Here is an 897581-nt window from a genome sequence, read left to right on the forward strand (position 1 = left end):
ACTTAATTTCTAATACTGTTGTTGCTTATAATTAAATAAGATGTTTTCCATGAACCACGCATTACAGCAAATATATTGTTTATACAGATTAAATTTTCATCAAAAGGGACGCCTGGGTGGCTCAGTTGGTTAAGCAGCTGCCTTTGGCTCAGGTCATGATCCCAGCGTCCTGGGATCCAGTCCCGCATCGGGCTCCTTGCTCGGCCGGGAGCCTGCTTCTCCCTCTGCCTCTGCCTGCCATTCTGTCTGCCTGTGCTTGCTCTCTCGCCCACTCTCTCTGAGAAAGAAATAAAATCTTAAAATAAATAAATAAATTTTCATCAAAAAATTGTAAGTGTATTTTATTGTAGGATATGATAAGCATTTTGCAGATGAGAAAAGTGAAATTTAGAAAAGTATGTCTTTTCAAATCCCTTATACAATATCTGGCCTAGATAGAAGGATATACTATCACAATTGAGGAAGATAATTGAGATTACTTAAAATGATAAACTTTACTGTATAGGGATTTTTACAAGTTTGCCACAGATTCAGATTCTTTTAAAATATATATCTATTTTGTGTAAAGAGAATGCACTGAGAAGTAAAAAGAAAGTGATATATCAGTGCTATCAACTAATGGCTATAATATCATCACCTTATTTATGAACAATGAAACAGTGTGCAATATTTAAATAAATTTAAATAAATTCCTATTTATTTTATATATTTATAAATTTAAATAAATTTCTATTTATTTATTATTAAAGAAATTCCTCTAACAAACAGCATGTTTTGAAGGTTGCTAGCAGGAAAGTGTTGTACGACATGGAAGTAATCAGAAAATGTGATCTAAAATTCTGCTTTCAAGGGCGCCTGGGTGGCTCAGTGGGTTAAAATTCTGCTTTCAAGAAGCTATCACAGTAAGTACTGAGCATTAGCTATTATATGCTATGGATGAATAACTGAAATCTACATTTGAAACTAATGGTACACTATATGTTACCTAATTGAATTTTAAAAAGTTAATAAAAAAAAACCACTATTTTATAAAACAATATTCCCAACAGGCTCTTTTGCTTTAAAATACTCACTTTGTAATGAGAGTCATTACTTTTGTCTAGCCAATTCTTACAGCACTGTTTATCCCTTCTCTGCTTTATCCCTTCCCAGTATCAATAAAGGCTCACTTGGGTTACATAGAAGCCATGAGAAGGCTTGTAATAGATCTGGCTGGTTTTCACCAGCAATTTGACCACCATGTGCACAGGAAGTCTATTGATAAAGTCTTTATTGCAATAAGTTGCAAATACATGGATGATTTTGAATTCTCTTTCTTGAGGTCTTGTTTCATGATAATAAATTTAGGGTGGCTTATTGGAATGGATGTTATTAACATATCTTCATAGTTATAAGCACATGGAATTGTAAAATAGATGAACGAATGTGGCATTACTGACAACTGTCCTCATTTTGAAATCAAATTACAGTGTACTAAGATGAGGAAGCAAAGCAGATTTGGGATTATGAGTGAAATAATTTAAAAAAGTCTTGGGGTATGATCAGACTATTGGGTAATTCAGTAGAAAAATGTCAACTGATTGAGATTCTGTGTTCCCTGATTTCAGAGAGAAGTTAAGATAAATAAGTAACACGAGGAGACTAGGAAGCCAAAGATAAGTGATAATTTTGTGCCAGGGTGTGTTTACATCTGTTTATCTTCTTGCTTTACCACTAAGGTTGCTCCTAGAGGAGAGTTTAAATATGTGTTGGAGCTAATCTCTGTGGATTACACAAGAAACCACATCCTACAGCTCTCCCTGAAACACCCCTTATGATTTCAATGTAATTTGGTTTTTGCATTTTTAGAAATAACAAAATACTTTGCAAACTCATCTACTTTATTACCATCACAAGTGAGTCAGCTGACTCCACATTTTAACACAGTGACAGTCACAGAGGAATGGAGGAATGAGTAGAGTTATCAATATATGTGCTTTTAAGAAGTATGACAGGGTAGCAGCTATTTCCAGGAACCAAAACATGGGTCAGCAGCTGTGCAGGAAAAGTGATGGAATAAATGACTCATTTCAGAGGAGTTCTATAACATATTAGTTCTATAATGTATCTTCAGCCCCCAATTACCCGCTTTGATCTAAAGATAAGGATTTACAGTTAAGGTCCCATTTATGATTTGACTGGTGTGGTCTGAATCATGTTTACTATTGTTTTGACTATTACTTGAAGCCTATAGTAGTACTTGGGATATGTGTTGTGTATTCTGTGAACATGTGCTATTTTTAGATTAGATAATTTCTGTCTCGAACCCCTGTTCATTTGTTTGTTTTTGTTTATTTGATAGTGGTTTCAGTAAATGGATATATCTGAAAAATTGCAAAGCCACTATTAAAACAAGTTATTATTATATATAGCATGGAATTGCACATTCCTCCTTTGAATCCGACAGAGCTTCACCATATCCTTAACAATTTGGGAAAAACATGCTATTATTTTTCTTTATAAAAATTCTCCTGTTAGGCTGTGATGGTTGTCATCAGCAGTAACTCCTCTGAAGGCTTTGTCAAAAGAGTTGAAAAAATTGGAAAGGTGTGTGAATGAAGCTGTTTGCTGAATATAAAGAAAAGAGCATTGAAGTACAATTCACACTCTTACTTCTCCTTCTATGCTTTCAGATGTTTGACATTTGAAAATTTTGCTTCTAGAAGAGATGCCCTATATAATTCTTACTTTAAGGAGCAAGTTGCTTTTATAATTTTTTTATTATTCTACCATTCCAGTATTTCCATTTAAATTAAATTCAATACCATTTAAAAGAAATCAAAAGTGCAGCCAGTATTCAATTCCTGGGCTAAATAATTTTAGAAAGCTTTGTGTTATTGAACCTACAGGGTTTTTCTGTAGTTTTAACTCTTTCTTTCTGTGATTTTTCCCATTAGTCACGTAAGTGACTGCAATATAACAGACATTGAGGATAAAGAAGGACTGAATAGAACAATCCTTGGCCTCATGAAGTTGAGAATCTAGCAAGGGAGTCAAACAATTCAATCATTCAGAGACAATTTATTGAGTGCCTGGCCTAAAATGAGCACAACAAAACCCCAGGCCAGAGGAATCATTTTAATGGGAGAGATAGATAATAGGTAAGCCAACTTAAAAAAAAAAAAATCGTACTGCTTTTTCTTTAATAGAGATGCATATTTGAACTAAATAAGCACATTTTAAAAAGAGCAGTGATTGAGAAGAGGTTTTTTAACTGAGTGGTCCGAAAGGGCCTCCCTGAAAAAGTCTGTTTTGAACAGATTTCTGAATAATATCAGCTAGGAAGCTGCGTAAAAATCTCAGGGATGGGTGATTTTTCCAGTCGAAAAACTGTAAAGGCTCCAAAGTCACAATAGAGCTATAAGTTTCTCTAATAAAGTAACTTCTGACAAAGAATGAGAAGAAATAACTAACCCAGGTTTGAAAGAAAAGGGACAGACTTTCTATGGAATTCATATTTAATTAAAGCTCTAAAGGACAAAAATACAATAGAGCAAAATTCTGGTCACGCTGATATACCTAACGAAAGTTCATAAACAAGGTGTGGGTAGCAAAGAGTGTGTGGGAATGTTGGTAAGAACAGTGGGGAAGAGTCATCCCTGAACATGTTCTTAAATGAAGCAATTCTTGGGTTGTATTAAAGGGTAAATTGGAGTTTGCCTAAGTGATTAGAGAAGGATGCCTCAGCTTATGGAAGTTCAAAGCCATAAAGATGTGATAAACTACTGCAGATATTTTCATGTATATTTGTTGTTGCTTCTAGTAATGGTGATCTAAAAACTCCTACTTAAGACAACTAAAAATCCAGACAAAATAGCTTTTAAAGTTAAAAATATCAGAATGATTATAAAAATAAGTGAGGGATTACTGGGCCAAAATACGAAATACAATGAGAGCCTAGAGATATATGCCCTGAAGCCATTTTAGCTATGAGAGCATTTGAAACTGCTAAAACACACTGAGCTGTGTTGTTAATAGACTCTTGATACTAGAGAAACAAATCCAGCAGCAATCAAATTTGAGGACTTTGGTACAACCCAAATTTAACTTGAGATCCACAAAGCACAAGGAGAAGCAGAAATAAGACTATAGCCTACCTTGCCTTCTGTGTAAACTGAGAAAGCCAATCACTGAATTTGGAGTATGATTGTCTTGTAGAGTCTCAGATATAAGAGAAAATCCTACCAAGGAGGACCATACCGTTATTATAGCTCTTAATTATCCCTACTCAATAAGAGTTTCAAATATAATGTCTTGAACATAGCAAAATGTAACAAAGCACACAAAGAAAAACCATTAACAAGATTTGATAGACAAAATGGGATTAAGTATGATGTTAAAATGATCAATAAAGATTGTAAAATGGCTTGATTACTCTGCTCAAAGAAATGAAAGGGGAAGCAAATTGAACAAAAAACTGACACTAAAAATGATATTGAGAAAGGTTTTATAAATGAACCAAATGGATACTCTAGAACTTTAAAGATATGACAGCTAATTTAAGATACCACAGGGGTGCCTGGGTGGCTCACTTAATTAAACCTCCAATTCTTTTTCCTTTTTTTTTAACACCTTACTTTTATTTTATCTCTTTCAATTTGGCTCAGGTCATGATGTCATGGTTGTGAAATAGAGCCCAGAGTTGGGCTCTGTGCTGAGCCTGGAGCCTGCTTAAGATTCTTTTCCCTTCTTTTTCTATCCCTCCCTGCACTCTCACTTGCTCACTCTCTCTTGCTTGCAAATAAATAGATAGATAGATAGATAGATAGATAATAGACAAAGCAAAATAAAAGCAGATTATGAAAATAAATATAAAGATTTTGAAATGAAAACAAGTTCAAAATAAAATAGAGAAGACCTACACAGCTAAAAGTTCATTCAGAAAATCTACTATTAAAGAAGTCAGTATGACACAGTGTTAAGATATCAAAAGATTTGAGCATGTACTTTACAGAAAGGGTAATCCAAATGGCCACTCATATATAAAAACTGTTTATCTTTATTATGAATCTGGAATTAAATTAAATTAAATTAAAAATAAATTAAAACCTAAAATGACATACTATTACACACTTACCATATTGGGCAACAGTAAAATTGCCTTGCAAGAATGTGAAAGAATGAAAGTGCCCATAATAAAAACATTTGAGGTAAGTTGGACAATATTTAGAAAACTTAAAAATAAAAATAAAAATTTGGTCCATTCCTAGAAATACAACATGGAACTAAATGAATATTTTCACCAGGATATGCAAACAGATGATTATAGCTATTTCATTCATAACGGCAGATCAGTAGTGGTCTATTTGCACAATGTTACATTAAATAAGAGAGAATATTAACAAACTGGGAGGAGGGGCTAGGTTGTTATCAGAAACAGATCTTCTATGGTGCTGATTATGTTCTATTTCTCAAAATCTTTAAGTTAAAAAAGTTTTCAAATTTATATCTAGATAGATAGATGATAGATAGACAGATATCCCAGAAGCTGCAATGCTAGGCTAAGACCAGGCTTTAAAGGGCTTTTCTATACTCTACTAAATACTTGAAACCATTCATTATATCATAGCTCAGTGTTCAAATCTCCATTTGTTTCCTCAGGTTCCTAATATTTACCTTAAGGTGACCTGATTCAGACTTTGGATCACCTTTGTCTAAATATTTCTATTTTAACAAAGTCCTTTTTAACACTGAGAGACTAAAACTTAGAAAAATACTCTGATTGTTATCTCACTAGGGTGGAAAATATATAGTTACCCATTAACTAATGATATCCATGTCTACATTAGATCCGTGGCATTTTTAATTCTTGGGAGCTTTTGGTTAAATGAAATTTTTAAGCTTCCTTTAAAGGAAGCTTTAAGCCATCACCACATGAATAAAATTAAAGAACCAAATGAAAACAGGCCAAGTATTTACAGAGTAATAGAATGTGCAGTGGAAAGAGTACAATTCTGAAATCATAAAGCCTAAATTAGTGTGATGCATTTTTGCTACCCATGTAATCATAAACCAGTTATCTAAATGTGTTAGCCTCAGTTTTTTCACCCATGAAATGGTGATGATAATACTTATTATGCAGCGTTGTTGTGTGGATGTGATGAAGCATGGAGCATGAGAGTCTCATATTCCATGCTAAAATGATAGCTATTTTATACTTATAATAATTCTAGTAATAGTAATTAAATTGTTCAAAATGGTAATATTCATTTATATTGAGGCATTGTATTGACTATTATTAGACACATTTACCAACATAAATTTCATTTTACTTTACCCCCTCTGAGGATATATATTCCCTAATTCAATATGAATCTCCTTATGAATAATAATTATCATAATAAATATGCTGATTTTTCTTCTATTTGTTTTTAAGGAGGTATCCTTTACTGTTGAACATAAAGAAACTTAAGCAAGTCTGTCTTATTCAAACTTTGCATGCTGCTTTCTTATGAAACTAGATTATAGAGTTGTATGAAATAAATTCATGCAGTTAAGACATTGATGTTTGGAACACTGGGTGGTCAGTTTAGTATTTCAAAAGAAGATTTTAAATTTAAACCTTAAAACTGAGCTCTTTCAGCCTTTTTTATAGACCATCCTTCATGCTTCATAAGTACTCCTCCATTGTAAACTAAGTAATAGTTTTTGTCACAGTGTATATACCAAAAATGGATTTTATATTCTATTATTTCAGAGTTAGTTGCAGTTTCTACTGCCTTACTTCCTTTTTTGAAAAATAGATTAATTCTACAAAAAGTTTTTTCCAGCTTTATTGAAAAAAATCGACATATTTGTAAATTTAAGAAATGATTTCTTATAACATTGCAAACTTTTAACATTGTGTAAATTTTGTACAATTTGATAAATTGGTATACATCTTTATTGCAATATAATCTACACAAAAATGTTAATACATCTACTATCTCGTATAGTTGCCACTGATTTTTATGCATGTATCGTAAGGAATTTTAAGATCTACTCTCTTAGCAACTTTTATGTATATAGTATAGTAGAGATAAACTTCAGAGGTCTTGTGGGTTTTGTTCCAGACTGCCTCAATAAAGTGATTATCTCAATAAACTAAGTCAAATTATTATATTTTTTGGTTTCCCAGTGCATATAAAAAATTATGTTTCCCAGTGCATATAAAAAATAAAAACTATACTGCACTGTTCAAAAGCATTATGTTTTTAAAGAAAATCAATGTATATACCTTAAGTACACTAGTTCTGAGTTTTCAGTGGGTCATAATTACTGATCACAGATCACCATAACAAATACAATAATAATGAAAAAACTTGATATATTGCAAGAATTACCAACATGTGACAAAGAGACACAAAATGAACAAATGTTGTTAGAAAAATGGTGGCAGCAGACCTCTTTTATACAAGATTGCTATAAACTTTCAACTTGTAAGAATGTGATATATGCAAAGTTTATTAAAGGGAAGCACAATAAAAAAAAGTATGTATATCTTATTAACTATGATCATCATGCTGTACATTAGATCCCCAGAACTTTTTCATATTATAGTTGCAAGTTTGCACCCTTTGACCATCTTACTCCACCCCAGGTTCACCCCTTGTCAACTCAACTCTAAGTTTCCATTAGTTTTCCTTTTCCTCAGATTCTGTATGTAAGGGATATCATAATACATAAATTTAAAAAATATATAAAATCTTTGAAATATTTCACTTAGAATAATACCTTCAAGATCCATCCATGCTGTTGTAAATGGCAGTATTTCTTAATTTTTCATGGTTAAGTAGTATTCCGTAGTATATATTTACCATACTTATTTTACTCATTCATCCATTAATGGATACTGAAGTTATTTCCATCTCTTGCTTAGAGTTAATAATTTTATAATAAACATAAGAGTGCAGATATGTCTTTGAACAGTGACTTCGTTTTCTTTAGATAGATACCTAGAAGTGGGATTACTGAATCATATGGTAATTTTACTTTTAATAATATGAATAATCTCCATACTGTTTTCCATACAAATTTATATCCCTATTACAGTGCATAAGTTCCCCGTTTTCCCCAATATTTACCAAAATTGGTTAGTTTCAATTTTTTGGTAGTATATATTCTAATATCTTGCTGTGTTTTTCAGAGGTAAACAACAACAACAACAACATAAGGACTTTGCCCTGAGATTTTTACGTTGAGCACTTTTTAATGCTCCTGTTGGTCATTTATATAACTTTTTTGAAAAAAAAGTCTATTGAGATCCTTTTGCTATTTTTTTAATCATATATTTTTTTCTATTTGTATCTGTTGGTTATTAACCTCTTTTCAGATATAAGATTTGTAAGTATTTTCTTACATTCTGTGGATTGTGTTTTCATTCTCTCTCCCTTTTTTTGGCAATGCAGAAACGTTAGTTTGATGTAATACCATTTATTTATTTTTGCTTTTTTTGCTTGTGTTTTTGGTCTGGTATCCAAAAAACTATTGGCAAGACCAATGTCAAGGAGAATTTTTCCTATGTTTTCCTTTAGGAAATTTAGTTTCATGCATCACCTTTAAGTCTTTAATCTATTTCAAGTTCAGACTTATGAGTGATATAAGGTTCCCTTTTCATACTGTTTATGTGACTATTCAGTTTTAAATATCATTTATTGAACAGACTATCTTTCCCCATTACATATGTTGGCCCCTGTCAAATATTAGGTGACTGTATGAAAGGATTTATTTCTGGACTCTCAATTCTGTTCTACTTGTTTATTGGTCTGTTTTTATGCCAGTATACTTTATTGTTTTGAGCATGAGGGCTTTGTAGTATAGTTTCAAATCAAGAAGTGTAATCTCCCTTCTTCATTCTTTCTCAGAACTGCTTTGATTATTTGTTGTCTTTCATGGTCTCATATAAACTTTAGGATTCTTTACTTACTTCTGTAAAACAATAATATTGGATTTTTTTTAAGATTTTTAATTTATTTATTTGACAGAGAGAGATGACAAGCAGGCAGAGAGGCAGGCAGAGAGAGAAGAGGAAGCAGGCTTCCTGCTGAGCAGAGAGCCTGATGCGGGGCTCGATCCCAGGACCCTGGGATCATGACCAGAGCCGAAGGCAGCGGCTTAACCCACTGAGCCACCCAGGCGCCCCTAACATTGGATTTTTGATAGGAATTGGATTTACAGATGGTTTACGGTAGTATGGACATTTTAACAATGTTAATTCTTACCATTCATAAATATGAGCTATCTTTCCATTTCTGTCACCTTCAATTTCTTTATCAATGTCATAGTTTATGGAGTACAGATCTTTAATCTTCTTAGTTAAATCTATTCCTAAGTATTTTATTATTTTTGATGCTATTGTGAATTAGATTGTTTTCTTTATTTTTTCAGATAGTTCATCATTAGAATGTTAAAATGCTCCTGTCTTGTGCTTACTTTGGCAGCACATATACTAAAATTGGAATGATGCAGAGAAGATTAGCGTGATCACTGAACAAGGATGACATGACAAACTGGGAAGCAGTCCATAAAAAAAAAAAAAGAAACAAAACAAAATTCTTTTCTTTTATATATTGATCTTGTATTTGGTAATTTTACTAAATTTGTTTATTCAAATTTTTTGTGAATTTTTTAGGATTTTTTAACATGTAAGTTCATGTTATCCAAAAAAAGAAAATTTTACTTCTTCCTTTTTTTTTTTTTTTTTTGGAGTCTCTTGTTTCTTTGTGTTCCTTGTTTCTCTGGCTAGGACATCCACTACTGTGTCAAATGAGAGTAGTGAAAATGGACACACTTGTCTTTCTTCTGATCTTTAAGGGGAAAACTTTCAAAAGTTTTGATTGAATATGAGATTAGCTCTGGGCTTGCAATCTGTGTTTTTTCTTTAATGGGTTTTTTAAATTATTTTTAAAAATTTTTTATATAATGTGTTTTAATCCCTAGGGGTACAGGTCTGTGAATCACCAGGTTTACACATTTCACAGCACTCACCATCACTCACCATAGCATCTGCCCTCTCCAATGTCTATGGACACCTCCCCCCAGCAACCCTCAGTCTGTTTTGTGAGATTCAGTCTTTTATGGTTTGTCTCCCTCCTAATACCATCTTTTTTTATTTTTCTTTTCGTACGCCCGAAACTGCCTATGTTGCATCTCCACTTCATCATATCAGGGAGATCATATGATAGTTGTCTTTCTCAGATTGATTTATTTCGCCAAGCATAATACCCTCTAGTTCCATCCACGTCATCACAAATAGCAGGATTTCATTTCTTTTGATGGCTGCATAGTATTCCATTGAACATATATACCACATCTTATTTATTGATTCATCTGTTGAAGGACATTTAGTTTCTTTCCATAGTTTAACTATTGTGGACATTGCTGCTATAAACATTTGGGTGCATGTGCCCCTTCAGAATGCCACGTTTGTATCTGTAGGGTATATACCCAGTACTACAAGCACTGGGTCATAGGGTAGTTCTATTTTCAGCTTTTTGAGGCACGTCCACGCTGTTTTCCAGAGTGGTTGCACCAGCTTGCATTCCCACATACAGTGTAGGAGGGTTGCCCTTTCTCCACATCCTCGCCAGCATCTGTCATTGACGGACTTGTTCATTTTAGCCATTCTGAACGGTGTGAGGTGGTATCTCATTCTGGTTTTGATTTGTATTTCCCTGATGCCGAGTGGTGTGGAGCATTTTTTCATGTGTCTGTTGGCCATTTGGATGTATTCTTTGCAGAAATGTCTGTTCATGTCCTCTGCCCATTTCTTCATTGGATTATTTGTTTTTAGGGTGTTGAGTTTGATAAGCTCTTTATAGATTTTGGATACTGGCCCTTTATCTGGTATGTCATTTGCAAATATCTTCTCCCAGATAACTTCTGACAGTGATCTTTTGGCTTTGTTAACTGTTTCCTTTGCAGTGCAAAAGCTTTTGGATCTGATGAAATCCCAATAGTTCATTCTTGCCCTTGCTTCCCTTGCCTTTCGCGATGTTCCTAGGAAGAAGTTGCTGCTGCTGAGGTCAAAGAAGTTGCTACCTGTTCTCTCCTCAAGGACTATGATGGATTCCTTTCTCACATTATGCTTCTTCATCCATTTCCAGTCGATTATAATGTATGGTGTTAGGATGGTCCAATTTCATTTTCTGCATGTGGCTGTTCAATTTTCCAGACCCCAAGGCCAATGGCTCCTTCTCTTCCCCAGGGACAGTGTGCTGTGCCTTCCCCACACTTGCTCCTGGGGAGCGCAGTGACAGACGTGTGCAACCATGCATCTCTCTCATGCAGAGGGGATGCCCAGGCAAAGAGGATTTCGCTCCATGCGGGTTTATTACACCGTGCTGTGGAGACTGGCTCCGGCAAGCAGCAGGCAGCATCCCACAGACCCGACTCTGATTTCCCAAAGGATGCTGTGCTTTCCCAGAGGGGATGCCCGGGCAAAGAGGCTTTCGCTCTATGCGGGTTTCTCCAAAAGTGCGTGGCCTAGCATGCTGCGAATACTAGGCTAAGGCAAGCAACAAAAGCAGCCCACAGAACCGACTCTGATTTCCCAGCGACGGCCATGCTTTCGCAGAGGTTTTCAGCTTGGCGCGAACCGCACTTCGCTGCTGCTTCCTCAGCAAGGCTGTGGTCGTTCGCTCTGTCGCGGCAGGAAAGAAGAGCCGCGGGAGAGCTGGTGCCTCTTGGTCCTTGCTTTCCCGGGCTCCATGTTCGCGCCCGGGGTTCACCTTGCTAAGCCGAACTAAGCAGACACAGTCACAACCCTGCAGCAGCGTGCGTGGCCTAGCATGGCACTCTATGCCTATTACCATCTCCTGGCGTAGGTAAGGCTTTGCCTTTTGCTCCGGCGCTCGGGCAGACTCGGGGTCTAGGCCAGTGCCTTCACCATAGGAGAGAGGAGGCGACAGGATTCCTGCACCGGGCCCGAGCACTGGGATGGGGAACAGTGGGGACTGTCTCCACTCTTTCCCCGGCACACCCCCTGCCACCCACAATGCTGCCATATCTTGGTGGAAGACGGCATCTGACTGCACGTTTCTCCATGGGGTTGTTTCGGCGAGTTCCGGGTATGGCAACTGGTGGCAAGCCCAAGTCTGCCCTTGGGACAGGTGGCCAAGGAGATGCTTTCCCCTTGGGACCAGAGGCACAGGACAGGCCTGCCTTCTGCCCAGACTCCTTCCTCAGAGTGGAGCACGCACCCATGCCCTTGTCGTCCCCTCATGTCTCCTTAGCAGCCAGGCTTCAATCTCTCCGCACAGGGAGCAGAGGACACTTGTCTTCTCATGGCCTGCTGTTCGTGCCTCGGCAGGCTATTCTGACTCCCGAGCGTTTCCAGACCCCACGGCCAAGGGATCCTTCTCTTCCCCGGGGGCGGCGTGCTGTGCCTTCCCCAAAATTGCTCCTGGGGAGCGCGGTGACAGACGTGTGCAACCATGCTTCTATCTCAGGCAGAGGGGATGCTAGGGCAAAGAGGATTTCGCTCCATGCGGGTGTCTTCCACCATGTTGCCAAGACTCGCTCAGGCAAGCAGCAGCAGCATCCCCAAACCCAACTCTGATTTCCCAACGAATGCTGTGCTTTCCTAAGGGAGAGGCCCAGGCAAAGAGGCTTTCGCTGTATGCGGGTTTCTCCCACCCCGAGACTGGGCTAAGGGAAGCAGCAGCAGCCCGGACAACATTTCTCAGCGAATGCTGTGCTTTCGCAGAGGATTTGGTTTGGAGCGAACAGCACTTCGCCGCTGCTTCCTCAGTAAAGCTTCAGTCGCGTCAGGGAAGAAGAGCTGCGGGAGAGCTGGTGCCTCTTGGGCCTTGCTTTCCCTGGCTCCATGTTCGCGTCCTGGGTTCACCCTGCCAGGCCGAACTAAGCAGACACAGTCGCAACCGTGCAGTAGCGCGCTTAGCCTAGGATGGCACTCTATGCACACTACCATCTCCCGGTGTAGGCATCGCTTGGTCTTTTACTCTGGCGCTCAGGCCGACTCGCGGACTAGGCCTGTGCTTTCCCCACAGGAAAGGAGAGGTGACAGGATCCCTGCACACCGCCCCTGCACTGAATAGGGAGCTTTTGGGGACTGTCACCACTCCTTCCCCTTAAAACCCGGGCCTCCTCCAAGCTTCTACATCCCGGAGGAAGACGGCATCTGATGGCCAGGTCTTTCTGGGAGTTGTTTCTCGAGTTTAGGGTAGGCGCCTGGTGGCAAGCCCATGGCTCCACCACGGTCAGGTGGCCAAGGAGCTGCTGTCTCCTTGGGCCCAAAGGCTCAGGACAGGCATGCTTTCTGCCCAGACTCCTTCCTCAGAGTGGAGCCCTTCCCCTGCCCTAATCTTCACCTCGTGTCTCCTTAGCAGCCCGGCTTCCTTCGCTCTGCAGTGACAGATGTGTCCCTTTCCTTAAGGCTCTTTCCACAGGGACCACCGCGCTTCTCTCTCAGGCAGCGCGGAAGCCCAGGCAAAGAGGATTTCGCTCCATGCGGGTTTATTCCACCGTGCAGTGGAGACTAGCTCCGGCAAGCAGCAGGCACCATCCCACAGACCCGACTCTGATTTCCCAGAGAATGCTGTGCTTTCCCAGAGGGGATGCCCCGGCTAAGAAGCTTTCGCTCTATGCGGGTTTCTCCCATCGTGCTGCGAATACTAGGCTAAGGCAAGCAACAAAAGCAGCCCACAGAACCGACTCTGATATCACAGCGACTGCTATGCTTTCGCAGAGGTTTTCAGCTTGGCGCAAACCGCACTTCGCTGCTGCTTCCTCAGCAAGGCTTTGATCGTTCGCTCTGTCGCGGCAGGAAAGAAGAGCCGCGGGAGAGCTGGTGTCTTTTGGGCCTTGTTTTCCCGGGCTCCAAGTTCGCGCCCGGGGTTCACCTTGCTAAGCCGAACTAAGCAGACACAGTCACAACCCTGCAGCAGCGTGCGTGGCCTACCATGACACTCTATGCCTATTACCATCTCCTGGCGTAAGTAAGGCTTTGCATTTTGCTCTGGCGCTCGGCAGACTCGGGGTCTAGGCCAATGCATTCACCAGAAGGGAGAAGAGGCGACAGGAAATCTGAGTTGGGTTTGGGGAGGCTGCTACTGCTTGCCTAAGCAAGTCTCCGCAGCATGTTGGAAGATACCCGCATGGAGCGAAATCCTCTTTGTCCTAGCATCCTTTCTGCCTGAGGGAGAAGCATGGATGCACACGTCTGTCACCGCGCTCCCCAGGAGCAATTTTGGGGAAGGCACAGCACGCCGCCCCCGGGGAAGAGAAGGATCCCTTGGCCGTGGGGTCTGGAAATGCTCAGGAGTCAGAATAGCCAGCCGAGGCACGAACAGCAGGCCATGAGAAGACAAGTGTCCTCTGCTCCCTGTGCGGAGAGATTAAAGCCTGGCGGCTAAGGAGACATGAGGGGACGACAAGGGCATGGGTGCATGCTCCACTCTGAGGAAGGAGTCTGGGCAGAAGGCAGGCCTGTCCTGTGCCTCTGGTCCCAAGGGGAAAGCATCTCCTTGGCCACCTGTCCCAAGGGCAGACTTGGGCTTGCCACCAGGTGCCATACCCGGAACTCGCAGAAACAACCCCATGGAGAAACGTGCAGTCAGATGCCCTCTTCCACCAAGATGTGGTAGCATTGTGGGTAGCCGGGGGTGTGCCGGGGAAAGAGTGGAGACCGTCCCCACCGTTCCCCATCCCAGTGCTCGGGCCTTGTGCAGGGATCCTGTCGCCTCTTCTCTCCTGTGGTGAAGGCACTGGCCTTGACACCGAGTCTGCCCGAGCACCGGAGCAAAAGGCAAAGCCTTACCAGAGCAGGAGATGGAATTAGGAATAGAGTGCCATGCTAGGCCACGCACGCTGCTGCAGGGTTGTGACTGTGTCTGCCTAGTTCGGATAGTAAAGTGAAATCCGGGCGCGAACATGGAGCCAGGGAAAGCAAGGCCCAAGAGGCAACAGCTCTCCCGCAGCTCTTCTTCCCTGACTCGACTGAAGCTTTGCTGAGGAAGCAGCGGCGAAGTGCTGTTCGCTCCAAACCAAAGCCTCTGCGAAAGCACAGCATTCGCTGAGAAATGTTGTGCGGGCTGCTGCTGCTTCCCTGAGCCCAGTCTTGCGGTGGGAGAAACCCGCATACAGTGAAAGCCTCTTTGCCTGGGCCTCTCCCTTAGGAAAGCACAGCATTCGTTGGGAAATCAGAGTTGGGTTTGGGGATGCTGCTGCTGCTTGCCTGAGCGAGTCTCGGCAACATGGTGGAAGATACCCGCATGGAGCGAAATCGTCTTTGCCCTAGCATCCCCTCTGCCTGAGAGAGAAGCATGGTTGCACACGTCTGTAACCGCGCTCCCCAGGAGCAATTTTGGGGAAGGCACAGCACGCCGCCCCAGGGAAGAGAAGGATCCCTTGGCCTTGGGTCTGGAAACACTCGGGAGTCAGAATAGCCTGCCGAGGCACAAACAGCAGGCCATGAGAAGACAAGTGTCCTCTACTCCCTGTGCGGAGAGATGGAAGCCTGGCTGCTAAGGAGACATGAGGGGACGACAAGGGCATGGGTGCGTGCTCCACTCTGAGGAAGGAGTCTGGGCAGAAGGCAGGCCTGTCCTGTGCCTCTGGTCCCAAGGGGAAAGCATCTCCTTGGCCACCTGTCCCAAGGGCAGACTTGGGCTTGCCAACAGTTGCCATACCTGGAACTCGCAGAAACAACCCCATGGAGAAACGTGCAGTCAGATGCCCTCTTCCACCAAGATGTGGCAGCATTGTGGGTGGCCGGGGTGTGCCGGGGAAAGAGTGGAGACAGTCCCCACCGTTCCCTATTCCAGTGCTCGGGCCCTGTGCAGGGATCCTGTCGCCTCTTCTCTCCTGTGGTGAAGGCACTGGCCTAGACCCCGAGTCTGCCGAGCGCCAGAGCAAAATGCAAAGCCTTACTTACGCCAGGAGATGGTAATAGGCATAGAGTGTCATGGTAGGCCACGCACGCTGCTGCAGGGTCGTGACTGTGTCTGCTTAGTTCGGCTTAGCAAGGTGAACCCCGGGCGCGAACTTGGAGCCCGGGAAAACAAGGCCCAAAAGACACCAGCTCTCCCGCGGCTCTTCTTTCCTGCCGCGACAGAGCGAACGATCAAAGCCTTGCTGAGGAAGCAGCAGCGAAGTGCGGTTTGCGCCAAGCTGAAAACCTCTGCGAAAGCATAGCAGTCGCTGGGAAATCAGAGTCGGTTCTGTGGGCTGCTTTTGTTGCTTGCCTTAGCCTAGTATTCGCAGCACGATGGGAGAAACCCGCATAGAGCGAAAGCTTCTTAGCCGGGGCATCCCCTCTGGGAAAGCACAGCATTCTCTGGGAAATCAGAGTCGGGTCTGTGGGATGGTGCCTGCTGCTTGCCGGAGCTAGTCTCCACTGCATGGTGGAATAAACCCGCATGGAGCGAAATCCTCTTTGCCTGGGCTTCCGCTCTGCCTGAGAGAGAAGCGCGGTGGTGCCTGTGGAAAGAGCCTTAAGGAAAGGGACACATCTGTCACTGCAGAGCGAAGGAAGCCGGGCTGCTAAGGAGACACGAGGTGAAGATTAGGGCAGGGGAAAGGGCTCCACTCTGAGGAAGGAGTCTGGGCAGAAAGCATGCCTGTCCTGAGCCTTTGGGCCCAAGGAGACAGCAGCTCCTTGGCCACCTGACCGTGGTGGAGCCATGGGCTTGCCACCAGGCGCCTACCCTAAACTCGAGAAACAACTCCCAGAAAGACCTGGCCATCAGATGCCGTCTTCCTCCGGGATGTAGAAGCTTGGAGGAGGCCCGGGTTTTAAGGGGAAGGAGTGGTGACAGTCCCCCAAAGCTCCCTATTCAGTGCACGGGCGGTGTGCAGGGATCCTGTCACCTCTCCTTTCCTGTGGGGAAAGCACAGGCCTAGTCCGCGAGTCGGCCTGAGCGCCAGAGTAAAAGGCCAAGTGATGCCTACACCGGGAGATGGTAGTGTGCATGGAGTGCCATCAAGGCTAAGCGCGCTACTGCACGGTTGTGTCTGTGTCTGCGTAGTTCGGCCTGTCAGGGTGAACCCAGGACGCGAACATGGAGCCAGGGAAAGCAAGGCCCAAGAGGCACCAGCTCTCCCGCAGCTCTTCTTCCCTGACGCGACAGAAGCCTTGCTGAGGAAGCAGTGGCGAAGTGCTGTTTGCTCCAAACCAAAGCCTCTGCGAAAGGACAGCATTCCCCGAGAAATGTTTTGGGGGCTGCTGCTGCGTGCCTGAGCCCAGTCTCGCGGTAGGAGAAACCCGCATACAGCGAAAGCCCCTTTGCCTGGGCATCTCCCCTTGGAAAGCACAGTATTCGTTGGGAAATCAGAGTTGGGTTTGGGGATGCTGCTGCTGCTTGCCTAAGCGAGTCTCCGCAGCATGTTGGAAGATACCCGCATGGAGCGAAATCCTCTTTGCCCTAGCATCCTTTCTGCCTGAGAGAGAAGCATGGTTGCTCACGTCTGTCACCGCGCTCCCCAGGAGCAATTTTGGGGAAGGCACAGCACGCCGCCCCCGGGGAAGAGAAGGATCCCTTGGCCTTGGGGTCTGGAAACGCTCGGGAAGCAGAATAGCCTGCCGAGGCACGAACAGCAGGCCATGAGAAGACAAGTGTCCTCTCCTCCCTGTGCGGAGAGATGGAAGCCTGGCTGCTAAGGAGACATGAGGGGACGACAAGGGCATGGGTGCGTGCTCCACTCTGAGGAAGGAGTCTGGGCAGAAGGCAGGCCTGTCCTGTGCCTCTTGTCCCAAGGGGAAAGCATCTCTTTGGCCACCTGTCCCAAGGGCAGACTTCGGCTTGCCACCAGGTGCCATACCCGGAACTCGCAGAAACAACCCCATGGAGAAACGTGCAGTCAGATGCCGTCTTCCACCAAGATATGGCAGCATTGTGGGTAGCCGGGGGTGTGCCGGGGAAAGAGTGGCGACAGTCCCCACCGTTCCCCATCCCAGTGCTCGGGCCCTGTGCAGGGATCCTGTCGCCTCCTCTCTCCTGTGGTGAAGGCACTGGCCTTGACCCCGAGTCTGCCCGAGCGCCGGAGCAAAAGGCAAAGCCTTACCTACGCCAGGAGATGGTAATAGCCATAGAGTGTCATGCTAGGCCACGCACGCTGCTGCAGGGTTTTGACTGTGTCTGCTTAGATCGGCTTAGCAAGGTGAACCCCGGGCGCGAACTTGGAGCCCGAGAAAACAAGGCCCAAGAGGCACCAGCTCTCCCGCGGCTCTTCTTTACTGCCACGACAGAGCAAACGACCAAAGCCTTGCTGAGGAAGCAGCAGCGAAGTGCGGTTTGCACCAAGCTGAAAACCTCTGCGAAAGCATAGCAGTCGCTGGGAAATCAGAGTCGGTTCTGTGGGAAGCTGCCTGCTGCTTGCCGGAGCTAGTCTCCACTGCACGGTGGAATAAACCCGTATGGAGCGAAATCCTCTTTGCCTGGGCAACCGCTCTGCCTGAGAGAAAAGCGCGGTGGTGCCTGTGGAAAGAGCCTTAAGGAAAGGGACACATCTGTCACTGCAGAGCGAAGGAAGCCGGGCTGCTAAGGAGACACGAGGGGAAGATTAGGGCAGGGGAAAGGGCTCCACTCTGAGGAAGGAGTCTGGGCAGAAAGCATGCCTGTCCTGAGCCTTTGGGCCCAAGGAGACAGCAGCTCCTTGGCCACCTGACCGTGGTGGAGCCATGGGCTTGCCACCAGGCGCCTACCCTAAACTCGAGAAACAACTCCCAGAAAGACCTGGCCATCAGATGCCGTCTTCCTCCGGGATGTAGAAGCTTGGAGGAGGCCCGGGTTTTAAGGGGAAGGAGTGGTGACAGTCCCCCAAAGCTCCCTATTCAGTGCAGGGGCGGTGTGCAGGGATCCTGTCACCTCTCCTTTCCTGTGGGGAAAGCACAGGCCTAGTCCGCGAGTCGGCCTGAGCGCCAGAGTAAAAGGCCAAGTGATGCCTACACCGGGAGATGGTAGTGTGCATGGAGTGCCATCCTAGGCTAAGCGCGCTACTGCACGGTTGTGTCTGTGTCTGCGTAGTTCGGCCTGTCAGGGTGAACCCAGGACGCGAACATGGAGCCAGGGAAAGCAAGGCCCAAGAGGCACCAGCTCTCCCGCAGCTCTTCTTCCCTGACGCGACAGAAGCCTTGCTGAGGAAGCAGTGGCGAAGTGCTGTTTGCTCCAAACCAAAGCCTCTGCGAAAGGACAGCATTCCCCGAGAAATGTTTTGGGGGCTGCTGCTGCGTGCCTGAGCCCAGTCTCGCGGTGAGATTAACCCGCATACAGCGAAAGCCCCTTTGCCTGGGCATCTCCCCTTGGAAAGCACAGCATTCGTTGGGAAATCAGAGTTGGGTTTGGGGATGCTGCTGCTGCTTGCCTAAGCGAGTCTCCGCAGCATGTTGGAAGATACCCGCATGGAGCGAAATCCTCTTTGCCCTAGCATCCTTTCTGCCTGAGAGAGAAGCATGGTTGCTCACGTCTGTCACCACGCTCCCCAGGAGCAAGTGTGGGGAAGGCACAGCACGCCGCCCCCGGGGAAGAGAAGGATCCCTTGGCCTTGGGGTCGGGAAACGCTCGGGAACAGGATAGCCTGCCGTGGCACGAAATGCAGGCCGGTGGCCAGACATGTGTCACCCGCTCCCTGTGCGGAGAGATGGAAGCCTGGCTGCTAAGGAGACATGAGGGGAGGACTAGGGTAGGGGCGCGTGCTCCACTCTAAGGAAGGAGTCTGGGCAGAAGGCAGGCCTGTCCTGTGCCTCTTGTCCCAAGGGGAAAGCATCTCTTTGGCCACCTGTCCCAAGGGCAGACTTGGGCTTGCCACCAGGTGCCATACACGGAACTCGCAGAAACAACCCCATGGAGAAACGTGCAGTCAGATGCCGTCTTCCACCAAGATATGGCAGCATTGTGGGTGGCCGGGGGTGTGCCGGGGAAAGAGTGGCGACAGTCCCCACCGTTCCCCATCCCAGTGCTCGGGCCCTGTGCAGGGATCCTGTCGCCTCTTCTCTCCTGTGGTGAAGGCACTGGCCTTGACCCCGAGTCTGCCCGAGCGCCGGAGCAAAAGGCAAAGCCTTACCTACGCCAGGAGATGGTAATAGCCATAGAGTGTCATGCTAGGCCACGCACGCTGCTGCAGGGTTGTGACTGTGTCTGCTTAGATCGGCTTAGCAAGGTGAACCCCGGGCGCGAACTTGGAGCCCGAGAAAACAAGGCCCAAGAGGCACCAGCTCTCCCGCGGCTCTTCTTTCCTGCCGCGACAGAGCAAACGACCAAAGCCTTGCTGAGGAAGCAGCAGCGAAGTGCGGTTTGCGCCAAGCTGAAAACCTCTGCGAAAGCATAGCAGTCGCTGGGAAATCAGAGTCGGTTCTGTGGGATGCTGCCTGCTGCTTGCCGGAGCTAGTCTCCACTGCACGGTGGAATAAACCCGTATGGAGCGAAATCCTCTTTGCCTGGGCTTCCGCTCTGCCTGAGAGAGAAGCACGGTGGTGCCTGTGGAAAGAGCCTTAAGGAAAGGGACACATCTGTCACTGCAGAGCGAAGGAAGCCGGGCTGCTAAGGAGACACGAGGGGAAGATTAGGGCAGGGGAAAGGGCTCCACTCTGAGGAAGGAGTCTGGGCAGAAAGCATGCCTGTCCTGAGCCTTTGGGCCCAAGGAGACAGCAGCTCCTTGGCCACCTGACCGTGGTGGAGCCATGGGCTTGCCACCAGGCGCCTACCCTAAACTCGAGAAACAACTCCCAGAAAGACCTGGCCATCAGATGCCGTCTTCCTCCGGGATGTAGAAGCTTGGAGGAGGCCCGGGTTTTAAGGGGAAGGAGTGGTGACAGTCCCCCAAAGCTCCCTATTCAGTGCACGGGCGGTGTGCAGGGATCCTGTCACCTCTCCTTTCCTGTGGGGAAAGCACAGGCCTAGTCCGCGAGTCGGCCTGAGCGCCAGAGTAAAAGGCTAAGTGATGCCTACACCGGGAGATGGTAGTGTGCATGGAGTGCCATCCTAGGCTAAGCGCGCTACTGCACGGTTGTGTCTGTGTCTGCGTAGTTCGGCCTGGCAGGGTGAACCCAGGACGCGAACATGGAGCCAGGGAAAGCAAGGCCCAAGAGGCACCAGCTCTCCCGCAGCTCTTCTTCCCTGACGCGACAGAAGCCTTGCTGAGGAAGCAGTGGCGAAGGGCTGTTTGCTCCAAACCAAAGCCTCTGCGAAAGGACAGCATTCCCCGAGAAATGTTTTGGGGGCTGCTGCTGCGTGCCTGAGCCCAGTCTCGCGGTGAGAGAAACCCGCATACAGCGAAAGCCGCTTTGCCTGGGCATCTCCCCTTGGAAAGCACAGCATTCGTTGGGAAATCAGAGTTGGGTTTGGGGATGCTGCTGCTGCTTGCCTAAGCGAGTCTCCGCAGCATGTTGGAATATACCCGCATGGAGCGAAATCCTCTTTGCCCTAGCATCCTTTCTGCCTGAGAGAGAAGCATGGTTGCTCACGTCTGTCACCACGCTTCCCAGGAGCAAGTGTGGGGAAGGCACAGCACGCCGCCCCCGGGGAAGAGAAGGATCCCTTGGCCTTGGGGTCGGGAAACGCTCGGGAACAGGATAGCCTGCCGCGGCACGAAATGCAGGCCGGTGGCCAGACATGTGTCACCCGCTCCCTGTGCGGAGAGATGGAAGCCTGGCTGCTAAGGAGACATGAGGGGACGACTAGGGCAGGGGCGCGTGCTCCACTCTAAGGAAGGAGTCTGGGCAGAAGGCAGGCCTGTCCTGTGCCTCTGTTACCAAGGGGACAGCATCTCCTTGGCCACCTGTCCCAGGGGCAGACTTGGGCTTGCTACCAGGTGCCATACCTGGAACTTGCAGAAACAACCCCATGGAGAAACGGTCAGTCAGATGCCATCTTCCACCAAGATGTGGCAGCATTGTGGGTGACAGGGGGTGCGGCGGGGAAGGAGTGGAGACAGTTCCCCACAGTTCCCCATCCCAGTGCCCGGGCCGTGTGCAGGGATCCTGTTGCCTCCTCTCTCCTGTGGTGAAGGCACTGGCCTTGACCCCGAGTCTGCCCGAGCACCGGAGCAAAAGGCAAAGCCTTACCAGAGCAGGAGATGGAATTAGGAATAGAGTGCCATGCTAGGCCACGCACGCTGCTGCAGGGTTGTGACTGTGTCTGCCTAGTTCGGATAGCAAAGTGAAATCCGGGCGCGAACATGGAGCCAGGGAAAGCAAGGCCCAAGAGGCAACAGCTCTCCCGCAGCTCTTCTTCCCTGACTCGACTGAAGCTTTGCTGAGGAAGCAGCGGCGAAGTGCTGTTCGCTCCAAACCAAAGCCTCTGCGAAAGCACAGCATTCGCTGAGAAATGTTGTGCGGGCTGCTGCTGCTTCCCTGAGCCCAGTCTTGCGGTGGGAGAAACCCGCATACAGCAAAAGCCTCTTTGCCTGGGCCTCTCCCTTAGGAAAGCACAGCATTCGTTGGGAAATCAGAGTTGGGTTTGGGGATGCTGCTGCTGCTTGCCTGAGCGAGTCTCGGCAACATGGTGGAAGATACCCGCATGGAGCGAAATCCTCTTTGCCCTAGCATCCCCTCTGTCTGAGAGAGAAGCATGGTTGCACACGTTTGTCACCGCGCTCCCCAGGAGCAATTTTGGGGAAGGCACAGCACGCCGCCCCAGGGAAGAGAAGGATCCCTTGGCCTTGGGTCTGGAAACACTCGGGAGTCAGAATAGCCTGCCGAGGCACAAACAGCAGGCCATGAGAAGACAAGTGTCCTCTACTCCCTGTGCGGAGAGATGGAAGCCTGGCTGCTAAGGAGACATGAGGGGACGACAAGGGCATGGGTGCGTGCTCCACTCTGAGGAAGGAGTCTGGGCAGAAGGCAGGCCTGTCCTGTGCCTCTGGTCCCAAGGGGAAAGCATCTCCTTGGACACCTGTCCCAAGGGCAGACTTGGGCTTGCCAACAGTTGCCATACCTGGAACTCGCAGAAACAACCCCATGGAGAAACGTGCAGTCAGATGCCCTCTTCCACCAAGATGTGGCAGCATTGTGGGTGGCCGGGATGTGCCGGGGAAAGAGTGGAGACAGTCCCCACCGTTCCCCATCCCAGTGCTCGGGCCCTGTGCAGGGATCCTGTCGCCTCCTCTCTCCTGTGGTGAAGGCACTGGCCTTGACCCCGAGTCTGCCCGAGCGCCGGAGCAAAAGGCAAAGCCTTACCTACGCCAGGAGATGGTAATAGCCATAGAGTGTCATGCTAGGCCACGCACGCTGCTGCAGGGTTGTGACTGTGTCTGCTTAGATCGGTTTAGCAAGGTGAACCCCGGGCGCGAACTTGGAGCCCGGGAAAACAAGGCCCAAGAGGCACCAGCTCTCCCGCGGCTCTTCTTTCCTGCCGCGACAGAGCGAACGACCAAAGCCTTGCTGAGGAAGCAGAAGCGAAGTGCGGTTTGCGCCAAGCTGAAAACCTCTGCGAAAGCATAGCAGTCGCTGGGAAATCAGAGTCGGTTCTGTAGGCTGCTTTTGTTGCTTCCTTTGCCTAGTATTCGTAGCACGATGGGAGAAACCCGCATAGAGCGAAAGTTTCTTGCCGGGGCATCCCCTCTGGGAAAGCACAGCATTCTCTGGGAAATCAGAGTCGGGTCTTGGGATGCTGCCTGCTGCTTGCCGGAGCTAGTCTCCACTGCACGGTGGAATAAACCCGCATGGAGCGAAATTCTCTTTGCCTGGGCATCCGCTCTGCCTGAGAGAGAAGCGGGGTAGTGCCTATGGAAAGAGCCTTAAGGAAAGGGACACATCTGTCACTGCAGAGCGAAGGAAGCCGGGCTGCTAAGGAGACACGAGGGGAAGATTAGGGCAGGGGAAAGGGCTCCACTCTGAGGAAGGAGTCTGGGCAGAAAGCATGCCTGTCCTGAGCCTTTGTGCCCAAGGAGACAGCAGCTCCTTGGCCACCTGACCGTGGTGGAGCCATGGGCTTGCCACCAGGCGCCTACCCTAAACTCGAGAAACAACTCCCAGAAAGACCTGGCCATCAGATGCCGTCTTCCTCCGGGATGTAGAAGCTTGGAGGAGGCCCGGGTTTTAAGGGGAAGGAGTGGTGACAGTCCCCCAAAGCTCCCTATTCAGTGCACGGGCGGTGTGCAGGGATCCTGTCACCTCTCCTTTCCTGTGGGGAAAGCACAGGCCTAGTCCGCGAGTCGGCCTGAGCGCCAGAGTAAAAGGCCAAGTGATGCCTACACCGGGAGATGGTAGTGTGCATGGAGTGCCATCCTAGGCTAAGCGCGCTACTGCACGGTTGTGTCTGTGTCTGCGTAGATCGGCCTGTCAGGGTAAACCCAGGACGCGAACATGGAGCCAGGGAAAGCAAGGCCCAAGAGGCACCAGCTCTCCCGCAGCTCTTCTTCCCTGACGCGACAGAAGCCTTGCTGAGGAAGCAGTGGCGAAGGGCTGTTTGCTCCAAACCAAAGCCTCTGCGAAAGGACAGCATTCCCCGAGAAATGTTTTGGGGGCTGCTGCTGCGTGCCTGAGCCCAGTCTCGCGGTGAGAGAAACCCGCATACAGCGAAAGCCCCTTTGCCTGGGCATCTCCCCTTGGAAAGCACAGCATTCGTTGGGAAATCAGAGTTGGGTTTGGGGATGCTGCTGCTGCTTGCCTAAGCGAGTCTCCGCAGCATGTTGGAAGATACCCGCATGGAGCGAAATCCTCTTTGCCCTAGCATCCTTTCTGCCTGAGAGAGAAGCATGGTTGCTCACGGCTGTCACCGCGCTCCCCAGGAGCGATTTTGGGAAGGCACAGCACGCCGCCCCCGGGGAAGAGAAGGATCCCTTGGCTTTGGGGTCTGGAAACGCTCGGGAAGCAGAATAGCCTGCCGAGGCACGAACAGCAGGCCATGAGAAGACAAGTGTCCTCTGCTCCCTGTGCGGAGAGATTGAAGCCTGGCTGCTAAGGAGACATGAGGGGACGACAAGGGCATGGGTGCATGCTCCACTCTGAGGAAGGAGTCTGGGCAGAAGGCAGGCCTGTCCTGTGCCTCTGGTCCCAAGGGGAAAGCATCTCCTTGGCCACCTGTCCCAAGGGCAGACTTGGGCTTGCCACCAGGTGCCATACCCGGAACTCGCAGAAACAACCCCATGGAGAAACGTGCAGTCAGATGCCCTCTTCCACCAAGATATGGCAGCATTGTGGGTGGCAGGGGGTGTGCCGGGGAAAGAGTGAGACCGTCCCCACCGTTCCCCATCCCAGTGCTCGGGCCCTGTGCAGGGATCCTGTCGCCTCTTCTCTCCTGTGGTGAAGGCACTGGCCTTGACCCCGTGTCTGCCCGAGCGCCGGAGCAAAAGGCAAAGCCTTACCTACGCCAGGAGATGGTAATAGGCATAGAGTGTCATGCTAGGCCACGCACGCTGCTGCAGGGTTGTGGCTGTATCTGCTTAGTTCGGCTTAGCAAGGTGAACCCCGGGCGCGAACTTGGAGCCCGGGAAAACAAGGCCCAAGAGGCACCAGCTCTCCCGCGGCTCTTCTTTCCTGCCGCGACAGAGCGAAAGACCAAAGCCTTGCTGAGGAAGCAGCAGCGAAGTGCAGTTTGCGCCCAGCTGAAAACCTCTGCGAAAGCATAGCAGTCGCTGGGAAATCAGAGTCGGTTCTGTGGGCTAGTTTTGTTGCTTGCCTTAGCCTAGTATTCGCAGCACGATGGGAGAAACCCGCATAGAGCGAAAGCTTCTTTGCCGGGGCATCCCCTCTGGGAAAGCACAGCATTCTCTGGGAAATCAGAGTCGGGTCTTGGGATGCTGCCTACTGCTTGCCGGAGCTAGTCTCCACTGCACGGTGGAATAAACCCGCATGGAGCGAAATCCTCTTTGCCTGGGCAACCGCTCTGCCTGAGAGAAAAGCGCGGTGGTGCCTGAGGAAAGAGCCTTAAGGAAAGGGACACATCTGTCACTGCAGAGCGAAGGAAGCCGGGCTGCTAAGGAGACACGAGGGGAAGATTAGGGCAGAGGAAAGGGCTCCACTCTGAGGAAGGAGTCTGGGCAGAAAGCATGCCTGTCCTGAGCCTTTGGGCCCAAGGAGACAGCAGCTCCTTGGCCACCTGACCGTGGTGGAGCCATGGGCTTGCCACCAGGCGCCTACCCTAAACTCGAGAAACAACTCCCAGAAAGACCTGGCCATCAGATGCCGTCTTCCTCCGGGATGTAGAAGCTTGGAGGAGACCCGGGTTTTAAGGGGAAGGAGTGGTGACAGTCCCCCAAAGCTCCCTATTCAGTGCACGGGCGGTGTGCAGGGATCCTGTCACCTCTCCTTTCCTGTGGGGAAAGCACAGGCCTAGTCCGCGAGTCGGCCTGAGCGCCAGAGTAAAAGGCCAAGCGATGCCTACACCGGGAGATGGTAGTGTGCATGGAGTGCCATCCTAGGCTAAGCGCGCTACTGCACGGTTGTGACTGTGCCTGGCAGGGTGAACCCAGGACGCGAACATGGAGCCAGGGAAAGCAAGGCCCAAGAGGCACCAGCTCTCCCGCAGCTCTTCTTCCCTGACGCGACAGAAGCTTTACTGAGGAAGCAGCGGCGAAGTGCTGTTCGCTCCAAACCAAATCCTCTGCGAAAGCACAGCATTCGCTGAGAAATGTTGTCCAGGCAGCTGCTGCTTCCCTGAGCCCAGTCTCGCGGTGGGAGAAACCCGCATACAGCGAAAGCCTCTTTGCCTGGGCCTCTCCCTTAGGAAAGCACAGCATTCGTTGGGAAATCAGAGTTGGGTTTGGGGATGCTGCTGCTGCTTGCCTGAGCGAGTCTCGGCAACATGGTGGAAGACACCCGCATGGAGCGAAATCCTCTTTGCCCTAGCATCCCCTCTGCCTGAGATAGAAGCATGGTTGCACACGTCTGTCACCGCGCTCCCCAGGAGCAATTTTGGGGAAGGCACATCACGCCGCCCCCGGGGAAGAGAAGGATCCCTTGGCCGTGGGGTCTGGAAACGCTCGGGAGTCAGAATAGCCTGCCGAGGCACGAACAGCAGGCCATGAGAAGACAAGTGTCCTCTGCTCCCTGTGCGGAGAGATTGAAGCCTGGCTCCTAAGGAGACATGAGGGGACGACAAGGGCATGGGTGCGTGCTCCACTCTGAGGAAGGAGTCTGGGCAGAAGGCAGGCCTGTCCTGTGCCTCTGGTCCCAAGGGGAAAGCATCTCCTTGGCCACCTGTCCCAAGGGCAGACTTGGGCTTGCCACCAGTTGCCATACCCGGAACTCGCCGAAACAACCCCATGGAGAAACGTGCAGTCAGATGCCGTCTTCCACCAAGATATGGCAGCATTGTGGGTGGCAGGGGGTGTGCCGGGGAAAGAGTGGAGACAGTCCCCACTGTTCCCCATCCCAGTGCTCGGGCCCGGTGCAGGAATCCTGTCGCCTCCTCTCTCCTATGGTGAAGGCACTGGACTAGACCCCGAGTCTGCCCGAGCGCCGGAGCAAAAGGCAAAGCCTTACCTACGCCAGGAGATGGTAATAGGCATAGAGTGCCATGCTAGGCCACGCACGCTGCTGCAGGGTTGTGACTGTGTCTGCTTAGTTCGGCTTAGCAAGGTGAACCCCGGGCGCGAACATGGAGCCCGGGAAAGCAAGGCCCAAGAGGCACCAGCTCTCCCGCGGCTCTTCTTTCCTGCCGCGACAGAGCGAACGACCACAGCCTTGCTGAGGAAGCAGCAGCGAAGTGAGGTTCGCGCCAAGCTGAAAACCTCTGCGAAAGCATGGCCGTCGCTGGGAAATCAGAGTCGGTTCTGTGGGCTGCTTTTGTTGCTTGCCTTAGCCTAGTATTCGCAGCACTTTTGGAGAAACCCGCATAGAGCGAAAGCCTCTTTGCCCGGGCATCCCCTCTGGGAAAGCACAGCATCCTTTGGGAAATCAGAGTCGGGTCTGTGGGATGCTGCCTGCTGCTTGCCGGAGCCAGTCTCCACAGCACGGTGTAATAAACCCGCATGGAGCGAAATCCTCTTTGCCTGGGCATCCCCTCTGCATGAGAGAGATGCATGGTTGCACACGTCTGTCACTGCGCTCCCCAGGAGCAAGTGTGGGGAAGGCACAGCACACTGTCCCTGGGGAAGAGAAGGAGCCATTGGCCTTGGGGTCTGGAAAATTGAACAGCCACATGCAGAAAATGAAATTGGACCATCCTAACACCATACATTATAATCGACTGGAAATGGATGAAGAAGCATAATGTGAGAAAGGAATCCATCATAGTCCTTGAGGAGAGAACAGGTAGCAACTTCTTTGACCTCAGCAGCAGCAACTTCTTCCTAGGAACATCGCGAAAGGCAAGGGAAGCAAGGGCAAGAATGAACTATTGGGATTTCATCAGATCCAAAAGCTTTTGCACTACAAAGGAAACAGTTAACAAAGCCAAAAGATCACTGTCAGAAGTTATCTGGGAGAAGATATTTGCAAATGACATACCAGATAAAGGGCCAGTATCCAAAATCTATAAAGAGCTTATCAAACTCAACACCCTAAAAACAAATAATCCAATGAAGAAATGGGCAGAGGACATGAACAGACATTTCTGCAAAGAATACATCCAAATGGCCAACAGACACATGAAAAAATGCTCCACACCACTCGGCATCAGGGAAATACAAATCAAAACCAGAATGAGATACCACCTCACACCGTTCAGAATGGCTAAAATGAACAAGTCCGTCAATGACAGATGCTGGCGAGGATGTGGAGTTAGGGCAACCCTCCTACACTGTATGTGGGAATGCAAGCTGGTGCAACCACTCTGGAAAACAGCGTGGACGTGCCTCAAAAAGCTGAAAATAGAACTACCCTATGACCCAGTGCTTGTAGTACTGGGTATATACCCTACAGATACAAACGTGGCATTCTGAAGGGGCACATGCACCCAAATGTTTATAGCAGCAATGTCCACAATAGTTAAACTATGGAAAGAAACTAAATGTCCTTCAACAGATGAATCAATAAATAAGATGTGGTATATATGTTCAATGGAATACTATGCAGCCATCAAAAGAAATGAAATCCTGCTATTTGTGATGACGTGGATGGAACTAGAGGGTATTATGCTTGGCGAAATAAATCAATCTGAGAAAGACAACTATCATATGATCTCCCTGATATGATGAAGTGGAGATGCAACATAGGCAGTTTCGGGCGTACGAAAAGAAAAATAAAAAAAGATGGTATTAGGAGGGAGACAAACCATAAAAGACTGAATCTCACAAAACAGACTGAGGGTTGCTGGGGGGAGGTGTCCATAGACATTGGAGAGGGCAGATGCTATGGTGAGTGATGGTGAGTGCTGTGAAATGTGTAAACCTGGTGATTCACAGACCTGTACCCCTAGGGATTAAAACACATTATATAAAAAATTTTTAAAAATAATTTAAAAAACCCATTAAAGAAAAAACACAGATTGCAAGCCCAGAGCTAATCTCATATTCAATCAAAACTTTTGAAAGTTTTCCCCTTAAAGATCAGAAGAAAGACAAGTGTGTCCATTTTCACTACTCTCATTTGACACAGTAGTGGATGTCCTAGCCAGAGAAACAAGGAACACAAAGAAACAAGAGACTCCAAAAAAAAAAAAAAAAAGGAAGAAGTAAAATTTTCTTTTTTTGGATAACATGAACTTACATGTTAAAAAATCCTAAAAAATTCACAAAAAATTTGAATAAACAAATTTAGTAAAATTACCAAATACAAGATCAATATATAAAAGAAAAGAATTTTGTTTTGTTTCTTTTTTTTTTTTTATGGACTGCTTCCCAGTTTGTCATGTCATCCTTGTTCAGTGATCACGCTAATCTTCTCTGCATCATTCCAATTTTAGTATATGTGCTGCCAAAGTAAGCACAAGACAGGAGCATTTTAACATTCTAATGATGAACTATCTGAAAAAATAAAGAAAACAATCTAATTCACAATAGCATCAAAAATAATAAAATACTTAGGAATAGATTTAACTAAGAAGATGAAAGATCTGTACTCCATAAACTATGACATTGATAAAGAAATTGAAGGTGACAGAAATGGAAAGATAGCTCATATTTATGAATGGTAAGAATTAACATTGTTAAAATGTCCATACTACCGTAAACCATCTGTAAATCCAATTCCTATCAAAAATCCAATGTTAGGGGCGCCTGGGTGGCTCAGTGGGTTAAGCCGCTGCCTTCGGCTCTGGTCATGATCCCAGGGTCCTGGGATCGAGCCCCGCATCAGGCTCTCTGCTCAGCAGGAAGCCTGCTTCCTCTTCTCTCTCTGCCTGCCTCTCTGCCTGCTTGTCATCTCTCTCTGTCAAATAAATAAATTAAAAATCTTAAAAAAAATCCAATATTATTGTTTTACAGAAGTAAGTAAAGAATCCTAAAGTTTATATGAGACCATGAAAGACAACAAATAATCAAAGCAGTTCTGAGAAAGAATGAAGAAGGGAGATTACACTTCTTGATTTGAAACTATACTACAAAGCCCTCATGCTCAAAACAATAAAGTATACTGGCATAAAAACAGACCAATAAACAAGTAGAACAGAATTGAGAGTCCAGAAATAAATCCTTTCATACAGTCACCTAATATTTGACAGGGGCCAACATATGTAATGGGGAAAGATAGTCTGTTCAATAAATGATATTTAAAACTGAATAGTCACATAAACAGTATGAAAAGGGAACCTTATATCACTCATAAGTCTGAACTTGAAATAGATTAAAGACTTAAAGGTGATGCATGAAACTAAATTTCCTAAAGGAAAACATAGGAAAAATTCTCCTTGACATTGGTCTTGCCAATAGTTTTTTGGATACCAGACCAAAAACACAAGCAAAAAAAGCAAAAATAAATAAATGGTATTACATCAAACTAACGTTTCTGCATTGCCAAAAAAAGGGAGAGAGAATGAAAACACAATCCACAGAATGTAAGAAAATACTTACAAATCTTATATCTGAAAAGAGGTTAATAACCAACAGATACAAATAGAAAAAAATATATGATTAAAAAAATAGCAAAAGGATCTCAATAGACTTTTTTTTCAAAAAAGTTATATAAATGACCAACAGGAGCATTAAAAAGTGCTCAACGTAAAAATCTCAGGGCAAAGTCCTTATGTTGTTGTTGTTGTTGTTTACCTCTGAAAAACACAGCAAGATATTAGAATATATACTACCAAAAAATTGAAACTAACCAATTTTGGTAAATATTGGGGAAAACGGGGAACTTATGCACTGTAATAGGGATATAAATTTGTATGGAAAACAGTATGGAGATTATTCATATTATTAAAAGTAAAATTACCATATGATTCAGTAATCCCACTTCTAGGTATCTATCTAAAGAAAACGAAGTCACTGTTCAAAGACATATCTGCACTCTTATGTTTATTATAAAATTATTAACTCTAAGCAAGAGATGGAAATAACTTCAGTATCCATTAATGGATGAATGAGTAAAATAAGTATGGTAAATATATACTACGGAATACTACTTAACCATGAAAAATTAAGAAATACTGCCATTTACAACAGCATGGATGGATCTTGAAGGTATTATTCTAAGTGAAATATTTCAAAGATTTTATATATTTTTTAAATTTATGTATTATGATATCCCTTACATACAGAATCTGAGGAAAAGGAAAACTAATGGAAACTTAGAGTTGAGTTGACAAGGGGTGAACCTGGGGTGGAGTAAGATGGTCAAAGGGTGCAAACTTGCAACTATAATATGAAAAAGTTCTGGGGATCTAATGTACAGCATGATGATCATAGTTAATAAGATATACATACTTTTTTTTATTGTGCTTCCCTTTAATAAACTTTGCATATATCACATTCTTACAAGTTGAAAGTTTATAGCAATCTTGTATAAAAGAGGTCTGCTGCCACCATTTTTCTAACAACATTTGTTCATTTTGTGTCTCTTTGTCACATGTTGGTAATTCTTGCAATATATCAAGTTTTTTCATTATTATTGTATTTGTTATGGTGATCTGTGATCAGTAATTATGACCCACTGAAAACTCAGAACTAGTGTACTTAAGGTATATACATTGATTTTCTTTAAAAACATAATGCTTTTGAACAGTGCAGTATAGTTTTTATTTTTTATATGCACTGGGAAACATAATTTTTTATATGCACTGGGAAACCAAAAAATATAATAATTTGACTTAGTTTATTGAGATAATCACTTTATTGAGGCAGTCTGGAACAAAACCCACAAGACCTCTGAAGTTTATCTCTACTATACTATATACATAAAAGTTGCTAAGAGAGTAGATCTTAAAATTCCTTACGATACATGCATAAAAATCAGTGGCAACTATACGAGATAGTAGATGTATTAACATTTTTGTGTAGATTATATTGCAATAAAGATGTATACCAATTTATCAAATTGTACAAAATTTACACAATGTTAAAAGTTTGCAATGTTATAAGAAATCATTTCTTAAATTTACAAATATGTCGATTTTTTTCAATAAAGCTGGAAAAAACTTTTTGTAGAATTAATCTATTTTTCAAAAAAGGAAGTAAGGCAGTAGAAACTGCAACTAACTCTGAAATAATAGAATATAAAATCCATTTTTGGTATATACACTGTGACAAAAACTATTACTTAGTTTACAATGGAGGAGTACTTATGAAGCATGAAGGATGGTCTATAAAAAAGGCTGAAAGAGCTCAGTTTTAAGGTTTAAATTTAAAATCTTCTTTTGAAATACTAAACTGACCACCCAGTGTTCCAAACATCAATGTCTTAACTGCATGAATTTATTTCATACAACTCTATAATCTAGTTTCATAAGAAAGCAGCATGCAAAGTTTGAATAAGACAGACTTGCTTAAGTTTCTTTATGTTCAACAGTAAAGGATACCTCCTTAAAAACAAATAGAAGAAAAATCAGCATATTTATTATGATAATTATTATTCATAAGGAGATTCATATTGAATTAGGGAATATATATCCTCAGAGGGGGTAAAGTAAAATGAAATTTATGTTGGTAAATGTGTCTAATAATAGTCAATACAATGCCTCAATATAAATGAATATTACCATTTTGAACAATTTAATTACTATTACTAGAATTATTATAAGTATAAAATAGCTATCATTTTAGCATGGAATATGAGACTCTCATGCTCCATGCTTCATCACATCCACACAACAACGCTGCATAATAAGTATTATCATCACCATTTCATGGGTGAAAAAACTGAGGCTAACACATTTAGATAACTGGTTTATGATTACATGGGTAGCAAAAATGCATCACACTAATTTAGGCTTTATGATTTCAGAATTGTACTCTTTCCACTGCACATTCTATTACTCTGTAAATACTTGGCCTGTTTTCATTTGGTTCTTTAATTTTATTCATGTGGTGATGGCTTAAAGCTTCCTTTAAAGGAAGCTTAAAAATTTCATTTAACCAAAAGCTCCCAAGAATTAAAAATGCCACGGATCTAATGTAGACATGGATATCATTAGTTAATGGGTAACTATATATTTTCCACCCTAGTGAGATAACAATCAGAGTATTTTTCTAAGTTTTAGTCTCTCAGTGTTAAAAAGGACTTTGTTAAAATAGAAATATTTAGACAAAGGTGATCAAAAGTCTGAATCAGGTCACCTTAAGGTAAATATTAGGAACCTGAGGAAACAAATGGAGATTTGAACACTGAGCTATGATATAATGAATGGTTTCAAGTATTTAGTAGAGTATAGAAAAGCCCTTTAAAGCCTGGTCTTAGCCTAGCATTGCAGCTTCTGGGATATCTGTCTATCTATCATCTATCTATCTAGATATAAATTTGAAAACTTTTTTAACTTAAAGATTTTGAGAAATAGAACATAATCAGCACCATAGAAGATCTGCTTCTGATAACAACCTAGCCCCTCCTCCCAGTTTGTTAATATTCTCTCTTATTTAATGTAACATTGTGCAAATAGACCACTACTGATCTGCCGTTATGAATGAAATAGCTATAATCATCTGTTTGCATATCCTGGTGAAAATATTCATTTAGTTCCATGTTGTATTTCTAGGAATGGACCAAATTTTTATTTTTATTTTTAAGTTTTCTAAATATTGTCCAACTTACCTCAAATGTTTTTATTATGGGCACTTTCATTCTTTCACATTCTTGCAAGGCAATTTTACTGTTGCCCAATATGGTAAGTGTGTAATAGTATGTCATTTTAGGTTTTAATTTATTTTTAATTTAATTTAATTTAATTCCAGATTCATAATAAAGATAAACAGTTTTTATATATGAGTGGCCATTTGGATTACCCTTTCTGTAAAGTACATGCTCAAATCTTTTGATATCTTAACACTGTGTCATACTGACTTCTTTAATAGTAGATTTTCTGAATGAACTTTTAGCTGTGTAGGTCTTCTCTATTTTATTTTGAACTTGTTTTCATTTCAAAATCTTTATATTTATTTTCATAATCTGCTTTTATTTTGCTTTGTCTATTATCTATCTATCTATCTATCTATCTATTTATTTGCAAGCAAGAGAGAGTGAGCAAGTGAGAGTGCAGGGAGGGATAGAAAAAGAAGGGAAAAGAATCTTAAGCAGGCTCCAGGCTCAGCACAGAGCCCAACTCTGGGCTCTATTTCACAACCATGACATCATGACCTGAGCCAAATTGAAAGAGATAAAATAAAAGTAAGGTGTTAAAAAAAAAGGAAAAAGAATTGGAGGTTTAATTAAGTGAGCCACCCAGGCACCCCTGTGGTATCTTAAATTAGCTGTCATATCTTTAAAGTTCTAGAGTATCCATTTGGTTCATTTATAAAACCTTTCTCAATATCATTTTTAGTGTCAGTTTTTTGTTCAATTTGCTTCCCCTTTCATTTCTTTGAGCAGAGTAATCAAGCCATTTTACAATCTTTATTGATCATTTTAACATCATACTTAATCCCATTTTGTCTATCAAATCTTGTTAATGGTTTTTCTTTGTGTGCTTTGTTACATTTTGCTATGTTCAAGACATTATATTTGAAACTCTTATTGAGTAGGGATAATTAAGAGCTATAATAACGGTATGGTCCTCCTTGGTAGGATTTTCTCTTATATCTGAGACTCTACAAGACAATCATACTCCAAATTCAGTGATTGGCTTTCTCAGTTTACACAGAAGGCAAGGTAGGCTATAGTCTTATTTCTGCTTCTCCTTGTGCTTTGTGGATCTCAAGTTAAATTTGGGTTGTACCAAAGTCCTCAAATTTGATTGCTGCTGGATTTGTTTCTCTAGTATCAAGAGTCTATTAACAACACAGCTCAGTGTGTTTTAGCAGTTTCAAATGCTCTCATAGCTAAAATGGCTTCAGGGCATATATCTCTAGGCTCTCATTGTATTTCGTATTTTGGCCCAGTAATCCCTCACTTATTTTTATAATCATTCTGATATTTTTAACTTTAAAAGCTATTTTGTCTGGATTTTTAGTTGTCTTAAGTAGGAGTTTTTAGATCACCATTACTAGAAGCAACAACAAATATACATGAAAATATCTGCAGTAGTTTATCACATCTTTATGGCTTTGAACTTCCATAAGCTGAGGCATCCTTCTCTAATCACTTAGGCAAACTCCAATTTACCCTTTAATACAACCCAAGAATTGCTTCATTTAAGAACATGTTCAGGGATGACTCTTCCCCACTGTTCTTACCAACATTCCCACACACTCTTTGCTACCCACACCTTGTTTATGAACTTTCGTTAGGTATATCAGCGTGACCAGAATTTTGCTCTATTGTATTTTTGTCCTTTAGAGCTTTAATTAAATATGAATTCCATAGAAAGTCTGTCCCTTTTCTTTCAAACCTGGGTTAGTTATTTCTTCTCATTCTTTGTCAGAAGTTACTTTATTAGAGAAACTTATAGCTCTATTGTGACTTTGGAGCCTTTACAGTTTTTCGACTGGAAAAATCACCCATCCCTGAGATTTTTACGCAGCTTCCTAGCTGATATTATTCAGAAATCTGTTCAAAACAGACTTTTTCAGGGAGGCCCTTTCGGACCACTCAGTTAAAAAACCTCTTCTCAATCACTGCTCTTTTTAAAATGTGCTTATTTAGTTCAAATATGCATCTCTATTAAAGAAAAAGCAGTACGATTTTTTTTTTTTTAAGTTGGCTTACCTATTATCTATCTCTCCCATTAAAATGATTCCTCTGGCCTGGGGTTTTGTTGTGCTCATTTTAGGCCAGGCACTCAATAAATTGTCTCTGAATGATTGAATTGTTTGACTCCCTTGCTAGATTCTCAACTTCATGAGGCCAAGGATTGTTCTATTCAGTCCTTCTTTATCCTCAATGTCTGTTATATTGCAGTCACTTACGTGACTAATGGGAAAAATCACAGAAAGAAAGAGTTAAAACTACAGAAAAACCCTGTAGGTTCAATAACACAAAGCTTTCTAAAATTATTTAGCCCAGGAATTGAATACTGGCTGCACTTTTGATTTCTTTTAAATGGTATTGAATTTAATTTAAATGGAAATACTGGAATGGTAGAATAATAAAAAAATTATAAAAGCAACTTGCTCCTTAAAGTAAGAATTATATAGGGCATCTCTTCTAGAAGCAAAATTTTCAAATGTCAAACATCTGAAAGCATAGAAGGAGAAGTAAGAGTGTGAATTGTACTTCAATGCTCTTTTCTTTATATTCAGCAAACAGCTTCATTCACACACCTTTCCAATTTTTTCAACTCTTTTGACAAAGCCTTCAGAGGAGTTACTGCTGATGACAACCATCACAGCCTAACAGGAGAATTTTTATAAAGAAAAATAATAGCATGTTTTTCCCAAATTGTTAAGGATATGGTGAAGCTCTGTCGGATTCAAAGGAGGAATGTGCAATTCCATGCTATATATAATAATAACTTGTTTTAATAGTGGCTTTGCAATTTTTCAGATATATCCATTTACTGAAACCACTATCAAATAAACAAAAACAAACAAATGAACAGGGGTTCGAGACAGAAATTATCTAATCTAAAAATAGCACATGTTCACAGAATACACAACACATATCCCAAGTACTACTATAGGCTTCAAGTAATAGTCAAAACAATAGTAAACATGATTCAGACCACACCAGTCAAATCATAAATGGGACCTTAACTGTAAATCCTTATCTTTAGATCAAAGCGGGTAATTGGGGGCTGAAGATACATTATAGAACTAATATGTTATAGAACTCCTCTGAAATGAGTCATTTATTCCATCACTTTTCCTGCACAGCTGCTGACCCATGTTTTGGTTCCTGGAAATAGCTGCTACCCTGTCATACTTCTTAAAAGCACATATATTGATAACTCTACTCATTCCTCCATTCCTCTGTGACTGTCACTGTGTTAAAATGTGGAGTCAGCTGACTCACTTGTGATGGTAATAAAGTAGATGAGTTTGCAAAGTATTTTGTTATTTCTAAAAATGCAAAAACCAAATTACATTGAAATCATAAGGGGTGTTTCAGGGAGAGCTGTAGGATGTGGTTTCTTGTGTAATCCACAGAGATTAGCTCCAACACATATTTAAACTCTCCTCTAGGAGCAACCTTAGTGGTAAAGCAAGAAGATAAACAGATGTAAACACACCCTGGCACAAAATTATCACTTATGTTTGGCTTCCTAGTCTCCTCGTGTTACTTATTTATCTTAACTTCTCTCTGAAATCAGGGAACACAGAATCTCAATCAGTTGACATTTTTCTACTGAATTACCCAATAGTCTGATCATACCCCAAGACTTTTTTAAATTATTTCACTCATAATCCCAAATCTGCTTTGCTTCCTCATCTTAGTACACTGTAATTTGATTTCAAAATGAGGACAGTTGTCAGTAATGCCACATTCGTTCATCTATTTTACAATTCCATGTGCTTATAACTATGAAGATATGTTAATAACATCCATTCCAATAAGCCACCCTAAATTTATTATCATGAAACAAGACCTCAAGAAAGAGAATTCAAAATCATCCATGTATTTGCAACTTATTGCAATAAAGACTTTATCAATAGACTTCCTGTGCACATGGTGGTCAAATTGCTGGTGAAAACCAGCCAGATCTATTACAAGCCTTCTCATGGCTTCTATGTAACCCAAGTGAGCCTTTATTGATACTGGGAAGGGATAAAGCAGAGAAGGGATAAACAGTGCTGTAAGAATTGGCTAGACAAAAGTAATGACTCTCATTACAAAGTGAGTATTTTAAAGCAAAAGAGCCTGTTGGGAATATTGTTTTATAAAATAGTGGTTTTTTTTTATTAACTTTTTAAAATTCAATTAGGTAACATATAGTGTACCATTAGTTTCAAATGTAGATTTCAGTTATTCATCCATAGCATATAATAGCTAATGCTCAGTACTTACTGTGATAGCTTCTTGAAAGCAGAATTTTAACCCACTGAGCCACCCAGGCGCCCTTGAAAGCAGAATTTTAGATCACATTTTCTGATTACTTCCATGTCGTACAACACTTTCCTGCTAGCAACCTTCAAAACATGCTGTTTGTTAGAGGAATTTCTTTAATAATAAATAAATAGAAATTTATTTAAATTTATAAATATATAAAATAAATAGGAATTTATTTAAATTTATTTAAATATTGCACACTGTTTCATTGTTCATAAATAAGGTGATGATATTATAGCCATTAGTTGATAGCACTGATATATCACTTTCTTTTTACTTCTCAGTGCATTCTCTTTACACAAAATAGATATATATTTTAAAAGAATCTGAATCTGTGGCAAACTTGTAAAAATCCCTATACAGTAAAGTTTATCATTTTAAGTAATCTCAATTATCTTCCTCAATTGTGATAGTATATCCTTCTATCTAGGCCAGATATTGTATAAGGGATTTGAAAAGACATACTTTTCTAAATTTCACTTTTCTCATCTGCAAAATGCTTATCATATCCTACAATAAAATACACTTACAATTTTTTGATGAAAATTTATTTATTTATTTTAAGATTTTATTTCTTTCTCAGAGAGAGTGGGCGAGAGAGCAAGCACAGGCAGACAGAATGGCAGGCAGAGGCAGAGGGAGAAGCAGGCTCCCGGCCGAGCAAGGAGCCCGATGCGGGACTGGATCCCAGGACGCTGGGATCATGACCTGAGCCAAAGGCAGCTGCTTAACCAACTGAGCCACCCAGGCGTCCCTTTTGATGAAAATTTAATCTGTATAAACAATATATTTGCTGTAATGCGTGGTTCATGGAAAACATCTTATTTAATTATAAGCAACAACAGTATTAGAAATTAAGTAAATGTGTCTATAATATTTAAAGTTTTAACACATAATTCCACTGCTTTGCCTTATTTTCTCAAATCCCTTTACCACTTTCACTGACAGAGTTAAATGTACTTTTTCTACTAGTAGCCAGCTCTTTGTCTTTTGTCAGAAAGATGCCCTTGTGAATTATTTATAATAGAGATATTAGCAATAATAATAATAATAATAATAAATAGCAATGAAAATGTTAAAAAAAAGTTTTCTTAACTAATTAGGGTTCTTAGACATCAATTAGAGGAACCACCTCGGGCAAGCAAATTAATCTGCAAGACATTCCCAGAATTAACAAGTCAGTCAGATACAGGGTTGTCCGTAGACTGAAAGGTGAAGCAAAAGGACTAGGTTTGGAAAATAGGTAAGGACAGTGAAAAAAGTGATCAAATTTTGGGGCAAAATAAATTCTTAGGTGTCCTTTCAATGGAGTCCTGTTCATTATGTAGCAGAAACTCTAGAGATTATCTCAATCCATTGGAGTCACCCTGTTTATTAGCTTGCTATTGACAAAGTTATTTACAAACTGTAGAGCAAGAGGTTATAATGGAGAAAACTGATGGTAATGCACAGGATTCTTGTTAACAATAATGCAAGTTAGTGATTTTTCATTAGAAAACATAAATTCTATAACCCAAATTATGGGCCCAGAGCACTTCTGCTGCACAACTCTGCTTATATCCCAAATAACCATGTGAACTAGTTTTAATATCTGCTTCTCTTATTAATTTTTGAATAAAAATTCTTGACACAAGTATTTTATAATTGTGTGATAACCATGCATTTAATTTCTTGGAGAACAAAACACACTTTAGCATAACTAGGTTCGTTCACAGAACCAGCCTTGATAACACACTTCTATATGTTAGAAATGATGTAATAAATGTAGAATATTGGGCACTTGTTTGGTATTCTTTGCCATGTTTTGCACTATCTAAAAAGAGATCAGTGAACTTGGACTGGAGTTAGTAGACATGGAAGAAAATAAAAAATTTCAGAGAAGAATACTCTGTGGTCCACAACCTAAACGGGCTGGGATTCCCATCATTTGGATCCCTGTAGCTTTACAAAAGTCAATTAAATTTTTGTATCTCCGATTAAAGTTGATTCCCCAGTACTTTTTCAAACATCTCTTGTAAAGTATTGTTTCCCAGAAAAAAAGGGATTTTGCACATGTATCTGCCTTTGTCTCTGGTCATGATCTCAGTCAGGATCCTGGGATCGAGCCCCATTTTGGGCTTCCTGCTCATTAGGGAGTATATTTCTCAGTCTCTCTCTGCAGCTACATCCCCCTGCCCCACTCATGCTCTCTCTCTCTCTCAAATAAATAAATACAATCTTTAATTTTTTAATTAAAAATAAGATAAATAAAATAAAATAAAAAGTCTGGTCTTACTGCCCCATTTAGCTCCTTTTGTTTTTTTGAGTTGTATTTAAAGCAGCATGAGAGAACATGAGGCTCTCAAACTTTAAAAAAAAAAGGGAAAATTGAGTTTTGTTAGGATTTAAGATCTTGTCTGCTAGACAAAAACGTTGGCTTTGTTAACATGTGAAAATGAACAAAAGAGAATAAGATCGAATTCTAATAATTTTTGTAGAAATTAAAAATTTCCTCCAACCCAATTACATACAGACCCATTAAGTAAATTCATTCCAATGTCCCAAACCAACCTTTTCTAATAGTAATGCATCTGTGTAAACAGGGTCAACCCAAGGAATAAATAAATATTATTATTTTTTTCCCTGTCTCTTCCACAGTCACATCTGGGTATATTGGTAGCATGCCAATTATCTATCTTATAAGACATGATATCATAAGGAAGGTTATTCTGTCCATTTGGAACAACTGAAAATCATTGTAATTTTATCTTGGTGCAGTAACTTGAGATGGCACAGTGTGGTTTATGAATATATTTTATTTTTTTTTACTGGGAAGAAGAGATTATAGAGATATTGGTTATCCAAGAGAGACTGACAGGTGTTGATAGTTGCCAGGTCAATATCCATCTACTCTTTCCTTTAATATCAGAAAGCACTGAGGGATTGACAACAAGGAAACTTAAAACAACATCAAATATTTTATTGTCTCTTTTTCTAGTTACATTGTAACCTTATGACAAAGTATCAGTCGTACAAGATATCATTCTCTTTTTTTTTTTTTTTTTTTTTTCATTGGTTTATGCAACTTTATTGAAGAAAAATAAATCAATTACTAGCAGAGCTATTAGTTGATCACTCATCCATTGACAACTTGCATCATTTATTCAGTGCTATATTAAACAGTGTATTGGAAGATAGATTAACTAATAGCTCCAAGCCTCCTAACAATTTAAATGAGAATTACAAAATGTTTGAGACCCTATTTTGGAATACAAAGGGTGTTTGACTTCCAATTTCCATTCTCTGTAGAACAAGAACAGGTCATTCCTTTATTGACATGCATAAAATACATCACATTTTCTGTTCTGCTGATACTATAAATTCAATACCAATTCTCCAGCCACATCAGTTATGAGCATAAAGTATATCATGTAACCTCAAATCTCTAACAGTGGAAGGCTTAAAAAAAGACTGGATGCTAGAATAATGCTGCTTCTTTTGATGTGACAACTGAGCATCCATCTCCCTCCCCCTCAGATGATTTCTTCAGCATGTTAGAGCAGTGAGGAATGGTTTTAGTCTCATAACCAAGTTAGAGTGAAGACATTGGCCACATAATACACATGCTCCATTTTTAAAAAAATTCTGAATCTTGGGCAACTGTTCTCTTGTAACTACTTTACAGTTTCTAAAAGCAGTTATTGTCCAAAGCTGGAAGAACTTAAGTCTTCTCAGATGAGCATGTGAATGAATGGAGGGAGGTAAACAAAAAATAAAATTAAAAAAGATGAGGTCTGATAGGGGAGCAGCCGGATAAGAAAAATCAAAAAAGGAACAGTAATTTAAAGTTTATTCCAGCTATAATGCAGGTTATTCTGACTTTAAGGTAGCATCACATGGCATACTTCTGAGTCCATTCCCGAGATATTCTGTTGTACTTATCTCTGTCTGTTTTATAGATCCGTGCAATCTCTGGCACTAGGGGGTCATCTGGGTTTGGATCACATAGCAGTGAACAAATGGATAAAAGAACTTTAGAAATAGTTAAAGCAGGAGACCACTGTGATCTTAGAATATCGAGACAAATGCTGCCATTACTGTTAATATTTGGATGATAAATTCTTGTTGTAAATGCAACCTTAGGTGGTTTGAAGGGGTAGTCTGTAGGAAAATGAATTGTCAAAAAGAATACACCGCCTTGATATGGGCTGTCATTAGGTCCCATAATTGTGGCTTGCCAATGAAACATATCATCCCCAACTGGACCTGCAGAACATTGTGCTGGAGGGTCACGGGCCAAATCACTAAGTTCCTTATTAATCCGTTTCAGCGCCATAGTCTGTGCTTTTCGTCTGGCTCCTCACTCTCTCGGTGTGTGCTCAAAGGTCCGGCCAAAACTCTTGATTATCCGGGCGGCAGGGAAGGATTGTCTCTTCGTCTCACACCGGCTCGGCCAGACACAGGCGCAGAGGGGCCGGGGCCTCCCTCAAGCTGCGGCCTCGGCCTCCTCCCCGCGCGGCAGCTGGTGCCTCCCCGGCCCTACGATATCATTCTCTTTTACCTCTATCTTTCTGCCAGAAATGTGGGCTTAATAGTGAGAACTCCAACAGCAATTTTTTCAACTGTGAATAAAAAGCCATGAAAACCTCTAAGATAGTTCACTTGACTTTCTTAAGACTCTGAACCAACACCAGAAAACACTCTCTGTAGTCTTCTTGTTAAATGAAAAATATGGTTAAACCACTTTTGACAGTCTACTACCTACAGCAAACTGTAAATCTTAATTGAAATATGTCCTCTCAGCTGTGCTTAAGCAACTGAGTCCTGAGCTTTTTAGGTTTTCAGTCTGAAAGAGTACACCTCGGGTGCTCTGAAAGGGAAGAGAAAGGACACCCTGTTCTCCATATAAATTAAAGAAGAGAAATCTGTGCATTTAAGTGGGCCATATAAAATTTATCAAGCAATTATCTCCTAACTCCTTCCTATCCAAATTACCTGATATGCTCTCCCTACTCCTTTATTCCACGTTACTGCCTTTTCCAGGATTCTGTATCACATCACAGCATGTCTTCTGATATTTCCTTCTTGCAAGCTAGTTTTGTTTTCTCCATCTAAAAAAATCAACAATCATTGTGTATTTCAATTCCCATTTTCCTCAAATGCATTGATTCTTCTTATCTATTACTCTTTTCTCATACTCAGTGTCTTTGTCTTTATGGGGTTTGTACTTTGCTTTTCCCCATTCTTTACTGCCATTATATAATCAAATCTAATAACTTCTTAGAGAAAGTTAAAAATTCCTGCATAGCCACACGTGAACACAAAGTCACCGATTTTTAGCAAACCTATAAGATAGTCAGACATCCATTCAATTTCTTTTTAAGATTTTATTTATTTATTTGACAGAGAGGGATGAAAAGCAGGCAGAGAGGCAGGCAGAGAGAGAGGAGGAAGCAGGCTCCCTGCTGAGCAGAGAGCCTGATTTGGGGCTCGGTCCCAGGACCCTGGGATCATGACCTGAGCCGAAGGCAGCGGCTTAACCCACTGAGCCACCCAGGCGTCCCTCCATTCAATTTCTTAACTGAGTCCCAAATGCATCCTGACTTCTAACCTAAACCTAAGTTCTACTTCTTACACGTTGTTATATGACCAAATTCTTTCAGTTCAGTATTTTGTAACATTTAAATATTAGTCAATTGATGCTTTGTTTGTGTATTTCTATGAAAATAATTTGAATACTGTAGATTTATTGTTATATTTATAGATTTATAATCAAAGTTTCATCAGTTGAAGTTTTTGGAAATTTCAGATATAATGATTAACCTAAAATGATACTGCCTCAAATCCCTCTGATATCAAGGCCCAACTCCTGATTATAGCCAAACCTGTGGTGGATAGTTCCATGGGAAATTGCAGTTACTTAACACTGATAGCATCTCATGTTCTCTCTCTCATTTTAGAATGTCTCCAACACAACCTGAAAGTGTAGGAGAGTTAATGTCCTCTGAGGACAGCTCTCAGTGAAGTGGAAATAAGAACCATAGGTAAAATTGTCAGTTTTCAGGTCTTCATGAGGACAACTTAAAGAAGTTTCTCAGGACCTTTCAGTAAAAGCAAGCCTTCATTTTCTATCCACAACAATTATATCAACAATGTACCTCTTTGACAAAGTTGCTTCTTCACTGTATCACTTTCCCATTCTTTTCTACCTTGGATAATCTCCCAGATAAACTAACAGTACTCAAATCCTTTGTCCTACTCTTTGCTCTCAGGATAAATGGAGCCAAAAGACTTAGATTAATATCAAGTTCTGAATGGGATCTTAGAGCTATTTCTGTCCAGATTTTCATAAACATAGGGACCTTTGAATTATCAGGCTATAAATAAGTTCTAAATGGAGGGGGCAAAAGCAAAAAGTAGAAATTTTTATGTTTGATTTTTAATCATGATTAATTGACTTTATTGATTATTAAAAATACTAACATTATAAAAGTGTGGATCTTTGTAAAACAATGTCTTAATGTAAGAAAGAAGTTGCATAGTCCTTTTGAGAATATTAAACCAAGTGTTCAGGTGCCATCTAATTTCTTGTTTAATCCAGAACTTTGGTGTGCATCATCTTGAGGAATAGGATTTTGAAGTCCAGACAGACTAACAGAAAACTGATCCAAATGTGTGTGTTTATATTTCTGCTTTTGTTGTAAAAATCAAAGTGTGATTGCTGGTTTAAAATGGCAAAACTAATAATGTTCATGGACTCGATTATAAATTTTCTAATTGTATGGGAAGAATCCAACAAAGATAGAATTAATTGATTTGCAAATCCTCAAAGAGCTACAGGATCAGGTAGTGGTATGTTCTGATTCAACAGCATCATAATGCACCATTTTATATGTGTGGCTAATGGATATTTTCATGAATGTTTGCTAGCTAGTCAGCCAATACAGAGAAATATTAGGTAGCGTAATTACTCACAGTTGTGTTTAATAAAATGAGAGAAATTATCAAATGACACTAATAATAATAATCCTATAGCAGGCTAAATAATTCAATGATAATTTCAAGTATTAATCTAGCTTTCTTCCCTGATTATGACTCTTCTCTCCTTTATCATAATGGGAGTAGCAGATTGTCTGCAATGAATTGTGAAAACGCAGCAGTGACTTTGGCAGTGAAGGCCTCCCATCAATTTTGATAGGTTAAAATGATTCTGGTTGGTCTTGAGCAAATGTGTCAATTTTTTTTTTTTCTGTGTGTGTCATAAAAGAAAGAAGCAATAGTAAATTCTTGCTGTTATTCCATGGAGCCAATAAAATCGTACTGCCAACAAGAGGCTGTTGACACCGTAAGTGTAGTTAACTGTCTTGAAATACTAGGCCTGGAAATAAAATCCCAATATTTCACATAACCTCTTTTTTATAAAAGAAAAAAACAAAACAAAACAAAACAACTATACTGCTTACATTTAGGGCCCTGCTGTTGTGTAACTATTTTTGAACATGTCTACTGTAAGTGTATATATATATATATATTTTCTGTGCAATAAATTCATTTAGAGATAAATTTTGATTGCAAATTATTTTGGGGGAGGCATGGTATTTTTGGCTAGTCTCACAAGTAAAAAGGACTAAAAGAAAGAAGAAAAACATTTTTTATTACAGCATATTTACATCTGTCCAAAGTACTTATTTACTATAATACTGACTAATGTATAATACTGTACACAAAGAAAGAAGTTAAATGAGTTATAATTCAGTCAATGTATAGCTGGCCATTTTAAAACTTACCACTGAATCTTTCTGGTATGAAATGTGATATCTGGCAATCTGGTCCAGTTCATTACATCAGGTCATTTGTATGTTCTTATTACCATTTTGATAGCATAGCACATTTTATAACCCAGACATTTTACAATGGAACTATGATGCATGTATTTTCAAAAGTATAGACATACATGAAGCTATGAGGTCAAAAAAGATGAATGTCCGTAGTACCATATAGACTCAACAAATAAAAGTGTCCAAGGGTCTGAGTGTGACTTATGAATATTGTATAAGATTAGGCCAACATGTGGTTTTGATATAAATAATCTGTTCTTAAATTAGAATTACAATCGTTGAGTACAGTGTTGAAAATGGCAGATAGATTTTAGCTATCTTTGCTCACTAGGGAAAATGGAAAAATGTTTAGTTTGGTCAGATTTTCACTTAACTTCTGAAAAATCTTACGTTTGAGAGAACCCTTCTGAAATAAGAATCCTTAAAGACATAACCCCTTTGGCACAAGTTTTCAAGAAACTTGTTTGATGTTGTAGACAATTCTATGGCACACGTACTGTTCTAGATGTTTCATGCCAATAATATGTAAGCCATACCAAGGCTACATATACATATAGAGATGTTCCTCAGCTTACAAGGGGGCTATGTACAGAGAAACACATAAAAAATTGAAAATGCATTTAATACCCCTAAACAATCAAATATCATAGCTTACCTTAAGCTTATTTAAACATACTCAGAACACTTACATTTGCCTGCATTTGGGCAAAATCATCTTAAGCAAAGCCTATTTTATAACAAAGTATCAAATATCACATGCAATTTATTAAATATTACACTAAAAAAAGAAGAATATATATATTCTATATATATATTCTATATATAGAATGCTTGTAAGAATATCAGGTGTTCACCCCTGTAATCTTCTAGCTGACTGGGAGCTGTGGCTCACTGCCGCTGCCCAGCATCACAAGATGGCACCATATAGAACAAGAGTTTCAGGTGGTAGGTGTTGTAAATTTTACCCAAACTGACATTGGTCAAACTCGTTTTTGTCATCATATATATCAAGTAGTTTTCTCGGGTTTATTTTTAGAATATCCTTGTATAATGAATATTTACACTGATATCTAGTATAAAAATCTTGCAATTTAACATTAGAAACATTAAGATATTGAAAATCAATCTATTTCTTTAATTCATTGAAGACATTTTTGGCTTGTTTCCAGTACTTTCTTACTGGTTAAAAAGTGAATTTGAAGTAGTCTGGATTTCATTATTATATGGCACTTTCCCTTTGATGAATACAAAGACGATATTCTATATTAGCTATCTGAGAAGAATTTATTTTTTTAATTTTATTTATTTGTAAGAGAGAGAGTGAGAGAGAGCACAAGCAGGGGGAGCAGCAGGATGAGGGAGAAGCAAACTCCCGGCTAAGCAGGAAATCTGTTGCAGAACTGAGTCCCAGGACCCTAAGATCATGACCCGAGCTAAAGGCTCAGGCGTTTAACTGACTGAGCCACCCAGGTGTCCCAATCTGAGAAGAGTTCTGTATGCTATTCCTATTAATATGCAGTTTAAAGTCTAGGTAATTAACTTAATATTTTAGTGGCTATTGTATAGATAGCACTATGTTCCAGGCAGAGAGTAAGAAAGAAATATTAAATCAACCATATTCTATGCATTCTAAATGAAAATAATTAATCAATCATTATAAATACTTCTATTTATGGAATATCAACTTATAAGCTTTCCTCCATATGAACAATGCCAAATACCAGAATAAAGGGTCATCTAATACAAATAAAGGATAGAATTAAAGAATTCTGGTAAGCCATTTAATTTTGAAAAACGGTGTTCTATTGTTGCTGAGTTGTGGTTTTCCGTTACATAATATCTGATAAGTGTAGAAGTAACATGAGTGTTACGTGAGATGAGAAATGGTATATAATTAAGATATTTTTAAAAGTACAGATAAATACAAATTTGTAAACATAGCATTATGGAGGAGTAAAAATAAATGATAGCTACACACTCTAAAGTGAATAAAACTTGGAAAGCTAATAGAGAAGTAAAACAAGGACAGTGCAAAAAGTATGGTACATTTTTATGAAGTTCAAACAAATTCTGTGAAACCATAGATGGACTTAAAGATACTATTATGTATCAAATATTGTAAAAATTAAGCAAGGAAATAGCAAACATAAAACAACCAAAGCATACAAACTTGGGTAGATACAAGAGGTGTGATCATGTTCTACTTCATAAAGAGATGACTTAATAGATAAATACAAGTAACTAGACTTTTTAGAAGTTCATAAAACGTTGCCTGTTATTTCTTAGTAATATAAAATATATGGTTTTCTAACAAAAACGTTTATCTTAAAAATATTTAAAAATAAATTTCAGGCTACTCCTAAGGTTATATTTACTTTTCCACTGTGGGAAAAGCTGGTTGTTGTAGTTGTAGTTGTTTGTTTGTTTTAGTCTCCTCCTAGTTTTTATTATTATAATGTGGAATGAGGAATGTTAGATTGAAAAGTGAATTATTTTATAGACAAAAATCATTACTTGATTCACCTCCTGGTACAGCAGATGGAACTCCTGAAAATATGCCCTTTTGCCTTATGGAAGAGTAACAGTTATGCTTACTTCTGAAACATACTTGGTGGTGGCCCTAAATAGTGACACCATAGTAAACATTTTGAATATTTGCAATTAATTTTTATAGTCATAGGGCTCCAAAAGGCACTGCAGGTATCTTAGCAGGTATTTCAATAAGGCTAAAAGTTGCCTGACTGTTTAAAAATATTAGCAAGGCACAAAACATGGCAGAAGTATTGTCCTCAGATATTATTTTTTTCCATATGCTCCTGATTTCACACATGACAAGTTATTTTTTCAAATATTTATTATAAAAGTTTTTATTTATTTATTTGACAGAGATCACAATTAGGCAGAGTCAGGCAGAGAGAGAGAGGAGGAAGCAGGCTCCCTGCTGAGCTGAGAGCCCGATGTGGGCCTCGATCCAAGGATCCTAGGATCATGACCTGAGCCGAAGGCAGATGCTTTTACCTACTGAGCCACCCAGGCTCCCCCATGACAAGTAATTTTGATAGATGTATATACAGTGTATTTTCCAGTTATAAGAAAAATGGTTCTGCTATTTTTAACCTTTTTTTAAAATTAAATAATTTTTTTCATTGAAATTTTATTTTTTAATGTTTTACTTCTCTTTTCTTTTTTTTTAAAGATTTTATATATTTATTTGAGAGACAGAGATCACAAGTAGGCAGAGAGGCAGGCAGAGAGAGAGGGGGGGGGGGAAGCAGGCTCCCTGTGGAGCAGAGAGCCAGATGCGGGGCTCAATCCAAGGACCCTGAGATCATGACGCGTGCTGAAGGCAGCAGCCCAACCCACTGCGCAACCCAGGCGCCCCAATGTTTTACTTTTCAATATACTACTTAGAATATAAAACCTATTCCATTTTGTAAGATGTTTACCATTTAAAAACTGGTAATTTTCTCATTGTGTCTTCCCCTCACATTGCTTTATTTTGAATAAAAAATTTCACAATAAACATAACTGATGCTTTCCTTCTGATGGTCCCTCTGTTGGTCATATTGTATATGAGCCATGACAATTAGTTTTACAAAATTTATTGATGTTTGTTGATATGTTTTATCATAACTAATTTTCCCTCCCTTATCTAGATTCCCCAGCTTTCAGACAGGTGGACACTTCAATAAACCATACCCAAGGGATGTATCAAGTACTTCTTAGACATTCTCTCAGATCCTTGAGGTGTCATTTTGCCTAGGGATTTGCAATAGGTTCTGCCAGAGGCACCACTGTGACAACTGATGTCCATGGTCTATCTCCTGCTAAGCTCAAGAGGTCACTGGTTTCCAAGTTTATCTATACAATTAATGCATACCAGCAAGTTCTTTTTTTTTAATATTAACAAACTTATTTTAAAGTTTATATGGAGAGGCAAAGACTCACAATAGTCAACATAGTGTTGAAGGAGAACAAAGACTGAGGACTGACTTCAAAGTTTACCATAACGATTGGGCGCCTGGGTGGCTCAGTGGGTTAAGCCTCTGCCTTCCGGCTCAGGTCATGATCCCAGGGGCCTGGGATCGAGTCCCGCATTGGGTTCTCTGCTCAGCAGGGAGCCTGCTTCTCCTCATCTCTCTCTCTGGCTGTCTCTCTGTCCATTTGTGATCTCTCTCTCTGTCAAATAAATAAATAAAATCTTAAAAAAAAGTTTACCATAACGATAATTGTAAGCATGATATTGTAATACAACAGAAAGACTAGATTAAAGCAACAGAATATATATTATCAATTATATTTCATATATAATAGAAAAGCAAAAGCAATACAAGAGAGCAAAATACAATCTTTTAAACAAATGGTTCTGTAGCAATGGTGAAGCTAAATCTAAAAATATAAAATAAAATAAATCCAGGCAGATATCCTACACTCTTCACAAAAATGAACTCAGATTGGATTATAAACCTAAACATGAAACATGTAGAAGGTAATATAGAAGAAAATTTAAATGACCTTGGTTTTCGCAATAACTTTAGCTAAAAAACACAAGCACTGAATTTAAAAATGTCTACTCTGTGAAACACAATGCCAAGAGAATGAAAAGGCAAAGCACAGACTATGAAAAAAAATTTGCAAAATACACATCTGGCAAAGGACTGTTAATCAAAAATACACAAAGACCCCTTAAAACTCAACAATGGGGGAAAAACCTGATTAAAAATGAGCCAAAGACCTTAGCAGATACCTCACCAAAGAAAATATTACAGATGGCAAATAAGCATATAAAAAGATGCTTCACATCAAAGGTCATCAGGAAAATGCAAATTAAAACAAAAAAGAGACACCAGTACATACCCAGAATCCAGAGCACTGACAACAGAACATGAAATGTTGGTGAGGATGTGGAGCAACAGGAATGTTCTTCCATGTGTATTGAGAATAAAGAATGGAAAACAACTTGGCAGTTTCTTACAAAACTAAACATATTCTTGCCAGATGATTCAGCAGTAGCAGCTCTTGGTATTTATCCAAAGAAGATGAAATCTATACCCACAAAGATGTCTATAGTAGTTTTATTCATAACTGACAAAAGCTTGGAAGCAACCAAGATATCCTTCCATAAGTGAAAGGTCAAAGAAAGTGTAGTACATGCAAACAATGGAATATTATTTAATGCTAGAGAAATGAATTACCAAGCTATGAAAAGATATGGATATAAATATTTAATAAATATTTGATTTTAGGCTTCTACCAGTCTATCAATAGTATTAGTATATTTTAACAGTGAATGCTCAGCATTCATGAATTTACCTAATAAAACATTTTGGGTTCAATATTTTAAATACTTCAACCTCTATGATTATATTCCTAATAATTTTGAATTGGGGTAAATAAACCTTAATTTTTTGTAACTTGTTTCTTATTGCAAGAGAGCTCAATGAAATTTTAGAAAATAAAAATTTACAAAAAAAAAGTTTAGTTTACTATTGCCAAATAATTTAAAACTTTATCTTATATTCAAATACATATATTTTTCTAAATTGATTTATATGCTACTAAAACCAAAAACTTTTAGTTATACTAGATTTCATATCCTGCAATCAATGCCAGAAATCCATCTGGCAATGATTTGTCTTAAATAGAGTTAAGATGGGTGTTATTACAATGCAAGATGGAAACAAAGACAGTATAACAATTGGTGTTACATAACTTTTCCGTTTTGATCAAGTTACTAATCTACAAAAGGCTTTTATCAGTGACAGACTTGGGACTTTAACAAAACTTTTAAACTAGCATGTGCGACTCATTCCTAGAAAACAACACAATCAATAACACTTTATTTAGATTAAATCATGACTATTTCTCCATTTGAATAAAAAAGGTAGCAACCCCAATAAGTTTATTGAACATGAAAAGTTGAAATGCTATAATGCTCCTAAGGAATTAAATGATCCAGTCAAGAATAACAAAAAAAGGATATAAATTACCAAAGTGTTTGTATAATTGTAATGTACAACTGCCCATTATTGTTCCATAGTGTAGGCTTGTACAAGAACTCTATAAAAGAACTCCACTTCTAAACTGTGGAAAATATGTTCCCTTTCCCCCTATATACAAATATTAAGCCATTCATTTAGCTTTTAAAATATCCACTTAATACAGGCTTTTTACACATTTGAACAGGCAGCACGGCTCTATTCTTATCGCTTACATCTGAAGGATAGACTTCTAGCGTAAGAGGTAAAGCCCATAAAGGAGCCCAATAATAACAACAAAATACAGTTTAGTGAGCCCTTACAATCTGCCAGCTACCTTTCTGAGAATACTTCAATTAATAAAACATATAAAATACCTGACCACAAAGAGCTTACATTCTTTTGAAATATAATAGTGAAATAAACCAATAATAGAGGGGCACCTTGGTGGCTCAGTCCATTGAGTGACTGCCTTTGGCTTGGGTCATGATCTCAGGGTCCTGGGATGTAACTCCCCAGCAGGCTTTCTAGGCAGTGGGGTGTTTTCTTCTTCCTCTGCGCACCCTCCCAATTCTCTCTCTCTCTGTCTCAAATAAGAAAATAAACCAGTAATAGAATAATGATTGATGGTTGATGGTGATAAGTGATACAAAGAAATACAAGAAAGGTAAAAGCCATTGGAGAATGCTGGGATGAAAGTTAATTTTATTTTGTGTTGGGTGGTTATATCTCATTTATGAGATGTTATTTGCACAAAGACCCAGGAAGTGAAGGAGAGTGTTATACAAATATTAAAGGAAAAGATTGCTCTAGGCAGAGCAAGTAAGTATATAGACTTTGTGTGAACAGCTTGTCTGTTACTTTTGAGGAAAAGCAAGGAGGCCAATGAGGAGTTCATAGTGGTGGAGAGAGGAAGAACGTATTGATGTATGACCTTCTAGTACATTGAAACGCCTTCAGTTTTTATTTAATATGAAAGGGGAAGATACCAAAAGACCCTCAACAGCAGAATAAAATCATTTGACTTGATTTTTAGGTTAAATTGCTGTACCAAAATAAATTTGCAGGGAGAAAGGAGTGCAGTATGTGTGGAAGTGGGGTTATCAATCAAGTCAATAATTCAGGAACATATGATGGTGTTTTTAGCATGCTGGGTGGTAATAGAAGTGGTGAGGTATGGTTTTCATTGTGTATATATTTTGATGGTGAATATTCTGGTGAACAGGATGGGGTATGTGCAGGACAGACATCAACATTTATTTTACCTGCACAAACAGAAGGGTGGAGTCTTCATTCCCTGATATGGAGAGAACTCTGAGTTCAAATGTTCTTTCTCATTAAATGGCATAGTGATGATGAGGATATAGTCAGACAGTGAAAGAGAGCAGTAAGCATAGTGTTAAGCGGTAAGACATTATAATACATTTGAACATCAAAAAACGTTGTGTTGGATCATCTGTTTATGTGAGTAAATAAATAAATAAAGCTTCCTGGGGTTCTGATAGAGGTAAAGAAGACTGCTATATGATCCAAAGGGGCATGTGCACCAAATGTTTATAGCAGTAATATCCACAATAGGCAAACTATGGAAAGAACATAGATGTCCATCAACAAATGAATGATATATATATATATATATATATATATATATATATATATATATATATACAATGGAATACTACTCAGCCATCAAAAGAAATGAAATCTTGCCATTTGCGTTGACATGGATGGAACTGGAGGGTATTATGCTTAGCAAAATAAGTCAACCAGAGAAAGGCACTATCATATGATCTCCCTGATATGAGGAAATGGAGGTGCAATGTGGGGGGTTTGGGGAACAGGAAAAGAGTAAATGAAACAAGATGGGATCGGGAGGGAGACAAACCATAAGAGACTCTTAATCTCACAAAACAAACTGAGAGTTGCCGGGGGGGGGTGGGGAGGTTAGGGAGAGGGTGGTGGGGTTATGAACATTGGGGAGGGTATGTGCTGTGGTGAGTGCTGTGAAGTGTGTAAACCTGGTGATTCACAGACCTGTACCCCTGGGGCCAATAATACATTATATGTTAATGAAGAAGAAGAAGAAGAAGAAGAAGAAGAAGAAGAAGAAGAAGAAGAAGAAGAAGAAGAAGACTACTATAAATCAAATGCTATGGTTTTCAGCATAGAGTGTGTAATCAGGCATATTTTATTAAAGTAACCAAGTAAAATGATGGTCGAAAACTGGAATAACAGAAAACATAAAAATCAGAGATTTTAAAAAGAGATATGGGACAGTGTAGAGAATATAGTCAATGATATTATAATAGTGTTATATGGTGACAGATGGCGGCTATATTTGTAGTGATCATAGAATAATGTATGGAGATATTGAAAACCTGAAACCAATGTAACACTGACTATCAACTACACTCAAATAAAAAAATAGTAAAAATAAAACATTTTAATTTAAAAAGATAAAAAGAGGGACAAGAATTTGAAAAGTGAATTTCAAAAAGAGTAAAGATGAGGCTAAGACATACTCTGAACCTTGAGGAAAACACCATTTTGAAAATTCTTCCCATTTTGAGAAAACTCAAATGAATCAATACCATAAAAGAACCCATTTTAACTGAGAGATGTAATGAATGCTCAAGAAATAATTTTATGACAGGATAATTCTTCCCTATGAAACAGCATACAGAAACCCGGGGAAACACCTGGAAGCCAAATAAACTATACTGAAAATAAGAATTAGGAAAAAGATAAATGATGAAAGATAAGAAAATTAGCCCTGCGACAGAGACCTAGTGAAGAGAATTTTTAGCTTGTGGTTTAATGTTTTTGAGGATAATCTAGAGTTCATAACTGCCTTGAGGCAGGCTGGTTGTAGGCAGTTTAGGCAGACCCCTAAGAGAGGCCTACTTTGGGCAAGTGGTGTTGGAGGAGGCCATTGGGCTGGACAAAGACAAATCCAACCATTTGACTAAAGTGTCTGTGAAGATGTTGAAGTCAGATGCAGCAGAGAAAGACCTGTCAAACCTAATCTCAGAAATGGAGATGATGAAGATGATTGGACAGCACAAGGACACCATCAACCTGCTGGGTCCTGCACACAGGATGGTCCTTCGTACACTATCATGGAATATGCCTCCAAAGACAACATACAGGAGTACCTGCAGGCCCAGAGGCCTCCTGACCTGGAATACTGTTACAATATCAGCCACAATGCAGCAGAGCAACTCTCCTCCAAGCACCCGGTATTCTTTGCCTACCAGGTAGCCTGAGGCATGGAGTACCTTGCCTCCAAGAAGTGCATACACCAAGACCTGGCCACCAGGGAAGTGCTGGTGACAAAGGACAACATGATGAAGATCTCAGACTTCAGCCTTGCCAGAGATATCACCACATCAGTTACTATAAAATGAGAACCAACAGTGGACTGCCTGTGAAGTGGATGGTCCCTAAGGCCATGTTTGACCAGATCTACATCCACCAGAGTGACTTCTGGTCTTTTGGGGGTGATCCTGTGCAAAATTTTCACTCTGGAAGCCTCCCATATCCTGGAGTGCCTGTGGAGGTGGTTTTTAAGCTGCTGAAGGAGTCATTTGATGGATAAGCCAATAAGTGCACCAGAGAGTTATACACAATAATGAGGGGTGGCTGGCATGTGGTACCTTCAAGCTGCTGGTAGAAGACCTGGATCATACTGTGGCCTTGACCTCCAACCAGGAGTACCCGGACCTGTCCTTGGCCCTGGAACAATACTGTCTATGCTTTCCCAACACCCAAAGCTTCACCTGCTCCTCAGAGAAGAATTCCACCTTCTCTCATGTGCCGTTGCCCAGGGAGGCCTATCTGCCCTGACACCCAGCCCAGCTTGCCAATGGTGGACTCAAATGACTAGTATCCCTATTACTCCTGTCCAGATTCCGTCATAAGCTGTAACCCTTACCCCTCACCCTCCCTGCAAGACTCACTGCCTTCTCCTTTGTCCCTTTCCTACTGGCAGGAGCCAGCTGCCTACCTGAGGCCTTCACCCCTTGAAGTTCACCTCTCTTCCCCTTCCTCTTCCTCCTCCTTACAACCTGCTCATGAAAGAAAGGAACAGAGAGGCAGGTACTTGCTCGTGGCTACTTCCTTCCCTCCCATATGTTGGACCAACACCCCTCCCTGTCATCTGGTACTGCCTAGACGTCGAGAGAGTTGGAGATGAGGCAGGCCAGTGAAAGCTGTTGGAGCTTTCCTGGTTTGGTTTTGTCTGCTTAGCATAACATGTAAGACTGAGTTCTGGTGGCAGGGACCTAGTCCTTGGGGCTACAGCACTAGCGAGGGGAGGTCAACTGCTCTGGGCCTTGGCTAAGAGCAAGCCCTGCTCCAGAGATATGGTGCCAAGGGCTTATTAATTTTGATACTAATTTGCTTTGCTGACCAAATACCTGGTATCAAAAGATGGGAAGGCAAAGACTGGAAGCAGTGTTGTGACCATGGGGTCCAGCCCCAAACTATGAAGAAAACACAAAGTGTATAAATCTGAGTAAGTATATATTTACACACCTTTTTAAATAGGTTGTTATCAAAGATTTAATCAATGGGTATTATGCTCCTCGTGGCTGGGAAGCATCAGTTGCCATATATTAAAAACAAAGAAAAGAGGTGTCTGGGTGGCTTCCTCCAAGAAGTGTCCCTTCTTTTCAGGTCATGATCCCAGGGTCCTGGGATGGAGCCCCACATCAGGCTCTCTGCTCAGTGGGAAACCTGCTTCTCCTTTTCCCTCTGCCCTGCTTATAGTTCCTCTTCCTGTCTCTCTGTCTGTCAAATAAATAAAATATTAAAAAAGAAAACAAGAAAGAAACAAAATGTTTTTAAAAGGTCTTTTTTTTTTTTTTTAAATTTTCTAGGGGTGCCTGGATGACTTAGTTGTTTAAGCAGATGTTTGCCTTTGGCTGAGGTCATGATTCCAGTGTACAGGGATCCAGCCCTGCATGGGACTACTTGCACCCCAAGGAGCTTGCTTCTTCCTCTCCCTTTGCACATGATTCCCCCTGTTTGTGTGCTTCTTCTCTCTCTCTCTCTCTCTCTTGCTGTCAATAAATAAAATAAAATCTTTTACTAAATAAATAAAAAAATAAATAAATTTCTAAACCTACTTTCAGTTTAGGTCCCTTAACAAAAATTGCTACTGCTTCATTAAAAAAAAAAAAAAGATAATTTAGAAAGATGCTTCCAGAGTTAAAAATCTGTTTTGTTTCTTTGTCAGGATTCAATATAGAAGTGCTTTAAAAAGTAAAAGAAAAAATATGCTATATTAACTCTAATCACACTATAACTTTGGTGGTTATATCAAGATAATGAAAAGTGATTTTAAAGCAAATTTCATTATTAGACATAAAGATCAAGTCAAAATTACAGAAGAGTAAAAGGATGAATTCATCAGGGAGTATAATAATTCTTTTTTTTTTTTTAAAGATTTTATTTATTTATTTATTTATTTATTTATTTTTTTTTAAATATTTTATTTATTTATTTGACAGAAAGAGATCAGAAGCAGGCAGAGAGGCAGGCAGAGAGAGAGAGAGAAGGAAGCATGCTCCCGGCTGAGCAGAGAGCCCGATGTGGGGCTCGATCCCAGGACCCTGAGATCACGACCCGAGCCAAAGGCAGCGGCTTAACCCACTGAGCCACCCAGGCGCCCCTTATTTATTTATTTGACAGAGAGAAATCACAAGTAGGCAGAGAGGCAGGCAGAGAGAGAGAGAGAGGAGGAAGCAGGCTCCCTGCTGAGCAGAGAGCCCGATGCAGGACTCGATCCCAGGACCCTGAGATCATGACCTGAGCCTAAGGCAGCGGCCTAACCCACTGAGCCACCCAGGCGCCCCGGGAGTATAATAATTCTTGAATTTTAATACGTAACAACAGATTTGGGGATATATAGGGAAAAACTAAGAACAAAAATCATAACTTCTACCTTGGACGACAAATGGAAAATAATTTCAACACCCTTATTTTAAGATTACATAGACAAATGGTCATCATATTGGTAAGATATGTAAGACTTGAACAAAATGATCAACTAACTAGATATGCTTGATATTACATTACAGTAACGGAACTAACTGAGGTCAGTCTTTGGTGAATCACAGAAACAGGTGGAGTTGTCAAACAAAGGAATCTTTGTTTACAACATACAAGGAGTTCACAGGGAATAAGTTCCAAAGCCTTGACTGTTTGAACAGGAGAGAGATTTTTATTTAGTATTTAAGATGAATACTCAGAAGGGAGAGTTTTATTATCCCGTGTATGGTTGGTCATAAGGTTGTGGATGCATGCACATCCACATATGTATTTGTGCAATATGTATTGCATGTTCACCTGAATGAAGCTTGTATTCCACCGAGGGCAGAAACGTCAATGTTAGAATAAAGCAGAGGTAACTGTTGGACAAGGGAAAGGAACTCTGCAGGCTTCAAGAGCAGATAAAAACTAGATGGGGTCTTGGGCTCATTTTCTGGGACAAGGAATGAAAGGCCTTGATTGCTTTTGAAATAGCACTAGGAGTTTTACCACTGATTTATTGTCTCAATAGCTTAGGCTATTTCCTGGTCTGGTGGTGACTGTTAGTTTTCCCATTGCCTTGTTCCCTCAAAATCATTAGGAGTGAGGTTTTTGCATTTCTTTGTAAGAACCTCCCAGGAAGTTTTGGAAGAAGTGTGCTTGGGCAAGTACACAGGTGGGGTATAGATCATTGAAAATAGCTGGGGACAAACAATGACTTTTCTTATGTCAGGAAAACTATATCTCTTCTTTAATTTTCTAGGAACCTCTAACTCTTTCTGCTGATGTTACCAGCAGGCATCTGAGATATTACTGATTGTTCTCTTGAACCTAAGGAAAAGGAAATGTAGAAAGCAAAAGACAAAACTTTAAAATCTATCCTGCAACTCATCAATTCACTGCAGCCACCTCTCTGTCTTTCCCTTTCTCTTTTTCTCTCTTTCTCTTTCTCTCTCACTTTCTCTCTCACATACGCACAACACACACAAATCGACTTAAAGCAATTTTTAATTTTCCCTATTCCATTTTAATATACTTGAGGCATGATCATTTTCTTAGTAAATACAAGGAAAAAAAATCTAGGATTCCATCATTCTGTGTGATTAAAGTATTGAGGAATTTACTTCCAATAGCACTTATAAAAACATATTTTATTTAAGGAATATTATATAATCAGGTGCCTGCATTTTTCTTATTCTCTAACTAGTGTTATTTGGCAATTAATATTTTGTCAATCAATATTCCCCTATACCTGAATGTGTGGGCAGTGAGAGATGAGTTAGAGGCAAGGATGGTGAACACTCCCAACAACTGCAGACTACATATATCTTAAGCCATGATTTTCTTTGCAAAGGTCAACATTGATAATGTTCTAGTCATACCTCCGTGTACCAGGAAAGAAGTAGCATATTTCTTGAAAGACACAGCTATCAAAGCTCCATTGAGAAACCATAAAGATGGAGAAGGGATTTGCAAATTAAATATCTGATAATGGACATCTACTCTGATTATTTAAAAATGAATAAAAATAAAAAACCTTACTAATAACCAAACAGAGTATCCAATTTTACATGTGAAGGAAATAATGGAAGAGACATGTCACCAAAAGTATATGGATGGCTTATAAGCACATGGCCAATTTCTCAACATTTAAACATTAAAGAAATAAAAATTAAAATCATAATGAGACATGCTTACATATCTATTAGAATGGCTAAAATTATAAAGGCTAATTGTACTTGGTCTGAGCTAGATTGAGAAGCAACAAAAAATCTAAACTGTTGTTGGCATATATCATGATACAACCACTTTGGAAAATAGTTTCAAAAATTTTTAAATGAAAAATATGTTGCAGTTACACAAATAGCCATTTTATTCTAGGCATTTAACCAAGAAAAACAAACCCTATGTTCATACAAGGACTTGTATGTGAATTTCATATCAGCTTTATTTTTAAGAATTGAAAACAGTGGAAATGTTCATCAATGTCCATCAATAGAGCAAAGACAATTGGAGATTCTCAAAGTAATGATGCTGAGAAAAGAAAATCCAGGCAATGAATAGTATATACTGTGTGATTCCATGACTACAAAAAATCTAGAAAATACAAATTTATATATAGTCACAGTCATCAAATATATGGTGTGATTTTAGTGCCTTCTTCTGTGCTCCCATAGCTTCCTACACTTGTATCTCCGAGCATTTGTTACACCATGTGAAAATATGAACTCTTTCTCTTTATTCTGTCTTACTAGAATAAGAATCCTTGAAAGTTTATGGACAATTGAACTCTCAGTTATTAGCAGAAATTCTATCACACAGTAAGTTTCCAAATATAAAAGCCAGAGTTTTACAATGACTTCTAAGCTTTTACATGATCTAGCCACTCATTTAACCTCTGTGACCTCTTTCCCTGCTACTCTTCAGTCACTCACAGTGGCCTCCTTGCTATTCCTCAGATATGCCAGGCATGATCCAACCTTATGGCCTTCAAGATAGCCAATTCCTTTGTCTGGAGTGACCTTATTGCTGATAGTTCTGCGCAAATTCATCACCTTTCCATACATTTGTTCAATTGTCAGCTTCATTGTAACTACCCTGATCTTTCTATTAAAAATTTTAACTCCCCATCCCCTGCCTAGCAACCTTGATTTTTCTCACCCTGATCGAATTTTTCTTTTTCCCCATTGTACTCTTCCTTTTTGAATGCACTATGCCATTTTTATTAAGGTTTATAGCTTTGAATTGTCTCACCCATTAAAATAAAAGTTCTACAAAGCCAATTATTTCATTTACCAGTGTAGTCTGAAGTAATATCTGCCATATAATAGTTCAGTAGACAACTGGTAAATTTCAAAATAAATTAATGTTGAGAGTATACTGAATTTCATAAGTCATTTCAATATTTTTTTCCAAAAAATAAACTACATAAAACATACTTTAAATTTACTTTCAAAATATTTTATAGCATATAATGGACAATATACATAAGCCTAAAGAAACAATCCTATAATTAACCATTTCATACCTACTTAAAAACTGCATAATACCACACTCTTAGATCCTCTTTGAATGCTCTAAAATAACCCTTCAAATGAAATACATTTTAAAAACTCACAGATTTTTTGGCAAATAATTTAATAAAATAAAAGTTTCATTCATCTATGTAGATCAAAATAAATGTTTTTAATAAGCATGAAATTATAACTCTGAAGTGTGCTAAAATGAAACCACCTGCTAAGGGTGAGAGAACAAAAATAAACATCCTTTTTCCAAATAAGAGGAATTTATTACCTTTGAATCAAAGCATGTGGATTTGTTTTAACTGGCAATAAAGCAATATGGAGACACAAACCATAGGAAGTCATATTTTAGATTTCCAAAAGACTTCTAAGTGAAGAGTATACATTTTTTAATTGCTACATAATGCTACATAATGACAAGATGACAGGTTGTGGCAAATAGCATTTTAAAAGCTCTACTCATAATGGAACGGAAGATGTCATTTCCCTATAATTTTATATATGTCTTTAATTGACTATATCTGGATACAACATATTACCAAACAGATGTTCATCAAAGACTAAATCATTTTTAATGGAACATAATAATTTGAACCTACATCTATTAATCATTTTTTTCGATCTAAAATTTATAGTCTCGCTAAACATTTTATCAGTTGTTGACAAAATTCAAAATAAATAGGATAAAAAGTCGTGTTTGGAAAAGTAGATTTCTTTTCAAATTGGCATTTAAATGAAAATATTTGCTGATATTTTTAAAACTTTAAATGTAATTTTATATATATATCTGACCTATCAGATGATATAAAATTTTTGGAGAAAATATGACATATTTTTTTATCTTGGTTGAAGGTATTAATAAAGAGCAACTGTTTGTATTATTTGTATTGTGATATCTTAGTTAATAAACATGAATAACTGGTATAAAATATGTTTTTTTAAAAATTTTATTTATTTACTTGACAGAGGTCATAGGAAGGCAGAGAGGCAGCCAGAGAGAGAGGAATGGAAGCATGCTCCCAGCTGAGAAGAGAGCCCACTGTGGGACTCAATCCCAGGAACCTGGAATCATGACCTGAGCCGAAGGCAGAGATTTTAACCCACTGAGCCACCCAGGCGCCCTAAAATATGTTTTTTTTTTTTAATATAGAAGTATAGTTCTTGCCAAAATATGGAACTAGCTGGAACTGAATGCCTCCTTCAAAGTCAGCTCTGGAGAAATTATGCAAGTGTAATATGGAACTATTTCAGATATTAACCAAAAACAAAGAAATGATGATAAACGCCTTAAAATACTCAAAGTTGCCCTTGACTGGTATGTTTCAAGCTCTATTCCTGGTTTGAAGACAGGTTTTAACAGGCCTGTCACTGTAGAAATCCGCTGGATGTTTAGAGGCTATCAGAACTGTACAAAACCTTGAAGGGGTAAAGACTTGAAAATTCTTTAGAGAGATTAGCTCCCTAAGGCATTATTCCTCCACACATTTTCCTCCAATCAATTAAGACTGATGGATGAGGGGCACCTGAGTGGCTCTCTCATCACGTGGGTGGTGGGTTAAGCCTCTGCCTTCATCTCAAGTCATGGTCTCTGGGTCCTGGGATCCAGCCCCACATCGGGCACTGCTCAAAAGGAAGCCTGCTTCCCTCCCTGCTTGCCTGCCTCTCTGCTTACTTGTGATCTCTCTCTCTCGCTCTCTTTCTCTCTCTCTGTGTCCAATAAATAAATAAAATCTTTTAAAAAAGGCTGATGGATGATAAATTATGAAAACTGCTCCCTCCAAATGATGCTTCTTCATAAGGATTTAAGAATTTAAAATTGAAACTTGACCATAGGATTTATCTTATAGAATAACATCAAGTGAAGGCAGTTATTATTAGTTATGAAGTATTTGTGATTCTGAATTCTTGGCCTCATTAGTAAATTTATTTTTAAATTCTCCCATGGAGTGGTGATTGGCCTTCAGTCTTTCATTGATATACATCATTGGGTCAAATGAGATGTGTGTGCCCAGAACTATATATAATCTTTTTTGTATTTCACTGGAGATGGCATTTCTGAGTTTTGTTCAATTGAATTTGGACAGATGTTTTAATAATCACTTCTAGAGTTGGCCCTGGAGAATATCTTCCTTTTTTTCTCTTCCCGATTCTCTGAAAAACCCTGACCAATTCACATTATCACAGTGATATCACATTTCAAGTTTTTCCAAACACTATAGCTGCAAAATAGAAGGAAGCTACTCAGAATGGAATACTATTGTGAATGATTGAGAAAGAAAACATTATTATAATTAAGCTACCAGGTTTCAATGTATTTTATTGTTGCTTAGAAAATCCTAGCATACCCAGACTTTACAGAGATTTGATGATCCTAAGAAGAGCTGAACTCATGGACCAAAATAACTATGCACATAAAAAGTACAATTACTTACCTAAAAAATATGATGTGGTTAACTTTATATGCCAATCCAAGTGTTATGGGAACAGGAATTAAAAAAATAGCTTAGGGGCGCCTAGGTGGCACAGTGGATTAAGCCACTGCCTTCAGGTCAGGTCATAATCTCAGGGTCCTGGGATCAAGTCCTGCATCAGGCTCTCTGCTCAGCAGGGAGTCTGCTTCCCTCTCTCTCTCTCTCTGCCTGCCCTCTGTCTACTTGTGATCTCTCTCTGTCAAATAAATAAATAAATAAAATCTTAAAAAAAAAAAAGAATGACTGTACTTTTAAAAAATAGCTTAAAAGGAGCGCCTGGGTGGCTCAGTGGGTTAAGCCGCTGCCTTCTGTTCAGGTCATGATCTCAGGGTCCTGGGATCAAGCCCCACATCGGGCTTTCTGCTCAGCAGGTAGCCTGCTTCTCTTCCTCTCTCTCTGCCCACCTCTCTGCCTACTTGTGATCTCTCACTGTCAAATAAATAAATAAAATATTTTTAAAAATAGCTTAAAAGTATATGATAAAATAATGATATACATATACAAGGAAAAGAAAGATACTATACTGTGAATATAAATTAAGTGAAAATTGTTGAAATAAAGAATACAATAAATGGAGACTAAGATGAATATAGCTGTAAAATGAATAAATGAGTTGGGAAAAACAAACAAACAAATTAATGACTTCTGCCCAAATACAGCAGAAGAGAAAAAAAAATAAAGAAAATATTTAAATAAGTACTGAGATAAATTTTGGAGAATTAAAGAAAGATAAAAGATACCAGACTTAAAATGATGCCAAACACGAGATATCAGAAACAAAACAAAACAAAACAAAAACTACACACACTAAAAACCACTCGTATACATTATGGTGAGTTTTAAGAATATCAAAAACAGAGAAGAGCATAAATGATGCCCAAGAGAAGAACAGATCACCTAAAATGTACAAGAATAATACTGACAGCACAATTCTCAATAGTAATAGCATATAAAGAGACAGCTGGGAGTTTTTATAGATGGAAAAGATATTTGAAACTAGGTATTATACATCAATCCAAATTATTGATTAAATTTGAGAGCACAGTAAAAATACAATGAAGCATGTTAGGTCTTAGAACATTTATCACACAGAGACACACATTTTGGAAAACTTCCTTGGAAGACAGCTCAATTTAGATCGAGAAAACAGAATTATGTACTCAAAGGCACATTTTGAAGGAAGGATTGAATATAGTCTGCACTGCAAATATTCTTTAATCGTATGTTCTGAATTTCCTAAATTTAAGAAGTATTTGTTCAAATATTTACCTTTAAATAAATCCTAGGAGACTTTTTCTTGGATTCTGGCAAATCAGTCCATTTGGATACAAATCTTTTTGTCACTGATGGAAATTTTGATAGCCCTTAACTGTGGAATGCCTAATGTATTGTTACAGCAATTGTGATTTGCCAATACATGGGTGATGTGTGTGTGTTGTGTGTGTTTATTTTTATTTTTGATGGTTTAATTCTTCTATGAGATTTTTAAGTAGACATGATTTTAATAAATTATGATTTGTTGAAATTTATCTGAGGTTATATATAATAAAATGAAATTTGTGTGAACTAAAGAAGTGCATCTCCATTTTTTTTGTTTTAAGAGTAGACTGGTCTTTAAAAATTGTCCAAAGAAGTACATTATATTCATTATTAAATTTGATAATATACTATAAAGTATTTATGGTCATATTGGACCATTTCAAATTCTACTATTAATTCATATTAATAATTACCATAAGAGGAAAAAGGGATATTTTTCAAAATAATAAAAAATTAGCGTATTTTTCAGAATATGATATAGTGTTATTCACTGAAGTGAGGGAACAAATGTCAAAGTCTAACACAGTTTACAGAATGTTTTAACATAAATTGAAATTTAAATCTGACCAAATTTCACAGTTTTAAGTAAAATGATAGCACTTTATATCCTTGAAAAGTGGTAAGTGACCCAAAACATGGCTTAGAAAAACAAATTTAACACTACACTAGTCTGAGATGGTTAAGTTATGGTACAACTTGCCATTGTGTATCATCAAATGGTATATTTTTTTCTTTTGGGCTTGTCATTATATTTTATTTTAGCCATTCTGGTAAGTGTGTAGTGATATCTCAGTGTCATTTTTTTTTAAAGATTTTATTTGTTTATTTGACAGAGAGAAATCACAAGTAGATGGAGAGGCAGGCAGAGAGAGAGGGGGGGATGCAGGCTCCCTGCTGAGCAGAGAGCCCGATGCGGGACTCGATCCCAGGACCCTGAGATCATGACCTGAGCTGAAGGCAGCGGCTTAACCCACTGAGCCACCCAGGCGCCCTCTCAGTGTCATTTTAATTGCATTTCCTTGATGTCTAATTGTGTCAAAATATATTACTTTGATGTTTAATGCTCTGAGCTTTCTCAGTTCAGGACCATGAAGCCACTTAGAAAAAATACAGTTGCAGAGGCACTCATAGACCAACTCTTATTTCGAAATAAGAAGAAACATTACTACCCATTCCAACAAAAAATAGATTTGTTATGCAGCAGGGATTTTATAAATTACCTGACACAACTTATATAGTAAGATGAAATGGGACAGGCGGCTTCTTGCAGCTATATACAACATCAGTTTAATTTCAATTTTCAGTATAATTTTTCCAAGGTATACACAGAATATATATTTAATGTAAATTGTGAACATTTTAAACTCTGTATATGGAAATTAATCAATTTTAAGTTTATAACAATCAAAATTAACGGAAGTTTATTTTAAATTAGTTAGCTTTCTCTGCATTGCAAGACAGAATAATCAAGAATTGGTAAGAAAAAAGTAATCTCTGTAAAATTACCGGGGGTGCATTATAAAGTGTTCGGTAACTGATCAAACTCACAATTTGGATTGAATGGCAAGTGATTTTTAAAATCTGGAACTCATTGTCAATTTTTTTTTCTTCATTGTGTCTTAATAATTTACTGTGTTCATTTGCATGGAAGTGAAGAAAAATGCATGACATTTCATCTCAACACTAACACCTTTAACTGGCAACTCTAAATGTACTTTACAGCAGTGTAACAAAGTAAAGATCAATGATGTTTCATGAAATATCTGTTATAATTCTCAAGGAGATAGGGAGTTTGTGCAAAAATGCAAATCACTTTGCGACTAAACACATTGTTTATTTCAGCTAATTTTAAGAAAATATGCTGAGAATCTCTCAAAAAAGGAAGCAATGATTTAGGTTTGCCTTCAAACTCCTTATCTAATCCTGAACCAACAGCACATAGTTCAAAGAGCAACTAATTTGAGTAGCTCCAATTTACACATTTCCTAACAATGCTTAATTTAGTGGAATTTCTGTCCAATTATGGTAATTTGATGTAATGAAAGACAAAAGTTCAAAAAGATCATCCTTAATTTATATAGATGCCAAACTCTGCATTTTCTGAATGACGCCCAGGAACGTATTTTCAAAAACAAACAAACAATGCCAGAACCACTATTAGGTCATCTCTAGGCAGAAAGTGACTCAGAGCCTACATTACTCTCTCCCTGAAAGTATACTGTAGGCACTGAAACTACTACCCTGAGTCTGTGCTATCAAATTCCTTAAGTTAGAAAGTTTTAAAACCCGTCTGTGTGGGAGTATTTCATTTACAGATAGAGATTTGGTTGTTTATACATTTTCATACTTGATTTTTAGGATGTAATAACTATGTTTTAAAATTCATGGTGGTTTTGAATACTGTTGGATAATTGAGCTAAAATGGTATATCCATTCCTCCTAGGAAACAGAAATTATAGAAAGGTAGTGCTTTTCAAATCTGACATCTTTGAGTCATTGCAGTTTCATATAAATGCAATAGGAAAAGTGTCATTCATGTTTATGATATTTTCTATAAATAAATTAGAATGTACTGGAGGCCTGATATAAAGTGGGATGCCTAAACTTCAGTAAGATCTTGTTTTCAGTTCAAAATAAATTTTATTTTTTATTTTTTTATAATGTCCCTCAATTTCAGATAAGCACCCCCATAAGGTCCACTCCGTTTTTTTTAAGATTTTATTTATTTTATTTGACAGATAGAGATCACAAGTAGGCAGAGAGGCAGGTAGAGAGAGAGGGAAGAGGAAGCAGGCTCCCTGCTAGGCAGAGAGCCCGATGCGGGGCTCGATCCCAGGACCCTGGGATCATGACCTGAGCCAAAGGCAGAGGCTTTAACCCACTGAGCCACCCAGGCGCCCCCAAAATAAATTTTAAATTGAATTATGCACCTCTAAGTTCAGAGACAATAAACATCAACCAACACAATTAATAAGTTCTATTTCTTGAAATTTCGGGAACATTGATAGTCTCATCTCCTGGAAGAACAACAGCTAAAATTTTTGGTCATGGATTCCTGCTAAAATATCACTTTCCCAAAGAAAATTAATGTTAGGAATTTTCATTGATTGTTATTGATCATGAAGAATATAACAACCACGATAAAAAGAGTAGGAAAAACATGATATCTCATCTGTAAGGGCATGTGGAAAGTAGGAAATGCTAATAAAAATAACTACCATTATTTCCTAAGTTAACATAATACAACAGAACAAAAATATTTCAAAACAATGTTTTCTTTTTTTTTAATTTTATTTATTTATTTGACAGAGAGAGATCACAAGTAGGCAGAGAGGCAGGCAGAGAGAGAGGAAGAAGCAGGCACCCTGCTGAGCAGAGAGCCCAATGTGGGACTCAATCCCAGGACTCTGAGATTATGACCTGAGCCGAAGGCAGCGGCTTAACCCACTGAGCCACCCAGGAGCCCCCATAACAATATTTTCTAGGCTCATTCTGATAACTCTTTTCTAAATTCAAATTTAAAGGTTGAGGCATGTGATATATATTACACAAAAAACATCCCAAGGCATTCGTTAAAAAAAAAAAAAACTCTTAATAAAGAACAAATCCAAAGGAATTTCTTTTCTAATTTAATTAACAAATTATGAATCGACTTACCTATTTCATCACAGTGTATCAGGCACCAATAATATTTTTTAATCGTCACACCTGATGCAATAGTTACCATCTTTCAAACATACTGATCACGAACAAGCAAATAAACAAGAGCACTGTAGCTTAAGATCTACCTGCATAAATATAGGCTACTTCAGACAATCTCTTCACCACAACATAGCAATGAATAGAAATCATACATGCTCTGTATGGACATACATATGAGATAGAAGGGGATGGATGTTAATATATGCAGAATCTTTATTAATTACATTGTAAACCATAATATGGAAAAACAGAATACAATTTTAGAAATACCCAGGTCACCATCATTGTTTTATTTTTATATGTGTAGATAAGGAGTTTAATAAACAATGCATGACTATTCAACTCCTTATATTTTGAAAATTTTAGCAAAAGTAACAAACCTAGCACCTAGAAAATTGTACCTATCTGCAATATACAGCTTTGCCAGCATGGTAGAAGAAAAGCAAAACAAAATAAGTAAGAAAAGTTTAACATTTCACAAGAGATTTGCTTTTATTTTTTTATTTTTTAATTTTTATTTTTCATTTATTATTTACTTCTATTTTCTACTTTATTTTAATGAAAATGTCATGACCATAACATAAGAGCAGAATTAAACCAACATGAGAAATTATTTTTTCATAAGTTAAAATAAACTAGCTTGGTGATTAATTCAAAATTATATTACAAACTTCAGTGTTCTTGCAGTAAGTATCACTGCATAAACAAATGAGTCAGGAGTCATAAACTAATGATGATTCTAAATGTTATTTAGAGAGACATTCTGTTCTTAATATATTTCAAATATTCTACACAAGGCAAAGTGGATCCAAGTAATCTGTAGGCAAAATAAGATTTTAGAGAAGTATATATTTCCAACAGTATTTATAAAATATTACCTTTATGTAAGGCATCATCCTGGACTTTGTGGAAAACACACAAAGGAGTAAGAAGTGGCCCTTCAAGAAACATATACAATATCAAGGTTTAACATGAAGCAGCATGTCTTCTCTAATTAAAAAAAAAAAAAAAAAACATTGTACCAACTGACTTTACTGAAACTTTATATTTATTGCTCTCATTTTAGGTCATAGTGTCCTTCTGCATGCAGGCTGCTATAACGGACATGATATAGACTTAATAGCTTATAAAGAACAGGAATTTATTTCTCACAGTTCTAGAACGGAGAAGTTCAAGATTAAGGAATGGGCAGATCCAGGGAGAGCCCACTTCCTCATAGATAGCTATCTTCTCACTGTAAACGTACATGATGAATGAATCAAGAGAACTCACTGGGGTCTCCTTTAAAAGGACTGTAATCCCACTTATGACCTAATCACCTCCCAAAGGCCCCTAAGTTTTAATACTATCACTTCCAGAGTTAGATTCCATAATATGATTTTGGGAGACATAAACATTCACACCATAGTATATATAAACAAAAAAAGACACAAAAACAACAAACAAAAAAATTATTTTAACTGCCTATTATTTTCAACTACATAAACTTTTAATTTGTTTCTATATAATATTAAATAACTCATTTGAGTGATTCACTTATATCCAATGCATCTGAGTGCAATTAAATTTGCTTACCCAGCATATCCAGAAGCATATTTCTTCAGACTATCCCATTCCCCACCTTACAGGATTTACCACAATTAGAAGACAGGGGATAGAGGATAGATAGATAGATGTATACATAAACACACTTGTACATACACATATGCATATTTTTTCCTGTTAATGATACTCATGCAAATAAAATTTAAGCTCAAGGAAACCTGTCTTGTGTGTTACTTAATATCCAGTTTTTAGTCAACATCCAAAAACAAATAATCCAATAAAAACATGGATAGAAGACATGAACAAGTGTTTCCCCAAAGAACACATTCAAATGTTCAGTAGATACATGAAAAGATGTCCATCATCATGTATCATCAGGAAATTGCAAAGCAAAACTAGAAAGAGATACCACCTCACACCTGTCAGAATGGCTAAAATCAACACTACAAGAAACAAAAGGTGTTGGAGAGGATGTGAAAAAATAACACTTGTGGGGGCTGCCTGGGTGGCTAGGTGGGTTAAGCCTCTGCCTTCAGCTCAGGCCATGATCTCAGGGTCCTGGGATCAAGTCCCACATCGGGCTCTCTGCCAGGCATGGAGCCTGCTCCCTCCTCTCTCTCTCTCTACTTGTGATCTCTCTCTGTCAAATGAATAAAATCTTAAAAAAAAAAGAAAAAGTAACAATTGTGAACTGTTGGTGGTGATGCAAACTGATACAGCCATATTTGAAAACAGTATGGAATTTCCATAAAATTTAAAAATAGAAGTCCTTTGTGATCCAACAGTCCTGTTGGTGTGTATTTACCCAATGAATATAAGAAAACTTATTCAAAGGGATGCTAGCACCCCTATGTTTATAGCAGCATTATTTATAAAGCTAAGATATGGAAAGCGCCCAAGTATCCATCAATTGATGAATAAATAAAGAATAAGTGGTATCTATATACAATGGAATATTATTCTGCCATAAAAAAGACTGAAATCTTGCCATTTGCAATAACATGGTTGGAACTAGACAGTATAATGCTAAAAGTGAAATAAGTCAGTCAGAGAAAGACAAATACCTTTACTCATATATGGAATAAAAGAAACAAAACAAACAAGCAAAGGGGAAATAATAAGACATAGAAAGAGAAACAAAGCAAGAAACAGACATTTCATTACGGAGAACAAACTGATGGTTACTTGACGGGATCTGAAAGGAGTGATGGATTAAATAAGTGATGGGGGTTAATTAGAGCACTTGTCATGATGAGCACTGAGTGCTATATGTTATATTGTACACATGAATCTAATACAACCATATATGTTAACTAACTGGATTTCAAATGAAAATTTTTTTAAAATCCCAGTTTTTAGCTCACATTCTGGCTTACAAAAGGGATTTAGTCAGGAATTTGGAGATTAGTTAATGAACAAAAAAGGGGTGAACAGGCAGTTGTTAGATAAAATTACTATCCTTTCTGGCATGATCTTATACCTTTTATCTAGAAGTATTTTTAGCACTTTATACTCTTCCTATTTTATTTTGAATCATTAAACAAAAATTTCCTCAAAGGACCTTAGACTCCATCCAATTTGAGCAACAGTTTGAGACAGGAAATGGTGTCCAGGAGGAAAAAAAAAAAAGATGAAACTACTATTGTTTACTAGTGAATGCATAGTTCTTCCACAGAAGAAGCTCTAAATGGTCATGGCTCCAGCTTTATATGTGCTCAGTCATATGTTCAGAAGTAGGTAACACTATCAAAAAATATAAAGCATCTGAGATTATTTTCCCTTATTTGAAAGCTGGTGTATGAGTCTGCTGTAGTTTCTTGGGTGTTGATAGAAGACGCAGACTCATGGTTCAGAAATAATATAGTTTATTATTCACAGCAATAGAGGTAGCCAGAATATTAACATTATTTGTGTGTGTGTGTGTGTGTGTGTGTGTGTGTGTGTTTGTGTGTGTGTGTGTGTGTTTGTGTGTGTGTAGGGATGGGAGTTATATATCAGTTCTGAGCCTCAGTTCCCACAAGAAGAATCAAAACAGAGGCAGATAATATTTGCAAACACAACAGGTTAAGTTAAAAAAAAAGATACTATTTCTGTCTTCCAAGTCTATTCAATGCAACCATCTTCAAAGGATGGCCTAGAACAAATAATAAATGCAGAAATGTAAGCAACCAATTGAAAAGTGTCTCCCAAGAAACACACTTTGAGAGTCTTCATTTGACAAAAATACTATAGGATATTACATGGATCAGGTGCATTGAATACTGGAAGGTTAAAATTACAAGGGACCAAATATTTTTAAGCAGTTCTGGCATCCAGTAGAGTTCAAATAGGTTTTATAAAATTGAGGAAAGAAGCCATCAAAACCTGGGCCCAGGGGCACCTGTGTAGCTCAGTGGGTTAAGCCTCTGCCTTCGGCTCAGGCCATGATCTCAGAGCCCTGGGATTGAGCTCTGCATCAGGCTCTCTGTTCAGCAGGGAGCCTGCTTCCCCCCCCCCCCGCTATTTGCTTACTTGTGGTCTCTGTCTGTCAAATAAATAAATAAAATCTTAAAACAAAACAAAACAAAACAAAACAAAAATCCTGGGCCCAATTTTCCCAAAAGTATGATTCTGATTCTAGTCTCTATGATGTTATCCCTTGAAGACAATGTCTCTAATTGAGTTGAATTAGTTTACTAAAGAGCATACCCCCATTTGTTGTAGGAGATGAACAATATGCAAGAGGCAAAATGCCACATGGAAGCCACCTTGTCTTCAGTGGAACATAGAATCAGTTCCTTTGGGATGAATTTGTTCCACATTTGACTTCCCACTTAAGGGAAAATAAGAGTGCCTTCTAATAGATTTTAAATAGGAAATGACAACGGAAGCTTATACAAGATTATAAAATGGGAAATTTCATTTAGATAAGCAATCATTTCAAAGTCATCTTCTTAATATTACAGACTCTTCACATAATCATAATTTTATTTTGGTATTATATGGTAATTTCAAATATAGTAAATATAAAGAATTTACCTCTGTAATTATAGCGAGTCTGGTCGTAGTTTAATGGCAACAAATCTTCAATTTAGAAGTATGGTCTACCAATTATTAATACATTTGGAAATGGTGTGTCATCTTCACTCCACTTGTCTCACTAAAACAGTGAGCCAAAAAAAGTAGGTCCAAGCTGTTTACTATGGTCAAAATGGGTTGCTTTTGCACTTGGTAAAGAAGCAGTCATATTTTGGAAGAAAAACTGAGGCTATTAATATTTTCAACTTATTTTCAGAAAAGGAAAGAAAGGATAATCTAACCTAAAGCCAAAATCTTACACAAGGTGGCTGGACAATGATCTTTTCCCAGATAAAGGGTTTTTCAACTTAGCCATGTTAGGAGGAAGAAGAGATGAGACATTGTGGACTTGACTAACGTTTGTACACTGTTCAAAAAGTTTTCAAAATAATGTGTATTATTTTTCTTCTTTTAGTTGAGACAAAAAAAAACAAACAAACAAAAACACTAATGAGCTTACTCTTAAAAGGAGGTAAACAAGAAACTAGCAAAGATTGAGTGTTAGGTATTGTCCCCCTCCTTTTTTTTTTTTAATTCTGTTATGCTAGTTACCATACAATACATCATTAGTATTTGAAGTAGTGTTCCATGATTCATTGTTTGTGTAAAACACCCAGTGCCCCATGCAATATGTGCCCTCCTTAATACCCATCACCAGGCTCACCCATCCCCACATCCTTCTCATCTTTAAAACCCTCAGTTTGTTTCTTGGAGTCCATAGTTTTTCATGTTTCATTTCCCCCTCCAATACCCCCACTTCATTTTTCCTTTCCTTCTCCTAATGTCCTCCATGCTATTCCTTAGGTTCCACAAATAAGTGAAACCATATGATGATTGACTTTCACTGCTTGACTTATTTCACTTAACATAATCTCCTCCAGTCCCATCCATGTTGATGCAAAAGTTGGGTATTCATCCTTTCTGATGGCTGAGTGATATTCCATTGTATCCTTGGATCACATCTTCTTTATCCGTTTGTCTGTTGTAGGGGATCTTGACTCTTTCAACAGAATGGCTATAGTGGACATTGCTGCTATGAACACTGGGGTGCATATGGCCCTTCTTTCCAGTAAAATAGAGCTAGCCTATGACCCAGCGATTGCACTACTGAGTATTGACCTCAAAGATACAGATGTAGTAAAAAGAATTAGGTATTGTTAAAGCACAAATGCAGGGGATAGAAGTTATGGTACAGAAGAGGGAAGGGCAACCATATGGCAGAGTAGAATAAAGTAGCTCAGGAAGAAATTAGTCATATCCAGATATTGTAAGGCATGTGGGGTTGGCAGGGAGAGCATGAGAAATCATGAGAGAAGAGAGAGAAAATGGACCAGGCAGGAGAGGTTTATAACATTTTAACATCTAAGGTAAGCATATGCAAAGCAGAATAGGGAAAGAAATAAAAGTTTTTATAAGACTCAATACATAAGGAATAACGTGGAGGACACTGGGAGATGGAGAGAAGTGTGCTGGGGGAAATCGGAGGGAGAGACAAACCATGAGAGACTGTGGACTCTGAGAAACAAACTGAGGGTCTTGAAGAGGAGGGTGGCAGGTGGTTGGGTGAGCCCAGTGGTGGGTATTAAGGAGGGAATTTATTACATGAAGCACTGGGTGTGGTGCATAAACAATGAATTTTGGATCCCTGAAAATAAACTAAAAGAAAAAAAAGACTGACTACAGACATGGACCTCAGTGTAACACAGATATGGAACTCACTGTAATACCAGCCACTTCCCACCGACACACACAGACTATGATAATAATAAATAATAATACAATTAAGAAAATTGCCGCCAAATAATTTTTCCTCTTTTTTATTTTTATGATTATTATTTTTATTTTATTTTTAAAGTTTTTATTTAAATTGTAGTTAGTTAAAATAAGGTTAATATTACTTTCAGGTGTACAATATAGTGATCAACACTGCCATACAATGGCTTAAATAAAAAAATGAAAAAAAAATTTTTAAAGATTTTATTTTTAAATAAAACCTCTACACCCAAGATGGATTTCAAACGTACAACCCCACGATCAAGATTTACATATTTGACTGACTGTTCCAGCCAGGCACCCCAACAAATAAAAATTTTATAAAATTGTTGAGTTTGTGGGAGTCTCATTTGCTTAGTCAGTTAAGTGTCTGCCTTTGGCTCAGATCAGGATCTCAAGAGTCCTGGGATCGAGTCCCATATTGCTCATGCTCTCTCTCTCTCTCTCTGGCTTTTGCTCTTAAATAAATAAATAAAATATTTTTTAAAAAATTGTTGAGTTTGTTTAACTAGTTTTAAACTAGTAGACAGAGATGAAGATAAAGTATGATGTAATGGCACGGAAAAATACAACTTACACGTTTTAAAAAAAAATGTGCAATGCAAGTTACCTCACTTCTTTTATCACCACACTGGGACTTTCCCTACTGAGTTGTTGTAATGTAAGGACCTATTTTATATTTTTATATTTTAGCAAGAGGCTTTCATTGAGGTTAACCCTTTAACTGTCCTTGCTCCCCTTCCCCCAGGGGATTCACTTAAAAACAAGTCCTGGAAATCAGCTCCAGGTAACAAAGCCCATATACAAGGGTGGGTCAGGCCAGGTGGAGACATCAATCAGCGGGAGGGGGGCGGTGTTTGCATATTGTCTCCCTAGATACTAAGGAGTATGCCCCACTCCTCCGCCCTTTGGGAACCTTTTTTGCACCAATCCTAATCAAGGAGTAATAGGCTGGGTCAAATGTCTATACTAGGGTAAATTGAACCTCAATTGGTCACCTAGCCTCACTGTGGAGTTTCCTGTGTGTGTTAAAATCTCATTGGTCACCTGTGCGTGGCCAGGCCTGACTGCATGGCCTTTGCCCTTAAAAGCTAGACTGTGAAACAGCAAAGGGTTTCCTTCTCTCATAAGAGGTGTGGCCCCGAACGTTTGGTTAGATTCTTGATGCTTGGCATGAAATAAAGCTTTGCTTGACCTTTGCTTTACATCAGTCTCGCTCCTTTAATCATAGACCCATTATTGGGGCATAACAGTATTAATCTTAAAGTTATAAGTCCACAATGCATCCATCATCCATTCTACCCCTTAACATTCCCCTTTGGACAGACCCATGATCTAGAACAAGCCTTATTTTATAGTGCCTTGTAGGAGATTTTTGCTGCTGCCTAAATTGCCTACTTTCCTCTCACCATTACCACGGAAATTGGGTCCACTGAAACAAAGGGGTAGTGTAATAAATTAAGACTTCCATAAATCTCTTTAAATACTAAAGTATAAGATAGTGATACCTTTTTTTCTGCCACATAACCAATTCTTGCAAGAATAAGGTCATATAAAAGAATTTACAACACATGCTAGCATTATCCTACTGGACCCAGACCATTTGTATGTTTCTCTGTCTCTGAGAATTGTAGTTATTTACATGACTGAAACCTAAAAATTGTTTGATATGACCACTAATATCACCTACATTATTTTAAAGCCTGTTTAAAGCTTCTGTAATACATAGGCTTTGTAAACACTTATTAAGCATCTTGTATATATCAAACACTTTAAAAATCTCTGCTTTAAAAAAAAAAACTCTACCTCAATGGAACTTTGAGTCTGAAAAAGATACAGGCAATATACAAGGCAACAGATAGAATAATTACATATTTGATTATATACTCTGAGGATGTCACCTTAAATTGATATGAAAATGATCGGAAGGATCTGGATTTCTTGTCAAAATTTTTTGCCTTAAAAAGAAATTGATATTTAGGGAAAGTTGTTACTGAAAGAGGTCCTGTGTCAACCAAAAATGTTAAACCATGATCTCGCTAAATTTTCCAGTTGTGATCATTGCTTTGTTTAGCTGTCTTCTATTAAGACTGAATTTAGTAATTCAGTCTCAGATTCAGTAAGTCTTTTTTTTAAAGATTTTATTTATTTATTAGAGAGAGAGAGGGAGGGGCAGAGGGAGAGGAAGAACCAGACTCCTTGCTGAGCAGGCAGCTGATGCAGGACTGGATCCTAGTACCCTGGCATCATGACCTAAGCTGAAGGAAGACACTTAACCAACTGAGCCACCCAGGCACTCTAGACTGTAAACTTCTTAAAGGTAAAAAAGTTTATTCTTCTAGGAGTTCCACAGACATTTCTAACATCCATAAGAAAGCATGTACTGATGTAAAATGCCAGCAAATCAAATTATTTAAAAAAGAAAGAAAGAAAGAAAAGATATATCTGGATAAAGAGAAAAACAGAAAATCTAATAATACATTGAATTATTAGAGCAAAGAGTGGAGGAAGAGAAAATAAATATGAAATAGAGATTTCCACTAAAAGAAAAAAATTGAAAAAGGCAGGAGATTTAGAAAATTATTATGACAGACTTGAGAAAAAAATAAAATAGGAATTTTTAGAAAATAGCAATGAATGAAAAGGTAAATTGTTCCTACCTCTATAATATTAGCTGTTTGTTGTTGTTGTTGTTGCTAATTTACCTATTTAATCTAATAAACAAAGAAAGGTTTCATTTAGGGATAAGGTTTCTCTCTCTATATATATATTTTTTCCATTTAGGGATAAGGTATATATATATATACATAGATATATATGTATATATATAATTTTTAATTTTAATTGTTGGAAAATGTGTCACAGAATGTGTTTAAACTTTAAGATACAGATGCAACATGTAATGAACTGCATTGTTTGAACGTCTAATTTGTAAATGCTGTTAGAGGAAACTTGGTGGAAATGTTCCTATGTGCTTGTGTTTCTGGAACTAAGTATATTTATTAATAAGGAATAGTTTAAAATTATGAAATGACCAGGAGTGGACAATTTTCCTAATCCTATCAGCTCTTTGCAGCTCTTTTATTAGCCCCCTTCAGGAATATCAGCTTTTTTATCTAATTAAATTTTATATTAATGTGCTTTTGACTTTTGGCCTTTCTCTTCCTTCTGTTCTTTTTTTTCCCCTAAATTACATGTTTCTGTTTAACAGCTACTATCAATTCTTTGATATGAATTCTCAACATCAATTTACTAACTCCAGAGATGAAGGAGCATCAATATTTAGAAGCAAAGAATACAAAGCCTTGGGCATCTGGATGGCTCAGTCAGTTAAGCATCTGCCTTCGACTCAGGTGGTGATCCCAGGGTCCTGGGATGGAACCCCAGGTTGAACTTTCTACTCAGCTGGGAGCCTACTTCTCCCTCTCCTTCTGCCTGCAGCTCCCTTTGCTTGCGTTCTCCCTCTCTTTGTCAAGTAAATAAAATAAAATAAAATAATGTAAATAATACATTTATTTATTTATTAAAATGCAATTATTACACAATACATAATGTATTGCATAATTATAATAATGATTAAATAATTTATTAAATATTTATATTAAATATATCAATTTAATTAAATAAATATTTTAGAATTTGAAATATTTCAAATTTAGATTATTAAATATTAAATCATTAATTTAATAAATAAATATCTAAACATAATTAAATTAAATAATTTATTTATTAAAATGAATAAAATAATGTTGTCATTATCTCAGCATGTATTTTTAAATAGTCTAAAAAAAATCTAATAAAGTCTAAATACATTGAGTTCAGATATTTATACAAGTTAACCCAGACACTGAACCCACAGTTTCAAAACTTTTGTTTTTATCTACTACTCAAAATACGATTTTAATGTATTTATTTGTAACTTTGACATAGCAAGGAAACTTGGAGGAAAAGGAGACATTTGCTTTTAATATTTGAAAATTATTTTGTTGATTTAAAAAAATAAAAACCTTAACACGTGAGCATTTCTTCTTAAATAACACTGTGAAGTTTCTGAGTCGCATTCTATTAAAAGTGCTGATAAAATGGCCTCAGTTACTCATTTAAATTATCAGCTGAATGGGTAACAAATGAAGTAGAGAGCTTTTTAATTATTTATGAATGTATTGCTTGTGGATGGAGTGCCACATAGAGTTACCTCTCTTTTTGGCTTTGTTTTGTGAGCAGCAGTGGAATCTATGAATGAGATTAAACATAAGGACATTCACAGAAATTCTTAATGAACTTCTGGGGAAGGGCAATAAGTGCAAGGAAAAACTGCATCAAGACTAATTACAAATTTCAAGTGGTCATCACTTAATTATAGAAGCTTTTAAGTTCAAGTAATATATCTTTTTCATGAGCCTATCATATTGTATTAATTACCACAAACTGCACTCTTGAACACTTATCTTTTCACATATTTCTTATTCTTAGTACTTAAAATTACCCTTATGATTGATAAGTAAATGGATTTTACAGACAATGCATTTATTTACATAAATAAATAATGCTGTTTATATATATAAAAACAAATGAATATGTGTATGTGTTCAATGAATTTTTTTTCAAATTAACATCTTAATTCTACCACATTAGTTACAAATAGATATAGACTTTATAGATTCATCAAATATTTAATTCTCAAATTTATATGTCCTTTGTGAAGTAAATGAAACTGTATATATTAAATATAATCCTATCACATGTAACAGTTACTAGTGCATCCCAGGACATACATAGGTCAGGTCCTCCTCAAGGCATCACGGATAACTGGATTTAACTTTCTATTCTAGGAGTCTTCTGTATATTTCTGTGGCTTTTATACTACAATCAGGAGGAAGAATTCTTTTGCTAAAAGCTTCCAAATGACTATGCGAGTAGATTATTTGTAGACTAGTGATATAATATTATTGTTTAATATGTGAAGCATGATAAAATAAAATGCTATTGCCATATTTAATTTGTTCAGTAAAGCATTCATTTAGTTATCAAGCATTCATTTTCTTTTTTTAAAGATTTTATTTATTTATTTGACAGACAGAGATCACAAGTAGACAGAGAGGCAGGCAGAGAGAAAGGAAGGGAAGCAGGGTCCCTGCTGAGCAGAGAGCCTGATGTGGGGCTCTATCCCAGGACTCTGGGATCATGACCTAAGCAGAAGGCAGAGGCTTTAACACACTGAGCCACCCAAGAGCCCCAAGCATTCATTTTCTTTATACAGAAGAGATAGAACAATATTATATAGTAGAAAATACAGTAAATAATCTAGAAACCTTGATCATTTTGTTTTGGCAATTTTAGAACATAAAATTAGCTAAAGCTCAAGTGCAAGTTATATTTGTATCATAGGAGGAAAAGTTAATTAAAAGTTTGTTTATTACCATAGTTTAACACTTCAACGAAATGATAACGAGTCCAAAATCAATGAATATATGAAATATACAATAAAAACAATAATCTTGAGTGTATGTGACTCACTGTAGGTATTGATAGGCTAGAAATCAAAGGGAAAGTATCTATAGGGTTTGTTCAGTTCCATGCTCATCAGATTAATAGGCTTTCTCATATTGCTTCCTTCACCACATTAATTTGTCTAATGAAGTTTTCAAGAGTTAAAGACAGTGATAGGTTCATGGCTGGAGAGAAGGTACAGAATCTAAGATAGTTCAGCAGTGCTTATTATTTAAGAGAAAGACAGCATGGGAGGTGAGGGGTATATCATGCATCCTGTTTTCACTCCCTTTGTGGAGCACCTACCCTGGAGGTCATGTAATAATAACCAATGACCAAAAAACAATAAAAAAACCCAAACATCCATGTGGAAGTGCCATCCCTGCCTGGAGATGAGTAGACTGCTCAAACAGATCCTGGGCAGGCATCTCAGCCCAGGCCTGTGTTGGGGAAGCTGGTTCCTGGCTTTGGGCGCAATCTGGAAGCCAGCAAACTGACGGAAGAGTGCAGCCAGGGTTAACAGGACTGATGATCTTTTTGCAGCCAGGCCGCGGGTGGACACCCGCTCAAGGAGCCAGGCTAGGAGGCTGCCCAGCGCCAGCGCTGGTCAAGCTTGCAGCCCCCGGGGCTTCCCCCGCGCCCCAGCCAGGGCGGGGCCTCAGGAGGGAGGGGGCGGGGGCGGGGCAGAGAAGGGGCTTTGCTAATTGCCAAAGCGAAAAGGGAGCTCGCGGAGGACTCAGGAGGGAGGGGGGCGGGGGCGGGTGGAGGGCGGCGGGGAGAAGGCGCTTTGCTAATTGCCTAAGCTGGAAGTGAGCTCACAGAGGATGTGGCTGAGAGTCTGGGAGGAGGTGGAGGGGCTGGCGGAGGAGGGGCGGGCAGCGCCGCGGTGCTGTGCTGCGGCTCAGTCGGGACTGCAGGACCCACCGGACTCGCCCCCCGTACGCTCCCATGTGAGGCTCCGCTGTCCCGCTCCTGCTGCCTGCTGCCCCTCCCCGCCCCAAGGCTTCTCCGGACCACCCTCTGCACAGGGGTAAAGTGACACCGTGCCGCGCCCTCACCTGGAGCAGAAAGCGCGGACCCACCTGGGGGCGAAGAGGGGGGTGTGGAGGCCCAGCCTCCCGCGAACCCCAGGGCACCGGGACCACCCCGGGCGCTGCGCCAAACCCGGGTCCTCATGGGGTCGGGCTGGGGACAGCGCCTTGCGAGGTGCCCCCCGCCAGCAGGCACGCTAGCCCCCATCTTTCCGCAGCCCCATGCGCCCGTGCTGAGGACCCCCTTCCCTCCCCCGCCGTGGCCCCGCTGCTTTTGTTCTGGACTTGGGATCCCAGGTGGAAACTAGTCCCTCAGACCTCCCTGGCAGCAAGGAGGGCAGGGAGGGATTCTTGGTTTCCTGCCCTGGGTCTTCCTCTCTCCCCATTCACAAGCCTTCTGGCTTCCCTTTACTCTCCTCATTGTCAGTTTTCTGAAATTGTTTTCTTCTGCATGTTGACCCAAAGAGCTATTTCATGAATGAATATACACGAAACTGAGTTGGAGCCCACCTGTAGAGGCCTTTCATTAGAATGGTCTCTGGTTCTAGCCTCAGTTCAGAATACTGCATGTACCTGAGGACCAAGTCCAGATGTTTCTTTCATCTCTGACTTGAATTTGAAATCCTCCTCAGACTTCAGCTTCCAGGATTTCTCCAGTCCTTGCTCTCCCACTGTCTTGCTGGGGATCCGCCATGAGTGTTGAACACAGGAATGAATGAATGATATATACCCCAGACTGCTGGGGCTTTGTCTTCTTTTGCTGAGGTTGGAAATGCTTGGGAGAGACCCCCTGTATGCAGATAGAGAGCTGCATGCAATTGCTTAGATAAACGTGTTCCCCACTTAATTGCTTGGGCATTGAACATTTCGCCCTTAACCAGTGGCTTGAGCATTTAGGAGGAGACAATCTGGAGGTGAATCAGAAGATGGCTGAATCCACATGGTGGTGGTCTGGGTTTGGGAGATTTTCCTGGAGATTCAAAGGAAAGATATAAATTCTTCCAGTGTGGAGTGGTAAACATTTTATCGATGGGAGATGGAAAATAAATGGTCTGGTTAAACTTTCCCGCCCCCTCAAAACCCATTATTTGAAAACACAAAAAGGGAAGTGAAGGGAGAAATCCTCCCACTCCCATTCCCACTCACCTCCATAGCCATCTCCTCTTCCAAGTACCTTACAGACAAGGTGCCAAGAAGTGTTAGGTACCAGCAGTGGTCTCAGATCTCATTCAAGAATCATGGTGGGGGGCACCTGGATGGCTCAGTGGGTTAAAGCCGCTGCCTTCGGCTCAGGTCATGACTCCCAGAGTTCTGGGATCGAGCCCCATATCAGGTTCTTCGCTCGGCGGGGAGCCTGCTTCCTTCTGTCTCTCTGCCTACTTGTGATCTCTGTCTGTCAAATAAATAAATAAAATCTTTAAAAAAAAAAAAAAAAAAAAGAATCATGGTGAAAGGCTTTCAAATAGATTGTGGGGGAACAGGGATCCAATTAGGGGGGACAAGTTTAAGGTTTGCCTGGTCCCCTAAAAACTAATGGCACTAGAGAAGATGAGCTTTGGGAACTATAGCTTAATGGATACAATGTGTTAAAAGCTTCAGTGAGTCATGGTGGGAAGAGGCCAAGAGGGCAGCAAACACAGTCTTAGATGATGTTATTAATAGCACTACAGGCTCTAGATTTCCTGTGGTGGTGTTCTTGGCAAGACCAGCCCGGCCAAAGTGGATACTCTCAACCTGGAACAGAGGGTCTTGGAGATGCCAGCACGTGAGGTATGATGAGAGGGTAAAATGATAGGAGGTGTCCTTTGGAAGGACTGACTCCTTGACTTTAAAAGGGAGAACCCAAATCTGTAGGTGAAATCTTTCTGGCTACAAAGAGGGCCAAGGCCTCCTAAGGTCAAGGTCTCCTCGTCACTTGCAAAGATGTCGAAGAACATATTCAGACATTTCAAAGATGTCCTCATATCATTGGTTCCCACTCTGGAATTCTATCAATAAGGTGAGAGTTCCTCTAGTTGAAAAAGAGATCTAAAAAGACTTCCCTTTCTCATGTAATTTCTGTAACCTCCAGGACACACCCACCTCCCCCTTCCAGCTCTGTAATGAAGCCACAGCTGGTGCCAATTTGTGGAACTCCTTAAAGGCTATTCTCCCTTATATACCCCGGGACCAAGTTCCCATGCTCCCTCACCCGATTTCCTGCACTCACCTCCCACCTGGTGTGTTCACACCTGCAAGTGCCTTTTACCAACCCCTTTGCCAAAAGGCAGCCAGAGTGACCTTTCAAAGACCTATCAGTTCCTGGCATTTGTCTCCATAGAAATCTGCACTGATCTTCTAACAAATTCTCAGTCCTCCAAAGGCACCCATAATCCTCCCATCAGTCTATTCATACCCCTCCAACTGACTGATGCCTGTTCTGCCCCATCTCTCTGCCCTTCAACCACACTGCCTCCTTCTTCCTGTGGAGACCTCTCATGCCACCTGCCTCCAAGCACAGGTGATTCCCATTGATGGGAAGACCCTCTTCTCTCCCCCATCTCCCCACTCCAGTTACTCCCACTTATTCGTGAGCTCACAAGCCCCATGGTACACACTCTCCATGCAGCCTGCTCTCTCTTTTCTAGCACTGGCCTCCGTTTCTAGCTGTGCTTGTGTCATGGATGTCCCTCCCCAGCCAGCCTACAAGCTCTCCTTCCCTTTAGCTCCAACACCTGACACAGTGCCTGGCACGTAGTAAGCCCTGGCTAGCTTCTAAGAGCCTCACTGAGGGACTGAAAGCATTTTAAAAATGTCACCACTTGGGCTCCAAACTGTAGTCAGAAAAAGCTTTGCCTGGATTGACATTTTAGAGACGTATTCGTCAAGTTGGATGTGTTCACTGACTTTACCTTGTAAAATTTAAAAAAAAAAAAAGGACCTCTGTATCGCTTCGCATCTAAGGAAGGCGCATGTATACTATTAGACCACGTTATGAGCTTAATGAAAGGAGACAAGATGTTTTCGCTAAGAAAATGTATAAGACTGTTGAGCTCAAGTGGGAGGAAACAGTCCGTTTGTTGGAGCATTGCTATCTTACTCTATCACAGCCACTCATAAAAATCTGACACAGGGTGAGTCAGAATTGTCTGTCGGAGATGAGTTAGATCTGGCTCATGTTCCTACAGACATGAAAGCCAGAAACGAAGAAGGAGGCTTTAAAAGCGTGTGTTGAGGAGGCGGTGTGGTTCACTGCGATGAGCTAAGTGCCCAGGGCCACCAGCAGACATGCTGGCCTGTGTCTGTCCTTTGTTCTGGGGTCCCTCTTGCACCATGTGGTGAGGCTGGTGGCTGGGAGAAGCTCAGGACAGGACCCGGTGGCATCTTATTTCTCCCACCCTCCTGTGGGCTCCAGTGGGCTCCCGTAGGTCCCAAGGGACAGCCTGCCTTCCTTGAAAATCCCAGTAGCACTGGGAGCAGAAACTGGGGCCAAAGAGTGAGCACCCTGTTTGACAAGCTGGACCAGCCACCTCTTCTTCAGATGCAGGGGGAGCCCTGGCATGCTGACTCCTCCCTTCTCCCTTTCCCCTTTCCTCTTTCCTCCCTCTTTTCTTCCCCTCTCTCCTTCCCTGGTGGTGCCCTTTCCCAATGCCCACTTCATCCCTTTTCCTTTCTACATACCTGTCTTCTAGAGTTTCTTCTCTTTCCTCCCCATTACTTCCCTTCATCTGAATCTCCTCTTTGGTCCCTTTGTCCCTGCTCTCTGCTCCTCCTCCCCTTCCCTGGCCCCTGTTCAGCTCCATACTGAATGCAGGCAGAGCTGGACTAACATGCTCACTTGCTTGCTCAGCCACCCTCCAGAGAAGTCACTCTTCGGTGGCCACCTTCCTGACCCCCTGGTCGCTTCTCCACTTGTTCAGATATTGCTCTGAAGTCTGAGGAGGACAGAGCGGGGCTGCCACAGAAGCAGGCCAGAGGAGAAACCAAACCATGTGTCCACACTGTCCCCCAGCACTGCTGCTCTGAGAGCTTTCTGAGTCCTCAACAGGGTTAGGATTTAGGGGCTTCTTCAGAACTGGGAGTGAAAACAAGCATAGGTCTAAAGAAAAGCGACGGCCCCCACACAAAAATAATAATCACAAATGAAAACTATGTTAACTCTGAAGTCCCAAAGTTGAAGAATTGCCTTGAATCTGTCACTAGAAAGCACCCAAGGCCTCACTCTCTGGGTTCTGGGTGCCCTGGGAATGGCAGGAGGCTCTGACATGCACGTGGGGGTGCCGAACTATGAGGGCTAGCCTGCCCGCTGGCAGGGGGGGGTACCTCCTGTGGCGCTGTCCTGGCACGACCCCCTGCGTAGGGGGTGTGGCACGGCATCCTGGGTGGTCCTGGTGACCTGGGGTTGCCGGAAGCCTGGGCCCCGACCACTCCACCCTCCCCCCCCCCACGCTCCTGTCCTGCGTTTTCTGCTTCAGGTGAGGGCGCGTCGAGGTGTCACTTTACCTGTGAGCAGAGGGTCCTCCAGAGAAGCCATGGGGCAGGGAGGGGCAGCAGGCAGCAGGAATGAGAACGGGACACCGTGGCCTCTGGGGCTAAGCTGGAGCATGGGAGCGCAGGGGCAGCGAGTATGGTGGGTCCTGCAGTCCCGAATGGGCTGCAGCACAGCACCCTGGAGCTGTGTGCCCCTCCTTCCCGCCTGGGCAATTAGCAAAGCCCCTTCTCCTGGCCCCCCCCCCGCCCCGCCCCCGCCCCCCTCCCTCCTGAGTCCTCTGAGAACTCACTTCCAGCTTTGGAAATTAGCAAAGACCCTTCTCTGCGCCGGCCCTGCCCCCTCACTCCAGGGGCCTGAGCCCTGGCTGGGGTGCAGGGCTATGCCCTAGCATGCTGCCCCATTGCCAGTGCCTGCGCTGGGCAGACTCATAGCCTGGCTTTCTGAGCGGGTGTCCACGGGCAGCCTGGCTGCGAAAAGATCATCAGTCCTAAAGGCCAGCTGCACTCTTGGGTCAGTTTGCTGGCTTCCAGATTGCGCCCAAAGCCAGGAACCACCTTCCCCAGCACAGGCCTGGGCTGAGATGCCTGCCTGGGATCTGTCTGAGCAGTCTCCTCCACTCCAGGCAGGGATGGCACTTCAACCTGGATGTTTGGGTTTTTGGTTTGTTTTTTTGGTCATTGGTTATTACATGACCTCCAGGTTAGGTGCTCCACAAAGGGAGTGAAAACAGGACGCCTGATATATATGCATATGGCCATTCTAGAAAAATAGCTTGGGGTTCTCTCGGAAACGCGGCATTGGTCCTTGCACTATGGTTTAATAGAAAAGGGATTATGCACCAAGTTACTTAAATGAGCATAGGTTGAAATCGTTTACTGAGAGTAAATATTTTAAATAGTTATATTTTAACTAAATCTATCATCAATCATAAATCTATTACACGAAGGTTACAGGCAATTTAAAAGCAAGAGCACTCTCTTCAGGGTTTTAAATAATCCCTGTCTGTCTTGGCACATGAGAAGGCAAAGATAGGAAATGGTTTGTAAAAGATCATATAATAGCTTTTACTAATTCTATTTATTTGACAGACAGAGATCACAAGTAGGCAGAGAGGCAGGCAGAGAGAAAGATGGGGAAGCAGGCTCCCCGCCAAGCAGAGAGCCTGATGAAGGGCTCGATCCCAGGACCCTGAGATCATGACCTGAGCCCAAGGCAGAGGCTTAACACACGGAGCCACCCAGGCGCCCCCAGATGAAATACATTTCTGACTTAGAAACTTCAGATAGAATTATTTTGTCCATGATGACAACTGAAGAAAATGTGTCATCCCTAAACCTAACCTTAAACCCTACCAACACTGAAACCTAAGCTGACCTTAAAGCCCAAACTAGAACCCTGAATCCCAAACCTGGAATGGAACCCAAAGCCTGTACCTGAGCCCTGGATCCAAGCCCTGAACCAAGAACCCAAACCCTAAACCAGACCTCCAAGTCATGAAACCTGATCCCAAATCTCAGCATGAAGTCAAACCCCAAATTTGACCTTGAACTTTATCCCATAAGCCCTGAGTCTTAAAGCCTAAATCATAAACTTAAAGCCCTAAACTATAACTCTGTTCCCTTGTCCTTCACTCTAAACCCTCACCCTAACACTAAACCCAAAGCCTGATTAGAACTCTGACTAAAACCTGAACCTGAACCCAAATTCAAACCCTTCACCACACTTTGCTTATGCACTTGCCATTGATGGATACTTGCAGTTTGTACCTCTTGATTCTTGTGAACATTGTTTGGGTTGGGGGCTAGGGTTAGGGTCTTGGATTAGGGTAGGGTCCAGGCTTGAGACCAAGTTGAGGTCAGAGTGTGGGTCTGCATCAGGGCCATGTTCAGTGACACTGTTTGGGTCAAGGACTGTTGTAATTCCACATTGTTTCCAATTCATTTTTCCTTAGCTATTTGGGGGGAAGTTGGGGGGTATTGGGCTCCATGCAACTTGAATTTCCGGAATGAAATGGCATCAGCTGGACCCGGGGAGGGAGCAGGACCTTCCACTGAAGGGTGAGCTCCCACAGTCCTGCACTGCCTTCCACCGCCTGCAGAGGGCACCAGACCCCAGCACCCTCCCTGAGCCCAGGCTGCACAGCCACAGCTGTGGCCTGAGCCCTGCCTTTTCAGGACCCACTGTGGAGACTTCTGGAGAATGTGGGGCGCCTCCCACCCTGACAGGACAAGCTGAGGAGGGTGTGGCTCTGCATCCACACTGACCGGACCCGTTGTGGAGGACGCGCCCACACTGGCAGCAGTCCAACCTCCTAAGGACCAGACGCTGGAGGAGGTGAGGAGAAGTCCCTTAGTGGACTGTCAAGGGGTTCGTGGTCTCAGGACCCCACAGAGAAAGGGCGCCCTGTGTAGACACTGGGGCTTCCGTCGTTTTGTGTGAGGAGACGTGGCCTCCTGCTGTGCTGTGCGGGGGGGGGCTGTGGGGTCCCCCCTTTCTGGGCTCGGGTGATCCTTGGTCCTTGTCTGTGTTTGTGTGCTCGCGGATTAGGTTCCTTGGGCTCCTCAGATGGTCTGCAGTCAGGGAGCGTCCCCCTGCTTTGGTGCTCGTGCTCTCCCCACCTCAGCCCTGCGGGGTCCTTCCCGTATCCACACCCACTCCAGGCTTGCGCCTAGTCCAGAAATTCGGGAGCCAAAGTGAGGACTCTGTAGCTGGTTTTGGGGAGAGTAGGTATTTTCCCAGTGTGGGTTCTTCCCTGAGCACAGTGCCTCCCCATCTCCGTGTGTACCCCTCCCTGTCTGTCGTCATTGTTGCAGGGCTGTCAGAGGACAGGTCTGTCACCTTCTTGGTTCAGGGGCCTCCCAGGTATCTTGCTGTCTTGGATGCAGGTGTAAATGAGATTGTTCTCTGCAGTCTCTTTCTGATGGTTTCTTCGGAGCACCTAGGAGTGCCACTAATTTGTGCATATTGATTTTGTTCCTTGCAAGTTCTTGAATTTATTAGTTCAATTGGCCTTAAACTCAATCTGCCAGTTATTTGACCAGCAGCATGGGTTTAATTGGGAAGAGCAGAGAATGGCAGTCTGGGCTGAGCAAGCTAAGGTCCCAACACAGGCAAGTGCGAGAAACAAAGGAGAGGAACATTATTTCATGGAGGAGGAAGAAGTTGGGAAGGGTGCTTGAAGAAAAGTCCCTTGGAGAAAGGCAGGGTGATGGAGAATTCTCACCAGCTGAGCTGCAAAGATCCTACAAAAAGTCAGGAGATGAACCTCCAGCTTCCCCTGTGGGGCCTAAAATTGGTGAGTCTCTCCTGTGGGGGATTGCAATGTGGGGTCTGTAATGGGCACTGAGCACCAGGCGCCCCCTTCCAGCCTCCCCTTCTGGCATCCCCAGTCCACTTTACTGGGGCTCCCCTTCCTGCTTTTGCACAGTTCTAACCAGCTTGTGGTGGAAAGTTGTGGAAAAACTGAAATTCCAAATCCACTGCTTCTACTGCACCTGAGATACAGGGGCCCATGATTTAATCCTCCCACGAGTCTCTTGCTAGCCCCACCTGTCCGTTACTCATTTTGAGAGTTGATATTACCAAAGTACTGTAATTCTAAAAATTTCTGAATTAGCTGTATTATTTCTTTTTAGGTATGAAGTTAACTTCCAATTATATGAATTTAATATTTTGGTCATTGTTTTCTAATTTTATTGCCTTATTCTTGGAAAATATAGCCTGATATTTAACTCTAGAAATTTATTGGCATATACTTCTGGCCTAAATAATGGCCTGTTTGTGTAAATGTTCAACTTATGCTTATATACTTACTGAAGACTCTTGTTTTGGGGTTAGGATGGCTACATTTATTAATAGATCAGGACTATTAGATTCTCTAAATTTTGATGTCTCTTAATTTAATCTAATTAAATTATCAGTTAATGAAAGAAGTTAAATTTTTTATGTACTACTGCATCTAAACTTATCAAAGTCTTTGCTATAATTAGACAAGTATGTCATCCTGTTTTTATACCAAGTCTTACATTTAAAAAATCATACTATCTGAAATATTATTTATTTTTATTATTATTTATTTTTTTTAAAAGATTGTATTTATTGGGGTACCTGAGTTAAGTGTCTACCTATAGCTCAGGTCATAATACCCGGGTCCTGGGATAGAGCCCCGCAGGGGGTTCCCTGCTCAGTGGCGTGCTTCTCCCTCTCCCTCTGTTATTCCCTCTGCTGTGTGCATGTTTTTCTTTTCTCACTCTCTCTCAAATAAATAAGTAAAATTTAAAGATTATCTCTCTCAAATAAATAAGTCAAATTTTTTTTCTCAATGGGAGGGAGAAACAGACTCTCCACTGAGCAGGGAGCCTGATGCAGGGCTCAATACCAGGACCCTGGGATCATCACCTGAGCTGAAGGCAGACACTTGAACCGACTAAGTCACCCAGGCACTCCAGCTGTTTATTTATTTATTTATTTTTATTATGCATATGTTTTATCTCTCTTTTCTACAAGTCTTTTTTTTGATCTTTTTACTTTTTTCATAAAACTGAATTATTTCAAGATGACTTGGTCATCCTCTTTTCCCCAACCTCAAAGATCATAGAGTATATTTTAACTGTTAAAATAATATTAGTATTTAAGTACTGCCTACACAAATTAAGGCAAATTATCTGTGATCTGTATTCCTGAAAATATTTTTTTTTATTATGCCTTCCTATGCCAATGACATTTTATAAGGATCTAAACGTTTCCATTTGTGATTTTTTTTCAAGATAATAAAGCTATTACTTCATTCTTTTTTATATCTGATGTTATTTAAAAAATTTCTGTCAGTCTGATTCTTGTTTCTTTATTAATGAATTATTTTTTTTCTCTCTAACACTTGTGATTTTTTTGTGTGTCTTTGGTATGTATGCCCTAGTTTGGGATTCATAGAGTCAACTCTAGTTATGAATATTTTCTTTCTTTTCTTGTATGTAAGTTTTAATCCAGTGTCTTGACTATTTTATGCTTGAGAAATAGATGTACATTAATATTCAAATATTTCTTTCCTTTTTCTTCTTTCATTTAAAAAAAGTCATTTATTTTATTTTATTTAAAAATATTTATTTATTTATTTGGAGTAGAGAGAGAGGGTCATGAAGAGTGGCTGATTATATACTTTCAATTTGGGAGGAGGTTAGGGATAGCACAAGCCTCCAAGGTATTTTATAAACAAGGTTTCCAGGACCTTGAGGGGGCTAGCTATTGTTAGGGAAAGGTCATTTATTACTATTTAGTAAAAACTCAGGGAAGAGACTCTTCTGATGTGTATCAGTGGGTATATGCTTGGGAGATGATTGCCAATGTATATCTTGAGGGCAGGGGTGGGGAGTAGAGATAAAGAAGTTTCCAAAGTAATTTTTACATGTGAAAGTAGATTTTCAGTATCCTGGGGGGTGGACTAAGAATGCTTTTTGCCCTGAGTGGATGTGTCCACATGGAAGCAGCTGAGTCCCCAGAGGAGCTTCAAGGACTTGTCAACAGGCTATGAGTAGTAAGGAAATCTAATTTCTTCTCTAGCTTTTGTTCCACACACATCACCTACATCTTACACCTCTTTTATATTGATAATTTTAATGCTTTGCTGGTATCCAGATGACTATATCCTTAAGTGACTTCTTATCTCTATTGAAACCATTATGTATTCTATCCATTGTATTCTTAATTCAACTAGATTACATATATTTAATCTATTAGTACCACTAGGTTCTTATTCTTGTTTTTATTTCAAAATCTTTCCTTATTTCCTTACATTATTTATTGGGTATATTTTAAATCCCTGAAATACTCACTTATTATATATAAGCTGTCAACCGTATTCTTATTTTGAGGTAGCTATATCTTTTTGGGTTTTAGGACATCATACCAACAATGCCAAATAATTTTCAGACAACAGCAGGATCTCCAAGAATTCAACTAAATTCTGACACTATCTACCTGAACATAGTGTAAGATTTCATCAGTTAAGGGATCAGCCCTCCAAGACTATCTCCAACCCCACCTCAGATGCCAGTCTCACTGTAGGCCCCAGGTTATTACCTGTGCTTGTGACTGAGCAACTACAGGTTGGAGGTCCCAGTGGCCTACTTTTTTACGTTCTTTTAATTTGCTACAGGGACTCACAAAACTCAGAAAAATACTTACTTTATGTTTGCCAGCTTATTAAAAGATAAAATAGAAGATTTAAATCAATAGATAGATAAAGAAGTGCACAGGGCAAGGTATGGAGAATGGGCACAGAGCTTCTATTACCTTCTGTAAGACTGCCACTCTTCCTGCCTTTTCATACATTTAACAAACTAAAAGCTTTCTGAACCCAGTCCTTTCAGCTTTTCTGTGGAGGCTTCATGACATTGTCATGACTGACTAAATCATTGTCATTTGCTGATCTAATCTCCAGATCCTCTTCCCTCCCCAGATAATCCTGTATTGGGAGGAAGGGGAGGCAAAAAGTTGTGAAGGCTTTCACCAAGTGGTTGGTCCTTCAGGCAAACAGCCCTTGCCTTGAGTGAGGTCTGAAGGTCACTTCATTAACAGAACAAAACACACCTCTCTCACCCTTATCACAGGAAATCCCAAGAGTTTTAGGAGCTGTGAGTCAGTAGCCATGGTTGAAAACCAAATATTCAGATGACCAAAATATATTTCTTGTAAACCACTATATTACACTACATGCTTAAGTATTTAATTATGTGATCTTTTAAACTAATATTTTTCTAAGAGTATAAACTGTTCTGGCAGTAATCTGGATTGGGGAGTGATGTATTGCCAAATTTCTGTCGTTTTAGTCCAGGAAGTCAAAGAGAAAGAACAGGAGAGCCCCTTAGGGCAGGAAGTTCAAAGTAACAATGTTAACTACTACTACCTTTTCTTGATTTTTTTTTTTAAACAAGCAAATCTTCTCTTCAGAGTTGCAGTTTAAAGCCAAGAACATGCAGAATTGGGAGAAAAAATAGTTAAATTTGGAGACTTGCAGAGGTAGAATCAGAGTAGTGAAAGCCATTACAGCAACTGAACTAACTGAGGTCAGTCTTTGGTGAATCACAGAAACAGGTGGAGTTGTCAAAGGAATCTTTGTTTACAACATACAAGGAGATCACAGGGAATAAGTTCCAAAGCCTTGACTGTTTGAACAGGAGAGAGATTTTTATTTAGTATTTAAGATGAATACTCAGAAGGGAGAGTTTTATTATTCCGTGTATGGTTGGTCATAAGGTTGTGGATGCATGCACATCCACATATGTATTTGTGCAATATGTATTGCATGTTCACCTGAATGAAGCTTGTATTCCACCGAGGGCAGAAACTTCAACGTTAGAATAAAGCAGAGGTAACTGTTGGACAAGGGAAAGGGACTCTGCAGGCTTCAAGAGCAGATAGAAACTAGATGGGGTCTTGGGCTCATTTTCTGGGACAAGGAATGCAAGGCCTTGATTGCTTTTGAAATAGCACTAGGAGTTTTACCACTGATTTATTGTCTCAATAGCTTAGGCTATTTCCTGGTCTGGTGGTGACTGTTAGTTTTCCCATTGCCTGTTCCCTCAAAATCCTTAAGGAGTGAGGTTTATGCATTTCTTTTTAAGAACCTCCCAGGAAGTTTTGGAAGAAGTGTGCTTGGGCAAGTACACAGGTGGGGTATAGATCATTGAAAATAGCTGGGGACAAAAAATGATTTTCTTATGTCAGGAAAACTATATGTCATCTTAATTTTCTGGGAACCTCTAATTCTTTCTGCTGATGTTACCAGCAGGCTTCTGAGATATTACTGATTGTTCTCTTGAACCTAAGGAAAAAGAAATGTAGAAAGCAAAAGACAAAACTTTAAAATCTATCCTCCAACTCATCAATTCACTGCAGCCACCTCTCTGTCTTTCCCTTTCTCTTTTTCTTTATCTTTCTCTCTCACTTTCTCTCTCACATACGAACAACACACGCAAATCATCTTAAAACAATTTTTAATTTTCCCTATTCCATTTTAATATACTTGAGGCATGATCATTTTCTTAGTAAATACAAGGAAAAAAAATCTAGGATTCCATCATTCTGTGTGATTAAAGTATTGAGGAATTTACTTCCAATAGCACTTATAAAAACATATTTTATTTATGTAATATTATATAATCAGGTGCCTGCATTTTTCTTATTCTCTAACTAGTGTTATTTGGCAATTAATATTTTGTCAATCAATATTCCCCTATACCTGAATGTGTGGGCAGTGAGAGATGAGTTAGAGGCAAGGATGGTGAACACTCCCAACAACTGCAGACTACATATATCTTAAGCCATGATTTTCTTTGCAAAGGTCAACATTGATAATGTTCTAGTCATACCTCCGTGTACCAGGAAAGAAGTAGCATATTTCTTGAAAGACACAGCTATCAAAGCTCCATTGAGAAACTGTAAAGATGGACAAGCGATTTCCAAATTACATATCTGATAATGGACATCTACTCTGATTATTTAAAAATGAATAAAAATAAAAAACCTTACTAATAACCAAACAGAGTATCCAATTTTACATGTGAAGGAAATAATGGAAGAGACATGTCACCAAAAGTATATGGATGGCTTATAGGCACATGACAAATTTCTCAACATTTAGACATTAAAGAAATACAAATTAAAATCATAATGAGACATGCTTACATATCTATTAGAATGGCTAAAATTATAAAGGCTAATTGTACTTGGTCTGAGCTAGATTGAGAAGCAACAAAAAATCTAAACTGTTGTTGGCATATATCATGATACAACCACTTTGGAAAATAGTTTGAAAATTTTTTTAAATGCAAAATATGTTGCAGTTACAAAAATAGCCATTTTACTTCTAGGCATTTAACCAAGAGAAACAAGCCCATGTTCATACAGGGACTTGTATATGAATTTCATAGCAGCTTTATTTTTAAGAATTGAAAACAGTGGAAATGTTCATCAATGTCCATCCATAGAGCAAAGAAAAATTATGATCTATTCATTAAAGAGATTACTATTCAACATCAAAATGAACTATTTACAATTGGAGATTCTCAAAGTAATGATGCTGAGAAAAGAAAAGCCAGGCAATGAATAGTATATACAGTGTGATTCCATGACTATAAAAAATCTAGAAAATACAAATTTATATATAGTCACAGTCATCAAATATATTGGTGTGATTTTAGTGCCTTCTTCTGTGATCCTATAGCTTCCTACACTTGCATCTCTGAGCATTTGTTACACCATGTGAAAATATGAACTCTTTCTCTTCATTCTGTCTTACTAGAATAAGAGTCCTTGAAATTTTATGGACAATTGAACTCTCAGTTATTAGCAGAAATTCTATCACACAGTAATTTTCCAAATATAAAAGCCAGAGTTTTACAATGACTTCTAAGCTTTTGCATGATCTAGCCACTCATTTAACCTCTGTGACCTCTTTCCCTGCTACTCTTCAGTCACTCACAGTGGCCTCCTTGCTATTCCTCAGATATGCCAGGCATGATCCAACCTTATGGCCTTCAAGATAGCCAATTCCTTTGTCTGGAGTGACCTTATTGCTGATAGTTCTGCGCAAATTCATCACCTTTCCATACCTTTGTTCAATTGTCAGCTTCATTGTAACTACCCTGATCTTCCTATTAAAAATTTTAACTCCCCATCCCCTGCCTAGCAACCTTGATTTTTCTCACCCTGATCGAGTTTTTCTTTTTCCCCATTGTACTCATCCTTTTTGAATGCACTATGCAATTTTTATTAAGGTTTATAGCTTTGAATTGTCTCACCCATTAAAATAAAAGTTCTACAAAGCCAAGTATTTCATTTACCAGTGTAGTCTGAAGTAATATCTGCCATATAATAGTTCAGTAGACAACTGGTAAATTTCAAAATAAATTAATGTTGAGAATATACTGAATTTCACAAGTCATTTCAATATTTATTTCCAAAAAATAAACTATGTAAAACATACCTTAAATTTACTTTCAAAATATTTTATAGCATATAATGGACAATATACATAAGCCTTAAAGAAACAATCCTATAAATAACCATTTCATACACACTAAAAACTACATAATACCACACTCCTAGATCCTCTCTGAACGCTCTAAAATAACCCTAAAGGAAATACATTTTTAAAAATAACAGATTTTTTGTCAAATAATTTAATAAAATAAAAGTTTCATTCATCTATGTAGATCATAATAAATGTTTTTAATAAGCATGAAATTATAACTCTGAAGTGTGCTAAAATGAAACCACCTGCTAAGGGTGAGAGAATAAAAATAAACATCATGTTTCCAAATAAGAGGAATTAATTACCTTTGAATCAAAGCATGTGGATTTGTTCAAACTGGCAATAAAGGAATATGGAGACACAAACCATAGAAAGTCATATTTTAGATTTCTAAAAGACTTCGAAGTAAAAAGTATACATTCACTTCTCACTTATTGCTCCTACATATTCATGAATTTGAGAGAAAATATAGGCCCTGTGTGTCTTAGCAACTAATGGGATATTTTTTGATATTTACATGCTTACACATAGTATGTGTTATAGTCTTCTCTTTTACATGCTGTAAAAAGGTTAACCCCTTTTCTGCAGAGATCTGAAAATGTGAAACAGTGCCTGAGTAGCTGAATTCATCTAATTCAAATTTCTTGCAGGTCTAAGACCTATTGATTTTCACTTGACTGCCTCCTTTTTCATCTGTCAATTGGTTACAAATTCTGGTACTGAAGAGAATACATTGGGGCTGGTGGCTCAGTGTGTTAAAGCCTCTGCCTTCAGTTCAGGTCATGATCTCAGGATCCTGGGATCGAGTTCCACATCGGGACATAATGTAACGACAGATAGTTTATATGGGAGCCCTTTGGGTACTCTGGTGGATGAATGTTTTTAAATTAGTTTTTCATGGACATGGGGAGTTAGAGACGAGAAGGGAGGTGGGGGAAATTGGAAGGGGAGCTGAATCATGAGAGACTATGGACTCTGAAAAACAATCTGAGGGTTTGAAGGGGTGGGGGATTTGGAGGTTGGGGTACCAGGTGTTGGGTATCATAGAGAGCACTGCTTGCATGGAGCACTGGGTGTGGTGCAAAAAGAATGAATACTGTTATGCTGAAAATAAATAAAAAATTAATTTAAAAAATATTAGTTTTTCGTAAACTACAAAAAAAAAAAAAAAAGAAAAGCGCTCCCATTTATAGCATACACTTTATGGTTCACAAAGCACGTGCCAACAATAAAAATAATAATGGGTTACCGTTACACTTCATAGAAAAGGAGACACAGGGAAATTGAATGAAAGGGAATAACAAAGTAGGTTCATAAGTCAATCTTCCTTGTAAAAAAATTAACCTGAAAGTGCGTTTCTGCCACCTCTCTCCTGTGTGACATTTTATCGATGGGAGATGGAAAATAAATGGTCTGGTTAACCTTTCCCTCCCCCTCAAAACCCATTATTTGAAAACACAAAAAGGGAAGTGAAGGGAGAAATCCTCCCACTCCCATCCCCACTCACCTCCATAGCCACCTCCTCTTCCAAGAACCTAGCAGACAAGGTGCCAAGAAGTGTTAGGTACCAGCAGTGGTCTCAGATCTCATTCAAGGATCATGGTGAAAGGCATTCAAAGAGATTGTGGGGGCACAGGGATCCAATTAAGGGGGACAAGTTTAAGGTTTGCCTGGTCCCCTAAAAACTAATGGCACTAGAGAAGATGAGCTTTGGGAACTATAGCATAATGGATACAATGTGTAAAAAGCTTCAGTGAGTCATGGTGGGAAGAGGCCAAGAGGGTAGCAAACACAGTCTTAGATGATGTTATTAATAGCACTATAGGCTCTAGATTTCCTGTGGTGGTGTTCTTGGCAAGACCAGCCCGGCCAAAGTGGATACTCTCAACCTGGAACAGAGGGTCTTGGAGATGCCAGCACGTGAGGTATGATGAGAGGGTAAAATGATAGGAGGTGTCCTTTGGAAGGACTGACTCCTTGACTTTAAAAGGGAGAACCCAAATCTGTAGGTGAAATCTTTCTGGCTACAAAGAGGGCCAAGGCCTCCTAAGGCCAAGGTCTCCTCGTCACTTGCAAAGATGTCGAAGAACATATTCAGACATTTCAAAGATGTCCTCATATCATTGGTTCCCACTCTGGAATTCTATCAATAAGGTGAGAGTTCCTCTAGTTGAAAAAGAGATCTAAAAAGACTTCCCTTTCTCATGTAATTTCTGTAACCTCCAGGACACACCCACCTCCCCCTTCCAGCTCTGTAATGAAGCCACAGCTGGTGCCAATTTGTGGAACTCCTTAAAGGCTATTCTCCCTTATATACCCCGGGACCAAGTTCCCATGCTCCCTCACCCGATTTCCTGCACTCACCTCCCACCTGGTGTGTTCACACCTGCAAGTGCCTTTTACCAACCCCTTTGCCAAAAGGCAGCCAGAGTGACCTTTCAAAGACCTATCAGTTCCTGGCATTTGTCTCCATAGAAATCTGCACTGATCTTCTAACAAATTCTCAGTCCTCCAAAGGCACCCATAATCCTCCCATCAGTCTATTCATACCCCTCCAACTGACTGATGCCTGTTCTGCCCCATCTCTCTGCCCTTCAACCACACTGCCTCCTTCTTCCTGTGGAGACCTCTCATGGCACCTGCCTCCAAGCACAGGTGATTCCCATTGATGGGAAGACCCTCTTCTCTCCTCCATCTCCCCACTCCAGTTACTCCCACTTATTCGTGAGCTCACAAGCCCCATGGTACACACTCTCCATGCAGCCTGCTCTCTCTTTTCTAGCACTGGCCTCCGTTTCTAGCTGTGCTTGTGTCATGGATGTCCCTCCCCAGCCAGCCTACAAGCTCTCCTTCCCTTTAGCTCCAACACCTGACACAGTGCCTGGCACGTAGTAAGCCCTGGCTAGCTTCTAAGAGCCTCACTGAGGGACTGAAAGCATTTTAAAAATGTCACCACGTAGGCTCCAAACTGTAGGCAGAAAAAGCTTTGCCTGGATTGACATTTTAGAGACGTATTCGTCAAGTTGGATATGTTCACTGACTTTACCTTGTAAAATTAAAAAAAAAAAGGACCTCTGTATCGCTTCGCATCTACCAAAGGCGCATGTATACTATTAGACCACGTTATGAGCTTAATGGAAGGAGACAAGATGTTTTCGCTAAGAAAATGTATAAGACTGTTGAGGTCAAGTGGGAGGAAACAGTCCGTTTGTTGGAGCATTGCTATCTTACTCTATCACAGCCACTCTTAAAAATCTGACACGGGGTGAGTCAGAATTGTCTGTCGGAGATGAGTTAGATCTGGCTCATGTTCCTACAGACATGAAAGCCAGAAGCGAAGAAGGAGGCTTTGAAAGCGTGGGTTGAGGAGGCCGTGTGGTTCACTGCGATGAGCTAAGTGCCCAGGGCCACCAGCAGACATGCTGGCCTGTGTCCGTCCTTTGTTCTGGGGTCCCTCTTGCACCATGTGTTGAGGCTGGTGGCTGGGAGCAGCTCAGGACAGGACCTGGTGGCATCTTACCTCTCCCAACCCCCTGTGGGCTCCAGTGGGCTCCAGTAGGTCCCAAGGGACAGCCTGCCTTCCTTGCAAAGCCCAGTAGCACTGGGAGCAGAAACTGGGGCCAAAGAGTGAGCACCCTGTTTGACAAGCTGGACCAGCCACCTCTTCTTCAGATGCAGGGGGAGTCCTGGCATGCTGACTCCTCCCTTCTCCCTTTCCCCTTTCCTCTTTCCTCCCTCTTTTCTTCCCCTCTCTCCTTCCCTGGTGGTGCCCTTTCCCAATGCCCACTTCATCCCTTTTCCTTTCTACAAACCTGTCTTCTAGAGTTTCTTCTCTTTCCTCCCCATTACTTCCCTTCATCTGAATCTCCTCTTTGGTCCCTTTGTTCCTGCTCTCTGCTCCTCCTCCCCTTCCCTGGCCCCTGTTCAGCTCCATACTGAATGCAGGCAGAGCTGGACTAAGATGCTCACTTGCTAGCTCAGCCACCCTCCAGAGAAGTCACTCTTCGGTGGCCACCTTCCTGACCCCCTGGTCGCTTCTCCACTTGTTCAGATATTGCTCTGAAGTCTGAGGAGGACATAGCGGGGCTGCCACAGAAGCAGGCCAGAGGAGAAACCAAACCATGTGTCCACACTGTCCCCCAGCACTGCTGCTCTGAGAGCTTTTGGAGTCCTCAAAGGGTTAGGATTTAGGGGCTTCTTCAGAACCGGGAGTGAAAACAACCATAGGTCAAAAGAAAAGCTACGGCCCCCACACAAAAATAATAATCACAAATGAAAACTATGTTAACTCTGAGTCCCAAAGTCGAAAAATTGCCTTGAATCTGTCACTAGAAAACAATCAAGGCCTCACTCTCTGTGTTCTGGGTGCCATGGGAATGGCAGGAGGCTCTGAAAAGCGCGTGGGGGTGCAGAACTATGGGGGCTAGCCTGCCCGCTGGCAGGGGGGGGTACCTCCTGTTGCGCTGTCCTGGCCTGACCCCCTGCGGACAGGGTGTGGCGGAGCATCTGGGGTGGTCCTGGTGCCCTGGGGTTGGCGGGAGGCTGCGCCCAGCTCCTGGACTGCATTTTCTGCTTCAGGTGAGGGCATGTCGTGGTGTCACTTTACCTGTGAGCAGAGGGTCCTCCAGAGAAGCCATGGGGCGGGGAGGGGCAGCAGGCGGCGGGAACGGGAACAGGACACCGCGGCCTCAGGGGCTAGGCTGGAGCATGGGAGTGCAGGGGCAGCGAGTATGGTGGGTCCTGCAGTCCCAAATGGGCTGCAGCACAGCACCCTGGCGCTGCGCGCCCCTCCTTCCCGCCTGGGCAATTAGCAAAGCCCCTTCTCCTGGCCGCCCTCGACCAGCCCCCGCCCCCCTCCCTCCTGAGTCCTCTGAGAGCTCACTTCCAGCTTTGGAAATTAGCAAAGACCCTTCTCTGCGCTGTCCCCGCCCCCTCACTTCTGAGGCTGGAGCCCATGCTGGGGTGCGGGGCTAAGCCCTGGCATGCTGCTGCATTGCCAGCGCCTGCCCTGGGCAGCCTCCTAGCCTGGCTCCCTGAGCGGGTGTCCACGGGCAGCCTGGCTGCGAAAAGATCATCAGTCCTAAAGGCCAGCTGCACTCTTGGGTCAGTTTGCGGGCTTCCAGATTGCGCCCAAAGCCTGGAACCAGCTTCCCCAGCACAGGCCTGGGCTGAGATGCCTGCCTGGGATCTGTCTGAGCAGTCTCCTCCACTCCAGGCAGGGATGGCACTTCGACCTGGATGTTTGAGTTTCTTGTTTGTTTTTTTGGTCATTGGTTATTACATGACCTCCAGGGTAGGTGCTCCACAAAGGGAGTGAAAACAGGACGCCATATATAGCATACAGCCATTCTAGAAAAATAGCTTGGGATTCTCTCAGAAACGCGGCATTGGTCCTTGCACTATGGTTTAATAGAAAAGGGATTATGCATCAAGTTACTTAAATGAGCATAGGTTGAAATCGTTTACTGAGAGTAAATATTTTAAATAGTTATATTTTAACTAAATCTATTATCAATCATAAATCTATTACACGAAGGTTACAGGCAATTTAAAAGCGAGAGCTTTCTCTTCAGGGTTTTAAATAACCCCTGTCTCTCTTGGCACATGAGAATGCAAAGATAGGAAATGGTTTGTAAAAGATCATATAATAGCTTTTACTAATTCTATTTATTTGACAGACAGAGATCACAAGTAGGCAGAGAGGCAGGCAGAGAGAAAGATGGGGAAGCAGGCTCCTTGTCAAGCAGAGAGCCTGATGAAGGGCTCGATCCCAGGACCCTGAGATCATGACCTGAGCCCAAGGCAGAGGCTTAACACACGGAGCCACCCAGGCGCCCCCAGATGAAATACATTTCTGACTTAGAAACTTCAGATAGAATTGTTTTGTCCATGATGACAACTGAAGAAAATGTGTCATCCCTAAACCTAACCTTAAACCCTACCAACGCTGAAACCTAAGCTGACCTTAAAGCCCAAACTAGAACCCTGAACCCCAAACCTGGAATGGAACCCAAAGCCTGTACCTGAGCCCTGGATCCAAGCCCTGAACCACGAACCCAAACCCTAAACCAGACCTCCAAGTCATGAAACCTGAACCCAAATCTCAGCATGAAGTCAAACCCCAAATTTGACCTTGAACTTTATCCCATAAGCCCTGAGTCTTAAAGCCTAAATCATAAACTTAAAGCCCTAAACTATAACTCTGTTCCCTTGTCCTTCACTCTAAACCCTCACCCTAACACTAAACCCAAAGCCTGATCTAGAACTCTGACTAAAACCTGAACCTGAACCCAAATTCAAACCCTTCACCACACTTTGCATATGCACTTGCCATTGATGGATATTTGCAGTTTCTACCTTTTGATTCTTGTGAACATTGTTTGGGTTGGGGGCTAGGGTTAGGGTCTTGGATTAGGGTAGGGTCCAGGCTTGAGACCAAGTTGAGGTCAGAGTGTGGGTCTGCATCAGGGCCATGTTCAGTGACACTGTTTGGGTCAAGGACTGTTGTAATTCCACATTGTTTCCAATTCATTGTTCCTTAGCTATTTGGGGGGAAGTTGGGGGGTATTGGGCTCCATGCAGCTTGAATTTCCGGAATGAAATGGCATCAGCTGGACCCGGGGAGGGAGCAGGACCTTCCACTGAAGGGTGAGCTCCCACAGTCCTGCACTGCCTTGCACCGCCTGCAGAGGGCGCCAGACCCCAGCTCCCGCCCTGAGCCCAGGCTGCACAGCCACAGCTGGGACCAGAGCCCCGCCTCTTCAGGACCCACTGTGGAGACTTCTGGAGAATGTGGGGCGCCTCCCACCCTGACAGGACAAGCTGAGGAGGGTGTGGCTCTGCATCCACACTGACCGGACCCCTTGTGGAGGACGCGCCCACACTGGCAGCAGTCCAACCTCCTAAGGACCAGATGCTGGAGGAGCTGAGGAGAAGCCGCCTGAGTGGACTGTCAAGGGTTTCGTGGTCTCAGGACCCCACAGAGGAAGGGCGCCCTGTGTAGACACTGGGGCTTCCGTCGTTTTGTGTGAGGAGACGTGGCCTCCTGCTGTGCTGTGCACGGGGCTGTGGGGTCCCCCCTTTCTGGGCTCGGGTGATCCTAGGTCCTCGTCTGTGTTTGTGTGCTCGCGGATTAGGTTCCTGGGGCTCCTCAGATGCTCTGCAGTCAGGGAGCGTCAGCCTTCTTCGGTGCTTGTGCTCTCCCCACCTCAGCCCTGCGGGGTCCTTCCCGTGTCCACACCCACTCCAGGCTTGCGCCGAGTCCAGAAATTCGGGAGCCAGAGTGAGGACTCTGTAGACGGTTTGGGGGAGAGTAGGTATTTTCCCAGTGTGGGTTCTACCCTGAGCACAGTGCCTCCCCATCTCCGTGTGTACCCCTCCCTGTCTGTCGTCATTGTTGCAGGGCTGTCAGATGACAGGTCTGTCACCTTCTTGGTTCAGGGGCCTCCAGGGTATCTTGCTGTCTTGGATGCAGGTGTAAATGAGATCGTTCTCCGCAGTCTCTTTTTGATGGTTCCTTCCGAGCACCTAGGAGTGCCACTAATTTGTGCATATTGATTTTGTTCCTTGCAAGGTTTTGAATTTATTAGTTCAATTGGCCTTAAACTCAATCTGCCAGTTATTTGACCAGCAGCATGGGTTTAATTGGGAAGAGCAGAGAATGGCAGTCTGGGCTGAGCAAGCTAAGGTCCCATCACAGGCAAGTGCGAGAAACAAAGGAGAGGAACATTATTTCATGGAGGAGGAAGAAGTTGGGAAGGGTGCTTGAAGGAAAGTCCCTTGGAGAAGGCAGGGTGATGGAGAATTCTCACCAGCTGAGCTGCAAAGATCCTACAAAAAGTCAGGAGATGAACCTCCAGCTTCCCGTGTGGGGCCTGGAATTGGTGAGTCTCTCCTGTGGGGGATTGCAATGTGGGGTTAGTAATGGGCACTGAGCAGCAGGCGCCCCCTTCCAGCCTCCCCTTCTGGCATCCCCAGTCCACTTTACTGGGGCTTCCCTTCCTGCTTTTGCACAGTTCTAACCAGCTTGTGGTGGAACGTTGTGGAAAAACTGAAATTCCAAATCCACTGCTTCTACTGCACCTGAGATACAGGGGCCCATGATTTAATTCTCCCACGAGTCTCTTGCTAACATGTGTCCTCTCCATGTTGGGTGACCTGGATTTGGGAGGGCTTGGCCTCCATCCCAAAATCTCATGTTCTCTCTGCTTCCGTGTCATCGTGCTAACATGGATATTTGGAAGATTCATTTCCTCTGTGGTGATTTCAAAGTGCAGTCAGCTTGTTATAGCAGCACAAATACGTGCTGTCTCCACACTCAGATTCCCCAGCCGTCATTTCTTTACCACGTTTGCCACTTCATACGGGATGCTTCAGTGTGTTTGATCCCACACCAGGACAATGTCCTGCAGAACCACCACATAAGCTGAAATGAGGAGATCATTACAGAAACCATCCAAGGGTTAGTGTTAGGAACCAGGGACATGGCAGGGCTGATCTGAAGACGCCATGGAGAGCTGTCTGGGTGGCTGAGTTGACAGTGGAGATGAGGGTGAGTGTCTGGCTCTGGCTTTGTGTCCAGGAGTCAGCTCTGTGTGGGTGTGTCCTTAGCTAGGCATGCAGATTTCTGCTCCTCTGAATCCTTTCTGGAGTTCCAAATGGCACAGTTTCCTTCTGGGCAGCAGGCTGAGTCCTCTGGGATTGCCCATGTGTCCCCAAATTGTAGGGCACCTACTGCAAGGCCTTTGGGGTCAGAATCTTGAAAAGCAAACCAAAGGTTATGGTTAGGGACCACAACATGGCAGGCCCGATCTGCCAGCACTCTGTCCATCTTTCTGGGGGAGGGGGCAGTCGAGGGATTTGTTCAGGTTGAGTGTCAAGCTCCAGGTTTGCATCCAGGGGCCTGCTGAATATGGGGCTGTCCAGAGGTAGGAATGCAGATTTCAGTTCCTCTGAATCCTTTCTGGAGTTCCAAATGGCATGGTTCCTTTCAGGGTGGCAGGGTGAGTCCTATGGTGTTCCTCACTGTCCCCAATCTCTGAGGCTTTGGAGCCAGGCCGTCGGGGACAGACAAACACAGGCTGGAGAGCTTTAATGTCAGAAATGTATTTTTGCACAGATCTGGAGGCCAGAAGTTCCAGATCAAGGTGCCAGCAAGGTTGGTCTCCAGTGAGCTTTTTCTTGTTGTTCTATAGGTCACTACCTTTTCAACTGTGCCCTCTGATGACCTCTTCTCTGTGGGCCCCCAGAGGGGAGGTAGGGGGAGTGCTTTCATGTGTTTCACCCTTATGAGGACACCAGTCCTAGCAGATTAGGACTCCTGTGACCTCACCAAGCCTTCAGTACCTCCTTCTAGGTAGGCCCTATCTCCAGATGCAGTCACACTGGAGATCAGGAATTCTTCATATGACTTTTGTGGGGACACAATTCAGTCCATAACAATTAGTACAGGAGAAAAGCCATGGAGAGAATTCTAGAGGAGTCACACGTTGATGTTATAAGGTAAGTGGGTATAAAAGAGCACCTCTGAAGTCCAATAGGTCATTAGAGCTAGAGGCCGACAGGAAAGTCCTGTACGTGCCACAGTTTTGAGTTTGATGCAAGCGCAACTCTGAAGGGAAGATATTTGGGAGGCCTTGGCCGACCACTACTTCCAGCCATGGGTGATTCTGGAGGGAGTATCTCTCGGAGTGCTGCCTAGAATCAAGACTTTGGGGTTGGAAAAGTGCCACTTCCAAAGCTGGAGAAGGATGGTGCTGTAAGTTACTTGAAGAGTACTGTTCTGGGAGATAGGAGATCTGGGGTGTCTTCTTTGTTCTGCTGCTGACCAGATGTGAAAATGCAGATTAACTCCCTAACCATCTCAGTTCTACCACCATGTGCTGCTGTCATGTGTCCCAAGCCCCAGAGTTAGTTTGATCCATAAGCAGAAGCCAGTCTTTTAGTTCCCAATCTCTTAATCGGGCTGATCGTCACAATATATAGTGGACACGTGACAGCCACCGGGGAGAAGTAAGGGTTGTCTTCCCCTCAGGGAGAGTGGAAAAGCTCTAGGAGAGGGCATACCCGTAGACCAAAGGCAGCCAGTGCTGGGGAGTGGAGCCACGGGGAAGAGTGTGCTGATGACAGCCTTGTGGAGGGAGGGCAGAAAGAGCCACCACCATGACACTTGAGTTACAGATCGAGCTTGGGGATAGAGAAGGGATCAGGGCACGGTAGAGCAGCAGCTGGCAAAGTGATTCTGTTGAGCTTAAGCTCATAGTGCCTTAGCGAATTAGAATGGGAAATGCCTTGCTATTGTCTGTGACTCTGTGATTGTGTGAGTATGAGTGACAGAGTGGGGACAAAGAGAGAGGGAGAGAGAATACATTAAATTTTAAAGAAGGACAATAAGGGACGCCTGGGTAGCTTACTCAGTTAAGCATCTACCTTTGGTTCAGGTCATGATCCCAGGGTCCTGGGATTGGATCCCATACCAGGCTCTAGTGGGGGGCCTGCCTTCCCTCTGCCTGCAGCTCCCCTTGCTTGTGATCTCTCTCTTCCTCTGTAACAAATAATAGTAAAAAATAAACGAGGGCGATACGTTATGTTTACTTTTGTTTCTGATGCCAGACATGGGTTAAGAGGATTGAAGAGGGAGATCCAAGGAGCTAGCCTCTCACGAGGAGTGAATACCTAGTCACTGGTAAGACCTCTGGTCCTGCAATACAATATGGCTCCTGTGATCTGGGTCCTGTTAAATGCCCCTCGCCATCCTTCACCCGATAGTTTGATTCTTCATTGCGTTCAGTGTGGGGAACTGGGAGAAGCTATGACACTTGGCCCTTTGTGGAGGAATGTTAGTAGTATAAATAGCAATAGTTATCAGTTCTGGAGCACTTCCATGACTCTGCTGCAGGCACTCTGCTGTGACCTGGGTTTATAGCAGTGAGATAAACATAGAAATAGATGTGGGCTCTGTTCCCAAGAATCTGAAACCCACTATTCTCCTTGTCCCCTTCCCATTCTGTCTTCTTCAGCCCTTGTGCAATCCCACCAAGCAGGAAGCTTGCTTCTCCCCTTCCCTCTCCTGCTCCCCCTGCTTGTGCTCTCATTCTCTCTCTCTGACATGTAAATAAATCAAATGTTTTAAAAAATTATAAAAAAGGCAAAACAAATAACCATTTTTGGAGAGTGATTTTCTGAATGCAGTTATGGGCAGTGCTGGGTACTGAAGAAGACGCTCTGCTGACCAGAGGAGTGGGGAAATTACAGAACAAATTCCACAGGTCATTGAATATATCACATTCATCACCCCACCCATAGCACTCATTAATCTCTAGCCCAGCCAATATGTTGGTTATAAAAATGAGCTTTCTCCAAACTGACAGGAAGTTCTCGTTTTAGCAATGTAAATCATTCTGATCTTTATCACTAATGTGATCTAATCCTGTCTAGTAAGGAAACTTGAGAGTTCTATATCTCTGTAAGCATTTAAGAAAAACAATGGACTCTACTCTAATTACTTTTTAACTAACTTGACTTGCCAAAGGAAGGAGAAAGTAAATATCAGAAATCTTACCACTAAGCACAAGTTGCAAGTTATACCTGCCAAAATGTGGTTCAAAATATAAGTAACCAGTCTCCTTAGAAGCCTTTTACCTTCTTATATCTGTTATGTTGGGTAAATGAGTAGTTACTAGAATACAGCTGGCTCAGTGATCACAATTCAGCTTACCCTCAGAAATATAAATAGATTACATGTTTAGCCCGGTAACTGGACACTGATATAGAATTATTCACTGGCTGATTCCTAGATCAGAAACCACAAAAAATTTTTCTTTTTTATGGAAGTATGGCTGTTACAATAGTCTCACCTGTACCTCATAGTGATTGACTTAACTACTCTATACGTTACAACTCTAGATGTAACATTTTAATAAAACAACAATATCTTTGATGGTATCATGGAAATGTAAGTGCCTTGTGCACTTTTCTTAATGTGTATAATTACCTAAACATCATAGTAAGTAAATCAAGGCCATTGTCAAGCTTCCGTCAAGGAGAGTCCTTAACTAGAGGGATTTCCCATTGCTCTCAGGATGATAACCTCTGAGTTACAGGTTCCGTTAGTTGGCCACACACATTTGGAGCCTTGTGGACTTTCTGACAGCTGAGCAGCATATCTGTTTCAAGCATTGTGATCCCTGTTCTTACTGCAAGAGTGACAGTTGTCACTTTTCCTTTGACCCCTGTCTTTAGGAAAGTGTCTGACTAAGAAAGTCGAGTCAGTACCCCTCAAAAATATTTTCAGGAGAACCACCTCAAAGATGATCACCTGAGATACTGTCAAGAAAAAAAAAAAAACTGAAATTCTAAGCAACATCCATAAAAAGTATTTTCATGTTGATAAGGAAAGATTTTCCCCTAAATACCAGAGAGGCTCCATGAAAGTGAGATTTTTACCTATTTTGTTCACCATGTCACCAGTCCCTAGAAGAGCGCCTAAGACATCACTCAAGATTAGGTTGCTTTGAATGAATCAAATGAATGAATAAACTGTAGCCTTTGATAGTGAGGTAGTTTATGGTCCTTAGGCAAGAGATGTGATTTGTGTTGGGATTTCAAGAATGGGAGGTGCCGAAGAGAAAATTGAGAAGCTAAATGTGAAAATATGCAATTTACTGATTGGAGTAGTTCTGAATATATTTCAAACATAATTAAACTATGGCTGTGGGTCTATATGCGTTTTCATAATTTTCCCTTGAAAATGTGAGGCATACAGATGTCATCTCCAGTGAATTCTCCTTGTCCGTATACAGAATCACCAAAAAAAAAAAAGGCATTCTGACAGTCCTCAGCCCATCCACTCCAGGATTTTGACTCTTTCTTCTCCATGTTCTTTCTGACATCATGGACTTTCAGGTTGACCTCTCTCATCTTGGGTCCCACTCTCATTAGCTGTAGAAGTCATGCGATGTTTGTGATGTGAGGGTGGCAATACTCTCTGACTTTTGGTTACAATATGTCTTTGAAAGCCAGTGTTTATTCTGCTTTTACAGCATTTCTCCATTTGAATTGGCCACCTTTTAAGTGGTCATTAGCCACATGTGGCTACTAGCCATGGGACTTGGAAAGCAGAGGTGTGGAAAGTCCGCACATTCTTCCACTCAAAGGATATTGTGAGTTATGCTACATCTTTTTTTTTTGAAGTGCCTTTTTTAGATATTTAAATTCAATTAGCCATTAGATAGTACATCATTGGTTTCAGAGAATTTAGTAACTCATCAGTTGTGGATAACCCTTGGTGCTCATCACATCACGTGTCCTCCTTAATGCCTATCACCCAGTTTCTCCATGTCTCCCACTCCCCTCCCCCCCAGCAACTCTCAGTTTGTTTCCTATAGTTAAAGGTGCCTCATGGCTTGTCTCCCTTTCTGATGACTCCCATTCAGATTTCCCTCCCTTCCCTCTGATCCTCTGTACTACATCTTAATCTCAACAGTCAAGCAGTGGTAGTAATTCAGTCATGGAGTCATGCATATTCTAAATCTGATGAGGTGGATTCCCATACTGCCTTTGTCTCTTCTAGAGCGCTTACATTTGTTATATTATTGCTGCTGTGTTCATGTTTCTCGTTCACTGAATGTCTGATAAAAGAATTAGTAAAATGTGTGACTGCAGAAAATACAATGGTCATGGATGATGAAGATTTTCTCCTTGACCAGACTCGAGTCAAGTTCCTCTGAGTCCTCTTTCTGTCTAGCCTTGACCTTAGGCTCCGCCCACTTAGCCCAGTTTTAGCAAGAAATCTGCTTGGTCATTTTTCAGTAATCTTCTATCCTACTCTTGATATCTGATCAAATTCCTTATCTCTCACCCCTGGTATCTTACCACTTTTTTTTTTTAAGATTTATTTATTTTGACAGAGAGAGAGCCTGAGCAGGGGGAATAGCAGAGGGAGAGAGAGAACCAGACTCCCCACTGAGCAGCAAGCCCAATGCCAGGCTTGATCCTGGGATCAGATCATGACCAAGCCAAAGCCAGAGATTTAACCAACTAAGCCACCCAGGTGCTTCAGTATCTATAACCCTTAATATCTGATCCAATCCCTTATTCCCAGGGCACCTGGTTGGTGCAGCTGGTTGAACGTTTGACTCTTGGTTTCTACTCTGGTCATGATCTCACGGTCCTGAGATTAAGCCTCACCTCAGGCTCTATGCTCAGTGAAGAGTCTGATTAAAATTCTCTTTCCCTCTCCCTCTACCCCTACCCCTGCTCCCTCTCTCTAAAATGTATTAATAAGTCTTTTAAAAAATTCCTTATCCCCTGATCTCAATAGTTTATGACCCTAGCCTTCCTTCAACAATATTACTGTCCAGATGGTTTAGCCAGAATCCCTTCATCCTTACCCTTGATGTTCCATCTTAATTTTACATTCAGTGATCCCCACCATGCTCTTTAGCTGTAAATCTCCATTTGTCTGAGCTGAGCCAGATTTCTCTCCCATACTATACAATAAAATCTCATCATAGTAGCATCCCTTGAATAAAATCTTCCTTACTCTCTTTAATGGGTGTCACAATATTTTTTTTTTCTTTAACAGTCAGGAGGGTGCTAATGGAGTACCATGACAAAAGGCCTAACTTCCTATAATGGACATTTCCTTGGTTTACCTGACAAATACTCTTTCTCTCTTCTAAGGAAAATTTCCGGTTCTCAGTATAACTGCCAACTGGCCCAGGGGTGGACAAGTGAGGCAGATGAGACCAAAATGAAAATTCTGTTGAGACACTGGACCTTGAGGATTCAAGCCAAGGACATAAAAGTGTTGGTACTCCATTATTCTGATGGTCCGTTAACTCTTGCTTTTTTGGTTCCTGTGTCTATCACTGCCCCTGCCTTTTTGAAGATAATGACCATTCATCTGAGTACACGGTTCACAGAATCCCTTTGCAGTGGCCCATGCGGGCCAAGGTAGTAGAGCATAATAGATCTCTGTAAGTTTTTAAAAAATGTCTTTGTCCCTGTTGCCCATGGCCATTAAAGACCAAAGGTCGGGGGTAGGGGGATATTGGAAAAGGTGAAGTTATAGTTACTCACTGATTTTTTGATTGGTAGAGAGAAAGCAACACCTACATACAGGGCCAGTGGGTGAGTGGAGGAAACATCTTTGGCTCTAGGAGGAATGGGGGAAGGAGAAATATTAATAATCTTTGTCTTTGGAACTGCCCCTGAAGACTTCCCCACACAGGAAAATGACCTAGCGTGACTCTCCTAAACTTCGGCAAGCCCCTTAAACTTAACTGACATCTAGATCTGATACTCCCTGCTGGATAACTCTGATCATTATTGGATTGTTACTTATTTTATTTTAAAATTATTTTTAAAGAAAATTTTAATCTAAATACAATTAATTAACATATAATACTAGTTTCAGACATACAGGTTAGTGATTCATCAGTCTTTTGTAACACCCAGTGCTCACTGTATCACATGCCTTCCTTAATGTCCATCACCCAGTTACCCCATCCAGCCATCCCTCTCCCCTCCAAGAACCCTCAGTTTGTTTACTGTGATTAAGAGTCTCTTCTGAGGGGTACCTGGCTGGCTCAGTGGGTTAAAGCCTCTGCCTTCAACTCAGGTTATGATCTCAGGGTCCTGGGATGGAGCCCCACATCAGGCTCTCTGCTCCCTGGGGAGTCTGCATCCTCCTCTCTCGCTCTTCCTGCCTCTCTGCCTACTTGTGATCTCTGTTTGTCAAATAAGTAAATAAAAATCTTTTTTTTTAAAGTCTCTTCTGGTTTGTCTCCCTCTTTGACTTCATCTTGTTTTATTTTTTTCCTTTACTCCCCTATGATTCTGGTTTGTTTCTTGAACTCCACATATGAGTGAGATCATATGATAATTGTCTTTCTCTGACTGACTTATTTCGCTTGGCATAATACCCTCTACTTTCACCCCTGTCATTGCAAATAATTGCCATTTATTTTAACTCGACAGAGAAGGCCACTAGAAACAGCAGGTGATGGCCCCAGCTCCTGTTCCTCCATGCAGAACATCTGTCAACACCTGTGGACATCTTTTCCTCCCCCCATTCCTATGAATGTTGCTCAGTTGTTACATGGCATGGACAAATGCTGTTGGCTGGTGGCATGGACACACTGGACAAGCTTGGCCTTCGGTAAAACAAAGACTGGCTTCAATTACTCAAACTGAAACAGGAATGCTTGGATGAACAAGCCTGCCAGGAAGTCCCACTGGAGGTACTCAACCTGTGCCCCTTCCCTCCTTGGACCAAGAACCTGAACTTGAGAGATGAATGGCTTATCCAAGGTTATGGCAAGGTTACACAGAGCTGAAACTAGACACAGGTGTACATGCCTATTGATCAAGGCTGGCTGAGAAATCGAACTGCCTCAAATCTTGATTCTTTTTGCCACTTCTTATTCTCTGACCCTGTTTTTCATAGATTAGGATGTAGGAATAATAAAAATATCAGCTAATGGGGTATCCTGACTTTTTGATGTTTTAGTTCTTGTCAGACATTTACCATAATGCTTAGCACATGGATATGTGTGTGCACACACGTGCACATGCATGACACTCAAAAAATTGTTCCCTGATATTAACTTTATCAGTGCACTTTGCATCCACCACCAATTGGCTGTTTTGTCACAAACTGATTAAAGCAGAACTGTCAAGTGAGGAACTTCAAAGCCAAAGCATTAAGTGCTTTGAAAAACCAGCACCTGGGAGGATTTGTCTCAGCATCTGTGATTAGAAGGCAGCAAAAAGAGACTTTGGGGACACAGTTCACCCCTTCATGAAGCAGCCATTCAGAACTTTCTCCGAAGGGCTAATGCCTAATCTTCCAAAGACCAGCAAGAACAAGCTTATGGTCTGTTAAAATCAGATTTTTAAAAGATTTTTATTTATTTATTTGAGAGAGAGAGAGAGAGAGTGAGAGAGAGCATGAGAGGGGAGAAGGTCAGAGGGAGAAGCGGACTCCCCATGAAGCTGGGAGCCTGATGCAGTCCTTGATCCTGGGACTCCAGAATCAAAATCAGTTTGATTGACTCAATACAGTCAGTGAGGACAGTCCTCAGGAGTCACAGAATGCTGGTTGCCATGAGGGAGGAGTCTTTTACAAAGTCTGGGCTCTCACAGAAGGAGTCTGAAGCACGTGTATGGAAAGCAGAGGTCAGTTCTGGATTAGAAGCTCTTTCTGAGGGGAAATGAGTAGAAGCAGGGATTAACCAGGACTTGGGCTCTGCTTTATTCAGTTCAAGTTGCTGCAACAAATGATGACAGACTGGGTGGCTGAAACAGCAAAACATGTACTATTCCTTGCAGTTCTAGAGACTGAGAAGTCCAAAAGCAAGATCCTGGGAGATCTGATATCTAGCAAGAGACTGCTTCATTATCTACAAATGCCCATATTTCTGTTGTAGACTTGCATGGATGACAGCTGGCAGAACAATCTCTCAGGTCGTTTCTCAGAAGTGCTTTTATCTCATTCACAAGTGTTCCAATCTCATGACCTCACCACCTCTCAAAGCCCATACCTCCTGATGGCACTCCTTGAGGGTCAGGGCTTCAACATCTGAATTGGGACAAGACACAAACATTCAGTCCATTAGCAAGTGTTGTCATGAGGACAGCATAGCTTATCAACTGGGTATCCCCAGGAATCCATGGGACTAGCAAAGCAGAATCTGGGGGTGTCACTGGTAGGAAAGCAGGAGGTCCCCAAGAGACAGTCCTCATAGCATTTTACAGAGACAGCAGGACCCTTGAGAAACAATAGTTTCCGTGACCCATACACCAGCCTTTATCTATGCCTGTCCTCCCTGCTGGATTCACAGCAAGCCTACTTCTTTCTTTTCCAGTACAAATGGATTTCCACTCTCTGAATCCTGATGAATTTTTGCTCTTTTGCAGTTAGTAGGTTGTCCCTCAGGATTCTGCATGTCTGGATTTGCAATCGTGGAAACTGCCAAAGGTCTAGGGACCTGCATGGCAGAACCCGGCCTCTACCACTATTGCCCAAGGTAGGAACTCTGGTCCCTTGAGCGTCCTGTGCTGCTGTCAAAGGTCTGTGTGCATTGGCTTATTGTTTTTTTTTTTAATGTAATTGCTTATACGTGTGTTTCATCATGCTCAAGTGGCCTTTCTGTGAAAAAGTGGCCAAGCTACACAAAGAAGTCACTGAAGAAAGTTCTAAGAACTCCTGGTTAGTATGAGGCTAGAGAGAGAGAGAAAGAGAGAAAAGAAATCTGCCTCTCTGCATTTTGCAAGTCCCTGGGCAAAATCTGTTGGCTGTGCACTCCTCACACGAAGATTCCAGGCAGGGAGACCCTCCTGAGCCTCATCTCCCTGAGTTCCTCTTCCAGGAGCAATCCCTAGTTTGAGACCAGGGTTAGCGAAAATAGAGCAGCAAAGCAGGGTCCAGAAGGAAGGACTGCCACAGACCATGGAGCACCAGGGGGACAGGCTGGTACCTCCTCACAGTTGGGGTACAAATGGGCTTAGCTCAGCAGGTATAGGGGTGCCCTTGGCCCCTCTGGTGGGCTTTGCAGTGCCCCAATCTCAGGAAGAAAAAAGGCTGGCTCAGGTGACATATTTTGACTGGGAAGGAGCTGACAGCAATGGAAATAAACAAGTAGGGAATGATGTTGGAAAGTTGGAGGGTTTGTCCTTTATATCTCAGCTTTCTCTCCTATCTTCCCTTGCTCTGTAGTGTGTTATCAAAGAAGTTTTTGGCATGATATTCCTGTTCACTGATTAACTCTTGAGCTGTGTCTTTTCTGCTGTTCAGCTCATCTGGTGAATTCTTTTACTGTAAAAAGTATCTTGCCCTTGCAAGGGCAATGGCAAGACCTGAGAAATCCCAGAGATTTCAGCTTGCCACCCAGAAGGAAACCAGGCTATTTGGAATGCTGGAAAGGATTCAGAGTAGGGGAAATCGTCTTGGACATCTGAGACCACCCCCACATTCAGCGGTCCACTGGACACAAACCCAGACCTTGATACTGATCCTGAACCATGCTCTCAACTCAGACCCCTGTGATCCTCGCCACAGTGCTTTCAGATCAGTGCAGCCATGCCCATAGGCACAAACTCTTAAGCCTAGATTCTGTCCTGAGAGGTCTGTCCCCGACGGCCTGGCTCTAAAGCCTCAGAGATTGGGGACAGTGAGGAAGACCATAGGACTCACCCTGCCACCCTGAAAGGAACCATGCCATTTGGAACTCCAGAAAGGATTCAGAGGAACTGAAATCTGCATTCCTACCTCTGGACACCCCCATATTCAGCAGGCCACTGGATGCAAACCTGGAGCTTGACACTCACCCTGAACAAATCCCTCGACTGCTTCCTCCCCCAGAAAGATGGACAGAGTGCTGGCAGATCGGGCCTGCCATGTGGTGGGCCCGAACCATAACCTTTGGTTTGGTTCGGTTCTCAGGATTCTGACCCCAAAGGCCTTGCAGAAGGTGCCCTACAATTTGGGGACACATGGGCAATCCCAGAGGACTCAGCCTGCTGCCCAGAAGGAAACTGTGCCATTTGGAACTCCGGAAAGGATTCAGAGGAGCAGAAATCTGCATGCCTAGCTGAGGACACACCCACACAGAGCTGACTCCTGGACACAAAGCCAGAGCCAGACACTCACCCTCACCTCCACTGTCAACTCAGCCACCCAGACAGCTCTCCATGGGGTCTTCAGATCAGCCCTGCCATGTCCCTGGTTCCTAACACTAACCCTTGGATGGTTTCTGTAATGATCTCCTCATTTCAGCTTATGTGGTGGTTCTGCAGGACATTGTCCTGGTGTGGGATCAAACACACTGAAGCATCCCGTGTGAAGTGGCAAACGTGGTAAAGAAATGACGGCTGGGGAATCTGAGTGTGGAGACAGCACGTATTTGTGCTGCTATAACAAGCTGACTGCACTTTGAAATCACCACAGAGGAAATGAATCTTCCAAACAACCATGTTAGCACGACGACACGGAAGCAGAGAGAACATCAGACTTTGGGATGGAGTCCAAGCCCTCCCAGATCCAGGTCACCCAACATGGAGAGGACACATGTTAGCAAGAGACTCGTGGGAGAATTAAATCATGGGCCCCTGTATCTCAGGTGCAGTAGAAGCAGTGGATTTGGAATTTCAGTTTTTCCACAACGTTCCACCACAAGCTGGTTAGAACTGTGCAAAAGCAGGAAGGGAAGCCCCAGTAAAGTGGACTGGGGATGCCAGAAGGGGAGGCTGGAAGGGGGCGCCTGCTGCTCAGTGCCCATTACAGACTCCACATTGCAATTCCCCACAGGAGAGACTCACCAATTCCAGGCCCCACACGGGAAGCTGGAGGTTCATCTCCTGACTTTTTGTAGGAGCTTTGCAGCTCAGCTGGTGAGAATTCTCCATCACCCTGCCTTTCTCCAAGGGACTTTCCTTCAAGCACCCTTCCCAACTTCTTCCTCCTCCATGAAATAATGTTCCTCTCCTTTGTTTCTCGCACTTGCCTGTGATGGGACCTTAGCTTGCTCAGCCCAGACTGCCATTCTCTGCTCTTCCCAATTAAACCCATGCTGCTGGTCAAATAACTGGCAGATTGAGTTTAAGGCCAATCGAACAAATAAATTCAAGATCTTGCAAGGAACAAAATCAATATGCACAAATTAGTGGCACTCCTAGGTGCTCGGAAGGAACCATCAAAAAGAGACTGCGGAGAACGATCTCATTTACACCTGCATCCAAGACAGCAAGATACCCGGGAGGCCCCTGAACCAAGAAGGTGACAGACCTGTCATCTGACAGCCCTGCAACAATGACGATAGACAGGGAGGGGTACACACGGAGATGGGGAGGCACTGTGCTCAGGGTAGAACCCACACTGGGAAAATACCTACTCTCCCCCAAACCGTCTACAGAGTCCTCACTCTGGCTCCCGAATTTCTGGACTCGGAGCAAGCCTGGAGTGGGTGTGGACACGGGAAGGACCCCGCAGGGCTGAGGTGGGGAGAGCACAAGCACCGAAGAAGGCTGACGCTCCCTGACTGCAGACCATCTGAGGAGCCCCAGGAACCAAATCCGCGAGCACACAAACACAGACGAGGACCTAGGATCACCCAAGCCCAGAAAGGGGGGACCCCACAGCCCCGTGCACAGCACAGCAGGAGGCCACGTCTCCTCACACAAAACGACAGAAGCCCCAGTGTCTACACAGGGCGCCCTTCCTCTGTGGGGTCCTGAGACCACGAACCCCTTGACAGTCCACTCAGGCGGCTTCTCCTCAGCTCCTCCAGCATCTGGTCCTTAGGAGGTTGGACTGCTGCCAGTGTGGGCGCGTCCTCCACAACGGGTCCGGTCAGTGTGGATGCAGAGCCACACCCTCCTCAGCTTGTCCTGTCAGGGTGGGAGGCGCCCCACATTCTCCAGAAGTCTCCACAGTGGGTCCTGAAGAGGCAGGGCTCTGGTCCCAGCTGTGGCTGTGCAGCCTGGGCTCAGGGCGGGAGCTGGGGTCTGGCGCCCTCTGCAGGCGGTGCAAGGCAGTGCAGGACTGTGGGAGCTCACCCTTCAGTGGAAGGTCCTGCTCCCTCCCCGGGTCCAGCTGATGCCATTTCATTCCGGAAATTCAAGCTGCATGGAGCCCAATACCCCCCAACTTCCCCCCAAATAGCTAAGGAACAATGAATTGGAAACAATGTGGAATTACAACAGTCCTTGACCCAAACAGTGGCACTGAACATGGCCCTGATGCAGACCCACACTCTGACCTCAACTTGGTCTCAAGCCTGGACCCTACCCTAATCCAAGACCCTAACCCTAGCCCCCAACCCAAACAATGTTCACAAGAATCAAAAGGTAGAAACTGCAAATATCCATCAATGGCAAGTGCATATGCAAAGTGTGGTGAAGGGTTTGAATTTGGGTTCAGGTTCAGGTTTTAGTCAGAGTTCTAGATCAGGCTTTGGGTTTAGTGTTAGGGTGAGGGTTTAGAGTGAAGGACAAGGGAACAGAGTTATAGTTTAGGGCTTTAAGTTTATGATTTAGGCTTTAAGACTCAGGGCTTATGGGATAAAGTTCAAGGTCAAATTTGGGGTTTGACTTCATGCTGAGATTTGGGTTCAGGTTTCATGACTTGGAGGTCTGGTGTAGGGTTTGGGTTCGTGGTTCAGGGCTTGGATCCAGGGCTCAGGTACAGGCTTTGGGTTCCATTCCAGGTTTGGGATTCAGGGTTCTAGTTTGGGCTTTAAGGTCAGCTTAGGTTTCAGCGTTGGTAGGGTTTAAGGTTAGGTTTAGGGATGACACATTTTCTTCAGTTGTCATCATGGACAAAATAATTCTATCTGAAGTTTCTAAGTCAGAAATGTATTTCATCTGGGGGCGCCTGGGTGGCTCCGTGTGTTAAGCCTCTGCCTTGGGCTCAGGTCATGATCTCAGGGTCCTGGGATGGAGCCCTTCATCAGGCTCTCTGCTTGACGGGGAGCCTGCTTCCCCATCTTTCTCTCTGCCTGCCTCTCTGCCTACTTGTGATCTCTGTCTGTCAAATAAATAGAATTAGTAAAAGCTATTATATGATCTTTTACAAACCATTTCCTATCTTTGCATTCTCATGTGCTAAGACAGACAGGGGTTATTTAAAACCCTGAAGAGAGTGCTCTTGCTTTTAAATTGCCTGTAACCTTCGTGTAATAGATTTATGATTGATGATAGATTTAGTTAAAATATAAGTATTTAAAATATTTACTCTCAGTAAACGATTTCAACCTATGCTCATTTAAGTAACTTGGTGCATAATCCCTTTTCTATTAAACCATAGTGCAAGGACCAATGCAGCGTTTCCAGGAGAACCCCAAGCTATTTTTCTAGAATGGCTGTATGCTTATATATGGCGTCCTGTTTTCACTCCCTTTGTGGAGAACCTACCTTGGAGGTCATGTAATAACCAATGACCAAAAAAAACAAACAAAAAACCCAAACATCCAGGTCGAAGTGCCATCCCTGCCTGGAGTCAAGGAGACTGCTCAGACAGATCCAGGGCAGGCATCTCAGCCCAGGCCTGTGCTGGGGAAGCTGGTTCCTGGCTTTGGGCGCAATCTGGAAGCCAGCAAACTGACCCAAGAGTGCAGCCGGCGTTTAAGACTGATGATCTATTCCCAGCCAGGCTGCACGTGGACACCCGCTCAGGGAGCCCGGCTAGGAGGCTGCCCAGCACTGGAGCTGGCAATGCAGTAGCATGCCAGGGCTTAGCCCTGCACCCCAGCCATGGCTCAGTTTTCAGAAGTTAGGGGGCGGGGCCGGAGCAGAGAAGGGTCTTTGCTAATTGCCGAAGCTGGAAGTGAGCTCTCAGAGGACTCAGGAGGGAAGGGGGGGGCGGGTCGGGGGCAGCCTTGAGCAGGGGTTTTGCTAATTGCCCAGGCGGGAAGGAGGGGCGCACAGCGCCAGGGTGCTGTGCTGCAGCCCATTCGGGACTGCAGGACACACCATACTCGCTGCCCCTGTGCTCCCACGCTGCAGCCTAGCCCCTGACGCCGCGGTGTCCTGTTCCCGTTCAGGCCTTCAGGCCGCCTGCTGCCCCTCCCCGCCCCATGGCTTCTCTGGAGGACCCTCTGCTCACAGGTAAAGTGACACCGCGACGCGCCCTCACCTGAAGCAGAAAACGCAGGACAGGAGCGGGGTGTGGGGTGGTCGGGGCCCAGCCTCCCGCCAACCCCAGGGCACCAGGACCACCCCGGACGCCGCGCCACACCCTGTCCGCAGGGGGTCGGACCAGGACGGCGCCACAGGAGGTACCCCCTCCTCCCCCCTGCCAGCCGGCAGGCTAGCCCCCATAGTTCTGCACTCCCACGCGCCTGTCAGAGCCTCCTGCCATTCCCAGGGCACCCAGAACCCAGAGAGTGAGGCCTTGGGTGCTTTCTAGTGACAGATTCAAGGCAATTTTTCGACTTTGGGACTCAGAGTTAACATAGTTTTCATTTGTGATTATTATTTTTGTGTGGGGGCCGTAGCTTTTCTTTTGACCTATGGTTGTTTTCACTCCCGGTTCTGAAGAAGCCCCTAAATCCTAACCCTGTTGAGGACTCAGAAAGCTCTCAGAGCAGCAGTGCTGGGGGACAGTGTGGACACATGGTTTGGTTTCTCCTCTGGCCTGCTTCTGTGGCAGCCCCGCTCTGTCCTCCTCAGACTTCAGAGCAATATCTGAACAAGTGGAGAAGCGACCAGAGGGTCAGGAAGGTGGCCACCGAAGAGTGACTACTCTGGAGGGTGGCTGAGCTAGCAAGTGAGCATGTTAATCCAGCTCTGCCTGCATTAGCAATGGAGCTGAACAGGAGCCAGGGAAGGGGAGGAGGAGCAGAGAGCAGGGACAAAGGAACCAAAGAGGAGATTCAGATGAAGGGAAGTATTGGGGAGGAAAGAGAAGAAACTCTAGAAGACAGTCATGTAGAATGGAAAAGGGATGAAGTGGGCATTGGGAAAGGGCACCACCAGGGAAGGAGAGAGGGGAAGGAAAGAGGGAGGAAGAGAGGAAAGGGGAAAGGGAGAAGGGAGGAGTCAGCATGCCAGGGCTCCCCCTGCATCTGAAGAAGAGGTGGCTGGTCCAGCTTGTCAAACAGGGTGCTCACTCTTTGGCCCCAGTTTCTGCTCCCAGTGCTACTGGGCTTTGCAAGGAAGGCAGGCTGTCCCTTGGGACCTACTGGAGCCCACAGGAGGGTGGGAGAGGTAAGATGCCACCAGGTCCTGTCCTGAGCTGCTCCCAGCCACCAGCCTTACCACATGGTGTAAGAGGGACCCCAGAACAATGGAGGGACACAGGCCAGCATGTCTGCTGGTGGCCCTGGGCACTTAGCTCATCGCAGTGAACCACACGGCCTCCTCAACCCACGCTTTCAAAGCCTCCTTCTTCGTTTCTGGCTTTCATGTCTGTAGGAACATGAGCCAGATCTAACTCATCTCCGACAGACAATTCTGACTCACCCCGTGTCAGATTTTTAAGAGTGGCTGTGATAGAGTAAGGTAGCAATGCTCCAACAAAGGGACTGTTTCCTCCCACTTGACCTCAACAGTCTTATACATTTTCTTAGCGAAAACATCTTGTCTCCTTCCATTAAGCTCATAACGTGGTCTAGTAGTATACATGCGCCTTCGGTAGATGCGAAGCGATACAGAGGTCCTTTTTTTTTTTTTAATTTTACAAGGCAAAGTCAGTGAACACATCCAACTTGACCAATACGTCTCTAAAATGTCAATCCAGGCAAAGCTTTTTCTGCCTACAGTTTGGAGCCTACGTAGTGACATTTTTAAAATGCTTTCAGTCCCTCAGTGAGGCTCCTAGAAGCTAGCCAGGGCTTACTATGTGCCAGGCACTGTGTCAGGTGTTGGAGCTAAAGGGAAGAAGAGCTTGGAGGCTGGCTGGGGAAGGACATCCATGACACAACCACAGCTAGAAACGGAGGCCAGTGCTAGAAAAGAGAGAGCAGGCTGCATGGAGAGTGTGTACCATGGGGCTTGTGAGCTCACGAATAAGTGGGAGTAACTGGAGTGGGGAGATGGGGGAGAGAAGAGGGTCTTCCCATCAATGGGAATCACCTGTGCTTGGAGGCAGGTGCCATGAGAGGTCTCCACAGGAAGAAGGAGGCAGTGTGGTTGAAGGGCAGAGAGATGGGGCAGAACAGGCATCAGTCAGTTGGAGGGGTATGAATAGACTGATGGGAGGATTATGGGTGCCTTTGGAGGACTGAGAATTTGTTAGAAGATCAGTGCAGATTTCTATGGAGACAAATGCCAGGAACTGATAGGTCTTTGAAAGGTCACTCTGGCTGCCTTTTGGCAAAGGGGTTGGTAAAAGGCACTTGCAGGTGTGAACACACCAGGTGGGAGGTGAGTGCAGAAAATCGGGTGAGGGAGCATGGGAACTTGGTCCGGGGGTATATAAGGGAGAATAGCCTTTAAGGAGTTCCACAAATTGGCACCAGCTGTGGCTTCATTACAGAGCTGGAAGGGAGAGGTGGGTGTGTCCTGGAGGTTACAGAAATTACATGAGAAAGGGAAGTCTTTTTAGATCTCTTTTTCAACTACAGGAACTCTCACCTTATTGATAGAATTCCAGAGTGGGAACCAATGATATGAGGACATCTTTGAAATGTCTGAATATATTCTTCGACATCTTTGAAAGTGACGAGGAGACCTTGGCCTTAGGAGGCCTTGGCCCTCTTTGTAGTTAGAAAGATTTCACGTACAGATTTGAGTTCTCCATTTTAAAGTCAAGGAGTCAGTCCTTCCAAAGGACACCTCCTATCATTTTACCCTCTCATTATACCTCACGTGCTGGCATCTCCAAGACCCTCTGTTCCAGGTTGAGAGTATCCACTTTGGCCGGTCTGGTCTTGCCAAGAACACCACCACAGGAAATCTAGAGCCTATAATGCTATTAATAACATCATCTAGGACTGTGTTTGCTGCCCTCATAGCCTCTTCCCACCATGACTCACTGAAGCTTTTTACACATTGTATCCATTAAGCTACAGTTCCCAAAGCTCATCTTCTCTAGTGCCATTAATTTTTAGGGGACCAGGCAAACCTTAAACTTGTTCCCCTTAACTGGATCCCTGTTCCCCCACAATCTATTTGAAAGCCTTTCAACATGATTCTTGAATGAGATCTGAGACCACTGCTGGTACCTAACACTTCTTGGCACCTTGTCTGCTAGGTTCTTGGAAGAGGAGATGGCTATGGAGGTGAGTGGGAATGGGAGTGGGAGGATTTCTCCCTTCACTTTGCTTTTTGTGTTTTCAAATAATGGGTTTTGAGGGGGCCGGAAAGTTTAACCAGACCATTTATTTTCCATCTCCCATCGATAAAAAGTTTACCACTCCCCACTGGAAGAATTTATATCTTTCCTTTGAATCTACAGGAAAATCTCCCAAACCCAGACCACCACCATGTGGATTCAGCCATCTTCTGATTCACCTCCAGATTGTCTCCTCCTAACTACTCAAGCCACAGGTTAAGGGCGAAATGTTCAATGCCCAAGCAATTAAGTGGGGAACACGTTTATCTAAGCAATTGCATGCAGCTCTCTATCTGCATACAGGGGGTCTCTCCCAAGCCTTTCCAACCTCAGCAAAAGAAGACAAAGCCCCAGCAGTCTGGGGTATATATCATTCATTCATTCCTGTGTTCAACACTCATGGCGGATCCCCACCAAGACAGTGGGAGAGCAAGGACTAGAGAAATCCTGGAAGCTGAAGTCTGAGGAGGATTTCAAATTCAAGTCAGAGATGAAAGAAACATCTGGACTTGGTCCTAAGGTACATGCAGTATTCTGAACTGAGGCTAGAACCAGAGACCATTCTAATGAAAGGCCTCTACAGGTGGGTTCTCACAGGTGGGCCCCAACTCAGTTTCGTGTATATTCATTCATGAAATAGCTCTTTGGGTCAACATGCAGAAGAAAACCATTTCAGAAAACTGACAATGAGGAGAGGAAAGGGAAGCCAGAAGGCTTGTGAATGGGGAGAGAGGAGGAGCCAGGGCAGAAAACCAAGAATCCCTCCCTGCCCTCCTTGCTGCCAGGGAGGTCTGAGGGACTAGTTTCCACCTGGGATCCCAAGTCCAGAACAAAAGCAGCGGGGCCACGGCGGGGGAGGGAAGGGGGTCCTCAGCACGGGCGCATGGGGCTGCGGAAAGATGGAGGCTAGCGTGCCTGCTGGCGGGGGGCACCTCGCAAGGCGCTGTCCCCAGCCCGACCCCATGAGGACCCGGGTTTGGCGCAGCGTCCGGGGTGGTCCCGGTGCCCTGGGGTTCCGGGAGGCTGGGCCTCCACAACCCCCCTCTCCGCCCCCAGGTCGGGTCCGCGCTTTCTGCTCCAGGTGAGGGCGCGGCACGGTGTCACTTTACCCCTGTGCAGAGGGTGGTCCAGAGTAGCCTTGGGGCAGGGAGGGGCAGCAGGCAGCAGGAGCGGGACAGCGGAGCCTCACATGGGAGCGTACGGGCGGCGAGTCCGGTGGGTCCTGCAGTCCCGACTGGGCCGCAGCACAGCACCGCGGCGCTGCCCGCCCCTCCTCCGCCAGCCCCTCCACCTCCTCCCAGACTCTCAGCCACATCCTCTGTGAGCTCACTTCCAGCTTCGGCAATTAGCAAAGCGCCTTCTCCCCGCCGCCCTCCACCCGCCCCCGCCCCCCTCCCTCCTGAGTCCTCCGCGAGCTCCCTTTTCGCTTTGGCAATTAGCAAAGCCCCTTCTCCGCACCGCCCCGCCCCCCTCCCTCCTGAGGCCCCGCCCTGGCTGGGGCGCGGGGGGAAGCCCCGGGGGCTGCAAGCTTTGCCAGCGCTGGCGCTGGGCAGCCTCCTAGCCTGGCTCCTTGAGCGGGTGTCCACCCGCGGCCTGGCTGCAAAAAAATCATCAGTCCTGTTAACCCTGGCTGCACTCTCCCGTCAGTTTGCTGGCTTCCTGATTGCGCCCAAAGCCATGAACCAGCTTCCCCAGCACAGGCCTGGGCTGAGATGCCTGCCCAGGATCTGTTTGAGCAGTCTACTCATCTCCAGGCAGGGATGGCACTTCCACATGGATGTTTGGGTTTTTTTATTGTTTTTTGGTCATTGGTTATTATTACATGACCTCCAGGGTAGGTGCTCCACAAAGGGAGTGAAAACAGGATACATGATATACCCCTCACCTCCCATGCTGTCTTTCTCTTAAATAATAAGCACTGCTGAACTATCTTAGATTCTGTACCTTCTCTCCAGCCATGAACCTATCACTGTCTTTAACTCTTGAAAACTTCATTAGACAAATTAATGTGGTGAAGGAAGAAATATGAGAAAGCCTATTAATCTGATGAGCATGGAACTGAACAAACCCTATAGATACTTTCCCTTTGATTTCTAGCCTATCAATACCTACAGTGAGTCACATACACTCAAGATTATTGTTTTTATTGTATACTTCATATATTCATTGATTTTGGACTCGTTATCATTTCGTTGAAGTGTTAAACTATGGTAATAAACAAACTTTTAATTAACTTTTCCTCCTATGATACAAATATAACTTGCACTTGAGCTTTAGCTAATTTTATGTTCTAAAATTGCCAAAACAAAATGATCAAGGTTTCTAGATTATTTACTGTATTTTCTACTATATAATATTGTTCTATCTCTTCTGTATAAAGAAAATGAATGCTTGGGGCTCTTGGGTGGCTCAGTGCATTAAAGCCTCTGCCTTCTGCTCAGGTCATGATCCCAGAGTCCTGGGATAGAGCCCCACATCAGGCTCTCTGCTCAGCAGGTACCCTGCTCCCCTTCCTTTCTCTCTGCCTGCCTCTCTGTCTACTCGTGATCTCTGTCTGTCAAATAAATAAATAAAATCTTTAAAAAAAGAAAATGAATGCTTGATAACTAAATGAATGCTTTACTGAACAAATTAAATATGGCAATAGCATTTTATTTTATCATGCTTCACATATTAAATAATAATATTATATCACTAGTCTACAAATAATCTACTCGCATAGTCATTTGGAAGCTTTTAGCAAAAGAATTCTTCCTCCTGATTGTAGTATAAAAGCCACAGAAATATACAGAAGACTCCTAGGATAGAAAGTTAAATCCAGTTATCCGTGATGCCTTGAGGAGGACCTGACCTATGTATGTCCTGGGATGCACTAGTAACTGTTACATGTGATAGGATTATATTTAATATATACAGTTTCATTTATTTCACAAAGGACATATAAATTTGAGAATAAAATATTTGATGAATCTATAAAGTCTATATCTATTTGTAACTAATGTGGTAGAACTAAGATGTTAATTTGAAAAAAAAATCATTATACACATACACATATTCAATTGTTTTTATATATATAAACAGCATTATTTATTTATGTAAATAAATGCATTGTCAGTAAAATCCATTTACTTATCAATCATAAGGGTAATTTTAAGTACTAAGAATAAGAAATATGTGAAAAGATAAGTGTTCAAGAGTGCAGTTTGTGGTAATTAATACAATATGATAGGCTCATAAAAATGATATATTACTTGAACTTAAAAGCTTCTATAATTAAGCGATGACCACTTGAAATTTGTAATTAGTCTTGCTGCAGTTTTTCCTTGCACTTATTGCCCTTCCCCAGAAGTTCATTAAGAATTTCTGTGAATGTCCTTATGTTTAATCTCATTCATAGATTCCACTGCTGCTCACAAAACAAAGCCAAAAAGAGAGGTAACTCTATGTGGCACTCCATCCACAAGCAATACATTCATAAATAATTAAAAAGCTCTCTACTTCATTTGTTACCCATTCAGCTGATAATTTAAATGAGTAACTGAGGCCATTTTATCAGCACTTTTAATAGAATGCGACTCAGAAACTTCACAGTGTTATTTAAGAAGAAATGCTCACGTGTTAAGGTTTTTATTTTTTTAAATCAACAAAATAATTTTCAAATATTAAAAGCAAATGTCTCCTTTTCCTCCAAGTTTCCTTGCTATGTCAAAGTTACAAATAAATACATTAAAATCGTATTTTGAGTAGTAGATAAAAACAAAAGTTTTGAAACTGTGGGTTGAGTGTCTGGGTTAACTTGTATAAATATCTGAACTCAATGTATTTAGACTTTATTAGATTTTTTTTTAGACTATTTAAAAATACATGCTGAGATAATGACAACATTATTTTATTCATTTTAATAAATAAATTATTTAATTTAATTATGTTTAGATATTTATTTATTAAATTAATGATTTAATATTTAATAATCTAAATTTGAAATATTTCAAATTCTAAAAATATTTATTTAATTAAATTGATATATTTAATATAAATATTTAATAAATTATTTAACCATTATTATGATTATGCAATACATTATGTATTGTGTAATAATTGCATTTTAATAAATAAATAAATGTATTATTTACATTATTTTATTATATTTTATTTAGTTGACAAAGAGAGGGAGAACGCAAACAAAGGGAGCTGCAGGAAAAAGGAGAGGGAGAAGCAGGCTCCCAGCTGAGCAGAAAGTTCAACCTGGGGTTCCATCCCAGGACCCTGAGATCACCACCTGAGTCGAAGGCAGATGCTTAAGTGACTGAGCCATCCAGATGCCCAAGGCTTTGTATTCTTCGCTTCTAAATATTGATGCTCCTTCATCTCTGGAGTTAGTAAATTGATGTTGAGAATTCATATCAAAGAATTGATAGTAGCTGTTAAACAGAAACATGTAATTTAGGGGAAAAAAAAGAACAGAAGGAAGAGAAAGGCCAAAAGTCAAAAGCACATTAATATAAAATTTAATTAGATAAAAAAGCTGATATTCCTGAAGGGGGCTAATAAAAGAGCTGCAAAGAGCTGATAGGATTAGGAAAATTGTCCACTCCTGGTCATTTCATAATTTTAAACTATTCCTTATTAATAAATATACTTAGTTCCAGAAACACAAGCACATAGGAACATTTCCACCAAGTTTCCTCTAACAGCATTTACAAATTAGACGTTCAAACAATGCAGTTCATTACATGTTGCATCTGTATCTTAAAGTTTAAACACTTTCTGTGACACATTTTCTAACAATTAAAATTAATATATATATATATATATACCTTATCCCTAAATGGAAAAAAAAAAAAAAAATATATATATATATATATATATATATATATATATGCATAGAAACCTTATTCCTAAATGAAACCTTTCTTTGTTTATTAGCTTAAATAGGTAAATTAGCAACAACAACAACAACAAACAGCTAATATTATAAAGGTAGGAACAATTTACCTTTTCATTTATTGCTATTTTCTAAAAATTCCTATTTTATTTTTTTCTCAAGTCTGTCATAATAATTTTCTAAATCTCCTGCCTTATTCAATTTTTTTCTTTTAGTGGAAATCTCTATCTCATATTTATTTTCTCTTCCTCCACTCTTTGCTCTAATAATTCAATGTATTATTAGATTTTCTGTTTTTCTCTTTATCCAGATATATCTTTTCTTTCTTTCTTTCTTTTTTAAATAATTTGATTTGCTGGCATTTTACATCAGTACATGCTTTCTTATGGATGTTAGAAATGTCTGTGGAACTACTAGAAGAATAAACTTTTTTACCTTTAAGAAGTTTACAGTCTAGAGTGCCTGGGTGGCTCAGTTGGTTAAGTGTCTTCCTTCAGCTTAGGTCATGATGCCAGGGTACTAGGATCCAGTCCTGCATCAGCTGCCTGCTCAGCAAGGAGTCTGGTTCTTCCTCTCCCTCTGCCCCTCCCTCTCTCTCTCTAATAAATAAATAAAATCTTTAAAAAAAAGACTTACTGAATCTGAGACTGAATTACTAAATTCAGTCTTAATAGAAGACAGCTAAACAAAGCAATGATCACAACTGGAAAATTTAGCGAGATCATGGTTTAACATTTTTGGTTGACACAGGACCTCTTTCAGTAACAACTTTCCCTAAATATCAATTTCTTTTTAAGGCAAAAAATTTTGACAAGAAATCCAGATCCTTCTGATCATTTTCATATCAATTTAAGGTGACATCCTCAGAGTATATAATCAAATATGTAATTATTCTATCTGTTGCCTTGTATATTGCCTGTATCTTTTTCAGACTCAAAGTTCCATTGAGGTAGAGTTTTTTTTTTTAAAGCAGAGATTTTTAAAGTGTTTGATATATACAAGATGCTTAATAAGTGTTTACAAAGCCTATGTATTACAGAAGCCTTTAACAGGCTTTAAAATAATGTAGGTGATATTAGTGGTCATATCAAACAATTTTTAGGTTTCAGTCATGTAAGTATCTACATTTCTCAGAGACAGAGAAACATACAAATGGTCTGGATCCAGTAGGATAATGCTAGCATGTGTTGTAAATTCTCTTATATGACCTTATTCTTGCAAGAATTGGTTATGTGGCAGAAAAAAAGGTATCACTATCTTATACTTTATTATTAAAGAGATTTATGGAAGTCTTAATTTCTTACACTACACCTTTGTTTCAGTGGAACCAATTTCTGTGGTAATGGTGAGAGGAAAGTAGGCAATTTAGGCAGCAGCAAAAATCTCCTACAAGGCACTATAAAATAAGGCTTGTTCTAGATCATGGGTCTGTCCAAAGGGGAATGTTAAGGGGTAGAATGGATGATGGATGCATTGTGGACTTATAACTTTAAGATTAATACTGTTATGCCCCAATAATGGGTCTATGATTAAAGGAGCGAGACTGATGTAAAGCAAAGGTCAAGCAAAGCTTTATTTCATGCGAAGCATCAAGAATCTAACCGAACGTTCGGGGCCACACCTCTTATGAGAGAAGGCAACCCTTTGCTGTTTCACAGTCTAGCTTTTAAGGGCAAAGACCATGCAGTCAGGCCTGGCCACGCACAGGTGACCAATGAGATTTTAACGCACACAGGAAACTCCACAGTGAGGCTAGATGACCAATTGAGGTTCAATTTACCCTAGTATAGACATTTGACCCAGCCTATTACACCTTGATTAGGATTAGTGCCAAAAAGGTTCCCAAAGGGCGGAGGAGTGGGGCATACTCCATAGTATCTAGGGAGACAATATGCAAACACCGCCCCCCCTCCCGCTGATTGATGTCTCCACCTGGCCTGACCCACTTTTGTATATGGGCTTTGTTACCTGGAGCTGATTACCAGGACTTGTTTTTAAGTGAATCCCCTGGGGGAAGGGGAGCAAGGACAGTTTAAGGGTTAACCTCAATGAAAGCCTCTTGCTAAAATATAAAAATATAAAATAGGTCCTTACATTACAACAACTCAGTAGGGAAAGTCCCAGTGTGGTGATAAAAGAAGTGAGGTAACTTGCATTGCACATTTTTTTTTAAAACGTGTAAGTTGTATTTTTCCGTGCCATTACATCATACTTTATCTTCATCTCTGTCTACTAGTTTAAAACTAGTTAAACAAATTCAACAATTTTTAAAAAAATATTTTATTTATTTATTTAAGAGCAAAAGCCAGAGAGAGAGAGAGAGAGAGCATGAGCAATATGGGGCTCGATGCCAGGACTCTTGAGATCCTGATCTGAGCCAAAGGCAGACACTTAACTGACTAAGCAAATGAGACTCCCACAAACTCAACAATTTTATAAAATTTTTATTTGTTGGGGTGCCTGACTGGAACAGTCAGTAAAATATGTAAATCTTGATGGTGGGGTTGTACGTTTGAAATCCACCTTGGGTGTAGAAGTTTTATTTAAAAATAAAATCTTTAAAAAAATTTTTTTTCATTTTTTTATTTAAGCCATTGTATGGCAGTGTTGATCACTATATTGTACACCTGAAAGTAATATTAACCTTATTTTAACTAACTACAATTTAAATAAAAACTTTAAAAATAAAATAAAAATAATAATCATAAAAATAAAAAAGAGGAAAAATTATTTGGCAGGCAATTTTCTTAATTGCATTATTATTTATTATTATCATAGTCTGTGTGTGTCGGTGGGAGGTGGCTGGTATTACAGTGAGTTCCATATCTGTGTTACACTGAGGTCCATGTCTGTAGTCAGTCTTTTTTTTCTTTTAGTTTATTTTCAGGGATCCAAAATTCATTGTTTATGCACCACACCCAGTGCTTCATGTAATAAATTCCCTCCTTAATACCCACCACTGGGCTCACCCAACCACCTGCCACCCTCCTCTTCAAAACCCTCAGTTTGTTTCTCAGAGTCCACAGTCTCTCATGGTTTGTCTCTCCCTCCGATTTCCCCCAGCACACTTCTCTCCATCTCCCAGTGTCCTCCACGTTATTCCTTATGTATTGAGTCTTATAAAAACTTTTATTTCTTTCCCTATTCTGCTTTGCATATGCTTACCTTAGATGTTAAAATGTTATAAACCTCTCCTGCCTGGTCCATTTTCTCTCTCTTCTCTCATGATTTCTCATGCTCTCCCTGCCAACCCCACATGCCTTACAATATCTGGATATGACTAATTTCTTCCTGAGCTACTTTATTCTACTCTGCCATATGGTCGCCCTTCCCTCTTCTGTACCATATCTTCTATCCCCTGCATTTGTGCTTTAACAATACCTAATTCTTTTCACTGCATCTGTATCTTTGAGGTCAATACTCAGTAGTGCAATCGCTGGGTCATAGGCTAGCTCTATTTTACTGGAAAGAAGGGCCATATGCACCCCAGTGTTCATAGCAGCAATGTCCACTATAGCCATTCTGTTGAAAGAGCCAAGATCCCCTACAACAGACAAACGGATAAAGAAGATGTGATCCAAGGATACAATGGAATATCACTCAGCCATCAGAAAGGATGAATACCCAACTTTTGCATCAACATGGATGGGACTGTAGGAGATTATGTTAAGTGAAATAAGTCAAGCAGTGAAAGTCAATCATCATATGGTTTCACTTATTTGTGGAACCTAAGGAATAGCATGGAGGACATTAGGAGAAGGAAAGGAAAAATGAAGTGGGGGTATTGGAGGGGGAAATGAAACATGAAAAACTATGGACTCCAAGAAACAAACTGAGGGTTTTAAAGATGAGAAGGATGTGGGGATGGGTGAGCCCGGTGATGAGTATTAAGGAGGGCACATATTGCATGGGGCACTGGGTGTTTTACACAAACAATGAATCATGGAACACTACTTCAAAAACTAATGATGTATTGTATGGTAACTAGCATAACAGAATTAAAAAAAAAAAAGGAGGGGGACAATACCTAACACTCAATCTTTGCTAGTTTCTTGTTTACCTCCTTTTAAGAGTAAGCTCATTAGTGTTTTTGTTTGTTTGTTTTTTTTTGTCTCAACTAAAAGAAGAAAAATAATACACATTATTTTGAAAACTTTTTGAACAGTGTACAAACGTTAGTCAAGTCCACAATGTCTCATCTCTTCTTCCTCCTAACATGGCTAAGTTGAAAAACCCTTTATCTGGGAAAAGATCATTGTCCAGCCACCTTGTGTAAGATTTTGGCTTTAGGTTAGATTATCCTTTCTTTCCTTTTCTGAAAATAAGTTGAAAATATTAATAGCCTCAGTTTCTTCTTCCAAAATATGACTGCTTCTTTACCAAGTGCAAAAGCAACCCATTTTGACCATAGTAAACAGCTTGGACCTACTTTTTTTGGCTCACTGTTTTAGTGAGACAAGTGGAGTGAAGATGACACACCATTTCCAAATGTATTAATAATTGGTAGACCATACTTATAAATTGAAGTTTTGTTGCCATTAAACTATGACCAGACTCGCTATAATTACAGAGGTAAATTCTTTATATTTACTATATTTGAAATTACCATATAATACCAAAATAAAATTATGATTATGTGAAGAGTCTGTAATATTAAGAAGATGACTTTGAAATGATTGATTATCTAAATGAAATTTCCCATTTTATAATCTTGTATAAGCTTCCATTGTCATTTCTATTTAAAATCTATTAGAAGGCACTCTTGTTTTCCCTTAAGTGGGAAGTCAAATGTGGAACAAATTCATCCCAAAGGAACTGATTCTATGTTCCACTGAAGACCAGGTGGCTTCCATGTGGCATTTTGCCTCTTGCATATTGTTCATCTCCTACAACAAATGAGGGTATGCTCTTTAGTAAACTAATTCAACTCAATTAGAGACATTGTCTTCAAGGGATAACATCATAGAGACTAGAATCAGAATCATACTTTTGGGAAAATTGGGCCCAGGATTTTTGTTTTTTTTTGTTTTGTGTTAAGATTTTATTTATTTATTTGACAGACAGAGACCACAAGTAGGCAAAGAGGCAGGGGCGGGGGTGGGAAGCAGGCTCCCTGCTGAACAGAGAGCCTGATGCAGAGCTCGATCCCAGGACCCTGAGATCATGGCCTGAGCCGAAGGCAGAGGCTTAACCCACTGAGCTATCCAGGTGCCCCTGGGCCCAGGTTTTGATGGCTTCTTTCCTCAATATTATAAAACCTATTTGAACTCTACTGGATGCCAGAACTGCTTAAAAATATTTGGTCCCTTGTAATTTTAACCTTCCAGTATTCAATGCACCTGATCCATGTAATATCCTATAGTATTTTTGTCAAATGAAGACTCTCAAAGTGTGTTTCTTGGGAGACACTTTTCAATTGGTTGCTTACATTTCTGCATTTATTATTTGTTCTAGGCCATCCCTGTGAAGATGGTTGTAATGAATAGACTTGGAAGACAGAAATAGTATCTTTTTTTTAACTTAACCTGTTGTGTTTGCAAATATTATCTGCCTCTGTTTTGATTCTTCTTGTGGGAACTGAGGCTCAGAACTGATATATAACTCCCAACCCTACACACACACACACACACACACACACACACACACACACACAAATACTGTTAATATTCTGGCTACCTCTATTGCTGTGAATATTAAACTATATTATTTCTGAACCATGAGTCTGCGTCTTCTATCAACACCCAAGAAACTACGGCAGACTCATACACCAGCTTTCAATTAAGGGAAAATAATCTCAGATGCTTTATATTTTTTGATAGTGTTACCTACTTCTGAACATATGACTGAACACATATAAAGCTGGAGCCCTGACCATTTAGAGCTTCTTCTGTGGAAGAACTATGCATTCACCAGTAAACAAAAGTAGATTCATCTTTTTTTTTTTTTCCTCCTGGACACCATTTCCTCTTTCACACTGTTGCTCAAATTGGATGGAGTCTAAGGTCCTTTGAGGAAATTTTTGTTTAATGACTCAAAATAAAATAGGAAGAGTCTAAAGTGCTAAAAATACTTCTAGATAAAAGGTATAAGATAATGCCAGAAAGGATAGTAATTTTATCTAACAACTGCCTGTTCACCACTTTTTTGTTCATTAACTAATCTCCAAATTCCTGACTAAATCCCTTTTGTAAGCCAGAATGTGAGCTAAAAACTGGGATTTTAAAAAATTTTCATTTGAAATCCAGTTAGTTAACATATATGGTTGTATTAGTTTCATGTGTACAATATAACATATAGCACTCAGTGCTCATCATGACAAGTGCTCTAATTAACCCCCATCACTTATTTAATCCATCACTCCTTTCAGATCCCGTCAAGTAACCATCAGTTTGTTCTCCGTAATGAAATGTCTGTTTCTTGCTTTGTTTCTCTTTCTATGTCTTATTATTTCCCCTTTGCTTGTTTGTTTTGTTTCTTTTATTCCATATATGAGTAAAGGTATTTGTCTTTCTCTGACTGACTTATTTCACTTTTAGCATTATACTGTCTAGTTCCAACCATGTTATTGCAAATGGCAAGATTTCAGTCTTTTTTATGGCAGAATAATATTCCATTGTATATAGATACCACTTATTCTTTATTTATTCATCTATTGATGGATACTTGGGCGCTTTCCATATCTTAGCTTTATAAATAATGCTGCTATAAACATAGGGGTGCTAGCATCCCTTTGAATAAGTTTTCTTATATTCATTGGGTAAATACACACCAACAGGATTGTTGGATCACAAAGGACTTCTATTTTTAAATTTTATGGAAATTCCATACTGTTTTCAAATATGGCTGTATCAGTTTGCATCACCACCAACAGTTCACAATTGTTACTTTTTTTTTTTTTTAAGATTTTATTCATTTGACAGAGAGAGATCACAAGTAGAGAGAGAGAGAGGAGGGAGCAGGCTCCATGCCTGGCAGAGAGCCCGATGTGGGACTTGATCCCAGGACCCTGAGATCATGACCTGAGCTGAAGGCAGAGGCTTAACCCACTGAGCCACCCAGGCAGCCCCCACAAGTGTTACTTTTTCACATCCTCTCCAACACCTTTTGTTTCTTGTAGTGTTGATTTTAGCCATTCTGACAGGTGTGAGGTGGTATCTCTTTCTAGTTTTGCTTTGCAATTTCCTGATGATACATGATGATGGACATCTTTTCATGTATCTACTGAACATTTGAATGTGTGCTTTGGGGAAACACTTGTTCATGTCTTCTATCCATGGTTTTATTGGATTATTTGTTTTTGGATGTTGACTAAAAACTGGATATTAAGTAACACACAAGACAGGTTTCCTTGAGCTTAAATTTTATTTGCATGAGTATCATTAACAGGAAAAAATATGCATATGGGTATGTACAAGTGTGTTTATGTATACATCTATCTATCTATCCTCTATCCCATGTCTTCTAATTGTGGTAAATCCTGTAAGGTGGGGAATGGGATAGTCTGAAGAAATATGCTTCTGGATATGCTGGGTAAGCAAATTTAATTGCACTCAGATGCATTGGATATAAGTGAATCACTCAAATGAGTTATTTAATATTATATAGAAACAAATTAAAAGTTTATGTAGTTGAAAATAATAGGTAGTTAAAATAATTTTTTTGTTTGTTGTTTTTGTGTCTTTTTTTGTTTATATATACTATGGTGTGAATGTTTATGTCTCCCAAAATCATATTATGGAATCTAACTCTGTAAGTGCTAGTATTAAAACTTAGGGGCCTTTGGGAGGTGATTAGGTCATAAGTGGGATTACAGTCCTTTTAAAGGAGACCCCAGTGAGTTCTCTTGATTCATTCATCATGTACGTTTACAGTGAGAAGATAGCCATCTATGAGGAAGTGGGCTCTCCCTGGATCTGCCCATTCCTTAATCTTGAACTTCTCCGTTCTAGAACTGTGAGAAATAAATTCCTGTTCTTTATAAGCTATTAAGTCTATATCATGTCCGTTATAGCAGCCTGCATGCAGAAGGACACTATGACCTAAAATGAGAGCAATAAATATAAAGTTTCAGTAAAGTCAGTTGGTACAATGTTTTGTTTTTTTTTTTTTTACTTAGAGAAGCCATGCTGCTTCATGTTAAACCTTGATATTGTATATGTTTCTTGAAGGGCCACTTCTTACTCCTTTGTGTGTTTTCCACAAAGTCCAGGATGATGCCTTACATAAAGGTAATATTTTATAAATACTGTTGGAAATATATACTTCTCTAAAATCTTATTTTGCCTACAGATTACTTGGATCCACTTTGCCTTGTGTAGAATATTTGAAATATATTAAGTACAGAATGTCTCTCTAAATAACATTTAGAATCATCATTAGTTTATGACTCCTGACTCATTTGTTTATGCAGTGATACTTACTTCAAGAACACTGAAGTTTGTAATATATTTTGAATTAATCACCAAGCTAGTTTATTTTAACTTATGAAAAAATAATTTCTCATGTTGGTTTAATTCTGCTCTTATGTTATGGTCATGACATTTTCATTAAAATAAAGTAGAAAATAGAAGTAAATAATTAATGAAAAATAATAAATAATAAATAAAAAATAAAAGCAAATCTCTTGTGAAATGTTAAACTTTTCTTACTTATTTTGTTTTGTTTTTCCTCTACCATGCTGGCAAAGCTGTATGTTGCAGATAAGTATAATTTTCTAGGTGCTAGGTTTGTTACTTTTACTAAAATTTTCAAAATATAAGGAGTTGAATAGTCATGGATTGTTTATTAAACTCCTTATCTACACATATAAAAATAAAACAATGATGGTGACCTGGGTATTTCTAAAATTGTATTCTGTTTTTCCATATTATGGTTTACAATGTAATTAATAAAGATTCTGCATATATTAACATCCATCCCCTTCTATCTCATCTGTATGTCCATACAGAGCATGTATGATTTCTATTCATTTCTATGTTGTGGTGAAGAGATTGTCTGAAGTAGCCTATATTTATGCAGGTAGATCTTAAGCTACGGTGCTCTTGTTTATTTGCTTGTTCGTGATCAGTATGTCTGAAAGATGATAACTATTGCATCAGGTGTGACGATTAAAAAATATTATTGGTGCCTGATACACTGTGATGAAATAGGTAAGTCGATTTATAATTTGTTAATTAAATTAGAAAAGAAATTCCTTTGGATTTGTTCTTTATTAAAGTTTTTTTTTTAACGAATTCCTTGGGATGTTTTTTGTGTAATATATATCACATGCCTCAACCTTTAAATTTGAATGTAGAAAAGAGTTATCAGAATGAGCCTAGAAAATATTGTTATGGGGGCGCCTGGGTGGCTCAGTGGGTTAAGCCGCTGCCTTCGGCTCAGGTCATAATCTCAGAGTCCTGGGATTGAGTCCCACATTGGGCTCTCTGCTCAGCAGGGTGCCTGCTTCCTCCTCTCTTTCTGCCTGCCTCTCTGCCTACTTGTGATCTCTCTCTGTCAAATAAATAAATAAAATCTTAAAAAAAAAGAAAACATTGTTTTGAAATATTTTTGTTCTGTTATATTATGTTAACTTAGGAAATAATGGTAGTTATTTTTATTAGCATTTCCTACTTTCCACATGCCCTTACAGATGAGATATCATGTTTTTCCTACTCTTTTTATCGTGGTTGTTATATTCTTCATGATCAATAACAATCAATGAAAATTCCTAACATTAATTTTCTTTGGGAAAGTGATATTTTAGCAAGAATCCATGACCAAAAATTTTAGCTGTTGTTCTTCCAGGAGATGAGACTATCAATGTTCCCGAAATTTCAAGAAATAGAACTTATTAATTGTGTTGGTTGATGTTTATTGTCTCTGAACTTAGAGGTGCATAATTCAATTTAAAATTTATTTTGGGGGCGCCTGGGTGGCTCAGTGGGTTAAAGCCTCTGCCTTTGACTCAGGTCATGATCCCAGGGTCCTGGGATCGAGCCCCGCATCGGGCTCTCTGCCTAGCAGGGAGCCTGCTTCCTCTTCCCTCTCTTTCTGCCTGCCTCTCTGCCTACTTGTGATCTCTATCTGTCAAATAAAATAAATAAAATCTTAAAAAAAACGGAGTGGACCTTATGGGGGTGCTTATCTGAAATTGAGGGACATTATAAAAAAATAAAAAATAAAATTTATTTTGAATTGAAAACAAGATCTTACTGAAGTTTAGGCATCCCACTTTATATCAGGCCTCCAGTACATTCTAATTTATTTATAGAAAATATCATAAACATGAATGACACTTTTCCTATTGCATTTATATGAAACTGCAATGACTCAAAGATGTCAGATTTGAAAAGCACTACCTTTCTATAATTTCTGTTTCCTAGGAGGAATGGATATACCATTTTAGCTCAATTATCCAACAGTATTCAAAACCACCATGAATTTTAAAACATAGTTATTACATCCTAAAAATCAAGTATGAAAATGTATAAACAACCAAATCTCTATCTGTAAATGAAATACTCCCACACAGACGGGTTTTAAAACTTTCTAACTTAAGGAATTTGATAGCACAGACTCAGGGTAGTAGTTTCAGTGCCTACAGTATACTTTCAGGGAGAGAGTAATGTAAGCTCTGAGTCACTTTCTGCCTAGAGATGACCTAATAGTGGTTCTGGCATTGTTTGTTTGTTTTTGAAAATACGTTCCTGGGCGTCATTCAGAAAATGCAGAGTTTGGCATCTATATAAATTAAGGATGATCTTTTTGAACTTTTGTCTTTCATTACATCTAATTACCATAATTGGACAGAAATTCCACTAAATTAAGCATTGTTAGGAAATGTGTAAATTGGAGCTACTCAAATTAGTTGCTCTTTGAACTATGTGCTGTTGGTTCAGGATTAGATAAGGATTTTGAAGGCAAACCTAAATCATTGCTTCCTTTTTTGAGAGATTCTCAGCATATTTTCTTAAAATTAGCTGAAATAAACAATGTGTTTAGTCGCAAAGTGATTTGCATTTTTGCACAAACTCCCTATCTCCTTGAGAATTATAACAGATATTTCATGAAACATCATTGATCTTTACTTTGTTACACTGCTGTAAAGTACATTCAGAGTTGCCAGTTAAAGGTGTTAGTGTTGAGATGAAATGTCATGCATTTTTCTTCACTTCCATGCAAATGAACACAGTAATTTATTAAGACACAATGAAGAAAAAAAAAATTGACAATGAGTTCCAGATTTCAAAAATCACTTGCCATTCAATCCAAATTGTGAGTTTGATCGGTTACCGAACACTTTATAATGCACCCCCGGTAATTTTACAGAGATTACTTTTTTCTTACCAATTCTTGATTATTCTGTCTTGCAATGCAGAGAAAGCTAACTAATTTAAAGAGTGCTGTGAAGTGTGTAAACCTGGTGATTCACAGACATGTACCCCTGGGTATAAAAATATATGGTTATAAAAAATAAAAATTAAAAAAAAAGAAAAAAGAAAAAAGAAAAATAAAATAAAATAAAATAAACTTCCGTTAATTTTGATTGTTATAAACTTAAAATTGACTAATTTCCATATACAGAGTTTAAAATGTTCACAATTTACATTAAATATACATTCTGTGTATAACTTGGAAAAATTATACTGAAAATTGAAATTAAAATGATGTTGTATATAGCTGCAAGAAGCCGCCTGTCCCATTTCATCTTACTATATAAGTTGTGTAGGTAATTTATAAAATCCCTGCTGCATAACAAATCTATTTTTTGTTGGAATGGGTAGTAATGTTTCTTCTTATTTCGAAATAAGAGTTGGTCTATGAGTGCCTCTGCAACTGTATTTTTCCTAAGTGGCTTCATGGTCTTGAACTGAGAAAGCTCAGAGCATTAAACATCAAAGTAATATATTTTGACATAATTAGACATCAAGGAAATGCAATTAAAATGACACTGAGATATCACTACACACTTACCAGAATGGCTAAAATAAAATATAATGACAAGCCCAAAAGAAAAAAATATACCATTTGATGATACACAATGGCAAGTTGTACCATAACTTAACCATCTCAGACTAGTGTAGTGTTAAATTTGTTTTTCTAAGCCATGTTTTGGGTCACTTACCACTTTTCAAGGATATAAAGTGCTATCATTTTACTTAAAACTGTGAAATTTGGTCAGATTTAAATTTCAATTTATGTTAAAACATTCTGTAAACTGTGTTAGACTTTGACATTTGTTCCCTCAGTTCAGTGAATAACACTATATCATATTCTGAAAAATACGCTAATTTTTTATTATTTTGAAAAATATCCCTTTTTCCTCTTATGGTAATTATTAATATGAATTAATAGTAGAATTTGATATGGTCCAATATGACCATAAATACTTTATTGTATATTATCAAATTTAATAATGAATATAATGTACTTCTTTGGACAATTTTTAAAGACCAGTCTACTCTTGAAACAAAAAAAAATGGAGATGCACTTCTTTAGTTCACACAAATTTCATTTTATTATATATGACCTCAGATAAATTTCAACAAATCATAATTTATTAAAATCATGTCTACTTAAAAATCTCATAGAAGAATTAAACCATCAAAAATAAAAATAAACACACACAACACACACACATCACCCATGTATTGGCAAATCACAATTGCTGTAACAATACATTAGGCATTCCACAGTTAAGGGCTATCAAAATTTCCATCAGTGACAAAAAGATTTGTATCCAAATGGACTGATTTGCCAGAATCCAAGAAAAAGTCTCCTAGGATTTATTTAAAGGTAAATATTTGAACAAATACTTCTTAAATTTAGGAAATTCAGAACATACGATTAAAGAATATTTGCAGTGCAGACTATATTCAATCCTTCCTTCAAAATGTGCCTTTGAGTACATAATTCTGTTTTCTCGATCTAAATTGAGCTGTCTTCCAAGGAAGTTTTCCAAAATGTGTGTCTCTGTGTGATAAATGTTCTAAGACCTAACATGCTTCATTGTATTTTTACTGTGCTCTCAAATTTAATCAATAATTTGGATTGATGTATAATACCTAGTTTCAAATATCTTTTCCATCTATAAAAACTCCCAGCTGTCTCTTTATATGCTATTACTATTGAGAATTGTGCTGTCAGTATTATTCTTGTACATTTTAGGTGATCTGTTCTTCTCTTGGGCATCATTTATGCTCTTCTCTGTTTTTGATATTCTTAAAACTCACCATAATGTATATGAGTGGTTTTTTGTGTGTGTAGTTTTTGTTTTGTTTTGTTTCTGATATCTCATGTTTGCCATCATTTTAAGTCTGGTATCTTTTATCTTTCTTTAATTCTCCAAAATTTATCTCAGTACTTATTTAAATATTTTCTTTATTTTTTTTCTCTTCTGCTGTATTTGGGCAGAAGTCATTAATTTGTTTGTTTGTTTTTCCCAACTCATTTATTCATTTTACAGCTATATTCATCTTAGTCTCCATTTATTGTATTCTTTATTTCAACAATTTTCACTTAATTTATATTCACAGTATAGTATCTTTCTTTTCCTTGTATATGTATATCATTATTTTATCATATACTTTTAAGCTATTTTAAAAAATATTTTATTTATTTATTTGACAGTGAGAGATCACAAGTAGGCAGAGAGGCGGGCAGAAAGAGAGGAAGGGAAGCAGGCTACCTGCTGAGCAGAAAGCTTGATGTGGGGCTTGATCCAGGACTCTGAGATCATGACCTGAACGGAAGGCAGCGGCTTAACCCACTGAGCCACCCAGGCGCCGCTTTTAAGCTATTTTTTAAAAGTACAGTCATTCTTTTTTTTTTTAAGTTTTTCTTTATTTATTTATTTGACAGAGAGAGATCACAAGTAGACGGAGGGCAGGCAGAGAGAGAGAGAGAGAGAGAGGGAAGCAGACTCCCTGCTGAGCAGAGAGCCTGATGCAGGACTTGATCCCTGGACCCTGAGATTATAACCTGAGCTGAAGGCAGTGGCTTAATCCACTGTGCCACCTAGGCGCCCCTAAGCTATTTTTTAAATTCCTGTTCCAATAACACTTGGATTGGCATATAAAGTTAACCACATCATATTTTTTAGGTAAGTAATTGTACTTTTTATGTGCATAGTTATTTTGGTCCATAAGTTCAGCTCTTCTTAGGATCATCAAATCTCTGTAAAGTCTGGGTATGCTAGGATTTTCTAAGCAACAATAAAATACATTGAAACCTGGTAGCTTAATTATAATAATGTTTTCTTTCTCAATCATTCACAATAGTATTCCATTCTGAGTAGCTTCCTTCTATTTTGCAGCTATAGTGTTTGGAAAAACTTGAATTATGATATTACTGTGATAATGTGAATTAGTCAGGGTTTTTCAGAGAATCGGGAAGAGAAAAAAAGGAAGATATTCTCCAGGGCCAACTCTAGAAGTGACTATTAAAACATCTGTCCAAATTCAATTGAACAAAACTCAGAAATGCCATCTCCAGTGAAATACAAAAAAGATTATATATAGTTCTGGGCACACACATCTCATTTGACCCAATGATGTATATCAATGAAAGACTGAAGGCCAATCACCACTCCATGGGAGAATTTAAAAATAAATTTACTAATGAGGCCAAGAATTCAGAATCACCAATACTTCAGAACTAATAATAACTGCCTTCACTTGATGTTATTCTATAAGATAAATCCTACGGTCAAGTTTCAATTTTAAATTCTTAAATCCTTATGAAGAAGCATCATTTGGAGGGAGCAGTTTTCATAATTTATCATCCATCAGCCTTTTTTAAAAGATTTTATTTATTTATTGGACACAGAGAGAGAGAAAGAGAGCGAGAGAGAGAGATCACAAGTAAGCAGAGAGGCAGGCAAGCAGGGAGGGAAGCAGGCTTCCTTTTGAGCAGTGCCCGATGTGGGGCTGGATCCCAGGACCCAGAGACCATGACTTGAGATGAAGGCAGAGGCTTAACCCACCACCCACGTGATGAGAGAGCCACTCAGGTGCCCCTCATCCATCAGTCTTAATTGATTGGAGGAAAATGTGTGGAGGAATAATGCCTTAGGGAGCTAATCTCTCTAAAGAATTTTCAAGTCTTTACCCCTTCAAGGTTTTGTACAGTTCTGATAGCCTCTAAACATCCAGCGGATTTCTACAGTGACAGGCCTGTTAAAACCTGTCTTCAAACCAGGAATAGAGCTTGAAACATACCAGTCAAGGGCAACTTTGAGTATTTTAAGGCGTTTATCATCATTTCTTTGTTTTTGGTTAATATCTGAAATAGTTCCATATTACACTTGCATAATTTCTCCAGAGCTGACTTTGAAGGAGGCATTCAGTTCCAGCTAGTTCCATATTTTGGCAAGAACTATACTTCTATATTAAAAAAAAAAAAACATATTTTAGGGCGCCTGGGTGGCTCAGTGGGTTAAAATCTCTGCCTTCGGCTCAGGTCATGATTCCAGGTTCCTGGGATTGAGTCCCACAGTGGGCTCTCTTCTCAGCTGGGAGCATGCTTCCATTCCTCTCTCTCTGGCTGCCTCTCTGCTTTCCTATGATCTCTGTCAAGTAAATAAATAAAATTTTTAAAAAAACATATTTTATACCAGTTATTCATGTTTATTAACTAAGATATCACAATACAAATAATACAAACAGTTGCTCTTTATTAATACCTTCAACCAAGATAAAAAAATATGTCATATTTTCTCCAAAAATTTTATATCATCTGATAGGTCAGATATATATAAAATTACATTTAAAGTTTTAAAAATATCAGCAAATATTTTCATTTAAATGCCAATTTGAAAAGAAATCTACTTTTCCAAACACGACTTTTTTTTTAAAGATTTTATTTATTTATTTGACAGAGAGAGATCACAAGTAGGCAGAGAGGCAGGCAGAGAGAGAGGAGGAAGCAGGCTCCCTGCTGAGCAGAGAGCCCGAAGCGGGACTCGATCCCAGGACCCTGAGATCATGACCTGAGCCGAAGGCAGCGGCTTAACCCACTGAGCCACCCAGGCGCCCCCAAACACGACTTTTTATCCTATTTATTTTGAATTTTGTCAACAACTAATAAAATGTTTAGCGAGACTATAAATGTTAGATCGAAAAAAATGATTAATAGATGTAGGTTCAAATTATTATGTTCCATTAAAAATGATTTAGTCTTTGATGAACATCTGTTTGGTAATATGTTGTATCCAGATATAGTAAATTAAAGACATATATAAAATTATAGGGAAATGACATCTTCCGTTCCATTATGAGTAGAGCTTTTAAAATGCTATTTGTCACAACCTGTCATCTTGTCATTATGTAGCATTATGTAGCAATTAAAAAATGTATAGTCTTCACTTCGAAGTCTTTTGGAAATCTAAAATATGACTTTCTATGGTTTGTGTCTCCATATTGCTTTATTGCCAGTTAAAACAAATCCACATGCTTTGATTCAAAGGTAATAAATTCCTCTTATTTGGAAAAAGGATGTTTATTTTTGTTCTCTCACCCTTAGCAGGTGGTTTCATTTTAGCACACTTCAGAGTTATAATTTCATGCTTATTAAAAACATTTATTTTGATCTACATAGATGAATGAAACTTTTATTTGATTAAATTATTTGCCAAAAAATCTGTGATTTTTATTTTTATTTTTAAAGATTTTATTTATTTATTTGACAGAGAGAGATCACAAGTAGGCAGAGAGGCAGGCAGAGAGAGAGGAGGCAGCAGGCTCCCTGCTGAGCAGAGAGCCGGATGCGGGACTCGATCCCAGGACCCTGAGATCATGACCTGAGCCGAAGGCAGCGGCTTAACCCACTGAGCCACCCAGGTGCCCCAAATCTGTGATTTTTAAAAATGTATTTCCTTTGAAGGGTTATTTTAGAGCATTCAAAGAGGATCTAAGAGTGTGGTATTATGCAGTTTTTAAGTAGGTATGAAATGGTTAATTATAGGATTGTTTCTTTAAGGCTTATGTATATTGTCCATTATATGCTATAAAATATTTTGAAAGTAAATTTAAGGTATGTTTTACGTAGTTTATTTTTTTGGAAAAAAATATTGAAATGACTTATGAAATTCAGTATACTCTCAACATTAATTTATTTTGAAATTTACCAGTTGTGTACTGAACTATTTTATGGCAGATATTACTTCAGACTACACTGGTAAATGAAATACTTGGCTTTGTAGAACTTTTATTTTAATGGGTGAGACAATTCAAAGCTATAAACCTTAATAAAAATGGCATAGTGCATTCAAAAAGGAAGAGTACAATGGGGAAAAAGAAAAATTCGATCAGGGTGAGAAAAATCAAGGTTGCTAGGCAGGGGATGGGGAGTTAAAATTTTTAATAGAAAGATCAGGGTAGTTACAATGAAGCTGACAATTGAACAAATGTATGGAAAGGTGATGAATTTGCGCAGAACTATCAGCAATAAGGTCACTCCAGACAAAGGAATTGGCTATCTTGAAGGCCATAAGGTTGGATCATGCCTGGCATATCTGAGGAATAGCAAGGAGGCCATTGTGAGTGACTGAAGAGTAGCAGGAAAAGAGGTCACAGAGGTTAAATGAGTGGCTAGATCATGTAAAGCTTAGAAGTCATTGTAAAACTCTGGCTTTTATATTTGGAAACTTACTGTGTGATAGAATTTTTGCTAATAACTGAGAGTTCAAATGTCCATAAACTTTCAAGGATTCTTATTCTAGTAAGACAGAATAAAGAGAAAGAGTTCATATTTTCACATGGTGTAAGAAATGCTCGGAGATTCAAGTGTAGGAAGCTATGGGAGCACAGAAGAAGGCACTAAAATCACACCATATATTTGATGACTGTGACTATATATAAATTTGTATTTTAGATTTTTTGTAGTCATGGAATCACACAGTATATACTATTCATTGCCTGGATTTTCTTTTCTCAGCATCATTACTTTGAGATTCTCCAATTGTCTTTGCTCTATTGATGGACATTGATGAACATTTCCACTGTTTTCAATTCTTAAAAATAAAGCTGCTATGAAATTCATATACAAGTCCTTGTATGAACATAGGGTTTGTTTTTCTTGGTTAAATGCCTAGAATAAAATGGCTATTTGTGTAACTGCAACATATTTTTCATTTAAAAAAATTTTGAAACTATTTTCCAAAGTGGTTGTATCATGATATATGCCAACAACAGTTTAGATTTTTTGTTGCTTCTCAATCTAGCTCAGACCAAGTACAATTAGCCTTTATAATTTTAGCCATTCTAATAGATATGTAAGCATGTCTCATTATGATTTTAATTTGTATTTCTTTAATGTTTAAATGTTGAGAAATTGGCCATGTGCCTATAAGCCATCCATATACTTTTGGTGACATGTCTCTTCCATTATTTCCTTCACATGTAAAATTGGATACTCTGTTTGGTTATTAGTAAGGTTTTTTATTTTTATTCATTTTTAAATAATCAGAGTAGATGTCCATTATCAGATATTTAATTTGCAAATCCCTTCTCCATCTTTACGGTTTCTCAATGGAGCTTTGATAGCTGTGTCTTTCAAGAAATATGCTACTTCTTTCCTGGTACACGGAGGTATGACTACAACATTATCAATGTTGACCTTTGCAAAGAAAATCATGGCTTAAGATATATGTAGTCTGCAGTTGTTGGGAGTGTTCACCATCCTTGCCTCTAACTCATCTCTCACTGCCCACACATTCAGGTATAGGGGAATATTGATTGACAAAATATTAATTGCCAAATAACACTAGTTAGAGAATAAGAAAAATGCAGGCACCTGATTATATAATATTCCTTAAATAAAATATGTTTTTATAAGTGCTATTGGAAGTAAATTCCTCAATACTTTAATCACACAGAATGATGGAATCCTAGATTTTTTTTCCTTGTATTTACTAAGAAAATGATCATGCCTCAAGTATATTAAAATGGAATAGGGAAAATTAAAAATTGTTTTAAGTTGATTTGCGTGTGTTGTGCGTATGTGAGAGAGAAAGTGAGAGAGAAAGAGAAAGAGAGAAAAAGAGAAAGGGAAAGACAGAGAGGTGGCTGCAGTGAATTGATGAGTTGGAGGATAGATTTTAAAGTTTTGTCTTTTGCTTTCTACATTTCCTTTTCCTTAGGTTCAAGAGAACAATCAGTAATATCTCAGATGCCTGCTGGTAACATCAGCAGAAAGAGTTAGAGGTTCCTAGAAAATTAAAGAAGAGATATAGTTTTCCTGACATAAGAAAAGTCATTTTTTGTCCCCAGCTATTTTCAATGATCTATACCCCACCTGTGTACTTGCCCAAGCACACTTCTTCCAAAACTTCCTGGGAGGTTCTTAAAAAGAAATGCAAAAACCTCACTCCTTAAGGATTTTGAGGGAACAAGGCAATGGGAAAACTAACAGTCACCACCAGACCAGGAAATAGCCTAAGCTATTGAGACAATAAATCAGTGGTAAAACTCCTAGTGCTATTTCAAAAGCAATCAAGGCCTTGCATTCCTTTTCCCAGAAAATGAGCCCAAGACCCCATCTAGTTTCTATCTGCTCTTGAAGCCTGCAGAGTCCCTTTCCCTTGTCCAACAGTTACCCCTGCTTTATTCTAACGTTGACGTTTCTGCCCTCGGTGGAATACAAGCTTCATTCAGGTGAACATGCAATACATATTGCACAAATACATATGTGGATGTGCATGCATCCACAACCTTATGACCAACCATACACGGGATAATAAAACTCTCCCTTCTGAGTATTCATCTTAAATACTAAATAAAAATCTCTCTCCTGTTCAAACAGTCAAGGCTTTGGAACTTATTCCCTGTGAACTCCTTGTATGTTGTAAACAAAGATTCCTTTGTTTGACAACTCCACCTGTTTCTGTGATTCACCAAAGACTGACCTCAGTTAGTTCCGTTACTGTAATGTAATATCAAGCATATCTAGTTAGTTGATCATTTTGTTCAAGTCTTACATATCTTACCAATGTGATGACCATTTGTCTATGTAATCTTAAAATAAGGGTGTTGAAATTATTTTCCATTTGTCGTCCAAGGTAGAAGTTATGATTTTTGTTCTTAGTTTTTCCCTATATATCCCCAAATCTGTTGTTACGTATTAAAAGTCAAGAATTATTATACTCCTGGGGCGCCTGGGTGGCTCAGTGGGTTAGGCCGCTGCCTTTAGCTCAGGTCATAATCTCAGGGTCCTGGGATCGAGTCCCGAATCGGGCTCTCTGCTCAGCAGGGAGCCTGCTTCCTCCTCTCTCTCTCTCTCTGCCTGCCTCTCTGCCTACTTCTGATCTCTCTCTGTCAAATAAATAAATAAAATCTTTAAAAAAAAAGAATTTTTACACTCCCTGATGAATTCATCCTTTTACTCTTCTGTAATTTTGACTTGATCTTTATGTCTGATAATGAAATTTGCTTTAAAATCACTTTTCATTATCTTGATATAACCACCAAAGTTATAGTATGATTAGAGTTAATATAGCATATTTTTTCTTTTACTTTTTAAAGCACTTCTATATTGAATCCTGACAAAGAAACAAAACAACCTTTTAACTCTGGAAGCATCTTTCTAAATTATCTTTTTTTTTTTTTTAATGAAGCAGTAGCAATTTTTGTTAAGGGACTTAAACTGAAAGTAGGTTTAGAAATTTATTTATTTATTTATTTATTTAGTAAAAGATTTTATTTTATTTATTGACAGCAAGAGAGAGAGAGAGAGAGAGAGAGAGAGAAGAAGCACACAAACAGGGGGAATCATGTGCAAAGGGAGAGGAAGAAGCAAGCTCCTTGGGGTGCCAGTAGTCCCATGCAGGGCTGGATCCCTGTACACTAGAATCATGACCTCAGCCAAAGGCAAACATCTGCTTAAACAACTAAGTCATCCAGGCACCCCTAGAAAATTAAAAAAAAAAAAAAGACCTTTTAAAAACATTTTGTTTCTTTCTTGTTTTTTTTTTAAATATTTTATTTATTTGACAGACAGAGAGACAGGAAGAGGAACTATAAGCAGGGCAGAGGGAAAAGGAGAAGCAGGTTTCCCACTGAGCAGAGAGCCTGATGTGGGGCTCCATCCCAGGACCCTGGGATCATGACCTGAAAAGAAGGGACACTTCTTGGAGGAAGCCACACAGACACCTCTTTTCTTTGTTTTTAATATATGGCAACTGATGCTTCCCAGCCACGAGGAGCATATTACCCATTGATTAAATCTTTGATAACAACCTATTTAAAAAGGTGTGTAAATATATACTTACTCAGATTTATACACTTTGTGTTTTCTTCATAGTTTGGGGCTGGACCCCATGGTCACAACACTGCTTCCAGTCTTTGCCTTCCCATCTTTTGATACCAGGTATTTGGTCAGCAAAGCAAATTAGTATCAAAATTAATAAGCCCTTGGCACCATATCTCTGGAGCAGGGCTTGCTCTTAGCCAAGGCCCAGAGCAGTTGACATCCCCTCGCTAGTGCTATAGCCCCAAGGACTAGGTCCCTGCCACCAGAACTCAGTCTTACATGTTATGCTAAGCAGACAAAACCAAAACAGGAAAGCTCTGACAGCTTTCACTGGCATGCCTCATCTCCAACTCCCTCGACATCTAGGCAGTACCAGATGACAGGGAGGGGTCTTGGTCCAACATATGGGAGGGAAGGAAGTAGCCATGAGCAAGTACCTGCCTCTCTGTTCCTTTCTTTCATGAGCAGGTTGTAAGGAGGAGGAAGAGGAAGGGGAAGAGAGGTGAACTTCAAGGGGTGAAGGCCTCAGGTAGGCAGCTGGCTCCTGCCAGTAGGAAAGGGACAAAGGAGAAGGCAGTGAGTCTTGCAGGGAGGGTGGGGGGTAAGGGTTACAGCTTATGACGGAATCTGGACAGGAGTAATAGGGATACTAGTCATTTGAGTCCACCATTGGCAAGCTGGGCTGGGTGTCAGGGCAGATAGGCCTCCTTGGGCAACGGCACATGAGAGAAGGTGGAATTCTTCTCTGAGGAGCAGGTGAAGCTTTGGGTGTTGGGAAAGCATAGACAGTATTGTTCCAGGGCCAAGGACAGGTCCGGTTACTCCTGGTTGGAGGTCAAGGACACAGTATGATCCAGGTCTTCTACCAGCAGCTTGAAGGTACCACATGCCAGCCACCCCTCATTATTGTGTATAACTCTCTGGTGCACTTATTGGCTTATCCATCAAATGACTCCTTCAGCAGCTTAAAAACCACCTCCACAGGCACTCCAGGATATGGGAGGCTTCCAGAGTGAAAATTTTGCACAGGATCACCCCCAAAAGACCAGAAGTCACTCTGGTGGATGTAGATCTGGTCAAACATGGCCTTAGAGACCATCCAGTTCACAGGCAGTCCACTATTGGTTCTCATTTTATAGTAACTGATGTGGTGATATCTCTGGCAAGGCTGAAGTCTGAGATCTTCATCATGTTGTCCTTTGTCACCAGCACTTCCCTGGTGGCCAGGTCTTGGTGTATGCACTTCTTGGAGGCAAGGTACTCCATGCCTCAGGCTACCTGGTAGGCACAGGATACCGGGTGCTTGGAGGAGAGTTGCTCTGCTGCATTGTGGCTGATATTGTAACAGTACTCCAGGTCAGGAGGCCTCTGGGCCTGCAGGTACTCCTGTATGTTGTCTTTGGAGGCATATTCCATGATAGTGTACGAAGGACCATCCTGTGTGCAGGACCCAGCAGGTTGATGGTGTCCTTGTGCTGTCCAATCATCTTCATCATCTCCATTTCTGAGATTAGGTTTGACAGGTCTTTCTCTGCTGCATCTGACTTCAACATCTTCACAGACACTTTAGTCAAATGGTTGGATTTGTCTTTGTCCAGCCCAATGGCCTCCTCCAACACCACCTGCCCAAAGTAGGCCTCTCTTAGGGGTCTGCCTAAACTGCCTACAACCAGCCTGCCTCAAGGCAGTTATGAACTCTAGATTATCCTCAAAAACATTAAACCACAAGCTAAAAATTCTCTTCACTAGGTCTCTGTCGCAGGTCTAATTTTCTTATCTTTCATCATTTATCTTTTTCCTAATTCTTATTTTCAGTATAGTTTATTTGGCTTCCAGGTGTTTCCCCGGGTTTCTGTATGCTGTTTCATAGGGAAGAATTATCCTGTCATAAAATTATTTCTTGAGCATTCATTACATCTCTCGGTTAAAATGGGTTCTTTTATGGTATTGATTCATTTGAGTTTTCTCAAAATGGGAAGAATTTTCAAAATGGTGTTTTCCTCAAGGTTCAGAGTATGTCTTAGCCTCATCTTTACTCTTTTTGAAATTCACTTTTCAAATTCTTGTCCCTCTTTTTATCTTTTTAAATTAAAATGTTTCCTTTTACTATTTTTTTATTTGAGTGTAGTTGATAGTCAGTGTTACATTGGTTTCAGGTTTTCAATATCTCCATACATTATTCTATGATCACTACAAATATAGCCACCATCTGTCACCATATAACACTATTATAATATCATTGACTATATTCTCTACACTGTCCCATATCTCTTTTTAAAATCTCTGATTTTTATGTTTTCTGTTATTCCAATTTTCGACCTCATTTTACTTGGTTACTTTAATAAAATATGCCTGATTACACACTCTATGCTGAAAACCATAGCATTTGATTTATAGTAGTCTTCTTCTTCTTCTTCTTCTTCTTCTTCTTCTTCTTCTTCTTCTTCTTCTTTCTTCTTCTTAATTAACATATAATGTATTATTAGCCCCAGGGGTACAGGTCAGTGAATCGCCAGGTTTACACACTTCACAGCACTCACCACAGCACATACCCTCCCCAATGTTCATAACCCCACCACCCTCTCCCTAACCTCCCCACCCCCCCCGGAAACTCTCAGTTTGTTTTGTGAGATTAAGAGTCTCTTATGGTTTTTCTCCCTCCCGATCCCATCTTGTTTCATTTACTCTTTTCCTGTTCCCCAAACCCCCCACATTGCACCTCCATTTCCTCATATCAGGGAGATCATATGATAGTGCCTTTCTCTGGTTGACTTATTTTGCTAAACATAATACCCTCCAGTTCCATCCATGTCAACGCAAATGGCAAGATTTCATTTCTTTTGATGGCTGAATAGTATTCCATTGTGTGTGCATATATATATATATATATTTCATTTGTTGATGGACATCTATGTTCTTTCCATAGTTTGGCTATTGTGGATATTAATGCTATAAACATTTGGTGCACGTGCCCCTTTGGATCATATACAGTCTTCTTTACCTCTATCAGAACCCCAGGAAGCTTTATTTATTTATTTACTCACATAAACAGATGATCCAACACAACGTTTTTTGATGTTCCAATGTATTATAATGTCTTACCGCTTAACACTATGCTTACTGCTCTCTTTCACTGTCTGACTAAATCCTCATCATCACTATGCCATTTAATGAGAAAGAACATTTGAACTCAGAGTTCTCTCCATATCAGGGAATGAAGACTCCACCCTTCTGTTTGTGCAGGTAAAATAAATGTTGATGTCTGTCCTGCACATACCCCATCCTGTTCACCAGAATATTCACCATCAAAATATATACACAATGAAAACCATACCTCACCACTTCTATTACCACCCAGCATGCTAAAAACACCATCATATGTTCCTGAATTATTGACTTGATTGATAACCCCACTTCCACACATACTGCACTCCTTTCTCCATGCAAATTTATTTTGGTACAGCAATTTAACCTAAAAATCAAGTCATATGATTTTATTCTGCTGTTGAAAGACTTTTGGTATCTTCCCCTTTCATATTAAATAAAAACTGAAGGCGTTTCAATGTACTAGAAGGTCATACATCAATACGTTCTTCCTCTCTCCACCACTATGAACTCCTCATTGGCCTCCTTGCTTTTCCTCAAAAGTAACAGACAAGCTGTTCACACAAAGTCTATATACTTACTTGCTCTGCCTAGAGCAATCTTTTCCTTTAATATTTGTATAACACTCTCCTTCACTTCCTGGGTCTTTGTGCAAATAACATCTCATAAATGAGATATAACCACCCAAAACAAAATAAAATTAACTTTCATCCCAGCATTCCTCAATGGCTTTTACCTTTCTTGTATTTCTTTGTATCACTTATCACCATCAACCATCAATCATTATTCTATTACTGGTTTATTTTCTTATTTGAGACAGAGAGAGAGAGAATTGGGAGGGTGCGCAGAGGAAGAAGAAAACACCCCACTGCCTAGAAAGCCTGCTGGGGAGTTACATCCCAGGACCCTGAGATCATGACCCAAGCCAAAGGCAGTCACTCAATGGACTGAGCCACCAAGGTGCCCCTCTATTATTGGTTTATTTCACTATTATATTTCAAAAGAATGTGAGCTCTTTGTGGTCAGGTATTTTATATGTTTTATTAATTGAAGTATTCTCAGAAAGGTAGCTGGCAGATTGTAAGGGCTCACTAAACTGTATTTTGTTGTTATTATTGGGCTCCTTTATGGGCTTTACCTCTTACGCTAGAAGTCTATCCTTCAGATGTAAGCGATAAGAATAGAGCCCTGTTGCCTGTTCAAATGTGTAAAAAGCCTGTATTAAGTGGATATTTTAAAAGCTAAATGAATGGCTTAATAGTTGTATATGGGGGGAAAGGGAACATATTTTCCACAGTTTAGAAGTGGAGTTCTTTTATAGAGTTCTTGTACAAGCCTACACTATGGAACGATAATGGGCAGTTGTACATTACAATTATACAAACACTTTGGTAATTTATATCCTTTTTTTGTTATTCTTGACTGGATCATTTAATTCCTTAGGAGCATTATAGCATTTCAACTTTTCATGTTCAATAAACTTATTGGGATTGCTACCTTTTTTATTCAAATGGAGAAATAGTCATGATTTAATCTAAATAAAGTGTTATTGATTGTGTTGTTTTCTAGGAATGAGTCGCACATGCTAGTTTAAAAGTTTTGTTAAATTCCCAAGTCTGTCACTGATAAAAGCCTTTTGTAGATTAGTAACTTGATCAAAACGGAAAAGTTATGTATCACCTATTGTTATACTATATTTGTTTCCATCTTGCATTGTAATAACACCCATCTTAACTCTATTTAAGACAAATCATTGCCAGATGGATTTCTGGCATTGATTGCAGGATATGAAATCTAGTATAACTAAAAGTTTTTGGTTTTAGTAGCATATAAATCAATTTAGAAAAATATATGTATTTGAATATAAGATAAAGTTTTAAATTATTTGGCAATAATAAACTAAACTTTTTTTTTGTAAATTTTTATTTTCTAAAATTTCATTGAGCTCTCTTGCAATAAGAAACAAGTTACAAAAAATTAAGGTTTATTTACCCCAATTCAAAATTATTAGGAATATAATCATAGAGGTTGAAGTATTTAAAATATTGAACCCAAAATGTTTTATTAGGTAAATTCATGAATGCTGAGCATTCACTGTTAAAATATACTAATACTATTGATAGACTGGTAGAAGCCTAAAATCAAATATTTATTAAATATTTATATCCATATCTTTTCATAGCTTGGTAATTCATTTCTCTAGCATTAAATAATATTCCATTGTTTGCATGTACTACACTTTCTTTGACCTTTCACTTATGGAAGGATATCTTGGTTGCTTCCAAGCTTTTGTCAGTTATGAATAAAACCACTATAGACATCTTTGTGGGTATAGATTTCATCTTCTTTGGATAAATACCAAGAGCTGCTACTGCTGAATCATCTGGCAAGAATATGTTTAGTTTTGTAAGAAACTGCCAAGTTGTTTTCCATTCTTTATTCTCAATACACATGGAAGAACATTCCTGTTGCTCCACATCCTCACCAACATTTCGTGTTCTGTTGACAGTGCTCTGGATTCTGGGTATGTACTGGTGTCTCTTTTTTGTTTTAATTTGCATTTTCCTGATGACATATGATGTGAAGCATCTTTTTATATGCTTATTTGCCATCTGTAATATTTTCTTTGGTGAGGTATCTGCTAAGGCCTTTGGCTCATTTTTAATCCGGGTTTTCCCCCATTGTTGAGTTTTTAGGGGTCTTTGTGTATTTTTGATTAACAGTCCTTTGCCAGATGTGTATTTTGCAAATTTTTTCTCATAGTCTGTGCTTTGCCTTTTCATTCTCTTGGCATTGTGTTTCACAGAGTAGACAGTTTTAAATTCAGTGCTTGTGCTTTTGTAGCTAAAGTTATTGCGAAAACCAAGGTCATTTAAATTTTCTTCTATATTACCTTCTACATGTTTCATGTTTAGGTTTATAATCCAATCTGAGTTTATTTTTGTGAAGAGTGTAGGATATCTGCCTGGATTTATTTTATTTTATATTTTTAGATTTAGCTTCACCATTGCTACAGAACCATTTGTTTAAAAGATTGTATTTTGCTCTCTTGTATTGCTTTTGCTTTTCTATTATATATAAAATATAATTGATAATATATATTCTGTTGCTTTAATCTAGTCTCTCTGTGGTATTACAATATCATGCTTACAATTATCGTTATGGTAAACTTTTTTTTAAGATTTTATTTATTTATTTGACAGAGAGAGAGATCACAAATGGGCAGAGAGACAGCCAGAGAGAGAGATGAGGAGAAGCAGGCTCCCTGCTGAGCAGAGAACCCAATGCGGGACTCGATCCCTGGCCCCTGGGATCATGACCTGAGCCGGAAGGCAGAGGCTTAACCAACTGAGCCACCCAGGTGCCCAATCGCTTTAGTAAACTTTGAAGTCAGTCCTCAGTCTTTGTTCTCCTTCAACACTATGTTGACTATTGTGAGTCTTTGCCTCTCCATATAAACTTTAAAATAAGTTTGTTAATATTAAAAAAAAAAGAACTTGCTGGAATGCATTAATTGTATAGATAAACTTGGAAACCAGTGACCTCTTGAGCTTAGCAGGAATTAGACCATGGACATCAGTTGTCACAGTGGTGCCTCTGGCAGAACCTATTGCAAATCCCTAGGCAAAATGAGACCTCAAGGATCTGAGAGAATGTCTAAGAAGTACTTGATACATCCCTTGGGTATGGTTTATTAAAGTGTCCACCTGTCTGAAAGCTGGGGAATCTAGATAAGGGAGGGAAAATTAGTTATGATAAAACATATCAACAAACATCAATAAATTTTGTAAAACTAATTGTCATGGCTCATATACAATATGACCAACAGAGGGACCATCAGAAGGAAAGCATCAGTTATGTTTATTGTGAAATTTTTTATTCAAAATAAAGCAATGTGAGGGGAAGACACAATGAGAAAATTACCATTTTTTAAATGGTAAACATCTTACAAAATGGAATAGGTTTTATATTCTAAGTAGTATATTGAAAAGTAAAACATTGGGGCGCCTGGGTGGCGCAGTGGGTTGGGCTGCTGCCTTCAGCTCGGGTCATGATCTCAGGGTCCTTGGATTGAGCCCCGCATCGGGCTCTCTGCTCCGCAGGGAGCCTGCTTCCCCCTCTCTCTCTCTCTCTCACTGCCTGCCTCTCTGCCTACTTGTGATCTCTGTCTCTCAAATAAATAAATAAAATCTTTAAAAAAAAAAGAAAAGAAAAGTAAAACATTAAAAAATAAAATTTCAATGAAAAAAATTATTTAATTTTTAAAAAGGTTAAAAATAGCAGAACCATTTTTCTTATAACTGGAAAATACACTGTATATACATCTATCAAAATAACTTGTCATGGGGGAGCCTGGGTGGCTCAGTAGGTTAAAGCATCTGCCTTTGGCTCAGGTCATGATTCCAGGATCCTTGGATCGAGGCCCACATCCGGCTCTCAGCTCAGCAGGGAGCCTGCTTCCTCCTCTCTCTCTCTGCCTGACTCTGCCTTATTGTGATCTCTGTCAAATAAATAAATAAAAACTTTTATAATAAATATTTGAAAAATAACTTGTCATGTCTGGAATCAGGAGCATATGGAAAAAAAATAATATCTGAGGACAATACTTCTGCCATGTTTTGTGCCTTGCTAATATTTTTAAACAGTCAGGCAAATTTTAGCCTTATTGAAACACCTGCTAAGATACCTGCAGTGCCTTTTGGAGCCCTATGACTATAAAAATTAATTGCAAATATTCAAAATGTTTACTATGGTGTCACTATTTAGGGCCACCACCAAGTATGTTTCAGAAGTAAGCATAACTGTTACTCTTCCATAAGGCAAAAGGGCATATTTTCAGGAGTTCCATCTGCTGTACCAGGAGGTGAATCAAGTAATGATTTTTGTCTATAAAATAATTCACTTTTCAATCTAACATTCCTCATTCCACATTATAATAATAAAAACTAGGAGGAGACTAAAACAAACAAACAAATACAACTACAACAACCAGCTTTTCCTACAGTGGAAAAGTAAATATAACCTTAGGAGTAGCCTAAAATTTATTTTTAAATATTTTAAGATAAACGTTTTTGTTAGAAAACCATATATTTTATATTACTAAGAAATAACAGGCAACGTTTTATGAACTTCTAAAAAGTCTAGTTACTTGTATTTATCTATTAACTCATCTCTTTATGAAGTAGAACATGATCACACCTCTTGTATCTACCCAAGTTTGTATGCTTTGGTTGTTTTATGTTTGCTATTTCCTTGCTTAATTTTTACAATATTTGATACATAATAGTATCTTTAAGTCCATCTATGGTTTCACAGAATTTGTTTGAACTTCATAAAAATGTACCATACTTTTTGCACTGTCCTTGTTTTACTTCTCTATTAGCTTTCCAAGTTTTATTCACTTTAGAGTGTGTAGCTATCATTTATTTTTACTCCTCCATAATGCTATGTTTACAAATTTGTATTTATCTGTACTTTTAAAAATATCTTAATTATATACCATTTCTCATCTCACGTAACACTCATGTTACTTCTACACTTATCAGATATTATGTAACGGAAAACCACAACTCAGCAACAATAGAACACCATTTTTCAAAATTAAATGGCTTACCAGAATTCTTTAATTCTATCCTTTATTTGTATTAGATGACCCTTTATTCTGGTAGTTGGCATTGTTCATATGGAGGAAAGCTTATAAGTTGATATTCCATAAATAGAAGGATTTTTATGATCGATTAATTATTTTCATTTAGAATGCATAGAATATGGTTGATTTAATATTTCTTTCTTACTCTCTGCCTGGAACATAGTGCTATCTATGCAATAGCCACTAAAATATTAAGTTAATTACCTAGACTTTAAACTGCATATTAATAGGAATAGCATACAGAACTCTTCTCAGATTGGGACACCTGGGTGGCTCAGTCAGTTAAACGCCTGAGCCTTTAGCTCGGGTCATGATCTTAGGGTCCTGGGACTCAGTTCTGCAACAGATTCCCTGCTTAGCCGGGAGTTTGCTTCTCCCTCATCCTGCTGCTCCCCCTGCTTGTGCTCTCTCTCACTCTCTCTCTTACAAATAAATAAAATTAAAAAAATAAATTCTTCTCAGATAGCTAATATAGAATATCGTCTTTGTATTCATCAAAGGGAAAGTGCCATATAATAATGAAATCCAGACTACTTCAAATTCACTTTTTAACCAGTAGAAAGTACTGGAAACAAGCCAAAAATGTCTTCAATGAATTAAAGAAATAGATTGATTTTCAATATCTTAATGTTTCTAATGTTAAATTGCAAGATTTTTATACTAGATATCAGTGTAAATATTCATTATACAAGGATATTCTAAAAATAAACCTGAGAAAACTACTTGACATATATGATGACAAAAACCAATGTCAGTTTGGGTAAAACTTACAACACCTACCACCTGAAACTCTTGTTCTATATGGTGCCATCTTGTGATTCTGGGCAGCGGCAGTGAGCCACAGCTTCCAGTCAGCTAGAAGATTACAGGGGTGAACACCTGATATTCTTACAAGCATTCTATATATAGAACATATATATAGAATATATATATTCTTCTTTTTTTAGTGTAATATTTAATAAATTGCATGTGATATTTGATACTTTGTTATAAAATAGGCTTTGCTTAAGATGATTTTGCCCAAATGCAGGCAAATGTAAGTGTTCTGAGTATGTTTAAATAAGCTTAAGGTAAGCTATGATATTTGATAGTTTTGGGGTATTAAATGCATTTTTAATTTTTTATGTGTTTCTCTGTACATAGCCCCCTTGTAAGCTGAGGAACATCTCTATATGTATATGTAGCCTTGGTATGGCTTACATATTATTGGCATGAAACATCTAGAACAGTACGTGTGCCATAGAATTGTCTACAACATCAAACAAGTTTCTTGAAAACTTGTGCCAAAGGGGTTATGTCTTTAAGGATTCTTATTTCAGAAGGGTTCTCTCAAACGTAAGATTTTTCAGAAGTTAAGTGAAAATCTGACCAAACTAAACATTTTTCCATTTTCCCTAGTGAGCAAAGATAGCTAAAATCTATCTGCCATTTTCAACACTGTACTCAAAGATTGTAATTCTAATTTAAGAACAGATTATTTATATCAAAACCACATGTTGGCCTAATCTTATACAATATTCATAAGTCACACTCAGACCCTTGGACACTTTTATTTGTTGAGTCTATATGGTACTACGGACATTCATCTTTTTTGACCTCATAGCTTCATGTATGTCTATACTTTTGAAAATACATGCATCATAGTTCCATTGTAAAATGTCTGGGTTATAAAATGTGCTATGCTATCAAAATGGTAATAAGAACATACAAATGACCTGATGTAATGAACTGGACCAGATTGCCAGATATCACATTTCATACCAGAAAGATTCAGTGGTAAGTTTTAAAATGGCCAGCTATACATTGACTGAATTATAACTCATTTAACTTCTTTCTTTGTGTACAGTATTATACATTAGTAAGTATTATAGTAAATAAGTACTTTGGACAGATGTAAATATGCTGTAATAAAAAATGTTTTTCTTCTTTCTTTTAGTCCTTTTTACTTGTGAGACTAGCCAAAAATACCATGCCTCCCCCAAAATAATTTGCAATCAAAATTTATCTCTAAATGAATTTATTGCACAGAAAATATATATATATATATACACTTACAGTAGACATGTTCAAAAATAGTTACACAACAGCAGGGCCCTAAATGTAAGCAGTATAGTTGTTTTGTTTTGTTTTGTTTTTTTCTTTTATAAAAAAGAGGTTATGTGAAATATTGGGATTTTATTTCCAGGCCTAGTATTTCAAGACAGTTAACTACACTTACGGTGTCAACAGCCTCTTGTTGGCAGTATGATTTTATTGGCTCCATGGAATAACAGCAAGAATTTACTATTGCTTCTTTCTTTTATGACACACACAGAAAAAAAAAAATTGACACATTTGCTCAAGACCAACCAGAATCATTTTAACCTATCAAAATTGATGGGAGGCCTTCACTGCCAAAGTCACTGCTGCGTTTTCACAATTCACTGCAGACAATCTGCTACTCCCATTATGATAAAGGAGAGAAGAGTCATAATCAGGGAAGAAAGCTAGATTAATACTTGTAATTATCATTGAATATTTAGCCTGCTATAGGTTTATTATTATTAGTGTCATTTGATAATTTTCTCTCATTTTATTAAACACAACTGTGAGTAATTATGCTACCTAATATTTCTCTGTATTGGCTGACTAGCTAGCAAACATTCATGAAAATATCCATTAGCCACACATATAAAATGCTGCATTATGATGCTGTTGAATCAGAACATACCACTACCTGATCCTGTAGCTCTTTGAGGATTTGCAAATCAATTAATTCTATGTTTATTGGATTCTTCCCATACAATTAGAAAATTTATAATCGAGTCCATGAACATTATTAGTTTTACCATTTTAAACCAGCAATCACACTTTGATTTTTACAACAAAAGCAGAAATATAAACACACACATTTGGATCAGTTTTCTGTTAGTCTGTCTGGACTTCAAAATCCTATTCCTCAAGATGATGCACACCAAAGTTCTGGATTAAACAAGAAATTAGATGGCACCTGAACACTTGGTTTAATATTCTCAAAAGGACTATGCAACTTCTTTCTTACATTAAGACATTGTTTTACAAAGATCCACACTTTTATAATGTTAGTATTTTTAATAATCAATAAAGTCAATTAATCATGATTAAAAATCAAACATAAAAATTTCTACTTTTTGCTTTTGCCCCCTCCATTTAGAACTTATTTATAGCCTGATAATTCAAAGTTCCCTATGTTTATGAAAATCTGGACAGAAATAGCTCTAAGATCCCATTCAGAACTTGATATTAATCTAAGTCTTTTGGCTCCATTTATCCTGAGAGCAAAGAGTAGGACAAAGGATTTGAGTACTGTTAGTTTATCTGGGAGATTATCCAAGGTAGAAAAGAATGGGAAAGTGATACAGTGAAGAAGCAACTTTGTCAAAGAGGTACATTGTTGATATAATTGTTGTGGATAGAAAATGAAGGCTTGCTTTTACTGAAAGGTCCTGAGAAACTTCTTTAAGTTGTCCTCATGAAGACCTGAAAACTGACAATTTTACCTATGGTTCTTATTTCCACTTCACTGAGAGCTGTCCTCAGAGGACATTAACTCTCCTACACTTTCAGGTTGTGTTGGAGACATTCTAAAATGAGAGAGAGAACATGAGATGCTATCACTGTTAAGTAACTGCAATTTCCCATGGAACTATCCACCACAGGTTTGGCTATAATCAGGAGTTGGGCCTTGATATCAGAGGGATTTGAGGCAGTATCATTTTAGGTTAATCATTATATCTGAAATTTCCAAAAACTTCAACTGATGAAACTTTGATTATAAATCTATAAATATAACAATAAATCTACAGTATTCAAATTATTTTCATAGAAATACACAAACAAAGCATCAATTGACTAATATTTAAATGTTACAAAATACTGAACTGAAAGAATTTGGTCATATAACAACGTGTAAGAAGTAGAGCTTAGGTTTAGGTTAGAAGTCAGGATGCATTTGGGACTCAGTTAAGAAATTGAATGGAGGGACGCCTGGGTGGCTCAGTGGGTTAAGCCGCTGCCTTCGGCTCAGGTCATGATCCCAGGGTCCTGGGACCGAGCCCCAAATCAGGCTCTCTGCTCAGCAGGGAGACTGCTTCCTCCTCTCTCTCTGCCTGCCTCTCTGCCTGCTTGTCATCTCTCTCTGTCAAATAAATAAATAAAATCTTAAAAAAAAAAGAAATTGAATGGATGTCTGACTATCTTATAGGTTTGCTAAAAATCAGTGACTTTGTGTTCACGTGTGGCTATGCGGGAATTTTTAACTTTCTCTAAGAAGTTATTAGATTGATTATATAATGGCAGTAAAGGATGGGGAAAAGCAAAGTACAAACCCCATAAAGACAAAGACACTGAGTATGAGAAAAGAGTAATAGATAAGAAGAATCAATGCATTTGAGGAAAATGGGAATTGAAATACACAATGATTGTTGATTTTTTTAGATGCAGAAATCAAAACTAGCTTGCAAGAAGGAAATAACAGAAGACATGTTGTGAAAAGGCAGTAACGTGGAATAAAGGAGTAGGGAGAGCATATCAGGTAATTTGGATAGGAAGGAGTTAGGAGATAATTGCTTGATAAATTTTATATGGCCCACTTAAATGCACAGATTTCTCTTCTTTAATTTATATGGAGAACAGGGTGTCCTTTCTCTTCCCTTTCAGAGCACCCGAGGTGTACTCTTTCAGACTGAAAACCTGAAAAGCTCAGGACTCAGTTGCTTAAGCACAGCTGAGAGGACATATTTCAATTAAGATTTACAGTTTGCTGTAGGTAGTAGACTGTCAAAAGTGGTTTAACCATATTTTTCATTTAACAAGAAGACTACAGAGAGTGTTTTCTGGTGTTGGTTCAGAGTCTTAAGAAAGTCAAGTGAACTATCTTAGAGGTTTTCATGGCTTTTTATTCACAGTTGCAAAAATTGCTGTTGGAGTTCTCACTATTAAGCCCACATTTCTGGCAGAAAGATAGAGGTAAAAGAGAATGATATCTTGTACAACTGATACTTTGTCATATGGTTACAATGTAACTAGAAAAGAGACAATAAAATATTTGATGTTGTTTTAAGTTTCCTTGTTGTCAATCCCTCAGTGCTTTCTGATACTAAAGGAAAAAGTAGATGGATATTGACCTGGCAACTATCAACACCTGTCAGTCTCTCTTGGATAACCAATATCTCTATAATCTCTTCTTCCCAGTAAAAAAAAATAAAATATATTCATAAACCACACTGTGCCATCTCAAGTTACTGCACCAAGATAAAATTACAATGATTTTCAGTTGTTCCAAATGGACAGAATACCCTTCCTTATGATATCATGTCTTATAAGATAGATAGTTGGCTTGCTACCAATATACCCAGATGAGACTGTGGAAGAGACAGGAAAAAAATAATAATATTTATTTATTCCTTGGGTTGACCCTGTTTACACAGATGCATTACTATTAGAAAAGGTTGGTTTGGGACATTGGTATGAATTTACTTAATGGGTCTGTATGTATTTGGGTTGGAGAAAATTTTTAATTTCTACAAAAATTATTAGAATTCTATCTTATTCCCTTTTGATAATTTTCACATGTTAACAAAGCCAACGTTTTTGTCTAGCAGACAAGATCTTAAATCCTAACAAAACTCAATTTTTTCCTTTTTTTTTTAAGTTTGAGAGCCTCATGTTCTCTCATGCTGCTTTAAATACAACTCAAAAAAACAAAAGGAGCTAAATGGGGCAGTAAGCCCAGACTTTTTATTTTAATTTATTTATCTTATTTTTAATTAAAAAATTAAAGATTGTATTTATTTATTTGAGAGAGAGAGAGCATGAGTGGGGCAGGGGGATGTAGCTGCAGAGAGAGACTGAGAAGTATACTCCCTAATGAGCAGGAAGCCCGATATGGGGCTCGATCCCAGGATCCTGACTGAGATCATGACCAGAGACAAAGGCAGATACATGTGCAAAATCCCTTTTTTTCTGGGAAACAATACTTTACAAGAGATGTTTGAAAAAGTACTGGGGAAACAACTTTAATCAGAGATACAAAAATTTAATTGACTTCTGTAAAGCTACAGGGATCCAAATGATGGGAATCCCAGGCCGTTTAGGTTGTGGACCACAGAGTATTCTTCTCTGTAATATTTTATTTTCTTCCATGTCTACTAACTCCAGTCCAAGTTCACTGATCTCTTTTTAGATAGTGCAAAACATGGCAAAGAATACCAAACAAGTGCCCAATATTCTACATTTATTACATCATTTCTAACATATAGAAGTGTGTTATCAAGGCTGGTTCTGTGAACGAACCTAGTTATGCTAAAGTGTGTTTTGTTCTCCAAAAATTAAATTCATGATTATCACACAATTATAAAATACTTGTGTCAAGAATTTTTATTCAAAAATTAATAAGAGAAGAAGATATTAAAACTAGTTCACATGGTTATTTGGGATATAAGCAGAGTTGTGCAGCAGAAGTGCTCTGGGCCCATAATTTGGGTTATAGAATTTATGTTTTCTAATGAAAAATCACTAACTTGCATTATTGTTAACAAGAATCCTGTGCATTACCATCAGTTTTCTCCATTATAACCTCTTGCTCTACAGTTTGTAAATAACTTTGTCAATAGCAAGCTAATAAACGGGGTGACTCCAATGGATTGAGATAATCTCCAGAGTTTCTGCTACATAATGAACAGGACTCCATTGAAAGGACACCTAAGAGTTTATTTTGCCCAAAAATTTGATCACTTTTTTCACTGTCCTTACCTATTTTCCAAACCTAGTTCTTTTCAGTCTACAGACAACCCTGTATCTGACTGACTTGTTAATTCTGGGAATGTCTTGCAGATTAATTTGCTTGCCCGAGGTGGTTCCTCTAATTGATGTCTAAGAACCCTAATTAGTTAAGAAAACTTTTTTTTTTAACATTTTCATTGCTATTTATTATTATTATTATTATTATTATTATTGCTAATATCTCTATTATAAATAATTCACAAGGGCATCTTTCTGACAAAAGACAAAGAGCTGGCTACTAGTAGAAAAAGTACATTTGACTCTGTCAGTGAAAGTGGTAATGGGATTTGAGAAAATAAGGCAAAGCAGTGGAATTATGTGTTAAAACTTTAAATATTATAGACACATTTACTTAATTTCTAATACTGCTTATAATTAAAAAAGATGTTTTCCATGAACCACGCATTACAACAAATATATTGTTTATACAGATTAAATTTTCAGTAAAGGGGCGCCTGGGTGGCTCAGTTGGTTAAGCAGCTGCCTTTGGCTCAGGTCATGATCCCAGCATCCTGGGATCGAGTCCCGCATCTGGCTCCTTGCTCGGCCGGAGCCTGCTTCTCCCTCTGCCTCTGCCTGCCATTCTGTCTGCCTGTGCTTGCTCTCTCACCCACTCTCTCTGAGAAAGAAATAAAATCTTAAAATAAATAAATAAATTTTCATCAAAAAATTATAAGTGTATTTTTTTGTAGGATCATGATAAGCATTTTGCAGATGAGAAAAGTGAAATTTAGAAAAGTATGTCTCTTCAAATCCCTCATACAATATCTGGCCTAGATAGAAGGATATACTATCACAATTGAGGAAGATAATTGAGATTACTTAAAATGATAAACTTTACTGTATAGGGTTTTTTACAAGTTTGCCACAGATTCACATTTTTTAAAATATATATCTATTTGTGTAAAGAGAATGCACTGAGAAGTAAAAAGATAGTGATATATCAGTGCTACCAACTAATGGCTATAATATCATCACCTTATTTATGAACAATGAAACAGTGTGTAATATTTAAATAAATTTAAATAAATTCCTATTTATTTTATATATTTATAAATTTAAATGAATTCCTATTTATTTATTATTAAAGAAATTCCTCTAACAAACAGTATGTTTTGAAGGTTGCTAGCAGGAAAGTGTTGTACGACATGGAAGTAATCAGAAAATGTGATCTAAAATTCTGCTTTCAAGGGCGCCTGGGTGGCTCAGTGGGTTAAAATTCTGCTTTCAAGAAGCTATAACAGTAAGTACTGAGAATTAGCTATTATATGCTATGGATGAATAACTGAAATCTACATTTGAAACTATTGGTACACTATATGTTACCTAATTGAATTTTAAAAAGTTAATAAAAAAAAACCACTATTTTATAAAACAATATTCCCAACAGGCTCTTTTGCTTTAAAATACTCACTTTGTTTCCTCTCCAAGAGAACACCAAATGGCGGATGACGCCGGTGCTGCGGGAGGGCCCGGAGGGCCCGGGGGCCCTGGAATGGGAGGCCGCGGCAATTTCCGCGGTGGCTTCGGCAGAGGCATCCGGGGCCGGGGCCGGGGCCGGGGCCGTGGTCGGGGCCGGGGCCGGGGCCGAGGCCGCGGAGCTCGCGGGGGCAAGGCCGCGGACAAGGAGTGGATCCCTGTCACCAAGCTGGGCGCCTGGTCAAAGACAAGAAGATCAAGTCCCTGGAGGAGATCTATCTCTTCTCCCTGCCCATCAAGGAGTCTGAGATCATCGACTTCTTCCTGGGAGCCTCCCTCAAGGACGAGGTTTTGAAGATCATGCCTGTGCAGAAGCAGACGCGCGCGGGCCAGCGGACCAGGTTCAAGGCATTTGTCGCCATCGGAGATTACAATGGACACGTCGGTTTGGGTGTCAAGTGTTCCAAGGAGGTAGCCACTGCCATCCGCGGAGCCATCATTCTGGCGAAGCTTTCCATTGTCCCTGTGCGGCGAGGCTACTGGGGGAACAAGATCGGCAAGCCCCACACTGTCCCGTGCAAGGTGACTGGCCACTGTGGCTCTGTGCTGGTGCGTCTCATCCCCGCCCCCAGAAGCACTGGCATTGTCTCGGCCCCTGTGCCCAAGAAACTGCTGATGATGGCTGGTATTGACGACTGCTACACCTCGGCCAGGGGCTGCACTGCCACCCTAGGGAACTTTGCCAAGGCTACTTTCGATGCCATCTCCAAGACCTACAGCTATCTCACCCCTGATCTCTGGAAGGAGACTGTGTTCACCAAGTCTCCCTATCAGGAGTTCACGGACCATCTTGTGAAGACCCACACCAGAGTCTCTGTTCAGAGGACCCAGGCTCCAGCTGTGGCTACTACATAGTTTTATACAAGAAAAATAAACTGAACTAAAGCTTGAAAAAAAAATACTCACTTTGTAATGAGAGTCATTACTTTTGTCTAGCCAAATCTTATAGCACTGTTTATCCCTTCCCTGCTTTATCCCTTCCCAGTATCAATAAAGGCTCACTTGGGTTACCTAGAAGCCATGAGAAAGCTTGTAATAGATCTGGCTGGTTTTCACCAGCAATTTGACCACCATGTGCACAGGGAAGTCTATTGATAAAGGCTTTATTGCAATAAGTTGCAAATACATGGATGATTTTGAATTCTCTTTCTTGAGGTCTTGTTTCATGATAATAAATTTAGGGTGGCTTATTGGAATGGATGTTATTAACATATCTTCATAGTTATAAGCACATGGAATTGTAAAATAGATGAATGAATGTGGCATTACTGACAACTGTCCTCATTTTGAAATCAAATTACAGTGTACTAAGATGAGGAAGCAAAGCAGATTTGGGATTATGAGTGAAATAATTTAAAAAAGTCTTGGGGTATGATCAGACTATTGGGTAATTCAGTAGAAAAATGTCTACTGATTGAGATTCTGTGTTCCCTGATTTCAGAGAGAAGTTAAGATAAATAAGTAACACGAGGAGACTAGGAAGCCAAAGATAAGTGATAATTTTGTGCCAGGGTGTGTTTACATCTGTTTATCTTCTTGCTTTACCACTAAGGTTGCTCCTAGAGGAGAGTTTAAATATGTGTTGGAGCTAATCTCTGTGGATTACACAAGAAACCACATCCTACAGCTCTCCCTGAAACACCCCTTATGATTTCAATGTAATTTGGTTTTTGCATTTTTAGAAATAACAAAATACTTTGCAAACTCATCTACTTTATTACCATCACAAGTGAGTCAGCTGACTCCACATTTTAACACAGTGACAGTCACAGAGGAATGGAGGAATGAGTAGAGTTATCAATATATGTGCTTTTAAGAAGTATGACAGGGTAGCAGCTATTTCCAGGAACCAAAACATGGGTCAGCAGCTGTGCAGGAAAAGTGATGGAATAAATGACTCATTTCAGAGGAGTTCTATAACATATTAGTTCTATAATGTATCTTCAGCCCCCAATTACCCGCTTTGATCTAAAGATAAGGATTTACAGTTAAGGTCCCATTTATGATTTGACTGGTGTGGTCTGAATCATTTTTACTATTGTTTTGACTATTACTTGAAGCCTATAGTAGTACTTGGGATATGTGTTGTGTATTCTGTGAACATGTGCTATTTTTAGATTAGATAATTTCTGTCTCGAACCCCTGTTCATTTGTTTGTTTTTGTTTATTTGATAGTGGTTTCAGTAAATGGATATATCTGAAAAATTGCAAAGCCACTATTAAAACAAGTTATTATTATATATAGCATGGAATTGCACATTCCTCCTTTGAATCCGACAGAGCTTCACCATATCCTTAACAATTTGGGAAAAACATGCTATTATTTTTCTTTATAAAATTTCTCCTGTTAGGCTGTGATGGTTGTCATCAGCAGTAACTCCTCTGAAGGCTTTGTCAAAAGAGTTGAAAAAATTGGAAAGGTGTGTGAATGAAGCTGTTTGCTGAATATAAAGAAAAGAGCATTGAAGTACAATTCACACTCTTACTTCTCCTTCTATGCTTTCAGGTGTTTGACATTTGAAAATTTTGCTTCTAGAAGAGATGCCCTATATAATTCTTACTTTAAGGAGCAAGTTGCTTTTATAATTTTTTTATTATTCTACCATTCCAGTATTTCCATTTAAATTAAATTCAATACCATTTAAAAAAAATCAAAAGTGCAGCCAGTATTCAATTCCTGGGCTAAATAATTTTAGAAAGCTTTGTGTTATTGAACCTACAGGGTTTTCCTGTAGTTTTAACTCTTTCTTTCTGTGATTTTTCCCATTAGTCACGTAAGTGACTGCAATATAACAGACATTGAGGATAAAGAAGGACTGAATAGAACAATCCTTGGCCTCATGAAGTTGAGAATCTAGCAAGGGAGTCAAACAATTCAATCATTCAGAGACAATTTATTGAGTGCCTGGTCTAAAATGAGCACAACAAAACCCCAGGCCAGAGGAATCATTTTAATGGGAGAGATAGATAATAGGTAAGCCAACTTTAAAAAAAAAAATCGTACTGCTTTTTCGTTAATAGAGATGCATATTTGAACTAAATAAGCACATTTTAAAAAGAGCAGTGATTGAGAAGAGGTTTTTTAACTGAGTGGTCCAAAAGGGCCTCCCTGAAAAAGTCTGTTTTGAACAGATTTCTGAATAATATCAGCTAGGAAGCTGCGTAAAAATCTCAGGGATGGGTGATTTTTCCAGTCGAAAAACTCTAAAGGCTCCAAAGTCACAATAGAGCTATAAGTTTCTCTAATAAAGTAACTTCTGACAAAGAATGAGAAGAAATAACTAACCCAGGTTTGAAAGAAAAGGGACAGACTTTCTATGGAATTCATATTTAATTAAAGCTCTAAAGGACAAAAATACAATAGAGCAAAATTCTGGTCACGCTGATATACCTAACGAAAGTTCATAAACAAGGTGTGGGTAGCAAAGAGTGTGTGGGAATGTTGGTAAGAACAGTGGGGAAGAGTCATCCCTGAACATGTTCTTAAATGAAGCAATTCTTGGGTTGTATTAAAGGGTAAATTGGAGTTTGCCTAAGTGATTAGAGAAGGATGCCTCAGCTTATGGAAGTTCAAAGCCATAAAGATGTGATAAACTACTGCAGATATTTTCATGTATATTTGTTGTTGCTTCTAGTAATGGTGATCTAAAAACTCCTACTTAAGACAACTAAAAATCCAGACAAAATAGCTTTTAAAGTTAAAAATATCAGAATGATTATAAAAATAAGTGAGGGATTACTGGGCCAAAATACGAAATACAATGAGAGCCTAGAGATATATGCCCTGAAGCCATTTTAGCTATGAGAGCATTTGAAACTGCTAAAACACACTGAGCTGTGTTGTTAATAGACTCTTGATACTAGAGAAACAAATCCAGCAGCAATCAAATTTGAGGACTTTGGTACAACCCAAATTTAAGTTGAGATCCCCAAAGCACAAGGAGAAGCAGAAATAAGACTATAGCCTACCTTGCCTTCTGTGTAAACTGAGAAAGCCAATCACTGAATTTGGAGTATGATTGTCTTGTAGAGTCTCAGATATAAGAGAAAATCCTACCAAGGAGGACCATACCGTTATTATAGCTCTTAATTATCCCTACTCAATAAGAGTTTCAAATATAATGTCTTGAACATAGCAAAATGTAACAAAGCACACAAAGAAAAACCATTAACAAGATTTGATAGACAAAATGGGATTAAGTATGATGTTAAAATGATCAATAAAGATTGTAAAATGGCTTGATTACTCTGCTCAAAGAAATGAAAGGGGAAGCAAATTGAACAAAAAACTGACACTAAAAATGATATTGAGAAAGGTTTTATAAATGAACCAAATGGATACTCTAGAACATTAAAGATATGACAGCTAATTTAAGATACCACAGGGGTGCCTGGGTGGCTCACTTAATTAAACCTCCAATTCTTTTTCCTTTTTTTTTAACACCTTAATTTTATTTTATCTCTTTCAATTTGGCTCAGGTCATGATGTCATGGTTGTGAAATAGAGCCCAGAGTTGGGCTCTGTGCTGAGCCTGGAGCCTGCTTAAGATTCTTTTCCCTTCTTTTTCTATCCCTCCCTGCACTCTCACTTGCTCACTCTCTCTTGCTTGCAAATAAATAGATAGATAGATAGATAATAGACAAAGAAAAATAAAAGCAGATTATGAAAATAAATATAAAGATTTTGAAATGAAAACAAGTTCAAAATAAAATAGAGAAGACCTACACAGCTAAAAGTTCATTCAGAAAATCTACTATTAAAGAAGTCAGTATGACACAGTGTTAAGATATCAAAAGAAATGAAATCTTGCCATTTGCGACAACATGGATGGAACTAGAGCGTATCATGCTTAGCGAAATAAGTCAAGCAGAGAAAGACAACTCTCATATGATCTCCCTGATATGAGGAAGTGGTGATGCAACATGGGGGCTTTAGTGGGTAGGAGAAGAATAAATGAAACAAGATGGGATTGGGAGGGAGACAAACCATAAGTGACTCTTAATCTCACAAAACAAACTGAGGGTTGCTGGGGGGAGGGGGTTTGGGAGAAGGGGGTGGGATTATGGACATTGGGGAGGGTATGTGCTTTCGTGAGTGCTGTGAAGTGTGTAAACCTGGTGATTCACAGACCTGTACCCCTGGGGATAAAAATATATGTTTATAAAAAATAAAAAGTTAAAAAAAAAAAAAAAGATTTGAGCATGTACTTTACAGAAAGGGTAATCCAAATGGCCACTCATATATAAAAACTGTTTATCTTTATTATGAATCTGGAATTAAATTAAATTAAATTAAAAATAAATTAAAACCTAAAATGACATACTATTACACACTTACCATATTGGGCAACAGTAAAATTGCCTTGCAAGAATGTGAAAGAATGAAAGTGCCCATAATAAAAACATTTGAGGTAAGTTGGACAATATTTAGAAAACTTAAAAATAAAAATAAAAATTTGGTCCATTCCTAGAAATACAACATGGAACTAAATGAATATTTTCACCAGGATATGCAAACAGATGATTATAGCTATTTCATTCATAACGGCAGATCAGTAGTGGTCTATTTGCACAATGTTACATTAAATAAGAGAGAATATTAACAAACTGGGAGGAGGGGCTAGGTTGTTATCAGAAGCAGATCTTCTATGGTGCTGATTATGTTCTATTTCTCAAAATCTTTAAGTTAAAAAAGTTTTCAAATTTATATCTAGATAGATAGATGATAGATAGACAGATATCCCAGAAGCTGCAATGCTAGGCTAAGACCAGGCTTTAAAGGGCTTTTCTATACTCTACTAAATACTTGAAACCATTCATTATATCATAGCTCAGTGTTCAAATCTCCATTTGTTTCCTCAGGTTCCTAATATTTACCTTAAGGTGACCTGATTCAGACTTTTGATCACCTTTGTCTAAATATTTCTATTTTAACAAAGTCCTTTTTAACACTGAGAGACTAAAACTTAGAAAAATACTCTGATTGTTATCTCACTAGGGTGGAAAATATATAGTTACCCATTAACTAATGATATCCATGTCTACATTAGATCCGTGGCATTTTTAATTCTTGGGAGCTTTTGGTTAAATGAAATTTTTAAGCTTCCTTTAAAGGAAGCTTTAAGCCATCACCACATGAATAAAATTAAAGAACCAAATGAAAACAGGCCAAGTATTTACAGAGTAATAGAATGTGCAGTGGAAAGAGTACAATTCTGAAATCATAAAGCCTAAATTAGTGTGATGCATTTTTGCTACCCATGTAATCATAAACCAGTTATCTAAATGTGTTAGCCTCAGTTTTTTCACCCATGAAATGGTGATGATAATACTTATTATGCAGCGTTGTTGTGTGGATGTGATGAAGCATGGAGCATGAGAGTCTCATATTCCATGCTAAAATGATAGCTATTTTTATACTTATAATAATTCTAGTAATAGTAATTAAATTGTTCAAAATGGTAATATTCATTTATATTGAGGCATTGTATTGACTATTATTAGACACATTTACCAACATAAATTTCATTTTACTTTACCCCCTCTGAGGATATATATTCCCTAATTCAATATGAATCTCCTTATGAATAATAATTATCATAATAAATATGCTGATTTTTCTTCTATTTGTTTTTAAGGAGGTATCCTTTACTGTTGAACATAAAGAAACTTAAGCAAGTCTGTCTTATTCAAACTTTGCATGCTGCTTTCTTATGAAACTAGATTATAGAGTTGTATGAAATAAATTCATGCAGTTAAGACATTGATGTTTGGAACACTGGGTGGTCAGTTTAGTATTTTAAAAGAAGATATTAAATTTAAACCTTAAAACTGAGCTCTTTCAGCCTTTTTTATAGACCATCCTTCATGCTTCATAAGTACTCCTCCATTGTAAACTAAGTAATAGTTTTTGTCACAGTGTATATAACAAAAATGGATTTTATATTCTATTATTTCAGAGTTAGTTGCAGTTTCTACTGCCTTACTTCATTTTTTGAAAAATAGATTAATTCTACAAAAAGTTTTTTCCAGCTTTATTGAAAAAAATCGACATATTTGTAAATTTAAGAAATGATTTCTTATAACATTGCAAACTTTTAACATTGTGTAAATTTTGTACAATTTGATAAATTGGTATACATCTTTATTGCAATATAATCTACACAAAAATGTTAATACATCTACTATCTCGTATAGTTGCCACTGTTTTTTATGCATTTATCATAAGGAATTTTAAGATCTACTCTCTTAGCAACTTTTATGTATATAGTATAGTAGAGATAAACTTCAGAGGTCTTGTGGGTTTTGTTCCAGACTGCCTCAATAAAGTGATTATCTCAATAAACTAAGTCAAATTATTATATTTTTTGGTTTCCCAGTGCATATAAAAAATTATGTTTCCCAGTGCATATAAAAAATAAAAACTATACTGCACTGTTCAAAAGCATTATGTTTTTAAAGAAAATCAATGTATATACCTTAAGTACACTAGTTCTGAGTTTTCAGTGGGTCATAATTACTGATCACAGATCACCATAACAAATACAATAATAATGAAAAAACTTGATATATTGCAAGAATTACCAACATGTGACAAAGAGACACAAAATGAACAAATGTTGTTAGAAAAATGGTGGCAGCAGACCTCTTTTATACAAGATTGCTATAAACTTTCAACTTGTAAGAATGTGATATATGCAAAGTTTATTAAAGGGAAGCACAATAAAAAAAAGTATGTATATCTTATTAACTATGATCATCATGCTGTACATTAGATCCCCAGAACTTTTTCATATTATAGTTGCAAGTTTGCACCCTTTGACCATCTTACTCCACCCCAGGTTCACCCCTTGTCAACTCAACTCTAAGTTTCCATTAGTTTTCCTTTTCCTCAGATTCTGTATGTAAGGGATATCATAATACATAAATTAAAAAAATATATAAAATCTTTGAAATATTTCACTTAGAATAATACCTTCAAGATCCATCCATGCTGTTGTAAATGGCAGTATTTCTTAATTTTTCATGGTTAAGTAGTATTCCGTAGTATATATTTACCATACTTATTTTACTCATTCATCCATTAATGGATACTGAAGTTATTTCCATCTCTTGCTTAGAGTTAATAATTTTATAATAAACATAAGAGTGCAGATATGTCTTTGAACAGTGAACTTCGTTTTCTTTAGATAGATACCTAGAAGTGGGATTACTGAATCATATGGTAATTTTACTTTTAATAATATGAATAATCTCCATACTGTTTTCCATACAAATTTATATCCCTATTACAGTGCATAAGTTCCCCGTTTTCCCCAATATTTACCAAAATTGGTTAGTTTCAATTTTTTGGTAGTATATATTCTAATATCTTGCTGTGTTTTTCAGAGGTAAACAACAACAACAACAACATAAGGACTTTGCCCTGAGATTTTTACGTTGAGCACTTTTTAATGCTCCTGTTGGTCATTTATATAACTTTTTTGAAAAAAAAGTCTATTGAGATCCTTTTGCTATTTTTTTAATCATATATTTTTTTCTATTTGTATCTGTTGGTTATTAACCTCTTTTCAGATATAAGATTCGTAAGTATTTTCTTACATTCTGTGGATTGTGTTTTCATTCTCTCTCCCTTTTTTTGGCAATGCAGAAACGTTAGTTTGATGTAATACCATTTATTTATTTTTGCTTTTTTTGCTTGTGTTTTTGGTCTGGTATCCAAAAAACTATTGGCAAGACCAATGTCAAGGAGAATTTTTCCTATGTTTTCCTTTAGGAAATTTAGTTTCATGCATCACCTTTAAGTCTTTAATCTATTTCAAGTTCAGACTTATGAGTGATATAAGGTTCCCTTTTCATACTGTTTATGTGACTATTCAGTTTTAAATATCATTTATTGAACAGACTATCTTTCCCCATTACATATGTTGGCCCCTGTCAAATATTAGGTGACTGTATGAAAGGATTTATTTCTGGACTCTCAATTCTGTTCTACTTGTTTATTGGTCTGTTTTTATGCCAGTATACTTTATTGTTTTGAGCATGAGGGCTTTGTAGTATAGTTTCAAATCAAGAAGTGTAATCTCCCTTCTTCATTCTTTCTCAGAACTGCTTTGATTATTTGTTGTCTTTCATGGTCTCATATAAACTTTAGGATTCTTTACTTACTTCTGTAAAACAATAATATTGGGTTTTTTTTAAGATTTTTAATTTATTTATTTGACAGAGAGAGATGACAAGCAGGCAGAGAGGCAGGCAGAGAGAGAAGAGGAAGCAGGCTTCCTGCTGAGCAGAGAGCCTGATGCGTGGCTTGATCCCAGGACCCTGGGATCATGACCAGAGCTGAAGGCAGCGGCTTAACCCACTGAGCCACCCAGGCGCCCCTAACATTGGATTTTTGATAGGAATTGGATTTACAGATGGTTTACGGTAGTATGGACATTTTAACAATGTTAATTCTTACCATTCATAAATATGAGCTATCTTTCCATTTCTGTCACCTTCAATTTCTTTATCAATGTCATAGTTTATGGAGTACAGATCTTTCATCTTCTTAGTTAAATCTATTCCTAAGTATTTTATTATTTTTGATGCTATTGTGAATTAGATTGTTTTCTTTATTTTTTCAGATAGTTCATCATTAGAATGTTAAAATGCTCCTGTCTTGTGCTTACTTTGGCAGCACATATACTAAAATTGGAATGGTGCAGAGAAGATTAGCGTGATCACTGAACAAGGATGACATGACAAACTGGGAAGCAGTCCATAAAAAAAAAAAAGAAACAAAACAAAATTCTTTTCTTTTATATATTGATCTTGTATTTGGTAATTTTACTAAATTTGTTTATTCAAATTTATTGTGAATTTTTTAGGATTTTTTAACATGTAAGTTCATGTTATCCAAAAAAAGAAAATTTTACTTCTTCCTTTTTTTTTTTTTTTGGAGTCTCTTATTTCTATGTGTTCCTTGTTTCTCTGGCTAGGACATCCACTACTGTGTCAAATGAGAGTAGTGAAAATGGACACACTTGTCTTTCTTCTGATCTTTAAGGGGAAAACTTTCAAAAGTTTTGATTGAATATGAGATTAGCTCGGGGCTTGCAATCTGTGTTTTTTCTTTAATGGGTTTTTTAAATTATTTTTTAAAATTTTTTATATAATGTGTTTTAATCCCTAGGGGTACAGGTCTGTGAATCACCAGGTTTACACATTTCACAGCACTCACCATCACTCACCATAGCACCTGCCCTCTCCAATGTCCATACCCCCACCATCCTCTCCCAACGCACCTCCCCCCAGCAACCCTCAGTCTGTTTTGTGAGATTCAGTCTTTTATGGTTTGTCTCCCTCCTAATACCATCTTTTTTTATTTTTCTTTTCGTATGCCCGAAACTGCCTATGTTGCATCTCCACTTCATCATATCAGGGAGATCATATGATAGTTGTCTTTCTCAGATTGATTTATTTCGCCAAGCATAATACCCTCTAGTTCCATCCACGTCATCACAAATAGCAGGATTTCATTTCTTTTGATGGCTGCATAGTATTCCATTGAACATATATACCACATCATGTATCTACTGAACATTTGAATGTGTGCTTTGGGGAAACACTTGTTCATGTCTTCTATCCATGGTTTTATTGGATTATTTGTTTTTGGATGTTGACTAAAAACTGGATATTAAGTAACACACAAGACAGGTTTCCTTGAGCTTAAATTTTATTTGCATGAGTATCATTAACAGGAAAAAATATGCATATGGGTATGTACAAGTGTGTTTATGTATACATCTATCTATCTATCCTCTATCCCCTGTCTTCTAATTGTGGTAAATCCTGTAAGGTGGGGAATGGGATAGTCTGAAGAAATATGCTTCTGGATATGCTGGGTAAGCAAATTTAATTGCACTCAGATGCATTGGATATAAGTGAATCACTCAAATGAGTTATTTAATATTATATAGAAACAAATTAAAAGTTTATGTAGTTGAAAATAATAGGTAGTTAAAATAATTTTTTTGTTTGTTGTTTTTGTGTCTTTTTTTGTTTATATATACTATGGTGTGAATGTTTATGTCTCCCAAAATCATATTATGGAATCTAACTCTGTAAGTGCTAGTATTAAAACTTAGGGGCCTTTGGGAGGTGATTAGGTCATAAGTGGGATTACAGTCCTTTTAAAGGAGACCCCAGTGAGTTCTCTTGATTCATTCATCATGTACGTTTACAGTGAGAAGATAGCCATCTATGAGGAAGTGGGCTCTCCCTGGATCTGCCCATTCCTTAATCTTGAACTTCTCCGTTCTAGAACTGTGAGAAATAAATTCCTGTTCTTTATAAGCTATTAAGTCTATATCATGTCCGTTATAGCAGCCTGCATGCAGAAGGACACTATGACCTAAAATGAGAGCAATAAATATAAAGTTTCAGTAAAGTCAGTTGGTACAATGTTTTTTTTTTTTTACTTAGAGAAGACATGCTGCTTCATGTTAAACCTTGATATTGTATATGTTTCTTGAAGGGCCACTTCTTACTCCTTTGTGTGTTTTCCACAAAGTCCAGGATGATGCCTTACATAAAGGTAATATTTTATAAATACTGTTGGAAATATATACTTCTCTAAAATCTTATTTTGCCTACAGATTACTTGGATCCACTTTGTCTTGTGTAGAATATTTGAAATATATTAAGTACAGAATGTCTCTCTAAATAACATTTAGAATCATCATTAGTTTATGACTCCTGACTCATTTGTTTATGCAGTGATACTTACTTCAAGAACACTGAAGTTTGTAATATAATTTTGAATTAATCACCAAGCTAGTTTATTTTAACTTATGAAAAAATAATTTCTCATGTTGGTTTAATTCTGCTCTTATGTTATGGTCATGACATTTTCATTAAAATAAAGTAGAAAATAGAAGTAAATAATTAATGAAAAATAAAAAATAATAAATAAAAAATAAAAGCAAATCTCTTGTGAAATGTTAAACTTTTCTTACTTATTTTGTTTTGCTTTTCCTCTACCATGCTGGCAAAGCTGTATGTTGCAGATAAGTATAATTTTCTAGGTGCTAGGTTTGTTACTTTTGCTAAAATTTTCAAAATATAAGGAGTTGAATAGTCATGGATTGTTTATTAAACTCCTTATCTACACATATAAAAATAAAACAATGATGGTGACCTGGGTATTTCTAAAATTGTATTCTGTTTTTCCATATTATGGTTTACAATGTAATTAATAAAGATTCTGCATATATTAACATCCATCCCCTTCTATCTCATCTGTATGTCCATACAGAGCATGTATGATTTCTATTCATTTCTATGTTGTGGTGAAGAGATTGTCTGAAGTAGCCTATATTTATGCAGGTAGATCTTAAGCTATGGTGCTCTTGTTTATTTGCTTGTTCGTGATCAGTATGTCTGAAAGATGGTAACTATTGCATCAGGTGTGACGATTAAAAAATATTATTGGTGCCTGATACGCTGTATTAAATAGGTAAGTCGATTCATAATTTGTTAATTAAATTAGAAAAGAAATTCCTTTGGATTTGTTCTTTATTAAGAGTTTTTTTTTTAACGAATTCCTTGGGATGTTTTTTGTGTAATATATATCACATGCCTCAACCTTTAAATTTGAATGTAGAAAAGAGTTATCAGAATGAGCCTAGAAAATATTGTTATGGGGGTGCCTGGGTGGCTCAGTGGGTTAAGCCGCTGCCTTCGGCTCAGGTCATAATCTCAGAGTCCTTGGATCGAGTCCCACATTGGGCTCTCTGCTCAGCAGGGTGCCTGCTTCCTCCTCTCTTTCTGCCTGCCTCTCTGCCTACTTGTGATCTCTCTCTGTCAAATAAATAAATAAAATCTTAAAAAAAAAAGAAAACATTGTTTTGAAATATTTTTGTTCTGTTATATTATGTTAACTTAGGAAATAATGGTAGTTATTTTTATTAGCATTTCCTACTTTCCACATGCCCTTACAGATGAGATATCATGTTTTTCCTACTCTTTTTATCGTGGTTGTTATATTCTTCATGATCAATAACAATCAATAAAAATTCATAACATTAATTTTCTTTGGGAAAGTGATATTTTAGCAAGAATCCATGACCAAAAATTTTAGCTGTTGTTCTTCCAGGAGATGAGACTATCAATGTTCCCGAAATTTTAAGAAATAGAACTTATTAATTGTGTTGGTTGATGTTTATTGTCTCTGAACTTAGAGGTGCATAATTCAATTTAAAATTTATTTTGGGGGCGCCTGGGTGGCTCAGTGGGTTAAAGCCTCTGCCTTTGGCTCAGGTCATGATCCCAGGGTCCTGGGATCGAGCCCCGCATCGGGCTCTTTGCCTAGCAGGGAGCCTGCTTCCTCCTCTCTTTCTGCCTGCCTCTCTGCCTACTTGTGATCTCTATCTGTCAAATAAAATAAATAAATTCTTAAAAAAAAAACAGAGTGGACCTTACGGGGGTGCTTATCTGAAATTGAGGGACATTATAAAAAAATAAAAAATAAAATTTATTTTGAATTGAAAACAAGATCTTACTGAAGTTTAGGCATCCCACTTTATATCAGGCCTCCAGTACATTCTAATTTATTTATAGAAAATATCATAAACATGAATGACACTTTTCCTATTGCATTTATATGAAACTGCAATGACTCAATGATGTCAGATTTGAAAAGCACTACCTTTCTATAATTTCTGTTTCCTAGGAGGAATGGATATACCATTTTAGCTCAATTATCCAACAGTATTCAAAACCACCATGAATTTTAAAACATAGTTATTACATCCTAAAAATCAAGTATGAAAATGTATAAACAACCAAATCTCTATCTGTAAATGAAATACTCCCACACAGACGGGTTTTAAAACTTTCTAACTTAAGGAATTTGATAGCACAGACTCAGGGTAGTAGTTTCAGTGCCTACAGTATACTTTCAGGGAGAGAGTAATGTAAGCTCTGAGTCACTTTCTGCCTAGAGATGACCTAATAGTGGTTCTGGCATTGTTTGTTTGTTTTTGAAAATACGTTCCTGGGCGTCATTCAGAAAATGCAGAGTTTGGCATCTATATAAATTAAGGATGATCTTTTTGAACTTTTGTCTTTCATTACATCAAATTACCATAATTGGACAGAAATTCCACTAAATTAAGCATTGTTAGGAAATGGTAAATTGGAGCTACTCAAATTAGTTGCTCTTTGAACTATGTGCTGTTGGTTCAGGATTAGATAAGGAGTTTGAAGGCAAACCTAAATCATTGCTTCCTTTTTTGAGAGATTCTCAGCATATTTTCTTAAAATTAGCTGAAATAAACAATGTGTTTAGTCGCAAAGTGATTTGCATTTTTGCACAAACTCCCTATCTCCTTGAGAATTATAACAAATATTTCATGAAACATCATTGATCTTTACTTTGTTACACTGCTGTAAAGTACATTCAGAGTTGCCAGTTAAAGGTGTTAGTGTTGAGATGAAATGTCATGCATTTTTCTTCACTTCCATGCAAATGAACATAGTAATTTATTAAGACACAATGAAGAAAAAAAATTGACAATGAGTTCCAGATTTTAAAAATCACTTGCCATTCAATCCAAATTGTGAGTTTGATCGGTTACCGAACACTTTATAATGCACCCCCGGTAATTTTACAGAGATTACTTTTTTCTTACCAATTCTTTATTATTCTGTCTTGCAATGCAGAGAAAGCTAACTAATTTAAAATAAACTTCCGTTAATTTTGATTGTTATAAACTTAAAATTGACTAATTTCCATATACAGAGTTTAAAATGTTCACAATTTACATTAAATATATATTCTGTGTATACCTTGGAAAAATTATACTGAAAATTGAAATTAAAATGATGTTGTATATAGCTGCAAGAAGCCGCCTGTCCCATTTCATCTTACTATATAAGTTGTGTAGGTAATTTATAAAATCCCTGCTGCATAACAAATCTATTTTTTGTTGGAATGGGTAGTAATGTTTCTTCTTATTTTGAAATAAGAGTTGGTCTATGAGTGCCTCTGCAACTGTATTTTTCCTAAGTGGCTTCATGGTCTTGAACTGAGAAAGCTCAGAGCATTAAACATCAAAGTAATATATTTTGACATAATTAGACATCAAGGAAATGCAATTAAAATGACACTGAGATATCACTACACACTTACCAGAATGGCTAAAATAAAATATAATGACAAGCCCAAAAGAAAATATATACCATTTGATGATACACAATGGCAAGTTGTACCATAACTTAACCATCTCAGACTAGTGTAGTGTTAAATTTGTTTTTCTAAGCCATGTTTTGGGTCACTTACCACTTTTCAAGGATATAAAGTGCTATCATTTTACTTAAAACTGTGAAATTTGGTCAGATTTAAATTTCAATTTATGTTAAAACATTCTGTAAACTGTCTTAGATTTTGACATTTGTTCCCTCAGTTCAGTGAATAACACTATATCATATTCTGAAAAATACGCTAATTTTTATTTTGAAAAATATCCCTTTTTCCTCTATGAATTGGGCCATGGAGAAGGTGACACCGACTCGCTTCGCAAACTGCCTTGGTGAGAGACCCAGGCAGCTCCAGAGGTTTGGGACGGCCTGGGGTCCTCTTGGCCCACCCATGACTACTCCAGTCAAGTGTAGTGATCAGGCCTGGGTTGATGAGGAGTGGTTGCTATGACCTCAAAGCTTTGTGACATCACAGATGCTGGCTTCACTGAAGCAGCTGTCCCTCTCCCATGACCTTGGTGTCCTATGGCTTTAAGTAGGAAGCTCCGGGAAGGACAGAACAAGAGCCCTCTGAACCTGATCAAGAACTCAGGATGTCTTGTGGTTTAATGTCCAACTTCCCCTTTCTGGAGACATAGAGGAAGGAAAATGACATTCAGTATACCTTCCTTTAGGCCAACATATCCCCGGAGATGGCAAGGTGTCCTTTTCCACTACAATTTCTAGATATTTCAAGAAAAGGTGAGGCCTCGCAGGTATGAATAGCTCTCCGTGGGTTTTCTCGTCCTGTGGGTGAGAGCGTACTTTGTCAGCGTCTTTCGCCTATGCGTCTGTGATGACTAAGGTACGGAAAGTCCCTTTCCGAGGTAAAAGGTGATGGCATCGATATATGGTGCTGTCTGGGGCCTAGTCTCCTAGTGTTCTGAAACACACGGCTAAGGGATGAGGCCTCTGTCTACCTGGCTTTCCCTTAAATACCTTTGCAAAGACTTCGAGGGAGTGACCTTCTGCATCAGAGCTAACTCTCATTGAAGAGGCCTGGACCGAAACCGTTGTCATTATTAGTTAACTGTACTTGTTGTGGTAACGGGTATAGACATGTGGACCAAGTCTCTTTAGTCAGAAGGAAAGGGACGGCCTATACCGACGGCTTGCAAGGCCCATTCGAGCAGACTTTTGGAGTGAGCCGCAATGCCTTTGCAAGGACTAGTGGATCAGGAAGTTTGGGTCCATTTCGGCACCACAGTATTCCTCTGCCGTCGAAGTGAATGAACCCCTGGACCTTGCCTTGACATGAATGTCCCATGCCCTGCTGTTGGGAAATGGAAAAGGAAGGGAATACTGACGGGCAAGAAGTCAGAGAAGGAGACCCACCAGGAGTGACTCAGGACTCTGAGAATCCAGCTGAGGTTTACCAAAAAGAGAACTGCTTAATGGGTAGTCAGGAGTTGTGGAATATATTAAGAGGAGCACTGGACGTACATGCAACTAAAGCATCCCTGAATACTCTGTCAAAAACGGATGATGGATGATAGGCAGGCTTTCTCCACAGAACAGCAACAAGAACAACATAATTTCAGAGGAAAACATTATGGCCCTCTCTAAACCAAAGGCAGTCACAGGAGAAAAGGAAAGAATTATATTGTTTATTGTCTTTCCTTTATTGAAATGACATGGAATTGGTTTCCTAAAATGTCCTTTTTTGAATTGGGTCTTTATCCTTGTGAATTAGAGCTTACCCACCTCTTCCATCTCTGGATTTGATGAGAGGACATCACAATGCCTTCACTAAATACCTAGAGGAGTGGCTCAAGAAAATGTCTTGACCTGGCCTTCTGTGTGTTGGCTGGGGTTGGATTACTGCTTCAAATGGTTCCGTCACTACTAGAGCTGAGATTTTGTAGGATTACTGACCTAACTTGGATGTTCCTATGTGTCTGCGAATTTATCCTTTTCTCTCAGTTCTTGGATTTGCTAGCATAAATGTGTGGATGTGCCTCTTCGGTTTTTCTTTTTTCCTTTCTCCGAGTTGTCATGTGGTTTCATACTTGCAGCTGTGTGCTTGTCTCCCTGTTTTATCCCAGTAATGGCTTCTGTGGTTTGTTCGTGTTGTGAAAACTGAAGTGTGAGGTCTCCTGATTCATTTCCTATTGGTTTGTTTGTATTTCCTTAATTTTGATAATCACATGTATGATTTCAATTTTTCTGTTAACTTTGGAGTTCGGTTTTTCTTCATCTTGTTCCTTCAGTCGTCCTTATAGGGGGATTTCTTTTTCAGTGTTTTTAAATTTTGGAAATGCATGCTTTTAACCCTATATGGTTTCCCCATAAAATGTTTTGGCATCCTCCTCTAAGTTTCTTAGAATTCCTTCGTTCATGGCTCTTCTTTTCCTTTGGATTTTCTTTCTTGCATTCATTGCAGTTCGTGAATGTGTTGTGTTTTCCACTTTAGTGTCTGGCTGTATTTCCAATTTGAAAGTGATATCTTCCTGTTTTCATACCTTCGTGATCATAAGTGCACAGGATAGGTTTTGACTTCTCTTCCATGAATTACGACTGGATTTGGACTCGAGCTCATGACCTGCGATAGACAAAGTTAGGTCTGCTGCTGGGAAGAACATATCTTATTGTCCTCAGAGACGCAATCTTTCTCATCGATCCCCAAAGTTCAGGTGGTCTCGAGAGCCCATGTGGACGTCTGTTATTCCTTAGCACCTTCCCATCCAGATGATCTGTCCTGTGCTTAACGTAGATATCATAATTGCCAACAGTATTGGATAAAATTTACCATCTCCCTTCCTGTGTGTTCATACCTTCCAACGTTTAGATACACCCTTGTTCGTGGTGTATATGTTGGCAATTCTTCCAGGTTTCTGTTGTTTTGATGCTCCATCAAGACAAAACAACTTCCGCTTATCTTTTGTCTCTCGAAGGCATAAAATGACTCTCGCTGACTTATGCACAAACACTTTGGCTCTCTTCTCCTTGGGAATAGCATAACCTATGTCTTCCCTGTTTCTTCACTTGCAAGCTATGAGTATCTTTATAGTCGAAGGAAATCTCCTATGGTCAACAGAAGGACGAGCTAGTTTAATATTTGTTGTTTTCTTATGGATGTTTTCTACCTTTTTTTTTTTTATTTGGAATTTCAACCACTCTTACAAACTGTTTGTATTGACGGGAGACTTTAGTCCTGATACTGAATGTATTATTGATAGGTAATAGTTCACTTTCTCATTTCGGTTGGCTTCTGACTTGGATTCTATTTGCCTTTCACCTATATGGTATTTTCTTGGGGTTGCTTCATTGGTACGATTCCTCGCTTCCTTCCCATATTTTGCATGTGCATGTGTTAATGCTGTGTGGTGTGTGTGTGTTTCACATCACAATTATTATTAAAATACGAGAGAATGGAATTCGGTCTCTTGTGGGTAGCAATTCAATTTGACATGCCTTGAAATCTCACATTCCATCAGTTTCAGGAAATCTCCTGCAAGGAATGTCATCTCTTGTCCTCTTCAAGTAACACGTGTTCTCACAAAACTGCTTTCCAAAGAACAGCACCATTTGAATTTCTCATTAGAGTCATACTGTTTGTACCAATACCCTTTCTTTTTCGTATGATTCTTGAGTGTCATGAGTTAGTGAAATCGTCTGTCTGATGTCGTTCTGAGAATGATAGATGTGACAAAGCCCAATGCTCTCCGCAAGACTGCCATAAGAGACAAGTGGAAGAATTCCTTCTTGCTTATGTCTCAGTACGAATTGCGGTGACATGGAGGAGAGTGAGATGGTAGTAGTGTCTAATAACCTCATGCTTGTCTTCAGCTATGAAGGCAACAGGAAGATGAACACAACAACTGCATTGGGGTGGAAATTGACCTGAAGCCTACAAGATAAACTCCACAGCGAAAGAGAACGGAAGTTGCAGAGATGATGGGAGAAGGTTGGAGACATGGCTCAGGGGAGATTTGGTTGGTTCGTAGATCAGAGGGCTGGAGTCCATGAAGAGGACCAAGGCACAGGAGAGCAGGGCACACTGGGAACCCACAAGGAACCTGTTTCCCAGTGCCGTTGACTGTGAGACGCAGAGGGTCTGAAGGGCACGAGTACTTTACAACACAAGTGTTGAAGGCTGAAGTTTTCCTATCAGCAGGCTTGGCAGACATCAACTTGAAGGAACACCATCTTTTTCCTGCATATGACACCAACAAGCGACCAGGAGCAGACAGCCTGGAGACAATGATCAGAGAGAGACAATACTAAGTGACGCACTGGGAAGATGGTGAGTAGTGGGAGTGATTCCGTGAAAGGCAGTGTTCGTGGAGATGTCTCAATGTGGACATAATAAATTTTGGGCTCTCGCAACAGCAGCATCAAGACAAAGCTACTGGCCAAGACAGGTATGTGAGGACATAGGCTGCCTAGCCAGCCAACTTGAAATCCCGACAGTGGAATACTTGGAAAACTGCCTTCCTCAGTCCAAGATGCTTAGTCCAAGGACAACGACTCTCCCATAGGGGACGAGAAGAAAGCTTTGACCACATGTTCTCTTCTGAACACAGCATTCTGCAGGCCTGCGTTCTGCTGAGTTGCTCGAATTTCTCCTTTCACAGGCACACCAGAGCCCACCAAGGTAAACCTCTGCATATTCAACCCGGACCCTAAAAACAACAAACGGCCGGAAAGGAGAGCTACAGCAAATGACTGGCCTCCAGGACAGGGTCAGCCACTACACAAACAGCAGTGGCATGCATGCCACATACACACTCACAAACACACACACACGCACGCACTCAACAAACCTTAAGGGCCAGCCCTGGGTACTCCGGATCTCTTCCTCCTAAATAAATTACCCTCAGGTTAGAAAGCAGAATGAGTTTAACGAATACAGAGAGGTGACAGAGACTTAGATCCAATGCAAAGATGAAAAAATCAATTGATGCCCAGGTAAAGGAAGAAGGAATGATTATGGCTAGGCAATCAGAGTGAACCCTCTACATAGAAAACGCCCGATGCGGGATTGAAAGCAGGGGCCTGGATACTCGCTGTACGTCAGAAAACATAGGAGATATCAGAGAGTCTCGAACCACAGAGATAAAACTGATAAAGATAAAAGCACCTAAAGAACTCCTGAAGAGAAGATTGGTAGGAGACTGTACACTGCAGCTCCATGCAGGATCCCATGATCTTACCTCCAGAGGCTTTTCCAAAAATTCCAATGCTGTTTCAGTTCTCATCATTTGAATTCGGGTGGCCCTCCAAAGATAGGGTCCTTATTCAAAAGAGCGAGACTGATACAAAGTGAAGGTCAAGCAAACGTTAATTTTGCACAAAGCATCGAGAATCATATTGACCGGTCAGGGCCTTCTCTTGCAAAGAGGCAACCCCTCCCAGCCTCAGAGACTAACATTTATAGCGGTAGTTTAGCCAGGCTATACAGACGTGGCCAATGAGATAACAATACAGAAAAAACTGCACAGTCGTGCTAAGTCTGCTACACCACAAAAACAAAAATGCTAGGTAACACATGGGTGGACAATTGGATCTCAATTTACCCTAGTAGATATATGCGTGCCCCTCTAATGGGATGTCTTCACCTGGCCTGATTCACCCTTGTATCTAGGCTTTGAGAGTAAGCTCCTCTGGGAGGAGTAGGGTCAATTTTGTTTACAGCATGGGTTCAATATAAGTTTACTGCAGAAACACAAAATGACTCCCTCTGGCCTAGCGGACCTTATAATGAGTAGCTGTAGCATCCCTAGAAATAGAGCCAAAATGACTTCCAAATCTTCAAAACTGACGATTTACCAAAAGCAGATTCTACATCCTAGAACCTTAGGTCCAGAATGGACTCATGTACTTGGAGTCCACAGGAGCAAGCATGGAGCATGTTGGAAAAGACCCATAGCCCAAGTGAAGCCATCTGAAAGACTTCCGTGCCCGTTTCAGGAACACAACTTGTATCTTCAAAAGGATGCATTGAAGAGGATTCAAATGTCAAAGAACCTGGAGCATTCCCACAGGGTCGTGCAGATACCCTCTGGAGGAGTACATGTAGATGTGACAGCACAAGCCTGCCTTCACCCTCTCATGAACATCCCCCAAATAGTTTCATGGGATAAGCAAACAATGCCTCTTGTGGAAGATGGGCGTGTTCTAATGGAGGCAGCAGAAGATGAACAGTGGGACAACAAAGGGCCATTAGAGAGCCACAGACAGCGTATGCTACAGGTTGGTGAGGATATTCAGGAAGACAAGGAACTGGAGAATGAACATTGGAGCTCTGAGCGAAGGTCTAGCATTTGAGGATGGTGGGAGGTTCTCTGAACCTGGCTGCCTTCCATAGAGATCTAGGTCCAAATTAAAGAAAACATCCCCTGGCCACAGTCAATCCTTGTACCCCGGTTGTGTTTTTGTCTTTTTGTCAAACAATGCACATGCACATATTTGACAGAGAGACAGAGAGATCACAATCAGGGTGTAGAGCTGGAGAGGGAAAAGCTGACTTACCCCTGAGCAGGGAACCTGAGACCAGAGTCGATGCCAAGACCCTGGGATCATGAGTTGAGCTGAAGGCCGCCTCTGAACTGATAGACACAATCCATGACACAACCTTTGACTTCTGAATACGTCCTAGTTCTAGACGTGAACCACTGCTCTGTCATTGTTCACAAATGCAGGGGAAATGGATTTTGGCTTGGGCTGGTGTTGCTTGAGCTACCTGACCTGCTTTGAGAGCTGGTATAGTTTGTCCTCTTGAGGTAAGTGATTTGGCTATGTACAAACTACACTCCCACGCATATTTAGGTAAAGAGAATTCCTCCATTGAATGAAACTATGTCTTGTGGTTCCATGCTTCTGTGGATGGTGATGTGAGTCCTCCTTGCCTCTGAATCTGGATCTCTGTTTCTGCTCCCAGATGAGGGACAGTTTTAGCTCTGAATTCTCAAATCCATGTTCAGCCCTCTTTTTTTTTCTCTCACTCCTACTTCTCCTACAATAAGCACCTCTTTCTATTCCTTGGAGTCAATGACTTTCCTAAGCTCATTGTCATGTTTCATCATTCTTCCTTCTTTCTTTGGATTTGTTTCCTTATTTACCATTCCTTTTCTGCCAGGTCAAAAATTTGGTCCTTTGCTTCTGCCAGCTTTTTTGGACTTTTCCTTCAGTCTGCTACCAATCTTTTCTTTAGAAATTCTTTATTTATTTTATTTTATTTTATTTTACTTTATTTTATTTCTATCAGTTTAATCTATGTGTTTTGAGACTCCCTGATATCTTTCTGCTTTCAATCCTCCATTGGGCGTGTTATATGTGAGGTTTCACTCCGATTACCTGGCCATGATAATTTCTTGTCTTCTTCCTTGGCAACAATTGATTCTTCCATCTTTGTCTTGGATATAGGTCTCTGACTCTTTCTCAGTATTTGAAAAATCAATTCTGTTTTTTATCCTGATGGTAATTTCTTTAGAAATAAGATATCATGGAGTGCCCAAGGGCTGGCCCTTGAGGGAGTCTCAGGTATGTGTGTGTGGCATGCATGCCCTCTGCTGTTGTATCATAGCTGCCCCCTGTCCTTGAGACCAGTCATCTGCAGAGGCTCTCTTTGCCAGCCTTTTGGTGTGTTTGGGGTCTGGGCTGAATAGGCTGAGGTTTAGCTTGGTGGGATCTGGTGTGCCTGTGAAAGGAGAAATTCAACCTTCACAACAGAATGAATGCCTGTAGCATTCTGTGGTCAGGGGACAGCCTATGGACAGGGCTTTCTTCTAGTCCCCTATGGGAGAATCTGTTCTCTTAAAATGAAGCAAGTTGGACTGAGGAACACAGTACCCTATGTGTTCCATGGTTAGAATTTCGTGTTTGCAGGAGAGGCAATTAAAGCCCTCACCAACCTGTCTTTGGCCAGTAGCTCGGGCTTGATGCTGCCTGTGCGAGAGCCCCAAATTTCTTTTGCCCCCATCAAATCATCTCCAAGAACACTGCCTCTCACTAATGTACAGCCAGAACCCACCATCTTCCCACTGTGTCACCTGGTATTGTCTCTAATCGTGGTTTCCAGGCTGTCTTCACCTGGCTATTTGTTGGTGTTCTCTGACAGAGAAATACAGTGTTCTTTTGAGTTGATATGCCAAGGCTGCTGATCTAAAATCTCCAGGCCTCAAGGCCCTTTGTTGGCATGAACTAGTATGATTCAGACCCCCTGATGGTCAGAATCAATGGAATTGGAGAACGTACTCCTTGTGGGTTCCAAGTGTGCTCCGATCTCTTGTGGCTTTGCCCATTGCATTGTCTCACTGCCTTCTGAATTACCAACTTTCCACTTTTCCCCTAAACCATGTCTCCAATCTTCTCCCATAGTGATTGCAACTTATTCTCTCTTTTGCTATGGAGTTTGCTTTGTGGGCTCCAGTTCATTTCTGCCATGTTGAAGTTGATGTGGTAATCTTCCTGTTGTGTTCCTGGATAAAGACAAGTCTGGAGTTACCAGACACTACTACCATCTCACTGTCCTGAAAAAGCCCCACAGAATCTTACCCAGCCATAAGCAAGAATGAATTCTTTCCACTTGCCTCATGTGGCAGAATTGTGGAGAGCATTAGCCTACGTCACATCTATCAGTCCCAGAAAGACAAATAACATACAATTTCACTCTCTCATGACTGTCAAGAGACATATGAAAAAGCAAGGGAAAAATGGACAAATAATACGACACTACCCAGGCACACAAAATGTGGTGTTTGTTGAGGTCAGTTTTGAGAAAATATGTGTTTATCAAAGAGGACAAAAGATGACATTCTTTGTAGGAAATGTGGCTGAAAGAGAGGGAATGTGAGTTTTCAAGGCATGTCAAATGGAACTGCTATCCATTAAATACCGACTTCCTATCTCCATCAATTTAATTATAATTGTTATTTGAAACACACTCAGCACACACACACACACAGATAAGACACACAAAAGATGGGGAGGAAGTGAAGAATAGCACTAATGAAGCAAACCCAAAAGAAAAGAACTGAGAGAAAAGGATAAATTCCAAGACACATATTCACTCCAAAGATTAGGTCAGGAAACCTACAAAATCTCAGCTCTGTAGTAGTGACTAAAGCGTTTGAAGCAGTAATCAAACCCCTGTCAACACACAGATGGCGAGGTGCAAATCATTTCCTGTTCAACTCTTCTAGACATTTAGAGAAGGCAATGCCATTTTCTTCTCATCAATTCCACATATGGAGGAGGTGGATGAACTCCACTTTACTAGTATAAAGACCCAATTCAAATAATGACATTTTAGGAAATAAATTATATTCCATTTCAATAATTAAACATAATAAAAATATAATTCTTTCCTTTTCTCTGTCTGTCTTCACCTGCATTTGAAAGGGCCAGCTTGTTTTTGTATTATTTTGTACTGTTGAGGAAGCCAGCCTGTCATCCATCATCCATTTTTGACAGAGTATTCACTGATGCTTCAGTTCCATATATGACCTAGTACTCCGCCTAAGATATGCCAGAACTCTTCAACACCCATTAGCCCGTTCCCTCATTCCCTGCATGTCTCTTTTTTCCTTGACTCTCAGCTTGATTCCTCAGAGTTCTGAGTTACTCCTGGTTTGTCTCCTTCTCTGACTTATCCCCTTCAGTTTTTCCTTCTTTCTACTAAGGGCCGTGGTATTCGTCCTAGGGCACATATGAGAGAAGCCATATGATATTTCCCTATGTCTCCTTGCCCATTTCATTTCACAAACCCAGTCCTGTGGCATTCATGCCAGTGCAAGAATCAAGAGTTCATCCTCCCTAATTGCTGAGGAATACTCTGTTGCCAATATGGACCACACCTTCTTTATCCACTAGTCTTTGCAAGGACATAGCAGCTCAATCCTCAGTTCTGTTCAAGTAAGCCTTGCAGACCATCGATATAAGCCATTAATTTTCCTTTGATTAAAGAGACTTGGTCAACAGGGTTATACCCATTAACACAGTAGGTAGAGATAAATAATGGTAACAAGGAGTGCTGTCCATTGCTCCTCCTTAAGGATTAGCTATAATGTATAATGTCACTCTCTCATGCAAAGGATGACAAACCTCAGAGAGACGGGATGATATACCAGAGGACTTGTTGTTTCTGATATCTCTAGATATTTCAGAGGAAATAGGAAAACTTTGCCATCTCTGGAGAAAGGTTGGCCTAAAAGATCATTTTCCTGGGCCACCCTTCTAGGTATTTAGTGAAGGCATTGTCATGTCCTCTCATCAAATCCAGAGATGGAAGAGGCGGGTAAGCTCTAATTCACAAGGATAAAGACCCAATTCAAAGAAGGACATTTTAGGAAACCCACCCATGTCATTTCAATAAGGAAAGATAATAAACAATATAATTCTTTCCTTTTCTCCCTGTGACTTCCTTTGGTTTTGAGAGGGCCACATTGTTTTCCTATGAATTGATGTTGTTGTTGCTATCTGTTGAGAAAGCCTGCCTATCATCCATCATCCATTTTTGACAGAGTATTCACGGATGCTTTAGTTGCATGGACGTCCTAGTGCTCCTCCTAATATATGCCACAGCTCCTGACCACCCATTTATCAGTTCTCTTTTCGATAGCCCTCAGCTGGATTCTCAGAGTCCTGAGTCACTCCTGGTGGGTCTCCTTCTCTGACTTCTTGCCCTTTATTATTCCCTTCCTTAAGTGGGCCAAGGTATTCCTCCCGAGGCACATATTGTGGGTAGCCATATGACATTTCCCTTTGTTTGCTTGCCTTTTCCATTTCCCAACAGCAGGGCATGGGACATTCATGTCAAGGCAAGGTCCAGGGGTTCATTCACTCGACGGCAGAGGAATACTGTGGTGCCGAAATGGACCCAAACTTCCTGATCCACTAGTCCTTGCAAGGGCATTGCGGCTCACTCCAAAGTTCTGCTCGAATGGGCCTTGCAAGCCTTCGGTATAGGCCGTCCCTTTCCTTCTGACTAAAGAGTCTTGGTCCACATGTTTATACCCGTTACCACAACAAGTACAGTTAACTAATAATAACAACGGGTTCGGTCCAGGCCTCTTCATTGAGAGTTAGCTCAGATGCAGAATATCACTCTCCTCAAAGACTTTGCAAAGGTATTTAAGGGAAAGCCAGGTAGACAGAGGCCTCATCCCTTAGCCGCGTGTTTCAGAACACTAGGAGACGAGGCCACAGACAGCACCATATAGCGATGCCCTCACCTTTTACCTCGGAAAGGGACTTTCCGTATCTTAGTCATCACTGACCCATAGGCAAAAGACGCTGACAAAGTACGCTCTCACCCACAGGACGACAAACCCCACGGAGAGCTGCTTATACCCGCGAGGCCTCACCTTTTCTTGAGATATCTAGAAATTGTAGTGTAAAAGGACACCTTGCCGTCTCTGGGGATATGTTGGCCTAAAGGAAGGTATACTGAATGTCATTTTCCTTCCTCTATGTCTCCAGAAAGGGGAAGTTGGACATTAACCCACAAGACATCCTGAGTTCTTGATCAGGTTCAGAGGGCTCTTGTTCTGTCCTTCCCGGGGCTTCCTACTTAAAGCCATAGGACACCAAGGTCATGGGAGAGGGACAGCTGCTTCAGTGAAGCCAGCATCTGTGATGTCACAAAGCCTTGAGGTCATAGCAACCACTCCTCATCAACCCAGGCCTGATCACTACACTTGACTGGAGTAGTCATGGGTGGGCCAAGAGGACCCCAAGCCATCCCAAACCACTGGAGCCGCCTGGGTCTCTCACCAAGGCAGTTTGCGAAGCGAGTCGGTGTCACCTTCTCCATGGCCCAATTCATAGTATTTGGTCGTGAGTGTCAGCACCAGCCCTCTGGACCTCGGAGAAAGGCAAGGATCCCTCATTCCATCTTAGCCACGACAGGCCAAGAAACTAACAGACCACAAGCAAAGCCTCAGGGGAGGAAATCCGAGCCCTGCGTAAGGGTGAGACCCTCCCACCAAATCATGGAGCATCTCAACAGGAAAAGGTCCACCCAAGGGAAGCTCAAAGTGAACCCCCGCAACCGTGCCAAAGACATGTCTGGTATCTTCCACAGCAAGCACACGAGTACCTCGATGATCTCCAGAAACAGTGCCAACAAGGCCTCCCAATCTTCCAAAACACCATTCATCCAAGGCAGACTCTACACCCTAGAACCTTAGGTCCAGGACGGACTCATGTTCTTGGAGTCCACAGAAGCCAACGGAGAGCATGTTGGAAGAGACCCAAGCCCAAGTGAAGCCATCTGAAAGACTTCCGTGCCCATTTCAGGAAGACAACTTGTATGTGCAAAAGGACGCATTGAAGAAGATTCGAATGTGGAAGAACCTTGAGCACTCCCTCATGGTGGATCAGCTACCCTCTGTGGAACTGCATGGAGATGTGGCAGCACAAGCCTGCCTTCACCCTCTCATGACCATCCCCCAAATGGTTACATGCGATAAGCAAACAGTGCCTCTTGAGGAAGATGGGCATGTTCCAATGGAGCCCCGAGAGGATGCACAATGTGTTAACAAGGGGTCAGTACAGCACGACAGACAGCGGATGCTGCAGGTTGGTGAGGAGATCCAGGAAGGCAAAGAACAGGAGAATGAACAAGGAAGCTCCAAGCGAAGGTCGGGCATTTTAGGATGGTGGGAGGTTCTCTATACCTGGCTGCCCTCCATAGGAACCTAGGTCCAAATTCAATAAAACATCCTTTGGCCCCAGTCAATTATTGTGCACTGTTTTTGTCTTTGTTATCTTATCGAACGTGCACATGCACGTTTGGACAGAGAGGCAGAGAGATCCCAATCAGGGGGTGGAGCTGGAGAGGGAGAAGCTTACTTGCCCCTGAGCAGAGAACCTGAGAACAGAGTCAATGCCAAGGCCCTGGAATCATGAGTTGATCTGAAGGCCGCGTCTGAACTGATGGACACAACCCGGGACCCAACAATTGACTTCTGAATACCTCCTTGTTCTAGACAGAACCGCTGCTCTGTCATTGTTCAGAAATGCAGGGGATAAGGATTTTGGCTTGGCTGCTGTTGCTTGAGCTATCCGGCCTGCTTCGAGAGCTGGTATAGCTTTTCCTCTTGAAGTCAGTGACTGGGCTATGGACAAACTATTCTCCGATGCCTATTTGCCTAAAGAGAATACCTCCATGCCTAGATTTTCCGGGGGGAATGGCACTATGTCTTTAGGTGCTCCGCTTCTGTGGAAGGTGTTGGGAGTTCTCTGTGCCTCTGATTCTGGACCACTTTCTCTGCTCCCAGATGAGGGTCCTTTCCAGCCCCGTGTTCTCTAATCTAGGATCAGCCCTCTTTTCTTTCTCTCACTCTTAATTCACCTACAAGAGGCACCTCTTTCATTTCCTTAGAGATTCCCTAAGCTCACTATCATGTTCCATCATTCTGCCTTCTCTCTTAGAATTTGCATCCTTATTTTCTAGGCTTGTTCTTCTCGGTTCCTAATTGGATCCTCCACTTCTACCATGTTCCCGAACTTTGCATCCAGTCTCCTGCCAATCTTCTCTTCAGGAGTTCTTTAGGTGCTTTTATCTTTATCAGTTTTGTCTCTGTGTTTCGAGACTCTCTGATATCTCCTATGTTTTCTGATGTACAGCGAGTATCCAGGCCACAGCTTTCTATCCCGCATCGGGCGTGCTCTATGTAGAGGTTTCACTCTGACTGCCTAGTCGTAATCACTCCTTCTTCCTTTACCTGGGAATCAATTGATTCTTCCATCTTTGCATTGGATCTAAGTCTCTGTCACCTCTCTGTATTCGTTAAACTCATTCTGTTTTCTAACCTGAGGGTAATTTATTTAGGAGGAAGTGATCCGTGAGTGACCCAAGGCTCGCCCTTAAGGTTTGTTGAGTGCATGCGTGTGTGTGTGTTTGTGAGAGTGTATGTGGCATGCATGCCACTGCTGTTTGTGTTGTGGCTGACCCTGTCCTGGAGGCCAGTCATTTGCAGTAGCTCTCCTTTCCGGCCGTTTGTTGTTTTTAGGGTCCGGGCTGAATATGCTGAGGTTTACCTTGGTGGGCTCTGGTGTGCCTGTGAAAGAAGAAACTATACCAACTCAACAGAACGCAGGCCTGCAGAATGCTGTGTTCAGAAGAGAACATGTGGTCAAAGCTTTCTTCTCGTCCCATATGGGAGAGTCTGTTCTCCTTGGACTAAGCATCTTGGACTGAGGAAGGCAATCCTCCAAGTGTTCCACTGTTGGTATTTTGTGTTGGCTGGCTAGGGAGTCTCTGTCCTCACATACCTGTCTTGGCCAAGCTCTGTCTTGATGCTGCTGTTGTGAGAGCCAAAATTTATTATGTCCACATTGAGTCATCTCCACGAACACTGCCTTTCACGGAATCACTCCCACGACTCATCATCTTCCCACTGCGTCTCTTGGTATTGTCTCTCTCTGATCATTGTCTCCAGGCTGTCTGCTCCTGGTCGCTTGTTGGTGTCATATGCAGGAAAAAGATGGTGTTCTTTCAAGTTGATGTCTGCCAAGCCTGCTGATAGGAAAACTTCAGCCCTCAACACTTGTGTTGTCAAGTACTCGTGCCCTTCAGACCCTCTGCGTCTCACAGTCAACGGCACTGGGAAACAGGTTCCTTGTGTGATCCCAGGGTGCCCTGCTCTCCTGTGCTTTGGTCCTCTTCATGGACTCCAGCCCTCTGATCCACGAACCAACCAAATCTCCCCTGAGCCATGTCTCCAACCTTCTCCCATCATCTCTGCAACTTCCGTTCTCTTTCGCTGTGGAGTTTACCTTGTAGGCTTCAGGTCAATTTCCACCCCACTGCAGTTGTTGTGGTCATCTTTTTGTTGCCTTCATGGTTGAAGAAGCATGAGGTTATTAGACACTACTACCATCTCAGTGTCTTCATGTCACCACAATTTGTACTGTGACATAAGAAAGAAGGAATTCTTCCACATGTCTCTTATGGCAGTCTTGCGGAGAGCATTGGACTTTGTCACATCTATCATTCTCAGAAAGACAATAAACAGACGATTTCACTAACTCATGACAGTCAAGAAACATACGAAAAAGAAAGGGTATTGGGACAAACATTATGAATCTAATGAGGAATTCAAATGGTGCTGTTTGTTGGAAGGCCGTTTTGTGAGAACACGGGATTCTTGAAGAGGACAAGAGATGACATTCCTTTAAGGAGATTTCCTGAAACTAATGGAATGTGAGATTTCAAGGCATGTCAAATTGAATTGCTACCCACAAGAGACCGAATTCCATTCTCTCGTATTTTAATAATCATTGTGATGTGAAACACACACACACCACACAGCATTAACACATGCACATGCAAACACACAAAGATAAGACATGCAAAATATGGGAAGGAAGCGAGGAATCGTACCAATGAAGCAACCCCAAGAAAATACCATATAGGTGAAAGGCAAATAGAATCCAAGTCAGAAGCCAACCGAAATGAGAAAGTGAACTATTACCTATCAATAATACATTCAGTACTCAGGACTAAAGTCTCCCGTCAATACAAACAGTTTGTAACAGTGGTTGAAATTCCAAATCAAAAAAAAAAAAAAAAATAGAAACATCCATAAGAAAACAGCAAATATTAAACAGGCTCGTCCTTCTGTTGCCCATAGGAGATTTCCTTCGACTATAAAGATACTCATAGCTTGCAAGTGAAGAAACAGGGAAGACGTAGGTTATGCTATTCCCAAGGAGAAGAGAGCCAAAGTGTTTGTGCCTAAGTCAGCGAGAGTCATTTTATGCCTTCGAGAGAAAAAAGCTAAGCGGAAGGTGTTTTGTCTTGATGGAGCATCAAAACATCAGAAACCTGGAAGAATTGCCAACATATCCACCATGAAAAAAGGTGTATCTAAACGTTGGAAGCCTATGAACACACAGGAATGGAGATGGCGACGTTTATCCAATACTGTTGGCAACTATGATATCCAGGTTAAGCACAGGACAGATTATCTGGATGGGAAGGTGCTAAGGAATAACAGACGTCCACATGGGCATTCGAGACCACCTGAACTTTGGGGGTCCATGAGTAAGATTGCGTCTCTGAGGACAATAAGATATGTTCTTCCCAGCAGCAGACCTAACTTTGTCTATCGCAGGTCATGAGCTCGAGTCCAAATCCAGTCGTAATTCATGGAAGAGAAGTCAAAACCTATCCTGTGCACTTATGATCACGAAGGTATGAAAACAGGAAGATATCACTTTAAAATTGGAAATAAAGCCAGACACTAAAAGTGGAAAACACAACACACTCACAAACTACAATGAATGCAAGAAAGAAAATCCAAAGGAAAAGAAGAAAGAGCCATGAACGAAGGAATTCTAAGAAACTTAGAGGAGGATGCCAAAACATTTTATGGGGAAACAATATAGGGTTAAATGTGTGCATTTCCAAAATTTAAAACCACCGAAAAAGAAAGCCACCTAAAAGGACGACTGAAGGAACAAGATGAAGAAAAACCGAACTCCAAAGTTAACAGAAAAATTGAAATCAGACATGTGATTATCAAAATTAAGGAAATACAAACAAACCAATAGGAAAAAAATCAGGAGATCTCACACTTGAGTTTTGACAACACGAACAAACCGCAGAAGCCATTACTGGGATAAAACAGGGAGACAAGCACACAGTTGCAAGTATGAAACCACATCACAACTGGTAGCAAGGAAAAAAGAATAACCGAAAAGGCATAGCCACACATTTATGCTAGCAAATCCAAGAACTGAGAGAAAAGGATAAATTCCCAGACACATAGAAAATTCCAAGATTAGGTCAGGAAACCTACAAAATCTCAGCTCTCTAGTTTAGACGGAAGCCTTTGAAGCAGTAATCCAACCCCTGCCAACACACAGAAGGCCAGGTCAAGTCATTTGCTTGGGCCACTCTTCTATGTATTTAGTGAAGGCATTGTCATGTCCTCTCATCAAATCCAGAGATGGAAGAGGTGGGTAAACTCTAATTTACACGGATAAAGACCCAATTCAAAGAAGGACATTTTAGGAAACCCACCCATGTCATTTCAATAAGGAAAGATAATAAACAATATAATTCTTTCCTTTTCTCCCTGTGACTTCCTTTGGTTTTGAGAGGGCCACATTGTTTTCCTATGAATTGATGTTGTTCTTGTTGCTGTTCTGTTGAGAAAGCCTGCCTATCATCCATCATCCATTTTTGACAGAGTATTCATGGATGCTTTAGTTGCATGGACGTCCTAGTGCTCCTCCTAATATATGCCACAACTCCTGACCACCCATTAATCAGTTCTCTTTTCGGTAGCCCTCAGCTGGATTCTCAGAGTCCTGAGTCACTCCTGGTGGGTCTCCTTCTCTGACTTCTTGCCCTTCATTATTCCCTTCCTTTACTAGGGCCAAGGTATTCCTCCCGAGGCACATATTGTGGGAAGCCATATGATATTTCCCTTTGTCTGCTTGCCTTTTCCATTTCCCAACAGCAGGGCATGGGACATTCATGTCAAGGCAAGGTCCAGGGGTTCATTCACTTCGATGGCAGAGGAATACTGAGGTGCCAAAATGGACCCAAACTTCCTGATCCACTAGTCCTTGCAAGTGCATTGCGGCTCACTCTAAAGGTCTGCTCGAATGGGCCTTGCAAGCCGTCTATATACGCCGTCCCTTTCCTTCTGACTAAAGAGTCTTGGTCCACATGTCTATACCCGTTACCACAACAAGTACAGTTAACTAATAATGACAACGGGTTCGGTAGACCTCTCTGAGAGTTACCTCTGATGCAGAAGGTCACTCTCCTCAAAGACTTTCAAAGGTATTTAAGGGAAAGCCAGGTAGACAGAGGCCTCATCCCTTAGCTGCGTGTTTCAGAACACTAGGAGACGAGGACACAGACGGCACCATATATCGATGCCCTCACCTTTTACCTCGGAAAGGGACTTTCCGTACCTTAGTCATCACTGACCCATAAGCAAAAGACGCTGACAAAGTACGCTCTCACCCACAGGACGAAAAACCCCACGGAGAGCTGCTCATACCTGCGACCTCACCTTTTCTTGAGATATCTAGAAATTGTAGTGTAAAAGGACACCTTGCCATCTCCGGGGATATGTTGGCCTAAAGGAAGGTATACTGAATGTCATTTTCCTTCCTCTATGTCTCCAGAAAGGGGAAGTTTGACATTAAACCACAAGACATCCTGAGTTCTTGATCAGGTTCAGAGGGCTCTTGTTTTGTCCTTCCTGGGGCTTCCTACTTAAAGCCATAGGACACCAAGGTCATGGGAGAGGGACAGCTGCTTCAGTGAAGCCAGCATCTGTGATGTCACAAAGCTTTGAGGTCATAGCAACCACTCCTCATCAACCCAGGCCTGATCACTACACTTGACTGGAGTAGTCATGGGTGGGCCAAGAGGACCCCAGGCCGTCCCAAACTGCTGGAGCCGCCTGGGTCTCTCACCAAGGCAGTTTGCGAAGCGAGTCGGTGTCACCTTCTCCATGGCCCAATTCATAGTATTTGGTCGTGAGTGTCAGCACCAGCCCTCTGGACCTCGGAGAAAGGCAAGATGCCGCATTCCATCTTAGCAACGACAAGCCAAGAAACTAACAGACCGCAAGCAATGCCTCAGGGGAGGAAATCTGAGCCCTGCGTAAGGGTGAGACCTTCCCACCAAATCATGGAGCATCTCAACAGGAAAAGGTCCACCCAAGGGAAGCTCAAAGTGAACCCCCACAACCGTGCCAAAGACATGTCTGGAGTCTTCCACAGAAAGCACACGACTACCTCAATGGTCTCCAGAAACGGTGCCAACAAGGCCTCCCAATCTTCCAAAAAGACCATGCATCCAAGGCAGAGTCTACACCCTAGAACCTTAGGTCCAGGACGGACTCATGTTCTTGGAGTCCACAGAAGCCAACGGAGAGCATGTTGGAAGAGACCCATAGCCCAATGAAGCCATCTGAAAGACTTCCGTGCCCATTTCAGGAAGACAACTTGTATGTGCAAAAGGACGCATTGAAGAGGATTCGAATGTGGAAGAACCTTGAGCACTCCCTCATGGTGGATCAGCTACCCTCTGTGGAACTGCATGGAGATGTGGCAGCACAAGCCTGCCTTCACCCTCTCATGACCATCCCCCAAATGGTTACATGTGATAAGCAAACAGTGCCTCTTGAGGAAGATGGGCATGTTCCAATGGAGCCCCGAGAGGATGCACAATGTGTTAACAAGGGGTCAGTACAGCACGACAGACAGCGGATGCTGCAGGTTGGTGAGGAGATCCAGGAAGGCAAAGAACAGGAGAATGAACAAGGAAGCTCCAAGCGAAGGTCGGGCATTTTAGGATGGTGGGAGGTTCTCTATACCTGGCTGCCCTCCATAGGAACCTAGGTCCAAATTCAATATAACATCCTTTGGCCCCAGTCAATTATTGTGCACTGTTTTTGTCTTTGTTATCATATCGAACATGCACATGCACGTTTGGATAGAGAGGCAGAGAGATCCCAATCAGGGGGTGGAGCTGGAGAGGGAGAAGCTTACTTGCCCCTGAGCAGAGAACCTGAGAACAGAGTCAATGCCAAAGCCCTGGAATCATGAGTTGATCTGAAGGCCACGTCTGAACTGATGGACACAACCCGGGACCCAACAATTGACTTCTGAATACCTCCTGGTTCTAGACAGAACTGCTGCTCTGTCATTGTTCAGAAATGCAGGGGATAAGGATTTTGGCTTGGCTGCTGTTGCTTGAGCTATCCGGCCTGCTTCGAGAGCTGTTATAGCTTTTCCTCTTGAAGTCAGTGACTGGGCTATGGACAAACTATTCTCCGATGCCTATTTGCCTAAAGAGAATACCTCCATGCCTAGATTTTCCAGGGGTAATGGCACTATGTCTTTAGGTGCTCCGCTTCTGTGGAAGGTGTTGGGAGTCCTCTGTGCCTCTGATTCTGGACCACTTTCTCTGCTCCCAGATGAGGGTCCTTTTCAGCCCCGAGTTCTCCAATCTAGGATAAGCCCTCTTTTCTTTCTCTCACTCTTACTTCACCTACAAGAGGCACCTCTTTCATTAACTTGGTGATTCCCTAAGCTCACTATCATGTTCCATCAAAGAATACATTCAAATGGCCAACAGACACATGAAAAAATGCTCCACATCACTCGGCATCAGGGAAATACAAATCAAAACCAGAATGAGATACCACCTCACACCGTTCAGAATGGCTAAAATGAACAAGTCAGTCAATGACAGATGCTGGCGAGGATGTGGAGAAAGGGCAACCCTCCTACACTGTATGTGGGAATGCAAGCTGGTGCAACCACTCTGGAAAACAGCGTGGACGTGCCTCAAAAAGCTGAAAATAGAACTACCCTATGACCCAGTGCTTGTAGTACTGGGTATATACCCTACAGATACAAACGTGGCATTCTGAAGGGGCACATGCACCCAAATGTTTATAGCAGCAATGTCCACAATAGTTAAACTATGGAAAGAAACTAAATGTCCTTCAACAGATGAATCAATAAATAAGATGTGGTATATATGTTCAATGGAATACTATGCAGCCATCAAAAGAAATGAAATCCTGCTATTTGTGATGACGTGGATGGAACTAGAGGGTATTATGCTTGGCGAAATAAATCAATCTGAGAAAGACAACTATCATATGATCTCCCTGATATGATGAAGTGGAGATGCAACATAGGCAGTTTCGGGCGTATGAAAAAAAAATAAAAAAAGATGGTATTAGGAGGGAGACAAACCATAAAAGACTGAATCTCACAAAACAGACTGAGGGTTGCTGGGGGGAGGTGTGTTGGGAGAGGATGGTGGGGGTATGGACATTGGAGAGGGCAGGTGCTATGGTGAGTGATGGTGAGTGCTGTGAATCACAGACCTGTACCCCTAGGGATAAAAACACATTATATAAAAAATTTTAAAAAATAATTTAAAAAACCCATTAAAGAAAAAACACAGATTGCAAGCCCAGAGCTAATCTCATATTCAATCAAAACTTTTGAAAGTTTTCCCCTTAAAGATCAGAAGAAAGACAAGTGTGTCCATTTTCACTACTCTCATTTGACACAGTAGTGGATGTCCTAGCCAGAGAAACAAGGAACACAAAGAAATAAGAGACTCCAAAAAAAAAAAAAAAAAAAAAGGAAGAAGTAAAATTTTCTTTTTTTGGATAACATGAACTTACATGTTAAAAAATCCTAAAAAATTCACAAAAAATTTGAATAAACAAATTTAGTAAAATTACCAAATACAAGATCAATATATAAAAGAAAAGAATTTTGTTTTGTTTCTTTTTTTTTTTATGGACTGCTTCCCAGCTTGTCATGTCATCCTTGTTCAGTGATCACGCTAATCTTCTCTGCATCATTCCAATTTTAGTATATGTGCTGCCAAAGTAAGCACAAGACAGGAGCATTTTAACATTCTAATGATGAACTATCTGAAAAAATAAAGAAAACAATCTAATTCACAATAGCATCAAAAATAATAAAATACTTAGGAATAGATTTAACTAAGAAGATGAAAGATCTGTACTCCATAAACTATGACATTGATAAAGAAATTGAAGGTGACAGAAATGGAAAGATAGCTCATATTTATGAATGGTAAGAATTAACATTGTTAAAATGTCCATACTACCGTAAACCATCTGTAAATCCAATTCCTATCAAAAATCCAATGTTAGGGGCGCCTGGGTGGCTCAGTGGGTTAAGCCGCTGCCTTCAGCTCTGGTCATGATCCCAGGGTCCTGGGATCGAGCCACGCATCAGGCTCTCTGCTCAGCAGGAAGCCTGCTTCCTCTTCTCTCTCTGCCTGCCTCTCTGCCTGCTTGTCATCTCTCTCTGTCAAATAAATAAATTAAAAATCTTAAAAAAAATCCAATATTATTGTTTTACAGAAGTAAGTAAAGAATCCTAAAGTTTATATGAGACCATGAAAGACAACAAATAATCAAAGCAGTTCTGAGAAAGAATGAAGAAGGGAGATTACACTTCTTGATTTGAAACTATACTACAAAGCCCTCATGCTCAAAACAATAAAGTATACTGGCATAAAAACAGACCAATAAACAAGTAGAACAGAATTGAGAGTCCAGAAATAAATCCTTTCATACAGTCACCTAATATTTGACAGGGGCCAACATATGTAATGGGGAAAGATAGTCTGTTCAATAAATGATATTTAAAACTGAATAGTCACATAAACAGTATGAAAAGGGAACCTTATATCACTCATAAGTCTGAACTTGAAATAGATTAAAGACTTAAAGGTGATGCATGAAACTAAATTTCCTAAAGGAAAACATAGGAAAAATTCTCCTTGACATTGGTCTTGCCAATAGTTTTTTGGATACCAGACCAAAAACACAAGCAAAAAAAGCAAAAATAAATAAATGGTATTACATCAAACTAACGTTTCTGCATTGCCAAAAAAAGGGAGAGAGAATGAAAACACAATCCACAGAATGTAAGAAAATACTTACGAATCTTATATCTGAAAAGAGGTTAATAACCAACAGATACAAATAGAAAAAAATATATGATTAAAAAAATAGCAAAAGGATTTCAATAGACTTTTTTTTCAAAAAAGTTATATAAATGACCAACAGGAGCATTAAAAAGTGCTCAACGTAAAAATCTCAGGGCAAAGTCCTTATGTTGTTGTTGTTGTTGTTTACCTCTGAAAAACACAGCAAGATATTAGAATATATACTACCAAAAAATTGAAACTAACCAATTTTGGTAAATATTGGGGAAAACGGGGAACTTATGCACTGTAATAGGGATATAAATTTGTATGGAAAACAGTATGGAGATTATTCATATTATTAAAAGTAAAATTACCATATGATTCAGTAATCCCACTTCTAGGTATCTATCTAAAGAAAACGAAGTTCACTGTTCAAAGACATATCTGCACTCTTATGTTTATTATAAAATTATTAACTCTAAGCAAGAGATGGAAATAACTTCAGTATCCATTAATGGATGAATGAGTAAAATAAGTATGGTAAATATATACTACGGAATACTACTTAACCATGAAAAATTAAGAAATACTGCCATTTACAACAGCATGGATGGATCTTGAAGGTATTATTCTAAGTGAAATATTTCAAAGATTTTATATATTTTTTTAATTTATGTATTATGATATCCCTTACATACAGAATCTGAGGAAAAGGAAAACTAATGGAAACTTAGAGTTGAGTTGACAAGGGGTGAACCTGGGGTGGAGTAAGATGGTCCAAGGGTGCAAACTTGCAACTATAATATGAAAAAGTTCTGGGGATCTAATGTACAGCATGATGATCATAGTTAATAAGATATACATACTTTTTTTTATTGTGCTTCCCTTTATTAAACTTTGCATATATCACATTCTTACAAGTTGAAAGTTTATAGCAATCTTGTATAAAAGAGGTCTGCTGCCACCATTTTTCTAACAACATTTGTTCATTTTGTGTCTCTTTGTCACATGTTGGTAATTCTTGCAATATATCAAGTTTTTTCATTATTATTGTATTTGTTATGGTGATCTGTGATCAGTAATTATGACCCACTGAAAACTCAGAACTAGTGTACTTAAGGTATATACATTGATTTTCTTTAAAAACATAATGCTTTTGAACAGTGCAGTATAGTTTTTATTTTTTATATGCACTGGGAAACATAATTTTTTATATGCACTGGGAAACCAAAAAATATAATAATTTGACTTAGTTTATTGAGATAATCACTTTATTGAGGCAGTCTGGAACAAAACCCACAAGACCTCTGAAGTTTATCTCTACTATACTATATACATAAAAGTTGCTAAGAGAGTAGATCTTAAAATTCCTTATGATAAATGCATAAAAAACAGTGGCAACTATACGAGATAGTAGATGTATTAACATTTTTATGTAGATTATATTGCAATAAAGATGTATACCAATTTATCAAATTGTACAAAATTTACACAATGTTAAAGGTTTGCAATGTTATAAGAAATCATTTCTTAAATTTACAAATATGTCGATTTTTTTCAATAAACCTGGAAAAAAACTTTTTGTAGAATTAATCTATTTTTCAAAAAAGGAATTAAGGCAGTAAAAACTGCAACTAACTCTGAAATAATAGAATATAAAATCCATTTTCATTATATACACTGTGACAAAAAGTATTACTTAGTTTACAATGGAGGAGTACTTATGAAACATGAAGGATGGTCTATAAATAAGGCTGAAAGAGCTCAGTTTTAAGGTTTAAATTTAAAATCTTCTTTTGAAATACTAAACTGACCACCCAGTGTTCCAAACATCAATGTCTTAACTGCATGAATTTATTTCATACAACTCTATAATCTAGTTTCATAAGAAAGCAGCATGCAAAGTTTGAATAAGACAGACTTGCTTAAGTTTCATGTTCAACAGTAAAGGATACCTCCCTAAAAACAAATAGAAGACAAATCAGCATATTTATTATGATAATTATTATTCATAAAGAGATTCATATTGAATTAGGGAATATATATCCTCAGAGGGGGTAAAGTAAAATGAAATTTATTTTGGTAAATGTGTCTATGAATAGTCAATACAATGCCTCAATATAAATGAATATTACCATTTTGAAGAATTTAATTACTATTACTAGAATTATTATAAGTATAAAAATAGCTATCATTTTAGCATGGAATATGAGACTCTCATGCTCCATGCTTCATCACATACACACAACAACGCAGCATAATAAGTATTATCATCACCATTTCATGGGTGAAAAAACTGAGGCTAACACATTTGGATAACTGGTTTATGATTACATGGGTAGCAAAAATGCATCACACTAATTTAGGCTTTATGATTTCAGAATTGTACTCTTACCATTGCACATTCTATTACTCTGTAAATACTTGGCCTGTTTTCATTTGGTTCTCTAATTTTATTCATGTGGTGATGGCTTAAAGCTTCATTTAAAGGAAGCTTAAAAATTTCATTTAACCAAAAGCTCCCAAGAATTAAAAATGTCATTGATCTAATGTAGACATGGATATCATTAGTTAATGGGTAACTATATATTTTCCACTCTAGTGAGATAAAAGAGTATTTTTCTCAGTTTTAGTCTCTCAGTGTTAAAAAGGACTTTGTTAAAATAGAAATATTTAGACAAAGGTGATCAAAAGTCTGGATCAGGTCACCTTAAGGTAAATATTAGGAACCTGAGGAAACAAATGGAGATTTGAACACTGAGCTATGATATAATGAATGGTTTCAAGTATTTAGTAGAGTATAGAAAAGCCCTTTAAAGCCTGGTCTTAGCCTAGCATTGCAGCTTCTGGGATATCTATCTATCATCTATCTATCTAGATATAATGTGAAAACTTTTTTAACTTAAAGATTTTGAGAAATAGAAGATAATCAGCACCATAGAAGATCTGTTTCTGATAACAACCTAGCCCCTCCTCCCAGTTTGTTAATATTCTCTCTTATTTAATGTAACATTGTGCAAATAGACCACTACTGATCTGCCGTTATGAATGAAATAGCTATAATCATCTGTTTGCATATCCTGGTGAAAATATTCATTTAGTTCCATGTTGTATTTCTAGGAATGGACCAAATTTTTATTTTTATTTTTAAGTTTTCTAAATATTGTCCAACTTACCTCAAATGTTTTTATTATGGGCACTTTCATTCTTTCACATTCTTGCAAGGCAATTTTACTGTTGCCCAATATGGTAAGTGTGTAATAGTATGTCATTTTAGGTTTTAATTTATTATTAATTTAATTTAATTTAATTCCAGATTCATAATAAAGATAAACAGTTTTTATATATGAGTGGCCATTTGGATTACCCTTTCTGTAAAGTGCATGCTCAAATCTTTTGATATCTTAACATTGTGTCATACTGACTTCTTTAATAGTAGATTTTCTGAATGAACTTTAAGCTGTGTAGGTCTTCTCTATTTTATTTTGAACTTGTTTTCATTTCAAAATCTTTATATTTATTTTCATAATCTGCTTTTATTTTTCTTTGTCTATTATCTATCTATCTATCTATTTATTTGCAAGCAAGAGAGAGCGAGCAAGTGAGAGTGCAGGGAGGGATAGAAAAAGAAGGGAAAAGAATCTTAAGCAGACTCCAGGCTCAGCACAGGGCCCAACTCTGGGCTCTATTTCACAACCATGACATCATGACCTGAGCCAAATTGAAAGAGATAAAATAAAATTAAGGTGTTAAAAAAAAAGGAAAAAGAATTGGAGGTTTAATTAAGTGAGCCACCCAGGCACCCCTGTGGTATCTTAAATTAGCTGTCATATCTTTAATGTTCTAGAGTATCCATTTGGTTCATTTATAAAACCTTTCTCAATATCATTTTTAGTGTCAGTTTTTTGTTCAATTTGCTTCCCCTTTCATTTCTTTGAGCAGAGTAATCAAGCCATTTTACAATCTTTATTGATCATTTTAACATCATACTTAATCCCATTTTGTCTATCAAATCTTGTTAATGGTTTTTCTTTGTGTGCTTTGTTACATTTTGCTATGTTCAAGACATTATATTTGAAACTCTTATTGAGTAGGGATAATTAAGAGCTATAATAACGGTATGGTCCTCCTTGGTAGGATTTTCTCTTATATCTGAGACTCTACAAGACAATCATACTCCAAATTCAGTGATTGGCTTTCTCAGTTTACACAGAAGGCAAGGTAGGCTATAGTCTTATTTCTGCTTCTCCTTGTGCTTTGGGGATCTCAACTTAAATTTGGGTTGTACCAAAGTCCTCAAATTTGATTGCTGCTGGATTTGTTTCTCTAGTATCAAGAGTCTATTAACAACACAGCTCAGTGTGTTTTAGCAGTTTCAAATGCTCTCATAGCTAAAATGGCTTCAGGGCATATATCTCTAGGCTCTCATTGTATTTCGTATTTTGGCCCAGTAATCCCTCACTTATTTTTATAATCATTCTGATATTTTTAACTTTAAAAGCTATTTTGTCTGGATTTTTAGTTGTCTTAAGTAGGAGTTTTTAGATCACCATTACTAGAAGCAACAACAAATATACATGAAAATATCTGCAGTAGTTTATCACATCTTTATGGCTTTGAACTTCCATAAGCTGAGGCATCCTTCTCTAATCACTTAGGCAAACTCCAATTTACCCTTTAAAACAACCCAAGAATTGCTTCATTTAAGAACATGTTCAGGGATGACTCTTCCCCACTGTTCTTACCAACATTCCCACACACTCTTTGCTACCCACACCTTGTTTATGAACTTTCGTTAGGTATATCAGCGTGACCAGAATTTTGCTCTATTGTATTTTTGTCCTTTAGAGCTTTAATTAAATATGAATTCCATAGAAAGTCTGTCCCTTTTCTTTCAAACCTGGGTTAGTTATTTCTTCTCATTCTTTGTCAGAAGTTACTTTATTAGAGAAACTTATAGCTCTATTGTGACTTTGGAGCCTTTACAGTTTTTCGACTGGAAAAATCACCCATCCCTGAGATTTTTACGCAGCTTCCTAGCTGATATTATTCAGAAATCTGTTCAAAACAGACTTTTTCAGGGAGGCCCTTTCGGACCACTCAGTTAAAAAACCTCTTCTCAATCACTGCTCTTTTTAAAATGTGCTTATTTAGTTCAAATATGCATCTCTATTAAAGAAAAAGCAGTACGATTTTTTTTTTTAAGTTGGCTTACCTATTATCTATCTCTCCCATTAAAATGATTCCTCTGGCCTGGGGTTTTGTTGTGCTCATTTTAGGCCAGGCACTCAATAAATTGTCTCTGAATGATTGAATTGTTTGACTCCCTTGCTAGATTCTCAACTTCATGAGGCCAAGGATTGTTCTATTCAGTCCTTCTTTATCCTCAATGTCTGTTATATTGCAGTCACTTACGTGACTAATGGGAAAAATCACAGAAAGAAAGAGTTAAAACTACAGAAAAACCCTGTAGGTTCAATAACACAAAGCTTTCTAAAATTATTTAGCCCAGGAATTGAATACTGGCTGCACTTTTGATTTTTTTTAAATGGTATTGAATTTAATTTAAATGGAAATACTGGAATGGTAGAATAATAAAAAAATTATAAAAGCAACTTGCTCCTTAAAGTAAGAATTATATAGGGCATCTCTTCTAGAAGCAAAATTTTCAAATGTCAAACATCTGAAAGCATAGAAGGAGAAGTAAGAGTGTGAATTGTACTTCAATGCTCTTTTCTTTATATTCAGCAAACAGCTTCATTCACACACCTTTCCAATTTTTTCAACTCTTTTGACAAAGCCTTCAGAGGAGTTACTGCTGATGACAACCATCACAGCCTAACAGGAGAAATTTTATAAAGAAAAATAATAGCATGTTTTTCCCAAATTGTTAAGGATATGGTGAAGCTCTGTCGGATTCAAAGGAGGAATGTGCAATTCCATGCTATATATAATAATAACTTGTTTTAATAGTGGCTTTGCAATTTTTCAGATATATCCATTTACTGAAACCACTATCAAATAAACAAAAACAAACAAATGAACAGGGGTTCGAGACAGAAATTATCTAATCTAAAAATAGCACATGTTCACAGAATACACAACACATATCCCAAGTACTACTATAGGCTTCAAGTAATAGTCAAAACAATAGTAAAAATGATTCAGACCACACCAGTCAAATCATAAATGGGACCTTAACTGTAAATCCTTATCTTTAGATCAAAGCGGGTAATTGGGGGCTGAAGATACATTATAGAACTAATATGTTATAGAACTCCTCTGAAATGAGTCATTTATTCCATCACTTTTCCTGCACAGCTGCTGACCCATGTTTTGGTTCCTGGAAATAGCTGCTACCCTGTCATACTTCTTAAAAGCACATATATTGATAACTCTACTCATTCCTCCATTCCTCTGTGACTGTCACTGTGTTAAAATGTGGAGTCAGCTGACTCACTTGTGATGGTAATAAAGTAGATGAGTTTGCAAAGTATTTTGTTATTTCTAAAAATGCAAAAACCAAATTACATTGAAATCATAAGGGGTGTTTCAGGGAGAGCTGTAGGATGTGGTTTCTTGTGTAATCCACAGATATTAGCTCCAACACATATTTAAACTCTCCTCTAGGAGCAACCTTAGTGGTAAAGCAAGAAGATAAACAGATGTAAACACACCCTGGCACAAAATTATCACTTATGTTTGGCTTCCTAGTCTCCTCGTGTTACTTATTTATCTTAACTTCTCTCTGAAATCAGGGAACACAGAATCTCAATCAGTTGACATTTTTCTACTGAATTACCCAATAGTCTGATCATACCCCAAGACTTTTTTAAATTATTTCACTCATAATCCCAAATCTGCTTTGCTTCCTCATCTTAGTACACTGTAATTTGATTTCAAAATGAGGACAGTTGTCAGTAATGCCACATTCATTCATCTATTTTACAATTCCATGTGCTTATAACTATGAAGATATGTTAATAACATCCATTCCAATAAGCCACCCTAAATTTATTATCATGAAACAAGACCTCAAGAAAGAGAATTCAAAATCATCCATGTATTTGCAACTTATTGCAATAAAGACTTTATCAATAGACTTCCTGTGCACATGGTGGTCAAATTGCTGGTGAAAACCAGCCAGATCTATTACAAGCCTTCTCATGGCTTCTATGTAACCCAAGTGAGCCTTTATTGATACTGGGAAGGGATAAAGCAGAGAAGGGATAAACAGTGCTGTAAGAATTGGCTAGACAAAAGTAATGACTCTCATTACTAAGTGAGTATTTTAAAGCAAAAGAGCCTGTTGGGAATATTGTTTTATAAAATAGTGGGTTTTTTTTTATTAACTTTTTAAAATTCAATTAGGTAACATATAGTGTACCATTAGTTTCAAATGTAGATTTCAGTTATTCATCCATAGCATATAATAGCTAATGCTCAGTACTTACTGTGATAGCTTCTTGAAAGCAGAATTTTAACCCACTGAGCCACCCAGGCGCCCTTGAAAGCAGAATTTTAGATCACATTTTCTGATTACTTCCATGTCGTACAACACTTTCCTGCTAGCAACCTTCAAAACATGCTGTTTGTTAGAGGAATTTCTTTAATAATAAATAAATAGAAATTTATTTAAATTTATAAATATATAAAATAAATAGGAATTTATTTAAATTTATTTAAATATTGCACACTGTTTCATTGTTCATAAATAAGGTGATGATATTATAGCCATTAGTTGATAGCACTGATATATCACTTTCTTTTTACTTCTCAGTGCATTCTCTTTACACAAAATAGATATATATTTTAAAAGAATCTGAATCTGTGGCAAACTTGTAAAAATCCCTATACAGTAAAGTTTATCATTTTAAGTAATCTCAATTATCTTCCTCAATTGTGATAGTATATCCTTCTATCTAGGCCAGATATTGTATAAGGGATTTGAAAAGACATACTTTTCTAAATTTCACTTTTCTCATCTGCAAAATGCTTATCATATCCTACAATAAAATACACTTACAATTTTTTGATGAAAATTTATTTATTTATTTTAAGATTTTATTTCTTTCTCAGAGAGAGTGGGCGAGAGAGCAAGCACAGGCAGACAGAATGGCAGGCAGAGGCAGAGGGAGAAGCAGGCTCCCGGCCGAGCAAGGAGCCCGATGCGGGACTCGATCCCAGGACGCTGGGATCATGACCTGAGCCAAAGGCAGCTGCTTAACCAACTGAGCCACCCAGGCGTCCCTTTTGATGAAAATTTAATCTGTATAAACAATATATTTGCTGTAATGCGTGGTTCATGGAAAACATCTTATTTAATTATAAGCAACAACAGTATTAGAAATTAAGTAAATGTGTCTATAATATTTAAAGTTTTAACACATAATTCCACTGCTTTGCCTTATTTTCTCAAATCCCTTTACCACTTTCACTGACAGAGTTAAATGTACTTTTTCTACTAGTAGCCAGCTCCTTGTCTTTTGTCAGAAAGATGCCCTTGTGAATTATTTATAATAGAGATATTAGCAATAATAATAATAATAATAAATAGCAATGAAAATGTTAAAAAAAAGTTTTCTTAACTAATTAGGGTTTTTAGACATCAATTAGAGGAACCACCTCGGGCAAGCAAATTAATCTGCAAGACATTCCCAGAATTAACAAGTCAGTCAGATACAGGGTTGTCCGTAGGCTGAAAGGTGAAGCAAAAGGACTAGGTTTGGAAAATAGGTAAGGACAGTGAAAAAAGTGATCAAATTTTGGGGCAAAATAAATTCTTAGGTGTCCTTTCAATGGAGTCCTGTTCATTATGTAGCAGAAACTCTAGAGATTATCTCAATCCATTGGAGTCACCCTGTTTATTAGCTTGCTATTGACAAAGTTATTTACAAACTGTAGAGCAAGAGGTTATAATGGAGAAAACTGATGGTAATGCACAGGATTCTTGTTAACAATAATGCAAGTTAGTGATTTTTCATTAGAAAACATAAATTCTATAACCCAAATTATGGGCCCAGAGCACTTCTGCTGCACAACTCTGCTTATATCCCAAATAACCATGTGAACTAGTTTTAATATCTGCTTCTCTTATTAATTTTTGAATAAAAATTCTTGACACAAGTATTTTATAATTGTGTGATAACCATGCATTTAATTTCTTGGAGAACAAAACACACTTTAGCATAACTAGGTTCGTTCACAGAACCAGCCTTGATAACACACTTCTATATGTTAGAAATGATGTAATAAATGTAGAATATTGGGCACTTGTTTGGTATTCTTTGCCATGTTTTGCACTATCTAAAAAGAGATCAGTGAACTTGGACTGGAGTTAGTAGACATGGAAGAAAATAAAAAATTTCAGAGAAGAATACTCTGTGGTCCACAACCTAAACGGGCTGGGATTCCCATCATTTGGATCCCTGTAGCTTTACAAAAGTCAATTAAATTTTTGTATCTCCGATTAAAGTTGATTCCCCAGTACTTTTTCAAACATCTCTTGTAAAGTATTGTTTCCCAGAAAAAAAGGGATTTTGCACATGTATCTGCCTTTGTCTCTGGTCATGATCTCAGTCAGGATCCTGGGATCGAGCCCCATTTTGGGCTTCCTGCTCATTAGGGAGTATATTTCTCAGTCTCTCTCTGCAGCTACATCCCCCTGCCCCACTCATGCTCTCTCTCTCTCTCAAATAAATAAATACAATCTTTAATTTTTTAATTAAAAATAAGATAAATAAAATAAAATAAAAAGTCTGGTCTTACTGCCCCATTTAGCTCCTTTTGTTTTTTTGAGTTGTATTTAAAGCAGCATGAGAGAACATGAGGCTCTCAAACTTTAAAAAAAAAAAGGGAAAATTGAGTTTTGTTAGGATTTAAGATCTTGTCTGCTAGAAAAAAACGTTGGCTTTGTTAACATGTGAAAATGAACAAAAGAGAATAAGATCGAATTCTAATAATTTTTGTAGAAATTAAAAATTCCCTCCAACCCAATTACATACAGACCCATTAAGTAAATTCATTCCAATGTCCCAAACCAACCTTTTCTAATAGTAATGCATCTGTGTAAACAGGGTCAACCCAAGGAATAAATAAATATTATTATTTTTTTCCTTTTTCCCTGTCTCTTCCACAGTCACATCTGGGTATATTGGTAGCATGCCAATTATCTATCTTATAAGACATGATATCATAAGGAAGGGTATTCTGTCCATTTGGAACAACTGAAAATCATTGTAATTTTATCTTGGTGCAGTAACTTGAGATGGCACAGTGTGGGTTATGAATATATTTTATTTTTTTTACTGGGAAGAAGAGATTATAGAGATATTGGTTATCCAAGAGAGACTGACAGGTGTTGATAGTTGCCAGGTCAATATCCATCCACTCTTTCCTTTAATATCAGAAAGCACTGAGGGATTGACAACAAGGAAACTTAAAACAACATCAAATATTTTATTGTCTCTTTTCTAGTTACATTGTAACCTTATGACAAAGTATCAGTCGTACAAGATATCATTCTCTTTTACCTCTTTCTGCCAGAAATGTGGGCTTAATAGTGAGAACTCCAACAGCAATTTTTGCAACTGTGAATAAAAAGCCATGAAAACCTCTAAGATAGTTCACTTGACTTTCTTAAGACTCTGAACCAACACCAGAAAACACTCTCTGTAGTCTTCTTGTTAAATGAAAAATATGGTTAAACCACTTTTGACAGTCTACTACCTACAGCAAACTGTAAATCTTAATTGAAATATGTCCTCTCAGCTGTGCTTAAGCAACTGAGTCCTGAGCTTTTTAGGTTTTCAGTCTGAAAGAGTACACCTCAGGTGCTCTGAAAGGGAAGAGAAAGGACACCCTGTTCTCCATATAAATTAAAGAAGAGAAATCTGTGCATTTAAGTGGGCCATATAAAATTTATCAAGCAATTATCTCCTAACTCCTTCCTATCCAAATTACCTGATATGCTCTCCCTACTCCTTTATTCCACGTTACTGCCTTTTCCAGGATTCTGTATCACATCACAGCATGTCTTCTGTTATTTCCTTCTTGCAAGCTAGTTTTGTTTTCTCCATCTAAAAAAATCAACAATCATTGTGTATTTCAATTCCCATTTTCCTCAAATGCATTGATTCTTCTTATCTATTACTCTTTTCTCATACTCAGTGTCTTTGTCTTTATGGGGTTTGTACTTTGCTTTTCCCCATTCTTTACTGCCATTATATAATCAAATCTAATAACTTCTTAGAGAAAGTTAAAAATTCCTGCATAGCCACACGTGAACACAAAGTCACTGATTTTTAGCAAACCTATAAGATAGTCAGACATCCATTCAATTTCTTTTTAAGATTTTATTTATTTATTTGACAGAGAGGGATGAAAAGCAGGCAGAGAGGCAGGCAGAGAGAGAGGAGGAAGCAGGCTCCCTGCTGAGCAGAGAGCCTGATTTGGGGCTCGGTCCCAGGACCCTGGGATCATGACCTGAGCCGAAGGCAGCGGCTTAACCCACTGAGCCACCCAGGCGTCCCTCCATTCAATTTCTTAACTGAGTCCCAAATGCATCCTGACTTCTAACCTAAACCTAAGCTCTACTTCTTACACGTTGTTATATGACCAAATTCTTTCAGTTCAGTATTTTGTAACATTTAAATATTAGTCAATTGATGCTTTGTTTGTGTATTTCTATGAAAATAATTTGAATACTGTAGATTTATTGTTATATTTATAGATTTATAATCAAAGTTTCATCAGTTGAAGTTTTTGGAAATTTCAGATATAATGATTAACCTAAAATGATACTGCCTCAAATCCCTCTGATATCAAGGCCCAACTCCTGATTATAGCCAAACCTGTGGTGGATAGTTCCATGGGAAATTGCAGTTACTTAACAGTGATAGCATCTCATGTTCTCTCTCTCATTTTAGAATGTCTCCAACACAACCTGAAAGTGTAGGAGAGTTAATGTCCTCTGAGGACAGCTCTCAGTGAAGTGGAAATAAGAACCATAGGTAAAATTGTCAGTTTTCAGGTCTTCATGAGGACAACTTAAAGAAGTTTCTCAGGACCTTTCAGTAAAAGCAAGCCTTCATTTTCTATCCACAACAATTATATCAACAATGTACCTCTTTGACAAAGTTGCTTCTTCACTGTATCACTTTCCCATTCTTTTCTACCTTGGATAATCTCCCAGATAAACTAACAGTACTCAAATCCTTTGTCCTACTCTTTGCTCTCAGGATAAATGGAGCCAAAAGACTTAGATTAATATCAAGTTCTGAATGGGATCTTAGAGCTATTTCTGTCCAGATTTTCATAAACATAGGGAACTTTGAATTATCAGGCTATAAATAAGTTCTAAATGGAGGGGGCAAAAGCAAAAAGTAGAAATTTTTATGTTTGATTTTTAATCATGATTAATTGACTTTATTGATTATTAAAAATACTAACATTATAAAAGTGTGGATCTTTGTAAAACAATGTCTTAATGTAAGAAAGAAGTTGCATAGTCCTTTTGAGAATATTAAACCAAGTGTTCAGGTGCCATCTAATTTCTTGTTTAATCCAGAACTTTGGTGTGCATCATCTTGAGGAATAGGATTTTGAAGTCCAGACAGACTAACAGAAAACTGATCCAAATGTGTGTGTTTATATTTCTGCTTTTGTTGTAAAAATCAAAGTGTGATTGCTGGTTTAAAATGGCAAAACTAATAATGTTCATGGACTCGATTATAAATTTTCTAATTGTATGGGAAGAATCCAACAAAGATAGAAGTAATTGATTTGCAAATCCTCAAAGAGCTACAGGATCAGGTAGTGGTATGTTCTGATTCAACAGCATCATAATGCACCATTTTATATGTGTGGCTAATGGATATTTTCATGAATGTTTGCTAGCTAGTCAGCCTATTAATACAGAGAAATATTAGGTAGCGTAATTACTCACAGTTGTGTTTAATAAAATGAGAGAAAATTATCAAATGACACTAATAATAATAATCCTATAGCAGGCTAAATATTCAATGATAATTACAAGTATTAATCTAGCTTTCTTCCCTGATTATGACTCTTCTCTCCTTTATCATAATGGGAGTAGCAGATTGTCTGCAATGAATTGTGAAAACGCAGCAGTGACTTTGGCAGTGAAGGCCTCCCATCAATTTTGATAGGTTAAAATGATTCTGGTTGGTCTTGAGCAAATGTGTCAATTTTTTTTTTCTGTGTGTGTCATAAAAGAAAGAAGCAATAGTAAATTCTTGCTGTTATTCCATGGAGCCAATAAAATCGTACTGCCAACAAGAGGCTGTTGACACCGTAAGTGTAGTTAACTGTCTTGAAATACTAGGCCTGGAAATAAAATCCCAATATTTCACATAACCTCTTTTTTATAAAAGAAAAAAACAAAACAAAACAAAACAACTATACTGCTTACATTTAGGGCCCTGCTGTTGTGTAACTATTTTTGAACATGTCTACTGTAAGTGTATATATATATATATATTTTCTGTGCAATAAATTCATTTAGAGATAAATTTTGATTGCAAATTATTTTGGGGGAGGCATGGTATTTGTGGCTAGTCTCACAAGTAAAAAGGACTAAAAGAAAGAAGAAAAACATTTTTTATTACAGCATATTTACATCTGTCCAAAGTACTTATTTACTATAATACTTACTAATGTATAATATTGTACACAAAGAAAGAAGTTAAATGAGTTATAATTCAGTCAATGTATAGCTGGCCATTTTAAAACTTACCACTGAATCTTTCTGGTATGAAATGTGATATCTGGCAATCTGGTCCAGTTCATTATATCAGGTCATTTGTATGTTCTTATTACCATTTTGATAGCATAGCACATTTTATAACCCAGACATTTTACAATGGAACTATGATGCATGTATTTTCAAAAGTATAGACATACATGAAGCTATGAGGTCAAAAAAGATGAATGTCCGTAGTACCATATAGACTCAACAAATAAAAGTGTCCAAGGGTCTGAGTGTGACTTATGAATATTGTATAAGATTAGGCCAACATGTGGTTTTGATATAAATAATCTGTTCTTAAATTAGAATTACAATCGTTGAGTACAGTGTTGAAAATGGCAGATAGATTTTAGCTATCTTTGCTCACTAGGGAAAATGGAAAAATGTTTAGTTTGGTCAGATTTTCACTTAACTTCTGAAAAATCTTACGTTTGAGAGAACCCTTCTGAAATAAGAATCCTTAAAGACATAACCCCTTTGGCACAAGTTTTCAAGAAACTTGTTTGATGTTGTAGACAATTCTATGGCACACGTACTGTTCTAGATGTTTCATGCCAATAATATGTAAGCCATACCAAGGCGACATATACATATAGAGATGTTCCTCAGCTTACAAGGGGGCTATGTACAGAGAAACACATAAAAAATTGAAAATGCATTTAATACCCCTAAACAATCAAATATCATAGCTTACCTTAAGCTTATTTAAACATACTCAGAACACTTACATTTGCCTGCATTTGGGCAAAATCATCTTAAGCAAAGCCTATTTTATAACAAAGTATCAAATATCACATGCAATTTATTAAATATTACACTAAAAAAAGAAGAATATATATATTCTATATATATATTCTATATATAGAATGCTTGTAAGAATATCAGGTGTTCACCCCTGTAATCTTCTAGCTGACTGGGAGCTGTGGCTCACTGCCGCTGCCCAGCATCACAAGATGGCACCATATAGAACAAGAGTTTCAGGTGGTAGGTGTTGTAAATTTTACCCAAACTGACATTGGTCAAACTCGTTTTTGTCATCATATATATCAAGTAGTTTTCTCGGGTTTATTTTTAGAATATCCTTGTATAATGAATATTTACACTGATATCTAGTATAAAAATCTTGCAATTTAACATTAGAAACATTAAGATATTGAAAATCAATCTATTTCTTTAATTCATTGAAGACATTTTTGGCTTGTTTCCAGTACTTTCTTACTGGTTAAAAAGTGAATTTGAAGTAGTCTGGATTTCATTATTATATGGCACTTTCCCTTTGATGAATACAAAGACGATATTCTATATTAGCTATCTGAGAAGAATTTATTTTTTTAATTTTATTTATTTGTAAGAGAGAGAGTGAGAGAGAGCACAAGCAGGGGGAGCAGCAGGATGAGGGAGAAGCAAACTCCCGGCTAAGCAGGAAATCTGTTGCAGAACTGAGTCCCAGGACCCTAAGATCATGACCCGAGCTAAAGGCTCAGGCGTTTAACTGACTGAGCCACCCAGGTGTCCCAATCTGAGAAGAGTTCTGTATGCTATTCCTATTAATATGCAGTTTAAAGTCTAGGTAATTAACTTAATATTTTAGTGGCTATTGTATAGATAGCACTATGTTCCAGGCAGAGAGTAAGAAAGAAATATTAAATCAACCATATTCTATGCATTCTAAATGAAAATAATTAATCAATCATTATAAATACTTCTATTTATGGAATATCAACTTATAAGCTTTCCTCCATATGAACAATGCCAAATACCAGAATAAAGGGTCATCTAATACAAATAAAGGATAGAATTAAAGAATTCTGGTAAGCCATTTAATTTTGAAAAATGGTGTTCTATTGTTGCTGAGTTGTGGTTTTCCGTTACATAATATCTGATAAGTGTAGAAGTAACATGAGTGTTACGTGAGATGAGAAATGGTATATAATTAAGATATTTTTAAAAGTACAGATAAATACAAATTTGTAAACATAGCATTATGGAGGAGTAAAAATAAATGATAGCTACACACTCTAAAGTGAATAAAACTTGGAAAGCTAATAGAGAAGTAAAACAAGGACAGTGCAAAAAGTATGGTACATTTTTATGAAGTTCAAACAAATTCTGTGAAACCATAGATGGACTTAAAGATACTATTATGTATCAAATATTGTAAAAATTAAGCAAGGAAATAGCAAACATAAAACAACCAAAGCATACAAACTTGGGTAGATACAAGAGGTGTGATCATGTTCTACTTCATAAAGAGATGACTTAATAGATAAATACAAGTAACTAGACTTTTTAGAAGTTAATAAAACGTTGCCTGTTATTTCTTAGTAATATAAAATATATGGTTTTCTAACAAAAACGTTTATCTTAAAAATATTTAAAAATAAATTTCAGGCTACTCCTAAGGTTATATTTACTTTTCCACTGTGGGAAAAGCTGGTTGTTGTAGTTGTAGTTGTTTGTTTGTTTTAGTCTCCTCCTAGTTTTTATTATTATAATGTGGAATGAGGAATGTTAGATTGAAAAGTGAATTATTTTATAGACAAAAATCATTACTTGATTCACCTCCTGGTACAGCAGATGGAACTCCTGAAAATATGCCCTTTTGCCTTATGGAAGAGTAACAGTTATGCTTACTTCTGAAACATACTTGGTGGTGGCCCTAAATAGTGACACCATAGTAAACATTTTGAATATTTGCAATTAATTTTTATAGTCATAGGGCTCCAAAAGGCACTGCAGGTATCTTAGCAGGTGTTTCAATAAGGCTAAAATTTTCCTGACTGTTTAAAAATATTAGCAAGGCACAAAACATGGCAGAAGTATTGTCCTCAGATATTATTTTTTTCCATATGCTCCTGATTCCAGACATGACAAGTTATTTTTCAAATATTTATTATAAAAGTTTTTATTTATTTATTTGACAGAGATCACAATAAGGCAGAGTCAGGCAGAGAGAGAGAGGAGGAAGCAGGCTCCCTGCTGAGCTGAGAGCCCGATGTGGGCCTCGATCCAAGGATCCTAGGATCATGACCTGAGCCGAAGGCAGATGCTTTTACCTACTGAGCCACCCAGGCTCCCCCATGACAAGTTATTTTGATAGATGTATATACAGTGTATTTTCCAGTTATAAGAAAAATGGTTCTGCTATTTTTAACCTTTTTTTAAAATTAAATAATTTTTTTCATTGAAATTTTATTTTTTAATGTTTTACTTCTCTTTTCTTTTTTTTTAAATATTTTATATATTTATTTGAGAGACAGAGATCACAAGTAGGCAGAGAGGCAGGCAGAGAGAGAGGGGGGGGAAGCAGGCTCCCTGCGGAGCAGAGAGCCCGATGCGGGGCTCAATCCAAGGACCCTGAGATCATGACCCGAGCTGAAGGCAGCAGCCCAACCCACTGCGCCACCCAGGCGCCCCAATGTTTTACTTTTCAATATACTACTTAGAATATAAAACCTATTCCATTTTGTAAGATGTTTACCATTTAAAAAATGGTAATTTTCTCATTGTGTCTTCCCCTCACATTGCTTTATTTTGAATAAAAAATTTCACAATAAACATAACTGATGCTTTCCTTCTGATGGTCCCTCTGTTGGTCATATTGTATATGAGCCATGACAATTAGTTTTACAAAATTTATTGATGTTTGTTGATATGTTTTATCATAACTAATTTTCCCTCCCTTATCTAGATTCCCCAGCTTTCAGACAGGTGGACACTTCAATAAACCATACCCAAGGGATGTATCAAGTACTTCTTAGACATTCTCTCAGATCCTTGAGGTCTCATTTTGCCTAGGGATTTGCAATAGGTTCTGCCAGAGGCACCACTGTGACAACTGATGTCCATGGTCTATCTCCTGCTAAGCTCAAGAGGTCACTGGTTTCCAAGTTTATCTATACAATTAATGCATACCAGCAAGTTCTTTTTTTTTTAATATTAACAAACTTATTTTAAAGTTTATATGGAGAGGCAAAGACTCACAATAGTAAACATAGTGTTGAAGGAGAACAAAGACTGAGGACTGACTTCAAAGTTTACCATAACGATTGGGCGCCTGGGTGGCTCAGTGGGTTAAGCCTCTGCCTTCCGGCTCAGGTCATGATCCCAGGGGCCTGGGATCGAGTCCCGCATTGGGTTCTCTGCTCAGCAGGGAGCCTGCTTCTCCTCATCTCTCTCTCTGGCTGTCTCTCTGCCCATTTGTGATCTCTCTCTCTGTCAAATAAATAAATAAAATCTTAAAAAAAAGTTTACCATAACAATAATTGTAAGCATGATATTGTAATACAACAGAAAGACTAGATTAAAGCAACAGAATATATATTATCAATTATATTTCATATATAATAGAAAAGCAAAAGCAATACAAGAGAGCAAAATACAATCTTTTAAACAAATGGTTCTGTAGCAATGGTGAAGCTAAATCTAAAAATATAAAATAAAATAAATCCAGGCAGATATCCTACACTCTTCACAAAAATTAACTCAGATTGGATTATAAACCTAAACATGAAACATGTAGAAGGTAATATAGAAGAAAATTTAAATGACCTTGGTTTTCGCAATAACTTTAGCTAAAAAACACAAGCACTGAATTTAAAAATGTCTACTCTGTGAAACACAATGCCAAGAGAATGAAAAGGCAAAGCACAGACTATGAAAAAAAATTTGCAAAATACACATCTGGCAAAGGACTGTTAATCAAAAATACACAAAGACCCCTTAAAACTCAACAATGGGGGAAAAACCTGATTAAAAATGAGCCAAAGACCTTAGCAGATACCTCACCAAAGAAAATATTACAGATGGCAAATAAGCATATAAAAAGATGCTTCACATCAAAGGTCATCAGGAAAATGCAAATTAAAACAAAAAAGAGACACCAGTACATACCCAGAATCCAGAGCACTGACAACAGAACATGAAATGTTGGTGAGGATGTGGAGCAACAGGAATGTTCTTCCATGTGTATTGAGAATAAAGAATGGAAAACAACTTGGCAGTTTCTTACAAAACTAAACATATTCTTGCCAGATGATTCAGCAGTAGCAGCTCTTGGTATTTATCCAAAGAAGATGAAATCTATACCCACAAAGATGTCTATAGTAGTTTTATTCATAACTGAGAAAAGCTTGGAAGCAACCAAGATATCCTTCCATAAGTGAAAGGTCAAAGAAAGTGTAGTACATGCAAACAATGGAATATTATTTAATGCTAGAGAAATGAATTACCAAGCTATGAAAAGATATGGATAGAAATATTTAATAAATATTTGATTTTAGGCTTCTACCAGTCTATCAATAGTATTAGTATATTTTAACAGTGAATGCTCAGCATTCATGAATTTACCTAATAAAACATTTTGGGTTCAATATTTTAAATACTTCAACCTCTATGATTATATTCCTAATAATTTTGAATTGGGGTAAATAAACCTTAATTTTTTGTAACTTGTTTCTTATTGCAAGAGAGCTCAATGAAATTTTAGAAAATAAAAATTTACAAAAAAAAAGTTTAGTTTACTATTGCCAAATAATTTAAAACTTTATCTTATATTCAAATACATATATTTTTCTAAATTGATTTATATGCTACTAAAACCAAAAACTTTTAGTTATACTAGATTTCATATCCTGCAATCAATGCCAGAAATCCATCTGGCAATGATTTGTCTTAAATAGAGTTAAGATGGGTGTTATTACAATGCAAGATGGAAACAAAGATAGTATAACAATTGGTGTTACATAACTTTTCCGTTTTGATCAAGTTACTAATCTACAAAAGGCTTTTATCAGTGACAGACTTGGGACTTTAACAAAACTTTTAAACTAGCATGTGCGACTCATTCCTAGAAAACAACACAATCAATAACACTTTATTTAGATTAAATCATGACTATTTCTCCATTTGAATAAAAAAGGTAGCAACCCCAATAAGTTTATTGAACATGAAAAGTTGAAATGCTATAATGCTCCTAAGGAATTAAATGATCCAGTCAAGAATAACAAAAAAAGGATATAAATTACCAAAGTGTTTGTATAATTGTAATGTACAACTGCCCATTATTGTTCCATAGTGTAGGCTTGTACAAGAACTCTATAAAAGAACTCCACTTCTAAACTGTGGAAAATATGTTCCCTTTCCCCCTATATACAAATATTAAGCCATTCATTTAGCTTTTAAAATATCCACTTAATACAGGCTTTTTACACATTTGAACAGGCAGCACGGCTCTATTCTTATCGCTTACATCTGAAGGATAGACTTCTAGCGTAAGAGGTAAAGCCCATAAAGGAGCCCAATAATAACAACAAAATACAGTTTAGTGAGCCCTTACAATCTGCCAGCTACCTTTCTGAGAATACTTCAATTAATAAAACATATAAAATACCTGACCACAAAGAGCTTACATTCTTTTGAAATATAATAGTGAAATAAACCAATAATAGAGGGGCACCTTGGTGGCTCAGTCCATTGAGTGACTGCCTTTGGCTTGGGTCATGATCTCAGGGTCCTGGGATGTAACTCCCCAGCAGGCTTTCTAGGCAGTGGGGTGTTTTCTTCTTCCTCTGCGCACCCTCCCAATTCTCTCTCTCTCTGTCTCAAATAAGAAAATAAACCAGTAATAGAATAACGATTGATGGTTGATGGTGATAAGTGATACAAAGAAATACAAGAAAGGTAAAAGCCATTGGAGAATGCTGGGATGAAAGTTAATTTTATTTTGTGTTGGGTGGTTATATCTCATTTATGAGATGTTATTTGCACAAAGACCCAGGAAGTGAAGGAGAGTGTTATACAAATATTAAAGGAAAAGATTGCTCTAGGCAGAGCAAGTAAGTATATAGACTTTGTGTGAACAGCTTGTCTGTTACTTTTGAGGAAAAGCAAGGAGGCCAATGAGGAGTTCATAGTGGTGGAGAGAGGAAGAACGTATTGATGTATGACCTTCTAGTACATTGAAACGCCTTCAGTTTTTATTTAATATGAAAGGGGAAGATACCAAAAGACCCTCAACAGCAGAATAAAATCATTTGACTTGATTTTTAGGTTAAATTGCTGTACCAAAATAAATTTGCAGGGAGAAAGGAGTGCAGTATGTGTGGAAGTGGGGTTATCAATCAAGTCAATAATTCAGGAACATATGATGGTGTTTTTAGCATGCTGGGTGGTAATAGAAGTGGTGAGGTATGGTTTTCATTGTGTATATATTTTGATGGTGAATATTCTGGTGAACAGGATGGGGTATGTGCAGGACAGACATCAACATTTATTTTACCTGCACAAACAGAAGGGTGGAGTCTTCATTCCCTGATATGGAGAGAACTCTGAGTTCAAATGTTCTTTCTCATTAAATGGCATAGTGATGATGAGGATATAGTCAGACAGTGAAAGAGAGCAGTAAGCATAGTGTTAAGCGGTAAGACATTATAATACATTGGAACATCAAAAAACATTGTGTTGGATCATCTGTTTATGTGAGTAAATAAATAAATAAAGCTTCCTGGGGTTCTGATAGAGGTAAAGAAGACTGCTATATGATCCAAAGGGGCATGTGCACCAAATGTTTATAGCAGTAATATCCACAATAGGCAAACTATGGAAAGAACATAGATGTCCATCAACAAATGAATGATATATATATATATATATATATATATATATATATATATATATACACAATGGAATACTACTCAGCCATCAAAAAGAAATGAAATCTTGCCATTTGCGTTGACATGGATGGAACTGGAGGGTATTATGCTTAGCAAAATAAGTCAACCAGAGAAAGGCACTATCATATGATCTCCCTGATATGAGGAAATGGAGGTGCAATGTGGGGGGTTTGGGGAACAGGAAAAGAGTAAATGAAACAAGATGGGATCGGGAGGGAGACAAACCATAAGAGACTCTTAATCTCACAAAACAAACTGAGAGTTGCCGGGGGGGGGGTGGGGAGGTTAGGGAGAGGGTGGTGGGGTTATGAACATTGGGGAGGGTATGTGCTGTGGTGAGTGCTGTGAAGTGTGTAAACCTGGTGATTCACAGACCTGTACCCCTGGGGCCAATAATACATTATATGTTAATGAAGAAGAAGAAGAAGAAGAAGAAGAAGAAGAAGAAGAAGAAGAAGAAGAAGAAGAAGAAGAAGAAGAAGGAGAAGACTACTATAAATCAAATGCTATGGTTTTCAGCATAGAGTGTGTAATCAGGCATATTTTATTAAAGTAACCAAGTAAAATGATGGTTGAAAACTGGAATAACAGAAAACATAAAAATCAGAGATTTTAAAAAGAGATATGGGACAGTGTAGAGAATATAGTCAATGATATTATAATAGTGTTATATGGTGACAGATGGCGGCTATATTTGTAGTGATCATAGAATAATGTATGGAGATATTGAAAACCTGAAACCAATGTAACACTGACTATCAACTACACTCAAATAAAAAAATAGTAAAAATAAAACATTTTAATTTAAAAAGATAAAAAGAGGGACAAGAATTTGAAAAGTGAATTTCAAAAAGAGTAAAGATGAGGCTAAGACATACTCTGAACCTTGAGGAAAACACCATTTTGAAAATTCTTCCCATTTTGAGAAAACTCAAATGAATCAATACCATAAAAGAACCCATTTTAACTGAGAGATGTAATGAATGCTCAAGAAATAATTTTATGACAGGATAATTCTTCCCTATGAAACAGCATACAGAAACCCGGGGAAACACCTGGAAGCCAAATAAACTATACTGAAAATAAGAATTAGGAAAAAGATAAATGATGAAAGATAAGAAAATTAGACCTGCGACAGAGACCTAGTGAAGAGAATTTTTAGCTTGTGGTTTAATGTTTTTGAGGATAATCTAGAGTTCATAACTGCCTTGAGGCAGGCTGGTTGTAGGCAGTTTAGGCAGACCCCTAAGAGAGGCCTACTTTGCGCAAGTGGTGTTGGAGGAGGCCATTGGGCTGGACAAAGACAAATCCAACCATTTGACTAAAGTGTCTGTGAAGATGTTGAAGTCAGATGCAGCAGAGAAAGACCTGTCAAACCTAATCTCAGAAATGGAGATGATGAAGATGATTGGACAGCACAAGGACACCATCAACCTGCTGGGTCCTGCACACAGGATGGTCCTTCGTACACTATCATGGAATATGCCTCCAAAGACAACATACAGGAGTACCTGCAGGCCCAGAGGCCTCCTGACCTGGAGTACTGTTACAATATCAGCCACAATGCAGCAGAGCAACTCTCCTCCAAGCACCCGGAATTCTTTGCCTACCAGGTAGCCTGAGGCATGGAGTACCTTGCCTCCAAGAAGTGCATACACCAAGACCTGGCCACCAGGGAAGTGCTGGTGACAAAGGACAACATGATGAAGATCTCAGACTTCAGCCTTGCCAGAGATATCACCACATCAGTTACTATAAAATGAGAACCAACAGTGGACTGCCTGTGAAGTGGATGGTCCCTAAGGCCATGTTTGACCAGATCTACATCCACCAGAGTGACTTCTGGTCTTTTGGGGGTGATCCTGTGCAAAATTTTCACTCTGGAAGCCTCCCATATCCTGGAGTGCCTGTGGAGGTGGTTTTTAAGCTGCTGAAGGAGTCATTTGATGGATAAGCCAATAAGTGCACCAGAGAGTTATACACAATAATGAGGGGTGGCTGGCATGTGGTACCTTCAAGCTGCTGGTAGAAGACCTGGATCATACTGTGGCCTTGACCTCCAACCAGGAGTACCGGACCTGTCCTTGGCCCTGGAACAATACTGTCTATGCTTTCCCAACACCCAAAGCTTCACCTGCTCCTCAGAGAAGAATTCCACCTTCTCTCATGTGCCGTTGCCCAGGGAGGCCTATCTGCCCTGACACCCAGCCCAGCTTGCCAATGGTGGACTCAAATGACTAGTATCCCTATTACTCCTGTCCAGATTCCGTCATAAGCTGTAACCCTTACCCCTCACCCTCCCTGCAAGACTCACTGCCTTCTCCTTTGTCCCTTTCCTACTGGCAGGAGCCAGCTGCCTACCTGAGGCCTTCACCCCTTGAAGTTCACCTCTCTTCCCCTTCCTCTTCCTCCTCCTTACAACCTGCTCATGAAAGAAAGGAACAGAGAGGCAGGTACTTGCTCGTGGCTACTTCCTTCCCTCCCATATGTTGGACCAAGACCCCTCCCTGTCATCTGGAACTGCCTAGACGTCGAGAGAGTTGGAGATGAGGCAGGCCAGTGAAAGCTGTTGGAGCTTTCCTGGTTTGGTTTTGTCTGCTTAGCATAACATGTAAGACTGAGTTCTGGTGGCAGGGACCTAGTCCTTGGGGCTATAGCACTAGCGAGGGGAGGTCAACTGCTCTGGGCCTTGGCTAAGAGCAAGCCCTGCTCCAGAGATATGGTGCCAAGGGCTTATTAATTTTGATACTAATTTGCTTTGCTGACCAAATACCTGGTATCAAAAGATGAGAAGGCAAAGACTGGAAGCAGTGTTGTGACCATGGGGTCCAGCCCCAAACTATGAAGAAAACACAAAGTGTATAAATCTGAGTAAGTATATATTTACACACCTTTTTAAATAGGTTGTTATCAAAGATTTAATCAATGGGTAATATGCTCCTCGTGGCTGGGGAGCATCAGTTGCCATATATTAAAAACAAAGAAAAGAGGTGTCTGGGTGGCTTCCTCCAAGAAGTGTCCCTTCTTTTCAGGTCATGATCCCAGGGTCCTGGGATGGAGCCCCACATCAGGCTCTCTGCTCAGTGGGAAACCTGCTTCTCCTTTTCCCTCTGCCCTGCTTATAGTTCCTCTTCCTGTCTCTCTGTCTGTCAAATAAATAAAATATTAAAAAAAAAAACAAGAAAGAAACAAAATGTTTTTAAAAGGTCTTTTTTTTTTTTTAATTTTCTAGGGGTGCCTGGATGACTTAGTTGTTTAAGCAGATGTTTGCCTTTGGCTGAGGTCATGATTCCAGTGTACAGGGATCCAGCCCTGCATGGGACTACTTGCACCCCAAGGAGCTTGCTTCTTCCTCTCCCTTTGCACATGATTCCCCCTGTTTGTGTGCTTCTTCTCTCTCTCTCTCTCTCTCTCTTGCTGTCAATAAATAAAATAAAATCTTTTACTAAATAAATAAAAAAATAAATAAATTTCTAAACCTACTTTCAGTTTAGGTCCCTTAACAAAAATTGCTACTGCTTCATTAAAAAAAAAAAAAAGATAATTTAGAAAGATGCTTCCAGAGTTAAAAATCTGTTTTGTTTCTTTGTCAGGATTCAATATAGAAGTGCTTTAAAAAGTAAAAGAAAAAATATGCTATATTAACTCTAATCACACTATAACTTTGGTGGTTATATCAAGATAATGAAAAGTGATTTTAAAGCAAATTTCATTATTAGACATAAAGATCAAGTCAAAATTACAGAAGAGTAAAAGGATGAATTCATCAGGGAGTATAATAATTCTTTTTTTTTTTAAAGATTTTATTTATTTATTTGACAGAGAGAGATCACAAGTAGGCAGAGAGGCAGGCAGAGAGAGAGAGAGAGGAGGAAGCAGGCTCCCTGCTGAGCAGAGAGCCCGATGCAGGACTCGATCCCAGGACCCTGAGATCATGACCTGAGCCTAAGGCAGCGGCCTAACCCACTGAGCCACCCAGGCGCCCCGGGAGTATAATAATTCTTGAATTTTAATACGTAACAACAGATTTGGGGATATATAGGGAAAAACTAAGAACAAAAATCATAACTTCTACCTTGGACGACAAATGGAAAATAATTTCAACACCCTTATTTTAAGATTACATAGACAAATGGTCATCATATTGGTAAGATATGTAAGACTTGAACAAAATGATCAACTAACTAGATGTGCTTGATATTACATTACAGTAACGGAACTAACTGAGGTCAGTCTTTGGTGAATCACAGAAACAGGTGGAGTTGTCAAACAAAGGAATCTTTGTTTACAACATACAAGGAGTTCACAGGGAATAAGTTCCAAAGCCTTGACTGTTTGAACAGGAGAGAGATTTTTATTTAGTATTTAAGATGAATACTCAGAAGGGAGAGTTTTATTATCCCGTGTATGGTTGGTCATAAGGTTGTGGATGCATGCACATCCACATATGTATTTGTGCAATATGTATTGCATGTTCACCTGAATGAAGCTTGTATTCCACCGAGGGCAGAAACGTCAATGTTAGAATAAAGCAGAGGTAACTGTTGGACAAGGGAAAGGAACTCTGCAGGCTTCAAGAGCAGATAGAAACTAGATGGGGTCTTGGGCTCATTTTCTGGGACAAGGAATGAAAGGCCTTGATTGCTTTTGAAATAGCACTAGGAGTTTTACCACTGATTTATTGTCTCAATAGCTTAGGCTATTTCCTGGTCTGGTGGTGACTGTTAGTTTTCCCATTGCCTTGTTCCCTCAAAATCCTTAAGGAGTGAGGTTTTTGCATTTCTTTGTAAGAACCTCCCAGGAAGTTTTGGAAGAAGTGTGCTTGGGCAAGTACACAGGTGGGGTATAGATCATTGAAAATAGCTGGGGACAAAAAATGACTTTTCTTATGTCAGGAAAACTATATCTCTTCTTTAATTTTCTAGGAACCTCTAACTCTTTCTGCTGATGTTACCAGCAGGCATCTGAGATATTACTGATTGTTCTCTTGAACCTAAGGAAAAGGAAATGTAGAAAGCAAAAGACAAAACTTTAAAATCTATCCTGCAACTCATCAATTCACTGCAGCCACCTCTCTGTCTTTCCCTTTCTTTTTTTCTCTCTTTCTCTTTCTCTCTCACTTTCTCTCTCACATACGCACAACACACACAAATCGACTTAAAGCAATTTTTAATTTTCCCTATTCCATTTTAATATACTTGAGGCATGATCATTTTCTTAGTAAATACAAGGAAAAAAAATCTAGGATTCCATCATTCTGTGTGATTAAAGTATTGAGGAATTTACTTCCAATAGCACTTATAAAAACATATTTTATTTAAGGAATATTATATAATCAGTTGCCTGCATTTTTCTTATTCTCTAACTAGTGTTATTTGGCAATTAATATTTTGTCAATCAATATTCCCCTATACCTGAATGTGTGGGCAGTGAGAGATGAGTTAGAGGCAAGGATGGTGAACACTCCCAACAACTGCAGACTACATATATCTTAAGCCATGATTTTCTTTGCAAAGGTCAACATTGATAATGTTCTAGTCATACCTCCGTGTACCAGGAAAGAAGTAGCATATTTCTTGAAAGACACAGCTATCAAAGCTCCATTGAGAAACCATAAAGATGGAGAAGGGATTTGCAAATTAAATATCTGATAATGGACATCTACTCTGATTATTTAAAAATGAATAAAAATAAAAAACCTTACTAATAACCAAACAGAGTATCCAATTTTACATGTGAAGGAAATAATGGAAGAGACATGTCACCAAAAGTATATGGATGGCTTATAAGCACATGGCCAATTTCTCAACATTTAAACATTAAAGAAATAAAAATTAAAATCATAATGAGACATGCTTACATATCTATTAGAATGGCTAAAATTATAAAGGCTAATTGTACTTGGTCTGAGCTAGATTGAGAAGCAACAAAAAATCTAAACTGTTGTTGGCATATATCATGATACAACCACTTTGGAAAATAGTTTCAAAAATTTTTAAATGAAAAATATGTTGCAGTTACACAAATAGCCATTTTATTCTAGGCATTTAACCAAGAAAAACAAACCCTATGTTCATACAAGGACTTGTATGTGAATTTCATATCAGCTTTATTTTTAAGAATTGAAAACAGTGGAAATGTTCATCAATGTCCATCAATAGAGCAAAGACAATTGGAGATTCTCAACGTAATGATGCTGAGAAAAGAAAATCCAGGCAATGAATAGTATATACTGTGTGATTCCATGACTACAAAAAATCTAGAAAATACAAATTTATATATAGTCACAGTCATCAAATATATGGTGTGATTTTAGTGCCTTCTTCTGTGCTCCCATAGCTTCCTACACTTGTATCTCCGAGCATTTGTTACACCATGTGAAAATATGAACTCTTTCTCTTTATTCTGTCTTACTAGAATAAGAATCCTTGAAAGTTTATGGACAATTGAACTCTCAGTTATTAGCAGAAATTCTATCACACAGTAAGTTTCCAAATATAAAAGCCAGAGTTTTACAATGACTTCTAAGCTTTTACATGATCTAGCCACTCATTTAACCTCTGTGACCTCTTTCCCTGCTACTCTTCAGTCACTCACAGTGGCCTCCTTGCTATTCCTCAGATATGCCAGGCATGATCCAACCTTATGGCCTTCAAGATAGCCAATTCCTTTGTCTGGAGTGACCTTATTGCTGATAGTTCTGCGCAAATTCATCACCTTTCCATACATTTGTTCAATTGTCAGCTTCATTGTAAGTACCCTGATCTTTCTATTAAAAGATTTAACTCCCCATCCCCTGCCTAGCAACCTTGATTTTTCTCACCCTGATCGAATTTTTCTTTTTCCCCATTGTACTCTTCCTTTTTGAATGCACTATGCCATTTTTATTAAGGTTTATAGCTTTGAATTGTCTCACCCATTAAAATAAAAGTTCTACAAAGCCAAGTATTTCATTTACCAGTGTAGTCTGAAGTAATATCTGCCATATAATAGTTCAGTAGACAACTGGTAAATTTCAAAATAAATTAATGTTGAGAGTATACTGAATTTCATAAGTCATTTCAATATTTTTTTCCAAAAAATAAACTACATAAAACATACTTTAAATTTACTTTCAAAATATTTTATAGCATATAATGGACAATATACATAAGCCTAAAGAAACAATCCTATAATTAACCATTTCATACCTACTTAAAAACTGCATAATACCACACTCTTAGATCCTCTTTGAATGCTCTAAAATAACCCTTCAAATGAAATACATTTTAAAAACTCACAGATTTTTTGGCAAATAATTTAATAAAATAAAAGTTTCATTCATCTATGTAGATCAAAATAAATGTTTTTAATAAGCATGAAATTATAACTCTGAAGTGTGCTAAAATGAAACCACCTGCTAAGGGTGAGAGAACAAAAATAAACATCCTTTTTCCAAATAAGAGGAATTTATTACCTTTGAATCAAAGCATGTGGATTTGTTTTAACTGGCAATAAAGCAATATGGAGACACAAACCATAGGAAGTCATATTTTAGATTTCCAAAAGACTTCTAAGTGAAGAGTATACATTTTTTAATTGCTACATAATGCTACATAATGACAAGATGACAGGTTGTGGCAAATAGCATTTTAAAAGCTCTACTCATAATGGAACGGAAGATGTCATTTCCCTATAATTTTATATATGTCTTTAATTGACTATATCTGGATACAACATATTACCAAACAGATGTTCATCAAAGACTAAATCATTTTTAATGGAACATAATAATTTGAACCTACATCTATTAATCATTTTTTTCGATCTAAAATTTATAGTCTCGCTAAACATTTTATCAGTTGTTGACAAAATTCAAAATAAATAGGATAAAAAGTCGTGTTTGGAAAAGTAGATTTCTTTTCAAATTGGCATTTAAATGAAAATATTTGCTGATATTTTTAAAACTTTAAATGTAATTTTATATATATATCTGACCTATCAGATGATATAAAATTTTTGGAGAAAATATGACATATTTTTTTATCTTGGTTGAAGGTATTAATAAAGAGCAACTGTTTGTATTATTTGTATTGTGATATCTTAGTTAATAAACATGAATAACTGGTATAAAATATGTTTTTTTAAAAATTTTATTTATTTACTTGACAGAGATCATAGGAAGGCAGAGAGGCAGCCAGAGAGAGAGGAATGGAAGCATGCTCCCAGCTGAGAAGAGAGCCCACTGTGGGACTCAATCCCAGGAACCTGGAATCATGACCTGAGCCGAAGGCAGAGATTTTAACCCACTGAGCCACCCAGGCGCCCTAAAATATGTTTTTTTTTTTAATATAGAAGTATAGTTCTTGCCAAAATATGGAACTAGCTGGAACTGAATGCCTCCTTTAAAGTCAGCTCTGGAGAAATTATCCAAGTGTAATATGGAACTATTTCAGATATTAACCAAAAACAAAGAAATGATGATAAACGCCTTAAAATACTCAAAGTTGCCCTTGACTGGTATGTTTCAAGCTCTATTCCTGTTTTGAAGACAGGTTTTAACAGGCCTGTCACTGTAGAAATCCGCTGGATGTTTAGAGGCTATCAGAACTGTACAAAACCTTGAAGGGGTAAAGACTTGAAAATTCTTTAGAGAGATTAGCTCCCTAAGGCATTATTCCTCCACACATTTTCCTCCAATCAATTAAGACTGATGGATGAGGGGCACCTGAGTGGCTCTCTCATCACGTGGGTGGTGGGTTAAGCCTCTGCCTTCATCTCAAGTCATGGTCTCTGGGTCCTGGGATCCAGCCCCACATCGGGCACTGCTCAAAAGGAAGCCTGCTTCCCTCCCTGCTTGCCTGCCTCTCTGCTTACTTGTGATCTCTCTCTCTCACTCTCTTTCTCTCTCTCTGTGTCCAATAAATAAATAAAATCTTTTAAAAAAGGCTGATGGATGATAAATTATGGAAACTGCTCCCTCCAAATGATGCTTCTTCATAAGGATTTAAGAATTTAAAATTGAAACTTGACCGTAGGATTTATCTTATAGAATAACATCAAGTGAAGGCAGTTATTATTAGTTCTGAAGTATTGGTGATTCTGAATTCTTGGCCTCATTAGTAAATTTATTTTTAAATTCTCCCATGGAGTGGTGATTGGCCTTCAGTCTTTCATTGATATACATCATTGGGTCAAATGAGATGTGTGTGCCCAGAACTATATATAATCTTTTTTGTATTTCACTGGAGATGGCATTTCTGAGTTTTGTTCAATTGAATTTGGACAGATGTTTTAATAGTCACTTCTAGAGTTGGCCCTGGAGAATATCTTCCTTTTTTTCTCTTCCCGATTCTCTGAAAAACCCTGACTAATTCACATTATCACAGTAATATCATAATTCAAGTTTTTCCAAACACTATAGCTGCAAAATAGAAGGAAGCTACTCAGAATGGAATACTATTGTGAATGATTGAGAAAGAAAACATTATTATAATTAAGCTACCAGGTTTCAATGTATTTTATTGTTGCTTAGAAAATCCTAGCATACCCAGACTTTACAGAGATTTGATGATCCTAAGAAGAGCTGAACTCATGGACCAAAATAACTATGCACATAAAAAGTACAATTACTTACCTAAAAAATATGATGTGGTTAACTTTATATGCCAATCCAAGTGTTATGGGAACAGGAATTAAAAAAATAGCTTAGGGGCGCCTAGGTGGCACAGTGGATTAAGCCACTGCCTTCAGCTCAGGTCATAATCTCAGGGTCCTGGGATCAAGTCCTGCATCAGGCTCTCTGCTCAGCAGGGAGTCTGCTTCCCTCTCTCTCTCTCTGCCTGCCCTCTGTCTACTTGTGATCTCTCTCTGTCAAATAAATAAATAAATAAAATCTTAAAAAAAAAAAAAGAATGACTGTACTTTTAAAAAATAGCTTAAAAGGAGCGCCTGGGTGGCTCAGTGGGTTAAGCCGCTGCCTTCCGTTCAGGTCATGATCTCAGGGTCCTGGGATCAAGCCCCACATCGGGCTTTCTGCTCAGCAGGTAGCCTGCTTCTCTTCCTCTCTCTCTGCCCACCTCTCTGCCTACTTGTGATCTCTCACTGTCAAATAAATAAATAAAATATTTTTAAAAATAGCTTAAAAGTATATGATAAAATAATGATATACATATACAAGGAAAAGAAAGATACTATACTGTGAATATAAATTAAGTGAAAATTGTTGAAATAAAGAATACAATAAATGGAGACTAAGATGAATATAGCTGTAAAATGAATAAATGAGTTGGGAAAAACAAACAAACAAATTAATGACTTCTGCCCAAATACAGCAGAAGAGAAAAAAAAATAAAGAAAATATTTAAATAAGTACTGAGATAAATTTTGGAGAATTAAAGAAAGATAAAAGATACCAGACTTAAAATGATGCCAAACACGAGATATCAGAAACAAAACAAAACAAAACAAAAACTACACACACTAAAAACCACTCGTATACATTATGGTGAGTTTTAAGAATATCAAAAACAGAGAAGAGCATAAATGATGCCCAAGAGAAGAACAGATCACCTAAAATGTACAAGAATAATACTGACAGCACAATTCTCAATAGTAATAGCATATAAAGAGACAGCTGGGAGTTTTTATAGATGGAAAAGATATTTGAAACTAGGTATTATACATCAATCCAAATTATTGATTAAATTTGAGAGCACAGTAAAAATACAATGAAGCATGTTAGGTCTTAGAACATTTATCACACAGAGACACACATTTTGGAAAACTTCCTTGGAAGACAGCTCAATTTAGATCGAGAAAACAGAATTATGTACTCAAAGGCACATTTTGAAGGAAGGATTGAATATAGTCTGCACTGCAAATATTCTTTAATCGTATGTTCTGAATTTCCTAAATTTAAGAAGTATTTGTTCAAATATTTACCTTTAAATAAATCCTAGGAGACTTTTTCTTGGATTCTGGCAAATCAGTCCATTTGGATACAAATCTTTTTGTCACTGATGGAAATTTTGATAGCCCTTAACTGTGGAATGCCTAATGTATTGTTACAGCAATTGTGATTTGCCAATACATGGGTGATGTGTGTGTGTTGGGTGTGTTTATTTTTATTTTTGATGGTTTAACTCTTCTATGAGATTTTTAAGTAGACATGATTTTAATAAATTATGATTTGTTGAAATTTATCTGAGGTCATATATAATAAAATGAAATTTGTGTGAACTAAAGAAGTGCATCTCCATTTTTTTTGTTTTAAGAGTAGACTGGTCTTTAAAAATTGTCCAAAGAAGTACATTATATTCATTATTAAATTTGATAATATACTATAAAGTATTTATGGTCATATTGGACCATTTCAAATTCTACTATTAATTCATATTAATAATTACCATAAGAGGAAAAAGGGATATTTTTCAAAATAATAAAAAATTAGCGTATTTTTCAGAATATGATATAGTGTTATTCACTGAAGTGAGGGAACAAATGTCAAAGTCTAACACAGTTTACAGAATGTTTTAACATAAATTGAAATTTAAATCTGACCAAATTTCACAGTTTTAAGTAAAATGATAGCACTTTATATCCTTGAAAAGTGGTAAGTGACCCAAAACATGGCTTAGAAAAACAAATTTAACACTACACTAGTCTGAGATGGTTAAGTTATGGTACAACTTGCCATTGTGTATCATCAAATGGTATATTTTTTTCTTTTGGGCTTGTCATTATATTTTATTTTAGCCATTCTGGTAAGTGTGTAGTGATATCTCAGTGTCATTTTTTTTTAAAGATTTTATTTGTTTATTTGACAGAGAGAAATCACAAGTAGATGGAGAGGCAGGCAGAGAGAGAGAGGGGGAAGCAGGCTCCCTGCTGAGCAGAGAGCCCGATGCGGGACTCGATCCCAGGACCCTGAGATCATGACCTGAGCCGAAGGCAGCGGCTTAACCCACTGAGCCACCCAGGCGCCCTCTCAGTGTCATTTTAATTGCATTTCCTTGATGTCTAATTGTGTCAAAATATATTACTTTGATGTTTAATGCTCTGAGCTTTCTCAGTTCAGGACCATGAAGCCACTTAGGAAAAATACAGTTGCAGAGGCACTCATAGACCAACTCTTATTTCGAAATAAGAAGAAACATTACTACCCATTCCAACAAAAAATAGATTTGTTATGCAGCAGGGATTTTATAAATTACCTGACACAACTTATATAGTAAGATGAAATGGGACAGGCGGCTTCTTGCAGCTATATACAACATCAGTTTAATTTCAATTTTCAGTATAATTATTCCAAGGTATACACAGAATATATATTTAATGTAAATTGTGAACATTTTAAACTCTGTATATGGAAATTAATCAATTTTAAGTTTATAACAATCAAAATTAACGGAAGTTTATTTTAAATTAGTTAGCTTTCTCTGCATTGCAAGACAGAATAATCAAGAATTGGTAAGAAAAAAGTAATCTCTGTAAAATTACCGGGGGTGCATTATAAAGTGTTCGGTAACTGATCAAACTCACAATTTGGATTGAATGGCAAGTGATTTTTAAAATCTGGAACTCATTGTCAATTTTTTTTTCTTCATTGTGTCTTAATAATTTACTGTGTTCATTTGCATGGAAGTGAAGAAAAATGCATGACATTTCATCTCAACACTAACACCTTTAACTGGCAACTCTAAATGTACTTTACAGCAGTGTAACAAAGTAAAGATCAATGATGTTTCATGAAATATCTGTTATAATTCTCAAGGAGATAGGGAGTTTGTGCAAAAATGCAAATCACTTTGCGACTAAACACATTGTTTATTTCAGCTAATTTTAAGAAAATATGCTGAGAATCTCTCAAAAAAGGAAGCAATGATTTAGGTTTGCCTTCAAACTCCTTATCTAATCCTGAACCAACAGCACATAGTTCAAAGAGCAACTAATTTGAGTAGCTCCAATTTACACATTTCCTAACAATGCTTAATTTAGTGGAATTTCTGTCCAATTATGGTAATTTGATGTAATGAAAGACAAAAGTTCAAAAAGATCATCCTTAATTTATATAGATGCCAAACTCTGCATTTTCTGAATGACGCCCAGGAACGTATTTTCAAAAACAAACAAACAATGCCAGAACCACTATTAGGTCATCTCTAGGCAGAAAGTGACTCAGAGCCTACATTACTCTCTCCCTGAAAGTATACTGTAGGCACTGAAACTACTACCCTGAGTCTGTGCTATCAAATTCCTTAAGTTAGAAAGTTTTAAAACCCGTCTGTGTGGGAGTATTTTATTTACAGATAGAGATTTGGTTGTTTATACATTTTCATACTTGATTTTTAGGGTGTAATAACTATGTTTTAAAATTCATGGTGGTTTTGAATACTGTTGGATAATTGAGCTAAAATGGTATATCCATTCCTCCTAAGAAACAGAAATTATAGAAAGGTAGTGCTTTTCAAATCTGACATCTTTGAGTCATTGCAGTTTCATATAAATGCAATAGGAAAAGTGTCATTCATGTTTATGATATTTTCTATAAATAAATTAGAATGTACTGGAGGCCTGATATAAAGTGGGATGCCTAAACTTCAGTAAGATCTTGTTTTCAATTCAAAATAAATTTTATTTTTTATTTTTTTATAATGTCCCTCAATTTCAGATAAGCACCCCCATAAGGTCCACTCCGTTTTTTTTAAGATTTTATTTATTTTATTTGACAGATAGAGATCACAAGTAGGCAGAGAGGCAGGCAGAGAGAGAGGGAAGAGGAAGCAGGCTCCCTGCTAGGCAGAGAGCCCGATGCGGGGCTCGATCCCAGGACCCTGGGATCATGACCTGAGCCAAAGGCAGAGGCTTTAACCCACTGAGCCACCCAGGCGCCCCCAAAATAAATTTTAAATTGAATTATGCACCTCTAAGTTCAGAGACAATAAACATCAACCAACACAATTAATAAGTTCTATTTCTTGAAATTTCGGAAACATTGATAGTCTCATCTCCTGGAAGAACAACAGCTAAAATTTTTGGTCATGGATTCTTGCTAAAATATCACTTTCCCAAAGAAAATTAATGTTAGGAATTTTCATTGATTGTTATTGATCATGAAGAATATAACAACCACGATAAAAAGAGTAGGAAAAACATGATATCTCATCTGTAAGGGCATGTGGAAAGTAGGAAATGCTAATAAAAATAACTACCATTATTTCCTAAGTTAACATAATACAACAGAACAAAAATATTTCAAAACAATGTTTTCTTTTTTTTTAATTTTATTTATTTATTTGACAGAGAGAGATCACAAGTAGACAGAGAGGCAGGCAGAGAGAGAGGAAGAAGCAGGCACCCTGCTGAGCAGAGAGCCCAATGTGGGACTCAATCCCAGGACTCTGAGATTATGACCTGAGCCGAAGGCAGCGGCTTAACCCACTGAGCCACCCAGGCGCCCCCATAACAATATTTTCTAGGCTCATTCTGATAACTCTTTTCTAAATTCAAATTTAAAGGTTGAGGCATGTGATATATATTACACAAAAAACATCCCAAGGCATTCGTTAAAAAAAAAAAAAACTCTTAATAAAGAACAAATCCAAAGGAATTTCTTTTCTAATTTAATTAACAAATTATGAATCGACTTACCTATTTCATCACAGTGTATCAGGCACCAATAATATTTTTTAATCGTCACACCTGATGCAATAGTTACCATCTTTCAAACATACTGATCACGAACAAGCAAATAAACAAGAGCACCGTAGCTTAAGATCTACCTGCATAAATATAGGCTACTTCAGACAATCTCTTCACCACAACATAGCAATGAATAGAAATCATACATGCTCTGTATGGACATACATATGAGATAGAATGGGATGATGTTAATATATGCAGAATCTTTATTAATTACATTGTAAACCATAATATGGAAAAACAGAATACAATTTTAGAAATACCCAGGTCACCATCATTGTTTTATTTTTATATGTGTAGATAAGGAGTTTAATAAACAATGCATGACTATTCAACTCCTTATATTTTGAAAATTTTAGCAAAAGTAACAAACCTAGCACCTAGAAAATTGTACCTATCTGCAATATACAGCTTTGCCAGCATGGTAGAAGAAAAGCAAAACAAAATAAGTAAGAAAAGTTTAACATTTCACAAGAGATTTGCTTTTATTTTTTTATTTTTTAATTTTTATTTTTCATTAATTATTTACTTCTATTTTCTACTTTATTTTAATGAAAATGTCATGACCATAACATAAGAGCAGAATTAAACCAACATGAGAAATTATTTTTTCATAAGTTAAAATAAACTAGCTTGGTGATTAATTCAAAATTATATTACAAACTTCAGTGTTCTTGCAGTAAGTATCACTGCATAAACAAATGAGTCAGGAGTCATAAACTAATGATGATTCTAAATGTTATTTAGAGAGACATTCTGTTCTTAATATATTTCAAATATTCTACACAAGGCAAAGTGGATCCAAGTAATCTGTAGGCAAAATAAGATTTTAGAGAAGTATATATTTCCAACAGTATTTATAAAATATTACCTTTATGTAAGGCATCATCCTGGACTTTGTGGAAAACACACAAAGGAGTAAGAAGTGGCCCTTCAAGAAACATATACAATATCAAGGTTTAACATGAAGCAGCATGTCTTCTCTAATTAAAAAAAAAAAAAAAAAAACATTGTACCAACTGACTTTACTGAAACTTTATATTTATTGCTCTCATTTTAGGTCATAGTGTCCTTCTGCATGCAGGCTGCTATAACGGACATGATATAGACTTAATAGCTTATAAAGAACAGGAATTTATTTCTCACAGTTCTAGAACGGAGAAGTTCAAGATTAAGGAATGGGCAGATCCAGGGAGAGCCCACTTCCTCATAGATGGCTATCTTCTCACTGTAAACGTACATGATGAATGAATCAAGAGAACTCACTGGGGTCTCCTTTAAAAGGACTGTAATCCCACTTATGACCTAATCACCTCCCAAAGGCCCCTATGTTTTAATACTAGCACTTACAGAGTTAGATTTCATAATATGATTTTGGGAGACATAAACATTCACACCATAGTATATATAAACAAAAAAAGACACAAAAACAACAAACAAAAAAATTATTTTAACTACCTATTATTTTCAACTACATAAACTTTTAATTTGTTTCTATATAATATTAAATAACTCATTTGAGTGATTCACTTATATCCAATGCATCTGAGTGCAATTAAATTTGCTTACCCAGCATATCCAGAAGCATATTTCTTCAGACTATCCCATTCCCCACCTTACAGGATTTACCACAATTAGAAGACATGGGATAGAGGATAGATAGATAGATGTATACATAAACACACTTGTACATACACATATGCATATTTTTTCCTGTTAATGATACTCATGCAAATAAAATTTAAGCTCAAGGAAACCTGTCTTGTGTGTTACTTAATATCCAGTTTTTAGTCAACATCCAAAAACAAATAATCCAATAAAAACATGGATAGAAGACATGAACAAGTGTTTCCCCAAAGAACACATTCAAATGTTCAGTAGATACATGAAAAGATGTCCATCATCATGTATCATCAGGAAATTGCAAAGCAAAACTAGAAAGAGATACCACCTCACACCTGTCAGAATGGCTAAAATCAACACTACAAGAAACAAAAGGTGTTGGAGAGGATGTGAAAAAGTAACACTTGTGGGGGCTGCCTGGGTGGCTCAGTGGGTTAAGCCTCTGCCTTCAGCTCAGGCCATGATCTCAGGGTCCTGGGATCAAGTCCCACATCGGGCTCTCTGCCAGGCATGGAGCCTGCTCCCTCCTCTCTCTCTCTCTACTTGTGATCTCTCTCTGTCAAATGAATAAAATCTTAAAAAAAAAAAAAAAGAAAAAGTAACAATTGTGAACTGTTGGTGGTGATGCAAACTGATACAGCCATATTTGAAAACAGTATGGAATTTCCATAAAATTTAAAAATAGAAGTCCTTTGTGATCCAACAATCCTGTTGGTGTGTATTTACCCAATGAATATAAGAAAACTTATTCAAAGGGATGCTAGCACCCCTATGTTTATATCAGCATTATTTATAAAGCTAAGATATGGAAAGCGCCCAAGTATCCATCAATGATGAATAAATAAAGAATAAGTGGTATCTATATACAATGGAATATTATTCTGCCATAAAAAAGACTGAAATCTTGCCATTTGCAATAACATGGTTGGAACTAGACAGTATAATGCTAAAAGTGAAATAAGTCAGTCAGAGAAAGACAAATACCTTTACTCATATATGGAATAAAAGAAACAAAACAAACAAGCAAAGGGGAAATAATAAGACATAGAAAGAGAAACAAAGCAAGAAACAGACATTTCATTACGGAGAACAAACTGATGGTTACTTGAGGGGATCTGAAAAGAGTGATGGATTAAATAAGTGATGGGGGTTAATTAGAGCACTTGTCATGATGAGCACTGAGTGCTATATGTTATATTGTACACATGAATCTAATACAACCATATATGTTAACTAACTGGATTTCAAATGAAAATTTTTTAAAATCCCAGTTTTTAGCTCACATTCTGGCTTACAAAAGGGATTTAGTCAGGAATTTGGAGATTAGTTAATGAACAAAAAAGGGGTGAACAGGCAGTTGTTAGATAAAATTACTATCCTTTCTGGCATTATCTTATACCTTTTATCTAGAAGTATTTTTAGCACTTTATACTCTTCCTATTTTATTTTGAATCATTAAACAAAAATTTCCTCAAAGGACCTTAGACTCCATCCAATTTGAGCAACAGTTTGAGACAGGAAATGGTGTCCAGGAGGAAAAAAAAAAAGATGAAACTACTATTGTTTACTAGTGAATGCATAGTTCTTCCACAGAAGAAGCTCTAAATGGTCATGGCTCCAGCTTTATATGTGCTCAGTCATATGTTCAGAAGTAGGTAACACTATCAAAAAATATAAAGCATCTGAGATTATTTTCCCTTATTTGAAAGCTGGTGTATGAGTCTGCTGTAGTTTCTTGGGTGTTGATAGAAGACGCAGACTCATGTTTCAGAAATAATATAGTTTATTATTCACAGCAATAGAGGTAGCCAGAATATTAACATTATTTGTGTGTGTGTGTGTGTGTGTGTGTGTTTGTGTGTGTGTGTGTGTGTTTGTGTGTGTGTAGGGATGGGAGTTATATATCAGTTCTGAGCCTCAGTTCCCACAAGAAGAATCAAAACAGAGGCAGATAATATTTGCAAACACAACAGGTTAAGTTAAAAAAAAAGATACTATTTCTGTCTTCCAAGTCTATTCAATACAACCATCTTCAAAGGATGGCCTAGAACAAATAATAAATGCAGAAATGTAAGCAACCAATTGAAAAGTGTCTCCCAAGAAACACACTTTGAGAGTCTTCATTTGACAAAAATACTATAGGATATTACATGGATCAGGTGCATTGAATACTGGAAGGTTAAAATTACAAGGGACCAAATATTTTTAAGCAGTTCTGGCATCCAGTAGAGTTCAAATAGGTTTTATAAGATTGAGGAAAGAAGCCATCAAAACCTGGGCCCAGGGGCACCTGTGTAGCTCAGTGGGTTAAGCCTCTGCCTTCGGCTCAGGCCATGATCTCAGAGCCCTGGGATCGAGCTCTGCATCAGGCTCTCTGTTCAGCAGGGAGCCTGCTTCCCCCCCCCCCCCGCTATTTGCTTACTTGTGGTCTCTGTCTGTCAAATAAATAAATAAAATCTTAAAACAAAACAAAACAAAACAAAACAAAAATCCTGGGCCCAATTTTCCCAAAAGTATGATTCTGATTCTAGTCTCTATGATGTTATCCCTTGAAGACAATGTCTCTAATTGAGTTGAATTAGTTTACTAAAGAGCATACCCCCTTTGTTGTAGGAGATGAACAATATGCAAGAGGCAAAATGCCACATGGAAGCCACCTTGTCTTCAGTGGAACATAGAATCAGTTCCTTTGGGATGAATTTGTTCCACATTTGACTTACCACTTAAGGGAAAATAAGAGTGCCTTCTAATAGATTTTAAATAGGAAATGACAACGGAAGCTTATACAAGATTATAAAATGGGAAATTTCATTTAGATAAGCAATCATTTCAAAGTCATCTTCTTAATATTACAGACTCTTCACATAATCATAATTTTATTTTGGTATTATATGGTAATTTCAAATATAGTAAATATAAAGAATTTACCTCTGTAATTATAGCGAGTCTGGTCGTAGTTTAATGGCAACAAAACGTCAATTTAGAAGTATGGTCTACCAATTATTAATACATTTGGAAATGGTGTGTCATCTTCACTCCACTTGTCTCACTAAAACAGTGAGCCAAAAAAAGTAGGTCCAAGCTGTTTACTATGGTCAAAATGGGTTGCTTTTGCACTTGGTAAAGAAGCAGTCATATTTTGGAAGAAGAAACTGAGGCTATTAATATTTTCAACTTATTTTCAGAAAAGGAAAGAAAGGATAATCTAACCTAAAGCCAAAATCTTACACAAGGTGGCTGGACAATGATCTTTTCCCAGATAAAGGGTTTTTCAACTTAGCCATGTTAGGAGGAAGAAGAGATGAGACATTGTGGACTTGACTAACGTTTGTACACTGTTCAAAAAGTTTTCAAAATAATGTGTATTATTTTTCTTCTTTTAGTTGAGACAAAAAAAAAAACCAAAAAAAAAAAAAAACCACTAATGAGCTTACTCTTAAAAGGAGGTAAACAAGAAACTAGCAAAGATTGAGTGTTAGGTATTGTCCCCCTCCTTTTTTTTTTTTAAATTATGTTATGTTAGTTACCATACAATACATCATTAGTTTTTGAAGTAGTGTTCCATGATTCATTGTTTGTGTAAAACACCCAGTGCCCCATGCAATATGTGCCCTCCTTAATACCCATCACCAGGCTCACCCATCCCCACATCCTTCTCATCTTTAAAACCCTCAGTTTGTTTCTTGGAGTCCATAGTTTTTCATGTTTCATTTCCCCCTCCAATACCCCCACTTCATTTTTCCTTTCCTTCTCCTAATGTCCTCCATGCTATTCCTTAGGTTCCACAAATAAGTGAAACCATATGATGATTGACTTTCACTGCTTGACTCATTTCACTTAACATAATCTCCTCCAGTCCCATCCATGTTGATGCAAAAGTTGGGTATTCATCCTTTCTGATGGCTGAGTGATATTCCATTGTATCCTTGGATCACATCTTCTTTATCCGTTTGTCTGTTGTAGGGGATCTTGACTCTTTCAACAGAATGGCTATAGTGGACATTGCTGCTATGAACACTGGGGTGCATATGGCCCTTCTTTCCAGTAAAATAGAGCTAGCCTATGACCCAGCGATTGCACTACTGAGTATTGACCTCAAAGATACAGATGTAGTAAAAAGAATTAGGTATTGTTAAAGCACAAATGCAGGGGATAGAAGTTATGGTACAGAAGAGGGAAGGGCAACCATATGGCAGAGTAGAATAAAGTAGCTCAGGAAGAAATTAGTCATATCCAGATATTGTAAGGCATGTGGGGTTGGCAGGGAGAGCATGAGAAATCATGAGAGAAGAGAGAGAAAATGGACCAGGCCGGAGAGGTTTATAACATTTTAACATCTAAGGTAAGCATATGCAAAGCAGAATAGGGAAAGAAATAAAAGTTTTTATAAGACTCAATACATAAGGAATAACGTGGAGGACACTGGGAGATGGAGAGAAGTGTGCTGGGGGAAATCGGAGGGAGAGACAAACCATGAGAGACTGTGGACTCTGAGAAACAAACTGAGGGTCTTGAAGAGGAGGGTGGCAGGTGGTTGGGTGAGCCCAGTGGTGGGTATTAAGGAGGGAATTTATTACATGAAGCACTGGGTGTGGTGCATAAACAATGAATTTTGGATCCCTGAAAATAAACTAAAAGAAAAAAAAGACTGACTACAGACATGGACCTCAGTGTAACACAGATATGGAACTCACTGTAATACCAGCCACTTCCCACCGACACACACAGACTATGATAATAATAAATAATAATGCAATTAAGAAAATTGCCGCCAAATAATTTTTCCTCTTTTTTATTTTTATGATTATTATTTTTATTTTATTTTTAAAGTTTTTATTTAAATTGTAGTTAGTTAAAATAAGGTTAATATTACTTTCAGGTGTACAATATAGTGATCAACACTGCCATACAATGGCTTAAATAAAAAAATGAAAAAAAAATTTTTAAAGATTTTATTTTTAAATAAAACCTCTACACCCAAGGTGGATTTCAAACGTACAACCCCACGATCAAGATTTACATATTTTACTGACTGTTCCAGCCAGGCACCCCAACAAATAAAAATTTTATAAAATTGTTGAGTTTGTGGGAGTCTCATTTGCTTAGTCAGTTAAGTGTCTGCCTTTGGCTCAGATCAGGATCTCAAGAGTCCTGGCATCGAGCCCCATATTGCTCATGCTCTCTCTCTCTCTCTCTGGCTTTTGCTCTTAAATAAATAAATAAAATATTTTTTAAAAAATTGTTGAGTTTGTTTAACTAGTTTTAAACTAGTAGACAGAGATGAAGATAAAGTATGATGTAATGGCACGGAAAAATACAACTTACACGTTTTAAAAAAAAATGTGCAATGCAAGTTACCTCACTTCTTTTATCACCACACTGGGACTTTCCCTACTGAGTTGTTGTAATGTAAGGACCTATTTTATATTTTTATATTTTAGCAAGAGGCTTTCATTGAGGTTAACCCTTTAACTGTCCTTGCTCCCCTTCCCCCAGGGGATTCACTTAAAAACAAGTCCTGGAAATCAGCTCCAGGTAACAAAGCCCATATACAAGGGTGGGTCAGGCCAGGTGGAGACATCAATCAGCGGGAGGGGGGCGGTGTTTGCATATTGTCTCCCTAGATACTAAGGAGTATGCCCCACTCCTCCGCCCTTTGGGAACCTTTTTTGCACCAATCCTAATCAAGGTGTAATAGGCTGGGTCAAATGTCTATACTAGGGTAAATTGAACCTCAATTGGTCACCTAGCCTCACTGTGGAGTTTCCTGTGTGCGTTAAAATCTCATTGGTCACCTGTGTGTGGCCAGGCCTGACTGCATGGCCTTTGCCCTTAAAAGCTAGACTGTGAAACAGCAAAGGGTTTCCTTCTCTCATAAGAGGTGTGGCCCCGAACGTTTGGTTAGATTCTTGATGCTTGGCATGAAATAAAGCTTTGCTTGACCTTTGCTTTACATCAGTCTCGCTCCTTTAATCATAGACCCATTATTGGGGCATAACAGTATTAATCTTAAAGTTATAAGTCCACAATGCATCCATCATCCATTCTACCCCTTAACATTCCCCTTTGGACAGACCCATGATCTAGAACAAGCCTTATTTTATAGTGCCTTGTAGGAGATTTTTGCTGCTGCCTAAATTGCCTACTTTCCTCTCACCATTACCACGGAAATTGGGTCCACTGAAACAAAGGGGTAGTGTAAGAAATTAAGACTTCCATAAATCTCTTTAAATACTAAAGTATAAGATAGTGATACCTTTTTTTCTGCCACATAACCAATTCTTGCAAGAATAAGGTCATATAAAAGAATTTACAACACATGCTAGCATTATCCTACTGGACCCAGACCATTTGTATGTTTCTCTGTCTCTGAGAAATGTAGTTATTTACATGACTGAAACCTGAAAATTGTTTGATATGACCACTAATATCACCTACATTATTTTAAAGCCTGTTTAAAGCTTCTGTAATACATAGGCTTTGTAAACACTTATTAAGCATCTTGTATATATCAAACACTTTAAAAATCTCTGCTTTAAAAAAAAAAAAACTCTACCTCAATGGAACTTTGAGTCTGAAAAAGATACAGGCAATATACAAGGCAACAGATAGAATAATTACATATTTGATTATATACTCTGAGGATGTCACCTTAAATTGATATGAAAATGATCAGAAGGATCTGGATTTCTTGTCAAAATTTTTTGCCTTAAAAAGAAATTGATATTTAGGGAAAGTTGTTACTGAAAGAGGTCCTGTGTCAACCAAAAATGTTAAACCATGATCTCGCTAAATTTTCCAGTTGTGATCATTGCTTTGTTTAGCTGTCTTCTATTAAGACTGAATTTAGTAATTCAGTCTCAGATTCAGTAAGTCTTTTTTTTAAAGATTTTATTTATTTATTAGAGAGAGAGAGGGAGGGGCAGAGGGAGAGGAAGAACCAGACTCCTTGCTGAGCAGGCAGCTGATGCAGGACTGGATCCTAGTACCCTGGCATCATGACCTAAGCTGAAGGAAGACACTTAACCAACTGAGCCACCCAGGCACTCTAGACTGTAAACTTCTTAAAGGTAAAAAAGTTTATTCTTCTAGTAGTTCCACAGACATTTCTAACATCCATAAGAAAGCATGTACTGATGTAAAATGCCAGCAAATCAAATTATTTAAAAAAGAAAGAAAGAAAGAAAAGATATATCTGGATAAAGAGAAAAACAGAAAATCTAATAATACATTGAATTATTAGAGCAAAGAGTGGAGGAAGAGAAAATAAATATGAAATAGAGATTTCCACTAAAAGAAAAAAATTGAAAAAGGCAGGAGATTTAGAAAATTATTATGACAGACTTGAGAAAAAAATAAAATAGGAATTTTTAGAAAATAGCAATGAATGAAAAGGTAAATTGTTCCTACCTCTATAATATTAGCTGTTTGTTGTTGTTGTTGTTGCTAATTTACCTATTTAATCTAATAAACAAAGAAAGGTTTCATTTAGGGATAAGGTTTCTCTCTCTATATATATATTTTTTCCATTTAGGGATAAGGTATATATATATATACATAGATATATATGTATATATATATTTTTTAATTTTAATTGTTGGAAAATGTGTCACAGAATGTGTTTAAACTTTAAGATACAGATGCAACATGTAATGAACTGCATTGTTTGAACGTCTAATTTGTAAATGCTGTTAGAGGAAACTTGGTGGAAATGTTCCTATGTGCTTGTGTTTCTGGAACTAAGTATATTTATTACTAAGGAATAGTTTAAAATTATGAAATGACCAGGAGTGGACAATTTTCCTAATCCTATCAGCTCTTTGCAGCTCTTTTATTAGCCCCCTTCAGGAATATCAGCTTTTTTATCTAATTAAATTTTATATTAATGTGCTTTTGACTTTTGGCCTTTCTCTTCCTTCTGTTCTTTTTTTTTCCCTAAATTACATGTTTCTGTTTAACAGCTACTATCAATTCTTTGATATGAATTCTCAACATCAATTTACTAACTCCAGAGATGAAGGAGCATCAATATTTAGAAGCAAAGAATACAAAGCCTTGGGCATCTGGATGGCTCAGTCAGTTAAGCATCTGCCTTCGACTCAGGTGGTGATCCCAGGGTCGTGGGATGGAACCCCAGGTTGAACTTTCTACTCAGCTGGGAGCCTACTTCTCCCTCTCCTTCTGCCTGCAGCTCCCTTTGCTTGCGTTCTCCCTCTCTTTGTCAAGTAAATAAAATAAAATAAAATAATGTAAATAATACATTTATTTATTAAAATGCAATTATTACACAATACATAATGTATTGCATAATTATAATAATGATTAAATAATTTATTAAATATTTATATTAAATATATCAATTTAATTAAATAAATATTTTTAGAATTTGAAATATTTCAAATTTAGATTATTAAATATTAAATCATTAATTTAATAAATAAATATCTAAACATAATTAAATTAAATAATTTATTTATTAAAATGAATAAAATAATGTTGTCATTATCTCAGCATGTATTTTTAAATAGTCTAAAAAAAAAATCTAATAAAGTCTAAATACATTGAGTTCAGATATTTATACAAGTTAACCCAGACACTCAACCCACAGTTTCAAAACTTTTGTTTTTATCTACTACTCAAAATACGATTTTAATGTATTTATTTGTAACTTTGACATAGCAAGGAAACTTGGAGGAAAAGGAGACATTTGCTTTTAATATTTGAAAATTATTTTGTTGATTTAAAAAAATAAAAACCTTAACACGTGAGCATTTCTTCTTAAATAACACTGTGAAGTTTCTGAGTCGCATTCTATTAAAAGTGCTGATAAAATGGCCTCAGTTACTCATTTATATTATCAGCTGAATGGGTAACAAATGAAGTAGAGAGCTTTTTAATTATTTATGAATGTATTGCTTGTGGATGGAGTGCCACATAGAGTTACCTCTCTTTTTGGCTTTGTTTTGTGAGCAGCAGTGGAATCTATGAATGAGATTAAACATAAGGACATTCACAGAAATTCTTAATGAACTTCTGGGGAAGGGCAATAAGTGCAAGGAAAAACTGCAGCAAGACTAATTACAAATTTCAAGTGGTCATCGCTTAATTATAGAAGCTTTTAAGTTCAAGTAATATATCTTTTTCATGAGCCTATCATATTGTATTAATTACCACAAACTGCACTCTTGAACACTTATCTTTTCACATATTTCTTATTCTTAGTACTTAAAATTACCCTTATGATTGATAAGTAAATGGATTTTACTGACAATGCATTTATTTACATAAATAAATAATGCTGTTTATATATATAAAAACAATTGAATATGTGTATGTGTTCAATGATTTTTTTTTCAAATTAACATCTTAATTCTACCACATTAGTTACAAATAGATATAGACTTTATAGATTCATCAAATATTTAATTCTCAAATTTATATGTCCTTTGTGAAGTAAATGAAACTGTATATATTAAATATAATCCTATCACATGTAACAGTTACTAGTGCATCCCAGGACATACATAGGTCAGGTCCTACTCAAGGCATCACGGATAACTGGATTTAACTTTCTATTCTAGGAGTCTTCTGTATATTTCTGTGGCTTTTATACTACAATCAGGAGGAAGAATTCTTTTCTAAAAGCTTCCAAATGACTATGCGAGTAGATTATTTGTAGACTAGTGATATAATATTATTGTTTAATATGTGAAGCATGATAAAATAAAATGCTATTGCCATATTTAATTTGTTCAGTAAAGCATTCATTTAGTTATCAAGCATTCATTTTCTTTTTTTAAAGATTTTATTTATTTATTTGACAGACAGAGATCACAAGTAGACAGAGAGGCAGGCAGAGAGAAAGGAAGGGAAGCAGGGTCCCTGCTGAGCAGAGAGCCTGATGTGGGGCTCTATCCCAGGACTCTGGGATCATGACCTAAGCAGAAGGCAGAGGCTTTAACACACTGAGCCACCCAAGAGCCCCAAGCATTCATTTTCTTTATACAGAAGAGATAGAACAATATTATATAGTAGAAAATACAGTAAATAATCTAGAAACCTTGATCATTTTGTTTTGGCAATTTTAGAACATAAAATTAGCTAAAGCTCAAGTGCAAGTTATATTTGTATCATAGGAGGAAAAGTTAATTAAGTTTGTTTATTACCATAGTTTAACACTTCAACGAAATGATAACGAGTCCAAAATCAATGAATATATGAAGTATACAATAAAAACAATAATCTTGAGTGTATGTGACTCACTGTAGGTATTGATAGGCTAGAAATCAAAGGGAAAGTATCTATAGGGTTTGTTCAGTTCCATGCTCATCAGATTAATAGGCTTTCTCATATTGCTTCCTTCACCACATTAATTTGTCTAATGAAGTTTTCAAGAGTTAAAGACAGTGATAGGTTCATGGCTGGAGAGAAGGTACAGAATCTAAGATAGTTCAGCAGTGCTTATTATTTAAGAGAAAGACAGCATGGGAGGTGAGGGGTATATCATGCATCCTGTTTTCACTCCCTTTGTGGAGCACCTACCCTGGAGGTCATGTAATAATAACCAATGACCAAAAAACAATAAAAAAACCCAAACATCCATGTGGAAGTGCCATCCCTGCCTGGAGATGAGTAGACTGCTCAAACAGATCCTGGGCAGGCATCTCAGCCTAGGCCTGTGTTGGGGAAGCTGGTTCCTGGCTTTGGGCGCAATCTGGAAGCCAGCAAACTGACGGAAGAGTGCAGCCAGGGTTAACAGGACTGATGATCTTTTTGCAGCCAGGCCGCGGGTGGACACCCGCTCAAGGAGCCAGGCTAGGAGGCTGCCCAGCGCCAGCGCTGGTCAAGCTTGCAGCCCCCGGGGCTTCCCCCGCGCCCCAGCCAGGGCGGGGCCTCAGGAGGGAGGGGGCGGGGGCGGGGCAGAGAAGGGGCTTTGCTAATTGCCAAAGCGAAAAGGGAGCTCGCGGAGGACTCAGGAGGGAGGGGGCCGGGGGCGGGTGGAGGGCGGCGGGGAGAAGGCGCTTTGCTAATTGCCTAAGCTGGAAGTGAGCTCACAGAGGATGTGGCTGAGAGTCTGGGAGGAGGTGGAGGGGCTGGCGGAGGAGGGGCGGGCAGCGCCGCGGTGCTGTGCTGCGGCTCAGTCGGGACTGCAGGACCCACCGGACTCGCCGCCCGTCCGCTCCCATGTGAGGCTCCGCTGTCCCACTCCTGCTGCCTGCTGCCCCTCCCCGCCCCAAGGCTTCTCCGGACCACCCTCTGCACAGGGGTAAAGTGACACCGAGCCGCGCCCTCACCTGGAGTAGAAAGCGCGGACCCGACCTGGGGGCGAAGAGGGGGGTGTGGAGGCCCAGCCTCCCGCGAACCCCAGGGCACCGGGACCACCCCGGACGCTGCGCCAAACCCGGGTCCTCATGGGGTCGGGCTGGGGACAGCGCCTTGCGAGGTGCCCCCCGCCAGCAGGCACGCTAGCCCCCATCTTTCCGCAGCCCCATGCGCCCGTGCTGAGGACCCCCTTCCCTCCCCCGCCGTGGCCCCGCTGCTTTTGTTCTGGACTTGGGATCCCAGGTGGAAACTAGTCCCTCAGACCTCCCTGGCAGCAAGGAGGGCAGGGATGGATTCTTGGTTTCCTGCCCTGGGTCCTCCTCTCTCCCCATTCACAAGCCTTCTGGCTTCCCTTTACTCTCCTCATTGTCAGTTTTCTGAAATTGTTTTCTTCTGCATGTTGACCCAAAGAGCTATTTCATGAATGAATATACACGAAACTGAGTTGGAGCCCACCTGTAGAGGCCTTTCATTAGAATGGTCTCTGGTTCTAGCCTCAGTTCAGAATACTGCATGTACCTGAGGACCAAGTCCAGATGTTTCTTTCATCTCTGACTTGAATTTGAAATCCTCCTCAGACTTCAGCTTCCAGGATTTCTCCAGTCCTTGCTCTCCCACTGTCTTGGTGGGGATCCGCCATGAGTGTTGAACACAGGAATGAATGAATGATATATACCCCAGACTGCTGGGGCTTTGTCTTCTTTTGCTGAGGTTGGAAATGCTTGGGAGAGACCCCCTGTATGCAGATAGAGAGCTGCATGCAATTGCTTAGATAAACGTGTTCCCCACTTAATTGCTTGGGCATTGAACATTTCGCCCTTAACCAGTGGCTTGAGCATTTAGGAGGAGACAATCTGGAGGTGAATCAGAAGATGGCTGAATCCACATGGTGGTGGTCTGGGTTTGGGAGATTTTCCTGGAGATTCAAAGGAAAGATATAAATTCTTCCAGTGTGGAGTGGTATACATTTTATCGATGGGACATGGAAAATAAATGGTCTGGTTAAACTTTCCCGCCCCCTCAAAACCCATTATTTGAAAACACAAAAAGGGAAGTGAAGGGAGAAATCCTCCCACTCCCATTCCCACTCACCTCCATAGCCATCTCCTCTTCCAAGAACCTAACAGACAAGGTGCCAAGAAGTGTTAGGTACCAGCAGTGGTCTCAGATCTCATTCAAGAATCATGGTGAAAGGCTTTCAAATAGATTGTGGGGGAACAGGGATCCAATTAGGGGGGACAAGTTTAAGGTTTGCCTGGTCCCCTAAAAACTAATGGCACTAGAGAAGATGAGCTTTGGGAACTATAGCTTAATGGATACAATGTGTTAAAAGCTTCAGTGAGTCATGGTGGGAAGAGGCCAAGAGGGCAGCAAACACAGTCTTAGATGATGTTATTAATAGCACTACAGGCTCTAGATTTCCTGTGGTGGTGTTCTTGGCAAGACCAGCCCGGCCAAAGTGGATACTCTCAACCTGGAACAGAGGGTCTTGGAGATGCCAGCACGTGAGGTATGATGAGAGGGTAAAATGATAGGAGGTGTCCTTTGGAAGGACTGACTCCTTGACTTTAAAAGGGAGAACCCAAATCTGTAGGTGAAATCTTTCTGGCTACAAAGAGGGCCAAGGCCTCCTAAGGCCAAGGTCTCCTCGTCACTTGCAAAGATGTCGAAGAACATATTCAGACATTTCAAAGATGTCCTCATATCATTGGTTCCCACTCTGGAATTCTATCAATAAGGTGAGAGTTCCTCTAGTTGAAAAAGAGATCTAAAAAGACTTCCCTTTCTCATGTAATTTCTGTAACCTCCAGGACACACCCACCTCCCCCTTCCAGCTCTGTAATGAAGCCACAGCTGGTGCCAATTTGTGGAACTCCTTAAAGGCTATTCTCCCTTATATACCCCCGGACCAAGTTCCCATGCTCCCTCACCCGATTTCCTGCACTCACCTCCCACCTGGTGTGTTCACACCTGCAAGTGCCTTTTACCAACCCCTTTGCCAAAAGGCAGCCAGAGTGACCTTTCAAAGACCTATCAGTTCCTGGCATTTGTCTCCATAGAAATCTGCACTGATCTTCTAACAAATTCTCAGTCCTCCAAAGGCACCCATAATCCTCCCATCAGTCTATTCATACCCCTCCAACTGACTGATGCCTGTTCTGCCCCATCTCTCTGCCCTTCAACCACACTGCCTCCTTCTTCCTGTGGAGACCTCTTATGGCACCTGCCTCCAAGCACAGGTGATTCCCATTGATGGGAAGACCCTCTTCTCTCCCCCATCTCCCCACTCCAGTTACTCCCACTTATTCGTGAGCTCACAAGCCCCATGGTACACACTCTCCATGCAGCCTGCTCTCTCTTTTCTAGCACTGGCCTCCGTTTCTAGCTGTGCTTGTGTCATGGATGTCCCTCCCCAGCCAGCCTACAAGCTCTCCTTCCCTTTAGCTCCAACACCTGACACAGTGCCTGGCACGTAGTAAGCCCTGGCTAGCTTCTAAGAGCCTCACTGAGGGACTGAAAGCATTTTAAAAATGTCACCACGTAGGCTCCAAACTGTAGGCAGAAAAAGCTTTGCCTGGATTGACATTTTAGAGACGTATTCATCAAGTTGGATGTGTTCACTGACTTTACCTTATAAAATTTAAAAAAAAAAAAAAAGGACCTCTGTATCGCTTCGCATCTAAGGAAGGCGCATGTATACTATTAGACCACGTTATGAGCTTAATGGAAGGAGACAAGATGTTTTCGCTAAGAAAATGTATAAGACTGTTGAGGTCAAGTGGGAGGAAACAGTCCGTTTGTTGGAGCATTGCTATCTTACTCTATCACAGCCACTCATAAAAATCTGACACAGGGTGAGTCAGAATTGTCTGTCGGAGATGAGTTAGATCTGGCTCATGTTCCTACAGACATGAAAGCCAGAAACGAAGAAGGAGGCTTTAAAAGCGTGGGTTGAGGAGGCGGTGTGGTTCACTGCGATGAGCTAAGTGCCCAGGGCCACCAGCAGACATGCTGGCCTGTGTCTGTCCTTTGTTCTGGGGTCCCTCTTGCACCATGTGGTGAGGCTGGTGGCTGGGAGAAGCTCAGGACAGGACCCGGTGGCATCTTATTTCTCCCACCCTCCTGTGGGCTCCAGTGGGCTCCAGTAGGTCCCAAGGGACAGCCTGCCTTCCTTGCAAAGCCCAGTAGCACTGGGAGCAGAAACTGGGGCCAAAGAGTGAGCACCCTGTTTGACAAGCTGGACCAGCCACCTCTTCTTCAGATGCAGGGGGAGCCCTGGCATGCTGACTCCTCCCTTCTCCCTTTCCCCTTTCCTCTTTCCTCCCTCCTTCCTTCCCCTCTCTCCTTCCCTGGTGGTGCCCTTTCCCAATGCCCACTTCATCCCTTTTCCTTCTACATACCTGTCTTCTAGAGTTTCTTCTCTTTCCTCCCCATTACTGCCCTTCATCTGAATCTCCTCTTTGGTCCCTTTGTCCCTGCTCTCTGCTCCTCCTCCCCTTCCCTGGCCCCTGTTCAGCTCCATACTGAATGCAGGCAGAGCTGGACTAACATGCTCACTTGCTTGCTCAGCCACCCTCCAGAGAAGTCACTCTTCGGTGGCCACCTTCCTGACCCCCTGGTCGCTTCTCCACTTGTTCAGATATTGCTCTGAAGTCTGAGGAGGACAGAGCGGGGCTGCCACAGAAGCAGGCCAGAGGAGAAACCAAACCATGTGTCCACACTGTCCCCCAGCACTGCTGCTCTGAGAGCTTTCGGAGTCCTCAACAGGGTTAGGATTTAGGGGCTTCTTCAGAACTGGGAGTGAAAACAAGCATAGGTCTAAAGAAAAGCGACGGCCCCCACACAAAAATAATAATCACAAATGAAGACTATGTTAACTCTGAAGTCCCAAAGTTGAAGAATTGCCTTGAATCTGTCACTAGAAAGCACCCAAGGCCTCACTCTCTGGGTTCTGGGTGCCCTGGGAATGGCAGGAGGCTCTGACATGCACGTGGGGGTGCCGAACTATGAGGGCTAGCCTGCCCGCTGGCAGGGGGGGGGTACCTCCTGTGGCGCTGTCCTGGCACGACCCCCTGCGTAGGGGGTGTGGCACGGCGTCCTGGGTGGTCCTGGTGCCCTGGGGTTGCTGGAAGCCTGGGCCCCGACCACTCCACCCTCCCCCCCACCCCCCGCTCCTGTCCTGCGTTTTCTGCTTCAGGTGAGGGCGCGACGAGGTGTCACTTTACCTGTGAGCAGAGGGTCCTCCAGAGAAGCCATGGGGCAGGGAGGGGCAGCAGGCAGCAGGAATGAGAACGGGAACCGTGGCCTCTGGGGCTAAGCTGGAGTGTGGGAGCGCAGGGGCAGCGAGTATGGTGGGTCCTGCAGTCCCGAATGGGCTGCAGCACAGCACCCTGGAGCTGTGTGCCCCTCCTTCCCGCCTGGGCAATTAGCAAAGCCCCTTCTCCTGGCCCCCCCCGCCCCGCCCCCGCCCCCCTCCCTCCTGAGTCCTCTGAGAGCTCACTTCCAGCTTTGGAAATTAGCAAAGACCCTTCTCTGCGCCGGCCCTGCCCCCTCACTCCAGGGGCCTGAGCCCTGGCTGGGGTGCAGGGCTATGCCCTAGCATGCTGCCCCATTGCCAGCGCCTGCGCTGGGCAGACTCATAGCCTGGCTTTCTGAGCGGGTGTCCACGGGAAGCCTGGCTGCGAAAAGATCATCAGTCCTAAAGGCCAGCTGCACTCTTGGGTCAGTTTGCTGGCTTCCAGATTGCGCCCAAAGCCAGGAACCAGCTTCCCCAGCACAGGCCTGGGCTGAGATGCCTGCCTGGGATCTGTCTGAGCAGTCTCCTCCACTCCAGGCAGGGATGGCACTTCAACCTGGATGTTTGGGTTTTTGGTTTGTTTTTTTGGTAATTGGTTATTACATGACCTCCAGGGTAGGTGCTCCACAAAGGGAGTGAAAACAGGACGCCTGATATATATGCATATGGCCATTCTAGAAAAATAGCTTGTGGTTCTCTCGGAAACGCGGCATTGGTCCTTGCACTATGGTTTAATAGAAAAGGGATTATGCACCAAGTTACTTAAATGAGCATAGGTTGAAATCGTTTACTGAGAGTAAATATTTTAAATAGTTATATTTTAACTAAATCTATCATCAATCATAAATCTATTACACGAAGGTTACAGGCAATTTAAAAGCAAGAGCACTCTTTTCAGGGTTTTAAATAATCCCTGTCTGTCTTGGCACATGAGAAGGCAAAGATAGGAAATGGTTTGTAAAAGATCATATAATAGCTTTTACTAATTCTATTTATTTGACAGACAGAGATCACAAGTAGGCAGAGAGGCAGGCAGAGAGAAAGATGGGGAAGCAGGCTCCCCGCCAAGCAGAGAGCCTGATGAAGGGCTCGATCCCAGGACCCTGAGATCATGACCTGAGCCCAAGGCAGAGGCTTAACACACGGAGCCACCCAGGCGCCCCCAGATGAAATACATTTCTGACTTAGAAACTTCAGATAGAATTTTTTTGTCCATGATGACAACTGAAGAAAATGTGTCATCCCTAAACCTAACCTTAAACCCTACCAACACTGAAACCTAAGCTGACCTTAAAGCCCAAACTAGAACCCTGAATCCCAAACCTGGAATGGAACCCAAAGCCTGTACCTGAGCCCTGGATCCAAGCCCTGAACCAAGAACCCAAACCCTAAACCAGACCTCCAAGTCATGAAACCTGATCCCAAATCTCAGCATGAAGTCAAACCCCAAATTTGACCTTGAACTTTATCCCATAAGCCCTGAGTCTTAAAGCCTAAATCATAAACTTAAAGCCCTAAACTATAACTCTGTTCCCTTGTCCTTCACTCTAAACCCTCACCCTAACACTAAACCCAAAGCCTGATTAGAACTCTGACTAAAACCTGAACCTGAACCCAAATTCAAACCCTTCACCACACTTTGCATATGCACTTGCCATTGATGGATACTTGCAGTTTGTACCTCTTGATTCTTGTGAACATTGTTTGGGTTGGGGGCTAGGGTTAGGGTCTTGGATTAGGGTAGGGTCCAGGCTTGAGACCAAGTTGAGGTCAGAGTGTGGGTCTGCATCAGGGCCATGTTCAGTGCCACTGTTTGGGTCAAGGACTGTTGTAATTCCACATTGTTTCCAATTCATTGTTCCTTAGCTATTTGGGGGGAAGTTGGGGGGTATTGGGCTCCATGCAGCTTGAATTTCCGGAATGAAATGGCATCAGCTGGACCCGGGGAGGGAGCAGGACCTTCCACTGAAGGGTGAGCTCCCACAGTCCTGCACTGCCTTCCACCGCCTGCAGAGGGCACCAGACCCCAGCACCCTCCCTGAGCCCAGGCTGCACAGCCACAGCTGTGGCCTGAGCCCTGCCTTTTCAGGACCCACTGTGGAGATTTCTGGAGAATGTGGGGCGCCTCCCACCCTGACAGGACAAGCTGAGGAGGGTGTGGCTCTGCATCCACACTGACCGGACCCGTTGTGGAGGACGCGCCCACACTGGCAGCAGTCCAACCTCCTAAGGACCAGACGCTGGAGGAGGTGAGGAGAAGTCCCTTAGTGGACTGTCAAGGGGTTCGTGGTCTCAGGACCCCACAGAGAAAGGGCGCCCTGTGTAGACACTGGGGCTTCCGTCGTTTTGTGTGAGGAGACGTGGCCTCCTGCTGTGCTGTGCGGGGGGGCTGTGGGGTCCCCCCTTTCTGGGCTCGGGTGATCCTTGGTCCTTGTCTGTGTTTGTGTGCTCGCGGATTAGGTTCCTTGGGCTCCTCAGATGGTCTGCAGTCAGGGAGCGTCCCCCTGCTTTGGTGCTCGTGCTCTCCCCACCTCAGCCCTGCGGGGTCCTTCCCGTATCCACACCCACTCCAGGCTTGCGCCTAGTCCGGAAATTCGGGAGCCAAAGTGAGGACTCTGTAGCCGGTTTTGGGGAGAGTAGGTATTTTCCCAGTGTGGGTTCTTCCCTGAGCACAGTGCCTCCCCATCTCCGTGTGTACCCCTCCCTGTCTGTCGTCATTGTTGCAGGGCTGTCAGAGGACAGGTCTGTCACCTTCTTGGTTCAGGGGCCTCCCAGGTATCTTGCTGTCTTGGATGCAGGTGTAAATGAGATTGTTCTCCGCAGTCTCTTTCTGATGGTTTCTTCGGAGCACCTAGGAGTGCCACTAATTTGTGCATATTGATTTTGTTCCTTGCAAGTTCTTGAATTTATTAGTTCAATTGGCCTTAAACTCAATCTGCCAGTTATTTGACCAGCAGCATGGGTTTAATTGGGAAGAGCAGAGAATGGCAGTCTGGGCTTAGCAAGCTAAGGTCCCAACACAGGCAAGTGCGAGAAACAAAGGAGAGGAACATTATTTCATGGAGGAGGAAGAAGTTGGGAAGGGTGCTTGAAGAAAAGTCCCTTGGAGAAAGGCAGGGTGATGGAGAATTCTCACCAGCTGAGCTGCAAAGATCCTACAAAAAGTCAGGAGATGAACCTCCAGCTTCCCCTGTGGGGCCTAAAATTGGTGAGTCTCTCCTGTGGGGGATTGCAATGTGGGGTCTGTAATGGGCACTGAGCACCAGGCGCCCCCTTCCAGCCTCCCCTTCTGGCATCCCCAGTCCACTTTACTGGGGCTTCCCTTCCTGCTTTTGCACAGTTCTAACCAGCTTGTGGTGGAACGTTGTGGAAAAACTGAAATTCCAAATCCACTGCTTCTACTGCACCTGAGATACAGGGGCCCATGATTTAATCCTCCCACGAGTCTTTTGCTAGCCCCACCTGTCCGTTACTCATTTTGAGAGTTGATATTACCAAAGTACTGTAATTCTAAAAATTTCTGAATTAGCTGTATTATTTCTTTTTAGGTATGAAGTTAACTTCCAATTATATGAATTTAATATTTTGGTCATTGTTTTCTAATTTTATTGCCTTATTCTTGGAAAATATAGCCTGATATTTAACTCTAGGAATTTATTGGCATAGACTTCTGGCCTAAATAATGGCCTGTTTGTGTAAATGTTCAACTTATGCTTATATACTTACTGAAGACTCTTGTTTTGGGGTTAGGATGGCTACATTTATTAATAGATCAGGACTATTAGATTCTCTAAATTTTGATGTCTCTTAATTTAATCTAATTAAATTATCAGTTAATGAAAGAAGTTAAATTTTTTATGTACTACTGCATCTAAACTTATCAAAGTCTTTGCTATAATTAGACAAGTATGTCATCCTGTTTTTATACCAAGTCTTACATTAAAAAAATCATACTATCTGAAATATTATTTATTTTTATTATTATTTATTTTTTTTAAAAGATTGTATTTATTGGGGTACCTGAGTTAAGTGTCTACCTATAGCTCAGGTCATAATACCCGGGTCCTGGGATAGAGCCCCGCAGGGGGTTCCCTGCTCAGTGGCGTGCTTCTCCCTCTCCCTCTGTTATTCCCTCTGCTGTGTGCATGTTTTTCTTTTCTCACTCTCTCTCAAATAAATAAGTAAAATTTAAAGATTATCTCTCTCAAATAAATAAGTCAAATTTTTTTTCTCAATGGGAGGGAGAAGCAGACTCTCCACTGAGCAGGGAGCCTGATGCAGGGCTCAATACCAGGACCCTGGGATCATCACCTGAGCTGAAGGCAGACACTTGAACCGACTAAGTCACCCAGGCACTCCAGCTGTTTATTTATTTATTTATTTTTATTATGCATATGTTTTATCTCTCTTTTCTACAAGTCTTTTTTTTGATCTTTTTACTTTTTTCATAAAACTGAATTATTTCAAGATGACTTGGTCATCCTCTTTTCCCCAACCTCAAAGATCATAGAGTATATTTTAACTGTTAAAATAATATTAGTATTTAAGTACTGCCTACACAAATTAAGGCAAATTATCTGTGATCTGTATTCCTGAAAATATTTTTTTTATTATGCCTTCCTATGCCAATGACATTTTATAAGGATCTAAACGTTTCCATTTGTGATTTTTTTTCAAGATAATAAAGCTATTACTTCATTCTTTTTTATATCTGATGTTATTTAAAAAATTTCTGTCAGTCTGATTCTTGTTTCTTTATTAATGAATTATTTTTTTTCTCTCTAACACTTGTGATTTTTTTTTGTGTGTCTTTGGTATGTATGCCCTAGTTTGGGATTCATAGAGTCAACTCTAGTTATGAATATTTTCTTTCTTTTCTTGTATGTAAGTTTTAATCCAGTGTCTTGACTATTTTATGCTTGAGAAATAGATGTACATTAATATTCAAATATTTCTTTCCTTTTTCTTCTTTCATTTAAAAAAAGTCATTTATTTTATTTTATTTAAAAATATTTATTTATTTATTTGGAGTAGAGAGAGAGGGTCATGAAGAGTGGCTGATTATATACTTTCAATTTGGGAGGAGGTTAGGGATAGCACAAGCCTCCAAGGTATTTTATAAACAAGGTTTCCAGGACCTTGAGGGGGCTAGCTATTGTTAGGGAAAGGTCATTTATTACTATTTAGTAAAAACTCAGGGAAGAGACTCTTCTGATGTGTATCAGTGGGTATATGCTTGGGAGATGATTGCCAATGTATATCTTGAGGGCAGGGGTGGGGAGTAGAGATAAAGAAGTTTCCAAAGTAATTTTTACATGTGAAAGTAGATTTTCAGTATCCTGGGGGGTGGACTAAGAATGCTTTTTGCCCTGAGTGGATGTGTCCACATGGAAGCAGCTGAGTCCCCAGAGGAGCTTCAAGGACTTGTCAACAGGCTATGAGTAGTAAGGAAATCTAATTTCTTCTCTAGCTTTTGTTCCACACACATCACCTACATCTTACACCTCTTTTATATTGATAATTTTAATGCTTTGCTGGTATCCAGATGACTATATCCTTAAGTGACTTCTTATCTCTATTGAAACCATTATGTATTCTATCCATTGTATTCTTAATTCAACTAGATTACATATATTTAATCTATTAGTACCACTAGGTTCTTATTCTTGTTTTTATTTCAAAATCTTTCCTTATTTCCTTACATTATTTATTGGGTATATTTTAAATCCCTGAAATACTCACTTATTATATATAAGCTGTCAACCGTATTCTTATTTTGAGGTAGCTATATCTTTTTGGGTTTTAGGACATCATACCAACAATGCCAAATAATTTTCAGACAACAGCAGGATCTCCAAGAATTCAACTAAATTCTGACACTATCTACCTGAACATAGTGTAAGATTTCATCAGTTAAGGGATCAGTCCTCCAAGACTATCTCCAACCCCACCTCAGATGCCAGTCTCACTGTAGGCCCCAGGTTATTACCTGTGCTTGTGACTGAGCAACTACAGGTTGGAGGTCCCAGTGGCCTACTTTTTTACGTTCTTTTAATTTGCTACAGGGACTCACAAAACTCAGAAAAATACTTACTTTATGTTTGCCAGCTTATTAAAAGATATAATAGAAGATTTAAATCAATAGATAGATAAAGAAGTGCACAGGGCAAGGTATGGAGAATGGGCACAGAGCTTCTATTACCTTCTGTAAGACTGCCACTCTTCCTGCCTTTTCATACATTTAACAAACTAAAAGCTTTCTGAACCCAGTCCTTTCAGCTTTTCTGTGGAGGCTTCATGACATTGTCATGACTGACTAAATCATTGTCATTTGCTGATCTAATCTCCAGATCCTCTTCCCTCCCCAGATAATCCTGTATTGGGAGGAAGGGGAGGCAAAAAGTTGTGAAGGCTTTCACCAAGTGGTTGGTCCTTCAGGCAAACAGCCCTTGCCTTGAGTGAGGTCTGAAGGTCACTTCATTAACAGAACAAAACACACCTCTCTCACCCTTATCACAGGAAATCCCAAGAGTTTTAGGAGCTGTGAGTCAGTAGCCATGGTTGAAAACCAAATATTCAGATGACCAAAATATATTTCTTGTAAACCACTATATTACACTACATGCTTAAGTATTTAATTATGTGATCTTTTAAACTAATATTTTTCTAAGAGTATAAACTGTTCTGGCAGTAATCTGGATTGGGGAGTGATGTATTGCCAAATTTCTGTCGTTTTAGTCCAGGAAGTCAAAGAGAAAGAACAGGAGAGCCCCTTAGGGCAGGAAGTTCAAAGTAACAATGTTAACTACTACTACCTTTTCTTGATTTTTTTTTTTAAACAAGCAAATCTTCTCTTCAGAGTTGCAGTTTAAAGCCAAGAACATGCAGAATTGGGAGAAAAAATAGTTAAATTTGGAGACTTGCAGAGGTAGAATCAGAGTAGTGAAAGCCATTACAGCAACTGAACTAACTGAGGTCAGTCTTTGGTGAATCACAGAAACAGGTGGAGTTGTCAAAGGAATCTTTGTTTACAACATACAAGGAGATCACAGGGAATAAGTTCCAAAGCCTTGACTGTTTGAACAGGAGAGAGATTTTTATTTAGTATTTAAGATGAATACTCAGAAGGGAGAGTTTTATTATTGCGTGTATGGTTGGTCATAAGGTTGTGGATGCATGCACATCCACATATGTATTTGTGCAATATGTATTGCATGTTCACCTGAATGAAGCTTGTATTCCACCGAGGGCAGAAACTTCAACGTTAGAATAAAGCAGAGGTAACTGTTGGACAAGGGAAAGGGACTCTGCAGGCTTCAAGAGCAGATAGAAACTAGATGGGGTCTTGGGCTCATTTTCTGGGACAAGGAATGCAAGGCCTTGATTGCTTTTGAAATAGCACTAGGAGTTTTACCACTGATTTATTGTCTCAATAGCTTAGGCTATTTCCTGGTCTGGTGGTGACTGTTAGTTTTCCCATTGCCTTGTTCCCTCAAAATCCTTAAGGAGTGAGGTTTATGCATTTCTTTTTAAGAACCTCCCAGGAAGTTTTGGAAGAAGTGTGCTTGGGCAAGTACACAGGTGGGGTATAGATCATTGAAAATAGCTGGGGACAAAAAATGATTTTCTTATGTCAGGAAAACTATATGTCATCTTAATTTTCTGGGAACCTCTAATTCTTTCTGCTGATGTTACCAGCAGGCTTCTGAGATATTACTGATTGTTCTCTTGAACCTAAGGAAAAAGAAATGTAGAAAGCAAAAGACAAAACTTTAAAATCTATCCTCCAACTCATCAATTCACTGCAGCCACCTCTCTGTCTTTCCCTTTCTCTTTTTCTTTATCTTTCTCTCTCACTTTCTCTCTCACATACGAACAACACACGCAAATCATCTTAAAACAATTTTTAATTTTCCCTATTCCATTTTAATATACTTGAGGCATGATCATTTTCTTAGTAAATACAAGAAAAAAAAATCTAGGATTCCATCATTCTGTGTGATTAAAGTATTGAGGAATTTACTTCCAATAGCACTTATAAAAACATATTTTATTTATGTAATATTATATAATCAGGTGCCTGCATTTTTCTTATTCTCTAACTAGTGTTATTTGGCAATTAATATTTTGTCAATCAATATTCCCCTATACCTGAATGTGTGGGCAGTGAGAGATGAGTTAGAGGCAAGGATGGTGAACACTCCCAACAACTGCAGACTACATATATCTTAAGCCATGATTTTCTTTGCAAAGGTCAACATTGATAATGTTCTAGTCATACCTCCGTGTACCAGGAAAGAAGTAGCATATTTCTTGAAAGACACAGCTATCAAAGCTCCATTGAGAAACTGTAAAGATGGACAAGCGATTTCCAAATTACATATCTGATAATGGACATCTACTCTGATTATTTAAAAATGAATAAAAATAAAAAACCTTACTAATAACCAAACAGAGTATCCAATTTTACATGTGAAGGAAATAATGGAAGAGACATGTCACCAAAAGTATATGGATGGCTTATAGGCACATGACAAATTTCTCAACATTTAGACATTAAAGAAATACAAATTAAAATCATAATGAGACATGCTTACATATCTATTAGAATGGCTAAAATTATAAAGGCTAATTGTACTTGGTCTGAGCTAGATTGAGAAGCAACAAAAAATCTAAACTGTTGTTGGCATATATCATGATACAACCACTTTGGAAAATAGTTTGAAAATTTTTTTAAATGCAAAATATGTTGCAGTTACAAAAATAGCCATTTTACTTCTAGGCATTTAACCAAGAGAAACAAGCCCATGTTCATACAGGGACTTGTATATGAATTTCATAGCAGCTTTATTTTTAAGAATTGAAAACAGTGGAAATGTTCATCAATGTCCATCCATAGAGCAAAGAAAAATTATGATCTATTCATTAAAGAGATTACTATTCAACATCAAAATGAACTATTTACAATTGGAGATTCTCAAAGTAATGATGCTGAGAAAAGAAAAGCCAGGCAATGAATAGTATATACAGTGTGATTCCATGACTATAAAAAATCTAGAAAATACAAATTTATATATAGTCACAGTCATCAAATATATTGGTGTGATTTTAGTGCCTTCTTCTGTGATCCTATAGCTTCCTACACTTGCATCTCTGAGCATTTGTTACACCATGTGAAAATATGAACTCTTTCTCTTCATTCTGTCTTACTAGAATAAGAGTCCTTGAAATTTTATGGACAATTGAACTCTCAGTTATTAGCAGAAATTCTATCACACAGTAATTTTCCAAATATAAAAGCCAGAGTTTTACAATGACTTCTAAGCTTTTACATGATCTAGCCACTCATTTAACCTCTGTGACCTCTTTCCCTGCTACTCTTCAGTCACTCACAGTGGCCTCCTTGCTATTCCTCAGATATGCCAGGCATGATCCAACCTTATGGCCTTCAAGATAGCCAATTCCTTTGTCTGGAGTGACCTTATTGCTGATAGTTCTGCGCAAATTCATCACCTTTCCATACCTTTGTTCAATTGTCAGCTTCATTGTAACTACCCTGATCTTCCTATTAAAAATTTTAACTCCCCATCCCCTGCCTAGCAACCTTGATTTTTCTCACCCTGATCGAGTTTTTCTTTTTCCCCATTGTACTCATCCTTTTTGAATGCACTATGCAATTTTTATTAAGGTTTATAGCTTTGAATTGTCTCACCCATTAAAATAAAAGTTCTACAAAGCCAAGTATTTCATTTACCAGTGTAGTCTGAAGTAATATCTGCCATATAATAGTTCAGTAGACAACTGGTAAATTTCAAAATAAATTAATGTTGAGAATATACTGAATTTCACAAGTCATTTCAATATTTATTTCCAAAAAATAAACTATGTAAAACATACCTTAAATTTACTTTCAAAATATTTTATAGCATATAATGGACAATATACATAAGCCTTAAAGAAACAATCCTATAAATAACCATTTCATACCTACTTAAAAACTACATAATACCACACTCCTAGATCCTCTCTGAACGCTCTAAAATAACCCTAAAGGAAATACATTTTTAAAAATAACAGATTTTTTGTCAAATAATTTAATAAAATAAAAGTTTCATTCATCTATGTAGATCATAATAAATGTTTTTAATAAGCATGAAATTATAACTCTGAAGTGTGCTAAAATGAAACCACCTGCTAAGGGTGAGAGAATAAAAATAAACATCATGTTTCCAAATAAGAGGAATTAATTACCTTTGAATCAAAGCATGTGGATTTGTTCAAACTGGCAATAAAGGAATATGGAGACACAAACCATAGAAAGTCATATTTTAGATTTCTAAAAGACTTCGAAGTAAAAAGTATACATTCACTTCTCACTTATTGCTCCTACATATTCATGAATTTGAGAGAAAATATAGGCCCTGTGTGTCTTAGCAACTAATGGGATATTTTTTGATATTTACATGCTTACACATAGTATGTGTTATAGTCTTCTCTTTTACATGCTGTAAAAAGGTTAACCCCTTTTCTGCAGAGATCTGAAAATGTGAAACAGTGCCTGAGTAGCTGAATTCATCTAATTCAAATTTCTTGCAGGTCTAAGACCTATTGATTTTCACTTGACTGCCTCCTTTTTCATCTGTCAATTGGTTACAAATTCTGGTACTGAAGAGAATACATTGGGGCTGGTGGCTCAGTGTGTTAAAGCCTCTGCCTTCAGTTCAGGTCATGATCTCAGGATCCTGGGATCGAGCTCCACATCGGGACATAATGTAACGACAGATAGTTTATATGGGAGCCCTTTGGGTACTCTGGTGGATGAATGTTTTTAAATTAGTTTTTCATGGACATGGGGAGTTAGAGACGAGAAGGGAGGTGGGGGAAATTGGAAGGGGAGCTGAATCATGAGAGACTATGGACTCTGAAAAACAATCTGAGGGTTTTGAAGGGGCGGGGGATTTGGAGGTTGGGGTACCAGGTGTTGGGTATCATAGAGGGCACTGCTTGCATGGAGCACTGGGTGTGGTGCAAAAAGAATGAATACTGTTATGCTGAAAATAAATAAAAAATTAATTTAAAAAATATTAGTTTTTCGTAAACTACAAAAAAAAAAAAGAAAAGCGCTCCCATTTATAGCGTACACTTTATGGTTCACAAAGCACGTGCCAACAATAAAAATAATAATGGGTTACCGTTACACTTCATAGAAAAGGAGGTACAGGGAAATTGAATGAAAGGGAATAACAAAGTAGGTTCATAAGTCAATCTTCCTTGTAAAAAAATTAACCTGAAAGTGCGTTTCTGCCACCTCTCTCCTGTGTGACATTTTATCGATGGGAGATGGAAAATAAATGGTCTGGTTAACCTTTCCCTCCCCCTCAAAACCCATTATTTGAAAACACAAAAAGGGAAGTGAAGGGAGAAATCCTCCCACTCCCATCCCCACTCACCTCCATAGCCACCTCCTCTTCCAAGAACCTAGCAGACAAGGTGCCAAGAAGTGTTAGGTACCAGCAGTGGTCTCAGATCTCATTCAAGGATCATGGTGAAAGGCATTCAAAGAGATTGTGGGGGCACAGGGATCCAATTAAGGGGGACAAGTTTAAGGTTTGCCTGGTCCCCTAAAAACTAATGGCACTAGAGAAGATGAGCTTTGGGAACTATAGCATAATGGATACAATGTGTAAAAAGCTTCAGTGAGTCATGGTGGGAAGAGGCCAAGAGGGCAGCAAACACAGTCTTAGATGATGTTATTAATAGCACTATAGGCTCTAGATTTCCTGTGGTGGTGTTCTTGGCAAGACCAGCCCGGCCAAAGTGGATACTCTCAACCTGGAACAGAGGGTCTTGGAGATGCCAGCACGTGAGGTATGATGAGAGGGTAAAATGATAGGAGGTGTCCTTTGGAAGGACTGACTCCTTGACTTTAAAAGGGAGAACCCAAATCTGTAGGTGAAATCTTTCTGGCTACAAAGAGGGCCAAGGCCTCCTAAGGCCAAGGTCTCCTCGTCACTTGCAAAGATGTCGAAGAACATATTCAGACATTTCAAAGATGTCCTCATATCATTGGTTCCCACTCTGGAATTCTATCAATAAGGTGAGAGTTCCTCTAGTTGAAAAAGAGATCTAAAAAGACTTCCCTTTCTCATGTAATTTCTGTAACCTCCAGGACACACCCACCTCCCCCTTCCAGCTCTGTAATGAAGCCACAGCTGGTGCCAATTTGTGGAACTCCTTAAAGGCTATTCTCCCTTATATACCCCCGGACCAAGTTCCCATGCTCCCTCACCCGATTTCCTGCACTCACCTCCCACCTGGTGTGTTCACACCTGCAAGTGCCTTTTACCAACCCCTTTGCCAAAAGGCAGCCAGAGTGACCTTTCAAAGACCTATCAGTTCCTGGCATTTGTCTCCATAGAAATCTGCACTGATCTTCTAACAAATTCTCAGTCCTCCAAAGGCACCCATAATCCTCCCATCAGTCTATTCATACCCCTCCAACTGACTGATGCCTGTTCTGCCCCATCTCTCTGCCCTTCAACCACACTGCCTCCTTCTTCCTGTGGAGACCTCTTATGGCACCTGCCTCCAAGCACAGGTGATTCCCATTGATGGGAAGACCCTCTTCTCTCCCCCATCTCCCCACTCCAGTTACTCCCACTTATTCGTGAGCTCACAAGCCCCATGGTACACACTCTCCATGCAGCCTGCTCTCTCTTTTCTAGCACTGGCCTCCGTTTCTAGCTGTGCTTGTGTCATGGATGTCCCTCCCCAGCCAGCCTACAAGCTCTCCTTCCCTTTAGCTCCAACACCTGACACAGTGCCTGGCACGTAGTAAGCCCTGGCTAGCTTCTAAGAGCCTCACTGAGGGACTGAAAGCATTTTAAAAATGTCACCACGTAGGCTCCAAACTGTAGGCAGAAAAAGCTTTGCCTGGATTGACATTTTAGAGACGTATTCGTCAAGTTGGATATGTTCACTGACTTTACCTTGTAAAATTAAAAAAAAAAAAGGACCTCTGTATCGCTTCGCATCTACCAAAGGCGCATGTATACTATTAGACCACGTTATGAGCTTAATGGAAGGAGACAAGATGTTTTCGCTAAGAAAATGTATAAGACTGTTGAGGTCAAGTGGGAGGAAACAGTCCGTTTGTTGGAGCATTGCTATCTTACTCTATCACAGCCACTCTTAAAAATCTGACACGGGGTGAGTCAGAATTGTCTGTCGGAGATGAGTTAGATCTGGCTCATGTTCCTACAGACATGAAAGCCAGAAGCGAAGAAGGAGGCTTTGAAAGTGTGGGTTGAGGAGGCCGTGTGGTTCACTGCGATGAGCTAAGTGCCCAGGGCCACCAGCAGACTTGCTGGCCTGTGTCCGTCCTTTGTTCTGGGGTCCCTCTTGCACCATGTGGTGAGGCTGGTGGCTGGGAGAAGCTCAGGACAGGACCTGGTGGCATCTTACCTCTCCCAACCCCCTGTGGGCTCCAGTGGGCTCCAGTAGGTCCCAAGGGACAGCCTGCCTTCCTTGCAAAGCCCAGTAGCACTGGGAGCAGAAACTGGGGCCAAAGAGTGAGCACCCTGTTTGACAAGCTGGACCAGCCACCTCTTCTTCAGATGCAGGGGGAGCCCTGGCATGCTGACTCCTCCCTTCTCCCTTTCCCCTTTCCCCTTTCCTCCCTCTTTTCTTCCCCTCTCTCCTTCCCTGGTGGTGCCCTTTCCCAATGCCCACTTCATCCCTTTTCCTTTCTACATACCTGTCTTCTAGAGTTTCTTCTCTTTCCTCCCCATTACTTCCCTTCATCTGAATCTCCTCTTTGGTCCCTTTGTCCCTGCTCTCTGCTCCTCCTCCCCTTCCCTGGCCCCTGTTCAGCTCCATACTGAATGCAGGCAGAGCTGGACTAAGATGCTCACTTGCTAGCTCAGCCACCCTCCAGAGAAGTCACTCTTCGGTGGCCACCTTCCTGAGCCCCTGGTCGCTTCTCCACTTGTTCAGATATTGCTCTGAAGTCTGAGGAGGACATAGCGGGGCTGCCACAGAAGCAGGCCAGAGGAGAAACCAAACCATGTGTCCACACTGTCCCCCAGCACTGCTGCTCTGAGAGCTTTTGGAGTCCTCAAAGGGTTAGGATTTAGGGACTTCTTCAGAACCGGGAGTGAAAACAACCATAGGTCAAAAGAAAAGCTACGGCCCCCACACAAAAATAATAATCACAAATGAAAACTATGTTAACTCTGAGTCCCAAAGTCGAAAAATTGCCTTGAATCTGTCACTAGAAAACACCCAAGGCCTCACTCTCTGGGTTCTGGGTGCCCTGGGAATGGCAGGAGGCTCTGAAAAGCGCGTGGGGGTGCAGAACTATGGGGGCTAGCCTGCCCGCTGGCAGGGGGGGGGGTACCTCCTGTGGCGCTGTCCCAGCCTGACCCCCTGCGGACAGGGTGTGGCGGAGCGTCTGGGGTGGTCCTGGTGCCCTGGGGTTGGCGGGAGGCTGCGCCCAGCTCCTGGACTGCGTTTTCTGCTTCAGGTGAGGGCATGTCGTGGTGTCACTTTACCTGTGAGCAGAGGGTCCTCCAGAGAAGCCATGGGGCGGGGAGGGGCAGCAGGCGGCGGGAACGGGAACAGGACACCGCGGCCTCAGGGGCTAGGCTGGAGCATTGGAGTGCAGGGGCAGCGAGTATGGTGGGTCCTGCAGTCCCAAATGGGCTGCAGCACAGCACCCTGGCGCTGCGCGCCCCTCCTTCCCGCCTGGGCAATTAGCAAAGCCCCTTCTCCCGGCCGCCCTCGACCCGCCCCCGCCCCCCTCCCTCCTGAGTCCTCTGAGAGCTCACTTCCAGCTTTGGAAATTAGCAAAGACCCTTCTCTACGCTGGCCCCACCCCCTCACTTCTGAGGCCGGAGCCCATGCTGGGGTGCGGGGCTAAGCCCTGGCATGCTGCTGCATTGCCAGCGCCTGCCTTGGGCAGCCGCCTAGCCTGGCTCCCTGAGTGGGTGTCCACGCGCAGCCTAGCTGCCAAAAGATCATCAGTCCTAAACGCCGGCTGCACTCTTGGGTCAGTTTGCTGGCTTCCAGTTTGCGCCCAAAGCCAGGAACCAGCTTCCCCAGCACAGGCCTGGGCTGAGATGCCTGCCTGGGATCTGTCTGAGCAGTCTCCTCCACTCCAGGCAGGGATGGCACTTCGACCTGGATGTTTGGGTTTTTGGTTTGTTTTTTTGGTCATTGGTTATTACATGACCTCCAGGGTAGGTGCTCCACAAAGGGAGTGAAAACAGGACGCCATATATAGCATACAGCCATTCTAGAAAAATAGCTTGGGGTTCTCTCGGGAACGCGGCATTGGTCCTTGCACTATGGTTTAATAGAAAAGGGATTATGCACCAAGTTACTTAAATGAGCATAGGTTGAAATCGTTTACTGAGAGTAAATATTTTAAATAGTTATATTTTAACTAAATCTATTATCAATCATAAATCTATTACACGAAGGTTACAGGCAATTTAAAAGCAAGAGCACTCTCTTCAGGGTTTTAAATAACCCCTGTCTGTCTTGGCACATGAGAATGCAAAGATAGGAAATGGTTTGTAAAAGATCATATAATAGCTTTTACTAATTCTATTTATTTGACAGACAGAGATCACAAGTAGGCAGAGAGGCAGGCAGAGAGAAAGATGGGGAAGCAGGCTCCCCGTCAAGCAGAGAGCCTGATGAAGGGCTCGATCCCAGGACCCTGAGATCATGACCTGAGCCCAAGGCAGAGGCTTAACACACGGAGCCACCCAGGCGCCCCCAGATGAAATACATTTCTGACTTAGAAACTTCAGATAGAATTTTTTTGTCCATGATGACAACTGAAGAAAATGTGTCATCCCTAAACCTAACCTTAAACCCTACCAACGCTGAAACCTAAGCTGACCTTAAAGCCCAAACTAGAACCCTGAATCCCAAACCTGGAATGGAACCCAAAGCCTGTACCTGAGCCCTGGATCCAAGCCCTGAACCACGAACCCAAACCCTAAACCAGACCTCCAAGTCATGAAACCTGAACCCAAATCTCAGCATGAAGTCAAACCCCAAATTTGACCTTGAACTTTATCCCATAAGCCCTGAGTCTTAAAGCCTAAATCATAAACTTAAAGCCCTAAACTATAACTCTGTTCCCTTGTCCTTCACTCTAAACCCTCACCCTAACACTAAACCCAAAGCCTGATCTAGAACTCTGACTAAAACCTGAACCTGTACCCAAATTCAAATGCTTCACCACACTTTGCTTATGCACTTGCCATTGACGGATATTTGCAGTTTCTACCTTTTGATTCTTGTGAACATTGTTTGGGTTGGGGGCTAGGGTTAGGGTCTTGGATTAGGGTAGGGTCCAGGCTTGAGACCAAGTTGAGGTCAGAGTGTGGGTCTGCATCAGGGCCATGTTCAGTGCCACTGTTTGGGTCAAGGACTGTTGTAATTCCACATTGTTTCCAATTCATTGTTCCTTAGCTATTTGGGGGGAAGTTGGGGGGTATTGGGCTCCATGCAGCTTGAATTTCCGGAATGAAATGGCATCAGCTGGACCCGGGGAGGGAGCAGGACCTTCCACTGAAGGGTGAGCTCCCACAGTCCTGCACTGCCTTGCACCGCCTGCAGAGGGCGCCAGACCCCAGCTCCCGCCCTGAGCCCAGGCTGCCCAGCCACAGCTGGGACCAGAGCCCTGCCTCTTCAGGACCCACTGTGGAGACTTCTGGAGAATGTGGGGCGCCTCCCACCCTGACAGGACAAGCTGAGGAGGGTGTGGCTCTGCATCCACACTGACCGGACCCGTTGTGGAGGACGCGCCCACACTGGCAGCAGTCCAACCTCCTAAGGACCAGATGCTGGAGGAGCTGAGGAGAAGCCGCCTGAGTGGACTGTCAAGGGGTTCGTGGTCTCAGGACCCCACAGAGGAAGGGCGCCCTGTGTAGACACTGGGGCTTCCGTCGTTTTGTGTGAGGAGACGTGGCCTCCTGCTGTGCTGTGCGCGGGGCTGTGGGGTCCCCCCTTTCTGGGCTCGGGTGCTCCTAGTTCCTCATCTGTGTTTGTGTGCTCCCGGATTCGGTTCCTGGGGCTCCTCAGATGGTCTGCAGTCAGGGAGCGTCTGCCTTCTTCGGTGCTTGTGCTCTCCCCACCTCAGCCCTGCGGGGTCCTTCCCGTGTCCACACCCACTCCAGGCTTGTGCCGAGTCCGGAAATTCGGGAGCCAGAGTGAGGACTCTGTAGACGGTTTTGGGGAGAGTAGGTATTTTCCCAGTGTGGGTTCTACCCTGAGCACAGTGCCTCCCCACCTCCGTGTGTACCCATCCCTGTCTGTCGTCATTGTTGCAGGGCTGTCAGATGACAGGTCTGTCACCTTCTTGGTTCAGGGGCCTCCCGGGTATCTTGCTGTCTTGGATGCAGGTGTAAATGAGATCGTTCTCCGCAGTCTCTTTTTGATGGTTCCTTCCGAGCACGTAGGAGTGCCACTAATTTGTGCATATTGATTTTGTTCCTTGCAAGTTTTTGAATTTATTAGTTCAATTGGCCTTAAACTCAATCTGCCAGTTATTTGACCAGCAGCATGGGTTTAATTGGGAAGAGCAGAGAATGGCAGTCTGGGCTGAGCAAGCTAAGGTCCCATCACAGGCAAGTGCGAGAAACAAAGGAGAGGAACATTATTTCATGGAGGAGGAAGAAGTTGGGAAGGGTGCTTGAAGGAAAGTCCCTTGGAGAAAGGCAGGGTGATGGAGAATTCTCACCAGCTGAGCTGCAAAGCTCCTACAAAAAGTCAGGAGATGAACCTCCAGCTTCCCGTGTGAGGCCTGGAATTGGTGAGTCTCTCCTGTGGGGGATTGCAATGTGGGGTCTGTAATGGGCACTGAGCACCAGGCGCCCCCTTCCAGCCTCCCCTTCTGGCATCCCCAGTCTACTTTACTGGGGCTTCCCTTCCTGCTTTTGCACAGTTCTAACCAGCTTGCGGTGGAACGTTGTGGAAAAACTGAAATTCCAAATCCACTGCTTCTACTGCACCTGAGATACAGGGGCCCATGATTTAATTCTCCCACGAGTCTCTTGCTAACATGTGTCCTCTCCATGTTGGGTGACCTGGATTTGGGAGGCCTTGGCCTCCATCCCAAAGTCTGATGTTCTCTGTGCTTCCGTGTGATCGTGCTAACATGGATATTTGGAAGATTCATTTCCTCTGTGGTGATTTCAAAGTGCAGTCAGCTTGTTATAGCAGCACAAATACGTGCTGTCTCCACACTCAGATTCCCCAGCCGTCATTTCTTTACCACGTTTGCCACTTCACACGGGATGCTTCAGTGTGTTTGATCCCACACCAGGACAATGTCCTGCAGAACCACCACATAACCTGAAATGAGGAGATCATTACAGAAACCATCCAAGGGTTAGTGTTAGGAACCAGGGACATGGCAGGGCTGATCTGAAGACCCCATGGAGAGCTGTCTGGGTGGCTGAGTTGACAGTGGAGGTGAGGGTGAGTGTCTGGCTCTGGCTTTGTGTCCAGGAGTCAGCTCTGTGTGGGTGTGTCCTTAGCTAGGCATGCAGATTTCTGCTCCTCTGAATCCTTTCCGGAGTTCCAAATGGCACAGTTTCCTTCTGGGCAGCAGGCTGAGTCCTCTGGGATTGCCCATGTGTCCCCAAATTGTAGGGCACCTACTGCAAGGCCTTTGGGGTCAGAATCTTGAAAAGCAAACCAAAGGTTATGGTTAGGGCCCACCACATGGCAGGCCCAATCTGCCAGCACTCTGTCCATCTTTCTGGGGGAGGGGGCAGTCGAGGGATTTGTTCAGGTTGAGTGTCAAGCTCCAGGTTTGCATCCAGTGGCCTGCTGAATATGGGGCTGTCCAGAGGTAGGAATGCAGATTTCAGTTCCTCTGAATCCTTTCTGGAGTTCCAAATGGCATGGTTCCTTTCAGGGTGGCAGGGTGAGTCCTATGGTGTTCCTCACTGTCCCCAATCTCTGAGGCTTTGGAGCCAGGCCATCGGGGACAGACAAACACAGGCTGGAGAGCTTTAATGTCAGAAATGTATTTTCGCACAGATCTGGAGGCCAGAAGTTCCAGATCAAGGTGCCAGCAAGGTTGGTCTCCAGTGAGCTTTTTCTTGTTGTTCTATAGATCACTACCTTTTCAACTGTGCCCTCAGATGACCTCTTCTCTGTGGGCCCCCAGAGGGGAGGTAGGGGGAGTGCTTTCATGTGTTTCACCCTTATGAGGACACCAGTCCTAGCAGATTAGGACTCCTGTGACCTCACCAAGCCTTCAGTACCTCCTTCTAGGTAGGCCCTATCTCCAGATGCAGTCACACTGGAGATTAGGAATTCTTCATATGACTTTTGTGGGGACACAATTCAGTCCATAACAATTAGTACAGGAGAAAAGCCATGGAGAGAATTCTAGAGGAGTCACACGTTGATGTTATAAGGTAAGTGGGTATAAAAGAGCACCTCTGAAGTCCAATAGGTCATTAGAGCTAGAAGCCGACAGGAAAGTCGTGTACGTGCCACAGTTTTGAGTTTGATGCAAGCGCAACTCTGAAGGGAAGATATTTGGGAGGCCTTGGCCGACCACTACTTCCAGCCAGGGGTGATTCTGGAGGGAGTATCTCTCGGAGTGCTGCCTAGAATCAAGACTTTGGGGTTGGAAAAGTGCCACTTCCAAAGCTGGAGAAGGATGGTGCTGTAAGTTACTTGAAGAGTACTGTTCTGGGAGATAGGAGATCTGGGGTGTCTTCTTTGTTCTGCTGCTGACCAGATGTGAAAATGCAGATTAACTCCCTAACCATCTCAGTTCTACCACCATGTGCTGCTGTCATGTGTCCCAAGCCCCAGAGTTAGTTTGATCCATAAGCAGAAGCCGGTCTTTTAGTTCCCAATCTCTTAATCGGGCTGATCGTCACAATATATAGCGGACACATGACAGCCACCGGGGAGAAGTAAGGGTTGTCTTCCCCTCAGGGAGAGTGGAAAAGCTCTAGGAGAGGGCATACCCATAGACCAAAGGCAGCCAGTGCTGGGGAGTGGAGCCACGGGGAAGAGTGTGCTGATGACAGCCTTGTGGAGGGAGGGCAGAAAGAGCCACCACCATGACACTTGAGTTACAGATCGAGCTTGGGGATAGAGAAGGGATCAGGGCACGGTAGAGCAGCAGCTGGCAAAGTGATTCTGTTGAGCTTAAGCTCATAGTGCCTTAGCGAATTAGAATGGGAAATGCCTTGCTATTGTCTGTGACTCTGTGATTGTGTGAGTATGAGTGACAGAGTGGGGACAAAGAGAGAGGGAGAGAGAATACATTAAATTTTAAAGAAGGACAATAAGGGACGCCTGGGTAGCTTACTCAGTTAAGCATCTACCCATGGTTCAGGTCATGATCCCAGGATCCTGGGATTGGATCCCAAACCAGGCTCTAGTGGGGGGCCTGCCTTCCCTCTGCCTGCAGCTCCCCTTGCTTGTGATCTCTCTCTTCCTCTGTAACAAATAATAGTAAAAAATAAACAAGGGCGATACGTTATGTTTACTTTTGTTTCTGATGCCAGACATGGGTTCAGAGGATTGAAGAGGGAGATCCAAGGAGCTAGCCTCTCAAGAGGAGTGAATACCTAGTCACTGGTAAGACCCCTGGTCCTGCAATACAATATGGCTCCTGTGATCTGGGTCCTGTTAAATGCCCCTCGCCATCCTTCACCCGATAGTTTGATTCTTCATTGCGTTCAGTGTGGGGAACTGGGAGAAGCTATGACACTTGGCCCTTTGTGGAGGAATGTTAGTAGTATAAATAGCAATAGTTATCAGTTCTGGAGCACTTCCATGACTCTGCTGCAGGCACTCTGCTGTGACCTGGGTTTATAGCAGTGAGATAAACATAGAAATAGATGTGGGCTCTGTTCCCAAGAATCTGAAACCCACTATTCTCCTTGTCCCCTTCCCATTCTGTCTTCTTCAGCCCTTGTGCAATCCCACCAAGCAGGAAGCTTGCTTCTCCCCTTCCCTCTCCTGCTCCCCCTGCTTGTGCTCTCATTCCCTCTCTCTGACATGTAAATAAATCAAATGTTTTAAAAAATTATAAAAAAGGCAAAACAAATAACCATTTTGGGAGAGTGATTTTCTGAATGCAGTTATGGGCAGTGCTGGGTACTGAAGAAGACGCTCTGCTGACCAGAGGAGTGGGGAAATTACAGAACAAATTCCACAGGTCATTGAATATATCACATTCATCACCCCACCCATAGCACTCATTAATCTCTAGCCCAGCCAATATGTTGGTTATAAAAATGAGCTTTCTCCAAACTGACAGGAAGTTCTCGTTTTAGCAATGTAAATCATTCTGATCTTTATCACTAATGTGATCTAATCCTGTCTAGTAAAGAAACTTGAGAGTTCTATATCTCTGTAAGCATTTAAGAAAAACAATGGACTCTACTCTAATTACTTTTTAACTAACTTGACTTGCCAAAGGAAGGAGAAAGTAAATATCAGAAATCTTACCACTAAGCACAAGTTGCAAGTTATACCTGCCAAAATGTGGTTCAAAATATAAGTAACCAGTCTCCTTAGAAGCCTTTTACCTTCTTATATCTGTTATGTTGGGTAAATGAGTAGTTACTAGAATACAGCTGGCTCAGTGATCACAATTCAGCTTACCCTCAGAAATATAAATAGATTACATGTTTAGCCCGGTAACTGGACACTGATATAGAATTATTCACTGGCTGATTCCTAGATCAGAAACCACAAAAAATTTTTCTTTTTTATGGAAGTATGGCTGTTACAATAGTCTCACCTGTACCTCATAGTGATTGACTTAACTACTCTATACGTTACAACTCTAGATGTAACATTTTAATAAAACAACAATATCTTTGATGGTATCATGGAAATGTAAGTGCCTTGTGCACTTTTCTTAATGTGTATAATTACCTAAACATCATAGTAAGTAAATCAAGGCCATTGTCAAGCTTCCGTCAAGGAGAGTCCTTAACTAGAGGGATTTCCCATTGCTCTCAGGATGATAACCTCTGAGTTACAGGTTCCGTTAGTTGGCCACACACATTTGGAGCCTTGTGGACTTTCTGACAGCTGAGCAGCATATCTGTTTCAAGCATTGTGATCCCTGTTCTTACTGCAAGAGTGACAGTTGTCACTTTTCCTTTGACCCCTGTCTTTAGGAAAGTGTCTGACTCAGAAAGTCGAGTCAGTACCCCCCAAAAATATTTTCAGGAGAACCACCTCAAAGATGATCACCTGAGATACTGTCAAGAAAAAAAAAAAACTGAAATTCTAAGCAACATCCATAAAAAGTATTTTCATGTTGATAAGGAAAGATTTTCCCCTAAATACCAGAGAGGCTCCATGAAAGTGAGATTTTTACCTATTTTGTTCACCGTGTCACCAGTCCCTAGAAGAGCGCCTAAGACATCACTCAAGATTAGGTTGCTTTGAATGAATCAAATGAATGAATGAACTGTAGCCTTTGATAGTGAGGTAGTTTATGGTCCTTAGGCAAGAGATGTGATTTGTGTTGGGATTTCAAGAATGGGAGGTGCCGAAGAGAAAATTGAGAAGCTAAATGTGAAAATATGCAATTTACTGACTGGAGTAGTTCTGAATATATTTCAAACATAATTAAACTATGGCTGTGGGTCTATATGCGTTTTCATAATTTTCCCTTGAAAATGTGAGGCATACAGATGTCATCTCCAGTGAATTCTCCTTGTCCGTATACAGAATCACCAAAAAAAAAAAAGGCATTCTGACAGTCCTCAGCCCATCCACTCCAGGATTGTGACTCTTTCTTCTCCATGTTCTTTCTGACATCATGGACTTTCAGGTTGACCTCTCTCATCTTGGGTCCCACTCTCATTAGCTGTAGAAGTCATGCGATGTTTGTGATGTGAGGGTGGCAATACTCTCTGACTTTTGGTTACAATATGTCTTTGAAAGCCAGTGTTTATTCTGCTTTTACAGCATTTCTCCATTTGAATTGGCCACCTTTTAAGTGGTCATTAGCCACATGTGGCTACTAGCCATGGGACTTGGACAGCAGAGGTGTGGAAAGTCCGCACATTCTTCCACTCAAAGGATATTGTGAGTTATGCTACATCTTTTTTTTTGAAGTGCCTTTTTTAGATATTTAAATTCAATTAGCCATTAGATAGTACATCATTGGTTTCAGAGAATTTAGTAACTCATCAGTTGTGGATAACCCTTGGTGCTCATCACATCGTGTCCTCCTTAATGCCTATCACCCAGTTTCTCCATGTCTCCCACTCCCCTCCCCCCCAGCAACTCTCAGTTTGTTTCCTATAGTTAAAGGTGCCTCATGGCTTGTCTCCCTTTCTGATGACTCCCATTCAGATTTCCCTCCCTTCCCTCTGATCCTCTGTACTACATCTTAATCTCAACAGTCAAGCAGTGGTAGTAATTCAGTCATGGAGTCATGCATATTCTAAATCTGATGAGGTGGATTCCCATACTGCCTTTCTCTTCTAGAGCGCTTACATTTGTTATATTATTGCTGCTGCGTTCATGTTTCTCGTTCACTGAATGTCTGATAAAAGAATTAGTAAAATGTGTGACTGCAGAAAATACAATGGTCATGGATGATGAAGATTTTCTCCTTGACCAAACTCGAGTCAAGTTCCTCTGAGTCCTCTTTCTGTCTAGCCTTGACCTTAGGCTCCGCCCACTTAGCCCAGTTTTAGCAAGAAATCTGCTTGGTCATTTTTCAGCAATCTTCTATCCTACTCTTGATATCTGATCAAATTCCTTATCTCTCACCCCTGGTATCTTACCACTTTTTTTTTTTAAGATTTATTTATTTTGACAGAGAGAGAGCCTGAGCAGGGGGAATAGCAGAGGGAGAGAGAGAACCAGACTCCCCACTGAGCAGCAAGCCCAATGCCAGGCTTGATCCTGGGATCAGATCATGACCAAGCCAAAGCCAGAGATTTAACCAACTAAGCCACCCAGGTGCTTCAGTATCTATAACCCTTAATATCTGATCCAATCCCTTATTCCCAGGGCACCTGGTTGGTGCAGCTGGTTGAACGTTTGACTCTTGGTTTCTACTCTGGTCATGATCTCACGGTCCTGAGATTAAGCCTCACCTCAGGCTCTATGCTCAGTGAAGAGTCTGATTAAAATTCTCTTTCCCTCTCCCTCTACCCCTACCCCTGCTCCCTCTCTCTAAAATGTATTAATAAGTCTTTTAAAAAATTCCTTATCCCCTGATCTCAATAGTTTATGACCCTAGCCTTCCTTCAACAATATTACTGTCCAGATGGTTTAGCCAGAATCCCTTCATCCTTACCCTTGATGTTCCATCTTAATTTTACATTCAGTGATCCCCACCATGCTCTTTAGCTGTAAATCTCCATTTGTCTGAGCTGAGCCAGATTTCTCTCCCATACTATACAATAAAATCTCATCATAGTAGCATCCCTTGAATAAAATCTTCCTTACTCTCTTTAATGGGTGTCACAATATTTTTTTTTTCTTTAACAGTCAGGAGGGTGCTAATGGAGTACCATGACAAAAGGCCTAACTTCCTATAATGGACATTTCCTTGGTTTACCTGACAAATACTCTTTCTCTCTTCTAAGGAAAATTTCCGGTTCTCAGTATAACTGCCAACTGGCCCAGGGGTGGACAAGTGAGGCAGATGAGACCAAAATGAAAATTCTGTTGAGACACTGGACCTTGAGGATTCAAGCCAAGGACATAAAAGTGTTGGTACTCCATTATTCTGATGGTCCGTTAACTCTTGCTTTTTTGGTTCCTGTGTCTATCACTGCCCCTGCCTTTTTGAAGATAATGACCATTCATCTGAGTACACGGTTCACAGAATCCCTTTGCAGTGGCCCATGCGGGCCAAGGTAGTAGAGCATAATAGATCTCTGTAAGTTTTTAAAAAATGTCTTTGTCCCTGTTGCCCATGGCCATTAAAGACCAAAGGTCGGGGGTAGGGGGATATTGGAAAAGGTGAAGTTATAGTTACTCACTGATTTTTTGATTGGTAGAGAGAAAGCAACACCTACATACAGGGCCAGTGGGTGAGTGGAGGAAACATCTTTGGCTCTAGGAGGAATGGGGGAAGGAGAAATATTAATAATCTTTGTCTTTGGAACTGCCCCTGAAGACTTCCCCACACAGGAAAATGACCTAGCATGACTCTCCTATACTTCGGCAAGCCCCTTAAATTTAACTGACTTCTAGATCTGATACTCCCTGCTGGATAACTCTGATCATTATTGGATTGTTACTTATTTTATTTTAAAATTATTTTTAAAGAAAATTTTAATCTAAATACAATTAATTAACATATAATACTAGTTTCAGACATACAGGTTAGTGATTCATCAGTCTTTTGTAACACCCAGTGCTCACTGTATCACATGCCTTCCTTAATGTCCATCACCCAGTTAACCCATCCAGCCATCCCTCTCCCCTCCAAGAACCCTCAGTTTGTTTACTGTGATTAAGAGTCTCTTCTGAGGGGTACCTGGCTGGCTCAGTGGGTTAAAGCCTCTGCCTTCAACTCAGGTTATGATCTCAGGGTCCTGGGATCGAGCCCCACATCAGGCTCTCTGCTCCCTGGGGAGTCTGCATCCTCCTCTCTCGCTCTTCCTGCCTCTCTGCCTACTTGTGATCTCTGTTTGTCAAATAAGTAAATAAAAATCTTTTTTTTTAAAGTCTCTTCTGGTTTGTCTCCCTCTTTGACTTCATCTTGTTTTATTTTTTTCCTTTACTCCCCTATGATTCTGGTTTGTTTCTTGAACTCCACATATGAGTGAGATCATATGATAATTGTCTTTCTCTGACTGACTTATTTTGCTTGGCATAATACCCTCTACTTTCACCCCTGTCATTGCAAATAATTGCCATTTATTTTAACTCGACAGAGAAGGCCACTAGAAACAGCAGGTGATGGCCCCAGCTCCTGTTCCTCCATGCAGAACATCTGTCAACACCTGTGGACATCTTTTCCTCCCCCCATTCCTATGAATGTTGCTCAGTTGTTACATGGCATGGACAAATGCTGTTGGCTGGTGGCATGGACACACTGGACAAGCTTGGCCTTCGGTAAAACAAAGACTGGCTTCAATTACTCAAACTGAAACAGAAATGCTTGGATGAACAAGCCTGCCAGGAAGTCCCACTGGAGGTACTCAACCTGTGCCCCTTCCCTCCTTGGACCAAGAACCTGAACTTGAGAGATGAATGGCTTATCCAAGGTTATGGCAAGGTTACACAGAGCTGAAACTAGACACAGGTGTACATGCCTATTGATCAAGGCTGGCTGAGAAATCGAACTGCCTCAAATCTTGATTCTTTTTACCACTTCTTATTCTCTGACCCTGTTTTTCATAGTTTAGGATGTAGGAATAATAAAAATATCAGCTAATGGGGTATCCTGACTTTTTGATCTTTTAGTTCTTGTCAGACATTTACCATAATGCTTAGCACATGGATATGTGTGTGCACACACGTGCACATGCATGACACTCAAAAAATTGTTCCCTGATATTAACTTTATCAGTGAACCTTGCATCCACCACCAATTGGCTGTTTTGTCACAAACTGATTAAAGCAGAACTGTCAAGTGAGGAACTTCAAAGCCAAAGCATTAAGTGCTTTGAAAAACCAGCACCTGGGAGGATTTGTCTCAGCATCTGTGATTAGAAGGCAGCAAAAAGAGACTTTGGGGACACAGTTCACCCCTTCATGAAGCAGCCATTCAGAACTTTCTCCGAAGGGCTAATGCCTAATCTTCCAAAGACCAGCAAGAACAAGCTTATGGTCTGTTAAAATCAGATTTTTAAAAGATTTTTATTTATTTATTTGAGAGAGAGAGAGAGAGAGAGTGAGAGAGAGAGCATGAGAGGGGAGAAGGTCAGAGGGAGAAGCGGACTCCCCATGAAGCTGGGAGCCTGATGCAGTCCTTGATCCTGGGACTCCAGAATCAAAATCAGTTTGATTGACTCAATACAGTCAGGGAGGACAGTCCTCAGGAGTCACAGAATGCTGGTTGCCATGAGGGAGGAGTCTTTTACAAAGTCTGGGCTCTCACAGAAGGAGTCTGAAGCACGTGTATGGAAAGCAGAGGTCAGTTCTGGATTAGAAGCTCTTTCTGAGGGGAAATGAGTAGAAGCAGGGATTAACCAGGACTTGGGCTCTGCTTTATTCAGTTCAAGTTGCTGCAACAAATGATGACAGACTGGGTGGCTGAAACAGCAAAACATGTACTATTCCTTGCAGTTCTAGAGACTGAGAAGTCCAAAAGCAAGATCCTGGGAGATCTGATATCTAGCAAGAGACTGCTTCATTATCTATAAATGCCCATATATCTGTTGTAGACTTGCATGGATGACAGCTGGCAGAACAATCTCTCAGGTCGTTTCTCAGAAGTGCTTTTATCTCATTCACAAGTGTTCCAATCTCATGACCTCACCACCTCTCAAAGCCCATACCTCCTGATGGCACTCCTTGAGGGTCAGGGCTTCAACATCTGAATTGGGACAAGACACAAACATTCAGTCCATTAGCAAGTGTTGTCATGAGGACAGCATAGCTTATCAACTGGGTATCCCCAGGAATCCATGGGACTAGCAAAGCAGAATCTGGGGGTGTCACTGGTAGGAAAGCAGGAGTTCCCCAAGAGACAGTCCTCATAGCATTTTACAGAGACAGCAGGACCCTTGAGAAACAATAGTTTCCGTGACCCATACACCAGCCTTTATCTATGCCTGTCCTCACTGCTGGATTCACAGCAAGCCTACTTCTTTCTTTTCCAGTACAAATGGATTTCCACTCTCTGAATCCTGATGAATTTTTGCTCTTTTGCAGATAGTAGGTTGTCCCTCAGGATTCTGCATGTCTGGATTTGCAATCGTGGAAACTGCCAAAGGTCTAGGGACCTGCATGGCAGAACCCGGCCTCTACCACTATTGCCCAAGGTAGGGACTCTGGTCCCTTGAGCGTCCTGTGCTGCTGTCAAAGGTCTGTGTACATTGGCTTATTGTTTTTTTTTTTTTTAATGTAATTGCTTATACGTGTGTTTCATCATGCTCAAGTGGCCTTTCTGTGAAAAAGTGGCCAAGCTACACAAAGAAGTCACTGAAGAAAGTTCTAAGAACTCCTGGTTAGTATGAGGCTAGAGAGAGAGAGAAAGAGAGGAAAGAAATCTGCCTCTCTGCATTTTGCAAGTCCCTGGGCAAAATCTGTTGGCTGTGCACTCCTCACACGAAGATTCCAGGCAGGGAGACCCTCCTGAGCCTCATCTCCCTGAGTTCCTCTTCCAGGAGCAATCCCTAGTTTGAGACCAGGGTTAGCGAAAATAGAGCAGCAAAGCAGGGTCCAGAAGGAAGGACTGCCACAGACCATGGAGCACCAGGGGGACAGGCTGGTACCTCCTCACGGTTGGGGTACAAATGGGCTCAGCTCAGCAGGTATAGGGGTGCCCTTGGCCCCTCTGGTGGGCTTTGCAGTGCCCCAGACTCAGGAAGAAAAAAGGCTGGCTCATGTGACTTATTTTTGACTGGGAATGAGCTGACAGCAATGGAAATAAACAAGTAGGGAATGATGTTGGAAAGTTGGAGGGTTTGTCCTTTATATCTCAGCTTTCTCTCCTATCTTCCCTTGCTCTGTAGTGTGTTATCAAAGAAGTTTTTGGCATGATATTCCTGTTCACTGATTAACTCTTGAGCTGTGTCTTTTCTGCTGTTCAGCTCATCTGGTGAATTCTTTTACTGTAAAAAGTATCTTGCCCTTGCAAGGGCAATGGCAAGACCTGAGAAATCCCAGAGATTTCAGCTTGCCACCCAGAAGGAAACCAGGCTATTTGGAATGCTGGAAAGGATTCAGAGTAGGGGAAATCGTCTTGGACATCTGAGACCACCCCCACATTCAGCGGTCCACTGGACACAAACCCAGACCTTGATACTGATCCTGAACCATGCTCTCAACTCAGACCCCTGTGATCCTCGCCACAGTGCTTTCAGATCAGTGCAGCCATGCCCATAGGCACAAACTCTTAAGCCTAGATTCTGTCCTGAGAGGTCTTTCCCCAACGGCCTGGCTCTAAAGCCTCAGAGATTGGGGACAGTGAGGAACACCATAGGACTCACCCTGCCACCCTGAAAGGAACCATGCCATTTGGAACTCCAGAAAGGATTCAGAGGAACTGAAATCTGCATTCCTACCTCTGGACACCCCCATATTCAGCAGGCCACTGGATGCAAACCTGGAGCTTGACACTCACCCTGAACAAATCCCTCGACTGCTTCCTCCCCCAGAAAGATGGACAGAGTGCTGGCAGATCGGGCCTGCCATGTGGTGGGCCCTAACCATAACCTTTGGTTTGGTTCGGTTCTCAGGATTGTGACCCCAAAGGCCTTGCAGTAGGTGCCCTACAATTTGGGGACACATGGGCAATCCCAGAGGACTCAGCCTGCTGCCCAGAAGGAAACTGTGCCATTTGGAACTCCGGAAAGGATTCAGAGGAGCAGAAATCTGCATGCCTAGCTGAGGACACACCCACACAGAGCTGACTCCTGGACACAAAGCCAGAGCCAGACACTCACCCTCACCTCCACTGTCAACTCAGCCACCCAGACGGCTCTCCATGGGGTCTTCAGGTCAGTCCTGCCATGTCCCTGGTTCCTAACACTAACCCTTGGATGGGTTCTGTAATGATGTCCTCATTTCAGGTTATGTGGTGGTTCTGCAGGACATTGTCCTGGTGTGGGATCAAACACACTGAAGCATCCCGTGTGAAGTGGCAAACGTGGTAAAGAAATGACGGCTGGGGAATCTGAGTGTGGAGACAGCACGTATTTGTGCTGCTATAACAAGCTGACTGCACTTTGAAATCACCACAGAGGAAATGAATCTTCCAAACAACCATGTTAGCACGACGACACGGAAGCAGAGAGAACATCAGACTTTGGGATGGAGTCCAAGCCCTCCCAGATCCAGGTCACCCAACATGGAGAGGACACATGTTAGCAAGAGACTCGTGGGAGAATTAAATCATGGGCCCCTGTATCTCAGGTGCAGTAGAAGCAGTGGATTTGGAATTTCAGTTTTTCCACAACGTTCCACCACAAGCTGGTTAGAACTGTGCAAAAGCAGGAAGGGAAGCCCCAGTAAAGTGGACTGGGGATGCCAGAAGGGGAGGCTGGAAGGGGGCGCCTGCTGCTCAGTGCCCATTACAGACTCCACATTGCAATTCCCCACAGGAGAGACTCACCAATTCCAGGCCCCACAGGGGAAGCTGGAGGTTCATCTCCTGACTTTTTGTAGGAGCTTTGCAGCTCAGCTGGTGAGAATTCTCCATCACCCTGCCTTTCTCCAAGGGACTTTCCTTCAAGCACCCTTCCCAACTTCTTCCTCCTCCATGAAATAATGTTCCTCTCCTTTGTTTCTCGCACTTGCCTGTGATGGGACCTTAGCTTGCTCAGCCCAGACTGCCATTCTCTGCTCTTCCCAATTAAATCCATGCTGCTGGTCAAATAACTGGCAGATTGAGTTTAAGGCCAATCGAACAAATAAATTCAAGATCTTGCAAGGAACAAAATCAATATGCACAAATTAGTGGCACTCCTAGGTGCTCGGAAGGAACCATCAAAAAGAGACTGCGGAGAACGATCTCATTTACACCTGCATCCAAGACAGCAAGATACCCGGGAGGCCCCTGAACCAAGAAGGTGACAGACCTGTCCTCTGACAGCCCTGCAACAATGACGACAGACAGGGAGGGGTACACACGGAGATGGGGAGGCACTGTGCTCAGGGTAGAACCCACACTGGGAAAATACCTACTCTCCCCAAAACCGTCTACAGAGTCCTCACTCTGGCTCCCGAATTTCTGGACTCGGCGCAAGCCTGGAGTGGGTGTGGACACGGGAAGGACCCCGCAGGGCTGAGGTGGGGAGAGCACAAGCACCTAAGAAGGCTGACGCTCCCTGACTGCAGACCATCTGAGGAGCCCCAGGAACCGAATCCGCGAGCACACAAACACAGACGAGGACCTAGGATCACCCGAGCCCAGAAAGGGGGGACCCCACAGCCCCGTGCACAGCACAGCAGGAGGCCACATCTCCTCACACAAAACGACGGAAGCCCCAGTGTCTACACAGGGCGCCCTTCCTCTGTGGGGTCCTGAGACCACGAACCCCTTGACAGTCCACTCAGGCGGCTTCTCCTCAGCTCCTCCAGCATCTGGTCCTTAGGAGGTTGGACTGCTGCCAGTGTGGGCGCGTCCTCCACAACGGGTCCGGTCAGTGTGGATGCAGAGCCACACCCTCCTCAGCTTGTCCTGTCAGGGTGGGAGGCGCCCCACATTCTCCAGAAGTCTCCACAGTGGGTCCTGAAGGGGCGGGGCTCTGGTCCCAGCTGTGGCTGTGCAGCCTGGGCTCAGGGCGGGAGCTGGGGTCTGGCGCCATCTGCAGGCGGTGCAAGGCAGTGCAGGACTGTGGGAGCTCACCCTTCAGTGGAAGGTCCTGCTCCCTCCCCGGGTCCAGCTGATGCCATTTCATTCCGGAAATTCAAGCTGCATGGAGCCCAATACCCCCCAACTTCCCCCCAAATAGCTAAGGAACAATGAATTGGAAACAATGTGGAATTACAACAGTCCTTGACCCAAACAGTGTCACTGAACATGGCCCTGATGCAGACCCACACTCTGACCTCAACTTGGTCTCAAGCCTGGACCCTACCCTAATCCAAGACCCTAACCCTAGCCCCCAACCCAAACAATGTTCACAAGAATCAAGAGGTAGAAACTGCAAATATCCATCAATGGCAAGTGCATATGCAAAGAGTGGTGAAGGGTTTGAATTTGGGTTCAGGTTCAGGTTTTAGTCAGAGTTCTAGATCAGGCTTTGGGTTTAGTGTTAGGGTGAGGGTTTAGAGTGAAGGACAAGGGAACAGAGTTATAGTTTAGGGCTTTAAGTTTATGATTTAGGCTTTAAGACTCAGGGCTTATGGGATAAAGTTCAAGGTCAAATTTGGGGTTTGACTTCATGCTGAGATTTGGGTTCAGGTTTCATGACTTGGAGGTCTGGTTTAGGGTTTGGGTTCGTGGTTCAGGGCTTGGATCCAGGGCTCAGGTACAGGCTTTGGGTTCCATTCCAGGTTTGGGATTCAGGGTTCTAGTTTGGGCTTTAAGGTCAGCTTAGGTTTCAGCGTTGGTAGGGTTTAAGGTTAGGTTTAGGGATGACACATTTTCTTCAGTTGTCATCATGGACAAAAAAAATTCTATCTGAAGTTTCTAAGTCAGAAATGTATTTCATCTGGGGGCGCCTGGGTGGCTCCGTGTGTTAAGCCTCTGCCTTGGGCTCAGGTCATGATCTCAGGGTCCTGGGATCAAGCCCTTCATCAGGCTCTCTGCTTGACGGGGAGCCTGCTTCCCCATCTTTCTCTCTGCCTGCCTCTCTGCCTACTTGTGATCTCTGTCTGTCAAATAAATAGAATTAGTAAAAGCTATTATATGATCTTTTACAAACCATTTCCTATCTTTGCATTCTCATGTGCCAAGACAGACAGGGGTTATTTAAAACCCTGAAGAGAGTGCTCTTGCTTTTAAATTGCCTGTAACCTTCGTGTAATAGATTTATGATTGATGATAGATTTAGTTAAAATTTAACTATTTAAAATATTTACTCTCAGTAAACGATTTCAACCTATGCTCATTTAAGTAACTTGGTGCATAATCCCTTTTCTATTAAACCATAGTGCAAGGACCAATGCAGCGTTTCCAGGAGAACCCCAAGCTATTTTTCTAGAATGGCTGTATGCTTATATATGGCGTCCTGTTTTCACTCCCTTTGTGGAGAACCTACCTTGGAGGTCATGTAATAACCAATGACCAAAAAAAACAAACAAAAAACCCAAACATCCAGGTCGAAGTGCCATCCCTGCCTGGAGTCAAGGAGACTGCTCAGACAGATCCAGGGCAGGCATCTCAGCCCAGGCCTGTGCTGGGGAAGCTGGTTCCTGGCTTTGGGCACAATCTGGAAGCCAGCAAACTGACCCAAGAGTGCAGCCGGCGTTTAAGACTGATGATCTATTCGCAGCCAGGCTGCACGTGGACACCCGCTCAAGGAGCCCAGCTAGGAGGCTGCCCAGCGCTGGAGCTGGCAATGCAGTAGCATGCCAGGGCTTAGCCCTGAACCCCAGCCATGGCTCAGTTTTCAGAAGTTAGGGGGCGGGGCCGGAGCAGAGAAGGGTCTTCGCTAATTTCCAAAGCTGGAAGTGAGCTCTCAGAGGACTCAGGAGGGAAGGGGGGGGCGGGTCGGGGGCGGCCTTGAGCAGGGGTTTTGCTAATTGCCCAGGCAGGAAGGAGGGGCGCACAGCGCCAGGGTGCTGTGCTGCAGCCCATTCAGGACTGCAGGACACACCATACTCGCTGCCCCTGTGCTCCCACGCTGCAGCCTAGCCCCTGACGCCGCGGTGTCCCGTTCCCGTTCAGGCCTTCAGGCCGCCTGCTGCCCCTCCCCGCCCCATGGCTTCTCTGGAGGACCCTCTGCTCACAGGTAAAGTGACACCGCGACGCCCCCTCACTTGAAGCAGAAAACGCAGGACAGGAGCGGGATGTGGGGTGGTCGGGGCCCAGCCTCCCGCCAACCCCAGGGCACCAGGACCACCCCGGACGCCGCGCCACACCCTGTCCGCAGGGGGTCGGGCCAGGACGGCGCCACAGGAGGTACCCCCTCCTCCCCCCTGCCAGCCGGCAGGCTAGCCCCCATAGTTCCGCACTCCCACGCGCCTGTCAGAGCCTCCTGCCATTCCCAGGGCACCCAGAACCCAGAGAGTGAGGCCTTGGGTGCTTTCTAGTGACAGATTCAAGGCAATTTTTCGACTTTGGGACTCAGAGTTAACATAGTTTTCATTTGTGATTATTATTTTTGTGTGGGGGCCGTAGCTTTTCTTTTGACCTATGGTTGTTTTCACTCCCGGTTCTGAAGAAGCCCCTAAATCCTAACCCTGTTGAGGACTCAGAAAGCTCTCAGAGCAGCAGTGCTGGGGGACAGTGTGGACACATGGTTTGGTTTCTCCTCTGGCCTGCTTCTGTGGCAGCCCCGCTCTGTCCTCCTCAGACTTCAGAGCAATATCTGAACAAGTGGAGAAGCGACCAGAGGGTCAGGAAGGTGGACACCGGACTTCTCTGGAGGGTGGCTGAGCTAGCAAGTGAGCATGTTAATCCAGCTCTGCCTGCATTAGCCATGGAGCTGAACAGGAGCCAGGGAAGGGGAGGAGGAGCAGAGAGCAGGGACAAAGGAACCAAAGAGGAGATTCAGATGAAGGGAAGTATTGGGGAGGAAAGAGAAGAAACTCTAGAAGACAGGCATGTAGAAAGGAAAAGGGATGAAGTGGGCATTGGGAAAGGGCACCACCAGGGAAGGAGAGAGGGGAAGGAAAGAGGGAGGAAGAGAGGAAAGGGGAAAGGGAGAAGGGAGGAGTCAGCATGCCAGGGCTCCCCCTGCATCTGAAGAAGAGGTGGCTGGTCCAGCTTGTCAAACAGGGTGCTCACTCTTTGGCCCCAGTTTCTGCTCCCAGTGCTACTGGGCTTTTCAAGGAAGGCAGGCTGTCCCTTGGGACCTACTGGAGCCCACAGGAGGGTGGGAGAGGTAAGATGCCACCAGGTCCTGTCCTGAGCTGCTCCCAGCCACCAGCCTCACCACATGGTGCAAGAGGGACCCCAGAACAAAGGAGGGACACAGGCCAGCATGTCTGCTGGTGGCCCTGGGCACTTAGCTCATCGCAGTGAACCACACGGCCTCCTCAACCCACGCTTTCAAAGCCTCCTTCTTCGTTTCTGGCTTTCATGTCTGTAGGAACATGAGCCAGATCTAACTCATCTCCGACAGACAATTCTGACTCACCCCGTGTCAGATTTTTAAGAGTGGCTGTGATAGAGTAAGATAGCAATGCTCCAACAAACGGACTGTTTCCTCCCACTTGACCTCAACAGTCTTATACATTTTCTTAGCGAAAACATCTTGTCTCCTTCCATTAAGCTCATAACGTGGTCTAGTAGTATACATGCGCCTTCGGTAGATGCGAAGCGATACAGAGGTCCTTTTTTTTTTTTTAATTTTACAAGGCAAAGTCAGTGAACACATCCAACTTGACCAATACGTCTCTAAAATGTCAATCCAGGCAAAGCTTTTTCTGCCTACAGTTTGGAGCCTACGTAGTGACATTTTTAAAATGCTTTCAGTCCCTCAGTGAGGCTCTTAGAAGCTAGCCAGGGCTTACTACGTGCCAGGCACTGTGTCAGGTGTTGGAGCTAAAGGGAAGGAGAGCTTGGAGGCTGGCTGGGGAAGGACATCCATGACACAACCACAGCTAGAAACGGAGGCCAGTGCTAGAAAAGAGAGCAGGCTGCATGGAGAGTGTGTACCATGGGGCTTGTGAGCTCACGAATAAGTGGGAGTAACTGGAGTGGGGAGATGGGGGAGAGAAGAGGGTCTTCCCATCAATGGGAATCACCTGTGCTTGGAGGCAGGTGCCATGAGAGGTCTCCACAGGAAGAAGGAGGCAGTGTGGTTGAAGGGCAGAGAGATGGGGCAGAACAGGCATCAGTCAGTTGGAGGGGTATGAATAGACTGATGGGAGGATTATGGGTGCCTTTGGAGGACTGAGAATTTGTTAGAAGATCAGTGCAGATTTCTATGGAGACAAATGCCAGGAACTGATAGGTCTTTGAAAGGTCACTCTGGCTGCCTTTTGGCAAAGGGGTTGGTAAAAGGCACTTGCAGGTGTGAACACACCAGGTGGGAGGTGAGTGCAGAAAATCCGGTGAGGGAGCATGGGAACTTGGTCCGGGGGTATATAAGGGAGAATAGCCTTTAAGGAGTTCCACAAATTGGCACCAGCTGTGGCTTCATTACAGAGCTGGAAGGGGGAGGTGGGTGTGTCCTGGAGGTTACAGAAATTACATGAGAAAGGGAAGTCTTTTTAGATCTCTTTTTCAACTAGAGGAACTCTCACCTTATTGATAGAATTCCAGAGTGGGAACCAATGATATGAGGACATCTTTGAAATGTCTGAATATGTTCTTCGACATCTTTGCAAGTGACGAGGAGACCTTGGCCTTAGGAGGCCTTGGCCCTCTTTGTAGCCAGAAAGATTTCACCTACAGATTTGTGTTCTCCATTTTAAAGTCAAGGAGTCAGTCCTTCCAAAGGACACCTCCTATCATTTTACCCTCTCATCATACCTCACGTGCTGGCATCTCCAAGACCCTCTGTTCCAGGTTGAGAGTATCCACTTTGGCCGGGCTGGTCTTGCCAAGAACACCACCACAGGAAATCTAGAGCCTATAATGCTATTAATAACACCATCTAGGACTGTGTTTGCTGCCCTCATAGCCTCTTCCCACCATGACTCACTGAAGCTTTTAACACATTGTATCCATTAAGCTATAGTTCCCAAAGCTCATCTTCTCTAGTGCCATTAATTTTTAGGGGACCAGGCAAACCTTAAACTTGTCCCCCCTAATTGGACCCCTGTTCCCCCACAATCTATTTGAAAGCCTTTCACCATGATTCTTGAATGAGATCTGAGACCACTGCTGGTACCTAACACTTCTTGGCACCTTGTCTGTTAGGTTCTTGGAAGAGGAGATGGCTATGGAGGTGAGTGGGAATGGGAGTGGGAGGATTTCTCCCTTCACTTTGCTTTTTGTGTTTTCAAATAATGGGTTTTGAGGGGGCCGGAAAGTTTAACCAGACCATTTATTTTCCATCTCCCATCGATAAAAAGTTTACCACTCCCCACTGGAAGAATTTATATCTTTCCTTTGAATCTACAGGAAAATCTCCCAAACCCAGACCACCACCATGTGGATTCAGCCATCTTCTGATTCACCTCCAGATTGTCTCCTCCTAACTGCTCAAGCCACAGGTTAAGGGCGAAATGTTCAATGCCCAAGCAATTAAGTGGGGAACACGTTTATCTAAGCAATTGCATGCAGCTCTCTATCTGCATACAGGGGGTCTCTCCCAAGCCTTTCCAACCTCAGCAAAAGAAGACAAAGCCCCAGCAGTCTGGGGTATATATCATTCATTCATTCCTGTGTTCAACACTCATGGCGGATCCCCAGCAAGACAGTGGGAGAGCAAGGACTGGAGAAATCCTGGAAGCTGAAGTCTGAGGAGGATTTCAAATTCAAGTCAGAGATGAAAGAAACATCTGGACTTGGTCCTCAGGTACATGCAGTATTCTGAACTGAGGCTAGAACCAGAGACCATTCTAATGAAAGGCCTCTACAGGTGGGCTCTCACAGGTGGGCCCCAACTCAGTTTCGTGTATATTCATTCATGAAATAGCTCTTTGGGTCAACATGCAGAAGAAAATCATTTCAGAAAACTGACAATGAGGAGAGGAAAGGGAAGCCAAAAGGCTTGTGAATGGGGAGAGAGGAGGAGCCAGGGCAGAAAACCAAGAATCCCTCCCTGCCCTCCTTGCTGCCAGGGAGGTCTGAGGGACTAGTTTCCACCTGGGATCCCAAGTCCAGAACAAAAGCAGCGGGGCCATGGCGGGGGAGGGAAGGGGGTCCTCAGCACGGGCGCATGGGGCTGCGGAAAGATGGGGGCTAGCGTGCCTGCTGGCGGGGGGCACCTCGCAAGGCGCTGTCCCCAGCCCGACCCCATGAGGACCCGGGTTTGGCGCAGCGTCCGGGGTGGTCCCGGTGCCCTGGGGTTCCGGGAGGCTGGGCCTCCACAACCTCCCTCTCCGCCCCCAGGTCGGGTCCGCGCTTTCTGCTCCAGGTGAGGGCGCGGCGCGGTGTCACTTTACCCCTGTGCAGAGGGTGGTCCGGAGAAGCCTTGGGGCAGGGAGGGGCAGCAGGCAGCAGGAGCGGGACAGCGGAGCCTCACATGGGAGCGGACGGGCGGCGAGTCCGGTGGGTCCTGCAGTCCCGACTGGGCCGCAGCACAGCACCGCGGCGCTGCCCGCCCCTCCTCCGCCAGCCCCTCCACCTCCTCCCAGACTCTCAGCCACATCCTCTGTGAGCTCACTTCCAGCTTCGGCAATTAGCAAAGCGCCTTCTCCCCGCCCCCCTCCCTCCTGAGTCCTCCGCGAGCTCCCTTTTCGCTTTGGCAATTAGCAAAGCCCCTTCTCCGCGCCGCCCCGCCCCCCTCCCTCCTGAGGCCCCGCCCTGGCTGGGGCGCGGGGGGAAGCCCCGGGGGCTGCAAGCTTTGCCAGCGCTGGCGCTGGGCAGCCTCCTAGCCTGGCTCCTTGAGCGGGTGTCCACCGGCGGCCTGGCTGCAAAAAGATCATCAGTCCTGTTAACCCTGGCTGCACTCTCCCGTCAGTTTGCTGGCTTCCTGATTGCGCCCAAAGCCATGAACCAGCTTCCCCAGCACAGGCCTGGGCTGAGATGCCTGCCCAGGATCTGTTTGAGCAGTCTACTCATCTCCAGGCAGGGATGGCACTTCCACATGGATGTTTGGGTTTTTTTATTGTTTTTTGGTCATTGGTTATTATTACATGACCTCCAGGGTAGGTGCTCCACAAAGGGAGTGAAAACAGGATGCATGATATACCCCTCACCTCCCATGCTGTCTTTCTCTTAAATAATAAGCACTGCTGAACTATCTTAGATTCTGTACCTTCTCTCCAGCCATGAACCTATCACTGTCTTTAACTCTTGAAAACTTCATTAGACAAATTAATGTGGTGAAGGAAGCAATATGAGAAAGCCTATTAATCTGATGAGCATGGAACTGAACAAACCCTATAGATACTTTCCCTTTGATTTCTAGCCTATCAATACCTACAGTGAGTCACATACACTCAAGATTATTGTTTTTATTGTATACTTCATATATTCATTGATTTTGGACTCGTTATCATTTCGTTGAAGTGTTAAACTATGGTAATAAACAAACTTAATTAACTTTTCCTCCTATGATACAAATATAACTTGCACTTGAGCTTTAGCTAATTTTATGTTCTAAAATTGCCAAAACAAAATGATCAAGGTTTCTAGATTATTTACTGTATTTTCTACTATATAATATTGTTCTATCTCTTCTGTATAAAGAAAATGAATGCTTGGGGCTCTTGGGTGGCTCAGTGCATTAAAGCCTCTGCCTTCTGCTCAGGTCATGATCCCAGCGTCCTGGGATAGTGTCCCACATCAGGCTCTCTGCTCAGCAGGTACCCTGCTCCCCTTCCTTTCTCTCTGCCTGCCTCTCTGTCTACTCGTGATCTCTGTCTGTCAAATAAATAAATAAAATCTTTAAAAAAAGAAAATGAATGCTTGATAACTAAATGAATGCTTTACTGAACAAATTAAATATGGCAATGGCATTTTATTTTATCATGCTTAACATATTAAACTATAATATTATATCACTAGTCTACAAATAATCTACTCGCATAGTCATTTGGAAGCTTTTAGCAAAAGAATTCTTCCTCCTGATTGTAGTATAAAAGCCACAGAAATATACAGAAGACTCCTAGGATAGAAAGTTAAATCCAGTTATCTGTGATGCCTTGAGGAGGACCTGACCTATGTATGTCCTGGGATGCACTAGTAACTGTTACATGTGATAGGATTATATTTAATATATACAGTTTCATTTATTTCACAAAGGACATATAAATTTGAGAATAAAATATTTGATGAATCTATAAAGTCTATATCTATTTGTAACTAATGTGGTAGAACTAAGATGTTAATTTGAAAAAAAAATCATTATACACATACACATATTCAATTGTTTTTATATATATAAACAGCATTATTTATTTATGTAAATAAATGCATTGTCAGTAAAATCCATTTACTTATCAATCATAAGGGTAATTTTAAGTACTAAGAATAAGAAATATGTGAAAAGATAAGTGTTCAAGAGTGCAGTTGTGGTAATTAATACAATATGATAGGCTCATGAAAAAGATATATTACTTGAACTTAAAAGCTTCTATAATTAAGCGATGACCACTTGAAATTTGTAATTAGTCTTGCTGCAGTTTTTCCTTGCACTTATTGCCCTTCCCCAGAAGTTCATTAAGAATTTCTGTGAATGTCCTTATGTTTAATCTCATTCATAGATTCCACTGCTGCTCACAAAACAAAGCCAAAAAGAGAGGTAACTCTATGTGGCACTCCATCCACAAGCAATACATTCATAAATAATTAAAAAGCTCTCTACTTCATTTGTTACCCATTCAGCTGATAATATAAATGAGTAACTGAGGCCATTTTATCAGCACTTTTAATAGAATGCGACTCAGAAACTTCACAGTGTTATTTAAGAAGAAATGCTCACGTGTTAAGGTTTTTATTTTTTTAAATCAACAAAATAATTTTCAAATATTAAAAGCAAATGTCTCCTTTTCCTCCAAGTTTCCTTGCTATGTCAAAGTTACAAATAAATACATTAAAATCGTATTTTGAGTAGTAGATAAAAACAAAAGTTTTGAAACTGTGGGTTGAGTGTCTGGGTTAACTTGTATAAATATCTGAACTCAATGTATTTAGACTTTATTAGATTTTTTTTTTAGACTATTTAAAAATACATGCTGAGATAATGACAACATTATTTTATTCATTTTAATAAATAAATTATTTAATTTAATTATGTTTAGATATTTATTTATTAAATTAATGATTTAATATTTAATAATCTAAATTTGAAATATTTCAAATTCTAAAAATATTTATTTAATTAAATTGATATATTTAATATAAATATTTAATAAATTATTTAATCATTATTATAATTATGCAATACATTATGTATTGTGTAATAATTGCATTTTAATAAATAAATGAATGTATTATTTACATTATTTTATTTTATTTTATTTTATTTTATTTTATTTACTTGACAAAGAGAGGGAGAACGCAAGCAAAGGGAGCTGCAGGCAGAAGGAGAGGGAGAAGTAGGCTCCCAGCTGAGTAGAAAGTTCAACCTGGGGTTCCATCCCACGACCCTGGGATCACCACCTGAGTCGAAGGCAGATGCTTAAGTGACTGAGCCATCCAGATGCCCAAGGCTTTGTATTCTTCGCTTCTAAATATTGATGCTCCTTCATCTCTGGAGTTAGTAAATTGATGTTGAGAATTCATATCAAAGAATTGATAGTAGCTGTTAAACAGAAACATGTAATTTAGGGGAAAAAAAAGAGCAGAAGGAAGAGAAAGGCCAAAAGTCAAAAGCACATTAATATAAAATTTAATTAGATAAAAAAGCTGATATTCCTGAAGGGGGCTAATAAAAGAGCTGCAAAGAGCTGATAGGATTAGGAAAATTGTCCACTCCTGGTCATTTCATAATTTTAAACTATTCCTTATTAATAAATATACTTAGTTCCAGAAACACAAGCACATAAGAACATTTCCACCAAGTTTCCTCTAACAGCATTTACAAATTAGACGTTCAAACAATGCAGTTCATTACATGTTGCATCTGTATCTTAAAGTTTAAACACTTTCTGTGACACATTTTCTAACAATTAAAATTAAAAAAATATATATATATATATATACATATATATCTATGTATATATACATATACCTTATCCCTAAATGGAAAAAATATATATATAGAGAGAGAAACCTTATCCCTAAATGAAACCTTTCTTTGTTTATTAGCATAAGTAGGTAAATTAGCAACAACAACAACAACAAACAGCTAATATTATAGAGGTAGGAACAATTGACCTTTTCATTTATTGCTATTTTCTAAAAATTCCTATTTTATTTTTTTCTCAAGTCTGTCATAATAATTTTCTAAATCTCCTGCCTTATTCAATTTTTTTCTTTTAGTGGAAATCTCTATTTCATATTTATTTTCTCTTCCTCCACTCTTTGCTCTAATAATTCAATGTATTATTAGATTTTCTGTTTTTCTCTTTATCCAGATATATCTTTTCTTTCTTTCTTTCTTTTTTAAATAATTTGATTTGCTGGCATTTTACATCAGTACATGCTTTCTTATGGATGTTAGAAATGTCTGTGGAACTACTAGAAGAATAAACTTTTTTACCTTTAAGAAGTTTACAGTCTAGAGTGCCTGGGTGGCTCAGTTGGTTAAGTGTCTTCCTTCAGCTTAGGTCATGATGCCAGGGTACTAGGATCCAGTCCTGCATCAGCTGCCTGCTCAGCAAGGAGTCTGGTTCTTCCTCTCCCTCTGCCCCTCCCTCTCTCTCTCTAATAAATAAATAAAATCTTTTAAAAAAAGACTTACTGAAATCTGAGACTGAATTACTAAATTCAGTCTTAATAGAAGACAGCTAAACAAAGCAATGATCACAACTGGAAAATTTAGCGAGATCATGGTTTAACATTTTTGGTTGACACAGGACCACTTTCAGTAACAACTTACCCTAAATATCAATTTCTTTTTAAGGCAAAAAATTTTGACAAGAAATCCAGATCCTTCCGATCGTTTTCATATCAATTTAATGTGACATCCTCAGAGTATATAATCAAATATGTAATTATTCTATCTGTTGCCTTGTATATTGCCTGTATCTTTTTCAGACTCAAAGTTCCATTAAGGTAGAGTTTTTTTTTTTTTTAAAGCAGAGATTTTTAAAGTGTTTGATATATACAAGATGCTTAATAAGTTTTTTAAAAACCTATGTATTACAGAAGCCTTAAACAGGCTTTAAAAAAAAAAGGTGATATTAGTGGTCATATCAAACAATTTTCAGGTTTCAGTCATGTAAATAACTACATTTCTCAGAGACAGAGAAACATACAAATGATCTGGGTCCAGTAGGATAATGCTAGCATGTGTTGTAAATTCTTTTATATGACCTTATTCTTGCAAGAATTGGTTATGTGGCAGAAAAAAAGGTATCACTATCTTATACTTTATTATTTAAAGAGATTTATGGAAGTGTTAATTTCTTACACTACCCCTTTGTTTCAGTGGACCCAATTTCCGTGGTAATGGTGAGAGAAAAGTAGGCAATTTAGGAAGCAGCCAAAATCTCCTACAAGGCACTATAAAATAAGGCTTGTTCTAGATCATGGATCTGTCCAAAGGGGAATGTTAAGAGGTAGAATGGATGATGGATGCATTGTGGACTTATAACTTTAAGATTAATACTGTTATGCCCCAATAATGGGTCTATGATTAAAGGAGCGAGACTGATGTAAAGCAAAGGTCAAGCAAAGCTTTATTTCATGCGAAGCATCAAGAATCTAACCGAACGTTTGGGGCCACACCTCTTATGAGAGAAGGCAACCCTTTGCTGTTTCACAGTCTAGCTTTTAAGGGCAAAGGCCATGCAGTCAGGCCTGGCCACGCACAGGTGACCAATGAGATTTTAACACACACAGGAAACTCCACAGTGAGGCTAGGTGACCAATTGAGGTTCAATTTACCCTAGTATAGACATTTGACCCAGCCTATTACACCTTGATTAGGATTAGTGCCAAAAAGGTTCCCAAAGAGCAGAGGAGTGGGGCATACTCATTAGTATCTAGGGAGACAATATGCAAACACCGCCCTTCCCCTTCTGCTCATTGATGTCTCCACCTGGCCTGACCCACCCTTGTATATGGGCTTTGTTACCTGGAGCTGATTTCCAGGACTTGTTTTTAAGTGAATCCCCTGGGGGAAGGGGAACAAGGACAGTTTAAGGGTTAACCTCAATGAAAGCCTCTTGCTAAAATATAAAAATATAAAATAGGTCCTTACATTACAACAACTCAGTAGGGAAAGTCCCAGTGTGGTGATAAAAGAAGCGAGGTAACTTGCATTGCACATTTTTTTTTAAAAAGTGTAAGTTGTATTATTCTGTGCCATGACATCATACTTTATCTTCATCTCTGTCTACTAGTTTAAAACTAGTTAAACAAATTCAACAATTTTTTAAAAAATATTTTATTTATTTATTTAAGAGCAAAAGCCAGAGAGAGAGAGAGAGAGAGAGCATGAGCAATATGGGGCTCGATCCCAGGACTCTTGAGATCCTGATCTGAACCAAAGGCAGACACTTAACTGACTAAGCAAATGAGACTCCCACAAACTCAACAATTTTATAAAATTTTTATTTGTTGGGGTGCCTGGCTGGAACAGTCAGTAAAATATATAAATCTTGATCTTGGAGTTGTACGTTTGAAATCCACCTTGGGTGTAGAGGTTTTATTTAAAAATAAAATCTTTAAAAATTTTTTTTTCATTTTTTTATTTAAGCCATTGTATGGCAGTGTTGATCACTATATTGTACACCTGAAAGTAATATTAACCTTATTTTAACTAACTGGAATTTAAATAAAAACTTTAAAAATAAAATAAAAATAATAATCATAAAAATAAAAAAGAGGAAAAATTATTTGGCAGGCAATTTTCTTAATTGCATTATTATTTATTATTATCATAGTCTGTGTGTGTCGGTGGGAAGTGGCTGGTATTACAGTGAGTTCCATATCTGTGTTACACTGAGGTCCATGTCTGTAGTCAGTCTTTTTTTTCTTTTAGTTTATTTTCAGGGATCCAAAATTCATTGTTTATGCACCACACCCAGTGCTTCATGTAATAAATTCCCTCCTTAATACCCACCACTGGGCTCACCCAACCACCTGCCACCCTCCTCTTCAAAACCCTCAGTTTGTTTCTCAGAGTCCACAGTCTCTCATGGTTTGTCTCTCCCTCCGATTTCCCCCAGCACACTTCTCTCCATCTCCCAGTGTCCTCCACGTTATTCCTTATGTATTGAGTCTTATAAAAACTTTTATTTCTTTCCCTATTCTGCTTTGCATATGCTTACCTTAGATGTTAAAATGTTATAAACCTCTCCGGCCTGGTCCATTTTCTCTCTCTTCTCTCATGATTTCTCATGCTCTCCCTGCCAACCCCACATGCCTTACAATATCTGGATATGACTAATTTCTTCCTGAGCTACTTTATTCTACTCTGCCATATGGTTGCCCTTCCCTCTTCTGTACCATAACTTCTATCCCCTGCATTTGTGCTTTAACAATACCTAATTCTTTTCACTACATCTGTATCTTTGAGGTCAATACTCAGTAGTGCAATCGCTGGGTCATACGCTAGCTCTATTTTACTGGAAAGAAGGGCCATATGCACCCCAGTGTTCATAGCAGCAATGTCCACTATAGCCATTCTGTTGAAAGAGCCAAGATCCCCTACAACAGACAAACGGATAAAGAAGATGTGATCCAAGGATACAATGGAATATCACTCAGCCATCAGAAAGGATGAATACCCAACTTTTGCATCAACATGGATGGGACTGTAGGAGATTATGTTAAGTGAAATAAGTCAAGCAGTGAAAGTCAATCATCATATGGTTTCACTTATTTGTGGAACCTAAGGAATAGCATGGAGGACATTAGGAGAAGGAAAGGAAAAATGAAGTGGGGGTATTGGAGGGGGAAATGAAACGTGAAAAACTATGGACTCCAAGAAACAAACTGAGGGTTTTAAAGATGAGAAGGATGTGGGGATGGGTGAGCCTGGTGATGGGTATTAAGGAGGGCACATATTGCATGGGGCACTGGGTGTTTTACACAAACAATGAATCATGGAACACTACTTCAAAAACTAATGATGTATTGTATGGTAACTAACATAACATAATTAAAAAAAAAAAAAGGAGGGGGACAATACCTAACACTCAATCTTTGCTAGTTTCTTGTTTACCTCCTTTTAAGAGTAAGCTCATTAGTGTTTTTTTTTTTTTGGTTTTTTTTTTTTTGTCTCAACTAAAAGAAGAAAAATAATACACATTATTTTGAAAACTTTTTGAACAGTGTACAAACGTTAGTCAAGTCCACAATGTCTCATCTCTTCTTCCTCCTAACATGGCTAAGTTGAAAAACCCTTTATCTGGGAAAAGATCATTGTCCAGCCACCTTGTGTAAGATTTTGGCTTTAGGTTAGATTATCCTTTCTTTCCTTTTCTGAAAATAAGTTGAAAATATTAATAGCCTCAGTTTTTCTTCCAAAATATGACTGCTTCTTTACCAAGTGCAAAAGCAACCCATTTTGACCATAGTAAACAGCTTGGACCTACTTTTTTTGGCTCACTGTTTTAGTGAGACAAGTGGAGTGAAGATGACACACCATTTCCAAATGTATTAATAATTGGTAGACCATACTTATAAATTGAAGTTTTGTTGCCATTAAACTATGACCAGACTCGCTATAATTACAGATGTAAATTCTTTATATTTACTATATTTGAAATTACCATATAATACCAAAATAAAATTATGATTATGTGAAGAGTCTGTAATATTAAGAAGATGACTTTGAAATGATTGCTTATCTAAATGAAATTTCCCATTTTATAATCTTGTATAAGCTTCCGTTGTCATTTCCTATTTAAAATCTATTAGAAGGCACTCTTATTTTCCCTTAAGTGGGAAGTCAAATGTGGAACAAATTCATCCCAAAGGAACTGATTCTATATTCCACTGAAGACCAGGTGGCTTCCATGTGGCATTTTGCCTCTTGCATATTGTTCATCTCCTACAACAAATGGGGGTATGCTCTTTAGTAAACTAATTCAACTCAATTAGAGGCATTGTCTTCAAGGGATAACATCATAGAGACTAGAATCAGAATCATACTTTTGGGAAAATTGGGCCCAGGATTTTTGTTTTGTTTTGTTTTGTTTTAAGATTTTATTTATTTATTTGACAGGCAGAGACCACAAGTAGGCAAAGAGGCAGAGGGTGGGGGGGAAGCAGGCTCCCTGCTGAACAGAGAGCCTGATGCCGAGCTTGATCCCAGGATCCTGAGATCATGGCCTGAGCCGAAGGCAGAGGCTTAACCCACTGAGCTACCCAGGGGCCCCTGGGCCCAGGTTTTGATGGCTTCTTTCCTCAATCTTATAAAACCTATTTGAACTCTACTGGATGCCAGAACTGCTTAAAAATATTTGGTCCCTTGTAATTTTAACCTTCCAGTATTCAATGCACCTGATCCATGTAATATCTTATAGTATTTTATTCAAATGAAGACTCTCAAAGTGTGTTTCTTGGGAGACACTTTTCAATTGGTTGCTTACATTTCTGCATTTATTATTTGTTCTAGGCCATCCTTTGAAGATGGTTGTATTGAATAGACTTGGAAGACAGAAATAGTATCTTTTTTTTAACTTAACCTGTTGTGTTTGCAAATATTATCTGCCTCTGTTTCGATTCTTCTTGTGGGAACTGAGGCTCAGAACTGATATATAACTCCCACCCCTACACACACACACACACACACAAACACAAATACACACACACACACAAATACTGTTAATATTCTGGCTACCTCTATTGCTGTGAATAATAAACTATATTATTTCTGAACCATGAGTCTGCGTCTTCTATCAACACCCAAGAAACTACGGCAGACTCATACACCAGCTTTCAAATAAGGGAAAATAATCTCAGATGCTTTATATTTTTTGATAGTGTTACCTACTTCTGAACATATGACTGAACACATATAAAGCTGGAGCCCTGACCATTTAGAGCTTCTTCTGTGGAAGAACTATGCATTCACTAGTAAACAAATGTAGATTCATCTTTTTTTTTTTTTTTCCTCCTGACACCATTTCCTCTCTCACACTGTTGCTCAAATTGGATGGAGTCTAAGGTCCTTTGAGGAAATTTTTGTTTAATGACTCAAAATAAAATAGGAAGAGTCTAAAGTGCTAAAAATACTTCTAGATAAAAGGTATAAGATAATGCCAGAAAGGATAGTAATTTTATCTAACAACTGCCTGTTCACCACTTTTTTGTTCATTAACTAATCTCCAAATTCCTGACTAAATCCCTTTTGTAAGCCAGAATGTGAGCTAAAAACTGGGATTTTAAAAAATTTTCATTTGAAATCCAGTTAGTTAACATATATGGTTGTATTAGTTTCATGTGTACAATATAACATATAGCACTCAGTGCTCATCATGACAAGTGCTCTAATTAACCCCCATCACTTATTTAATCCATCACTCCTTTCAGATCCCCTCAAGTAACCATCAGTTTGTTCTCCGTAATGAAATGTCTGTTTCTTGCTTTGTTTCTCTTTCTATGTCTTATTATTTCCCCTTTGCTTGTTTGTTTTGTTTCTTTTATTCCATATATGAGTAAAGGTATTTGTCTTTCTCTGACTGACTTATTTCACTTTTAGCATTATACTGTCTAGTTCCAACCATGTTATTGCAAATGGCAAGATTTCAGTCTTTTTTATGGCAGAATAATATTCCATTGTATATAGATACCACTTATTCTTTATTTATTCATCAATTGATGGATACTTGGGCGCTTTCCATATCTTAGCTTTATAAATAATGCTGCTATAAACATAGGGGTGCTAGCATCCCTTTGAATAAGTTTTCTTATATTCATTGGGTAAATACACACCAACAGGATTGTTGGATCACAAAGGACTTCTATTTTTAAATTTTATGGAAATTCCATACTGTTTTCAAATATGGCTGTATCAGTTTGCATCACCACCAACAGTTCACAATTGTTACTTTTTCTTTTTTTTTTTTTTTAAGATTTTATTCATTTGACAGAGAGAGATCACAAGTAGAGAGAGAGAGAGGAGGGAGCAGGCTCCATGCCTGGCAGAGAGCCCGATGTGGGACTTGATCCCAGGACCCTGAGATCATGACCTGAGCTGAAGGCAGAGGCTTAACCCACTGAGCCACCCAGGCAGCCCCCACAAGTGTTACTTTTTCACATCCTCTCCAACACCTTTTGTTTCTTGTAGTGTTGATTTTAGCCATTCTGACAGGTGTGAGGTGGTATCTCTTTCTAGTTTTGCTTTGCAATTTCCTGATGATACATGATGATGGACATCTTTTCATGTATCTACTGAACATTTGAATGTGTTCTTTGGGGAAACACTTGTTCATGTCTTCTATCCATGTTTTTATTGGATTATTTGTTTTTGGATGTTGACTAAAAACTGGATATTAAGTAACACACAAGACAGGTTTCCTTGAGCTTAAATTTTATTTGCATGAGTATCATTAACAGGAAAAAATATGCATATGTGTATGTACAAGTGTGTTTATGTATACATCTATCTATCTATCCTCTATCCCATGTCTTCTAATTGTGGTAAATCCTGTAAGGTGGGGAATGGGATAGTCTGAAGAAATATGCTTCTGGATATGCTGGGTAAGCAAATTTAATTGCACTCAGATGCATTGGATATAAGTGAATCACTCAAATGAGTTATTTAATATTATATAGAAACAAATTAAAAGTTTATGTAGTTGAAAATAATAGGTAGTTAAAATAATTTTTTTGTTTGTTGTTTTTGTGTCTTTTTTTGTTTATATATACTATGGTGTGAATGTTTATGTCTCCCAAAATCATATTATGGAATCTAACTCTGGAAGTGATAGTATTAAAACTTAGGGGCCTTTGGGAGGTGATTAGGTCATAAGTGCGATTACAGTCCTTTTAAAGGAGACCCCAGAGAGTTCTCTTGATTCATTCATCATGTACGTTTACAGTGAGAAGATAGCCATCTATGAGGAAGTGGGCTCTCCCTGGATCTGCCCATTCCTTAATCTTGAACTTCTCCGTTCTAGAACTGTGAGAAATAAATTCCTGTTCTTTATAAGCTATTAAGTCTATATCATGTCCGTTATAGCAGCCTGCATGCAGAAGGACACTATGACCTAAAATGAGAGCAATAAATATAAAGTTTCAGTAAAGTCAGTTGGTACAATGTTTTTTTTTTTTTTTACTTAGAGAAGACATGCTGCTTCATGTTAAACCTTGATATTGTATATGTTTCTTGAAGGGCCACTTCTTACTCCTTTGTGTGTTTTCCACAAAGTCCAGGTAATATTTTATAAATACTGTTGGAAATATATACTTCTCTAAAATCTTATTTTGCCTACAGATTACTTGGATCCACTTTGTCTTGTGTAGAATATTTGAAATATATTAAGAACAGAATGTCTCTCTAAATAACATTTAGAATCATCATTAGTTAATGACTCCTGACTCATTTGTTTATGCAGTGATACTTACTTCAAGAACACTGAAGTTTGTAATATAATTTTGAATTAATCACCAAGCTAGTTTATTTTAACTTATGAAAAAATAATTTCTCATGTTGGTTTAATTCTGCTCTTATGTTATGGTCATGACATTTTCATTAAAATAAAGTAGAAAATAGAAGTAAATAATTAATGAAAAATAAAAAATAATAAATAAAAAATAAAAGCAAATCTCTTGTGAAATGTTAAACTTTTCTTACTTATTTTGTTTTGCTTTTCCTCTACCATGCTGGCAAAGCTGTATGTTGCAGATAAGTATAATTTTCTAGGTGCTAGGTTTGTTACTTTTACTAAAATTTTCAAAATATAAGGAGTTGAATAGTCATGGATTGTTTATTAAACTCCTTATCTACACATATAAAAATAAAACAATGATGGTGACCTGGGTATTTCTAAAATTGTATTCTGTTTTTCCATATTATGGTTTACAATGTAATTAATAAAGTTTCTGCATATATTAACATCCATCCCCTTCTATCTCATCTGTATGTCCATACAGAGCATGTATGATTTCTATTCATTTCTATGTTGTGGTGAAGAGATTGTCTGAAGTAGCCTATAAATATGCAGGTAGATCTTAAGCTACGGTGCTCTTGTTTATTTGCTTGTTCATGATCAGTATGTCTGAAAGATGATAACTATTGCATCAGGTGTGACGATTAAAAAATATTATTGTTGCCTGATACACTGTGATGAAATAGGTAAGTCGATTCATAATTTGTTAATTAAATTAGAAAAGAAATTCCTTTGGATTTGTTCTTTATTAAAGTTTTTTTTTAACGAATTCCTTGGGATGTTTTTTGTGTAATATATATCACATGCCTCAACCTTTAAATTTGAATGTAGAAAAGAGTTATCAGAATGAGCCTAGAAAATATTGTTATGGGGGCGCCTGGGTGGCTCAGTGGGTTAAGCCGCTGCCTTCGGCTCAGGTCATAATCTCAGAGTCCTGGGATCGAGTCCCACATTGGGCTCTCTGCTCAGCAGGGTGCCTGCTTCCTCCTCTCTCTCTGCCTGCCTCTCTGCCTACTTGTGATCTCTCTCTGTCAAATAAATAAATAAAATCTTAAAAAAAAAGAAAACATTGTTTTGAAATATTTTTGTTCTGTTATATTATGTTAACTTAGGAAATAATGGTAGTTATTTTTATTAGCATTTCCTACTTTCCACATGCCCTTACAGATGAGATATCATGTTTTTCCTACTCTTTTTATCGTGGTTGTTATATTCTTCATGATCAATAACAATCAATGAAAATTCCTAACATTAATTTTCTTTGGGAAAGTGATATTTTAGCAAGAATCCATGACCAAAAATTTTAGCTGTTGTTCTTCCAGGAGATGAGACTATCAATGTTTCCGAAATTTCAAAAAATAGAACTTGTTAATTGTGTTGGTTGATGTTTATTGTCTCTGAACTTAGAGGTGCATAATTCAATTTAAAATTTATTTTGGGGGCGCCTGGGTGGCTCAGTGGGTTAAAGCCTCTGCCTTTGGCTCAGGTCATGATCCCAGGGTCCTGGGATCGAGCCCCGCATCGGGCTCTCTGCCTAGCAGGGAGCCTGCTTCCTCTTCCCTCTCTCTCTGCCTGCCTCTCTGCCTACTTGTGATCTCTATCTGTCAAATAAAATAAATAAAATCTTAAAAAAAACGGAGTCCACCTTATGGGGGTGCTTATCTGAAATTGAGGGACATTATAAAAAAATAAAAAATAAAATTTATTTTGAATTGAAAACAAGATCTTACTGAAGTTTAGGCATCCCACTTTATATCAGGCCTCCAGTACATTCTAATTTATTTATAGAAAATATCATAAACATGAATGACACTTTTCCTATTGCATTTATATGAAACTGCAATGACTCAATGATGTCAGATTTGAAAAGCACTACCTTTCTATAATTTCTGTTTCCTAGGAGGAATGGATATACCATTTTAGCTCAATTATCCAACAGTATTCAAAACCACCATGAATTTTAAAACATAGTTATTACACCCTAAAAATCAAGTATGAAAATGTATAAACAACCAAATCTCTATCTGTAAATGAAATACTCCCACACAGACGGGTTTTAAAACTTTCTAACTTAAGGAATTTGATAGCACAGACTCAGGGTAGTAGTTTCAGTGCCTACAGTATACTTTCAGGGAGAGAGTAATGTAAGCTCTGAGTCACTTTCTGCCTAGAGATGACCTAATAGTGGTTCTGGCATTGTTTGTTTGTTTTTGAAAATACGTTCCTGGGCGTCATTCAGAAAATGCAGAGTTTGGCATCTATATAAATTAAGGATGATCTTTTTGAACTTTTGTCTTTCATTACATCAAATTACCATAATTGGACAGAAATTCCACTAAATTAAGCATTGTTAGGAAATGTGTAAATTGGAGCTACTCAAATTAGTTGCTCTTTGAACTATGTGCTGTTGGTTCAGGATTAGATAAGGATTTTGAAGGCAAACCTAAATCATTGCTTCCTTCTTTGAGAGATTCTCAGCATATTTTCTTAAAATTAGCTGAAATAAACAATGTGTTTAGTCGCAAAGTGATTTGCATTTTTGCACAAACTCCCTATCTCCTTGAGAATTATAACAGATATTTCATGAAACATCATTGATCTTTACTTTGTTACACTGCTGTAAAGTACATTCAGAGTTGCCAGTTAAAGGTGTTAGTGTTGAGATGAAATGTCATGCATTTTTCTTCACTTCCATGCAAATGAACACAGTAATTTATTAAGACACAATGAAGAAAAAAAAATTGACAATGAGTTCCAGATTTTAAAAATCACTTGCCATTCAATCCAAATTGTGAGTTTGATCGGTTACCGAACACTTTATAATGCACCCCCGGTAATTTTACAGAGATTACTTTTTTCTTGCCAATTCTTGATTATTCTGTCTTGCAATGCAGAGAAAGCTAACTAATTTAAAATAAACTTCCGTTAATTTTGATTGTTATAAACTTAAAATTGACTAATTTCCATATACAGAGTTTAAAATGTTCACAATTTACATTAAATATATATTCTGTGTATACCTTGGAAAAATTATACTGAAAATTGAAATTAAAATGATGTTGTATATAGCTGCAAGAAGCCGCCTGTCCCATTTCATCTTACTATATAAGTTGTGTAGGTAATTTATAAAATCCCTGCTGCATAACAAATCTATTTTTTGTTGGAATGGGTAGTAATGTTTCTTCTTATTTCGAAATAAGAGTTGGTCTATGAGTGCCTCTGCAACTGTATTTTTCCTAAGTGGCTTCATGGTCTTGAACTGAGAAAGCTCAGAGCATTAAACATCAAAGTAATATATTTTGACATAATTAGACATCAAGGAAATGCAATTAAAATGACACTGAGATATCACTACACACTTACCAGAATGGCTAAAATAAAATATAATGACAAGCCCAAAAGAAAAAAATATACCATTTGATGATACACAATGGCAAGTTGTACCATAACTTAACCATCTCAGACTAGTGTAGTGTTAAATTTGTTTTTCTAAGCCATGTTTTGGGTCACTTACCACTTTTCAAGGATATAAAGTGCTATCATTTTACTTAAAACTGTGAAATTTGGTCAGATTTAAATTTCAATTTATGTTAAAACATTCTGTAAACTGTGTTAGACTTTGACATTTGTTCCCTCAGTTCAGTGAATAACACTATATCATATTCTGAAAAATACGCTAATTTTTTATTATTTTGAAAAATATCCCTTTTTCCTCTTATGGTAATTATTAATATGAATTAATAGTAGAATTTGATATGGTCCAATATGACCATAAATACTTTATTGTATATTATCAAATTTAATAATGAATATAATGTACTTCTGTGGACAATTTTTAAAGACCAGTCTACTCTTAAAACAAAAAAAATGGAGATGCACTTCTTTAGTTCACACAAATTTCATTTTATTATATATGACCTCAGATAAATTTCAACAAATCATAATTTATTAAAATCATGTCTACTTAAAAATCTCATAGAAGAGTTAAACCATCAAAAATAAAAATAAACACACCCAACACACACACATCACCCATGTATTGGCAAATCACAATTGCTGTAACAATACATTAGGCATTCCACAGTTAAGGGCTATCAAAATTTCCATCAGTGACAAAAAGATTTGTATCCAAATGGACTGATTTTCCAGAATCCAAGAAAAAGTCTCCTAGGATTTATTTAAAGGTAAATATTTGAACAAATACTTCTTATTTTTAGGAAATTCAGAACATACGATTAAAGAATATTTGCAGTGCAGACTATATTCAATCCTTCCTTCAAAATGTGCCTTTGAGTACATAATTCTGTTTTCTCGATCTAAATTGAGCTGTCTTCCAAGGAAGTTTTCCAAAATGTGTGTCTCTGTGTGATAAATGTTCTAAGACCTAACATGCTTCATTGTATTTTTACTGTGCTCTCAAATTTAATCAATAATTTGGATTGATGTATAATACCTAGTTTCAAATATCTTTTCCATCTATAAAAAATCCCAGCTGTCTCTTTATATGCTATTACTATTGAGAATTGTGCTGTCAGTATTATTCTTGTACATTTTAGGTGATCTGTTCTTCTCTTGGGCATCATTTATGCTCTTCTCTGTTTTTGATATTCTTAAAACTCACCATAATGTATACGAGTGGTTTTTAGTGTGTGTAGTTTTTGTTTTGTTTTGTTTCTGATATCTCATGTTTGGCATCATTTTAAGTCTGGTATCTTTTATCTTTCTTTAATTCTCCAAAATTTATCTCAGTACTTATTTAAATATTTTCTTTATTTTTTTTTCTCTTCTGCTGTATTTGGGCAGAAGTCATTAATTTGTTTGTTTGTTTTTCCCAACTCATTTATTCATTTTACAGCTATATTCATCTTAGTCTCCATTTATTGTATTCTTTATTTCAACAATTTTCACTTAATTTATATTCACAGTATAGTATCTTTCTTTTCCTTGTATATGTATATCATTATTTTATCATATACTTTTAAGCTATTTTTAAAAATATTTTATTTATTTATTTGACAGTGAGAGATCACAAGTAGGCAGAGAGGCGGGCAGAAAGAGAGGAAGGGAAGCAGGCTACCTGCTGAGCAGAAAGCCCGATGTGGGGCTTGATCCAGAACCCTGAGATCATGACCTGAACGGAAGGCAGCGGCTTAACCCACTGAGCCACCCAGGCGCCCCTTTTAAGCTATTTTTTAAAAGTACAGTCATTCTTTTTTTTTTTAAGTTTTTCTTTATTTATTTATTTGACAGAGAGAGATCACAAGTAGACGGAGGGCAGGCAGAGAGAGAGAGAGAGAGAGAGGGAAGCAGACTCCCTGCTGAGCAGAGAGCCTGATGCAGGACTTGATCCCAGGACCCTGAGATTATAACCTGAGCTGAAGGCAGTGGCTTAATCCACTGTGCCACCTAGGCGCCCCTAAGCTATTTTTTAAATTCCTGTTCCAATAACACTTGGATTGGCATATAAAGTTAACCACATCATATTTTTTAGGTAAGTAATTGTACTTTTTATGTGCATAGTTATTTTGGTCCATGAGTTCAGCTCTTCTTAGGATCATCAAATCTCTGTAAAGTCTGGGTATACTAGGATTTCCTAAGCAACAATAAAATACATTGAAACCTGGTAGCTTAATTATAATAATGTTTTCTTTCTCAATCATTCACAATAGTATTCCATTCTGAGTAGCTTCCTTCTATTTTGCAGCTATAGTGTTTGGAAAAACTTGAAATGTGATATCACTGTGATAATGTGAATTGGTCAGGGTTTTTCAGAGAATCGGGAAGAGAAAAAAAGGAAGATATTCTCCAGGGCCAACTCTAGAAGTGACTATTAAAACATCTGTCCAAATTCAATTGAACAAAACTCAGAAATGCCATCTCCAGTGAAATACAAAAAAGATTATATATAGTTCTGGGCACACACATCTCATTTGACCCAATGATGTATATCAATGAAAGACTGAAGGCCAATCACCACTCCATGGGAGAATTTAAAAATAAATTTACTAATGAGGCCAAGAATTCAGAATCACCAATACTTCAGAACTAATAATAACTGCCTTCACTTGATGTTATTCTATAAGATAAATCCTACGGTCAAGTTTCAATTTTAAATTCTTAAATCCTTATGAAGAAGCATCATTTGGAGGGAGCAGTTTCCATAATTTATCATCCATCAGCCTTTTTTAAAAGATTTTATTTATTTATTGGACACAGAGAGAGAGAAAGAGAGCGAGAGAGAGAGATCACAAGTAAGCAGAGAGGCAGGCAAGCAGGGAGGGAAGCAGGCTTCCTTTTGAGCAGTGCCCGATGTGGGGCTGGATCCCAGGACCCAGAGACCATGACTTGAGATGAAGGCAGAGGCTTAACCCACCACCCACGTGATGAGAGAGCCACTCAGGTGCTCCTCATCCATCAGTCTTAATTGATTGAGGAAAATGTGTGGAGGAATAATGCCTTAGGGAGCTAATCTCTCTAAAGAATTTTCAAGTCTTTACCCCTTCAAGGTTTTGTACAGTTCTGATAGCCTCTAAACATCCAGCGGATTTCTACAGTGACAGGCCTGTTAAAACCTGTCTTCAAACCAGGAATAGAGCTTGAAACATACCAGTCAAGGGCAACTTTGAGTATTTTAAGGCTTTATCATCATTTCTTTGTTTTTGGTTAATATCTGAAATAGTTCCATATTACACTTGCATAATTTCTCCAGAGCTGACTTTGAAGGAGGCATTCAGTTCCAGCTAGTTCCATATTTTGGCAAGAACTATACTTCTATATTAAAAAAAAAAAAAACATATTTTAGGGCGCCTGGGTGGCTCAGTGGGTTAAAATCTCTGCCTTCGGCTCAGGTCATGATTCCAGGTTCCTGGGATTGAGTCCCACAGTGGGCTCTCTTCTCAGCTGGGAGCATGCTTCCATTCTTCTCTCTCTGGCTGCCTCTCTGCCTTCCTATGATCTCTGTCAAGTAAATAAATAAAATTTAAAAAAAAACATATTTTATACCAGTTATTCATGTTTATTAACTAAGATATCACAATACAAATAATACAAACAGTTGCTCTTTATTAATACCTTCAACCAAGATAAAAAAATATGTCATATTTTCTCCAAAAATTTTATATCATCTGATAGGTCAGATATATATAAAATTACATTTAAAGTTTTAAAAATATCAGCAAATATTTTCATTTAAATGCCAATTTGAAAAGAAATCTACTTTTCCAAACACGACTTTTTTTTTAAAGATTTTATTTATTTATTTGACAGAGAGAGATCACAAGTAGGCAGAGAGGCAGGCAGAGAGAGAGGAGGAAGCAGGCTCCCTGCTGAGCAGAGAGCCCGATGCGGGACTGATCCCAGGACCCTGAGATCATGACCTGAGCCGAAGGCAGCGGCTTAACCCACTGAGCCACCCAGGCGCCCCCAAACACGACTTTTTATCCTATTTATTTTGAATTTTGTCAACAACTGATAAAATGTTTAGCGAGACTATAAATGTTAGATCGAAAAAAATGATTAATAGATGTAGGTTCAAATTATTATGTTCCATTAAAAATGATTTAGTCTTTGATGAACATCTGTTTGGTAATATGTTGTATCCAGATATAGTAAATTAAAGACATATATAAAATTATAGGGAAATGACATCTTCCGTTCCATTATGAGTAGAGCTTTTAAAATGCTATTTGTCACAACCTGTCATCTTGTCATTATGTAGCATTATGTAGCAATTAAAAATGTATACTCTTCACTTAGAAGTCTTTTGGAAATCTAAAATATGACTTTCTATGGTTTGTGTCTCCATATTGCTTTATTGCCAGTTAAAACAAATCCACATGCTTTGATTCAAAGGTAATAAATTCCTCTTATTTGGAAAAAGGATGTTTATTTTTGTTCTCTCACCCTTAGCAGGTGGTTTCATTTTAGCACACTTCAGAGTTATAATTTCATGCTTATTAAAAACATTTATTTTGATCTACATAGATGAATGAAACTTTTATTTGATTAAATTATTTGCCAAAAAATCTGTGATTTTTATTTTTATTTTTATTTTTAAAGATTTTATTTATTTATTTGACAGAGAGAGATCACAAGTAGGCAGAGAGGCAGGCAGAGAGAGAGGGGGAAGCAGGCTCCCTGCTGAGCAGAGAGTCCGATGCGGAACTCGATCCCAGGACCCTGAGATCATGACCTGAGCCGAAGGCAGCGGCTTAACCCACTGAGCCACCCAGGTGCCCCAAATCTGTGATTTTTAAAAATGTATTTCCTTTGAAGGGTTATTTTAGAGCATTCAAAGAGGATCTAAGAGTGTGGTATTATGCAGTTTTTAAGTAGGTATGAAATGGTTAATTATAGGATTGTTTCTTTAAGGCTTATGTATATTGTCCATTATATGCTATAAAATATTTTGAAAGTAAATTTAAGGTATGTTTTACGTAGTTTATTTTTTTGGAAAAAAAATTGAAATGACTTATGAAATTCAGTATACTCTCAACATTAATTTATTTTGAAATTTACCAGTTGTGTACTGTACTATTATAGGGCAGATATTACTTCAGACTACACTGGTAAATGAAATACTTGGCTTTGTAGAACTTTTATTTTAATGGGTGAGACAATTCAAAGCTATAAACCTTAATAAAAATGGCATAGTGCATTCAAAAAGGAAGAGTACAATGGGGAAAAAGAAAAATTCGATCAGGGTGAGAAAAATCAAGGTTGCTAGGCAGGGGATGGGGAGTTAAAATTTTTAATAGAAAGATCAGGGTAGTTACAATGAAGCTGACAATTGAACAAATGTATGGAAAGGTGATGAATTTGCGCAGAACTATCAGCAATAAGGTCACTCCAGACAAAGGAATTGGCTATCTTGAAGGCCATAAGGTTGGATCATGCCTGGCATATCTGAGGAATAGCAAGGAGGCCACTGTGAGTGACTGAAGAGTAGCAGGGAAAGAGGTCACAGAGGTTAAATGAGTGGCTAGATCATGTAAAAGCTTAGAAGTCATTGTAAAACTCTGGCTTTTATATTTGGAAACTTACTGTGTGATAGAATTTCTGCTAATAACTGAGAGTTCAAATGTCCATAAACTTTCAAGGATTCTTATTCTAGTAAGACAGAATAAAGAGAAAGAGTTCATATTTTCACATGGTGTAAGAAATGCTCGGAGATTCAAGTGTAGGAAGTTATGGGAGCACAGAAGAAGGCACTAAAATCACACCATATATTTGATGACTGTGACTATATATATATTTGTATTTTAGATTTTTTGTAGTCATGGAATCACACAGTATATACTATTCATTGCCTGGATTTTCTTTTCTCAGCATGATTACTTTGAGATTCTCCAATTGTCTTTGCTCTATTGATGGACATTGATGAACATTTCCACTGTTTTCAATTCTTAAAAATAAAGCTGCTATGAAATTCATATACAAGTCCTTGTATGAACATTGGGTTTGTTTTTCTTGGTTAAATGCCTAGAATAAAATGGCTATTTGTGTAACTGCAACATATTTTTCATTTAAAAAAATTTTGAAACTATTTTCCAAAGTGGTTGTATCATGATATATGCCAACAACAGTTTAGATTTTTTGTTGCTTCTCAATCTAGCTCAGACCAAGTACAATTAGCCTTTATAATTTTAGCCATTCTAATAGATATGTAAGCATGTCTCATTATGATTTTAATTTGTATTTCTTTAATGTTTAAATGTTGATAAATTGGCCATGTGCTTATAAGCCATCCATATACTTTTGGTGACATGTCTCTTCCATTATTTCCTTCACATGTAAAATTGGATACTCTGTTTGGTTATTAGTAAGGTTTTTTATTTTTATTCATTTTTAAATAATCAGAGTAGATGTCCATTATCAGATATTTAATTTGCAAATCCCTTCTCCATCTTTACGGTTTCTCAATGGAGCTTTGATAGCTGTGTCTTTCAAGAAATATGCTACTTCTTTCCTGGTACACGGAGGTATGACTACAACATTATCAATGTTGACCTTTGCAAAGAAAATCATGGCTTAAGATATATGTAGTCTGCAGTTGTTGGGAGTGTTCACCATCCTTGCCTCTAACTCATCTCTCACTGCCCACACATTCAGGTATAGGGGAATATTGATTGACAAAATATTAATTGCCAAATAACACTAGTTGGAGAATAAGAAAAATGCAGGCACCTGATTATATAATATTCCTTAAATAAAATATGTTTTTATAAGTGCTATTGGAAGTAAATTCCTCAATACTTTAATCACACAGAATGATGGAATCCTAGATTTTTTTTTTCTTGTATTTACTAAGAAAATGATCATGCCTCAAGTATATTAAAATGGAATAGGGAAAATTAAAAATTGCTTTAAGTCGATTTGTGTGTGTTGTGCGTATGTGAGAGAGAAAGTGAGAGAGAAAGAGAAAGAGAGAAAAAGAGAAAGGGAAAGACAGAGAGGTGGCTGCAGTGAATTGATGAGTTGGAGGATAGATTTTAAAGTTTTGTCTTTTGCTTTCTACATTTCCTTTTCCTTAGGTTCAAGAGAACAATCAGTAATATCTCAGATGCCTGCTGGTAACATCAGCAGAAAGAGTTAGAGGTTCCTAGAAAATTAAAGAAGAGATATAGTTTTCCTGACATAAGAAAAGTCATTTTTTGTCCCCAGCTATTTTCAATGATCTATACCCCACCTGTGTACTTGCCCAAGCACACTTCTTCCAAAACTTCCTGGGAGGTTCTTAAAAAGAAATGCAAAAACCTCACTCCTTAAGGATTTTGAGGGAACAAGGAAATGGGAAAACTAACAGTCACCACCAGACCAGGAAATAGCCTAAGCTATTGAGACAATAAATCAGTGGTAAAACTCCTAGTGCTATTTCAAAAGCAATCAAGGCCTTGCATTCCTTGTCCCAGAAAATGAGCCCAAGACCCCATCTAGTTTCTATCTGCTCTTGAAGCCTGCAGAGTCCCTTTCCCTTGTCCAACAGTTACCTCTGCTTTATTCTACCGTTGAAGTTTCTGCCCTCGGTGGAATACAAGCTTCATTCAGGTGAACATGCAATACACATTGCACAAATACATATGTGGATGTGCATGCATCCACAACCTTATGACCAACCATACACGGGATAATAAAACTCTCCCTTCTGAGTATTCATTTTAAATACTAAATAAAAATCTCTCTCCTGTTCAAACAGTCAAGGCTTTGGAACTTATTCCCTGTGAACTCCTTGTATGTTGTAAACAAAGATTCCTTTGTTTGACAACTCCACCTGTTTCTGTGATTCACCAAAGACTGACCTCAGTTAGTTCCGTTACTGTAATGTAATATCAAGCATATCTAGTTAGTTGATCATTTTGTTCAAGTCTTACATATCTTACCAATGTGATGACCATTTGTCTATGTAATCTTAAAATAAGGGTGTTGAAATTATTTTCCATTTGTCGTCCAAGGTAGAAGTTATGATTTTTGTTCTTAGTTTTTCCCTATATATCCCCAAATCTGTTGTTACGTATTAAAAGTCAAGAATTATTATACTCCTGGGGCGCCTGCGTGGCTCAGCGGGTTAGGCCGCTGCCTTTAGCTCAGGTCATAATCTCAGGGTCCTGGGATCGAGTCCCGAATCGGGCTCTCTGCTCAGCAGGGAGCCTGCTTCCTCCTCTCTCTCTCTCTCTGCCTGCCTCTCTGCCTACTTCTGATCTCTCTCTGTCAAATAAATAAATAAAATCTTTAAAAAAAAAAGAATTTTTACACTCCCTGATGAATTCATCCTTTTACTCTTCTGTAATTTTGACTTGATCTTTATGTCTGATAATGAAATTTGCTTTAAAATCACTTTTCATTATCTTGATATAACCACCAAAGTTATAGTATGATTAGAGTTAATATAGCATATTTTTTCTTTTACTTTTTAAAGCACTTCTATATTGAATCCTGACAAAGAAACAAAACAACTTTTTAACTCTGGAAGCATCTTTCTAAATTATCTTTTTTTTTTTTTTTTTAATGAAGCAGTAGCAATTTTTGTTAAGGGACTTAAACTGAAAGTAGGTTTAGAAATTTATTTATTTATTTATTTATTTAGTAAAAGATTTTATTTTATTTATTGACAGCGAGAGAGAGAGAGAGAGAGAGAGAGAGAGAGAGAAGAAGCACACAAACAGGGGGAATCATGTGCAAAGGGAGAGGAAGAAGCAAGCTCCTTGGGGTGCAAGTAGTCCCATGCAGGGCTGGATCCCTGTACACTGGAATCATGACCTCAGCCAAAGGCAAACATCTGCTTAAACAACTAAGTCATCCAGGCACCCCTAGAAAATTAAAAAAAAAAAAAAGACCTTTTAAAAACATTTTGTTTCTTTCTTGTTTTTTTTTAAATATTTTATTTATTTGACAGACAGAGAGACAGGAAGAGGAACTATAAGCAGGGCAGAGGGAAAAGGAGAAGCAGGTTTCCCACTGAGCAGAGAGCCTGATGTGGGTCTCCATCCCAGGACCCTGGGATCATGACCTGAAAAGAAGGTACACTTCTTGGAGGAAGCCACACAGACACCTCTTTTCTTTGTTTTTAATATATGGCAACTGATGCTTCCCAGCCACGAGGAGCATATTACCCATTGATTAAATCTTTGATAACAACCTATTTAAAAAGGTGTGTAAATATATACTTACTCAGATTTATACACTTTGTGTTTTCTTCATAGTTTGGGGCTGGACCCCATGGTCACAACACTGCTTCCAGTCTTTATCTTCCCATCTTTTGATACCAGGTATTTGGTCAGCAAAGCAAATTAGTATCAAAATTAATAAGCCCTTGGCACCATATCTCTGGAGCAGGGCTTGCTCTTAGCCAAGGCCCAGAGCAGTTGACCTCCCCTCACTAGTGCTATAGCCCCAAGGACTAGGTCCCTGCCACCAGAACTCAGTCTTACATGTTATGCTAAGCAGACAAAACCAAAACAGGAAAGCTCTGACAGCTTTCACTGGCATGCCTCATCTCCAACTCCCTCGACATCTAGGCAGTACCAGATGACAGGGAGGGGTCTTGGTCCAACATATGGGAGGGAAGGAAGTAGCCACGAGCAAGTACCTGCCTCTCTGTTCCTTTCTTTCATGAGCAGGTTGTAAGGAGGAGGAAGAGGAAGGGGAAGAGAGGTGAACTTCAAGGGGTGAAGGCCTCAAATAGGCAGCTGGCTCCTGCCAGTAGGAAAGGGACAAAGGAGAAGGCAGTGAGTCTTGCAGGGAAGGTGGGGGGTAAGGGTTACAGCTTATGACAGAATCTGGACAGGAGTAATAGGGATACTAGTCATTTGAGTCCACCATTGGCAAGCTGGGCTGGGTGTCAGGGCAGATAGGCCTCCTTGGGCAACGGCACATGAGAGAAGGTGGAATTCTTCTCTGAGGAGCAGGTGTAGCTTTGGGTGTTGGGAAAGCATAGACAGTATTGTTCCAGGGCCAAGGACAGGTCCGGTTACTCCTGGTTGGAGGTCAAGGACACAGTATGATCCAGGTCTTCTACCAGCAGCTTGAAGGTACCACATGCCAGCCACCCCTCATTATTGTGTATAACTCTCTGGTGCACTTATTGGCTTATCCATCAAATGACTCCTTCAGCAGCTTAAAAACCACCTCCACAGGCACTCCAGGATATGGGAGGCTTCCAGAGTGAAAATTTTGCACAGGATCACCCCAAAAGACCAGAAGTCACTCTGGTGGATGTAGATCTGGTCAAACATGGCCTTAGAGACCATCCAGTTCACAGGCAGTCCACTATTGGTTCTCATTTTATAGTAACTGATGTGGTGATATCTCTGGCAAGGCTGAAGTCTGAGATCTTCATCATGTTGTCCTTTGTCACCAGCACTTCCCTGGTGGCCAGGTCTTGGTGTATGCACTTCTTGGAGGCAAGGTACTCCATGCCTCAGGCTACCTGGTAGGCACAGGATACCGGGTGCTTGGAGGAGAGTTGCTCTGCTGCATTGTGGCTGATATTGTAACAGTACTCCAGGTCAGGAGGCCTCTGGGCCTGCAGGTACTCCTGTATGTTGTCTTTGGAGGCATATTCCATGATAGTGTACGAAGGACCATCCTGTGTGCAGGACCCAGCAGGTTGATGGTGTCCTTGTGCTGTCCAATCATCTTCATCATCTCCATTTCTGAGATTAGGTTTGACAGGTCTTTCTCTGCTGCATCTGACTTCAACATCTTCACAGACACTTTAGTCAAATGGTTGGATTTGTCTTTGTCCAGCCCAATGGCCTCCTCCAACACCACTTGCCCAAAGTAGGCCTCTCTTAGGGGTCTGCCTAAACTGCCTACAACCAGCCTGCCTCAAGGCAGTTATGAACTCTAGATTATCCTCAAAAACATTAAACCACAAGCTAAAAATTCTCTTCACTAGGTCTCTGTCGCAGGTCTAATTTTCTTATCTTTCATCATTTATCTTTTTCCTAATTCTTATTTTCAGTATAGTTTATTTGGCTTCCAGGTGTTTCCCCGGGTTTCTGTATGCTGTTTCATAGGGAAGAATTATCCTGTCATAAAATTATTTCTTGAGCATTCATTACATCTCTCGGTTAAAATGGGTTCTTTTATGGTATTGATTCATTTGAGTTTTCTCAAAATGGGAAGAATTTTCAAAATGGTGTTTTCCTCAAGGTTCAGAGTATGTCTTAGCCTCATCTTTACTCTTTTTGAAATTCACTTTTCAAATTCTTGTCCCTCTTTTTATCTTTTTAAATTAAAATGTTTCCTTTTACTATTTTTTTATTTGAGTGTAGTTGATAGTCAGTGTTACATTGGTTTCAGGTTTTCAATATCTCCATACATTATTCTATGATCACTACAAATATAGCCACCATCTGTCACCATATAACACTATTATAATATCATTGACTATATTCTCTACACTGTCCCATATCTCTTTTTAAAATCTCTGATTTTTATGTTTTCTGTTATTCCAATTTTCGACCTCATTTTACTTGGTTACTTTAATAAAATATGCCTGATTACACACTCTATGCTGAAAACCATAGCATTTGATTTATAGTAGTCTTCTTCTTCTTCTTCTTCTTCTTCTTTCTTCTTCTTAATTAACATATAATGTATTATTAGCCCCAGGGGTACAGGTCTGTGAATCACCAGGTTTACACACTTCACAGCACTCACCACAGCACATACCCTCCCCAATGTTCATAACCCCACCACTCTCTCCCTAACCTCCCCACCCCCCCCCGAAACTCTCAGTTTGTTTTGTGAGATTAAGAGTCTCTTATGGTTTGTCTCCCTCCCGATCCCATCTTGTTTCATTTACTCTTTTCCTGTTCCCCAAACCCCCCACATTGCACCTCCATTTCCTCATATCAGGGAGATCATATGATAGTGCCTTTCTCTGGTTGACTTATTTTGCTAAGCATAATACCCTCCAGTTCCATCCATGTCAACGCAAATGGCAAGATTTCATTTCTTTTGATGGCTGAATAGTATTCCATTGTGTATATATATATATATATATATATATATATATATATATATATTTATATATATATATATTTCATTTGTTGATGGACATCTAGGTTCTTTCCATAGTTTGGCTATTGTGGATATTAATGCTATAAACATTTGGTGCACGTGCCCCTTTGGATCATATACAGTCTTCTTTACCTCTATCAGAACCCCAGGAAGCTTTATTTATTTATTTACTCACATAAACAGATGATCCAACACAACGTTTTTTGATGTTCCAATGTATTATAATGTCTTACCGCTTAACACTATGCTTACTGCTCTCTTTCACTGTCTGACTATATCCTCATCATCACTATGCCATTTAATGAGAAAAAACATTTGAACTCAGAGTTCTCTCCATATCAGGGAATGAATACTCCACCCTTCTGTTTGTGCAGGTAAAATAAATGTTGATGTCTGTCCTGCACATACCCCATCCTGTTCACCAGAATATTCACCATCAAAATATATACACAATGAAAACCATACCTCACCACTTCTATTACCACCCAGCATGCTAAAAACACCATCATATGTTCCTGAATTATTGACTTGATTGATAACCCCACTTCCACACATACTGCACTCCTTTCTCCATGCAAATTTATTTTGGTACAGCAATTTAACCTAAAAATCAAGTCATATGATTTTATTCTGCTGTTGAAAGACTTTTGGTATCTTCCCCTTTCATATTAAATAAAAACTGAAGGCGTTTCAATGTACTAGAAGGTCATACATCAATACGTTCTTCCTCTCTCCACCACTATGAACTCCTCATTGGCCTCCTTGCTTTTCCTCAAAAGTAACAGACAAGCTGTTCACACAAAGTCTATATACTTACTTGCTCTGCCTAGAGCAATCTTTTCCTTTAATATTTGTATAACACTCTCGTTCACTTCCTGGGTCTTTGTGCAAATAACATCTCATAAATGAGATATAACCACCCAAAACAAAATAAAATTAACTTTCATCCCAGCATTCCCCAATGGCTTTTACCTTTCTTGCATTTCTTTGTATCACTTAACACCATCAACCATCAATCATTATTCTATTACTGGTTTATTTTCTTATTTGAGACAGAGAGAGAGAGAATTGGGAGGGTGCGCAGAGGAAGAAGAAAACACCCCACTGCCTAGAAAGCCTGCTGGGGAGTTACATCCCAGGACCCTGAGATCATGACCCAAGCCAAAGGCAGTCACTCAATGGACTGAGCCACCCAGGTGCCCCTCTATTATTGGTTTATTTCACTATTATATTTCAAAAGAATGTGAGCTCTTTGTGGTCAGGTATTTTATATGTTTTATTAATTGAAGTATTCTCAGAAAGGTAGCTGGCAGATTGTAAGGGCTCACTAAACTGTATTTTGTTGTTATTATTGGGCTCCTTTATGGGCTTTACCTCTTATGCTAGAAGTCTATCCTTCAGATGTAAGCGATAAGAATAGAGCCCTGCTGCCTGTTCAAATGTGTAAAAAGCCTGTATTAAGTGGATATTTTAAAAGCTAAATGAATGGCTTAATAGTTGTATACAGGGGAAAAGGGAACATATTTTCCACAGGTTAGAAGTGGAGTTCTTTTATAGAGTTCTTGTACAAGCCTACACTATGGAACGATAATGGGCAGTTGTACATTACAATTATACAAACACTTTGGTAATTTATATCCTTTTTTTGTTATTCTTGACTGGATCATTTAATTCCTTAGGAGCATTATAGCATTTCAACTTTTCATGTTCAATAAACTTATTGGGATTGCTACCTTTTTTATTCAAATGGAGAAATAGTCATGATTTAATCTAAATAAAGTGTTATTGATTGTGTTGTTTTCTAGGAATGAGTCGCACATGCTAGTTTAAAAGTTTTGTTAAATTCCCAAGTCTGTCACTGATAAAAGCCTTTTGTAGATTAGTAACTTGATCAAAACGGAAAAGTTATGTATCACCTATTGTTATACTATCTTTGTTTCCATCTTGCATTGTAATAACACCCATCTTAACTCTATTTAAGACAAATCATTGCCAGATGGATTTCTGGCATTGATTGCAGGATATGAAATCTAGTATAACTAAAAGTTTTTGGTTTTAGTAGCATATAAATCAATTTAGAATAATATATGTATTTGAATATAAGATAAAGTTTTAAATTATTTGGCAATAATAAACTAAACTTTTTTTTTGTAAATTTTTATTTTCTAAAATTTCATTGAGCTCTCTTGCAATAAGAAACAAGTTACAAAAAATTAAGGTTTATTTACCCCAATTCAAAATTATTAGGAATATAATCATAGAGGTTGAAGTATTTAAAATATTGAACCCAAAATGTTTTATTAGGTAAATTCATGAATGCTGAGCATTCACTGTTAAAATATACTAATACTATTGATAGACTGGTAGAAGCCTAAAATCAAATATTTATTAAATATTTATATCCATATCTTTTCATAGCTTGGTAATTCATTTCTCTAGCATTAAATAATATTCCATTGTTTGCATGTACTACACTTTCTTTGACCTTTCACTTATGGAAGGATATCTTGGTTGCTTCCAAGCTTTTGTCAGTTATGAATAAAACTACTATAGACATCTTTGTGGGTATAGATTTCATCTTCTTTGGATAAATACCAAGAGCTGCTACTGCTGAATCATCTGGCAAGAATATGTTTAGTTTTGTAAGAAACTGCCAAGTTGTTTTCCATTCTTTATTCTCAATACACATGGAAGAACATTCCTGTTGCTCCACATCCTCACCAACATTTCGTGTTCTGTTGTCAGTGCTCTGGATTCTGGGTATGTACTGGTGTCTCTTTTTTGTTTTAATTTGCATTTTCCTGATGACATATGATGTGAAGCATCTTTTTATATGCTTATTTGCCATCTGTAATATTTTCTTTGGTGAGGTATCTGCTAAGGCCTTTGGCTCATTTTAAATCTGGTTTTTCCCCCATTGTTGAGTTTTTAGGGGTCTTTGTGTATTTTTGATTAACAGTCCTTTGCCAGATGTGTATTTTGCAAATTTTTTCTCATAGTCTGTGCTTTGCCTTTTCATTCTCTTGGCATTGTGTTTCACAGAGTAGACATTTTTAAATTCAGTGCTTGTGCTTTTGTAGCTAAAGTTATTGCGAAAACCAAGGTCATTTAAATTTTCTTCTATATTACCTTCTACATGTTTCATGTTTAGGTTTATAATCCAATCTGAGTTAATTTTTGTGAAGAGTGTAGGATATCTGCCTGGATTTATTTTATTTTATATTTTTAGATTTAGCTTCACCATTGCTACAGAACCATTTGTTTAAAAGATTGTATTTTGCTCTCTTGTATTGCTTTTGCTTTTCTATTAAATATAAAATATAATTGATAATATATATTCTGTTGCTTTAATCTAGTCTCTCTGTGGTATTACAATATCATGCTTACAATTATCGTTATGGTAAACTTTTTTTTAAGATTTTATTTATTTATTTGACAGAGAGAGAGATCACAAATGGGCAGAGAGACAGCCAGAGAGAGAGATGAGGAGAAGCAGGCTCCCTGCTGAGCAGAGAACCCAATGCGGGACTCGATCCCTGGCCCCTGGGATCATGACCTGAGCCGGAAGGCAGAGGCTTAACCAACTGAGCCACCCAGGCGCCCAATCGCTTTAGTAAACTTTGAAGTCAGTCCTCAGTCTTTGTTCTCCTTCAACACTATGTTGACTATTGTGAGTCTTTGCCTCTCCATATAAACTTTAAAATAAGTTTGTTAATATTAAAAAAAAAGAACTTGCTGGAATGCATTAATTGTATAGATAAACTTGGAAACCAGTGACCTCTTGAGCTTAGCAGGAATTAGACCATGGACATCAGTTGTCACAGTGGTGCCTCTGGCAGAACCTATTGCAAATCCCTAGGCAAAATGAGACCTCAAGGATCTGAGAGAATGTCTAAGAAGTACTTGATACATCCCTTGGGTATGGTTTATTAAAGTGTCCACCTGTCTGAAAGCTGGGGAATCTAGATAAGGGAGGGAAAATTAGTTATGATAAAACATATCAACAAACATCAATAAATTTTGTAAAACTAATTGTCATGGCTCATATACAATATGACCAACAGAGGGACCATCAGAAGGAAAGCATCAGTTATGTTTATTGTGAAATTTTTTATTCAAAATAAAGCAATGTGAGGGGAAGACACAATGAGAAAATTACCATTTTTTAAATGGTAAACATCTTACAAAATGGAATAGGTTTTATATTCTAAGTAGTATATTGAAAAGTAAAACATTGGGGCGCCTGGGTGGCGCAGTGGGTTGGGCTGCTGCCTTCAGCTCGGGTCATGATCTCAGGGTCCTTGGATTGAGCCCCGCATCGGGCTCTCTGCTCCGCAGGGAGCCTGCTTCCCCCTCTCTCTCTCTCTCTCACTGCCTGCCTCTCTGCCTACTTGTGATCTCTGTCTCTCAAATAAATAAATAAAATCTTTAAAAAAAAGAAAAGAAAAGTAAAACATTAAAAAATAAAATTTCAGAGCGGCCGCCCCAGGGCCCGGAGAGGCGGCGGGGCGGGGGCAGCTGGGGAGAGCGGAGCCGGGAGCCCGGGCTGACAGCGAGAGCCGGCGGGCGGGACGCGGGCACGGGAGGACGCGAGGCAGGCGGCCCGGGCACAGCCGCTTTGATGACAAATCCAGAAGAAAGAATGTGTGAAAGAAAAAGATGACATCTGCGCACAGCCAATCAAATCTGAAGATTATTACAGTGAAAGCGAAAAGAGGACAAGAGAATACTTACTAGTAAGATGACAGAAGGCAGGCACTGCCAGGTGCACCTCCTGGATGACCGGAGACTGGAGCTGCTGGTTCAGCCCAAACTTTTATCAAGAGAATTGTTGGACCTCGTGGCTTCACATTTCAACCTGAAAGAAAAGGAGTACTTTGGAATAACATTTACAGATGACACAGGTCAGCAGAACTGGCTACAGTTAGATCACCGAGTTCTTGACCATGATCTGCCAAAGAAGCCAGGCGCCACCGTTTTGCATTTCGCTGTGAGGTTTTACATTGAAAGCATATCGTTTTTAAAGGATAAAACCACCGTGGAGCTGTTTTTCCTGAACGCCAAGTCCTGTGTGCACAAGAATCAATCTGTCAATTTCAAAAAAAAGAATGAAACAAAACAAAAACCAAAAAAACACCTGCTGAGACTTTCATTAGGATTGCACTGAATCTATAGATCAATGTGGAAAGAACTGACAACTTAGCAATATGGACAGACCCAGGACACAGAATATAAACTCCATTTATTTCAGTCATCTTTAATTTCTCTAAGGAGTGTTTATAGTTTTCAGCCTACAGTACTTTTGTCAGATTTGACCCTAAATCTTCCATATTATTTGATGTAATTGTGAATGGTATCTTTCTATTTCAATTTCTGAGTGTTCATTACTAGTATATAAAAATACAATTTGTTTTTGTACCTTTCGTGAATCCTGCAACCTTCCTAAACTCATCAATTTTGGTAGCTTTTTTGTAGATTCCATCGGATTTTCTTTGTAGATGTTCATGACATCTTCTAATAAAGATAGTTTTAGCCTAAAAAAAAAAAATAAAAAAATAAAATAAAATTTCAATGAAAAAAATTATTTAATTTTTAAAAAGGTTAAAAATAGCAGAACCATTTTTCTTATAACTGGAAAATACACTGTATATACATCTATCAAAATAACTTGTCATGGGGGAGCCTGGTTGGCTCAGTAGGTTAAAGCATCTGCCTTCGGCTCAGGTCATGATTCCAGGATCTTTGGATCGAGGCCCACATCGGGCTCTCAGCTCAGCAGGGAGTCTGCTTCCTCCTCTCTCTCTCTGCCTGACTCTGCCTTATTGTGATCTCTGTCAAATAAATAAATAAAAACTTTTATAATAAATATTTGAAAAATAACTTGTCATGTCTGGAATCAGGAGCATATGGAAAAAAATAATATCTGAGGACAATACTTCTGCCATGTTTTGTGCCTTGCTAATATTTTTAAACAGTCAGGAAAATTTTAGCCTTATTGAAACACCTGCTAAGATACCTGCAGTGCCTTTTGGAGCCCTATGACTATAAAAATTAATTGCAAATATTCAAAATGTTTACTATGGTGTCACTATTTAGGGCCACCACCAAGTATGTTTCAGAAGTAAGCATAACTGTTACTCTTCCATAAGGCAAAAGGGCATATTTTCAGGAGTTCCATCTGCTGTACCAGGAGGTGAATCAAGTAATGATTTTTGTCTATAAAATAATTCACTTTTCAATCTAACATTCCTCATTCCACATTATAATAATAAAAACTAGGAGGAGACTAAAACAAACAAACAAATACAACTACAACAACCAGCTTTTCCTACAGTGGAAAAGTAAATATAACCTTAGGAGTAGCCTAAAATTTATTTTTAAATATTTTAAGATAAACGTTTTTGTTAGAAAACCATATATTTTATATTACTAAGAAATAACAGGCAACATTTTATTAACTTCTAAAAAGTCTAGTTACTTGTATTTATCTATTAACTCATCTCTTTATGAAGTAGAACATGATCACACCTCTTGTATCTACCCAAGTTTGTATGCTTTGGTTGTTTTATGTTTGCTATTTCCTTGCTTAATTTTTACAATATTTGATACATAATAGTATCTTTAAGTCCATCTATGGTTTCACAGAATTTGTTTGAACTTCATAAAAATGTACCATACTTTTTGCACTGTCCTTGTTTTACTTCTCTATTAGCTTTCCAAGTTTTATTCACTTTAGAGTGTGTAGCTATCATTTATTTTTACTCCTCCATAATGCTATGTTTACAAATTTGTGTTTATCTGTACTTTTAAAAATATCTTAATTATATACCATTTCTCATCTCACGTAACACTCATGTTACTTCTACACTTATCAGATATTATGTAACTGAAAACCACAACTCAGCAACAATAGAACACCATTTTTCAAAATTAAATGGCTTACCAGAATTCTTTAATTCTATCCTTTATTTGTATTAGATGACCCTTTATTCTGGTATTTGGCATTGTTCATATGGAGGAAAGCTTATAAGTTGATATTCCATAAATAGAAGGATTTTTATGATCGATTAATTATTTTCATTTAGAATGCATAGAATATGGTTGATTTAATATTTCTTTCTTACTCTCTGCCTGGAACATAGTGCTATCTATGCAATAGCCACTAAAATATTAAGTTAATTACCTAGACTTTAAACTGCATATTAATAGGAATAGCATACAGAACTCTTCTCAGATTGGGACACCTGGGTGGCTCAGTCAGTTAAACGCCTGAGCCTTTAGCTCGGGTCATGATCTTAGGGTCCTGGGACTCAGTTCTGCAACAGATTCCCTGCTTAGCCGGGAGTTTGCTTCTCCCTCATCCTGCTGCTCCCCCTGCTTGTGCTCTCTCTCACTCTCTCTCTTACAAATAAATAAAATTAAAAAAATAAATTCTTCTCAGATAGCTAATATAGAATATCGTCTTTGTATTCATCAAAGGGAAAGTGCCATATAATAATGAAATCCAGACTACTTCAAATTCACTTTTTAACCAGTAAGAAAGTACTGGAAACAAGCCAAAAATGTCTTCAATGAATTAAAGAAATAGATTGATTTTCAATATCTTAATGTTTCTAATGTTAAATTGCAAGATTTTTATACTAGATATCAGTGTAAATATTCATTATACAAGGATATTCTAAAAATAAACCTGAGAAAACTACTTGACATATATGATGACAAAAACCAATGTCAGTTTGGGTAAAACTTACAACACCTACCACCTGAAACTCTTGTTCTATATGGTGCCATCTTGTGATTCTGGGCAGCGGCAGTGAGCCACAGCTTCCAGTCAGCTAGAAGATTACAGGGGTGAACACCTGATATTGTTACAAGCATTCTATATATAGAATATATATATAGAATATATATATTCTTCTTTTTTTAGTGTAATATTTAATAAATTGCATGTGATATTTGATACTTTGTTATAAAATAGGCTTTGCTTAAGATGATTTTGCCCAAATGCAGGCAAATGTAAGTGTTCTGAGTATGTTTAAATAAGCTTAAGGTAAGCTATGATATTTGATAGTTTTGGGGTATTAAATGCATTTTCAATTTTTTATGTGTTTCTCTGTACATAGCCCCCTTGTAAGCTGAGGAACATCTCTATATGTATATGTCGCCTTGGTATGGCTTACATATTATTGGCATGAAACATCTAGAACAGTACGTGTGCCATAGAATTGTCTATAACATCAAACAAGTTTCTTGAAAACTTGTGCCAAAGGGGTTATGTCTTTAAGGATTCTTATTTCAGAAGGGTTCTCTCAAACGTAAGATTTTTCAGAAGTTAAGTGAAAATCTGACCAAACTAAACATTTTTCCATTTTCCCTAGTGAGCAAAGATAGCTAAAATCTATCTGCCATTTTCAACACTGTACTCAACGATTGTAATTCTAATTTAAGAACAGATTATTTATATCAAAACCACATGTTGGCCTAATCTTATACAATATTCATAAGTCACACTCAGACCCTTGGACACTTTTATTTGTTGAGTCTATATGGTACTACGGACATTCATCTTTTTTGACCTCATAGCTTCATGTATGTCTATACTTTTGAAAATACATGCATCATAGTTCCATTGTAAAATGTCTGGGTTATAAAATGTGCTATGCTATCAAAATGGTAATAAGAACATACAAATGACCTGATGTAATGAACTGGACCAGATTGCCAGATATCACATTTCATACCAGAAAGATTCAGTGGTAAGTTTTAAAATGGCCAGCTATACATTGACTGAATTATAACTCATTTAACTTCTTTCTTTGTGTACAGTATTATACATTAGTCAGTATTATAGTAGATAAGTACTTTGGACAGATGTAAATATGCTGTAATAAAAAATGTTTTTTTTTTTTAGTCCTTTTTACTTGTGAGACTAGCCACAAATACCACGCCTCCCCCCAAATAATTTGCAATCCAAATTTATCTCTAAATGAATTTATTGCACAGAAAAATATGTATATATATATATATATATATATACACACTTACAGAAGACATGTTCAAAAATAGTTACACAACAGCAGGGCCCTAAATGTAAGCAGTATAGTTGTTTTGTTTTGTTTTGTTTTGTTTTGTTTTGTTTCTTTTAAAAAAAGAGGTTATGTGAAATATTAGGATTTTATTTCCAGGCGTAGTATTTCAAGACAGTTAACTACACCTATGGTGTCAACAGCCTCTTGTTGGCAGTATGATTTTATTGGCTCCATGGAATAACAGAAAGAATTTACTATTGCTTCTTTCTTTTATGACACACACAGAAAAAAAAAATTGACACATTTGCTCAAGACCAACCAGAATCATTTTAACCTATCAAAATTGATGGGAGGCCTTCACTGCCAAAGTCACTGCTGCGTTTTCACAATTCACTGCAGACAATCTGCTACTCCCATTATGATAAAGGAGAGAAGAGTCATAATCAGGGAAGAAAGCTAGATTAATACTTGTAATTATCATTGAATATTTAGCCTGCTATAGGATTATTATTATTAGTGTCATTTGATAATTTTCTCTCATTTTATTAAACACAACTGTGAGTAATTACGCTACCTAATATTTCTCTGTATTGGCTGACTAGCTAGCAAACATTCATGAAAATATCCATTAGCCACACATATAAAATGCTGCATTATGATGCTGTTGAATCAGAACATACCACTACCTGATCCTGTAGCTCTTTGAGGATTTGCAAATCAATTAATTCTATGTTTATTGGATTCTTCCCATACAGTTAGAAAATTTATAATCGAGTCCATGAACATTATTAGTTTTGCCATTTTAAACCAGCAATCACACTTTGATTTTTACAACAAAAGCAGAAATATAAACACACACATTTGGATCAGTTTTCTGTTAGTCTGTCTGGACTTCAAAATCCTATTCCTCAAGATGATGCACACCAAAGTTCTGGATTAAACAAGAAATTAGATGGCACCTGAACACTTGGTTTAATATTCTCAAAAGGATTATGCAACTTCTTTCTTACAATATGACATTGTTTTACAAAGATCCACACTTTTATAATGTTAGTATTTATAATAATCAATAAAGTCAATTAATCATGATTAAAAATCAAACATAAAAATTTCTACTTTTTGCTTTTGCCCCCTCCATTTAGAACTTATTTATAGCCTGATAATTCAAAGGTCCCTATGTTTATGAAAATCTGGACAGAAATAGCTCTAAGATCCCATTCAGAACTTGATATTAATCTAAGTCTTTTGGCTCCATTTATCCTGAGAGCAAAGAGTAGGACAAAGGATTTGAGTACTGTTAGTTTATCTGGGAGATTATCCAAGGTAGAAAAGAATGGGAAAGTGATACAGTGAAGAAGCAACTTTGTCAAAGAGGTACATTGTTGATATAATTGTTGTGGATAGAAAATGAAGGCTTGCTTTTACTGAAAGGTCCTGAGAAACTTCTTTAAGTTGTCCTCATGAAGACCTGAAAACTGACAATTTTACCTATGGTTCTTATTTCCACTTCACTGAGAGCTGTCCTCAGAGGACATTAACTCTCCTACACTTTTGGGTTGTGTTGGAGACATTCTAAAATGAGAGAGAGAACATGAGATGCTATCAGTGTTAAGTAACTGCAATTTCCCATGGAACTATCCACCACAGGTTTGGCTATAATCAGGTGTTGGGCCTTGATATCAGAGGGATTTGAGGCAGTATCATTTTAGGTTAATCATTATATCTGAAATTTCCAAAAACTACAACTGATGAAACTTTGATTATAAACCTACAAATATAACAATAAATCTACAGTATTCAAATTATTTTCATAGAAATACACAAACAAAGCATCAACTGATTAATATTTAAATGTTACAAAATACTGAACTGAAAGAATTTGGTCATATAACAACGTGTAAGAAGTAGAGCTTAGGTTTAGGTTAGAAGTCAGGATGCATTTGGGACTCAGTTAAGAAATTGAATGGAGGGACGCCTGGGTGGCTCAGTGGGTTAAGCCGCTGCCTTCGGCTCAGGTCATGATCCCAGGGTCCTGGGACCGAGCCCCAAATCAGGCTCTCTGCTCAGCAGGGAGACTGCTTCCTCCTCTCTCTCTGCCTGCCTCTCTGCCTGCTTGTCATCTCTCTCTGTCAAATAAATAAATAAAATCTTAAAAAAAAAGAAATTGAATGGATGTCTGACTATCTTATAGGTTTGCTAAAAATCAGTGACTTTGTGTTCACGTGTGGCTATGCGGGAATTTTTAACTTTCTCTAAGAAGTTATTAGATTGATTATATAATGGCAGTAAAGGATGGGGAAAAGCAAAGTACAAACCCCATAAAGACAAAGACACTGAGTATGAGAAAAGAGTAATAGATAAGAAGAATCAATGCATTTGAGGAAAATGGGAATTGAAATACACAATGATTGTTGATTTTTTTAGATGCAGAAATCAAAACTAGCTTGCAAGAAGGAAATAACAGAAGACATGTTGTGAAAAGGCAGTAACGTGGAATAAAGGAGTAGGGAGAGCATATCAGGTAATTTGGATAGGAAGGAGTTAGGAGATAATTGCTTGATAAATTTTATATGGCCCACTTAAATGCACAGATTTCTCTTCTTTAAGTTATATGGAGAACAGGGTGTCCTTTCTCTTCCCTTTCAGAGCACCCGAGGTGTACTCTTTCAGACTGAAAACCTGAAAAGCTCAGGACTCAGTTGCTTAAGCACAGCTGAGAGGACATATTTCAATTAAGATTTACAGTTTGCTGTAGGTAGTAGACTGTCAAAAGTGGTTTAACCATATTTTTCATTTAACAAGAAGACTACAGAGAGTGTTTTCTGGTGTTGGTTCAGAGTCTTAAGAAAGTCAAGTGAACTATCTTAGAGGTTTTCATGGCTTTTTATTCACAGTTGCAAAAATTGCTGTTGGAGTTCTCACTATTAAGCCCACATTTCTGGCAGAAAGATAGAGGTAAAAGAGAATGATATCTTGTACAACTGATACTTTGTCATATGGTTACAATGTAACTAGAAAAGAGACAATAAAATATTTGATGTTGTTTTAAGTTTCCTTGTTGTCAATCCCTCAGTGCTTTCTGATACTAAAGGAAAAAGTAGATGGATATTGACCTGGCAACTATCAACACCTGTCAGTCTCTCTTGGATAACCAATATCTCTATAATCTCTTCTTCCCAGTAAAAAAAAAATAAAATATATTCATAAAACACACTGTGCCATCTCAAGTTACTGCACCAAGATAAAATTACAATGATTTTCAGTTGTTCCAAATGGACAGAATACCCTTCCTTATGATATCATGTCTTATAAGATAGATAATTGGCTTGCTACCAATATACCCAGATGAGACTGTGGAAGAGACAGGAAAAAAATAATAATATTTATTTATTCCTTGGGTTGACCCTGTTTACACAGATGCATTACTATTAGAAAAGGTTGGTTTGGGACATTGGAATGAATTTACTTAATGGGTCTGTATGTAATTGGGTTGGAGAAAATTTTTAATTTCTACAAAAATTATTAGAATTCTATCTTATTCCCTTTTGATAATTTTCACATGTTAACAAAGCCAACATTTTTGTCTAGCAGACAAGATCTTAAATCCTAACAAAACTCAATTTTTTCCTTTTTTTTTTTAAGTTTGAGAGCCTCATGTTCTCTCATGCTGCTTTAAATACAACTCAAAAAAACAAAAGGAGCTAAATGGGGCAGTAAGCCCAGACTTTTTATTTTAATTTATTTATCTTATTTTTAATTAAAAAATTAAAGATTGTATTTATTTATTTGAGAGAGAGAGAGCATGAGTGGGGCAGGGGGATGTAGCTGCAGAGAGAGACTGAGAAGTATACTCCCTAATGAGCAGGAAGCCCGATATGGGGCTCGATCCCAGGATCCTGACTGAGATCATGACCAGAGACAAAGGCAGATACATGTGCAAAATCCCTTTTTTTCTGGGAAACAATACTTTACAAGAGATGTTTGAAAAAGTACTTGGGAAACAACTTTAATCAGAGATACAAAAATTTAATTGACTTCTGTAAAGCTACAGGGATCCAAATGATGGGAATCCCAGGCCGTTTAGGTTGTGGACCACAGAGTATTCTTCTCTGTAATATTTTATTTTCTTCCATGTCTACTAACTCCAGTCCAAGTTCACTGATCTCTTTTTAGATAGTGCAAAACATGGCAAAGAATACCAAACAAGTGCCCAATATTCTACATTTATTACATCATTTCTAACATATAGAAGTGTGTTATCAAGGCTGGTTCTGTGAACGAACCTAGTTATGCTAAAGTGTGTTTTGTTCTCCAAAAATTAAATTCATGATTATCACACAATTATAAAATACTTGTGTCAAGAATTTTTATTCAAAAATTAATAAGAGAAGCAGATATTAAAACTAGTTCACATGGTTATTTGGGATATAAGCAGAGTTGTGCAGCAGAAGTGCTCTGGGCCCATAATTTGGGTTATAGAATTTATGTTTTCTAATGAAAAATCACTAACTTGCATTATTGTTAACAAGAATCCTGTGCATTACCATCAGTTTTCTCCATTATAACCTCTTGCTCTACAGTTTGTAAATAACTTTGTCAATAGCAAGCTAATAAACGGGGTGACTCCAATGGATTGAGATAATCTCCAGAGTTTCTGCTACATAATGAACAGGACTCCATTGAAAGGACACCTAAGAGTTTATTTTGCCCAAAAATTTGATCACTTTTTTCACTGTCCTTACCTATTTTCCAAACCTAGTTCTTTTCAGTCTACAGACAACCCTGTATCTGACTGACTTGTTAATTCTGGGAATGTCTTGCAGATTAATTTGCTTGCCCGAGGTGGTTCCTCTAATTGATGTCTAAGAACCCTAATTAGTTAAGAAAACTTTTTTTTTAACATTTTCATTGCTACTTATTATTATTATTATTATTATTATTATTATTGCTAATATCTCTATTATAAATAATTCACAAGGGCATCCTTCTGACAAAAGACAAAAAGCTGGCTACTAGTAGAAAAAGTACATTTGACTCTGTCAGTGAAAGTGGTAAAGGGATTTGAGAAAATAAGGCAAAGCAGTGGAATTATGTGTTAAAACTTTAAATATTATAGACACATTTACTTAATTTCTAATACTGCTTATAATTAAAAAAGATGTTTTCCATGAACCACGCATTACAACAAATATATTGTTTATACAGATTAAATTTTCATCAAAAGGGACGCCTGGGTGGCTCAGTTGGTTAAGCAGCTGCCTTTGGCTCAGGTCATGATCCCAGCATCCTGGGATCGAGTCCCGCATCTGGCTCCTTGCTCGGCCGGAGCCTGCTTCTCCCTCTACCTCTGCCTGCCATTCTGTCTGCCTGTGCTTGCTCTCTCGCCCACTCTCTCTGAGAAAGAAATAAAATCTTAAAATAAATAAATAAATTTTCATCAAAAAATTATAAGTGTATTTTTTTGTAGGATCATGATAAGCATTTTGCAGATGAGAAAAGTGAAATTTAGAAAAGTATGTCTCTTCAAATCCCTCATACAATATCTGGCCTAGATAGAAGGATATACTATCACAATTGAGGAAGATAATTGAGATTACTTAAAATGATAAACTTTACTGTATAGGGTTTTTTACAAGTTTGCCACAGATTCACATTTTTTAAAATATATATCTATTTGTGTAAAGAGAATGCACTGAGAAGTAAAAAGATAGTGATATATCAGTGCTACCAACTAATGGCTATAATATCATCACCTTATTTATGAACAATGAAACAGTGTGTAATATTTAAATAAATTTAAATAAATTCCTATTTATTTTATATATTTATAAATTTAAATGAATTCCTATTTATTTATTATTAAAGAAATTCCTCTAACAAACAGTATGTTTTGAAGGTTGCTAGCAGGAAAGTGTTGTACGACATGGAAGTAATCAGAAAATGTGATCTAAAATTCTGCTTTCAAGGGCGCCTGGGTGGCTCAGTGGGTTAAAATTCTGCTTTCAAGAAGCTATAACAGTAAGTACTGAGCATTAGCTATTATATGCTATGGATGAATAACTGAAATCTACATTTGAAACTATTGGTACACTATATGTTACCTAATTGAATTTTAAAAAGTTAATAAAAAAAAACCACTATTTTATAAAACAATATTCCCAACAGGCTCTTTTGCTTTAAAATACTCACTTTGTTTCCTCTCCGAGAGAACACCAAATGGCGGATGACGCCGGTGCTGCGGGAGGGCCCGGAGGGCCCGGGGGCCCTGGAATGGGAGGCCGCGGCGGTTTCCGCGGTGGCTTCGGCAGCGGCATCTGGGGCCGGGGCCGGGGCCGGGGCCGTGGTCGGGGCCGGGGCCGAGGCCGCGGAGCTCGCGGGGGCAAGGCCGCGGACAAGGAGTGGATCCCCGTCACCAAGCTGGGCCGCCTGGTCAAAGACATGAAGATCAAGTCCCTGGAGGAGATCTATCTCTTCTCCCTGCCCATCAAGGAGTCTGAGATCATCGACTTCTTCCTGGGAGCCTCCCTCAAGGACGAGGTTTTGAAGATCATGCCTGTGCAGAAGCAGACGCGCGCGGGCCAGCGGACCAGGTTCAAGGCATTTGTCGCCATCGGAGATTACAATGGACATGTCGGTTTGGATGTCAAGTGTTCCAAGGAGGTAGCCACTGCCATCCGCGGAGCCATCATTCTGGCGAAGCTTTCCATTGTCCCTGTGCGGCGAGGCTACTGGGGGAACAATATCGGCAAGCCCCACACTGTCCCGTGCAAGGTGACTGGCCGCTGTGGCTCTGTGCTGGTGCGTCTCATCCCCGCCCCCAGAGGCCCTGGCATTGTCTCGGCCCCTGTGCCCAAGAAACTGCTGATGATGGCTGGTATTGACGACTGCTACACCTCGGCCAGGGGCTGCACTGCCACCCTAGGGAACTTTGCCAAGGCTACTTTCGATGCCATCTCCAAGACCTACAGCTATCTCACCCCTGATCTCTGGAAGGAGACTGTGTTCACCAAGTCTCCCTATCAGGAGTTCACGGACCATCTTGTGAAGACCCACACCAGAGTCTCTGTTCAGAGGACCCAGGCTCCAGCTGTGGCTACTACATAGTTTTATACAAGAAAAATAAACTGAACTAAAGCTTGAAAAAAAAATACTCACTTTGTAATGAGAGTCATTACTTTTGTCTAGCCAAATCTTATAGCACTGTTTATCCCTTCCCTGCTTTATCCCTTCCCAGTATCAATAAAGGCTCACTTGGGTTACCTAGAAGCCATGAGAAAGCTTGTAATAGATCTGGCTGGTTTTACCAGCAATTTGACCACCATGTGCACAGGGAAGTCTATTGATAAAGGCTTTATTGTAATAAGTTGCAAATACATGGATGATTTTGAATTCTCTTTCTTGAGGTCTTGTTTCATGATAATAAATTTAGGGTGGCTTATTGGAATGGATGTTATTAACATATCTTCATAGTTATAAGCACATGGAATTGTAAAATAGATGAATGAATGTGGCATTACTGACAACTGTCCTCATTTTGAAATCAAATTACAGTGTACTAAGATGAGGAAGCAAAGCAGATTTGGGATTATGAGTGAAATAATTTTAAAAAGTATTAGGGGTATGATCGGACTATTGGGTAATTCAGTAGAAAAATGTCAACTGATTGAGATTCTGTGTTCCCTGATTTCAGAGAGAAGTTAAGATAAATAAGTAACACGAGGAGACTAGGAAGCCAAACATAAGTGATAATTTTGTGCCAGGGTGTGTTTACATCTGTTTATCTTCTTGCTTTACCACTAAGGTTGCTCCTAGAGGAGAGTTTAAATATGTGTTGGAGCTAATCTCTGTGGATTACACAAGAAACCACATCCTACAGCTCTCCCTGAAACACCCCTTATGATTTCAATGTAATTTGGTTTTTGCATTTTTAGAAATAACAAAATACTTTGCAAACTCATCTACTTTATTACCATCACAAGTGAGTCAGCTGACTCCACATTTTAACACAGTGACAGTCACAGAGGAATGGAGGAATGAGTAGAGTTATCAATATATGTGCTTTTAAGAAGTATGACAGGGTAGCAGCTATTTCCAGGAACCAAAACATGGGTCAGCAGCTGTGCAGGAAAAGTGATGGAATAAATGACTCATTTCAGAGGAGTTCTATAACATATTAGTTCTATAATGTATCTTCAGCCCCCAATTACCCACTTTGATCTAAAGATAAGGATTTACAGTTAAGGTCCCATTTATGATTTGACTGGTAGGGTCTGAATCATGTTTACTATTGTTTTGACTATTACTTGAAACCTATAGTAGTACTTGGGATATGTGTTGTGTATTCTGTGAACATGTGCTATTTTTAGATTAGATAATTTCTGTCTCGAACCCCTGTTCATTTGTTTGTTTTTGTTTATTTGATAGTGGTTTCAGTAAATGGATATATCTGAAAAATTGCAAAGCCACTATTAAAATAAGTTATTATTATATATAGCATGGAATTGCACATTCCTCCTTTGAATCCGACAGAGCTTCACCATATCCTTAACAATTTGGGAAAAACATGCTATTATTTTTCTTTATAAAATTTCTCCTGTTAGGCTGTGATGGTTGTCATCAGCAGTAACTCCTCTGAAGGCTTTGTCAAAAGAGTTGAAAAAATTGGAAAGGTGTGTGAATGAAGCTGTTTGTTGAATATAAAGAAAAGAGCATTGAAGTACAATTCACACTCTTACTTCTCCTTCTATGCTTTCAGGTGTTTGACATTTGAAAATTTTGCTTCTAGAAGAGATGCCCTATATAATTCTTACTTTAAGGAGCAAGTTGCTTTTATAATTTTTTTATTATTCTACCATTCCAGTATTTCCATTTAAATTAAATTCAATACCATTTAAAAAAAATCAAAAGTGCAGCCAGTATTCAATTCCTGGGCTAAATAATTTTAGAAAGCTTTGTGTTATTGAACCTACAGGGTTTTTCTGTAGTTTTAACTCTTTCTTTCTGTGATTTTTCCCATTAGTCATGTAAGTGACTGCAATATAACAGACATTGAGGATAAAGAAGGACTGAATAGAACAATCCTTGGCCTCATGAAGTTGAGAATCTAGCAAGGGAGTCAAACAATTCAATCATTCAGAGACAATTTATTGAGTGCCTGGCCTAAGATGAGCACAACAAAACCCCAGCCCAGAGGAATCATTTTAATGGGAGAGATAGATAATAGGTAAGCCAACTTTAAAAAAAAAAACGTACTGATTTTTCTTTAATAGAGATGCATATTTGAACTAAATAAGCACATTTTTAAAAGAGCAGTGATTGAGAAGAGGTTTTTAAACTGAGTGGTCCAAAAGGGCCTCCCTGAAAAAGTCTGTTTTGAACAGATTTCTGAATAATATCAGCTAGGAAGCTGCGTAAAAATCTCAGGGATGGGTGATTTTTCCAGTCGAAAAACTGTAAAGGCTCCAAAGTCACAATAGAGCTATAAGTTTCTCTAATAAAGTAACTTCTGACAAAGAATGAGAAGAAATAACTAACCCAGGTTTGAAAGAAAAGGGACAGACTTTCTATGGAATTCATATTTAATTAAAGCTCTAAAGGACAAAAATACAATAGAGCAAAATTCTGGTCACGCTGATATACCTAACGAAAGTTCATAAACAAGGTGTGGGTAGCAAAGAGTGTGTGGGAATGTTGGTAAGAACAGTGGGGAAGAGTCATCCCTGAACATGTTCTTAAATGAAGCAATTCTTGGGTTGTATTAAAGGGTAAATTGGAGTTTGCCTAAGTGATTAGAGAAGGATGCCTCAGCTTATGGAAGTTCAAAGCCATAAAGATGTGATAAACTACTGCAGATATTTTCATGTATATTTGTTGTTGCTTCTAGTAATGGTGATCTAAAAACTCCTACTTAAGACAACTAAAAATCCAGACAAAATAGCTTTTAAAGTTAAAAATATCAGAATGATTATAAAAATAAGTGAGGGATTACTGGGCCAAAATACGAAATACAATGAGAGCCTAGAGATATATGCCCTGAAGCCATTTTAGCTATGAGAGCATTTAAAACTGCTAAAACACACTGAGCTCTGTTGTTCATAGACTCTTGATACTAGAGGAACAAAATTCAAAATCCAGCAGCAATCAAATTTGAGGACTTTGGTATAACCCAAATTTAACTTGAGATCCCCAAAGCACAAGGAGAAGCAGAAATAAGACTATAGCCTACCTTGCCTTCTGTGTAAACTGAGAAAGTCAATCACTGAATTTGGAGTATGATTGTCTTGTAGAGTCTCAGATATAAGAGAAAATCCTGCCAAAGAGGACCATACCATTATTATAGCTCTTAATTATCCCTACTCAATAAGAGTTTCAAATATAATGTCTTGAACATAGCAAAATGTAACAAAGCACACAAAGAAAAACCATTAACAAGATTTGATAGACAAAATGGGATTAAGTATGATGTTAAAATGATCAATAAAGATTGTAAAATGGCTTGATTACTCTGCTCAAAGAAATGAGAGGGGAAGCAAATTGAACCAAAAACTGACACTAAAAATGATATTGAGAAAGGTTTTATAAATGAACAAATGGATACTCTAGAACTTTAAAAATATGACAGCTAATTTAAGGTACCACAGGGGTGCCTGGGTGGCTCACTTAATTAAACCTCCAATTCTTTTTCCTTTTTTTTTTAACACCTTAATTTTATTTTATCTCTTTCATTTGGCTCAGGTCATGATGTCAGGGTTGTGAAATAGAGCCCAGAGTTGGGCTCTGTGCTGAGCCTGGAGTCTGCTTAAGATTCTTTTCCCTTCTTTTTCTATCCCTCCCTGCACTCTCACTTGCTCGCTCTCTCTTGCTTGCAAATAAATAGATAGATAGATAGATAATAGACAAAGAAAAATAAAAGCAGATTATGAAAATAAATATAAAGATTTTGAAATGAAAACAAGTTCAAAATAAAATAGAGAAGACCTACACAGCTTAAAGTTCATTCAGAAAATCTACTATTAAAGAAGTCAGTATGACACAATGTTAAGATATCAAAAGATTTGAGCATGCACTTTACAGAAAGGGTAATCCAAATGGCCACTCATATATAAAAACTGTTTATCTTTATTATGAATCTGGAATTAAATTAAATTAAATTAATAATAAATTAAAACCTAAAATGACATACTATTACACACTTACCATATTGGGCCACAGTAAAATTGCCTTGCAAGAATGTGAAAGAATGAAAGTGCCCATAATAAAAACATTTGAGGTAAGTTGGACAATATTTAGAAAACTTAAAAATAAAAATAAAAATTTGGTCCATTCCTAGAAATACAACATGGAACTAAATGAATATTTTCACCAGGATATGCAAACAGATGATTATAGCTATTTCATTCATAAGAGCAGATCAGTAGTGGTCTATTTGCACAATGTTACATTAAATAAGAGAGAATATTAACAAACTGGGAGGAGGGGCTAGGTTGTTATCATAAACAGATCTTCTATGGTGCTGATTATGTTCTATTTCTCAAAATCTTTAAGTTAAAAAAGTTTTCACATTATATCTAGATAGATAGATGATAGATAGATATCCCAGAAGCTGCAATGCTAGGCTAAGACCAGGCTTTAAAGGGCTTTTCTATACTCTACTAAATACTTGAAACCATTCATTATATCATAGCTCAGTGTTCAAATCTCCATTTGATTCCTCAGTTTCCTAATATTTACCTTAAGGTGACCTGATCCAGACTTTTGATCACCTTTGTCTAAATATTTCTATTTTAACAAAGTCCTTTTTAACACTGAGAGACTAAAACTGAGAAAAATACTCTTTTATCTCACTAGAGTGGAAAATATATAGTTACCCATTAACTAATGATATGCATGTCTACATTAGATCAATGACATTTTTAATTCTTGGGAGCTTTTGGTTAAATGAAATTTTTAAGCTTCCTTTAAATGAAGCTTTAAGCCATCACCACATGAATAAAATTAGAGAACCAAATGAAAACAGGCCAAGTATTTACAGAGTAATAGAATGTGCAATGGTAAGAGTACAATTCTGAAATCATAAAGCCTAAATTAGTGTGATGCATTTTTGCTACCCATGTAATCATAAACCAGTTATCTAAATGTGTTAGCCTCAGTTTTTTCACCCATGAAATGGTGATGATAATACTTATTATGCTGCGTTGTTGTGTGTATGTGATAAAGCATGGAGCATGAGAGTCTCATATTCCATGCTAAAATGATAGCTATTTTTATACTTATAATAATTCTAGTAATAGTAATTAAATTCTTCAAAATGGTAATATTCATTTATATTGAGGCATTGTATTGACTATTCATAGACACATTTACCAAAATAAATTTCATTTTACTTTACCCCCTCTGAGGATATATATTCCCTAATTCAATATGAATCTCTTTATGAATAATAATTATCATAATAAATATGCTGATTTGTCTTCTATTTGTTTTTAGGGAGGTATCCTTTACTGTTGAACATGAAACTTAAGCAAGTCTGTCTTATTCAAAATTTGCATGCTGTTTTCTTATGAAACTAGATTATAGAGTTGTATGAAATAAATTCATGCAGTTAAGACATTGATGTTTGGAACACTGGGTGGTCAGTTTAGTATTTCAAAAGAAGATTTTAAATTTAAACCTTAAAACTGAGCTCTTTCAGCCTTATTTATAGACCATCCTTCATGTTTCATAAGTACTCCTCCATTGTAAACTAAGTAATACTTTTTGTCACAGTGTATATAATGAAAATGGATTTTATATTCTATTATTTCAGAGTTAGTTGCAGTTTTTACTGCCTTAATTCCTTTTTTGAAAAATAGATTAATTCTACAAAAAGTTTTTTCCAGGTTTATTGAAAAAAATCGACATATTTGTAAATTTAAGAAATGATTTCTTATAACATTGCAAACCTTTAACATTGTGTAAATTTTGTACAATTTGATAAATTGGTATACATCTTTATTGCAATATAATCTACATAAAAATGTTAATACATCTACTATCTCGTATAGTTGCCACTGTTTTTTATGCATTTATCATAAGGAATTTTAAGATCTACTCTCTTAGCAACTTTTATGTATATAGTATAGTAGAGATAAACTTCAGAGGTCTTGTGGGTTTTGTTCCAGACTGCCTCAATAAAGTGATTATCTCAATAAACTAAGTCAAATTATTATATTTTTTGGTTTCCCAGTGCATATAAAAAATTATGTTTCCCAGTGCATATAAAAAATAAAAACTATACTGCACTGTTCAAAAGCATTATGTTTTTAAAGAAAAGCAATGTATATACCTCAAGTACACTAGTTCTGAGTTTTCAGTGGGTCATAATTACTGATCACAGATCACCATAACAAATACAATAATAATGAAAAAACTTGATATATTGCAAGAATTACCAACATGTGACAAAGAGACACAAAATGAACAAATGTTGTTAGAAAAATGGTGGCAGCAGACCTCTTTTATACAAGATTGCTATAAACTTTCAACTTGTAAGAATGTGATATATGCAAAGTTTAATAAAGGGAAGCACAATAAAAAAAAGTATGTATATCTTATTAACTATGATCATCATGCTGTACATTAGATCCCCAGAACTTTTTCATATTATAGTTGCAAGTTTGCACCCTTGGACCACCTTACTCCACCCCAGGTTCACCCCTTGTCAACTCAACTCTAAGTTTCCATTAGTTTTCCTTTTCCTCAGATTCTGTATGTAAGGGATATCATAATACATAAATTAAAAAAATATATAAAATCTTTGAAATATTTCACTTAGAATAATACCTTCAAGATCCATCCATGCTGTTGTAAATGGCAGTATTTCTTAATTTTTCATGGTTAAGTAGTATTCCGTAGTATATATTTACCATACTTATTTTACTCATTCATCCATTAATGGATACTGAAGTTATTTCCATCTCTTGCTTAGAGTTAATAATTTTATAATAAACATAAGAGTGCAGATATGTCTTTGAACAGTGAACTTCGTTTTCTTTAGATAGATACCTAGAAGTGGGATTACTGAATCATATGGTAATTTTACTTTTAATAATATGAATAATCTCCATACTGTTTTCCATACAAATTTATATCCCTATTACAGTGCATAAGTTCCCCGTTTTCCCCAATATTTACCAAAATTGGTTAGTTTCAATTTTTTGGTAGTATATATTCTAATATCTTGCTGTGTTTTTCAGAGGTAAACAACAACAACAACAACATAAGGACTTTGCCCTGAGATTTTTACGTTGAGCACTTTTTAATGCTCCTGTTGGTCATTTATATAACTTTTTTGAAAAAAAAGTCTATTGAGATCCTTTTGCTATTTTTTTAATCATATATTTTTTTCTATTTGTATCTGTTGGTTATTAACCTCTTTTCAGATATAAGATTCGTAAGTATTTTCTTACATTCTGTGGATTGTGTTTTCATTCTCTCTCCCTTTTTTTGGCAATGCAGAAACGTTAGTTTGATGTAATACCATTTATTTATTTTTGCTTTTTTTGCTTGTGTTTTTGGTCTGGTATCCAAAAAACTATTGGCAAGACCAATGTCAAGGAGAATTTTTCCTATGTTTTCCTTTAGGAAATTTAGTTTCATGCATCACCTTTAAGTCTTTAATCTATTTCAAGTTCAGACTTATGAGTGATATAAGGTTCCCTTTTCATACTGTTTATGTGACTATTCAGTTTTAAATATCATTTATTGAACAGACTATCTTTCCCCATTACATATGTTGGCCCCTGTCAAATATTAGGTGACTGTATGAAAGGATTTATTTCTGGACTCTCAATTCTGTTCTACTTGTTTATTGGTCTGTTTTTATGCCAGTATACTTTATTGTTTTGAGCATGAGGGCTTTGTAGTATAGTTTCAAATCAAGAAGTGTAATCTCCCTTCTTCATTCTTTCTCAGAACTGCTTTGATTATTTGTTGTCTTTCATGGTCTCATATAAACTTTAGGATTCTTTACTTACTTCTGTAAAACAATAATATTGGATTTTTTTTAAGATTTTTAATTTATTTATTTGACAGAGAGAGATGACAAGCAGGCAGAGAGGCAGGCAGAGAGAGAAGAGGAAGCAGGCTTCCTGCTGAGCAGAGAGCCTGATGCGGGGCTCGATCCCAGGACCCTGGGATCATGACCAGAGCTGAAGGCAGCGGCTTAACCCACTGAGCCACCCAGGCGCCCCTAACATTGGATTTTTGATAGGAATTGGATTTACAGATGGTTTACGGTAGTATGGACATTTTAACAATGTTAATTCTTACCATTCATAAATATGAGCTATCTTTCCATTTCTGTCACCTTCAATTTCTTTATCAATGTCATAGTTTATGGAGTACAGATCTTTCATCTTCTTAGTTAAATCTATTCCTAAGTATTTTATTATTTTTGATGCTATTGTGAATTAGATTGTTTTCTTTATTTTTTCAGATAGTTCATCATTAGAATGTTAAAATGCTCCTGTCTTGTGCTTACTTTGGCAGCACATATACTAAAATTGGAATGATGCAGAGAAGATTAGCGTGATCACTGAACAAGGATGACATGACAAACTGGGAAGCAGTCCATAAAAAAAAAAAGAAACAAAACAAAATTCTTTTCTTTTATATATTGATCTTGTATTTGGTAATTTTACTAAATTTGTTTATTCAAATTTTTTGTGAATTTTTTAGGATTTTTTAACATGTAAGTTCATGTTATCCAAAAAAAGAAAATTTTACTTCTTCCTTTTTTTTTTTTTTTTTTTTGGAGTCTCTTATTTCTTTGTGTTCCTTGTTTCTCTGGCTAGGACATCCACTACTGTGTCAAATGAGAGTAGTGAAAATGGACACACTTGTCTTTCTTCTGATCTTTAAGGGGAAAACTTTCAAAAGTTTTGATTGAATATGAGATTAGCTCTGGGCTTGCAATCTGTGTTTTTTCTTTAATGGGTTTTTTAAATTATTTTTTAAAATTTTTTATATAATGTGTTTTTATCCCTAGGGGTACAGGTCTGTGATTCACAGCACTCACCATCACTCACCATAGCACCTGCCCTCTCCAATGTCCATACCCCCACCATCCTCTCCCAACACACCTCCCCCCAGCAACCCTCAGTCTGTTTTGTGAGATTCAGTCTTTTATGGTTTGTCTCCCTCCTAATACCATCTTTTTTTATTTTTCTTTTCGTACGCCCGAAACTGCCTATGTTGCATCTCCACTTCATCATATCAGGGAGATCATATGATAGTTGTCTTTCTCAGATTGATTTATTTCGCCAAGCATAATACCCTCTAGTTCCATCCACGTCATCACAAATAGCAGGATTTCATTTCTTTTGATGGCTGCATAGTATTCCATTGAACATATATACCACATCTTATTTATTGATTCATCTGTTGAAGGACATTTAGTTTCTTTCCATAGTTTAACTATTGTGGACATTGCTGCTATAAACATTTGGGTGCATGTGCCCCTTCAGAATGCCACGTTTGTATCTGTAGGGTATATACCCAGTACTACAAGCACTGGGTCATAGGGTAGTTCTATTTTCAGCTTTTTGAGGCACGTCCACGCTGTTTTCCAGAGTGGTTGCACCAGCTTGCATTCCCACATACAGTGTAGGAGGGTTGCCCTTTCTCCACATCCTCGCCAGCATCTGTCATTGACGGACTTGTTCATTTTAGCCATTCTGAACGGTGTGAGGTGGTATCTCATTCTGGTTTTGATTTGTATTTCCCTGATGCCGAGAGATGTGGAGCATTTTTTCATGTGTCTGTTGGCCATTTGAATGTATTCTTTGATGGAACATGATAGTGAGCTTAGGGAATCACCAAGTTAATGAAAGAGGTGCCTCTTGTAGGTGAAGTAAGAGTGAGAGAAAGAAAAGAGGGCTTATCCTAGATTGGAGAACTCGGGGCTGAAAAGGACCCTCATCTGGGAGCAGAGAAAGTGGTCCAGAATCAGAGGCACAGAGAACTCCCAACACCTTCCACAGAAGCGGAGCACCTAAAGACATAGTGCCATTACCCCTGGAAAATCTAGGCATGGAGGTATTCTCTTTAGGCAAATAGGCATCGGAGAATAGTTTGTCCATAGCCCAGTCACTGACTTCAAGAGGAAAAGCTATAACAGCTCTCGAAGCAGGCCGGATAGCTCAAGCAACAGCAGCCAAGCCAAAATCCTTATCCCCTGCATTTCTGAACAATGACAGAGCAGCAGTTCTGTCTAGAACCAGGAGGTATTCAGAAGTCAATTGTTGGGTCCCGGGTTGTGTCCATCAGTTCAGACGTGGCCTTCAGATCAACTCATGATTCCAGGGCTTTGGCATTGACTCTGTTCTCAGGTTCTCTGCTCAGGGGCAAGTAAGCTTCTCCCTCTCCAGCTCCACCCCCTGATTGGGATCTCTCTGCCTCTCTATCCAAACGTGCATGTGCATGTTCGATATGATAACAAAGACAAAAACAGTGCACAATAATTGACTGGGGCCAAAGGATGTTAATTGAATTTGGACCTAGGTTCCTATGGAGGGCAGCCAGGAATAGAGAACCTCCCACCATCCTAAAATGCCCGACCTTCGCTTGGAGCTTCCTTGTTCATTCTCCTGTTCTTTGCCTTCCTGGATCTCCTCACCAACCTGCAGCATCCGCTGTCTGTCGTGCTGTACTGACCCCTTGTTAACACATTGTGCATCCTCTCGGGGCTCCATTGGAACATGCCCATCTTCCTCAAGAGGCACTGTTTGCTTATCACATGTAACCATTTGGGGGATGGTCATGAGAGGGTGAAGGCAGGCTTGTGCTGCCACATCTCCATGCAGTTCCACAGAGGGTAGCTGATCCACCATGAGGGAGTGCTCAAGGTTCTTCCACATTCGAATCTTCTTCAATGCGTCCTTTTGCACATACAAGTTGTCTTCCTGAAATGGGCACGGAAGTCTTTCAGATGGCTTCATTGGGCTATGGGTCTCTTCCAACATGCTCTCCGTTGGCTTCTGTGGACTCCAAGAACATGAGTCCGTCCTGGACCTAAGGTTCTAGGGTGTAGACTCTGCCTTGGATGCATGGTCTTTTTGGAAGATTGGGAGGCCTTGTTGGCACCATTTCTGGAGACCATTGAGGTAGTCGTGTGCTTTCTGTGGAAGACTCCAGACATGTCTTTGGCACGGTTGCGGGGGTTCACTTTGAGCTTCCCTTGGGTGGACCTTTTCCTGTTGAGATGCTCCATGATTTGGTGGGAGGGTCTCACCCTTACGCAGGGCTCAGATTTCCTCCCCTGAGGCATTGCTTGCGGTCTGTTAGTTTCTTGGCTTGTCGTTGCTAAGATGGAATGCGGCATCTTGCCTTTCTCCGAGGTCCAAAGGGCTGGTGCTGACACTCACGACCAAATACTATGAATTGGGCCATGGAGAAGGTGACACCGACTCGCTTCGCAAACTGCCTTGGTGAGAGACCCAGGCGGCTCCAGCAGTTTGGGATGGCCTGCGGTCCTCTTGGCCCACCCATGACTACTCCAGTCAAGTGTAGTGATCAGGCCTGGGTTGATGAGGAGTGGTTGCTATGACCTCAAAGCTTTGTGACATCACAGATGCTGGCTTCACTGAAGCAGCTGTCCCTCTCCCATGACCTTGGTGTCCTATGGCTTTAAGTAGGAAGCCCCAGGAAGGACAAAACAAGAGCCCTCTGAACCTGATCAAGAACTCAGGATGTCTTGTGGTTTAATGTCAAACTTCCCCTTTCTGGAGACATAGAGGAAGGAAAATGACATTCAGTATACCTTCCTTTAGGCCAACATATCCCCGGAGACGGCAAGGTGTCCTTTTACACTACAATTTCTAGATATCTCAAGAAAAGGTGAGGTCGCGGGTATGAGCAGCTCTCCGTGGGGTTTTTCGTCCTGTGGGTGAGAGCGTACTTTGTCAGCGTCTTTTGCTTATGGGTCAGTGATGACTAAGGTACGGAAAGTCCCTTTCCGAGGTAAAAGGTGAGGGCATCGATATATGGTGCCGTCTGTGTCCTCGTCTCCTAGTGTTCTGAAACACGCGGCTAAGGGATGAGGCCTCTGTCTACCTGGCTTTCCCTTAAATACCTTTGAAAGTCTTTGAGGAGAGTGACCTTCTGCATCAGAGCTAACTCTCAGAGAGGTCTACCGAACCCGTTGTCATTATTAGTTAACTGTACTTGTTGTGGTAACGGGTATAGACATGTGGACCAAGACTCTTTAGTCAGAAGGAAAGGGACGGCGTATATAGACGGCTTGCAAGGCCCATTCGAGCAGACCTTTAGAGTGAGCCGCAATGCCCTTGCAAGGACTAGTGGATCAGGAAGTTTGGGTCCATTTCGGCACCTCAGTATTCCTCTGCCATCGAAGTGAATGAACCCCTGGACCTTGCCTTGACATGAATGTCCCATGCCCTGCTGTTGGGAAATGGAAAAGGCAAGCAGACAAAGGGAAATATCATATGGCTTCCCACAATATGTGCCTCGGGAGGAATACCTTGGCCCTAGTAAAGGAAGGGAATAATGAAGGGCAAGAAGTCAGAGAAGGAGACCCACCAGGAGTGACTCAGGACTCTGAGAATCCAGCTGAGGGCTACCGAAAAGAGAACTGATTAATGGGTGGTCAGGAGTTGTGGCATATATTAGGAGGAGCACTAGGACGTCCATGCAACTAAAGCATCCGTGAATGCTCTGTCAAAAATGGATGATGGATGATAGGCAGGCTTTCTCAACAGAACAGCAACAAGAACAACATCAATTCATAGGAAAACAGTGTGGCCCTCTCAAAACCAAAGGAAGTCACAGGGAGAAAAGGAAAGAATTATATTGTTTATTATCTTTCCTTATTGAAATGACATGGGTGGGTTTCCTAAAATGTCCTTCTTTGAATTGGGTCTTTATCCGTGTAAATTAGAGTTTACCCACCTCTTCCATCTCTGGATTTGATGAGAGGACATGACAATGCCTTCACTAAATACATAGAAGAGTGGCCCAAGCAAATGACTTGACCTGGCCTTCTGTGTGTTGGCAGGGGTTGGATTACTGCTTCAAAGGCTTCCGTCTAAACTAGAGAGCTGAGATTTTGTAGGTTTCCTGACCTAATCTTGGAATTTTCTATGTGTCTGGGAATTTATCCTTTTCTCTCAGTTCTTGGATTTGCTAGCATAAATGTGTGGCTATGCCTTTTCGGTTATTCTTTTTTCCTTGCTACCAGTTGTGATGTGGTTTCATACTTGCAACTGTGTGCTTGTCTCCCTGTTTTATCCCAGTAATGGCTTCTGCGGTTTGTTCGTGTTGTCAAAACTCAAGTGTGAGATCTCCTGATTTTTTTCCTATTGGTTTGTTTGTATTTCCTTAATTTTGATAATCACATGTCTGATTTCAATTTTTCTGTTAACTTTGGAGTTCGGTTTTTCTTCATCTTGTTCCTTCAGTCGTCCTTTTAGGTGGCTTTCTTTTTCGGTGGTTTTAAATTTTGGAAATGCACACATTTAACCCTATATTGTTTCCCCATAAAATGTTTTGGCATCCTCCTCTAAGTTTCTTAGAATTCCTTCGTTCATGGCTCTTTCTTCTTTTCCTTTGGATTTTCTTTCTTGCATTCATTGTAGTTTGTGAGTGTGTTGTGTTTTCCACTTTTAGTGTCTGGCTTTATTTCCAATTTGAAAGTGATATCTTCCTGTTTTCATACCTTCGTGATCATAAGTGCACAGGATAGGTTTTGACTTCTCTTCCATGAATTACGACTGGATTTGGACTCGAGCTCATGACCTGCGATAGACAAAGTTAGGTCTGCTGCTGGGAAGAACATATCTTATTGTCCTCAGAGACGCAATCTTACTCATGGACCCCCAAAGTTCAGGTGGTTCGAATGCCCATGTGGACGTCTGTTATTCCTTAGCACCTTCCCATCCAGATAATCTGTCCTGTGCTTAACCTGGATATCATAGTTGCCAACAGTATTGGATAAACGTCGCCATCTCCATTCCTGTGTGTTCATAGGCTTCCAACGTTTAGATACACCTTTTTTCATGGTGGATATGTTGGCAATTCTTCCAGGTTTCTGATGTTTTGATGCTCCATCAAGACAAAACACCTTCCGCTTAGCTTTTTTCTCTCGAAGGCATAAAATGACTCTCGCTGACTTAGGCACAAACACTTTGGCTCTCTTCTCCTTGGGAATAGCATAACCTACGTCTTCCCTGTTTCTTCACTTGCAAGCTATGAGTATCTTTATAGTCGAAGGAAATCTCCTATGGGCAACAGAAGGACGAGCCTGTTTAATATTTGCTGTTTTCTTATGGATGTTTCTATTTTTTTTTTTTTTTTTTGATTTGGAATTTCAACCACTGTTACAAACTGTTTGTATTGACGGGAGACTTTAGTCCTGAGTACTGAATGTATTATTGATAGGTAATAGTTCACTTTCTCATTTCGGTTGGCTTCTGACTTGGATTCTATTTGCCTTTCACCTATATGGTATTTTCTTGGGGTTGCTTCATTGGTACGATTCCTCGCTTCCTTCCCATATTTTGCATGTCTTATCTTTGTGTGTTTGCATGTGCATGTGTTAATGCTGTGTGGTGTGTGTGTGTTTCACATCACAATTATTATTAAAATACGAGAGAATGGAATTCGGTCTCTTGTGGGTAGCAATTCAATTTGACATGCCTTGAAATCTCACATTCCATTAGTTTCAGGAAATCTCCTTAAAGGAATGTCATCTCTTGTCCTCTTCAAGAATCCCGTGTTCTCACAACGGCCTTCCAACAAACAGCACCATTTGAATTCCTCATTAGAGTCATAATGTTTGTCCCAATACCCTTTCTTTTTCGTATGTTTCTTGACTGTCATGAGTTAGTGAAATCGTCTGTTTATTGTCTTTCTGAGAATGATAGATGTGACAAAGTCCAATGCTCTCCGCAAGACTGCCATAAGAGACATGTGGAAGAATTCCTTCTTGCTTATGTCACAGTACAAATTGTGGTGACATGAAGACAGTGAGATGGTAGTAGTGTCTAATAACCTCATGCTTCTTCAACCATGAAGGCAACAAAAAGATGACCACAACAACTGCAGTGGGGTGGAAATTGACCTGAAGCCTACAAGGTAAACTCCACAGCGAAAGAGAACGGAAGTTGCAGAGATGATGGGAGAAGGTTGGAGACATGGCTCAGGGGAGATTTGGTTGGTTCGTGGATCAGAGGGCTGGAGTCCATGAAGAGGACCAAAGCACAGGAGAGCAGGGCACCCTGGGATCACACAAGGAACCTGTTTCCCAGTGCCGTTGACTGTGAGACGCAGAGGGTCTGAAGGGCACGAGTACTTGACAACACAAGTGTTGAGGGCTGAAGTTTTCCTATCAGCAGGCTTGGCAGACATCAACTTGAAAGAACACCATCTTTTTCCTGCATATGACACCAACAAGCGACCAGGAGCAGACAGCCTGGAGACAATGATCAGAGAGAGACAATACCAAGAGACGCAGTGGGAAGATGATGAGTCGTGGGAGTGATTCCGTGAAAGGCAGTGTTCGTGGAGATGACTCAATGTGGACATAATAAATTTTGGCTCTCACAACAGCAGCATCAAGACAGAGCTTGGCCAAGACAGGTATGTGAGGACAGAGACTCCCTAGCCAGCCAACACAAAATACCAACAGTGGAACACTTGGAGGATTGCCTTCCTCAGTCCAAGATGCTTAGTCCAAGGAGAACAGACTCTCCCATATGGGACGAGAAGAAAGCTTTGACCACATGCTCTCTTCTGAACACAGCATTCTGCAGGCCTGCGTTCTGTTGAGTTGGTAGAGTTTCTCCTTTCACAGGCACACCAGAGCCCACCAAGGTAAACCTCAGCATATTCAGCCCGGACCCTAAAAACAACAAACGGCCGGAAAGGAGAGCTACTGCAAATGACTGGCCTCCAGGACAGGGTCAGCCACAACACAAACAGCAGTGGCATGCATGCCACATACACTCTCACAAACACACACACACGCATGCACTCAACAAACCTTAAGGGCGAGCCTTGGGTCACTCACGGATCACTTCCTCCTAAATAAATTACCCTCAGGTTAGAAAACAGAATGAGTTTAACGAATACAGAGAGGTGACAGAGACTTAGATCCAATGCAAAGATGGAAGAATCAATTGATTCCCAGGTAAAAAAAGAAGGAGTGATTACGACTAGGCAGTCAGAGTGAAACCTCTACATAGAGCACGCCCGATGCGGGATAGAAAGCTGTGGCCTGGATACTCGCTGTACATCAGAAAACATAGGAGATATCAGAGAGTCTCGAAACACAGAGACAAAACTGATAAAGATAAAAACACCTAAAGAACTCCTGAAGAGAAGATTGGCAGGAGACTGGATGCAAAGTTCGGGAACATGGTAGAAGTGGAGGATCCAATTAGGAACCGAGAAGAACAAGCCTAGAAAATAAGGATGCAAATTCTAAGAGAGAAGGCAGAATGATGGAACATGATAGTGAGCTTAGGGAATCTCTAAGGAAATGAAAGAGGTGCCTCTTGTAGGTGAATTAAGAGTGAGAGAAAGAAAAGAGGGCTGATCCTAGATTAGAGAACTCGGGGCTGGAAAGGACCCTCATCTGGGAGCAGAGAAAGTGGTCCAGAATCAGAGGCACAGAGAACTCCCAACACCTTCCACAGAAGCGGAGCACCTAAAGACATAGTGCCATTCCTCCCGGAAAATCTAGGCATGGAGGTATTCTCTTTAGGCAAATAGGCATCGGAGAATAGTTTGTCCATAGCCCAGTCACTGACTTCAAGAGGAAAAGCTATACCAGCTCTCGAAGCAGGCCGGATAGCTCAAGCAACAGCAGCCAAGCCAAAATCCTTATCCCCTGCATTTCTGAACAATGACAGAGCAGCGGTTCTGTCTAGAACCAGGAGGTATTCAGAAGTCAATTGTTGGGTCCCGGGTTGTGTCCATCAGTTCAGACGCGGCCTTCAGATCAACTCATGATTCCAGGGCCTTGGCATTGACTCTGTTCTCAGGTTCTCTGCTCAGGGGCAAGTAAGCTTCTCCCTCTCCAGCTCCACCCCCTGATTGGGATCTCTCTGCCTCTCTGTCCAAACGTGCATGTGCACGTTCGATAAGATAACAAAGACAAAAACAGTGCACAATAATTGACTGGGGCCAAAGGATGTTTTATTGAATTTGGACCTAGGTTCCTATGGAGGGCAGCCAGGTATAGAGAACCTCCCACCATCCTAAAATGCCCGACCTTCGCTTGGAGCTTCCTTGTTCATTCTCCTGTTCTTTGCCTTCCTGGATCTCCTCACCAACCTGCAGCATCCGCTGTCTGTCGTGCTGTACTGACCCCTTGTTAACACATTGTGCATCCTCTCGGGGCTCCATTGGAACATGCCCATCTTCCTCAAGAGGCACTGTTTGCTTATCGCATGTAACCATTTGGGGGATGGTCATGAGAGGGTGAAGGCAGGCTTGTGCTGCCACATCTCCATGCAGTTCCACAGAGGGTAGCTGATCCACCATGAGGGAGTGCTCAAGGTTCTTCCACATTCGAATCTTCTTCAATGCGTCCTTTTGCACATACAAGTTGTCTTCCTGAAATGGGCACGGAAGTCTTTCAGATGGCTTCACTTGGGCTTGGGTCTCTTCCAACTTGCTCTCCGTTGGCTTCTGTGGACTCCAAGAACATGAGTCCGTTTTGGACCTAAGGTTCTAGGGTGTAGAGTCTGCCTTGGATGAATGGTGTTTTGGAAGATTGGGAGGCCTTGTTGGCACCGTTTCTGGAGATCATCGAGGTACTCGTGTGCTTGCTGTGGAAGATTCCAGACATGTCTTTGGCACGGTTGCGGGGGTTCACTTTGAGCTTCCCTTGGGTGGACCTTTTCCTGTTGAGATGCTCCATGATTTGGTGGGAGGGTCTCACCCTTACGCAGGGCTCGGATTTCCTCCCCTGAGGCTTTGCTTGTGGTCTGTTAGTTTCTTGGCCTGTCGTGGCTAAGATGGAATGAGGGATCCTTGCCTTTCTCCGAGGTCCAGAGGGCTGGTGCTGACACTCACGACCAAATACTATGAATTGGGCCATGGAGAAGGTGACACCGACTCGCTTCGCAAACTGCCTTGGTGAGAGACCCAGGCGGCTCCAGTGGTTTGGGATGGCTTGGGGTCCTCTTGGCCCACCCATGACTACTCCAGTCAAGTGTAGTGATCAGGCCTGGGTTGATGAGGAGTGGTTGCTATGACCTCAAGGCTTTGTGACATCACAGATGCTGGCTTCACTGAAGCAGCTGTCCCTCTCCCATGACCTTGGTGTCCTATGGCTTTAAGTAGGAAGCCCCGGGAAGGACAGAACAAGAGCCCTCTGAACCTGATCAAGAACTCAGGATGTCTTGTGGGTTAATGTCCAACTTCCCCTTTCTGGAGACATAGAGGAAGGAAAATGACATTCAGTATACCTTCCTTTAGGCCAACATATCCCCAGAGACGGCAAGGTGTCCTTTTACACTACAATTTCTAGATATCTCAAGAAAAGGTGAGGCCTCGCGGGTATAAGCAGCTCTCCGTGGGGTTTGTCGTCCTGTGGGTGAGAGCGTACTTTGTCAGCGTCTTTTGCCTATGGGTCAGTGATGACTAAGATACGGAAAGTCCCTTTCCGAGGTAAAAGGTGAGGGCATCGCTATATGGTGCTGTCTGTGGCCTCGTCTCCTAGTGTTCTGAAACACGCGGCTAAGGGATGAGGCCTCTGTCTACCTGGCTTTCCCTTAAATACCTTTGCAAAGTCTTTGAGGAGAGTGATATTCTGCATCTGAGCTAACTCTCAATGAAGAGGCCTGGACCGAACCCGTTGTTATTATTAGTTAACTGTACTTGTTGTGGTAACGGGTATAAACATGTGGACCAAGACTCTTTAGTCAGAAGGAAAGGGACGGCCTATACCGAAGGCTTGCAAGGCCCATTCGAGCAGAACTTTGGAGTGAGCCGCAATGCCCTTGCAAGGACTAGTGGATCAGGAAGTTTGGGTCCATTTCGGCACCACAGTATTCCTCTGCCGTCGAGTGAATGAACCCCTGGACCTTGCCTTGACATGAATGTCCCATGCCCTGCTGTTGGGAAATGGAAAAGGCAAGCAAACAAAGGGAAATGTCATATGGCTACCCACAATATGTGCCTCGGGAGGAATACCTTGGCCCACTTAAGGAAGGGAATAATAAAGGGCAAGAAGTCAGAGAAGGAGACCCACCAGGAGTGACTCAGGACTCTGAGAATCCAGCTGAGGGCTACCGAAAAGAGAACTGATTAATGGGTGGTCAGGAGTTGTGGCATATATTAGGAGGAGCACTAGGACGTCCATGCAACTAAAGCATCCGTGAATACTCTGTCAAAAATGGATGATGGATGATAGGCAGGCTTTCTCAACAGATAGCAACAACAACATCAATTCATAGGAAAACAATGTGGCCCTCTCAAAACCAAAGGAAGTCACAGGGAGAAAAGGAAAGAATTATATTGTTTATTATCTTTCCTTATTGAAATGACATGGGTGGGTTTCCTAAAATGTCCTTCTTTGAATTGGGTCTTTATCCTTGTGAATTAGAGCTTACCCGCCTCTTCCATCTCTGGATTTGATGAGAGGACATGACAATGCCTTCACTAAATACCTAGAGAGTGGCCCAGGAAAATGATCTTTTAGGCCAACCTTTCTCCAGAGATGGCAAAGTTTTCCTATTTCCTCTGAAATATCTAGAAATATCAGAAACAACAAGTCCTCTGGTATATCATCCCGTCTCTCTGAGGTTTGTCATCCTTTGCATGAGAGAGTGACATTATACATTATAGCTAATCCTTAAGGAGGAGCAATGGACAGCACTCCTTGTTACCATTATTTATCTCTACCTACTGTGTTAATGGGTATAACCCTGTTGACCAAGTCTCTTTAATCAAAGGAAAATTAATGGCTTATATCGATGGTCTGCAAGGCTCACTTGAACAGAACTGAGGATTGAGCTGCTATGTCCTTGCAAAGACTAGTGGATAAAGAAGGTGTGGTCCATATTGGCAACAGAGTATTCCTCAGCAATTAGGGAGGATGAACTCTTGATTCTTGCACTGGCATGAATGCCACAGGACTGGGTTTGTGAAATGAAATGGGCAAGGAGACATAGGGAAATATCATATGGCTTCTCTCATATGTGCCCTAGGACGAATACCACGGCCCTTAGTAGAAAGAAGGAAAAACTGAAGGGGATAAGTCAGAGAAGGAGACAAACCAGGAGTAACTCAGAACTCTGAGGAATCAAGCTGAGAGTCAAGGAAAAAAGAGACATGCAGGGAATGAGGGAACGGGCTAATGGGTGTTGAAGAGTTCTGGCATATCTTAGGCGGAGTACTAGGTCATATATGGAACTGAAGCATCAGTGAATACTCTGTCAAAAATGGATGATGGATGACAGGCTGGCTTCCTCAACAGTACAAAATAATACAAAAACAAGCTGGCCCTTTCAAATGCAGGTGAAGACAGACAGAGAAAAGGAAAGAATTATATTTTTATTATGTTTAATTATTGAAATGGAATATAATTTATTTCCTAAAATGTCATTATTTGAATTGGGTCTTTATACTAGTAAAGTGGAGTTCATCCACCTCCTCCATATGTGGAATTGATGAGAAGAAAATGGCATTGCCTTCTCTAAATGTCTAGAAGAGTTGAACAGGAAATGATTTGCACCTCGCCATCTGTGTGTTGACAGGGGTTTGATTACTGCTTCAAACGCTTTAGTCACTACTACAGAGCTGAGATTTTGTAGGTTTCCTGACCTAATCTTTGGAGTGAATATGTGTCTTGGAATTTATCCTTTTCTCTCAGTTCTTTTCTTTTGGGTTTGCTTCATTAGTGCTATTCTTCACTTCCTCCCCATCTTTTGTGTGTCTTATCTGTGTGTGTGTGTGTGCTGAGTGTGTTTCAAATAACAATTATAATTAAATTGATGGAGATAGGAAGTCGGTATTTAATGGATAGCAGTTCCATTTGACATGCCTTGAAAACTCACATTCCCTCTCTTTCAGCCACATTTCCTACAAAGAATGTCATCTTTTGTCCTCTTTGATAAACACATATTTTCTCAAAACTGACCTCAACAAACACCACATTTTGTGTGCCTGGGTAGTGTCGTATTATTTGTCCATTTTTCCCTTGCTTTTTCATATGTCTCTTGACAGTCATGAGAGAGTGAAATTGTATGTTATTTGTCTTTCTGGGACTGATAGATGTGACGTAGGCTAATGCTCTCCACAATTCTGCCACATGAGGCAAGTGGAAAGAATTCATTCTTGCTTATGGCTGGGTAAGATTCTGTGGGGCTTTTTCAGGACAGTGAGATGGTAGTAGTGTCTGGTAACTCCAGACTTGTCTTTATCCAGGAACACAACAGGAAGATTACCACATCAACTTCAACATGGCAGAAATGAACTGGAGCCCACAAAGCAAACTCCATAGCAAAAGAGAGAATAAGTTGCAATCACTATGGGAGAAGATTGGAGACATGGTTTAGGGGAAAAGTGGAAAGTTGGTAATTCAGAAGGCAGTGAGACAATGCAATGGGCAAAGCCACAAGAGATCGGAGCACACTTGGAACCCACAAGGAGTACGTTCTCCAATTCCATTGATTCTGACCATCAGGGGGTCTGAATCATACTAGTTCATGCCAACAAAGGGCCTTGAGGCCTGGAGATTTTAGATCAGCAGCCTTGGCATATCAACTCAAAAGAACACTGTATTTCTCTGTCAGAGAACACCAACAAATAGCCAGGTGAAGACAGCCTGGAAACCACGATTAGAGACAATACCAGGTGACACAGTGGGAAGATGGTGGGTTCTGGCTGTACATTAGTGAGAGGCAGTGTTCTTGGAGATGATTTGATGGGGGCAAAAGAAATTTGGGGCTCTCGCACAGGCAGCATCAAGCCCGAGCTACTGGCCAAAGACAGGTTGGTGAGGGCTTTAATTGCCTCTCCTGCAAACACGAAATTCTAACCATGGAACACATAGGGTACTGTGTTCCTCAGTCCAACTTGCTTCATTTTAAGAGAACAGATTCTCCCATAGGGGACTAGAAGAAAGCCCTGTCCATAGGCTGTCCCCTGACCACAGAATGCTACAGGCATTCATTCTGTTGTGAAGGTTGAATTTCTCCTTTCACAGGCACACCAGATCCCACCAAGCTAAACCTCAGCCTATTCAGCCCAGACCCCAAACACACCAAAAGGCTGGCAAAGAGAGCCTCTGCAGATGACTGGTCTCAAGGACAGGGGGCAGCTATGATACAACAGCAGAGGGCATGCATGCCACACACACATACCTGAGACTCCCTCAAGGGCCAGCCCTTGGGCACTCCATGATATCTTATTTCTAAAGAAATTACCATCAGGATAAAAAACAGAATTGATTTTTCAAATACTGAGAAAGAGTCAGAGACCTATATCCAAGACAAAGATGGAAGAATCAATTGTTGCCAAGGAAGAAGACAAGAAATTATCATGGCCAGGTAATCGGAGTGAAACCTCACATATAACACGCCCAATGGAGGATTGAAAGCAGAAAGATATCAGGGAGTCTCAAAACACATAGATTAAACTGATAGAAATAAAATAAAGTAAAATAAAATAAAATAAAATAAATAAAGAATTTCTAAAGAAAAGATTGGTAGCAGACTGAAGGAAAAGTCCAAAAAAGCTGGCAGAAGCAAAGGACCAAATTTTTGACCTGGCAGAAAAGGAATGGTAAATAAGGAAACAAATCCAAAGAAAGAAGGAAGAATGATGAAACATGACAATGAGCTTAGGAAAGTCATTGACTCCAAGGAATAGAAAGAGGTGCTTATTGTAGGAGAAGTAGGAGTGAGAGAAAAAAAAAGAGGGCTGAACATGGATTTGAGAATTCAGAGCTAAAACTGTCCCTCATCTGGGAGCAGAAACAGAGATCCAGATTCAGAGGCAAGGAGGACTCACATCACCATCCACAGAAGCATGGAACCACAAGACATAGTTTCATTCAATGGAGGAATTCTCTTTACCTAAATATGCGTGGGAGTGTAGTTTGTACATAGCCAAATCACTTACCTCAAGAGGACAAACTATACCAGCTCTCAAAGCAGGTCAGGTAGCTCAAGCAACACCAGCCCAAGCCAAAATCCATTTCCCCTGCATTTGTGAACAATGACAGAGCAGTGGTTCACGTCTAGAACTAGGACGTATTCAGAAGTCAAAGGTTGTGTCATGGATTGTGTCTATCAGTTCAGAGGCGGCCTTCAGCTCAACTCATGATCCCAGGGTCTTGGCATCGACTCTGGTCTCAGGTTCCCTGCTCAGGGGTAAGTCAGCTTTTCCCTCTCCAGCTCTACACCCTGATTGTGATCTCTCTGTCTCTCTGTCAAATATGTGCATGTGCATTGTTTGACAAAAAGACAAAAACACAACCGGGGTACAAGGATTGACTGTGGCCAGGGGATGTTTTCTTTAATTTGGACCTAGATCTCTATGGAAGGCAGCCAGGTTCAGAGAACCTCCCACCATCCTCAAATGCTAGACCTTCGCTCAGAGCTCCAATGTTCATTCTCCAGTTCCTTGTCTTTCTGAATATCCTCACCAACCTGTAGCATACGCTGTCTGTGGCTCTCTAATGGCCCTTTGTTGTCCCACTGTTCATCTTCTGCTGCCTCCATTAGAACACGCCCATCTTCCACAAGAGGCATTGTTTGCTTATCCCATGAAACTATTTGGGGGATGTTCATGAGAGGGTGAAGGCAGGCTTGTGCTGTCACATCTACATGTACTCCTCCAGAGGGTATCTGCACGACCCTGTGGGAATGCTCCAGGTTCTTTGACATTTGAATCCTCTTCAATGCGTCCTTTTGAAGATACAAGTTGTGTTCCTGAAACGGGCACGGAAGTCTTTCAGATGGCTTCACTTGGGCTATGGGTCTTTTCCAACATGCTCCATGCTTGCTCCTGTGGACTCCAAGTACATGAGTCCATTCTGGACCTAAGGTTCTAGGATGTAGAATCTGCTTTTGGTAAATCGTCAGTTTTGAAGATTTGGAAGTCATTTTGGCTCTATTTCTAGGGATGCTACAGCTACTCATTATAAGGTCCGCTAGGCCAGAGGGAGTCATTTTGTGTTTCTGCAGTAAACTTATATTGAACCCATGCTGTAAACAAAATTGACCCTACTCCTCCCAGAGGAGCTTACTCTCAAAGCCTAGATACAAGGGTGAATCAGGCCAGGTGAAGACATCCCATTAGAGGGGCACGCATATATCTACTAGGGTAAATTGAGATCCAATTGTCCACCCATGTGTTACCTAGCATTTTTGTTTTTGTGGTGTAGCAGACTTAGCACGACTGTGCAGTTTTTTCTGTATTGTTATCTCATTGGCCACGTCTGTATAGCCTGGCTAAACTACCGCTATAAATGTTAGTCTCTGAGGCTGGGAGGGGTTGCCTCTTTGCAAGAGAAGGCCCTGACCGGTCAATATGATTCTCGATGCTTTGTGCAAAATTAACGTTTGCTTGACCTTCACTTTGTATCAGTCTCGCTCTTTTGAATAAGGACCCTATCTTTGGAGGGCCACCCGAATTCAAATGATGAGAACTGAAACAGCATTGGAATTTTTGGAAAAGCCTCTGGAGGTAAGATCATGGGATCCTGCATGGAGCTGCAGTGTACAGTCTCCTACCAATCTTCTCTTCAGGAGTTCTTTAGGTGCTTTTATCTTTATCAGTTTTATCTCTGTGGTTCGAGACTCTCTGATATCTCCTATGTTTTCTGACGTACAGCGAGTATCCAGGCCCCTGCTTTCAATCCCGCATCGGGCGTTTTCTATGTAGAGGGTTCACTCTGATTGCCTAGCCATAATCATTCCTTCTTCCTTTACCTGGGCATCAATTGATTTTTTCATCTTTGCATTGGATCTAAGTCTCTGTCACCTCTCTGTATTCGTTAAACTCATTCTGCTTTCTAACCTGAGGGTAATTTATTTAGGAGGAAGAGATCCGGAGTACCCAGGGCTGGCCCTTAAGGTTTGTTGAGTGCGTGCATGTGTGTGTGTTTGTGAGTGTGTATGTGGCATGCATGCCACTGCTGTTTGTGTTGTGGCTGACCCTGTCCTGGAGGCCAGTCATTTGCTGTAGCTCTCCTTTCCGGCCGTTTGTTGTTTTTAGGGTCCGGGTTGAATATGCAGAGGTTTACCTTGGTGGGCTCTGGTGTGCCTGTGAAAGGAGAAATTCGAGCAACTCAGCAGAACGCAGGCCTGCAGAATGCTGTGTTCAGAAGAGAACATGTGGTCAAAGCTTTCTTCTCGTCCCCTATGGGAGAGTCGTTGTCCTTGGACTAAGCATCTTGGACTGAGGAAGGCAGTTTTCCAAGTATTCCACTGTCGGGATTTCAAGTTGGCTGGCTAGGCAGCCTATGTCCTCACATACCTGTCTTGGCCAGTAGCTTTGTCTTGATGCTGCTGTTGCGAGAGCCCAAAATTTATTATGTCCACATTGAGACATCTCCACGAACACTGCCTTTCACGGAATCACTCCCACTACTCACCATCTTCCCAGTGCGTCACTTAGTATTGTCTCTCTCTGATCATTGTCTCCAGGCTGTCTGCTCCTGGTCGCTTGTTGGTGTCATATGCAGGAAAAAGATGGTGTTCCTTCAAGTTGATGTCTGCCAAGCCTGCTGATAGGAAAACTTCAGCCTTCAACACTTGTGTTGTAAAGTACTCGTGCCCTTCAGACCCTCTGCGTCTCACAGTCAACGGCACTGGGAAACAGGTTCCTTGTGGGTTCCCAGTGTGCCCTGCTCTCCTGTGCCTTGGTCCTCTTCATGGACTCCAGCCCTCTGATCCACGAACCAACCAAATCTCCCCTGAGCCATGTCTCCAACCTTCTCCCATCATCTCTGCAACTTCCGTTCTCTTTCGCTGTGGAGTTTATCTTGTAGGCTTCAGGTCAATTTCCACCCCAATGCAGTTGTTGTGTTCATCTTCCTGTTGCCTTCATAGCTGAAGACAAGCATGAGGTTATTAGACACTACTACCATCTCACTCTCCTCCATGTCACCGCAATTCGTACTGAGACATAAGCAAGAAGGAATTCTTCCACTTGTCTCTTATGGCAGTCTTGCGGAGAGCATTGGGCTTTGTCACATCTATCATTCTCAGAACGACATCAGACAGACGATTTCACTAACTCATGACACTCAAGAATCATACGAAAAAGAAAGGGTATTGGTACAAACAGTATGACTCTAATGAGAAATTCAAATGGTGCTGTTCTTTGGAAAGCAGTTTTGTGAGAACACGTGTTACTTGAAGAGGACAAGAGATGACATTCCTTGCAGGAGATTTCCTGAAACTGATGGAATGTGAGATTTCAAGGCATGTCAAATTGAATTGCTACCCACAAGAGACCGAATTCCATTCTCTCGTATTTTAATAATAATTGTGATGTGAAACACACACACACCACACAGCATTAACACATGCACATGCAAAATATGGGAAGGAAGCGAGGAATCGTACCAATGAAGCAACCCCAAGAAAATACCATATAGGTGAAAGGCAAATAGAATCCAAGTCAGAAGCCAACCGAAATGAGAAAGTGAACTATTACCTATCAATAATACATTCAGTATCAGGACTAAAGTCTCCCGTCAATACAAACAGTTTGTAAGAGTGGTTGAAATTCCAAATAAAAAAAAAAAAAAGGTAGAAAACATCCATAAGAAAACAACAAATATTAAACTAGCTCGTCCTTCTGTTGACCATAGGAGATTTCCTTCGACTATAAAGATACTCATAGCTTGCAAGTGAAGAAACAGGGAAGACATAGGTTATGCTATTCCCAAGGAGAAGAGAGCCAAAGTGTTTGTGCATAAGTCAGCGAGAGTCATTTTATGCCTTCGAGAGACAAAAGATAAGCGGAAGTTGTTTTGTCTTGATGGAGCATCAAAACAACAGAAACCTGGAAGAATTGCCAACATATACACCACGAACAAGGGTGTATCTAAACGTTGGAAGGTATGAACACACAGGAAGGGAGATGGTAAATTTTATCCAATACTGTTGGCAATTATGATATCTACGTTAAGCACAGGACAGATCATCTGGATGGGAAGGTGCTAAGGAATAACAGACGTCCACATGGGCTCTCGAGACCACCTGAACTTTGGGGATCGATGAGAAAGATTGCGTCTCTGAGGACAATAAGATATGTTCTTCCCAGCAGCAGACCTAACTTTGTCTATCGCAGGTCATGAGCTCGAGTCCAAATCCAGTCGTAATTCATGGAAGAGAAGTCAAAACCTATCCTGTGCACTTATGATCACGAAGGTATGAAAACAGGAAGATATCACTTTCAAATTGGAAATACAGCCAGACACTAAAGTGGAAAACACAACACATTCACGAACTGCAATGAATGCAAGAAAGAAAATCCAAAGGAAAAGAAGAGCCATGAACGAAGGAATTCTAAGAAACTTAGAGGAGGATGCCAAAACATTTTATGGGGAAACCATATAGGGTTAAAAGCATGCATTTCCAAAATTTAAAAACACTGAAAAAGAAATCCCCCTATAAGGACGACTGAAGGAACAAGATGAAGAAAAACCGAACTCCAAAGTTAACAGAAAAATTGAAATCATACATGTGATTATCAAAATTAAGGAAATACAAACAAACCAATAGGAAATGAATCAGGAGACCTCACACTTCAGTTTTCACAACACGAACAAACCACAGAAGCCATTACTGGGATAAAACAGGGAGACAAGCACACAGCTGCAAGTATGAAACCACATGACAACTCGGAGAAAGGAAAAAAGAAAAACCGAAGAGGCACATCCACACATTTATGCTAGCAAATCCAAGAACTGAGAGAAAAGGATAAATTCGCAGACACATAGGAACATCCAAGTTAGGTCAGTAATCCTACAAAATCTCAGCTCTAGTAGTGACGGAACCATTTGAAGCAGTAATCCAACCCCAGCCAACACACAGAAGGCCAGGTCAAGACATTTTCTTGAGCCACTCCTCTAGGTATTTAGTGAAGGCATTGTGATGTCCTCTCATCAAATCCAGAGATGGAAGAGGTGGGTAAACTCTAATTCACAAGGATAAAGACCCAATTCAAAAAAGGACATTTTAGGAAACCAATTCCATGTCATTTCAATAAAGGAAAGACAATAAACAATATAATTCTTTCCTTTTCTCCTGTGACTGCCTTTGGTTTAGAGAGGGCCATAATGTTTTCCTCTGAAATTATGTTGTTCTTGTTGCTGTTCTGTTGAGAAAGCCTGCCTATCATCCATCATCCGTTTTTGACAGAGTATTCAGGGATGCTTTAGTTGCATGTACGTCCAGTGCTCCTCTTAATATATTCCACAACTCCTGACTACCCATTAAGCAGTTCTCTTTTTGGTAAACCTCAGCTGGATTCTCAGAGTCCTGAGTCACTCCTGGTGGGTCTCCTTCTCTGACTTCTTGCCCGTCAGTATTCCCTTCCTTTTCCATTTCCCAACAGCAGGGCATGGGACATTCATGTCAAGGCAAGGTCCAGGGGTTCATTCACTTCGACGGCAGAGGAATACTGTGGTGCCGAAATGGACCCAAACTTCCTGATCCACTAGTCCTTGCAAAGGCATTGCGGCTTACTCCAAAAGTCTGCTCGAATGGGCCTTGCAAGCCGTCGGTATAGGCCGTCCCTTTCCTTCTGACTAAAGAGACTTGGTCCACATGTCTATACCCGTTACCACAACAAGTACAGTTAACTAATAATGACAACGGTTTCGGTCCAGGCCTCTTCAATGAGAGTTAGCTCTGATGCAGAAGGTCACTCCCTCGAAGTCTTTGCAAAGGTATTTAAGGGAAAGCCAGGTAGACAGAGGCCTCATCCCTTAGCCGTGTGTTTCAGAACACTAGGAGACTAGGCCCCAGACAGCACCATATATCGATGCCATCACCTTTTACCTCGGAAAGGGACTTTCCGTACCTTAGTCATCACAGACGCATAGGCGAAAGACGCTGACAAAGTACGCTCTCACCCACAGGACGAGAAAACCCACGGAGAGCTATTCATATCTGCGAGGCCTCACCTTTTCTTGAAATATCTAGAAATTGTAGTGGAAAAGGACACCTTGCCATCTCCGGGGATATGTTGGCCTAAAGGAAGGTATACTGAATGTCATTTTCCTTCCTCTATGTCTCCAGAAAGGGGAAGTTGGACATTAAACCACAAGACATCCTGAGTTCTTGATCAGGTTCAGAGGGCTCTTGTTCTGTCCTTCCCGGAGCTTCCTACTTAAAGCCATAGGACACCAAGGTCATGGGAGAGGGACAGCTGCTTCAGTGAAGCCAGCATCTGTGATGTCACAAAGCTTTGAGGTCATAGCAACCACTCCTCATCAACCCAGGCCTGATCACTACACTTGACTGGAGTAGTCATGGGTGGGCCAAGAGGACCCCAGGCCGTCCCAAACCTCTGGAGCTGCCTGGGTCTCTCACCAAGTCAGTTTGCGAAGCGAGTCGGTGTCACCTTCTCCATGGCCCAATTCATAGAGGAAAAAGGGATATTTTTCAAAATAAAAATTAGCGTATTTTTCAGAATATGATATAGTGTTATTCACTGAACTGAGGGAACAAATGTCAAAGTCTAACACAGTTTACAGAATGTTTTAACATAAATTGAAATTTAAATCTGACCAAATTTCACAGTTTTAAGTAAAATGATAGCACTTTATATCCTTGAAAAGTGGTAAGTGACCCAAAACATGGCTTAGAAAAACAAATTTAACACTACACTAGTCTGAGATGGTTAAGTTATGGTACAACTTGCCATTGTGTATCATCAAATGGTATATATTTTCTTTTGGGCTTGTCATTATATTTTATTTTAGCCATTCTGGTAAGTGTGTAGTGATATCTCAGTGTCATTTTAATTGCATTTCCTTGATGTCTAATTATGTCAAAATATATTACTTTGATGTTTAATGCTCTGAGCTTTCTCAGTTCAAGACCATGAAGCCACTTAGGAAAAATACAGTTGCAGAGGCACTCATAGACCAACTCTTATTTCGAAATAAGAAGAAACATTACTACCCATTCCAACAAAAATTAGATTTGTTATGCAGCAGGGATTTTATAAATTACCTACACAACTTATATAGTAAGATGAAATGGGACAGGCGGCTTCTTGCAGCTATATACAACATCATTTTAATTTCAATTTTCAGTATAATTTTTCCAAGGTATACACAGAACATATATTTAATGTAAATTGTGAACATTTTAAACTCTGTATATGGAAATTAGTCAATTTTAAGTTTATAACAATCAAAATTAACGGAAGTTTATTTTAAATTAGTTAGCTTTCTCTGCATTGCAAGACAGAATAATCAAGAATTGGTAAGAAAAAAGTAATCTCTGTAAAATTACCGGGGGTGCATTATAAAGTGTTCGGTAACCGATCAAACTCACAATTTGGATTGAATGGCAAGTGATTTTTAAAATCTGGAACTCATTGTCAATTTTTTTTTCTTCATTGTGTCTTAATAAATTACTGTGTTCATTTGCATGGAAGTGAAGAAAAATGCATGACATTTCATCTCAACACTAACACCTTTAACTGGCAACTCTGAATGTACTTTACAGCAGTGTAACAAAGTAAAGATCAATGATGTTTCATGAAATATCTGTTATAATTCTCAAGGAGATAGGGAGTTTGTGCAAAAATGCAAATCACTTTGCGACTAAACACATTGTTTATTTCAGCTAATTTTAAGAAAATATGCTGAGAATCTCTCAAAGAAGGAAGCAATGATTTAGGTTTGCCTTCAAACTCCTTATCTAATCCTGAACCAACAGCACATAGTTCAAAGAGCAACTAATTTGAGTAGCTCCAATTTACACATTTCCTAACAATGCTTAATTTAGTGGAATTTCTGTCCAATTATGGTAATTAGATGTAATGAAAGACAAAAGTTCAAAAAGATCATCCTTAATTTATATAGATGCCAAACTCTGCATTTTCTGAATGACGCCCAGGAACGTATTTTCAAAAACAAACAAACAATGCCAGAACCACTATTAGGTCATCTCTAGGCAGAAAGTGACTCAGAGCTTACATTACTCTCTCCCTGAAAGTATACTGTAGGCACTGAAACTACTACCCTGAGTCTGTGCTATCAAATTCCTTAAGTTAGAAAGTTTTAAAACCCGTCTGTGTGGGAGTATTTCATTTACAGATAGAGATTTGGTTGTTTATACATTTTCATACTTGATTTTTAGGATGTAATAACTATGTTTTAAAATTCATGGTGGTTTTGAATACTGTTGGATAATTGAGCTAAAATGGTATATCCATTCCTCCTAGGAAACAGAAATTATAGAAAGGTAGTGCTTTTCAAATCTGACATCATTGAGTCATTGCAGTTTCATATAAATGCAATAGGAAAAGTGTCATTCATGTTTATGATATTTTCTATAAATAAATTAGAATGTACTGGAGGCCTGATATAAAGTGGGATGCCTAAACTTCAGTAAGATCTTGTTTTCAATTCAAAATAAATTTTATTTTTTATTTTTTTATAATGTCCCTCAATTTCAGATAAGCACCCCCATAAGGTCCACTCCGTTTTTTTTAAGATTTTATTTATTTTATTTGACAGATAGAGATCACAAGTAGGCAGAGAGGCAGGCAGAGAGAGAGGGAAGAGGAAGCAGGCTCCCTGCTAGGCAGAGAGCCCGATGCGGGGCTCGATCCCAGGACCCTGGGATCATGACCTGAGCCAAAGGCAGAGGCTTTAACCCACTGAGCCACCCAGGCGCCCCCAAAATAAATTTTAAATTGAATTATGCACCTCTAAGTTCAGAGACAATAAACATCAACCAACACAATTAATAAGTTCTATTTCTTGAAATTTCGGGAACATTGATAGTCTCATCTCCTGGAAGAACAACAGCTAAAATTTTTGGTCATGGATTCTTGCTAAAATATCACTTTCCCAAAGAAAATTAATGTTAGGAATTTTCATTGATTGTTATTGATCATGAAGAATATAACAACCACGATAAAAAGAGTAGGAAAAACATGATATCTCATCTGTAAGGGCATGTGGAAAGTAGGAAATGCTAATAAAAATAACTACCATTATTTCCTAAGTTAACATAATATAACAGAAGAAAAATATTTCAAAACAATGTTTTCTTTTTTTTTAAGATTTTATTTATTTATTTGACAGAGAGAGATCACAAGTAGGCAGAGAGGCAGGCAGAAAGAGAGGAGGAAGCAGGCACCCTGCTGAGCAGAGAGCCCAATGTGGGACTCAATCCCAGGACTCTGAGATTATGACCTGAGCCGAAGGCAGCGGCTTAACCCACTGAGCCACCCAGGCGCCCCCATAACAATATTTTCTAGGCTCATTCTGATAACTCTTTTCTACATTCAAATTTAAAGGTTGAGGCATGTGATATATATTACACAAAAAACATCCCAAGGAATTCGTTAAAAAAAAACTTTAATAAAGAACAAATCCAAAGGAATTTCTTTTCTAATTTAATTAACAAATTATGAATCGTCCTACCTATTTCATCACAGTGTATCAGGCACCAATAATATTTTTTAATCGTCACACCTGATGCAATAGTTATCATCTTTCAGACATACTGATCACGAACAAGCAAATAAACAAGAGCACCGTAGCTTAAGATCTACCTGCATAAATATAGGCTACTTCAGACAATCTCTTCACCACAACATAGAAATGAATAGAAATCATACATGCTCTGTATGGACATACAGATGAGATAGAAGGGGATGGATGTTAATATATGCAGAATCTTTATTAATTACATTGTAAACCATAATATGGAAAAACAGAATACAATTTTAGAAATACCCAGGTCACCATCATTGTTTTATTTTTATATGTGTAGATAAGGAGTTTAATAAACAATCCATGACTATTCAACTCCTTATATTTTGAAAATTTTAGTAAAAGTAACAAACCTAGCACCTAGAAAATTATACTTATCTGCAACATACAGCTTTGCCAGCATGGTAGAGGAAAAGCAAAACAAAATAAGTAAGAAAAGTTTAACATTTCACAAGAGATTTGCTTTTATTTTTTATTTATTATTTTTTATTTTTCATTAATTATTTACTTCTATTTTCTACTTTATTTTAATGAAAATGTCATGACCATAACATAAGAGCAGAATAAAACCAACATGAGAAATTATTTTTTCATAAGTTAAAATAAACTAGCTTGGTGATTAATTCAAAATATATTACAAACTTCAGTGTTCTTGAAGTAAGTATCACTGCATAAACAAATGAGTCAGGAGTCATAAACTAATGATGATTCTAAATGTTATTTAGAGAGACATTCTGTACTTAATATATTTCAAATATTCTACACAAGGCAAAGTGGATCCAAGTAATCTGTAGGCAAAATAAGATTTTAGAGAAGTATATATTTCCAACAGTATTTATAAAATATTACCTTTATGTAAGGCATCATCCTGGACTTTGTGGAAAACACACAAAGGAGTAAGAAGTGGCCCTTCAAGAAACATATACAATATCAAGGTTTAACATGAAGCAGCATGTCTTCTCTAAGTAAAAAAAAAACAAAACAAAACATTGTACCAACTGACTTTACTGAAACTTTATATTTATTGCTCTCATTTTAGGTCATAGTGTCCTTCTGCATGCAGGCTGCTATAACGGACATGATATAGACTTAATAGCTTATAAAGAACAGGAATTTATTTCTCACAGTTCTAGAACAGAGAAGTTCAAGATTAAGGAATGGGCAGATCCAGGGAGAGCCCACTTCCTCATAGATGGCTATCTTCTCACTGTAAACGTACATGATGAATGAATCAAGAGAACTCACTGGGGTCTCCTTTAAAAGGACTGTAATCCCACTTATGACCTAATCACCTCCCAAAGGCCCCTATGTTTTAATACTATCACTTCCAGAGTTAGATTCCATAATATGATTTTGGGAGACATAAACATTCACACCATAGTATATATAAACAAAAAAAGACACAAAAACAACAAACAAAAAAATTATTTTAACTACCTATTATTTTCAACTACATAAACTTTTAATTTGTTTCTATATAATATTAAATAACTCATTTGAGTGATTCACTTATATCCAATGCATCTGAGTGCAATTAAATTTGCTTACCCAGCATATCCAGAAGCATATTTCTTCAGACTATCCCATTCCCCACCTTACAGGATTTACCACAATTAGAAGACAGGGGATAGAGGATAGATAGATAGATGTATACATAAACACACTTGTACATACACATATGCATATTTTTTCCTGTTAATGATACTCATGCAAATAAAATTTAAGCTCAAGGAAACCTGTCTTGTGTGTTACTTAATATCCAGATTTTAGTCAACATCCAAAAACAAATAATCCAATAAAACCATGGATAGAAGACATGAACAAGTGTTTCCCCAAAGCACACATTCAAATGTTCAGTAGATACATGAAAAAATGTCCATCATCATGTATCATCAGGAAATTGCAAAGCAAAACTAGAAAGAGATACCACCTCACACCTGTCAGAATGGCTAAAATCAACACTACAAGAAACAAAAGGTGTTGGAGAGGATGTGAAAAAGTAACACTTGTGGGGGCTGCCTGGGTGGCTCAGTGGGTTAAGCCTCTGCCTTCAGCTCAGGTCATGATCTCAGGGTCCTGGGATCAAGTCCCACATCGCGCTCTCTGCCAGGCATGGAGCCTGCTCCCTCCTCTCTCTCTCTCTACTTGTGATCTCTCTCTGTCAAATGAATAAAATCTTAAAAAAAAAAAGTAACAATTGTGAACTGTTGGTGGTGATGCAAACTGATACAGCCATATTTGAAAACAGTATGGAATTTCCATAAAATTTAAAAATAGAAGTCCTTTGTGATCCAACAATCCTGTTGGTGTGTATTTACCCAATGAATATAAGAAAACTTATTCAAAGGGATGCTAGCACCCCTATGTTTATAGCAGCATTATTTATAAAGCTAAGATATGGAAAGCGCCCAAGTATCCATCAATTGATGAATAAATAAAGAATAAGTGGTATGTATATACAATGGAATATTATCCTGCCATAAAAAAGACTGAAATCTTGCCATTTGCAATAACATGGTTGGAACTAGACAGTATAATGCTAAAAGTGAAATAAGTCAGTCAGAGAAAGACAAATACCTTTACTCATATATGGAATAAAAGAAACAAAACAAACAAGCAAAGGGGAAATAATAAGACATAGAAAGAGAAACAAAGCAAGAAACAGACATTTCATTACGGAGAACAAACTGATGGTTACTTGAGGGGATCTGAAAGGAGTGATGGATTAAATAAGTGATGGTGGTTAATTAGAGCACTTGTCATGATGAGCACTGAGTGCTATATGTTATATTATACACATGAAACTAATACAACCATATATGTTAACTAACTGGATTTCAAATGAAAATTTTTTAAAATCCCAGTTTTTAGCTCACATTCTGGCTTACAAAAGGGATTTAGTCAGGAATTTGGAGATTAGTTAATGAACAAAAAAGTGGTGAACAGGCAGTTGTTAGATAAAATTACTATCCTTTCTGGCATTATCTTATACCTTTTATCTAGAAGTATTTTTAGCACTTTAGACTCTTCCTATTTTATTTTGAGTCATTAAACAAAAATTTCCTCAAAGGACCTTAGACTCCATCCAATTTGAGCAACAGTGTGAGAGAGGAAATGGTGTCAGGAGGAAAAAAAAAAAAAAGATGAATCTACTTTTGTTTACTAGTGAATGCATAGTTCTTCCACAGAAGAAGCTCTAAATGGTCAGGGCTCCAGCTTTATATGTGTTCAGTCATATGTTCAGAAGTAGGTAACACTATCAAAAAATATAAAGCATCTGAGATTATTTTCCCTTATTTGAAAGCTGGTGTATGAGTCTGCCGTAGTTTCTTGGGTGTTGATAGAAGACGCAGACTCATGGTTCAGAAATAATATAGTTTATTATTCACAGCAATAGAGGTAGCCAGAATATTAACAGTATTTGTGTGTGTGTGTGTATTTGTGTTTGTGTGTGTGTGTGTGTGTGTAGGGGTGGGAGTTATATATCAGTTCTGAGCCTCAGTTCCCACAAGAAGAATCAAAACAGAGGCAGATAATATTTGCAAACACAACAGGTTAAGTTAAAAAAAAGATACTATTTCTGTCTTCCAAGTCTATTCAATACAACCATCTTCAAAGGATGGCCTAGAACAAATAATAAATGCAGAAATGTAAGCAACCAATTGAAAAGTGTCTCCCAAGAAACACACTTTGAGAGTCTTCATTTGAATAAAATACTATAAGATATTACATGGATCAGGTGCATTGAATACTGGAAGGTTAAAATTACAAGGGACCAAATATTTTTAAGCAGTTCTGGCATCCAGTAGAGTTCAAATAGGTTTTATAAGATTGAGGAAAGAAGCCATCAAAACCTGGGCCCAGGGGCCCCTGGGTAGCTCAGTGGGTTAAGCCTCTGCCTTCGGCTCAGGCCATGATCTCAGGATCCTGGGATCAAGCTCGGCATCAGGCTCTCTGTTCAGCAGGGAGCCTGCTTCCCCCCCACCCTCTGCCTCTTTGCCTACTTGTGGTCTCTGCCTGTCAAATAAATAAATAAAATCTTAAAACAAAGCAAAACAAAACAAAAATCCTGGGCCCAATTTTCCCAAAAGTATGATTCTGATTCTAGTCTCTATGATGTTATCCCTTGAAGACAATGCCTCTAATTGAGTTGAATTAGTTTACTAAAGAGCATACCCCCATTTGTTGTAGGAGATGAACAATATGCAAGAGGCAAAATGCCACATGGAAGCCACCTGGTCTTCAGTGGAATATAGAATCAGTTCCTTTGGATGAATTTGTTCCACATTTGACTTCCCACTTAAGGGAAAATAAGAGTGCCTTCTAATAGATTTTAAATAGGAAATGACAACGGAAGCTTATACAAGATTATAAAATGGGAAATTTCATTTAGATAAGCAATCATTTCAAAGTCATCTTCTTAATATTACAGACTCTTCACATAATCATAATTTTATTTTGGTATTATATGGTAATTTCAAATATAGTAAATATAAAGAATTTACCTCTGTAATTATAGCGAGTCTGGTCATAGTTTAATGGCAACAAAACTTCAATTTATAAGTATGGTCTACCAATTATTAATACATTTGGAAATGGTGTGTCATCTTCACTCCACTTGTCTCACTAAAACAGTGAGCCAAAAAAAGTAGGTCCAAGCTGTTTACTATGGTCAAATGGGTTGCTTTTGCACTTGGTAAAGAAGCAGTCATATTTTGGAAGAAGAAACTGAGGCTATTAATATTTTCAACTTATTTTCAGAAAAGGAAAGAAAGGATTATCTAAGCTAAAGCCAAAATCTTACACAAGGTGGCAGGAGAATGATCTTTTCCCAGATAAAGGGTTTTTCATCTTAACCATGTTAGGAGGAAGAAGAGATGAGACATTGTGGACTTGACTAACGTTTGTACACTGTTCAAAAAGTTTTCAAAATAATGTGTATTATTTTTCTTCTTTTAGTTGAGACAAAAACAAACAAAGAAACAAAAAACACTAATGAGCTTACTCTTAAAAGGAGGTAAACAAGAAACTAGCAAAGATTGAGTGTTAGGTATTGTCCCCCTCCTTTTTTTTTTAATTATGTTATGTTAGTTACCATACAATACATCATTAGTTTTTGAAGTAGTGTTCCATGATTCATTGTTTGTGTAAAACACCCAATGCCCCATGCAAAATGTGCACTCCTTAATACCCATCACCAGGCTCACCCATCCCCACATCCTTCTCATCTTTAAAACCCTCAGTTTGTTTCTTGGAGTCCATAGTTTTTCATGTTTCATTTCCCCCTCCAATACCCCCACTTCATTTTTCCTTTCCTTCTCCTAATGTCCTCCATGCTATTCCTTAGGTTCCACAAATAAGTGAAACCATATGATGATTGACTTTCACTGCTTGACTTATTTCACTTAACATAATCTCCTCCAGTCCCATCCATGTTGATGCAAAAGTTGGGTATTCATCCTTTCTGATGGCTGAGTGATATTCCATTGTATCCTTGGATCACATCTTCTTTATCCGTTTGTCTGTTGTAGGGAATCTTGACTCTTTCAACAGAATGGCTATAGTGGACATTGCTGCTATGAACACTGGGGTGCATATGGCCCTTCTTTCCAGTAAAATAGAGCTAGCGTATGACCCAGCGATTGCACTACTGAGTATTGACCTCAAAGATACAGATGTAGTGAAAAGAATTAGGTATTGTTAAAGCACAAATGCAGGGGATAGAAGTTATGGTACAGAAGAGGGAAGGGCAACCATATGGCAGAGTAGAATAAAGTAGCTCAGGAAGAAATTAGTCATATCCAGATATTGTAAGGCATGTGGGGTTGGCAGGGAGAGCATGAGAAATCATGAGAGAAGAGAGAGAAAATGGACCAGGCAGGAGAGGTTTATAACATTTTAACATCTAAGGTAAGCATATGCAAAGCAGAATAGGGAAAGAAATAAAAGTTTTTATAAGACTCAATACATAAGGAATAACGTGGAGGACACTGGGAGATGGAGAGAAGTGTGCTGGGGGAAATCGGAGGGAGAGACAAACCATGAGAGACTGTGGACTCTGAGAAACAAACTGAGGGTCTTGAAGATGAGGGTGGCAGGTGGTTGGGTGAGCCCAGTGGTGGGTATTAAGGAGGGAATTTATTACATGAAGCACTGGGTGTGGTGCATAAACAATGAATTTTGGATCCCTGAAAATAAACTAAAAGAAAAAAAAGACTGACTACAGACATGGACCTCAATGTAACACAGATATGGAACTCACTGTAATACCAGCCACTTCCCACCGACACACACAGACTATGATAATAATAAATAATAATGCAATTAAGAAAATTGCCTGCCAAATAATTTTTCCTCTTTTTTATTTTTATGATTATTATTTTTATTTTATTTTTAAATTTTTATTTAAATTGTAGTTAGTTAAAATAAGGTTAATATTACTTTCAGGTGTACAATATAGTGATCAACACTGCCATACAATGGCTTAAATAAAAAAATGAAAAAAAAATTTTTAAAGATTTTATTTTTAAATAAAACCTCTACACCCAAGGTGGATTTCAAACGTACAACTCCAAGATCAAGATTTACATATTTTACTGACTGTTCCAGCCAGGCACCCCAACAAATAAAAATTTTATAAAATTGTTGAGTTTGTGGGAGTCTCATTTGCTTAGTCAGTTAAGTGTCTGCCTTTGGTTCAGATCAGGATCTCAAGAGTCCTGGGATCGAGCCCCATATTGCTCATGCTCTCTCTCTCTCTCTCTCTGGCTTTTGCTCTTAAATAAATAAATAAAATATTTTTAAAAAAATTGTTGAGTTTGTTTAACTAGTTTTAAACTAGTAGACAGAGATGAAGATAAAGTATGATGTAATGGCACGGAAAAATACAACTTACACGTTTTAAAAAAAAATGTGCAATGCAAGTTACCTCACTTCTTTTATCACCACACTGGGACTTTCCCTACTGAGTTGTTGTAATGTAAGGACCTATTTTATATTTTTATATTTTAGCAAGAGGCTTTCATTGAGGTTAACCCTTAAACTGTCCTTGCTCCCCTTCCCCCAGGGGATTCACTTAAAAACAAGTCCTGGAAATCAGCTCCAGTTAACAAAGCCCATATACAAGGGTGGGTCAGGCCAGGTGGAGACATCAATGAGCGGAAGGGGGGGGGGCGGCGTTTGCATATTGTCTCCCTAGATACTAAGGAGTATGCCCCACTCCTCTGCTCTTTGGGAACCTTTTTGGCACTAATCCTAATCAAGGTGTAATAGGCTGGGTCAAATGTCTATACTAGGGTAAATTGAACCTCAATTGGTCACCTAGCCTCACTGTGGAGTTTCCTGTGTGTGTTAAAATCTCATTGGTCACCTGTGCGTGGCCAGGCCTGACTGCATGGCCTTTGCCCTTAAAAGCTAGACTGTGAAACAGCAAAGGGTTGCCTTCTCTCATAAGAGGTGTGGCCCCAAACGTTCGGTTAGATTCTTGATGCTTCGCATGAAATAAAGCTTTGCTTGACCTTTGCTTTACATCAGTCTCGCTCCTTTAATCATAGACCCATTATTGGGGCATAACAGTATTAATCTTAAAGTTATAAGTCCACAATGCATCCATCATCCATTCTACCCCTTAACATTCCCCTTTGGACAGATCCATGATCTAGAACAAGCCTTATTTTATAGTGCCTTGTAGGAGATTTTGGCTGCTGCCTAAATTGCCTACTTTCCTCTCACCATTACCATGGAAATTGGGTCCACTGAAACAAAGGGGTAGTGTAAGAAATTAACACTTCCATAAATCTCTTTAAATAATAAAGTATAAGATAGTGATACCTTTTTTTCTGCCACATAACCAATTCTTGCAAGAATAAGGTCATATAAAAGAATTTACAACACATGCTAGCATTATCCTACTGGACCCAGATCATTTGTATGTTTCTCTGTCTCTGAGAAATGTAGTTATTTACATGACTGAAACCTGAAAATTGTTTGATATGACCACTAATATCACCTTCTTTTTTTAAAGCCTGTTTAAGGCTTCTGTAATACATAGGTTTTTTAAAAACTTATTAAGCATCTTGTATATATCAAACACTTTAAAAATCTCTGCTTTAAAAAAAAAAAAAACTCTACCTCAATGGAACTTTGAGTCTGAAAAAGATACAGGCAATATACAAGGCAACAGATAGAATAATTATATATTTGATTATATACTCTGAGGATGTCACATTAAATTGATATGAAAACGATCAGAAGGATCTGGATTTTTTGTCAAAATTTTTTGCCTTACAAAGAAATTGATATTTAGGGAAAGTTGTTACTGAAAGAGGTCCTGTGTCAACCAAAAATGTTAAATCATGATCTCGCTAAATTTTCCAGTTGTGATCATTGCTTTGTTTAGCTGTCTTCTATTAAGACTGAATTTAGTAATTCAGTCTCAGATTTCAGTAAGTCTTTTTTTAAAAGATTTTATTTATTTATTAGAGAGAGAGAGGGAGGGGCAGAGGAAGAGGAAGAACCAGACTCCTTGCTGAGCAGGCAGCTGATGCAGGACTGGATCCTAGTACCCTGGCATCATGACCTAAGCTGAAGGAAGACACTTAACCAACTGAGCCACCCAGGCACTCTAGACTGTAAACTTCTTAAAGGTAAAAAAGTTTATTCTTCTAGTAGTTCCACAGACATTTCTAACATCCATAAGAAAGCATGTACTGATGTAAAATGCCAGCAAATCAAATTATTTAAAAAAGAAAGAAAGAAAGAAAAGATATATCTGGATAAAGAGAAAAACAGAAAATCTAATAATACATTGAATTATTAGAGCAAAGAGTGGAGGAAGAGAAAATAAATATGAAATAGAGATTTCCACTAAAAGAAAAAAATTGAAAAAGGCAGGAGATTTAGAAAATTATTATGACAGACTTGAGAAAAAAATAAAATAGGAATTTTTAGAAAATAGCAATAAATGAAAAGGTAAATTGTTCCTACCTTTATAATATTAGCTGTTTGTTGTTGTTGTTGTTGCTAATTTACCTATTTAAGCTAATAAACAAAGAAAGGTTTCATTTAGGAATAAGGTTTCTATATATATATATATATATATATATATATATATATATTTCCATTTAGGGATAAGGTATATATATATATATTTTAATTTTAATTGTTAGAAAATGTGTCACAGAAAGTGTTTAAACTTTAAGATACAGATGCAACATGTAATGAACTGCATTGTTTGAACGTCTAATTTGTAAATGCTGTTAGAGGAAACTTGGTGGAAATGTTCCTATGTGCTTGTGTTTCTGGAACTAAGTATATTTATTACTAAGGAATAGTTTAAAATTATGAAATGACCAGGAGTGGACAATTTTCCTAATCCTATCAGCTCTTTGCAGCTCTTTTATTAGCCCCCTTCAGGAATATCAGCTTTTTTATCTAATTAAATTTTATATTAATGTGCTTTTGACTTTTGGCCTTTCTCTTCCTTCTGTTCTTTTTTTTTCCCTAAATTACATGTTTCTGTTTAACAGCTACTATCAATTCTTTGATATGAATTCTCAACATCAAATTACTAACTCCAGAGATGAAGGAGCATCAATATTTAGAAGCAAAGAATACAAAGCCTTGGGCATCTGGATGGCTCAGTCACTTAAGCATCTGCCTTCGACTCAGGTGGTGATCTCAGGGTCGTGGGATGGAACCCCAGGTTCAACTTTCTGCTCAGCTGGGAGCCTACTTCTCCCTCTCCTTTTGCCTGCAGCTCCCTTTGTTTGCGTTCTCCCTCTCTTTGTCAACTAAATAAAATAAAATAAAATAATGTAAATAATACATTTATTTATTTATTAAAATGCAATTATTACACAATACATAATGTATTGCATAATTATAATAATGGTTAAATAATTTATTAAATATTTATATTAAATATATCAACTTAATTAAATAAATATTTTTAGAATTTAAAATATTTCAAATTTAGATTATTAAATATTAAATCATTAATTAATAAATAAATATCTAAACATAATTAAATTAAATAATTTATTTATTAAAATGAATAAAATAATGTTGTCATTATCTCAGCATGTATTTTTAAATAGTCTAAAAAAAAAATCTAATAAAGTCTAAATACATTGAGTTCAGATATTTATACAAGTTAACCCAGACACTGAACCCACAGTTTCAAAACTTTTGTTTTTATCTACTACTCAAAATACGATTTTAATGTATTTATTTGTAACTTTGACATAGCAAGGAAACTTGGAGGAAAAGGAGACATTTGCTTTTAATATTTGAAAATTATTTTGTTGATTTAAAAAAATAAAAACCTTAACACGTGAGCATTTCTTCTTAAATAACACTGTGAAGTTTCTGAGTCGCATTCTATTAAAAGTGCTGATAAAATGGCCTCAGTTACTCATTTAAATTATCAGCTGAAAGGGTAACAAATGAAGTAGAGAGCTTTTTAATTATTTATGAATGTATTGCTTGTGGATGGAGTGCCACATAGAGTTACCTCTCTTTTTGGCTTTGTTTTGTGAGCAGCAGTGGAATCTATGAATGAGATTAAACATAAGGACATTCACAGAAATTCTTAATGAACTTCTGGGGAAGGGCAATAAGTGCAAGGAAAAACTGCAGCAAGACTAATTACAAATTTCAAGTGGTCATCGCTTAATTATAGAAGCTTTTAAGTTCAAGTAATATATCTTTTTCATGAGCCTATCATATTGTATTAATTACCACAAACTGCACTCTTGAACACTTATCTTTTCACATATTTCTTATTCTTAGTACTTAAAATTACCCTTATGATTGATAAGTAAATGGATTTTACTGACAATGCATTTATTTAAATAAATAAATAATGCTGTTTATATATATAAAAACAATTGAATATGTGTATGTGTATAATGATTTTTTTTTCAAATTAACATCTTAGTTCTACCACATTAGTTACAAATAGATATAGACTTTATAGATTCATCAAATATTTTATTCTCAAATTTATATGTCCTTTGTGAAATAAATGAAACTGTATATATTAAATATAATCCTATCACATGTAACAGTTACTAGTGCATCCCAGGACATACATAGGTCAGGTCCTCCTCAAGGCATCACAGATAACTGGATTTAACTTTCTATCCTAGGAGTCTTCTGTATATTTCTGTGGCTTTTATACTACAATCAGGAGGAAGAATTCTTTTGCTAAAAGCTTCCAAATGACTATGCGAGTAGATTATTTGTAGACTAGTGATATAATATTATAGTTTAATATGTGAAGCATGATAAAATAAAATGCCATTGCCATATTTAATTTGTTCAGTAAAGCATTCATTTAGTTATCAAGCATTCATTTTCTTTTTTTAAAGATTTTATTTATTTATTTGACAGACAGAGATCACGAGTAGACAGAGAGGCAGGCAGAGAGAAAGGAAGGGGAGCAGGGTACCTGCTGAGCAGAGAGCCTGATGTGGGGCTCTATCCCAGGACTCTGGGATCATGACCTGAGCAGAAGGCAGAGGCTTTAATGCACTGAGCCACCCAAGAGCCCCAAGCATTCATTTTCTTTATACAGAAGAGATAGAACAATATTATATAGTAGAAAATACAGTAAATAATCTAGAAACCTTGATCATTTTGTTTTGGCAATTTTAGAACATAAAATTAGCTAAAGCTCAAGTGCAAGTTATATTTGTATCATAGGAGGAAAACTTAATTAAAAGTTTGTTTATTACCATAGTTTAACACTTCAACGAAATGATAACGAGTCCAAAATCAATGAATATATGAAGTATACAATAAAAACAATAATCTTGAGTGTATGTGACTCACTGTAGGTATTGATAGGCTAGAAATCAAAGGGAAAGTATCTATAGGGTTTGTTCAGTTCCATGCTCATCAGATTAATAGGCTTTCTCATATTGCTTCCTTCACCACATTAATTTGTCTAATGAAGTTTTCAAGAGTTAAAGACAGTGATAGGTTCATGGCTGGAGAGAAGGTACAGAATCTAAGATAGTTCAGCAGTGCTTATTATTTAAGAGAAAGACAGCATGGGAGGTGAGGGGTATATCATGTATCCTGTTTTCACTCCCTTTGTGGAGCACCTACCCTGGAGGTCATGTAATAATAACCAATGACCAAAAAACAATAAAAAAACCCAAACATCCATGTGGAAGTGCCATCCCTGCCTGGAGATGAGTAGACTGCTCAAACAGATCCTGGGCAGGCATCTCAGCCCAGGCCTGTGCTGGGGAAGCTGGTTCATGGCTTTGGGCACAATCAGGAAGCCAGCAAACTGACAGGAGAGTGCAGCCAGGGTTAACAGGACTGATGATATTTTTGCAGCCAGGCCGCGGGTGGACACCCGCTCAAGGAGCCAGGCTAGGAGGCTGCCCAGCGCCAGCGCTGGCAAAGCTTGCAGCCCCCGGGGCTTCCCCCCGCGCCCCAGCCAGGGCGGGGCCTCAGGAGGGAGGGGGGCGGGGCGGCGCGGAGAAGGGGCTTTGCTAATTGCCAAAGCGAAAAGGGAGCTCGCGGAGGACTCAGGAGGGAAGGGGGCGGGGGCGGGTGGAGGGCGGCGGGGAGAAGGCGCTTTGCTAATTGCCGAAGCTGGAAGTGAGCTCACAGAGGATGTGGCTGAGAGTCTGGGAGGAGGTGGAGGGGCTGGCGGAGGAGGGGCGGGCAGCGCCGCGGTGCTGTGCTGCGGCGGAGTCGGGACTGCAGGACCCACCGGACTCGCCGTCCGTACGCTCCCACGTGAGGCTCCGCTGTCCCGCTCCTGCTGCCTGCTGCCCCTCCCTGCCCCAAGGCTTCTCTGGACCACCCTCTGCACAGGGGTAAAGTGACACCGCGCCGCGCCCTCACCTGGAGCAGAAAGCGCGGACCCGACCTGGGGGCGGAGAGGGAGGTTGTGGAGGCCCAGCCTCCCGGAACCCCAGGGCACCGGGACCACCCCGGACGCTGCGCCAAACCCGGGTCCTCATGGGGTCGGGCTGGGGACAGCGCCTTGCGAGGTGCCCCCCGCCAGCAGGCACGCTAGCCCTCATCTTTCCGCAGCCCCATGCGCCCGTGCTGAGGACCCCCTTCCCTCCCCCGCCATGGCCCCGCTGCTTTTGTTCTGGACTTGGGATCCCAGGTGGAAACTAGTCCCTCAGACCTCCCTGGCAGCAAGGAGGGCAGGGAGGGATTCTTGGTTTTCTGCCTTGGCTCCTCCTCTCTCCCCATTCACAAGCCTTTTGGCTTCCCTTTCCTCTCCTCATTGTCAGTTTTCTGAAATGGTTTTCTTCTGCATGTTGACCCAAAGAGCTATTTCATGAATGAATATACACGAAACTGAGTTGGGGCCCACCTGTGAGAGCCCACCTGTAGAGGCCTTTCATTAGAATGGTCTCTGGTTCTAGCCTCAGTTCAGAATACTTCATGTACCTGAGGACCAAGTCCAGATGTTTCTTTCATCTCTGACTTGAATTTGAAATCCTCCTCAGACTTCAGCTTCCAGGATTTCTCCAGTCCTTGCTCTCCCACTGTCTTGGTGGGGATCCGCCATGAGTGTGGAACACAGGAATGAATGAATGATATATACCCCAGACTGCTGGGGCTTTGTCTTCTTTTGCTGAGGTTGGAAAGGCTTGGGAGAGACCCCCTGTATGCAGATAGAGAGCTGCATGCAATTGCTTAGATAAACGTGTTCCCCACTTAATTGCTTGGGCATTGAACATTTCGCCCTTAACCTGTGGCTTGAGTAGTTAGGAGGAGACAATCTGGAGGTGAATCAGAAGATGGGTGAATCCACATGGTGGTGGTCTGGGTTTGGGAGATTTTCCTGTAGATTCAAAGGAAAGATATAAATTCTTCCAGTGGGGAGTGGTAAACTTTTTATCGATGGGAGATGGAAAATAAATGGTCTGGTTAAACTTTCCCGCCCCCTCAAAACCCATTATTTGAAAACACAAAAAGCAAAGTGAAGGGAGAAATCCTCCCACTCCCATTCCCACTCACCTCCATAGCCATCTCCTCTTCCAAGAACCTAACAGACAAGGTGCCAAGAAGTGTTAGGTACCAGCAGTGGTCTCAGATCTCATTCAAGAATCATGGTGAAAGGCTTTCAAATAGATTGTGGGGGAACAGGGGTCCAATTAGGGGGGACAAGTTTAAGGTTTGCCTGGTCCCCTAAAAATTAATGGCACTAGAGAAGATGAGCTTTGGGAACTATAGCTTAATGGATACAATGTGTTAAAAGCTTCAGTGAGTCATGGTGGGAAGAGGCTATGAGGGCAGCAAACACAGTCCTAGATGATGTTAATAATAGCATTATAGGCTCTAGATTTCCTGTGGTGGTGTTCTTGGCAAGACCAGCCCGGCCAAAGTGGATACTCTCAACCTGGAACAGAGGGTCTTGGAGATGCCAGCACGTGATGTATAATGAGAGGGTAAAATGATAGGAGGTGTCCTTTGGAAGGACTGACTCCTTGACTTTAAAATGGAGAACTCAAATCTGTACGTGAAATCTTTCTGGCTACAAAGAGGGCCAAGGCCTCCTAAGGCCAAGGTCTCCTCGTCACTTTCAAAGATGTCGAAGAATATATTCAGACATTTCAAAGATGTCCTCATATCATTGGTTCCCACTCTGGAATTCTATCAATAAGGTGAGAGTTCCTGTAGTTGAAAAAGAGATCTAAAAAGACTTCCCTTTCTCATGTAATTTCTGTAACCTCCAGGACACACCCACCTCCCCCTTCCAGCTCTGTAATGAAGCCACAGCTGGTGCCAATTTGTGGAACTCCTTAAAGGCTATTCTCCCTTATATACCCCCGGACCAAGTTCCCATGCTCCCTCACCCTATTTTCTGCACTCACCTCCCACCTGGTGTGTTCACACCTGCAAGTGCCTTTTACCAACCCCTTTGCCAAAAGGCAGCCAGAGTGACCTTTCAAAGACCTATCAGTTCCTGGCATTTGTCTCCATAGAAATCTGCACTGATCTTCTAACAAATTCTCAGTCCTCCAAAGGCACCCATAATCCTCCCATCAGTCTATTCATACCCCTCCAACTGACTGATGCCTGTTCTGCCCCATCTCTCTGCCCTTCAACCACACTGCCTCCTTCTTCCTGTGGAGACCTCTCATGGCACCTGCGTCCAAGCACAGGTGATTCCCATTGATGGGAAGACCCTCTTCTCTCCCCCATCTCCCCACTCCAGTTACTCCCACTTATTCGTGAGCTCACAAGCCCCATGGTACACACTCTCCATGCAGCCTGCTCTCTCTTTTCTAGCACTGGCCTCAGTTTCTAGCTGTGGTTGTGTCATGGATGTCCTTCCCCAGCCAGCCTCCAAGCTCTCCTTCCCTTTAGCTCCAACACCTGACACAGTGCCTGGCACGTAGTAAGCCCTGGCTAGCTTCTAAGAGCCTCACTGAGGGACTGAAAGCATTTTAAAAATGTCACTACGTAGGCTCCAAACTGTAGGCAGAAAAAGCTTTGCCTGGATTGACATTTTAGAGACGTATTGGTCAAGTTGGATGTTTTCACTGACTTTGCCTTGTAAAATTAAAAAAAAAAAAAGGACCTCTGTATCGCTTCGCATCTACCGAAGGCGCATGTATACTACTAGACCACGTTATGAGCTTAATGGAAGGAGACAAGATGTTTTCGCTAAGAAAATGTATAAGACTGTTGAGGTCAAGTGGGAGGAAACAGTCCGTTTGTTGGAGCATTGCTATCTTACTCTATCACAGCCACTCTTAAAAATCTGACACGGGGTGAGTCAGAATTGTCTGTCGGAGATGAGTTAGATCTGGCTCATGTTCCTACAGACATGAAAGCCAGAAACGAAGAAGGAGGCTTTGAAAGCGTGGGTTGAGGAGGCCGTGTGGTTCACTGCGATGAGCTAAGTGCCCAGGGCCACCAGCAGACATGCTGGCCTGTGTCCGTCCTTTGTTCTGGGGTCCCTCTTGCACCATGTGGTGAGGCTGGTGGCTGGGAGCAGCTCAGACAGTACCTGGTGGCATCTTACCTCTCCCACCCTCCTGTGGGCTCCAGTAGGTCCCAAGTGACAGCCTGCCTTCCTTGAAAAGCCCAGTAGCACTGGGAGCAGAAACTGGGGCCAAAGAGTGAGCACCCTGTTTGACAAGCTGGACCAGCCACCTCTTCTTCAGATGCAGGGGGAGCCCTGGCATGCTGACTCCTCCCTTCTCCCTTTCCCCTTTCCTCTCTTCCTCCCTCTTTCCTTCCCCTCTCTCCTTCCCTGGTGGTGCCCTTTCCCAATGCCCACTTCATCCCTTTTCCTTTCTACATACCTGTCTTCTAGAGTTTCTTCTCTTTCCTCCCCATTACTTCCCTTCATCTGAATCTCCTCTTTGGTCCCTTTGTCCCTGCTCTCTGCTCCTCCTCCCCTTCCCTGGCTCCTGTTCAGCTCCATCACTAATGCAGGCAGAGCTGGATTAACATGCTCACTTGCTAGCTCAGCCACCCTCCAGAGAAGTCACTCTTCGGTGTCCACCTTCCTGACCCTCTGGTCGCTTCTCCACTTGTTCAGATATTGCTCTGAAGTCTGAGGAGGACAGAGCGGGGCTGCCACAGAAGCAGGCCAGAGGAGAAACCAAACCATGTGTCCACACTGTCCCCCAGCACTGCTGCTCTGAGAGCTTTCTGAGTCCTCAACAGGGTTAGGATTTAGGGGCTTCTTCAGAACCGGGAGTGAAAACAACCATAGGTCAAAACAAAAGCTACGGCCCCCACACAAAAATAATAATCACAAATGAAAACTATGTTAACTCTGAGTCCCAAAGTCGAAAAATTGCCTTGAATCTGTCACTAGAAAGCACCCAAGGCCTCACTCTCTGGGTTCTGGGTGCCCTGGGAATGGCAGGAGGCTCTGACAGGCGCGTGGGAGTGCGGAACTATGGGGGCTAGCCTGCCTTCTGGCCAGGAGGGGGGGAGGGGAGGAGAGGTTACCTCCTGTGGCGCCGTCCTGGCCCGACCCCCTGCGGACAGGGTGTGGCGCGGCGTCCGGGGTGGTCCTGGTGCCCTGGGGTTGGCGGGAGGCTGGGCCCCGACCACCCCACACCCCGCTCCTGTCCTGCGTTTTCTGCTTCAGGTGAGGGCGCGTCGCGGTGTCACTTTACCTGTGAGCAGAGGGTCCTCCAGAGAAGCCATGGGGCAGGGAGGGGCAGCAGGCGGCCTGAAGGCCTGAACGGGAACCGGACACCGCTGCGTCAGGGGCTAGGCTGCAGCGTGGGAGCACAGGGGCAGCGAGTATGGTGTGTCCTGCAGTCCCGAATGGGCTGCAGCACAGCACCCTGGCGCTGTGCGCCCCTCCTTCCCGCCTGGGCAATTAGCAAAACCCCTGCTCAAGGCCGCCCCCGACCCACCCCCCCCCTTCCCTCCTGAGTCCTCTGAGAGCTCACTTCCAGCTTTGGAAATTAGCAAAGACCCTTCTCTGCTCCGGCCCCGCCCCCTAACTTCTGAAAACTGAGCCATGGCTGGGGTGCGGGGCTAAGCCCTGGCATGCTACTGCATTGCCAGCTCCAGCGCTGGGCAGCCTCCTAGCCGGGCTCCATGAGCGGGTGTCCACGTGCAGCCTGGCTGCGAATAGATCATCAGTCTTAAACGCCGGCTGCACTCTTGGGTCAGTTTGCTGGCTTCCAGATTGCGCCCAAAGCCAGGAACCAGCTTCCCCAGCACAGGCCTGGGCTGAGATGCCTGCCCTGGATCTGTCTGAGCAGTCTCCTTGACTCCAGGCAGGGATGGCACTTCGACCTGGATGTTTGGGTATTTTGTTTGTTTTTTTTGGTCATTGTTTATTACATGACCTCCAGGGTAGGTGCTCCACAAAGGGAGTGAAAACAGGACGCCATATATAAGCATACAGCCATTCTAGAAAAATAGCTTGGGGTTCTCCTGGAAACGCTGCATTGGTCCTTGCACTATGTTTTAATAGAAAAGGGATTATGCACCAAGTTACTTAAATGAGCATAGGTTGAAATCGTTTACTGAGAGTAAATATTTTAAATAGTTATATTTTAACTAAATCTATCATCAATCATAAATCTATTACACGAAGGTTACAGGCAATTTAAAAGCAAGAGCACTCTATTCAGGGTTTTAAATAATCCCTGTCTGTCTTGGCACATGAGAATGCAAAGATAGGAAATGGTTTGTAAAAGATCATATAATAGCTTTTACTAATTCTATTTATTTGACAGACAGAGATCACAAGTAGGCAGAGAGGCAGGCAGAGAGAAAGATGGGGAAGCAGGCTCCTCGTCAAGCAGAGAGTCTGATGAAGGGCTTGATCCCAGGACCCTGAGATCATGACCTGAGTCCAAGGCAGAGGCTTAACACACTGAGCCACCCAGACGCCCCCAGATGAAATACATTTCTGACTTAGAAACTTCAGATAGAATTATTTTGTCCATGATGACAACTGAAAAAAATGTGTCATCCCTAAACCTAACCTTAAACCCTACCAACGCTGAAACCTAAGCTGACCTTAAAGCCCAAACTAGAACCCTGAATCCCAAACCTGGAATGGAACCCAAAGCCTGTACCTGAGCCCTGGATCCAAGCCCTGAACCACGAACCCAAACCCTAAACCAGACCTCCAAGTCATGAAACCTGAACCCAAATCTCAGCATGAAGTCAAACCCCAAATTTGACCCTGAACTTTATCCCATAAGCCCTGAGTCTTAAAGCCTAAATCATAAACTTAAAGCCCTAAACTATAACTCTGTTCCCTTGTCCTTCACTCTAAACCCTCACCCTAACACTAAACCCAAAGCCTGATCTAGAACTCTGACTAAAACCTGAACCTGAACCCAAATTCAAACCCTTCACCACACTTTGCATATGCACTTGCCATTGATGGATATTTGCAGTTTCTACCTTTTGATTCTTGTGAACATTGTTTGGGTTGGGGGCTAGGGTTAGGGTCTTGGATTAGGGTAGGGTCCAGGCTTGAGACCAAGTTGAGGTCAGAGTGTGGGTCTGCATCAGGGCCATGTTCAGTGACACTGTTTGGGTCAAGGACTGTTGTAATTCCACATTGTTTCCAATTCATTGTTCCTTAGCTATTTGGGGGGAAGTTAGGGGGTATTGGGCTCCATGCAGCTTGAATTTCCGGAATGAAATGGCATCAGCTGGACCCGGGGAGGGAGCAGGACCTTCCACTGAAGGGTGAGCTCCCACAGTCCTGCACTGCCTTGCACCGCCTGCAGAGGGCGCCAGACCCCAGCTCCCGCCCTGAGCCCAGGCTGCCCAGCCACAGCTGGGACCAGAGCCCTGCCTCTTCAGGACCCACTGTGGAGACTTCTGGAGAATGTGGGGCGCCTCCCACCCTGACAGGACAAGCTGAGGAGGGTGTGGCTCTGCATCCACACTGACCGGACCCGTTGTGGAGGACGCGCCCACACTGGCAGCAGTCCAACCTCCTAAGGACCAGATGCTGGAGGAGCTGAGGAGAAGCCGCCTGAGTGGACTGTCAAGGGTTTCGTGGTCTCAGGACCCCACAGAGGAAGGGCGCCCTGTGTAGACACTGGGGCTTCCGTCGTTTTGTGTGAGGAGACGTGGCCTCCTGCTGTGCTGTGCGCGGGGCTGTGGGGTCCCCCCTTTCTGGGCTCGGGTGATCCTAGGTCCTCGTCTGTGTTTGTGTGCTCGCGGATTCGGTTCCTGGGGCTCCTCAGATGGTCTGCAGTCAGGGAGCGTCAGCCTTCTTTGGTGCTTGTGCTCTCCCCACCTCAGCCCTGCGGGGTCCTTCCCGTGTCCACACCCACTCCAGGCTTGCTCCGAGTCCAGAAATTCGGGAGCCAGAGTGAGGACTCTGTAGACGGTTTTGGGGAGAGTAGGTATTTTCCCAGTGTGGGTTCTACCCTGAGCACAGTGCCTCCCCACCTCCGTGTGTACCCATCCCTGTCTGTCGTCATTGTTGCAGGGCTGTCAGATGACAGGTCTGTCACCTTCTTGGTTCAGGGGCCTCCCGGGTATCTTGCTGTCTTGGATGCAGGTGTAAATGAGATCGTTCTCCGCAGTCTCTTTTTGATGGTTCCTTCTGAGCACCTAGGAGTGCCACTAATTTGTGCATATTGATTTTGTTCCTTGCAAGTTTTTGAATTTATTAGTTCAATTGGCCTTAAACTCAATCTGCCAGTTATTTGACCAGCAGCATGGGTTTAATTGGGAAGAGCAGAGAATGGCAGTCTGGGCTGAGCAAGCTAAGGTCCCATCACAGGCAAGTGCGAGAAACAAAGGAGAGGAACATTATTTCATGGAGGAGGAAGAAGTTGGGAAGGGTGCTTGAAGGAATGTCCCTTGGAGAAAGGCAGGGTGATGGAGAATTCTCACCAGCTGAGCTGCAAAGCTCCTACAAAAAGTCAGGAGATGAACCTCCAGCTTCCCGTGTGGGGCCTGGAATTGGTGAGTCTCTCCTGTGGGGAATTGCAATGTGGAGTCTGTAATGGGCACTGAGCAGCAGGCGCCCCCTTCCAGCCTCCCCTTCTGGCATCCCCAGTCCACTTTACTGGGGCTTCCCTTCCTGCTTTTGCACAGTTCTAACCAGCTTGTGGTGGAACGTTGTGGAAAAACTGAAATTCCAAATCCACTGCTTCTACTGCACCTGAGATACAGGGGCCCATGATTTAATTCTCCCACGAGTCTCTTGCTAACATGTGTCCTCTCCATGTTGGGTGACCTGGATCTGGGAGGGCTTGGACTCCATCCCAAAGTCTGATGTTCTCTCTGCTTCCGTGTCGTCGTGCTAACATGGTTGTTTGGAAGATTCATTTCCTCTGTGGTGATTTCAAAGTGCAGTCAGCTTGTTATAGCAGCACAAATACGTGCTGTCTCCACACTCAGATTCCCCAGCCGTCATTTCTTTACCACGTTTGCCACTTCACACGGGATGCTTCAGTGTGTTTGATCCCACACCAGGACAATGTCCTGCAGAACCACCACATAACCTGAAATGAGGACATCATTACAGAACCCATCCAAGGGTTAGTGTTAGGAACCAGGGACATGGCAGGACTGACCTGAAGACCCCATGGAGAGCTGTCAGGGTGGCTGAGTTGACAGTGGAGGTGAGGGTGAGTGTCTGGCTCTGGCTTTGTGTCCAGGAGTCAGCTCTGTGTGGGTGTGTCCTCAGCTAGGCATGCAGATTTCTGCTCCTCTGAATCCTTTCCGGAGTTCCAAATGGCACAGTTTCCTTCTGGGCAGCAGGCTGAGTCCTCTGGGATTGCCCATGTGTCCCCAAATTGTAGGGCACCTACTGCAAGGCCTTTGGGGTCACAATCCTGAGAACCGAACCAAACCAAAGGTTATGGTTAGGGCCCACCACATGGCAGGCCCGATCTGCCAGCACTCTGTCCATCTTTCTGGAGGAGGATGCAGTCGAGGGATTTGTTCAGGGTGAGTGTCAAGCTCCAGGTTTGCATCCAGTGGCCTGCTGAATATGGGGGTGTCCAGAGGTAGGAATGCAGATTTCAGTTCCTCTGAATCCTTTCTGGAGTTCCAAATGGCATGGTTCCTTTCAGGGTGGCACGGTGAGTTTTATGGTGTTCCTCACTGTCCCCAATCTCTGAGGCTTTGGAGCCAGGCCGTCGGGGACACACCTCTCAGGACAGAATCTAGGCTTAAGAGTTTGTGCCTATGGGCATGGCTGCACTGATCTGAAAGCACTGTGGCTAGGATCACAGGGGTCTGAGTTGAGAGCATGGTTCAGGATCAGTATCAAGGTCTGGGTTTGTGTCCAGTGGACCGCTGAATGTGGGGGTGGTCTCAGATGTCCAAGACGATTTTCCCTACTCTGAATCCTTTCCAGCATTCCAAATAGCCTGGTTTCCTTCTGGGTGGCAAGCTGAAATCTCTGGGATTTCTCAGGTCTTGCCATTGCCCTTGCAAGGGCAAGATACTTTTTACAGTAAAAGAATTCACCAGATGAGCTGAACAGCAGAAAAGACACAGCTCAAGAGTTAATCAGTGAACAGGAATATCATGCCAAAAACTTCTTTGATAACACACTACAGAGCAAGGGAAGATAGGAGAGAAAGCTGAGATATAAAGGACAAACCCTCCAACTTTCCAACATCATTCCCTACTTGTTTATTTCCATTGCTGTCAGCTCCTTCCCAGTCAAAAATATGTCACCTGAGCCAGCCTTTTTTCTTCCTGAGATTGGGGCACTGCAAAGCCCACCAGAGGGGCCAAGGGCACCCCTATACCTGCTGAGCTGAGCCCATTTGTACCCCAGCTGTGAGGAGGTACCAGCCTGTCCCCCTGGTGCTCCATGGTCTGTGGCAGTCCTTCCTTCTGGACCCTGCTTTGCTGCTCTATTTTCGCTAACCCTGGTCTCAAACTAGGGATTGCTCCTGGAAGAGGAACTCAGGGAGATGAGGCTCAGGAGGGTCTCCCTGCCTGGAATCTTCGTGTGAGGAGTGCACAGCCAACAGATTTTGCCCAGGGACTTGCAAAATGCAGAGAGGCAGATTTCTTTTCTCTCTTTCTCTCTCTCTCTAGCCTCATACTAACCAGGAGTTCTTAGAACTTTCTTCAGTGACTTCTAGGTGTAGCTTGGCCACTTTTTCACAGAAAGGCCACTTGAGCATGATGAAACACACGTATAAGCAATTACATTAAAAAAAAAAAAACAATAAGCCAATGCACACAGACCTTTGACAGCAGCACAGGACGCTCAAGGGACCAGAGTTCCTACCTTGGGCAATAGTGGTAGAGGCCGGGTTCTGCCATGCAGGTCCCTAGACCTTTGGCAGTTTCCACGATTGCAAATCCAGACATGCAGAATCCTGAGGGACAACCTACTAACTGCAAAAGAGCAAAAATTCATCAGGATTCAGAGAGTGGAAATCCATTTGTACTGGAAAAGAAAGAAGTAGGCTTGCTGTGAATCCAGCAGGGAGGACAGGCATAGATAAAGGCTGGTGTATGGGTCACGGAAACTATTGTTTCTCAAGGGTCCTGCTGTCTCTGTAAAATGCTATGAGGACTGTCTCTTGGGGAACTCCTGCTTTCCTACCAGTGACACCCCCAGATTCTGCTTTGCTAGTCCCATGGATTCCTGGGGATACCCAGTTGATAAGCTATGCTGTCCTCATGACAACACTTGCTAATGGACTGAATGTTTGTGTCTTGTCCCAATTCAGATGTTGAAGCCCTGACCCTCAAGGAGTGCCATCAGGAGGTATGGGCTTTGAGAGGTGGTGAGGTCATGAGATTGGAACACTTGTGAATGAGATAAAAGCACTTCTGAGAAACGACCTGAGAGATTGTTCTGCCAGCTGTCATCCATGCAAGTCTACAACAGATATATGGGCATTTATAGATAATGAAGCAGTCTCTTGCTAGATATCAGATCTCCCAGGATCTTGCTTTTGGACTTCTCAGTCTCTAGAACTGCAAGGAATAGTACATGTTTTGCTGTTTCAGCCACCCAGTCTGTCATCATTTGTTGCAGCAACTTGAACTGAATAAAGCAGAGCCCAAGTCCTGGTTAATCCCTGCTTCTACTCATTTCCCCTCAGAAAGAGCTTCTAATCCAGAACTGACCTCTGCTTTCCATACACGTGCTTCAGACTCCTTCTGTGAGAGCCCAGACTTTGTAAAAGACTCCTCCCTCATGGCAACCAGCATTCTGTGACTCCTGAGGACTGTCCTCCCTGACTGTATTGAGTCAATCAAACTGATTTTGATTCTGGAGTCCCAGGATCAAGGACTGCATCAGGCTCCCAGCTTCATGGGGAGTCCGCTTCTCCCTCTGACCTTCTCCCCTCTCATGCTCTCTCTCTCACTCTCTCTCTCTCTCTCTCTCAAATAAATAAATAAAAATCTTTTAAAAATCTGATTTTAACAGACCATAAGCTTGTTCTTGCTGGTCTTTGGAAGATTAGGCATTAGCCCTTCGGAGAAAGTTCTGAATGGCTGCTTCATGAAGGGGTGAACTGTGTCCCCAAAGTCTCTTTTTGCTGCCTTCTAATCACAGATGCTGAGACAAATCCTCCCAGGTGCTGGTTTTTCAAAGCACTTAATGCTTTGGCTTTGAAGTTCCTCACTTGACAGTTCTGCTTTAATCAGTTTGTGACAAAACAGCCAATTGGTGGTGGATGCAAAGTGCACTGATAAAGTTAATATCAGGGAACAATTTTTTGAGTGTCATGCATGTGCACGTGTGTGCACACACATATCCATGTGCTAAGCATTATGGTAAATGTCTGACAAGAACTAAAACATCAAAAAGTCAGGATACCCCATTAGCTGATATTTTTATTATTCCTACATCCTAAACTATGAAAAACAGGGTCAGAGAATAAGAAGTGGCAAAAAGAATCAAGATTTGAGGCAGTTCGATTTCTCAGCCAGCCTTGATCAATAGGCATGTACACCTGTATCTAGTTTCAGCTCTGTGTAACCTTGCCATAACCTTGGATAAGCCATTCATCTCTCAAGTTCAGGTTCTTGGTCCAAGGAGGGAAGGGGCACAGGTTGAGTACCTCCAGTGGGACTTCCTGGCAGGCTTGTTCATCCAAGCATTCCTGTTTCAGTTTGAGTAATTGAAGCCAGTCTTTGTTTTACCGAAGGCCAAGCTTGTCCAGTGTGTCCATGCCACCAGCCAACAGCATTTGTCCATGCCATGTAACAACTGAGCAACATTCATAGGAATGGGGGGAGGAAAAGATGTCCACAGGTGTTGACAGATGTTCTGCATGGAGGAACAGGAGCTGGGGCCATCACCTGCTGTTTCTAGTGGCCTTCTCTGTCGAGTTAAAATAAATGGCAATTATTTGCAATGACAGGGGTGAAAGTAGAGGGTATTATGCCAAGCGAAATAAGTCAGTCAGAGAAAGACAATTATCATATGATCTCACTCATATGTGGAGTTCAAGAAACAAACCAGAATCATAGGGGAGTAAAGGAAAAAAATAAAACAAGATGAAGTCAAAGAGGAAGACAAACCAGAAGAGACTTTAAAAAAAAAAGATTTTTATTTACTTATTTGACAAACAGAGATCACAAGTAGGCAGAGAGGCAGGAAGAGCGAGAGAGGAGGATGCAGACTCCCCAGGGAGCAGAGAGCCTGATGTGGGGCTCGATCCCAGGACCCTGAGATCATAACCTGAGTTGAAGGCAGAGGCTTTAACCCACTGAGCCAGCCAGGTACCCCTCAGAAGAGACTCTTAATCACAGTAAACAAACTGAGGGTTCTTGGAGGGGAGAGGGATGGCTGGATGGGGTAACTGGGTGATGGACATTAAGGAAGGCATGTGATACAGTGAGCACTGGGTGTTACAAAAGACTGATGAATCACTAACCTGTATGTCTGAAACTAGTATTATATGTTAATTAATTGTATTTAGATTAAAATTTTCTTTAAAAATAATTTTAAAATAAAATAAGTAACAATCCAATAATGATCAGAGTTATCCAGCAGGGAGTATCAGATCTAGATGTCAGTTAAATTTAAGGGGCTTGCCGAAGTATAGGAGAGTCACGCTAGGTCATTTTCCTGTGTGGGGAAGTCTTCAGGGGCAGTTCCAAAGACAAAGATTATTAATATTTCTCCTTCCCCCATTCCTCTTAGAGCCAAAGATGTTTCCTCCACTCACCCACTGGCCCTGTATGTAGGTGTTGCTTTCTCTCTACCAATCAAAAAATCAGTGAGTAACTATAACTTCACCTTTTCCAATATCCCCCTACCCCCGACCTTTGGTCTTTAATGGCCATGGGCAACAGGGACAAAGACATTTTTTAAAAACTTACAGAGATCTATTATGCTCTACTACCTTGGCCCGCATGGGCCACTGCAAAGGGATTCTGTGAACCGTGTACTCAGATGAATGGTCATTATCTTCAAAAAGGCAGGGGCAGTGATAGACACAGGAACCAAAAAAGCAAGAGTTAACGGACCATCAGAATAATGGAGTACCAACACTTTTATGTCCTTGGCTTGAATCCTCAAGGTCCAGTGTCTCAACAGAATTTTCATTTTGGTCTCATCTGCCTCACTTGTCCACCCCTGGGCCAGTTGGCAGTTATACTGAGAACCGGAAATTTTCCTTAGAAGAGAGAAAGAGTATTTGTCAGGTAAACCAAGGAAATGTCCATTATAGGAAGTTAGGCCTTTTGTCATGGTACTCCATTAGCACCCTCCTGACTGTTAAAGAAAAAAAAAATATTGTGACACCCATTAAAGAGAGTAAGGAAGATTTTATTCAAGGGATGCTACTATGATGAGATTTTATTGTATAGTATGGGAGAGAAATCTGGCTCAGCTCAGACAAATGGAGATTTACAGCTAAAGAGCATGGTGGGGATCACTGAATGTAAAATTAAGATGGAACATCAAGGGTAAGGATGAAGGGATTCTGGCTAAACCATCTGGACAGTAATATTGTTGAAGGAAGGCTAGGGTCATAAACTATTGAGATCAGGGGATAAGGAATTTTTTAAAAGACTTATTAATACATTTTAGAGAGAGGGAGCAGGGGTAGGGGTAGAGGGAGAGGGAAAGAGAATTTTAATCAGACTCTTCACTGAGCATAGAGCCTGAGGTGAGGCTTAATCTCAGGACCGTGAGATCATGACCAGAGTAGAAACCAAGAGTCAAACGTTCAACCAGCTGCACCAACCAGGTGCCCTGGGAATAAGGGATTGGATCAGATATTAAGGGTTATAGATACTGAAGCACCTGGGTGGCTTAGTTGGTTAAATCTCTGGCTTTGGCTTGGTCATGATCTGATCCCAGGATCAAGCCTGACATTGGGCTTGCTGCTCAGTGGGGAGTCTGGTTCTCTCTCTCCCTCTGCTATTCCCCCTGCTCAGGCTCTCTCTCTGTCAAAATAAATAAATCTTAAAAAAAAAAAAAGTGGTAAGATACCAGGGGTGAGAGATAAGGAATTTGATCAGATATCAAGAGTAGGATAGAAGATTGCTGAAAAATGACCAAGCAGATTTCTTGCTAAAACTGGGCTAAGTGGGCGGAGCCTAAGGTCAAGGCTAGACAGAAAGAGGACTCAGAGGAACTTGACTCGAGTCTGGTCAAGGAGAAAATCTTCATCAGCCATGACCATTGTATTTTCTGCAGTCACACATTTTACTAATTCTTTTATCAGACATTCAGTGAACGAGAAACATGAACGCAGCAGCAATAATATAACAAATGTAAGCGCTCTAGAAGAGACAAAGGCAGTATGGGAATCCACCTCATCAGATTTAGAATATGCATGACTCCATGACTGAATTACTACCACTGCTTGACTGTTGAGATTAAGATGTAGTACAGAGGATCAGAGGGAAGGGAGGGAAATCTGAATGGGAGTCATCAGAAAGGGAGACAAGCCATGAGGCACCTTTAACTATAGGAAACAAACTGAGAGTTGCTGGGGGGGAGGGGAGTGGGAGACATGGAGAAACTGGGTGATAGGCATTAAGGAGGACACGATGTGATGAGCACCAAGGGTTATCCACAACTGATGAGTTACTAAATTCTCTGAAACCAATGATGTACTATCTAATGGCTAATTGAATTTAAATATCTAAAAAAGGCACTTCAAAAAAAAAGATGTAGCATAACTCACAATATCCTTTGAGTGGAAGAATGTGCGGACTTTCCACACCTCTGCTTTCCAAGTCCCATGGCTAGTAGCCACATGTGGCTAATGACCACTTAAAAGGTGGCCAATTCAAATGGAGAAATGCTGTAAAAGCAGAATAAACACTGGCTTTCAAAGACATATTGTAACCAAAAGTCAGAGAGTATTGCCACCCTCACATCACAAACATCGCATGACTTCTACAGCTAATGAGAGTGGGACCCAAGATGAGAGAGGTCAACCTGAAAGTCCATGATGTCAGAAAGAACATGGAGAAGAAAGAGTCAAAATCCTGGAGTGGATGGGCTGAGGACTGTCAGAATGCCTTTTTTTTTTTTGGTGATTCTGTATACGGACAAGGAGAATTCACTGGAGATGACATCTGTATGCCTCACATTTTCAAGGGAAAATTATGAAAACGCATATAGACCCACAGCCATAGTTTAATTATGTTTGAAATATATTCAGAACTACTCCAATCAGTAAATTGCATATTTTCACATTTAGCTTCTCAATTTTCTCTTCGGCACCTCCCATTCTTGAAATCCCAACACAAATCACATCTCTTGCCTAAGGACCATAAACTACCTCACTATCAAAGGCTACAGTTCATTCATTCATTTGATTCATTCAAAGCAACCTAATCTTGAGTGATGTCTTAGGCGCTCTTCTAGGGACTGGTGACACGGTGAACAAAATAGGTAAAAATCTCACTTTCATGGAGCCTCTCTGGTATTTAGGGGAAAATCTTTCCTTATCAACATGAAAATACTTTTTATGGATGTTGCTTAGAATTTCAGTTTTTTTTTTTTTCTTGACAGTATCTCAGGTGATCATCTTTGAGGTGGTTCTCCTGAAAATATTTTTGGGGGGTACTGACTCGACTTTCTGAGTCAGACACTTTCCTAAAGACAGGGGTCAAAGGAAAAGTGACAACTGTCACTCTTGCAGTAAGAACAGGGATCACAATGCTTGAAACAGATATGCTGCTCAGCTGTCAGAAAGTTCACAAGGCTCCAAATGTGTGTGGCCAACTAACGGAACCTGTAACTCAGAGGTTATCATCCTGAGAGCAATGGGAAATCCCTCTAGTTAAGGACTCTCCTTGACGGAAGCTTGACAATGGCCTTGATTTACTTACTATGATGTTTAGGTAATTATACACATTAAGAAAAGTGCACAAGGCACTTACATTTCCATGATACCATCAAAGATATTGTTGTTTTATTAAAATGTTACATCTAGAGTTGTAACGTATAGAGTAGTTAAGTCAATCACTATGAGGTACAGGTGAGACTATTGTAACAGCCATACTTCCATAAAAAAGAAAATTTTTTTGTGGTTTCTGATCTAGGAATCAGCCAGTGAATAATTCTATATCAGTGTCCAGTTACCGGGCTAAACATGTAATCTATTTATATTTCTGAGGGTAAGCTGAATTGTGATCACTGAGCCAGCTGTATTCTAGTAACTACTCATTTACCCAACATAACAGATATAAGAAGGTAAAAGGCTTCTAAGGAGACTGGTTACTTATATTTTGAACCACATTTTGGCAGGTATAACTTGCAACTTGTGCTTAGTGGTAAGATTTCTGATATTTACTTTCTCCTTCCTTTGGCAAGTCAAGTTAGTTAAAAAGTAATTAGAGTAGAGTCCATTGTTTTTCTTAAATGCTTACAGAGATATAGAACTCTCAAGTTTCTTTACTAGACAGGATTAGATCACATTAGTGATAAAGATCAGAATGATTTACATTGCTAAAACGAGAACTTCCTGTCAGTTTGGAGAAAGCTCATTTTTATAACCAACATATTGGCTGGGCTAGAGATTAATGAGTGCTATGGGTGGGGTGATGAATGTGATATATTCAATGACCTGTGGAATTTGTTCTGTAATTTCCCCACTCCTCTGGTCAGCAGAGCGTCTTCTTCAGTACCCAGCACTGCCCATAACTGCATTCAGAAAATCACTCTCCCAAAATGGTTATTTGTTTTGCCTTTTTTATAATTTTTTAAAACATTTGATTTATTTACATGTCAGAGAGAGGGAATGAGAGCACAAGCAGGGGGAGCAGGAGAGGGAAGGGGAGAAGCAAGCTTCCTGCTTGGTGGGATTGCACAAGGGCTGAAGAAGACAGAATGGGAAGGGGACAAGGAGAATAGTGGGTTTCAGATTCTTGGGAACAGAGCCCACATCTATTTCTATGTTTATCTCACTGCTATAAACCCAGGTCACAGCAGAGTGCCTGCAGCAGAGTCATGGAAGTGCTCCAGAACTGATAACTATTGCTATTTATACTACTAACATTCCTCCACAAAGGGCCAAGTGTCATAGCTTCTCCCAGTTCCCCACACTGAACGCAATGAAGAATCAAACTATCGGGTGAAGGATGGCGAGGGGCATTTAACAGGACCCAGATCACAGGAGCCATATTGTATTGCAGGACCAGGGGTCTTACCAGTGACTAGGTATTCACTCCTCTTGAGAGGCTAGCTCCTTGGATCTCCCTCTTCAATCCTCTGAACCCATGTCTGGCATCAGAAACAAAAGTAAACATAACGTATCGCCCTTGTTTATTTTTTACTATTATTTGTTACAGAGGAAGAGAGAGATCACAAGCAAGGGGAGCTGCAGGCAGAGGGAAGGCAGGCCCCCCACTAGAGCCTGGTATGGGATCCAATCCCAGGACCCTGGGATCATGACCTGAACCAAAGGTAGATGCTTAACTGAGTAAGCTACCCAGGCGTCCCTTATTGTCCTTCTTTAAAATTTAATGTATTCTCTCTCCCTCTCTCTTTGTCCCCACTCTGTCACTCATACTCACACAATCACAGAGTCACAGACAATAGCAAGGCATTTCCCATTCTAATTCGCTAAGGCACTATGAGCTTAAGCTCAATAGAATCACTTTGCCAGCTGCTGCTCTACCATGCCCTGATCCCTTCTCTATCCCCAAGCTCGATCTGTAACTCAAGTGTCATGGTGGTGGCTCTTTCTGCCCTCCCTCCACAAGGCTGTCATCAGCACACTCTTCCCCGTGGCTCCACTCCCCAGCACTGGCTGCCTTTGGTCTACGGGTATGCCCTCTCCTAGAGCTTTTCCACTCTCCCTGAGGGGAAGACAACCCTTACTTCTCCCCGGTGGCTGTCACGTGTCCACTATATATTGTGACGATCAGCCCGATTAAGAGATTGGGAACTAAAAGACTGGCTTCTGCTTATGGATCAAACTAACTCTGGGGCTTGGGACACATGACAGCAGCACATGGTGGTAGAACTGAGATGGTTAGGGAGTTAATCTGCATTTTCACATCTGGTCAGCAGCAGAACAAAGAAGACACCCCAGATCTCGTATCTCCCAGAACAGTACTCTTCAAGTAACTTATAGCACCATCCTTCTCCAGCTTTGGAAGTGGCACTTTTCCAACCCCAAAGTCTTGATTCTAGGCAGCACTCCGAGAGATACTCCCTCCAGAATCACCCCTGGCTGGAAGTAGTGGTTGGCCAAGGCCTCCCAAATATCTTCCCTTCAGAGTTGCACTTGCATCAAACTCAAAACTGTGGCACGTACAGGACTTTCCTGTCGGCCTCTAGCTCTAATGACCTATTGGACTTCAGAGGTGCTCTTTTATACCCACTTACCTTATAACATCAACGTGTGACTCCTCTAGAATTCTCTCCATGGCTTTTCTCCTGTACTAATTGTTATGGACTGAATTGTGTCCCCACAAAAGTCATATGAAGAATTCCTAATCTCCAGTGTGACTGCATCTGGAGATAGGGCCTACCTAGAAGGAGGTACTGAAGGCTTGGTGAGGTCACAGGAGTCCTAATCTGCTAGGACTGGTGTCCTCATAAGGGTGAAACACATGAAAGCACTCCCCCTACCTCCCCTCTGGGGGCCCACAGAGAAGAGGTCATCAGAGGGCACAGTTGAAAAGGTAGTGATCTATAGAACGACAAGAAAAAGCTCACTGGAGACCAACCTTGCTGGCACCTTGATCTGGAACTTCTGGCCTCCAGATCTCTGCAAAAATACATTTCTGACATTAAAGCTCTCCAGCCTGTGTTTGTCTGTCCCCGACGGCCTGGCTCCAAAGCCTCAGAGATTGGGGACAGTGAGGAACACCATAGGACTCATCCTGCCACCCTGAAAGGAACCATGCCATTTGGAACTCCAGAAAGGATTCAGAGGAACTGAAATCTGCATTCCTACCTCTGGACAGCCCCATATTCAGCAGGCCCCTGGATGCAAACCTGGAGCTTGACACTCAACCTGAACAAATCCCTCGACTGCCCCCTCCCCCAGAAAGATGGACAGAGTGCTGGCAGATCGGGCCTGCCATGTTGTGGTCCCTAACCATAACCTTTGGTTTGCTTTTCAAGATTCTGACCCCAAAGGCCTTGCAGTAGGTGCCCTACAATTTGGGGACACATGGGCAATCCCAGAGGACTCAGCCTGCTGTCCAGAAGGAAACTCTGCCATTTGGAACTCCGGAAAGGATTCAGAGGAGCAGAAATCTGCATGCCTAGCTGAGGACACACCCACACAGAGCTGACTCCTGGACACAAAGCCAGAGCCAGACACTCACCCTCACCTCCACTGTCAACTCAGCCACCCAGACAGCTCTCCATGGGGTCTTCAGATCAGCCCTGCCATGTCCCTGGTTCCTAACACTAACCCTTGGATGGTTTCTGTAATGATCTCCTCATTTCAGGTTATGTGGTGGTTCTGCAGGACATTGTCCTGGTGTGGGATCAAACACACTGAAGCATCCCGTGTGAAGTGGCAAACGTGGTAAAGAAATGACGGCTGGGGAATCTGAGTGTGGAGACAGCACGTATTTGTGCTGCTATAACAAGCTGACTGCACTTTGAAATCACCACAGAGGAAATGAATCTTCCAAATATCCATGTTAGCACGATCACACGGAAGCACAGAGAACATCAGACTTTGGGATGGAGGCCAAGCCCTCCCAAATCCAGGTCACCCAACATGGAGAGGACACATGTTAGCAAGAGACTCGTGGGAGAATTAAATCATGGGCCCCTGTATCTCAGGTGCAGTAGAAGCAGTGGATTTGGAATTTCAGTTTTTCCACAACGTTCCACCACAAGCTGGTTAGAACTGTGCAAAAGCAGGAAGGGAAGCCCCAGTAAAGTGGACTGGGGATGCCAGAAGGGGAGGCTGGAAGGGGGCGCCTGCTGCTCAGTGCCCATTACAGACTCCACATTGCAATTCCCCACAGGAGAGACTCACCAATTCCAGGCCCCACACGGGAAGCTGGAGGTTCATCTCCTGACTTTTTGTAGGAGCTTTGCAGCTCAGCTGGTGAGAATTCTCCATCACCCTGCCTTTCTCCAAGGGACATTCCTTCAAGCACCCTTCCCAACTTCTTCCTCCTCCATGAAATAATGTTCCTCTCCTTTGTTTCTCGCACTTGCCTGTGATGGGACCTTAGCTTGCTCAGCCCAGACTGCCATTCTCTGCTCTTCCCAATTAAACCCATGCTGCTGGTCAAATAACTGGCAGATTGAGTTTAAGGCCAATTGAACTAATAAATTCAAAAACTTGCAAGGAACAAAATCAATATGCACAAATTAGTGGCACTCCTACGTGCTCAGAAGGAACCATCAAAAAGAGACTGCGGAGAACGATCTCATTTACACCTGCATCCAAGACAGCAAGATACCCGGGAGGCCCCTGAACCAAGAAGGTGACAGACCTGTCATCTGACAGCCCCGCAACAATGACTACAGACAGGGAGGTGTACACACGGAGATGGGGAGGCACTGTGCTCAGGGTAGAACCCACACTGGGAAAATACCTACTCTCCCCAAAACCGTCTACAGAGTCCTCACTCTGGCTCCCGAATTTCCGGACTCGGCGCAAGCCTGGAGTGGGTGTGGACACGGGAAGGACCCCGCAGGGCTGAGGTGGGGAGAGCACAAGCACCTAAGCAGCGGACACTCCCTGACTGCAGACCATCTGAGGAGCCCCAGGAACCGAATCCGCGAGCACACAAACACAGATGAGGACCTAGGATCACCCGAGCCCAGAAAGGGGGGACCCCACAGCCCCGCGCACAGCACAGCAGGAGGCCACGTCTCCTCACACAAAACGACGGAAGCCCCAGTGTCTACATAGGGCTCCCTTTCTCTGTGGGGTCCTGAGACCACGAACCCCTTGACAGTCCACTCAGGCGGCTTCTCCTCAGCTCCTCCAGCATCTGGTCCTTAGGAGGTTGGACTGCTGCCAGTGTGGGCGCGTCCTCCACAACGGGTCCGGTCAGTGTGGATGCAGAGCCACACCCTCCTCAGCTTGTCCTGTCAGGGTGGGAGGCGCCCCACATTCTCCAGAAGTCTCCACAGTGGGTCCTGAAGAGGCGGGGCTCTGGTCCCAGCTGTGGCTGTGCAGCCTGGGCTCAGGGCGGGAGCTGGGTTCTGGCGCCCTCTGCAGGCGGTGCAAGGCAGTGCAGGACTGTGGGAGCTCACCCTTCAGTGGAAGGTCCTGCTCCCTCCCCGGGTCCAGCTGATGCCATTTCATTCCGGAAATTCAAGCTGCATGGAGCCCAATACCCCCCAACTTCCCCCCAAATAGCTAAGGAACAATGAATTGGAAACAATGTGGAATTACAAGAGTCCTTGACCCAAACAGTGTCACTGAACATGGCCCTGATGCAGACCCACACTCTGACCTCAACTTGGTCTCAAGCCTGGACCCTACCCTAATCCAAGACCCTAACCCTAGCCCCCAACCCAAACAATGTTCACAAGAATCAAAAGGTAGAAACTGCAAATATCCATCAATGGCAAGTGCATATGCAAAGTGTGGTGAAGGGTTTGAATTTGGGTTCAGGTTCAGGTTTTAGTCAGAGTTCTAGATCAGGCTTTGGGTTTAGTGTTAGGGTGAGGGTTTAGAGTGAAGGACAAGGGAACAGAGTTATAGTTTAGGGCTTTAAGTTTATGATTTAGGCTTTAAGACTCAGGGCTTATGGGATAAAGTTCAAGGTCAAATTTGGGGTTTGACTTCATGCTGAGATTTGGGTTCAGGTTTCATGACTTGGAGGTCTGGTTTAGGGTTTGGGTTCGTGGTTCAGGGCTTGGATCCAGGGCTCAGGTACAGGCTTTGGGTTCCATTCCAGGTTTGGGATTCAGGGTTCTAGTTTGGGCTTTAAGGTCAGCTTAGGTTTCAGCGTTGGTAGGGTTTAAGGTTAGGTTTAGGGATGACACATTTTCTTCAGTTGTCATCATGGACAAAAAAATTCTATCTGAAGTTTCTAAGTCAGAAATGTATTTCATCTGGGGGCGCCTGGGTGGCACCGTGTGTTAAGCCTCTGCCTTGGGCTCAGGTCATGATCTCAGGGTCCTGGGATCGAGCCCTTCATCAGGCTCTCTGCTTTACGGGGAGCCTGCTTCCCCATCTTTCTCTCTGCCTGCCTCTCTGCCTACTTGTGATCTCTGTCTGTCAAATAAATAGAATTAGTAAAAGCTATTATATGATCTTTTACAAACCATTTCCTATCTTTGCATTCTCATGTGCCAAGACAGACAGGGATTATTTAAAACCCTGAAGAGAGTGCTCTTGCTTTTAAATTGCCTGTAACCTTCATGTAATAGATTTATGATTGATAATAGATTTAGTTAAAATATAACTATTTAAAATATTTACTCTCAGTAAACGATTTCAACCTATGCTCATTTAAGTAACTTGGTGCATAATCCCTTTTCTATTAAACCATAGTGCAAGGACCAATGCCGCGTTCCCGAGAGAACCCCAAGCTATTTTTCTAGAATGGCTGTATGCTATATATGGCGTCCTGTTTTCACTCCCTTTGTGGAGCACCTACCCTGGAGGTCATGTAATAACCAATGACCAAAAAAACAAACCAAAAACCCAAACATCCAGGTTGAAGTGCCATCCCTGCCTGGAGTGGAGGAGACTGCTCAGACAGATCCCAGGCAGGCATCTCAGCCCAGGCCTGTGCTGGGGAAGCTGGTTCCTGGCTTTGGGCACAAACTGGAAGCCAGCAAACTGACCCAAGAGTGCAGCCGGCGTTTAGGACTGATGATCTTTTGGCAGCCAGGCTGCGCGTGGACACCCGCTCAGGGAGCCAGGCTAGGCGGCTGCCCAGCGCAGGCGCTGGCAATGCAGCAGCATGCCAGGGCTTAGCCCCGCACCCCAGCATGGGCTCCGGCCTCAGAAGTGAGGGGGCGGGGCCAGCGCAGAGAAGGGTCATTGCTAATTTCCAAAGCTGGAAGTGAGCTCTCAGAGGACTCAGGACGGAGGGGGGCGGGGGCGGGGGCGGGTCGGCGGCGGCCGGGAGAAGGGGCTTTGCTAATTGCCCAGCCGGGAAGGAGGGGCGCACAGCGCCAGGGTGCTGTACTGCAGCCCATTCGGGACTGCAGGACCCACCATACTCGCTGCCCCTGCACTCTCATGCTCCAGCCTAGCCCGTGAGGCCACGGTGTCCTGTTCCCGTTCCCGCTGCCTGCTGCCCCTCCCCGCCCAATGGCTTCACTGGAGGACCCTCTGCTCACAGGTAAAGTGACACCACGACGCGCCCTCACCTGAAGCAGAAAACGCGGTCCAGGAGCTGGGCGTGGGATGGTCGGGCCCCAGCCTCCCGCCAACCCCAGGGAACCAGGACCACCCCAGACGCTGTGCCACACCCTGTCCGCAGGGGGTCAGGCCGGGACAGCGCCACAAGAGGTACCCCCCCCGCCAGAGGGCAGGCTAGCCCCCATAGTTCAGCACCCCCATGCGCTTTTCAGAGCCTCCTGCCATTCCCAGGGCACCCAGAACCCAGAGAGTGAGGCCTTGGGTGCTTTCTAGTGACAGATTCAAGGCAATTTTTCGACTTTGGGACTCAGAGTTAACATAGTTTTCATTTGTGATTATTATTTTTTGTGGGTGCCATAGCTTTTCTTTTGACCTATGGTTGTTTTCACTCCCAGTTCTGAAGAAGCCCCTAAATCCTAACCCTTTGAGGACTCCGAAAGCTCTCAGAGCAGCAGTGCTGGGGGACAGTGTGGACACATGGTTTGGTTTCTCCTCTGGCCTGCTTCTGTGGCAGCCCCGCTCTGTCCTCCTCAGACTTCAGAGCAATATCTGAACAAGTGGAGAAGCGACCAGAGGGTCAGGAAGGTGGCCACCGAAGAGTGACTTCTCTGGAGGGTGGCTGAGCTAGCAAGTGAGCATGTTTGTCCAGCTCTGCCTGCATTCAGTATAGAGCTGAACAGGGGCCAGGGAAGGGGAGGAGGAGCAGAGAGCAGGGACAAAGGGACCAAAGAGGAGATTCAGATGAAGGGAAGTAATGGGGAGGAAAGAGAAGAAACTCTAGAAGACAGGTATGTAGAAAGGAAAAGGGATGAAGTGGGCATTGGGAAAGGGCACCACCAGGGAAGGAGAGAGGGGAAGGAAAGAGGGAGGAAGAGAGGAAAGGGGAAATGGAGAAGGGAGGAGTCAGCATGCCAGGGCTCCCCCTGCATCTGAAGAAGAGGTGGCTGGTCCAGCTTGTCAAACAGGGTGCTCACTCTTTGGCCCCAGTTTCTGCTCCCAGTGCTACTGGGCTTTGCAAGGAAGGCAGGCTGTCCCTTGGGACCTACTGGAGCCCACTGGAGCCCACAGGAGGGTGGGAGAGGTAAGATGCCACCGGGTCCTGTCGTGAGCTGCTCCCAGCCACCAGCCTCACCACATGGTGAAAGAGGGACCCCAGAACAAAGGAAGGATACAGGCTAGCATGTCTGCTGGTGGCCCTCGGCACTTAGCTCATCACAGTGAACCACACGGCCTCCTCAACCCACGCTTTCAAAGCCTCCTTCTTCGTTTCTGGCTTTCATGTCTGTAGGAACATGAGCCAGATCTAACTCATCTCCGACAGATAATTCTGACTCACCCCGTGTCAGATTTTTAAGAGTGGCTGTGATAGAGTAAGATAGCAATGCTCCAACAAACGGACTGTTTCCTCCCACTTGACCTCAACAGTCTTATACATTTTCTTAGCGAAAACATCTTGTCTCCTTCCATTAAGCTCATAACGTGGTCTAGTAGTATACATGCGCCTTTGGTAGATGCGAAGCGATACAGAGGTCCTTTTTTTTTTTTTTTTTAATTTTACAAGGTAAAGTCAGTGAACATATCCAACTTGATGAATACGTCTCTAAAATGTCAATCCAGGCAAAGCTTTTTCTGCCTACAGTTTGGAGCCTACGTGGTGACATTTTTAAAATGCTTTCAGTCCCTCAGTGAGGCTCTTAGAAGCTAGCCAGGGCTTACTACGTGCCAGGCACTGTGTCAGGTGTTGGAGCTAAAGGGAAAGAGAGCTTGGAAGCTGGCTGGGGAGGGACATCCATGACACAACCACAGCTAGAAACGGAGGCCAGTGCTAGAAAAGAGAGAGCAGGCTGCATGGAGAGTGTGTACCATGGGGCTTGTGAGCTCACGAATAAGTGGGAGTAACTGGAGTGGGGAGATGGGGGAGAGAAGAGGGTCTTCCCATCAATGGGAATCACCTGTGCTTGGAGGCAGGTGCCATGAGAGGTCTCCACAGGAAGAAGGAGGCCGTGTGGTTGAAGGGCAGAGAGATGGGGCAGAACAGGCATCAGTCAGTTGGAGGGGTATGAATAGACTGATGGGAGGATTATGGGTGCCTTTGGAGGACTGAGAATTTGTTAGAAGATCAGTGCAGATTTCTATGGAGACAAATGCCAGGAACTGATAGGTCTTTGAAAGGTCACTCTGGCTGCCTTTTGGCAAAGGGGTTGGTAAAAGGCACTTGCAGGTGTGAACACACCAGGTGGGAGGTGAGTGCAGGAAATCGGGTGAGGGAGCATGGGAACTTGGTCCCAGTGTATATAAGGGAGAATAGCCTTTAAGGAGTTCCACAAATTGGCACCAGCTGTGGCTTCATTACAGAGCTGGAAGGGGGAGGTGGGTGTGTCCTGGAGGTTACAGAAATTACATGAGAAAGGGAAGTCTTTTTAGATCTCTTTTTCAACTAGAGGAACTCTCACCTTATTGATAGAATTCCAGAGTGGGAACCAATGATATGAGGACATCTTTGAAATGTCTGAATATGTTCTTCGACATCTTTGCAAGTGACGAGGAGACCTTGACCTTAGGAGGCCTTGGCCCTCTTTGTAGCCAGAAAGATTTCACCTACAGATTTGGGTTCTCCCTTTTAAAGTCAAGGAGTCAGTCCTTCCAAAGGACACCTCCTATCATTTTACCCTCTCATCATACCTCACGTGCTGGCATCTCCAAGACCCTCTGTTCCAGGTTGAGAGTATCCACTTTGGCCGGGCTGGTCTTGCCAAGAACACCACCACAGGAAATCTAGAGCCTGTAGTGCTATTAATAACATCATCTAAGACTGTGTTTGCTGCCCTCTTGGCCTCTTCCCACCATGACTCACTGAAGCTTTTTACACATTGTATCCATTATGCTATAGTTCCCAAAGCTCATCTTCTCTAGTGCCATTAGTTTTTAGGGGACCAGGCAAACCTTAAACTTGTCCCCCTTAATTGGATCCCTGTGCCCCCACAATCTCTTTGAATGCCTTTCACCATGATCCTTGAATGAGATCTGAGACCACTGCTGGTACCTAACACTTCTTGGCACCTTGTCTGCTAGGTTCTTGGAAGAGGAGGCGGCTATGGAGGTGAGTGGGGATGGGAGTGGGAGGATTTCTCCCTTCACTTCGCTTTTTGTGTTTTCAAATAATGGGTTTTGAGGGGGAGGGAAAGGTTAACCAGACCATTTATTTTCCATCTCCCATCGATAAAATGTCACACAGGAGAGAGGTGGCAGAAACGCACTTTCAGGTTAATTTTTTTTACAAGGAAGATTGACTTATGAACCTACTTTGTTATTCCCTTTCATTCAATTTCCCTGTACCTCCTTTTCTATGAAGTGTAACGGTAACCCATTATTATTTTTATTGTTGGCACGTGCTTTGTGAACCATAAAGTGTACGCTATAAATGGGAGCGCTTTTCTTTTTTTTTTTTTGTAGTTTACGAAAAACTAATATTTTTTAAATTAATTTTTTATTTATTTTCAGCATAACAGTATTCATTCTTTTTGCACCACACCCAGTGCTCCATGCAAGCAGTGCCCTCTATGATACCCAACACCTGGTACCCCAACCTCCAAATCCCCCGCCCCTTCAAAACCCTCAGATTGTTTTTCAGAGTCCATAGTCTCTCATGATTCAGCTCCCCTTCCAATTTCCCCCACCTCCCTTCTCGTCTCTAACTCCCCATGTCCATGAAAAACTAATTTAAAAACATTCATCCACCAGAGTACCCAAAGGGCTCCCATATAAACTATCTGTCGTTACATTATGTCCCGATGTGGAGCTCGATCCCAGGATCCTGAGATCATGACCTGAACTGAAGGCAGAGGCTTTAACACACTGAGCCACCAGCCCCAATGTATTCTCTTCAGTACCAGAATTTGTAACCAATTGACAGATGAAAAAGGAGGCAGTCAAGTGAAAAACAATAGGTCTTAGACCTGCAAGAAATTTGAATTAGATGAATTCAGCTACTCAGGCACTGTTTCACATTTTCAGATCTCTGCAGAAAAGGGGTTAACCTTTTTACAGCATGTAAAAGAGAAGACTATAACACATACTATGTGTAAGCATGTAAATATCAAAAAATATCCCATTAGTTGCTAAGACACACAGGGCCTATATTTTCTCTCAAATTCATGAATATGTAGGAGCAATAAGTGAGAAGTGAATGTATACTCTTCACTTCGAAGTCTTTTAGAAATCTAAAATATGACTTTCTATGGTTTGTGTCTCCATATTCCTTTATTGCCAGTTTGAACAAATCCACATGCTTTGATTCAAAGGTAATAAATTCCTCTTATTTGGAAAAATGATGTTTATTTTTATTCTCTCACCCTTAGCAGGTGGTTTCATTTTAGCACACTTCAGAGTTATAATTTCATGCTTATTAAAAACATTTATTATGATCTACATAGATGAATGAAACTTTTATTTTATTAAATTATTTGACAAAAAATCTGTTATTTTTAAAATGTATTTCCTTTAGGGTTATTTTAGAGCGTTCAGAGAGGATCTAGGAGTGTGGTATTATGTAGTTTTTAAGTAGGTATGAAATGGTTATTTATAGGATTGTTTCTTTAAGGCTTATGTATATTGTCCATTATATGCTATAAAATATTTTGAAAGTAAATTTAAGGTATGTTTTACATAGTTTATTTTTTGGAAATAAATATTGAAATGACTTGTGAAATTCAGTATATTCTCAACATTAATTTATTTTGAAATTTACCAGTTGTCTACTGAACTATTATATGGCAGATATTACTTCAGACGACACTGGTAAATGAAATACTTGGCTTTGTAGAACTTTTATTTTAATGGGTGAGACAATTCAAAGATATAAACCTTAATAAAAATGGCATAGTGCATTCAAAAAGGATGAGTACAATGGGGAAAAAGAAAAACTCGATCAGGGTGAGAAAAATCAAGGTTGCTAGGCAGGGGATGGGGAGTTAAAATTTTTAATAGGAAGATCAGGGTAGTTACAATGAAGCTGACAATTGAACAAAGGTATGGAAAGGTGATGAATTTGCCCAGAACTATCAGCAATAAGGTCACTCCAGACAAAGGAATTGGCTATCTTGAAGGCCATAAGGTTGGATCATGCCTGGCATATCTGAGGAATAGCAAGGAGGCCACTGTGAGTGACTGAAGAGTAGCAGGGAAAGAGGTCACAGAGGTTAAATGAGTGGCTAGATCATGTAAAGCTTAGAAGTCATTGTAAAACTCTGGCTTTTATATTTGGAAAATTACTGTGTGATAGAATTTCTGCTAATAACTGAGAGTTCAATTGTCCATAAAATTTCAAGGACTCTTATTCTAGTAAGACAGAATGAAGAGAAAGAGTTCATATTTTCACATGGTGTAACAAATGCTCAGAGATACAACTGTAGGAAGCTATAGGATCACAGAAGAAGGCACTAAAATCACACCAATATATTTGATGACTGTGACTATATATAAATTTGTATTTTCTAGATTTTTTATAGTCATGGAATCACAATGTATATACTATTCATTGCCTGGCTTTTCTTTTCTCAGCATCATTACTTTGAGAATCTCCAATAGTAAATAGTTCATTTTGATGTTGAATAGTAATCTCTTTAATGAATAGATCATAATTTTTCTTTGCTCTATGGATGGACATTGATGAACATTTCCACTGTTTTCAATTCTTAAAAATAAAGCTGATATGAAATTCATATACAAGTCCCTGTATGAACATAGGGCTTGTTTCTCTTGGTTAAATGCCTAGAAGTAAAATGGCTATTTTTGTAACTGCAACATATTTTGCATTTTAAAAAATTTTCAAACTATTTTCCAAAGTGGTTGTATCATGATATATGCCAACAACAGTTTAGATTTTTTGTTGCTTCTCAATCTAGCTCAGACCAAGTACAATTAGCCTTTATAATTTTAGCCATTCTAATAGATATGTAAGCATGTCTCATTATGATTTTAATTTGTATTTCTTTAATGTCTAAATGTTGAGAAATTTGTCATGTGCCTATAAGCCATCCATATACTTTTGGTGACATGTCTCTTCCATTATTTCCTTCACATGTAAAATTGGATACTCTGTTTGGTTATTAGTAAGGTTTTTTATTTTTATTCATTTTTAAATAATCAGAGTAGATGTCCATTATCAGATATGTAATTTGGAAATCGCTTGTCCATCTTTACAGTTTCTCAATGGAGCTTTGATAGCTGTGTCTTTCAAGAAATATGCTACTTCTTTCCTGGTACACGGAGGTATGACTACAACATTATCAATGTTGACCTTTGCAAAGAAAATCATGGCTTAAGATATATGTAGTCTGCAGTTGTTGGGAGTGTTCACCATCCTTGCCTCTAACTCATCTCTCACTGCCCACACATTCAGATATAGGGGAATATTGATTGACAAAATATTAATTGCCAAATAACACTAGATGGAGAATAAGAAAAATGCAGGCACCTGATTATATAATATTACATAAATAAAATATGTTTTTATAAGTGCTATTAGAAGTAAATTCCTCTATACTTTAATCACACAGAATGATGGAATCCTAGATTTTTTTTTCTTGTATTTACTAAGAAAATGATCATGCCTCAAGTATATTAAAATGGAATAGGGAAAATTAAAAATTGTTTTAAGATGATTTGCGTGTGTTGTGCGTATGTGAGAGAGAAAGTGAGAGAGAAAGATAAAGAAAAAGAGAAAGGGAAAGACAGAGAGGTGGCTGCAGTGAATTGATGAGTTGGAGGATAGATTTTAAAGTTTTGTCTTTTGCTTTCTACATTTCTTTTTCCTTAGGTTCAAGAGAACAATCAGTAATATCTCAGAAGCCTGCTGGTAACATCAGCAGAAAGAATTAGAGGTTCCCAGAAAATTAAGATGACATATAGTTTTCCTGACATAAGAAAATCATTTTTTGTCCCCAGCTATTTTCAATGATCTATACCCCACCTGTGTACTTGCCCAAGCACACTTCTTCCAAAACTTCCTGGGAGGTTCTTAAAAAGAAATGCAAAAACCTCACTCCTTAAGGATTTTGAGGGAACAAGGCAATGGGAAAACTAACAGTCACCACCAGACCAGGAAATAGCCTAAGCTATTGAGACAATAAATCAGTGGTAAAACTCCTAGTGCTATTTCAAAAGCAATCAAGGCCTTGCATTCCTTGTCCCAGAAAATGAGCCCAAGACCCCATCTAGTTTCTATCTGCTCTTGAAGCCTGCAGAGTCCCTTTCCCTTGTCCAACAGTTACCTCTGCTTTATTCTAACGTTGAAGTTTCTGCCCTCGGTGGAATACAAGCTTCATTCAGGAGAACATGCAATACATATTGCACAAATACATATGTGGACGTGCATGCATCCACAACCTTATGACCAACCATACACGGGATAATAAAACTCTCCCTTCTGAGTATTCATCTTAAATACTAAATAAAAATCTCTCTCCTGTTCAAACAGTCAAGGCTTTGGAACTTATTCCCTGTGATCTCCTTGTATGTTGTAAACAAAGATTCCTTTGTTTGACAACTCCACCTGTTTCTGTGATTCACCAAAGACTGACCTCAGTTAGTTCAGTTGCTGTAATGGCTTTCACTACTCTGATTCTACCTCTGCAAGTCTCCAAATTTAACTATTTTTTCTCCCAATTCTGCATGTTCTTGGCTTTAAACTGCAACTCTGAAGAGAAGATTTGCTTGTTTAAAAAAAAAAATCAAGAAAAGGTAGTAGTAGTTAACATTGTTATTGAACTTCCTGCCCTAAGGGGCTCTCCTGTTCTTTCTCTTTGACTTCCTGGACTAAAACGACAGAAATTTGGCAATACATCACTCCCCAATCCAGATTACTGCCAGAACAGTTTATACTCTTAGAAAAATATTAGTTTAAAAGATCACATAATTAAATACTTAAGCATGTAGTGTAATATAGTGGTTTACAAGAAATATATTTTGGTCATCTGAATATTTGGTTTTCAACCATGGCTACTGACTCACAGCTCCTAAAACTCTTGGGATTTCCTGTGATAAGGGTGAGAGAGGTGTGTTTTGTTCTGTTAATGAAGTGACCTTCAGACCTCACTCAAGGCAAGGGCTGTTTGCCTGAAGGACCAACCACTTGGTGAAAGCCTTCACAACTTTTTGCCTCCCCTTCCTCCCAATACAGGATTATCTGGGGAGGGAAGAGGATCTGGAGATTAGATCAGCAAATGACAATGATTTAGTCAGTCATGACAATGTCATGAAGCCTCCACAGAAAAGCTGAAAGGACTGGGTTCAGAAAGCTTTTAGTTTGTTAAATGTATGAAAAGGCAGGAAGAGTGGCAGTCTTACAGAAGGTAATAGAAGCTCTGTGCCCATTCTCCATACCTTGCCCTGTGCACTTCTTTATCTATCTATTGATTTAAATCTTCTATTTTATCTTTTAATAAGCTGGCAAACATAAAGTAAGTATTTTTCTGAGTTTTGTGAGTCCCTGTAGCAAATTAAAAGAACGTAAGAAGTAGGCCACTGGGACCTCCAACCTGTAGTTGCTCAGTCACAAGCACAGGTAATAACCTGGGGCCTACAGTGAGACTGGCATCTGAGGTGGGGTTGGAGATAGTCTTGGAGGACTGATCCCTTAACTGATGAAATCTTACACTATGTTCACGTAGATAGTGTCAGAATTTAGTTGAATTCTTGGAGATCCTGCTGTTGTCTGAAAATTATTTGGCATTGTTGGTATGATGTCCTAAAACCCAAAAAGATATAGCTACCTCAAAATAAGAATACGGTTGACAGCTTATATATAATAAGTGAGTATTTCAGGGATTTAAAATATACCCAATAAATAATGTAAGGAAATAAGGAAAGATTTTGAAATAAAAACAAGAATAAGAACCTAGTGGTACTAATAGATTAAATATATGTAATCTAGTTGAATTAAGAATACAATGGATAGAATACGTAATGGATTCAATAGAGATAAGAAGTCACTTAAGGATATAGTCATCTGGATACCAGCAAAGCATTAAAATTATCAATATAAAAGAGGTGTAAGATGTAGGTGATGTGTGTGGAACAAAAGCTAGAGAAGAAATTAGATTTCCTTACTACTCATAGCCTGTTGACAAGTCCTTGAAGCTCCTCTGGGGACTCAGCTGCTTCCATGTGGACACATCCACTCAGGGCAAAAAGCATTCTTAGTCCACCCCCCAGGATACTGAAAATCTACTTTCACATGTAAAAATTACTTTGGAAACTTCTTTATCTCTACTCCCCACCCCTGCCCTCAAGATATACATTGGCAATCATCTCCCAAGCATATACCCACTGATACACATCAGAAGAGTCTCTTCCCTGAGTTTTTACTAAATAGTAATAAATGACCTTTCCCTAACAATAGCTAGCCCCCTCAAGGTCCTGGAAACCTTGTTTATAAAATACCTTGGAGGCTTGTGCTATCCCTAACCTCCTCCCAAATTGAAAGTATATAATCAGCCACTCTTCATGACCCTCTCTCTCTAGTCCAAATAAATAAATAAATATTTTTAAATAAAATAAAATAAATGACTTTTTTTAAATGAAAGAAGAAAAAGGAAAGAAATATTTGAATATTAATGTACATCTATTTCTCAAGCATAAAATAGTCAAGACACTGGATTAAAACTTACATACAAGAAAAGAAAGAAAATATTCATAACTAGAGTTGACTCTATGAATCCCAAACTAGGGCATACATACCAAAGACACACAAAAAAAATCACAAGTGTTAGAGAGAAAAAAAAATAATTCATTAATAAAGAAACAAGAATCAGACTGACAGAAATTTTTTAAATAACATCAGATATAAAAAAGAATGAAGTAATAGCTTTATTATCTTGAAAAAAAATCACAAATGGAAACATTTAGATCCTTATAATAAAATGTCATTGGCATAGGAAGGCATAATAAAAAAAATATTTTCAGGAATACAGACCACAGATAATTTGCCTTAATTTGTGTAGGCAGCACTTAAATACTAATATTATTTTAACAGTTAAAATATACTCTATGATCTTTGAGGTTGGGGAAAAGAGGATGACCAAGTCATCTTGAAATAATTCAGTTTTATGAAAAAAGTAAAAAGATCAAAAAAAAGACTTGTAGAAAAGAGAGATAAAACATATGCATAATAAAAATAAATAAATAAATAAACAGCTGGAGTGCCTGGGTGACTTAGTCGGTTCAAGTGTCTGCCTTCAGCTCAGGTGATGATCCCAGGGTCCTGGTATTGAGCCCTGCATCAGGCTCCCTGCTCAGTGGAGAGTCTGCTTCTCCCTCCCATTGAGAAAAAAAATTTGACTTATTTATTTGAGAGAGATAATCTTTAAATTTTACTTATTTATTTGAGAGAGAGTGAGAAAAGAAAAACATGCACACAGCAGAGGGAATAACAGAGGGAGAGGGAGAAGCATGCCACTGAGCAGGGAACCCCCTGCGGGGCTCTATCCCAGGACCCGGGTATTATGACCTGAGCTATAGGTAGACACTTAACTCAGGTACCCCAATAAATACAATCTTTAAAAAAAAATAAATAATAATAAAAATAAATAATATTTCAGATAGTATGACTTTTTTAATGTAAGACTTGGTATAAAAACAGGATGACATACTTGTCTAATTATAGCAAAGACTTTGATAAGTTTAGATGCAGTAGTACATAAAAAATTTAACTTCTTTCATTAACTGATAATTTAATTAGATTAAATTAAGAGACATCAAAATTTAGAGAATCTAATAGTCCTGATCTATTAATAAATGTAGCCATCCTAACCCCAAAACAAGAGTCTTCAGTAAGTATATAAGCATAAGTTGAACATTTACACAAACAGGCCATTATTTAGGCCAGAAGTCTATGCCAATAAATTCCTAGAGTTAAATATCAGGCTATATTTTCCAAGAATAAGGCAATAAAATTAGAAAACAATGACCAAAATATTAAATTCATATAATTGGAAGTTAACTTCATACCTAAAAAGAAATAATACAGCTAATTCAGAAATTTTTAGAATTACAGTACTTTGGTAATATCAACTCTCAAAATGAGTAACGGACAGGTGGGGCTAGCAAGAGACTCGTGGGAGGATTAAATCATGGGCCCCTGTATCTCAGGTGCAGTAGAAGCAGTGGATTTGGAATTTCAGTTTTTCCACAACGTTCCACCACAAGCTGGTTAGAACTGTGCAAAAGCAGGAAGGGAAGCCCCAGTAAAGTGGACTGGGGATGCCAGAAGGGGAGGCTGGAAGGGGGCGCCTGGTGCTCAGTGCCCATTACAGACCCCACATTGCAATCCCCCACAGGAGAGACTCAACAATTTTAGGCCCCACAGGGGAAGCTAGAGGTTCATCTCCTGACTTTTTGTAGGAGCTTTGCAGCTCAGCTGGTGAGAATTCTCCATCACCCTGCCTTTCTCCAAGGGACTTTCCTTCAAGCACCCTTCCCAACTTCTTCCTCCTCCATGAAATAATGTTCCTCTCCTTTGTTTCTCGCACTTGCCTGTGATGGGACCTTAGCTTGCTCAGCCCAGACTGCCATTCTCTGCTCTTCCCAATTAAACCCATGCTGCTGGTCAAATAACTGGCAGATTAAGTTTAAGGCCAATCGAACTAATAAATTCAAGAACTTGCAAGGAACAAAATCAATATGCACAAATTAGTGGCACTCCTAGGTGCTCGGAAGGACCCATCAGAAAGAGACTGCGGAGAACGATCTCATTTACACCTGCATCCAAGATAGCAAGATACCCAGGAGGCCCCTGAACCAAGAAAGTGACAGCCCTGCAACAATGACGACAGACAGGGAGGGGTACACACGGAGATGGGGAGGCACTGTGCTCAGGGAAGAACCCACACTGGGAAAATACCTACTCTCCCCAAAACTGGCTACAGAGTCCTCACTTTGGCTCCCGAATTTCCGGACTAGGCGCAAGCCTGGAGTGGGTGTGGATACGGGAAGGACCCCGCAGGGCTGAGGTGGGGAGAGCACGAGCACCAAAGCAGGGGGACGCTCCCTGACTGCAGACCATCTGAGGAGCCCAAGAAACCGAATCCGCGAGCACACAAACACAGACAAGGACCAAGGATCACCCGAGCCCAGAAAGGGGGGACCCCACAGCCCCGCGCACAGCACAGCAGGAGGCCACGTCTCCTCACACAAAACGACGGAAGCCCCAGTGTCTAAACAGGGCGCCCTTTCTCTGTGGGGTCCTGAGACCACGAACCCCTTGACAGTCCACTAAGGGACTTCTCCTCACCTCCTCCAGCGTCTGGTCCTTAGGAGGTTGGACTGCTGCCAGTGTGGGCGCGTCCTCCACAACGGGTCCGGTCAGTGTGGATGCAGAGCCACACCCTCCTCAGCTTGTCCTGTCAGGGTGGGAGGCGCCCCACATTCTCCAGAAGTCTCCACAGTGGGTCCTGAAAAGGCAGGGCTCAGGTCACAGCTGTGGCTGTGCAGCCTGGGCTCAGGGCGGGTACTGGGGTCTGGCACCCTCTGCAGGCGGTGCAAGGCAGTGCAGGACTGTGGGAGCTCACCCTTCAGTGGAAGGTCCTGCTCCCTCCCCGGGTCCAGCTGATGCCATTTCATTCCGGAAATTCAAGCTGCATGGAGCCCAATACCCCCCAACTTCCCCCCAAATAGCTAAGGAACAATGAATTGGAAACAATGTGGAATTACAACAGTCCTTGACCCAAACAGTGGCACTGAACATGGCCCTGATGCAGACCCACACTCTGACCTCAACTTGGTCTCAAGCCTGGACCCTACCCTAATCCAAGACCCTAACCCTAGCCCCCAACCCAAACAATGTTCACAAGAATCAAGAGGTACAAAATGCAAATATCCATCAATGGCAAGTGCATAAGCAAAGTGTGGTGAAGGGTTTGAATTTGGGTTCAGGTTCAGGTTTTAGTCAGAGTTCTAATCAGGCTTTGGGTTTAGTGTTAGGGTGAGGGTTTAGAGTGAAGGACAAGGGAACAGAGTTATAGTTTAGGGCTTTAAGTTTATGATTTAGGCTTTAAGACTCAGGGCTTATGGGATAAAGTTCAAGGTCAAATTTGGGGTTTGACTTTATGCTGAGATTTGGGTTCAGGTTTCATGACTTGGAGGTCTGGTTTAGGGTTTGGGTTCGTGGTTCAGGGCTTGGATCCAGGGCTCAGGTACAGGCTTTGGGTTCCATTCCAGGTTTGGGATTCAGGGTTCTAGTTTGGGCTTTAAGGTCAGCTTAGGTTTCAGTGTTGGTAGGGTTTAAGGTTAGTTTAGGGATGACACATTTTCTTCAGTTGTCATCATGGACAAAATAATTCTATCTGAAGTTTCTAAGTCAGAAATGTATTTCATCTGGGGGCGCCTGGGTGGCTCCGTGTGTTAAGCCTCTGCCGTGGGCTCAGGTCATGATCTCAGGGTCCTGGGATCGAGCCCTTCATCAGGCTCTCTGCTTGGCGGGGAGCCTGCTTCCCCATCTTTCTCTCTGCCTGCCTCTCTGCCTACTTGTGATCTCTGTCTGTCAAATAAATAGAATTAGTAAAAGCTATTATATGATCTTTTACAAACCATTTCCTATCTTTGCCTTCTCATGTGCCAAGACAGACAGGGATTATTTAAAACCCTGAAGAGAGTGCTCTTGCTTTTAAATTGCCTGTAACCTTCGTGTAATAGATTTATGATTGATGATAGATTTAGTTAAAATATAACTATTTAAAATATTTACTCTCAGTAAACGATTTCAACCTATGCTCATTTAAGTAACTTGGTGCATAATCCCTTTTCTATTAAACCATAGTGCAAGGACCAATGCCGCGTTTCCGAGAGAACCACAAGCTATTTTTCTAGAATGGCCATATGCATATATATCAGGCGTCCTGTTTTCACTCCCTTTGTGGAGCACCTACCCTGGAGGTCATGTAATAACCAATGACCAAAAAAACAAACCAAAAACCCAAACATCCAGGTTGAAGTGCCATCCCTCCCTGGAGTGGAGGAGACTGCTCAGACAGATCCCAGGCAGGCATCTCAGCCCAGGCCTGTGCTGGGGAAGCTGGTTCCTGGCTTTGGGCCCAATCTGGAAGCCAGCAAACTGACCCAAGAGTGCAGCTGGCCTTTAGGACTGATGATCTTTTCGCAGCCAGGCTGCCCGTGGACACCCGCTCAGAAAGCCAGGCGCTGGCAATGGGGCAGCATGCTAGGGCATAGCCCTGCACCCCAGCCAGGGCTCAGGCCCTGGAGTGAGGGGGCAGGGCCGGCGCAGAGAAGGGTCTTTGCTAATTTCCAAAGCTGGAAGTGAGCTCTCAGAGGACTCAGGAGGGAGGGCGGCGGGGGCGGGGCGGGGGGGGCCAGGAGAAGGGGCTTTGCTAATTGCCCAGGCGGGAAGGAGGGGCACACAGCTCCAGGGTGCTGTGCTGCAGCCCATTCGGGACTGCAGGACCCACCATACTCGCTGCCCCTGCGCTCCCACGCTCCAGCTTAGCCCCAGAGGCCACGGTGTCCCGTTCTCATTCCTGCTGCCTACTGCCCCTCCCTGCCCCATGGCTTCTCTGGAGGACCCTCTGCTCACAGGTAAAGTGACACCTCGAAGCGCCCTCACCTGAAGCAGAAAACGCAGGACAGGAGCGGGGGGGGGGGGGGGGGGGGGGGAGGGTGGAGTGGTCGGGGCCCAGGCTTCCGGCAACCCCAGGGCACCAAGACCACCCAGGACGCCGCGCCACACCCCCTACGCAGGGGGTCGTGCCAGGACAGCGCCACAGGAGGTACCCCCCCCCCCCTGCCAGCGGGCAGGCTAGCCCTCATAGTTCGGCACCCCCACGTGCATGTCAGAGCCTCCTGCCATTCCCAGGGCACCCAGAACCCAGAGAGTGAGGCCTTGGGTGCTTTCTAGTGACAGATTCAAGGCAATTCTTCGACTTTGGGACTTCAGAGTTAACATAGTTTTCATTTGTGATTATTATTTTTGTGTGGGGGCCGTCGCTTTTCTTTTGACCTATGCTTGTTTTCACTCCCAGTTCTGAAGAAGCCCCTAAATCCTAACCCTTTGAGGACTCCGAAAGCTCTCAGAGCAGCAGTGCTGGGGGACAGTGTGGACACATGGTTTGGTTTCTCCTCTGGCCTGCTTCTGTGGCAGCCCCGCTCTGTCCTCCTCAGACTTCAGAGCAATATCTGAACAAGTGGAGAAGCGACCAGGGGGTCAGGAAGGTGGCCACCGAAGAGTGACTTCTCTGGAGGGTGGCTGAGCAAGCAAGTGAGCATGTTAGTCCAGCTCTGCCTGCATTCAGTATGGAACTGAACAGGGGCCAGGGAAGGGGAGGAGGAGCAGAGAGCAGGGACAAAGGGACCAAAGAGGAGATTCAGATGAAGGGAAGTAATGGGGAGGAAAGAGAAGAAACTCTAGAAGACAGGTATGTAGAAAGGAAAAGGGATGAAGTGGGCATTGGGAAAGGGCACCACCAGGGAAGGAGAGAGGGGAAGGAAAGAGGGAGGAAAGAGGAAAGGGGAAAGGGAGAAGGGAGGAGTCAGCATGCCAGGGCTCCCCCTGCATCTGAAGAAGAGGTGGCTGGTCCAGCTTGTCAAACAGGGTGCTCACTCTTTGGCCCCAGTTTCTGCTCCCAGTGCTACTGGGCTTTTCAAGGAAGGCAGGCTGTCCCTTGGGACCTACTGGAGCCCACTGGAGCCCACAGGAGGGTGGGAGAAATAAGATGCCACCGGGTCCTGTCCTGAGCTTCTCCCAGCCACCAGCCTCACCACATGGTGAAAGAGGGACCCCAGAACAAAGGAAGGATACAGGCCAGCATGTCTGCTGGTGGCCCTGGGCACTTAGCTCATCGCAGTGAACCACACCGCCTCCTCAACCCACGCTTTCAAAGCCTCCTTTTTCGTTTCTGGCTTTCATGTCTGTAGGAACATGAGCCAGATCTAACTCATCTCCGACAGACAATTCTGGCTCACCCTGTGTCAGATTTTTATGAGTGGCTGTGATAGAGTAAGATAGCAATGCTCGAACAAACGGACTGTTTCCTCCCACTTGACCTCAACAGTCTTATACATTTTCTTAGCGAAAACATCTTGTCTCCTTACATTAAGCTCATAACGTGGTCTAATAGTATACATGCGCCTTCCTTAGATGCGAAGCGATACAGAAGTCCTTTTTTTTTTTTTAAATTTTACAAGGTAAAGTCAGTGAACACATCCAACTTGACCAATACGTCTCTAAAATGTCAATCCAGGCAAAGCTTTTTCTGCCTACAGTTTGGAGCCTACGTGGTGACATTTTTAAAAAGCTTTCAGTCCCTCAGTGAGGCTCTTAGAAGCTAGCCAGGGCTTACTACGTGCCAGGCACTGTGTCAGGTGTTGGAGCTAAAGGGAAGGAGAGCTTGGAGGCTGGCTGGGAAAAGACATCCATGACACAAGCACAGCTAGAAACGGAGGCCAGTGCTAGAAAAGAGAGAGCAGGCTGCATGGAGAGTGTGTACCATGGGGCTTGTGAGCTCACGAATAAGTGGGAGTAACTGGAGTGGGGAGATGGGGGAGAGAAGAGGGTCTTCCCATCAATGGGAATCACCTGTGCTTGGAGGCAGGTGCCATGAGAGGTCTCCACAGGAAGAAGGAGGCCGTGTGGTTGAAGGGCAGAGAGATGGGGCAGAACAGGCATCAGTCAGTTGGAGGGGTATGAATAGACTGATGGGAGGATTATGGGTGCCTTTGGAGGACTGAGAATTTGTTAGAAGATCAGTGCAGATTTCTATGGAGACAAATGCCAGGAACTGATAGGTCTTTGAAAGGTCACTCTGGCTGCCTTTTGGCAAAGGGGTTGGTAAAAGGCACTTGCAGGTGTGAACACACCAGGTGGGAGGTGAGTGCAGGAAATCGGGTGAGGGAGCATGGGAACTTGGTCCCGGGGTATATAAGGGAGAATAGCCTTTAAGGAGTTCCACAAATTGGCACCAGCTGTGGCTTCATTACAGAGCTGGAAGGGGGAGGTGGGTGTGTCCTGGAGGTTACAGAAATTACATGAGAAAGGGAAGTCTTTTTAGATCTCTTTTTCAACTAGAGGAACTCTCACCTTATTGATAGAATTCCAGAGTGGGAACCAATGATATGAGGACATCTTTGAAATGTCTGAATATGTTCTTCGACATCTTTGCAAGTGACGAGGAGACCTTGACCTTAGGAGGCCTTGGCCCTCTTTGTAGCCAGAAAGATTTCACCTACAGATTTGGGTTCTCCCTTTTAAAGTCAAGGAGTCAGTCCTTCCAAAGGACACCTCCTATCATTTTACCCTCTCATCATACCTCACGTGCTGGCATCTCCAAGACCCTCTGTTCCAGGTTGAGAGTATCCACTTTGGCCGGGCTGGTCTTGCCAAGAACACCACCACAGGAAATCTAGAGCCTGTAGTGCTATTAATAACATCATCTAAGACTGTGTTTGCTGCCCTCTTGGCCTCTTCCCACCATGACTCACTGAAGCTTTTAACACATTGTATCCATTAAGCTATAGTTCCCAAAGCTCATCTTCTCTAGTGCCATTAGTTTTTAGGGGACCAGGCAAACCTTAAACTTGTCCCCCCTAATTGGATCCCTGTGCCCCCACAATCTATTTGAAAGCCTTTCACCATGATTCTTGAATGAGATCTGAGACCACTGCTGGTACCTAACACTTCTTGGCACCTTGTCTGTTAGGTTCTTGGAAGAGGAGATGGCTATGGAGGTGAGTGGGAATGGGAGTGGGAGGATTTCTCCCTTCACTTCCCTTTTTGTGTTTTCAAATAATGGGTTTTGAGGGGGCGGGAAAGTTTAACCAGACCATTTATTTTCCATCTCCCATCGATAAAATGTTTACCACTCCACACTGGAAGAATTTATATCTTTCCTTTGAATCTCCAGGAAAATCTCCCAAACCCAGACCACCACCATGTGGATTCAGCCATCTTCTGATTCACCTCCAGATTGTCTCCTCCTAACTGCTCAAGCCACAGGTTAAGGGCGAAATGTTCAATGCCCAAGCAATTAAGTGGGGAACACGTTTATCTAAGCAATTGCATGCAGCTCTCTATCTGCATACAGGGGGTCTCTCCCAAGCATTTCCAACCTCAGCAAAAGAAGACAAAGCCCCAGCAGTCTGGGGTATATATCATTCATTCATTCCTGTGTTCAACACTCATGGCGGATCCCCAGCAAGACAGTGGGAGAGCAAGGACTGGAGAAATCCTGGAAGCTGAAGTCTGAGGAGGATTTCAAATTCAAGTCAGAGATGAAAGAAACATCTGGACTTGGTCCTCAGGTACATGCAGTATTCTGAACTGAGGCTAGAACCAGAGACCATTCTAATGAAAGGCCTCTACAGGTGGGCTCTCACAGGTGGGCCCCAACTCATTTTCGTGTATATTCATTCATGAAATAGCTCTTTGGGTCAACATGCAGAAGAAAACCATTTCAGAAAACTGACAATGAGGAGAGGAAAGGGAAGCCAAAAGGCTTGTGAATGGGGAGAGAGAAGGAGCCAGGGCAGAAAACCAAGAATCCCTCCCTGCCCTCCGTGCTGCCAGGGAGGTCTGAGGGACTAGTTTCCACCTGGGATCCCAAGTCCAGAACAAAAGCAGCGGGGCTACGGCGGGGGAGGGAAGGGGGTCCTCAGCACGGGCGCAAGGGGCTGCGGAAAGATGGCGGCTAGCGCGCCCGCTGGCGAGGGGCACCTCGCAAGGCGCTGTCCCCAGCCCGACCCATGCGGACCTGGGTTTGGCGCAGCGTCCGGGGTGGTCCCGGTGCCCTGGGGTTCGCGGGAGGCTGGGCCTCCACAACCCCCCTCTCCGCCCCCAGGTCGGGTCCCCGCTTTCTGCTCCAGGTGAGGGCGTGGCGCGGTGTCACTTTACCCGTGTGCAGAGGGTGGTCCGGAGAAGCCTTGGGGCGGGGAGGGGCACCAGGCAGCAGGAGCGGGACAGCGAGGCCTCACAGGGGAGCGCACGGGAGGCGAGTCCGGTGGGTCCTGCAGTCCCAACTGGGCCGCAGCACAGCACCGCGGCGCTGCCCGCCCCTCCTCCGCCAGCCCCTCCACCTCCTCCCAGACTCTCAGCCACATCCTCTGTGAGCTCACTTCCAGCTTCGGCAATTAGCAAAGCGCCTTCTCCCCGCCGCCCTCCACCCGCCCCCGCCCCCCTCCCTCCTGAGTCCTCCGCGAGCTCCCTTTTCGCTTTGGCAATTAGCAAAGCCCCTTCTCTGCCCCGCCCCCGCCCCCTCCCTCCTGAGGCCCCGCCCTGGCTGGGGCTCGGGGGAAGCCCCGGGGGCTGCAAGCTTGACCAGCGCTGGCGCTGGGCAGCCTCCTAGCCTGGCTCCTTGAGCGGGTGTCCACCCGCGGCCTGGCTGCAAAAAGATCATCAGTCCTGTTAACCCTGGCTGCACTCTTCAGTCAGTTTGCTGGCTTCCAGATTGCGCCCAAAGCCAGGAACCAGCTTCCCCAACACAGGCCTGGGCTGAGATGCCTGCCCAGGATCTGTTTGAGCAGTCTACTCATCTCCAGGCAGGGATGGCACTTCCACATGGATGTTTGGGTTTTTTTATTGTTTTTTGGTCATTGGTTATTATTACATGACCTCCAGGGTAGGTGCTCCACAAAGGGAGTGAAAACAGGATGCATGATATACCCCTCACCTCCCATGCTGTCTTTCTCTTAAATAATAAGCACTGCTGAACTATCTTAGATTCTGTACCTTCTCTCCAGCCATGAACCTATCACTGTCTTTAACTCTTGAAAACTTCATTAGACAAATTAATGTGGTGAAGGAAGCAATATGAGAAAGCCTATTAATCTGATGAGCATGGAACTGAACAAACCCTATAGATACTTTCCCTTTGATTTCTAGCCTATCAATACCTACAGTGAGTCACATACACTCAAGATTATTGTTTTTATTGTATACTTCATATATTCATTGATTTTGGACTCGTTATCATTTCGTTGAAGTGTTAAACTATGGTAATAAACAAACTTTTAATTAACTTTTCCTCCTATGATACAAATATAACTTGCACTTGAGCTTTAGCTAATTTTATGTTCTAAAATTGCCAAAACAAAATGATCAAGGTTTCTAGATTATTTACTGTATTTTCTACTATATAATATTGTTCTATCTCTTCTGTATAAAGAAAATGAATGCTTGGGGCTCTTGGGTGGCTCAGTGTGTTAAAGCCTCTGCCTTCTGCTTAGGTCATGATCCCAGAGTCCTGGGATAGAGCCCCACATCAGGCTCTCTGCTCAGCAGGGACCCTGCTTCCCTTCCTTTCTCTCTGCCTGCCTCTCTGTCTACTTGTGATCTCTGTCTGTCAAATAAATAAATAAAATCTTTAAAAAAAGAAAATGAATGCTTGATAACTAAATGAATGCTTTACTGAACAAATTAAATATGGCAATAGCATTTTATTTTATCATGCTTCACATATTAAACAATAATATTATATCACTAGTCTACAAATAATCTACTCGCATAGTCATTTGGAAGCTTTTAGCAAAAGAATTCTTCCTCCTGATTGTAGTATAAAAGCCACAGAAATATACAGAAGACTCCTAGAATAGAAAGTTAAATCCAGTTATCCGTGATGCCTTGAGTAGGACCTGACCTATGTATGTCCTGGGATGCACTAGTAACTGTTACATGTGATAGGATTATATTTAATATATACAGTTTCATTTACTTCACAAAGGACATATAAATTTGAGAATAAAATATTTGATGAATCTATAAAGTCTATATCTATTTGTAACTAATGTGGTAGAATTAAGATGTTAATTTGAAAAAAAATTCATTGAACACATACACATATTCAATTGTTTTTATATATATAAACAGCATTATTTATTTATGTAAATAAATGCATTGTCTGTAAAATCCATTTACTTATCAATCATAAGGGTAATTTTAAGTACTAAGAATAAGAAATATGTGAAAAGATAAGTGTTCAAGAGTGCAGTTTGTGGTAATTAATACAATATGATAGGCTCATGAAAAAGATATATTACTTGAACTTAAAAGCTTCTATAATTAAGCGATGACCACTTGAAATTTGTAATTAGTCTTGCTGCAGTTTTTCCTTGCACTTATTGCCCTTCCCCAGAAGTTCATTAAGAATTTCTGTGAATGTCCTTATGTTTAATCTCATTCATAGATTCCACTGCTGCTCACAAAACAAAGCCAAAAAGAGAGGTAACTCTATGTGGCACTGCATCCACAAGCAATACATTCATAAATAATTAAAAAGCTCTCTACTTCATTTGTTACCCATTCAGCTGATAATTTAAATGAGTAACTGAGGCCATTTTATCAGCACTTTTAATAGAATGCGACTCAGAAACTTCACAGTGTTATTTAAGAAGAAATGCTCACGTGTTAAGGTTTTTATTTTTTTAAATCAACAAAATAATTTTCAAATATTAAAAGCAAATGTCTCCTTTTCCTCCAAGTTTCCTTGCTATGTCAAAGTTACAAATAAATACATTAAAATCGTATTTTGAGTAGTAGATAAAAACAAAAGTTTTGAAACTGTGGGTTCAGTGTCTGGGTTAACTTGTATAAATATCTGAACTCAATGTATTTAGACTTTATTAGATTTTTTTTAGACTATTTAAAAATACATGCTGAGATAATGACAACATTATTTTATTCATTTTAATAAATAAATTATTTTATTTAATTATGTTTAGATATTTATTTATTAAATTAATGATTTAATATTTAATAATCTAAATTTGAAATATTTTAAATTCTAAAAATATTTATTTAATTAAATTGATATATTTAATATAAATATTTAATAAATTATTTAATCATTATTATAATTATGCAATACATTATGTATTGTGTAATAATTGCATTTTAATAAATAAATAAATGTATTATTTACATTATTTTATTTTATTTTATTTTATTTTATTTTATTTTATTTACTTGACAAAGAGAGGGAGAACACAAGCAAAGGGAGCTGCAGGCAGAAGGAGAGGGAGAAGTAGGCTCCCAGCTGAGTAGAAAGTTCAACCTGGGGTTCCATCCCACGACCCTGGGATCACTACCTGAGTCGAAGGCAGATGCTTAAGTGACTGAGCCATCCAGATGCCCAAGGCTTTGTATTCTTCGCTTCTAAATATTGATGCTCCTTCATCTCTGGAGTTAGTAAATTGATGTTGAGAATTCATATCAAAGAATTGATAGTAGCTGTTAAACAGAAACATGTAATTTAGGGGGAAAAAAAGAGCAGAAGGAAGAGAAAGGCCAAAAGTAAAAAAGCACATTAATATAAAATTTAATTAGATAAAAAAGCTGATATTCCTGAAGGGGGCTAATAAAAGAGCTGCAAAGAGCTGATAGGATTAGGAAAATTGTCCACTCCTGGTCATTTCATAATTTTAAACTATTCCTTAGTAATAAATATACTTAGTTCCAGAAACACAATCACATAAGAACATTTCCACCAAGTTTCCTCTAACAGCATTTACAAATTAGACGTTCAAACAATGCAGTTCATTACATGTTGCATCTGTATCTTAAAGTTTAAACACTTTCTGTGACACATTTTCTAACAATTAAAATTAAAAATATATATATATATATACATATATATCTATGTATATATACATATACCTTATCCCTAAATGGAAAAAATATATATATAGAGAGAGAAACCTTATCCCTAAATGAAACCTTTCTTTGTTTATTAGCATAAGTAGGTAAATTAGCAACAACAACAACAACAAACAGCTAATATTATAGAGGTAGGAACAATTGACCTTTTCATTCATTGCTATTTTCTAAAAATTCCTATTTTATTTTTTTCTCAAGTCTGTCATAATAATTTTCTAAATCTCCTGCCTTATTCAATTTTTTTCTTTTAGTGGAAATCTCTATTTCATATTTATTTTCTCTTCCTCCACTCTTTGCTCTAATAATTCAATGTATTATTAGATTTTCTGTTTTTCTCTTTATCCAGATATATCTTTTCTTTCTTTCTTTCTTTTTTAAATAATTTGATTTGCTGGCATTTTACATCAGTACATGCTTTCTTATGGATGTTAGAAATGTCTGTGGAACTACTAGAAGAATAAACTTTTTTACCTTTAAGAAGTTTACAGTCTAGAGTGCCTGGGTGGCTCAGTTGGTTAAGTGTCTTCCTTCAGCTTAGGTCATGATGCCAGGGTACTAGGATCCAGTCCTGCATCAGCTGCCTGCTCAGCAAGGAGTCTGGTTCTTCCTCTCCCTCTGCCCCTCCCTCTCTCACTCTAATAAATAAATAAAATCTTTAAAAAAAAAAACTTACTGAAATCTGAGACTGAATTACTAAATTCAGTCTTAATAGAAGACAGCTAAACAAAGCAATGATCACAACTGGAAAATTTAGCGAGATCATGGTTTAACATTTTTGGTTGACACAGGACCTCTTTCAGTAACAACTTTCCCTAAATATCAATTTCTTTTTAAGGCAAAAAATTTTGACAAGAAATCCAGATCCTTCTGATCATTTTCATATCAATTTAAGGTGACATCCTCAGAGTATATAATCAAATATGTAATTATTCTATCTGTTGCCTTGTATATTGCCTGTATCTTTTTCAGACTCAAAGTTCCATTGAGGTAGAGTTTTTTTTTTTTAAAGCAGAGATTTTTTTTTAAGTGTTTGATATATACAAGATGCTTAATAAGTGTTTACAAAGCCTATGTATTACAGAAGCCTTAAACAGGCTTTAAAATAATGTAGGTGATATTAGTGGTCATATCAAACAATTTTTAGGTTTCAGTCATGTAAATAACTACATTTCTCAGAGACAGAGAAACATACAAATGGTCTGGGTCCAGTAGGATAATGCTAGCATGTGTTGTAAATTCTTTTATATGACCTTATTCTTGCAAGAATTGGTTATGTGGCAGAAAAAAAGGTATCACTATCTTATACTTTAGTATTTAAAGAGATTTATGGAAGTCTTAATTTCTTACACTACCCCTTTGTTTCAGTGGACCCAATTTCCGTGGTAATGGTGAGAGGAAAGTAGGCAATTTAGGCAGCAGCAAAAATCTCCTACAAGGCACTATAAAATAAGGCTTGTTCTAGATCATGGGTCTGTCCAAAGGGGAATGTTAAAGGGTAGAATGGATGATGGATGCATTGTGGACTTATAACTTTAAGATTAATACTGTTATGCCCCAATAATGGGTCTATGATTAAAGGAGCGAGACTGATGTAAAGCAAAGGTCAAGCAAAGCTTTATTTCATGCCATGCATCAAGAATCTAACCAAACGTTCGGGGCCACACCTCTTATGAGAGAAGGCAACCATTCGCTGTTTCACAGTCTAGCTTTTAAGGGCAAAGGCCATGCAGTCAGGCCTGGCCACGCACAGGTGACCAATGAGATTTTAACACACACAGGAAACTCCACAGTGAGGCTAGATGACCAATTGAGGTTCAATTTACCCTAGTATAGACATTTGACCCAGCCTATTACACCTTGATTAGGATTGGTGCAAAAAAGGTTCCCAAAGGGCGGAGGAGTGGGGCATACTCCTTAATATCTAGGGAGACAATATGCAAACACCGCCCCCCTCCCGCTGATTGATGTCTCCACCTGGTCTGACCCACCCTTGTATATGGGCTTTGTTACCTGGAGCTGATTTCCAGGACTTGTTTTTAAGTGAATCCCCTGGGGGAAGGGGAACAAGGACAGTTTAAGGGTTAACCTCAATGAAAGCCTCTTGCTAAAATATAAAAATATAAAATAGGTCCTTACATTACAACAACTCAGTAGGTAAAGTACCAGAGTGGTGATAAAAGAAGTGAGGTAACTTGCATTGCACATTTTTTTTTAAAACGTGTAAGTTGTATTTTTCCGTGCCATGACATCATACTTTATCTGCATCTCTGTCTACTAGTTTAAAACTAGTTAAACAAATTCAACAATTTTTTAAAAAATATTTTATTTATTTATTTAAGAGCAAAAGCCAGAGCGAGAGAGAGAGAGCATGAGCAATATGGGGCTCGATCCCAGGACTCTTGAGATCCTGATCTGAGCCAAAGGCAGACACTTAACTGACTAAGCAAATGAGACTCCCACAAACTCAACAATTTTATAAAATTTTTATTTGTTGGGGTGCCTGGATGGAACAGTCAGTAAAATATGTAAATCTTGATCTTGGGGTTGTACATTTGAAATCCACCTTGGGTGTAGAGGTTTTATTTAAAAATAAAATCTTTAAAAAAATTTTTTTTCATTTTTTTATTTAAGCCATTGTATGGCAGTGTTGATCACTATATTGTACACCTGAAAGTAATATTAACCTTATTTTAACTAACTCCAATTTAAATAAAAACTTTAAAAATAAAATAAAAATAATAATCATAAAAATAAAAAAGAGGAAAAATTATTTGGCAGGCAATTTTCTTAATTGCATTATTATTTATTATTATCATAGTCTGTGTGTGTCGGTGGGAAGTGGCTGGTATTACAGTGAGTTCCATATCTGTGTTACACTGAGGTCCATGTCTGTAGTCAGTCTTTTTTTTCTTTTAGTTTATTTTCAGGGATCCAAAATTCATTGTTTATGCACCACACCCAGTGCTTCATGTAATAAATTCCCTCCTTAATACCCACCACTGGGCTCACCCAACCACCTGCCACCCTCCTCTTCAAAACCCTCAGTTTGTTTCTCAGAGTCCACAGTCTCTCATGGTTTGTCTCTCCCTCCGATTTCCCCCAGCACACTTCTCTCCATCTCCCAGTGTCCTCCACGTTATTCCTTATGTATTGAGTCTTATAAAAACTTTTATTTCTTTCCCTATTCTGCTTTGCATATGCTTACCTTAGATGTTAAAATGTTATAAACCTCTCCTGCCTGGTCCATTTTCTCTCTCTTCTCTCATGATTTCTCATGCTCTCCCTGCCAACCCCACATGCCTTACAATATCTGGATATGACTAATTTCTTCCTGAGCTACTTTATTCTACTCTGCCATATGGTCGCCCTTCCCTCTTCTGTACCATATCTTCTATCCCCTGCATTTGTGCTTTAACAATACCTAATTCTTTTCACTGCATCTGTATCTTTGAGGTCAATACTCAGTAGTGCAATCGCTGGGTCATAGGCTAGCTCTATTTTTCTGGAAAGAAGGGCCATATGCACCCCAGTGTTCATAGCAGCAATGTCCACTATAGCCATTCTGTTGAAAGAGCCAAGATCCCCTACAACAGACAAACGGATAAAGAAGATGTGATCCAAGGATACAATGGAATATCACTCAGCCATCAGAAAGGATGAATACCCAACTTTTGCATCAACATGGATGGGACTGTAGGAGATTATGTTAAGTGAAATAAGTCAAGCAGTGAAAGTCAATCATCATATGGTTTCACTTATTTGTGGAACCTAAGGAATAGCATGGAGGACATTAGGAGAAGGAAAGGAAAAATGAAGTGGGGGTATTGGAGGGGGAAATGAAACATGAAAAACTATGGACTCCAAGAAACAAACTGAGGGTTTTAAAGATGAGAAGGATGTGGGGATGGGTGAGCCTGGTGATGGGTATTAAGGAGGGCACATATTGCATGGGGCACTGGGTGTTTTACACAAATAATGAATCATGGAACACTACTTCAAAAACTAATGATGTATTGTATGGTAACTAACATAACATAATTAAAAAAAATAAAGGAGGGGGACAATACCTAACACTCAATATTTGCTAGTTTCTTGTTTACCTCCTTTTAAGAGTAAGCTCATTAGTGTTTTTTTTTTTTTTTGGTTTGTTTGTTGTTTTTTTTTTTTCGCAACTAAAAGAAGAAAAATAATACACATTATTTTGAAAACTTTTTGAACAGTGTACAAACGTTAGTCAAGTCCACAATGTCTCATCTCTTCTTCCTCCTAACATGGCTAAGATGAAAAACCCTTTATCTGGGAAAAGATCATTCTCCTGCCACGTTGTGTAAGATTTTGGCTTTAGCTTAGATTATCCTTTCTTTCCTTTTCTGAAAATAAGTTGAAAATATTAATAGCCTCAGTTTCTTCTTCCAAAATATGACTGCTTCTTTACCAAGTGCAAAAGCAACCCATTTTGACCATAGTAAACAGCTTGGACCTACTTTTTTTGGCTCACTGTTTTAGTGAGACAAGTGGAGTGAAGATGACACACCATTTCCAAATGTATTAATAATTGGTAGACCATACTTCTAAATTGAAGATTTGTTGCCATTAAACTACGACCAGACTCGCTATAATTACAGAGGTAAATTCTTTATATTTACTATATTTGAAATTACCATATAATACCAAAATAAAATTATGATTATGTGAAGAGTCTGTAATATTAAGAAGATGACTTTGAAATGATTGCTTATCTAAATGAAATTTCCCATTTTATAATCTTGTATAAGCTTCTGTTTTCATTTCCTATTTAAAATCTATTAGAAGACACTCTTATTTTCCCTTAAGTGGTAAGTCAAATGTGGAACAAATTCATCCCAAAGGAACTGATTCTATGTTCCACTGAAGACCAGGTGGCTTCCATGTGGCATTTTGCTTCTTGCATATTGTTCATCTCCTACAACAAATGGGGGTATGCTCTTTATTAAACTAATTCAACTCAATTAGAGACATTGTCTTCAAGGGATAACATCATAGAGACTAGAATCAGCATCATATTTTGGGAAAATTGGGCCCAGGATTTTTGTTTTGTTTTGTTTTAAGATTTTATTTATTTATTTGACAGACAGAGACCACAAGTAGGCAAATAGCGGGGGGGGGGGGGGGGAAGCAGGCTCCCTGCTGAACAGAGAGCCCGATGCAGAGCTCGATCCCAGGGCTCTGAGATCATGGCCTGAGCCGAAGGCAGAGGCTTAACCCACTGAGCTACCCAGGTGCCCCTGGGCCCAGGTTTTGATGGCTTCTTTCCTCAATCTTATAAAACCTATTTGAACTCTACTGGATGCCAGAACTGCTTAAAAATATTTGGTCCCTTGTAATTTTAACCTTCCAGTATTCAATGCACCTGATCCATGTAATATCCTATAGTATTTTTGTCAAATGAAGACTCTCAAAGTGTGTTTCTTGGGAGACACTTTTCAATTGGTTGCTTACATTTCTGCATTTATTATTTGTTCTAGGCCATCCTTTGAAGATGGTTGTATTGAATAGACTTGGAAGACAGAAATAGTATCTTTTAATTTTAACTTAACCTGTTGTGTTTGCAAATATTTTCTGCCTCTGTTTTGATTCTTCTTGTGGGAACTGAGGCTCAGAACTGATATATAACTCCCATCCCTACACACACACACACACACACACACACACACACAAACACAAACACACACACACACACAAATACTGTTAATATTCTGGCTACCTCTATTGCTGTGAATAATAAACTATATTATTTCTGAACCATGAGTCTGCGTCTTCTATCAACACCTAAGAAACTACGGCAGACTCATACACCAGCTTTCAAATAAGGGAAAATAATCTCAGATGCTTTATATTTTTTGATAGTGTTACCTACTTCTGAACATATGACTGAACACATATAAAGCTGGAGCCCTGACCATTTAGAGCTTCTTCTGTGGAAGAACTATGCATTCACTAGTAAACAATAGTAGTTTCATCTTTTTTTTTTTTCCTCCTGGACACCATTTCCTCTCTCACACTGTTGCTCAAATTGGATGGAGTCTAAGGTCCTTTGATACTCATGATACTCATGCAAATAAAATTTAAGCTCAAGGAAACCTGTCTTGTGTGTTACTTAATATCCAGTTTTTAGTCAACATCCAAAAACAAATAATCCAATAAAACCATGGATAGAAGACATAAACAAGTGTTTCCCCAAAGAACACATTCAAATGTTCAGTAGATACATGAAAAGATGTCCATCATCATGTATCATCAGGAAATTGCAAAGCAAAACTAGAAAGAGATACCACCTCACACCTGTCAGAATGGCTAAAATCAACACTACAAGAAACAAAAGGTGTTGGAGAGGATGTGAAAAAGTAACACTTGTGGGGGCTGCCTGGGTGGCTCAGTGGGTTAAGCCTCTGCCTTCAGCTCAGGTCATGATCTCAGGGTCCTGGGATCAAGTCCCACATCGCGCTCTCTGCCAGGCATGGAGCCTGCTCCCTCCTGTCTCTCTCTCTACTTGTGATCTCTCTCTGTCAAATGAATAAAATCTTAAAAAAAAAAAAAGAAAAAGTAACAATTGTGAACTGTTGGTGGTGATGCAAACTGATACAGCCATATTTGAAAACAGTATGGAATTTCCATAAAATTTAAAAATAGAAGTCCTTTGTGATCCAACAATCCTGTTGGTGTGTATTTACCCAATGAATATAAGAAAACTTATTCAAAGGGATGCTAGCACCCCTATGTTTATAGCAGCATTATTTATAAAGCTAAGATATGGAAAGCGCCCAAGTATCCATCAATTGATGAATAAATAAAGAATAAGTGGTATGTATATACAATGGAATATTATTCTACCATAAAAAAGACTGAAATCTTGCCATTTGCAATAACATGGTTGGAACTAGACAGTATAATGCTAAAAGTGAAATAAGTCAGTCAGAGAAAGACAAATACCTTTACTCATATATGGAATAAAAGAAAGAAAACAAACAAGCAAAGGGGAAATAATAAGACATAGAAAGAGAAACAAAGCAAGAAACAGACATTTCATTACGGAGAACAAACTGATGGTTACTTGAGGGGATCTGAAAGGAGTGATGGATTAAATAAGTGATGGGGTTAATTAGAGCACTTGTCATGATGAGCACTGAGTGCTATATGTTATATTGTACACATGAAACTAATACAACCATATATGTTAACTAACTGGATTTCAAATGAAAATTTTTTAAAATCCCAGTTTTTAGCTCACATTCTGGCTTACAAAAGGGATTTAGTCAGGAATTTGGAGATTAGTTAATGAACAAATAAGGGGTGAACAGGCAGTTGTTAGATAAAATTACTATCCTTTCCGGCATGATCTTATACCTTTTATCTAGAATTATTTTTAGCACTTTAGACTCTTCCTATTTTATTTTGAGTCATTAAACAAAAATTTCCTCAAAGGACCTTAGACTCCATCCAATTTGAGCAACAGTGTGAGAGAGGAAATGGTGTCCAGGAGGAAAAAAAAAAGATGAAACTACTTTTGCTTACTAGTGAATGCATAGTTCTTCCACAGAAGAAGCTCTAAATGGTCAGGGCTCCAGCTTTATATGTGTTCAGTCATATGTTCAGAAGTAGGTAACACTATCAAAAAATATAAAGCATCTGAGATTATTTTCCCTTATTTGAAAGCTGGTGTATGAGTCTGCCGTAGTTTCTTGGGTGTTGATAGAAGACGCAGACTCATGGTTCAGAAATAATATAGTTTAATATTCACGGCAATAGAGGTAGCCAGAATATTAACAGTATTTGTGTGTGTGTGTGTGTGTGTGTGTGTGTAGGGGTGGGAGTTATATATCAGTTCTGAGCCTCAGTTCCCACAAGAAGAATCAAAACAGAGGCAGATAATATTTGCAAACACAACAGGTTAAGTTAAAAAAAAGATACTATTTCTGTCTTCCAAGTCTATTCAATACAACCATCTTCAAAGGATGGCCTAGAACAAATAATAAATGCAGAAATGTAAGCAACCAATTGAAAAGTGTCTCCCAAGAAACACACTTTGAGAGTCTTCATTTGACAAAAATACTATAGGATATTACATGGATCAGGTGCATTGAATACTGGAAGGTTAAAATTACAAGGGACCAAATATTTTTAAGCAGTTCTGGCATCCAGTAGAGTTCAAATAGGTTTTATAAGATTGAGGAAAGAAGCCATCAAAACCTGGGCCCAGGGGCACCTGTGTAGCTCAGTGGGTTAAGCCTCTGCCTTCGGCTCAGGCCATGATCTCAGGGTCCTGGGATCGAGCTCTGCATCAGGCTCTCTGTTCAGCAGGGTGCCTGCTTCCCACCCCCGCCCCTGCCTCTTTGCCTACTTGTGGTCTCTGTCTGTCAAATAAATAAATAAAATCTTAAAACAAAACAAAACAAAACAAAAATCCTGGGCCCAATTTTCCCAAAAGTATGATTCTGATTCTAGTCTCTATGATGTTATCCCTTGAAGACAATGTCTCTAATTGAGTTGAATTAGTTTACTAAAGAGCATACCCTCATTTGTTGTAGGAGATGAACAATATGCAAGAGGCAAAATGCCACATGGAAGCCACCTGGTCTTCAGTGGAACATAGAATCAGTTCCTTTGGGATGAATTTGTTCCACATTTGACTTCCCACTTAAGGGAAAATAAGAGTGCCTTCTAATAGATTTTAAATAGAAATGACAATGGAAGCTTATACAAGATTATAAAATGGGAAATTTCATTTAGATAAGCAATCATTTCAAAGTCATCTTCTTAATATTACAGACTCTTCACATAATCATAATTTTATTTTGGTATTATATGGTAATTTCAAATATAGTAAATATAAAGAATTTACCTCTGTAATTATAGCGAGTCTGGTCGTAGTTTAATGGCAACAAAACTTCAATTTAGAAGTATGGTCTACCAATTATTAATACATTTGGAAATGGTGTGTCATCTTCACTCCACTTGTCTCACTAAAACAGTGAGCCAAAAAAAGTAGGTCCAAGCTGTTTACTATGGTCAAAATGGGTTGCTTTTGCACTTGGTAAAGAAGCAGTCATATTTTGGAAGAAGAAACTGAGGCTATTAATATTTTCAACTTATTTTCAGAAAAGGAAAGAAAGGATAATCTAACCTAAAGCCAAAATCTTACACAAGGTGGCTGGAGAATGATCTTTTCCCAGATAAAGGGTTTTTCAACTTAGCCATGTTAGGAGGAAGAAGAGATGAGACATTGTGGACTTGACTAACGTTTGTACACTGTTCAAAAAGTTTTCAAAATAATGTGTATTATTTTTCTTCTTTTAGTTGAGACAAAAAAACAAACAAACAAACAAACAAAAACACTAATGAGCTTACTCTTAAAAGGAGGTAAACAAGAAACTAGCAAAGATTGAGTGTTAGGTATTGTCCCCCTCCTTTTTTTTTTTAATTCTGTTATGCTAGTTACCATACAATACATCATTAGTTTTTGAAGTAGTGTTCCATGATTCATTGTTTGTGTAAAACACCCAGTGCCCCATGCAATATGTGCCCTCCTTAATACTCATCACCAGGCTCACCCATCCCCACATCCTTCTCATCTTTAAAACCCTCAGTTTGTTTCTTGGAGTCCATAGTTTTTCATGTTTCATTTCCCCCTCCAATACCCCCACTTCATTTTTCCTTTCCTTCTCCTAATGTCCTCCATGCTATTCCTTAGGTTCCACAAATAAGTGAAACCATATGATGATTGACTTTCACTGCTTGACTTATTTCACTTAACATAATCTCCTACAGTCCCATCCATGTTGATGCAAAAGTTGGGTATTCATCCTTTCTGATGGCTGAGTGATATTCCATTGTATCCTTGGATCACATCTTCTTTATCCGTTTGTCTGTTGTAGGGGATCTTGGCTCTTTCAACAGAATGGCTATAGTGGACATTGCTGCTATGAACACTGGGGTGCATATGGCCCTTCTTTCCAGAAAAATAGAGCTAGCCTATGACCCAGCGATTGCACTACTGAGTATTGACCTCAAAGATACAGATGCAGTGAAAAGAATTAGGTATTGTTAAAGCACAAATGCAGGGGATAGAAGATATGGTACAGAAGAGGGAAGGGCGACCATATGGCAGAGTAGAATAAAGTAGCTCAGGAAGAAATTAGTCATATCCAGATATTGTAAGGCATGTGGGGTTGGCAGGGAGAGCATGAGAAATCATGAGAGAAGAGAGAGAAAATGGACCAGGCAGGAGAGGTTTATAACATTTTAACATCTAAGGTAAGCATATGCAAAGCAGAATAGGGAAAGAAATAAAAGTTTTTATAAGACTCAATACATAAGGAATAACGTGGAGGACACTGGGAGATGGAGAGAAGTGTGCTGGGGGAAATCGGAGGGAGAGACAAACCATGAGAGACTGTGGACTCTGAGAAACAAACTGAGGGTTTTGAAGAGGAGGGTGGCAGGTGGTTGGGTGAGCCCAGTGGTGGGTATTAAGGAGGGAATTTATTACATGAAGCACTGGGTGTGGTGCATAAACAATGAATTTTGGATCCCTGAAAATAAACTAAAAGAAAAAAAAGACTGACTACAGACATGGACCTCAGTGTAACACAGATATGGAACTCACTGTAATACCAGCCACCTCCCACCGACACACACAGACTATGATAATAATAAATAATAATGCAATTAAGAAAATTGCCTGCCAAATAATTTTTCCTCTTTTTTATTTTTATGATTATTATTTTTATTTTATTTTTAAAGTTTTTATTTAAATTGTAGTTAGTTAAAATAAGGTTAATATTACTTTCAGGTGTACAATATAGTGATCAACACTGCCATACAATGGCTTAAATAAAAAAATGAAAAAAAATTTTTTTAAAGATTTTATTTTTAAATAAAACCTCTACACCCAAGGTGGATTTCAAACGTACAACCCCACGATCAAGATTTACATATTTTACTGACTGTTCCATCCAGGCACCCCAACAAATAAAAATTTTATAAAATTGTTGAGTTTGTGGGAGTCTCATTTGCTTAGTCAGTTAAGTGTCTGCCTTTGGCTCAGATCAGGATCTCAAGAGTCCTGGGATCGAGCCCCATATTGCTCATGCTCTCTCTCTCTCTCTCTCTGGCTTTTGCTCTTAAATAAATAAATAAAATATTTTTTAAAAAATTGTTGAATTTGTTTAACTAGTTTTAAACTAGTAGACAGAGATGAAGATAAAGTATGATGTAATGGCACGGAAAAATACAACTTACACGTTTTAAAAAAAAATGTGCAATGCAAGTTACCTCACTTCTTTTATCACCACACTGGGACTTTCCCTACTGAGTTGTTGTAATGTAAGGACCTATTTTATATTTTTATATTTTAGCAAGAGGCTTTCATTGAGGTTAACCCTTAAACTATCCTTGCTCCCCTTCCCCCAGGGGATTCACTTAAAAACAAGTCCTGGTAATCAGCTCCAGGTAACAAAGCCCATATACAAAAGTGGGTCAGGCCAGGTGGAGACATCAATCAGCGGGAGGGGGGGCGGTGTTTGCATATTGTCTCCCTAGATACTAAGGAGTATGCCCCACTCCTCTGCTCTTTGGGAACCTTTTTGGCACTAATCCTAATCAAGGTGTAATAGGCTGGGTCAAATGTCTATACTAGGGTAAATTGAACCTCAATTGGTCATCTAGCCTCACTGTGGAGTTTCCTGTGTGCGTTAAAATCTCATTGGTCACCTGTGCGTGGCCAGGCCTGACTGCATGGTCTTTGTCCTTAAAAGCTAGACTGTGAAACAGCAAAGGGTTGCCTTCTCTCATAAGAGGTGTGGCCCCGAACGTTTGGTTAGATTCTTGATGCTTGGCATGAAATAAAGCTTTGCTTGACCTTTGCTTTACATCAGTCTCGCTCCTTTAATCATAGACCCATTATTGGGGCATAACAGTATTAATCTTAAAGTTATAAGTCCACAATGCATCCATCATCCATTCTACCCCTTAACATTCCCCTTTGGACAGACCCATGATCTAGAACAAGCCTTATTTTATAGTGCCTTGTAGGAGATTTTTGCTGATGCCTAAATTGCCTACTTTCCTCTCACCATTACCACAGAAATTGGGTCCACTGAAACAAAGGTGTAGTGTAAGAAATTAAGACTTCCATAAATCTCTTTAAATACTAAAGTATAAGATAGTGATACCTTTTTTTCTGCCACATAACCAATTCTTGCAAGAATAAGGTCATATAAGAGAATTTACAACACATGCTAGCATTATCCTACTGGACCCAGACCATTTGTATGTTTCTCTGTCTCTGAGAAATGTAGATACTTACATGACTGAAACCTAAAAATTGTTTGATATGACCACTAATATCACCTACATTATTTTAAAGCCTGTTTAAAGCTTCTGTAATACATAGGCTTTGTAAACACTTATTAAGCATCTTGTATATATCAAACACTTTAAAAATCTCTGCTTTAAAAAAAAAAAAAACTCTACCTCAATGGAACTTTGAGTCTGAAAAAGATACAGGCAATATACAAGGCAACAGATAGAATAATTACATATTTGATTATATACTCTGAGGATGTCACCTTAAATTGATATGAAAATGATCAGAAGGATCTGGATTTCTTGTCAAAATTTTTTGCCTTAAAAAGAAATTGATATTTAGGGAAAGTTGTTACTGAAAGAGGTCCTGTGTCAACCAAAAATGTTAAACCATGATCTCGCTAAATTTTCCAGTTGTGATCATTGCTTTGTTTAGCTGTCTTCTATTAAGACTGAATTTAGTAATTCAGTCTCAGATTCAGTAAGTCTTTTTTTTAAAGATTTTATTTATTTATTAGAGTGAGAGAGGGAGGGGCAGAGGGAGAGGAAGAACCAGACTCCTTGCTGAGCAGGCAGCTGATGCAGGACTGGATCCTAGTACCCTGGCATCATGACCTAAGCTGAAGGAAGACACTTAACCAACTGAGCCACCCAGGCACTCTAGACTGTAAACTTCTTAAAGGTAAAAAAGTTTATTCTTCTAGTAGTTCCACAGACATTTCTAACATCCATAAGAAAGCATGTACTGATGTAAAATGCCAGCAAATCAAATTATTTAAAAAAGAAAGAAAGAAAGAAAAGATATATCTGGATAAAGAGAAAAACAGAAAATCTAATAATACATTGAATTATTAGAGCAAAGAGTGGAGGAAGAGAAAATAAATATGAAATAGAGATTTCCACTAAAAGAAAAAAATTGAATAAGGCAGGAGATTTAGAAAATTATTATGACAGACTTGAGAAAAAAATAAAATAGGAATTTTTAGAAAATAGCAATGAATGAAAAGGTAAATTGTTCCTACCTCTATAATATTAGCTGTTTGTTGTTGTTGTTGTTGCTAATTTACCTACTTATGCTAATAAACAAAGAAAGGTTTCATTTAGGGATAAGGTTTCTCTCTCTCTATATATATTTTTTCCATTTAGGGATAAGGTATATGTATATATACATAGATATATATGTATATATATATATTTTTTTTTAATTTTAATTGTTAGAAAATGTGTCACAGAAAGTGTTTAAACTTTAAGATACAGATGCAACATGTAATGAACTGCATTGTTTGAACGTCTAATTTGTAAATGCTGTTAGAGGAAACTTGGTGGAAATGTTCTTATGTGATTGTGTTTCTGGAACTAAGTATATTTATTAATAAGGAATAGTCTAAAATTATGAAATGACCAGGAGCGGACAATTTTCCTAATCCTATCAGCTCTTTGCAGCTCTTTTATTAGCCCCCTTCAGGAATATCAGCTTTTTTATCTAATTAAATTTTATATTAATGTGCTTTTGACTTTTGGCCTTTCTCTTCCTTCTGCTCTTTTTTTCCCCTAAATTACATGTTTCTGTTTAACAGCTACTATCAATTCTTTGATATGAATTCTCAACATCAATTTACTAACTCCAGAGATGAAGGAGCATCAATATTTAGAAGCGAAGAATACAAAGCCTTGGGCATCTGGATGGCTCAGTCACTTAAGAATCTGCCTTCGACTCAGGTGGTGATCCCAGGGTCGTGGGATGGAACCCCAGGTTGAACTTTCTGCTCAGCTGGGAGCCTACTTCTCCCTCTCCTACTGCCTGCAGCTCCCTTTGTTTGCGTTCTCCCTCTCTTTGTCAACTAAATAAAATATAATAATGTAAATAATACATTTATTTATTTATTAAAATGCAATTATTACACAATACATAATGTATCGCATAATTATAATAATGATTAAATAATTTATTAAATATTTATATTAAATATATCAATTTAATTAAATAAATATTTTTAGAATTTAAAATATTTCACATTTAGATTATTAAATATTAAATCATTAATTTAATAAATAAATATCTAAACATAATTAAATAAAATAATTTATTTATTAAAATGAATAAAATAATGTTGTCATTATCTGAGCATGTATTTTTAAATAGTCTTAAAAAAACCATGTAATAAAGTCTACATACATTGAGTTTAGATATTTATACAAGTTAACCCAGACACTCAACCCACAGACAGTTTCAAAACTTTTGTTTTTATCTACTACTCAAAATACGATTTTAATGTATTTATTTGTAACTTAGACATAGCAAGGAAACTTGGAGGAAAAGGAGACATTTGCTTTTAATATTTGAAAATTATTTGGTGATTTAAAAAAAATAAAAACCTTAACACGTGAGCATTTCTTCTTAAATAACACTGTGAAGTTTCTGAGTCGCATTCTATTAAAAGTGCTGATAAAATGGCCTCAGTTACTCATTTAAATTATCAGCTGAATGGGTAACAAATGAAGTAGAGAGCTTTTTAATTATTTATGAATGTATTGCTTGTGGATGGAGTGCCACATAGAGTTACCTCTCTTTTTGGCTTTGTTTTGTGAGCAGTAGTGGAATCTATGAATGTGATTAAATATAAGGACATTCACAGAAATTCTTAATGAACTTCTGGGGAAGGGCAATAAGTGCAAGGAAAAACTGCAGCAAGACTAATTACAAATTTCAAGTGGTCATCACTTAATTATAGAAGCTTTTAAGTTCAAGTAATATATCATTTTTATGAGCCTATCATATTGTATTAATTACCACAAACTGCACTCTTGAACACTTATCTTTTCACATATTTCTTATTCTTAGTACTTAAAATTACCCTTATGATTGATAAGTAAATGGATTTTACTGACAATGCATTTATTTACATAAGTAAATAATGCTGTTTATATATATAAAAACAATTGAATATGTGTATGTGTTCAATGAATTTTTTTTCAAATTAACATCTTAATTCTACCACATTAGTTACAAATAAATATAGACTTTATAGATTCATCAAATATTTTATTCTCAAATTTATATGTCCTTTGTGAAGTAAATGAAACTGTATATATTAAATATAATACTATCACATGTAACAGTTACTAGTGCATCCCAGGACATACATAGGTCAGGTCCTCCTCAAGGCATCACGGATAACTGGATTTAACTTTCTATCCTAGGAGTCTTCTGTATATTTCTGTGGCTTTTATACTACAATCAGGAGGAAGAATTCTTTTGCTAAAAGCTTCCAAATGACTATGCGAGTAGATTATTTGTAGACTAGTGATATAATATTATAGTTTAATATGTGAAGCATGATAAAATAAAATGCCATTGCCATATTTAATTTGTTCAGTAAAGCATTCATTTAGTTATCAAGCATTCATTTTCTTTTTTTAAAGATTTTATTTATTTATTTGACAGACAGAGATCACGAGTAGACAGAGAGGCAGGCAGAGAGAAAGGAAGGGGAGCAGGGTACCTGCTGAGCAGAGAGCCTGATGTGGGACACTATCCCAGGACTCTGGGATCATGACCTGAGCAGAAGGCAGAGGCTTTAATGCACTGAGCCACCCAAGAGCCCCAAGCATTCATTTTCTTTATACAGAAGAGATAGAACAATATTATATAGTAGAAAATACAGTAAATAATCTAGAAACCTTGATCATTTTGTTTTGGCAATTTTAGAACATAAAATTAGCTAAAGCTCAAGTGCAAGTTATATTTGTATCATAGGAGGAAAAGTTAATTAAAAGTTTGTTTATTACCATAGTTTAACACTTCAACGAAATGATAACGAGTCCAAAATCAATGAATATATGAAGTATACAATAAAAACAATAATCTTGAGTGTATGTGACTCACTGTAGGTATTGATAGGCTAGAAATCAAAGGGAAAGTATCTATAGGGTTTGTTCAGTTCCATGCTCATCAGATTAATAGGCTTTCTCATATTGCTTCCTTCACCACATTAATTTGTCTAATGAAGTTTTCAAGAGTTAAAGACAGTGATAGGTTCATGGCTGGAGAGAAGGTACAGAATCTAAGATAGTTCAGCAGTGCTTATTATTTAAGAGAAAGACAGCATGGGAGGTGAGGGGTATATCATGCATCCTGTTTTCACTCCCTTTGTGGAGCACCTACCCTGGAGGTCATGTAATAATAACCAATGACCAAAAAACAATAAAAAAACCCAAACATCCATGTGGAAGTGCCATCCCTGCCTGGAGATGAGTAGACTGCTCAAACAGATCCTGGGCAGGCATCTCAGCCCAGGCCTGTGCTGGGGAAGCTGGTTCATGGCTTTGGGCGCAATCAGGAAGCCAGCAAACTGACGGAAGAGTGCAGCCAGGGTTAACAGGACTGATGATCTTTTTGCAGCCAGGCCGCGGGTGGACACCCGCTCAAGGAGCCAGGCTAGGAGGCTGCCCAGCGCCAGCGCTGGCAAAGCTTGCAGCCCCCGGGGCTTCCCCCCGCGCCCCAGCCAGGGCGGGGCCTCAGGAGGGAGGGGGGCGGGGCGGCGCAGAGAAGGGGCTTTGCTAATTGCCAAAGCGAAAAGTGAGCTCCCGGAGGACTCAGGAGGGAGGAGGGAGGGGGCGGGTGGAGGGCGGCGGGGAGAAGGCGCTTTGCTAATTGCGGAAGCTGGAAGTGAGCTCACAGAGGATGTGGCTGAGAGTCTGGGAGGAGGTGGAGGGGCTGGCGGAGGAGGGGCGGGCAGCGCCGCGGTGCTGTGCTGCGGCCCAGTCGGGACTGCAGGACCCACCGGACTCGCCTCCCGTGCGCTCCCCTGTGAGGCCTCGCTGTCCCGCTCCTGCTGCCTGGTGCCCCTCCCCGCCCCAAGGCTTCTCAGGACCACCCTCTGCACACGGGTAAAGTGACACCGCGCCACGCCCTCACCTGGAGCAGAAAGCGGGGACCCGACCTGGGGGCGGAGAGGGGGGTTGTGGAGGCCCAGCCTCCCGCGAACCCCAGGGCACCGGGACCACCCCGGACGCTGCGCCAAACCCAGGTCCGCATGGGTCGGGCTGGGGACAGCGCCTTGCGAGGTGCCCCTCGCCAGCGGGCGCGCTAGCCGCCATCTTTCCGCAGCCCCTTGCGCCCGTGCTGAGGACCCCCTTCCCTCCCCCGCCGTAGCCCCGCTGCTTTTGTTCTGGACTTGGGATCCCAGGTGGAAACTAGTCCCTCAGACCTCCCTGGCAGCACGGAGGGCAGGGAGGGATTCTTGGTTTTCTGCCCTGGCTCCTTCTCTCTCCCCATTCACAAGCCTTTTGGCTTCCCTTTCCTCTCCTCATTGTCAGTTTTCTGAAATGGTTTTCTTCTGCATGTTGACCCAAAGAGCTATTTCATGAATGAATATACACGAAAATGAGTTGGGGCCCACCTGTGAGAGCCCACCTGTAGAGGCCTTTCATTAGAATGGTCTCTGGTTCTAGCCTCAGTTCAGAATACTGCATGTACCTGAGGACCAAGTCCAGATGTTTCTTTCATCTCTGACTTGAATTTGAAATCCTCCTCAGACTTCAGCTTCCAGGATTTCTCCAGTCCTTGCTCTCCCACTGTCTTGGTGGGGATCCGCCATGAGTGTTGAACACAGGAATGAATGAATGATATATACCCCAGACTGCTGGGGCTTTGTCTTCTTTTGCTGAGGTTGGAAAGGCTTGGGAGAGATCCCCTGTATGCAGATAGAGAGCTGCATGCAATTGCTTAGATAAACGTGTTCCCCACTTAATTGCTTGGGCATTGAACATTTCGCCCTTAACCTGTGGCTTGAGCAGTTAGGAGGAGACAATCTGGAGGTGAATCAGAAGATGGCTGAATCCACATGGTGGTGGTCTGGGTTTGGGAGATTTTCCTGGAGATTCAAAGGAAAGATATAAATTCTTCCAGTGTGGAGTGGTAAACATTTTATTGATGGGAGATGGAAAATAAATGGTCTGGTTAAACTTTCCCGCCCCCTCAAAACCCATTATTTGAAAACACAAAAAGCAAAGTGAAGGGAGAAATCCTCCCACTCCCATTCCCACTCACCTCCATAGCCATCTCCTCTTCCAAGAACCTAACAGACAAGGTGCCAAGAAGTGTTAGGTACCAGCAGTGGTCTCAGATCTCATTCAAGAATCATGGTGAAAGGCTTTCAAATAGATTGTGGGGGAACAGGGGTCCAATTAGGGGGGACAAGTTTAAGGTTTGCCTGGTCCCCTAAAAATTAATGGCACTAGAGAAGATGAGCTTTGGGAACTATAGCTTAATGGATACAATGTGTTAAAAGCTTCAGTGAGTCATGGTGGGAAGAAGCCATGAGGGCAGCAAACACAGTCTTAGATGATGTTATTAATAGCACTACAGGCTCTAGATTTCCTGTGGTGGTGTTCTTGGCAAGACCAGCCCGGCCAAAGTGGATACTCTCAACCTGGAACAGAGGGTCTTGGAGATGCCAGCACATGAGGTATGATGAGAGGGTAAAATGATAGGAGGTGTCCTTTGGAAGGACTGACTCCTTGACTTTAAAAGGGATAACCCAAATCTGTAGGTGAAATCTTTCTGGCTACAAAGAGGGCCAAGGCCTCCTAAGGCCAAGGTCTCCTCGTCACTTGCAAAGATGTCGAAGAACATATTCAGACATTTCAAAGATGTCCTCATATCATTGGTTCTCACTCTGGAATTCTATCAATAAGGTGAGAGTTCCTGTAGTTGAAAAAGAGATCTAAAAAGACTTCCCTTTCTCATGTAATTTCTGTAACCTCCAGGACACACCCACCTCCCCCTTCCAGCTCTGTAATGAAGCCACAGCTGGTGCCAATTTGTGGAACTCCTTAAAGGCTATTCTCCCTTATATACCCCCGGACCAAGTTCCCATGCTCCCTCACCGGATTTTCTGCACTCACCTCCCACCTGGTGTGTTCACACCTGCAAGTGCCTTTTACCAACCCCTTTGCCAAAAGGCAGCCAGAGTGACCTTTCAAAGACCTATCAGTTCCTGGCATTTGTCTCCATAGAAATCTGCACTGATCTTCTAACAAATTCTCAGTCCTCCAAAGGCACCCATAATCCTCCCATCAGTCTATTCATACCCCTCCAACTGACTGATGCCTGTTCTGCCCCATCTCTCTGCCCTTCAACCACACTGCCTCCTTCTTCCTGTGGAGACCTCTCATGGCACCTGCCTCCAAGCACAGGTGATTCCCATTGATGGGAAGACCCTCTTCTCTCCCCCATCTCCCCACTCCAGTTACTCCCACTTATTCGTGAGCTCACAAGCCCCATGGTACACACTCTCCATGCAGCCTGCTCTCTCTTTTCTAGCACTGGCCTCCGTTTCTAGCTGTGGTTGTGTCATGGATGTCCTTCCCCAGCCAGCCTCCAAGCTCTCCTTCCCTTTAGCTCCAACACCTGACACAGTGCCTGGCACGTAGTAAGCCCTGGCTAGCTTCTAAGAGCCTCACTGAGGGACTGAAAGCATTTTAAAAATGTCACTACGTAGGCTCCAAACTGTAGGCAGAAAAAGCTTTGCCTGGATTGACATTTTAGAGACGTATTGGTCAAGTTGGATGTGTTCACTGACTTTGCCTTGTAAAATTAAAAAAAAAAAAAGGACCTCTGTATCGCTTCGCATCTACCAAAGGCGCATGTATACTACTAGACCACGTTATGAGCTTAATGGAAGGAGACAAGATGTTTTCGCTAAGAAAATGTATAAGACTGTTGAGGTCAAGTGGGAGGAAACAGTCCGTTTGTTGGAGCATTGCTATCTTACTCTATCACAGCCACTCTTAAAAATCTGACACGGGGTGAGTCAGAATTGTCTGTCGGAGATGAGTTAGATCTGGCTCATGTTCCTACAGACATGAAAGCCAGAAACGAAGAAGGAGGCTTTGAAAGCGTGGGTTGAGGAGGCCGTGTGGTTCACTGCGATGAGCTAAGTGCCCAGGGCCACCAGCAGACATGCTGGCCTGTGTCCCTCCTTTGTTCTGGGGTCCCTCTTGCACCATGTGGTGAGGCTGGTGGCTGGGAGCAGCTCAGGACAGGACCTGGTGGCATCTTACCTCTCCCACCCTCCTGTGGGCTCCAGTAGGTCCCAAGGGACAGCCTGCCTTCCTTGAAAAGCCCAGTAGCACTGGGAGCAGAAACTGGGGCCAAAGAGTGAGCACCCTGTTTGACAAGCTGGACCAGCCACCTCTTCTTCAGATGCAGGGGGAGCCCTGGCATGCTGACTCCTCCCTTCTCCCTTTCCCCTTTCCTCTCTTCCTCCCTCTTTCCTTCCCCTCTCTCCTTCCCTGGTGGTGCCCTTTCCCAATGCCCACTTCATCCCTTTTCCTTTCTACATGCCTGTCTTCTAGAGTTTCTTCTCTTTCCTCCCCATTACTTCCCTTCATCTGAATCTCCTCTTTGGTTCCTTTGTCCCTGCTCTCTGCTCCTCCTCCCCTTCCCTGGCTCCTGTTCAGCTCCATCGCTAATGCAGGCAGAGCTGGATTAACATGCTCACTTGCTAGCTCAGCCACCCTCCAGAGAAGTCCGGTGTCCACCTTCCTGACCCTCTGGTCGCTTCTCCACTTGTTCAGATATTGCTCTGAAGTCTGAGGAGGACAGAGCGGGGCTGCCACAGAAGCAGGCCAGAGGAGAAACCAAACCATGTGTCCACACTGTCCCCCAGCACTGCTGCTCTGAGAGCTTTCTGAGTCCTCAACAGGGTTAGGATTTAGGGGCTTCTTCAGAACCGGGAGTGAAAACAACCATAGGTCAAAAGAAAAGCTACGGCCCCCACACAAAAATAATAATCACAAATGAAAACTATGTTAACTCTGAGTCCCAAAGTCGAAAAATTGCCTTGAATCTGTCACTAGAAAGCACCCAAGGCCTCACTCTCTGGGTTCTGGGTGCCCTGGGAATGGCAGGAGGCTCTGACAGGCGCGTGGGAGTGCGGAACTATGGGGGCTAGCCTGCCGGCTGGCAGGGGGGAGGAGGGGGTACCTCCTGTGGCGCCGTCCTGGCCCGACCCCCTGCGGACAGGGTGTGGCGCGGCGTCCGGGGTGGTCCTGGTGCCCTGGGGTTGGCGGGAGGCTGGGCCCCGACCACCCCACACCCCGCTCCTGTCCTGCGTTTTCTGCTTCAAGTGAGGGCGCGTCGCGGTGTCACTTTACCTGTGAGCAGAGGGTCCTCCAGAGAAGCCATGGGGCGGGGAGGGGCAGCAGGCGGCCTGAAGGCCTGAACGGGAACGGGACACCGCGGCGTCAGGGGCTAGGCTGCAGCGTGGGAGCACAGGGGCAGCGAGTATGGTGTGTCCTGCAGTCCTGAATGGGCTGCAGCACAGTACCCTGGCGCTGTGCGCCCCTCCTTCCTGCCTGGGCAATTAGCAAAACCCCTGCTCAAGGCCGCCCCCGACCCGCCCCCCCCTTCCCTCCTGAGTCCTCTGAGAGCTCACTTCCAGCTTTGGAAATTAGCGAAGACCCTTCTCTGCTCCGGCCCCGCCCCCTAACTTCTGAAAACTGAGCCATGGCTGGGGTTCAGGGCTAAGCCCTGGCATGCTACTACATTGCCAGCTCCAGCGCTGGGCAGCCTCCTAGCTGGGCTCCTTGAGCGGGTGTCCACGTGCAGCCTGGCTGCGAATAGATCATCAGTCTTAAACGCCGGCTGCACTCTTGGGTCAGTTTGCTGGCTTCCAGATTGTGCCCAAAGCCAGGAACCAGCTTCCCCAGCACAGGCCTGGGCTGAGATGCCTGCCCTGGATCTGTCTGAGCAGTCTCCTTGACTCCAGGCAGGGATGGCACTTCGACCTGGATGTTTGGGTTTTTTGTTTGTTTTTTTTGGTCATTGGTTATTACATGACCTCCAAGGTAGGTTCTCCACAAAGGGAGTGAAAACAGGACGCCATATATAAGCATACAGCCATTCTAGAAAAATAGCTTGGGGTTCTCCTGGAAACACTGCATTGGTCCTTGCACTATGGTTTAATAGAAAAGGGATTATGCACCAAGTTACTTAAATGAGCATAGGTTGAAATCGTTTACTGAGAGTAAATATTTTAAATAGTTAAATTTTAACTAAATCTATCATCAATCATAAATCTATTACACGAAGGTTACAGGCAATTTAAAAGCAAGAGCACTCTCTTCAGGGTTTTAAATAACCCCTGTCTGTCTTGGCACATGAGAATGCAAAGATAGGAAATGGTTTGTAAAAGATCATATAATAGCTTTTACTAATTCTATTTATTTGACAGACAGAGATCACAAGTAGGCAGAGAGGCAGGCAGAGAGAAAGATGGGGAAGCAGGCTCCCCGTCAAGCAGAGAGCCTGATGAAGGGCTTGATCCCAGGACCCTGAGATCATGACCTGAGCCCAAGGCAGAGGCTTAACACACGGAGCCACCCAGGCGCCCCCAGATGAAATACATTTCTGACTTAGAAACTTCAGATAGAATTTTTTTGTCCATGATGACAACTGAAGAAAATGTGTCATCCCTAAACCTAACCTTAAACCCTACCAACGCTGAAACCTAAGCTGACCTTAAAGCCCAAACTAGAACCCTGAATCCCAAACCTGGAATGGAACCCAAAGCCTGTACCTGAGCCCTGGATCCAAGCCCTGAACCACGAACCCAAACCCTAAACCAGACCTCCAAGTCATGAAACCTGAACCCAAATCTCAGCATGAAGTCAAACCCCAAATTTGACCTTGAACTTTATCCCATAAGCCCTGAGTCTTAAAGCCTAAATCATAAACTTAAAGCCCTAAACTATAACTCTGTTCCCTTGTCCTTCACTCTAAACCCTCACCCTAACACTAAACCCAAAGCCTGATCTAGAACTCTGACTAAAACCTGAACCTGAACCCAAATTCAAACCCTTCACCACTCTTTGCATATGCACTTGCCATTGATGGATATTTGCAGTTTCTACCTCTTGATTCTTGTGAACATTGTTTGGGTTGGGGGCTAGGGTTAGGGTCTTGGATTAGGGTAGGGTCCAGGCTTGAGACCAAGTTGAGGTCAGAGTGTGGGTCTGCATCAGGGCCATGTTCAGTGACACTGTTTGGGTCAAGGACTGTTGTAATTCCACATTGTTTCCAATTCATTGTTCCTTAGCTATTTGGGGGGAAGTTGGGGGGTATTGGGCTCCATGCAGCTTGAATTTCCGGAATGAAATGGCATCAGCTGGACCCGGGGAGGGAGCAGGACCTTCCACTGAAGGGTGAGCTCCCACAGTCCTGCACTGCCTTGCACCGCCTGCAGATGGCGCCAGACCCCAGCTCCCGCCCTGAGCCCAGGCTGCACAGCCACAGCTGGGACCAGAGCCCCGCCTCTTCAGGACCCACTGTGGAGACTTCTGGAGAATGTGGGGCGCCTCCCACCCTGACAGGACAAGCTGAGGAGGGTGTGGCTCTGCATCCACACTGACCGGACCCATTGTGGAGGACGCGCCCACACTGGCAGCAGTCCAACCTCCTAAGGACCAGATGCTGGAGGAGCTGAGGAGAAGCCGCCTGAGTGGACTGTCAAGGGGTTCGTGGTCTCAGGACCCCACAGAGGAAGGGCGCCCTGTGTAGACACTGGGGCTTCCGTCGTTTTGTGTGAGGAGATGTGGCCTCCTGCTGTGCTGTGCACGGGGCTGTGGGGTCCCCCCTTTCTGGGCTCGGGTGATCCTAGGTCCTCGTCTGTGTTTGTGTGCTCGCGGATTCGGTTCCTGGGGCTCCTCAGATGGTCTGCAGTCAGGGAGCGTCAGCCTTCTTAGGTGCTTGTGCTCTCCCCACCTCAGCCCTGCGGGGTCCTTCCCGTGTCCACACCCACTCCAGGCTTGCGCCGAGTCCAGAAATTCGGGAGCCAGAGTGAGGACTCTGTAGACGGTTTTGGGGAGAGTAGGTATTTTCCCAGTGTGGGTTCTACCCTGAGCACAGTGCCTCCCCATCTCCGTGTGTACCCCTCCCTGTCTGTCGTCATTGTTGCAGGGCTGTCAGAGGACAGGTCTGTCACCTTCTTGGTTCAGGGGCCTCCCGGGTATCTTGCTGTCTTGGATGCAGGTGTAAATGAGATCGTTCTCCGCAGTCTCTTTTTGATGGTTCCTTCCGAGCACCTAGGAGTGCCACTAATTTGTGCATATTGATTTTGTTCCTTGCAAGATCTTGAATTTATTTGTTCGATTGGCCTTAAACTCAATCTGCCAGTTATTTGACCAGCAGCATGGATTTAATTGGGAAGAGCAGAGAATGGCAGTCTGGGCTGAGCAAGCTAAGGTCCCATCACAGGCAAGTGCGAGAAACAAAGGAGAGGAACATTATTTCATGGAGGAGGAAGAAGTTGGGAAGGGTGCTTGAAGGAAAGTCCCTTGGAGAAAGGCAGGGTGATGGAGAATTCTCACCAGCTGAGCTGCAAAGCTCCTACAAAAAGTCAGGAGATGAACCTCCAGCTTCCCCTGTGGGGCCTGGAATTGGTGAGTCTCTCCTGTGGGGAATTGCAATGTGGAGTCTGTAATGGGCACTGAGCAGCAGGCGCCCCCTTCCAGCCTCCCCTTCTGGCATCCCCAGTCCACTTTACTGGGGCTTCCCTTCCTGCTTTTGCACAGTTCTAACCAGCTTGTGGTGGAACGTTGTGGAAAAACTGAAATTCCAAATCCACTGCTTCTACTGCACCTGAGATACAGGGACCCATGATTTAATTCTCCCACGAGTCTCTTGCTAACATGTGTCCTCTCCATGTTGGGTGACCTGGATCTGGGAGGGCTTGGACTCCATCCCAAAGTCTGATGTTCTCTCTGCTTCCGTGTCGTCGTGCTAACATGGTTGTTTGGAAGATTCATTTCCTCTGTGGTGATTTCAAAGTGCAGTCAGCTTGTTATAGCAGCACAAATACGTGCTGTCTCCACACTCAGATTCCCCAGCCGTCATTTCTTTACCACGTTTGCCACTTCACACGGGATGCTTCAGTGTGTTTGATCCCACACCAGGACAATGTCCTGCAGAACCACCACATAACCTGAAATGAGGACATCATTACAGAACCCATCCAAGGGTTAGTGTTAGGAACCAGGGACATGGCAGGACTGACCTGAAGACCCCATGGAGAGCCGTCTGGGTGGCTGAGTTGACAGTGGAGGTGAGGGTGAGTGTCTGGCTCTGGCTTTGTGTCCAGGAGTCAGCTCTGTGTGGGTGTGTCCTCAGCTAGGCATGCAGATTTCTGCTCCTCTGAATCCTTTCCGGAGTTCCAAATGGCACAGTTTCCTTCTGGGCAGCAGGCTGAGTCCTCTGGGATTGCCCATGTGTCCCCAAATTGTAGGGCACCTACTGCAAGGCCTTTGGGGTCACAATCCTGAGAACCGAACCAAACCAAAGGTTATGGTTAGGGCCCACCACATGGCAGGCCCGATCTGCCAGCACTCTGTCCATCTTTCTGGGGGAGGAAGCAGTCGAGGGATTTGTTCAGGGTGAGTGTCAAGCTCCAGGTTTGCATCCAGTGGCCTGCTGAATATGGGGGTGTCCAGAGGTAGGAATGCAGATTTCAGTTCCTCTGAATCCTTTCTGGAGTTCCAAATGGCATGGTTCCTTTCAGGGTGGCAGGGTGAGTCCTATGGTGTTCCTCACTGTCCCCAATCTCTGAGGCTTTAGAGCCAGGCCGTTGGGGACAGACCTCTCAGGACAGAATCTAGGCTTAAGAGTTTGTGCCTATGGGCATGGCTGCACTGATCTGAAAGCACTGTGGCGAGGATCACAGGGGTCTGAGTTGAGAGCATGGTTCAGGATCAGTATCAAGGTCTGGGTTTGTGTCCAGTGGACCGCTGAATGTGGGGGTGGTCTCAGATGTCCAAGACGATTTCCCCTACTCTGAATCCTTTCCAGCATTCCAAATAGCCTGGTTTCCTTCTGGGTGGCAAGCTGAAATCTCTGGGATTTCTCAGGTCTTGCCATTGCCCTTGCAAGGGCAAGATACTTTTTACAGTAAAAGAATTCACCAGATGAGCTGAACAGCAGAAAAGACACAGCTCAAGAGTTAATCAGTGAACAGGAATATCATGCCAAAAACTTCTTTGATAACACACTACAGAGCAAGGGAAGATAGGAGAGAAAGCTGAGATATAAAGGACAAACCCTCCAACTTTCCAACATCATTCCCTACTTGTTTATTTCCATTGCTGTCAGCTCCTTCCCAGTCAAAAATATGTCACCTGAGCCAGCCTTTTTTCTTCCTGAGATTGGGGCACTGCAAAGCCCACCAGAGGGGCCAAGGGCACCCCTATACCTGCTGAGCTGAGCCCATTTGTACCCCAACTGTGAGGAGGTACCAGCCTGTCCCCCTGGTGCTCCATGGTCTGTGGCAGTCCTTCCTTCTGGACCCTGCTTTGCTGCTCTATTTTCGCTAACCCTGGTCTCAAACTAGGGATTGCTCCTGGAAGAGGAACTCAGGGAGATGAGGCTCAGGAGGGTCTCCCTGCCTGGAATCTTCGTGTGAGGAGTGCACAGCCAACAGATTTTGCCCAGGGACTTGCAAAATGCAGAGAGGCAGATTTCTTTTCTCTCTTTCTCTCTCTCTCTAGCCTCATACTAACCAGGAGTTCTTAGAACTTTCTTCAGTGACTTCTAGGTGTAGCTTGGCCACTTTTTCACAGAAAGGCCACTTGAGCATGATGAAACACACGTATAAGCAATTACATTAAAAAAAAAAAACAATAAGCCAATGCACACAGACCTTTGACAGCAGCACAGGACGCTCAAGGGACCAGAGTTCCTACCTTGGGCAATAGTGGTAGAGGCCGGGTTCTGCCATGCAGGTCCCTAGACCTTTGGCAGTTTCCACGATTGCAAATCCAGACATGCAGAATCCTGAGGGACAACCTACTAACTGCAAAAGAGCAAAAATTCATCAGGATTCAGAGAGTGGAAATCCATTTGTACTGGAAAAGAAAGAAGTAGGCTTGCTGTGAATCCAGCAGGGAGGACAGGCATAGATAAAGGCTGGTGTATGGGTCACGGAAACTATTGTTTCTCAAGGGTCCTGCTGTCTCTGTAAAATGCTATGAGGACTGTCTCTTGGGGAACTCCTGCTTTCCTACCAGTGACACCCCCAGATTCTGCTTTGCTAGTCCCATGGATTCCTGGGGATACCCAGTTGATAAGCTATGCTGTCCTCATGACAACACTTGCTAATGGACTGAATGTTTGTGTCTTGTCCCAATTCAGATGTTGAAGCCCTGACCCTCAAGGAGTGCCATCAGGAGGTATGGGCTTTGAGAGGTGGTGAGGTCATGAGATTGGAACACTTGTGAATGAGATAAAAGCACTTCTGAGAAACGACCTGAGAGATTGTTCTGCCAGCTGTCATCCATGCAAGTCTACAACAGATATATGGGCATTTATAGATAATGAAGCAGTCTCTTGCTAGATATCAGATCTCCCAGGATCTTGCTTTTGGACTTCTCAGTCTCTAGAACTGCAAGGAATAGTACATGTTTTGCTGTTTCAGCCACCCAGTCTGTCATCATTTGTTGCAGCAACTTGAACTGAATAAAGCAGAGCCCAAGTCCTGGTTAATCCCTGCTTCTACTCATTTCCCCTCAGAAAGAGCTTCTAATCCAGAACTGACCTCTGCTTTCCATACACGTGCTTCAGACTCCTTCTGTGAGAGCCCAGACTTTGTAAAAGACTCCTCCCTCATGGCAACCAGCATTCTGTGACTCCTGAGGACTGTCCTCCCTGACTGTATTGAGTCAATCAAACTGATTTTGATTCTGGAGTCCCAGGATCAAGGACTGCATCAGGCTCCCAGCTTCATGGGGAGTCCGCTTCTCCCTCTGACCTTCTCCCCTCTCATGCTCTCTCTCTCACTCTCTCTCTCTCTCTCAAATAAATAAATAAAAATCTTTTAAAAATCTGATTTTAACAGACCATAAGCTTGTTCTTGCTGGTCTTTGGAAGATTAGGCATTAGCCCTTCGGAGAAAGTTCTGAATGGCTGCTTCATGAAGGGGTGAACTGTGTCCCCAAAGTCTCTTTTTGCTGCCTTCTAATCACAGATGCTGAGACAAATCCTCCCAGGTGCTGGTTTTTCAAAGCACTTAATGCTTTGGCTTTGAAGTTCCTCACTTGACAGTTCTGCTTTAATCAGTTTGTGACAAAACAGCCAATTGGTGGTGGATGCAAAGTGCACTGATAAAGTTAATATCAGGGAACAATTTTTTGAGTGTCATGCATGTGCACGTGTGTGCACACACATATCCATGTGCTAAGCATTATGGTAAATGTCTGACAAGAACTAAAACATCAAAAAGTCAGGATACCCCATTAGCTGATATTTTTATTATTCCTACATCCTAAACTATGAAAAACAGGGTCAGAGAATAAGAAGTGGCAAAAAGAATCAAGATTTGAGGCAGTTCGATTTCTCAGCCAGCCTTGATCAATAGGCATGTACACCTGTGTCTAGTTTCAGCTCTGTGTAACCTTGCCATAACCTTGGATAAGCCATTCATCTCTCAAGTTCAGGTTCTTGGTCCAAGGAGGGAAGGGGCACAGGTTGAGTACCTCCAGTGGGACTTCCTGGCAGGCTTGTTCATCCAAGCATTCCTGTTTCAGTTTGAGTAATTGAAGCCAGTCTTTGTTTTACCGAAGGCCAAGCTTGTCCAGTGTGTCCATGCCACCAGCCAACAGCATTTGTCCATGCCATGTAACAACTGAGCAACATTCATAGGAATGGGGGGAGGAAAAGATGTCCACAGGTGTTGACAGATGTTCTGCATGGAGGAACAGGAGCTGGGGCCATCACCTGCTGTTTCTAGTGGCCTTCTCTGTCGAGTTAAAATAAATGGCAATTATTTGCAATGACAGGGGTGAAAGTAGAGGGTATTATGCCAAGCGAAATAAGTCAGTCAGAGAAAGACAATTATCATATGATCTCACTCATATGTGGAGTTCAAGAAACAAACCAGAATCATAGGGGAGTAAAGGAAAAAAATAAAACAAGATGAAGTCAAAGAGGAAGACAAACCAGAAGAGACTTTAAAAAAAAAAGATTTTTATTTACTTATTTGACAAACAGAGATCACAAGTAGGCAGAGAGGCAGGAAGAGCGAGAGAGGAGGATGCAGACTCCCCAGGGAGCAGAGAGCCTGATGTGGGGCTCGATCCCAGGACCCTGAGATCATAACCTGAGTTGAAGGCAGAGGCTTTAACCCACTGAGCCAGCCAGGTACCCCTCAGAAGAGACTCTTAATCACAGTAAACAAACTGAGGGTTCTTGGAGGGGAGAGGGATGGCTGGATGGGGTAACTGGGTGATGGACATTAAGGAAGGCATGTGATACAGTGAGCACTGGGTGTTACAAAAGACTGATGAATCACTAACCTGTATGTCTGAAACTAGTATTATATGTTAATTAATTGTATTTAGATTAAAATTTTCTTTAAAAATAATTTTAAAATAAAATAAGTAACAATCCAATAATGATCAGAGTTATCCAGCAGGGAGTATCAGATCTAGATGTCAGTTAAATTTAAGGGGCTTGCCGAAGTATAGGAGAGTCACGCTAGGTCATTTTCCTGTGTGGGGAAGTCTTCAGGGGCAGTTCCAAAGACAAAGATTATTAATATTTCTCCTTCCCCCATTCCTCTTAGAGCCAAAGATGTTTCCTCCACTCACCCACTGGCCCTGTATGTAGGTGTTGCTTTCTCTCTACCAATCAAAAAATCAGTGAGTAACTATAACTTCACCTTTTCCAATATCCCCCTACCCCCGACCTTTGGTCTTTAATGGCCATGGGCAACAGGGACAAAGACATTTTTTAAAAACTTACAGAGATCTATTATGCTCTACTACCTTGGCCCGCATGGGCCACTGCAAAGGGATTCTGTGAACCGTGTACTCAGATGAATGGTCATTATCTTCAAAAAGGCAGGGGCAGTGATAGACACAGGAACCAAAAAAGCAAGAGTTAACGGACCATCAGAATAATGGAGTACCAACACTTTTATGTCCTTGGCTTGAATCCTCAAGGTCCAGTGTCTCAACAGAATTTTCATTTTGGTCTCATCTGCCTCACTTGTCCACCCCTGGGCCAGTTGGCAGTTATACTGAGAACCGGAAATTTTCCTTAGAAGAGAGAAAGAGTATTTGTCAGGTAAACCAAGGAAATGTCCATTATAGGAAGTTAGGCCTTTTGTCATGGTACTCCATTAGCACCCTCCTGACTGTTAAAGAAAAAAAAAATATTGTGACACCCATTAAAGAGAGTAAGGAAGATTTTATTCAAGGGATGCTACTATGATGAGATTTTATTGTATAGTATGGGAGAGAAATCTGGCTCAGCTCAGACAAATGGAGATTTACAGCTAAAGAGCATGGTGGGGATCACTGAATGTAAAATTAAGATGGAACATCAAGGGTAAGGATGAAGGGATTCTGGCTAAACCATCTGGACAGTAATATTGTTGAAGGAAGGCTAGGGTCATAAACTATTGAGATCAGGGGATAAGGAATTTTTTAAAAGACTTATTAATACATTTTAGAGAGAGGGAGCAGGGGTAGGGGTAGAGGGAGAGGGAAAGAGAATTTTAATCAGACTCTTCACTGAGCATAGAGCCTGAGGTGAGGCTTAATCTCAGGACCGTGAGATCATGACCAGAGTAGAAACCAAGAGTCAAACGTTCAACCAGCTGCACCAACCAGGTGCCCTGGGAATAAGGGATTGGATCAGATATTAAGGGTTATAGATACTGAAGCACCTGGGTGGCTTAGTTGGTTAAATCTCTGGCTTTGGCTTGGTCATGATCTGATCCCAGGATCAAGCCTGACATTGGGCTTGCTGCTCAGTGGGGAGTCTGGTTCTCTCTCTCCCTCTGCTATTCCCCCTGCTCAGGCTCTCTCTCTGTCAAAATAAATAAATCTTAAAAAAAAAAAAGTGGTAAGATACCAGGGGTGAGAGATAAGGAATTTGATCAGATATCAAGAGTAGGATAGAAGATTGCTGAAAAATGACCAAGCAGATTTCTTGCTAAAACTGGGCTAAGTGGGCGGAGCCTAAGGTCAAGGCTAGACAGAAAGAGGACTCAGAGGAACTTGACTCGAGTCTGGTCAAGGAGAAAATCTTCATCAGCCATGACCATTGTATTTTCTGCAGTCACACATTTTACTAATTCTTTTATCAGACATTCAGTGAACGAGAAACATGAACGCAGCAGCAATAATATAACAAATGTAAGCGCTCTAGAAGAGACAAAGGCAGTATGGGAATCCACCTCATCAGATTTAGAATATGCATGACTCCATGACTGAATTACTACCACTGCTTGACTGTTGAGATTAAGATGTAGTACAGAGGATCAGAGGGAAGGGAGGGAAATCTGAATGGGAGTCATCAGAAAGGGAGACAAGCCATGAGGCACCTTTAACTATAGGAAACAAACTGAGAGTTGCTGGGGGGGAGGGGAGTGGGAGACATGGAGAAACTGGGTGATAGGCATTAAGGAGGACACTTGATGTGATGAGCACCAAGGGTTATCCACAACTGATGAGTTACTAAATTCTCTGAAACCAATGATGTACTATCTAATGGCTAATTGAATTTAAATATCTAAAAAAGGCACTTAAAAAAAAAAGATGTAGCATAACTCACAATATCCTTTGAGTGGAAGAATGTGCGGACTTTCCACACCTCTGCTTTCCAAGTCCCATGGCTAGTAGCCACATGTGGCTAATGACCACTTAAAAGGTGGCCAATTCAAATGGAGAAATGCTGTAAAAGCAGAATAAACACTGGCTTTCAAAGACATATTGTAACCAAAAGTCAGAGAGTATTGCCACCCTCACATCACAAACATCGCATGACTTCTACAGCTAATGAGAGTGGGACCCAAGATGAGAGAGGTCAACCTGAAAGTCCATGATGTCAGAAAGAACATGGAGAAGAAAGAGTCACAATCCTGGAGTGGATGGGCTGAGGACTGTCAGAATGCCTTTTTTTTTTTTGGTGATTCTGTATACGGACAAGGAGAATTCACTGGAGATGACATCTGTATGCCTCACATTTTCAAGGGAAAATTATGAAAACGCATATAGACCCACAGCCATAGTTTAATTATGTTTGAAATATATTCAGAACTACTCCAATCAGTAAATTGCATATTTTCACATTTAGCTTCTCAATTTTCTCTTCGGCACCTCCCATTCTTGAAATCCCAACACAAATCACATCTCTTGCCTAAGGACCATAAACTACCTCACTATCAAAGGCTACAGTTCATTCATTCATTTGATTCATTCAAAGCAACCTAATCTTGAGTGATGTCTTAGGCGCTCTTCTAGGGACTGGTGACACGGTGAACAAAATAGGTAAAAATCTCACTTTCATGGAGCCTCTCTGGTATTTAGGGGATAATCTTTCCTTATCAACATGAAAATACTTTTTATGGATGTTGCTTAGAATTTCAGTTTTTTTTTTTTTCTTGACAGTATCTCAGGTGATCATCTTTGAGGTGGTTCTCCTGAAAATATTTTTGGGGGGTACTGACTCGACTTTCTGAGTCAGACACTTTCCTAAAGACAGGGGTCAAAGGAAAAGTGACAACTGTCACTCTTGCAGTAAGAACAGGGATCACAATGCTTGAAACAGATATGCTGCTCAGCTGTCAGAAAGTTCACAAGGCTCCAAATGTGTGTGGCCAACTAACGGAACCTGTAACTCAGAGGTTATCATCCTGAGAGCAATGGGAAATCCCTCTAGTTAAGGACTCTCCTTGACGGAAGCTTGACAATGGCCTTGATTTACTTACTATGATGTTTAGGTAATTATACACATTAAGAAAAGTGCACAAGGCACTTACATTTCCATGATACCATCAAAGATATTGTTGTTTTATTAAAATGTTACATCTAGAGTTGTAACGTATAGAGTAGTTAAGTCAATCACTATGAGGTACAGGTGAGACTATTGTAACAGCCATACTTCCATAAAAAAGAAAATTTTTTTGTGGTTTCTGATCTAGGAATCAGCCAGTGAATAATTCTATATCAGTGTCCAGTTACCGGGCTAAACATGTAATCTATTTATATTTCTGAGGGTAAGCTGAATTGTGATCACTGAGCCAGCTGTATTCTAGTAACTACTCATTTACCCAACATAACAGATATAAGAAGGTAAAAGGCTTCTAAGGAGACTGGTTACTTATATTTTGAACCACATTTTGGCAGGTATAACTTGCAACTTGTGCTTAGTGGTAAGATTTCTGATATTTACTTTCTCCTTCCTTTGGCAAGTCAAGTTAGTTAAAAAGTAATTAGAGTAGAGTCCATTGTTTTTCTTAAATGCTTACAGAGATATAGAACTCTCAAGTTTCTTTACTAGACAGGATTAGATCACATTAGTGATAAAGATCAGAATGATTTACATTGCTAAAACGAGAACTTCCTGTCAGTTTGGAGAAAGCTCATTTTTATAACCAACATATTGGCTGGGCTAGAGATTAATGAGTGCTATGGGTGGGGTGATGAATGTGATATATTCAATGACCTGTGGAATTTGTTCTGTAATTTCCCCACTCCTCTGGTCAGCAGAGCGTCTTCTTCAGTACCCAGCACTGCCCATAACTGCATTCAGAAAATCACTCTCCCAAAATGGTTATTTGTTTTGCCTTTTTTATAATTTTTTAAAACATTTGATTTATTTACATGTCAGAGAGAGGGAATGAGAGCACAAGCAGGGGGAGCAGGAGAGGGAAGGGGAGAAGCAAGCTTCCTGCTTGGTGGGATTGCACAAGGGCTGAAGAAGACAGAATGGGAAGGGGACAAGGAGAATAGTGGGTTTCAGATTCTTGGGAACAGAGCCCACATCTATTTCTATGTTTATCTCACTGCTATAAACCCAGGTCACAGCAGAGTGCCTGCAGCAGAGTCATGGAAGTGCTCCAGAACTGATAACTATTGCTATTTATACTACTAACATTCCTCCACAAAGGGCCAAGTGTCATAGCTTCTCCCAGTTCCCCACACTGAACGCAATGAAGAATCAAACTATCGGGTGAAGGATGGCGAGGGGCATTTAACAGGACCCAGATCACAGGAGCCATATTGTATTGCAGGACCAGGGGTCTTACCAGTGACTAGGTATTCACTCCTCTTGAGAGGCTAGCTCCTTGGATCTCCCTCTTCAATCCTCTGAACCCATGTCTGGCATCAGAAACAAAAGTAAACATAACGTATCGCCCTCGTTTATTTTTTACTATTATTTGTTACAGAGGAAGAGAGAGATCACAAGCAAGGGGAGCTGCAGGCAGAGGGAAGGCAGGCCCCCCACTAGAGCCTGGTTTGGGATCCAATCCCAGGATCCTGGGATCATGACCTGAACCATGGGTAGATGCTTAACTGAGTAAGCTACCCAGGCGTCCCTTATTGTCCTTCTTTAAAATTTAATGTATTCTCTCTCCCTCTCTCTTTGTCCCCACTCTGTCACTCATACTCACACAATCACAGAGTCACAGACAATAGCAAGGCATTTCCCATTCTAATTCGCTAAGGCACTATGAGCTTAAGCTCAACAGAATCACTTTGCCAGCTGCTGCTCTACCGTGCCCTGATCCCTTCTCTATCCCCAAGCTCGATCTGTAACTCAAGTGTCATGGTGGTGGCTCTTTCTGCCCTCCCTCCACAAGGCTGTCATCAGCACACTCTTCCCCGTGGCTCCACTCCCCAGCACTGGCTGCCTTTGGTCTATGGGTATGCCCTCTCCTAGAGCTTTTCCACTCTCCCTGAGGGGAAGACAACCCTTACTTCTCCCCGGTGGCTGTCACGTGTCCGCTATATATTGTGACGATCAGCCCGATTAAGAGATTGGGAACTAAAAGACCGGCTTCTGCTTATGGATCAAACTAACTCTGGGGCTTGGGACACATGACAGCAGCACATGGTGGTAGAACTGAGATGGTTAGGGAGTTAATCTGCATTTTCACATCTGGTCAGCAGCAGAACAAAGAAGACACCCCAGATCTCCTATCTCCCAGAACAGTACTCTTCAAGTAACTTACAGCACCATCCTTCTCCAGCTTTGGAAGTGGCACTTTTCCAACCCCAAAGTCTTGATTCTAGGCAGCACTCCGAGAGATACTCCCTCCAGAATCACCCCTGGCTGGAAGTAGTGGTCGGCCAAGGCCTCCCAAATATCTTCCCTTCAGAGTTGCGCTTGCATCAAACTCAAAACTGTGGCACGTACACGACTTTCCTGTCGGCTTCTAGCTCTAATGACCTATTGGACTTCAGAGGTGCTCTTTTATACCCACTTACCTTATAACATCAACGTGTGACTCCTCTAGAATTCTCTCCATGGCTTTTCTCCTGTACTAATTGTTATGGACTGAATTGTGTCCCCACAAAAGTCATATGAAGAATTCCTAATCTCCAGTGTGACTGCATCTGGAGATAGGGCCTACCTAGAAGGAGGTACTGAAGGCTTGGTGAGGTCACAGGAGTCCTAATCTGCTAGGACTGGTGTCCTCATAAGGGTGAAACACATGAAAGCACTCCCCCTACCTCCCCTCTGGGGGCCCACAGAGAAGAGGTCATCTGAGGGCACAGTTGAAAAGGTAGTGATCTATAGAACGACAAGAAAAAGCTCACTGGAGACCAACCTTGCTGGCACCTTGATCTGGAACTTCTGGCCTCCAGATCTGTGCGAAAATACATTTCTGACATTAAAGCTCTCCAGCCTGTGTTTGTCTGTCCCCGATGGCCTGGCTCCAAAGCCTCAGAGATTGGGGACAGTGAGGAACACCATAGGACTCACCCTGCCACCCTGAAAGGAACCATGCCATTTGGAACTCCAGAAAGGATTCAGAGGAACTGAAATCTGCATTCCTACCTCTGGACAGCCCCATATTCAGCAGGCCACTGGATGCAAACCTGGAGCTTGACACTCAACCTGAACAAATCCCTCGACTGCCCCCTCCCCCAGAAAGATGGACAGAGTGCTGGCAGATCGGGCCTGCCATGTGGTGGGCCCTAACCATAACCTTTGGTTTGCTTTTCAAGATTCTGACCCCAAAGGCCTTGCAGTAGGTGCCCTACAATTTGGGGACACATGGGCAATCCCAGAGGACTCAGCCTGCTGCCCAGAAGGAAACTGTGCCATTTGGAACTCCGGAAAGGATTCAGAGGAGCAGAAATCTGCATGCCTAGCTAAGGACACACCCACACAGAGCTGACTCCTGGACACAAAGCCAGAGCCAGACACTCACCCTCACCTCCACTGTCAACTCAGCCACCCAGACAGCTCTCCATGGGGTCTTCAGATCAGCCCTGCCATGTCCCTGGTTCCTAACACTAACCCTTGGATGGGTTCTGTAATGATCTCCTCATTTCAGGTTATGTGGTGGTTCTGCAGGACATTGTCCTGGTGTGGGATCAAACACACTGAAGCATCCCGTGTGAAGTGGCAAACGTGGTAAAGAAATGACGGCTGGGGAATCTGAGTGTGGAGACAGCACGTATTTGTGCTGCTATAACAAGCTGACTGCACTTTGAAATCACCACAGAGGAAATGAATCTTCCAAATATCCATGTTAGCACGATCACACGGAAGCACAGAGAACATCAGACTTTGGGATGGAGGCCAAGCCCTCCCAAATCCAGGTCACCCAACATGGAGAGGACACATGTTAGCAAGAGACTCGTGGGAGAATTAAATCATGGGCCCCTGTATCTCAGGTGCAGTAGAAGCAGTGGATTTGGAATTTCAGTTTTTCCACAACGTTCCACCGCAAGCTGGTTAGAACTGTGCAAAAGCAGGAAGGGAAGCCCCAGTAAAGTAGACTGGGGATGCCAGAAGGGGAGGCTGGAAGGGGGCACCTGGTGCTCAGTGCCCATTACAGACCCCACATTGCAATCCCCCACAGGAGAGACTCACCAATTCCAGGCCTCACACGGGAAGCTGGAGGTTCATCTCCTGACTTTTTGTAGGAGCTTTGCAGCTCAGCTGGTGAGAATTCTCCATCACCCTGCCTTTCTCCAAGGGACTTTCCTTCAAGCACCCTTCCCAACTTCTTCCTCCTCCATGAAATAATGTTCCTCTCCTTTGTTTCTCGCACTTGCCTGTGATGGGACCTTAGCTTGCTCAGCCCAGACTGCCATTCTCTGCTCTTCCCAATTAAACCCATGCTGCTGGTCAAATAACTGGCAGATTGAGTTTAAGGCCAATTGAACTAATAAATTCAAAAACTTGCAAGGAACAAAATCAATATGCACAAATTAGTGGCACTCCTACATGCTCGGAAGGAACCATCAAAAAGAGACTGCTGAGAACGATCTCATTTACACCTGCATCCAAGACAGCAAGATACCCGGGAGGCCCCTGAACCAAGAAGGTGACAGACCTGTCATCTGACAGCCCTGCAACAATGACGACAGACAGGGATGGGTACACACGGAGGTGGGGAGGCACTGTGCTCAGGGTAGAACCCACACTGGGAAAATACCTACTCTCCCCAAAACCGTCTACAGAGTCCTCACTCTGGCTCCCGAATTTCCGGACTCGGCGCAAGCCTGGAGTGGGTGTGGACACGGGAAGGACCCCGCAGGGCTGAGGTGGGGAGAGCACAAGCACCGAAGAAGGCAGACGCTCCCTGACTGCAGACCATCTGAGGAGCCCCAGGAACCGAATCCGGGAGCACACAAACACAGATGAGGAACTAGGAGCACCCGAGCCCAGAAAGGGGGGACCCCACAGCCCCGCGCACAGCACAGCAGGAGGCCACGTCTCCTCACACAAAACGACGGAAGCCCCAGTGTCTACACAGGGCGCCCTTCCTCTGTGGGGTCCTGAGACCACGAACCCCTTGACAGTCCACTCAGGCGGCTTCTCCTCAGCTCCTCCAGCATCTGGTCCTTAGGAGGTTGGACTGCTGCCAGTGTGGGCGCGTCCTCCACAACGGGTCCGGTCAGTGTGGATGCAGAGCCACACCCTCCTCAGCTTGTCCTGTCAGGGTGGGAGGCGCCCCACATTCTCCAGAAGTCTCCACAGTGGGTCCTGAAGAGGCAGGGCTCTGGTCCCAGCTGTGGCTGGGCAGCCTGGGCTCAGGGCGGGAGCTGGGGTCTGGCGCCCTCTGCAGGCGGTGCAAGGCAGTGCAGGACTGTGGGAGCTCACCCTTCAGTGGAAGGTCCTGCTCCCTCCCCGGGTCCAGCTGATGCCATTTCATTCCGGAAATTCAAGCTGCATGGAGCCCAATACCCCCCAACTTCCCCCCAAATAGCTAAGGAACAATGAATTGGAAACAATGTGGAATTACAACAGTCCTTGACCCAAACAGTGGCACTGAACATGGCCCTGATGCAGACCCACACTCTGACCTCAACTTGGTCTCAAGCCTGGACCCTACCCTAATCCAAGACCCTAACCCTAGCCCCCAACCCAAACAATGTTCACAAGAATCAAAAGGTAGAAACTGCAAATATCCGTCAATGGCAAGTGCATAAGCAAAGTGTGGTGAAGCATTTGAATTTGGGTACAGGTTCAGGTTTTAGTCAGAGTTCTAGATCAGGCTTTGGGTTTAGTGTTAGGGTGAGGGTTTAGAGTGAAGGACAAGGGAACAGAGTTATAGTTTAGGGCTTTAAGTTTATGATTTAGGCTTTAAGACTCAGGGCTTATGGGATAAAGTTCAAGGTCAAATTTGGGGTTTGACTTCATGCTGAGATTTGGGTTCAGGTTTCATGACTTGGAGGTCTGGTTTAGGGTTTGGGTTCGTGGTTCAGGGCTTGGATCCAGGGCTCAGGTACAGGCTTTGGGTTCCATTCCAGGTTTGGGATTCAGGGTTCTAGTTTGGGCTTTAAGGTCAGCTTAGGTTTCAGCGTTGGTAGGGTTTAAGGTTAGGTTTAGGGATGACACATTTTCTTCAGTTGTCATCATGGACAAAAAAATTCTATCTGAAGTTTCTAAGTCAGAAATGTATTTCATCTGGGGGCGCCTGGGTGGCTCCGTGTGTTAAGCCTCTGCCTTGGGCTCAGGTCATGATCTCAGGGTCCTGGGATCGAGCCCTTCATCAGGCTCTCTGCTTGACGGGGAGCCTGCTTCCCCATCTTTCTCTCTGCCTGCCTCTCTGCCTACTTGTGATCTCTGTCTGTCAAATAAATAGAATTAGTAAAAGCTATTATATGATCTTTTACAAACCATTTCCTATCTTTGCATTCTCATGTGCCAAGACAGACAGGGGTTATTTAAAACCCTGAAGAGAGTGCTCTTGCTTTTAAATTGCCTGTAACCTTCGTGTAATAGATTTATGATTGATAATAGATTTAGTTAAAATATAACTATTTAAAATATTTACTCTCAGTAAACGATTTCAACCTATGCTCATTTAAGTAACTTGGTGCATAATCCCTTTTCTATTAAACCATAGTGCAAGGACCAATGCCGCGTTCCCGAGAGAACCCCAAGCTATTTTTCTAGAATGGCTGTATGCTATATATGGCGTCCTGTTTTCACTCCCTTTGTGGAGCACCTACCCTGGAGGTCATGTAATAACCAATGACCAAAAAAACAAACCAAAAACCCAAACATCCAGGTCGAAGTGCCATCCCTGCCTGGAGTGGAGGAGACTGCTCAGACAGATCCCAGGCAGGCATCTCAGCCCAGGCCTGTGCTGGGGAAGCTGGTTCCTGGCTTTGGGCGCAAACTGGAAGCCAGCAAACTGACCCAAGAGTGCAGCCGGCGTTTAGGACTGATGATCTTTTGGCAGCCAGGCTGCGCGTGGACACCCACTCAGGGAGCCAGGCTAGGCGGCTGCCCAGCGCAGGCGCTGGCAATGCAGCAGCATGCCAGGGCTTAGCCCCGCACCCCAGCATGGGCTCCGGCCTCAGAAGTGAGGGGGTGGGGCCAGCGTAGAGAAGGGTCTTTGCTAATTTCCAAAGCTGGAAGTGAGCTCTCAGAGGACTCAGGAGGGAGGGGGGCGGGGGCGGGTCGAGGGCGGCCGGGAGAAGGGGCTTTGCTAATTGCCCAGGCGGGAAGGAGGGGCGCGCAGCGCCAGGGTGCTGTGCTGCAGCCCATTTGGGACTGCAGGACCCACCATACTCGCGGCCCCTGCACTCCAATGCTCCAGCCTAGCCCCTGAGGCCGCGGTGTCCTGTTCCCGTTCCCGCCGCCTGCTGCCCCTCCCCGCCCCATGGCTTCTCTGGAGGACCCTCTGCTCACAGGTAAAGTGACACCACGACATGCCCTCACCTGAAGCAGAAAACGCAGTCCAGGAGCTGGGCGCAGCCTCCCGCCAACCCCAGGGCACCAGGACCACCCCAGACGCTCCGCCACACCCTGTCCGCAGGGGGTCAGGCTGGGACAGCGCCACAGGAGGTACCCCCCCCCTGCCAGCGGGCAGGCTAGCCCCCATAGTTCTGCACCCCCACGCGCTTTTCAGAGCCTCCTGCCATTCCCAGGGCACCCAGAACCCAGAGAGTGAGGCCTTGGGTGTTTTCTAGTGACAGATTCAAGGCAATTTTTCGACTTTGGGACTCAGAGTTAACATAGTTTTCATTTGTGATTATTATTTTTGTGTGGGGGCCGTAGCTTTTCTTTTGACCTATGGTTGTTTTCACTCCCGGTTCTGAAGAAGTCCCTAAATCCTAACCCTTTGAGGACTCCAAAAGCTCTCAGAGCAGCAGTGCTGGGGGACAGTGTGGACACATGGTTTGGTTTCTCCTCTGGCCTGCTTCTGTGGCAGCCCCGCTATGTCCTCCTCAGACTTCAGAGCAATATCTGAACAAGTGGAGAAGCGACCAGGGGCTCAGGAAGGTGGCCACCGAAGAGTGACTTCTCTGGAGGGTGGCTGAGCTAGCAAGTGAGCATCTTAGTCCAGCTCTGCCTGCATTCAGTATGGAGCTGAACAGGGGCCAGGGAAGGGGAGGAGGAGCAGAGAGCAGGGACAAAGGGACCAAAGAGGAGATTCAGATGAAGGGAAGTAATGGGGAGGAAAGAGAAGAAACTCTAGAAGACAGGTATGTAGAAAGGAAAAGGGATGAAGTGGGCATTGGGAAAGGGCACCACCAGGGAAGGAGAGAGGGGAAGAAAAGAGGGAGGAAAGAGGAAAGGGGAAAGGGAGAAGGGAGGAGTCAGCATGCCAGGGCTCCCCCTGCATCTGAAGAAGAGGTGGCTGGTCCAGCTTGTCAAACAGGGTGCTCACTCTTTGGCCCCAGTTTCTGCTCCCAGTGCTACTGGGCTTTGCAAGGAAGGCAGGCTGTCCCTTGGGACCTACTGGAGCCCACTGGAGCCCACAGGGGGTTGGGAGAGGTAAGATGCCACCAGGTCCTGTCCTGAGCTGCTCCCAGCCACCAGCCTCACCACATGGTGCAAGAGGGACCCCAGAACAAAGGACGGACACAGGCCAGCAAGTCTGCTGGTGGCCCTGGGCACTTAGCTCATCGCAGTGAACCACACGGCCTCCTCAACCCACACTTTCAAAGCCTCCTTCTTCGCTTCTGGCTTTCATGTCTGTAGGAACATGAGCCAGATCTAACTCATCTCCGACAGACAATTCTGACTCACCCCGTGTCAGATTTTTAAGAGTGGCTGTGATAGAGTAAGATAGCAATGCTCCAACAAACGGACTGTTTCCTCCCACTTGACCTCAACAGTCTTATACATTTTCTTAGCGAAAACATCTTGTCTCCTTCCATTAAGCTCATAACGTGGTCTAATAGTATACATGCGCCTTTGGTAGATGCGAAGCGATACAGAGGTCCTTTTTTTTTTTAATTTTACAAGGTAAAATTAAAAACATATTGAACATATCCAACTTGACGAATACGTCTCTAAAATGTCAATCCAGGCAAAGCTTTTTCTGCCTACAGTTTGGAGCCTACGTGGTGACATTTTTAAAATGCTTTCAGTCCCTCAGTGAGGCTCTTAGAAGCTAGCCAGGGCTTACTACGTGCCAGGCACTGTGTCAGGTGTTGGAGCTAAAGGGAAGGAGAGCTTGTAGGCTGGCTGGGGAGGGACATCCATGACACAAGCACAGCTAGAAACGGAGGCCAGTGCTAGAAAAGAGAGAGCAGGCTGCATGGAGAGTGTGTACCATGGGGTTTGTGAGCTCACGAATAAGTGGGAGTAACTGGAGTGGGGAGATGGGGGAGAGAAGAGGGTCTTCCCATCAATGGGAATCACCTGTGCTTGGAGGCAGGTGCCATAAGAGGTCTCCACAGGAAGAAGGAGGCAGTGTGGTTGAAGGGCAGAGAGATGGGGCAGAACAGGCATCAGTCAGTTGGAGGGGTATGAATAGACTGATGGGAGGATTATGGGTGCCTTTGGAGGACTGAGAATTTGTTAGAAGATCAGTGCAGATTTCTATGGAGACAAATGCCAGGAACTGATAGGTCTTTGAAAGGTCACTCTGGCTGCCTTTTGGCAAAGGGGTTGGTAAAAGGCACTTGCAGGTGTGAACACACCAGGTGGGAGGTGAGTGCAGAAAATCGGGTGAGGGAGCATGGGAACTTGGTCCGGGGGTATATAAGGGAGAATAGCCTTTAAGGAGTTCCACAAATTGGCACCAGCTGTGGCTTCATTACAGAGCTGGAAGGGGGAGGTGGGTGTGTCCTGGAGGTTACAGAAATTACATGAGAAAGGGAAGTCTTTTTAGATCTCTTTTTCAACTAGAGGAACTCTCACCTTATTGATAGAATTCCAGAGTGGGAACCAATGATATGAGGACATCTTTGAAATGTCTGAATATGTTCTTCGACATCTTTGCAAGTGACGAGGAGACCTTGGCCTTAGGAGGCCTTGGCCCTCTTTGTAGCCAGAAAGATTTCACCTACAGATTTGGGTTCTCCCTTTTAAAGTCAAGGAGTCAGTCCTTCCAAAGGACACCTCCTATCATTTTACCCTCTCATCATACCTCACGTGCTGGCATCTCCAAGACCCTCTGTTCCAGGTTGAGAGTATCCACTTTGGCCGGGCTGGTCTTGCCAAGAACACCACCACAGGAAATCTAGAGCCTATAGTGCTATTAATAACATCATCTAAGACTGTGTTTGCTGCCCTCTTGGCCTCTTCCCACCATGACTCACTGAAGCTTTTTACACATTGTATCCATTATGCTATAGTTCCCAAAGCTCATCTTCTCTAGTGCCATTAGTTTTTAGGGGACCAGGCAAACCTTAAACTTGTCCCCCTTAATTGGATCCCTGTGCCCCCACAATCTCTTTGAATGCCTTTCACCATGATCCTTGAATGAGATCTGAGACCACTGCTGGTACCTAACACTTCTTGGCACCTTGTCTGCTAGGTTCTTGGAAGAGGAGGTGGCTATGGAGGTGAGTGGGGATGGGAGTGGGAGGATTTCTCCCTTCACTTCCCTTTTTGTGTTTTCAAATAATGGGTTTTGAGGGGGAGGGAAAGGTTAACCAGACCATTTATTTTCCATCTCCCATCGATAAAATGTCACACAGGAGAGAGGTGGCAGAAACGCACTTTCAGGTTAATTTTTTTACAAGGAAGATTGACTTATGAACCTACTTTGTTATTCCCTTTCATTCAATTTCCCTGTACCTCCTTTTCTATGAAGTGTAACGGTAACCCATTATTATTTTTATTGTTGGCACGTGCTTTGTGAACCATAAAGTGTACGCTATAAATGGGAGCGCTTTTCTTTTTTTTTTTTGTAGTTTACGAAAAACTAATATTTTTTAAATTAATTTTTTATTTATTTTCAGCATAACAGTATTTATTCTTTTTGCACCACACCCAGTGCTCCATGCAAGCAGTGCCCTCTATGATACCCAACACCTGGTACCCCAACCTCCAAATCCCCCGCCCCTTCAAAACCCTCAGATTGTTTTTCAGAGTCCATAGTCTCTCATGATTCAGCTCCCCTTCCAATTTCCCCCACCTCCCTTCTCGTCTCTAACTCCCCATGTCCATGAAAAACTAATTTAAAAACATTCATCCACCAGAGTACCCAAAGGGCTCCCATATAAACTATCTGTCGTTACATTATGTCCCGATGTGGAGCTCGATCCCAGGATCCTGAGATCATGACCTGAACTGAAGGCAGAGGCTTTAACACACTGAGCCACCAGCCCCAATGTATTCTCTTCAGTACCAGAATTTGTAACCAATTGACAGATGAAAAAGGAGGCAGTCAAGTGAAAATCAATAGGTCTTAGACCTGCAAGAAATTTGAATTAGATGAATTCAGCTACTCAGGCACTGTTTCACATTTTCAGATCTCTGCAGAAAAGGGGTTAACCTTTTTACAGCATGTAAAAGAGAAGACTATAACACATACTATGTGTAAGCATGTAAATATCAAAAAATATCCCATTAGTTGCTAAGACACACAGGGCCTATATTTTCTCTCAAATTCATGAATATGTAGGAGCAATAAGTGAGAAGTGAATGTATACTTTTTACTTCGAAGTCTTTTAGAAATCTAAAATATGACTTTCTATGGTTTGTGTCTCCATATTCCTTTATTGCCAGTTTGAACAAATCCACATGCTTTGATTCAAAGGTAATTAATTCCTCTTATTTGGAAACATGATGTTTATTTTTATTCTCTCACCCTTAGCAGGTGGTTTCATTTTAGCACACTTCAGAGTTATAATTTCATGCTTATTAAAAACATTTATTATGATCTACATAGATGAATGAAACTTTTATTTTATTAAATTATTTGACAAAAAATCTGTTATTTTTAAAAATGTATTTCCTTTAGGGTTATTTTAGAGCGTTCAGAGAGGATCTAGGAGTGTGGTATTATGTAGTTTTTAAGTAGGTATGAAATGGTTATTTATAGGATTGTTTCTTTAAGGCTTATGTATATTGTCCATTATATGCTATAAAATATTTTGAAAGTAAATTTAAGGTATGTTTTACATAGTTTATTTTTTGGAAATAAATATTGAAATGACTTGTGAAATTCAGTATATTCTCAACATTAATTTATTTTGAAATTTACCAGTTGTCTACTGAACTATTATATGGCAGATATTACTTCAGACTACACTGGTAAATGAAATACTTGGCTTTGTAGAACTTTTATTTTAATGGGTGAGACAATTCAAAGCTATAAACCTTAATAAAAATTGCATAGTGCATTCAAAAAGGATGAGTACAATGGGGAAAAAGAAAAACTCGATCAGGGTGAGAAAAATCAAGGTTGCTAGGCAGGGGATGGGGAGTTAAAATTTTTAATAGGAAGATCAGGGTAGTTACAATGAAGCTGACAATTGAACAAAGGTATGGAAAGGTGATGAATTTGCGCAGAACTATCAGCAATAAGGTCACTCCAGACAAAGGAATTGGCTATCTTGAAGGCCATAAGGTTGGATCATGCCTGGCATATCTGAGGAATAGCAAGGAGGCCACTGTGAGTGACTGAAGAGTAGCAGGGAAAGAGGTCACAGAGGTTAAATGAGTGGCTAGATCATGTAAAAGCTTAGAAGTCATTGTAAAACTCTGGCTTTTATATTTGGAAAATTACTGTGTGATAGAATTTCTGCTAATAACTGAGAGTTCAATTGTCCATAAAATTTCAAGGACTCTTATTCTAGTAAGACAGAATGAAGAGAAAGAGTTCATATTTTCACATGGTGTAACAAATGCTCAGAGATGCAAGTGTAGGAAGCTATAGGATCACAGAAGAAGGCACTAAAATCACACCAATATATTTGATGACTGTGACTATATATAAATTTGTATTTTCTAGATTTTTTATAGTCATGGAATCACACTGTATATACTATTCATTGCCTGGCTTTTCTTTTCTCAGCATCATTACTTTGAGAATCTCCAATTGTAAATAGTTCATTTTGATGTTGAATAGTAATCTCTTTAATGAATAGATCATAATTTTTCTTTGCTCTATGGATGGACATTGATGAACATTTCCACTGTTTTCAATTCTTAAAAATAAAGCTGCTATGAAATTCATATACAAGTCCCTGTATGAACATGGGCTTGTTTCTCTTGGTTAAATGCCTAGAAGTAAAATGGCTATTTTTGTAACTGCAACATATTTTGCATTTAAAAAAATTTTCAAACTATTTTCCAAAGTGGTTGTATCATGATATATGCCAACAACAGTTTAGATTTTTTGTTGCTTCTCAATCTAGCTCAGACCAAGTACAATTAGCCTTTATAATTTTAGCCATTCTAATAGATATGTAAGCATGTCTCATTATGATTTTAATTTGTATTTCTTTAATGTCTAAATGTTGAGAAATTTGTCATGTGCCTATAAGCCATCCATATACTTTTGGTGACATGTCTCTTCCATTATTTCCTTCACATGTAAAATTGGATACTCTGTTTGGTTATTAGTAAGGTTTTTTATTTTTATTCATTTTTAAATAATCAGAGTAGATGTCCATTATCAGATATGTAATTTGGAAATCGCTTGTCCATCTTTACAGTTTCTCAATGGAGCTTTGATAGCTGTGTCTTTCAAGAAATATGCTACTTCTTTCCTGGTACACGGAGGTATGACTACAACATTATCAATGTTGACCTTTGCAAAGAAAATCATGGCTTAAGATATATGTAGTCTGCAGTTGTTGGGAGTGTTCACCATCCTTGCCTCTAACTCATCTCTCACTGCCCACACATTCAGGTATAGGGGAATATTGATTGACAAAATATTAATTGCCAAATAACACTAGTTAGAGAATAAGAAAAATGCAGGCACCTGATTATATAATATTACATAAATAAAATATGTTTTTATAAGTGCTATTGGAAGTAAATTCCTCAATACTTTAATCACACAGAATGATGGAATCCTAGATTTTTTTTTTCTTGTATTTACTAAGAAAATGATCATGCCTCAAGTATATTAAAATGGAATAGGGAAAATTAAAAATTGTTTTAAGATGATTTGCGTGTGTTGTTCGTATGTGAGAGAGAAAGTGAGAGAGAAAGATAAAGAAAAAGAGAAAGGGAAAGACAGAGAGGTGGCTGCAGTGAATTGATGAGTTGGAGGATAGATTTTAAAGTTTTGTCTTTTGCTTTCTACATTTCTTTTTCCTTAGGTTCAAGAGAACAATCAGTAATATCTCAGAAGCCTGCTGGTAACATCAGCAGAAAGAATTAGAGGTTCCCAGAAAATTAAGATGACATATAGTTTTCCTGACATAAGAAAATCATTTTTTGTCCCCAGCTATTTTCAATGATCTATACCCCACCTGTGTACTTGCCCAAGCACACTTCTTCCAAAACTTCCTGGGAGGTTCTTAAAAAGAAATGCAAAAACCTCACTCCTTAAGGATTTTGAGGGAACAAGGCAATGGGAAAACTAACAGTCACCACCAGACCAGGAAATAGCCTAAGCTATTGAGACAATAAATCAGTGGTAAAACTCCTAGTGCTATTTCAAAAGCAATCAAGGCCTTGCATTCCTTGTCCCAGAAAATGAGCCCAAGACCCCATCTAGTTTCTATCTGCTCTTGAAGCCTGCAGAGTCCCTTTCCCTTGTCCAACAGTTACCTCTGCTTTATTCTAACGTTGAAGTTTCTGCCCTCGGTGGAATACAAGCTTCATTCAGGTGAACATGCAATACATATTGCACAAATACATATGTGGATGTGCATGCATCCACAACCTTATGACCAACCATACACGGAATAATAAAACTCTCCCTTCTGAGTATTCATCTTAAATACTAAATAAAAATTTCTCTCCTGTTCAAACAGTCAAGGCTTTGGAACTTATTCCCTGTGATCTCCTTGTATGTTGTAAACAAAGATTCCTTTGACAACTCCACCTGTTTCTGTGATTCACCAAAGACTGACCTCAGTTAGTTCAGTTGCTGTAATGGCTTTCACTACTCTGATTCTACCTCTGCAAGTCTCCAAATTTAACTATTTTTTCTCCCAATTCTGCATGTTCTTGGCTTTAAACTGCAACTCTGAAGAGAAGATTTGCTTGTTTAAAAAAAAAAATCAAGAAAAGGTAGTAGTAGTTAACATTGTTACTTTGAACTTCCTGCCCTAAGGGGCTCTCCTGTTCTTTCTCTTTGACTTCCTGGACTAAAACGACAGAAATTTGGCAATACATCACTCCCCAATCCAGATTACTGCCAGAACAGTTTATACTCTTAGAAAAATATTAGTTTAAAAGATCACATAATTAAATACTTAAGCATGTAGTGTAATATAGTGGTTTACAAGAAATATATTTTGGTCATCTGAATATTTGGTTTTCAACCATGGCTACTGACTCACAGCTCCTAAAACTCTTGGGATTTCCTGTGATAAGGGTGAGAGAGGTGTGTTTTGTTCTGTTAATGAAGTGACCTTCAGACCTCACTCAAGGCAAGGGCTGTTTGCCTGAAGGACCAACCACTTGGTGAAAGCCTTCACAACTTTTTGCCTCCCCTTCCTCCCAATACAGGATTATCTGGGGAGGGAAGAGGATCTGGAGATTAGATCAGCAAATGACAATGATTTAGTCAGTCATGACAATGTCATGAAGCCTCCACAGAAAAGCTGAAAGGACTGGGTTCAGAAAGCTTTTAGTTTGTTAAATGTATGAAAAGGCAGGAAGAGTGGCAGTCTTACAGAAGGTAATAGAAGCTCTGTGCCCATTCTCCATACCTTGCCCTGTGCACTTCTTTATCTATCTATTGATTTAAATCTTCTATTATATCTTTTAATAAGCTGGCAAACATAAAGTAAGTATTTTTCTGAGTTTTGTGAGTCCCTGTAGCAAATTAAAAGAACGTAAAAAAGTAGGCCACTGGGACCTCCAACCTGTAGTTGCTCAGTCACAAGCACAGGTAATAACCTGGGGCCTACAGTGAGACTGGCATCTGAGGTGGGGTTGGAGATAGTCTTGGAGGACTGATCCCTTAACTGATGAAATCTTACACTATGTTCAGGTAGATAGTGTCAGAATTTAGTTGAATTCTTGGAGATCCTGCTGTTGTCTGAAAATTATTTGGCATTGTTGGTATGATGTCCTAAAACCCAAAAAGATATAGCTACCTCAAAATAAGAATACGGTTGACAGCTTATATATAATAAGTGAGTATTTCAGGGATTTAAAATATACCCAATAAATAATGTAAGGAAATAAGGAAAGATTTTGAAATAAAAACAAGAATAAGAACCTAGTGGTACTAATAGATTAAATATATGTAATCTAGTTGAATTAAGAATACAATGGATAGAATACATAATGGTTTCAATAGAGATAAGAAGTCACTTAAGGATATAGTCATCTGGATACCAGCAAAGCATTAAAATTATCAATATAAAAGAGGTGTAAGATGTAGGTGATGTGTGTGGAACAAAAGCTAGAGAAGAAATTAGATTTCCTTACTACTCATAGCCTGTTGACAAGTCCTTGAAGCTCCTCTGGGGACTCAGCTGCTTCCATGTGGACACATCCACTCAGGGCAAAAAGCATTCTTAGTCCACCCCCCAGGATACTGAAAATCTACTTTCACATGTAAAAATTACTTTGGAAACTTCTTTATCTCTACTCCCCACCCCTGCCCTCAAGATATACATTGGCAATCATCTCCCAAGCATATACCCACTGATACACATCAGAAGAGTCTCTTCCCTGAGTTTTTACTAAATAGTAATAAATGACCTTTCCCTAACAATAGCTAGCCCCCTCAAGGTCCTGGAAACCTTGTTTATAAAATACCTTGGAGGCTTGTGCTATCCCTAACCTCCTCCCAAATTGAAAGTATATAATCAGCCACTCTTCATGACCCTCTCTCTCTACTCCAAATAAATAAATAAATATTTTTAAATAAAATAAAATAAATGACTTTTTTTAAATGAAAGAAGAAAAAGGAAAGAAATATTTGAATATTAATGTACATCTATTTCTCAAGCATAAAATAGTCAAGACACTGGATTAAAACTTACATACAAGAAAAGAAAGAAAATATTCATAACTAGAGTTGACTCTATGAATCCCAAACTAGGGCATACATACCAAAGACACACAAAAAAAATCACAAGTGTTAGAGAGAAAAAAAATAATTCATTAATAAAGAAACAAGAATCAGACTGACAGAAATTTTTTAAATAACATCAGATATAAAAATGAATGAAGTAATAGCTTTATTATCTTGAAAAAAAATCACAAATGGAAACGTTTAGATCCTTATAAAATGTCATTGGCATAGGAAGGCATAATAAAAAAAATATTTTCAGGAATACAGATCACAGATAATTTGCCTTAATTTGTGTAGGCAGTACTTAAATACTAATATTATTTTAACAGTTAAAATATACTCTATGATCTTTGAGGTTGGGGAAAAGAGGATGACCAAGTCATCTTGAAATAATTCAGTTTTATGAAAAAAGTAAAAAGATCAAAAAAAAGACTTGTAGAAAAGAGAGATAAAACATATGCATAATAAAAATAAATAAATAAATAAACAGCTGGAGTGCCTGGGTGACTTAGTCGGTTCAAGTGTCTGCCTTCAGCTCAGGTGATGATCCCAGGGTCCTGGTATTGAGCCCTGCATCAGGCTCCCTGCTCAGTGGAGAGTCTGCTTCTCCCTCCCATTGAGAAAAAAAATTTGACTTATTTATTTGAGAGAGATAATCTTTAAATTTTACTTATTTATTTGAGAGAGAGTGAGAAAAGAAAAACATGCACACAGCAGAGGGAATAACAGAGGGAGAGGGAGAAGCACGCCACTGAGCAGGGAACCCCCTGCGGGGCTCTATCCCAGGACCCGGGTATTATGACCTGAGCTATAGGTAGACACTTAACTCAGGTACCCCAATAAATACAATCTTTTAAAAAAAATAAATAATAATAAAAATAAATAATATTTCAGATAGTATGATTTTTTTAATGTAAGACTTGGTATAAAAACAGGATGACATACTTGTCTAATTATAGCAAAGACTTTGATAAGTTTAGATGCAGTAGTACATAAAAAATTTAACTTCTTTCATTAACTGATAATTTAATTAGATTAAATTAAGAGACATCAAAATTTAGAGAATCTAATAGTCCTGATCTATTAATAAATGTAGCCATCCTAACCCCAAAACAAGAGTCTTCAGTAAGTATATAAGCATAAGTTGAACATTTACACAAACAGGCCATTATTTAGGCCAGAAGTATATGCCAATAAATTTCTAGAGTTAAATATCAGGCTATATTTTCCAAGAATAAGGCAATAAAATTAGAAAACAATGACCAAAATATTAAATTCATATAATTGGAAGTTAACTTCATACCTAAAAAGAAATAATACAGCTAATTCAGAAATTTTTAGAATTACAGTACTTTGGTAATATCAACTCTCAAAATGAGTAACGGACAGGTGGGGCTAGCAAGAGACTCGTGGGAGGATTAAATCATGGGCCCCTGTATCTCAGGTGCAGTAGAAGCAGTGGATTTGGAATTTCAGTTTTTCCACAACTTTCCACCACAAGCTGGTTAGAACTGTGCAAAAGCAGGAAGGGAAGCCCCAGTAAAGTGGACTGGGGATGCCAGAAGGGGAGGCTGGAAGGGGGCGCCTGGTGCTCAGTGCCCATTACAGACCCCACATTGCAATCCCCCACAGGAGAGACTCACCAATTTTAGGCCCCACAGGGGAAGCTGGAGGTTCATCTCCTGACTTTTTGTAGGATCTTTGCAGCTCAGCTGGTGAGAATTCTCCATCACCCTGCCTTTCTCCAAGGGACTTTTCTTCAAGCACCCTTACCAACTTCTTCCTCCTCCATGAAATAATGTTCCTCTCCTTTGTTTCTCGCACTTGCCTGTGTTGGGACCTTAGCTTGCTCAGCCCAGACTGCCATTCTCTGCTCTTCCCAATTAAACCCATGCTGCTGGTCAAATAACTGGCAGATTGAGTTTAAGGCCAATTGAACTAATAAATTCAAGAACTTGCAAGGAACAAAATCAATATGCACAAATTAGTGGCACTCCTAGGTGCTCCGAAGAAACCATCAGAAAGAGACTGCGGAGAACAATCTCATTTACACCTGCATCCAAGACAGCAAGATACCTGGGAGGCCCCTGAACCAAGAAGGTGACAGACCTGTCCTCTGACAGCCCTGCAACAATGACGACAGACAGGGAGGGGTACACACGGAGATGGGGAGGCACTGTGCTCAGGGAAGAACCCACACTGGGAAAATACCTACTCTCCCCAAAACCGGCTACAGAGTCCTCACTTTGGCTCCCGAATTTCCGGACTAGGCGCAAGCCTGGAGTGGGTGTGGATACGGGAAGGACCCCGCAGGGCTGAGGTGGGGAGAGCACGAGCACCAAAGCAGGGGGACGCTCCCTGACTGCAGACCATCTGAGGAGCCCAAGGAACCTAATCCGCGAGCACACAAACACAGACAAGGACCAAGGATCACCCGAGCCCAGAAAGGGGGGACCCCACAGCCCCCCCCCGCACAGCACAGCAGGAGGCCACGTCTCCTCACACAAAACGACGGAAGCCCCAGTGTCTACACAGGGCGCCCTTTCTCTGTGGGGTCCTGAGACCACGAACCCCTTGACAGTCCACTAAGGGACTTCTCCTCACCTCCTCCAGCGTCTGGTCCTTAGGAGGTTGGACTGCTGCCAGTGTGGGCGCGTCCTCCACAACGGGTCCGGTCAGTGTGGATGCAGAGCCACACCCTCCTCAGCTTGTCCTGTCAGGGTGGGAGGCGCCCCACATTCTCCAGAAATCTCCACAGTGGGTCCTGAAAAGGCAGGGCTCAGGCCACAGCTGTGGCTGTGCAGCCTGGGCTCAGGGAGGGTGCTGGGGTCTGGTGCCCTCTGCAGGCGGTGGAAGGCAGTGCAGGACTGTGGGAGCTCACCCTTCAGTGGAAGGTCCTGCTCCCTCCCCGGGTCCAGCTGATGCCATTTCATTCCGGAAATTCAAGCTGCATGGAGCCCAATACCCCCCAACTTCCCCCCAAATAGCTAAGGAACAATGAATTGGAAACAATGTGGAATTACAACAGTCCTTGACCCAAACAGTGGCACTGAACATGGCCCTGATGCAGACCCACACTCTGACCTCAACTTGGTCTCAAGCCTGGACCCTACCCTAATCCAAGACCCTAACCCTAGCCCCCAACCCAAACAATGTTCACAAGAATCAAGAGGTACAAACTGCAAGTATCCATCAATGGCAAGTGCATATGCAAAGTGTGGTGAAGGGTTTGAATTTGGGTTCAGGTTCAGGTTTTAGTCAGAGTTCTAATCAGGCTTTGGGTTTAGTGTTAGGGTGAGGGTTTAGAGTGAAGGACAAGGGAACAGAGTTATAGTTTAGGGCTTTAAGTTTATGATTTAGGCTTTAAGACTCAGGGCTTATGGGATAAAGTTCAAGGTCAAATTTGGGGTTTGACTTCATGCTGAGATTTGGGTTCAGGTTTCATGACTTGGAGGTCTGGTTTAGGGTTTGGGTTCTTGGTTCAGGGCTTGGATCCAGGGCTCAGGTACAGGCTTTGGGTTCCATTCCAGGTTTGGGATTCAGGGTTCTAGTTTGGGCTTTAAGGTCAGCTTAGGTTTCAGTGTTGGTAGGGTTTAAGGTTAGGTTTAGGGATGACACATTTTCTTCAGTTGTCATCATGGACAAAATAATTCTATCTGAAGTTTCTAAGTCAGAAATGTATTTCATCTGGGGGCGCCTGGGTGGCTCCGTGTGTTAAGCCTCTGCCTTGGGCTCAGGTCATGATCTCAGGGTCCTGGGATCGAGCCCTTCATCAGGCTCTCTGCTTGGCGGGGAGCCTGCTTCCCCATCTTTCTCTCTGCCTGCCTCTCTGCCTACTTGTGATCTCTGTCTGTCAAATAAATAGAATTAGTAAAAGCTATTATATGATCTTTTACAAACCATTTCCTATCTTTGCCTTCTCATGTGCCAAGACAGACAGGGGTTATTTAAAACCCTGAAGAGAGTGCTCTTGCTTTTAAATTGCCTGTAACCTTCGTGTAATAGATTTATGATTGATGATAGATTTAGTTAAAATATAACTATTTAAAATATTTACTCTCAGTAAACGATTTCAACCTATGCTCATTTAAGTAACTTGGTGCATAATCCCTTTTCTATTAAACCATAGTGCAAGGACCAATGCCGCGTTTCCGAGAGAACCACAAGCTATTTTTCTAGAATGGCCATATGCATATATATCAGGCGTCCTGTTTTCACTCCCTTTGTGGAGCACCTACCCTGGAGGTCATGTAATAACCAATTACCAAAAAAACAAACCAAAAACCCAAACATCCAGGTTGAAGTGCCATCCCTGCCTGGAGTGGAGGAGACTGCTCAGACAGATCCCAGGCAGGCATCTCAGCCCAGGCCTGTGCTGGGGAAGCTGGTTCCTGGCTTTGGGCGCAATCTGGAAGCCAGCAAACTGACCCAAGAGTGCAGCTGGCCTTTAGGACTGATGATCTTTTCGCAGCCAGGCTGCCCGTGGACACCCGCTCAGAAAGCCAGGCTATGAGTCTGCCCAGCGCAGGCGCTGGCAATGGGGCAGCATGCTAGGGCATAGCCCTGCACCCCAGCCAGGGCTCAGGCCCCTGGAGTGAGGGGGCAGGGCCGGCGCAGAGAAGGGTCTTTGCTAATTTCCAAAGCTGGAAGTGAGCTCTCAGAGGACTCAGGAGGGAGGGGGGCGGGGGCGGGGCGGGGGGGGGCCAGGAGAAGGGGCTTTGCTAATTGCCCAGGCGGGAAGGAGGGGCACACAGCTCCAGGGTGCTGTGCTGCAGCCCATTCGGGACTGCAGGACCCACCATACTCGCTGCCCCTGCGCTCCCACACTCCAGCTTAGCCCCAGAGGCCACGGTGTCCCGTTCTCATTCCTGCTGCCTGCTGCCCCTCCCTGCCCCATGGCTTCTCTGGAGGACCCTCTGCTCACAGGTAAAGTGACACCTCGTCGCGCCCTCACCTGAAGCAGAAAACGCAGGACAGGAGCGTGGGGGTGGGGGGAGGGTGGAGTGGTCCGGGCCCAGGCTTCCAGCAACCCCAGGGCAGCAGGACCACCCAGGACGCCGTGCCACACCCCCTACGCAGGGGGTCGTGCCAGGACAGCGCCACAGGAGGTACCCCCCCCTGCCAGTGGGCAGGCTAGCCCTCATAGTTCGGCACCCCCACGTGCATGTCAGAGCCTCCTGCCATTCCCAGGGCACCCAGAACCCAGAGAGTGAGGCCTTGGGTGCTTTCTAGTGACAGATTCAAGGCAATTCTTCAACTTTGGGACTTCAGAGTTAACATAGTTTTCATTTGTGATTATTATTTTTGTGTGGGGGCCGTCGCTTTTCTTTAGACCTATGCTTGTTTTCACTCCCAGTTCTGAAGAAGCCCCTAAATCCTAACCCTGTTGAGGACTCCGAAAGCTCTCAGAGCAGCAGTGCTGGGGGACAGTGTGGACACATGGTTTGGTTTCTCCTCTGGCCTGCTTCTGTGGCAGCCCCGCTCTGTCCTCCTCAGACTTCAGAGCAATATCTGAACAAGTGGAGAAGCGACCAGGGGGTCAGGAAGGTGGCCACCGAAGAGTGACTTCTCTGGAGGGTGGCTGAGCAAGCAAGTGAGCATGTTAGTCCAGCTCTGCCTGCATTCAGTATGGAGCTGAACAGGGGCCAGGGAAGGGGAGGAGGAGCAGAGAGCAGGGACAAAGGGACCAAAGAGGAGATTCAGATGAAGGGAAGTAATGGGGAGGAAAGAGAAGAAACTCTAGAAGACAGGTATGTAGAAAGGAAAAGGGATGAAGTGGGCATTTGGAAAGGGCACCACCAGGGAAGGAGAGAGGGGAAGGAAAGAGGGAGGAAAGAGGAAAGGGGAAAGGGAGAAGGGAGGAGTCAGCATGCCAGGGCTCCCCCTGCATCTGAAGAAGAGGTGGCTGGTCCAGCTTGTCAAACAGGGTGCTCACTCTTTGGCCCCAGTTTCTGCTCCCAGTGCTACTGGGCTTTGCAAGGAAGGCAGGCTGTCCCTTGGGACCTACTGGAGCCCACTGGAGCCCACAGGAGGGTGGGAGAAATAAGATGCCACCGGGTCCTGTCCTGAGCTTCTCCCAGCCACCAGCCTCACCACATGGTGCAAGAGGGACCCCAGAACAAAGGACAGACACAGGCCAGCATGTCTGCTGGTGGCCCTGGGCACTTAGCTCATCGCAGTGAACCACACCGCCTCCTCAACCCACGCTTTTAAAGCCTCCTTCTTCGTTTCTGGCTTTCATGTCTGTAGGAACATGAGCCAGATCTAACTCATCTCCGACAGACAATTCTGACTCACCCTGTGTCAGATTTTTATGAGTGGCTGTGATAGAGTAAGATAGCAATGCTCCAACAAACGGACTGTTTCCTCCCACTTGAGCTCAACAGTCTTATACATTTTCTTAGCGAAAACATCTTGTCTCCTTCCATTAAGCTCATAACGTGGTCTAATAGTATACATGCGCCTTCCTTAGATGCGAAGCGATACAGAGGTCCTTTTTTTTTTTTTTAAATTTTATAAGGTAAAGTCAGTGAACACATCCAACTTGATGAATACGTCTCTAAAATGTCAATCCAGGCAAAGCTTTTTCTGCCTACAGTTTGGAGCCTACGTGGTGACATTTTTAAAATGCTTTCAGTCCCTCAGTGAGGCTCTTAGAAGCTAGCCAGGGCTTACTACGTGCCAGGCACTGTGTCAGGTGTTGGAGCTAAAGGGAAGGAGAGCTTGGAGGATGGCTGGGGAGGGACATCCATGACACAAGCACAGCTAGAAACGGAGGCCAGTGCTAGAAAAGAGAGAGCAGGCTGCATGGAGAGTGTGTACCATGGGGCTTGTGAGCTCACAAATAAGTGGGAGTAACTGGAGTGGGGAGATGGGGGAGAGAAGAGGGTCTTCCCATCAATGGGAATCACCTGTGCTTGGAGGCAGGTGCCATGAGAGGTCTCCACAGGAAGAAGGAGGCCGTGTGGTTGAAGGGCAGAGAGATGGGGCAGAACAGGCATCAGTCAGTTGGAGGGGTATGAATAGACTGATGGGAGGATTATGGGTGCCTTTGGAGGACTGAGAATTTGTTAGAAGATCAGTGCAGATTTCTATGGAGACAAATGCCAGGAACTGATAGGTCTTTGAAAGGTCACTCTGGCTGCCTTTTGGCAAAGGGGTTGGTAAAAGGCACTTGCAGGTGTGAACACACCAGGTGGGAGGTGAGTGCAGGAAATCGGGTGAGGGAGCATGGGAACTTGGTCCGGGGGTATATAAGGGAGAATAGCCTTTAAGGAGTTCCACAAATTGGCACCAGCTGTGGCTTCATTACAGAGCTGGAAGGGGGAGGTGGGTGTGTCCTGGAGGTTACAGAAATTACATGAGAAAGGGAAGTCTTTTTAGATCTCTTTTTCAACTAGAGGAACTCTCACCTTATTGATAGAATTCCAGAGTGGGAACCAATGATATGAGGACATCTTTGAAATGTCTGAATATGTTCTTCGACATCTTTGCAAGTGACGAGGAGACCTTGACCTTAGGAGGCCTTGGCCCTCTTTGTAGCCAGAAAGATTTCACCTACAGATTTGGGTTCTCCCTTTTAAAGTCAAGGAGTCAGTCCTTCCAAAGGACACCTCCTATCATTTTACCCTCTCATCATACCTCACGTGCTGGCATCTCCAAGACCCTCTGTTCCAGGTTGAGAGTATCCACTTTGGCCGGGCTGGTCTTGCCAAGAACACCACCACAGGAAATCTAGAGCCTGTAGTGCTATTAATAACATCATCTAAGACTGTGTTTGCTGCCCTCTTGGCCTCTTCCCACCATGACTCACTGAAGCTTTTAACACATTGTATCCATTAAGCTATAGTTCCCAAAGCTCATCTTCTCTAGTGCCATTAGTTTTTAGGGGACCAGGCAAACCTTAAACTTGTCCACCCTAATTGGATCCCTGTTCCCCCACAATCTATTTGAAAGCCTTTCACCATGATTCTTGAATGAGATCTGAGACCACTGCTGGTACCTAACACTTCTTGGCACCTTGTCTGTTAGGTTCTTGGAAGAGGAGATGGCTATGGAGGTGAGTGGGAATGGGAGTGGGAGGATTTCTCCCTTCACTTCCCTTTTTGTGTTTTCAAATAATGGGTTTTGAGGGGGCGGGAAAGTTTAACCAGACCATTTATTTTCCATCTCCCATCGATAAAATGTTTACCACTCCACACTGGAAGAATTTATATCTTTCCTTTGAATCTCCAGGAAAATCTCCCAAACCCAGACCACCACCATGTGGATTCAGCCATCTTCTGATTCACCTCCAGATTGTCTCCTCCTAAATGCTCAAGCCACTGGTTAAGGGCGAAATGTTCAATGCCCAAGCAATTAAGTGGGGAACACGTTTATCTAAGCAATTGCATGCAGCTCTCTATCTGCATACAGGGGGTCTCTCCCAAGCATTTCCAACCTCAGCAAAAGAAGACAAAGCCCCAGCAGTCTGGGGTATATATCATTCATTCATTCCTGTGTTCAACACTCATGGCGGATCCCCAGCAAGACAGTGGGAGAGCAAGGACTGGAGAAATCCTGGAAGCTGAAGTCTGAGGAGGATTTCAAATTCAAGTCAGAGATGAAAGAAACATCTGGACTTGGTCCTCAGGTACATGCAGTATTCTGAACTGAGGCTAGAACCAGAGACCATTCTAATGAAAGGCCTCTACAGGTGGGCTCCAACTCAGTTTCGTGTATATTCATTCATGAAATAGCTCTTTGGGTCAACATGCAGAAGAAAACAATTTCAGAAAACTGACAATGAGGAGAGTAAAGGGAAGCCAGAAGGCTTGTGAATGGGGAGAGAGGAGGACCCAGGGCAGGAAACCAAGAATCCCTCCCTGCCCTCCTTGCTGCCAGGGAGGTCTGAGGGACTAGTTTCCACCTGGGATCCCAAGTCCAGAACAAAAGCAGCGGGGCCACGGCGGGGGAGGGAAGGGGGTCCTCAGCACGGGCGCATGGGGCTGCGGAAAGATGGGGGCTAGCGTGCCTGCTGGCGGGGGGCACCTCGCAAGGCGCTGTCCCCAGCCCGACCCCATGAGGACCCGGGTTTGGCGCAGCGTCCGGGGTGGTCCCGGTGCCCTGGGGTTCGCGGGAGGCTGGGCCTCCACACCCCCCTCTTCGCCCCCAGGTCGGGTCCGTGCTTTCTACTCCAGGTGAGGGCGCGGCGCGGTGTCACTTTACCCCTGTGCAGAGGGTGGTCCGGAGAAGCCTTGGGGCGGGGAGGGGCAGCAGGCAGCAGGAGCGGGACAGCGGAGCCTCACATGGGAGCGGACGGGCGGCGAGTCCGGTGGGTCCTGCAGTCCCGACTCCGCCGCAGCACAGCACCGCGGCGCTGCCCGCCCCTCCTCCGCCAGCCCCTCCACCTCCTCCCAGACTCTCAGCCACATCCTCTGTGAGCTCACTTCCAGCTTAGGCAATTAGCAAAGCGCCTTCTCCCCGCCGCCCTCCACCCGCCCCCGGCCCCCTCCCTCCTGAGTCCTCCGCGAGCTCCCTTTTCGCTTTGGCAATTAGCAAAGCCCCTTCTCTGCCCCGCCCCCGCCCCCTCCCTCCTGAGGCCCCGCCCTGGCTGGGGCGCGGGGGAAGCCCCGGGGGCTGCAAGCTTGACCAGCGCTGGCGCTGGGCAGCCTCCTAGCCTGGCTCCTTGAGCGGGTGTCCACCCGCGGCCTGGCTGCAAAAAGATCATCAGTCCTGTTAACCCTGGCTGCACTCTTCCGTCAGTTTGCTGGCTTCCAGATTGCGCCCAAAGCCAGGAACCAGCTTCCCCAACACAGGCCTAGGCTGAGATGCCTGCCCAGGATCTGTTTGAGCAGTCTACTCATCTCCAGGCAGGGATGGCACTTCCACATGGATGTTTGGGTTTTTTTATTGTTTTTTGGTCATTGGTTATTATTACATGACCTCCAGGGTAGGTGCTCCACAAAGGGAGTGAAAACAGGATGCATGATATACCCCTCACCTCCCATGCTGTCTTTCTCTTAAATAATAAGCACTGCTGAACTATCTTAGATTCTGTACCTTCTCTCCAGCCATGAACCTATCACTGTCTTTAACTCTTGAAAACTTCATTAGACAAATTAATGTGGTGAAGGAAGCAATATGAGAAAGCCTATTAATCTGATGAGCATGGAACTGAACAAACCCTATAGATACTTTCCCTTTGATTTCTAGCCTATCAATACCTACAGTGAGTCACATACACTCAAGATTATTGTTTTTATTGTATACTTCATATATTCATTGATTTTGGACTCGTTATCATTTCGTTGAAGTGTTAAACTATGGTAATAAACAAACTTAATTAACTTTTCCTCCTATGATACAAATATAACTTGCACTTGAGCTTTAGCTAATTTTATGTTCTAAAATTGCCAAAACAAAATGATCAAGGTTTCTAGATTATTTACTGTATTTTCTACTATATAATATTGTTCTATCTCTTCTGTATAAAGAAAATGAATGCTTGGGGCTCTTGGGTGGCTCAGTGTGTTAAAGCCTCTGCCTTCTGCTTAGGTCATGATCCCAGAGTCCTGGGATAGAGCCCCACATCAGGCTCTCTGCTCAGCAGGGACCCTGCTTCCCTTCCTTTCTCTCTGCCTGCCTCTCTGTCTACTTGTGATCTCTGTCTGTCAAATAAATAAATAAAATCTTTAAAAAAAGAAAATGAATGCTTGATAACTAAATGAATGCTTTACTGAACAAATTAAATATGGCAATAGCATTTTATTTTATCATGCTTCACATATTAAACAATAATATTATATCACTAGTCTACAAATAATCTACTCGCATAGTCATTTGGAAGCTTTTAGAAAAGAATTCTTCCTCCTGATTGTAGTATAAAAGCCACAGAAATATACAGAAGACTCCTAGAATAGAAAGTTAAATCCAGTTATCCGTGATGCCTTGAGTAGGACCTGACCTATGTATGTCCTGGGATGCACTAGTAACTGTTACATGTGATAGGATTATATTTAATATATACAGTTTCATTTACTTCACAAAGGACATATAAATTTGAGAATTAAATATTTGATGAATCTATAAAGTCTATATCTATTTGTAACTAATGTGGTAGAATTAAGATATTAATTTGAAAAAAAATTCATTGAACACATACACATATTCAATTGTTTTTATATATATACACAGCATTATTTATTTATGTAAATAAATGCATTGTCAGTAAAATCCATTTACTTATCAATCATAAGGGTAATTTTAAGTACTAAGAATAAGAAATATGTGAAAAGATAAGTGTTCAAGAGTGCAGTTTGTGGTAATTAATACAATATGATAGGCTCATGAAAAAGATATATTACTTGAACTTAAAAGCTTCTATAATTAAGCGATGACCACTTGAAATTTGTAATTAGTCTTGCTGCAGTTTTTCCTTGCACTTATTGCCCTTCCCCAGAAGTTCATTAAGAATTTCTGTGAATGTCCTTATGTTTAATCTCATTCATAGATTCCACTGCTGCTCACAAAACAAAGCCAAAAAGAGAGGTAACTCTATGTGGCACTCCATCCACAAGCAATACATTCATAAATAATTAAAAAGCTCTCTACTTCATTTGTTACCCATTCAGCTGATAATATAAATGAGTAACTGAGGCCATTTTATCAGCACTTTTAATAGAATGCGACTCAGAAACTTCACAGTGTTATTTAAGAAGAAATGCTCACGTGTTAAGGTTTTTATTTTTTTAAATCAACAAAATAATTTTCAAATATTAAAAGCAAATGTCTCCTTTTCCTCCAAGTTTCCTTGCTATGTCAAAGTTACAAATAAATACATTAAAATCGTATTTTGAGTAGTAGATAAAAACAAAAGTTTTGAAACTGTGGGTTGAGTGTCTGGGTTAACTTGTATAAATATCTGAACTCAATGTATTTAGACTTTATTAGATTTTTTTTTTAGACTATTTAAAAATACATGCTGAGATAATGACAACATTATTTTATTCATTTTAATAAATAAATTATTTAATTTAATTATGTTTAGATATTTATTTATTAAATTAATGATTTAATATTTAATAATCTAAATTTGAAATATTTCAAATTCTAAAAATATTTATTTAATTAAATTGATATATTTAATATAAATATTTAATAAATTATTTAATCATTATTATAATTATGCAATACATTATGTATTGTGTAATAATTGCATTTTAATAAATAAATGAATGTATTATTTACATTATTTTATTTTATTTTATTTACTTGACAAAGAGAGGGAGAACGCAAGCAAAGGGAGCTGCAGGCAGAAGGAGAGGGAGAAGTAGGCTCCCAGCTGAGTAGAAAGTTCAACCTGGGGTTCCATCCCACGACCCTGGGATCACCACCTGAGTCGAAGGCAGATGCTTAACTGACTGAGCCATCCAGATGCCCAAGGCTTTGTATTCTTTGCTTCTAAATATTGATGCTCCTTCATCTCTGGAGTTAGTAAATTGATGTTGAGAATTCATATCAAAGAATTGATAGTAGCTGTTAAACAGAAACATGTAATTTAGGGAAAAAAAAAAGAACAGAAGGAAGAGAAAGGCCAAAAGTCAAAAGCACATTAATATAAAATTTAATTAGATAAAAAAGCTGATATTCCTGAAGGGGGCTAATAAAAGAGCTGCAAAGAGCTGATAGGATTAGGAAAATTGTCCACTCCTGGTCATTTCATAATTTTAAACTATTCCTTAGTAATAAATATACTTAGTTCCAGAAACACAAGCACATAGGAACATTTCCACCAAGTTTCCTCTAACAGCATTTACAAATTAGACGTTCAAACAATGCAGTTCATTACATGTTGCATCTGTATCTTAAAGTTTAAACACATTCTGTGACACATTTTCCAACAATTAAAATTAAAAAATATATATATACATATATATCTATGTATATATATATATACCTTATCCCTAAATGGAAAAAATATATATATAGAGAGAGAAACCTTATCCCTAAATGAAACCTTTCTTTGTTTATTAGCATAAGTAGGTAAATTAGCAACAACAACAACAACAAACAGCTAATATTATAGAGGTAGGAACAATTTACCTTTTCATTCATTGCTATTTTCTAAAAATTCCTATTTTATTTTTTTCTCAAGTCTGTCATAATAATTTTCTAAATCTCCTGCCTTATTCAATTTTTTTCTTTTAGTGGAAATCTCTATTTCATATTTATTTTCTCTTCCTCCACTCTTTGCTCTAATAATTCAATGTATTATTAGATTTTCTGTTTTTCTCTTTATCCAGATATATCTTTTCTTTCTTTCTTTCTTTTTTAAATAATTTGATTTGCTGGCATTTTACATCAGTACATGCTTTCTTATGGATGTTAGAAATGTCTGTGGAACTACTAGAAGAATAAACTTTTTTACCTTTAAGAAGTTTACAGTCTAGAGTGCCTGGGTGGCTCAGTTGGTTAAGTGTCTTCCTTCAGCTTAGGTCATGATGCCAGGGTACTAGGATCCAGTCCTGCATCAGCTGCCTGCTCAGCAAGGAGTCTGGTTCTTCCTCTCCCTCTGCCCCTCCCTCTCTCTCTCTAATAAATAAATAAAATCTTTTAAAAAAAGACTTACTGAAATCTGAGACTGAATTACTAAATTCAGTCTTAATAGAAGACAGCTAAACAAAGCAATGATCACAACTGGAAAATTTAGCGAGATCATGGTTTAACATTTTTGGTTGACACAGGACCTCTTTCAGTAACAACTTTCCCTAAATATCAATTTCTTTTTAAGGCAAAAAATTTTGACAAGAAATCCAGATCCTTCTGATCATTTTCATATCAATTTGAGGTGACATCCTCAGAGTATATAATCAAATATGTAATTATTCTATCTGTTGCCTTGTATATTGCCTGTATCTTTTTCAGACTCAAAGTTCCATTGAGGTAGAGTTTTTTTTTTTTTAAAGCAGAGATTTTTAAAGTGTTTGATATATACAAGATGCTTAATAAGTGTTTACAAAGCCTATGTATTACAGAAGCTTTAAACAGGCTTTAAAATAATGTAGGTGATATTAGTGGTCATATCAAACAATTTTTAGGTTTCAGTCATGTAAATAACTACATTTCTCAGAGACAGAGAAACATACAAATGGTCTGGGTCCAGTAGGATAATGCTAGCATGTGTTGTAAATTCTTTTATATGACCTTATTCTTGCAAGAATTGGTTATGTGGCAGAAAAAAAGGTATCACTATCTTATACTTTAGTATTTAAAGAGATTTATGGAAGTCTTAATTTCTTACACTACCCCTTTGTTTTAGTGGACCCAATTTCCGTGGTAATGGTGAGAGGAAAGTAGGCAATTTAGGCAGCAGCAAAAATCTCCTACAAGGCACTATAAAATAAGGCTTGTTCTAGATTATGGGTCTGTCCAAAGGGGAATGTTAAGGGGTAGAATGGATGATGGATGCATTGTGGACTTATAACTTTAAGATTAATACTGTTATGCCCCAATAATGGGTCTATGATTAAAGGAGCGAGACTGATGTAAAGCAAAGGTCAAGCAAAGCTTTATTTCATGCCAAGCATCAAGAATCTAACCAAACGTTCGGGGCCACACCTCTTATGAGAGAAGGAAACCCTTTGCTGTTTCACAGTCTAGCTTTTAAGGGCAAAGGCCATGCAGTCAGGCCTGGCCACGCACAGGTGACCAATGAGATTTTAACACACACAGGAAACTCCACAGTGAGGCTAGGTGACCAATTGAGGTTCAATTTACCCTAGTATAGACATTTGACCCAGCCTATTACTCCTTGATTAGGATTGGTGCAAAAAAGGTTCCCAAAGGGCGGAGGAGTGGGGCATACTCCTTAGTATCTAGGGAGACAATATGCAAACACCGCCCCCCTCCCGCTGATTGATGTCTCCACCTGGCCTGACCCACCCTTTTATATGGGCTTTGTTACCTGGAGCTGATTTCCAGGACTTGTTTTTAAGTGAATCCCCTGGGGGAAGGGGAGCAAGGACAGTTTAAGGGTTAACCTCAATGAAAGCCTCTTGCTAAAATATAAAAATATAAAATAGATCCTTACATTACAACAACTCAGTAGGGAAAGTCCCAGTGTGGTGATAAAAGAAGTGAGGTAACTTGCATTGCACATTTTTTTTTAAAACGTGTAAGTTGTATTTTTCCGTGCCATTACATCATACTTTATCTTCATCTCTGTCTACTAGTTTAAAACTAGTTAAACAAACTCAACAATTTTTTAAAAAATATTTTATTTATTTATTTAAGAGCAAAAGCCAGAGAGAGAGAGAGAGAGCATGAGCAATATGGGGCTCGATGCCAGGACTCTTGAGATCCTGATCTGAGCCAAAGGCAGACACTTAACTGACTAAGCAAATGAGACTCCCACAAACTCAACAATTTTATAAAATTTTTATTTGTTGGGGTGCCTGGCTGGAACAGTCAGTAAAATATGTAAATCTTGATCGTGGGGTTGTACGTTTGAAATCCACCTTGGGTGTAGAGGTTTTATTTAAAAATAAAATCTTTAAAAATTTTTTTTTCATTTTTTTATTTAAGCCATTGTATGGCAGTGTTGATCACTATATTGTACACCTGAAAGTAATATTAACCTTATTTTAACTAACTACAATTTAAATAAAAACTTTAAAAATAAAATAAAAATAATAATCATAAAAATAAAAAAGAGGAAAAATTATTTGGCGGCAATTTTCTTAATTGCATTATTATTTATTATTATCATAGTCTGTGTGTGTCGGTGGGAAGTGGCTGGTATTACAGTGAGTTCCATATCTGTGTTACACTGAGGTCCATGTCTGTAGTCAGTCTTTTTTTTCTTTTAGTTTATTTTCAGGGATCCAAAATTCATTGTTTATGCACCACACCCAGTGCTTCATGTAATAAATTCCCTCCTTAATACCCACCACTGGGCTCACCCAACCACCTGCCACCCTCCTCTTCAAAACCCTCAGTTTGTTTCTCAGAGTCCACAGTCTCTCATGGTTTGTCTCTCCCTCCGATTTCCCCCAGCACACTTCTCTCCATCTCCCAGTGTCCTCTACGTTATTCCTTATGTATTGAGTCTTATAAAAACTTTTATTTCTTTCCCTATTCTGCTTTGCATATGCTTACCTTAGATGTTAAAATGTTATAAACCTCTCCGGCCTGGTCCATTTTCTCTCTCTTCTCTCATGATTTCTCATGCTCTCCCTGCCAACCCCACATGCCTTACAATATCTGGATATGACTAATTTCTTCCTGAGCTACTTTATTCTACTCTGCCATATGGTTGCCCTTCCCTCTTCTGTACCATAACTTCTATCCCCTGCATTTGTGCTTTAACAATACCTAATTCTTTTTACTACATCTGTATCTTTGAGGTCAATACTCAGTAGTGCAATCGCTGGGTCATAGGCTAGCTCTATTTTACTGGATGAAGGGCCATATGCACCCCAGTGTTCATAGCAGCAATGTCCACTATAGCCATTCTGTTGAAAGAGTCAAGATCCCCTACAACAGACAAACGGATAAAGAAGATGTGATCCAAGGATACAATGGAATATCACTCAGCCATCAGAAAGGATGAATACCCAACTTTTGCATCAACATGGATGGGACTGGAGGAGATTATGTTAAGTGAAATGAGTCAAGCAGTGAAAGTCAATCATCATATGGTTTCACTTATTTGTGGAACCTAAGGAATAGCATGGAGGACATTAGGAGAAGGAAAGGAAAAATGAAGTGGGGGTATTGGAGGGGGAAATGAAACATGAAAAACTATGGACTCCAAGAAACAAACTGAGGGTTTTAAAGATGAGAAGGATGTGGGGATGGGTGAGCCTGGTGATGGGTATTAAGGAGGGCACATATTGCATGGGGCACTGGGTGTTTTACACAAACAATGAATCATGGAACACTACTTCAAAAACTAATGATGTATTGTATGGTAACTAACATAACATAATTTAAAAAAAAAAAAGGAGGGGGACAATACCTAACACTCAATCTTTGCTAGTTTCTTGTTTACCTCCTTTTAAGAGTAAGCTCATTAGTGGTTTTTTTTTTTTTGGTTTTTTTTTTTGTCTCAACTAAAAGAAGAAAAATAATACACATTATTTTGAAAACTTTTTGAACAGTGTACAAACGTTAGTCAAGTCCACAATGTCTCATCTCTTCTTCCTCCTAACATGGCTAAGTTGAAAAACCCTTTATCTGGGAAAAGATCATTGTCCAGCCACCTTGTGTAAGATTTTGGCTTTAGGTTAGATTATCCTTTCTTTCCTTTTCTGAAAATAAGTTGAAAATATTAATAGCCTCAGTTTTTCTTCCAAAATATGACTGCTTCTTTACCAAGTGCAAAAGCAACCCATTTTGACCATAGTAAACAGCTTGGACCTACTTTTTTTGGCTCACTGTTTTAGTGAGACAAGTGGAGTGAAGATGACACACCATTTCCAAATGTATTAATAATTGGTAGACCATACTTCTAAATTGAAGATTTGTTGCCATTAAACTACGACCAGACTCGCTATAATTACAGAGGTAAATTCTTTATATTTACTATATTTGAAATTACCATATAATACCAAAATAAAATTATGATTATGTGAAGAGTCTGTAATATTAAGAAGATGACTTTGAAATGATTGCTTATCTAAATGAAATTTCCCATTTTATAATCTTGTATAAGCTTCCGTTGTCATTTCCTATTTAAAATCTATTAGAAGGCACTCTTATTTTCCCTTAAGTGGTAAGTCAAATGTGGAACAAATTCATCCCAAAGGAACTGATTCTATGTTCCACTGAAGACAAGGTGGCTTCCATGTGGCATTTTGCCTCTTGCATATTGTTCATCTCCTACAACAAATGGGGGTATGCTCTTTAGTAAACTAATTCAACTCAATTAGAGACATTGTCTTCAAGGGATAACATCATAGAGACTAGAATCAGAATCATACTTTTGGGAAAATAGGGCCCAGGATTTTTGTTTTGTTTTGTTTTAAGATTTTATTTATTTATTTGACAGACAGAGACCACAAGTAAGCAAATAGCGGGGGGGGGGGGGGGAAGCAGGCTCCCTGCTGAACAGAGAGCCTGATGCAGAGCTCGATCCCAGGGCTCTGAGATCATGGCCTGAGCCGAAGGCAGAGGCTTAACCCACTGAGCTACACAGGTGCCCCTGGGCCCAGGTTTTGATGGCTTCTTTCCTCAATCTTATAAAACCTATTTGAACTCTACTGGATGCCAGAACTGCTTAAAAATATTTGGTCCCTTGTAATTTTAACCTTCCAGTATTCAATGCACCTGATCCATGTAATATCCTATAGTATTTTTGTCAAATGAAGACTCTCAAAGTGTGTTTCTTGGGAGACACTTTTCAATTGGTTGCTTACATTTCTGCATTTATTATTTGTTCTAGGCCATCCTTTGAAGATGGTTGTATTGAATAGACTTGGAAGACAGAAATAGTATCTTTTTTTTTTAACTTAACCTGTTGTGTTTGCAAATATTATCTGCCTCTGTTTTGATTCTTCTTGTGGGAACTGAGGCTCAGAACTGATATATAACTCCCATCCCTACACACACACAAACACACACACACACACACAAACACACACACACACACACACACACACACACACACACACACAAATAATGTTAATATTCTGGCTACCTCTATTGCTGTGAATAATAAACTATATTATTTCTGAAACATGAGTCTGCGTCTTCTATCAACACCCAAGAAACTACAGCAGACTCATACACCAGCTTTCAAATAAGGGAAAATAATCTCAGATGCTTTATATTTTTTGATAGTGTTACCTACTTCTGAACATATGACTGAGCACATATAAAGCTGGAGCCATGACCATTTAGAGCTTCTTCTGTGGAAGAACTATGCATTCACTAGTAAACAATAGTAGTTTCATCTTTTTTTTTTTCCTCCTGGACACCATTTCCTGTCTCAAACTGTTGCTCAAATTGGATGGAGTCTAAGGTCCTTTGAGGAAATTTTTGTTTAATGATTCAAAATAAAATAGGAAGAGTCTAAAGTGCTAAAAATACTTCTAGATAAAAGGTATAAGATAATGCCAGAAAGGATAGTAATTTTATCTAACAACTGCCTGTTCACCCCTTTTTTGTTCATTAACTAATCTCCAAATTCCTGACTAAATCCCTTTTGTAAGCCAGAATGTGAGCTAAAAACTGGGATTTTAAAAAATTTTCATTTGAAATCCAGTTAGTTAACATATATGGTTGTATTAGATTCATGTGTACAATATAACATATAGCACTCAGTGCTCATCATGACAAGTGCTCTAATTAACCCCCATCACTTATTTAATCCATCACTCCTTTCAGATCCCGTCAAGTAACCATCAGTTTGTTCTCCGTAATGAAATGTCTGTTTCTTGCTTTGTTTCTCTTTCTATGTCTTATTATTTCCCCTTTGCTTGTTTGTTTTGTTTCTTTTATTCCATATATGAGTAAAGGTATTTGTCTTTCTCTGACTGACTTATTTCACTTTTAGCATTATACTGTCTAGTTCCAACCATGTTATTGCAAATGGCAAGATTTCAGTCTTTTTTATGGCAGAATAATATTCCATTGTATATAGATACCACTTATTCTTTATTTATTCATCAATTGATGGATACTTGGGCGCTTTCCATATCTTAGCTTTATAAATAATGCTGCTATAAACATAGGGGTGCTGGCATCCCTTTGAATAAGTTTTCTTATATTCATTGGGTAAATACACACCAACAGGATTGTTGGATCACAAAGGACTTCTATTTTTAAATTTTATGGAAATTCCATACTGTTTTCAAATATGGCTGTATCAGTTTGCATCACCACCAACAGTTCACAATTGTTCCTTTTTTTTTTTTTAAGATTTTATTCATTTGACAGAGAGAGATCACAAGTAGAGAGAGAGAGAGGAGGGAGCAGGCTCCATGCCTGGCAGAGAGCCCGATGTGGGACTTGATCCCAGGACCCTGAGATCATGGCCTGAGCTGAAGGCAGAGGCTTAACCCACCTAGCCACCCAGGCAGCCCCCACAAGTGTTACTTTTTCACATCCTCTCCAACACCTTTTGTTTCTTGTAGTGTTGATTTTAGCCATTCTGACAGGTGTGAGGTGGTATCTCTTTCTAGTTTTGCTTTGCAATTTCCTGATGATACATGATGATGGACATCTTTTCATGTATCTACTGAACATTTGAATGTGTTCTTTGGGGAAACACTTGTTCATGTCTTCTATCCATGTTTTTATTGGATTATTTGTTTTTGGATGTTGACTAAAAACTGGATATTAAGTAACACACAAGACAGGTTTCCTTGAGCTTAAATTTTATTTGCATGAGTATCATTAACAGGAAAAAATATGCATATGTGTATGTACAAGTGTGTTTATGTATACATCTATCTATCTATCCTCTATCCCATGTCTTCTAATTGTGGTAAATCCTGTAAGTTGGGGAATGGGATAGTCTGAAGAAATATGCTTCTGGATATGCTGGGTAAGCAAATTTAATTGCACTCAGATGCATTGGATATAAGTGAATCACTCAAATGAGTTATTTAATATTATATAGAAACAAATTAAAAGTTTATGTAGTTGAAAATAATAGGTAGTTAAAATAATTTTTTTGTTTGTTGTTTTTGTGTCTTTTTTTGTTTATATATACTATGGTGTGAATGTTTATGTCTCCCAAAATCATATTATGAAATCTAACTCTGTAAGTGCTAGTATTAAAACATAGGGGCCTTTGGGAGGTGATTAGGTCATAAGTGGGATTACAGTCCTTTTAAAGGAGACCCCAGTGAGTTCTCTTGATTCATTCATCATGTACGTTTACAGTGAGAAGATAGCCATCTATGAGGAAGTGGGCTCTCCCTGGATCTGCCCATTCCTTAATCTTGAACTTCTCCGTTCTAGAACTGTGAGAAATAAATTCCTGTTCTTTATAAGCTATTAAGTCTATATCATGTCCGTTATAGCAGCCTGCATGCAGAAGGACACTATGACCTAAAATGAGAGCAATAAATATAAAGTTTCAGTAAAGTCAGTTGGTACAATGTTTTTTTTTTTTTTTAATTAGAGAAGACATGCTGCTTCATGTTAAACCTTGATATTGTATATGTTTCTTGAAGGGCCACTTCTTACTCCTTTGTGTGTTTTCCACAAAGTCCAGGATGATGCCTTACATAAAGGTAATATTTTATAAATACTGTTGGAAATATATACTTCTCTAAAATCTTATTTTGCCTACAGATTACTTGGATCCACTTTGCCTTGTGTAGAATATTTGAAATATATTAAGAACAGAATGTCTCTCTAAATAACATTTAGAATCATCATTAGTTTATGACTCCTGACTGATTTGTTTATGCAGTGATACTTACTGCAAGAACACTGAAGTTTGTAATATAATTTTGAATTAATCACCAAGCTAGTTTATTTTAACTTATGAAAAAATAATTTCTCATGTAGTTTAATTCTGCTCTTATGTTATGGTCATGACATTTTCATTAAAATAAAGTAGAAAATAGAAGTAAATAATAAATGAAAAATAAAAATTAAAAAATAAAAAAATAAAAGCAAATCTCTTGTGAAATGTTAAACTTTTCTTACTTATTTTGTTTTGCTTTTCTTCTACCATGCTGGCAAAGCTGTATATTGCAGATAGGTACAATTTTCTAGGTGCTAGGTTTGTTACTTTTGCTAAAATTTTCAAAATATAAGGAGTTGAATAGTCATGCATTGTTTATTAAACTCCTTATCTACACATATAAAAATAAAACAATGATGGTGACCTGGGTATTTCTAAAATTGTATTCTGTTTTTCCATATTATGGTTTACAATGTAATTAATAAAGATTCTGCATATATTAACATCATCCCATTCTATCTCATCTGTATGTCCATACAGAGCATGTATGATTTCTATTCATTGCTATGTTGTGGTGAAGAGATTGTCTGAAGTAGCCTATATTTATGCAGGTAGATCTTAAGCTACGGTGCTCTTGTTTATTTGCTTGTTCGTGATCAGTATGTTTGAAAGATGGTAACTATTGCATCAGGTGTGACGATTAAAAAATATTATTGGTGCCTGATACACTGTGATAAAATAGGTAAGTCAATTCATAATTTGTTAATTAAATTAGAAAAGAAATTCCTTTGGATTTGTTCTTTATTAAGAGTTTTTTTTTTTTAACGAATGCCTTGGGATGTTTTTTGTGTAATATATATCACATGCCTCAACCTTTAAATTTGAATTTAGAAAAGAGTTATCAGAATGAGCCTAGAAAATATTGTTATGGGGGCGCCTGGGTGGCTCAGTGGGTTAAGCCGCTGCCTTTGGCTCAGGTCATAATCTCAGAGTCCTTGGATCGAGTCCCACATTGGGCTCTCTGCTCAGCAGGGTGCCTGCTTCTTCCTCTCTCTCTGCCTGCCTCTCTGCCTACTTGTGATCTCTCTCTGTCAAATAAATAAATAAAATTAAAAAAAAAGAAAACATTGTTTTGAAATATTTTTGTTCTGTTGTATTATGTTAACTTAGGAAATAATGGTAGTTATTTTTATTAGCATTTCCTACTTTCCACATGCCCTTACAGATGAGATATCATGTTTTTCCTACTCTTTTTATCGTGGTTGTTATATTCTTCATGATCAATAACAATCAATGAAAATTCCTAACATTAATTTTCTTTGGGAAAGTGATATTTTAGCAGGAATCCATGACCAAAAATTTTAGCTGTTGTTCTTCCAGGAGATGAGACTATCAATGTTCCCGAAATTTCAAGAAATAGAACTTATTAATTGTGTTGGTTGATGTTTATTGTCTCTGAACTTAGAGGTGCATAATTCAATTTAAAATTTATTTTGGGGGCGCCTGGGTGGCTCAGTGGGTTAAAGCCTCTGCCTTTGGCTCAGGTCATGATCCCAGGGTCCTGGGATCGAGCCCCGCATCGGGCTCTCTGCCTAGCAGGGAGCCTGCTTCCTCTTCCCTCTCTCTCTGCCTGCCTCTCTGCCTACTTGTGATCTCTATCTGTCAAATAAAATAAATAAAATCTTAAAAAAAACGGAGTCCACCTTATGGGGGTGCTTATCTGAAATTGAGGGACATTATAAAAAAATAAAAAATAAAATTTATTTTGAATTGAAAACAAGATCTTACTGAAGTTTAGGCATCCCACTTTATATCAGGCCTCCAGTACATTCTAATTTATTTATAGAAAATATCATAAACATGAATGACACTTTTCCTATTGCATTTATATGAAACTGCAATGACTCAATGATGTCAGATTTGAAAAGCACTACCTTTCTATAATTTCTGTTTCCTAGGAGGAATGGATATACCATTTTAGCTCAATTATCCAACAGTATTCAAAACCACCATGAATTTTAAAACATAGTTATTACACCCTAAAAATCAAGTATGAAAATGTATAAACAACCAAATCTCTATCTGTAAATGAAATACTCCCACACAGACGGGTTTTAAAACTTTCTAACTTAAGGAATTTGATAGCACAGACTCAGGGTAGTAGTTTCAGTGCCTACAGTATACTTTCAGGGAGAGAGTAATGTAAGCTCTGAGTCACTTTCTGCCTAGAGATGACCTAATAGTGGTTCTGGCATTGTTTGTTTGTTTTTGAAAATACGTTCCTGGGCGTCATTCAGAAAATGCAGAGTTTGGCATCTATATAAATTAAGGATGATCTTTTTGAACTTTTGTCTTTCATTACATCAAATTACCATAATTGGACAGAAATTCCACTAAATTAAGCATTGTTAGGAAATGTGTAAATTGGAGCTACTCAAATTAGTTGCTCTTTGAACTATGTGCTGTTGGTTCAGGATTAGATAAGGAGTTTGAAGGCAAACCTAAATCATTGCTTCCTTCTTTGAGAGATTCTCAGCATATTTTCTTAAAATTAGCTGAAATAAACAATGTGTTTAGTCGCAAAGTGATTTGCATTTTTGCACAAACTCCCTATCTCCTTGAGAATTATAACAGATATTTCATGAAACATCATTGATCTTTACTTTGTTACACTGCTGTAAAGTACATTTAGAGTTGCCAGTTAAAGGTGTTAGTGTTGAGATGAAATGTCATGCATTTTTCTTCACTTCCATGCAAATGAACACAGTAAATTATTAAGACACAATGAAGAAAAAAAAATTGACAATGAGTTCCAGATTTTAAAAATCACTTGCCATTCAATCCAAATTGTGAGTTTGATCAGTTACCGAACACTTTATAATGCACCCCCGGTAATTTTACAGAGATTACTTTTTTCTTACCAATTCTTGATTATTCTGTCTTGCAATGCAGAGAAAGCTAACTAATTTAAAATAAACTTCCGTTAATTTTGATTGTTATAAACTTAAAATTGATTAATTTCCATATACAGAGTTTAAAATGTTCACAATTTACATTAAATATATATTCTGTGTATACCTTGGAAAAATTATACTGAAAATTGAAATTAAAATGATGTTGTATATAGCTGCAAGAAGCCGCCTGTCCCATTTCATCTTACTATATAAGTTGTGTCAGGTAATTTATAAAATCCCTGCTGCATAACAAATCTATTTTTTGTTGGAATGGGTAGTAATGTTTCTTCTTATTTCGAAATAAGAGTTGGTCTATGAGTGCCTCTGCAACTGTATTTTTCCTAAGTGGCTTCATGGTCCTGAACTGAGAAAGCTCAGAGCATTAAACATCAAAGTAATATATTTTGACACAATTAGACATCAAGGAAATGCAATTAAAATGACACTGAGAGGGCGCCTGGGTGGCTCAGTGGGTTAAGCCGCTGCCTTCGGCTCAGGTCATGATCTCAGGGTCCTGGGATCGAGTCCCGCATCGGGCTCTCTGCTCAGCAGGGAGCCTGCTTCCCCCTCTCTCTCTCTGCCTGCCTCTCCATCTACTTGTGATTTCTCTCTGTCAAATAAACAAATAAAATCTTTAAAAAAAAATGACACTGAGATATCACTACACACTTACCAGAATGGCTAAAATAAAATATAATGACCAGCCCAAAAGAAAAAAATATACCATTTGATGATACACAATGGCAAGTTGTACCATAACTTAACCATCTCAGACTAGTGTAGTGTTAAATTTGTTTTTCTAAGCCATGTTTTGGGTCACTTACCACTTTTCAAGGATATAAAGTGCTATCATTTTACTTAAAACTGTGAAATTTGGTCAGATTTAAATTTCAATTTATGTTAAAACATTCTGTAAACTGTGTTAGACTTTGACATTTGTTCCCTCACTTCAGTGAATAACACTATATCATATTCTGAAAAATACGCTAATTTTTATTTTGAAAAATATCCCTTTTTCCTCTTATGGTAATTATTAATATGAATTAATAGTAGAATTTGATATGGTCCAATATGACCATAAATACTTTATAGTATATTATCAAATTTAATAATAAATATAATGTACTTCTTTGGACAATTTTTAAAGACCAGTCTACTCTTGAAACAAAAAAAAATGGAGATGCACTTCTTTAGTTCACACAAATTTCATTTTATTATATATAACCTCAGATAAATTTCAACAAATCATAATTTATTAAAATCATGTCTACTTAAAAATCTCATAGAAGAGTTAAACCATCAAAAATAAAAATAAACACACACAACACACACACATCACCCATGTATTGGCAAATCACAATTGCTGTAACAATACATTAGGCATTCCACAGTTAAGGGCTATCAAAATTTCCATCAGTGACAAAAAGATTTGTATCCAAATGGACTGATTTTCCAGAATCCAAGAAAAAGTCTCCTAGGATTTATTTAAAGGTAAATATTTGAACAAATACTTCTTAAATTTAGGAAATTCAGAACATACGATTAAAGAATATTTGCAGTGCAGACTATATTCAATCCTTCCTTCAAAATGTGCCTTTGAGTACATAATTCTGTTTTCTCGATCTAAATTGAGCTGTCTTCCAAGGAAGTTTTCCAAAATGTGTGTCTCTGTGTGATAAATGTTCTAAGACCTAACATGCTTCATTGTATTTTTACTGTGCTCTCAAATTTAATCAATAATTTGGATTGATGTATAATACCTAGTTTCAAATATCTTTTCCATCTATAAAAACTCCCAGCTGTCTCTTTATATGCTATTACTATTGAGAATTGTGCTGTCAGTATTATTCTTGTACATTTTAGGTGATCTGTTCTTCTCTTGGGCATCATTTATGCTCTTCTCTGTTTTTGATATTCTTAAAACTCACCATAATGTATACGAGTGGTTTTTAGTGTGTGTAGTTTTTGTTTTGTTTTGTTTTGTTTCTGATATCTCGTGTTTGGCATCATTTTAAGTCTGGTATCTTTTATCTTTCTTTAATTCTCCAAAATTTATCTCAGTACTTATTTAAATATTTTCTTTATTTTTTTTTCTCTTCTGCTGTATTTGGGCAGAAGTCATTAATTTGTTTGTTTGTTTTTCCCAACTCATTTATTCATTTTACAGCTATATTCATCTTAGTCTCCATTTATTGTATTCTTTATTTCAACAATTTTCACTTAATTTATATTCACAGTATAGTATCTTTCTTTTCCTTGTATAAGTATATCATTATTTTATCATATACTTTTAAGCTATTTTTAAAAATATTTTATTTATTTATTTGACAGTGAGAGATCACAAGTAGGCAGAGAGGTGGGCAGAGAGAGAGGAAGAGAAGCAGGCTACCTGCTGAGCAGAAAGCCCGATGTGGGGCTTGATCCCAGGACCCTGAGATCATGACCTGAACGGAAGGCAGCGGCTTAACCCACTGAGCCACCCAGGCGCTCCTTTTAAACTATTTTTTAAAAGTACAGTCATTCTTTTTTTTTTAAGATTTTATTTATTTATTTATTTGACAGAGAGAGATCACAAGTAGACAGAGGTTAGGCAGAGAGAAAGAGAGGGAAGCAGACTCCCTGCTGAGCAGAGAGCCTGATGCAGGACTTGATCCCAGGACCCTGAGATTATGACCTGAGCTGAAGGCAGTGGCTTAATCCACTGTGCCACCTAGGCGCCCCTAAGCTATTTTTTTAATTCCTGTTCCCATAACACTTGAATTGGCATATAAAGTTAACCACATCATATTTTTTAGGTAAGTAATTGTACTTTTTATGTGCATAGTTATTTTGGTCCATGAGTTCAGCTCTTCTTAGGATCATCAAATCTCTGTAAAGTCTGGGTATGCTAGGATTTTCTAAGCAACAATAAAATACATTGAAACCTGGTAGCTTAATTATAATAATGTTTTCTTTCTCAATCATTCACAATAGTATTCCATTCTGAGTAGCTTCCTTCTATTTTGCAGCTATAGTGTTTGGAAAAACTTGAATTATGATATTACTGTGATAATGTGAATTAGTCAGGGTTTTTCAGAGAATCGGGAAGAGAAAAAAAGGAAGATATTCTCCAGGGCCAACTCTAGAAGTGACTATTAAAACATCTGTCCAAATTCAATTGAACAAAACTCAGAAATGCCATCTCCAGTGAAATACAAAAAAGATTATATATAGTTCTGGGCACACACATCTCATTTGACCCAATGATGTATATCAATGAAAGACTGAAGGCCAATCACCACTCCATGGGAGAATTTAAAAATAAATTTACTAATGAGGCCAAGAATTCAGAATCACAAATACTTCAGAACTAATAATAACTGCCTTCACTTGATGTTATTCTATAAGATAAATCCTACGGTCAAGTTTCAATTTTAAATTCTTAAATCCTTATGAAGAAGCATCATTTGGAGGGAGCAGTTTTCATAATTTATCATCCATCAGCCTTTTTTAAAAGATTTTATTTATTTATTGGACACAGAGAGAGAGAAAGAGAGCGAGAGAGAGAGATCACAAGTAAGCAGAGAGGCAGGCAAGCAGGGAGGGAAGCAGGCTTCCTTTTGAGCAGTGCCCGATGTGGGGCTGGATCCCAGGACCCAGAGACCATGACTTGAGATGAAGGCAGAGGCTTAACCCACCACCCACGTGATGAGAGAGCCACTCAGGTGCCCCTCATCCATCAGTCTTAATTGATTGGAGGAAAATGTGTGGAGGAATAATGCCTTAGGGAGCTAATCTCTCTAAAGAATTTTCAAGTCTTTACCCCTTCAAGGTTTTGTACAGTTCTGATAGCCTCTAAACATCCAGCGGATTTCTACAGTGACAGGCCTGTTAAAACCTGTCTTCAAACCAGGAATAGAGCTTGAAACATACCAGTCAAGGGCAACTTTGAGTATTTTAAGGCGTTTATCATCATTTCTTTGTTTTTGGTTAATATCTGAAATAGTTCCATATTACACTTGGATAATTTCTCCAGAGCTGACTTTGAAGGAGGCATTCAGTTCCAGCTAGTTCCATATTTTGGCAAGAACTATACTTCTATATTAAAAAAAAAAAAAACATATTTTAGGGCGCCTGGGTGGCTCAGTGGGTTAAAATCTCTGCCTTCGGCTCAGGTCATGATTCCAGGTTCCTGGGATTGAGTCCCACAGTGGGCTCTCTTCTCAGCTGGGAGCATGCTTCCATTCCTCTCTCTCTGGCTGCCTCTCTGCCTTCCTATGATCTCTGTCAAGTAAATAAATAAAATTTTTAAAAAAACATATTTTATACCAGTTATTCATGTTTATTAACTAAGATATCACAATACAAATAATACAAACAGTTGCTCTTTATTAATACCTTCAACCAAGATAAAAAAATATGTCATATTTTCTCCAAAAATTTTATATCATCTGATAGGTCAGATATATATATAAAATTACATTTAAAGTTTTAAAAATATCAGCAAATATTTTCATTTAAATGCCAATTTGAAAAGAAATCTACTTTTCCAAACACGACTTTTTATCCTATTTATTTTGAATTTTGTCAACAACTGATAAAATGTTTAGCGAGACTATAAATTTTAGATCGAAAAAAATGATTAATAGATGTAGGTTCAAATTATTATGTTCCATTAAAAATGATTTAGTCTTTGATGAACATCTGTTTGGTAATATGTTGTATCCAGATATAGTCAATTAAAGACATATATAAAATTATAGGGAAATGACATCTTCCGTTCCATTATGAGTAGAGCTTTTAAAATGCTATTTGCCACAACCTGTCATCTTGTCATTATGTAGCATTATGTAGCAATTAAAAAATGTATACTCTTCACTTAGAAGTCTTTTGGAAATCTAAAATATGACTTCCTATGGTTTGTGTCTCCATATTGCTTTATTGCCAGTTAAAACAAATCCACATGCTTTGATTCAAAGGTAATAAATTCCTCTTATTTGGAAAAAGGATGTTTATTTTTGTTCTCTCACCCTTAGCAGGTGGTTTCATTTTAGCACACTTCAGAGTTATAATTTCATGCTTATTAAAAACATTTATTTTGATCTACATAGATGAATGAAACTTTTATTTTATTAAATTATTTGCCAAAAAATCTGTGAGTTTTTAAAATGTATTTCATTTGAAGGGTTATTTTAGAGCATTCAAAGAGGATCTAAGAGTGTGGTATTATGCAGTTTTTAAGTAGGTATGAAATGGTTAATTATAGGATTGTTTCTTTAGGCTTATGTATATTGTCCATTATATGCTATAAAATATTTTGAAAGTAAATTTAAAGTATGTTTTATGTAGTTTATTTTTTGGAAAAAAATATTGAAATGACTTATGAAATTCAGTATACTCTCAACATTAATTTATTTTGAAATTTACCAGTTGTCTACTGAACTATTATATGGCAGATATTACTTCAGACTACACTGGTAAATGAAATAATTGGCTTTGTAGAACTTTTATTTTAATGGGTGAGACAATTCAAAGCTATAAACCTTAATAAAAATGGCATAGTGCATTCAAAAAGGAAGAGTACAATGGGGAAAAAGAAAAATTCGATCAGGGTGAGAAAAATCAAGGTTGCTAGGCAGGGGATGGGGAGTTAAAATTTTTAATAGAAAGATCAGGGTAGTTACAATGAAGCTGACAATTGAACAAATGTATGGAAAGGTGATGAATTTGCGCAGAACTATCAGCAATAAGGTCACTCCAGACAAAGGAATTGGCTATCTTGAAGGCCATAAGGTTGGATCATGCCTGGCATATCTGAGGAATAGCAAGGAGGCCACTGTGAGTGACTGAAGAGTAGCAGGGAAAGAGGTCACAGAGGTTAAATGAGTGGCTAGATCATGTAAAAGCTTAGAAGTCATTGTAAAACTCTGGCTTTTATATTTGGAAACTTACTGTGTGATAGAATTTCTGCTAATAACTGAGAGTTCAATTGTCCATAAACTTTCACGGATTCTTATTCTAGTAAGACAGAATAAAGAGAAAGAGTTCATATTTTCACATGGTGTAACAAATGCTCGGAGATACAAGTGTAGGAAGCTATGGGAGCACAGAAGAAGGCACTAAAATCACACCATATATTTGATGACTGTGACTATATATAAATTTGTATTTTCTAGATTTTTTGTAGTCATGGAATCACACTGTATATACTATTCATTGCCTGGATTTTCTTTTCTCAGCATCATTACTTTGAGAATCTCCAATTGTCTTTGCTCTATTGATGGACATTGATGAACATTTCCACTGTTTTCAATTCTTAAAAATAAAGCTGATATGAAATTCACATACAAGTCCTTGTATGAACATAGGGTTTGTTTTTCTTGGTTAAATGCCTAGAATAAAATGGCTATTTGTGTAACTGCAACATATTTTTCATTTAAAAATTTTTGAAACTATTTTCCAAAGTGGTTGTATCATGATATATGCCAACAACAGTTTAGATTTTTTGTTGCTTCTCAATCTAGCTCAGACCAAGTACAATTAGCCTTTATAATTTTAGCCATTCTAATAGATATGTAAGCATGTCTCATTATGATTTTAATTTTTATTTCTTTAATGTTTAAATGTTGAGAAATTGGCCATGTGCTTATAAGCCATCCATATACTTTTGGTGACATGTCTCTTCCATTATTTCCTTCACATGTAAAATTGGATACTCTGTTTGGTTATTAGTAAGGTTTTTTATTTTTATTCATTTTTAAATAATCAGAGTAGATGTCCATTATCAGATATTTAATTTGCAAATCCCTTCTCCATCTTTATGGTTTCTCAATGGAGCTTTGATAGCTGTGTCTTTCAAGAAATATGCTACTTCTTTCCTGGTACACGGAGGTATGACTAGAACATTATCAATGTTGACCTTTGCAAAGAAAATCATGGCTTAAGATATATGTAGTCTGCAGTTGTTGGGAGTGTTCACCATCCTTGCCTCTAACTCATCTCTCACTGCCCACACATTCAGGTATAGGGGAATATTGATTGACAAAATATTAATTGCCAAATAACACTAGTTAGAGAATAAGAAAAATGCAGGCACCTGATTATATAATATTCCTTAAATAAAATATGTTTTTATAAGTGCTATTGGAAGTAAATTCCTCAATACTTTAATCACACAGAATGATGGAATCCTAGATTTTTTTTTCCTTGTATTTACTAAGAAAATGATCATGCCTCAAGTATATTAAAATGGAATAGGGAAAATTAAAAATTGCTTTAAGTCGATTTGTGTGTGTTGTGCGTATGTGAGAGAGAAAGTGAGAGAGAAAGAGAAAGAGAGAAAAAGAGAAAGGGAAAGACAGAGAGGTGGCTGCAGTGAATTAATGAGTTGCAGGATAGATTTTAAAGTTTTGTCTTTTGCTTTCTACATTTCCTTTTCCTTAGGTTCAAGAGAACAATCAGTAATATCTCAGATGCCTGCTGGTAACATCAGCAGAAAGAGTTAGAGGTTCCTAGAAAATTAAAGAAGAGATATAGTTTTCCTGACATAAGAAAAGTCATTTTTTGTCCCCAGCTATTTTCAATGATCTATACCCCACCTGTGTACTTGCCCAAGCACACTTCTTCCAAAAATTCCTGGGAGGTTCTTACAAAGAAATGCAAAAACCTCACTCCTAAGGATTTTGAGGGAACAAGGCAATGGGAAAACTAACAGTCACCACCAGACCAGGAAATAGCCTAAGCTATTGAGACAATAAATCAGTGGTAAAACTCCTAGTGCTATTTCAAAAGCAATCAAGGCCTTTCATTCCTTGTCCCAGAAAATGAGCCCAAGACCCCATCTAGTTTCTATCTGCTCTTGAAGCCTGCAGAGTTCCTTTCCCTTGTCCAACAGTTACCTCTGCTTTATTCTAACATTGACGTTTCTGCCCTCGGTGGAATACAAGCTTCATTCAGGTGAACATGCAATACATATTGCACAAATACATATGTGGATGTGCATGCATCCACAACCTTATGACCAACCATACACGGGATAATAAAACTCTCCCTTCTGAGTATTCATCTTAAATACTAAATAAAAATCTCTCTCCTGTTCAAACAGTCAAGGCTTTGGAACTTATTCCCTGTGAACTCCTTGTATGTTGTAAACAAAGATTCCTTTGTTTGACAACTCCACCTGTTTCTGTGATTCACCAAAGACTGACCTCAGTTAGTTCCGTTACTGTAATGTAATATCAAGCATATCTAGTTAGTTGATCATTTTGTTCAAGTCTTACATATCTTACCAATATGATGACCATTTGTCTATGTAATCTTAAAATAAGGGTGTTGAAATTATTTTCCATTTGTCGTCCAAGGTAGAAGTTATGATTTTTGTTCTTAGTTTTTCCCTATATATCCCCAAATCTGTTGTTACGTATTAAAATTCAAGAATTATTATACTCCCGGGGCGCCTGGGTGGCTCAGTGGGTTAGGCCGCTGCCTTAGGCTCAGGTCATGATCTCAGGGTCCTGGGATCGAGTCCTGCATCGGGCTCTCTGCTCAGCAGGGAGCCTGCTTCCTCCTCTCTCTCTCTCTCTGCCTGCCTCTCTGCCTACTTGTGATCTCTCTCTGTCAAATAAATAAATAAAAACTTTAAAAAAAAAAAAGAATTATTATACTCCCTGATGAATTCATCCTTTTACTCTTCTGTAATTTTGACGTGATCTTTATGTCTAATAATGAAATTTGCTTTAAAATCACTTTTCATTATCTTGATATAACCACCAAAGTTATAGTGTGATTAGAGTTAATATAGCATATTTTTTCTTTTACTTTTTAAAGCACTTCTATATTGAATCCTGACAAAGAAACAAAACAGATTTTTAACTCTGGAAGCATCTTTCTAAATTATCTTTTTTTTTTTTTTAATGAAGCAGTAGCAATTTTTGTTAAGGGACCTAAACTGAAAGTAGGTTTAGAAATTTATTTAATTTTATTTATTTAGTAAAAGATTTTATTTTATTTATTGACAGCAAGAGAGAGAGAGAGAGAGAGAGAAGAAGCACACAAACAGGGGGAATCATGTGCAAAGGGAGAGGAAGAAGCAAGCTCCTTGGGGTGCAAGTAGTCCCATGCAGGGCTGGATCCCTGTACACTGGAATCATGACCTCAGCCAAAGGCAAACATCTGCTTAAACAACTAAGTCATCCAGGCACCCCTAGAAAATTAAAAAAAAAAAAAAAAAGACCTTTTAAAAACATTTTGTTTCTTTCTTGTTTTTTTTTTAATATTTTATTTATTTGACAGACAGAGAGACAGGAAGAGGAACTATAAGCAGGGCAGAGGGAAAAGGAGAAGCAGGTTTCCCACTGAGCAGAGAGCCTGATGTGGGGCTCCATCCCAGGACCCTGGGATCATGACCTGAAAAGAAGGGACACTTCTTGGAGGAAGCCACCCAGACACCTCTTTTCTTTGTTTTTAATATATGGCAACTGATGCTTCCCAGCCACGAGGAGCATATTACCCATTGATTAAATCTTTGATAACAACCTATTTAAAAAGGTGTGTAAATATATACTTACTCAGATTTATACACTTTGTGTTTTCTTCATAGTTTGGGGCTGGACCCCATGGTCACAACACTGCTTCCAGTCTTTGCCTTCCCATCTTTTGATACCAGGTATTTGGTCAGCAAAGCAAATTAGTATCAAAATTAATAAGCCCTTGGCACCATATCTCTGGAGCAGGGCTTGCTCTTAGCCAAGGCCCAGAGCAGTTGACCTCCCCTCCCTAGTGCTATAGCCCCAAGGACTAGGTCCCTGCCACCAGAACTCAGTCTTACATGTTATGCTAAGCAGACAAAACCAAACCAGGAAAGCTCCAACAGCTTTCACTGGCCTGCCTCATCTCCAACTCTCTCGACGTCTAGGCAGTACCAGATGACAGGGAGGGGTCTTGGTCCAACATATGGGAGGGAAGGAAGTAGCCACGAGCAAGTACCTGCCTCTCTGTTCCTTTCTTTCATGAGCAGGTTGTAAGGAGGAGGAAGAGGAAGGGGAAGAGAGGTGAACTTCAAGGGGTGAAGGCCTCAGGTAGGCAGCTGGCTCCTGCCAGTAGGAAAGGGACAAAGGAGAAGGCAGTGAGTCTTGCAGGGAGGGTGAGGGGTAAGGGTTACAGCTTATGACGGAATCTGGACAGGAGTAATAGGGATACTAGTCATTTGAGTCCACCATTGGCAAGCTGGGCTGGGTGTCAGGGCAGATAGGCCTCCCTGGGCAACGGCACATGAGAGAAGGTGGAATTCTTCTCTGAGGAGCAGGTGAAGCTTTGGGTGTTGGGAAAGCATAGACAGTATTGTTCCAGGGCCAAGGACAGGTCCGGGTACTCCTGGTTGGAGGTCAAGGCCACAGTATGATCCAGGTCTTCTACCAGCAGCTTGAAGGTACCACATGCCAGCCACCCCTCATTATTGTGTATAACTCTCTGGTGCACTTATTGGCTTATCCATCAAATGACTCCTTCAGCAGCTTAAAAACCACCTCCACAGGCACTCCAGGATATGGGAGGCTTCCAGAGTGAAAATTTTGCACAGGATCACCCCCAAAAGACCAGAAGTCACTCTGGTGGATGTAGATCTGGTCAAACATGGCCTTAGGGACCATCCACTTCACAGGCAGTCCACTGTTGGTTCTCATTTTATAGTAACTGATGTGGTGATATCTCTGGCAAGGCTGAAGTCTGAGATCTTCATCATGTTGTCCTTTGTCACCAGCACTTCCCTGGTGGCCAGGTCTTGGTGTATGCACTTCTTGGAGGCAAGGTACTCCATGCCTCAGGCTACCTGGTAGGCAAAGAATACCGGGTGCTTGGAGGAGAGTTGCTCTGCTGCATTGTGGCTGATATTGTAACAGTACTCCAGGTCAGGAGGCCTCTGGGCCTGCAGGTACTCCTGTATGTTGTCTTTGGAGGCATATTCCATGATAGTGTACGAAGGACCATCCTGTGTGCAGGACCCAGCAGGTTGATGGTGTCCTTGTGCTGTCCAATCATCTTCATCATCTCCATTTCTGAGATTAGGTTTGACAGGTCTTTCTCTGCTGCATCTGACTTCAACATCTTCACAGACACTTTAGTCAAATGGTTGGATTTGTCTTTGTCCAGCCCAATGGCCTCCTCCAACACCACTTGCCCAAAGTAGGCCTCTCTTAGGGGTCTGCCTAAACTGCCTACAACCAGCCTGCCTCAAGGCAGTTATGAACTCTAGATTATCCTCAAAAACATTAAACCACAAGCTAAAAATTCTCTTCACTAGGTCTCTGTCGCAGGTCTAATTTTCTTATCTTTCATCATTTATCTTTTTCCTAATTCTTATTTTCAGTATAGTTTATTTGGCTTCCAGGTGTTTCCCTGGGTTTCTGTATGCTGTTTCATAGGGAAGAATTATCCTGTCATAAAATTATTTCTTGAGCATTCATTACATCTCTCGGTTAAAATGGGTTCTTTTATGGTATTGATTCATTTGAGTTTTCTCAAAATGGGAAGAATTTTCAAAATGGTGTTTTCCTCAAGGTTCAGAGTATGTCTTAGCCTCATCTTTACTCTTTTTGAAATTCACTTTTCAAATTCTTGTCCCTCTTTTTATCTTTTTAAATTAAAATGTTTCCTTTTACTATTTTTTTATTTGAGTGTAGTTGATAGTCAGTGTTACATTGGTTTCAGGTTTTCAATATCTCCATACATTATTCTATGATCACTACAAATATAGCCACCATCTGTCACCATATAACACTATTATAATATCATTGACTATATTCTCTACACTGTCCCATATCTCTTTTTAAAATCTCTGATTTTTATGTTTTCTGTTATTCCAATTTTCGACCTCATTTTACTTGGTTACTTTAATAAAATATGCCTGATTACACACTCTATGCTGAAAACCATAGCATTTGATTTATAGTAGTCTTCTTCTTCTTCTTCTTCTTCTTCTTCTTCTTCTTCTTCTTCTTCTTCTTTCTTCTTCTTAATTAACATATAATGTATTATTAGCCCCAGGGGTACAGGTCAGTGAATCGCCAGGTTTACACACTTCACAGCACTCACCACAGCACATACCCTCCCCAATGTTCATAACCCCACCACCCTCTCCCTAACCTCCCCACCCCCCCCCGGCAACTCTCAGTTTGTTTTGTGAGATTAAGAGTCTCTTATGGTTTGTCTCCCTCCCGATCCCATCTTGTTTCATTTACTCTTTTCCTGTTCCCCAAACCCCCCACATTGCACCTCCATTTCCTCATATCAGGGAGATCATATGATAGTGCCTTTCTCTGGTTGACTTATTTTGCTAAGCATAATACCCTCCAGTTCCATCCATGTCAACGCAAATGGCAAGATTTCATTTCTTTTGATGGCTGAGTAGTATTCCATTGTGTATATATATATATATATATATATATATATATATATATATATCATTCATTTGTTGATGGACATCTATGTTCTTTCCATAGTTTGCCTATTGTGGATATTACTGCTATAAACATTTGGTGCACATGCCCCTTTGGATCATATAGCAGTCTTCTTTACCTCTATCAGAACCCCAGGAAGCTTTATTTATTTATTTACTCACATAAACAGATGATCCAACACAACGTTTTTTGATGTTCAAATGTATTATAATGTCTTACCGCTTAACACTATGCTTACTGCTCTCTTTCACTGTCTGACTAAATCCTCATCATCACTATGCCATTTAATGAGAAAGAACATTTGAACTCAGAGTTCTCTCCATATCAGGGAATGAAGACTCCACCCTTCTGTTTGTGCAGGTAAAATAAATGTTGATGTCTGTCCTGCACATACCCCATCCTGTTCACCAGAATATTCACCATCAAAATATATACACAATGAAAACCATACCTCACCACTTCTATTACCACCCAGCATGCTAAAAACACCATCATATGTTCCTGAATTATTGACTTGATTGATAACCCCACTTCCACACATACTGCACTCCTTTCTCCCTGCAAATTTATTTTGGTACAGCAATTTAACCTAAAAATCAAGTCAAATGATTTTATTCTGCTGTTGAGGGTCTTTTGGTATCTTCCCCTTTCATATTAAATAAAAACTGAAGGCGTTTCAATGTACTAGAAGGTCATACATCAATACGTTCTTCCTCTCTCCACCACTATGAACTCCTCATTGGCCTCCTTGCTTTTCCTCAAAAGTAACAGACAAGCTGTTCACACAAAGTCTATATACTTACTTGCTCTGCCTAGAGCAATCTTTTCCTTTAATATTTGTATAACACTCTCCTTCACTTCCTGGGTCTTTGTGCAAATAACATCTCATAAATGAGATATAACCACCCAACACAAAATAAAATTAACTTTCATCCCAGCATTCCTCAATGGCTTTTACCTTTCTTGTATTTCTTTGTATCACTTATCACCGTCAACCATCAATCATTATTCTATTACTGGTTTATTTTCTTATTTGAGACAGAGAGAGAGAGAATTGGGAGGGTGCGCAGAGGAAGAAGAAAACACCCCACTGCCTAGAAAGCCTGCTGGGGAGTTACATCCCAGGACCCTGAGATCATGACCCAAGCCAAAGGCAGTCACTCAATGGACTGAGCCACCAAGGTGCCCCTCTATTATTGGTTTATTTCACTATTATATTTCAAAAGAATGTAAGCTCTTTGTGGTCAGGTATTTTATATGTTTTATTAATTGAAGTATTCTCAGAAAGGTAGCTGGCAGATTGTAAGGGCTCACTAAAATGTATTTTGTTGTTATTATTGGGCTCCTTTATGGGCTTTACCTCTTACGCTAGAAGTCTATCCTTCAGATGTAAGCGATAAGAATAGAGCCGTGCTGCCTGTTCAAATGTGTAAAAAGCCTGTATTAAGTGGATATTTTAAAAGCTAAATGAATGGCTTAATATTTGTATATAGGGGGAAAGGGAACATATTTTCCACAGTTTAGAAGTGGAGTTCTTTTATAGAGTTCTTGTACAAGCCTACACTATGGAACAATAATGGGCAGTTGTACATTACAATTATACAAACACTTTGGTAATTTATATCCTTTTTTTGTTATTCTTGACTGGATCATTTAATTCCTTAGGAGCATTATAGCATTTCAACTTTTCATGTTCAATAAACTTATTGGGGTTGCTACCTTTTTTATTCAAATGGAGAAATAGTCATGATTTAATCTAAATAAAGTGTTATTGATTGTGTTGTTTTCTAGGAATGAGTCGCACATGCTAGTTTAAAAGTTTTGTTAAAGTCCCAAGTCTGTCACTGATAAAAGCCTTTTGTAGATTAGTAACTTGATCAAAACGGAAAAGTTATGTAACACCAATTGTTATACTGTCTTTGTTTCCATCTTGCATTGTAATAACACCCATCTTAACTCTATTTAAGACAAATCATTGCCAGATGGATTTCTGGCATTGATTGCAGGATATGAAATCTAGTATAACTAAAAGTTTTTGGTTTTAGTAGCATATAAATCAATTTAGAAAAATATATGTATTTGAATATAAGATAAAGTTTTAAATTATTTGGCAATAGTAAACTAAACTTTTTTTTTGTAAATTTTTATTTTCTAAAATTTCATTGAGCTCTCTTGCAATAAGAAACAAGTTACAAAAAATTAAGGTTTATTTACCCCAATTCAAAATTATTAGGAATATAATCATAGAGGTTGAAGTATTTAAAATATTGAACCCAAAATGTTTTATTAGGTAAATTCATGAATGCTGAGCATTCACTGTTAAAATATACTAATACTATTGATAGACTGGTAGAAGCCTAAAATCAAATATTTATTAAATATTTATATCCATATCTTTTCATAGCTTGGTAATTCATTTCTCTAGCATTAAATAATATTCCATTGTTTGCATGTACTACACTTTCTTTGACCTTTCACTTATGGAAGGATATCTTGGTTGCTTCCAAGCTTTTGTCAGTTATGAATAAAACTACTATAGACATCTTTGTGGGTATAGATTTCATCTTCTTTGGATAAATACCAAGAGCTGCTACTGCTGAATCATCTGGCAAGAATATGTTTAGTTTTGTAAGAAACTGCCAAGTTGTTTTCCATTCTTTATTCTCAATACACATGGAAGAACATTCCTGTTGCTCCACATCCTCACCAACATTTCGTGTTCTGTTGACAGTGCTCTGGATTCTGGGTATGTACTGGTGTCTCTTTTTTGTTTTAATTTGCATTTTCCTGATGACATATGATGTGAAGCATCTTTTTATATGCTTATTTGCCATCTGTAATATTTTCTTTGGTGAGGTATCTGCTAAGGCCTTTGGCTCATTTTTAATCCGGGTTTTCCCCCATTGTTGAGTTTTTAGGGGTCTTTGTGTATTTTTGATTAACAGTCCTTTGCCAGATGTGTATTTTGCAAATTTTTTCTCATAGTCTGTGCTTTGCCTTTTCATTCTCTTGGCATTGTGTTTCACAGAGTAGACATTTTTAAATTCAGTGCTTGTGCTTTTGTAGCTAAAGTTATTGCGAAAACCAAGGTCATTTAAATTTTCTTCTATATTACCTTCTACATGTTTCATGTTTAGGTTTATAATCCAATCTGAGTTCATTTTTGTGAAGAGTGTAGGATATCTGCCTGGATTTATTTTATTTTATATTTTTAGATTTATCTTCACCATTGCTACAGAACCATTTGTTTAAAAGATTGTATTTTGCTCTCTTGTATTGCTTTTGCTTTTCTATTATATATAAAATATAATTGATAATATATATTCTGTTGCTTTAATCTAGTCTCTCTGTGGTATTACAATATCATGCTTACAATTATCGTTATGGTAAACTTTTTTTTAAGATTTTATTTATTTATTTGACAGAGAGAGAGATCACAAATGGGCAGAGAGACAGCCAGAGAGAGAGATGAGGAGAAGCAGGCTCCCTGCTGAGCAGAGAACCCAATGCGGGACTCGATCCCTGGCCCCTGGGATCATGACCTGAGCCGGAAGGCAGAGGCTTAACCAACTGAGCCACCCAGGCGCCCAATCGCTTTAGTAAACTTTGAAGTCAGTCCTCAGTCTTTGTTCTCCTTCAACACTATGTTGACTATTGTGAGTCTTTGCCTCTCCATATAAACTTTAAAATAAGTTTGTTAATATTAAAAAAAAAAGAACTTGCTGGAATGCATTAATTGTATAGATAAACTTGGAAACCAGTGACCTCTTGAGCTTAGCAGGAATTAGACCATGGACATCAGTTGTCACAGTGGTGCCTCTGGCAGAACCTATTGCAAATCCCTAGGCAAAATGAGACCTCAAGGATCTGAGAGAATGTCTAAGAAGTACTTGATACATCCCTTGGGTATGGTTTATTAAAGTGTCCACCTGTCTGAAAGCTGGGGAATCTAGATAAGGGAGGGAAAATTAGTTATGATAAAACATATCAACAAACATCAATAAATTTTGTAAAACTAATTGTCATGGCTCATATACAATATGACCAACAGAGGGACCATCAGAAGGAAAGCATCAGTTATGTTTATTGTGAAATTTTTTATTCAAAATAAAGCAATGTGAGGGGAAGACACAATGAGAAAATTACCATTTTTTAAATGGTAAACATCTTACAAAATGGAATAGGTTTTATATTCTAAGTAGTATATTGAAAAGTAAAACATTGGGGCGCCTGGGTGGCGCAGTGGGTTGGGCTGCTGCCTTCAGCTCGGGTCATGATCTCAGGGTCCTTGGATTGAGCCCCGCATCGGGCTCTCTGCTCCGCAGGGAGCCTGCTTCCCCCTCTCTCTCTCTCTCTCACTGCCTGCCTCTCTGCCTACTTGTGATCTCTGTCTCTCAAATAAATAAATAAAATCTTTAAAAAAAAAGAAAAGAAAAGTAAAACATTAAAAAATAAAATTTCAATGAAAAAAATTATTTAATTTTTAAAAAGGTTAAAAATAGCAGAACCATTTTTCTTATAACTGGAAAATACACTGTATATACATCTATCAAAATAACTTGTCATGGGGGAGCCTGGGTGGCTCAGTAGGTTAAAGCATCTGCCTTTGGCTCAGGTCATGATTCCAGGATCCTTGGATCGAGGCCCACATCCGGCTCTCAGCTCAGCAGGGAGCCTGCTTCCTCCTCTCTCTCTCTGCCTGACTCTGCCTTATTGTGATCTCTGTCAAATAAATAAATAAAAACTTTTATAATAAATATTTGAAAAATAACTTGTCATGTCTGGAATCAGGAGCATATGGAAAAAAAATAATATCTGAGGACAATACTTCTGCCATGTTTTGTGCCTTGCTAATATTTTTAAACAGTCAGGCAAATTTTAGCCTTATTGAAACACCTGCTAAGATACCTGCAGTGCCTTTTGGAGCCCTATGACTATAAAAATTAATTGCAAATATTCAAAATGTTTACTATGGTGTCACTATTTAGGGCCACCACCAAGTATGTTTCAGAAGTAAGCATAACTGTTACTCTTCCATAAGGCAAAAGGGCATATTTTCAGGAGTTCCATCTGCTGTACCAGGAGGTGAATCAAGTAATGATTTTTGTCTATAAAATAATTCACTTTTCAATCTAACATTCCTCATTCCACATTATAATAATAAAAACTAGGAGGAGACTAAAACAAACAAACAAATACAACTACAACAACCAGCTTTTCCTACAGTGGAAAAGTAAATATAACCTTAGGAGTAGCCTAAAATTTATTTTTAAATATTTTAAGATAAACGTTTTTGTTAGAAAACCATATATTTTATATTACTAAGAAATAACAGGCAACGTTTTATGAACTTCTAAAAAGTCTAGTTACTTGTATTTATCTATTAAGTCATCTCTTTATGAAGTAGAACATGATCACACCTCTTGTATCTACCCAAGTTTGTATGCTTTGGTTGTTTTATGTTTGCTATTTCCTTGCTTAATTTTTACAATATTTGATACATAATAGTATCTTTAAGTCCATCTATGGTTTCACAGAATTTGTTTGAACTTCATAAAAATGTACCATACTTTTTGCACTGTCCTTGTTTTACTTCTCTATTAGCTTTCCAAGTTTTATTCACTTTAGAGTGTGTAGCTATCATTTATTTTTACTCCTCCATAATGCTATGTTTACAAATTTGTATTTATCTGTACTTTTAAAAATATCTTAATTATATACCATTTCTCATCTCACGTAACACTCATGTTACTTCTACACTTATCAGATATTATGTAACGGAAAACCACAACTCAGCAACAATAGAACACCATTTTTCAAAATTAAATGGCTTACCAGAATTCTTTAATTCTATCCTTTATTTGTATTAGATGACCCTTTATTCTGGTATTTGGCATTGTTCATATGGAGGAAAGCTTATAAGTTGATATTCCATAAATAGAAGTATTTATTATGATTGATTAATTATTTTCATTTAGAATGCATAGAATATGGTTGATTTAATATTTCTTTCTTACTCTCTGCCTGGAACATAGTGCTATCTATACAATAGCCACTAAAATATTAAGTTAATTACCTAGACTTTAAACTGCATATTAATAGGAATAGCATACAGAACTCTTCTCAGATTGGGACACCTGGGTGGCTCAGTCAGTTAAACGCCTGAGCCTTTAGCTCGGGTCATGATCTTAGGGTCCTGGGACTCAGTTCTGCAACAGATTTCCTGCTTAGCCGGGAGTTTGCTTCTCCCTCATCCTGCTGCTCCCCCTGCTTGTGCTCTCTCTCACTCTCTCTCTTACAAATAAATAAAATTAAAAAAATAAATTCTTCTCAGATAGCTAATATAGAATATCGTCTTTGTATTCATCAAAGGGAAAGTGCCATATAATAATGAAATCCAGACTATTTCAAATTCACTTTTTAACCAGTAAGAAAGTACTGGAAACAAGCCAAAAATGTCTTCAATGAATTAAAGAAATAGATTGATTTTCAATATCTTAATGTTTCTAATGTTAAATTGCAAGATTTTTATACTAGATATCAGTGTAAATATTCATTATACAAGGATATTCTAAAAATAAACCCGAGAAAACTACTTGATATATATGATGACAAAAACGAGTTTGACCAATGTCAGTTTGGGTAAAATTTACAACACCTACCACCTGAAACTCTTGTTCTATATGGTGCCATCTTGTGATGCTGGGCAGCGGCAGTGAGCCACAGCTCCCAGTCAGCTAGAAGATTACAGGGGTGAACACCTGATATTCTTACAAGCATTCTATATATAGAATATATATATAGAATATATATATTCTTCTTTTTTTAATGTAATATTTAATAAATTGCATGTGATATTTGATACTTTGTTATAAAATAGGCTTTGCTTAAGATGATTTTGCCCAAATGCAGGCAAATGTAAGTGTTCTGAGTATGTTTAAATAAGCTTAAGGTAAGCTATGATATTTGATTGTTTAGGGGTATTAAATGCATTTTCAATTTTTTATGTGTTTCTCTGTACATAGCCCCCTTGTAAGCTGAGGAACATCTCTATATGTATATGTAGCCTTGGTATGGCTTACATATTATTGGCATGAAACATCTAGAACAGTACGTGTGCCATAGAATTGTCTACAACATCAAACAAGTTTCTTGAAAACTTGTGCCAAAGGGGTTATGTCTTTAAGGATTCTTATTTCAGAAGGGTTCTCTCAAACGTAAGATTTTTCAGAAGTTAAGTGAAAATCTGACCAAACTAAACATTTTTCCATTTTCCCTAGTGAGCAAAGATAGCTAAAATCTATCTGCCATTTTCAACACTGTACTCAACGATTGTAATTCTAATTTAAGAACAGATTATTTATATCAAAACCACATGTTGGCCTAATCTTATACAATATTCATAAGTCACACTCAGACCCTTGGACACTTTTATTTGTTGAGTCTATATGGTACTACGGACATTCATCTTTTTTGACCTCATAGCTTCATGTATGTCTATACTTTTGAAAATACATGCATCATAGTTCCATTGTAAAATGTCTGGGTTATAAAATGTGCTATGCTATCAAAATGGTAATAAGAACATACAAATGACCTGATGTAATGAACTGGACCAGATTGCCAGATATCACATTTCATACCAGAAAGATTCAGTGGTAAGTTTTAAAATGGCCAGCTATACATTGACTGAATTATAACTCATTTAACTTCTTTCTTTGTGTACAGTATTATACATTAGTCAGTATTATAGTAGATAAGTACTTTGGACAGATGTAAATATGCTGTAATAAAAAATGTTTTTCTTCTTTCTTTTAGTCCTTTTTACTTGTGAGACTAGCCACAAATACCATGCCTCCCCCAAAATAATTTGCAATCAAAATTTATCTCTAAATGAATTTATTGCACAGAAAATATATATATATATATACACTTACAGTAGACATGTTCAAAAATAGTTACACAACAGCAGGGCCCTAAATGTAAGCAGTATAGTTGTTTTGTTTTGTTTTGTTTTTTTCTTTTATAAAAAAGAGGTTATGTGAAATATTGGGATTTTATTTCCAGGCCTAGTATTTCAAGACAGTTAACTACACTTACGGTGTCAACAGCCTCTTGTTGGCAGTACGATTTTATTGGCTCCATGGAATAACAGCAAGAATTTACTATTGCTTCTTTCTTTTATGACACACACAGAAAAAAAAAATTGACACATTTGCTCAAGACCAACCAGAATCATTTTAACCTATCAAAATTGATGGGAGGCCTTCACTGCCAAAGTCACTGCTGCGTTTTCACAATTCATTGCAGACAATCTGCTACTCCCATTATGATAAAGGAGAGAAGAGTCATAATCAGGGAAGAAAGCTAGATTAATACTTGAAATTATCATTGAATTATTTAGCCTGCTATAGGATTATTATTATTAGTGTCATTTGATAATTTTCTCTCATTTTATTAAACACAACTGTGAGTAATTACGCTACCTAATATTTCTCTGTATTGGCTGACTAGCTAGCAAACATTCATGAAAATATCCATTAGCCACACATATAAAATGCTGCATTATGATGCTGTTGAATCAGAACATACCACTACCTGATCCTGTAGCTCTTTGAGGATTTGCAAATCAATTAATTCTATCTTTGTTGGATTCTTCCCATACAATTAGAAAATTTATAATCGAGTCCATGAACATTATTAGTTTTGCCATTTTAAACCAGCAATCACACTTTGATTTTTACAACAAAAGCAGAAATATAAACACACACATTTGGATCAGTTTTCTGTTAGTCTGTCTGGACTTCAAAATCCTATTCCTCAAGATGATGCACACCAAAGTTCTGGATTAAACAAGAAATTAGATGGCACCTGAACACTTGGTTTAATATTCTCAAAAGGACTATGCAACTTCTTTCTTACATTAAGACATTGTTTTACAAAGATCCACACTTTTATAATGTTAGTATTTATAATAATCAATAAAGTCAATTAATCATGATTAAAAATCAAACATAAAAATTTCTACTTTTTGCTTTTGCCCCCTCCATTTAGAACTTATTTATAGCCTGATAATTCAAAGGTCCCTATGTTTATGAAAATCTGGACAGAAATAGCTCTAAGATCCCATTCAGAACTTGATATTAATCTAAGTCTTTTGGCTCCATTTATCCTGAGAGCAAAGAGTAGGACAAAGGATTTGAGTACTGTTAGTTTATCTGGGAGATTATCCAAGGTAGAAAAGAATGGGAAAGTGATACAGTGAAGAAGCAACTTTGTCAAAGAGGTACATTGTTGATATAATTGTTGTGGATAGAAAATGAAGGCTTGCTTTTACTGAAAGGTCCTGAGAAACTTCTTTAAGTTGTCCTCATGAAGACCTGAAAACTGACAATTTTACCTATGGTTCTTATTTCCACTTCACTGAGAGCTGTCCTCAGAGGACATTAACTCTCCTACACTTTTGGGTTGTGTTGGAGACATTCTAAAATGAGAGAGAGAACATGAGATGCTATCACTGTTAAGTAACTGCAATTTCCCATGGAACTATCCACCACAGGTTTGGCTATAATCAGGTGTTGGGCCTTGATATCAGAGGGATTTGAGGCAGTATCATTTTAGGTTAATCATTATATCTGAAATTTCCAAAAACTTCAACTGATGAAACTTTGATTATAAATCTATAAATATAACAATAAATCTACAGTATTCAAATTATTTTCATAGAAATACACAAACAAAGCATCAATTGACTAATATTTAAATGTTACAAAATACTGAACTGAAAGAATTTGGTCATATAACAACGTGTAAGAAGTAGAACTTAGGTTTAGGTTAGAAGTCAGGATGCATTTGGGACTCAGTTAAGAAATTGAATGGAGGGACGCCTGGGTGGCTCAGTGGGTTAAGCCGCTGCCTTCGGCTCAGGTCATGATCCCAGGGTCCTGGGACCAAGCCCCAAATCAGGCTCTCTGCTCAGCAGGGAGCCTGCTTCCTCCTCTCTCTCTGCCTGCCTCTCTGCCTGCTTTTCATCCCTCTCTGTCAAATAAATAAATAAAATCTTAAAAAGAAATTGAATGGATGTCTGACTATCTTATAGGTTTGCTAAAAATCAGTGACTTTGTGTTCACGTGTGGCTATGCAGGAATTTTTAACTTTCTCTAAGAAGTTATTAGATTTGATTATATAATGGCAGTAAAGAATGGGGAAAAGCAAAGTACAAACCCCAAAAAGACAAAGACACTGAGTATGAGAAAAGAGTAATAGATAAGAAGAATCAATGCATTTGAGGAAAATGGGAATTGAAATACACAATGATTGTTGATTTTTTTAGATGGAGAAAACAAAACTAGCTTGCAAGAAGGAAATAACAGAAGACATGCTGTGATGTGATACAGATTCCTGGAAAAGGCAGTAACGTGGAATAAAGGAGTAGGGAGAGCATATCAGGTAATTTGGATAGGAAGGAGTTAGGAGATAATTGCTTGATAAATTTTATATGGCCCACTTAAATGCACAGATTTCTCTTCTTTAAGTTATATGGAGAACAGGGTGTCCTTTCTCTTCCCTTTCAGAGCACCCGAGGTGTACTCTTTCAGACTGAAAACCTGAAAAGCTCAGGACTCAGTTGCTTAAGCACAGCTGAGAGGACATATTTCAATTAAGATTTACAGTTTGCTGTAGGTAGTAGACTGTCAAAAGTGGTTTAACCATATTTTTCATTTAACAAGAAGACTACAGAGAGTGTTTTCTGGTGTTGGTTCAGAGTCTTTTTTTTTTTTTTTTTTTTTTTTTTTGGTTCAGAGTCTTAAGAAAGTCAAGTGAACTATCTTAGAGGTTTTCATGGCTTTTTATTCACAGTTGAAAAAATTGCTGTTGGAGTTCTCACTATTAAGCCCACATTTCTGGCAGAAAGATAGAGGTAAAAGAGAATGATATCTTGTACGACTGATACTTTGTCATAAGGTTACAATGTAACTAGAAAAGAGACAATAAAATATTTGATGTTGTTTTAAGTTTCCTTGTTGTCAATCCCTCAGTGCTTTCTGATATTAAAGGAAAGAGTAGATGGATATTGACCTGGCAACTATCAACACCTGTCAGTCTCTCTTGGATAACCAATATCTCTATAATCTCTTCTTCCCAGTAAAAAAAAATAAAATATATTCATAAACCACACTGTGCCATCTCAAGTTACTGCACCAAGATAAAATTACAATGATTTTCAGTTGTTCCAAATGGACAGAATAACCTTCCTTATGATATCATGTCTTATAAGATAGATAATTGGCATGCTACCAATATACCCAGATGTGACTGTGGAAGAGACAGGGAAAAAAATAATAATATTTATTTATTCCTTGGGTTGACCCTGTTTACACAGATGCATTACTATTAGAAAAGGTTGGTTTGGGACATTGGAATGAATTTACTTAATGGGTCTGTATGTAATTGGGTTGGAGGAAATTTTTAATTTCTACAAAAATTATTAGAATTCGATCTTATTCTCTTTTGTTGATTTTCACATGTTAACAAAGCCAACGTTTTTGTCTAGCAGACAAGATCTTAAATCCTAACAAAACTCAATTTTCCCTTTTTTTTTTAAAGTTTGAGAGCCTCATGTTCTCTCATGCTGCTTTAAATACAACTCAAAAAAACAAAAGGAGCTAAATGGGGCAGTAAGACCAGACTTTTTATTTTATTTTATTTATCTTATTTTTAATTAAAAAATTAAAGATTGTATTTATTTATTTGAGAGAGAGAGAGAGCATGAGTGGGGCAGGGGGATGTAGCTGCAGAGAGAGACTGAGAAATATACTCCCTAATGAGCAGGAAGCCCAAAATGGGGCTCGATCCCAGGATCCTGACTGAGATCATGACCAGAGACAAAGGCAGATACATGTGCAAAATCCCTTTTTTTCTGGGAAACAATACTTTACAAGAGATGTTTGAAAAAGTACTGGGGAATCAACTTTAATTGGAGATACAAAAATTTAATTGACTTTTGTAAAGCTACAGGGATCCAAATGATGGGAATCCCAGCCCGTTTAGGTTGTGGACCACAGAGTATTCTTCTCTGAAATTTTTTATTTTCTTCCATGTCTACTAACTCCAGTCCAAGTTCACTGATCTCTTTTTAGATAGTGCAAAACATGGCAAAGAATACCAAACAAGTGCCCAATATTCTACATTTATTACATCATTTCTCACATATAGAAGTGTGTTATCAAGGCTGGTTCTGTGAACGAACCTAGTTATGCTAAAGTGTGTTTTGTTCTCCAAGAAATTAAATGCATGGTTATCACACAATTATAAAATACTTGTGTCAAGAATTTTTATTCAAAAATTAATAAGAGAAGCAGATATTAAAACTAGTTCACATGGTTATTTGGGATATAAGCAGAGTTGTGCAGCAGAAGTGCTCTGGGCCCATAATTTGGGTTATAGAATTTATGTTTTCTAATGAAAAATCACTAACTTGCATTATTGTTAACAAGAATCCTGTGCATTACCATCAGTTTTCTCCATTATAACCTCTTGCTCTACAGTTTGTAAATAACTTTGTCAATAGCAAGCTAATAAACAGGGTGACTCCAATGGATTGAGATAATCTCTAGAGTTTCTGCTACATAATGAACAGGACTCCATTGAAAGGACACCTAAGAATTTATTTTGCCCCATAATTTGATCACTTTTTTCACTGTCCTTACCTATTTTCCAAACCTAGTCCTTTTGCTTCACCTTTCAGTCTACGGACAACCCTGTATCTGACTGACTTGTTAATTCTGGGAATGTCTTGCAGATTAATTTGCTTGCCCGAGGTGGTTCCTCTAATTGATGTCTAAGAACCCTAATTAGTTAAGAAAACTTTTTTTTAACATTTTCATTGCTATTTATTATTATTATTATTATTATTATTATTGCTAATATCTCTATTATAAATAATTCACAAGGGCATCTTTCTGACAAAAGACAAAGAGCTGGCTACTAGTAGAAAAAGTACATTTAACTCTGTCAGTGAAAGTGGTAAAGGGATTTGAGAAAATAAGGCAAAGCAGTGGAATTATGTGTTAAAACTTTAAATATTATAGACACATTTACTTAATTTCTAATACTGTTGTTGCTTATAATTAAATAAGATGTTTTCCATGAACCACGCATTACAGCAAATATATTGTTTATACAGATTAAATTTTCATCAAAAGGGACGCCTGGGTGGCTCAGTTGGTTAAGCAGCTGCCTTTGGCTCAGGTCATGATCCCAGCGTCCTGGGATCGAGTCCCGCATCGGGCTCCTTGCTCGGCCGGGAGCCTGCTTCTCCCTCTGCCTCTGCCTGCCATTCTGTCTGCCTGTGCTTGCTCTCTCGCCCACTCTCTCTGATAAAGAAATAAAATCTTAAAATAAATAAATAAATTTTCATCAAAAAATTGTAAGTGTATTTTATTGTAGGATATGATAAGCATTTTGCAGATGAGAAAAGTGAAATTTAGAAAAGTATGTCTTTTCAAATCCCTTATACAATATCTGGCCTAGATAGAAGGATATACTATCACAATTGAGGAAGATAATTGAGATTACTTAAAATGATAAACTTTACTGTATAGGGATTTTTACAAGTTTGCCACAGATTCAGATTCTTTTAAAATATATATCTATTTTGTGTAAAGAGAATGCACTGAGAAGTAAAAAGAAAGTGATATATCAGTGCTATCAACTAATGGCTATAATATCATCACCTTATTTATGAACAATGAAACAGTGTGCAATATTTAAATAAATTTAAATAAATTCCTATTTATTTTATATATTTATAAATTTAAATAAATTTCTATTTATTTATTATTAAAGAAATTCCTCTAACAAACAGTATGTTTTGAAGGTTGCTAGCAGGAAAGTGTTGTACGACATGGAAGTAATCAGAAAATGTGATCTAAAATTCTGCTTTCAAGGGCGCCTGGGTGGCTCAGTGGGTTAAAATTCTGCTTTCAAGAAGCTATCACAGTAAGTACTGAGCATTAGCTATTATATGCTATGGATGAATAACTGAAATCTACATTTGAAACTAATGGTACACTATATGTTACCTAATTGAATTTTAAAAAGTTAATAAAAAAAAAACCACTATTTTATAAAACAATATTCCCAACAGGCTCTTTTGCTTTAAAATACTCACTTTGTAATGAGAGTCATTACTTTTGTCTAGCCAATTCTTACAGCACTGTTTATCCCTTCTCTGCTTTATCCCTTCCCAGTATCAATAAAGGCTCACTTGGGTTACATAGAAGCCATGAGAAGGCTTGTAATAGATCTGGCTGGTTTTCACCAGCAATTTGACCACCATGTGCACAGGAAGTCTATTGATAAAGTCTTTATTGCAATAAGTTGCAAATACATGGATGATTTTGAATTCTCTTTCTTGAGGTCTTGTTTCATGATAATAAATTTAGGGTGGCTTATTGGAATGGATGTTATTAACATATCTTCATAGTTATAAGCACATGGAATTGTAAAATAGATGAATGAATGTGGCATTACTGACAACTGTCCTCATTTTGAAATCAAATTACAGTGTACTAAGATGAGGAAGCAAAGCAGATTTGGGATTATGAGTGAAATAATTTAAAAAAGTCTTGGGGTATGATCAGACTATTGGGTAATTCAGTAGAAAAATGTCAACTGATTGAGATTCTGTGTTCCCTGATTTCAGAGAGAAGTTAAGATAAATAAGTAACACGAGGAGACTAGGAAGCCAAACATAAGTGATAATTTTGTGCCAGGGTGTGTTTACATCTGTTTATCTTCTTGCTTTACCACTAAGGTTGCTCCTAGAGGAGAGTTTAAATATGTGTTGGAGCTAATCTCTGTGGATTACACAAGAAACCACATCCTACAGCTCTCCCTGAAACACCCCTTATGATTTCAATGTAATTTGGTTTTTGCATTTTTAGAAATAACAAAATACTTTGCAAACTCATCTACTTTATTACCATCACAAGTGAGTCAGCTGACTCCACATTTTAACACAGTGACAGTCACAGAGGAATGGAGGAATGAGTAGAGTTATCAATATATGTGCTTTTAAGAAGTATGACAGGGTAGCAGCTATTTCCAGGAACCAAAACATGGGTCAGCAGCTGTGCAGGAAAAGTGATGGAATAAATGACTCATTTCAGAGGAGTTCTATAACATATTAGTTCTATAATGTATCTTCAGCCCCCAATTACCCGCTTTGATCTAAAGATAAGGATTTACAGTTAAGGTCCCATTTATGATTTGACTGGTGTGGTCTGAATCATTTTTACTATTGTTTTGACTATTACTTGAAGCCTATAGTAGTACTTGGGATATGTGTTGTGTATTCTGTGAACATGTGCTATTTTTAGATTAGATAATTTCTGTCTCGAACCCCTGTTCATTTGTTTGTTTTTGTTTATTTGATAGTGGTTTCAGTAAATGGATATATCTGAAAAATTGCAAAGCCACTATTAAAACAAGTTATTATTATATATAGCATGGAATTGCACATTCCTCCTTTGAATCCGACAGAGCTTCACCATATCCTTAACAATTTGGGAAAAACATGCTATTATTTTTCTTTATAAAATTTCTCCTGTTAGGCTGTGATGGTTGTCATCAGCAGTAACTCCTCTGAAGGCTTTGTCAAAAGAGTTGAAAAAATTGGAAAGGTGTGTGAATGAAGCTGTTTGCTGAATATAAAGAAAAGAGCATTGAAGTACAATTCACACTCTTACTTCTCCTTCTATGCTTTCAGATGTTTGACATTTGAAAATTTTGCTTCTAGAAGAGATGCCCTATATAATTCTTACTTTAAGGAGCAAGTTGCTTTTATAATTTTTTTATTATTCTACCATTCCAGTATTTCCATTTAAATTAAATTCAATACCATTTAAAAAAAATCAAAAGTGCAGCCAGTATTCAATTCCTGGGCTAAATAATTTTAGAAAGCTTTGTGTTATTGAACCTACAGGGTTTTTCTGTAGTTTTAACTCTTTCTTTCTGTGATTTTTCCCATTAGTCATGTAAGTGACTGCAATATAACAGACATTGAGGATAAAGAAGGACTGAATAGAACAATCCTTGGCCTCATGAAGTTGAGAATCTAGCAAGGGAGTCAAACAATTCAATCATTCAGAGACAATTTATTGAGTGCCTGGCCTAAAATGAGCACAACAAAACCCCAGGCCAGAGGAATCATTTTAATGGGAGAGATAGATAATAGGTAAGCCAACTTTAAAAAAAAAATCGTACTGCTTTTTCTTTAATAGAGATGCATATTTGAACTAAATAAGCACATTTTAAAAAGAGCAGTGATTGAGAAGAGGTTTTTTAACTGAGTGGTCCGAAAGGGCCTCCCTGAAAAAGTCTGTTTTGAACAGATTTCTGAATAATATCAGCTAGGAAGCTGCGTAAAAATCTCAGGGATGGGTGATTTTTCCAGTCGAAAAACTCTAAAGGCTCCAAAGTCACAATAGAGCTATAAGTTTCTCTAATAAAGTAACTTCTGACAAAGAATGAGAAGAAATAACTAACCCAGGTTTGAAAGAAAAGGGACAGACTTTCTATGGAATTCATATTTAATTAAAGCTCTAAAGGACAAAAATACAATAGAGCAAAATTCTGGTCACGCTGATATACCTAACGAAAGTTCATAAACAAGGTGTGGGTAGCAAAGAGTGTGTGGGAATGTTGGTAAGAACAGTGGGGAAGAGTCATCCCTGAACATGTTCTTAAATGAAGCAATTCTTGGGTTGTATTAAAGGGTAAATTGGAGTTTGCCTAAGTGATTAGAGAAGGATGCCTCAGCTTATGGAAGTTCAAAGCCATAAAGATGTGATAAACTACTGCAGATATTTTCATGTATATTTGTTGTTGCTTCTAGTAATGGTGATCTAAAAACTCCTACTTAAGACAACTAAAAATCCAGACAAAATAGCTTTTAAAGTTAAAAATATCAGAATGATTATAAAAATAAGTGAGGGATTACTGGGCCAAAATACGAAATACAATGAGAGCCTAGAGATATATGCCCTGAAGCCATTTTAGCTATGAGAGCATTTGAAACTGCTAAAACACACTGAGCTGTGTTGTTAATAGACTCTTGATACTAGAGAAACAAATCCAGCAGCAATCAAATTTGAGGACTTTGGTACAACCCAAATTTAACTTGAGATCCACAAAGCACAAGGAGAAGCAGAAATAAGACTATAGCCTACCTTGCCTTCTGTGTAAACTGAGAAAGCCAATCACTGAATTTGGAGTATGATTGTCTTGTAGAGTCTCAGATATAAGAGAAAATCCTACCAAGGAGGACCATACCGTTATTATAGCTCTTAATTATCCCTACTCAATAAGAGTTTCAAATATAATGTCTTGAACATAGCAAAATGTAACAAAGCACACAAAGAAAAACCATTAACAAGATTTGATAGACAAAATGGGATTAAGTATGATGTTAAAATGATCAATAAAGATTGTAAAATGGCTTGATTACTCTGCTCAAAGAAATGAAAGGGGAAGCAAATTGAACAAAAAACTGACACTAAAAATGATATTGAGAAAGGTTTTATAAATGAACCAAATGGATACTCTAGAACTTTAAAGATATGACAGCTAATTTAAGATACCACAGGGGTGCCTGGGTGGCTCACTTAATTAAACCTCCAATTCTTTTTCCTTTTTTTTTAACACCTTAATTTTATTTTATCTCTTTCATTTGGCTCAGGTCATGATGTCATGGTTGTGAAATAGAGCCCAGAGTTGGGCTCTGTGCTGAGCCTGGAGCCTGCTTAAGATTCTTTTCCCTTCTTTTTCTATCCCTCCCTGCACTCTCACTTGCTCACTCTCTCTTGCTTGCAAATAAATAGATAGATAGATAGATAGATAGATAGATAATAGACAAAGCAAAATAAAAGCAGATTATGAAAATAAATATAAAGATTTTGAAATGAAAACAAGTTCAAAATAAAATAGAGAAGACCTACACAGCTAAAAGTTCATTCAGAAAATCTACTATTAAAGAAGTCAGTATGACACAGTGTTAAGATATCAAAAGATTTGAGCATGTACTTTACAGAAAGGGTAATCCAAATGGCCACTCATATATAAAAACTGTTTATCTTTATTATGAATCTGGAATTAAATTAAATTAAATTAAAAATAAATTAAAACCTAAAATGACATACTATTACACACTTACCATATTGGGCAACAGTAAAATTGCCTTGCAAGAATGTGAAAGAATGAAAGTGCCCATAATGAAAACATTTGAGGTAAGTTGGACAATATTTAGAAAACTTAAAAATAAAAATAAAAATTTGGTCCATTCCTAGAAATACAACATGGAACTAAATGAATATTTTCACCAGGATATGCAAACAGATGATTATAGCTATTTCATTCATAACGGCAGATCAGTAGTGGTCTATTTGCACAATGTTACATTAAATAAGAGAGAATATTAACAAACTGGGAGGAGGGGCTAGGTTGTTATCAGAAACAGATCTTCTATGGTGCTGATTATGTTCTATTTCTCAAAATCTTTAAGTTAAAAAAGTTTTCAAATTTATATCTAGATAGATAGATGATAGATAGACAGATATCCCAGAAGCTGCAATGCTAGGCTAAGACCAGGCTTTAAAGGGCTTTTCTATACTCTACTAAATACTTGAAACCATTCATTATATCATAGCTCAGTGTTCAAATCTCCATTTGTTTCCTCAGGTTCCTAATATTTACCTTAAGGTGACCTGATTCAGACTTTTGATCACCTTTGTCTAAATATTTCTATTTTAACAAAGTCCTTTTTAACACTGAGAGACTAAAACTTAGAAAAATACTCTGATTGTTATCTCACTAGGGTGGAAAATATATAGTTACCCATTAACTAATGATATCCATGTCTACATTAGATCAATGACATTTTTAATTCTTGGGAGCTTTTGGTTAAATGAAATTTTTAAGCTTCCTTTAAAGGAAGCTTTAAGCCATCACCACATGAATAAAATTAAAGAACCAAATGAAAACAGGCCAAGTATTTACAGAGTAATAGAATGTGCAGTGGAAAGAGTACAATTCTGAAATCATAAAGCCTAAATTAGTGTGATGCATTTTTGCTACCCATGTAATCATAAACCAGTTATCTAAATGTGTTAGCCTCAGTTTTTTCACCCATGAAATGGTGATGATAATACTTATTATGCAGCGTTGTTGTGTGGATGTGATGAAGCATGGAGCATGAGAGTCTCATATTCCATGCTAAAATGATAGCTATTTTTATACTTATAATAATTCTAGTAATAGTAATTAAATTGTTCAAAATGGTAATATTCATTTATATTGCGGCATTGTATTGACTATTATTAGACACATTTACCAACATAAATTTCATTTTACTTTACCCGCTCTGAGGATATATATTCCCTAATTCAATATGAATCTCCTTATGAATAATAATTATCATAATAAATATGCTGATTTTTCTTCTATTTGTTTTTAAGGAGGTATCCTTTACTGTTGAACATAAAGAAACTTAAGCAAGTCTGTCTTATTCAAACTTTGCATGCTGCTTTCTTATGAAACTAGATTATAGAGTTGTATGAAATAAATTCATGCAGTTAAGACATTGATGTTTGGAACACTGGGTGGTCAGTTTAGTATTTCAAAAGAAGATTTTAAATTTAAACCTTAAAACTGAGCTCTTTCAGCCTTTTTTATAGACCATCCTTCATGCTCCATAAGTACGCCTCCATTGTAAACTAAGTAATAGTTTTTGTCACAGTGTATATACCAAAAATGGATTTTATATTCTATTATTTCAGAGTTAGTTGCAGTTTCTACTGCCTTACTTCCTTTTTTGAAAAATAGATTAATTCTACAAAAAGTTTTTTCCAGCTTTATTGAAAAAAATCGACATATTTGTAAATTTAAGAAATGATTTCTTATAACATTGCAAACTTTTAACATTGTGTAAATTTTGTACAATTTGATAAATTGGTATACATCTTTATTGCAATATAATCTACACAAAAATATTAATACATCTACTATCTCGTATAGTTGCCACTGATTTTTATGCATGTATCGTAAGGAATTTTAAGATCTACTCTCTTAGCAACTTTTATGTATATAGTATAGTAGAGATAAACTTCAGAGGTCTTGTGGGTTTTGTTCCAGACTGCCTCAATAAAGTGATTATCTCAATAAACTAAGTCAAATTATTATATTTTTTGGTTTCCCAGTGCATATAAAAAATTATGTTTCCCAGTGCATATAAAAAATAAAAACTATACTGCACTGTTCAAAAGCATTATGTTTTTAAAGAAAATCAATGTATATACCTTAAGTACACTAGTTCTGAGTTTTCAGTGGGTCATAATTACTGATCACAGATCACCATAACAAATACAATAATAATGAAAAAACTTGATATATTGCAAGAATTACCAACATGTGACAAAGAGACACAAAATGAACAAATGTTGTTAGAAAAATGGTGGCAGCAGACCTCTTTTATACAAGATTGCTATAAACTTTCAACTTGTAAGAATGTGATATATGCAAAGTTTATTAAAGGGAAGCACAATAAAAAAAAGTATGTATTTCTTATTAACTATGATCATCATGCTGTACATTAGATCCCCAGAACTTTTTCATATTATAGTTGCAAGTTTGCACCCTTGGACCATCTTACTCCACCCCAGGTTCACCCCTTGTCAACTCAACTCTAAGTTTCCATTAGTTTTCCTTTTCCTCAGATTCTGTATGTAAGGGATATCATAATACATAAATTTAAAAAATATATAAAATCTTTGAAATATTTCACTTAGAATAATACCTTCAAGATCCATCCATGCTGTTGTAAATGGCAGTATTTCTTAATTTTTCATGGTTAAGTAGTATTCCGTAGTATATATTTACCATACTTATTTTACTCATTCATCCATTAATGGATACTGAAGTTATTTCCATCTCTTGCTTAGAGTTAATAATTTTATAATAAACAGAAGAGTGCAGATATGTCTTTGAACAGTGACTTCGTTTTCTTTAGATAGATACCTAGAAGTGGGATTACTGAATCATATGGTAATTTTACTTTTAATAATATGAATAATCTCCATACTGTTTTCCATACAAATTTATATCCCTATTACAGTGCATAAGTTCCCCGTTTTCCCCAATATTTACCAAAATTGGTTAGTTTCAATTTTTTGGTAGTATATATTCTAATATCTTGCTGTGTTTTTCAGAGGTAAACAACAACAACAACAACATAAGGACTTTGCCCTGAGATTTTTACGTTGAGCACTTTTTAATGCTCCTGTTGGTCATTTATATAACTTTTTTGAAAAAAAAGTCTATTGAGATCCTTTTGCTATTTTTTTAATCATATATTTTTTTCTATTTGTATCTGTTGGTTATTAACCTCTTTTCAGATATAAGATTCGTAAGTATTTTCTTACATTCTGTGGATTGTGTTTTCATTCTCTCTCCCTTTTTTTGGCAATGCAGAAACGTTAGTTTGATGTAATACCATTTATTTATTTTTGCTTTTTTTGCTTGTGTTTTTGGTCTGGTATCCAAAAAACTATTGGCAAGACCAATGTCAAGGAGAATTTTTCCTATGTTTTCCTTTAGGAAATTTAGTTTCATGCATCACCTTTAAGTCTTTAATCTATTTCAAGTTCAGACTTATGAGTGATATAAGGTTCCCTTTTCATACTGTTTATGTGACTATTCAGTTTTAAATATCATTTATTGAACAGACTATCTTTCCCCATTACATATGTTGGCCCCTGTCAAATATTAGGTGACTGTATGAAAGGATTTATTTCTGGACTCTCAATTCTGTTCTACTTGTTTATTGGTCTGTTTTTATGCCAGTATACTTTATTGTTTTGAGCATGAGGGCTTTGTAGTATAGTTTCAAATCAAGAAGTGTAATCTCCCTTCTTCATTCTTTCTCAGAACTGCTTTGATTATTTGTTGTCTTTCATGGTCTCATATAAACTTTAGGATTCTTTACTTACTTCTGTAAAACAATAATATTGGATTTTTTTTAAGATTTTTAATTTATTTATTTGACAGAGAGAGATGACAAGCAGGCAGAGAGGCAGGCAGAGAGAGAAGAGGAAGCAGGCTTCCTGCTGAGCAGAGAGCCTGATGCGGGGCTCGATCCCAGGACCCTGGGATCATGACCAGAGCCGAAGGCAGCGGCTTAACCCACTGAGCCACCCAGGCGCCCCTAACATTGGATTTTTGATAGGAATTGGATTTACAGATGGTTTACGGTAGTATGGACATTTTAACAATGTTAATTCTTACCATTCATAAATATGAGCTATCTTTCCATTTCTGTCACCTTCAATTTCTTTATCAATGTCATAGTTTATGGAGTACAGATCTTTCATCTTCTTAGTTAAATCTATTCCTAAGTATTTTATTATTTTTGATGCTATTGTGAATTAGATTGTTTTCTTTATTTTTTCAGATAGTTCATCATTAGAATGTTAAAATGCACCTGTCTTGTGCTTACTTTGGCAGCACATATACTAAAATTGGAATGATGCAGAGAAGATTAGCGTGATCACTGAACAAGGATGACATGACAAACTGGGAAGCAGTCCATAAAAAAAAAAAAAAGAAACAAAACAAAATTCTTTTCTTTTATATATTGATCTTGTATTTGGTAATTTTACTAAATTTGTTTATTCAAATTTTTTGTGAATTTTTTAGGATTTTTTAACATGTAAGTTCATGTTATCCAAAAAAAGAAAATTTTACTTCTTCCTTTTTTTTTTTTTTTTTTTGGAGTCTCTTATTTCTTTGTATTTCTTGTTTCTCTGGCTAGGACATCCGCTACTGTGTCAAATGAGAGTAGTGAAAATGGACACACTTGTCTTTCTTCTGATCTTTAAGGGGAAAACTTTCAAAAGTTTTGATTGAATATGAGATTAGCTCTGGGCTTGCAATCTGTGTTTTTTCTTTAATGGGTTTTTTAAATTATTTTTAAAAATTTTTTATATAATGTGTTTTAATCCCTAGGGGTACAGGTCTGTGAATCACCAGGTTTACACATTTCACAGCACTCACCATCACTCACCATAGCATCTGCCCTCTCCAATGTCCATACCCCAACACACCTCCCCCCAGCAACCCTCAGTCTGTTTTGTGAGATTCAGTCTTTTATGGTTTGTCTCCCTAATACCATCTTTTTTTATTTTTCTTTTCGTACGCCCGAAACTGCCTATGTTGCATCTCCACTTCATCATATCAGGGAGATCATATGATAGTTGTCTTTCTCAGATTGATTTATTTCGCCAAGCATAATACCCTCTAGTTCCATCCACGTCATCACAAATAGCAGGATTTCATTTCTTTTGATGGCTGCATAGTATTCCATTGAACATATATACCACATCTTATTTATTGATTCATCTGTTGAAGGACATTTAGTTTCTTTCCATAGTTTAACTATTGTGGACATTGCTGCTATAAACATTTGGGTGCATGTGCCCCTTCAGAATGCCACGTTTGTATCTGTAGGGTATATACCCAGTACTACAAGCACTGGGTCATAGGGTAGTTCTATTTTCAGCTTTTTGAGGCACGTCCACGCTGTTTTCCAGAGTGGTTGCACCAGCTTGCATTCCCACATACAGTGTAGGAGGGTTGCCCTAACTCCACATCCTCGCCAGCATCTGTCATTGACGGACTTGTTCATTTTAGCCATTCTGAACGGTGTGAGGTGGTATCTCATTCTGGTTTTGATTTGTATTTCCCTGATGCCGAGTGGTGTGGAGCATTTTTTCATGTGTCTGTTGGCCATTTGGATGTATTCTTTGCAGAAATGTCTGTTCATGTCCTCTGCCCATTTCTTCATTGGATTATTTGTTTTTAGGGTGTTGAGTTTGATAAGCTCTTTATAGATTTTGGATACTGGCCCTTTATCTGGTATGTCATTTGCAAATATCTTCTCCCAGATAACTTCTGACAGTGATCTTTTGGCTTTGTTAACTGTTTCCTTTGCAGTGCAAAAGCTTTTGGATCTGATGAAATCCCAATAGTTCATTCTTGCCCTTGCTTCCCTTGCCTTTCGCGATGTTCCTAGGAAGAAGTTGCTGCTGCTGAGGTCAAAGAAGTTGCTACCTGTTCTCTCCTCAAGGACTATGATGGATTCCTTTCTCACATTATGCTTCTTCATCCATTTCCAGTCGATTATAATGTATGGTGTTAGGATGGTCCAATTTCATTTTCTGCATGTGGCTGTTCAATTTTCCAGACCCCAAGGCCAATGGCTCCTTCTCTTCCCCAGGGACAGTGTGCTGTGCCTTCCCCACACTTGCTCCTGGGGAGCGCAGTGACAGACGTGTGCAACCATGCATCTCTCTCATGCAGAGGGGATGCCCAGGCAAAGAGGATTTCGCTCCATGCGGGTTTATTACACCGTGCTGTGGAGACTGGCTCCGGCAAGCAGCAGGCAGCATCCCACAGACCCGACTCTGATTTCCCAAAGAATGCTGTGCTTTCCCAGAGGGGATGCCCGGGCAAAGAGGCTTTCGCTCTATGCGGGTTTCTCCAAAAGTGCTGCGAATACTAGGCTAAGGCAAGCAACAAAAGCAGCCCACAGAACCGACTCTGATTTCCCAGCGACGGCCATGCTTTCACAGAGGTTTTCAGCTTGGCGCGAACCGAACTTCGCTGCTGCTTCCTCAGCAAGGCTGTGGTCGTTCGCTCTGTCACGGCAGGAAAGAAGAGCCGCGGGAGAGCTGGTGCCTCTTGGTCCTTGCTTTCCCGGGCTCCATGTTCGCGCCCGGGGTTCACCTTGCTAAGCCGAACTAAGCAGACACAGTCACAACCCTGCAGCAGCGTGCGTGGCCTAGCATGGCACTCTATGCCTATTACCATCTCCTGGCGTAGGTAAGGCTTTGCCTTTTGCTCCGGCGCTCGGGCAGACTCGGGGTCTAGGCCAGTGCCTTCACCATAGGAGAGAGGAGGCGACAGGATTCCTGCACCGGGCCCGAGCACTGGGATGGGGAACAGTGGGGACTGTCTCCACTCTATCCCCGGCACACCCCCTGCCACCCACAATGCTGCCATATCTTGGTGGAAGATGGCATCTGACTGCACGTTTCTCCATGGGGTTGTTTCGGCGAGTTCCGGGTATGGCACCTGGTGGCAAGCCCAAGTCTGCCCTTGGGACAGGTGGCCAAGGAGATGCTTTCCCCTTGGGACCAGAGGCACAGGACAGGCCTGCCTTCTGCCCAGACTCCTTCCTCAGAGTGGAGCACGCACCCATGCCCTTGTCGTCCCCTCATGTCTCCTTAGCAGCCAGGCTTCAATCTCTCCGCACAGGAAGCAGAGGACACTTGTCTTCTCATGGCCGGCTGTTCGTGCCTCGGCAGGCTATTCTGACTCCCGAGCGTCCAGACCCCACGGCCAAGGGATCCTTCTCTTCCCCGGGGGCGGCGTGCTGTGCCTTCCCCAAAATTGCTCCTGGGGAGCGCGGTGACAGACGTGTGCAACCATGCTTCTATCTCAGGCAGAGGGGATGCTAGGGCAAAGAGGATTTCGCTCCATGCGGGTGTCTTCCACCATGTTGCCGAGACTCGCTCAGGCAAGCAGCAGCAGCATCCCCAAACCCAACTCTGATTTCCCAACGAATGCTGTGCTTTCCTAAGGGAGAGGCCCAGGCAAAGAGGCTTTCGCTGTATGCGGGTTTCTCCCACCGCGAGACTGGGCTAAGGGAAGCAGCAGCAGCCCGGACAACATTTCTCAGCGAATGCTGTGCTTTCGCAGAGGATTTGGTTTGGAGCGAACAGCACTTCGCCGCTGCTTCCTCAGTAAAGCTTCAGTCGCGTCAGGGAAGAAGAGCTGCGGGAGAGCTGGTGCCTCTTGGGCCTTGCTTTCCCTGGCTCCATGTTCGCGTCCTGGGTTCACCCTGCCAGGCCGAACTACGCAGACACAGTCACAACCGTGCAGTAGCGCGCTTAGCCTAGGATGGCACTCCATGCACACTACCATCTCCCGGTGTAGGCATCGCTTGGCCTTTTACTCTGGCGCTCAGGCCGACTCGCGGACTAGGCCTGTGCTTTCCCCACAGGAAAGGAGAGGTGACAGGATCCCTGCACACCGCCCGTGCACTGAATAGGGAGCTTTGGGGGACTGTCACCACTCCTTCCCCTTAAAACCCGGGCCTCCTCCAAGCTTCTACATCCCGGAGGAAGACGGCATCTGATGGCCAGGTCTTTCTGGGAGTTGTTTCTCGAGTTTAGGGTAGGCGCCTGGTGGCAAGCCCATGGCTCCACCACGGTCAGGTGGCCAAAGAGCTGCTGTCTCCTTGGGCCCAAAGGCTCAGGACAGGCATGCTTTCTGCCCAGACTCCTTCCTCAGAGTGGAGCCCTTTCCCCTGCCCTAATCTTCCCCTCGTGTCTCCTTAGCAGCCCGGCTTCCTTCGCTCTGCAGTGACAGATGTGTCCCTTTCCTTAAGGCTCTTTCCACAGGCACCACCGCACTTCTTTCTCAGGCAGAGCGGATGCCCAGGCAAAGAGGATTTCGCTCCATGCGGGTTTATTCCACCGTGCTGTGGAGACTATCTCCGGCAAGCAGCAGGCAGCATCCCACAGACCCGACTCTGATTTCCCAAAGAATGCTGTGCTTTCCCAGAGGGGATGCCCCGGCAAAGAGGCTTTCGCTCTATGCGGGTTGTTCCAAAAGGGCTGCGAATACTAGGCTAAGGCAAGCAACAAAAGCAGCCCACAGAACCGACTCTGATTTCCCAGCGACGGCCATGCTTTCGCAGAGGTTTTCAGCTTGGCGCGAACCTCACTTCGCTGCTGCTTCCTCAGCAAGGCTTTGGTCGTTCGCTCTTTCGCAGCAGGGACGAAGAGCCGCGGGAGAGCTGGTGCCTCTTGGGCCTTGCTTTCCTGGGCTCCATGTTCGCGCCTGGGTTTCACTTTGCTAAGCCGAACTAGGCAGACACAGTCACAACCCTGCAGCAGCGTGCGTGGCCTAGCATGGCACTCTATGCCTAATTCCATCTCCTGGACTAGGTAAGGCTTTGCCTTTTGCTCCGGCGCTCGGGCAGACTCGAGGTCTAGGCCAGTGCCTTCACCACAGGAGAGAAGAGGCAACAGGATCCCTGCACACAGCCCGGGCACTGGGATGGGGAACTGTGGGGGACTGTCTCCACTCCTTCCCCGCCGCACCGCCTGTCTCCAACAATGCTGCCACATCTTGGTGGAAGATGGCATCTGACTGACCGTTTCTCCATGGGGTTGTTTCTGCAAGTTCCAGGTATGGCACCTGGTGGCAAGCCCAAGTCTGCCCTTGGGACAGGTGGCCAAAGAGATGCTTTCCCCTTGGGACAAGAGGCACAGGACAGGCGTGCCTTCTGCCCAGACTCCTTCCTCAGAGTGGAGCACGCGCCCCTGCCTAGTCGTCCCCTCATGTCTCCTTAGCAGCCAGGCTCCCATCTCTCCGCACAGGGAGCAGGTGACACATGTCTGGCCACCGGCCTGCATTTCGTGCCGCGGAAGGCTATCCTGTTCCCGAGCGTTTCCCGACCCCAAGGCCAAGGGATCCTTCTCTTCCCCGGGGGCGGCGTGCTGTGCCTTCCACAAAATTGCTCCTGGGGAGCGCGGTGACAGACGTGTGCAACCATGCTTCTCTCTCAGGCAGAAAGGATGCTAGGGCAAAGAGGATTTCGCTCCATGCGGGTATCATCCAACATGCTGCGGAGACTCGCTTAGGCAAGCAGCAGCAGCATCCCCAAAGCCAACTCTGATTTCCCAACGAATGCTGTGCTTTCCAAGGGGAGATGCCAAGGCAAAGGGGCTTTCGCTGTATGCGGGTTTCTCCCACCGCGAGACTGGGCTCAGGCACGCAGCAGCAGCCCCCAAAACATTTCTCGGGGAATGCTGTCCTTCGCAGAGGCTTTGGTTTCGAGCAAACAGCACTTCGCCACTGCTTCCTCAGCAAGGCTTCTGTCGCGTCAGGGAAGAAGAGCTGCGGGAGAGCTGGTGCCTCTTGGGCCTTGCTTTCCCTGGCTCCATGTTTGCGTCCTGGGTTCACCCTGCCAGGCCGAACTAAGCAGACACAGTCACAACCGTGCAGTAGCGCGCTTAGCCTAGGATGGCACTCCATGCACACTACCATCTCCCGGTGTAGGCATCGCTTGGCCTTTTACTCTGGCGCTCAGGCCGACTCGCGGACTAGGCCTGTGCTTTCCCCACAGGAAAGGAGAGGTGACAGGATCCCTGCACACCGCCCGTGCACTGAATAGGGAGCTTTGGGGGACTGTCACCACTCCTTCCCCTTAAAACCCGGGCCTCCTCCAAGCTTCTACATCCCGGAGGAAGACGGCATCTGATGGCCAGGTCTTTCTGGGAGTTGTTTCTCGAGTTTAGGGTAGGCGCCTGGTGGCAAGCCCATGGCTCCACCACGGTCAGGTGGCCAAGGAGTTGCTGTCTCCTTGGGCCCAAAGGCTCAGGACAGGCATGCTTTCTGCCCAGACTCCTTCCTCAGAGTGGAGCCCTTTCCCCTGCCCTAATCTTCCCCTCGTGTCTCCTTAGCAGCCCGGCTTCCTTCGCTCTGCAGTGACAGATGTGTCCCTTTCCTTAAGGCTCTTTCCTCAGGCACCACCGCGCTTTTCTCTCAGGCAGAGCGGTTGCCCAGGCAAAGAGAATTTCGCTCCATGCGGGTTTATTCCACCGTGCAGTGGAGACTATCTCCGGCAAGCAGCAGGCAGCATCCCAAGACCCGACTCTGATTTCCCAGAGAATGCTGTGCTTTTCCAGAGGGTATGCCCCGGCAAAGAAGCTTTCGCTCTATGCGGGTTTCTCCCATCGTGCTGCGAATACTAGGCTAAGGCAAGCAAAAAAACTAGCCCACAGAACCGACTCTGATTTCACAGCGACTGCTATGCTTTCGCAGAGGTTTTCAGCTGGGCGCAAACTGCACTTCGCTGCTGCTTCCTCAGCAAGGCTTTGGTCTTTCGCTCTGTCGTGGCAGGAAAGAAGAGCCGCGGGAGAGCTGGTGCCTCTTGGGCCTTGTTTTCCCGGGCTCCAAGTACGCGCCCGGGGTTCACCTTGCTAAGCCGAACTAAGCAGATACAGCCACAACCCTGCAGCAGCGTGCGTGGCCTAGCATGACACTCTATGCCTATTACCATCTCCTGGCATAGGTAAGGCTTTGCCTTTTGCTCTGGCGCTCGGGCAGACTCGGGGTCAAGGCCAGTGCCTTTACCACAGGAGAGAAGAGGCGACAGGATCCCTTCACAGGGCCCGAGCACTGGGATGGGGAACGGTGGGGACGGTCTCACTCTTTCCCCGGCACACCCCCGGCCACCCACAATGCTGCCATATCTTGGTGGAAGAGGGCATCTGACTGCACGTTTCTCCATGGGGTTGTTTCTGCGAGTTCCGGGTATGGCACCTGGTGGCAAGCCCAAGTCTGCCCTTGGGACAGGTGGCCAAGGAGATGCTTTCCCCTTGGGACCAGAGGCACAGGACAGACCTGCCTTCTGCCCAGACTCCTTCCTCAGAGTGGAGCATGCACCCATGCCCTTGTCGTCCCTTCATGTCTCCTTAGCAGCCAGGCTTCAATCTCTCCGCACAGGGAGCAGAGGACACTTGTCTTCTCATGGCCTGCTGTTCGTGCCTCGGCAGGCTATTCTGCTTCCGAGCATTTCCAGACCCCAAAGCCAAGGGATCCTTCTCTTCCCCGGGGGCGGCGTGCTGTGCCTTCCCCAAAATTGCTCCTGGGGAGCGCGGTGACAGCCGTGAGCAACCATGCTTCTCTCTCAGGCAGAAAGGATGCTAGGGCAAAGAGGATTTCGCTCCATGCGGGTATCTTCCAACATGCTGCGGAGACTCGCTTAGGCAAGCAGCAGCAGCATCCCCAAACCCAACTCTGATTTCCCAACGAATGCTGTGCTTTCCAAGGGGAGACGCCCAGGCAAAGGGGCTTTCGCTGTATGCGGGTTTCTCCCACCGCGAGACTGGACTCAGGCACGCAGCAGCAGCCCCCAAAACATTTCTCGGGGAATGCTGTCCTTTCGCAGAGGCTTTGGTTTGGAGCAAACAGCCCTTCGCCACTGCTTCCTCAGCAAGGCTTCTGTCGCGTCAGGGAAGAAGAGCTGCGGGAGAGCTGGTGCCTCTTGGGCCTTGCTTTCCCTGGCTCCATGTTCGCGTCCTGGGTTCACCCTGCCAGGCCGAACTACGCAGACACAGGCACAACCGTGCAGTAGCACGCTTAGCCTAGGATGGCACTCCATGCACACTACCATCTCCCGGTGTAGGCATCGCTTGGCCTTTTACTCTGGCGCTCAGGCCGACTCGCAGACTAGGCCAGTGCTTTCCCCACAGGAAAGGAGAGGTGACAGGATCCCTGCACACCGCCCGTGCACTGAATAGGGAGCTTTGGGGGACTGTCACCACTCCTTCCCCTTAAAACCCGGGCCTCCTCCAAGCTCCTACATCCCGGAGGAAGACGGCATCTGATGGCCAGGTCTTTCTGGGAGTTGTTTCTCGAGTTTAGGGTAGGCGCCTGGTGGCAAGCCCATGGCTCCACCACGGTCAGGTGGCCAAGGAGCTGCTGTCTCCTTGGGCCCAAAGGCTCAGGACAGGCATGCTTTCTGCCCAGACTCCTTCCTCAGAGTGGAGCCCTTTCCCCTGCCCTAATCTTCCCCTCGTGTCTCCTTAGCAGCCCGGCTTCCTTCGCTCTGCAGTGACAGATGTGTCCCTTTCCTTAAGGCTCTTTCCACAGGCACCACCGCGCTTCTCTCTCAGGCAGAGCGGAAGCCCAGGCAAAGAGGATTTCGCTCCATGCGGGTTTATTCCACCGTGCAGTGGAGACTAGCTCCGGCAAGCAGCAGGCACCATCCCACAGACCCGACTCTGATTTCCCAAAGAATGCTGTGCTTTCCCAGAGGGGATGCCCCGGCTAAGCAGCTTTCGCTCTATGCGGGTTTCTCCCATCGTGCTGCGAATACTAGGCTAAGGCAAGCAACAAAAGCAGCCCACAGAACCGACTCTGATTTCACAGCGACTGCTATGCTTTCGCAGGGGTTTTCAGCTGGGCGCAAACCGCACTTCGCTGCTGCTTCCTCAGCAAGGCTTTGATCGTTCGCTCTGTCGCGGCAGGAAAGAAGAGCCGCGGGAGAGCTGGTGTCTCTTGGGCCTTGTTTTCCCAGGCTCCAAGTTCGCGCCCCCGTTCACCTTGCTAAGCCGAACTAAGCAGATACAGCCACAACCCTGCAGCAGCGTGCGTGGCCTACCATGACACTCTATGCCTATTACCATCTCCTGGCGTAAGTAAGGCTTTGCATTTTGCTCTGGCGCTCGGCAGACTCGTGGTCTAGGCCAATGCATTCACCAGAAAGGAGAAGAGGCGACAGGAAATCTGAGTTGGGTTTGGGGAGGCTGCTACTGCTTGCCTAAGCGAGTCTCCGCAGCATGTTGGAAGATACCCGCATGGAGGGAAATCCTCTTTGCCCTAGCATCCTTTCTGCCTGAGGGAGAAGCATGGATGCACACGTCTGTCACCGCGCTCCCCAGGAGCAATTTTGGGGAAGGCACAGCACGCCGCCCCCGGGGAAGAGAAGGATCCCTTGGCCGTGGGGTCTGGAAATGCTCGGGAGTCAGAATAGCCAGCCGAGGCACGAACAGCAGGCCATGAGAAGACAAGTGTCCTCTGCTCCCTGTGCGGAGAGATTGAAGCCTGGCTGCTAAGGAGACATGAGGGGACGACAAGGGCATGGGTGCATGCTCCACTCTGAGGAAGGAGTCTGGGCAGAAGGCGGGCCTGTCCTGTGCCTCTGGTCCCAAGGGGAAAGCATCTCCTTGGCCACCTGTCCCAAGGGCAGACTTGGGCTTGCCACCAGGTGCCATACCCGGAACTCGCAGAAACAACCCCATGGAGAAACGTGCAGTCAGATGCCCTCTTCCACCAAGATATGGCAGCATTGTGGGTGGCCGGGGGTGTGCCGGGGAAAGAGTGAGACCATCCCCACCGTTCCCCATCCCAGTGCTCGGGCCCTGTGCAGGGATCCTGTCGCCTCTTCTCTCCTGTGGTGAAGGCACTGGCCTTGACCACGAGTCTGCCCGAGCGTCGGAACAAAAGGCAAAGCCTTACCTAAGCCAGGAGATGGTAATAGGCATAGAGTGTCATGCTAGGCCACGCACGCTGCTGCAGGGTTGTGACTGTGTCTGCTTAGTTCGGCTTAGCAAAATGAACCCTGGGCGCGAACTTGGAGCCCGGGAAAACAAGGCCCAAGAGGCACCAGCTCTCCCGCAGCTCCTCTTTCCTGCCGCGACAGAGCTAACGACCAAAGCCTTGCTGAGGAAGCAGCAGCGAAGTGCGGTTTGCGCCAAGCTGAAAATCTCTGCGAAAGCATAGCAGTCGCTGGGAAATCAGAGTCGGTTCTGTGGGCTGCTTTTGTTGCTTGCCTTAGCCTAGTATTTCCAGCACGATGGGAAAAACCCGCCTAGAGCGAAAGCTTCTTTGCCGGGGCATCCCCTCTGGGAAAGCACAGCATTCTCTGGGAAATCAGAGTCGGGTCTGTGGGATGGTGCCTGGTGCTTGCCGGAGCTAGTCTCCACTGCACGGTGGAATAAACCCGCATGGAGCGAAATCCTCTTTGCCTGGGCTTCCGCTCTGCCTGAGAGAGAAGCGCGGTGGTGCCTGTGGAAAGAGCCTTAAGGAAAGGGACACATCTGTCACTGCAGAGCGAAGGAAGCCGGGCTGCTAAGGAGACACGAGGGGAAGATTAGAGCAGGGGAAAGGGCTCCACTCTGAGGATGGAGTCTGGGCAGAAAGCATGCCTGTCCTGAGCCTTTGGGCCCAAGGAGACAACAGCTCCTCGGCCACCTGACCGTGGTGGAGCCATGGGCTTGCCACCAGGCGCCTACCCTAAACTCGAGAAACAACTCCCAGAAAGACCTGGCCATCAGATGCCGTCTTCCTCCGGGATGTAGAAGCTTGGAGGAGGCCCGGGTTTTAAGGGGAAGGAGTGGTGACAGTCCCCCAAAGCTCCCTATTCAGTGCACGGGCGGTGTGCAGGGATCCTGTCACCTCTCCTTTCCTGTGGGGAAAGCACAGGCCTAGTCCGCGAGTCGGCCTGAGCGCCAGAGTAAAAGGCCAAGCGATGCCTACACCGGGAGATGGTAGTGTGCATGGAGTGCCATCCTAGGCTAAGCGCGCTACTGCACGGTTGTGACTGTGTCTGCTTAGTTCGGCCTGGCAGGGTGAACCCAGGACGCGAACATGGAGCCAGGGAAAGCAAGGCCCAAGAGGCACCAGCTCTCCCGCAGCTCTTCTTCCCTGACGCGACAGAAGCCTTGCTGAGGAAGCAGTGGCGAAGGGCTGTTTGCTCCAAACCAAAGCCTCTGCGAAAGGACAGCATTCCCCGAGAAATGTTTTGGGGGCTGCTGCTGCGTGCCTGAGCCCAGTCTCACGGTGGGAGAAACCCGCATACAGCGAAAGCCCCTTTGCCTGGGCATCTCCCCTTGGAAAGCACAGCATTCGTTGGGAAATCAGAGTTGGCTTTGGGGATGCTGCTGCTCCTTGCCTAAGGAGTCTCCGCAGCATGTTGGAAGATACCCTCATGGAGCGAAATCCTCTTTGCCCTAGCATCCTTTCTGCCTGAGAGAGAAGCATGGTTGCTCACGTTTGTCACCGCGCTCCCCAGGAGCAATTTTGGGGAATGCACAGCACGCCGCCCCCAGGGAAGAGAAGGATCCCTTGGCCTTGTGGTCTGGAAATGCTCGGGAAGCAGAATAGCCTGCCGAGGCACGAACAGCAGGCCATGAGAAGACAAGTGTCCTCTCCTCCCTGTGCGGAGAGATTGAAGCCTGGCTGCTAAGGAGACATGAGGGGAAGACAAGGGCATGGGTGCGTGCTCCACTCTGAGGAAGGAGTCTGGGCAGAAGGCAGGCCTGTCCTGTGCCTCTTGTCCCAAGGGGAAAGCATCTCTTTGACCACCTGTCCCAAGGGCAGACTTGAGCTTGCCACCAGGTGCCATACCCGGAACTCGCAGAAACAACCCCATGGAGAAACGTGCAGTCAGATGCGGTCTTCCACCAAGATATGGTAGCATTGTGGGTGGCCGGGGGTGTGTCGGGGAAAGAGTGGAGACAGTCCCCACCGTTCCCCATCCCAGTGCTCGGGCCCTGTGCAGGGATCCTGTCGCCTCTTCTCTCCTGTGGTGAAGGCACTGGCCTTGACCCCGAGTCTGCCCGAGCGCCGGAGCAAAAGGCAAAGCCTTACCTAAGCCAGGAGATGGTAATAGGCATAGAGTGTCATGCTAGGCCACGCACGCTGCTGCAGGGTTGTGACTGTTCAGCTTAGATCGGCTTAGCAAGGTGAACCCTGGGCGCGAACTTGGAGCCCGGGAAAACAAGGCCCAAGAGGCACCAGCTCTCCCGCAGCTCCTCTTTCCTGCCGCGACAGAGCTAACGACCAAAGCCTTGCTGAGGAAGCAGCAGCGAAGTGCGGTTTGCGCCAAGCTGAAAACCTCTGCGAAAGCATAGCAGTCGCTGGGAAATCAGAGTTGGTTCTGTGGGCTGCTTTTGTTGCTTGCCTTAGCCTAGTATTCGCAGCACGATGGGAAAAACCCGCCTAGAGCGAAAGCTTCTTTGCCGGGGCATCCCCTCTGGGAAAGCACAGCATTCTCTGGGAAATCAGAGTCGGGTCTGTGGGATGGTGCCTGGTGCTTGCCGGAGCTAGTCTCCACTGCACGGTGGAATAAACCCGCATGGAGCGAAATCCTCTTTGCCTGGGCTTCCGCTCTGCCTGAGAGAGAAGCGCGGTGGTGCCTGTGGAAAGAGCCTTAAGGAAAGGGACACATCTGTCACTGCAGAGCGAAGGAAGCCGGGCTGCTAAGGAGACACGAGGGGAAGATTAGGGCAGGGGAAAGGGCTCCACTCTGAGGAAGGAGTCTGGGCAGAAAGCATGCCTGTCCTGAGCCTTTGGGCCCAAGGAGACAGCAACTCCTTGGCCACCTGACCGTGGTGGAGCCATGGGCTTGCCACCAGGCGCCTACCCTAAACTCGAGAAACAACTCCCAGAAAGACCTGGCCATCAGATGCCGTCTTCCTCCGGGATGTAGAAGCTTGGAGGAGGCCCGGGTTTTAAGGGGAAGGAGTGGTGACAGTCCCCCAAAGCTCCCTATTCAGTGCACGGGCGGTGTGCAGGGATCCTGTCACCTCTCCTTTCCTGTGGGGAAAGCACAGGCCTAGTCCGCGAGTCGGCCTGAGCGCCAGAGTAAAAGGCCAAGCGATGCCTACACCGGGAGATGGTAGTGTGCATGGAGTGCCATCCTAGGCTAAGCGCGCTACTGCACGGTTGTGACTGTGTCTGCTTAGTTCGGCCTGGCAGGGTGAACCCAGGACGCGAACATGGAGCCAGGGAAAGCAAGGCCCAAGAGGCACCAGCTCTCCCGCAGCTCTTCTTCCCTGACGCGACAGAAGCCTTGCTGAGGAAGCAGTGGCGAAGTGCTGTTTGCTCCAAACCAAAGCCTCTGCGAAAGGACAGCATTCCCCGAGAAATGTTTTGGGGGCTGCTGCTGCGTGCCTGAGCCCAGTCTCGCGGTGGGAGAAACCCGCATACAGCGAAAGCCCCTTTGCCTGGGCATCTCCCCTTGGAAAGCACAGCATTCGTTGGGAAATCAGAGTTGGCTTTGGGGATGCTGCTGCTGCTTGCCTAAGCGAGTCTCCGCAGCATGTTGGAAGATACCCGCATGGAGCGAAATCCTCTTTGCCCTAGCATACTTTCTGCCTGAGAGAGAAGCATGGTTGCACACGTCTTTCACTGCGCTCCCCAGGAGCAATTTTGGGGAAGGCACAGCACGCCTTTATCACTTCCCTGTGCACATGGTGGTCAAATTGCTGGTGAAAACCAGCCAGATCTATTACAAGCTTTCTCATGGCTTCCCAAGGTAACCCAAGTGAGCCTTTATTGATACTGGGAAGGGATAAAGCAGGGAAGGGATAAACAGTGCTATAAGATTTGGCTAGACAAAAGTAATGACTCTCATTACAAAGTGAGTATTTTTTTTTCAAGCTTTAGTTCAGTTTATTTTTCTTGTATAAAACTATGTAGTAGCCACAGCTGGAGCCTGGGTCCTCTGAACAGAGACTCTGGTGTGGGTCTTCACAAGATGGTCCGTGAACTCCTGATAGGGAGACTTGGTGAACACAGTCTCCTTCCAGAGATCAGGGGTGAGATAGCTGTAGGTCTTGGAGATGGCATCGAAAGTAGCCTTGGCAAAGTTCCCTAGGGTGGCAGTGCAGCCCCTGGCCGAGGTGTAGCAGTCGTCAATACCAGCCATCATCAGCAGTTTCTTGGGCACAGGGGCCGAGACAATGCCAGTGCCTCTGGGGGCGGGGATGAGACGCACCAGCACAGAGCCACAGCGGCCAGTCACCTTGCACGGGACAGTGTGGGGCTTGCCGATCTTGTTCCCCCAGTAGCCTCGCCGCACAGGGACAATGGAAAGCTTCGCCAGAATGATGGCTCCGCGGATGGCAGTGGCTACCTCCTTGGAACACTTGACACCCAAACCGACGTGTCCATTGTAATCTCCGATGGCGACAAATGCCTTGAACCTGGTCCGCTGGCCCGCGCGCGTCTGCTTCTGCACAGGCATGATCTTCAAAACCTCGTCCTTGAGGGAGGCTCCCAGGAAGAAGTCGATGATCTCAGACTCCTTGATGGGCAGGGAGAAGAGATAGATCTCCTCCAGGGACTTGATCTTCATGTCTTTGACCAGGCGCCCCAGCTTGGTGACGGGGATCCACTCCTTGTCCGCGGCCTTGCCCCCGCGAGCTCCGCGGCCTCGGCCCCGGCCCCGACCACGGCCCCGGCCCCGGCCCCGGCCCCAGATGCCGCTGCCGAAGCCACCGCGGAAACCGCCGCGGCCTCCCATTCCAGGGCCCCCGGGCCCTCCGGGCCCTCCCGCAGCACCGGCGTCATCCGCCATTTGGTGTTCTCTCGGAGAGGAAACAAAGTGAGTATTTTAAAGCAAAAGAGCCTGTTGGGAATATTGTTTTATAAAATAGTGGTTTTTTTTATTAACTTTTTAAAATTCAATTAGGTAACATATAGTGTACCAATAGTTTCAAATGTAGATTTCAGTTATTCATCCATAGCATATAATAGCTAATGCTCAGTACTTACTGTTATAGCTTCTTGAAAGCAGAATTTTAACCCACTGAGCCACCCAGGCGCCCTTGAAAGCAGAATTTTAGATCACATTTTCTGATTACTTCCATGTCGTACAACACTTTCCTGCTAGCAACCTTCAAAACATACTGTTTGTTAGAGGAATTTCTTTAATAATAAATAAATAGAAATTTATTTAAATTTATAAATATATAAAATAAATAGGAATTTATTTAAATTTATTTAAATATTACACACTGTTTCATTGTTCATAAATAAGATGATGATATTATAGCCATTAGTTGGTAGCACTGATATATCACTATCTTTTTACTTCTCAGTGCATTCTCTTTACACAAATAGATATATATTTTAAAAAATGTGAATCTGTGGCAAACTTGTAAAAAACCCTATACAGTAAAGTTTATCATTTTAAGTAATCTCAATTATCTTCCTCAATTGTGATAGTATATCCTTCTATCTAGGCCAGATATTGTATGAGGGATTTGAAGAGACATACTTTTCTAAATTTCACTTTTCTCATCTGCAAAATGCTTATCATGATCCTACAAAAAAATACACTTATAATTTTTTGATGAAAATTTATTTATTTATTTTAAGATTTTATTTCTTTATCAGAGAGAGTGGGCGAGAGAGCAAGCACAGGCAGACAGAATGGCAGGCAGAGGTAGAGGGAGAAGCAGGCTCCGGCCGAGCAAGGAGCCAGATGCGGGACTCGATCCCAGGATGCTGGGATCATGACCTGAGCCAAAGGCAGCTGCTTAACCAACTGAGCCACCCAGGCGTCCCTTTTGATGAAAATTTAATCTGTATAAACAATATATTTGTTGTAATGCGTGGTTCATGGAAAACATCTTTTTTAATTATAAGCAGTATTAGAAATTAAGTAAATGTGTCTATAATATTTAAAGTTTTAACACATAATTCCACTGCTTTGCCTTATTTTCTCAAATCCCTTTACCACTTTCACTGACAGAGTCAAATGTACTTTTTCTACTAGTAGCCAGCTCTTTGTCTTTTGTCAGAAAGATGCCCTTGTGAATTATTTATAATAGAGATATTAGCAATAATAATAATAATAATAATAATAATAATAAGTAGCAATGAAAATGTTAAAAAAAAATTTTTCTTAACTAATTAGGGTTCTTAGACATCAATTAGAGGAACCACCTCGGGCAAGCAAATTAATCTGCAAGACATTCCCAGAATTAACAAGTCAGTCAGATACAGGGTTGTCTGTAGACTGAAAAGAACTAGGTTTGGAAAATAGGTAAGGACAGTGAAAAAAGTGATCAAATTTTTGGGCAAAATAAACTCTTAGGTGTCCTTTCAATGGAGTCCTGTTCATTATGTAGCAGAAACTCTGGAGATTATCTCAATCCATTGGAGTCACCCCATTTATTAGCTTGCTATTGACAAAGTTATTTACAAACTGTAGAGCAAGAGGTTATAATGGAGAAAACTGATGGTAATGCACAGGATTCTTGTTAACAATAATGCAAGCTAGTGATTTTTCATTAGAAAACATAAATTCTATAACCCAAATTATGGGCCCAGAGCACTTCTGCTGCACAACTCTGCTTATATCCCAAATAACCATGTGAACTAGTTTTAATATCTGCTTCTCTTATTAATTTTTGAATAAAAATTCTTGACACAAGTATTTTATAATTGTGTGATAATCATGAATTTAATTTTTGGAGAACAAAACACACTTTAGCATAACTAGGTTCGTTCACAGAACCAGCCTTGATAACACACTTCTATATGTTAGAAATGATGTAATAAATGTAGAATATTGGGCACTTGTTTGGTATTCTTTGCCATGTTTTGCACTATCTAAAAAGAGATCAGTGAACTTGGACTGGAGTTAGTAGACATGGAAGAAAATAAAATATTACAGAGAAGAATACTCTGTGGTCCACAACCTAAACGGCCTGGGATTCCCATCATTTGGATCCCTGTAGCTTTACAGAAGTCAATTAAATTTTTTTATCTCTGATTAAAGTTGTTTCCCCAGTACTTTTTCAAACATCTCTTGTAAAGTATTGTTTCCCAGAAAAAAAGGGATTTTGCACATGTATCTGCCTTTGTCTCTGGTCATGATCTCAGTCAGGATCCTGGGATCGAGCCCCATATCGGGCTTCCTGCTCATTAGGGAGTATACTTCTCAGTCTCTCTCTGCAGCTACATCCCCCTGCCCCACTCATGCTCTCTCTCTCTCAAATAAATAAATACAATCTTTAATTTTTTAATTAAAAATAAGATAAATAAATTAAAATAAAAAGTCTGGGCTTACTGCCCCATTTAGCTCCTTTTGTTTTTTTGAATTGTATTTAAAGCAGCATGAGAGAACATGAGGCTCTCAAACTTAAAAAAAAAAGGAAAAAATTGAGTTTTGTTAGGATTTAAGATCTTGTCTGCTAGACAAAAACGTTGGCTTTGTTAACATGTGAAAATTATCAAAAGGGAATAAGATAGAATTCTAATAATTTTTGTAGAAATTAAAAATTTTCTCCAACCCAATTACATACAGACCCATTAAGTAAATTCATTCCAATGTCCCAAACCAACCTTTTCTAATAGTAATGCATCTGTGTAAACAGGGTCAACCCAAGGAATAAATAAATATTATTATTTTTTTCCTGTCTCTTCCACAGTCTCATCTGGGTATATTGGTAGCAAGCCAATTATCTATCTTATAAGACATGATATCATAAGGAAGGGTATTCTGTCCATTTGGAACAACTGAAAATCATTGTAATTTTATCTTGGTGCAGTAACTTGAGATGGCACAGTGTGGTTTATGAATATATTTTATTTTTTTTTTTTACTGGGAAGAAGAGATTATAGAGATATTGGTTATCCAAGAGAGACTGACAGGTGTTGATAGTTGCCAGGTCAATATCCATCTACTTTTTCCTTTAGTATCAGAAAGCACTGAGGGATTGACAACAAGGAAACTTAAAACAACATCAAATATTTTATTGTCTCTTTTCTAGTTACATTGTAACCATATGACAAAGTATCAGTCGTACAAGATATCATTCTCTTTTACCTCTATCTTTCTTCCAGAAATGTGGGCTTAATAGTGAGAACTCCAACGGCAATTTTTGCAACTGTGAATAAAAAGCCATGAAAACCTCTAAGATAGTTCACTTGACTTTCTTAAGACTCTGAACCAACACCAGAAAACACTCTCTGTAGTCTTCTTGTTAAATGAAAAATATGGTTAAACCACTTTTGACAGTCTACTACCTACAGCAAACTGTAAATCTTAATTGAAATATGTCCTCTCAGCTGTGCTTAAGCAACTGAGTCCTGAGCTTTTCAGGTTTTCAGTCTGAAAGAGTACACCTCGGGTGCTCTGAAAGGGAAGAGAAAGGACACCCTGTTCTCCATATAACTTAAAGAAGAGAAATCTGTGCATTTAAGTGGGCCATATAAAATTTATCAAGCAATTATCTCCTAACTCCTTCCTATCCAAATTACCTGATATGCTCTCCCTACTCCTTTATTCCACGTTACTGCCTTTTCACAACATGTCTTCTGTTATTTCCTTCTTGCAAGCTAGTTTTGATTTCTGCATCTAAAAAAATCAACAATCATTGTGTATTTCAATTCCCATTTTCCTCAAATGCATTGATTCTTCTTATCTGTTACTCTTTTCTCATACTCAGTGTCTTTGTCTTTATGGGGTTTGTACTTTGCTTTTCCCCATCCTTTACTGCCATTATATAATTAATCTAATAACTTCTTAGAGAAAGTTAAAAATTCCCGCATAGCCACACGTGAACACAAAGTCACTGATTTTTAGCAAACCTATAAGATAGTCAGACATCCATTCAGTTTCTTTTTTTTTTATTTTATTTATTTATTTGACAGAGAGAGATGACAAGCAGGCAGAGAGGCAGGCAGAGAGAGAGGAGGAAGCAGTCTCCCTGCTGAGCAGAGAGCCTGATTTGGGGCTCGGTCCCAGGACCCTGGGATCATGACCTGAGCCGAAGGCAGTGGCTTAACCCACTGAGCCACCCAGGCGTCCCTCCATTCAATTTCTTAACTGAGTCCCAAATGCATCCTGACTTCTAACCTAAACCTAAGCTCTACTTCTTACACGTTGTTATATGACCAAATTCTTTCAGTTCAGTATTTTGTAACATTTAAATATTAATCAGTTGATGCTTTGTTTGTGTATTTCTATGAAAATAATTTGAATACTGTATATTTATTGTTATATTTATAGGTTTATAATCAAAGTTTCATCAGTTGTAGTTTTTGGAAATTTCAGATATAATGATTAACCTAAAATGATACTGCCTCAAATCCCTCTGATATCAAGGCCCAACACCTGATTATAGCCAAACCTGTGGTGGATAGTTCCATGGGAAATTGCAGTTACTTAACACTGATAGCATCTCATGTTCTCTCTCTCATTTTAGAATGTCTCCAACACAACCTGAAAGTGTAGGAGAGTTAATGTCCTCTGAGGACAGCTCTCAGTGAAGTGGAAATAAGAACCATAGGTAAAATTGTCAGTTTTCAGGTCTTCATGAGGACAACTTAAAGAAGTTTCTCAGGACCTTTCAGTAAAAGCAAGCCTTCATTTTCTATCCACAACAATTATATCAACAATGTACCTCTTTGACAAAGTTGCTTCTTCACTGTATCACTTTCCCATTCTTTTCTACCTTGGATAATCTCCCAGATAAACTAACAGTACTCAAATCCTTTGTCCTACTCTTTGCTCTCAGGATAAATGGAGCCAAAAGACTTAGATTAATATCAAGTTCTGAATGGGATCTTAGAGCTATTTCTGTCCAGATTTTCATAAACATAGGGACCTTTGAATTATCAGGCTATAAATAAGTTCTAAATGGAGGGGGCAAAAGCAAAAAGTAGAAATTTTTATGTTTGATTTTTAATCATGATTAATTGACTTTATTGATTATTAAAAATACTAACATTATAAAAGTGTGGATCTTTGTAAAACAATGTCTTAATGTAAGAAAGAAGTTGCATAGTCCTTTTGAGAATATTAAACCAAGTGTTCAGGTGCCATCTAATTTCTTGTTTAATCCAGAACTTTGGTGTGCATCATCTTGAGGAATAGGATTTTGAAGTCCAGACAGACTAACAGAAAACTGATCCAAATGTGTGTGTTTATATTTCTGCTTTTGTTGTAAAAATCAAAGTGTGATTGCTGGTTTAAAATGGCAAAACTAATAATGTTCATGGACTCGATTATAAATTTTCTAATTGTATGGGAAGAATCCAACAAAGATAGAATTAATTGATTTGCAAATCCTCAAAGAGCTACAGGATCAGGTAGTGGTATGTTCTGATTCAACAGCATCATAATGCACCATTTTATATGTGTGGCTAATGGATATTTTCATGAATGTTTGCTAGCTAGTCAGCCAATACAGAGAAATATTAGGTAGCGTAATTACTCACAGTTGTGTTTAATAAAATGAGAGAAAATTATCAAATGACACTAATAATAATAATCCTATAGCAGGCTAAATAATTCAATGATAATTTCAAGTATTAATCTAGCTTTCTTCCCTGATTATGACTCTTCTCTCCTTTATCATAATGGGAGTAGCAGATTGTCTGCAATGAATTGTGAAAACGCAGCAGTGACTTTGGCAGTGAAGGCCTCCCATCAATTTTGATAGGTTAAAATGATTCTGGTTGGTCTTGAGCAAATGTGTCAATTTTTTTTTTCTGTGTGTGTCATAAAAGAAAGAAGCAATAGTAAATTCTTGCTGTTATTCCATGGAGCCAATAAAATCGTACTGCCAACAAGAGGCTGTTGACACCGTAAGTGTAGTTAACTGTCTTGAAATACTAGGCCTGGAAATAAAATCCCAATATTTCACATAACCTCTTTTTTATAAAAGAAAAAAACAAAACAAAACAAAACAACTATACTGCTTACATTTAGGGCCCTGCTGTTGTGTAACTATTTTTGAACATGTCTACTGTAAGTGTATATATATATATATATTTTCTGTGCAATAAATTCATTTAGAGATAAATTTTGATTGCAAATTATTTTGGGGGAGGCATGGTATTTGTGGCTAGTCTCACAAGTAAAAAGGACTAAAAGAAAGAAGAAAAACATTTTTTATTACAGCATATTTACATCTGTCCAAAGTACTTATCTACTATAATACTGACTAATGTATAATACTGTACACAAAGAAAGAAGTTAAATGAGTTATAATTCAGTCAATGTATAGCTGGCCATTTTAAAACTTACCACTGAATCTTTCTGGTATGAAATGTGATATCTGGCAATCTGGTCCAGTTCATTACATCAGGTCATTTGTATGTTCTTATTACCATTTTGATAGCATAGCACATTTTATAACCCAGACATTTTACAATGGAACTATGATGCATGTATTTTCAAAAGTATAGACATACATGAAGCTATGAGGTCAAAAAAGATGAATGTCCGTAGTACCATATAGACTCAACAAATAAAAGTGTCCAAGGGTCTGAGTGTGACTTATGAATATTGTATAAGATTAGGCCAACATGTGGTTTTGATATAAATAATCTGTTCTTAAATTAGAATTACAATCGTTGAGTACAGTGTTGAAAATGGCAGATAGATTTTAGCTATCTTTGCTCACTAGGGAAAATGGAAAAATGTTTAGTTTGGTCAGATTTTCACTTAACTTCTGAAAAATCTTACGTTTGAGAGAACCCTTCTGAAATAAGAATCCTTAAAGACATAACCCCTTTGGCACAAGTTTTCAAGAAACTTGTTTGATGTTGTAGACAATTCTATGGCACACGTACTGTTCTAGATGTTTCATGCCAATAATATGTAAGCCATACCAAGGCTACATATACATATAGAGATGTTCCTCAGCTTACAAGGGGGCTATGTACAGAGAAACACATAAAAAATTGAAAATGCATTTAATACCCCTAAACAATCAAATATCATAGCTTACCTTAAGCTTATTTAAACATACTCAGAACACTTACATTTGCCTGCATTTGGGCAAAATCATCTTAAGCAAAGCCTATTTTATAACAAAGTATCAAATATCACATGCAATTTATTAAATATTACATTAAAAAAAGAAGAATATATATATTCTATATATATATTCTATATATAGAATGCTTGTAAGAATATCAGGTGTTCACCCCTGTAATCTTCTAGCTGACTGGGAGCTGTGGCTCACTGCCGCTGCCCAGCATCACAAGATGGCACCATATAGAACAAGAGTTTCAGGTGGTAGGTGTTGTAAATTTTACCCAAACTGACATTGGTCAAACTCGTTTTTGTCATCATATATATCAAGTAGTTTTCTCGGGTTTATTTTTAGAATATCCTTGTATAATGAATATTTACACTGATATCTAGTATAAAAATCTTGCAATTTAACATTAGAAACATTAAGATATTGAAAATCAATCTATTTCTTTAATTCATTGAAGACATTTTTGGCTTGTTTCCAGTACTTTCTTACTGGTTAAAAAGTGAATTGGAAGTAGTCTGGATTTCATTATTATATGGCACTTTCCCTTTGATGAATACAAAGATGATATTCTATATTAGCTATCTGAGAGGAATTTATTTTTTTAATTTTATTTATTTGTAAGAGAGAGAGTGAGAGAGAGCACAAGCAGGGGGAGCAGCAGGATGAGGGAGAAGCAAACTCCCGGCTAAGCAGGAAATCTGTTGCAGAACTGAGTCCCAGGACCCTAAGATCATGACCCGAGCTAAAGGCTCAGGCGTTTAACTGACGGAGCCACCCAGGTGTCCCAATCTGAGAAGAGTTCTGTATGCTATTCCTATTAATATGCATTTTAAAGTCTAGGTAATTAACTTAATATTTTAGTGGCTATTGTATAGATAGCAATATGTTCCAGGCAGAGAGTAAGAAAGAAATATTAAATCAACCATATTCTATGCATTCTAAATGAAAATAATTAATCAATCATAATAAATACTTCTATTTATGGAATATCAACTTATAAGCTTTCCTCCATATGAACAATGCCAAATACCAGAATAAAGGGTCATCTAATACAAATAAAGGATAGAATTAAAGAATTCTGGTAAGCCATTTAATTTTGAAAAATGGTGTTCTATTGTTGCTGAGTTGTGGTTTTCTGTTACATAATATCTGATAAGTGTAGAAGTAACATGAGTGTTACGTGAGATGAGAAATGGTATATAATTAAGATATTTTTAAAAGTACAGATAAATACAAATTTGTAAACATAGCATTATGGAGGAGTAAAAATAAATGATAGCTACACACTCTAAAGTGAATAAAACTTGGAAAGCTAATAGAGAAGTAAAACAAGGACAGTGCAAAAAGTATGGTACATTTTTATGAAGTTCAAACAAATTCTGTGAAACCATAGATGGACTTAAAGATACTATTATGTATCAAATATTGTAAAAATTAAGCAAGGAAATAGCAAACATAAAACAACCAAAGCATACAAACTTGGGTAGATACAAGAGGTGTGATCATGTTCTACTTCATAAAGAGATGAGTTAATAGATAAATACAAGTAACTAGACTTTTTAGAAGTTAATAAAACGTTGCCTGTTATTTCTTAGTAATATAAAATATATGGTTTTCTAACAAAAACGTTTATCTTAAAATATTTAAAAATAAATTTTAGGCTACTCCTAAGGTTATATTTACTTTTCCACTGTAGGAAAAGCTGGTTGTTGTAGTTGTATTTGTTTGTTTGTTTTAGTCTCCTCCTAGTTTTTATTATTATAATGTGGAATGAGGAATGTTAGATTGAAAAGTGAATTATTTTATAGACAAAAATCATTACTTGATTCACCTCCTGGTACAGCAGATGGAACTCCTGAAAATATGCCCTTTTGCCTTATGGAAGAGTAACAGTTATGCTTACTTCTGAAACATACTTGGTGGTGGCCCTAAATAGTGACACCATAGTAAACATTTTGAATATTTGCAATTAATTTTTATAGTCATAGGGCTCCAAAAGGCACTGCAGGTATCTTAGCAGGTATTTCAATAAGGCTAAAAGTTGCCTGACTGTTTAAAAATATTAGCAAGGCACCAAACATGGCAGAAGTATTGTCCTCAGATATTATTTTTTTCCATATGCTCCTGATTCCAGACATGACAAGTTATTTTTCAAATATTTATTATAAAAGTTTTTATTTATTTATTTGACAGAGATCACAATAAGGCAGAGTCAGGCAGAGAGAGAGAGGAGGAAGCAGGCTCCCTGCTGAGCAGAGAGCCCGATGTGGGCCTCGATCCAAGGATCCTGGAATCATGACCTGAGCCGAAGGCAGATGCTTTAACCTACTGAGCCACCCAGGCTCCCCCATGACAAGTTATTTTGATAGATGTATATACAGTGTATTTTCCAGTTATAAGAAAAATGGTTCTGCTATTTTTAACCTTTTTAAAAATTAAATAATTTTTTTCATTGAAATTTTATTTTTTAATGTTTTACTTTTCTTTTCTTTTTTTTTAAAGATTTTATTTATTTATTTGAGAGACAGAGATCACAAGTAGGCAGAGCGGCAGGCAGTGAGAGAGAGAGAGGGGGAAGCAGGCTCCCTGCGGAGCAGAGAGCCCGATGCGGGGCTCAATCCAAGGACCCTGAGATCATGACCCGAGCTGAAGGCAGCAGCCCAACCCACTGCGCCACCCAGGCGCCCCAATGTTTTACTTTTCAATATACTACTTAGAATATAAAACCTATTCCATTTTGTAAGATGTTTACCATTTAAAAAATGGTAATTTTCTCATTGTGTCTTCCCCTCACATTGCTTTATTTTGAATAAAAAATTTCACAATAAACATAACTGATGCTTTCCTTCTGATGGTCCCTCTGTTGGTCATATTGTATATGAGCCATGACAATTAGTTTTACAAAATTTATTGATGTTTGTTGATATGTTTTATCATAACTAATTTTCCCTCCCTTATCTAGATTCCCCAGCTTTCAGACAGGTGGACACTTTAATAAACCATACCCAAGGGATGTATCAAGTACTTCTTAGACATTCTCTCAGATCCTTGAGGTGTCATTTTGCCTAGGGATTTGCAATAGGTTCTGCCAGAGGCACCACTGTGACAACTGATGTCCATGGTCTATCTCCTGCTAAGCTCAAGAGGTCACTGGTTTCCAAGTTTATCTATACAATTAATGCATACCAGCAAGTTCTTTTTTTTTAATATTAACAAACTTATTTTAAAGTTTATATGGAGAGGCAAAGACTCACAATAGTCAACATAGTGTTGAAGGAGAACAAAGACTGAGGACTGACTTCAAAGTTTACTAAAGCGATTGGGCGCCTGGGTGGCTCAGTTGGTTAAGCCTCTGCCTTCCGGCTCAGGTCATGATCCCAGGGGCCTGGGATCGAGTCCCGCATTGGGTTCTCTGCTCAGCAGGGAGCCTGCTTCTCCTCATCTCTCTCTCTGGCTGTCTCTCTGCCCATTTGTGATCTCTCTCTCTGTCAAATAAATAAATAAAATCTTAAAAAAAAGTTTACCATAACGATAATTGTAAGCATGATATTGTAATACCACAGAGAGACTAGATTAAAGCAACAGAATATATATTATCAATTATATTTTATATTTAATAGAAAAGCAAAAGCAATACAAGAGAGCAAAATACAATCTTTTAAACAAATGGTTCTGTAGCAATGGTGAAGCTAAATCTAAAAATATAAAATAAAATAAATCCAGGCAGATATCCTACACTCTTCACAAAAATTAACTCAGATTGGATTATAAACCTAAACATGAAACATGTAGAAGGTAATATAGAAGAAAATTTAAATGACCTTGGTTTTCGCAATAACTTTAGCTACAAAAGCACAAGCACTGAATTTAAAAATGTCTACTCTGTGAAACACAATGCCAAGAGAATGAAAAGGCAAAGCACAGACTATGAGAAAAAATTTGCAAAATACACATCTGGCAAAGGACTGTTAATCAAAAATACACAAAGACCCCTAAAAACTCAACAATGGGGGAAAAACCGGATTAAAAATGAGCCAAAGGCCTTAGCAGATACCTCACCAAAGAAAATATTACAGATGGCAAATAAGCATATAAAAAGATGCTTCACATCATAGGTCATCAGGAAAATGCAAATTAAAACAAAAAAGAGACACCAGTACATACCCAGAATCCAGAGCACTGTCAACAGAACACGAAATGTTGGTGAGGATGTGGAGCAACAGGAATGTTCTTCCATGTGTATTGAGAATAAAGAATGGAAAACAACTTGGCAGTTTCTTACAAAACTAAACATATTATTGCCAGATGATTCAGCAGTAGCAGCTCTTGGTATTTATCCAAAGAAGATGAAATCTATACCCACAAAGATGTCTATAGTAGTTTTATTCATAACTGACAAAAGCTTGGAAGCAACCAAGATATCCTTCCATAAGTGAAAGGTCAAAGAAAGTGTAGTACATGCAAACAATGGAATATTATTTAATGCTAGAGAAATGAATTACCAAGCTATGAAAAGATATGGATAGAAATATTTAATAAATATTTGATTTTAGGCTTCTACCAGTCTATCATTAGTATTAGTATATTTTAACAGTGAATGCTCAGCATTCATGAATTTACCTAATAAAACATTTTGGGTTCAATATTTTAAATACTTCAACCTCTATGATTATATTCCTAATAATTTTGAATTGGGGTAAATAAACCTTAATTTTTTGTAACTTGTTTCTTATTGCAAGAGAGCTCAATGAAATTTTAGAAAATAAAAATTTACAAAAAAAAAGTTTAGTTTACTATTGCCAAATAATTTAAAACTTTATCTTATATTCAAATACATATATTTTTCTAAATTGATTTATATGCTACTAAAACCAAAAACTTTTAGTTATACTAGATTTCATATCCTGCAATCAATGCCAGAAATCCATCTGGCAATGATTTGTCTTAAATAGAGTTAAGATGGGTGTTATTACAATGCAAGATGGAAACAAAGACAGTATAACAATTGGTGTTACATAACTTTTCCGTTTTGATCAAGTTACTAATCTACAAAAGGCTTTTATCAGTGACAGACTTGGGACTTTAACAAAACTTTTAAACTAGCATGTGCGACTCATTCCTAGAAAACAACACAATCAATAACACTTTATTTAGATTAAATCATGACTATTTCTCCATTTGAATAAAAAAGGTAGCAACCCCAATAAGTTTATTGAACATGAAAAGTTGAAATGCTATAATGCTCCTAAGGAATTAAATGATCCAGTCAAGAATAACAAAAAAAGGATATAAATTACCAAAGTGTTTGTATAATTGTAATGTACAACTGCCCATTATTGTTCCATAGTGTAGGCTTGTACAAGAACTCTATAAAAGAACTCCACTTCTAAACTGTGGAAAATATGTTCCCTTTCCCCCTATATACAAATATTAAGCCATTCATTTAGCTTTTAAAATATCCACTTAATACAGGCTTTTTACACATTTGAACAGGCAGCACGGCTCTATTCTTATCGCTTACATCTGAAGGATAGACTTCTAGCGTAAGAGGTAAAGCCCATAAAGGAGCCCAATAATAACAACAAAATACAGTTTAGTGAGCCCTTACAATCTGCCAGCTACCTTTCTGAGAATACTTCAATTAATAAAACATATAAAATACCTGACCACAAAGAGCTCACATTCTTTTGAAATATAATAGTGAAATAAACCAATAATAGAGGGGCACCTGGGTGGCTCAGTCCATTGAGTGACTGCCTTTGGCTTGGGTCATGATCTCAGGGTCCTGGGATGTAACTCCCCAGCAGGCTTTCTAGGCAGTGGGGTGTTTTCTTCTTCCTCTGCGCACCCTCCCAATTCTCTCTCTCTCTGTCTCAAATAAGAAAATAAACCAGTAATAGAATAATTATTGATGGTTGATGGTGTTAAGTGATACAAAGAAATACAAGAAAGGTAAAAGCCATTGGGGAATGCTGGGATGAAAGTTAATTTTATTTTGTTTTGGGTGGTTATATCTCATTTATGAGATGTTATTTGCACAAAGACCCAGGAAGTGAAGGAGAGTGTTATACAAATATTAAAGGAAAAGATTGCTCTAGGCAGAGCAAGTAAGTATATAGACTTTGTGTGAACAGCTTGTCTGTTACTTTTGAGGAAAAGCAAGGAGGCCAATGAGAAGTTCATAGTGGTGGAGAGAGGAAGAACGTATTGATGTATGACCTTCTAGTACATTGAAATGCCTTCAGTTTTTATTTAATATGAAAGGGGAAGATACCAAAAGTCTTTCAACAGCAGAATAAAATCATATGACTTGATTTTTAGGTTAAATTGCTGTACCAAAATAAATTTGCATGGAGAAAGGAGTGCAGTATGTGTGGAAGTGGGGTTATCAATCAAGTCAATAATTCAGGAACATATGATGGTGTTTTTAGCATGCTGGGTGGTAATAGAAGTGGTGAGGTATGGTTTTCATTGTGTATATATTTTGATGGTGAATATTCTGGTGAACAGGATGGGGTATGTGCAGGACAGACATCAACATTTATTTTACCTGCACAAACAGAAGGGTGGAGTCTTCATTCCCTGATATGGAGAGAACTCTGAGTTCAAATGTTCTTTCTCATTAAATGGCATAGTGATGATGAGGATTTAGTCAGACAGTGAAAGAGAGCAGTAAGCATAGTGTTAAGCGGTAAGACATTATAATGCATTGGAACATCAAAAAACGTTGTGTTGGATCATCTGTTTATGTGAGTAAATAAATAAATAAAGCTTCCTGGGGTTCTGATAGAGGTAAAGAAGACTGTATATGATCCAAAGGGGCACGTGCACCAAATGTTTATAGCATTAATATCCACAATAGCCAAACTATGGAAAGAACCTAGATGTCCATCAAGAAATGAAATATAAATATATATATATATATATATATATATATATATATATATATACACAATGGAATACTATTCAGCCATCAAAAGAAATGAAATCTTGCCATTTGCGTTGACATGGATGGAACTGGAGGGTATTATGCTTAGCAAAATAAGTCAACCAGAGAAAGGCACTATCATATGATCTCCCTGATATGAGGAAATGGAGGTGCAATGTGGGGGGTTTGGGGAACAGGAAAAGAGTAAATGAAACAAGATGGGATCGGGAGGGAGACAAACCATAAGAGACTCTTAATCTCACAAAACAAACTGAGAGTTGCCGGGGGGGGGGTGGGGAGGTTAGGGAGAGGGTGGTGGGGTTATGAACATTGGGGAGGGTATGTGCTGTGGTGAGTGCTGTGAAGTGTGTAAACCTGGCGATTCACAGACCTGTACCCCTGGGGCTAATAATACATTATATGTTAATTAAGAAGAAGAAAGAAGAAGAAGAAGAAGACTACTATAAATCAAATGCTATGGTTTTCAGCATAGAGTGTGTAATCAGGCATATTTTATTAAAGTAACCAAGTAAAATGAGGTCAAAAATTGGAATAACAGAAAACATAAAAATCAGAGATTTTAAAAAGAGATATGGGACAGTGTAGAGAATATAGTCAATGATATTATAATAGTGTTATATGGTGACAGATGGTGGCTATATTTGTAGTGATCATAGAATAATGTATGGAGATATTGAAAACCTGAAACCAATGTAACACTGACTATCAACTACACTCAAATAAAAAAATAGTAAAAGGAAACATTTTAATTTAAAAAGATAAAAAGAGGGACTAGAATTTGAAAAGTGAATTTCAAAAAGAGTAAAGATGAGGCTAAGACATACTCTGAACTTTGAGGAAAACACCATTTTGAAAATTCTTCCCATTTTGAGAAAACTCAAATGAATCAATACCATAAAAGAACCCATTTTAACCGAGAGATGTAATGAATGCTCAAGAAATAATTTTATGACAGAATAATTCTTCCCTATGAAACAGCATACAGAAACCCGGGGAAACACCTGGAAGCCAAATAAACTATACTGAAAATAAGAATTAGGAAAAAGATAAATGATGAAAGATAAGAAAATTAGACCTGCGACAGAGACCTAGTGAAGAGAATTTTTAGCTTGTGGTTTAATGTTTTTGAGGATAATCTAGAGTTCATAACTGCCTTGAGGCAGGCTGGTTGTAGGCAGTTTAGGCAGACCCCTAAGAGAGGCCTACTTTGGGCAGGTGGTGTTGGAGGAGGCCATTGGGCTGGACAAAGACAAATCCAACCATTTGACTAAAGTGTCTGTGAAGATGTTGAAGTCAGATGCAGCAGAGAAAGACCTGTCAAACCTAATCTCAGAAATGGAGATGATGAAGATGATTGGACAGCACAAGGACACCATCAACCTGCTGGGTCCTGCACACAGGATGGTCCTTCGTACACTATCATGGAATATGCCTCCAAAGACAACATACAGGAGTACCTGCAGGCCCAGAGGCCTCCTGACCTGGAGTACTGTTACAATATCAGCCACAATGCAGCAGAGCAACTCTCCTCCAAGCACCCGGTATCCTGTGCCTACCAGGTAGCCTGAGGCATGGAGTACCTTGCCTCCAAGAAGTGCATACACCAAGACCTGGCCACCAGGGAAGTGCTGGTGACAAAGGACAACATGATGAAGATCTCAGACTTCAGCCTTGCCAGAGATATCACCACATCAGTTACTATAAAATGAGAACCAATAGTGGACTGCCTGTGAACTGGATGGTCTCTAAGGCCATGTTTGACCAGATCTACATCCACCAGAGTGACTTCTGGTCTTTTGGGGGTGATCCTGTGCAAAATTTTCACTCTGGAAGCCTCCCATATCCTGGAGTGCCTGTGGAGGTGGTTTTTAAGCTGCTGAAGGAGTCATTTGATGGATAAGCCAATAAGTGCACCAGAGAGTTATACACAATAATGAGGGGTGGCTGGCATGTGGTACCTTCAAGCTGCTGGTAGAAGACCTGGATCATACTGTGGCCTTGACCTCCAACCAGGAGTAACCGGACCTGTCCTTGGCCCTGGAACAATACTGTCTATGCTTTCCCAACACCCAAAGCTACACCTGCTCCTCAGAGAAGAATTCCACCTTCTCTCATGTGCCGTTGCCCAAGGAGGCCTATCTGCCCTGACACCCAGCCCAGCTTGCCAATGGTGGACTCAAATGACTAGTATCCCTATTACTCCTGTCCAGATTCCGTCATAAGCTGTAACCCTTACCCCCCACCTTCCCTGCAAGACTCACTGCCTTCTCCTTTGTCCCTTTCCTACTGGCAGGAGCCAGCTGCCTATTTGAGGCCTTCACCCCTTGAAGTTCACCTCTCTTCCCCTTCCTCTTCCTCCTCTTTACAACCTGCTCATGAAAGAAAGGAACAGAGAGGCAGGTACTTGCTCGTGGCTACTTCCTTCCCTCCCATATGTTGGACCAAGACCCCTCCCTGTCATCTGGTACTGCCTAGATGTCGAGGGAGTTGGAGATGAGGCATGCCAGTGAAAGCTGTCAGAGCTTTCCTGTTTTGGTTTTGTCTGCTTAGCATAACATGTAAGACTGAGTTCTGGTGGCAGGGACCTAGTCCTTGGGGCTATAGCACTAGTGAGGGGAGGTCAACTGCTCTGGGCCTTGGCTAAGAGCAAGCCCTGCTCCAGAGATATGGTGCCAAGGGCTTATTAATTTTGATACTAATTTGCTTTGCTGACCAAATACCTGGTATCAAAAGATGGGAAGGCAAAGACTGGAAGCAGTGTTGTGACCATGGGGTCCAGCCCCAAACTATGAAGAAAACACAAAGTGTATAAATCTGAGTAAGTATATATTTACACACCTTTTTAAATAGGTTGTTATCAAAGATTTAATCAATGGGTAATATGCTCCTCGTGGCTGGGAAGCATCAGTTGCCATATATTAAAAACAAAGAAAAGAGGTGTCTGGGTGGCTTCCTCCAAGAAGTGTCCCTTCTTTTCAGGTCATGATCCCAGGGTCCTGGGATGGAGCCCCACATCAGGCTCTCTGCTCAGTGGGAAACCTGCTTCTCCTTTTCCCTCTGCCCTGCTTATAGTTCAACTTCCTGTCTCTCTGTCTGTCAAATAAATAAAATATTAAAAAAAAAACAAGAAAGAAACAAAATGTTTTTAAAAGGTCTTTTTTTTTTTTTAATTTTCTAGGGGTGCCTGGATGACTTAGTTGTTTCAGCAGATGTTTGCCTTTGGCTGAGGTCATGATTCCAGTGTACAGGGATCCAGCCCTGCATGGGACTACTTGCACCCCAAGGAGCTTGCTTCTTCCTCTCCCTTTGCACATGATTCCCCCTGTTTGTGTGCTTCTTCTCTCTCTCTCTCTCTCTCTCTCTCTCTCTCGCTGTCAATAAATAAAATAAAATCTTTTATTAAATAAATAAATAAATAAATAAATTTCTAAACCTACTTTCAGTTTAAGTCCCTTAACAAAAATTGCTACTGCTTCATTAATAAAAAAAAGATAATTTAGAAAGATTCTTCCAGAGTTAAAAAGTGGTTTTGTTTCTTTGTCAGGATTCAATATAGAAGTGCTTTAAAAAGTAAAAGAAAAAATATGCTATATTAACTCTAATCACACTATAACTTTGGTGGTTATATCAAGATAATGAAAAGTGATTTTAAAGCAAATTTCATTATCAGACATAAGGATCAAGTCAAAATTACAGAAGAGTAAAAGGATGAATTCATCAGGGAGTGTAAAAATTCTTTTTTTTTAAAAGATTTTATTTATTTATTTGACAGAGAGAGATCAGAAGTAGGCAGAGAGGCAGGCAGAGAGAGAGAGAGAGGAGGAAGCAGGCTCCCTGCTGAGCAGAAAGCCCGATTCGGGACTCGATCCCAGGACCCTGAGATTATGACCTGAGCTAAAGGCAGCGGCCTAACCCACTGAGCCACCCAGGCGCCCCAGGAGTATAATAATTCTTGACTTTTAATACGTAACAACAGATTTGGGGATATATAGGGAAAAACTAAGAACAAAAATCATAACTTCTACCTTGGACGACAAATGGAAAATAATTTCAACACCCTTATTTTAAGATTACATAGACAAATGGTCATCACATTGGTAAGATATGTAAGACTTGAACAAAATGATCAACTAACTAGATATGCTTGATATTACATTACAGTAACGGAACTAACTGAGGTCAGTCTTTGGTGAATCACAGAAACAGGTGGAGTTGTCAAACAAAGGAATCTTTGTTTACAACATACAAGGAGTTCACAGGGAATAAGTTCCAAAGCCTTGACTGTTTGAACAGGAGAGAGATTTTTATTTAGTATTTAAAATGAATACTCAGAAGGGAGAGTTTTATTATCCCGTGTATGGTTGGTCATAAGGTTGTGGATGCATGCACATCCACATATGTATTTGTGCAATATGTATTGCATGTTCACCTGAATGAAGCTTGTATTCCACCGAGGGCAGAAACTTCAACGTTAGAATAAAGCAGAGGTAACTGTTGGACAAGGGAAAGGGACTCTGCAGGCTTCAAGAGCAGATAGAAACTAGATGGGGTCTTGGGCTCATTTTCTGGGACAAGGAATGCAAGGCCTTGATTGCTTTTGAAATAGCACTAGGAGTTTTACCACTGATTTATTGTCTCAATAGCTTAGGCTATTTCCTGGTCTGGTGGTGACTGTTAGTTTTCCCATTGCCTTGTTCCCTCAAAATCCTTAAGGAGTGAGGTTTTTGCATTTCTTTTTAAGAACCTCCCAGGAAGTTTTGGAAGAAGTGTGCTTGGGCAAGTACACAGGTGGGGTATAGATCATTGAAAATAGCTGGGGACAAAAAATGACTTTTCTTATGTCAGGAAAACTATATCTCTTCTTTAATTTTCTAGGAACCTCTAACTCTTTCTGCTGATGTTACCAGCAGGCATCTGAGATATTACTGATTGTTCTCTTGAACCTAAGGAAAAGGAAATGTAGAAAGCAAAAGACAAAACTTTAAAATCTATCCTCCAACTCATCAATTCACTGCAGCCACCTCTCTGTCTTTCCCTTTCTCTTTTTCTCTCTTTCTCTTTCTCTCTCACTTTCTCTCTCACATACGCACAACACACGCAAATCAACTTAAAACAATTTTTAATTTTCCCTATTCCATTTTAATATACTTGAGGCATAATCATTTTCTCAGTAAATACAAGGAAAAAAAATCTAGGATTTCATCATTCTGTGTGATTAAAGTATTGAGGAATTTACTTCCAATAGCACTTCTAAAAACATATTTTATTTAAGGAATATTATATAATCATGTGCCTGCATTTTTCTTATTCTCCAACTAGTGTTATTTGGCAATTAATATTTTGTCAATCAATATTCCCCTATACCTGAATGTGTGGGCAGTGAGAGATGAGTTAGAGGCAAGGATGGTGAACACTCCCAACAACTGCAGACTACATATATCTTAAGCCATGATTTTCTTTGCAAAGGTCAACATTGATAATGTTCTAGTCATACCTCCGTGTACCAGGAAAGAAGTAGCATATTTCTTGAAAGACACAGCTATCAAAGCTCCATTGAGAAACCATAAAGATGGAGAAGGGTTTTGCAAATTAAATATCTGATAATGGACATCTACTCTGATTATTTAAAAATGAATAAAAATAAAAAACCTTACTAATAACCAAACAGAGTATCCAATTTTACATGTGAAGGAAATAATGGAAGAGACATGTCACCAAAAGTATATGGATGTCTTATAAGCACATGGCCAATTTATCAACATTTAGACAATAAAGAAATACAAATTAAAATCATAATGAGACATGCTTACATATCTATTAGAATGGCTAAAATTATAAAGGCTAATTGTACTTGGTCTGAGCTAGATTGAGAAGCAACAAAAAATCTAAACTGTTGTTGGCATATATCATGATACAACCACTTTGGAAAATAGTTTCAAAATTTTTTTAAATGAAAAATATGTTGCAGTTACACAAATAGCCATTTTATTCTAGGCATTTAACCAAGAAAAACAAACCCTATGTTCATACAAGGACTTGAATATGAATTTCATAGCAGCTTTATTTTTAAGAATTGAAAACAGTGGAAATGTTCATCAATGTCCATCAATTGAGCAAAGACAATTGGAGAATCTCAAAGTAATGATGCTGAGAAAAGAAAATCCAGGCAATGAATAGTATATACTGTGTGATTCCATGACTACAAAAAATCTAAAATACAAACTTATATATAGTCACAGTCATCAAATATATGGTGTGATTTTAGTGCCTTCTTCTGTGCTCCCATAACTTCCTACACTTGAATCTCCGAGCATTTCTTACACCATGTGAAAATATGAACTCTTTCTCTTTATTCTGTCTTACTAGAATAAGATTCCTTGAAAGTTTATGGACATTTGAACTCTCAGTTATTAGCAGAAATTCTATCACACAGTAAGTTTCCAAATATAAAAGCCAGAGTTTTACAATGACTTCTAAGCTTTACATGATCTAGCCACTCATTTAACCTCTGTGACCTCTTTCCCTGCTACTCTTCAGTCACTCACAGTGGCCTCCTTGCTATTCCTCAGATATGCCAGGCATGATCCAACCTTATGGCCTTCAAGATAGCCAATTCCTTTGTCTGGAGTGACCTTATTGCTGATAGTTCTGCGCAAATTCATCACCTTTCCATACATTTGTTCAATTGTCAGCTTCATTGTAACTACCCTGATCTTTCTATTAAAAATTTTAACTCCCCATCCCCTGCCTAGCAACCTTGATTTTTCTCACCCTGATCGAATTTTTCTTTTTCCCCATTGTACTCTTCCTTTTTGAATGCACTATGCCATTTTTATTAAGGTTTATAGCTTTGAATTGTCTCACCCATGAAAATAAAAGTTCTACAAAGCCAAGTATTTCATTTACCAGTGTAGTCTGAAGTAATATCTGCCCTATAATAGTACAGTACACAACTGGTAAATTTCAAAATAAATTAATGTTGAGAGTATACTGAATTTCATAAGTCATTTCAATATTTTTTTCCAAAAAAATAAACTACGTAAAACACACCTTAAATTTACTTTCAAAATATTTTATAGCATATAATGGACAATATACATAAGCCTTAAAGAAACAATCCTATAATTAACCATTTCAAACCTACTTAAAAACTGCATAATACCACACTCTTAGATCCTCTTTGAATGCTCTAAAATAACCCTTCAAAGGAAATACATTTTTAAAAATCACAGATTTGGGGCACCTGGGTGGCTCAGTGGGTTAAGCCGCTGCCTTCGGCTCAGGTCATGATCTCAGGGTCCTGGGATCGAGTCCCGCATCGGGCTCTCTGCTCAGCAGGGAGCCTGCTTCCTCCTCTCTCTCTGCCTGCCTCTCTGCCTACTTGTGATCTCTCTCTGTCAAATAAATAAATAAAATCTTTAAAAATAAAAATAAAAATAAAAATCACAGATTTTTTGGCAAATAATTTAATCAAATAAAAGTTTCATTCATCTATGTAGATCAAAATAAATGTTTTTAATAAGCATGAAATTATAACTCTGAAGTGTGCTAAAATGAAACCACCTGCTAAGGGTGAGAGAACAAAAATAAACATCCTTTTTCCAAATAAGAGGAATTTATTACCTTTGAATCAAAGCATGTGGATTTGTTTTAACTGGCAATAAAGCAATATGGAGACACAAACCATAGAAAGTCATATTTTAGATTTCCAAAAGACTTCTAAGTGAAGAGTATACATTTTTTAATTGCTACATAATGCTACATAATGACAAGATGACAGGTTGTGACAAATAGCATTTTAAAAGCTCTACTCATAATGGAACGGAAGATGTCATTTCCCTATAATTTTATATATGTCTTTAATTGACTATATCTGGATACAACATATTACCAAACAGATGTTCATCAAAGACTAAATCATTTTTAATGGAACATAATAATTTGAACCTACATCTATTAATCATCTTTTTCGATCTAACATTTATAGTCTCGCTAAACATTTTATCAGTTGTTGACAAAATTCAAAATAAATAGGATAAAAATTCGTGTTTGGGGGCGCCTGGGTGGCTCAGTGGGTTAAGCCGCTGCCTTCGGCTCAGGTCATGATCTCAGGGTCCTGGGATCGAGTCCCGCATCGGGCTCTCTGCTCAGCAGGGAGCCTGCTTCCTCCTCTCTCTCTGCCTGCCTCTCTGCCTACTTGTGATCTCTCTCTGTCAAATAAATAAATAAAATCTTTAAAAAAAAAGTCGTGTTTGGAAAAGTAGATTTCTTTTCAAATTGGCATTTAAATGAAAATATTTGCTGATATTTTTAAAACTTTAAATGTAATTTTATATATATCTGACCTATCAGATGATATAAAATTTTTGGAGAAAATATGACATATTTTTTTATCTTGGTTGAAGGTATTAATAAAGAGCAACTGTTTGTATTATTTGTATTGTGATATCTTAGTTAATAAACATGAATAACTGGTATAAAATATGTTTTTTTAAAAATTTTATTTATTTACTTGACAGAGATCATAGGAAGGCAGAGAGGCAGCCAGAGAGAGAGGAATGGAAGCATGCTCCCAGCTGAGAAGAGAGCCCACTGTGGGACTCAATCCCAGGAACCTGGAATCATGACCTGAGCCGAAGGCAGAGATTTTAACCCACTGAGCCACCCAGGCGCCCTAAAATATGTTTTTTTTTTTTAATATAGAAGTATAGTTCTTGCCAAAATATGGAACTAGCTGGAACTGAATGCCTCCTTCAAAGTCAGCTCTGGAGAAATTATGCAAGTGTAATATGGAACTATTTCAGATATTAACCAAAAACAAAGAAATGATGATAAACGCCTTAAAATACTCAAAGTTGCCCTTGACTGGTATGTTTCAAGCTCTATTCCTGGTTTGAAGACAGGTTTTAACAGGCCTGTCACTGTAGAAATCCGCTGGATGTTTAGAGGCTATCAGAACTGTACAAAACCTTGAAGGGGTAAAGACTTGAAAATTCTTTAGAGAGATTAGCTCCCTAAGGCATTATTCCTCCACACATTTTCCTCCAATCAATTAAGACTGATGGATGAGGGGCACCTGAGTGGCTCTCTCATCACGTGGGTGGTGGGTTAAGCCTCTGCCTTCATCTCAAGTCATGGTCTCTGGGTCCTGGGATCCAGCCCCACATCGGGCACTGCTCCAAAGGAAGCCTGCTTCCCTCCCTGCTTGCCTGCCTCTCTGCTTACTTGTGATCTCTCTCTCTCGCTCTCTTTCTCTCTCTCTGTGTCCAATAAATAAATAAAATCTTTTAAAAAAGGCTGATGGATGATAAATTATGAAAACTGCTCCCTCCAAATGATGCTTCTTCATAAGGATTTAAGAATTTAAAATTGAAACTTGACCGTAGGATTTATCTTATAGAATAACATCAAGTGAAGGCAGTTATTATTAGTTCTGAAGTATTGGTGATTCTGAATTCTTGGCCTCATTAGTAAATTTATTTTTAAATTCTCCCATGGAGTGGTGATTGGCCTTCAGTCTTTCATTGATATACATCATTGGGTCAAATGAGATGTGTGTGCCCAGAACTATATATAATCTTTTTTGTATTTCACTGGAGATGGCATTTCTGAGTTTTGTTCAATTGAATTTGGACAGATGTTTTAATAGTCACTTCTAGAGTTGGCCCTGGAGAATATCTTCCTTTTTTTCTCTTCCCGATTCTCTGAAAAACCCTGACTAATTCACATTATCACAGTAATATCATAATTCAAGTTTTTCCAAACACTATAGCTGCAAAATAGAAGGAAGCTACTCAGAATGGAATACTATTGTGAATGATTGAGAAAGAAAACATTATTATAATTAAGCTACCAGGTTTCAATGTATTTTATTGTTGCTTAGGAAATCCTAGTATACCCAGACTTTACAGAGATTTGATGATCCTAAGAAGAGCTGAACTTATGGACCAAAATAACTATGCACATAAACAGTACAATTACTTACCTAAAAAATATGATGTGGTTAACTTTATATGCCAATCCAAGTGTTATTGGAACAGGAATTTAAAAAATAGCTTAGGGGTGCCTAGGTGGCACAGTGGATTAAGCCACTGCCTTCAGCTCAGGTTATAATCTCAGGGTCCTGGGATCAAGTCCTGCATCAGGCTCTCTGCTCAGCAGGGAGTCTGCTTCCCTCTCTCTCTCTCTCTCTCTCTGCCTGCCCTCCGTCTACTTGTGATCTCTCTCTGTCAAATAAATAAATAAAGAAAAACTTAAAAAAAAAAGAATGACTGTACTTTTAAAAAATAGCTTAAAAGGGGCGCCTGGGTGGCTCAGTGGGTTAAGCCGCTGCCTTCCGTTCAGGTCATGATCTCAGGATCCTGGATCAAGCCCCACATCGGGCTTTCTGCTCAGCAGGTAGCCTGCTTCCCTTCCTCTCTTTCTGCCCGCCTCTCTGCCTACTTGTGATCTCTCACTGTCAAATAAATAAATAAAATATTTTTAAAAATAGCTTAAAAGTATATGATAAAATAATGATATACATATACAAGGAAAAGAAAGATACTATACTGTGAATATAAATTAAGTGAAAATTGTTGAAATAAAGAATACAATAAATGGAGACTAAGATGAATATAGCTGTAAAATGAATAAATGAGTTGGGAAAAACAAACAAACAAATTAATAACTTCTGCCCAAATACAGCAGAAGAGAAAAAAAAAATAAAGAAAATATTTAAATAAGTACTGAGATAAATTTTGGAGAATTAAAGAAAGATAAAAGATACCAGACTTAAAATGATGCCAAACATGAGATATCAGAAACAAAACAAAACAAATACTACACACACAAAAAACCACTCATATACATTATGGTGAGTTTTAAGAATATCAAAAACAGAGAAGAGCATAAATGATGCCCAAGAGAAGAACAGATCACCTAAAATGTACAAGAATAATACTGACAGCACAATTCTCAATAGTAATAGCATATAAAGAGACAGCTGGGAGTTTTTATAGATGGAAAAGATATTTGAAACTAGGTATTATACATCAATCCAAATTATTGATTAAATTTGAGAGCACAGTAAAAATACAATGAAGCATGTTAGGTCTTAGAACATTTATCACACAGAGACACACATTTTGGAAAACTTCCTTGGAAGACAGCTCAATTTAGATCGAGAAAACAGAATTATGTACTCAAAGGCACATTTTGAAGGAAGGATTGAATATAGTCTGCACTGCAAATATTCTTTAATCGTATGTTCTGAATTTCCTAAATTTAAGAAGTGTTTGTTCAAATATTTACCTTTAAATAAATCCTAGGAGACTTTTTCTTGGATTCTGGAAAATCAGTCCATTTGGATACAAATCTTTTTGTCACTGATGGAAATTTTGATAGCCCTTAACTGTGGAATGCCTAATGTATTGTTACAGCAATTGTGATTTGCCAATACATGGGTGATGTGTGTGTGTTGTGTGTGTTTATTTTTATTTTTGATGGTTTAACTCTTCTATGAGATTTTTAAGTAGACATGATTTTAATAAATTATGATTTGTTGAAATTTATCTGAGGTTATATATAATAAAATGAAATTTGTGTGAACTAAAGAAGTGCATCTCCATTTTTTTTGTTTTAAGAGTAGACTGGTCTTTAAAAATTGTCCAAAGAAGTACATTATATTCATTATTAAATTTGATAATATACAATAAAGTATTTATGGTCATATTGGACCATATCAAATTCTACTATTAATTCATATTAATAATTACCATAAGAGGAAAAAGGGATATTTTTCAAAATAATAAAAAATTAGTGTATTTTTCAGAAAATGATATAGTGTTATTCACTGAACTGAGGGAACAAATGTCAAAGTCTAACACAGTTTACAGAATGTTTTAACATAAATTGAAATTTAAATCTGACCAAATTTCACAGTTTTAAGTAAAATGATAGCACTTTATATCCTTGAAAAGTGGTAAGTGACCCAAAACATGGCTTAGAAAAACAAATTTAACACTACACTAGTCTGAGATGGTTAAGTTATGGTACAACTTGCCATTGTGTATCATCAAATGGTATATTTTTTTCTTTTGGGCTTGTCATTATATTTTATTTTAGCCATTCTGGTAAGTGTGTAGTGATATCTCAGTGTCATTTTAATTGCATTTCCTTGATGTCTAATTATGTCAAAATATATTACTTTGATGTTTAATGCTCTGAGCTTTCTCAGTTCAAGACCATGAAGCCATTTAGGAAAAATACAGTTGCAGAGGCACTCATAGACCAACTCTTATTTCGAAATAAGAAGAAACATTACTACCCATTCCAACAAAAAATAGATTTGTTATGCAGCAGGGATTTTATAAATTACCTACACAACTTATATAGTAAGATGAAATGGGACAGGCGGCTTCTTGCAGCTATATACAACATCATTTTAATTTCAATTTTCAGTATAATTTTTCCAAGGTATACACAGAATATATATTTAATGTAAATTGTGAACATTTTAAACTCTGTATATGGAAATTAATCAATTTTAAGTTTATAACAATCAAAATTAACGGAAGTTTATTTTAAATTAGTTAGCTTTCTCTGCATTGCAAGACAGAATAATCAAGAATTGGTAAGAAAAAAGTAATCTCTGTAAAATTACCGGGGGTGCACTATAAAGTGTTCGGTAACTGATCAAACTCACAATTTGGATTGAATGGCAAGTGATTTTTAAAATCTGGAACTCATTGTCAATTTTTTTTTCTTCATTGTGTCTTAATAAATTACTGTGTTCATTTGCATGGAAGTGAAGAAAAATGCATGACATTTCATCTCAACACTAACACCTTTAACTGGCAACTCTGAATGTACTTTACAGCAGTGTAACAAAGTAAAGATCAATGATGTTTCATGAAATATCTGTTATAATTCTCAAGGAGATAGGGAGTTTGTGCAAAAATGCAAATCACTTTGCGACTAAACACATTGTTTATTTCAGCTAATTTTAAGAAAATATGCTGAGAATCTCTCAAAAAAGGAAGCAATGATTTAGGTTTGCCTTCAAACTCCTTATCTAATCCTGAACCAACAGCACATAGTTCAAAGAGCAACTAATTTGAGTAGCTCCAATTTACACATTTCCTAACAATGCTTAATTTAGTGGAATTTCTGTCCAATTATGGTAATTTGATGTAATGAAAGACAAAAGTTCAAAAAGATCATCCTTAATTTATATAGATGCCAAACTCTGCATTTTCTGAATGACGCCCAGGAACGTATTTTCAAAAACAAACAAACAATGCCAGAACCACTATTAGGTCATCTCTAGGCAGAAAGTGACTCAGAGCTTACATTACTCTCTCCCTGAAAGTATACTGTAGGCACTGAAACTACTACCCTGAGTCTGTGCTATCAAATTCCTTAAGTTAGAAAGTTTTAAAACCCGTCTGTGTGGGAGTATTTCATTTACAGATAGAGATTTGGTTGTTTATACATTTTCATACTTGATTTTTAGGATGTAATAACTATGTTTTAAAATTCATGGTGGTTTTGAATACTGTTGGATAATTGAGCTAAAATGGTATATCCATTCCTCCTAGGAAACAGAAATTATAGAAAGGTAGTGCTTTTCAAATCTGACATCATTGAGTCATTGCAGTTTCATATAAATGCAATAGGAAAAGTGTCATTCATGTTTATGATATTTTCTATAAATAAATTAGAATGTACTGGAGGCCTGATATAAAGTGGGATGCCTAAACTTCAGTAAGATCTTGTTTTCAATTCAAAATAAATTTTATTTTTTATTTTTTTATAATGTCCCTCAATTTCAGATAAGCACCCCCATAAGGTGGACTCCGTTTTTTTTAAGATTTTATTTATTTTATTTGACAGATAGAGATCACAAGTAGGCAGAGAGGCAGGCAGAGAGAGAGGGAAGAGGAAGCAGGCTCCCTGCTAGGCAGAGAGCCCGATGCGGGGCTCGATCCCAGGACCCTGGGATCATGACCTGAGCCAAAGGCAGAGGCTTTAACCCACTGAGCCACCCAGGCGCCCCCAAAATAAATTTTAAATTGAATTATGCACCTCTAAGTTCAGAGACAATAAACATCAACCAACACAATTAATAAGTTCTATTTCTTGAAATTTCGGGAACATTGATAGTCTCATCTCCTGGAAGAACAACAGCTAAAATTTTTGGTCATGGATTCTTGCTAAAATATCACTTTCCCAAAGAAAATTAATGTTAGGAATTTTTATTGATTGTTATTGATCATGAAGAATATAACAACCACGATAAAAAGAGTAGGAAAAACATGATATCTCATCTGTAAGGGCATGTGGAAAGTAGGAAATGCTAATAAAAATAACTACCATTATTTCCTAAGTTAACATAATATAAAAGAACAAAAATATTTCAAAACAATGTTTTCTTTTTTTTTAAGATTTTATTTATTTATTTGACAGAGAGAGATCACAAGTAGGCAGAGAGGCAGGCAGAAAGAGAGGAGGAAGCAGGCACCCTGCTGAGCAGAGAGCCCAATGTGGGACTCGATCCCAGGACTCTGAGATTATGACCTGAGCCGAAGGCAGCGGCTTAACCCACTGAGCCACCCAGGCGCCCCCATAACAATATTTTCTAGGCTCATTCTGATAACTCTTTTCTACATTCAAATTTAAAGGTTGAGGCATGTGATATATATTACACAAAAAACATCCCAAGGAATTCGTTAAAAAAAACTTTAATAAAGAACAAATCCAAAGGAATTTCTTTTCTAATTTAATTAACAAATTATGAATCGACTTACCTATTTCATCACAGTGTATCAGGCACCAATAATATTTTTTAATCGTCACACCTGATGCAATAGTTATCATCTTTCAGACATACTGATCACGAACAAGCAAATAAACAAGAGCACCGTAGCTTAAGATCTACCTGCATAAATATAGGCTACTTCAGACAATCTCTTCACCACAACATAGAAATGAATAGAAATCATACATGCTCTGTATGGACATACAGATGAGATAGAAGGGGATGGATGTTAATATATGCAGAATCTTTATTAATTACATTGTAAACCATAATATGGAAAAACAGAATACAATTTTAGAAATACCCAGGTCACCATCATTGTTTTATTTTTATATGTGTAGATAAGGAGTTTAATAAACAATCCATGACTATTCAACTCCTTATATTTTGAAAATTTTAGTAAAAGTAACAAACCTAGCACCTAGAAAATTATACTTATCTGCAACATACAGCTTTGCCTGCATGGTAGAGGAAAAGCAAAACAAAATAAGTAAGAAAAGTTTAACATTTCACAAGAGATTTGCTTTTATTTTTTATTTATTATTTATTATTTTTCATTAATTATTTACTTCTATTTTCTACTTTATTTTAATGAAAATGTCATGACCATAACATAAGAGCAGAATTAAACCAACATGAGAAATTATTTTTTCATAAGTTAAAATAAACTAGCTTGGTGATTAATTCAAAATATATTACAAACTTCAGTGTTCTTGAAGTAAGTATCACTGCATAAACAAATGAGTCAGGAGTCATAAACTAATGATAATTCTAAATGTTATTTAGAGAGACATTCTGTACTTAATATATTTCAAATATTCTACACAAGGCAAAGTGGATCCAAGTAATCTGTAGGCAAAATAAGATTTTAGAGAAGTATATATTTCCAACAGTATTTATAAAATATTACCTTTATGTAAGGCATCATCCTGGACTTTGTGGAAAACACACAAAGGAGTAAGAAGTGGCCCTTCAAGAAACATATACATGAAGCAGCATGTCTTCTCTAATTAAAAAAAAAAAAACATTGTACCAACTGACTTTACTGAAACTTTATATTTATTGCTCTCATTTTAGGTCATAGTGTCCTTCTGCATGCAGGCTGCTATAACGGACATGATATAGACTTAATAGCTTATAAAGAACAGGAATTTATTTCTCACAGTTCTAGAACGGAGAAGTTCAAGATTAAGGAATGGGCAGATCCAGGGAGAGCCCACTTCCTCATAGATGGCTATCTTCTCACTGTAAACGTACATGATGAATGAATCAAGAGAACTCTCTGGGGTCTCCTTTAAAAGGACTGTAATCCCACTTATGACCTAATCACCTCCCAAAGGCCCCTAAGTTTTAATACTATCACTTCCAGAGTTAGATTCCATAATATGATTTTGGGAGACATAAACATTCACACCATAGTATATATAAACAAAAAAAAGACACAAAAACAACAAACAAAAAAATTATTTTAACTACCTATTATTTTAAACTACATAAACTTTTTATTTGTTTCTATATAATATTAAATAACTCATTTGAGTGATTCACTTATATCCAATGCATCTGAGTGCAATTAAATTTGCTTACCCAGCATATCCAGAAGCATATTTCTTCAGACTATCCCATTCCCCACCTTACAGGATTTACCACAATTAGAAGACATGGGATAGAGGATAGATAGATAGATATATACATAAACACACTTGTACATACACATATGCATATTTTTTCCTGTTAATGATACTCATGCAAATAAAATTTAAGCTCAAGGAAACCTGTCTTGTGTGTTACTTAATATCCAGTTTTTAGTCAACATCCAAAAACAAATAATCCAATAAAAACATGGATAGAAGACATGAACAAGTGTTTCCCCAAAGAACACATTCAAATGTTCAGTAGATACATGAAAAGATGTCCATCATCATGTATCATCAGGAAATTGCAAAGCAAAACTAGAAAGAGATACCACCTCACACCTGTCAGAATGGCTAAAATCAACACTACAAGAAACAAAAGGTGTTGGAGAGGATGTGTAAAAATAACACTTGTGGGGGCTGCCTGGGTGGCTCAGTGGGTTAAGCCTCTGCCTTCAGCTCAGGTCATGATCTCAGGGTCCTGGGATCAAGTCCCACATCGGGCTCTCTGCCAGGCATGGAGCCTGCTCCCTCCTCTCTCTCTCTCTACTTGTGATCTCTCTCTGTCAAATGAATAAAATCTTAAAAAAAAAAAAAGGAACAATTGTGAACTGTTGGTGGTGATGCAAACTGATACAGCCATATTTGAAAACAGTATGGAATTTCCATAAAATTTAAAAATAGAAGTCCTTTGTGATCCAACAATCCTGTTGGTGTGTATTTACCCAATGCATATAAGAAAACTTATTCAAAGGGATGCTAGCACCCCTATGTTTATAGCAGCATTATTTATAAAGCTAAGATATGGAAAGCGCCCAAGTATCCATCAATTGATGAATAAATAAAGAATAAGTGGTATCTATATACAATGGAATATTATTCTGCCATAAAAAAGACTGAAATCTTGCCATTTGCAATAACATGGTTGGAACTAGACAGTATAATGCTAAAAGTGAAATAAGTCAGTCAGAGAAAGACAAATACCTTTACTCATATATGGAATAAAAGAAACAAAACAAACAAGCAAAGGGGAAATAATAAGACATAGAAAGAGAAACAAAGCAAGAAACAGACATTTCATTACGGAGAACAAACTGATGGTTACTTGAGGGGATCTGAAAGGAGTGATGGATTAAATAAGTGATGGGGGTTAATTAGAGCACTTGTCATGATGAGCACTGAGTGCTATATGTTATATTGTACACATGAAACTAATACAACCATATATGTTAACTAACTGGATTTCAAATGAAAATTTTTTAAAATCCCAGTTTTTAGCTCACATTCTGGCTTACAAAAGGGATTTAGTCAGGAATTTGGAGATTAGTTAATGAACAAAAAAGTGGTGAACAGGCAGTTGTTAGATAAAATTACTATCCTTTCTGGCATTATCTTATACCTTTTATCTAGAAGTATTTTTAGCACTTTAGACTCTTCCTATTTTATTTTGAGTCATTAAACAAAAATTTCCTCAAAGGACCTTAGACTCCATCCAATTTGAGCAACAGTGTGAGAGAGGAAATGGTGTCAGGAGGAAAAAAAAAAAAAAAAGATGAATCTACTTTTGTTTACTAGTGAATGCATAGTTCTTCCACAGAAGAAGCTCTAAATGGTCAGGGCTCCAGCTTTATATGTGTTCAGTCATATGTTCAGAAGTAGGTAACACTATCAAAAAATATAAAGCATCTGAGATTATTTTCCCTTATTTGAAAGCTGGTGTATGAGTCTGCCGTAGTTTCTTGGGTGTTGATAGAAGACGCAGACTCATGGTTCAGAAATAATATAGTTTATTATTCACAGCAATAGAGGTAGCCAGAATATTAACAGTATTTGTGTGTGTGTGTGTATTTGTGTTTGTGTGTGTGTGTGTGTGTGTAGGGGTGGGAGTTATATATCAGTTCTGAGCCTCAGTTCCCACAAGAAGAATCAAAACAGAGGCAGATAATATTTGCAAACACAACAGGTTAAGTTAAAAAAAAGATACTATTTCTGTCTTCCAAGTCTATTCAATACAACCATCTTCAAAGGATGGCCTAGAACAAATAATAAATGCAGAAATGTAAGCAACCAATTGAAAAGTGTCTCCCAAGAAACACACTTTGAGAGTCTTCATTTGACAAAAATACTATAGGATATTACATGGATCAGGTGCATTGAATACTGGAAGGTTAAAATTACAAGGGACCAAATATTTTTAAGCAGTTCTGGCATCCAGTAGAGTTCAAATAGGTTTTATAAGATTGAGGAAAGAAGCCATCAAAACCTGGGCCCAGGGGCCCCTGGGTAGCTCAGTGGGTTAAGCCTCTGCCTTCGGCTCAGGCCATGATCTCAGGATCCTGGGATCAAGCTCTGCATCAGGCTCTCTGTTCAGCAGGGAGCCTGCTTCCCCCCCACCCTCTGCCTCTTTGCCTACTTGTGGTCTCTGCCTGTCAAATAAATAAATAAAATCTTAAAACAAAACAAAACAAAACAAAAATCCTGGGCCCAATTTTCCCAAAAGTATGATTCTGATTCTAGTCTCTATGATGTTATCCCTTGAAGACAATGCCTCTAATTGAGTTGAATTAGTTTACTAAAGAGCATACCCCCATTTGTTGTAGGAGATGAACAATATGCAAGAGGCAAAATGCCACATGGAAGCCACCTGGTCTTCAGTGGAATATAGAATCAGTTCCTTTGGGATGAATTTGTTCCACATTTGACTTACCACTTAAGGGAAAATAAGAGTGCCTTCTAATAGATTTTAAATAGGAAATGACAACGGAAGCTTATACAAGATTATAAAATGGGAAATTTTATTTAGATAAGCAATCATTTCAAAGTCATCTTCTTAATATTACAGACTCTTCACATAATCATAATTTTATTTTGGTATTATATGGTAATTTCAAATATAGTAAATATAAAGAATTTACCTCTGTAATTATAGCGAGTCTGGTCATAGTTTAATGGCAACAAAACTTCAATTTATAAGTATGGTCAACCAATTATTAATACATTTGGAAATGGTGTGTCATCTTCACTCCACTTGTCTCACTAAAACAGTGAGCCAAAAAAAGTAGGTCCAAGCTGTTTACTATGGTCAAAATGGGTTGCTTTTGCACTTGGTAAAGAAGCAGTCATATTTTGGAAGAAGAAACTGAGGCTATTAATATTTTCAACTTATTTTCAGAAAAGGAAAGAAAGGATAATCTAAGCTAAAGCCAAAATCTTACACAACGTGGCAGGAGAATGATCTTTTCCCAGATAAAGGGTTTTTCATCTTAGCCATGTTAGGAGGAAGAAGAGATGAGACATTGTGGACTTGACTAACGTTTGTACACTGTTCAAAAAGTTTTCAAAATAATGTGTATTATTTTTCTTCTTTTAGTTGAGACAAAAACAAACAAACAAACAAACAAAAAACACTAATGAGCTTACTCTTAAAAGGAGGTAAACAAGAAACTAGCAAAGATTGAGTGTTAGGTATTGTCCCCCTCCTTTTTTTTTTAATTATGTTATGTTAGTTACCATACAATACATCATTAGTTTTTGAAGTAGTGTTCCATGATTCATTGTTTGTGTAAAACACCCAATGCCCCATGCAATATGTGCACTCCTTAATACCCATCACCAGTCTCACCCATCCCCACATCCTTCTCAGCTTTAAAACCCTCAGTTTGTTTCTTGGAGTCCATAGTTTTTCATGTTTCATTTCCCCTTCCAATCCCCCCACTTCATTTTTCCTTTCCTTCTCCTAATGTCCTCCATGCTATTCCTTAGGTTCCACAAATAAGTGAAACCATATGATGATTGACTTTCACTGCTTGACTTATTTCACTTAACATAATCACCTACATTCCCATCCATGTTGATGCAAAAGTTGGGTATTCATCCTTTCTGATGGCTGAGTGATATTCCATTGTATCCATAGATCACATCTTCTTTATCCGTTTGTCTGTTGAAGGGGATCTTGGCTCTTTCAACAGAATGGCTATAGTGGACATTGCTGCTATGAACACTGGGGTGCATATGGCCCTTCTTTCCAGTAAAATAGAGCTAGCCTATGACCTAGCGATTGCACTACTGAGTATTGACCTCAAAGATACAGATGCAGTGAAAAGAATTAGGTATTCTTAAAGCACAAATGCAGGGGATAGAAGTTATGGTACAGAAGAGGGAAGGGCAACCATATGGCAGAGTAGAATAAAGTAGCTCAGGAAGAAATTAGTCATATCCAGATATTGTAAGGCATGTGGGGTTGGCAGGGAGAGCACGAGAAATCATGAGAGAAGAGAGAGAAAATGGACCAGGCAGGAGAGGTTTATAACATTTTAACATCTAAGGTAAGCATATGCAAAGCAGAATAGGGAAAGAAATAAAAGTTTTTATAAGACTCAATACATAAGGAATAACGTGGAGGACACTGGGAGATGGAGAGAAGTGTGCTGGGGGAAATCGGAGGGAGAGACAAACCATGAGAGACTGTGGACTCTGAGAAACAAACTGAGGGTTTTGAAGAGGAGGGTGGCAGGTGGTTGGGTGAGCCCAGTGGTGGGTATTAAGGAGGGAATTTATTACATGAAGCACTGGGTGTGGTGCATAAACAATGAATTTTGGATCCCTGAAAATAAACTAAAAGAAAAAAAAGACTGACTACAGACATGGACCTCAGTGTAACACAGATATGGAACTCACTGTAATACCAGCCACTTCCCACCGACACACACAGACTCTGATAATAATAAATAATAATGCAATTAAGAAAATTGCCTGCCAAATAATTTTTCCTCTTTTTTATTTTTATGATTATTATTTTTATTTTATTTTTAAAGTTTTTATTTAAATTCCAGTTAGTTAAAATAAGGTTAATATTAGTTTCAGGTGTACAATATAGTGATCAACACTGCCATACAATGGCTTAAATAAAAAAATGAAAAAAAAAATTTTTAAAGATTTTATTTTTAAATAAAACCTCTACACCCAAGGTGGATTTCAAACGTACAACTCCAAGATCAAGATTTATATATTTTACTGACTGTTCCAGCCAGGCACCCCAACAAATAAAAATTTTATAAAATTGTTGAGTTTGTGGGAGTCTCATTTGCTTAGTCAGTTAAGTGTCTGCCTTTGGCTCAGATCAGGATCTCAAGAGTCCTGGGATCGAGCCCCATATTGCTCATGCTCTCTCTCTCTCTCTCTCTCTGGCTTTTGCTCTTAAATAAATAAATAAAATATTTTTTAAAAAATTGTTGAATTTGTTTAACTAGTTTTAAACTAGTAGACAGAGATGAAGATAAAGTATGATGTCATGGCACAGAATAATACAACTTACACTTTTTTAAAAAAAAATGTGCAATGCAAGTTACCTCACTTCTTTTATCACCACACTGGGACTTTCCCTACTGAGTTGTTGTAATGTAAGGACCTATTTTATATTTTTATATTTTAGCAAGAGGCTTTCATTGAGGTTAACCCTTAAACTGTCCTTGTTCCCCTTCCCCCAGGGTATTCACTTAAAAACAAGTCCTGGAAATCAGCTCCAGTTAACAAAGCCCATATAAAAGGGTGGGTCAGGCCAGGTGGAGACATCAATGAGCAGAAGGGGAAGGGCGGTGTTTGCATATTGTCTCCCTAGATACTAATGAGTATGCCCCACTCCTCTGCTCTTTGGGAACCTTTTTGGCACTAATCCTAATCAAGGTGTAATAGGCTGGGTCAAATGTCTATACTAGGGTAAATTGAACCTCAATTGGTCACCTAGCCTCACTGTGGAGTTTCCTGTGTGTGTTAAAATCTCATTGGTCACCTGTGCGTGGCCAGGCCTGACTGCATGGCCTTTGCCCTTAAAAGCTAGACTGTGAAACAGCAAAGGGTTGCCTTCTCTCATAAGAGGTGTGGCCCCAAACGTTCGGTTAGATTCTTGATGCTTCGCATGAAATAAAGCTTTGCTTGACCTTTGCTTTACATCAGTCTCGCTCCTTTAATCATAGACCCATTATTGGGGCATAACAGTATTAATCTTAAAGTTATAAGTCCACAATGCATCCATCATCCATTCTACCCCTTAACATTCCCCTTTGGACAGATCCATGATCTAGAACAAGCCTTATTTTATAGTGCCTTGTAGGAGATTTTGGCTGCTGCCTAAATTGCCTACTTTTCTCTCACCATTACCACGGAAATTGGGTCCACTGAAACAAAGGGGTAGTGTAAGAAATTAACACTTCCATAAATCTCTTTAAATAATAAAGTATAAGATAGTGATACCTTTTTTTCTGCCACATAACCAATTCTTGCAAGAATAAGGTCATATAAAAGAATTTACAACACATGCTAGCATTATCCTACTGGACCCAGATCATTTGTATGTTTCTCTGTCTCTGAGAAATGTAGTTATTTACATGACTGAAACCTGAAAATTGTTTGATATGACCACTAATATCACCTTCTTTTTTTAAAGCCTGTTTAAGGCTTCTGTAATACATAGGTTTTTTAAAAACTTATTAAGCATCTTGTATATATCAAACACTTTAAAAATCTCTGCTTTAAAAAAAAAAACTCTACCTCAATGGAACTTTGAGTCTGAAAAAGATACAGGCAATATACAAGGCAACAGATAGAATAATTACATATTTGATTATATACTCTGAGGATGTCACATTAAATTGATATGAAAACGATCAGAAGGATCTGGATTTCTTGTCAAAATTTTTTGCCTTAAAAAGAAATTGATATTTAGGGAAAGTTGTTACTGAAAGAGGTCCTGTGTCAACCAAAAATGTTAAACCATGATCTCGCTAAATTTTCCAGTTGTGATCATTGCTTTGTTTAGCTGTCTTCTATTAAGACTGAATTTAGTAATTCAGTCTCAGATTTCAGTAAGTCTTTTTTAAAAGATTTTATTTATTTATTAGAGAGAGAGAGGGAGGGGCAGAGGGAGAGGAAGAACCAGACTCCTTGCTGAGCAGGCAGCTGATGCAGGACTGGATCCTAGTACCCTGGCATCATGACCTAAGCTGAAGGAAGACACTTAACCAACTGAGCCACCCAGGCACTCTAGACTGTAAACTTCTTAAAGGTAAAAAAGTTTATTCTTCTAGTAGTTCCACAGACATTTCTAACATCCATAAGAAAGCATGTACTGATGTAAAATGCCAGCAAATCAAATTATTTAAAAAAGAAAGAAAGAAAGAAAAGATATATCTGGATAAAGAGAAAAACAGAAAATCTAATAATACATTGAATTATTAGAGCAAAGAGTGGAGGAAGAGAAAATAAATATGAAATAGAGATTTCCACTAAAAGAAAAAAATTGAATAAGGCAGGAGATTTAGAAAATTATTATGACAGACTTGAGAAAAAAATAAAATAGGAATTTTTAGAAAATAGCAATAAATGAAAAGGTAAATTGTTCCTACCTTTATAATATTAGCTGTTTGTTGTTGTTGTTGTTGTTGCTAATTTACCTATTTAAGCTAATAAACAAAGAAAGGTTTCATTTAGGAATAAGGTTTCTATGTATATATATATATATATATTTTTTTCCATTTAGGGATAAGGTATATATATATATATTTTTTTTAATTTTAATTGTTAGAAAATGTGTCACAGAAAGTGTTTAAACTTTAAGATACAGATGCAACATGTAATGAACTGCATTGTTTGAACGTCTAATTTGTAAATGCTGTTAGAGGAAACTTGGTGGAAATGTTCCTATGTGCTTGTGTTTCTGGAACTAAGTATATTAATAAGGAATAGTTTAAAATTATGAAATGACCAGGAGTGGACAATTTTCCTAATCCTATCAGCTCTTTGCAGCTCTTTTATTAGCCCCCTTCAGGAATATCAGCTTTTTTATCTAATTAAATTTTATATTAATGTGCTTTTGACTTTTGGCCTTTCTCTTCCTTCTGCTCTTTTTTTTCCCCTAAATTACATGTTTCTGTTTAACAGCTACTATCAATTCTTTGATATGAATTCTCAACATCAATTTACTAACTCCAGAGATGAAGGAGCATCAATATTTAGAAGCGAAGAATACAAAGCCTTGGGCATCTGGATGGCTCAGTCACTTAAGCATCTGCCTTCGACTCAGGTGGTGATCCCAGGGTCGTGGGATGGAACCCCAGGTTGAACTTTCTGCTCAGCTGGGAGCCTACTTCTCCCTCTCCTTTTGCCTGCAGCTCCCTTTGTTTGCGTTCTCCCTCTCTTTGTCAACTAAATAAAATATAATAAAATAATGTAAATAATACATTTATTTATTTATTAAAATGCAATTATTACACAATACATAATGTATTGCATAATTATAATAATGGTTAAATAATTTATTAAATATTTATATTAAATATATCAATTTAATTAAATAAATATTTTTAGAATTTAAAATATTTCAAATTTAGATTATTAAATATTAAATCATTAATTTAATAAATAAATATCTAAACATAATTAAATAAAATAATTTATTTATTAAAATGAATAAAATAATGTTGTCATTATCTCAGCATGTATTTTTAAATAGTCTAAAAAAAAATCTAATAAAGTCTAAATACATTGAGTTCAGATATTTATACAAGTTAACCCAGACACTCAACCCACAGTTTCAAAACTTTTGTTTTTATCTACTACTCAAAATACGATTTTAATGTATTTATTTGTAACTTTGACATAGCAAGGAAACTTGGAGGAAAAGGAGACATTTGCTTTTAATATTTGAAAATTATTTTGTTGATTTAAAAAAATAAAAACCTTAACACGTGAGCATTTCTTCTTAAATAACACTGTGAAGTTTCTGAGTCGCATTCTATTAAAAGTGCTGATAAAATGGCCTCAGTTACTCATTTAAATTATCAGCTGAATGGGTAACAAATGAAGTAGAGAGCTTTTTAATTATTTATGAATGTATTGCTTGTGGATGCAGTGCCACATAGAGTTACCTCTCTTTTTGGCTTTGTTTTGTGAGCAGCAGTGGAATCTATGAATGAGATTAAACATAAGGACATTCACAGAAATTCTTAATGAACTTCTGGGGAAGGGCAATAAGTGCAAGGAAAAACTGCAGCAAGACTAATTACAAATTTCAAGTGGTCATCGCTTAATTATAGAAGCTTTTAAGTTCAAGTAATATATCTTTTTCATGAGCCTATCATATTGTATTAATTACCACAAACTGCACTCTTGAACACTTATCTTTTCACATATTTCTTATTCTTAGTACTTAAAATTACCCTTATGATTGATAAGTAAATGGATTTTACTGACAATGCATTTATTTACATAAATAAATAATGCTGTTTATATATATAAAAACAATTGAATATGTGTATGTGTTCAATGAATTTTTTTTCAAATTAACATCTTAGTTCTACCACATTAGTTACAAATAGATATAGACTTTATAGATTCATCAAATATTTAATTCTCAAATTTATATGTCCTTTGTGAAATAAATGAAACTGGATATATTAAATATAATCCTATCACATGTAACAGTTACTAGTGCATCCCAGGACATACATAGGTCAGGTCCTTTTCAAGGCATCACGGATAACTGGATTTAACTTTCTATCCTTGGAGTCTTCTGTATATTTCTGTGGCTTTTATACTACAATCAGGAGGAAGAATTCTTTTGCTAAAAGCTTCCAAATGACTATGCGAGTAGATTATTTGTAGACTAGTGATATAATATTATTATTTAATATGTGAAGCATGATAAAATAAAATGCTATTGCCATATTTAATTTGTTCAGTAAAGCATTCATTTAGTTATCAAGCATTCATTTTCTTTTTTTAAAGATTTTATTTATTTATTTGACAGACAGAGATCACGAGTAGACAGAGAGGCAGGCAGAGAGAAAGGAAGGGGAGCAGGGTACCTGCTGAGCAGAGAGCCTGATGTGGGGCTCTATCCCAGGACTCTGGGATCATGACCTGAGCAGAAGGCAGAGGCTTTAATGCACTGAGCCACCCAAGAGCCCCAAGCATTCATTTTCTTTATACAGAAGAGATAGAACAATATTATATAGTAGAAAATACAGTAAATAATCTAGAAACCTTGATCATTTTGTTTTGGCAATTTTAGAACATAAAATTAGCTAAAGCTCAAGTGCAAGTTATATTTGTATCATAGGAGGAAAAGTTAATTAAAAGTTTGTTTATTACCATAGTTTAACACTTCAACGAAATGATAACGAGTCCAAAATCAATGAATATATGAAGTATACAATAAAAACAATAATCTTGAGTGTATGTGACTCACTGTAGGTATTGATAGGCTAGAAATCAAAGGGAAAGTATCTATAGGGTTTGTTCAGTTCCATGCTCATCAGATTAATAGGCTTTCTCATATTGCTTCCTTCACCACATTAATTTGTCTAATGAAGTTTTCAAGAGTTAAAGACAGTGATAGGTTCATGGCTGGAGAGAAGGTACAGAATCTAAGATAGTTCAGCAGTGCTTATTATTTAAGAGAAAGACAGCATGGGAGGTGAGGGGTATATCATGCATCCTGTTTTCACTCCCTTTGTGGAGCACCTACCCTGGAGGTCATGTAATAATAACCAATGACCAAAAAACAATAAAAAAACCCAAACATCCATGTGGAAGTGCCATCCCTGCCTGGAGATGAGTAGACTGCTCAAACAGATCCTGGGCAGGCATCTCAGCCCAGGCCTGTGCTGGGGAAGCTGGTTCATGGCTTTGGGCGCAATCAGGAAGCCAGCAAACTGACGGAAGAGAGCAGCCAGGGTTAACAGGACTGATGATCTTTTTGCAGCCAGGCCGCGGGTGGACACCCGCTCAAGGAGCCAGGCTAGGAGGCTGCCCAGCGCCAGCGCTGGCAAAGCTTGCAGCCCCCGGGGCTTCCCCCCGCGCCCCAGCCAGGGCGGGGCCTCAGGAGGGAGGGGGGCGGGGCGGCGCGGAGAAGGGGCTTTGCTAATTGCCAAAGCGAAAAGGGAGCTCGCGGAGGACTCAGGAGGGAGGGGGGCGGGGGCGGGTGGAGGGCGGCGGGGAGAAGGCGCTTTGCTAATTGCCGAAGCTGGAAGTGAGCTCACAGAGGATGTGGCTGAGAGTCTGGGAGGAGGTGGAGGGGCTGGCGGAGGAGGGGCGGGCAGCGCCGCGGTGCTGTGCTGCGGCGGAGTCGGGACTGCAGGACCCACCGGACTCGCCGCCCGTATGCTCCCATGTGAGGCTCCGCTGTCCCGCTCCTGCTGCCTGCTGCCCCTCCCTGCCCCAAGGCTTCTCCGGACCACCCTCTGCACAGGGGTAAAGTGACACCGCGCCGCGCCCTCACCTGGAGCAGAAAGCGCGGACCCGACCTGGGGGCGGAGAGGGAGGTTGTGGAGGCCCAGCCTCCCGGAACCCCAGGGCACCGGGACCACCCCGGACGCTGCGCCAAACCCGGGTCCTCATGGGGTCGGGCTGGGGACAGCGCCTTGCGAGGTGCCCCCCGCCAGCAGGCACGCTAGCACCCATCTTTCCGCAGCCCCATGCGCCCGTGCTGAGGACCCCCTTCCCTCCCCCGCCGTGGCCCCGCTGCTTTTGTTCTGGACTTGGGATCCCAGGTGGAAACTAGTCCCTCAGACCTCCCTGGCAGCAAGGAGGGCAGGGAGGGATTCTTGGATTTCTGCCCTGGCTCCTCCTCTCTCCCCATTCACAAGCCTTTTGGCTTCCCTTTCCTCTCCTCATTGTCAGTTTTCTGAAATGGTTTTCTTCTGCATGTTGACCCAAAGAGCTATTTCATGAATGAATATACACGAAACTGAGTTGGGGCCCACCTGTGAGAGCCCACCTGTAGAGGCCTTTCATTAGAATGGTCTCTGGTTCTAGCCTCAGTTCAGAATACTGCATGTACCTGAGGACCAAGTCCAGATGTTTCTTTCATCTCTGACTTGAATTTGAAATCCTCCTCAGACTTCAGCTTCCAGGATTTCTCCAGTCCTTGCTCTCCCACTGCCTTGGTGGGGATCCGCCAAGAGTGTTGAACACAGGAATGAATGAATGATATATACCCCAGAATGCTGGGGCTTTGTCTTCTTTTGCTGAGGTTGGAAAGGCTTGGGAGAGACCCCCTGTATGCAGATAGAGAGCTGCATGCAATTGCTTAGATAAACGTGTTCCCCACTTAATTGCTTGGGCATTGAACATTTCGCCCTTAACCAGTGGCTTGAGCAGTTAGGAGGAGACAGTCTGGAGGTGAATCAGAAGATGGCTGAATCCACATGGTGGTGGTCTGGGTTTGGGAGATTTTCCTGTAGATTCAAAGGAAAGATATAAATTCTTCCAGTGGGGAGTGGTAAACTTTTTATCGATGGGAGATGGAAAATAAATGGTCTGGTTAAACTTTCCCGCCCCCTCAAAACCCATTATTTGAAAACACAAAAAGCAAAGTGAAGGGAGAAATCCTCCCACTCCCATTCCCACTCACCTCCATAGCCATCTCCTCTTCCAAGAACCTAACAGACAAGGTGCCAAGAAGTGTTAGGTACCAGCAGTGGTCTCAGATCTCATTCAAGAATCATGGTGAAAGGCTTTCAAATAGATTGTGGGGGAACAGGGGTCCAATTATGGGGGACAAGTTTAAGGTTTGCCTGGTCCCCTAAAAATTAATGGCACTAGAGAAGATGACCTTTGGGAACTATAGCTTAATGGATACAATGTGTTAAAAGCTTCAGTGAGTCATGGTGGGAAGAGGCTATGAGGGCAGCAAACACAGTCCTAGATGATGTTATTAATAGCATTATAGGCTCTAGATTTCCTGTGGTGGTGTTCTTGGCAAGACCAGCCTGGCCAAAGTGGATACTCTCAACCTGGAACAGAGGGTCTTGGAGATGCCAGCACGTGAGGTATGATGAGAGGGTAAAATGATAGGAGGTGTCCTTTGGAAGGACTGACTCCTTGACTTTAAAATGGAGAACTCAAATCTGTACGTGAAATCTTTCTGGCTACAAAGAGGGCCAAGGCCTCCTAAGGCCAAGGTCTCCTCGTCACTTGCAAAGATGTCGAAGAATATATTCAGACATTTCAAAGATGTCCTCATATCATTGGTTCCCACTCTGGAATTCTATCAATAAGGTGAGAGTTCCTCTAGTTGAAAAAGAGAACTAAAAAGACTTCCCTTTCTCATGTAATTTCTGTAACCTCCAGGACACACCCACCTCCCCCTTCCAGCTCTGTAATGAAGCCACAGCTGGTGCCAATTTGTGGAACTCCTTAAAGGCTATTCTCCCTTATATACCCCCGGACCAAGTTCCCATGCTCCCTCACCCGATTTTCTGCACTCACCTCCCACCTGGTGTGTTCACACCTGCAAGTGCCTTTTACCAACCCCTTTGCCAAAAGGCAGCCAGAGTGACCTTTCAAAGACCTATCAGTTCCTGGCATTTGTCTCCATAGAAATCTGCACTGATCTTCTAACAAATTCTCAGTCCTCCAAAGGCACCCATAATCCTCCCATCAGTCTATTCATACCCCTCCAACTGACTGATGCCTGTTCTGCCCCATCTCTCTGCCCTTCAACCACATGGCCTCCTTCTTCCTGTGGAGACCTCTCATGGCACCTGCCTCCAAGCACAGATGATTCCCATTGATGGGAAGACCCTCTTCTCTCCCCCATCTCCCCACTCCAGTTACTCCCACTTATTCGTGAGCTCACAAGCCCCATGGTACACACTCTCCATGCAGCCTGCTCTCTCTTTTCTAGCACTGGCCTCCGTTTCTAGCTGTGCTTGTGTCATGGATGTCCTTCCCCAGCCAGCCTCCAAGCTCTCCTTCCCTTTAGCTCCAACACCTGACACAGTGCCTGGCACGTAGTAAGCCCTGGCTAGCTTCTAAGAGCCTCACTGAGGGACTGAAAGCATTTTAAAAATGTCACTACGTAGGCTCCAAACTGTAGGCAGAAAAAGCTTTGCCTGGATTGACATTTTAGAGACGTATTGGTCAAGTTGGATGTGTTCACTGACTTTGCCTTGTAAAATTAAAAAAAAAAAAAGGACCTCTGTATCGCTTCGCATCTAACGAAGGCGCATGTATACTACTAGACCACTTTATGAGCTTAATGGAAGGAGACAAGATGTTTTCGCTAAGAAAATGTATAAGACTGTTGAGGTCAAGTGGGAGGAAACAGTCCTTTTGTTGGAGCATTGCTATCTTACTCTATCACAGCCACTCTTAAAAATCTGACACGGGGTGAGTCAGAATTGTCTGTCGGAGATGAGTTAGATCTGGCTCATGTTCCTACAGACATGAAAGCCAGAAACGAAGAAGGAGGCTTTGAAAGCGTGGGTTGAGGAGGCCGTGTGGTTCACTGCGATGAGCTAAGTGCCCAGGGCCACCAGCAGACATGCGGCCTGTGTCCCTCCTTTGTTCTGGGGTCCCTCTTGCACCATGTGGTGAGGCTGGTGGCTGGGAGCAGCTCAGGACAGGACCTGGTGGCATCTTACCTCTCCCACCCTCCTGTGGGCTCCAGTAGGTCCCAAGGGACAGCCTGCCTTCCTTGAAAAGCCCAGTAGCACTGGGAGCAGAAACTGGGGCCAAAGAGTGAGCACCCTGTTTGACAAGCTGGACCAGCCACCTCTTCTTCAGATGCAGGGGGAGCCCTGGCATGCTGACTCCTCCCTTCTCCCTTTCCCCTTTCCTCTCTTCCTCCCTCTTTCCTTCCCCTCTCTCCTTCCCTGGTGGTGCCCTTTCCCAATGCCCACTTCATCCCTTTGCCTTTCTACATGCCTGTCTTCTAGAGTTTCTTCTCTTTCCTCCCCAACACTTCCCTTCATCTGAATCTCCTCTTTGGTTCCTTTGTCCCTGCTCTCTGCTCCTCCTCCCCTTCCCTGGCTCCTGTTCAGCTCCATCGCTAATGCAGGCAGAGCTGGATTAACATGCTCACTTGCTAGCTCAGCCACCCTCCAGAGAAGTCACTCTTCGGTGGCCACCTTCCTGACCCTCTGGTCGCTTCTCCACTTGTTCAGATATTGCTCTGAAGTCTGAGGAGGACAGAGCGGGGCTGCCACAGAAGCAGGCCAGAGGAGAAACCAAACCATGTGTCCACACTGTCCCCCAGCACTGCTGCTCTGAGAGCTTTCGGAGTCCTCAACAGGGTTAGGATTTAGGGGCTTCTTCAGAACCGGGGGTGAAAACAACCATAGGTCAAAAGAAAAGCTACGGCCCCCACACAAATATAATAATCACAAATGAAAACTATGTTAACTCTGAGTCCCAAAGTCGAAAAATTGCCTTGAATCTGTCACTAGAAAGCACCCAAGGCCTCACTCTCTGGGTTCTGGGTGCCCTGGGAATGGCAGGAGGCTCTGACAGGCGCGTGGGAGTGCGGAACTATGGGGGCTAGCCTGCCGGCTGGCGGGGGGGAGGAGGGGGTACCTCCTGTGGCGCCGTCCTGGCCCGACCCCCTGCGGACAGGGTGTGGCGCGGCGTCCGGGGTGGTCCTGGTGCCCTGGGGTTTGCGGGAGGCTGGACCCCGACAACCCCACACCCCGCTCCTGTCCTGCGTTTTCTGCTTCAGGTGAGGGCGCGTCGCGGTGTCACTTTACCTGTGAGCAGAGGGTCCTCCAGAGAAGCCATGGGGCGGGGAGGGGCAGCAGGCGGCCTGAAGGCCTGAACGGGAACGGGACACCGCGGCGTCAGGGGCTAGGCTGCAGCGTGGGAGCACAGGGGCAGCGAGTATGGTGTGTCCTGCAGTCCCGAATGGGCTGCAGCACAGCACCCTGGCGCTGTGCGCCCCTCCTTCCCGCCTGGGCAATTAGCAAAACCCCTGCTCAAGGCCGCCCCCGACCCGCCCCCCCCTTCCCTCCTGAGTCCTCTGAGAGCTCACTTCCAGCTTTGGAAATTAGCAAAGACCCTTCTCTGCTCCGGCCCCGCCCCCTAACTTCTGAAACCTGAGCCATGGCTGGGGTGTGGGGCTAAGCCCTGGCATGCTACTGCATTGCCAGCGCCAGCGCTGGGCAGCCTCCTAGCCGGGCTCCCTGAGCGGGTGTCCACGTGCAGCCTGGCTGCGAATAGATCATCAGTCTTAAACGCCGGCTGCACTCTTGGGTCAGTTTGCTGGCTTCCAGATTGCGCCCAAAGCCAGGAACCAGCTTCCCCAGCACAGGCCTGGGCTGAGATGCCTGCCCTGGATCTGTCTGAGCAGTCTCCTTGACTCCAGGCAGGGATGGCACTTCGACCTGGATGTTTGGGTTTTTTGTTTGTTTTTTTTGGTCATTGGTTATTACATGACCTCCAGGGTAGGTGCTCCACAAAGGGAGTGAAAACAGGACGCCATATATAAGCATACAGCCATTCTAGAAAAATAGCTTGGGGTTATCCTGGAAACGCTGCATTGGTCCTTGCACTATGGTTTAATAGAAAAGGGATTATGCACCAAGTTACTTAAATGAGCATAGGTTGAAATCGTTTACTGAGAGTAAATATTTTAAATAGTTATATTTTAACTAAATCTATCATCAATCATAAATCTATTACACGAAGGTTACAGGCAATTTAAAAGCAAGAGCACTCTATTCAGGGTTTTAAATAATCCCTGTCTGTCTTGGCACATGAGAATGCAAAGATAGGAAATGGTTTGTAAAAGATCATATAATAGCTTTTACTAATTCTATTTATTTGACAGACAGAGATCACAAGTAGGCAGAGAGGCAGGCAGAGAGAAAGATGGGGAAGCAGGCTCCTCGTCAAGCAGAGAGTCTGATGAAGGGCTTGATCCCAGGACCCTGAGATCATGACCTGAGTCCAAGGCAGAGGCTTAACACACTGAGCCACCCAGACGCCCCCAGATGAAATACATTTCTGACTTAGAAACTTCAGATAGAATTATTTTGTCCATGATGACAACTGAAAAAAATGTGTCATCCCTAAACCTAACCTTAAACCCTACCAACGCTGAAACCTAAGCTGACCTTAAAGCCCAAACTAGAACCCTGAATCCCAAACCTGGAATGGAACCCAAAGTCTGTACCTGAGCCCTGGATCCAAGCCCTGAACCACGAACCCAAACCCTAAACCAGACCTCCAAGTCATGAAACCTGAACCCAAATCTCAGCATGAAGTCAAACCCCAAATTTGACCCTGAACTTTATCCCATAAGCCCTGAGTCTTAAAGCCTAAATCATAAACTTAAAGCCCTAAACTATAACTCTGTTCCCTTGTCCTTCACTCTAAACCCTCACCCTAACACTAAACCCAAAGCCTGATCTAGAACTCTGACTAAAACCTGAACCTGAACCCAAATTCAAACCCTTCACCACACTTTGCATATGCACTTGCCATTGATGGATATTTGCAGTTTCTACCTTTTGATTCTTGTGAACATTGTTTGGGTTGGGGGCTAGGGTTAGGGTCTTGGATTAGGGTAGGGTCCAGGCTTGAGACCAAGTTGAGGTCAGAGTGTGGGTCTGCATCAGGGCCATGTTCAGTGCCACTGTTTGGGTCAAGGACTGTTGTAATTCCACATTGTTTCCAATTCATTGTTCCTTAGCTATTTGGGGGGAAGTTGGGGGGTATTGGGCTCCATGCAGCTTGAATTTCCGGAATGAAATGGCATCAGCTGGACCCGGGGAGGGAGCAGGACCTTCCACTGAAGGGTGAGCTCCCACAGTCCTGCACTGCCTTGCACCGCCTGCAGATGGCGCCAGACCCCAGCTCCCGCCCTGAGCCCAGGCTGCACAGCCACAGCTGGGACCAGAGCCCCGCCTCTTCAGGACCCACTGTGGAGACTTCTGGAGAATGTGGGGCGCCTCCCACCCTGACAGGACAAGCTGAGGAGGGTGTGGCTCTGCATCCACACTGACCGGACCCGTTGTGGAGGACGCGCCCACACTGGCAGCAGTCCAACCTCCTAAGGACCAGATGCTGGAGGAGCTGAGGAGAAGCCGCCTGAGTGGACTGTCAAGGGGTTCGTGGTCTCAGGACCCCACAGAGGAAGGGCGCCCTGTGTAGACACTGGGGCTTCCGTCGTTTTGTGTGAGGAGACGTGGCCTCCTGCTGTGCTGTGCACGGGGCTGTGGGGTCCCCCCTTTCTGGGCTCGGGTGATCCTAGGTCCTCGTCTGTGTTTGTGTGCTCGCGGATTCGGTTCCTGGGGCTCCTCAGATGGTCTGCAGTCAGGGAGCGTCAGCCTTCTTTGGTGCTTGTGCTCTCCCCACCTCAGCCCTGCGGGGTCCTTCCCGTGTCCACACCCACTCCAGGCTTGCGCCGAGTCCAGAAATTCGGGATCCAGAGTGAGGACTCTGTAGACGGTTTTGGGGAGAGTAGGTATTTTCCCAGTGTGGGTTCTACCCGGAGCACAGTGCCTCCCCATCTCCGTGTGTACCCCTCCCTGTCTGTCGTCATTGTTGCAGGGCTGTCAGATGACAGGTCTGTCACCTTCTTGGTTCAGGGGCCTCCCGGGTATCTTGCTGTCTTGGATGCAGGTGTAAATGAGATCGTTCTCCGCAGTCTCTTTTTGATGGTTCCTTCCGAGCACCTAGGAGTGCCACTAATTTGTGCATATTGATTTTGTTCCTTGCAAGATCTTGAATTTATTTGTTCGATTGGCCTTAAACTCAATCTGCCAGTTATTTGACCAGCAGCATGGATTTAATTGGGAAGAGCAGAGAATGGCAGTCTGGGCTGAGCAAGCTAAGGTCCCATCACAGGCAAGTGCGAGAAACAAAGTAGAGGAACATTATTTCATGGAGGAGGAAGAAGTTGGGAAGGGTGCTTGAAGGAAAGTCCCTTGGAGAAAGGCAGGGTGATGGAGAATTCTCACCAGCTGAGCTGCAAATCTCCTACAAAAAGTCAGGAGATGAACCTCCAGCTTCCCGTGTGGGGCCTGGAATTGGTGAGTCTCTCCTGTGGGGAATTGCAATGTGGAGTCTGTAATGGGCACTGAGCAGCAGGCGCCCCCTTCCAGCCTCCCCTTCTGGCATCCCCAGTCCACTTTACTGGGGCTTCCCTTCCTGCTTTTGCACAGTTCTAACCAGCTTGTGGTGGAAAGTTGTGGAAAAACTGAAATTCCAAATCCACTGCTTCTACTGCACCTGAGATACAGTGGCCCATGATTTAATTCTCCCACGAGTCTCTTGCTAACATGTGTCCTCTCCATGTTGGGTGACCTGGATCTGGGAGGGCTTGGACTCCATCCCAAAGTCTGATGTTCTCTCTGCTTCCGTGTCGTCGTGCTAACATGGTTGTTTGGAAGATTCATTTCCTCTGTGGTGATTTCAAAGTGCAGTCAGCTTGTTATAGCAGCACAAATACGTGCTGTCTCCACACTCAGATTCCCCAGCCGTCATTTCTTTACCACGTTTGCCACTTCACACGGGATGCTTCAGTGTGTTTGATCCCACACCAGGACAATGTCCTGCAGAAACACCACATAACCTGAAATGAGGACATCATTACAGAACCCATCCAAGGGTTAGTGTTAGGAACCAGGGACATGGCAGGACTGACCTGAAGACCCCATGGAGAGCTGTCAGGGTGGCTGAGTTGACAGTGGAGGTGAGGGTGAGTGTCTGGCTCTGGCTTTGTGTCCAGGAGTCAGCTCTGTGTGGGTGTGTCCTCAGCTAGGCATGCAGATTTCTGCTCCTCTGAATCCTTTCCGGAGTTCCAAATGGCACAGTTTCCTTCTGGGCAGCATGCTGAGTCCTCTGGGATTGCCCATGTGTCCCCAAATTGTAGGGCACCTACTGCAAGGCCTTTGGGGTCACAATCCTGAGAACCGAACCAAACCAAAGATTATGGTTAGGGCCCACCACATGGCAGGCCCGATCTGCCAGCACTCTGTCCATCTTTCTGGGGGAGGAAGCAGTCGAGGGATTTGTTCAGGGTGAGTGTCAAGCTCCAGGTTTGCATCCAGTGGCCTGCTGAATATGGGGGTGTCCAAAGGTAGGAATGCAGATTTCAGTTCCTCTGAATCCTTTCTGGAGTTCCAAATGGCATGGTTCCTTTCAGGGTGGCACGGTGAGTTTTATGGTGTTCCTCACTGTCCCCAATCTCTGAGGCTTTGGAGCCAGGCCGTCGGGGACACACCTCTCAGGACAGAATCTAGGCTTAAGAGTTTGTGCCTATGGGCATGGCTGCACTGATCTGAAAGCACTGTGGCGAGGATCACAGGGGTCTGAGTTGAGAGCATGGTTCAGGATCAGTATCAAGGTCTGGGTTTGTGTCCAGTGGACCGCTGAATGTGGGGGTGGTCTCAGATGTCCAAGACGATTTCCCCTACTCTGAATCCTTTCCAGCATTCCAAATAGCCTGGTTTCCTTCTGGGTGGCAAGCTGAAATCTCTGGGATTTCTCAGGTCTTGCCATTGCCCTTGCAAGGGCAAGATACTTTTTACAGTAAAAGAATTCACCAGATGAGCTGAACAGCAGAAAAGACACAGCTCAAGAGTTAATCAGTGAACAGGAATATCATGCCAAAAACTTCTTTGATAACACACTACAGAGCAAGGGAAGATAGGAGAGAAAGCTGAGATATAAAGGACAAACCCTCCAACTTTCCAACATCATTCCCTACTTGTTTATTTCCATTGCTGTCAGCTCCTTCCCAGTCAAAAATATGTCACCTGAGCCAGCCTTTTTTCTTCCTGAGATTGGGGCACTGCAAAGCCCACCAGAGGGGCCAAGGGCACCCCTATACCTGCTGAGCTGAGCCCATTTGTACCCCAACTGTGAGGAGGTACCAGCCTGTCCCCCTGGTGCTCCATGGTCTGTGGCAGTCCTTCCTTCTGGACCCTGCTTTGCTGCTCTATTTTCGCTAACCCTGGTCTCAAACTAGGGATTGCTCCTGGAAGAGGAACTCAGGGAGATGAGGCTCAGGAGGGTCTCCCTGCCTGGAATCTTCGTGTGAGGAGTGCACAGCCAACAGATTTTGCCCAGGGACTTGCAAAATGCAGAGAGGCAGATTTCTTTTCTCTCTTTCTCTCTCTCTCTAGCCTCATACTAACCAGGAGTTCTTAGAACTTTCTTCAGTGACTTCTAGGTGTAGCTTGGCCACTTTTTCACAGAAAGGCCACTTGAGCATGATGAAACACACGTATAAGCAATTACATTAAAAAAAAAAAACAATAAGCCAATGCACACAGACCTTTGACAGCAGCACAGGACGCTCAAGGGACCAGAGTTCCTACCTTGGGCAATAGTGGTAGAGGCCGGGTTCTGCCATGCAGGTCCCTAGACCTTTGGCAGTTTCCACGATTGCAAATCCAGACATGCAGAATCCTGAGGGACAACCTACTAACTGCAAAAGAGCAAAAATTCATCAGGATTCAGAGAGTGGAAATCCATTTGTACTGGAAAAGAAAGAAGTAGGCTTGCTGTGAATCCAGCAGGGAGGACAGGCATAGATAAAGGCTGGTGTATGGGTCACGGAAACTATTGTTTCTCAAGGGTCCTGCTGTCTCTGTAAAATGCTATGAGGACTGTCTCTTGGGGACCTCCTGCTTTCCTACCAGTGACACCCCCAGATTCTGCTTTGCTAGTCCCATGGATTCCTGGGGATACCCAGTTGATAAGCTATGCTGTCCTCATGACAACACTTGCTAATGGACTGAATGTTTGTGTCTTGTCCCAATTCAGATGTTGAAGCCCTGACCCTCAAGGAGTGCCATCAGGAGGTATGGGCTTTGAGAGGTGGTGAGGTCATGAGATTGGAACACTTGTGAATGAGATAAAAGCACTTCTGAGAAACGACCTGAGAGATTGTTCTGCCAGCTGTCATCCATGCAAGTCTACAACAGAAATATGGGCATTTGTAGATAATGAAGCAGTCTCTTGCTAGATATCAGATCTCCCAGGATCTTGCTTTTGGACTTCTCAGTCTCTAGAACTGCAAGGAATAGTACATGTTTTGCTGTTTCAGCCACCCAGTCTGTCATCATTTGTTGCAGCAACTTGAACTGAATAAAGCAGAGCCCAAGTCCTGGTTAATCCCTGCTTCTACTCATTTCCCCTCAGAAAGAGCTTCTAATCCAGAACTGACCTCTGCTTTCCATACACGTGCTTCAGACTCCTTCTGTGAGAGCCCAGACTTTGTAAAAGACTCCTCCCTCATGGCAACCAGCATTCTGTGACTCCTGAGGACTGTCCTCCCTGACTGTATTGAGTCAATCAAACTGATTTTGATTCTGGAGTCCCAGGATCAAGGACTGCATCAGGCTCCCAGCTTCATGGGGAGTCCGCTTCTCCCTCTGACCTTCTCCCCTCTCATGCTCTCTCTCTCACTCTCTCTCTCTCTCTCAAATAAATAAATAAAAATCTTTTAAAAATCTGATTTTAACATACCATAAGCTTGTTCTTGCTGGTCTTTGGAAGATTAGGCATTAGCCCTTCGGAGAAAGTTCTGAATGGCTGCTTCATGAAGGGGTGAACTGTGTCCCCAAAGTCTCTTTTTGCTGCCTTCTAATCACAGATGCTGAGACAAATCCTCCCAGGTGCTGATTTTTCAAAGCACTTAATGCTTTGGCTTTGAAGTTCCTCACTTGACAGTTCTGCTTTAATCAGTTTGTGACAAAACAGCCAATTGGTGGTGGATGCAAAGTGCACTGATAAAGTCAATATCAGGGAACAATTTTTTGAGTGTCATGCATGTGCACGTGTGTGCACACACATATCCATGTGCTAAGCATTATGGTAAATGTCTGACAAGAACTAAAACATCAAAAAGTCAGGATACCCCATTAGCTGATATTTTTATTATTCCTACATCCTAAACTATGAAAAACAGGGTCAGAGAATAAGAAGTGGCAAAAAGAATCAAGATTTGAGGCAGTTCGATTTCTCAGCCAGCCTTGATCAATAGGCATGTACACCTGTGTCTAGTTTCAGCTCTGTGTAACCTTGCCATAACCTTGGATAAGCCATTCATCTCTCAAGTTCAGGTTCTTGGTCCAAGGAGGGAAGGGGCACAGGTTGAGTACCTCCAGTGGGACTTCCTGGCACGCTTGTTCATCCAAGCATTCCTGTTTCAGTTTGAGTAATTGAAGCCAGTCTTTGTTTTACCGAAGGCCAAGCTTGTCCAGTGTGTCCATGCCACCAGCCAACAGCATTTGTCCATGCCATGTAACAACTGAGCAACATTCATAGGAATGGGGGGAGGAAAAGATGTCCACAGGTGTTGACAGATGTTCTGCATGGAGGAACAGGAGCTGGGGCCATCACCTGCTGTTTCTAGTGGCCTTCTCTGTCGAGTTAAAATAAATGGCAATTATTTGCAATGACAGGGGTGAAAGTAGAGGGTATTATGCCAAGCGAAATAAGTCAGTCAGAGAAAGACAATTATCATATGATCTCACTCATATGTGGAGTTCAAGAAACAAACCAGAATCATAGGGGAGTAAAGGAAAAAAATAAAACAAGATGAAGTCAAAGAGGGAGACAAACCAGAAGAGACTTTAAAAAAAAAGATTTTTATTTACTTATTTGACAAACAGAGATCACAAGTAGGCAGAGAGGCAGGAAGAGCGAGAGAGGAGGATGCAGACTCCCCAGGGAGCAGAGAGCCTGATGTGGGGCTCGATCCCAGGACCCTGAGATCATAACCTGAGTTGAAGGCAGAGGCTTTAACCCACTGAGCCAGCCAGGTACCCCTCAGAAGAGACTCTTAATCACAGTAAACAAACTGAGGGTTCTTGGAGGGGAGAGGGATGGCTGGATGGGGTAACTGGGTGATGGACATTAAGGAAGGCATGTGATACAGTGAGCACTGGGTGTTACAAAAGACTGATGAATCACTAACCTGTATGTCTGAAACTAGTATTATATGTTAATTAATTGTATTTAGATTAAAATTTTCTTTAAAAATAATTTTAAAATAAAATAAGTAACAATCCAATAATGATCAGAGTTATCCAGCAGGGAGTATCAGATCTAGATGTCAGTTAAATTTAAGGGGCTTGCCGAAGTATAGGAGAGTCACGCTAGGTCATTTTCCTGTGTGGGGAAGTCTTCAGGGGCAGTTCCAAAGACAAAGATTATTAATATTTCTCCTTCCCCCATTCCTCCTAGAGCCAAAGATGTTTCCTCCACTCACCCACTGGCCCTGTATGTAGGTGTTGCTTTCTCTCTACCAATCAAAAAATCAGTGAGTAACTATAACTTCACCTTTTCCAATATCCCCCTACCCCCGACCTTTGGTCTTTAATGGCCATGGGCAACAGGGACAAAGACATTTTTTAAAAACTTACAGAGATCTATTATGCTCTACTACCTTGGCCCGCATGGGCCACTGCAAAGGGATTCTGTGAACCGTGTACTCAGATGAATGGTCATTATCTTCAAAAAGGCAGGGGCAGTGATAGACACAGGAACCAAAAAAGCAAGAGTTAACGGACCATCAGAATAATGGAGTACCAACACTTTTATGTCCTTGGCTTGAATCCTCAAGGTCCAGTGTCTCAACAGAATTTTCATTTTGGTCTCATCTGCCTCACTTGTCCACCCCTGGGCCAGTTGGCAGTTATACTGAGAACCGGAAATTTTCCTTAGAAGAGAGAAAGAGTATTTGTCAGGTAAACCAAGGAAATGTCCATTATAGGAAGTTAGGCCTTTTGTCATGGTACTCCATTAGCACCCTCCTGACTGTTAAAGAAAAAAAAAATATTGTGACACCCATTAAAGAGAGTAAGGAAGATTTTATTCAAGGGATGCTACTATGATGAGATTTTATTGTATAGTATGGGAGAGAAATCTGGCTCAGCTCAGACAAATGGAGATTTACAGCTAAAGAGCATGGTGGGGATCACTGAATGTAAAATTAAGATGGAACATCAAGGGTAAGGATGAAGGGATTCTGGCTAAACCATCTGGACAGTAATATTGTTGAAGGAAGGCTAGGGTCATAAACTATTGAGATCAGGGGATAAGGAATTTTTTAAAAGACTTATTAATACATTTTAGAGAGAGGGAGCAGGGGTAGGGGTAGAGGGAGAGGGAAAGAGAATTTTAATCAGACTCTTCACTGAGCATAGAGCCTGAGGTGAGGCTTAATCTCAGGACCGTGAGATCATGACCAGAGTAGAAACCAAGAGTCAAACGTTCAACCAGCTGCACCAACCAGGTGCCCTGGGAATAAGGGATTGGATCAGATATTAAGGGTTATAGATACTGAAGCACCTGGGTGGCTTAGTTGGTTAAATCTCTGGCTTTGGCTTGGTCATGATCTGATCCCAGGATCAAGCCTGGCATTGGGCTTGCTGCTCAGTGGGGAGTCTGGTTCTCTCTCTCCCTCTGCTATTCCCCCTGCTCAGGCTCTCTCTGTGTCAAAATAAATAAATCTTAAAAAAAAAAAAAGTGGTAAGATACCAGGGGTGAGAGATAAGGAATTTGATCAGATATCAAGAGTAGGATAGAAGATTGCTGAAAAATGACCAAGCAGATTTCTTGCTAAAACTGGGCTAAGTGGGCGGAGCCTAAGGTCAAGGCTAGACAGAAAGAGGACTCAGAGGAACTTGACTCGAGTCTGGTCAAGGAGAAAATCTTCATCAGCCATGACCATTGTATTTTCTGCAGTCACACATTTTACTAATTCTTTTATCAGACATTCAGTGAACGAGAAACATGAACGCAGCAGCAATAATATAACAAATGTAAGCACTCTAGAAGAGACAAAGGCAGTATGGGAATCCACCTCATCAGATTTAGAATATGCATGACTCCATGACTGAATTACTACCACTGCTTGACTGTTGAGATTAAGATGTAGTACAGAGGATCAGAGGGAAGGGAGGGAAATCTGAATGGGAGTCATCAGAAAGGGAGACAAGCCATGAGGCACCTTTAACTATAGGAAACAAACTGAGAGTTGCTGGGGGGGAGGGGAGTGGGAGACATGGAGAAACTGGGTGATAGGCATTAAGGAGGACACGTGATGTGATGAGCACCAAGGGTTATCCACAACTGATGAGTTACTAAATTCTCTGAACCAATGATGTACTATCTAATGGCTAATTGAATTTAAATATCTAAAAAAGGCACTTCAAAAAAAAAGATGTAGCATAACTCACAATATCCTTTGAGTGGAAGAATGTGCAGACTTTCCACACCTCTGCTGTCCAAGTCCCATGGCTAGTAGCCACATGTGGCTAATGACCACTTAAAAGGTGGCCAATTCAAATGGAGAAATGCTGTAAAAGCAGAATAAACACTGGCTTTCAAAGACATATTGTAACCAAAAGTCATAGAGTATTGCCACCCTCACATCACAAACATCGCATGACTTCTACAGCTAATGAGAGTGGGACCCAAGATGAGAGAGGTCAACCTGAAAGTCCATGATGTCAGAAAGAACATGGAGAAGAAAGAGTCACAATCCTGGAGTGGATGGGCTGAGGACTGTCAGAATGCCTTTTTTTTTTTTTTGGTGATTCTGTATACGGACAAGGAGAATTCACTGGAGATGACATCTGTATGCCTCACATTTTCAAGGGAAAATTATGAAAACGCATATAGACCCACAGCCATAGTTTAATTATGTTTGAAATATATTCAGAACTACTCCAATCAGTAAATTGCATATTTTCACATTTAGCTTCTCAATTTTCTCTTCGGCACCTCCCATTCTTGAAATCCCAACACAAATCACATCTCTTGCCTAAGGACCATAAACTACCTCACTATCAAAGGCTACAGTTCATTCATTCATTTGATTCATTCAAAGCAACCTAATCTTGAGTGATGTCTTAGGCGCTCTTCTAGGGACTGGTGACACGGTGAACAAAATAGGTAAAAATCTCACTTTCATGGAGCCTCTCTGGTATTTAGGGGAAAATCTTTCCTTATCAACATGAAAATACTTTTTATGGATGTTGCTTAGAATTTCAGTTTTTTTTTTTTCTTGACAGTATCTCAGGTGATCATCTTTGAGGTTTTTCTCCTGAAAATATTTTTGGGGGGTACTGACTCGACTTTCTGAGTCAGACACTTTCCTAAAGACAGGGGTCAAAGGAAAAGTGACAACTGTCACTCTTGCAGTAAGAACAGGGATCACAATGCTTGAAACAGATATGCTGCTCAGCTGTCAGAAAGTCCACAAGGCTCCAAATGTGTGTGGCCAACTAACGGAACCTGTAACTCAGAGGTTATCATCCTGAGAGCAATGGGAAATCCCTCTAGTTAAGGACTCTCCTTGACGGAAGCTTGACAATGGCCTTGATTTACTTACTATGATGTTTAGGTAATTATACACATTAAGAAAAGTGCACAAGGCACTTACATTTCCATGATACCATCAAAGATATTGTTGTTTTATTAAAATGTTACATCTAGAGTTGTAACGTATAGAGTAGTTAAGTCAATCACTATGAGGTACAGGTGAGACTATTGTAACAGCCATACTTCCATAAAAAAGAAAATTTTTTTGTGGTTTCTGATCTAGGAATCAGCCAGTGAATAATTCTATATCAGTGTCCAGTTACCGGGCTAAACATGTAATCTATTTATATTTCTGAGGGTAAGCTGAATTGTGATCACTGAGCCAGCTGTATTCTAGTAACTACTCATTTACCCAACATAACAGATATAAGAAGGTAAAAGGCTTCTAAGGAGACTGGTTACTTATATTTTGAACCACATTTTGGCAGGTATAACTTGCAACTTGTGCTTAGTGGTAAGATTTCTGATATTTACTTTCTCCTTCCTTTGGCAAGTCAAGTTAGTTAAAAAGTAATTAGAGTAGAGTCCATTGTTTTTCTTAAATGCTTACAGAGATATAGAACTCTCAAGTTTCTTTACTAGACAGGATTAGATCACATTAGTGATAAAGATCAGAATGATTTACATTGCTAAAACGAGAACTTCCTGTCAGTTTGGAGAAAGCTCATTTTTATAACCAACATATTGGCTGGGCTAGAGATTAATGAGTGCTATGGGTGGGGTGATGAATGTGATATATTCAATGACCTGTGGAATTTGTTCTGTAATTTCCCCACTCCTCTGGTCAGCAGAGCGTCTTCTTCAGTACCCAGCACTGCCCATAACGGCATTCAGAAAATCACTCTCCAAAAATGGTTATTTGTTTTGCCTTTTTTATAATTTTTTAAAACATTTGATTTATTTACATGTCAGAGAGAGAGAATGAGAGCACAAGCAGGGGGAGCAGGAGAGGGAAGGGGAGAAGCAAGCTTCCTGCTTGGTGGGATTGCACAAGGGCTGAAGAAGACAGAATGGGAAGGGGACAAGGAGAATAGTGGGTTTCAGATTCTTGGGAACAGAGCCCACATCTATTTCTATGTTTATCTCACTGCTATAAACCCAGGTCACAGCAGAGTGCCTGCAGCAGAGTCATGGAAGTGCTCCAGAACTGATAACTATTGCTATTTATACTACTAACATTCCTCCACAAAGGGCCAAGTGTCATAGCTTCTCCCAGTTCCCCACACTGAACGCAATGAAGAATCAAACTATCGGGTGAAGGATGGCGAGGGGCATTTAACAGGACCCAGATCACAGGAGCCATATTGTATTGCAGGACCAGGGGTCTTACCAGTGACTAGGTATTCACTCCTCTTGAGAGGCTAGCTCCTTGGATCTCCCTCTTCAATCCTCTGAACCCATGTCTGGCATCAGAAACAAAAGTAAACATAACGTATCGCCCTTGTTTATTTTTTACTATTATTTGTTACAGAGGAAGAGAGAGATCACAAGCAAGGGGAGCTGCAGGCAGAGGGAAGGCAGGCCCCCCAGTAGAGCCTGGTTTGGGATCCAATCCCAGGACCCTGGGATCATGACCTGAACCAAGGGTAGATGCTTAACTGAGTAAGCTACCCAGGCGTCCCTTATTGTCCTTCTTTAAAATTTAATGTATTCTCTCTCCCTCTCTCTTTGTCCCCACTCTGTCACTCATACTCACACAATCACAGAGTCACAGACAATAGCAAGGCATTTCCCATTCTAATTCGCTAAGGCACTATGAGCTTAAGCTCAACAGAATCACTTTGCCAGCTGCTGCTCTACCGTGCCCTGATCCCTTCTCTATCCCCAAGCTCGATCTGTAACTCAAGTGTCATGATGGTGGCTCTTTCTGCCCTCCCTCCACAAGGCTGTCATCAGCACACTCTTCCCCGTGGCTCCACTCCCCAGCACTGGCTGCCTTTGGTCTATGGGTATGCCCTCTCCTAGAGCTTTTCCACTCTCCCTGAGGGGAAGACAACCCTTACTTCTCCCCGGTGGCTGTCACGTGTCCGCTATATATTGTGACGATCAGCCCGATTAAGAGATTGGGAACTAAAAGACCGGCTTCTGCTTATGGATCAAACTAACTCTGGGGCTTGGGACACATGACAGCAGCACATGGTGGTAGAACTGAGATGGTTAGGGAGTTAATCTGCATTTTCACATCTGGTCAGCAGCAGAACAAAGAAGACACCCCAGATCTCCTATCTCCCAGAAGAGTACTCTTCAAGTAACTTACAGCACCATCCTTCTCCAGCTTTGGAAGTGGCACTTTTCCAACCCCAAAGTCTTGATTCTAGGCAGCACTCCGAGAGATACTCCCTCCAGAATCACCCCTGGCTGGAAGTAGTGGTCGGCCAAGGCCTCCCAAATATCTTCCCTTCAGAGTTGCGCTTGCATCAAACTCAAAACTGTGGCACGTACAGGACTTTCCTGTCGGCTTCTAGCTCTAATGACCTATTGGACTTCAGAGGTGCTCTTTTATACCCACTTACCTTATAACATCAACGTGTGACTCCTCTAGAATTCTCTCCATGGCTTTTCTCCTGTACTAATTGTTATGGACTGAATTGTGTCCCCACAAAAGTCATATGAAGAATTCCTAATCTCCAGTGTGACTGCATCTGGAGATAGGGCCTACCTAGAAGGAGGTACTGAAGGCTTGGTGAGGTCACAGGAGTCCTAATCTGCTAGGACTGGTGTCCTCATAAGGGTGAAACACATGAAAGCACTCCCCCTACCTCCCCTCTGGGGGCCCACAGAGAAGAGGTCATCTGAGGGCACAGTTGAAAAGGTAGTGATCTATAGAACAACAAGAAAAAGCTCACTGGAGACCAACCTTGCTGGCACCTTGATCTGGAACTTCTGGCCTCCAGATCTGTGCGAAAATACATTTCTGACATTAAAGCTCTCCAGCCTGTGTTTGTCTGTCCCCGATGGCCTGGCTCCAAAGCCTCAGAGATTGGGGACAGTGAGGAACACCATAGGACTCACCCTGCCACCCTGAAAGGAACCATGCCATTTGGAACTCCAGAAAGGATTCAGAGGAACTGAAATCTGCATTCCTACCTCTGGACAGCCCCATATTCAGCAGGCCACTGGATGCAAACCTGGAGCTTGACACTCAACCTGAACAAATCCCTCGACTGCCCCCTCCCCCAGAAAGATGGACAGAGTGCTGGCAGATCGGGCCTGCCATGTGGTGGGCCCTAACCATAACCTTTGGTTTGCTTTTCAAGATTCTGACCCCAAAGGCCTTGCAGTAGGTGCCCTACAATTTGGGGACACATGGGCAATCCCAGAGGACTCAGCCTGCTGCCCAGAAGGAAACTGTGCCATTTGGAACTCCGGAAAGGATTCAGAGGAGCAGAAATCTGCATGCCTAGCTAAGGACACACCCACACAGAGCTGACTCCTGGACACAAAGCCAGAGCCAGACACTCACCCTCACCTCCACTGTCAACTCAGCCACCCAGACAGCTCTCCATGGGGTCTTCAGATCAGCCCTGCCATATCCCTGGTTCCTAACACTAATCCTTGGATGGTTTCTGTAATGATCTCCTCATTTCAGGTTATGTGGTGGTTCTGCAGGACATTGTCCTGGTGTGGGATCAAACACACTGAAGCATCCCGTGTGAAGTGGCAAACGTGGTAAAGAAATGACGGCTAGGGAATCTGAGTGTGGAGACAGCACGTATTTGTGCTGCTATAACAAGCTGACTGCACTTTGAAATCACCACAGAGGAAATGAATCTTCCAAACAACCATGTTAGCACGATCACACGGAAGCAGAGAGAACATCAGACTTTGGGATGGAGGCCAAGCCCTCCCAAATCCAGGTCACCCAACATGGAGAGGACACATGTTAGCAAGAGACTCGTGGGAGAATTAAATCATGGGCCCCTGTATCTCAGGTGCAGTAGAAGCAGTGGATTTGGAATTTCAGTTTTTCCACAACGTTCCACCACAAGCTGGTTAGAACTGTGCAAAAGCAGGAAGGGAAGCCCCAGTAAAGTAGACTGGGGATGCCAGAAGGGGAGGCTGGAAGGGGGCGCCTGGTGCTCAGTGCCCATTACAGACCCCACATTGCAATCCCCCACAGGAGAGACTCACCAATTCCAGGCCTCACACGGGAAGCTGGAGGTTCATCTCCTGACTTTTTGTAGGAGCTTTGCAGCTCAGCTGGTGAGAATTCTCCATCACCCTGCCTTTCTCCAAGGGACTTTCCTTCAAGCACCCTTCCCAACTTCTTCCTCCTCCATGAAATAATGTTCCTCTCCTTTGTTTCTCGCACTTGCCTGTGATGGGACCTTAGCTTGCTCAGCCCAGACTGCCATTCTCTGCTCTTCCCAATTAAACCCATGCTGCTGGTCAAATAACTGGCAGATTGAGTTTAAGGCCAATTGAACTAATAAATTCAAGAACTTGCAAGGAACAAAATCAATATGCACAAATTAGTGGCACTCCTACGTGCTCGGAAGGAACCATCAAAAAGAGACTGCTGAGAACGATCTCATTTACACCTGCATCCAAGACAGCAAGATACCCGGGAGGCCCCTGAACCAAGAAGGTGACAGACCTGTCATCTGACAGCCCTGCAACAATGACGACAGACAGGGAGGGGTACACACGGAGATGGGGAGGCACTGTGCTCAGGGAAGAACCCACACTGGGAAAATACCTACTCTCCCCAAAACTGTCTACAGAGTCCTCACTCTGGCTCCCGAATTTCCGGACTGGGCGCAAGCCTGGAGTGGGTGTGGACACGGGAAGGACCCCGCAGGGCTGAGGTGGGGAGAGCACAAGCACCGAAGCAGGCGGACGCTCCCTGACTGCAGACCATCTGAGGAGCCCCAGGAACCGAATCCGCGAGCACACAAACACAGATGAGGACCTAGGAGACCCGAGCCCAGAAAGGGGGGACCCCACAGCCCCGCGCACAGCACAGCAGGAGGCCACGTCTCCTCACACAAAACGACGGAAGCCCCAGTGTCTACACAGGGCGCCCTTCCTCTGTGGGGTCCTGAGACCACGAACCCCTTGACAGTCCACTCAGGCGGCTTCTCCTCAGCTCCTCCAGCATCTGGTCCTTAGGAGGTTGGACTGCTGCCAGTGTGGGCGCGTCCTCCACAACGGGTCCGGTCAGTGTGGATGCAGAGCCACACCCTCCTCAGCTTGTCCTGTCAGGGTGGGAGGCGCCCCACATTCTCCAGAAGTCTCCACAGTGGGTCCTGAAGAGGCGGGGCTCTGGTCCCAGCTGTGGCTGTGCAGCCTGGGCTCAGGGCGGGAGCTGGGGTCTGGCGCCATCTGCAGGCGGTGCAAGGCAGTGCAGGACTGTGGGAGCTCACCCTTCAGTGGAAGGTCCTGCTCCCTCCCCGGGTCCAGCTGATGCCATTTCATTCCGGAAATTCAAGCTGCATGGAGCCCAATACCCCCCAACTTCCCCCCAAATAGCTAAGGAACAATGAATTGGAAACAATGTGGAATTACAACAGTCCTTGACCCAAAGAGTGGCACTGAACATGGCCCTGATGCAGACCCACACTCTGACCTCAACTTGGTCTCAAGCCTGGACCCTACCCTAATCCAAGACCCTAACCCTAGCCCCCAACCCAAACAATGTTCACAAGAATCAAAAGGTACAAACTGCAAATATCCGTCAATGGCAAGTGCATAAGCAAAGTGTGGTGAAGCATTTCAATTTGGGTTCAGGTTCAGGTTTTAGTCAGAGTTCTAGATCAGGCTTTGGGTTTAGTGTTAGGGTGAGGGTTTAGAGTGAAGGACAAGGGAACAGAGTTATAGTTTAGGGCTTTAAGTTTATGATTTAGGCTTTAAGACTCAGGGCTTATGGGATAAAGTTCAAGGTCAAATTTGGGGTTTGACTTCATGCTGAGATTTGGGTTCAGGTTTCAAGACTTGGAGGTCTGGTTTAGGGTTTGGGTTCGTGGTTCAGGGCTTGGATCCAGGGCTCAGGTACAGGCTTTGGGTTCCATTCCAGGTTTGGGGTTCAGGGTTCTAGTTTGGGCTTTAAGGTCAGCTTAGGTTTCAGCGTTGGTAGGGTTTAAGGTTAGGTTTAGGGATGACACATTTTCTTCAGTTGTCATCATGGACAAAATAATTCTATCTGAAGTTTCTAAGTCAGAAATGTATTTCATCTGGGGGCGCCTGGGTGGCTCCGTGTGTTAAGCCTCTGCCTTGGGCTCAGGTCATGATCTCAGGGTCCTGGGATCGAGCCCTTCATCAGGCTCTCTGCTTGACGGGGAGCCTGCTTCCCCATCTTTCTCTCTGCCTGCCTCTCTGCCTACTTGTGATCTCTGTCTGTCAAATAAATAGAATTAGCAAAAGCTATTATATGATCTTTTACAAACCATTTCCTATCTTTGCATTCTCATGTGCCAAGACAGACAGGGGTTATTTAAAACCCTGAAGAGAGTGCTCTTGCTTTTAAATTGCCTGTAACCTTCGTGTAATAGATTTATGATTGATAATAGATTTAGTTAAAATATAACTATTTAAAATATTTACTCTCAGTAAACGATTTCAACCTATGCTCATTTAAGTAACTTGGTGCATAATCCCTTTTCTATTAAACCATAGTGCAAGGACCAATGCCGCGTTCCCGAGAGAACCCCAAGCTATTTTTCTAGAATGGCTGTATGCTATATATGGCGTCCTGTTTTCACTCCCTTTGTGGAGCACCTACCCTGGAGGTCATGTAATAACCAATGACCAAAAAAACAAACCAAAAACCCAAACATCCAGGTCGAAGTGCCATCCCTGCCTGGAGTGGAGGAGACTGCTCAGACAGATCCCAGGCAGGCATCTCAGCCCAGGCCTGTGCTTGGGAAGCTGGTTCCTGGCTTTGGGCGCAAACTGGAAGCCAGCAAACTGACCCAAGAGTGCAGCCGGCGTTTAGGACTGATGATCTTTTGGCAGCCAGGCTGCGCGTGGACACCCACTCAGGGAGCCAGGCTAGGCGGCTGCCCAGCGCAGGCGCTGGCAATGCAGCAGCATGCCAGGGCTTAGCCCCGCACCCCAGCATGGGCTCTGGCCTCAGAAGTGAGGGTGTGGGGCCAGCGTAGAGAAGGGTCTTTGCTAATTTCCAAAGCTGGAAGTGAGCTCTCAGAGGACTCAGGAGGGAGGGGGGCGGGGGCGGGGGCGGGTCGGGGGCGGCCGGGAGAAGGGGCTTTGCTAATTGCCCAGGCGGGAAGGAGGGGCGCGCAGCGCCAGGGTGCTGTGCTGCAGCCCATTCAGGACTGCAGGACCCACCATACTCGCTGCCCCTGCACGCTCATGCTCCAGCCTAGCCTGTGAGGCCTTGGTGTCCTGTTCCCGTTCCCGCCGCCTGCTGCCCCTCCCCGCCCAATGGCTTCTCTGGAGGACCCTCTGCTCACAGGTAAAGTGACACCGCGACGCGCCCTCACCTGAAGCAGAAAACGCAGGACAGGAGCGGGGTGTGGGGTTGTCGGGGCCCAGCCTCCCGCAAACCCCAGGGCACCAGGACCACCCCGGACGCCGCGCCACACCCTGTCCGCAGGGGGTCGGGCCAGGATGGCGCCACAGGAGGTAACCTCTCCTCCCCCCCCCCCTCCGCCAGACGGCAGGCTAGCCCCCATAGTTCCGCACTCCCACGCGCCTGTCAGAGCCTCCTGCCATTCCCAGGGCACCCAGAACCCAGAGAGTGAGGCCTTGGGTGCTTTCTAGTGACAGATTCAAGGCAATTTTTCGACTTTGGGACTCAGAGTTAACATAGTTTTCATTTGTGATTATTATTTTTTGTGGGTGCCATAGCTTTTCTTTTGACCTATGGTTGTTTTCACCCCCGGTTCTGAAGAAGCCCCTAAATCCTAACCCTGTTGAGGACTCTGAAAGCTCTCAGAGCAGCAGTGCTGGGGGAGAGTGTGGACACATGTTTTGGTTTCTCCTCTGGCCTGCTTCTGTGGCAGCCCCGCTCTGTCCTCCTCAGACTTCAGAGCAATATCTGAACAAGTGGAGAAGCGACCAGGGGGTCAGGAAGGTGGCCACCGAAGAGTGACTTCTCTGGAGGGTGGCTGAGCTAGCAAGTGAGCATGTTAGTCCAGCTCTGCCTGCATTCAGTATGGAGCTGAACAGGGGCCAGGGAAGGGGAGGAGGAGCAGAGAGCAGGGACAAAGGGACCAAAGAGGAGATTCAGATGAAGGGAAGTAATGGGGAGGAAAGAGAAGAAACTCTAGAAGACAGGTATATAGAAAAAAAAGGGATGAAGTGGGCATTGGGAAAGGGCACCACCAGGGAAGGAGAGAGGGAAGGAAAGAGGGAGGAAGAGAGGAAAGGGGAAAGGGAGAAGGGAGGAGTCAGCATGCCAGGGATCCCCCTGCATCTGAAGAAGAGGTGGCTGGTCCAGCTTGTCAAACAGGGTGCTCACTCTTTGGCCCCAGTTTCTGCTCCCAGTGCTACTGGGCTTTTCAAGGAAGGCAGGCTGTCCCTTGGGACCTACTGGAGCCCACTGGAGCCCACAGGAGGGTGGGAGAATTAAGATGCCACCGGGTCCTGTCCTGAGGTGCTCCCAGCCACCAGCCTCACCACATGGTGCAAGAGGGACCCCAGAACAAAGGAAGGATACAGGCCAGTATGTCTGCTGGTGGCCCTGGGCACTTAGCTCATCACAGTGAACCACACGGCCTCCTCAACCCACGCTTTCAAAGCCTCCTTCTTCGTTTCTGGCTTTCATGTCTGTAGGAACATGAGCCAGATCTAACTCATCTCCGACAGACAATTCTGACTCACCCCGTGTCAGATTTTTATGAGTGGCTGTGATAGAGTAAGATAGGAATGCTCCAACAAACGGACTGTTTCCTCCCACTTGACCTCAACAGTCTTATACATTTTCTTAGCAAAAACATCTTGTCTCCTTCCATTAAGCTCATAACGTGGTCTAGTAGTATACATGCGCCTTCGGTAGATGCGAAGCGATACAGAGGTCCTTTTTTTTTTTTTTAATTTTACAAGGTAAAGTCAGTGAACATATCCAACTTGATGAATACGTCTCTAAAATGTCAATCCAGGCAACGCTTTTTCTGCCTACAGTTTGGAGCCTACGTGGTGACATTTTTAAAATGCTTTCAGTCCCTCAGTGAGGCTCTTAGAAGCTAGCCAGGGCTTACTACGTGCCAGGCACTGTGTCAGGTGTTGGAGCTAAAGGGAAAGAGAGCTTGGAGGCTGGCTGGGGAGGGACATCCATGACACAACCACAGCTAGAAATGGAGGCCAGTGCTAGAAAAGAGAGAGCAGGCTGCATGGAGAGTGTGTACCATGGGGCTTGTGAGCTCACGAATAAGTGGGAGTAACTGGAGTGGGGAAATGGGGGAGAGAAGAGGGTCTTCCCATCAATGGGAATCACCTGTGCTTGGAGGCAGGTGGCATGAGAGGTCTCCACAGGAAGAAGGAGGCAGTGTGGTTGAAGGGCAGAGAGATGGGGCAGAACAGGCATCAGTCAGTTGGAGGGGTATGAATAGACTGATGGGAGGATTATGGGTGCCTTTGGAGAACTGAGAATTTGTTAGAAGATCAGTGCAGATTTCTATGGAGACAAATGCCAGGAACTGATAGGTCTTTGAAAGGTCACTCTGGCTGCCTTTTGGCAAAGGGGTTGGTAAAAGGCACTTGCAGGTGTGAACACACCAGGTGGGAGGTGAGTGCAGGAAATCGGGTGAGGGAGCATGGGAACTTGGTCCCGGGGTATATAAGGGAGAATAGCCTTTAAGGAGTTCCACAAATTGGCACCAGCTGTGGCTTCATTACAGAGCTGGAAGGGGGAGGTGGGTGTGTCCTGGAGGTTACAGAAATTACATGAGAAAGGGAAGTCTTTTTAGATCCCTTTTTCAACTAGAGGAACTCTCACCTTATTGATAGAATTCCAGAGTGGGAACCAATGATATGAGGACATCTTTGAAATGTCTGAATATGTTCTTCGACATCTTTGCAAGTGACGAGGAGACCTTGACCTTAGGAGGCCTTGGCCCTCTTTGTAGCCAGAAAGATTTCACCTACAGATTTGGGTTCTCCCTTTTAAAGTCAAGGAGTCAGTCCTTCCAAAGGACACCTCCTATCATTTTACCCTCTCATCATACCTCACGTGCTGGCATCTCCAAGACCCTCTGTTCCAGGTTGAGAGTATCCACTTTGGCCGGGCTGGTCTTGCCAAGAACACCACCACAGGAAATCTAGAGCCTGTAGTGCTATTAATAACATCATCTAAGACTGTGTTTGCTACCCTCTTGGACTCTTCCCACCATGACTCACTGAAGCTTTTTACACATTGTATCCATTATGCTATAGTTCCCAAAGCTCATCTTCTCTAGTGCCATTAGTTTTTAGGGGACCAGGCAAACCTTAAACTTGTCCCCCTTAATTGGATCCCTGTGCCCCCACAATCTCTTTGAATGCCTTTCACCATGATCCTTGAATGAGATCTGAGACCACTGCTGGTACCTAACACTTCTTGGCACCTTGTCTGCTAGGTTCTTGGAAGAGGAGGTGGCTATGGAGGTAGTGGGAATGGGAGTGGGAGGATTTCTCCCTTCACTTCCCTTTTTGTGTTTTCAAATAATGGGTTTTGAGGGGGAGGGAAAGGTTAACCAGACCATTTATTTTCCATCTCCCATCGATAAAATGTCACACAGGAGAGAGGTGGCAGAAACGCACTTTCAGGTTAATTTTTTTACAAGGAAGATTGACTTATGAACCTACTTTGTTATTCCCTTTCATTCAATTTCCCTGTACCTCCTTTTCTATGAAGTGTAACGGTAACCCATTATTATTTTTATTGTTGGCACGTGCTTTGTGAACCATAAAGTGTACGCTATAAATGGGAGCGCTTTTCTTTTTTTTTTTTTTGTAGTTTACGAAAAACTAATATTTTTTAAATTAATTTTTTATTTATTTTCAGCATAACAGTATTCATTCTTTTTGCACCACACCCAGTGCTCCATGCAAGCAGTGCCCTCTATGATACCCAACACCTGGTACCCCAACCTCCAAATCCCCCGCCCCTTCAAAACCCTCAGATTGTTTTTCAGAGTCCATAGTCTCTCATGATTCAGCTCCCCTTCCAATTTCCCCCACCTCCCTTCTCGTCTCTAACTCCCCATGTCCATGAAAAACTAATTTAAAAACATTCATCCACCAGAGTACCCAAAGGGCTCCCATATAAACTATCTGTCATTACATTATGTCCCGATGTGGAGCTCGATCCCAGAATCCTGAGATCATGACCTGAACTGAAGGCAGAGGCTTTAACACACTGAGCCACCAGCCCCAATGTATTCTCTTCAGTACCAGAATTTGTAACCAATTGACAGATGAAAAAGGAGGCAGTCAAGTGAAAAACAATAGGTCTTAGACCTGCAAGAAATTTGAATTAGATGAATTCAGCTACTCAGGCACTGTTTCACATTTTCAGATCTCTGCAGAAAAGGAGTTAACCTTTTTACAGCATGTAAAACAGAAGACTATAACACATACTATGTGTAAGCATGTAAATATCAAAAAATATCCCATTAGTTGCTAAGACACACAGGGCCTATATTTTCTCTCAAATTCATGAATATGTAGGAGCAATAAGTGAAAAGTGAATGTATACTCTTCACTTCGAAGTCTTTTAGAAATCTAAAATATGACTTTCTATGGTTTGTGTCTCCATATTCCTTTATTGCCAGTTTGAACAAATCCACATGCTTTGATTCAAAGGTAATTAATTCCTCTTATTTGGAAACATGATTTTATTTTTATTCTCTCACCCTTAGCTGGTGGTTTCATTTTAGCACACTTCAGAGTTATAATTTCATGCTTATTAAAAACATTTATTATGATCTACATAGATGAATGAAACTTTTATTTTATTAAATTATTTGACAAAAAATATGTTATTTTTAAAAATGTATTTCCTTTACGGTTATTTTAGAGCTTTCAGAGAGGATCTAGGAGTGTGGTATTATGTAGTTTTTAAGTAGGTATGAAATGGTTATTTATAGGATTGTTTCTTTAAGGCTTATGTATATTGTCCATTATGTGCTATAAAATATTTTGAAAGTAAATTTAAGGTATGTTTTACATAGTTTATTTTTTGGAAATAAATATTGAAATGACTTGTGAAATTCAGTATATTCTCAACATTAATTTATTTTGAAATTTACCAGTTGTCTACTGAACTATTATATGGCAGATATTACTTCAGACTACACTGGTAAATGAAATACTTGGCTTTGTAGAACTTTTATTTTAATGGGTGAGACAATTCAAAGCTATAAACCTTAATAAAAATTGCATAGTGCATTCAAAAAGGATGAGTACAATGGGGAAAAAGAAAAACTCGATCAGGGTGAGAAAAATCAAGGTTGCTAGGCAGGGGATGGGGAGTTAAAATTTTTAATAGGAAGATCAGGGTAGTTACAATGAAGCTGACAATTGAACAAAGGTATGGAAAGGTGATGAATTTGCGCAGAACTATCAGCAATAAGGTCACTCCAGACAAAGGAATTGGTAATCTTGAAGGCCATAAGGTTGGATCATGCCTGGCATATCTGAGGAATAGCAAGGAGGCCACTGTGAGTGACTGAAGAGTAGCAGGGAAAGAGGTCACAGAGGTTAAATGAGTGGCTAGATCATGTAAAAGCTTAGAAGTCATTGTAAAACTCTGGCTTTTATATTTGGAAACTTACTGTGTGATAGAATTTCTGCTAATAACTGAGAGTTCAATTGTCCATAAAATTTCAAGGACTCTTATTCTAGTAAGACAGAATGAAGAGAAAGAGTTCATATTTTCACATGGTGTAACAAATGCTCAGAGATGCAAGTGTAGGAAGCTATAGGATCACAGAAGAAGGCACTAAAATCACACCAATATATTTGATGACTGTGACTATATATAAATTTGTATTTTCTAGATTTTTTATAGTCATGGAATCACACTGTATATACTATTCATTGCCTGGCTTTTCTTTTCTCAGCATCATTACTTTGAGAATCTCCAATTGTAAATAGTTCATTTTGATGTTGAATAGTAATCTCTTTAATGAATAGATCATAATTTTTCTTTGCTCTATGGATGGACATTGATGAACATTTCCACTGTTTTCAATTCTTAAAAATAAAGCTGCTATGAAATTCATATACAAGTCCCTGTATGAACATGGGCTTGTTTCTCTTGGTTAAATGCCTAGAAGTAAAATGGCTATTTTTGTAACTGCAACATATTTTGCATTTAAAAAAATTTTCAAACTATTTTCCAAAGTGGTTGTATCATGATATATGCCAACAACAGTTTAGATTTTTTGTTGCTTCTCAATCTAGCTTAGACCAAGTACAATTAGCCTTTATAATTTTAGCCATTCTAATAGATATGTAAGCATGTCTCATTATGATTTTAATTTGTATTTCTTTAATGTCTAAATGTTGTTAAATTTCTCATGTGCCTATAAGCCATCCATATACTTTTGGTGACATGTCTCTTCCATTATTTCCTTCACATGTAAAATTGGATACTCTGTTTGGTTATTAGTAAGGTTTTTTATTTTTATTCATTTTTAAATAATCAGAGTAGATGTCCATTATCAGATATGTAATTTGGAAATCGCTTGTCCATCTTTACAGTTTCTCAATGGAGCTTTGATAGCTGTGTCTTTCAAGAAATATGCTACTTCTTTCCTGGTACACGGAGGTATGACTAGAACATTATCAATGTTGACCTTTGCAAAGAAAATCATGGCTTAAGATATATGTAGTCTGCAGTTGTTGGGAGTGTTCACCATCCTTGCCTCTAACTCATCTCTCACTGCCCACACATTCAGGTATAGGGGAATATTGATTGACAAAATATTAATTGCCAAATAACACTAGTTAGAGAATAAGAAAAATGCAGGCACCTGATTATATAATATTACATAAATAAAATATGTTTTTATAAGTGCTATTGGAAGTAAATTCCTCAATACTTTAATCACACAGAATGATGGAATCCTAGATTTTTTTTCCTTGTATTTACTAAGAAAATGATCATGCCTCAAGTATATTAAAATGGAATAGGGAAAATTAAAAATTGTTTTAAGTTGATTTGCGTGTGTTGTGCGTATGTGAGAGAGAAAGTGAGAGAGAAAGAGAAAGAGAGAAAAAGAGAAAGGGAAAGACAGAGAGGTGGCTGCAGTGAATTGATGAGTTGGAGGATAGATTTTAAAGTTTTGTCTTTTGCTTTCTACATTTCTTTTTCCTTAGGTTCAAGAGAACAATCAGTAATATCTCAGATGCCTGCTGGTAACATCAGCAGAAAGAGTTAGAGGTTCCTAGAAAATTAAAGAAGAGATATAGTTTTCCTGACATAAGAAAAGTCATTTTTTGTCCCCAGCTATTTTCAATGATCTATACCCCACCTGTGTACTTGCCCAAGCACACTTCTTCCAAAACTTCCTGGGAGGTTCTTAAAAAGAAATGCAAAAACCTCACTCCTTAAGGATTTTGAGGGAACAAGGCAATGGGAAAACTAACAGTCACCACCAGACCAGGAAATAGCCTAAGCTATTGAGACAATAAATCAGTGGTAAAACTCCTAGTGCTATTTCAAAAGCAATCAAGGCCTTGCATTCCTTGTCCCAGAAAATGAGCCCAAGACCCCATCTAGTTTCTATCTGCTCTTGAAGCCTGCAGAGTCCCTTTCCCTTGTCCAACAGTTACCTCTGCTTTATTCTAACGTTGACGTTTCTGCCCTCGGTGGAATACAAGCTTCATTCAGGTGAACATGCAATACATATTGCACAAATACATATGTGGATGTGCATGCATCCACAACCTTATGACCAACCATACATGGGATAATAAAACTCTCCCTTCTGAGTATTCATTTTAAATACTAAATAAAAATCTCTCTCCTGTTCAAACAGTCAAGGCTTTGGAACTTATTCCCTGTGAACTCCTTGTATGTTGTAAACAAAGATTCCTTTGTTTGACAACTCCACCTGTTTCTGTGATTCACCAAAGACTGACCTCAGTTAGTTCCGTTACTGTAATGTAATATCAAGCATATCTAGTTAGTTGATCATTTTGTTCAAGTCTTACATATCTTACCAATATGATGACCATTTGTCTATGTAATCTTAAAATAAGGGTGTTGAAATTATTTTCCATTTGTCGTCCAAGGTAGAAGTTATGATTTTTGTTCTTAGTTTTTCCCTATATATCCCCAAATCTGTTGTTACGTATTAAAAGTCAAGAATTATTATACTCCTGGGGCGCCTGGGTGGCTCAGTGGGTTAGGCCGCTGCCTTTAGCTCAGGTCATAATCTCAGGGTCCTGGGATCGAGTCCCAAATCGGGCTCTCTGCTCAGCAGGGAGCCTGCTTCCTCCTCCTCTCTCTCTCTCTGCCTGCCTCTCTGCCTACTTCTGATCTCTCTCTGTCAAATAAATAAATAAAATCTTTAAAAAAAAACAATTTTTACACTCCCTGATGAATTCATCCTTTTACTCTTCTGTAATTTTGACTTGATCTTTATGTCTGATAATGAAATTTGCTTTAAAATCACTTTTTATTATCTTGATATAACCACCAAAGTTATAGTATGATTAGAGTTAATATAGCATATTTTTTCTTTTACTTTTTAAAGCACTTCTATATTGAATCCTGACAAAGAAACAAAACCACTTTTTAACTCTGGAAGCATCTTTCTAAATTATCTTTTTTTTTTTTTTTAATGAAGCAGTAGCAATTTTTGTTAAGGGACTTAAACTGAAAGTAGGTTTAGAAATTTATTTATTTATTTATTTATTTAGTAAAAGATTTTATTTTATTTATTGACAGCAAGAGAGAGAGAGAGAGAGAGAAGAAGCACACAAACAGGGGGAATCATGTGCAAAGGGAGAGGAAAAAGCAAGCTCCTTGGGGTGCAAGTAGTCCCATGCAGGGCTGGATCCCTGTACACTGGAATCATGACCTCAGCCAAAGGCAAACATCTGCTTAAACAACTAAGTCATCCAGGCACCCCTTTAAAATTAAAAAAAAAAAAAAGACCTTTTAAAAACATTTTGTTTCTTTCTTGTTTTTTTTTAAATATTTTATTTATTTGACAGACAGAGAGACAGGAAGAGGAACTATAAGCAGGGCAGAGGGAAAAGGAGAAGCAGGTTTCCCACTGAGCAGAGAGCCTGATGTGGGGCTCCATCCCAGGACCCTGGGATCATGACCTGAAAAGAAGGGACACTTCTTGGAGGAAGCCACACAGACACCTCTTTTCTTTGTTTTTAATATATGGCAACTGATGCTTCCCAGCCACGAGGAGCATATTACCCATTGATTAAATCTTTGATAACAACCTATTTTAAAAGGTCTGTAAATATATACTTACTCAGATTTATACACTTTGTGTTTTCTTCATAGTTTGGGGCTGGACCCCATGGTCACAACACTGCTTCCAGTCTTTGCCTTCCCATCTTTTGATACCAGGTATTTGGTCAGCAAAGCAAATTAGTATCAAAATTAATAAGCCCTTGGCACCATATCTCTGGAGCAGGGCTTGCTCTTAGCCAAGGCCCAGAGCAGTTGACATCCCCTCACTAGTGCTATAGCCCCAAGGACTAGGTCCCTGCCACCAGAACTCAGTCTTACATGTTATGCTAAGCAGACAAAACCAAAACAGGAAAGCTCTGACAGCTTTCACTGGCATGCCTCATCTCCAACTCCCTCGACATCTAGGCAGTACCAGATGACAGGGAGGGGTCTTGGTCCAACATATGGGAGGGAAGGAAGTAGCCACGAGCAAGTACCTGCCTCTCTGTTCCTTTCTTTCATGAGCAGGTTGTAAGGAGGAGGAAGAGGAAGGGGAAGAGAGGTGAACTTCAAGGGGTGAAGGCCTCAGGTAGGCAGCTGGCTCCTGCCAGTAGGAAAGGGACAAAGGAGAAGGCAGTGAGTCTTGCAGGGAGGGTGGGGGGTAAGGGTTACAGCTTATGACGGAATCTGGACAGGAGTAATAGGGATACTAGTCATTTGAGTCCACCATTGGCAAGCTGGGCTGGGTGTCAGGGCAGATAGGCCTCCTTGGGCAACGGCACATGAGAGAAGGTGGAATTCTTCTCTGAGGAGCAGGTGAAGCTTTGGGTGTTGGGAAAGCATAGACAGTATTGTTCCAGGGCCAAGGACAGGTCCGGTTACTCCTGGTTGGAGGTCAAGGACACAGTATGATCCAGGTCTTCTACCAGCAGCTTGAAGGTACCACATGCCAGCCACCCCTCATTATTGTGTATAACTCTCTGGTGCACTTATTGGCTTATCCATCAAATGACTCCTTCAGCAGCTTAAAAACCACCTCCACAGGCACTCCAGGATATGGGAGGCTTCCAGAGTGAAAATTTTGCACAGGATCACCCCAAAAGACCAGAAGTCACTCTGGTGGATGTAGATCTGGTCAAACATGGCCTTAGAGACCATCCAGTTCACAGGCAGTCCACTATTGGTTCTCATTTTATAGTAACTGATGTGGTGATATCTCTGGCAAGGCTGAAGTCTGAGATCTTCATCATGTTGTCCTTTGTCACCAGCACTTCCCTGGTGGCCAGGTCTTGGTGTATGCACTTCTTGGAGGCAAGGTACTCCATGCCTCAGGCTACCTGGTAGGCACAGGATACCGGGTGCTTGGAGGAGAGTTGCTCTGCTGCATTGTGGCTGATATTGTAACAGTACTCCAGGTCAGGAGGCCTCTGGGCCTGCAGGTACTCCTGTATGTTGTCTTTGGAGGCATATTCCATGATAGTGTACGAAGGACCATCCTGTGTGCAGGACCCAGCAGGTTGATGGTGTCCTTGTGCTGTCCAATCATCTTCATCATCTCCATTTCTGAGATTAGGTTTGACAGGTCTTTCTCTGCTGCATCTGACTTCAACATCTTCACAGACACTTTAGTCAAATGGTTGGATTTGTCTTTGTCCAGCCCAATGGCCTCCTCCAACACCACCTGCCCAAAGTAGGCCTCTCTTAGGGGTCTGCCTAAACTGCCTACAACCAGCCTGCCTCAAGGCAGTTATGAACTCTAGATTATCCTCAAAAACATTAAACCACAAGCTAAAAATTCTCTTCACTAGGTCTCTGTCGCAGGTCTAATTTTCTTATCTTTCATCATTTATCTTTTTCCTAATTCTTATTTTCAGTATAGTTTATTTGGCTTCCAGGTGTTTCCCCGGGTTTCTGTATGCTGTTTCATAGGGAAGAATTATCCTGTCATAAAATTATTTCTTGAGCATTCATTACATCTCTCGGTTAAAATGGGTTCTTTTATGGTATTGATTCATTTGAGTTTTCTCAAAATGGGAAGAATTTTCAAAATGGTGTTTTCCTCAAGGTTCAGAGTATGTCTTAGCCTCATCCTTACTCTTTTTGAAATTCACTTTTCAAATTCTTGTCCCTCTTTTTATCTTTTTAAATTAAAATGTTTCCTTTTACTATTTTTTTATTTGAGTGTAGTTGATAGTCAGTGTTACATTGGTTTCAGGTTTTCAATATCTCCATACATTATTCTATGATCACTACAAATATAGCCACCATCTGTCACCATATAACACTATTATAATATCATTGACTATATTCTCTACACTGTCCCATATCTCTTTTTAAAATCTCTGATTTTTATGTTTTCTGTTATTCCAATTTTCGACCTCATTTTACTTGGTTACTTTAATAAAATATGCCTGATTACACACTCTATGCTGAAAACCATAGCATTTGATTTATAGTAGTCTTCTTCTTCTTCTTCTTCTTCTTCTTCTTTCTTCTTCTTAATTAACATATAATGTATTATTAGCCCCAGGGGTACAGGTCAGTGAATCGCCAGGTTTACACACTTCACAGCACTCACCACAGCACATACCCTCCCCAATGTTCATAACCCCACCACCCTCTCCCTAACCTCCCCACCCCCCCCCCCGGAAACTCTCAGTTTGTTTTGTGAGATTAAGAGTCTCTTATGGTTTGTCTCCCTCCTGATCCCATCTTGTTTCATTTACTCTTTTCCTGTTCCCCAAACCCCCCACATTGCACCTCCATTTCCTCATATCAGGGAGATCATATGATAGTGCCTTTCTCTGGTTGACTTATTTTGCTAAGCATAATACCCTCCAGTTCCATCCATGTCAACGCAAATGGCAAGATTTCATTTCTTTTGATGGCTGAATAGTATTCCATTGTGTATATATATATATATATATATATATATATATATATATATATAAATATTTATATATATATATATTTCATTTGTTGATGGACATCTAGGTTCTTTCCATAGTTTGGCTATTGTGGATATTAATGCTATAAACATTTGGTGCACGTGCCCCTTTGGATCATATACAGTCTTCTTTACCTCTATCAGAACCCCAGGAAGCTTTATTTATTTATTTACTCACATAAACAGATGATCCAACACAACGTTTTTTGATATTCAAATGTATTATAATGTCTTACCGCTTAACACTATGCTTACTGCTCTCTTTCACTGTCTGACTATATCCTCATCATCACTATGCCATTTAATGAGAAAGAACATTTGAACTCAGAGTTCTCTCCATATCAGGGAATGAAGACTCCACCCTTCTGTTTGTGCAGGTAAAATAAATGTTGATGTCTGTCCTGCACATCCCCCATCCTGTTCACCAGAATATTCACCATCAAAATATATACACAATGAAAACCATACCTCACCACTTCTATTACCACCCAGCATGCTAAAAACACCATCATATGTTCCTGAATTATTGACTTGATTGATAACCCCACTTCCACACATACTGCACTCCTTTCTCCATGCAAATTTATTTTGGTACAGCAATTTAACCTAAAAATCAAGTCATATGATTTTATTCTGCTGTTGAAAGACTTTTGGTATCTTCCCCTTTCATATTAAATAAAAACTGAAGGCATTTCAATGTACTAGAAGGTCATAAATCAATACGTTCTTCCTCTCTCCACCACTATGAACTCCTCATTGGCCTCCTTGCTTTTCCTCAAAAGTAACAGACAAGCTGTTCACACAAAGTCTATATACTTACTTGCTCTGCCTAGAGCAATCTTTTCCTTTAATATTTGTATAACACTCTCCTTCACTTCCTGGGTCTTTGTGCAAATAACATCTCATAAATGAGATATAACCACCCAAAACAAAATAAAATTAACTTTCATCCCAGCATTCCCCAATGGCTTTTACCTTTCTTGCATTTCTTTGTATCACTTAACACCATCAACCATCAATCATTATTCTATTACTGGTTTATTTTCTTATTTGAGACAGAGAGAGAGAGAATTGGGAGGGTGTGCAGAGGAAGAAGAAAACACCCCACTGCCTAGAAAGCCTGCTGGGGAGTTACATCCCAGGACCCTGAGATCATGACCCAAGCCAAAGGCAGTCACTCAATGGACTGAGCCACCCAGGTGCCCCTCTATTATTGGTTTATTTCACTATTATATTTCAAAAGAATGTGAGCTCTTTGTGGTCAGGTATTTTATATGTTTTATTAATTGAAGTATTCTCAGAAAGGTAGCTGGCAGATTGTAAGGGCTCACTAAACTGTATTTTGTTGTTATTATTGGGCTCCTTTATGGGCTTTACCTCTTACGCTAGAAGTCTATCCTTCAGATGTAAGCGATAAGAATAGAGCCCTGCTGCCTGTTCAAATGTGTAAAAAGCCTGTATTAAGTGGATATTTTAAAAGCTAAATGAATGGCTTAATAGTTGTATATAGGGGGAAAGGGAACATATTTTCCACAGTTTAGAAGTGGAGTTCTTTTATAGAGTTCTTGTACAAGCCTACACTATGGAACGATAATGGGCAGTTGTACATTACAATTATACAAACACTTTGGTAATTTATATCCTTTTTTTGTAATTCTTGACTGGATCATTTAATTCCTTAGGAGCATTATAGCATTTCAACTTTTCATGTTCAATAAACTTATTGGGATTGCTACCTTTTTTATTCAAATGGAGAAATAGTCATGATTTAATCTAAATAAAGTGTTATTGATTGTGTTGTTTTCTAGGAATGAGTCGCACATGCTAGTTTAAAAGTTTTGTTAAATTCCCAAGTCTGTCACTGATAAAAGCCTTTTGTAGATTAGTAACTTGATCAAAACGGAAAAGTTATGTATCACCTATTGTTATACTATCTTTGTTTCCATCTTGCATTGTAATAACACCCATCTTAACTCTATTTAAGACAAATCATTGCCAGATGGATTTCTGGCATTGATTGCAGGATATGAAATCTAGTATAACTAAAAGTTTTTGGTTTTAGTAGCATATAAATCAATTTAGAATAATATATGTATTTGAATATAAGATAAAGTTTTAAATTATTTGGCAATAATAAACTAAACTTTTTTTTTGTAAATTTTTATTTTCTAAAATTTCATTGAGCTCTCTTGCAATAAGAAACAAGTTACAAAAAATTAAGGTTTATTTACCCCAATTCAAAATTATTAGGAATATAATCATAGAGGTTGAAGTATTTAAAATATTGAACCCAAAATGTTTTATTAGGTAAATTCATGAATGCTGAGCATTCACTGTTAAAATATACTAATACTATTGATAGACTGGTAGAAGCCTAAAATCAAATATTTATTAAATATTTATATCCATATCTTTTCATAGCTTGGTAATTCATTTCTCTAGCATTAAATAATATTCCATTGTTTGCATGTACTACACTTTCTTTGACCTTTCACTTATGGAAGGATATCTTGGTTGCTTCCAAGCTTTTGTCAGTTATGAATAAAACTACTATAGACATCTTTGTGGGTATAGATTTCATCTTCTTTGGATAAATACCAAGAGCTGCTACTGCTGAATCATCTGGCAAGAATATGTTTAGTTTTGTAAGAAACTGCCAAGTTGTTTTCCATTCTTTATTCTCAATACACATGGAAGAACATTCCTGTTGCTCCACATCCTCACCAACATTTCGTGTTCTGTTGTCAGTGCTCTGGATTCTGGGTATGTACTGGTGTCTCTTTTTTGTTTTAATTTGCATTTTCCTGATGACATATGATGTGAAGCATCTTTTTATATGCTTATTTGCCATCTGTAATATTTTCTTTGGTGAGGTATCTGCTAAGGCCTTTGGCTCATTTTTAATCAGGTTTTTCCCCCATTGTTGAGTTTTTAGGGGTCTTTGTGTATTTTTGATTAACAGTCCTTTGCCAGATGTGTATTTTGCAAATTTTTTCTCATAGTCTGTGCTTTGCCTTTTCATTCTCTTGGCATTGTGTTTCACAGAGTAGACATTTTTAAATTCAGTGCTTGTGCTTTTGTAGCTAAAGTTATTGCGAAAACCAAGGTCATTTAAATTTTCTTCTATATTACCTTCTACATGTTTCATGTTTAGGTTTATAATCCAATCTGAGTTCATTTTTGTGAAGAGTGTAGGATATCTGCCTGGATTTATTTTATTTTATATTTTTAGATTTAGCTTCACCATTGCTACAGAACCATTTGTTTAAAAGATTGTATTTTGCTCTCTTGTATTGCTTTTGCTTTTCTATTAAATATAAAATATAATTGATAATATATATTCTGTTGCTTTAATCTAGTCTCTCTGTGGTATTACAATATCATGCTTACAATTATTGTTATGGTAAACTTTTTTTTAAGATTTTATTTATTTATTTGACAGAGAGAGAGATCACAAATGGGCAGAGAGACAGCCAGAGAGAGAGATGAGGAGAAGCAGGCTCCCTGCTGAGCAGAGAACCCAATGCGGGACTCGATCCCAGGCCCCTGGGATCATGACCTGAGCCGGAAGGCAGAGGCTTAACCAACTGAGCCACCCAGGCGCCCAATCGCTTTAGTAAACTTTGAAGTCAGTCCTCAGTCTTTGTTCTCCTTCAACACTATGTTGACTATTGTGAGTCTTTGCCTCTCCATATAAACTTTAAAATAAGTTTGTTAATATTAAAAAAAAAGAACTTGCTGGAATGCATTAATTGTGTAGATAAACTTGGAAACCAGTGACCTCTTGAGCTTAGCAGGAATTAGACCATGGACATCAGTTGTCACAGTGGTGCCTCTGGCAGAACCTATTGCAAATCCCTAGGCAAAATGAGACCTCAAGGATCTGAGAGAATGTCTAAGAAGTACTTGATACATCCCTTGGGTATGGTTTATTAAAGTGTCCACCTGTCTGAAAGCTGGGGAATCTAGATAAGGGAGGGAAAATTAGTTATGATAAAACATATCAACAAACATCAATAAATTTTGTAAAACTAATTGTCATGGCTCATATACAATATGACCAACAGAGGGACCATCAGAAGGAAAGCATCAGTTATGTTTATTGTGAAATTTTTTATTCAAAATAAAGCAATGTGAGGGGAAGACACAATGAGAAAATTACCATTTTTTAAATGGTAAACATCTTACAAAATGGAATAGGTTTTATATTCTAAGTAGTATATTGAAAAGTAAAACATTGGGGCGCCTGGGTGGCGCAGTGGGTTGGGCTGCTGCCTTCAGCTCGGGTCATGATCTCAGGGTCCTTGGATTGAGCCCCGCATCGGGCTCTCTGCTCCGCAGGGAGCCTGCTTCCCCCTCTCTCTCTCTCTCTCACTGCCTGCCTCTCTGCCTACTTGTGATCTCTGTCTCTCAAATAAATAAATAAAATCTTTAAAAAAAAAGAAAAGAAAAGTAAAACATTAAAAAAATAAAATTTCAGGGGCACCTGGGTGGCTCAGTGGGTTAAGCCGCTGCCTTTGGCTCAGGTCATGATCTCAGGGTCCTGGGATCGAGCCCCGCATCGGGCTCTCTGCTCAGCGGGTAGCCTGCTTCCTCCTATCTCTCTCTGCCTGCCTCTCTGCCTACTTGTGATCTCTGTCTGTCAAATAAATAAATAAAATCTTTAAAAAAAAATAAAATTTCAATGAAAAAAATTATTTAATTTTTAAAAAGGTTAAAAATAGCAGAACCATTTTTCTTATAACTGGAAAATACACTGTATATACATCTATCAAAATAACTTGTCATGGGGGAGCCTGGGTGGCTCAGTAGGTTAAAGCATCTGCCTTCGGCTCAGGTCATGATTCCAGGATCCTTGGATCGAGGCCCACATCGGGCTCTCAGCTCAGCAGGGAGTCTGCTTCCTCCTCTCTCTCTCTGCCTGACTCTGCCTTATTGTGATCTCTGTCAAATAAATAAATAAAAACTTTTATAATAAATATTTGAAAAATAACTTGTCATGTCTGGAATCAGGAGCATATGGAAAAAAATAATATCTGAGGACAATACTTCTGCCATGTTTTGTGCCTTGCTAATATTTTTAAACAGTCAGGCAAATTTTAGCCTTATTGAAATACCTGCTAAGATACCTGCAGTGCCTTTTGGAGCCCTATGACTATAAAAATTAATTGCAAATATTCAAAATGTTTACTATGGTGTCACTATTTAGGGCCACCACCAAGTATGTTTCAGAAGTAAGCATAACTGTTACTCTTCCATAAGGCAAAAGGGCATATTTTCAGGAGTTCCATCTGCTGTACCAGGAGGTGAATCAAGTAATGATTTTTGTCTATAAAATAATTCACTTTTCAATCTAACATTCCTCATTCCACATTATAATAATAAAAACTAGGAGGAGACTAAAACAAACAAACAACTACAACTACAACAACCAGCTTTTCCTACAGTGGAAAAGTAAATATAACCTTAGGAGTAGCCTAAAATTTATTTTTAAATATTTTAAGATAAACGTTTTTGTTAGAAAACCATATATTTTATATTACTAAGAAATAACAGGCAACGTTTTATTAACTTCTAAAAAGTCTAGTTACTTGTATTTATCTATTAAGTCATCTCTTTATGAAGTAGAACATGATCACACCTCTTGTATCTACCCAAGTTTGTATGCTTTGGTTGTTTTATGTTTGCTATTTCCTTGCTTAATTTTTACAATATTTGATACATAATAGTATCTTTAAGTCCATCTATGATTTCACAGAATTTGTTTGAACTTCATAAAAATGTACCATACTTTTTGCACTGTCCTTGTTTTACTTCTCTATTAGCTTTCCAAGTTTTATTCACTTTAGAGTGTGTAGCTATCATTTATTTTTACTCCTCCATAATGCTATGTTTACAAATTTGTGTTTATCTGTACTTTTAAAAATATCTTAATTATATACCATTTCTCATCTCACGTAACACTCATGTTACTTCTACACTTATCAGATATTATGTAACTGAAAACCACAACTCAGCAACAATAGAACACCATTTTTCAAAATTAAATGGCTTACCAGAATTCTTTAATTCTATCCTTTATTTGTATTAGATGACCCTTTATTCTGGTATTTGGCATTGTTCATATGGAGGAAAGCTTATAAGTTGATATTCCATAAATAGAAGGATTTTTATGATCGATTAATTATTTTCATTTAGAATGCATAGAATATGGTTGATTTAATATTTCTTTCTTACTCTCTGCCTGGAACATAGTGCTATCTATGCAATAGCCACTAAAATATTAAGTTAATTACCTAGACTTTAAACTGCATATTAATAGGAATAGCATACAGAACTCTTCTCAGATTGGGACACCTGGGTGGCTCAGTCAGTTAAACGCCTGAGCCTTTAGCTCGGGTCATGATCTTAGGGTCCTGGGACTCAGTTCTGCAACAGATTCCCTGCTTAGCCGGGAGTTTGCTTCTCCCTCATCCTGCTGCTCCCCCTGCTTGTGCTCTCTCTCACTCTCTCTCTTACAAATAAATAAAATTAAAAAAATAAATTCTTCTCAGATAGCTAATATAGAATATCGTCTTTGTATTCATCAAAGGGAAAGTGCCATATAATAATGAAATCCAGACTATTTCAAATTCACTTTTTAACCAGTAAGAAAGTACTGGAAACAAGCCAAAAATGTCTTCAATGAATTAAAGAAATAGATTGATTTTCAATATCTTAATGTTTCTAATGTTAAATTGCAAGATTTTTATACTAGATATCAGTGTAAATATTCATTATACAAGGATATTCTAAAAATAAACCTGAGAAAACTACTTGACATATATGATGACAAAAACCAATGTCAGTTTGGGTAAAACTTACAACACCTACCACCTGAAACTCTTGTTCTATATGGTGCCATCTTGTGATTCTGGGCAGCGGCAGTGAGCCACAGCTTCCAGTCAGCTAGAAGATTACAGGGGTGAACACCTGATATTCTTACAAGCATTCTATATATAGAATATATATATAGAATATATATATTCTTCTTTTTTTAGTGTAATATTTAATAAATTGCATGTGATATTTGATACTTTGTTATAAAATAGGCTTTGCTTAAGATGATTTTGCCCAAATGCAGGCAAATGTAAGTGTTCTGAGTATGTTTAAATAAGCTTAAGGTAAGCTATGATATTTGATAGTTTTGGGGTATTAAATGCATTTTCAATTTTTTATGTGTTTCTCTGTACATAGCCCCCTTGTAAGCTGAGGAACATCTCTATATGTATATGTCGCCTTGGTATGGCTTACATATTATTGGCATGAAACATCTAGAACAGTACGTGTGCCATAGAATTGTCTACAACATCAAACAAGTTTCTTGAAAACTTGTGCCAAAGGGGTTATGTCTTTAAGGATTCTTATTTCAGAAGGGTTCTCTCAAACGTAAGATTTTTCAGAAGTTAAGTGAAAATCTGACCAAACTAAACATTTTTCCATTTTCCCTAGTGAGCAAAGATAGCTAAAATCTATCTGCCATTTTCAACACTGTACTCAACGATTGTAATTCTAATTTAAGAACAGATTATTTATATCAAAACCACATGTTGGCCTAATCTTATACAATATTCATAAGTCACACTCAAACCCTTGGACACTTTTATTTGTTGAGTCTATATGGTACTACGGACATTCATCTTTTTTGACCTCATAGCTTCATGTATGTCTATACTTTTGAAAATACATGCATCATAGTTCCATTGTAAAATGTCTGGGTTATAAAATGTGCTATGCTATCAAAATGGTAATAAGAACATACAAATGACCTGATGTAATGAACTGGACCAGATTGCCAGATATCACATTTCATACCAGAAAGATTCAGTGGTAAGTTTTAAAATGGCCAGCTATACATTGACTGAATTATAACTCATTTAACTTCTTTCTTTGTGTACAGTATTATACATTAGTCAGTATTATAGTAGATAAGTACTTTGGACAGATGTAAATATGCTGTAATAAAAAATGTTTTTTTTTTTTAGTCCTTTTTACTTGTAAGACTAGCCACAAATACCACGCCTCCCCCAAAATAATTTGCAATCCAAATTTATCTCTAAATGAATTTATTGCACAGAAAAATATGTATATATATATATATATACACACTTACAGAAGACATGTTCAAAAATAGTTACACAACAGCAGGGCCCTAAATGTAAGCAGTATAGTTGTTTTGTTTTGTTTTGTTTTGTTTTGTTTTGTTTTGTTTCTTTTAAAAAAAGAGGTTATGTGAAATATTAGGATTTTATTTCCTGGCGTAGTATTTCAAGACAGTTAACTACACCTATGGTGTCAACAGCCTCTTGTTGGCAGTATGATTTTATTGGCTCCATGGAATAACAGCAAGAATTTACTATTGCTTCTTTCTTTTATGACACACACAGAAAAAAAAAATTGACACATTTGCTCAAGACCAACCAGAATCATTTTAACCTATCAAAATTGATGGGAGGCCTTCACTGCCAAAGTCACTGCTGCGTTTTCACAATTCACTGCAGACAATCTGCTACTCCCATTATGATAAAGGAGAGAAGAGTCATAATCAGGGAAGAAAGCTAGATTAATACTTGTAATTATCATTGAATATTTAGCCTGCTATAGGTTTATTATTATTAGTGTCATTTGATAATTTTCTCTCATTTTATTAAACACAACTGTGAGTAATTATGCTACCTAATATTTCTCTGTATTGGCTGACTAGCTAGCAAACATTCATGAAAATATCCATTAGCCACACATATAAAATGCTGCATTATGATGCTGTTGAATCAGAACATACCACTACCTGATCCTGTAGCTCTTTGAGGATTTGCAAATCAATTAATTCTATGTTTATTGGATTCTTCCCATACAATTAGAAAATTTATAATCGAGTCCATGAACATTATTAGTTTTACCATTTTAAACCAGCAATCACACTTTGATTTTTACAACAAAAGCAGAAATATAAACACACACATTTGGATCAGTTTTCTCTTAGTCTGTCTGGACTTCAAAATCCTATTCCTCAAGATGATGCACACCAAAGTTCTGGATTAAACAAGAAATTAGATGGCACCTGAACACTTGGTTTAATATTCTCAAAAGGATTATGCAACTTCTTTCTTACAATATGACATTGTTTTACAAAGATCCACACTTTTGGGCGCCTGGGTGGCTCAGTGGGTTAAGCCGCTGCCTTTGGCTCAGGTCATGATCTCAGAGTCCTGGGATCGAGTCCCGCATCGGGCTCTCTGCTCAGCAGAGAGCCTGCTTCCCTCTCTCTCTCTCTACCTGCCTCTCCATCTACTTGTGATTTCTCTCTGTCAAATAAATAAATAAAATCTTTAAAAAAAAAAAAAAACAAAGATCCACACTTTTATAATGTTAGTATTTATAATAATCAATAAAGTCAATTAATCATGATTAAAAATCAAACATAAAAATTTCTACTTTTTGCTTTTGCCCCCTCCATTTAGAACTTATTTATAGCCTGATAATTCAAAGGTCCCTATGTTTATGAAAATCTGGACAGAAATAGCTCTAAGATCCCATTCAGAACTTGATATTAATCTAAGTCTTTTGGCTCCATTTATCCTGAGAGCAAAGAGTAGGACAAAGGATTTGAGTACTGTTAGTTTATCTGGGAGATTATCCAAGGTAGAAAAGAATGGGAAAGTGATACAGTGAAGAAGCAACTTTGTCAAAGAGGTACATTGTTGATATAATTGTTGTGGATAGAAAATGAAGGCTTGATTTTACTGAAAGGTCCTGAGAAACTTCTTTAAGTTGTCCTCATGAAGACCTGAAAACTGACAATTTTACCTATGGTTCTTATTTCCACTTCACTGAGAGCTGTCCTCAGAGGACATTAACTCTCCTACACTTTTGGGTTGTGTTGGAGACATTCTAAAATGAGAGAGAGAACATGAGATGCTATCAGTGTTAAGTAACTGCAATTTCCATTGGAACTATCCACCACAGGTTTGGCTATAATCAGGTGTTGGGCCTTGATATCAGAGGGATTTGAGGCAGTATCATTTTAGGTTAATCATTATATCTGAAATTTCCAAAAACTACAACTGATGAAACTTTGATTATAAACCTATAAATATAACAATAAATCTACAGTATTCAAATTATTTTCATAGAAATACACAAACAAAGCATCAACTGATTAATATTTAAATGTTACAAAATACTGAACTGAAAGAATTTGGTCATATAACAACGTGTAAGAAGTAGAGCTTAGGTTTAGGTTAGAAGTCAGGATGCATTTGGGACTCAGTTAAGAAATTGAATGGAGGGACGCCTGGGTGGCTCAGTGGGTTAAGCCGCTGCCTTCGGCTCAGGTCATGATCCCAGGGTCCTGGGACCGAGCCCCAAATCAGGCTCTCTGCTCAGCAGGGAGACTGCTTCCTCCTCTCTCTCTGCCTGCCTCTCTGCCTGCTTGTCATCTCTCTCTGTCAAATAAATAAATAAAATCTTAAAAAAAAAGAAATTGAATGGATGTCTGACTATCTTATAGGTTTGCTAAAAATCAGTGACTTTGTGTTCACGTGTGGCTATGCGGGAATTTTTAACTTTCTCTAAGAAGTTATTAGATTGATTATATAATGGCAGTAAAGGATGGGGAAAAGCAAAGTACAAACCCCATAAAGACAAAGACACTGAGTATGAGAAAAGAGTAATAGATAAGAAGAATCAATGCATTTGAGGAAAATGGGAATTGAAATACACAATGATTGTTGATTTTTTTAGATGCAGAAATCAAAACTAGCTTGCAAGAAGGAAATAACAGAAGACATGTTGTGAAAAGGCAGTAACGTGGAATAAAGGAGTAGGGAGAGCATATCAGGTAATTTGGATAGGAAGGAGTTAGGAGATAATTGCTTGATAAATTTTATATGGCCCACTTAAATGCACAGATTTCTCTTCTTTAAGTTATATGGAGAACAGGGTGTCCTTTCTCTTCCCTTTCAGAGCACCCGAGGTGTACTCTTTCAGACTGAAAACCTGAAAAGCTCAGGACTCAGTTGCTTAAGCACAGCTGAGAGGACATATTTCAATTAAGATTTACAGTTTGCTGTAGGTAGTAGACTGTCAAAAGTGGTTTAACCATATTTTTCATTTAACAAGAAGACTACAGAGAGTGTTTTCTGGTGTTGGTTCAGAGTCTTAAGAAAGTCAAGTGAACTATCTTAGAGGTTTTCATGGCTTTTTATTCACAGTTGCAAAAATTGCCGTTGGAGTTCTCACTATTAAGCCCACATTTCTGGCAGAAAGATAGAGGTAAAAGAGAATGATATCTTGTACGACTGATACTTTGTCATAAGGTTACAATGTAACTAGAAAAGAGACAATAAAATATTTGATGTTGTTTTAAGTTTCCTTGTTGTCAATCCCTCAGTGCTTTCTGATATTAAAGGAAAGAGTAGATGGATATTGACCTGGCAACTATCAACACCTGTCAGTCTCTCTTGGATAACCAATATCTCTATAATCTCTTCTTCCCAGTAAAAAAAAAAAATAAAATATATTCATAAACCACACTGTGCCATCTCAAGTTACTGCACCAAGATAAAATTACAATGATTTTCAGTTGTTCCAAATGGACAGAATACCCTTCCTTATGATATCATGTCTTATAAGATAGATAATTGGCTTGCTACCAATATACCCAGATGAGACTGTGGAAGAGACAGGAAAAAAATAATAATATTTATTTATTCCTTGGGTTGACCCTGTTTACACAGATGCATTACTATTAGAAAAGGTTGGTTTGGGACATTGGAATGAATTTACTTAATGGGTCTGTATGTAATTGGGTTGGAGAAAATTTTTAATTTCTACAAAAATTATTAGAATTCTATCTTATTCCCTTTTGATAATTTTCACATGTTAACAAAGCCAACGTTTTTGTCTAGCAGACAAGATCTTAAATCCTAACAAAACTCAATTTTTTCCTTTTTTTTTTTTAAGTTTGAGAGCCTCATGTTCTCTCATGTGCTTTAAATACAACTCAAAAAAACAAAAGGAGCTAAATGGGGCAGTAAGCCCAGACTTTTTATTTTAATTTATTTATCTTATTTTTAATTAAAAAATTAAAGATTGTATTTATTTATTTGAGAGAGAGAGAGCATGAGTGGGGCAGGGGGATGTAGCTGCAGAGAGAGACTGAGAAGTATACTCCTTAATGAGCAGGAAGCCCGATATGGGGCTCGATCCCAGGATCCTGACTGAGATCATGACCAGAGACAAAGGCAGATACATGTGCAAAATCCCTTTTTTTCTGGGAAACAATACTTTACAAGAGATGTTTGAAAAAGTACTTGGGAAACAACTTTAATCAGAGATACAAAAATTTAATTGACTTCTGTAAAGCTACAGGGATCCAAATGATGGGAATCCCAGGCCGTTTAGGTTGTGGACCACAGAGTATTCTTCTCTGTAATATTTTATTTTCTTCCATGTCTACTAACTCCAGTCCAAGTTCACTGATCTCTTTTTAGATAGTGCAAAACATGGCAAAGAATACCAAACAAGTGCCCAATATTCTACATTTATTACATCATTTCTAACATATAGAAGTGTGTTATCAAGGCTGGTTCTGTGAACGAACCTAGTTATGCTAAAGTGTGTTTTGTTCTCCAAAAATTAAATTCATGATTATCACACAATTATAAAATACTTGTGTCAAGAATTTTTATTCAAAAATTAATAAGAGAAGCAGATATTAAAACTAGTTCACATGGTTATTTGGGATATAAGCAGAGTTGTGCAGCAGAAGTGCTCTGGGCCCATAATTTGGGTTATAGAATTTATGTTTTCTAATGAAAAATCACTAACTTGCATTATTGTTAACAAGAATCCTGTGCATTACCATCAGTTTTCTCCATTATAACCTCTTGCTCTACAGTTTGTAAATAACTTTGTCAATAGCAAGCTAATAAACGGGGTGACTCCAATGGATTGAGATAATCTCCAGAGTTTCTGCTACATAATGAACAGGACTCCATTGAAAGGACACCTAAGAGTTTATTTTGCCCAAAAATTTGATCACTTTTTTCACTGTCCTTACCTATTTTCCAAACCTAGTTCTTTTCAGTCTACAGACAACCCTGTATCTGACTGACTTGTTAATTCTGGGAATGTCTTGCAGATTAATTTGCTTGCCCGAGGTGGTTCCTCTAATTGATGTCTAAGAACCCTAATTAGTTAAGAAAACTTTTTTTTTAACATTTTCATTGCTACTTATTATTATTATTATTATTGCTAATATCTCTATTATAAATAATTCACAAGGGCATCCTTCTGACAAAAGACCAAGAGCTGGCTACTAGTAGAAAAAGTACATTTGACTCTGTCAGTGAAAGTGGTAAAGGGATTTGAGAAAATAAGGCAAAGCAGTGGAATTATGTGTTAAAATTTTAAATATTATAGACACATTTACTTAATTTCTAATACTGCTTATAATTAAAAAAGATGTTTTCCATGAACCACGCATTACAACAAATATATTGTTTATACAGATTAAATTTTCATCAAAAGGGACGCCTGGGTGGCTCAGTTGGTTAAGCAGCTGCCTTTGGCTCAGGTCATGATCCCAGCATCCTGGGATCGAGTCCCGCATCTGGCTCCTTGCTCGGCCGGAGCCTGCTTCTCCCTCTGCCTCTGCCTGCCATTCTGTCTGCCTGTGCTTGCTCTCTCGCCCACTCTCTCTGATAAAGAAATAAAATCTTAAAATAAATAAATAAATTTTCATCAAAAAATTATAAGTGTATTTTTTTGTAGGATCATGATAAGCATTTTGCAGATGAGAAAAGTGAAATTTAGAAAAGTATGTCTCTTCAAATCCCTCATACAATATCTGGCCTAGATAGAAGGATATACTATCACAATTGAGGAAGATAATTGAGATTACTTAAAATGATAAACTTTACTGTATAGGGTTTTTTACAAGTTTGCCACAGATTCACATTTTTTAAAATATATATCTATTTGTGTAAAGAGAATGCACTGAGAAGTAAAAAGATAGTGATATATCAGTGCTACCAACTAATGGCTATAATATCATCACCTTATTTATGAACAATGAAACAGTGTGTAATATTTAAATAAATTTAAATAAATTCCTATTTATTTTATATATTTATAAATTTAAATGAATTCCTATTTATTTATTATTAAAGAAATTCCTCTAACAAACAGTATGTTTTGAAGGTTGCTAGCAGGAAAGTGTTGTACGACATGGAAGTAATCAGAAAATGTGATCTAAAATTCTGCTTTCAAGGGCGCCTGGGTGGCTCAGTGGGTTAAAATTCTGCTTTCAAGAAGCTATAACAGTAAGTACTGAGCATTAGCTATTATATGCTATGGATGAATAACTGAAATCTACATTTGAAACTATTGGTACACTATATGTTACCTAATTGAATTTTAAAAAGTTAATAAAAAAAACCACTATTTTATAAAACAATATTCCCAACAGGCTCTTTTGCTTTAAAATACTCACTTTGTTTCCTCTCCGAGAGAACACCAAATGGCAGATGACGCCGGTGCTGCGGGAGGGCCCGGAGGGCCCGGGGGCCCTGGAATGGGAGGCCGCGGCGGTTTCCGCGGTGGCTTCGGCAGCGGCATCCGGGGCCGGGGCCAGGGCCGGGGCCGTGGTCGGGGCCGGGGCCAAGGCCGCGGAGCTCGCGGGGGCAAGGCCGCGGACAAGGAGTGGATCCCCGTCACCAAGCTGGGCCGCCTGGTCAAAGACAAGAAGATCAAGTCCCTGGAGGAGATCTATCTCTTCTCCCTGCCCATCAAGGAATCTGAGATCATCGACTTCTTCCTGGGAGCCTCCCTCAAGGACGAGGTTTTGAAGATCATGCCTGTGCAGAAGCAGACGCGCGCGGGCCAGCGGACCAGGTTCAAAGCATTTGTCGCCATCGGAGATTACAATGGACACGTCGGTTTGGGTGTCAAGTGTTCCAAGGAGGTAGCCACTGCCATCCGCGGAGCCATCATTCTGGCGAAGCTTTCCATTGTCCCTGTGCGGCGAGGCTACTGGGGGAACAAGATCGGCAAGCCCCACACTGTCCCGTGCAAGGTGACTGGCCGCTGTGGCTCTGTGCTGGTGCGTCTCATCCCCGCCCCCAGAGGCACTGGCATTGTCTCGGCCCCTGTGCCCAAGAAACTGCTGATGATGGCTGGTATTGACGACTGCTACACCTCGGCCAGGGGCTGCACTGCCACCCTAGGGAACTTTGCCAAGGCTACTTTCGATGCCATCTCCAAGACCTACAGCTATCTCACCCCTGATCTCTGGAAGGAGACTGTGTTCACCAAGTCTCCCTATCAGGAGTTCACGGACCATCTTGTGAAGACCCACACCAGAGTCTCTGTTCAGAGGACCCAGGCTCCAGCTGTGGCTACTACATAGTTTTATACAAGAAAAATAAACTGAACTAAAGCTTGAAAAAAAAATACTCACTTTGTAATGAGAGTCATTACTTTTGTCTAGCCAAATCTTATAGCACTGTTTATCCCTTCCCTGCTTTATCCCTTCCCAGTATCAATAAAGGCTCACTTGGGTTACCTAGAAGCCATGAGAAAGCTTGTAATAGATCTGGCTGGTTTTCACCAGCAATTTGACCACCATGTGCACAGGGAAGTCTATTGATAAAGGCTTTATTGCAATAAGTTGCAAATACATGGATGATTTTGAATTCTCTTTCTTGAGGTCTTGTTTCATGATAATAAATTTAGGGTGGCTTATTGGAATGGATGTTATTAACATATCTTCATAGTTATAAGCACATGGAATTGTAAAATAGATGAATGAATGTGGCATTACTGACAACTGTCCTCATTTTGAAATCAAATTACAGTGTACTAAGATGAGGAAGCAAAGCAGATTTGGGATTATGAGTGAAATAATTTAAAAAAGTCTTGGGGTATGATCAGACTATTGGGTAATTCAGTAGAAAAATGTCTACTGATTGAGATTCTGTGTTCCCTGATTTCAGAGAGAAGTTAAGATAAATAAGTAACACGAGGAGACTAGGAAGCCAAACATAAGTGATAATTTTGTGCCAGGGTGTGTTTACATCTGTTTATCTTCTTGCTTTACCACTAAGGTTGCTCCTAGAGGAGAGTTTAAATATGTGTTGGAGCTAATCTCTGTGGATTACACAAGAAACCACATCCTACAGCTCTCCCTGAAACACCCCTTATGATTTCAATGTAATTTGGTTTTTGCATTTTTAGAAATAACAAAATACTTTGCAAACTCATCTACTTTATTACCATCACAAGTGAGTCAGCTGACTCCACATTTTAACACAGTGACAGTCACAGAGGAATGGAGGAATGAGTAGAGTTATCAATATATGTGCTTTTAAGAAGTATGACAGGGTAGCAGCTATTTCCAGGAACCAAAACATGGGTCAGCAGCTGTGCAGGAAAAGTGATGGAATAAATGACTCATTTCAGAGGAGTTCTATAACATATTAGTTCTATAATGTATCTTCAGCCCCCAATTACCCGCTTTGATCTAAAGATAAGGATTTACAGTTAAGGTCCCATTTATGATTTGACTGGTGTGGTCTGAATCATTTTTACTATTGTTTTGACTATTACTTGAAGCCTATAGTAGTACTTGGGATATGTGTTGTGTATTCTGTGAACATGTGCTATTTTTAGATTAGATAATTTCTGTCTCGAACCCCTGTTCATTTGTTTGTTTTTGTTTATTTGATAGTGGTTTCAGTAAATGGATATATCTGAAAAATTGCAAAGCCACTATTAAAACAAGTTATTATTATATATAGCATGGAATTGCACATTCCTCCTTTGAATCCGACAGAGCTTCACCATATCCTTAACAATTTGGGAAAAACATGCTATTATTTTTCTTTATAAAATTTCTCCTGTTAGGCTGTGATGGTTGTCATCAGCAGTAACTCCTCTGAAGGCTTTGTCAAAAGAGTTGAAAAAATTGGAAAGGTGTGTGAATGAAGCTGTTTGCTGAATATAAAGAAAAGAGCATTGAAGTACAATTCACACTCTTACTTCTCCTTCTATGCTTTCAGATGTTTGACATTTGAAAATTTTGCTTCTAGAAGAGATGCCCTATATAATTCTTACTTTAAGGAGCAAGTTGCTTTTATAATTTTTTTATTATTCTACCATTCCAGTATTTCCATTTAAATTAAATTCAATACCATTTAAAAAAAATCAAAAGTGCAGCCAGTATTCAATTCCTGGGCTAAATAATTTTAGAAAGCTTTGTGTTATTGAACCTACAGGGTTTTTCTGTAGTTTTAACTCTTTCTTTCTGTGATTTTTCCCATTAGTCACGTAAGTGACTGCAATATAACAGACATTGAGGATAAAGAAGGACTGAATAGAACAATCCTTGGCCTCATGAAGTTGAGAATCTAGCAAGGGAGTCAAACAATTCAATCATTCAGAGACAATTTATTGAGTGCCTGGTCTAAAATGAGCACAACAAAACCCCAGGCCAGAGGAATCATTTTAATGGGAGAGATAGATAATAGGTAAGCCAACTTTAAAAAAAAAATCGTACTGCTTTTTCTTTAATAGAGATGCATATTTGAACTAAATAAGCACATTTTAAAAAGAGCAGTGATTGAGAAGAGGTTTTTTAACTGAGTGGTCCGAAAGGGCCTCCCTGAAAAAGTCTGTTTTGAACAGATTTCTGAATAATATCAGCTAGGAAGCTGCGTAAAAATCTCAGGGATGGGTGATTTTTCCAGTCGAAAAACTCTAAAGGCTCCAAAGTCACAATAGAGCTATAAGTTTCTCTAATAAAGTAACTTCTGACAAAGAATGAGAAGAAATAACTAACCCAGGTTTGAAAGAAAAGGGACAGACTTTCTATGGAATTCATATTTAATTAAAGCTCTAAAGGACAAAAATACAATAGAGCAAAATTCTGGTCACGCTGATATACCTAACGAAAGTTCATAAACAAGGTGTGGGTAGCAAAGAGTGTGTGGGAATGTTGGTAAGAACAGTGGGGAAGAGTCATCCCTGAACATGTTCTTAAATGAAGCAATTCTTGGGTTGTATTAAAGGGTAAATTGGAGTTTGCCTAAGTGATTAGAGAAGGATGCCTCAGCTTATGGAAGTTCAAAGCCATAAAGATGTGATAAACTACTGCAGATATTTTCATGTATATTTGTTGTTGCTTCTAGTAATGGTGATCTAAAAACTCCTACTTAAGACAACTAAAAATCCAGACAAAATAGCTTTTAAAGTTAAAAATATCAGAATGATTATAAAAATAAGTGAGGGATTACTGGGCCAAAATACGAAATACAATGAGAGCCTAGAGATATATGCCCTGAAGCCATTTTAGCTATGAGAGCATTTGAAACTGCTAAAACACACTGAGCTGTGTTGTTAATAGACTCTTGATACTAGAGAAACAAATCCAGCAGCAATCAAATTTGAGGACTTTGGTACAACCCAAATTTAACTTGAGATCCACAAAGCACAAGGAGAAGCAGAAATAAGACTATAGCCTACCTTGCCTTCTGTGTAAACTGAGAAAGCCAATCACTGAATTTGGAGTATGATTGTCTTGTAGAGTCTCAGATATAAGAGAAAATCCTACCAAGGAGGACCATACCGTTATTATAGCTCTTAATTATCCCTACTCAATAAGAGTTTCAAATATAATGTCTTGAACATAGCAAAATGTAACAAAGCACACAAAGAAAAACCATTAACAAGATTTGATAGACAAAATGGGATTAAGTATGATGTTAAAATGATCAATAAAGATTGTAAAATGGCTTGATTACTCTGCTCAAAGAAATGAAAGGGGAAGCAAATTGAACAAAAAACTGACACTAAAAATGATATTGAGAAAGGTTTTATAAATGAACCAAATGGATACTCTAGAACTTTAAAGATATGACAGCTAATTTAAGATACCACAGGGGTGCCTGGGTGGCTCACTTAATTAAACCTCCAATTCTTTTTCCTTTTTTTTTAACACCTTAATTTTATTTTATCTCTTTCAATTTGTCTCAGGTCATGATGTCATGGTTGTGAAATAGAGCCCAGAGTTGGGCTCTGTGCTGAGCCTGGAGCCTGCTTAAGATTCTTTTCCCTTCTTTTTCTATCCCTCCCTGCACTCTCACTTGCTCACTCTCTCTTGCTTGCAAATAAATAGATAGATAGATAGATAGATAGATAGATAATAGACAAAGAAAAATAAAAGCAGATTATGAAAATAAATATAAAGATTTTGAAATGAAAACAAGTTCAAAATAAAATAGAGAAGACCTACACAGCTAAAAGTTCATTCAGAAAATCTACTATTAAAGAAGTCAGTATGACACAGTGTTAAGATATCAAAAGAAATGAAATCTTGCCATTTGCGACAACATGGATGGAACTAGAGCGTATCATGCTTAGCGAAATAAGTCAAGCAGAGAAAGACAACTATCATATGATCTCCCTGATATGAGGAAGTGGTGATGCAACATGGGGGCTTTAGTGGGTAGGAGAAGAATAAATGAAACAAGATGGGATTGGGAGGGAGACAAACCATAAGTGACTCTTAATCTCACAAAACAAACTGAGGGTTGCTGGGGGGAGGGGGTTTGGGAGAAGGGGGTGGGATTATGGACATTTGGGAGGGTATGTGCTTTCGTGAGTGCTGTGAAGTGTGTAAACCTGGTGATTCACAGACCTGTACCCCTGGGGATAAAAATATATGTTTATAAAAAATAAAAAGTTAAAAAAAAAAAAAAAGATTTGAGCATGTACTTTACAGAAAGGGTAATCCAAATGGCCACTCATATATAAAAACTGTTTATCTTTATTATGAATCTGGAATTAAATTAAATTAAATTAATAATAAATTAAAACCTAAAATGACATACTATTACACACTTACCATATTGGGCCACAGTAAAATTGCCTTGCAAGAATGTGAAAGAATGAAAGTGCCCATAATAAAAACATTTGAGGTAAGTTGGACAATATTTAGAAAACTTAAAAATAAAAATAAAAATTTGGTCCATTCCTAGAAATACAACATGGAACTAAATGAATATTTTCACCAGGATATGCAAACAGATGATTATAGCTATTTCATTCATAACGGCAGTTCAGTAGTGGTCTATTTGCACAATGTTACATTAAATAAGAGAGAATATTAACAAACTGGGAGGAGGGGCTAGGTTGTTATCAGAAACAGATCTTCTATGGTGCTGATTATGTTCTATTTCTCAAAATCTTTAAGTTAAAAAAGTTTTCAAATTTATATCTAGATAGATAGATGATAGATAGATATCCCAGAAGCTGCAATGCTAGGCTAAGACCAGGCTTTAAAGGGCTTTTCTATACTCTACTAAATACTTGAAACCATTCATTATATCATAGCTCAGTGTTCAAATCTCCATTTGATTCCTCAGTTTCCTAATATTTACCTTAAGGTGACCTGATCCAGACTTTTGATCACCTTTGTCTAAATATTTCTATTTTAACAAAGTCCTTTTTAACACTGAGAGACTAAAACTGAGAAAAATACTCTTTTATCTCACTAGAGTGGAAAATATATAGTTACCCATTAACTAATGATATGCATGTCTACATTAGATCAATGACATTTTTAATTCTTGGGAGCTTTTGGTTAAATGAAATTTTTAAGCTTCCTTTAAATGAAGCTTTAAGCCATCACCACATGAATAAAATTAGAGAACCAAATGAAAACAGGCCAAGTATTTACAGAGTAATAGAATGTGCAATGGTAAGAGTACAATTCTGAAATCATAAAGCCTAAATTAGTGTGATGCATTTTTGCTACCCATGTAATCATAAACCAGTTATCTAAATGTGTTAGCCTCAGTTTTTTCACCCATGAAATGGTGATGATAATACTTATTATGCTGCGTTGTTGTGTGTATGTGATGAAGCATGGAGCATGAGAGTCTCATATTCCATGCTAAAATGATAGCTATTTTTATACTTATAATAATTCTAGTAATAGTAATTAAATTCTTCAAAATGGTAATATTCATTTATATTGAGGCATTGTATTGACTATTCATAGACACATTTACCAAAATAAATTTCATTTTACTTTACCCCCTCTGAGGATATATATTCCCTAATTCAATATGAATCTCTTTATGAATAATAATTATCATAATAAATATGCTGATTTGTCTTCTATTTGTTTTTAGGGAGGTATCCTTTACTGTTGAACATGAAACTTAAGCAAGTCTGTCTTATTCAAAATTTGCATGCTGTTTTCTTATGAAACTAGATTATAGAGTTGTATGAAATAAATTCATGCAGTTAAGACATTGATGTTTGGAACACTGGGTGGTCAGTTTAGTATTTCAAAAGAAGATTTTAAATTTAAACCTTAAAACTGAGCTCTTTCAGCCTTATTTATAGACCATCCTTCATGTTTCATAAGTACTCCTCCATTGTAAACTAAGTAATACTTTTTGTCACAGTGTATATAATGAAAATGGATTTTATATTCTATTATTTCAGAGTTAGTTGCAGTTTTTACTGCCTTAATTCCTTTTTTGAAAAATAGATTAATTCTACAAAAAGTTTTTTCCAGGTTTATTGAAAAAAATCGACATATTTGTAAATTTAAGAAATGATTTCTTATAACATTGCAAACCTTTAACATTGTGTAAATTTTGTACAATTTGATAAATTGGTATACATCTTTATTGCAATATAATCTACATAAAAATGTTAATACATCTACTATCTCGTATAGTTGCCACTGTTTTTTATGCATTTATCATAAGGAATTTTAAGATCTACTCTCTTAGCAACTTTTATGTATATAGTATAGTAGAGATAAACTTCAGAGGTCTTGTGGGTTTTGTTCCAGACTGCCTCAATAAAGTGATTATCTCAATAAACTAAGTCAAATTATTATATTTTTTGGTTTCCCAGTGCATATAAAAAATTATGTTTCCCAGTGCATATAAAAAATAAAAACTATACTGCACTGTTCAAAAGCATTATGTTTTTAAAGAAAAGCAATGTATATACCTCAAGTACACTAGTTCTGAGTTTTCAGTGGGTCATAATTACTGATCACAGATCACCATAACAAATACAATAATAATGAAAAAACTTGATATATTGCAAGAATTACCAACATGTGACAAAGAGACACAAAATGAACAAATGTTGTTAGAAAAATGGTGGCAGCAGACCTCTTTTATACAAGATTGCTATAAACTTTCAACTTGTAAGAATGTGATATATGCAAAGTTTAATAAAGGGAAGCACAATAAAAAAAAGTATGTATATCTTATTAACTATGATCATCATGCTGTACATTAGATCCCCAGAACTTTTTCATATTATAGTTGCAAGTTTGCACCCTTGGACCACCTTACTCCACCCCAGGTTCACCCCTTGTCAACTCAACTCTAAGTTTCCATTAGTTTTCCTTTTCCTCAGATTCTGTATGTAAGGGATATCATAATACATAAATTAAAAAAATATATAAAATCTTTGAAATATTTCACTTAGAATAATACCTTCAAGATCCATCCATGCTGTTGTAAATGGCAGTATTTCTTAATTTTTCATGGTTAAGTAGTATTCCGTAGTATATATTTACCATACTTATTTTACTCATTCATCCATTAATGGATACTGAAGTTATTTCCATCTCTTGCTTAGAGTTAATAATTTTATAATAAACATAAGAGTGCAGATATGTCTTTGAACAGTGAACTTCGTTTTCTTTAGATAGATACCTAGAAGTGGGATTACTGAATCATATGGTAATTTTACTTTTAATAATATGAATAATCTCCATACTGTTTTCCATACAAATTTATATCCCTATTACAGTGCATAAGTTCCCCGTTTTCCCCAATATTTACCAAAATTGGTTAGTTTCAATTTTTTGGTAGTATATATTATAATATCTTGCTGTGTTTTTCAGAGGTAAACAACAACAACAACAACATAAGGACTTTGCCCTGAGATTTTTACGTTGAGCACTTTTTAATGCTCCTGTTGGTCATTTATATAACTTTTTTGAAAAAAAAGTCTATTGAGATCCTTTTGCTATTTTTTTAATCATATATTTTTTTCTATTTGTATCTGTTGGTTATTAACCTCTTTTCAGATATAAGATTCGTAAGTATTTTCTTACATTCTGTGGATTGTGTTTTCATTCTCTCTCCCTTTTTTTGGCAATGCAGAAACGTTAGTTTGATGTAATACCATTTATTTATTTTTGCTTTTTTTGCTTGTGTTTTTGGTCTGGTATCCAAAAAACTATTGGCAAGACCAATGTCAAGGAGAATTTTTCCTATGTTTTCCTTTAGGAAATTTAGTTTCATGCATCACCTTTAAGTCTTTAATCTATTTCAAGTTCAGACTTATGAGTGATATAAGGTTCCCTTTTCATACTGTTTATGTGACTATTCAGTTTTAAATATCATTTATTGAACAGACTATCTTTCCCCATTACATATGTTGGCCCCTGTCAAATATTAGGTGACTGTATGAAAGGATTTATTTCTGCACTCTCAATTCTGTTCTACTTGTTTATTGGTCTGTTTTTATGCCAGTATACTTTATTGTTTTGAGCATGAGGGCTTTGTAGTATAGTTTCAAATCAAGAAGTGTAATCTCCCTTCTTCATTCTTTCTCAGAACTGCTTTGATTATTTGTTGTCTTTCATGGTCTCATATAAACTTTAGGATTCTTTACTTACTTCTGTAAAACAATAATATTGGATTTTTTTTAAGATTTTTAATTTATTTATTTGACAGAGAGAGATGACAAGCAGGCAGAGAGGCAGGCAGAGAGAGAAGAGGAAGCAGGCTTCCTGCTGAGCAGAGAGCCTGATGCGGGGCTCGATCCCAGGACCCTGGGATCATGACCAGAGCTGAAGGCAGCGGCTTAACCCACTGAGCCACCCAGGCGCCCCTAACATTGGATTTTTGATAGGAATTGGATTTACAGATGGTTTACGGTAGTATGGACATTTTAACAATGTTAATTCTTACCATTCATAAATATGAGCTATCTTTCCATTTCTGTCACCTTCAATTTCTTTATCAATGTCATAGTTTATGGAGTACAGATCTTTCATCTTCTTAGTTAAATCTATTCCTAAGTATTTTATTATTTTTGATGCTATTGTGAATTAGATTGTTTTCTTTATTTTTTCAGATAGTTCATCATTAGAATGTTAAAATGCTCCTGTCTTGTGCTTACTTTGGCAGCACATATACTAAAATTGGAATGATGCAGAGAAGATTAGCGTGATCACTGAACAAGGATGACATGACAAACTGGGAAGCAGTCCATAAAAAAAAAAAGAAACAAAACAAAATTCTTTTCTTTTATATATTGATCTTGTATTTGGTAATTTTACTAAATTTGTTTATTCAAATTTTTTGTGAATTTTTTAGGATTTTTTAACATGTAAGTTCATGTTATCCAAAAAAAGAAAATTTTACTTCTTCCTTTTTTTTTTTTTTTTTTTGGAGTCTCTTGTTTCTTTGTGTTCCTTGTTTCTCTGGCTAGGACATCCACTACTGTGTCAAATGAGAGTAGTGAAAATGGACACACTTGTCTTTCTTCTGATCTTTAAGGGGAAAACTTTCAAAAGTTTTGATTGAATATGAGATTAGCTCGGGGCTTGCAATCTGTGTTTTTTCTTTAATGGGTTTTTTAAATTATTTTTTAAAATTTTTTATATAATGTGTTTTAATCCCTAGGGGTACAGGTCTGTGAATCACCAGGTTTACACATTTCACAGCACTCACCATCACTCACCATAGCACCTGCCCTCTCCAATATCCATACCCCCACCATCCTCTCCCAACGCACCTCCCCCCAGCAACCCTCAGTCTGTTTTGTGAGATTCAGTCTTTTATGGTTTGTCTCCCTCCTAATACCATCTTTTTTTATTTTTCTTTTCGTATGCCCGAAACTGCCTATGTTGCATCTCCACTTCATCATATCAGGGAGATCATATGATAGTTGTCTTTCTCAGATTGATTTATTTCGCCAAGCATAATACCCTCTAGTTCCATCCACGTCATCACAAATAGCAGGATTTCATTTCTTTTGATGGCTGCATAGTATTCCATTGAACATATATACCACATCATGTATCTACTGAACATTTGAATGTGTTCTTTGGGGAAACACTTGTTCATGTCTTCTATCCATGTTTTTATTGGATTATTTGTTTTTGGATGTTGACTAAAAACTGGATATTAAGTAACACACAAGACAGGTTTCCTTGAGCTTAAATTTTATTTGCATGAGTATCATTAACAGGAAAAAATATGCATATGGGTATGTACAAGTGTGTTTATGTATACATCTATCTATCTATCCTCTATCCCATGTCTTCTAATTGTGGTAAATCCTGTAAGGTGGGGAATGGGATAGTCTGAAGAAATATGCTTCTGGATATGCTGGGTAAGCAAATTTAATTGCACTCAGATGCATTGGATATAAGTGAATCACTCAAATGAGTTATTTAATATTATATAGAAACAAATTAAAAGTTTATGTAGTTGAAAATAATAGGTAGTTAAAATAATTTTTTTGTTTGTTGTTTTTGTGTCTTTTTTTGTTTATATATACTATGGTGTGAATGTTTATGTCTCCCAAAATCATATTATGGAATCTAACTCTGGAAGTGATAGTATTAAAACTTAGGGGCCTTTGGGAGGTGATTAGGTCATAAGTGGGATTACAGTCCTTTTAAAGGAGACCCCAGTGAGTTCTCTTGATTCATTCATATGTACGTTTACAGTGAGAAGATAGCCATCTATGAGGAAGTGGGCTCTCCCTGGATCTGCCCATTCCTTAATCTTGAACTTCTCCGTTCTAGAACTGTGAGAAATAAATTCCTGTTCTTTATAAGCTATTAAGTCTATATCATGTCCGTTATAGCAGCCTGCATGCAGAAGGACACTATGACCTAAAATGAGAGCAATAAATATAAAGTTTCAGTAAAGTCAGTTGGTACAATGTTTTTTTTTTTTACTTAGAGAAGACATGCTGCTTCATGTTAAACCTTGATATTGTATATGTTTCTTGAAGGGCCACTTCTTACTCCTTTGTGTGTTTTCCACAAAGTCCAGGATGATGCCTTACATAAAGGTAATATTTTATAAATACTGTTGGAAATATATACTTCTCTAAAATCTTATTTTGCCTACAGATTACTTGGATCCACTTTGTCTTGTGTAGAATATTTGAAATATATTAAGAACAGAATGTCTCTCTAAATAACATTTAGAATCATCATTAGTTTATGACTCCTGACTCATTTGTTTATGCAGTGATACTTACTTCAAGAACACTGAAGTTTTGTAATATAATTTTGAATTAATCACCAAGCTAGTTTATTTTAACTTATGAAAAAATAATTTCTCATGTTGGTTTAATTCTGCTCTTATGTTATGGTCATGACATTTTCATTAAAATAAAGTAGAAAATAGAAGTAAATAATTAATGAAAAATAAAAAATAATAAATAAAAATAAAAGCAAATCTCTTGTGAAATGTTAAACTTTTCTTACTTATTTTGTTTTGCTTTTCCTCTACCATGCTGGCAAAGCTGTATGTTGCAGATAAGTATAATTTTCTAGGTGCTAGGTTTGTTACTTTTACTAAAATTTTCAAAATATAAGGAGTTGAATAGTCATGGATTGTTTATTAAACTCCTTATCTACACATATAAAAATAAAACAATGATGGTGACCTGGGTATTTCTAAAATTGTATTCTGTTTTTCCATATTATGGTTTACAATGTAATTAATAAAGATTCTGCATATATTAACATCCATCCCCTTCTATCTCATCTGTATGTCCATACAGAGCATGTATGATTTCTATTCATTTCTATGTTGTGGTGAAGAGATTGTCTGAAGTAGCCTATATTTATGCAGGTAGATCTTAAGCTACGGTGCTCTTGTTTATTTGCTTGTTCGTGATCAGTATGTCTGAAAGATGATAACTATTGCATCAGGTGTGACGATTAAAAAATATTATTGGTGCCTGATACGCTGTATTAAATAGGTAAGTCGATTCATAATTTGTTAATTAAATTAGAAAAGAAATTCCTTTGGATTTGTTCTTTATTAAGAGTTTTTTTTTAACGAATTCCTTGGGATGTTTTTTGTGTAATATATATCACATGCCTCAACCTTTAAATTTGAATGTAGAAAAGAGTTATCAGAATGAGCCTAGAAAATATTGTTATGGGGGTGCCTGGGTGGCTCAGTGGGTTAAGCCGCTGCCTTCGGCTCAGGTCATAATCTCAGAGTCCTTGGATCGAGTCCCACATTGGGCTCTCTGCTCAGCAGGGTGCCTGCTTCCTCCTCTCTTTCTGCCTGCCTCTCTGCCTACTTGTGATCTCTCTCTGTCAAATAAATAAATAAAATCTTAAAAAAAAAAAGAAAACATTGTTTTGAAATATTTTTGTTCTGTTATATTATGTTAACTTAGGAAATAATGGTAGTTATTTTTATTAGCATTTCCTACTTTCCACATGCCCTTACAGATGAGATATCATGTTTTTCCTACTCTTTTTATCGTGGTTGTTATATTCTTCATGATCAATAACAATCAATAAAAATTCATAACATTAATTTTCTTTGGGAAAGTGATATTTTAGCAAGAATCCATGACCAAAAATTTTAGCTGTTGTTCTTCCAGGAGATGAGACTATCAATGTTCCCGAAATTTTAAGAAATAGAACTTATTAATTGTGTTGGTTGATGTTTATTGTCTCTGAACTTAGAGGTGCATAATTCAATTTAAAATTTATTTTGGGGGCGCCTGGGTGGCTCAGTGGGTTAAAGCCTCTGCCTTTGGCTCAGGTCATGATCCCAGGGTCCTGGGATCGAGCCCCGCATCGGGCTCTTTGCCTAGCAGGGAGCCTGCTTCCTCCTCTCTTTCTGCCTGCCTCTCTGCCTACTTGTGATCTCTATCTGTCAAATAAAATAAATAAATTCTTAAAAAAAAAACAGAGTGGACCTTATGGGGGTGCTTATCTGAAATTGAGGGACATTATAAAAAAATAAAAAATAAAATTTATTTTGAATTGAAAACAAGATCTTACTGAAGTTTAGGCATCCCACTTTATATCAGGCCTCCAGTACATTCTAATTTATTTATAGAAAATATCATAAACATGAATGACACTTTTCCTATTGCATTTATATGAAACTGCAATGACTCAATGATGTCAGATTTGAAAAGCACTACCTTTCTATAATTTCTGTTTCCTAGGAGGAATGGATATACCATTTTAGCTCAATTATCCAACAGTATTCAAAACCACCATGAATTTTAAAACATAGTTATTACATCCTAAAAATCAAGTATGAAAATGTATAAACAACCAAATCTCTATCTGTAAATGAAATACTCCCACACAGACGGGTTTTAAAACTTTCTAACTTAAGGAATTTGATAGCACAGACTCAGGGTAGTAGTTTCAGTGCCTACAGTATACTTTCAGGGAGAGAGTAATGTAAGCTCTGAGTCACTTTCTGCCTAGAGATGACCTAATAGTGGTTCTGGCATTGTTTGTTTGTTTTTGAAAATACGTTCCTGGGCGTCATTCAGAAAATGCAGAGTTTGGCATCTATATAAATTAAGGATGATCTTTTTGAACTTTTGTCTTTCATTACATCAAATTACCATAATTGGACAGAAATTCCACTAAATTAAGCATTGTTAGGAAATGTGTAAATTGGAGCTACTCAAATTAGTTGCTCTTTGAACTATGTGCTGTTGGTTCAGGATTAGATAAGGAGTTTGAAGGCAAACCTAAATCATTGCTTCCTTTTTTGAGAGATTCTCAGCATATTTTCTTAAAATTAGCTGAAATAAACAATGTGTTTAGTCGCAAAGTGATTTGCATTTTTGCACAAACTCCCTATCTCCTTGAGAATTATAACAAATATTTCATGAAACATCATTGATCTTTACTTTGTTACACTGCTGTAAAGTACATTCAGAGTTGCCAGTTAAAGGTGTTAGTGTTGAGATGAAATGTCATGCATTTTTCTTCACTTCCATGCAAATGAACATAGTAATTTATTAAGACACAATGAAGAAAAAAAATTGACAATGAGTTCCAGATTTTAAAAATCACTTGCCATTCAATCCAAATTGTGAGTTTGATCGGTTACCGAACACTTTATAATGCACCCCCGGTAATTTTACAGAGATTACTTTTTTCTTACCAATTCTTGATTATTCTGTCTTGCAATGCAGAGAAAGCTAACTAATTTAAAATAAACTTCCGTTAATTTTGATTGTTATAAACTTAAAATTGACTAATTTCCATATACAGAGTTTAAAATGTTCACAATTTACATTAAATATATATTCTGTGTATACCTTGGAAAAATTATACTGAAAATTGAAATTAAAATGATGTTGTATATAGCTGCAAGAAGCCGCCTGTCCCATTTCATCTTACTATATAAGTTGTGTAGGTAATTTATAAAATCCCTGCTGCATAACAAATCTATTTTTTGTTGGAATGGGTAGTAATGTTTCTTCTTATTTCGAAATAAGAGTTGGTCTATGAGTGCCTCTGCAACTGTATTTTTCCTAAGTGGCTTCATGGTCTTGAACTGAGAAAGCTCAGAGCATTAAACATCAAAGTAATATATTTTGACATAATTAGACATCAAGGAAATGCAATTAAAATGACACTGAGATATCACTACACACTTACCAGAATGGCTAAAATAAAATATAATGACAAGCCCAAAAGAAAATATATACCATTTGATTATACACAATGGCAAGTTGTACCATAACTTAACCATCTCAGACTAGTGTAGTGTTAAATTTGTTTTTCTAAGCCATGTTTTGGGTCACTTACCACTTTTCAAGGATATAAAGTGCTATCATTTTACTTAAAACTGTGAAATTTGGTCAGATTTAAATTTCAATTTATGTTAAAACATTCTGTAAACTGTGTTAGACTTTGACATTTGTTCCCTCAGTTCAGTGAATAACACTATATCATATTCTGAAAAATACGCTAATTTTTATTTTGAAAAATATCCCTTTTTCCTCTATGAATTGGGCCATGGAGAAGGTGACACCGACTCGCTTCGCAAACTGACTTGGTGAGAGACCCAGGCAGCTCCATGGGTCTTGGCCCACCCATGACTACTCCAGTCAAGTGTAGTGATCAGGCCTGGGTTGATGAGGAGTGGTTGCTATGACCTCAAAGCTTTGTGACATCACAGATGCTGGCTTCACTGAAGCAGCTGTCCCTCTCCCATGACCTTGGTGTCCTATGGCTTTAAGTAGGAAGCTCCGGGAAGGACAGAACAAGAGCCCTCTGAACCTGATCAAGAACTCAGGATGTCTTGTGGTTTAATGTCCAACTTCCCCTTTCTGGAGACATAGAGGAAGGAAAATGACATTCAGTATACCTTCCTTTAGGCCAACATATCCCCGGAGATGGCAAGGTGTCCTTTTCCACTACAATTTCTAGATATTTCAAGAAAAGGTGAGGCCTCGCAGGTATGAATAGCTCTCCGTGGGTTTTCTCGTCCTGTGGGTGAGAGCGTACTTTGTCAGCGTCTTTCGCCTATGCGTCTGTGATGACTAAGGTACGGAAAGTCCCTTTCCGAGGTAAAAGGTGATGGCATCGATATATGGTGCTGTCTGGGGCCTAGTCTCCTAGTGTTCTGAAACACACGGCTAAGGGATGAGGCCTCTGTCTACCTGGCTTTCCCTTAAATACCTTTGCAAAGACTTCGAGGGAGTGACCTTCTGCATCAGAGCTAACTCTCATTGAAGAGGCCTGGACCGAAACCGTTGTCATTATTAGTTAACTGTACTTGTTGTGGTAACGGGTATAGACATGTGGACCAAGTCTCTTTAGTCAGAAGGAAAGGGACGGCCTATACCGACGGCTTGCAAGGCCCATTCGAGCAGACTTTTGGAGTGAGCCGCAATGCCTTTGCAAGGACTAGTGGATCAGGAAGTTTGGGTCCATTTCGGCACCACAGTATTCCTCTGCCGTCGAAGTGAATGAACCCCTGGACCTTGCCTTGACATGAATGTCCCATGCCCTGCTGTTGGGAAATGGAAAAGGAAGGGAATACTGACGGGCAAGAAGTCAGAGAAGGAGACCCACCAGGAGTGACTCAGGACTCTGAGAATCCAGCTGAGGTTTACCAAAAAGAGAACTGCTTAATGGGTAGTCAGGAGTTGTGGAATATATTAAGAGGAGCACTGGACGTACATGCAACTAAAGCATCCCTGAATACTCTGTCAAAAACGGATGATGGATGATAGGCAGGCTTTCTCAACAGAACAGCAACAAGAACAACATAATTTCAGAGGAAAACATTATGGCCCTCTCTAAACCAAAGGCAGTCACAGGAGAAAAGGAAAGAATTATATTGTTTATTGTCTTTCCTTTATTGAAATGACATGGAATTGGTTTCCTAAAATGTCCTTTTTTGAATTGGGTCTTTATCCTTGTGAATTAGAGTTTACCCACCTCTTCCATCTCTGGATTTGATGAGAGGACATCACAATGCCTTCACTAAATACCTAGAGGAGTGGCTCAAGAAAATGTCTTGACCTGGCCTTCTGTGTGTTGGCTGGGGTTGGATTACTGCTTCAAATGGTTCCGTCACTACTAGAGCTGAGATTTTGTAGGATTACTGACCTAACTTGGATGTTCCTATGTGTCTGCGAATTTATCCTTTTCTCTCAGTTCTTGGATTTGCTAGCATAAATGTGTGGATGTGCCTCTTCGGTTTTTCTTTTTTCCTTTCTCCGAGTTGTCATGTGGTTTCATACTTGCAGCTGTGTGCTTGTCTCCCTGTTTTATCCCAGTAATGGCTTCTGTGGTTTGTTCGTGTTGTGAAAACTGAAGTGTGAGGTCTCCTGATTCATTTCCTATTGGTTTGTTTGTATTTCCTTAATTTTGATAATCACATGTATGATTTCAATTTTTCTGTTAACTTTGGAGTTCGGTTTTTCTTCATCTTGTTCCTTCAGTCGTCCTTATAGGGGGATTTCTTTTTCAGTGTTTTTAAATTTTGGAAATGCATGCTTTTAACCCTATATGGTTTCCCCATAAAATGTTTTGGCATCCTCCCCTCTAAGTTTCTTAGAATTCCTTCGTTCATGGCTCTTCTTTTCCTTTGGATTTTCTTTCTTGCATTCATTGCAGTTCGTGAATGTGTTGTGTTTTCCACTTTAGTGTCTGGCTGTATTTCCAATTTGAAAGTGATATCTTCCTGTTTTCATACCTTCGTGATCATAAGTGCACAGGATAGGTTTTGACTTCTCTTCCATGAATTACGACTGGATTTGGACTCGAGCTCATGACCTGCGATAGACAAAGTTAGGTCTGCTGCTGGGAAGAACATATCTTATTGTCCTCAGAGACGCAATCTTTCTCATCGATCCCCAAAGTTCAGGTGGTCTCGAGAGCCCATGTGGACGTCTGTTATTCCTTAGCACCTTCCCATCCAGATGATCTGTCCTGTGCTTAACGTAGATATCATAATTGCCAACAGTATTGGATAAAATTTACCATCTCCCTTCCTGTGTGTTCATACCTTCCAACGTTTAGATACACCCTTGTTCGTGGTGTATATGTTGGCAATTCTTCCAGGTTTCTGTTGTTTTGATGCTCCATCAAGACAAAACAACTTCCGCTTATCTTTTGTCTCTCGAAGGCATAAAATGACTCTCGCTGACTTATGCACAAACACTTTGGCTCTCTTCTCCTTGGGAATAGCATAACCTATGTCTTCCCTGTTTCTTCACTTGCAAGCTATGAGTATCTTTATAGTCGAAGGAAATCTCCTATGGTCAACAGAAGGACGAGCTAGTTTAATATTTGTTGTTTTCTTATGGATGTTTTCTACCTTTTTTTTTTTTTATTTGGAATTTCAACCACTCTTACAAACTGTTTGTATTGACGGGAGACTTTAGTCCTGATACTGAATGTATTATTGATAGGTAATAGTTCACTTTCTCATTTCGGTTCAGAAGACTTGGATTCTATTTGCCTTTCACCTATATGGTATTTTCTTGGGGTTGCTTCATTGGTACGATTCCTCGCTTCCTTCCCATATTTTGCATGTGCATGTGTTAATGCTGTGTGGTGTGTGTGTGTTTCACATCACAATTATTATTAAAATACGAGAGAATGGAATTCGGTCTCTTGTGGGTAGCAATTCAATTTGACATGCCTTGAAATCTCACATTCCATCAGTTTCAGGAAATCTCCTGCAAGGAATGTCATCTCTTGTCCTCTTCAAGTAACACGTGTTCTCACAAAACTGCTTTCCAAAGAACAGCACCATTTGAATTTCTCATTAGAGTCATACTGTTTGTACCAATACCCTTTCTTTTTCGTATGATTCTTGAGTGTCATGAGTTAGTGAAATCGTCTGTCTGATGTCGTTCTGAGAATGATAGATGTGACAAAGCCCAATGCTCTCCGCAAGACTGCCATAAGAGACAAGTGGAAGAATTCCTTCTTGCTTATGTCTCAGTACGAATTGCGGTGACATGGAGGAGAGTGAGATGGTAGTAGTGTCTAATAACCTCATGCTTGTCTTCAGCTATGAAGGCAACAGGAAGATGAACACAACAACTGCATTGGGGTGGAAATTGACCTGAAGCCTACAAGATAAACTCCACAGCGAAAGAGAACGGAAGTTGCAGAGATGATGGGAGAAGGTTGGAGACATGGCTCAGGGGAGATTTGGTTGGTTCGTGGATCAGAGGGCTGGAGTCCATGAAGAGGACCAAGGCACAGGAGAGCAGGGCACACTGGGAACCCACAAGGAACCTGTTTCCCAGTGCCGTTGACTGTGAGACGCAGAGGGTCTGAAGGGCACGAGTACTTTACAACACAAGTGTTGAAGGCTGAAGTTTTCCTATCAGCAGGCTTGGCAGACATCAACTTGAAGGAACACCATCTTTTTCCTGCATATGACACCAACAAGCGACCAGGAGCAGACAGCCTGGAGACAATGATCAGAGAGAGACAATACTAAGTGACGCACTGGGAAGATGGTGAGTAGTGGGAGTGATTCCGTGAAAGGCAGTGTTCGTGGAGATGTCTCAATGTGGACATAATAAATTTTGGGCTCTCGCAACAGCAGCATCAAGACAAAGCTACTGGCCAAGACAGGTATGTGAGGACATAGGCTGCCTAGCCAGCCAACTTGAAATCCCGACAGTGGAATACTTGGAAAACTGCCTTCCTCAGTCCAAGATGCTTAGTCCAAGGACAACGACTCTCCCATAGGGGACGAGAAGAAAGCTTTGACCACATGTTCTCTTCTGAACACAGCATTCTGCAGGCCTGCGTTCTGCTGAGTTGCTCGAATTTCTCCTTTCACAGGCACACCAGAGCCCACCAAGGTAAACCTCTGCATATTCAACCCGGACCCTAAAAACAACAAACGGCCGGAAAGGAGAGCTACAGCAAATGACTGGCCTCCAGGACAGGGTCAGCCACAACACAAACAGCAGTGGCATGCATGCCACATACACACTCACAAACACACACACATGCACGCACTCAACAAACCTTAAGGGCCAGCCCTGGGTACTCCGGATCTCTTCCTCCTAAATAAATTACCCTCAGGTTAGAAAGCAGAATGAGTTTAACGAATACAGAGAGGTGACAGAGACTTAGATCCAATGCAAAGATGAAAAAATCAATTGATGCCCAGGTAAAGGAAGAAGGAATGATTATGGCTAGGCAATCAGAGTGAACCCTCTACATAGAAAACGCCCGATGCGGGATTGAAAGCAGGGGCCTGGATACTCGCTGTACGTCAGAAAACATAGGAGATATCAGAGAGTCTCGAACCACAGAGATAAAACTGATAAAGATAAAAGCACCTAAAGAACTCCTGAAGAGAAGATTGGTAGGAGACTGTACACTGCAGCTCCATGCAGGATCCCATGATCTTACCTCCAGAGGCTTTTCCAAAAATTCCAATGCTGTTTCAGTTCTCATCATTTGAATTCGGGTGGCCCTCCAAAGATAGGGTCCTTATTCAAAAGAGCGAGACTGATACAAAGTGAAGGTCAAGCAAACGTTAATTTTGCACAAAGCATCGAGAATCATATTGACCGGTCAGGGCCTTCTCTTGCAAAGAGGCAACCCCTCCCAGCCTCAGAGACTAACATTTATAGCGGTAGTTTAGCCAGGCTATACAGACGTGGCCAATGAGATAACAATACAGAAAAAACTGCACAGTCGTGCTAAGTCTGCTACACCACAAAAACAAAAATGCTAGGTAACACATGGGTGGACAATTGGATCTCAATTTACCCTAGTAGATATATGCGTGCCCCTCTAATGGGATGTCTTCACCTGGCCTGATTCACCCTTGTATCTAGGCTTTGAGAGTAAGCTCCTCTGGGAGGAGTAGGGTCAATTTTGTTTACAGCATGGGTTCAATATAAGTTTACTGCAGAAACACAAAATGACTCCCTCTGGCCTAGCGGACCTTATAATGAGTAGCTGTAGCATCCCTAGAAATAGAGCCAAAATGACTTCCAAATCTTCAAAACTGACGATTTACCAAAAGCAGATTCTACATCCTAGAACCTTAGGTCCAGAATGGACTCATGTACTTGGAGTCCACAGGAGCAAGCATGGAGCATGTTGGAAAAGACCCATAGCCCAAGTGAAGCCATCTGAAAGACTTCCGTGCCCGTTTCAGGAACACAACTTGTATCTTCAAAAGGACGCATTGAAGAGGATTCAAATGTCAAAGAACCTGGAGCATTCCCACAGGGTCGTGCAGATACCCTCTGGAGGAGTACATGTAGATGTGACAGCACAAGCCTGCCTTCACCCTCTCATAAACATCCCCCAAATAGTTTCATGGGATAAGCAAACAATGCCTCTTGTGGAAGATGGGCGTGTTCTAATGGAGGCAGCAGAAGATGAACAGTGGGACAACAAAGGGCCATTAGAGAGCCACAGACAGCGTATGCTACAGGTTGGTGAGGATATTCAGGAAGACAAGGAACTGGAGAATGAACATTGGAGCTCTGAGCGAAGGTCTAGCATTTGAGGATTGTGGGAGGTTCTCTGAACCTGGCTGCCTTCCATAGAGATCTAGGTCCAAATTAAAGAAAACATCCCCTGGCCACAGTCAATCCTTGTACCCCGGTTGTGTTTTTGTCTTTTTGTCAAACAATGCACATGCACATATTTGACAGAGAGACAGAGAGATCACAATCAGGGTGTAGAGCTGGAGAGGGAAAAGCTGACTTACCCCTGAGCAGGGAACCTGAGACCAGAGTCGATGCCAAGACCCTGGGATCATGAGTTGAGCTGAAGGCCGCCTCTGAACTGATAGACACAATCCATGACACAACCTTTGACTTCTGAATACGTCCTAGTTCTAGACGTGAACCACTGCTCTGTCATTGTTCACAAATGCAGGGGAAATGGATTTTGGCTTGGGCTGGTGTTGCTTGAGCTACCTGACCTGCTTTGAGAGCTGGTATAGTTTGTCCTCTTGAGGTAAGTGATTTGGCTATGTACAAACTACACTCCCACGCATATTTAGGTAAAGAGAATTCCTCCATTGAATGAAACTATGTCTTGTGGTTCCATGCTTCTGTGGATGGTGATGTGAGTCCTCCTTGCCTCTGAATCTGGATCTCTGTTTCTGCTCCCAGATGAGGGACAGTTTTAGCTCTGAATTCTCAAATCCATGTTCAGCCCTCTTTTTTTTTTCTCTCACTCCTACTTCTCCTACAATAAGCACCTCTTTCTATTCCTTGGAGTCAATGACTTTCCTAAGCTCATTGTCATGTTTCATCATTCTTCCTTCTTTCTTTGGATTTGTTTCCTTATTTACCATTCCTTTTCTGCCAGGTCAAAAATTTGGTCCTTTGCTTCTGCCAGCTTTTTTGGACTTTTCCTTCAGTCTGCTACCAATCTTTTCTTTAGAAATTCTTTATTTATTTTATTTTATTTTATTTTACTTTATTTTATTTCTATCAGTTTAATCTATGTGTTTTGAGACTCCCTGATATCTTTCTGCTTTCAATCCTCCATTGGGCGTGTTATATGTGAGGTTTCACTCCGATTACCTGGCCATGATAATTTCTTGTCTTCTTCCTTGGCAACAATTGATTCTTCCATCTTTGTCTTGGATATAGGTCTCTGACTCTTTCTCAGTATTTGAAAAATCAATTCTGTTTTTTATCCTGATGGTAATTTCTTTAGAAATAAGATATCATGGAGTGCCCAAGGGCTGGCCCTTGAGGGAGTCTCAGGTATGTGTGTGTGGCATGCATGCCCTCTGCTGTTGTATCATAGCTGCCCCCTGTCCTTGAGACCAGTCATCTGCAGAGGCTCTCTTTGCCAGCCTTTTGGTGTGTTTGGGGTCTGGGCTGAATAGGCTGAGGTTTAGCTTGGTGGGATCTGGTGTGCCTGTGAAAGGAGAAATTCAACCTTCACAACAGAATGAATGCCTGTAGCATTCTGTGGTCAGGGGACAGCCTATGGACAGGGCTTTCTTCTAGTCCCCTATGGGAGAATCTGTTCTCTTAAAATGAAGCAAGTTGGACTGAGGAACACAGTACCCTATGTGTTCCATGGTTAGAATTTCGTGTTTGCAGGAGAGGCAATTAAAGCCCTCACCAACCTGTCTTTGGCCAGTAGCTCGGGCTTGATGCTGCCTGTGCGAGAGCCCCAAATTTCTTTTGCCCCCATCAAATCATCTCCAAGAACACTGCCTCTCACTAATGTACAGCCAGAACCCACCATCTTCCCACTGTGTCACCTGGTATTGTCTCTAATCGTGGTTTCCAGGCTGTCTTCACCTGGCTATTCGTTGGTGTTCTCTGACAGAGAAATACAGTGTTCTTTTGAGTTGATATGCCAAGGCTGCTGATCTAAAATCTCCAGGCCTCAAGGCCCTTTGTTGGCATGAACTAGTATGATTCAGACCCCCTGATGGTCAGAATCAATGGAATTGGAGAACGTACTCCTTGTGGGTTCCAAGTGTGCTCCGATCTCTTGTGGCTTTGCCCATTGCATTGTCTCACTGCCTTCTGAATTACCAACTTTCCACTTTTCCCCTAAACCATGTCTCCAATCTTCTCCCATAGTGATTGCAACTTATTCTCTCTTTTGCTATGGAGTTTGCTTTGTGGGCTCCAGTTCATTTCTGCCATGTTGAAGTTGATGTGGTAATCTTCCTGTTGTGTTCCTGGATAAAGACAAGTCTGGAGTTACCAGACACTACTACCATCTCACTGTCCTGAAAAAGCCCCACAGAATCTTACCCAGCCATAAGCAAGAATGAATTCTTTCCACTTGCCTCATGTGGCAGAATTGTGGAGAGCATTAGCCTACGTCACATCTATCAGTCCCAGAAAGACAAATAACATACAATTTCACTCTCTCATGACTGTCAAGAGACATATGAAAAAGCAAGGGAAAAATGGACAAATAATACGACACTACCCAGGCACACAAAATGTGGTGTTTGTTGAGGTCAGTTTTGAGAAAATATGTGTTTATCAAAGAGGACAAAAGATGACATTCTTTGTAGGAAATGTGGCTGAAAGAGAGGGAATGTGAGTTTTCAAGGCATGTCAAATGGAACTGCTATCCATTAAATACCGACTTCCTATCTCCATCAATTTAATTATAATTGTTATTTGAAACACACTCAGCACACACACACACACACACACACACACACACACACACACACAGATAAGACACACAAAAGATGGGGAGGAAGTGAAGAATAGCACTAATGAAGCAAACCCAAAAGAAAAGAACTGAGAGAAAAGGATAAATTCCAAGACACATATTCACTCCAAAGATTAGGTCAGGAAACCTACAAAATCTCAGCTCTGTAGTAGTGACTAAAGCGTTTGAAGCAGTAATCAAACCCCTGTCAACACACAGATGGCGAGGTGCAAATCATTTCCTGTTCAACTCTTCTAGACATTTAGAGAAGGCAATGCCATTTTCTTCTCATCAATTCCACATATGGAGGAGGTGGATGAACTCCACTTTACTAGTATAAAGACCCAATTCAAATAATGACATTTTAGGAAATAAATTATATTCCATTTCAATAATTAAACATAATAAAAATATAATTCTTTCCTTTTCTCTGTCTGTCTTCACCTGCATTTGAAAGGGCCAGCTTGTTTTTGTATTATTTTGTACTGTTGAGGAAGCCAGCCTGTCATCCATCATCCATTTTTGACAGAGTATTCACTGATGCTTCAGTTCCATATATGACCTAGTACTCCGCCTAAGATATGCCAGAACTCTTCAACACCCATTAGCCCGTTCCCTCATTCCCTGCATGTCTCTTTTTTCCTTGACTCTCAGCTTGATTCCTCAGAGTTCTGAGTTACTCCTGGTTTGTCTCCTTCTCTGACTTATCCCCTTCAGTTTTTCCTTCTTTCTACTAAGGGCCGTGGTATTCGTCCTAGGGCACATATGAGAGAAGCCATATGATATTTCCCTATGTCTCCTTGCCCATTTCATTTCACAAACCCAGTCCTGTGGCATTCATGCCAGTGCAAGAATCAAGAGTTCATCCTCCCTAATTGCTGAGGAATACTCTGTTGCCAATATGGACCACACCTTCTTTATCCACTAGTCTTTGCAAGGACATAGCAGCTCAATCCTCAGTTCTGTTCAAGTGAGCCTTGCAGACCATCGATATAAGCCATTAATTTTCCTTTGATTAAAGAGACTTGGTCAACAGGGTTATACCCATTAACACAGTAGGTAGAGATAAATAATGGTAACAAGGAGTGCTGTCCATTGCTCCTCCTTAAGGATTAGCTATAATGTATAATGTCACTCTCTCATGCAAAGGATGACAAACCTCAGAGAGACGGGATGATATACCAGAGGACTTGTTGTTTCTGATATCTCTAGATATTTCAGAGGAAATAGGAAAACTTTGCCATCTCTGGAGAAAGGTTGGCCTAAAAGATCATTTTCCTGGGCCACTCTTCTAGGTATTTAGTGAAGGCATTGTCATGTCCTCTCATCAAATCCAGAGATGGAAGAGGCGGGTAAGCTCTAATTCACAAGGATAAAGACCCAATTCAAAGAAGGACATTTTAGGAAACCCACCCATGTCATTTCAATAAGGAAAGATAATAAACAATATAATTCTTTCCTTTTCTCCCTGTGACTTCCTTTGGTTTTGAGAGGGCCACATTGTTTTCCTATGAATTGATGTTGTTGTTGCTATCTGTTGAGAAAGCCTGCCTATCATCCATCATCCATTTTTGACAGAGTATTCACGGATGCTTTAGTTGCATGGACGTCCTAGTGCTCCTCCTAATATATGCCACAACTCCTGACCACCCATTAATCAGTTCTCTTTTCGGTAGCCCTCAGCTGGATTCTCAGAGTCCTGAGTCACTCCTGGTGGGTCTCCTTCTCTGACTTCTTGCCCTTTATTATTCCCTTCCTTAAGTGGGCCAAGGTATTCCTCCCGAGGCACATATTGTGGGTAGCCATATGATATTTCCCTTTGTTTGCTTGCCTTTTCCATTTCCCAACAGCAGGGCATGGGACATTCATGTCAAGGCAAGGTCCAGGGGTTCATTCACTCGACGGCAGAGGAATACTGTGGTGCCGAAATGGACCCAAACTTCCTGATCCACTAGTCCTTGCAAGGGCATTGCGGCTCACTCCAAAGTTCTGCTCGAATGGGCCTTGCAAGCCTTCGGTATAGGCCGTCCCTTTCCTTCTGACTAAAGAGTCTTGGTCCACATGTTTATACCCGTTACCACAACAAGTACAGTTAACTAATAATAACAAGGGGTTCGGTCCAGGCCTCTTCATTGAGAGTTAGCTCAGATGCAGAATATCACTCTCCTCAAAGACTTTGCAAAGGTATTTAAGGGAAAGCCAGGTAGACAGAGGCCACATCCCTTAGCCGCGTGTTTCAGAACACTAGGAGACGAGGCCACAGACAGCACCATATAGCGATGCCCTCACCTTTTACCTCGGAAAGGGACTTTCCGTACCTTAGTCATCACTGACCCATAGGCAAAAGACGCTGACAAAGTACGCTCTCACCCACAGGACGACAAACCCCACGGAGAGCTGCTTATACCCGCGAGGCCTCACCTTTTCTTGAGATATCTAGAAATTGTAGTGTAAAAGGACACCTTGCCGTCTCTGGGGATATGTTGGCCTAAAGGAAGGTATACTGAATGTCATTTTCCTTCCTCTATGTCTCCAGAAAGGGGAAGTTGGACATTAACCCACAAGACATCCTGAGTTCTTGATCAGGTTCAGAGGGCTCTTGTTCTGTCCTTCCCGGGGCTTCCTACTTAAAGCCATAGGACACCAAGGTCATGGGAGAGGGACAGCTGCTTCAGTGAAGCCAGCATCTGTGATGTCACAAAGCCTTGAGGTCATAGCAACCACTCCTCATCAACCCAGGCCTGATCACTACACTTGACTGGAGTAGTCATGGGTGGGCCAAGAGGACCCCAAGCCATCCCAAACCGCTGGAGCCGCCTGGGTCTCTCACCAAGGCAGTTTGCGAAGCGAGTCGGTGTCACCTTCTCCATGGCCCAATTCATAGTATTTGGTCGTGAGTGTCAGCACCAGCCCTCTGGACCTCGGAGAAAGGCAAGGATCCCTCATTCCATCTTAGCCACGACAGGCCAAGAAACTAACAGACCACAAGCAAAGCCTCAGGGGAGGAAATCCGAGCCCTGCGTAAGGGTGAGACCCTCCCACCAAATCATGGAGCATCTCAACAGGAAAAGGTCCACCCAAGGGAAGCTCAAAGTGAACCCCCGCAACCATGCCAAAGACATGTCTGGAATCTTCCACAGCAAGCACACGAGTACCTCGATGATCTCCAGAAACGGTGCCAACAAGGCCTCCCAATCTTCCAAAACACCATTCATCCAAAGCAGACTCTACACCCTAGAACCTTAGGTCCAGGACGGACTCATGTTCTTGGAGTCCACAGAAGCCAACGGAGAGCAAGTTGGAAGAGACCCAAGCCCAAGTGAAGCCATCTGAAAGACTTCCGTGCCCATTTCAGGAAGACAACTTGTATGTGCAAAAGGACGCATTGAAGAAGATTCGAATGTGGAAGAACCTTGAGCACTCCCTCATGGTGGATCAGCTACCCTCTGTGGAACTGCATGGAGATGTGGCAGCACAAGCCTGCCTTCACCCTCTCATGACCATCCCCCAAATGGTTACATGCGATAAGCAAACAGTGCCTCTTGAGGAAGATGGGCATGTTCCAATGGAGCCCCGAGAGGATGCACAATGTGTTAACAAGGGGTCAGTACAGCACGACAGACAGCGGATGCTGCAAGTTGGTGAGGAGATCCAGGAAGGCAAAGAACAGGAGAATGAACAAGGAAGCTCCAAGCGAAGGTCGGGTATTTTAGGATGGTGGGAGGTTCTCTATACCTGGCTGCCCTCCATAGGAACCTAGGTCCAAATTCAATAAAACATCCTTTGGCCCCAGTCAATTATTGTGCACTGTTTTTGTCTTTGTTATCTTATCGAACGTGCACATGCACGTTTGGACAGAGAGGCAGAGAGATCCCAATCAGGGGGTGGAGCTGGAGAGGGAGAAGCTTACTTGCCCCTGAGCAGAGAACCTGAGAACAGAGTCAATGCCAAGGCCCTGGAATCATGAGTTGATCTGAAGGCCACGTCTGAACTGATGGACACAACCCGGGACCCAACAATTGACTTCTGAATACCTCCTGGTTCTAGACAGAACTGCTGCTCTGTCATTGTTCAGAAATGCAGGGGATAAGGATTTTGGCTTGGCTGCTGTTGCTTGAGCTATCCGGCCTGCTTCGAGAGCTGGTATAGCTTTTCCTCTTGAAGTCAGTGACTGGGCTATGGACAAACTATTCTCCGATGCCTATTTGCCTAAAGAGAATACCTCCATGCCTAGATTTTCCGGGGGGAATGGCACTATGTCTTTAGGTGCTCCGCTTCTGTGGAAGGTGTTGGGAGTTCTCTGTGCCTCTGATTCTGGACCACTTTCTCTGCTCCCAGATGAGGGTCCTTTCCAGCCCCGAGTTCTCTAATCTAGGATCAGCCCTCTTTTCTTTCTCTCACTCTTACTTCACCTACAAGAGGCACCTCTTTCATTTCCTTAGAGATTCCCTAAGCTCACTATCATGTTCCATCATTCTGCCTTCTCTCTTAGAATTTGCATCCTTATTTTCTAGGCTTGTTCTTCTCGGTTCCTAATTGGATCCTCCACTTCTACCATGTTCCCGAACTTTGCATCCAGTCTCCTGCCAATCTTCTCTTCAGGAGTTCTTTAGGTGTTTTTATCTTTATCAGTTTTATCTCTGTGTTTCGAGACTCTCTGATATCTCCTATGTTTTCTGATGTACAGCGAGTATCCAGGCCACAGCTTTCTATCCCGCATCGGGCGTGCTCTATGTAGAGGTTTCACTCTGACTGCCTAGTCGTAATCACTCCTTCTTCCTTTACCTGGGAATCAATTGATTCTTCCATCTTTGCATTGGATCTAAGTCTCTGTCACCTCTCTGTATTCGTTAAACTCATTCTGTTTTCTAACCTGAGGGTAATTTATTTAGGAGGAAGTGATCCGTGAGTGACCCAAGGCTCGCCCTTAAGGTTTGTTGAGTGCATGCGTGTGTGTGTGTTTGTGAGAGTGTATGTGGCAGGCATGCCACTGCTGTTTGTGTTGTGGCTGACCCTGTCCTGGAGGCCAGTCATTTGCAGTAGCTCTCCTTTCCGGCCGTTTGTTGTTTTTAGGGTCCGGGCTGAATATGCTGAGGTTTACCTTGGTGGGCTCTGGTGTGCCTGTGAAAGGAGAAACTCTACCAACTCAACAGAACGCAGGCCTGCAGAATGCTGTGTTCAGAAGAGAGCATGTGGTCAAAGCTTTCTTCTCGTCCCATATGGGAGAGTCTGTTCTCCTTGGACTAAGCATCTTGGACTGAGGAAGGCAATCCTCCAAGTGTTCCACTGTTGGTATTTTGTGTTGGCTGGCTAGGGAGTCTCTGTCCTCACATACCTGTCTTGGCCAAGCTCTGTCTTGATGCTGCTGTTGTGAGAGCCAAAATTTATTATGTCCACATTGAGTCATCTCCACGAACACTGCCTTTCACGGAATCACTCCCACGACTCATCATCTTCCCACTGCGTCTCTTGGTATTGTCTCTCTCTGATCATTGTCTCCAGGCTGTCTGCTCCTGGTCGCTTGTTGGTGTCATATGCAGGAAAAAGATGGTGTTCTTTCAAGTTGATGTCTGCCAAGCCTGCTGATAGGAAAACTTCAGCCCTCAACACTTGTGTTGTCAAGTACTCGTGCCCTTCAGACCCTCTGCGTCTCACAGTCAACGGCACTGGGAAACAGGTTCCTTGTGTGATCCCAGGGTGCCCTGCTCTCCTGTGCTTTGGTCCTCTTCATGGACTCCAGCCCTCTGATCCACGAACCAACCAAATCTCCCCTGAGCCATGTCTCCAACCTTCTCCCATCATCTCTGCAACTTCCGTTCTCTTTCGCTGTGGAGTTTACCTTGTAGGCTTCAGGTCAATTTCCACCCCACTGCAGTTGTTGTGGTCATCTTTTTGTTGCCTTCATGGTTGAAGAAGCATGAGGTTATTAGACACTACTACCATCTCAGTGTCTTCATGTCACCACAATTTGTACTGTGACATAAGAAAGAAGGAATTCTTCCACATGTCTCTTATGGCAGTCTTGCGGAGAGCATTGGACTTTGTCACATCTATCATTCTCAGAAAGACAATAAACAGACGATTTCACTAACTCATGACAGTCAAGAAACATACGAAAAAGAAAGGGTATTGGGACAAACATTATGACTCTAATGAGGAATTCAAATGGTGCTGTTTGTTGGAAGGCCGTTTTGTGAGAACACGGGATTCTTGAAGAGGACAAGAGATGACATTCCTTTAAGGAGATTTCCTGAAACTAATGGAATGTGAGATTTCAAGGCATGTCAAATTGAATTGCTACCCACAAGAGACCGAATTCCATTCTCTCGTATTTTAATAATAATTGTGATGTGAAACACACACACACCACACAGCATTAACACATGCACATGCAAACACACAAAGATAAGACATGCAAAATATGGGAAGGAAGCGAGGAATCGTACCAATGAAGCAACCCCAAGAAAATACCATATAGGTGAAAGGCAAATAGAATCCAAGTCAGAAGCCAACCGAAATGAGAAAGTGAACTATTACCTATCAATAATACATTCAGTACTCAGGACTAAAGTCTCCCGTCAATACAAACAGTTTGTAACAGTGGTTGAAATTCCAAATCAAAAAAAAAAAAAATAGAAACATCCATAAGAAAACAGCAAATATTAAACAGGCTCGTCCTTCTGTTGCCCATAGGAGATTTCCTTCGACTATAAAGATACTCATAGCTTGCAAGTGAAGAAACAGGGAAGACGTAGGTTATGCTATTCCCAAGGAGAAGAGAGCCAAAGTGTTTGTGCCTAAGTCAGCGAGAGTCATTTTATGCCTTCGAGAGAAAAAAGCTAAGCGGAAGGTGTTTTGTCTTGATGGAGCATCAAAACATCAGAAACCTGGAAGAATTGCCAACATATCCACCATGAAAAAAGGTGTATCTAAACGTTGGAAGCCTATGAACACACAGGAATGGAGATGGCGACGTTTATCCAATACTGTTGGCAACTATGATATCCAGGTTAAGCACAGGACAGATTATCTGGATGGGAAGGTGCTAAGGAATAACAGACGTCCACATGGGCATTCGAACCACCTGAACTTTGGGGGTCCATGAGTAAGATTGCGTCTCTGAGGACAATAAGATATGTTCTTCCCAGCAGCAGACCTAACTTTGTCTATCGCAGGTCATGAGCTCGAGTCCAAATCCAGTCGTAATTCATGGAAGAGAAGTCAAAACCTATCCTGTGCACTTATGATCACGAAGGTATGAAAACAGGAAGATATCACTTTCAAATTGGAAATAAAGCCAGACACTAAAAGTGGAAAACACAACACACTCACAAACTACAATGAATGCAAGAAAGAAAATCCAAAGGAAAAGAAGAAAGAGCCATGAACGAAGGAATTCTAAGAAACTTAGAGGAGGATGCCAAAACATTTTATGGGGAAACAATATAGGGTTAAATGTGTGCATTTCCAAAATTTAAAAACACCGAAAAAGAAAGCCACCTAAAAGGACGACTGAAGGAACAAGATGAAGAAAAACCAAACTCCAAAGTTAACAGAAAAATTGAAATCAGACATGTGATTATCAAAATTAAGGAAATACAAACAAACCAATAGGAAAAAAATCAGGAGATCTCACACTTGAGTTTTGACAACACGAACAAACCGCAGAAGCCATTACTGGGATAAAACAGGGAGACAAGCACACAGTTGCAAGTATGAAACCACTTCACAACTGGTAGCAAGGAAAAAAAATAACCGAAAAGGCATAGCCACACATTTATGCTAGCAAATCCAAGAACTGAGAGAAAAGGATAAATTCCCAGACACATAGAAAATTCCAAGATTAGGTCAGGAAACCTACAAAATCTCAGCTCTCTAGTTTAGACGGAAGCCTTTGAAGCAGTAATCCAACCCCTGCCAACACACAGAAGGCCAGGTCAAGTCATTTGCTTGGGCCACTCTTCTATGTATTTAGTGAAGGCATTGTCATGTCCTCTCATCAAATCCAGAGATGGAAGAGGTGGGTAAACTCTAATTTACACGGATAAAGACCCAATTCAAAGAAGGACATTTTAGGAAACCCACCCATGTCATTTCAATAAGGAAAGATAATAAACAATATAATTCTTTCCTTTTCTCCCTGTGACTTCCTTTGGTTTTGAGAGGGCCACATTGTTTTCCTATGAATTGATGTTGTTCTTGTTGCTGTTCTGTTGAGAAAGCCTGCCTATCATCCATCATCCATTTTTGACAGAGCATTCACGGATGCTTTAGTTGCATGGACGTCCTAGTGCTCCTCCTAATATATGCCACAACTCCTGACCACCCATTAATCTGTTCTCTTTTCGGTAGCCCTCAGCTGGATTCTCAGAGTCCTGAGTCACTCCTGGTGTGTCTCCTTCTCTGACTTCTTGCCCTTCATTATTCCCTTCCTTTACTAGGGCCAAGGTATTCCTCCCGAGGCACATATTGTGGGAAGCCATATGATATTTCCCTTTGTCTGCTTGCCTTTTCCATTTCCCAACAGCAGGGCATGGGACATTCATGTCAAGGCAAGGTCCAGGGGTTCATTCACTTCGATGGCAGAGGAATACTGAGGTGCCGAAATGGACCCAAACTTCCTGATCCACTAGTCCTTGCAAGGGCATTGCGGCTCACTCTAAAGGTCTGCTCGAATGGGCCTTGCAAGCCGTCTATATACGCCGTCCCTTTCCTTCTGACTAAAGAGTCTTGGTCCACATGTCTATACCCGTTACCACAACAAGTACAGTTAACTAATAATGACAACAGGTTCGGTAGACCTCTCTGAGAGTTAGCTCTGATGCAGAAGGTCACTCTCCTCAAAGACTTTCAAAGGTATTTAAGGGAAAGCCAGGTAGACAGAGGCCTCATCCCTTAGCCGCGTGTTTCAGAACACTAGGAGACGAGGACACAGACGGCACCATATATCGATGCCCTCACCTTTTAACTCGGAAAGGGACTTTCCGTACCTTAGTCATCACTGACCCATAAGCAAAAGACGCTGACAAAGTACGCTCTCACCCACAGGACGAAAAACCCCACGGAGAGCTGCTCATACCCGCGACCTCACCTTTTCTTGAGATATCTAGAAATTGTAGTGTAAAAGGACACCTTGCCGTCTCCGGGGATATGTTGGCCTAAAGGAAGGTATACTGAATGTCATTTTCCTTCCTCTATGTCTCCAGAAAGGGGAAGTTTGACATTAAACCACAAGACATCCTGAGTTCTTGATCAGGTTCAGAGGGCTCTTGTTTTGTCCTTCCTGGGGCTTCCTACTTAAAGCCATAGGACACCAAGGTCATGGGAGAGGGACAGCTGCTTCAGTGAAGCCAGCATCTGTGATGTCACAAAGCTTTGAGGTCATAGCAACCACTCCTCATCAACCCAGGCCTGATCACTACACTTGACTGGAGTAGTCATGGGTGGGCCAAGAGGACCCCAGGCCGTCCCAAACTGCTGGAGCCGCCTGGGTCTCTCACCAAGGCAGTTTGCGAAGCGAGTCGGTGTCACCTTCTCCATGGCCCAATTCATAGTATTTGGTCGTGAGTGTCAGCACCAGCCCTCTGGACCTCGGAGAAAGGCAAGATGCCGCATTCCATCTTAGCAACGACAAGCCAAGAAACTAACAGACCGCAAGCAATGCCTCAGGGGAGGAAATCTGAGCCCTGCGTAAGGGTGAGACCCTCCCACCAAATCATGGAGCATCTCAACAGGAAAAGGTCCACCCAAGGGAAGCTCAAAGTGAACCCCCGCAACCGTGCCAAAGACATGTCTGGAGTCTTCCACAGAAAGCACACGACTACCTCAATGGTCTCCAGAAAAGGTGCCAACAAGGCCTCCCAATCTTCCAAAAAGACCATGCATCCAAGGCAGAGTCTACACCCTAGAACCTTAGGTCCAGGACGGACTCATGTTCTTGGAGTCCACAGAAGCCAACGGAGAGCATGTTGGAAGAGACCCATAGCCCAATGAAGCCATCTGAAAGACTTCCGTGCCCATCTCTGGAAGACAACTTGTATGTGCAAAAGGACGCATTGAAGAGGATTCGAATGTGGAAGAACCTTGAGCACTCCCTCATGGTGGATCAGCTACCCTCTGTGGAACTGCATGGAGATGTGGCAGCACAAGCCTGCCTTCACCCTCTCATGACCATCCCCCAAATGGTTACATGTGATAAGCAAACAGTGCCTCTTGAGGAAGATGGGCATGTTCCCATGGAGCCCCGAGAGGATGCACAATGTGTTAACAAGGGGTCAGTACAGCACGACAGACAGCGGATGCTGCAGGTTGGTGAGGAGATCCAGGAAGGCAAAGAACAGGAGAATGAACAAGGAAGCTCCAAGCGAAGGTCGGGCATTTTAGGATGGTGGGAGGTTCTCTATACCTGGCTGCCCTCATTAGGAACCTAGGTCCAAATTCAATTAACATCCTTTGGCCCCAGTCAATTATTGTGCACTGTTTTTGTCTTTGTTATCATATCGAACATGCACATGCACGTTTGGATAGAGAGGCAGAGAGATCCCAATCAGGGGGTGGAGCTGGAGAGGGAGAAGCTTACTTGCCCCTGAGCAGAGAACCTGAGAACAGAGTCAATGCCAAAGCCCTGGAATCATGAGTTGATCTGAAGGCCACGTCTGAACTGATGGACACAACCCGGGACCCAACAATTGACTTCTGAATACCTCCTGGTTCTAGACAGAACTGCTGCTCTGTCATTGTTCAGAAATGCAGGGGATAAGGATTTTGGCTTGGCTGCTGTTGCTTGAGCTATCCGGCCTGCTTCGAGAGCTGGTATAGCTTTTCCTCTTGAAGTCAGTGACTGGGCTATGGACAAACTATTCTCCGATGCCTATTTGCCTAAAGAGAATACCTCCATGCCTAGATTTTCCAAGGGTAATGGCACTATGTCTTTAGGTGCTCCGCTTCTGTGGAAGGTGTTGGGAGTCCTCTGTGCCTCTGATTCTGGACCACTTTCTCTGCTCCCAGATGAGGGTCCTTTTCAGCCCCGAGTTCTCCAATCTAGGATAAGCCCTCTTTTCTTTCTCTCACTCTTACTTCACCTACAAGAGGCACCTCTTTCATTAACTTGGTGATTCCCTAAGCTCACTATCATGTTCCATCAAAGAATACATTCAAATGGCCAACAGACACATGAAAAAATGCTCCACATCTCTCGGCATCAGGGAAATACAAATCAAAACCAGAATGAGATACCACCTCACACCGTTCAGAATGGCTAAAATGAACAAGTCAGTCAATGACAGATGCTGGCGAGGATGTGGAGAAAGGGCAACCCTCCTACACTGTATGTGGGAATGCAAGCTGGTGCAACCACTCTGGAAAACAGCGTGGACGTGCCTCAAAAAGCTGAAAATAGAACTACCCTATGACCCAGTGCTTGTAGTACTGGGTATATACCCTACAGATACAAACGTGGCATTCTGAAGGGGCACATGCACCCAAATGTTTATAGCAGCAATGTCCACAATAGTTAAACTATGGAAAGAAACTAAATGTCCTTCAACAGATGAATCAATAAATAAGATGTGGTATATATGTTCAATGGAATACTATGCAGCCATCAAAAGAAATGAAATCCTGCTATTTGTGATGACGTGGATGGAACTAGAGGGTATTATGCTTGGCGAAATAAATCAATCTGAGAAAGACAACTATCATATGATCTCCCTGATATGATGAAGTGGAGATGCAACATAGGCAGTTTCGGGCGTATGAAAAAAAAATAAAAAAAGATGGTATTAGGAGGGAGACAAACCATAAAAGACTGAATCTCACAAAACAGACTGAGGGTTGCTGGGGGGAGGTGTGTTGGGAGAGGATGGTGGGGGTATGGACATTGGAGAGGGCAGGTGCTATGGTGAGTGATGGTGAGTGCTGTGAATCACAGACCTGTACCCCTAGGGATAAAAACACATTATATAAAAAATTTTAAAAAATAATTTAAAAAACCCATTAAAGAAAAAACACAGATTGCAAGCCCAGAGCTAATCTCATATTCAATCAAAACTTTTGAAAGTTTTCCCCTTAAAGATCAGAAGAAAGACAAGTGTGTCCATTTTCACTACTCTCATTTGACACAGTAGTGGATGTCCTAGCCAGAGAAACAAGAAATACAAAGAAATAAGAGACTCCAAAAAAAAAAAAAAAAAAAAGGAAGAAGTAAAATTTTCTTTTTTTGGATAACATGAACTTACATGTTAAAAAATCCTAAAAAATTCACAAAAAATTTGAATAAACAAATTTAGTAAAATTACCAAATACAAGATCAATATATAAAAGAAAAGAATTTTGTTTTGTTTCTTTTTTTTTTTATGGACTGCTTCCCAGTTTGTCATGTCATCCTTGTTCAGTGATCACGCTAATCTTCTCTGCATCATTCCAATTTTAGTATATGTGCTGCCAAAGTAAGCACAAGACAGGAGCATTTTAACATTCTAATGATGAACTATCTGAAAAAATAAAGAAAACAATCTAATTCACAATAGCATCAAAAATAATAAAATACTTAGGAATAGATTTAACTAAGAAGATGAAAGATCTGTACTCCATAAACTATGACATTGATAAAGAAATTGAAGGTGACAGAAATGGAAAGATAGCTCATATTTATGAATGGTAAGAATTAACATTGTTAAAATGTCCATACTACCGTAAACCATCTGTAAATCCAATTCCTATCAAAAATCCAATGTTAGGGGCGCCTGGGTGGCTCAGTGGGTTAAGCCGCTGCCTTCAGCTCTGGTCATGATCCCAGGGTCCTGGGATCGAGCCCCGCATCAGGCTCTCTGCTCAGCAGGAAGCCTGCTTCCTCTTCTCTCTCTGCCTGCCTCTCTGCCTGCTTGTCATCTCTCTCTGTCAAATAAATAAATTAAAAATCTTAAAAAAAATCCAATATTATTGTTTTACAGAAGTAAGTAAAGAATCCTAAAGTTTATATGAGACCATGAAAGACAACAAATAATCAAAGCAGTTCTGAGAAAGAATGAAGAAGGGAGATTACACTTCTTGATTTGAAACTATACTACAAAGCCCTCATGCTCAAAACAATAAAGTATACTGGCATAAAAACAGACCAATAAACAAGTAGAACAGAATTGAGAGTCCAGAAATAAATCCTTTCATACAGTCACCTAATATTTGACAGGGGCCAACATATGTAATGGGGAAAGATAGTCTGTTCAATAAATGATATTTAAAACTGAATAGTCACATAAACAGTATGAAAAGGGAACCTTATATCACTCATAAGTCTGAACTTGAAATAGATTAAAGACTTAAAGGTGATGCATGAAACTAAATTTCCTAAAGGAAAACATAGGAAAAATTCTCCTTGACATTGGTCTTGCCAATAGTTTTTTGGATACCAGACCAAAAACACAAGCAAAAAAAGCAAAAATAAATAAATGGTATTACATCAAACTAACGTTTCTGCATTGCCAAAAAAAGGGAGAGAGAATGAAAACACAATCCACAGAATGTAAGAAAATACTTACGAATCTTATATCTGAAAAGAGGTTAATAACCAACAGATACAAATAGAAAAAAATATATGATTAAAAAAATAGCAAAAGGATTTCAATAGACTTTTTTTTCAAAAAAGTTATATAAATGACCAACAGGAGCATTAAAAAGTGCTCAACGTAAAAATCTCAGGGCAAAGTCCTTATGTTGTTGTTGTTGTTGTTTACCTCTGAAAAACACAGCAAGATATTAGAATATATACTACCAAAAAATTGAAACTAACCAATTTTGGTAAATATTGGGGAAAACGGGGAACTTATGCACTGTAATAGGGATATAAATTTGTATGGAAAACAGTATGGAGATTATTCATATTATTAAAAGTAAAATTACCATATGATTCAGTAATCCCACTTCTAGGTATCTATCTAAAGAAAACGAAGTTCACTGTTCAAAGACATATCTGCACTCTTATGTTTATTATAAAATTATTAACTCTAAGCAAGAGATGGAAATAACTTCAGTATCCATTAATGGATGAATGAGTAAAATAAATATGGTAAATATATACTACGGAATACTACTTAACCATGAAAAATTAAGAAATACTGCCATTTACAACAGCATGGATGGATCTTGAAGGTATTATTCTAAGTGAAATATTTCAAAGATTTTATATATTTTTTAATTTATGTATTATGATATCCCTTACATACAGAATCTGAGGAAAAGGAAAACTAATGGAAACTTAGAGTTGAGTTGACAAGGGGTGAACCTGGGGTGGAGTAAGGTGGTCCAAGGGTGCAAACTTGCAACTATAATATGAAAAAGTTCTGGGGATCTAATGTACAGCATGATGATCATAGTTAATAAGATATACATACTTTTTTTTATTGTGCTTCCCTTTATTAAACTTTGCATATATCACATTCTTACAAGTTGAAAGTTTATAGCAATCTTGTATAAAAGAGGTCTGCTGCCACCATTTTTCTAACAACATTTGTTCATTTTGTGTCTCTTTGTCACATGTTGGTAATTCTTGCAATATATCAAGTTTTTTCATTATTATTGTATTTGTTATGGTGATCTGTGATCAGTAATTATGACCCACTGAAAACTCAGAACTAGTGTACTTAAGGTATATACATTGTTTTTCTTTAAAAACATAATGCTTTTGAACAGTGCAGTATAGTTTTTATTTTTTATATGCACTGGGAAACATAATTTTTTATATGCACTGGGAAACCAAAAAATATAATAATTTGACTTAGTTTATTGAGATAATCACTTTATTGAGGCAGTCTGGAACAAAACCCACAAGACCTCTGAAGTTTATCTCTACTATACTATATACATAAAAGTTGCTAAGAGAGTAGATCTTAAAATTCCTTATGATAAATGCATAAAAAACAGTGGCAACTATACGAGATAGTAGATGTATTAACATTTTTATGTAGATTATATTGCAATAAAGATGTATACCAATTTATCAAATTGTACAAAATTTACACAATGTTAAAGGTTTGCAATGTTATAAGAAATCATTTCTTAAATTTACAAATATGTCGATTTTTTTCAATAAACCTGGAAAAAACTTTTTGTAGAATTAATCTATTTTTCAAAAAAGGAATTAAGGCAGTAAAAACTGCAACTAACTCTGAAATAATAGAATATAAAATCCATTTTCATTATATACACTGTGACAAAAAGTATTACTTAGTTTACAATGGAGGAGTACTTATGAAACATGAAGGATGGTCTATAAATAAGGCTGAAAGAGCTCAGTTTTAAGGTTTAAATTTAAAATCTTCTTTTGAAATACTAAACTGACCACCCAGTGTTCCAAACATCAATGTCTTAACTGCATGAATTTATTTCATACAACTCTATAATCTAGTTTCATAAGAAAACAGCATGCAAATTTTGAATAAGACAGACTTGCTTAAGTTTCATGTTCAACAGTAAAGGATACCTCCCTAAAAACAAATAGAAGACAAATCAGCATATTTATTATGATAATTATTATTCATAAAGAGATTCATATTGAATTAGGGAATATATATCCTCAGAGGGGGTAAAGTAAAATGAAATTTATTTTGGTAAATGTGTCTATGAATAGTCAATACAATGCCTCAATATAAATGAATATTACCATTTTGAAGAATTTAATTACTATTACTAGAATTATTATAAGTATAAAAATAGCTATCATTTTAGCATGGAATATGAGACTCTCATGCTCCATGCTTCATCACATACACACAACAACGCTGCATAATAAGTATTATCATCACCATTTCATGGGTGAAAAAACTGAGGCTAACACATTTAGATAACTGGTTTATGATTACATGGGTAGCAAAAATGCATCACACTAATTTAGGCTTTATGATTTCAGAATTGTACTCTTACCATTGCACATTCTATTACTCTGTAAATACTTGGCCTGTTTTCATTTGGTTCTCTAATTTTATTCATGTGGTGATGGCTTAAAGCTTCATTTAAAGGAAGCTTAAAAATTTCATTTAACCAAAAGCTCCCAAGAATTAAAAATGTCATTGATCTAATGTAGACATGCATATCATTAGTTAATGGGTAACTATATATTTTCCACTCTAGTGAGATAAAAGAGTATTTTTCTCAGTTTTAGTCTCTCAGTGTTAAAAAGGACTTTGTTAAAATAGAAATATTTAGACAAAGGTGATCAAAAGTCTGGATCAGGTCACCTTAAGGTAAATATTAGGAAACTGAGGAATCAAATGGAGATTTGAACACTGAGCTATGATATAATGAATGGTTTCAAGTATTTAGTAGAGTATAGAAAAGCCCTTTAAAGCCTGGTCTTAGCCTAGCATTGCAGCTTCTGGGATATCTATCTATCATCTATCTATCTAGATATAATGTGAAAACTTTTTTAACTTAAAGATTTTGAGAAATAGAACATAATCAGCACCATAGAAGATCTGTTTCTGATAACAACCTAGCCCCTCCTCCCAGTTTGTTAATATTCTCTCTTATTTAATGTAACATTGTGCAAATAGACCACTACTGATCTGCTGTTATGAATGAAATAGCTATAATCATCTGTTTGCATATCCTGGTGAAAATATTCATTTAGTTCCATGTTGTATTTCTAGGAATGGACCAAATTTTTATTTTTATTTTTAAGTTTTCTAAATATTGTCCAACTTACCTCAAATGTTTTTATTATGGGCACTTTCATTCTTTCACATTCTTGCAAGGCAATTTTACTGTTGCCCAATATGGTAAGTGTGTAATAGTATGTCATTTTAGGTTTTAATTTATTATTAATTTAATTTAATTTAATTCCAGATTCATAATAAAGATAAACAGTTTTTATATATGAGTGGCCATTTGGATTACCCTTTCTGTAAAGTGCATGCTCAAATCTTTTGATATCTTAACATTGTGTCATACTGACTTCTTTAATAGTAGATTTTCTGAATGAACTTTAAGCTGTGTAGGTCTTCTCTATTTTATTTTGAACTTGTTTTCATTTCAAAATCTTTATATTTATTTTCATAATCTGCTTTTATTTTTCTTTGTCTATTATCTATCTATCTATCTATTTATTTGCAAGCAAGAGAGAGCGAGCAAGTGAGAGTGCAGGGAGGGATAGAAAAAGAAGGGAAAAGAATCTTAAGCAGACTCCAGGCTCAGCACAGAGCCCAACTCTGGGCTCTATTTCACAACCCTGACATCATGACCTGAGCCAAATGAAAGAGATAAAATAAAATTAAGGTGTTAAAAAAAAAAAGGAAAAAGAATTGGAGGTTTAATTAAGTGAGCCACCCAGGCACCCCTGTGGTACCTTAAATTAGCTGTCATATTTTTAAAGTTCTAGAGTATCCATTTGTTCATTTATAAAACCTTTCTCAATATCATTTTTAGTGTCAGTTTTTGGTTCAATTTGCTTCCCCTCTCATTTCTTTGAGCAGAGTAATCAAGCCATTTTACAATCTTTATTGATCATTTTAACATCATACTTAATCCCATTTTGTCTATCAAATCTTGTTAATGGTTTTTCTTTGTGTGCTTTGTTACATTTTGCTATGTTCAAGACATTATATTTGAAACTCTTATTGAGTAGGGATAATTAAGAGCTATAATAATGGTATGGTCCTCCTTGGCAGGATTTTCTCTTATATCTGAGACTCTACAAGACAATCATACTCCAAATTCAGTGATTGACTTTCTCAGTTTACACAGAAGGCAAGGTAGGCTATAGTCTTATTTCTGCTTCTCCTTGTGCTTTGGGGATCTCAAGTTAAATTTGGGTTATACCAAAGTCCTCAAATTTGATTGCTGCTGGATTTTGAATTTTGTTCCTCTAGTATCAAGAGTCTATGAACAACAGAGCTCAGTGTGTTTTAGCAGTTTTAAATGCTCTCATAGCTAAAATGGCTTCAGGGCATATATCTCTAGGCTCTCATTGTATTTCGTATTTTGGCCCAGTAATCCCTCACTTATTTTTATAATCATTCTGATATTTTTAACTTTAAAAGCTATTTTGTCTGGATTTTTAGTTGTCTTAAGTAGGAGTTTTTAGATCACCATTACTAGAAGCAACAACAAATATACATGAAAATATCTGCAGTAGTTTATCACATCTTTATGGCTTTGAAATTCCATAAGCTGAGGCATCCTTCTCTAATCACTTAGGCAAACTCCAATTTACCCTTTAAAACAACCCAAGAATTGCTTCATTTAAGAACATGTTCAGGGATGACTCTTCCCCACTGTTCTTACCAACATTCCCACACACTCTTTGCTACCCAAAGGTTGTTTATGAACTTTCGTTAGGTATATCAGCGTGACCAGAATTTTGCTCTATTGTATTTTTGTCCTTTAGAGCTTTAATTAAATATGAATTCCATAGAAAGTCTGTCCCTTTTCTTTCAAACCTGGGTTAGTTATTTCTTCTCATTCTTTGTCAGAAGTTACTTTATTAGAGAAACTTATAGCTCTATTGTGACTTTGGAGCCTTTACAGTTTTTCGACTGGAAAAATCACCCATCCCTGAGATTTTTACGCAGCTTCCTAGCTGATATTATTCAGAAATCTGTTCAAAACAGACTTTTTCAGGGAGGCCCTTTTGGACCACTCAGTTTAAAAACCTCTTCTCAATCACTGCTCTTTTAAAAATGTGCTTATTTAGTTCAAATATGCATCTCTATTAAAGAAAAATCAGTACGTTTTTTTTTTTTTTTTAAAGTTGGCATACCTATTATCTATCTCTCCCATTAAAATGATTCCTCTGGGCTGGGGTTTTGTTGTGCTCATCTTAGGCCAGGCACTCAATAAATTGTCTCTGAATGATTGAATTGTTTGACTCCCTTGCTAGATTCTCAACTTCATGAGGCCAAGGATTGTTCTATTCAGTCCTTCTTTATCCTCAATGTCTGTTATATTGCAGTCACTTACATGACTAATGGGAAAAATCACAGAAAGAAAGAGTTAAAACTACAGAAAAACCCTGTAGGTTCAATAACACAAAGCTTTCTAAAATTATTTAGCCCAGGAATTGAATACTGGCTGCACTTTTGATTTTTTTTAAATGGTATTGAATTTAATTTAAATGGAAATACTGGAATGGTAGAATAATAAAAAAATTATAAAAGCAACTTGCTCCTTAAAGTAAGAATTATATAGGGCATCTCTTCTAGAAGCAAAATTTTCAAATGACAAACATCTGAAAGCATAGAAGGAGAAGTAAGAGTGTGAATTGTACTTCAATGCTCTTTTCTTTATATTCAACAAACAGCTTCATTCACACACCTTTCCAATTTTTTCAACTCTTTTGACAAAGCCTTCAGAGGAGTTACTGCTGATGACAACCATCACAGCCTAACAGGAGAAATTTTATAAAGAAAAATAATAGCATGTTTTTCCCAAATTGTTAAGGATATGGTGAAGCTCTGTCGGATTCAAAGGAGGAATGTGCAATTCCATGCTATATATAATAATAACTTATTTTAATAGTGGCTTTGCAATTTTTCAGATATATCCATTTACTGAAACCACTATCAAATAAACAAAAACAAACAAATGAACAGGGGTTCGAGACAGAAATTATCTAATCTAAAAATAGCACATGTTCACAGAATACACAACACATATCCCAAGTACTACTATAGGCTTCAAGTAATAGTCAAAACAATAGTAAACATGATTCAGACCACACCAGTCAAATCATAAATGGGACCTTAACTGTAAATCCTTATCTTTAGATCAAAGCGGGTAATTGGGGGCTGAAGATACATTATAGAACTAATATGTTATAGAACTCCTCTGAAATGAGTCATTTATTCCATCACTTTTCCTGCACAGCTGCTGACCCATGTTTTGGTTCCTGGAAATAGCTGCTACCCTGTCATACTTCTTAAAAGCACATATATTGATAACTCTACTCATTCCTCCATTCCTCTGTGACTGTCACTGTGTTAAAATGTGGAGTCAGCTGACTCACTTGTGATGGTAATAAAGTAGATGAGTTTGCAAAGTATTTTGTTATTTCTAAAAATGCAAAAACCAAATTACATTGAAATCATAAGGGGTGTTTCAGGGAGAGCTGTAGGATGTGGTTTCTTGTGTAATCCACAGAGATTAGCTCCAACACATATTTAAACTCTCCTCTAGGAGCAACCTTAGTGGTAAAGCAAGAAGATAAACAGATGTATACACACCCTGGCACAAATTTATCACTTATGTTTGGCTTCCTAGTCTCCTCATGTTACTTATTTATCTTAACTTCTCTCTGAAATCAGGGAACACAGAATCTCAATCAGTTGACATTTTTCTACTGAATTACCCAATAGTCCGATCATACCCCTAATACTTTTTAAAATTATTTCACTCATAATCCCAAATCTGCTTTGCTTCCTCATCTTAGTACACTGTAATTTGATTTCAAAATGAGGACAGTTGTCAGTAATGCCACATTCATTCATCTATTTTACAATTCCATGTGCTTATAACTATGAAGATATGTTAATAACATCCATTCCAATAAGCCACCCTAAATTTATTATCATGAAACAAGACCTCAAGAAAGAGAATTCAAAATCATCCATGTATTTGCAACTTATTGCAATAAAGCCTTTATCAATAGACTTCCCTGTGCACATGGTGGTCAAATTGCTGGTGAAAACCAGCCAGATCTATTACAAGCTTTCTCATGGCTTCTAGGTAACCCAAGTGAGCCTTTATTGATACTGGGAAGGGATAAAGCAGGGAAGGGATAAACAGTGCTATAAGATTTGGCTAGACAAAAGTAATGACTCTCATTACAAAGTGAGTATTTTTTTTTTCAAGCTTTAGTTCAGTTTATTTTTCTTGTATAAAACTATGTAGTAGCCACAGCTGGAGCCTGGGTCCTCTGAACAGAGACTCTGGTGTGGGTCTTCACAAGATGGTCCGTGAACTCCTGATAGGGAGACTTGGTGAACACAGTCTCCTTCCAGAGATCAGGGGTGAGATAGCTGTAGGTCTTGGAGATGGCATCGAAAGTAGCCTTGGCAAAGTTCCCTAGGGTGGCAGTGCAGCCCCTGGCCGAGGTGTAGCAGTCGTCAATACCAGCCATCATCAGCAGTTTCTTGGGCACAGGGGCCGAGACAATGCCAGTGCCTCTGGGGGCGGGGATGAGACGCACCAGCACAGAGCCACAGCGGCCAGTCACCTTGCACGGGACAGTGTGGGGCTTGCCGATCTTGTTCCCCCAGTAGCCTCGCCGCACAGGGACAATGGAAAGCTTCGCCAGAATGATGGCTCCGCGGATGGCAGTGGCTACCTCCTTGGAACACTTGACACCCAAACCGACGTGTCCATTGTAATCTCCGATGGCGACAAATGCTTTGAACCTGGTCCGCTGGCCCGCGCGCGTCTGCTTCTGCACAGGCATGATCTTCAAAACCTCGTCCTTGAGGGAGGCTCCCAGGAAGAAGTCGATGATCTCAGACTCCTTGATGGGCAGGGAGAAGAGATAGATCTCCTCCAGGGACTTGATCTTCATGTCTTTGACCAGGCGCCCCAGCTTGGTGACGGGGATCCACTCCTTGTCCGCGGCCTTGCCCCCGCGAGCTCCGCGGCCTCGGCCCCGGCCCCGACCACGGCCACGGCCCCGGCCCCGGCCCCGGATGCCGCTGCCGAAGCCACCGCGGAAACCGCCGCGGCCTCCCATTCCAGGGCCCCCGGGCCCTCCGGGCCCTCCCGCAGCACCGGCGTCATCCGCCATTTGGTGTTCTCTCGGAGAGGAAACAAAGTGAGTATTTTAAAGCAAAAGAGCCTGTTGGGAATATTGTTTTATAAAATAGTGGTTTTTTTTAACTTTTTAAAATTCAATTAGGTAACATATAGTGTACCAATAGTTTCAAATGTAGATTTCAGTTATTCATCCATAGCATATAAGAGCTAATGCTCAGTACTTACTGTTATAGCTTCTTGAAAGCAGAATTTTAACCCACTGAGCCACCCAGGCGCCCTTGAAAGCAGAATTTTAGATCACATTTTCTGATTACTTCCATGTCGTACAACACTTTCCTGCTAGCAACCTTCAAAACATACTGTTTGTTAGAGGAATTTCTTTAATAATAAATAAATAGGAATTCATTTAAATTTATAAATATATAAAATAAATAGGAATTTATTTAAATTTATTTAAATATTACACACTGTTTCATTGTTCATAAATAAGGTGATGATATTATAGCCATTAGTTGGTAGCACTGATATATCACTATCTTTTTACTTCTCAGTGCATTCTCTTTACACAAATAGATATATATTTTAAAAAATGTGAATCTGTGGCAAACTTGTAAAAAACCCTATACAGTAAAGTTTATCATTTTAAGTAATCTCAATTATCTTCCTCAATTGTGATAGTATATCCTTCTATCTAGGCCAGATATTGTATGAGGGATTTGAAGAGACATACTTTTCTAAATTTCACTTTTCTCATCTGCAAAATGCTTATCATGATCCTACAAAAAAATACACTTATAATTTTTTGATGAAAATTTATTTATTTATTTTAAGATTTTATTTCTTTATCAGAGAGAGTGGGCGAGAGAGCAAGCACAGGCAGACAGAATGGCAGGCAGAGGTAGAGGGAGAAGCAGGCTCCGGCCGAGCAAGGAGCTAGATGCGGGACTCGATCCCAGGATGCTGGGATCATGACCTGAGCCAAAGGCAGCTGCTTAACCAACTGAGCCACCCAGGCGTCCCTTTTGATGAAAATTTAATCTGTATAAACAATATATTTGTTGTAATGCGTGGTTCATGGAAAACATCTTTTTTAATTATAAGCAGTATTAGAAATTAAGTAAATGTGTCTATAATATTTAAAGTTTTAACACATAATTCCACTGCTTTGCCTTATTTTCTCAAATCCCTTTACCACTTTCACTGACAGAGTCAAATGTACTTTTTCTACTAGTAGCCAGCTCTTGGTCTTTTGTCAGAAGGATGCCCTTGTGAATTATTTATAATAGAGATATTAGCAATAATAATAATAATAATAAGTAGCAATGAAAATGTTAAAAAAAAAGTTTTCTTAACTAATTAGGGTTCTTAGACATCAATTAGAGGAACCACCTCGGGCAAGCAAATTAATCTGCAAGACATTCCCAGAATTAACAAGTCAGTCAGATACAGGGTTGTCTGTAGACTGAAAAGAACTAGGTTTGGAAAATAGGTAAGGACAGTGAAAAAAGTGATCAAATTTTTGGGCAAAATAAACTCTTAGGTGTCCTTTCAATGGAGTCCTGTTCATTATGTAGCAGAAACTCTGGAGATTATCTCAATCCATTGGAGTCACCCCGTTTATTAGCTTGCTATTGACAAAGTTATTTACAAACTGTAGAGCAAGAGGTTATAATGGAGAAAACTGATGGTAATGCACAGGATTCTTGTTAACAATAATGCAAGTTAGTGATTTTTCATTAGAAAACATAAATTCTATAACCCAAATTATGGGCCCAGAGCACTTCTGCTGCACAACTCTGCTTATATCCCAAATAACCATGTGAACTAGTTTTAATATCTGCTTCTCTTATTAATTTTTGAATAAAAATTCTTGACACAAGTATTTTATAATTGTGTGATAATCATGAATTTAATTTTTGGAGAACAAAACACACTTTAGCATAACTAGGTTCGTTCACAGAACCAGCCTTGAAAGCACACTTCTATATGTTAGAAATGATGTAAAAAATGTAGAATATTGGGCACTTGTTTGGTATTCTTTGCCATGTTTTGCACTATCTAAAAAGAGATCAGTGAACTTGGACTGGAGTTAGTAGACATGGAAGAAAATAAAATATTACAGAGAAGAATACTCTGTGGTCCACAACCTAAACGGCCTGGGATTCCCATCATTTGGATCCCTGTAGCTTTACAGAAGTCAATTAAATTTTTGTATCTCTGATTAAAGTTGTTTCCCAAGTACTTTTTCAAACATCTCTTGTAAAGTATTGTTTCCCAGAAAAAAAGGGATTTTGCACATGTATCTGCCTTTGTCTCTGGTCATGATCTCAGTCAGGATCCTGGGATCGAGCCCCATATCGGGCTTCCTGCTCATTAGGGAGTATACTTCTCAGACTCTCTCTGCAGCTACATCCCCCTGCCCCACTTATGCTCTCTCTCTCTCAAATAAATAAATACAATCTTTAATTTTTTAATTAAAAATAAGATAAATAAATTAAAATAAAAAGTCTGGGCTTACTGCCCCATTTAGCTCCTTTTGTTTTTTTGAGTTGTATTTAAAGCACATGAGAGAACATGAGGCTCTCAAACTTAAAAAAAAAAAGGAAAAAATTGAGTTTTGTTAGGATTTAAGATCTTGTCTGCTAGACAAAAACGTTGGCTTTGTTAACATGTGAAAATTATCAAAAGGGAATAAGATAGAATTCTAATAATTTTTGTAGAAATTAAAAATTTTCTCCAACCCAATTACATACAGACCCATTAAGTAAATTCATTCCAATGTCCCAAACCAACCTTTTCTAATAGTAATGCATCTGTGTAAACAGGGTCAACCCAAGGAATAAATAAATATTATTATTTTTTTCCTGTCTCTTCCACAGTCTCATCTGGGTATATTGGTAGCAAGCCAATTATCTATCTTATAAGACATGATATCATAAGGAAGGGTATTCTGTCCATTTGGAACAACTGAAAATCATTGTAATTTTATCTTGGTGCAGTAACTTGAGATGGCACAGTGTGGTTTATGAATATATTTTATTTTTTTTTTACTGGGAAGAAGAGATTATAGAGATATTGGTTATCCAAGAGAGACTGACAGGTGTTGATAGTTGCCAGGTCAATATCCATCTACTTTTTCCTTTAGTATCAGAAAGCACTGAGGGATTGACAACAAGGAAACTTAAAACAACATCAAATATTTTATTGTCTCTTTTCTAGTTACATTGTAACCATATGACAAAGTATCAGTTGTACAAGATATCATTCTCTTTTACCTCTATCTTTCTGCCAGAAATGTGGGCTTAATAGTGAGAACTCCAACAGCAATTTTTGCAACTGTGAATAAAAAGCCATGAAAACCTCTAAGATAGTTCACTTGACTTTCTTAAGACTCTGAACCAACACCAGAAAACACTCTCTGTAGTCTTCTTGTTAAATGAAAAATATGGTTAAACCACTTTTGACAGTCTACTACCTACAGCAAACTGTAAATCTTAATTGAAATATGTCCTCTCAGCTGTGCTTAAGCAACTGAGTCCTGAGCTTTTCAGGTTTTCAGTCTGAAAGAGTACACCTCGGGTGCTCTGAAAGGGAAGAGAAAGGACACCCTGTTCTCCATATAACTTAAAGAAGAGAAATCTGTGCATTTAAGTGGGCCATATAAAATTTATCAAGCAATTATCTCCTAACTCCTTCCTATCCAAATTACCTGATATGCTCTCCCTACTCCTTTATTCCACGTTACTGCCTTTTCACAACATGTCTTCTGTTATTTCCTTCTTGCAAGCTAGTTTTGATTTCTGCATCTAAAAAAATCAACAATCATTGTGTATTTCAATTCCCATTTTCCTCAAATGCATTGATTCTTCTTATCTATTACTCTTTTCTCATACTCAGTGTCTTTGTCTTTATGGGGTTTGTACTTTGCTTTTCCCCATCCTTTACTGCCATTATATAATCAATCTAATAACTTCTTAGAGAAAGTTAAAAATTCCCGCATAGCCACACGTGAACACAAAGTCACTGATTTTTAGCAAACCTATAAGATAGTCAGACATCCATTCAATTTCTTTTTTTTTAAGATTTTATTTATTTATTTGACAGAGAGAGATGACAAGCAGGCAGAGAGGCAGGCAGAGAGAGAGGAGGAAGCAGTCTCCCTGCTGAGCAGAGAGCCTGATTTGGGGCTCGGTCCCAGGACCCTGGGATCATGACCTGAGCCGAAGGCAGCGGCTTAACCCACTGAGCCACCCAGGCGTCCCTCCATTCAATTTCTTAACTGAGTCCCAAATGCATCCTGACTTCTAACCTAAACCTAAGCTCTACTTCTTACACGTTGTTATATGACCAAATTCTTTCAGTTCAGTATTTTGTAACATTTAAATATTAATCAGTTGATGCTTTGTTTGTGTATTTCTATGAAAATAATTTGAATACTGTAGATTTATTGTTATATTTGTAGGTTTATAATCAAAGTTTCATCAGTTGTAGTTTTTGGAAATTTCAGATATAATGATTAACCTAAAATGATACTGCCTCAAATCCCTCTGATATCAAGGCCCAACACCTGATTATAGCCAAACCTGTGGTGGATAGTTCCAATGGAAATTGCAGTTACTTAACACTGATAGCATCTCATGTTCTCTCTCTCATTTTAGAATGTCTCCAACACAACCCAAAAGTGTAGGAGAGTTAATGTCCTCTGAGGACAGCTCTCAGTGAAGTGGAAATAAGAACCATAGGTAAAATTGTCAGTTTTCAGGTCTTCATGAGGACAACTTAAAGAAGTTTCTCAGGACCTTTCAGTAAAATCAAGCCTTCATTTTCTATCCACAACAATTATATCAACAATGTACCTCTTTGACAAAGTTGCTTCTTCACTGTATCACTTTCCCATTCTTTTCTACCTTGGATAATCTCCCAGATAAACTAACAGTACTCAAATCCTTTGTCCTACTCTTTGCTCTCAGGATAAATGGAGCCAAAAGACTTAGATTAATATCAAGTTCTGAATGGGATCTTAGAGCTATTTCTGTCCAGATTTTCATAAACATAGGGACCTTTGAATTATCAGGCTATAAATAAGTTCTAAATGGAGGGGGCAAAAGCAAAAAGTAGAAATTTTTATGTTTGATTTTTAATCATGATTAATTGACTTTATTGATTATTATAAATACTAACATTATAAAAGTGTGGATCTTTGTAAAACAATGTCATATTGTAAGAAAGAAGTTGCATAATCCTTTTGAGAATATTAAACCAAGTGTCAGGTGCCATCTAATTTCTTGTTTAATCCAGAACTTTGGTGTGCATCATCTTGAGGAATAGGATTTTGAAGTCCAGACAGACTAAGAGAAAACTGATCCAAATGTGTGTGTTTATATTTCTGCTTTTGTTGTAAAAATCAAAGTGTGATTGCTGGTTTAAAATGGTAAAACTAATAATGTTCATGGACTCGATTATAAATTTTCTAATTGTATGGGAAGAATCCAATAAACATAGAATTAATTGATTTGCAAATCCTCAAAGAGCTACAGGATCAGGTAGTGGTATGTTCTGATTCAACAGCATCATAATGCAGCATTTTATATGTGTGGCTAATGGATATTTTCATGAATGTTTGCTAGCTAGTCAGCCAATACAGAGAAATATTAGGTAGCGTAATTACTCACAGTTGTGTTTAATAAAATGAGAGAAAATTATCAAATGACACTAATAATAATAATCCTATAGCAGGCTAAATATTCAATGATAATTACAAGTATTAATCTAGCTTTCTTCCCTGATTATGACTCTTCTCTCCTTTATCATAATGGGAGTAGCAGATTGTCTGCAGTGAATTGTGAAAACGCAGCAGTGACTTTGGCAGTGAAGGCCTCCCATCAATTTTGATAGGTTAAAATGATTCTGGTTGGTCTTGAGCAAATGTGTCAATTTTTTTTTTCTGTGTGTGTCATAAAAGAAAGAAGCAATAGTAAATTCTTGCTGTTATTCCATGGAGCCAATAAAATCATACTGCCAACAAGAGGCTGTTGACACCATAGGTGTAGTTAACTGTCTTGAAATACTACGCCTGGAAATAAAATCCTAATATTTCACATAACCTCTTTTTTTAAAAGAAACAAAACAAAACAAAACAAAACAACTATACTGCTTACATTTAGGGCCCTGCTGTTGTGTAACTATTTTTGAACATGTCTTCTGTAAGTGTGTATATATATATATATATATACATATTTTTCTGTGCAATAAATTCATTTAGAGATAAATTTGGATTGCAAATTATTTTGGGGGAGGCGTGGTATTTGTGGCTAGTCTTACAAGTAAAAAGGACTAAAAAAAAAAAAACATTTTTTATTACAGCATATTTACATCTGTCCAAAGTACTTATCTACTATAATACTGACTAATGTATAATACTGTACACAAAGAAAGAAGTTAAATGAGTTATAATTCAGTCAATGTATAGCTGGCCATTTTAAAACTTACCACTGAATCTTTCTGGTATGAAATGTGATATCTGGCAATCTGGTCCAGTTCATTACATCAGGTCATTTGTACGTTCTTATTACCATTTTGATAGCATAGCACATTTTATAACCCAGACATTTTACAATGGAACTATGATGCATGTATTTTCAAAAGTATAGACATACATGAAGCTATGAGGTCAAAAAAGATGAATGTCCGTAGTACCATATAGACTCAACAAATAAAAGTGTCCAAGGGTCTGAGTGTGACTTATGAATATTGTATAAGATTAGGCCAACATGTGGTTTTGATATAAATAATCTGTTCTTAAATTAGAATTACAATCGTTGAGTACAGTGTTGAAAATGGCAGATAGATTTTAGCTATCTTTGCTCACTAGGGAAAATGGAAAAATGTTTAGTTTGGTCAGATTTTCACTTAACTTCTGAAAAATCTTACGTTTGAGAGAACCCTTCTGAAATAAGAATCCTTAAAGACATAACCCCTTTGGCACAAGTTTTCAAGAAACTTGTTTGATGTTGTAGACAATTCTATGGCACACGTACTGTTCTAGATGTTTCATGCCAATAATATGTAAGCCATACCAAGGCTACATATACATATAGAGATGTTCCTCAGCTTACAAGGGGGCTATGTACAGAGAAACACATAAAAAATTGAAAATGCATTTAATACCCCAAAACTATCAAATATCATAGCTTACCTTAAGCTTATTTAAACATACTCAGAACACTTACATTTGCCTGCATTTGGGCAAAATCATCTTAAGCAAAGCCTATTTTATAACAAAGTATCAAATATCACATGCAATTTATTAAATATTACACTAAAAAAGAAGAATATATATATTCTATATATATATTCTATATATAGAATGCTTGTAAGAATATCAGGTGTTCACCCCTGTAATCTTCTAGCTGACTGGAAGCTGTGGCTCACTGCCGCTGCCCAGAATCACAAGATGGCACCATATAGAACAAGAGTTTCAGGTGGTAGGTGTTGTAAATTTTACCCAAACTGACATTGGTTTTTGTCATCATATATGTCAAGTAGTTTTCTCAGGTTTATTTTTAGAATATCCTTGTATAATGAATATTTACACTGATATCTAGTATAAAAATCTTGCAATTTAACATTAGAAACATTAAGATATTGAAAATCAATCTATTTCTTTAATTCATTGAAGACATTTTTGGCTTGTTTCCAGTACTTTCTTACTGGTTAAAAAGTGAATTTGAAGTAGTCTGGATTTCATTATTATATGGCACTTTCCCTTTGATGAATACAAAGACGATATTCTATATTAGCTATCTGAGAAGAATTTATTTTTTTAATTTTATTTATTTGTAAGAGAGAGAGTGAGAGAGAGCACAAGCAGGGGGAGCAGCAGGATGAGGGAGAAGCAAACTCCCGGCTAAGCAGGGAATCTGTTGCAGAACTGAGTCCCAGGACCCTAAGATCATGACCCGAGCTAAAGGCTCAGGCGTTTAACTGACTGAGCCACCCAGGTGTCCCAATCTGAGAAGAGTTCTGTATGCTATTCCTATTAATATGCAGTTTAAAGTCTAGGTAATTAACTTAATATTTTAGTGGCTATTGCATAGATAGCACTATGTTCCAGGCAGAGAGTAAGAAAGAAATATTAAATCAACCATATTCTATGCATTCTAAATGAAAATAATTAATCGATCATAAAAATCCTTCTATTTATGGAATATCAACTTATAAGCTTTCCTCCATATGAACAATGCCAAATACCAGAATAAAGGGTCATCTAATACAAATAAAGGATAGAATTAAAGAATTCTGGTAAGCCATTTAATTTTGAAAAATGGTGTTCTATTGTTGCTGAGTTGTGGTTTTCAGTTACATAATATCTGATAAGTGTAGAAGTAACATGAGTGTTACGTGAGATGAGAAATGGTATATAATTAAGATATTTTTAAAAGTACAGATAAACACAAATTTGTAAACATAGCATTATGGAGGAGTAAAAATAAATGATAGCTACACACTCTAAAGTGAATAAAACTTGGAAAGCTAATAGAGAAGTAAAACAAGGACAGTGCAAAAAGTATGGTACATTTTTATGAAGTTCAAACAAATTCTGTGAAATCATAGATGGACTTAAAGATACTATTATGTATCAAATATTGTAAAAATTAAGCAAGGAAATAGCAAACATAAAACAACCAAAGCATACAAACTTGGGTAGATACAAGAGGTGTGATCATGTTCTACTTCATAAAGAGATGACTTAATAGATAAATACAAGTAACTAGACTTTTTAGAAGTTAATAAAACGTTGCCTGTTATTTCTTAGTAATATAAAATATATGGTTTTCTAACAAAAACGTTTATCTTAAAATATTTAAAAATAAATTTTAGGCTACTCCTAAGGTTATATTTACTTTTCCACTGTAGGAAAAGCTGGTTGTTGTAGTTGTAGTTGTTTGTTTGTTTTAGTCTCCTCCTAGTTTTTATTATTATAATGTGGAATGAGGAATGTTAGATTGAAAAGTGAATTATTTTATAGACAAAAATCATTACTTGATTCACCTCCTGGTACAGCAGATGGAACTCCTGAAAATATGCCCTTTTGCCTTATGGAAGAGTAACAGTTATGCTTACTTCTGAAACATACTTGGTGGTGGCCCTAAATAGTGACACCATAGTAAACATTTTGAATATTTGCAATTAATTTTTATAGTCATAGGGCTCCAAAAGGCACTGCAGGTATCTTAGCAGGTGTTTCAATAAGGCTAAAATTTGCCTGACTGTTTAAAAATATTAGCAAGGCACAAAACATGGCAGAAGTATTGTCCTCAGATATTATTTTTTTCCATATGCTCCTGATTCCAGACATGACAAGTTATTTTTCAAATATTTATTATAAAAGTTTTTATTTATTTATTTGACAGAGATCACAATAAGGCAGAGTCAGGCAGAGAGAGAGAGGAGGAAGCAGACTCCCTGCTGAGCTGAGAGCCCGATGTGGGCCTCGATCCAAAGATCCTGGAATCATGACCTGAGCCGAAGGCAGATGCTTTAACCTACTGAGCCACCCAGGCTTCCCCATGACAAGTTATTTTGATAGATGTATATACAGTGTATTTTCCAGTTATAAGAAAAATGGTTCTGCTATTTTTAACCTTTTTAAAAATTAAATAATTTTTTTCATTGAAATTTTATTTTTTAATGTTTTACTTTTCTTTTCTTTTTTTTTAAAGATTTTATTTATTTATTTGAGAGACAGAGATCACAAGTAGGCAGAGAGGCAGGCAGTGAGAGAGAGAGAGAGAGGGGGAAGCAGGCTCCCTGCGGAGCAGAGAGCCCGATGCGGGGCTCAATCCAAGGACCCTGAGATCATGACCCGAGCTGAAGGCAGCAGCCCAACCCACTGCGCCACCCAGGCGCCCCAATGTTTTACTTTTCAATATACTACTTAGAATATAAAACCTATTCCATTTTGTAAGATGTTTACCATTTAAAAAATGGTAATTTTCTCATTGTGTCTTCCCCTCACATTGCTTTATTTTGAATAAAAAATTTCACAATAAACATAACTGATGCTTTCCTTCTGATGGTCCCTCTGTTGGTCATATTGTATATGAGCCATGACAATTAGTTTTACAAAATTTATTGATGTTTGTTGATATGTTTTATCATAACTAATTTTCCCTCCCTTATCTAGATTCCCCAGCTTTCAGACAGGTGGACACTTTAATAAACCATACCCAAGGGATGTATCAAGTACTTCTTAGACATTCTCTCAGATCCTTGAGGTCTCATTTTGCCTAGGGATTTGCAATAGGTTCTGCCAGAGGCACCACTGTGACAACTGATGTCCATGGTCTAATTCCTGCTAAGCTCAAGAGGTCACTGGTTTCCAAGTTTATCTATACAATTAATGCATTCCAGCAAGTTCTTTTTTTTTAATATTAACAAACTTATTTTAAAGTTTATATGGAGAGGCAAAGACTCACAATAGTCAACATAGTGTTGAAGGAGAACAAAGACTGAGGACTGACTTCAAAGTTTACTAAAGCGATTGGGCGCCTGGGTGGCTCAGTTGGTTAAGCCTCTGCCTTCCGGCTCAGGTCATGATCCCAGGGGCCAGGGATCGAGTCCCGCATTGGGTTCTCTGCTCAGCAGGGAGCCTGCTTCTCCTCATCTCTCTCTCTGGCTGTCTCTCTGCCCATTTGTGATCTCTCTCTCTGTCAAATAAATAAATAAAATCTTAAAAAAAGTTTACCATAACGATAATTGTAAGCATGATATTGTAATACCACAGAGAGACTAGATTAAAGCAACAGAATATATATTATCAATTATATTTTATATTTAATAGAAAAGCAAAAGCAATACAAGAGAGCAAAATACAATCTTTTAAACAAATGGTTCTGTAGCAATGGTGAAGCTAAATCTAAAAATATAAAATAAAATAAATCCAGGCAGATATCCTACACTCTTCACAAAAATTAACTCAGATTGGATTATAAACCTAAACATGAAACATGTAGAAGGTAATATAGAAGAAAATTTAAATGACCTTGGTTTTCGCAATAACTTTAGCTACAAAAGCACAAGCACTGAATTTAAAAATGTCTACTCTGTGAAACACAATGCCAAGAGAATGAAAAGGCAAAGCACAGACTATGAGAAAAAATTTGCAAAATACACATCTGGCAAAGGACTGTTAATCAAAAATACACAAAGACCCCTAAAAACTCAACAATGGGGGAAAACCCGGATTAAAAATGAGCCAAAGGCCTTAGCAGATACCTCACCAAAGAAAATATTACAGATGGCAAATAAGCATATAAAAAGATGCTTCACATCATATGTCATCAGGAAAATGCAAATTAAAACAAAAAAGAGACACCAGTACATACCCAAAATCCAGAGCACTGACAACAGAACACGAAATGTTGGTGAGGATGTGGAGCAACAGGAATGTTCTTCCATGTGTATTGAGAATAAAGAATGGAAAACAACTTGGCAGTTTCTTACAAAACTAAACATATTCTTGCCAGATGATTCAGCAGTAGCAGCTCTTGGTATTTATCCAAAGAAGATGAAATCTATACCCACAAAGATGTCTATAGTAGTTTTATTCATAACTGACAAAAGCTTGGAAGCAACCAAGATATCCTTCCATAAGTGAAAGGTCAAAGAAAGTGTAGTACATGCAAACAATGGAATATTATTTAATGCTAGAGAAATGAATTACCAAGCTATGAAAAGATATGGATATAAATATTTAATAAATATTTGATTTTAGGCTTCTACCAGTCTATCAATAGTATTAGTATATTTTAACAGTGAATGCTCAGCATTCATGAATTTACCTAATAAAACATTTTGGGTTCAATATTTTAAATACTTCAACCTCTATGATTATATTCCTAATAATTTTGAATTGGGGTAAATAAACCTTAATTTTTTGTAACTTGTTTCTTATTGCAAGAGAGCTCAATGAAATTTTAGAAAATAAAAATTTACAAAAAAAAAGTTTAGTTTATTATTGCCAAATAATTTAAAACTTTATCTTATATTCAAATACATATATTATTCTAAATTGATTTATATGCTACTAAAACCAAAAACTTTTAGTTATACTAGATTTCATATCCTGCAATCAATGCCAGAAATCCATCTGGCAATGATTTGTCTTAAATAGAGTTAAGATGGGTGTTATTACAATGCAAGATGGAAACAAAGATAGTATAACAATAGGTGATACATAACTTTTCCGTTTTGATCAAGTTACTAATCTACAAAAGGCTTTTATCAGTGACAGACTTGGGAATTTAACAAAACTTTTAAACTAGCATGTGCGACTCATTCCTAGAAAACAACACAATCAATAACACTTTATTTAGATTAAATCATGACTATTTCTCCATTTGAATAAAAAAGGTAGCAATCCCAATAAGTTTATTGAACATGAAAAGTTGAAATGCTATAATGCTCCTAAGGAATTAAATGATCCAGTCAAGAATAACAAAAAAAGGATATAAATTACCAAAGTGTTTGTATAATTGTAATGTACAACTGCCCATTATCGTTCCATAGTGTAGACTTGTACAAGAACTCTATAAAAGAACTCCACTTCTAACCTGTGGAAAATATGTTCCCTTTTCCCCTATATACAACTATTAAGCCATTCATTTAGCTTTTAAAATATCCACTTAATACAGGCTTTTTACACATTTGAACAGGCAGCAGGGCTCTATTCTTATCGCTTACATCTGAAGGATAGACTTCTAGCATAAGAGGTAAAGCCCATAAAGGAGCCCAATAATAACAACAAAATACAGTTTAGTGAGCCCTTACAATCTGCCAGCTACCTTTCTGAGAATACTTCAATTAATAAAACATATAAAATACCTGACCACAAAGAGCTCACATTCTTTTGAAATATAATAGTGAAATAAACCAATAATAGAGGGGCACCTGGGTGGCTCAGTCCATTGAGTGACTGCCTTTGGCTTGGGTCATGATCTCAGGGTCCTGGGATGTAACTCCCCAGCAGGCTTTCTAGGCAGTGGGGTGTTTTCTTCTTCCTCTGCGCACCCTCCCAATTCTCTCTCTCTCTGTCTCAAATAAGAAAATAAACCAGTAATAGAATAATGATTGATGGTTGATGGTGTTAAGTGATACAAAGAAATGCAAGAAAGGTAAAAGCCATTGGGGAATGCTGGGATGAAAGTTAATTTTATTTTGTTTTGGGTGGTTATATCTCATTTATGAGATGTTATTTGCACAAAGACCCAGGAAGTGAAGGAGAGTGTTATACAAATATTAAAGGAAAAGATTGCTCTAGGCAGAGCAAGTAAGTATATAGACTTTGTGTGAACAGCTTGTCTGTTACTTTTGAGGAAAAGCAAGGAGGCCAATGAGGAGTTCATAGTGGTGGAGAGAGGAAGAACGTATTGATGTATGACCTTCTAGTACATTGAAATGCCTTCAGTTTTTATTTAATATGAAAGGGGAAGATACCAAAAGTCTTTCAACAGCAGAATGAAATCATATGACTTGATTTTTAGGTTAAATTGCTGTACCAAAATAAATTTGCATGGAGAAAGGAGTGCAGTATGTGTGGAAGTGGGGTTATCAATCAAGTCAATAATTCAGGAACATATGATGGTGTTTTTAGCATGCTGGGTGGTAATAGAAGTGGTGAGGTATGGTTTTCATTGTGTATATATTTTGATGGTGAATATTCTGGTGAACAGGATGGGGTATGTGCAGGACAGACATCAACATTTATTTTACCTGCACAAACAGAAGGGTGGAGTATTCATTCCCTGATATGGAGAGAACTCTGAGTTCAAATGTTCTTTCTCATTAAATGGCATAGTGATGATGAGGATATAGTCAGACAGTGAAAGAGAGCAGTAAGCATAGTGTTAAGCGGTAAGACATTATAATACATTGGAACATCAAAAAACGTTGTGTTGGATCATCTGTTTATGTGAGTAAATAAATAAATAAAGCTTCCTGGGGTTCTGATAGAGGTAAAGAAGACTGTATATGATCCAAAGGGGCACGTGCACCAAATGTTTATAGCATTAATATCCACAATAGCCAAACTATGGAAAGAACCTAGATGTCCATCAACAAATGAAATATATATATATATAAATATATATATATATATATATATATATATTTATATATATATACACAATGGAATACTATTCAGCCATCAAAAGAAATGAAATCTTGCCATTTGCGTTGACATGGATGGAACTGGAGGGTATTATGCTTAGCAAAATAAGTCAACCAGAGAAAGGCACTATCATATGATCTCCCTGATATGAGGAAATGGAGGTGCAATGTGGGGGGTTTGGGGAACAGGAAAAGAGTAAATGAAACAAGATGGGATCGGGAGGGAGACAAACCATAAGAGACTCTTAATCTCACAAAACAAACTGAGAGTTGCCGGGGGGGGGGGGGTGGGGAGGATAGGGAGAGGGTGGTGGGGTTATGAACATTGGGGAGGGTATGTGCTGTGGTGAGTGCTGTGAAGTGTGTAAACCTGGCGATTCACAGACCTGTACCCCTGGGGCTAATAATACATTATATGTTAATTAAGAAGAAGAAAGAAGAAGAAGAAGAAGAAGACTACTATAAATCAAATGCTATGGTTTTCAGCATAGAGTGTGTAATCAGGCATATTTTATTAAAGTAACCAAGTAAAATGAGGTCAAAAATTGGAATAACAGAAAACATAAAAATCAGAGATTTTAAAAAGAGATATGGGACAGTGTAGAGAATATAGTCAATGATATTATAATAGTGTTATATGGTGACAGATGGTGGCTATATTTGTAGTGATCATAGAATAATGTATGGAGATATTGAAAACCTGAAACCAATGTAACACTGACTATCAACTACACTCAAATAAAAAAATAGTAAAAGGAAACATTTTAATTTAAAAAGATAAAAAGAGGGACTAGAATTTGAAAAGTGAATTTCAAAAAGAGTAAAGATGAGGCTAAGACATACTCTGAACCTTGAGGAAAACACCATTTTGAAAATTCTTCCCATTTTGAGAAAACTCAAATGAATCAATACCATAAAAGAACCCATTTTAACCGAGAGATGTAATGAATGCTCAAGAAATAATTTTATGACAGGATAATTCTTCCCTATGAAACAGCATACAGAAACCCGGGGAAACACCTGGAAGCCAAATAAACTATACTGAAAATAAGAATTAGGAAAAAGATAAATCTGAAAGATAAGAAAATTAGACCTGCGACAGAGACCTAGTGAAGAGAATTTTTAGCTTGTGGTTTAATGTTTTTGAGGATAATCTAGAGTTCATAACTGCCTTGAGGCAGGCTGGTTGTAGGCAGTTTAGGCAGACCCCTAAGAGAGGCCTACTTTGGGCAGGTGGTGTTGGAGGAGGCCATTGGGCTGGACAAAGACAAATCCAACCATTTGACTAAAGTGTCTGTGAAGATGTTGAAGTCAGATGCAGCAGAGAAAGACCTGTCAAACCTAATCTCAGAAATGGAGATGATGAAGATGATTGGACAGCACAAGGACACCATCAACCTGCTGGGTCCTGCACACAGGATGGTCCTTCGTACACTATCATGGAATATGCCTCCAAAGACAACATACAGGAGTACCTGCAGGCCCAGAGGCCTCCTGACCTGGAGTACTGTTACAATATCAGCCACAATGCAGCAGAGCAACTCTCCTCCAAGCACCCGGTATCCTGTGCCTACCAGGTAGCCTGAGGCATGGAGTACCTTGCCTCCAAGAAGTGCATACACCAAGACCTGGCCACCAGGGAAGTGCTGGTGACAAAGGACAACATGATGAAGATCTCAGACTTCAGCCTTGCCAGAGATATCACCACATCAGTTACTATAAAATGAGAACCAATAGTGGACTGCCTGTGAACTGGATGGTCTCTAAGGCCATGTTTGACCAGATCTACATCCACCAGAGTGACTTCTGGTCTTTTGGGGTGATCCTGTGCAAAATTTTCACTCTGGAAGCCTCCCATATCCTGGAGTGCCTGTGGAGGTGGTTTTTAAGCTGCTGAAGGAGTCATTTGATGGATAAGCCAATAAGTGCACCAGAGAGTTATACACAATAATGAGGGGTGGCTGGCATGTGGTACCTTCAAGCTGCTGGTAGAAGACCTGGATCATACTGTGTCCTTGACCTCCAACCAGGAGTAACCGGACCTGTCCTTGGCCCTGGAACAATACTGTCTATGCTTTCCCAACACCCAAAGCTACACCTGCTCCTCAGAGAAGAATTCCACCTTCTCTCATGTGCCGTTGCCCAAGGAGGCCTATCTGCCCTGACACCCAGCCCAGCTTGCCAATGGTGGACTCAAATGACTAGTATCCCTATTACTCCTGTCCAGATTCCGTCATAAGCTGTAACCCTTACCCCCCACCCTCCCTGCAAGACTCACTGCCTTCTCCTTTGTCCCTTTCCTACTGGCAGGAGCCAGCTGCCTATTTGAGGCCTTCACCCCTTGAAGTTCACCTCTCTTCCCCTTCCTCTTCCTCCTCCTTACAACCTGCTCATGAAAGAAAGGAACAGAGAGGCAGGTACTTGCTCGTGGCTACTTCCTTCCCTCCCATATGTTGGACCAAGACCCCTCCCTGTCATCTGGTACTGCCTAGATGTCGAGGGAGTTGGAGATGAGGCATGCCAGTGAAAGCTGTCAGAGCTTTCCTGGTTTGGTTTTGTCTGCTTAGCATAACATGTAAGACTGAGTTCTGGTGGCAGGGACCTAGTCCTTGGGGCTATAGCACTAGGGAGGGGAGGTCAACTGCTCTGGGCCTTGGCTAAGAGCAAGCCCTGCTCCAGAGATATGGTGCCAAGGGCTTATTAATTTTGATACTAATTTGCTTTGCTGACCAAATACCTGGTATCAAAAGATGGGAAGATAAAGACTGGAAGCAGTGTTGTGACCATGGGGTCCAGCCCCAAACTATGAAGAAAACACAAAGTGTATAAATCTGAGTAAGTATATATTTACACACCTTTTTAAATAGGTTGTTATCAAAGATTTAATCAATGGGTAATATGCTCCTCGTGGCTGGGAAGCATCAGTTGCCATATATTAAAAACAAAGAAAAGAGGTGTCTGGTGGCTTCCTCCAAGAAGTGTCCCTTCTTTTCAGGTCATGATCCCAGGGTCCTGGGATGGAGACCCACATCAGGCTCTCTGCTCAGTGGGAAACCTGCTTCTCCTTTTCCCTCTGCCCTGCTTATAGTTCCTCTTCCTGTCTCTCTGTCTGTCAAATAAATAAAATATTTAAAAAAAAAACAAGAAAGAAACAAAATGTTTTTAAAAGGTCTTTTTTTTTTTTTTTAAATTTTCTAGGGGTGCCTGGATGACTTAGTTGTTTAAACAGATGTTTGCCTTTGGCTGAGGTCATGATTCCAGTGTACAGGGATCCAGCCCTGCATGGGACTACTTGCACCCCAAGGAGCTTGCTTCTTCCTCTCCCTTTGCACATGATTCCCCCTGTTTGTGTGCTTCTTCTCTCTCTCTCTCTCTCTCTCTCTCTCTCTCGCTGTCAATAAATAAAATAAAATCTTTTACTAAATAAATAAATAAATAAATAAATAAATAAATTTCTAAACCTACTTTCAGTTTAAGTCCCTTAACAAAAATTGCTACTGCTTCATTAAAAAAAAAAAAAAGATAATTTAGAAAGATGCTTCCAGAGTTAAAAAGTTGTTTTGTTTCTTTGTCAGGATTCAATATAGAAGTGCTTTAAAAAGTAAAAGAAAAAATATGCTATATTAACTCTAATCATACTATAACTTTGGTGGTTATATCAAGATAATGAAAAGTGATTTTAAAGCAAATTTCATTATCAGACATAAAGATCAAGTCAAAATTACAGAAGAGTAAAAGGATGAATTCATCAGGGAGTGTAAAAATTCTTTTTTTTTAAAGATTTTATTTATTTATTTGACAGAGAGAGATCAGAAGTAGGCAGAGAGGCAGGCAGAGAGAGAGAGAGAGGAGGAAGCAGGCTCCCTGCTGAGCAGAGAGCCCGATTCGGGACTCGATCCCAGGACCCTGAGATTATGACCTGAGCTAAAGGCAGCGGCCTAACCCGCTGAGCCACCCAGGCGCCCCAGGAGTATAATAATTCTTGACTTTTAATACGTAACAACAGATTTGGGGATATATAGGGAAAAACTAAGAACAAAAATCATAACTTCTACCTTGGACGACAAATGGAAAATAATTTCAACACCCTTATTTTAAGATTACATAGACAAATGGTCATCACATTGGTAAGATATGTAAGACTTGAACAAAATGATCAACTAACTAGATATGCTTGATATTACATTACAGTAACGGAACTAACTGAGGTCAGTCTTTGGTGAATCACAGAAACAGGTGGAGTTGTCAAACAAAGGAATCTTTGTTTACAACATACAAGGAGTTCACAGGGAATAAGTTCCAAAGCCTTGACTGTTTGAACAGGAGAGAGATTTTTATTTAGTATTTAAAATGAATACTCAGAAGGGAGAGTTTTATATCCCGTGTATGGTTGGTCATAAGGTTGTGGATGCATGCACATCCACATATGTATTTGTGCAATATGTATTGCATGTTCACCTGAATGAAGTTTGTATTCCACCGAGGGCAGAAACTTCAATGTTAGAATAAAGCAGAGGTAACTGTTGGACAAGGGAAAGGGACTCTGCAGGCTTCAAGAGCAGATAGAAACTAGATGGGGTCTTGGGCTCATTTTCTGGGACAAGGAATGCAAGGCCTTGATTGCTTTTGAAATAGCACTAGGAGTTTTACCACTGATTTATTGTCTCAATAGCTTAGGCTATTTCCTGGTCTGGCGGTGACTGTTAGCTTTCCCATTGCATTGTTCCCTCAAAATCCTTAAGGAGTGAGGTTTTTGCATTTCTTTTTAAGAACCTCCCAGGAAGTTTTGGAAGAAGTGTGCTTGGGCAAGTACACAGGTGGGGTATAGATCATTGAAAATAGCTGGGGACAAAAAATGACTTTTCTTATGTCAGGAAAACTATATCTCTTCTTTAATTTTCTAGGAACCTCTAACTCTTTCTGCTGATGTTACCAGCAGGCATCTGAGATATTACTGATTGTTCTCTTGAACCTAAGGAAAAGGAAATGTAGAAAGCAAAAGACAAAACTTTAAAATCTATCCTCCAACTCATCAATTCACTGCAGCCACCTCTCTGTCTTTCCCTTTCTCTTTTTCTCTCTTTCTCTTTCTCTCTCACTTTCTCTCTCACATACGCACAACACACGCAAATCAACTTAAAACAATTTTTAATTTTCCCTATTCCATTTTAATATACTTGAGGCATGATCATTTTCTCAGTAAATACAAGGAAAAAAAATCTAGGATTTCATCATTCTGTGTGATTAAAGTATTGAGGAATTTACTTCCAATAGCACTTATAAAAACATATTTTATTTAAGGAATATTATATAATCAGGTGCCTGCATTTTTCTTATTCTCCAACTAGTGTTATTTGGCAATTAATATTTTGTCAATCAATATTCCCCTATACCTGAATGTGTGGGCAGTGAGAGATGAGTTAGAGGCAAGGATGGTGAACACTCCCAACAACTGCAGACTACATATATCTTAAGCCATGATTTTCTTTGCAAAGGTCAACATTGATAATGTTGTAGTCATACCTCCGTGTACCAGGAAAGAAGTAGCATATTTCTTGAAAGACACAGCTATCAAAGCTCCATTGAGAAACCGTAAAGATGGAGAAGGGATTTGCAAATTAAATATCTGATAATGGACATCTACTCTGATTATTTAAAAATGAATAAAAATAAAAAACCTTACTAATAACCAAACAGAGTATCCAATTTTACATGTGAAGGAAATAATGGAAGAGACATGTCACCAAAAGTATATGGATGGCTTATAAGCACATGGCCAATTTATCAACATTTAGACATTAAAGAAATACAAATTAAAATCATAATGAGACATGCTTACATATCTATTAGAATGGCTAAAATTATAAAGGCTAATTGTACTTGGTCTGAGCTAGATTGAGAAGCAACAAAGAATCTAAACTGTTGTTGGCATATATCATGATACAACCACTTTGGAAAATAGTTTCAAAATTTTTTTAAATGAAAAATATGTTGCAGTTACACAAATAGCCATTTTATTCTAGGCATTTAACCAAGAAAAACAAACCCTATGTTCATACAAGGACTTGTATATGAATTTCATAGCAGCTTTATTTTTAAGAATTGAAAACAGTGGAAATGTTCATCAATGTCCATCAATAGAGCAAAGACAATTGGAGAATCTCAAAGTAATCATGCTGAGAAAAGAAAATCCAGGCAATGAATAGTATATACTGTGTGATTCCATGACTACAAAAAATCTAAAATACAAATTTATATATAGTCACAGTCATCAAATATATGGTGTGATTTTAGTGCCTTCTTCTGTGCTCCCATAACTTCCTACACTTGAATCTCCGAGCATTTCTTACACCATGTGAAAATATGAACTCTTTCTCTTTATTCTGTCTTACTAGAATAAGAATCCTTGAAAGTTTATGGACATTTGAACTCTCAGTTATTAGCAGAAATTCTATCACACAGTAAGTTTCCAAATATAAAAGCCAGAGTTTTACAATGACTTCTAAGCTTTTACATGATCTAGCCACTCATTTAACCTCTGTGACCTCTTTCCCTGCTACTCTTCAGTCACTCACAGTGGCCTCCTTGCTATTCCTCAGATATGCCAGGCATGATCCAACCTTATGGCCTTCAAGATAGCCAATTCCTTTGTCTGGAGTGACCTTATTGCTGATAGTTCTGCGCAAATTCATCACCTTTCCATACATTTGTTCAATTGTCAGCTTCATTGTAACTACCCTGATCTTTCTATTAAAAATTTTAACTCCCCATCCCCTGCCTAGCAACCTTGATTTTTCTCACCCTGATCGAATTTTTCTTTTTCCCCATTGTACTCTTCCTTTTTGAATGCACTATGCCATTTTTATTAAGGTTTATAGCTTTGAATTGTCTCACCCATTAAAATAAAAGTTCTACAAAGCCAAGTATTTCATTTACCAGTGTAGTCTGAAGTAATATCTGCCCTATAATAGTACAGTACACAACTGGTAAATTTCAAAATAAATTAATGTTGAGAGTATACTGAATTTCATAAGTCATTTCAATTTTTTTTCCAAAAAAATAAACTACGTAAAACATACCTTAAATTTACTTTCAAAATATTTTATAGCATATAATGGACAATATACATAAGCCTTAAAAAACAATCCTATAATTAACCATTTCATACCTACTTAAAAACTGCATAATACCACACTCTTAGATCCTCTTTGAATGCTCTAAAATAACCCTTCAAAGGAAATACATTTTTAAAAATCACAGATTTGGGGCACCTGGGTGGCTCAGTGGGTTAAGCCGCTGCCTTCGGCTCAGGTCATGATCTCAGGGTCCTGGGATCGAGTCCCGCATCGGACTCTCTGCTCAGCAGGGAGCCTGCTTCCTCCTCTCTCTCTGCCTGCCTCTCTGCGTACTTGTGATCTCTCTCTGTCAAATAAATAAATAAAATCTTTAAAAATAAAAATAAAAATAAAAATCACAGATTTTTTGGCAAATAATTTAATCAAATAAAAGTTTCATTCATCTATGTAGATCAAAATAAATGTTTTTAATAAGCATGAAATTATAACTCTGAAGTGTGCTAAAATGAAACCACCTGCTAAGGGTGAGAGAACAAAAATAAACATCCTTTTTCCAAATAAGAGGAATTTATTACCTTTGAATCAAAGCATGTGGATTTGTTTTAACTGGCAATAAAGCAATATGGAGACACAAACCATAGAAAGTCATATTTTAGATTTCCAAAAGACTTCTAAGTGAAGAGTATACATTTTTTAATTGCTACATAATGCTACATAATGACAAGATGACAGGTTGTGACAAATAGCATTTTAAAAGCTCTACTCATAATGGAACGGAAGATGTCATTTCCCTATAATTTTATATATGTCTTTAATTTACTATATCTGGATACAACATATTACCAAACAGATGTTCATCAAAGACTAAATCATTTTTAATGGAACATAATAATTTGAACCTACATCTATTAATCATTTTTTTCGATCTAACATTTATAGTCTCGCTAAACATTTTATCAGTTGTTGACAAAATTCAAAATAAATAGGATAAAAAGTCGTGTTTGGGGGCGCCTGGGTGGCTCAGTGGGTTAAGCCGCTGCCTTCGGCTCAGGTCATGATCTCAGGGTCCTGGGATCGAGTCCCGCATCGGGCTCTCTGCTCAGCAGGGAGCCTGCTTCCTCCTCTCTCTCTGCCTGCCTCTCTGCCTACTTGTGATCTCTCTCTGTCAAATAAATAAATAAAATCTTTAAAAAAAAAAGTCGTGTTTGGAAAAGTAGATTTCTTTTCAAATTGGCATTTAAATGAAAATATTTGCTGATATTTTTAAAACTTTAAATGTAATTTTATATATATCTGACCTATCAGATGATATAAAATTTTTGGAGAAAATATGACATATTTTTTTATCTTGGTTGAAGGTATTAATAAAGAGCAACTGTTTGTATTATTTGTATTGTGATATCTTAGTTAATAAACATGAATAACTGGTATAAAATATGTTTTTTTAAAAATTTTATTTATTTACTTGACAGAGATCATAGGAAAGCAGAGAGGCAGCCAGAGAGAGAGGAATGGAAGCATGCTCCCAGCTGAGAAGAGAGCCCACTGTGGGACTCAATCCCAGGAACCTGGAATCATGACCTGAGCCGAAGGCAGAGATTTTAACCCACTGAGCCACCCAGGCGCCCTAAAATATGTTTTTTTTTTTTAATATAGAAGTATAGTTCTTGTCAAAATATGGAACTAGCTGGAACTGAATGCCTCCTTCAAAGTCAGCTCTGGAGAAATTATCCAAGTGTAATATGGAACTATTTCAGATATTAACCAAAAACAAAGAAATGATGATAAAGCCTTAAAATACTCAAAGTTGCCCTTGACTGGTATGTTTCAAGCTCTATTCCTGCTTTGAAGACAGGTTTTAACAGGCCTGTCACTGTAGAAATCCGCTGGATGTTTAGAGGCTATCAGAACTGTACAAAACCTTGAAGGGGTAAAGACTTGAAAATTCTTTAGAGAGATTAGCTCCCTAAGGCATTATTCCTCCACACATTTTCCTCCAATCAATTAAGACTGATGGATGAGGGGCACCTGAGTGGCTCTCTCATCACGTGGGTGGTGGGTTAAGCCTCTGCCTTCATCTCAAGTCATGGTCTCTGGGTCCTGGGATCCAGCCCCACATCGGGCACTGCTCAAAAGGAAGCCTGCTTCCCTCCCTGCTTGCCTGCCTCTCTGCTTACTTGTGATCTCTCTCTCTCGCTCTCTTTCTCTCTCTCTGTGTCCAATAAATAAATAAAATCTTTTAAAAAAGGCTGATGGATGATAAATTATGAAAACTGCTCCCTCCAAATGATGCTTCTTCATAAGGATTTAAGAATTTAAAATTGAAACTTGACCGTAGGATTTATCTTATAGAATAACATCAAGTGAAGGCAGTTATTATTAGTTCTGAAGTATTGGTGATTCTGAATTCTTGGCCTCATTAGTAAATTTATTTTTAAATTCTCCCATGGAGTGGTGATTGGCCTTCAGTCTTTCATTGATATACATCATTGGGTCAAATGAGATGTGTGTGCCCAGAACTATATATAATCTTTTTTGTATTTCACTGGAGATGGCATTTCTGAGTTTTGTTCAATTGAATTTGGACAGATGTTTTAATAGTCACTTCTAGAGTTGGCCCTGGAGAATATCTTCCTTTTTTTCTCTTCCCGATTCTCTGAAAAACCCTGACCAATTCACATTATCACAGTGATATCACATTTCAAGTTTTTCCAAACACTATAGCTGCAAAATAGAAGGAAGCTACTCAGAATGGAATACTATTGTGAATGATTGAGAAAGAAAACATTATTATAATTAAGCTACCAGGTTTCAATGTATTTTATTGTTGCTTAGGAAATCCTAGTATACCCAGACTTTACAGAGATTTGATGATCCTAAGAAGAGCTGAAGTCATGGACCAAAATAACTATGCACATAAAAAGTACAATTACTTACCTAAAAAATATGATGTGGTTAACTTTATATGCCAATCCAAGTGTTATGGGAACAGGAATTAAAAAAATAGCTTAGGGGCGCCTAGGTGGCGCAGTGGATTAAGCCACTGCCTTCAGCTCAGGTTATAATCTCAGGGTCCTGGGATCAAGTCCTGCATCAGGCTCTCTGCTCAGCAGGGAGTCTGCTTCCCTCTCTCTCTCTCTCTCTCTGCCTGCCCTCCATCTACTTGTGATCTCTCTCTGTCAAATAAATAAATAAAGAAAAACTTAAAAAAAAAAGAATGACTGTACTTTTAAAAAATAGCTTAAAAGGGGCGCCTGGGTGGCTCAGTGGGTTAAGCCGCTGCCTTCCGTTCAGGTCATGATCTCAGGGTCCTGGATCAAGCCCCACATCGGGCTTTCTGCTCAGCAGGTAGCCTGCTTCCCTTCCTCTCTTTCTGCCCGCCTCTCTGCCTACTTGTGATCTCTCACTGTCAAATAAATAAATAAAATATTTTTAAAAATAGCTTAAAAGTATATGATAAAATAATGATATACATATACAAGGAAAAGAAAGATACTATACTGTGAATATAAATTAAGTGAAAATTGTTGAAATAAAGAATACAATAAATGGAGACTAAGATGAATATAGCTGTAAAATGAATAAATGAGTTGGGAAAAACAAACAAACAAATTAATGACTTCTGCCCAAATACAGCAGAAGAGAAAAAAAAATAAAGAAAATATTTAAATAAGTGCTGAGATAAATTTTGGAGAATTAAAGAAAGATAAAAGATACCAGACTTAAAATGATGCCAAACATGAGATATCAGAAACAAAACAAAACAAAAACTACACACACTAAAAACCACTCGTATACATTATGGTGAGTTTTAAGAATATCAAAAACAGAGAAGAGCATAAATGATGCCCAAGAGAAGAACAGATCACCTAAAATGTACAAGAATAATACTGACAGCACAATTCTCAATAGTAATAGCATATAAAGAGACAGCTGGGAGTTTTTATAGATGGAAAAGATATTTGAAACTAGGTATTATACATCAATCCAAATTATTGATTAAATTTGAGAGCACAGTAAAAATACAATGAAGCATGTTAGGTCTTAGAACATTTATCACACAGAGACACACATTTTGGAAAACTTCCTTGGAAGACAGCTCAATTTAGATCGAGAAAACAGAATTATGTACTCAAAGGCACATTTTGAAGGAAGGATTGAATATAGTCTGCACTGCAAATATTCTTTAATCGTATGTTCTGAATTTCCTAAATTTAAGAAGTATTTGTTCAAATATTTACCTTTAAATAAATCCTAGGAGACTTTTTCTTGGATTCTGGAAAATCAGTCCATTTGGATACAAATCTTTTTGTCACTGATGGAAATTTTGATAGCCCTTAACTGTGGAATGCCTAATGTATTGTTACAGCAATTGTGATTTGCCAATACATGGGTGATGTGTGTGTGTTGGGTGTGTTTATTTTTATTTTTGATGGTTTAACTCTTCTATGAGATTTTTAAGTAGACATGATTTTAATAAATTATGATTTGTTGAAATTTATCTGAGGTCATATATAATAAAATGAAATTTGTGTGAACTAAAGAAGTGCATCTCCATTTTTTTTGTTTTAAGAGTAGACTGGTCTTTAAAAATTGTCCAAAGAAGTACATTATATTCATTATTAAATTTGATAATATACAATAAAGTATTTATGGTCATATTGGACCATATCAAATTCTACTATTAATTCATATTAATAATTACCATAAGAGGAAAAAGGGATATTTTTCAAAATAATAAAAAATTAGCGTATTTTTCAGAAAATGATATAGTGTTATTCACTGAACTGAGGGAACAAATGTCAAAGTCTAACACAGTTTACAGAATGTTTTAACATAAATTGAAATTTAAATCTGACCAAATTTCACAGTTTTAAGTAAAATGATAGCACTTTATATCCTTGAAAAGTGGTAAGTGACCCAAAACATGGCTTAGAAAAACAAATTTAACACTACACTAGTCTGAGATGGTTAAGTTATGGTACAACTTGCCATTGTGTATCATCAAATGGTATATTTTTTTCTTTTGGGCTTGTCATTATATTTTATTTTAGCCATTCTGGTAAGTGTGTAGTGATATCTCAGTGTCATTTTAATTGCATTTCCTTGATGTCTAATTATGTCAAAATATATTACTTTGATGTTTAATGCTCTGAGCTTTCTCAGTTCAAGACCATGAAGCCACTTAGGAAAAATACAGTTGCAGAGGCACTCATAGACCAACTCTTATTTCGAAATAAGAAGAAACATTACTACCCATTCCAACAAAAAATAGATTTGTTATGCAGCAGGGATTTTATAAATTACCTACACAACTTATATAGTAAGATGAAATGGGACAGGCGGCTTCTTGCAGCTATATACAACATCATTTTAATTTCAATTTTCAGTATAATTTTTCCAAGGTATACACAGAATATATATTTAATGTAAATTGTGAACATTTTAAACTCTGTATATGGAAATTAGTCAATTTTAAGTTTATAACAATCAAAATTAACGGAAGTTTATTTTAAATTAGTTAGCTTTCTCTGCATTGCAAGACAGAATAATCAAGAATTGGTAAGAAAAAAGTAATCTCTGTAAAATTACCGGGGGTGCATTATAAAGTGTTCGGTAACCGATCAAACTCACAATTTGGATTGAATGGCAAGTGATTTTTAAAATCTGGAACTCATTGTCAATTTTTTTTTCTTCATTGTGTCTTAATAAATTACTGTGTTCATTTGCATGGAAGTGAAGAAAAATGCATGAAATTTCATCTCAACAATAACACCTTTAACTGGCAACTCTGAATGTACTTTACAGCAGTGTAACAAAGTAAAGATCAATGATGTTTCATGAAATATTTGTTATAATTCTCAAGGAGATAGGGAGTTTGTGCAAAAATGCAAATCACTTTGCGACTAAACACATTGTTTATTTCAGCTAATTTTAAGAAAATATGCTGAGAATCTCTCAAAAAAGGAAGCAATGATTTAGGTTTGCCTTCAAACTCCTTATCTAATCCTGAACCAACAGCACATAGTTCAAAGAGCAACTAATTTGAGTAGCTCCAATTTACACATTTCCTAACAATGCTTAATTTAGTGGAATTTCTGTCCAATTATGGTAATTTGATGTAATGAAAGACAAAAGTTCAAAAAGATCATCCTTAATTTATATAGATGCCAAACTCTGCATTTTCTGAATGACGCCCAGGAACGTATTTTCAAAAACAAACAAACAATGCCAGAACCACTATTAGGTCATCTCTAGGCAGAAAGTGACTCAGAGCTTACATTACTCTCTCCCTGAAAGTATACTGTAGGCACTGAAACTACTACCCTGAGTCTGTGCTATCAAATTCCTTAAGTTAGAAAGTTTTAAAACCCGTCTGTGTGGGAGTATTTCATTTACAGATAGAGATTTGGTTGTTTATACATTTTCATACTTGATTTTTAGGATGTAATAACTATGTTTTAAAATTCATGGTGGTTTTGAATACTGTTGGATAATTGAGCTAAAATGGTATATCCATTCCTCCTAGGAAACAGAAATTATAGAAAGGTAGTGCTTTTCAAATCTGACATCATTGAGTCATTGCAGTTTCATATAAATGCAATAGGAAAAGTGTCATTCATGTTTATGATATTTTCTATAAATAAATTAGAATGTACTGGAGGCCTGATATAAAGTGGGATGCCTAAACTTCAGTAAGATCTTGTTTTCAATTCAAAATAAATTTTATTTTTTATTTTTTTATAATGTCCCTCAATTTCAGATAAGCACCCCCATAAGGTGGACTCCGTTTTTTTTAAGATTTTATTTATTTTATTTGACAGATAGAGATCACAAGTAGGCAGAGAGGCAGGCAGAGAGAGAGGGAAGAGGAAGCAGGCTCCCTGCTAGGCAGAGAGCCCGATGCGGGGCTCGATCCCAGGACCCTGGGATCATGACCTGAGCCAAAGGCAGAGGCTTTAACCCACTGAGCCACCCAGGCGCCCCCAAAATAAATTTTAAATTGAATTATGCACCTCTAAGTTCAGAGACAATAAACATCAACCAACACAATTAATAAGTTCTATTTCTTATTGATAGTCTCATCTCCTGGAAGAACAACAGCTAAAATTTTTGGTCATGGATTCTTGCTAAAATATCACTTTCCCAAAGAAAATTAATGTTAGGAATTTTTATTGATTGTTATTGATCATGAAGAATATAACAACCACGATAAAAAGAGTAGGAAAAACATGATATCTCATCTGTAAGGGCATGTGGAAAGTAGGAAATGCTAATAAAAATAACTACCATTATTTCCTAAGTTAACATAATATAACAGAACAAAAATATTTCAAAACAATGTTTTCTTTTTTTTTAAGATTTTATTTATTTATTTGACAGAGAGAGATCACAAGTAGGCAGAGAGGCAGGCAGAAAGAGAGGAGGAAGCAGGCACCCTGCTGAGCAGAGAGCCCAATGTGGGACTCGATCCCAGGACTCTGAGATTATGACCTGAGCCGAAGGCAGCGGCTTAACCCACTGAGCCACCCAGGCGCCCCCATAACAATATTTTCTAGGCTCATTCTGATAACTCTTTTCTACATTCAAATTTAAAGGTTGAGGCATGTGATATATATTACACAAAAAACATCCCAAGGAATTCGTTAAAAAAAAACTTTAATAAAGAACAAATCCAAAGGAATTTCTTTTCTAATTTAATTAACAAATTATGAATCGACTTACCTATTTCATCACAGTGTATCAGGCAACAATAATATTTTTTAATCGTCACACCTGATGCAATAGTTACCATCTTTCAAACATACTGATCACGAACAAGCAAATAAACAAGAGCACCGTAGCTTAAGATCTACCTGCATAAATATAGGCTACTTCAGACAATCTCTTCACCACAACATAGAAATGAATAGAAATCATACATGCTCTGTATGGACATACAGATGAGATAGAAGGGGATGGATGTTAATATATGCAGAATCTTTATTAATTACATTGTAAACCATAATATGGAAAAACAGAATACAATTTTAGAAATACCCAGGTCACCATCATTGTTTTATTTTTATATGTGTAGATAAGGAGTTTAATAAACAATCCATGACTATTCAACTCCTTATATTTTGAAAATTTTAGTAAAAGTAACAAACCTAGCACCTAGAAAATTATACTTATCTGCAACATACAGCTTTGCCAGCATGGTAGAGGAAAAGCAAAACAAAATAAGTAAGAAAAGTTTAACATTTCACAAGAGATTTGCTTTTATTTTTTATTTATTATTTTTTATTTTTCATTAATTATTTACTTCTATTTTCTACTTTATTTTAATGAAAATGTCATGACCATAACATAAGAGCAGAATTAAACCAACATGAGAAATTATTTTTTCATAAGTTAAAATAAACTAGCTTGGTGATTAATTCAAAATATATTACAAACTTCAGTGTTCTTGAAGTAAGTATCACTGCATAAACAAATGAGTCAGGAGTCATAAACTAATGATGATTCTAAATGTTATTTAGAGAGACATTCTGTACTTAATATATTTCAAATATTCTACACAAGGCAAAGTGGATCCAAGTAATCTGTAGGCAAAATAAGATTTTAGAGAAGTATATATTTCCAACAGTATTTATAAAATATTACCTTTATGTAAGGCATCATCCTGGACTTTGTGGAAAACACACAAAGGAGTAAGAAGTGGCCCTTCAAGAAACATATACAATATCAAGGTTTAACATGAAGCAGCATGTCTTCTCTAAGTAAAAAAAAAAAAAAAAACATTGTACCAACTGACTTTACTGAAACTTTATATTTATTGCTCTCATTTTAGGTCATAGTGTCCTTCTGCATGCAGGCTGCTATAACGGACATGATATAGACTTAATAGCTTATAAAGAACAGGAATTTATTTCTCACAGTTCTAGAACGGAGAAGTTCAAGATTAAGGAATGGGCAGATCCAGGGAGAGCCCACTTCCTCATAGATGGCTATCTTCTCACTGTAAACGTACATGATGAATGAATCAAGAGAACTCTCTGGGGTCTCCTTTAAAAGGACTGTAATCCCACTTATGACCTAATCACCTCCCAAAGGCCCCTATGTTTTAATACTATCACTTCCAGAGTTAGATTCCATAATATGATTTTGGGAGACATAAACATTCACACCATAGTATATATAAACAAAAAAAGACACAAAAACAACAAACAAAAAAATTATTTTAACTACCTATTATTTTCAACTACATAAACTTTTTATTTGTTTCTATATAATATTAAATAACTCATTTGAGTGATTCACTTATATCCAATGCATCTGAGTGCAATTAAATTTGCTTACCCAGCATATCCAGAAGCATATTTCTTCAGACTATCCCATTCCCCAACTTACAGGATTTACCACAATTAGAAGACATGGGATAGAGGATAGATAGATAGATATATACATAAACACACTTGTACATACACATATGCATATTTTTTCCTGTTAATGATACTCATGCAAATAAAATTTAAGCTCAAGGAAACCTGTCTTGTGTGTTACTTAATATCCAGTTTTTAGTCAACATCCAAAAACAAATAATCCAATAAAAACATGGATAGAAGACATGAACAAGTGTTTCCCCAAAGAACACATTCAAATGTTCAGTAGATACATGAAAAGATGTCCATCATCATGTATCATCAGGAAATTGCAAAGCAAAACTAGAAAGAGATACCACCTCACACCTGTCAGAATGGCTAAAATCAACACTACAAGAAACAAAAGGTGTTGGAGAGGATGTGAAAAAGTAACACTTGTGGGGGCTGCCTGGGTGGCTCAGTGGGTTAAGCCTCTGCCTTCAGCTCAGGTCATGATCTCAGGGTCCTGGGATCAAGTCCCACATCGCGCTCTCTGCCAGGCATGGAGCCTGCTCCCTCCTCTCTCTCTCTCTACTTGTGATCTCTCTCTGTCAAATGAATAAAATCTTAAAAAAAAAAAAGGAACAATTGTGAACTGTTGGTGGTGATGCAAACTGATACAGCCATATTTGAAAACAGTATGGAATTTCCATAAAATTTAAAAATAGAAGTCCTTTGTGATCCAACAATCCTGTTGGTGTGTATTTACCCAATGAATATAAGAAAACTTATTCAAAGGGATGCTAGCACCCCTATGTTTATAGCAGCATTATTTATAAAGCTAAGATATGGAAAGCGCCCAAGTATCCATCAATTGATGAATAAATAAAGAATAAGTGGTATGTATATACAATGGAATATTATTCTGCCATAAAAAAGACTGAAATCTTGCCATTTGCAATAACATGGTTGGAACTAGACAGTATAATGCTAAAAGTGAAATAAGTCAGTTAGAGAAAGACAAATACCTTTACTCATATATGGAATAAAAGAAACAAAACAAACAAGCAAAGGGGAAATAATAAGACATAGAAAGAGAAACAAAGCAAGAAACAGACATTTCATTACGGAGAACAAACTGATGGTTACTTGAGGGGATCTGAAAGGAGTGATGGATTAAATAAGTGATGGGGGTTAATTAGAGCACTTGTCATGATGAGCACTGAGTGCTATATGTTATATTGTACACATGAAACTAATACAACCATATATGTTAACTAACTGGATTTCAAATGAAAATTTTTTAAAATCCCAGTTTTTAGCTCACATTCTGGCTTACAAAAGGGATTTAGTCAGGAATTTGGAGATTAGTTAATGAACAAAAAAGGGGTGAACAGGCAGTTGTTAGATAAAATTACTATCCTTTCTGGCACTATCTTATACCTTTTATCTAGAAGTATTTTTAGCACTTTAGACTCTTCCTATTTTATTTTGAGTCATTAAACAAAAATTTCCTCAAAGGACCTTAGACTCCATCCAATTTGAGCAACAGTGTGAGAGAGGAAATGGTGTCAGGAGGAAAAAAAAAAAAAAAAGATGAATCTACTTTTGTTTACTAGTGAATGCATAGTTCTTCCACAGAAGAAGCTCTAAATGGTCAGGGCTCCAGCTTTATATGTGTTCAGTCATATGTTCAGAAGTAGGTAACACTATCAAAAAATATAAAGCATCTGAGATTATTTTCCCTTATTTGAAAGCTGGTGTATGAGTCTGCCGTAGTTTCTTGGGTGTTGATAGAAGACGCAGACTCATGGTTCAGAAATAATATAGTTTATTATTCACAGCAATAGAGGTAGCCAGAATATTAACAGTATTTGTGTGTGTGTGTGTATTTGTGTTTGTGTGTGTGTGTGTGTGTGTAGGGGTGGGAGTTATATATCAGTTCTGAGCCTCAGTTCCCACAAGAAGAATCAAAACAGAGGCAGATAATATTTGCAAACACAACAGGTTAAGTTAAAAAAAAGATACTATTTCTGTCTTCCAAGTCTATTCAATACAACCATCTTCAAAGGATGGCCTAGAACAAATAATAAATGCAGAAATGTAAGCAACCAATTGAAAAGTGTCTCCCAAGAAACACACTTTGAGAGTCTTCATTTGAATAAAATACTATAAGATATTACATGGATCAGGTGCATTGAATACTGGAAGGTTAAAATTACAAGGGACCAAATATTTTTAAGCAGTTCTGGCATCCAGTAGAGTTCAAATAGGTTTTATAAGATTGAGGAAAGAAGCCATCAAAACCTGGGCCCAGGGGCCCCTGGGTAGCTCAGTGGGTTAAGCCTCTGCCTTCGGCTCAGGCCATGATCTCAGGATCCTGGGATCAAGCTCGGCATCAGGCTCTCTGTTCAGCAGGGAGCCTGCTTCCCCCCCCACCCTCTGCCTCTTTGCCTACTTGTGGTCTCTGCCTGTCAAATAAATAAATAAAATCTTAAAACAAAACAAAACAAAACAAAAATCCTGGGCCCAATTTTCCCAAAAGTATGATTCTGATTCTAGTCTCTATGATGTTATCCCTTGAAGACAATGCCTCTAATTGAGTTGAATTAGTTTACTAAAGAGCATACCCCCATTTGTTGTAGGAGATAAACAATATGCAAGAGGCAAAATGCCACATGGAAGCCACCTGGTCTTCAGTGGAATATAGAATCAGTTCCTTTGGGATGAATTTGTTCCACATTTGACTTCCCACTTAAGGGAAAATAAGAGTGCCTTCTAATAGATTTTAAATAGGAAATGACAACGGAAGCTTATACAAGATTATAAAATGGGAAATTTCATTTAGATAAGCAATCATTTCAAAGTCATCTTCTTAATATTACAGACTCTTCACATAATCATAATTTTATTTTGGTATTATATGGTAATTTCAAATATAGTAAATATAAAGAATTTACCTCTGTAATTATAGCGAGTCTGGTCATAGTTTAATGGCAACAAAACTTCAATTTATAAGTATGGTCTACCAATTATTAATACATTTGGAAATGGTGTGTCATCTTCACTCCACTTGTCTCACTAAAACAGTGAGCCAAAAAAAGTAGGTCCAAGCTGTTTACTATGGTCAAAATGGGTTGCTTTTGCACTTGGTAAAGAAGCAGTCATATTTTGGAAGAAGAAACTGAGGCTATTAATATTTTCAACTTATTTTCAGAAAAGGAAAGAAAGGATAATCTAAGCTAAAGCCAAAATCTTACACAAGGTGGCAGGAGAATGATCTTTTCCCAGATAAAGGGTTTTTCATCTTAGCCATGTTAGGAGGAAGAAGAGATGAGACATTGTGGACTTGACTAACGTTTGTACACTGTTCAAAAAGTTTTCAAAATAATGTGTATTATTTTTCTTCTTTAAGTTGAGACAAAAACAAAAAAACAAACAAACAAAAAACACTAATGAGCTTACTCTTAAAAGGAGGTAAACAAGAAACTAGCAAAGATTGAGTGTTAGGTATTGTCCCCCTCCTTTTTTTTTTTAATTATGTTATGTTAGTTACCATACAATACATCATTAGTTTTTGAAGTAGTGTTCCATGATTCATTGTTTGTGTAAAACACCCAATGCCCCATGCAATATGTGCACTCCTTCATACCCATCACCAGTCTCACCCATCCCCACATCCTTCTCAGCTTTAAAACCCTCAGTTTGTTTCTTGGAGTCCATAGTTTTTCATGTTTCATTTCCCCTTCCAATCCCCCCACTTCATTTTTCCTTTCCTTCTCCTAATGTCCTCCATGCTATTCCTTAGGTTCCACAAATAAGTGAAACCATATGATGATTGACTTTCACTGCTTGACTTATTTCACTTAACATAATCACCTACATTCCCATCCATGTTGATGCAAAAGTTGGGTATTCATCCTTTCTGATGGCTGAGTGATATTCCATTGTATCCATAGATCACATCTTCTTTATCCGTTTGTCTGTTGAAGGGGATCTTGGCTCTTTCAACAGAATGGCTATAGTGGACATTGCTGCTATGAACACTGGGGTGCATATGGCCCTTCTTTCCAGTAAAATAGAGCTAGCCTATGACCTAGCGATTGCACTACTGAGTATTGACCTCAAAGATACAGATGCAGTAAAAAGAATTAGGTATTGTTAAAGCACAAATGCAGGGGATAGAAGTTATGGTACAGAAGAGGGAAGGGCAACCATATGGCAGAGTAGAATAAAGTAGCTCAGGAAGAAATTAGTCATATCCAGATATTGTAAGGCATGTGGGGTTGGCAGGGAGAGCATGAGAAATCATGAGAGAAGAGAGAGAAAATGGACCAGGCAGGAGAGGTTTATAACATTTTAACATCTAAGGTAAGCATATGCAAAGCAGAATAGGGAAAGAAATAAAAGTTTTTATAAGACTCAATACATAAGGAATAACGTGGAGGACACTGGGAGATGGAGAGAAGTGTGCTGGGGGAAATCGGAGGGAGAGACAAACCATGAGAGACTGTGGACTCTGAGAAACAAACTGAGGGTTTTGAAGAGGAGGGTGGCAGGTGGTTGGGTGAGCCCAGTGGTGGGTATTAAGGAGGGAATTTATTACATGAAGCACTGGGTGTGGTGCATAAACAATGAATTTTGGATCCCTGAAAATAAACTAAAAGAAAAAAAAGACTGACTACAGACATGGACCTCAGTGTAACACAGATATGGAACTCACTGTAATACCAGCCACTTCCCACCGACACACACAGACTATGATAATAATAAATAATAATGCAATTAAGAAAATTGCCTGCCAAATAATTTTTCCTCTTTTTTATTTTTATGATTATTATTTTTATTTTATTTTTAAAGTTTTTATTTAAATTGTAGTTAGTTAAAATAAGGTTAATATTAGTTTCAAGTGTACAATATAGTGATCAACACTGCCATACAATGGCTTAAATAAAAAAATAAAAAAAAAATTTTTAAAGATTTTATTTTTAAATAAAACCTCTACACCCAAGGTGGATTTCAAACGTACAACTCCAAGATCAAGATTTATATATTTTACTGACTGTTCCACCCAGGCACCCCAACAAATAAAAATTTTATAAAATTGTTGAGTTTGTGGGAGTCTCATTTGCTTAGTCAGTTAAGTGTCTGCCTTTGGTTCAGATCAGGATCTCAAGAGTCCTGGGATCGAGCCCCATATTGCTCATGCTCTCTCTCTCTCTCTCTCTGGCTTTTGCTCTTAAATAAATAAATAAAATATTTTTTAAAAAATTGTTGAATTTGTTTAACTAGTTTTAAACTAGTAGACAGAGATGAAGATAAAGTATGATGTCATGGCACAGAATAATACAACTTACACTTTTTTAAAAAAAATGTGCAATGCAAGTTACCTCACTTCTTTTATCACCACACTGGGACTTTCCCTACTGAGTTGTTGTAATGTAAGGACCTATTTTATATTTTTATATTTTAGCAAGAGGCTTTCATTGAGGTTAACCCTTAAACTGTCCTTGTTCCCCTTCCCCCAGGGGATTCACTTAAAAACAAGTCCTGGAAATTAGCTCCAGTTAACAAAGCCCATATACAAGGGTGGGTCAGGCCAGGTGGAGACATCAATGAGCAGAAGGGGAAGGGCGGTGTTTGCATATTGTCTCCCTAGATACTAATGAGTATGCCCCACTCCTCTGCTCTTTGGGAACCTTTTTGGCACTAATCCTAATCAAGGTGTAATAGGCTGGGTCAAATGTCTATACTAGGGTAAATTGAACCTCAATTGGTCACCTAGCCTCACTGTGGAGTTTCCTGTGTGTGTTAAAATCTCATTGGTCACCTGTGCGTGGCCAGGCCTGACTGCATGGCCTTTGCCCTTAAAAGCTAGACTGTGAAACAGCAAAGGGTTGCCTTCTCTCATAAGAGGTGTGGCCCCAAACGTTCGGTTAGATTCTTGATGCTTCGCATGAAATAAAGCTTTGCTTGACCTTTGCTTTACATCAGTCTCGCTCCTTTAATCATAGACCCATTATTGGGGCATAACAGTATTAATCTTAAAGTTATAAGTCCACAATGCATCCATCATCCATTCTACCCCTTAACATTCCCCTTTGGACAGATCCATGATCTAGAACAAGCCTTATTTTATAGTGCCTTGTAGGAGATTTTGGCTGCTTCCTAAATTGCCTACTTTTCTCTCACCATTACCACGGAAATTGGGTCCACTGAAACAAAGGGGTAGTGTAAGAAATTAACACTTCCATAAATCTCTTTAAATAATAAAGTATAAGATAGTGATACCTTTTTTTCTGCCACATAACCAATTCTTGCAAGAATAAGGTCATATAAAAGAATTTACAACACATGCTAGCATTATCCTACTGGACCCAGATCATTTGTATGTTTCTCTGTCTCTGAGAAATGTAGTTATTTACATGACTGAAACCTGAAAATTGTTTGATATGACCACTAATATCACCTTCTTTTTTTAAAGCCTGTTTAAGGCTTCTGTAATACATAGGTTTTTAAAAAACTTATTAAGCATCTTGTATATATCAAACACTTAAAAAATCTCTGCTTTAAAAAAAAAAAAAAACTCTACCTTAATGGAACTTTGAGTCTGAAAAAGATACAGGCAATATACAAGGCAACAGATAGAATAATTACATATTTGATTATATACTCTGAGGATGTCACATTAAATTGATATGAAAACGATCGGAAGGATCTGGATTTCTTGTCAAAATTTTTTGCCTTACAAAGAAATTGATATTTAGGGAAAGTTGTTACTGAAAGAGGTCCTGTGTCAACCAAAAATGTTAAACCATGATCTCGCTAAATTTTCCAGTTGTGATCATTGCTTTGTTTAGCTGTCTTCTATTAAGACTGAATTTAGTAATTCTGTCTCAGATTTCAGTAAGTCTTTTTTTAAAAGATTTTATTTATTTATTAGAGAGAGAGAGGGAGGGGCAGAGGGAGAGGAAGAACCAGACTCCTTGCTGAGCAGGCAGCTGATGCAGGACTGGATCCTAGTACCCTGGCATCATGACCTAAGCTGAAGGAAGACACTTAACCAACTGAGCCACCCAGGCACTCTAGACTGTAAACTTCTTAAAGGTAAAAAAGTTTATTCTTCTAGTAGTTCCACAGACATTTCTAACATCCATAAGAAAGCATGTACTGATGTAAAATGCCAGCAAATCAAATTATTTAAAAAAGAAAGAAAGAAAGAAAGAAAAGATATATCTGGATAAAGAGAAAAACAGAAAATCTAATAATACATTGAATTATTAGAGCAAAGAGTGGAGGAAGAGAAAATAAATATGAAATAGAGATTTCCACTAAAAGAAAAAAATTGAATAAGGCAGGAGATTTAGAAAATTATTATGACAGACTTGAGAAAAAAATAAAATAGGAATTTTTAGAAAATAGCAATGAATGAAAAGGTAAATTGTTCCTACCTCTATAATATTAGCTGTTTGTTGTTGTTGTTGTTGCTAATTTACCTACTTATGCTAATAAACAAAGAAAGGTTTCATTTAGGGATAAGGTTTCTCTCTCTATATATATATTTTTTCCATTTAGGGATAAGGTATATGTATATATACATAGATATATATGTATATATATATATATATTTTTTTTTAATTTTAATTGTTAGAAAATGTGTCAGAGAAAGTGTTTAAACTTTAAGATACAGATGCAACATGTAATGAACTGCATTGTTTGAACGTCTAATTTGTAAATGCTGTTAGAGGAAACTTGGTGGAAATGTTCTTATGTGCTTGTGTTTCTGGAACTAAGTATATTTATTAATAAGGAATAGTTTAAAATTATGAAATGACCAGGAGTGGACAATTTTCCTAATCCTATCAGCTCTTTGCAGCTCTTTTATTAGCCCCCTTCAGGAATATCAGCTTTTTTATCTAATTAAATTTTATATTAATGTGCTTTTGACTTTTGGCCTTTCTCTTCCTTCTGCTCTTTTTTTTCCCCTAAATTACATGTTTCTGTTTAACAGCTACTATCAATTCTTTGATATGAATTCTCAACATCAATTTACTAACTCCAGAGATGAAGGAGCATCAATATTTAGAAGCGAAGAATACAAAGCCTTGGGCATCTGGATGGCTCAGTCAGTTAAGCATCTGCCTTCGACTCAGGTGGTGATCCCAGGGTCGTGGGATGGAACCCCAGGTTGAACTTTCTACTCAGCTGGGAGCCTACTTCTCCCTCTCCTTCTGCCTGCAGCTCCCTTTGCTTGCGTTCTCCCTCTCTTTGTCAAGTAAATAAAATAAAATAAAATAAAATAAAATAAAATAATGTAAGTAATACATTTATTTATTTATTAAAATGCAATTATTACACAATACATAATGTATTGCATAATTATAATAATGATTAAATAATTTATTAAATATTTATATTAAATATATCAATTTAATTAAATAAATATTTTTAGAATTTAAAATATTTCAAATTTAGATTATTAAATATTAAATCATTAATTTAATAAATAAATATCTAAACATAATTAAATAAAATAATTTATTTATTAAAATGAATAAAATAATGTTGTCATTATCTCAGCATGTATTTTTAAATAGTCTAAAAAAAAATCTAATAAAGTCTAAATACATTGAGTTCAGATATTTATACAAGTTAACCCAGACACTCAACCCACAGTTTCAAAACTTTTGTTTTTATCTACTACTCAAAATACGATTTTAATGTATTTATTTGTAACTTTGACATAGCAAGGAAACTTGGAGGAAAAGGAGACATTTGCTTTTAATATTTGAAAATTATTTTGTTGATTTAAAAAAATAAAAACCTTAACACGTGAGCATTTCTTCTTAAATAACACTGTGAAGTTTCTGAGTCGCATTCTATTAAAAGTGCTGATAAAATGGCCTCAGTTACTCATTTAAATTATCAGCTGAATGGATAACAAATGAAGTAGAGAGCTTTTTAATTATTTATGAATGTATTGCTTGTGGATGGAGTGCCACATAGAGTTACCTCTCTTTTTGGCTTTGTTTTGTGAGCAGCAGTGGAATCTATGAATGAGATTAAACATAAGGACATTCACAGAAATTCTTAATGAACTTCTGGGGAAGGGCAATAAGTGCAAGGAAAAACTGCAGCAAGACTAATTACAAATTTCAAGTGGTCATCGCTTAATTATAGAAGCTTTTAAGTTCAAGTAATATATCTTTTTCATGAGCCTATCATATTGTATTAATTACCACAAACTGCACTCTTGAACACTTATCTTTTCACATATTTCTTATTCTTAGTACTTAAAATTACCCTTATGATTGATAAGTAAATGGATTTTACTGACAATGCATTTATTTACATAAATAAATAATGCTGTTTATATATATAAAAACAATTGAATATGTGTATGTGTTCAATGAATTTTTTTTTCAAATTAACATCTTAGTTCTACCACATTAGTTACAAATAGATATAGACTTTATAGATTCATCAAATATTTTATTCTCAAATTTATATGTCCTTTGTGAAATAAATGAAACTGTATATATTAAATATAATCCTATCACATGTAACAGTTACTAGTGCATCCCAGGACATACATAGGTCAGGTCCTCCTCAAGGCATCACGGATAACTGGATTTAACTTTCTATCCTAGGAGTCTTCTGTATATTTCTGTGGCTTTTATACTACAATCAGGAGGAAGAATTCTTTTGCTAAAAGCTTCCAAATGACTATGCGAGTAGATTATTTGTAGACTAGTGATATAATATTATTATTTAATATGTGAAGCATGATAAAATAAAATGCTATTGCCATATTTAATTTGTTCAGTAAAGCATTCATTTAGTTATCAAGCATTCATTTTCTTTTTTTAAAGATGTTATTTATTTATTTGACAGACAGAGATCACGAGTAGACAGAGAGGCAGGCAGAGAGAAAGGAAGGGGAGCAGGGTACCTGCTGAGCAGAGAGCCTGATGTGGGGCACTATCCCAGGACTCTGGGATCATGACCTGAGCAGAAGGCAGAGGCTTTAATGCACTGAGCCACCCAAGAGCCCCAAGCATTCATTTTCTTTATACAGAAGAGATAGAACAATATTATATAGTAGAAAATACAGTAAATAATCTAGAAACCTTGATCATTTTGTTTTGGCAATTTTAGAACATAAAATTAGCTAAAGCTCAAGTGCAAGTTATATTTGTATCATAGGAGGAAAAGTTAATTAAAAGTTTGTTTATTACCATAGTTTAACACTTCAACGAAATGATAACGAGTCCAAAATCAATGAATATATGAAGTATACAATAAAAACAATAATCTTGAGTGTATGTGACTCACTGTAGGTATTGATAGGCTAGAAATCAAAGGGAAAGTATCTATAGGGTTTGTTCAGTTCCATGCTCATCAGATTAATAGGCTTTCTCATATTGCTTCCTTCACCACATTAATTTGTCTAATGAAGTTTTCAAGAGTTAAAGACAGTGATAGGTTCATGGCTGGAGAGAAGGTACAGAATCTAAGATAGTTCAGCAGTGCTTATTATTTAAGAGAAAGACAGCATGGGAGGTGAGGGGTATATCATGCATCCTGTTTTCACTCCCTTTGTGGAGCACCTACCCTGGAGGTCATGTAATAATAACCAATGACCAAAAAACAATAAAAAAACCCAAACATCCATGTGGAAGTGCCATCCCTGCCTGGAGATGAGTAGACTGCTCAAACAGATCCTGGGCAGTCATCTCAGCCCAGGCCTGTGCTGGGGAAGCTGGTTCATGGCTTTGGGCGCAATCAGGAAGCCAGCAAACTGACGGGAGAGTGCAGCCAGGGTTAACAGGACTGATGATCTTTTTGCAGCCAGGCCGCGGGTGGACACCCGCTCAAGGAGCCAGGCTAGGAGGCTGCCCAGCGCCAGCGCTGGCAAAGCTTGCAGCCCCCGGGGCTTCCCCCCGCGCCCCAGCCAGGGCGGGGCCTCAGGAGGGAGGGGGGCGGGGCGGCGCGGAGAAGGGGCTTTGCTAATTGCCAAAGCGAAAAGGGAGCTTGCGGAGGACTCAGGAGGGAGGGGGGCGGGGAGAAGGCGCTTGGCTAATTGCCAAAGCTGGAAGTGAGCTCACAGAGGATGTGGCTGAGAGTCTGGGAGGAGGTGGAGGGGCTGGCGGAGGAGGGGCGGGCAGCGCCGCGGTGCTGTGCTGCGGCGGAGTCGGGACTGCAGGACCCACCGGACTCGCCGCCCGTACGCTCCCATGTGAGGCTCCGCTGTCCCGCTCCTGCTGCCTGCTGCCCCTCCCTGCCCCAAGGCTTCTCCGGACCACCCTCTGCACAGGGGTAAAGTGACACCGCGCCGCGCCCTCACCTGGAGCAGAAAGCGCGGACCCGACCTGGGGGCGGAGAGGGAGGTTGTGGAGGCCCAGCCTCCCGGAACCCCAGGGCACCGGGACCACCCCGGACGCTGCGCCAAACCCGGGTCCTCATGGGGTCGGGCTGGGGACAGCGCCTTGCGAGGTGCCCCCCGCCAGCAGGCACGCTAGCCCCCATCTTTCCGCAGCCCCATGCGCCCATGCTTAGGACCCCCTTCCCTCCCCCGCCGTGGCCCCGCTGCTTTTGTTCTGGACTTGGGATCCCAGGTGGAAACTAGTCCCTCAGACCTCCCTGGCAGCAAGGAGGGCAGGGAGGGATTCTTGGTTTTCTGCCCTGGCTCCTCCTCTCTCCCCATTCACAAGCCTTTTGGCTTCCCTTTCCTCTCCTCATTGTCAGTTTTCTGAAATGATTTTCTTCTGCATGTTGACCCAAAGAGCTATTTCATGAATGAATATACACGAAACTGTGTTGGGGCCCACCTGTGAGAGCCCACCTGTAGAGGCCTTTCATTAGAATGGTCTCTGGTTCTAGCCTCAGTTCAGAATACTGCATGTACCTGAGGACCAAGTCCAGATGTTCTTTCATCTCTGACTTGAATTTGAAATCCTCCTCAGACTTCAGCTTCCAGGATTTCTCCAGTCCTTGCTCTCCCACTGTCTTGCTGGGGATCCGCCATGAGTGTTGAACACAGGAATGAATGAATGATATATACCCCAGACTGCTGGGGCTTTGTCTTCTTTTGCTGAGGTTGGAAAGGCTTGGGAGAGACCTCCTGTATGCAGATAGAGAGCTGCATGCAATTGCTTAGATAAACGTGTTCCCCACTTAATTGCTTGGGCATTGAACATTTCGCCCTTAACCAGTGGCTTGAGCAGTTAGGAGGAGACAGTCTGGAGGTGAATCAGAAGATGGCTGAATCCACATGGTGGTGGTCTGGGTTTGGGAGATTTTCCTGTAGATTCAAAGGAAAGATATAAATTCTTCCAGTGGGGAGTGGTAAACTTTTTATCGATGGGAGATGGAAAATAAATGGTCTGGTTAAACTTTCCCTCCCCCTCAAAACCCATTATTTGAAAACACAAAAAGCAAAGTGAAGGGAGAAATCCTCCCACTCCCATTCCCACTCACCTCCATAGCCATCTCCTCTTCCAAGAACCTAACAGACAAGGTGCCAAGAAGTGTTAGGTACCAGCAGTGGTCTCAGATCTCATTCAAGAATCATGGTGAAAGGCTTTCAAATAGATTGTGGGGGAACAGGGGTCCAATTAGGGGGGACAAGTTTAAGGTTTGCCTGGTCCCCTAAAAATTAATGGCACTAGAGAAGATGACCTTTGGGAACTATAGCTTAATGGATACAATGTGTTAAAAGCTTCAGTGAGTCATGGTGGGAAGAGGCTATGAGGGCAGCAAACACAGTCCTAGATGATGTTATTAATAGCATTATAGGCTCTAGATTTCCTGTGGTGGTGTTCTTGGCAAGACCAGCCTGGCCAAAGTGGATACTCTCAACCTGGAACAGAGGGTCTTGGAGATGCCAGCACGTGAGGTATGATGAGAGGGTAAAATGATAGGAGGTGTCCTTTGGAAGGACTGACTCCTTGACTTTAAAATGGAGAACTCAAATCTGTACGTGAAATCTTTCTGGCTACAAAGAGGGCCAAGGCCTCCTAAGGCCAAGGTCTCCTCGTCACTTTCAAAGATGTCGAAGAATATATTCAGACATTTCAAAGATGTCCTCATATCATTGGTTCCCACTCTGGAATTCTATCAATAAGGTGAGAGTTCCTCTAGTTGAAAAAGAGATCTAAAAAGACTTCCCTTTCTCATGTAATTTCTGTAACCTCCAGGACACACCCACCTCCCCCTTCCAGCTCTGTAATGAAGCCACAGCTGGTGCCAATTTGTGGAACTCCTTAAAGGCTATTCTCCCTTATATACCCCGGGACCAAGTTCCCATGCTCCCTCACCCGATTTCCTGCACTCACCTCCCACCTGGTGTGTTCACACCTGCAAGTGCCTTTTACCAACCCCTTTGCCAAAAGGCAGCCAGAGTGACCTTTCAAAGACCTATCAGTTCCTGGCATTTGTCTCCATAGAAATCTGCACTGATCTTCTAACAAATTCTCAGTCCTCCAAAGGCACCCATAATCCTCCCATCAGTCTATTCATACCCCTCCAACTGACTGATGCCTGTTCTGCCCCATCTCTCTGCCCTTCAACCACACGGCCTCCTTCTTCCTGTGGAGACCTCTCATGGCACCTGCCTCCAAGCACAGGTGATTCCCATTGATGGGAAGACCCTCTTCTCTCCCCCATCTCCCCACTCCAGTTACTCCCACTTATTCGTGAGCTCACAAGCCCCATGGTACACACTCTCCATGCAGCCTGCTCTCTCTTTTCTAGCACTGGCCTCCGTTTCTAGCTGTGGTTGTGTCATGGATGTCCTTCCCCAGCCAGCCTCCAAGCTCTCCTTCCCTTTAGCTCCAACACCTGACACAGTGCCTGGCACGTAGTAAGCCCTGGCTAGCTTCTAAGAGCCTCACTGAGGGACTGAAAGCATTTTAAAAATGTCACTACGTAGGCTCCAAACTGTAGGCAGAAAAAGCTTTGCCTGGATTGACATTTTAGAGACGTATTGGTCAAGTTGGATGTGTTCACTGACTTTGCCTTGTAAAATTAAAAAAAAAAAAAGGACCTCTGTATCGCTTCGCATCTAACGAAGGCGCATGTATACTACTAGACCACGTTATGAGCTTAATGGAAGGAGACAAGATGTTTTCGCTAAGAAAATGTATAAGACTGTTGAGGTCAAGTGGGAGGAAACAGTCCGTTTGTTGGAGCATTGCTATCTTACTCTATCACAGCCACTCTTAAAAATCTGACACGGGGTGAGTCAGAATTGTCTGTCGGAGATGAGTTAGATCTGGCTCATGTTCCTACAGACATGAAAGCCAGAAACGAAGAAGGAGGCTTTGAAAGCGTTGGTTGAGGAGGCCGTGTGGTTCACTGCGATGAGCTAAGTGCCCAGGGCCACCAGCAGACATGCGGCCTGTGTCCCTCCTTTGTTCTGGGGTCCCTCTTGCACCATGTGGTGAGGCTGGTGGCTGGGAGAAGCTCAGGACAGGACCTGGTGGCATCTTACCTCTCCCACCCTCCTGTGGGCTCCAGTAGGTCCCAAGGGACAGCCTGCCTTCCTTGAAAAGCCCAGTAGCACTGGGAGCAGAAACTGGGGCCAAAGAGTGAGCACCCTGTTTGACAAGCTGGACCAGCCACCTCTTCTTCAGATGCAGGGGGAGCCCTGGCATGCTGACTCCTCCCTTCTCCCTTTCCCCTTTCCTCTCTTCCTCCCTCTTTCCTTCCCCTCTCTCCTTCCCTGGTGGTGCCCTTTCCCAATGCCCACTTCATCCCTTTTCCTTTCTACATGCCTGTCTTCTAGAGTTTCTTCTCTTTCCTCCCCAATACTTCCCTTCATCTGAATCTCCTCTTTGGTTCCTTTGTCCCTGCTCTCTGCTCCTCCTCCCCTTCCCTGGCTCCTGTTCAGCTCCATCGCTAATGCAGGCAGAGCTGGATTAACATGCTCACTTGCTAGCTCAGCCACCCTCCAGAGAAGTCACTCTTCGGTGGCCACCTTCCTGACCCTCTGGTCGCTTCTCCACTTGTTCAGATATTGCTCTGAAGTCTGAGGAGGACAGAGCGGGGCTGCCACAGAAGCAGGCCAGAGGAGAAACCAAACCATGTGTCCACACTGTCCCCCAGCACTGCTGCTCTGAGAGCTTTCTGAGTCCTCAACAGGGTTAGGATTTAGGGGCTTCTTCAGAACCGGGAGTGAAAACAACCATAGGTCAAAAGAAAAGCTACGGCCCCCACACAAAAATAATAATCACAAATGAAAACTATGTTAACTCTGAGTCCCAAAGTCGAAAAATTGCCTTGAATCTGTCACTAGAAAGCACCCAAGGCCTCACTCTCTGGGTTCTGGGTGCCCTGGGAATGGCAGGAGGCTCTGACAGGCGCCTGGGAGTGCGGAACTATGGGGGCTAGACTGCCGGCTGGCGGGGGGGCGAAAGGGGTACCTCCTGTGGCGCCCTCCTGGCCCGACCCCCTGCGGACAGGGTGTGGCGCGGCGTCTGGGGTGGTCCTGGTGCCCTGGGGTTGGCGGGAGGCTTGGCCCCGACCACCCCACACCCCGCTCCTGTCCTGCGTTTTCTGCTTCAGGTGAGGGCGCGTCGCGGTGTCACTTTACCTGTGAGCAGAGGGTCCTCCAGAGAAGCCATGGGGGGGGGGGGGCAGCAGGCGGCCTGAAGGCCTGAACGGGAACGGGACACCGCGGCGTCAGGGGCTAGGCTGCAGCGTGGGAGCACAGGGGCAGCGAGTATGGTGTGTCCTGCAGTCCCGAATGGGCTGCAGCACAGCACCCTGGCGCTGTGCGCCCCTCCTTCCCGCCTGGGCAATTAGCAAAACCCCTGCTCAAGGCCGCCCCCGACCCGCCCCCCCCTTCCCTCCTGAGTCCTCTGAGAGCTCACTTCCAGCTTTGGAAATTAGCAAAGACACTTCTCTGCTCCGGCCCCGCCCCCTAACTTCTGAAACCTGAGCCATGGCTGGGGTGCGGGGCTAAGCCCTGGCATGCTACTGCATTGCCAGCGCCAGCGCTGGGCAGCCTCCTAGCCGGGCTCCCTGAGCGGGTGTCCACGTGCAGCCTGGCTGCGAATAGATCATCAGTCTTAAACGCCGGCTGCACTCTTGGGTCAGTTTGCTGGCTTCCAGATTGCGCCCAAAGCCAGGAACCAGCTTCCCCAGCACAGGCCTGGGCTGAGATGCCTGCCTGGGATATGTCTGAGCAGTCTCCTCCACTCCAGGCAGGGATGGCACTTCGACCTGGATGTTTGGGTTTTTTGTTTGTTTTTTTGGTCATTGGTTATTACATGACCTCCAGGGTAGGTGCTCCACAAAGGGAGTGAAAACAGGACGCCATATATAAGCATACAGCCATTCTAGAAAAATAGCTTGGGGTTCTCCTGGAAACGCTGCATTGGTCCTTGCACTATGGTTTAATAGAAAAGGGATTATGCACCAAGTTACTTAAATGAGCATAGGTTGAAATCGTTTACTGAGAGTAAATATTTTAAATAGTTATATTTTAACTAAATCTATCATCAATCATAAATCTATTACACGAAGGTTACAGGCAATTTAAAAGCAAGAGCACTCTCTTCAGGGTTTTAAATAATCCCTGTCTGTCTTGGCACATGAGAATGCAAAGATAGGAAATGGTTTGTAAAAGATCATATAATAGCTTTTACTAATTCTATTTATTTGACAGACAGAGATCACAAGTAGGCAGAGAGGCAGGCAGAGAGAAAGATGGGGAAGCAGGCTCCCCGTCAAGCAGAGAGCCTGATGAAGGGCTTGATCCCAGGACCCTGAGATCATGACCTGAGCCCAAGGCAGAGGCTTAACACACGGAGCCACCCAGGCGCCCCCAGATGAAATACATTTCTGACTTAGAAACTTCAGATAGAATTTTTTTTGTCCATGATGACAACTGAAGAAAATGTGTCATCCCTAAACCTAACCTTAAACCCTACCAACGCTGAAACCTAAGCTGACCTTAAAGCCCAAACTAGAACCCTGAATCCCAAACCTGGAATGGAACCCAAAGCCTGTACCTGAGCCCTGGATCCAAGCCCTGAACCACGAACCCAAACCCTAAACCAGACCTCCAAGTCATGAAACCTGAACCCAAATCTCAGCATGAAGTCAAACCCCAAATTTGACCTTGAACTTTATCCCATAAGCCCTGAGTCTTAAAGCCTAAATCATAAACTTAAAGCCCTAAACTATAACTCTGTTCCCTTGTCCTTCACTCTAAACCCTCACCCTAACACTAAACCCAAAGCCTGATCTAGAACTCTGACTAAAACCTGAACCTGAACCCAAATTCAAACCCTTCACCACACTTTGCATATGCACTTGCCATTGATGGATATTTGCAGTTTCTACCTTTTGATTCTTGTGAACATAGTTTGGGTTGGGGGCTAGGGTTAGGGTCTTGGATTAGGGTAGGGTCCAGGCTTGAGACCAAGTTGAGGTCAGAGTGTGGGTCTGCATCAGGGCCATGTTCAGTGACACTGTTTGGGTCAAGGACTGTTGTAATTCCACATTGTTTCCAATTCATTGTTCCTTAGCTATTTGGGGGGAAGTTGGGGGGTATTGGGCTCCATGCAGCTTGAATTTCCGGAATGAAATGGCATCAGCTGGACCCGGGGAGGGAGCAGGACCTTCCACTGAAGGGTGAGCTCCCACAGTCCTGCACTGCCTTGCACCGCCTGCAGAGGGCGCCAGACCCCAGCTCCCGCCCTGAGCCCAGGCTGCACAGCCACAGCTGGGACCAGAGCCCCGCCTCTTCAGGACCCACTGTGGAGACTTCTGGAGAATGTGGGGCGCCTCCCACCCTGACAGGACAAGCTGAGGAGGGTGTGGCTCTGCATCCACACTGACCGGACCCTTTGTGGAGGACGCGCCCACACTGGCAGCAGTCCAACCTCCTAAGGACCAGATGCTGGAGGAGCTGAGGAGAAGCCGCCTGAGTGGACTGTCAAGGGGTTCGTGGTCTCAGGACCCCACAGAGGAAGGGCGCCCTGTGTAGACACTGGGGCTTCCGTCGTTTTGTGTGTGGAGACGTGGCCTCCTGCTGTGCTGTGCGCGGGGCTGTGTGGTCCCCCCTTTCTGGGCTCAGGTGCTCCTCGGTCCTCGTCTGTGTTTGTGTGCTCGCGGATTCAGTTCCTGGGGCTCCTCAGATGGTCAGGGAGCATCAGCCTTCTTCGGTGCTTGTGCTCTCCCCACCTCAGCCCTGCGGGGTCCTTCCCATGTCCACACCCACTCCAGGCTTGCGCTGAGTCCAGAAATTCGGGAGCCAGAGTGAGGACTCTGTAGACGGTTTTGGGGAGAGTAGGTATTTTCCCAGTGTGGGTTCTACCCTGAGCACAGTGCCTCCCCATCTCCGTGTGTACCCCTCCCTGTCTGTCGTCATTGTTGCAGGGCTGTCAGAGGACAGGTCTGTCACCTTCTTGGTTCAGGGGCGTCCCGGGTATCTTGCTGTCTTGGATGCAGGTGTAAATGAGATCGTTCTCCGCAGTCTCTTTTTGATGGTTCTTTCCGAGCACGTAGGAGTGCCACTAATTTGTGCATATTGATTTTGTTCCTTGCAAGATCTTGAATTTATTTGTTCGATTGCCTTAAACTCAATCTGCCAGTTATTTGACCAGCAGCATGGATTTAATTGGGAAGAGCAGAGAATGGCAGTCTGGGCTGAGCAAGCTAAGGTCCCATCACAGGCAAGTGCGAGAAACAAAGGAGAGTAACATTATTTCATGGAGGAGGAAGAAGTTGGGAAGGGTGCTTGAAGGAAAGTCCCTTGGAGAAAGGCAGGGTGATGGAGAATTCTCACCAGCTGAGCTGCAAAGCTCCTACAAAAAGTCAGGAGATGAACCTCCAGCTTCCCGTGTGGGGTCTGGAATTGGTGAGTCCCTCCTGTGGGGAATTGCAATGTGGAGTCTGTAATGGGCACTGAGCAGCAGGCGCCCCCTTCCAGCCTCCCCTTCTGGCATCCCCAGTCCACTTTACTGGGGCTTCCCTTCCTGCTTTTGCACAGTTCTAACCAGCTTGTGGTGGAACGTTGTGGAAAAACTGAAATTCCAAATCCACTGCTTCTACTGCACCTGAGATACAGGGGCCCATGATTTAATTCTCCCACGAGTCTCTTGCTAACATGTGTCCTCTCCATGTTGGGTGACCTGGATCTGGGAGGGCTTGGACTCCATCCCAAAGTCTGATGTTCTCTCTGCTTCCGTGTCGTCGTGCTAACATGGTTGTTTGGAAGATTCATTTCCTCTGTGGTGATTTCAAAGTGCAGTCAGCTTGTTATAGCAGCACAAATACGTGCTGTCTCCACACTCAGATTCCCCAGCCGTCATTTCTTTACCACGTTTGCCACTTCACACGGGATGCTTCAGTGTGTTTGATCCCACACCAGGACAATGTCCTGCAGAACCACCACATAACCTGAAATGAGGACATCATTACAGAACCCATCCAAGGGTTAGTGTTAGGAACCAGGGACATGGCAGGACTGACCTGAAGACCCCATGGAGAGCTGTCAGGGTGGCTGAGTTGACAGTGGAGGTGAGGGTGAGTGTCTGGCTCTGGCTTTGTGTCCAGGAGTCAGCTCTGTGTGGGTGTGTCCTCAGCTAGGCATGCAGATTTCTGCTCCTCTGAATCCTTTCCGGAGTTCCAAATGGCACAGTTTCCTTCTGGGCAGCAGGCTGAGTCCTCTGGGATTGCCCATGTGTCCCCAAATTGTAGGGCACCTACTGCAAGGCCTTTGGGGTCACAATCCTGAGAACCGAACCAAACCAAAGGTTATGGTTAGGGCCCACCACATGGCAGGCCCGATCTGCCAGCACTCTGTCCATCTTTCTGGGGGAGGAAGCAGTCGAGGGATTTGTTCAGGGTGAGTGTCAAGCTCCAGGTTTGCATCCAGTGGCCTGCTGAATATGGGGGTGTCCAGAGGTAGGAATGCAGATTTCAGTTCCTCTGAATCCTTTCTGGAGTTCCAAATGGCATGGTTCCTTTCAGGGTGGCAGGGTGAGTTTTATGGTGTTCCTCACTGTCCCCAATCTCTGAGGCTTTGGAGCCAGGCCGTCGGGGACACACCTCTCAGGACAGAATCTAGGCTTAAGAGTTTGTGCCTATGGGCATGGCTGCACTGATCTGAAAGCACTGTGGCGAGGATCACAGGGGTCTGAGTTGAGAGCATGGTTCAGGATCAGTATCAAGGTCTGGGTTTGTGTCCAGTGGACCGCTGAATGTGGGGGTGGTCTCAGATGTCCAAGACGATTTCCCCTACTCTGAATCCTTTCCAGCATTCCAAATAGCCTGGTTTCCTTCTGGGTGGCAAGCTGAAATCTCTGGGATTTCTCAGGTCTTGCCATTGCCCTTGCAAGGGCAAGATACTTTTTACAGTAAAAGAATTCACCAGATGAGCTGAACAGCAGAAAAGACACAGCTCAAGAGTTAATCAGTGAACAGGAATATCATGCCAAAAACTTCTTTGATAACACACTACAGAGCAAGGGAAGATAGGAGAGAAAGCTGAGATATAAAGGACAAACCCTCCAACTTTACAACATCATTCCCTACTTGTTTATTTCCATTGTTGTCAGCTCCTTCCCAGTCAAAAATATGTCACCTGAGCCAGCCTTTTTTCTTCCTGAGATTGGGGCACTGCAAAGCCCACCAGAGGGGCCAAGGGCACCCCTATACCTGCTGAGCTGAGCCCATTTGTACCCCAACCGTGAGGAGGTACCAGCCTGTCCCCCTGGTGCTCCATGGTCTGTGGCAGTCCTTCCTTCTGGACCCTGCTTTGCTGCTCTATTTTCGCTAACCCTGGTCTCAAACTAGGGATTGCTTCTGGAAGAGGAACTCAGGGAGATGAGGCTCAGGAGGGTCTCCCTGCCTGGAATCTTCGTGTGAGGAGTGCACAGCCAACAGATTTTGCCCAGGGACTTACAAAATGCAGAGAGGCAGATTTCTTTTCTCTCTTTCTCTCTCTCTCTAGCCTCATACTAACCAGGAGTTCTTAGAACTTTCTTCAGTGACTTCTAGGTGTAGCTTGGCCACTTTTTCACAGAAAGGCCACTTGAGCATGATGAAACACACGTATAAGCAATTACATTAAAAAAAAAAACAATAAGCCAATGCACACAGACCTTTGACAGCAGCACAGGACGCTCAAGGGACCAGAGTCCCTACCTTGGGCAATAGTGGTAGAGGCCGGGTTCTGCCATGCAGGTCCCTAGACCTTTGGCAGTTTCCACGATTGCAAATCCAGACATGCAGAATCCTGAGGGACAACCTACTAACTGCAAAAGAGCAAAAATTCATCAGGATTCAGAGAGTGGAAATCCATTTGTACTGGAAAAGAAAGAAGTAGGCTTGCTGTGAATCCAGCAGGGAGGACAGGCATAGATAAAGGCTGGTGTATGGGTCACGGAAACTATTGTTTCTCAAGGGTCCTGCTGTCTCTGTAAAATGCTATGAGGACTGTCTCTTGGGGACCTCCTGCTTTCCTACCAGTGACACCCCCAGATTCTGCTTTGCTAGTCCCATGGATTCCTGGGGATACCCAGTTGATAAGCTATGCTGTCCTCATGACAACACTTGCTAATGGACTGAATGTTTGTGTCTTGTCCCAATTCAGATGTTGAAGCCCTGACCCTCAAGGAGTGCCATCAGGAGGTATGGGCTTTGAGAGGTGGTGAGGTCATGAGATTGGAACACTTGTGAATGAGATAAAAGCACTTCTGAGAAACGACCTGAGAGATTGTTCTGCCAGCTGTCATCCATGCAAGTCTACAACAGAAATATGGGCATTTGTAGATAATGAAGCAGTCTCTTGCTAGATATCAGATCTCCCAGGATCTTGCTTTTGGACTTCTCAGTCTCTAGAACTGCAAGGAATAGTACATGTTTTGCTGTTTCAGCCACCCAGTCTGTCATCATTTGTTGCAGCAACTTGAACTGAATAAAGCAGAGCCCAAGTCCTGGTTAATCCCTGCTTCTACTCATTTCCCCTCAGAAAGAGCTTCTAATCCAGAACTGACCTCTGCTTTCCATACACGTGCTTCAGACTCCTTCTGTGAGAGCCCAGACTTTGTAAAAGACTCCTCCCTCATGGCAACCAGCATTCTGTGACTCCTGAGGACTGTCCTCCCTGACTGTATTGAGTCAATCAAACTGATTTTGATTCTGGAGTCCCAGGATCAAGGACTGCATCAGGCTCCCAGCTTCATGGGGAGTCCGCTTCTCCCTCTGACCTTCTCCCCTCTCATGCTCTCTCTCTCACTCTCTCTCTCTCTCTCAAATAAATAAATAAAAATCTTTTAAAAATCTGATTTTAACATACCATAAGCTTGTTCTTGCTGGTCTTTGGAAGATTAGGCATTAGCCCTTCGGAGAAAGTTCTGAATGGCTGCTTCATGAAGGGGTGAACTGTGTCCCCAAAGTCTCTTTTTGCTGCCTTCTAATCACAGATGCTGAGACAAATCCTCCCAGGTGCTGGTTTTTCAAAGCACTTAATGCTTTGGCTTTGAAGTTCCTCACTTGACAGTTCTGCTTTAATCAGTTTGTGACAAAACAGCCAATTGGTGGTGGATGCAAAGTGCACTGATAAAGTTAATATCAGGGAACAATTTTTTGAGTGTCATGCATGTGCACGTGTGTGCACACACATATCCATGTGCTAAGCATTATGGTAAATGTCTGACAAGAACTAAAACATCAAAAAGTCAGGATACCCCATTAGCTGATATTTTTATTATTCCTACATCCTAATCTATGAAAAACAGGGTCAGAGAATAAGAAGTGGCAAAAAGAATCAAGATTTGAGGCAGTTCGATTTCTCAGCCAGCCTTGATCAATAGGCATGTACACCTGTGTCTAGTTTCAGCTCTGTGTAACCTTGCCATAACCTTGGATAAGCCATTCATCTCTCAAGTTCAGGTTCTTGGTCCAAGGAGGGAAGGAGCACAGGTTGAGTACCTCCAGTGGGACTTCCTGGCAGGCTTGTTCATCCAAGCATTCCTGTTTCAGTTTGAGTAATTGAAGCCAGTCTTTGTTTTACCGAAGGCCAAGCTTGTCCAGTGTGTCCATGCCACCAGCCAACAGCATTTGTCCATGCCATGTAACAACTGAGCAACATTCATAGGAATGGGGGGAGGAAAAGATGTCCACAGGTGTTGACAGATGTTCTGCATGGAGGAACAGGAGCTGGGGCCATCACCTGCTGTTTCTAGTGGCCTTCTCTGTCGAGTTAAAATAAATGGCAATTATTTGCAATGACAGGGGTGAAAGTAGAGGGTATTATGCCAAGCGAAATAAGTCAGTCAGAGAAAGACAATTATCATATGATCTCACTCATATGTGGAGTTCAAGAAACAAACCAGAATCATAGGGGAGTAAAGGAAAAAAATAAAACAAGATGAAGTCAAAGAGGGAGACAAACCAGAAGAGACTTTAAAAAAAAAGATTTTTATTTACTTATTTGACAAACAGAGATCACAAGTAGGCAGAGAGGCAGGAAGAGCGAGAGAGGAGGATGCAGACTCCCCAGGGAGCAGAGAGCCTGATGTGGGGCTCGATCCCAGGACCCTGAGATCATAACCTGAGTTGAAGGCAGAGGCTTTAACCCACTGAGCCAGCCAGGTACCCCTCAGAAGAGACTCTTAATCACAGTAAACAAACTGAGGGTTCTTGGAGGGGAGAGGGATGGCTGGATGGGGTAACTGGGTGATGGACATTAAGGAAGGCATGTGATACAGTGAGCACTGGGTGTTACAAAAGACTGATGAATCACTAACCTGTATGTCTGAAACTAGTATTATATGTTAATTAATTGTATTTAGATTAAAATTTTCTTTAAAAATAATTTTAAAATAAAATAAGTAACAATCCAATAATGATCAGAGTTATCCAGCAGGGAGTATCAGATCTAGAAGTCAGTTAAATTTAAGGGGCTTGCCGAAGTTTAGGAGAGTCACGCTAGGTCATTTTCCTGTGTGGGGAAGTCTTCAGGGGCAGTTCCAAAGACAAAGATTATTAATATTTCTCCTTCCCCCATTCCTCCTAGAGCCAAAGATGTTTCCTCCACTCACCCACTGGCCCTGTATGTAGGTGTTGCTTTCTCTCTACCAATCAAAAAATCAGTGAGTAACTATAACTTCACCTTTTCCAATATCCTCCTACCCCCGACCTTTGGTCTTTAATGGCCATGGGCAACAGGGACAAAGACATTTTTTAAAAACTTACAGAGATCTATTATGCTCTACTACCTTGGCCCGCATGGGCCACTGCAAAGGGATTCTGTGAACCGTGTACTCAGATGAATGGTCATTATCTTCAAAAAGGCAGGGGCAGTGATAGACACAGGAACCAAAAAAGCAAGAGTTAACGGACCATCAGAATAATGGAGTACCAACACTTTTATGTCCTTGGCTTGAATCCTCAAGGTCCAGTGTCTCAACAGAATTTTCATTTTGGTCTCATCTGCCTCACTTGTCCACCCCTGGGCCAGTTGGCAGTTATACTGAGAACCGGAAATTTTCCTTAGAAGAGAGAAAGAGTATTTGTCAGGTAAACCAAGGAAATGTCCATTATAGGAAGTTAGGCCTTTTGTCATGGTACTCCATTAGCACCCTCCTGACTGTTAAAGAAAAAAAAAATATTGTGACACCCATTAAAGAGAGTAAGGAAGATTTTATTCAAGGGATGCTACTATGATGAGATTTTATTGTATAGTATGGGAGAGAAATCTGGCTCAGCTCAGACAAATGGAGATTTACAGCTAAAGAGCATGGTGGGGATCACTGAATGTAAAATTAAGATGGAACATCAAGGGTAAGGATGAAGGGATTCTGGCTAAACCATCTGGACAGTAATATTGTTGAAGGAAGGCTAGGGTCATAAACTATTGAGATCAGGGGATAAGGAATTTTTTAAAAGACTTATTAATACATTTTAGAGAGAGGGAGCAGGGGTAGGGGTAGAGGGAGAGGGAAAGAGAATTTTAATCAGACTCTTCACTGAGCATAGAGCCTGAGGTGAGGCTTAATCTCAGGACCGTGAGATCATGACCAGAGTAGAAACCAAGAGTCAAACGTTCAACCAGCTGCACCAACCAGGTGCCCTGGGAATAAGGGATTGGATCAGATATTAAGGGTTATAGATACTGAAGCACCTGGGTGGCTTAGTTGGTTAAATCTCTGGCTTTGGCTTGGTCATGATCTGATCCCAGGATCAAGCCTGGCATTGGGCTTGCTGCTCAGTGGGGAGTCTGGTTCTCTCTCTCCCTCTGCTATTCCCCCTGCTCAGGCTCTCTCTCTGTCAAAATAAATAAATCTTAAAAAAAAAAAAAAGTGGTAAGATACCAGGGGTGAGAGATAAGGAATTTGATCAGATATCAAGAGTAGGATAGAAGATTGCTGAAAAATGACCAAGCAGATTTCTTGCTAAAACTGGGCTAAGTGGGCGGAGCCTAAGGTCAAGGCTAGACAGAAAGAGGACTCAGAGGAACTTGACTCGAGTCTGGTCAAGGAGAAAATCTTCATCATCCATGACCATTGTATTTTCTGCAGTCACACATTTTACTAATTCTTTTATCAGACATTCAGTGAACGAGAAACATGAACGCAGCAGCAATAACATAACAAATGTAAGCGCTCTAGAAGAGACAAAGGCAGTATGGGAATCCACCTCATCAGATTTAGAATATGCATGACTCCATGACTGAATTACTACCACTGCTTGACTGTTGAGATTAAGATGTAGTACAGAGGATCAGAGGGAAGGGAGGGAAATCTGAATGGGAGTCATCAGAAAGGGAGACAAGCCATGAGGCACCTTTAACTATAGGAAACAAACTGAGAGTTGCTGGGGGGGAGGGGAGTGGGAGACATGGAGAAACTGGGTGATAGGCATTAAGGAGGACACGTGATGTGATGAGCACCAAGGGTTATCCACAACTGATGAGTTACTGAATTCTCTGAAACCAATCATGTACTATCTAATGGCTAATTGAATTTAAATATCTAAAAAAGGCACTTCAAAAAAAAAGATGTAGCATAACTCACAATATCCTTTGAGTGGAAGAATGTGCGGACTTTCCACACCTCTGCTGTCCAAGTCCCATGGCTAGTAGCCACATGTGGCTAATGACCACTTAAAAGGTGGCCAATTCAAATGGAGAAATGCTGTAAAAGCAGAATAAACACTGGCTTTCAAAGACATATTGTAACCAAAAGTCAGAGAGTATTGCCACCCTCACATCACAAACATCGCATGACTTCTACAGCTAATGAGAGTGGGACCCAAGATGAGAGAGGTCAACCTGAAAGTCCATGATGTCAGAAAGAACATGGAGAAGAAAGAGTCACAATCCTGGAGTGGATGGGCTGAGGACTGTCAGAATGCCTTTTTTTTTTTTTGGTGATTCTGTATACGGACAAGGAGAATTCACTGGAGATGACATCTGTATGCCTCACATTTTCAAGGGAAAATTATGAAAACGCATATAGACCCACAGCCATAGTTTAATTATGTTTGAAATATATTCAGAACTACTCCAGTCAGTAAATTGCATATTTTCACATTTAGCTTCTCAATTTTCTCTTCGGCACCTCCCATTCTTGAAATCCCAACACAAATCACATCTCTTGCCTAAGGACCATAAACTACCTCACTATCAAAGGCTACAGTTCATTCATTCATTTGATTCATTCAAAGCAACCTAATCTTGAGTGATGTCTTAGGCGCTCTTCTAGGGACTGGTGACACGGTGAACAAAATAGGTAAAAATCTCACTTTCATGGAGCCTCTCTGGTATTTAGGGGAAAATCTTTCCTTATCAACATGAAAATACTTTTTATGGATGTTGCTTAGAATTTCAGTTTTTTTTTTTTCTTGACAGTATCTCAGGTGATCATCTTTGAGGTGGTTCTCCTGAAAATACCTTTGGGGGGTACTGACTCGACTTTCTGAGTCAGACACTTTCCTAAAGACAGGGGTCAAAGGAAAAGTGACAACTGTCACTCTTGCAGTAAGAACAGGGATCACAATGCTTGAAACAGATATGCTGCTCAGCTGTCAGAAAGTCCACAAGGCTCCAAATGTGTGTGGCCAACTAACGGAACCTGTAACTCAGAGGTTATCATCCTGAGAGCAATGGGAAATCCCTCTAGTTAAGGACTCTCCTTGACGGAAGCTTGACAATGGCCTTGATTTACTTACTATGATGTTTAGGTAATTATACACATTAAGAAAAGTGCACAAGGCACTTACATTTCCATGATACCATCAAAGATATTGTTGTTTTATTAAAATGTTACATCTAGAGTTGTAACGTATAGAGTAGTTAAGTCAATCACTATGAGGTACAGGTGAGACTATTGTAACAGCCATACTTCCATAAAAAAGAAAATTTTTTTGTGGTTTCTGATCTAGGAATCAGCCAGTGAATAATTCTATATCAGTGTCCAGTTACCGGGCTAAACATGTAATCTATTTATATTTCTGAGGGTAAGCTGAATTGTGATCACTGAGCCAGCTGTATTCTAGTAACTACTCATTTACCCAACATAACAGATATAAGAAGGTAAAAGGCTTCTAAGGAGACTGGTTACTTATATTTTGAACCACATTTTGGCAGGTATAACTTGCAACTTGTGCTTAGTGGTAAGATTTCTGATATTTACTTTCTCCTTCCTTTGGCAAGTCAAGTTAGTTAAAAAGTAATTAGAGTAGAGTCCATTGTTTTTCTTAAATGCTTACAGAGATATAGAACTCTCAAGTTTCTTTACTAGACAGGATTAGATCACATTAGTGATAAAGATCAGAATGATTTACATTGCTAAAACGAGAACTTCCTGTCAGTTTGGAGAAAGCTCATTTTTATAACCAACATATTGGCTGGGCTAGAGATTAATGAGTGCTATGGGTGGGGTGATGAATGTGATATATTCAATGACCTGTGGAATTTGTTCTGTAATTTCCCCACTCCTCTGGTCAGCAGAGCGTCTTCTTCAGTACCCAGCACTGCCCATAACTGCATTCAGAAAATCACTCTCCAAAAATGGTTATTTGTTTTGCCTTTTTTATAATTTTTTAAAACATTTGATTTATTTACATGTCAGAGAGAGGGAATGAGAGCACAAGCAGGGGGAGCAGGAGAGGGAAGGGGAGAAGCAAGCTTCCTGCTTGGTGGGATTGCACAAGGGCTGAAGAAGACAGAATGGGAAGGGGACAAGGAGAATAGTGGGTTTCAGATTCTTGGGAACAGAGCCCACATCTATTTCTATGTTTATCTCACTGCTATAAACCCAGGTCACAGCAGAGTGCCTGCAGCAGAGTCATGGAAGTGCTCCAGAACTGATAACTATTGCTATTTATACTACTAACATTCCTCCACAAAGGGCCAAGTGTCATAGCTTCTCCCAGTTCCCCACACTGAACGCAATGAAGAATCAAACTATCGGGTGAAGGATGGCGAGGGGCATTTAACAGGACCCAGATCACAGGAGCCATATTGTATTGCAGGACCAGGGGTCTTACCAGTGACTAGGTATTCACTCCTCTTGAGAGGCTAGCTCCTTGGATCTCCCTCTTCAATCCTCTGAACCCATGTCTGGCATCAGAAACAAAAGTAAACATAACGTATCGCCCTTGTTTATTTTTTACTATTATTTGTTACAGAGGAAGAGAGAGATCACAAGCAAGGGGAGCTGCAGGCAGAGGGAAGGCAGGCCCCCCACTAGAGCCTGGTTTGGGATCCAATCCCAGGATCCTGGGATCATGACCTGAACCATGGGTAGATGCTTAACTGAGTAAGCTACCCAGGCGTCCCTTATTGTCCTTCTTTAAAATTTAATGTATTCTCTCTCCCTCTCTCTTTGTCCCCACTCTGTCACTCATACTCACACAATCACAGAGTCACAGACAATAGCAAGGCATTTCCCATTCTAATTCGCTAAGGCACTATGAGCTTAAGCTCAACAGAATCACTTTGCCAGCTGCTGCTCTACCGTGCCCTGATCCCTTCTCTATCCCCAAGCTCGATCTGTAACTCAAGTGTCATGGTGGTGGCTCTTTCTGCCCTCCCTCCACAAGGCTGTCATCAGCACACTCTTCCCCGTGGCTCCACTCCCCAGCACTGGCTGCCTTTGGTCTATGGGTATGCCCTCTCCTAGAGCTTTTCCACTCTCCCTGAGGGGAAGACAACCCTTACTTCTCCCCGGTGGCTGTCACGTGTCCGCTATATATTGTGACGATCAGCCCGATTAAGAGATTGGGAACTAAAAGACCGGCTTCTGCTTATGGATCAAACTAACTCTGGGGCTTGGGACACATGACAGCAGCACATGGTGGTAGAACTGAGATGGTTAGGGAGTTAATCTGCATTTTCACATCTGGTCAGCAGCAGAACAAAGAAGACACCCCAGATCTCCTATCTCCCAGAACAGTACTCTTCAAGTAACTTACAGCACCATCCTTCTCCAGCTTTGGAAGTGGCACTTTTCCAACCCCAAAGTCTTGATTCTAGGCAGCACTCCGAGAGATACTCCCTCCAGAATCACCCCTGGCTGGAAGTAGTGGTCGGCCAAGGCCTCCCAAATATCTTCCCTTCAGAGTTGCGCTTGCATCAAACTCAAAACTGTGGCACATACAGGACTTTTCTGTCGGCTTCTAGCTCTAATGACCTATTGGACTTCAGAGGTGCTCTTTTATACCCACTTACCTTATAACATCAACGTGTGACTCCTCTAGAATTCTCTCCATGGCTTTTCTCCTGTACTAATTGTTATGGACTGAATTGTGTCCCCACAAAAGTCATATGAAGAATTCCTAATCTCCAGTGTGACTGCATCTGGAGATAGGGCCTACCTAGAAGGAGGTACTGAAGGCTTGGTGAGGTCACAGGAGTCCTAATCTGCTAGGACTGGTGTCCTCATAAGGGTGAAACACATGAAAGCACTCCCCCTACCTCCCCTCTGGGGGCCCACAGAGAAGAGGTCATCTGAGGGCACAGTTGAAAAGGTAGTGATCTATAGAACAACAAGAAAAGGCTCACTGGAGACCAACCTTGCTGGCACCTTGATCTGGAACTTCTGGCCTCCAGATCTGTGAGAAAATACATTTCTGACATTAAAGCTCTCCAGCCTGTGTTTGTCTGTCCCCGATGGCCTGGCTCCAAAGCCTCAGAGATTGGGGACAGTGAGGAACACCATAGGACTCATCCTGCCACCCTGAAAGGAACCATGCCATTTGGAACTCCAGAAAGGATTCAGAGGAACTGAAATCTGCATTCCTACCTCTGGACAGCCCCATATTCAGCAGGCCCCTGGATGCAAACCTGGAGCTTGACACTCAACCTGAACAAATCCCTCGACTGCCCCCTCCCCCAGAAAGATGGACAGAGTGCTGGCAGATCGGGCCTGCCATGTGGTGGGCCCTAACCATAACCTTTGGTTTGCTTTTCAAGATTCTGACCCCAAAGGCCTTGCAGTACGTGCCCTACAATTTGGGGACACATGGGCAATCCCAGAGGACTCAGCCTGCTGCCCAGAAGGAAACTGTGCCATTTGGAACTCCGGAAAGGATTCAGAGGAGCAGAAATCTGCATGCCTAGCTGAGGACACACCCACACAGAGCTGACTCCTGGACACAAAGCCAGAGCCAGACACTCACCCTCACCTCCACTGTCAACTCAGCCACCCAGACAGCTCTCCATGGGGTCTTCAGATCAGCCCTGCCATGTCCCTGGTTCCTAACACTAACCCTTGGATGGTTTCTGTAATGATCTCCTCATTTCAGGTTATGTGGTGGTTCTGCAGGACATTGTCCTGGTGTGGGATCAAACACACTGAAGCATCCCGTGTGAAGTGGCAAACGTGGTAAAGAAATGACGGCTGGGGAATCTGAGTGTGGAGACAGCACGTATTTGTGCTGCTATAACAAGCTGACTGCACTTTGAAATCACCACAGAGGAAATGAATCTTCCAAATATCCATGTTAGCACGATCACACGGAAGCACAGAGAACATCAGACTTTGGGATGGAGGCCAAGCCCTCCCAAATCCAGGTCACCCAACATGGAGAGGACACATGTTAGCAAGAGACTCTTGGGAGAATTAAATCATGGGCCCCTGTATCTCAGGTGCAGTAGAAGCAGTGGATTTGGAATTTCAGTTTTTCCACAACGTTCCACCGCAAGCTGGTTAGAACTGTGCAAAAGCAGGAAGGGAAGCCCCAGTAAAGTAGACTGGGGATGCCAGAAGGGGAGGCTGGAAGGGGGCGCCTGGTGCTCAGTGCCCATTACAGACCCAACATTGCAATCCCCCACAGGAGAGACTCACCAATTCCAGGCCTCACACGGGAAGCTGGAGGTTCATCTCCTGACTTTTTGTAGGAGCTTTGCAGCTCAGCTGGTGAGAATTCTCCATCACCCTGCCTTTCTCCAAGGGACTTTCCTTCAAGCACCCTTCCCAACTTCTTCCTCCTCCATGAAATAATGTTCCTCTCCTTTGTTTCTCCCACTTGCCTGTGATGGGACCTTAGCTTGCTCAGCCCAGACTGCCATTCTCTGCTCTTCCCAATTAAACCCATGCTGCTGGTCAAATAACTGGCAGATTGAGTTTAAGGCCAATTGAACTAATAAATTCAAAAACTTGCAAGAAACAAAATCAATATGCACAAATTAGTGGCACTCCTAGGTGCTCCGAAGTAACCATCAAAAAGAGACTGCTGAGAACGATCTCATTTACACCTGCATCCAAGACAGCAAGATACCCAGGAGGCCCCTGAACCAAGAAGGTGACAGACCTGTCATCTGACAGCCCTGCAACAATGACGACAGACAGGGATGGGTACACACGGAGATGGGGAGGCACTGTGCTCAGGGTAGAACCCACACTGGGAAAATACCTACTCTCCCCAAAACCGTCTACAGAGTCCTCACTCTGGCTCCCGAATTTCCGGACTCGGCGCAAGCCTGGAGTGGGTGTGGACACGGGAAGGACCCCGCAGGGCTGAGGTGGGGAGAGCACAAGCACCGAAGAAGGCAGACGCTCCCTGACTGCAGACCATCTGAGGAGCCCCAGGAACCAAATCCGCGAGCACACAAACACAGATGAGGAACTAGGAGCACCCGAGCCCAGAAAGGGGGGACCCCACAGCCCCACGCACAGCACAGCAGGAGGCCACGTCTCCTCACAGAAAACGACGGAAGCCCCAGTGTCTACACAGGGCGCCCTTCCTCTGTGGGGTCCTGAGACCACGAACCCCTTGACAGTCCACTCAGGCGGCTTCTCCTCAGCTCCTCCAGCATCTGGTCCTTAGGAGGTTGGACTGCTGCCAGTGTGGGCGCGTCCTCCACAAAGGGTCCGGTCAGTGTGGATGCAGAGCCACACCCTCCTCAGCTTGTCCTGTCAGGGTGGGAGGCGCCCCACATTCTCCAGAAGTCTCCACAGTGGGTCCTGAAGAGGCGGGGCTCTGGTCCCAGCTGTGGCTGTGCAGCCTGGGCTCAGGGCGGGAGCTGGGGTCTGGCGCCCTCTGCAGGCGGTGCAAGGCAGTGCAGGACTGTGGGAGCTCACCCTTCAGTGGAAGGTCCTGCTCCCTCCCCGGGTCCAGCTGATGCCATTTCATTCCGGAAATTCAAGCTGCATGGAGCCCAATACCCCCCAACTTCCCCCCAAATAGCTAAGGAACAATGAATTGGAAACAATGTGGAATTACAACAGTCCTTGACCCAAACAGTGGCACTGAACATGGCCCTGATGCAGACCCACACTCTGACCTCAACTTGGTCTCAAGCCTGGACCCTACCCTAATCCAAGACCCTAACCCTAGCCCCCAACCCAAACAATGTTCACAAGAATCAAAAGGTAGAAACTGCAAATATCCGTCAATGGCAAGTGCATAAGCAAAGTGTGGTGAAGCATTTGAATTTGGGTACAGGTTCAGGTTTTAGTCAGAGTTCTAGATCAGGCTTTGGGTTTAGTGTTAGGGTGAGGGTTTAGAGTGAAGGACAAGGGGACAGAGTTATAGTTTAGGGCTTTAAGTTTATGATTTAGGCTTTAAGACTCAGGGCTTATGGGATAAAGTTCAAGGTCAAATTTGGGGTTTGACTTCATGCTGAGATTTGGGTTCAGGTTTCATGACTTGGAGGTCTGGTTTAGGGTTTGGGTTCGTGGTTCAGGGCTTGGATCCAGGGCTCAGGTACAGGCTTTGGGTTCCATTCCAGGTTTGGGATTCAGGGTTCTAGTTTGGGCTTTAAGGTCAGCTTAGGTTTCAGCGTTGGTAGGGTTTAAGGTTAGGTTTAGGGATGACACATTTTCTTCAGTTGTCATCATGGACAAAAAAATTCTATCTGAAGTTTCTAAGTCAGAAATGTATTTCATCTGGGGGCGCCTGGGTGGCTCCGTGTGTTAAGCCTCTGCCTTGGGCTCAGGTCATGATCTCAGGGTCCTGGGATCAAGCCCTTCATCAGGCTCTCTGCTTGACGGGGAGCCTGCTTCCCCATCTTTCTCTCTGCCTGCCTCTCTGCCTACTTGTGATCTCTGTCTGTCAAATAAATAGAATTAGTAAAAGCTATTATATGATCTTTTACAAACCATTTCCTATCTTTGCATTCTCATGTGCCAAGACAGACAGGGGTTATTTAAAACCCTGAAGAGAGTGCTCTTGCTTTTAAATTGCCTGTAACCTTCGTGTAATAGATTTATGATTGATAATAGATTTAGTTAAAATATAACTATTTAAAATATTTACTCTCAGTAAACGATTTCAACCTATGCTGATTTAAGTAACTTGGTGCATAATCCCTTTTCTATTAAACCATAGTGCAAGGACCAATGCCGCGTTCCCGAGAGAACCCCAAGCTATTTTTCTAGAATGGCTGTATGCTATATATGGCGTCCTGTTTTCACTCCCTTTGTGGAGCACCTACCCTGGAGGTCATGTAATAACCAATGACCAAAAAAACAAACCAAAAACCCAAACATCCAGGTTGAAGTGCCATCCCTGCCTGGAGTGGAGGAGACTGCTCAGACAGATCCCAGGCAGGCATCTCAGCCCAGGCCTGTGCTGGGGAAGCTGGTTCCTGGCTTTGGGCGCAAACTGGAAGCCAGCAAACTGACCCAAGAGTGCAGCCGGCGTTTAGGACTGATGATCTTTTGGCAGCCAGGCTGCGCGTGGACACCCACTCAGGGAGCCAGGCTAGGCGGCTGCCCAGCACAGGCGCTGGCAATGCAGCAGCATGCCAGGGCTTAGCCCCGCACCCCAGCATGGGCTCCGGCCTCAGAAGTGAGGGGGTGGGGCCAGCGTAGAGAAGGGTCTTTGCTAATTTCCAAAGCTGGAAGTGAGCTCTCAGAGGACTCAGGAGGGAGGGGGGCGGGGGCGGGGGCGGGTCGGGGGCGGCCGGGAGAAGGGGCTTTGCTAATTGCCCAGGCGGGAAGGAGGGGCGCGCAGCGCCAGGGTGCTGTGCTGCAGCCCATTCGGGACTGCAGGACCCACCATACTCGCTGCCCCTGCACGCTCATGCTCCAGCCTAGCCTGTGAGGCCTTGGTGACCTGTTCCCGTTCCCGCCGCCTGCTGCCCCTCCCCGCCCAATGGCTTCTCTGGAGGACCCTCTGCTCACAGGTAAAGTGACACCACGACGCGCCCTCACCTGAAGCAGAAAACGCGGTCCAGGAGCTGGGCGTGGGATGTTCGGGCCCAAGCCTCCCGCCAACCCCAGGGCACCAGGACCACCCCAGACGATGTGCCACACCCTGTCCGCAGGGGGTCAGGCCGGGACAGCGCCACAGGAGGTACCCCCCCCCCCGCCAGAGGGCAGGCTAGCCCCCATAGTTCGGCACCCCCACGTGCTTTTCAGAGCCTCCTGCCATTCCCAGGGCACCCAGAACCCAGAGAGTGAGGCCTTGGGTGCTTTCTAGTGACAGATTCAAGGCAATTTTTCGACTTTGGGACTCAGAGTTAACATAGTTATCATTTGTGATTATTATTTTTTGTGGGTGCCATAGCTTTTCTTTTGACCTATGGTTGTTTTCACTCCCGGTTCTGAAGAAGCCCCTAAATCCTAACCCTGTTGAGGACTCTGAAAGCTCTCAGAGCAGCAGTGCTGGGGGACAGTGTGGACACATGGTTTGGTTTCTCCTCTGGCCTGCTTCTGTGGCAGCCCCGCTCTGTCCTCCTCAGACTTCAGAGCAATATCTGAACAAGTGGAGAAGCGACCAGGGGGTCAGGAAGGTGGCCACCGAAGAGTGACTTCTCTGGAGGGTGGCTGAGCTAGCAAGTGAGCATCTTAGTCCAGCTCTGCCTGCATTCAGTATGGAGCTGAACAGGGGCCAGGGAAGGGGAGGAGGAGCAGAGAGCAGGGACAAAGGGACCAAAGAGGAGATTCAGATGAAGGGAAGTAATGGGGAGGAAAGAGAAGAAACTCTAGAAGACAGGTATATAGAAAGGAAAAGGGATGAAGTGGGCATTGGGAAAGGGCACCACCAGGGAAGGAGAGAGGGGAAGAAAAGAGGGAGGAAAGAGGAAAGGGGAAAGGGAGATGGGAGGAGTCAGCATGCCAGGGCTCCCCCTGCATCTGAAGAAGAGGTGGCTGGTCCAGCTTGTCAAACAGGGTGCTCACTCTTTGGCCCCAGTTTCTGCTCCCAGTGCTACTGGGCTTTTCAAGGAAGACAGGCTGTCCCTTGGGACCTACTGGAGCCCACTGGAGCCCACAGGAGGGTGGGAGAATTAAGATGCCACCGGGTCCTGTCCTGAGCTGCTCCCAGCCACCAGCCTCACCACATGGTGCAAGAGGGACCCCAGAACAAAGGAAGGATACAGGCCAGCATGTCTGCTGGTGGCCCTGGGCACTTAGCTCATCGCAGTGAACCACACGGCCTCCTCAACCCACGCTTTCAAAGCCTCCTTCTTCGCTTCTGGCTTTCATGTCTGTAGGAACATGAGCCAGATCTAACTCATCTACGACAGACAATTCTGACTCACCCCGTGTCAGATTTTTATGAGTGGCTGTGATAGAGTAAGATAGCAATGCTCCAACAAACGGACTGTTTCCTCCCACTTGACCTCAACAGTCTTATACATTTTCTTAGCGAAAACATCTTGTCTCCTTCCATTAAGCTCATAACGTGGTCTAGTAGTATACATGCGCCTTCGGTAGATGCGAAGCGATACAGAGGTCCTTTTTTTTTTTTTTTAATTTTACAAGGTAAAGTCAGTGAACATATCCAACTTGACGAATACGTCTCTAAAATGTCAATCCAGGCAAAGCTTTTTCTGCCTACAGTTTGGAGCCTACGTAGTGACATTTTTAAAATGCTTTCAGTCCCTCAGTGAGGCTCTTAGAAGCTAGCCAGGGCTTACTACGTGCCAGGCACTGTGTCAGGTGTTGGAGCTAAAGGGAAGGAGAGCTTGGAGGCTGGCTGGGGAGGGACATCCATGACACAAGCACAGCTAGAAACGGAGGCCAGTGCTAGAAAAGAGAGAGCAGGCTGCATGGAGAGTGTGTACCATGGGGCTTGTGAGCTCACGAATAAGTGGGAGTAACTGGAGTGGGGAGATGGGGGAGAGAAGAGGGTCTTCCCATCAATGGGAATCACCTGTGCTTGGAGGCAGGTGCCATGAGAGGTCTCCACAGGAAGAAGGAGGCCGTGTGGTTGAAGGGCAGAGAGATGGGGCAGAACAGGCATCAGTCAGTTGGAGGGGTATGAATAGACTGATGGGAGGATTATGGGTGCCTTTGGAGGACTGAGAATTTGTTAGAAGATCAGTGCAGATTTCTATGGAGACAAATGCCAGGAACTGATAGGTCTTTGAAAGGTCACTCTGGCTGCCTTTTGGCAAAGGGGTTGGTAAAAGGCACTTGCAGGTGTGAACACACCAGGTGGGAGGTGAGTGCAGGAAATCGGGTGAGGGAGCATGGGAACTTGGTCCCGGGGTATATAAGGGAGAATAGCCTTTAAGGAGTTCCACAAATTGGCACCAGCTGTGGCTTCATTACAGAGCTGGAAGGGGGAGGTGGGTGTGTCCTGGAGGTTACAGAAATTACATGAGAAAGGGAAGTCTTTTTAGATCTCTTTTTCAACTAGAGGAACTCTCACCTTATTGATAGAATTCCAGAGTGGGAACCAATGATATGAGGACATCTTTGAAATGTCTGAATATGTTCTTCGACATCTTTGCAAGTGACGAGGAGACCTTGACCTTAGGAGGCCTTGGCCCTCTTTGTAGCCAGAAAGATTTCACCTACAGATTTGGGTTCTCCCTTTTAAAGTCAAGGAGTCAGTCCTTCCAAAGGACACCTCCTATCATTTTACCCTCTCATCATACCTCACGTGCTGGCATCTCCAAGACCCTCTGTTCCAGGTTGAGAGTATCCACTTTGGCCGGGCTGGTCTTGCCAAGAACACCACCACAGGAAATCTAGAGCCTGTAGTGCTATTAATAACATCATCTAAGACTGTGTTTGCTGCCCTCTTGGCCTCTTCCCACCATGACTCACTGAAGCTTTTTACACATTGTATCCATTATGCTATAGTTCCCAAAGCTCATCTTCTCTAGTGCCATTAGTTTTTAGGGGACCAGGCAAACCTTAAACTTGTCCCCCTTAATTGGATCCCTGTGCCCCCACAATCTCTTTGAATGCCTTTCACCATGATCCTTGAATGAGATCTGAGACCACTGCTGGTACCTAACACTTCTTGGCACCTTGTCTGCTAGGTTCTTGGAAGAGGAGGCGGCTATGGAGGTGAGTGGGGATGGGAGTGGGAGGATTTCTCCCTTCACTTCCCTTTTTGTGTTTTCAAATAATGGGTTTTGAGGGGGAGGGAAAGGTTAACCAGACCATTTATTTTCCATCTCCCATCGATAAAATGTCACACAGGAGAGAGGTGGCAGAAACGCACTTTCAGGTTAATTTTTTTTACAAGGAAGATTGACTTATGAACCTACTTTGTTATTCCCTTTCATTCAATTTCCCTGTACCTCCTTTTCTATGAAGTGTAACGGTAACCCATTATTATTTTTATTGTTGGCACGTGCTTTGTGAACCATAAAGTGTACGCTATAAATGGGAGCGCTTTTTTTTTTTGTAGTTTACGAAAAACTAATATTTTTTAAATTAATTTTTTATTTATTTTCAGCATAACAGTATTCATTCTTTTTGCACCACACCCAGTGCTCCATGCAAGCAGTGCCCTCTATGATACCCAACACCTGGTACCCCAACCTCCAAATCCCCCGCCCCTTCAAAACCCTCAGATTGTTTTTCAGAGTCCATAGTCTCTCATGATTCAGCTCCCCTTCCAATTTCCCCCACCTCCCTTCTCGTCTCTAACTCCCCATGTCCATGAAAAACTAATTTAAAAACATTCATCCACCAGAGTACCCAAAGGGCTCCCATATAAACTATCTGTCGTTACATTATGTCCCGATGTGGAGCTCGATCCCAGGATCCTGAGATCATGACCTGAACTGAAGGCAGAGGCTTTAACACACTGAGCCACCAGCCCCAATGTATTCTCTTCAGTACCAGAATTTGTAACCAATTGACAGATGAAAAAGGAGGCAGTCAAGTGAAAATCAATAGGTCTTAGACCTGCAAGAAATTTGAATTAGATGAATTCAGCTACTCAGGCACTGTTTCACATTTTCAGATCTCTGCAGAAAAGGGGTTAACCTTTTTACAGCATGTAAAAGAGAAGACTATAACACATACTATGTGTAAGCATGTAAATATCAAAAAATATCCCATTAGTTGCTAAGACACACAGGGCCTATATTTTCTCTCAAATTCATGAATATGTAGGAGCAATAAGTGAGAAGTGAATGTATACTCTTCACTTCGAAGTCTTTTAGAAATCTAAAATATGACTTTCTATGGTTTGTGTCTCCATATTCCTTTATTGCCAGTTTGAACAAATCCACATGCTTTGATTCAAAGGTAATAAATTCCTCTTATTTGGAAAAATGATGTTTATTTTTATTCTCTCACCCTTAGCAGGTGGTTTCATTTTAGCACACTTCAGAGTTATAATTTCATGCTTATTAAAAACATTTATTATGATCTACATAGATGAATGAAACTTTTATTTTATTAAATTATTTGACAAAAAAATCTGTTATTTTTAAAAATGTATTTCCTTTAGGGTTATTTTAGAGCATTCAGAGAGGATCTAGGAGTGTGGTATTATGTAGTTTTTAAGTAGGTATGAAATGGTTATTTATAGGATTGTTTCTTTAAGGCTTATGTATATTGTCCATTATATGCTATAAAATATTTTGAAAGTAAATTTAAGGTATGTTTTACATAGTTTATTTTTTGGAAATAAATATTGAAATGACTTGTGAAATTCAGTATATTCTCAACATTAATTTATTTTGAAATTTACCAGTTGTCTACTGAACTATTATATGGCAGATATTACTTCAGACGACACTGGTAAATGAAATACTTGGCTTTGTAGAACTTTTATTTTAATGGGTGAGACAATTCAAAGCTATAAACCTTAATAAAAATTGCATAGTGCATTCAAAAAGGATGAGTACAATGGGGAAAAAGAAAAACTCGATCAGGGTGAGAAAAATCAAGGTTGCTAGGCAGGGGATGGGGAGTTAAAATTTTTAATAGGAAGATCAGGGTAGTTACAATGAAGCTGACAATTGAACAAATGTATGGAAAGGTGATGAATTTGCCCAGAACTATCAGCAATAAGGTCACTCCAGACAAAGGAATTGGCTATCTTGAAGGCCATAAGGTTGGATCATGCCTGGCATATCTGAGGAATAGCAAGGAGGCCACTGTGAGTGACTGAAGAGTAGCAGGGAAAGAGGTCACAGAGGTTAAATGAGTGGCTAGATCATGTAAAGCTTAGAAGTCATTGTAAAACTCTGGCTTTTATATTTGGAAACTTACTGTGTGATAGAATTTCTGCTAATAACTGAGAGTTCAATTGTCCATAAAATTTCAAGGACTCTTATTCTAGTAAGACAGAATGAAGAGAAAGAGTTCATATTTTCACATGGTGTAACAAATGCTCAGAGATACAACTGTAGGAAGCTATAGGATCACAGAAGAAGGCACTAAAATCACACCAATATATTTGATGACTGTGACTATATATAAATTTGTATTTTCTAGATTTTTTATAGTCATGGAATCACAATGTATATACTATTCATTGCCTGGCTTTTCTTTTCTCAGCATCATTACTTTGAGAATCTCCAATAATAAATAGTTCATTTTGATGTTGAATAGTAATCTCTTTAATGAATAGATCATAATTTTTCTTTGCTCTATGGATGGACATTGATGAACATTTCCACTGTTTTCAATTCTTAAAAATAAAGCTGCTATGAAATTCATATACAAGTCCCTGTATGAACATAGGGCTTGTTTCTCTTGGTTAAATGCCTAGAAGTAAAATGGCTATTTTTGTAACTGCAACATATTTTGCATTTAAAAAAATTTTCAAACTATTTTCCAAAGTGGTTGTATCATGATATATGCCAACAACAGTTTAGATTTTTTGTTGCTTCTCAATCTAGCTCAGACCAAGTACAATTAGCCATTATAATTTTAGCCATTCTAATAGATATGTAAGCATGTCTCATTATGATTTTAATTTGTATTTCTTTAATGTCTAAATGTTGAGAAATTTGTCATGTGCCTATAAGCCATCCATATACTTTTGGTGACATGTCTCTTCCATTATTTCCTTCACATGTAAAATTGGATACTCTGTTTGGTTATTAGTAAGGTTTTTTATTTTTATTCATTTTTAAATAATCAGAGTAGATGTCCATTATCAGATATGTAATTTGGAAATCGCTTGTCCATCTTTACAGTTTCTCAATGGAGCTTTGATAGCTGTGTCTTTCAAGAAATATGCTACTTCTTTCCTGGTACACGGAGGTATGACTAGAACATTATCAATGTTGACCTTTGCAAAGAAAATCATGGCTTAAGATATATGTAGTCTGCAGTTGTTGGGAGTGTTCACCATCCTTGCCTCTAACTCATCTCTCACTGCCCACACATTCAGATATAGGGGAATATTGATTGACAAAATATTAATTGCCAAATAACACTAGTTGGAGAATAAGAAAAATGCAGGCACCTGATTATATAATATTACATAAATAAAATATGTTTTTATAAGTGCTATTAGAAGTAAATTCCTCTATACTTTAATCACACAGAATGATGGAATCCTAGATTTTTTTTTCTTGTATTTACTAAGAAAATGATCATGCCTCAAGTATATTAAAATGGAATAGGGAAAATTAAAAATTGTTTTAAGATGATTTGTGTGTGTTGTGCGTATGTGAGAGAGAAAGTGAGAGAGAAAGATAAAGAAAAAGAGAAAGGGAAAGACAGAGAGGTGGCTGCAGTGAATTGATGAGTTGGAGGATAGATTTTAAAGTTTTGTCTTTTGCTTTCTACATTTCTTTTTCCTTAGGTTCAAGAGAACAATCAGTAATATCTCAGAAGCCTGCTGGTAACAACAGCAGAAAGAATTAGAGGTTCCCAGAAAATTAAGATGACATATAGTTTTCCTGACATAAGAAAAGTCATTTTTTGTCCCCAGCTATTTTCAATGATCTATACCCCACCTGTGTACTTGCCCAAGCACACTTCTTCCAAAACTTCCTGGGAGGTTCTTAAAAAGAAATGCAAAAACCTCACTCCTTAAGGATTTTGAGGGAACAAGGCAATGGGAAAACTAACAGTCACCACCAGACCAGGAAATAGCCTAAGCTATTGAGACAATAAATCAGTGGTAAAACTCCTAGTGCTATTTCAAAAGCAATCAATGCCTTGCATTCCTTTTCCCAGAAAATGAGCCCAAGACCCCATCTAGTTTCTATCTGCTCTTGAAGCCTGCAGAGTCCCTTTCCCTTGTCCAACAGTTACCTCTGCTTTATTCTAACGTTGACGTTTCTGCCCTCGGTGGAATACAAGCTTCATTCAGGTGAACATGCAATACATATTGCACAAATACATATGTGGATGTGCATGCATCCACAACCTTATGACCAACCATACACGGGATAATAAAACTCTCCCTTCTGAGTATTCATCTTAAATACTAAATAAAAATCTCTCTCCTGTTCAAACAGTCAAGGCTTTGGAACTTATTCCCTGTGATCTCCTTGTATGTTGTAAACAAAGATTCCTTTGTTTGACAACTCCACCTGCTTCTGTGATTCACCAAAGACTGACCTCAGTTAGGTCAGTTGCTGTAATGGCTTTCACTACTCTGATTCTACCTCTGCAAGTCTCCAAATTTAACTATTTTTTCTCCCAATTCTGCATGTTCTTGGCTTTAAACTGCAACTCTGAAGAGAAGATTTGCTTGTTTAAAAAAAAAAATCAAGAAAAGGGAGTAGTAGTCAACATTGTTACTTTGAACTTCCTGCCCTACGGGGCTCTCCTGTTCTTTCTCTTTGACTTCCTGGACTAAAACGACAGAAATTTGGCAATACATCACTCCCCAATCCAGATTACTGCCAGAACAGTTTATACTCTTAGAAAAATATTAGTTTAAAAGATCACATAATTAAATACTTAAGCATGTAGTGTAATATAGTGGTTTACAAGAAATATATTTTGGTCATCTGAATATTTGGTTTTCAACCATGGCTACTGACTCACAGCTCCTAAAACTCTTGGGATTTCCTGTGATAAGGGTGAGAGAGGTGTGTTTTGTTCTGTTAATGAAGTGACCTTCAGACCTCACTCAAGGCAAGGGCTGTTTGCCTGAAGGACCAACCACTTGGTGAAAGCCTTCACAACTTTTTGCCCAACGTGCCTCCCCTTCCTCCCAATACAGGATTATCTGGGGAGGGAAGAGGATCTGGAGATTAGATCAGCAAATGACAATGATTTAGTCAGTCATGACTATGTCATGAAGCCTCCACAGAAAAGCTGAAAGGACTGGGTTCAGAAAGCTTTTAGTTACACGTGAAAGTAGATTTTCAGTATCCTGGGGGGTGGACTAAGAATGCTTTTTGCCCTGAGTGGATCTGTCCACATGGAAGCAGCTGAGTCCCCAGAGGAGCTTCAAGGACTTGTCAACAGGCTATGAGTAGTAAGGAAATCTAATTTCTTCTCTAGCTTTTGTTCCACACACATCACCTACATCTTACACCTCTTTTATATTGATAATTTTAATGCTTTGCTGGTATCCAGATGACTATATCCTTAAGTGACTTCTTATCTCTATTGAATCCATTACGTATTCTATCCATTGTATTCTTAATTCAACTAGATTACATATATTTAATCTATTAGTACCACTAGGTTCTTATTCTTGTTTTTATTTCAAAATCTTTCCTTATTTCCTTACATTATTTATTGGGTATATTTCAAATCCCTGAAATACTCACTTATTATATATAAGCTGTCAACCGTATTCTTATTTTGAGGTAGCTATATCTTTTTAGGTTTTAGGACATCATACCAACAATGCCAAATAATTTTCAGACAACAGCAGGATCTCCAAGAATTCAACTAAATTCTGACACTATCTACCTGAACATAGCGTAAGATTTCATCAGTTAATGGATCAGTCCTCCAAGTCTATCTCCAACCCCACCTCAGATGCCAGTCTCACTGTAGGCCCCAGGTTATTACCTGTGCTTGTGACTGAGCAACTACAGGTTGGAGGTCCCAGTGGCCTACTTCTTACGTTCTTTTAATTTGCTACAGGGACTCACAAAACTCAGAAAAATACTTACTTTATGTTTGCCAGCTTATTAAAAGATATAATAGAAGATTTAAATCAATAGATAGATAAAGAAGTGCACAGGGCAAGGTATGGAGAATGGGCACAGAGCTTCTATTACCTTCTGTAAGACTGCCACTCTTCCTGCCTTTTCATACATTTAACAAACTAAAAGCTTTCTGAACCCAGTCCTTTCAGCTTTTCTGTGGAGGCTTCATGACATAGTCATGACTGACTAAATCATTGTCATTTGCTGATCTAATCTCCAGATCCTCTTCCCTCCCCAGATAATCCTGTATTGGGAGGAAGGGGAGGCAAAAAGTTGTGAAGGCTTTCACCAAGTGGTTGGTCCTTCAGGCAAACAGCCCTTGCCTTGAGTGAGGTCTGAAGGTCACTTCATTAACAGAACAAAACACACCTCTCTCACCCTTATCACAGGAAATCCCAAGAGTTTTAGGAGCTGTGAGTCAGTAGCCATAGTTGAAAACCAAATATTCAGATGACCAAAATATATTTCTTGTAAACCACTATATTACACTACATGCTTAAGTATTTAATTATGTGATCTTTTAGATTAATATTTTTCTAAGAGTATAAACTGTTCTGGCAGTAATCTGGATTGGGGAGTGATGTATTGCCAAATTTCTGTCGTTTTAGTCCAGGAAGTCAAAGAGAAAGAACAGGAGAGCCCCTTAGGGCAGGAAGTTCAAAGTAACAATGTTAACTACTACTACCTTTTCTTGATTTTTTTTTTAAACAAGCAAATCTTCTCTTCAGAGTTGCAGTTTAAAGCCAAGAACATGCAGAATTGGGAGAAAAAATAGTTAAATTTGGAGACTTGCAGAGGTAGAATCAGAGTAGTGAAAGCCATTACAGCAACTGAACTAACTGAGGACAGTCTTTGGTGAATCACAGAAACAGGTGGAGTTGTCAAACAAAGGAATCTTTGTTTACAACATACAAGGAGATCACAGGGAATAAGTTCCAAAGCCTTGACTGTTTGAACAGGAGAGAGATTTTTATTTAGTATTTAAGATGAATACTCAGAAGGGAGAGTTTTATTATTCCGTGTATGGTTGGTCATAAGGTTGTGGATGCATGCACATCCACATATGTATTTGTGCAATATGTATTGCATGTTCACCTGAATGAAGCTTGTATTCCACCGAGGGCAGAAACTTCAACGTTAGAATAAAGCAGAGGTAACTGTTGCACAAGGGAAAGGGACTCTGCTGGCTTCAAGAGCAGATATAAACTAGATGGGGTCTTGGGCTCATTTTCTGGGACAAGGAATGCAAGGCATTGATTGCTTTTGAAATAGCACTAGGAGTTTTACCACTGATTTATTGTCTCAATAGCTTAGGCTATTTCCTGGTCTGGTGGTGACTGTTAGTTTTCCCATTGCTTTGTTCCCTCAAAATCCTTAAGGAGTGAGGTTTATGCATTTCTTTTTAAGAACCTCCCAGGAAGTTTTGGAAGAAGTGTGCTTGGGCAAGTACACAGGTGGGGTATAGATCATTGAAAATAGCTGGGGACAAAAAATGATTTTCTTATGTCAGGAAAACTATATGTCATCTTAATTTTCTGGGAACCTTTAATTCTTTCTGCTGATGTTACCAGCAGGCTTCTGAGATATTACTGATTGTTCTCTTGAACCTAAGGAAAAGGAAATGTAGAAAGCAAAAGACAAAACTTTAAAATCTATCCTCCAACTCATCAATTCACTGCAGCCACCTCTCTGTCTTTCCCTTTCTCTTTTTCTCTCTTTCTCTTTCTCTCTCACTTTCTCTCTCACATACGCACAACACACGCAAATCAACTTAAAACAATTTTTAATTTTCCCTATTCCATTTTAATATACTTGAGGCATGATCATTTTCTTAGTAAATACAAGGAAAAAAAATCTAGGATTCCATCATTCTGTGTGATTAAAGTATTGAGGAATTTACTTCCAATAGCACTTATAAAAACATATTTTATTTATGTAATATTATATAATCAGGTGCCTGCATTTTTCTTATTCTCCAACTAGTGTTATTTGGCAATTAATATTTTGTCAATCAATATTCCCCTATATCTGAATGTGTGGGCAGTGAGAGATGAGTTAGAGGCAAGGATGGTGAACACTCCCAACAACTGCAGACTACATATATCTTAAGCCATGATTTTCTTTGCAAAGGTCAACATTGATAATGTTCTAGTCATACCTCCGTGTACCAGGAAAGAAGTAGCATATTTCTTGAAAGACACAGCTATCAAAGCTCCATTGAGAAACTGTAAAGATGGACAAGGGATTTCCAAATTACATATCTGATAATGGACATCTACTCTGATTATTTAAAAATGAATAAAAATAAAAAACCTTACTAATAACCAAACAGAGTATCCAATTTTACATGTGAAGGAAATAATGGAAGAGACATGTCACCAAAAGTATATGGATGGCTTATAGGCACATGACAAATTTCTCAACATTTAGACATTAAAGAAATACAAATTAAAATCATAATGAGACATGCTTACATATCTATTAGAATGGCTAAAATTATAAAGGCTAATTGTACTTGGTCTGAGCTAGATTGAGAAGCAACAAAAAATCTAAACTGTTGTTGGCATATATCATGATACAACCACTTTGGAAAATAGTTTGAAAATTTTTTTAAATGCAAAATATGTTGCAGTTACAAAAATAGCCATTTTATTCTAGTCATTTAACCAAGAGAAACAAGCCCTATGTTCATACAGGGACTTGTATGTGAATTTCATAGCAGCTTTATTTTTAAGAATTGAAAACAGTGGAAATGTTCATCAATGTCCATCCATAGAGCAAAGAAAAATTATGATCTATTCATTAAAGAGATTACTATTCAACATCAAAATGAACTATTTACAATTGGAGATTCTCAAAGTAATGATGCTGAGAAAAGAAAAGCCAGGCAATGAATAGTATATACAGTGTCATTCCATGACTATAAAAAATCTAGAAAATACAAATTTATATATAGTCACAGTCATCAAATATATTGGTGTGATTTTAGTGCCTTCTTCTGTGATCCTATAGCTTCCTACACTTGCATCTCTGAGCATTTGTTACACCATGTGAAAATATGAACTCTTTCTCTTCATTCTGTCTTACTAGAATAAGAGTCCTTGAAATTTTATGGACAATTGAACTCTCAGTTATTAGCAGAAATTCTATCACACAGTAAGTTTCCAAATATAAAAGCCAGAGTTTTACAATGACTTCTAAGCTTTTGCATGATCTAGCCACTCATTTTACCTCTGTGACCTCTTTCCCTGCTACTCTTCATTCACTCACAGTGGCCTCCTTGCTATTCCTCAGATATGCCAGGCATGATCCAACCTTATGGCCTTCAAGATAGCCAATTCCTTTGTCTGGAGTGACCTTATTGCTGATAGTTCTGCGCAAATTCATCACCTTTCCATACCTTTGTTCAATTGTCAGCTTCATTGTAACTACCCTGATCTTCCTATTAAAAATTTTAACTCCCCATCCCCTGCCTAGCAACCTTGATTTTTCTCACCCTGATCGAGTTTTTCTTTTTCCCCATTGTACTCATCCTTTTTGAATGTACTATGCAATTTTTATTAAGGTTTATAGCTTTGAATTGTCTCACCCATTAAAATAAAAGTTCTACAAAGCCAAGTATTTCATTTACCAGTGTAGTCTGAAGTAATATCTGCCATATAATAGTTCAGTAGACAACTGGTAAATTTCAAAATAAATTAATGTTGAGAATATACTGAATTTCACAAGTCATTTCAATATTTATTTCCAAAAAATAAACTATGTAAAACATACCTTAAATTTACTTTCAAAATATTTTATAGCATATAATGGACAATATACATAAGCCTTAAAGAAACAATCCTATAAATAACCATTTCATACCTACTTAAAAACTACATAATACCACACACCTAGAACCTCTCTGAACGCTCTAAAATAACCCTAAAGGAAATACATTTTTAAAAATAACATATTTTTTGTCAAATAATTTAATAAAATAAAAGTTTCATTCATCTATGTAGATCATAATAAATGTTTTTAATAAGCATGAAATTATAACTCTGAAGTGTGCTAAAATGAAACCACCTGCTAAGGGTGAGAGAATAAAAATAAACATCATGTTTCCAAATAAGAGGAATTAATTACCTTTGAATCAAAGCATGTGGATTTGTTCAAACTGGCAATAAAGGAATATGGAGACACAAACCATAGAAAGTCATATTTTAGATTTCTAAAAGACTTCGAAGTAAAAAGTATACATTCACTTCTCACTTATTGCTCCTACATATTCATGAATTTGAGAGAAAATATAGGCCCTGTGTGTCTTAGCAACTAATGGGATATTTTTTGATATTTACATGCTTACACATAGTATGTGTTATAGTCTTCTCTTTTACATGCTGTAAAAAGGTTAACCCCTTTTCTGCAGAGATCTGAAAATGTGAAACAGTGCCTGAGTAGCTGAATTCATCTAATTCAAATTTCTTGCAGGTCTAAGACCTATTGATTTTCACTTGACTGCCTCCTTTTTCATCTGTCAATTGGTTACAAATTCTGGTACTGAAGAGAATACATTGGGGCTGGTGGCTCAGTGTGTTAAAGCCTCTGCCTTCAGTTCAGGTCATGATCTCAGGATCCTGGGATCGAGCTCCACATCGGGACATAATGTAACGACAGATAGTTGATATGGGAGCCCTTTGGGTACTCTGGTGGATGAATGTTTTTAAATTAGTTTTTCATGGACATGGGGAGTTAGAGACGAGAAGGGAGGTGGGGGAAATTGGAAGGGGAGCTGAATCATGAGAGACTATGGACTCTGAAAAACAATCTGTGGGTTTGAAGGGGCGGGGGATTTGGAGGTTGGGGTACCAGGTGTTGGGTATCATAGAGAGCACTGCTTGCATGGAGCACTGGGTGTGGTGCAAAAAGAATGAATACTGTTATGCTGAAAATAAATAAAAAATTAATTTAAAAAATATTAGTTTTTCGTAAACGACAAAAAAAAAAAAAAAAGAAAAGCGCTCCCATTTATAGGGTACACTTTATGGTTCACAAAGCACGTGCCAACAATAAAAATAATAATGGGTTACCGTTACACTTCATAGAAAAGGAGGTACAGGGAAATTGAATGAAAGGAAATAACAATGTAGGTTCATAAGTCAATCTTCCTTGTAAAAAAATTAACCTGAAAGTGCGTTTCTGCCACCTCTCTCCTGTGTGACATTTTATCGATGGGAGATGGAAAATAAATGGTCTGGTTAACCTTTCCCTCCCCCTCAAAACCCATTATTTGAAAACACAAAAAGGGAAGTGAAGGGAGAAATCCTCCCACTCCCATCCCCACTCACCTCCATAGCCGCCTCCTCTTCCAAGAACCTAGCAGACAAGGTGCCAAGAAGTGTTAGGTACCAGCAGTGGTCTCAGATCTCATTCAAGGATCATGGTGAAAGGCATTCAAAGAGATTGTGGGGGCACAGGGATCCAATTAAGGGGGACAAGTTTAAGGTTTGCCTGGTCCCCTAAAAACTAATGGCACTAGAGAAGATGAGCTTTGGGAACTATAGCATAATGGATACAATGTGTAAAAAGCTTCAGTGAGTCATGGTGGGAAGAGGCCAAGAGGGCAGCAAACACAGTCTTAGATGATGTTATTAATAGCACTACAGGCTCTAGATTTCCTGTGGTGGTGTTCTTGGCAAGACCAGCCTGGCCAAAGTGGATACTCTCAACCTGGAACAGAGGGTCTTGGAGATGCCAGCACGTGAGGTATGATGAGAGGGTAAAATGATAGGAGGTGTCCTTTGGAAGGACTGACTCCTTGACTTTAAAAGGGAGAACCCAAATCTGTAGGTGAAATCTTTCTGGCTACAAAGAGGGCCAAGGCCTCCTAAGGTCAAGGTCTCCTCGTCACTTGCAAAGATGTCGAAGAACATATTCAGACATTTCAAAGATGTCCTCATATCATTGGTTCCCACTCTGGAATTCTATCAATAAGGTGAGAGTTCCTCTAGTTGAAAAAGAGATCTAAAAAGACTTCCCTTTCTCATGTAATTTCTGTAACCTCCAGGACACACCCACCTCCCCCTTCCAGCTCTGTAATGAAGCCACAGCTGGTGCCAATTTGTGGAACTCCTTAAAGGCTATTCTCCCTTATATACCCCGGGACCAAGTTCCCATGCTCCCTCACCCGATTTCCTGCACTCACCTCCCACCTGGTGTGTTCACACCTGCAAGTGCCTTTTACCAACCCCTTTGCCAAAAGGCAGCCAGAGTGACCTTTCAAAGACCTATCAGTTCCTGGCATTTGTCTCCATAGAAATCTGCACTGATCTTCTAACAAATTCTCAGTCCTCCAAAGGCACCCATAATCCTCCCATCAGTCTATTCATACCCCTCCAACTGACTGATGCCTGTTCTGCCCCATCTCTCTGCCCTTCAACCACACTGCCTCCTTCTTCCTGTGGAGACCTCTCATGGCACCTGCCTCCAAGCACAGGTGATTCCCATTGATGGGAAGACCCTCTTCTCTCCCCCATCTCCCCACTCCAGTTACTCCCACTTATTCGTGAGCTCACAAGCCCCATGGTACACACTCTCCATGCAGCCTGCTCTCTCTTTTCTAGCACTGGCCTCCGTTTCTAGCTGTGCTTGTGTCATGGATGTCCCTCCCCAGCCAGCCTCCAAGCTCTCCTTCCCTTTAGCTCCAACACCTGACACAGTGCCTGGCACGTAGTAAGCCCTGGCTAGCTTCTAAGAGCCTCACTGAGGGACTGAAAGCATTTTAAAAATGTCACCACGTAGGCTCCAAACTGTAGGCAGAAAAAGCTTTGCCTGGATTGACATTTTAGAGACGTATTCGTCAAGTTGGATATGTTCACTGACTTTACCTTGTAAAATTAAAAAAAAAAAGGACCTCTGTATCGCTTCGCATCTAAGGAAGGCGCATGTATACTATTAGACCACGTTATGAGCTTAATGGAAGGAGACAAGATGTTTTCGCTAAGAAAATGTATAAGACTGTTGAGGTCAAGTGGGAGGAAACAGTCCGTTTGTTGGAGCATTGCTATCTTACTCTATCACAGCCACTCTTAAAAATCTGACACGGGGTGAGTCAGAATTGTCTGTCGGAGATGAGTTAGATCTGGCTCATGTTCCTACAGACATGAAAGCCAGAAGCGAAGAAGGAGGCTTTGAAAGCGTGGGTTGAGGAGGCCGTGTGGTTCACTGCGATGAGCTAAGTGCCCAGGGCCACCAGCAGACATGCTGGCCTGTGTCCGTCCTTTGTTCTGGGGTCCCTCTTGCACCATGTGGTGAGGCTGGTGGCTGGGAGCAGCTCAGGACAGGACCTGGTGGCATCTTACCTCTCCCAACCCCCTGTGGGCTCCAGTGGGCTCCAGTAGGTCCCAAGGGACAGCCTGCCTTCCTTGCAAAGCCCAGTAGCACTGGGAGCAGAAACTGGGGCCAAAGAGTGAGCACCCTGTTTGACAAGCTGGACCAGCCACCTCTTCTTCAGATGCAGGGGGAGCCCTGGCATGCTGACTCCTCCCTTCTCCCTTTCCCCTTTCCTCTTTCCTCCCTCTTTTCTTCCCCTCTCTCCTTCCCTGGTGGTGTCCTTTCCCAATGCCCACTTCATCCCTTTTCCTTTCTACATACCTGTCTTCTAGAGTTTCTTCTCTTTCCTCCCCATTACTTCCCTTCATCTGAATCTCCTCTTTGGTCCCTTTGTCCCTGCTCTCTGCTCCTCCTCCCCTTCCCTGGCCCCTGTTCAGCTCCATACTGAATGCAGGCAGAGCTGGACTAAGATGCTCACTTGCTAGCTCAGCCACCCTCCAGAGAAGTCACTCTTCGGTGGCCACCTTCCTGACCCCCTGGTCGCTTCTCCACTTGTTCAGATATTGCTCTGAAGTCTGAGGAGGACAGAGCGGGGCTGCCACAGAAGCAGGCCAGAGGAGAAACCAAACCATGTGTCCACACTGTCCCCCAGCACTGCTGCTCTGAGAGCTTTTGGAGTCCTCAAAGGGTTAGGATTTAGGGGCTTCTTCAGAACCGGGAGTGAAAACAACCATAGGTCAAAAGAAAAGCTACGGCCCCCACACAAAAATAATAATCACAAATGAAAACTATGTTAACTCTGAGTCCCAAAGTCGAAAAATTGCCTTGAATCTGTCACTAGAAAACACCCAAGGCCTCACTCTCTGGGTTCTGGGTGCCCTGGGAATGGCAGGAGGCTCTGAAAAGCGCGTGGGGGTGCAGAACTATGGGGGCTAGCCTGCCCGCTGGCAGGGGGGGGTACCTCCTGTGGCGCTGTCCCGGCCTGACCCCCTGCGGACAGGGTGTGGCGGAGCGTCTGGGGTGGTCCTGGTGCCCTGGGGTTGGCGGGAGGCTGCGCCCAGCTCCTGGACTGCGTTTTCTGCTTCAGGTGAGGGCGCGTCGTGGCGTCACTTTATCTGTGAGCAGAGGGTCCTCCAGAGAAGCCATGGGGCGGGGAGGGGCAGCAGGCGGCGGGAACGGGAACAGGACACCGCGGCCTCAGGGGCTAGGCTGGAGCATGGGAGTGCAGGGGCAGCGAGTATGGTGGGTCCTGCAGTCCCAAATGGGCTGCAGCACAGCACCCTGGCGCTGCGCGCCCCTCCTTCCCGCCTGGGCAATTAGCAAAGCCCCTTCTCCCGGCCGCCCTCGACCCGCCCCCGCCCCCCTCCCTCCTGAGTCCTCTGAGAGCTCACTTCCAGCTTTGGAAATTAGCAAAGACCCTTCTCTGCGCTGTCCCCGCCCCCTCACTTCTGAGGCCGGAGACCATGCTGGGGTGCGGGGCTAAGCCCTGGCATGCTGCTGCATTGCCAGCGCCTGCCCTGGGCAGCCTCCTAGCCTGGCTCCCTGAGCGGGTGTCCACGCGCAGCCTGGCTGCGAAAAGATCATCAGTCCTAAACGCCAGCTGCACTCTTGGGTCAGTTTGCTGGCTTCCAGATTGCGCCCAAAGCCTGGAACCAGCTTCCCCAGCACAGGCCTGGGCTGAGATGCCTGCCTGGGATCTGTCTGAGCAGTCTCCTCCACTCCAGGCAGGGATGGCACTTCGACCTGGATGTTTGAGTTTCTTGTTTGTTTTTTTGGTCATTGGTTATTACATGACCTCCAGGGTAGGTGCTCCACAAAGGGAGTGAAAACAGGACGCCATATATAGCATACAGCCATTCTAGAAAAATAGCTTGGGGTTCTCTCAGAAACGCGGCATTGGTCCTTGCACTATGGTTTAATAGAAAAGGGATTATGCATCAAGTTACTTAAATGAGCATAGGTTGAAATCGTTTACTGAGAGTAAATATTTTAAATAGTTATATTTTAACTAAATCTATTATCAATCATAAATCTATTACACGAAGGTTACAGGCAATTTAAAAGCGAGAGCTTTCTCTTCAGGGTTTTAAATAACCCCTGTCTCTCTTGGCACATGAGAATGCAAAGATAGGAAATGGTTTGTAAAAGATCATTTAATAGCTTTTACTAATTCTATTTATTTGACAGACAGAGATCACAAGTAGGCAGAGAGGCAGGCAGAGAGAAAGATGGGGAAGCAGGCTCCCGGTCAAGCAGAGAGCCTGATGAAGGGCTCGATCCCAGGACCCTGAGATCATGACCTGAGACCAAGGCAGAGGCTTAACACACGGAGCCACCCAGGCGCCCCCAGATGAAATACATTTCTGACTTAGAAACTTCAGATAGAATTATTTTGTCCATGATGACAACTGAAGAAAATGTGTCATCCCTAAACCTAACCTTAAACCCTACCAACGCTGAAACCTAAGCTGACCTTAAAGCCCAAACTAGAACCCTGAATCCCAAACCTGGAATGGAACCCAAAGCCTGTACCTGAGCCCTGGATCCAAGCCCTGAACCAAGAACCCAAACCCTAAACCAGACCTCCAAGTCATGAAACCTGATCCCAAATCTCAGCATGAAGTCAAACCCCAAATTTGACCTTGAACTTTATCCCATAAGCCCTGAGTCTTAAAGCCTAAATCATAAACTTAAAGCCCTAAACTATAACTCTGTTCCCTTGTCCTTCACTCTAAACCCTCACCCTAACACTAAACCCAAAGCCTGATCTAGAACTCTGATTAAAACCTGAACCTGAACCCAAATTCAAACCCTTCACCACACTTTGCATATGCACTTGCCATTGGATGGATATTTGCAGTTTCTACCTTTTGATTCTTGTGAACATTGTTTGGGTTGGGGGCTAGGGTTAGGGTCTTGGATTAGGGTAGGGTCCAGGCTTGAGACCAAGTTGAGGTCAGAGTGTGGGTCTGCATCAGGGCCATGTTCAGTGACACTGTTTGGGTCAAGGACTGTTGTAATTCCACATTGTTTCCAATTCATTGTTCCTTAGCTATTTGGGGGGAAGTTGGGGGGTATTGGGCTCCATGCAGCTTGAATTTCCGGAATGAAATGGCATCAGCTGGACCCGGGGAGGGAGCAGGACCTTCTACTGAAGGGTGAGCTCCCACAGTCCTGCACTGCCTTGCACCGCCTGCAGATGGCGCTGAGCCCAGGCTGCACAGCCACAGCTGGGACCAGAGCCCCGCCTCTTCAGGACCCACTGTGGAGACTTCTGGAGAATGTGGGGCGCCTCCCACCCTGACAGGACAAGCTGAGGAGGGTGTGGCTCTGCATCCACACTGACCGGACCCGTTGTGGAGGACGCGCCCACACTGGCAGCAGTCCAACCTCCTAAGGACCAGATGCTGGAGGAGCTGAGGAGAAGCCGCCTGAGTGGACTGTCAAGGGTTTCGTGGTCTCAGGACCCCACAGAGGAAGGGCGCCCTGTGTAGACACTGGGGCTTCCGTCGTTTTGTGTGAGGAGACGTGGCCTCCTGCTGTGCTGTGCACGGGGCTGTGGGGTCCCCCCTTTCTGGGCTCGGGTGCTCCTCGGTCCTCGTCTGTGTTTGTGTGCTCGCGGATTCGGTTCCTGGGGCTCCCCAGATGGTCTGCAGTCAGGGAGCATCAGCCTTCTTCGGTGCTTGTGCTCTCCCCACCTCAGCCCTGCGGGGTCCTTCCCGTGTCCACACCCACTCCAGGCTTGCACCGAGTCCAGAAATTCGGGAGCCAGAGTGAGGACTCTGTAGACGGTTTTGGGGAGAGTAGGTATTTTCCCAGTGTGGGTTCTACCCTGAGCACAGTGCCTCCCCATCTCCGTGTGTACCCCTCCCTGTCTGTCGTCATTGTTGCAGGGCTGTCAGATGACAGGTCTGTCACCTTCTTGGTTCAGGGGCCTCCCGGGTATCTTGCTGTCTTGGATGCAGGTGTAAATGAGATCATTCTCCACAGTCTCTTTTTGATGGTTCCTTCCGAGCACGTAGGAGTGCCACTAATTTGTGCATATTGATTTTGTTCCTTGCAAGATCTTGAATTTATTTGTTCGATTGGCCTTAAACTCAATCTGCCAGTTATTTGACCAGCAGCATGGATTTAATTGGGAAGAGCAGAGAATGGCAGTCTGGGCTGAGCAAGCTAAGGTCCCATCACAGGCACGTGCGAGAAACAAAGGAGAGGAACATTATTTCATGGAGGAGGAAGAAGTTGGGAAGGGTGCTTGAAGGAAAGTCCCTTGGAGAAAGGCAGGGTGATGGAGAATTCTCACCAGCTGAGCTGCAAAGCTCCTACAAAAAGTCAGGAGATGAACCTCCAGCTTCCCCTGTGGGGCCTGGAATTGGTGAGTCTCTCCTGTGGGGAATTGCAATGTGGAGTCTGTAATGGGCACTGAGCAGCAGGCGCCCCCTTCCAGCCTCCCCTTCTGGCATCCCCAGTCCACTTTACTGGGGCTTCCCTTCCTGCTTTTGCACAGTTCTAACCAGCTTGTGGTGGAACGTTGTGGAAAAACTGAAATTCCAAATCCACTGCTTCTACTGCACCTGAGATACAGGGGCCCATGATTTAATTCTCCCACGAGTCTCTTGCTAACATGTGTCCTCTCCATGTTGGGTGACCTGGATCTGGGAGGGCTTGGACTCCATCCCAAAGTCTGATGTTCTCTCTGCTTCCGTGTCGTCGTGCTAACATGGTTGTTTGGAAGATTCATTTCCTCTGTGGTGATTTCAAAGTGCAGTCAGCTTGTTATAGCAGCACAAATACGTGCTGTCTCCACACTCAGATTCCCCAGCCGTCATTTCTTTACCACGTTTGCCACTTCACACGGGATGCTTCAGTGTGTTTGATCCCACACCAGGACAATGTCCTGCAGAACCACCACATAACCTGAAATGAGGAGATCATTACAGAACCCATCCAAGGGTTAGTGTTAGGAACCAGGGACATGGCAGGACTGACCTGAAGACCCCATGGAGAGCTGTCAGGGTGGCTGAGTTGACAGTGGAGGTGAGGGTGAGTGTCTGGCTCTGGCTTTGTGTCCAGGAGTCAGCTCTGTGTGGGTGTGTCCTCAGCTAGGCATGCAGATTTCTGCTCCTCTGAATCCTTTCCGGAGTTCCAAATGGCACAGTTTCCTTCTGGGCAGCAGGCTGAGTCCTCTGGGATTGCCCATGTGTCCCCAAATTGTAGGGCACCTACTGCAAGGCCTTTGGGGTCAGAATCCTGAGAACCGAACCAAACCAAAGGTTATGGTTAGGGCCCACCACATGGCAGGCCCGATCTGCCAGCACTCTGTCCATCTTTCTGGGGGAGGAAGTAGTCGAGGGATTTGTTCAGGGTGAGTGTCAAGCTCCAGGTTTGCATCCAGTGGCCTGCTGAATATGGGGGTGTCCAGAGGTAGGAATGCAGATTTCAGTTCCTCTGAATCCTTTCTGGAGTTCCAAATGTCATGGTTCCTTTCAGGGTGGCAGGGTGAGTCCTATGGTGTTCCTCACTGTCCCCAATCTCTGAGGCTTTAGAGCCAGGCCGTCGGGGACAGACAAACACAGGCTGGAGAGCTTTAATGTCAGAAATGTATTTTCTCACAGATCTGGAGGCCAGAAGTTCCAGATCAAGGTGCCAGCAAGGTTGGTCTCCAGTGAGCCTTTTCTTGTTGGTCTATAGATCACTATCTTTTCAACTGTGCCCTCAGATGACCTCTTCTCTGTGCACCCCCAGAGGGGAGGTAGGGGGAGTGCTTTCATGTGTTTCACCCTTATGAGGACACCAGTCCTAGCAGATTAGGACTCCTGTGACCTCACCAAGCCTTCAGTACCTCCTTCTAGGTAGGCCCTATCTCCAGATGCAGTCACACCGGAGATTAGGAATTCTTCATATGACTTTTGTGGGGACACAATTCAGTCCATAACAATTAGTACAGGAGAAAAACCATGGAGAGAATTCTAGAGGAGTCACACGTTGATGTTATAAGGTAAGTGGGTATAAAAGAGCACCTCTGAAGTCCAATAGGTCATTAGAGCTAGAAGCCGACAGAAAAGTCCTGTATGTGCCACAGTTTTGAGTTTGATGCAAGCGCAACTCTGAAGGGAAGATATTTGGGAGGCCTTGGCCGACCACTACTTCCAGCCAGGGGTGATTCTGGAGGGAGTATCTCTCGGAGTGCTGCCTAGAATCAAGACTTTGGGGTTGGAAAAGTGCCACTTCCAAAGCTGGAGAAGGATGGTGCTGTAAGTTACTTGAAGAGTACTGTTCTGGGAGATAGGAGATCTGGGGTGTCTTCTTTGTTCTGCTGCTGACCAGATGTGAAAATGCAGATTAACTCCCTAACCATCTCAGTTCTACCACCATGTGCTGCTGTCATGTGTCCCAAGCCCCAGAGTTAGTTTGATCCATAAGCAGAAGCCAGTCTTTTAGTTCCCAATCTCTTAATCGGGCTGATCGTCACAATATATAGCGGACACGTGACAGCCACCGGGGAGAAGTAAGGGTTGTCTTCCCCTCAGGGAGAGTGGAAAAGCTCTAGGAGAGGGCATACCCGTAGACCAAAGGCAGCCAGTGCTGGGGAGTGGAGCCACGGGGAAGAGTGTGCTGATGACAGCCTTGTGGAGGGAGGGCAGAAAGAGCCACCACCATGACACTTGAGTTACAGATCGAGCTTGGGGATAGAGAAGGGATCAGGGCACGGTAGAGCAGCAGCTGGCAAAGTGATTCTATTGAGCTTAAGCTCATAGTGCCTTAGCGAATTAGAATGGGAAATGCCTTGCTATTGTCTGTGACTCTGTGATTGTGTGAGTATGAGTGACAGAGTGGGGACAAAGAGAGAGGGAGAGAGAATACATTAAATTTTAAAGAAGGACAATAAGGGACGCCTGGGTAGCTTACTCAGTTAAGCATCTACCTTTGGTTCAGGTCATGATCCCAGGGTCCTGGGATTGGATCCCATACCAGGCTCTAGTGGGGGGCCTGCCTTCCCTCTGCCTGCAGCTCCCCTTGCTTGTGATCTCTCTCTTCCTCTGTAACAAATAATAGTAAAAAATAAACGAGGGCGATACGTTATGTTTACTTTTGTTTCTGATGCCAGACATGGGTTCAGAGGATTGAAGAGGGAGATCCAAGGAGCTAGCCTCTCAAGAGGAGTGAATACCTAGTCACTGGTAAGACCCCTGGTCCTGCAATACAATATGGCTCCTGTGATCTGGGTCCTGTTAAATGCCCCTCGCCATCCTTCACCCGATAGTTTGATTCTTCATTGCGTTCAGTGTGGGGAACTGGGAGAAGCTATGACACTTGGCCCTTTGTGGAGGAATGTTAGTAGTATAAATAGCAATAGTTATCAGTTCTGGAGCACTTCCATGACTCTGCTGCAGGCACTCTGCTGTGACCTGGGTTTATAGCAGTGAGATAAACATAGAAATAGATGTGGGCTCTGTTCCCAAGAATCTGAAACCCACTATTCTCCTTGTCCCCTTCCCATTCTGTCTTCTTCAGCCCTTGTGCAATCCCACCAAGCAGGAAGCTTGCTTCTCCCCTTCCCTCTCCTGCTCCCCCTGCTTGTGCTCTCATTCCCTCTCTCTGACATGTAAATAAATCAAATGTTTTAAAAAATTATAAAAAAGGCAAAACAAATAACCATTTTTGGAGAGTGATTTTCTGAATGCAGTTATGGGCAGTGCTGGGTACTGAAGAAGACGCTCTGCTGACCAGAGGAGTGGGGAAATTACAGAACAAATTCCACAGGTCATTGAATATATCACATTCATCACCCCACCCATAGCACTCATTAATCTCTAGCCCAGCCAATATGTTGGTTATAAAAATGAGCTTTCTCCAAACTGACAGGAAGTTCTCGTTTTAGCAATGTAAATCATTCTGATCTTTATCACTAATGTGATCTAATCCTGTCTAGTAAAGAAACTTGAGAGTTCTATATCTCTGTAAGCATTTAAGAAAAACAATGGACTCTACTCTAATTACTTTTTAACTAACTTGACTTGCCAAAGGAAGGAGAAAATAAATATCAGAAATCTTACCACTAAGCACAAGTTGCAAGTTATACCTGCCAAAATGTGGTTCAAAATATAAGTAACCAGTCTCCTTAGAAGCCTTTTACCTTCTTATATCTGTTATGTTGGGTAAATGAGTAGTTACTAGAATACAGCTGGCTCAGTGATCACAATTCAGCTTACCCTCAGAAATATAAATAGATTACATGTTTAGCCCGGTAACTGGACACTGATATAGAATTATTCACTGGCTGATTCCTAGATCAGAAACCACAAAAAAAATTTTCTTTTTTATGGAAGTATGGCTGTTACAATAGTCTCACCTGTACCTCATAGTGATTGACTTAACTACTCTATACGTTACAACTCTAGATGTAACATTTTAATAAAACAACAATATCTTTGATGGTATCATGGAAATGTAAGTGCCTTGTGCACTTTTCTTAATGTGTATAATTACCTAAACATCATAGTAAGTAAATCAAGGCCATTGTCAAGCTTCCGTCAAGGAGAGTCCTTAACTAGAGGGATTTCCCATTGCTCTCAGGATGATAACCTCTGAGTTACAGGTTCCGTTAGTTGGCCACACACATTTGGAGCCTTGTGGACTTTCTGACAGCTGAGCAGCATATCTGTTTCAAGCATTGTGATCCCTGTTCTTACTGCAAGAGTGACAGTTGTCACTTTTCCTTTGACCCCTGTCTTTAGGAAAGTGTCTGACTCAGAAAGTCGAGTCAGTACCCCCCAAAGGTATTTTCAGGAGAACCACCTCAAAGATGATCACCTGAGATACTGTCAAGAAAAAAAAAAAAAACTGAAATTCTAAGCAACATCCATAAAAAGTATTTTCATGTTGATAAGGAAAGATTTTCCCCTAAACACCAGAGAGGCTCCATGAAAGTGAGATTTTTACCTATTTTGTTCACCGTGTCACCAGTACCTAGAAGAGCGCCTAAGACATCAATCAAGATTAGGTTGCTTTGAATAGATTAGATAATTTCTGTCTCGAACCCCTGTTCATTTGTTTGTTTTTGTTTATTTGATAGTGGTTTCAGTAAATGGATATATCTGAAAAATTGCAAAGCCACTATTAAAATAAGTTATTATTATATATAGCATGGAATTGCACATTCCTCCTTTGAATCCGACAGAGCTTCACCATATCCTTAACAATTTGGGAAAAACATGCTATTATTTTTCTTTATAAAATTTCTCCTGTTAGGCTGTGATGGTTGTCATCAGCAGTAACTCCTCTGAAGGCTTTGTCAAAAGAGTTGAAAAAATTGGAAAGGTGTGTGAATGAAGCTGTTTGTTGAATATAAAGAAAAGAGCATTGAAGTACAATTCACACTCTTACTTCTCCTTCTATGCTTTCAGATGTTTGTCATTTGAAAATTTTGCTTCTAGAAGAGATGCCCTATATAATTCTTACTTTAAGGAGCAAGTTGCTTTTATAATTTTTTTGTTATTCTACCATTCCAGTATTTCCATTTAAATTAAATTCAATACCATTTAAAAAAAATCAAAAGTGCAGCCAGTATTCAATTCCTGGGCTAAATAATTTTAGAAAGCTTTGTGTTATTGAACCTACAGGGTTTTTCTGTAGTTTTAACTCTTTCTTTCTGTGATTTTTCCCATTAGTCATGTAAGTGACTGCAATATAACAGACATTGAGGATAAAGAAGGACTGAATAGAACAATCCTTGGCCTCATGAAGTTGAGAATCTAGCAAGGGAGCAAACAATTCAATCATTCAGAGACAATTTATTGAGTGCCTGGCCTAAGATGAGCACAACAAAACCCCAGCCCAGAGGAATCATTTTAATGGGAGAGATAGATAATAGGTAAGCCAACTTTAAAAAAAAAAAAAAACGTACTGATTTTTCTTTAATAGAGATGCATATTTGAACTAAATAAGCACATTTTTAAAAGAGCAGTGATTGAGAAGAGGTTTTTAAACTGAGTGGTCCAAAAGGGCCTCCCTGAAAAAGTCTGTTTTGAACAGATTTCTGAATAATATCAGCTAGGAAGCTGCGTAAAAATCTCAGGGATGGGTGATTTTTCCAGTCGAAAAACTGTAAAGGCTCCAAAGTCACAATAGAGCTATAAGTTTCTCTAATAAAGTAACTTCTGACAAAGAATGAGAAGAAATAACTAACCCAGGTTTGAAAGAAAAGGGACAGACTTTCTATGGAATTCATATTTAATTAAAGCTCTAAAGGACAAAAATACAATAGAGCAAAATTCTGGTCACGCTGATATACCTAACGAAAGTTCATAAACAAGGTGTGGGTAGCAAAGAGTGTGTGGGAATGTTGGTAAGAACAGTGGGGAAGAGTCATCCCTGAACATGTTCTTAAATGAAGCAATTCTTGGGTTGTTTTAAAGGGTAAATTGGAGTTTGCCTAAGTGATTAGAGAAGGATGCCTCAGCTTATGGAAGTTCAAAGCCATAAAGATGTGATAAACTACTGCAGATATTTTCATGTATATTTGTTGTTGCTTCTAGTAATGGTGATCTAAAAACTCCTACTTAAGACAACTAAAAATCCAGACAAAATAGCTTTTAAAGTTAAAAATATCAGAATGATTATAAAAATAAGTGAGGGATTACTGGGCCAAAATACGAAATACAATGAGAGCCTAGAGATATATGCCCTGAAGCCATTTTAGCTATGAGAGCATTTAAAACTGCTAAAACACACTGAGCTCTGTTGTTCATAGACTCTTGATACTAGAGGAACAAAATTCAAAATCCAGCAGCAATCAAATTTGAGGACTTTGGTATAACCCAAATTTAACTTGAGATCCCCAAAGCACAAGGAGAAGCAGAAATAAGACTATAGCCTACCTTGCCTTCTGTGTAAACTGAGAAAGTCAATCACTGAATTTGGAGTATGATTGTCTTGTAGAGTCTCAGATATAAGAGAAAATCCTGCCAAGGAGGACCTTACCATTATTATAGCTCTTAATTATCCCTACTCAATAAGAGTTTCAAATATAATGTCTTGAACATAGCAAAATGTAACAAAGCACACAAAGAAAAACCATTAACAAGATTTGATAGACAAAATGGGATTAAGTATGATGTTAAAATGATCAATAAAGATTGTAAAATGGCTTGATTACTCTGCTCAAAGAAATGAGAGGGGAAGCAAATTGAACCAAAAACTGACACTAAAAATGATATTGAGAAAGGTTTTATAAATGAACAAATGGATACTCTAGAACTTTAAAAATATGACAGCTAATTTAAGGTACCACAGGGGTGCCTGGGTGGCTCACTTAATTAAACCTCCAATTCTTTTTCCTTTTTTTTTTTAACACCTTAATTTTATTTTATCTCTTTCATTTGGCTCAGGTCATGATGTCAGGGTTGTGAAATAGAGCCCAGAGTTGGGCTCTGTGCTGAGCCTGGAGTCTGCTTAAGATTCTTTTCCCTTCTTTTTCTATCCCTCCCTGCACTCTCACTTGCTCGCTCTCTCTTGCTTGCAAATAAATAGATAGATAGATAGATAATAGACAAAGAAAAATAAAAGCAGATTATGAAAATAAATATAAAGATTTTGAAATGAAAACAAGTTCAAAATAAAATAGAGAAGACCTACACAGCTTAAAGTTCATTCAGAAAATCTACTATTAAAGAAGTCAGTATGACACAATGTTAAGATATCAAAAGATTTGAGCATGCACTTTACAGAAAGGGTAATCCAAATGGCCACTCATATATAAAAACTGTTTATCTTTATTATGAATCTGGAATTAAATTAAATTAAATTAATAATAAATTAAAACCTAAAATGACATACTATTACACACTTACCATATTGGGCAACAGTAAAATTGCCTTGCAAGAATGTGAAAGAATGAAAGTGCCCATAATAAAAACATTTGAGGTAAGTTGGACAATATTTAGAAAACTTAAAAATAAAAATAAAAATTTGGTCCATTCCTAGAAATACAACATGGAACTAAATGAATATTTTCACCAGGATATGCAAACAGATGATTATAGCTATTTCATTCATAACGGCAGATCAGTAGTGGTCTATTTGCACAATGTTACATTAAATAAGAGAGAATATTAACAAACTGGGAGGAGGGGCTAGGTTGTTATCAGAAACAGATCTTCTATGGTGCTGATTATGTTCTATTTCTCAAAATCTTTAAGTTAAAAAAGTTTTCACATTATATCTAGATAGATAGATGATAGATAGATATCCCAGAAGCTGCAATGCTAGGCTAAGACCAGGCTTTAAAGGGCTTTTCTATACTCTACTAAATACTTGAAACCATTCATTATATCATAGCTCAGTGTTCAAATCTCCATTTGTTTCCTCAGTTTCCTAATATTTACCTTAAGGTGACCTGATCCAGACTTTTGATCACCTTTGTCTAAATATTTCTATTTTAACAAAGTCCTTTTTAACACTGAGAGACTAAAACTGAGAAAAATACTCTTTTATCTCACTAGAGTGGAAAATATATAGTTACCCATTAACTAATGATATCCATGTCTACATTAGATCAATGACATTTTTAATTCTTGGGAGCTTTTGGTTAAATGAAATTTTTAAGCTTCCTTTAAATGAAGCTTTAAGCCATCACCACATGAATAAAATTAGAGAACCAAATGAAAACAGGCCAAGTATTTACAGAGTAATAGAATGTGCAGTGGAAAGAGTACAATTCTGAAATCATAAAGCCTAAATTAGTGTGATGCATTTTTGCTACCCATGTAATCATAAACCAGTTATCCAAATGTGTTAGCCTCAGTTTTTTCACCCATGAAATGGTGATGATAATACTTATTATGCTGCGTTGTTGTGTGTATGTGATGAAGCATGGAGCATGAGAGTCTCATATTCCATGCTAAAATGATAGCTATTTTTATACTTATAATAATTCTAGTAATAGTAATTAAATTGTTCAAAATGGTAATATTCATTTATATTGAGGCATTGTATTGACTATTCATAGACACATTTACCAAAATAAATTTCATTTTACTTTACCCCCTCTGAGGATATATATTCCCTAATTCAATATGAATCTCTTTATGAATAATAATTATCATAATAAATATGCTGATTTGTCTTCTATTTGTTTTTAGGGAGGTATCCTTTACTGTTGAACATGAAACTTAAGCAAGTCTGTCTTATTCAAAATTTGCATGCTGTTTTCTTATGAAACTAGATTATAGAGTTGTATGAAATAAATTCATGCAGTTAAGACATTGATGTTTGGAACACTGGGTGGTCAGTTTAGTATTTCAAAAGAAGATTTTAAATTTAAACCTTAAAACTGAGCTCTTTCAGCCTTATTTATAGACCATCCTTCATGTTTCATAAGTACTCCTCCATTGTAAACTAAGTAATACTTTTTGTCACAGTGTATATAATGAAAATGGATTTTATATTCTATTATTTCAGAGTTAGTTGCAGTTTTTACTGCCTTAATTCCTTTTTTGAAAAATAGATTAATTCTACAAAAAGTTTTTTCCAGGTTTATTGAAAAAAATCGACATATTTGTAAATTTAAGAAATGATTTCTTATAACATTGCAAACCTTTAACATTGTGTAAATTTTGTACAATTTGATAAATTGGTATACATCTTTATTGCAATATAATCTACATAAAAATGTTAATACATCTACTATCTCGTATAGTTGCCACTGTTTTTTATGCATTTATCATAAGGAATTTTAAGATCTACTCTCTTAGCAACTTTTATGTATATAGTATAGTAGAGATAAACTTCAGAGGTCTTGTGGGTTTTGTTCCAGACTGCCTCAATAAAGTGATTATCTCAATAAACTAAGTCAAATTATTATATTTTTTGGTTTCCCAGTGCATATAAAAAATTATGTTTCCCAGTGCATATAAAAAATAAAAACTATACTGCACTGTTCAAAAGCATTATGTTTTTAAAGAAAAACAATGTATATACCTTAAGTACACTAGTTCTGAGTTTTCAGTGGGTCATAATTACTGATCACAGATCACCATAACAAATACAATAATAATGAAAAAACTTGATATATTGCAAGAATTACCAACATGTGACAAAGAGACACAAAATGAACAAATGTTGTTAGAAAAATGGTGGCAGCAGACCTCTTTTATACAAGATTGCTATAAACTTTCAACTTGTAAGAATGTGATATATGCAAAGTTTATTAAAGGGAAGCACAATAAAAAAAAGTATGTATATCTTATTAACTATGATCATCATGCTGTACATTAGATCCCCAGAACTTTTTCATATTATAGTTGCAAGTTTGCACCCTTGGACCACCTTACTCCACCCCAGGTTCACCCCTTGTCAACTCAACTCTAAGTTTCCATTAGTTTTCCTTTTCCTCAGATTCTGTATGTAAGGGATATCATAATACATAAATTAAAAAAATATATAAAATCTTTGAAATATTTCACTTAGAATAATACCTTCAAGATCCATCCATGCTGTTGTAAATGGCAGTATTTCTTAATTTTTCATGGTTAAGTAGTATTCCGTAGTATATATTTACCATACTTATTTTACTCATTCATCCATTAATGGATACTGAAGTTATTTCCATCTCTTGCTTAGAGTTAATAATTTTATAATAAACATAAGAGTGCAGATATGTCTTTGAACAGTGAACTTCGTTTTCTTTAGATAGATACCTAGAAGTGGGATTACTGAATCATATGGTAATTTTACTTTTAATAATATGAATAATCTCCATACTGTTTTCCATACAAATTTATATCCCTATTACAGTGCATAAGTTCCCCGTTTTCCCCAATATTTACCAAAATTGGTTAGTTTCAATTTTTTGGTAGTATATATTCTAATATCTTGCTGTGTTTTTCAGAGGTAAACAACAACAACAACAACATAAGGACTTTGCCCTGAGATTTTTACGTTGAGCACTTTTTAATGCTCCTGTTGGTCATTTATATAACTTTTTTGAAAAAAAAGTCTATTGAGATCCTTTTGCTATTTTTTTAATCATATATTTTTTTCTATTTGTATCTGTTGGTTATTAACCTCTTTTCAGATATAAGATTCGTAAGTATTTTCTTACATTCTGTGGATTGTGTTTTCATTCTCTCTCCCTTTTTTTGGCAATGCAGAAACGTTAGTTTGATGTAATACCATTTATTTATTTTTGCTTTTTTTGCTTGTGTTTTTGGTCTGGTATCCAAAAAACTATTGGCAAGACCAATGTCAAGGAGAATTTTTCCTATGTTTTCCTTTAGGAAATTTAGTTTCATGCATCACCTTTAAGTCTTTAATCTATTTCAAGTTCAGACTTATGAGTGATATAAGGTTCCCTTTTCATACTGTTTATGTGACTATTCAGTTTTAAATATCATCTATTGAACAGACTATCTTTCCCCATTACATATGTTGGCCCCTGTCAAATATTAGGTGACTGTATGAAAGGATTTATTTCTGCACTCTCAATTCTGTTCTACTTGTTTATTGGTCTGTTTTTATGCCAGTATACTTTATTGTTTTGAGCATGAGGGCTTTGTAGTATAGTTTCAAATCAAGAAGTGTAATCTCCCTTCTTCATTCTTTCTCAGAACTGCTTTGATTATTTGTTGTCTTTCATGGTCTCATATAAACTTTAGGATTCTTTACTTACTTCTGTAAAACAATAATATTGGATTTTTTTTAAGATTTTTAATTTATTTATTTGACAGAGAGAGATGACAAGCAGGCAGAGAGGCAGGCAGAGAGAGAAGAGGAAGCAGGCTTCCTGCTGAGCAGAGAGCCTGATGCGGGGCTCGATCCCAGGACCCTGGGATCATGACCAGAGCTGAAGGCAGCGGCTTAACCCACTGAGCCACCCAGGCGCCCCTAACATTGGATTTTTGATAGGAATTGGATTTACAGATGGTTTACGGTAGTATGGACATTTTAACAATGTTAATTCTTACCATTCATAAATATGAGCTATCTTTCCATTTCTGTCACCTTCAATTTCTTTATCAATGTCATAGTTTATGGAGTACAGATCTTTCATCTTCTTAGTTAAATCTATTCCTAAGTATTTTATTATTTTTGATGCTATTGTGAATTAGATTGTTTTCTTTATTTTTTCAGATAGTTCATCATTAGAATGTTAAAATGCTCCTGTCTTGTGCTTACTTTGGCAGCACATATACTAAAATTGGAATGATGCAGAGAAGATTAGCGTGATCACTGAACAAGGATGACATGACAAACTGGGAAGCAGTCCATAAAAAAAAAAAGAAACAAAACAAAATTCTTTTCTTTTATATATTGATCTTGTATTTGGTAATTTTACTAAATTTGTTTATTCAAATTTATTGTGAATTTTTTAGGATTTTTTAACATGTAAGTTCATGTTATCCAAAAAAAGAAAATTTTACTTCTTCCTTTTTTTTTTTTTTTTTTTTGGAGTCTCTTATTTCTTTGTGTTCCTTGTTTCTCTGGCTAGGACATCCACTACTGTGTCAAATGAGAGTAGTGAAAATGGACACACTTGTCTTTCTTCTGATCTTTAAGGGGAAAACTTTCAAAAGTTTTGATTGAATATGAGATTAGCTCTGGGCTTGCAATCTGTGTTTTTTCTTTAATGGGTTTTTTAAATTATTTTTTAAAATTTTTTATATAATGTGTTTTTATCCCTAGGGGTACAGGTCTGTGATTCACAGCACTCACCATCACTCACCATAGCACCTGCCCTCTCCAATGTCCATACCCCCACCATCCTCTCCCAACACACCTCCCCCCAGCAACCCTCAGTCTGTTTTGTGAGATTCAGTCTTTTATGGTTTGTCTCCCTCCTAATACCATCTTTTTTTATTTTTTTTTCGTACGCCCGAAACTGCCTATGTTGCATCTCCACTTCATCATATCAGGGAGATCATATGATAGTTGTCTTTCTCAGATTGATTTATTTCGCCAAGCATAATACCCTCTAGTTCCATCCACGTCATCACAAATAGCAGGATTTCATTTTTTTTTGATGGCTGCATAGTATTCCATTGAACATATATACCACATCTTATTTATTGATTCATCTGTTGAAGGACATTTAGTTTCTTTCCATAGTTTAACTATTGTGGACATTGCTGCTATAAACATTTGGGTGCATGTGCCCCTTCAGAATGCCACGTTTGTATCTGTAGGGTATATACCCAGTACTACAAGCACTGGGTCATAGGGTAGTTCTATTTTCAGCTTTTTGAGGCACGTCCACGCTGTTTTCCAGAGTGGTTGCACCAGCTTGCATTCCCACATACAGTGTAGGAGGGTTGCCCTTTCTCCACATCCTCGCCAGCATCTGTCATTGACTGACTTGTTCATTTTAGCCATTCTGAACGGTGTGAGGTGGTATCTCATTCTGGTTTTGATTTGTATTTCCCTGATGCCGAGTGATGTGGAGCATTTTTTCATGTGTCTGTTGGCCATTTGAATGTATTCTTTGATGGAACATGATAGTGAGCTTAGGGAATCACCAAGTTAATGAAAGAGGTGCCTCTTGTAGGTGAAGTAAGAGTGAGAGAAAGAAAAGAGGGCTTATCCTAGATTGGAGAACTCGGGGCTGAAAAGGACCCTCATCTGGGAGCAGAGAAAGTGGTCCAGAATCAGAGGCACAGAGAACTCCCAACACCTTCCACAGAAGCGGAGCACCTAAAGACATAGTGCCATTACCCCTGGAAAATCTAGGCATGGAGGTATTCTCTTTAGGCAAATAGGCATCGGAGAATAGTTTGTCCATAGCCCAGTCACTGACTTCAAGAGGAAAAGCTATAACAGCTCTCGAAGCAGGCCGGATAGCTCAAGCAACAGCAGCCAAGCCAAAATCCTTATCCCCTGCATTTCTGAACAATGACAGAGCAGCAGTTCTGTCTAGAAAAAGGAGGTATTCAGAAGTCAATTGTTGGGTCCCGGGTTGTGTCCATCAGTTCAGACGTGGCCTTCAGATCAACTCATGATTCCAGGGCTTTGGCATTGACTCTGTTCTCAGGTTCTCTGCTCAGGGGCAAGTAAGCTTCTCCCTCTCCAGCTCAACCCCCTGATTGGGATCTCTCTGCCTCTCTATCCAAACGTGCATGTGCATGTTCGATATGATAACAAAGACAAAAACAGTGCACAATAATTGACTGGGGCCAAAGGATGTTTTATTGAATTTGGACCTAGGTTCCTATGGAGGGCAGCCAGGTATAGAGAACCTCCCACCATCCTAAAATGCCCGACCTTCGCTTGGAGCTTCCTTGTTCATTCTCCTGTTCTTTGCCTTCCAGGATCTCCTCACCAACCTGCAGCATCCGCTGTCTGTCGTGCTGTACTGACCCCTTGTTAACACATTGTGCATCCTCTCGGGGCTCCATTGGAACATGCCCATCTTCCTCAAGAGGCACTGTTTGCTTATCACATGTAACCATTTGGGGGATGGTCATGAGAGGGTGAAGGCAGGCTTGTGCTGCCACATCTCCATGCAGTTCCACAGAGGGTAGCTGATCCACCATGAGGGAGTGCTCAAGGTTCTTCCACATTCGAATCCTCTTCAATGCGTCCTTTTGCACATACAAGTTGTCTTCCTGAAATGGGCACGGAAGTCTTTCAGATGGCTTCATTGGGCTATGGGTCTCTTCCAACATGCTCTCCGTTGGCTTCTGTGGACTCCAAGAACATGAGTCCGTCCTGGACCTAAGGTTCTAGGGTGTAGACTCTGCCTTGGATGCATGGTCTTTTTGGAAGATTGGGAGGCCTTGTTGGCACCTTTTCTGGAGACCATTGAGGTAGTCGTGTGCTTTCTGTGGAAGACTCCAGACATGTCTTTGGCACGGTTGTGGGGGTTCACTTTGAGCTTCCCTTGGGTGGACCTTTTCCTGTTGAGATGCTCCATGATTTGGTGGGAGGGTCTCACCCTTACGCAGGGCTCAGATTTCCTCCCCTGAGGCATTGCTTGCGGTCTGTTAGTTTCTTGGCTTGTCGTTGCTAAGATGGAATGCGGCATCTTGCCTTTCTCCGAGGTCCAGAGGGCTGGTGCTGACACTCACGACCAAATACTATGAATTGGGCCATGGAGAAGGTGACACCGACTCGCTTCGCAAACTGCCTTGGTGAGAGACCCAGGCGGCTCCAGCAGTTTGGGACGGCCTGGGGTCCTCTTGGCCCACCCATGACTACTCCAGTCAAGTGTAGTGATCAGGCCTGGGTTGATGAGGAGTGGTTGCTATGACCTCAAAGCTTTGTGACATCACAGATGCTGGCTTCACTGAAGCAGCTGTCCCTCTCCCATGACCTTGGTGTCCTATGGCTTTAAGTAGGAAGCCCCAGGAAGGACAAAACAAGAGCCCTCTGAACCTGATCAAGAACTCAGGATGTCTTGTGGTTTAATGTCAAACTTCCCCTTTCTGGAGACATAGAGGAAGGAAAATGACATTCAGTATACCTTCCTTTAGGCCAACATATCCCCGGAGATGGCAAGGTGTCCTTTTACACTACAATTTCTAGATATCTCAAGAAAAGGTGAGGTCGCAGGTATGAGCAGCTCTCCGTGGGGTTTTTCGTCCTGTGGGTGAGAGCGTACTTTTTCAGCGTCTTTTGCTTATGGGTCAGTGATGACTAAGGTACGGAAAGTCCCTTTCCGAGGTAAAAGGTGAGGGCATCGATATATGGTGCCGTCTGTGTCCTCGTCTCCTAGTGTTCTGAAACACGCGGCTAAGGGATGAGGCCTCTGTCTACCTGGCTTTCCCTTAAATACCTTTGAAAGTCTTTGAGGAGAGTGACCTTCTGCATCAGAGCTAACTCTCAGAGAGGTCTACCGAACCCGTTGTCATTATTAGTTAACTGTACTTGTTGTGGTAACGGGTATAGACATGTGGACCAAGACTCTTTAGTCAGAAGGAAAGGGACGGCGTATATAGACGGCTTGCAAGGCCCATTCGAGCAGACCTTTAGAGTGAGCCGCAATGCACTTGCAAGGACTAGTGGATCAGGAAGTTTGGGTCCATTTCGGCACCTCAGTATTCCTCTGCCATCGAAGTGAATGAACCCCTGGACCTTGCCTTGACATGAATGTCCCATGCCCTGCTGTTGGGAAATGGAAAAGGCAAGCAGACAAAGGGAAATATCATATGGCTTCCCACAATATGTGCCTCGGGAGGAATACCTTGGCCCTAGTAAAGGAAGGGAATAATGAAGGGCAAGAAGTCAGAGAAGGAGACCCACCAGGAGTGACTCAGGACTCTGAGAATCCAGCTGAGGGCTACCGAAAAGAGAACAGATTAATGGGTGGTCAGGAGTTGTGGCATATATTAGGAGGAGCACTAGGACGTCCATGCAACTAAAGCATCCATGAATACTCTGTCAAAAATGGATGATGGATGATAGGCAGGCTTTCTCAACAGAACAGCAACAAGAACAACATCAATTCATAGGAAAACAATGTGGCCCTCTCAAAACCAAAGGAAGTCACAGGGAGAAAAGGAAAGAATTATATTGTTTATTATCTTTCCTTATTGAAATGACATGGGTGGGTTTCCTAAAATGTCCTTCTTTGAATTGGGTCTTTATCCATGTAAATTAGAGTTTACCCACCTCTTCCATCTCTGGATTTGATGAGAGGACATGACAATGCCTTCACTAAATACATAGAAGAGTGGCCCAAGCAAATGACTTGACCTGGCCTTCTGTGTGTTGGCAGGGGTTGGATTACTGCTTCAAAGGCTTCCGTCTAAACTAGAGAGCTGAGATTTTGTAGGTTTCCTGACCTAATCTTGGAATTTTCTATGTGTCTGGGAATTTATCCTTTTCTCTCAGTTCTTGGATTTGCTAGCATAAATGTGTGGCTATGCCTTTTCGGTTATTCTTTTTTCCTTGCTACCAGTTGTGATGTGGTTTCATACTTGCAACTGTGTGCTTGTCTCCCTGTTTTATCCCAGTAATGGCTTCTGCGGTTTGTTCGTGTTGTCAAAACTCAAGTGTGAGATCTCCTGATTTTTTTCCTATTGGTTTGTTTGTATTTCCTTAATTTTGATAATCACATGTCTGATTTCAATTTTTCTGTTAACTTTGGAGTTCGGTTTTTCTTCATCTTGTTCCTTCAGTCGTCCTTTTAGGTGGCTTTCTTTTTCGGTGGTTTTAAATTTTGGAAATGCACACATTTAACCCTATATTGTTTCCCCATAAAATGTTTTGGCATCCTCCTCTAAGTTTCTTAGAATTCCTTCATTCGTGGCTCTTTCTTCTTTTCCTTTGGATTTTCTTTCTTGCATTCATTGTAGTTTGTGAGTGTGTTGTGTTTTCCACTTTTAGTGTCTGGCTTTATTTCCAATTTGAAAGTGATATCTTCCTGTCTTCATACCTTCGTGATCATAAGTGCACAGGATAGGTTTTGACTTCTCTTCCATGAATTACGACTGGATTTGGACTCGAGCTCATGACCTGCGATAGACAAAGTTAGGTCTGCTGCTGGGAAGAACATATCTTATTGTCCTCAGAGACGCAATCTTACTCATGGACCCCCAAAGTTCAGGTGGTCTCGAATGCCCATGTGGACGTCTGTTATTCCTTAGCACCTTCCCATCCAGATAATCTGTCCTGTGCTTAACCTGGATATCATAGTTGCCAACAGTATTGGATAAACGTCGCCATCTCCATTCCTGTGTGTTCATAGGCTTCCAACGTTTAGATACACCTTTTTTCATGGTGGATATGTTGGCAATTCTTCCAGGTTTCTGATGTTTTGATGCTCCATCAAGACAAAACACCTTCCGCTTAGCTTTTTTCTCTCGAAGGCATAAAATGACTCTCGCTGACTTAGGCACAAACACTTTGGCTCTCTTCTCCTTGGGAATAGCATAACCTACGTCTTCCCTGTTTCTTCACTTGCAAGCTATGAGTATCTTTATAGTCGAAGGAAATCTCCTATGGGCAACAGAAGGACGAGCCTGTTTAATATTTGCTGTTTTCTTATGGATGTTTCTATTTTTTTTTTTTTTTGATTTGGAATTTCAACCACTGTTACAAACTGTTTGTATTGACGGGAGACTTTAGTCCTGAGTACTGAATGTATTATTGATAGGTAATAGTTCACTTTCTCATTTCGGTTGGCTTCTGACTTGGATTCTATTTGCCTTTCACCTATATGGTATTTTCTTGGGGTTGCTTCATTGGTACGATTCCTCGCTTCCTTCCCATATTTTGCATGTCTTATCTTTGTGTGTTTGCATGTGCATGTGTTAATGCTGTGTGGTGTGTGTGTGTTTCACATCACAATGATTATTAAAATACGAGAGAATGGAATTCGGTCTCTTGTGGGTAGCAATTCAATTTGACATGCCTTGAAATCTCACATTCCATTAGTTTCAGGAAATCTCCTTAAAGGAATGTCATCTCTTGTCCTCTTCAAGAATCCCGTGTTCTCACAAAACGGCCTTCCAACAAACAGCACCATTTGAATTCCTCATTAGAGTCATAATGTTTGTCCCAATACCCTTTCTTTTTCGTATGTTTCTTGACTGTCATGAGTTAGTGAAATCGTCTGTTTATTGTCTTTCTGAGAATGATAGATGTGACAAAGTCCAATGCTCTCCGCAAGACTGCCATAAGAGACATGTGGAAGAATTCCTTCTTTCTTATGTCACAGTACAAATTGTGGTGACATGAAGACACTGAGATGGTAGTAGTGTCTAATAACCTCATGCTTCTTCAACCATGAAGGCAACAAAAAGATGACCACAACAACTGCAGTGGGGTGGAAATTGACCTGAAGCCTACAAGGTAAACTCCACAGCGAAAGAGAACGGAAGTTGCAGAGATGATGGGAGAAGGTTGGAGACATGGCTCAGGGGAGATTTGGTTGGTTCGTGGATCAGAGGGCTGGAGTCCATGAAGAGGACCAAAGCACAGGAGAGCAGGGCACCCTGGGATCACACAAGGAACCTGTTTCCCAGTGCCGTTGACTGTGAGACGCAGAGGGTCTGAAGGGCACGAGTACTTGACAACACAAGTGTTGAGGGCTGAAGTTTTCCTATCAGCAGGCTTGGCAGACATCAACTTGAAAGAACACCATCTTTTTCCTGCATATGACACCAACAAGCGACCAGGAGCAGACAGCCTGGAGACAATGATCAGAGAGAGACAATACCAAGAGACGCAGTGGGAAGATGATGAGTCGTGGGAGTGATTCCGTGAAAGGCAGTGTTCGTGGAGATGACTCAATGTGGACATAATAAATTTTGGCTCTCACAACAGCAGCATCAAGACAGAGCTTGGCCAAGACAGGTATGTGAGGACAGAGACTCCCTAGCCAGCCAACACAAAATACCAACAGTGGAACACTTGGAGGATTGCCTTCCTCAGTCCAAGGAGAACAGACTCTCCCATATGGGACGAGAAGAAAGCTTTGACCACATGCTCTCTTCTGAACACAGCATTCTGCAGGCCTGCGTTCTGTTGAGTTGGTATAGTTTCTCCTTTCACAGGCACACCAGAGCCCACCAAGGTAAACCTCAGCATATTCAGCCCGGACCCTAAAAACAACAAACGGCCGGAAAGGAGAGCTACTGCAAATGACTGGCCTCCAGGACAGGGTCAGCCACAACACAAACAGCAGTGGCATGCATGCCACATACACTCTCACAAACACACACACACGCATGCACTCAACAAACCTTAAGGGCGAGCCTTGGGTCACTCACGGATCACTTCCTCCTAAATAAATTACCCTCAGGTTAGAAAACAGAATGAGTTTAACGAATACAGAGAGGTGACAGAGACTTAGATCCAATGCAAAGATGGAAGAATCAATTGATTCCCAGGTAAAGGAAGAAGGAGTGATTACGACTAGGCAGTCAGAGTGAAACCTCTACATAGAGCACGCCCGATGCGGGATAGAAAGCTGTGGCCTGGATACTCGCTGTACATCAGAAAACATAGGAGATATCAGAGAGTCTCGAAACACAGAGATAAAACTGATAAAGATAAAAACACCTAAAGAACTCCTGAAGAGAAGATTGGCAGGAGACTGGATGCAAAGTTCGGGAACATGGTAGAAGTGGAGGATCCAATTAGGAACCGAGAAGAACAAGCCTAGAAAATAAGGATGCAAATTCTAAGAGAGAAGGCAGAATGATGGAACATGATAGTGAGCTTAGGGAATCTCTAAGGAAATGAAAGAGGTGCCTCTTGTAGGTGAAGTAAGAGTGAGAGAAAGAAAAGAGGGCTGATCCTAGATTAGAGAACTCGGGGCTGGAAAGGACCCTCATCTGGGAGCAGAGAAAGTGGTCCAGAATCAGAGGCACAGAGAACTCCCAACACCTTCCACAGAAGCGGAGCACCTAAAGACATAGTGCCATTCCCCCCGGAAAATCTAGGCATGGAGGTATTGTCTTTAGGCAAATAGGCATCGGAGAATAGTTTGTCCATAGCCCAGTCACTGACTTCAAGAGGAAAAGCTATACCAGCTCTCGAAGCAGGCCGGATAGCTCAAGCAACAGCAGCCAAGCCAAAATCCTTATCCCCTGCATTTCTGAACAATGACAGAGCAGCGGTTCTGTCTAGAACAAGGAGGTATTCAGAAGTCAATTGTTGGGTCCCGGGTTGTGTCCATCAGTTCAGACGCGGCCTTCAGATCAACTCATGATTCCAGGGCCTTGGCATTGACTCTGTTCTCAGGTTCTCTGCTCAGGGGCAAGTAAGCTTCTCCCTCTCCAGCTCAACCCCCTGATTGGGATCTCTCTGCCTCTCTGTCCAAACGTGCATGTGCACGTTCGATAAGATAACAAAGACAAAAACAGTGCACAATAATTGACTGGGGCCAAAGGATGTTTTATTGAATTTGGACCTAGGTTCCTATGGAGGGCAGCCAGGTATAGAGAACCTCCCACCATCCTAAAATGCCCGACCTTCGCTTGGAGCTTCCTTGTTCATTCTCCTGTTCTTTGCCTTCCTGGATCTCCTCACCAACCTGCAGCATCCGCTGTCTGTCGTGCTGTACTGACCCCTTGTTAACACATTGTGCATCCTCTCGGGGCTCCATTGGAACATGCCCATCTTCCTCAAGAGGCACTGTTTGCTTATCGCATGTAACCATTTGGGGGATGGTCATGAGAGGGTGAAGGCCGGCTTGTGCTGCCACATCTCCATGCAGTTCCACAGAGGGTAGCTGATCCACCATGAGGGAGTGCTCAAGGTTCTTCCACATTCGAATCTTCTTCAATGCGTCCTTTTGCACATACAAGTTGTCTTCCTGAAATGGGCACGGAAGTCTTTCAGATGGCTTCACTTGGGCTTGGGTCTCTTCCAACATGCTCTCCGTTGGCTTCTGTGGACTCCAAGAACATGAGTCCGTCCTGGACCTAAGGTTTTAGGGTGTAGAGTCTGCCGTGGATGAATGGTGTTTTGGAAGATTGGGAGGCCTTGTTGGCACCGTTTCTGGAGATCATCGAGGTACTCGTGTGCTTGCTGTGGAAGATTCCAGACATGTCTTTGGCACGGTTGTGGGGGTTCACTTTGAGCTTCCCTTGGGTGGACCTTTTCCTGTTGAGATGCTCCATGATTTGGTGGGAGGGTCTCACCCTTACGCAGGGCTCGGATTTCCTCCCCTGAGGCTTTGCTTGTGGTCTGTTAGTTTCTTGGCCTGTCGTGGCTAAGATGGAATGAGGGATCCTTGCCTTTCTCCGAGGTCCAGAGGGCTGGTGCTGACACTCACGACCAAATACTATGAATTGGGCCATGGAGAAGGTGACACCGACTCGCTTCGCAAACTGCCTTGGTGAGAGACCCAGGCGGCTCCAGCGGTTTGGGATGGCTTGGGGTCCTCTTGGCCCACCCATGACTACTCCAGTCAAGTGTAGTGATCAGGCCTGGGTTGATGAGGAGTGGTTGCTATGACCTCAAGGCTTTGTGACATCACAGATGCTGGCTTCACTGAAGCAGCTGTCCCTCTCCCATGACCTTGGTGTCCTATGGCTTTAAGTAGGAAGCCCCGGGAAGGACAGAACAAGAGCCCTCTGAACCTGATCAAGAACTCAGGATGTCTTGTGGGTTAATGTCCAACTTCCCCTTTCTGGAGACATAGAGGAAGGAAAATGACATTCAGTATACCTTCCTTTAGGCCAACATATCCCCAGAGACGGCAAGGTGTCCTTTTACACTACAATTTCTAGATATCTCAAGAAAAGGTGAGGCCTCGCGGGTATAAGCAGCTCTCCGTGGGGTTTGTCGTCCTGTGGGTGAGAGCGTACTTTGTCAGCGTCTTTTGCCTATGGGTCAGTGATGACTAAGATACGGAAAGTCCCTTTCCGAGGTAAAAGGTGAGGGCATCGCTATATGGTGCTGTCTGTGGCCTCGTCTCCTAGTGTTCTGAAACACGCGGCTAAGGGATGAGGCCTCTGTCTACCTGGCTTTCCCTTAAATACCTTTGCAAAGTCTTTGAGGAGAGTGATATTCTGCATCTGAGCTAACTCTCAATGAAGAGGCCTGGACCGAACCCGTTGTTATTATTAGTTAACTGTACTTGTTGTGGTAACGGGTATAAACATGTGGACCAAGACTCTTTAGTCAGAAGGAAAGGGACGGCCTATACCGAAGGCTTGCAAGGCCCATTCGAGCAGAACTTTGGAGTGAGCCGCAATGCCCTTGCAAGGACTAGTGGATCAGGAAGTTTGGGTCCATTTCGGCACCACAGTATTCCTCTGCCGTCGAGTGAATGAACCCCTGGACCTTGCCTTGACATGAATGTCCCATGCCCTGCTGTTGGGAAATGGAAAAGGCAAGCAAACAAAGGGAAATGTCATATGGCTACCCACAATATGTGCCTCGGGAGGAATACCTTGGCCCACTTAAGGAAGGGAATAATAAAGGGCAAGAAGTCAGAGAAGGAGACCCACCAGGAGTGACTCAGGACTCTGAGAATCCAGCTGAGGGCTATCGAAAAGAGAACTGATAAATGGGTGGTCAGGAGCTGTGGCATATATTAGGAGGAGCACTAGGACGTCCATGCAACTAAAGCATCCGTGAATACTCTGTCAAAAATGGATGATGGATGATAGGCAGGCTTTCTCAACAGATAGCAACAACAACATCAATTCATAGGAAAACAATGTGGCCCTCTCAAAACCAAAGGAAGTCACAGGGAGAAAAGGAAAGAATTATATTGTTTATTATCTTTCCTTATTGAAATGACATGGGTGGGTTTCCTAAAATGTCCTTCTTTGAATTGGGTCTTTATCCTTGTGAATTAGAGCTTACCCGCCTCTTCCATCTCTGGATTTGATGAGAGGACATGACAATGCCTTCACTAAATACCTAGAAGAGTGGCCCAGGAAAATGATCTTTTAGGCCAACCTTTCTCCAGAGATGGCAAAGTTTTCCTATTTCCTCTGAAATATCTAGAGATATCAGAAACAACAAGTCCTCTGGTATATCATCCCGTCTCTCTGAGGTTTGTCATCCTTTGCATGAGAGAGTGACATTATACATTATAGCTAATCCTTAAGGAGGAGCAATGGACAGCACTCCTTGTTACCATTATTTATCTCTACCTACTGTGTTAATGGGTATAACCCTGTTGACCAAGTCTCTTTAATCAAAGGAAAATTAATGGCTTATATCGATGGTCTGCAAGGCTCACTTGAACAGAACTGAGGATTGAGCTGCTATGTCCTTGCAAAGACTAGTGGATAAAGAAGGTGTGGTCCATATTGGCAACAGAGTATTCCTCAGCAATTAGGGAGGATGAACTCTTGATTCTTGCACTGGCATGAATGCCACAGGACTGGGTTTGTGAAATGAAATGGGCAAGGAGACATAGGGAAATATCATATGGCTTCTCTCATATGTGCCCTAGGACGAATACCACGGCCCTTAGTAGAAAGAAGGAAAAACTGAAGGGGATAAGTCAGAGAAGGAGACAAACCAGGAGTAACTCAGAACTCTGAGGAATCAAGCTGAGAGTCAAGGAAAAAAGAGACATGCAGGGAATGAGGGAACGGGCTAATGGGTGTTGAAGAGTTCTGGCATATCTTAGGCGGAGTACTAGGTCATATATGGAACTGAAGCATCAGTGAATACTCTGTCAAAAATGGATGATGGATGACAGGCTGGCTTCCTCAACAGTACAAAATAATACAAAAACAAGCTGGCCCTTTCAAATGCAGGTGAAGACAGACAGAGAAAAGGAAAGAATTATATTTTTATTATGTTTAATTATTGAAATGGAATATAATTTATTTCCTAAAATGTCATTATTTGAATTGGGTCTTTATACTAGTAAAGTGGAGTTCATCCACCTCCTCCATTTGTGGAATTGATGAGAAGAAAATGGCATTGCCTTCTCTAAATGTCTAGAAGAGTTGAACAGGAAATGATTTGCACCTCGCCATCTGTGTGTTGACAGGGGTTTGATTACTGCTTCAAACGCTTTAGTCACTACTACAGAGCTGAGATTTTGTAGGTTTCCTGACCTAATCTTTGGAGTGAATATGTGTCTTGGAATTTATCCTTTTCTCTCAGTTCTTTTCTTTTGGGTTTGCTTCATTAGTGCTATTCTTCACTTCCTCCCCATCTTTTGTGTGTCTTATCTGTGTGTGTGTGTGTGTGTGTGTGTGTGTGTGTGTGTGTGCTGAGTGTGTTTCAAATAACAATTATAATTAAATTGATGGAGATAGGAAGTCGGTATTTAATGGATAGCAGTTCCATTTGACATGCCTTGAAAACTCACATTCCCTCTCTTTCAGCCACATTTCCTACAAAGAATGTCATCTTTTGTCCTCTTTGATAAACACATATTTTCTCAAAACTGACCTCAACAAACACCACATTTTGTGTGCCTGGGTAGTGTCGTATTATTTGTCCATTTTTCCCTTGCTTTTTCATATGTCTCTTGACAGTCATGAGAGAGTGAAATTGTATGTTATTTGTCTTTCTGGGACTGATAGATGTGACGTAGGCTAATGCTCTCCACAATTCTGCCACATGAGGCAAGTGGAAAGAATTCATTCTTGCTTATGGCTGGGTAAGATTCTGTGGGGCTTTTTCAGGACAGTGAGATGGTAGTAGTGTCTGGTAACTCCAGACTTGTCTTTATCCAGGAACACAACAGGAAGATTACCACATCAACTTCAACATGGCAGAAATGAACTGGAGCCCACAAAGCAAACTCCATAGCAAAAGAGAGAATAAGTTGCAATCACTATGGGAGAAGATTGGAGACATGGTTTAGGGGAAAAGTGGAAAGTTGGTAATTCAGAAGGCAGTGAGACAATGCAATGGGCAAAGCCACAAGAGATCGGAGCACACTTGGAACCCACAAGGAGTACGTTCTCCAATTCCATTGATTCTGACCATCAGGGGGTCTGAATCATACTAGTTCATGCCAACAAAGGGCCTTGAGGCCTGGAGATTTTAGATCAGCAGCCTTGGCATATCAACTCAAAAGAACACTGTATTTCTCTGTCAGAGAACACCAACAAATAGCCAGGTGAAGACAGCCTGGAAACCACGATTAGAGACAATACCAGGTGACACAGTGGGAAGATGGTGGGTTCTGGCTGTACATTAGTGAGAGGCAGTGTTCTTGGAGATGATTTGATGGGGGCAAAAGAAATTTGGGGCTCTCGCACAGGCAGCATCAAGCCCGAGCTACTGGCCAAAGACAGGTTGGTGAGGGCTTTAATTGCCTCTCCTGCAAACACGAAATTCTAACCATGGAACACATAGGGTACTGTGTTCCTCAGTCCAACTTGCTTCATTTTAAGAGAACAGATTCTCCCATAGGGGACTAGAAGAAAGCCCTGTCCATAGGCTGTCCCCTGACCACAGAATGCTACAGGCATTCATTCTGTTGTGAAGGTTGAATTTCTCCTTTCACAGGCACACCAGATCCCACCAAGCTAAACCTCAGCCTATTCAGCCCAGACCCCAAACACACCAAAAGGCTGGCAAAGAGAGCCTCTGCAGATGACTGGTCTCAAGGACAGGGGGCAGCTATGATACAACAGCAGAGGGCATGCATGCCACACACACATACCTGAGACTCCCTCAAGGGCCAGCCCTTGGGCACTCCATGATATCTTATTTCTAAAGAAATTACCATCAGGATAAAAAACAGAATTGATTTTTCAAATACTGAGAAAGAGTCAGAGACCTATATCCAAGACAAAGATGGAAGAATCAATTGTTGCCAAGGAAGAAGACAAGAAATTATCATGGCCAGGTAATCGGAGTGAAACCTCACATATAACACGCCCAATGGAGGATTGAAAGCAGAAAGATATCAGGGAGTCTCAAAACACATAGATTAAACTGATAGAAATAAAATAAAGTAAAATAAAATAAAATAAAATAAATAAAGAATTTCTAAAGAAAAGATTGGTAGCAGACTGAAGGAAAAGTCCAAAAAAGCTGGCAGAAGCAAAGGACCAAATTTTTGACCTGGCAGAAAAGGAATGGTAAATAAGGAAACAAATCCAAAGAAAGAAGGAAGAATGATGAAACATGACAATGAGCTTAGGAAAGTCATTGACTCCAAGGAATAGAAAGAGGTGCTTATTGTAGGAGAAGTAGGAGTGAGAGAAAAAAAAAAGAGGGCTGAACATGGATTTGAGAATTCAGAGCTAAAACTGTCCCTCATCTGGGAGCAGAAACAGAGATCCAGATTCAGAGGCAAGGAGGACTCACATCACCATCCACAGAAGCATGGAACCACAAGACATAGTTTCATTCAATGGAGGAATTCTCTTTACCTAAATATGCGTGGGAGTGTAGTTTGTACATAGCCAAATCACTTACCTCAAGAGGACAAACTATACCAGCTCTCAAAGCAGGTCAGGTAGCTCAAGCAACACCAGCCCAAGCCAAAATCCATTTCCCCTGCATTTGTGAACAATGACAGAGCAGTGGTTCACGTCTAGAACTAGGACGTATTCAGAAGTCAAAGGTTGTGTCATGGATTGTGTCTATCAGTTCAGAGGCGGCCTTCAGCTCAACTCATGATCCCAGGGTCTTGGCATCGACTCTGGTCTCAGGTTCCCTGCTCAGGGGTAAGTCAGCTTTTCCCTCTCCAGCTCTACACCCTGATTGTGATCTCTCTGTCTCTCTGTCAAATATGTGCATGTGCATTGTTTGACAAAAAGACAAAAACACAACCGGGGTACAAGGATTGACTGTGGCCAGGGGATGTTTTCTTTAATTTGGACCTAGATCTCTATGGAAGGCAGCCAGGTTCAGAGAACCTCCCACCATCCTCAAATGCTAGACCTTCGCTCAGAGCTCCAATGTTCATTCTCCAGTTCCTTGTCTTCCTGAATATCCTCACCAACCTGTAGCATACGCTGTCTGTGGCTCTCTAATGGCCCTTTGTTGTCCCACTGTTCATCTTCTGCTGCCTCCATTAGAACACGCCCATCTTCCACAAGAGGCATTGTTTGCTTATCCCATGAAACTATTTGGGGGATGTTCATGAGAGGGTGAAGGCAGGCTTGTGCTGTCACATCTACATGTACTCCTCCAGAGGGTATCTGCACGACCCTGTGGGAATGCTCCAGGTTCTTTGACATTTGAATCCTCTTCAATGCGTCCTTTTGAAGATACAAGTTGTGTTCCTGAAACGGGCACGGAAGTCTTTCAGATGGCTTCACTTGGGCTATGGGTCTTTTCCAACATGCTCCATGCTTGCTCCTGTGGACTCCAAGTACATGAGTCCATTCTGGACCTAAGGTTCTAGGATGTAGAATCTGCTTTTGGTAAATCGTCAGTTTTGAAGATTTGGAAGTCATTTTGGCTCTATTTCTAGGGATGCTACAGCTACTCATTATAAGGTCCGCTAGGCCAGAGGGAGTCATTTTGTGTTTCTGCAGTAAACTTATATTGAACCCATGCTGTAAACAAAATTGACCCTACTCCTCCCAGAGGAGCTTACTCTCAAAGCCTAGATACAAGGGTGAATCAGGCCAGGTGAAGACATCCCATTAGAGGGGCACGCATATATCTACTAGGGTAAATTGAGATCCAATTGTCCACCCATGTGTTACCTAGCATTTTTGTTTTTGTGGTGTAGCAGACTTAGCACGACTGTGCAGTTTTTTCTGTATTGTTATCTCATTGGCCACGTCTGTATAGCCTGGCTAAACTACCGCTATAAATGTTAGTCTCTGAGGCTGGGAGGGGTTGCCTCTTTGCAAGAGAAGGCCCTGACCGGTCAATATGATTCTCGATGCTTTGTGCAAAATTAACGTTTGCTTGACCTTCACTTTGTATCAGTCTCGCTCTTTTGAATAAGGACCCTATCTTTGGAGGGCCACCCGAATTCAAATGATGAGAACTGAAACAGCATTGGAATTTTTGGAAAAGCCTCTGGAGGTAAGATCATGAAATCCTGCATGGAGCTGCAGTGTACAGTCTCCTACCAATCTTCTCTTCAGGAGTTCTTTAGGTGCTTTTATCTTTATCAGTTTTATCTCTGTGGTTCGAGACTCTCTGATATCTCCTATGTTTTCTGACGTACAGCGAGTATCCAGGCCCCTGCTTTCAATCCCGCATCGGGCGTTTTCTATGTAGAGGGTTCACTCTGATTGCCTAGCCATAATTATTCCTTCTTCCTTTACCTGGGCATCAATTGATTTTTTCATCTTTGCATTGGATCTAAGTCTCTGTCACCTCTCTGTATTCGTTAAACTCATTCTGCTTTCTAACCTGAGGGTAATTTATTTAGGAGGAAGAGATCCGGAGTACCCAGGGCTGGCCCTTAAGGTTTGTTGAGTGCGTGCGTGTGTGTGTGTTTGTGAGTGTGTATGTGGCATGCATGCCACTGCTGTTTGTGTTGTGGCTGACCCTGTCCTGGAGGCCAGTCATTTGCTGTAGCTCTCCTTTCCGGCCGTTTGTTGTTTTTAGGGTCCGGGTTGAATATGCAGAGGTTTACCTTGGTGGGCTCTGGTGTGCCTGTGAAAGGAGAAATTCGAGCAACTCAGCAGAACGCAGGCCTGCAGAATGCTGTGTTCAGAAGAGAACATGTGGTCAAAGCTTTCTTCTCGTCCCCTATGGGAGAGTCATTGTCCTTGGACTAAGCATCTTGGACTGAGGAAGGCAGTTTTCCAAGTATTCCACTGTCGGGATTTCAAGTTGGCTGGCTAGGCAGCCTATGTCCTCACATACCTGTCTTGGCCAGTAGCTTTGTCTTGATGCTGCTGTTGCGAGAGCCCAAAATTTATTATGTCCACATTGAGACATCTCCACGAACACTGCCTTTCACGGAATCACTCCCACTACTCACCATCTTCCCAGTGCGTCACTTAGTATTGTCTCTCTCTGATCATTGTCTCCAGGCTGTCTGCTCCTGGTCGCTTGTTGGTGTCATATGCAGGAAAAAGATGGTATTCCTTCAAGTTGATGTCTGCCAAGCCTGCTGATAGGAAAACTTCAGCCTTCAACACTTGTGTTGTAAAGTACTCGTGCCCTTCAGACCCTCTGCGTCTCACAGTCAACGGCACTGGGAAACAGGTTCCTTGTGGGTTCCCAGTGTGCCCTGCTCTCCTGTGCCTTGGTCCTCTTCATGGACTCCAGCCCTCTGATCCACGAACCAACCAAATCTCCCCTGAGCCATGTCTCCAACCTTCTCCCATCATCTCTGCAACTTCCGTTCTCTTTCGCTGTGGAGTTTATCTTGTAGGCTTCAGGTCAATTTCCACCCCAATGCAGTTGTTGTGTTCATCTTCCTGTTGCCTTCATAGCTGAAGACAAGCATGAGGTTATTAGACACTACTACCATCTCACTCTCCTCCATGTCACCGCAATTCGTACTGAGACATAAGCAAGAAGGAATTCTTCCACTTGTCTCTTATGGCAGTCTTGCGGAGAGCATTGGGCTTTGTCACATCTATCATTCTCAGAACGACATCAGACAGACGATTTCACTAACTCATGACACTCAAGAATCATACGAAAAAGAAAGGGTATTGGTACAAACAGTATGACTCTAATGAGAAATTCAAATGGTGCTGTTCTTTGGAAAGCAGTTTTGTGAGAACACGTGTTACTTGAAGAGGACAAGAGATGACATTCCTTGCAGGAGATTTCCTGAAACTGATGGAATGTGAGATTTCAAGGCATGTCAAATTGAATTGCTACCCACAAGAGACCGAATTCCATTCTCTCGTATTTTAATAATAATTGTGATGTGAAACACACACACACCACACAGCATTAACACATGCACATGCAAAATATGGGAAGGAAGCGAGGAATCGTACCAATGAAGCAACCCCAAGAAAATACCATATAGGTGAAAGGCAAATAGAATCCAAGTCAGAAGCCAACCGAAATGAGAAAGTGAACTATTACCTATCAATAATACATTCAGTATCAGGACTAAAGTCTCCCGTCAATACAAACAGTTTGTAAGAGTGGTTGAAATTCCAAATAAAAAAAAAAAAGGTAGAAAACATCCATAAGAAAACAACAAATATTAAACTAGCTTGTCCTTCTGTTGACCATAGGAGATTTCCTTCGACTATAAAGATACTCATAGCTTGCAAGTGAAGAAACAGGGAAGACATAGGTTATGCTATTCCCAAGGAGAAGAGAGCCAAAGTGTTTGTGCATAAGTCAGCGAGAGTCATTTTATGCCTTCGAGAGACAAAAGATAAGCGGAAGTTGTTTTGTCTTGATGGAGCATCAAAACAACAGAAACCTGGAAGAATTGCCAACATATACACCACGAACAAGAGTGTATCTAAACGTTGGAAGGTATGAACACACAGGAAGGGAGATGGTAAATTTTATCCAATACTGTTGGCAATTATGATATCTACGTTAAGCACAGGACAGATCATCTGGATGGGAAGGTGCTAAGGAATAACAGACGTCCACATGGGCTCTCGAGACCACCTGAACTTTGGGGATCGATGAGAAAGATTGCGTCTCTGAGGACAATAAGATATGTTCTTCCCAGCAGCAGACCTAACTTTGTCTATCGCAGGTCATGAGCTCGAGTCCAAATCCAGTCGTAATTCATGGAAGAGAAGTCAAAACCTATCCTGTGCACTTATGATCACGAAGGTATGAAAACAGGAAGATATCACTTTCAAATTGGAAATACAGCCAGACACTAAAGTGGAAAACACAACACATTCACGAACTGCAATGAATGCAAGAAAGAAAATCCAAAGGAAAAGAAGAGCCATGAACGAAGGAATTCTAAGAAACTTAGAGGAGGATGCCAAAACATTTTATGGGGAAACCATATAGGGTTAAAAGCATGCATTTCCAAAATTTAAAAACACTGAAAAAGAAATCCCCCTATAAGGACGACTGAAGGAACAAGATGAAGAAAAACCGAACTCCAAAGTTAACAGAAAAATTGAAATCATACATGTGATTATCAAAATTAAGGAAATACAAACAAACCAATAGGAAATGAATCAGGAGACCTCATACTTCAGTTTTCACAACACGAACAAACCACAGAAGCCATTACTGGGATAAAACAGGGAGACAAGCACACAGCTGCAAGTATGAAACCACATGACAACTCGGAGAAAAGAAAAAAGAAAAACCGAAGAGGCACATCCACACATTTATGCTAGCAAATCCAAGAACTGAGAGAAAAGGATAAATTCGCAGACACATAGGAACATCCAAGTTAGGTCAGTAATCCTACAAAATCTCAGCTCTAGTAGTGACGGAACCATTTGAAGCAGTAATCCAACCCCAGCCAACACACAGAAGGCCAGGTCAAGACATTTTCTTGAGCCACTCCTCTAGGTATTTAGTGAAGGCATTGTGATGTCCTCTCATCAAATCCAGAGATGGAAGAGGTGGGTAAGCTCTAATTCACAAGGATAAAGACCCAATTCAAAAAAGGACATTTTAGGAAACCAATTCCATGTCATTTCAATAAAGGAAAGACAATAAACAATATAATTCTTTCCTTTTCTCCTGTGACTGCCTTTGGTTTAGAGAGGGCCATAATGTTTTCCTCTGAAATTATGTTGTTCTTGTTGCTGTTCTGTTGAGAAAGCCTGCCTATCATCCATCATCCGTTTTTGACAGAGTATTCAGGGATGCTTTAGTTGCATGTACGTCCAGTGCTCCTCTTAATATATTCCACAACTCCTGACTACCCATTAAGCAGTTCTCTTTTTGGTAAACCTCAGCTGGATTCTCAGAGTCCTGAGTCACTCCTGGTGGGTCTCCTTCTCTGACTTCTTGCCCGTCAGTATTCCCTTCCTTTTCCATTTCCCAACAGCAGGGCATGGGACATTCATGTCAAGGCAAGGTCCAGGGGTTCATTCACTTCGACGGCAGAGGAATACTGTGGTGCCGAAATGGACCCAAACTTCCTGATCCACTAGTCCTTGCAAAGGCATTGCGGCTCACTCCAAAAGTCTGCTCGAATGGGCCTTGCAAGCCGTCGGTATAGGCCGTCCCTTTCCTTCTGACTAAAGAGACTTGGTCCACATGTCTATACCCGTTACCACAACAAGTACAGTTAACTAATAATGACAACGGTTTCGGTCCAGGCCTCTTCAATGAGAGTTAGCTCTGATGCAGAAGGTCACTCCCTCGAAGTCTTTGCAAAGGTATTTAAGGGAAAGCCAGGTAGACAGAGGCCTCATCCCTTAGCCGTGTGTTTCAGAACACTAGGAGACTAGGCCCCAGACAGCACCATATATCGATGCCATCACCTTTTACCTCGGAAAGGGACTTTCCGTACCTTAGTCATCACAGACGCATAGGCGAAAGACGCTGACAAAGTACGCTCTCACCCACAGGACGAGAAAACCCACGGAGAGCTATTCATACCTGCGAGGCCTCACCTTTTCTTGAAATATCTAGAAATTGTAGTGGAAAAGGACACCTTGCCATCTCCGGGGATATGTTGGCCTAAAGGAAGGTATACTGAATGTCATTTTCCTTCCTCTATGTCTCCAGAAAGGGGAAGTTGGACATTAAACCACAAGACATCCTGAGTTCTTGATCAGGTTCAGAGGGCTCTTGTTCTGTCCTTCCCGGAGCTTCCTACTTAAAGCCATAGGACACCAAGGTCATGGGAGAGGGACAGCTGCTTCAGTGAAGCCAGCATCTGTGATGTCACAAAGCTTTGAGGTCATAGCAACCACTCCTCATCAACCCAGGCCTGATCACTACACTTGACTGGAGTAGTCATGGGTGGGCCAAGAGGACCCCAGGCCGTCCCAAACCTCTGGAGCTGCCTGGGTCTCTCACCAAGGCAGTTTGCGAAGCGAGTCGGTGTCACCTTCTCCATGGCCCAATTCATAGAGGAAAAAGGGATATTTTTCAAAATAATAAAAAATTAGCGTATTTTTCAGAATATGATATAGTGTTATTCACTGAACTGAGGGAACAAATGTCAAAGTCTAACACAGTTTACAGAATGTTTTAACATAAATTGAAATTTAAATCTGACCAAATTTCACAGTTTTAAGTAAAATGATAGCACTTTATATCCTTGAAAAGTGGTAAGTGACCCAAAACATGGCTTAGAAAAACAAATTTAACACTACACTAGTCTGAGATGGTTAAGTTATGGTACAACTTGCCATTGTGTATCATCAAATGGTATATATTTTCTTTTGGGCTTGTCATTATATTTTATTTTAGCCATTCTGGTAAGTGTGTAGTGATATCTCAGTGTCATTTTAATTGCATTTCCTTGATGTCTAATTATGTCAAAATATATTACTTTGATGTTTAATGCTCTGAGCTTTCTCAGTTCAAGACCATGAAGCCACTTAGGAAAAATACAGTTGCAGAGGCACTCATAGACCAACTCTTATTTCGAAATAAGAAGAAACATTACTACCCATTCCAACAAAAAATAGATTTGTTATGCAGCAGGGATTTTATAAATTACCTACACAACTTATATAGTAAGATGAAATGGGACAGGCGGCTTCTTGCAGCTATATACAACATCATTTTAATTTCAATTTTCAGTATAATTTTTCCAAGGTATACACAGAATATATATTTAATGTAAATTGTGAACATTTTAAACTCTGTATATGGAAATTAGTCAATTTTAAGTTTATAACAATCAAAATTAACGGAAGTTTATTTTAAATTAGTTAGCTTTCTCTGCATTGCAAGACAGAATAATCAAGAATTGGTAAGAAAAAAGTAATCTCTGTAAAATTACCGGGGGTGCATTATAAAGTGTTCGGTAACCGATCAAACTCACAATTTGGATTGAATGGCAAGTGATTTTTGAAATCTGGAACTCATTGTCAATTTTTTTTCTTCATTGTGTCTTAATAAATTACTATGTTCATTTGCATGGAAGTGAAGAAAAATGCATGACATTTCATCTCAACACTAACACCTTTAACTGGCAACTCTGAATGTACTTTACAGCAGTGTAACAAAGTAAAGATCAATGATGTTTCATGAAATATTTGTTATAATTCTCAAGGAGATAGGGAGTTTGTGCAAAAATGCAAATCACTTTGCGACTAAACACATTGTTTATTTCAGCTAATTTTAAGAAAATATGCTGAGAATCTCTCAAAAAAGGAAGCAATGATTTAGGTTTGCCTTCAAACTCCTTATCTAATCCTGAACCAACAGCACATAGTTCAAAGAGCAACTAATTTGAGTAGCTCCAATTTACACATTTCCTAACAATGCTTAATTTAGTGGAATTTCTGTCCAATTATGGTAATTTGATGTAATGAAAGACAAAAGTTCAAAAAGATCATCCTTAATTTATATAGATGCCAAACTCTGCATTTTCTGAATGACGCCCAGGAACGTATTTTCAAAAACAAACAAACAATGCCAGAACCACTATTAGGTCATCTCTAGGCAGAAAGTGACTCAGAGCTTACATTACTCTCTCCCTGAAAGTATACTGTAGGCACTGAAACTACTACCCTGAGTCTGTGCTATCAAATTCCTTAAGTTAGAAAGTTTTAAAACCCGTCTGTGTGGGAGTATTTCATTTACAGATAGAGATTTGGTTGTTTATACATTTTCATACTTGATTTTTAGGATGTAATAACTATGTTTTAAAATTCATGGTGGTTTTGAATACTGTTGGATAATTGTGCTAAAATGGTATATCCATTCCTCCTAGGAAACAGAAATTATAGAAAGGTAGTGCTTTTCAAATCTGACATCTTTGAGTCATTGCAGTTTCATATAAATGCAATAGGAAAAGTGTCATTCATGTTTATGATATTTTCTATAAATAAATTAGAATGTACTGGAGGCCTGATATAAAGTGGGATGCCTAAACTTCAGTAAGATCTTGTTTTCAATTCAAAATAAATTTTATTTTTTATTTTTTTATAATGTCCCTCAATTTCAGATAAGCACCCCCATAAGGTCCACTCTGTTTTTTTTTTAAGAATTTATTTATTTTATTTGACAGATAGAGATCACAAGTAGGCAGAGAGGCAGGCAGAAAGAGAGGAGGAAGCAGGCTCCCTGCTAGGCAAAGAGCCCGATGCGGGGCTCGATCCCAGGACCCTGGGATCATGACCTGAGCCAAAGGCAGAGGCTTTAACCCACTGAGCCACCCAGGCGCCCCCAAAATAAATTTTAATTTGAATTATGCACCTCTAAGTTCAGAGACAATAAACATCAACCAACACAATTAATAAGTTCTATTTCTTAAAATTTCGGGAACATTGATAGTTTCATCTCCTGGAAGAACAACAGCTAAAATTTTTGGTCATGGATTCTTGCTAAAATATCACTTTCCCAAAGAAAATTAATGTTATGAATTTTTATTGATTGTTATTGATCATGAAGAATATAACAACCACGATAAAAAGAGTAGGAAAAACATGATATCTCATCTGTAAGGGCATGTGGAAAGTAGGAAATGCTAATAAAAATAACTACCATTATTTCCTAAGTTAACATAATATAACAGAACAAAAATATTTCAAAACAATGTTTTCTTTTTTTTTTAAGATTTTATTTATTTATTTGACATAGAGAGATCACAAGTAGGCAGAGAGGCAGGCAGAAAGAGAGGAGGAAGCAGGCACCCTGCTGAGCAGAGAGCCCAATGTGGGACTCGATCCAAGGACTCTGAGATTATGACCTGAGCCAAAGGCAGCGGCTTAACCCACTGAGCCACCCAGGCACCCCCATAACAATATTTTCTAGGCTCATTCTGATAACTCTTTTCTACATTCAAATTTAAAGGTTGAGGCATGTGATATATATTACACAAAAAACATCCCAAGGAATTCGTTAAAAAAAAAACTCTTAATAAAGAACAAATCCAAAGGAATTTCTTTTCTAATTTAATTAACAAATTATGAATCGACTTACCTATTTAATACAGCGTATCAGGCACCAATAATATTTTTTAATCGTCACACCTGATGCAATAGTTACCATCTTTCAGACATACTGATCACGAACAAGCAAATAAACAAGAGCACCGTAGCTTAAGATCTACCTGCATAAATATAGGCTACTTCAGACAATCTCTTCACCACAACATAGAAATGAATAGAAATCATACATGCTCTGTATGGACATACAGATGAGATAGAAGGGGATGGATGTTAATATATGCAGAATCTTTATTAATTACATTGTAAACCATAATATGGAAAAACAGAATACAATTTTAGAAATACCCAGGTCACCATCATTGTTTTATTTTTATATGTGTAGATAAGGAGTTTAATAAACAATCCATGACTATTCAACTCCTTATATTTTGAAAATTTTAGTAAAAGTAACAAACCTAGCACCTAGAAAATTATACTTATCTGCAACATACAGCTTTGCCAGCATGGTAGAGGAAAAGCAAAACAAAATAAGTAAGAAAAGTTTAACATTTCACAAGAGATTTGCTTTTATTTTTTATTTATTATTTTTTATTTTTCATTAATTATTTACTTCTATTTTCTACTTTATTTTAATGAAAATGTCATGACCATAACATAAGAGCAGAATTAAACCAACATGAGAAATTATTTTTTCATAAGTTAAAATAAACTAGCTTGGTGATTAATTCAAAATTATATTACAAACTTCAGTGTTCTTGAAGTAAGTATCACTGCATAAACAAATGAGTCAGGAGTCATAAACTAATGATGATTCTAAATGTTATTTAGAGAGACATTCTGTTCTTAATATATTTCAAATATTCTACACAAGGCAAAGTGGATCCAAGTAATCTGTAGGCAAAATAAGATTTTAGAGAAGTATATATTTCCAACAGTATTTATAAAATATTACCTTTATGTAAGGCATCATCCTGGACTTTGTGGAAAACACACAAAGGAGTAAGAAGTGGCCCTTCAAGAAACATATACAATATCAAGGTTTAACATGAAGCAGCATGTCTTCTCTAAGTAAAAAAAAAAAAAAAAAAACATTGTACCAACTGACTTTACTGAAACTTTATATTTATTGCTCTCATTTTAGGTCATAGTGTCCTTCTGCATGCAGGCTGCTATAACGGACATGATATAGACTTAATAGCTTATAAAGAACAGGAATTTATTTCTCACAGTTCTAGAACGGAGAAGTTCAAGATTAAGGAATGGGCAGATCCAGGGAGAGCCCACTTCCTCATAGATGGCTATCTTCTCACTGTAAACGTACATGATGAATGAATCAAGAGAACTCTCTGGGGTCTCCTTTAAAAGGACTGTAATCCCACTTATGACCTAATCACCTCCCAAAGGCCCCTATGTTTTAATACTATCACTTCCAGAGTTAGATTCCATAATATGATTTTGGGAGACATAAACATTCACACCATAGTATATATAAACAAAAAAAGACACAAAAACAACAAACAAAAAAATTATTTTAACTACCTATTATTTTCAACTACATAAACTTTTTATTTGTTTCTATATAATATTAAATAACTCATTTGAGTGATTCACTTATATCCAATGCATCTGAGTGCAATTAAATTTGCTTACCCAGCATATCCAGAAGCATATTTCTTCAGACTATCCCATTCCCCACCTTACAGGATTTACCACAATTAGAAGACATGGGATAGAGGATAGATAGATAGATGTATACATAAACACACTTGTACATACCCATATGCATATTTTTTCCTGTTAATGATACTCATGCAAATAAAATTTAAGCTCAAGGAAACCTGTCTTGTGTGTTACTTAATATCCAGTTTTTAGTCAACATCCAAAAACAAATAATCCAATAAAACCATGGATAGAAGACATGAACAAGTGTTTCCCCAAAGAACACATTCAAATGTTCAGTAGATACATGATGTGGTATATATGTTCAATGGAATACTATGCAGCCATCAAAAGAAATGAAATCCTGCTATTTGTGATGACGTGGATGGAACTAGAGGGCATTATGCTTGGCGAAATAAATCAATCTGAGAAAGACAACTATCATATGATCTCCCTGATATGATGAAGTGGAGATGCAACATAGGCAGTTTCGGGCATACGAAAAGAAAAATAAAAAAAGATGGTATTAGGAGGGAGACAAACCATAAAAGACTGAATCTCACAAAACAGACTGAGGGTTGCTGGGGGGAGGTGCGTTGGGAGAGGATGGTGGGGGTATGGACATTGGAGAGGGCAGGTGCTATGGTGAGTGATGGTGAGTGCTGTGAAATGTGTAAACCTGGTGATTCACAGACCTGTACCCCTAGGGATTAAAACACATTATATAAAAAATTTTAAAAAATAATTTAAAAAACCCATTAAAGAAAAAACACAGATTGCAAGCCCCGAGCTAATCTCATATTCAATCAAAACTTTTGAAAGTTTTCCCCTTAAAGATCAGAAGAAAGACAAGTGTGTCCACTTTCACTACTCTCATTTGACACAGTAGTGGATGTCCTAGCCAGAGAAACAAGGAACACATAGAAATAAGACACTCCAAAAAAAAAAAAAAAAGGAAGAAGTAAAATTTTCTTTTTTTGGATAACATGAACTTACATGTTAAAAAATCCTAAAAAATTCACAATAAATTTGAATAAACAAATTTAGTAAAATTACCAAATACAAGATCAATATATAAAAGAAAAGAATTTTGTTTTGTTTCTTTTTTTTTTTTATGGACTGCTTCCCAGTTTGTCATGTCATCCTTGTTCAGTGATCACGCTAATCTTCTCTGCACCATTCCAATTTTAGTATATGTGCTGCCAAAGTAAGCACAAGACAGGAGCATTTTAACATTCTAATGATGAACTATCTGAAAAAATAAAGAAAACAATCTAATTCACAATAGCATCAAAAATAATAAAATACTTAGGAATAGATTTAACTAAGAAGATGAAAGATCTGTACTCCATAAACTATGACATTGATAAAGAAATTGAAGGTGACAGAAATGGAAAGATAGCTCATATTTATGAATGGTAAGAATTAACATTGTTAAAATGTCCATACTACCGTAAACCATCTGTAAATCCAATTCCTATCAAAAATCCAATGTTAGGGGCGCCTGGGTGGCTCAGTGGGTTAAGCCGCTGCCTTCAGCTCTGGTCATGATCCCAGGGTCCTGGGATCGAGCCCCGCATCAGGCTCTCTGCTCAGCAGGAAGCCTGCTTCCTCTTCTCTCTCTGCCTGCCTCTCTGCCTGCTTGTCATCTCTCTCTGTCAAATAAATAAATTAAAAATCTTAAAAAAACCCCAATATTATTGTTTTACAGAAGTAAGTAAAGAATCCTAAAGTTTATATGAGACCATGAAAGACAACAAATAATCAAAGCAGTTCTGAGAAAGAATGAAGAAGGGAGATTACACTTCTTGATTTGAAACTATACTACAAAGCCCTCATGCTCAAAACAATAAAGTATACTGGCATAAAAACAGACCAATAAACAAGTAGAACAGAATTGAGAGTCCAGAAATAAATCCTTTCATACAGTCACCTAATATTTGACAGGGGCCAACATATGTAATGGGGAAAGATAGTCTGTTCAATAAATGATATTTAAAACTGAATAGTCACATAAACAGTATGAAAAGGGAACCTTATATCACTCATAAGTCTGAACTTGAAATAGATTAAAGACTTAAAGGTGATGCATGAAACTAAATTTCCTAAAGGAAAACATAGGAAAAATTCTCCTTGACATTGGTCTTGCCAATAGTTTTTTGGATACCAGACCAAAAACACAAGCAAAAAAAGCAAAAATAAATAAATGGTATTACATCAAACTAACGTTTCTGCATTGCCAAAAAAAGGGAGAGAGAATGAAAACACAATCCACAGAATGTAAGAAAATACTTACGAATCTTATATCTGAAAAGAGGTTAATAACCAACAGATACAAATAGAAAAAAATATATGATTAAAAAAATAGCAAAAGGATCTCAATAGACTTTTTTTTCAAAAAAGTTATATAAATGACCAACAGGAGCATTAAAAAGTGCTCAACGTAAAAATCTCAGGGCAAAGTCCTTATGTTGTTGTTGTTGTTGTTTACCTCTGAAAAACACAGCAAGATATTAGAATATATACTACCAAAAAATTGAAACTAACCAATTTTGGTAAATATTGGGGAAAACGGGGAACTTATGCACTGTAATAGGGATATAAATTTGTATGGAAAACAGTATGGAGATTATTCATATTATTAAAAGTAAAATTACCATATGATTCAGTAATCCCACTTCTAGGTATCTATCTAAAGAAAACGAAGTTCACTGTTCAAAGACATATCTGCACTCTTATGTTTATTATAAAATTATTAACTCTAAGCAAGAGATGGAAATAACTTCAGTATCCATTAATGGATGAATGAGTAAAATAAGTATGGTAAATATATACTACAGAATACTACTTAACCATGAAAAATTAAGAAATACTGCCATTTACAACAGCATGGATGGATCTTGAAGGTATTATTCTAAGTGAAATATTTCAAAGATTTTATATATTTTTTTAATTTATGTATTATGATATCCCTTACATACAGAATCTGAGGAAAAGGAAAACTAATGGAAACTTAGAGTTGAGTTGACAAGGGGTGAACCTGGGGTGGAGTAAGATGGTCAAAGGGTGCAAACTTGCAACTATAATATGAAAAAGTTCTGGGGATCTAATGTACAGCATGATGATCATAGTTAATAAGATATACATACTTTTTTTTATTGTGCTTCCCTTTAATAAACTTTGCATATATCACATTCTTACAAGTTGAAAGTTTATAGCAATCTTGTATAAAAGAGGTCTGCTGCCACCATTTTTCTAACAACATTTGTTCATTTTGTGTCTCTTTGTCACATGTTGGTAATTCTTGCAATATATCAAGTTTTTTCATTATTATTGTATTTGTTATGGTGATCTGTGATCAGTAATTATGACCCACTGAAAACTCAGAACTAGTGTACTTAAGGTATATACATTGATTTTCTTTAAAAACATAATGCTTTTGAACAGTGCAGTATAGTTTTTATTTTTTATATGCACTGGGAAACATAATATTTTATATGCACTGGGAAACCAAAAAATATAATAATTTGACTTAGTTTATTGAGATAATCACTTTATTGAGGCAGTCTGGAACAAAACCCACAAGACCTCTGAAGTTTATCTCTACTATACTATATACATAAAAGTTGCTAAGAGAGTAGATCTTAAAATTCTTTACGATACATGCATAAAAAACAGTGGCAACTATACGAGATAGTAGATGTATTAACATTTTTGTGTAGATTATATTGCAATAAAGATGTATACCAATTTATCAAATTGTACAAAATTTACACAATGTTAAAAGTTTGCAATGTTATAAGAAATCATTTCTTAAATTTACAAATATGTCGATTTTTTTCAATAAAGCTGGAAAAAACTTTTTGTAGAATTAATCTATTTTTCAAAAAATGAAGTAAGGCAGTAGAAACTGCAACTAACTCTGAAATAATAGAATATAAAATCCATTTTTGTTATATACACTGTGACAAAAACTATTACTTAGTTTACAATGGAGGAGTACTTATGAAGCATGAAGGATGGTCTATAAAAAAGGCTGAAAGAGCTCAGTTTTAAGGTTTAAATTTAATATCTTCTTTTGAAATACTAAACTGACCACCCAGTGTTCCAAACATCAATGTCTTAACTGCATGAATTTATTTCATACAACTCTATAATCTAGTTTCATAAGAAAGCAGCATGCAAAGTTTGAATAAGACAGACTTGCTTAAGTTTCTTTATGTTCAACAGTAAAAGATACCTCCTTAAAAACAAATAGAAGAAAAATCAGCATATTTATTATGATAATTATTATTCATAAGGAGATTCATATTGAATTAGGGAATATATATCCTCAGAGGGGGTAAAGTAAAATGAAATTTATGTTGGTAAATGTGTCTAATAATAGTCAATACAATGCCTCAATATAAATGAATATTACCATTTTGAACAATTTAATTACTATTACTAGAATTATTATAAGTATAAAAATAGCTATCATTTTAGCATGGAATATGAGACTCTCATGCTCCATGCTTCATCACATCCACACAACAACGCTGCATAATAAGTATTATCATCACCATTTCATGGGTGAAAAAACTGAGGCTAACACATTTAGATAACTGGTTTATGATTACATGGGTAGCAAAAATGCATCACACTAATTTAGGCTTTATGATTTCAGAATTGTACTCTTTCCACTGCACATTCTATTACTCTGTAAATACTTGGCCTGTTTTCATTTGGTTCTTTAATTTTATTCATGTGGTGATGGCTTAAAGCTTCCTTTAAAGGAAGCTTAAAAATTTCATTTAACCAAAAGCTCCCAAGAATTAAAAATGCCACGGATCTAATGTAGACATGGATATCATTAGTTAATGGGTAACTATATATTTTCCACCCTAGTGAGATAACAATCAGAGTATTTTTCTAAGTTTTAGTCTCTCAGTGTTAAAAAGGACTTTGTTAAAATAGAAATATTTAGACAAAGGTGATCAAAAGTCTGAATCAGGTCACCTTAAGGTAAATATTAGGAAACTGAGGAAACAAATGGAGATTTGAACACTGAGCTATGATATAATGAATGGTTTCAAGTATTTAGTAGAGTATAGAAAAGCCCTTTAAAGCCTGGTCTTAGCCTAGCATTGCAGCTTCTGGGATATCTGTCTATCTATCATCTATCTATCTAGATATAAATTTGAAAACTTTTTTAACTTAAAGATTTTGAGAAATAGAACATAATCAGCACCATAGAAGATCTGTTTCTGATAACAACCTAGCCCCTCCTCCCAGTTTGTTAATATTCTCTCTTATTTAATGTAACATTGTGCAAATAGACCACTACTGAACTGCCGTTATGAATGAAATAGCTATAATCATCTGTTTGCATATCCTGGTGAAAATATTCATTTAGTTCCATGTTGTATTTCTAGGAATGGACCAAATTTTTATTTTTATTTTTAAGTTTTCTAAATATTGTCCAACTTACCTCAAATGTTTTTATTATGGGCACTTTCATTCTTTCACATTCTTGCAAGGCAATTTTACTGTTGCCCAATATGGTAAGTGTGTAATAGTATGTCATTTTAGGTTTTAATTTATTTTTAATTTAATTTAATTTAATTCCAGATTCATAATAAAGATAAACAGTTTTTATATATGAGTGGCCATTTGGATTACCCTTTCTGTAAAGTACATGCTCAAATCTTTTTTTTTTTTTAACTTTTTATTTTTTATAAACATATATTTTTATCCCCAGGGGTACAGGTCTGTGAATCACCAGGTTTACACACTTCACAGCACTCACGAAAGCACATACCCTCCCAAATGTCCATAATCCCATCCCCTTCTCCCAAACCCCCTCCCCCCAGCAACCCTCAGTTTGTTTTGTGAGATTAAGAGTCACTTATGGTTTGTCTCCCTCCCAATCCCATCTTGTTTCATTTATTCTTCTCCTACCCACTAAAGCCCCCATGTTGCATCACCACTTCCTCATATCAGGGAGATCATATGATAGTTGTCTTTCTCTGCTTGACTTATTTCGCTAAGCATGATACGCTCTAGTTCCATCCATGTTGTCGCAAATGGCAAGATTTCATTTCTTTTGATATCTTAACACTGTGTCATACTGACTTCTTTAATAGTAGATTTTCTGAATGAACTTTTAGCTGTGTAGGTCTTCTCTATTTTATTTTGAACTTGTTTTCATTTCAAAATCTTTATATTTATTTTCATAATCTGCTTTTATTTTTCTTTGTCTATTATCTATCTATCTATCTATCTATTTATTTGCAAGCAAGAGAGAGTGAGCAAGTGAGAGTGCAGGGAGGGATAGAAAAAGAAGGGAAAAGAATCTTAAGCAGGCTCCAGGCTCAGCACAGAGCCCAACTCTGGGCTCTATTTCACAACCATGACATCATGACCTGAGCCAAATTGAAAGAGATAAAATAAAAGTAAGGTGTTAAAAAAAAAAGGAAAAAGAATTGGAGGTTTAATTAAGTGAGCCACCCAGGCACCCCTGTGGTATCTTAAATTAGCTGTCATATCTTTAAAGTTCTAGAGTATCCATTTGGTTCATTTATAAAACCTTTCTCAATATCATTTTTAGTGTCAGTTTTTTGTTCAATTTGCTTCCCCTCTCATTTCTTTGAGCAGAGTAATCAAGCCATTTTACAATCTTTATTGATCATTTTAACATCATACTTAATCCCATTTTGTCTATCAAATCTTGTTAATGGTTTTTCTTTGTGTGCTTTGTTACATTTTGCTATGTTCAAGACATTATATTTGAAACTCTTATTGAGTAGGGATAATTAAGAGCTATAATAACGGTATGGTCCTCCTTGGTAGGATTTTCTCTTATATCTGAGACTCTACAAGACAATCATACTCCAAATTCAGTGATTGGCTTTCTCAGTTTACACAGAAGGCAAGGTAGGCTATAGTCTTATTTCTGCTTCTCCTTGTGCTTTGTGGATCTCAAGTTAAATTTGGGTTGTACCAAAGTCCTCAAATTTGATTGCTGCTGGATTTGTTTCTCTAGTATCAAGAGTCTATTAACAACACAGCTCAGTGTGTTTTAGCAGTTTCAAATGCTCTCATAGCTAAAATGGCTTCAGGGCATATATCTCTAGGCTCTCATTGTATTTCGTATTTTGGCCCAGTAATCCCTCACTTATTTTTATAATCATTCTGATATTTTTAACTTTAAAAGCTATTTTGTCTGGATTTTTAGTTGTCTTAAGTAGGAGTTTTTAGATCACCATTACTAGAAGCAACAACAAATATACATGAAAATATCTGCAGTAGTTTATCACATCTTTATGGCTTTGAACTTCCATAAGCTGAGGCATCCTTCTCTAATCACTTAGGCAAACTCCAATTTACCCTTTAAAACAACCCAAGAATTGCTTCATTTAAGAACATGTTCAGGGATGACTCTTCCCCACTGTTCTTACCAACATTCCCACACACTCTTTGCTACCCAAAGGTTGTTTATGAACTTTCGTTAGGTATATCAGCGTGACCAGAATTTTGCTCTATTGTATTTTTGTCCTTTAGAGCTTTAATTAAATATGAATTCCATAGAAAGTCTGTCCCTTTTCTTTCAAACCTGGGTTAGTTATTTCTTCTCATTCTTTGTCAGAAGTTACTTTATTAGAGAAACTTATAGCTCTATTGTGACTTTGGAGCCTTTACAGTTTTTCGACTGGAAAAATCACCCATCCCTGAGATTTTTACGCAGCTTCCTAGCTGATATTATTCAGAAATCTGTTCAAAACAGACTTTTTCAGGGAGGCCCTTTCGGACCACTCAGTTAAAAAACCTCTTCTCAATCACTGCTCTTTTTAAAATGTGCTTATTTAGTTCAAATATGCATCTCTATTAAAGAAAAAGCAGTACGATTTTTTTTTTAAAGTTGGCTTACCTATTATCTATCTCTCCCATTAAAATGATTCCTCTGGCCTGGGGTTTTGTTGTGCTCATTTTAGGCCAGGCACTCAATAAATTGTCTCTGAATGATTGAATTGTTTGACTCCCTTGCTAGATTCTCAACTTCATGAGGCCAAGGATTGTTCTATTCAGTCCTTCTTTATCCTCAATGTCTGTTATATTGCAGTCACTTACGTGACTAATGGGAAAAATCACAGAAAGAAAGAGTTAAAACTACAGAAAAACCCTGTAGGTTCAATAACACAAAGCTTTCTAAAATTATTTAGCCCAGGAATTGAATACTGGCTGCACTTTTGATTTTTTTTAAATGGTATTGAATTTAATTTAAATGGAAATACTGGAATGGTAGAATAATAAAAAAATTATAAAAGCAACTTGCTCCTTAAAGTAAGAATTATATAGGGCATCTCTTCTAGAAGCAAAATTTTCAAATGTCAAACATCTGAAAGCATAGAAGGAGAAGTAAGAGTGTGAATTGTACTTCAATGCTCTTTTCTTTATATTCAGCAAACAGCTTCATTCACACACCTTTCCAATTTTTTCAACTCTTTTGACAAAGCCTTCAGAGGAGTTACTGCTGATGACAACCATCACAGCCTAACAGGAGAAATTTTATAAAGAAAAATAATAGCATGTTTTTCCCAAATTGTTAAGGATATGGTGAAGCTCTGTCGGATTCAAAGGAGGAATGTGCAATTCCATGCTATATATAATAATAACTTGTTTTAATAGTGGCTTTGCAATTTTTCAGATATATCCATTTACTGAAAACACTATCAAATAAACAAAAACAAACAAATGAACAGGGGTTCGAGACAGAAATTATCTAATCTAAAAATAGCACATGTTCACAGAATACACAACACATATCCCAAGTACTACTATAGGCTTCAAGTAATAGTCAAAACAATAGTAAAAATGATTCAGACCACACCAGTCAAATCATAAATGGGACCTTAACTGTAAATCCTTATCTTTAGATCAAAGCGGGTAATTGGGGGCTGAAGATACATTATAGAACTAATATGTTATAGAACTCCTCTGAAATGAGTCATTTATTCCATCACTTTTCCTGCACAGCTGCTGACCCATGTTTTGGTTCCTGGAAATAGCTGCTACCCTGTCATACTTCTTAAAAGCACATATATTGATAACTCTACTCATTCCTCCATTCCTCTGTGACTGTCACTGTGTTAAAATGTGGAGTCAGCTGACTCACTTGTGATGGTAATAAAGTAGATGAGTTTGCAAAGTATTTTGTTATTTCTAAAAATGCAAAAACCAAATTACATTGAAATCATAAGGGGTGTTTCAGGGAGAGCTGTAGGATGTGGTTTCTTGTGTAATCCACAGAGATTAGCTCCAACACATATTTAAACTCTCCTCTAGGAGCAACCTTAGTGGTAAAGCAAGAAGATAAACAGATGTAAACACACCCTGGCACAAAATTATCACTTATGTTTGGCTTCCTAGTCTCCTCGTGTTACTTATTTATCTTAACTTCTCTCTGAAATCAGGGAACACAGAATCTCAATCAGTTGACATTTTTCTACTGAATTACCCAATAGTCTGATCATACCCCAAGACTTTTTTAAATTATTTCACTCATAATCCCAAATCTGCTTTGCTTCCTCATCTTAGTACACTGTAATTTGATTTCAAAATGAGGACAGTTGTCAGTAATGCCACATTCATTCATCTATTTTACAATTCCATGTGCTTATAACTATGAAGATATGTTAATAACATCCATTCCAATAAGCCACCCTAAATTTATTATCATGAAACAAGACCTCAAGAAAGAGAATTCAAAATCATCCATGTATTTGCAACTTATTGCAATAAAGCCTTTATCAATAGACTTCCCTGTGCACATGGTGGTCAAATTGCTGGTGAAAACCAGCCAGATCTATTACAAGCTTTCTCATGGCTTCTAGGTAACCCAAGTGAGCCTTTATTGATACTGGGAAGGGATAAAGCAGGGAAGGGATAAACAGTGCTATAAGATTTGGCTAGACAAAAGTAATGACTCTCATTACAAAGTGAGTATTTTTTTTTCAAGCTTTAGTTCAGTTTATTTTTCTTGTATAAAACTATGTAGTAGCCACAGCTGGAGCCTGGGTCCTCTGAACAGAGACTATGGTGTGGGTCTTCACAAGATGGTCTGTGAACTCCTGATAGGGAGACTTGGTGAACACAGTCTCCTTCCAGAGATCAGGGGTGAGATAGCTGTAGGTCTTGGAGATGGCATCGAAAGTAGCCTTGGCAAAGTTCCCTAGGGTGGCAGTGCAGCCCATGGCCGAGGTGTAGCAGTCGTCAATACCAGCCATCATCAGCAGTTTCTTGGGCACAGGGGCCGAGACAATGCCAGTGCCTCTGGGGGCGGGGATGAGACGCACCAGCACAGAGCCACAGCGGCCAGTCACCTTGCACGGGACAGTGTGGGGCTTGCCGATCTTGTTCCCCCAGTAGCCTCGCCGCACAGGGACAATGGAAAGCTTCGCCAGAATGATGGCTCCGCGGATGGCAGTGGCTACCTCCTTGGAACACTTGACACCCAAACCGACGTGTCCATTGTAATCTCCGATGGCGACAAATGCCTTGAACCTGGTCCACTGGCCCGCGCGCGTCTGCTTCTGCACAGGCATGATCTTCAAAACCTCGTCCTTGAGGGAGGCTCCCAGGAAGAAGTCGATGATCTCAGACTCCTTGATGGGCAGGGAGAAGAGATAGATCTCCTCCAGGGACTTGATCTTCTTGTCTTTGACCAGGCGCCCAGCTTGGTGACGGGGATCCACTCCTTGTCCGCGGCCTTGCCCCCGCGAGCTCCGCGGCCTCGGCCCCGGCCCCGACCACGGCCCTGGCCACGGCCCCGGATGCCTCTGCCGAAGCCACCGCGGAAATTGCCGCGGCCTCCCATTCCAGGGCCCCCGTGCACTCCGGGCCCTCCCGCAGCACCGGCGTCATCCGCCATTTGGTGTTCTCTCGGAGAGGAAACAAAGTGAGTATTTTAAAGCAAAAGAGCCTGTTGGGAATATTGTTTTATAAAATAGTGGTTTTTTTTATTAACTTTTTAAAATTCAATTAGGTAACATATAGTGTACCAATAGTTTCAAATGTAGATTTCAGTTATTCATCCATAGCATATAATAGCTAATGCTCAGTACTTACTGTTATAGCTTCTTGAAAGCAGAATTTTAACCCACTGAGCCACCCAGGCGCCCTTGAAAGCAGAATTTTAGATCACATTTTCTGATTACTTCCATGTCGTACAACACTTTCCTGCTAGCAACCTTCAAAACATACTGTTTGTTAGAGGAATTTCTTTAATAATAAATAAATAGGAATTCATTTAAATTTATAAATATATAAAATAAATAGGAATTTATTTAAATTTATTTAAATATTACACACTGTTTCATTGTTCATAAATAAGGTGATGATATTATAGCCATTAGTTGGTAGCACTGATATATCACTATCTTTTTACTTCTCAGTGCATTCTCTTTACACAAATAGATATATATTTTAAAAAATGTGAATCTGTGGCAAACTTGTAAAAAACCCTATACAGTAAAGTTTATCATTTTAAGTAATCTCAATTATCTTCCTCAATTGTGATAGTATATCCTTCTATCTAGGCCAGATATTGTATGAGGGATTTGAAGAGACATACTTTTCTAAATTTCACTTTTCTCATCTGCAAAATGCTTATCATGATCCTACAAAAAAATACACTTATAATTTTTTGATGAAAATTTATTTATTTATTTTAAGATTTTATTTCTTTATCAGAGAGAGTGGGCGAGAGAGCAAGCACAGGCAGACAGAATGGCAGGCAGAGGTAGAGGGAGAAGCAGGCTCCGGCCGAGCAAGGAGCCAGATGCGGGACTCGATCCCAGGATGCTGGGATCATGACCTGAGCCAAAGGCAGCTGCTTAACCAACTGAGCCACCCAGGCGTCCCTTTTGATGAAAATTTAATCTGTATAAACAATATATTTGTTGTAATGCGTGGTTCATGGAAAACATCTTTTTTAATTATAAGCAGTATTAGAAATTAAGTAAATGTGTCTATAATATTTAAAGTTTTAAAACATAATTCCACTGCTTTGCCTTATTTTCTCAAATCCCTTTACCACTTTCACTGACAGAGTCAAATGTACTTTTTCTACTAGTAGCCAGCTCTTTGTCTTTTGTCAGAAAGATGCCCTTGTGAATTATTTATAATAGAGATATTAGCAATAATAATAATAATAATAATAATAAATAGCAATGAAAATGTTAAAAAAAAGTTTTCTTAACTAATTAGGGTTCTTAGACATCAATTAGAGGAACCACCTCGGGCAAGCAAATTAATCTGCAAGACATTCCCAGAATTAACAAGTCAGTCAGATACAGGGTTGTCTGTAGACTGAAAAGAACTAGGTTTGGAAAATAGGTAAGGACAGTGAAAAAAGTGATCAAATTTTTGGGCAAAATAAACTCTTAGGTGTCCTTTCAATGGAGTCCTGTTCATTATGTAGCAGAAACTCTGGAGATTATCTCAATCCATTGGAGTCACCCCGTTTATTAGCTTGCTATTGACAAAGTTATTTACAAACTGTAGAGCAAGAGGTTATAATGGAGAAAACTGATGGTAATGCACAGGATTCTTGTTAACAATAATGCAAGTTAGTGATTTTTCATTAGAAAACATAAATTCTATAACCCAAATTATGGGCCCAGAGCACTTCTGCTGCACAACTCTGCTTATATCCCAAATAACCATGTGAACTAGTTTTAATATCTGCTTCTCTTATTAATTTTTGAATAAAAATTCTTGACACAAGTATTTTATAATTGTGTGATAATCATGAATTTAATTTTTGGAGAACAAAACACACTTTAGCATAACTAGGTTTGTTCACAGAACCAGCCTTGATAACACACTTCTATATGTTAGAAATGATGTAATAAATGTAGAATATTGGGCACTTGTTTGGTATTCTTTGCCATGTTTTGCACTATCTAAAAAGAGATCAGTGAACTTGGACTGGAGTTAGTAGACATGGAAGAAAATAAAATATTACAGAGAAGAATACTCTGTGGTCCACAACCTAAACGGCCTGGGATTCCCATCATTTGGATCCCTGTAGCTTTACAGAAGTAAATTAAATTTTTGTATCTCTGATTAAAGTTGTTTCCCAAGTACTTTTTCAAACATCTCTTGTAAAGTATTGTTTCCCAGAAAAAAAGGGATTTTGCACATGTATCTGCCTTTGTCTCTGGTCATGATCTCAGTCAGGATCCTGGGATCGAGCCCCATATCGGGCTTCCTGCTCATTAGGGAGTATACTTCTCAGTCTCTCTCTGCAGCTACATCCCCCTGCCCCACTCATGCTCTCTCTCTCTCAAATAAATAAATACAATCTTTAATTTTTTAATTAAAAATAAGATAAATAAATTAAAATAAAAAGTCTGGGCTTACTGCCCCATTTAGCTCCTTTTGTTTTTTTGAGTTGTATTTAAAGCAGCATGAGAGAACATGAGGCTCTCAAACTTAAAAAAAAAAAGGAAAAAATTGAGTTTTGTTAGGATTTAAGATCTTGTCTGCTAGACAAAAACGTTGGCTTTGTTAACATGTGAAAATTATCAAAAGGGAATAAGATAGAATTCTAATAATTTTTGTAGAAATTAAAAATTTTCTCCAACCCAATTACATACAGACCCATTAAGTAAATTCATTCCAATGTCCCAAACCAACCTTTTCTAATAGTAATGCATCTGTGTAAACAGGGTCAACCCAAGGAATAAATAAATATTATTATTTTTTTCCTGTCTCTTCCACAGTCTCATCTGGGTATATTGGTAGCAAGCCAATTATCTATCTTATAAGACATGATATCATAAGGAAGGGTATTCTGTCCATTTGGAACAACTGAAAATCATTGTAATTTTATCTTGGTGCAGTAACTTGAGATGGCACAGTGTGGTTTATGAATATATTTTATTTTTTTTTTTTACTGGGAAGAAGAGATTATAGAGATATTGGTTATCCAAGAGAGACTGACAGGTGTTGATAGTTGCCAGGTCAATATCCATCTACTCTTTCCTTTAGTATCAGAAAGCACTGAGGGATTGACAACAAGGAAACTTAAAACAACATCAAATATTTTATTGTCTCTTTTCTAGTTACATTGTAACCATATGACAAAGTATCAGTTGTACAAGATATCATTCTCTTTTACCTCTATCTTTCTGCCAGAAATGTGGGCTTAATAGTGAGAACTCCAACAGCAATTTTTGCAACTGTGAATAAAAAGCCATGAAAACCTCTAAGATAGTTCACTTGACTTTCTTAAGACTCTGAACCAACACCAGAAAACACTCTCTGTAGTCTTCTTGTTAAATGAAAAATATGGTTAAACCACTTTTGACAGTCTACTACCTACAGCAAACTGTAAATCTTAATTGAAATATGTCCTCTCAGCTGTGCTTAAGCAACTGAGTCCTGAGCTTTTCAGGTTTTCAGTCTGAAAGAGTACACCTCGGGTGCTCTGAAAGGGAAGAGAAAGGACACCCTGTTCTCCATATAAATTAAAGAAGAGAAATCTGTGCATTTAAGTGGGCCATATAAAATTTATCAAGCAATTATCTCCTAACTCCTTCCTATCCAAATTACCTGATATGCTCTCCCTACTCCTTTATTCCACGTTACTGCCTTTTCACAACATGTCTTCTGTTATTTCCTTCTTGCAAGCTAGTTTTGATTTCTGCATCTAAAAAAATCAACAATCATTGTGTGTTTCAATTCCCATTTTCCTCAAATGCATTGATTCTTCTTATCTATTACTCTTTTCTCATACTCAGTGTCTTTGTCTTTATGGGGTTTGTACTTTGCTTTTCCCCATCCTTTACTGCCATTATATAATCAATCTAATAACTTCTTAGAGAAAGTTAAAAATTCCCGCATAGCCACACGTGAACACAAAGTCACTGATTTTTAGCAAACCTATAAGATAGTCAGACATCCATTCAATTTCTTTTTTTTTAAGATTTTATTTATTTATTTGACAGAGAGAGATGACAAGCAGGCAGAGAGGCAGGCAGAGAGAGAGGAGGAAGCAGTCTCCCTGCTGAGCAGAGAGCCTGATTTGGGGCTCGGTCCCAGGACCCTGGGATCATGACCTGAGCCGAAGGCAGCGGCTTAACCCACTGAGCCACCCAGGCGTCCCTCCATTCAATTTCTTAACTGAGTCCCAAATGCATCCTGACTTCTAACCTAAACCTAAGCTCTACTTCTTACACGTTGTTATATGACCAAATTCTTTCAGTTCAGTATTTTGTAACATTTAAATATTAATCAGTTGATGCTTTGTTTGTGTATTTCTATGAAAATAATTTGAATACTGTAGATTTATTGTTATATTTATAGGTTTATAATCAAAGTTTCATCAGTTGTAGTTTTTGGAAATTTCAGATATAATGATTAACCTAAAATGATACTGCCTCAAATCCCTCTGATATCAAGGCCCAACACCTGATTATAGCCAAACCTGTGGTGGATAGTTCCAATGGAAATTGCAGTTACTTAACACTGATAGCATCTCATGTTCTCTCTCTCATTTTAGAATGTCTCCAACACAACCCAAAAGTGTAGGAGAGTTAATGTCCTCTGAGGACAGCTCTCAGTGAAGTGGAAATAAGAACCATAGGTAAAATTGTCAGTTTTCAGGTCTTCATGAGGACAACTTAAAGAAGTTTCTCAGGACCTTTCAGTAAAAGCAAGCCTTCATTTTCTATCCACAACAATTATATCAACAATGTACCTCTTTGACAAAGTTGCTTCTTCACTGTATCACTTTCCCATTCTTTTCTACCTTGGATAATCTCCCAGATAAACTAACAGTACTCAAATCCTTTGTCCTACTCTTTGCTCTCAGGATAAATGGAGCCAAAAGACTTAGATTAATATCAAGTTCTGAATGGGATCTTAGAGCTATTTCTGTCCAGATTTTCATAAACATAGGGACCTTTGAATTATCAGGCTATAAATAAGTTCTAAATGGAGGGGGCAAAAGCAAAAAGTAGAAATTTTTATGTTTGATTTTTAATCATGATTAATTGACTTTATTGATTATTAAAAATACTAACATTATAAAAGTGTAGATCTTTGTAAAACAATGTCATATTGTAAGAAAGAAGTTGCATAATCCTTTTGAGAATATTAAACCAAGTGTTCAGGTGCCATCTAATTTCTTGTTTAATCCAGAACTTTGGTGTGCATCATCTTGAGGAATAGGATTTTGAAGTCCAGACAGACTAAGAGAAAACTGATCCAAATGTGTGTGTTTATATTTCTGCTTTTGTTGTAAAAATCAAAGTGTGATTGCTGGTTTAAAATGGTAAAACTAATAATGTTCATGGACTCGATTATAAATTTTCTAATTGTATGGGAAGAATCCAATAAACATAGAATTAATTGATTTGCAAATCCTCAAAGAGCTACAGGATCAGGTAGTGGTATGTTCTGATTCAACAGCATCATAATGCAGCATTTTATATGTGTGGCTAATGGATATTTTCATGAATGTTTGCTAGCTAGTCAGCCAATACAGAGAAATATTAGGTAGCGTAATTACTCACAGTTGTGTTTAATAAAATGAGAGAAAATTATCAAATGACACTAATAATAATAAACCTATAGCAGGCTAAATATTCAATGATAATTACAAGTATTAATCTAGCTTTCTTCCCTGATTATGACTCTTCTCTCCTTTATCATAATGGGAGTAGCAGATTGTCTGCAGTGAATTGTGAAAACGCAGCAGTGACTTTGGCAGTGAAGGCCTCCCATCAATTTTGATAGGTTAAAATGATTCTGGTTGGTCTTGAGCAAATGTGTCATTTTTTTTTCTGTGTGTGTCATAAAAGAAAGAAGCAATAGTAAATTCTTTCTGTTATTCCATGGAGCCAATAAAATCATACTGCCAACAAGAGGCTGTTGACACCATAGGTGTAGTTAACTGTCTTGAAATGCTACACCTGGAAATAAAATCCTAATATTTCACATAACCTCTTTTTTTTAAAGAAATAAAACAAAACAAAACAAAACAAAACAACTATACTGCTTACATTTAGGGCCCTGCTGTTGTGTAACTATTTTTGAACATGTCTTCTGTAAGTGTATATATATATATATATATACATATTTTTCTGTGCAATAAATTCATTTAGAGATAAATTTGGATTGCAAATTATTTTGGGGGAGGCGTGGTATTTGTGGCTAGTCTTACAAGTAAAAAGGACTAAAAAAAAAAAAAACATTTTTTATTACAGCATATTTACATCTGTCCAAAGTACTTATCTACTATAATACTGACTAATGTATAATACTGTACACAAAGAAAGAAGTTAAATGAGTTATAATTCAGTCAATGTATAGCTGGCCATTTTAAAACTTACCACTGAATCTTTCTGGTATGAAATGTGATATCTGGCAATCTGGTCCAGTTCATTACATCAGGTCATTTGTATGTTCTTATTACCATTTTGATAGCATAGCACATTTTATAACCCAGACATTTTACAATGGAACTATGATGCATGTATTTTCAAAAGTATAGACATACATGAAGCTATGAGGTCAAAAAAGATGAATGTCCGTAGTACCATATAGACTCAACAAATAAAAGTGTCCAAGGGTCTGAGTGTGACTTATGAATATTGTATAAGATTAGGCCAACATGTGGTTTTGATATAAATAATCTGTTCTTAAATTAGAATTACAATCGTTGAGTACAGTGTTGAAAATGGCAGATAGATTTTAGCTATCTTTGCTCACTAGGGAAAATGGAAAAATGTTTAGTTTGGTCAGATTTTCACTTAACTTCTGAAAAATCTTACGTTTGAGAGAACCCTTCTGAAATAAGAATCCTTAAAGACATAACCCCTTTGGCACAAGTTTTCAAGAAACTTGTTTGATGTTGTAGACAATTCTATGGCACACGTACTGTTCTAGATGTTTCATGCCAATAATATGTAAGCCATACCAAGGCTACATATACATATAGAGATGTTCCTCAGCTTACAAGGGGGCTATGTACAGAGAAACACATAAAAAATTAAAAATGCATTTAATACCCCAAAACTATCAAATATCATAGCTTACCTTAAGCTTATTTAAACATACTCAGAACACTTACATTTGCCTGCATTTGGGCAAAATCATCTTAAGCAAAGCCTATTTTATAACAAAGTATCAAATATCACATGCAATTTATTAAATATTACACTAAAAAAGAAGAATATATATATTCTATATATATGTTCTATATATAGAATGCTTGTAAGAATATCAGGTGTTCACCCCTGTAATCTTCTAGCTGACTGGAAGCTGTGGCTCACTGCCGCTGCCCAGAATCACAAGATGGCACCATATAGAACAAGAGTTTCAGGTGGTAGGTGTTGTAAGTTTTACCCAAACTGACATTGGTTTTTGTCATCATATATGTCAAGTAGTTTTCTCGGGTTTATTTTTAGAATATCCTTGTATAATGAATATTTACACTGATATCTAGTATAAAAATCTTGCAATTTAACATTAGAAACATTAAGATATTGAAAATCAATCTATTTCTTTAATTCATTGAAGACATTTTTGGCTTGTTTCCAGTACTTTCTTACTGGTTAAAAAGTGAATTTGAAGTAGTCTGGATTTCATTATTATATGGCACTTTCCCTTTGATGAATACAAAGACGATATTCTATATTAGCTATCTGAGAAGAATTTATTTTTTTAATTTTATTTATTTGTAAGAGAGAGAGTGAGAGAGAGCACAAGCAGGGGGAGCAGCAGGATGAGGGAGAAGCAAACTCCCGGCTAAGCAGGGAATCTGTTGCAGAACTGAGTCCCAGGACCCTAAGATCATGACCCGAGCTAAAGGCTCAGGCGTTTAACTGACTGAGCCACCCAGGTGTCCCAATCTGAGAAGAGTTCTGTATGCTATTCCTATTAATATGCAGTTTAAAGTCTAGGTAATTAACTTAATATTTTAGTGGCTATTGCATAGATAGCACTATGTTCCAGGCAGAGAGTAAGAAAGAAATATTAAATCAACCATATTCTATGCATTCTAAATGAAAATAATTAATCGATCATAAAAATCCTTCTATTTATGGAATATCAACTTATAAGCTTTCCTCCATATGAACAATGCCAAATACCAGAATAAAGGGTCATCTAATACAAATAAAGGATAGAATTAAAGAATTCTGGTAAGCCATTTAATTTTGAAAAACGGTGTTCTATTGTTGCTGAGTTGTGGTTTTCCGTTACATAATATCTGATAAGTGTAGAAGTAACATGAGTGTTACGTGAGATGCGAAATGGTATATAATTAAGATATTTTTAAAAGTACAGATAAATACAAATTTGTAAACATAGCATTATGGAGGAGTAAAAATAAATGATAGCTACACACTCTAAAGTGAATAAAACTTGGAAAGCTAATAGAGAAGTAAAACAAGGACAGTGCAAAAAGTATGGTACATTTTTATGAAGTTCAAACAAATTCTGTGAAACCATAGATGGACTTAAAGATACTATTATGTATCAAATATTGTAAAAATTAAGCAAGGAAATAGCAAACATAAAACAACCAAAGCATACAAACTTGGGTAGATACAAGAGGTGTGATCATGTTCTACTTCATAAAGAGATGAGTTAATAGATAAATACAAGTAACTAGACTTTTTAGAAGTTCATAAAACGTTGCCTGTTATTTCTTAGTAATATAAAATATATGGTTTTCTAACAAAAACTTTTATCTTAAAATATTTAAAAATAAATTTTAGGCTACTCCTAAGGTTATATTTACTTTTCCACTGTAGGAAAAGCTGGTTGTTGTAGTTGTATTTGTTTGTTTGTTTTAGTCTCCTCCTAGTTTTTATTATTATAATGTGGAATGAGGAATGTTAGATTGAAAAGTGAATTATTTTATAGACAAAAATCATTACTTGATTCACCTCCTGGTACAGCAGATGGAACTCCTGAAAATATGCCCTTTTGCCTTATATAAGAGTAACAGTTATGCTTACTTCTGAAACATACTTGGTGGTGGCCCTAAACAGTGACACCATAGTAAACATTTTGAATATTTGCAATTAATTTTTATAGTCATAGGGCTCCAAAAGGCACTGCAGGTATCTTAGCAGGTATTTCAATAAGGCTAAAATTTGCCTGACTGTTTAAAAATATTAGCAAGGCACAAAACATGGCAGAAGTATTGTCCTCAGATATTATTTTTTTCCATATGCTCCTGATTCCAGACATGACAAGTTATTTTTCAAATATTTATTATAAAAGTTTTTATTTATTTATTTGACAGAGATCACAATAAGGCAGAGTCAGGCAGAGAGAGAGAGGAGGAAGCAGGCTCCCTGCTGAGCTGAGAGCCGGATGTGGGCCTCCATCCAAGGATCCTGGAATCATGACCTGAGCCGAAGGCAGATGCTTTAACCTACTGAGCCACCCAGGCTCCCCCATGACAAGTTATTTTGATAGATGTATATACAGTGTATTTTCCAGTTATAAGAAAAATGGTTCTGCTATTTTTAACCTTTTTAAAAATTAAATAATTTTTTTCATTGAAATTTTATTTTTTAATGTTTTACTTTTCTTTTCTTTTTTTTTAAAGATTTTATTTATTTATTTGAGAGACAGAGATCACAAGTAGGCAGAGAGGCAGGCAGTGAGAGAGAGAGAGAGAGGGGGAAGCAGGCTCCCTGCAGAGCAGAGAGCCCGATGCGGGGCTCAATCCAAGGACCCTGAGATCATAACCCGAGCTGAAGGCAGCAGCCCAACCCACTGCGCCACCCAGGCGCCCCAATGTTTTACTTTTCAATATACTACTTAGAATATAAAACCTATTCCATTTTGTAAGATGTTTACCATTTAAAAAATGGTAATTTTCTCATTGTGTCTTCCCCTCACATTGCTTTATTTTGAATAAAAAATTTCACAATAAACATAACTGATGCTTTCCTTCTGATGGTCCCTCTGTTGGTCATATTGTATATGAGCCATGACAATTAGTTTTACAAAATTTATTGATGTTTGTTGATATGTTTTATCATAACTAATTTTCCCTCCCTTATCTAGATTCCCCAGCTTTCAGACAGGTGGACACTTTAATAAACCATACCCAAGGGATGTATCAAGTACTTCTTAGACATTCTCTCAGATCCTTGAGGTCTCATTTTGCCTAGGGATTTGCAATAGGTTCTGCCAGAGGCACCACTGTGACAACTGATGTCCATGGTCTAATTCCTGCTAAGCTCAAGAGGTCACTGGTTTCCAAGTTTATCTATACAATTAATGCATTCCAGCAAGTTCTTTTTTTTTAATATTAACAAACTTATTTTAAAGTTTATATGGAGAGGCAAAGACTCACAATAGTCAACATAGTGTTGAAGGAGAACAAAGACTGAGGACTGACTTCAAAGTTTACTAAAGCTATTGGGCGCCTGGGTGGCTCAGTTGGTTAAGCCTCTGCCTTCCGGCTCAGGTCATGATCCCAGGGGCCAGGGATCGAGTCCCGCATTGGGTTCTCTGCTCAGCAGGGAGCCTGCTTCTCCTCATCTCTCTCTCTGGCTGTCTCTCTGCCCATTTGTGATCTCTCTCTCTGTCAAATAAATAAATAAAATCTTAAAAAAAAGTTTACCATAACGGTAATTGTAAGCATGGTATTGTAATACCACAGAGAGACTAGATTAAAGCAACAGAATATATATTATCAATTATATTTTATATTTAATAGAAAAGCAAAAGCAATACAAGAGAGCAAAATACAATCTTTTAAACAAATGGTTCTGTAGCAATGGTGAAGCTAAATCTAAAAATATAAAAAAAAATAAATCCAGGCAGATATCCTACACTCTTCACAAAAATTAACTCAGATTGGATTATAAACCTAAACATGAAACATGTAGAAGGTAATATAGAAGAAAATTTAAATGACCTTGGTTTTCGCAATAACTTTAGCTACAAAAGCACAAGCACTGAATTTAAAAATGTCTACTCTGTGAAACACAATGCCAAGAGAATGAAAAGGCAAAGCACAGACTATGAGAAAAAATTTGCAAAATACACATCTGGCAAAGGACTGTTAATCAAAAATACACAAAGACCCCTAAAAACTCAACAATGGGGGAAAAACCTGATTAAAAATGAGCCAAAGGCCTTAGCAGATACCTCACCAAAGAAAATATTACAGATGGCATATAAGCATATAAAAAGATGCTTCACATCATAGGTCATCAGGAAAATGCAAATTAAAACAAAAAAGAGACACCAGTACATACCCAGAATCCAGAGCACTGTCAACAGAACACGAAATGTTGGTGAGGATGTGGAGCAACAGGAATGTTCTTCCATGTGTATTGAGAATAAAGAATGGAAAACAACTTGGCAGTTTCTTACAAAACTAAACATATTCTTGCCAGATGATTCAGCAGTAGCAGCTCTTGGTATTTATCCAAAGAAGATGAAATCTATACCCACAAAGATGTCTATAGTAGTTTTATTCATAACTGACAAAAGCTTGGAAGCAACCAAGATATCCTTCCATAAGTGAAAGGTCAAAGAAAGTGTAGTACATGCAAACAATGGAATATTATTTAATGCTAGAGAAATGAATTACCAAGCTATGAAAAGATATGGATATAAATATTTAATAAATATTTGATTTTAGGCTTCTACCAGTCTATCAATAGTATTAGTATATTTTAACAGTGAATGCTCAGCATTCATGAATTTACCTAATAAAACATTTTGGGTTAAATATTTTAAATACTTCAACCTCTATGATTATATTCCTAATAATTTTGAATTGGGGTAAATAAACCTTAATTTTTTGTAACTTGTTTCTTATTGCAAGAGAGCTCAATGAAATTTTAGAAAATAAAAATTTACAAAAAAAAAGTTTAGTTTACTATTGCCAAATAATTTAAAACTTTATCTTATATTCAAATACATATATTTTTCTAAATTGATTTATATGCTACTAAAACCAAAAACTTTTAGTTATACTAGATTTCATATCCTGCAATCAATGCCAGAAATCCATCTGGCAATGATTTGTCTTAAATAGAGTTAAGATGGGTGTTATTACAATGCAAGATGGAAACAAAGATAGTATAACAATAGGTGATACATAACTTTTCCGTTTTGATCAAGTTACTAATCTACAAAAGGCTTTTATCAGTGACAGACTTGGGAATTTAACAAAACTTTTAAACTAGCATGTGCGACTCATTCCTAGAAAACAACACAATCAATAACACTTTATTTAGATTAAATCATGACTATTTCTCCATTTGAATAAAAAAGGTAGCAATCCCAATAAGTTTATTGAACATGAAAAGTTGAAATGCTATAATGCTCCTAAGGAATTAAATGATCCAGTCAAGAATAACAAAAAAAGGATATAAATTACCAAAGTGTTTGTATAATTGTAATGTACAACTGCCCATTATCGTTCCATAGTGTAGGCTTGTACAAGAACTCTATAAAAGAACTCCACTTCTAAACTGTGGAAAATATGTTCCCTTTCCCCCCATATACAACTATTAAGCCATTCATTTAGCTTTTAAAATATCCACTTAATACAGGCTTTTTACACATTTGAACAGGCAGCAGGGCTCTATTCTTATCGCTTACATCTGAAGGATAGACTTCTAGCGTAAGAGGTAAAGCCCATAAAGGAGCCCAATAATAACAACAAAATACAGTTTAGTGAGCCCTTACAATCTGCCAGCTACCTTTCTGAGAATACTTCAATTAATAAAACATATAAAATACCTGACCACAAAGAGCTCACATTCTTTTGAAATATAATAGTGAAATAAACCAATAATAGAGGGGCACCTGGGTGGCTCAGTCCATTGAGTGACTGCCTTTGGCTTGGGTCATGATCTCAGGGTCCTGGGATGTAACTCCCCAGCAGGCTTTCTAGGCAGTGGGGTGTTTTCTTCTTCCTCTGCGCACCCTCCCAATTCTCTCTCTCTCTGTCTCAAATAAGAAAATAAACCAGTAATAGAATAATGATTGATGGTTGATGGTGATAAGTGACACAAAGAAATACAAGAAAGGTAAAAGCCATTGAGGAATGCTGGGATGAAAGTTAATTTTATTTTGTTTTGGGTGGTTATATCTCATTTATGAGATGTTATTTGCACAAAGACCCAGGAAGTGAAGGAGAGTGTTATACAAATATTAAAGGAAAAGATTGCTCTAGGCAGAGCAAGTAAGTATATAGACTTTGTGTGAACAGCTTGTCTGTTACTTTTGAGGAAAAGCAAGGAGGCCAATGAGGAGTTCATAGTGGTGGAGAGAGGAAGAACGTATTGATGTATGACCTTCTAGTACATTGAAACGCCTTCAGTTTTTATTTAATATGAAAGGGGAAGATACCAAAAGTCTTTCAACAGCAGAATAAAATCATATGACTTGATTTTTAGGTTAAATTGCTGTACCAAAATAAATTTGCATGGAGAAAGGAGTGCAGTATGTGTGGAAGTGGGGTTATCAATCAAGTCAATAATTCAGGAACATATGATGGTGTTTTTAGCATGCTGGGTGGTAATAGAAGTGGTGAGGTATGGTTTTCATTGAGTATATATTTTGATGGTGAATATTCTGGTGAACAGGATGGGGTATGTGCAGGACAGACATCAACATTTATTTTACCTGCACAAACAGAAGGGTGGAGTCTTCATTCCCTGATATGGAGAGAACTCTGAGTTCAAATGTTCTTTCTCATTAAATGGCATAGTGATGATGAGGATTTAGTCAGACAGTGAAAGACAGCAGTAAGCATAGTGTTAAGCGGTAAGACATTATAATACATTGGAACATCAAAAAACGTTGTGTTGGATCATCTGTTTATGTGAGTAAATAAATAAATAAAGCTTCCTGGGGTTCTGATAGAGGTAAAGAAGACTGTATATGATCCAAAGGGGCACGTGCACCAAATGTTTATAGCATTAATATCCACAATAGCCAAACTATGGAAAGAACATAGATGTCCATCAACAAATGAAATATATATATATATATATATATATATATATATATATATATGCACACACAATGGAATACTATTCAGCCATCAAAAGAAATGAAATCTTGCCATTTGCGTTGACATGGATGGAACTGGAGGGTATTATGTTTAGCAAAATAAGTCAACCAGAGAAAGGCACTATCATATGATCTCCCTGATATGAGGAAATGGAGGTGCAATGTGGGGGGTTTGGGGAACAGGAAAAGAGTAAATGAAACAAGATGGGATCGGGAGGGAGAAAAACCATAAGAGACTCTTAATCTCACAAAACAAACTGAGAGTTTCCGGGGGGGGGGGTGGGGAGGTTAGGGAGAGGGTGGTGGGGTTATGAACATTGGGGAGGGTATGTGCTGTGGTGAGTGCTGTGAAGTGTGTAAACCTGGCGATTCACTGACCTGTACCCCTGGGGCTAATAATACATTATATGTTAATTAAGAAGAAGAAAGAAGAAGAAGAAGAAGAAGAAGAAGAAGAAGACTACTATAAATCAAATGCTATGGTTTTCAGCATAGAGTGTGTAATCAGGCATATTTTATTAAAGTAACCAAGTAAAATGAGGTCGAAAATTGGAATAACAGAAAACATAAAAATCAGAGATTTTAAAAAGAGATATGGGACAGTGTAGAGAATATAGTCAATGATATTATAATAGTGTTATATGGTGACAGATGGTGGCTATATTTGTAGTGATCATAGAATAATGTATGGAGATATTGAAAACCTGAAACCAATGTAACACTGACTATCAACTACACTCAAATTAAAAAATAGTAAAAGGAAACATTTTAATTTAAAAAGATAAAAAGAGGGACAAGAATTTGAAAAGTGAATTTCAAAAAGAGTAAAGATGAGGCTAAGACATACTCTGAACCTTGAGGAAAACACCATTTTGAAAATTCTTCTCATTTTGAGAAAACTCAAATGAATCAATACCATAAAAGAACCCATTTTAACCGAGAGATGTAATGAATGCTCAAGAAATAATTTTATGACAGGATAATTCTTCCCTATGAAACAGCATACAGAAACCCGGGGAAACACCTGGAAGCCAAATAAACTATACTGAAAATAAGAATTAGGAAAAAGATAAATGATGAAAGATAAGAAAATTAGACCTGCGACAGAGACCTAGTGAAGAGAATTTTTAGCTTGTGGTTTAATGTTTTTGAGGATAATCTAGAGTTCATAACTGCCTTGAGGCAGGCTGGTTGTAGGCAGTTTAGGCAGACCCCTAAGAGAGGCCTACTTTGGGCAGGTGGTGTTGGAGGAGGCCATTGGGCTGGACAAAGACAAATCCAACCATTTGACTAAAGTGTCTGTGAAGATGTTGAAGTCAGATGCAGCAGAGAAAGACCTGTCAAACCTAATCTCAGAAATGGAGATGATGAAGATGATTGGACAGCACAAGGACACCATCAACCTGCTGGGTCCTGCACACAGGATGGTCCTTCGTACACTATCATGGAATATGCCTCCAAAGACAACATACAGGAGTACCTGCAGGCCCAGAGGCCTCCTGACCTGGAGTACTGTTACAATATCAGCCACAATGCAGCAGAGCAACTCTCCTCCAAGCACCCGGTATCCTGTGCCTACCAGGTAGCCTGAGGCATGGAGTACCTTGCCTCCAAGAAGTGCATACACCAAGACCTGGCCACCAGGGAAGTGCTGGTGACAAAGGACAACATGATGAAGATCTCAGACTTCAGCCTTGCCAGAGATATCACCACATCAGTTACTATAAAATGAGAACCAATAGTGGACTGCCTGTGAACTGGATGGTCTCTAAGGCCATGTTTGACCAGATCTACATCCACCAGAGTGACTTCTGGTCTTTTGGGGTGATCCTGTGCAAAATTTTCACTCTGGAAGCCTCCCATATCCTGGAGTGCCTGTGGAGGTGGTTTTTAAGCTGCTGAAGGAGTCATTTGATGGATAAGCCAATAAGTGCACCAGAGAGTTATACACAATAATGAGGGGTGGCTGGCATGTGGTACCTTCAAGCTGCTGGTAGAAGACCTGGATCATACTGTGTCCTTGACCTCCAACCAGGAGTAACCGGACCTGTCCTTGGCCCTGGAACAATACTGTCTATGCTTTCCCAACACCCAAAGCTTCACCTGCTCCTCAGAGAAGAATTCCACCTTCTCTCATGTGCCGTTGCCCAAGGAGGCCTATCTGCCCTGACACCCAGCCCAGCTTGCCAATGGTGGACTCAAATGACTAGTATCCCTATTACTCCTGTCCAGATTCCGTCATAAGCTGTAACCCTTACCCCCCACCCTCCCTGCAAGACTCACTGCCTTCTCCTTTGTCCCTTTCCTACTGGCAGGAGCCAGCTGCCTACCTGAGGCCTTCACCCCTTGAAGTTCACCTCTCTTCCCCTTCCTCTTCCTCCTCCTTACAACCTGCTCATGAAAGAAAGGAACAGAGAGGCAGGTACTTGCTCGTGGCTACTTCCTTCCCTCCCATATGTTGGACCAAGACCCCTCCCTGTCATCTGGTACTGCCTAGATGTCGAGGGAGTTGGAGATGAGGCATGCCAGTGAAAGCTGTCAGAGCTTTCCTGTTTTGGTTTTGTCTGCTTAGCATAACATGTAAGACTGAGTTCTGGTGGCAGGGACCTAGTCCTTGGGGCTATAGCACTAGTGAGGGGATGTCAACTGCTCTGGGCCTTGGCTAAGAGCAAGCCCTGCTCCAGAGATATGGTGCCAAGGGCTTATTAATTTTGATACTAATTTGCTTTGCTGACCAAATACCTGGTATCAAAAGATGGGAAGGCAAAGACTGGAAGCAGTGTTGTGACCATGGGGTCCAGCCCCAAACTATGAAGAAAACACAAAGTGTATAAATCTGAGTAAGTATATATTTACAGACCTTTTAAAATAGGTTGTTATCAAAGATTTAATCAATGGGTAATATGCTCCTCGTGGCTGGGAAGCATCAGTTGCCATATATTAAAAACAAAGAAAAGAGGTGTCTGTGTGGCTTCCTCCAAGAAGTGTCCCTTCTTTTCAGGTCATGATCCCAGGGTCCTGGGATGGAGCCCCACATCAGGCTCTCTGCTCAGTGGGAAACCTGCTTCTCCTTTTCCCTCTGCCCTGCTTATAGTTCCTCTTCCTGTCTCTCTGTCTGTCAAATAAATAAAATATTTAAAAAAAAACAAGAAAGAAACAAAATGTTTTTAAAAGGTCTTTTTTTTTTTTTTAATTTTCTAGGGGTGCCTGGATGACTTAGTTGTTTAAGCAGATGTTTGCCTTTGGCTGAGGTCATGATTCCAGTGTACAGGGATCCAGCCCTGCATGGGACTACTTGCACCCCAAGGAGCTTGCTTCTTCCTCTCCCTTTGCACATGATTCCCCCTGTTTGTGTGCTTCTTCTCTCTCTCTCTCTCTCTCTCTCTCTCTCTCTTGCTGTCAATAAATAAAATAAAATCTTTTACTAAATAAATAAATAAATAAATAAATTTCTAAACCTACTTTCAGTTTAAGTCCCTTAACAAAAATTGCTACTGCTTCATTAAAAAAAAAAAAAGATAATTTAGAAAGATGCTTCCAGAGTTAAAAAGTTGTTTTGTTTCTTTGTCAGGATTCAATATAGAAGTGCTTTAAAAAGTAAAAGAAAAAATATGCTATATTAACTCTAATCATACTATAACTTTGGTGGTTATATCAAGATAATGAAAAGTGATTTTAAAGCAAATTTCATTATCAGACATAAAGATCAAGTCAAAATTACAGAAGAGTAAAAGGATGAATTCATCAGGGAGTGTAAAAATTCTTTTTTTTTTAAGATTTTATTTATTTATTTGACAGAGAGAGATCAGAAGTAGGCAGAGAGGCAGGCAGAGAGAGAGAGAGAGGAGGAAGCAGGCTCCCTGCTGAGCAGAGAGCCCGATTCGGGACTCGATCCCAGGACCCTGAGATTATGACCTGAGCTAAAGGCAGCGGCCTAACCCACTGAGCCACCCAGGCGCCCCAGGAGTATAATAATTCTTGACTTTTAATACGTAACAACAGATTTGGGGATATATAGGGAAAAACTAAGAACAAAAATCATAACTTCTACCTTGGACGACAAATGGAAAATAATTTCAACACCCTTATTTTAAGATTACATAGACAAATGGTCATCACATTGGTAAGATATGTAAGACTTGAACAAAATGATCAACTAACTAGATATGCTTGATATTACATTACAGTAACTGAACTAACTGAGGTCAGTCTTTGGTGAATCACAGAAACAGGTGGAGTTGTCAAACAAAGGAATCTTTGTTTACAACATACAAGGAGTTCACAGGGAATAAGTTCCAAAGCCTTGACTGTTTGAACAGGAGAGAGATTTTTATTTAGTATTTAAAATGAATACTCAGAAGGGAGAGTTTTATTATCCCATGTATGGTTGGTCATAAGGTTGTGGATGCATGCACATCCACATATGTATTTGTGCAATATGTATTGCATGTTCACCTGAATGAAGCTTGTATTCCACCGAGGGCAGAAACGTCAACGTTAGAATAAAGCAGGGGTAACTGTTGGACAAGGGAAAGGGACTCTGCAGGCTTCAAGAGCAGATAGAAACTAGATGGGGTCTTGGGCTCATTTTCTGGGACAAGGAATGCAAGGCCTTGATTGCTTTTGAAATAGCACTAGGAGTTTTACCACTGATTTATTGTCTCAATAGCTTAGGCTATTTCCTGGTCTGGTGGTGACTGTTAGTTTTCCCATTGCCTTGTTCCCTCAAAATCCTTAAGGAGTGAGGTTTTTGCATTTCTTTTTAAGAACCTCCCAGGAAGTTTTGGAAGAAGTGTGCTTGGGCAAGTACACAGGTGGTGTATAGATCATTGAAAATAGCTGGGGACAAAAAATGACTTTTCTTATGTCAGGAAAACTATATCTCTTCTTTAATTTTCTAGGAACCTCTAACTCTTTCTGCTGATGTTACCAGCAGGCATCTGAGATATTACTGATTGTTCTCTTGAACCTAAGGAAAAGGAAATGTAGAAAGCAAAAGACAAAACTTTAAAATCTATCCTCCAACTCATCAATTCACTGCAGCCACCTCTCTGTCTTTCCCTTTCTCTTTTTCTCTCTTTCTCTTTCTCTCTCACTTTCTCTCTCACATACGCACAACACACGCAAATCAACTTAAAACAATTTTTAATTTTCCCTATTCCATTTTAATATACTTGAGGCATGATCATTTTCTTAGTAAATACAAGGAAAAAAAATCTAGGATTCCATCATTCTGTGTGATTAAAGTATTGAGGAATTTACTTCCAATAGCACTTATAAAAACATATTTTATTTAAGGAATATTATATAATCAGGTGCCTGCATTTTTCTTATTCTCTAACTAGTGTTATTTGGCAATTAATATTTTGTCAATCAATATTCCCCTATACCTGAATGTGTGGGCAGTGAGAGATGAGTTAGAGGCAAGGATGGTGAACACTCCCAACAACTGCAGACTACATATATCTTAAGCCATGATTTTCTTTGCAAAGGTCAACATTGATAATGTTGTAGTCATACCTCCGTGTACCAGGAAAGAAGTAGCATATTTCTTGAAAGACACAGCTATCAAAGCTCCATTGAGAAACCGTAAAGATGGAGAAGGGATTTGCAAATTAAATATCTGATAATGGACATCTACTCTGATTATTTAAAAATGAATAAAAATAAAAAACCTTACTAATAACCAAACAGAGTATCCAATTTTACATGTGAAGGAAATAATGGAAGAGACATGTCACCAAAAGTATATGGATGGCTTATAGGCACATGGCCAATTTCTCAACATTTAAACATTAAAGAAATAAAAATTAAAATCATAATGAGACATGCTTACATATCTATTAGAATGGCTAAAATTATAAAGGCTAATTGTACTTGGTCTGAGCTAGATTGAGAAGCAACAAAAAATCTAAACTGTTGTTGGCATATATCATGATACAACCACTTTGGAAAATAGTTTCAAAATTTTTTTAAATGAAAAATATGTTGCAGTTACACAAATAGCCATTTTATTCTAGGCATTTAACCAAGAAAAACAAACCCTATGTTCATACAAGGACTTGTATATGAATTTCATAGCAGCTTTATTTTTAAGAATTGAAAACAGTGGAAATGTTCATCAATGTCCATCAATAGAGCAAAGACAATTGGAGAATCTCAAAGTAATGATGCTGAGAAAAGAAAATCCAGGCAATGAATAGTATATACTGTGTGATTCCATGACTACAAAAAATCTAAAATACAAATTTATATATAGTCACAGTCATCAAATATATGGTGTGATTTTAGTGCCTTCTTCTGTGCTCCCATAGCTTCCTACACTTGAATCTCCGAGCATTTCTTACACCATGTGAAAATATGAACTCTTTCTCTTTATTCTGTCTTACTAGAATAAGAATCCTTGAAAGTTTATGGACATTTGAACTCTCAGTTATTAGCAAAAATTCGATCACACAGTAAGTTTCCAAATATAAAAGCCAGAGTTTTACAATGACTTCTAAGCTTTACATGATCTAGCCACTCATTTAACCTCTGTGACCTCTTTTCCTGCTACTCTTCAGTCTCTCACAATGGCCTCCTTGCTATTCCTCAGATATGCCAGGCATGATCCAACCTTATGGCCTTCAAGATAGCCAATTCCTTTGTCTGGAGTGACCTTATTGCTGATAGTTCTGCGCAAATTCATCACCTTTCCATACATTTGTTCAATTGTCAGCTTCATTGTAACTACCCTGATCTTTCTATTAAAAATTTTAACTCCCCATCCCCTGCCTAGCAACCTTGATTTTTCTCACCCTGATCGAATTTTTCTTTTTCCCCATTGTACTCTTCCTTTTTGAATGCACTATGCCATTTTTATTAAGGTTTATAGCTTTGAATTGTCTCACCCATTAAAATAAAAGTTCTACAAAGCCAAGTATTTCATTTACCAGTGTAGTCTGAAGTAATATCTGCCATATAATAGTTCAGTACACAACTGGTAAATTTCAAAATAAATTAATGTTGAGAGTATACTGAATTTCATAAGTCATTTCAATATTTTTTTCCAAAAAAATAAACTACGTAAAACATACCTTAAATTTACTTTCAAAATATTTTATAGCATATAATGGACAATATACATAAGCCTTAAAGAAACAATCCTATAATTAACCATTTCATACCTACTTAAAAACTGCATAATACCACACTCTTAGATCCTCTTTGAATGCTCTAAAATAACCCTTCAAAGGAAATACATTTTTAAAAATCACAGATTTGGGGCACCTGGGTGGCTCAGTGGGTTAAGCCGCTGCCTTCGGCTCAGGTCATGATCTCAGGGTCCTGGGATCGAGTCCCGCATCGGACTCTCTGCTCAGCAGGGAGCCTGCTTCCTCCTCTCTCTCTGCCTGCCTCTCTGCGTACTTGTGATCTCTCTCTGTCAAATAAATAAATAAAATCTTTAAAAATAAAAATAAAAATAAAAATCACAGATTTTTTGGCAAATAATTTAATCAAATAAAAGTTTCATTCATCTATGTAGATCAAAATAAATGTTTTTAATAAGGATGAAATTATAACTCTGAAGTGTGCTAAAATGAAACCACCTGCTAAGGGTGAGAGAACAAAAATAAACATCCTTTTTCCAAATAAGAGGAATTTATTACCTTTGAATCAAAGCATGTGGATTTGTTTTAACTGGCAATAAAGCAATATGGAGACACAAACCATAGAAAGTCATATTTTAGATTTCCAAAAGACTTCTAAGTGAAGAGTATACATTTTTTAATTGCTACATAATGCTACATAATGACAAGATGACAGGTTGTGACAAATAGCATTTTAAAAGCTCTACTCATAATGGAACGGAAGATGTCATTTCCCTATAATTTTATATATGTCTTTAATTTACTATATCTGGATACAACATATTACTAAACAGATGTTCATCAAAGACTAAATCATTTTTAATGGAACATAATAATTTGAACCTACATCTATTAATCATTTTTTTCGATCTAACATTTATAGTCTCGCTAAACATTTTATCAGTTGTTGACAAAATTCAAAATAAATAGGATAAAAAGTCGTGTTTGGGGGCGCCTGGGTGGCTCAGTGGGTTAAGCCGCTGCCTTCGGCTCAGGTCATGATCTCAGGGTCCTGGGATCGAGTCCCGCATCGGGCTCTCTGCTCAGCAGGGAGCCTGCTTCCTCCTCTCTCTCTGCCTGCCTCTCTGCCTACTTGTGATCTCTCTCTGTCAAATAAATAAATAAAATCTTTAAAAAAAAAGTCGTGTTTGGAAAAGTAGATTTCTTTTCAAATTGGCATTTAAATGAAAATATTTGCTGATATTTTTAAAACTTTAAATGTAATTTTATATATATCTGACCTATCAGATGATATAAAATTTTTGGAGAAAATATGACATATTTTTTTATCTTGGTTGAAGGTATTAATAAAGAGCAACTGTTTGTATTATTTGTATTGTGATATCTTAGTTAATAAACATGAATAACTGGTATAAAATATGTTTTTTTAAAAATTTTATTTATTTACTTGACAGAGATCATAGGAAAGCAGAGAGGCAGCCAGAGAGAGAGGAATGGAAGCATGCTCCCAGCTGAGAAGAGAGCCCACTGTGGGACTCAATCCCAGGAACCTGGAATCATGACCTGAGCCGAAGGCAGAGATTTTAACCCACTGAGCCACCCAGGCGCCCTAAAATATGTTTTTTTTTTTTTAATATAGAAGTATAGTTCTTGCCAAAATATGGAACTAGCTGGAACTGAATGCCTCCTTCAAAGTCAGCTCTGGAGAAATTATGCAAGTGTAATATGGAACTATTTCAGATATTAACCAAAAACAAAGAAATGATGATAAACGCCTTAAAATACTCAAAGTTGCCCTTGACTGGTATGTTTCAAGCTCTATTCCTGGTTTGAAGACAGGTTTTAACAGGCCTGTCACTGTAGAAATCCGCTGGATGTTTAGAGGCTATCAGAACTGTACAAAACCTTGAAGGGGTAAAGACTTGAAAATTCTTTAGAGAGATTAGCTCCCTAAGGCATTATTCCTCCACACATTTTCCTCCAATCAATTAAGACTGATGGATGAGGGGCACCTGAGTGGCTCTCTCATCACGTGGGTGGTGGGTTAAGCCTCTGCCTTCATCTCAAGTCATGGTCTCTGGGTCCTGGGATCCAGCCCCACATCGGGCACTGCTCAAAAGGAAGCCTGCTTCCCTCCCTGCTTGCCTGCCTCTCTGCTTACTTGTGATCTCTCTCTCTCGCTCTCTTTCTCTCTCTCTGTGTCCAATAAATAAATAAAATCTTTTAAAAAAGGCTGATGGATGATAAATTATGAAAACTGCTCCCTCCAAATGATGCTTCTTCATAAGGATTTAAGAATTTAAAATTGAAACTTGACCGTAGGATTTATCTTATAGAATAACATCAAGTGAAGGCAGTTATTATTAGTTCTGAAGTATTGGTGATTCTGAATTCTTGGCCTCATTAGTAAATTTATTTTTAAATTCTCCCATGGAGTGGTGATTGGCCTTCAGTCTTTCATTGATATACATCATTGGGTCAAATGAGATGTGTGTGCCCAGAACTATATATAATCTTTTTTGTATTTCACTGGAGATGGCATTTCTGAGTTTTGTTCAATTGAATTTGGACAGATGTTTTAATAGTCACTTCTAGAGTTGGCCCTGGAGAATATCTTCCTTTTTTTCTCTTCCCGATTCTCTGAAAAACCCTGACTAATTCACATTATCACAGTAATATCATAATTCAAGTTTTTCCAAACACTATAGCTGCAAAATAGAAGGAAGCTACTCAGAATGGAATACTATTGTGAATGATTGAGAAAGAAAACATTATTATAATTAAGCTACCAGGTTTCAATGTATTTTATTGTTGCTTAGAAAATCCTAGCATACCCAGACTTTACAGAGATTTGATGATCCTAAGAAGAGCTGAACTCATGGACCAAAATAACTATGCACATAAAAAGTACAATTACTTACCTAAAAAATATGATGTGGTTAACTTTATATGCCAATCCAAGTGTTATGGGAACAGGAATTAAAAAAATAGCTTAGGGGCGCCTAGGTGGCACAGTGGATTAAGCCACTGCCTTCAGCTCAGGTCATAATCTCAGGGTCCTGGGATCAAGTCCTGCATCAGGCTCTCTGCTCAGCAGGGAGTCTGCTTCCCTCTCTCTCTCTCTGCCTGCCCTCTGTCGACTTGTGATCTCTCTCTGTCAAATAAATAAATAAATAAAATCTTAAAAAAAAAAAAGAATGACTGTACTTTTAAAAAATAGCTTAAAAGGAGCGCCTGGGTGGCTCAGTGGGTTAAGCTGCTGCCTTCCGTTCAGGTCATGATCTCAGGGTCCTGGGATCAAGCCCCACATCGGGCTTTCTGCTCAGCAGGTAGCCTGCTTCTCTTCCTCTCTCTCTGCCCACCTCTCTGCCTACTTGTGATCTCTCACTGTCAAATAAATAAATAAAATATTTTTAAAAATAGCTTAAAAGTATATGATAAAATAATGATATACTTATACAAGGAAAAGAAAGATACTATACTGTGAATATAAATTAAGTGAAAATTGTTGAAATAAAGAATACAATAAATGGAGACTAAGATGAATATAGCTGTAAAATGAATAAATGAGTTGGGAAAAACAAACAAACAAATTAATGACTTCTGCCCAAATACAGCAGAAGAGAAAAAAAAATAAAGAAAATATTTAAATAAGTACTGAGATAAATTTTGGAGAATTAAAGAAAGATAAAAGATACCAGACTTAAAATGATGCCAAACACGAGATATCAGAAACAAAACAAAACAAAACAAAAACTACACACACTAAAAACCACTCGTATACATTATGGTGAGTTTTAAGAATATCAAAAACAGAGAAGAGCATAAATGATGCCCAAGAGAAGAACAGATCACCTAAAATGTACAAGAATAATACTGACAGCACAATTCTCAATAGTAATAGCATATAAAGAGACAGCTGGGAGTTTTTATAGATGGAAAAGATATTTGAAACTAGGTATTATACATCAATCCAAATTATTGATTAAATTTGAGAGCACAGTAAAAATACAATGAAGCATGTTAGGTCTTAGAACATTTATCACACAGAGACACACATTTTGGAAAACTTCCTTGGAAGACAGCTCAATTTAGATCGAGAAAACAGAATTATGTACTCAAAGGCACATTTTGAAGGAAGGATTGAATATAGTCTGCACTGCAAATATTCTTTAATCGTATGTTCTGAATTTCCTAAATTTAAGAAGTATTTGTTCAAATATTTACCTTTAAATAAATCCTAGGAGACTTTTTCTTGGATTCTGGAAAATCAGTCCATTTGGATACAAATCTTTTTGTCACTGATGGAAATTTTGATAGCCCTTAACTGTGGAATGCTTAATGTATTGTTACAGCAATTGTGATTTGCCAATACATGGGTGATGTGTGTGTGTTGTGTGTGTTTATTTTTATTTTTGATGGTTTAACTCTTCTATGAGATTTTTAAGTAGACATGATTTTAATAAATTATGATTTGTTGAAATTTATCTGAGGTTATATATAATAAAATAAAATTTGTGTGAACTAAAGAAGTGCATCTCCATTTTTTTTGTTTAAAGAGTAGACTGGTCTTTAAAAATTGTCCAAAGAAGTACATTATATTCATTATTAAATTTGATAATATACTATAAAGTATTTATGGTCATATTGGACCATTTCAAATTCTACTATTAATTCATATTAATAATTACCATAAGAGGAAAAAGGGATATTTTTCAAAATAATAAAAAATTAGCATATTTTTCAGAATATGATATAGTGTTATTCACTGAAGTGAGGGAACAAATGTCAAAGTCTAACACAGTTTACAGAATGTTTTAACATAAATTGAAATTTAAATCTGACCAAATTTCACAGTTTTAAGTAAAATGATAGCACTTTATATCCTTGAAAAGTGGTAAGTGACCCAAAACATGGCTTAGAAAAACAAATTTAACACTACACTAGTCTGAGATGGTTAAGTTATGGTACAACTTGCCATTGTGTATCATCAAATGGTATATTTTTTTCTTTTGGGCTTGTCATTATATTTTATTTTAGCCATTCTGGTAAGTGTGTAGTGATATCTCAGTGTCATTTTTTTTTAAAAGATTTTATTTGTTTATTTGACAGAGAGAAATCACAAGTAGATGGAGAGGCAGGCAGAGAGAGAGAGGGGGAAGCAGGCTCCCTGCTGAGCAGAGAGCCCGATGCGGGACTCGATCCCAGGACCCTGAGATCATGACCTGAGCCGAAGGCAGCGGCTTAACCCACTGAGCCACCCAGGCGCCCTCTCAGTGTCATTTTAATTGCATTTCCTTGATGTCTAATTGTGTCAAAATATATTACTTTGATGTTTAATGCTCTGAGCTTTCTCAGTTCAGGACCATGAAGCCACTTAGGAAAAATACAGTTGCAGAGGCACTCATAGACCAACTCTTATTTCGAAATAAGAAGAAACATTACTACCCATTCCAACAAAAAATAGATTTGTTATGCAGCAGGGATTTTATAAATTACCTGACACAACTTATATAGTAAGATGAAATGGGACAGGCGGCTTCTTGCAGCTATATACAACATCAGTTTAATTTCAATTTTCAGTATAATTTTTCCAAGGTATACACAGAATATATATTTAATGTAAATTGTGAACATTTTAAACTCTGTATATGGAAATTAATCAATTTTAAGTTTATAACAATCAAAATTAACGGAAGTTTATTTTAAATTAGTTAGCTTTCTCTGCATTGCAAGACAGAATAATCAAGAATTGGTAAGAAAAAAGTAATCTCTGTAAAATTACCGGGGGTGCATTATAAAGTGTTCGGTAACTGATCAAACTCACAATTTGGATTGAATGGCAAGTGATTTTTAAAATCTGGAACTCATTGTCAATTTTTTTTTCTTCATTGTGTCTTAATAATTTACTGTGTTCATTTGCATGGAAGTGAAGAAAAATGCATGACATTTCATCTCAACACTAACACCTTTAACTGGCAACTCTAAATGTACTTTACAGCAGTGTAACAAAGTAAAGATCAATGATGTTTCATGAAATATCTGTTATAATTCTCAAGGAGATAGGGAGTTTGTGCAAAAATGCAAATCACTTTGCGACTAAACACATTGTTTATTTCAGCTAATTTTAAGAAAATATGCTGAGAATCTCTCAAAAAAGGAAGCAATGATTTAGGTTTGCCTTCAAACTCCTTATCTAATCCTGAACCAACAGCACATAGTTCAAAGAGCAACTAATTTGAGTAGCTCCAATTTACACATTTCCTAACAATGCTTAATTTAGTGGAATTTCTGTACAATTATGTTAATTTGATGTAATGAAAGACAAAAGTTCAAAAAGATCATCCTTAATTTATATAGATGCCAAACTCTGCATTTTCTGAATGACGCCCAGGAACGTATTTTCAAAAATAAACAAACAATGCCAGAACCACTATTAGGTCATCTCTAGGCAGAAAGTGACTCAGAGCCTACATTACTCTCTCCCTGAAAGTATACTGTAGGCACTGAAACTACTACCCTGAGTCTGTGCTATCAAATTCCTTAAGTTAGAAAGTTTTAAAACCCGTCTGTGTGGGAGTATTTCATTTACAGATAGAGATTTGGTTGTTTATACATTTTCATACTTGATTTTTAGGGTGTAATAACTATGTTTTAAAATTCATGGTGGTTTTGAATACTGTTGGATAATTGAGCTAAAATGGTATATCCATTCCTCCTAAGAAACAGAAATTATAGAAAGGTAGTGCTTTTCAAATCTGACATCTTTGAGTCATTGCAGTTTCATATAAATGCAATAGGAAAAGTGTCATTCATGTTTATGATATTTTCTATAAATAAATTAGAATGTACTGGAGGCCTGATATAAAGTGGGATGCCTAAACTTCAGTAAGATCTTGTTTTCAATTCAAAATAAATTTTATTTTTTATTTTTTTATAATGTCCCTCAATTTCAGATAAGCACCCCCATAAGGTGGACTCCGTTTTTTTTAAGATTTTATTTATTTTATTTGACAGATAGAGATCACAAGTAGGCAGAGAGGCAGGCAGAGAGAGAGGGAAGAGGAAGCAGGCTCCCTGCTAGGCAGAGAGCCCGATGCGGGGCTCGATCCCAGGACCCTGGGATCATGACCTGAGCCAAAGGCAGAGGCTTTAACCCACTGAGCCACCCAGGCGCCCCCAAAATAAATTTTAAATTGAATTATGCACCTCTAAGTTCAGAGACAATAAACATCAACCAACACAATTAATAAGTTCTATTTCTTGAAATTTCGGGAACATTGATAGTCTCATCTCCTGGAAGAACAACAGCTAAAATTTTTGGTCATGGATTCCTGCTAAAATATCACTTTCCCAGAGAAAATTAATGTTAGGAATTTTCATTGATTGTTATTGATCATGAAGAATATAACAACCACGATAAAAAGAGTAGGAAAAACATGATATCTCATCTGTAAGGGCATGTGGAAAGTAGGAAATGCTAATAAAAATAACTACCATTATTTCCTAAGTTAACATAATACAACAGAACAAAAATATTTTAAAACAATGTTTTCTTTTTTTTTAATTTTATTTATTTATTTGACAGAGAGAGATCACAAGTAGGCAGAGAGGCAGGCAGAGAGAGAGGAAGAAGCAGGCACCCTGCTGAGCAGAGAGCCCAATGTGGGACTCAATCCCAGGACTCTGAGATTATGACCTGAGCCGAAGGCAGCGGCTTAACCCACTGAGCCACCCAGGCGCCCCCATAACAATATTTTCTAGGCTCATTCTGATAACTCTTTTCTAAATTCAAATTTAAAGGTTGAGGCATGTGATATATATTACACAAAAAACATCCCAAGGCATTCGTTAAAAAAAAAAAAAAACTCTTAATAAAGAACAAATCCAAAGGAATTTCTTTTCTAATTTAATTAACAAATTATGAATCGACTTACCTATTTCATCACAGTGTATCAGGCACCAATAATATTTTTTAATCGTCACACCTGATGCAATAGTTACCATCTTTCAAACATACTGATCACGAACAAGCAAATAAACAAGAGCACCGTAGCTTAAGATCTACCTGCATAAATATAGGCTACTTCAGACAATCTCTTCACCACAACATAGCAATGAATAGAAATCATATATGCTCTGTATGGACATACAGATGAGATAGAATGGGATGATGTTAATATATGCAGAATCTTTATTAATTACATTGTAAACCATAATATGGAAAAACAGAATACAATTTTAGAAATACCCAGGTCACCATCATTGTTTTATTTTTATATGTGTAGATAAGGAGTTTAATAAACAATGCATGACTATTCAACTCCTTATATTTTGAAAATTTTAGCAAAAGTAACAAACCTAGCACCTAGAAAATTGTACCTATCTGCAATATACAGCTTTGCCAGCATGGTAGAAGAAAAGCAAAACAAAATAAGTAAGAAAAGTTTAACATTTCACAAGAGATTTGCTTTTATTTTTTTATTTTTTAATTTTTATTTTTCATTTATTATTTACTTCTATTTTCTACTTTATTTTAATGAAAATGTCATGACCATAACATAAGAGCAGAATTAAACCAACATGAGAAATTATTTTTTCATAAGTTAAAATAAACTAGCTTGGTGATTAATTCAAAATTATATTACAAACTTCAGTGTTCTTGCAGTAAGTATCACTGCATAAACAAATCAGTCAGGAGTCATAAACTAATGATGATTCTAAATGTTATTTAGAGAGACATTCTGTTCTTAATATATTTCAAATATTCTACACAAGGCAAAGTGGATCCAAGTAATCTGTAGGCAAAATAAGATTTTAGAGAAGTATATATTTCCAACAGTATTTATAAAATATTACCTTTATGTAAGGCATCATCCTGGACTTTGTGGAAAACACACAAAGGAGTAAGAAGTGGCCCTTCAAGAAACATATACAATATCAAGGTTTAACATGAAGCAGCATGTCTTCTCTAAGTAAAAAAAAAAAAAAAAAACATTGTACCAACTGACTTTACTGAAACTTTATATTTATTGCTCTCATTTTAGGTCATAGTGTCCTTCTGCATGCAGGCTGCTATAACGGACATGATATAGACTTAATAGCTTATAAAGAACAGGAATTTATTTCTCACAGTTCTAGAACGGAGAAGTTCAAGATTAAGGAATGGGCAGATCCAGGGAGAGCCCACTTCCTCATAGATGGCTATCTTCTCACTGTAAACGTACATGATGAATGAATCAAGAGAACTCACTGGGGTCTCCTTTAAAAGGACTGTAATCCCACTTATGACCTAATCACCTCCCAAAGGCCCCTATGTTTTAATACTATCACTTCCAGAGTTAGATTCCATAATATGATTTTGGGAGACATAAACATTCACACCATAGTATATATAAACAAAAAAAGACACAAAAACAACAAACAAAAAAATTATTCTAACTACCTATTATTTTAAACTACATAAACTTTTAATTTGTTTCTATATAATATTAAATAACTCATTTGAGTGATTCACTTATATCCAATGCATCTGAGTGCAATTAAATTTGCTTACCCAGCATATCCAGAAGCATATTTCTTCAGACTATCCCATTCCCCACCTTACAGGATTTACCACAATTAGAAGACATGGGATAGAGGATAGATAGATAGATGTATACATAAACACACTTGTACATACCCATATGCATATTTTTTCCTGTTAATGATACTCATGCAAATAAAATTTAAGCTCAAGGAAACCTGTCTTGTGTGTTACTTAATATCCAGTTTTTAGTCAACATCCAAAAACAAATAATCCAATAAAACCATGGATAGAAGACATGAACAAGTGTTTCCCCAAAGCACACATTCAAATGTTCAGTAGATACATGAAAAGATGTCCATCATCATGTATCATCAGGAAATTGCAAAGCAAAACTAGAAAGAGATACCACCTCACACCTGTCAGAATGGCTAAAATCAACACTACAAGAAACAAAAGGTGTTGGAGAGGATGTGAAAAAGTAACACTTGTGGGGGCTGCCTGGGTGGCTCAGTGGGTTAAGCCTCTGCCTTCAGCTCAGGTCATGATCTCAGGGTCCTGGGATCAAGTCCCACATCGGGCTCTCTGCCAGGCATGGAGCCTGCTCCCTCCTCTCTCTCTCTCTACTTGTGATCTCTCTCTGTCAAATGAATAAAATCTTAAAAAAAAAAAAGTAACAATTGTGAACTGTTGGTGGTGATGCAAACTGATACAGCCATATTTGAAAACAGTATGGAATTTCCATAAAATTTAAAAATAGAAGTCCTTTGTGATCCAACAATCCTGTTGGTGTGTATTTACCCAATGAATATAAGAAAACTTATTCAAAGGGATGCTAGCACCCCTATGTTTATAGCAGCATTATTTATAAAGCTAAGATATGGAAAGCGCCCAAGTATCCATCAATTGATGAATAAATAAAGAATAAGTGGTATCTATATACAATGGAATATTATTCTGCCATAAAAAAGACTGAAATCTTGCCATTTGCAATAACATGGTTGGAACTAGACAGTATAATGCTAAAAGTGAAATAAGTCAGTCAGAGAAAGACAAATACCTTTACTCATATATGGAATAAAAGAAACAAAACAAACAAGCAAAGGGGAAATAATAAGACATAGAAAGAGAAACAAAGCAAGAAACAGACATTTCATTACGGAGAACAAACTGATGGTTACTTGAGGGGATCTGAAAGGAGTGATGGATTAAATAAGTGATGGGGTTAATTAGAGCACTTGTCATGATGAGCACTGAGTGCTATATGTTATATTGTACACATGAAACTAATACAACCATATATGTTAACTAACTGGATTTCAAATGAAAATTTTTTAAAATCCCAGTTTTTAGCTCACATTCTGGCTTACAAAAGGGATTTAGTCAGGAATTTGGAGATTAGTTAATGAACAAAAAAGTGGTGAACAGGCAGTTGTTAGATAAAATTACTATCCTTTCTGGCATGATCTTATACCTTTTATCTAGAAGTATTTTTAGCACTTTAGACTCTTCCTATTTTATTTTGAGTCATTAAACAAAAATTTCCTCAAAGGACCTTAGACTCCATCCAATTTGAGCAACAGTGTGAGAGAGGAAATGGTGTCCAGGAGGAAAAAAAAAAAAGATGAATCTACTTTTGTTTACTGGTGAATGCATAGTTCTTCCACAGAAGAAGCTCTAAATGGTCAGGGCTCCAGCTTTATATGTGTTCAGTCATATGTTCAGAAGTAGGTAACACTATCAAAAAATATAAAGCATCTGAGATTATTTTCCCTTATTTGAAAGCTGGTGTATGAGTCTGCCGTAGTTTCTTGGGTGTTGATAGAAGACGCAGACTCATGGTTCAGAAATAATATAGTTTAATATTCACAGCAATAGAGGTAGCCAGAATATTAACAGTATTTGTGTGTGTGTGTGTGTGTGTGTGTGTGTGTGTGTGTGTGTGTGTAGGGTTGGGAGTTATATATCAGTTCTGAGCCTCAGTTCTCACAAGAAGAATCAAAACAGAGGCAGATAATATTTGCAAACACAACAGGTTAAGTTAAAAAAAAGATACTATTTCTGTCTTCCAAGTCTATTCATTACAACCATCTTCACAGGGATGGCCTAGAACAAATAATAAATGCAGAAATGTAAGCAACCAATTGAAAAGTGTCTCCCAAGAAACACACTTTGAGAGTCTTCATTTGACAAAAATACTATAGGATATTACATGGATCAGGTGCATTGAATACTGGAAGGTTAAAATTACAAGGGACCAAATATTTTTAAGCAGTTCTGGCATCCAGTAGAGTTCAAATAGGTTTTATAAGATTGAGGAAAGAAGCCATCAAAACCTGGGCCCAGGGGCACCTGGATAGCTCAGTGGGTTAAGCCTCTGCCTTCGGCTCAGGCCATGATCTCAGGGTCCTGGGATCGAGCTCTGCATCAGGCTCTCTGTTCAGCAGGGAGCCTGCTTCCCACCCCCGCCCCTGCCTCTTTGCCTACTTGTGGTCTCTGTCTGTCAAATAAATAAATAAAATCTTAAAACAAAACAAAACAAAACAAAAATCCTGGGCCCAATTTTCCCAAAAGTATGATTCTGATTCTAGTCTCTATGATGTTATCCCTTGAAGACAATGTCTCTAATTGAGTTGAATTAGTTTACTAAAGAGCATACCCTCATTTGTTGTAGGAGATGAACAATATGCAAGAGGCAAAATGCCACATGGAAGCCACCTGGTCTTCAATGGAACATAGAATCAGTTCCTTTGGGATGAATTTGTTCCACATTTGACTTCCCACTTAAGGGAAAATAAGAGTGCCTTCTAATAGATTTTAAATAGAAATGACAATGGAAGCTTATACAAGATTATAAAATGGGAAATTTCATTTAGATAATCAATCATTTCAAAGTCATCTTCTTAATATTACAGACTCTTCACATAATCATAATTTTATTTTGGTATTATATGGTAATTTCAAATATAGTAAATATAAAGAATTTACCTCTGTAATTATAGCGAGTCTGGTCGTAGTTTAATGGCAACAAATCTTCAATTTAGAAGTATGGTCTACCAATTATTAATACATTTGGAAATGGTGTGTCATCTTCACTCCACTTGTCTCACTAAAACAGTGAGCCAAAAAAAGTAGGTCCAAGCTGTTTACTATGGTCAAAATGGGTTGCTTTTGCACTTGGTAAAGAAGCAGTCATATTTTGGAAGAAGAAACTGAGGCTATTAATATTTTCAACTTATTTTCAGAAAAGGAAAGAAAGGATAATCTAACCTAAAGCCAAAATCTTACACAAGGTGGCTGGACAATGATCTTTTCCCAGATAAAGGGTTTTTCAACTTAGCCATGTTAGGAGGAAGAAGAGATGAGACATTGTGGACTTGACTAACGTTTGTACACTGTTCAAAAAGTTTTCAAAATAATGTGTATTATTTTTCTTCTTTTAGTTGAGACAAAAAAAAAACAAACAAACAAAAACACTAATGAGCTTACTCTTAAAAGGAGGTAAACAAGAAACTAGCAAAGATTGAGTGTTAGGTATTGTCCCCCTCCTTTTTTTTTTTTAATTCTGTTATGCTAGTTACCATACAATACATCATTAGTTTTTGAAGTAGTGTTCCATGATTCATTGTTTGTGTAAAACACCCAGTGCCCCATGCAATATGTGCCCTCCTTAATACTCATCACCAGGCTCACCCATCCCCACATCCTTCTCATCTTTAAAACCCTCAGTTTGTTTCTTGGAGTCCATAGTTTTTCATGTTTCATTTCCCCCTCCAATACCCCCACTTCATTTTTCCTTTCCTTCTCCTAATGTCCTCCATGCTATTCCTTAGGTTCCACAAATAAGTGAAACCATATGATGATTGACTTTCACTGCTTGACTTATTTCACTTAACATAATCTCCTACAGTCCCATCCATGTTGATGCAAAAGTTGGGTATTCATCCTTTCTGATGGCTGAGTGATATTCCATTGTATCCTTGGATCACATCTTCTTTATCCGTTTGTCTGTTGTAGGGGATCTTGGCTCTTTCAACAGAATGGCTATAGTGGACATTGCTGCTATGAACACTGGGGTGCATATGGCCCTTCTTTCCAGTAAAATAGAGCTAGCCTATGACCCAGCGATTGCACTACTGAGTATTGACCTCAAAGATACAGATGCAGTGAAAAGAATTAGGTATTGTTAAAGCACAAATGCAGGGGATAGAAGATATGGTACAGAAGAGGGAAGGGCGACCATATGGCAGAGTAGAATAAAGTAGCTCAGGAAGAAATTAGTCATATCCAGATATTGTAAGGCATGTGGGGTTGGCAGGGAGAGCATGAGAAATCATGAGAGAAGAGAGAGAAAATGGACCAGGCAGGAGAGGTTTATAACATTTTAACATCTAAGGTAAGCATATGCAAAGCAGAATAGGGAAAGAAATAAAAGTTTTTATAAGACTCAATACATAAGGAATAACGTGGAGGACACTGGGAGATGGAGAGAAGTGTGCTGGGGGAAATCGGAGGGAGAGACAAACCATGAGAGACTGTGGACTCTGAGAAACAAACTGAGGGTTTTGAAGAGGAGGGTGGCAGGTGGTTGGGTGAGCCCAGTGGTGGGTATTAAGGAGGGAATTTATTACATGAAGCACTGGGTGTGGTGCATAAACAATGAATTTTGGATCCCTGAAAATAAACTAAAAGAAAAAAAAGACTGACTACAGACATGGACCTCAGTGTAACACAGATATGGAACTCACTGTAATACCAGCCACCTCCCACCGACACACACAGACTATGATAATAATAAATAATAATGCAATTAAGAAAATTGCCTGCCAAATAATTTTTCCTCTTTTTTATTTTTATGATTATTATTTTTATTTTATTTTTAAAGTTTTTATTTAAATTGTAGTTAGTTAAAATAAGATTAATATTACTTTCAGGTGTACAATATAGTGATCAACACTGCCATACAATGGCTTAAATAAAAAAATGAAAAAAAATTTTTTTAAAGATTTTATTTTTAAATAAAACTTCTACACCCAAGGTGGATTTCAAACGTACAACCCCACGATCAAGATTTACATATTTTACTGACTGTTCCAGCCAGGCACCCCAACAAATAAAAATTTTATAAAATTGTTGAGTTTGTGGGAGTCTCATTTGCTTAGTCAGTTAAGTGTCTGCCTTTGGCTCAGATCAGGATCTCAAGAGTCCTGGGATCGAGCCCCATATTGCTCATGCTCTCTCTCTCTCTCTCTCTGGCTTTTGCTCTTATATAAATAAATAAAATATTTTTTTAAAAATTGTTGAATTTGTTTAACTAGTTTTAAACTAGTAGACAGAGATGAAGATAAAGTATGATGTAATGGCACGGAAAAATACAACTTACACGTTTTAAAAAAAAATGTGCAATGCAAGTTACCTCACTTCTTTTATCACCACACTGGGACTTTCCCTACTGAGTTGTTGTAATGTAAGGACCTATTTTATATTTTTATATTTTAGCAAGAGGCTTTCCTTGAGGTTAACCCTTAAACTGTCCTTGCTCCCCTTCCCCCAGGGGATTCACTTAAAAACAAGTCCTGGTAATCAGCTCCAGGTAACAAAGCCCATATACAAAAGTGGGTCAGGCCAGGTGGAGACATCAATCAGCGGGAGGGGGGGCGGTGTTTGCATATTGTCTCCCTAGATACTATGGAGTATGCCCCACTCCTCCGCCCTTTGGGAACCTTTTTGGCACTAATCCTAATCAAGGTGTAATAGGCTGGGTCAAATGTCTATACTAGGGTAAATTGAACCTCAATTGGTCATCTAGCCTCACTGTGGAGTTTCCTGTGTGCGTTAAAATCTCATTGGTCACCTGTGCGTGGCCAGGCCTGACTGCATGGTCTTTGCCCTTAAAAGCTAGACTGTGAAACAGCAAAGGGTTGCCTTCTCTCATAAGAGGTGTGGCCCCGAACGTTCGGTTAGATTCTTGATGCTTGGCATGAAATAAAGCTTTGCTTGACCTTTGCTTTACATCAGTCTCGCTCCTTTAATCATAGACCCATTATTGGGGCATAACAGTATTAATCTTAAAGTTATAAGTCCACAATGCATCCATCATCCATTCTACCCCTTAACATTCCCCTTTGGACAGACCCATGATCTAGAACAAGCCTTATTTTATAGTGCCTTGTAGGAGATTTTTGCTGCTGCCTAAATTGCCTACTTTCCTCTCACCATTACCACAGAAATTGGTTCCACTGAAACAAAGGTGTAGTGTAAGAAATTAAGACTTCCATAAATCTCTTTAATAATAAAGTATAAGATAGTGATACCTTTTTTTCTGCCACATAACCAATTCTTGCAAGAATAAGGTCATATAAGAGAATTTACAACACATGCTAGCATTATCCTACTGGATCCAGACCATTTGTATGTTTCTCTGTCTCTGAGAAATGTAGATACTTACATGACTGAAACCTAAAAATTGTTTGATATGACCACTAATATCACCTACATTATTTTAAAGCCTGTTAAAGGCTTCTGTAATACATAGGCTTTGTAAACACTTATTAAGCATCTTGTATATATCAAACACTTTAAAAATCTCTGCTTTAAAAAAAAAAAAACTCTACCTCAATGGAACTTTGAGTCTGAAAAAGATACAGGCAATATACAAGGCAACAGATAGAATAATTACATATTTGATTATATACTCTGAGGATGTCACCTTAAATTGATATGAAAATGATCAGAAGGATCTGGATTTCTTGTCAAAATTTTTTGCCTTAAAAAGAAATTGATATTTAGGGAAAGTTGTTACTGAAAGAGGTCCTGTGTCAACCAAAAATGTTAAACCATGATCTCGCTAAATTTTCCAGTTGTGATCATTGCTTTGTTTAGCTGTCTTCTATTAAGACTGAATTTAGTAATTCAGTCTCAGATTCAGTAAGTCTTTTTTTTAAAGATTTTATTTATTTATTAGAGAGAGAGAGGGAGGGTCAGAGGGAGAGGAAGAACCAGACTCCTTGCTGAGCAGGCAGCTGATGCAGGACTGGATCCTAGTACCCTGGCATCATGACCTAAGCTGAAGGAAGACACTTAACCAACTGAGCCACCCAGGCACTCTCGACTGTAAACTTCTTAAAGGTAAAAAAGTTTATTCTTCTAGTAGTTCCACAGACATTTCTAACATCCATAAGAAAGCATGTACTGATGTAAAATGCCAGCAAATCAAATTATTTAAAAAAGAAAGAAAGAAAGAAAAGATATATCTGGATAAAGAGAAAAACAGAAAATCTAATAATACATTGAATTATTAGAGCAAAGAGTGGAGGAAGAGAAAATAAATATGAAATAGAGATTTCCACTAAAAGAAAAAAATTGAATAAGGCAGGAGATTTAGAAAATTATTATGACAGACTTGAGAAAAAAATAAAATAGGAATTTTTAGAAAATAGCAATAAATGAAAAGGTAAATTGTTCCTACCTTTATAATATTAGCTGTTTGTTGTTGTTGTTGTTGCTAATTTACCTATTTAAGCTAATAAACAAAGAAAGGTTTCATTTAGGAATAAGGTTTCTATATATATATATATATATATATATATATATATATATATATATTTTTTTTTTCCCATTTAGGGATAAGGTATATATATATATATATTTTAATTTTAATTGTTAGAAAATGTGTCACAGAAAGTGTTTAAACTTTAAGATACAGATGCAACATGTAATGAACTGCATTGTTTGAACGTCTAATTTGTAAATGCTGTTAGAGGAAACTTGGTGGAAATGTTCCTATGTGCTTGTGTTTCTGGAACTAAGTATATTTATTAATAAGGAATAGTTTAAAATTATGAAATGACCAGGAGTGGACAATTTTCCTAATCCTATCAGCTCTTTGCAGCTCTTTTATTAGCCCCCTTCAGGAATATCAGCTTTTTTATCTAATTAAATTTTATATTAATGTGCTTTTGACTTTTGGCCTTTCTCTTCCTTCTGTTCTTTTTTTTCCCCTAAATTACATGTTTCTGTTTAACAGCTACTATCAATTCTTTGATATGAATTCTCAACATCAATTTACTAACTCCAGAGATGAAGGAGCATCAATATTTAGAAGCGAAGAATACAAAGCCTTGGGCATCTGGATGGCTCAGTCACTTAAGCATCTGCCTTCGACTCAGGTGGTGATCTCAGGGTCGTGGGATGGAACCCCAGGTTGAACTTTCTGCTCAGCTGGGAGCCTACTTCTCCCTCTCCTTTTGCCTGCAGCTCCCTTTGTTTGCGTTCTCCCTCTCTTTGTCAACTAAATAAAATATAATAAAACAATGTAAATAATACATTTATTTATTTATTAAAATGCAATTATTACACAATACATAATGTATTGCATAATTATAATAATGGTTAAATAATTTATTAAATATTTATATTAAATATATCAATTTAATTAAATAAATATTTTTAGAATTTAAAATATTTCAAATTTAGATTATTAAATATTAAATCATTAATTTAATAAATAAATATCTAAACATAATTAAATAAAATAATTTATTTATTAAAATGAATAAAATAATGTTGTCATTATCTCAGCATGTATTTTTAAATAGTCTAAAAAAAAATCTAATAAAGTCTAAATACATTGAGTTCAGATATTTATACAAGTTAACCCAGACACTCAACCCACAGTTTCAAAACTTTTGTTTTTATCTACTACTCAAAATACGATTTTAATGTATTTATTTGTAACTTTGACATAGCAAGGAAACTTGGAGGAAAAGGAGACATTTGCTTTTAATATTTGAAAATTATTTTGTTGATTTAAAAAAATAAAAACCTTAACACGTGAGCATTTCTTCTTAAATAACACTGTGAAGTTTCTGAGTCGCATTCTATTAAAAGTGCTGATAAAATGGCCTCAGTTACTCATTTAAATTATCAGCTGAATGGGTAACAAATGAAGTAGAGAGCTTTTTAATTATTTATGAATGTATTGCTTGTGGATGCAGTGCCACATAGAGTTACCTCTCTTTTTGGCTTTGTTTTGTGAGCAGCAGTGGAATCTATGAATGAGATTAAACATAAGGACATTCACAGAAATTCTTAATGAACTTCTGGGGAAGGGCAATAAGTGCAAGGAAAAACTGCAGCAAGACTAATTACAAATTTCAAGTGGTCATCGCTTAATTATAGAAGCTTTTAAGTTCAAGTAATATATCTTTTTCATGAGCCTATCATATTGTATTAATTACCACAAACTGCACTCTTGAACACTTATCTTTTCACATATTTCTTATTCTTAGTACTTAAAATTACCCTTATGATTGATAAGTAAATGGATTTTACTGACAATGCATTTATTTAAATAAATAAATAATGCTGTTTATATATATAAAAACAATTGAATATGTGTATGTGTATAATGATTTTTTTTTCAAATTAACATCTTAGTTCTACCACATTAGTTACAAATAGATATAGACTTTATAGATTCATCAAATATTTTATTCTCAAATTTATATGTCCTTTGTGAAATAAATGAAACTGTATATATTAAATATAATCCTATCACATGTAACAGTTACTAGTGCATCCCAGGACATACATAGGTCAGGTCCTCCTCAAGGCATCACGGATAACTGGATTTAACTTTCTATCCTAGGAGTCTTCTGTATATTTCTGTGGCTTTTATACTACAATCAGGAGGAAGAATTCTTTTGCTAAAAGCTTCCAAATGACTATGCGAGTAGATTATTTGTAGACTAGTGATATAATATTATTATTTAATATGTGAAGCATGATAAAATAAAATGCTATTGCCATATTTAATTTGTTCAGTAAAGCATTCATTTAGTTATCAAGCATTCATTTTCTTTTTTTAAAGATTTTATTTATTTATTTGACAGACAGAGATCACGAGTAGACAGAGAGGCAGGCAGAGAGAAAGGAAGGGGAGCAGGGTACCTGCTGAGCAGAGAGCCTGATGTGGGGCTCTATCCCAGGACTCTGGGATCATGACCTGAGCAGAAGGCAGAGGCTTTAATGCACTGAGCCACCCAAGAGCCCCAAGCATTCATTTTCTTTATACAGAAGAGATAGAACAATATTATATAGTAGAAAATACAGTAAATAATCTAGAAACCTTGATCATTTTGTTTTGGCAATTTTAGAACATAAAATTAGCTAAAGCTCAAGTGCAAGTTATATTTGTATCATAGGAGGAAAAGTTAATTAAAAGTTTGTTTATTACCATAGTTTAACACTTCAACGAAATGATAACGAGTCCAAAATCAATGAATATATGAAGTATACAATAAAAACAATAATCTTGAGTGTATGTGACTCACTGTAGGTATTGATGGGCTAGAAATCAAAGGGAAAGTATCTATAGGGTTTGTTCAGTTCCATGCTCATCAGATTAATAGGCTTTCTCATATTTCTTCCTTCACCACATTAATTTGTCTAATGAAGTTTTCAAGAGTTAAAGACAGTGATAGGTTCATGGCTGGAGAGAAGGTACAGAATCTAAGATAGTTCAGCAGTGCTTATTATTTAAGAGAAAGACAGCATGGGAGGTGAGGGGTATATCATGTATCCTGTTTTCACTCCCTTTGTGGAGCACCTACCCTGGAGGTCATGTAATAATAACCAATGACCAAAAAACAATAAAAAAACCCAAACATCCATGTGGAAGTGCCATCCCTGCCTGGAGATGAGTAGACTGCTCAAACAGATCCTGGGCAGGCATCTCAGCCCAGGCCTGTGCTGGGGAAGCTGGTTCATGGCTTTGGGCGCAATCAGGAAGCCAGCAAACTGACGGGAGAGTGCAGCCAGGGTTAACAGGACTGATGATCTTTTTGCAGCCAGGCCGCGGGTGGACACCCGCTCAAGGAGCCAGGCTAGGAGGCTGCCCAGCGCCAGCGCTGGCAAAGCTTGCAGCCCCCGGGGCTTCCCCCCGCGCCCCAGCCAGGGCGGGGCCTCAGGAGGGAGGGGGGCGGGGCGGCGCGGAGAAGGGGCTTTGCTAATTGCCAAAGCGGAAAGGGAGCTCGCGGAGGACTCAGGAGGGAGGGGGGCGGGGGCGGGTGGAGGGCGGCGGGGAGAAGGCGCTTTGCTAATTGCCGAAGCTGGAAGTGAGCTCACAGAGGATGTGGCTGAGAGTCTGGGAGGAGGTGGAGGGGCTGGCGGAGGAGGGGCGGGCAGCGCCGCGGTGCTGTGCTGCGGCCCAGTCGGGACTGCAGGACCCACCGGACTCGCCGCCCGTACGCTCCCATGTGAGGCTCCGCTGTCCGGCTCCTGCTGCCTGCTGCCCCTCCCTGCCCCAAGGCTTCTCCGGACCACCCTCTGCACAGGGGTAAAGTGACACCGCGCCGCGCCCTCACCTGGAGCAGAAAGCGCGGACCCGACCTGGGGGCGGAGAGGGAGGTTGTGGAGGCCCAGGCTCCCGGAACCCCAGGGCACCGGGACCACCCCGGACGCTGCGCCAAACCCGGGTCCTCATGGGGTCGGGCTGGGGACAGCGCCTTGCGAGGTGCCCCCCGCCAGCAGGCACGCTAGCCCCCATCTTTCCGCAGCCCCATGCGCCCGTGCTGAGGACCCCCTTCCCTCCCCCGCCGTGGCCCCGCTGCTTTTGTTCTGGACTTGGGATCCCAGGTGGAAACTAGTCCCTCAGACCTCCCTGGCAGCAAGGAGGGCAGGGAGGGATTCTTGGTTTTCTGCCCTGGCTCCTCCTCTCTCCCCATTCACAAGCCTTTTGGCTTCCCTTTCCTCTCCTCATTGTCAGTTTTCTGAAATGGTTTTCTTCTGCATGTTGACCCAAAGAGCTATTTCATGAATGAATATACACGAAACTGAGTTGGGGCCCACCTGTGAGAACCCACCTGTAGAGGCCTTTCATTAGAATGGTCTCTGGTTCTAGCCTCAGTTCAGAATACTGCATGTACCTGAGGACCAAGTCCAGATGTTTCTTTCATCTCTGACTTGAATTTGAAATCCTCCTCAGACTTCAGCTTCCAGGATTTCTCTAGTCCTTGCTCTCCCACTGTCTTGGTGGGGATCCGCCATGAGTGTTGAACACAGGAATGAATGAATGATATATACCCCAGACTGCTGGGGCTTTGTCTTCTTTTGCTGAGGTTGGAAAGGCTTGGGAGAGACCCCCTGTATGCAGATAGAGAGCTGCATGCAATTGCTTAGATAAACGTGTTCCCCACTTAATTGCTTGGGCATTGAACATTTCGCCCTTAACCTGTGGCTTGAGTAGTTAGGAGGAGACAATCTGGAGGTGAATAAGAAGATGGCTGAATCCACATGGTGGTGGTCTGGGTTTGGGAGATTTTCCTGTAGATTCAAAGGAAAGATATAAATTCTTCCAGTGGGGAGTGGTAAACTTTTTATCGATGGGAGATGGAAAATAAATGGTCTGGTTAAACTTTCCGGCCCCCTCAAAACCCATTATTTGAAAACACAAAAAGCAAAGTGAAGGGAGAAATCCTCCCACTCCCATTCCCACTCACCTCCATAGCCATCTCCTCTTCCAAGAACCTAACAGACAAGGTGCCAAGAAGTGTTAGGTACCAGCAGTGGTCTCAGATCTCATTCAAGAATCATGGTGAAAGGCTTTCGAATAGATTGTGGGGGAACAGGGATCCAGTTAAGGGGAACAAGTTTAAGGTTTGCCTGGTCCCCTAAAAATTAATGGCACTAGAGAAGATGAGCTTTGGGAACTGTAGCTTAATGGATACAATGTGTTAAAAGCTTCAGTGAGTCATGGTGGGAAGAGGCTATGAGGGCAGCAAACACAGTCCTAGATGATGTTATTAATAGCATTATAGGCTCTAATTTCCTGTGGTGGTGTTCTTGGCAAGACCAGCCTGGCCAAAGTGGATACTCTCAACCTGGAACAGAGGGTCTTGGAGATGCCAGCACGTGAGGTATAATGAGAGGGTAAAATGATAGGAGGTGTCCTTTGGAAGGACTGACTCCTTGACTTTAAAATGGAGAACTCAAATCTGTACGTGAAATCTTTCTAACTACAAAGAGGGCCAAGGCCTCCTAAGGCCAAGGTCTCCTCGTCACTTTCAAAGATGTCGAAGAATATATTCAGACATTTCAAAGATGTCCTCATATCATTGGTTCCCACTCTGGAATTCTATCAATAAGGTGAGAGTTCCTGTAGTTGAAAAAGAGATCTAAAAAGACTTCCCTTTCTCATGTAATTTCTGTAACCTCCAGGACACACCCACCTCCCCCTTCCAGCTCTGTAATGAAGCCACAGCTGGTGCCAATTTGTGGAACTCCTTAAAGGCTATTCTCCCTTATATACCCTGGGACCAAGTTCCCATGCTCCCTCACCCGATTTCCTGCACTCACCTCCCACCTGGTGTGTTCACACCTGCAAGTGCCTTTTACCAACCCCTTTGCCAAAAGGCAGCCAGAGTGACCTTTCAAAGACCTATCAGTTCCTGGCATTTGTCTCCATAGAAATCTGCACTGATCTTCTAACAAATTCTCAGTCCTCCAAAGGCACCCATAATCCTCCCATCAGTCTATTCATACCCCTCCAACTGACTGATGCCTGTTCTGCCCCATCTCTCTGCCCTTCAACCACACTGCCTCCTTCTTCCTGTGGAGACCTCTCATGGCACCTGCCTCCAAGCACAGGTGATTCCCATTGATGGGAAGACCCTCTTCTCTCCCCCATCTCCCCACTCCAGTTACTCCCACTTATTCGTGAGCTCACAAGCCCCATGGTACACACTCTCCATGCAGCCTGCTCTCTCTTTTCTAGCACTGGCCTCCGTTTCTAGCTGTGGTTGTGTCATGGATGTTCTTCCCTAGCCAGCCTCCAAGCACTCCTTCCCTTTAGCTCCAACACCTGACACAGTGCCTGGCACGTAGTAAGCCCTGGCTAGCTTCTAAGAGCCTCACTGAGGGACTGAAAGCATTTTAAAAATGTCACTACGTAGGCTCCAAACTGTAGGCAGAAAAAGCTTTGCCTGGATTGACATTTTAGAGACGTATTGGTCAAGTTGGATGTGTTCACTGACTTTGCCTTGTAAAATTAAAAAAAAAAAAAGGACCTCTGTATCGCTTCGCATCTACCGAAGGCGCATGTATACTACTAGACCACGTTATGAGCTTAATGGAAGGAGACAAGATGTTTTCGCTAAGAAAATGTATAAGACTGTTGAGGTCAAGTGGGAGGAAACAGTCCGTTTGTTGGAGCATTGCTATCTTACTCTATCACAGCCACTCTTAAAAATCTGACACGGGGTGAGTCAGAATTGTCTGTCGGAGATGAGTTAGATCTGGCTCATGTTCCTACAGACATGAAAGCCAGAAACGAAGAAGGAGGCTTTGAAAGCGTGGGTTGAGGAGGCCGTGTGGTTCACTGCGATGAGCTAAGTGCCCAGGGCCACCAGCAGACATGCTGGCCTGTGTCCCTCCTTTGTTCTGGGGTCCCTCTTGCACCATGTGGTGAGGCTGGTGGCTGGGAGCAGCTCAGGACAGGACCTGGTGGCATCTTACCTCTCCCACCCTCCTGTGGGCTCCAGTAGGTCCCAAGGGACAGCCTGCCTTCCTTGCAAAGCCCAGTAGCACTGGGAGCAGAAACTGGGGCCAAAGAGTGAGCACCCTGTTTGACAAGCTGGACCAGCCACCTCTTCTTCAGATGCAGGGGGAGCCCTGGCATGCTGACTCCTCCCTTCTCCCTTTCCCCTTTCCTCTCTTCCTCCCTCTTTCCTTCCCCTCTCTCCTTCCCTGGTGGTGCCCTTTCCCAATGCCCACTTCATCCCTTTTCCTTTCTACATGCCTGTCTTCTAGAGTTTCTTCTCTTTCCTCCCCAATACTTCCCTTCATCTGAATCTCCTCTTTGGTTCCTTTGTCCCTGCTCTCTGCTCCTCCTCCCCTTCCCTGGCTCCTGTTCAGCTCCATGGCTAATGCAGGCAGAGCTGGATTAACATGCTCACTTGCTAGCTCAGCCACCCTCCAGAGAAGTCACTCTTCGGTGGCCACCTTCCTGACCCTCTGGTCGCTTCTCCACTTGTTCAGATATTGCTCTGAAGTCTGAGGAGGACAGAGCGGGGCTGCCACAGAAGCAGGCCAGAGGAGAAACCAAACCATGTGTCCACACTGTCCCCCAGCACTGCTGCTCTGAGAGCTTTCTGAGTCCTCAACAGGGTTAGGATTTAGGGGCTTCTTCAGAACCGGGAGTGAAAACAACCATAGGTCAAAAGAAAAGCTACGGCCCCCACACAAAAATAATAATCACAAATGAAAACTATGTTAACTCTGAGTCCCAAAGTCGAAAAATTGCCTTGAATCTGTCACTAGAAAGCACCCAAGGCCTCACTCTCTGGGTTCTGGGTGCCCTGGGAATGGCAGGAGGCTCTGACAGGCGCGTGGGAGTGCGGAACTATGGGGGCTAGCCTGCCTGCTGGCAGGGGGGAGGAGGGGGTACCTCCTGTGGCGCCGTCCTGGCCTGCCCCCCTGCGGGTAGGGTGTGGCGCGGCCTCCGGGGTGGTCCTGGTGCCCTGGGGTTGGCGGGAGGCTGGGCCCCGACCACCCCACACCCCGCTCCTGTCCTGCGTTTTCTGCTTCAGGTGAGGGCGCGTCGCGGTGTCACTTTACCTGTGAGCAGAGGGTCCTCCAGAGAAGCCATGGGGCGGGGAGGGGCAGCAGGCGGCCTGAAGGCCTGAACGGGAACGGGACACCGCGGTTCAGGGGCTAGGCTGCAGCGTGGGAGCACAGGGGCAGCGAGTATGGTGTGTCCTGCAGTCCCGAATGGGCTGCAGCACAGCACCCTGGCGCTGTGCGCCCCTCCTTCCTGCCTGGGCAATTAGCAAAGCCCCTGCTCAAGGCCGCCCCCGACCCGCCCCCCCCTTCCCTCCTGAGTCCTCTGAGAGCTCACTTCCAGCTTTGGAAATTAGCGAAGACCCTTCTCTGCTCCGGCCCCGCCCCCTAACTTCTGAAAACTGAGCCATGGCTGGGGTGCGGGGCTAAGCCCTGGCATGCTACTGCATTGCCAGCTCCAACGCTGGGCAGCCTCCTAGCCGGGCTCCCTGAGCGGGTGTCCACGTGCAGCCTGGCTGCGAATAGATCATCAGTCTTAAACGCCGGCTGCACTCTTGGGTCAGTTTGCTGGCTTCCAGATTGCGCCCAAAGCCAGGAACCAGCTTCCCCAGCACAGGCATGGGCTGAGATGCCTGCCCTGGATCTGTCTGAGCAGTCTCCTTGACTCCAGGCAGGGATGGCACTTCGACCTGGATGTTTGGGTTTTTTGTTTGTTTTTTTTGGTCATTGGTTATTACATGACCTCCAGGGTAGGTGCTCCACAAAGGGAGTGAAAACAGGACGCCATATATAAGCATACAGCCATTCTAGAAAAATAGCTTGGGGTTCTCCTGGAAACGCTGCATTGGTCCTTGCACTATGGTTTAATAGAAAAGGGATTATGCACCAAGTTACTTAAATGAGCATAGGTTGAAATCGTTTACTGAGAGTAAATATTTTAAATAGTTATATTTTAACTAAATCTATCATCAATCATAAATCTATTACACGAAGGTTACAGGCAATTTAAAAGCAAGAGCACTCTCTTCAGGGTTTTAAATAACCCCTGTCTGTCTTGGCACATGAGAATGCAAAGATAGGAAATAGTTTGTAAAAGATCATATAATAGCTTTAACTAATTCTATTTATTTGACAGACAGAGATCACAAGTAGGCAGAGAGGCAGGCAGAGAGAAAGATGGGGAAGCAGGCTCCCCGTCAAGCAGAGAGCCTGATGAAGGGCTCGATCCCAGGACCCTGAGATCATGACCTGAGCCCAAGGCAGAGGCTTATCACACGGAGCCACCCAGGCGCCCCCAGATGAAATACATTTCTGACTTAGAAACTTCAGATAGAATTTTTTTGTCCATGATGACAACTGAAGAAAATGTGTCATCCCTAAACCTAACCTTAAACCCTACCAACGCTGAAACCTAAGCTGACCTTAAAGCCCAAACTAGAACCCTTAATCCCAAACCTGGAATGGAACCCAAAGCCTGTACCTGAGCCCTGGATCCAAGCCCTGAACCACGAACCCAAACCCTAAACCAGACCTCCAAGTCATGAAACCTGAACCCAAATCTCAGCATGAAGTCAAACCCCAAATTTGACCTTGAACTTTATCCCATAAGCCCTGAGTCTTAAAGCCTAAATCATAAACTTAAAGCCCTAAACTATAACTCTGTTCCCTTGTCCTTCACTCTAAACCCTCACCCTAACACTAAACCCAAAGCCTGATTAGAACTCTGACTAAAACCTGAACCTGAACCCAAATTCAAACCCTTCACCACACTTTGCTTATGCACTTGCCATTGATGGATATTTGCAGTTTGTACCTCTTGATTCTTGTGAACATTGTTTGGGTTGGGGGCTAGGGTTAGGGTCTTGGATTAGGGTAGGGTCCAGGCTTGAGACCAAGTTGAGGTCAGAGTGTGGGTCTGCATCAGGGCCATGTTCAGTGCCACTGTTTGGGTCAAGGACTGTTGTAATTCCACATTGTTTCCAATTCATTGTTCCTTAGCTTTTGGGGGGAAGTTGGGGGGTATTGGGCTCCATGCAGCTTGAATTTCCGGAATGAAATGGCATCAGCTGGACCCGGGGAGGGAGCAGGACCTTCCACTGAAGGGTGAGCTCCCACAGTCCTGCACTGCCTTGCACCGCCTGCAGATGGCGCCAGACCCCAGCTCCCGCCCTGAGCCCAGGCTGCACAGCCACAGCTGGGACCAGAGCCCCGCCTCTTCAGGACCCACTGTGGAGACTTCTGGAGAATGTGGGGCGCCTCCCACCCTGACAGGACAAGCTGAGGAGGGTGTGGCTCTGCATCCACACTGACCGGACCCGTTGTGGAGGACGCGCCCACACTGGCAGCAGTCCAACCTCCTAAGGACCAGATGCTGGAGGAGCTGAGGAGAAGCCGCCTGAGTGGACTGTCAAGGGTTTCGTGGTCTCAGGACCCCACAGAGGAAGGGCGCCCTGTGTAGACACTGGGGCTTCCGTCGTTTTGTGTGAGGAGACGTGGCCTCCTGCTGTGCTGTGCACGGGGCTGTGGGGTCCCCCCTTTCTGGGCTCGGGTGATCCTAGTTCCTCATCTGTGTTTGTGTGCTCGCGGATTCGGTTCCTGGGGCTCCTCAGATGGTCTGCAGTCAGGGAGCGTCAGCCTTCTTCGGTGCTTGTGCTCTCCCCACCTCAGCCCTGCGGGGTCCTTCCCGTGTCCACACCCACTCCAGGCTTGCGCCGAGTCCAGAAATTCGGGAGCCAGAGTGAGGACTCTGTAGACGGTTTTGGGGAGAGTAGGTATTTTCCCAGTGTGGGTTCTACCCTGAGCACAGTGCCTCCCCATCTCCGTGTGTACCCCTCCCTGTCTGTCGTCATTGTTGCAGGGCTGTCAGAGGACAGGTCTGTCACCTTCTTGGTTCAGGGGCCTCCCGGGTATCTTGCTGTCTTGGATGCAGGTGTAAATGAGATCGTTCTCCGCAGTCTCTTTTTGATGGTTCCTTCCGAGCACGTAGGAGTGCCACTAATTTGTGCATATTGATTTTGTTCCTTGCAAGATCTTGAATTTATTTGTTCGATTGGCCTTAAACTCAATCTGCCAGTTATTTGACCAGCAGCATGGATTTAATTGGGAAGAGCAGAGAATGGCAGTCTGGGCTGAGCAAGCTAAGGTCCCATCACAGGCAAGTGCGAGAAACAAAGGAGAGGAACATTATTTCATGGAGGAGGAAGAAGTTGGGAAGGGTGCTTGAAGAAAAGTCCCTTGGAGAAAGGCAGGGTGATGGAGAATTCTCACCAGCTGAGCTGCAAAGCTCCTACAAAAAGTCAGGAGATGAACCTCCAGCTTCACGTGTGGGGCCTGGAATTGGTGAGTCTCTCCTGTGGGGAATTGCAATGTGGAGTCTGTAATGGGCACTGAGCAGCAGGCGCCCCCTTCCAGCCTCCCCTTCTGGCATCCCCAGTCCACTTTACTGGGGCTTCCCTTCCTGCTTTTGCACAGTTCTAACCAGCTTGTGGTGGAACGTTGTGGAAAAACTGAAATTCCAAATCCACTGCTTCTACTGCACCTGAGATACAGGGGCCCATGATTTAATTCTCCCACGAGTCTCTTGCTAACATGTGTCCTCTCCATGTTGGGTGACCTGGATCTGGGAGGGCTTGGACTCCATCCCAAAGTCTGATGTTCTCTCTGCTTCCGTGTCGTCGTGCTAACATGGTTGTTTGGAAGATTCATTTCCTCTGTGGTGATTTCAAAGTGCAGTCAGCTTGTTATAGCAGCACAAATACGTGCTGTCTCCACACTCAGATTCCCCAGCCGTCATTTCTTTACCACGTTTGCCACTTCACACGGGATGCTTCAGTGTGTTTGATCCCACACCAGGACAATGTCCTGCAGAACCACCACATAACCTGAAATGAGGAGATCATTACAGAACCCATCCAAGGGTTAGTGTTAGGAACCAGGGACATGGCAGGACTGACCTGAAGACCCCATGGAGAGCTGTCAGGGTGGCTGAGTTGACAGTGGAGGTGAGGGTGAGTGTCTGGCTCTGGCTTTGTGTCCAGGAGTCAGCTCTGTGTGGGTGTGTCCTCAGCTAGGCATGCAGATTTCTGCTCCTCTGAATCCTTTCCGGAGTTCCAAATGGCACAGTTTCCTTCTGGGCAGCAGGCTGAGTCCTCTGGGATTGCCCATGTGTCCCCAAATTGTAGGGCACCTACTGCAAGGCCTTTGGGGTCACAATCCTGAGAACCGAACCAAACCAAAGGTTATGGTTAGGGCCCACCACATGGCAGGCCCGATCTGCCAGCACTCTGTCCATCTTTCTGGGGGAGGAAGAAGTCGAGGGATTTGTTCAGGGTGAGTGTCAAGCTCCAGGTTTGCATCCAGTGGCCTGCTGAATATGGGGGTGTCCAGAGGTAGGAATGCAGATTTCAGTTCCTCTGAATCCTTTCTGGAGTTCCAAATGGCATGGTTCCTTTCAGGGTGGCAGGGTGAGTCCTATGGTGTTCCTCACTGTCCCCAATCTCTGAGGCTTTAGAGCCAGGCCGTCGGGGACAGACCTCTCAGGACAGAATCTAGGCTTAAGAGTTTGTGCCTTTGGGCATGGCTGCACTGATCTGAAAGCACTGTGGCGAGGATCACAGGGGTCTGAGTTGAGAGCATGGTTCAGGATCAGTATCAAGGTCTGGGTTTGTGTCCAGTGGACCGCTGAATGTGGGGGTGGTCTCAGATGTCCAAGACGATTTCCCCTACTCTGAATCCTTTCCAGCATTCCAAATAGCCTGGTTTCCTTCTGGGTGGCAAGCTGAAATCTCTGGGATTTCTCAGGTCTTGCCATTGCCCTTGCAAGGGCAAGATACTTTTTACAGTAAAAGAATACACCAGATGAGCTGAACAGCAGAAAAGACACAGCTCAAGAGTTAATCAGTGAACAGGAATATCATGCCAAAAACTTCTTTGATAACACACTACAGAGCAAGGGAAGATAGGAGAGAAAGCTGAGATATAAAGGACAAACCCTCCAACTTTCCAACATCATTCCCTACTTGTTTATTTCCATTGCTGTCAGCTCATTCCCAGTCAAAAATAAGTCACATGAGCCAGCCTTTTTTCTTCCTGAGACTGGGGCACTGCAAAGCCCACCAGAGGGGCCAAGGGCACCCCTATACCTGCTGAGCTGAGCCCATTTGTACCCCAACCGTGAGGAGGTACCAGCCTGTCCCCCTGGTGCTCCATGATCTGTGGCAGTCCTTCCTTCTGGACCCTGCTTTGCTGCTCTATTTTCGCTAACCCTGGTCTCAAACTAGGGATTGCTCCTGGAAGAGGAACTCAGGGAGATGAGGCTCAGGAGGGTCTCCCTGCCTGGAATCTTCGTGTGAGGAGTGCACAGCCAACAGATTTTGCCCAGGGACTTGCAAAATGCAGAGAGGCAGATTTCTTTCCTCTCTTTCTCTCTCTCTCTAGCCTCATACTAACCAGGAGTTCTTAGAACTTTCTTCAGTGACTTCTTTGTGTAGCTTGGCCACTTTTTCACAGAAAGGCCACTTGAGCATGATGAAACACACGTATAAGCAATTACATTAAAAAAAAAAAACAATAAGCCAATGTACACAGACCTTTGACAGCAGCACAGGACGCTCAAGGGACCAGAGTCCCTACCTTGGGCAATAGTGGTAGAGGCCGGGTTCTGCCATGCAGGTCCCTAGACCTTTGGCAGTTTCCACGATTGCAAATCCAGACATGCAGAATCCTGAGGGACAACCTACTATCTGCAAAAGAGCAAAAATTCATCAGGATTCAGAGATTGGAAATCCATTTGTACTGGAAAAGAAAGAAGTAGGCTTGCTGTGAATCCAGCAGTGAGGACAGGCATAGATAAAGGCTGGTGTATGGGTCACGGAAACTATTGTTTCTCAAGGGTCCTGCTGTCTCTGTAAAATGCTATGAGGACTGTCTCTTGGGGAACTCCTGCTTTCCTACCAGTGACACCCCCAGATTCTGCTTTGCTAGTCCCATGGATTCCTGGGGATACCCAGTTGATAAGCTATGCTGTCCTCATGACAACACTTGCTAATGGACTGAATGTTTGTGTCTTGTCCCAATTCAGATGTTGAAGCCCTGACCCTCAAGGAGTGCCATCAGGAGGTATGGGCTTTGAGAGGTGGTGAGGTCATGAGATTGGAACACTTGTGAATGAGATAAAAGCACTTCTGAGAAACGACCTGAGAGATTGTTCTGCCAGCTGTCATCCATGCAAGTCTACAACAGATATATGGGCATTTATAGATAATGAAGCAGTCTCTTGCTAGATATCAGATCTCCCAGGATCTTGCTTTTGGACTTCTCAGTCTCTAGAACTGCAAGGAATAGTACATGTTTTGCTGTTTCAGCCACCCAGTCTGTCATCATTTGTTGCAGCAACTTGAACTGAATAAAGCAGAGCCCAAGTCCTGGTTAATCCCTGCTTCTACTCATTTCCCCTCAGAAAGAGCTTCTAATCCAGAACTGACCTCTGCTTTCCATACACGTGCTTCAGACTCCTTCTGTGAGAGCCCAGACTTTGTAAAAGACTCCTCCCTCATGGCAACCAGCATTCTGTGACTCCTGAGGACTGTCCTCCCTGACTGTATTGAGTCAATCAAACTGATTTTGATTCTGGAGTCCCAGGATCAAGGACTGCATCAGGCTCCCAGCTTCATGGGGAGTCCGCTTCTCCCTCTGACCTTCTCCCCTCTCATGCTCTCTCTCTCACTCTCTCTCTCTCTCTCAAATAAATAAATAAAAATCTTTTAAAAATCTGATTTTAACAGACCATAAGCTTGTTCTTGCTGGTCTTTGGAAGATTAGGCATTAGCCCTTCGGAGAAAGTTCTGAATGGCTGCTTCATGAAGGGGTGAACTGTGTCCCCAAAGTCTCTTTTTGCTGCCTTCTAATCACAGATGCTGAGACAAATCCTCCCAGGTGCTGGTTTTTCAAAGCACTTAATGCTTTGGCTTTGAAGTTCCTCACTTGACAGTTCTGCTTTAATCAGTTTGTGACAAAACAGCCAATTGGTGGTGGATGCAAGGTGCACTGATAAAGTTAATATCAGGGAACAATTTTTTGAGTGTCATGCATGTGCACGTGTGTGCACACACATATCCATGTGCTAAGCATTATGGTAAATGTCTGACAAGAACTAAAACATCAAAAAGTCAGGATACCCCATTAGCTGATATTTTTATTATTCCTACATCCTAAACTATGAAAAACAGGGTCAGAGAATAAGAAGTGGTAAAAAGAATCAAGATTTGAGGCAGTTCGATTTCTCAGCCAGCCTTGATCAATAGGCATGTACACCTGTGTCTAGTTTCAGCTCTGTGTAACCTTGCCATAACCTTGGATAAGCCATTCATCTCTCAAGTTCAGGTTCTTGGTCCAAGGAGGGAAGGGGCACAGGTTGAGTACCTCCAGTGGGACTTCCTGGCAGGCTTGTTCATCCAAGCATTCCTGTTTCAGTTTGAGTAATTGAAGCCAGTCTTTGTTTTACCGAAGGCCAAGCTTGTCCAGTGTGTCCATGCCACCAGCCAACAGCATTTGTCCATGCCATGTAACAACTGAGCAACATTCATAGGAATGGGGGGAGGAAAAGATGTCCACAGGTGTTGACAGATGTTCTGCATGGAGGAACAGGAGCTGGGGCCATCACCTGCTGTTTCTAGTGGCCTTCTCTGTCGAGTTAAAATAAATGGCAATTATTTGCAATGACAGGGGTGAAAGTAGAGGGTATTATGCCAAGCGAAATAAGTCAGTCAGAGAAAGACAATTATCATATGATCTCACTCATATGTGGAGTTCAAGAAACAAACCAGAATCATAGGGGAGTAAAGGAAAAAAATAAAACAAGATGAAGTCAAAGAGGGAGACAAACCAGAAGAGACTTTAAAAAAAAAAGATTTTTATTTACTTATTTGACAAACAGAGATCACAAGTAGGCAGAGAGGCAGGAAGAGCGAGAGAGGAGGATGCAGACTCCCCAGGGAGCAGAGAGCCTGATGTGGGGCTCGATCCCAGGACCCTGAGATCATAACCTGAGTTGAAGGCAGAGGCTTTAACCCACTGAGCCAGCCAGGTACCCCTCAGAAGAGACTCTTAATCACAGTAAACAAACTGAGGGTTCTTGGAGGGGAGAGGGATGGCTGGATGGGGTAACTGGGTGATGGACATTAAGGAAGGCATGTGATACAGTGAGCACTGGGTGTTACAAAAGACTGATGAATCACTAACCTGTATGTCTGAAACTAGTATTATATGTTAATTAATTGTATTTAGATTAAAATTTTCTTTAAAAATAATTTTAAAATAAAATAAGTAACAATCCAATAATGATCAGAGTTATCCAGCAGGGAGTATCAGATCTAGAAGTCAGTTAAATTTAAGGGGCTTGCCGAAGTATAGGAGAGTCATGCTAGGTCATTTTCCTGTGTGGGGAAGTCTTCAGGGGCAGTTCCAAAGACAAAGATTATTAATATTTCTCCTTCCCCCATTCCTCCTAGAGCCAAAGATGTTTCCTCCACTCACCCACTGGCCCTGTATGTAGGTGTTGCTTTCTCTCTACCAATCAAAAAATCAGTGAGTAACTATAACTTCACCTTTTCCAATATCCCCCTACCCCCGACCTTTGGTCTTTAATGGCCATGGGCAACAGGGACAAAGACATTTTTTAAAAACTTACAGAGATCTATTATGCTCTACTACCTTGGCCCGCATGGGCCACTGCAAAGGGATTCTGTGAACCGTGTACTCAGATGAATGGTCATTATCTTCAAAAAGGCAGGGGCAGTGATAGACACAGGAACCAAAAAAGCAAGAGTTAACGGACCATCAGAATAATGGAGTACCAACACTTTTATGTCCTTGGCTTGAATCCTCAAGGTCCAGTGTCTCAACAGAATTTTCATTTTGGTCTCATCTGCCTCACTTGTCCACCCCTGGGCCAGTTGGCAGTTATACTGAGAACCGGAAATTTTCCTTAGAAGAGAGAAAGAGTATTTGTCAGGTAAACCAAGGAAATGTCCATTATAGGAAGTTAGGCCTTTTGTCATGGTACTCCATTAGCACCCTCCTGACTGTTAAAGAAAAAAAAATAATGTGACACCCATTAAAGAGAGTAAGGAAGATTTTATTCAAGGGATGCTACTATGATGAGATTTTATTGTATAGTATGGGAGAGAAATCTGGCTCAGCTCAGACAAATGGAGATTTACAGCTAAAGAGCATGGTGGGGATCACTGAATGTAAAATTAAGATGGAACATCAAGGGTAAGGATGAAGGGATTCTGGCTAAACCATCTGGACAGTAATATTGTTGAAGGAAGGCTAGGGTCATAAACTATTGAGATCAGGGGATAAGGAATTTTTTAAAAGACTTATTAATACATTTTAGAGAGAGGGAGCAGGGGTAGGGGTAGAGGGAGAGGGAAAGAGAATTTTAATCAGACTCTTCACTGAGCATAGAGCCTGAGGTGAGGCTTAATCTCAGGACCGTGAGATCATGACCAGAGTAGAAACCAAGAGTCAAACGTTCAACCAGCTGCACCAACCAGGTGCCCTGGGAATAAGGGATTGGATCAGATATTAAGGGTTATAGATACTGAAGCACCTGGGTGGCTTAGTTGGTTAAATCTCTGGCTTTGGCTTGGTCATGATCTGATCCCAGGATCAAGCCTGGCATTGGGCTTGCTGCTCAGTGGGGAGTCTGGTTCTCTCTCTCCCTCTGCTATTCCCCCTGCTCAGGCTCTCTCTCTGTCAAAATAAATAAATCTTAAAAAAAAAAAGTGGTAAGATACCAGGGGTGAGAGATAAGGAATTTGATCAGATATCAAGAGTAGGATAGAAGATTGCTGAAAAATGACCAAGCAGATTTCTTGCTAAAACTGGGCTAAGTGGGCGGAGCCTAAGGTCAAGGCTAGACAGAAAGAGGACTCAGAGGAACTTGACTCGAGTCTGGTCAAGGAGAAAATCTTCATCATCCATGACCATTGTATTTTCTGCAGTCACACATTTTACTAATTCTTTTATCAGACATTCAGTGAACGAGAAACATGAACGCAGCAGCAATAATATAACAAATGTAAGCGCTCTAGAAGAGACAAAGGCAGTATGGGAATCCACCTCATCAGATTTAGAATATGCATGACTCCATGACTGAATTACTACCACTGCTTGACTGTTGAGATTAAGATGTAGTACAGAGGATCAGAGGGAAGGGAGGGAAATCTGAATGGGAGTCATCAGAAAGGGAGACAAGCCATGAGGCACCTTTAACTATAGGAAACAAACTGAGAGTTGCTGGGGGGGAGGGGAGTGGGAGACATGGAGAAACTGGGTGATAGGCATTAAGGAGGACACGTGATGTGATGAGCACCAAGGGTTATCCACAACTGATGAGTTACTGAATTCTCTGAAACCAATCATGTACTATCTAATGGCTAATTGAATTTAAATATCTAAAAAAGGCACTTCAAAAAAAAAGATGTAGCATAACTCACAATATCCTTTGAGTGGAAGAATGTGCGGACTTTCCACACCTCTGCTGTCCAAGTCCCATGGCTAGTAGCCACATGTGGCTAATGACCACTTAAAAGGTGGCCAATTCAAATGGAGAAATGCTGTAAAAGCAGAATAAACACTGGCTTTCAAAGACATATTGTAACCAAAAGTCAGAGAGTATTGCCACCCTCACATCACAAACATCGCATGACTTCTACAGCTAATGAGAGTGGGACCCAAGATGAGAGAGGTCAACCTGAAAGTCCATGATGTCAGAAAGAACATGGAGAAGAAAGAGTCACAATCCTGGAGTGGATGGGCTGAGGACTGTCAGAATGCCTTTTTTTTTTTTGGTGATTCTGTATACGGACAAGGAGAATTCACTGGAGATGACATCTGTATGCCTCACATTTTCAAGGGAAAATTATGAAAACGCATATAGACCCACAGCCATAGTTTAATTATGTTTGAAATATATTCAGAACTACTCCAGTCAGTAAATTGCATATTTTCACATTTAGCTTCTCAATTTTCTCTTCGGCACCTCCCATTCTTGAAATCCCAACACAAATCACATCTCTTGCCTAAGGACCATAAACTACCTCACTATCAAAGGCTACAGTTCATTCATTCATTTGATTCATTCAAAGCAACCTAATCTTGAGTGATGTCTTAGGCGCTCTTCTAGGGACTGGTGACACGGTGAACAAAATAGGTAAAAATCTCACTTTCATGGAGCCTCTCTGGTATTTAGGGGAAAATCTTTCCTTATCAACATGAAAATACTTTTTATGGATGTTGCTTAGAATTTCAGTTTTTTTTTTTTTCTTGACAGTATCTCAGGTGATCATCTTTGAGGTGGTTCTCCTGAAAATATTTTTGGGGGGTACTGACTCGACTTTCTGAGTCAGACACTTTCCTAAAGACAGGGGTCAAAGGAAAAGTGACAACTGTCACTCTTGCAGTAAGAACAGGGATCACAATGCTTGAAACAGATATGCTGCTCAGCTGTCAGAAAGTCCACAAGGCTCCAAATGTGTGTGGCCAACTAACGGAACCTGTAACTCAGAGGTTATCATCCTGAGAGCAATGGGAAATCCCTCTAGTTAAGGACTCTCCTTGACGGAAGCTTGACAATGGCCTTGATTTACTTACTATGATGTTTAGGTAATTATACACATTAAGAAAAGTGCACAAGGCACTTACATTTCCATGATACCATCAAAGATATTGTTGTTTTATTAAAATGTTACATCTAGAGTTGTAACGTATAGAGTAGTTAAGTCAATCACTATGAGGTACAGGTGAGACTATTGTAACAGCCATACTTCCATAAAAAAGAAAATTTTTTTGTGGTTTCTGATCTAGGAATCAGCCAGTGAATAATTCTATATCAGTGTCCAGTTACCGGGCTAAACATGTAATCTATTTATATTTCTGAGGGTAAGCTGAATTGTGATCACTGAGCCAGCTGTATTCTAGTAACTACTCATTTACCCAACATAACAGATATAAGAAGGTAAAAGGCTTCTAAGGAGACTGGTTACTTATATTTTGAACCACATTTTGGCAGGTATAACTTGCAACTTGTGCTTAGTGGTAAGATTTCTGATATTTACTTTCTCCTTCCTTTGGCAAGTCAAGTTAGTTAAAAAGTAATTAGAGTAGAGTCCATTGTTTTTCTTAAATGCTTACAGAGATATAGAACTCTCAAGTTTCTTTACTAGACAGGATTAGATCACATTAGTGATAAAGATCAGAATGATTTACATTGCTAAAATGAGAACTTCCTGTCAGTTTGGAGAAAGCTCATTTTTATAACCAACATATTGGCTGGGCTAGAGATTAATGAGTGCTATGGGTGGGGTGATGAATGTGATATATTCAATGACCTGTGGAATTTGTTCTGTAATTTCCCCACTCCTCTGGTCAGCAGAGCGTCTTCTTCAGTACCCAGCACTGCCCATAACTGCATTCAGAAAATCACTCTCCAAAAATGGTTATTTGTTTTGCCTTTTTTATAATTTTTTAAAACATTTGATTTATTTACATGTCAGAGAGAGGGAATGAGAGCACAAGCAGGGGGAGCAGGAGAGGGAAGGGGAGAAGCAAGCTTCCTGCTTGGTGGGATTGCACAAGGGCTGAAGAAGACAGAATGGGAAGGGGACAAGGAGAATAGTGGGTTTCAGATTCTTGGGAACAGAGCCCACATCTATTTCTATGTTTATCTCACTGCTATAAACCCAGGTCACAGCAGAGTGCCTGCAGCAGAGTCATGGAAGTGCTCCAGAACTGATAACTATTGCTATTTATACTACTAACATTCCTCCACAAAGGGCCAAGTGTCATAGCTTCTCCCAGTTCCCCACACTGAACGCAATGAAGAATCAAACTATCGGGTGAAGGATGGCGAGGGGCATTTAACAGGACCCAGATCACAGGAGCCATATTGTATTGCAGGACCAGGGGTCTTACCAGTGACTAGGTATTCACTCCTCTTGAGAGGCTAGCTCCTTGGATCTCCCTCTTCAATCCTCTGAACCCATGTCTGGCATCAGAAACAAAAGTAAACATAACGTATCGCCCTCGTTTATTTTTTACTATTATTTGTTACAGAGGAAGAGAGAGATCACAAGCAAGGGGAGCTGCAGGCAGAGGGAAGGCAGGCCCCCCACTAGAGCCTGGTATGGGATCCAATCCCAGGACCCTGGGATCATGACCTGAACCAAAGGTAGATGCTTAACTGAGTAAGCTACCCAGGCGTCCCTTATTGTCCTTCTTTAAAATTTAATGTATTCTCTCTCCCTCTCTCTTTGTCCCCACTCTGTCACTCATACTCACACAATCACAGAGTCACAGACAATAGCAAGGCATTTCCCATTCTAATTCGCTAAGGCACTATGAGCTTAAGCTCAATAGAATCACTTTGCCAGCTGCTGCTCTACCGTGCCCTGATCCCTTCTCTATCCCCAAGCTCGATCTGTAACTCAAGTGTCATGGTGGTGGCTCTTTCTGCCCTCCCTCCACAAGGCTGTCATCAGCACACTCTTCCCCGTGGCTCCACTCCCCAGCACTGGCTGCCTTTGGTCTACGGGTATGCCCTCTCCTAGAGCTTTTCCACTCTCCCTGAGGGGAAGACAACCCTTACTTCTCCCCGGTGGCTGTCACGTGTCCGCTATATATTGTGACGATCAGCCCGATTAAGAGATTGGGAACTAAAAGACTGGCTTCTGCTTATGGATCAAACTAACTCTGGGGCTTGGGACACATGACAGCAGCACATGGTGGTAGAACTGAGATGGTTAGGGAGTTAATCTGCATTTTCACATCTGGTCAGCAGCAGAACAAAGAAGACACCCCAGATCTCCTATCTCCCAGAACAGTACTCTTCAAGTAACTTACAGCACCATCCTTCTCCAGCTTTGGAAGTGGCACTTTTCCAACCCCAAAGTCTTGATTCTAGGCAGCACTCCGAGAGATACTCCCTCCAGAATCACCCCTGGCTGGAAGTAGTGGTCGGCCAAGGCCTCCCAAATATCTTCCCTTCAGAGTTGCGCTTGCATCAAACTCAAAACTGTGGCACATACAGGACTTTTCTGTCGGCTTCTAGCTCTAATGACCTATTGGACTTCAGAGGTGCTCTTTTATACCCACTTACCTTATAACATCAACGTGTGACTCCTCTAGAATTCTCTCCATGGTTTTTCTCCTGTACTAATTGTTATGGACTGAATTGTGTCCCCACAAAAGTCATATGAAGAATTCCTAATCTCCGGTGTGACTGCATCTGGAGATAGGGCCTACCTAGAAGGAGGTACTGAAGGCTTGGTGAGGTCACAGGAGTCCTAATCTGCTAGGACTGGTGTCCTCATAAGGGTGAAACACATGAAAGCACTCCCCCTACCTCCCCTCTGGGGGTGCACAGAGAAGAGGTCATCTGAGGGCACAGTTGAAAAGATAGTGATCTATAGACCAACAAGAAAAGGCTCACTGGAGACCAACCTTGCTGGCACCTTGATCTGGAACTTCTGGCCTCCAGATCTGTGAGAAAATACATTTCTGACATTAAAGCTCTCCAGCCTGTGTTTGTCTGTCCCCGACGGCCTGGCTCTAAAGCCTCAGAGATTGGGGACAGTGAGGAACACCATAGGACTCACCCTGCCACCCTGAAAGGAACCATGACATTTGGAACTCCAGAAAGGATTCAGAGGAACTGAAATCTGCATTCCTACCTCTGGACACCCCCATATTCAGCAGGCCACTGGATGCAAACCTGGAGCTTGACACTCACCCTGAACAAATCCCTCGACTACTTCCTCCCCCAGAAAGATGGACAGAGTGCTGGCAGATCGGGCCTGCCATGTGGTGGGCCCTAACCATAACCTTTGGTTTGGTTCGGTTCTCAGGATTCTGACCCCAAAGGCCTTGCAGTAGGTGCCCTACAATTTGGGGACACATGGGCAATCCCAGAGGACTCAGCCTGCTGCCCAGAAGGAAACTGTGCCATTTGGAACTCCGGAAAGGATTCAGAGGAGCAGAAATCTGCATGCCTAGCTGAGGACACACCCACACAGAGCTGACTCCTGGACACAAAGCCAGAGCCAGACACTCACCCTCACCTCCACTGTCAACTCAGCCACCCTGACAGCTCTCCATGGGGTCTTCAGGTCAGTCCTGCCATGTCCCTGGTTCCTAACACTAACCCTTGGATGGGTTCTGTAATGATCTCCTCATTTCAGGTTATGTGGTGGTTCTGCAGGACATTGTCCTGGTGTGGGATCAAACACACTGAAGCATCCCGTGTGAAGTGGCAAACGTGGTAAAGAAATGACGGCTGGGGAATCTGAGTGTGGAGACAGCACGTATTTGTGCTGCTATAACAAGCTGACTGCACTTTGAAATCACCACAGAGGAAATGAATCTTCCAAACAACCATGTTAGCACGACGACACGGAAGCAGAGAGAACATCAGACTTTGGGATGGAGTCCAAGCCCTCCCAGATCCAGGTCACCCAACATGGAGAGGACACATGTTAGCAAGAGACTCGTGGGAGAATTAAATCATGGGCCCCTGTATCTCAGGTGCAGTAGAAGCAGTGGATTTGGAATTTCAGTTTTTCCACAACGTTCCACCACAAGCTGGTTAGAACTGTGCAAAAGCAGGAAGGGAAGCCCCAGTAAAGTGGACTGGGGATGCCAGAAGGGGAGGCTGGAAGGGGGCGCCTGCTGCTCAGTGCCCATTACAGACTCCACATTGCAATTCCCCACAGGAGAGACTCACCAATTCCAGGCCCCACAGGGGAAGCTGGAGGTTCATCTCCTGACTTTTTGTAGGAGCTTTGCAGCTCAGCTGGTGAGAATTCTCCATCACCCTGCCTTTCTCCAAGGGACTTTCCTTCAAGCACCCTTCCCAACTTCTTCCTCCTCCATGAAATAATGTTCCTCTCCTTTGTTTCTCGCACGTGCCTGTGATGGGACCTTAGCTTGCTCAGCCCAGACTGCCATTCTCTGCTCTTCCCAATTAAATCCATGCTGCTGGTCAAATAACTGGCAGATTGAGTTTAAGGCCAATCGAACAAATAAATTCAAGATCTTGCAAGGAACAAAATCAATATGCACAAATTAGTGGCACTCCTACGTGCTCGGAAGGAACCATCAAAAAGAGACTGTGGAGAATGATCTCATTTACACCTGCATCCAAGACAGCAAGATACCCGGGAGGCCCCTGAACCAAGAAGGTGACAGACCTGTCATCTGACAGCCCTGCAACAATGACGACAGACAGGGAGGGGTACACACGGAGATGGGGAGGCACTGTGCTCAGGGTAGAACCCACACTGGGAAAATACCTACTCTCCCCAAAACCGTCTACAGAGTCCTCACTCTGGCTCCCGAATTTCTGGACTCGGTGCAAGCCTGGAGTGGGTGTGGACACGGGAAGGACCCCGCAGGGCTGAGGTGGGGAGAGCACAAGCACCGAAGAAGGCTGATGCTCCCTGACTGCAGACCATCTGGGGAGCCCCAGGAACCGAATCCGCGAGCACACAAACACAGACGAGGACCGAGGAGCACCCGAGCCCAGAAAGGGGGGACCCCACAGCCCCGTGCACAGCACAGCAGGAGGCCACGTCTCCTCACACAAAACGACGGAAGCCCCAGTGTCTACACAGGGCGCCCTTCCTCTGTGGGGTCCTGAGACCACGAAACCCTTGACAGTCCACTCAGGCGGCTTCTCCTCAGCTCCTCCAGCATCTGGTCCTTAGGAGGTTGGACTGCTGCCAGTGTGGGCGCGTCCTCCACAACGGGTCCGGTCAGTGTGGATGCAGAGCCACACCCTCCTCAGCTTGTCCTGTCAGGGTGGGAGGCGCCCCACATTCTCCAGAAGTCTCCACAGTGGGTCCTGAAGAGGCGGGGCTCTGGTCCCAGCTGTGGCTGTGCAGCCTGGGCTCAGCGCCATCTGCAGGCGGTGCAAGGCAGTGCAGGACTGTGGGAGCTCACCCTTCAGTAGAAGGTCCTGCTCCCTCCCCGGGTCCAGCTGATGCCATTTCATTCCGGAAATTCAAGCTGCATGGAGCCCAATACCCCCCAACTTCCCCCCAAATAGCTAAGGAACAATGAATTGGAAACAATGTGGAATTACAACAGTCCTTGACCCAAACAGTGTCACTGAACATGGCCCTGATGCAGACCCACACTCTGACCTCAACTTGGTCTCAAGCCTGGACCCTACCCTAATCCAAGACCCTAACCCTAGCCCCCAACCCAAACAATGTTCACAAGAATCAAAAGGTAGAAACTGCAAATATCCATCAATGGCAAGTGCATATGCAAAGTGTGGTGAAGGGTTTGAATTTGGGTTCAGGTTCAGGTTTTAATCAGAGTTCTAGATCAGGCTTTGGGTTTAGTGTTAGGGTGAGGGTTTAGAGTGAAGGACAAGGGAACAGAGTTATAGTTTAGGGCTTTAAGTTTATGATTTAGGCTTTAAGACTCAGGGCTTATGGGATAAAGTTCAAGGTCAAATTTGGGGTTTGACTTCATGCTGAGATTTGGGATCAGGTTTCATGACTTGGAGGTCTGGTTTAGGGTTTGGGTTCTTGGTTCAGGGCTTGGATCCAGGGCTCAGGTACAGGCTTTGGGTTCCATTCCAGGTTTGGGATTCAGGGTTCTAGTTTGGGCTTTAAGGTCAGCTTAGGTTTCAGCGTTGGTAGGGTTTAAGGTTAGGTTTAGGGATGACACATTTTCTTCAGTTGTCATCATGGACAAAATAATTCTATCTGAAGTTTCTAAGTCAGAAATGTATTTCATCTGGGGGCGCCTGGGTGGCTCCGTGTGTTAAGCCTCTGCCTTGGGCTCAGGTCATGATCTCAGGGTCCTGGGATCGAGCCCTTCATCAGGCTCTCTGCTTGACCGGGAGCCTGCTTCCCCATCTTTCTCTCTGCCTGCCTCTCTGCCTACTTGTGATCTCTGTCTGTCAAATAAATAGAATTAGTAAAAGCTATTAAATGATCTTTTACAAACCATTTCCTATCTTTGCATTCTCATGTGCCAAGAGAGACAGGGGTTATTTAAAACCCTGAAGAGAAAGCTCTCGCTTTTAAATTGCCTGTAACCTTCGTGTAATAGATTTATGATTGATAATAGATTTAGTTAAAATATAACTATTTAAAATATTTACTCTCAGTAAACGATTTCAACCTATGCTCATTTAAGTAACTTGATGCATAATCCCTTTTCTATTAAACCATAGTGCAAGGACCAATGCCGCGTTTCTGAGAGAACCCCAAGCTATTTTTCTAGAATGGCTGTATGCTATATATGGCGTCCTGTTTTCACTCCCTTTGTGGAGCACCTACCCTGGAGGTCATGTAATAACCAATGACCAAAAAAACAAACAAGAAACTCAAACATCCAGGTCGAAGTGCCATCCCTGCCTGGAGTGGAGGAGACTGCTCAGACAGATCCCAGGCAGGCATCTCAGCCCAGGCCTGTGCTGGGGAAGCTGGTTCCAGGCTTTGGGCGCAATCTGGAAGCCAGCAAACTGACCCAAGAGTGCAGCTGGCGTTTAGGACTGATGATCTTTTCGCAGCCAGGCTGCGCGTGGACACCCGCTCAGGGAGCCAGGCTAGGAGGCTGCCCAGGGCAGGCGCTGGCAATGCAGCAGCATGCCAGGGCTTAGCCCCGCACCCCAGCATGGTCTCCGGCCTCAGAAGTGAGGGGGCGGGGACAGCGCAGAGAAGGGTCTTTGCTAATTTCCAAAGCTGGAAGTGAGCTCTCAGAGGACTCAGGAGGGAGGGGGGCGGGGGCGGGTCGAGGGCGGCCGGGAGAAGGGGCTTTGCTAATTGCCCAGGCGGGAAGGAGGGGCGCGCAGCGCCAGGGTGCTGTGCTGCAGCCCATTTGGGACTGCAGGACCCACCATACTCGCTGCCCCTGCACTCCCATGCTCCAGCCTAGCCCCTGAGGCCGCGGTGTCCTGTTCCCGTTCCCGCCGCCTGCTGCCCCTCCCCGCCCCATGGCTTCTCTGGAGGACCCTCTGCTCACAGATAAAGTGACGCCACGACGCGCCCTCACCTGAAGCAGAAAACGCAGTCCAGGAGCTGGGCGCAGCCTCCCGCCAACCCCAGGGCACCAGGACCACCCCAGACGCTCCGCCACACCCTGTCCGCAGGGGGTCAGGCCGGGACAGCGCCACAGGAGGTACCCCCCCCTGCCAGCGGGCAGGCTAGCCCCCATAGTTCTGCACCCCCACGCGCTTTTCAGAGCCTCCTGCCATTCCCAGGGCACCCAGAACCCAGAGAGTGAGGCCTTGGGTGTTTTCTAGTGACAGATTCAAGGCAATTTTTCGACTTTGGGACTCAGAGTTAACATAGTTTTCATTTGTGATTATTATTTTTGTGTGGGGGCCGTAGCTTTTCTTTTGACCTATGGTTGTTTTCACTCCCGGTTCTGAAGAAGCCCCTAAATCCTAACCCTTTGAGGACTCCAAAAGCTCTCAGAGCAGCAGTGCTGGGGGACAGTGTGGACACATGGTTTGGTTTCTCCTCTGGCCTGCTTCTGTGGCAGCCCCGCTCTGTCCTCCTCAGACTTCAGAGCAATATCTGAACAAGTGGAGAAGCGACCAGGGGGTCAGGAAGGTGGCCACCGAAGAGTGACTTCTCTGGAGGGTGGCTGAGCTAGCAAGTGAGCATCTTAGTCCAGCTCTGCCTGCATTCAGTATGGAGCTGAACAGGGGCCAGGGAAGGGGAGGAGGAGCAGAGAGCAGGGACAAAGGGACCAAAGAGGAGATTCAGATGAAGGGAAGTAATGGGGAGGAAAGAGAAGAAACTCTAGAAGACAGGTATGTAGAAAGGAAAAGGGATGAAGTGGGCATTGGGAAAGGACACCACCAGGGAAGGAGAGAGGGGAAGAAAAGAGGGAGGAAAGAGGAAAGGGGAAAGGGAGAAGGGAGGAGTCAGCATGCCAGGGCTCCCCCTGCATCTGAAGAAGAGGTGGCTGGTCCAGCTTGTCAAACAGGGTGCTCACTCTTTGGCCCCAGTTTCTGCTCCCAGTGCTACTGGGCTTTGCAAGGAAGGCAGGCTGTCCCTTGGGACCTACTGGAGCCCACTGGAGCCCACAGGGGGTTGGGAGAGGTAAGATGCCACCAGGTCCTGTCCTGAGCTGCTCCCAGCCACCAGCCTCACCACATGGTGCAAGAGGGACCCCAGAACAAAGGACGGACACAGGCCAGCATGTCTGCTGGTGGCCCTGGGCACTTAGCTCATCGCAGTGAACCACACGGCCTCCTCAACCCACGCTTTCAAAGCCTCCTTCTTCGCTTCTGGCTTTCATGTCTGTAGGAACATGAGCCAGATCTAACTCATCTCCGACAGACAATTCTGACTCACCCCGTGTCAGATTTTTAAGAGTGGCTGTGATAGAGTAAGATAGCAATGCTCCAACAAACGGACTGTTTCCTCCCACTTGACCTCAACAGTCTTATACATTTTCTTAGCGAAAACATCTTGTCTCCTTCCATTAAGCTCATAACGTGGTCTAATAGTATACATGCGCCTTCCTTAGATGCGAAGCGATACAGAGGTCCTTTTTTTTTTTAATTTTACAAGGTAAAGTCAGTGAACATATCCAACTTGACGAATACGTCTCTAAAATGTCAATCCAGGCAAAGCTTTTTCTGCCTACAGTTTGGAGCCTACGTGGTGACATTTTTAAAATGCTTTCAGTCCCTCAGTGAGGCTCTTAGAAGCTAGCCAGGGCTTACTACGTGCCAGGCACTGTGTCAGGTGTTGGAGCTAAAGGGAAGGAGAGCTTGGAGGCTGGCTGGGGAGGGACATCCATGACACAAGCACAGCTAGAAACGGAGGCCAGTGCTAGAAAAGAGAGAGCAGGCTGCATGGAGAGTGTGTACCATGGGGCTTGTGAGCTCACGAATAAGTGGGAGTAACTGGAGTGGGGAGATGGGGGAGAGAAGAGGGTCTTCCCATCAATGGGAATCACCTGTGCTTGGAGGCAGGTGCCATGAGAGGTCTCCACAGGAAGAAGGAGGCAGTGTGGTTGAAGGGCAGAGAGATGGGGCAGAACAGGCATCAGTCAGTTGGAGGGGTATGAATAGACTGATGGGAGGATTATGGGTGCCTTTGGAGGACTGAGAATTTGTTAGAAGATCAGTGCAGATTTCTATGGAGACAAATGCCAGGAACTGATAGGTCTTTGAAAGGTCACTCTGGCTGCCTTTTGGCAAAGGGGTTGGTAAAAGGCACTTGCAGGTGTGAACACACCAGGTGGGAGGTGAGTGCAGGAAATCGGGTGAGGGAGCATGGGAACTTGGTCCGGGGGTATATAAGGGAGAATAGCCTTTAAGGAGTTCCACAAATTGGCACCAGCTGTGGCTTCATTACAGAGCTGGAAGGGGGAGGTGGGTGTGTCCTGGAGGTTACAGAAATTACATGAGAAAGGGAAGTCTTTTTAGATCCCTTTTTCAACTAGAGGAACTCTCACCTTATTGATAGAATTCCAGAGTGGGAACCAATGATATGAGGACATCTTTGAAATGTCTGAATATGTTCTTCGACATCTTTGCAAGTGACGAGGAGACCTTGACCTTAGGAGGCCTTGGCCCTCTTTGTAGCCAGAAAGATTTCACCTACAGATTTGGGTTCTCCCTTTTAAAGTCAAGGAGTCAGTCCTTCCAAAGGACACCTCCTATCATTTTACCCTCTCATCATACCTCACGTGCTGGCATCTCCAAGACCCTCTGTTCCAGGTTGAGAGTATCCACTTTGGCCGGGCTGGTCTTGCCAAGAACACCACCACAGGAAATCTAGAGCCTGTAGTGCTATTAATAACATCATCTAAGACTGTGTTTGCTACCCTCTTGGACTCTTCCCACCATGACTCACTGAAGCTTTTTACACATTGTATCCATTATGCTATAGTTCCCAAAGCTCATCTTCTCTAGTGCCATTAGTTTTTAGGGGACCAGGCAAACCTTAAACTTGTCCCCCTTAATTGGATCCCTGTGCCCCCACAATCTCTTTGAATGCCTTTCACCATGATCCTTGAATGAGATCTGAGACCACTGCTGGTACCTAACACTTCTTGGCACCTTGTCTGCTAGGTTCTTGGAAGAGGAGGTGGCTATGGAGGTAGTGGGAATGGGAGTGGGAGGATTTCTCCCTTCACTTCCCTTTTTGTGTTTTCAAATAATGGGTTTTGAGGGGGAGGGAAAGGTTAACCAGACCATTTATTTTCCATCTCCCATCGATAAAATGTCACACAGGAGAGAGGTGGCAGAAACGCACTTTCAGGTTAATTTTTTTACAAGGAAGATTGACTTATGAACCTACTTTGTTATTTCCTTTCATTCAATTTCCCTGTACCTCCTTTTCTATGAAGTGTAACGGTAACCCATTATTATTTTTATTGTTGGCACGTGCTTTGTGAACCATAAAGTGTACCCTATAAATGGGAGCGCTTTTCTTTTTTTTTTTTTTTGTCGTTTACGAAAAACTAATATTTTTTAAATTAATTTTTTATTTATTTTCAGCATAACAGTATTCATTCTTTTTGCACCACACCCAGTGCTCCATGCAAGCAGTGCTCTCTATGATACCCAACACCTGGTACCCCAACCTCCAAATCCCCCGCCCCTTCAAACCCACAGATTGTTTTTCAGAGTCCATAGTCTCTCATGATTCAGCTCCCCTTCCAATTTCCCCCACCTCCCTTCTCGTCTCTAACTCCCCATGTCCATGAAAAACTAATTTAAAAACATTCATCCACCAGAGTACCCAAAGGGCTCCCATATCAACTATCTGTCGTTACATTATGTCCCGATGTGGAGCTCGATCCCAGGATCCTGAGATCATGACCTGAACTGAAGGCAGAGGCTTTAACACACTGAGCCACCAGCCCCAATGTATTCTCTTCAGTACCAGAATTTGTAACCAATTGACAGATGAAAAAGGAGGCAGTCAAGTGAAAATCAATAGGTCTTAGACCTGCAAGAAATTTGAATTAGATGAATTCAGCTACTCAGGCACTGTTTCACATTTTCAGATCTCTGCAGAAAAGGGGTTAACCTTTTTACAGCATGTAAAAGAGAAGACTATAACACATACTATGTGTAAGCATGTAAATATCAAAAAATATCCCATTAGTTGCTAAGACACACAGGGCCTATATTTTCTCTCAAATTCATGAATATGTAGGAGCAATAAGTGAGAAGTGAATGTATACTTTTTACTTCGAAGTCTTTTAGAAATCTAAAATATGACTTTCTATGGTTTGTGTCTCCATATTCCTTTATTGCCAGTTTGAACAAATCCACATGCTTTGATTCAAAGGTAATTAATTCCTCTTATTTGGAAACATGATGTTTATTTTTATTCTCTCACCCTTAGCAGGTGGTTTCATTTTAGCACACTTCAGAGTTATAATTTCATGCTTATTAAAAACATTTATTATGATCTACATAGATGAATGAAACTTTTATTTTATTAAATTATTTGACAAAAAATATGTTATTTTTAAAAATGTATTTCCTTTAGGGTTATTTTAGAGCGTTCAGAGAGGTTCTAGGTGTGTGGTATTATGTAGTTTTTAAGTAGGTATGAAATGGTTATTTATAGGATTGTTTCTTTAAGGCTTATGTATATTGTCCATTATATGCTATAAAATATTTTGAAAGTAAATTTAAGGTATGTTTTACATAGTTTATTTTTTGGAAATAAATATTGAAATGACTTGTGAAATTCAGTATATTCTCAACATTAATTTATTTTGAAATTTACCAGTTGTCTACTGAACTATTATATGGCAGATATTACTTCAGACTACACTGGTAAATGAAATACTTGGCTTTGTAGAACTTTTATTTTAATGGGTGAGACAATTCAAAGCTATAAACCTTAATAAAAATTGCATAGTACATTCAAAAAGGATGAGTACAATGGGGAAAAAGAAAAACTCGATCAGGGTGAGAAAAATCAAGGTTGCTAGGCAGGGGATGGGGAGTTAAAATTTTTAATAGGAAGATCAGGGTAGTTACAATGAAGCTGACAATTGAACAAAGGTATGGAAAGGTGATGAATTTGCGCAGAACTATCAGCAATAAGGTCACTCCAGACAAAGGAATTGGCTATCTTGAAGGCCATAAGGTTGGATCATGCCTGGCATATCTGAGGAATAGCAAGGAGGCCACTGTGAGTGAATGAAGAGTAGCAGGGAAAGAGGTCACAGAGGTTAAATGAGTGGCTAGATCATGCAAAAGCTTAGAAGTCATTGTAAAACTCTGGCTTTTATATTTGGAAACTTACTGTGTGATAGAATTTCTGCTAATAACTGAGAGTTCAATTGTCCATAAAATTTCAAGGACTCTTATTCTAGTAAGACAGAATGAAGAGAAAGAGTTCATATTTTCACATGGTGTAACAAATGCTCAGAGATGCAAGTGTAGGAAGCTATAGGATCACAGAAGAAGGCACTAAAATCACACCAATATATTTGATGACTGTGACTATATATAAATTTGTATTTTCTAGATTTTTTATAGTCATGGAATGACACTGTATATACTATTCATTGCCTGGCTTTTCTTTTCTCAGCATCATTACTTTGAGAATCTCCAATTGTAAATAGTTCATTTTGATGTTGAATAGTAATCTCTTTAATGAATAGATCATAATTTTTCTTTGCTCTATGGATGGACATTGATGAACATTTCCACTGTTTTCAATTCTTAAAAATAAAGCTGCTATGAAATTCACATACAAGTCCTTTTATGAACATAGGGTTTGTTTTTCTTGGTTAAATGCCTAGAATAAAATGGCTATTTGTGTAACTGCAACATATTTTGCATTTAAAAAAATTTTCAAACTATTTTCCAAAGTGGTTGTATCATGATATATGCCAACAACAGTTTAGATTTTTTGTTGCTTCTCAATCTAGCTCAGACCAAGTACAATTAGCCTTTATAATTTTAGCCATTCTAATAGATATGTAAGCATGTCTCATTATGATTTTAATTTGTATTTCTTTAATGTCTAAATG

The 897581-nt window shown here is 40.2% G+C and overlaps 2 protein-coding genes and 2 pseudogenes across 4 annotated transcripts; 1 reads left to right on the forward strand and 3 right to left on the reverse strand.

Moving 5' to 3' along the window:
* Positions 1–41653: 41653 nt before the first annotated feature.
* On the reverse strand, positions 41654–42888 carry LOC309857089 (ubiquitin-conjugating enzyme E2 D3). Its single transcript, XM_082749969.1, has one exon. It carries the CDS (start codon positions 42681–42683, stop codon positions 42240–42242), a length of 444 nt encoding a protein of 147 aa, XP_082606095.1. The 5' UTR covers positions 42684–42888; the 3' UTR covers positions 41654–42239.
* Positions 42889–165995: 123107 nt separating this feature from the next.
* LOC309857086 (small ribosomal subunit protein uS5-like) lies at positions 165996–646701 on the forward strand. The gene is made up of 2 exons (XM_082749968.1): positions 165996–166213; positions 645777–646701. The coding sequence occupies exons 1-2, from the start codon at positions 166003–166005 to the stop codon at positions 646655–646657; spliced, it is 1092 nt and encodes a 363-aa protein (XP_082606094.1). The 5' UTR covers positions 165996–166002; the 3' UTR covers positions 646658–646701.
* LOC309857087 (small ribosomal subunit protein uS5 pseudogene) lies at positions 553309–554256 on the reverse strand (annotated as a pseudogene). Its single transcript has one exon. The product of its transcript is annotated as a small ribosomal subunit protein uS5 pseudogene (transcript).
* A 44108-nt stretch (positions 646702–690809) lies between the features above and the next one.
* LOC309857088 (small ribosomal subunit protein uS5 pseudogene) lies at positions 690810–691748 on the reverse strand (annotated as a pseudogene). Its single transcript has one exon. The product of its transcript is annotated as a small ribosomal subunit protein uS5 pseudogene (transcript).
* Between the last annotated feature and the right edge of the window lie 205833 nt (positions 691749–897581).

This window comes from Mustela nivalis, assembly GCF_964662115.1.
Source record: "Mustela nivalis genome assembly, contig: HAP1_SCAFFOLD_335, whole genome shotgun sequence".
Classification (NCBI taxonomy): domain Eukaryota; kingdom Metazoa; phylum Chordata; class Mammalia; order Carnivora; family Mustelidae; genus Mustela; species Mustela nivalis.

What these genes read in the sequence shown, in the direction of transcription:
- LOC309857089 (XM_082749969.1), bottom strand. Translation starts at nt 42,683, where the DNA reads ATGGCGCTGAAACGGATTAATAAGGAACTTAGTGATTTGGCCCGTGAC.
- LOC309857086 (XM_082749968.1), top strand. Translation starts at nt 166,003, where the DNA reads ATGACGCCGGTGCTGCGGGAGGGCCCGGAGGGCCCGGGGGCCCTGGAA. An exon ending in GTCACCAAGCTGGGCGCCTG is followed by an intron (nt 166,214 to 645,776) that starts GTCAAAGACAAG and finishes ACCAAATGGCAG; the next exon opens with ATGACGCCGGTGCTGCGGGA.